A 1,153,433-nucleotide genomic window follows, 5' to 3' on the forward strand; every position below is an offset into this window, starting at 1 on the left:
GTCAAATTAAAGCCTTAAATAATCTCCCCCACGCTGAATACAAGTCCATCAGCGCTTACAAAGTGCATAAATTTCTCTAGAAAAAAATTCTTTTGGTAGTCCGCGCAACCACTCATGCACCGTGTGGCGTACCTCTTCGTCAGAACGGAACTTCTTTCCTCCCATTGCGTCTTTGAGTGGTCCAAACATATGGAAATCACTTGGGGCAAGGTCTGGTGAGTACGGTGGATGAGGAAAACACTCAGAATGCAGGTCTGCGATTGTTGCAACTGTTGTACGTGCAGTGTGGGGCCTTGCATTGTCATGTTGCAAAAGGACACCTGCTGACAGCAATCCACGTCGCTTTGATTTGATTGCAGGCCGCAGATGATTTTTTAGGAGATCTGTGTATGATGCACTGGTGACAGTGGTCTCTCTAGGCACGTAATGCTCCAAAATGACGCGTTTTTCATCCCAAAAGAGAGTCAGCATAACGTTCCCTGCTGATGGTTCTGTTCGAAACTTCTTTGGTTTTGGTGATGAGGAATGACGCCATTCGTTGTTCGCTCTCTTCTTTTCCACTTGGTGGAAGTGGACCCAGGTTTCGTCCCCAGTAACGATTCTTGCAAGGAAGCCATCACCTTCTCGTTCAAAGCGCCGAAGAAGTTCTTGACAAGCATCAACAAGTGTTCTCTCATTTCAGGAGTCAACTGCCGTGACATCCATCTTGCAGACACTTTGTGAAGCTGGAGCACATTATGCGCAATGTGGTGTGCTGACCCATGACTGATCTGTAAACATGCTGCAATGTCATTCAGTGTCACTCGACGGTTTTCCTTCACTACGGCTTCAACAGCTGCAATGTTCTGTGGAGTCACAACTCGTTGTGCCTGACCTGGACGAGGAGCATCTTCCACTGAAGTCACACCATTTGCGAACATGCTGCTGTGACAAATATTCATCACCGTACTGAAACTTCATTCATGTATGAATTTCAATAGGTTTCACCCCTTCACTACGTAAAAACCGAATAACAGAACGCTGTTCTTCCCTTGTGCAAGTCGCAAGTGGGGCGGCTGATACTGCGACGGTATGTGTGCATGTGCGCTACGCTGCCACCTACAGGCCATTCTGCACGCTGTTTGTAGTACGCTTACCAACTTACAGGATAACGGTGCGACATTTCGATTTGTTATTACAAATTTTCATTTGACTAACCCTCGTATATGTGAATTTAGACACATGTAAATAGGAGGCACAAAAAGTAGTTGTCCAGACACTTGCCATAAGGCAATGCTTCGAGAAGAATTTAAAAGTGTTTTATCAATAAATATGTCCGCCTCGATAGCTGAGTGGTCAGCGTGACCGAATGCGAAGGGGCCCGGGTTCGATTTCCAGCTGGGTCGTAGATCTCCTCCGCTCAGGTACTGGGTGTTGTGTTGTCTTCATCGTCATTTCACACTCACCGAAGTGGCTTCACCTAAAAAGACTTGCACAAGGCGACAGGTCTACCAGACGGGAGGCCCTAGCCACACGACATTTCATCTTCATCAATAAATACGTGCACAAATCTGTATATTTTTAGCAAACAGTGAAAAAAAAAGACAGTGAATACTTTTACTGAGCTTATCTGTTGCAGACAGGAAAAAAATACTTGAAACCGCCACAAAAAGGCACGCAACGAAGAACTAAAACAATTAAGCGATATCTCGCGCATTAAGTGCCAAACAATGAGCCTGTGGGCTCCAAACAATTGATACATTCGACGATAGATCGCAGCAACACGCGGATGTGGTGCTTTCGTATCCCTGTGAATTCAGGGAAATAAATTTATAGGTCGACATATGTATGTATCACTGGTCAGAAAGGGTTGATGTATTAACTGAACAGAATTGCCTATGCACTGAGCTGAAACGCTAACCGCCAGCAGCAATGGGCTGGTTTATCTTTCGTATTTACGGCTAGTGATCTTTGTTCAGAGAGGTTAGTGAGCGCAGGTGGAGAGCCGCGCCTTCGCTGTCAATGCGAAAGGTCATGCGGTTAGCTCTGCATTGGCTTGGCACGTGATAGGTTGCACGGTGTGTGCTTTTAGCGGGAAGTATTGTATTTTGTATGAGGAAGTAAACACTCCCGGCCTTTGCTGGAGTGGAACGAGTACGCCGTACGCCTCTGTGGAGATTTCAGTACGGGCTGTCGGCACGGTGCAACCTCCTAGTTGCAACGCGTACGGAATTACGGCCTCGGTGTTTGTGTGAGACGCACAGGCAGGATTCGTTAGAGGCTATCCATTCCGGTTTTGCTAGATCAGCATTGAAATGAGCAGCCTGCCACAACGGTGAACATAATTATTATTTGCTTCTGCAGGCTATTACCAAACTGTGTGCCACGTCCTCAAGATTTTTCCGCTATCGCCAGCCGTTCTAGTTGACCGTTTCGCAATTTGAATCGCCTGACTGTACTTACTGACCTGATCTCTGTCTCGGTTCAATCTGCCCCTCCCTATATTAAGATACTTTATGCTCTGTTTCTTTATCAGCTTCACGGAGAGAGTGTTTGCTGTGTACAATGTATCTGGCGTGTTGGTATCTCACGTCTGCGCCAACTTGTATTTCAGTAACAAAATGTTTACTTGCGATGCCAACTTACTAACGTGGGGCCAGCATAATTTAGTTTCGGTTCTCATTTCTGTTTTATTTTATTTGTAAGTACCGGCTGGTAACTGAATGTTTTAGTCTGTTGTAGACTCATGGACACTCCAACGATAATCTGGTGGTTTGCGAGCCGGCTGTAGTGTACCAGTCAGGTCATGTATGAGCGAAATGTGAAGCAGCCCGCGCTAATTTAGAGTTCAGAACCAAATCTTCAGTTATTTTCTTGCCGATTATAATTATCATCTGTGGAAATTTTAAAGTCTACCTGTTACTGTAGTTCAAAATGGTTCAAATGGCTCTGAGCACTATGGGACTTAACATCTATGGTCATCAGTCCCCTAGAACTTAGAACTACTTAAACCTAACTAACCTAAGGACAGCACACAACACCCAGCCATCACGAGGCAGAGAAAATCCCTGACCCCGCCGGGAATCGAACCCGGGAACCCGGGCGTGGGAAGCGAGAACGCTACCGCACGACCACGAGATGCGGGCTACTGTAGTTCATTTGTTAAATCTTTTCTTCTGTTTAGTCTTGTTAATTATTCTGTCAAATACCGTAATGACAAATAACGTGTGTTTAAGATAGCCCTTCAGGCTTGTTTCAGAATTAACTTTCCAAGTACTAGTTAATTATTGAATTTTTAATTGAATTTCCTTAATTAGCCCTTCAGGCGTCATTGGTTGTAGTGGCAATTTCTTTAAATCAGCCCTTCACGCGTTATCAGTTATTCTTTGCTGTTCCTTAAAATCAGCCCTTTTGGCTTTTTATTTTGGGAATTTGTTGTATTTCCGTCTTAGTTTTTTTTTTTTTATATTAGCACTTCAGGCTGCGTCTGAAAAATTTTATCTGGCTAGGTTGTTACCAGTGTTTTTAAAACAACTCATAAATTGTTAAAGATCGCTAGCTTGTACTGTCAAGGCAAACTTATTTTCAAATAAACTTTGTGTTACCTAACGATCAACTACGTGCAAATGAACAAAAACCGGCCCAGTCCTTCCCTTGGTTATTTGGTCGCGTGGCACCGGGTTGGATACCCGTCCGCGTCTATCATGCACCAACAAATACTGGTTAAATGGTAAGCCACTATAAATCACTGTAGCCGAGACCAGCTGAAAACTGGAAATGTCAAACATCGTAAGTGCTAAATCTCACATTTATCACTAGAATGAAAAAAATCCTATCTCTTTTTGTACGTACATTCCTATATCTATTCAAAAAATGAGAAGTGTCCTTACACCACAGAATTATACCGTTGACCAAAGCTTAAATTCGGCCGGAACGCGTCGGAACGGCGCTCCAGCACCTCTCAGAGATTTTTTTAACTTGCTGGAACAAGTCGGCACCGGAGATTTAAAACAGCACACGTGTATTAAATAGCAACGTAACGGTGTGTGTGTGTGTGTGTGTGTGTGTGTGTGTGTGTGTGTGTGTGTGTGTAGAATTAAGCTTCGTTCGGAAGTAGTGATCGGTACAAGTCGCCTTTTGTTCACGACTGCCAGCATCCTCAACGATCTAGTAGCATGGCGACGTCTCATGCTGTGTGTGTCACTGTAACATCGTGTTTTGTTTTTTCAGCTCTTCGGGCAGTCAGAATTGTACGTGACCCTGCTAGGCCAGGAACACCTCCATCGTTGTTCACCGCTAAATTCTTTGTTAATTAATACTGAACACACGTTGTCCTAGAGGCTACAATGTAACTCTGTGGACATTGCGGCTGGCAGCAGTTGAAAACATTACTTGGTACGCCATTCCTAGTAACAGCGCGGTATCCCGGAAGGGCAGCAGACGTCAGTAACTCTGTTTTACATCACTGCACAACGCTTAGGTGAGTCGTGGAGCGGTTGCAATGCATGAAAAGCCGTTTACCGTAAATGCAGGTTCCCGTTTCATAGGCACGCCTGGTTACTGGGAACCTCTGTATCTGACTGATGCAGTAGGATTGGAAACGTGTATCGCTATCCTTTCTAGGAACAATGATAAGCTGCGCACACGGCTTGTGAAATTGCTTTTTACCAGGTATCGATCGAATTTCAGTATTCGTCAGTACGTTTATTCTTTGAAGACTGTACATACAAAGCACAACGTGAGGAGGAACGGTTCGATAAACATAGCGCCTGGCAACAATACCCACAAAATTTTGGATGACGACTAGAATCGATCAAAATAAATAACAGAAAACCTTGGTTTGCCTACCTAAGGTAGTTCTGAGACTATGTATTCTCAGTAAGCTTTCAATATCGTTACAGAGCGGAAAAGGCCAAGCGCAGAACTGCAGTTTTATGGGGTCTTGGTGTTCGGTTCCTATCTCAACTAGCAACATAGGGTACAAAGCTTTTGGGTTAGCCCGAACCAGCAACCATTTGTGTAGGCATTCGAACGGGTGTCTTACTGTAGCTATATTACAGTATTTAAAGCAACCTTTGAACGACGAATCTGAGCTGGCGCCGAGGCAAATTGTGCAAATCGTTTAATTCCTTTTACAAAAGATTTTAATTGAGCCGAAATTAATGGTCAGAAAATGGCACCGTTTGTATGTGGGCTGCTCAAAGTTTACTAGCAAAAGCATTCAGCCCTAATTAACTCCGGACTGGAAGGAAGCTGATGGTTCAAAATTGGCCCACCGGTTTACCTGACATTGATCGAACATAAGTTTAAACCGTACGAAAAAAATCTTGCTTCGTTTGGATGTTACGTGCAGCAAACACATGTTTATGAGTGGTTTTTGAAACGCGCCACTTATTTGTTTTAAACTTGTCCGAATCGGTTCAAACTTCGCGCGAAGTTAAATACAAAAAGTTAAAACAATTTTTTATGTGATAAACTTTATCCGCTGTCGAGATGCGATGGTTTAAAATGTCCTGCTGTTTTGCGTAAGCTTTATGCGTTGCCACGATATAAGCAACATGCCCGGAAGACAATTAAAAAACCTCTACCGGATGAGTCGTCGCTTGAGTCAACAAAAACCTACGTTGGTTGTCAAGCTAAGGCGGTCTAATGTAAAAATTATGATGGCGAACAAGTTGGTAACCTGATTGAAAAATGCCGGTATCATAGCACAAAAACATGCGAATGTGTCCTGGGCAGAGTTAGGGACGGAAAAGAGGGAACTAGCTTTTCGCCTTATCTGGCAGCTTCAGAGACATATAAATCAAAACATATTCGCGTTATTTTACGACTTCATCCTACTTCCCCACTGCAGAGAAGTGGAAGGTCTTGGCACGCCTGCACCTTGCAATTTATAGGCTAAAGTCCCTGATCCTATCCTCAAAATCCAGAAGATTCGCCAGCCAGAATATACAATATGTATCATATGGAACTTTAACGACACGTTGTGTCATATTGCACGACATGGCGAATGCTGTGTTGTATGACATGTGGTATCATGTATGATGTTACTTTAGTTGACACGTTACGTTATATTTAATGACACAGGTAGTAATAGTGCCAAGAAAAAGCGAGGATATCTCAAGATGTTTTCTTTAAATATCTTTGAAGCTTCCAGAAGTCGACAAGATACGCTGAAGCGACAAAGAAACTGGTATTGGGATGTATATTCAAATACGGAGATACGTAAACAGGCAGAATACGGCGATGCGGTCGGCAGTGTGTATATAAAAAAAATGGCTCTTAGCACTATGCGACTTAACTGCTGAGGTCATCAGTCCCCTAGAACTTAGAACTAATTAAACCTAACTAACCTAAGGACATCACACACATCCATGCCCGAGGCAGGATTCGAACCTGCGACCGTAGCGGTCACGCGGTTCCAAACTGAAGCGCTAGAACCGCTTGGCCACACCGGCCGGCGTGTATATAAAACAGCGAGTGTCTGGCGCACTTGTTAGATCGTTTACTGCTGCTACGATGTCAGGTTATCAATACTTAAGTGAGTTTGAACAAGGTGCTATAGTCGGTGCACGAGTTATGGGATACAACATCTCCGAGGTGGCGATAAAGTGGGGATTTTCCCGTACGACCGTTTCACGAGTGTACCGTGAATATCAGGAGGAGGAGGAGGAGATTAGTGTTTAACGTCTCGTCGACAACGAGGCCATTAGAGACGGAGCGCAAGCTCGGGTGAGGGAAGAATGGGGAAGGAAATCGGCCGTGCCCTTTCAAAAGAACCATCCCAGCATGTGCCTGAAGCGATTTAGAGAAATCACGGAAAACCTAAATCAGGATGGCCGGAGACGGGATTGAACCGTCGTCCTCCCGAATGCGAGTCCAGTGTGGTAACCACTGCGCCACCTCGCTCGGTGAATATCAGGAATCTGGTAAAACATCAAATCTCCGACATCGCTGCGGCCGGAAAAAGATCCTGCAAGAACGGGACGAACGACGACTGAAGAGAATCGTTCAACGTGACAGAAGTGCAACCCTTCCGCAAATTGCTGCAGTTTTCAATGCTGAGCCAGCAGCAAGTGTCAGCGTGCGAACATTCAACGTAACATCATCGATAGGGGCTTTCGGAGCCGAAGGCCAACTCGTGTACCCTTGATGGCTGCACGACACAAAGCTTTATACCCGCATTGACCCGTCAACACCGACATTGGACTGTTGATGAGTGGAAACATGTTGCCTGGTCGGACGAGTCTCGTTTCAAATTGTATCGAGCGGATGGACGTGTACAGATAAGGAGACAACCTCATGAATCCATGGACCTTGCATGTCAGCAGGGGCCTGTTCAAACTGGTGGAGGTTGTGAAATGGTGTGGGGAGTGTGCAGTTGGAGTGATATGGGACCCCTGTTACGTCTAGATACGAGTCTGACAGGTGACACGTACGCAAGCATCCTGTCTGATCACCTGCATCCACTCTCGTCCATTGGGCATTCCGACGGACTTGGACAATTCCAGCAAGACAAAGCGACACCCCACGCGTCCAGAATTGCTACAGAGTGGCCCCATGAACACTAGTCTGGGTTTAAATACTTCTGCTTGCCGCCAAACTCCCTATACATGAACAGTATTGAGATATCTGCGAACCAAGCAGAACTAGCCTGGAAGAAGGGATGTTGCTGAGAAATGGCTTAGCCACAGCTTGGTGGATGTTTCCAGAATGAGATTTTCAAAAATGGTTCAAATGGCTCTGAGCACTATGGGACTTAACTGCTGTGGTCATAAGTCCCCTAGAACTTAGAACTACTTAAACCTAACTAACCTAAGGACATCACACACATCCATGCCCGAGGCAGGATTCGAACCTGCGACCGTAGCGGTCACGCGATTCCAGACTGTAGCGCCTAGAACCGCACGGCCACTCCGGCCGGCAATGAGATTTTCACTCGGCAACAGAGTGTGCACTGATATCTCAATCTGGAAACATCTACTGTTCCTCCCCCGGTGGCATATGCCGCGAACGCATCAAAATTGATGTCTTTTAAGAGAAATGCACATTTTTTTTTTTTTTTTTTTTTTTTTTTGCGCCAGTGTAAATCGTTATCAATTCTGGCAGTTCTCGTTCGAGTAGCTCCAACCATCTTCAACGGTTGTTACTGTGGAACAGAACATCACGTAAGAGCAGTCGGCTCTTCTACATGTCGTTAGAACAGGGGAATCACGTAGCTTACAGGAAACAACTAAAATAAGTTCAGAATAGTTGAGATGGCTATAACAACTATGGGACTTAACATCTGAGGCCATCAGTCTCTTAGAACTACTTAAGTCTAACTAACCTAAGGACATCACACACATCCATGCCCGAGGCAGGATTCGAACCTGCGACCGTAGCAGTCGCGCGGTTCCGGACTGAAGCGCCCGAGAAAATATGTGGTCATGATCTCTGACAGACAGAATGGCATGACGTACCCGTACTTGTCACCCAGCCCGCATCTCGTGGTCGTGCGGTAGCGTGCTCGCTTCCCACGCCCGGGTTCCCGGGTTCGATTCCCGGCGGGGTCAGGGATTTTGTCTGCCTCGTGATGGCTGGGTGTTGTGTGCTGTCCTTAGGTTAGTTAGGTTTAAGTAGTTCTAAGTTCTAGGGGACTGATGACCATAGATGTTAAGTCCCATAGTGCTCAGAGCCATTTGAACCATTTGAACTTGTCACCCAGCTGCGTTCGACTTGATGCCAGAGATGGCAACTGTGTGTTACACTTTACGTCCACAAATGACCCAATGACTTAATAATGGCCGGCCGAAGTGGCCGTGCGGTTAAAGGCGCTGCAGTCTGGAACCGCAAGACCGCTACGGTCGCAGGTTCGAATCCTGCCTCGGGCATGGATGTTTGTGATGTCCTTAGGTTAGTTAGGTTTAACTAGTTCTAAGTTCTAGGGGACTAATGACCTCAGCAGTTGAGTCCCATAGTGCTCAGAGCCATTTTTGAACTTAATAATGTAGTCTTTCTACTCGTACTGTACCGTACACACACTAAGAAAATTTTTATTACTTCCCATCCTTCCTAGCGTTACAATCTAATGTTCAACACTGTAGAGCGCTTGTAATACGGATGGTAAAACATTTGCCGAACAATTTTGACGCCATATAGGTTGCAGGTTACGAGCCCACTTCTTTAAAGTAACGGCACTAAGCAGAGATCCCGAATTGGCGCCGTCATTCGACAGCGTGCGGACGCGCCGGGGAACAGCAGGAACGAGTTGTTTGCCAGAGTCCGGGGAAGCGAGCGCTCATAAACGCGGAAACGCGATCGTAAAACGCCGACCAGTAAAGTGGTGGCACCACTGCGACGGCCGCTTTTATGAGCCGCCGCAGTTGGCACGCCTGCCAGTCGTAAAAGTGCGCCGCGGCGCGCGACAACGCGATACTGACGCCGCGATGCAATGTCGGCAACTTGCGCGGCAGAGAAATATACGCGATCGGACAGAAGGCGGAATTTTATTGGGAGTCCCGCGTAACGAATTTCCCGTCTGCGCGCGGCATTTCGTCTGCAGTTCCTGCCGCAATGTGCGTGTGACGTGACGAGTATTCTGTTAGCTGCTCGTATACCTGAGCATCCACTCAACTCTTTCACCCCAAATGTTCATCGACCATCTGAAGATATTGGCAAGGCAAGGTAAATGGAATATCATTGAATTTTGATAAGACTTCGAACTCATAATTTAGACTTCTCGTATCTACATTCAGGTAGCAAAAGTAATGGCCTAGCGATATGTACAGACCCAGATGGCAGTATTGTCGGATGTGCAAGGTATTAAAGGACAATGCGCTGGCGGGGCTGTCATTTGTAATCGGGTGATTCAGGTGGAAAGACTTCTGACCAATATTATGGTCGTACGACGGGGATTAACAGACTCTGAAAGCGGAATACTTCAAGACAGATGGCGATAGACACATCGGACATGCCTTTTTGGAAATCGTTGGGCAGTTCAATATTCCCAAATCCACAGCGTGTGCTGAGAATACCAAATTTCAGGCATTACTTCTCACCGCGGAAAACGCAGTGGCCGACGGCCTTCATTTACCGACCGAGACCAGCGGCGTTTGCGTAGATTGTCAGTGCTAACAGACAAGCAACACTGTGAGAAATAACCGGAGAAATCAATGTGAGGCGTGAGACCTCGTGGTGAAGGGAAGGCAGGATTCGGTTACGATTGTGGACGGGGCCGTAATCAGTTACTATTGGTTGCATTTTAGAGTTACACACATTTGTTTTTTAAAACAGTAATTCCAGACTCAACAATAAATAAAAAAAATACCACACGTTATTAATGAAGGAATGAACAACTGTGTAAGTAATAGAGTTTCCAGTGCGTTACTATGTATAAAATCACCACAAAATACAGGTACAAATAAAATTTAAAAAAAGGAAAGACAAGCCGCTGTGATCACGGCTGAAGGTCTTACGCGCCAAGAATGGCAATAAATTAAGAATGTTTAAGAAATCGCTGCAATTGACAACTTACAGGTATTGAAATGGGTTCAAATGGCTCTGAGCACTATGGGACTCAACTGCTGGGGTCATTAGTCCCCTAGAACTTAGAACTAGTTAAACCTAACTAACCTAAGGACATCACAAACATCCATGCCCGAGGCAGGATTCGAACCTGCGACCGTAGCGGTCTTGCGGTTCCAGACTGCAGCGCCTTTAACCGCACGGCCACTTCGGCCGGCGGGTATTGAAATATTAAAAGAATTAAGTGGCCATAAACACTACAGAAGCCATCAAACGCCAGGAATGCCAGTAAATAAGTTTTTAAGCCTTACTGCTAAAATACAAATACCAAATAGGATTTTGAAGCAAATGACCACAATCACGGTTGAAGGCCTTACACGCCAGGAACGGCAATAATATTTTAAAAAATTTGAAACCTGCTGTAAAGCAGCAAATACAATAGCAAAAGTTAATTTAAAAAAAAACAACAAACTGATCCAGACAGTGCTCCAGGAATCGAGCTCTGAGCGATGAGATAGGCAGCCAAGAGTTACATTCACTTCACAAGATGGTAACTCAGAGTAGTGGTAGTCTAAAGTATGACTAATGATAATGTTGCTGAAGCTACTTGACGTCCAATAAAACCAAATGCAAGAATGGAACAACACACCAAAGCCGGAACCGGCGGTCTGCACTACGTCCCCTGAATACTGTGCTTAGAGCGCGCGGAACGAGAAAGGAATCACTACCACCAGGCAGGATAAATACCGCTGGTTGAACTTAACAAACTGTAACAAGCTGAACGCAGTTAATAGTAATCAGAAGTCGAGGAATGCTAAGCAGATCCGCTTCCCCAAGAACTCCACTTGCTGCTCTTCGCCTCGGCGACACTACGAGCAGCAACACGATCACTGGAGAATCGCGAGATGTCATAATGGTGGAGGTTTCTCTAGTTGGGTTAAAATGCACTCATCTTAAGGGGAGCCGGAGGTGCCTATGTTGCCCATGTTAAAATCACTAAGTTTGAGGAACATTTATGAATAAACTACCAAATAGAAAAATTTGAATTTTTTTTACATTTACAGTGGTTTAGTATTGCAGTTATGACAGAGGGATTTTGGAGTATCTTTTCTAGTTTCCTTCCAATTATATTTTTTATTAATGACCCAACTTTTTTTACAAATAATTGCTTTATAATTAAACTAAAATGAAACTACTGAACATATTGCCAAATGGCTGTTACAATGTAAGTTTGACCACTAGGAGTGCTGTATAAAAATTTCATCTCTCTAGCTTGAGTGGATTTTGAGAAAATGTTCCTTATATTCGAAAAATTCTAATTTACGGGAAATGGCTATCAACGTTTCTCAATACATTCCTGCACTATAGGATGGATTATCAGGGTCTTCTTCTTCATCCTCCAAAAGCTTCCTCTTCTGTCTTCTTTTCTGGCCTGTTGTTCCATCATACTTCATATGCCTTTCTCTTCTTTCTGCTCCTCTTATCTTTTCTCTGTCAATATTTCTTAGTGCTCGTACAGTGTTCACCCCAGCTGTAAATCCTAATGCCTTCAGAACTTCACACTTCACACTGTTCCCTTGGTTGTAGGTTGCTGTTGCATCATAAATGCCAAAGTGCAGTGTTTTTATGCTTACAAACACCCTTTTAGGAATCACTTTCCAAATCAAATTGTTTACGCTCTCATTAGGGGTCTGCGTCTTTCCGTGTAGACATTTGTGTAACAATTCTGGCTGTGCTAAGTCATGAAAAATTGGTTTTATTGCATTTATCACAGCTGCTGGCTAACCATGTTTGTGATCATAGTCCTTTTTTGCATTATATTTGCACCAGGAATCTTTTGGGCACAGGCTGTGTTGAGGGTATTCATTGGAAGAGGCAGTATGAAGGAACAATGCCCACACTGCTTTTCACATGTCACTAACATTATTAGTATTTTGCCTTATAGCGTACCTATAGTATCTCTGTAGACGTTCAGTCACCTCATCAGTAAGCCTGCCTCTCCCTCCTATTGTCTTTCCATCACTGAGCTTACTTGAACCCAAAGTTTGTTTGAGCCTTCGAAGCCGTGCACCAATACGCTTTTGCACATGCCCAGTGCATTCCAACTTTTCAACTACAAATTCATTTCCATATGGTTTCAGTTCGTCTACAGTCTTGAAACCTTTGGAGTCACCATCCCCTAGGTAGTATTTGCTAGAAGATGTCACAGGGCTATGGCCGGCCATGTGTTGCTTAGCAGAAGAACGCACTGTTTCAGTAATTGTAGTATCGCAACTTGGTATTAGTGTTAATTTTCCTTTCCCTACGTTCTTCCTCCTCTTATATACACGGTTACTAAAACGTGGCATCGTAACCAGAACAACGCTTTACACAAGAAGTATAATACTACCAACAATAGGCGCAACACTGAACTAATTCGAAACGGTAAACAGCAAAGACACGATGTTCCGCGCTCTCAGCGCTTCATTTGTCACAGAAAACAATATAGCCAACCCTTGCACACTCGCTGTATGCGTAACATAAGGCGCTGAATACGTAACAGGCCGAGAAAATCCGAAGCAGTTCGCCAGGAAGTCACGAGAGGGTGTTAGATGCATTCAGCGGCCGCCCATTTCCTCGGCAGGCGTGGGGGAAAATGGTAATAACTCCACTTCTAGGGCGAGTAGAACAATAATTCAAAGTTTACATTAAAGAGGAATGTTCTAATTAATTTTCGGTAGCAAAAAAAATCGTAATTTTTTGGATTTGACCACCTCCGGGTCCCCTTAAAGCTTGCTCGATCTGGTTTACGACGACGTCGTGCACCCTCGCGACCACAGCCCTTCCATCCGGCAGTCCATGCGTGCTGCCAACGGTCCGGGCGTGTTGTGGCACAGCGCGGATCTGGCTCCTGAGTCCCGAACCGAACTGGCCCACTCACACGACCCGGAGAAACAACTACATCGCCCCAAAGATAGAAATACAGTTACTACATATCAATAACCGCCGTTACTGCCACTAGCGGACAGGCAACGCTTGCGAAACGAGTGGCGCCAGTCAAGACCAGGAGAAGATAAACAATCGCAACCGTGGCAACTAAACGATACGGTCTGGCCCCCAGCAGAGGGCGAAAACCTACAAACAGCAGCAATGCGAGCCGCAGCACGGCTCAAGACGTTCGACGAGCGTATGCTTTAGGACAGCGCGGCGAAATTTCGCATTAATGGGCTACAACAGCAGGTGACCGACGAAAGTGCCTTTGCTAACAGCACGACATCGCCTGCAGCGCCCTCTCCCGGGCTCGTGTCGATATCGCTCGGATCCTAGACGACTGGAAAACCGTGGTGCGGCGCGGGATTAGCCGAGCGGTCTTAGGCGCTGCAGTCATGAACTGTGAGGCTGGTCCCGGCGGAGGTTCGAGTCCTCCCTCGGGCATGGGTGTGTGTGATTGTCCTTAGGATAATTTAGGTTAAGCAGTGTGACAAGTGCGAGAATTATCGCACAATCAGCTTAACAGCTCATGCATCGAAGCTGCTTACAAGAATAATATACAGAAGAATGGAAAACAAAATTGAGAATGCGATAGGTGACGATCAGTTTGGCTTTAGGAAAAGTAAAGGGACGAGAGAGGCAATTCTGACGTTACGGCTAATAATGGAAGGAAGGCTAAAGAAAAATCAAGACACTTTCATAGGATTTGTCGACCTGGAAAAAGCGTTCGACAATATAAAATGGTGCAAGCCGTTGGAGATTCTGAAAAGAGTAGGGGTAAGCTATAGGGAGAGACGGGTCATATACAATATGTACAACAACCAGGAGGGAATAATAAGAGTGGACGATCAAGAACGAAGTGTTCGTATTAAGAAGAGTGTAAGACAAGGCTGTAGCCTTTCGCCCCTACTCTTCAATCTGTACATCGAGGAAGCAATGATGGAAATAAAAGAAAGGTTCAGGAGTGGAATTAAAATACGAGGTGAAAGGATATCAATGACACGATTCGCTGATGACATTGCTGTCCTGAGTGAAAGTGAAGAAGAATTAAATGATCTGCTGGACGGAATGAACAGTCTAATGAGTACACAGTATGGTTTGAGAGTAAATCGGAGAAAGACGAAGGTAATGAGAAGTAGTAGAAATGAGAACAGCGAGAAACTTAACATCAGGGTTGATGGTCACGAAGTCAATGAAGTTAAGGAATTCTGCTACCTAGGCAGTAAAATAACCAATGACAGACGGAGCAAGGAGGACATCAAAAGCAGACTCGCTATGGCAAAAAAGGCATTTCTGGCCAAGAGAAGTCTACTAATATCAAATATCGGCCTTAATTTGAGGAAGAAATTTCTGAGGATGTACGTCTGGAGTACAGCATTGTATGGTAGTGAAACATGTACTGTGGGAAAACCGGAACAGAAGAGAATCGAAGCATTTGAGATGTGGTGCTATAGACGAATGTTGAAAATTAGGTGGACTGATAAGGTAAGGAATGAGGAGGTTCTACACAGAATCGGAGAGGAAAGGAATATGTGGAAAACACTGATAAGGAGAAGGGACAGGATAATAGGACATCTGCTAAGACATGAGGGAATGACTTCCATGGTACTAGAGGGAGCTGTAGAGGGCAAAAACTGTAGAGGAAGACAGAGATTGGAATACGTCAAGCAAATAATTGAGGACGTAGGTTGCAAGTGCTACTCTGAGATGAAGACGTTAGCACAGGAAAGGAATTCGTGGCGGGCCGCATCAAACCAGTCAGTAGACTGATGACCAAAAAAAAGTGTGTAAGCTTAGGGACTGATGACCTCAGCAGTTATGTCCCATAAGATTAAAGAAATAAAAATAAAAAAAAATAAAAAAAGAGTGGTCTGGTCAGATGAGTCCCGATTTCAGTTGGTAGGATTCCAGTACTGATATTGACAACAGGAAAAAATCGTTGAGATTCTCGATTCACATAATGGATGAACTATACAAGTAAATAATTAAGTTTTTACGGAACCGTCAGTGGGCAAGTCGGGTTCGCACTTGGACTTTTTTTTTCCAAACGCTTGGTCATGTGCAGTTTCCACTGCTGTCACATTCTTTCTTGGTCAAGCCCAGCATATACGATAAAACTGGACGAAACAGGTGATGGCGCGTAGGCGCGGTCCCCTTGTCAGTAATCGAGGGGTGCCTGTGGGTGAAGCACAACACTCGAATTTCAGAGGACTGGCGATCCGATGTCCGACTTCCCATTCTTAACTGGAAGGACCGGGGGCTGTATTTTTAGTCGCTACCATAAATCACCTAATACGAATCCAAGAACTGTTCCTTTAAAACAGCGTTGCCGATTTTCTCACCCACCCTCATCCATTCTACTCCTGTCAGTGCAAATGGTTCAGGTGTTCCACATAGTCTCCCTCCGCTTGAGTACAACGAACAGAACTTTCATACAGCAGTGTGAAACTGTCAGAGTCCGTCTTTGGAATGTTATTCAACCCATACGTCACATTGGCCTTATGTCTGTTATGTCGTCAGAGCGTTGACCCATCATTAGAATTTCCGCACTCTCTCTTTTTGTGATATGTTTTTACTGATAACGTCAAGTTTTGTCACCCCTGACGAATGATTTTTTTTCTCCAGAAAACAATTGTCAGTGTTTTTCTTTTGAATCAATTCGCGGCAACGGACCACATGTCTGTTTTCCTTTCTTTTTTTTCGGGAATCATGGTGTGCAGGACAACGTTGGCACATACTTTTCTGTTCTTCAGAACATTGTAGAGAATGTCATGAACTGCTGATTGAACGGTGTTGCTGCATTGAGAACTATGACACAACTGACTGGTCAATGCACATCTGTTATGTACAGTTGTTAGTTCAAGGAGCCACCGTAATTACTGAGCTGACATCGCTTATGCGGCACGAATAAAATCAATTTGACGGACAGTGTTAGCTAGTGCTCCATCTCAGCTGATCCCACCGCTAGGGATAAGTTAACCTCTTGCCTTTCGTCCTTCAACATGACGAATCAGCTGGGTACAGGCGTTTAACATATAATGGTCAAGCAGCCATTCCACCTTCGGAGTTAACTGTTGAAGGCAGAACAACATGACACTAGGATGAAGAAATCACGAGAAAAATAAGAAGACTAAGGAGGTGGGAGGAGGAGGAGGTGGTGGTGGTGGTGAGGGAAGAGGAAGAAGAAGAGAACGAGAAAGGTAGAAAGGGCGAGAGAAGGACAGAGAAGTATGGTGAATAGGAGAAAGAGCATCAGTAAAAAAGAGAAAGATCAGAGAAAAATAGAATATGAACAGCAACGGGGAAACAACAAAAAGAGTCAATAAAGAGAAAAAATATGTGTAATGTAAAGGTGAAGGATTATAGACGGAAAAAACAGAGGAAGAGATGTTGAAAGAATGTAGGAACCAGTATATAAAGGTAAGAACTGTAATTGAAGAGGACGACGGTTCAATCCCGCGTCCGGCCATCCTGATGTAGGTTTTCCGTGATTTCCCTAAATCGCTTTAGGCAAATGCCGGGACGGTTCCTTAGAAAGGGCACGGCCGATTTCCTTCCCCATCCTTCCCTAATCCGAGCTTGTGCTCCGTCGCTAATGACCCCGTTGTCGACGGGACGTTAAACAGTAATCTCCTCCTCCTCCTGTAATTGAAGATTAGGAATGGGGAAAAGGAGAGAAAGAAAAGTAATAAGAAGCCGAAGAATAAAAAAAAGCATTAAAGGGAAGAACTATTACATGGACGGAAAAAGAGAAAACACAAAAATAACCACGGAGAAGACAGCAAAAAAGAAAAATCGAAGAGAATTGGAAACAGTAAAAAGTACAGTAAATTGAAGGGATGAAGGACGAAAAGTCGAAGATGGTGAGAAAGGAAATAGCAAGAATCAGGAAAAGCAAGCGATCATTTCATTAACTGGTAGCTAATATAGGTGTCAAGCTTTCCGTGTTTAGTACCACTTTGAATAAAATCATTTTAGGCCTCAGACCTAGTCATTTTGAAAGTAAATGGACTATTAAAATCGATATGTCGACCATCTTTGCAGGGAAACTCCTCACGGCGATTAAATTTCAGTTCAGTCCTCCTGAAGAGGACCGCTGCAAGGAATATCGAAACGTCGGTTTTAATGGCGGTTGTTAAAAGTTGGCGGACATGTTCCTGCCGATCTGTTAGTGGAAATTCAGTAATAGGAAATGATAAGCGAGGGGTTACGCTTTTGACTGAGCCCTTTCGAAGTCAAATATACGCAAAAACCAGTGCATTGTCCGTGCTGAGGTGCGAACACGGTCTCACTGGCTTCGCTCCCATTCCGAGGGGCAGGAATTTCTCCCATAACACACACACAACGACCGACACGACGTGTGTCGACGTAAAGTGGTAGTGCTACTGCCGCCCATTGGGGCCACAATCGTTTGGCCAGTCCATCAAATGTCGCCATTATCCATGGCGAACGTTTTGCGATCACAGGCAGCGAACGACACGTCCGAACAATGAGAAAATCGCCGAGGTCACCGGATTAATTTGCGGCATTAAATAACTCGGGGCGTAACCAGGAATTTCGCGCAAATTCCCAGCTTTAATCGAGTAGGCCCCGACGTAATGTTCCTAATGGCCGAGTCGCCATAAATCGCGCGCTTTGCTAATGATAGCTTCCGTCGCGTTTTATTTGTTTCGCGAGCCATTACTTTGCAGCTCAAAAACTCTTTAACGCTAATAAAATCCGGATTAAACGCCGGGATACTGCCTACGCTCCTTTGCTATATTATGGCAGCCGCGGACCAAATTAGCGATATATTACGAGAGTGGAAACTCGGCAGTAAGCCCTCATGATATAGAGATGATGCAAGCGAAACCATTTAGACGGACAGAGAAGGTACATTGGAACTCTACTTCACCGAGTGTAGGGACCTGCAGCCCCTCTTTAAATCTGCTGTTCTCTCACATTACAAGAGCTGTCAGCGTTGCTGTTGGTGTTGCTGCTGTGATGGTCGTTAAGTCCTAAGGATGGTTTGACGCAGCTCTCCGTACTACTATTTCTTCTGAAGGCAACTTCCTCTCTCCTGCACTTGAACTTGCTTCCTGTAGTCACACATTGGTCTGCCCCTACAATTTTTACCGCAAAAACTACTCTCCGTTACCAAACTGACGATTCCTTGATGGCTCAGGACGTGTTCCATCAATCTACCCCTTCTTTTTGCCCACTTGAGCCATACATTTCTTTTTCCATAATTCTATTGAGTCATTGTTCATTACTTACTCGATCTACCCATCTGATTCTTCAGCAGTTTTTTGTAGCACCACATTCGAAAGCTTCTGTTCCCTTCTTCTGCGAACTGCTTACTGCCCACGTTTAACTTCCGTAGAAGGCCACTTTCCAGACAATTACCTACAGAAAAATTTCCGAACACTTATTTTATCTTCTAAGTTAAGAAATTTCTCTTTTTCGGAAGTACATTTCTTGATATAGCCAGTCTGCATTTTATATCGTCTCTACTTCGGGCATCATTAGTTATTTTCCTACCGAATTAGCAACACTGACTTACTACCTTTCGTCTCCCCCTCTCTAGTCTAGTTGCCAAATCATCACGTGATTTAATTCGGATAAACCAAGTTATTCTTGTTTTGCTTTTCTTGCTGTTCGTCTTATAACATCTTATCAAGGCGCTAACCATTCCGTTCGACTACTGTTCTCAGTACTTTGGCGTCTCTGACGGGATTACCATGTCATCGATAGACCTCAAAGTTTTTATTTCTTTTCCGTGAACTATAATTCCTTTTCCCGTTTCTCCTTGTTTTGCTATACAGTTAGCTCAACGTGCAAACTGAATAACATTGAGGATAGTAATGAACCCTGTCTCAGTCCCTTCTCAATCACTCCTTCCCTTTCATGTCGTTCAACTCTTTCTTTACAACTGCCGTCTGCTTTCCATACAAGTTGTGAATAACCTTTTGCCCTCTGTTGTATGTATCCCTGCAACCATCAGAATTGCAACGACTGTATTCCCACCAACACTGTCAAAAGCTTCTACTAAATCTATAAATGCTACAAAACAAGATTTGTCAACTTAAATCTATTTTATAAGTCGCTATTGCCTCAAATGATCCTATATTTCCCCGGGACCCAAACTGATCTTACTCGATATCGGCTTTTGTCAGTCTTTCCATTTTTTCTGTAACAGCCGCGCGGGATTAGCAGAGCGGTCTGTGGAGCTGCAGTCATGGACTGTGCGGCTGGTCCCGGCGGAGGTTTGAGTCCTTCCTCGGGCATGGATGTGTGTTTGTCCCGTAAGATTTCACACTCATTTGAACATTTTTTCTGTAATACTTGTCGATATTTTACAACCGTGAATTATTAAACTGACGGTTTAGTAATAGTCACCCCTGTCAGTACCTGCCATTTTTAAAACAGTAATTACTACATTATTTTTGAAGCCTGAAGGTATTTCACCTGTTTGATTTACGACGGCGTGTTGGGAAGTAATGCCTCAAAAGTTTTTTATTCTCTTACCAATATCGTCTGAGGTATCGCACGCCATGCATATTACTCGGTTGACTTTCCCGCCCTACTTACCCAGCTCGTAATCCGATAGAGGGCTCTGAATTGTAGCGTGTAACATGGCATTGTGTAACGTAACTATGTCGGAGCGTGAGAAACAGCGTACTATAATCGAGATTCGAATTCGAAGATTTCGTCCACACACGAGTACCATCTCTGGCGTGACAATGCCAGAACACACACGAGCGCTGCGACATTTGCAACAATCCGACGCCTTGGGTTCATTGTGTGATTGGATTGAAGAGTTCCTAGATAACAGAACACAGCATGTCATTCTCAATGGAGAGAAGTCTTCCGAAGTAAGAGTGATTTCAGGTGTGCCGCAGGGGAGTGTCGTAGGACCGTTGCTATTCACAATATACATAAATGACCTTGTGGATGACATCGGAAGTTCACTGAGGCTTTTTGCGGATGATGCTGTGGTATATCGAGAGGTTGTAACAATGGAAAATTGTACTGAAATGCAGGAGGATCTGCGGCGAATTGACGCATGGTGCAGGGCAATGTAGACAAGTGTAATGTGCTGCAACACAAAGAAAGAAAGATTCTTTATCGTTTAGCTACAATATAGCAGGTCAGCAACTAGAAGCAGTTAATTCCATAAATTATCTGGAAGTACGCATTAAGAGTGATTTAAAATGGAATGATCATATAAAGTTGATCGTTGGTAAAGCAGATGCCAGACTGAGATTCATTGGAAGAATCCTAAGGAAATGCAATCCAGAAACAAAGGAAGTAGGTTACAGGACGCTTGTTCGCCCACTGCTTGAATACTGCTCAGCAGTGTGGGATCCGTACCAGATAGGGTTGATAGAAGAGATGGAGAAGATCCAACAGAGAGCAGCGCGCTTCGTTATAGGATCATTTAGTAATCGAGAAAGCGTTACGGAGATGATAGATAAACTCCAGTGAAAGACTCTGCAGGAGAGACGCTCAGTAGTTCGGTACGGGCTTTTGTTAAAGTTTCGAGAACATACCTTCACCGAAGAGTCAAGCAGTATATTGCTCCCTCCTACGTATATCCCGCGAAGAGACCATGAGGATAAAATCAGAGAGATTAGAACCCACACAGAGGCATACCGGCAATCCTTCCTTCCACGAACAAAACAAGACTGGAATAGAAGGGAGAACCGATAGAGGTACTCAAGGTACCCTCCGCCACACACCGTCAGGTGGCTTGCGGAGTATGGATGTAGATGTAGATGTAGATTGTCATCGATCCTGCTCCTCGCAGTGCCGTCATGGCGCTATCCGGTTCTGATCGGTTTCCGAAACGTAAAGAGCACATTCGAGGACTTCACTTTAACAGTGACAAAGCGGTGCAAGCAGAGGTGAGAGCGTGGCTTCGCTAATAAACCCTCAACTCTAAAAACAACAAACACTCAATATTCTACAGGGACGGTATCAGGAAACGTTCAAAATGGTTCAAATGGCTCTGAGCACTATGGGACTTATCACCTGAGGTCATCAGTCCCCTAGAACTTAGAACTACTTAAACCTAACTAACCTAATGACATCACACACATCCAAGCCCGGGGCAGGACTCGAACCTGCGACCGTAGCAGACTATTGCGCCTAGAACCGATCGGTCACAGCGGCCGGCTATCAGCAAAGGGAGAAATGTCTTCGTCGCCAGGGTGACTATGATGAGACATAAATATGTAAACATTAAGAATAAATATGTAGAATGCTAGTAAAGTTTATGTTATTTAAAAACCTTTAAGAATTTCACATGAAAAACTGGGAGGCGTTACCTTTTTGCACACCCTGAGTCTTGTATACTAAGTACAACACTTTTGCCGTAAGGATCTAAATGATTCAGAAAGAATGTCTACTCCAAGAGCCTTGTTCAGACTTATATCTTTCGAGGATCTGCTAAATTCTTGCAGCACCGTGTCTCCCATCACATTTTCACATTCGTCGTTGGAGGGCGTGGCTGCAGCGTATATGCAACGAAGCGTGACTCCGACGCGGGTATATAAGCACGGACATGTAGGCAAATGATTATTGTGGCATTTGTGTATTTCCAACGTACGTCCGGTACCTGACGAACGTGAACCAAATGCGTCCAAACAGAACCAATGTGCTGTTATTTTTTTTTGTTGGTTGTCGAAGGTCGAACAACGGTAGGCATCCTTCGCAGAACATGTATGGGGAAGCAAGTCTGTTGAAAAGCAAAATTGTGAAATGGTGCGCCAAACTGCGTTGCCGGTCGCTATTCGACACAAAACCGTGGTCCGGTCGATCTGGGAGACCATCCCCATCCGAGAGGGAGACACCCCAAGACATTACACGCTTTTTGTGCCTTAAAAAAAGCCTTGAAGCGTCGATTCTCTCCGCAAAACAACGCAAATGAGAGATGGAAAATAATCATCCTGAAGGAAGAGAATAGTACATAGCTTTAAAGCCATACTGTGTACTTTTAGTGTGAGAAGAATGGCGATGAGTTCTTGTGGTATTGCAACCTCTAACATATATTTACATCTAGAATTGTACTCTTTAAGCGACGATGCGGCATGTGGTGGAGGGTACACAGCTACACCAGGATCACCCACATCCCCCTCCCGTTTGCCTTCTTTTTTCATTCGTGGATGGCACACAGTTTTCAGCATTGTCTAATTCCTCTACTTTTCACCTCTTAGTCATTACGTCAGATCTGTTGGAGATAGAATTTCGTATAATACGTTTTTTTTTTTTTCGAACTTCCAGCCGCATCAAATGATTAAATATCCAAGAGCTTTAGAACAACTGAACAACACTTAACGAAGGCCGTGACGCACTTGTAGAACGCCCTTGGGTACCAATATGTAACGACTTGACTCAGCTCGAACCCCGAGGAAGTTTCATCAGCTAATGTCGCCGTGAGAGCGTGCATTGCTACAACTAGACTCCGAGACAAAGAAATAAGTGGAAGACCCAGAAGACATGGTCGAATGTCAAAACGTAACTTCCTACACCGTTGAAAAGTACGTAAATGATTCGAGTTACAAATCTCTGTGATAGCTAAGTCTAACTAAGCCATTGTCACGAATGATGATGATGATGAAATGAGGACAACACAAACACCCAGTTGCTGACTCAAGGTGGGTGACGTGGCTGTACGGTCTTGCACTGCCAAGCGAACAGTATGTCTGTCCTCTCGGACGCTAGTCACGTGGGACAGTTCGGATTCTGAGTGGCCTTGAGTGTCGATTCCATACTCACCGACAGTCATGGGATCCTGACCAAAGCAGTCAGCAACGTCGTGGAACGATAAACAGCCGTTTCTACAGGTGATAAACAAAGTAAGAGCGTACGAAATATCAGACCAGCTGTGTGGCTGGATTGAAGAGTTTTTAGCAAACAGAACACAACATGTTGTTATCAATGGAGAGACGTCTACAGACGTTAAAGTAACCTCTGGCGTGCCACAGGGGAGTGTTATGTGACCATTGCTTTTCACAATATATGTAAATGACCTAGTAGATAGTGTCGGAAGTTCCATGCGGCTTTTCGCGGATGATGCTATAGTATACAGAGAAGTTGCAGCATTAGAAAATTGTAGCGAAATGCAGGAAGATCTGCAGCGGATAGGCACTTGGTGCAGGGAGTGGCAACTGACCCTTAACATAGACAAATGTAATGTATTGCGAATACATAGAAAGAAGGATCCTTTATTGTATGATTATATGATAGCGGAACAAACACTGGTAGCAGTTACTTCTGTAAAATATCTGGGAGTATGCGTGCGGAACGATTTGAAGTGGAATGATCATATAAAATCAGTGGTTGGTAAGGCGGGTACCAGGTTGAGATTCATTGGGAGAGTCCTTAGAAAATTGAAACGTCCCCTTAGAACAATTTATACACGACTGTGCTTAAACTGACACACACTATTTTTTTAGCGCAACGCAATCTGACTTTCAAAAATCCCTACAAAAGAATGGCCCTGACTAACATTAATCTATACCTTTCACAAATCACTTACCTCACCAAAAATCTCCGTTACTCGAACTACTGCAATACAGCGAGCGCCACTACTGCCAGCTAAATAACAGATTCAAACTACGGAAGGCACTAACTACTAGTAGGCATAGTTAGCAAATGAAAGATTTTAATAGAGAACAAACATTGCATTTACCTTAATAGTCATAATATATATAGTAGTTCATAACATCCATTCTTACAAATATCAAAACTCCGCCATTTCTCTCCCCACATCCACCACTGCTGGCGGCTCACCTCCAACTGCGCAACGCTACGCGCTGTTCACATCCAGCTGCCCAACACTACAATGGCAGACAACAATGCAAACTAGCCACAGACTGCACACAGCACAGCCAGTGATTTTCATACAGAGCGCTACGTAACGTTGCCAATAAGAAAACATAAACAGCCTACTTACAAAATGTAGTCCATCAACAAAGGAGGTGGCTTACGAAACACTCGTTCGACCTATACTTGAGCATTGCTCATCAGTGTGGGATCCGTACCAGATCGGGTTGACGGAGGAGATAGAGAAGATCCAAAGAAGAGCGGCGCCTTTCGTCACAGGGTTATTTGGTAACCGTGATAGCGTTACGGAGATGTGTAGCAAACTCAAGTGGCAGACTCTGCAAGAGAGGCGCTCTGCATCGCGGTGTAGCTTGCTCGCCAGGTTTCGAGAGGGTGCGTTTCTGGATGAGGTATCGAATATATTGCTTCCCCCTACTTATACCTCCCGAGGAGATCACGAATGTAAAATTAGAGAGACTCGAGCGCGCACGGAGGCTTTCAGACAGTCGTTCTTCCCGCGAACCATACGCGACTGGAACAGAAAAGGGAGGTAATGACAGTGTCACGTAAAGTGCCCTCCGCCACACACCGTTGGGTGGCTTGCGGAGTATAAATGTAGATGTAGATGTCACGACGTATACCTCTTTTCGCATGAGGTATAAACGATTTTCTCATATACAACCGCCTTGTAATTGCGATTCGTGATTAAGAAATTCACTGAGTAACTTTTCCTTATATACAGAATGTAAATGGCGTTATTCGTTCGTAATTTGTGTTATTTCCATGAACTCATAAACATTTGCATATCCGAGCTCGTGATGCACATTATGCCAGTTTGAGATCTGTTGCATGCCACCCTCATGCAGTTGCAGTTTCACATGCTACAGTGTACTTGAAGTTCCGACTGACTGCAGTCGCCGTCGGCGTCGTATGTCTCCACCTCTTCACATGCACTGCATTGTTTTAGCTAAGCCGTCAGTCGCTGCACAAAACTTTGATCGGCCACACGTTTCCTGCATTTGCCAGTCCGTTTTCTAACGTCGTGCTTGCAACTCAGCAGTCACATACCCACTGAAATTAGGTTTATCAGATAACTATCAGAGCAAATGAAGTACGAGGTGCTTTCAAGTTCTAAGGCCTCCGATTTTTTTTCTAATTAACTACTCACCCGAAATCGATGAAACTGGCGTTACTTCTCGACGTAATCGCCCTGCAGACGTACACAATTTTCACAACGCTGACGCCATGATTCCATGGCAGCGGCGAAGGCTTCTTTAGGAGTCTGTTTTGACCACTGGAAAATCGCTGAGGCAATAGCAGCACGGCTGGTGAATGTGCGGCCACGGAGAGTGTCTTTCATTGTTGGAAAAAGCCAAAAGTCACTAGGAGCCAGCTCAGGTGAGTAGGGAGCATGAGGAACCACGGCGAAGTTGTTATCACGAAGAAACTGTTGCGTAACGTTAGCTCGATGTGCGGGTGCGTTGTCTTGGTGAAACAGCATACGTGCAGCCCTTCCCGGACGTTTTTGTTGCAGTGCATGAAGGAATTTGTTCTTCAAAACATTCTCGTAGAATGCACCTGTTACCGTAGTGCCCTTTGGAACGCAATGGGTAAGGATTACGCCCTCGCTGTCCCCGAACATGGACACCACCATTTTTTTCAGCACTGGCGGTTACCCGAAATTGTTTTGGTGGCGGTGAATCTCTCCACTTTCTCGATCATGTCGTCAGACCGGCTTGTGCGAGCCCGAGGTCGGTTTGTTGTCACACGATGTTCTGCCTTCATTGAACTGTCGCACCCACGAACGCACTTTCGACACATCCATAACTCCATCACCACATGTCTCCTTCAACTGTCGATGAATTTCAATTGGTTTCACACCACGCAAATTCAGAAAACGAATGATTGCACGCTGTTCAAGTAAGGAAAACGTCGCAATTTTAAGTATTTAAAACAGTTCTCGCCGCTGGCGGTAAAATTCCATCTGCCGTACGGTGCTGCCATCTCTGGGACGTATTGACAATGAACGCGGCCTCATATTAAAACAACGCGCATGTTTCTATCTCTTTCCAGTCCGGAGAAAAAAAATCGGAGGTCTTAGAACTTGAATGCACCTCGTATAATTCCTACCAGAATGGAAAACGCTCCAATCATAACACTAAAAGGCAATACGTTATGAGCAAATTTACTGATATAAAAGAAGGGAACTACACTGAAGAGGGAAAGCATCTGGTACATCTGCCTAATATCGTATAGCCCGGCACACCCCCAGCCCCAGGACGCAGAAGTGCAGCAACACGACGTGGCATTGACTCGACTAATGTCTGGAGAGAATGGACACCATGAATCCTGCAGAGCTGCCCATAAATCTGTAAGAGTACAAGGGGGTGGAGATCTCTTCTGGACAGCACGTTCCAAGGCATACCACATATCTCAATACTGTTCATGTATAGCGAGTTTGGCGGGCAGCAGAAGTATTTAAACCCAGACGAGTGTTCATGGAGATGAGGTACTGGCGGAACTGAAGCTGTGACGACGTGTCGTTAGTCCTGCTTGGGTAGCTCAGTTGGTAGAGCACTTGCCCGCGAAAGGCAAAAGTCCCGAGTTCGAGTCTCGGTCCGGCACACAGTTTTATTCTGCCAACAAGTTTGATAGTAGATGTACTGATAATGGTATCAACGCCGTCTGCCAACAGATAGCATAGTGACATAGCTACCAGGACGCCATCTGTGTTTACTCTTTAATAGCGAACGTACATACCCAGAAGGCACAGTGTGGTGCATACATACTGGCGCTTCCTGCAGCCAGATGAGTGAGTTTTGAAGGGGTCATGTCGTCCTGATTGGGGTGACTTGAACAGAAATAAGCGTAACTTCAGGTGTGCCCCAGGGCAGCGTAATAGGTCCGCTCCTTTTTACGATTTACATAAATGATCTGGTTCATGGTATTCACAGCGGCATTAGACTGTTTGCCGATGATGCTGTAGTCTACAGGAAAATAGTATCACACTAAAGTTGTGAACAAATCAATGAGGATTAGCAGAAAATAAATGCATGCTGTAATGACTGGCAGCTATCTCTCAATATTAGCAAGTGTAACCTACTGCATATAACAAGGCGAAAATCTCCATTAATGTACGAGTACAAAATAAATGCTTAGTGTTTGGAAGCGGTAACATTCGTCAAGTATCTGGGTGTGACTATTCGGAATGATCTCAAATGGAATGATCAGCATTACACAAGTAACAGGCAAGGCGAACTCTAGATTGCGGGTTATTGGTAGAATCCTGAAGCGGTGCAGTCCTTCAACAAAGGAAATTGCTTGCAATACGTTAGTTCGTCCAGTCTTACTGTTCGTCTGTATGGGACCCTTAACAGTTGGGTCTGATTCGAGAGATTGAGAAGGTCCAAAGAAGAGCGGCAAGATTCGTGACTGGTACATCTGGCCATCAAGAGACCGTTACAAATCTCATAGAATGTTTGTTTGAAGTGTGGGACACACTTGCAGATAGACGACGCGCTAAACGGAAGGGGCGGCTCACTAAATTCCGAAATCCGATCTTTGCTGAGGATGTAGAGCATAGATTATTACCACCAACTTTGAAATCGCGCAATGATCACCATTCAAAGATAAGGGAAGTTAGAGCTCGTACTGAGGCGCCATCCGCGAGTGGAACAGAGAGGGGGGGGGGGGGAGTATGACTTTGGCGCGAATTGTGCCCTCCGCCACACACCGCTTGGTGGCTTCTTTTTTTTTTTTTTTTTTTTTCTTCATCAGTCTACAGACTGGTTTGATGCGGCCCGCCACGAATTCCTTTCCTGTGCTAACCTCTTCCTCTCAGAGTAGCACTTGCAACCTACGTCCTCAATTATTTGCTTGACGTATTCCAATCTCTGTCTTCCTCTACAGTTTTTGCCCTCTACAGCTCCCTCTAGTACCATGGAAGTCATTCCCTCATGTCTTAGCAGATGTCCTATCATCCTGTCCCTTCTCCTTATCAGTGTTTTCCGCATATTCCGCATATTCCTTTCCTCTCCGATTCTGCGTAGAACCTCCTCATTCCTTACCTTATCAGTCCACCCAATTTTCAACATTCGTCTATAGCACCACATCGCAAATGCTTCGATTCTCATCAGTTCCGGTTTTCCCACGGTCCATGTTTCACTACCATACAATGCTGTACTCCAGACGTACACCCTCAGAAATTTCTTCCTCAAATTAAGGCCGGTATTTGATATTAGTAGACATCTCTTGGCCAGAAATGCCTTTTTTGCCATAGCGAGTCTGCTTTTGGTGTCCTCTTTGCTACGTCCGTCATTGGTTATTTTACTGCCTAGGTAGCAGAATCCCTTAAATTCATTGACTTCGTGACCATCAATCCCGATGTTAAGTTTCTCGCTGTTCTCATTTCTACTACTTCTCATTACCTTCGTCTTTCTCCGATTTACTCTCAAACCATGCTGTGTACTCATTAGACTGTTCATTCCGTTCAGCAGATCATTTAATTCTTCTTCACTTTCACTTGGTGGCTAGCGAAGTATATATGTAGATGTAGAACTGCCACACAGGTTGGACGTGCTGCGTCAGATTGTAACGCCGGAAATGCATATCCTCCTATTTCCATCTATTGTACTATAAATTTGTTTTCCTTATTTTTGTTACCTGAATATATGACATTTCTGTGTCTTAATATATTGTAATTGTTTTACTATTTGTATATATATATTTATGCATTTATGTCGATGTATAATTGGTTTGTTTCGTAAATATTATTTGTATTTTTCCGCTGGGTCTTGCCTAGGGAAAACTGCTATCGAAGGATTACATCGATAGGTCGTGTGAAGAATCAAAGTGTGTAGGATCTTTGGTAGTGTTAACTCTGCCGCGTGGAGCGCGGGCAGTGGGGGTCTGGCTGGAGTAGCGAGTGGAGCAGGTGTGTTGTGTGAAGCTCCCGCGAGTTGCCGCGCTTTCGGGGTTTGGCAGCATGCAATTGCGCTCGTCTAGCGACGATAGTTTCTGACATGGTGTCGCGGACGGGAAGCATTAGCTGGCGCACATCAAGAGCCCGTTTCGTCTGGTGACCGTGTCGAGAAGAAGGCGCGCCAACATCCAGCTTCTGCAACAGCGACGGCCGACAATGAGTGACTGTCGCCACCTCCTCGATCGACGGCTTCAAACCTTCAATCAGCCAACAAGGAAGACTGGAAGCACGTAAAGTTTTAGAACTGTAGGGCAGACCTCAGCTTTTCAAACTTTTAAAATTGTTGCATCACAAAATTACAGCTACTTAGCATGAACCTTTTTTGCTCATTGTCCCAATTGCATTACCAAGCAGGGTCCCTTCCTTTTCCGGAATGAACCCGAGTGTCGTTGAAATTCAAACGCCAGCATTAAAGTAATATTATAGCATTTCACTGCTTTAATCTCAAAGTTCAGTTAAAGTATTCATAGCTGGCTACAATATTTAGATTACACAAGCACAAATTAAAAGTGCGAGTTTTGTTACCGTATTTTAGATTACCTGTGACTGCAGCTCAGCTTGGTACGTACTAAATTGTTAATTGTTAGCCGGCCAGAGTGGCCGAGCGGTTAAAGACGTTACAGTCTGGAACCGCACGACCGCTACGGTCGCAGGTTCGAATCCTGCCTCGGGCATGGATGTGTGTGATGTCCTTAGGTTAGTTAGGTTTAAGTAGTTCTAAGTTCTAGGGGACTTATGACCACAGCAGTTGAGTCCCATAGTGCTCAGAGCCATTTGAACCATTTTAATTGTTCAGAATCATTTATTTCAAGTTCAAAGTTAAATCTCTTATTTCTAAATTGCGTAGATTCAAGTAGCTTTTGAAATGATTGTTGAGGTAGTTCAAGACTAACCGTATTTTACTGAATTTCGATGTGCTACAGAAAGAAAGCTCACTATTAATTTCAGTCACTAAATTAACTTTCGATTTTCCAGGTCTATTAATTCTTTTGCTAAATTAAGTCAGAGTGTAGCGAAATTTATTACTTCTGACATACTTTCAGTTTTCACACTACACGTGTCAACCTTCAGTTGCCACGCTTCTAGTGCTAATCATATGTGTAATAATCTCTCTTTTTCAGTTACTATAGTAATTGTCCTTAGGACTGGCGACCGTAATTTCCCCCAAATCTCAAATATCTGACTACCGCTAGTTGATTTTTAACGTAACGGCCGCACATTTACTTTCTTTATTAACTTTACCCCTATTACAAAATTAATTTCCACCAGTTTCATTAGCATTTTTCCTTTCATTTAGATGTAACCATTTCCTCCCTCTTTACCGACAAATTAATCTCGGTGACGATTGCTTTTCCCAAATTTCCATTAGGTACACGCGGTTTAATTTTTCACTGTCATTAAGGTCGATATAACGATGGTATCAGTGGTCACGTGAGCATTTCCGCACTTGTAGCCGAGGGTCTGGACGTCCAGACAACACAGACGCGCACCAGGATCGTCGTATTGTAAATGCAGCAGTGGGAGATCCTACAGCACAGCACAGGTAAGAGGGCTTGTGAGCTCAGACGTGTCAACACGGACTATTGCGAACCAGTTGTTAGCTGTGGGACTACTGGCACGCACACCTCTAGTCCGTCTTCCACTCACGTCACAGCATAGACGTACATGGCTCGACTGGTGTCGTCAGAGGGTCACTTGGAAGATGGAACGGCGCGATGTTGTCTTCAGCAATGAAATCAGATTCTACATGCACGCGGGCGACGGTCGTTTGCGCGTATGATGTAGGCCTGGTACGAACTGTCTCGTAGAGTGCATTCGTCGAAACACACTGGGCCCACCCCAGACTTCATGGTCTGGGATACGACTCACGTTTACCTTTGGTGTTTGTGGAGAGGAAGCTAACCAGCGCTCGGTAAGAGCAGACTGTTGTTACTCCCATTGTCCTGCTATCCTTGCAACACTAAGATGACGTGTTGTTACAACAGGATAATGTTTTCCTACACACTGCCCGTGAAACTCAACATTCTCTGCAAGACGTACAGCCAGGACTTGTCTCCAATCGAGCACGTGTAGGAAATGACGCAACGAGAAGTACTCGTGCGACTCGTCAATCGACATGTCTTACACAGTTACTTTAACAGGTCTAACATGCTTGGCGTAACTTTTCCAGTACAGTAAGAGTGAATATGCATAGAGACTGACCCGTGCGTGGCTCGTGTTCTCGCTATCAGGTATTTTACACCCTCTTTTTAACCTACTTCCACCTCACTACGTTAATTTAAATTACTGGTGTCACTGAGTTGCTGCTTTGCCTGACCATGAGCGGCGTTAGCAGCGTGTATAGATATATCCCCTCTCGTAGTATCTCTCCTCACCAGCTATTACTTCCCGGTGGTTGTCTGTCGTAAGCGAGTTCGGGCTGCCAGTCAGTTGGAACGCATCTGGAGCGCAGTCTGGACCTGCCGGTCGGGGAGTTGCAATGCGGCACTACTGCAGTCGGGTCGGAGCGGTGAGGTCTGCGTCGACGTGGCTCGCTCGACCATTTCCGCCACGCATCACTTGAGCCGGGCCACGGTCATGGTGGATCGTCGGTCGGTCGTCCTACGCGTTTTGGCTGGCCAATCGTTCATTAGTCGGCTATGTGTGTCTGTGCATCGACTCCTGATTTTTCTTCGTGCGTGCTTAGTTGCTGTTGGGTATTGTCCAGGTCTTTGGGCAAGTGTTTGTCAGGTTGTGTGCGTAGTTGGCGTTATTTCCACTGACGACTATTTTAGATGTTGTCGGTATTCTGACGGTAGTCGGTCGGTTGGTGCGGACCACGGAGGATATCTCCGTGCGGTGCAGTCGGCTGGGTCCACTGGCGGTCCCTGCGCATTGTCGGAGCGTGTGTGGAGCTGTCCGATCGCTACGAGCTTCGTGGTTCACCGACCCAGCACGTCAAAGTTGAGTAGCGGTTTCAACTACCCGAGCGACCTCCATTCATGTTGTCTGATTCGTTTCGGTGGTTCGCTGGTGGGGATGTTTTCCTGTGAGCAACACGGAGTGTTTGTATTCCTGAAATTTAGCCGCCGTGCGGTGGAATTAACTATATTGATTGACTACAATTCAGGTGCACCAGCGGAATTTTCTGCTTTGTGGCTGTTAGTGTTCCGGTTACCTGCCCCGGCCACTAACGTAATTTCAGGCAGTGTCCTTTCCTCACCTGTTGTCGCTGTCCACCACGGTGTGTAGTTTTGACATCTTAATACAAATAAATATTTTATTGTGGATAATTACGTCCGTAACATTTTGTGTTTGAGTTCTCATGTACCGATTGGTGGCAAGCAAGTCGTTTTGTCGGTCCGTCTGTGGCTGTCCCTTGGTTGGGTTACCGGCGGATCAAGTGTAGTTGGGCTCACTACCTGACTCACCTAAGTGAACGAGAGCAGACCGACCTCCCTGGAGGCTTCTGAGTGCCGTTTTTTTTATTGTCCTTCTCACCGGTGTTTAATTGTATGTTTATAATCTATCATAGTCAATGATTTAAAAATTTCTTGTTTTTACTGGTCCTTACGTATTTTTGAATTTTGGAAAATCAGTTGTGGGCCTTAAGCCGGTTAAAATCTTATTTTTGAAATTACCCTTTAAGCAAAAACATTGCGGCCTTCTTCCTTAAAAGATTATGGTAATATGTTTTAAAATTTTCAGATTTAATTGTGGCCCTCAGCCGCTTGTATTACACCTTGCATATGTTTGTTCTATCTACTTTTGCCTTGAGACTTTCAAACCTAGCTATGATACCAAGAATATTTTAATTATTTTATTTGCTGATTTAACTGCATTTTTATTTTGTTTATTTTTAAGATTTCTTGTGTGGAGGCCTTCAGTCGTGAAATAATTGCCTTTTTTAGTGCTAAAGGTTCGGCTATGTGCCGTTTTAGTTTAAAGGTGTTATAAAATTACAATAAATTACAATTTTGAGTGAAACTGACCGACACGTTATTTGGCCCTTTCCACAATCCTAATCACTTGTTCTGCCCTGCGGATTTGGCTGGCGTATCAGAGACCCTGCAGAGATCTATATCGTACCTGAATTTTTACGCGATTTTTATAGGAGACACAGATGTTAAAGCTATTTCTTACGGCCGTGAAGAGCAGTTCGCTATGGTGGCTGCCTACAGACACTTCGTGTCTCAACTTTAGACCCTAAACGTCAGGTACCAATCAACTTAAATGAGACTATAGTGTTGCCTCTGTACTCCAAACGCTTTTATAATGTGTGAATTGTTTTTATTGTCATACTGAAATCATATAATATGCAATAAAACCTCTTTGGTCGAAAAGATTGTCTCGTAGGCCATTTGCACGCCTCCATAAAGTAATAACAAAGGTATAGAGTCAGAGGGCCCGTCTAAACACACCACAGGCCCTATTCTGGCTCACCAATTGCCTAATGTTAAGCATATCCTCTCTCAATTGTTTTGTTGTTCTGGAAGCGATTTTCGATTTTTTTACTGTTTCTAAAAGACTAAATTTAGGATCGCGTGATTTGAATAGCGGGCCCACAGTTGTTACTAATTTTTTGAACTGATTTTCATTTTTTTTCGTAGTATTGTACGGCGTTAGATAATTTTCAAGCATCTAGATGCACCCTGTGATCACAAAGTAAGATGTTAGATGTAAGTAAAGATCATATATGTAATTAAGTACTTGAACATCTTCTCGATCTGAAATTGTACAATAATAGGAAACTTAAATGGAAATTAACGTCTGAAGGCATAATGGAGCCTTTCAAAAATTAGTAGGTTGTCATCAGACTTTTTTTTAGTGGCATGCCTTGGACGTTGTTCTATGCTCGACATATTGTGATTAAGTTCTATCATCTTCTGAAACAATTTCGATAAGTGTTTCATTTAAATAAAGCGTCCTGTCATTGTTGTGGTTACGTATTGGACACTAATTAGCATACTGGCTCAGAGAAGAATTTTCTTCAGCAAATTGTTGTTTTTACATTTTCTGTGTTCTTGCTGCTCATCTCTTAATCAGGAGAAGAGTGGCTTCGCACCCAAAAGACCGCTGATAGCGCCGCGGTCACATGTTAGACCCCGCTTCCTACCCCCAACCCCTGCCACCATGAATATTCAAATATTCACCAGCCAGACGCCCAAGTGCGCCGCTCGCAATGAGGTCAGTGCCTGCCGGGTAGGCATCCCTTCCTGCCGGCCGGTTGTGCGGGCTGCCTAACTGCAGGCGCAAATACTGGCGCTGCCGCAACAGCAGCGGCGCTGCGCTCCCAAGAACACGGCACAAATTAATTAAGCGAGCGGCTGCGGAGGGCTCGGTAACAAGGTTAACAGCCGGGCAAAAAAACACACGGCCAGAGCGCAGCAAACTGCTGCTGGAACACTGCAAACACACCGGGAAACACAGTGTGCTGATGGAGTTACGCGGAAACTGGCGACCGCTCTGCGTTCGTATCGTGGTTTAGCGCTCAACACCGGGCAGGCCGACAGATCAGCACGTGCTTGTTTATGAGCTACATGGTATAGGAACACGATCAATGTGTACTACGTTAGTACATTAATGTGAATAAACTGTAATATCAAGGATGCAATTGACTGAAAAGAAGTTACGGCATTAATAGGTACATTACAATACACAAATGATTACGCTTACTCAACTATATGGGAGAGTTTTTATAAAGCTGCTACCAGAGATCCTGGTGATAGTCACACTCGATCCGACGCAATTTCCACATCCACACAGAGCCGTGGTCAGGTGATGCAGCGCCCCTGGAAGAAGTGCCAAAGACCCTCCTCTCCTTTCATCAGGTTGTTTCTCTGTATCTCTCTCTCTTTCTCTTTTATGCGTGTCTAGCATTTTACGACTTGAATCGCGGAATGTCAGAAATCTGAGATGGAAGCTAGAAAACGTGAAAAGGGAAATGCAAAGTCGCCGTCTAGACATGACGGGTTTCAGTTAAGTGAAATGGATATAAGATAAGTATATGTAGTCAGACGATTGTAGGGTAACAGCAGCGGCAGCACAAAAGATAAACGGAGCAGGATTCGTCACGGATAGGAAAATAGGGCAGAGAATAGGCTTACTATGTAAAGTTCCTTCCTACGTATAGTTCAGTGATAGAATTATTCTCGTCAGATTCGAATACACACGATCCTAATGAGCAATAGTTCAGATATATGCGCCGACGTCACAGGCAGAAGGTGTTCAGATGAAAAGACACTGTGAGGATACTTTAACGGATTATTCGTTACACATCAAATGAATTCGCAATTGCGAATAAGAATTACCATCAGCTGTAGACTGGAATGACGACAGTGAAAATTTGTGCTGGAGTGGGACTCGACCCCGGATTTCCCGCTAATCGCGAGCGGTTGCCTTATCATTTGGCTATCCGTGCCAGACCCAAACTTCCAAACGTCGTCATCCATGCATCTAAGAGCTGTACTCGTACATTTACTATGTATTTCATGCCCGCCCGGCTAGCCGCGCGGTCTAACGCGCTGCTTCCCGAGCGGGAAGGTGTGCAGGTCCCCGGTACGAATCCGCCCGGCAGATTAGTGTCGAGGTCCTGTGTGCCGGTCAGCCTGTGAATGGTTTTTAGGCGGTTTTTCCATCTATATCGGCGAATGCGGACTGGTTCCCCTTTTTCCGCCTCAGTTACACTATGTTGGCGATTTCTGTGCAAACAGTAGTGTCTCCATGTGCGTGTGCACCGTAATTACTCTACCACACATTTGGGGTTGTCTGGTATGAGACGTTCCCGGAAGGACAGGGGGGGGGGGGGAATCCACTGGTGGCCGGTACTGCTCAGTAACCCTGGGTTCAATGTGGGGCGGCGGTGGGGTAAGTGAACGCCTGTAGCCTGTTGTAGGGTTGTGATCCACTGACGATTACGGTGGGGACGAAGCCTGTCCATCGTTGCTAGGTACCCAGTTCAATTCACACGCAATGTACTCCATTGCCGTCATTCCAGTCTACAGTTGATGTCCTTATTCGCAATTGCGAATTCATTTGATGAGTTTCGTAACGTCTGTGCTCGCCACAGCTATCGAAATACAGCTCGTGTACTGCACACTGGCCGCTCACAACGCAGTCCCCACCACTACCGTTGCCCCATCCAGTACCGCGCAGTCTGTGCAGCTACAAGTTACACTCCTGGAAATGGAAAAAAGAACACATTGACACCGGTGTGTCAGACCCACCATACTTGCTCCGGACACTGCGAGAGGGCTGTACAAGCAATGATCACACGCACGGCACAGCAGACACACCAGGAACCGCGGTGTTGGCCGTCGAATGGCGCTAGCTGCGCAGCATTTGTGCACCGCCGCCGTCAGTGTCAGCCAGTTTACCGTGGCATACGGAGCTCCATCGCAGTCTTTAACACTGGTAGCATGCCGCGACAGCGTGGACGTGAACCGTATGTGCAGTTGAAGGACTTTGAGCGAGGGCGTATAGTGGGCATGCGGGAGGCCGGGTGGACGTACCGCCGAATTGCTCAACACGTGGGGCGTTAGGTCTCCACAGTACATTGATGTTGTCGCCAGTGGTCGGCGGAAGGTGCGCGTACCCGTCGACCTGGGACCGGACCGCAGCGACGCACGGATGCACGCCAAGACCGTAGGATCCTACGCAGTGCCGTAGGGGACCGCACCGCCACTTCCCAGCAAATTAAGGACACTGTTGCTCCTGGGGTATCGGCGAGGACCATTCGCAACCGTCTCCATGAAGCTGGGCTACGGTCCCGCACACCGTTAGGCCGTCTTCCGCTCACGCCCCAACATCGTGCAGCCCGCCTCCAGTGGTGTCGCGACAGGCGTGAATGGAGGGACGAATGGAGACGTGTCGTCTTCAGCGATGAGAGTCGCTTCTGCCTTGGTGCCAATGATGGTCGTATGCGTGTTTGGCGCCGTGCAGGTGAGCGCCACAATCAGGACTGCATACGACCGAGGCACACAGGGCCAACACCCAGCATCATGGTGTGGGGAGCGATCTCCTACACTGGCCGTACACCACTGGTGATCGTCGAGGGGACACTGAATAGTGCACGGTACATCCAAACCGTCATCGAACCCATCGTTCTACCATTCCTAGACCGGCAAGGGAACTTGCTGTTCCAACAGGACAATGCATGTCCGCATGTATCCCGTGCCACCCAACGTGCTCTAGAAGGTGTAAGTCAAATACCCTGGCCAGCAAGATCTCCGGATCTGTCCCCCATTGAACATGTTTGGAACTGGATGAAGCGTCGTCTCACGCGGTCTGCACGTCCAGCATGAACGCTGGTCCAACTGAGGCACCAGGTGGAAATGGCATGGCAAGCCGTTCCACAGGACTACATCCAGCATCTCTACGATCGTCTCCATGGGAGAATAGCAGCCTGCATTGCTGCGAAAGGTGGATATACACTGTACTAGTGCCGACATTGTGCATGCTCTGTTGCCTGTGTCTATGTGCCTGTGGTTCTGTCAGTGTGATCATGTGATGTATCTGACCCCAGGAATGTGTCAATAAAGTTTCCCCTTCCTGGGACAATGAATTCACGGTGTTCTTATTTCAATTTCCAGGAGTGTATTTTGTGACCTCTGTGTTGTTGGTCACTTTTCTCTATATTTCATAACTTTCTTTCTCCCATCACAGCCGCTAGGCTAGAACTGGGCAAGGTGGCGCACACTGTCTCGCATTTGGGAGAATGACGGTCCAGTCCCCATTCGACCATCTCATTTATGGTAGATTTTCAGTGGTATCCGTAAATCGCTTGACGCAAATTCTGAGATGGTTCCTCTGAATGGGCACAGCCAGTTTCCTTCCTCATCCGTTCCTAATCTGTGCTTGTGCTTCGTCTCTAATGACCTCGTTGCTCTTTCTTCCTTTTTTTCAAGCATAGGCTTGGCTCGGCGGGAATGCATTTGGCCTGCTGAGTGGCGGTCTGTAACGCGAGCTCGCGGACGCTCCCTAATGACGTCTTGCGCGACGTTGAACCGTAATCTCGATTTAGAGAGGCATTTGGAGAAGAACACTGTACAGTTCAGTAATCAGCCGTGAGCCGTATGCAATGGTGCACGAAATGGGTCTATTGAAACGAAATCTGCTGCTGGAAGAAAATGTAGAGACGCGCAGAGAGCGTGATTGTGTATAAAGGAAGGCAGCGCGATGAGCAAATGAAGCGGACAGGGAGGGCTCTTAATCGGTGGACGGAAACTGGATGGACGGTGGCGGGGGGAGGGAGGGGATGAGGAACACACAATGGCGCCGCGACTGCTGCAAACACAGATTCGTGCCAGGGGCGCCAAAGTCTCGGTCCGGGTAGCGAACGCCGGGAATTAAAAGGGAGGAGTGAGGGTGCGGGAGAACACAGCGCTTAATCGGCTGGAAAGGAAACTTCCAGCGAGGGAGAGAAAGAGGACGGGTTTACCCCGAGAACTCCGATCGTCACGGCAGTGCGTATCCATCAGGGAGCAGGTTTGGTACCTGGCCCCAGTCTCCATTGCAACGGGACCACATAGAGCGGGGTTCGCAGTTCGACCCCCGCCTCTGTCATGCGTCGTCGCTGTGTACGTTGTGTCCGACTTCGTTCACAATAGTAAGGAGATGTGAATTACAGAGCGCTTGGCAACTGTCTTCAGAAAACTGTACAGGAACAGAATAATTAGCGAACAAGTTATCACTGTAAAGAGAAGATTTACTTCACTTGTATTTCTCCAACATAATAAGACTCATTAAAAATAATGCAGCAAGAAACAGAGTCCTGTTCTCGATGTCAACAAAGAAGTGGCTCCCTGAGCTGAAGCACAGAGACAGTTGTCAGTGTCGTGATTTTTTTTTCTTCATTGTTAATTGCACACCTGTTACAGGTAGGCCAGCAGCGGCATATTACGCCGCTCTTCGGCCACAGATAAAACTAATGATAGAAGAAGACAATCGCAGAACAGACAGGGTGGATATACAGACGTAGACATACAAAATTAAAACACACGGAGCCGTTGACGGGCGCAGAGTCCAAGATAAGAATGTCCAGACACGTGGACACGCACAGAGATGATACGAGGGCTGTTCAGAAAGTAAGCTCCGATTGATCGCGAAATGGAAACGACTATGATAATCCGATAAAGCTTTGCACAGATGTGTTGGGCAGTGTCTCTAGTATGACCCTAGATAGCATCACGTCACTCCTCTCATTTCTGAGCTCACAGTGATCGCGTAAAGTTGTCTAGAGAATAGTGTCTCCCGCCAAGTACGAGGACCTGGTGAGAAATTTCGCCTGAAGCTATACAGCCAACATTACATAACTGTCGTGCAGTTTCTTCTACAAGGCAATATTCTCAGCCGCATTCTGAAGGGGCAATGAAGATGCTCCTGCATCGTTTTCAATTGGAAATGTTTGACTACCCACAATACAGCCCGTAATTGACTCCCCCTGCGTTTCATTTCTGCTCACATGAACCGCTGGCTATGAATACAACATTTTGGCACAGAAAACGAGCTGTAGGCCAGCGTAGAGAATTGGCGGAAAGCACTGGCGGCTGTCTTTCATGATGAGGGTATTGGAAAGTTGGTACAACGCCACGACAAATGTCTTAGTCAGAACGGCAACTACGTAGAGAAGTAGCTGGATGGTGTAGCTAACTGTTAAAAATAAAACATTTCTAATTTTCACTGTGGTTCCCATTTCGCGATCAATCGGAGCTTACTTTCTGAACAGCCCTCGTAGATGGCACACGCGAACGTTGGAGCACAAACGAATAAACACTGGAACACTTGAGCACGAGCACGACGCCACACACAAACACTAGGCGATGATCTCCAGCGCGCAAATGTCCACTTAACGTGTGCGAGTCCGGAGACCTTCCAAGAGGGGAAGAAGGGGATGGGGGAGGGAGAGGGAGAGGGGAGAGCAAAGATGCCAAGGGCAGAGGAGATGGTAGGAGGAAAAGGTATGGGGGTAGGGGAAGCCCAGGGGAGGAGTGGGGAGAAAGGGAGGAGGGAGGGAAGAGGGAGAGAAGGAAGAGAGGGTGCCCAAAGGAACAAACACAGGAAGAGGGAGGGAGTATCAAAGTTGGTAGGAGGGGTAGATGGAGGGGAGGAGGGCATCATCAGGGAGGGGGAGCTGGCGGAAGCCACCTTGGGAGAGGGTAAGGAGAGTGGAGAGATGGAGAGCAGGTGGGATGTGGAAATACAGGCGCAGCAGCGGATGGGAGCGGGAGAGGATGGGAGAGACAAGCAGGTGAGGAGAATCGAGTTGAGGTGTATAGGATCCGTATCCGTTCGAGGAAAAGGAGGAGGTGGGGGAACGGAATAATGTCGTACAGGATCCGCGTGGTAGAGGGGAGACGGATGTGATAGGCGAGGCGAAGAGCATGGCGTTCTAGGATCTGAAGGGATTTGTAAAAGGTAGGGGGAGCGGAGATCCAGGCAGGGTGAGCGTAGCAGAGGATAGGGCGGATGAGGGATTTATAGGTGTGGAGGATGGTGGAGGGGTCCAGACCCCATGTACGGCCAGAAAGGGAATTCAGGAGACGGGAGCGTGCCTTGGCTTGGATTGTCCAGAGGTGGGGGATCCAGGAGAGGCGACGGTCGAGGGTGACGCCAAGGTACTTAAGGGTGGGGGTGAGTGCGATAGGACGACCATAGACAGTGACATAGAAATCGAGGAGGCGGAAGGAAGGGGTGGTTTTGCCTACTATGATCGCCTGGGTTTTGTAAGGATTCAGAGCTGTGACTGCCGGCCGCCGATTTATAACGTGGCGGCAGAGGGCGCCCGTATTCCGCAGCTAGTGGAGGCGTGGCGCAGCAGGTGCGCTACCATTGGGTCTACCAGATCCCAGGCGAACGCTGTCGGCGTCTGACTGAAACTTGCAATTCTCTTGTCAACCCTATGACACAGGCAGGGTGGTATTGATATGTGAGATCACAGTGTGTACTGTCTGCCCCTGGTAGCTGAGTGGTCAGCGCGACGGAATGTCAGGTTCGATTCCCGGCTGGGTCGGAGATTTTCTCCGCTCAGGCACTGGGTGTTGTGCTGTCCTAATCATCATCTTTTCATCCCCATCGATACGCAGAAGTGGCGTCAACTCGAAAGACTTGCACCAATCGCCTGATCTACCTAACGGGAAGCCCCAGCCACACGGCATTTCCATTACAGTATGTACTCTGCTCAAAATTACATCAGGACTGCCAGATCACCATGGGCACCACGACCACTGGTCTAGAGCAGTGGAGGTGATGACTTCAATCCCAGATAGGGGCAGTGATTTTTCCTGTATAAATTCAACCAACAGCCTGGTTAAGGGGATGCTCCACAGGCTTCACCACTATTTTTTTGATAGGCAGACTACGAAGGAAGACGCAGTTTGCTGGGATTTCAGCCCCGCCACCACAACGCTTCCATCTTACACTACACATAAGTTTCCGGCGGCTTGCTATCCTCAGTGGTCGGTCATTGCGCAATAAGATTTTGCGTGTTTTCATCTCTTACAGTTGTAGGTTTACAATTGTATCTGCTATTCTCTTGGTCGTTATGTGTGGTGCGATACTGAAAAATGTCACAACCAGATTCGTCAAACGGTATTTCACTGAAAAGTTCGATGTAGCTCTACAGGGTGATTTTTTTCCAGTATGTACAAACTCTAGAGATTTATCGATGAAAGGATACCGAACAAAAACGGTCTAGTGAACTTGTGTCCGGAAATGCATGGTTTCGATGCTAGAAACCATTTATTCAGTCATATTTCGTTACAGAGACTGCAGTCTAATACGCGCTGTACCATGCAACCACAGTTACAGTATGCATGGTTTCCTCCTGGACGGTGGTACTGTTCCTCGTACTTCAAGCCCTAGCACTCTATCCTGCCGTAGTAATTGATAGTTTTGTGCCCGATTCACTTCTCTTGCTGACTCACCTTGTAAAGCATGCGATACAACGTGGTACACAATGGTTCCGTATTCGAATCCAGATGTTGCCGACGGGTCGTTTACTTACGGAAAGGCAAATGGCAACGAGCGCCGGACAGCAAGGTTGTATCAGTAGACCTATCCCCGTCGACAACAACTACAGCATTCATTGTTTGCAACAGTATTTCGCCGTCTGCCTGAGAGAGGGTCATTTCGGGAAGCTGGAATTATGAAAAACGTACCCGAAATGTTCGCGCGCAAGACTTTTAGGAAAATGTGATTAACACTGTGGGAGGCGACGGCCGTGTCAATACCAGGCAGTTGGCCTTGTGGAACATTCTCAGTGACAACTGTTCCTATCCTTACCACTTACAGCGAGCGCAGAGATTACTAGCGACAGACTTTCCACATCTGAAGCAGTTTTGTCGCTGTTTTCTTCACCAGACAATCACGATTCCGGGATTTGTGTCAACTTTTGTGAGACCATCTTTACGCGGAATGGTATGTTCAACTTTCATAACAGTCGTTTGTGGTATAGTATGCAGAACCCCCATGGAATCGTGCCAGCGAACCATCAGCGTCGGTACAGCCGGAATGTGTTGGCCGGCATAACTGGCGACCGTATTTTGGCACCAGCCATTCTTCCACGTCGCCTAACAGGCCGAAACTATCGGCGTTTCTTGCGGTTGACTTTGCCTGCCCTGCTGGAAGAAGTGTCGGTGATGATTTGCAGGGTTATGTGGCTGCTACATGATGGTGCTCCAGCCCGCCTTTAACCTCTGGATGCATCTCAGTCGTGTCTTCCCTGGTTGATGGATCCAGTCGCATGGCCTGCTCGTTCACCGGATCTCAACCCCGTGTGATTTCTGGTTGTGAGGTCATCTCAAAAGCGTCGTGTATCCAGGACACATTCCAGGTGTGGACACACTGGAGCAGAGTATTCATCCTGCCTTTGACACTGTTCGAGTTCGGGTGCAGCCTGGCCGATGTGAACGTTTGAGACAGAACGTGCTACGGCGCATACACACATGGCTCGAGGCACTTGGAAATCAATTTTAACACGAACTGTAACCGTAGCAACGTGAGGCAATACTAACCTTACGACTTATCTTAGAAGAAAGATTAAGAAAAGGCAAACCTATGTTTCTAGCATTTGTAGACTTAGAGAAAGCGTTTGACAATGTTGACTGGAATACTCTCTTTCAAATTCTGAAGGTGGCAGGGGTAAAATACAGGGAGCGAAAGGCTATTTACAATTTGTACAGAAACCAGATAGCAGTTATAAGAGTCGAGGGGCATGAAAGGGAAGCAGTGGTTGGGAAAGGAGTGAGACAGGGTTGTAGCCTCTCCCCGATGTTATTCAATCTGTATATTGAGCAAGCAGTAAAGGAAACAAAAGAAAAATTCGGAGTAGGTATTAAAATTCATGGAGAAGAAGTAAAAACTCTGAGGTTCGCCGATGACATTGTAATTCTGTCAGAGACAGCAAAGGACTTGGAAGAGCAGTTGAATGGAATGGACAGTGTCTTGAAAGGAGGATATAAGATGAACATCAACAAAAGCAAAACGAGGATAATGGAATGTAGTCAAATTAAATCGGGTGATGCTGAGGGGATTAGATTAGGAAATGAGACACTTAAAGTAGTAAAGGAGTTTTGCTATTTAGGGAGTAAAATAACTGATGATGGTCGAAGTCGAGAGGATATAAAATGTAGACTGGCAATGGCAAGGAAATCGTTTCTGAAGAAGAGAAATTTGTTAACATCGAGTATAGATTTAAGTGTCAAGAAGTCGTTTCTGAAAGTATTTGTATGGAGTGTAGCCACGTATGGAAGTGAAACATGGACGATAAATAGTTTGGACAAAAAGAGAATAGAAGCTTTCGAAATGTGGTGCTACAGAAGAATGCTGAAGATAAGGTGGGTAGATCACGTAACTAATGAGGAGGTATTGAATAGGATTGGGGAGAAGAGAAGTTTGTGGCACAACTTGACTAGAAGAAGGGATCGGTTGGTAGGACATGTTTTGAGGCATCAAGGGATCACAAATTTAGCATTGGAGGGCAGCGTGGAGGGTAAAAATCGTAGAGGGAGACCGAGAGATCAATACACTAAGCAGATTCAGAAGGATGTAGGTTGCAGTAGGTACTGGGAGATGAAGAAGCTTGCACAGGATAGAGTAGCATGGAGAGCTGCATCAAACCAATCTCAGGACTGAAGACCACAATAACAACAACACTGTAACCGTGGCTGCATCGTACAGCGCGTATTAGACCACAGTCTCTGTAAAATGTATGATTGAATAAATGGTCTCTAGTGTTTCCATAGACGTAGATGTAGATTGTGTATTGCGTACAGCAGAGGAACAGTTCGGAAACGATGATGTATCAAGCATGACAATGAGTGTCCTCATAAAGCATCACCTGTGGGGCGACGGTAAGCAGACCACAATATTCCTCAAATGAAATCGCTTGCCTAGGGTCCTGACCTGAACTCAACAGAACACATTTGGGATGAGGGAGAACGTCGCCTTCGATCCAGACCTCAGCGTCCAATATCACCTTCTGAGGTTCCGGCTCTTTAACAAGAATGGGCCGCCATTCCTCCTGAAGCGTTCAGACACCCCACTGAAAGCGTCACCAGCAGGGATGTAGCCCTCATAAGGACGAACACTGGCGACACCCCATGCTGATGTCCGTTAGTAGTGTGCCATTTACACTTGATCAGAGAGTGCATCTCCATGAACCATCCTTGGTTACGACGATCAAAACTTTTTTTTCGCACTGACCACCCGCATTTTCATAGTTATAAACGAAACTAATGGTGAGTTCGACCCACGAATTTGAGAATCTCTTTTTCAAGCCCCAAACGTCCTTGTGACAGCATCGAAATCTGGTAAACAAACGTGTGACCTGGTCAAGAGACATTTGAAAGATGCTTTCTTCCTAGCAATGGAGAAAAACCTGGAGCAAACCATATTTCATCGTTTTGAGGCGAAACAAAGACAGCGGCAGATGTGCGATTGATTAACGCTTTGATGTATTCACGTACAACAATGACAGTGATATGTATCAGTGGATTACTCTTTCCGCAACTTTTTCTCTGGCTTCAGGAACGCCAAGACATCTCAGGAGCAAAAATGAGCGAAACGACTGGCGAAAAGTCTTATAACTCGCCTGTCGAAATCTGGAAAAATTGGAAATAACAATTTTCAACAGTTCATTCGAAATGGTTTCTTGACAAATGCAGAAATTAATCCATTGCTTTTGTTGGACTCTTGGACTGGATACAACGATACCTCCGTCTTTCCCGGAGGCCGACGAAAAAAAATTCGACTTTGGAAATATATTTAATTATATTGTCAGACAATACAATTTCCAATTGCGCTGTGTCATTTGAGGTTTATCAGGTGAAGAGAATTGCTAAATTTCAGTCATTTGTGGTTAACAATTTGTATTGGCTTTATTGTTAGATTTTTAGGACTATCATTGGGAAAGCACAGTATAGAGCATTGTATTTAAGTACAAGGAACTTGTTCATCTGGTGATCTCTAAGTACTCGACGGCACAGGCACATATGTAGGACATACACGGCTTTCGATGTTGTAAAAACTTTGTGAGAAAATTTTCAGGCCTAGAATAATTATGATGTCAATCTCCATCCGGCAAAAAATGCAGTCAAGCTGCAGTCAGCATCACATAACAGATTCTCTTCTCTAAGGCTTACCAATGTACTGGAATATGCCTGATACAAGTCAGGAAATTTAGAGAAACACCCACGACAATTTGGAATCCTGCTGAATTTTGTTTTATATTGGCTTCTCCGCCTTGTCTATTACGTGAAGGAATTTAGTTCACATATGTGCTTAATGTAAAAAAAAACCATTAAATTTTAAGAATTTCTTTACAAATGATCATTATTGTAATTATTTTATATCATAAGAATGACTTATTGTTTTTAATTAATAAAATACACGTATGTCAAACTAAAATAAAAAAAACAGAAAACCATGAATGTAAGACGGAAAATAAGAATTTAAAACATAAAACAACTATAATTAAAATAAATATTTTTCATAAATGGTCTTCCAGAAACCATCTTTATTACGCAGGGATGTGTGTAGCTCGAAAACTTCTCTCAAAAGTTTTCAATTTTCGAAATTATTACAAAAGTTGATTATACAGTTTTCAAGATCTTGAATTAAATATCAACTTTTGTATGAAAAACATTTTTTGCATATCATCGTTTCGAAGATATTCCCTCTAAATCTAAAATCCCAAATTTCCTTTCGGTATGTGTTTTACCCATTAAAAGTGAAATTGGGCACAAGCAAACAAACAAAAAATACATCTTCCCTATTTTCTCTCCTCTACACACCGCCAAGTTTCATCAAGATCGTCTATTTACACTTGGGGATGTTCCCTTTTACGCCGGCCGCTGTGGCCGAGCAGTTCTAGGCGCTTCAGTCCGGAACCGCGCTGTTGCTGCTACGGCCGCTGGTTCGAATCCTGCCTCGGGCATGGATGTGTGTGATGTCCTTAGGTTAGTTAGGTTTAAGTAGTTCTAAGTCTAGGAGACTTAGTGCCATTGTTCCCTTTTAACATATTTTACTGTGGGGCCCACAGGCTACAGAAATGTTAAGACCGAATCTCTTCGCTCGGTGCGGATTTCTGGCGGGAGCCGATGACGCTCGAAGTGCTTAGTTTGCACGTCGTGATTCTAATTCTCGCTCCGACATTGTGTTGGAACTTTATAAATGTAAACTTAGTGAATGATACAGCTAGCTGTCGAGAGAGTTGTCAATTAAATCTGAATCCTTTTTAAAAAAAAAAGAAAAATCAGTACATGAAAATTCGAGATTTGATGCGTTGGCCGAAGGGTAATCCCTACATCTCTTGTTATGATTGGCATCCAGATTATCGTACTACTAAAATGCCGCTAAAATGCCAGTAGGCACTGTACCATTGCTGCCTGCACCTCACCCCACTTCTTACGTCATGTCTCACATAATGTAGTATTTCTCAACTAAGAAGTGAAGCTTGCGATTGAATATTAAGGCTCTCAGAGCCAGAAATCAATAATTTCACACATTTCATTGTTTAGAGTCAACTGCCACATTTCGCACCAACCGGATGTCTTGTCTAAATCGTTTTGCAATTGGTTTTGATCTTCTGGCGACTTTGCGACACGGTAAACAAAAGCATCGTCTGTGAACAATCAGCCGGCCGGAGTGGCCTGGCCGAGCGGATAAAGGCGCTACAGTCTGGAACCGCGCGACCGCTACGGTCCCAGGTTCGAATCCTGCCTCGGGCATGGAGGTGTGTGATGTCCTTAGGTTAGTTAGGTTTAAGTAGTTCTAAGTTCTAGGGGGCTTATGACCACAGCAGTTGAGTCCCATAGTGCTCAGAGCCATTTGAACCATTTTTGTGAACAATCTTAAGAGGATTGCTCATATGTTCTACTAAATCGTTTATATAGATTAGGAACAGCTGATGGCCTAAAACACTTCCTTTAGGAACTCTAGATATCATTTCCATTTTAGATGACACTCATCTTGAAATACGTGGTGATTTAAAAAAACATTTACAAACTGACGTGGCATATCGGGCATACAACGATGATCAGTAATTACACAGGAAAAGGAGATCGCAAAGGCCATCCAGCGGTACTAAATGGCGTTGTAGTTAATTAGTCACTTGCTGCAAATGGACGCCAGGTTTTGTCCAGATGCATAGAGACACGCCTGACATCGACACTGCATCGACTGACGCACCCTCTCAAAGAAACCTGATATATCGCGAAGACATCGTACTGCCGCAACAATCCTGCCCACTAGGTCCTCTGGCGGTGTAACAGGTGTTTCATACACAAGGCTCTGCAGACACCCTCACAGGAAAAAATCGACTTGGGACAGATCGGTTGATCTTGGTGGCCATCGCGGCTTACATCGGCCGCGGAAGGTGGCCTGTGGATGTGCCCTCACTTGTCAGCTGAAATGTGTGGGAGCTCCGTCGTGCTGAAATACAATGCGGCGACGAACAGGCGTGGGAACATCATTCAGCATGTCAGGCAGAACCTGTCGCAGGAATAGGAGATACGTGCGACCATAAAATCGGTCTGGGAGAATGTACGGCCCAGTTAAACAGTTTCCGACGATGCAAGTCCACACCTTAAGGGTAAATTTGAGTTGTGACGCATGCGCACGTGTAACATGTGGGTTCACATACGCCCACGTATGCAGGTTGTAAACATTCGTCACATCCTCGAGTGAGAAGGCAGGCTCATTGGTGAACAGGACACTCACTTTGAAGCTTTGCTGTACAACAGATTCCTGCAGAAAGCGCCGCTCAAATCCCATGCGCTTGTTGTAGTCTTCCGGTTTAAGTGCATAGCCGCGTTGGATATGAACCGGATGCAATCATTCGTCGTGTACAAACCGGCAGGCGGAGGGTTAGAGGATATCAGTTCCGTGGGATACACGTCGTGTACTTGTTGACGGCGTACGCTGCGCCCTTTCGAGAACGCATCTTCCGCCGCAGCTGTCCGTGTTGTTCGTTGGCGACCAGCATCCGGCTTCCGCACATGGAACGAGGTTTCGCACAATCGGTGATAGAGGGTAGTGAATGATGTGTGGCATGCACCTTTCTGTCGGGAGCCGGCCGCAGTGGCCGAGCGGTTGTAGGCGCTTCAGTCCGGAACCTCGCGACTGCTACGGTCGCAGGTTCGAATCCTGCCTCGGGCATGGATGTGTGTGATGTCCTTAGGTTAGTTAGGTATAATTAGTTGTAAGTTCTAGGGGACTGATGGCCTCCGATGTTAAGTCCCATAGTGCTCAGAGCCATTTTTTTCTGTCGGGATATTTGGCATGATACAATCGCACGGCTTCGCGCACATTGCAGCTGGCTGCGCCATAAAACAAATGCATCCCAGCCATTTTGCGGCGCATGTAGCTGGTTTTCTCACTGACAACCCTTCCACGGAGTGAATGAGCCCCGAGGAGTGGCTGCGCGGTTTGAGGCGCCATGTCACGGATTGCGCGGCCCCTCCCGCGGAGTTTGGAGTCCTCCCTCCGCCGTGTGCGTGTGTGTGTGTGTGTGTGTGTGTGTGTGTGTGTGTGTGTGTGTGTGCGTGTGTTGTTCTTAGCATAAGTTAAAGTAGTATGTAGGTCTAGGGACCGATGACTTCATCAGTTTTGTCCCTTAAGAATTCACATACACACATACACGCACGCACACACACACACACACACACACACACACACACACGGCGTGGATGACGACGCTCTGCGTGCGCTGCGCCAGTGTTTGTACAGCAACACCCTCTAGTGGCGTTTACGTCCCGCCGTTCCTATGTGATCACTGATTGTTGGCGTATGCCCGTGTGTCGTGTCAGTTTGAAAACTTTTTTTAGCCTGTATATGTAGTTATTTTTCAAGTTGAATCCAGTCTTTATAGAGTAATAAAGAGGTTGACGTGATGGCTTTGAAATAAAGCGCTTCGCCAGTGTAACATGGAGGGAGATCCAAAAGGCAGGTTATGATCTGCCAACTTTTCCTCTGAATGACTCGCAACACCGTCAAAGGTATGAGCTCCCTTCCGTAGCGTTTGAAGCCACATACTTGGCTCGCAGGTGCGCTCTCTGTACTCCCCTACACACACACACACACACACACACACACACACACAGCCTTTAAGAGTAGAGGCGGGATGGCTCCCCTTGGCGCCGCCGCACGTGTAATTAGGTGGAAAGCCAGAGGGGTGCAGCATAGCCGCCAGAAGAGCACGGAGCGCCGGCTGGGGCGCGCCGGGGTGAGGGCGCAGTGAGCTGGGTCCGTCTCCCGCAAGCGCCTACGCCTCCGCGTCGCTGAATATTCATCGCCTCACGCACCTCGACGCCCAGCGCCTGCTGCGTATGCAACCCTTCCAGCGGGCCAGTTGGTATCAGCGGCCTAACGATTCAGGGGTACTGCAACTTCTTGCCACGCGGTACGTCACATCGCCTATTCGATCGAAATAATCGGGGACACGGAACGAGACTAGTGTTGTGCAACACCTGAATAACGCACAGAATCTGATCCCCATTTCTCCAGAGAGCACAGCAGTGGTGTCGACAAGTGACTTATCTAGTGCAACTATACTTTTGCCTGTGGTTAGCAGATTTATGCCAAAAAAAGCTATCGAGGCCAATTGAGTTGAAATGGTTCAAATGGCTCTGAGCACTATGGGAATTAATATCTGAGGTCATCAGTCCCCTCGAACTTAGAACTGCTTAAACCTAACTAACCTAAGGACATCACGCCCATCCATGCGCAAGGCAGGGTTCGAACCTGTGACAGTAGCGGTCGCGCGGTTACAGACTGAAACGCCTAGAACCACTCGTCCACTGCGGCCAGCTGACCAATTGGGAAATTTGTACAAGTTTACAGAGACAATCAGTGCTGGTTATTCCCACGCCAAACCTACACCTTCGCCGTTCTCTTACCCTAGCACCACATCATGAGCTCCTGCAAAAAACTACGTAACACATTTTTTTAATTATATACTAGGGCTATCCGGAAAGTAAGTTCCGGTTGGTCGCGAAATGCAAACCACTTTGAAAATCAGAAATATTTTATCTGTAACAGTTAACTACAGCTTCCAGCCACTGCTCTACATAATCACCACTCCGACTTAGACATTTCTCGTAGCGTTGTACCAACTTTCCATTATCTTCGTCACAGAAGGCAGCTGCCTATGATTCCCGCCAATTCTGTACGCTCATCTGTAGCTCGTTATCTGTGCGAAAATGTTGTCTTCATAGCCCGTAGTTAATGTGAGCAGAGATGAAACACAGAGGGAGCCAATTACGGGATGCAGTGCGGGTGATCACTTCCCATCAAAAACGATTCAGGAGCATTTTCATTGCCCCTGCAGATTGCGACCGAGAATTGTCACAAAGTAGGAACCGTATGACAGTTCTGTAATGTGGGCTGCATAACATCAGGCGAAATCTCTCACCAGGACCTCATACCTGGCGGGAGACACTATTTTCTACGTATCTTTATGTGCTCACCGTGCGCTCAGAACTGAAAAGAGCGAAGTGATGTAACCTACGGGCATACTAGAGACACTGTCGAACACGTATGTGCAAAGCTCTATTAGATTTTCACAGTGGTTTACATTTCTTGACCGATCGGAATTTACTTTCCGAATATCCCTCGTATTTCAAACTCAGGTGTCCGCCACCGTAGCTGAGAGATTACAGAGCGCCGGCTTGTTATGCGGGGGGGGGGGGGGGGGGGGCAGGGTTCGATTCCCGGGTGGGTTGGAGATTTTCTCCGCTCAGGGACTGGGTGTTCGTGTCGTCATCATCATCATCATCATTTCATCCTCATCGACGCGCAAGTAGCCGAAGTGGCCTCACCTCAAAAGACCTCAAAAGATTGGGTCTCCCCGCGTGGAGGCTTTCACGACACGGAATTTCATTTCATTTCAGCCTCAGATCACACACTTTAAGCAAGAAAAGGAGGATAGTAAAATACTAGGAAACCAATTACAAATAAAGTTAACTTTTATACATCACTATACACACTTGATTACATCACATAATAACTTTTGAACTGAACAGAGGCACTCGCAGTGTGAACGTATCTGTGCTGTCATCGTTGGAACTGAGGACTCGGTAACTTTTAATTCCTAATTATGTGATTAACAATATTCACAGTGTAAAACTGATTACGAAATATAGCTAGGTTTGAAGAGACTTTCGCCTACAATCGATTTTATGGTGTGAATATCCTAAAGCATATATTTACGACAGTATCAAGTTTTCAACCCCCTCTCTTCCTAAATAGGACTCCCCATACAAATCGCCATGTAAAGTTGTAACAGTATAAAAATTGCTCTGAGCACTATGGGACTTAACATCTATGGTCATCAGTCCCCTAGAACTTAGAACTACTGAAACCTAACTAACCTAAGGACAGCACACAACACCCAGCCATCACGAGGCAGAGAAAATTCCTGACCCCGCCGGGAATCGAACCCGGGAACCCGGGCGTGGGAAGCGAGAACGCTACCGCACGACCACGAGATGTAACAGTATAGATGTAAGCTTTCCTCGTGAAGGGTCTGCTACAGTCTATAAGAGGCAGTCAAATGAAAACGAGACAGATGGGGAAAAAAAGTGAACTGTTTATTGTTCCAAAAGTAATCGCCGTAATTATTAATACATTTATCTGACTGTGAGGCAAGACGGCCAGTGTCACTCAGAAAAAAACGTTTGTTGTTGTCTAGGCAGCATTATTGTACCCAAGGATGCACCTCCTCGTGCGAATCAAATCGACGACCACGAATGTTTTTCTTCAGGGCTCCAGTAATATGGAAATCGCACGGGGAGAGATCGCGACTGTATGGAGGATGTGTAACGGTTTCCAGCGGAACTTCTGCAGCTTAGTCGAAACAACCTTGACAACGTGTTGGCGTGCCTTATCCTGCGACAGAATGATGCCGTCCATCAACCTGCTACTCGTTAATTTTCTAGAACACGGCGCCACAACTGACGCACAAATGTACGTGGACACTTCGCAAAAACTGAAGCGCGCTCCAAGTCCAAACGCCCAGAACTGTTGACGGGCTACATCATTCTGTTGCGGGTTGCATGTTGCCAATGCTGTTACTCCTACGCTCCAGACCTTTCACTGGGAAAGCCTTACACACCCTTCATACATTCCTGATTCTCCTCATGCGATTTCCATATTTTTGGAGCCCTGAAGAAAGACGTTCGAGGCCGTCGATTTTTTTCGGATGAGGAGGTACACGCCTGGGTATAATCATGGTTCTGGCAAGCGCAAACATTTTTCCGCGAAGACATTGGTCGTATTGTCTCACAGTGGGATAAATGTATTGACAACTATGGAGATTATTCTTGAAATAATAGACAGTATTAATATAATAGACAGCAGTAACTAAGGTAAGTGATAGATTTTTTTTTCCATGTCTCTCGTTTTCATTTGACTGCCGCTACACCTACAACAAATAAAGCCTACGTTCGTCTGTGAAAATGAACTCGATAAGCAACCTGAGCTATCAGTAATCGGAATATAACATGCATTACACTGTGTGCGTGTTGTACGAGTGTCAGTTTCACTGTCATTTAAGACCTCAACAGATCGTTACATGAAAAACTGAAAATTAACCTGTGGATAAACTATCTGACTGCGCATTTGAATATAGAAAACTACAGGGACAAATGAACCTATAACAGCGAACGCCTAAACTCTCTAACTGCACATTTGAATAAGATTTTACAAGCTATACAGAATCTGGCTTGTGCAACGGAGTTTACTGAATCAGACTACATGACGTTGTGGTGTGTCAGTGTCTCTATTTTGGCCGTAAGTTTTGCAATCGTATCTATAGATGACTGTATTTTTTCCAAGTCGTTTACAGCAATTCGCAACAGCATGCAGCCGTAGGGGCTACAGCTTATTGTTACTAAGTATAAATTTAATGAAAAGGAGTTTGCTTGGGTCCTGTTAACTACTAAATAACTTGTAAGAAGAGATTTCATAAATTAAATTTAAAAACTTCAGAAATCACCATGACCAATAATAGTTTGACATTTATTAATAATGGCGAAATGCATGACAATGACCTTATAAGTAACAATAATGGCTGATTACCAGATTAACAAATTATTTCTATTTCAAAGTTTCATTAACATTTAAAAACCAAATTATTTCTATTTCAAAGTTTCATTAACATTTAAAAACCACAGCGTGTTTATGAATTAGATGTGGAGAAATTATTATTTAGAGGATAAGGAGGCTTCTTTAGCTGACAAGCAAAACAAGGGATTATTGCAAACTCGGACTAACAGTCACAAGCCTAACCCTGCAATTGCGCTTTATGCCGTGCTTGCCAATTTTACCTTGAATTCCAAGAGTAGTTAAGCCATCGAAATCTCTTCTAATCAGTATTATGTGAAGTATAGCCTTTCATGGAAGATTTGAATGGAACAGAACCTTTTTATATGTGATGCTACAGAAGAGTGCTAGAGATTATATGGTTAAATAGAGTAGTTAATACAATTATTAGCGAGAAAAAAGAATTACGGCAGACCTTGAGTAAAACTAGGGATCTGTAGATACGACACATTCTGAGGCTTCAAGCAGTGATCATTTTGCATTATGCACAAACGAAGAAACACAGGACAGAGTGGCGTGGAGAGCTACAACAACAACTTGTGGAATTTGTGGTGAAAGAGCAACGTGTAAAAACAGCAATAGATATGAAAATACGATGCAGAAATAATTAGGTGGAAAATTAACGTGCTGGACAAAAGGTTTGTGACCAACGTAATGAACTCAAAAATTAATAGGGACAATTAAGCGACCTCTGAATTAGGCGGATATGTTATGTGGTAACGAGGTACCCGCAAACCGCAAATGTCCCCCTTCTGCCCCTGGCAGCAACCGAAACAATATTCAAGCGGAATACGCGACAGGACATTTAAATCGGACGTAATTAAACGGAAATATTAGCAGGGCCAAAAGGGTAATGCAACGCAGCAAAATGCTGTATTTCGATGGGACGAAGGTAGAGGAGGAAGGAGTAGAGATGATGAATGCAGAAGAAGTAAGATAAATCATAACGGACTGTGGAGAAATTCTCATAAACGTTTCATACCTGTACATCCACTGCACAAAATACTCTATGGTGAATGATAAAGCACAGCTTCTGCAGTATTAATTGAACTCGATTTCGTTCCATATTGCGGAGGACCGGGAAGGAAAGTTAGCTTTACACAAGCAGCACAAATAGACTGCCTGCAGTGATATATTGAGGTGAAATTACAATGAAATGAATACCCCTAGTTGCATACAGGCGTTGACGTAAGTAAACAAATGGTTCAAATGGCTCTGAGCACTATGGGACTTAACATCTATGGTCATCAGTCCCCTAGAACTTAGAACTACTTAAACCTAACTAACCTAAGGACAGCACACAACACCCAACCATCACGAGGCAGAGAAAATCCCTGACCCCGCCGGGAATAGAACCCGGGAACCCGGGCGTGGGAAGCGAGAACGCTACCGCACGACCACGAGATGCGGGCCGTAAGTAAACAGGGACAGTTGAAAATGTGTGCCCCGGGTCCGCCTCTACCAATCCATTGGTCACCGAATCTGTTGTTGAGAAGCGTACGAACACTTCGACTGAAATGTGCAGGAGCTCCATCGTGCATGAACCACATGTTGTGTCGTACTTGTAAAGGCACATGTTCTAGCAGCACAGGTAGAGTATCCCGTATGAAATCATGACAACGTGCTCCATTGAGCGTAGGTGGAAGAACATGGGGCCCAATCAAGACATCACCAACAATGCCTGCCCAAACGTTCACAGAAAATCTGTGTTGATGACGTGATTGCACAATTGCGTGTGGATTCTCGTCAGCGCACACATGTTGATTGTGAAAATTTACAATTTGATCACGTTGGAATGAAGACTCATCCGTAAAGAGAATATTTGCACTGAAATGAGGATTGACACATTGTTGGATGAACCATTCGCAGAAGTGTACCCGTGGAGGCCAATCAGCTGCTGATAGTGCCTGCACACGCTGTACATGGTACGGAAACAACTGGTTCTCCCGTAGCACTCTCCATACAGTGACGTGGTCAACGTTACCTTGTACAGCAGCAACTTCTCTGACGCTAACATCAGGGTTATAGTCAACTGCACGAAGAATTGCCTCGTCCATTGCAGGTGTCCTCGTCGTTCTAGGTCTTCCCCAGTCGCGAGTCATAGGCTGGAATGTTCTGTGCTCCCTAAGACGCCGATCAATTGCTTCGAACGTCTTCCTGTCGAGACACCTCCGTTCTGGAAATCTGTCTCGATACAAACGTACCGAGCCACGGCTATTGTCCCGTGCTAATCCATACATCAAATGGGCATCTGCCAACTCCGCATTTGTAAACATTGCACTGACCGCAAAACCACGTTCGTGATGAACACTAACCTGTTGATGCTACGTAGTGTAGAGCAATGAGTCGCATGTCAACACAAGCACCGAAGTCAACATTACATTCCTTCAGTTGGGCCAACTGGCGGTAAATCGAGGAAGTACAGTACATACTGACGAAACTAAAATGAGCTCTAACATGGAAATTAAGCGTTTCCCGACACATGTCCACATAAGATCTTTTCTTTATTTGTGTGTGAGGAATGTTTCCTGAAAGTCTGGACGTACCTTTTTGTAACACCCATATATATATATATATATATACAGGGTATTACAAAAAGGTACGGCCAAACTTTCAGGAAACATTTCTCACACACAAAAAAAGAAAAGATGTTATGTGGACATGTGTCCGGAAACGCTTAATTTCCATGTTAGAGCTCATTTTAGTTTCGTCCACCTACGCTCAATGGAGCACGTTATCATGATTTTATACGGGATACTCTACCTGTGCTGCTAGAACATGTGCCTTTACAAGTATAACCAACATGTGGTTCATGCACGATGGAGCTCCTGCACATTTCAGTCGAAGTGTTCGTAAGCTTCTCAACAACAGATTCGGTGACCGATGGATTGGTAGAGGCGGACCAATTCCATGGCCTCCACGCTCTCCTGACCTCAACCCTCTTGACTTTCATTTATGGGGGCATTTGAAAGCTCTTGTCTACGCGACCCCGGTACCAAATGTAGAGACTCTTCGTGCTCGTATTGTGGACGGCTGTGATACAATACGCCATTCTCTAGGGCTGCATCAGCGCATCAGGGATTCCATGCGACGGAGGGTGGATGCATGTATACTCGCTAACGGAGGACATTTTGAACATTTCCTGTAACAAAGTGTTTGAAGTCACGCTGGTACGTTCTGTTGCTGTGTGTTTCCATTCCATGATTAATGTGATTTGAAGAGAAGTAATAAAATGAGCTCTAACATGGAAAGTAAGCGTTTCCGGACACATGTCCACATAATTTTTTTTCTTTCTTTGTGTGTGAGGAATGTTTCCTGAAAATTTGGCTGTACCTTTTTGTAACACCCTGTATATATATATATATATATATATATATATATATATATATATATATATATATATATGACAGTAGTATCGCGTACACAAGGCCAAGGTATAAAAGGGGAGTATATTTGTACTCTGCTGATTCATGTGAAAAGGTTCCGACGCGATTGTAGCCGCACGGCGGGAATTAACTGACTTTGAATGCGGAACAGGATTTGTAGCTAAACGGATGGGACATTCCATTTGGGAATCATTAGGGAATTTAACATTCCAAGAGTGTGCAGAGCATACCAGATTTCACGCATTAACTCTCTTCACTTAACTTCACTTAACGACCGCCAACAGCGGCGTTTGCGTAGAGTTGTCAGTGCTAACAGACAAGCAACACTGCGTGAAATAACCGCATAGATCAATGTGGGACGTACGAGTGGGGAAATGTGACGTTAATGGGCTATGCCAGCAGACGACCGATGCGAGTGCCTTCGCTAACACTACGACATCGCCTGCAGCGCCTCTGCTGGCCTCGTGCCCATATCGGTTGTACCCTGGACGACTGTGAAACCGTGGCTTGATCAGATGAGTCCCGATTTTCGTCAGTTGATGGTATGGTTCGAGCATGGCCCAGACGTCACGCAGCCGTGGTTCGAATTTGTCAACAAGGCTCTGTGCAAGATGTTGGTGAGTCTATAATGGTATGGGCTGTTTCTGCGTGGAACAGACTGGGTCTTCTGGTCCAGCTGAACGGATCATTGACTGGAAATGGTTATATTCGCCTACTTGGAGACAATTTGCTACCAGTCATGGACATCCTGTTCCCAAATGATGGATGACAATGCGCCATGAGACTGGGCCACAATTGTTTGCGATTGGTTTGAAGAACGTTGTGAACAGTTCGAGCGAACGATCTCGTCTGATATGAATCCCATCGAACATTTTTGGGACGTAATCGAGACGTCAGTTCGTGCGGGAAATCCTTCACTGACAAAATTTTGGCTGCTGTGGACAGATGTAGAGGGAGCATGGGTCAGTACTTCTGCAAGGGATTTCCAGCGGCTTTTTGAGGCCGTACCACGTCGAACTGCTGCTGTACTCCAGGCAAAAAGAGATCCGACTGATATTAGGCGGTGGCCCATGGCTTTTGTCAATTCATTGGATGTTTACGGAAAAGGTCACCCACCTACAAACAGAACACTGGTCACTATGGACCGGTGTAGGCGCTGCAGATGTGGTATCAAGCGTTCACGTGACCCTGCACCGGTGACGTAAGGCACGGCAGTGGAGCGGTGCGTATGTGCTGATCGATTGTACACTCCTGGAAATGGAAAAAAGAACACATTGACACCGGTGTGTCAGACCCACCATACTTGCTCCGGACACTGCGAGAGGGCTGTACAAGCAATGATCACACGCACGGCACAGCGGACACACCAGGAACCGCGGTGTTGGCCGTCGAATGGCGCTAACTGCGCAGCATTTGTGCACCGCCGCCGTCAGTGTCAGCCACTTTGCCGTGGCATACGGAGCTCCATCGCAGTCTTTAACACTGGTAGCATGCCGCGACAGCGTGGACGTGAACCGTATGTGCAGTTGACGGACTTTGAGCGAGGGCGTATAGTGGGCATGCGGGAGGCCGGGTGGACGTACCGCCGAATTGCTCAACACGTGGGGCGTGAGGTCTCCACAGTACATCGATGTTGTCGCCAGTGGTCGGCGGAAGGTGCACGTACCCGTCGACCTGGGACCGGACCGCAGCGACGCACGGATGCACGCCAAGACCGTAGGATCCTACGCAGTGCCGTAGGGGACCGCACCGCCACTTCCCAGCAAATTAGGGACACTGTTGCTCCTGGGGTATCGGCGAGGACCATTCGCAACCGTCTCCATGAAGCTGGGCTACGGTCCCGCACACCGTTAGGCCGTCTTCCGCTCACGCCCCAACATCGTGCAGCCCGCCTCCAGTGGTGTCGCGACAGGCGTGAATGGAGGGACGAATGGAGACGTGTCGTCTTCAGCGATGAGAGTCGCTTCTGCCTTGGTGCCAATGATGGTCGTATGCGTGTTTGGCGCCGTGCGGGTGAGCGCCAGAATCAGGACTGCATACGACCGAGGCACACAGGGCCAACACCCGGCATCATGGTGTGGGGAGCGATCTCCTACACTGGCCGTACACCACTGGTGATCGTCGAGGGGACACTGAATAGTGCACGGTACATCCAAACCGTCATCGAACCCATCGTTCTACCATTCCTAGACCGGCAAGGGAACTTGCTGTTCCAACAGGACAATGCACGTCCGCATGTATCCCGTGCCACCCAACGTGCTCTAGAAGGTGTAAGTCAACTATCCTGGCCAGCAAGATCTCCGGATCTGTCCCCCATTGAGCATGTTTGGGACTGGATGAAGCGTCGTCTCACGCGGTCTGCACGTCCTGCACGAACGCTGGTCCAACTGAGGCGCCAGGTGGAAATGGCATGGCAAGCCGTTCCACAGGACTACATCCAGCATCTCTACGATCGTCTCCATGGGAGAATAGCAGCCTGCATTGCTGCGAAAGGTGGATATACACTGTACTAGTGCCGACATTGTGCATGCTCTGTTGCCTGTGTCTATGTGCCTGTGGTTCTGTCAGTGTGATCATGTGATGTATCTGACCCCAGGAATGTGTCAATAAAGTTTCCCCTTCCTGGGACAATGAATTCACGGTGTTCTTATTTCAATTTCCAGGAGTGTATGAAATAGCGCAGAGTGAGGGACCGACGTGGACAGAATGTCGTAAGAAAATTCTAATCCACAGTGACCGTATGCAAGTGCACGCGTTTTGAGTGACTGTTTCGAACGCGAGAAGCTTGTTGTTAGCAATGAATGAAGTCCGTCTCAAATAGCTTCCAAGGTGGAGTTCCGAAGAAAACTATGTACCTTGGACACCTGTAGTCGGTTAACTCGCAGAGTACTATTGTTGACAGCTGCACAAAGTCTACACGTCATGAAAGTGGAACTGAACAGTATGTGGCTGGAGGCGTCAAGTGGGCGCCGGCGAGTCGCTAATTCGCTTTTGCACCGACGGCCGAATGAGGTGTGTGGAGGGCCTGTGGTAATTCTGCGATGTTTTTCGCACCACCAGTGGAGTAGCCGTCACGAAATTAGAAACCTCACGGTCATACCCGCTGCCTGCAGCTCACAGGCACTAAGCGCTGTCATCAGTCCGCCTCATAGCTTTCTCACCTACACCCGTTAACAGTGCAGTAGGTGAATGTTCCGTGGTGAGTTGACGTATGCTTGGAAGCGAGCGAAACGCAGCAGCAAGCGCCTAAGAGTAGAGCTACTGCAGTCGTGTGCGTAAAGCGCAAAAAGATGTGCGAAAACAATCTAAAACTGTCACATCAAATGTACCGAAGTTTTTTTCTGACCCGTCCAACAATGAAGAGGCTAGGAATAACATAAATTTTGCGAAAAGTGTATAAAATGAGAACCTCGGAGTATTTCCGAATCGACTAGAACCTTTGCGATATTTCCGAATCGACTGTATTCTGTATTAACAGTGCAGTAACATCGCAGTGTCTCTAGAAGTGAGCACCTGTTTCGATTCGCTAAGAAAGGTCTGTAAATTAAAACGAAAATATACAGAACTTGACGATTTTTACAAAGCGTTAGAGCGTAAAACTTTACTTCGATACTACGACAAAGGAGGGTATCCGACGGCTAGTTTGGGTTTTGATTCAGACAACGTAATGATGGACGAAAATTTTTGATGGAGCGCGAGGACTCTGCTGCAGCAAGAACAAAGGTTTGTGTAAAATAAAGTTATTGTGTGCTGAAAACAATAGTCTTGTAGTGTACTTCGATAAAACTTGGGTTCCACAAAACCATACGCAATAAATATATTTTGCTCCCTTCAACGGAAATAATGGCCTGAAAGTACCTACAGTTACTTTCGTATAACGTGTATCGGCGATTTGGATGATGGGTGCAGCGACGAAGGATCAGTAAGGGCTGCAAATAAAAAGTTCTTTCGATCAATTAAGGCGTTAAGGTCAGCCGTAGAACTAAAAGCCTAGCGGTCGTCTCTCGTAAATAAAATACATTCATAGGTGACACGATACAATAATGATGTCTCAGATATTACCAAATTTACTTTCGTAGTTTTCTTAACAACTATCTCACTGGAAGGTTCTATGAGGTCGCAAATTCGTATCGACGACATTTCTCTTTACACAAGCACAACAGTTTCACAGTTCTTACAGTATTTTATATCTTGCAATACTTTTATGTTTTTCCAATAAAATGTGTGGCACATACATCTATAAACATTTTTTCAGTCCAAATATGTCAGTGATTCTGTTTTTTCTTCAGGCTGAACTAAAATTTTATTTTTCTTCCAAATTTCTTGAAACAAGTTCTCATTAGTGCAACAGGAATTCCACTGTTACATGCATAAAAGAGAGTGGATAAGTGGAAACATTACATTGAAGGCCTATGTGAGGGGGAAGATTTGTCTGATGTAATAGAAGAAGAAACAAGAGTCAATTTAGAAGAGATGGGCGAACGATATTAGAATCAGATATTAAGAGAACTTTGGAAGACTTAAAATCAAGTAAGGCTGACGGGATAGATAACATGCCATCAGAATTTCGAAAATCACTGGGGGAGTGGCAAAAGACGTCTATTTACGTTGGTGTGGAGAATGTATGAGTCTGGTGACTTTCGGAAAAATATCATCCACACAATTCCGAAGACTGCAAGAGCTGACTAGTGCGAAAAATATCGCACAATCAACTTAACAGCTCATGCATCATAGTTACTGACAAGAATAACACACAGAAGAATGGGAAAGAAAATCGAGCATGTGGCATGTGACGGTCAGTTTGGGTTTAGAAACGGTAAAGATACCAGAGAGGCAATTCTGACGTTGCGGTTGATAATGGAAACAAGACTACAGAAAAATAAAGACACGTTCATAGGATTTGTCGACCTGGAGAAAGCTTTCGAAAATGTAAAATGGTGCAAGATTTTCGAAATTCCGAGAAAAATAGGGTTAAACTGAAGGTAGAGACAGGTAAAAGAGCTAAGAGGGAATAATAAGAGTGAACAACCAAGAACGAAATGCTCGGATTAAAAAGTTTGTAAGACAGGGATGTAATCTTTCGCCCCTGCTATTCAATCTGTATGTCGGAGAAGCAATGATGGAAATAAAAGAAAGGTTCAGGAATGGAATTAAAAGTCAAGGTGAAAGGATATCAGTGATAGGATTCGCTGGGGACATTGCTTTCCTGAGGGTCTCCTGAATGGCATGAACAGTTTGATGTGCACAGGATCTGGATTGAGAGTAAAGCGAAGGAAGACGAAAGTAACCAGAAGAGTATAAATGAGAACAGCGACAAACTTAACATCAGGACTGATGGTCACGAAGTAAATGAGGTTAAGGAATTCTACTACCTAGGCAGCAAAATAACCAATTACGGGCGGAGGAAGGAGGACATCAAAAGTAGACTAGGACTGGCTAAAAGGTCATACTTGGCCAAGAAAAGTCTACTAGTATGAAACATAAGCCTTCATTTGAGGAAGAAATTTCTAAGAATGAACGTCTGGACTACAGCATTGTATGAATGTGAAACATGGAGTGTGGGAACACCAGAACAGAAGAGAATCGAAGCATTTGAGATCTGGTGCTACAGACGAGTGTTGAAAATTAGGTGCATTGACAAGGTAAGGAATGAGGTGGTTCTGCGCAGAATCGGAGAGGAAAGGAACATGTGGAAAACACTGATAAGGCGAAGGGACAGGATGATGGGACATCTGTTAAGACATGAGGGAATGAGTCCCATGGTACTAGAGGGAGCTGTACAAGGCAAAAACAGTAAAGACAGAGATTGGAATACATTCGGCAAATAATTGACGTAGGTTGAAAGAGCTACTCGGAGATGAAGAGGTTGGCACGGAAGAGGAACTCGTGGCGGGCTGCATCAAAGCCCTCATAAGAGTGTTGACTTAAAAAAAAGTTCTCCTTTTTTTCGTAACACCCGGCAAGAATTTAATTTTTGAAACTTTTCCGTCAGATTCTAGACTAAAGATACATTGTGTAATATTTTTTCGGAATTTTTAGTGACATTTGAAATTATTACTGTCAATGGTGTAAGACGGTGAAATGACCTTAAGGTGCCTATTTTCGTGAGGGCCACTATCACACCGTAAACGTGAACCAAGACCCTATTCTAGTTGACAACGTGTTGCCCTTCCTTCTACATCTTCATTGCGAGTATGGTGTGGACATTCCAGTGTTCCAAGATGAAAACAGCCATGTACCCGGGTCTGCATGCTTACGTTCCTGCTACGACGAACTTTCGGGCTCCCTGTCTCATCTCTGCCGACCCCACTAAATCCCCTGATATTGATTTCATAGAAAATGTTTGGGGCTACTTGTAATAGCGGGTGAAACGTGGCATTAGACATTCCTGCAGTCTCGTAGCCGTATGGTATGAGGGGATTCGTCTGAATACACGAAGAAATTTGCGGACTCCCTTCTTCGCCGATTTGACGCCAATTTTGGTGTCAGAGACGGTGTTTACACGGAAACGTGTAGTTTCGTGGGGCGTGCTTAGTTTATCCCGTCCTTAAAACGGCTATGGGTGGTGTGCGGCTAGTGAGAGCGCTGGGGTGTTGGATCTCACAACCTCCCACTTAGGCACCAGCACGCCACAGCGTCTCTCAGCCGTGTAAAGCCGGCGTGTGACGTCCTGGCGACACTAAGTCCCCCGCCGTGGAGGCTTAAGGCGAGAGAGAGAGAGAGAGGGAGAGAGAGAGAGAGAGAGAGAGAGAGAGGGGGGGGGGAAGAACGAAATACCCGGGAACGTACCGACCTAACGACGGCGGGGAGTCCCCCGTGCTGTCACGTCACTGACTTGAGGGATTTCAGTACTAGCCCGGCAGAAGGCAGCTTGCTGGATGTAGCAAATTGTGCAGTCATATTAACTCTCTGAATAACCATGAAACGCCCTGCTAAACCCGCAGGACAGGACAGGTAGTTTAAATTGTGGAAAGGGGTCAAAATAAGTTCCTGTCAGTTACACTCGAACATACAACTTTATTTGTTTGATCAAACATTACAAGAGCCGAGAAAATTTTTTAAAAAAACACAGCATTAATTTTTCGAACTACCGGCTGAATGCGGTACAATCTCACACCGTAAGGGCAAGACCACTTTAATTTAAATTCGGCTGGAAGCCATCAACTTAACACTCAAACAAAAATCAGGAACTTAATAGGTAGAAGGCCTTATCTTAAATCAGTTCTTTAAGTTAGGCTGAAGGCCCAAACAATCTTACGCTTTAAGGGCAAAACAACCTTAATTTAAAAATCGGCTAGAAGCCATACAAATACAAACAAGAAGAACAAATAAGAAAAGGCGCTCAGAAGTTTTCGAGGGTCGGCCAATAATTCAAACATTAACGCTCGCTTAGATGAGACAGGTAGTCGGGCCAACCATTCTCGAACCGAAGACAACCAAACCAACAGACAGCCAACGGACCCACCGACAAGATAAGCTCCGCTTCACCCTACCAGCACGCAACACAGGGAGTTTAATCGAACAACGTAGAAGGTATTGGCGCCCACAGCCAATCATACTTCAGCTGCCAACTAAGCACCGTGCTGGACAGCGACAACACGATGAGGAAAAGACACTGCCCGAATTTACGTCAGCGGCCGGGGCTGGTAACCAGAACGTTAACGGCGACAAGACAGAAGATTCAAAGTAAGCAAGTACAGTTAAATTCCACCAGAGGGTGGCTAAAATTTGCCAACTTGAAAACGTTGTTGCTCGCGGGAATGTCCCAACAGCCGACAACGGAATACAAACGACACAATGTGGACAGTCGAGACGTGCTGGTAGATTCAGTCGAAACTCAACATTCGTGTGCACGATCGGTGAGCCACGGACCTCGTAGCAATGGGAACAGCCCCACACACTCCGACACCGCGTAGAGACCGCCAGCGGCCCCGGCCAAACTACCTCGCGCGGTGAATTCCTCGCTGCTCCACGCCAGCCGACCGATACCGCAGGCCCGGAAACGGTGAAAGGACCAATTAGACGATTAGACGACCAACCAACGGTCGTGCCGCTCCAACCTCCCTCCGTCGGACAGTTCGTGTGTGTCGCCAGCGGCCGGCGAGCACTGGCTGTCCACACCTCACCGGCGCTTAGCGCCCGACTTCACTGCTGCTGCGTCCCGACTGCACTGCTGGTCCGACACACGACGACCCGGAAATACTATCGGTCGCTCCAGAGAGGGTACGACAGTGCACTTATCGATACGCGCTGCTGCTGCCGCTCACGGGCAAGTAAGGCAGGAAGTTAGTGACGCCAGTTGTGGTGTGCGTACTGTGAGACCTTCGGTACACACACCATCAGATTATTTGACTTGTCGCTCTAATGAAGTAGGCGAGTGTCAGCAATAGGTCTCGTGGTGTTATCGTGGCGTGTTTATTTCCTTCCGTTAGGTCAGACGATATAAATGCCACTTGCACGCTTAAAGTAGCAGATTGACGGTGACCAACATTAAACAGAACTTAATTAATTTTCGTACACACATTTATTGAAATAATAAAAAGCATAGACATTACGTAACTTGATTCTGGATGCTGTTTACAATTGACAATCTGAAGTTCCTTTGGTCTTGGTACGTTAATATTATTCTCACATATCTCTGATACTTGACAAAGTGTCTATACATTTATCTTCATGGCTATGTACAGGAATATGGTAAACTTATTAGGCACAGACTGAAACTTGACTATAGACTGGTACAGACTAATGCAGACTGGTACAGACTGGTGCAGACAAATGCAGACTGACTGATCGGAGGTCTGTACACTCGTTTTAATACCTCGCGCGTTCATGTATCAGTGCGCGAGTGTGATCTGCGAGGAGAAAAGGTTCTACGTTAGCAGCAATCTCGTTGGCTGCGTTACATATTGATACGCGGATCGGCGGAAGTAGAATTTGGTCTGTCTCTAAGGCAGCGCCATCTCGACGGACGAGCACTGCGCCTGCACTGTTGTGCTTAGGGGGGCGCGCTCTAGTGGGAAAGTTGTGTACGCGCTGACTACGCGGAACTATGTGCACAACATCAGTAAATGGAATAATAAAACGAGGCGGCAGTACCGTAATAGAAGATGACAAACAATAAATGGGATAAACGCGAGCCGTGCACGGCTCAAACCACCTTTCGCAGCGCGGACCTCTGCAAGACGTGTAGGAAGAGGCTCAAAGAGTTCTGCTACACAGCGACACGAATGTGGAGCCACACTGATTTCAATGCTGTGGCCAGCTGAGGGTCCATGCGAACAGCGCGATCGACCTTGTCCCATAAATTCTCAATTGGGTTTTAATCCAGAGAGTTTTCTGGTCAAGGGAGTACGGTTAACTGGTCCTGGTACTTTTCGGACCCCGCACATGCACTGCGAGCTGTGACACTCTGCGTTGTCCTCCTGGTAGGTGTCACCCAGCCGAGGACATACACGCTGTATGTAGGGGCTGACATGGTCCCCAAGCATAGATGCGTACTTCTGTTGATCCTTCGTGCCTTCCAGATTGACGGGGTCATCCAAGGAATTTTTTTTTCTCAATTTTATGTAACATACATAACCCACTGTCTGACACTTTTGAGTGGGTGTATTAAGACTAACTAACTCTGCTATTAGTACTACAGAAGTGGTTTATTAATGCATGCACACTATCCATTTAATAAGCAACATTTTGCTATATGTGAATCATCGGCCTCTTAGCCTCTCTGGAATCCTCCCAGAGAGTTGCCCGTCTCTAGCCATGTGGAGTCAGGCCGCTAGAAGAAACCATTTATACCACTCTTTTATTCCCCCACCACCACCATACTGATCTAACTACAACTACTAGCTTCATTTTTTTTTTTTTTTTTTTTTTTTTTTGCCATCAGTCTACTGACTGGTTTGATGCGGCCCGCCGCGAATTCCTTTCCTGTGCTAACCTCTTCATCTCAGAGTAGCACTTGCAACCTACGTCCTCAGTTATTTCCTTGACGTATTCCAATCTCTGTCTTCCTCTACAGCTTTTCCCCTCTACAGCTCCCTCTAGTACCACGGAACTCATTCCCTCATGTCTTAGCAGATGTCCTATTATCCTGTCCCTTCTCCTTATCAGTGTTTTCCACATATTCCTTTCCTCTCCGATTCTGCGTAGAACCTCCTCATTCCTTACCTTATCAGTCCACCCAATTTTCAACATTCGTCTATAGCACCACATCTCAAATGCTTCGATTCTCTTCTGTTCCGGTTTTCCCACAGTCCATGTTTCACTACCATAAAATGCTGTACTCCAGACGTACATCCTCAGAAATTTCTTCCTCAAATTAAGGCCGGTATTTGATATTAGTAGACTTCTCTTGGCCAGAAATGCCTTTTTTGCCATAGCGAGTCTGCTTTTGATGTCCTCCTTGCTCCGTCCGTCATTGGTTATTTTACTGCCTAAGTAACAGAATTCCTTAACTTCATTGACTTCGTGACCATCAATCCTAATGTTAAGTTTCTCGCTGTTCTCATTTCTACTACTTCTCATTACCTTCGTCTTTCTCCGAGTTACTCTCAAACCATACTGTGTACTCATTAGACTGTTCATTCCGTTCAGCAGATCATTTAATTCTTCTTCACTTTCACTCAGGATAGCAATGTCATCAGCGAATCGTATCATTGATATCCTTTCGCCTTGTATTTTAATTCCACTCCTGAGCCTTTCTTTTATTTCCATCATTGCTTCCTCGATGTACAGATTGAAGAGTAGGGGCGAAAGGCTACAGCCTTGTCTTACACCCTTCTTAATATGAGCACTTCGTTCTTGATCGTCCACTCTTATTATTCCCTCTTGGTTGTTGTACATATTGTATATGACCCGTCTCTCCCTATAGCTTACCCCTACATTTTTCAGAATCTCGAACAGCTTGCACCATTTTATATTGTCGAACGCTTTTTCCAGGTCGACAAATCCTATGAAAGTGTCTTGATTTTTCTGTAGCCTTGCTTCCATAATTAGCCGTAACGTCAGAATTGCCTCTCTCGTCCCTTTACTTTTCCTAAAGCCAAACTGATCGTCACCTAGCGCATTCTCAATTTTCTTTTCCATTCTTCTGTATATTATTCTTGTAAGCAGCTTCGATGCATGAGCTGTTAAGCTGATTGTGCGATAATTCTCGCACTTGCCAGCTCTTGCCGTCTTCCGAATTGTGTGGATGATGCTTTTCCGAAAGTCAGATGGTATATCGCCAGACTCATATATTCTACACACCAACGTGAATAGTCGTTTTGTTGCCACTTCCCCCAATGATTTTAGAAATTCTGATGGAATGTTATCTATCCCTTCTGCCTTATTTGACCGTAAATCCTCCAAAGCTTTTTTAAAAATCCGATTCTAATACTGGATCCCCTATCTCTTATAAATCGACTCCTGTTTCTTCTTCTATCACATCAGACAAATCTTCACCCTCATAGAGGCTTTCAATGTATTCTTTCCACCTACCTGCTCCCTCCTCTGCATTTAACAGTGGAATTCCCGTTGCACTCTTAATGTTACCACCGTTGCTTTTAATGTCACCAGAGGTTGTTTTTGACTTTCCTCTATGCTGAGTCTGTCCTTCCGACAATCATATCTTTTTCGATGTCTTCACATTTTTCCTGCAGCCATTTCGTCTTAGCTTCCCTGCACTTCCTATTTATTTCATTCCTCAGCGACTTGTATTTCTGTATTCCTGATTTTCCCGCAACATGTTTGTACTTCCTCCTTTCATCAATCAACTGAAGTATTTCTTCTGTTACCCATGGTTTCTTTGCAGCTACCTTCTTTGTACCTATGTTTTCCTTCCCAACTTCTGTGATGGCCCTTTTTAGAGATGTCCATTCCTCTTCAACTGTACTGCCTACTGCGCTATTCCTTATTGCTGTATCTATAGCGTTAGAGAACTTCAAACGTATCTAGTCATTCCTTAGTACTGCCGTATCCCGCTTCTTTGCATATTGATTCTTCCTGACTAATGTCTTGAACTTCAGCCTACTCTTCATCACTACTATATTGTGATCTGAGTCTGCTCCTGGGTACGCTACTACAAGTCAAAGACTTAAACAAACGTAGTATTTACATATTTCCAATTGCGAATTAGATCTGAAGCGCTTGTACTCTCTCCCAAGGTAGGCTCGCTGGGCCTCCCTTGAGATTTTATTTACCAATTTTGCGAAATTGCTGAACAATTCGCCATTTGTCAATATTTCATCAACATTCCTCGTTTGCAAAAGCTGTCTCTCATCTGAGACAGCCTGTTCGTATATTGGCCTCTCAAACACTGTGTGTTCTGGCGATCCTTCGTGGGCACCACAGTCACACTCCGGTGTTGGCCTTTTCCCTATTTTATGCAGGTACGTGGGATAGGGACCGTGACCTGTAAGGAAGTGAACTAGGCCCTGTGAGGGCTTCATTATCTTGTTTTTTAGTCTTTCGCTTACTGTGGGTAGCCTCTACAGCCTGTACTGGACCCATCCCATTCGTCCTGCCAATGTCAAGCATTTTTTCTCGGATGGCTTAACGCTTACCAGAGGACTGCCCATTACATTTTGCACTATGTCGATGTTCTGTTTGCGCAGCCAGTAGAAGGCTGCGTGCTGCCTTATTATCAGCTCTAGTGGACAAAGACCCATGATTACCAACAGAGCATCTGTTGAATGCTCCAATGCATCTCAACAATACGTTCCTCTGTATTCGCCTGGATGCGTGCCCTACTATTGGTGCCAATGTACTGTTACGATAGATATTTATTGCTTTTGACGGCAAATGAAATCTTCTTTGTCCAATTGATATTGTCTTATCGAACAGAGCTAAGGACTTTGTCGTTCTTTGCTCAATATGCGGAATGAAACTCCAATTCTCATCTAGATATACCCCTAAGTAACGGGCATATCTCTGTCGCGACACTGCCTACCCATTAATTCTGGCTATTGGGTCTCTATTTAACCTGCCTTTTAAGAGCATATATAGCGATTTTTGTGGTGCAATAGACATTTTAGTGAGCGAAAGGCTATTTACAATTTGTACAGAAACCATATGGCAGTTATAAGAGTCGAGGGGCGTGAAAGGGAAGCAGTGGTTGGGAAGGGAGTGGTTCAGATGGTTCAAATGGCTCTGAGCACTATGGGACTTACCATCTGTGGTCATCAGTCCCCTAGAACTTAGAACTACCCAAACCTAACTAACCTAAGGACATCACACACATCCATGCCCGAGGCAGGATTCGAACCTGCGACCGTAGCAGTCCCGCGGCTCCGGACTGAGCGCCTAGAACCGCTAGACCACCGCGGCCGGCGAAGGGAGTGAGACAGGGTTGTAGCCTCTCCCCGATGTTATTCAATCTGTATATTGAGCAAGCAGTAAAGGAAACAAAAGAAAAATTTGGAGCAGGTATTAAAATTCATGGAGAAGAAGTAAAAACTTTGAGGTTCGCCGATGACATTGTAATTCTGTCAGAGACAGCAAAGGACTTGGAAGAGCAGTTGAACGGAATGGACAGTGTCTTGAAAGGAGGATATAAGATGAACATCAACAAAAACAAAACGAGGATAATGGAATGTAGTCGAATTAAGTCGGGTGATGCTGAGGGAATTAGATTAGGAAATGAGAAAGTAGTAAAGGAGTTTTGCTATTTGGGGAGAAAAATAACTGATGATGGTCGAAGTAGAGAGGATATAAAATGTAGACTGGCAATGGCAAGGAAAGCGTTTCTGAAGAAGAGAAATTTGTTAATATCGAGAATAGATTTAAGGGTCAGGAACTCGTTTCTGAAAGTATTTGTATGGAGTGTAGCCATGTATGGAAGTGAAACATGGACGATAACTAGTTTAGACAAGAAGAGAATAGAAGCTTTCGAAATGTGGTGCTACAGAAGAATGCTGAAGATTAGATGGGTAGATCACGTAACTAATGAGGAGGTATTGAACAGAATTGGGGAGAAGAGAAGTTTGTGGCACAACTTGACTAGAAGAAGGGATCGGTTGGTAGGACATGCCCTGAGGCATCAAGGGATCACAAATTTAGCATTGGAGGGCAGCGTGGAGGGTAAAAATCGTAGAGGGAGGCCAAGAGATGAATACACTAAGCAGATTCAGAAGGATGTAGGTTGCAGTAGGTACTGGGAGATGAAGGAGCTTGCACAGGATAGATTAGCATGGAGAGCTGCATCAAACATGTCTCAGGACTGAAGACCACAACAACAACAACGACAACATAGACATTTTAGTCTTCTCACACCAGTCTGTTAACAGACCAATAGCCTGTCGTGAACGATCTTCGATCACATTGCGAGTGTCACCTTCCACTAGAATTACGACATCATCCGCATAACAACGACACCCAGAACTGCAGTATCTCCCTGCAGGACGTTCAACAGTGATTCCATGTTGATATCCCACAAAATGGGACCACACACCGATCCCTGGGGGCAACCACGGGATACTCTTTTAGATACGTCGGCTCCAGGATCCGTTATTTTAGCAGGAATATACGAAAACATTCCCCAGACCATAACGCTACCTCCTTCTTGTTGGACGCTTCTGACAAGTGTTACAAAGTTGTACACGACAACTGCCGTCTGTCCGATAGAGCAAAAAACTTGAATCATCCCAAAAGGCCACCTGGCACCACTCAGTGAACGTCCATTCCCGGTATTGGCGTGCAAACTGCAGCTTTCGTCGCCAGCGAACAGCAGTCAGTACCGGTACATAAACGAGGCGCCCGCTCCGGAGGCCCATACGGAGCAATGGTCGCTGGACGGTCGTTAAGGACGGGCTGTTGGCAGCGGCCCCGGTTCATTTGGGCAGTCAGTTGCTCAACAGTTGCGCTCAAAGATCAATTCACGGCTGAGGGCCCAACTAACTTCTCCAGAATAAGTTTAAATGATTGCTTTTAAAACACCATGATTTAGAGTAAAGACTGAAGGCCTTACTTAAGTAAAATTACAATATCTTCTCTGCTAAGGCCGAAATAATATTTCAGATCAGCTAAGGAAATTTTTTAAAAGCCAATCATTCACAAATTCCGGCTAAAGGCAATGTTAAGGAAAATTCAAGTTAATTCTTTGGCCGAAAGCCCAATAAAAAAATTTTCTTTACATAATAAAAGAGAGGCTTTAAAGATAAGCTTTTACACAGTACAACAGAAAAATATCTTAAGAAAACTTGAAGTATCTTGTCGGCTGAAGGCTCAAACAATTACTCAAGAATAATTAAAGACAACCTTATGATAAACATTTACAGAACACGGCTGAAGGCCGTTTCAGGATTCCAGATTAATTAAAGAGAAAGCTTCGGACAAGGATTTACATACTGAGCCGGATCGCTGTTCGATCATCAGCGATCGGCTTGTTATCTTTGGCGCGCCCCGGGCATGAGCATCTTTGCGTTTTCGGCTGGGGCGCGCGCGACGGCGAGAGGCAGTCGGTTTGGGGCGGCCGGTGAGACTGGCGGAGTTGTGGCTCGGGCGTAAGCGCATGTGTGACGTCTGTTACGCTGGGGCCGTTTCCTAATCGTGAAACTCCTGCGGTGGTTACTGGTTGCCTGGAAGGCATTTCATATAAACTGTGCCAAGCCTCGCAGTGAGAGGTGAGTCCGGAGTTGGTGTTGACCTAGATGTTTGTACAAATTGAGGTGCCTGTGTGAAAAGCACGGCGTGGGCCTGTTGGTCGCTTCGTCCTTCTGGCAGCCACCGCAAGCGGATGTTCGGCCGGAAGGTCTACAGTCTGTGGTGAGCATAGTGTGAACAAGTTCTCGTAGGATGTGCTCCCAGCCTGACTCTTTGCCTGTGTTATTTGTGGGTGCCGACCCCTTGTCTGTTACTGCTTCCGGGTGTCCTGTAAGATTTCACAGCAAAACTGTGTTTTTGTGGCATTCTCTGTTTCTGGCCCAGCCTCCGTCTAGAAAGGGGAAAGATTTCTGCCTCAACTGAAAGGGGGGGGGGGGGTTCGATGGGACATCTTTTGGAATTCCTTAATGCTGTAATTTAAACATATAAAAAAATTGTTCTTTCAGTTTTTTTTTTTTTTTTTTTTTTTTTTTTTTTTTTTTTTTTTTTGGACACTGCAGTTCAAACAGGAGTGGCGTTATGTTAATGAGTATTTGTTATTCGTCAAATGAAGTGTATTTAATGTCTTCCAGTTTTCTGGGGCACGCAGCTGTGTTATTGAACTCATTTTGAAGTGTTCTGTCGGGTGAATGACTGCTCCCCATTTCAGTGTATTCTTTTGAGTAGTATTGTAGGGTTTTTTGGATATTTGTCAGTGGGGTGTATTGATTCAATTTTGTTTCTCTCTTTCTTTTGAATTACGGAATTAGTTTATCTGGTTATTGGCTTAAATCGCGCTTCACGAACTAAATGAGCTGATATTGAAATTGTTTCTTTATTCCTGTTTTAATGTCAGACAGATTCAAATGTAACTACATTTGTGTTATTTGAAATTTATGTTGGATTGATCTTAATGAATTATGTGCAGTCTAAGTAAGGGACCCAGCTCCTCATTAGTGCTTGACAGTGGCGTGTGGTTCGGGTTGTAAGCCCCGTGCTCGGTCCACATACTGAAGCCACAGATTCAGAAACAAACTCGGCTGAAGGCCTAAGTACAGAGCAACAAGAATTTTAAATGAAACACTGTTGAAAAACAGACAATATTAATAAACGGCTGTAGGCCTGGCACTCTACCTGCGAGAAAATAAAATGACAATCACAAACAACAAACAGTGGTGCTCAGGAGTGTTCCAAGGGTCGGCCTGGGGAGGAAACTCTAATCACAGTTTAGGTGAGACAGGCAGCCAAGCGTAACACTAAACAATCGGGTGGGAACACGGGCTAGGGACGGCTGAGGAACCAACCAACAGCTTAATCAGTTCCCTTCCACCCGACACACTCGCTGCTCTATTCCAACCGACCGACTGACTAATCCAACGCAGACAGTATTCATCTGCTCGTTAAAATCACAGAAGCTACACACAGTTCCACGTAAAGACTTTGAACAAGAACCCGAACAATCGTAAAAGCAATCACTGTGGAACAACGAGGACGAATCAATTCGGCACACAGAGTGTTTCCACAAGCGGTCAGCGACCAAATACACGTCGTCCTATGAGACGACCGATCGAAAGACCAACCCAGGTCGTTCCCACTGAAGTTACGCGTGTTGGCTGACTGCAGCTCCAACCTGACTCAACTCCATGTCCGTTTGGAATTCGGAGACACGGCGACACGGGCACACTGGCTCGGACACAACCACGCAGAGGTAACTCTTGCCCATTGGCCACATCTCTGCTCAAGGAAGGAACCGACCCACGTCCGGAAAGGTGAGCAACTGACGAGGCCCAGAGACGGTCAAAAAACCAAACAGACGTCGCCTGATGAAACGTCCAACCGAACGACCGACCAACGGTCGTCCCGCTCCAGTCTCCCTCCAGCGGCCGGCGAGCACTGGCTGTCCGCACCTCACTGGAGCTCCGTCTCCGACTTCACTGCTGCTGCGTCCCGAGTTGCACTTCCAACTGAACTCCAGACACACGACGACCCGGAAATACTATCGGTCGCTCCAGAGATGGTACGACAATGCACTTATCGATAAGCGCTGCTGATGCCACTCACGGGCAGGTAAGGCAGGAAATTAGTGACGGCACTAAATAGAAGAAGAAAAGGAGGCGGCAGTAGCGTAAGAGAAGATGGCAAACAACAAACGCCATGAGCACGAGCCGCGCACGGCCCACCCTCACCCTCCCGACACGCTTTCTTTGCCCTCCACTGCGAGTGCTGCCGTGTGTGGTGGGTATTGCAGGTTGTCCTCTAACATAAGCGCTTTCGCACTAACTAAATGAACCTGTAACGAAACGCGCTGCTCTTCTTTGCGTAATGTGACTGGACCTCGTAAAAGTGAGACTGCCTACGTGCTAATACAGGGTGAGTCACCTAACGTTACCGCTGGATATATTTCGTAAACCACATCAAATACTGACGAACCGATTCCACAGACAGAACGTGAGGAGAGGGGCTAGTGTAATTGTAATACAAACCACACAAAAAGTCACGGAAGTTTTCAACACAAACCTACGTTTTTTTAAATGGAACCACGTTACTTTTGTTAGCACATCTGAACATATAAACAAATACGTAATCAGTGCCGTTTGTTGCATTGTAAAATGTTAATTACATCCGGAGATATTGTAACCTAAAGTTGACGCTTGAAACCTCCGACGTTCAGTTGTCTGTTGTAATAAACACGGGCCACGGTCGTTTCATAGGACGTGGAGGACGCATAAATTGGCCAGCCCGTTCTCCTGATCTTACACCTCTGGACTTCTTTCTGTGGGGTACGTTAAAGGAGAATGTGTACCGTGATGTGCCTACAACCCCAGAGGATATGAAACAACGTATTGTGGCAGCCTGCGGCGACATTACACCAGATGTACTGCGGCGTGTACGACAATCATTACGCCAGAGATTGCAATTGTGTGCAGCAAATGATGGCCACCACATTGAACATCTATTGGCCTGACATGTCGGGACACACTCTATTCCACTCCGTAATTGAAAACGGAAACCACGTGTGTACGTGTACCTTACCCCTCATGGTAATGTACATGTGCGTCAGCGTCAGCGTCAGCGAAAAAGATCAATAAAAAGGTGTTAGCATGTGGACGTAATGTGCTGTTCCAGTCTCTTCTGTACCTAAGGTCCATCACCGTTCCCTTTGGATCCCTACTTAATTCGGTGCTCTCCGATACACACGATCGAACAGCGGAGGAGTGGTACTCAAGCGTCAACTTTAGGTTACCATATCTCCGGATGTAATTAACATTTTACAATGCAACAAACGGCACTGATTACGTATTTGTTTATATGTTCAGATGTGCTAACAAAACTAACGTGGTTCCATTTAAAAAAACGTAGGTTTGTGTTAAAAAACATACTTCCGTGCATTTTTTTATGGTTTGTATTAACCAATTACACTACCCCTCTCCTCACGTTCGGTCTGTGGAATCGGTTCGTCAGTATTTGATGTGGTTTACGGAATATATCCAGCGGTAATGTTAGGTGACTGACCCTGTATATCTACATACTCCGCGAGACGTCTTACGGTGTGTGTGTACCACTGTCACTTCCCTGTTCCCCTCGCGAATGCTACGCGAGAATCTTGGCAAGTTTCCGTGTGAGTTAGAGTCCCTCTGCCTTTATGCTCATGATCTTTTCACGACAGATAAGTAGGAGTAAGCGATGTAGGAACGCAAGGTCTATGGTAGAGAACGCCTCTCTTGCATTGTCCCCAAAGTGACGCTTTCGCGCTGAATCTGATGAATCTGTAACGAAACGCGCTGCTCTTCTTTACGTCTTCTCTCTTTGCTCTGTCGCTTCTGTCTGGTACGTATCCTGGACTCACGAGCAGTATTCATCTACATATCACATTTAAGTGCCTGGCAGAGGGTTCATCGAACCACCTTCACAATTCTCAATTATTCCAATCTCGTTTAGCGCGCGGAAAGAATGAACACCTATATCTTTCCGTATGAGCTCTGATTTTCCTTATTTTATCGTGGTGATCGTTTCTCCCTTTGTAGGTCAGTGTCAACAAAATATTTTCCTATTCGGAGAAAGTTGGTAATTGTAATTTCATGAGAAGATTCCGTCGCAACGTAAAACGCCTTTCTTTTAATTATGTCCAGCCCAAACCCTGTATCATTTCTGTGACACTCTCTTCCATATTTCGCGATAATACAAAAGTGCTGCCCTTCTTTGAAGTTTTTCGATGTACTCCGTCAGTCCTATCTGGTAAGGATGCCACACCGCGAAGCAGTATTCTAAAAGAGGACGGACAAACGTAGTGTAGGCAGTCTCCTTAGTAGATCTGTTACATTTTCTAAGTGTCCTGCAAAATAAAACGCAGTTTTCCCCACAACATTTTCCATGTGTTCCTTCCAATTTAAGTTGCTCGTAATTGTAATATCTAGGTATTTAGTTGAATTTACGGCTTTTAGATTAGACTGATTTATCGTGTAACCGAAGTTTAACGAATTCCTTTTAGCACTCATGTGCATGACCTCACACTTTTCATTATTTAAGGTCAACTGCCAATTTTCGCACCATTCAGATATCTTTTCTAAATCGTTTAGCAATTTGTTTAGATCTTCTGATGCCTTTATTAGTCGATAAGCGACAACGTCATCTGAAAACAACCTAAGACGGCTGCTCAGATTGTCTCCCAAATCGTTTATATAGATAAGGAACATCAAAGGGCCTTGGGGAAAGCCAGAAATCACTTCTGTTTTACTCGATGACTTTCCGTCAATTACTACGAACTGTGACCTCTCTGACAGGAAATCACAAATCCAGTCACATAATTGAGACGATATTCCATAAGAACGCAATATCACTACGAGCCGCCTGTGTGGTACAGTGTCAAAAGCCTTCCGGAAATCCAGAAATACGGACTCGATCTGAAATCCCTTGTCAATACCTCTCAACACTTCATGTGAATAAAGAGCGAAAGGCAAAGATCCCGAGTTCGAGTCTCGGTCCGGCACACAGTTTTAATCTGCCAGGAAGTTTCATATCAGCGCACACTCCGCTGCAGAGTGTCAAGTTTGGAAGGTAAGAGACGAGGTATTGGCAGTAGTAAAGCTGTGAGGACGGGGCGTGAGTCGTGCTTGGGTAGCTCAGTTGGTAGAGCACTTGCCCGCGAAAGGCAAAGGTCCCGACTTCGAGTCTCGGTCCGGCACACAGTTTTAATCCGCCAGGAAGTTTCATATAAGCGCACACTCCGCTGCAGAGTGAAAATTTCATTCTAAAGAACATACTAGCACTTGCAGTGGCTATTCATTAATTCAGTACACAGTTGCGGAGCACCAATGCTCTCCAAACAGTCTGACTGTCCGATAGATTGCAGAAGAATGTAATATTTCAGTTTGATCATGTGAGAAGAAAACGGTCTGAAATGGTGGCGAGACAATTCATGGCACTTGCATCACGATAACGCACCCGCACATTCATCCCTGTTGGTGCGTGACTGTTGGACAAAATAGGAAATCACTGTGCTGCTTCATCCTCCTTACTCTCCAGACCTGGGCCCTGCGGACTTTTTTTATTTCCAAAGTTGACAACCCCGTTGAAAGAGCGAAGATTTACAACGATAGACGACATAAAAGAATATTCGCAGTTGGCGCCTTGCGCGATTCAGCAAGAGGTGTAGCAAGACTTTTTCCGGAAGTGGAAACAGCGTTGGGAGCCTGTATCAATTGTAGAGGAGAGTATTTCGAAAGAGACCATTCACAATAAGTAAAAGGTAAGAGTAGAAAAATTTTATGGACAAAGTACCGGAATTTTTTGTGCAGACCTTGTATACTGTGATATGTTACGGTCCTAAAACGCTCCCATGCGGTACGCTCGAATTTACTTTTAAATCTGAAGATTTTTCTCCGTTAAGTACGCTTCAGTCGAGTCATACAGCTGGTCTGATATTCCGTAGTTTTGTTCATTATGCGGCAGCGCGGAACTCTATGGTACGCCTTCTGGAAGTCACGGAACACGGTACCAGCGTGGAACAAACCAATACAGCATTGTCTGCATAAGGATTAAGTTTAAAATTGGTAGTCATGTTGAGTCATCCGAGAGTAGTGATAAGCAATCTGCAAAGTCGGTGAAGCGACAGCGACTTCTTGAAGAAACGCTTTGCTGAGAGAAAATTAAAGCACGTCTAAGCCCAGGAAAAATTAAAACTGTGAGAACAAATGTGCTCTTAAAATACATGTTTAAGAGCTACACCCATTTATAACGAGTATGCATGCGTCACCACAGTGTGCTATGACGTGTGATGTAATGAATGCTTGGCACGAACGACGGAAAAATAGTATCATCAGCAATTAATTATTGTAATAATCTATGGGGGCCGTCATGGAAAATGCGAGTGCATACCGCAGAGGACATTCGTTCGGCTCCAGTACTTGGAACATTTGCTTCTAATTTCGCAGTACCGTCGTCACAGATTCTGAGTGCCGGATGGAACATTGCGCCATATCCTGGTTTGTCGCCATTTCGATGCACTTCACGTCATATCTGCAACAAAGAACAGAGGACGAAAATTTTGGGAGTTCGTAAAAGTTTTACGAAACTAACCCCTCTATATCGAATATTTTGAAAACTGTCATGTTTTTTAATGATAGCGGCTTTTCATGGACATCCTGTACTACACTGCATCATCAACACACTCGAAACCCCAAAACCGAACCCCCGCCCATCCCACCAAAAAAGTACACGAATGTATATTGTATTGTATTGTGTTACACCAGGGACCTAGAAACGATGGAGAGGCTTCGTCCCGCCGTAGCCCTCTGTGGCTCACAACCCCAAAACAGACCACAGCAGTCCACCCACCCCACCGACGCCCCACACCGAACCCAGGATTATTGTGCAGTTCGACCCTCTCATACCAGACAAGTGCAACCCCAAATGTTTGCGTGCTAAAGTAATTATGGTGTACACGTAACTGGAAGTGGTGTTTGCACAGCAATCGCCGACACAGTGTAGCTGAGGCTGAATAAGGGGGACCAGCCCGCATTCGCCAAATCAGATGGAAAACCGCCTTAAAAACCATCCACAGGCTGGCCGGCACACCGGACCTCGACACTAATCCACCGGGTGAATTCGTGCCAGGGACCGCCACGCCTTCCCACTCGGGAAACAATGCATTAACCGTGCAGCTAGACGGATGGGCCAATGTATATTACTATTAAAAACGTTACCATCTTCTATTAAATGGTATGTTATCAAATTAACTAAAATTGCTTGTAAATTCTAGAAGTTCATATTGGTCCCCACATCAGTCTAACAACACATGCAAAACAATATATTGTAAAATAACTTTAATTATTTCTTGCTAATCAGGTGTTACTCCCTCTAACACCCTCGCCACTGTGTAGAAGTTACAACCACTCCTTTTCCACTGTGTGTCTCGAGAGCAACTATTTCGTCTTATAAATGTAAACCAGACATTATGGAGCCGACGCTTGACATATCATGCCTGCATTAGGCGGTAACGCCACAGTGTCCCCCACACTGACTAGTGCTGGCTACTGAACGCTTTACCCCGCATTACCGCCCGACCATCGCGAGGTCGCCTTCCACGGCGAAATGCCGCCGCAGACTGGCCAGCCTGGCGTCCGTTTTCCCCACTAATCAAGAGGACTCCCCAGTGCATGAATATTCATCACCGCTGGCAGGCTGGCGACGGCGCCTGATAAGTGGACACGGCCGCCGGACTCCGGTGTCGGGCGGGTTGCAGCAGTCCAGGGGGCGGCGCCTGATAAGTGGACATACCGCCGGACTCTGGTGTCGTAAGGGTTGCGGCTGACCAGGGGCACCGCCTGTAACACTAAACGCGCCACGCCGCGACAAATTGCCGTCCGCAGAGCGCCGTCGTCCTTCATCACGGCGCAGCGTTGTAACACTCCCCCTGTCCCAGCCTCTGTCCGTGACCACCAGTAACGAGATCCGCCCTCTAAACCGGCGCGCTCGCTGCCTCTCTCTCCTGACCGTTTTATTTCTAGCTCCGGCGATATTGTACGTGGCAATGCACCTCAAACGTAGCGTTATTCTTACGGAAAGTGTACAGTACTTGCATGGCTCATCTAAGAGAAGAAAATAATGGTCAACAAAGATCTGCATATGAGTATAGAGTTTCAAGCCACACAGTAATTGGCAGAAGATAATTTCTGCCTGCAGCACCATGTTTGTTATTATCTGCACTGCACAACATAGTTTAAAGATCATTATGGATGGAATTCGCACATCCACTGAGTGGCGACAGGTGGCGTTTTCAGATGAATCACCTTTCATGCTCCATCAGACGGGTGGCTGTTGGCGTGTACACCGTGAAACATCTGAAAGCAAAAGCTTTATGGTGTGAGGAATATATTCGTCGTGTCCTCTGAGTGATTTCGTCATTATGGAAGGTACAATGGATCAACGCAAGTATGTGTCTGTGCTTGGAGATCATGTCCATCCCGTCACGCACTTGGTGTTTCCTTGCCATGATATATTCCAGCAGGACAATGCAACATCTCACAAAGCTCGCAGTGTACGTGCGTGGTTCGAAGAGCACCAGAATGAGTAACTGCACTCTTCTGGCCACCAAACTCCCCAGATTTTAAACCCGTTAAGAATCTCAATCCGGCTGTACAGGCTATGGCACGTGCCTTACCGCGAAAGCTAGTGCAGCTGGCCCCAGCACTGAAGACAGCGTGACTTCACATCCCTGTCGGTACCTTCGAGTTCCTCACTGATTCTCTTTCTGCACGTCTTGCAGCAGTCTGCTCTGCAAAAGCTTGCTCTGCAAAGGCATTTGACAGGTGGTCACATTTTTTACTGGACAGTGTGCATCTTTAATTGGCCTGTTTCTGTGATGTGGTTCAATGCTTGTGCAGCAGTTCGTCTCGATGGACGTCTATCTGGAAATGACCAACGACCTGGTGTAAAACAAACGTGATTCATCCAAACATGCAACTCGTTTTCGTTGACCACAGTCGAACCACGATGATCCTATTCCCACTGCATTCGCACCTGTCGATGCAAGCGAATGTGTCGAGGTCGTGTGCTGGAGTGCCCCATGTTCAACATTTGTGCTGGACGGTGTGCTCCGAAACACTTGTGCCTGTACCTACACTGTACTCCGTCGTCAGGTATGCCGTAGATCGCAGCCTATACTGCTTTACAGAGCGGAGAATCCTCCACTTTCTTTGATGAGGTATAGACGTCCAACACGTCTCCTATTGCCCTTTAAGAGCTTCCCATAGATGTTCGCAACTTTAGGAGATGGTTCAAATGGCTCTGAGCACTATGGGACTTAACATCTAAGGTCATCTGTCCCCTAAAACTTAGAACTACTTAAACCTAACTAACACACATCCACGCCCGAGGCAGGATTCGAACCTGCGACCGTAGCGGTCGCACGGTTCGAGACTGAAGCGCCTAGAACCGCTCGGCCACAGCGGCCGGCGCCATTTAAGAGATGCTCGTTCCCAGACGCCGAGCCATAACATTCTGCCCCTTGTCAGAGTTGCTTACGTCAGTGGATTTGCCCATTTGCGGGCCGCATGGGCGCTAAAATTATTCCCCAGATGTCTCTAACCAGTTCATACCCTTTCCTTAGTCAAAATGTTGTTGCTCATAAGTGTTTATTCTATTTCCTAGCGGTAATTTATCGTAGATCGCTTGAGCGACGAAAGGTTCCCGTTTTTAAGGAAGACCATAAGACAAAAATCAAATGGTTCAAATGGCCCCAAGCACTATGGGACTTAACATCTGATGTCATTAGTATCTACACTTAGAACTACGTAAACCTAACTAACCTAAGGACATCACACACATACATGCACGTGGCAGGATTCGAACCTGCGACCGTAGCAGCAGCACGGTTCCGGACTGAAACGCCTACAACCGCTCGGCCACAGCGGCCGTAAGACAGATGCACACAATCTTTGACGTCAGTCTTGAAGAATTATGGAACATGTTTTATGTTCAAGCATGATGACGTTCTTGGACAATGAACAGCTCCACTATAAAAATCAACATCGATTCCGTAAACAGAGCTCCTGCGAAACTCAGCTCGCTCTGAAACTTCCTGACAGATTAAAACTGTGTGCCGGACTGAGACTCGAACTCGGGACCTTTGCCTGTCGCGGGCAAGTGCTCTACCAACTGAGCTACACAAGCGCGACTCACGACCCGTCCTCACAGCTTCAATTCTGCCAGTACCTCGTCTCCTACCTTCCAAACTTCACAGAAGCTCTTCTGTCATTCAGCTCTCTCTGTTGAAGAGATCTACAGCGCGGTGGACAACGGCGGTCAGGTTGATGCCGTGTTCCTTGATTTCAGTAAGGCATTTGACACCGTCCCGCATTGCAGTTTAATGAAATAAAAAAGAGCTCACAGAGTATCGGAGCAGATCTGCGATTGGATTCAAGACTGTCTTGCAGATAGAACTCAACACATCCCTCTTAACGGAACTAAATCGACAGATGTAAAGATAATATCCGGAGTACCACAGGGAAGTGTGATAGAACCGTTGCTGTTCACAATATATATAAATGATCTAGTAGAAAGCGTCGGATGCTCTTAAAGGCCATTCTCAGGTGACGCAATTGACTACACCAAAGTAGAAACGCCAGAATATAGTAAGAATTTGCAGAACGACCTGCAGAGTATAGATGAATGGTGCAGACTCTAGCAGTTGACCTTGAACGTAAATAAATGTAACATATTGCGCATACACAGGAAAAGAAATCCACTGCTGTACAGCTACACTATTTGTGACAAACAGCTGGAGACAACGTCTGCCGTAAAATATCTAGGCCAAATTATCCAGAGCGACCTTAAGTGGAGTGACCATAGAAAAAAGATGGTGGGAAAACCAGACACCAGACTCAGATTCATCGGAAGAATCTTAAGGAAGTGTAACTCATCTACGAAAGTGCTTATAAGGCGCTTGTTCGCCCGATTCTTTAATATTGTTCATCTATCTGGGATCCCTATCTGGCACGACTGATAGAGGAGGTAGAGAAGATCCAACGAAGAGCGGCGCATTTCGTCACGGGACCGTTTAGTTGGCGAGAGAGCGTTACGCAGATGCTAAACAAACTCCACCTGCAGACGTTGGAAGAGAGACATTGTGCATCACGGAGAGATTTACTATTGAAATTTCGGGACAGCACTTTTCAGGAGGAGTCAGACAACATATCACTTCCCCCCACATACATCTCGCGTATTGACCACGAGGAGAAAATTCGGGAAATTAGAGCCAATACAGGGGCATACCGAGAATCATTCTTCCCACGCACTATTCGCGAGTGGGTGGTGGAGGGATCAGATTGTGGTACCGAAAGCATCCTCCGCCACACGCCATTAGGTGGCTTGCGGAGTATGATGTTGATATAGAACAATATCTGCCTAACAGCTACAGTTTTCATTTAAACTTTATTCGCTTAGTAGTTTTCTATAAAACACCTGAACGACTTCTTGCTACGTCCAAGGTATTTGGATATTAGTGCAGATATTTTTGCTGGTGACGAGGACTGTGTACTGAACAACATTAAAGCCGTATAATTTTGTATTCTCATTCTGGAACCGCGTGACCGCTACGGTCGCAGGTTCGAATCCTGCCACGGGCATGGATGTGTGTGATGTCCTTAGGTTAGTTAGGTTTAAGTAGTTCTAAGTTCTAGGGGACTGATGACCTTAGAAGTTAAGTCCCATAGTGCTCAGAGCCATTTGAACCATTTTTGTATTCTAATAATTAGAGCTATTAGCAGCAATATGTTTGTAAGTTGGTTAATACCTCCAAGTACATGTGGTATGAGCAAGCCATTTATGCTGGGCAGCAGGTCAGGTGTTAACGTGTGGCCACAAAGCGGGAAGTCTATACTGACAAACGCCGCCAACTTAGTGCTGCAGTTACAACAATACAGCAGAATCAGTGACGCGTTTGCAGGAAGACTGTTAGATGCAGAGAAAGAACAAGCAACACACCAAAGTGGGTACATATTCAGGTACCAATGACCGCAGTACCTTCTCTTATACCACTTAACACCTCGTGTAAGAGTCACCGTGGTCGCTGCTGAGCAGTGATGCATCTATAATGCATTATGTCATTAACAAAAATCGTTTGAGTTTTTGGCTGTGGATCTTACATGTAGTGTGAGATCTCTCTGGCACATTATGCGGCAGTAATAATAGAATAGAAATTTCTGAATCCTATCTGCACATAATGTTCAGAGAAAAATCGTTCCTGTTCGGTGCATATTCGTTCCCCTGCAAATAGAATTACACACTTGAGGACCCAACCCAGGCATCCACTGCGTGTAAATGCATCAAGACATACGATGGTTGCCCAGAAAGTAAGTTTATGTTGGCCGCAAAATGGAAACCACAGTGAAAATCAGTAATGTTTTATCGGCGACAGTTAGCTAGACTTTCCGACTATTTCCCTACATGAAATGTATTCGCATTTGCGAATGTGGACAACCATCAGCTGTATAATGGAATGACGAAAATGCAATTTCGTGCCAGACCGGGACCCGAAACCGGATTTCCCGCTTATCGGAGCGCTTGCCTTACCATTTGAATCCGGGTTCAAGTCCCAGTTAGGCACAAATTTTCACTGTCGTCATTCTATTACACAGCTGACTGTTACCCTTATTGGCGACTGAGAATACGTTTCCTGTATTTCATGACGGCTGTAGTCGCCGCAGTGCCTATTCTTTCGGGCATTCATGCATGTACGTTTGTCCGAAGGCACATTGCATCGTAATTCGGAGTAACACAAGCACTGCAGTATCACACTCCTCTACCAATTTTCCAATACCCTCGTTATAGGAGGCAGCCATCTGCGCTTTCTGCCATTTCTCTACGCTGGTCTGCAGCTCGTTGTCTGTGCCGAAATGCTGTCTTCATAGCCAGCCGTTCATGTCGTCACAGATGAAATTCAGAGGGAGCAAACTCCAGGCTGCGTGGTCTGTGATCAAACACTTCCCATCCAAAACGTTGCAGGAGTGGTCTTCATTGTCCTGAAGTGTGCGGCCGATAATTATCATGAAGAAGGAAATAGGACAGTTACTTTATGTGGGTGGCATGAAATCAAGCGAAGTCTCTCGGCAGGTATCCATACTTGGCGAGAGGCATTATTTTCTAGGCATCTTAACGTGCTTACTGTGTGCGTGGAACTGCAAACAGCAACGTAATGCGATCGACAGCGTACTAAAGACACTGCCCCACACATCTGTGCAAGGCTTCAACCGATTTTCACTGTGGTTTTAGTTTCGTGACTGATCGGAACTTTCTAGATCCACCTCGTATATTCTCTCAAGGCGTCTGTTCTGTCGACTACCAGCACATAGAATGTCTGTGTCCGTCTTCGTTATATACACTACTGGCCATTAAAATTGCTACACCATGAAGATGACGTACTACAGACGCGAAAATTCACCGACAGCACGAAGATGCTGTAATATGCAAATGATTAGCTTTTCAGAGCATTCACACAAGGTTGGCGCCGGTGGCGACACCTACAACGTGCTGACATGATAAAAGTTTCCAACCGATTTCTCATACACAAACAGCAGTTGACCGGCGTTGCCTGGTGAAACGTTGTTGTGATGCCTCGTGTAAGGAGGATAAATGCGTACCATCACGTTTCTGACTTTGATAAAGGTCGGATTGTAGCATATCGCGATTCCGGTTTATCGTATCGCGACATTGCTGCTCGCGTCGGTCGAGATCCAAGGACTGTTAGTAGGATATGGAATCGGTGGGTTCAGGAGCGTAATACGGAACGCCGTGCTGGATCCCAACGGCCTCGTATCACTAGCAGTCGAAATGACAAGCATCTTATCCGCATGGATGTAATGGATCGTGCAGCCACGTCTCTATCCCTGAGTCAACAGATGGGGACGTTTGCAAGACAACAACCACCTGCACGAACAGTTGGACGATGTTCGGAGCAGAATGGACTGTCAACTCGGTGGCCATGACTGCAGTTACGCTTGACGCTGCATTACAGACAGGAGCGCCTGCTATTGTGTACTCAACGACGAACCTGGGTGCGTGAATGGCAAAACGTCATTTCATCGGATGAATCTAGGTTCTGTTTACAGCATCATGATGGTCGCATCCGTGTTTGGCGACATCGCGGTGAACGCACAATGGAAGCGTGTATTCGTCATCGCCATACTGGCGTATCACCCGGCGTGATGGTATAGGGTGCCATTGGTTACACGTCTCGGTCACCTCTTGTTCGCATTGAAGGCACTTTGAACAGTGGGCGCTACATTTCAGATGTGTTACGACCCGTGGCTCTACCCTTCATTCGATCCCTGCGAAACCCTACATTTCAGCAGGATAATGCACGGCTGCATGTTGCAGGTCCTGTACAGGCCTTTCTGGATACAGAAAATGTTCGACTGCTGCTCTGGCCGGCACATTCTCCAGATCTCTCACCAACTGAAAACGTCTGGTCAATGGTGGCCGTGCAACTGGCTCGTCACAATACGCCAGTCACTACTCCTGATGAGCTGTGGTATCGTGTTGAAGCTGCATGGGCAGCTGTACCAGTACACGCCATCCAAGCTCCGTTTGACTCAATGCCCAGGCGTATCAAGGCCGTTATTACGGCCAGAGGTGGTTGTTCTGGCTACTGATTTCTCAGGATCTATGCACCCAAATTGCGTGAAAATGTAATCACATGTCAGTTCTAGTATAATATATTTGTCCAATTAATACCCGTTTATCATCTGCATTTCTTTTTGGTGTAGCAATTTTAATGTCCAGTAGTGTACATTGTGTACATTAAGTCCGGGAAAAATTTCCAATTGTTTACTGCACAAGAACCAAACATTGTACAGAATTCATACATATGTCATTTTGCAGGGAAACCCTGAAAGTTCTCTTTCATGTATACCGCCACAGCGTAGTTTGGTAATTTGCCGATAGTCAGCGCTAGTCGCAAACGTGGGGAGTTCAGGTGCGGAGCGAGCTTTCTGTGTGTTGGAGTAAAAACAAGTGTGTTACAGCTGTTCAACGGATGTTTAGAACCAAGTACTGTAAGAAACCACCAACAAGGAAGGCCATTTACCACTGGCACAACAAATTCGTTACGACGGGTTGCTTGTGCCCGGCAAAGAGAAGCAGACGTCCCAGTGCGATTGAGAGACATTCATAAGGAGTCAGTGCGTCGTGCATCTAGTGAACTCGAAATGGCTCCAGTGACAGTGTGGGAAGTCCTGTGACAGAAGCTGTCTATGAAAACATTCAAATTTGAGCTAGTACAGAAGCTCAATGACGACGACAAAGACAAGCGTTTTGAGTTTTGTTAGAAGTTGCAACAAGTGAATGAGGATGGGGATGACATTATTGATCGCTTAATTTTTCGCGACGAAGCCACTTTTCACACAATGCGAAAGTGAACAGGCATAATTGCCGAATCTGGGGTACAAAACATCCACACGAATGCATTGAATTTGAGCGTCATTCACCAAAGGTAAATATTTTTTGTGCCTTGTCACGTCTAAAACTCTACGGGCCATTCTTCCTCACCGAGAGCACTGTCACTGGATATTCCTACTTGGACATGTTGCAGCAATGGCTGATGCCTCAAATGCAATCGGACTCTCCGTTCATCTTTCAGCAGGATGGGCCTCCACCCCATTTTCATCGTGAAGTTCGTGGGTACCTGAACACGGAGCTGCCGCATCGATGGATCGGCCGTGCTACAGAAGGGGACAGTTGTTTCATGAAATGGCATCCACGATAACCAGATCTAAAAACTGGTTCAAATGGCTTTGAGCACTATGGGACTTAACACTATGGTCATCAGTCCCCTAGAACTTAGAAACCTAACTAACCTAAGAACATCACACAACACCCAGCCATCACGAGGCAGAGAAAATCCCTGACACCGCCGGGAATCGAACCCGGGAACCCGGGCGTGGGAAGCGAGAACGCTACCGCACGACCTCACTAGATCTAACCCCGTGTGACTTTTTTCTGTGGGGGGACATTAAAGATCTGGTATGTGTACCGCCTCTACCACGTGATGTAGCAGACCTCCAGGAGAGAATACGGGAAGCGACTGCTACAGTCGACGATGCCACGCTGGGATGGGTATGGCAAGAATTCAATTACCGTATTGACGTCTGCCGGGTCACTCATGGTTCACATATCGAATACCTGTAACAAAAAACAGAGTTTCTCTTCAAAATACGATATGTATGACATCTGTACAATGTGTAGTTCTTGTGCAATAAATAACTGAAAGCGTTCCCGGACTTTATGTACACCATGCACTTTTTGCAGCGAAACATGACGTTCGTAATGTACTCTATAGAACAGATAACCGAGTCTTCCCAACACTACAATCGAGAGACCGCTTGACCGTATATTCTCGGATGATATAAGTTGCTTTCCGATGAATGAATCCGTTTTAAACATAATTTGCTACTTAAAATTTTCGCATCCATCACGAAATGACACAAAAAATGTAGTTTTTTAAATCTCCTTGATACGTGACAGCAGTAACGCGCGCGCGCGCGCGTGTGTGTGTGTGTGTGTGTGTGTGTGTGTGTGTGTGCGTGTGTGCGTGCGAGCGTCTGTTTTTCTCTTGGCCAGATATTCAGTCTCAATTACGGACTCCTCGCAGGTAGCGGTTGCGCCTGTGAGGTAGGCAGCCCCTCGTTCGTTCTTGCTGGGCGGGCAGCCACAGCACCAGGCGCCTCCTCCTCGTGGCCGGGCCGTCATTAGTGACATGAATATTCACGTCCGCAGGCCAAGGCGGCCTCTGCACTGGGAACACAGGAAGGACTTTGGGTGCCGCTGGGGAAATCAGCACCGCGAGGGGCAGCGCAGCTTCCCTTCCCAAGTCCACCATACATTCACGGCGCTGCGCGGCACTGGACTGTCATTTAGTTTTCTTTCGACATGGGGAAGCTCCGTCCCTCTGCCCATGTCGATTCTCTCTCTCCCTCTCTCCCTCTCCCCCTCACAGTCACCCTTTTATCTCCTCAACCCTTCGCTCTGTACCTATTCAGCCTTTCATTTTACTGGCCTACACCCACTGAATGAAAAATCGCTTCTTAGAAAAACTTACCGGATACAGATATATTAGACGCTATCTTGGGGTACTCATACGTTGTGTGTCTAAAACATTCGGTGAATGCTATCAAACGACAAAAAAAAGATACAAACAAATGTTCTTTATTGCCGTTCAAAATAGTCGCCACCCCCTACAACACACTTTTGAGAACGTTCTTACAGCTTCTGGAAACTATCAGCAAAGGCCTCCTGTGGAATCTATGACACCATGACGTCGACTGCCGGATCGAACTGGTAGCACTAAGTCTCATCTCCCGTGACGATGGTGTTCAGAAGAAATGGATCCTGGCCATACGTGGAAATGAAATCACCGGAAGAGTCCATGCATTTTGTTTTCTGCTCGTGTGTGAGCTCGTGCGGCACAAATCAAGAGCATTTCTTCCGCTTACCCAAATCATCGCGGACGGTGGTGTGCACCGTGTCCTTGCTATTGCCCAATCAATCTGAGAGTCCGTCACCGATCTCATGCCAAAATTTGTCGCACTTTGTCGATCTTTTCTGCGGTTCTGCTTGTCAGTGGCTGACCTGAACGTGCCTCATCCTCAGTTGTTTCCTTCCCTTCACGGAAGCGTTTAAACCATTCGTATCCACATCCTCTGCTCACGGCTTCCCTCCCGTACACCTGCACCAAAATTCTGTGTGTCTCCGTTGCAGTCTCCCCAAATTTGTAGCAGAATTCGATGTTTACATGTTGCTCAATTGCGCTGTGACACTTCGTCTCACAATGACTACTTTCAACTGGTCGCAGTCTGTTTGCACAGCCAGTCACATGCAGTGATGCCGTGTATCGATTCTCCTCAAGTCTCTGAAGAGCCGGTGTAGCCGCGCGGTCTCAGGCGCCTTCTATAATCTATTTTTATTTTTTAGACACTATTGACTCTCATGGAGCTTTGTCCACTAGACATAAAAATCAGGGAACAGGCAGCCTGGTACTGGGTCAAAAGAGGGAAAATTAAAAAATAAAAACTGAATATATTCTGGGGGTGTGGGCAATCAGCAGAAGGGGGGAAGAACTGTGGCAAGAACTTTGGGATCTGCTGCCTAACAACAAGGAACGGCTCCAACTTTTTTTTTTTTTTTTTTCGTCAGTGTGCTGACTGGTTTGATGCGGCCCGCCACGAATTCCTTTCCTGTGCTAACCTCTTCATCTCAGAGTAGCACTTGAAACCTGCGTCCACAATTATTTGCTTGACGTATTCTAATCTCTGTCTTCCTCTACAGTTTTTGCCCTCTACAGCTCCCTATCTCTTCTAAATCGACTCCTGTTTCTTCTTCTATCACATCAGACAAATCTTCACCCTCATAGAGGCTTTCAATGTATTCTTTGCACCTATCTGCTCTCTCCTCTGCATTTAACAGTGGAATTCCCGTTGCACTCTTAATGTTACCACCGTTGCTTTTAATGTCACCAAAGGTTCTTTTGACTTTCCTGTATGCAGAGTCTGTCCTTCCGACAATCATATCTTTTTCGATGTCTTCACATTTTTCCTGCAGCCATTTCGTCTTAGCTTCGCTGAACTTCCTATTTATTTCATTCCTCAGCGACTTGTATTTCTGTATTCCTGATTTTCCCGCAACATGTTTGTACTTCCTCCTTTCATCAATCAACTGAAGTATTTCTTCTGTTACCCATGGTTGCTTCGCAGCTACCTTCTTTGTACCTGTGTTTTCCTTCCCAACTTCGGTGATGGCCCTTTTTAGAGATGTCATTTCCTCTTCAACTGTACTGCCTACTGCGCTATTCCTTATTGCTGTATCTATAGCTCCAACTTACACACTTCTAACCAAGTGAAGGATTGCTGCGCTTCCTTATGGCGCATGGACCGTACCTGGCATATCTTTGCCGGTTCGGGAAGAGAGCTACCCCCTCGTGTGTGACTGTGGTGCTGAAATACCACGTGATCTACGAGTGTCCCTTTTCGATGACATTGCCACGGAATTAAGACGTCAATTACCAAGCAGAGACACATATCACCTAATCAGAAATCCGCATCTACTTTCATTGACAGTCTTGCCAGCGGGGTATCAGCAAAAGTCTTGCAAGAATATCGTAGGGAGAGTCATTGATTCGTAGAACATGAATGGCATTCCCCGCACCCATCCCATTCCGCCAGGGCGTCGACTGGACGATCGCCGTGACGGTCGGAATCCGCCACGTCTTGGAACAGGAACAGGGGGAAGATGAGGAACAATCCCGCACTTGACTCATAGCACGCTAATGAAGACTAACAGTAGTTAGGTAATTTTAAGTAGAATGTAGTTTTTTGAACAACACTAATAGTACCCGCAGCGACTTTCAATTAAGGCCAGCCCTGTGCCAGGGGCTCGGTGGGCACGGCCAAAAAATAGTAGATTTATAGATCTACTGGTACGCTAGTAACGCTGCAGGAGTTAGTTTGCTAGGAAAGTAAGAATAGTAGTTCAGTAGACACTAACAGTTGCCCATAGCGTAACTTAAATCCTCATATCCTGTAGTAAGTAAGAAAGTAGGAAATTTGGAATAGTAATAAATAGTGCTAAGTAAACAACTGCAGTGTAGATATTTAAGACCCACCAATGCGTAAGGTGGTGGGTTATCATGTATCAATATATTTGTTGACTAAAGAATTTTTTTAAATCATTCACAAAACGACTATTTTTCAATGTTTTTTAATTTTCAGTCCTTTTTCAGAAAACATAGTCGTTTGACAACTCACTTGCTTTCCTAGCGTCTCCTGTTCACTAAATGCCCTATATTTATTACTTCATTCGTTGTTGTTGTTGTTGTAGTTGTTGTTGTTGTGGTCTTCAGTCCTGAGACTGGTTTGATGCAGCTCTCCATGCTACTCTATCCTGTGCAAGCTTCTTCATCTCCCAGTACTTACTGAAACCTACATCCTTCTGAATTTGCTTAGTGTATTCATTTCTTGGTCTCCCTCTACGATGTTTACTCTCCAATGCTAAATTTGTGATCCCCTGATGCCTCAGAACATGTCCAACCAACCGGTCCCTTCTTCTTGTCGAGTTGTACCACAAACTCATCTTCTCCCCAATTCTATTCAATATCTCTTCATTAGTTATGTGATCTATCCATCTAATCTTCAACATTCTTCTGTAGCACCACACTTCGAAAGCTTCTATTCTCTTCTTGTCCAAACTATTTATCGTCCATGTTTCACTTCCATTCATGGCTACACTCCATACAAATACTTTCAGAAACGACTTCCTGACACTTAAATCTATACTCGATGTTAACAAATTTCTCTTCTTCAGAAACTCTTTCCTTGCCATTGCCAGTCTACATTTTATATCCTCTCTACTTCGACCATCAGCAGTCATTTTGCTCCCCAAATAACAAAACTCCTTTACTACTTTCTCATTTCCTAATCTAATTCCCTCAGCATCACCCGACTTAATTCGACTACATTCCATTATCCTCGTTTTGCTGTTGTTGATGTTCATCTTATAACCTTCTTTCAAGACACTGTCCATTCCATTCAACTGCTCTTCCAAGTCCTTTTCTGTCTCTGACAGAATTACAATGCCATTGGCTAACCTCAAAGTTTTTATTTCTTCTCCATGGATTTTAATACCTACTCCGAATTTTTCTTTTGTTTCCTTTACTGCTTGCTCAATATACAGATTGAATAGCATCGGGGAGAGGCTACAACCCTGTCTCACTCCCTTCCCAACCACTGCTTCCCTTTCATGCCCCTCGACTCTTATAACTGCCATCTGCTTTCTGTACAAATTGTAAATAGCCTTTCGCTCCCTGTATTTTACCCCTGCCACCTTCAGAATTTGAAAGAGAGTGTTCCAGTCAACATTGTCAAAAGCTTTCTCTAAGTCTACAAATGCTAGAAACGTAGGTTTACCTTTCCTTAATCTTTCTTCTAAGACAAGTCGTAGGGTCAGTATTGCCTCACGTGTTCCAACACTTCTACGGAATCCAAACTGATCTTCCCCGAGGTTGGCTGCTGCCAGTATTTCCATTCGTCCGTAAAGAATTCATGTTAGTATTTTGCAGCTGTGACTTATTAAACTGATAGTTCGGTAATTTTCACATCTGTCAACACCTGCTTTCTTTGGGATTGGAATTATTATATTCTTCTTGAAGTCTGAGGGAATTTCGCCCGTCTCGGACATCTTAATCACCAGATGGTAGAGTTTTGTCCGGACTGGCTCTCCCAATAATGTCAGTATTTCTAATGGAATGTTGTCTACTCCCGTGGCCTTGTTTCGACGTAGGTCATTCAGTACTCTGTCAAACTCTTCACGCAGTATCATATCTCCCATTTCATCTTCATCTACATCCTCTTCCATTTCCTCAAGAACATTGCCCCTGTATAGACTCTCTACACTCCTGGAAATGGAAAAAAGAACACATTGACACCGGTGTGTCAGACCCACCATACTTGCTCCGGACACTGCGAGAGGGCTGTACAAGCAATGATCACACGCACGGCACAGCGGACACACCAGGAACCGCGGTGTTGGCCGTCGAATGGCGCTAGCTGCGCAGCATTTGTGCACCGCCGCCGTCAGTGTCAGCCAGTTTGCCGTGGCATACGGAGCTCCATCGCAGTCTTTAACACTGGTAGCATGCCGCGACAGCGTGGATGTGAACCGTATGTGCAGTTGACGGACTTTGAGCGAGGGCGTATAGTGGGCATGCGGGAGGCCGGGTGGACGTACCGCCGAATTGCTCAACACGTGGGGCGTGAGGTCTCCACAGTACATCGATGTTGTCGCCAGTGGTCGGCGGAAGGTGCACGTGCCCGTCGACCTGGGACCGCAGCGACGCACGGATGCACGCCAAGACCGTAGGACCCTACGCAGTGCCGTAGGGGACCGCACCGCCACTTCCCAGCAAATTAGGGACACTGTTGCTCCTGGGGTATCGGCGAGGACCATTCGCAACCGTCTCCATGAAGCTGGGCTACGGTCCCGCACACCGTTAGGCCGTCTTCCGCTCACGCCCCAACATCGTGCAGCCCGCCTCCAGTGGTGTCGCGACAGGCGTGAATGGAGGGACGAATGGAGACGTGTCGTCTTCAGCGATGAGAGTCGCTTCTGCCTTGGTGCCAATGATGGTCGTATGCGTGATTGGCGCCGTGCAGGTGAGCGCCACAATCAGGACTGCATACGACCGAGGCACACAGGGCCCACACCCGGCATCATGGTGTGGGGAGCGATCTCCTACACTGGCCGTACACCACTGGTGATCGTCGAGGGGACACTGAATAGTGCACGGTACATCCAAACCGTCATCGAACCCATCGTTCTACCATTCCTAGACCGGCAAGGGAACTTGCTGTTCCAACAGGACAATGCACGTCCGCATGTATCCCGTGCCACCCAACGTGCTCTAGAAGGTGTAAGTCAACTACCCTGGCCAGCAAGATCTCCGGATCTGTCCCCCATTGAGCATGTTTGGGACTGGATGAAGCGTCGTCTCACGCGGTCTGCACGTCCAGCACGAACGCTGGTCCAACTGAGGCGCCAGGTGGAAATGGCATGGCAAGCCGTTCCACAGGACTACATCCAGCATCTCTACGATCGTCTCCATGGGAGAATAGCAGCCTGCATTGCTGCGAAAGGTGGATATACACTGTACTAGTGCCGACATTGTGCATGCTCTGTTGCCTGTGTCTATGTGCCTGTGGTTCTGTCAGTGTGATCATGTGACGTATCTGACCCCAGGAATGTGTCAATAAAGTTTCCCCTTCCTGGGACAATGAATTCACGGTGTTCTTATTTCAATTTCCAGGAGTGTATATACTCCTCCCACCTTTCTGCTTTCCCTTCTTTGCTTAGAACTGGGTTTCCATCAAAGCTCTTGATATTCATGGAAGTGGTTCTCTTTTCTCCAAAGGTCTCTCTAATTTTCCTGGTAAGCCTCTACATCCTTACATTTGTCCTCTAGCCATCCCTGCTTAGCCATTTTGCACTTCCTGTAGATCTCATTTTTGAGATGCTTGTATTCCTTTTCGCCTGCTTCATGTACTGCATTTTTATATTTTCTCCTTTCATCAATTAAATTCAATATTTCTTCTGTTATCCAAGGATTTCTACTAGCCTTCATCTTTTTACCTACTTGATCCTCTGCTGCCTTCACTATGTCATTCCTCAAAGCTACCCATTCTTCTTCTACTGTATTTCTTTCCCCCATTCCTGTCAATTGTTTCCTTATGCTCTCCCTGAAACTTTGTACAACCTCTGGTTCTTTAAGTTTATCCAGGGCCCATCTCCTTAAATTCCCGCCTTTTTGCAGTTTCTTCAGTTTTAATCTACAGTTCATAACCAATAGATTGTGGTCAGAGTCCACATCTGCCCCTGGAAATGTCTTACAATTTAAAACCTGGTTTCTAAATCTCTCTCTTACCATTATATAATCTATCTGATATCTACTAGTATCTCCAGGATTCTTCCATGTATACAACCTTCTTTTATGATTCTTGAACCAAGTGTTAGCTATGATGAAGTTATGCTCTGTGCAAAATTCTACCAGACGGCTTCCTCTTTCATTTCTTAAACCCAATCCATATTCACCTACTATGTTTCCTTCTCTCCCTTTTCCTACTCTCGAATTCCAGTCACCCATGACTATTAAATTTTCGTCTCCCTTCACTACCTGAATAATTTATTTTATCTCTTCATACATTTCATCAATTTCTTCATCATATGCAGAGCTAGTTGGCATATAAACTTGTACTACTGTAGTAGGCGTGGGCTTCGTGTCTATCTTGGCCACAATAATGCGTTCACTATGCTGTTTGTAGTAGCTTACCCGCACTCCTATTGATTCGAAGGAATCCACTTTTACGGTTAAACATCACACTAGTGCAAGTCGTTGTGCACGGAAGAGCTAGGGCGTGAAGAGATGAAATTCTTGACACGTCATGTACATAACTAGCAGAAGATGCTTGTTAAATAATTCAATTTTCCTTCTTCAAGTCACTAATTACTTTTTTCTTAATTATCCTGATTACTTTCAAGAAAGTAAATCCTTTTTTTTCAAAACTATACCTCACACGGATCAATTTGATACCCAATTTTTCTATTTCAGACTTTGGCTATGAAAATTCGGGCAAGAAGCCATTGGTTTCGTTCTCCTCGGGGAATTGAAAACCTTTAACCAAATAATAGGCCTAGAACCAACTGCTGGGAGGGGCAGTGGTCAAGAAACATCTGCCGGTGCTTTGAGAACAGAAGTTGCCCATCCTACTTGACTCTAACCGTCGAAACGCTTTCGTTTCTGTAGCACAGCGCCTCCTCTGTGAAGAAGAAGTAGCGTTGGAATTTTCGCGTCAATTTTGCATCCATCTTGAGCAAATAAGTAAATCCTCTCAGAATGATGGTATCCAAATTTAGATTACACAATACCGTCTCGGTACGCAAGGAATTTGTGTGTTCTCTCTGAATTTAAATAAGGGGTAAAATTGCATATGTCTGGAGAAATTCGAAATAAAATTGACGGCAATGATGTATACCAGCTTTTAAATTCTAGAGTTCGCATCTCTCGAACGTACCCGTGCGCGTCCCGACGCGTAACCAAGCATCCTGGAGTTCCTGAGCTCACAGACTCATTAAATGGTTCAGTTCCTACAGCACTAGAATATGCAGACTCGGCTGAAACGTCGTAGTTGTTATGTTCACATAGGGATACGACAATATGAGCCGTGAACATACACGTTACCTATCTTCCTAGACTGAGGAGCCAAAGAAACTGGTACACCTGCCTAATATCGTGTAGGGCCCCCATGAGCAAAGTGCCGGACCTCGACGTGGCATGGACTCGACTAATGTACGAAGTAGTGCTGGAGGGAACTGACACCATGAATCCTGCCGGGCTGTCCGTAAATCCGTAAAAAAAATGGAAAAACGAAATTATGGTGGCAGCGGAAATTGAACCCGAGCCGTCAAATTGACAATTGCGCTTGAGCACTGAGTCACAGCAACTGTTGTTAAAGTACGAGGTGCATTCAAGTTCTAAGGCCTCCGATTTTTCTTCTCCAGACTGGAAAGAGATAGAAATATGCGCATTGTTTTAAAATGAGGCCGCATTCATTGTCAATACGTCACAGAGATGGCAGCACCGTACGGCAGATGGAATTTTACCGCCGATCTTCGGCGAGGATGTGGTGCATATATTATTACCATCAACGTTCAAATCGCGCAATGATCACCATTCAAAGATAAGGGTAATTAGAGATCGTACTGAGATGTTCAGACAGTCGTTTTTCCCTCGCGCGGTCCGTGAGTGGAACAGGGGGGGGGGGGGTATGACTTTGGCGTGAATTGTGCCCTCCGCGCCACACCGCTTGGTGGCTAGCGGAGTATATATATGTAGATGTAGATCTTATAAGAGTTGACAAAATCGCACGGACAATTTTACCACGGTACTACTTCAGATGAATTACGTTCCTTAGGGGATGTGGCGGTAGCGCGAGATGGAAACAGAATTCTCATATTTTAGCGTCATTTTCAAGGGGGCAACAGAGGGATGGGGAGGAGAAACGTTGGGTGTGAAACGTGTCCATATTTTTTGCAGTCCTAAACGAAACGGCCATGCTAGCACTTAATGAGCTTAAAAAAATTAAAAGAGACAGGGCACAGGAGGGGCCCTGAAGCAGTTCCAGACGGGGATGGCGGGAGGGGGGGGGGGGGGCGAATAGTCGTGTGGATGGCTGAGTGTGAGTCAAGTGAGCTGGGGGAATGACAGGTGTCCCAGCCCCAGCGTTTTAATTTTTCGTGGCGTGAGCCCCCCCCCCCCTCCCCGCCTACGTCACGGGGGGATGATAAAAGCTGGCGCCTTCCTCCTTCCTGCTTCCTTCCCTTCCCTTCCCTTCCCTTCCCTTCCCCTGTGCAGACAGCACAGCAGGGGAATCCCAGCAGGCAGTCGCCAGAGCCACCTGGGGCGGCGCTAGCGAACCGAGGCATCCTGTGGGAAGAGCACGGGATGGCGCAGTGCAGCCACGAGAGAGAGAGAGAGAGAGAGAGAGAGAGAGAGAGAGACCGACCGACCGACCGACCGACCGTCCCTGCAGTGAAACGCGACGTTGAGGGCATTGGCGTCGAAGCTCAACAACGTCATGAAGATAAGGTTGTGAATAGTGAATCGACAGAATCCCTCACTCTGTACCACACTTACACAAGAAACAAGGCATAACCGGTCACTAAATGACGGACTGCTATTAGGAAGTACACGTTATTCCTGGGTTCACTTCCTACATCACGGTCTGGCAAGAATCCATTTCGTGACATCCCTGCACATAGTGAAGTGTTAGTTTACAGATCTAGCCTAAGTTATAGTGAATGAGTAATTAAAAAATCATGATTCCTTCTCTAGATTGTCGCACAGATGACAAAATGGTAGATATCAGACGACAGAGGGATAGAGAAACAATTAAAATCGCTCAAAAGAGGAAAGGCCGCTGGATACCAGTTCGATTTTACACAGAGTACGCAAAGGAACTTGCCCCTCTTCTTGCAGCGGTGTACTGTAGGTCTCTAGAAGAGCGTAGCGTTCCAAAGGATTGGAAAAGGGCACAGGTCATCCCCGTTTTCAAGAAGGGACGTCGAACAGTGGTGCAGAACTATAGACCTATATCTCTAACGTCGATCAGTTGTAGAATTTTGGAACACGTATTATGTTCGAGTATAATAAGTTTTCTGGACACTAGAAATCTACTCTGTAGGAATCAGCATGGGTTTCGAAAAAGACTGTCGTGTGAAACCCAGCTCGTGCTATTCGTCCACGAGACTCAGAGAGCCATAGACACGGGTACACAGGTAGATGTCGTGTTTCTTGACTTCCGCAAGGCGTTCGATACAGTTCCCCACAGTCGTTTAATGAACAAAGTAAGAGCATATGGACTATCAGACCAATTGTGTGATTGGATTGAAGAGTTCCTAGATAACAGAACGCAGCATGTCATTCTCAATGGAGAGAAGTCTTTCGAAGTAAGAGTGATTTCAGGTGTGCCGCAGGGGAGTGTCGTAGGACCGTTGCTATTCACAATATACATAAATGACCTGGTGGATGACATCGGAAGTTCACTGAGGCTTTTTGCAGATGATGCTGTGGTGTATCGAGAGGTTGTAACAATGGAAAATTGTACTGAAATGCAGGAGGATCTGCAGCGAATTGACGCATGGTGCAGGGAATGACAATTGAATCTCAATGTAGACAAGTGTAATGTGCTGCGAATACATAGATAGTTCCCTTATCATTTAACTACAAAATAGCAGGTCAGCAACTGGAAGCAGTTAATTCCATAAATTATCTGGGAGTACGCATTAGGAGTGATTTAAAATGGAATGATCATATAAAGTTGATCGTCGGTAAAGCAGATGCCAGACTGAGATTCATTGGAAGAATCCTAAGAAATGCAATCCGAAAACAAAGGAAGTAGGTTACAGTACGCTTGTTCGCCCACTGCTTGAATACTGCTCAACAGTGTGGGATCCGTACCAGATAGGGTTGATAGAAGAGATAGAGAAGATCCAACGGAGAGCAGCGCGCTTCGTTACAGGATCATTTAGTAATCGCGAAAGCGTTACGGAGATGATAGATAAACTCCAGTGGAAGACTATGCAGGAGAGACGCTCAGTAGCTCGGTACGGGCTTTTGTTAAAGTTTCGAGAACATACCTTCACCAAAGAGTCAAGCACTACATTGCTCCCTCCTACGTATATCTCGCGAAGAGACCATGAGGATAAAATCAGAGAGATTAGAGCCCACACAGAAGTATACCGACAATCCTTCTTTCCACGAACAATACGAGACTGGAATAGAAGGGAGAACCGATAGAGGTACTCAGGGTACCCTCCGCCACACACCGTCAGGTGGCTTGCGGAGTATGGATGTAGATGTAGATGGTGAAATACTATCACATTCATGCTTTTTAACCTTTCTTTTTTTCAACAACGGGTGTTCTGAAATTTTGTCAATACCTCACAAATATTTGTTTATTCAATTATCGGTTTCAAACATTGTGATCATCTTCAGATTGATATAAAAAGTGAAAATATGCATATTCATAAAACAATAGTAACTCACCGCAGGCTGTCTGTTATTACTAGCAGTGTCATGATAAACATAGTCTGGAAGGTTAGCAAACACATCAGTATTCATGAATTTAACAGAGTAAACAAATAAAATCCAAAACCATCAATGGCATCGACATTAAACAGTCATGACCAATAATGCCAGGTCATCGTTGGCATAATGTGCTTGATCGGGTAATTGAATAAACAAATAATTGCGATCAGTAACTGCTGTGGTATACACAGAATTTCGTAACATTAGATCGGTATCACCTTCATGGTGATTATGTCACACCTAGTCGGCCTATGTCCTAAGTTTTCTAGATGAAATCTTTTGGCGACCTGACCTCATCGCCATCTTCAATGCCCTTGAGTTTTCAGTTTTTCTAGGGGAGAAAGAGTGGGCACTACAAAGGCCAAGTACAGATACAAACTCTGAGAGATATCTTGTCTACGACAGTATTCATTTTATCGATGGTGAATACAAGGTCGTGTTTGATAAACTCAGTCTTAAAATGTGCGCTCAGCCAATCACAACACCAAAAGCACCAGAATTTCTTCCCATTTTGGTATGTACTTCTCATGTAGCCAAGAGATCTAAAATAGATTTAAACAATTGCATGGTTTTACAGCAATACACACTGATGAAATTCCCCAAGGTTTCCAGCCACATCATGTAGTTTAAAATGCACTTCAACCGTTGTCACCCTTGACACTGGTCAAGGAGCACTTGGCCGAAAGCTCGTGGTTATTAAACCACTTGAAACGGCAGGAAGTGCAAGAGAATTTTATCACTAGAAAAGATTGCTTTCTTAGTACCGCCCAGGGGTACTTTCAGGTTCACACCTGTGGTCGTGAAGCTACCTCACTAATTCTTGGAAGAGAGAGTGGCTCCAAATGACCCAGAAATATGCCAGGTATTACCTTGTATTACTGAGACAGTCTCTGGCTTTGATCATCGCGGCAAGGTATGGTCAATTCTCGACCCATTGAGAACAGGACGTGCAAAATGTCCAGATTTACTTTTTCAGTGAGAAATTCTGTCGTCACCAGCATGCAGCTGCGTCATACTATGGTAGTGTCTAACATATAAGGGTGGCTTGGAGCTCTAGAGCGTACAGAGGGTGTTATGTCAAACTCCAAATGGTAACCCCAAACTCCGTCAAATATATAATAGTACTAGATGTCTGCTTATCTTGGTATTGATTAACTTGTACCAAACAGTTACTTGTAATGCTTAAAATGTATAGGACGTTTCAAAAAGGACTTCACAAAATGAGATTTTCACTCTGCAGCGGAGTGTGCGCTGATATGAAACTTCCTGGCAGATTAAAACTGTGTGCCCGACCGAGAGTCGAACTCGGGACCTTTGCCTTTCGCGGGCAAGTGCTCTACCAACTGAGCTACCGAAGCACGACTCACGCCCGCTACTCACAGCTTTACTTCTGCCAGCACCTCGTCTCCTACCTTCCACTTGCCCGCGAAAGGCAAAGGTCCCGAGTTCGAGTCTCGGTCGGGCACACAGTTTTAATCTGCCAGGAAGTTTCATATCAGCGCACACTCCGCTGCAGAGTGAAAATCTCATTCTGGAAACATCCCCCAGGCTGTGGCTAAGCCATGTCTCCGCAATATCCTTTCTTTCAGGAGTGCTAGTTCTGCAAGGTTCGCAGGAGAGCTTCTGTAAAGTTTGGAAGGTAGGAGACGAGGTACTGGCAGAAGCAAAGCTGTGAGTACCGGGCGTGAGTCGTGCTTCGGTAGCTCAGATGGTAGAGCACTTGCCCGCGAAAGGCAAAGGTCCCGAGTTCGAGTCTCGGTCGGGCACACAGTTTTAATCTGCCAGGAAGTTTTAACAGATTCGTGATATTGCAGTTCGGCGCTAGCGGCCGTGCGAAGCGGAGGTCTGATACTTCCGCCTGTGCGGCGTGTGCGAGTGTTTGTTTACTTGTGGACTTAGTCTGCGCGCGGGCTAGTAACAACGATCATGGCGAACAAGTACAGGAAAACTACATTACGATTCACTTTCTGCAAAGACTACGAACGACCAAAGGCTTTAGCAGTGGAACGATTCATTCGAGAGGACGTCAAGATACCGCCAAACGATATTGTCGGAATTCATCTGTCCATCGTTAGTCCCACGGTGTATGTTAAGATGGTAAATGACGCGGCTTGTGAGAGAATTCTACAGGCGACAATAGCAGGTCTCCGATTTTCCCATAGTGACGGGAATGTCGGCACGGTAACTGTAGAACATGCTGGTCTGGGTGTACGGACAATACGTGTTTTTGAGCTGCCTTTTGAGCTCCCGGCTGACGAAGTTATCGAGGCTTTTAAGCCATACGGCACGGTACATGGTCTCACAGCAGAACGCTGGACACAATTCGCCACGTACCCAGTTCTTAACGGAGTGCGACAGATCACTATTGATCTTCAGAAGCATGTACCGTCCTATCTGACAATTGGTGGTTGTCGGGCGGTGGTGATTTACGATGGTCAACCACGTACATGTTCTGGCTGTGGCCAGGAGGGACACCTCAGGTCGAACTGTATGCAACGGCGGATTACGCAACTGCCTTCAGATGTGCGGGAGCCGTCGCCGGCGATGACAGTACTTCCGATCACCTATTCCAAAGCCCTCACTGCGTCCGCTGATGACCGAAAAGACACAGCCCTGGTGGAAGATGGCACTCTCCGAAACCTTGTAGCATACGTCGGGATGAGAGAGGTTGCTGCTCCATCGAGCATACAATCTACGGCGACAACATCCGATGAGACCGAACTCCCACCAAGCACACCGATAGTACATGAAGCAGTTCCAGACACTACGGATGCTGTACCGTCTGGAACGCACTCTGTGACGACAACATCAGTTTCGACCGAACTCCCGCCAAGTACAACGATGGGACTCGGAACACTTCCTGTTTCTACGGATGCTTTTCTGTCGGGCAGCCGTGATTCCCTACAATCTGAGGACACGGAAGGAAGATCACGCAAACAACGTTCCCCGAAAAGGAGGAAACGGCGTCGTCGCACGACATCTCCTAGGGATGACTCCCCTTGCCCCGACGACGATGTGCCTGTGGACCAAGACGACACAACAGCCTCTACGAAACAGGATGAGGCAATGGAAACTGTTCGATCAGACCCGCAGCGGTCTGTCACATTGACGGTACCGGGACGTGGTGATGCTGAAGAGGAATCACAACCAATTGGCTCTCCCAAAGCAGATACTGTGGCAATGGACACGAATATATTACCGCCTGCAAATATGTGGTATGACGATATTGAGGAGGCGCCGGACGTCATACAGAGGCAGCCGGCACTCACGAAGACGGCCTAATAATTGCTGAAGGTGAAGGGAGAGGGGCGAGAGAACGTCTTATAACTCAGTCCCCAGCGCCGATGCAGGGAGATGGTGTTGCGCATCGGCAGAGTGGGATTCAACGCCATGCGAACCGTATTGCGACATTAAATATCAATGACGTGCGTTCACCGGCCAAAATACACCTACTGAAGGAAACGATTTGGGCATCTGATGTGGATATTGCTTTGCTGCAGGAAGTCCACATAGCTGCACTCCCATACATCGCATGCTACCAATCCTATTCGTCACATGGAGATCACAATGGGAGTGGGGTGGCAGTTTACGTGCGAGATGGCTTCCCAGTGGAAAACGTGTGTTACCTTCCCTCGGCTAGGGGAATGGCTTTCACGACGTTTGGGACACGCATCATCAATCTTTATGCACCGTCGGGAAACAATCGGCGGCGGGAAAGGGCGCGATTTTATGCAGAAGACATTGCCCCACTTTTCCATGGACGTTATGAATGTGTAATAATTGGTGGAGATTTCAACTGTGTTCTCAGCCCGAAAGACCAATGGCCGCAAGCAAACATCAGCCAAGAGCTGCGAATCATTGTCAACGACCTTGTACTTAGTGACACGTGGGAATTACGACATGGAGATGCACCGGGATACACCTATGTGACAAGTCATTCGGCGAGCAGGTTAGATCGCATTTATATCTCACGCGCTCATGCAAATGATGTCCAGGACGCGGAACGCTGGCCATTGGCATTTTCCGATCACATCTGTACGGTGCTTCTTCCCCATAGAGAGGTGTGGAACAGTAAGGCCCCGTGGAAATTAAACATTCAACATCTACATGATCCTGAATGCCGTCACCGTATCCTTGAGACATGGACGATGTGCGAGCGAAGGGTTGGAAGGTATGCGACGAAGCTTGATTGGTGGCTGACTTGTGCTAAAGCGGCGCTTCGCCGTACGTTCATCTCATATAGCAGGGAGATGGCAGAATGGCGCCGCCGTACGACCGACTTTTATTTTGCAGCGCTGCGCGACCTGGACGATGGTCCGCCGGGACAGGACGTCTGGATCGAACGCAAAAGGATAAAAGCTAAACTAGTGGCTTTAGCTCGGAAACATCTTCAGGTGAACCATGGTGCGCGCCAGATGTCACGATACGATAATGCACGAGATTCCTTCCATGCACCACGTCGTGAATGAACGAAAGCACCGACGACGCGTTTTGGTACGGGAATTAATTACCCGCGAAGACCGGAGAGTGACGCGTCAAGCGGACGTTGTCTCTGCATTCGTCGACCATTACCAACACATCTATCGGGAAGAAGCAGCCCCTGTCGATGACCTCGAACGTATAGCCACGTACGTCTCCCGTACACTGACGGTGGAAGCCGCGGGAACCTTACTGGAAGCCATTAGCTGTGAGGAAGTACGTGATGCGATCGCAAAGGGTGCGTTGAACCGGTCCCCAGGCGTTGGTCGACTTCCTGCTGAATTTTATCGTGAATTTCGCAACGAAATGGCACCGCGATGGACGGAAATGTACAACGAGATGTTAAATTCCGATGCGCCTATTCCACCGGCTTTTATGGAAGGCCTCTTGGTGCCAGTACATAAACCGAAGCCAGGAATTACGGTAACACATTATCGCCCCATCACCCTGCTTAATGCCGACTATAAGATCTTTGCACGGTTGCTAGCGTCCCGATGTCGTATGTTAATTCGTAGCGTTCTCTCTCCAGAACAGACGACACCGGGTGGATCGGTGAATGTGCAAACAGCCACTGGCGAATGCCGTGATGTGATAGCGCTGGCGGAGGAGTGCCGGCTTAAAGCGGCGATGGTGGCGGTTGATTTTGACAGTGCTTTTGATAAGGTGCGCCACAACTATCTGTACGCTGTACTGGCACAAATGGGATTTCCAGACCGTTTTACTGGTCTCATTAGAAGGATTTATGGGGGCGCACAATCCTTGGTACAGGTTAATGGGCGTATAGCAGGGCCCATTCAAATTCGACGATCCATTCGCCAGGGCTGCCCTCTTTCGATGCTGCTGTTCGCGATAGCGTTGGAACCATTAATTGGGAGGCTAACAAATTCTCTTTCTGGGATGGAACTGCGGGGCTACACCTTCAAATGTCGTGCCTATGCGGACGACCTCCTGCTGCTCGTTCGTTCTGAAGAAGAGGTGAAGACGGTCCTTGAACTGTTGTTGGACCACAGTGTGACGGCGGGTAGTGTAGTGAACATGAACAAATCGGCAGCAATGCCGGTTGGAAGGGGCCTTACGCCAGAAGAAATCAGTCCGTTTCCTTGTGTGCAACGATTCCGCTATCTCGGCATAGACTTTACCTCATCTGTAAAACATACTGCGGCAGTTAACTACCGACGTATTTTACAGACAACACGTACCATGGTCCGACAACATCTCCTACGGCGCCTCGATTCTTTGCAGCGAGTCGAATATCTGAACACTTATGTGGTTTCTCGTATGGTGCATATTTCGCAGATCCTGCCCCTACCACTCACGCTCGGACGTCGACTTCAATCAGCACTAGGCTATTTTGTGATGATTGGATCGCCCCTCAAAGTGCGATACACAACGCTCACGCTCCCTACGGACAAGGGGGGACTCGGACTTACGAATGTTCACTGCCGAGCGACGGCGCTCCTTCTAGCCACGATGTACAAGCAATGGCGTAGCGGGCGTGATTCCCTTACGTCCCGCCTCCTGGATCTCCTAGTTCCAGCGTCCCTCACACCTCCGGTAGCGGTGGGCAACATTACGCCACATTTTGCGCATGTATCAACATTTATCGTGGAACTTAGTTATGTCAGAGACGAGCTTCCGCGCACGAGACCACCATTCGCGAAGGATTTTTATGTTTGGCTGCAACGACGGATAAGTCGTAATGTCATTGAACTCAAACACCCCAAGTTGCATTGGCCGAAGATTTGGAGACATGTGCACCAAAAATTCCTTCCTACCTTCGTTCGGGCATTGTGGTTCTCTGTCACCTGTGGCAAGTTCAACACCAACGAACGACTCTATGCAATTGGACTAGTGGACACTCCACTATGCCCGAAATGTCGCCAAGTGGATGACGACCATCACCGCTTAACTTGTATCGCGGTGGAGGACGTATGGCTCCTAGGAAGACAGATGGTGGCTTGCTACCTCCGTGTGACCCCGCAACATATTACACCTGCTTCCTTCTTATATCCGGAGAGTGACTACTTTCCGGCGACTAAATCACACTCGATCATCTGGGTCAAAGGTTGGACGATCGCGTACCTCTATGGGGATGCTGCCAAGTCGCGACTCGACTTTTGGTATTTCTTGCAGCAAGCCCACAATGAGGTTCATAGATGGTCACACTATGGGAAAACCTTTGCCAGCTATCTTCACGCAGTCTTCCTCGACCCCCCACGCAGTTGGGATGTGCCGGGTGCAGTCGGTGTGCACATTTGACGCTTCTCTCATCGCTCCATATGTAATGCACATACTATACCATGAAATAATCTACATGTTCCTTTTAACAGAGTGATCTTTATGGAAAATAAATAAATAAATAAATAAAAACAACATCCCTGTATCCCTGTTCCTTTACATTTGTGGAAAAAAAGTGGCCGTGCGGTAAAAAAAAAAAAAAAAAATGTTGGTAGAGCACTTGCCCGCGAAAGGCAAAGGTCCCGAGTTCGAGTCTCGGTCGGGCACACAGTTTTAATCTGCCAGGAAGTTTCAGGACTTTACAACTTTAAAAATGCATATACATTTATTGAAAGAAGATATAGAGCTGGGTTTAGCATTATTTTGTAGGGCAACACATAAAGCTTTTTTTTACCTTAAACTAAAGATCTTTTATGTAGCTCCCGTCGGTTATCCCGCACATATGGCATCGGAAGTCAATTTCTTGCCAAACTCGGTGTAGCATTGCAGACGTTAACTTGCTCAGTGGTGGCGTAAATTCTTGCTCTTAGGTTCGGGTAGAGAAGCCAGCACAGGAGGTACAAACGCGATATCTTTGATGGATCTACATAAAAAACTCGAGTGATGTCAGATCTGGGCAACGTGAGGGCCCTGAAATTGGCGCATCACGGTCAAACCATTGACTAGGAAAGCAGTCACTGGGAACATCCTGGACATCAGCCAGGTAGTGGGGTGTTACACGATCTTGCATGAAGTAAATATTTCGTTCTTGGTCGTACTCATCAATCTGTGGTATTAAAAATACAGGTGGACTATCCTGTTGATGGTTCTCTCGCGGAAATAAAAAGGGTCCGTACTCTTTGGTCTTACTCAACGCACAAAAAACGTTCCGTTTAGGGCTGTCACGAACATGTTGCAATGTTTGATGTGGATTTACACTGCCGCAAATCCTACATTTGTGTATGTTAACATTGCCACTTAAGTGAAAGGTCGACTCGTCAGGAAAGATGATTTTGTGAAAGAAATGTTCATTCTCATGTAATCGATTTAACATGTCCGCACGGAAGTTCTTGTGAGCAATTTTATCAGTGTCTTTTATTGTTGTACAATTGTCAGTCTCTACAGTTTCAATTGTACGAGGTGCATTCATGTTCTAAGGCCTCCGATTTTTTTTCTAATTAACTACTCACCCGAAACCGATGAAACTGGCGCTACTTCTCGACGTAATCGCCCTGCAGACGTACACATTTTTCACAACGCTGACGCCATGATTCCATGGCAGCGGCGAAGGCTTCTTTAGGAGTCTGTTTTGACCACTGGAAAATCGCTGAGGCAATAGCAGCACGGCTGGTGAATGTGCGGCCACGGAGAGTGTTTTCATTGTTGGAAAAAGCCAAAAGTCACTAGGAGCCAGGTCAGGTGAGTAGGGAGCATGAGGAATCACTTCAAAGTTGTTATCACGAAGAAACTGTTGCGTAACGTTAGCTCGATGTGCGGGTGCGTTGTCTTGGTGAAACAGCACACGCGCAGCCCTTCCCGGACGTTTTTGTTGCAGTGCAGGAAGGAATTTGTTCTTCAAAACATTTTCGTAGGATGCACCTGTTACTGTAGTGCCCTTTCGAACGCAATGGGTAAGGATTACGCCCTCGCTGTCCCAGAACATGGACACCACCATTTTTTCAGCACTGGCAGTTACCCGAAATTTTTTTGGTGGCGGTGAATCTGTGTGCTTCCATTGAGCTGACTGGCGCTTTGTTTCTGGATTGAAAAATGGCATCCACGTCTCATCCATTGTCACAACCGACGAAAAGAAAGTCCCATTCATGCTGTCGTTGCGCGTCAACATTGCTTGGCAACATGCCACACGGGCAGCCACCTGGATGACACTTTTCGCATTTTCGGGTCGTCATGCAGGATTGTGTGCACAGAACCCACAAAAATGCCAACTCTTGAGGCGATCTGTTCAACAGTCATTCGCCGATCCCCCAAAACAATTCTCTCCACTTTCTCGATCGTGTCGTCAGACCGGCTTGTGCGAGCCCGAGTTTGTTTCGGTTTGTAGTCACACGATGTTCTGCCTTCATTAAACTGTCGCACCCACGAACGCACTTTCGACACATCCATAACTCCATCACCACATGTCTCCTTCAACTGTCAATGAATTTCAATTGGTTTCACACCACGCAAATTCAGAAAACGAATGATTGCACGCTGTTCAAGTAAGGAAAACGTCGCCATTTTATGTATTTAAAACAGTTCTCATTCTCGCCGCTGGCGGTAAAATTCCATCTGCTGTATGGTTCTGCCATCTCTGGGACGTATTGACAATGAACACGGCCTCATTTTAAAACAATGCGCATGTTTCTATCTCTTTCCAGCCCGGAGAAAAAAAATCGGAGGCCTTAGAACTTGAATGCGCCTCGTAAACGGTTTCTCAACACGCGCCAAACAGTCGTTGTGGGATTTGCAGTTCGCGCGATGCACGCCGTGGCGATTTCGTAGGACTGTTGACAAAATGGTGTCTCACTCGCTCAACGATATCGTCAGATGTGCTTGGGCAGCTTGACGGTTTCCCGTGTCTTGCCGATACGGCAAGAAAAAAAGGAATAAAAATTGGTTCAAATGGCTCTGAGCACTATGGGTTTTAACTGCTGTGGTCATCAGTCCCCTAGAACGTAGAACCACTTAAACCTAACTAACCTAAGGACAGCACAATCATCCATGCCCGAGGCAGGATTCGAACCTGCCACCATAGTGGTCACGTGGCTCCAGACTGTAGCGCCTAGAACTGCACGGCCACTCCGGCCGGCAAGGAATAAAAGCGAGATAGTGTTAACACTTTCATCCTTTTTTACCTCCTCTGCATTACTGCAGGTGACGTGTCACTGAGCACATTTGTACTGTGCATGCAGTACACGTGAGGTGCCTAGTTGTTTCCACTGCCCTGTGTGGAATATGTAAGTTCTTGTACACTTCACTAACCTGCTGTCTTCATGATGATGATGTCCCAAGCGCAGAAAACAGCACATAGGTCGTGGATTCTTTTTCTTGAGGCTGAAATTATCTTCGCAAGGAACTGCTGCTACGTATAAACTATAACTCATTTGGGATGCCACTCGGGTTTTTATTGATATAGACACGAGAAACTATTCTTGATCACAACGTATTGAACGTATCTTTCCACAGTCATTATATCTGGCTAAAATAACATGAAATACATTCTGCCACAGACAACATGTCTGTCTACTGGAACGGTCAGAACTGGAGAGCCGGACTGCCCGAGACACTTCGCGCGCCAAGCCAGCAAGGCGCGACCCGAACGCCACCGAAGTGCATCAGCAGTACTATCGTCAGTCTTTTGTTTTAGTAATACTTTGATTTTAATAATTTTGAAATGACTAGTTGATAGCTGGCTGTTGAGAGATGTTTATTTTAAAAAATGAAGTAATTTGTATGACAGGTTTAATTAATAATAGCAACTAAAGTTTAACGTTTTGGCGCCCTACCGCCGAACACAGCAGCGAATCACAGAGCAGCAATATTATGCAGGCGGTCTTTCTCATGCGAATGGTACCGAATCTAAAATCTGTCACCGGTACCTCATCCCACATTGCGTCATCTCTATGCTTCTTGCATCTCCACTGCCCTGAGAATAGCTTCCTGGAGCCTAATATGATGGCTGAATAAGCCAGAAACATTGCACCGAGCACCCTGTTGGTAGAAAAAACATTTACGCGACTCATAAATTGTAGGCCAACTAGTAGGATTTAGCGTATTTGGTAAGGAAATTACGCTGAACTGTTGTCGCCGACTTCGATTCTTCAAACCAGAACACACAGCTAGCACGCCCGGGTCCAGTGAAGGCAGCCATCTTGAACGCAACTGCCGCTAGCGCTCCTTACGGTGCGATTCGGCACTAGCGAACTACGCGAGAAAAGACTTGATGTATTTCCCTACAAGTTGACACTACGATCACCTCTGTAGGTATTATGAATTAATTTATATGAATTTTTAAAAGGAATTTACGAACACCCTGTACATGGCGCCACACACTACATAAAAACAAATAGGGACTGGAATTGACTTGTTCTGAAGGAGCAAGCTTTCTATAGCTATTCTCTCTCTCTCTCTCTCTCTCTCTCTCTCTCTCTCTCTCTGTCACCTATTGTCAGATTCCCGGTTCAGTGACCGTTTTTTCAACAGGAAGCTAACTCGAAAAAAATATGTCGACTGTGGCAGGAAAAGATACACATGAGGATCAGTTTTTCTTTCTCTCTGTCTCAGCTACAGGAAGCAATGTGTAACTCAAAAATGGCAATATTGAGCATGGTGCATTATTTTACTCCAGTGTCTGTATGATCCTTTATACCATTAAAAAATAAACATCTGCTTAAATTATAAAATATACGGGCCAGAACTCCAAAAAATGAGTTTCACATTATTAAGACAAATCAAATAACTTTCTATGTAAACTGAAGATGGAGAGGGGAGAAAGGAAGAGAAGGGAAGAGTTTACTGATGTCAGCTGCATCGGGACATTACGCGGAAATCAGCAGCGATGAGTGAAAATGTGAGCCAGACTAGAATTTGAACCCCAGACTGGAATTTGAACCCAGGATCTCCTGCTTACAAATAAGGTGCGTTAATCAGTGCGCTGCCCGGGACATGGTCCGCGCAGTTGAGTTAAACACTATCTCGCCCGACCCACACTCCCACCGAGCGCCTTCTATTCGCAGTCCCCTATCCATTTCCTCCGTGCTCTCCACTCTGAGATTCCCACGGGAGGTCAGACATACTTGTGCATCCACACTAAAGAAAGTGAGTCAATTGCCTACTAGGCGAGTTGGTTATATGAATGGAGCTTTAAATTTTTTCTTCTGGGGGAGATGGTATGGCTCATCCCGAGGACTGCTGTTATGTTTCCGGTTCGAATTGATGAGCCAATCCTTCATCGCCTGTCACGTTGCTCACCAAAAAAATTGTCATGACCAACCTCGTAACGCGCAAGCAATTCCGCACAGATGGTCGTTCGTAGCTCTTTATGGTCCTGTGTTAGGCGGCGAGGAAAATCCCGCCAGGGTAGCCGAGAGCACTAACGCGCTGCTTCCTGGACTCGGGTAGGCGCGCCGGCCCCGGGTCGAATCCGCCCGGCGGATGGATGTGGTTTTTAGGCGGTTTTCCACATCCCGCTAGGTGAATACGGGGCTGGTCCCCACGTTCCGCCTCAGTTATACAGCTCGCAGACATCTGAACACATTCACACTATTTCATGGATTACACTAGACACAGACAGTTGGGGGGTACGGGTTGGCGGCAGGAAGGGAATCCGGTCACCCCTTGCAGTTAACATGCCAAATCCGATTAACCATGGCCGACCCTGCGCAGCCCCGGGACAAGACGCAAGCGATAGATAGAATAGTTAGGCGGCGAGGAAAGGAGTGGGCACACGGCTTTGATTGCCCCAACTGGTAGAGGTGTCAGCACTACCAACAGAAACGTCCACTTGTGTAGGAAGGTGTTTGATTGTGATCCATTGATCACTTCAAATGAGATTGTCTGCACGTTCCAACATTGTAGGAGTCACAGCTGTGTGGTAGTTCGCACATGTTTTCGCGGCCTCGTTGCGAAGATAGCAGACGCCTCGCCCGACGAGTCGCCGTGCTTTTGTTAACGTCTTCGTAGACATTCTGCAAGCGCCTATGAATATCTCCGATGCTCTTGCTTTTCGCGAAAGGAAACTCAATGACAGCTCTCTGCTTGGAACGCATTACAGACGCCATTTTGAAGGCTACGTATAGCGCTGCCACCTATCGGTAATTCATAAAACCATGGCGGCTGTAGCGGGAATACTCCGCGATGTCCCACAACAAAGTCCGCATTTTTTCAACCGTAACTGGGCGAGGAAAAAAGGTGTTGCATTGCTTATTGAACGACCCTCGTATTTAGAACGTCAAATTTAATTAACTGTCTCGCTTACCAGACACGTCCATATACAAATTACTTCCTAAAAATGGCATGACGGGTTCATTATTTAACTGTGAAGTTAATTACGTGGTTGCGCTTCATATTATCGACTAAACTCAACATTCGTTGTGTCATTCGGAGGTAATACATTTTTTTCCGTTTCCCTAGGGCTATTACGATGATACATCTGCGTTGCTGCTTTTGCCATATTTCACTACTAGCGAGCCTGGCAGTGCTTCGCAATTGCTAAATACGTATGGAAATATGTTATACGTCCCAATCTGTGGTATGCGTAGGAACTGTGTGGGAACGCAAATTTCAGCTCTTGGTTGTGACTTCCATTTTATTCTACAGTGTTGTTTAAAAAGGTATATAGCCCTGTCCGACATTTTATTAGAGTATCGTGCAAATATATGAAATAAATCGGTCAAGAACTTTCAGAGATTTTTGGCAGCGTTCTCCCTTTATACAGGTATATTGATATACATACATCAAAAAAAGGTTTGCATCACCCCGGTTCCCAGAACTCCAGGAGATAGACGTTGACTATGAATATTGTATCATAAGTACAGTCCGTTTGACTATTCAGAGATGTCACTAAACCCGCCCAAAGATGTAAACAATCACACATGAGCAACGCCTATTAGATGGATGGGATCCTACAGCCGATCAGTTCCAATCATTCCACCAGGAAGGAAGTACACGGCTTTTGTTTCTGTAGTTCAACCATGCCTACACGGTCAATACCACGATTCGATCGCGTCCGCATTGTTACTTTGTGCCAGGAAGCGCTCTCAGAGTGAACCAATCCGAAGTTGTTCGGACATGGAGGATATACAGAGAGACAGGAACTGTCGATAACATGCCTCGCTCAGGCCGCCCGAGGGCTACTACTGCATTGGATGACCAGTACCCATGGATTGTGGCTCGGAGGAACCTGACAGTAACGCCACCATGTTGAATAATGCTGTTCGTGCAGCCACAGGACGTCGTGTTACGGCTCAAACAATGCGCAATAGGCTGCATGATGCGCAACTTCATCCCCGACGTCCATGGCGAGGCCCATCTTTGCAACCACGGCACCATGCAGCGCGGTACAGATGGGCCCAACAACATGCCGAATGGACCGCTCAGGATTGGCAACTCGTTCTCTTCACCGATGAGTGTCGCATATGCTTTCAACCAGACAATCGTCGGAGACGTGTTTGGAGGCAACCCGGGCAGGCTGAAAGCCTTACGCACACTGTCCAGCGAGTGCAGCAAGGTGGAGGTTCCCTGCTGGTTTGCGGTGGCGCTATATGGGGCCGACGTACGTCGCTGGTGGTCATGGAAGGCGCCGTAACGGCTGTACGATTTGTGCATGCCATCCTCCGACCGGTAGTGCAACCATATCGGCAGCGTCTTGGACGACAATTCGCGCCCCCATCTTGTGCATGACTTCCCTCAGGATAACGACATCGCTCGACTAGAGTGGCCAGCATCTTCTCTATCAAACATGTCTGGGATAGATTGAAAAGGGCTGTTTATAGACGACGTGATCCACCAACCACTCTGACAGATCTACGCCGAATCGCCGTTGAGGAGAGGGACAATCTGAACCAACAGTGCCTTGATGAACTTGTGGGTAGTATGCCACGACGAATACAGGCATGCAACAATACAAGGGGACGTGCTGCTGGGTATTAGTTGTACCGGTGTGTACAGCAATCTGGACCACCACCTCTGGTCTCGCTGTATGGTGGTACAACAAGAAATGTGTGGTTTTCATGAGCAGTGAAAAGGGGGTAAATGATGTCTATGTTGATCTGTATTCCAATTTTATGTACACGTTCCTGAACTCTCGGAACCGACGTAATGCAAACACTTTTTTTGATGTGCGTAGATTATAGGCTCAACAAGGAAAGTGGTGTTGTGTTAACCGTAGGGCTGAGCTTCTTCAGATTTTTTGATGACTTTTTCTTTTATGTTCAGATCGCTAAAATGTCAGTACACGTATTTATATTCACCTTAGCTATCTGTAACTACAAGGACATTAAAGTTTCTCTCGACAGAAAACCACTTGCAAAAACGTAATAAACACTAAATTTGAAACATAATTTTATAGATATGTAAGCTAATAATAAGTATCGTGCAATAATACTATTTTTCAAAATATTAGATGTTGTTATTGAACAGAATAGCAAAGAGATGAATAATCATTAAAATGAAGAGAGAGCGTGGAACACGCAAAGAAAAACAGGTTGTATAGAAATGCCTTGCTTCTTTTCCACAATATAAATTATGTATTTGTTATTTCACGTAAATGCTTTACATTAACACGACTTTTGTACGCACCTACGAGAAACATTTTCGTCTTCGAAGGGGATAAGAAAACTGCCGAAGCGCACAAGTGAAAAACTTGATACTCGCCGAAAACTAAAATACACGTTGTTATCGAATAGTAGTCTAGAAGAAATTGTTTGAAGGCTCGTTTTTTTAATTACCTCTGTGGCTAGGAGACGTTGAACACTAACCGTTCAACGACGTCGAGTATAATGACAAAGCCGGGCGCCCAAAGATATAGCGAAATCGTCCAACCGAAAGCGAACATAAACAGAATAAAAGTTGAGTGTTGCGCCGAGATCAAAGATTTCCCGAGATGACTTCATTTGCGGGCAAAAACCCTGCGGTATTCGCCGGCAAGAGGCAGGAGCCCCCCACCACGCGTTCCGCGACCGCCTTTACGCGTCTGTACCGTATTCTCCGTCACTTCTAACTTCATTTTGCGCTTTCTTTCCCGCCTTTGTCGACACGGGAGGAACTTAATACGCAAACAGCGGTTCATAATTTCGCAGCTCCTCGCCTTCCGCTGCCTGCTCCCTGAGGACTACTGTTTAATTATTCCGACTTAATTACAATCCAGACAGCCGACAGCAAAAACAGGCCGCGTACTGACTGCGCGCTCACTCCACTGGAGGTTTTGCTGAACCCGCTGCAGCCATCGAGTGCGCGCTGCTGCCGTCGTGAGCCCGCTCCGTTACGGAAGGCCGTAAGTTCACCGCGGAGTCATTACCGAAGCGCCTGGACGCGAGTGGCAGTAGAAAAGATTTGTGACGCATACAGCTAAGTTCTGCAGGTCTTCTTGTAGTGCTTGGCGGAGGACATTTTTAGAGATCAGAAACTGAGCGCCGGCCGCGGTGGACGAGTGGTTCTAGGCGCTTCACTCCGGAACCACGCGGCTGCTACGGTCGCAGGTTCGAATCTTGCCTCGGGCTTGGATGTGTGTGAGGTCCTTAGGTTAGTTAGGTTTAAGTAGTTCTTAATTCTAGGGGACTGATGACCTCAGATGTTAAGTCCCATAGTGCTCAGAGCCATTTGAACCATCTGTAGAAACTGAACGAGTACGAGTCGAATGTTGAGCGTTGCATACCTTACAAGGGAAACTGCCCATCGCATTTAGATGGCCCATTGGATAGCCCGCCAAACACTGAACACAGATCAAGCATGTAAACAGGGAGGTGTACTGAACTGTGAAAAAAAGAAGCAACATTGGAGCAGTAAAGGATACAAGCTCATAAAGTCTTAACGTAGAGCGCAAAGAGCTGGGCTACAAAAGGGTAAGATCCGTGTTCATATCTCCTTGTACCCCATACATTATTTTTCTTTTTTTAGACAAAGTTAAGAACATTTCCGTCCGGTCATTGACGTGTGTGGTCGCCGTATTCAAATTTTGTGTCTGTGTCCGTTTGCAACAGAGCGAGGTGTACGGAAGGGACCTCCAGATGTACGTACCTCCTATTTGTTCTACATACACTACTGGCCATTAAAATTGCTACACCAAGAAGAAATGCAGATGATAAACGGGTATTCATTGGACAAATATATTATACTAGAATTGACATGTGATTACATTTTCACGCAATTTGGATGGATAGATCATGAGAAATCAGTAACCAGAACAACCACCTCTGGCCGTAATAACGGCCTTGATACGCCTGGGCATTGAGTCAAACAGAGCTTGGATGCCGTGTACAGGTACAGCTGCGCAAGCAGCTTCAACACGATACCTCAGTTCATCAAGAGTAGTGACTGGCGTATTGTGACGAGCCAGCTGTTCGGCCATCATTGACCAGACGTTTTCAATTGGTGAGAGATCTGGAGAATGTGCTGGCCAGGGCAGCAGTCGAACATTTTATATATCCAGAAAGGCCCGTACAGGACCTGCAACATGCGGTCGTGCATTCTCCTACTGAAATGTAGGGTTTCGCAGGGATCGAATAAAGGGTAGAGCCACGGGTCGTAACACATCTAAAATGTAACATCTACTGTTCAAAGTGCCGTCAATACGAACAAGAGGTGATCGAGACGTGTAACCAACGGCACCCCATACCATCACGCCGGGTGATAGGCCAGTATGGCGATGACGAATACACGCTTTCATTGAGCGTTCACCGCGATGTCGCCAAACACGAATGCAACCATCATGATGCTGTAAACAGAACCTGGATTCATCCGAAAAAATGACGTTTTGCCATTCGTGAACTCAGGTTCGTCGTTTAGTACACCATCGCAGGCGCTCCTGTCTGTGATGCAGCGTCGAGGGTAACCGCAGCCACGGTCTCGCAGCTGATAGTCCATGCTGCTGCAAACGTCGTCGAACTGTTCGTGCAGATGGTTGTTGTCTTGCAAACGTCCCCATCTGTTGACTCAGGGATCGAGACGCGGCTGCACGATCCGTTACAGCCATGCGGATAAGATGCCTGTCATCTCGACTGCTAGTGATACGAGGTCGTTGGGATCCAGCCCGGCGTTCCGTATTACCCTCCTGAACCCATCGATTCCATATTCTGCCAACAGTCATTGGATCTCGACCAACGCGAGCAGCAATGTCGCGATACTACAAACCGCAATCGCGATAGGCTACAATCCGACCTTTATCAAAGTCGGAAACGTGATGGTACGCATTTCTCCTCCTTAGATGAGGCATCACCACAACGTTTCGCCGGCCGAAGTGGCCGAGCGGTTCTAGGCGCTTCAGTTTGGAACCGCGCGACCGCTACGGTCGCATGTTCGAATCCTGCCTCGGGCATGGATGTGTGTGTGTCGTCCTTAGGTTAGTTATGTTTAAGTAGTTGTAAGTTCTAGGCGACTGATGACCTCAGATGTTAAGTCCCATAGTGCTCAGAGCTATTTCAACCATCTTGAACCACCAACGTTTCACCAGCCAACGCCGGTCAACTGTTGTGTGTGTATGAGAAATCTGTTGGAAACCTTCCTCACATCAGCACTTTGTAGGTGTCACCACCGGCGACAACCTTGTGTGAATGCTCTAAGAAGCTAATCATTTGCATATCACAGCGTCTTCTTCCTGTCGGTTAAATTTCGCGTCTGTAGCACGTCATCTTCGTGGTGTAGCAATTTTAATGGCCAGTAGTGTAATTACCACGTGTTATGAGTCTTGCGTTCGGTTTAGTAAGTTTTGAGTCTTGAACTCCTTTGATGTGACATAGTTCACACCCGTTTATTTGTCGTTTTCGTTTCTGTGAGAGGTCTATGCGGCATCTCGCCTGCTCTCGCTATTCGTTATATTTACTTGCGACGGTAATACATTCTCACGAAAACACTCTCATTCTGCGGATGACGCTGTCGTTTATCTACTAATAAGGTCATGAGAATATCAAAGCAAACTGGAAAACGATTTAGAAAAGATATCTGAGTGGTGCGAAAAGTGGCAGTTGTCCCTAAATAACGAAAAGTGTGAGGTCATCCACATGAGTGCTAAAAGGAACTCGTTAAACTTCTACGTTTACATCTACATTTATACTCCGCAAGCCACCCAACGGTGTGTGGCGGAGGGCACTTTACGTGCCACTGTCATTACCTCCCTTTCCTGTTCCAGTTATCGGTTACACGATAAATCAGTCTAATCTAAAAGCCGTAAATTCAACTAAATACCTAGGTATTACAATTACGACCAACTTAAATTGGAAGGAACACATAGAGAATGTTGTGGGAAAGGCTAATTAAGGACTGTGTTTTATTTGCAGAACACTTAGAAAGTGTAACAGACGTACTAAGGAGACTGCCTACACTACGCTTGCCCGCTCTTTTATCCTTACCATATATGACTGATGGAATACATCGAAAAAGTTCAAGGCAGCACGTTTTGTATTATCGCGAAATATGGGAGAGAATGTGACAGAAATGATGCAGGATTTGGGCTGGACATCATCAAAAGCCTGCCGGGGTGGCCGAGCGGTTCTAGGCACCACAGTCTGGAACCGCGCGACCGCTACGGTCGCAGGTTCGAATCCTGCCTCGGGCATGGATGTGTGTGATGTCCTTAGGTTAGTTAGGTTTAACTAGTTCTAAGTTCTAGGGGACTAATGACCTCAGAAGCTAAGTCCCATAGTGCTCAGAGCCATTTGAACCATTTGAACCATCATTAAAAGAAAGGCGTTTTTTGATGCGACGGAATCTTCTCACGAAATTCCAATCACCAACTTTCTCCTCCGAATGCGAAAATATTTTGTTGACACCGACCTACATAGGGAGGTACGATCACCACGATAAAATAAGGGAAATCAGAGCTCGTACGGGAAGATGTAAGTGTTCATTATTTCCGCGCGCTATACGAGATTGGTATGATAGAGAATTGTGAAGGTGGTAGGATGAACCCTCTGCCAGGCACTTGAATATGATTTGCAGAGTATCCATGTGGATGTAGATAACCGGTGTACAGTATGCGATTTGATCATGGATGTCCTGCGTAGCAGCCCAGCAACATGACCATAGCACCACGACGACACGGTTCCTGTAATGCGCTTGATGTTACATATCTTGAGACTGAAAGGTTCACTCTTTCTGTTTTTCTCCTCTTTTTCACAGCTCAGTGCACCTCCTTCCTGTTTTCATTCTTGATCGGTGTTCAGTTTTGACGGGCTATCCACTGGCTCAACTTACCACAAAATCCGAGGCGGGTGCGATGGGGAGTTTCCCTTGCTATAAATCAAACCGCCGCTGTTCTGTCAGTGCTGTCCCGGCCTCCTTCCTTCCCGCTGCAGTTCCGGAGTGTGAGAGCGGTGGCATTATGCTCGCTTCCTGCTCGTCGACTTGTTCCGGGCACGAGTTTAAGGTTAGTCTACGGAAGTTGAGTGCACGATCTTGTTGTACTGCAAACTATCACTGGCCGGGCGAATGACGGATCCTCGGCACGAGGTGGCCTTCATGGAACCTGTGTTTTGTGAGACTGTGGAGGGTGTAAGACGAACATAAAATGACACAGTGTAAGCAATTTCAAGTGGGCTCCATTACAAGAAGGGTGCTATCTGGAAAAAGTACAATGCAATAGTCGACATTTCAGGCGGAAAGCATACAAAATTCCAATTCCAATGTAATCAGCAAAATGGTTGTATTCTAGTCCAGATCTCTTCCACCACCATGAGAAAACGAGTGTACTTCGAGAATCGAACACTGTGCACTGTTACTTCCCTGTGACCAAAAAGCGCTCCGTTTGTGTATTCTTTTGGCATGCCACCTTGCGTTTATGGACTAGTGTATCGTACATTTCTGTAACTTTCTCAAAGACTCCAGTAAATTAATTTTTATAATTAATCACCATTTGGAGAATGCGATTCAGCCTCATGTCTTGTTTTCTTCTACTAAAATAAAAATGTACAACAGTGGTCGCAGACAGTCTGAAAAGCTGGTTATATTGAGACACAGTTGTAAAAAAAATTGATACGTTGTGTTTTTCTAATTGTCATTGGTGTTAGCCCATCAGGGTGCTGCGCGTGCAAATTGAAGCGGCCCGCCAGATGCAATTAGTGTCAGTTTGTAAGGTGGCACAATAACTGAAGGTCAATTTCGCACCTTACATTAGAGTTCATACATCTTAATGGGAAGGTGAATATGACACCTAACTTCTTGTTTGTTGTTCTGGTCTTCAGTCCAGAGACTGGTTTGGTGCAGCTCTCCATGCTATCCTATCCTGTGCAAGCTTCTTCATCTCCCAGTACTTAATGCAACCTACATTCTTCTGAATCTGCTTAGTGTATTCACCTCTTGGTCTCCCTCTACGATTTTTACCCTCCACGCTGCCCTCCAATACTAAATTTGTGATCCCTTGATGCCTCAGAACATGTCCTACCAACCGGTCGCTTCTTCTAGTCAAGTTGTGCCACGAAATCCTCTTCTCCCCAATTCTATTCAATACCTCTTCATTAGTTATGTGATCTACCCCGCTAATCTTCAGCATTCTTCTGTAGCACCACATTTCGAAAGCTTCTATTCTCTTCTTGTCCAAACTATTTATCGTCCATGTTTCACTTTCATACATGGCTACACTCCGTACAAATACTTTCAGAAACAACTCCCTGACACTTACTCTCGATGTTAACAAATTTCTCTTCTTCAGAAACGCTTTCCTTGCCATTGCCAGTCTACATTTTATATCTTCTCTACTTCGACCATCATCATTTATTTTGCTCCCCAAATAGCAAAACTCCTTTACTACTTTAAGTGTCTCATTTCCTAATCTAGTTCCCTTAACATCACCTCACTTAATTCGACTACATTCCATTATCCTCGTTTTGCTTTTGTTGATGTTCATCTTATGACCTTCTTTCAAGACACTGTCCATTCCGTTCAACTGCTCTTCCAGGTCGTTTTCTGTCTCTGACAGAATTACAATGTCATCGGCGAACCTCAAAGTTTTTATTTCTTCTCCATGGATTTTAGTACCTACTCCGAACTTTTCTTTCGTTTCCTTTATTGCTTGCTCAATATACAGATTGAATAACATCGGGGATAGGCTACAACCCTGTGTCACTCCCTTCCCAACCATTGCTTTCCTTTCATGTCCCTCGACTCTTATAACTGCCATATGGTTTCTGTACAAATTGTAAATAGCCTTTCGCTCCCTGTATTTTGCCCCTGACACCTTCAGAACTTGAAAGAGAGTATTCCAATCAATATTGTCAAAAGGTTTCTCTAAGTCTACAAATGCTAGAGACGTAGGTTTGCCTTTCCTTAATCATTCTTCTAAGGTATGTCGTAAGGTCAGTATTGCCTCACGCGTTCCAATATTTGTCGGCTTCTACCAGTTTTTCCATTCGTCTGTAAAGGTGTTAGTATTTTGCAGCTGTGACTTATCAAACTGATAGTTCGGTAATTTCCACATCTGTCAACACCTGCTTTCTTTGGGATTGGAATTATTATATTCTTCTTGAAGTTTGAGAGTATTTCGCCTGTCTCGTACATCAACACCTAACTTACTTCAGTGGTAATGAGCAGATTTGCCTATAAGTATGTAATGTAAAAGGGATGACACTCGGTCGACGGTATTAAGACATGACTCCTATATAGTGCACGCCAATGAGCAGAAGGTGAAACAAGCAGTGAGAGGAAACGTTTTGTGTGGAAGCCAGCACAGGCAGAAGCAGAGGCCGCACCACGGGAGGCACAATGAAAAGCTCTTAAGGGGGCGCGTCCTGCAGCGAGAGTCAGTGTCCGGACAGATGACGCATACTGCAGGGCGAGTAACGGGCCATTAGAAGTAGGACAGAAAGAAGCTTTAGAAAACTGCGTTTCTGAATGTCAAAGGGATACAAACAAAACCAGTGATGCATTCGATCTGTGAACTGCAAGTGGTACACATGTCATAGACACATGTAACTTTTTAGGTGTCTGGAGCTGGTTCAAAACGTTCGATTGGGGGAAACGCATCGGGAAGGAGTAAAGTGCCAAGATTTCGACACAGTTCAATGGGAGGACCCTTGCGATTGGTAGAGAGAGTTTCCACAAAATAAGAGGAACACTCGTATTGGTAGAAAAAGGCCGTGACGTGGAGAACAAAAGAACACAGGTGGGAAGAGAGTTCAGCTACGAGAAAGACGAGAGCGAAATTTTCGGGGACCCTTCTCTGAACTGGCGTCAAGCGCAGAACGGAGCGCCTAACGCTCTGTACGACACAGAGGAGAAATCTGTGTGGACACTGCGTTCACAGCGGCTGACCTCCAGCTAGAAATTAGCTGTAGCATCGTTGAGCTCCAACTGTGGAGAAACGAATCGGCCAGTTAGTTAATTGTTCTTGCGAGAACTGAGAGGGCGTTATAACATGCACGCTGCTCCAGCCATACACGTGTATAACGCCATAGTGATGAGCTCATGTTTTCTCTCCATATTGGGAAATATAGAGAGAGTTTCTTCGGGAAAATTCAGCAAAAAGCTTATTTAGATTTTTTAGGAATTTCAGTGGGCGAGAGCAGCCGTGCAGACAACACCTCATCGCAGCTAAGGTAAATACTGCGTGCAAAGTTGTTAGTTCGGCAGCTTGCGTCCAAAGTTAAGTCGAGCGACCTTGGGTAATCTTTTGCTCGATTGTCATCCTAAAAATAGCACCGAACTTTGAACTGTAATCGAATGATTCATCGTAGTATTGGCCAACATCATAATGTAATCGTAAGAAAAAATTTGTAAAGAAACTTCTAGTTAAAATTTAATGTTGTGTTTAGTATTATTTAACTTTCTGAGAGTTACAATTTAATACTGTTATGTTTGGGATTAGTTCACTTTCACAGGCCAAGATGTTATTTTGACAACTGCCTTATCATTTTCACATTGTAAACTGTCTACAAGTTTGTATTTCCGTGACAAAACTGCAATATTAAACGATGTCATTACAGCTTGCACAGCTGTGTTCAGTCATAGAATAAGAAACCACCTAACCATAACCTTACAAGTTGCTCTCATACAGCAGATGATTGCGCACGAGACTACTCAGACTTTGACCGTCCCATGTCCAATTTTTGTAGCGCTCTCTTTCTCGGTTTTAGGAAACCAAACGGAGAACGCGTTTGGCGACACTATCTCTGACAGGCTGCTGGAATTTGCGCGCAACTGTCTGATTGGCTAACTCCAATGCTAAGTAACTCTGAAACGGTGCAACGTAAAGTATTTTTTTCTTAACTATTATTTCTCAACACAATATCCCCCTGCAACACCCTTACAAGCTTTCCAGACTGTTCCTCACTACCCTATATTTATGTCAACAATATTCACTACTAAGAAATCAGTCACTGTACTGATACATATTAAACCTCGATTACACTTGCAAACTCGTGTACAATTTCTCCTTTTAGAATGAGATGTTCACTCTGCAGCGGAGTGTGCGCTGATATGAAACTTCCTGGTAGATTAAAACTGTGTGCCGGACCGACATTCAAACTTGGGACCTTTGCCTTTCGCAGGCAAGTGCACTACCATCTGAGCTACCCAAGCACGACTCACGCCCCGTCCTCACAGCTTTACTTCTTGCAGTACCTTGTCTCCTACCTTCCAAACTTCATTCTGGAAACATCGCCCAGGCTGTGGCTAAGCCATGTCTCCGCAGTATCCTTTCTTTCAGGAGTGCTAGTTCTGCAAGGTTCGCAGGAGAGCTTCTGTAAAAAAATCGTTCAAATGGCTCTGAGCACTATGGGACTCAACATCTTACGTCATAAGTCCCCTAGAACTTAGAACTACTTAAACCTAACTAACCTAAGGACATCACACACACCCATGCCCGAGGCAGGATTCGAACCTGCGACCGTAGCAGTCCCGCGGTTCCGGACTGCAGCGCCAGAACCGCTAGACCACCGCGGCCGGCGCTTGTGTAAAGTTTGGAAGATAGGAGACGAGGTACTGGCAGAAGTAAAGCTGTGAGAACGGGGCGAGAGTCGTGCTTGGGTAACTCAAATGGTAGAGCACTTGCCTGCGAAAGGCAAAGGACCAGAGTTCGAGTCTCGGTCCGGCACACACTTTTAATCTACCAGGAAGCTTCATTTCTCCTTTTGTTCGCTGTTATAGTCCAGTTGTGCTCGACAACAGACTCAAGTGAGAAGTAAGAAGTTTTCAGTTAAATGGACAGCGGCGGAGACCCGCTAGCCGAATCTCAGAACGTACGGAGACAGCAAGTTCATAGGACCCGCTGGCGAGTTTAAAGCGAGCTTATGGAGATCATTCCAGATCTCTGTTTGATGTCGCTGTCACGCGACACTTCAGGGTCACAGTGAAAGTACGTAAAGCCCAATATGTTGATTTACGGAGTGGTGCTCAACTTAGAGATCATCCACGCCCTTACTAAAATAATTCGACATTAATTTGGGGAAAATTTTGCAGATTGCGTTTAAAAAGGTGAAAACAAGCTGGCCACACAAAAGACTAATCTCTACCTTGAAAGAGGACAGTGGTAACTTTGGAACACTTTGAGTGTTGTAGGAATGCTACGAGACGGTCATGTGATGCTCCACTGATGACGTAATTGACGTTTCGAAGTGGTGTGTAAGTGCCAGTCTGTTATACAGAATCAACGGAATAGTAGTGATACTCGTGAAATAATGGCAAGTAGGAGCTATCCCGTTGGGATGTACCGATGACAGTACTGAATATAGAGTTGGCAGATTTTTTGTCTCGAGGCTGGCTGTTGATCGTGTCTACAAGGCATGGTGTACCACTCACATCTGGTGCCACATACCGCCGAAAACCTACTAATGAGTTGCCGAATCCGTGCCACGCGGAATAGCGGCTGTATTGCGTCCCAAATGCCGAGCAATGAGCTGTTAGCCAAGTGCTTATGATGAAACTTCCTGGCAGATTAAGACTGTGTGCCGGACCGAGATTCGAACTTGGGACCTTTGCCTTTCGCGGGCACGTGCTCTACCATCTGAGCTACCCAAGAACGACTCACGCCCCGTCCTCACAGCTTTAATTCCGCCAGTATCTCGTCTCCTACCTTTCAAACTTCACAGAAACTCTCCTGTGAGACTTGCAGAACTAACACTCCTGGAAGAAAGGATATTGCGGAGACATGGCTTTGCCACAGCCTGGGTGATGTTTCCAGATTGAAATTTTCACTCTGCAGCGGAGTGTGCCCTGATATGAAACTTCCTGGCAGATTATAACTGTGTGCCGGACCGAGATTCGAACTCGGGACCTTTGCCTTTCGCGGGCAAGTGCTCTACCACTTGAGCTACCCAAACACGACTCACGCCCCGTCCTCACAGCTTTACTTCTGCCAGTACCTCGTCTCCTACCTTCCGAACTTCACAGAAGCTCTCCTGCGAACCTAGCAGAACTAGCACTCCTGAAAGAAAGGATATTGCGGAGATCTCAGCCACAGCCTGGGGAATGTTTCCAGAATGAGAGCCGGCCGGTGTGGCCGAGCGGTTCTAGGCGCTACAGTCTGAACCCGCGCGATCACTACGGTCGGAGGTTCGAATCCTGCCTCGGGCATGGATGTGTGTGATGTCCTTAGGTTAGTTAGGTTTAAGTAGTTCTAAGTTCTAGGGGACCGATGGCCTCAGAAGTTAAGTCCCATAGTGCTCAGAGCCATTTGAACCAGAATGAGATTTTCACTGTGCAGTGGAGTGTGCGCGAAAGGCGAAGGTCCCGAGTTCGAGTCTCGGTCAGGCACACAGTTTTAATCTGCCAGGAAGTTTCATACAAGCGCACACTCCGCTGCTGAGTGAAAATCTCATTTCCGCAGGTGCTTATAATGGTTTGGCTGGTCAGTGTACACTGTGTTATAATATCCATAGTCATTGTGTTTGTAGACAGAATAGTACATTTCTTAGACAAAAACGATCATACATGCGCAGTACTGAAGTTACTAACATTTCTTATCTATTTCTTTCAGGTAAGCCGCACTGCTTATTTGGATTTCGTGAACTTGGCTGTGAAACAAGAAACTTCGTCTGTAAGTACAAGTACGTTTGTAGCTAGTTCCTTTACTCTGTAGAACTTAACTATAAATATTTATTTTGAATAATAATGAAATAATACGGAATCACAAAAAGATAAAGTTAATGATAATTATTCTTAAATATAAATTGTTTCATTTCGATTGTTTGCAATAATAATTTGAAGTCTTACTGACTATTAATCGACGACGACTGTTTCAAAAATTTGAAAATGTTTTCAAATACCGCTACCAGTCGCAAAATTTGTTGTCAACAAAATTATTTATTTAGCAACGTGTTTCGATGTGATACCTCATCATCAGGCTAAATTGGCATTACAAAAACATTTAACATATGTTTATGCAGACGTTAAAGCTTCTTTATACGACGGCTATAATCATCCTGTGGTGAGGGAGAATGACAACCTAGTAAGAGGCGATGTCACTCTGCGTATTGGTCTTCTATTCGCACTGTTCTTGTGGCGTGGCGTGGCGGTCAAAACAAGACTTGTTTTGACTGCCATCTTGTATTCTGCACTGCTGATTTATGTTGTGTGACGTGCTTTAAGGACACCGTCGTGACGTCTGTGAACAGTGGTGAAGAAGTCCAAAAGAGCCATGGAAATAGCGATGCCTCAACAGACCGTACGGAAACTGGAGGGTGTCTAATCAGTTCATATCGGATCACAGGGCCAGTTGCCAAACTTCCAGATCAGACAACGCGCTAACTTACAGTTTAATTAGAGCTTGTATTGCGAATGTGAACACATGTTACATAGAGATAAGGGTGAATTTAATCACGTGGTGGGTTGCCATAGCTGTGGTACTTGTTCATAATTTTAACTGTATAAACTATTTAATACTCGAAAATAACAGCCTCAGGACATGGGGGTACACAAAGAAACATTGCAAGAGATCAGAATGGAAATATTTTCTATTACGAATGACTCTGCATTCACAATTTATATCTAATATATTATTGCGTCCAATCTGATTTCTTTAGACATTCCTTCCGAGTAATATGATCAGCTGTATTTATAATAAAAGTTACCACGTGAACGGCCAACTAACTTCAGCGTTCGCGACAGTAAGCAGGTTCAAATGGTGGGGCAAATGAAAGTGGCCCAGAAAATATACACTATTTGATCAAAAGTATCCGGAGACCCCCAAAAACATACGTTTTTCATATTAGGTGCATAGTGCTGCCACCTGCTGTCAGGTACTCCGTATCAGCGACCTCAGTAGTCATAGACATCATGAGAGAGCAGAATGGGGCGCTCCGCGAAACTCACGGTCGAACGTGGTCAAGTGATTGGGTGTCACTTGTGTCATACGTCTGTACTCGATATTTCCACACTGCTAAACATCCCTAGGTCCACTATTTCCGATGTGATAGTGAAGTGGAAACGTGAAGGGACACGTAAAGCACGAAAGCGTACAGGCCGACCTCGTCTGTTGACTGACAGACACCGCCGACAGTTGAAGAGGATCGTAATGTGTAATAGGCAGACATCTATACAGACCGTCACACAGGAATTCCAAAATGCATCGGGATCCACTGCAAGCACTACGACAGTTAGGCGGCAGGTGGAAAACCTGGGATGTCATGGTCGAGCAGCTGCTCATAAGCCACACATCACGTTGGTAAATCCCAAAAGACGCCTCGCTTCGTGTAACGAGCGCAAACATTGGGCCATTAAACAGTGGAAAAACGTTGTGTAGAGTGAGGAATCACGGTACGCAATGCGGCGACCCTACGGCAGGGTATGGGTATGGCGAATGCCCGGTGAGCGTCATCTGCAGCGTGTTTAGTGCCAACAGTAAAATTGAAGGCGGTGGTGTTACGGTGTGGTCGTGTTTTTCACGGAGAGGGCTTGCACCCCTCGTTGTTTTACGTAGCACTATCACATCACAGGCCTGCATTGATGTTTTATCTCCTTCTTGCTTCCCACTGTTGAAGAGCAATTAGGGGATGGCGACTGCATCTTTCAACACGATCGAGCACCTGTAGATAATGCACGGCCTGTGGTGGAGTGGTTACACGACAATAGCATCCCTGTAATTGACTGGCCTGCACAGAGTCCTGACTTGAATCGTATACAACAACTTTGGGCTTTTGGAACGTCGTGCCAGGCCTCGCCGATCTACATCGATACCTGTCCTCAGCGCAGCACTCCGTGAATAATGGTGCCATTCCCCAAGAAACCTTCCAGCACCTGACTGAATGTATGCCTGAGAGAGTGGAAGCTGTCATCAAGGCTAAGGGTGGGCCAACACCATACTGAATTCCAGCATTACCGATGGAGGGCGCCACGAACTTGTAAGTCATTTTCAGGCAGATGTCCGGATACTTTTGATCACATAGTGTAGCTCCAGGGTACAAATAAACACAGCAGAGGAAAGGCAAAACAGTACTAACCTGACTATAACAGATGTTGAAAGTGACCATCATTCATCTCTTGGCACTTTTGGGCCCTGCTCAGCTAGCTGCTGAAGGCGGGTCGAGACTGGACTACTGGAATTGCTGCAATATCATCCGAGACGTTCTGCAGCCGTTCTTGAAGACTGAGGGTCAGGGATCCTCACACAAAGTAATCGCACACTGACAGATCAGGTGACTTGGGTGGCCAGTTGGGTTCGCGACCAGACTGACCTCTGCTAACATCTTTGACAGGCGTGAAGGTTGTGTACATGTGCTCGAAGTTTCGTCCGGCTATATGGGGAGTTACTTCATCCTGTTGGAAGTAACTGTACGGCTTTTCCTCCTCCGTTAATGCTGCCACAAATTCACGTCCAGTCGTATCTGTTGTGCATAAACGTACATATACAATATAATAAAACGTAGATACCTAAATATAAGCGCGCAACGCAGATGAGAAGCGGCCTTCGGGAGACGAGGCTCGAGGTCACCTCCCGAGGCTAATCTCCCGCTTACGGCGCGGTTAAGTGGAGGAAGCAATTGTAGTAACAAATAACGCTGTCACACTTCACCCACAAATCACGTAGAGTTAACATCACAACATACATACATATAGTACCAGCTATAGTAGAACAGAATATACTAATTGAGGTAAGACAGGCTCGAAGTTTTTACCGAAGCCCTCCCGCTTGAAATAGCCTGTTTTGGTAGCTATATCTTTCCATTCGTGTATTTTTTTCTTAAGAATAACAATTTCTTCCCAATTGTATCTTGCTGTTCTTTTTTGTTTTTTACTTCTTAAATATAAAAAACAAGAAAACTATTAACATTTTGAAAACTGTCTGATTTGTAGTAGCAAACGAGCCACTATATTTGCCAAGGTGGTGGGTCACTCTTAATGTAAATAAATAAATAAATCGTTTCTGTTCGTCTGGACCACTTTTATTTTCCCCATCTTGCCTTCAACAGAACATATTTTCTAGATATATCAAACAAGTCTACGGACTGAAGATCACAGAAACGCCGGCCGCTGTGGCCGAGTGGTTCCAGGCGCTTCAGTTTGGAACCGCGCTGCAGCTATGGTCGCATATTCGAGTCCTGCCTCGGGCATGGATGTGTATGCTGTCCTTAGGTTAGTTCGGTTTAAGTAGTTCTAATTCTAGGAGACTAATGACCTCATGTGTTAAGACCCATAGTGCTTCGAGCCATTTGAACCATTTTTGAACCACAGAAACAATCGTTCCGTAGGACTACCTGTGTCATCTTCAGCTCCTCTTGAATTTTGGATTACATCTGATTAGAAGTATGTGGACAACTTTCAGTGGACATTAATATGGGATATGTCTAGCCTTCGCCTTTATGACGGCTTCAACTCGGCTCGAACCACTTTCAGTGAGGTATCTGAGAGTCTGTGGAGGGATGGCAGTCCTTTTTCCTCAAGAGCCGAAACCAGAGAAACTTGGCTCTGTGGTCTGGAGCGAAATCGACGTTCTAGCTCGTCAGGTGATCTGTTGGGTTCAGGTCGGAACGCCGGACGTGCGAGTCCATTTCACCAATGTTATTGAAAACAAACCGCTGCTTCGCAGATGGTGCATTCTCAATCTCATACGAACAATAATCATCTCCGAAATGCTACTCTATCGTACACTGTACACTATGCTCGAAAAGTGTGTTTTCAGCGTTTTCTTAAACGCAGTAGGTAGGCCACGCCCTGACCACGAGTAATGCCCCTCACCCTGACTGCACTTCCTCGGTACTTCATTGTTGGCACCATCCATGATGGCAGGTAAACGTCCTCCATGGATTTGCCAAACCCATACCCTTTCAATGGATTGGCATAGGGAAGGTAACAGGATGCAGAGTGATTCATCACTCAAAATCTGTTTCCATTCATCCACTGTCTCCCCTTTACACAAGTCTCTCTTAGCAGCGTATACAGGAAATAGTGGCTTATACGAGCTGCTTGACCGTTCTACGCCATTCTTTGTAACTCCCTGCACGCAGTCATTGTGCTGCCTGGACTGCTGGTAGGAGTCTGGAATTCATGAATGATTGCTTCCTCCAGTTCTGCTCCATTAAGTTTCGGGTGTGCAGCCGCAAGAATTCTCCTTCTTCTTCTAATATTTCGGCTGTATAACGTTCAGCCATCTTCAGAGTGAGCCGCAAGACTGCCGTCCCTTTATACTCGTGTACCGCACAACTGCGCATGCGGCCAAACTACAAAGGCATCATCAACAGTTTGGCCCCATGGTGAAGATAACTTGCAAGACTTCTTAAGACATCTGAACTCCCTCCACGATCAAATAAAGTTCACAAAGGAAATTGAAAAGGTGGGAAGTGTTCCATTCTTGGATGTTCTGGTTCGGCGCAGAGAGGATGGCACTTTGGGACATGAAGTGTATCGGAAGCCGACGCACACGGATTTGTATTTACGTGCAAATAGCTGCCACCATCCTCCCCAGACGATGAGTGTTCTCCGAACTTTGACCCACAGAGCGCATATTATTTCTGACGAAAGCAGTCTGCAAGATGAACTTTCCCACTTACAAAGAGTATCTGAAGACAATGGGTACTCCCAACAGCAGATACAGAGGGCACTGGAAATGAAACCGAAAGGGGCCACAAAGAAAGCAGAAGAAGACGAAGAAACTTTTAAATCGGTGGCCTTCCTGCCATATGTGGCTAGCCTCTCATCAAAAATAGGACGGATTCTCAGCAGACACAAAGTAAAAGTGATTTTTCGTCCTCCACCCAAGACAGCTGCACTCGTGGGCTCCGTCAAAGATGATTTGGTGCTCCGAAAATCTGGAGTTTACAAAATTCCATGTGAATCTAGCCTTTCTTACATTGGACAAACAACTCGTACTGTCCAAGAAAGGTGTACAGAACACCGGACGTACACACGACTTTTACAACCTAACAAGTCGGCAGTGGCAGAGCACTGTATTGGCACTGGTCGCAGTATGTTGTATGACAACGTCGAAATTTTGGCAACTACGTCATCTTTTTGTGACTCGATAGTGAAGGAGGCAATTGAGATTCGCCTGACGACGAATTTAATTAACAAAGATAGTGGTTTCAACCGTGGTAAATCATGGAATCCGGCACTTGGTGAAATGAACTCGCAAAGATGTCGTCACAGTGCAGCTCATAATGATGTATCGACATGCCTACACAGATCGACTGCGGAGTCATAGATGTAACTCGCGCATTGTGCACGTCTCTGCCGCCGAGCAACGTCTGTGGTGCATGTGCATCTGTGGCATAAAGGGACGAAGCGAGCACTGGAGCGACAGTCTTGCGGCTCACTCTGAAGATGGCTGAACGTTATACAGCCGAAATATTAGAAGAAGGAGGAGGAGAACTCTTGCGGCTGCACACCCGAAACTTTGCGCCGCCAAAACCTGAAGATCCTCCAATTCTGTCTGATTTTTTACACGTATCTTCATGCAGTGTGATGGTTGTCCCGTACGACTTCATACACAATGGTAAGGAGATGTCGGCAACTGTCATCGTAGGAAAACTCAACACGAACAGATATTATTAGCGAACAAGTTAACACAGTAAGCAGAAAATCTACTAAACTTGTAATTAACAATGCAGCCACAAATAATGTCCATGTTGTGAATTAGCAGGAGCCAATTCACGGAGTTCGGAGGAAGCCGAAATGCACGCTATAAGCTCACGCAGGATGGCGTGAGGTCTGGAACAGTTAAAGGAGTTGAGTCTACTAAATAAAGTACGTAGTTCTTGGAATACTTAACTTTAATCCATAATTGGAGAACATCGGTCTGACGGTACAGGCTTTAATATCTCAATATAAACTGGTAATGGCGCCTTGCTAGGTCGTAGCAATTGACGTAGCTGAAGGCTATGCTAACTATCGTCTCGGCAAATGAGAGCGCTATTTGTCAGCTCCATCTCTAGCAAAGTCGGCTGTACAACTGGGGCGAGTGCTAAGACGTCTCACTAGACCTGCCGTGTGGCGGCGCTCGGTCTGCAATTACTGACTGGCGACACGCGGGTCCGTCGTATACTAGCGGACCGCGGCCGATTTAAAGGCTACCACCTAGCAAGTGTGGTGTCTGGCGGTGACACCACAGTCCAGCTCTCAATGTCAACAAGGCTGAGGCTCTCTTAACTGAAGCACGAACGATGCTGTCGGAGCTACAATTAGGCGGCGTCTGTGTAGCTTCACGTAGCGAAGAATCTTCAAGTGCAGGTGGGCTGTCTAGCTGCTACCGGGCATCCTATATCGCGGCGGCAGAGAGCGCTCGTGGTATGGAGCCGAGGTGGTGTGGCACAGCGGGCGCACACCATTGGGTCCGCCAGACACCGTGAGCCCGCTGATGGCGACTGACGGAAACTTGCAGTTCCATTGCCAACATCGCGACACTCGTGGATACGTGATATCACAACACTTTCTGACCGCCAGTATGTGAGTTGTGTCTGGTCTCGGTGTAGGTGTGGCTGTTCCTCTGCGTTGCCACGTCACAGTATCATGAGTAGCTTTAGAAGTATCGAAATGTCCCTGATTAATATCCAGTAACTACGAGGGTGAGTCAAATGAAAACCTTAAATTTGTAATAACAACTCGAAATTTCACGCCGTTGTCCTGTAAGTTGGTAAGCGTGCTACAAACAGCGTGCAGAATGGCCTGTAGGTGGGAGCATACTGCAGATGCACACATACCGTCGCAGTATCAGTATAAAGATGGCCACCCCACTTGCGACTTGCACCAGGGAAGAACAGCGTTCTGTTATTCGGTTTTTGCGTAGTGAGGGTGTGAAACCAATTGAAATTCATCGACGAACGAAGGTTCAGTACGGTGATGCATGTTCGTCACAGCAGCAAGTCTACGAATGGAAGTTCGCAAATGGTGAGACTTCAGTGGAAGATGCTCCTCGTCCAGGTCAGGCACAACGAGTTGTGACTCCACAGCACATTGCAACAGTTGAAGCCATATCCATTATAATTATCCGGGCTGTTATGCCGTGGTCGGTTGATGACTTCTGTGTCAATTCCCAACGTTTCTTCTCCGTCTGTGCAGGACATCTTCAAGGGGGTCTGTAGCTCGATGGAAGGTCCAACACACCCACTGGCTCGCTACTGTCAGTAGCTGTTACTGCTTCACCGAGCGAGATGGCGCGGTGACACTGGACTGGCATTCGGGAGCACGACGGTTCAAACCCCTGTCCAGCCAACTACATTTAAGTTCTCCGTGAGTTCCCTAAATCGCTCGAGGCCAATCCTGGAACGGTTTCTCTTGAAGATGTCCTCCGCAGACGGAGACGAAACGTTGGGAATTCATCAACCGACCACGGCATAACAGCCCGGATAATTATAATGGACATGACATTTCCGGCCGTGAAAGTCTACATTTTAGTATCAGTTGAAGCCATAGCGAAGGAAAACCGCCGAGTGACACTGAATGTCACTGCAGCATGTTTACAGATTAGTCATGGGTCAGCACACCAGATTGTGCATGATGTGCTCCAGTTTCACAAAGTGTCTGCAAGATAGGTCCCACGGCAGCTGACTCCTGAACTGAGAGAACGACGTGTTGACGCTTGTGAAGAACTTCTTCGGTGCTTTGAACTAGAAGGTGATGGCTTCCTTGCAAGAATCGTTACTGGGGACGAAACCTGGGTTCACTTCCACCAACCGGAAACGAAGCGAACGAGCAAGGAATGGCGCCATTCCTCATCAGTAAAACCAAAGAAGTTTCGAACAGAACCATCAGCAGGGGAGGTTATGCTGACTCCCTTTTGGGAAAAAGGCGTCATTTTGGAGCATTACGTGCCTAGAGGGACCACTGTCACCAGTGCATCATACACAGATCTCCTAAAAATCATCTGCGGCTTGTAATCAAATCAAAGCGACGTGGATTGCTGTCAGCAGGTGTCCTTTTGCAACATGACAATGCAAGACCCCACACTACCCGTACAACAGTTGCAACAATCGCAGACCTGCATTCTGAGTGTTTTCCTCATCCACCATACTCACCAGACCTTGCCCCAAGTGATTTCCATATGTTTGGACCACTCAAAGACGCAATGGGAGGGAAGAAGTTCCGTTCTGATTAAGAGGTACGCCACGCGGTGCATGAGTGGTTGCGCGGACTACGAAAAGAATTTTTTTAAAGGAATTTAGGCACTTTGTAAGCACTGGAGGACTTGCATTGAGCGTGGTGGAGATTATGTTGAAGAGTGATACAACTCTGTACCACTTCTGCACAATAAATAATATATTTTTTAAAAATATTTAAGCTTTTCATTTGACTCACCCTCGTAGTACACAATCGAAATCACTGAGCCCGCCTGAGCTACCCATTCTGCGGTTTCTGCTTCGCCGAGCGAGATGGTGCGATGGTTACGACACTGGACTGGCATTCGGGGAGATGACGGTTCAAACCCCTGTCCAGCCAACCAGATTTAAGTTCTCCGTGAGTTCCCTAAATCACTCCAGGACAATGCTGGGACGGATTCTCTGAAAACAGCACGGCCGATTCCTTCTCCCGACCCTTTGTAATCCGAACTCGGGTTCTGTCTCTAATGACCGCGCCGTCGACGGGACGATTACCACTGTGTTCTGTGCTTTTTGCTACTGCTTCACTACTGACGACAAAACACTCACGACGTCATTTTCCGCTGGCTGGTTCGCCTCTTGTGGCATCCAGTGGTCAGTTCTGCATCACACAGCAGTGTTCGGACACATTTGGTCAGATAGTGTACAAGGGGCGTTTGAAAAGTGCGTGCAAAAATAAAAACTACTTACGTGTTTTGGGTAAACCTTTTTTTTATTTTTCAACATAGTCTCCTTTTAGACTTATACACTTCGTCCAACGCTGGTCTAATTTGTTGATCCCTTCCGAATAATAGGAATTGTCCAAGTCTGAAATAGCTATAAGTTGCTGCAATCACCTCCTCATTTGAATAAAATCTTTGTCCCGCACAGCCATTTCTTCAAATTGGGGAACAAATAGTAGTCCAAGGGAGCCAAGTTTGGAGAATGGGGGCAATGTGAAACGGGTTGGAATTCTACTTTCATTAATTTTGCGACTACAACTGCTGAGGTGTGTGCTGGTGTATTGTGATGGAAAAGGACTTTTTTGCGATCCACTCGCCGGCGTTTTTCGTGCAGGTCGGTTTTCAAACGGTCCAATCATGATGAGTAATATACACGTGTAATAGTTGTACTGTTTTTCAGATTATGAGGATTATCCCTTGCCGGCCAGTGTGGCCGAGCGGTTCTCTGCGTTTCAGTCTGGAACCGCGTGACCGCTACGGTCGCAGGTTCGAATCCTGCCTCGGGCATGGATGTGTGTGATGTCCTTAGGTTGGTTAGGTTTAAGTAGTTCTAAGTTCTAAGGGACTGATGACCTCGGATGTTAAGTCCCATAGTGCTCAGAGTCATTTGAACCATTTGATTATCCCTTGCGAATCCCAAAAGACAGTCGCCATAACCTTTCCCGCCGAAGGAATGGTCTTTGCCTTTTGTGGTGCAGATTCTCCCATTGTATAGACTGTTCTTTGGTCTCAAGAGTATGGTAATGTGTCCATGTTTCATCCACAGTGACGAAACGACGCTTAAAGTCTTGCGGATTCTTCCTAAACTGATGCAAACCATCCTTGAAACACTTCACACGATTCCGTTTTTGGTCAAGTGTTATCAATCGCGGAACCCATCTTGCGGGTAGCTTCCTCATGTCCAAATGTTTATGCAAAATATTATGTACCCGTTCATTCGAAATGCCCAGAGCACTAGCAATCTCACGCACCTTATCTATATAAATGATCTTTTGGATAGGGTGGATAGCAATGTGCGGCTGTTTGCTGATGATACTGTGGTGTACGGGAAGGCGTCGTCGTTGAGTGACTGTAGGAGGATACAAGATGACTTGAACAGGATGTGTGATTGGTGTAAAGAATGGCAGCTAACTCTAAATATAGATAAATGTAAATTAATGCAGATGAATAGGAAAAAGAATCCCGTAATGTTTGAATACTCCATTAGTAGTGTAGCGCTTGACACAGTCACGTCGATTAAATATTTGGGCGTAACACTGCAGAGTGATATGAAGTGGGACAAGCATGTAATGGCAGTTGTGGGGAAGGCGGATAGTCGTCTTCGGTTCATTGGTAGAATTTTGGGAAGATGTGGTTCATCTGTAAAGGAGACTGCTTATAAAACACTAATACGACCTATTCTTGAGTACTGCTCGAGCGTTTGGGATCCCTATCAGGTCGGATTGAGGGAGGACATAGAAGCAATTCAGAAGCGGGCTGCTAGATTTGTTACTGGTAGGTTTGATCATCACGCGAGTGTTACGGAAATGCTTCAGGAACTCGGGTGGGAGTCTCTGGAGGAAAGGAGGCGTTCTTTTCGTGAATCGCTACTGAGGAAATTTAGAGAACCGGCATTTGAGGCTGACTGCAGTACAGTGTTACTGCCGCCAACTTATATTTCGCGGAAAGACCACAAAGATAAGAGAGATTAGTGCTTGTACAGAGGCATATAGGCAGTCATTTTTCCCTCGTTCTGTTTGGGAGTGGAACAGGGAGAGAAGATGCTAGTTGTGGTACGAGGTACCCTCCGCCACGCACCGTTGGTGGATTGCGGAGTTTGTATGTAGATGTAGATATAGTCTTCTGTCATCCATCACCATATCATGGAATTTATCAATGATTTCTGGAGTCGTAACCTCCACAGGGCGTACAGAACGTTCAGCATCACTTGTGTCCATATGGACACTCCGAAAATTTTGAAATTATAAACTGGTCTAATCGAAGGTAATGTTTATCAAGCTTCTCTTTAGTCTCCTGAGGCGTTTTGCCTTTCATAAAGTAATGTTTAATCACCACACGAAATTCTTTTTCGTCGATTTTTTGACAGTCACTCGACTTCCTTGATTCACACGAATGCCAAACACAAAAAATAGACCAATATGGCTGAAACTTGGTGTGCGTTCTTTCCAAAGATGCTACCAACTAAACATGACCTTGATACGTGCAGGTGGTGCTGTAAGAATACGAGTCAAGATACACTCCTGGAAATTGAAATAAGAACATCGTGAATTCATTGTCCCAGGAAGGGGAAACTTTATTGACACATTCCTGGGGTCAGATACATCACATGATCACACTGACAGAACCACAGGCAACAGAGCATGCACAATGTCGGCACTAGTACAGTGTATATCCACCTTTCGCAGCAATTCAGGCTGCTATTCTCGCATGGAGACGATCGTAGAGATGCTGGATGTAGTCCTGTGGAACGGCTTGCCATGCCATTTCCACCTGGCGCCTCAGTTGGACCAGCGTTCGTGCTGGACGTGCAGACCCCGTGAGACGACGCTTCATCCAGTCCCAAACATGCTCAATGGGGGACAGATCCGGAGATCTTGCTGGCCAGGGTAGTTGACTTACACCTTCTAGAGCATATTGGGTGGCACGGGATACATGCGGACGTGCATTGTCCTGTTGGAACAGCAAGTTCCCTTGCCGGTCTAGGAATGGTAGAACGATGGGTTCGATGACGGTTTGGATGTACCGTGCACTATTCAGTGTCCCCTCGACGATCACCAGTGGTGTACGGCCAGTGTAGGAGATCGCTCCCCACACCATGATGCCGGGTGTTGGCCCTGTGTGCCTCGGTCGTATGCAGTCCTGATTGTGGCGCTCACCTGCACGGCGCCAAACACGCATACGACCATCATTGGCACCAAGGCAGAAGCGACTCTCATCGCTGAAGACGACACGTCTCCATTCGTCCCTCCAATCACGCGTGTCGCGACACCACTGGAGGCGGGCTGCACGATGTTGGGGCGTGAGCGGAAGACGGCCTAACGGTGTGCGGGACCGTAGCCCAGCTACATGGAGACGGTTGCGAATGGTCCTCGCCGATACCCCAGGAGCAACAGTGTCCCTAATTTTCTGGGAAGTGGCGGTGCGGTCCCCTACGGCACTGCGTAGGATCCTACGGTCTTGGCGTGCATCCGTGCGTCGCTGCGGTCCGGCCCCAGGTCGACGGGCACGTGCACCTTCCGCCGACCACTGGCGACAACATCGATGTACTGTGGAGACCTCACGCCCCACGTGTTGAGCAATTCGGCGGTACGTCCACCCGGCCTCCCGCATGCCCACTATACGCCCTCGCTCAAAGACCGTCAACTGCACATACGGTTCACGTCCACGCTGTCGCGGCATGCTACCAGTGTTAAAGACTGCGATGGAGCTCCGTATGCCACGGCAAACTGGCTGACACTGACGGCGGCGGTGCACAAATGCTGCGCAGCTAGCGCCATTCGACGGCCAACACCGCGGTTCCTGGTGTGTCCGCTGTGCCGTGCGTGTGATCATTGCTTGTACAGCCCTCTCGCAGTGTCCGGAGCAAGTATGGTGGGTCTGACACGCCGGTGTCAATGTGTTCTTTTTTCCATTTCCAGGAGTGTAGATGTAACGGAACTTGAATAGAGTAGTTGCCTGTATTGGTTACGGTAGAGAGATCGATCTTTCGGTCCTGTCTGTATATTTATATATAATATTGCATGAATAAAGGCTGGGCGAGTGTAAAGCTATCGTTAAAAACGCACACCGCCGGCCGGAGTGGCCTAGCGGTTCTAGGCGCTACAGTGTGGAACTGCGCGACCGCTACGGCGCAGGTTCGAATCCTGCCTCGGGCATGGATGTGTGTGATGTCCTTAGGTTAGTTAGGTTTAAGTAGTTCTGAGTTCTAGGGGACTGATGACCTCAGCAGTTAAGTCCTATAGCTAGTGCCATTTGAACCATTTTGAAACGCACGCCGCGCGATTTGTTACGACTTGGTCAGTCATGATAATAATAACATGCTTTTGAATACAATTAAAATAAAACGGCGATACCTGTTTAGTGTTATTGGAAATATATGTAGTAAAATGGTTCAAATGGCTCTGAGCACTATGGGACTTAACATCTGTGGTCATCAGTCCCCTAGAACTTAGAACTACTTAAACCTAACTAACCTAAGGACATCACACACACCCATGCCCGAGGCACGATTCCAGACTGAAGCGCCTAGAACCGCTCAGCCACACCGGCCGGCAAATATGTAGTAAATTAATGAGTAAGGTAGCCGATCCTATAAGAAGAGGTAAAATTGGGCATATTGAGGTGTTTTGCTTTATATCGACGAAGCCGATGATACGGCGTCATTTTTTTCGTTTACTCTTAGAAATAAACAAGTAAAGAAGTGCTAATTGTGCGTAGTGAAAAAATATAGGGGCGAGTTTTAAATAACTACGGTATACAATCAGAGTAACAAAAGGACATTTAGTTACACGAAATCGCGGATAGCAAAGTGTGGTCATGAAATTGAGTACACCTACAGGGCGGTCAATTCCGGGGTAAATCTGTACGCATCTCACGAGGGACGCGGTATTGAGACCGTACTTTTTTTTTAAATTACATCGCGGAGAGCGGGCTCCAGGTTATGAAAAGGAGAAAAACTGTATCATTATCATTGATTGTTGGTGTCGAGCAACCACAACTGTTCATCAAAGGGTTTTGATGGAACTTGGGAGTTCGGGTTCAGGCACTCGCATATACCCCACATCAGAATGTGAATGAGTAGTGAATGCGAAATAAAACTGTGAACAAAGTTACGTTAAATAAAACAGAAGAAACAAGACAGTTTGGTCGTATCTGTTATTATTCCATAAACTATAACATTTCTTATCGTTGTACGAAGCCTTTATAGACGATCATTATGACAATTTGCTTCGAAGGGATCTCGTTACGAATTAAGTTTTGGGGACCTGGTCAAGAGGGGGTAGTTCGTAGATCCTAACTACTGCAGCTATTCTGGAATCAGGTGCTACCGTGACCGTTGTGTGTTGTCAATAACTTGTTGTTGTTGTTGTTGTTGTTGTTGTTGTCTTCAGTCCTGAGTCTGGTTTGATGCAGCTCTCCATGCTACTCTATCCTGTGCAAGCTTCTTCATCTCCCAGTACTTACTGCAACCTACATCCTTCGGAATCTGCGTAGTGTGTTCATCTCTTGGTCTCCCTCTACGATTTTTACCCTCCACGCTGCCCTCCAATGCTAAATTTGTGATCCCTTGATGCCTCAGAACATGTCCTACCAATCGGTCCCTTCTTCTTGTCAAGTTGTGCCACAAATTTCTCTTCTCTCCAATTCTATTCAATACCTCCTCATTAGTAATGTGATCTACCCCGCTAATCTTCAGCATTCTTCTGTAGCACCACATTTCGAAAGCTTCTATTCTCTTCTTGTCCAAACTATTTATCGTCCATGTTTCACTTTCATACATGGCTACACTCCATACAAATACTTTCAGAAACGACTTCCTGACAAATCTATACTCGATGTTAACAAATTTCTCTTCTTCAGAAACGCTTTCCTTGCCATTGCCAGTCTACATTTTATATCTTCTCTACTTCGACCATCATCAGTTATTTTGCTCCCCAAATAGCAAAACTCCTTTACTACTTTAAGTATCTCATTTCCTAATCTAATTCCCTCAGCATCACCCGACTTAATTGGACTACATTCTATAATCATCTGTAAGTCGGCTGTTTATGTTTTCTTATTGGCAACGTTACGTAGCGCTCTATATGAAAATCACTGGCTGTGCTGTGTGCAGTCTGTGGCTAGTTTGCATTGTTGTCTGCCATTGTAGTGTTGGGCAGCGGCAGCTGGATGTGAACAGCGCGTAGCGTTGCGCAGTTGGAGGTGAGCCGCCAGCAGTGGTGGATGTGTGGAAGGAAATGGCGGAGTTTTGAAATTACATATATTATGACTTTTGATGATATTAAGGTAAATACATTGTTTGTTCTCTACTAAAATCTTTCATTTGCTAACTATGCCTATCAGTAGTTAGTGCCTTCCGTAGTTTGAATCTTTTATTTAGCTGGCAGTAGTGGCGCTCGCTGTATTGCAGTAGTTCGTGTAACGAAGATTTTTGGTGAGGTAAGTGATTTGTGAAAGGTATAGGTTAATGTTAGTCAGGGCCATTTTTGTAGGGATTTTTGGAAGTCAGATTGCGTTGCGCTAAAAATATTGTGTGTCAGTTTAAGCACAGTCGTGTATCGTTTTTCTAAGGGGACGTTTCACTTCTTTTTGCTTTTGTTGATGTTCATCTTATGTCCTTCTTTCAAGACACTGTCCATTCCGTTCAACTGCTCTTCCAAGTCCTTCGCTGTCTCTGACAGAATTACAATGTCATCGGCGAACCTCAAAGTTTTTATTTCTTCTCTGCTTGCTCAATATACAGATTGAATAACAGCGGGGACAGGCTACAACCCTGTCTCACTCCCTTCCCAACCGCTGCTTCCCTTTCATGCCCCTCGACTCTTATAACTGCCATCTGGTTTCTGTACAAATTGTAAATAGCATTTCCCTCCCTGTAATGACTTAAGGTTACCATATCTCGTGCTCTAAGATTGACGCGCCTTTCCACTTGGTATAACGGTGCCTCACGGCAACAACGACACCGACGACGAAGGAAGATACGGTAGAGTGCCATCTCTCGGACTTTGTACGGACTTTTCAAACGCCCCTCGTATGTTCGCAGATTTTCAGGTGGTGCGAAACTTGTTCTGAGCTGCGTAGTTTAGCTATTTCTCCTGGCCGCGTGCGTACGCGAATGAAATACGGTGTGGGCACAGAGTAAGGAGCGCGTGGCGCGTCTGGCTCCCCGAGCCGCACTTTTTGGTCGCGCGCGATACCGGAGACATCGCGTGGCGCGGCGTCCCTGAGGAGGGGGCGGCGGGGGCGTTAATGGAGGCCCGCCGCACACAGGGGCCGTCCTTGTGGCGCGGCGCCGCCTATCTGGCCACTTATCATAACACGGGCGGCCGCAGCTGGGCCGGCGTGTCTTCCCAGAGGATCGGCCAGCCACTCGCTCCTCTCTGGCGTCCGCCGGCCACAAGGAGCGGCCCTGTGTGACTCTGCGCTGTGTCCCAAAGTAGCCAGTAAACCCCGTGCCGTAGTGTAGACACGCACTCGTTACAAAGTATTCGTTACTCCTCATCCGAGCCAATGAAAGTCATTGCGGACAATCATTTTTTTCGCCTTCTTCTCTCCGTGGAGCAGGCTTACGTTCTGTTCCGTCCTCACGTAAGCCATCTGTTTCTTGGTCACCCTACACCTCTCTTTCTTCTTGGTTTATTATCCACCGCTTCTACGAGATGCATTCATGTTCTAAGGCCTCCGATTTTTTTTTCTCCGGGCTGGAAAGAGATAGAAACATGCGCATTGTTTTAAAATGAGGCCGCGTTCATTGTCAATACGTCCCAGAGATGGCAGCACCGTACGGCAGATGGAATTTTACCGCCAGCGGCGAGAATGAGAACTGTTTTAAACAATAATAATGGCGACGTTTTCCTTACTTGAAGAGCGTGCAATCATTCGTTTCCTGAATTTGCGTGGTGTGAAACCAATTGAAATTCATCGACAGTTGAAGGAGACATGTGGTGATGGAGTTATGGATGTGTCCAAAGTGCGTTTGTGGGTGCGACAGTTTAATGAAGGCAGAACCTCGGGCTCGCACAAGCCGGTCTGACGACATGATCGAGAAAGTGGAGAGAATTGTTTTGGGGGATCGCCGAATGACTGTTGAACAGATCGCCTTCAGAGTTGGCATTTCTGTGGGTTCTGTGCACACAATCCTGCATGGCGACCTGAAAATGCGGAAAGTGTCATACAGGTGGGTGCCACGAATGCTGACGGACGACCACATGGCTGCCCGTGTGGCATGTTGCCAAGCAATGTTGACGCGCAACGACAGCATGAATGGGACTTTCTTTTCGTCGGTTGTGACAATGGATGAGATTTGGATGCCATTTTTCAATCCAGAAACAAAGCGCCAGTCAGCTCAATGGAAGCACACAGATTCACCGCCACCAAAAAAATTTCGGGTAACCGCCAGTGCTGAAAAAATGATGGTGTCCATGTTCTGGGACAGCGAGGGCGTAATCCTTACCCATTGCGTTCCAAAGGGCACTACGGTAACAGGTGCATCCTACGAAAATGTTTTGAAGAACAAATTCCTTCCTGCACTGCAACAAAAACGTCCGGGAAGGGCTGCGCGTGTGCTGTTTCACCAAGACAACGCACCCGCACATCGAGCTAACGTTACGCAACAGTTTCTTCGTGATAACAACTTTGAAGTGATTCCTCATGCTCCCTACTCATCTGACCTGGCTCCTAGTGACTTTTGGCTTTTTCCAACAATGAAAGACACTCTCCGCGGCCGCACATTCACCAGCCGTGCTGCTATTGCCTCAGCGATTTTCCAGTGGTCAAAACAGACTCCTAAAGAAGCCTTCGCCGCTGCCATGGAATCATGTCGTCCGCGTTGTGAAAAATGTGTACGTCTGCAGGGCGATTACGTCGAGAAATAACGCCAGTTTAATCGGTTTCGGGTGAGTAGTTAATTAGAAAAAAAAATCGGAGGCCTTAGAACTTGAATGCACCTCGTATAAGCAATCTGCTTCACCGCATACTTTTTCCTCCTTTTCTTCTCTTACGTAAGACCCACTATGGCCTACGTTCATTTCAACTGTTTCTCATTTCTTTTCTTCTTCATTTCTCTTATCATATCGCGAATTTTCTTCCTTCTTCTGCCCAAATATCTCCAGTTACGGAAAGTTGAGAAAGAGAGAGAGAGATAGTCATATCTACGTGCGTATGATAAAACTCTTCTCTCAAAAATATTTCTCTCCTTCATACCTTCTCTGTGTTACCACAGATGATGTGCCACTGATCTCATTTGTACTGAGATTGCAGTGCAAGCAAGGTGCCTATTTGCTTCCACCGCCCTGAGTGTAATGGCATCCTTGTACACAGGGTGGTCCATTGATAGTGACCGGGTCAAATATCTCACGAAATAAGCATCAAACGAAAAAAACACAAAGAACGAAACTCGTCCAGCTTGAAGGGGGACACCTGATGGCGCTATGGTTGGCCCGCTAGATAGCGCTGAAATAGGTCAAGCGGATATCAACTGCGTTTCTTTAAATAGGAACTCCCCATTTCTATTACACTACTGGCCATTAAAATTGCTACACCAAGAAGAAATGCAGATGATAAACGGGTATTCATTGGACAAACATATTATACTAGAACTGACATGTGATTACATTTTCACGCAGTTTGGGTCCATAGATCCTGAGAAATCACTACCGAGACTGGGCATTGAGTCAAACAGAGCTTGGATGACGTGTACAGGTACAGCTGCCCATGCAGCTTCAACATGATACTACAGTTCATCAAGAGTAGTGACTGGCGTATTGTGACGAGCCAGTTGCTCGGCCACCATTGACCAGACGTTTTCAGTTGGTGGGAGATCTGGAGAATGTGCTGGCCAGGGCAGCTGTCGAACATTTTCTGTATCCAGAAAGGCCCGTACAGGACCTGCAACATGCGGTCGTGCATTATCCTGCTGAAATGTAGGTTTCGCAGGGATCGAATGAAGGGTAGAGCCACGGGTCATAACACATCTGAAACGACCACTGTTCAAAGCGCCGTCAATACGAACAAGAAGTGACCGAGACGTGTAATCAATGGCACTCCATACCATCACGCCGGGTGATACGCCAGTATGGCGATGACGAATACACGCTTCCAATGTGAGTTCACTGCGATGTCGGCAAACACGGATGCGACCATCACGATGCTGTAAACAGAACCTGGATTCATCCGAAAAATGACGTTTTTCCATTCGTGCACCCACATTCGTCGTTGAGTACAACGACGCAGGTCCTCGTGTCTGTGACGCAGCGTCAAGGGTAACCGCAGCCATGGTCACGAGCTGATAGTCCATGCTGCTGCAAACGTCGTCGAACTGTTCGTGCAGATGGTTGTTGTCTTGCAAACGTCCCCATCTGTTGACTCAGGGATCGAGACGTGGCTGCACGATCCGTTACAGCCATTGAGGTCATCAGTCCCCTTCACTTAGAACTACGTAAGCCTAACTACATCACACACATCCATGTCCGAGGCAGGATTCGAACCTGCGACCGTAGCGGTCGCGCGGTTCCAGACTGTAGCGCCTAGAACCGCTCAGCCACCCCAGCCGGCTGCAATTTTTAGTCACGGAATAATCGGTGCGATATTTCTTGATGGCACGGTGACTACAGAAAGGCATGTGAAGGCTTTGGAAGATGATTTCATCCCCGTTATCCAAGGAGACCCTGATCTCGACAAGATGTGGTTCATGCAAGACAGAGCTCGACCCCATCTTGAGGGAACATTCTGGGAACCGTTTCTGGCTCTGGGGTACCCAGAGGCCACTGGCATGGGCCTCGATCGGTTCCCATATTCTCCGGATCCGAACTCATGCGATTACTTTTTGTGGGGCTATATTAAAGACGAGGTGTACAGCAATAACTCCCAAAACCATTGCTGAGCTGAGAAAGCCATTCAGGAGGTAATCGACAGCATCGATGTTCCGACACTTCAGCGGGTCATGCAGAATTTCGCTATTCGTCTGCGCCACAACAATGATGGCAGGCATATCGAACATGTCATAACGTAAATGCGAATATCTGTAGTGACGTTTACATGTTGAATGAAATGTGTGCACGCCGTAGCATTTAACTAATGCATGTTATTTTCATATAGTTCAATAATTGTCACCTCGTGTGTGTTAGAGAACTTCAAATGCATTTCGTCATTCCTGAGTCAGATACCACTTCTGTGAACATCCCTTAAGCATCAGCCTATTCTTCATCGTTACTACATTGTGTTCCGCTCTATGTCTCTGCTCCTAGGTATGCCGTACGACCCAGTATCTGATTTCGGAACCTTTGCCTCGCCGAGATGTAATCGTGCAGGAATCTTCGCTTATCTCCCGGATTTTTCCATGTGCTAGTATCAAACATAGGTCCTATTTTGAGGAAGAAATTTCTGGGTATGTACGTTTCGAGCACAGCCTTGTATGGTAGTGAAACATGGACTGTGGGAAACCGGAACAGAAGATAATCGAAGCATTTGAGATGTGGAGCTACAGGCGAATGTTGAAAATTAGGTGGACCGATAAGGTAAGGAATGTGGAGGCCCTGCGCAGAATCGGAGAGGAAAGGAATATGTGAAAAACACGGACAAGGAGGAGGGACAGGATGATAAGATATCTGTTAAAGTATCAGGGAATGACTTGCATGGTACTAGAGGGAGCTGTAGAGGGCAAAAATTACAAAGGAAGACAGAGATTGGAATATAATGAAATTTTCAGTCTGCAGCCGAGTGTACGCTGGTTTTGAAACTTCCTGGCATATTAAAACTGTGTGCCGGACCGAACTCGAACTCGGGACCTTTGCCTTTCGCGGGCAAGTGCTCTACCAACCGAGCTACCCAAGCACGACTCACGGCCCGTCCTCCTGGTAGAGCACTTGCCCGCGAAAGGCAAAGGTCCCGAGTTCGAGTCTCGGTCCGGCACACAGTTTTATTCTGCCAGGAAGTTTCAGAGACTGGAATACATCCGGCAAATAATTTACGTAGGTTGCAAGCGCTACTCTGCTATGAAGAGGTTGGCACAGGAGAGAAATTCGTGGCGGACGGCATCAAACCAGTGAGAAGACTGAAGACCAAAAAAAAGTCCAGTTTGTCAGACAGAAATTATGGCAACCCTGGGTAGAGGGTCTTTACCTCGCGTGGTCGGCCAACGCAATAAAAAAAATAACAAGTCTGGCAGAGGCGTCGCGCACAGTGGTAAGTTAACAGGCCACGCGCTCCCCTTGCCTGATGCTCGGGCCGGCGTTTGTTTGTTTGCCGATACGCGACCAGCAGCTGCGGAAGTGGGGAAGACGGAGGCATTTCCATGAGCAGCGGCCGCAGCGACAGCGGGGGACGGGCAGGGCTAACTGGCGCGAGTCAAGAAGTGTCAACTGGAGCAGATTGGCGCTCATTGGCCTGCTCGGCCAGCAGCGGCCAAGCGCGCGCCTGCGGCCCAGACTTCTGGAAACAGGCAGCTGGGTTATTCACGGAGCTACGGCGCACGCCGCTTACAGCCGAGACGCATTAATAATTTTGGAGTGTGAGGTGGCTATAATTTCGCACCTTACAAGCACTCATCTACATACTTTGCCGTCATCTACAACTGTAACGATGTTGCTTTATTTTGTGGTGTAAGCGGTGCTGCTAGCCAATAAAAGCGGGTTAAAAGCTGTGAGCTGTCTGGGGAAGTTAACCTTGCATTACTGAGCAACTGTTTCACCAGGTATCCAGTCTAGCTTACCAAATTCCAAACCAGACTAACATTAATTATAATCTTTTAATAGTCATACGACTACCGGTGATATATATATATAAAAGATAATTTAAATAAAAAGAAATAAATCAAGTTATATTTGGAAATTTATTTTAACATTGATCATTGAAATTTCAGCATATTAAACTTGATTCCTAACTAAACTGGTGCCTTATTTAGGATTGTGAAAATATGAGATTGTAATCTTACGGAACACATCAAATATGGAGCCAAGATTGGGAGACTGCATACAACACTGCATTCATAAAACAACACACAAAGAACGTTGAAACATATGCAAGAGAAAATTAACCACTACCAACCGATTCAATTTTCACCCAAAGAAGTTACGTTCGTAGCACAATCCTGTCCGTCATGTAATTACCACACACTGGTATACTAAATTCATATTAACTCTTTGTGAAATCTTCGCGAAAAGAATAGCTGAGGGCTACTTTGATGATTACACCACATGCTTCACGTGGTCAACTTGGTTTACACAAAGAGTGTAACTCCACAATAATTTTGATAATTAAAATAAATTACATCGAAAAGCAATTTACAAAAGAAAAACCTCGAACTGGTTACTGTCGCCTTACTATTAACCTGATGGGTCAAACAATTGTATAAGCACGTGGTACTGGTTTCACAAAGTACACCCCACGTGGGTTGAACATAAAGAAAAGTTGCTATATTGAAAAATATTGTCAAGACGAGACGTTATAATCTCACGCACATTCGCATTTAAGATTGATGATCTTAGTTAGCGTTGCTGATCAACACGTGGTTCCACTTTACTCACAAAGTAGTGACAAAGCAACTACCGGAATATATTCTGAACTTCACACGAGAATTACACTGCGCTGCAATTTAAGATAACATTAGATATTTTAGATGGTTCAAATGGCTCTGAGCACTATGGGACTTAACATCTGTGGTCATCAGTCCCCTAGAACTTAGAACTACTTAAACCTAACTAACCTAAGGACATCGCACACATCCATGCCCGAGGCAGGATTCGAACCTGCGACCGTAGCAGCCGCGCGGTTCCGGACTGCGCGCCGAGAACCGCTAGACCACCGCGGCCGGCAGATATTTTAGAGCTAAACCTGAAATAAAGGTGATTAAATTTTCAGTTAGGCTGAACTTAAGAAATCCATTGTCCTACGGACTTAGCAGACACGCGCTTAGCCGGAGATCTTACCATTTCAGACGCTCGCCACGGACAGACTGACCTGGTCCCTTCCTGAGGGGTGGCTCACAAATACAAACGGAAGTGGCCAGAGAGGCAGCTTCCTATACCAACATGACAAAGGACAGGCAGGACCATACTAAGGATAGAAACCTCTTTGCTTTTAGAAAGCGTAGCTACCTGTTCCGACGTTGGTCCTACTGTTCTCTAGCAGACAGGCTTGTCTGCTACCCTGAGGCATGCAACTAGAAATACATTTGCTCATTCATCCTCTCACACAGAAGGGGGTTGACAGTGTCTTATCATATACAGTATATAAAAGAAAGCGGATGTAGGTTCCGTATGAGACTGTGTGACATGAATTACATATAAACTGTGTTTTAAAGTGTAGTAGTGTGACAGATCGTTCTTGTTTATGTGTAAAAGTAACACGTTCCACTGCTCAGTCTCCTCCCAGATAGTCAGAAACGCCACAGTAAATTCAGAAGAGGAATTTATGCCGTAAATGACAACAGATTTAAGCAATTAACATGAAAGGAATCCAACAGAGACCTTTCACAACCACAATCATGTATCATTTCATAGGTTGCACATCGTGTATATGAATATTTAAAGAGACTGACAGTGTCACGTACACCTTGTAAATAATTGTTGTCGCTTTTCCATGAAAGGTGACGGAGTGTCCTCCTCGTCAAAATGGCGTGATGAATGTTTGCCTATACTAGTAGAGGTCGGAACACGCCAGTCGAGATGAAACGGCAGGCGTAACTCAAGCCCTGGGTGGAAGGCCCGCACAGGTGTGTTGGTCCTGCTTTAAACACAGGAAGTAGCAAGACGGACATTGGGGCACCTAAGCACTGGAGCATAATAGAGTCTACGGTCGCAGGTTCGAATCCTGCCTCGGGCATGGGTGTGTGTGATGTCCTTAGGTTAGTTCGGTTTAAGTAGTTCTAAGTTCTAGGGGACTTATGACCTAAGATGTTGAGTCCCATAGTGCTCAGAGCCATTTGAACCATTTTGAACCATAATAGAGTCGCGGCCGGCCGAAAATTGTAGCCGTAGTGGAAGGATAACCTGGATGCAGCTGAGAGGAACGAGGAAGCGTCACCTCGGAAATCACGCAGGCTGTGTTATTTCCAAGGATTTTTACTCAGAAGTGTACCATTGTGCGAGTATAGGTATTCCCTCGCAAACTTTCCGCTCTGGACGACAAAGGACTAAAATATGGTTGGCCGGCGTTTGGAAGAATCTGTAGAGAGGGAAAATACTCCAGGGTTTCGAGAATATGATTCGCCTTCTGCAGTTACGAGGGAGGGGAGCTGAGCCTTGATGGGAAGCCAGTGGCGGAGAGGAAGGGTCTTCCGTTTTGAGCACCCGTGTCTGACAGTTGCTCAGCATCAGCTTTGTTGGTACAGACAGACTTGCTGTCTTTGCTCTCAGGGGAGTTTATAGTTAGAACAGTTAGGCACTGTACTGTTGCGAACCTATACAATTCTAGACTTCACCTCCGAGTTGGAAGTCGTCATTGAGTGTGCATCGTTCGGTGCCTTCTGCCTATACTGACGTTGAGAAGTCATCCTTGTGGTTGAGAGTTGGCGTCTCTCGTCTATAGAAGACAGAGAAGACAGTATTAGAGTATATTAGTCAGAGGACCACAAAATGACTGACATCATCTATGTACCAAACACTAGAAGACACTATTTTCAAAGATGATCTACGGTGGTGTTTGAAAGAGTTTTATTTTGTGGCTGGATTTCTTCCATCGTCGCAGACATGTACGAGAACCATCACTCCGATGAACCGGATGCAGTACATAGGTGATGTTGCTAATTGCTTAGGTTTATTAGGGCTATGAAGCTAAACAGCTGTGATCACTCTAGTTTATTCCCACTGAGGTTCCACACCACCGTAGATCATCTTTGAAAGTGGTGTCTTCTAGTGTTTGGTACGTGGATGATGTCAGTCATATCTCATTATTTATGTTAGATCGCATGGCCATAAAAAAGGGCAGAGTTGAGCAATTGATCAGAAATTTTAGTTAAGAAATATAGACATTTGTAATAAAGGGTTGTTTTTTATTCTACAATAAATGTATAATAAGAAACAACGTTTATCATTTAGGAGTATTAGTTGCCTTAATCATTCATTTAAGTTGAGGTTGTAATTTATATGTTAAAGAGTATTAAGAGATCCTGAGATCTGCTTCAGGGGTAGTCAGACAGGGCCAAATCATTTTAGCGTTCAATATCTTTCCGTTGCGCACATGCATTTTACACCCGCCTGGAGTAGCGTCATGGACGTGTTCTAGTCGTGTAAAGAACATACTGTGCCACGTTTGCTCTGTTGCATTATCTAAACCAGCATCCCCCCGGACCCACAGTTCTTTAAAGAATTCAACTCTAATACATAAGTAGAAACGACATATTGTAACACGTGAAGCTCCTGTATAATTTATTTTCAGTTGTACGACAGGTTTCTATCACAGACAATTCTCCAGTAGAAATTCTTGTTAATAGCAGGTGTTACCACACATATATGAGGTGAGCTGACGGAAGTCATGGGATAGCGATGTACAGATGGCGGTACCATCGTGCACACAAGGTATATAAAAGGGCAGTGCATTGGAGAAGCTGTTATTGTTATTCAGGTGATAATGGCCGCACGACGGGAATTAACAGGCTTGAAAAGCGGAATGGTAGTTACAGCTGTACTCATGGAACATTCAGTTCCGAAAATCGTTAGGGAATTCAATATTCCGAGATCCACAGTGCAAGAGTTACCGAGACTACCAAATTTCAGGCATTACCTCTCACCACGGACGATGCAATGGCCGGGCGGCTTTCACTTAACGACTGAGAGCAGCGGCGTTTGCATAAAGTCGTCAGTGGTAACAGACAAGCAATACTGCGTGAAATAAATGCAAAAATAGATGTGGGACGTACGACGAACGTAGCCATTAGGACAGTGCGGCAAAATTTGGCGTTAATGGGCAATGGCTGCAGACCACGGAAGCTAGTGCCTTTGCTAACAGCACGACATCGCCTGCAGTGCCTCTCCTGGGCTCTTGACTATATCGGTTGGGCGCAACACGACTGAAAAGTCACTGGCGTGGTCAGGTAAACCCCAATTTCAGATGGTAAGAGCTGATGGTAGGGTTAGAGTGTGGCGGAGATCCCACGAAGCTGTGGGCCGGGATTGTTAACAAAGCACTGTGCAAGCTGGTAGTGACCCCACAACGGCGTGGACCGTGTTTACATTGATTGGGCTGGGCTGAACCGATCATTAATTGTAAATGGTTGTGTTTGGGTACTTGGAGACCATTTGCAACAACCATCGATGGAATTTTTATGGATTCCAATGCCCATGTTACCGGGCCACGAGTGTTCCCCATTGGGTTGAGGACATTTTGTACAAATCGAGCGAACGTTTCTACCACCCACACAACCCGACATGAATCCCATAGAACACTCACGGAACGTAATCGAGAGCCAATTCGTGCACAAAAACCTGCACCGGGAACATTTTCACTGTTATACTCTACATAATGAAGAGCCAAAGAAACTGGTGCACCTGCCTAATATCGTGTAGGGCCCCAACGAGCACGCAGAAGTGCCACAACACGACGTGGCATGGACTCGGCTAATGTCTAGAGTAGTGCTGGAGGGAATTGACACCATGAATTCTGCAGGGCTGTCCATAAATCCGTAAGAGTACGAGTGGTGGAGGTCTCTTCTGAACACCACGTTGCAAGGCATCCCAGGTATGTTCAATAATGTTCATGTCTGCTGTTTGGTGGTCAGTGGAAGTGCTCAGAAGAGTGTTCCTGGAGCCACTCTCTAGCAATTCTGGATTTGAGGGGTGCAGGTGGTCAGACGGGATGCTTGCGTACGTGTCACCTGTCGGACTCGTATGTAGACATCAGGGATCCCATATCACTCCAACTGCACGCCCCCCACACCATTACAGACCCTCCACCAGCTTCAACAGTTCCCTGCTGACATGCAGGGCCCATGGATTCATGAGGTTGTTACCATACCCGTACAAGTCCATCCGCTCGAAACAATTTGAAACGAGACTCGTTCGACGAGGCAACATGATCAAGACTCCAATATCGGTGTTGATGGGCCCAGGCAAGGCGTAAATCTTCGTCAGTTATTCAAAATGACAGTCACAATCGCGTTATTTATTTTGCCGCCAACCGGTTTCAACCCGCGATGGGGTCATCTTCAGGGCAATTTACACCATGTGGTCCGCTCCAGGCAAATGCTGGGATGGTTCCTTTCAAAGGGCACGGCCGACTTCCTTCCCCGTCCTTCCCTAATCCGATGAGACCGATGACCTCGCTGTCTGGTCTCCTTCCCCGAACCAATCAACCAACCAACCATGTGGTCCCTCGCTGGAGTAGTCACCCTGCCTGTGCACAGTGCGACCAAATGGTGTAAATTGCCCTGAAGATGACCCCATCTCGGATGAAACCGGTTGGCGGCGAATTAAATAATGCGATTGTGACTGTCATTTTGAATAACTGATTATAAGTAAATCAATCGCTGTTATCTCCACACAGCTATGTTGTCTAAAAAAAGTAAATCTTCGTGTCGTGTTGTCATCAAGGGTACACGAGTGGACCCTTGCCTCCGGAAGCCCATATCGATGATGTTTCGTTGAATGGTTAGCACGCTGACGCTTGTTGATGGCGCATCATTGAAATCTGCAGCAATTTGCGGAAGAGTTGCTCTTCTGACACGGTGAACGATTCCCTTCAGTCGTCGTTGGTCCCGTTCCTGCAGGATCTTTTTCCGGACACAGCGCTGTCGCAGATTTAAGTTTTTTACCGGATTCCTGATATTCACGGTACACTCGTGAAATGGTCGTACGGGAAAATCCCCACTTCATCGCTACCTCGGAGATGCTGTGTCCCATCGCTCGTGCGCTGACTCTAACACCACATTCAAACTCACTTAAATCTTGATAACGTGTCATTGTAGCAACAGTAACTGATCTAACAACTGCCCCAGACATTTGTCTTACACAGGCTTTGCGGACCGCAGCGCCGTATTCTGCCTGTTTATATATCTCTGTACTTGTGTAAACATGCCTATATCAGTTTCTTTGACGCTTCCGTGTTACGCCACTATTCATTTTTCTCTTGTTTCCTTCTTGTTCTCTTCCAAAACATCTTCATTATTTGGCAGTCTTCCTGTTTCCGCTGTTCTGTATTTTCTGTATTTTACCTTTTTTCTTCCTTTCTTTTACTTCAAATTTCGTGTTCATAATTTTGTTTCTAAATTTGTCGGTGTCATTTCCGAACTGCTTATTTTAGGTCTTCTTGTATTTTTTTGAAGCCATTTGGTTCTTTTGATTGAAGTATTTACTACGTCTAAAATCCTCTTTGTTGTTCATTCTATGTATACTTCCATACAATGTTAGTCGGCATTTTCTGATCATGTCTATGACCCTATCTGTGCATTCGTATAATTCTCCGATTGGTCTCTTCATCAGTATACCATCTCTGTGTACCGCACCAAAAAATTTTCTGAGGATTTTAGTTTGTTTTTTCTGTCTTTATGATTCCTGATGCTCCGATAGTGGCCGTTTCTGATGAGTAGAGTGCTCTTTGTAGTACAGCTGTACTGTAGCACCTTTGTTTGGCCTGTCTTAAATATTTCTTTTATTGTAGTGTGTCCACGTCAGTTTCTATACTTTCTGAACTTTTCTGTTCTTTCTGTGTTGGATGCCTTGTTTGATCCTCCTATTTGTATACATTCCCCAAGATATTTGAATTTTTCCACTGTGTTAACCTTTCCGTATTTTGTGTAAATGCCTTGGTTGTTGTTGTTCTTTCTTTCCACATACTGCGGTTTCTCATATGATGACTGTGGATTTCTTTTTCTTCCTGTCTGTTGCTGAATGTTGCCAGATCATCTGCAAATGCTAGGCATTCTATGATTGTCTTGTTTGCGTACGCTCTTCCTAACTGAATTCCTGTTACTTTTTCTTCCCGTTGTATGATAATTTTGTCCAAGGCCATGTTGAATAAAAGCGGTGAGAAATCGTTTCCGTGTCTGACCCCTGTATGTATCTCGAAAGGACCTGAGATTCATAAATTTTATTTTTGGTGTGGTGTCTGTACGTGTATGTTGTATCAGTGCCCTAGTTTTTCTGTCTATTCCATACACTTTTAGTGTGTCAAAGAGTGTCTGCCTGTCTAGACCTTATTAAAGTCCACAAATATGAATACTCGTGTAGTTCGTCTTCTTGACCTTCAGGAGCGTTCCCGGGTTCCAAATCTGTTCAGGGCAGGACCTTCCTTTTTTGAAGCCTGCTTGGTATTCTCCAATCTTTGTATCAGATTGTGGTTCTAGTCTGTCCAATAATGCCTAGGAGAGAATTTTGTAAGTGACGGATAATAATGAGATACCTCTGTAGTTAACAGGATCAGTGTTGTGGTCCCTTTTGTGGAGCCGGTGAACCAAATTACCTTTCCATTCCTGTAATTTTCTCCGTATTCCATATTTCTACGAAAATATCATGGATTTTCTTTGTGGTGGTTTGGTCTTTGAGTGTTTCCATATCTCGGAGATATTCCATCTTGTCCTGGGACTCTGTTGTTTTTTAGTTGTTTTATAATCTCCTCTGCCTCTGTTATTGCAGCGGTTTTGAATCTGGGTTTGGTGCTGTTTTCGTGAAGTGTAATTTTTCCTTAGGCCTCTCGCAATTGAAGAATTTATAAAAATAGTATTTTTAGAATTTTGCAGTTTTCTTTAGTATTTGTTTCCACACGACCGTATGTTTATTCGTAGCAAATATGTGGAGCGTGATATATACGTATACTCATGTTCAGAAAAAACAAGACTTCTCGAACGACTAGAGATAGGACGTTCATTTTAACAGGATATGTACATTAGTATGTTCTGCAGAAACGATTAGCATTTGAACCATGTCGGTCCGCGGTTTCGAGATCAACATGGATATCGCGGCGCAGCACCACCTACCGGTAAAATGTGCCTGCGGCTCTCGTTGTCGCTGTAAACCAAAGGTAATGGATCAGCGTGACTTAAGCAGACGTGTAGGGTGCCTCGCAAACGTATGTGCGAACCGTGCCGTCAAATCAGTGAGTTTGAAAGAGGGCGCATTGTTGGCATGAGGGAATGTGATGCATCAATCCGGGAAGCTGCTGCTCGTGTGGGACCAAGTGTTTCGGCAGAGGATATTGTTTGAATTGTAAAAAGAAAAAAAAAAAGGCGAATACAACATTTTTACAGTGTACGAAATCTCCAAATTTGACGTTCTGATTTATTTATTTATTTATTTTTCGTCAGAGGTACCGGTGCATACTGTCGCAAACCAAGCACAATATAACACACGTCAGAATATAATATTTGTAAATAATTTTTTTTATGCAAAGGTAGCTGCATGAAGTGGCGATTACACAACTGCTTCCCATAGCTGCCAGTAACAGCAACATCAACTCCTCTTTCTCGTATTGCTGCTCCTCCTCTGTCACCATGACTGTAAACCATCACAACCACGACGACGACGACGACGACCACCACCACCACCATCACCACCTGCCTTAACATCACCTCCTCATCCTCCTCCTGTATCATTATCATGGCAACCATCATAGTCATCGCCATTGCCTCCTCCTCCTCCTCCTCCATCAGAGTAGATCACCAAGACCGCGAATACGAAATCTGTAACCATCAATCGTTCCCACCACTACCTCCTGCTACCCAGCCATCATCTATGTCACCAGCTTCTTCGTCGTTTTTCTGTCAAGTAAGTACTAATTCCCTGTGTACATATTTATTTTTTTTAATTTTTATTCGTTTTGTTTTGCTGTACCAAGGCTGTGAGTTAAAAATATTGGTACATTTCCTCTTCTAATCTCCCCGTATTATTGAGTAAACTTTACAAGGTACTTTTTAGCTGACATCCTTCAGTAATGTTACTTTCTATTTCCAGCAACTTGCAAATATTTCGTTTTAGGACGTATATTTGTAAGCCATATTTTTATTTCTCCCTCAGTTCTCAAAACACTCTGCGAAGAGAGGGTGTATATATAATTTGCGCTTATTTATATACCAATCTTTTCACTCTTCTTTTCTCCAATTCTTAAGCGCTTCTTGGACATACATATGAAACAAGCATAATGACAAAGAACACGTCTCAGTTAGAAATTTGTTGACTATTTTGAGGCTTTGCGGCTGATCTTGAGATAATCACTTAATTTTAAATTTTAACAATATTAGAGAAGGAAAGTTGGCACTCACCATATAGCAGCGAAGCTGAGTCGCAGATAGGCACCACAAAAAGACTCACACAATTATAGCTTTCGGCCATTAAGGCCTTTGTCAACAACAGACAGCAACTCGCACACACACACACACACACACACACACACACACATGCAACTCGCACACGCGAATGCAGTCTCAGGCAACTGAAACCACACTAAAAAGATACACACACACGCGCGCACGCACACACACATACACACACGCACATACACACAAACAAACAAAAACGCGACTTGCAGGCGTGTGTGCAAGTTGCGTTTGCGTGAGTGCGTGTGTGCATGTGTGTCTATAGTTGACCTTAATGGCCGAAAGCTACAACTGTGTGAATCTTTTTGTAGCGCCTATCTGCGACTCAGCATCTCCGCTATATGGTGAGTGCCAACTTTCCTTCTCTAATATTGTTAGATTACATCCTGGATTTTCCACAGTTTGATTTTAAATTTTCCTGTATAGATGTGTACCGCTGTGAGAGATACATCTAAAACCTATTTGGTGGTGAATTTTGTGTTGTGATGGAGGGAAGTGTGTTACGTATCTTCTTATTGATTTTAACGACGTGACTGACAGTTTTAACAGGAACATGAGACACTTTGCAGATGATGTGTTATACATAATGAAGTACTGTCTGAAAAAAGTTCCACAAATATTCAGGCAGATCTTGATAAGATGCTAAAAGGTTGAAAGATTGGTAATTGACTTGTAATCTTCAGAAACGTAAAACTATGCACTTCACAAAACGCTGGAACGCTCATACAAATGCCTAGGTGTAATAATTTGCTGGAAAATGAAATGGAAGGATGACATAGCTTCAGTAGTAGGTACGGCGGGTAGCTAAAGGGAAAATGGCTGGCTCTGAGCACTATGGGACTTAACATCTATGGTCATCAGTCCGCTAGAACTTAGAACTACTTAAACCTAACTAACCTAAGGACAGCACACAACACCCAGCCATCACGAGGCAGAGAAAATCCCTGACCCCGCCGGGAATCGAACCCGGGAACCCGGGCGTGGGAAGCGAGAACGCTACCGCACGACCACGAGATGCGGGCAAGGGAAAATGAAATCAGTGTACAAAGGAAACTGAATACAAGGCACTCGTGGGACCCATCCTAGAATGTTGCTCAAGTGTGAGGGACCCGTAATAGATTGGACTTACAGGCGATATTGGACGTGTATAGAGGTTAGCACAAATGGTTAGAGGTTTGACCTGTGGGAGAGTTTCACGAAGATTCTGAAGAAACTCAAATGGTGCACTCTGGAAGACGGCCGGAAACTATCCCGAGAAAGCCTACTTACAAAGTTTCAAGAACCGGCTCCAAATGATGAATCTGCGAATATACTACAACTCCCTACGTAGTACTTGCATAGCAATGGCGAGGGCAAGATTTTGGTACCATGTTAACTAGCATCTGTTATGGACTGCACAGTGGTTTGCAGAGTGTGGATTGCGAAGGAAAACCCTTGAAGCCATACCGACCACAATTCCCTGACGATGCTCCGCCTTCTTCTGCTTCACCGAACGCTAACTGAATAAAGGCGCGAATGGAAGAGCGCGGGCCTTAAAAAGCTGATAAACAAATGAAAATTTCTCAGAGGAGTTTATTTTCCTGCGCCCCTCTCAGCAGTCATTATAACGCTCTCGCGCCAGTCAGACATTTACGCGCTCCCATTGTCTGCTGCGGACCGTCCGCTTTAGTACCCCAGCCGAAGGGCTCGCATTATTTACACCCTTCGCCAGTTTATCACGCCGCTCACTGTCTCCCATCACGTATCAAAGGCAAGGGCACGGAAATAAACTCCTCGCGAAACCATAAAAGCAGCGAGTTCTGGGGGCACCTTCACTACCTGTCTGTCCGACGGCCATCAATCACGTAGAGTCTGGCGCCAGAGGAGCTCTGAGCTGGGGACAATGGATCGCTCTCCCGGCTCATTGCGGAGGGGCAGTCGTATCTTTACTGCGACGGCACTCCTAAATTTACTTGAAATACACTCCTGGAAATTGAAATAAGAACACCGTGAATTCATTGTCCCAGGAAGGGGAAACTTTATTGACACATTCCTGGTGTCAGATACATCACATGATCACACTGACAGAACCACAGGCACATAGACACAGGCAACAGAGCATGCACAATGTCGGCACTAGTACAGTGTATATCCACCTTTCGCAGCAATGCAGGCTGCTATTCTCCCATGGAGACGATCGTAGAGATGCTGGATGTAGTCCTGTGGAACGGCTTGCCATGCCATTTCCACCTGGCGCCTCAGTTGGACCAGCGTTCGTGCTGGACGTGCAGACCGCGTGAGACGACGCTTCATCCAGTCCCAAACATGCTCAATGGGGGACAGATCCGGAGATCTTGCTGGCCAGGGTAGTTGACTTACATCTTCTAGGCACGGGATACATGCGGACGTGCATTGTCCTGTTGGAACAGCAAGTTCCCTTGCCGGTCTAGGAATGGTAGAACGATGGGTTCGATGACGGTTTGGATGTACCGTGCACTATTCAGTGTCCCCTCGACGATCACCAGTGGTGTACGGCCAGTGTAGGAGATCGCTCCCCACACCATGATGCCGGGTGTTGGCCCTGTGTGCCTCGGTCGTATGCAGTCCTGATTGTGGCGCTCACCTGCACGGCGCCAAACACGCATACGACCATCATTGGCACCAAGGCAGAAGCGACTCTCATCGCTGAAGACGACACGTCTCCATTCGTCCCTCCATTCACGCCTGTCGCGACACCACTGGAGGCGGGCTGCACGATGTTGGGGCGTGAGCGGAAGACGGCCTAACGGTGTGCGGGACCGTAGCCCAGCTTCATGGAGACGGTTGCGAATGGTCCTCGCCGATACCCCAGGAGCAACAGTGTCCCTAATTTGCTGGGAAGTGGCGGTGCGGTCCCCTACGGCACTGCGTAGGATCCTACGGTCTTGGCGTGCATCCGTGCGTCGCTGCGGTCCGGTCCCAGGTCGACGGGCACGTGCACCTTCCGCCGACCACTGGCGACAACATCGACGTACTGTGGAGGCCTCACGCCCCACGTGTTGAGCAATTCGGCGGTACGTCCACCCGGCCTCCCGCTTGCCCACTATACGCCCTCGCTCAAAGTCCGTCAACTGCACATACGGTTCACGTCCACGCTGTCGCGGCATGCTACCAGTGTTAAAGACTGCGATGGAGGTCCGTATGCCACGGCAAACTGGCTGACACTGACGGCGGCGGTGCACAAATGCTGCGCAGCTAGCGCCATTCGACGGCCAACACCGCGGTTCCTGGTGTGTCCGCTGTGCCGTGCGTGTGATCATTGCTTGTACAGCCCTCTCGCAGTGTCCGGAGCAAGTATGGTGGGTCTGACACACCGGTGTCAATGTGTTCTTTTTTCCATTTCCAGGAGTGTAGTTGCTGGAACTGCGCTTTGAAGGGCAACGAGAGGTCAGGAGGTTACTGAAGTCAGTACTGTGGGTTTACTGATCTAGTCTGGCGATGACATGTCGAGGACTATCAAGAAAGCAGGCTCGTTTTCATTTATGGCGGGGGGGGGGGGGGCGGCGTACGGGAGGATTATTCGCAAAGTAACGCTACAAGGCATGTAGCTTTAGCACGGAATGTCCGTGGGGGAAGTTGGTACCACTGGCTTGTAGCGGGAAGCTAGCGGAAGGGACGAGCATTCCCAACGATCAGTAGCTCGTCAATTATTGTTGTGGTGACCACTAGAAATGAGCGTTCTCTTTCCGGTTCCTGCGAATGTGCGCGCTGTAATTCGCTAACTAAATGCTAAGGGCATGAACGCCGCTGCGATTCATCGCGAAATTGTTTCAGCTTATGGGGAGGACGTAATGTCAAGGCAGCGTGTGACGAAATGGGAAGGACGCAAATTCACGATGAAGACAGAAGCGGAAGACCGTCTGTTGTCACTGCTGATGCAGTGCACAAAACTGAAGAACACCTTCCCTCTGATCGTCGTTCGGCAATTGACGACCCGCATGTAGTTTGAGTTTGTCCAAAAATGGCGGTGAAAACTCTGCCCACGTTTGAAAATTCGTAGAAAGTGCGTTGTCAGACGACCATAACTCGCAGAAATGAGCGTGTTCACCTCGCCAAAACAGATGAGAAAACTCCGCAACATCAAAGCCATAACAAGCTGTAGATTGTGTAGCAGACTAGCTACCAACTTAAATACCCAATAGCTTCATGTAAGTAAGCACAAAAAGTGCTGAAACATGTCTGGGTAAAACGAAGCTGAAGAGATGTCTTGGAATTCCTCGTCATATTTTCAAGCAAGCACGGATACAAGAAAAACTGCAACCCCACAAAATGATTATTTGCCCAAACATTTCACGAACTCATGAAATCATAACTGATCTAATAAATTATCGCAAGTCGTGTGCGGGATGAGTTCCCAAGATGGTAACAGAGGCACAGAAAATGAAGTCAGTGCAGCTCGCGAAGCCCGCCTGTGCTGCCGAGCGGTTCCAGGCGCTTCAGTCCGGAACCGCGCCACCTCTACGGTCGCAGGTTCGAATCCTGCCTCGGACATGGATGTGTGTGATGTCCTTAGGTTAGTTCTAAGTCTAGGGGACTGATGACCTCAGACGTTAAGTCCTATAGTGCTCAGAGCCATTTGAACCAGCTCGCGAATTTCTTGGCCGTTTTGAGACAGGAGATAAAACTTGGGCTTGTCACCGTACTCCAGCGAGCCAACCACAATCAGTGCTGTGTCGGAATACTCATTAAAGTTGGCAGACCAAATACAAAACAAACGTGGGATGCTGATAGCAGGAGTCCGTCTCCTTCATGACAACGCGCGTCCGCACACCGCTCATGCAACGCAACAGTTCTTAACTTCGTTTGGTTGGGATGTTTTAAGCCACCCCTCTCACAGCCCATACCTCGCACCAAGAGGCTGTCATCTGTTCACTAAACTGAAGGAAGACCTTCGTGGATAACACTTTTCCGACGACGAGGAGGTGAAAATCGAAGTGAAGAACTGGCTGAAAAACGCGGAGGGGGACATCTGTGACACAGGAATCAAAAAGCTCGTCCCACGGATGACAAAATGTATTGAGGTAAATGGTATATTTGTGGGAAATTTAATGCGAAACCTGTGCTACAATGCATGTAAATTTTGTTAAATTCAATTTTTGTACTTCAAAACATTTGTGTAACCTTACTTCCCGGATTAGTCTCGTAGTATGTAGAGTGTGCATAAAATAACTTGGCATGTATCTGAGCATGAATGCTGTTCATAAATGGCAGCACAACAGGTCAAATCGCCAGACTGACGTACCGAAGTTGGAACAGCTGATTTATGACCAACTGTCCATCCTCCAACGCCAGGGCAAGCAAGTGCTTGGTTCCAGCGCATGTGGGCATACGGGGAAATGAACAAGCTGATCGAGATGCCAAGGACGCCTGCAGATTGCCGGAGGTGACACAATGTTCTATTCCTTTGCAAGGTGTCGTTTCTGTGCTGCGGTGGAATTCTATGCAATTGTGGGAGGAGGAATGGCTGGCGGTGAGGGAAAATAAGCTGCGGTTGGTGAAACCCACCATCCAGCCGTGGTGTTCCTCCTGCCGGTCACCTAGGCGGGACGAAGTGACCCTTACACGTCTTCGCATAGGGTACTGTCCTCTTACGCATGCCTTCTTACTACGGCGAGAGGAACCCCCGCTGTATGATGCCTGTGGCGTACGAATCACTATACGCCACATTTTAGTTGAGTGTGATTTATATCGTTCTGTCAGGGCGGAAGTTAATATTAGTGGGGATCTGCCCTCGATTTTAGCCGATGACGAGGCGAGTGTCAAGAAAGTTCTAAGGTACTGTGACGTTTCTGGGCTTCAGCCTAAAATTTTAGGTTGGAATTTTTAGTGTGTTGCCGAGTGGCTGACCACTCCTTTTTATTTTTGTAATAGGCCAGTTCCAAACATGTGCTATGTGTTTCATTTTAACCCCTTCCCCTACGTTCTCTTGCAAATGGCTCTGAGCACTATGCGACTTAACTTCTGAGGTCATCAGTCGCCTAGAACTTAGAACTAATTAAACCTAACTAACCTAAGGACATCACACACATCCATGCCCGAGGCAGGATTCGAACCTGCGACCGTAGCAGCGCCCGGTTCCAGACTGTAGCGCCTAGAACCGCACGGCCACTCCGGCCGGCCGTTCTCTTGCAGTTCTCCTCTTTATGTGCTGCTTTCCACTTTGTTACTGTTGACGTGTACACTGCCTATGTAGACTGTCACCTTTAATTTTAGTCTTAATTTTCCACTTGCTGCATTTTAGTGACACTCGTCCGTTATTGATTTCCGTTCGGGCGCTAAAGACTACATTGTTGAGCGCCCATAACACCATATCCAACCACACACAACCATCCATACTGACGTACCAATTTGCGGTTAGGGTGCGTGGTATAGCGATCGTACAGACATGTTAATATGACTGTTTGCAGACTCGCTAGCTGTGGGTTACAAGTTAGACGAGATATGTGTTTGCGTGTAGGCCTCAGATGTCAAACTGCTCCTCCCCTACTGCGTGGCTGGAATCTCCACCGTTGCCATTGCCCCCCCCCCCCCCCCGGAGGGATGTCGGAGATATGATCTTTTACCGGATTTCTGATATTCACACTCGTGATATGGAACTTCCTGGCAGATTAAAACTGTGTGCCCGACCGAGACTCGAACTCGGGACCTTTGCCTTTCGCGGGCAAGTGCTCTACCATCTGAGCTACCGAAGCACGACTCACGCCCGGTACTCACAGCTTTACTTCTGCCAGTACCTCGTCTCCTACCTTCCAAACTTTACAGAAGCTCTCCTGCGAACCTTGCAGAACTAAGTTCTGCAAGGTTCGCAGGAGAGCTTCTGTAAAGTTTGGAAGGTAGGAGACGAGGTACTGGCAGAAGTAAAGCTGTGAGTACCGGGCGTGAGTCGTGCTTCGGTAGCTCAGATGGTAGAGCACTTGCCCGCGAAAGGCAAAGGTCCCGAGTTCGAGTCTCGGTCGGGCACACAGTTTTAATCTGCCAGGAAGTTTCATATCAGCGCACACTCCGCTGCAGAGTGAAAATCTCATTCTGGACACTCGTGATATGATTGTACGGGAAAATCCCCACTTCATCACCACCTCGGAGACGCCGTGTCTCATCGCTCGTGCGCCGACTATAACACTACGTTGAAACTCACTTAAATATTGATAAGCTGCCATTGTAGCAGTAGTAACCGATCTAACAACTGCGCCAGACACTTCTTGTGTTTTATAGGCGTTGCCGACCGCAGCGCCGTATTCTGACTGTTTGCATATCTCTGTATTTGAATAATCTGTTTCTTGGGCGTTTCAGTGTAAAAACTTAACACTTCATTCATAGTATTAAGTAAAAATATCTGATGTATTTGTCTACATACATACCTTAATCTGCTTTCTGCACTTCAAAACGGACAAAATAACACGATAAATGGAGTTCCTCAACCTCAGTGTTCACCCTTTAGCACTATTCCTAATGTCCAAATAATGTTATGATCCCCGATAACATTATGATTTTTGAGCAGGGTTTCAAGAAATTACCATAAATAAGAGAATGTTGGTGATTTTCCGTAGTAGTCAATCACTTAGCACTTTTCAAAAATAGCAGCAAATGGTGGACGGAGTAAGTTTTTTTTTATTTGCCTATTTAATTTAATATTTTGATTCTATGTATTTTATAAGTGAGGGAGTGAACATTTTTCAATCTTTGTTCGATTTCTATGTTTATTATAGGAAACAGGAGGAAAAAAGTTAAAATGGTTCTGAGCACTATGGGACTTAACATCTGTGGTCATCAGTCCCCTAGAACTTAGAACTACTTAAACCTAACTAACCTAAGGACATCACACATATCCATGCCCGAGCAGGATTCGAACCTGCGACCGTAGCAGTCGCGCGGTTCCGGACTGAGCGCCTAGAACCGCTAGACCACCGCGGCCGGCAGGAAAAAAAGTCAAAATTGGTTCTTTCAGAAACCGGTTATTTTGAGCAGATTTAACCCTTCTGTTAAAATAGCGTTGAAAACACCAATTTAACCGAAAACCGGTCGTTTCAGCAAAAAACGTCATCCCTTGCCACCAGGCGATATTGAATCTCACCGTGAGCTGCAGTCAAAATATTTTAGGTGATCAGTGTATAATTGTTCGCAAACGATAATTTTACATATTAATTGGAAGAATAGAAGTAAAATAACAAAACAAATTAACTCACGTAGAATCTGCATTTTTAGGGCAACTATTCCTAACGAACAATGCGTGAGTCGCGGGCTTAGGCGTGTGTGTGTGTGTGTGTGTGTGTGTGTGTGTGTGTGAGCTCATTTATTGTGACGCTTTAGCCAAACATAACGAGATTTTGAAACGCTTATAACCGACATGCAGATGTGTACCAGTGGGATTTTTGTGGCGCGTCTTTACAAGATTTCCTCGTCAGTTACTTTGGTTTGCAAAACCCGTGCTGCTTGATCGCATGGGAAATAATGTATGCGAATATTCTCTTTCAGAGCTTTCCAGCGCACTGATATGCAAAGAAATACTCGTCCATTATTCACACAACAGATTCAATTCCGCCGCTTGATGGACGCAAAAGAGCGTGCATAATTTCGGCTGTGTTATAGCAACTTACTTTACACGGGAAATGCGACTTTAAACAAAATTTCCGGCGCCGCTGGTCCGGTTAATACTGTTCACCGCGGTTCCAGCCTAAAGTAATATTCTAATAGCTGCAGTTTCTGCTATAAATAATGCACGCTTGTTCCAGACTAATATACGGGGATAATAATAACGATTTTATAATGCAGAATTCACGAACACTGAAATATATTCTAGATAATGAATACCTGTTACGTAACAGTGGACAGTGATAGTTATAACGATTTTATGATATATTACGCACGAATATAGAAATACATTGCTGAATATCAGCGATTTTCCAATGTGCCAGTTCGCTCTTATTGGACGTGGCTAGTCACATCGCCAGAGAACCGAAGTACTTGCGACGAGAACACGGCAAGTGCCATGACCCGAGTTTCCAGGAATTTCGCTCAGTGGAACAGGAGTAGAAATAAGCGGGCACCTGTCTCGACTTATACGTCGACACTCGGCTGTTTCTGTACAAAAACGACAGTATTTTCGAGGCACTGTATGCGGTGCCTAGGAACCCTGCGTATTCGATTCGCTAGACAAACATTCAAACAAATCATGTTAATGAGTTTTATTACAAAGGAAAGATACAATACTTAACTTTGCAATTACACGGATGTGTCGCAATCAAAGGGCGACATATAAAATAATAAAGCTTCATCAGTATAAACAACTTCCAAGTGCGTGATACATAGAGAGTACAGGCGAAGTGACTAGAGTTGACGCCGCTATACGAGGTACATTCAAGTTCTAAGGCCTCCGATATTTTTTCTCCGAACTGGAAAGAGATAGAAACATGCGCATTGTTTTAAAATGAGGCCACGTTCATTGTCAATACGTCCCAGAGATGGGAGCACCGTACGGCAGATGGAATTTTACCGCCAGCGGCGAGAATGAGAACTGTTTTAAATACTTAGAATGGCGACGTTTTCCTTACTTGAACAGCGTGCAATCATTCGTTTTCTGAATTTGCGTGGTGTGAAACCAATTGAAATTCATCGACAGTTGAAGGAGACATGTGGTGATGCAGTTATGGATGTGTCGAAAGTGCGTTCGTGGGTGCGACAGTTTAATGAAGGCAGAACATCGTGTGACAACAAACTGAAACAACCTCGGGCTCGCACAAGTCGGTCTGACGACATGATCGAGAAAGTGGAGAGAATTGTTTTGGGGGATCGCCGAATGACTGTTGAACAGATCGCCTCCAGAGTTGGCATTTCTGTGGGTTCTGTGCACACAATCCTGCATGACGACCTGAAAACGCGAAAAGTGTCATCCAGGTGGGTGCCACGAATGCTGACGGACGACCACATGGCTGCCCGTGTGGCATGTTGCCGAGCAATGTTGACGCGCAACGACAGCACGAATGGGGACTTTCTTTTCGTCGGTTGTGACAATGGATGAGACGTGGATGCCATTTTTCAATCCAGAAACAAAGCGCCAGTCAGCTCAATGGAAGCACACAGATTCACCGCCACCAAAAAAATTTCGGGTAACCGCCAGTGCTGCAAAAATGATGGTGTCCATGTTCTGGGACAGCGAGGGCGTAATCCTTACCCATTGCGTTCCAAAGGGCACTACGGTAACAGGTGCATCCTACGAAACTATTTTGAAGAAATAATTCCTTCCTGCACTGCAGCAAAAACGTCCGGGAAGGGCTGCGTGTGTGCTGTTTCACCAAGACAACGCACCTGCACATCGAGCTAACGTTACGCAACAGTTTCTTCGTGATAACAACTTTGAAGTGATTCCTCATGCTCCCTACTCACCTGACCTGGCTCCTAGTGACTTTTGGCTTTTTCCAACAATGAAAGACACTCTCCGTGGCCGCACATTCACCAGCCGTGCTGCAAATTGCCTCAGCGATTTTCCAGTAGTCAAAACAGACTCCTAAAGAAGCCTTCGCCGCTGCCATGGAATCATGGCGTCAGCGTTGTGAAAAATGTGTACGTCTGCAGGGCGATTACGTCGAGAAGTAACGCCAGTTTCATCGATTTCGAGTGAGTAGTTAATTAGAAAAAAAATCGGAGGCCTTAGAACTTGAATGCACCTCGTAGAACTCGGCAGTCACCAATCGAGAGATGGGGCCCCTCCACGCCAGCACCAACGTGGTGACCAAACCAAAAGTTCTACTGTCACCTCCGTAAACATGTTCGTTATCTAGTAAGTGGATCACAGGATGCTGGGCTGTGATGTTATCCGTGCGCCTGGGTAAGACTGCGCATTAACACGGTCCATCAGATGATAGACAGTGGACGAAACGCGAGCGAGGGTAGCGATTTGAAGAGCAAAACTGCCATGGCTCGTGCCGTGGGAAAAAAAACCTCTGCGACAGTGGGATGGGTAGTATGAGCAGTAGTGGCTTACTAGCTGCGATAGTTCATGCAATGTTGGATTTGTTAGTATATGTATCATGCGTCATTACTGTGGCAAGCGATGGCGACGTATCCCAGTTGCTGCAGCCGCTACATTCCTGGAACAATCAAGATCGTTATACAGTAATGGTAGATCGGCTATAGATCATCTCACTGTGTGTGTGTGGTGGGGGGTGGGGGGGGGAGGGGGGGGGGAGCTTGTCTGTATGCAGTGTACGGTACGGCTTCCCTGCGTGGTGCCAGTTATTCGGCAGTGTATTCCAGCTGGATATCCAGTAATGGCGTCTGATTAACAGGAGCTCACCTGTACTGTTATGTTTGCGTATGCTTGGCCATAGATGTTAGGTCCTTACGGGCAGTCACCAGTCGGGAGCGGCGCTTATGTCCTCTCCACATAGGGACCGCAGCTGTCGCGTTGTCGTCCTGGAGGGAGGTCCCGTCAGCATGCGATTGGCTGATCTCTTCTCACAGCCTTCCCTTCTCTGTCGTTTCCGACTGCCGTGCCGGCACTTGAATTGACGCCGTAACATGTGGCGGTTACCGCTTTATGTCTTGAGACGAAATGGTGGCTTAGTGGCTGCCGGCACGGTAGCTCAGCGTGTTCGGTCAGAGGGCTTCGCGCTCTCTATAACAAAAAAACTGAGTCAAGGAATCAACGATCAACTTGAACGGATGTCTTGTGACGTCCGCCCAGACCAAACGCAACGAACTATATCGAACTAAATTGAAAAAAAAAGAAAAAAAGAGAAGGTTAGCTGCCCTCTGTGATTGAAAAACTGAGTTAATGAACCAACGACGAATTGTAACGGGTGTCTTGCGATGTCCGCCACGAGCAGTTGCAACGAACGAAAACAAACAAAATGAGATTCAAGGGAAAAAAATGGTTAGCGTCTATGCTCATTAATTTTGTGCTTCGCGTTCGAAACCCGGTTATTGTTTTTATTATTATTATTTTCATTTATCTACCCATGTCCATAGAAGATATCTACACGAACGTTTCTTATCAAATTAAGGGATACAAGGGTGTTATATTAACTGTAAAATATCAATTGGATTTCACAATAAGGCTGATATCTTAATTATATGAGGATAATCCCAAACGTAAGGTCTCCTATTTTTTTTTAAGTACAGAACTCTGTTTGTGTGGCAGTTGGTCACGCTGTTATGAAGAGTGTTTCACGCGCTGTGTGTAAACATGCGCACACCGCGCTGAAGCGCTCAGTCTTGGCTTGGCAGCCGTTGAGAATGGAGTTTACGTTGGATGTTACCGCCAAGTGCGAATTGCGCGCAGTTATTCGGTTTATGAACGCAAACGGTACTGCGCCGATTGAAATCCATCACCAGTTGACAGAAGTGTATGGCGAGTCATGCATTGATGTCAAAAATGTTCGTAAGTGGTGTAGAGAGTTTGCAGCTGGTCGGACCGAAATTCACAACGAAGAAAGGAGCGGGAGACCGTCAGTTTCTGAGGAGACAGTGTAGAAGGTTGAACAAAGAATGGGTGAAGATCGGCGGATCACCATGGATGATCTCTGCAAGTTGGTTCCTGAGGTTTCCCGAAGCACCGCTCACAGAATTTTAACGGAAGCATTGAACTACCGGAAGGTGTGCGCAACATGGGTGCCACGCATGCTGACTGAAGACCACATGCGGCACCGAGTTGTTGCTTCCCGCGCATTTCTTCACCGCCTTGCAGCCGAACAGCACAACTTTGTGGACACAGTTGTCACGGGTGACGAAACCTGGGCATACCACTTTACACCTGAGACCAAGCAACAATCACACCAGTGGCGGCATTCTTCTTCGCCAAAGCCGCGGGAATTCAAACAAACACAGTCTGCCGGTAAACTCATGACAACCGTTTTTTGGGATCGGAAAGGGGTATTGTTGGTCGACTTTATGCCCACTGGGACAACAATTAACGCTGACGGGTACTGTGAGACACTGAAAAAACTCAAACGGGCAATTCAGAACCGAAGATGAGGAATGTTGAGCAAGGGTGTACACATTCTCCATGACAACGCTCACCCACACATCGCTCGGCAAACCGTTGCTCTCCTGCAACAGTTTCAGTGGAACATAATCACCCACCCACCCTATAGTCATGACTTGGCGCCCAGTGACTATCACCTGTTCCCTAAGTTAAAAGAACATTTGGCTGGAAAGCGATTTAGCTCCGACGACGAGGTGAAAGAAGAGGTTCATAACTTTCTGAACAGCATGGCGGCGAGCTGGTATGACATGGGCATACAAAAACTGCCACAGCGTCTACAAAAATGCATCGACAGAAATTGGGATTATGTCGAAAAATAGCTAAATGTTAAAGCTGTAAACTTACGTAAACCATTGTAGAAATGAACAGGTCTATGTACTTACAAAAAAATAGGAGACCCTGCTTTTGGGATTACCCTCGTATATGTGTGCATGGTATGTTGAGAAGTAACAATCTTTTAAATTTTCATATTCTGATATTTCATTCTCAAACATCAGTTCTTATATTTTATTCGTATGTTTATTCTTCAGGAAGATTTGGTGCATTCCCTTCGATGGTACCGATCGTAGAAACATTCGAACCACAGATATTCCGAACACAATGCGCGAAGGCAGGTTGACAGGGACATTTCTTCGTATGTGTCTCACTTGGTAAAGGAAGGTAGTTAACACTGATGAAACCGAGCGAGGTGGCGCTGTGGTCAGCACACTGGACTCGCATTCGGGAGGACGACGGTTCAAACCCTTGTCCGGCCATCTTGATTTAGGTTTCCCTAAATCGATTAAGGCAAATGCCGGGATAGTTCCTTCGAAAGTGCACGCCCCATTTCCTTCCCCATTCTTCCCTAATCCGAGCTTGTGCTGCATCTCTAATGACCTCGTTGTAGAGGCAAACCATGCTTTCCGAAAACTAGCGCTTGCAATTGATTGTCAATCAAGATAGGCTACAGGAACTTCACAAAAAAAATTTTCAAATAATTTTCTCATTTTTTTTAAATTCATTGGTAGACGAATAAGGACATTGATATATCAGTATACACTGGAAAATAGTAGTGTAGTTTTTTTTCCTTTATTGTATTTCAATTCACCATCGGGGCGAGCTGCTCTTCAGCCGAAAGACATAGAGCAAACAACAGAAGGCATTTAAAAATAACAAAGGAGAAAACATGGTGAACATCGTGGAAGACAAGAGACAAAAAAGGGGGCGACTGTAAAATGGAGATAAAAACTGTAAAAAAGGAGCACACCCAAAAAACCACACACTGGGACAATTAAAAGAAACAAGGCGCAGTATGACCGGAGGATAAAAGTATCGATGGATGGCGTAGCACATAACAAACAGTGACAGTAACACTAACTACACGGCCAGCACACAATTAAAATCACACCTCTCGACGCACAGAAAAAACAGCACTGATGTGGCACGATGATCAAAACGGAGGATCTGCCAGGCGAAAGGAGATGATGGGCAGAAGGGAGGGAGGGGAAGAGAGGGGGGAGATGGGCGGGGGGCGCGCCGAAGAGGCCCAGTTAGGGAGGGATGTGGGAGGGAATTCGTGTAGTAATCTTCTACAAACATATATAAATGAAACACAAAAGTAAAAGTAATATCCGGTTTCGAACACGGGTTGCAAAATTAGTAAGCCAAGACGATAACCACTATGCCGCCGTTTCGTCCGAGAATATCATGCGTAAAAGGCACATAAGGTAATGGAAGATACCGCGAAAACTTTGACCGTCGTTTCTTCAGAAGCGGTCGAGTAACTCCGAGTAAGCCGAGACACGTACCGCATGTAGAAACCGCATGTGTGAAACCGGAATTTCCCTACAGATGGTGCTAGCAGTCAGTGTGAGACCGCGTCTGCAGCGCCATCTGCTTCCTGCAACGGCTGACGACGAATGTCAGCACACAGTAATTCAAGTTCCATACATCCGTATCTGATTCAAAGCCGTAAATATGTCGAGTTCTGTGCCTACGAAGTACGATTCGCGGACAGCATTGGCTTTCTGTTATCATTTGAAGAAAACGGCTGCAGAATCGCATCGAATGCTTGTCAAAGCTTTCGGCTAACATTATCTTGGGAAAATACAGTGTTTCGAGTGAATAAAAAAATTCAAAATTGGTGATTTCGACGTAAGGAACGACTAGCGTGGGAAACCAACGAAAAAGTTCGAAGACAACAAATTGCAGGCCTTATTGGATGAAGATGACACTCAGACTCAACAGGAACTTGCGAAAACAATTGAATGTGACGCAGAAAGCCGTTTCTCTTCGGTTGAAAGCTATGGGAAAGGTGCAGAAAATGGGAAAACGGGTTGTGCATGAACTGAATGAAAGACAGCAAGCAAATCAAAAGAGCACTTGTGAAATGCTGCTCGCCAGATACAAATGAAAGTCGTTTCTCCATCGAATAGTGACAGGTGATCAAAATTGCATATATTTTGAGAAACCTAAGCGTCGCAAATAATGAGTGAATGGAGGCAAGCCGTCGACATCCACTGCAACACCAAATCGCTTTGGAATGAAGACAATGTGTTTGGTGGGATCGGAAGGGTGTTATCTATTATGAGCTGCTAAAACGTGAAACCGTTAACACTGATAGATTTAAATCGAGCATTACCTGAAAAACGACCGGAATGTGGAAAAAGGCAACGCAAAGTCATATTGCTCCATGATAACGTTTCGTGACATTGTCCTGCTGGAATTGCCCAAGTCGGTCAGAATGCTCAGTGGACGTGATTCAGAGTCGTATCACTCCAATTGCACCCGCCCCACTCCGCACATAACATGCACCAGTTTGAACAGCCCCTGCTGACATGCAGGGTCCGTGGATTCATGAGAGAGTCTCCATACCCGTGCACGTCCATCCACTGGATACAATTTGAAACGAGACTCGTCCGACCAAGCAACATGTTTCCAGTAATCAACAGTCCAATGTCCGTGTTGATGGGCCCAGGCGAAGCGTAAAACTTTGTGTCGTGCAGTCATCAAGGGTACACGAGTGGGTCTCCAGCTCCGAAAGCCCATGCCGATCACGTTTCGTTGACTGGTTCGCAAGCTGACACTTTTTTATGGCCCAGCATTGAAATCTGCAGCAATTTGCGGAAGCGTTGATCTTCCGCCACGTTGAGCAATTCTTTTGAGTAGTCGTTGGTCCTGTTTTTGCAGCATCTTTTTTCGGCCACTGAGATGTCGGAGACTTGGTGATTTACCGGATTCTTGATATTCACGGTACACTCGTGAAATGGTCGTACGGGAAAATCGCCACTTCATCGCTAGCTCGGAGATACTGTACCCCACGTCGCGTGCGCCGACCATAACACCACATCCAGACTCACTTAAATCTTATTAAGCTGCTATTGTAGCAGCAGTAACCGATCTAACAACTTCGCGATTTTTTTCCTTTATTGTGATTTCATTCCCCTGCCCCATATGAGCAGGGGAGGGCTGTCAGCAGCACAATCCGCCACTCTTCAGCCGAGTGACACGACAGCTAAAACAAGAATAAAATAATACATACATAAGGAGATAAAAAAGGGGAACATAAAACAGAGTAAGGGGAGAAAATGGAGGTAAAAATACACTGACATGTAGACGTTCATTGGGGACAGTTAAAAAAGTCACCAGAAAGTTAAAAAACACAGCTGGCGATTCTTAAAACACAGAGAAGACACTGGATGCGCATGCACAGGTTAAAAGTTGGCCACAGTATTAAAAACACTCCGAAACAACACACTTAAAACCCACTTGGAGCACACACGACGAAGAATAAAACTACCAGGTGGGACCTGCCGAGGGAAAGGTCAGAGAGGATGGAAAAGGAGGGGAGAGCATGGGGCAGCTGGGGAAGCGGCGGGATGAAGAGAGGAGGGGCAACCGTGGGTTCACGAAGAGGCAGGAACTGCGCGAGACACTTGTTGTCTTATATAGGCGTTGCTGACCGCAGCGCCGTATTCTGCCTGTTTACATATCCCTGTATTTGAATATTTATGCTGTACCAGTTTCTTTGACACTTCAGTGTATCTGCTAATACACTACTAGCCATTAAAATTGCTACACCACGAAGATGACGTGAATTTTAAGCGACAGGAAGAAGATGCTGTGATATGCAAATGATTAGCCCTTCAGAGTATTCACACAAGGTTGTCATGGGTGGCGACACCTACAACGTGCTGACATGAGGAAAGTTTCCAACCCATTTCTCATACACAAGCAGCAGCTGACCGGCGTTGCCTGGTGAAACGTTGTTGTGATGCCTCGTGTAAGGAGGAGAAATGCGTACCATCACGTTTCCGACTTTGACAAAGGTCGGACTGTAGCCTATCGCGATTGCGGTTTATCGTATCGCGACATTGCTGCTCGCGTTGGTCGAGATCCAATGACTGTTAGCAGAATGTGGAATCGGTGGGTTCAGGAGGGTAATGCGGAACGCCGTGCTGGATCCCAACGGCCTCGTATCACTAGCAGTCGAGATGACAGGCATCTTATCCGCATGGCTGTAACGGATCGTGCAGCCACGTCTCGATCCCTGAGTCGACAGATGGGGACGTTTGCAAGATTGGTTGGTTGGTTGGTTTTGTGGAAGGAGACCAGACAGCGTGGTCATCGGTCTCATCGGATTAGGGAAGGATGGGGAAGGAAGTCGGCCGTGCCCTTTGAGAGGAACCATCCCGGCATTTGCCTGGAGTGATTTAGGGAAATCACGGAAAACCTAAATCAGGATGGCCGGACGCGGGATTGAACCGTCGTCCTTCCGAATGCGAGTCCAGTGTCTAACCACTGCGCCACCTCGCTCGGTCGTTTGCAAGACAACAACCATCTGCACGAACAGTTCGACGACGGTTGCAGCAGCATGGACTGTCAGCTCGGAGACCATGGCTGCGGTTACACTTGACGCTGCATCACAGACAGGAGCGCCTGCGATGGTGTACTCAATGACGAACCTGGGTGCACGAAGGACAGAACGTCATTTTTTCGGATGAATCTAGGTTCTGTTTACAGCATCATGATGGTCGCATCCGTGTTTGGCGACATCGCGATGAACGCACATTCGTGTATTCATCATCGCCATACTGGCATATCACCCGGCGTGATGGTATGGAGTGCCATTGGTTACACGTCTCGGTCACCTCTTGTTGGCACTGACGGCACTTTGAACAGTGGACGCTACATTTCAGATGTGTTACGACCCGTGGCTCTACCCTTCATTCGATCCCATCGAAATCCTACATTTCAGTAGGATAATGCACGACCGCATGTAGCAGGTCGTATACGGGCCTTTCTGGATACAGAAAATGTTCGACCGCTGCCCTGGCCGGCACATTGTCCAGATCTCTCACCAACTGAAAACGTCTGGTCAATGGTGTCCGAGCAACAGGCTCGTCACAATACGCCAGTCACTACTCTTGATGAACTGTGGTATTGGGTTGAAGCTGCATGGGCAGCTGTACCTGTACACGCCATCAAGACTCTGTTTGACTCAATGCCCAGACGTATTAAGGCCGTTATTACCGCCAGAGGTGGTTGTTCTGGGCACTGATTTCTCAGGATCTATGCACCCAAGTTGCGTGAAAATGTAATCACATGTCAGTTCTAGTATATTTGTCCAATGAATACCCGTTTATCATCTGCCTTTTTTTCTGCTGTAGCAATTTTAATGTCCAGTAGTGTACATGTCTCATTAGTGATGATCAGATAGTACAGATACAGTGCTGCCATTTAAGTTACTACAGCTTTCACACAGAGAGGACCTGCCACCGCGGCTTAGGGCGCAGTGAAGTGACCGCACGAGCGGTGTGGAGGGCGTGCTGCAGACGACGCGCTGTCCAGAGCGCGGCGTCCCCGCCGCCCGGTCGATTTCCCTGGGGGTGGGCACCCCTCTCCGGGGGGTGTTGCGCCCCCGTAAACACCGGAATTAATTAAAATACTGCCGCGCTCACAACTTCCTCACTCCGGCGCCAACTTCCCGCCGGCGCTCCCATCCAGGCCGCATGCAGCTTTAATGGCCGCCGGACAGGTGGAGACTCCCTCCCCGTACAGCCACAGTACTGCACTACACACCGTGATCCTCCTAGGGGGCCTTCTACGTGGCGGGCAGTTCCCTCTGCGTCTACATTCCTGCTCTGTACAGTAATTCGTACACTCTGCCGTGTGTAGAGATGGGCAAACTGAAACACGTAAATGTTTCGAAACAAATGAAATAGTACAATGTAATGTTTCGATACGATGTTTCGAAACAGTGAAATAGTTTGTTTTGTAATCTAATAAACCTACACAGTTTATCATCTTGAATATCTACTGTATAAGTATGTCCATATAAACACAAATGAGGTGCGAGAGCGTTAATCATATCGCAGAAAGTATGAAACTATCACTTAGGCGTCTTGGCAGTTTCGTATTTCCTGCAGCAAATGCGCTGCTTTTGTGTCATGTGACTTTCATACTTTACAATTGGCTGAGGAAAGCCTTAGCTGAAGACAGAAGAACCACCACGAACGGAACTGGAGGTGGGAGCAAACTGCAGAAACAACAGATATGCTACTGGGATTCCCACATTCCATTAGTATGGCTAATATACCCATCCTGCTAATTTCCATGCACACAAAGAGAATCATTGTGGTAATAGACACAGTGACTATAGACTCACAAATAACGCCAAATAATTCGAATAAATAACAAAATATAACAGAAAAAAATTGTGTTTCAAGGTGTTTCGAACCGTTACTATGAATTTACGATGCTTCCCGTTCACCATTACACTATCAGTGATATTTCAAACAGATTGCTTGCAATTATACCTACATCAAATTTATATACATGTCTAATAACTGTCACTCTACGCCTTTTTTTATTTAAAATGTTGTAGTCTTACTTGCGTTTCTTAATATGATGACTGTACATGAACAGAGAAGCGTATGTTATAAAAAAAGTGTAATTTAACTGAATGATTTTCACATATTTGTTATTTTGAATGCGAATAGTATGCGTTGTTTTATTGTTTGGTTAGTGTTTATAAAGCAGATGTTACGCCATTTCGGAATAGGACAGTCAGCTAGAAACGAAGCTTTATTTTCGGATATCTTGAGCTTCATGCTATTGCTTGTCAAAAGATTTCGACACTCTTGAAAGTGTTTCACGAAGTGGTATGTTGTGTTTCAGTACCTGTGCCGAGCCCGAATCTCGTCCGACACAGAGCGGAAATACAACATCACTGTTTCGATACAATTAGTCCGTTCCAGGCGCAGGTCGACTGAAACAGCCTTATTTTGAAACAACGATACAGTTTCTGTGTCTGGCTCGAGATCCGAGACAAGGGCGGAATGAAACACCACTGTTTCGAAACAGTGAACCATAGCCGTTCCGAAACACGGAAACAATTCCAGGTATCGATACACTGTATCGAAACATAGAAACAGTGGCCAAGTCTAGCCGTGTGTGGCGGAGGAACTGCCACCACACCACATTCATCTACATCTCCACCCGCCTGTACACCTTCAACTCTGCAGTTCACAATTGCCTGTTCACAATTGACTCTTTGTCGATGATCCTTAGTCTACAGGAAAGTACGAGGGTGAGTCAAATGAAAACCTTAAATTTTTTTTTTAAATATTATTTATTGTGCAGATGTGGTGCAAAGCTGTATCACTTTACAACGTAATCTTCCCCACGCTCAATGCAAGTCCTCCAGCGCTTACAAAGTGCATAAATTTCTTTAGAAAAAAATTCTTTTGGTACTCCGCGCAGTCACTCATGCACCGCATGGCGTACCTCTGCATCAGAACGGGACTTCTTTCCTCCCACTGCGTCTTTGTCTGATTCAAACATATGGAAATCACTTGGTGATGAGGAATGGCGCCATTCCTTGCTCGCTCTCTTCGTTTCCGGTTGTTGGAAGTGAACCCAGGTTTCGTCCCCAGTAACGATTCTTGCAAGAAAGCCATCACCTTCTCGTTCAAAGCGCCGAAGAAGTTCTTCACAAGCATCGACGCGTCGTTCTCTCATTTCAGGAGTCAGCTACCGTGGCACCCATCTTGCAGACACTTTGTGAAACTGGAGCACATCGTGCACAATGTGGTGTGCTGACCCATGACTAATCTGTAAACATGCTGCAATGTCATTCAGTGTGACTCGGCGGTTTTCCTTCATTATGGCTTCAACTACTGCAATGTTCTGTGGAGTCACAACTCATTGTGCCTGACCTGCACGAGGAGCATCTTCCACTTAAATCACACCATTTGCGAACTTCCTACTCCATTCGTACACTTGCTGCTGTAACAAACATGCATCACCGTACTGAACCTTCATTCGTTGATGAATTTCAATAGGTTTCACACCTTCACTACGCAAAAACCGAATAACAGAACGCTGTTCTTCCCTGGTGCAAGTCGCAAATGGGACGGCCATCTTTATACTGATACTGCGACGGTATGTGTTCATCTGCACTATGCTGCCACCTACAGGCCATTCTGCACGCTGTTTGTAACACGCTTACCAACTTACAGGATAACGGCGGGAAATTTCGATTTCTTATTAGAAATTTAAGGTTTTCATTGTACTCACCCTCGTAGTATTACACGAACAAATCAATGAGGATTTGCAGAAAATAAATGCGTGGTGCAATGACTGGCAGTTATCTCTCAATATTAGTAAGTGTAACCCACTGTGTATAACAAGGCGAAAATACCCATTAATGTATGAGTGCAAAATAAATACCCAGTCTTTGGAAGCGGTAACATCCTTCAAGTACCTGGGTGTGACTATTCGAAATGATCTCAAATGGAATGATCAGATTACACAAGTAATGGACAAGGCGAACTCTAGATTGCGGTTTATTGGTGGAATCCTGTAGCGATGCAGTCCTTCAACAAAGGAAATTACTTACAATACGTTAGTTTGTCCAGTCTTATTGTCCTCTGTATGGGACCCTTACCAGTTGGGTCTGATTCAATAGACTGAGAAGGTCCAAAGGAGAGCGGCAAGATTCGTGACTGGTACATTTAGCCTACGCGACAGCGCTACAAATCTCATAGAAAGTTTGAAGTGGGACACACTTGCAGGTAGACGACGCGCTAAACGGAAGGGGCTGCTCACTAAATTTTGAAATCCGATCTTCTCCGAGGATGTAGAGCATATACTATTACCACCAACTTTCAAATCCAGCAATGATCGCCATTCAAAGATAAGGGAAATTGGAGCTCGTACTGAGGCGTTCAGACAGTCGTTTTTCCCTCGCGCGATCCGCGAGTGGAACAGAGGGGTGAATATCACTTTGGCGCGAATTGTGCCCTCCGCCACACACCGCTTGGTGGCTAGCGGAGTAATGTTGATGCCTGGCAGAGCGTTCTTCGAACCACCTTCAAGCTGTTTCTCTACCGCTCCACTCCCGTACAGCGCGCGGGAAAAACGAACACTTAACTCTTTCCTAACAAGCCACGATTTCTCTTTTTATGATGATCATTGCTCCCTATATACACTCCTGGAAATTGAAATAAGAACACCGTGAATTCATTGTCCCAGGAAGGGGAAACTTTATTGACACATTCCTGGGGTCAGATACATCACATGATCACACTGACAGAACCACAGGCACATAGACACAGGCAACAGAGCATGCACAATGTCGGCACTAGTACAGTGTATATCCACCTTTCGCAGCAATGCAGGCTGCTATTCTCCCATGGAGACGATCGTAGAGATGCTGGATGTAGTCCTGTGGAACGGCTTGCCATGCCATTTCCACCTGGCGCCTCAGTTGGACCAGCGTTCGTGCTGGACGTGCAGACCGCGTGAGACGACGCTTCATCCAGTCCCAAACATGCTCAATGGGGGACAGATCCGGAGATCTTGCTGGCCAGGGTAGTTGACTTACACCGTCTAGAGCACGTTGGGTGGCACGGGATACATACGGACGTGCATTGTCCTGTTGGAACAGCAAGTTCCCTTGCCGATCTAGCAATGGTAGAACGATGGGTTCGATGACGGTTTGGATGTACCGTGTACTATTCAGTGTCCCCTCGACGATCACCAGTGGTGTACGGCCAGTGTAGGAGATCGCTCCCCACACCATGATGCCGGGTGTTGGCCCTGTGTGCCTCGGTCGTATGCAGTCCTGATTGTGGCGCTCACCTGCACGGCACCAAACACGCATACGACCATCATTGGCACCAAGGCAGAAGCGACTCTCATCGCTGAAGACGACACGTCTCCATTCGTCCCTCCATTCACGCCTGTCGCGACACCACTGGAGGCGGGCTGCACGATGTTGGGGCGTGAGTGGAAGACGGCCTAACGGTGTGCGGGACCGTAGCCCAGCTTCATGGAGACGGTTGCGAATGGTCCTCGCCGATACCCCAGGAGCAACAGTGTCCCTAATTTGCTGGGAAGTGGCGGTGCGGTCCCCTACGGCACTGCGTAGGATCCTACGGTCTTGGCGTGCATCCGTGAGTCGCTGCGGTCCGGTCCCAGGTCGACGGGCACGTGCACCTTCCGCCGACCACTGGCGACAACATCGATGTACTGTGGAGACCTCACGCCCCACGTGTTGAGCAATTCGGCGGTACGTCCACCCGGCCTCCCGCATGCCCACTATACGCCCTCGCTCAAAGTCCGTCAGCTGCACATACGGTTCACGTCCACGCTGTCGCGGCATGCTACCAGTGTTAAAGACTGCGATGGAGCTCCGTATGCCACGGCAAACTGGCTGACACTGACGGCGGCGGTGCACAAATGCTGCGCAGCTAGCGCCATTCAACGGCCAACACCGCGGTTCCTGGTGTGTCCGCTGTGCCGTGCGTGTGATCATTGCTTGTAAAGCCCTCTCGCAGTGTCCGGAGCAAGTATGGTGGGTCTGACACACCGGTATCAATGTGTTCTTTTTTCCATTTCCAGGAGTGTAATTGGGTACCAACAAAACATTTTCACACACTGAGGAGAAAGTTGGTCATTGAAATTTCATGAGATTATCCTGCCGCAACGAAAAACCCTTTTTTTGTGATTGCCACCCCAATCGGCTTTGAATATCCGAGGCACTCTCTCCCCTATTTCGCGATAGTACAAAACGAGCTACCCTTCTCCCATCTTTGAACTTTTACGATGTCGTCCGTCGATCCTATCTGATGCGAGCCCCACGACACACAGCAATACTCCAGAAGAAGACGTAGAAGGATAGTGTAGGCAGTGTCTTTATTAGACCAGTTGCATTTTCTCAGTGTTCTGCCAATAAATCGTAGTCTTTGCTTTGCTTTACTAACAACATGATCTATGTAATCGTTCCTATTTAAGCCATTCATAACGTTAATCCGTACGGATTTAGTTGAATTTACAGCCTTTAAATTTGTGTGATTTATCGTGTAATCATAATTCTGCGGATTCCTTTGGTATTTATGTGGATGTCTCAATACTTTTCATTATTTAGAGTCAATTGCCCCATTCTGAAACATACAAATATCTTGTCTAAATCGTTTTGCAACTTGTTTTGCTCATCTGATGACTTTATAAGGCGGTAAATGATAGTATCATCTGCAGAAGATCTAAGAGTGCTGACCATATTGTCTCCTAAACCTTTTGTATACGAGGATTGGAACTGTAATAGAGGTAACTATTTATTTACAGCTCGTACAAAATAGATACGTGTTTCAAAATTTTGCTTCAGCATTGTCATGCAAAATGCTGGTCAGGTCCTGCAGAAAGTGTCATCACTTCTGTCTCTATGCTGTTTACTTTAGGAACACAACCTAAGACCAGCTTAGAGACAGAAGTGATGACACTTTCTGCAGGACCTGACCATCATTTTGCAGGACAATGCTCAAGCACGTACAGTTACTGAATTGTTTCACTGATGGGGCTGCTAAGTGCTATACCACTCCCCTGACTTAAGCCTTCGTGAGTTCAACTGGATTTCTAAACTGAAGGAAACACTTCACGGCATTCGCTTCAGAACTGCTGCAAATTCGTCGGGCAATAGACCGCGCCGCTCGAACTGTCAACACAACTGGCACTGCTAAGAGTATCCTACGAGTTCCACATTGGTGGTAACAGGTTATACACAATGCTGGTGACTACTCTGAAAGTCGGTAAAACTTTGAAACACGTATCTATTTTGTACGAGCTGTAAATAAATAGTTCACCCTATTAAAGTTCCAACCCTCGTAGATTAGGAACAGCAGACGGGCTATAACACTTCTATGGGGAACGCCAGATAATACTTCCGTTTTACTCGATGACTTTTCGTCAGTTACTACGAACTGTGACCTCTCTGACAGGAAATCAAGAATCCAGTCGCACAACGGAAACGATACTTCATAGACACGCAATTTGGTTAGGAAACGCTTGTGAGGAACGGTGTCAAAAGTCTTCTGCAAATTTAGAAATATGGAATTAGTTTGACATTCCCTTTCGACAGTACTCATTAGTTGGTGAAAATAAGATGCTAATTGAGTTTCACAAGAGCGATATTTTCTGAATCCGTGTTGGTTGATTGTCAATAAATCGTTCCAAAACCGTACTGCAAATCGGCGTTAGTGATATTGGTCTGTAATTCAGCGGATTGTTTCTGTTTCCCTTGTTGGGCATTGGTGTGAGTACCGCAGCTTTCCAGCCTTTGGGTACGAATCTTTCGTCGAGTGAGTGGTTGTAATTTATTGCTAAGTATGGAGCTATTGTATCACATACTCTGAAAGGAACCTGAGTGGTATACAATCTAAACTGGAGGCCGTGCCTTTATTGATTGAACTTTCTTCTATACACCGATGATATCTACTTCTAAGTTACTCATGTTGGCAGTTGTTCTTCATTCGAATTCTGGAATATTTACTTAATCTTTGCTGAAAAATTTCGGGAAACTGTGTTTAATAACTCAGCTTTAGTGGCACAGTCATCCGTAGCATCACCATTGTTATCGAGCAGTGGTGCATTTGCCGACGCTGCAGCTTAACAGCTACTGCTGCTACACCTTCCACATTTCCCTAATTGTTTTGTCGTACTCATCACGGTGGCAGTAATAACACAGTAACGAGACGTATACGAGCACGAGACGCGGCGAGGGAAGTACTCTGTCTGATCAAAAGTATCTGGAGACCTGTTACTGGATACTTGTACGAGATGTGCCCACCCTTCACCTCTGTGACTTCTGCTGGGTACACTTTCCATGATCCCCCTGTGGGTCCGGGAGCTAGAATAGGCCCGAGGTATTCCTGCCAGTCGTAAGAGGCGACTAAAAGGAGTCTCACACTTCTCGGCCCTTTCAGTTCATGTACCATTGTATGGTCTGACCTGCCACTTTCAAAATTCTATAGAAGTGCGGGCCATATGGGGAAGGCCTGCATCTCGTGGTCGTGCGGTAGCGTTCTCGCTTCCCACGCCCGGGTTCCCGGGTTCGATTCCCGGCTATGTCAGGGATTTTCTCTGCCTCGTGATGGCTGGGTGTTGTGTGCTGTCCTTAGGTTAGTTAGGTTTAAGTAGTTCTAAGTTCTAGGGGACTGATGACCGTAGATGTTAAGTCCCATAGTGCTCAGAGCCATTTGAACCACATGGGGAAGGACACCTGAACCGAGAATTTACTTTCAAAATCCTTTCTTAAAGAATTTACTTTATTTACTAGCGATTCATCAAGAACATTAACACTAGGTGAACGTGGAAGTAGTTGCCACGAAGTAACTGATGGAAAATGAAATTACTTCTAACAAATGTGAATTTTATTTCTAAAAGCTTTTTCAATATCCGATTTAAAATTATAAGCAGAAAATCACCCTCGAAATGTCAAGTTACAATTTTATTTAGAGGCAGAAAGAACAATATTAACAGTAGGAGCCTTCAGGCTGAGAAGCTTGCCTGCCCCCTTTCAACACTGCTGTAGTCATCACCGCTCACAACAATCTCTGAAAGAGTACACTAATGCAAATCTGCAACACACCAGATTAATTGAAATTAAATTTTTTTTAACAATTCACACAAACACGTAAACTATGCACCCCGTAAGAGGGATGCAAATGGTACAACACTCAAATTATGTGCCACCGAAAGTGCAATTTTTTTTTAGGACTCTTACGGTGGAAGGGTGCCAACCTTATAACCTAAAGTGGCTATTTAAATAAAACCCATAAAATGCAGACTTACATAAAATGTACAACATGCTCTACATTACACATATACCACCTCGCAAGATGATAGGCAAGATAAAAACATATTTCAAGAATTCGGCCTTTAAGCGATAAATTCGTTAACACCGAATCCGACAAACATGACAGAGGCAGCTATTGACGTACGGCAGACCGATAGACAGACACTAACTGCCTAACAAATGCGGACGAGAGCGAGCGAGCTGGGGACGGGAGACTGACTAAGAAGACAAGTAGAATTTAACAAGTCTATGAACAGCATATCTCCAGTCACTTAACTTGTAATAAACGGCGATTTCTGGCGAAGACCTGGCGCAGCACCCCCAACGCTCTCCCGAACCGTCCGCTGCCAGCCGCTTTAACGGACGCAGGAAGGAGTCTCACGGCGTCGCAGCTCGCCCCGGCCAGACCGACGTGGATTGACTCCTGTTGCTCTCGTGTCGACCGCGAAGTCACTACCCCTCGCTATAGGGCGCAGCCACTGGACTCACGTGGCGACCTCACATACGCCGACACTCCAGGCGGACAAGTCATCTTGTGTCTCAGTGCGCGACCGACCAATCGATCGATCCAACCGCCAATGCCCATTGCCTGAGCAAACTCGAGCAGACTGGCGGCCTAACACATACTAGCACTCCGGACGGCCGACAGACACTAACCGCCTCACCACTGCGGACGAGAGACAGACCCAGACTAACTTGGCTGACCATCTGACCAGAGTCGCCCAGATTGGCGGACTCACTCGTGGTCCGTCTCCAACTGACAGACTGGCGAGTTCATAGCGCCCCTTAAATGCACGTGAACAGGCAACCTTTCCCCTTTCCCATCAGAGGGAGACACCAAAGCTGCGATTGCCACAGCGGCGCCACCGCCAGAAACGGAAGGCGACTACACTACGCGCTGCGGCGCGCTCTTCAAAACAACAAATTTTACCAAGGCTCAACACCTTACGTGGTGCACGAGTTATCCACAGTGCCCTTAGATTCTATCTCCTGAATCTATAGTCATGGCTTTGCATCTCCACCTGCGATTCAGCTATTTGGGCGAGGACACTTTCTGGGGTATGTCATCTTCTTCCGTTGTCGCCTGTCTTCCGCCCTCATGACAATATTGGATTTCTCTGCGCCCAATATCCAGCACGATAGCCAGTCCATTGTGGTGGGGCCATCATGTACCCATTTGGTGGTAGCCCCCTGACAACACAGGCATCACACTGCTGATGCCTGAGCTGTAAACTCCTCACGTATGCCAAAGGGCGATGCCTGTCTTCCTGGGGCATCAGGACTCCCAGCAACGGCCATCGTGCCAGGTGGTCTTTGGTGTGGCTGGGTGGCGCCCGTGGGAAGAGCCCCTGATCGGATTGGGTGGCATCATGGCGGATGACCCGCAATGAAGCGGACTGTCATATCTTCCTGGTGACCGTACGGCACCAGCAGTCTCTAAGAAGGGCAAGAGCGAATACAATGCCGACAGGTATGACCCTAAATCGTTTCCTTCCATCGCTACACTATGGGGACTCCTTTCTCCCTAAAAAGCCTCAGTTTTTCGTTGAACACCTTGAGGTTAAGTTTGGAGAAGTGGCAGCGCTGTCCAAGATGCGAAACGGCACAGTCTTGATTCAGACAGCATCTCCAACCCAGTCCCAAGCGTTAGTCGCCTGTGACAAGCTGGGTGATATTCCGGTTTCCGTCACTCCCCATAAAAGCCTCAACGAGGTCCAGGGGATCATTTCCCATCGTGACCTTCTCTTGCAGTTTGACGACGAGCTCCGCGCCAAGGCGGGGCGTTCATTTCATCCGGCGCGTTTACAGGGGACCCAATGACAACAGAGTTGGTACCGGTGCCTTCATCTTGACCTTTGAGGGTGATTCATTTCCTGAAGTCTAGGTGATGGTTTACCGCTGTGACGTTAAATTATATGTCCCTCCTCCTATGTGGTGCTTTAAGTGCTAGAAGTTCGGGCACATGTCTTCACACTGCACTTCCAGCGCCACAGTCGAGACTGCACACGTCCACTGCACCCTTACTCTCCGTTTTGTGTTGTCAGTCTCGCTTGTTTTATTCTCACCCTTGTGGCTTTCTTTATTCGGAACAAGGGACCAATGATCTAGCAGCCTGATCCCTTCCCCCCTCTTTTAAACCAACCAACCAACACTTTTCAGGAGATGTCTGAATGTCTGTGCAGGAATGCCAACCCATTCATCCTCCAGAACCGAAACCAGGGAAGGTAATGATTTTGGCAGCTCGGACCTGGAGTGAAGTCGGCGTTTTAACTCGCCACAAACATGTTCTATTGGGCTCGGATTGGGACTCAGGACATGCCAGTCCGTTTCAGGAATGTTATTGTCCTCGAATCATGGCCTCACAGTTACAACTGTTTGTCAGAGTCAGTTATCGTCTCTGAACTGTCCCTCTGTACTCACTGCTATAAAATGTATCCATACCGTTCCACACGTAGTGTTGACTAAGGGGCCATACTCCAAGAGCGAAAATACCTCCATACCATGACACCACCTCCTTCGTGCTGTTGGCAATGCACGTAATGGCAGGTAACGTTTTCCAGGTATTTGCCAAACCCCTACATCGGATTGTCACATGGTATCCGAAAATGTCGTTTCCAGTCATCCACTGACCAGTGCACCTGAAGCGTCCGCTAGCATTGCTACGGCAATGTGTGGCTTTTGACTAGCTACGCACACTTATCTGGAGAGCTGGTACCAGTTTGCAGCTCACGAGTGATACCAACTGGTCAGTTACACGGAAGTTCCGGATAGTGTTGATCAGATACTGTGTGTGAGTGGAACAGAGACATATGGGCAACCATCACGATACTACCGCAAGTTGGGACGCAGGGCAGATTGTTACGGTCCGACGAGTGGGACTGGACATCTGGCCGGCGTCTGGTGGGTCGTTTACATGCCTCCATCGTGAGAGTCTGTTGGAAGTGGTCGAAGGTCAGGGATACCACTCACAGGCAAGAAAGTGCTGGACGTCCTCGCCTCTCCACGGTACGCTGAGGCACGGAGACTTGCCGGTTCGATGTTGTACATCTGTAGACACCTGGACAACAGTTTATCTACTTTCTACACACACGTATAGTATTAATGAACTGTCCGAAACAGATTAGCGACAAAGTGTTTCAGACATCTGCATGGTGCGAAAAATTGTAGCTGACTATGAACAGTAAAAAGTCGGTGGTCCCCAGTGTGAGCGCTAAATACATTTCGTGAAATTTTGGTTGCACGATAGATCACACAAATGTAAATGCTGCGGATTCTACACTTCGGTGGGATACCGATATCCACATAGACAGATGACGGTACTGTAGGTACAAAAGGCAGCGCATTGGCGAAGCTGTCATCTGTACTCAAGTGAGTCATGTGGAAAGGTTTCCGACCAGATTATGGCCGCATGACTGGAATTAACAGACGTTGAACACGGAAGGGTGGTTGCAGCTGGACGCATGGAACTTTCAGTTTCTGAAATCGTTAGGGAATTGAATATTTCGATATTCACAGTGTCAAGATTGTGCCGGGCACACCAAGTTTCAGACGTTACCTCTCACCACGAACGACGCATTGGCCAACGACCTTCAGTTAATGACCGAGAGCAGCGGCGATTGCGTAGAGTTGTCAGAGCTAACAGACGAGCAGCGCTGCGTGAAAAAACCGGAAATCAATGTGGGACATACGACGTATGCATTCATTAGGACAGTGCAGCGAAATTTGTCTTCAATGGGCTGTGGCAGTAGGCGACCGACGCGACTGCCTTTGCCAAATCACAACATCCACTTCAGCGATCATTGCCTGGAGATGTTTACGCTCGGCTACTTGGAGACCATTGGCGGCCATTCATGGGCTTCATGTCCCCAGGATGGTATTTGTATGGGACACTGGTGCATGTCACTGGGCCACAATTGTATGACAATCATTCTGAACAGTTCGAGTAAATGAGTTTTACACCTAGATCCCCTGACATAAATCCCATCTAACATACACTACTGGCCATTAAAATTGCTACACCACGAAGATGACGTGCTACAGACGCGAAATTTAGCCGACAGGAAGAAGATGCTGTGATATGCAAATGATTATCTTTTCAGAGCATTCACACAAGGTTGGCGCCGGTGGCGACACCTACAACGTGCTGACGTGAGGAAAGTTTCCAACCAATTATTCATACACAAACAGCAGTTGACCGGCGTTCCCTGCTGAAACGTTGTTGTCATGCCTCGTGTAAGGAGGAGAAATGCGTACCATCACGTTTCTGACTTTGATAAAGGTCGGATTTTAGCCTATCGCGATTGCGGTTTATCGTATCGCGACATTGCTGCTCGCGTTGGTCGAGATTCAATGAATGTTAGCAGAATATGGAATCGGTGGGTTCAGGAGGGTAATACGGAACGGCGTGCTGCGTCCCAACGACCTCGTATCACTTGCAGTCGACATGACAGGTATCTAATCCGCATGGATGTAACGGATCGTGCAGCCACGTCTCGATCCCTGAGTCAACAGATGGGAACGTTCGCAAGACAACAACCATCTGCACGAACAGTTCGACGACGGTTGCAGCAGCATGGACCATCAGCTCGGAAACCGTGGCTGCGGTTACCCTTGACGCTGCATCACAGACAGGAGCGCCTGCGATGGTGTACTCAACGACGAACCTGGGTGCACAGTGGCAAAACGTCATTTTTTCGGATGAATCCAGGTTCTGTTTCAGCATCATGATGGTCGGATCCGTGTTTGGCGACATCGCGGTGAACGCACATTGGAAGCATATATCCGTCATCGCCATGCTGGCGTATCACCCGGCGAGATGGTATGGGGTGCCATTGGTTACACGTCTCGGTCACCTCTTGTTCGCATTGACGACGTTTTGAACAGTGGACGCTACATTTCAGATGTGTTACGACCCGTGGCTCTGCCCTTCATTCGATCCCTGCGGAACCCTACATTTCAGCAGGATAATGCACGACCGCATGTTGCAGGTCCTGTACGGGCCTTTCTGGATACAGAAAATGTTCGACTGCTGCCATGGCCAGCACATTCTCGAGATCTCTCACCAATTGAAAACGTCTGGCAAATAGTGGCCGAGCAACAGGCTCGTCACAATACGCCAGTCAGACTCTTGATGAATCGTGGCATCGTGTTGAAGCTGCATGGGCAGCTGTACCTGTACACGCCATCAAAACTCTGTTTGATAATGCCCAGGCGTATCAAGGCCGTTATTACGGCCAGAGGTGGTTGTTCTGGGTACTGATTTCTCATGATCTATGCGCCCAAATTGCGTGAAAATATAATCACATGTCAGTTCTAGTATAGTATATTTGTCCAATGAATACCCGTTTATGATCTGCATTTCGTCTTGGTGTAGCAATTTTAATGGCCAGTAGTGTATATCACGGCATTAGAGGGCGCTCCTAGCCGGAGCCGCTGAACGCATGGCACAGCGGGCGCGTATTATTCAATCCGCCGGATCGCCGCGCGACAGTTGTCGGCATCTGCTGAAACGTGCCTTTCCGTTGCCAGCTGTGACCGCTCGTGAGGGTGGTGTCGCTTATGATACCACACTTCAAGTGAGATCTCCCTACTAATGATGTGTATGTATATGTTATAAAGCAGGAAACAACTCCAATGGTACTAGAGAACAGCATACATAAATTTGCACGACAGCTATCACAGGACATTGAATGTAAGTGCAAGTCTTAAATGAAGAGGTTGCATTAGAGCAGGAAATCGTCGTACAATCATATGGCTGATGACACTCACCTCCTCCCCAAAAAAGCTGCAGTGCAATGCATATATGATCATGGTGTTGTTAGGTGACATCGATGGACATGATAAAGCAGGTAGTATGATATGCCGCTCCATGTGATCTCTAAGATACAAGTCTGAACATCGGTTAATCAGAACAAATTTCTACATCTGCTTACGTGAGTGAGCACTTTCATGAACAAAGTTTCTGGATACCTTTTCTGTAGACTATATTAGATATTTTTTGGTAAGAGGGATATAAAAATGAAGCACAGTAAGATGTAAATGTCGTGTGACTAGCCCCCCCCCCCCCCCCGTTGGGTAGACCGTTCGCCGGGTGCAACTCTTTCGATTTTACGCCACTTCGGCCACGGTGTATCCGAACACAACCGTAGACCTGGCGTACTGAGAAACGTGAGTCTTCAGACCAGGCGACACGCTTCCACTGATCTGCGGTCCAATCTTGATGATCCTGTACCTACTGCAGTCATGTTTGACGATGTTGTTGGTTCAACGTGGGGTCGTCACAGCAGAATCCCATATTCAACGGTCCAGAACATTCTTGGTTTCGCTAGCATTGTACTCTGCTTCCGAAATGGGATATTCCGAGGCGCTGGGCCATAAGTATCTGCCCTTTGTCAGTCTCTTACGACGAGGAATTTGCGGCCCATTTCGGTGCTTCTATCACTCCCTATTTGTCTCCGCTCCGCTTATATACTTCCCTGGCCGCATCACGTGTCCCCCCCCCCCCCCCCCCCCCCCCGCCAAGAGCATTCTGTCTCACGGTGAGCAGCGGTCATAATGTTACGACTCGTCAACATATGGCTGTTGTTTTTGTTGTTGTTGTTGTTCAGCGTTCTAAGTAACCAGAGTTGTGTCATCTGCATATAGTGCTGCTCGATAACGAAAGATTAAGGATTCTGATTACTAAAGTTCAGTGAAACCCTGAATTGTCTGCTGGCTTTCGTGACAATCCTCATTGATGATGTTCTGAGTTCTTAGGCTGTGTAATATACAGTGCCTCTCATAAGTTTTGGGACAAACACTGTGCACCGTATGTCTGGGTATGAAAGAATTTACGATGGTTAATACGGAAATAAAGATGTACTTCTGCCAGTTGTATATGTGAGTATGGGCAGTGAAAGGTGCAATGACGTGTGTTTGTTGTTTACAACTGAACAAAACCCATTTCTTACTGTGAGATATGAAACTCTGCACTTCGACAGTTTTGGGACAAATGTTGGCAACAGTGTCAGTGTGCATATCTCTGTTATTCGTTATTTCCTGGATCTCAGTCATTACCTCAGTTTTGTACACAGTGGTACGTAGAGGTAAAAACAGCACTTTTTAACAGAGGCAGTTGGTAGTATTGCACCACGAAAAGGGAAGAACATGCCAAGAAATAGCAATGAAAAAAGTACTGTAGGGAACGTCGATATAAATATGAAGACAGGATAGAAAATCTGCCACAGACAGGCCGTCCAAGGATATTTGTGAGGAGAGAAGAGAGGGCAATAGTACAAAAGGTCAAGAAAGATCCACGAATCACAGCTACACGAATTGCCATTGCGGCTGAGGGAGAGTTTGAGAAGAAGGCCAGTTCTACCACAATCAGACGAATACCGTACAGAGAAAATTAGCATGGGTGAACTGCAAGAAGGAAGCCTACATCAATCCTGCCAATAGGAAGAAGACACTGCTATTCGCAAGGTAACACATAAACAAGATCGTGGAGTGGTGGAATCAAATAATTTTTTCGCATGAATCAAAATTTAACACATCAATACCGGATGGACTAATAACGGTCTGGCGCCAGCCCAACAAAGAGCTGGAAGAAAAAAATATGCAAGCTACAGTGAAAAGTAGCGGGGGCCACGTTATGGTTTTGGGGTTGTATGTCGGCCCAGGGAGTGTGTGGACTGGTCTTCATTGACGAAACAATGGATAAAAATGTATACGTGCAGATTCTAAGGAACAATTTGAAGAAGAGCGCAGAAAATTTGGGGATTGGAGGCTGTTTCAAGTTTTATCAGGACAACGTACCGCCTATATTGTACGGCTGTGCCTCCTGTACAACTGTCCAAAAGTTGTCAGTCCCCTCCATGAAGTCCGGGCATAGAGAATGTATAGGATGCTTTAGAAAGAAGTATTCGAAAAGTCCCCATACACTCCAAACAAGACTTCACGAGACGACTGCAAGGAGAATGAAAAAATCTAAGTATTTCATACTTACAGGCTTGTACAAAGTATGACAAAAGCCCGCCCGGTTAGCCGTGTAGTCTAACGCACGGCTTTCCAGAGTGGGAAGGAGCGCCTGGTCCCCGGCACGAATCCGCCCGGCGGACTTGTGTCGAGGTCCAGTGAGCCGGCCAGTCTGTGGATGGTTTTTAGGCGGTTTTCCATCTGCCTCAGCGAATGCGGGCTGGTTCCCCTTATTCCGCCTCAGCTACACATGTCAGCGATTGCTGCGCAAACAAGTTCTCCACGTACGCGTACACCACCATTATTCCACCACGCACTCGTCTGGTGTGAGACGTTTCCTAGAAGGGGGGGGGGGGGTCCACCGGGGGCCGAACCGCACAATAATAACCCTGAAAGAGCGAAAGAGTAGTTCGGTGTGGGGCAGGGGAAGGGTGAAGTGGACTGCGGTAGTCGTCGTGGGGTTGCGGACCACTGCAGCTGCAGCGGGGACGGAGCCTCTCCGTCGTTTCTAGGTCCCCGCTTGACATACAATACAATACAATACGACAAAACGGCTGACACAAGTGTTACAACGTCGTGGTAGAAGTACGAAGTATTAATTCCTCATTATTTGCTAGTTTTTCATTTTTTTCTGCACTTTGTCCCAGAACTTTTCTGAAGGCAAATCTACGTTATTTCACATAATTATGGAATTATTTGTATTTTGTGAGTTATTAAATGAAGTAAAATGTTCAAGTTGATGCTATGTGAACTACATTCTGTCTGTTGGAATAACAAACATAATACGTTTAATCTGTTATTTCTCAAAGTAAATACAAAACTAGTCTGTTCGTCGCAGAACTTATGAAAGACACTGCAAAAAGAAAAAAAAAAGAACTCTCTGTCTTCAGGGCACGAGTGGCCTACCGGGACCATCCGACCGCCGTGTCATCCTCAGAGGAGGATGCGGATAGGAGGGGCGTGGGGTCAGCACACCGCTCTCCCGGTCGTTATGACGGTATTCTTGACCGAAGCCGCTACTATTCGGTGGAGTAGCTCCTCAATTGGCATCACGAGGGTGAGTGCACCACGAAATGAAAGGCACTGTAGCTGTTCTAAATGACAGAATGCTCGACGTTTCGACCCCTCTGCTGAAAACTTCTTCAGGATTGTTTTTGTGTAGTCGGGTGCTTCGACTCCAGGAGAGACCAGAACAATCCTGTTCTCAGTAGAGCGGTCGAAACTTCGAGCATTCTATCATTTAGAACATCTATAATACAGGGCCTAACATCTCGGAAGATATCGTGAGGAACGGAACTGTGGTATCTGGCCACAGTAAGAAACAGCTGGCGTCCGAGCGCCAGGCCGGAGATCGTTGGCGATTCTGCTGCCGCCGCTGGCTGACGCACACGCGGAGTTGGCTGGGGTGCCCAGGAAACGCGCGCAGTGCCTGGGAAGTGCTGGGCTGGTCTGCTCTGGTGACTCAGCCAGCCACTGGCGAGCAGCTGGGCGCTCTCTGCGGGCTTCCCACCCACCGCCCTACCTTTTAGCTAACACCGACCACACTGCCCGGGACCCTCACCTACTAGTACCGCTTCCTACGGTAGCGCGTGGTTGGTTCTACAAAAATTCACAGCGTAACCGATTATTTTTCAGTTCATAAAATTGTTAGTAGACCTTGAATTTATTCAATAATTAAAGAGACAACTTGGCCTGGGGAAAAAACTGTTGGTAGGGCAAGTTTGGTACTTTTATGGCTTTAAGTTGGCATTACGGGGATGAGCCCTGATCAGCTGCTCTATAAACATTGTTTTGTTTGTAACCTCAAAAATACATTTCAAGATGGGGAGTCCGCTTGAACAGTCCACATTAGTTGAACAACGTTCTGTTATTCGTTTTTTACTTGCTGAAGGCGAGAAACCAGTGAATACACTCCTGGAAATGGAAAAAAGAACACATTGACACCGGTGTGTCAGACCCACCATACTTGCTCCGGACACTGCGAGAGGGCTGTACAAGCAATGATCACACGCACGGCACAGCGGACACACCAGGAACCGCGGTGTTGGCCGTCGAATGGCGCTAGCTGCGCAGCATTTGTGCACCGCCGCCGTCAGTGTCAGCCAGTTTGCCGTGGCATACGGAGCTCCATCGCAGTCTTTAACACTGGTAGCATGCCGCGACAGCGTGGACGTGAACCGTATGTGCAGTTGACGGACTTTGAGCGAGGGCGTATAGTGGGCATGCGGGAGGCCGGGTGGACGTACCGCCGAATTGCTCAACACGTGGGGCGTGAGGTCTCCACAGTACATCGATGTTGTCGCCAGTGGTCGGCGGAAGGTGCACGTGCCCGTCGACCTGGGACCGGACCGCAGCGACGCACGGATGCACGCCAAGACCGTAGGATCCTACGCAGTGCCGTAGGGGACCGCACCACCACTTCCCAGCAAATTAGGGACACTGTTGCTCCTGGGGTATCGGCGAGGACCATTCGCAACCGTCTCCATGAAGCTGGGCTACGGTCCCGCACACCGTTAGGCCGTCTTCCGCTCACGCCCCAACATCGTGCAGCCCGCCTCCAGTGGTGTCGCGACAGGCGTGAATGGAGGGACGAATGGAGACGTGTCGTCTTCAGCGATGAGAGTCGCTTCTGCCTTGGTGCCAATGATGGTCGTATGCGTGTTTGGCGCCGTGCAGGTGAGCGCCACAATCAGGACTGCATACGACCGAGGCATACAGGGCCAACACCCGGCATCATGGTGTGGGGAGCGATCTCCTACACTGGCCGTACACCACTGGTGATCGTCGAGGGGACACTGAATAGTGCACGGTACATCCAAACCGTCATCGAACCCATCGTTCTACCATTCCTAGACCGGCAAGGGAACTTGCTGTTCCAACAGGACAATGCACGTCCGCATGTATCCCGTGCCACCCAACGTGCTCTAGAAGGTGTAAGTCAACTACCCTGGCCAGCAAGATCTCCGGATCTGTCCCCCATTGAGCATGTTTGGGACTGGATGAACCGTCGTCTCACGCGGTCTGCACGTCCAGCACGAACGCTGGTCCAACTGAGGCGCCAGGTGGAAATGGCATGGCAAGCCGTTCCACAGGACTACATCCAGCATCTCTACGATCGTCTCCATGGGAGAATAGCAGCCTGCATTGCTGCGAAAGGTGGATATACACTGTACTAGTGCCGACATTGTGCATGCTCTGTTGCCTGTGTCTATGTGCCTGTGGTTCTGTCAGTGTGATCATGTGATGTATCAGACCCCAGGAATGTGTCAATAAAGTTTCCCCTTCCTGGGACAATGAATTCACGGTGTTCTTATTTCAATTTCCAGGAGTGTATATACAGTAGACGGTCTAAACTTTGTGGTGCAGGTTGTATGAACCGTGCAAACTTATACAAGTGGGTAGAGCAGTTCAAAAATGGTCTCGACTCAGTTTCAGCTGCAGTTTCAACTCACTTGAAAGTCGAATTGATGACATTATTCGTGCCGACCGCCGTGTGACCGCGGAAATGATAGTTGATATGGTTCAAGTTAGTACTGGTACAGTTCATTACATTAATCTTCAACAAGCTGAAGTACCGCAATACATGTGCAAGATGGGCCCCAAAGGAGTTGAGAGTGTGCACAGAGCTAAAGCAACGCTATGAAAGAGAAGGTCAGCACTTCTTCAACAAAATTTTAACTTGTGATGAAACTTGGGTTCACTATTATGAACCAGAATCAAAAAGACAAAGCATGGAGTGGAAGCACATCAACTTACCTCTCAAGAAAAAATTCAAAACCCAAGCATCACCAGGAAAAGTCATGTTGACGGTGTTTTGGGTTGGTTAAGGTCCAGTTTTTTGTGATCACTTCGAAGAGCAGCGTACAGTGAACAGCCAATACTACTCGAATTTGCTTTTAAAGAAAGTGAAGCCAACCATGAGAGAGAGACGTTGTGGATCTCAGAGGAGATTCTTCGGCCGCGCGGGATTAGCCGAGCGGCCCAGGGCGCTGCAGTCATGGACTGTGCGGCTGGTCCCGGCGGAGGTTCGAGTCCTCCCTGGGGCGTGCGTGTGTGAGTTTGTTCTTAGGATAATTTAGGTTAAGTAGTGTGTAAGCTTGGGGACTGATGACCTTAGCAGTTAAGTCCCAGATTTCACACACATTTGAACATTTTTTTTGTGATTCTCCAGCAAGACAACGCACGTTCTCATATTGCTCAACTATCCCGTGAAACCATCGACAAAATGGGCTCATCCCCCTTACAGTCCTGATTTAGCACCTACTCATTTCCATTTGTTTGGTGCACTGAAGGAGGCATAACGTGGGGAGAGGTTCCAGGAAAATGAGGAAGTGAAAAAGTTTGTGGAAAATTGGTTCAAACATCAAGATAAAGAGTTGCTTGAGCCGGAATAAAAAAGCTTGTAGCCCGTTGGAACAAGTGAGTACATGTTCAAGAGGATTATGTTGAATAGTACATACACCAGAAAAGTTTTGCATCACCCCAGTTCCGAGAACTCCTGAAGATAGATGTTCACTGTGGATATTCTATGAAAGACACAGTCGCTTTGACTGTTTAGAGATGTCACCAAATCCGCCCAAAGGTGTAAACAACTATGCATGAACAGAGCCGTTAGACGGAGAGGGTCCGACAGCCGATCAGTTCCAGTCATTCCACCGGGAAGGAGGTACACGGCTCGTATTCTCTGTAGTTCAACCATGCCTACACGGTCAATACTGCGGTTCGATCAAGTCCGCATTGTTACGTTGTGCCAGGAAGGGCTCTCAACAAGGGAAGTGTCCAGGCGCCTCGGAGTGAACCAAAGCGATGATTTCGAAAATTATAACATCGCTCACTACGGGAATACAGGAGGAAGTAAAATCGATTATACTGATACGATGTACCCTCCGCTACGCAATGTGCTCTGTTTGTGGACATAATGGAGATGTAGATGAAAAATACAGTAGTAGGGGTACAAGTGCAGATGTTTCTATTGATGGCTGAGGACAATGTACTCAACAACATTAGGTCAATATTTACTTCATTTGTCCGCCCCGATAGCTGAGTGGACGCCGGCACGGTAGCTCAGCGTGTTCGGTCAGAGGACAGCGTGATCTCTGTAATAATACACTCCTGGAAATGGAAAAAAGAACACATTGACACCGGTGTGTCAGACCCACTTGCTCCGGACACTGCGAGAGGGCTGTACAAGCAATGATCACACGCACGGCACAGCGGACACACCAGGAACTGCGGTGTTGGCCGTCGAATGGCGGTAGCTGCGCAGCATTTGTGCACCGCCGCCGTCAGTGTCAGCCAGTTTGCCGTGGCATACGGAGCTCCATCGCAGTCTTTAACACTGGTAGCATGCCGCGACAGCGTGGACGTGAACCGTACGTGCAGTTGACTGACTTTGAGCGAGGGCGTATAGTGGGCATGCGGGAGGCCGGGTGGACGTACCGCCGAATTGCTCAACACGGTGGGCGTGAGGTCTCCACAGTACATCGATGTTGTCGCCAGTGGTCGGCGGAAGGTGCACGTGCCCGTCGACCTGGGACCGGACCGCAGCGACGCACGGATGCACGCCAAGACCGTAGGATCCTACGCAGTGCCGTAGGGGACCGCACCACCACTTCCCAGCAAATTAGGGACACTGTTGCTCCTGGGGTATCGGCGAGGACCATTCGCAACCGTCTCCATGAAGCTGGGCTACGGTCCCGCACACCGTTAGGCCGTCTTCCGCTCACGCCCCAACATCGTGCAGCCCGCCTCCAGTGGTGTCGCGACAGGCGTGAATGGAGGGACGAATGGAGACGTGTCGTCTTCAGCGATGAGAGTCGCTTCTGCCTTGGTGCCAATGATGGTCGTATGCGTGTTTGGCGCCGTGCAGGTGAGCGCCACAATCAGGACTGCATACGACCGAGGCACACAGGGCCAACACCCGGCATCATGGTGTGGGGAGAGATCTCCTACACTGGCCGTACACCACTGGTGATCGTCGAGGGGACACTGAATAGTGCACGGTACATCCAAACCGTCATCTAACCCATCGTTCTACCATTCCTAGACCGGCAAGGGAACTTGCTGTTCCAACAGGACAGTGCACGTCCGCATGTATCCCGTGCCACCCAACGTGCTCTAGAAGGTGTAAGTCAACTACCCTGGCCAGCAAGATCTCCGGATCTGTCCCCCATTGAGCATGTTTGGGACTGGATGAAGCGTCGTCTCACGCGGTCTGCACGTCCAGCACGAACGCTGGTCCAACTGAGGCGCCAGGTGGAAATGGCATGGCAAGCCGTTCCACAGGACTACATCCAGCATCTCTACGATCGTCTCCATGGGAGAATAGCAGCCTGCATTGCTGCGAAAGGTGGATATACACTGTACTAGTGCCGACATTGTGCATGCTCTGTTGCCTGTGTCTATGTGCCTGTGGTTCTGTCAGTGTGATCATGTGATGTATCTGACCCCAGGAATGTGTCAATAAAGTTTCCCCTTCCTGGGACAATGAATTCACGGTGTTCTTATTTCAATTTCCAGGAGTGTATATCGGGAAAAAAAGTGGTCAGTGCGGCGGTCTGTCACAGCAAGGGACTCGGGTTCGATTGCCGGCTGGGTCGGAGATTTTCTCCGCTCAGGCACTGGGTGTTGTGTTGTCCTCATTATCATTTCGTCATCATCAGTGGAAAGCAACGGGACACCATCACTGGAATCACTTCGCTAGACGCTCATGCGGTAAGCTCTCTGATGAGGCTTTCCCCATGACCAGACCTGCCGCAAAGCAGAACACAAAGTTTAAGTTACTTCATTTGCAGACTAAACGGCTAGAAAAGGAACTAATTCTATGTTTCATGCAGTGTGGAGCTTGATCGAAGGGTAGCAAGGTAACAGCGCCTTAAGCTAGTCTCCTGCAGTCAACGGAAGAGGTGCCACAAACACGTGACCCACTGCACCAAACAGCGTGAATCAGGTGTCAGTGTTGCAGGAGTTCAGTGCGAGCTGCGAGGGGCGGGCTGCAGCGAACCCTGGACGGGCGCCAACTGCGCGCCGCCCGACAGCTTGCACACTCACACACACACACACACACACACACACACACACACACACACACACACGCTGCATGTACACTCGCTTCCCGCCGTGACTCACCGCCCACGGTATGCACTGAGAGGAAGGCTGCAGCATCACAGACTACGTCCTTGTATCCCAGCTGGCGCTAACGCCAGTCCCGTTATTCCGTAGATACTTTCCCAGATAATCTTCTCGGGGTGTTAATCGTATGTTTCCAGTGTGCCCACGATGTTTCGGGAACAATACTGTATCTGCCCGCCACCACTCCGCAGCTCCACTCCTCCAAAAAAAAAGGAAAAAAAGTCCTTGCGGACACCCTGCGAATTGACGCGATTATGAATCCGCCAAGATTTTATAGGAACTCCTCGTAAAGTTTCACGTGCGTAACACCTACCCTGCACTCACGCAGACGAACAACTTACCTTCCGTTTTCAATTCAACCAATCTATTCACAAAAGAGAACATTACTAACGTTTTGATAATTACTGTTACTTTCACTACAGACTCTGCGTGAATAAGTGTAGCGTATGTGATACTGCCGCTAAACCCGCAGGCGAGATCAGCTGATTAGGATTGTGGAAAGGGCCAAATAAGGTGGTGGTCAGTTTCACTTCAAAATTGTAATTTAATAACACATTTAAACCAAAACGGCACATAGCCGAACCTTTACAACTACGAGTTTCAAAATCCAATACTTTCCAAGGCCTCCAAACACGAAATCTTAAAAATCAACAAGATACACTCCTGGAAATTGAAATAAGAACACCGTGAATTCATTGTCCCAGGAATGGGAAACTTTATTGACACATTCCTGGGGTCAGATACATCACATGATCACACTGACAGAACCACAGGCACATAGACACAGGCAACAGAGCATGCACAATGTCGGCACTAGTACAGTGTATATCCACCTTTCGCAGCAATGCAGGCTGCTATTCTCCCATGGAGACGATCGTAGAGATGCTGGATGTAGTCCTGTGGAACGGCTTGCCATGCCATTTCCACCTGGCGCCTCAGTTCGACCAGCGTTCGTGCTGGACGTGCAGACCGCGTGAGACGACGCTTCATCCAGTCCCAAACATGCTCAATGGGGGACAGATCCGGAGATCTTGCTGGCCAGGGTAGTTGACTTACACCTTCTAGAGCACGTTGGGTGGCACGGGATACATGCGGACGTGCATTGTCCTGTTGGAACAGCAAGTTCCCTTGCCGGTCTAGGAATGGTAAAACGACGGCTTCGATGACGGTTTGGTGTCCCCTCGACGATCACCAGTGGTGTACGGCCAGTGTAGGAGATCGCTCCCCACACCATGATGCCGGGTGTTGGCCCTGTGTGCCTCGGTCGTATGCAGTCCTGATTGTGGCGCTCACCTGCACGGCGCCAAACACGCATACGACCATCATTGGCACCAAGGCAGAAGCGACTCTCATCGCTGAAGACGACACGTCTCCATTCGTCCCTCCATTCACGCCTGTCGCGACACCACTGGAGGCGGGCTGCACGATGTTGGGGCGTGAGCGGAAGACGGCCTAACGGTGTGCGGGACCGTAGCCCAGCTTCATGGAGACGGTTGCGAATGGTCCTCGCCGATACCCCAGGAGCAACAGTGTCCCTAATTTGCTGGGAAGTGGCGGTGCGGTCCCCTACGGCACTGCGTAGGATCCTACGGTCTTGGCGTGCATCCGTGCGTCGCTGCGGTCCGGTCCCAGGTCGACGGGCACGTGCACCTTCCGCCGACCACTGGCGACAACATCGATGTACTGTGGAGACCTCACGCCCACGTGTTGAGCAATTCGGCGGTACGTCCACCCGGCCTCCCGCATGCCCACTATACGCCCTCGCTCAAAGTCCGTCAACTGCACATACGGTTCACGTCCACGCTGTCGCGGCATGCTACCAGTGTTAAAGACTGCGATGGAGCTCCGTATGCCACGGCAAACTGGCTGACACTGACGGCGGCGGTGCACAAATGCTGCGCAGCTAGCGCCATTCGACGGCCAACACCGCGGTTCCTGGTGTGTCCGCTGTGCCGTGCGTGTGATAATTGCTTGTACAGCCCTCTCGCAGTGTCCGGAGAAAGTATGGTGGGTCTGACACACCGGTGTCAATGTGTTCTTTTTTCCATTTCCAAGAGTGTACATTTTAAATGACTGAAGACACGCTGTTAAAATTGCAAATAAAATAATTGAAAATATATGTATATATTATAGTTAGGCTGAAAGCGTCGAGGCAAAAGTGGATACAACAAACATAAGGAGGAGGAGGAGATTAGTGTTTAACGTCCCGTCAACAACGAGGTCATTAGAGACGGAGCGCAAGCTCGGGTGAGGGAAGGATGGGGAAGGAAATCGGCCGTGCCCTTTCAAAGGATCCATCCCTGCATTTGCCTGAAGCGATTTAGGGAAATCACGGAAAACCTAAATCAGGATGGCCGGAGACGGGATTGAACCGTTGTCCTCCCGAATGCGAGTCCAGTGTGCTAACCACACAACAAACATAAACAAGGTGCAACACCAACGGATGAAGGCCACAATTAAATTTCAAAATTTTAAAATATATTACCATAATCTTTTAAGGCAGAAGGCTGCAATGTTTTCTCTTAAGGGGAAATAAGAATAAGGTTTTAAGCGGCTGAAGGCCCACAACTGATTTTCCAAAAATTCAAAATACCTTAAGCCTTTAAGTTTTAAGTGACTGACAGTGCACTAAATGAAAAGATAGCACAACAACAGTAACTTTCAGCAAAATATCCACTTGCAAGAATTCAAACTTACTTATACCGGCTTAAGGCTCTTGATTTACATAAAACACAACAAAAAATTTTTGCCTTTAGAGCATTGGCTATAACAGATTACCAACAGACCATTAAACACCCATGGAAAGGACAGTATAGACAACGGCACTCAGAAGCCTCCAGAGGGGGAGGTGGACTGCCCTCGAAACATTAACGTTCACTTAGGTGAGACAGGTGGTGGACCCAACCACACTTGATCCGTCGGTAACCCAAACAAGAGACAGTCACGGACCGACCGACCAAACGACTTGCTAGCCACCAATCGGTACATGAAAACTCAAAGACCAAACTGTTACGGACGTGATTATCCACAATGAAATATGTGTTAAGCTGTCAAAACCACACACCGTGTGCCTGAAATTACATTAGTGGCCAGGGCAGGTAACCGGAACACTAACGGCCACAAGGCAGAAAATACTGTTGGTACACTTGAATTTGAAATAACGTAATATGGCTAACTCCACCCAAAAACAACAGTGCCTGAATTTACGTCAGTCAAATAAGGCAGAAGGGATAGATAACATTACATCAGAATTTCTAAAATCATTGGGGGAAGTGGCAACAAAACGACTATTCACGTTGGTGTGTAGAATATATGAGTCTGGCGATATACCATCTGACTTTCGGAAAAGCATCATCCACACAATTCCGAAGACGGCAAGTGCGAGAATTATCGCACAATCAGCTTAACAGCTCGTGCATCGAAGCTGCTTACAAGTATAATATACAGAAGAATGGAAAAGAAAATTGAGAATGCGCTAGGTGACGATCAGTTTGGCTTTAGGAAAAGTAAAGGGACGAGAGAGGCAATTCTGACGTTACGGCTAATAATGGAAGAAAGGATAAAGAAAAATCAAGACACTTTCATAGGATTTGTCGACCTGGAAAAAGCGTTCGACGATATAAAATGGTGCAAGCTGTTCGAGATTCTGAAAAAAGTAGGGGTAAGCTATACGGAGAGACGGGTCATATACAATATGTACAACAACCAAGAGGGAATAATAAGAGTGGACAATCAAGAACGAAGTGCTCGTATTAAGAAGGGTGTAAGACAAGGCTGTAGCCTTTCGCCCCTACTCTTCAATCTGTACATCGAGGAAGCAATGATGGAAATAAAAGAAAGGTTCAGGAGTGGAATTAAAATACAAGGTGAAAGGATATCCATGATACGATTCGCTGATGACATTGCTATCCTGAGTGAAAGTGAAGAAGAATTAAATGATCTGCTGAACGGAATGAACAGTCTAATGAGTACACAGTATGGTTTGAGAGTAAATCGGAGAAAGACGAAAGTAATGAGAAGTAGTAGAAATGAGAACAGCGAGAAACTTAACATCAGGATTGATGGTCACGAAGTCAATGAAGTTAAGGAATTCTGCTACCTAGGCAGTAAAATAATCAATGACGGACGGAGCAAGGAGGACATCAAAAGCAGACTCGCTATGGCAAAAAAGGCATTTCTGGCCAAGAGAAGTCTACTAATATCAAATATCGGCCTTAATTTGAGGATGAAATTTCTGAGGATGTACGTCTGGAGTACAGCATTGTATGGTAGTGAAACATGGGCTGTGGGAAAACCGGAACAGAAGAGAATCGAAGCATTTGAGATGTGGTGCTATAGACGAATGTTGAAAGTTAGGTGGACTGATAAGGTAAGGAATGAGGAGGTTCTACGCAGAATCGGAGAGGAAAGGAATATGTGGAAAACATCAGGAGAAGGGACAGGATGATAGGACATCTGCTAAGACATGAGGGAACGACTTCCATGGTGCTAGAGGGAGCTGTAGAGGGCAAAAACTGTAGAGGAAGACAGAGATTGGAATACGTCAAGCAAATAATTGAGGACGTAGGTTGCAAGTACTACTCTGAGATGAAGAGGTTAGCACAGGAAAGGAATTCGTAGCGGGCCGCATCAAACCAGTCAGTAGACTGATGACCCAAAAAAAAAAAATCCCAATCGGTATCCAACGTCACGGTGTGCAGTGGTCATTATGTTTTGGCTTATCAGTGTATGTTCCAAAACGCCGGTCATAAAAATGGAATTTTCTAGAGCCCATACCTAGGGTTCTAGTGATGATTAAAAGGTGGGGACGAGTGTTTTGGATAGCCCTTAGGCTAGGGACCATTTGTATACTCAACAGAAGAATCATCTTAGTGTCACTGTCCTACAGTACAGAGTCAAACTATGAATATTACTCTATTCCTCCTGCTTAGGCAAATAGAGCAAATCTTTTGGTCCCCTTTGCATTTGATGTGGTCTGCGGTGGGCTTGATGGGACTTATGGAGACACCATTACTTCATGGGCGGTTCCTCGGAAAACGCCATAAAAAGTGTTTTCGTCTTTTTTACTATATTTTCGCCGTCATGGTACCGCCGTCGCCAAAACCCAGCCGAGGATTTCAAGACAATTACGTGCATCAGATGTCTCTAATTTGTACGATGTATTCCTAAAACCCCGATCTCGAACAGCTTTCAAAATTTTCGTGATATCTTTACCCGTTTTCGAGGTACAAAGCTATCCTACTTGCGCAGGTAAAATATGCACGTAAAATCCAGTGTAAAGCGAAAATGTAGTTCATTAAGTGACGTAGACATGTCACGTAAAGTGTCATCTGGGAAGAATACCATTTGTATTACTGAAACACATGCAAATTTTTTTCCACGTAAAATCCAGTCTGAGGTGTAAAATAAGTTTTCACTTATTTTCAGTCTCCCGCAAGTAAACTACCTAATATTTTGAAGAATCAGCCTTAGTTGCGCAAATTTTCTGGTCTTTATCATGTTTCGGCTAAATTAATCTAGCCTTCTTCAAGAAGCATAAAGTTACTATAACATGTCAGAGTAAGGCACAGTCAACAATAAAATTAAAACCTATATGTGCTGTGGGACCATGCCGAATTAAAACTACTTAACTGAAGTCCAGCCCCGCCATCTCTTTACCACGTGGTCGGTTGGCAGCGGCAACTACTCTGGCACTGAGAGTTCAGTGGTGAAAAGATGCCGGGGCTGGACTCCAACTTGTGACGGGAGCTATACGAACTAGTCCTGTGAACAGCCCACTAGTCTAGGCTGGAGTCCCTCCATTGCCTATCAGCGCCAACAACAGCTGCTGCATTACGCTATACACGTTCGTAGCGTCCCTGAACATCTCAGCTACCGTATGCTCTTCCCTGGAAGGGAGCTCCACCTCCACGTAACAGCGGCTTAAAATTGCTACACGCTGCCCATGTGTTAAAAAATGCAGATATTAGAGAATTAGCTACGTAAAATCGCGACCGTATTAGTATTGAACTTGGTGTCGAAATTTCAAAGCAATCGATCTAGAACTTATGGAGAGTAGCCATTTCGAATAAGCCAACGTTTACATATTTATAACGTTTCCTCCCTTATTAAATATGTATTAGACATACACGAGGGCCGGCCGGGGTGGCCGAGCGGTTCTAGGTGCTACAGTCTGGAACTGCGCGACCGCTACGGTCGCAGGTTCGAATCCTGCTCCGGGCATGGATGTATGTGATGTCTTTAGATCAGTTAGGTTTAATTAGTTCTAAGTTCTAGGGGACTGATGACCTCAGAAGTTAAGTCCCATAGTGCTCAGAGCCATTTCTTTTTTTCTTTTTTTTTAATGTGAGCGGTCGCGGAACACACCGGGCGGCGACCGTTCTGGTGCTGGCAAGGGAACCTCCCCATCGCACCCCCCCCCCCCCCTCAGATTTAGTTACAAGTTGGCAGAGTGGATAGGCCTTGAAAAACTGAACACAGATCAGTCGAGAAAACAGGAAGAAGTTGTGTGGAACTATGAAAAAAATAACCAAAATATGCAAACTGAGTAGTCCATGTGCAAGATATGCAACTTCAAGGGTAATACGCATGCAGGAGCGTTGTGGTCCTGTGGTTAGCGTGTATAGCTCTGGAACGATGGGTCTGTGGTTCAAGTCTTCCCTCGAGTGAAAATTTTAATTTTTTGTTTTGAGACAGTTATTATCTGTCCGTCCGATGCGATCACTTTTATGGGAGTGATAATCACATTCACAAGAAAACCTAAATCGGGCAAGGTAGAAGAATCTTTTTACCCATTCGCCAAGTGTACAAGTTAGGTGGGTCGACAACATATTACTGTCATGTGACGCACATGCCGTCACCAGTATCGTGTAGAAAATATCAGACGTGATTTCCTGTGGAGGAATCGGTTGACCTATGACCTTGCGATCAAATGTTTCGGTTCCCATTGGAGAGGCACGTCCTTTCGTCTACTAATCACACGCATTTGCGGTGCGGTCGTAAAACAGACACTAAACTTATTACAGTGAACAGAGACGTCAATGAACGAACGTACATATCATAACTTTGCGAAAATAAAGAAAGTAAATTTTTCACTCGAGGGAGGACTTGAACCAAGGACTCTCAATCCGCAGCTGCTCACGCTAACCACGGGACCACGAAGCATTTGAACTCCTGTTGTCCTTGTTGTTGTCTATGTTGCGCAAGGACTAATCAGTTTGTATATTTTGCTTATTTTTTTCTTAGTTCCACACAACTTCTTCCTGTTTTCTCGGTTGATCTGTGTTCCGTTTTTCAAGGCCTATCCACTGTTCCAACTTATAACTAAATCTGAGGGGGGTGCGAACGGGAGGTTCCCTTGTGAGAATGTCGTGCGGTGTGTTCGAAAACTGGACCGCGGCCGATTTTCACTTTCCCTACTATCGCTTCGATTGTGATTCGCCGGTATTCGAGCACCAGGGCTTGCACTTTCGCTACTGTAGTTCCCGGTTCATTACTGGGCAGTAGTCAGCTAGGAGTCCGTAAGTGGAATACGAAAAACGTTGTGTGTAAGTGGGTAATCACCCGCGCTTGCTAGACGCGGTAGCTTTCGCTGTCGCCGTGGATAGGAAGGGCGCTGCCCTCTTAGCTTGTGTGCAGGCCACTGCGTGAGACACGCATAGCCGCGCTGCGCCCACACGTGCTGTTCTGTCTGTCATGTCGGCCGGGCGCGGGCGCCGATACACACACGGACAGCGCCGGACGAAGAGCTCAAGTCAGGGACAGCAAAAAAAATCGTTTTTTTTAAATATGTAGCCAATTTCGATGATATTTTTGCCAGTATTGCTGCTACGTACGGCAGCACGAGTGGACTCAGGTTTGTTTCACTTACGTGAGGGCCTCACATGTTGTTATTGTGGTCTTCAGTCCTGAGACTAGTTTGATGCAGCTCTCCATGCTACTCTATCTTGTGCAAGCTTCTTCATCTCCCGGTACCTACTGCAACCTACATCCTTCTGAATCTGTTTAGTGTATTTATCTCATGGTCTCCCTCTACGATTTTTACCCTCCACGCTGCCCTCCAGTACTAAATTGGTGATCCCTCGATGCCTCAGAACATGTCCTACCAACCGATCCCTTCTTCTAGTCAAGTTGTGCCACAAACCTCTCTTCTCCCCAATACTGTTCAATACCTCCTCATTATTTATGCGATCAACCCATCTGATCTTCATCATTCTTCTGTCTAAACTATTTATCGTCCATGTTTCACTTCCATACATGGCTACAGCGTAGAGGCAGCGTAGAGGGTAAAAATCGTAGAGGGAGACCAAGAGATGAATACAATAAGCAGATTTAGAAGGATGTAGGTTGCAGTAGGTACTGGGAGATGAAGAAGCTTGCACAGGATAGAGTAGCATGGAGAGCTGCATCAAACCAGTCTCAGGACTGAAGACCACAACAACAACAACAACAACAACAACAACATGGCTACACTGCATACAAATACTTTCAGAAACGACTTCATGACACTTAAATCTATAATCGATGTTAACAAATTTCTCTTCTTCAGAAACGCTTTCCTTGCCATTGCCAGTCTACATTTTATATCCTCTCTACTTCGACCATCACCAGTTATTTTGCTCCCCAAATAGCAAAACTCCTTTACTACTTTGTCTCATTTCCTAATCTAATTCCCTCAGCATCACCCGACTTAATTCTACTACATTCCATTATCCACGTTTTGCTTTTGTTGATGTTCATCTTATATCCTCCTTTCAAGACACCGTCCATTCTGTTCAACTGCTCTTACAAGTCCTTTGCTCTCTCTGACAGAATTACAATGTCATCGGCGAACCTCAAAGTTTTTATTTCTTCTCCATGGATTTTAATACCTACTCCGAATTTTTCTTTTGTTTCTTTTACTGCTTGCTCAATATACAGATTGAATAACATCGGGGAGAGGCTACAACCCTGTCTCACTCCCTTCCCAACCACTGCTTCCCTTTCATGTCCCTCGACTCTTATAACTGTCATCTGGTTTCTGTACAAATTGTAAATAGCCTTTCGCTCCCTATATTTGACCCCTGCCACCTTCAGAATTTGAAAGAGAGTATTCCATTCAACATTGTCTAAAGCTTTCTCTAAGTCTACAAATGCTAGAAACGAAGATTCGCCTTTCCTTAATCTTTCTTCTAAGACAAGTCGTAGGGTCAGTGTTGCCTCACGTGTTCCAACATTTCTACGGAATCCAAACTGATCTTCCCCGAGGTCGGCTTCTACCAGTTTTTCCATTCGTCTGTAAAGAATTAGCGTTAGTATTTTGCGTCACATAGATTCTGAAAAACATGGAGTGGCAGACCCTTGAAAATAGAGGCAAACCGTCTCGCGAAACCCAATTTACACATTAGAGCTGTTGATAAAAAAAACCTTACATCGATATTCTTCAAAAAAATTCGATGTACTGCGACAACGTCTGTCTCACCGATATATCGATATATAAATGGAAATATCAAGTGCCGATAATTTTATATGTCTTTTGTAATTTTCGATAAATATTTGATGTCGTTCTTTCGAAACTGCAGTAGAACACAATTTTACTTTCACTGTGCCAAGGAGTCTTACTTCTTTTTGAACTTTCATCACGTCCAGTCTTTCTCTGTGTGGAACAAGTATAGGTGGTACACAGAAGTCCGATTGCAGTGGGAGGTGGCGGTGTGAATGGAGTAACAAGATTTCCGATGTGAAGAAATAGCACACTAGTTGCGTTAAGAAGACAATTTTTAACTCAATTAGTGTCCTATTGTTTCACGTAAGCATTCTTCAAAAACAATTGCTGAAAGTGATGAACAAAATTGTAAATTACAAGATTGGTCTTTGTGGTGCAACATTTAACTTCCCACGTAATTTTGACACTACAACTGACAGGTTGCTGGCATTTGCAGAAATGAAAAAACCACAGCATTTCAGATAAATCCGAAATATGACTCTAACCGAACGACGGCTCCACCTTACACCTGTTATTCTGCCACTTACATACACTTACCATTGTCAGCGAAGTGGTTATCGCCAGGCGTGAACGTACATCGGTTTCCTTTCAATTCATGCTCGAAGGGGGATAGGCAGGCTGGTAGCTTGTTGATACACAAACTTTTCTTTTTTTTTATTTTCCTCATCACTCTTCTCCTCTGATGCGACCCGCCACGAATTCCTCTCTCCTGTGCTAACCTCTTCATCTCAGAGTAGCACTTGCAACCTACGTCCTCAATTATTTGCTGGATGTATTCCAATCTCTATCTTCCTCTACAGTTTTTGCCCTCTACAGCTCCCTCTAGTACCATGGAAGTCATTCCCTGATGTCTTAACAGACGTCGTATCATCCTTTCCCTTCTACTTATCACAGTTTTCCGCATATTACTTTCCTCTCCGATTCTGCTTAGAACCTCCTCATTCCTTAGAACCTCCTCCTTTTGTTGCCACTTCCCCCAATGATTTTAGAAATTCTGATGGAATGTTATCTATCCCTTCTGCCTTAATTGACCGTAAGTCCTCCAAAGCTCTTTTAAATTCCGATTCTAATACTGGATCCCCTATCTCTTCTAAATCGACTCCTGTTTCTTCTTCTATCACATCAGACACATCTTCCCCCTCATAGAGGCTTTCAATGTATTCTTTCCACCTATCCGCTCTCTCCTCTGCATTTAACAATGGAATTCCTGTTGCACTCTGAATATTACTACCCTTGCTTTTAATATCACCGAAGTTTGCTTTGACTTTCCTGTATGCAGTGTCTGTCCTCCCGACAATCATTTATTTTTCTATGTCTTCACATTTTTCCTACAGCCACGCTGTGACCCGGAAGCTGCACATGTGCAAGAGCACCGCACGCGTGCAGAATTTCTGGCCGGCCCTGTATTAGACAATAGCAGTTAAATACATAACAAGTGATATAACCATATAAGAATCCGTATTTATGATGCTTACTCACAAGTGTTATACAGTGCCTAAGATGGCATACTCTCGTATTTAAAATACTCTATTAGACGCATTGTCTGAGGGTCAATATTTCTGGTAAAGCCTACTGATTTGTTTCATCACTGAGTATACCACCTTGACTGAGTGACAGTTGGCTAAGTGTCAAATTGTTTTGGTGAAAGAAATTCCTCTTACAAGCAGGTGACTTTTTCTTTTAATCTTTGGACTCAGTGTCCGGTAGGATAGGAAAGGTTAGGACACAGTGTCCGGTATGATAGGAATGGTTAGGAGCAATTTATTTTCTTCGGTAGTTGTTACATCTTTGCAGCGATATTCGCGAATATTGTCGAGAGGTTTGTTACTGTTTATGTTTATGAGCAGTCAACTTCATTGTATGCTAAGGTAAACAGGTACTGCAAAGTTGTAACAACTACCAAAGAAAATAAATTGCTCCCAACCTATCCTAGAGTATTTTAAATACGAGAGTATGCCATATTAGGCACTGTATAACACTTGTGAGTAAGCACCATAAATGTGGATTCTTATATGGTTATATCACTTGTAATGTATTTCACTGTTACTGCCTAATATGCTTTCAGAAAACACTTGATAATGGCACTTTGAAGCCAAAACCATCATCGTGTATATGTTAATGTAACACTGAAAATAAACAATATTCTAATGGCGGTACTGACTTTAAAGGCCACTGCATTGTTCGTGGGGAGAGGTAATGCCCGAAATGTTGTATTCTCGGCACACTCTTGGCACAGTAGATGCCAGAATATTGAATTCCCTAACGATTTTCGGAGTGGAATGTTTCATGCGTCTTGCTCCAGCTACCAGCCCGTGTTCAAAGTCTGTTAATTCCCGTCGTGCGGCCGTACTTCATTGTATGCTAAGGCAAACAGGTACTGCAAAGATGTAACAACTACCAAAGAAAATAAATTGCTCCTAACCTATCCTACCGGACACTGAGTCCAAAGATTAAAAGAAAAAGTCACCTGCTTGTAACAGGAATTTCTTTGGCCAAGACAATTCCCCATTTCCCCATGACTCACCTGAGTACAAATGATATCTACGCCAATTCAAATGGCTCTGAGCACTAAGGGGCTTAACTTTCGACGTCATCAGCCCCCTAGAACTACTTAAACCTAACTAAGCTAAAGACATCACACGCACCCATGCCTGAGGCAGGATTTGAACCTCCGACCGTAGCGGTAGCGCGGTTCCCAACTGTAGCGCCTAGAACCTCCCGGCCACCCCGGCCGGCTCTCCGCCAATTCACTGCCCTTGTGTACGCGATACTATCTTCAAGTGTACCGGGTGATCAAAAATTCAATATAAATTTGAAAACTTAATAAACCACGGAATAATGTAGATAGGGAGGTAAAAATTGACACACATGCTTGGAATGACATGGTGTTTTATTAGAACAAAAAAAAAAAAAAACAAAGTTGACAAAATGTCCGACAGATGGCGCTGGACATCCAAACGTCAGTGACTGCGCATGACAATCGTGTATAAAAGGAGCTGTAATGAGAGAGAGAGAATCAATGCGCCAGCAGTCGCAGCATGTTGACGTTACCTGAAAAGGCGCTTTTAGTGTAGCTGTATTATCAGAATGGGGAATGTGCTAGTTCAGCGTTACGATCCTATCGCCATAGGAAGGGGATTCGAACGGGTAAAGGTCCGTTGACAAATGCAGTTGTGGCGAGGATGATTTCGAAGTTCGAAGCCACGGGTTGTTCAGACGATAGACCCCGTAGTGGCCGATCGAGCACAAGGCGTAATGCTGCTGAGACAGTTCAGGAAGAAATGGGGAGTGTGGCGGGTTCTTCTATGCACGGGGAAGTCAGCGCTCGTGCAATCGCAAGTCGCACCGGCATTCCATACACTACTGTTTGGTTGGCACTTAGGCGTACCCTCCGATGCTACCTGTATAAAATCCATCGGCATCATGAACTGTTACCTGGCGATTTAATGAAGCGGAGGGCATTTGCGGTGTGGGCGTTTCAAAAGATGGCGGAAGATGACGATTGATTGAGTAGCGTGTTGTGGACCGACTAAGCTCATTTCACGCTCCGAGGGTCTGTCAACGCCCACAACTGCAGAATTTCGGCTACCGAAAACCCTAGAACTGTCGTGGAAACTCCATTGCACGACGAGAAAGTCACGGTATGGGTTGGATGTACCGCATCTACCGTTATCGGGCCTTTTTCCTTCAAGGAAATGCGTGATTCTGGTTTTGTAACTGCTACCGTGACGGGTGAGAGGTACGTCGATATGTTACAGAATCGCATCATCCCCAGCCTGGCTGATAAACACCTGCTGGAATGTACGATGTTTATGCAGGATGGTGCTCCACCCCATTTTGCTAGACGCGTGAAAGATCTCTTACGCGCGTCGTTTGGTGATGATCGTGTGCTCAGCCGCCACTTTCGTCATGCTTGGCCTCCCAGGTCCCCAGACCTCAGTCCGTGCGATTATTGGCTTTGGGGTTACCTGAAGTCGCAAGTGTATCGTGATCGACCGACATCTCTAGGGATGCTGAAAGACAACATCCGACGCCAATGTCTCACCATAACTCCGGACATGCTTTACAGTGCTGTTCACAACATTATTCCTCGTCTACGGCTATTGTTGAGGAATGACGGTGGACATATTGAGCATTTCCTGTAAAGAACATCATCTTTGCTTTGTCTTACTTTGTTATGCTAATTATTGCTATTCTGATCAGATGAAGCGCCATCTGTCGGACATTTTTTGAACTTTTGTATTATTTTGGTTCTAATAAAACCCCGTGTCATTCCAAGCATGTGTATCAATTTGTACCTCTCTATCTACATTATTCCGTGATTTATTCAGTTTTCAAATTTATGCTGACTTTTTGATCACCCGGTATAGGTGCATACTGCTACGCCGTGACTTTTGTCAACTCATTGTTCGGCAATATTGGGATCTGTCAACACCTGCCGTTTGTAGATTTGGAATTATGAGGCCTGAGGATATTTCACCTGTCTCATATGCCTTCGCGCTGTGACGCTAAAGACACCAGGTGTTGTGTTATTTCCGGCGTCGTCGTTTAGGTGAGGCTTTCCAGTACAGGCTGAGGCGTCGGCCGCTCTTCTGCTCGCGTCTGCGGCTGGCTGCACCGGCGAGGCGTGGGCGCGTCGTTTTTCGCAGATCGGCCGCTCTGCGCCGCCATATTGGGAGCGGGCGTCGGCGGCGACACGTGGGCGGCCCACGTGGGGGGACGGGTGCGGGTATACAGGTACAAGTATATAGGGGCAGGTGGCGGGGCGGCGTCGCCCACGGCGAGCTGCCAGCCATACAAACAAAGCTTCCTCACCCCAGACCAGCGCCGCGGCGGTGTGCCGGCATAACACGGGACCCAAGTGCCGGCCACCTGTCAACAACAAAACCCGTAGAGCTCAGTAATATACACTCTGATCAGCTGAACATTCTGAACACCGACCTGCTATCGATGTAGGCGTCACCTGTCGAGGAACGACTGCTAGCCGCACAACCACGGTGCATGTACGAGGGTAGTTCAATAAGTAATGCAACACATTTTTTTTCTGAAACAGGGGTTGTTTTATTCAGCACTGAAATACACCAGGTTATTCCCCAATCTTTTAGCTACACAACACTATTTTTCAACGTAATCTCCATTCAATGCTACGCTCTTACGCCACCTTGAAATGAGGGCCTGTATGCCTGCACGGTACCATTCCACTGGTCGATGTCGGAGCCAACGTCGTACTGCATCAATAACTTCTTCATCATCCGCGTAGTGCCTCCCACGGATTGCGTCCTTCATCGGGCCAAGCGTATGGAAATCCGACGGTGCGAGATCGGGGCTGTAGGGTGCATGAGGAAGAACAGTCCACTGAAGTTTTGTGAGCTCCTCTCGGGTGCGAAGACTTGTGTGAGGCCTTGCGTTGTCATGAAGAAGGAGAAGTTCGTTCTGATTTTTGTGCCTACGAACACGCTGAAGTCGTTTCTTCAATTTCTGAAGAGTAACACAATACACTTCAGAGTTGATCGTTTGACCATGGGGAAGGACATCGAACAGAATAACCCCTTCAGCGTCCCAGAACCGTGACTTTACCGGCTGAGGGTATGGCTTTAAACTTTTTCTTGGTAGGGGAGTGGGTGTGGCGCCACTCCATTGATTGCCGTTTTGTTTCAGGTTCGAAGTGATGAACCCATGTTTCATCGCCCGTAACAATCTTTGACAAGAAATTGTCACCCTCAGCCACATGACGAGCAAGCAATTCTGCACAGATGGTTCTCCTTTGCTCTTTATGGTGTTCGGTTAGACAACGAGGGACCCAGCGGGAACAAACCTTTGAATATCCCAACTGGTGAACAATTGTGACAGCACTACCAACAGAGATGTCAAGTTGAGCACTGAGTTGTTTGATGGTGATCCGTCGATCATCTCGAACGAGTGTGTTCGCACGCTCCGCCATTGCAGGAGTCACAGCTGTGCACGGCCGGCCCGCACGCGGGGGATCAGACAGTCTTGCTTGACCTTGCGGCGATGATGACACACGCTTTGCCCAACGACTCACCGTGCTCTTGTCCACTGCCAGATCACCGTAGACATTCTGCAAGCGCCTATGAATATCTGAGATGCCCTGGTTTTCCGCCAAAAGAAACTCGATCACTGCCCGTTGTTTGCAACGCACATCCGTTACAGACGCCATTTTAACAGCTCCGTACAGCGCTGCCACCTGTCGGAAGTCAATGAAACTATACGAGACGAAGCGGGAATGTTTGAAAATATTCCACAAGAAATTTCCGGTTTTTTCAACCAAAATTGGCCGAGAAAAAAAATGTGTTGCATTACTTATTGAACTGCCCTCGTAATATCAGTGAGCGTGCTGTCCGTGTGTAGAATGGGGAAGGCGCGCCATCTGTCTGAGTTTGACAGAGAGCAGATTGTGATGGCCCCTGAAGCTCGGCACGAGCATTTCGGAAACCGCACGCCTTCTCGGGTGTGTCGAGGAGTGCTGTGGTGAATGTGTTCAACACGTGGCGAAACCAAAGTGAAACCACGTGCAGACGTCTTGGGGTTGGACGACCAGCCCTCATTACAGATGTCGGACGTAGTAGGCTGGGCAGACTGATAAACAAGACAGGTAGCAAACTGTGGCGCAGCTAACGTCAGATTTAAATGAAGTTAAAATCTTCTGGGTTATTAGGCCGCGCCGGCCGGAGTGGCCGAACTGTTCTAGGCGCTACAGTCTGGAACCGCGTGACCTCTACGGTCGCAGGTTCGAATCCTGCAACGGGCATGGATGTGTGTGATGTCCTTAGCTTAGTTGGGTTTAAGTAGTTCTAAGTTCTAGGCGACTGATGACCTCAGAAGTTAAGTCCCATAGTGCTCAGAGCCATTTGAACCATTTATTAGGCCGCCTGATGTTTCTTCTAAAATGACTGAAGTTCCGACCCCGCTGCTGGGATCTTCCTCAGGATGTTCTGGTGTCCACTATGCTAGAACACTGTCAGAGACGAGTGTCACGTCCTCTTATAAAGGGGAGTTTTCAGGCGTTCGTGCTGGAGAAGTTGTAGCAAAATCGGATAAGGGGAATGCTGCTGTCGTTTTGGACGCTGTGGATTATCAGAGGAAGATGGAACAACTACTAGCTGATCCCGTGTGTCGCAAGTTAAAAAGTGATCCGATGAACAGAATCGTTCGGAAAGTGAAAAACCTATCAGACTCCAGACTGGACAGCTCTATTACAAAGGATCTACCACCTCGAATATCTTTCTCACCCAGAATATATGGACTGCCGAAAATACATAAAGAATCGTTTCCTTTGAGGCCTATTGTCAGTGGGATTAATTATTTTTTAGCACGTCATTTATCTGGCAAACTGAGGCAGTTACTCGGTAAAACAAATACTTTAATAAAAGATGCGAAACATTTTTTAGAAATTATAGGCACACTGAAGATACCTGCAGGTGACATTCTTGTTAGCTTCGATGTGACATCGTTATTTACCGTCGTCCCAGTATCAGATACAATGGAGATCATAAGGGAGAATGTTGCTCCAGAGGTTTGTGACTTAATTGAATTATGTCTTCGTTCGAGCTGTTTTAAATACGATGGTGAATTCTATGAACAGGCTGACGGCCTTGCTATGGGCTCACCCATTTCGCCAGTTGCAGCTGACGTTTTTATGGAACATTTTGAGCAACAGGCGTTAAGTAGTGCTCCTTTGAAGCCTTCTTGTTGGCTCTGCTATGTGGACGATACATTTGTTATATAGCCACACGCCGAAGAAGAACTCCCTGCGTTCCACAACTTCTTAAATGAAATTCACCCCAAAATCAAATTTACTTTGAAGTTTGAGAGTAAGGTCGGTCTCCTGTTGCTAGATGTGTTGGTATACAGAAGATCTGATAACACTCTAGGTCCCAGAGTGTAAAGAAAGCCGATCAACACAAACAGGTATTTAGACGCCAGCCCAGAGGCAAGCAGTACTCCAAACTTTGTCTTCACGTGCCTTCCGTATCAGTGATGGTGACAACTTGGAACCAGAGTTGAATTTTGTAAAGAGGACAATGAAGGCAATTGGGTATGCTAGTTATTCAATCGACAGGGCTTTTAGGCGGAATATTTATAACGCTAATAAGAATGACGAGGAACCGCCTTCCCACTCCGTTAGGTTACCGTTCGTTTCTGGGGTCACTGACCGCATAAGTAGAATTTTCAAGAAAAATGGTATTCGAATATCTTTCTTTAGTCAAAACAAAGTAAAAGACTTTTTCCGACGGACAACGGATGTACCCGATTACCCCCACAATGCAGGCGTCTATCAACTGCCGTGTAGCTGCGGCAAAGTGTATATAGGCGAAACGGGAAGAATTGTTAAAGAACGCATTAAGGAACACGAACGGCACATGCGGCTAAAACAAAGTGCAATATCGGCAGTAGCGTAACATCACGAGAACTGTGGCTCTGACATCGATTTTAATAACGTAAGTGTATTGGCTAAAGAAACAAACATTTATAGAAGAAAGATCCGAGAAGCTGTTGAAATTTCTAAGAACGCATCTAATTTCAATAGAGAGGATGGCTATAGGCTTCCGGCATCGTGGCTCCACGCCATCAAGGAAGTAAATACGCGGCCGCGGCGTGTGAGCGGCATAAACAACGCACTGCAAGTCACCTCGGCGGATAATAATATTTTGGATAAACATTCCCCCTCCGTTGCTCTGTCCGTTTAGAATCTAGCCACTGATGACCAACCAATAGCGGTAGCATAAATTTCAACCAATAATCCTATCTCCAGCGTACGTGTGGAATAGTGCCTTTCTGTCCAGTGACGATGAGTGGCCAATGGTATTCACTGGAGATTAGCTAACAACGCCACTTTTTCTGCGTCAGAGCGGGAATATTAGCCTATGACGATAGCCCGCAAATGGTAGCCATATGAATTTTAATCAATACCATCACTTCTCCAGTAGGAACGCCTGCAAACGCCCCCTTCATAAGAGGACGCGACACTCGTCTCTGACAGTGTTCTAGCGGTAGTGGACACCAGAAGATTCTGAGGAAGATCCCAGCAGGAGGGGTCGAAACGTCGAACATTTTAGAAGAAACATGACGCGGCCTAATAAAGCAGAAGATTTTAACTTCTTTGGTGGTGGTGGTGGTTGTTGGGATGTTTAAGGGGGACTAAAAGCTAAGGTCATCAGTCCCCCATTCCAAAAACAAGCGAGACAAAGTCGCAGAGCAGATAAAACCCCAAGGGGAAGGAGACTGCCCCCCACCCCCCAGGTGCTAAAGAACACAAATTAGGCAACGAACACTACAGAAAAGAAGAGTACAGACGAACACCAGAAGAAAGAAATAGAAGAAAAGAAGATGGCCGGAGACTGGTTGACTGACCACGACAACAAAAAAGGGAAAGAGTCAACCATCCGATGAGACACCAAAACAGCAACAAATATGGAGAGACGCGAGGACAAAAGACACTGGCAACGGCCACGATAGTCTGCAGACTTACATCTGACTTGAATGTTTGGCGTAGTACAAGTGTGTCTGAACACAGAGTGCGCCGAACACTCCTAACGAAGGGGCTCCGCGGCCGACAACCTACGCACGTGCCGATGTTAACGCCACGACATCAGCAACTACAACTGGAATCTTCACAATACCATAAGCACTGGACATTGGCGCCGTGGCAGAGCATTGTGTGGCCTGATGAATCCCGATACCTTCTTCATCACGCCGATGTGAGGGCGCAAACCCGCCATCTCCTAGGGGAGCAGCTCCTTGACACATGCACTCGGATGATGAGACAGGCTAGCGGCGGTTCCACTACGCTCTGGGGAACGTTCACGTCGGCATCCGTGAGTCCAGTGGAGGCCGTCCACGGCACCGTGACAGGCAAGCAGTATCGTTCCCAGTTTTCAGACCACGTACACCCCTTCCTGACGACCATGTTTCCCGACGGCAGTGACATTTTTCAGCAAGATAATGCGCAATGTCACAAGGCCAAGAGTGTGGTGGAGTGCTTCGAGGAATGCGGTGGCGAGTTCCGGTTGATGTGCTGGCGCCCCAACTTGCCAGATCTGAAAACGATCGAACACATCTGGGATGTGGCTGGAAATTGTGTCAGGGCACATCGCCCTCCTCCACGGAATTTACGGGAATTAGGCGGCTTGCGTGTGCAGATGTGGTACCAACTCCCTCCAGTGACCTATGAAGGCCTCACTGCTTCAATGCCACGAGGCGTAGCCGCTGTTATCCGTGCTAAAGTTGGATACACCGGCCATTTGTTAGCTGAACGTAATGTTCTGGATGATTAGTGCATGAAAGATTTGAGAACAAGGAAATCACTTGTGTAAGACTTAAGTAAAGCCTTTGACTGTGTCACACATGATGTAATGATAAAGAAACTAGAACATATGGTGTTCTAGATAAGACGTTAAAAATATTTCAGCCATATTTAAGCAACAGACTAGAATTAGTGCGCTACAGTCTGGAACCGCGCGACCGCTACGGTCGCAGGTTCGAATCCTGCCTCGGGCATGCGTGTGTGTGATGTCCTTAGGCTAGTTTGGTTTAAGTAGTTCTAAGGGACTGATGACCTCAGCAGTTAAGTCCCATAGTGCTCAGAACCGTTTGAACCAACAATTAGTGCAGGCAAACAACCAAAAATCAACACTCATCAAAATAAAGAGGGGAATCCCACACGGCTCAGTGCTTTGGCCTTTCCTGTTAATTGTGTATATCAATGACGTCCCAAATTACACGCCATGTGAAAATGTACTCTATGCTGATGATATGACACTAATTACAGATGGAGAAAATCTGCATGGTGTCTTTGAATACAACAAAGTAGCAATTGTAATGAACAGTGACTGGTGCAGCGCCGATCTTTCAACTATAAATATAATCAAAACTGACGAAGATAATAAAAGCGTCAAATTACTGGGATTGCATTTAGTCAAAAACTCACGTTAGATAAGCATACAAACTATCTATGAGGCAAACTAGCTCGTACTGTCTTCCTACTGCACAAACTGAGACACATTGGTAGTAAAAACTTATTACACTACCGGCCATTAAAATTGTTACACCAAAAAGAAATGCAGATGACAACTAGAACTCACATGTGATTACATTTTCACGCAATTTGGCTGCATAGATCCTGAGCAATCAGTACCCAGAACAACCACCTCTGGCAGTAATAATGGCCTTGATACGCCTGGGCATTGAGTCAAACAGAGCTTGGATGGCGTGTACAGGTACAGCTGCCCATGCAGCTTCAACACGACACCACAGTTCATCAAGAGTAGTGACTGGCGTACTGTGACGAGCCAGTTGCTCGGCCACAATTGACCAGATGTTTTCAGTTGGTGAGAGATCTGGAGAATGTGCTGGCCAGGGCAGCAGTCAAACATTTTCTGTATCGAGAAAGGCCCGTACAGGACGTGCAACATGCGGTCGTCCATTAGGGTTTCCCAGGGATCGAATGAAGGGTAGAGCCACGGGTCGTAACACATCTGAAATGTAACGTCCACTGTTCGAAGTGCCGTCAATGCGAATAAAAGGTGACCGAGACGTGTAGCCAATGGCACCCCATACCATCACGCTTTGTGAAACGCCAGCATGGCGATGACGAATACACGCTTCCAATGTGTGTCCACCGCGATGTCGCGAAACACGGATGCGACCATCATGATGCTGTAAACAGAGCCTGGATTCATCCGAAAAAATGACGTTTTGCCATTCGTGCACCCAGGCTCGTCGTTGAGTACACCATCGCAGGCGCTCCTGCCTGTGATGCAGCGTCAAGGGTAACCGCAACGGTGGTCTCCGAGCTGATAGTCCATGCTGCTGCAAACATCGTCGAACTGTTCGTGCAGATGGTTGTTGTGTTGCAAACGTCCCCATCTGTTGACTCAGGGATCGAGACGTGGCTGCACGATCCGTTACAGTCATGCGGATAATATGCCTGTCATTTCGACTGCTAGTGATACGAAGCCGTTGGGTTCCAGCACGGCGTTCCGTATTACCCTCCTGAACCCACCGATACCATATTCTGCTAACAGTCATTGGATCTCGACCAACGGGAGCAGCAACGTCGCGATACGACAAACCGCAATTGCAGTAGGCTACAATCCGACCTTTATCAAAGTCGGAAACGTGATGGTACGCATTCCTCCTCCTTACACGAGGCATCACAACATCGTTTCACCAGGCAACGCCGGTCAAGTGCTGCTTGTGTATGAGAAATCGGCTGGAAACTTTCCTCATGTCAGCACATTGTAGGTGTCGCCACCAGCGCCAAACTTGTGTGAATGCTCTGAAAAGCTAATAATTTGCATATGACAGCATCTTCTTCCTGTCGGTTAAATTTCGCGTCAGTATCCCGCCATCTTCGTGGTGTAGCAATTTTAATGGCCAGTAGTGTAATTACTGAATTTTTGCGTTTGCAATAATATGGAGTACCACTTTGTGGCAGAAGAAGGCAGTTAGGTGGATATTAGGTGTAGCACTAAGGCAACATTGGAAAGGTCGCGGAGGCCCTGCAACATGGCATGGCTAGATCACCGTAATTAAAACGCCCTGGATTTTTGCCTCTGGGGGAATCCGAAAGGCTCTGAGTATGCTGAACCAGTCCATGATGTGTAAACCGTTAAACGGCGCGCTCGTGACGCCTGAGACGCTGTTCGGAGACTGGAGCAATCCATGATGCGACGTGTAAACGCGTGCATTGCATCTCATGGAGGTCTCTTGTTGTGACGTGGATGCGATGCAGCTCTGTACAGTGTGTTTAAAACCGGACTTAACAACTGTGAAAATTCATGTAAATTAATTCATAGTACCTACAAATGTGATTGTAAGTTCAGTTTGTAGGGAAATATATCAAGTTTCGTCTGGAGCTTTTCGCTAGTGCCGAATCGCACCGTAAAGAGCGCTAGCGGCAGTTGCGTTAAAGATGGCTGCCTTCACTGGACCCGAGCGCGTTTTTTTGTTTGAAGAATCGAAGTCGGCGACAACCCGTTCTGCGTAATTTCCGTACCAAGTACGCTAAAGATCCTCCTAGTTTGCCTGTTCGTGATAGCCCTAAACTGAACGTTTTTGCGGATTGAGCAAGAACAAAATGTACGGCTCCTATTTTCCTTGACAGTAGCGTTAACGGGATAGTGTACCTGGATATATTACAACAGTTTTTGATACCACAGAACGAAATGTTTACTTCATGCTAGATGGTGTATCGCCCCATTACCTGACTGACGTCCGGGATTTTCTCAATGACCGCTTTCCAGCCCTAAACTGAACGTTTTTGCGGATTGAGCAAGAACAAAATGTACGGCTCCTATTTTCCTTGACAGTAGCGTCAACGGGATAGTGTACCTGGATATATTACAACAGTTTTTGATACCACAGAACGAAATGTTTACTTCATGCTAGATGGTGTATCACCCCATTACCTGACTGACGTCCGGGATTTTCTCAATGACCGCTTTCCAGGTCAATGGACTGGCCGTGACGCACCAGTTGCATGGCCCCCTTGTTCCCCAGACTTGACACCACTCGTTTTTTTTTTATGGGGATCCATCAAGGATATCGTGTGTGTAGCTACTGTGCCGGCTTTTCTGCCTGAACTCAGAGCAAGAATTCACGTCGCCACTGAGCAAGTTACACCTGCAGTGCAACAGCGAGTTTGGGAAGAAATTTGACTTCTGATGCGACGTGTGCTGGATAACCAACGTAAGCCACATACGACATCTTTGGTTTAAGGTAAAAAAAAAGTGATGTATTTTTCTTCAAAGTAACACTAAACTCAGCGCTGTATCTTCTTTCAAGTTTTGAAGTTGTAAACTCCTATCTGAAACACCCTGCACTGTGTTCCAGGAAGCTTTGTTGTCAATGTGAGCCGGCCGAAGTGGCCGCGCGGTTAAAGGCGCTGCAGTCTGGAACCGCAAGACCGCTACGGTCGCAGGTTCGAATCCTGCCTCGGGCATGGATGTTTGTGATGTCCTTAGGTTAGTTAGGTTTAACTAGTTCTACGTTCTAGGGGACTAATGACCTCAGCAGTTGAGTCCTATAGTGCTCAGAGCCATTTGAACCATTTTGTTGTCGATGTGACAACACAAGTTCACAGGATCTTTTTTCCTCTATTTCCAGTCAGAAATCTGCCCATGCAGTTTGTCGGCTTTGTTAAGGTTCACCCTGCATACAGGGTAAACGGTATAAGCTGCCAAAATTATACAAGTGGTACATCTCGCTGTGCTTTACAAAGAGGTCTAATGAAATATCGTTGTAGCATGTTCTTTATTTTTGTATTTCTAAAAGACAGATATTTGTACGTTTAATAGTACGCACATTTCGGTTTACATTGTCAACTGACGACACATGACCTTGCTTGTGTGTTGCCGACAGTGACGCGGCGTTCATACAAAGGTAACGGACGGACCAGAGCTATGTAAACATTGGACTTGTATAAGGGCGCGGCGCGCTGCTAGCTACTACCGAAACACGCAGTGTAAGCAGTCTCTGGGTTGTCAAGAACCTACAATTCGTTTTGCGTAAACAATGAATTATGTACAAACAGACGTGTTCTCTTTTACAACATTACCATTACGAAGGTCGTGGTAGTAAGGAAAAGCTGACTTCAAATAAAATGTGTATTCCTTAGTACGAAATCAACCAATCACAACGTAACTTGTGCGTTAATTACAGTCAACTGATTCCTCTATTTACAACAATACCATAACGCAAATTAAATTCAACTTAGTTTTGTTTTCTACAACAGTACCGTGACGAAAATGAAACCACATTAGTTTGTTTCCTACTACACCAATACTACGATAAGCGTTCAAAATGCCCGCCATTCGAATCGATACGTGGTTAATTACGGCGAAACCAGTTTTGCAGCACCCTTCTGCACACACGCACATATGTCTTTATAGTATTGGCAGCATCTAAAATCCTCTGCGTAAGTTCGTACTAGGTACTACCGAAACACGCAGTGTAAACAGTCTCTGGGTTGTCAAGAACGTACAATTCGTTTTACGTAAACAATGAATTATGTACAAACAGACGTGTTCTCTTTTACAACATTACCATTACGAAGGTCGTGGTAGTAAGGAAAAGCTGACTTCAAATAAAATGTGTTTTCCTTAGTACGAAATCAACCAATCACAACGTAACTTGTTGTGCGTTAATTACAGTCAACTGATTCCTCTATTTACGACAATACCATAACGCAAATTAAATTCAACTTATTTTTGTTTTCTACAACAGTACCGTGACGAAAATGAAACCACATTAGTTTGTTTCCTATTACACTACTACGATAAGCGTTCAAAATGCCCGCCATTCGCATCGATACGTGCTTAATTACGGCGAAACGAGTTTTGCAGCACCCTTCTGCACACACGCACATTTGTCTTTATAGTATTGGCAGCATCTAAAATCCTCTGCGTAAGTTCGTCCACATCATTTGTTTATTTAAGTTCCTTATTACGGCCCCAAAAGTAAAAATCCAGTGGATTTAAATCAGGACTGCGTGCTGACCTGCGACGTGGACGAAAATGCCCTATCCAACGTCCTTGAAATCGTGTACTCAAAAATCTTCGTACTCTATGACTAATGTGGGGTTGAGCACCGTCGTGGAGAAGCCACTTGTTATGACGTACGGTCAACGGAATATTTTCTAGCAAAGTTGGTAGCAACGTTTTCTCTAGAAAATTCTGGTAGTTATTAAGTCAATCGTGCAGGTAAAATGTAGGCCCAGTACTGCAATCATCAATTATAGCCGCCCAGAGATTTACGGAAAGCGGCACCGAAAACTTGTCGCTACTGCTTGGCGCGGATTTCTACATACATCTACATGGATACTCGGCAAATTACATTTAAGTGCCTGGCAGAGGGCTCATCAAAACACCTTCACAATTCCCTGTTATTCCAATCTCGTATAGCGCGCGGAAAGAATGAACACTTACATCTTTCCGTACGATCTCTGATTTCCCTTATTTTATCGTAGTGATCGTTCCTCCCTATGTAGCTCGGTGTCAACAAAATATTTTCGCATTCGGAGGAGAAAGTTGGTGATTAGAATTTCGTGAGAAGATTCCGTCGCAACGAAAAACGCCTTTCTCTTAATGATGTCCAGACCAAATCCTTTATCATTTCTGTGACACTCTCTCCCATATTTCGCGATACTTCAAAACGTGCTGCCCTTCTTCTAACTTTTTCGATGTACTCCGTCAGTCCTATCTGGTAAGGATCCCACACCGCCAGCAGTATTCTAAAACAGGACGGACAAGCGTAGTGTAGAGGCAGTCTCCTTAGTAGGTCTTTACATTTTCTAAGTGTCCTGCCAATAAAACGCAGTCTTTGGCTAGCCTTCCCCACAACATTTTCTATGTGTTCCTTCCAATTTAAGTTGTTCGTAATTGTAATACCTAGGTATTTAGTTGAATTTACGGCTTTTAGATTAGACTGATTTATCGTGTAACCCAAATTTAACGAGTTTCTTTTAGCACTCATGTGAATGACCTCACACTTTTCGTTATTTAGGGTCAGCTGCCATTTTTCGCACCATTCAGCTATCATTTATAAATCGTTTTGCAGTTTGTTTTGATCTTCTGATGACTTTATTGGTCGATAAACGACAGCGTGATGTGCAAACAACCGAAGACGGCTGCTCAGATTGTCGCCAAAATCGTTTATATAGATAAGGAACAGCAAAGGGCCTATAACACTATCTTGGTGAACGCCAGAATTCACTTCTGTTTTACCCGATGACTTTACGTCAATTACTACGAACTGTGACCTCTCTGACAGGTAATCACAAATCCAGTCACATAACTGAGACGATGTTCTATAAGCACGCAATTTCACTGCAAGCTGCTTGTGTGGTACCGTCTCAAAAGCCTTCCGGAAATCCAGAAATACGGAATCTACCTGAAATCCCTTGTCAATAGCACTCAACACTTCGTGTGAATAAAGAGCTAGTTGTGTTTCACAGGAACGATGTTTTCTAAATCCATGTTGACTGTGTGTCAATAAACCGTTTTCTTCCTGTGCACGTTATGTAAATTGGTTATTCCGTCGCGAGTGAAACACGCTTCATCTATGACGATTATTTTGTTTACAGAATCATGTTGCGCACTTTGTAATGAAAGCCACTCTGAGAATTCTCGTCGCGGAGAGAAATCTTGCTCTTCCAACGCTTGCGCGCGTTGAATGTGGTAAGGCTGCATACTCTGCTCTTTCAGAGAGCGATGAACGACAGTGTGTGATACACCCACTTGGCGGGCGATGGTTCTAGTACTCTGCGTAGCATCTTCGTGGATGCGGTCCAGAATTTGTTCCCCAGCTTGCAATGTACGCTCATCACGTCCCGGGCATCTGCCTTCCGCTCGGGGCAGTAAAGAGGCAGAATCTCTCAATATGTGCAAATTAAATACGTACTCGTAACCTGTATTCTGTCGTGATTTAGTTAATAATAAAACGAAAGGGTATCAGAACAGATAGAACGTTTCGCATACAGAATTGAAGATAACTACTAAACTTTGTTGCGTATGAGTCTCAAAACAATCGAGTAAAAGTAGAGAATTATGATGATACAAGCCTTTGGTGAACAGAAACAAATGCCGATCGTGCAGGAAGTCTTTGTTGTGGGAAGCATTCTCGTTAAATTCGTACAGCTGCTCTCGCAACACCTTTTGCCTCGACATAAATTAAATGAATAATATAAATAAATAAATAATTTTTATTTTATTTAAAAAATCTCTCTCTCCCTCTCTAATACACACACACACACACACACACACACACACACACACACACACACACACACATATTCACAAAGCAGTTGAATGCAGAAAACTGAGAATGTTGGTAACACTTAGAAAAACAAATGAAACTCTGTATTAAAACGATGGCAGTTACAGGGATGTGTAACGTAAACAGTGAACTGAAAGTGAACTGTGAGATGTCCACCTGGTTGCCAGATGAGAAGAAGCAGTTTGCTCACGTGCAATGAATTACAAGTTACCTGTAAGTACCTTTCGATTTGATAAAAAAAAGTTAAGGAACTGTTTTTAAATCTATAACCTAGATGTGAAACCATAACGTATGTGTAAAAATGGACAAATAATGTAATATTTCGGGACACTCACTGAAGATACCTTGTAAAAAAGGCGAAACGCTTCTGGGTGCATAAATAAAAATAAAAATTTCGATGTGCAACATGCGAAAAAGGCATTTTCTCTGAAACAACTGCAACTTATGTCACTAGACGTTTTAAATCAGTTACTTGTGTTCTACTAACAGGATTATTATTTGTTCTTCTTCTTCGCGGATGGATCACTTAGGACCACGCGTAATCAACATTTGTTGGCCTTCCTTTTCGCCCAGTATTCCTTCATAAACAACGAATGGGCTAGCTTTCGTTGCGTAGACCATGTATGTCGGTTAGTTTTTCTCTCTTCTTCCTCAAAACCCCGTGTGTTTGTGATTTTTCTGATGTCATTTCTATCATGTAGATTTGGAGACCCTAATTCTCTCAGGTCTTTTTCCGTCTGTTTGTACCAGTTCGGTCTTGTAGTTTTGTTCTTTAAAAATATATGGATTTTGTGCATTAACCTGTTTGAGTCCATTCTTTCTAAGTGCCCCATGAATTGGATTCTTCTCATGCGCATCGTGTCTGTTATTTTGGAGATATTTTTATATATTTCTGCATTGGGTTTTGGATAATGTACCCCATCTTTAGTTCTTGGTCCTAGGATTTTCCTCATTATCTTACGTTCTTTCACTTCTAATTCCTCTTTTAGTGTCCTGTGTTGAAGGTTTAGTGTCTCAGATGCGTAGAGAGCTTCGGGTCTAATTACTGTTGTGTAGTGTCGTATTTTGCAGTTCCACGAGAGACTCTTTTTGTTGTAAATGTTTTTTGTTAACTGAAACGCCGTCTCCATTTTCTGGACTCTTGATCTGACAGATTTCTTTTCATTACAATTTTCTGCAATCCATTCACCTAAATATTTAAATTCTTTTACTCGAGAGATGTGGTTATTACCAATTTTGAGATCAGAAGGTGCATCTTTGACGTCAGTCATAAATTTTGTTTTTTCAAATAAAATTTTTAATCCTATTTTAGCTGCCTGTTTTTTTTTCTTTTTTTTTTTTTTTTTTTTTTTGCAACTTGTACCATTTACACCCTGCATACACTTGATGCTATGTTTGTGATGTGCGCGACTTTTCGATGACCCTGTACTGAAGTATCGTTCCTTTCGGTATGTCCCGTTTCACGTGGCGCCTCACGTTTTAGCATATGAGTCACCCCTCCCTCCCTAATGTGACCGACACTTCCCGTGGGCCGCAGCAGAGCGTGACGGCCCGTCCATCCCGTCAGCGGCCTGTAGTGACGTTGTTGGGGACTGGGGAGTCAGGGAGTGAAGTGCCACCGGCCAGGTTTCTGGGACGCCGGAAGCGCCCCGGGCCGCCTAGCTGAGTCGCCGCTTCCGTGTAGCGGTTTCGCCGTGACTGTCACTCCCTCTCTGTTTCCTTCGCCAGCCCCTGTCCCCTGGTGTGCCCAAGCGGGACGAACCAGGCCGAAGCACCGGTTGACACGCTGGCTTACGTTTACACTACCCGAACGTAGGAGAGGAAGTCGTACAGTTTTAATTATCATCTCGCAAAAAAGAAAAAAAAAGAAGCTGCGAGTATCAGACTTGTGACATGTCAGTGGACGCCCCAGGATAGGGAAACAACTGAACAGGTGTGGGAAAGATGCTCGCCATTTATCACGAGTCATTTGCTGCTTCACAAGAGTCCAGCAATCTCCTATTGCACAGATACCACAACACTAATAAAATACGAATGATTCAGGGTGTGCCGGCCGGTGTGGCCGTGCGGTTCTAAGCGCGTCAGTTTGGAACCGCGTGACCGCTACGGTCGCAGGTTCGAATCCTGCCTCGGGCATGGATGTGTGTGATGTCCTTAGGTTAGTTAGGATGAAGTAGTTCTAAGTTCTAGGGGACTGATGACCTCAGTAGTTAAGTCCCATAGTGCTCAGAGCCATTTGAACCATTTTTTTGATTCAGGGTGTTACTCCAAAATTTCTTCAGTTAAACCAAAAGAAAGCAATTGTTGACAGGTGCGAAAATTTCCGAAGTCACAGCTGCGAAATACTAACACGAATTCTTTACAGACGAATGGAGAAACTGGTAGAAGCGGCCCTTGGGGATGATCAGTTTGGATTCCGTAGAAATGTTGGAACACGTGAGGCAATACTGACCTACGGCTTATCTTAGAAGATAGATTAAGGAAAGGCAAACCTACGTTTCTAACATTTGTACACATAGAAAAAGTTTTTGACAAAGTTGAGTGCAATACCGTCTTTCAAATTCTGAAGGCGGCAAGGAGTAAAATACAGGGGGCGAAAGGCTATTTACAATTTGTACAGAAACCAGACGGCAGTTATTAAGAGCCGAGGGGCATGAAAGGGAAGCAGTGGTTGGGAAGGGAGTGAGACAGGATTGTAGCCTATCCCCGATGTTATTCAATCTGTATATTGAGCAAGCAGTAAAGGAAACGAGCCGGCTGCTGTGGCCGAGCGGTTCTAGGCGCTTCAGTCTGGAACCGCGCGACCGCTAAGGTCGCAGGTTCGAATCCTGCCTCGGGCAGTCAAGTGTGTGATGTCCTTAGGTTAGTTAGGTTTAAGTATTTTTAAGTTCTAGGGGACTGATGGCCTTAGATGTTAAGTCCTCTAGCGCTCAGAGCTATTTGAACCATTTGAAAGGAAATGAAAGAAAAATTTGGAGTAGGGATTAAAGTTCATGGAGAAGAAATAAAAACTTTGAGGTTTGCCGATGATTGTAAATCTGGCAGAGACAGCAGAGGACCTGGAAGATTACTTGAACGGAATGGATAGTGTCTCGAAAGGAGGATATAACATGAACGTCAATAAAAGCAAAATGAGGATACTGGAAAGTAGTCGAATTAAATCTGGTGATGCTGAGGGAATTAGATTAAGAAATGAGGCACTTAAGGTTGTAAAGGAGTTTTGCTATTTGGGGAGCAAAAAAACTGATGATGGTCGAAGCAGAGAGGATATAAAGATATAGACTGGCAATGGTAAGGAAAGCGTTTCTTAAGAAGAGAAGTTTGTTTAACATCGAATTTAGATTTAAGTGCTAGGAAGTCTTTTCTGGAAGTATTTGTATGGAATGTAGGCATGTATGGAAGAGAAATATGAACGATAAATAGTTCAGACGAGAGGAGAATAGAAGCTTTCGAAATGTGGTGCTAAATCATCCATTGGTTGGCTATACCATCAATCCCACAAAACTTAAATTTATCTAGGAGTGTAGTGTGATTCACATAATAAAATGTCTTGGATAGGTCACAGAAAGTACCTACCGGTGCTATTTTGTTATTTACTGCTTGTAATATCTGGTGTGTGAACATGTAAATGGCATTCTCAGTAGAGCAACCCTTGTGAAACCCAAACTGTGATTTGCCGAGGATATTATTGTTGCTAAGGTGAGATACTATTCCAGAATACTATTCTAGGACGCGCATCTAATAGGTAAAAACACTTCTTTGAAACGTATGTGTCGGAAACACAAAAAAAGAAGCTGCAACACTCTTTTTAACAGGGAACAAAGAAATGGTGGTATACAGTCGACACCCACTTCAGGGCGGTTGGTGAGCCCTCAGAAGTGTTAGGCGACATTCTCACGAGGCAGCAAAGCCTAGCAGCAGAATCGCCTTTATGCCACATTTCCCGACGCTGATATTGCGCATTATCAGACAGTACCTGAATCTCCTCTACGTGGCACGAATGCTGATTGCGGAAGCTCAGAACCGGCTGCCAAACCCCCAATTCCAGATTCGATACGGGGGTGTTTAGACGATCGACGAGAACTAATATTGGGAAATCGGTTTATGGAAAGCTAGATTCGAGACAATAAACAAACGGAGAGCAGGGCAGGGTAGCTTAGGAGAGTGCGAGACTGTCAACGGGAACATTGTCGTTTGGTCGGGCTAGGAACAGCGACTGCAGTCTGTGATGTAAACACGAGAGCTGAAAACTGCAGAATAGGCTATTTTCCTATGTTAGAAACATGGCCGTCCGCTGTGGCAGAGCGGTTCTAGGCGCTTCAGTCCGGAACCGCGCTGCTGCTATGGTCGCAGGTTCGAATCCTGCCTCGGGCATGGATATGTGTGATGTTCTTAGGTTAGTTAGGTTTAAGGGGACTGATGACCTCAGATGTTAAGTGCCATAGTGCTTAGAGGCATTTGAACCATTTTGAAACATGATTCGGATTGTTCTTATTGTGATCAGTTATAACATCTGAATAGCATTTACGGTAATATTCCCAAGAAAAGTTATTTTTATGTAATTAAAACTTAAAAATTGTTAAATATCAAGATCTGGCCAAGTGATCGAAAACGCTCTGTTATTGGCTGAAGTTGTTGTGGCGCAGAGATTAAAAGTAAGACGAGACTATACGTGTGTCATAAGTGTTAGGCGAAGTTGCGAGGTTTTTACGTACTTTTTCTGCAAACAGTTTACCTATTTGGTGAAGAAAAACGCAATTACAGCTTTTAAGTAGTAGTAGAATGAGGTTTTGTGAACGCTGATAGTGGCATCCTTGCGAAAGCTGATACGTTTATGCTCGACCCATGTAGAGCGGCGATAAGTCGAACGATGGACATTCTTGTCGCTGCTCCCTGCGACATCATTAAACTCGCTCAAAACTGAGTATTGTAGAACTTTTGCAAATGGGTCATTATATTATACTAGATTGTCAACTATCAGTCATGAGCTACGACCCAAAACAGAATAAAATTGTTCTTGACAAACCTTAGTGCTGATCTCCTCTCTAGAACACTCTCAGCAGATATCTTCCTCGCACCAGGTGCTTTCTGCCGCAACGGACAGCGTATCTGAGTACGGATAGAAAGGTCACACGTTCGAGTACTGGTAAGTTTTTATATTTTTTAAAGTTTTACACGAAATACGAAAGCAGCGTTAGCAAGAGCTGATTTAAGTAGTTGTTTCGATTGTGGGATGTCTTATACAGGGTGTCCCAGCTATCTTGTCCACCCAAAATATCTCTGGAACAATAACAGCTATTGGAAAACGACTTTGACCGGTATCAATGTAGGGCTGGGGCCCATGAATGTACATATTTGGAAACATTCTGAAACGAAAGCATGTGTGTTTATTAACACAAACTTATGTTTTTTTTAAATGGACCTCCTATATTTTTTCTTCGGCAATCCATAGCATGACAAAGCACATACACAATGGCGTTGATTGCATCGCAATATTCCCATTACATCCCGTGATATTAAGACGCGAAGTTGACGCTTGAAACACCCGACATGCGCTGCTAGCGCACGTCCTGAGGCTCAGGCGTGAACCCCATGGTGCCCGTAATCGCGATGTGATTGACATGCGTAATCACACTTCCATACTTATCAAGAGGTCCGAAACGAATAATATGGTCTGCTGCCATCCTGCATTAACGTCGTACATTCCAGCAGGTATTTATCCCATAGTCTCGGGGTGATGCGGTTCTGTAACATACCTGTGTACCGCAACATTAGTCACAAAGTTAACTTCGCTTATCGTTAATCCGTTACTTTGTGACTAACGTTGCCGTACACAGATATGTTACAGAACCGCATCACCCCTAGCCTATGGGATAAATACCTGCTGGAATGTACGACTTTAATGCAGGATGGCAGCAGTGTATGTGCTTTGTCATGCTATGGATTGCTGCAGAAAAAATATAGGAGGTCCATTTAAAAAAACATAAGTTTGTGTTAAAAAACACATATGCTTTCGTTTCAGAATGTTTCCAAATATGTACATTCATGGGCCCCAGCCCTACATTGATACCGGTCAAAGTCGTTTTCCAATAGCTGTTATTGTTCCAGAGATATTTTGGGTGGACAAGATAGCTGGGACACCCTGTATATAGTTCCGTATTAATCTGAGAAATAGACGACAGAGGATAACTGCATTTACTTTGCGAGCAACCAATTCACTTTCTCTGGAAAGCATTGCTAGTACCATATAAGGAGCCCGCCCGGTTAGCCGTGCGGTCTAACGCCCGGCTTTCCGGATTGTGAAGGAGCGCCTGGCCCCCGGCACGAATCCGCCGGGCGGACTTGTGTCGAGGTCCGGTAAGCCGGCCTGTCTGTGGATTTTTAGGCGGTTTTCTATCTGCCTCGGCGAATGCGGGCTGGTTCCCCTTATTCCGCCTCAGCTGCACTATGTCGGCGTTTGCTGCGGAAAGAAGTTCTCCACGTACGCGTACACCACCATTACTCTACCACGCAAACATAGGAGTTACACTCGTCTGGTGTGAGACATTCCCTGGAAGGGGGAGGAGGGGGGGTCCACCGGGGCCCGAACCGCACAATAACACTGAAAGAGTGGTTCAGTGTGGGGCGGCGGTGGGGTGAAGTGGACTGCGGTAGTCGTCGTGAGGTTGTGGACCACTGCGGCTGCGGCGGGGACGGAGCCTCTCCGTCGTTTCTAGGCCCCCGGTTAACATACAATAGCAATACACTAGAATATAACAAGATGTAGGACGAAGAGGTTTTCTGTATGAAGAGGTATCAGGCGTTTACAACACGCAGTTAACACAAACGTGACGGCTGTGGTATTCGTGAGCGTAAACTAAGTCAGTGTCTGAAACAGACTTACTTCATCTATGTGTAAGATGATGAAACTTCTTAAGCTTAGACAACAAGGATCCTTAGTTGGATAGTCCAAGATAAATAATATTGTAATAAAATAAATCTATGCTTTATAGATCTAGAAAAGGCATATGACCGGGTCCCTAGGAGGAAGTTATTGTCTGTTCTACAAGATTATGGAATAGGAGGCAAACTTTTGCAAGCAATTAAAGGTCTTTACATGGATAGTCAGGCAGCAGTTAGAGTTGACAGTAAATTGAGTTCATGGTTCAGAGTAGTTTCAGGGGTAAGACAAGGCTGCAACCTGTCTCCACTGTTGTTCATATTATTTATGGATCATATGTTGAAAACAATAGACTGGCTGGGTGAGATGAAGACATGTGAACACAAAATAAGCAGTCTTGCATATGCGGATGACTTAGTTGTGATGGCAGATTCGATTGAAAGTTTGCAAAGTAATATTTCAGAGCTAGATCAGAAATGTAAGGACTATGGTATGAAGATTAGCATCTCCAAAACGAAAGTAATGTCAGTGGGAAAGAAATATAAACAGATTGAGTGCCAAATAGGAGGAACAAAGTTAGAACAGGTGGACGGTTTCAAGTACTTAGGATGCATATTCTCACAGGATGGCAACATAGTGAAAGAACTGGAAGCGAGGTGTAGCAAAGCTAATGCAGTGAGCGCTCAGCTACGATCTACTCTCTTCTGCAAGAAGGAAGTCAGTACCAAGACTAAGTTATCTGTGCACCGTTCAATCTTTCGACCAACTTTGTTGTATGGGAGCGAAAGCTGGGTGGATTCAGGTTACCTTATCAACGAGGTTGAGGTTACGGATATGAAAGTAGGTAGGATGATTGCAGGTACTAGTAGATGGGAACAATGGCAGGAGGGTGTCCACAATGAGGAAATCAAAGAAAAACTGGGAATGCACTCTATAGATGTAGCAGTCAGGGCGAACAGGCTTAGATGGTGGGGTCATGTTACACGCATGGGAGAAGCAAGGTTACCCAAGAGACTCATGGATTCAGCAGTAGAGGGTAGGAGGAGTCGGGGCAGACCGAGGAGAAGGTACCTGGATTCGGTTAAGAACGATTTTGAAGTAATAGGTTTAACATCAGAGGAGGCACCAATGTTAGCACTGAATAGGGGATCATGGAGGAACTGTATAAGGGGGGCTATGCTGTAATGTTGTAACTTTAATTTGGTATGCTGATGTGTAATGTTGCTACTTTAATTTGGTATGCAGAAATCGGAGCTAATAGACAATGAAAGTGGGGTTAAAAGCCGTGATCTGTCCGGGGACGTTAACCGTGGATTACTGGGCAACTGTTTTATCAGATATTTAGCAGACTAACATTAATGATAATCTTTTAATAGTCATACAAAACCGGTAAAATATATATATATAAAGGAGAATTTAAATAAAAAGAAAGAAATCAGTTTATACTTGGAAATTTATTTTAAGATTGTTCATTGAAATTTCAGCATATTATACGTGAGTTATAACTGAGCTGGTGCCTTATTTACGATTGAAAAGAATGTGAGATTGTAATCTTACGGAACACATAAAATATGGAGCCAAGATTGGGAGACTGTATACAACACTGCATTCATAAAATCACACACGAAGAACATTGAAACATAAGCAAGAAGAAATTAACCACAACCAACAGATTCAGTTTTTACCCAAAGAAATTACGTTCATACCACAATCCTGTCCGTCATGTAATTACCACACACTGGTATACTAAATTCATATTAACTCTTTGTGAAGTCTTCGCTAAAAGAATAGCTGAGGGCTACTTTGATGATTACACCACATGCTCCACGTGGTCAACTTGGTTTACACAAAGCGTACAACTCCACAATAATTTTGATAATTAAAATACATTAGATCGAAAAGCAATTGACAAAAGAAAAACCTTGAACTGGTTACTAACGTCTTACTATTAACCTGATGGGTCAAACAGTTATATAAGCACGTGGTAGTGGTCTCGCAAAGTACACCCCACGTGGGTTGAACATAAAGAAAAGCATAAAGAAAAGTTGCTATATTAAAAAAATATTCTCAAGACGAGACGTTATAATCTCACGCACATTCGGATTTAAGATTGATGAACTTAGTTAGAGTTACTGATCAACACGTGGTTCCACTTTACTCACAAAGTAGTAACAAAGCAACTACCGAAAAATAATCTGAATTTAACACGAGAATTATACTCCGCTGCACTTTAAGATAGCATTAGATATTTTAGAGCTAAACCTGAAATCAAGGTGATTAAATTTTCAGTTAGGCTGAACTTACGAAATCCATTGTCCTACGGACTTAACAGACACGCGCTTAGCCGGAGATCTTACCACTTCAGACGCTCGCCACGGCCACCCTGCAACTGCCTACTTCCGAGCGTGCTTCCTGAGGGGTGGCTCACAAAGACCAACGGAAGTGGCCAGAGGGGCAGCTTCCTATACCAACATGACAACGGACGGACAGGACCATACTAAGAATAGAAACCTCTTTGCTTTTAGGAAGCGTAGCTACCTGTTCCGACGTTGGTCCTACTGTTCTCTAGCAGACAGCCTTGTCTGCTACCCTCAAGCATGCAACTAGAAATACATATGTTCATTCATCCTCTCACACAAAAGGAAGGGGGATGACAGTATCTTATCATATACAGTATATAAAAGAAAGCGGATGTAGGTTCCGTATGAGACTGTGTGACATGAATTACATATAAGAATTACATATAAACTGTGCTTTAAAGTGTAGTAGTGTGACATATCGTTCTTGTTTATGTGTAAAAGTAACACGTTCCACTGCTCAGTCTCCTCCCAGATAGTCAGAAACGCCACAGTACATTTAGAAGAGGAATTTATTCCATAAATGGCAACAGATTTAAGAAATTAAACATGAAAGGAATCCAACAGAGACCTTTCAATGCTCCAGACTGAACGCTGAAAGGCATAATCAGTCTTAAATGATGATGATGATGATGATGATGATGATGATGATGATGATGAATAAAAAGTGTGTGGTTAAATGAACTAGAAAATATCTTTTTGAACGTGACGCGTGTGAACAACGGTTGAAAATATCAGGGCATGTAGGCAGCAAGGAAAAAATAATTGTCAGTTTCTGATCGGTAAGGTGAAGTTTTATAGTTGTGAATGAGTTTTCATATGAGAGGAGTGTCAAGGGGTTTTACAAGCAGATTGAAATATTCTTTCGGGTTGCATTCGAACCAGCGATCTGTGGACATCATCTTGTTAAATTCGACGCTGTACAGTTCCAACAAGTGAGCTACCGAATAATTTAAGTGAAAGTGGGTAAAATGGCAGTTTTCACGAAGAGTTTAATATCGTCGAATGACGCTGTCCTTCTTTGTAATAATGGAAAAATATATCTCGGAGGTAAATTAATGTCAACACATTTTAATTAAGTTTGTGAACTTGTGCGTCGACTTGGTGACAATCTGCCGGTACAGTGAAACCACAATTTACACATCTTATCATTGTCTGGAAGGCTCAGTAACAATTTTTCAGGAGTTTTCATAGATGTATTTGTACAGTATGGTACTCCACACCATTTGTAACCCATTTTCGGAAACATAAATTCCAAAACAAGACGTCACTGTGAATTATCATTATGATGGTAGGGGCAGCGAGCTAGCCAATGACGTCTCAGGCATCACATGACTCGAATGGAGCGTTTTGACGGGCTTTCAGATTACCTGAATTTTATTTCCGTTTTTATAAAAGAATACTGGGGCAACGGCCTTGCCGCAGTGGATACACCGGTTCCCGTGAGATCACTGAATTTAAGCTCTGTCGGGCGTGGCCAGCACTTGGATGGGTGACCATCCAGGCCGCCATGCGCTGTTGCCATTTTTCGGGGTGCACTCAGCCTCGTGATGCCAATTGAGGAGCTACTCGACCGAATAGTAGCGGCTTCGGTCAAGAACACCATCATAACGACAAGGTGAGCGGTGTGCTGAACCCACGCCCCTCCTATCCGCATCTACATCTACATACATACTCCGCAATCCACCATACGGTGCGTGGCGGAGGGTACCTCGTACCACAACTACTCCCACTCCCAAACAGAACGAGGGAAAAATGACTGCCGATATGCCTCTGTGCGAGCCCTAATCTCTCTTATCCTTGTGGTCTTTCCGCGAAATGTAAGTTCGCGGCGGTAAAATTGTACTGCAGTCAGCCTCAAATGCTGGTTCTCTAAATTTCCTCAGTAGCGATTCACGAAAAGAACGCCTCCTTTCCTCCAGAGACTCCCACCCGAGTTCCTGAAGCATTTCCGTAACACTCGCGTGATGATCAAACCTACTAGTGACAAATCTAGCAGCCCGCCTCTGAATTGCTTCTATGTCCTCCCTCAATCCGACCTGATAGGGATCCCAAACGCTCGAGCAGTACTCAAGAATAGGTCGCATTAGTGTTTTGTAAGCGGTCTCCTTTACAGATGAACGACATGTTCCCAAAATTCTACCGATGAACCGAAGACGACTATCCGCCTTCCCCACAACTGCCATTACATGCTTGTCCCACTTCATATCGCTCTGCAGATATTTAATCGACGTGACTGTGTCAAGCGCTACACTACTAATGGAGTATTCAAACATTACAGGATTCTTTTTCCTATTCATCTGCATTAATTTACATTTATCTGTATTTAGAGTTAGCTGCCATTCTTTAAACCAATCAGAAATCCTGTCCAAGTCATCTTGTATCCTCCTACAGTCACTCAACGACGACACTTTCCCGTACACCACAGCATCATCAGCAAACAGCCACACATTGCTATCCACCCTATCCAAAAGATCATTTATGTAGATAGAAAACAACAGCGGACCTACCACACTTCCCTGGGGCACTCCAGATTATACCCTCCCCTCCGATGAACACTCACCATCGAGGACACGGCGGTCGGATGGTCCCGGTAGGCCACTCGTGGCCTGAAGACGGAGTGAATGAATGAATGAATGAATGAAATTTTATTGTCGTTTAGCTATTACAGCAATTGACAAAGTCAAGTTACATTAAACATCTTCATACCCACCACTTCGTAGCTGTTCAATGACTTGGAATATCTGTAGTAAGGTATGTCAAGATTGCTACTATTCCTGGTTCCATGAAAGTGTACATCTCTTCTACGCTAGTATTCTGATAAGTTGCTCTTTATATGCAGTAGGGCAGTGTAAATATACATGTTTATCACAGTTAATATTTTTAAGTTGATAAACAGTGGTTTGCAGTGGGCCAGTTTATCACTGTTTGTGATAATTCGAATTACTTTCTTCTGAAGTACCAAAATGTCCTGAAGGTGTGAGCTATTGCCCCATATTAAAAGCCCATAAGATATAATACTTTGAAAAAAAGCAAAGTAGGCTGATCTTACATAGGCCGCAGGTACATGGTTTATTAAATTCTTTAACAAATACACCACTCTAGACAGCCTTGCACTAATATGTGGCTCCCAAGTCAGTTTAGTACCTATAACAATACCTACAAACATTGTTCTTGAAGTCTTCTGCTGGCGGATCTCTCAAACTAAATACAATCTTTTGAGTTTTACTCTCATTAAGCAGGAACCCATTAGCTCGGAACCAGACGGATTCCTGTGATATTGTGTCGTTTGCCACACTTTGGAGCATATCAATGTCTGAGCTGATATTGAAAAAAGTGGTATCATCTGCATAGAGAATGGAGTGAATATTTGTGTAGGATGGTAGATCGTTTGTCATTAGGATAAAAAGCAGATGTCCTAATACTGAGCCTTGTGGCACACCGCACTTAACTGCAGCTAGCTGTGATCTCTGTTTACCAATACAAACAATTTGTCTACGGTTGCTGAGGAAAGATTCAAAAATGTTGTCAACTTCACTGTTTGTGATTCTGTAATAAACTAGTTTGTTGAGGGGTGAAATATGCTCCACAGAATCGAAGGCTTTGCTAAGATCACAAAAGATAGCCTGAGCAAAATTTTTTCTTTCATAAGCATTAAGCACTTTTCTAATCAGGGAGTCAATTGTATGGACTGTGGATTTGCCCTTCCTAAAGCCAAATTGTACCGCAGTAATAATGTTATTACATGTCAGATAATCACACAACTAGGAGTTGTTGATGGATTCCAAAACTTTAGATAAAATAGGTGTCAGGGATATTGGGCGATAGCTAGATGGGCAATTTTTGTCTCCTTTCTTGTAAATGGGGACTACCCTGGATAATTTTAATACTTCTGGGAATACTCCTTCAATTAGACATCTATTTATACATTTAGTAAGAGGATATACTATGTAGCCAATTATCTTTTTTAACATATTACAAGAAATACCATATATATCTTCACTATCAGAGGGTCTAAAGTTATCTACAAGAGTTAAAACATTTGGTGTGACCTCTGTTAAAAGGAATTTATTGTTCAGGGTGTAGTCTACATTATGGTATTTAATGAGATCAGCAACAGTCTCTTGTGGCCTCACAATGCTTTCCCTAATTTGGTTAACAGATTTTATCCAGTAGTTATTAAATTCGTCTGCTGAAATTACTACCTCAACTTTCTGCTTGTTTTGGCCATTGAATTTATTATATTCCATACTTTTCTGCATTTATTTTTTAATGACTCAATGCTGACTAGGTTATGTTGTTTTTTGGCCTCATTTAAAGCATACTTATATTCCTTTTGTGCTCTTGAGTACCTTTGTTTAGCCATATCAGTTTTCTGAAGTCTGTAAGAATCTCTATACAACAACAACCTTCTTTTCATATTGGCTAGTTGAGCGGTGTACCATGGACTCTTATCCCTATGTCTATTACTTTTAGGGTTAACTTTACATTTGTATTGAGGGCAGTTGGTCTCGAATATATTTAAGAAATAATGAAAAAATCTATCAAATAATGTATTGGCAGAGCCCTGAGCATTATTGTTAAACAGATGTGACCAGTCATAATTACTGAGTGAGACCATGAAATTAGACAATTTTTCTTGCGTTATTGGTCTTGTGACGACTATTTTAGGCTCTTTAAATGTTTTTTTACATAAAAGAATAATGAAATCCAAGAGGAAAAAAAATATTTTAGGAGTATAAAATGACATAATTATTAGTTTAAGACAATTTCCAGAAAGCAGTCAAATACCCTATTCGATTCTCGCCGTACGCAAGTTGTGTGGCGTGCGTGAGAACGCTGGTGAGTGTGTCACCCCGGAAGCCCAGCAAGTGCTGCAGTTGCCGCCAGACAGCAGAGCCCGGAGAGGTGTGGAGTGGACAGCTGAGCTGGTCGCGTGCTGCGCCCGCCGCCTCCAGCTGCAGCCAGTGAGTGTGTGGGACCCCCACAAGGGGGGAGGGTCTTCCTTCCGGCCAGCTGCCGTGGCCGCGGCCACTTCAACACCTCCAGCGGACCACACCTCTCCCCTACACCGACTGGACCACCTAAGGACAGACGCAGGGCAAAATGCATTCTTGTAAAAAGTGTACAACTTTGCTTTCGCCGTTTTTTCCCCAAAATTTGAGGCTTTAATGAAACAAACTGGTTACACATGTATCATTCAAACTATTTTCCATCGCTGGCCACTACTTTTTCTCATCTTTCGGCAGTGTACGAATCCCGCGTCGAAAAAATTGTTCATCTTTTGAAGCGATCCACGAGGCAATCCAGTTTATGACTTCTTCATGAAAAAAAATGTGTGTGAAATCTTATGGGACTTGATTGCTAAGGTCATCAGTCCCTAAGCTTACACACTACTTAACCTAAAGTATCCTAAGGACAAACACACCCATGCCCGAGGAAGGACTCGAACCTCCGCCGGGACCCAGCCGCACAGTTAACCTTTGTTGTAGCGCTTAAGGCCCTATAAATCTATCGCTAAGTACGCCTGCCCGTACGTTGATTGAGAATCGGTGTTGATTCTCCTTTCCTGAATTGCTTGGGGACCTACATCAGCCCATGCATGCTGGTTATGGAAATTAACAACACCATTTCCTGTGAGCCCCGCCTCATTGGTAAATAAAATCTTGGCTGTGGACCTGCGGCACACTGCAACAGCCATTGACAGAATTGCTGTCTGCCAAGATGATCCTGTAGACTTGGGTCCTGAACGCGGTGTACATGGTATTGTAACTAACCTGTTTCTACGGGTTATTACGTTAAGAGTGGGAATGGAAATGCTTATTGATTGTGAAATTAACGTGAGAAGATTAGGGTCGCCACCGACTCTAACCATACAACTAATCAAATGTTTGGCCGAGTCGGAAAATAAATTAATTTGATCACAGACCAAAAACTCATAAAAATACGTACGTCGTGATATCGCTCATACGGGATGCGATGTAATTAATAGTATTTTCCGTTCACTATTCACGAGGATCAACCATTTAAAATAAAATAGCACAGGCATGAACACTGTGCAGAAGATCAGCTCCCAGCAACACACCTGAAAATAAGACTTAATCTAAAGCATTTGTTTTAAAATAAGAGGGGAAACTAATCACTGGTCCTGTGCGTAAGGAAACGCGTTGGATGTGCTAACAGGAAAGCTACGAGGTGAGTGGCTTAGGTGCAAAAACGTAACCTCGTAGTGCAAGAGAAAAATGTGTATAAAATGATTTATTACTAAGATATGGATGTGAGGCATGTACACAATTCCTGATAACATTAATCCTAAAACATTAAAGAAAAGCATCGATACATTCACCGTTATAATCTACAACTAAAATCATTGGTGTGAATCATTCATACAACTGTTGTTGCCTGATAACTGATCGCAATAACACGTGAAACGGTACACGTTTCGCAGTACACCCGCGTGCCCACGTGGTTTGTGGAGACGCAATTTCTAGGTATCGTGGCCAAGTTGCAACAATATCACATCACACAGTCATGAACAGTTGACATTCTTTAAAACAAACATGAGACCGGACAGTTAGCGATGACGGTATCCCAACAAACTCTAATGTTAACCACGTGGTCGGCTCCCCAAGGACGAAAGATACATAAAGCAAGGAAAATTCACAAGAAGGCAAAGCTATTAATATTTAGAAAAATGAAAGCTTATACAGACATTCATACAGAAGCGGGTGCTCACTTCTTATCGACACCTTTGTGTGGCGCTCTTCGGGTGGATCCAAGTCTTGCTATAGAAATTTACTAAAAGAAAAGTTTTGCGTTCCTTACTGCGACAAGGCAAAGCAATCTTTCAGAGTTGAAAAGCGAGAGCAAAGGCTAACCGCTCTCCCCTCGCCCAGTAACAACGCGCCAAACGGTCAGTCTAAATCACCCTTCTTCGACTGGAGCACAGCTGTGGACGCTTCCCGTACCGGCTGCAGACTGCCTCCCTTTTTCTTCTCCATCCTCTTCCACGCTCCGCGTGGCCCGGAAAACCCAAAGATGCCATTTCCGCCACCAACATAACGCAGGTGGATTTCTCACCAGTAGTGCAAACCTCTTTGCCTACTTGACCTCTACGAGAGTTGCCTATTCTGTACAATTGCTGCTGAATCTGTATCACTATCGCAGACTTCCTGCAGCAGACTACGCCACCGTCTAGCAGCGTGACACACAACCACATTCATTCAATCACACCACTATGAGAGTTATGAGAAAAGATAAACAAGGAAAAGAAAGAGAAATGCTAGTGAAAATGGGCTACCGTAGTAATGAAAGGTGGCTACATGACCCTTTCAATATGGGTACAGCAATTGTTAATGAAGTATCCCCCAGACAAGAGAGTGAGACACGGCTTCTGCTGCTGCTAATTGTCGCACTCTGGTCCCACGTGTTTCTTCTACCGAAAGTAGCACACGCTTCTCCATATGCGTGCGGATTGTACGGTGCCTTCCACTGCCAGTCTTCGATGTGCAAGGGTACCTCTGTCCCTCAGTCTGCGGAACAGCTTACCAGACGGCACTCTGCGTAGAGGGTAAGGGCTCGCAAACGACTGTGCTAAAATTCGAAACCAACCGTCGCGCAGCCCTTTCTATAAACACGTGTTTATCTCGGGAAGTATGGGTTTCCGGACTCATGTTTATTGGACTTACGTTTTTCGTCTCGATGAGTACTACGACCTCTCAAAGTATTCCACACTTTTTTTTAAACACCCTGTATGCAGGGGCCCCCCTTAAATGTTTCAGCGCAAATATCTCTGGTACAACAGCAGATATTGAAAAACTATTTTCACTGTTACGAATGTAAGGCAGGGGTTCACGAAAATAAATACTATGAGACATTCTAAAACGTAAGCAAATATTAGTTTCAACACAAACTTATGATTTTTTTGTAATGGACACCCCATATTACCAGGTATGTCCACAAAGTAAGTTCCGTTTGGTTATTTAAAACAAACTTCTACAGATACAGAAAAATTATTTATTGTACAAAAATCTATAACTGTTAAACTACTTTCCTACATAGCTTCCGAAATTTTGTAGGTACTTGTCATAGCGTGGCACAAGATTTTGTATGCCTTCTTCATAGAAGGTCGGGCATGGATGTGTGTCATGTCCTTAGGTTAGTTAGGTTTAAGTAGTTCTAAGTTCTAGGGGACTGATGACCTTAGAAGTTGAGTCCCATAGTGCTCAAAGCCATTTGAACCATTTTTTTTTAAATCACTGTCCCAACTTTTCTGCGTTCCATAGAATGTTAATCTTTCCGTGTTCAAAATAATGGGTATTGCACACTCGTTAAGGGTTGGAGTGATGTGCACGATTTCTTGGCCCACAAAGATTCCCGCAGGCATAATTAACTACCTCTTTGCTATCTGTCGCCACAATACATGAAGCATACCGTCCTTACTTCGCACAAAGCAAAGCTCTCAATGCGCTCGCCATTTTCCACGCACTTGTGCGATCCGCCGTGAGACGAGAGCTCAATTTTAGGTCTCAAAATGCGTTTATATAATGGGGATCACTCCAACGTGTCGTGTCTACGTCGGCCAGTATGGCTTTAGCCAATCACCATCTCGCTAGAGATGAATTTTATTTTTCTTGCTGGGTCGCAGCCTAGCCCTGTCAATGATGTGCAGCTACTTACCCTCGGTCCCAGCCATATTTACGTTAGAAGGAATAATGTATTGTTCCGGCCTTATCCCTTTCTGTGCTGAAGCTCGCCGTGGTTTTCCATTGCCATTAACCACCTGCTCGGTTCGTCTCCAAAATACGTTGCAGAAGTTTGCCGCCTGTGTTTTCAACCATGTGGTAACATGTTCTTTCAGCTCGTCATCATCGTTGAAGTGTTGACCACCAAGGACAGATTTTAGGTGTAAGAAGAGATGGAAATCGATAGGACTTGTTGTGCTTAACCTTCTCTTCAATTGTGTGAGCCAGTTCATCAGTAACCAAAGAGGGGCGTGCACTTCGTTCTTCATCGTGCACTTGATCTCCATTGAATAGCCTGACTCATATTCTAACCATTGAATCACTCATAGGATTTTGTCCGTAAACCTCGCAGATCTGCCGATGATCTTCCTTTGGTTTAATTTTCTTTGCATTTAGAAAACGAATCACAGATCTGATTTCACACGCGGTGGCATTTTCTATTACGGCTGACATTATAAATGGATCTTGAGCTTGTTTTATTCTTATTTATTTTTTACCACGTTCTGTGGGACGATCTGGGTTAAAGCTGCTAAGTAATTGGAAGAGTCACTATATACATAGTCGACAAAAGACGGGTACGAAACTCGTGAGAGGAAAATTAAGAGATACCCGATCTGGTGCCGATACAGTAAAGTGAGTGACAGGCGGCTGACGGAAGTGGGTCAGACTGTGAATAGCCCACGGTAGCAGCTGCTGCAGCAGCAGCTCGTCATTTATTGTATCAGACTGGGAACAACCATCCGAACAAGAAATGAGTCCTATTGTTGTATATAATTATCTACAGTAATACAGCATATATCAGTGAAGGTCTGACATAATGAGGTATCTCGAACGGAATGACCGGCACCTTGCTACGTAGGTGGTACACCTAATAGTGTAAGGATCAACATAATGAGCGCTTCCATGCCAGCCAGCTCGGTTTCCGAAAACGCCTATAGTGAAACCCACTACAGGGATTCAATATTTCTAGATGGAAAATCATTACTCGGTACCAAAGCTTATCAAGGAAATGAAGGTCAGGCCTGCCTGTGGCTGCACTGAGAATTTGTTGGTAGGAAGGTCGCAGCATGTCATCTTGCGTGGAAAGTCAATTACTGAACTAGCGACCGTAACTGTTAATGTTTTATCTTAATGATCAGGCCGAGAACATTAACAACACCCTCGGACTTTTCGCTGATGATGCAGTTGTCTACAATGGAGTATTATCTTAAGAAAGATTCCCAGACACGTATTCCGATCGTGCTGAGATTTGAAAGTCACGCAAAGATTCCAAAGTTGTTTTAAATGTTCAAAAATCTAAAACTGTGCACTTCATAAAACGCAGAAACTTGAGGTGTGTTTATAAATCATTCTTCTGCTACCTGTCACGATTTTCTTTCTTTACTTTTCACACGACGCATTTCGGGAAATGATTCCCATTTGCCAGTACGTTTTTTTTTTGTGTGTGTGTATTATGCCATTTCTATGAGATGTCGATGTGTGGGAGTCCGCTTCATTTCATTGACTTTACTGTAATATATAAAAAACACGCGATTATTAGTTGGTTATCGATCCTTTTGTGTAGTGGCGAAATTTAGAAGAGCTTGTTCTTATAGTTTTCTTATGGTCCATTTGTGCAGAGTCTCACACACACTAAACATCACACACAACTTGCTGTACACTTTAAACATAGCAAATGTCGTACATAAACAAAAGAGTTACAAAGATGTTCCTACAAATAGTCAACAGAAATAAATTACAGGTCTTCCCATAGAGTAAATATCTCTGGAGTGAGCATTGCGTTCTGCGCATGTTGTCAACTTTAAACCAGGATTGTCACGTGATTTCGGGACTTCGTTGTGCGTGTGTGCTTTCCGCAGAGTTTGAAGTTTATAATATCAAGAGTTTTTGTTTTTGTTTTCACCGTTTTTTGATAGTGTAATAGCGATGGTGAATTACTGTTGTTGCTACGGATACAAAGAAAAATATGTGAAAGGAGCGATAGTAACTTTTCATGGGTACTATGTTTAAAAATTTCGAGACGCATTATTATTAAGGCTTGATTCTGTAGACCTATTTTTCTACGATTTTATGACTATATAATAGATATTACGGCTCGTACAAAAGCTTACAAACAGTCGCTTCCTCTCGTAAATTTTCTAGTGGAACAGGAAAGGGAATGGTTAGTTGTTTCAGCAAATACTATCCTCCATGCATTTATCAGTGACTTGTCGATTATGTACATAGATTTGACAGACGGGAGACAGATAAATTCAATAGAGTGGGAGTCTGTAACTGTCTTCGTATAATATGTGTCTCCAAACCTTTTTGTTTACTATAAAGTTACAATAGGAGACCATGTTAAGTGTGTCTAGGACACGGAGAAAGATTATGTGTGATTTATATTTTAGTTTCCGAAAGGATGAACAACGAGTAAAGATGTGGCTCCAGAAAATAGGAGGAGTAATTTTGTCCCCAGAAAATACTCCGAAGTATGTTCAAAACACTTTGAAGAGAAATGTTTAAACAGAGAAAAATTTGGACGTGTGTGGCTGAAAGTAGATGCTATACCAACTATTTTTAATTTTCCACAGCGCCTGCTACCAATTTCTACATTCACCTTAAATACATTTTCTGCACAAATCAAATAAAAAACACAATAGTGTAGCTAATCAAAGTACACATTCGTCTTCTTTGGTGTATTTTGCCTTCAATTTTATTTTCTTCACAATTTGATTAAGAAGCGCAAAATATTAGTAAACATGTCCCTAAACTCTTTCATTTGCGTCACTTTCCACTTCCCTTAATGATGTTATTCCATTGACTGTTACATGACCAACTGTATTTGCTTTACAGTACATTTATTCTCCGATCGCCTTTTTCCCCCCTTCTTACTCAGTCTACTATTTATTTAATAAACTGGGAGCAAGTACGTAAAATGCGCTAAATAAACACTTCAAAGTGTCACCAGTAAGAAAAATTGTGCTTTGGGTCGCAAAAACGAGAAAATAAATACGCAGAAATAACAGAAGAAAGGACGAATTAGCAGGGATATAATCGCTAATGTGTGGCAAATTCGGTGTTTTTCGGACACTTGCAAAAGTACTAGCGTACTGTCAAGTTGTTTAGCAAGACTATCACTGCAAAAATGTACGTCAGGCTCTGTAATACTATAAAGTGCCGTATCATACCGAAAACTACCGAAAATCGAGTGCATCTGAACTGTGACACCTATCGCAAAGAAGCAGAATGCAATATCACTTGCCCTTAAAAGTTACGTAGCTGGTTTATTCCCGGCATCAAATGGATACTGTTAAAATGTCTGCGAAACATATATAAATAATCCACGACACGTACTAAAAGAATCCGTCTGTACTAGGGATGTAGTGACATTCGAAATATACAGGGCGCTATACGGACAAACACGCGACGTCCCGAGAACACGTGACCAGGCCGGCAATGTAAGTTGACAACACAAAATCTGTTCTGCGCATGTGAATGCTCACTCCAGAGATATTTACTTTATGGGTCTTCCACACAGTATGTGATCTCTGTTGACTACAGAAATAAATTATATGTCTTCCACACACAGTATGTGATCTCTTTTGACTACAGGGATAAATTACATGTCTTCCACACACAGTATGTGATCTCTTTTGGCTACAGAGATAAATTATAGGTCTTCCACACACAGTATGTGATCTCTGTTGGCTACTTGTAGGAACATCTTTGTAACTGTTTTGTTTATGTACGATATTTTCGATGTTTAAAGTGAACAGCAAGTTGTGTGTGATGTGAGACACTGCACAAATGGACCATAAGGAAACTGCAAGTACAAATTCTTCTAAATTCGCCACTAACTTCACAAAAGGATCGATAACCAACTAAAAATCGCGTGTTTCTTATATATTGCAGTAAAGTCAACGAAATGAAGCAAACTCACACAGAGACATCATCACATAGAAATGGCATAATACACACAAAATAACGCATTTGAAAATGGGAATCATTTTCCGAAACGCGTCGTGTGAAAAGTAAATAAAGAAAAACGTGACTGGTATCAGAAGAATTATTTAGAAACAAACCTATTGTTTTCACAGTCGCAGGCTTTCAGAACTATTTATAATGGATCAAACGCGGAAAAAAATGGTTCAAATGGCTCTGAGCACTATGGGACTCAACTGCTGTGGTCATAAGTCCCCTAGAACTTAGAACTACTTAAACCTAACTAACCTAAGGACAGCACACAACACCCAGCCATCACGAGGCAGAGAAAATCCCTGACCCCGCCGGGAATCGAACCCGGGAACCCGGGCGTGGGAAGCGAGAACGCTACCGCACGACCACGAGATGCGGGCCAAACGCGGAAACTTGGTAACTAATGACTACAGTATCAATGAATCTCAGTTGGAATCTGTTTACTCGTACAAATACCTGTTGTACAGATATGGAATGGAATGATGACATAGCGCAGTTGTATGTAAACAGGTTGCACAGTTAGGATCACTGGCAAGATTCTGGGAAAATGCAATTACACTGCGAAGGAGACACCTTACAAACACTTGTGCGACCTATGTTAGAACACTGCTCAGTTGTGTGCGATATATATATTGAATGTATACAAACAAGAGCAACACGAATGGTCACAGGTTTGTTTGACTCACGGCATAGTATTACTTAAATGCTCAAACATATGCATCGGATTCGCTTCGGGATACCCACCAATTACCCCACGTGTTTACTTGGGAGAAAATGTGAGCAAGGAGAGGAAATTAAGCAATGGTCTACCACAAGGCTCCGTATTAGCACCTCTATTATTCAACCTATATATCGCCGATCTCCCCAATACCAGATCAACAAAATTTTGATACGCAGACGATATCGCTTTGCTTTTAGAACCAAGGATCTTGGACGAGGGAGACATTTCCACAGAAGATTTAGCTGTTATGAATGCCTGTTTTAGAAAGTGGCGACTTAACCCAGTAAAAGTAAAACTGAAGTATGTACATTCCATCTGACAAAAAAAAACAAGCTAACGCGGAGTTCTGAGTGAATCTTACCAGAAACACTTTGCCATAACAAGTACCCTAATTACCTTGGTGTCACCCTTGATGGCACCCTTTCATATAGAAAACGTCTTGAAAATACAGAAAACGTCTTGAAAATACAAACAACGTCTTGAAAATACTGCTGCAAAGATAAAAACTCGTAACAAAATTATTTAAAAATTGTGTGGAATGACATGGGGAGCTTCAGAAGATACCTTGGGCACACCATCCATTGCGTTGGTCATCTCAGCAGCCAAGTACTGTGCGCTAGTGTGACTAACCACGCCAACTTAATCGAAGTCCGGTTGAACCACACTATGCTGTTAATAACTGGGACTATCCGACCAACACCTATTTATTGGCTTCCTCTGCTGAGCAACATCTATCCCAAGCTATAGAGGAACCTGGTTTTGCCCACACCTGAAGACATACCAAGTTTACGACGAAATAGATTCCGTGCAAGGAACCCACCATTACGACAAACAGAACAGCTAGATGCCAGTAATACCGGGGTGAGAGACCTGTGGGATCAGGGCTGTCAACTTATTGAAAATCCTGAAGAGTGAGTGGTTCCCGAGGTATAGCTGTGATTCTGGTGGCACAGAACTCGACAGCAAACTGTGGGTCAAATTGAACAGAGCTCGTACTAGGCATGGCCGATGGGTATGCAGACTTTCTTTACAAATGGGGTGCTACGGAGTCTCTGGTTTGCGACTGTGGGGCTCCGAAGCAGACAAAGAACATCAGAGATGAATGCCCCCTGCGTTCCTACCAGGGGAGTTCGAGCGACCTCATGAAGCCTGATGATACGGCTCTTATATGGATTGGGAACATAGACATTGACATTTAGTTAGTTTTATATGTAGTTTTGTATTTTCACATTCCTGTTGTATATAGTATTACTAATTTCATGTTCCTGTAATTTTAAGAAGCAGGTGAGACATACGAATAAATACCCCACGTCAGCATAATGATGACGATTTATCAGCCTAAATTAGATGAGGGATCCAAGAATATACTACAGCCAGCTACGAATCGTTCCCATAGGGATCCAAAGACCAAGATGAGACTAACTACAGCCCACACAGTCACATTTAAGCAGTAATCCTATCCGCATTCCATAAGCGAATGCAACGGCAAGAAATTCTAGTAAGTGGTACATTGTGAAGTACCCGCCGCCATGCACATCACAGGTTTTGCTGAGGGTTGGACAAAAATAAGGAAACACTGCAAGAAATCCATGCTTGATCATAACTGCAAATGCTAGACGAGGCTTGAGGTTACGCCATTGCGTTTGTTCACAGACGGCACCTCTGCAGCGTCCTCGATACCTTTCAAGTGCCTGTCACGGTCCGAACGGCGAGCTGTGTAGTTGTGGGTGTACTATGTCGCAGGAAAGTGACTGCGAACGTCATAAAATCATTGCTGTTTGTATGGTGTTGCCCTCCGTAACCATGGTAGTGGATGTTGGTTGGTTGGTTTGGGGGAGGGGACCAAACAGCGAGGTCATCGGTCCCATAGGATTAGTGAAGGATGGGGAAGGAAGTCGGCTGTGTCCTTTCAACACAACCATCCCGGCATTTGCCTGAAGAGATGCAGGGAAATCACGGAAAACCTAAATCAGGATGGCCGGACGCGGGTTTGAACCGTCCAGTGTGCTCCACCTTCCTCGGTGGTAGCGGAAGTGTTTTACACTACTGGCCATTAAAATCGCTACACCAAGAAGATGACGTGCTACAGACGCGACATTTAACAGACAGGAAGAAGATGCTGTGATATGCAAATGATTAGCGTTTCAGAGCATTTACACAAGGTTGGCGCCGGTGGCGACACCTGCAACCTGCTGACATGAGGAAAGTTTCCAACCGATTTCTCATACACAAACAGCATTTGACCGGCGTTCCCTGGTGAAACGTTGTTGTGCTGCCTCGTGTAAGGAGGAGAAATGCGTACCATCACGTTTCCGACTTTGATAAAGGTCGGATTGTAGCACATTGGAAGCGTGTATTCGTCATCGCCATACTGGAGTATCACCCGGCGTGATGATATGGGGTGCCATTGGTTACACGTCTCGGTCACCTCTTGCTCGCATTGACGACACTTTGAACATTGGACGTTACATTTCAGATGTGTAACGACCCGTGGCTCTACCCTTCATTCGATCCCTGCGAACCCCTACATTACAGCAGGATAATGCACGACCGCATGATCCAGGTCCTGTACGAGCCTTTCTGGATACAGAAAATGTTCGACTGCTGCGCTGGCCAGCAGAGAGAGGCAGAGAGACTGTGATATATATGTGCGTATGATAAACCCTTTCCCTTGAAAATTTCTCTCCTTCATACCTCATCTGTGTTACCACAGATGACGTGTCACCGATCTCATTTGTACCGAGACTGCAGTACACGTGAGGTGCCTATTTGCTTCCACTGCCTTTAGTGGAACCTTTAGGTTGTAATTAATGTTCACCAACCTCTAGTCTTCTATAGTTGTTGTCCCTTGCGCAGCCGGCCGGTGTGGCCGTGCGGTTCTAGGCGCTTCAGTCTGGAACCGCGTGACCGCTACGGTCGCAGGTTCGAATCCTGCCTCGGGCATGGACGTGTGTGATGTCCTTAGATTAGTTAGGTTTAAGTAGTTCTAAGTTCTAGGGGACTGATGACCACAGATGTTAAGTCCCATAGTGTTCAGAGCCATTTTGTACCCTGCGCAGAAAACAGCACGTAAGTCGTGAATCCTTTATCTTGAGGCAGTAATAAACTCTAAGGGTGGAACTGATGTTGAATAAATAATTACATCTTCAATTAACCCGCCAGGTTAGCCGAAAGCTAATGCACTGCTTCCTGGACTCGGGTAGGTGCGCCGGCCCCGGATCGAATCCGCCCAGCGGATTGACGACGAAGGCTGGGGTGCCGGCCAGCCTGGATGTGGTTTTTAGGGGGTTTTCCACATCCCGCTAGGAGAATATTGGGCTGGTCCCCATGTCCCACCGCAGTTGCACGACTCGCAGATATTTGAAAACGTTCGCACTATTTCATGGCTTACACTGGACACAGACGGCTGGGGTGTACTAATTCCATCCTGGGGGGTATGGGGTGGTGACAGGAAAGGCATCTGGCCACCCTCTGCCACTAACATTGCCAACTCGATGCTAACATGGCCGACCCCGCATTGAAGTGGGACAAAGGCGCAAGGCAAATTATGATGATGATGATGATGAATGATATCTGCAAGTAGTTCGTTTATACGGGATGCCACTCGCTTTTTATTAACAGAATACGAGCAACTGCACAGTTATATACCACTTTATGAATCACAAGTAATTTCCTTCCTTCTCACTTTTATAGAAAATAAACAAAACAATGAACTGCGTATTTGCGTAATTACTATCAAATTTTTCTCAGGTACATGTCCAAATAACCATAGATTGCTGAATAAGTTCTTAACTGAACCGGCCACGGCAGAGAACACGTCGTCCTCCGAGACTGCCGAACCAGCTCTGATCGTACAGCCGAACCACTTCCCCCGCCATCCAAGTTAGGCGCGATCCGAATCTCTGCGAAGCGCTTCATCTGCCTTTTCGTTCAGCAATTATTATTCTGCTGGTAAAAAACACTTTTGAAGTAATGGAGTGATAGCCTGCTATTGAGAGATAGTTTTACATGAAATGCAAGTAAAGACATTTTTTAGTTTTTCAGACAATAATAACAGAAGATTATAATTTTAGCTAGCAACTTCCGAATGCAGCAGCTAGAAGGACCACAATTTCGGCGGTCTTTCTCAGGGTATCTGTACCCAAGAAACCATCTGTGACCGTTACTTCACATTGAAAGGTCTCTGTTGGATTCCTTTCATGTGTAATTTCTTAAATCTGTTGACATTTATGGAATAAATTCCTCTTCTAAATGTACTGTGGCGTTTCTGACTATCTGGGAGGAGACTGAGCAGTGGAACGTGTTACTTTTACACATAAACAAGAACGATCTGTCACACTACTACACTTTAAAGCACAGTTTATATGTAATTCGTATATGTAATTCATGTCACACAGTCTCATACGGAACCTACATCCGCTTTCTTTTATATACTGTATATGATAAGATACTGTCATCCCCCTTCCCTTTTGTGTGAGAGGATGAATGAGCATATGTATTTCTAGTTGCATGCTTGAGGGTAGCAGACAAGGCTGTCTGCTAGAGAACAGTAGGACCAACGTCGGAACAGGTAGCTACGCTTCCTAAAAGCAAAGAGGTTTCTATCCTTAGTATGGTCCTGTCCGTCCGTTGTCATGTTGGTATAGGAAGCTGCCCCTCTGGCCACTTCCGTTGGTCTTTGTGAGCCACCCTCAGGAAGCACGCTCGGCAGTAGGGCAGTTGCAGTGTGGCCGTGGCGAGCGTCTGAAGTGGTAAGATCTCCGGCTAAGCACGTGTCTGTTAAGTCCGTAGGACAATGGATTTCTTAAGTTCAGCCTAACTGAAAATTTAATCATCTTTATTTCGGGTTTAGGTCTAAAATATCCGATGTTATCTTAAATTGCAGCGCAGTGTAATTATCGTGTGAAGTTCAGATTATTTTCCGGTAGTTGCTTTGTTACTACTTTGTGAGTAAAGTGGAACCACGTGTTGATCAGTAACTCAACTAAGTTCATCAATCTTAAATCCGAATGTGCGTGAGATTATAACGTCTCGTCTTGAGAATATTTTTTTAATATAGCAACTTTTCTTTATGCTTTTCTTTATGTTCAACCAACGTGGGGTGTACTTTGCGAGACCAGTATCACGTGCTTATATAACTGTTTGACCCATCAGGTTAATAGTAAGACGTTAGTAACCAGTTCAAGGTTTTTCTTTTGTCAAGTGCTTTTCGATCTAATTTATTTTAATTATCAAAATTATTGTGGAGTTGTACGCTTTGTGTAAACCAAGTTGACCACGTGAAGCATGTGGTGTAATCATCAAAGTAGCCCTCAGCTATTCTTTTTGCGAAGATTTCACAAAGAGTTAATATGAATTTAGTATACCAGTGTGTGGTAATTACATGACGGACAGGATTGTGGTATGAACGTAATTTCTTCGGGTAAAAACTGAATCAGTTGGTTGTGGTTAATTTCTTCTTGTTTATGTTTCAATGTTCTTCGTGTGTTATTTTATGAATGCAGTGTTGTGTGCAGTCTCCCAATCTTGGCTCCATATTTTATGTGTTCCGTAAGATTACAATCTCACATTTTTTTAATCGTAAATAAGGCACCAGCTCAGTTATAACTCACGTATAATACGCTGAAATTTCAATGAACAATCTTAAAATAAATTTCCAAATATAAACTGATTTCTTTCTTTTTATTTAAATTATCCTTTATATATATATATTACCGGTTTTGTATGACTATTAAAAGATTATCATTAATGTTAGTCTGCTTGGTAAACCTAGACTAAATATCTGATGAAACAGTTGCCCAGTAATCCACGGTTAATCTCCCCAGACAGCTCACAGTTTTAACCCACTTTCATTGACAATTAGCACCGATTTCAGCATACCAAAATTAAAGTTGCAACATTACAACATCACGTTACGTCATCTTGCCAGTGCTGCCTTCTCAGCTAAAGAGCTTTTTGTTGCTGAGTGTGATGGCTGTAAAGCCAGAAATATTACAGAAGAATGGTGAAGTGGGGGTGGTGGTGGTTAGTGTTTAACGTCTTGTCGACAACGTGGTCATTAGAGGCGGAGTGCAAGCTCGGGTTAGGGAAGGATTGGTAAGGAAATCGGCCCTGCCCTTTCAAAGGAATCATCCCGGCATTTGCCTGAAACGATTTAGGGAAATAACGGAAAACCTAAATCAGGATGGCCGGGGACGGGATTGAACCGTCGTCCTCCGGAATGCGAGTCCAGTGTGCTAACCGCTGCGCCACTTCGCTGGGTAAGAATGGTGTAAGTGTTGTGTACATAGTTCCGCATAGTCAGCGCGTACACAACTTTCCCACTAGAGCGCGCCCCGCTAAGCACAACAGCGCAGGCACAGCGCTCGTCCGTCTCCGCACTACGAGATGGCGCTGCCTTAGAGACGGACCAAATTCTGCTTCCGCCGATCCGCGTATTAATATGTAATGCAGCCAATGAGACTGCTGCTAACGTAGAACCTTTTCTCCTCGCGGATCACACTCGCGCAGTTATACCTGAACCCGCGAGGTATTATAAAGAGTGTACAGACCTCCGATTAGTCAGTCTGCATTTGTCTGCACCAGTCTGTACCAGTCTGCATTAGTCTGTACCAGTCTATAGTCAAGTTTCAGTCTGCGCCTAATAAGATTATCCTATTCCTGTACATAGCCATGAAGAGAAATGTATAGACACTTTGTCAAGTATCAGATATATGTGAGAATAAGATTAACGTAGCAAGGAACTTCACATGTGCTATTGTAAATAGCATCCAGAACCAATTTAAGTAATTTTTATGCTTGTTATTATTTTAATAAATGTGTGTGAAAATTAATCAAGTTCTGTTTAAAGTTGTTGACCGTCAATCTGCTACTCTAAGCGTGCAAGTGTCATTTCTATCGTCTGACCTAACGGCAGAAGATAAACACGCCACGATAAGACTACGAGACATATTGCTGACACTCGCCTACTTCGCTAGAGCGCCAAGCCAAATAATCTGATGGTGTGTGTACCGAAGGTCTTACAGTACGCACACCACAGTAAGTTTACTTTGAAAGCACACAGGACCTATATTTATTCATTCCGAGGCGACTGGAAGCTGCTTTAAATGCCGACGGTTTTCCTACACCGCATTCGGCGCGGTAAGGTGTTGTGTTGTTTTGTTTCCGTATTTTTGTCGACCCCTGTAGATGTCGTTGTAGTGCGCTATAGTCAACTAGCGCCGAACTAGATAACACTGCGCTCGTGTCGAGACAGCTATGCGAGAGCGTGGCCGCGGAGTTCTGGGAAGAGCGAGTGTTTTTGCGGGGCCGTTAAGTGGGTGTGTTAGCGGGCGTAATCGGCCCTGCAGCAGCGGCGGTGACGCGTTAATGAATGGCTTTGGCACGCAGGATGCGTGGCGTTAACTCGGCCGCTGCGCAGAATAAGCGGCCGGTTTAGCGGCGCCCGTGTCTGATGCCCGTGAGAGCGGCCGCTCTGTACGGCGAGTAGCGAGGGCTTGCATGCCAGGTGGAGCTGTAAGTGACACATCGTAACACAGCTTTTGTACAAACATGCTGGAGAAAAAACATAGTCATTTCCAGAAGGGACCACGCTAATATCGTGCAGCAGCACATGATGGTCTTAATAAGACAGGGAAGGCCAGCCGCAGTTGACGAGCGATTCTAGGCGCTTCAGTTCGGAACCGCGCTGTTGCTACGGTCGCAGGTTCGAATCCTGCCTCGAGCATGGATGTGTGTAATGTCCTTAGGTTAGTTAGGTTTAGGTAGTTCTGTCTAGCGCATTCATGACCTCAGATCTACATCTACATCTACATTTAGCCGGCCGGGGTGGCCGAGCGGTTCTAGGCGCTACGGTGTGGAACAGCGCGACCGCTACGGTCGCAGGTTCGAATGCTGCCTCGAGCATGGATGTGTGTGATGTCATTAGGTTAGTTAGGTTTAAGTAGTTCTAAGTACTAGGGGAAGGAGTAGAAGAAAAGGTTACAGGAGAATATGGGCTTGGGACAAGGAATGAAAGAGGAGAAAGACTAATTGAGTTCTGTAACAAGTTTCAGCTAGTAATAGCGAATACCCTGTTCAACAATCACAAGAGGAGGAGGTATATTTGGAAAAGGCCGGGGGATACCGGATGATTTCAATTAGATTACATCATGGTCAGACAGAGATTCCGAAATCAGATACTGGATTGTAAGGCGTACCCAGGAACAGATACAGACTCAGATCACAATATAGTAGTGATAGTACGCTGAAGTTCAAGACATTAGTCAGGAAGAATCAATACGCAAAGAAGTGGGATACGGAAGTACTAAGCAATGACGAGATACGTTTGAAGTTCTCTAACGCTATAGATACAGCAATAAGGAATAGCGCAGTAGGCAGTACAGTTGAAGAGGAATGGACATCTCTAAAAAGGGCCATCACCGAAGCTGGGAAGGAAAACATAGGTACGAAGAAGGTAGCTGCGAAGAAACCATGGGTAACAGAAGAAATACTTCAGTTGATTGATGAAAGGAGGAAGTACAAACATGTTCCGGGAAAATCAGGAATACAGAAATACAAGTCGCTGAGAAATGAAATAAATAGGAAGTGCAGGGAAGCTAAGACGAAATGGCTGCAGGAAAAATGTGAAGACATCGAAACAAATATGATTGTCGGAAGGACAGACTCAGCATACAGGAAAGTCAAAACAGCCTTTGGTCACATTAAAAGCAACGGTGGTAACATTAAGAGTGCAACGGGAATTCCACTGTTAACTGCAGAGGAGAGAGCAGATAGGTGGAAAGAATACATTGAAAGCCTCTATGAGGGTGAAGATTTGTCTGATGTGATAGAAGAAGAAACAGGAGTCGATTTAGAAGAGATAGGGGATCCAGTATTAGAATCGGAATTTAAAAGAGCTTTGGAGGACTTAGGTCAAATAAGGCAGAAGGGATAGATAACATTCCATCAGAATTTCTAAAACCATTGGGGGAAGTGGCAACAAAACGACTATTCACGTTGGTGTGTAGAATATATGAGTCTGGCGATATACCATCTGACTTTCGGAAAAGCATCATCCACACAATTCCGAAGACGGCAAGAGCTGACAAGTGCGAGAATTATCGCACAATCAGCTTAACAGCTCATGCATCAAAGCTGCTTACAAGAATAATATAGAGAAGAATGCAAAAGAAAATTGAGAATGCGCTAGGTGACGATCAGTTTGGCTTTAGGAAAAGTAAAGGGACGAGAGAGGCAATTCTGACGTTACGGCTAATAATGGAAGCAAGACACTTTCATAGGATTTGTCGACCTGGAAAAAGCGTTCGACACTATAAAATGGTGCAAGCTGTTCGAGATTCTGAAAAAAGTAGAGGTAAGCTATAGGGAGAGACGGGTCATATACAATATGTACAACAACCAAGAGGGAATAATAAGAGTGGACGATCAAGAACGATCAAGAACGAAGTGCTCGTATTAAGAAGGGTGTAAGACAAGGCCCCTACTCTTCAATCTATACATCGAGGAAGCAATGATGGAAATAAAAGAAAGGTTCAGGAGTGGAATCAAAATACAAGGTGAAAGGATATCAATGATACGATTCGCTGATGACATTGCTATGCTGAGTGAAAGTGAAGAAGAATTAAATGATCTGCTGAACGGAATGAACAGTCTAATGAGTACTCAGCATTGTATGGTAGTGAAACATGGACTGTGGGGAAACCGGAACAGAAGACAATCGAAACATTTGAGATGTGGTGCTATAGACGAATGTTGAAAATTAGGTGGACTGATAAGGTAAGGAATGAGGAGGTTCTACGCAGAATCGGAGAGGAAAGGAATATGTGGAAAACACTGATAAGGAGAAGGGACAGGATGATAGAACATCTGCTAAGACATGAGGGAATGACTTCCATGGTACTAGAGGGAGCTGTAGAGGGCAAAAACTGTAGAGGAAGACAGAGGTTGGAATACGTCAAGCAAATAATTGAGGACGTAGGTTGCAAGTGCTACTCTGAGATGAAGAGGTTAGCACAGGAAAGGAATTCGTGGCGGGCCGCATCAAACCAGTCAGTAGACTGATGACAAAAAAAAAAAAAAAAAAAAAAAAATAGTTCTACGGGACTGATGACCTCAGAAGTTAAGTCCCTTAGTGCTCAGAGCCTTTTGAACCATTTTTGAACATCTACGTTTATACTCCGCGAGCCACCCAACGGAGTTTGGCGGAGGGCACTTTCCTGTTCCAGTCGCGTATGGTTCGCGGGAAGAACTAATGCCGGAAAGCCTCCGCGCGCGCTCGAATCTCTCTAATTTTACCTCCTCGGGAGGTATAAGTAGGGGGAAGCGATATATTCGATACCTCATCCAGAAACGCACCCTTTCGAAACCTGGACAGCAAGCTATACCGCAATGCAGAGCGCCTCTCTTGCAGAGTCTGCCACTTGAGTTTGCTAAACATCTCCGTAACGCTATCACGCTTACTAAATAACCCTGTGACGAAACGCGCCGCTCTTCTTAGGATCTTCTCTGTATCTCCTCTGTCAACCCAACCTGGTACGGATCCCACACTGGTGAGCAATACTCAAGTATAGGTCGAACGAGTGTTTTGTAAGCCACCTCCTTTGTTGATGGACTACATTTTCTAAGAATTCTCCAAATGAATCTCAACCTGGCACCCGCCTTACCAACAATTAATTTTATAAGATCATTCCAATTCAAATAGTTCTGTACGAATACTCCCAGATATTCTACAGTAGTAACTGCTACCAGTGTTTGTTCCGCTATCATATAATCATACAATAAAGGATCCTTCTTTCTATGCATTGGCAATACATTACATTTGTCTATGTTAATGGTCAGTTGCCACTCCCTGCACCAAGTGCATGTCCGCTCCAGATCTTCCTGCATTTCGCTGCAATTTTCTAATGCTACAACTTCTCTGTATACTACAGCATCATCCGCGAAATGCCCCATGGAACTTCCGACACTATCTACTAGGTCATTCTTATATATTGTGAATGATGTTAAGTCCCATAGCGCTTAGAACCATTTGAACCATTTAGACAGGGAATAGTGTCGACAATTTACAGGTGGCGGAGAAACGGAAACTTCAGCTATTGGCAAGTCTATTCTTGAAAACCAAAAGGCATCAATACACATACTACATGACGAGGAAAATAAAAGTGATATGGAAACTACTTCATGCACCTTAAGACAGGCAACCCAACTTGCACCTTCGCGTCAAAATATTGGACGACGTAAGTTGGGCTCCCTATCTAAAGGTGCATTAAGCAGTGTCCATGATACGTTTACATTCCTCACACTGTAGAATCTAGAACTTCAAAGAGTTCAGTATCACGTTTTTCCTCTGTTTGGTAATCCACTTGCGTACTTACCTCAGTCCCATTATGCAGTTGAAATATCTCCCACATGACAATTAGTCAGTGTAGCGCTGAAAACACGGGAGAAGTCTCACTGGCTTAGAAACGAGTGTTCAGCTGTGTAATAGTCGACGAGGAGACCTCAAAAACTGTGGATTTGGCAGTAACGTCAGTCGTTTATGACACACGCATCCGTGTTCTTACTGTCACTTCCACCGGGCTAGGTGGTTAGCACAATGGACTCGCATTCGGGAGGACGACGGTTCAAACCCACGGCCAGCCATCCTGATTTAGATTTTTCGTGATTTCCCTACAGGCAAATTCCGGGAATCCCTTTGAAAGGTCGCGGCCGATTTTCTTCCCCATCCTTCCCTTATCCTAAATAAGCTGGAAGCAGTCTTGATTGCATAACTTTTTTTAAATTGGTGATTAGTTTCGACCTTTTTATAAGATCATCTTCAGACCATGAATGGAGTACACCACCACCACAAGCAAGAGGGTTGCCATGCGCCACCGCCTCCGGCACAAATTCATAGTCTGAAGATGATCTTATAAAAAGGTCGAAACCGGTCACCACATTAAGAAAAGTTATGCGATCAAGACTGCTTCCAGTTTATTTATAATAATTACAGATCACTGTTTCCCTATAATAGAACTATGTTCTTTAAAATGCTCCCCTTATCCGATTGGACTGATGACCTCTCTGTTTGGTCCCCTCCTCCAAATTAACCAAGCAGCTAACAAATGTCACTTCGAACCAGGGGAGTCACAGCCTTTTTGTCCATATAGCGAGTACTACGAATAACAAGTTTGACTGATATTCTTCCGGACATACAACAATATACAAGGTTTCATTCATCTCAACCTTCATGGCACTATGAAAATTGAGAACTATATCCAGAAGTCAGAAGCAAGAATCAGACACCGAAGCGAGAGAACCGAAGTCTGACAACCGAGTCGGTTTTCTTTGGAGTCGAGAAGTTGACAGTTTTCCGTTCTCGGATTTTGTCTCCTTTAATTAAAGAGAGACTCTGCTTCAGAGTGTATACATTATTTTTGGCACCCTGTATGTACGAGGGTGATTCAAACGAAAACCTTAAATATTTTTTAAATATTATTTATTGTGCAGATGTGGTACAAAGCTGTATCACTTTTCAACATATGAAATAAAATGATCTTATCTTATGGCATTGTTGGCCGGGAGACCCCATGCGGGGAAACTCGGCCGCCGTATTGCAAGTCCTTTTGAGTTGACGCCACTTCGGCGACTTGCAACTCAATTATGATGAAATTACGTTGAAGAACACACAACACCCAGTCATCACGAGGCAGAGAAAATCCCTGACCCCGCCGGGAATCGAACCTGGGGACCCGTGCGCGGAAAGCGAGAACGCTACCGCAAGACCACGAGTTGCGGACACTTTTAAACAACTTCTTTCCTCCCATTGCGTCTCTGAGTGGTCCAAACATATGGAAATCACTTGGGGCAAGGTCTGATGGATGAGGAAGACACTGAGAATGCAGGCCTGTGATTGTTGCAACTGTTGTACAGGCAGTGTGGGGCCTTGCATTGTCATGTTGCAAAAGGACACCTGCTGACAGCAATCCATGTCGCTTTGACTTGATTGCAGGGCTCGGATGATTTTTAGGAGATCTGTGTATGATGCACTGGTGACAGTGGTCCCTCTAGGCATGTAATGCTCCAAAATGACGCCTTATTCGTCCCAAAAGAGAGTCAGCATAATCTTCCCTGCTGATGGTTCTGTTTGAAACTTCTTTGGTTTTGGTGATGAGGAATGGCGCCATTCCTTCCTCGCTCTCTTCGTTTCCGGTTGGTGGAAGTGTACCCAGGTTTCGTCCCCAGTAACGATTCTTGCAAGGAATCCATCACCTTCTCGTTCAAAGCACCGAAGAAGTTCTTCAGAAGCATCAACACGTCGTTCTTTCATTTCAGGAGTCAGCTGCCGTGGCACCCATCTTGCAAACACTTTGTGAAACGGAGCACATCATGCACAGTGTGGTGTGCTGACCCATGTCTAATCTGTAAACATGCTGCAGTGTCATTCAGTGTCACTCGGCGGTTTTCCTTCACTATGGCTTCAACTGCTGCAATGTTCTGTGGAGTCACAACTCGTTGTGCCTGACCTGGACGAGGAGCATCTTCCACTGAAGTCACACCATTTGCGAACCTCCTACTCCATTCGTAGACTTGCTGCTGTGACAAACATGCATCACCGTATTCAATCTTCATTCGTCGATGAATTTCAATAGGTTTCACACCTTCACTACACAAAAACCGAATAACAGAACGCCGTTCTTCCTTGGTGCAAGTCGCAAGTGGGGCGACAATCTTTATACTGGTACTGCGACGGTATGTGTGCATCTGGACTATGCTACCACCTACAGGCCATTCTGCACGCTGTTTGTAACACGCTTACCAACTTACAGGATAACGGCGCAAAATTTCGGTTTGTTATTATGAAAGGTATGTGCTGAGATTCGATCAGGATAGAGCCAGTGAAAAATGTCGATAGTTCCCAACCGCAAGGTTGGACGAGTAGTACATCTTCGAGTAGTAAGATCTTTGACAGCTAACAGAGCTAGGTGCACGCGGTAAAAGTTTGGGTAGTGGTGAGGAGATGCGCAGAGTTAGCAGACGTGGTTCGAGTCGGAGCTAGATGCCTGAGGGAGGCAGCCGGGTTGTGACAGCATCAAAGTAAGAATTGGCGCTACGCACATAATAAGCTATATGTTGAGCGAAACTCGGCACATACCTAGGGAAACTAGAAAGAATAATTAATAAAATAGGTTTTATTTAGTTAAATAATGTCTAAAAGCTAGACAGAAATCCCATTGTTGATGCAATAAGCGTTTTGTGAAACTTTCTCGTAAATCCATGCTGTAGAAGTTTTTTTAGTTTTTCACATGTGCCTTAAAAGTTTGAACAATAAGTATTTTTTAGATAAAATTAGAGTTTCATCTCACACCTTATGTCGTTCTCCGCATCCTGTGCTTGCATTGACCCAAAAGGTACATTAAAGTAAAGTTCCCATGAGTAAAGCTAATAATTTCATTTATCAGAGTAAAATAATCTATATGCCACTGCACAGTTGGCAAATTATTCAGATCAGGATAGAATTTTTATTAAGTAACAAACAGGGCCAAAATGAGTAAAGTTATCTAGAATGACAATTTTATGCCATTGCACTACAGCTGAGTTGAATATATGTTTTATTATCGGCTAAACGGGAAGGAGTGCACGAACTAAGTCCACAGACGCAGTCAGATGCAGGTTGGTGACTTTTATTTATTTTTACCACTAAACTTTCATGCAGTCATATGTGTATTTTGAGTATTAATTTTCCAACAATATTTTCATGCAGTCAGATAAAGTTCAGTTCAGTTAAATACGCAGTCAGATGCAAGTTTTATTAAAGACTAAAGCAGTCACATTCAGTTCAGTCTAGTTTAAATAGAGAATTTTATTAACAACACTTTCAATTACAAATTTAATGTTTTCATTTGACTCACCCTCGTATATAGAATACAATAGTATTGGTTTATGATTAGAATACTACTACAGAATCTGCATTTGCAATTATAATAAACAAGGTGCAAGGGCAGAGAGACGGGGGAAGAGGAGATGGACAGAGTGGTGGGAGAGAAAGGAGGAGATGGACAGGGAGGGGGAGGGGGCATTGGAGCGGTAAGAGATGGAGAGAGGGAGGGAGAGAGGAGGAGGCAGACAGAGAAAAGGGGAGGTGTTGATAGATAGAGAGAGGGCGAGATAAAGAGGAGAGGAGGAGGAGATGGGAGGAGATGAACAGGGAAAGCGGGAAGGGGCAGCAGGCGCACAAAGAAAGGCGGAAGGGGAGATGGACAGAGACAGGACAGAGAACGGGATTAGGACGTATATCCAGTTCCCATACACATCAGAAACGTGGGCTTTCTCATTTCCTTCTTTTCCACTAAAGCAGGCGGAGCCACAGCAAAACGTGGTCCGATACAGCTTTTCAGTAATAACAGTGCTAGATGTGACGGCGTCCGTGGCCTGCTGCTCCAGCAGCAGAGAGTGTAGACGTCGACGCATGGCCGCCCGACTAACGCGACGTTACGTTCCCCTCGCCCTCGCGTCTGATTGATCGCCGGCGCTGACAGCGTATGTAAATATTGTCGATCGTCCCGTCGTTCACATGTCGCGCTTGTGTGTCAGGGACGTCTCGCGCCACAAAAAACACTGTCGGCGTCTCGCAGAAGACTATTCTGAACCAAATGAAGAATCTGTTTTGATTGCTTTGTGTTGGGTAACAGCTTAATCTCGTGTTTATTTTGGGCTGTGAATCTACATCTGACCCCAGTTCTTTTTGTATCGCGCGTAGCTTTGTTACAATGCGACCCTTGATAATCCTTTGGCAGCAAAGGTGAGCAACTTTCATCCTCCGGTATCTTGTGCTTTACTGTCCAGCCGCATGTGCGCTCCCGCTTTTCACATGGTGTAAATTACAACGAAGCACTGTATGTTCATGCGTTCCTATATCATCCCAGTTTTAGAAAGCTGTTGTCCGTCTCCATATTCTGTCTGAGTGCTCTGGGTAAGGAGAGTTTCCAGTTAGTTAGCTCATCTATGCGGCTCGTGGTGTGTCTTTAGCACTTGGAAGAAGGGGCTTAGCGGCGCTCAATGCCGAGGTTACCGGCACTGTAGCACTCGGGAAAAACTTATAACACGCGCCTACTGGTAGTCCTATCGTTCCGGTCGCGCCGCCATTCACTTGATCGCCAGGCCCCAGATTAGAATTCTGTTCTGATACTATATTTACCTCTGAAATCACTTCCACTCGATCCAGCTCGTCTCGACATGACATGACATGACATAACATATCGGACCTGAATGTCGGTGTGGCCAATGTTACCAAAAATGGTTCAAGTGGCTCTGAGCACTATGAGACTTAACATATGTGGTCATCAGTCCCCTAGAACTACTTAAACCTAACTAACCTAAGGACATCACACACATCCATGCCCGAGCCAGGATTCGTTCGAACCTTCGACCGTAGCGGTCCCGCGGTTCCAGACTGTAGCGCCTAGAACCGCACCGGCCGGCCCCAATGTTACCGATATACACTGTGTGATCAAAAGTATCCGGACACCTGACTGAAAAAGACTTAAGAGTTCGAGGCGCCCTCCATCGGTAATGCTGGAATTCATTATTGTGTTAGCCCACGCTTAGCCTTGATGACAGCTTCCACTCTCGCAGGCAATCAAGTGCTGGAAGGTTTCTTGGGAATGACAACCCATTCTTCACGGAGTGCTGCACTGAGGAGAGGTATCGATGGCGGTCGGTGAGGCCTGGCACGAAGTCGGCATTCCAAAACATCCCAAAGGTGTTCTGTAGGATTCAGGTCAGGACTCTGTGCAGGCCAGTCCATTACACGGATCTTATTGCCGTGTAACCACTCCGCCACAGGTTGTGCATTATGAACAGGTCCTCGATCGTGTTGAAAGATGCAATCGCTATCCCCGAATTGCTCTTCAACAGTGGGAAGCATGAAGGTGCTTAAAACATCAATGTAGGCCAGTGCTGTGATGCTACCACGCAAAGCAAGAATGGGTGCAAGGCCCCTCCATGAAAAACACGACCGCACCATAACACCATGGCCTCCGAATTTTACTGTTGGCACTATACACGCTGGCAGATGACGTTCACCGGGCATTCGCCACACCCACACCCTGCCATCGGATCAACACATTGTGTATCGTGATTCGTGACTCTACACAACGTTTTACCACTCTTCAATCGTCCAATGTTTACGCTCCTTACGCGAAGCGAGGCGTCGTTTGGCATTTACCAGCGTGATGTGCGACTCATGAGCAGCCGCTCGACAATGAAATCCAAGTTTTCTCACCTCCCGCCTAACTGTCAGTACTTGCAGTGGATCCTGATGCAGTTTGGAATTCCCGAGTGATGGTCTGGATAGATATCTCCCTATTACATATTACGACCCTCTTCAACTGTCGGCGGTTTCTGTCAGCCAACATACGAGGTAGGCCTGTACGTTTTTGTGCTGTACGTGTCCCTTCACGTTTGCACCTCACTATCGGAAACAGTGTACCTAGGGATGTTTAGGAGTGTGCAAATCTCGCGTACAGGCGTATGACACAAGTGACATCCAATCACCTGACCACGTTCGAAGTCCGTGGGGGAAGACTGCACAGTAGTTCCTTCTCTAGGTTGTCGCACAGATGACAGAATGGTGACCCTTTTTTTTTTTTTTTGTTCATCAGTCTACTGACTGGTTTCATGCGGCCCGCCACGAATTCCTTTCCTGTGCTAACCTCTTCATCTCAGAGTAGTACTTGCAACCTACGCCCTCAATTATTTACTTGACGTATTCCAATCTCTGTCTTCCTCTACAGTTTTTGCCCTCTACAGCTCCCTCTAGTACCATGGAAAGTAATTCCCTCATGTCTTAGCAGATGTTCTATCATCCTGTCCCTTCTCCTTATCAGTGTTTTCCACATATTCATTTCCTCTCCGATTCTGCGTACAACCTCCTCATTCCTTACCTTATCAGTCCACCTAATTTTCAATATTCGTCTATAGCACCACATCTCAAATGCTTCGATTCTCTTCTGTTCCGGTTTTCCCACAGTCCATGTTTCACTACCATACAATGCTGTACTCCGGACGTACATCCTCAGAAATTTCTTCCTCAAATTAAGGCCGGTATTTGATATTAGTAGACTTCTCTTGGCCAGAAATGCCTTTTTTGCCATAGCGAGTCTGCTTTTGATCTCCTCCTTGCTCCGTCCGTCATTGGTTATTTTACTGCCTAAGTAGCAGAATTCCTTAACTTCATTGACTTCGTGACCATCAATCCTGATGTTAAGTTTCTCACTGTTCTCATTTCTACTACTTCTCATTACCTTCGTCTTTCTCCGATTTACTCTCAAACCATACTGTGTACTCATTAAACTGTTCATTCCGTTCAGCAGCTCATTTAATTCTTCTTCACTTTCACTCAGGATAGCAATGCCATCAGCGAACCGTATCATTGATATCCTTTCACCTTGTATTTTAATTCCACTCCTGAACCTTTCTTTTATTTCCATCATTGCTTCCTCGATGTACAGATTGAAGAGTAGGGGCGAAAGGCTACAGCCTTGTCTTACACCCTTCTTAATACGAGCACTTCGTTCTTGATCGTCCACTCTTATTATTCCCTCTTGGTTGTTGTACATGTTGTACATGACCCGTCTCTCCCTATAGCTTACCCCTACTTTTTTTCAGAATCTCGAACAGCTTGCACCATTTTATATTGTCGAACGCTTTTTCCAGGTCGACAAATGCTGTGAAAGTGTCTTGATTTTTCTTTAGCCTTGCTTCCATTATTAGGCGTAACGTCAGAATTGCCTCTCTCGTCCCTTTACTTTTCCTAAAGACAAACTGATCGTCACCTAGCGCATTCTCAAATTTCTTTTCCATTCTTCTGTATATTATTCTTGTAAGCAGCTTCGATGCATGAGCTGTTAAGCTGATTGTGCGATAATTCAGCTCTTGCCGTCTTCGGAATTGTGTGGATGATGCTTTTCCGAAAGTCAGATGGTATATCGCCAGACTCATATATTCTACACACCAACGTGAATAGTCGTTTTGTTGTCAACAATACGATCCGGCGGCAAACCCGATAAGCGTATTTGCAACAGATCCGTCGGGAAAGCATGAAAAGTCACACAAAGGAAGTAGGTTACAGTACGCTTGTTCGCCCACTGCTTGAATACTGCTCAGCAGTGTGGGAGCCGTACCAGATAGGGTTGATAGAAGAGATAGAGAAGATCCAACGGAGAGCAGCGCGCTTCGTTACAGGATCATTTAGTAATCGGGAAAGCGTTACGGAGATGATAGATAAACTCCAGTGGAAGACTCTGCAAGAGAGACGCTCAGTAGCTCGGTACGGGCTTTTGTTGAAGTTTCGAGAACATACCTTCACCGAGGAGTCAAGCAGTATATTGCTCCCTCCTACGTATATCCCGCGAAGAGACCATGAGGATAAAATCAGTGAGATTAGAGCCCACATAGAGGCATACCGATAATCCTTCTTTCCACGAACAATACGAGACTGGAATAGAAGGGAGAACCGATAGAGGTACTCAAGGTACCCTCCGCCACACACCGTCAGGTGGCTTGCGGAGTATGGATGTAGATGTAGATACAAAGAAATGGCGAAGAAAAACAAATATGATTGGAGAAAATTGCCGAAGCATTCAGAAGGGAGGTGATCAAGACGATAGCTTCATTAGATAATGGGAGTGAATAAGCACGAGCTTCATTATCCTTTTTATTAAAAAGGAAAAGCAAGATAAATTTTCTCTAAAGTAAACATGTACAGTAATATAATGTAATACGTATCTATTATGCTGATTAGAAATACACAGAAGATCAGATCATTGTTGTTTCTTACGTTCTTGCTGTCTGTAATTACACGGCTCGTGTATCACTGATACATTCAGGGCTGGCTCGAAAACCCTTTTCGACACGAGGCACCTCACTCTTTCCTCCCTCTCTTATACAGGGTGTTTCGGTATGAGCGTGCAAAACTTTAACAGGACATAGAGGATACCACACTGAACAATTTGAGGTAGGGAACCTGGGGTCAGAGAAGCCAGCTTAAGGAGGTAGCAGGAATAAAATCACATTATTGCGTACTTTTTTGTGTACGTTAGTTAGAGTTAACTGCAATTACAATCACTGACCCAATAAACGTAGCATCTGTAGTGTCTTTTACAAAATGTGCTGAAACTGACGCCCATCAATCTCAATGTAAACATGACATCGGCGAATAAGATTCTGACGCACCGTGACAGATATCCCTGCTGTGTTTCGAATCGCATCACAGGCAGCTACAATTCTGGCAACTGATTCCATATCCGTACCCAGTGGGGTCTGATACACAAGTGACTTTAGATATCCCCGTAGGAAATAATCAAGGAGATTAACGTCAGGCCCGCATCTCGTGGTCGTGCGGTAGCGTTCTCGCTTCCCACGCCCGGGTTCCCGGGTTCGATTCCCGGCGGGGTCAGGGATTTTCTCTGCCTCGTGATGGCTGGGTGTTGTGTGCTGTCCTTAGGTTAGTTAGGTTTAAGTAGTTTTAAGTTCTAGGGGACTTATGACCACAGCAGTTGAGTCCCATAGTGCTCAGAGCCATTTGAACCATTAACGTCAGGTGACCTCGAAAAAATGGTTCAAATGGCTCTGAGCACTATGGGACTCAACATCTTAGGTCATAAGTCCCCTAGAACTTAGAACTACTTAAACCTAACTAACCTAAGGACATCACACGCCGGCCGCGGTGGTCTAGCGGTTCTGGCGCTGCAGTCCGGAACTGCGGGACTGCTACGGTCGCAGGTTCGAATCCTGCCTCGGGCATGGGTGTGTGTGATGTCCTTAGGTTAGTTAGGTTTAAGTAGTTCTAAGTTCTAGGGGACTTATGACCTAAGATGTTGAGTCCCATAGTGCTCAGAGCCATTTGAACCATTTGACATCACACACACCCATGCCCGAGGCAGGATTCGAACCTGCGACCGTAGCAGTCCCGCGGTTCCGGACTGCAGCGCCAGAACCGCTAGACCACCGCGGCCGGCTAGGTGACCTGGCAGGCCATGGAATAGGACCTCTCCCTCCAATAGAATAGGACCTCTCCCTGCAATACAGCGACCAGTAAATACAGCACTGAGATGGTTGTAGAAATCCACACCGAAGTGAGGCGGTGCACCGTCATGTTGTATCCACATCCTGTCACGAACAGCCAAAGGTACGTTCTCCAACAACTCAGGTAGAACTGCTTGCACGAACATCAAATACAGGTGGTCATTCAGAAGGCCAGGTAGAAGATATGGCCCTATGAGATTGTCGCCTAGAATGCTGGCCCACATATTCGCAGCAAAACGTACCTGACGGTGTGATTCGTCTACAGCATGAGGGTTTTCCTCATCCCACACATGGTTATTCTTGCTGTTCGAAATACCATCACGATCAACTGAGGCCTCGTCAGTAAACTGCACGATTTGGAGGAAATCTGGTCGATCAGTCCATTGTTGGAGCAATCGCTGACACAATGCGACCCTTGGTGCAAAGTCAGTCCGTCACAAGCATAGCATGGACTCGCTGTTCGTGTACTCGCCACACGCTAGTGTGTGCAGCGCCCATTTCACGTGCAATACGAGTACTTGTAGTGGCGTCCGCTGCAATACGTTCCAGCACTTCCTCTTCAACATCGGGTGTGCGAGTGGTCCTCCTGTTGCCACGTCCCTCTTTTCTTCTTTCCAATGATCCAGTCTCCCGCATTCGTCGGTCGAGAGAAATAAACACTCGTCGTGACGGATGGTGTCAGGAAATCGTTCTCTGTACAGCCTTCCATCAGCGAGAGCGTTGCAACGTACTTTCGCGTACACAACGTGCTTGTCAATGAGTTCAGTGAAACTGTTTCAGTTTCCACCGTACTGTACTGTACATCTCTGAATAGCACCGAGTAATGAATGGGTCTGTCATTTATTCGTAGCGGGTTCTCTCATGTAAATACAACAGAGCTACCTTGTGGACAAGTAAAGTAAACAAAACCTCCGTCATTACTTCCTAGTAATCAGGCTCGTCGTCCTACTTTTCCTTGCAGGAAATAAAGAATGTACATGTAAATAAACATTTCTGTACGAGTAAAGTTATACGCATGTTAGTTGTAAATAAGCTGCAAGGCAGTAATCTAGACAAGGCTGTAGACACATTTACTTCCATATCTGCTTAAGCTGGCTTCTCCGACTCCACGTTCACTACTTCAAATTGTTCAGTGGATGTTTCTGTATGAGCAACGTCTTTACACCTGCTACGTCTAAGTTCTTTGACCATAGCCCACATGTTTGTATGTAAACACAGTGTATTTCACGAGTGCACATCGTAATAGTGAAATATACAGCTAAACTTGATAAAAATGAAATATGGAAAATGGTAGTAAGTGTGCAACTAAGTGGAAAAACTGTCACCACAGCGTAATTATAATAATGATGCTTCATATTTACGACAATGGTGCCTTGCCACTTACAATTGTCCCACTTGTATCTGCTTATTCACCAACAAATAATGTTTTTTTTATTTATACTGTGATCTCCAGCAATATAATAAAGATGTACAGGAATGTATAAATACTTGAGGATGGACGCAAGCCCGAAACCGGTCGTGTGACAAATAAATAACCTTTTATTGTGACTGGCAGCGGAAATTTTTCTACACTCTACATCAGGCGTATTTGGTCACCGAGACATCAACGTGAGTTTACTATAATGCTCCTCAAACCATTGTAGCACGCTTGTAGCTCAGGGACATGGACAGTTGTACTGGTAACTGAAAGATGATATCGACGTCAGGGAGGCATCAGACATGAGGGAATGAAAGACGTTCTTAGCTGTTAGCATGTCTTCGACTAGTACCGCAGGTCCCATGCAAGAGAAGGAGAATGTTTCCCTTAGCATAATAGAGCTCCCACCAGCCTGCGTCCATGGCGCGATGTATGTTTCGAGACACCGTTCACCGTGATGACAGCGTTTGTGGAGACTGCCATCGAACTACTGTCGCAAAAACGTGATTCACCCGGAGAGCCGACACATTTCCGCTGATCGACTGTCGAATCCTAATAGTCCCGTGCACCCAGCAATCGCAATTGATGATATAGTTGGGTCAACATGTTAACACGAAGGGGCGGTGTCCTGCGGAACTCCATGTTCAACAATGTACGAGGTACATTCAAGTTCTAAGGCCTCCGAGTTTTTTTCTAATTAACTACTCACCCGAAATCGATGAAACTGGCGTTACTTCTCGACGTAATCGCCCTGCAGACATACACATTTTTCACAACGCTGACGCCATGATTCCATGGCAGCAGCGAAGGCTTCTTTAGGAGTCTGTTTTGACCACTGGAAAATAGCTGAGGCAATAGCAGCACGGCTGATGAATGTGCGGCCACGGAGAGTGTCTTTCATTGTTGGAAAAAGCCAAAAGTCACTAGGAACCAGGTCACGTGAGTAGGGAGCGTGAGGAATCACTTCAAAGTTGTTATCACGAAGAAACTGTTGCGTAACATTAGCTCGATGTGCGGGTGCATTGTCTTGGTGAAACGGTACACGCGCAGCCCTTCCCGGACGTTTTGGTTGCAGTGCAGGAAGGAATTTGTTCTTCAAAACATTTTCGTAGGATGCACCTGTTACCGTAGTGCCGTTTGGAACGCAATGGGTAAGGATTACGCCCTCGCTGTCCCAGAACATGGACACCATTATTTTTTCAGCACTGGTGGTTACCCGAAATTTTTTTGGTGACGGTGAATCTGTGTGCTTCCATTGAGCTGACTGGCGCTTGGTTTCTGGATTGAGAAATGGCATCCATGTCTCATCCATTGTCACAACTGACGAAAAGAAAGTCCCATTCATGCTGTCGTAGCGCGTCAACATTGCTCGGCAGCATGCCACACGGGCAGCCATGTGGTCGTCCGTCAGCATTCGTGGCACCCACCTGGATGACACTTTTCGCATTTTCAGGTCGTCATGCAGGATTGTGTGCACAGAACTCACAGAAAATCCAACTCTGGAGACGATCTGTTCAACAGTCATTCGGCGATCCCCCAAAACAATTCTCTCCACTTTCTCGATCATGTCGTCAGACCAACTTGTGCGAGCCCGAGGTTGTTTCGGTTCGTTGTCACACGATGTTCTGCCTTCATTCAACTGTCGCACCCATGAACGCACTATCGACCCATCCGTAACTCCATCAGCACATGTCTCCTTTAACTGTTGATGAATTTCAATTGGTTTCACACCACGCAAAATCAGAAAACGAATTATTGCATGCTGTTCAAGTAAGGAAAACGTCGCCATTTTAAGTATTTAAAACAGTTCTCATTCTCGCCGCTGGCGGTAAAATTCCATCTGCCGTATGGTGCTGCCATCTCTGGGACGTATTGACAATGAACGCGGCCTCATTTTAAAACAATGCGCATTTTTCTATCTCTTCCCAGTCCGGAGAAAAAAAATCGGAGGCCTTAGAACTTGAATGCACCTCGTTCGAGTACGATGCGCTCTGAAACACGTGTGTGTGCACACCAGCATTGTGCTCTTTCGGCAGAGATGCCACAGATCACCATCTATCCTACATTACAGACCAGACAAGCCTCCGAACCCCACATTCTGTTAAGAGTCGTGGACGTCCAACTATTTAGCGGCTGGTGGTAGTTTCACTGTCCTTTTACCTCTTCCCGTAGACTCTTACGACAGTAGCACGTGAACACTCGACCAGCTTCGCCGTTCCCGAGATACTCGTTAACAGGCTCTGGGTAATAATAATCTGCCCCTTGTCAAAGTCGGACATCCCAATGGATTTCCCTATTTGTAGCCCGTATGTTTGCTAGGGTGATCGCTCATAGTGTCTGCTCCGCTTACATATTTTTGTTACGTCGTCACGCGCCCGCGAAGCCACCACACGACATCAGACGTCTCGGTGGACAGTGTGTTGTGGGTTGGCAGGAGAGGCAACACCGGGTACTAGAGGAAGCCGAAAGGCACGCGTTTTAGCTCACGCAGGCTGGCGTGAGGTCTGGAACAGGACAAGGAATTTAGACTTTAGAAAAACGGACGTAGCTGGTGGAATACTTAACTGTAATCCATAAATGATGAGCGCCGCTCTTGTCTGTACATGATTCAGTATCAATAGTAACTGATAATGGCGCCTTGCTAGGTCGTAGCAAATGACGTAGCTGAAGGCTATGTTAAACTATCGTCTCGGCAAATGAGAGCGTATTTTGTCAGTGAACCACCGCTAGCAAAGTCGGTTGTACTACTCGGGGCGAGTGCTAGGAAGTCTCTCTAGACCTGGCGTGTGGCGGCGCTCGGTCTGCAATCACTGATAGTGGTGACACGCGAGTCCGACGTATACTAACGGACCGCGGCCGATTCAAAGGCTACCACCTAGCAAGTGTGGTGTCTGGCGGTGACACCACACAGTGGTCATAAGCTTTTGGCCTATCAGTGTCTATTACTGATGACTAACGTCTCTCTCATGTGTATCTGTTGTGTTTATTAAACTTTTGCGAAAAAGCTACGAACTTACGCACAAGCCTAGTAGTATACCGTGTGTACAAATACTGCGCTTAAGGCGCTCCTCTCAGCTTGGCAGCATAAGAGACCGCTTGCGTCGCTTAGGCCTACTTCCTCAATTATTTGCTGGATCAATTTCAATGCCTAGTACCATGGGACTCACTAATAGATGTCCTAACATCCTGTCCCTTCTCCTTATCAGTGTTTTCCACATATTCCTTTCCTCTCCGATTCTGGGGAGAACCTCCTCATTCCCTACCTTATCAGTCCACCTAATTTTGAATATTCGCCTGTAGCGCCACATCTCAAATCCTTCGATTCTCTTCTGTTGCGGTTTTCCCACCGTCCATGTTTCACTACCATACGATGCTGTGCTCGAGACATACATACTCAGAAATTTCTTCCTCAAATTGAGGCCTATATTTGATACTAGTAGACTTCTCTTGGCCAGGAATGCCCTTTTTGCCATTGCTAGTCTGCTTCTGATGTGCCCCTTGCTCCGTCCGTCATTGTTCATCATGCAACCTGGTTAGTAGAATTCCTTAATTTCATCTACTTCGTGACCATCTACCCTGATGTTAAGTTTCTCGCTGTTCTTATTCTACTACTTGTCATTATTTTCGTCTTTCTTCGATTTGCTCTCAATCCATACTGTAGTCATTCTTCGCTAACTCAGGATAGCAATGTCATCAGCGAATCGTATGAGTGATATCCACTCCTGAACTTTCCTTTCATTTCCATCATTGCTTCTTCGATGTGCAGATTGAATAGTAGGGGCGAAAGACAACACCCATGTACACTCCTGGAAATGGAAAAAAGAACACATTGACACCGGTGTGTCAGACCCACCATACTTGCTCCGGACACTGCGAGAGGGCTGTACAAGCAATGATCACATGCACGGCACAGCGGACACACCAGGAACCGCGGTGTTGGCCGTCGAATGGCGCTAGCTGCGCAGCATTTGTGCACCGCCGCCGTCAGTGTCAGCCAGTTTGCCGTGGCATACGGAGCTCCATCGCAGTCTTTAACACTGGTAGCATGCCGCGACAGCGTGGACGTGAACCGTATGTGCAGTTGACGGACTTTGAGCGAGGGCGTATAGTGGGCATGCGGGAGGTCGGGTGGACGTACCGCCGAATTGCTCAACACGTGGGGCGTGAGGTCTCCACAGTACATCGATGTTGTCGCCAGTGGTCGGCGGAAGTTGCACGTGCCCGTCGACCTGGGACCGGACCGCAGCGACGCACGGATGCACGCCAAGACCGTAGGATCCTACGCAGTGCCGTAGGGGACCGCACCGCCACTTCCCAGCAAAGTAGGGACACTGTTGCTCCTGAGGTATCGGCGAGGAACATTCGCAACCGTCTCCATGAAGCTGGGCTACGGTCCCGCACACCGTTAGGCCGTCTTCCGCTCACGCCCCAACATCGTGCAGCCCGCCTCCAGTGGTGTCGCGACAGGCGTGAATGGAGGGACGAATGGAGATGTGTCGTCTTCAGCGATGAGAGTCGCTTCTGCCTTGGTGCCAATGATGGTCGTATGCGTGTTTGGCGCCGTGCAGGTGAGCGCCACAATCAGGACTGCATACGACCGAGGCACACAGGGCCAACACCCGGCATCATGGTGTGGGGAGCGATCTCCTACACTGGCCGTACACCACTGGTAATCGTCGAGGGGACACTGAATAGTGCACGGTACATCCAAACCGTCATCGAACCCATCGTTCTACCATTACTAGACCGGCAAGGGAACTTGCTGTTCCAACAGGACAATGCACGTCCGCATGTATCCCGTGCCACCCAACGTGCTCTAGAAGGTGTAAGTCAACTACCCTGGCCAGCAAGATCTCCGGATCTGACCCCCATTGAGCATGTTTGGGACTGGATGAAGTGTCGTCTCACGCGGTCTGCACGTCCAGTACGAACGCTGGTCCAACTGAGGCGCCAGGTGGAAATGGCATGTCAAGCCGTTCCACAGGACTACATCCAGCATCTCTACGATCGTCTCCATGGGAGAATAGCAGCCTGCATTGCTGCGAAAGGTGGATATACACTGTACTAGTGCCGACATTGTGCATGCTCTGTTGGCTGTGTCTATGTGCCTGTGGTTCTGTCAGTGTGATCATGTGATGTATCTGACCCCAGGAATGTGTCAATAAAGTTTCCCCTTCCTGGGACAATGAATTCACGGTGTCCTTATTTCAATTTCCAGGAGTGTATTACCATTATCTTTTAAGGCAGAAGGCCGCAATGTTTTCGTTTAAGGGGGAACTCTGAGAAAGCTTCAAGCGGCTGAAGGCCCACAGTTGATATTCCAAAAATTCAAAAATACCTTAACCTTTAAAATTTCAATGGGCTAACGCGCACTGAATGAAAAAGAAACGCGACAATAACTAAATTTAAGAATAAGGTTTTAAGCGGCTGAAGGCCCACAATTGATTTACATAAATTGATTTACAGAAAACACAATAATTTTTTTTTCTTTTTATACGTTGGTCATAATAGATTACCAACAGATCATTAAACACCCATGAAAAGCACACTACAGACAACGGCACTAAGACGCCTCCAAGGGGGAGGGGGATGGGGGTGCGCCTGCCCTCTAAACGTTAATGTTCACTTACGTGAGACAGGTATTGGGCCCAAGTATACTCGATTCGTCGGTAACCCAACCAAGAGACAGTCACAGACCGACCGGCCAAACGACTTGCTCGCCACCAATCGGTACATGAAAACTCAAAGACCAAACTCTTACGGACGTAATTATCCACAATAATATATGTGTTAAGCTGTCAAAACTACACGCCGTGTTGGACAGCGACGACAGGTGAGGAAAGGACGCTGCCTGAGATTACGTTAGTGGCCAGGGCAGGTAACCGGAACACTAACGGCCATAAGGCAGAAAATTCCGAGTCTCGTTTCATATTGTATCGAGCTGATGACGTGTACGGGTATGGGGACAACCTCATGAATCAATAGAGTCTGCATGTCAGTAGGAGACTGTTTGATGGAGGCTCTGTGATGGTGTGGGGCGTGTGCAGTTGGAGGGATATGGGACCCCTGATACGTGTAGATACAACTCTGACAGGTGACACCTGCATCTATTCATGTCCACTGTGCATTCCGACGGTCTTGGTCAATTCCAGCAGGACAATGCGCACTGTACACGTCCATAGCTCCAGAGTCGCTCGAGGAGCACCCTTCTGAACCATTTCCGCTGGCCACCAAACGCCCCAAACATGAACATTATTGAGCATATCGGGATGCCTTGCAATGTACTGTTCAGAAATATTCAGCGCCGGCCGCTGTGGCCGAGCGGTTGTAGGCGCTTCAGTCCGGAACCCCGCGCCCGCTACGGTCGCAGGTTCGAATCCTGCCTCGGGCATGGACGTGTGTGGTGTCCTTAGGTCAGTTAGGTTCAAATAGTTCTAAGTCTAGTGGACTGATGACCTCAGATGTTAAGTCCCACAGTACTCTTACGGATTTATTGGCAGCCCTGCAGGATTCATGGTGTCAGTTCCTCCAACACTACTTCCGACATTAATCGAGTCGTGTTGTGGCATTTCTGCCTGCTCGCGGGGGCCTCCACGATATTGAACCGGTGTATCCGCTTCTTTGGATCTTCAGTGTATATTACCCTATAGCTTACCCCTATTTTTCTCAGAATTCGGAATAGCTAGCACCATTTGGCATTGCCGAACGCTTTTTTCCACATCGACAAATCCTTCTTCTTCTTCTTGCGTTACGGCCTCTGTAGGAGCACGGGTAGCCCCTTCGTGGACCGCATTTTCCTCTTCTTCTCCCAGAACCTCTTCATTCTTTCTCTTCTCCTCTCCCGCTCTTCTTCCGAGACCTCGTTTCCGTTTCTCCTGGCGGCTCCACTGGCGACATTCTAATCTTTTCCTGTATTCTTATCTGTCATTGATCTCCGGCATATTTGCCGGTGTATATTTTTTCCTCCAATTTTCCTTTCCTTCGACCTTGATCCCCAATTCCAAGCAGTCCTTCCAAAGCTCAACAATCCACTTGGTTCCTGTCTTTCCCCTTGTCCTCCCTGTTGTTTCCCACACTCTCTTCGTCATTATGTCTATACTCATCCTAACTACGTGCCCAGCAAACCTTGCCCTTTTGAGTCTGATTTCCCCGGATATTGTTCTCATGTTCCGGGATCCACCACTGCAGCCGGACGCGCCATTCATTTCCGCTGACCCTCACTACTGACAAATCCTAAGAACGTGTCTCGATTTTTCTTTCGCCTTGCGTCCATTAGCAGCCGCATAGTCAGAATTGCCTCCCTGGTGCGTTTACCTTTGCTAAAGCCAAAGTGGTCGTCAGAGTACGTGTATTTCGCAAAAGACGTCGGAGCGGTGAGGCACGTGAGCGCGAGTCGCGGTCCGGCGCGTGGGCAGACCGACCCCTGGCCAGCAGCTGACGGCTGGCGGCTTCCCCGGCGCCCACGTGCGCGCCTGCCGCCGTGTCGCGCGCTGTTGCCGCCTGCAGGGCCTGCGTTGCCGGTTGCCTCCCCGCCGCGGACTCCTGCGCCCCGCCCCTCCGCGTCAGACGGAGCAGCCGACAGCCAACGGGCACCAGTTGGCCCGCAGCCGCTTCAGCGCGGAGGCCAGGCTGAAGCCGCGCCAGCTCGCGAACTCGAGGGCTTCTCCTCTCTGCCCGCCGCGTCGCCCACTGGCCGCTACCTCGCTGACGCCTGCCTCGCATCGCAGACCCACCGTCCGAGGGCTCTGCCTTCGGGATCCAGCGCTCCAGCTGGACGCGCCATTCGTATCCGCTGACCCTCGCTAGTGAAGTGGCGCCGAAGCCAGTGTGATCTGCACGACCGGCCCGTGTCGACCATCGACTTCAGCCTGTTGGCCTACTCACACTCAGCTAGCACTGTTTGCCGTCATATTTGCGTGACTGCAAAGCAATAAATACGACTGGAAGTGTGCGCAAGAGCTGTCAGCTGTCGAACGCACCAGCCTACTGTTGCAGCCTCTGCTTGCGACTACTGCAACTCAAGACTCCGCATACTCCACTGCCAGCCAACAGCAGCTAGTACAGCTGGCCAGTACCAATACTTTATTCGTCGAGCTTTCCTCTCCACCACAGCATCGGCTGTCGACCACTACAACTGAAAACAATAAGAACAACCGCAAGTGTCACTCAGTGTGGACATTTCGACAATCGATATTCTACTTCCTGCTGCTCGACCATCGACTTCAGCCTGTTGGTCTACTCACACTCAGCTCGCACTGTTTGCACTCACAACTGCGTGATTGTAAAGCACTAAATACGACAGGAAGTGTGTGCAAGGTCCGTCAGTTGTCGAACGCACCAGCCTGCTGTTGCAGACTCTGATTTCGACTACTACAGCTCAAGACTCTGCATGCACCACTGCTAGCCAACTACAGCTAGTACAACGGCCAGTGCCAATACTTTATTCGTCGAGCCTTCCTCTCCACCACAGTATCGGCTGAAAACAACACGACAACCACAAGTGTCGCTCAGTGTGGACATTTCGACAATCGATCTTCTTCCTGCTGGTGCGACGTCGATAGTCGACGATAACATCTCGACGAACACGTTTAAAATAGCAGTATTTACAACGGTATCATCGAGATATGCCCAACTTCAACCATCGCCTACCACTGTCAATTCGTCGACGCAATCAAGAATACCGTTCTGTATCTGTGGATTATACCACGGTATTGTAGCATCGACTGTGGACCACTAAACCTCGAAACACTAAGAACAACGCAGGAGCCTAATCCAGTGTCACCACTATGACCATTTTTCCATCTCGACACTGTAGCATCGACAGTCGACAAATGCAGCTCTAATTTGTGAAATCCTCGTTATTCCATTTATAGCTCATTCTTTAAAAAGAGTCCAGATTCAGACATCGTATATTGCCCCAGTACATGTGACCATGCAAGTCAAGATTTCCCCATCCTTCCGACTTCGGCGCAAGACGGTGACGAGTGATTCCTAAAGTTGTGAGACAAGTCGTGCACAAATCTGCTGCTCTGTACTTTATGTAAAATTTCTTCGGTGTAATACAGCCTAAAATTTCGATTTTGTGACGTATGAAAGTGGGTGACGACAGTCATTACTATACAGTGAAAGACATTCATCATAGAAAAGAGCTCATCTTTGCGACGGATTCTCCACAGCCCCACTAGCGCCTCAGCGACCAATTTTCCACGATTCCGCTGCAGGACATTCTGACTCTATTAGCGGAAGACCTCATGCTTGTACTTGTAGTCCCAAGATAAGAAACCGTGTGGCGTGTTCAGACACTATCTCGACAGCCTGTGCAAGTGCCTCAACATCGGAAATTTGCTACCTGGATGGAATGGAACCTGTTTCACTGACAATTGAGTTGTTTACTATCATCGTGCAGTTGCTCTGTGTACTGTTCAGGTTACATTGTGCACGTATGTGACCTGGTGGCTGCTTCTATTCCGTTGACAGTGTGTTTACGTTAGGTTTATAACCTGCAACAAAAGAAATATTTACGTTTTAGGTACTGTTTGACTGAAGTTTTACGCTATTTATCCCGGCGTCTTGCTAAGCCGTTAACGCCGTTTCTTCTGCGTTTACTGTGCTGACCCTTGGTGTGTTTCTACGAGGAGAACGGACGCTACAGTAAGACGATCCAGGCACGAGATGTTGGGAAGTGAAATCACCATCTAAACATAAGGCACTGTTTTGAACACAGCCCCGCTATCGCGTTGACAGCATCTCCGCCGGCTTATCTCGCGCTTGCCCGTGACCTTGAACCCGTTCCGTCGTCGCAGCCGGATCGCCGATAGCCCGATTTCCCTCTCGGCGAGCTCAGATAACGGACCCGCGTCGCGCGCTGCGCCGAGGTTGTGTTTGCGCCGCGGGGGCGTCGGTTACTTCGCAGCTGCGTGGGAGGCAGAAAAACGGCCGCTTGAGTGGCGTGTGACGCACTGCTAATAACACGACCCGTCCTAACGACGCGACAGCAGCCAGTTATTTCCAGCGTCGCGTCTTCTGGAATCTTCAGAGCATTTATGAACGTCAGCTGGTGCCGACTTCATCCCGAGCTAACGAGGATACATTTCTCGAGAACTTATTTACCTCTCGTGTGGTTCGGTCGTTGAAAGAAGACGACAGCTGTCGCAGCTTGTGTAAGCACCAAGTGGGCCAGTAATCGGCGAAATAGTGACCGGGGCTGGCGATTGAGCAGTGATTCACTGGACGCCGACGTGCCGAGCAGTGAAATGTTATCTGCAGTGAAGAAGTGCCTTCCTGGTGCTGGCTGACGAATTCCGACGAGCGACGTGCAACGTGCAACATCGGCGATGCTGATAACGCAGTACACAGCGCTGTTGCTTCAGTCTTCGCGAAGACTAGCCGGCGACGCCGAATCAGGGTAAGCAAATACGAGAGACGTTCAATACGTAACGGCCCACATTTTTTTTTCCCAGAACATATTTATTATTAAGAGTCAGAATTTGGTGACAATATACTACAACATGTCTTGTCCATGTCCTATTTTTCTATGGCCGTAAGCCAACGTTGTGGAAGAGCATGTATTCCCTGCTGATAAAAGCTCTCGTCCTGTAGGCGTAGCGATGTTTTCACTGCAAGACTGATACTCTCGTCATCTTCAAAGTCTGTTCCCCGTAGCGAATTTTTAAGCGGCCCAAAGAGATGGAACTCCGAGGGTGCCAGGTCTGGACTGTAGAGTGGATGAGGCAATGATGTCCAACCCAATTTGGCGATGTGTTCCCCGGTTCTCAGTAATCGTGTTGGAGCAAGATTTCTGCTGGATCCTTGTCCGATCGAACACGTCGGAAGCGGTTTTTGAGTCTTCACGTATGTCTAAATTGATGGTTGGCCCTCTTGGCATCACATCCACGAGAATGACGCCATCACAATCCCAGAAGACTGTCACCGTGAGTTTTCCAGCAGAGGGAGTACTCTAGAATTTCTTCTTTTGTGGTGAATGGAAAACCATTCTGGAGTGTAATTAGCAGTCTTCGAAAGGGAGGTAAGAAGGAAATGACAAGTATTTTGGACAGGTCAGGAAAACTGCCGGTGAATCCTGTGGATGCCTTGGGCAGATGGAGGGAATATTTTGAAGAGTTGCTCAATGTAGGTGAAAATGCGATCAGTAATGTTTCAGATTTCGAGGTTGAATGGGATAGGAATGATGATGGAAATAGGATCACATTTGAGGAAGTGGAAAAAATGGTCAATAGATTGCAGTGCAATAAAGCGGCTGGGGTGGATGAAATTAAGTCGGAACTCATCAAATACAGTGGAATGTCAGGTCTTAAATGGCTACACAGGATAATTCAAATGGCCTGGGAGTCGGGACAGGTTCCATCAGACTGGACAAAAGAAGTAATCACGGAAATAAAATGTAAAAGTACTTAATAATTTTTTTCATAATGCGGGGCCGCAGTCATAATATATTTCTTTAAAGTCAGTACCGCCATTAGACTGTTGTTTATTTACAGTGTTACATTTACACTTACACAATCATGCTTTCGGCTTCAAAGTGTCATTATCAAGTGTTTTAAGTGTTATAAATTGCATGGGATGGCATACTGTCGTATTAAAATACACATTGTCTAATAGTGTATTTTAATACGACACTATGCCATCCCAGGAAATTTATGACAAAACACTTGATAACAGCACTTTGAAGCTGAAATCATGATTGTGTTAGCAACTCTGTAAATAAACAACAGTCTAATCGCGGTAATGACTTTAAAGTAAAAGTACTTACTTTACTGTTTCGTGTCTGGAAACCAATGACAGTGTTTCAGAGCAGTTTTGGGCCACATCCAGGGCTTCTTTCTTTCCCAGCCACCGAGCGAGGTGGCGCAGTGGTTAGCACACTGGACTCGCATTCGGGAGGACGACGGTTCAATCCCGTCTCCGGCCATCCTGATTTAGGTTTTCCGTGATTTCCCTAAATCGCTTCAGGCAAATGCCAGGATGGTTCCTTTGAAAGGGCACGGCCGATTTCCTTCCCCATCCTTCCCTCACCCGAGCTTGCGCTCCGTCTCTAATGACCTCGTTGTCGACGGGACGTTAAACACTAATATCCTCCTCCTCCCTCTCTTTCCCAGCCACAAATCGTCAAGGTTGCATCTGTAGGAATTGTTTTGACAGACCAGGACTTGTTCCAGGTCCTACAAAGAACGACAATCGCACTTGTCATTCCCATGGCCCCACCTGATCATGTTTGGTTTCAGCCCGGTCACCCCTTTTGTTATAGGGTTCACGGTCCTCAATGTTTTCCAGTTTGTTTTGAAGCCACTCCCCCCTCCCCCCTCCCCCTCCCCCTCCCACAAGAGGTGACGACCTACTCAAAAGGTCTACCGCCATTTCTGCATAAGGGTTAGTTTTCACTTAAGTGAGGTATCGCAGGAGGTGGGTACTGCGATGTTTGCGTCCGTCTGGTTAAGGTTTACCATTAATACGCGCTCATCTGGATATAGATTGGGTCGAAAGTCGAACGAAGGGTAGCGTTTTGAAGGGCATAGGAAAAAAAGTGCCGAGGCAAGAACCAAGGGAAAAAAGAACTCTCCGATAGTTAGGTCTGGTAGTAAGAGCAGTAGCGGACGTCTTGCTGCCTGCGACTGGTCATGCAAGGGTAGGCTTTGTCAGTAGTGGGTATCATGCATGTCGATAACTCTGATGTTCAGCGGTGCTGTTACTCGGCGGCTGATGCTGGGTGCCGGTGTTGATCTCTCGGTCAGCGTTAGCAAACCTGTAACAGTTAGGTTCATCATCGTTTTGTGTCCGATAGGTGATAGAGAGTTGGGTTGTTTGGGGGAAGAGACCAAACTGCGAGGTCATTGGGAAGGAGGGAGAAGGAAGTCGGCCGTGCCCTTTCAAAGGAATCATCCCGACATTTGCCTGGACCGATTTAGGGAGATCACGTAAAACCTAAATCAGGATGGCTGGACGCGGGATTGAACTGTCGTCCTCCAGAATGCGAGTCCAGTCACGGAGATGCGAGTCCAGTGTCCAATGCGCCACGTCGCTCGGTCATATGTCAGATGCGTAGTGTAGGGTGATGTTGGCGATTTGTTTGTGCATCAGTGGGCGAGCTCGTCGGTTTCCCTCCTGTAACCTGTTGGTCGGCTTTAATAGCAGCTGGTATATCCAGTCAACGTTGCTGACACGCAGGGGCTTGCCGACGTTTGTCGCTTTTTGGTGTATGTTTGCTTACCATAGGTGGTTACGCCCTAGCTCCTGAATAGTCGTGTAGCGTGTTTCTTGAATACTTCCTTGAGCCACCAGGCACTACCTGTGCCGGTGTATAGTCAGGTGGTGCTTCTTCAGTGGCTGTGTTTCAGAACCTTTTACGGGATCTCAGTCGTCCAATCTCACACTCAGTGCTAATGAGAGGATGTCGCTCATTGGTGAGCTGTCTGAGCCTCACTGTTAACTCAAGAGATGTTCTTTGGGAGCTTGGACTCACAAGACCAGCTGCTCTGTATAGCCTTTGTAGGGGCATGGGTTTCATACAACCTGTTCTTATTCTCCATGTTTTATTAAGGCTTATATCGACTTTCCTCGTATGGGTCGATCTGGTCCATAATGGGCAGGCGTATTCATCTTTAGAGAAGCATATCGCTTGTGTGGTGGTTCTCAGGATAGAGTGTTTTGCTCCCATTTGCTCCAAAATATTATTTCTGACGGATTTTTTCGCAGCGGTGTCCAACGTCACACCCAGATTGGTTGGTTTATCTGTGTGTTCCAGTGTGGTATTATTCCAGGAAACACCGACCCTTCGCTTTGCTTGCCAAGATCGAAGGAAAGCGTTTACTTGACTCTTAGTATTCTTTTGATAGTATTCTGACAAGATTCTGAGTGCTTTCTCCAGCTTCTGCTCTACCTCCTGGAAAGTCCTCACATGAGTTGTGATTGCCAGGCCGTCTGCATAAATGAAATAATCAGTATGATTAGGTACTGGCTCGTTATTAATGTGCAGGTTGAAAAGAGAAGTGGCCATAATGCTTCCCTGGGACAGTCCATTCCATTGGTTTCTCCATCGACTCTTCTTTCCAACGAGAACGACGTAAAATGTTCTTTTCGGTAAGAGAGACTCAGTGATCTAGACAAAATGGTAATGTCTCAGTTCGGTATATTATTTCCGGAAGAGCAACCTGTGATTGACTGTACTGTATGCAGAACTGAGATCGATCAGTGCTAGCCCTATAATCTTTTTATATTCGTACCGTTCTTCTTGACTGGTACATGATTTGCCAGGTGAAAGTAAAACAAATAAAAACACGACCAGTGATCAAGCCTTCTGTGGCGTTACCTCACGTTAACCATCACTCTTTGTAAACACTGAGGCAAAGAAGTTGGCGTCTGCGATGTAATATGTGCAAAGAGCATGTAGGAAAAGAACAGTACTTCGGAGCAAGTTGCAAAGCACTGTCGATATCTTTCGTTGTGTAGATGAATAGATCTCCAGTGATCAGAGACGGTTTTCTGCAAAGTTTACATAACTCCATTCTTTGTACACACTTAAGTAATCACGATTTCATGTTGGAAACATTAAGTGCAATAGTTCTGTTGCCAACGGAGGCAAAATAGGTATATAAACAACAATGTACTAATGATTCCTATCTTACACAGGTGGAAAGAGCGCGCGCGTGCTCTTGTGTGTGTGTGTGTGTGTGTGTGTGTGTGTGTGTGTGTGTGTGTGTGTACACGCGTTTGTGTGTCAGTGTGAGTGAGGTTGGGAATCAGAGGGCAAAGTTCTTGCTTATCCCAAGCAGTGGGTTGTTAAGATTCGTCTGTTGTATGCTGTATGAAATTAAAAATTGAACTAAGGTATTGGGTATGATTGCAGATATAGTCTCAATAAACGAAAATATTAGCATTCACAGTTTGGTTGTAAAGTTTTCAACTTGTGTTAGGGATTTCTTGTACAAGCTGTCTACATGTACACCCATACTGCGCAAACCAGTGTGAAGTGCATGGCAGAAGGAACTTCGCATTGTACAATAAACACACATCAAAAAACGTTTTGCATCACCCCGGTTCCCAGAACTCCTGAAGACAGACGTTGGCTATGGATATTGTATCATAAACACAGTCCCTTTGACTGTTCAGAGATGTCACTAAACCCGCCCAAAGATGTAAAGAACCATGCATGAGCAGCGCCTATTAGACGCAGGGGGTCCGATAGTCGATCAGTTCCAGTCATTCCACCCAGGAACGAGGTACACGGCTCGTGTAGTCTGTAGGTCAACCATGCCTAGACGGTCAGTACCGCGGTTCGATCGTGACCGCATTGTTACTTTGTGCCAGGAAGGGCTCTCAACAAGGGAAGTGTCCAGGCCTCTCGGAGTGAACCAAAGCGATGGACATGGAGATGATGCAGAGAGACAGGAACTGTCGATGACATGCCTCGCTCACGCCGCTCAAGGGCTACTACTGCAGTGGATGACCGCCACCTACAGATTATGGCTCGGAGGAACCCTGACAGCGACTCCACCATGTTGAATAATGCTCTTCGTGCAGCCACAGGATGTCGTGTTACTACCCAAACTGTGCGCAATAGGCTGCATGATGCGCGACTTCACTCCCGACGTCCATGGCGAGGTCCGTCTTTGCAACCACGACAACATGCCAAATGGACCGCATCACGTTCTCTTCACCGATGAGTGTTGCATATGCCTCCAACCAGACAATCGTTGGAGACATGTTTGGAGGCAACCCAGTCAGGCTGAACGCCATAGACACACTCTCCAGCGAGTGGAGCAAGGTAGAGGTTCCCTGCTGTTTTGGGGCGGCATTATGGGGATGAGTGATGATGATGAAGATGACACAACAACACCTAGTCATCTCGAGGCAGGTGAAACTGCCTGACCCCGCCGGGAATCGAACCAGGGACCCCGTGCTCGGGAAGCGAGAACGCTACCGCGAGACCACGAGCTGCGGACTTCATCTCCACAGTAACTACTAAAACGCGTATCCATTTGAACCTACTTACTGTGTGATCCACCGATCTCCTACCGTTTTTGCCCCCCCCCCCCCCTCACCTTCCACAGACTTCGCTCGATTTTGAAAGTGACTATCCCTTCATGCGTTAGGTTGTGTTCCATCAACCTGTCCCTTGTTATAATCAAGATGCGTCAAATGTTTCCTTTTTTCCCAGTCCGCTTCAGTGTCTCCTCATTAGTTAACAATGAACCCAGGGCTGTTCTTTAGCACCACATTTCAAAATCTTGGCTTCTCGTGTTATCGCTACTCTGCTTTTTATATCCTCCCTACTTCGGACATCGTTATTTTACTGCCCAAATAGCAAAACTCACCTATTACTTTTACTGTCTCATTTGTAACCCTTTAATTCCTTCAGCATAGTCTTTTAATTCGACTACATTCCATTGCCCTTGTTTGTTTTGTTACTGTTCATGTTACTATCTCTTTTCGAGACACTGTCCATTCGATTAAAGAGTTCTCTCTCTCCCTCTGACAGAACTGCATTATCATCGGCAAATCTTAAAGCTTTTATTTCTTTTCCCTGGAACATTCAACAACATCAGGAATAAGCTACGACCACGGCTCTCACTCTTTTGAACTGCTGTTTCCTTTTCATGCTCTCTTCTTCTTTTATATCGGCAGTCTGATTTATGTAAAAGTTATAGATAACTTTTCACTCCCTGTATTTTATCCCTGCTGCCTTCAGAATTTCAAACAAAGCATTCCAGTGAACAGTGTAAAAAGTTTTCCCTAAATCAACAAGTGCTACAAACGCAGGTTTGCCTTTCCGTAGGGTTAGTATTGCCTCGCGTGATCCTACATTGCCGGCCTATGTGGCCGAGCGGTTCTAGGCGCTACAGTCCGGAACCGCGCTGCTGTTACGGTCGCAGGTTCGAATCCTGCCTCGGGCATGGCTGTGTGTGATGTCCTTAGGTTAGTTAGGTTTAAGTAGTTCTAAGTCTAGGGGAGTGATGACCTCAGATGTTAAGTCCCATAGTGTTCAGAGTCATTTGAACTATTTGATTCTACATTTCTCCTGAACCCAAAATGACCTTCCCCGAGGTCGGCTTTTGCCAGTTATTCCATTTTTCTGTGAATAGTTGGTGCCAATATTTTGCAAGCATCACTTATTAAACTGATAGTTCTGCAATATTCACATATGTCAGCCCCTGCTTTGTTTGGAATTGAAATTATTACATTCTTCCTGGAGTCTGAGGGTATTTCTCGTGCCTCATATACGTTGCAGACCAGGTGTAACGTTGTTGTCATGGCTGACTCAACAAAAGTTTCCAGTAGCTTTGAGGGAATGTCATCTTCTGCACTGGCCTTGTTTCGTGTTAGGCCTTTCAGTTCACTGCGAAATTCTTCACGTAGTATAAAATCTCTACTCATTCTTGATTTACTTTCATCTACCTTCTATAATATTACTTTCAAAGTGGTAGTGTAGTGTACAAACTTAGTTAGGGCTGCATATTACAATACCAAAATCCGCTTACACCGAGAGTATTTCACTCTGGTAATCCATCAAGGAAAGTGGGACATAAGCCGGGCGTCAAGTACGTGAACAAAACCAACAGCTGTATTGGCTGGCGTACATTCTTGCTAACTGTTCCCATCTGAAGTGTTCGTTGGTCTTTGTCATTGCGGTAGTGAATGGCAGGTTACGCTTGGGGCCTGAAGATGACACCATTTTGTGTCGAAACTAGCAGTATGTGTTAAAAAGATTGAACTACGATTCCAATGCAGGTGTTGGTTTTTCGAGGATAGTACGGGGTGTTCAAAAAGTCTTTCCACAGTGCATGCGATTGTAAGCCGCGCGTGCCGTAATGCCGCGGTGAATATACCGAAATGAAACTCAGTGAAATACAAGTTATTAATTTATTATATATTCATTTTTACTTACAAATTTTCACATTAAATGTTGAAAGTGTCCCTCCTGTTGTTGAATACATAATTGAATTCGTCTAATCATGTTTCCAAACACAATCCGTAACATTTCTTCTGTAACAGAAGCAGTGAAAGTGTATATTGCAGTTTTCAATTTATCGATGGATTTTGCTCGGTTTTTATAGACAGTTGCTTTCGCTGCGCACCAGAAGAAAAAGTCGGGTGATGTTAGGTCAGGCGATCGTGGAGGCCAAAGCCTCTCTGAAATTATGCGATCACCAAAAACATCAGCAAACAGTGACATTGAAACGCTAGCTGTATGCGCGGTTGCACCATCTTGTTGAAAATAACCGTTCAGTATTTCACTTAAGTTCTCCTATGAATGGGTACAGAATATCACTGCAGTATCGTGCGTTTCTTGTTTCGTTGAAAAATACGGGACCCACAATCCAACGTCTAGAAATTGCAATCCAAACTCTATTTTCACAGAATGAAGTGGTTCCTCATGAATACACAATGGGTTTGCAGTACTCCGCATACGAGAATTTTGCGAGTTCTTCTACCCGGATAAATGAAACCACACCTCATCAGTTAAAAACGGTTCATTAAGAATATCCCTTCCATTTTGTTGAACGAAATTTTTGAACCATTGACAATAATGCAGTCTTTTGCCATGATCAGTATTTTTCAGTTCTTGCACGACTGTCACTTTGTACGGGAAAAATATTTTTTTCCTTAAAGCTGTGTGGGCCGTTCCGCCACTACCATCGGTTTCTTAGGCGAGTTTTCTTACTGACTTGTTCGGGCTCATGGACATTTTATCGGAAATATCGAGTAGTTTATCATCATACACTCCTGGAAATGGAAAAAAGAACACATTGACACCGGTGTGTCAGACCCACCATACTTGCTCCGGACACTGCGAGAGGGCTGTACAAGCAATGATCACACGCACGGCACAGCGGACACACCAGGAACCGCGGTGTTGGCCGTCGAATGGCGCTAGCTGCGCAGCATTTGTGCACCGCCGCCGTCAGTGTCAGCCAGTTTGCCGTGGCATACGGAGCTCCATCGCAGTCTTTAACACTGGTAGCATGCCGCGACAGCGTGGACGTGAACCGTATGTGCAGTTGACGGACTTTGAGCGAGGGCGTATAGTGGGCATGCGGGAGGCCGGGTGGACGTACCGCCGAATTGCTCAACACGTGGGGCGTGAGGTCTCCACAGTACATCGATGTTGTCGCCAGTGGTCGGCGGAAGGTACACGTGCCCGTCGACCTGGGACCGGACCGCAGCGACGCACGGAAGCACGCCAAGACCGTAGGATCCTACGCAGTGCCGTAGGGGACCGCACCGCCACTTCCCAGCAAATTAGGGACACTGTTGCTCCTGGGGTATCGGCGAGGACCATTCGCAACCGTCTCCATGAAGCTGGGCTACGGTCCCGCACACCGTTAGGCCGTCTTCCGCTCACGTCCCAACATCGTGCAGCCCGCCTCCAGTGGTGTCGTGACAGGCGTGAATGGAGGGACGAATGGAGACGTGTCGTCTTCAGCGATGAGAGTCGCTTCTGCCTTGGTGCCAATGATGGTCGTATGCGTGTTTGGCGCCGTGCAGGTGAGCGCCACAATCAGGACTGCATACGACCGAGGCACACAGGGCCAACACCCGGCATCATGGTGTGGGGAGCGATCTCCTACACTGGCCGTACACCACTGGTGATCGTCGAGGGGACACTGAATAGTGCACGGTACATCCAAACCGTCATCGAACCCATCGTTCTACCATTCCTAGACCGGCAAGGGAACTTGCTGTTCCAACAGGACAATGCACGTCCGCATGTATCCCGTGCCACCCAACGTGCTCTAGAAGGTGTAAGTCAACTACCCTGGCCAGCAAGATCTCCGGATCTGTCCCCCATTGAGCATGTTTGGGACTGGATGAAGCGTCGTCTCACGCGGTCTGCACGTCCAGCACGAACGCTGGTCCAACTGAGGCGCCAGGTGGAAATGGCATGGCAAGCCGTTCCACAGGACTACATCCAGCATCTCTACGATCGTCTCCATGGGAGAATAGCAGCCTGCATTGCTGCGAAAGGTGGATATACACTGTACTAGTGCCGACATTGTGCATGCTCTGTTGCCTGTGTCTATGTGCCTGTGGTTCTGTCAGTGTGATCATGTGATGTATCTGACCCCAGGAATGTGTCAATAAAGTTTCCCCTTCCTGGGACAATGAATTCACGGTGTTCTTATTTCAATTTCCAGGAGTATAGATAACGCTAGGACCACTACTTCTCGGTGAATCTGTCACTGAACCCGTACTCCGAAATTTATTAATCAAATCTCGCACAGTATCGCGATGTGGGATTGTTGTCTCCGGGAAAACTGAATTAAATGTTTGACGAACTGAAACTGTATTTACCGCCGGCTTTGAAAACTTGTTCGACTAAAAACACACTTTCTTAAATGGTTAGCATTTTAACAGTGACAAAAACGAAACAAAGGAACTAAAGTGAAACGTTCACGTCAGCACGTAACGACACACACCAACGATACTACTGCCGCTGGCTGAGATAAACGAAACAGTGGAATGTTGGGAGAGTCCACTTGAAGGGAAGTAACCCAGGCAGGCCAACAATCATACTGCACACGCGGCTAACGATCATACGGCACTGCGGAGAGACTTTTGAACACCCCGTATTTCACTCCTATATCCGTGCAGCCTTGTACAGGAGCAGCTCTCCGGCTGGCACTTGACATTTCCAGTGGCTTGCGTCCATGCTGAGCGGCCGGAAACACTTGCTTCTGACCGCCAGACCGTGGAGGACTCTCGCTACATGCTGCTGCCTGCTGCTTACTTATACGGGCCTTCTCGTGACTCAGCCGGCGCGGCGTTAAGGCGCTGCAGTCTCCCCACCCACCGCTGACCGCTCTCTCTCTCTCTCTCTCTCTGCGCACTCCTTTTCCCTATATCCCCACCCCCTCCATCTCCTGAAGGCTTCGTAACGTCACGCAGCCAACAGCGCAACATTCCAGCGTACCAAAACGCATACAAGTTACAATATGATTAGTAGAGAACATGTGCGCCTCACATCCTGTACGTACACTATCTGGTCAGAAGTATCTCGACACCTCTGTCTAAATCGGGATTGACCACCGCATGCTATGCGAGGCAGACCTTCCAGTATAAAAGGATGAAAATATTGATGATGATGATGATGATGATGGTGGTGGTGGTGGTGGTGGTGGTGGTGGTGATGGTTTGTGGGGCGCTCAGCATCGAGCTCATCAGCGTCCGGATTTTCGGACGTTACATGAGCTTGATCCATAATGGCAGTATGATACAGTATGAGACACTCAGAAAACAATAATTACATTGTATCAACAAAAGGCAATTGCAGTTAATCTCATGTATCGAGAACTAACAAAACAGTATCTACCAATATATGGACAGGGGCATGAATAAACAAGTTAAAGTGAAACGCATTTTGGAGACGAACAGAGCAGTTGGTTAATGGCATCGGAAAACTCCATTTAACCAGAGAACGGCGAGCTTCAGCACAGAAAGGGATAAGGCCGGAACAATACATTATGCCTTTTAACCTGAATACGGCCGGGACCAGGGTAAGTGGCTGCTCGGCATTGAGAGGGCTAGGCTGCGACCCAGCAAGATAAATAAAATTCACCTCTAGCGAGACGGTGATTGGCTAATGCCATACTGGGCGACGCAGACGCGACACTGTGAGGAGATCCCCATTATAAAACCATTTTGACACCTAAAATTGAGATCTCTCTCTCTCGTCTCACGGCGGACCGCACAAGTGTGTGGAAAATAGCGAGAGCGTTGAGAGCTTTGCTTTCTGCGAAGTAAAGACGGTATGCTTCACGTATTGTGGTGACAGATAGCAAAGAGGCAGTTAATTATGTCTGCGGGAATCTTTGTCGGCCAAGAAATTGTGCACATCACTCCAACCCTCAGCGAGTGTGCAATAGCCATTGTTTCGAACAGGGAAAGATTAACGTTCTATGGAACGCAGGAAAGTTGGGACTGAGTGATTTCAGTCAAGGCCAGACTAGGGAATTAGCGTTTCAAGTCCAGCACGGAGACGACACCGTTGCAGATGCCACTTGGTAAAGTACCATTGTGCATTAGACCACAGTAAATGTTGAGTCTAGAATTGCTCACTCCAACTTGCGTACACTTTGACCATTGAATATCAAAAGCTACCCTTACAATGAGTACATTGGTTCATAAAATGGTTCAAATGGCTCTAAGCACTCTGGGACTTAACATCTGAGGTCATCAGTCCCCTAGAACTAAGAACTAGTTAAACCTAACTAACCTGAGGATATCAGACACATCCATGCCCAAGACAGGATTCGAACCTGCGACTGTAGCAGTCCCGCGGTTCCAGACTGAAGCGCCTGGAACCGCTCGGCCACTCCGCTCGACTTCATTGGTTCAAACAAATTTATTCTCCACGAACTCAGTGCATTGACCACCTATGACAACATAGATGTAAATGAGCTGATGAAGATTTTTAATCATTCTTTCGTGTGATAAAAAAAATTTATGGGTAGAGTTTATGATTTTAAAATCGTCAATTCAATATGTCCAAGAGTTAAATATTTTGTTATTGAGTGTCAAAAGTAATTGAACATGGTTATTGTGTATCACTTGAACCCTGAAATCACAGTTGATAAATTATATGTAGAATAAAAAAGGGAATAGCTGTTTTGTCTTTCTAGAATAGACCCCAAACTTTCACCTTTATTAATTCATACACTCTAGTTACGTGACAGCAGCATTGCTAATGATTTTTGCTATGATCCACACCTGATATTAGCTCCCTTACAGGGCCAAGTTCATATTTACTTAGAATGTTTGTTTAACATCCTGGGCTTTAGAAGACAGTTCAGATGTTTTGGTCATTTGGGCGCTAAGTGGTAAGCTAAGTTTGCACACATTGGTACACTCACTGTGCAGATACGAAGGTCGGATGATGACAATAGAAAGAAACAGCGCATGTCAATGGATAGAGGAAGTTTCAGACTCTTATATTCACGCAGACATTACACAACATAGTCATCAAGAGCATCATCCATTGCTCGAGAAACATCGAAATGATAGTCTATTTCATTCTACATAGGAATCAATAGATCCGTCTTAATTGAATCGACAGCTTCAACAATTCGATTTCTCTGCTCTTGAATAGCAGCTGCCATAGGTCTGACAAAGATTGTGTTTTACGTACACCCACAGAAAGAAATCGCGGGGTGTGAGGTCTGATGACCTGGGGGGCCAAAAGCAGTGAACAATATCGTGGCGTTCACCTCTTCCAATCCAGCGTTGGTGGATGGTGTAATTAATGCCGCACCTAAATGTGAAAGTGAGGCGGGGCGTGTTCATGCACAAAAATGAAATCATTGATATCTTCGTAAAGTTGAGAAAAGATGTCCAGGTATGGCTTTTCTGTTACAGTTTCCTCCGCAAAAGATAGGTCCATAAACTTTGTGAACAGAACCGGTGAAACACATTCAGTTTCAGTGAGTCTTTTCAATGTTCGACGACAACGCCAGGCTTCTCTGACCCACAAATTATCAAAATATGGCTGTTTAATGTACTCGATAGATGAAACGGCGATTCGTCCGAAAAGTTGAGTCGTTCGGAAATAGCATCCTCTGGCATATCCTGGAGAATTAAAATGCAAACTTCGCACCTTGTGTTATGGCGGCCGCGGCGCAACTGCTGCAGTAACTGTAGCTTGTAAGGCTTCATATGCAGGCGTCATTTCAGAACACGGCACACCGTTTTTGGAGGAAGCCGAAGTTGCTGGCCTGTCCGTCTTGTGGACTTCCGAGGCCTCCGTGTGAACGCATTTCGGATACACTCGACATTGTCATGAGACTTGCGTGGCCGACCAATTATCTTTCCTTTGGATACGCAACCAACTTCCAAGAATTTTTGTATGCCACTCATAAATCTGCTTGTGCAGAGGCGGCTGAGACGCACTGCTAAACCTGGAGGACAGGACAAGTAGCAGGAATTGTGGAAGGGGTCCAGAATGAGCAGCCGTCACTTACACTCCAAACATAACACTTTATTTAGTTGTCCAAACAATACAGGGTAACTTCTAAGCTTGACTATCGACAAAAAACGTCTAAGTTTTAAAACGGCTGAAGGTGCATGGATTAAATACAACTGCTATGAATATTTTTTTTTAGACTAAAAGCTCTAGGCTTCACCTTCAATAGTATTTAACGCGATGCTTTTGAAAACAATCCAATAAATTTTCAACATGCAGAAGGCTCAAGCTTTAAAGACTTACTTTTAAAACGGCTGAAGGCCTTCGTTTTTAAAAACACAATTACAAGCATACAAATTCCAATCCTCGGCTATGAGCCGTTAAAAATACACAGTTAAACGCTAATAAGTATAGGCAACGGCGCTCAGAAGTTTCCAGGGGGCTGGGCTGCTTAGGTGAGACAAGAAGTCGGCCCAACTATACTCTATCCGCCGGCAACACAACCAAGAAAAAAAAAATAAAAAAAATAGGTTCAAATGGCTCTGAGCACTATGGGACTTAACATCTGAGGTCATCAGTCACCTAGAATTTAGAACTATTTAAACCTAACTAACATAAGGACATTACACACATCCATGCCCGAGGCAGGATTTGAATCTGCGACCGTAGCGGTCGCGCGGTTCCAGACTGAAGCGCCTAGAACCGCTCGGCCACAGCGGCCGGCCAACCAAGAGACAGTCAGGGACCCACCGACAAGACGACTTGCTAACCACCGACCAGTATACGAGAATTCCAAAGCCAAAACGTTACAGCCGTAGCCGCCCACAAGCAAAAATACAGTAAGCTGTCAAAAACTAAACACCATGTTGGACAGCGACAACAGGTGATCAAAGGACACTGCTTGAATTTACGTCAGCGATCAGGGCAAGTAACCGGAGCACTAACGGCCACAAGGCAGAAAATTCCGCTGGTGCACTTGAATTTCAAACCGACAAATATAGTTAATTCTACCATACAGCGGCTAAATCTTCACCAACTCCAACATTCGCTGGAATACTGCCAACAGCGAACCACCAACCAAGGGGACAACGTGGACAGACGTTGCTTCGGTAATTAAACAAAAATCTACTTTCATGTCCTGGGTCGGTGAGCCACGAACCTCGTAGCACTCGGAACAGCCCCCACACGCTCCGACACTGCATAGAGACCGCCAGCGCGGAGACTTGCTTGGTGATCCGCTCCAACCGACCGACCGACTGCCAGTACGCCGACAACATTTAAAAGAAGTTGTCAGTGGAAATGACGCCAACTAGACACACAGTTCGACAAACACTTGCGCGAAGGAAGCCCTTAGCAGTGGCTGTGCAATCACGAAGACAAATCGGGAATCGATACTCGCACACAGCCAACCCATAAGCGATCGGCGAGCCAATTCACGTCGTCCAGTAGGACGACCGACCGACGATCCACGAAGATCGTCCCCGGCTCAAGTCATGTGTGGGGGCAACGGTCGGGCGAGCCATAACATCCAGGCCTCACCACTGCTCCAACCCGACTGAACTGTCGCCTGATAAACAAAGTAAGAGCCTACGGAATATCAGACCAGCTGTGTGGCTGGATTGAAGAGATTTTAGCAAACAGAACACAGCACGTGCTTCTTAATGGAGAGACGTCTACAGACGTTAAAGTAACCTCTGGCGTGCCACAGGGGAGTGTTATGGGACCATTGCTTTTCACAATATATATAAATGACCTAGTAGATGGTGCCGGAAGTTCCATGCGGATTTTCGTGGATGATGCTGTAGTATACAGATAAGTTGCAGAATTAGAAAATTGCAGCGAAATGCAGGAAGATCTGCAGCGGATAGCCAGTTGGTGCAGGGATCGGCAACTGACCCTTAACATAGACAAATGTAATGTATTGTGAATGCATAGAAAGAAAGATCCTTTATTGTATGATTATATGATAGCGGAACAAACACTGGTAGCAGTTACTTCTGTAAAATATCTGGGAGTATGCGTACGGAACGATTTGAAGTGGAATGATCATATAAAATTAATTGTTGGTAAGGCGGGTGCCAGGTTGAGATACATTGGGAGAGTCCTTAGAAAATGTAGTCAATCAAAAAAGGTGGTGGCTTACAAAACACTCGTTCGACAAATACTTGAGTATTGCACATCAGCATGGGATCCGTACCAGGTCGGGTTGACAGAGGAGATTGAGAAGATCCAAAGAAGAGCGGCACGTTTCGTCACAGGGTTATTTGGTAAGCGGTATAGCGTTACGGAGATGTTTAGCAAACTCAAGTGGCAGACTCTGCAAGAAAAGCGCTCTGCATCGCGGTGTAGCTTGCTGTCCAGGTTTCGAGAGGGTGCGTTTCTGGATGAGGTATCGAATATATTGCTTCCACCTACTTAAACACTATTGGTCATTAAAATTGCTACACCACGAAGGTGACTTGCTACAGACGCGAAATTTAACCGACAGGAAGAAGATGCTGTGATATGCAAATGATTAGCTTTTCAGAGCTTTCACACAAGGTTGGCGGCGGTTGTGACACCCACAACGTGCTGACATGAGGAAAGTTTCCAACCGATTTCTCATACACAAACAGCAGTTGACCGGCGTTGCCGGGTGAAACGTTGTTGTGATGCCTCGTGTAAGGAGGAGAAATGCGTACCATCACGTTTCCGACTTTGATAAAGGTCGCATTGTAGCCTATCGCGATTGCGGTTTATCGTATCGCGACATTGGTGCTCGCGTTGGTCGAGATCCAATAACTGTTAGCAGAATACGGAATCTGTGGGTTCAGGAGGGTAATACGGAACGCCGTGCTGGATCCCAACAGCCTCGTATCACTAGCAGTCGAGATGACAGGCATCTTATCCGCATGGCTGTATCGGATGGTGCAGCCACGTCTCGATCCCTGAGTCAACAAATAGGGACGTTGGGACGTTTGCAAGACAACAACCATCTGCACGAACAGTTCGACGACGTTTGCAGTGGCATGGACTATCAGCTGGGAGACCATGGCTGCGGTTACCTTTTGACGCTGCATCACAGACAGGAACGCCTGCGATGGTGTACTGAACGACGAACCTGGGTGCACGAATGGCAAAACGTCTTTTTTCGGATGAACCCAGGTTCTGTTTACAGCATCACGATGGTCGCATCCGTGTTTGGAGACATCGCGGTGAACGCACATTGGAAGCGCGTATTCGTCATCGCCATACTGGCGTATCACCCGGCGTGATGGTATGGGTGCCATTGGTTACACGTCTCGGTCACCTCTTGTTCGCACTGACGACACTTTGAACAGTGGACATTACATTTCAGATGTGTTACGACCCGTGGCTGTGCCCTTCATTCGGTCCCTGCAAAACCCTACATTTTAGCAGGATAATGCAAGACCGCATGTTGCAGGTCCTGTACGGGCCTTTCTGGATACCGCAAATGTTCGACTGCTGCCCTGGCCTGCACATTCTCCAGATCTCTCATAAAATGAAAACGTATGGTCAATGGTGGCCGAGAAACTGGCTCGTCACAATACGCCAGTCACTACTCTCGATGAACTGTGGTATCGTGTTGAAGCTGCATGGGCAGCTGTACCTGTACACGCCATCCAAGCTGTGTTTGACTCAATGCGCAGGCGTATCAAGGCCGTTATGACGGCCAGAGGTGGTTGTTCTTGGTACTGATTTCTCAGGATCGATGCACCCAAATTGTGTGAAAATGTAATCACATGTCAGTTCTAGTATAATACATTTGTCCAATGAATACCCGTTTATCATCTGCATTTCTTCTTGGTGTATCAATTTTAATGGCCAGTAGTGTACCTCCCGAGGAGATCATGAATGTAATATTAGAGAGATTCGAGCGCGCACGGAGGCTTTCCGGCAGTCGTTCTTCGCGCGAACCATACGCGACTGGAACAGGAAAGGGAGGTAATGACAGTGGCACGTAAAGTGCCCTCCGCCACACACCGTTGGGTGTCTTGCGGAGTATAAACGTAGATGTAGATGTAGATGTAGATGTAGATGAACTAGTGCCGCGTTCCAACTCCACGAGTGGCAGGTCCGAACTGCCCTCCTGGCACGTTCCAACTGTCTCCACGACAACCGGGAAGTAATAGCAGTGCAGCAAAGATAACACGTTCGGGCTATATCGACAGGTGCCGCTGGTGCATCTGACGGGCGGACAAAGCAGCAACTCAGTAACAACAGAAAATGAAACTAACATAACGAGGTGGCAACACGAAAAAACCAGGATGTAAAATAAGAGATGGCACGAGCGCGAGCCACGCGTGGCTCGGCGGCTTCTCGCTGAATCGACGGGGGAATGCACGTTTCACATGCACTTCCCGCAAATTTCAACGCACAGGATTATTTCTCTTACGGTGGAGACGCCATATTGCCACAAACCACAAACAACGCAGCTGTGTCGAAACTCCGAAACTTCCTCTATCCAGTGACATGTGCACGCAGTGTCTGTCTATCTTTTAGAGTTCGCCTGCAATAAACAACTCAAAATCTGTTCTTTCTTTCTGAATCACCCAGTACAGTCCAGTGAAACTGTCAGAAAAAAAGTCTGTACCTTGCAAAAGGTGGGGTAGAAGATTTTATTTTTTTAACTCGTGCATATTGTTGGAAAGGTTAGAAAACGAAGTTTTGCCAACAAAATTTCTCTTTGGAAAACTTTCTGCAGTCAAAAAACTTCGAAAATTTCGGACTCTTTTCAGTTTCTTCAAAATATCTCAGTTTCATTTGCTCCTATCGCTTTGACGTCTATTTTCTTTTTCAAAGAGCACAAAATTCTCTGCAAATTTGATTCTTACCATTTTTTTCTACTCCCAGTATCTAAAGGCGATACAGCACGTAAAAAAATACTTTTTTTTTTCAAATTTCGAGCAAAGTGGCAAATTACCTAATTTTTGAACACTGTCATTTCAGTTTCTATTTGTGTAGTATAAACATATTACTCATCATGTTATTCATTGGAATTTACCAACTCACTCTGCTGCAGGGCCAGGACAAACAGCATCATATTCAGTAACTACGAACACATTCACGTCGGATTGCGTGAAGTTTATTTGTGTTACAATATGTAATACGATTGCATGCATTGGGGTCAACTGTGAAAACGTGCCAAAATTTTTATATGAAGACAGTGAAGAAGATGTCATGGAGGATGCTGAAGAAACCGCTGACGAAATCAACGAACTTGCTGAGGCTGACTCGCTGTTTAAAGAAGAGGTCAATCTGGGATCAACTTTAGGTACAGACCCTGAATCCGTAACTCAAGGTATTTCTGGTGACACTGAGGAACCTGGCCCATTAAACCGTTGGAAGTGATGCTCATATCTGTCTCAAGTGCGCTAAAGTGCGATATTACAAATATTGCACACCCAGAACTGTCTAACATTTTTTAGTAACTGACAAAGCATTTTAATTGTAATAAAGCTACTTATTTTTAATGTCAACTGCGTGGCTTTTATACATAAGAGTAATTACCTACCTAATTAGGTTGCCTATTGCAGCTAATAATAGTTCAGTTTCATAACCTACCTAATTAGGTTGCCTATTGCAGCTAATAATAGTTCAGTTTCCTAGGACAAATTATTTTGTGTGTGTGTGTGTGTGTGTGTGTGTGTGTGTGTTTCTCTTAATGATGTATTTTTATATTTATAGTTTTACAAATACCAGGGCAGAGGTGCCCCATAGTGAACTTGAGGTAGTGACGTCTTAATCGCAATAGTTGGGTGCCCAGCAATCCTCATGTTGCATACAGAGAAATTGAATACCTGAAAGTGAGGTAGTAAAATCCGACATATAACATGATGTATAATGCATTTATACTACACAAACAGAAACTGAAATAACAGTGTTCAAAAATTAGGTAATTTGCCACTATGCTCAAAATTTGAAACATTGGTATTTCTTTTTAGGCGCTGTATCGCCTTTAGGTACTGGAAGTAGAAAAAAATGACAAGCATCAAATTTGTAGAGAATTTTGTGCTCTTTATAAAAGAAAATAGACGTTAAAGCGATAGGTGCAAATGAAACTGAGATATTTTGAAGAAACTGAGAAAAGGCCGAAATTTTGCAAGTTTTTTGACTACAGAAAGTTTTCCCAAGCGAAATTTTGTTGGCAAAACTCGGGCTTCTAATCTTTCCAACCATATGAACGAGTTGAAAAAATAAACTCTTCTATCCGACCTTTTGCAAGGTATATCTGCAATTTGACTAGACTAGTAGTTTGTATCGGTTTTTGGCACGCCGCGTAAGGTTCATGGCTGATGGCGGGACGCGTGAGGCGTGCCGCGGCCATTACGCAAATCCGCCGGCGCCGGCCGCGTGTAACTCCAGGCGGCAGACGGAGCTGGAGTCGGCGGTACTGAATACGTGGCCCCCATCCCCGCCGCCCAGCCGGGCATCCATATGCAGCAGCAGCAGCAGCAGCAGCCGCGGTGTGACGCACACCGCCCTCCCTGCGGCGGGCATTCCGCTCCGCGCACTTCAGCCCTGCCCACACGCTGACTCACGCCTGTGTCGAATCTCTCTCTGCCCGGGGAAAATGTGGCCCGCCTCACACCTTACTGGCCTAGCGCCCGCCGCTACTCTCTCGTAGCTGTACGACCCGCAGAGATTTTTTTGCTTTCATTTAACCGTATTTTTATGATGTTCACAAATTGCGACATCTTCTTAACTTCTGATGCTAATTAGGCCCTATAAGCAAGGTGTTTTCCGGATGTGCTTTGACCAAAAAGTAGCGCGAGTCCAACGTTTTTGTTAATAATGCCTTCCGCGTTTTTGTGGAGATATTTCCATAACAACTTTCATTCCCTAACAAATAGTTCTTTATTTAGTTTTAAATTTTTTTAATCTACCGAAATAGTCTATTAAAATCCCCTATTGTACCCCAATAGGGGTTGAATTTCCAAAAACACTGAAACACGTGTATTTTTATTTCTAACCGAGAACATAACACCAGTTTTCATAGATATAGCATTAAAAATCCTTTAGTAGCTCTTTAGCAATTATTTATTTTCAAAAAAGCTTTCACCCACTATTTTACCCCCTTGATGGTTGAATTTCCAAAAATGCTGTAACTCGTATTTTTTTTATTTATTACATATTTGGCAGCTTAAAACGTGACTGTATTCAAAATATTGGAGGTATGAATTAAACAACGCCTTCAGTCACAATTTTTTCGTGTTTTATTAACTACACCATGTAGTTTATTAACTACACCATGTAGTTAATAAAACACGAAAAAGTTGTGACTGAAGGCGTTGTTTAATTCATACCTCCAACTTATTTTTTTATTTTCTGAGAAGCTAAATACTAATTATGCTAGTTATAGCTTCAAAATTCCCTTTATAGAGCCTTTCCCGAGCGAGGCGGCGCAGTGGTTAGCACACTGGACTCGAATTCGGGAGGACGACGCTTCAAACCTCCCCCGCCCATCCTGATTTAAGTCTTCCGTGATTTCCCTAAATCTCTTCAAATGCCGGGATGGTTCCTTTCAAAAGGGCACGGTTGACTTCCTTCCCATTCCTTCCCTAATCCGATGGGCCGGTGACCTCGCTGTTTGGTCCCCTCCTGCCTCAAATCAATCAATCAACCAACCAACCAATCAACCAAAAACCCTTGATCCCGTGTTTCACCTCCTTAGCACTTCGGACAATTCCTTCTTAAACGATGCCTACAGTATAGGATCCAGAGCCTCTCCAAACTCCTTAGCGGTCTGGACTGGGCGATGACGTGTCAGTGAATCAGTCTGAATCTATTTCACCACCTTAGAGGTTGAATTTCGAAAAATGCTGAAACACGTATTTTTTTAGAATGACATTTTCACTCTGCAGCGGAGTGTGCGCTGATATGAAACTTCCTGGCAGATTATAACTGTGTGCCGGACCGAGACTCGAACTCGAGACCTTTGCCTTTCGCTGGCAAGTGCTCTACCAAATGAGCTACCCAAGCACGACTCACGTCCCGTCCTCACAGCTTTAACTCCGCCAGTACCTCGTCTCCTACCTTCCATACTTCACAGAAGATCTGCCGCATACCTCGCAGGTCCGACACACAGTTTTAATCTGCCAGGAAGTTTAATATCAGCGCACACTCCGCTGCAGAGTGAAAATCTCATTCTGGAAACATCCCCCAGGCTGTGGCTAAGCCATGTCTCCGCAACATCCTTTCTTCCAGAAGTGCTAGCTCTGCAAGGTATGCAGGAGAGCTTTTGTGAAGTTTGGAAGGTAGGAGACGAGGTACTGGCGGAGTCGAAGCTGTGAGAACGGGTCGTGCGTCGTGCTTGGGTAGCTCATTTGGTAGAGCACTTACCCGCGAAAGGCAAAGGCCTCGAGTTCGAGTCTCAATCCGGCACACAGTTTTAATCTGCCAGGAAGTTTCGCGTATTTTTTTATTTTCTGACTGGTGGAACCAAATATCGGTGTTCGTTGGTTTAGCTTTAAAATTGCCTTAATAGCGACGTTTTCAAAAAAAAAAAAATCCGCTTCATCCCCTGTTTCACCCCCTGACCGTTGGAAATTTGAAAACCCCTCTTAAACGACGCCTACAGTATAATATCCACACCTTCTCCAAATTTCAATTTTCTGTCCTTAGCGGTTCTGGCTGGGCTTTGATGACTGAGTCAGTCAGGACATTGGCTTTTGTACAAAAGACACGGCTCGACTTTCACGTCTCGGGGCCGCCGCTTCACCTGGAGTCGGCACTCAGCGGGAACGAACCGCATTCCGCCGGCGGCACCAAAGTTGACGCCACCGCTGCCTCGCCGATCAAGTCGGATCCAATCCACTCAGGAACACCACTGAGTCACTGAGTAGAAATTCCGGTTGGACATCGCTCACTTTATTTTACACTCGCAGCACGCACAGCAAGGTTGTTAACAGGTCGATATTGACCAGCGGAGGACCAACAGGCGTACACCTCATCAGGGTGCCTGTGACACTTGCAGTGAACCAGAGACGCTCTGTAGCGCAGGATTCTGTCTCGAACGGTCGCAGACGTTTCGAAAACTAGTAAACTAAAACTCGTAATGAGACCACCCTGCAATCGTATTTTTGTATTTTTTTTTTTTCATTTATGGTGCGTGGAATTCAGAAGTATCAGTACCCCAAAGCAGTTCCATTCAACTTTCAAAAGTTCTCGAGAAGATTCTCACAAATGCTAAGGCGAGTTTCACGAAGAGCCACGCGGCTCAATCGGTAGCACTGAAAAATGGGAAATAGGTAATCAGTGGATCGCTGGTTCTAATCTCGCTTTAGTCCTGGTTCAGTCCTTATAATTGTCCGCCCCGATAGCTGAGTGCTACCGGCACGGTAGCTCAGCGTGTTCGGTCAGAGGGTTACGTACCCTCTGTAATAAAAAAACTGAGTTCATCGATCAACAACGAACTTTAACGGATGTCTTACGACGTCCGCCCCGAGCAGATGCAACGAACAGAATGAGATTTAAAAAAAAAAGTGGTCAGCCTGACGGACTGCCGTTCTATGGGCCCGGGTTCGATTCCCGACTGGATCGGAGATTTTCTCCGCTCAGGGACTGGGTGTTGTGTTGTCTTCATCATCCCCATCGGGCGCGCAGGTCGCCCAATGTGGCGTCGACTGTAGTAAGACCTGCACCAAGGCAGGCCGGACCTGCCCCGCAAGGGGCCTCCCGGCCAATGACACCAAACGCTCATTTCCATTTTCAGTTCTTATAATTACATCATTTAAATAAAAAATTTATCAAATATATGCTAATTAACACTCATTATCTTTTATTTATGAAGAATGCCCGTCTTCTTCTTGCAAACTACATATCGTACAATAAATTTTAGTTTTCGTTGGAAATACAAATTCTAAATTGTCGATATTTTATGAAAGATTGTTTAATTAAAAAAAAAAATACAGCAACCACTTTATGTCATACCCCCCTGCAAGAGGTCTCTCGTCCAGAGAGCGAACTCCATCTTCACCGGCGACATACCGGTAAATTATAATTTCTAAATTATCTGTGGGACCAGCATGAAAAGACAAGGAAAATATCAATATATGAAGAAAATTTCGTGGAACTTTTTTATCACTGTATTAGACGCAGCCTTTAAGAAAAGTGGCCAGGTGTGAGTAGTACTCCTGCTCCGAGGGTTCCATACAAACTTAACTACGTATATAGAGACAGTTCGGCCATTCCGGGAATCGAGAAACTATACGATTTCTACGTGCTGTCGTCACTGATACTGGAAAGATATGCGCCCCAGGAACTCCAAGATTTTAGTGTTTTCAGTTTCAGCAATATAAACGTTGTATCGTACCTACAACTAATATGTAACGTATATGCAACTAACATGCCTATGTTCGTCTGAGAAAATGGACTCGATAAGCAACCTGAGCTGTCAGTACATGGAATCTGACATGCATAATACTGTGTGTGTCTGTTGTATGAGTGTCAGTTTCACTGTCATTTAAGCCCTCGACAGATCGTTACATGAAAAGCTTAGAACTAACATTTGAATAAGCTATCTGGCTGCGTCTTTGAATATGAAAAACTACAGGAACAAATGAACCTGTGACAATGAATACCTAAGCTATCTGACTGAATAAGAATTTACAAGCGATATAGAATCTGGTTTCTGCAACGCAATTTGCTGGATTAGAGTACATGGCATGTTGCGGTGTGCCAGTGTTTCACTTTTGGCCCTAAGTCTTGCACTCATCTCTTTAGATGACTGGCTTTTTCCAAGTGGTTTACAGCAATTCGCAGCAACATGCAGCAGCAGCTGCTAAAGCGTATTGTTACTAAGAATGACTTGAATAAAAACGGCTTTGCTTGGGTCCTGTTAACTACTAAATAACTTCTGAGAAGAGATTTCATTAATTAAGTCTATTTAAGCTTCAGAAAAGAATAAAAGACAATAACAATAATCATGATGTGGTGTCACCGCCGGACACCACACTTGCTAGGTGGTAGTCTTTAAATCGGCCGCGGTCCGTTAGTATACGTAGGACCCGCGTGTCGCCACTATCAGTGATTGCAGACCGAGCGCCGCCACACGGCAGGTCTAGAGAGACTTCCTAGCACTCGCCCCAGTAGTACAGCTGACTTTGCTAGCGATGGTTCACTGACAAAATACGCTCTCATTTGCCGAGACGATAGTTAGCATAGCCTTCAGCTACGTCATTTGCAACGACCAAGCAAGGCGCCATTACCAGTTACTATTGATGCTGTAAAACATGTACCGTCAAGAGCGACGTTCACCATTTATGGATTGAAGTTAAGTATTCCACCAGCTACGTCAGTTTTTTCTTTGTCCTGTTCCAGACCTCACGCCAGCCTGCGTGAGCTAAAACGCGTACCTTTCGGCTTCCTCTAGTAGTACCGGGTTGGCTCTCTTGCCAACCCACAGCACATGACATAGTTATCAATAATAGCTGAGTGCCAGATTATTTCAATTTCAAAGTTGCGTTAACGTTTAATAACCACAACATATTTATTAATTAGATGTGGAGAGCAGTTACTATTATTTGCAGGATAAGGAGGCTTCTTTAACTGACAAGCAAAACATGGGACTATTACAGACTCGGACTAACAACCACGAGACTAATCCTGCAATTGAGCTTTATGCTATGCTTGCCAATTTTACCTTGAATTCCATCTTCAAGCGTAGCAAAGCCATCTAAATCTCTCCTGGCTATATAAATAAAATCAGGCCGTGAGTGTGGTAAGATCTGCCATCACCGACGTGAGAGCAGCGTGACACGTCTTCTGCCTCCGAGCTCACGACCATCACTATTACTGTACTTCCACTCTCGCAGACAGACCTCGTCTCACAACAATGCTTCCGTGTTTCACCCTCAGATTGTTTCTATAGATATCTGAGTGCTTACACAATGCAAAGAATAGCATTGACTATATTGTTTTCAATGTAATGGAGAGTTCTGACACACTCCTTGTGTGAGTTTCACTGTAATTTAAGCCCTCGACAGATCGTTACATGCCGGCCGTTGTAGCCGAGCGGTTCTAGGCGCTTCAGTCTGGAACCGCGCGACCGCTACGGTCGCAGGTTCGAATCCTGCCTCGGGCATGGATGTGTGTGCTGTCCTTAGGTTAGTTAGGTTGAAGTAGTTCTAAGTTCTAGGGGACTGATGACCTCAGATGTTAGGTCCCATAGTGCTCAGAGCCATTTCAACCATTTTTGATCGTTACATGAAAAACTTAGAACTAACATTTGAATAAGCTATCTGGCTGCGTCTTTGAATATGAAAAACTACAGGAACAAATGAACCTATAATAATAAATACCTAAGCTATCTGCCTACGTTTTTTAATAAGAATTTACAAGTGATACAGAATCTGGTTTGTGCAACGGAATTTGCTGGATTAGAGTACATGGTATGTTGTGGTGGTCAGTGTCTCTGTTTTGACCCTAACCTTCTTGCACTCTATAGATGCCTGCCTTTTTCAATGTGGTTTACAGCAATTTGCAGCAGCAGGGGCTAAAGCTTTTTGTTACTAAGAATGAATTTAATAAACAGACCTCGTCTCACAACAATGCTTAGAATCGCGCTCCCATGTTTCGCCCTCATATTGTTGCTGTAGATATCTGAGTGCTCACACAATGCAAAGAATTGCGGTACGTTGACTATATTGTTTTCAATGTTCAAAATGGTTCAAATGGCTCTGAGCACTATGGGACTTAACTTCTCAGGTCATCAGTCTCCTAGAACTTAGAACTACTTAAACTTAAATAACCGTAGAACATCACACACATCCATGCCCGAGGCAGGATTCGAACCTGTGACCGTAGCGGTCGCGCGGTTCCAGACTGTAGCGCCTAGAACCGCTCGGCCACCACGGCCGGCTGCGTTTTCAATGTAATGGAGAGTTCTGACACACTCCTCACAACGTGACAAGATCGTACAGGAGACCGGCGACCTATAATGAGTAGTTGTGTATTCAGACTGACTGGGTCGCAATGGTAGAAGTCAAATATTAGGCAAGGAATGATGTTATTGCTCATATGACGTGTTCGGAATTTACCCATCATTAGGTATCCAGGAGCGATTACTGCATCTCGATATGGCGTTTCAAGTTATAGATCAAATAAACAACAGAGTAGTCTGCGAATATTTCTTTCACATATAACTTGGAACTCCGTATCTATCTGCAGTAATCGCTCTTAGATACCTGATGATGGATAAATTCCGAACATGTCATATGAGCAATGAAGTCATTCCTTGTCTGTTGTTTGACTGTTACCATTGTGACCCAATCTGTCTTAACCAAGAACTACTGATTGTTTTAATTTCAAGTTTTACAGCGATAAAGCAAATGACAAAAGAAATAATTTTTTCGTGCAATATAATTACAAGTTAAAAATGTTAGAAATTTTTCCTTCAGTTTTACTGTAAAACATTGCTTCTTGCCAATTTTAATAATTCTAGGTCAACGGGAAGTACCCTATGATGAGTGAGTTTGCGAATGTTAAAATATGTGATCTAAACGGCCGTATCTTTTGGTTGCACTGATTGAGAAGCTTCAAATTTTTACGCCGCCTAGGGCCTATAGACCTCTGTATGTGACATAAATGTCAACCTCATACGTCTAACCTTCCCTGAGAAAGAGGAGTCTTAACGGACGGACGGACAGATAGTCACATAACAAATTTTAAAAACTTCTTTTCGTTTGATACAATTACAAATTTTCGGTTTTCTGTTTTTTTTCTCCTGGTTGTGTTGTGAAATCGTGGTTTCAACCCAAATTTGATGATTCTAGTCCAACAGGAAGAACCCCATAGAATACGACTAGTGAGTTTGCGAGTATTAAAATATGTGAAGTAAATGGCAGTATCTTTTGAGTATATTGGCTTAGAAGCTTCCATGTCTTACACCACTGAGGGGCCACAGACCTTAGTATGTGACATAAATTTCAACAGTCGGGTGATCACGTAGTGAAATTTTCGGAAACTGAAGTTTTATGTACTATGACGAACTATTATCCATGGCTATATAGAGAAGCCATCGAAATATATAAACATGGGGATAATTTTAACAGAAAATAAGAAGCTACGAAACTCAGCGATGTATGGACAATGCTTCGACCATAGATACTAGTAGACTGGCCTTGCTGTGCAGAAGCTATAGGGCTGGTGTGGTTCCAACATAAACCACGTGACTGTTGGCAAAACTTGGCGGGATTTCAAATCAGCGGTCTGTATGTATCGTATTTTACCCACATTTAACAATTGACTGCCAAACGCCTCCAACAAAAATTACTTTTGTATTTGCGAAAAATTATGTCAGAACTACATTTGACCTGGATGTGTTCACAGTACGATTTATAAAATCTAACAAATAAATCGAACGCCCCTCTGGTGGGCAGCGGGACGAAATTACTATAAACTATCAATTAAAGTAAAATGTCGTTAAAATTCTTTTAAACAGTAAGAGTGGGCTCGTGTCAAAACTTTAAATATTGGATTCCCCGCGTTTTGAGCTCTAGTCACTTATAAAAGAAAATGAGTTATGGGAATTATGTCAACTATAGGTGCCAAAATTGTCGACTTTAGGAGCAGGTCCATTTTAGAGTATCAATTTTAGGTGCACTTCAAAAGTTCAGTTCCTACTATTTTTACAAAAGTTTAAACTATCAGTTTAAAAAAATGATATTATAGATGAAAGGTGAGACTTTGAAGTTTCAGAAAATAATTTTGGAGCCTGCATTTATTTAATAGTATTAGAAGGTAGAAAAAAATTCTCTTCATGTGTCGACTATAGGTGCTCTTACCTTATTATAATCTCACTTGTATATACAAAAAGGCGCGTATGTGCAGATGGCTTAAAGTTTTTCCGTTTCAGGGCCTGTATCCAAAGCTGCCTTAGATTTTCATCCTTAGGGAACCTATGAGTAGGAACGAGAAACAGTTATACTTAACTTCTGTAACCGAATTATCACAGATACTTTCCAAAATGTAATATGACTCTGACTTTACAGGCATCACTTTCAACATTTTAATTTACGTGATACTTTATTTCAAGTGTAAAAAACATATAAAAGTCACTTCAGCAGATTTCAATAAACGCATCTGCACTATCATAGAAATACTTACACGTGAAATGTAATGCCATTTTCCCCGACAAAACGCTGAGTACAGCCATAAGCGCAACACGAAACAACCATGTTTTGCCAACATTCACGTGACTTTAGCCCAGAGATGTTGGAGCCACGAAAATGACGTCAGGGCCAGTCTATTATATTTATGGTCGAAGGGACAATGGCACTACAGAATCGATGAGAAATTTTTTTATATTTGACGTACTATGGTCGATAGTTACATTTTATCCTTGACAAGGTTTATATCTGCTATCACGTGACATCCAGACCACGCCACTTTGCGCGGTATTTGGGCCGTTCTTCGATGTCCGACTCGTCAGTCGGCAAGACTCAGCACAGCCAGGAGCACCTCCGAAGATGTCCAACGTAGCTTTGGATGAACCCTAGGGACAGAAGAGTTCCATGGACCACGGCCACACAACCGGGAAAAAATCTCGGCAGCTGAAACATCCGGAAGTGAAAGCCTTCATTGTATGATTCAGCTTGATACTTCTACCCGTTCCTGAGAAAAATGGCTTGTAATAGTCGGACAGACAGACAGACAGACAGACAGACACAAACGGACAAGAAAGTTATCCTGTAAGAGTTCCGTTTGTACCGAATGAGATTTGCAACGGGGAAAACTGTAATGAATATCGACAACCAGGGCGGTCAACAAACTGTAGCACGCCCTCCGCCAGACCCAAATTCCCACCTTATCCACACCACCGATGTATTGCCCCATGCCTATTATCGTCGTTTCTCGCTGCATTTCGCCGATTCCCGTAGGAGTTCGCGCCTGACCGCGTCATTGTACGTCCTCACCTTAACTGTAGGTGTGTTGCCTGTTCTTTCGGACATGCCCGCTACTTCCCAGCAAGTAGGACACACAATCTCGGTCCAGCACAGTTTTCAACTTTTTAAATCAACGGCCACTGGCAGGTAACGTATTTAAATCCTTTGTGTGTTGGACTCAGGCAGAACAATTCATTAAAACCAATACAAATATTTTAAAATTTTGAACAAAACGAAGTAACTGACTATATTGCAATATTTACAAAAGGTGGGCATAAGGTACCTCCCCCACTCCCCAGCCACCTTGGTATTGCGAGGGATAACAGATGAACTGTACCCCAAATTCGGCAGTTCCGTCTATTCACTGCACCGTGTAGTGTAAAATGTGCTTCGTCACTCCACAGAACATTGTCCGGCCACATGTCACCAACTTCGATCATTGCCAGAAACCGAAGAGTTACAGGATCAGAATGGTTTCAGTTGCTTAGGATATGTCCGAAAGAATAGACAGCACATATAACGAAGGAATTGCGTTCGAATGGTAGACCAGCTCGCTATTAACCAGCCGCTCATAATGTTTTAGCGTATCAGTACACGTTTGTTAAAATCTTCCTTGTCATTACGTATGTATTACAGGCTGTGATATTTGTTAAATAGTAAATAATGGAAATCCGCAATAATGAAGTTACTAACTTTTCTTATCTATTTGTTTCAGGTAAGCCACGATGCTTGTTTGGATTTCGTTGTGAAACAAAACCTTTATCTGTAAGTACAAGCCTGTTTGTTAACTACTTCTTTTGCTGTGTAGAATTTAACTGCCAACTTCCATTATAGTGTCATAACATCACCTGTGGAATCACATATAAACGTAAAACTGATAATTATTCTGCAATTGTTAGTTGTTTTACTTTAATTGTAACGAACCCGCCCTCTAGCACACGTACGGGTTTGCATTTTTAAGGCACTACTCCACTTCCGAGACACAGCCCTTACTTCAGCGGCGCTTTTAACGCTTTCGTTTTGAGGACTGTGTACAAATTTCAGTTGACGTGATCAGTAACTAAGAAGACCTAGCACGTGTCGTCAGATGCTTCAGATTTATTCCATACAGCGATAAGAGTATTTTAAAATGATACGAGACAGGATTTTGTTTTTGCATCATCAGTCTTGTGACTGATTCGGGCCGGCGTCGGCGACCGAGCGGTTCTAGGCGCTTCAGTCCGGAACCGCGCGACTGCTACGGTCGTAGGTTCGAATCCTGCCTCGGGCATGGATGTGTGTGATGTCCTTAGGTTAGTTAGGTTTCAGTAGTTCTAAGTTCCAGGGGACTCATGACCTCCGATGTTAAGTCCCATAGAGCTCTCAGAGCCATTTGAGCCATGTTCTACAGGGGCAGTTGAATTCAGTGAAACTACTAATTGTTGTTGTTTATGGGTACCCTAACTCTGACTTTTCTGCTGAAGTTGGTGAGGGGTCTTGGTTCACTTTATAGGAAGTACCAAAAATATGGTGACTCAGTATTAGTTTTGTATGTAATTGTGCAAGAAAAAGTATGTTTGAAGATCTCGTAAATTCATATGGTCTAATGCAGACTGTATTTTTTCCAATCAGGGTGCAGGGGAACAGTAGCACAACCTTTGACGATATTTTTATTCATTCTTCATTACTAGATAGGCATTCTGTTAGTAGAAGGGTGAATGGCCTTTCAGACCATGATGCACAAATTTTAACACTAAAAGGTTTTTGTACTCAAACAGATGTCATAAATGATTACAAACTATGTAGAAAAGCAAATTCAACGGCAGTAGAGTGTTTTTTAAACCCCTTTGAGGAACAAGAGTGGCAGAATCTTTATAGTGCCGATAACGTAGATGACAAATATAATGCTTTGCCTAACAAGTTTCTCATGCTCTTTGAGAGTTGCTTTCCAATAGAATGTTCTAAACAGGGTACTAGCAGTAAAAGGCAGCCTGGGTGGCTGACTAGTGGGTTAAGGATATGCGTAGAACAAAGTGAGAATCATATTAAAATGTTCGACTAGTTCGGGGCGGCCTGCTACGAGTTCCCTCCCCGTGTCAACCACTCCACTGGAGAGTCGCACTTACACTCAACATCTCGATTATTATTCTGTATATTCCTATCTCCTTCTTCCTTCATACTTCGCACAGTCTACGGCTTCCTCTAGACTCGCGTATACTTTATTCCCTTAGATCTAGATATGTTGGAAGGCTTCTGGATCTGTAAACAAAATCGAATGCAATATGCTGGTTCGAGTGATTCCAGAGTTTTGTTATATCACAGGAAGCTATGTCTGGTAGGCACGACATGAGACACAGTGAATTCAGTGACGCGCTGCTGGGTTCATAACACATATAACCACAACCCCATCCACGAGCTGATCTCCTGCTCTTGTATTCGCCTCTTGTATATGGGTGGTACGGGCGTTGCAGTGGTTCAAATGGCTCTGACAAGGGAACCTGCCCATCGCACCCCCCCCCCCCCCCCTCAGATTGAGTTATAAGTTGGCACAGTGGATAGGCCTTGAAAAACTGAACACAAATCAATCGAGAAAACAGGAAGAAGTTGTATGGAACTATGAAAAAATAAGCAAAATATACAAACTGAATTGTCTATGTACAAGATATGCAACATCTAGGAGAATCTGAGTTTAAGAGCGCCGTGGTCCCGTGGTTAGCGTGAGCAGCTACGGAACGACAGGTCAACGGTTCAAGTCCGCCCTCGAGTTTAAATTTCAATTTCTTATTTTCGCAAAGTTATGATCTGTCCGTTCGTTCATTGACGTCTCTGTTCAGTGTAATAAGTTTAGTGTCTGTATTTTGCGACCGCACCGCAAAACCGTGCGATTAGTAGACGAAAGGACGTGCCTCTCCAATGGGAACCGAAAACATTACCGAGCGGGGTGGCGCAGTGGTTAGACACTGGACTCGCATTCGGGAGGACGACGGTTCAATCCCGCGTCCGGCCATCCTGATTTAGGTTTTCCGTGATTTCCCTAAATCACTCCAGGCAAATGCCGGGATGGTTCCTCTGACAGGGCACGGCCGACTTCCTTCCCAATCCTTCCCTAATCCGATGAGACCGATGACCACGCTGTCTGGTCTCCTTCCCCAAAACCAACCAACCAACCAACCAACCGAAAACATTTGATCGCAAGGTCATAGGTCAACCGATTCCTCCACAGGAAAACACGTCTGATATATTCTATACGACACTGGTGACGGCATGTGCGTCACATGACAGGAATATGTTGTCGGCCCACCTAACTTGTACACTTGGCAAATGGGTAAAAAGATTCTTCTACCTTGCCCGATTTAGGTTTTCTTGTGGATGTGATAATCACTCCCAAAAAACATAAGAGTGTGTCACATAAACTGAAAATAAAAAATTAAACTTTTCACTGGAGGCAGGACTTGAACCAAGGACCTCTCGTTCCGCAGCTGCTCACGCTAACCACGGGACCACTTCGCTCCTGAGATCGCGCCCTCCTTGATGATGCCGATCTTGCGCATGGACTACTCAAACTGTATATTTTACTTATTTTTTCATAGTTCCACACAACTTCTTCCTGTTTTCTCGATTGATCTGTATTCAGTTTTTCAAGGCCTATCCACTGTGCCAACTTATAACTGAATCTGAGGGAGGGTGCGATGGAGAGGTTCCCTTGTGAGCGCTATGGGATTTAACTGCTGAGGTCATCAGTCCCCTAGAACTTAGAACTACTTAAACCTAACTAACCTGGGGCACCACATACATCCATGCCCGAAGCAGGATTCGAACCTGCGGCCGTAGCGGTCGCGCGGTTCCAGACTGTAGCGCCTAGAACCGCTCGGCCACCCCGGCCAGCCGGGCGCTGCAGGCGTTACAAAATCCTACTTGAGAGCTGTAACCGGCTCTCAGGAAATGGGTTGCGAATAAAGCGCTCTAACGTGAGTAAAGATAAGGTCGATAAAGAAGCGTGTTTATGAGGCAAGAAGCACACTGTTGCACCACCAAGGCGGGAAATGTTGTCGTCGACGTCGTGCAGCGAGGAGTTGAGGCGGTAGCAGCGAGCACACTGGGCTGACACAGCAGAGAGAGTGCTGGCCCGGCTCATCAGGCGGGCTGTAACGGTTCGGCAGGTTTCCGCCGGCGCCGGATCTGCGCGCCGCTGCCTGAACGTCCCGCCTCAAACCCACCTCTCTGTCTGTGCCAGCGCCACGACACAAAATTACCTGCCTTCTTGTCGGTGCACACGTCTCCGATACTGTATCTCCTGCTACGTCATGGGAAAAATTCGTGCGTGTATGTGTGTGTGTGTGTGTGTGTGTGTGTGTGTGTACGCGCGCGCGTGTTGTCGTGACGGGTTGTCACGAATGTATTGGGTTCTAAACAGGTGATAAACGACATAATTATTGCACACGTAAAAGGTACACTATGTGATCAAAAGTATCCAAACACTTGGCTGAAAATGACTTACAAGTTCGTGGCGCCCCCCATCGGTAATGCTGCAATTCAGTATGGTGTTGGCCCACCCTTAACCTTGATGACAGCTTCCACTCTCGCAGGCATACGTTCAATCAGGTGCTGGAAGATTTTTTGGGGAATGACAGCCCATTCTTCACGGAGTGCTGCACTGAGGAGAGGTATCGACGTCGGTCGGTGAGGCTTGGCACGAAGCCGGCGTTCCAAAACATCCCAGAGGTGTTCTGTAGAATTCAGCTAAGGACTCTGTGCAGGGCAGTCCATTACACGGATGTTATTGCCGTGTAACCACTCTACCACAGGACATGCTTTATGAACAGGTTCTCGATCCTGTTGAGTCAATTGCCATCCTCGAATTGATCTTCAACAGTGGGAAGCAAGAAGGTGCTTAAAACAACAATCTAGTCTGTGCATTCGCCATACCCACACCCTGCCATCGGATCGCCACGTTGTGTACCGTGATTCGTCACTCCACACATCGTTTTTCCACTGTTCAATCGTCCAATGTTTACACTGCTTACACCAAGCGAGGCTTTGTTTTGTATTTACTGGCTGATGTCTGGCTTATGAGCAGCCGGTCGACAATGAAATCCAAGTTTTCTCACCTCCCGTCTAACTGTCGTAGTACTTGCAGTGGATCTTGATGTAGTTTGGAATTTCTGTGTGATGGTCTGGATAGATGTATCCCTATTCCACATTACGACCCTCTTCAACTACGGCGGTCTCTGTCAGTCAACAGACGATTTCGGTCTGTATGCTTTTGTGCTGTACGTGTCCCTTCACGTCTCCACTTCACTATCACTTCGGAAACAGTGGACCTAGTGATGTTCAGGAGTGTGGAAATCTCGCGTACAGGCGTATGACACAAGTGACACCCTATTACCTCTCACGTTCGACGTCCGTGAGTTCCGCGGATCGGCCCATTCTGCTCTCTCACGATGTCTAACGACTACTGAGGTCGCTTATATGGAGTACCTGACACTAGGTGGCAGCACAATCCACCTAATAAGAAAAACGTATGTTTTTTGGGTTGTTTGCATACTTTTGATCACATAGTGTAAGAAGTGAAATATAGCTACAGCCAAAATGAACACTTGCCTCTTGTTGTACCATTTCTTTGCTGTGACTATGGGTCGGAGCATAGGTATATTTACACTGAGGTGACAAAAGTCATGAGATAGCAATACGCACATATACAGATGGCGGTGGTATCGCGCTTTTTTTTCTGACTTGTTTGGTGCAGCCGTGAATTCCTCTCCTGTGCCAACCCCTTCATCTCAGAATTGCACTTGCAACCTACGGCCTCACTTATTTGCTGGATGTCTTCCTCTTTCTTCCACTGCAGTTTTTACTTTGTACAGGTCCTTCTAGTGTCATGGAAGTTATTCCCTGATGTATTAACAGATGTTCTACCATCCTGTCCCTTTTTCTTCTCACCATTTCCTATATACACTACTGGCCATTAAAATTGCTACACCAGGAAGAAATGCAGATGATAAACGGGTATTCATTGGACAAATATATTGCACTAGAACTGAAATGTGATTACATTTTCACGTAATTTGGGTGCATAGATCCTGAGAAATCAGCACCCTCTGGCCGTAATAAAGACCTTGATACGCCTGGACATTGAGTCAAACAGAGCTTGGATGGCGTGTACTGGTACAGCTGCTATGCAGCTTCAACACGATACCACAGTTCAGCAAGAGTAGTGACTGGCGTATTGTGACGAGCCAGTTGCTCGGCCACCATTTACCAGACGTTTTCATTTAGTGAGAGGAGATCTGGAGAATGTTCAAATGGTTGGAATGGCTCTGAGCACTATGGGACTTAACATCTGTGGTCATCAGTCCCCTAGAACTTAGAACTACTTAAACCTAACTAACCTAAGGACACCATGCACATCCATGCCCGAGACAGGATTCGAACCTGCGACCGTAGCAGTCACGCGGTTCCCGACTGAGCGCCCAGCTGGAGAATGTCCCGGCAGGGCAGCAGTCGAACATTTTATGTATCTAGAAAGGCCCCTGCAGGACCTGCAGTATGCGGTCGTGCATTGTCCTTCCGAAATGTAGGGTTTCGCAGGGATCGAATGAAGGATAGAGCCACGGGTCGTAACACATCTGAAATGTAACGTCCACTGTTCAAAGTGCCGTCAATGCGAACAAGAGGTGACAGAGACTTGTAACCAATGGCACCCCATACCATCACGCCGGGTGAGACGCTAGTATGGCGATGACGAATACACGCTCCCAATGTGCGTTCACCGCCATGTTGCCAACACGGATGCGACCGTCATGATGCTGTAAACAGAACCTGGATTCATCCGAAAAAATGACGTTTTGCCATTCGTGCACACAGGTTCGTCGTTGAGTACACCATCGCAGGCGCTCCTGCCTGTGATGCAGCGTCAATGGTACCGGCAGCCACGGTCTCCGAGCTGATAGTCCATGCTGCTGCAAACGTCGTCGAACTGTTCGTGCAAATGGTTGTTGTCTTGTAAACGTCCCCATCTGTTGACTCAGGAATCGAGACGTGGCTGCACGATCCGTTACAGCCATGCGGGTAAGATGCCTGTCATCTCGACTGCTAGTGATACGATGCCGTTGGGATCCAGCACGGCGTTCCGTATTACCCTCCTGAACGCACCGATTCCATATTCTGCTAACAGTCATTGGATCTCGAACAACGCGAGCAGCAATGTCGCGATACGATAAACCGCAATCGCGATAGGCTACAATCTGACCTTTATCAAAGTCGGAAACGTGATGGTACGCATTTCTCCTCCTTAGACGAGACATCACAACAACGTTTCACCAGGCAACGCCGGTCAATTGGTGTTTGTGTAAGAGAAGTCGGTTGGAAACTTTCCTCCTGTCAGCACGTTGTAGGTGTCGCCACCGGCGCCAACCTTGTGTGAATTATCTGAAAAGCTAATCATTTGCATATCACAGCATCTTCTTCCTGTCGGTTAAATTTCACGTCTGTGGCATGTCATCTTCGCGGTGTAGCGATTTTAAGGGCCAGTAGTGTATTCCTTGCTTCGCCGATGCTGCGCAGAAACTGCTGATTCCTCACCTTGTCAGTCCAGCTAGTTTTCAACATTCGTTTGCAGTACCACATCTCACATTCTTCGAGTCTTTCCCCTAGACCATATTTCACAGCCGTACTATGGTGTGCTCCAGAATAGCATTCTTAGAAATTTCTTCCTCAAATTAAGCCTAATGTTTGATACTAGTAGACTTCTCTTGGTCAGGAATGCCCTTTCTGCCAGAGCTAGTCTTCTTTTGATGTCCTCCTTGCTCCCTCGGTCATTGGTTATTTTGCTGCGTAGGTAGCAGAATTCCTTATTCTGCTTAATGATCATGAATCCTGATGTTAAGTTTCGTGCTGTTCTCATTTCTACTGCTTCTCATTACTTTCGTCTTTCTTCGATTTACTTTCATTCCATATTCAGTACTCATTAAACTGTTCATTCCATTTAGCAGATCGTGAAGTTCTTCTTCTCTTTCACTCAGGCTGCAATTTCATCAACGAATCGTATCATTGATATTCTTTCTCATTGAATTTTAATTCCAACCCTGAAGCTTTCACGTGCACAAGGTATAAAAGGGCAGTGACTTGGCAGAACTGTCATTTGTTCTCAGATGATTCACGTGCAAAGCCTTCCGCACCATGGGAAGTAAGAGAGCTCGGAAGCGGAATGGTAGTTGGAGCTAGACGTATGGGGCATCCCGTTTCTGAAATCGTAATGAAATTCAATAGTCTGAGATCCACAGTGTCAACAGTGTGCCGAGAATACCAAATTTCGGGAATTACATCTTGCCTCGGACATCACAGTGGCCGACAGCCTTCACTTAACGACCGAGAGCAGCGACGTTTGCGTAGAGTTGTCTGTGCTAACAGACAAGCAACACTGCGCGAAGCAACCGCACAAATCAATGTAGGACGTACGGCGAGTTTATCCGTTACGACAGTGTAACGAAATTTGGAGTTAATGGGCTATGGCAGCAGACGACCAATGCCTTTGCTAGCAGCACGACATCGGCTGCAGCGCCTCTCCTGCGGTCATGACCATAACGGTGGCTGCCTTGGGTGTCTCGATATGAGTTAGTAAGGACTGGCTTACGGAGAATTCGAGTGTAGCACAGAGACCACGAAGCCATGGGGCCAGGTTGTCGACAAGGCACTGTCCAAGCTGGTGCTGACTCCGTAATGGTGTGGGGTGTGTTTATATAGAATGGAGTCCGTCACCTGGTCCAACTGGACCGATCATTGACTGGAAACGCTAATGTTCGGCTACCTGGAGACCATTTGCAGCCTTTCATAGACTACATGTTGCCATGACAATGCGCCATGTTACCAGGCCAGAGTCGTTCGCTACTGGTTTGAAGAACATTCTGGACAATTTAAGTGAATTGTTTGTCCACCCAGATAGCCCGATGTGAATCCCTTCGAACACTCGTGGGTCAGTGCGTGCACAAAATCCTGCACTGGCAACCGTTTCGCAATTATGGACGGCTCTAGTCAACATGGCTCAATATTTCTGCAGCAGACTTTGTGACGTATAAAAATTTTCGGTGCCTGCAGTGTCACGTCTTTCAGTGTTACACAAATTTTTGTTTTTAAAGGGGATCACTTAAGACTGTTTCCATGGGTTCGCCCCTCAAATTCCTGCCTCATATCACAAAATTTTGCCGTCTGATGTGGTACAAACTGAAAAAATAAATTCCTTTTAAAGCACAGTTTCGTATGTAATTTATATTCAAAACCTTACACCTGTGTCACAGAACAAATTCTACATCGAGAATACTTTACACAAGTTTAAGGGAAGAAATGCTTCCGATAATTATTACAGTATTTAAAGAACATCAAAATATGAACAGGCTGAAATGAACAAACAATACATGAGACTTTGTTAATCTTTTTAACTGTAAAAAGCTAAGGAGCATATTATTAACAAAATGAGAAATATGGAAAAGTGAAATGCCAAAATGAGCACTTCTCAATTGGGAGTAAATCAAAACAATCAGAATCGCTGAAAGAGAGCACAAGAACATGAGCCATAAACGAATAAAAGCTAAGCAACTAAGCAAATAAGAGAACAGGCAAGAATGTCAACAAAATGAGAGCTGGCCGAACTCCGTCGGCACTTATACTGTATATGGTTGCGCTCGTGGCCCGTACGCAACACGGGCGACTGCGACCGCAATGCACTGTTAGCGCTCGCTGCGGCGTCTAGCGGCCCGTACGCAAGCTGTGCGATTGCTGTCGCAGGTCGACCCTTAATCTACACTCCTGGAAATGGAAAAAAGAACACATTGACACCGGTGTGTCAGACCCACCATACTTGCTCCGGACACTGCGAGAGGGCTGTACAAGCAATGATCACACGCACGGCACAGCGGACACACTAGGAACCGCGGTGTTGGCCGTCGAATGGCGCTAGCTGCGCAGCATTTGTGCACCGCCGCCGTCAGTGTCAGCCAGTTTGCCGTGGCATACGGAGCTCCATCGCAGTATTTAACACTGGTAGCATGCCGCGACAGCGTGGACGTGAACCGTATGTGCAGTTGACGGACTTTGAGCGAGGGCGTATAGTGGGCATGCGGGAGGCCGGGTGGACGTACCGCCGAATTGCTCAACACGTGGGGCGTGAGGTCTCCACAGTACATCAATGTTGTCGCCAGTGGTCGGCGGAAGGTGCACGTGCCCGTCGACCTGGGACCGGACCGCAGCGACGCACGGATGCGCGCCAAGACCGTAGGATCCTACGCAGTGCCGTAGGGGACCGCACCGCCACTTCCCAGCAAATTAGGGACACTGTTGCTCCTGGGGTATCGGCGAGGACCATTCGCAACCGTCTCCACTGAAGATGCTTCACAAATAAAAGAAGCGAAATGCTTATGGGAATAAACAGACTGCCTTCAATTGGTTGCATAGTCCACCCCCGGTAGCTGAATACTGGCGGCACCACGGTAACTCAGCGTGTTCGGTCAGATGGTTAGCTGAACCTCTGTAATAAAAAAAAAAAAAACTGGGTTAATGGATCAACGACGAACTGAAACGGGTGTCTTGCGACGTCTGCCCCGAGCACATGCAACGAACAAAATGAGATTTAAAAAAAAAATGGTGATCGTGACGGATTGTCAATCCTCTGGGCCCGGGTTCGATTCCCGGTTGGATCGGGGAATTTTCTCCGCCCAGGGACTGGGTGTTGTGCTGTCGCCATCATCATCATCTTATCATCCTCATCGACTGCAGGTCGCCGAAGTGGCGTCGAATTGAAAGACCGGCACCCGGCGAACGGTCTGCCCGATGGGGGGCCCTAGCCATACGATTAAATTAAATAAATTAGTTGCATAGACCGAACATACCTCCACGAATTTTTATGTATACTTTAGTTACAACTAAAACTGTAAATATCACAGCAGACAACAAATAGTTGCGTGAATTTTATCCATAGTGGATGCTGAAATATGGACGCGAAAATGACAATAAGTGTGTAACTAAGTGGCAAAACTATCACCACAGCATAACTGTAATAATGGTGCTTCATCTTTATGTAAGTACATATATATTTTCGTCAAATGCTGCCTTACCACTTACAATTGTCCAACTTGTATCTGTATAGTCACCAGCAAATAATTTTCTTGTATTTATACAGTGATCTCCAAAAGTACAAACATGTACATGAATGTATAAACACCTGAAGATGGGCGCAAGCCCGAAACCGGTCGTGTGAAAATAAATAACCTTTTATTGTGACTGGTAGCGGATATTTTTCTACACCCCAAATAATTACGTACCGAGTTCACAGGTCACGGAAATATTTTCGTCGGGTGAGATCACTTTCCTTAAAGCATTGACCTTTTTCGTCACTTAATCGCCAAATGGACAGAATGACATTCTCAGAATACTGTAAAATTTAGCACTGTAATTTCTTAAATCATTATAATGCGTGCCAATTAACCCGTTAACGTCACGATCAGCAACAAAATGATGTGCCAGAACTACTTTTTCCTGCATTTACTTTTTATTTCGAACTTTGACACCATGCTTGTAGCTCTTCTACTGAGCGTAGAGTGACGGCGTTCCTCTAGTCGTGTGAAGTTAGCACCCCTTTTTCGAGAAATGTACATTTTTTTCACAGTTCTTGTTAGATGTGCCATAGTTCTAGAGTTCTTTGCACAAAATATCAATAGTTCTGCAAGATGTAACGAAGAAAACAACAATATTCGAAAAAATTTTCGTATCGAAAACATTCTTTGGCAATTTCCGCAAAATGTAAATAAGTGCAAGAGTTCTGAGCACAGTTCTGAACAGAGCTCCAAGAGTTCTTTGGAAAATCCTAGTAACATTTTTTTCTGCAGCTAATAGTTTACGAGATAATTGCAATTTAAGGAGAAAATCTTTTCACTTACTGTGAAGTTGGCACCCTTTTTTTCAGAAATGTATACTTTTTTCAGAGTTCTTGATAGATATGCCATAGTTCTAGAGTTCTTTGGACAAAATTTTAATAGTTCTGCACAATTTGGCGAGGAAAACAACAATACTCGAAAAAATTTTCGTATCGAAAATATTCTTCGTCAATTTTCGCAAATTGTAAATAAGTACAACAGTTCCGAGCACAGTTCTGAACAGAACTCCAAGAGTTCTATCGAAAACCCAAGTAACCTTTTTTTTGTGCAGCTAATAGCTTACGAGATAATTGCAATTTAAGGAGAAAATCTTTTCACATGCTGTGAAGTTGGCACCCTTTTTTTCAGAAATGTATACTTTTTTCAGAGTTCTTGATAGATATGCCATAGTTCTAGCCGATTCAGGAACCCTTTCCTTCTGATACAATTCTTACTGTTGCCACAATAAATCACTTGTGCATAGATTCCAACTGTACTGATCATTACAAAAATATAACCATTGACCAGCGGCGGACATTTCTTGCAGCGTTGTACAAAGCATTCGGCTTATCCGCTGTGAAAATACCACACTTAACGCCATTGTAAAATGTACGGTGGATGGCTTCCGTTTAGCATATATCGAATTATCTTCATGCAAACGTGATGCCTGGATCACTCACTTCCCCTTTTTAGGTACGGAGGAAACTAGAGTTCAGTCTTGTGGAAGCCAAAAAAGGAAATGTGGGCAGCCCTTCTTTTACTGATAGCATACTCTAGAGAAATCTCCACGCTTGTTTTCCTTCATCATGCCAACAAAAGAAAAATTCTCCCTTCTTAGCTCTATTATCATTCCAGTACTAGTAAACCAGTTGTCCGCTTTCGCATTTCGACCTGACTGATATATAGGTTTACACAGTCACAGAACAACATCAAAATGTTTATTGCTCAGTTGGTAAATCCTTCTGGTTGCAACACAGCGTACATTTCCAAATTGTACAGGTAAAATACTTAAGAATCCACACTTAAGAATCCATACTCGTTTGTTTTGATTGATACATATTGGCGAAAACTGTACCTTCCACAGAATCCTTCCTGCTTCTTGTCTACTGTAACATTTTCTCCAAGGGTGTAAGATTTGTGGTAGTTGCGTACAAACACAGTAAATATTTCCCGAATAGCTGTTAGCTTGTCTAATTGTCTCCTTCCATCACGAATTGCGCGACTATAAAATCTAAGGCTCTCCAGCATAAATTTGAAACGTTTTATGTTCATTTGCGAGGTGTAATTTTTCAATGCCATCACCATCAGTTCCACACAGATCTTCCAGGCTTTATCTGTTACTTTTGATAACAACAATTAAAAACAAGAGACTGATGAAGGCTTTCAATTCAATATCATCTATTGATTTTACCCCTCTCTCACGCTGAAATGAGGCTTTGATGCTCTCAAAATTCTGATTGGAATACAAAACTACAATAGACAAATATCGTTATCTATGAGGTAATTACAGCATCACAAATGCTGCTTTGGCTGCACCTATTGGTACAGGTAAATTTCGAATAATATTATGCTCTTCGAACAATATGCTTTGGATTTCTTCAACATTATCTAGTACTTCCCACTTAAAATGAGAAAATTCCTATAAAATAACGCAACCAGGCGCAGTGTATTAATCTGATATTTGACGTCCAGACAGCGGACACTGACGATTAAACAGTTCAAAGAGAATTTAAGTGCAGTTTACATTCTGGATTAGCTTTGTACTACTTACTACGTTGATAAACAAATAAATTAATCGCTGAAATGAAATAAGAAAGGGCACAGTGGACAAAAACGAGCAATCGGCTCATATCTCATCAAGAGAGCATTAGCGTCGATACTGAATCATACACCAATGAAAGGCATACATGAAGTGTATATTTTTAGAATCAGGAAGAACCAGATGAATTTTATTACGTAAAACAGTAATTGTTTTGAGCTCTCATGACATCCAGGACCCACTAACAGCTAAAAATATGCCCAGGACCCTCATGGATGAAAGTTATGTGGCAACATCACCAGACGCTAGGATACATAAAAACATGTGCTGTGTGTAACGAATAAATTTGAAATTGCTGTCGTTAATATTGTTGCAAACATTTGTTCTAGTTAGAAAGGAAGTGTGGAAGTTTGATGAGTTACACTACAGCGAGAGTTAAAAGTCTTTACAATGTATAGAAATGTAAGTATATTTACTGAATATATTGTACAAACGAACTAAGTAGTATGTTTAAATCCTAATTCAATACATGACTGATAGTTATTATGTTGAGGGGATACAGTATTAAAGTTAATAAGAAGTTCGAAATTTGTAAATAAGAACCTCGTTTATTTGGTCCTCAGTAATCCGGATTTCCGGTTTATCCGGATTCATATTTTGTGTCCCTTGGTATTTTTCTCTTTTTTTCTAATAACACGAAGATGTGTAGTCGGTGAGGTACATAGGCTGGTTATCACTAGGCCGGTAATTTAGTCTAGTACTGAGTGATAAGGAACTCGGAGTGTGTGAATGACATTGTTTCTCAAGTATTGTACATTAATATAACGGTGTATTGATGCCCATCAAGTAAGTTGCATAGTAACCACGCCAACAGCACTCCACCATAGGTCATTGTACCTCTGGTGCGATTCTCGACAGGTATGACACCATCTGGTTAGTGGCGCGTGTGAATGTATCTGCTCTCTCACCCATCTGTTTGTTTTGCACTAACGAGCCTTCTCTCCTTGAATCATCTAAGCGTGCACATCCCACGCATCCACCTACAGTTACTACGGTCAGTCTTAAGAAGGTGTACTGGCATTTGTATAGTGCTGAACATTTAGACTTTCTGTAATTAGTAGAATATACATCCGGGTTTTCGATTTTCGCTTTCCCAAAATAAAAGTGAGAATTTACGAACGTCCTCATAGCTGTACTTCCAGCAGTACTTCATCTCCTGCGTTCCCAATTTCGTAGAAGATGTCCTACGAAAATTGCAGAAGAAGCACTCCTGGACGAAAGGATATTGTGACGATATTCCTTCGTCATAGCCTGGGGTTAGAGACCCGGTCCGGCACACAGTTTTTATCTGCCAGTAAGTTTCACATCGGCGCACACCCACTGCAGAGTGAACACACAATCTATTTCATAATCTACTGGCACCATAAAAATGTTATGAGGGTTTTTAAAAGAACTCTTTCGGTGCTACCCAGAACTGTCAGCAAAAGGGTTGTGCCAATTTATTATAATGTAGACCAAGTGGGTCTCTCGAAAATACTAATATCTCATTAACTGTTATCCCCACAAAAAATATTACAGTTGTCGGTAGAACTCTTAGGGTCGTATTAAGAAATGCCATCAGACCTTTTGTACGAATTTATTACTTTTACATGACAAAAGTGAGTCCCACATTAATTATCTCATATGTCATCGTCACAAATAATGTTATTATAGTTTTTGGTAGAACTCTGTGGGTGATATTCAGAACTGTCATCAGAACTATTCTACGAATTTTGCTATAGTAGAGAAAGTGAGTATCAGATTAAAACAATTATTGTATAAATTATTATCGCCACAAAAATGTTCTTATCATTTTCAATGTAACTCTTCCGGTGCTATCCAGAATTGCCAACAGAACTGTTATACAAATTTATTTTTTCCAAACTGACAAATAATTTTTTACCATACCAAAATTTTGCCGAGTTATTGTTTTCTTCCAGAAATTCTGCAGAACTATTCGTGTTTTGAGCAGGGAAATCTAGAACTATTGCATATATATCAAGAACTATGAAAAAATGTATATTTATCGTAAAAGGTGTTCAAACTTAACGGGAAATGTTCATAAGCATTCCTTAATAAAGGCAGTTACTACGTAAACAATTACCTGCACAGAATATGTTACTAGTATTTTCGATAGAACTCTTACAATGCTATCCATCAGAACATACGAACAGACATAATTTTTTTTTGAGTAAGTGTGCCCCACAATTAATCAATTACCATACAAACTATTATAACCACAAAAAATTTTATTATGATTATCGATAGAAGTCTTGAGGTGTTAACCAGAACTGTTCATCAAAACTGTTGAACGAATTTACTTTTTCTGTAGAGAAAGTGGATCTAACAACAAAGCAGTTACCGTATAAACTATCATCGCCACAAAAAAGATATTATTAGGATTTTCGATAGAGCTCTTGGTGTTCTGTTCAGAACTGTTGTACGAATTTACTTTTTGCGAAAATTGACAAAGAATGTATTCGATACGACAATTTTTCGAGTATTATTGTTTTTTTTCGCTAAATTCTGCAGGGCTATTCAAATTTTGTACAAATAACTCTAGAACTGTGACATTTCTATCAAGAACTCTGACAAAATATATATTTCTGAAGAAAAGGATTCCAACTTCACAGTAAGTGAAGAGGTTCCCTCCTTAAATTGCAATTATCTCGTAACGTGTTAGCTGCACAAAAAATTGTAATTAGGATATCCGATAGAACTATTGGGGTTCTGTTCAGAACAGCCCTCAGAACTGTTGTCCGAATTTACTTTTTGCGAAAATTGCGAATGTTTGCTATGCGAAATTTTTTTTGAGTATTGTTGTCTTCTTCGTTAAATTCTGCAGAACTATTCAAATTTTGTACAAAGAACTCTAGAACTATGCTATATCTATCAAGAACTCTGAAAAAATATATATTTCTGAAAAAAAGGGTGCCAGCTTCACAGTAGGAGCTCTTACGGAATTCTTAATTAAGTTGCAATTACCTCTTAAACTATCACCTGCACAAAAAAGTTCTACTACGACTTTCGATAGAACTCTTCACGTGGTGTCCAGAACTGTCATAAGAACTGTTGTACGAATATATTTATTTTTTCCGTAGACAAAGTGTGTCCCACATTAAATCAATTTATCTCATGAACTATTGTGAACATAGAAAAATGTTGTTGGGATTTTCGATAGAGCTGTTTGGGTTCTGTTCAGAACTGTCCTCAGAACTGTTGTACAAGTTTAATTTTTGCGAAAATTGACAAAAAATGTTTTCGATACGAAAATTTTTTCGAATATTGTTTTCTTCGCTAAATTCTGCAGAACTATTGAAATTTTGTACAAAGAACTCTAGAACTATGCCATATCTATCAAGAACTCTGAAAAATATATATTTCTGAAAAAAAGGGTGCCAACTTCACAGTAAGTGAAAAGATTTCCTCATTAAAATGCAATTATCTTGTAAACTATTAGCTGCACAAAAAAATGTTACTTGGAAATTCGAAAGAACTCTTGGAGCTCTGTTCAGAACTGTGCTCAGAACTCTTGTACTTACTTACATTTTGCGGAAATTGGCAAAGAATGTTTTCGATACGAAAATTTTTTCTAGTATTGTTGTTTTCTTCGCTAAATTCTGCAGAACTATTGAAATTTTGTACAAAGAACTCTAGAACTATGCTACATCTATCAAGAACTGTGAAAAAAATGTACATTTCTTGAAAAAGGGGTGCTAACTTCACACGACTCATTCCTCTGGCCTCTCGTGGTGCCGGCAGACCTGGCTGGCGTCCCAGTGCGGTACCTGCTGTTAGCCGCTGTCTGGTTCTCTAGCGGGGGCGGTGCTCGCCTTTGGGAGCGCGCGTGACGGCAGCCCCCGCCTGTTGGTGTACTGTGCGCGTGTGCGAGCCGGCCGGCGCCTGTCATTTCCAGCGGGCTGTGACGTCACCGGCGAGGAATGCGCGCCTGCTGTGGCTCCCCAGTCCCCTGGGCCGACCGAGAGCGCAGCGCCACGGCCCAGCTTAACAGTCTCCTTTTTGTTAACCCCAGCGTCCCAAGCGGCCAGCAAGCAACACTAACGAATACGACCTCGAATGAGTGCGAATATTGATCTGTAACATAGTGTTTCCAATAGGAACTGTGTGTACAGCATAAAAATCGACAATAACTAAAAAATTACACCACACCTGTGGTTTTAGGTTACTTCATTTAAAAACTACCGTTGCTGGTTTAGAGTTTTTCACAATTCACCTTCTGAAGGGTTTTTTTTTTTTTTTTTTTTTTTTTTTTGTTTTTTTTTTGTTCTAAGTTCTAGGGGACTGATGACCATAGCTGCTAAGTTCCAAAGTGCTCAGAGCCATTTGAACCATTTGCATCGAAATTAAAATGTCGGAAAATCTAATAAGTAGGGACGGATATTTCAGTTTACGTGGAGGTCAGGTATTCAGTTTATTAAGATCTCGCCGGCCATGGCATACTTTCCAGAGCTAGAAAACCCTAACAGAATGTGCGTTTCACGGAATATCAGCGTTGGCTCTGAAATACGGACGAGCATCAAAGATCGCAGTGGGCGTCGGGAGTCGAACTCAGTTTATAAACACAGGGAAGAGACCGACAACAGCTCGCAGTGTGATTCGTGTCCAGCCAGCGAGTGTATACACTGGTGATACAGAACATTACGACCACTGCCCACCACGAGTTGGATGCCGCCCCGTGGAGTTGCGGGCAAGTGGCGCGGTAGCGAAAGTAGAATGTAAGCGGAGTAGACACGGACGGGCGATCACCCTAGCGAAGATATGGTCTGCAAGCGGGGAAATTCACTGAGATAAGCGACTCTGACAAAGGACAAAAAAATGGTTCAAATGGCTCTGAGCACTATGGGACTTAACATCTGAAGTCATCAGTCCCCTTGAACTTAGAATTACTTGAATTTAACTAACCTAAGGACATCACACACATCCATGCCCGAGGCAGGACTCGAACCTGCGACCGTAGCAGTCTCGCGGTTCCAGACTGAAGCGCCTAGAACCGCACGGCCACCGCGGCCGGCCTGACAAAGCACAGATCACTGTTACGCAGAGCTTGTGAACGAATATCTACGAGGGTAATCCCAAAAGTAAGGTCTCCTATTTTTTTTTATAAGTACAGATCTCTGTTTGTGTGGCAGTTGGTCACACTGTTATGAAGAGTGCTTCGCGCGCTGTGTAAACATGCGCACGCCGCGCTGAGGCATTCAGTCTTGGTTTGGCAGCCGTTGAGAACGGAGCTCCTGTTCGATGTTACCACCAAGTGCGAATTGTGCGCAGCTTTTCGGTTTTTGAACGGAAAGGACACTGCGCCCATTGTAGTCCATCGCCAATTGACGGAAGAGTATGGTGAGTCGTGCATGGATGTCAAAAATGTTCGTAAGTGGTGTAGAGAGTTTGCAGCTGCTCGGACCGAAATTCAAGACGAACAAAGGAGCGGGAGGCCGTCAATTTCTGAGTAGACAGTTCAGGGTTGAGCAAAGCATGCGTGAAGATCGGCGGACCACCATGGATGATCTCTGCACGTTGGTTCCTGAGGTTTCCCGAAGCACCGCTCACAGAATTTTAACGGAAACATTGAACTACTGGAAAGTGTGCGCAAAATGGGTGCCACACATGCCAACTGAGGACCACATGCGGCGAGTTGATGCTTCCCGCACATTTCTTCACCGCCTTGCAGCCGAACAGGAAAACTTTGTGGACTCAGTTGTCACAGGTGACGAAACCTGGGCATACCACTTTACACCTGAGACCAAGCAACAATCACGCCAGTGGCGGCATCCTTCTTCGCCAAAGCCGCGGAATTTCAAACAAACACAGTTTGCCGGGAAAGTCATGAAAATCGTTTTTTGGGATCGGAAAGGGGTATTGCTGGTCGACTTTGTGCCCACTGGAACCACAATTAACGCTGACAGTCACTGTGAGACTCTCAAACAACTAAAACGGGCAAAATGGAGAAGAGGAATGTTGAGCAAGGGTGTACACATTCTCCCTGACAACGCTCGCCCACACATCTCTCGCCGCCGGCCGGAGTGGCCGAGCGGTTCTAGGCGCTACAGTCTGGAACCGCGCGACCGCTACGGTCGCAGGTCCGAACCCTGCCTCGGGCATGGATGTGTGTGATGTCCTTAGGTTAGTTAGGTTTAAGTAGTTCTAAGTTCTAGGGGACTGATGACCTCAGAAGTTAAGTCTCATAGTGCTCAGAGCCATTTGAACCATTTGAACACATCTCTCGACAAACCGTTGTTCTCCTGCAACAGTTTCAGTGGAACATAATCACCCACCCACCCTATAGTCCCGACTTGCCGCCCAGTGACTATCACCTGTTACCTAGGTTAAAAGTACATTTGGCCGGAAAGCGATTCAGATCCGACGACGACGTGAAAGAAGAGGCCCATAACTTTCTGAACAGCATGGCGGCGAGCTGGTATGCCATGGGATTAACAAAAACTGCCACAGCGTCTACAAAAATGTATCGACAGAAATGGTGAGTATGTCGAAAAATAGCTAAATGTTCAAGCTGTAAACTGATGTAAACCATTGTAGAAATAAACAGGTATATGTACTTATAGAAAAATAGGAGACCTTACTTTTGGGATTACCCTCGTAGAAAACGGCGAAGCTGATCGAATGTTCACGTGCTACTGTCGTGAACATCTACGGGAACAGGTAGAATGGCAGTGAAACTACCACTAGGAGCTAAATGGTTGGACGTCCACGACTCTTCACGGAATGTGGGCTTCGGAAGCTTGTCTGCTCTGTGAAGTAGGATAGATGGCGATCTGTGGCATCTCTGCCGAAAGAGCACAATGCTGGTGCTCGCACAAGTGTTTCGGAGCACAGCGTTAATCGTACATTGTTGAACATGCAGCTCTGCTGCAGACCATCCACACGTGTTCACATGTTGATCCAGCGACACCGTCAGTTACGATTGCAGTGTGCACGGGACCATCGGGATTCGACTGTCGGTCAATGGAAACGTGTCGGCTCTTCGGGTGAATCACATTTTAGGTACACTAGGTCGATGGTCGTCTCCACAAATACCGTCACCGAGGTGAACGGCGGCTCGAGACGTGCAGTGCATCGCGGACGCAAGCTGGTGGCACGAGTTTTATGCTATGGGTGACGTTGTCCTGTGCTCGAATGGGACCTTTGGTAGTAATCGAAGACACGATGACAGCTGCGAACCACCTGCATCCCTTCTTGCTTCCTTTGGTAGTAATCGAAGACACGATGACAGCTGCGAACCACCTGCATCCCTTCTTGCTTCCTTTGGTAGTAATCGAAGACACGATGACAGCTGCGAACCACCTGCATCCCTTCTTGCTTCCTTTGGTAGTAATCGAAGACACGATGACAGCTGCGAACCACCTGCATCCCTTCTTGCTTCCTTTGGTAGTAATCGAAGACACGATGACAGCTGCGAACCACCTGCATCCCTTCTTGCTTCCTTTGGTAGTAATCGAAGACACGATGACAGCTGCGAACCACCTGCATCCCTTCTTGCTTCCTTTGGTAGTAATCGAAGACACGATGACAGCTGCGAACCACCTGCATCCCTTCTTGCTTCCTTTGGTAGTAATCGAAGACACGATGACAGCTGCGAACCACCTGCATCCCTTCTTGCTTCCTTTGGTAGTAATCGAAGACACGATGACAGCTGCGAACCACCTGCATCCCTTCTTGCTTCCTTTGGTAGTAATCGAAGACACGATGACAGCTGCGAACCACCTGCATCCCTTCTTGCTTCCTTTGGTAGTAATCGAAGACACGATGACAGCTGCGAACCACCTGCATCCCTTCTTGCTTCCTTTGGTAGTAATCGAAGACACGATGACAGCTGCGAACCACCTGCATCCCTTCTTGCTTCCTTTGGTAGTAATCGAAGACACGATAACAGCTGCACCTACCAACAAACTGTCGGATTCCTGATACGCAGAATCAATTATGTATTTCGCTCCAAAGGTGGACAAACAAGATTAATCACGTGGTCATCATGTTTCAGCTCATCAGTGTACGAGGGGCGTTAGAAAAATCCGTGCAAAAAAAACGTGTTTTGGGAAAACCTTTTTTATTTTCCGACATAGTCACCTTCTAGAGACTTCGTCCAACGCTGGTCTAATTTGTTGATCCCTTCCGAATAATAGGAATTGTCCAACTCTGTGAAACAGCTATTACTTGCTGCAATCACCTCCTCATTTGAATAAAATCTTTGTGCTACCAGCCATTTCTTTGAGTTGGGCAACAAATAGTTATCTGAGGGAGCCAAGTCTGGCGAATAGGGGGGGGAGGGGGGGTGAAACGAGTTGGATTCCTATTTCCATTAATTTTGCGATCACAACTGCTGAGATGTGTGCTGGTGCATTGTTGTGATGGAAAAGGACTTCTTTGCTGTCCAATCGCCGGCGTTTAGCCGGCCGGAGTGGTCGTGCGGTTCTAGGCGCTGAGTCTGGAGCCGAGCGACTGCTACGGTCGCAGAATCGAATCCTGCCTCGGGCATGGATATGTGTGATGTCCTTAGGTTAGTTATGTTTAATTAGTTCTAAGTTCTAGGCGACTGATGACCTCAGAAGTTAAGTCGCATAGTGCTCAGATCCATTTGAGCCATTTTTGAGCCAGCGTTTTTCCTGCAACTCGGTTTTCAAACGGTCCAATAACGATAAATAATACTCACCTGTAATAGTTTTATTCTCTTCCAGATAGTCTATGGGGATTATCCCTTGCAAATCCCGAAAGACAGCCGCCATACCCTTTCCGGCCTCAGGAATGGTCTTCGCCTTTTTTGGTGCAGATTCTCCCTTGGTAACCCATTGTTTAGATTGTTGTTTGGTCTCAGGAGTATGGTAATGTATCCATGTTTCATTCGCAGTGACGAAACGACGCTTAAAGTCCTGCGTATTCTTCCTGAAACAGCTGCAAACCATCCTTGCAACACTTCACACGATTCCGTTTTTGGTCAAGCGTCAGCAATCGCGGAACCCATCTTGCGGATAGCTTTCTCATGTCCAAATGTTTATGCAAAATATTATGCACCCGTTCATTCGAGATGCCCACAGCGCTAGCAATCTAAGGCACCTTAACTCTTCTGTCATCCATCACCATATCATGGATTTTATCAATGATTTCTGGAATCGTAACCTCCACAGGGCGTCCAGAACGTTCAGCATCACTTGTGCCCATATGGCCACTTCGAAAATTTTGAAAGCACTTATAAACTGTTCTAATCGAAGGTGCACAGTCACCGTAATGTTTATCAAGCTTCTCTTTAGTCTCCCGAGGCGTTTGGATTTCACAAAATAATTCTTGATCGTCCATTTTTTGACAATGACTCGACTTCCTTGATTCACACGAATGCCAAACACAATGAAGTAGACCAATATGGGTGCAACTTGGTGTGCGTTCTTTCCAAAGATGCTACTAACTACACGTGACCTCGATACGCGCCATCTCTCGGACCTTGCACGGACTTTTCAAACGCCCCTCGTATAATAGAGCTACTTGCATCATCCGAACACGAAGGCTGGCTCGGTCCTCGAAATATTGCCTTCAGAATGTGACAATAACTCGGCAGAACATCCGGAAACCATCCACTGAAGATGGACTTCGTTCCCTACCCTCGCGCAATCCGAGATTACGCTCAGTCCCTGACCTCGCCGGTGAAAAACTGTTCTTCTCCCAAGCATAGAGCGAGATAGTGTGCTGCGATGTGGATTTGGAGTAGCGAAACGTTGGTGGCTGAAGTCTGCGATAGCTGGAGATGAAGCAGCAGCCTCTACGCGCGGAGCCACTGGTGGTGGCTGCGACGCGAAAGCCTCCAGCGAGTCAGGGGAAGCGGCCGGCGAACAGGTTGTTCCCGTGAGTCAGCGCTTCCTTTTCCGCCAGCTATGGGCGCCGAGCAGCTGCGAGTCCGAGAAGCGCCCGCCAGCCTTCCCTCTTAGCATTGCAGATCGGCCCGAGACGCTCTGCTGAATCAGGCGGCTGGCAGCTTGGGGGGCAGGCAGCGAGGATCGTTCAGAACACACAGCAGCCGGATTTTTCCTTATTAAATGCAAAGTGCGCTCCGTGAAGTGTTTTTTGTCCTGCTGCATCTACGAGGTGTATTCAAGTTCTAAGGCCTCCGATTTTTTTTTCTCCGGACTGGAAAGAGATAGAAACATGCGCATTGTTTTAAAATGAGGCCGCGTTCATTGTCAATACGTCCCAGAGACGGCAGAACCATACAGCAGATGGAATTTTACCGCCAGCGGCGAGAACGAGAACTGTTTTAAATACTTAAAATGGCGACGTTTTCCTTACTTGAACAGCGTGCAATCATTCGTTTTCTGAATTTGCGTGGTGTGAAACCAATTGAAATTCATCGACAGTTGAAGGAGACATGTGGTGATGGAGTTATGGATGTGTCGAAAGTGCGTTCGTGGGTGCGACAGTTTAATGAAGGCAGAACATCATGTGACAACAAACCGAAACAACCTCGGGCTCGACCTGAAAATGCGAAAAGTGTCATCCAGGTGGGTGCCACGAATGCTGACGGACGACCACAGGGCTGCCCGTGTGGCATGTTGCCGAGCAATGTTGACGCGCAACGACAGCATCAATGGGACTTTCTTTTCGTCGGTTGTGACAATGGATGAGACGTGGATGCCATTTTTCAATCCAGTCAGCTCAATGGAAGCACACAGATTCACCGCCACCAAAAAAATTTCGGGTAACCTCCAGTGCTGAAAAAATAATGCTGTCCATGTTCTGGGACACTACGGACATCCTTACCCATTGCGTTCCAAAGGGCACTACGGTAACAGGTGCATCCTACGAAAATGTTTTGAAGAACAAATTCCTTCCTGCACTGCAACAAAAACGTCCGGGAAGGGCTGCGCGTGTGCTGTTTCACCAAGACAACGCACCCGCACATCGAGCTAACGTTACGCAACAGTTTGTTCGTGATAACAACTTTGAAGTGATTCCTCATGCTCCCTACTCACCTGACCTGGCTCCTAGTGACTTTTGGCTTTTTCCAACAATGAAAGACACTCTCCGTGGCCGCACATTCACCAGCCGTGCTGCTATTGCCTCAGCGATTTTCCAGTGGTCAAAACAGACTCCTAAAGAAGCTTTCGCCGCTGCCATGGAATCATGGCGTCAGCGTTGTGAAAAATGTGTACGTCTGCAGGGCGATTACGTCGAGAAGTAACGCCAGTTTCATCGATTTCGGGTGAGTAGTTAATTAGAAAAAAATCGGAGGCCTTAGAACTCGAATGCACCTCGTACATCTATACTCTGCAAACCACTGTGAGGTGCATGGCAGAGGGTACGTTCCATTGTACCAGTTATCAGTGTTTTTTCCCGTTCCACGCACCTAGGGAGCGCGGGTAGAATGATTGTTTGAATGCCTCTGCACGTGCAGTAAATATTCCAACCTTGTCCTCTCGATTCCTATGTGAGTGATACGTAGGGGCTTGTAGTATCATTTAAAGTCGGTTCCTGAAATTTTGTTAATAGACTTTCTCGGGATAGTTTACGTCTGTCTTCAAGAGCCTTCCAGTTCAGTTCCTTCAGTATATCAATGACACTCACCCACGATTTAAACAAACCTGTGACCATTGGTGCTGCGCTTCTCTGTATACGTTCAGTATCCCTGATATACCTGGTACGGGTTCCACACACTTCAGCAATATTCTAGAACCGGTGGCACGAATGATTTACAAGCAATGTCCTTTGCACACTGTTCGCACTTCCCCAGTATTCTACCAATAGACCGAAGTCTACCACCTGCTTTACCCTCGGCTGAACCTTTATGGCCAGCCGGGTTGGCCGAGCGTTTCTAGGCGCTTCAGTCTGGAACCGCGCGACCGCTACGGTCGCAGGTTCGAATCCTGCCTCGGCCATGGATGTGTGTGATGTCCTTAGGTTAGTTAGCTTTAATTAGTTCTAAGTTCTAGGGGACTGATGACCTCAGATATTACGTCCCAAAGTGCTCAGAGCCATTTGAAGCATTTTTGAACCTTTATGATAACTCGATTTCCTATCCCTACTAAGTGATACACAGGTATTTGTAGAGTTGTCCGATTTCAACAGTGACTCATTCACGCTATAGTCATAGGATACTGTGTTTTTTCGTTCTGTTAAGTGCAAAATTGTATATTTCTGAACATTTACAGCAAGTTGCCTATGTCTGCACCACGTTGAAATCTTATCAAGATCTGACTGAATATTTATGCAGCTTTTCTCAGATAGCACTTCATTATAGATAACCGCATCATCTGCAAAAATCCTGATTTTACTAATAATATTCTAAACAAAGGACGAAAACAGAAAGGTGGAGGGAGTATATAGAGGGTCTATACAAGGGCGATGTACTTGAGGATAATATTATGGACCTGAAAGAGGACGTAAATGAAGATGAAATGGGAGATATGATACTGTGTGAATTTGACAGGGCACTGAAAGACCTAAGCCGAAACAAGGCCCCGGGAGTAGACAACATTCCATTAGAACTACTGATACCCTTGAGAGAGTCAGACCTGACAGAACTCTACCATCTGGTGAGCAAGACGTATGAGACAGGCGAAATACCCTCAGACTTCAAGAAGAATATAATAATTACAATCCCAAATAAAGCAGATGTTGACAGATGTGAAAATTACCGAACTATCAGTTTAATAATTCACAGCTGCAAAATACTAACACGAATTCTTTACAGACGAATGGAAAAACTGGTAGAAGCCGACCTCGAGGAAGATCAGTGTGCATTCCGCAGAAATGTTGGAACATGTGAGGCAATACTGACCCCACGACTTATCTTAGAAGAAAGATTAAGGAAAGGCAAACCTACATTTCTAGCATTTGTAGACTTAGAGAAAGCTTTTGACAATGTTGAGCGGAATACTCTCTTTCAAATTCTGAAGGTGGGAGGGGTAAAATACAGGGAGCGAAAGGCTATTTACAATTTGGCAGTTATAAGAGTCGAGGGGCATGAAAGGGAAGCAGTGGTTGGGAAGGGAGTGAGACAGGAGTGTAGCTTATCCCCAATGTTATTTAATCTGAATATTGAGCAAGCAGTAAAGGAAACAAAAGAAAAATTCGGAATAGGAATTAAAATCCATGGAGAAGAAATAAAAACTTTGAGGTTCCCCGATGACATTGTAATTCTGTCAGAGAGAGCAAAGGACCTGGAAGAGCAGTTGGACGTAATGGACAGTGTCTCGAAAGGAGGAAATAAGATGAACATCAACAAAGGCAAAACGTGGATAATGGAATGAAATCGCGTGATGCCGAGGGAATTAGATTAGGAAATGAGACACTTAAAGTAGTAGGTAAGTTTTGCTATTTGGGGAGCAAAATAATTGATGATGGTCGAAGTAGAGAGGATATAAAATGTAGACTGGCAATGACAAGAAAAGCGTTTCTAAAGAAGAGAAATTTGTTAACATCGAGTATAGATTTAAGTGTCAGGAAGTCTTTTCTGAAAGTATTTGTATGGAATGTAGCCATATATGGAAGTGAAACATGGACGATAAATAGTTTAGACAAGAAGAGAACACGAGCCTTCGAAATGTGGTGCTACAGAAGTATGCCGAAGATTAGATGGGTAGATCATGTAGGTAATGAGGAAGTACTGGATAGAATTGGGGAGAAGAGAAATTTGTGACACAACTTGACTTGGATCACACCCGAAGGTACTTCTCCAGCTTACGATGACTCTCCATCCAAAATCACTTACCCTGTCCTCCCTACCAAAAAGTCCTCAATCTAGTCACAAATTTCACTTGATACCCCATCCGATCGTACTTTGGACAATAAACATAAGCGCGGCACTGAGTCAAATGCTTTTCGAAAATCAGGATCTGGTTATCTTGATCCAAAGCATGTGTATGTCATGTGAGAAAAGTACGAGTTGGGTTTCACATGTTCGATGTTTTCGAAGTCCATGCTGGTTGGCATTGAGCAGGTCGTTCTGTTCATTACCCTACTCCGCGTAAGCAGAACACAGTTCATGCTCACTCGCTCTGGCCATGACACAGATACTGGAGGAACACCCTGTAGTCGATGACGGCCGAGTTCACATAGTGAACGGCTAGTCAGAAGCAGTTGAACGAGGGCGGAGAAGTCGTTTAAGTGGTGGTAACTGGTAAAGTTGTTACCATGCAACTAAAATTAATTCGCAAGCAACTAATTGAACATTTTATCCCTCGGACAGGCAATGCTGATTTCTTTCGCTACTTGCAGGAGAGGTTCGCCTCCTAAAATAATACTGCTAGTGACAGTCGTATCTTGCAGGGCATGAGGTAATTCCTGCCTTACACCCCCCCCCCCCCCTTGCCGAACATAATACAGGGTGCACATAAAGTCCGATAACACTTTCAATTATTTATTGCACCAGAACCAAACATTATACAGATATTATACGTATGTCATTTTGAATAGAAACCCTTAAAGTTTTTTTTCTTGTATAGCGCCACAGCGTACTTTGGCAATTTGCCGATAGTCAGCGCTAGTCGCAAATATGGCGAGTTCAGGTGCGGAGAGAGCTTTCTGTATGTTGGAATTCGACAAAAACAAGTGTGTTACAGCTGTTCAACGGATATTTAGAACCAAGTACGGTAAGAAGCCACCAACAAGGAAGGCCAGAATGAGATTTTTACTCTGCAGCGGAGTGTGCGCTGATATGAAACTTCCTGACAGATTAAAACTGTGTGCCGGACCGAGACGCGAACTCGGGACCTTTGCCTTTCGCGGGCAAGTGCTCTAGCATCTGAACTACCCGACTCACACCCCGTCCTCATAGCTTTACTTCTGCCAGTACCTCGTCTCCTACCGTCCAAACTTCACAGAGGCTCTTCTGCGAACCTGCAGAACTAGCACTCTTGGAAGAAAGGATGTTGCTGAGAGATGGCTCAGCGACAGCCTGGGGGATGTTTCCAGAAAGAGATTTTCACTCTGCAGTGGAGTATGCGTCGATATGAAACTTCGTGACAGATTAAAACTGTGTGCCGGACCGAGATTCGAACTCGGGACCTTTGCCTTTCGCGGGCAAGTGCTCTATCATCTGAGCTACCCACGCACGACTCACGACCCGTCCTGACAGCTTCAGTTCTGCCAATACCGCGTCTCCTACCTTGCCCGCGAAAGACAAAGGTCCCGAGTTCGAATCTCGGTCCGGCACACAGTTTTAATCTGCCAGGAAGTTTCAAGGAAGGCCATTTACCACTGCCACAACAAATTCGTTACGACGGGTTGCTTGTGCCTGCAAAGAGAAGCGGACGTCCCAGTGTGAGTGAAGTGAATGTGCAGCGCGTATGCTGGGACGGGTATGGCAAGAATTCGAGTACCGTATTGACGTCTGCCGGGTCACTCGTGGTTCGCATATCGAATGTTTGTAAAAAAACTTTCAGAGTCTCCCTTCAGAATGTAATACGTATGACATTTGTACAATGTTTAGATCTTGCGCAATAAATGAAAGTGTTCCCCGACTTTGTGTGCACCCTGTACTAAGAGTTAGAGTGTTCTCTAAGTAAACTTGGTAAGTTTCTCTGTTGAGCTTGGATGGAAGAAGATGAGGCCCTAACAGTCACCATCATTCCTGGCCCAAGCGTTGACAGGAGATGTTTGTAAGGATTCTCGACAGCCCAAATGCGCTGATTGTGAAATGTTACAATCTGATCACGTTGATACGAAGCTTCATCAGTGAACAACACATTTACACTGATATGGAGATGCTACCTGTTCTTTCGGACATGTCCGAAAGAACAGATACCATTTTCATATAGTTAAGACTAACCGGCCATTGACCATCTTCTGTGCGGATGCACACCCATTGCCCGAACTCTTACGGGACTCGGTAAGATTGCCAGCCGCGAGTAATTAGTGTAATGGGAAGGGTCACTACGAATGTAGTGTGTGGACATTGAGTTGGGAATGTGGATCTCACGCGGACCGTGCAAGGGGTAAATCCCTGCAATCGCACTATCCTCTGTGCCCTCGGTGGCTCAGATGGGTTCCGCATGACTTGACGGAAATGCAGAAATGGATGCATTCGACAGGCAGTAGACCGCTCCATTCGCACCATCAACAGAACAGGCTCTGCTAACGATATACTACACCTTCCACATCGCTGGAAACGGGTTCTACACAACGCTAGTGACTATTTTGATGGACAGTAACAGGTGCAAACATGTAACTCTTTTGTATCGGTGCTCAGACGCACTTGGAGCGCTATGAGCGCGAAGGAGAGGCTTTCTTGCGCCGTATCGTAACACTGGAGGAGACATCGTACGAGTCAAAACTGGAACGCCAGTCCAACGAATGGCGTCATTATGGGTCGCCGCGAAATTCGAAAGTGCGTCAGAGCCCAAAGTCGAAAGTGCGTCAGAGCCCCAGTATGGTGAAAGTTATGGAGATTCTCGTGTACGACTGTGATGGTGTTACCCTAACGCATTACGTTCCTCCACGGCACACCGCCAATGCACAGTATTACTGTTCGTTTTTGAAGCATCACCTGCGACAAGCTTTGCAAAAGAAGCGGCGACACTTTCTCCGCAGCACAGCCGTCATTTTGCACGACAATGCGCGGGCGCATACAGCCCAAGCTGTGGCTGCTCTGTTCGGCCGATGGGACTGGGAAGTACTGTACCATCCACCATACTCCCCGGGCTTAAGTCCTTGTGACTTTGATTTGATTCCGAAGATGAAGGAACCACTTCGTGGCATTCGCTTCGGAACTGTTCCAGAGATTCGACAGGCAGTAGACCGCTCCATTCGCACCATCAAAAGAACAGGCTCTGCTAACGGTATACTACGCCTTCCACATCGCTGGCAACGGGTTCTACACAACGCTGTTGACTACTTTGATGGGCAGTAACAGGTGCAAACATGTAACTCTTTTGTATCGGTTGTGCATAAATAGTTGCCACTCGTTCCAATCCTCGTTCGTACAGCAAATGGGCGTCTGCCAAGTGTCGTCTGAGTACACTCTTTCGCACTGTACGCCAAACCAAGCCCCTGATGAACACTAAAACCTGATGGTACGTGCTTCATGCTAGCAGACCAATGAACGAAGTCGCGTCTCAACAAAAGCAGTGAAGGGAGTCGCATGTAGACATTAACTTCTTTCCATTGTAAAAACAAACACTGGCGTTGAACCTAACAATTACAACTTATTGGTACATTTTAATCAAACATAACCAGTTGGGTATTTTGAACATTTCATGTAAGAAAACGTTTTATATACTAATGGTACACTCTATTCCTGTAAGCCTCTCTTGATTAGTGTGATTATGAAGAGAAGTAGCAAATGAGCTCTAGCATGGAAATAAAGCGTTTCCGAACCCATTTGAATATAACACGTTTTATTCACCGATGTGTATTTCGCGTTACCTTTTTGTTATACCCTGTAATTGCACCGACAGCAATCGCAGTACACACACTTCAGACTCCAACACCATGCCATTACGCGCTGTGGAAGAAAACACTTTCCGATCAGACGTGCGAACCAATGCTTCGGGGTCTCCCAACCAGCAATAGTATATTGAATTGATGGGATAGCGATATGAGCAAACACCTTTGCGGTCTGTAATGTCATTACCGCCATTAGACTGTTGTTTATTTACCGTGTTACATTTACACATACAAAATCATGATTTCGCCTTCAAAGTGCCATTATCAAGGGTTTTAAGTGTTATAAATTGCCTAAGATGGCATACTGTCGTATTAAAATACACTATTAGACACATTGCGTAAGAGTCGATATTTCAGTCAAGATGGTGTACTCAGTAATGAAACAAAGCAGTAGGCTATGCCAGAAATATCGACTCTTGGGCAATAGTGTATTTTAATACGACAGTATGCTATTTTAGGCAATTTATAACACTTAAAACACTTGATAATGGCACTTTGAAGCCGAAATCATGATTTTGTATGTGTAAATGTAACACTGTAAATAAACAAGTCTAATGGCGGTACTGACTTTAAAGAAATATATTATGACTGTGGCCCCGCATTATGAAAATATTATTATCTATTGCGGTGCCGGCCGGAGTGGCCGAGCGGTTCTAGGCGCTTCAGTCTGGAACCGCGCGAACGCTACGGTCGCAGGTTCGAATCCTGCCTCGGGCATGGATGTGTGTGATGTCCTTAGGTTAGTTAGGTTGAAGTAGTTCTAAGTTCTAGAGGACTGATGACCTCAGATGTTAAGTCCCATAGCGTTTAGAGCCATTTGAACCATTTGAACCTATTGCTGTAGTATCGCGTACACAAGCTATAAAAATGCGGTGCATTCGTAGAGCTGCCATTTGTACTAAAGTGATTCGCGTGAAAAGATTTCCGACGTGATTATGGTCGCACGACGGGAAGCAACACATTTTGAACGCGGAATGGTAGTTGGAGTTAGACGTATAGGACATCAAATTTCGGAAATCGTTAAGAAATTAAATATTCAGAAATCCACAGTGTCAAGAGTGTGCCGAGAATATCAGACTTCAGGCATTACCTGTCACCACAGACAACGCAGAGGCCGACGGCCTTCACTTAACAACCAAGAGCAGAGACATTTGCGTAGAGTTGTCAGTGCTAACAGACAAGCAACACTGCGCGAAATAACCGCAGAAATCTGTGTGGGAAGTATCCATCAGGACAGTCAGGTGAAGTTTGGTATCAACGAACTATGACAGCAGTCGACCGACGTTAGTGTGTCTGCCAACAACACGACATCGCCTGCAGCGCCTCTCCGGGGCTCGTGACCGTATTGGTTATACCCTTTTTTTTTGTGTCATCAGTCTACTGACTGGTTTGATGCAGCCCGCCACCAATTCCTTTCCTGTGCTAACCTCTTCATCTCAGAGTAGCACTTGCAACCTACGTCCTCAATTATTTGCTTGACGTATTCCAATCTCTGTCTTCCTCTACAGTTTTTGCCCTCTACAGCTCCCTCTAGTACCATGCAAGTCATTCCCTCATGTCTTAGCAGATGTCCTATCATCCTGTCCCTTCTCCTTATCAGTGTTTTCCACATATTCCTCTCCTCTCCGATACTGCGTAGAACCTCCTCATTCCTTACCTTATCAGTCCACCTAATTTTCAACATTCGTGTATAGCACCACACCTCAAATGCTTCGATTCTCTTCTGTTCCGGTTTTCCCACAGTCCATGTTTCACTACCATACAATGCTGTACTCTAGACGTACATCCTCAGAAATTTCTTCCTCAAATTAAGGCCGGTATTTGATATTAGTAGACTTCTCTTGGCCAGAAATGCCTTTTTTGCCATAGCGAGTCTGCTTTTCATGTCCTCCTTGCTCCGTCCGTCATTGGCTATTTTACTGCCTGGGTAGCAGAATTCCTTAACTTCATTGACTTCGTGACCATCACTCCTGATGTTAAGTTTCTCGCTGTTCTCATTTCTACTACTTCTCATTACCTTCGTCTTTCTCCGATTTACTCTCAAACCATACTGTGTACTCATTAGACTGTTCATTCCGTTCAGCAGATCATTTAATTCTTCTTCACTTTCACTCAGGATAGCAATGTCATCAGCGAATCGTATCATTGATATCCTTTCACCTTGTATTTTAATTCCACTCCTGAACCTTTCTTTTATTTCCATCATTGCTTCCTCGATGTACAGATTGAAGAGCAGGGGCGAAAGGCTACAGCCTTGTCTTACACCCTTCTTAATACGAGCACTTCGTTCTTGATCGTCCACTCTTATTATTCCCTCTTGGTTGTTGTACATATTGTATATGACCCGTCTCTCCCTATAGCTTACCCCTACTTTTTTCATTTTTTCAGAATCTCGAACAGCTTGCACCATTTTATATTGTCGAACGCTTTTTCCAGGTCGACAAATCCTACGAAAGTGTCTTGATTTTTCTTTAGCCTTGCTTCCATTATTAGCCGTAACGTCAGAATTGCCTTTCTCGTCCCTTTACTTTTCCTAAAGCCAAACTGATCGTCACCTAGCGCATTCTCAATTTTCTTTTCCATTCTTCTGTATATTATTCTTGTAAGCAGCTTCGATGCATGAGCTGTTAAGCTGATTGTGCGATAATTCTCGCACTTGTCAGCTCTTGCCGTCTTCGGAATTGTGCGGATGGGTTATACCCTAGATGACTACAAAACCGTCGCGTGGTCAGATGAAAAAATGGTCAGATGAGTCTCGATTTGAGTTGCTAAGAACTGATGGTAGGGTTCGAGTGTGGAGCCGACCCCACGAAGCCGTGGACCCAAGTTCTCAACAAGGCACTGTACAAGCTGGTGGTGGCTCCATAGTGGAGTGGACTGTGTGACATGGAATGGACTGCGTCCTCTGGTCCAACTGAACAGATCATTGGCTGGAAATGCTTACGTTCGGCTACTTGGACATCATTTGGAGCCGTTTATGACACAGTGTTTCCAAACAACGACGCTGAAATTTTTATGGATGACGATGCGCCATTGGTCCACCATTGTTCGGGATTATTTTGGGGAACATTCTGGACAATATGAGCGAACGATTTGGCCACCCAGATGGCATGAATCCCAGCGAACACTTATGGGACATAATCGAGAGGTTATTTCGTGCAGAAAATTATGCACCGGAAACATTTTCGCAGTTGTGGACGGTATAGAGACACCGTGGCCAGTTGACTTCCAGCAACTTGTTGAGTCCAAGTCCGGGCAAAAGGAGGTCCGTCACGATATTAGAAAATGTCCCATAACTTTTGTCACCTCAGTGTATGCGACCCTGTCTTTCTTCCTAGCCACATGCACATAGATATCACTTTTGGCGAAGTCTGCCAGAGGCGAGTGGCTACACACGTGCTGTTGCAGACGAGGAGGAACGCGGGACGGCTACACTGCGGCACTGAGAACAGAACCAGGTCTCCCAGGTCTGTCCCGTGCTGTCCTGTCGTGGGAGAGTTCCCACCCAGCCGGCTGATGCGCCCTGCTCACCGCTTCCGTGTGCTCCGCTGCGCAATTACGACTGCTCTCGCTTGCAACAGAGCCAGACCAGGAAGCGTGCAACACAAGTATCGTTGCTACTCATAAATTAACCTCTGACTGACCACTAACAAAAGAGAAAAAAATAGAAGTTTTTGAACAGTCCCTACTTACATGTAGACATTTTATCTGTACATAGTCGCCACTTACATTCATACATGTGTCATACAGTGGTACCATGTACTTCATTTTGAGTTCCAGTACAGCACTCGTGGCTGCCGCATCGCGGTCGCGAAGTGGGGCCGAGGCATTGCCAGATACGTCGCTATGGGACTTAACTTCTGAGGACATCAGTACCTTAGAACTTAGAACTACTTAAACCTAACTAACCTAAGGGCATCACACACATCCATGCCCGAGGCAGGATTCGAACCTGCGACCGTAGCGGTCGCGCGGTTCCAGACTGTACCGCCTAGAACTGCTCGGCCACCCTGGCCGGCTAAGTTTTACAGTTTGACGATAATCTATGGATTTGTAGTTTTAGCTTGACGATGTCCACTATGGACAAACGGTAGATACTGTTATTCTGAAGAACGTTGGGTTATCCCGACTGAAATCTAGGTAGAATCTAGGTAAACGATGCAACTGAGAATGTTCATTATTAAAATTAAAATTAACTTTATTTTATTCTTTGCTGGCAGTGTTTCTTCCATGACTACACTACTTTCATAAAAGAACTACCGCTTTCAGTCAAAATCGTGATTTTATTCCAGTGCATGATGCAAAATGGTTCAAATGGCTCTGAGCACTATGGGACTTAACATCTGAGGTCATCAGTCTCCTAGAACTTAGAACTACTTAAACCTAACCAACCTAAGGGCATCACACACATCCATGCCCGAGACAGAATTCGAACCTGCGGCCGTAGTGGTCGCGCGGTTCCAGACCGTAGCGCCTAGAACCGCTCGGCCACCCTGGCCGGCTTGACTTGTGTCACCTCAGCTATATGTACATAAACATAGACCTGAAGGAGAGTTGCCACAGCTTGAAATCCACCGTGTACTGAAATAAAATCACGATTTCGACTCAAGGGGGTTCTTCTTTATTTTACATATTCTTTATTCCTTAATCGAAGAATTGGACCACCTGGTCCTTCAGCCACTTGTTGACACCACACTGGAATTCGTCAATCGTGAACTGTTGAGTAGCCAGCGAGACCTACATCTTGGGGAAGAGATGAAATTCGCCTTGGTTCCAAGTCAGGATTGTAGGGAGAATGCTGATAAATCTCGCAGTCAAAAAAGTTAGTTTTGGATTGACTTTCGGAGTCTCGTAAGTCTCGCAGTAAACCTTTCATGAAATCTTGGGTGACAACAGTGATGAAGGCAGTGATCGAAAGCTTGGGATTTTATCCGAATTTGAAGTGGTAAATTCAAGGCATCAGTCGCGAATGTCTTTGTAACTATCTCGTAAAATCAAGTGGCTCTGAGCACTATGGGACTTAACATCTGAGGTCATCAGTCCCCTAGAACTTAGAACTACTTAAACCTAACTAACCTAAGGACATCACACACATCCATGCCCAAGGCAGGATTCGAACCTGCGACCGTAGCGGTCGAGCGGTTCCAGACTGTAGCCCCTAGAACCGCTAGGCCACCCCGGCCGGCATCTCGTAAAATCTGCTGTCAACATTCGTTTACTATCGCAAAAAGAAATTATAATCAACATTTTGGGTTTCACAGCAGCTGCTTGAATTTTTTTGGTTACTGACAGAATGCATCCACTGCTTGAACTGTTGCTTAATTTCAGAATTCACGTACTGCACCCATGTCATGTCCCCAGTTAGAATTACCTTAATAAATTCCTCCCCTTCTTCATGGCTACGCTGGAGGAACATCAAGCCAGCACCCATTCTTTTAGTTTTGTGAACTTCGATTAGGTATTTGGACATCCATTGTGAAGAAAAGTAGTGCTAACTTAACTTCTGTGTGACAATCTGACCCTCGCCCCACCACCCAAACTATGGATACGCGCCTTGGTTCTGGAAGGGCTACTTATTGTCTTCGTGGAACCCAACATGAGTATGATGTCCAGTTGGTAACCACAACATGTAAACCGCACACAACCGCAACAGGAACAAGTTGTTCAGTGGGCGGTATGAAACGACGACAGGATTGGAGGAATATTATGGAGGGAGTGTGCCGTTGTACGGTGTCTTTCCCTGCTTGGCGTGCCCTCTTTTCCCTTCTGTTCTTTTGTGGAGCTGGTCCCGGGAGCAGCACGCATTCGCGGTTGGCTCTTGACCTCGCGTGGCCGTCAGCTGGCGTGCAGATGGTCTGCACTGCGGTGGAGGGGCCGGGCAGCGGCCGACACGCACGCTCTGCTCAGACACGGAGGACCAGCGAAACGGGAGAAAGTAAATCGCCTCGTAGCCGCGGGGTTAAAAAACATCCTGAAAGTACTGGATTTCACGGGGCATTACGCATCTAGTCTAGAAGTCCACCTCAAATGATCATATTAATAAAAAGTAGAAAGCTGACGATTCGATACATCACATACTACTTTAATATACATTATGCATAATAACACAGGCCAAGGAAATTTTAAAAAAAAACTTTTTTTTACTATGATAGCTGATCCGTATAGATTTTTATGAGCTGAATCCAAATCCAGCCTTAGTTGCTTTGTAGCACCTGTAGTTTTCGAGCAATATCCTCTTTATTATATAGTATAAAAATCCTATGCAATACGGTTGTTGTAGTCTTCACTCCTGAGACTGGTTTGATGCAGCTCTCCATGCTACTCTATCCTGTGCAAGCTTCTTCATCTCCCAGTACCTACTGCAGCCTACATCCTTCTGAATCTGCTTAGTGTTTTCATCTCTTGGTATCCCTCTACGATTTTTACCCTCCACGCTGCCCTCCAATACTAAATTGGTCATCCCTTGATAGCTTAGAACATGTCCTACCAACCGATCCCTTCTTCAAGTTGTGCCACAAACTCCTCTTCTCTCCAATTCTATTCAATACCTCCTCATTAGTTATGTGATCTACCCATCTAATCTTCAGCATTCTTCTGTAGCACCACATTTCAAAAGCTTCTATTCTCTTCTTGTCTTAATTATTTATGGTCCGCGTTTCACTTCCATACATGGCTACACTTCATACAAATACTTTCAGAAACGACTTCCTAACACTTAAATCTATACTCGATGTTAACAAATTTCTCTTCTTCAGAAACGCTTCCTTGCCATTGCCAGTCTACATCTTATATCTTCTCTACTTCGACCATCATCAGTTATTTTGCTCCCCAAATAGCAAAACTCCTTTACTACTTTAAGTGTCTCATTTCCTAACCTAATTCCCTCAGCATCACCCGATTTAATTCGACTACATTCCATTATCCTCGTTTTGATGTTCATCTTATTTCTTCCTTTTTAAGACACTGTCCATTCCACTCAACTGCTCTTCCAAGTCCTTTGCTGTCTCTGACAGAATTACAATGTCATCAGCGAACCTCAGAGTTTTTATTTCTTCCCCATGGATTTTAATACCTACTCCAAATTTTTCTTTTGTTTCCTTTACTGCTTGCTCAATATACAGATTGAATAACATCGGGAAGAGGCAACAACCATGTCTCACTCCCTTCCCAACCACTGCTTCCCTTTCATGTTCCTCGACTCTTATAACTGCCATCTGGTTTCTGTACAAATTGTAAATAGCCTTTCGCTCCCTGTATTGTACCCCTGCCACCTTCAGAATTTGAAAGAGAGTATTCCAGTCAGCATTGCCAAAAGGATTCTCTAAGTCTACAAATGCTAGAACGTAGGTATGCCTTTCCTTAATCTTTCTTCTAAAATAAGTCGTAGGGTCAGCATTGCCTCACGTGTTCCCATATTTCTACGGAACCCAAACTGATCTTCCGAGAGGGCGGCTTCTGCCAGTTTTTCCATTCGTCTGTAAAGAATTCACGTTAGTATTTTGCATCTGTGCCTTATTAAACTGATAGTTCGGTAATTTTCACATCTGTCAACACGTGCTTTCTTTGGGATTGAAATTATTATATTCTTCTTGAAGTCCGAGAGTATTTCGCCTGTCTCATACATCTTGCTCACCAAATGGTAGAGTTTTGTCAGGTATACGGTAAACGGGGAAATTAATTAAACTCTTTGTTAAAACATAAGCGTGGTTTGGATATACAGTAAGCTACTTAAAACAATGATATATGTATTTAATAGAGGTTTCACTTGTCATCTGGAATTGGTTTGTATTTTCTTCCTCTTTTTTTCATTGAAGCTTCTTGTGTAGCTTTTTCAACGATGTGTTGCTTGCTGAAATTCTCAGTGAAGTGACCAACAGTAGTACCTCATAATGTTGGTGTTCCAGCGGCCTTGGTAGCGTTTTTCCATCACCAGTTTTGAATGAATCAATAAACAGCCTCCAGTCTTCCTTTTTGTATTCAAAACCAAACTCATTCATCAGACCAGGAATGTCAGAGCAGTACACTAAAGCATCTCCTTGTTGAAAAAAACTTGGAAAATTGCTGCTCTCTCTTTCTATACACGTATATGCTGCCAATAAGTTCTTTTCATTTGATCTAGACCCAAGCAATTTAGCTTCTTCTTTCGCTATGGCCAGATCTCTAACCAGATCCTTAAGCTCGATCTGAGTAAACTATTTAGACTTTCTGTATTACAGTGGAATTCATGATCATCTGGTTCATGTAAATCGGATTATACATCACAAAATACTTCTGTTGGAATAGAATGTAAATCATCTAGTGGTTCAGGAACCGGCAAATCTACACCATGCCTTACTGGTCGGATGGTGGACGAAAGGCTAGGATAGGTTATTACCTTCTTGTTTTTCAAATTATGACCAGTAATATCAGCACTGTAAAAGTAGGAATCATCAGAATGATTTCTTGGCTCCCTGCATATCATAGGAACAGCAAATGTAAAGGCTTTTTTTCTCCTTTTTGGACAATTTTCTCAGATCTTCAACACACACTTAATATACTTTATGGGGCGCTCAAGACTTTTCTTGCTGAACAAGTTTAGATCCAAGGTGTGATAGATAAACTTCTTCACAAGTTTGTAATGTTTCTTTGGCGTTTTTTAATCACAAATTTACCACAAATATAACAAAAACTGTCAGCAGAGTTTTTATAACCACGATTATACATTATACTGAGCACATGCACAGGAAACGGGAAAGTGAGGTTAGGTTGACAGTAAACAAAACACCATCTGTTAACACAAAAATAGAATCGACCTTTTTTTGCCAGCAAATGTTTTTGAGCTGTGCTACCAACGTCATCTACATTCACTATACCTCCTTTTTAAATTATTTTAACTATATAAAAGCTGAAACTGTTATGTGTGTCGACAGAAGTGCCGACACAGTGTTATTATGAAGGGGCCGAATAGGGCACGCGTCAACTCACGCCGTCCTGCGTTAAGTCTGAAACAGGATACTTATTGAATGGTAGCAAGAAAAGTACGTAGTTGCTTTATACTTAACTTTTATTCTCTGATGAATACAGCGTTCTTCTTGAGACATTTATACTATAACTCTCAAAGTAGGTAAGGCTAATGGCGCCTTGCTAGGTCGTAGTCATGTGCTTAGCTGAAGGCTATTCTAACTGTCTCTCGGCAAATGAGAGGAAGGCTTCGTACGTCTAGTCGCTAGCAATGTCGTCCGTACAACTGGGGCGAGTGCTAGTCCGTCTTTCTAGACCTGCCATGTGGTGGCGCTAGGTCTGCAAGTGCTGACAGTGGCGACACGCGGGTCCGACACGTACTAATGGACCGCGGCCGATTTAAGCTACCACCTAGCAAGTGTGGTGTCTGGCGGTGACACCACATTCCTCCCCCGCAAATCGGCGAACGGTCGTGTTATAAGGCTTCCGCCCGCCGTGGGGAGGGCCCCATGTTGACGTATGCGATGAGGTGGGGAGCCTAACAACAGGCGAGGCTGTGCCACTCGCACCCGGCCATTCGGTCCGAGGGGAGCTAGGAAACGCCTGGAAACCTACTCCAGGGTGCACGTCAACATGCGGCGTATGCGCCCGTAATGAGACAGGGTCGACCTCCATTGCGTCGGGGTATCCGACACGCGATGACGCCATGTGGTCCGGAGCGGGCAAGAGGTCCAGGGCGGACGACAGCTGGTCACGGGAAGCGATCGGCGGCGCGTGACCCAGGGAGGCGGTTGGCGGCTGCAGCGAAGCGTCCTCTGCGGGCTGCGCCGGCGGCGGCTGCTGCGGCGGCGCGACGCCATGGGGCAGAATGGAAGGCATCGTCGGTAACACCTGGGGATGAGGCGAGCCAGTAGATGGGTCCCCAGGGCGCTGACCGGACGGCTCCGTCGCTGAAAGCAGACGGGGAGCGGCAGAACCCAGGCGACGACAGAGGCGCAGCTGATTGAGATGCCGACGCACCTCACCAGAGGCCCCCAAAACCAGATACATCGCGCAGCCGAGGCAGCAAAGAATGCGCCCTGCGAGCCAACGCCGTGAACCGCGATAGTTGCGATATAATACAGCGTCGCCAGGAGCAAAAGCAGGAGTCTGCCGCTTCACAGGAACCTGATGCGGCGGATGCAGCAAAGACATCAAGGTTCGATGAGGACGACCGTGAAGCAACTCAGCCGGCGAGCGACCATCGCGGGGCTGAGAGCGATACGAAGACAAAAAGAGCAACAACGCGTCCTCCCGAGAATGCGACTCTTTCAACTTCAACATCTGTGACTTGAAAGTCCGGACCAAACGTTCAGCGGCACCGTTTGACTGAGGCGAAAACGGCGCGGATGTCAGATGTTGAATACCATTGGCCTTGCAGAATGACTGAAATTCTGCGGACATGAATTGTGGACCATTGTCAGAAACAATAGTCTGCGGAAGACCTTCAATGCAAAAGATAGCAGACAACGCTTGGATGGTGGCAGAGGACGTCGTGGAAGACATCCGGACAACAAAAGGAAAATTACTGAAGGAATCGACAACAACCAACCATCGAGCATCCCATCCTCGTCGCCAATGTTATGTGTGTCGACAGAAGTGCCGACACAGTGTTATTATGAAGGGGCCGAATAGGGCACGCGTCAACTCACGCCGTCCTGCGTTAAGTCTGAAACAGGATACTTATTGAATGGTAGCAAGAAAAGTACGTAGTTGCTTTATACTTAACTTTTATTCTCTGATGAATACAGCGTTCTTCTTGAGACATTTATACTATAACTCTCAAAGTAGGTAAGGCTAATGGCGCCTTGCTAGGTCGTAGTCATGTGCTTAGCTGAAGGCTATTCTAACTGTCTCTCGGCAAATGAGAGGAAGGCTTCGTACGTCTAGTCGCTAGCAATGTCGTCCGTACAACTGGGGCGAGTGCTAGTCCGTCTTTCTAGACCTGCCATGTGGTGGCGCTAGGTCTGCAAGTGCTGACAGTGGCGACACGCGGGTCCGACACGTACTAATGGACCGCGGCCGATTTAAGCTACCACCTAGCAAGTGTGGTGTCTGGCGGTGACACCACAGAAACTTCCTGGCAGATTAAAACTGTGTGCCCGACCGAGACGCGAACTCGGGACCTTTGCCTTTCGCGGGCAAGTGCTCTACCATCTTTTTTTTTTTTTTTTGCATTTTTTTCGTTATTGATCGTTGTGTTTGGTCGTTGCGGACGTCGCAAGACATCCTGTTCAAGTTCGGCGGTTGATCCTTCCACTCAGTTTTTTATTACAGAGGCCAACCGGGTCTCTGACCGAACACGCTGAGCTACCGCGCCGGCGGCCATCTGAGCTGCCGAAGCAGGACTCACGCCCGGTACTCACAGCTTTACTTCTGCCAGTATCTCGTCTCCTACCTTCCAAACTTTACAGAGGCTCTCCTGCAAAACTTGCAGAACTAGCACTCCTGAAAGAAAGGATATTGCGGAGACATGGCTTAGCCACAGCCTGGGGGATGTTTCCAGAATGAGATTTTCACTCTGCAGCGGAGTGTGCGCTGAGCTTCTGTAGAGTTTGGAAGGTAGGAGACGAGATACTGGCAGAAATAAAGCTGTGAGGACCGGGCGTGAGTCCTGCTTCGGTAGCTCAGATGGTAGAGCACTCATTCTGGTAGAGCACTTGCCCGCTAAAGGCAAGGTCCCGAGTTCGAGTCGCGGTCGGGCACACAGTTTTAATCTGCCAGGAAGTTTCACATCAGCGCACACTCCGCTGCAGAGTGAAAATCTAATTCTATATAAAAGCTGTTAAATTCTTTAAAAATTGTAAAATGTGAAAAAAATGGAGGGTGATACGATTTTTTATTTGGATTTCCCATCCTGAAAAACGTAAGAATAAGGTATTTTTAGCAAAAAAGTTTTTCCATTGTTGGCCTGTGCTGAAGAAATTTTCGTAATCTGAATTTGCAAGTAAAATCTTTCACATGGGAATCGGTTGTGACAGTGAATTTTCTCTATTCGTCTATGATGAGTCAGTTGTCTATGAAGTGTCATAATTGTTATATTTTCAGAACAACCAGTATCATGTAACGTTGCAAGTGGTGGTAGTCTGCCTACAGCTAGATCTACGTCTAGAAGACTTACGGTGTGTCACGGAGGGTCTCATTCCCCGTTTCCTGGTCCATTCGCGAATCGTGCGCGAAAAAAATGATTGTCTGTAAATCTCCAAATCAACTCTTAATTTACCTAGTTTTCTTCTTGTCATCACTTCGCGAGACGTACTTGGGAGGAAGTAGCACGCTGCCTGAGCCTTATTGGAACGGAAGCTCTCGGAATTCTGTGTGATCCAAAATGCCTCCCGCGTAGCGTCTGCTACTGCAGTCCGTAGAGCATTTCCGCAACTGTCACGCGCCGGCGTCGTGGGGTTTCCTACGAGCAGTGGCGCACTAAACCGGTCAGAGGGCCCTGGCTGGCAAAACAAATTGAGGCTCCCCTGGCTGCCCCCTCCCATCCTCCTCACCACACAATAGCTCCTCTTCTCGCCTTATACCGCTGAGTCTTGGAGCTGTCATAATTCGGAATATATACCACGAATTCTAATCCTTTCTCTTTCAAATCTTGAAATTCCTGCTTAAAAATTTAGGCTACAGGCACTGTCTTTTCTTCACGAACTCTTTTACTGCTATTATGTAATGGCTGCAGGAAAAATGTGAAGACATCGAAAAAGATATGATTGTCGGAAGGACAGCATACAGGAGAGTCAAAACAACCTTTGGTGACATTAAAAGCAACGGTGGTAACATTAAGAGTGCAACGGGAATTCCACTGTTAAATGCAGAGGAGAGAGCAGATAGGTGGAAAGAATACATTGAAAGCCTCTATGAGGGTGAAGATTTGTCTGATGTGACAGAAGAAGAAACAAGAGTCGATTTAGAAGAGATAGGGGATCCAGTATTAGAATCGGAATTTAAAAGAGCTTTGGAGAACTTACGGTCAAATAAGGCAGAAGGGATAGATAACATTCCATCATAATTTCTAAAATCATTGGGGGAAGTGGCAACAAAACGACTATTCACGTTGGTGTGTAGAATATATGAGTCTGGCGATATACCATCTGACTTTCGGAAAAGCATCATCCACACAATTCCGAAGACGGCAAGAGCTGACAAGTGCGAGAATTATCGCACAATCAGCTTAACAGCTCATGCATCGAAACTGCTTACAAGAATAATATACAGAAGAATGGAAAAGAAAATTGAGAATGCGCTAGGTGACGATCAGTTTGGCTTTAGGAAAAGTAAAGGGACGAGAGAGGCAATTCTGACGTTACGGCTAATAATGGAAGCAAGGCTAAAGAAAAATCAAGACACTTTCATAGGATTTGTCGACCTGGAAAAAGCGTTCGACAATATAAAATGGTGCAAGCTGTTCGAGATTCTGAAAAAAGTAGGGGTAAGCTATAGGGAGAGACGGGTCATATACAATATGTACCACAACCAAGATGGAATAAAAAGAGTGGACGATCAAGAACGAAGTGCTCGTATTAAGAAGGGTGTAAGACAAGGCTGTAGCCTTTCGCCCCTACTCTTCAATCTGTACATCGAGGAAGCAATGATGGAAATAAAAGAAAGGTTCAGGAGTGGAATTAAAATACAAGGTGAAAGGATATCAGTGATACGATTCGCTGATGACATTGTTATGCCGAGTGAAAGCGAAGAAGAATTAAATGATCTGCTGAACGGAATGAACAGTCTAATGAGTACACAGTATGGTTTGAGAGTAAATCGGAGAAAGACGAAGGTAATGAGAAGTAGTAGAAATGAGAACAGCGAAAAACTTAACATCAGGATTGATGGTCACGAAGTCAGTGAAGTTAAGGAATTCTGCTACCTAGGCAGTAAAATAACCAATGACGGACGGAGCAAGGAGGACATCAAAAGCAGACTCGCTATGGCAAAAAAGGCATTTCTGACCAAGAGAAGTCTACTAATATCAAATACCGGCCTTAATTTGATGAAGAAATTTCTGAGGATGTACGTCTGGAGTACAGCATTGTATGGTAGTGAAACATGGACTGTGGGAAAACCGGAACATTAGAGAATCGAAGCATTTGAGATGTGGTGCTATAGACGAATGTTGAAAATTAGGTGGACTGATAAGGTAAGGAATGAGGAGGTTCTACGCAGAATCGGAGAGGAAAGGAATATGTGGAAAACACTGATAAGGAGAAGGGACAGGATGATAGGACATCTGCTAAGACATGAGGGAATGACTTCCATGGTACTAGAGGGAGCTGTAGAGGGCAAAAACTGTAGAGGAAGATAGAGATTGGAATACGTCAAGCAAATAATTGAGGGCGTAGGTTGCAAGTGCTACTCTGAGATGAAGAGGTTAGCACAGGAAAGGAATTGGTGGCGGGCCGCATCAAACCAGTCAGTAGACTGATGACCAAAAAAAAAAGTAGTCTTTCTTTATCTCCACATCTGTTTCGTCAGGTGGACAAGAATGTTGCTGTTGAGCAAAGATTTCACCATTTGCAATTTTTAAACTACCTTTGCACCTACTCCGTTCATAATTGACGCACATCCAGTTCGTATATTCTTCATTTTTCCTATAAATACGGTAGCGATGACCATCCGTGATAAGACACGGCTTCCCTTTCGTTGTTATCACTTCCATTGTGTACACTGCATAGAACAGAAGTCGTATAAGAAAACGTACGGAACGAAAGCTATCGACGACGACACTGTCTTATAAATTGTGACAACACCTGCACTGAGGGTGAGCGACTGCGGTAGACAAGCAGTGGGGGAGGCTCGATTCGCAAACATCTCGTTAGGGAACCGGTTGCTCGGGACGGCTTCGCTACCTGCTGCACCCTTGTAGGAAAATGGTTGGTTCAAATGGCTCTGAGTACTGTGCGACTTAACTTCTGAGGTCATCAGTCGCCTAGAACTTAGAACTAATTAAACCTAACTAACCTAAGGACATCACACACGTCCATGCCCGAGGCAGGATTCGAACCTGCGACCGTAGCGGTCACGCGGTTCCAGACTGAAGCGCCTTTAACCGCACGGCCACACCGGCCGGCCCTTGTAGGAAATCCCACGGTAGGAAACCCCGCGTAGCCCACGCGCCGTGTAAACGATCCTGTGCAGAAACGCGTCTTTAACTCTTATGCTAATCTTACTATTACTCCTTTTCTGTGCGTTAATATACTTTCGCCATACACCTTTATTAGACGAGAAGTAGGCTACATGGAGGAGCCAAGACGGTACACAGGATTTGAGCAGGGGGGGAGGGGGGGGGGGATGACAACTCGTATCAGTTTCTCGACGACCGGGCAAATAATTTTGAAATTTCACCAGAAATGGCTGTGAGGACATTAGCTGCTAGTCAGTATCCATTACGTGTGCCAACTTTCTCCAAACTGACACTGAACTGGTACGCCTCTATCTGTATTAAAAGCGGCAGTGTCCGTTAACTGCTGGCAATTTATTGTTTTGTACGAATGCATGCTTTCGCGGCGACTCTGTTAATAAAACATTCTCGGGTTTCAAGCCGCGTCAAGTGGTTTACTGTCCACGAGCTTTCGGCAGAGGTCTCCTTTGCCACTGTCAAGTGGATTACTGTCGTCTGGTTGTCATTGCTGTGCTTACATAGCCACGCCGTCGCTCGTGACGTCACTGGTGGTCGGTCCCGCATCATATCAACACCGACTCAAAGGAAGGCCTCGGCGCTTGTTCGCGACGTCACGTCAGCTAGGCACGGCGAACGCCAGGTCCGTTGCAGGCATACTCGTAATAGTGGTGTCTCCCTCCCTGACACAGGAAAATGTGAAACTTGGCGGTAGTTGACCAACACACATTGTTCTGAGAGATTTCTAGAATCAATTAATTGTGCAATTCATTACACTTCTTAACGCCGGCCAGGTTGGCCGAGCTGTTCTAGGGGCTACAGTCTGGAACCGCGCGTCTGCTACGGTCGCAGGTTCGAATCCTGCCTCGGGCATGGATGTGTGTGATGTCCTTAGGTTAGTTAGGTTTAAGCAGTTCTAAATTCTAGGGGACTGATGACCTCAGACGTTAAGTCCCATAGTGATCAGAGCCATTTCTTAACAAATAGTGTACTCCTGAATTTAAATTTCCACCTGTTTTAAGGATTGACATACAAAAACAATGGTCCAGCAGCAACAGAATTCGTGCTTTTTTACCTTCTTTGTAAATCTGAGGAAGTTACGTTTGTACTGGGTTGCTTTTACGAGAAACTGTGAACATATTGGTGCTCTTCTTTAGGTATCTTGGTTGACTATGGGGTGAGGAGCACCGAATGTTAATGAAATATCTTGCGATTGTACACGTTAGGGGAGGGGGTGGGGGACAGAAGAAGAGGCAAAAGAGACATACTTGTTTTATCAAATAAAATTTTTTTTAACTTATAAAGTTTCTCCGTTCAGAGGGGAATATTTATCTTTTCTAATGTGCATATGTAAAAAGGTTTTAGCTCAGCAGTATTTTCGATGTATGAAACTATTTTGTATCCTGTTTAGAATTTCTTTCGTTGAAAACGACTGTAATCTAATGACTGGCAACAGTTGGACATTTACACATGTAAATTAGTTCACATTTCCAGTGACGATGACAAATGAAAATAAATAAATGAATAAATAAATAAATAAAAGAAACGAGTTCATTCTAAGGGTATTGGGGTAAGTTTCGATAAAAAAATGGATCAAGTAAATATAGTTACTTGAATGTAAAATATCCGAAGCTTGCAATGGGGCAAAGCGTCTTCTCATATTGATCTACGTTTGTTTCGACAGGATTCAGTAACACAGAACTACGATCTTCATTTGTAGCTTTACGACAGTAAGAAAATCTTTCATCTAAATAAAACTGCAGAATCCAAAACAATACCAAACAGTTTGTCCAAAAATAAGAGTTTTATAGTGATAAGCACGCCCAGGCGTTTCTGCCTGCAACATGCCTGGCGTTCGCCGTGCCTAGCTGACGTGACGTCACCAACAAGCGCCGAGGCCTTCCTTTGAGTTGCTGTTGACCATATATGGTAATGTTTTGGCCGCGCAACCGCCGGGCCCGCTTCAGCTCCCTCAACACCGCATCCTACGCTGTACTCAGCTGCAATCCACCGTCTGTATTGAAGGTGTCGTCAGAAATTCTAATCTCTATGGCCTCGTTTATCACGCTATCCCAGAAGCCATTAGTCCGTTTAATAATAGACGTCTCATCGAATGCAATTCGGTGTCCGTTTTCCAGAGCATGTTCTGCTACAGCTGACTTTTCGGGATAGCGCAGACGGTAACACCTTTCATGTTCTACGCGGCACTGTTCAATAGTGCGAACAGTCTGGCCGACATAGAACTACCCACATCCGCACGGTATCTTGTAAATTACTGGCGTTCTGAGGCTACATCGTCTTTCACAGATTTCATTAGTTGCCGGATCTTTGCCGGAGGCCTGAAGATTGTGTCTATTTTATGCCTCTTCAGGAGTCGACTAACATTCCCTGTTGTCGAACCACAAAACGGTAAGAAAGCAACCTGCTTGGTGTGTATTTCAGAGGTCTTCTTCCTTTGAGACTTGGATGACACTGCTTGTGAGATCTGTTTGTTGTTGTAACCGTTTTCCTTAAAAACTTTGCGTAAGTGGCTCAATTCCCTCGGCAAGTTTTCAGCGTCCGAGACGGTTTCAACTCGATGTGCTAAGGTCCTCAGAACTGTTTCAGTGCTGGATGATGGAAGCTGGTGGCGTGCAGATACCGATCCGTGTGTGTGGGCTTGCGGTAAACGCTATGACCTAGAGACCCAGTGGCTTTACGCCGGACAAACATGCCTAAGAACGGCAGGGAATCCTCCTCTATTTCCATTGTGAAGTTGATGTGGTCATGGAAGCTGTTGAAGTGCTCCAGGAACTCTTCTAACTTTTCTTGTCCATGTGGACAAATGACGAAAGTATCGTCGGTGTAGCGATAAAAACAACTCGACTTTGCAGGAGCCGTGTCTCTAGGAATGAACGACATGTCACTTCCCTCCGTCCTGCTGGAAGTACCTTTTATCGTGGTTAACATGTGCGTCTTGTGATTTCCGGCCAAACAATGTTTTGCGGTTTTCTCGTCGGTACTTCCGTATGGTTTATATACGGAGAGGTAGCAACGCTGGAGAATTGTAGCGAAATGCAGGAAAGCTTGCAAAGGACTGACACTCGCTGCAGGGAGGTGATCGTGATCGTAAATAAATGTAACGTACTGAGGATAAATAGATGGACACAGCCACTTAAACACCTCAGAGTATGCGCACGAAGCGACTTAAAGTGGAACGATCACAATCGTAGGGAGGAAGATACCAGGCAGTTTTATTGCAAGAATCCTAAGGAAGAGTAGAAGTACGTAGCTAACAAAGCCGCCGTCGAACGAAACATAGGACTGACCAAAGTGACAAATGCTCCTAACAAAGCACAACAGGCGTCTACCCCCAACCAGTTGTCTGGGACCAGACACCTGGTTTTCGGTTCTCACCTGAGAAGACTATGCGTGTCAATTTTAATCGTGCTCGTCGGAGTTTTAACCAACCAGAGTTTACAATGGGGGACCGTATTTTACACGTTCAAGACACTGTGCTCTTTCTGGGTTTATTATTTGATTCTAAATTAACATGGCTCCCACACCTGAAAGACCTACGAACAAAGGGCTTCCGGTTGTTGAACATTTTGAAATGCCTTGGCCGAAAAACATGGGGAGCTGACAGGTCCCGGCTCCTGCAGTTTTATAGGGCATTTGTTCGATCGCGCCTAGACCATGGCAGCGTGGTCTGCGGATCGGCCCGTCCTTCCTACCTCCGGATGTTAGATGCTGTCCACCATCACGGCATTCGGATATCGACTGGAGCCTTTCCGACCAGCCCAGTTCAGAGTCTATGTGATCTCTCAAAGGCTTTTGATTGTGTAAATCATGAAATTCTGCTAGACAAGCTCAAATATTGTGGCATGAGTGGGACAGTGCACAAATGGTTTAATTCGTACCTAACTGGAAGAGTGCAGAAAGTTGAAATAAGTAGTTCTCATAATATGCAAAGATCAGCACATTCCTCAAACTGGGGAACTATCAAGAATGGGGTTCCACAAGGGTCAGTCTTGGGTCCTTTGTTGTTCTTAATATATATTAATGACTTGCCATTCTATATTCATGAAGAAGCAAAGTTAGTTCTCTTTGCTGATGATACAAGTATAGTAATCACACCTGACAAACAAGAATTAACTGATGAAATTGTCAATACTGTCTTTCAGAAAATTACTAAGTGGTTCCTTGTAAACGGACTCTCACTGAATTTTGATAAGACACAGTACATACAGTTCTGTACAGTGAAAGGTATGACGCCATTAATAAATATAGACCTTAATCAGAAGGATATAGCTGAGGTAGAATATTCCAAATTTTTAGGTGTGTCCATTGATGAGAGATTAAATTGGAAGAAACACACTGATGATCTGCTGAAACGTTTGAGTTCAGCTACTTATGCAATAAGGATCATTGCAAATTTTGGTGATAAACATCTTAGTAAATTAGCTTACTACGCCTATTTTCACTCGTTGCTTTCATATGGCATCATATTTTGGGGTAATTCATCACTGAGGAATAAAGTATTTATTGCACAAAAGCGTGTAATCAGAATAATAGCTGGAGTCCACCCAAGATCATCCTGCAGACATTTATTTAAGGATCTAGGGATATTCACAGTAGCTTCTCAGTATATATACTCTCTTATGAAATTTGTTATTAACAACCAAACCCAATTCAAAAGTAATAGCAGTGTGCATAACTACAATACTAGGAGAAAGGATGATCTTCACTATTCAAGATTAAATCTAACTTTGGCACAGAAAGGGGTGAATTATACTGGCACTAAAGTCTTTGGTCACTTATCAAATAGTATCAAAAGTCTGACAGATAACCAACAAGTATTTAAGAAGAAATTAAAAGAATTTCTGAATGACAACTCCTTCTACTCCATAGAGGAATTTTTAGATATAAACTTTAAAGAAATATATTTAAAAAAATAAAAAACACAAAAAAATGAAAAAGTTGTTATATTAACTTCAGTATGTTGTTAAATTTACTTAATTATGTCATGTATTGGAAAATTTGACTCGTTCCACATCATTACGAAATATCGTATTCATGATCCATGGAACTAGTATTAATCTAATCTAATCTAGGCTGGTGAGCCACCACTCCGGATTCAGCGACGTATTCTTTTGGCTCGACAGTCGCTGAAAATCTCAGCGTCACCTTGCAGTGATCTAACCCACCTTCGAACGACTGTTCAGGAATCGCCCCAAATGAACCCAGCCATCTGGTATACGTCCTACGTCCTGTCTCAATGAACTGTATCTCTCGGGCATGAAAATACACACCTAGAGATGGAACGCACTGCCGCCTTGGTGTCTTCAGAGACCCAAAGTGATTTTATGCTGGACATTCTACGTGGTGTCTGCCTACCACTTTCGCGCAACGACGCTCTGAGCGTGGTTTTTAGAGAATTGACTAGTTTGAACCTGGGACCTGTTGCTGGTAAGGAGACGCCAGACCACACATGACATGTAGAGTTCAGAAGAGTTCACTGAGACTAGCGATGATATAACCAAATACTTAATGATTTCAGCGTCAGCTCCACTGCACTCCCTGTAAAAGAATCTTAATACTACTAAATTTACTGGAAGGGGTTCAAGGCTTTCCTATTTTTAGTTGGCTGGTAAAATAACGTCGAAAAAGCAGTTAAGTTTACCATTGGAATTTTTATTCTACTCACAAAACATTTAATACAGGATGATAAAAACCAACTGCGTTCAACAAAAATGTGAACGAATATTCCCTGAATGGGTTTCCAAGTTCTATAATGGATCGAAGGATGACCTATGCCATATCACATCTATAATCTAGGTTTAAGTTAAGTTTCATAAAAGAGAAAACTATCAAAATGGTCTACAGCGACCCTCAATTACCCGTAATTACTTATTTAACTTGTCGTAAATTACAGTGGCTGATGTGGCTTTTCAATAATTATATAACAGAAAAATCATCGCGTTTCAGATTTTAACTTCTAGTAGCAAATGTGAATACCACGAAGTTTAATTGAAGATGGACACTAGTATTACGCAAAAAGGGGACGAGACTTCTGCAGTTCTGAGTGAAGCCTTATGCGCTCTTATGCGGCATCGCGTGCGTTCATTACCTTGTCGGTGGTTAGTCAGCGTCAGGGGGCGGCAGGCGGCGCACCTCCACACTCCTCGCCGTCTCGGAAGCAACTCTCACGTATTTCTCTTTACTACAATTTACCGAAGTTGGTTTAAGAAAAAGGTATCTGGCTGTGTTTTCAACTGACCAATCAGGGTCTCAATGTTAACCTTAAGCTCCGGCTGCAAAAATTCTGTCTATCCAATGAGAAACGTTATGCTTTTCGTGGTGGGGAAATGTTTTTAATGTTTGCTACGTAACAGAGACGCGTATAGTCTCACGCTAAAACTTGCAGCTCGTGTGGCCCTTTTAGTGTTATCTAAGATCTGTACTGTTCTTCTGGAGGGCTCTATCTTTTAATATGGGCTGGGGAGGGGGGGAGGGTCTTGGCGGTCATCTCTCGGCTTCTGTTCTCGTTTCTCCCCTCGGAACTGCGTCTGTTTCACGATGGGAAGGTATGACATGCATTTAGGCGTTCTTGTGTTAGTCTGTGGTATTCCATTTGCTCACTCGTTGATCGTATTACTTTGGTTAATTTAATGACAGGATTTATTCGGAGCTATGTGACATACTGCCGGATTTGCTATCATGTCAGGGTTTTCATGGAAGGTGTTGGATTTGCCTGACACCTTACAACAGTACACGAAAAGTTGTACCCCAAATCTAGTTTTTACAACTCTGTTTTCGTCTATTGTAAGTATGTGCCACAGTTTTATCGTTATTTATACAGACGGATCCCAACAGGAGAATACTCTCGGTTGTTTTGTGGTTTCTAAAGTACGTCTTCCAGAACAAGTTACAAATTATGATGCGGAGTTTTATGCCATTATGATGGCACTGGAAGGGTTCACAGACATCACCACCGTACGAGTTTTCTTGTCTGTTCCGACTCTCTTAGTGCGCTGCAAGCACTTCACCAAATGAATCCGATAGACTCGCTGATTCAGCTCCATAACTCCTTACAGCAGCTCCAACGCCATGGCAAGGAGGTGATGTTTTACTGGGTGCCTGGCCACATTGGGATACAGGGTAACGACAAGGCTGACAAAGCTGCCAAGGAAGCATGTCGGGATGGTGCTGTCCATCAGTGTCCCATCCCGCTGCACGACATTATCTCATTTTCTGACAGATGCATCATCAGTGGGTGACTGAATGGTTGCAGGTGTCAGACAACAAACTGCGGTCGCTCCAACCGGCCACAAAGGCTTGGCGGTCTTCGTCTCAGCCTCGCCGCTGGAAGGAGGTTTTGCTTACCAGACTGCGCATCGGGCATAGCCCTTTCACACATGGCTTTCTCCATTCTGTGACGTTTGTGGCGCGCTGCTTTCAGCATATTATGGCTGCGTGTGTCCTGTATACTGATATTAGGGCAGCCCTCGGTCGCGCTGGAGGTCTGCCCACCGTCCTCGCAGATACCAATACCAGTGTTACCAGAGTGGTGAAATTTTGTGAACTGTCAGGCCTCATCCCTAAACTGGTGGGGAAGGGCGGCAGACTTCTACACAGAGTACGCGAAAGAACTTGCCCCCCTTCTAACAGCCGTGTATCGCAAGTCTCTAGAGGAACGGAAGGTTACAAATGATTGGAAAAGAGCACAGGTAGTCCCAGTTTTCAAGAAGGGTCTTCGAGCAGATGCGCAAAACTATATCTCTGACATCGATCTGTTGCAGAATTTTGGAGCATGTTTTTTGCTCGTGTATCATGTCATTTCTGGAAACCCAGAATCTACTCTGTAGGAATCAACATGGATTCCGGAAACAGCGATCGTGTGAGACCCAACTCGCTTTATTTTTTCATGAGGCCCAGAAAATAGTAGATACAGGCTCCCAGGTAGATGCCATTTTCCTTGACTTCCGGAAGGCGTTTGATACAGTTCCGCACTCTCGCCTGATAAACAAAGTAAGAGCCTACGGAATATCAGACCACCTGTGTGGCTGGATTGAAGAGTTTTTAGCAAACAGAACACAGGACGTTGTCCTCAATGAAGAGACGCCTACAGACTTTAAGTAACCTCTGGCGTACCACAGGGGAGTGTTATGGGACCATTGCTTTTCACAGTATATATAAATGACCTAGTAGATAGTGCCGGAAGTTCCATGCGGCTTTTCGCGGATGATGCTGTAGTATAAAGAGAAGTTGCAGCATTAGAAAATTGCAGCGAAATGTAGGAAGACCTGCAGCGGATAGGCACTTGGTGCAGGGAGTGGCAACTGACCCTTAACATAGACAAATGTAATGTATTGCGAATATATTGAAAGAAGGATCCTTTACTGTATAATTATATGATAGCGGAACGAACACTGGTAGCAGTTACTTCTGTAAAATATCTGGGAGTATGCGTACGGAACGATTTGAAGTGGAATGATCATATAAAATTAATTGTTGGTAAGGCGGGTGCCAGGTTGATATTCATTGGGAGAGTCCTTAGAAAATGTAGTCCATCAACGAAGGAGCTGGCTTAGAAAACACTCGTTCGGCCTATACTTGAGTATTGCTCATCAGTGTGGGATACGTACCAGATCGGGTTGACGGGGGAGATAAAGAAGATCCAAAGAAGAGTGGCGCGTTTCGTCACAGGGTTATTTGGTAAGCTTGATTGCATTACGGAGATGTTTAGCAAAGTCAAGTGGCAGATTCTTCAAGAGAGGCGCTCTGCATTGCGGTGTAGCTTGCTGTCCAGGTTTCGAGAGGGTGCGTTTCTGGATGAGGTATCGAATATATTGCTTCCCCCTACTTATACCTCCCGAGGAGATCACGAATGTAAAATTAGAGAGATTCGAGCGCGCTCGGAGGCTTTCCGGCAGTCGTTCTTCCCGCGAGCCATACGCGAGTGGAACAGGAAAGGGAGGCAATGACAGTGGCACGTAAAGTTCCTTCCGCCACACACCGTTGGGTGGCTTGCGGAGTATAAATGTCGATGTAGATGTAGATGTTACAAACTGCTCCGCATGTGGGGACAGCCTTCGTCCCCACCCATGAGGTTTCATGTTGACTTTTCGTCAGGGCACTGATGACCATGATTTCGAGCACCCCCTCAACCCAAATCATCATCATCATCCATCCCACAAACTGGCTTCTGGCACCTGTATAACACACGATTGCATGCTTGCATTCAGTATTCTGGCGGTCGCAACGGTAATTAATGTACCAGCACTTTTACTTTTGCAGGGGTTAATCTCGCACTTTAATTAACCTATGGCCTTGCATTGTTAATCACTCAAATATTTTACCTAGACAAATGTATTCGCGAAATTTCATTACTCTGCATTAATTATTTGTTGGCGTTGAAATTTTTTTTTTGTCAGTGTATGACCGGTACTACGATATACTTTTGTAAATAGATTCTGTGGTATACCAGTATGTTGATACCGTCTGCAACAGATGTTGCGGACAGAGGTAATAGCCAAGAAGTAATAAATTAAAACTTTATACCTGGTGCTGAGGTTTTACTCCACGAGCAGTGATAAACTTTTTTTCGTTTCCTTATTTTGTGCTGGGTATCAGCGTGTAAATGTTTCGAAAGCATTTGAAGTTGTGGGTTAAAGTATGTTGGGAGTCGCTAAGCGTTCTCATTCTGAAACACTGGCCCAGTACAGTGTGGACACTTTGCACTCCGTTTTAAGGAAATACTATTTTTTTCACGCATCTCAGTATATTTCCTGAACGATGTGTCGTACAGTGATATAATGTAGTGGTGTAATTAGATACTGTTTGCAAAATTCGTTCCCAATAGAGGTAGTAGGAAAAATATAATAAATTATAATTTCATGCCTTACGCTGAAGTTTTACTGCATGAAGAGTGAAAATGTAGTATGCGAAGTCATTTTTCCTGTCGTCATTTTGTACGGAGTGTCACGAGAAAAAATTTCGTCAAGTTTTGAAATTATGTGTGAAGTTTGTTGGAAGTCGCTAACTGCTCTGAGCTTCAAATACTAAATGAATAAAGCCGGGGTAACTTCCGCGCCGTAAGTTGCCCTTCTTCGTGACAGACGCACAGATTGTAACTGCAATGCTTGTTTTATTGTGTGAAAGCATTAACATATGGTTATACCTCTGAATGACTAGTTTACGGCAATATTTCAAATTTTTTAAGTCCGTCAAAAATTATACGAAATACTGAAAACTAAATGAATGTATCCCTGGAAGCAGTTTGAAACGTAATCTGCTACTGAATCCGGGTGTATTTAGCTGTTTAATAAATATACTCAGTGTTTCCGTAAGGGCGTGCAAAAATTTAACAGCACATAGAGGATGCTACACCGAAGAATTCGAGGTAGGCAAGCCGGGGTCGAGAAGCCATCTTAAAAAGAAATGGAAGTAAACTTGCCTACCGCTTTGCCTAGCATTACTGTTTCCTAGCTTATATACCACTAACAAGTTTCACGTACTGTGCTGTTTATTTACATGTGCATTCTTTTTTTCGTGCAAGTAAACGAGGAAGACGAACCTGAGTACTAGGAAGTCATGATGCAGGTTTTGTTTACTTTACTTGTCCATAAGATGGCTCTGTTGTATCGTATTTACGTTGTCCCGTGACAGAACGTGCTAAGAACCAACGACAGACGCATTGATTACTCAGTGTTATTCACAGACATACAACACAATACGATGGAGCAGTACGGGTACAGTTTCGCAGAATTCAGTGACATTTACCTTGTGTATGGGGAAGTACGTTGCAGTGTTCTTGCTTCTGAAAGGCTGTACAGGGAACGATTTCCGAACAGGCAGAATCCTTCACTAAGGGTGTTTATCCCTCTAGGTCGACGAATGCGAGAGACTGGTTCATTGAAAAGAAGAAACGAGAGACTTGACAACACGAGGACCACTCGCACATCCGATTCGGAAGAGGAGATGCTGGAACGTGTTGCAGCGGACCCCACTACAAGTACTCCTCGAATTTCACGTGAAATGGGCGCTGCACACACTAGCGTGTGGCGAGTTCTCCACGAACAACAATCACACCCATATCACCCACAACGAGTCCATGTGATGCCTGTGACTTGACTTTGCACGAAGGCTCGCATTGTGTCAACCCTCGCACTTGATGCAGCTGATTATGACTTTTAAATCAACTCCCAACCGCCACTGTTATCTTAAGTTCGGAAACACATTACAACGTAACTAATCAATACATTAAATTAAGTATTACCACTATCAAGACAACACGTTTTTAACAGACGTAACCATACACGCAGAAGATACAAAGGGAAGAACTATCACATCATAGCTATGTCAAATTTCCATGTCTTGTTTCTTCCATTAAATACGATAAAAGTTTAAACAAAATTGCTTATCAGTTTACCTTCCATTCAGAAGGCTGTTGCACGCAGCGACTGTTGTATTGACTTGTAAGTAATAGATTTCAGCTATCAGTCGCCCTTTTCAAATTTTATTGCTGATCTAGATTTCAGCTAGAAACTAGCCATTCTCAATGCACTATCATTTTTGATAAATGCCTGTAATGCCTGTTGGTCGGGCTTCATCCACAGTTCATTGAATACTAATGTGCGTTTGTACTTTTTTCTTTTTGTAAAATTTCCAACAACAAAATAGATTTACTAGCAATAAAACTGAATGTTTGTGACAGAACACGTAAAATCTCACAATGTACCACCTGACAGGCAGCAGGTCTTTACTTAAGAAACAAATAAATAAAATAAAAATAAATGAATTGTGTCATTGGTGAGTCCAGCAGAACTGATCGACCAGTTTTCTTCCAAATTGTGCTGTATACTGATGAGGCCTCATCGTGATGATATTTCGAACAGCAGGAATTGCCATGTGTGAGATAAGGAAAACCCTCACGCTGTAGTAGAGTCACACCAACAAGTGCGTTTTGCTGTGAATACGTGGGCCGCCATTGTAGGTGACAATCTCACTGGGCCGTATCTTCTATCTGGCCGTCTGAATGGCCACCTCTACTTGAGATTCGTGCAAAGAGTTCTACCTGAGTTATTGGAGAACGTACCCTTGGCTGTTCGTGAGAGGGTCCGATACAACATGACGGCGCACTTCTACATCTACATTTATACTCCGCAAGCCACCCAACGGTGTGTGGCGGAGGGCACTTTACGTGCCACTGTCATTACCTCCCTTTCCAGTTCCAGTCGCGTATGGTTCGCGGGAAGAACGACTACCGGAAAGCCTCCGTGCGCGCTAGAATCTCTCTAATTTTACATTCTTGATCTCCTCGGGAGGTATACGTAGGGGGGAAGCAATATATTCGATACCTCATCCAGAAACGCACCCTCTCGAAACCTGGACAGCAAGCTACACCGCGATGCAGAGCGCCTGTCTTGCAGAGTCTGCCACTTGAGTTTGCTAAACATCTCCGTAACGCTATCGAGCTTACCAAATAACCCTGTGACGAAACGCGCCCCTCTTCTTTGGATCTTCTCTGTGGATGTCCGCAACCATCTCATTGCTGTATTTCCTAGTCCCTGGGTTGTAAGTGGAGGTCCTACTCCATGGCCTGCGAAGTCATCTGACCTGAATCCCCCTGATTATTTCCTATGGGGATATCAAAGTCACTTGTGTACGAGATCGCAGTGGATACGGAGATGGAACTGGATCCCACAACTGTAGCTGCCTGTGATGTGATTCGGAATACATCAGCGATATTTGTCAGGGTGCGTCAAAATCCTGTTCCCTGATGTCATGCTTCCATTGAGGTTGATGGCCGTCAGTTTCAGCACATGTTGTAAGAGACAGTACAAATGGTACGTTCATTGTGTCAGTGATAGTATTTGCAGTTAACTGAACTAATGTAGTGTCGTGTGACTAGGGCCTCCCGTCGGGTAGACCGTTCGCCGGGTGCAAGTCTTTCTATTTGTCGCCACTTCGGAGGAGACTTGCGCGTCGATGGGGATGAAATGATGATGATTAGGACAACACAACACCCAGTCCCTTAGCTGAAAAAAATCTCCGACCTAGCCGGGAATCGAACCCGGTCCCTTAGGATTGACATTCTGTTGCGCTGACCACTATATATATATATATATATATATATATATATATATATATGTATGTATGTATGTATGTATATACGAACCTATCAGCAATCCAATTTTATTTTTTTAAATTTTTATTTATTTTTTAAAGCCCCTTAGGAAAATGGAACTAAAAAAGAAACTAAGTGCCACCACCACTTTTTATCCTATAACAAAAAAATCTGGTCCAGTTCAGGCGTTGGCTCCTGACTAAACTTACCCCAGAGAGCTGCCTATATACCAGGGGAAATATGGGAATGCAAGGTTAGGGCTATCTTTTCAAACAAAACAAAATCTTCCGTTTTCTGAATTTTATTTTTTTTGTATTTTTTCTTCTTTTTGTTGTGTAATTGATCAGAGGCCTTCTGCGCCCCGCTGGTAATATGTTGAGTCACGCCTTCTCGAAATTGATGTGTTCCGTGCAATTGTTCAGAAATGTTCATTGGTTCAAACAGGAAACCTTCTCTCTTGGCTTAACACATTCCAGCTGCGAAGCGGGTCGTGGAAAGCACTCCCAAGGAAGTTCGAGAAAAACTTGTCTGTTATTTTGGGTGACGGACAACGACCTAATGACGGTCATTGAGGTATGTCCAAAAATCGAGTACAGAGTCTACAGTTTGTCCAAATAGGTAGTGAATGGCATGTCCGCGAATCCAATTCACAGCATTGGTCTTTGTCCGAGGAAAATAGTCACGTTCCGGAAATAACAATGAAAGGGGAGTAATCCGATCCGGAATGTCCCGCGTTAGAAAAGCCACAATACGACGAATGAATTGCCAAACCTCCGCCGCCGGTCCGAAAACAAACCGATGTTCGTCATTGTCTAGCACTCCACACGTGGAATATAGAGGTGATCGGGCGAGTTGGATACGATGAAGGCGAGATTGGTTGATTTGCTTACCATTGGCAGTTAGGTACCAGACAGATTGAACATTCGTGTCAAGGTAACAGGCGAACACCGCGCGCCATACATGACGCCAGTCAACCTGGGGGAACTTTTGTTCAATCGAGTTAGGTGGACGACCTAATTGGAGGAATTGTATACTGCCTTGTCTTGAGTAAAAGCTGTCTTAGTAAGGTGAGGCGTAGATAACTGAGTTCAAGAAAGAAGTATCTTATGTAATGGAACTGGTCCGGAACATCCGAGATCATCACTGGGGCTGACAGTGTATGCCGATAGGAGGAGACCAGTGAGGCTCGTTGGGCAACGTGTCCATACGGTCATCTGGGAGCTGACAAATAGGGCGCGAGCTCTACCCGGCACGTGAAACAGACCTATCCCTCCACTCAGCTACCGGGGGCGGACACTAATGTAAATAAAGAAGTGCTTTTATTCCTATAATCTCCTTAAGCTGGCTTCTCCGAGCCCAGGTTCCCCACCTCAAATTGTGGAGTGGAGCATTCTCTATGTCCTGCAATATTTTTGCACGCTCTTACGGTACGTTGCCTCGAAACATTTACAGTGCTGTTTTAGTACGAGGAGATAATTCGTGTTTTGAGTGGTTGGGGGTACCACAGCCGAGCCGTGGAGCGCACTGCGGTCGACTTCTGGAAACCCTCTCTGCTGCCGGAGCAGACAGCGCGGATTTATAAGCGCGGCGAGTTGGCCGGCGTGGCGGGGAATTGGGAAGGCGCCGTCGCATACAGATGGCCCACAACGGCCCCAAACCCACCAGTCTGTGGCGGAGCGGCCGCGCCGTTTGAATCCAGGCCGCAGTTACTCTCAGCTGTAATAAAAGTCAGCGCTGGCTATCGGCAATTTCGGGAAGCTGCTCGTGGCTGCAGCCAACCAACACTCTGAGTGCAGACCATTGCTTACCGCACGGAACAAAACAAGAGTCCACTCAAACTAACGAGGCGGCTACCTCTGCACACATCTACAGCTACATACACTACTGGCCATTAAAATTGCTGCACCAAGAAGAAATGCAGATGATAAACGTGTATTCATTGGACAAATATATTATACTAGAACTGACATGTGATTACATTTCCACGCAATTTGGGTGCATAGTTGAGAAATCAGTACCCAGAACAACTACCTCTGGACGTAATAACGGCCTTGATACGCCTGGGCATTGAGTCAATCAGAGGTTCCATGGCGTGTACAGGTACAGTTGCCCATGCAGCTTCAACACGATACCACAGTTCATCTAGAGTAGTGACTGACGTATTGTGACGAGCCAGTTGCTCGGCCACCATTGACCAGACGTTTCCAGTTGGTGAGAGATCAGGAGAATGTGCTGGCCAGGGCAGCAGTCGAACATTTTCTGTATCCAGAAAGGCCCGTACAGGACCTGCAACATGCGGTCATGCATTATCCTGCTGCAATGTAGGGTTTCGCAGGGATCGAATGAAGGGTACAGCCACGGGTCGTAACACATATGAAATGTTACGTCCACTGTTCAAAGTGCCGTCAGTGCGAACAAGAGGTGACCGAGACGTGTAACCAATGGCACCCCATACCATCACACCGGGAGATACGCCAGTATGGCGATGACGAATACACGCTTCCAATGTGCGTTCACCGCGATGTCGCCAAACACAGATGCGACCATCGCGATTCTGTAAACAGAACCGGGATTCATCCGAAAAAATGACGTTTTGACATTCGTGCACCCATGTTCGTCGTTGAATACACCATCGCAGGCGCTCCTGTCTGTGATGCAGCGTCAAGGGTAACCGCAGCCATGGTCTCCGAGCTGATAGTCCATGCTACTGCAAACGTCGGCGAACTGTTCGTGCAGATGGTTGTTGTCTTGCAAACGTCCCCATCAGGTGACTCAGGGATCGAGACGTGGCTGCACGATCCGTTACAGCAATGCGGATAAGATGCCTGTCATCTCGACTGCTAGTGATACGAGGCCGTTGGGATCCAGCACGGCGTTCCGTATAATCCTCCTGAACCCACCGATTCCATGTTCTGCTAACAGTCATTGGATCTCGACCAACGCGGGCAGCAATGTCGCGATACGATAAACCGCAATCGCGATAGGCTACAACCCGACGTTTATCAAAGTCGGAAACGTGATGGTACGCATTTCTCCTCCTTACACGAGGCATCACAACAACGTTTCACCAGGCAACGCCGGTCAACTGCTGTTTGTGTATGAGAAATCGGTTGGAAACTGTCCTCATGTCGCCGGCCGCGGTGGCCGAGCGGTTCGAGGCGCTTCAGTCCGGAACCGTGCTGCTGCTACGGTCGCAGGTTGCAATCCTGCCTCGGGGATGGATGTGTGCGATCTCCTTAGGTTAGTTAGGTTTAAGTAGTTCTAAGTTCTAGGAGACTGATGACCTCAGAGCCATTTGAACCATTTTTTTTGTCCTCATGTCAGCACGTTGTAGGTGTCGCCACCGGCGCCAATCTTGTGTGAATACTCTGAAAAGCTAATCATTTGCATATCACAGCATCTTCTTCCTGTCGGTTAAATTTCGCGTCTGTAGCACGTCATCTTCATGGTGTAGCAATTTTAATCGCCAGTAGTGTACCTTGTGTACCCGATACTACTGCCATCTGTATATGTACATATTCCTATCTAATGACCTACGTCTCCTCAGTGCACAAACCTTCGGACGATCCGAAATTTCCTCATCTTACCTTCGTGGTCTTTACGAGAAATGTACGTTGGCGGTAGCAGAATCGTTCTGCAGTCACCAGAAATTTGTCAATTGTGTTACGCGAAAACGGTTTACATTGTTGTTCACGAACCTTGTCCGTAATACTCAGGTGTTGCTCGAACCTACTGGAAACTCTGAACTGCTTCGATGTCTTCCTTTAATACACTCGAATCACACTTGCCTAAAATTCCGCAGTTAAACCGAAGTCGACCATTCCCCTTCCCTACTATCGACCTAACGTTCTCCTTCGACTTCGTATCGTTTCGCAACGTTACGCCCAAACGTTTAACCGATGTGACTGTATAGCACATTACTAATGTTCTGTTCTAACATTATAAGATTGCTTTTGTTCTTCAGCTGCGTAAAATTACATATTTCAACATTTAGAGCAAGCTGCCTCTCATTACACCAAGTAGAGTGGAAGTAATCATGTATGCTCCTACAGTCACATAACGTCGCCATCTTTCCGACCACCGCAGCGTCATCAGCAAACAGCCGCAAATTGCTTCTCACCCCACCCGTCGCCGGCTTGTGTGGCCGAGCGGTTCTAGGCGCTTCAATCTGGAACCGCGAGACCGCTACGGTCGCAGGTTGGAATCCTGCCTCGGGCATGGATGTGTGTGATGTCCCTAGGTTAGTTAGGTTTAGGTAGTTCTAGGGAACTGATGACCTCAGAGTCCCATAGTGCTCAGAGCCATTTGAACCATTTTTGAACCCACCCGTCTCATCGTTAATACACTCCTGGAAATTGAAATAAGAACACCGTGAATTCATTGTCCCAGGAAGGGGAAACTTTATTGACACATTCCTGGGGTCAGATACATCACATGATCACACTGACAGAACCACAGGCACATAGACACAGGCAACAGAGCATGCACAATGTCGGCACTAGTACAGTGTATATCCACCTTTCGCAGCAATGCAGGCTGCTATTCTCCCATGGAGACGATCGTAGAGATGCTGGATGTAGTCCTGTGGAACGGCTTGCCATGCCATTTCCACCTGGCGCCTCAGTTGGACCAGCGTTCGTGCTGGACGTGCAGACCGCGTGAGACGACGCTTCATCCAGTCCCAAACATGCTCAATGGGGGACAGATCCGGAGATCTTGCTGGCCAGGGTAGTTGACTTACACCTTCTAGAGCACGTTGGGTGGCACGGGATACATGCGGACGTGCATTGTCCTGTTGGAACAGCAAGTTCCCTTGCCGGTCTAGGAATGGTAGAACGATGGGTTCGATGACGGTTTGGATGTACCGTGCACTATTCAGTGTCCCCTCGACGATCACCAGTGGTGTACGGCCAGTGTAGGAGATCGCTCCCCACACCATGATGCCGGGTGTTGGCCCTGTGTGCCTCGGTCGTATGCAGTCCTGATTGTGGCGCTCACCTGCACGGCGCCAAACACGCATACGACCATCATTGGCACCAAGGCAGAAGCGACTCTCATCGCTGAAGACGACACGTCTCCATTCGTCCCTCCATTCACGCCTGTCGCGACACCACTGGAGGCGGGCTGCACGATGTTGGGGCGTGAGCGGAAGACGGCCTAACGGTGTGCGGGACCGTAGCCCAGCTTCATGGAGACGGTTGCGAATGGTCCTCGTCGATACCCCAGGAGCAACAGTGTCCCTAATTTGCTGGGAAGTGGCGGTGCGGTCCCCTACGGCACTGCGTAGGATCCTACGGTCTTGGCGTGCATCCGTGCGTCGCTGCGATCCGGTCCCAGGTCGACGGGCACGTGCACCTTCCGCCGACCACTGGCGACAACATCGATGTACTGTGGAGACCTCACGCCCCACGTGTTGAGCAATTCGGCGGTACGTCCACCCGGCCTCCCGCATGCCCACTATACGCCCTCGCTCAAAGTCCGTCAACTGCACATACGGTTCACGTCCACGCTGTCGCGGCATGCTACCAGTGTTAAAGACTGCGATGGAGCTCCGTATGCCACGGCAAACTGGCTGACACTGACGGCGGCGGTGCACATATGCTGCGCAGCTAGCGCCATTCGACAGCCAACACCGCGGTTCCTGGTGTGTCCGCTGTGCCGTGCGTGTGATCATTGCTTGTACAGCCCTCTCGCAGTGTCTGGAGCAAGTATGGTGGGTCTGACACACCGGTGTCAATGTGTTCTTTTTTCCATTTCCAGGAGTGTATGTACAGAGAGCAACAGCCGTCCTATCACACTTTCCTGGGGAACTCCTGACGATACCCATGCCTCTGATGGACATTCACCGTCGAGGACAACATATTGGTTTCTGTTACCTAAGGTTCCGTTACCCTCTCTCAGCCCATAAAATAAGCTTAATAAGTCCGTTTTAGGCTATGATGTGATGTTTATGTAACTGAGCGATTAGCTAATTCGACTAAGCGCCATTGTCTAGCACATTTATAACATCTGTATTTCATGTCATTTTCAAATCACTCTTAATTACAAGAAAAAAGTAGCCGTAGGCCTATTCCGTTATTTTACGACAGGATCCACACTGCAGTGACATCTGACAGGGACACTGCAGTTACCATGTTGTTGTACATAGAGCAAAGTTCAGAATACGATCTTAAAAGATGTCAGTGTAGTGTGCAGCCTTTCGTAAAATGATGGAATGTGGCTACTTTTTTTTCTTGTAATTCAGATTGATTTGAAAAGGACATGAAATACAGATGTTATAAATGTGCTTGGCAATGACAGTCGCAATTAGATAATCGCACGATTAAATAAACATCGCATTACAGCCAGCTGTCGACCATGTTTATGTTTATACAGCATTTGGAGGCTGTCGATCCCTACAAATAAAAACTTTTATAAAATAAGGGATAATTAAACTTTTGTCGAAAAACTATTGAAACAATCAACGTAAATTTATTTGCACATTATTTGTTGATTCTTGACAAACATTTTCTGATTTTTAAAGGAATTCAGTCATTATTAATCCCCTCATCCGAGGAGTTGAAGTTGCTCTGTTCAAAATGTGATGAGTCCTCCACTCTGCTGCAATTAGAAGACAAACAGTTTTATTAATCTGTAACGTACTGGATAGTTGACTGAAATTTGAAAAATAATAAAATGGCTGATATTCGAAACAAAGATGTAGTTTTGTTGAGTGTTTTTAGTCACGATTTCTCTAATGACTAATGAATAAATTAAAATAAAACCGATTAGTCTATTACTCCTTGCAGACATGCCCGAGGTGTAGTTCCGCCAAATTACAGAAAGATATCTTTGTTAGTGCGCTCGCTATCCATTCCGTCAGCATGAGATACAGTGGGTAAACGTGATGGAGTGGTAATAATGACGCCATGGTTCACGTTTCCGCGTTCATTGCACGCCCGCCGGAAAGACATGAATGCTACCGATAATCTCTTCCGTACATGTCGGTGATTATACACCGTATCGGATTCAGGCATAACCAACGTCCCCAAACGAACACTTTTTGATCGCCACCTTACAGTTCATCATAAAGAAGTGCATCATCTGAAAAAAAAGTCTGATGTTACTAGTCAGATCATTTTTAAGAGAGCAACTAAACCTAAGTAGTCATAATTTCTTCTTCTTCCTTCTTTCTTCCCAAAATCTCTTCATAATCTCGCTGTGCTCTCTCGTACGTTCTTCCGACCATTTACGCTCAAGAACGAAAGAAACTGGTACACCTGCCTAATATCGTGTTGGGCAGCCGCCACCACGCAAAAGTACCGCGACAAGACGTGCCGTGGACCCGACTGAAGTAGTGCTGGAGGGAACTGACACCATGAATCCTGCAGGGCGTGAGTACGAGGGGATGGAGATCTCTTCTGGACAGCACGCTGGAAGGCACCCCAGATATGCTCAATAATGTTTGTGTGTGGGGGAGTTTGGTGGCCAGCGGAAGTGATTAAACCCAGAAAAGTGTGCCTGGAGCCACTCTGTAGCAATTCTGGACGTTTGGCGTGTCGCATCGTCCTGCTGGGATTTGACAAGTCCGTCCACAATGGAGCTGAATGGATGCAGGTGATCAGAGAGGATGGTCACGTACAAGTCACTTGTCAGAGTCATATCTAGACGCATTACGGGTCCCGTATCAATTCAACTGCACACGCCCCACACCATTACAGAGCCTCCGCCAGCTTGAACAGTCCCCTGCTGACATGCAGGGCCCACGGATTCATGAGGTTGTCTCCATACCCGTACACGTCCATCCGCTCGATGCAATTTCAAACGAGACTCGTCCGACCAGGCAACATTTTTCCAGTCATCAACAGTCCAATGTCAGTGTTGACATGCGCAGGTGAGGTGTAAAGCTTTACGTCGTGCAATCATCAAGGGTACACGAGTGGGCCTTCCGCTCCGAAAGCCCATATCGACGATGTTTCGTTGAATGGTTCGCACGCTCAGGCTTTTTGATGGCCCAGCATTGAAATCTGCAGCATTTTGCCGAAGGGCTGCACTTCTGTCACGTTGAACGAATCCCTTCAGTCGTCGTTGGTCCCATTCTTCCAGGATCTTTATCCGGCCGCTGCAATGTCGGAGAGTTGATGTTTTACCGGATTCCTAACATTCACAGTACACTCGTGAAATGGTCGTAAGGCAGAATCCCCTCCTCCGAGATGCTGTCTCCCACCGCTCATGCGCCAACTATAACATCACTTAAATCTTGATAACCTGCCATTCTAGCAGTAGTTACCGATTAAACAATTGCGCCAGACAATTGTTGTCTTCTATAGACGTTGCGACCACAGCGCCGTATTCTGCCTGTTTACACATCTCTCTAGTTGAATACGCATGCGTATAGTTTTTTCTTTGGCGCTTCACTGTATATCCTTTTCTTTTCTCTGGTTGTTTTTGTTTAAGTGTATGTTTCTTAATGATGTTCCTGAACTCTTCCCGATTGTTTGTGTTGTCTTGTGTGATTCCCAGTTCCTTAAGTGTATGTTTCTTTATGATGTTCCTGAACTGTTCCCGATTGTTTGTGTTGTCTTGTGTCATTCCCAGTTCCTTAATGTCTTCTGCCTCAGTGATCCACTTTGTCTAGATCTTTCTAGTGTTTGCTACTTCCAAGATATGCCTTGTGAGCCACTTGTTGTTCATCCTGCTGCATAAAATTTCATCCTTCTCTTTCTAAAGGTGTCTGTTGTCGCTTGAATCTCTTTGTACACGCCTCATGTTGGCCTCTTTATCCGCATTCCTTGACGAAACACTGTTTCATATAAAACTTCCTGGCAGATTAAAACTGTGTGCCCGACCGAGACTCGAACTCGGGACCTTTGCCTTTCGCGGGCAAGTGCTCTACCACTTTTTTTTTTTTTTTTTACCGAGACTCGAACTCGGGACCTTTGCCTTTCGCGGGCAAATGCTCTACCAACTTTTTTTTATTATTTTTTTATTTTTTTTATTTTTTTATTTTTTTTATAGTTGCCTTTCGCGGGCAACTGCTCTACCACCTTTTTTTAAACTTTTTTTGTTGCAGTTTTTTTTCTTTTTGTATTGTTTTAATTTTTTTTAAGTGCTCTACTAATTATTTTTTTTTTAGAAAACAAATAAAAACCTCTTGGGTATGAAAATAAAAGACGACGTTCTTCATAAAATAACACAATATTCTTTGAAAACGTAAAACATAAAAGGTAGCTATATTTCCGCAACGGCCTTCTTTTGTATTTTTTATGTTTTTTGTTAACATAAATGAGTATACAGTCTCACCATCAGCAGCATTTTTTTTTTTTTTTTTTTGGGGAGCACAAGAGAAAGAAAACAAATAGGCTGCAGATAGAGAGCTATGTGTGAAAAGGATAAACATGTGTAAGGAGAAAAAAAAACTTAGAAGAGGAGGAGAAAAGAGAAGTGAAATAAAATAGGAATACTTTCCGCGCCATGCTCCACTTTGGCGCGCCATTAGAACAAAATGCATTCTATCATTGACCATTGAAGGGGAACGTGGGATCGTCCAGTCTTGGCTGGCACGGTTCGTTCAGATTCCAGCTTTGAGGCGGGTTGGTGAAAATGCTCTGTAAATAGTTCGCGAAAGTGGCCCGATAGTGTCGATGCCGGCGAAGGGTGTGGTGATGTACGTGGAGGCGTGTCCAAAAGTCCGCCGGATCGACAATGTCGTCCCGGAAGAGGTAGTTGACAGCCATGCCACTGATCCATGTGATGGCGTGCCACTTAGCCGATGGAAAGTAGGTCGTGTCGGGATATATCATCATTGTGGGAGAAACGTGATGTGGTGGTACTCGGAGGTAGACCACTGAGCTACCGAAGCACGACTCACGCCCGGTCTCACAGCTTTACTTCTGCCAGTATCTCGTCTCCTACCTTCCAAACTTTACAGTTTCATATATTTCCCTCATAATTTTTCTTTCTTGGTTTTCAGACTCTCTGTTTTTAGTATGACCAAGGATCACTGTAGTTTCTGCAGCGCAGAGAGCGTCTGGTAGAATCACTGCGTTGTAAAGCCTTAGTTTTGCATTGACAAAAATAGATTTTTCATTTTAGTGAGTCCAAGTGAACTCATAAGTTTTCTGTAATTTGGTGATTATTTCTTGATTGACTATGGAGTTCAGTCCCGATGGTTCGATTACCTCTCCTAGATACAACATGAACAGCAAGGATACGAATATCCGTCGCTGGGGAAAACCTGCAAGTTATTTTAAATCTGTCGATGACGCTCCATCGCAGGTAACACGGTGTGTCCTCCCTACCAAGAAATCAACGCTAATAAGCGTAGACGTGGCACAGAGTCAAATGCTTCTTGGAAGTCAAGAAATACTGCATCTAAGGATTACTCTGAGCCATCGATTTGAGGATGTCACATAACAAAAATGCAACGTGTGTTTCCCATGACAGACGTTATCGGAATCAGTGCTGGTTGGTCATTCTATTCGTGGTACAGTATGAACATGTCATACAAAGAGGGGCAGCGCCAACTGTCACAGGTTTGCTGGCCCACTGCAGTGTGTAACGAGTATGCTGAGGAACATGTGCTGACAGGTTCATGATAAAACAAGCAACAGACATGCATTCAAATTTTAGAAAGATATCTTTATTAGTTCAAAATGGTTCAAATGGCTCTGAGCACTATGCGACTTAACTTCTGTGGTCATCAGTCGCCTAGAACTTAGAACTAATTAAACCTAACTAACCTAAGGACATCACACACATCCACGCCCGAGGCAGGACTCGAACCCGCGACCGTAGCGGTCACGCGGTTCCAGACTGAAGCCCCTTTAACCGCACGGCCACACCGGCCGGCTGTCTTTATTAGTGCCATGATTTACAGCCGAGGTCTTCTTAATGTTCATTTCTGCCAAGCTAACGATTCCCCATGAATTTACGTCAGTGGATACCACGATCAACAACCCCTATGGTTATAATTACCTTAGTTCGCGTCTTTTTTTTTTTGTCTAAATGTGCTGAATCACGCCTTGTCTTCGCGTCAGTTTTTTCGCTAAATCTGTTAATGACATAGTAATTTCCTGTACATGGAGGAACTTTTGGAATGTTTTATTACAAGTACTGTTTCAGTAGGGAGCCGTTAGCTTTCATATGTATAGCTGTTTCTAGCATACAAATGGTGTGTGCTGGTAAATCTGAATGTACATTCCTACACGATCACGGTATTTAAGTCGCAGCGTTACGCAGCTGCTATACGTTTAAATGAAACCTAACAGAGGCGCAAGGGGCACCAGAGAACTGTGTGCCCTTTAATGCCCTTTAAACCACAAAACCTACTGCCCGTTGATAACAGCGGAACTCCTGGAAAATAGCCCCCCTCAAGCGTTTTTATTTTTTTCATTCTGAACCGCACGAATGGAGCTTTTGTTGGAGGGAGCTGCGTGTTATTCTATATTCCGCAAAAAATCAGCCTCTCTCGTTTTCCAACAACACACAAAGACGCGGCGTACAGAACATTGTTAAACAGAGAATCCACTGACAATAGTCTGCAGTCCAAACACAATTAAAGAAATATCATTTGCTTATGATTATGCACAGAATAAAAACCACACACACGAACAGGAGCTCGAGCACGCACGCACAAGACGGCGGTGGAGTGGGTGGACCGCTGTGGCCTGTTGTGGGGTTGTGAACCACTGAGGACTAAGGCGTCGTTTCTAGGTCCCCGATTCAATACACAATACACACACCATTTAAAAGACTGACTCGTGTAATATGTAACAGCCCTTTTATTCCGTCAGCGGGTCAAGATGTCGGTACCAAGGTTTCGGCAAATGGCAGTAGGCAGAGGGCTCGTAAATTTGTTGCATTGTTAATACGCTCAACAGAGATCCGGAAGGTAGAATAATGTGTTTTACGGAAAGATGCACCACACTTAATTTAAAGGCATTCTGAAGCTATTAAAAAGCTGAGCCAGTGAAATAACGCTCGTTAACCCTTGCGTTGAAACTCTTCCCAAAAGTATCCCAGAGTTTGGTGTATATGTTGAAACATTATGCGGCTCAGAACGGCGACTGTGGTGCAGACACGGCTGTATCCGTGCTCGTGCCATGTTCTCTTTTCATATGCAGCAAGAAAGTGGGCCTACGGGAAACTCTCCATCGCATCCCCTTCAGATTTAGTGGTAAGGTTAACCTGTGGATAGCCCGCCAAAAACTGAACAAAGATCCAGCATGAAAACAGTAAGAAGCTGTACTGAACTGTGAAAAATGAAGCGAAAGAGAAACAGTGAACTGTCCGAGCTCAAGATGTGCAACATTGAGCGAACTCGATGAACCATGGCGTCGTGGTTGTGTGGACACGCTGCGAGACTGTACAGGGTAGAGGTCTGTGCGTAAATCTCCCTTGTGCCAAACTTTTTTTATCCCTCCACAGAATTATGAACTCTCCGTCTGGCCATCGACGTGTCAGTTCTTCTTCTGTTGTCTTGGCAGTTGTCATATTATACAATGGTTATGGTTATGAGTCATGTGGTAAGAATATATTACCGTCGCAATGCAGTGTGCGATTTGTGCTTTTACCAGTGGGGGGGATGTCCTAGGGGGTTAGTATAATTATATATGTTACTAGCTTGGACCGTGGCGTTATCCATGGTTAAACAGTTATTTATAAATAGATGTTAATGCCGAAACTCACTATTCACGCGTATACACTATCAGAAAATCCATCCCTTGTTATATCTTTAAAAGTACATTATAGGTAAAGCTTATTTACAAAATCATCTACATACAGGTATACGAGGGGAATTCAAAAAGTAAAGGTACGTTTGTGAAAAGCTGTACTTATTCTGATGATAGAAAACTGAAACATGCGTTATTTTTCTACGTAACATCCCTCGACTTCAATGCAGTTTTCCCGACGTTTTACGAGATTTTTTTTTTTTTATTTAATCAGAAAATACGTTTATCGGTTGCATCTGTAACCAATTTTGCACCGCAGCAATGACGTCTTCATCACTTTCAAATCTTCTCCCTGTAGTGCTTCCGTTAAGGGTCCAAACATGTAAAAATCACTTGGAGCCAGGTCTGGACTGTATGGTGGATGTTCCAGCACCTCGAATCTCAACTCCTTTATTGCGTCGGCTGTCCGTTTGGCAGAATGTGGGCGAGCGTTATCTTGCTGCAGGATGACACCTCTTTACAGTTTTCCACGACGTTTGGATCTGATTGCAGGTTTTAGTTTCGTACGCAACACATCACATCCACCATACAATACAGACCTAGCTCTAAAGCCTCGTTTACGCTTGGGCGACGTCTTGCAACATTGTGGCATGCTACGGAAATGTGGCGTGCGTCGTCTTCTCATTTAGTTCTAAATATTTTGAAATGCTTACCTACTACATAACACTTCTTCAAAATTAATAACCAAACATATTACTAGTAAGACTGTATTAAAATCTTTCAGTGTTCGGCTCCGCAAATTTAAATTATATGTAAAGTTTTACTCAAGTGCGTGGGAAATAAACATCCCATGTTGGGATGCATAAACTAAAACCAGAGGAGGGGATGGTCTGATGCAGAGGGGGAAATCCCCCCCCATCCCCCCCTGCAAATCGCACACTGTCGCAATGTGATAAAAAGTGATAGCAGGCGAGACGCCAGATAGACGCCTCAAAACACCCCGCAGGTGTTCTATAGGATTCAGGTCAGGACTCTGTGCAGGCGAGTCCATTGCTCTCCGTCTTCAGCCCACAAGTGGCCCATCGGGACCATCCGACCGCCGTATCATCCTCAGCTGAGGGTGGGGATAGGAGGGGCGTCAGTACACTGCTCTCCCGGTCGTTATGACGGTTTTCTTTGACCGGAGCCGCTACTATTCGGCCGAGTAGCTCCTCAATTGGCATCACGAGGCTGAATGCACCCCGAAAAATGGCAACAGCGCATGGCGGCCCGGATGGTAACCCATCCAAATGCCGGCCACGCGCGAAGGCGCTTAACTTCGGTGATCTGACGGGAACCGGTGTATCCACTGCGGCAAGGCCGTTGCCAGGGGAGTCCATTACAGGGATGTTATTGTCGTGTAACCACTCCGCCACAGGGCCGTGCATTATGAACAGGTGCTCGATCGTGCTGAAAGGTGCAATCGCCATCCCCGAGTTGCTCTTCAACAGCGGAATGTAATAAGGTGTTTAAAACATCAATGTAGGCCTGTGCTGTGATAGCGTCACGCAAAACAACGAATGGTGCAAGCCTCCTCCATGAAAAACACGACCACACCATAACACCACCGCCTCCGAATTTTACTGTTGCTACTACACACGCTGGCAGAAGACGTTCACCGGGCATTCGCCATACCCACACCCAGCCATCGGATCTTGTAACACCTCCGATTTATTATCCCGATCTAATCTGATCGAATAGCAGCCCAATATTTATTATTAACATGACAGTGAACCTAATGGGGCTGGTAATCGGAATTGACTGCTACGGAAGTTTCCAGTTCGTCCTGTTCAATACTGTAATACTGAATGTCTGCTAATAAGGAACACCAACACAGTTTTACTAATTACGAACTTATATTCTTCTCAAAACACAAAAAGGAGACAGCCACTGCCTTCGTCATACATATCTAATTACGGCTAATCTCAGCACAGGCTTTCTTCATTTTCCATTATCGTCACACGCTAATCCATCACTGCATCCAACACTGCAATCCAAGGTTAGGCCGGCGCGGTAGACGCGAAACCAAATATCGGCACTAGTAACGTCACTGATCACTTTCGTAATGATACTTCTTCACTTTCCCGGTATTAATCTATTACATAGGGGTCTAACCACGGCGATGGCGACACCCTTCACCGTTAAAGACCCTGTATTTCAACAATGGCCTTCACACACACACTACACCCGCCAACCACACCTGGCGCAACTCCGCACTCGATCTCGCAACACGTCGCAATCGATTGTTCGCCCTATCGACCTGTGCCGAGTGCAAAGTGATAGTAAGGGCCTACGGACCCCTTACAATCTCCATACTGTGCACCGTGATTCGTCACTCCACACATCCTTTTTCCACTCTTCAGTCGTCCAATGTTTACGCTGCTTGCACCAGGCGAGGCGTCGTTTGGCATTTATGGGCGTGATGTGTGGCTTATGAGCAGCCGCTAGACCATGAAATCCAAGATTTCTCACCTCCCGCCTAACTGTCACAGTACTTGCAGTGGATCCTGACGCAGTTTGGATTTCCTGTGTGATGATCTGGATAGACGTCTGTCTTTTACACATTACAACCCTCTTCAACTGTCGGCGGTCTCTGTCAGTCTACAGACGAGGTCGGCCTGTACGCTTTTGTGCTGTACGTGTCCCTTCTCGTTTCCACTTCACTCTCACATCGGCAACAGTGGACCTACGGATGTTTTGGTTGTGTGGAAATCGCGCGTAGAGACATATGACACAAGTGATACCCAATCACCTGCCACGTTCGATGTCCGTGAGTTCCGCAGAGCGCCCCATTCTGATCTCTCTCGGTGTCTAATGACTACTGAGGTCGCTGATATGGAGTACCTGGCCGTAGGTGGCAGCACAATGCACGTAATATGAAAAACGTATGTTTTGGGGGTTGTGCGGATACTTTTGATCACTTAGTGTACGTCCTTCCTTACAACTCGCTGTTGGAAACTGACGTTAAACCACAACAAGACACAAATTTGAACACAGCGAACAGAAATGTGAATGACTGGACGGACAGTTCATACATAACTTTGTAGAAAAAAAAATACGGGGCCTAAGGGAGACTTGAACACGGATCCCCCTCCCCTTTTCGCAGTGCAACAGAGTGACCACATAACTACGTTGAGGTGACTGTTCTAGTACTCCCGATGTTGCACATCTTGAGCTGTGGGCCTTCAGTGTTACTTTTTTGCTTCTTTTCTCACAGCGTAGTACACATTTTTCGTGTTTTCTTGCTTGATCTAAGTTCAGTTTATGACGGGCTATCCACTGGCACTTCTAGGCGCTACAGTCTGGAACTGCGCGACCGCTACGGTCGCAGGTTCGAATCCTGCCTCGGGCATGACTGTGTGTGATGTCCCTAGGTTAGTTAGGTTTAAGTAGTTCTAAGTTCTAGGGGACTGATGACCTCAGAAGTTAAGTCCCATAGTGCTCAGAGCCATTTGAACCACTGGTCCTTCTTACCACGAAACATGGAGGGGGGGGGGGGGGGAGGGTTTGCGACGATGAGTTTCCCTTGCAAGATAAGAACGTAAAAGGCCTTGTCTGTGCTACCAAGTGGTTATCCCGGAGCACGGAACCCGGGTTTAGTTGCGGGTTGCCTACCTAACTGCTTCCACGGCATCAAAAATTTGATTTTCAATATTTTATATAAATAAAGGCGGAATTCAAAAATTCATAATGCTGCCGTAATCTGATCTTTAAAGAGGTACAGTCTACGTTATAGGTTTGATACAATGAATCAAATATTAATGTTACAAACTCTGTAAATGTCTCAATGTAGTATATAGCTCGTGGCGCGCAAATTCCCCCTGACAATATTACTTAGCGACTTCCAAAAAACTTGACACATAATTTCAAACTTTTTCGAAGCTTTTTCTTACTGACCTTCCCCCCGCCCTCCTAAAAAAGTAAGGAAAGGAAAACAATTTTATCGGCCATTACATTTTCGCTGTTCAACTTCCGTAGCAGGCCTGACGGTTAAATTTATTACTTCTTTACTGCTAACTCTTTTCGCAACACATTTGCAAACGGTATCCATGTGTACCACTGAAGATACCCACACAAATTTATCTCTATACACATGTAAAGGGGTTATCACTTTTGTGTTGTACCAATTTTAGTCCTGGTTTTTTGATTTATCTGTGGGTGAATAATCCGAAAATTACAAAACAAACAGTTTTAGGTTTTGCGTCTGTAACCACAAAGGTTTCACAGGCTTAATGCCAAATATTTAACACTTTAACTCATTTATAATCAGACGTCTGGAGCCGTTTTATACTCTGATCCCCATTCTTCAAAGAGTCGGGAGCGTGGGCTGGGGAGGACGGATGTTAATGGAACAGCAAAATTACGTGACCATCTCTGTAACATAAGTTGCTGAAAACCTGTTCTAATATCTTGAACAGTTTACGAAATGAAACGTGCGTTACATCTTACCTGACTCACCATGTACAATATACAGGGTGTCCCACTGAAACCTCACTGATTTGAAAGACCCAGGAAAAAAAAACACAGTAGATACGACACTGAAAAATGCACCACATTGTAGAGCATCTCAAAGTATTTATTTATCATCAATACACCTCTACATGTGAACCATTTGTAGGCCGAAGAATATCTCGTTTCGTGCCAAGTACTTTGTAACATTTCCTCTGTTATTGTTGCAATCGCATTAATTATACGATGTCGCAACGTAGGAATATCGTCCACTTCGGTCGCATACACGCGGTCCTTAACGGATTCCCACATGAAGAAATCAAGCGGCGTAATGTCGGGTGAACGTGGTGGCCAGGCAATGGGTCCTCCGCGTCCGATCCAACGACTGTAAAATTTCCTATCCAGGGACTTGCGAACAGCCGTTGACCAATGCGGCAGAGCTCCATCTTGTTTTGAAAAATTTTGTTGGGTTGCAAGTCCTTGTATCTGACGGTACACAGACTGCTCCAACATGTCCAGATACACTGAACCATTCACTGTTTGTTCCGCAAAGAAGAACGGTCCAACAATCCTATCGTGCATTAGCCCGCAACAGACGTTTAGTTCAGGGTTATCACGAACATGTTCAATGACAAAGCGCGGATTTTGCGAACCCTAAATCCGAACATTATGCCTATTAACTCTTCCTGATAGATGAAAGGTTGCTTCATCTGAGAATAAACGTCTTTCCACGAAGCTGGCATCCATATCAATATGCTGCAGCATTTCTGTAGCAAATTGTTGTCGGCGTTGTTTGTCGTTCGGCGTCAGATGTTGCAGAATTTGCACTTTGTAAACACACATACGAAGACGCTGGTGAACTATAAGATGCAATGTTGACCGAGGTAGATCAAGTTGCCAAGATGCTTGACGAATTGACTTACGTCGGCTTCAGGTAAACGTTTGTCTGATGTCCTCCGCTGTCTCTTCTGAAACTCCGTAACGTGCACCACTAGAATGTTTCAGAACACTTCAGTTGCCACAAACTTCCTGTATCATTCCCTAATTGTTTTCACATCAAGTGTATCACATTCATACACATGACGATAATTTCTTTGGGCAGTAACCGGCGATTTTGTTTCTGCAAACCACCCTACTGCTTGCGTGCGATGCTGTAGAATCCCCATTTTCACTTCAAGCGACCGTGTTGCACTCTGGCGACGATACTTGGCACTTCTGACGCGGGGATTTATATTCTTTGAGATGCTCTAGAATGTGTTGCATTTTTCATTGTCGTATCTACTGTGGTTTTTCTCTCCTGGGTCCTTGAAATCAGGAAGGTTTGAGTGGGACATGGTGAGTCACGTAATTGCTGCAACGAGCTGAGCGCTTTTGTTTCTGTTTGTTGCATACTGAATCGTGGGAGGTTCTCGAGGAAACTACAACCATATTCCGGCGATACGGCATCAGCACAGCATTCTCAGCACCAAGCGCTGCAGAACGCAAGGTCGGACGTACAGTAAACGCAAACACAGATAAGTACGTACTCTGCAGTATACAAGAGTGTCCATAATATTTGCGAAAGCCGAAGAGAAACTTTTCCACGATCTATACACGCAGCTTATTAAAGCCTGCCGCCTAAACAACCATTACGAATCAACGCTGGCGGCAAACATCAAAGAAATCCTTTCAGTAGCATGGAACGTGATGTAATGGCAATACACGAGACTAAAGGAAACATTATTTTGGACGGAACTAGGAACCCGAGAGTCTCATAAACGTAAAAACTACAGTAATGTGTTAAAATTTTTTAGATTATTTTGAGATAAGAGTACAACATTTGAAAACAGAGAAAATTTCTTGTGAGGAAAATATGTTGCATTTATGTGCGCAGCTGTCATAATTTCAAATGGTTCAAATGGCTCTAAGCACTATGAGACTTAACATCTGAGGTCTTCATTCCCCTAGACATAGAACTACTTAAACCTAACTAACCTAAGGACATCACACACATCCATGTCCGAGACAGGATTCGAACCTGCGACCGTAACGGTCGCGCGGTTCCAGACTGAAGCGCCTAGAACCGCTCGGCCACAACGGCCCGCCGTCATAATTTCCGAGACATTACAGTTTACACATTTGCATAAGAATTCAAACAAAAAAACTCAATGCCGACAAGTTCCAGAGATGACTCAGAGAAAACGGGTATGACTGAATTACTGACGTTTAATAGCTATCCATACATTTGCTGCTAATCAAATATTTAAAACGTTAACACGTTTATTTGAGGACCAGTTTGGCTCTAGGGTAGGTAAATGTACCACATAGGCAGTTCTGACGCTATGGACGCAAGACTTAAGAACGATCAGGAAACTTTTTAAGGATTTGTCGACGTAGGAAAAGTATTCGACAATGTGGAATGGTATAATATCTTCCAAAATTCTTTAAAAAAATGATGTAAACTTGAGGGAAAGACAGCTGTTATACAATGTGTACAGGGTGGGGCAAATAAAATTGGCCCGGAGAACAGAATTCCAGGGCACAAAAAAAAAACACACCAGAAGAAAGGAAATACAGTACTAAACTGACTATAGTTTTTTGCTCGAGTATCATGTCGTTTCTGGAAACCCAGAATCTACTATGTAGGAATCAACATGGATTCCGGAAACAGCGATCGTGTGAGACTCAACTCGCTTTATTTGTTCATGAGACCCAGAAAATATTAGATACAGGCTCCCAGGTAGATGCTATTTTTCTTGACTTCCGGAAGGCGTTCGATACAGTTCCGCACTGTCGCCTGATAAACAAAGTAAGAGCCTACGGAATATCAGAGCAGCTGTGTGGCTGGATTGAAGAGTTTTTAGCAAACAGAACACAGCATGTTGTTCTCAATGGAGAGACGTCTACAGACGTTGAAGTAACCTCTGGCGTGCAACAGGGGAGTGTTATGGGACCATTGCTTTTCACAATATATATAAATGACCTAGTAGATAGTGTGGGAAGTTCCATGCGGCTTTTCGTGGATGATGCTGTAGTACACAGAGAAGTTGCAGCATTAGAAAATTGTAGCGAAATGCAGGAAGATCTGCAGCGGATAGCCAGTTGGTGCAGGGAGTGGCAACTGACCCTTAACATAGACAAATGTAATGTATTGCGAATCCATAGAAAGAAGGATTCTTTATTGTATGATTATATGATAGCGGAACAAACACTGGTAGCAGTTACTTCTGTAAAATATCTGGGAGTATGCGTGCGGAACGATTTGAAGTGGAATGATCATATAAAATTAATTGTTGGTAAGGCGGGTACCAGGTTGAGATTCATTGGGAGAGTCCTTAGAAAATGTAGTCCATCAACAAAGGAGGTGGCTTACAAAACACTCGTTCGACCTATACTTGAGTATTGCTCATCAGTGCGGGATCCGTACCAGATCGGGTTGACGGAGGAGATAGAGAAAATCCAAAGAAGAGCGGCGCGTTTCGTCACAGGGTTATTTGGTAACCGTGATAGCGTTACGGAGATGTTTAACAAACTCAAGTGGCAGACTCTGCAAGAGAGGCGCTCTGCATCGCGGTGTAGCTTGCTCGCCAGGTTTCGTGAGGGTGCGTTTCTGGATGAGGTATCGAATATATTGCTTCCCTCTACGTATACCTCCCGAGGGGATCACGAATGTAAAATTAGAGAGATTAGAGCGCGCACGGAGGCTTTCAGACAGTCGTTCTTCCCGCGAACCATACGCTACTGGAACAGGAAAGGGACGTAATGACAGTGGCACGTAAAGTGCCCTCCGCCACACGCCGTTGGGTGGCTTGCGGAGTATAAATGTAGATGTCGATGTAGATGTAGATGTAATAGATGTTGAAATTGAGCACCAATCATCTCTCGGCACTTTCGGGCCCTGGTCAGCACGTTTCTGAAGGGAGATCGCAGTTGAACTGCTCGAATTGCTGCAGTATCATCCGAAATGTCCTGCTGCGGTTCTTGAAGACTATGAGGGTTGTTGCGATACACAGACTTGAGGGCTGCCCCCACACAGAATACTGTGACACTGACAGATCAGGGGACCTGGGTGACCAGCTTGGACCGCGACCAGGGAGACCTCTGGTAACAACTGTGTTAGGCGTGAGGATTGTGCAAATGTGCTCCATGGTTCGTCCGGCTGAATAGGTAGTTGCACCATCTTGTTGGAAGTAACTGTAGGTCTTTTCCACCTCCGTTGATGCTGTCACAAATGGTTTCAAAATGTTGGCGAAGTCAGCGTCTGATGGAAACCAAACTCGAACCTTCTGACCATGCAATGGTGTTTCGTGAAAGTTATCCAGATTCACCACTGCCCAGATCCCGTAATTTTGTGAGCAGACATAACCACTCAGGTGAAACCAGGCTTCATCAAACATAAAGAACACATCCGTAGCCGGCCGTTGTGGCCGAGCGGTTCTAGGCGCATCAGTCCTACGCATCAGTGCTACGCTCGCAGGTTCGAATCCTGCCTCGGGCATGGATGTGTGCGATGTCTTTAGGTTAGGTTTACGTAGTTCTAAGTCTAGGGGACTGATGACCTCAGATGTTAAGTCCCATAGTGCTCAGAGCCATTTGAACCATTTTGAATATGAACAGATCCGTGTCCAAGCCGTTCATTGTTATCTCAGTGAACAAAACTGGAGACACTGAGGAGCATCCGCTGGTTTTAATGCATGAACAACAGACACTCAGTAGCGAGTTTTTGTTTATTTATAGACGCAATCACATTCCGCAATCACATTCTTATGGCACAGTCATAACCGGTTTCGGCCATACAATGACCATCTTCAGATTCTAAAACAGTACAAAAGAAAATTTATATTAAAACCTTTTTTTTAGGTTTTACTATAAATTTTCTTCTGTGTTGTTTTAGAATCTGAAGATGGTCGTTGTACCTATTTTTAGGTTTTAATATAAATTTTCTTTTGTGTTGTTTTAGAATCTGGTCATTGTATGGCCGAAACCGGTTATGACTGTGTCATAAGGATGTGATTGCGTCAGTACATAAACAAAAAAAATTTACAAAATAATCAATCACTCACTCCATGGACAAAATGTCGTTTTTTCCTAAAACTCAGTAGCGATGAATGTGCAGGTCCAGGTGGAGCATTCGTCCTCATGATCGACGTGATATGCCGGTATCTTGCAACAGGCGTGTTGATTTGGTAGGACTTTGAAGCATTTTCTGGTGAACTGCAGTACATTTTCTGATGTGCGGACACGTTTCGCAATGTTTTTTGGTTTGTTTCAAAACAGATCCTGTCTGACGCTATTTTCGGAGTAAGCGTTACATGGCACTTTTATACTATTAAACTTCTCACAAGGGAACCTCCCCATCGCACCCCCCTCAGATTTAGTTATAAGTTGGCACAGTGGATAGGCCTTGAAAAACTGAACACAGTTCAATCGAGAAAGCAGGAAGAAGTTGTGTGGAACTATCAAAAAAATAAGCAAAATGTACAAACTGAGTAGTGCATGCGCAAGATAAGCAACATTAAGGACACTGTGAGCTCAGGAGCGCCGTGGTCCCGCAGTTAGCGTGAGCAGCTGCGGAACGAGAGGTCCTTGGTTCAATTCTTCCATCGAATGAAATGTTAAATTTATTTTATTTTATTTATGATAATCACATCCACAAGAAAACCAAAATCGGGCAAGGTAGAAGAATCTTTTTACCCATTCGCCAAGTGTACAAGTTAGGTGGGTCGGCAACATATTCCTGTCATGTGACGCACATGCCGTCACCAGTGTCGTATATAATATATCAGACGTGTTTTCCTGTGGAGGAATCGGTTGACCTATGACCTTGCGATCAAATGTTTTCGGTTCCCATTGGAGAGGCACGTCCTTTCATCTACTCATCGCACGGTTTTACGGTGCGGTCGCAAAACACAGACAATGAACGAACGAACAGATCATAACTTTGCGAAAATAAAATTTTCACCCAAGGGAAGGCTTGAACCAAGGACCTCTCGTTCGGCAGCTGCTTACGCTAACCACGGGACCACGGTGCACCTGAACTCTCACTATCCTTGATGTTGTCTATCTGTGCGCATGGACTACTCAGTTTGTGTATTTTGTTTATTTTTTTTCGTAGTTCCACACAACTTCTTCCTGTTTTCTCGATTGATCTGTGTTCAGATTTTCAAGGCCTATCCGCTGTGCTAACTTATAACTAAATCTGAGGGGGATGCGATGGGGAGGTTCCCTTGTCAGTAGACAACTGACCATACTGTTTCCACGACTTTGTTGTCACGTAACTTCCCACAAAGAACACCCGCTGCTAAACTGATAGTACCATCGTCCTCTTTGCACAGCTCCACTCACACACTGACACAGCCCGCACTACGCCTTGAACCGGTGTGAATCACGTGGCAGCGTCCACGTGGTGGGCTCGTCACTGGTTGCAGTCTTATGACTACGTTCACGTCCAATCGTACCCATCCGTCCGGGCCACTTTTATTTGCCCCACTCTGTTCAAGAACCAAGAGGGAACATTAACAAGGAGCTCGCATTACAGGGGCTATAAGACGCGGTTGCTGTCTTTCCGCACTGTTGTTGAAAATTTACATGCAAAAAGCTGTGAGGACGGACTGTGGTTGAGTAGCCCAATCGCTCTATAAAAAATGGAAAAGTAGAAGAAAGAAAATTGTCGATAGAGCACTTGCCGGCGAAAGGCAGACGTCCCAGGTTCGAGACCAGGTCCGGTACACATTTGGTTAATCTAACAGGAAATTTCGAACCAGCGCTCATTTCGGTACGGGGTGAAAATTCATTCTGGAAGTCCTGAGACACAACTACATCCGTTACAAGAGTAAGCTGTGCAATATAGCAGCAAAATTTTACATTTTACGTCACAGGATACCCTTTTACTCTTGTAACCGATACAGCCAGACCCGAACATACATGTATTCACAGATGCGAGTATCGATTGCCATCAGCTGTATACTGAAACGACGGCAGAAACAGTTTGTGCCAGAGCGGGACTCCAAACTGGATTTCCCACTTAGCCGGCCGGTGTGGCCGAGCGGTTCTAGGCGCTACAGTCTGGAACCGCGCGACCGCTACGGTCGCAGGTTCGAATCCTGCCTCGGGCATGGATGTGTGTGATGTCCTTAGGTTAGTTCGGTTTAAGTAGTTCTAAGTTCTAAGGGACTGATGACCTCAGATGTTAAGTCCCATAGTGCTCAGAGCCATTTGAACCATTTTGAACCATTTCCCACTTATCGCGAGCGGTCGACTTACCTTGAGGTTATCCGAGCACAAATCAAGACCAGACCCGACCTTCCATGTTGTTGTTTGTTGTGGTCTTCAGTCCTGAGACTGGTTTGATGCAGCTCTCCATGCTACTCTGTCCTGTGCAAGCTTCTTCATCTCCCAGTACTTACTGCAACCTACATCCTTCTGAATCTGCGTAGTGTATTCATCTCTTGGTCTCCCTCTACAATTTTTACCCTCCACGCTGCCCTCCAATACTAAATTTGTGATCCCTTGATGCCTCAGAACATGTCCTACCAACCGATCCCTTCTTCTGGTCAAGTTGTGCCACAAACTCCTCCCCAATTCTATTCAATACCTCCTCATTAGTTATGTGATCTACCCATCTAATCTTCAGCATTCTTCTGTAGCACCACATTTCGAAAGCTTCTATTCTCTTCTTGTCCAAACTATTTACCGTCCATGTTTCACTTCCATACATGGCTACACTCCATATACTTTCAGAAACGACTTCCTGACACTTAAATCTATACTCGATGTTAACAAATTCCTCTTCTTCAGAGACGCTTTCCTTGCCATTGCCAGTCTGCATTCTTTATCTTCTCTGCTTCGACCGTCATCAGTTATGTTGCTCCCCAAATAGCAAAACTCCTTTACTACTTTTATGTATCTGCTAGTAAACCTTTCGGGATGTGAGGTCGTGCTCCAAGAAACTCATCTGTTCCTGACGTTTCGTCCAAGACTGCGCTAGACACCCTCAGTTCTCTTCTGTTCCTAACGTTTCGTCCAGGACTGTGCTGGACATCCGCAGAAGCGATCCTCCACTGAGTCTTGCCGTTGGCGGAGGAGCGCTTCTGAGGATGCCCAGCACAGTCCTGGACGAAACGTTAGGAACAGAAGAGAACTGAGGATGTCCAGCGCAGTCCTGGACGAAACGTCAGGAACAGAAGAGTTTCTTGGACCACAACCTCACATCTCGAAAAGTTTATCAGCAGCTATTTCATCCGGTCGTGAAAGCCTTCCTTCCGTATATCGTCAACCATATGTCTACAGCCTGTACTCGTACATCCATTTATTCCCGTACAGGGGAGACATTTTAATGGGAAGTGGCTTGCCCGGCGTTGGCGGATAAACATGATATTGCAATGCCTGTTTTATTCTGGTTCAAAATGGTTCAAATGGCTCTGAGCACTATGGGACTTAACAGCTGTGGTCATCAGTCCCCTAGAACTTAGAACTACTTAAGCCTAACTAACCTAAGGACATCACACACATCCATGCCCGAGGCAGGATTCGAACATGCGACCGTAGCATGTTTTATTCTGAATTACGATGAAAGTAATTCGGAATAATACAGGCACTGTAATGTCGGATGGTTCAGGTGAGCGGAAATTGGTCTTTTAAAAGAAATTAAAGCGATCTATACGAACAACAGAATTTGTTTAAAAAATGAAACAGATTGGGAAGGTGATGTGACAGGAACGAGGAACGTAGAGGGCAGGGAATGGTGCGGTGGCGCCGCTGTGAGACGGTCTGTGGAGGCAGAACTCCAACTGGCTGTCTGCTGGGCGGCTCCTCGGCTCCTCCAAGGCCCGGCCACTCAGCCGCCAATTGGATTCATTCGTGTGGAGGCAGTAAATCGAACGGCAAGCAACGCACTGAATGAGCGCAATTGTCGGGCTGCCGCCGCCAGTAAACACGCACCAATTAGTGGCCAGCGCCCATGCGGGTCTGGCTGTACTGCTGCTGCAGCGGCGGTCAACCTTTCTGTGGCGAAGACGTGGCGGGACTAAAGCGGCAGCATTTCTGAAGTGAGTAATAAACTCGCAACAACTGCGCCACCCAGTAGTGGCTGGACTGAGTACGGCTTAATAATAGACAGTGATCACAAAATTGTTAAGGCTTTCGTGGCCACTTGTTGACAAACTGCCTATTGGCTTCTGTCTCGGGTTCTTCGGCCGACGTTCATATAATGATTTTTCTGACGTTTCGCCAGCACGAGTGGCTGGCATTGTCAAAGCTTCACCCTCCATTGCCGGTGGTGGACTGGAGCCGAGCTCCAGTCGGGTACGGCCTTTCTGCCATACATTCCCAGAGTGACGGACAGAATCGGCCGTATATTGCGCAAACATGGCGTAAAGACGATTTTCAAACCGACAAGGAAGATCGAATAGTGTCTTAGATCGGCGAAGGAGAAAATAGACCCACTTGCAATGTCGGGAATATACCGTATACCATGCACATGCGGAAAAGTTTATGTCGGAATGACTGGACGATCCATCAGCACCAGGATCAAGCATAAGCGACATTGCAGGTTGGGGCAGGTGGAGAAATCGGCCGTGGCAGAGCACGCACTGCATGAGACCGACCACGTAATAAAATTCGCCGACACGGAAGTTCTAGCTGTAGAGAAGCACTATCACACGCGCTTGTTCAGAGAAGCTGTAGAAATACAAAAACACGCGAACAGTTTGAACAAGAAAGAGGAAAGCCTTAAGGTAAACGGATCCTGGCTTCCCGTACTGCAGCGAACGACCGTCGCAGGTAGCAAGAGGAGAACCGCACCGGAAATGACCGCAGAGAAGCCCTCGGACGTTGGCGCGCCAGGTACATATAGTCTGCGGCCGCGAGCTCGGCTCCAGTTCACCACCGGCAATGGAGGGTGAAGCTTTAACAATGCCAGCCACTCGTGCTGGCGAAACGTCAGAAAAATCATTATATGAACGTCGGCCGAAGAACCCGAGACAGAAGCCAATAGGCAGTTTGTAGACAGTGATCAGCCAGAACATTATGACAGTCAACCTACCATCGATATAAAGCCGTCCAGGTGATAGTAGCTTCACCTGGCGAGGAATAACTGCTAGTCAGACACAAGCACATGCGTGTAATATCAGCGAGAATGGGGAAGACACACGATCTATATCTACATCATACTCCGCAAGAAACCGAATGGTGTGTGGTGAAGGGTACTTTCGGTACCGCTATCTGATCCCACCAATCCTATTCCACTCGCGAATAGTGCGTAGGAAAAATGATTGTCGGTAAGCCTCTGTATTGGCTCTAATTTCTCGAATTTTCTCCTCGTCATCAATACGCGAGATGTATGTGGGGGGAAGTAATATTGGCTTCACCCGTGACGAAACGCACCGCTCTTGTTGGATCTTTTCTCTATCTGTCGTACCTCACAGGGATCCCAGATAGCTTAACAATACTCAAGAACCGGGCGAACAAGCGCCTTACAAGCCACTTCTTTCGTGGACGAGTTAAATTTCCTTAAGATTCTTCCGATGAATTTGAGTCTTGTGTCTGCTTTTCCCACTATCTGTTTTGTGTGGTCATTCCATTTAAGGTCGCCCTGGATAGTTACGCCTAGATATTTTACGGGAGACACTGTCTTCAGCTGTTTGTCATCAGTAGTCCGGCTGTACAGTAGTGGATTTCTTTTCCTATGTATGTGCAATATGCTACATTTATTTACGTCGAGGTTCAACTGCCATAGCCTGCGCCAATCATCAATTCTCTGCACGTCGCTCTGCAAATTCTTACTGTCTTCTGGCGTTGCTACTTTGGTATAGACACCATTTGCGAATAGGCTTAGAGAGCATCCGAGCTTTCTACTATATCGTTTATTATATTGTGAACAGCAACGGTCCTCCCACACTTCCCTGTGGTACTCCGGATATTACCTTTAAATCTGTCGCTTTTATTCCGTTAAGAGCGACATGTTTTCTATCTTCTAGAAAGTCTTGAATCCAATCGCAAGTCTGCTCCGATACTCCGTAAGCTCGTATTTTTTTCATTAAACGGCAATGCGGGACGGTGTCAAATGCCTTCCTGAAGTCAAGGAACACGGCATCAACCTGAGCACCGTTGTCCACTGCGCTGTGGATCTCATGGAGGAACAGAGCGAGCTGAGTTTCGCAGGATCTCTGTTTGCGGAAACCATGTTGATTTTTATAGAGGAGGTGTTAATTTTCTAAAAACGTCATAATTCTTGAACACAAAACATGTTCCATAATTCTACAACAGATTGCTGATGATAAAAGTGGGAAATATACGTAACAGTTGCGAAATGTCTCAAGAAAATGCCTTCTCCAGGTTCTACATAGACCCTACAGTAGTCCAGAAATTGCTTCGTTACTCGTTTTGGAGCCCGCAGCTCGTGGTCGTGCGGTAGCGTTCTCGCTTCACACGCCCGGGTTCCCGGGTTCGATTCCCGGCGGGGTCAGGGATTTTCTCTGCCTCGTGATGGCTGGGTGTTGTGTGATGTCCTTAGGTTAGTTAGGTTTAAGTAGTTCTAAGTTCTAGGGGACTGATGACCTGAGATGTTAAGTCCCATAGTGCTCAGAGCCATTTTTTTTACTCGTTTTGGAACAGTTGAATGAATTAATTGACAGCACAACACAGCAGTTACTACATAACGGCTCCTATATTGCTGTACAGAGTACTATTATTATTATTAGAATGGTCAGACGCCAAGCATTAACGGCCTGAAGTCATCCAACTTCTGCCAGTTCAGGAGCAAGGAGTTCAGCAATCAAGTGTGATTTACATACAATAAGTATAGTGCACACGTCTGAACTTGTTTGATTTTAAATGAGGTTGCAGTCGACAGGCCAAGCAAGTGCCACAATGGAGAGGAGTAACGCAGGGGAAGCGTGTTTTGTAGCAAGTGTCTGCCCTCACTGCGGGTAATTAGCTGTCTTATCTGAGAAGGAGTTGTGCGTAGCACTTTCGATGCGCCACGAACTGCTTCGTCATTCATTCTAACAAACACACACACACACACACACACACACACACACACAAACACACACAGGCGCGCGCGCGCACCCGCCATTAATGTTTCATCATTTAAAAAATAAAAGTGTTCAAAGATAAGTCTTTCATTCTACAGTTTAGCTAGGCGCTAAATTCGGTGATAGTGGAGGGGACGGGGCAGAAACGGCAGAAGATGGGGGGGGGGGGGGGGGAATGGGTTCTAGATAATGTCTGTTTGCACTCGGGGGTAATGGTCTAAGAAAGGTTGGGAACCACTGTTGTAGAGTAATTCCGATGACTGCAGCTTGCTCCTTCGAGACACGCCCATCTAGTGCTTTTGCAAATTTGCAAACTTACACACTACTTAATCTAAAACTAACTTATGCTAAGGACAACGGACACAGCCACACCTGAGGGAGGACTCGAACCTCCGACGGTGGGAGCCGCACTAACCGTGACAAGGTGCCTAAGACCGCTCGGCTACCCCGCGCGGCTAGTAATTTTGCACTGCGGAAGGTGGTGGTGTACGCATTGCCTTTAACAACCACGACTTCGTATCCATCGCGGATAAAATCAAACATCCTAATATAATTTGCAAGTTCTGAACGGTAGAGAATGTCGTAATTTAGAATGTCGTAATTTAGTGCGCACACCAAAGAATGTCGTAATTTAGTGCGCACACCGTTCTATTCAGGTGGGTTTCCTTCCATGTATTTGTTGTGGGGCATCACTTCGCGTATGGCAGGTGTAGTGTAGGGAGAGCGGACTGCTGCACAGGTATGGAGCAGCAGCTGGCGCTCAAGGTCGCTTCCAGCGATCTGCTGGCCTCGCACGTTCTGGAATCTGCACTTCGACCTCCACACTCCGTGCTTTCCTTATCCGCACACACCAGGCACTGAACCGATATCTACAGGTACGTCTGTACTCTGCAGTCCACATTACAGTGTGTGGCGGAGGGTGCTTCTCGTACGGGTATTTGATCCCGCCTTCCCTGTTCCATTCGCGAGTGCCTCGTGGGAAGACTGATTATCGGTAGACCTCCATATTAGCTTTAATTTCTGTCATTTTCTCGTCGTGTCATTTCGTGAGACATATGTAGGAGGGCATGATACGTTGTTTGACTCTTCCCGCAACGTACTCTTTCGGAGTTTCGACAATAAATCTTTCCGAGCTTTTTGAGCATCTCCGTAACGCTCTCGCCGCGAGTAAATGATCATGTGACGAAACGCGCCGCTCTTCGTTGAATCCCAGAGTGGTGATGAATACTCAAAATCTGTCGGATGTTGTGTGGGCACTGAGCTTCCAAATGTACAAGTGTTAAGGGCAGGTTTACTATCATTGGCCCGAAAAAAGCATCTTCAAAAATGGTTCAAATGGCTCTGAGCACTATGCGACTTAACTGCTGAGGTCATCAGTCGCCTAGAACTTAGAACTAATTAAACCTAACTAACCTAAGGACATCACACACATCCATGCCCGAGGCAGGATTCGAACCTGCGACCGTAGCGGTCGCTCGGCTCCAGACTGTAGCGCCCAGAACCGCACGGCCACTCCGGCCGGCCAAAAAAAGCACCTTCTTTGAGAATTTTTTTTCTAAGGATGTGTCAAAATGTTTATTGATATTTTCTATGCAAACTGGAATTTTTTCGACCGGAAATGTCGAAGAACAAAGGCGGAAGTGCCATCGGAAAGAAACAAAATTTCGATGTAGACCTCCACGCGCGGTATGTCACAGGTGAGCCGGCTCGTCTGAAATCAAAATTGAGTTGACGTTAGCAAAGTGTATAAGATTCTTTAGGAGTTGTACTTCGCTTAAGTTATTTGGACCATAGGAAACAAACTGGCGGACATTTGAAAAAAAACTGGTTTTTCATCGAATTTTCGACTTCGTCGGCCAAGTTAAAATATTAATAGTTTATGGATCGGAATAAAAGTGGTACAACTCCTAGACAATTTACTTAGCTTCGTCGGAAACAAAGAATCATGCCAATTGGTTCAGTAGATTTGAAGTTACCATACCGCGCGATAAAGCAAACGTCAATTCGAGAAAAATCTGTTTCAAGTTTTGACTACATATAAGTGCAATATTATGCAACGTACGTTGAATCATCTATTCCGGGACCATAAACTAGTCCTTCTTCTTCCTCATAGAGGACGTTCTGCTCGATCTGGGCCATCCTACGCTGCTCCAGAGCCACTCGTACGGCCGGTGACAGGCGGTTTTCGGCCGCTTGACTCCGGTGGTCGTCCAAATACTTTCGCGAACTGCGTCGAATAGAGTCCCAGGGTGACGTCCATCGTTGTCATGGTCTTCAGAATTGCTGAATACCCTTCGTTGAAGCTGCTCACTGCCAGGAAAGTCGCAGTCTCCGCAGTCGCCGCAGTCTTCGCACCAGAATGCAAATGCTTGGGGGCTAACTTGTAAACACACGCGTGCAAACTTTCATTTGAATTTTGTGTGTCTTTCTCCCAAGCACCGGTACAATAACTCGGCCTCCGAAAGAAAAAAAAAAAAATTGGTGCGTGAAAAAGGCCGATTTCAGGAAGGTGCAATTTTTTGTTCAACCGCGAACAACATTTCCGTTCGTATTCGGAAAAATCGTTTCAGGGGTGGATTCTAAACACTATTATGGATCCAAAAATGCAGTTTAAAAAATTCGATTTATTGAACCTAAGGATACACTACTGGCCATTAAAATTGCTACACCAAGAAGAAATGCAGACGATAAACCGGTATTCATTGGACAAATATATTATACTAGAACTGACATGTGATTACATTTTCACGCAATTTGGGTGCATAGATCCTCAGAAATCAGTACCCAGAACAACCACCTCTGGCCGTAATAACGACCTTGATACGCCTGGGAATTGAATCAAACAGAGCTTGGATGGCGTGTACAGGTACAGCTGACCATGCAGCTTCAACACAATACCACAGTTCATCAAGAGTAGTGACTGGCGTATTGTGACGAGCCAGTTGCTCGGCCACCATTGACCAGACGTTTTCAATTGGTGAGAGATCTGGGGAATGTGCTGGCCAGGGCAGCAGTCGAAAATTTTCTGTTTCCAGAAATGCCCGTGCAGGACCTACAACATGCGGTCGTGCATTATCCTGCCGAAATGTAGGGTTTCGCAAGGATCGAATGAAGGGTAGAGCAACGGGTCGTCACAAATCTGAAATGTAACGTCCACTGTTCAAAGTGGGGTCAGGGATTTTCTCTGCCTCGTGATGACTGGGTGTTGTGTGATGTCCTTAGGTTAGTTAGGTTTAAGTAGTTCTAAGTTCTAGGCGACTGATGACCATAGATGTTAAGTCCCATAGTGCTCAGAGCCATTTTTGTTCAAAGTGCGCGTCAATACGTAGATGAGGTGACCGAGACGTGTAACCAACGGCATCCCATACCATCACGCTGGCTGATACGCCAGTATGGCGATGACGAATACACGCTTCCAATGTGCGTTGACCGCGATGTCGCCAAACACGGATGCGACGATGATGATGCTGTAAGCAGAACCTCGATTCATCCGAAAAAATGACGTTTTGCCATTCGTGCACCCACGTTCGTCGTCGGGTACACCATCGCAGGCGCTCCTGTCTGTGATGCAGCGTCAAAGATAACCGCAGCCACGGCCTCCGAGCTGCTGCAAACGTCGTCGAACTGCTCGTGCAGATAGTTGTTGTCTTGCAGACGTCGCCGTCTGTTGACTGAGGGATCGAGACGTGGCTGCACGATCCGTTACAGCCATTTGGATAAGGTGCCTGTCATCTCGACTGCTAGTGATACGAGGCCGTTGGGTTCCAGCATGGCGTCCCTGAACCCACCGATTCCATATTCTGCTAACAGTAATTGAATCTCGACCAACGCCAGCAGCAATATCGCGATACGATAAACCGCAATCGCGATAGGCTACAATCCGACCGGAAACGTAATGGTAAGCATTTCTCCTCCTTACACGAGGCGTCACAACGTTTCACCAGGCAACGCCGGTCAATTGCTGTTTGTGTGTGAGAAATCGATTGGAAACTTTCCTCATGTCAGCACGTTGTAGCTGTCGGCACCGGCGCTAACCCCGTGTTAATGCTCTGAAAGGCTAATCATTTGCATATCTCAGCATCTTCTTCCTGTCGGTTACTTTTCGTGTCTGTAGCACGTCACCGTGGTGTAGGAATTTTAATGGCCAGTAGTGGAGTAAACCTTCCCTTAAGGAAACAGCAGTGGGCGACACCGTATTGTCCCCATTTGTTCCGTGTGAGATGCGGGCTATCAGAAGAGGAAATAAATATCAAGCGCCAAGCTCTGTTTGAAAATTGTGTTTGGATGTTTTGAAAAGGAACTCAAAAGTGATAAAATATGAGAGGGCAAACGGGTGGGGGTAGACGTCATTATTCATTCCACAAGGTGGCTTGCCTCGGCTGCACTCGGAGGCGACGTTTGCAAGAATTACCGCCGTCGCCACCAGAAAGCCACGCCGGCGCCGTTATAAATTAAGAGTCATAAGGCGCGCCCCGCGGGAAGAATGCAATTAATCGCTGCCGGAGAGGGACGGCAGGAGGACAAGACGCGACGACACGAGGACGAGGACGCGGCGAAGGCTCGCGGTGAATGCGAGCGCAGCCGCGCAGGCAGAGGCAGGAATAGCAGTGCGGGCACACCAACCCCGGCCTCGGCCGTGAATATTTCGTCCGCGGGCGCTCTTCCCAGGGGACACGGCAGGGGCTGCTCGTATTGCTTTTAATACCCTCCGCCTGTCGCCCCAGGATTTAGGGGCGGGCTGCGAGGGCGCCCCAGCCGCGGCGTCTCGCAGCGCACCCCGGGCTGCTCCAGTCTGCAGCGCCTCGCGACCGCCAGACGCCGCCTAAGCCGTCGGCACGCGGACCGTGTTGTCGAACGTTAACGTTGAGCATGCCAAGTTCAACGTGCTGCTGAACGCTCAGGAACGATGCGTCTCGTGCATACGGTACGTGGGCCCCAACGTGGTATACGCGATCGCAACGCACTCCTGCGGCAGTTGAGGGATGTTTCTAGTTCGTAAATCACAGTGTTTTACTCAACGGGCCAGCGTAAAATCCCCACGTTAGTTCTATTAAAACGCACATTTCCTCCATCGTCCACGAAAAGGAAAGTATTATGTCCAATCAGTAAGGACACAGGCTTATAAAACTTCCATTACAAACAGTGCGGTACAAATTTGGAATACTTCTCCGCATAAGAAGAACAAATAATGTTTATTATTTCATCATTCCCACATTTTAGTAAAACCCCGAGGTCAGTCTTACTTGATCACTGTTCCTACCCAGTAGCAGAATCTTTGCAACATGTGAATTACGAAGCGTAAAAGAAAAAGGAGCAAAATATCGTTATACAAGTAGCGCAACCTGTGTAGTAGATTAAGCCAATCGAACAGTCACCCCTCAAAAAAAGGTGAACTTATATTTACATAACATCAAATATTGTAGTGTATAATTATATTAAACTAATAGTAAAGTATCAGAACCTAATAAAAACGCGAATGTTGGGGGGAAAAAAATCTGGTAGTGTATAGACGCGAACCACCGCCCCCACAGTCATTTCATTACATGTTGGTGATTCTACTTTTTTTTTTATTAGTCATAACATTCCACAGTAGTACATAATTTTCAACTGACATTTAAAAGTAATAAATCAAATTAAAATTAATTACAGGTTCCTTGGCATTTTAGAAAAAAAAACCAAGTCTAAACCAGATAGTGATGTTCGTCACTTGATCGTATTTGTTTTTCAAAGATCAAATTGTCTCTCGTTTCTTCATGTTCTGAATCGTATCATCGAAAATGGAGTTCACATGACTGTTCTTCTGAGGAAGTTGGCGTAAGTATCATAATAATTCTTCATGCGTAGTAGCTTGTGATGCTGGTCGGAAACGTACGTCCAAAAATCTCCTTCGCTCCTTTCTTTACTGGACAGCAGGTAAAATACCACGTGTCCCTTCAACCAGTTGACGGCATTTTTCTTCCAGGTGGGGTACAGCTCTTCTTCCGGGTATAAAAGGCGCGCTGGCGTTATCAAATACGGCGGTTTTCTCTGCATAGTTGCTAATTTTTTTCTGATTGACAACCATATATTATTCGCATTTCCACAGACAAATTGATGTTCATCTGTATCAATCAGGTTGTAAGTGGTACACAAAGGGGAATCAGCCAGGTAAATGGAATGTAGTCTGGAGTTCGTTGGAAATTTCCTATTCACAAAGTAGTACCACAATGACCGCACTTTTGTTGGTAAATACGGGTGGTGTATGTTCCTCCATATATCATGCCAAGAGTGACCGACGTATTTTTGTTCTATGATGTTCTTGGTCTGAAAGTTCATTAAGTTTTGGTATATTTTCTTGACTTTGATGACATCTTTCTCGGGTGTTCCCAGTCCAATGTAGCTATATTCTACGAAGAAATGTTTTAGGTGGTAAACCAACAACAATCCCTTGGTACTAATGATAGTATCTTACTAACCTCAATCGTAGATAATTACTAATTGAAATTTAATTATAACAAATTGTACCAAGAACAATGCGTTTTGGGTGCATCTTCAGTGTGCCGCTGCCTTCAAATAGCCTACTATCATAATACGCAAGTTACAATAATTCTTTTGCCATGAATATGATGTTTCTCATTATTTTATTGGAACGGATCACACAGTTAACAACTGGTTTTCCAGTGATTCTCAATTTGCTGGTGCTCAGAAACGGCATATATACATATAGGCTTGAAATGAATGCCAATATGGCGCCTCACAACTCTGTACTGAAGAGAGACGGCGTGCGTGTGACGTAGGTGACGTTGTGCCATCTCATTGGTCAAAGCTCAGACGCACGCTCAGAATATCTGACATGCCAGATATTCCTCTGCACGTTCGCAGAGACTCCTGAAAGTGCTGCTCCACGCTATGACGTCAGAAACTCGGCACGCTCAACGCTCAACGTTCGGATGCACGGTCCGTGTGCCGATGCCTCTAGACACCGCACCCCACCTCAGGCCTGCCGGCAGTAACTGTTCAAAATATTCTGCTACAACAACAGACGGGCTCTACGAAAGGCAGGTCGCGCACAGACAATACTTTCGCTATTACACAAATCATTGAGAAACATAGAGAGGTCAGTAGAGACACACATCTGCTATTCGCGAATGAGATTTTCACTCTGCAGTGGAGTGTGCGCTGATATGAAACTATCTGGCAGATTAAAACTGTGTGCCGGACGAGATTCGAACTGGGGACCTTTGCCTTTCGCGGGCAAGTGCTCTACCGACTGAGCTACCCAAGCACGACACACGCCCCGTCCTCACAGCTGTACTCCTGCCAGTACCTCGTCTCCTACCTTCCAAACTTCACAGAAGCTCTCCTGCGAACCTTGCAGGACTAGTAGTCCTGGAAGAAAGGAAATTCTAGGAGTGCTAATTCTGCAATGTTCGAGGGGGGCTTCTGTGCAGTTTGGAAGGTAGGAGACGAGGTACTGGCAGGAGTAAAGCTGCGAGGACGGGGGTAGCTCAGATGGTAGAGCACTTGCCCTCAAAAGGCAAAGGTCCCGAGTTCGAGTCTCGGTTCGGCACGAAGTTTCATCTGCTATTCACATTGTTGTTGTGGTGGTCCTCAGTTCAAAGACTGCTTTGATACAGATCTCCAGCTACTCCATCGTATGCAAGTCTCATCATGTCCGTATAACTACTGCAGCCTACGTCCTTCTGAACCTGTTTACTGTATTCATCTATCGGTCTCCCTCTATGATTTTTACCCTCTCCCGCCCCCCAAACTTCCGTCTGATACTAAGTTGGTGATCCCTTGATGTTTGAAAGTTTTACAATGTGTAGATACACCCTTTAGGGACACTATTTTCATATATCCACATAATTTCCATCCCTCTCAACTGCCTTACGCCATCTTGGAACCAGCGCCTGTATACCCGCACGGTAAAAATACTGGACCAATCTGTTGAAGCCACTGTTTAGCAGCGTGCACAACGGAATCATCATCTTCAAACCTTGTTCCACGAACAGAGTCTTTCAGTTTCCCAAAGAGATGACAGTCACATGGAGCCAGGTCAGGAGTGTAAGGCGGGTGTTTCAGTGTTGTCCATCCGAGTTTTGTGATCGCTTCCACGGTTTTTGACTGACATGTGGCCGTGCCTTATCGTGCAACAGCAAAACATCCTGCATTTGCCGATGTGGTCGAACACGACCCAGTCGTGCTTGAAGTTTCTTGTGTCGTCACATATGCATAAGAATTTATGGTGGTTCCACTTGACATGATGCACACAAGCAAGTCCTTCGGAATCGAAAAACACCGTGGCCATAACTTTTACAGCAGAATGTGTGGTTCTGAATTTTCTCGGGTGAATTTGCGTGTGCCACTCCATTGATTGTCTCTTCGTCTCTGGTGAAAAATGATGGAGCCATGTTTCATCACCTGTCACAATTCTTCCAAGGAATTCATCTCCACCATTTTCGTACCGCTCCAAAAGTTCGCTGCATACTGTTTCTCTTGTTTCTCTGTGAGCCACTGTTAACATCCTGGGAACCCACCTGGGACAAACCTTTTTCAACGCCAACATTTTCAGTATTCTGCAGACACTTCCTTCCCCTATCCCAAAGTAGCGTGACGATTCGTTCACTGTGATACGTCTGTCAGCAGTCACCAATTCGTCAACTCTCTGCACATTGTCTGGAGTGTGTGCAGTACGAGGCCTGCCGCTGCGAGGACAATCCTCAATATTGCCGTGCCCGCTTTCATCACGTAACCTGCTGCCCACCGACTAACTGTATTGCGATCGACAGCAGCATCTCCATACACCTTTTTCAACCTCTTGTGGATGTTTCGCACTGTCTCGTTTTCACAGCACAGGAATTCTATGACAGCACGTTGCTTCTGACGAACGTCAAGTGTAGCAGCGATCTTGAAGACATGCTGTGACGGCGCCACTCACGGGAACAGGTTGAACTATGTTTGAACTTAAGCGGGAAGGATGTATCTACACACTGTAAAACTTTCTCACATGCAGAATGAAAACTGTATTTTTACAAAAATAGGAGTGACCCTCGTACATTTAATACGAGGCATCACAAGACCTACCATGCACGAAACGCAAATTGATAGCGGCCCTTATTTTTCACTGCAAACTTTAAGAATCTCTTGCTGTAGTTTAACGAATATCGAAATACCACAATAACTGCGAGTATTAAGGAAATGCTACGCAGTTCATCACGAAGCTGACGAATTAACCTATAAGAAATGCGAGAATCAGATGTTTTTAGCTGGTAGTTTCTTTACAGTCGTTTGAGAAAGATTGCACATCGGCCAGCTTACGCGGCTTGCTGTTCATGCACTCACGTGCTGACGCGTCCAGCTAACGCTGGCGACTGCGCTTCCCTCCACTCGTTTCGCACTGAACTGTCAAAATTCGCAACTAAACGTACTGTAGGTGATCTTGTCATTCTGGAAGGTACATCCTTTCGGGACCATTTCGACCCCTACATGCAGTGTGGTCTTCTGTGCCACGATGGCATCTACCAGCAGGAAAATGCAGACAGCTCGCAGTGTGCTTGTGTGCCGGCCGCGGTGGTCTAGCGGTTCTGGCGCTGCAGACCGGAGCCGCGGGACTGCTACGGTCGCAGGTTCGAATCCTGCCTCGGGCATGGGTGTGTGTGATGTCCTTAGGTTAGTTAGGTTTAAGTAGTTCTAAGTTCTAGGGGACTTATGACCTAAGATGTTGAGTCCCATAGTGCTCAGAGCCATTTAGTGTGCTTGTGTGGTTCGAAGAGGACCAGGATGCGTTTACCGTACTCCCCTATCCGTCAAACTCTACTGCTTTGAACGTAATAGAGAACCTGTGGGGCCGGCCGCTGTCGCAGAGCGAACTGCGCTGCTGCAACGGTCGCAGGTTCGAACCCTCCCTCTGCCATGGATGTGTGTGATGTTCTTAGTTAGGTTTAAGTAGTTGTAAGTCTAGGGGACTGACGACCTCAAATGCTAAGTCCCATAGTGCTCAGAGCCATTTGAACCGTTTTTGAGAACCTGTGGGACCACATAGATCCGTCTTCCTCGCCATGGATCCTCAACTGAGGAACCTAGCTCACGTAAGTCTGCAGGCTTTCATGGCCATTGTCACTAAAAATCTTCTGAGTTGTTAGGCCCCGTCATATTTCTTTGTAAAGCAATCTACGTTTCGACCCCTCTGCTGCTGGAACACCGAAACATCCTGAAGAAGATACCAGCAGAGGGATCGAAATGTCGATTATTTTAGAAGGTAATATAATGCGGCCTAACGACCCAGAGGGTTTTAACTTTATAAACCAAGCTCAGCTGGCCACATCACTGGTGTTGTCGTGGCTCAACATCCCTGTCGCTGATGGTGATATTGTTGGTTTATGGGGCTCTCAGAATCGTGATCATCAGCGCCCGGCCCCTGTCAGTACCGTCCAGAACGTTATTGACCCTCTTCCTGCACGTCTTGCAGCAGTCCTCACTGCAAAAGATGGTCAAGTTAACGTGACTGGATAGTTTATGTACAGCAAATATTTATAGAATCTGTTCAAGCTTCGCTGTTCTCCGTAGTTGCGGCAGGTGATTACTGTTTTTTCCCACTACCACCTTCTCTACACTTGATCAATTTGTAGATCCTGTGGTGTCACCGCCAGACGGCACACTTGCTAGGTGGTAGCCTTTAAATCGGCCGCGGTCCGCTAGTATGCGTCGGACCCTCGTGTCGCCACTGTCAGTGATTGCAGACCGAGCGCCGCCACACGGCAGGTCTAGAGAGACTTCCTAGCCTCGCCCCAGTTGTACAGCCAACTTTGCTAGAGATGGTTCACTGACAAATTACGCTCTCATTTGCCGAGACGATAGTTAGCATAGCCTTCAGCTACGTCATTTGCTACGACCTAGCAAGGCGCCATTATCATTTGCTATTTATCTTGTGATGCATGTACCGTCAGACCGATGTTCACCAATTATGAATTAAAGTTAAGTATGCCATCAGCTACGTACTTTATTTGCTACTATAAATTCCCTTAATGTTCCAGACCTCACGCCAGCCTGCGTGAGCTTATCGCGTGCCTTTCGGCTACCAATCATAGTGGCTTGGCTGTCTTGCCAAGTCACAACAGATCCCATCATTGCCACATATCAATCCAACACTCCAAATGCGAATTATACGAGGTGCGACAATATTGAGACTGATTTTCTTCGCAATATGATTTTCTTCGCAATATGTGGCAACCTTGCAGGCTTGTGTAGGCACAATATCTTTGACCTTGGTCTGTAAGTTGCTTCTAGTCCTAGCGGCACATCGATGCAACTGCTCAGTCGTAAGTTGTGCTGTAATAAGTTAATATGTGTTTGTGTCTCTCGTCACGGAAATGGAACCGCATAATATTGCGCAACGGTATGCGATTTCTTTTTGCGCTAAATTGGGTGAAAACGCGACGACAACTTACGGTAATCTTCAGAAGGCTTTTGGAGAGGAGGTTATGTCAAGAGCTCAAGTTTTTCGTTGGCATAAAACGTTTAGTGAAGGCAGAACGAATGTTGAAGATGAAGACCGCAGTGGACGACCATCAACCTCACGGACGGATGTCAACTTGGCCAGGGTGCGTCAACTCGTACGATCTGATCGAAGATCCGTGAAAATGATTGCAGAATAACTAAACATCAATCGAGAAACGGTTCGTCTAATAATAACTGAAGATCTTGATATGGTCTCCAAAAATCTCACACCACAACAGCGACAAACACGGAAAAATGTGGCAGCCGATCTGTTAGAGCAAACGGAAATCAATCCAGAATTGTTAAGCCGTGTTATCACTGGTGATGAAAGTTGGTTTTTTCAGTACGATACAGAGACAAAACGCCAAAGTTCGCAACGGTGCTCAAAGGCATCACCCAGACCAAAAAAAGCTCGCATGTCAAAGTCAAAAGTGAAAAGCATGCTTGTGTGCTTCTTTGATTCCAAGAGAATTGTTGATAAAGAGTGGGTGCCTCCTGGACAAACAGTGAACCAATATTACTACAAAGAAATTTTAGAAAGACTTCGTAAAAGAGTTCTTCGTGTCCGTGCCAACATTGCTGATGATTGGATTCTACATCACGATAATGCGCCATCCCATACTGCTCTGTCAGTACAGCAATTTTTAACCTCAAAACAAATTTCAGTACTACCACCTTATTCACCACATATCGCTCTGTGCGACTTTTTTCTGTTACCAAGAGTCAAAACGGCGGTCAAGGTACAGCATTTTCAATCATCACAAGATGTCCAAAAAGCTGTGACGAGGGTGTTGAGGGATATTACAGAAGATGAAGTCCAGAAATGTTACCATCAATGGCAGAAGCGCTGGAAAAAGTGTGTGCAATCAGAAGAGAACTACTTTTAAGGAAACAACTTGACTAAAACTGTAAGCAACATTTTTTTCACATCAGTCTCATTACTTTATTGTCGCACCTCGTATATGGAACAGGTAACAGTACATTTATTACACAGTCATCATTACTTATTGATGATGATGATGTTTGGTTTGTGGGGCGCTCAACAGCGCGGTTATCAGCGCCCGTACAATTTCCCAACCTTTGCTCAGTCCAATTTCGCCACTTTCCTGGATGATGATGAAATGATGAGGACAACACAAACACCCAGTCATCTCGAGGCAGGTGAAAATCCCTGACCCCGCCGGGAATCGAACCCGGGACCCCGTGCTCGGGAAGCGAGAACGCTACCGATCATTACTTATTGTTATAAATTGTACTCGTATACCAAAACTTATCTTGAATGGGGCTGTCTATTAATGAAGAGCGTATCAAAGTCTCTTCAGTAGTTCCTGACGTTAGCCTTTACACATATACAGAAAAAACGCGGTGAGGGAATTTTAATTCATAAAATGTGTAGATGTGCAACCTGTAAAAATTACGCCGCCATCTTCAGTTGTACAACTTCTGTGAAGGGCACGTGAGTTTGTTGGTGAATGTTGCTGGGATAAATGAACAGACTATCATGTACATCAACACACACACACACACACACACACACACACACACACACAAAGAGAGAGAGAGGGAGGGGGGGTTACACATAATCTGGTTGATTTGCTACTCACAGCTTTCAGTCTCATTGTACTATTTTGTGTGTTTTCTCGGACAGACGCGGCACTGTGTTGTGCAATTTATTACGACAGACGTTAACAAGCGACGGGTTTTACTGTATGCGGATAATTCTCGTTCACTCGTGTTTGGTAAAACCTACGTATTTGCCTACGGCTATAAATTAACTCGTCCTATTCCGCATGGAGCAACACTTGCAATCCGATTAATTGGCAGTCACGTCATAACGAAAATTATGCAGTTTAATTTGTATTTAATGTTTGACGGGGTTCGGTGAAAACGGGCGAAACACATCGCTAGCCGCATTTGCGTCTACATGATTAACCGCTTGTTTCCCGAACAGATAATCGGGGCCTTTTTAGAAGATTTATTTTTCTCTCTCCGATTTCGTGCTAGCTGTCCAATAAAATACTTGAGCTCCCGTCTTCTGGACTACAACTTCATTGTCTGACATCAGATGACTAGAAATAAATTTGTTCTCAAAATTATTTTTACGCTGATTTGAAAACTGTTGCCGGCCGGAGTGGCCGTGCGGTTCTAGGCGCTACAGTCTGGAGCCGAGCGACCACTACGGTGGCAGATTCGAATCCTGCCTCGGGCATGGATGTGTGTGATGTTCTTAGGTTAGTTAGGTTTAAGTAGTTCTGAGTTCTAGGCGACTTATGACCTCAGAAGTCGCATAGTGCTCAGAGCCATTTGAACCACTTTTTTTTCTTTTTTTTTTAACTGTTGTCAGTTTTCTTCTTCATTTTCTATATACCTGCTAAGTTTCTACGTATAAACTGATCTCGAATCTCAATGCTGCAAACGTCTGACGCGTCTCATTCCGCGTTTCAGCCTTTAGAGCACACAGCGTCGTTGTGACGTCACAAACATCGACTGGCTCGGCGACTACGCTGGCTGCCACGGCTAAAGCCGTCCTCACACGGGGCGCGTTTTTCATCGCGAAGCACACTAAGACATCGTGCCCGCTCTGAAACGACCTTTTACATCTCACGGAACGTGCTCCTCACCGTGATGGGCGATCACTGCGCTTTTCATCAGTAGTTGTCGGCTGCATCTAGGTGCGAATCGTACATTTGTTTACGAAAATTAACACCCTTGAAGTAGCTAACACTGTTAATGACGATCGGACAAACAAAAAGTACGACAACACACTTCGTCAAAAATTGTATTTCAAAAGACCCTATTAATTTTAAAATACGTATATTACCCGGGCCGGGTCCACTTCTCTTGTTCTGTGTTATTTTTCTAATGTCCAAGTTTTAAATGTTCTGCATATTTAAAAGTTTTGTTTGGGATTCCTTTGAAGTCAGTACTTTCGGCCTGACGCATTCCGCTTTGTCAGACACGTCGGATAGTGCCTCGGCTCCACAACGTCGTAATTCTCTCTTAACGTGATGTAAGCGCCACTCCTCCTTGATTGAGTCTATTAAGTCCCACATTTATTCCCATCACCACATGCTAGCTCGCTTTGTAGTATACAATGAGGTAGTTAAAGTTATGGGATTCCTCCTAATATCGCGTCAAACCTTTTGTCTGGCGTAGTATAGCAAATCGACGTGACATGGTCCCGACAACTCACTGTCAAGTCCTCTGTACAAATAATGACCCATGCTGCCTCTATAGCGACCTATAATTACGTACAGGGTGTTTCAAAAAGACCGGTATATTTGAAACGGCAATAAAAACTAAACGAGCAGCGATAGAAATACACCGTTTGTTGCAATATGCTTGGGACAACAGTACATTTTCAGGCGGACAAACTTTCGAAATTACAGTAGTTACAATTTTAAACAACAGATGGCGCTGCAAGTGATGTGAAAGATATAGAAGACAACGCAGTCTGTGGGTGCGCCATTCTGTACGTCGTCTTTCTGCTGTAAGCGTGTGCTGTTCACAACGTGCAAGTGTGCTGTAGACAACATGGTTTATTCCTTAGAACAGAGGATTTTTCTGGTGTTGGAATTCCACCGCCTAGAACACAGTGTTGTTGCAACAAGACGAAGTTTCCAACGGAGGTTTAATGTAACCAAAGGACCGAAAAGCGATACAATAAAGGATCTGTTTGAAAAATTTCAACGGACTGGGAACGTGACGGATGAACGTGCTGGAAAGGTAGGGCGACCGCGTACGGCAACCACAGAGGGCAACGCGCAGCTAGTGCAGCAGGTGATCCAACAGCGGCCTCGGGTTTCCGTTCGCCGTGTTGCAGCTGCGGTCCAAATGACGCCAACGTCCACGTATCGTCTCAGGCGCCAGAGTTTACACCTCTATCCATACAAAATTCAAACGCGGCAACCCCTCAGCGCCGCTACCATTGCTGCACGAGAGACATTCGCTAACGATATAGTGCACAGGATTGATGACGGCGATATGCATGTGGGCAGCATTTGGTTTACTGACGAAGCTTATTTTTACCTGGACGGCTTCGTCAATAAACAGAACTGGCGCGTATGGGGAACCGAAAAGCCCCATGTTGCAGTCCCATCGTCCCTGCATCCTCAAAAAGTACTGGTCTGGGCCGCCATTTCTTCCAAAGGAATCATTGGCCCATTTTTCAGATCCGAAACGATTACTGCATCACGCTATCTGGACATTCTTCGTGAATTTATGGCGGTACAAACTGCCTTAGACGACACTGCGAACACCTCGTGGTTTATGCAAGATGGTGCCCGGCCACATCGCACGGCCGACGTCTTTAATTTCCTGAATGAATATTTCGATGATCGTGTGATTGCTTTGGGCTATCCGAAACATACAGGAGGCGGCGTGGATTGGCCTCCCTATTCGCCAGACATGAACCCCTGTGACTTCTTTCTGTGGGGACACTTGAAAGAGCAGGTGTACCGCCAGAATCCAGAAACAATTTAACAGCTGAAGCAGTACATCTCATCTGCATGTGAAGCCATTCCGCCAGACACGTTGTCAAAGGTTTCGGGTAATTTCATTCAGAGACTACGCCATATTATTGCTACGCATGGTGGATATGTGGAAAATATCGTACTATAGAGTTTCACAGACCGCAGCGCCATCTGTTGTTGAAAATTGTAACTACTGTAATTTCGAAAGTTTGTCTGCCTGAAAATGTACTGTTGTCCCAAGCATATTGCAACAAACGGTGTATTTCTATCGCTGCTCGTTTAGTTTTTATTGCCGTTTCAAATATACCGGTCATTTCTGAAACACCCTGTAATTGTTGCCAGTGCAGGATTTTGTTCACGAACCGACCTCTCGATTATGTCCCATAAATACTCGATGGGATTCATGTCGGGTGATCTGCATAGCCAAATCATTCGCTCGAACTGTCCAGAATGTTCTTCAAACCAGTCGTGAACAATTTTGGCCCAGTGGCATTACGCATTCTCATCCATAAGAATTCCATCGTCGTTTAAGAACATGAAGTTAATGAGTGGCTACAAATTTGTAGCCGAAAAACCATCTCCAGTCAACGATCCATGTAAACACAGCCCACACCATTATGGAGCCACCACTACCTTGCACAGTGCCTGTTGTGTACATAGTTCCGCGTAGTCAGCGTGTACACAACTTTCCCACTAGAGCGCGCCCTCCTAAGCGCAACAGCGCAGGCACAGCGCTCGTCCGTCTCCGCACTACGAGATGGCGCTGCCATAGGGACGGACCAAATTCTGCTTCTGCCGATCCGCGTATTAATATGTAACACAGCCAATGAGATTGCTGCTAACATAGAACCTTTTCTCTTCACGGATCACACTTGCGCAGTGATACATGAACGCGTGATGTATTATAACGAGTGTAGAGACCTCCAATTAGTCAGTCTGCATTTGTCTGCACCAGTCTGTACCAGTCTGCATTAGTCTGTACCAGTCTATAGTCAATTTTGAGTCTGCGCCTAATAAGATTACCATATTCCTGTACATAGCCATGAAGATAAATTTATACACACTTTGTCAAGTATCAGAGATATATGTGAGAATAAGATTAACGTACCAATACCAAAGGAACTTGTCAATTGTAAATAGCATCCAGAACCAAGTTAAGTAATTTTTATGCTTGTTATTATTTTAATAAATGTGTGTGAAAATTAATCAAGTTCTGTTTAAAGTTGGTCACCGTCAATCTGCTACTCTAAGCGTGCAAATGGAATTTCTATTGTCTGACCTAACGGCAGAAGATAAACACGCCACGATAAGACCACGAGACATATTGCTGACACTCGCCTACTTCGTTAGAGCGACAGGTCAAATAATCTGATGGTGTGTGTACTGAAGGTCTTACAGTACAGTCACCAAGGTGCCTTGTTGACAACTTGGATCTACGGCTAAGTGCCGTCTGCGCCGCACTTTAATCCTACCATCAGCTCTTGCGGACTGAAAACGGCTCGTCTGAGCAGGGCACGGTTTTCCAGTGGTTTAGGGTCGAACCGATATGGTCACGACCCCACGAGAGAGGCTACACCTGATTTAGTGCTGTTGGCAAATACACTCGCGTCGGTCGTCCGCTGCCATAGCGCCAAATTTCGCCGCACTGTCCTGACGGATACGTTCGTCGTACGTCGCTCAATGATTTCTTTGTTTTTTTCACGCACTGTTGCTTGTCTGTTAGCACTGACAACTCTACGCAAACGCCGCTGCTCTCGGTCGTTAAGTGAGGACCGTCGGCCGTTGGATTATCTATGGTGACAGATAATGCCTGAAATTTGATATTCTCGGTATACTCTTGATACTGTCGATCCCGGAATATTGAATTCCCTAACGATCTTCGAAATGGAATGTCCCATGCGTCTACCTCCATCATTTCACGTTCAGTGTCTGTTAATTCCCGTCGTGCGACCATAATCATGTCGTACAACATTTCACATGAATCATCTGAGCAAAAATGACAGCTCCGACAGGGTATTGCCCTTTTATACCTTGTATACGCGATACTGCCGCCATCTGTATACATGCATGAGACTGTCCAGTGACTTGTGTGACCACAGTGTAAACTGCATTGGCCAGTGAGGGTATAACCCAGTGGTGGATAAAGAGTTGTTTTATTTAGTAAATAACATCGCTGTGTCCGGATCGCAGCGTCGCTGCGGCCGGAAAAAGATTCTGCACGAACGGGAACAACGGCGACTGAAGAGAATCGTTCAACGTGATAGAAGTGCAACCCTTCCGCAAATTGCTTGCCATCAGCAAGTGTCAGGGTGTGAACCGTTCAACGAAACATCATCTATATGGGCTTTCGGAGCCGAAGGCCCACTCGTGTACCCTTGCTGACTGCACGACACAAAGCTTTACGCCTCTCCTGGGCCCGTCAACACCGACATTGGACTGTTGATGGCTGGAAACGTGTTGCCTGGTCGGACGAGTCTCGTTTCAAATTTTATCTTGGGGATGGACGTGTACGAGTATGGAGAGAGCCTCATGAATCCATGGACTCTGTATGTCAGCAGGGGACTGTTCAAGCTGATGGAGGATCTGTAATGTGAGAGGTGAGCAATTGGAGTGACATGGGATCCTTGATACGTCTAGATAGAACTTTGACAGGTGAGAATAAATTGTAAGCTGCAATATTTTGTGGCTTACTTATTCTAGGATTGAAGACAACTGTGTAAGTTGAAATGACATGTTTAATGTCGCAATATTAGCACAAAATACACGATTTTACACAGTTTCCAATGTCACAACAAAAAAACAGTTGTCAGGGTGAAACATCTCGTCAGCATGAAAAAGTGAAATAATTCTAAACACAACAATATTAAATATTACCTCTCAGAAGGTTAAATTATCCTAAAGACGACAATATTAAAGTTTAACTAGTTCTTTACAAAACTGTTCCTACACTTACGTTATGATGTTGGTCAGTACTACGAAAATCGTCCAATTCCCGTTAAAAGTTCGGTAGTATTTTTAGGATGAGAATGAAGTCTATGTGGGATGGTTAGTTATGTAACAAAGTGAGCAAAAGATTACCCAAGGTCGCATGAGTTGTCCGCCGCTCGTGGTCTCGCGGTAGCGTTCTCGCTTCCCGATCAGGGGGTCCCGGGTTCGATTCCCGGCTGGGTCAGGGATTTTCACCTGCCTCGAGATGACTGGGTGTTTGTGTTGTCCTCATCATTTCATCATCATCCAGGAAAGTGGCGAAATTGGACTGAGCAAAGGTTGGGAAATTGTACGGGCGCTGATAACCACGCTGTTGAGCGCCCCACAAACCAAACATCATCGTCATCAAGGTCGCAAGAGTTTACAGTGGACGCAAGCTGGTGAACCAACAAGTTTACGCCTCTGTATGCGGTATTTACCTTAAGCTGCGATGAGCTGTCGTCTGCTACGCCGCTCTCTTCCACTGAAATTCCTATATAACTAACTATGAGAGGTGGCATGAGCCCCCTCTCATATTTCTATCTTACGATTCTCCTCTATAATTGCATGCGGTGGAAAGTTGCTATTCCTTCACGCGCGGACTTCCCACGCAGCGTCTCTCGTCACCCGGGTGGTCCGGTGACAGGCGGGCTCTGCTGATCTGGAAAGCTTTAAGCCGACGGGTGTGAGGAAGTCGAGTGAATGCTTTGCAGACACCGACATTGTCAAGAGGCACGCCCGCAGAGCTTGAAGTAGTGGCTGGGCTAGAGGTTCCGTTACTTCGCAGAAACTTAGCGAAAACACTTTCTGGCGGGCTACCAGCGAGGCGTGGGAATGACTTGTGTACCCAGGCAGCTGTGGCGGGAAAATTCCCGCACTTTCTGCAAAATAGTAACTGTGATTGGCTTGCTCAGGGCATAGCTCCGTGACGTAACAAGATCGGCGCAGAAATTGGCGCCAAGAATCTCCATTGGTGGAATGGTAGCGTTCCGGCAATGGAGTGGAATTTCCGCCGGTTTTCGAGTTGCTGATTGGAACGTTTAACCACGGCCACTGTCGTGGGGGCGGGAATGTTCTGTGTTCGGTTTTGGTACGGGTGCTCTTGTGGGTAGTCGTCTCTCGCCTTTCGGTCGAGGACGTCGAAGCAACCAGCCAACGGCTCCGGTACGGCAGATCGTGTTCTGGGAGTCAAGAAGTCGGTTTGGTAATGTATGTCCGCAGCACCGGCAGATAGGGATTTTCCTAGGTGACAATCAGAGCTCAGCAGAGTGCGCCTGTTCGTCTTTTTTTTTTCCTAACTTTGTTCTGTCTTGGGTAGCAGCAATTAATGGAGGGTTGGCTATGTGTTTTCTCTAAGAATTGAGTTGCTAGGAATTGGCTGCACATACCACTTCGTCATAATCCTCACAATCTAGTTTAGGGACAACTTCAATTTCACAGCGTTTGTTTAAGTATCCAATTAGAGCCAATTTGATATATTGTTAATGTTTCATGTGTTGTTGTTTATTATTTTGTGTTTAGTCTTAATAAATCATATTGTTATTTTGGACAGAACTTTCATTCTGTTAATAGATAGAGCAACCCCATCATTCCTCACTATGTTAATGAAACCTTCGTTTAATTAACTTATTTAACAAATTAAATTATTGCAGGTGCCAAACTCTCTTCTACTCCACTGGCAGGGTTGATTAGAGTCAGTTCGCGTATTTTTTTTATCCTTGTGCAACAGGAAAAGTTGGAGTTAGAAAAGGGGGGGCTTAGAGCATCATGTACATATGTAAATTCTCTAAGAATTGAGTGTTAAAAACACTGCTAGCCCCGGCACCTCGCATAATATGGCGACCCTTGGCCTCGGATCTTCCCTGTGAATCTCTGATAAGCAAACAGGATTCTTAGTAGGAACATTCAATTTTTTTTCTCTCTTTTTTTTATTGATTAATACCCAAGTTTTTTTTTCCGGTAGTTCCGCGTTTAGTTTTTAAGTAGCGGCGCATGATTACAGTTTTTGTTTTCAGTGTATATATTTTTTTTTGTTTTGTTTTTTTTGTTCATTGTTTTTTTGTGTTTCGTTGGTGTGGTGTCCGTACCACATCGCACTTTGTCGGATTTGTGTGCGGTTTCTGTACCACTTCAAATTGTGCTTGTAATTACAGCGTTGGAACAGCGTTGTTGAAATTTTGTGTCTATGTGTAAAAATATATGGAGTAGATTAATTTTATTGTGCATTTTAGATAAATTTGTTTTTCATGAATGATAACGAGAAGTAAGGCACGACTATTATCGAGCGAAGCTAAAACAAAAGAGGATAGCATAATGGATAAGGGGCAGTTTAACGGAAATAGGTTCGGAGATGAGATGGGCACATTTTTAGCAGGACAGGACGCCAGGGTCTTTGATGAGGAAGGTGATTTGGACGCGATCTCAGAGCAGCGTTGCGGCCGTGATTGTGATAGTGAAGTAGAGGATGAAACAGAGACAGTCACACAGGTCGAGACGGTAGCAGAAGTTTATAATCAAACGAACGAGAGCAGACAGGGGCCAGCTCGGCCACGTCAGAGCTCTAGCGCCCAGGTGTCCAGAGTTACATCACCCATGGGTGACGAGGATCAAAATGATGACATTAACCCAATACTGAGCTTCCTACGATCAATGAAAGAAGAAGCTGACGAACAACGTAAGAGGGAGAAGGAAGAAGAGGAGAAACAACGTAAGAAGGAGAAGGAAGAAGAGGAGAAACAACGTAAGAAGGAGAAGGAAGAAGCTGACGAACAGCGTAAGAAGGACACTGAGGCAATAATTTCGCATATAGGGGAAATTCGTGGGGAATTACTAACAATAAAGAAAGAATGTGGAGAGGTAAAACAAATGTCAATGGCTGCACAAAAAGTAGCAGGCCTGGCTAAAACGGCAGCAATAGGGGCAATGAAAGTCGCGGAAGCAACTTCTAAACTCGCAGGGCGCTTGCGACGTACAACACAATCCCACTCAAAATCCCTAGCGTTCTTAAAAATTCAGGGTAATATCGCGGTTGCGAACAACACGAAACGAATGGAAGAAGTAGAGAGTCGGATAGCAAAACTAGAGCAAAACGGGCACACGAGCACTGCGCGTTCGGATACCAATGATGGAGTACACAGAATTGTGTCTCCGAGGAAAAGCCCGCCGTGCTCTAGCCCAATGACCGAGTGCGGAACTAACAATGCACACGCAGAAACAGCGAGTAATAGCTCCAATAATTGTAGCCCACTTGTGAATTCTGAGTGCCACTTCCACTGTGATACAGAGGTAGCACATCACAGTTATCACCAAGATAGAACAGGACACTCAGCAGACGTGCAAGTATCGGAAACGAGTGACAACACCAGTGCGAGGATCAGACAGGATTTTGATCAGAATCATTTCCTGTCAATACTAAAATTCCAGAAGTTCAAAGAAAATGGAGGGTCGATGCATCCGAAGAGCTGGGTGATGCAGTTTACAAATTCATTACCGGCATCATGGCCAACCCAGGCAAAATTAGAATTCATGTGTGGACACATCGAAGGCCAAGCCGCGGAAAAGATGCGGGGTGTAGCAGTGACGTGTCGGACTTATCAGGAATTTGTTGGTGCATTCCTGCGGACCTACTGGTCAAAGGAAACGCAGGACAGGATTAAAGATGAAATAATATTTTGTCCTGAACTGGAAGTGTCCGGGTATAGGAGCGCAACCAAATTTCTTGATGAGTTACTCAAGAAGAATCAATTTTTAGATAGTCCATATAGCAACGGAGAAATCATTAAATTTTGCTTTTCCAAATTGCCAGTTAGGTACCAACAGACACTTGTCGGCAAGTGTGGATCTGACATAGAAGCATTCAAGAGTCTATTGCGCGAACTCGAAGTAGTCTTTGATAAACAAGACGCAAAGGACAGGAAGAAGGGGCAAAGTAACAAATACCACGGGCCAGGAAGGGAAGACGACAACAGATCGCATAATCGCACTGGTCAGTTAGGAAACCAGGGTTACGGAAGTCAAGGTTACGCTATTCAAGGTTATGGAAACCAAAGACACGGAAACCAGAACGTCAGGGAGCAGGGTCAATCTAGACAAGGAATCTGGGATAGGAGGAATAACGAACGGCAAAGCGACCGTAATTGGAGAGAGCGAAACCAAGGACAACAGTGGAACCAGGAGATTGAAACTAGACCCGCAAATCCTAATGCACGTCAGAGGAGGGGGAGCTTAACAAGGGATTGACGCCAGACTAGTGCGAACACAGGCCGCCGGAATTTCGCACGTAATCTCGGACCTGGCCAACTACGGATGATACATTACGAAGATTTATCAAAAATCCTGCTCGAGGAACATAAAGCAACTCCTCGACAAGATCGGCAGCCTCTTATCACAGTAGCAATAGCTGAAAAGAGTATGAATGCGATAATAGATAGTGGAAGCTACATAACAGCAATATCAGAGGCAGCATACAAGATGTGCTCTCAGGAGATGGACTGGCCTGTCCTATCGGTTAAGAAAACCAAAATAAAAGGGGCATTAGCGGGAAAATGTACGGAGGTCACCCAACAAACAAGACTGGAATTCTCCTGCCAAGGACACAAAATAGAGTCTAACTTCTGGATTGTGCCAAATCTGGCGATCGACATGATAATAGGAACGGACTTCCTAAATGAACATGAAGCGATAGTTGATCTAGGACGAGGTGAAGTGGTTTTGAGGAAAGGGAATCCCGTCCACATTAAATTCGACGATCAGCTGATCCCAGCTCAACTACCGTCTAACTGTGTACGGATAAACTATGCGTGTCTGAAAGACAGAAAGGAAGAACAGGTCGACGTTGCGGGTAGGGGAGCGGACACAGATGAGAATGAAGTCAGAATAATGGGGGAAATAAAGGAGAAAATAGGAGAAAAAGTGGAAGCAATAAAGAATATAAGGTGCGACCACCGCAAAGAACTTCATAAATTACTAGTAGAACATGCGGAGGTCTTCATTCCCAAGACAGGATCAATAAAGAACTTCCAATATGAATTTCGTGTACGTCCGCACAATCAGTTTCGTGTGCCACCCTATCCAATCCCCTTGGCATATCGACAGAAAGTAGCAGCCGAAATTACGCGAATGTTGAGTGAAGGAATAATAGAACCTACGGCTTCAGCCTATAATAACCCGTTAAGAGTAGTCGAGAAGGCAGATGGTAGTATTCGTTTAGTCTTGGACTCGCGACAAATTAATACCATAATAGAACCCGAAACAGACAGACCGGAACGATTAGAGGAACTCTTACAAAACTTCCATGGAATATCAATCTTCTCATCAGTTGATCTAAAATCGAGTTTCTGGCAGATCGAGCTCCATCCAAATTGCAGACAGTACACAGCCTTTTTAGCATTTGGAAGATGTTACCGGTTTCGTCGTCTACCATTTGGTTTGAACGTTTCATCTGCCGCATTCATTCGGGGGCTGGACGGCATACTAAGCGATAATTTGAAACGTCATGTCACCAGCTATGTGGACGATTTGCTGATCGCGGAGAAATCTTGGGGAGAGCACAATGCGGTCCTCGGTGAACTCCTTGCGACATTCAAGGAATACGGAGTGACTATCAATATCGAAAAATCGAATTTTGGGACGTCCTCTGTCAAATTTCTGGGACATATCATCACGGGTGAGGGCATTGCGCCAAATCCCGAAAAGATCGAAGCGATTGAAAAGTTTCCCATTCCTACGACAAAGAAGCAGTTAAGGGGGTTCTTGGGGATCATAAATTTTTACAACCGCTTTATACATGTCAAAACTCAGAGCAGTCCTAGGTTGCATCAACTTACAGGAAAGAAGATTCCTTGGGAATGGGATGAGGCGGCCGAATCCGAATGGAAAGCATTAAAATTCGCATTATTACAAGCACCCATCCTATCACACCCTAACTTAGCAGAAGAGCTTTGCATAGTAACGGACAGTTCATACTCAGGTCTGGGTGTCATGGTGTTCCAAGACTATGTACATGAAGGAAACAGGGTGTGGAAGACAATTGCGTTTGGTAGCAGAGTACTAGCCAAGAGTGAGAGGAATTACTCAGTAACCGAGTTAGAGGCGCTGGCTATTGTATGGGCGTTTGAAAAATTCAGATACCTTCTGTTTGGTCGCAAGACGAGGGTCTACACAGACCACAAGGCACTCGAGTTCTTGATGACTGCAAAGCTTAATCACAGGCGGCTCATTAGGTGGGCATCATATCTGCAGCAGTACAACTTTTCGATAGAATATATCCCCGGCAGTCAGAACATTATTGCAGACGCCTTATCACGGTCACCGATCGGATTTGAGCACAACATGGAAGAAGATCTGGAGGAAAATCACTACTGCCTTTTCTATATGCAGAAAGTAGCCTTTGAAAATTTTATTACCTGTAGTATGCATGACATCAAGAAGGAGCAAGACAAGGACCCTGCCCTAGTGTTATTGAAACAGAAATGGATAGACAGAAGACACGCCACCATCAGGCAGTTCTACCGCTTGCGGAAAGGCATAATTTTCCACCGAAATTATGCCAATGACACTGAATGGGGGGTATGCATCCCTGAACACCTAATAAACAAGGTTATATGGCATACTCACCTCAGCTATGGACACTTCGGACCACGCAAGTGCAATCTCAAGCTAAGGACCATGTGTTACTTTCGAAACATGGAGCGTCGAATTCGGAGGGTACTGTCGGTGTGTAAAGACTGCCAAAAGGCTAAGGACACCACTGTGAGCATGCAGGCACCATTATACCCAATCGTACCGACCAAATTAAGACAATTAGCAGCAACAGATTTGATGGGACCTTTGCCAAGAACAAGAAGAGGATATACTTACGTATTAGTGTTTGTTGAACTAACGTCCAAATACGTTACCTTTACGCCACTGAAGAGGGCGACAGGACGAACTGTATCTCGAGCCCTAATCCGGGATTTCCTACAACAGGTTGGTCATGTGAGTAAAATTATTTCTGATAACGGGCCACAGTTTAAGTCAAAAACTTGGAAGGAGACGTTGCGTCGATGTAAAATTGATCCCATTTTTATATCTTCGCACCATCCGAGCTCGAATGCTGCAGAACGGGTTATTAAAGAACTCGGAAACTTGTGCCGGTTGTACTGTAACAAACAGCACACGACATGGGACGTTTTCCTTAAAGACTTCCAGGAGGTGATCAATGAGGCACCCCATGGGATAACAAAATTGGCACCCATTACAGTACTGAAAAACCGGATTCCTAAGGACTTGATAACCGATGTCGTAAACTTCCCACCAAGTGCGCGAACGCAGCACCAAGCCATAGTGGATTTGGCTCTCAAGAGGATACGTGCTGCAGCAGAGGTCAGGAAGAGACGTGCCGACAGGGGAGCTCGTCTACGACACTTCCACATTGGACAAAAGGTGCTCGTTAAGTCTTTCCGACTTTCGAACAAACAAAAAATGAAATGCCAAAAATTCTATTCTATTTACAACGGCCCGTACCGTATAAGGAGAGCAGCTCACCACAATGCTTATGAATTAGAGACGCTGAAAGGAAAGAAGTCCATAGGACTCCACCACATCTCTCACATAAAGGAGTTCGTGGAATAGAGTAGTGTAAGTGGTGTACGTAGTAGAATGGGCAAATACGTGAACCTTGCTATAGTAGTAGTGTAAGTGGTGTACAGAGTAGAATAGGCAAAGATATGAACCTTTCTTCGGGGAACAATAATCGTTGCATTAATAGATTAAGATTGTTAAAGTATTAACACGCTGCGTTTTCTCGCATAAGAATTTACTGCTGCTAATTTTTTTTCTGTTTATGTTCGCAAGCTCCACTGTCAATGCGATAAGAGGCACTACCTTTCCATGAGCAATGTTTTTGTCCTTTCCAATCTGGTGTCCATGTTAAGGGATAGTGATGAGTGACGAGATGTCGCACAAACGGGCGCATACAAGAACGTGCTCTTAGAAGCGTTCTGAGAAGTCGTGATACGCTCCATAGCGGCCACAGCCAGTTCGTGAGACGTTCATACCAATGCTTGCAGGCACGCGTCAGTGCACTGCAAGATTGTGGTATATTGCGAGATTTCGAGGATGAATATTGGCAGTATAGTTTTTGCAGAGCTGCGCCAGCATCGTTGTCTTGCAAGTCGGGGTGAACCTGTGAGCGTTTGACTCCAAAGGTGCCCTAGGGCCTAGACGGTAGAAATGCGGGCATAAAGCCTACCATGCCAATGTGCTAGTTGGGGATTTAGCATGCTGCTTGCGACTGTCACAGATGAATAACCAGTGACTCATACTAGGATATTCGTGACATACTGTGTAGCTGGCGTGTGATGGGCGACTGAATCCTCAACAGGAACCAGACTTGGCTGGGTCAAATTACATTGCCTCTGGAAAGGTGCGCTTTCATTGCTAAGACTGCATCACATACAAAATTAAGTTCAACTATAAATTTATTGTCTTGTATAGCCATGGCTAACCCAGTCTCTGGAGTTTCAGTGAGGCGTAGTGAGAACTCGGAGGCCGTGTCGTACGGCGCGCACATCACTGTCGTCAATAGCGGCGAGCAGCGAGATATCTCAGCGTAACAGGAATTATGTAAGAGTAGTGTATAAGGTAAACAAAAAAAAATAAATAAAATAAATAAATAAATAAATAAATAAATAAAAGGGAAAGTAAGTTATACTAGGATAAGTTAAACTGTAGGATTTAACAATAACTAGATTAATATTGTGGGGGTTTTCTACCACAAGTGTGGCGCGCGCCTGTTGGGATGCTATTTTTCAGGTCATCAAATCACAGACCCGAGATGGAGGGACGACCGGCGAGCGAAAGTAGTATAGTTGCATGTTCTTTATAGCACAGTAAAACTTAGACCTGAATAACAACATAATTTAATTAAAAGACATAGAATGTAGATCGTTGGCAAATGGTAGTTAATTCTTGAGCATGTCTACTGTCGATCTATATAATTAATAGTAATATTAGTGTGGGCCCGCACATTTAGTTGTTCATCCATTACATAGCATCAGTTATCACACACCATGTACAATACTGAGATCGGTCTCTACACAAATATCAAGATAAATTATTTCCATTTTTTGTTATGATAGCTACAGATAAATAACTATAAAATTAAAATTACAGTGTCTGAAATGACAGACCATCAATGTATCGGTATGTAAATTTATTATAACATAGAAGGTCATGGGGAAAAGTTAGGCATATGATTTTTGTAAGAATTGTGCAGAGGACTGGGATAGTGGCAACGCAGAGGCCAGCCGGAGGTCATCGGCTACCTGCAGGAGGAGAGCGTCGATGCGCTACCTGACGTGAGGGGCGCGAGGGCGTCCGGTCCTACAAGCTGACAGTCACCGGGCCGTGTACCTGAGGGATTAGGGAGGATCCTCGCCGGGCCACAAGCGAAAGTGAGGCTGGCCCTTGGCACTGACACGCGACCCACACGAGGCAGCCGTTTGGAGGGATTCCCTGCGGCAGACCACGCAGTCGTGAGTACACGAAGAAGATCACATATGGTGTCATAACTGGCGTCTCATGTGCCTCAGGACAGAAAGGGACGCTATATACTCACCTGTTTGGGTTTTTACAACTCACTAGCATTGGCCGATCTGCTTACACAAAGCAGTATCGTGCCACACTAACAAATGTATGGTCTCATTTCTAACTTCTCCTCTCTATTAGAGAGCAGTTTTTAGCAATCGTCGCTCCTAGTTCGATCCTGTATGGATGACCTCACACACTTGTGGAGTCACTCCACGTGCCATCATCCCTCGTCGAACTGCAATATTGGGAAACGTAAAGTACTGCCCAGCGAGAGAAGAGACCTAGACTAGTGATGTATCCCAACAAGTAGACATCAGAGACAATTAATCGACGTGAGGAGGGCCTATCACTGTGTCTTCCTACCGTACTGCCGTGATCATATGCGTGGGTCTGACTACAATCTCAACAGCGTACTGCAGACGCTCCAGCACTCCCTATTGCTGTTGCAACAACGTAGCAACAACACCCGACGTTTAGCCCTATGTGATGTCAGTACTGTGGCCCCATCCCAAAAGCCGCCCTCCAATGCTCAAGACATGGAACCACGTGCATCAATGCATGTGACTCAACATACCAACCCCCTCAGAGAAACTAATGAATTTGTGAAGTGCTTCGAACATTTCTAACAATGTGATTTAGTGCCACATTCTCAGCACGGTCGTGAACAGTGTGCAATGTGCACGCACAACTTAATGTCCCATGAACCTTGTTTTTTTAATTTCTTTCTCTAGTGTTGTTTTTGTAATGTATGTGATACCTTGTATGTGTTTGTTTTACACTGTAATTCTCATTACAAATTACTGTATTGTTCTCCACACCATTTTTTTTATCTTGTATTTATTGTTGAGTGTATGGAAACAGTGTGCCTGAAGTCCCCATAAACTGAAGCAGATACCACCTCTGTCATTGTGAATGGACCATCAGTTCAGGGAACATTTTGTAAAGGTTATTCTTGCTGCAGGGAGACAGAATGAATCGGAGGTCGTAATTAGATTCTGAAAGCTCACAAAGAGATTGTTAACTTAAATAGTATCATGTGTGAGTGAGTTCAGGTTAGTTTAATGATTAAAATTGTTGTAACATCTTGGGCATTTAATTGCGGAGCACTCCAACTCTGATTGTAAAGAATAAATTGCTCCATATTTGGCTCACATGCCCGGGCCATATTTAGAGAGTGAATGTCTGTGTGAATCGGTGTTTGGAAGGGGCTCCCTGGGTATGGATGTGTGATGTGAGTGTTAGTGTTCCATATTAAGAAGGTGAAGTTGGCTACATCATAAATAATCCTCCCTCTATGAGCTGCATTTTTCAGTTGCAGTTATTTTCTTTATAGAGTGCGGCATGTGCAGCCAGTTTGCGAGATTGTTCTTGGGCGATTGACTCACTACCTTGCTCCTAAGTGAGCCAACCGCTCACCAATTACAATCTAAAATGGCGTAGGGGCTATGAGAGGTGGCATGAGCCCCCTCTCATATTTCTATCTTACGATTCTCCTCTATATTTGCATGCGGTGGAAAGTTGCTATTCCTTCACGCGCGGACTTCCCACGCAGCGTCTCTCGTCACCCGGGTGGTCCGGTGACAGGCGGGCTCTGCTGATCTGGAAAGCTTTAAGCCGACGGGTGTGAGGAAGTCGAGTGAATGCTTTGCAGACACCGACATTGTCACGAGGCACGCCCGCAGAGCTTGAAGTAGTGGCTGGGCTAGAGGTTCCGTTACTTCGCAGAAACTTAGCGAAAACACTTTCTGGCGGGCTACCAGCGAGGCGTGGGAATGACTTGTGTACCCAGGCAGCTGTGGCGGGAAAATTCCCGCACTTTCTGCAAAATAGTAACTGTGATTGGCTTGCTCAGGGCATAGCTCCGTGACGTAACAAGATCGGCGCAGAAATTGGCGCCAAGAATCTCCATTGGTGGAATGGTAGCGTTCCGGCAATGGAGTGGAATTTCCGCCGGTTTTCGAGTTGCTGATTGGAACGTTTAACCACGGCCACTGTCGTGGGGGCGGGAATGTTCTGTGTTCGGTTTTGGTACGGGTGCTCTTGTGGGTAGTCGTCTCTCGCCTTTCGGTCGAGGACGTCGAAGCAACCAGCCAACGGCTTCGGTACGGCAGATCGTGTTCTGGGAGTCAAGAAGTCGGTTTGGTAATGTATGTCCGCAGCACCGGCAGATAGGGATTTTCCTAGGTGACAATCAGAGCTCAGCAGAGTGCGCCTGTTCGTCTTTTTTTTTTCCTAACTTTGTTCTGTCTTGGGTAGCAGCAATTAATGGAGGGTTGGCTATGTGTTTTCTCTAAGAATTGAGTTGCTAGGAATTGGCTGCACATACCACTTCGTCATAATCCTCACAATCTAGTTTAGGGACAACTTCAATTTCACAGCGTTTGTTTAAGTATCCAATTAGAGCCAATTTGATATATTGTTAATGTTTCATGTGTTGTTGTTTATTATTTTGTGTTTAGTCTTAATAAATCATATTGTTATTTTGGACAGAACTTTCATTCTGTTAATAGATAGAGCAACCCCATCATTCCTCACTATGTTAATGAAACCTTCGTTTAATTAACTTATTTAACAAATTAAATTATTGCAGGTGCCAAACTCTCTTCTACTCCACTGGCAGGGTTGATTAGAGTCAGTTCGCGTATTTTTTTTATCCTTGTGCAACAGGAAAAGTTGGAGTTAGAAAAGGGGGGGCTTAGAGCATCATGTACATATGTAAATTCTCTAAGAATTGAGTGTTAAAAACACTGCTAGCCCCGGCACCTCGCATCTACACCTTTGCTGAATTCTCCAGCAGAAACTTTCTCTATGTTTCTCGTTATGCGAGAGAACAGGTACTCATCTGCAGTCTAATGATGCTCTCTCAGTTCTCGCAAGAACAATTAACTAATCGGCTGGTTCGTTTGTCCACAGTTGAAGCTAAACTATGCTACAGCTAATTTCTAGCTGGATATCAGTCGCTGTGAACGCAATGTTCAAACAAATTTCTCCTCTGCATTGTACAGAGCATTACGCGCTCCATTCTGCACTTGACACCAGTTCAGAGACGAGTCCCCAAAAATATCTGTCTTGTCTCACTCATAGCCGATCTGTCTGCCCACCTGGGTTCTTTCATTCTTCACATCACTGCTTTTTTCGTCCTTATTTTGTGGAAGCTCTCTCCAGCAATCGCAATCCCCCCCTGCGGGTCCGGGGATTAGAATAGGCCCGAGGTATTCCTGCCTGTCGTAAGAGGCGACTAAAAGGAGTCCATCCCCCTCACGGGGGTAGTTAGCGCCTGCGTCCGGAGACGGACGATCTTCACGACCTATAATCGTGGTCTTTTTGGTTTTAAACTTCTCGTTTCTTCCTTCCTTTTGTTGGTCCCTTTCTTTGCTCTTCTCCACTTCACTGTCTTCCTTACTCTTTCACTTGACTTCTCCTTGCCTTCTCATTGCCTTTTTCTCCTTGCCTTCTCATTGCCTTTTTCTCCTTGCCTTCTCATTGCCTTTTTCTCCTTGCCTTCTCATTGCCTTTTTCTCCTTGCCTTCTCATTGCCTTTTTCTCCTTGCCTTCTCATTGCCTTCTTCTCATTGCCTTCTTCTCATTGCCTTCTTCTCCTTGCCTTCTCTGGTCTCCGCCTCGGCGTTTGAGACAGTCTGTCCTCTTTCTCCCTCTCTCTCTTCTTTTTCCTCTTCTTCCTTCCTCCCTGTGCGTGTCTGAAGGCCGACCCACGCGTTCGCACGCGTAGCCGGTGACGGGGTAACGCGTAAGTCCCCGCCCTGGGTAGACATGTAAGGCACGCGCGTACCCCCTGGTAAAGGCCAGGCCCGGGGAGGGGTGATTGCCTGAGCTGATACCTTCTGACCATGCCGATTGGTCCCTCCGTCTGTTTCTCGGGAGGTGTGACCTGAGGTGTAAACATTCACCTAAGGCGGGAGTGCCCTCTGAGAGGGTCCCCACAAGGAAGGAGCGCGCCATCGGAGACGCTGGCAATCATGGGGGATTCCTCCGCAATGGATTCTACTCCATCGCTTTCGACTTCGACCCAAAAACGGAAACGTGACCAGCCAACAGTGACAAAAGTACTACCGCCTGCCCCACAGTTCCTCGTAGTTTCTCGCACTGAGGACGGAAAGGATTTTTCCTCTGTCAACCCTTTTGTTATTCAGAAGGGCGTTGATGCCATAGCCGGATCTGTCAAATCTTGTACCAGGTTGCGTAACGGCACCTTATTACTAGAAACTGAGAATGCCTTTCAGGCACAAAAACTGCTTCGGGCCACCCTCCTGTACACGTTCCCTGTCCGGGTGGAGGCCCACCGAACTTTGAATTCGTCTCGTGGTGTAGTGTATACTAGCTCCCTCGACGGATTGACTGACGAGGAGCTTCAATCTTTCCTCGCTGAGCAGGGCGTGACGGCTGTCCATCGGGTCATGAAAAAGGTCAACAACGACCTTGTACCGACCCGGACACTCTTCTTGACCTTCGATAGTGTTAAGCTGCCATCGCGCATCAAGGCGGGCTACGAGGTTATTTCTGTTCGCCCCTATGTCCCGACACCTACGCGCTGCTACCAGTGTCAGCGTTTCAATCACACTCGACAGTCTTGTTCCAATGCGGCTAAATGTGTCACTTGTGGCAGGGATGCCCATGAGGGTGACTGTCCACCTCCGTCTCCTCATTGTGTGAACTGTCAGGGTGACCATGCCGCATCCTCCCGCGACTGTCCTGTCTATAAGGACGAACGTTGCATCCAAGAAATTCGTGTCAAAGAGAAAGTGTCAACCTCGGCTGCTCGCAAGCTATTGGCTAGTAGGAAGCCCACGCTGCTCCCAGCGGGGAAATATAGTACTGTCCTCGCCTCTCCTCGGACTACCCGGGAGGTCGCAACCCAGACATGCGATCTGACCTTCAGCACCACGGTCGTCCGTTCGGCCAGTGCTAAGATCGCGCGGTCGACGTCTCCTCTTCCTCCCATCACACCACAGACACCAGCCACTTCCTCAGCTTCTGCTAAGTCGAAGACACCGAAGTCAGATGCACGGTCCTTCAAGAAGGAACCATCCCGTGCAGACTTCCTCCGTCCCTCGACCTCCCAGCCTTCGACCGATACTTCCACCAAACGTCCTTCCAAAAAGGCGCATAGGAAGCACAGTTCTCCTTCCCCGCCACGGCGCATCTCTTCTCCTGCGCCACCCAGCGGTTGCCGCCCCAGGCCGTCATCCGTTTCGCCTGGCCGCACCGCCGGTAGCCGTATATCTGGCCGTTCACCGGCGGAGGAAGCTCCCCCTCCCGGCCATCCTCCCGAGATGGCCGATGACCCTATAGACCACATGGACGATGACTGTCCGCCTACTGATAGCGGCGGCAGTGCTCGCTCGAAGCCAGGCCCTAAGCGGCCTTCGAGGTGACCCCTTCTCTCATCTTCCTTTTCTTACGATGGCACTTATTCACTGGAATATTCGCAGCATTCGCTCCAACCGAGAGGACTTGAAGTTGCTGCTCCGCTTGCATCGTCCGCTCGTCGTAGCCCTCCAGGAAACGAAGCTACGCCCATGCGATCACATTGCCTTGGCACACTACACCTCTGTGCGTTTTGACCTACCCCCTATGGTAGGTATCCCAGCTCATGGAGGTTATGTTGCTGGTCCGGGATGATATTTACTACGATCCCATCACGTTGCACACCGGCCTGCAGGCAGTTGCCATCCGCATTACTCTCCCCACTTTTACGTTTTCCTTTTGTACCGTTTACACTCCATCGTCATCTGCCGTTACCAGGGCAGACATGATGCAACTTATTGCTCCGCTACCTGCACCGTTTTTGTTAACTGGAGACTTCAATGCCCACCATCCCCTTTGGGGTTCTCCAGCCTCCTGCCCGAGGGGCTCCTTGTTAGCAGACCTTTTCAACCAGCTCAATCTTGTCTGCCTTAATACTGGCGCCCCTACTTTTCTTTCGGACACATCTCATACCTATTCCCATTTAGACCTCTCTATATGTACTCCCCAACTTGCACGCCGGTTTGAGTGGTATGCACTTGCTGATACATATTCGAGCGACCACTTCCCGTGTGTTATCCATCTCCTGCAGCATACTCCCTCTCCGTGCTCCTCTAGTTGGACCATCTCCAAGGCAGACTGGGGGCTCTTTTCTTCCAGGGCGACCTTTCAGGATCAAACCTTCACAAGCTGCGATCGTCAGGTCGCACACCTCACGGAAGTCATTCTCGCTGCTGCTGAATATTCCATCCCTCACCCTACTTCTTCTCCACGTCGCGTACCGGTCCCCTGGTGGACCGCAGCATGTAGAGACGCTTTACGTGCTCGTCGACGTGCTTTACGCACCTTTAAACGCCACCCTACAGTGGCGAATTGTATTAATTATAAACGATTACGTGCTCAGTGTCGTCGTATTATTAACGAAAGCAAGAAAGCCAGCTGGGCTGCTTTCACAAGCACCTTCAACAGTTTTACTCCTTCTTCTGTTGTCTGGGGTAGCCTGCGCCGGCTATCTGGCACTAAGGTCCACTCCCCAGTTTCTGGCTTGAAGGTCGCGAATGAAGTCCTTGTGGCCCCTGAGGCTGTCTCCAATGCCTGCGGCCGCTTTTTCGCAGAGGTTTCGAGCTCCGCTCATTACCACCCTGCCTTCCTCCCCCGCAAACAGGCAGAGGAGGCTAGGCCACCTGACTTTTGCTCTTCGAATTGTGAAAGTTATAATGCCCCATTCACCATGCGGGAACTCGAAACCGCACTTGGCCGATCACGGTCCTCCGCTCCAGGGCCTGATTCTATTCATATTCAGATGCTGAAGAACCTTTCTCCTGCGGGTAAAGGTTTTCTTCTTCGTACATACAATCGCATCTGGATTGAGGGACATGTTCCCGCATGCTGGCGCGAGTCTATTGTTGTCCCGATTCCTAAGCCGGGGAAGGACAAGCACTTGCCTTCCAGTTATCGACCTATCTCACTTACCAGCTGTGTCTGTAAAGTGATGGAGCGAATGGTTAACTCTCGATTGGTTTGGCTGCTCGAGTCTCGACGCCTACTTACAAATGTACAATGTGGATTTCGTAGGCGCCGCTCTGCTGTTGACCATCTGGTTACCTTGTCGACCTTCATTATGAATAACTTCTTGCGGAAGCGCCCGACCGCGGCTGTGTTCTTTGATTTGGAGAAGGCTTACGACACCTGTTGGAGGGCGGGCATTCTCCGCACCATGCATACATGGGGCCTTCGCGGTCGCCTCCCTCTTTTTATTCGTTCCTTTTTAATGGATCGACAGTTCAGGGTACGTGTGGGTTCTGTCCTGTCCGACACCTTTCGCCAGGAGAATGGGGTGCCACAGGGCTCAGTTTTGAGCGTCGCTCTGTTCGCCATCGCGATCAATCCAATAATGGATTGCCTCCCAGCTGATGTATCAGGCTCCCTTTTTGTGGACGATTTTACCATCTATTGCAGCGCACAGCGTACACGTGTCCTGGAGCGCTGTCTTCAGCGTTCTCTTGACCGTCTTTACTCCTGGAGTGTCGCCAATGGCTTCCGTTTTTCTGCCGAGAAGACGGTCTGTATTAACTTCTGGCGCTACAAAGAGTTTCTCCCACCGTCCTTACGACTTGGTCCCGTTGCTCTCCCAATCGTGGAGACAACCAAATTTTTAGGCCTTACCTTTGACAGGAAACTTAGCTGGTCTCCACATGTGTCATATTTGGCCGCCCGTTGTACCCGTTCTTTAAATGTCCTCCGTGTTCTCAGTGGTATGTCGTGGGGAGCGGATCGAACCGTCCTACTTCGTCTATATCGGTCGATCGTCCGCTCCAAGCTGGATTATGGGAGCTTTGTATACTCCTCTGCACGGCCATCCATCTTACGCCGCCTCAACTCCATACAACATCGGGGTTTACGACTTGCGATCGGAGCATTTTATACCAGTCCCGTAGAGAGTCTTCATGCTGACGCTGGCGAATTGCCGCTCACTTACCGGCGCGATATACTGCTTTGTCGGTATGCCTGTCGGCTACTGTCAATGCCCGACCATCCGTCTTATCGTTCCTTTTTTGACGACTCTCTCGACCGTCAATACGGGTTGTATGTCTCTGCCCTGCTACCCCCTGGAGTTCGCTTTCGTCGCCTCCTTCAACACCTTCATTTTTCACTCCCTGCAACCTTTCGAGTGGGCGAGAGCCACACGCCACCTTGGCTCCAGGCTCTGGTCCGCGTTCACCTTGACCTCAGCTCGCTCCCAAAAGAGGTCACCCCCAGTTCGGTCTACCACTCCCGTTTTTTGGAACTTCGTTCGAAGTTCATCACCATGACTTTCATTTATACAGATGGCTCTAAGACCAATGACGGGGTTGGGTGTTCCTTTATAGTTGGGGCACAAAGTTTCCAATACCGGCTCCATGACCATTGTTCGGTCTTCACAGCTGAGCTCTTTGCCCTCTACCAGGCTGTTCTTTACATCTGCCGCCACCGACTTTCTGCTTATGTCATCTGCTCAGATTCCCTGAGCGCCATCCAGAGCCTCAGTGATTCGTACCCGGTTCACCCTTTCGTACACCGGATCCAACGCTCTCTTCAGCGGCTGGTGGACGTCGGTCCGCCGGTTAGCTTTATGTGGGTTCCTGGCCATGTCGGTATCCCTGGGAACGAAGCTGCAGATGCCGCGGCCAAGGCTGCGGTCCTCCAGCCTCGGACAGCTTCTTGTTGTGTCCCTTCGTCCGATCTTAGCAGGGTCATTTGTCGGCGCGTTGTGTCGCTGTGGCATGCCGATTGGGCTGCACTTACCGACAACAAGCTTCGGGCCTTAAAACCTCTTCCCGTGGCTTGGACGTCCTCCTCACGCCCTTCTCGGCGGGAGGAGGTCGTTTTAGCAAGGTTAAGGATTGGACACTGCCGGTTCAGCCATCGCCATCTGCTGACGGCTGCGCCGGCGCCGTTCTGCCCATGTGGGCACTTGCTGACGGTTAGACACATTTTAATGTCCTGTCCCGATCTTAACCAACTGCGCCTCGATCTTAACCTGCCTATTACTTTCGATGCCGTTTTAGCGGATGACCCACGAGCAGCTGCTCGTGTTCTTTGTTTTATCAATTTGACACACCTTGCTAAGGACATTTGACGAAGTTTTTTAATCCTATGCCTGTCAGTCTGTCTTTTATTGTGTTTTTCCTTTTAGTTGTTGTTGTCAACTTGTGGCTCGCGGTGCATTTTTAGAGTAGTCAGGGCGCTAATGACCATTGAAGTTGTGCGCCCTAAAACCACAAAAAAAAAAAAAAAAAAAAAAGCAATCGCAAGGTCCCTACCATTAAATTGCGTCGAAACTTTGGCTGTTTTTTCCTTCCTAGCGCGTTTTCGCCAATCGTAAGTTTTGTGCCCGTTACAGACGCCTAAATGAGTACATTGACTCTCTCACGTGTGTACAACTCGCTGGACATGTGATCGAAAATGCGTCACTGGTCTGTTTCGTATCCATTTTGAGTTCTGAAACGATGTTTTCTAAAAGCCTTCTTTCCTGTCCTCCCTCGCTCTCCCCATCTGAGTCACCTGGTCAGTCGTTGACCTTCCGCCTGGGACACCCCTTTAAGTGGTTTCCGTGGTACCCTCTGTAGTGCGGCCTTGCCTTTGCATCGTCCGTCTGAAGTCCAAACTAAAACGCCTCTCGCTGCTTGTTTCACCTTCCGCTCAAACATGCATTATAGGAACGGTGTGTTAATTACCGTTGATTGAGTGTCATCCCTTTTTGCATTACATACTGCTAGGCAAATTTGCTCATTACCGCCGAATTAAGTTAGGTGTCATATTCACCTTTCCGTTGCGATGTATAAAGCTCTCATGTAAGGTGCGAATCTGTCCTTCATTTATTCTGCCTCCTTACAAGGTCTCCACCCCCTCGTACTGTTACGGATTTATTGGCAGCTCTGCAGCCTTTATGGTGTCAATTCCCTCCTGCATTACTTCAGACGTTAGTCGAATCCATGCCACGCCGTATTGCAGCAGTTCTGCATGCTCGCCCTACAAGATATTACCCAGTGTACCAGTTTCTTTGGCTCTTCAGTGTAAATTTTACTGCTGGTAGCAATATAATGTAAACCCAGAACAACAGTTATCAAACTTAACATAATGATCTGCCAAAAGGTACCGAAACTATTTTTAGCCCGCATCTCGTGGTCGTGCGGTAGCGTTCTCGCTTCCCACGCCCGGGTTCCCGGGTTCGATTCCCGGCGGGGTCAGGGATTTTCTCTGCCTCGTGATGGCTGGGTGTTGTGTGCTGTGCTTAGGTTAGTTAGGTTTAAGTAGTTCTAAGTTCTAGGGGACTTATGACCACAGCAGTTGAGTCCCATAGTGCTCAGAGCCATCTATTTTTATTCATACAAAAACTATTAAACAAATAAACATTTAACAGAGATACTTGGTGTAATGTGTTTCAACATGTCTCTATATAACAACAAAGCTACAAAACGTTTTGTGATGCTGCTGTGGTTGTAAAACGTTTTTTGTTTCTGCCGTTAAATTAGAAGTTAGGGATGTTTACTATGAAAAACAGTCTTGATCACAATTTATTTATTACAGTGACCAGTTTCGACCACTACTGTGATCATCTTCAGACCTACAAGTCGTATATAAAGCTTTAATTAGAGGGCTACATACATTAAAGAAAATACATAGTTATAAAGCTATAAAACGCTGAATTACCAATGAGTAAGAACCTCCTTCTGCTGGAGAATCACTACTGGAGTAAACCAGTGCACGTCTTACTATATATAGTGGAGGCTCCGCCCACTTCTGACGGAATGATGTCATTACTAACCAATGGGTTATGGGTCGAATAACAATGTAAAATTTCTTAGTTAAAAGCACATTGTCAAAAAAGAAAATAAACACACACTAACCTTAGCTTATTTAACAGCTATTTTGAATTAAGAAGCGTTAAAAATATTTAAACATGTAGGATAAATGAACGTTTTGACAGAACATGGGTTGCCCTTTCAAGGCCTGTTAGTGAACCATTTGGAACCACTGGTTGCCATGATGAGGTTAGACGCCGTTCCAAAGATGTGGCAGCAGGCTTCTTTCCACTGAACTTGTTGTAAAGTCGATAGGCAAACTCGTGGTTGCCATGGTGAGGATAAACGCCAGTGCGAAGATGTGGCAGCAGGCTTATTTCTAACGAATCTGTTGCGAAAGTGGAATGGCAAAGACTGTCACGTCAGACGATGTACTATTGAGCAGCAACATGTCTTTATTGAAACGTTTTTCAATGAGTAGGCTGCAATAATCTTTCGCTGACATTTATAGTACATGCTGCGCAGATACGATTTACTGGTGTAATGAGAGACTTTCATTTACATAGATTACATAATAATTCTTACAGATCAGTACTAAAAAAAAAAAAAAAAATCGCGAGGGCACAGTAGTTGTGCATATTTATGAAATTTGTCTATGAAGTTCATAAGTATATTCCATCGTTTTATAGCATTATAACTTTATGTATTTTCTTTAATGTATGTAGCCCTCTAATTAAAGCTTTGTATACGACTTGTAGGTCTGAAGATGACCACAGTAGTGGTCGAAACCGGTCACCGTAATAAATAAATTGTGATCAAGACTGTTTTTGAGAGTAGATATAAAAACACAATGATCACTGTTCACTCACATAATGTATTCAAAAGTAATAGAAGTTAGGGATTTGGTACCTTTTGGAAATGAACTTCTCATATGGCACCTGCCAAGTCAAGCTTGTGCCATAGAACGCTATCTTCCGCCTGACTGCCCGCGTTCCTGTCCATTAGAAATACCTGACTTGTCCACTACAGTCGTGAGTTGCGCGCTGCGGCGCCACAGTACCGCTCTAGCCGCTCGTCCACCCACGCTCCCGCGTCCCTCACGCAGGCGGCTTCGCCCCCGCTGCCTGCTCTGGTGCAGGGTTTCCGGCCGAGCAGAGCCGCCGCGTCCCTGCAGCGGCAGCACACGGCCTTGCAGTGGCCAGTATTTTTAACGCGGGCCAGGCAGTCCCTCCCCTCTTCCGCCACGCTGCCACCGTAACGAACCACCCGCTGTCCCGTCCCGGTGCCCCAGGTCAGTCCACGCGCCGTCACACGCGGCACGCGCTATTTTTTACCTCTTTTTGAGCACGCGCCAGTCTTTCGACAGCTGTGGGGTTCCTGTCTTTTCCTGTCTGGCACTAACCTTTCCATCTCTGCATACACAGGGTGTTACAAAAAGGTGCGGCCAAACTTTCAGGAAACATTCCTCACGTACAAAGAAAGAAAATATGTTATGTGGGCATGTGTCCGGAAACGCTTACTTTCCATGTTAGAGCTCATTTTATTACTTCTCTTCAAATCACTTTAATCATGGAATGGAAACACACAGCAACAGAACGTACCAGCGTGACTTCAAACGCTTTGTTACAGGAAATGTCGCCGGCCTGTGTGGCCGAGCGGTTCTAGGCGCTACAGTCTGGAACCGCGCGACCGCTACGGTCGCAGGTTCGAATCCTGCCTCGGGCATGGATGTGTGTGACGTCCTTAGGTTAGTTAGGTTTAAGTAGTTCTAAGTTCTAGAGGACTGATGACCTCAGAAGTTAAGTCCCATAGTGCTCAGAGCCATTTGAACCATTTGTTACAGGAAATGTTCAAAATGTCCTCCGTTAGCGAGGATACATGTATCCACCCTGCGTCGCATGGAATCCCTCATGCGCTGATGCCCTGGAGAATCACAGCCGTCCACAATACGGGCACGAAGAGTCTTTACATTTGGTACCGGGGTCGCGTAGACTAGAGCTTTCAAATGCCCCCATAAATGAAAGTCAAGAGGGTTGAGGTCAGGAGAGCGTGGAGGCCATGGAATTGGTCCGCCTCAACCAATCCATCGGTCACCGAATCTGTTGTTGAGAAGCGTACGAACACTTCGACTGAAATGTGCAGGAGCTTCATCGTGCATGAACCACATGTTGTGTCGTACTTGTAAAGGCACATGTTCTAGCAACACAGGTAGAGTATCCCGTATGAAATCGTGATAACGTGCGCCATTGAGCGTAGGTGGATGAACATGGGGCCCAATCAAGACATCACCAACAATGCCTGCCCAAACGTTCACAGAAAATCTGTGTTGATGACGTGATTGCACAATTGCGTGCGGATTCTCGTCAGCCCACACATGTTGATTGTGAAAATTTACAATTTGATCACGTTGGAATGAAGCCTCATCCCTAAAGAGAACATTTGCACTGAAATGAGGATTGACACATTGTTGGATGAACCATTCGCAGAAGTGTGCCCGTGGAGGCCAGTCAGTTGCTGATAGTGCCTGCACACGCTGTACATGGTACGGAAACAACTGGTTCTCCCGTAGCACTCTCCATACTGTGACGTGGTCAACGTCAACTTGTACAGCAGCAACTTCTCTGATGCTGACATTAGGGTTATCGTCAACTGCACGAAGAATTGCCTCGTCCATTGCAGGTGTCCTCGTCATTCTAGGTCTTCCCCAGTCGTGAGTCATAGGCTGGAATGTTCCGTGCTCCCTAAGATGCCGATCAATTACTTCGAACGTCTTCCTGTCGGGACACCTTCGTTCTGGAAATCTGTCTCGATACAAACGTACCGCGCCACGGCTATTGCCCCGTGCTAATCCATTCATCAAATGGGCATCTGCCAACTCCGCATTTGTAAACATTGCACTGACTGCATAACCACGTTCGTGCTGAACACTAACCTGTTGATGCTACGTACTGATGTGCTTGATGCTAGTACTGTAGAGCAATGAGTCGCATGTCAACACAAGCACCGAAGTCAACATTACCTTCCTTCAATTGGGCCAACTGGCGGTGAATCGAGGAAGTACAGTACATACTGACGAAACTAAAATGAGCTCTAACATGGAAATTAAGCATTTCCGGACACATGTCCACATAACATCTTTTCTTTATTTGTGTGTGAGGAATGTTTCCTGAAAGTTTGTCCGTTTCTTTTTGTAAGACCCTATATATATATATATATATATATATATATATATATATATATATATATGGTGAAAAGTATTTAAACCGACAAACTCTGAGAGGTTGTAGGGGACATCAAAACCAATATTTTTCCCTAATGTCATTTATTTAAACCGGTAGAGGAAGATTTCTCTGGCGACAAATTAATTAAACCAACAAAAAAGTCCAGAGAGGACATATCTGGGGATCGAGCAGGCCATGGTACAGGACCACCTCTGCCAATCCACGTTTCTGGGAACCGTCGGTCCAGGAATCGACGCACACGACGACTGAAATGTGCCGGCGCCCCGTCATGTTGGAACCACATGCGTTGTCTTGTAGGGAGCGGGACGTCTTCCAGCAATTCTGGCAATGCTCTGGCGAGAAAATTGTAATAGTGCCAGCCATTTAATGGTCTAGGTAGCAGATACGGCTCAAGTAAACAGTCCCCAACAACACCGACCCACACATTAACGAAGAACTGCACTTGATGAGCGCTAGTAACTGTGGAAACTCCAAACATGCGAATTGTGCATGTTGAAGACTCCATCACGCCCGAACGTTGCTTCATCGGTAAACAACACAGACGATGGAAGTGTAGGATGCATTTGACAGTGTCAGAGGTACCACTGCGAAAACTGTGCTATGGGTGGATAATCAACTGGTTCCAGGTTTTGGACACGCTGTAAGTGAAATGGACGTAACAACTGCTCTCGAAGGACTGTTCTTACATTCGTCTGATTCGTCCCCATGTTACGTGCAATTGCACGAGTGCTGATTGAAGGGTCCCGCTCCACGTGCTGCAAGACAGCTTCCTCAAATTGCAACGTTCTTACCGTGCGACGGCGTCCCTGTTCAGGTAATCTGCTAAATGACCCGGGCCCACGCAGACGTTGGTACACAGAGGCAAAGGTCGTATGATGCGGGATACGGCGATTAGGATATTGTTGTTGATAAACCCGCTGTGCAGCTCGTCCGTTGTGATGCGCTACGTAGTATGCACCATCCATATCGGTGTACTCACTCCAGGTGTATCGCTCCATTAGTAAACAGAGACAGTGCACTACTACACTAGTGGACAGCAGTTGCCTACAACTGAAGAGCGTAATACGGCCTCCACCGGTTTAAATATTCCTCATAGGAAAAAATGACTTTAGGGAAAAATATTTGTTTTGATGACCCCTACAACCTTCCAGAGTTTGTCGGTTTAAATACTTTTCACCCTTTATATATGAAGATTGAAAGGTCTCTGTTGGATTCCTTTCATGTTAATTTCTTAAATCGGTTGTCATTTACAACATAAGTCCTCTTCGAAAGTTACTGTGGCGTTTCTATTTGGGAGGAGACTGAGCAGTGGAATGTGTTACTTTTACACATAAACAAGAACGATCTGTCACACTACTACACTTTAAAATACAGTTTGTGAACATAAAGAAAAGTTGCTATATTGGAAAATATTGTCAAGACGAGACGTTATAATCTCACACACATTCGCATTTCAGATAGATGATCTTAGTTAGAGTTACAGATCCTCAACACGTGGTTCCACTTTACTCACGAAGTAGTAACAAAGCAACTACTGGAAGATATTTTGAACTTTACACTCGAATTACACTGAGTTGCAATTTAAGATAACATAAGATATTTTAGATCTAAACCTGAAATAAAGGTGATTAAAAATTTTCAGTTAGGTTGAACTTAAGAAATCCATTGTCCTACGGACTTCGCAGAGACGCACTTAGCCGGAGATCTTACCACTTCAGACGCTCGCCGCGGACCGACTGCCTGGGCCCCTACCGAGCATGCTTAACAGATACAAACGGAAGTGACCAGAGAGGCAGCTTCCTATAACAACATGACAAGGGACAGACAGGACCACACTAAGGATAGAAACCTCTCTGCTTTTAGAAAGCGTAGCTACCTGTTCCGACGTTGGTCCTACTGTTCTCTAGCAGACAGGCCGTCTGCTACCATCAAGCATGCAACTAGAAATACATTTGCTCATTCATCCTCTCACACAGAAGGGATGGGGGGGGGGGGGGTCACAATATCTTATCATATACAGTATATAAAAGAAAGCGGATGTAGGTTCCGTATGAGACTGTGTGACATTAAATACATATAAACTCTGGTTTAAAATGTAGTAGTGTGACAGATCGTTCTTGTTTATGTGTAAAAGTAACACGTTCCACTGCCCAGTCTCCTCCCAAATAGTCAAAAACACCACAGTAAATTTCGAAGATAAATTTATGCCGTAAATGACAACATATTTAAGAAATTAACATGAAAGGAATCCAACAGAAACCTTTCAAGATGGTATCTGTTCTTTCGGACGAGTCCGAAAGCACAGGTACCATCTTCACATATAGGATACTCTTTGGCCCTCCGTCCCGCATTTCATGTTTTCTCGTGCGATATGAGATTAGAGAAGTTGGGTAGGCCTGGCTCACCGCTGTGGCGTCCTTCCTGAGCGGTTCGACCGTGGCGCGGGACCTGCTGCGCGGGCACGTGTCGCCTTCCTGGCCCGGGGCGTCGTTTCCTTCCGTCGGAAGTCCGCTGTTTGCCGACGGCAGGTCTCCGGCCGAGTTCCATTTCCTCGATTAATTTCCAGATCGCGGCCACAAGCTTCGGCAGTGGAACACGGCCGCAAACCTCACCGAGCACAAATCACAGCTCCTGCCTTTCTCATAAAGGAATTTTTTGGTTGTTGTCTGCGTAGAAAGACACCGTCCGTCTGAAAAGTTCCGAACGTGGTTTCATTCGTAGCGTAATAAGAGACGTCAGCCCAGTAATTGCTATGGCAACTTGAACAAACAACTGTGAGCACCAAGAGAGCATCCGACAATTCACTTCTGAGCAGTCTTTGTTATCCAGCGACCGTGCGACCGTAGTGTGTCAGTTACGCCAAGAAAAAGGAATAAAAGTGAGATAGTATTAATACTTTCATCCTTCTTTACCTCCTCTGCATTACTGCAGATGACATGTCACTGAGCACATTTGTACTGTGCATGCAGTACATGTGAGATGCCTAGTTGCTTCCACTGCCCTGTGTGGAATACGTAAGTTCTTGTAAACTTCACTAACCTGCTGTCTTCATGATGATGATGTCCCCAGCGCAGAAAACAGCACGCAGGTCGTGGATTCTTTTTCTTGAGGCTGAAATTAACTTCGCAAGGAACTGCTGCTACGAATAAACTATAACTCATTTGGGATGCCACTCGCGTTTTTATTGATATAGACACGAGAAACTATTCTCGATCACAACGTATTGAACGTATCTTTCCACAGTCATTACATCTGGCTAAAATAACATGAAATACATCCTGCCACAGACATCATGTCTATCTACTGGTACCGTCAGAACTGGATAATAAAATTACATGAATCAAATACTACTATTACAGACAACATGTCTGTACCTAGCGACGGTCGGAACTGTAGTAAATAAAATTGCATGAAACAAATACTGCTATAACAGACAACATGTCTGTCTACTGGTACGGTCAGAACTGGAGAGCCGGACTGCCCGAGACACTTCGCGCGCCAAGCCAGCAAGGCGCGACCCGAACGCCACCGAAGTGCATCGCCAGTAATAACGTCAGTCTTTTGTTTTAGTAATACTTCGATTTTAATAATTTTTAAATGACCGATTGATAGCTGGCTGTTGAGAGATGTTTATTTAAAAAAATGAAGTAATTTGGATGACAGGTTTAATTAGTAATAGCAACTAAAGTTTAACGTTTTGGCGCCCTACCGCCGAACACAGCAGCCAATCACAGAGCAGCAGCATCATGCAGGCGGTCTTTCTCACGGGAATGGTACCGAATCTAGCATCTGTGACGGGTACCTCATCCCACATTGCGTCATCTCTATGCTTCTTGCATCTCCACTGCCCTGGGAATAGCTTCCTGGAGCCTAATATGATGGCTGAATAACCCAGAAATATTACAGTGTCGTGTCACAAAGTGCGGTGGGGCAACAAATTTAGCATTTCTAAATCAAACGTTCAAGGCAATCTCCAGAAAAGCGTGCACAGAACTTTCTTTTAGAACTGAGTTTTATGATTTTCACGTACACTGAAGCGCCAAAGAAGCTGGTATAGTCATGCGTATTCAAATACAGGGATATGTAAACATGCAGAATACGGCGTTGCAGTCGGCAACGCCAATATAAGACTACAAGTGTATGGCGAAGTTGTTAGATCAGTTACTGTTGCTACAATGGCAGGTTATCAAGATTTTAGTGAGTCTGAATGTGGTGTTATAGTCGGCGCACGAGCGGTGGCACACAGAATCTCCGTGGTAGCGATGAAGTGGGGATTTTCCGTACGATCATTTCACGAGTGTACTGTGAATATCAGAAATCTGGTAAAACATCAAATCTGCGACATCGCTGCGGCCGGAAAAATATAGTGCAAAAAAGGGACCAACGACGACTGAAGAGAATCGTCCAACCTGGCACAAGTACAATCCTTCCACAAATTGCCGTAGATTCCAATGCTGGGCCATCAACGAGTGCGAACCATTGAACGAAACATCATCGACATGGGCTTTCGGAGCCGAAAACCTAGTTGCATACCCTTGATGACTGCACGACACAAAGCTTTACGCCTCACCTTGGTCCGTCAACACCGACATTGGACTGTTGGTGACTGGAAACATGTTGCCTGGTTGCACGAGTCTCGTTTCCAATTGTATCGAAGTGATGCACTTGTGACCCTGCATGTCAGAAGGGCACTGTTCGAGCTGGTGGGGGCTCTGTAATGGTGCGGGGCGTGTGCAGTTGGAGTGATACCTCTACATACGACTTTGACATGTGACATGTGCGTAAGCATCCTGTATGATCACCTACGCCCATTCATGTCCATTATGAATTCCGATGGGCAATTCCAGCAGGGCAATGCGACACCCCGCACCTACAAAATTGCTACAGATTTGCTACAGGAACACACTTCTGAGTTTAAGCAATTCCGCTGTCCACAAAACTCCCCAGACATAAACATTATTGAGCATATCTGGGATGCCTTGCAACGTGCTGTTCAGAAGAGATCTCCACTCCCTCGTACTCTACGGATTTATGGACAGCCCTGCAGAATTCAAGGTGTCATTTCTCTCCAGCACTACTTCAGACGTTAGTTCAGTCCATGCCACGTCGTGTTGCGGCACTTCTGCGTGCTCGCGGGGGCCCTACACGATATTAGGCAGGTGTGTTAGTTTTTTTTTTTTTTTTTTTTTTTTTTTTTTTTTTTTTTTTTTTTTTTTTTTTTTTTTGCTCTTCAGTGCATAGATTTATTAGTGACCATAGACAACAGCTGTAACAGTAATTTGTAGTTTTGAGTTCGAAAAAGAGATTCCTTCCAGTGAGCACACATAAGATCGTAACACTACTGCGAATCAACAATAATGAAAATAAAATATATTTTACGTTAATCGGCCTTCATTATTACAAGTTACGAACTGCAGAGTAAATTATTAGGTAGGTAAGGAACATAATACATAATGAAGCTTTCTGGCAGATTAAAACTGTATGCCGGACCGAGACTCGAACTAGGGACCTTTGCCTTTCGCGGGCAAGTGCTCTACCATCTGAGCTACCCAAGCACGACTCACGAGCCGTCCTCACAGCTTCAATTCTGCGAGCACCTCGTCTCATACTTGCCAAACTTCCCGAGTTCGAGTCTCGGTCCGGTACACAGTTTTAATCTGCCAGAAAGTTTCGTATCAGCGCACACTCCGCTCCAGAGTGAAAAACTCATTCTGGATAAAGCATTTGTCATGCAAATTTACGTAACATTTGCGGTTCATTTCGACAGTTCTATTTTTACGTAGCGCACACCTTTTCCTGACCTGACCAGAGACAATAATATGATGACAGCGTTCGGTCGAAACAGGGTCGTTATCGGCCCTATGGACGTGTATGGCTTATCCCGCACATTTTGGCGTTTCATGAGGCTTTCGACAGGGGTTGCCCGGTGCAGTTTGCTCCATCCCTCGCTTGCTCATTACCCAGTGATCGGCAAGTTGAGGTGGCTACAAAATCAACAACAAAATCAGTTTGCCTTCTCCGTTTTAACAACAGATGCAATCCAGTCACAAATGTGTAGCGTGCTTTTCATCTAGAGTACGGCCCTGCAGCTCCTACAGGTATCATTGATTTATGTTGGTAGGTTTACGTTCAAATGGTTCAAATGGCTCTGAGAACTATGAGACTTAACATCTAAGTTCTAGGGGACTGATGACTTCCGAACTACTTAAACCTAACTAAGAACATCACACACATCCATGCCCGAGGCAGAATTCGACCCTGCGACCGTAGCGGTCGCGCGGTTCCAGACTGTAGCGCCTAGAACCGCTCGGCCACTCCGGCCGGCTTTGAACCGTCGTCGTCCCGAATGCGAGTCCAGTATGCTAACCATTGCGCCACATCGTTCGGTTTTAACGATGGAAAGTACTGTCCGCCTTGCAATTCAGAATAACGTTTCAGATAAAACGGAAACAAAAAACTCCACCTTGTTCTGGATTCAGCTAAAACTGCTGAAATCGAATGCTGGGTGCTCGGCATGTTTATTCGCCTCTGTTCCGATGTTTCAGTCATATTACTTCATAAAAAGAAATCCTTAGAACAGTTTACCTCGAAGCAAGAAAAAGGACTCTCGTTCCTTGTAGCTGAAGTATAAATACTATGAATACTACGTGGTCCGCGGTACTTTGATGGTGTTTAGTTCATAAATTCATATTGTGAACATGTACGCGTTCGCAGAAGAATTCGAGAGAGAAGAGAAAAATCGTTATTCTGTGTCCATCGGAATCCCTTTAAGATTTCTGCGGCGCTCAATTCCTAACTAACTGTAAGATAAGAGTGGAGTGTAATGTCTGTACATATTTGACTACGAAGCTCTCTGTTTCGCAACAGAAGCAACAATCGGCACAGAAACTCCAACTGTGCCGTATGTTGTGCAGTGACTTCCTGTCTGAACGGTTGTATGTGAGTGGAAATATCTAGTGAAACGTCCGCTATCGTTGTAAGTGCCTTGCCCTCATTGATCTTTCTCTTCAGTTAATATCGATAAGCATTTTTTTGATAGAGTAAGTTGTGTGCGTGTGTCATCAGCGAATATAACATCTTGTACCACAGTTATCTTCAAAAACCAGTTATATTTTTTCACTGACTTCACAACTTCCCACAACATTTGCAACATTCACTTGTGCGTGTGTGTGTGTGTGTGTGTGTGTGTGTGTGTGTGTGTGTGTGTGTGTGTAACAAAAATTAACTTCATGTGAGTTCTGATTTACGTGAGAATAAAAGGAAGGGAAATATTTCCATATGGACCTCTCTACCATGTATACTATCCAACGATTTCTAGAATTTTACAGTGTTTGTCAAATATGTAACCATGTATGGTGCTCTTTGACGTGTATGTCAAACATAAGCGCGTTTGACAGGAATTTAAATTTGACGGAAGATTTGACAACATGCTGGACGCTCTTCATATTAATGTTTCTCAGCAATATTTAGTGCAAAATAGTTTTATAACAATTTATCTCACAGTATTGTGAGTTTTTATAACAATGGAAACGATGACGAAGTATAAAAACAAAATAGCAGGGGCTACTGTAATAATGGTAGATATGTATCTTTCCCAGATGTATGTTACGCAATATTGTGCGCACAAAGTACAAGCGAGAGTACAATAAAATAAAAAATAAAAAAATTTACGTTATCCGGTTCTTCCACGGACGATGTAGGCTACATGTTTCGACGTTGTCGTATTTTAATGAACTTACATTAGGCGACCAGGTAGAAGAGAATAAATTTTCGCACATGTATGTCTTCTTTTTCAATGCGAGGGTGAAACAACCCTAAACAAGTTATACATTTCACTGTCCATTCGCAGAAAGTTGGTTTAATCATCAGGTTCACATTGCCTTTAACAGGTTTTCGTGAGTGTATTTCTCTCTAATTTTAAAGAATTCCATTGACCAACCCCCAGTTTTCTTCTGCTGCTGCTGCTTCTTCTTCGTTAACCACAGTGCCAGTGTTAGAAATGGTTTATCTGCATTTGTAGTCATTCCCACGAGTGTCAAAATATGGCGCCTTTTCAAATGTGAGGTTACACTGATAAACTTTGCTGATACGTGAACGGGCTTGTTTGACAAATACGTCGCTATAGATAAGAGCGAATTTCACAAATAAGACAGATCGTTTAGAGGCTCTTAAAAGAATTATAGACTTGTGTGTACCAGTGGAAAAAATATTCAACTGACGGCTTGCCGCTGCAGCTGAAAAATAAGGCGGATGTAGAATCCTTTGTAATACTGGGTAGTTCTAATTACTTGTTTTTAGTAGTATATTTTGTAGTAAGGGCCGTTTCTAGTTATGCTTAACTTTCGATTTTTCACTTCCACTGAAGCGTGCTGACTTATTTGTATCGCTCGTTACCAGTATTCGATACTACCAAGGTTATACTACAAATATTACTAAGAATCGATACTTTTGTTTCGATACGTATGCTGTTGCTGTCGATACCATGTGGTCGATAACTGCATAGTTCCGTAACTCACGAGCGTCTGATCAAGCGATGTAGCTGCTATCAGCCGTTCGCGTCAACCCTCCCTCCCCCGGACACGAGCGATTTGCCAAGCAATTTCAACCAGTATTACGAACGCCAGTGTCTAAAAAATCGGCTGTGGGAAATGGTCTGCTATGTTTAACAGCGGTCGCAGTTGATCCCCACGAATACTTGCAAAAAATAGATGTACAAAAACTGGAGTTTTAATTTATTCATTGCGTTCTGAAACGCTTTTCTGGGAAACTGTAGATTACTTTACAGAATATATTGCATTTTTCCCCGGGGTTTTTCAGTGGGTTGTGTAAGTTGTGGTGTATCAAGACAGCCACGCCACTCGGAAGTAGCCGAAATGCACGCGTTACACACGCCGGCTGGCGTGAGGTCTGAAACAGGATACGTAATGAATGCTATAAAGAAAACTTTAATCCATCATTTGTATACAGCATTCTTGATGACACAAGTGAGACACTCTCCAGAAATGGTTAATGGCGCCTTGCTAGGTCGTAGCCATGGACTTAGCCGAAGGCTATTCTAACTGTCTCTCGGCAAATGAGAGAAAGGCTTCGTCAGTGTAGTCGCTAGCAAAGTCGTCGTACAACTGGGTCGAGTGCTCGTACGTCTCTCTAGACCTGCCGTGTGGTGGCGCTCGGTCTGCGATTACTGACAGTGGCGACACGCGGATCCGACATGTACTAATGGACCGCGGCCGATTTAAAGCTACCACCTAGGAAGTGTGGTGTCTGGCGGTGACACCACAGTGTACGTATGCTAATACAATTAGTTTTTCATTTATTACTCCTCAATTCCTCTTTTTCATAGTTTAACTGCACTTGCGAACAGTAGTCATGTGGTCATTAGTAACACTGCTGCTTAGCAGAGCCTGTTCTGTTGATGGTGCGAATGGAGCGGTCTACTGCCTGTCGAATCTCTGGAACAGTTCCGAAGCGAATGCCACGAAGTGGTTCCTTCATCTTTGGAATCAAATCAAAGTCACAAGGACTTAAGCCCGGGGAGTATGGTGGATGGTACAGTACTTCCCGGTCCCATCGGCCGAACGGAGCAGCCACAGCTTGCGCTATATGCGCCCGCGCATTGTCGTGCAAGATGATAGGTGAGTTGCGCAGAAAGTGTCGCCGCTTCTTTCGCAAAGCTGGTCGTAGGTGATGCTCCAAAAACGAACAGTAATACTGTGCATTGACGGTCTGCCGTGGAGGAACGTAATCCGTTAGGATAACACCATCACAGTCGTACACGAGAATCACCGTAACTTTCAACATACTGGGGCTCTGACGCACTTCCGACTTTCGCGGCGATCCATAAAGACGCCATTCGTTGGATTGGAGTTTCAGTTTAGGCTCGTACGATGTGGCCCATGTCACATCCAGTGTTACGATACGGCGTAAGAAAGCCTCTTTCTCGCGCTCATAGCGCTCCAAGTGAGCCTGAGCAACGTCGTAAAGCACCCATTTCTGCATTTCCGTCAAGTCACGCGGAACCCATCGTGATGCAATTTTTCGCATGCCCAGACGTTGCTTCAGGATGCGAAGCACAGTCGTATGCGCTAATCCGGTTTCGTGGACGAGCTCACGAATCGGATCGTCTCGGTCACTGTCCACTAACGCGATAACAGCATGCACTTCTTGAGAGACACTAGTACGACCTGCCCGATGCGTGTCTGCCACAGTTTTCCGACCTTTGTTGAAGGTTGCCATTGTTCTGTACGGCAATGCCGATTCCCCGCACGCCTCTTGAAGACCTTGATGACACTGTCGCGCTGTATGACCTCTGGTACACTCAATCTTCATCCATATCCGTTTTTCTTGTTCCTAAAACAAAGTGACACCGTTATGTTAGACCGCTCGCTCACAAGTGACTGTGTTTCCCTCGGTTGCGCGCACGCCGGAGACGTGGGACGGGCGAGTCCATTTGCTCGGAGGTAAGGGGGGTATGTCAACAACGTGTGCTATCAGCGACAATAGTAGATTCAAAAATGGCTCTGAGCACTATGGGACTTAACATCTATGGTCATCAGTCCCCTAGAACTTAGAACTACTTAAACCTAACCAACCTAAGGACAGCACACAACACCCAGCCATCACGAGGCAGAGAAAATCCCTGACCCCGCCGGGAATCGAACCCGGGAACCCGGCCGTGGGAAGCGAGAACGCTACCGCACGACCACGAGATGCGGGCGATAGTAGATTCCATTGCATAGTGTCTCCACAGCAGTGTTGCCACTATTTAAGTTCCAATCTACGTACTTAAATTGAAAAAAAATACCTTTTTTTAATATTATGTTTGTACCCATTCATAATCTATAGGAGTAAAAATTTATTTAATTTCTATTTGATATTTCGAAAATTTAGTACGAAATTTTCATTGAATTTGTACACTAGCATTTCCTGATGATTGCTAAGTAAAAATATATTAGTATTATTTTCTAATCTAATTCCCTCAGCATCACCCGACTTAATTCGACTACATTCCATTATCCTCGTTTTGCTTTTGTTGATGTTCATATTATGTCCTCTTTTCAAGACACTGTCCATTCCGTTCAACTGCTCTTCCAGGTCCTTCGCTGTCTCTGACAGAATTACAATGTCATCGGCGAACCTCAAAGTTTTTATTTCTTCTCCATTGATTTTAATACCTACTCCAAATTTTTCTTTTGTGGCCTTCACTGCTTGCTCAATATACAGATTGAATAACATCGAGGAGAGGCTACAACCCTGTCTCACTCCTTTCCCAACCACTGCTTTCCTTTCGTGACCCTCGACTCTTATAACTGCCATCCGGTTTCTGTACAAATTGTAAATAGCCTTTCGCTCCCTGTATTTTACCCCTGCCACCTTTAGAATTTGAAAGAGTATTCCAGTCAACGTTGTCAAAAGCTTTCTCTAAGTCTACAAGTGCTAGAAACGTAGGTTTGCCGTTCCTTAATCAAGCATCTAAGCTAAGTCGTAGGGTCAGTATTGCCTCACGTGTTCCAATATTTCTACGGAATCCAAACTGATGTTCCCCGAGGTTGGTTCCTACTACTTTTTCCATTCGTCTGTAAAGAATTCGCGTTAGTATTTTGCAGCTGTGACTTATTAAACTGAGTTCGGTAATTTTCGCATCTGTCAACGCCTGCTTTCTTTGGGATTGGAATTATTATATTCTTCTTGAAGTCTAAGGGTATTTCGCCTATATCATATATCTTGCTCACCAGATGTACGATGCGGCATTCATTTCACTAATCTGAGTGTTTATTACGTCATATATCTTGAGCTATGTGTCGTACAGTGATATATTTGTGTAGGTACTTTCAGCGGCATATCTAGCTGCTATCTGCAAAATTTGTTGCGAATTGAGTTAGTAGCGAAGAAGTATTAAACTTAAACGTGATGCTTTAGTTTCTCATGCATCTCATTGTCTGTGACGTCATATCTCTTGGACTACGATTTTTGGTAGTGGAACGTTATTTTCTTAACAGCTGTTTTGTTTAACGTTTAAATCTAAAGGGGGTGGAAGAGCTGACCCAATAAAGTGAACATTTCAATTCGAGTGGGTTTATTAATTAACCAGAACAATCTCACTTAAAATTTGACAAGCGCCACTCGGTCAAGATTATTTAAGAGACATTCATTACATAAATCAGGAGCAAGTTAACAAATAACTCACCAAACAACTCTGGTTAAGACATTATTTAAGACTCTTTCCATTAACATTACATGTAGCCCATCGTTTTCCACCAAAATTGACAGAAGCCACTGAGGCTGAATATAACCATAACTTAAGCAAACAATTCTAGTTCAGACACATTATTTATGGCCCTTTTAATTAAAACCTTACATTACATATAAAATAATATTTGACACACGGCCTCAACACCAATACTTAAAACATATTTAGAGCTTGGTCAATCTTACAGAGCGACCCCGAAATTATTCAGACGCCCATTTGCATGTAAGATGGACTTTTCGGGCATAGAAAGTTACAACTTGCAAGGAAACCTCCCCATCGCATCCCCCTCAGATTTAGTTATAAGTTGGCACAGTGGATAGGCCTTGAAAAACTAAACACAGATCAATCGAGAAAACAGGAAGAAGTTGTGTGGAACTATGAAAAAAATTAGTAAAATATGCTAACTGAGTAGTCCATGCGAAGATAGGCAACATCAAGGACAACGGGAGTCAAGGAGCGCCGTGGTCCCGTGGTTAGCGAGAGCAGTTACGGAACGGGAGGTCCTTGGTTCAAGTCTTCCCTCGAGTGCAAAAATTAACTTTTTATTTTCAGTTTATGTGACAAACTCTTATGTTTTCATCACTTTTTTGGGAGTGATTATCACATCCACAAGAAAACCTAAATCTGGCAAGGTAGAAGAATCATTTTACCCATTCGCCAAGTGTACAAGTTAGGTGGGTCGACAACATATTCCTGTAATGTGACGCACATGCCGTCAGCAGTGTCGTATAGAATATATCAGATGTGTTTTCCTGTGGAGAAATCGGTTGACCTATGACCTTGCGATCAATTTTTTTCGGTTCCCATTGGAGAGGCACGTCTTGTCGTCTACTAATCGCACGGTTTTGCGGTGCGCTCGCAAAACACAGACACTAAACTTATTACAGTGAACAGAGAAGTCAATGAACGAATGGACAGATCATAACTTTGTGAAAATAAAGAAAGTAAAATTTTCAGTCGAGAGAAGACTTGAACTAAGGACTTCTCGTTCCGTCGCTACTCACGCTAACCACGGGACCACGGCGCTCCTGAGCTCAGATTAACCTTGGTGTTGCCTATCTTGCGCATGGACTACTCAGTTTGTATATTTTACTAATTTTTTTCATAGTTCCACACAACTTCTTCCTGTTTTCTCGATTGATCTGTGTTCAGTTTTTCAAGGCCTATCCACTGTGCCAACTTATAACTAAATCTGAGGTGAGTGCGATGGGGAGGTTCCCTTGTTAGTACAATGATAAATGTGCAACAGCAGAAGCAAGGTCCGAGCTTGTAAGGCCGAAGTTTAACCACGAACGGTGGAATCGACTAATGGGAGTAATACTTAACTTCGAACCAAGACGCGGCTCCGTCTGCAACCCCACGTCGAGTAGGCCACCAAAATGTGAACCCAGCAAACGCTACTGAAGAGGAACACACGAGCTCAGGCGAAGTCCACCGCCCGTAAGCCAAACTTGTAATCTAAAGGGAAGCTCTGCGCTTCGGTTGCCCGCTGCCTCAGCAAACTGGAACACAGACCACACCCGACAACAGAAGACCAAAAAAAAACTTTTCTTAACCTTAACATTTAAGATTGAACAATAAATGAATATAAAATCAAGGTTAAACAGCCGACCAGGTGTGGCCGAGTGGTTCTAGGCGCTGCAGTCTGGAACCGCGCGACCGCTGCCTCGGGTATGGATGTGTGTGATGTCCTTAGGTTAGTTAGGTTTAAGTAGCTCTGAGTTCTGGGGGACCGATGACCTCAGAAGTTAAGTCTCATAGTACTCAGACCCATTTGAACCTTTTTTTTTTTTCAAGGCTAAACAATGACTAGGAATTGCTTCCTTTAACTGAAACAGTACCTGATAAACAAACGCTAAGAGTGCGAAATGAACAGGCTCACCAGAACCGGCACTCACTAGAACTTAATGACACACATCTGCAAATATATCAGTATTATGCGGAAGCAGAGCACACGCTTAGTAAGAGGCCTCAAACGAAATCAAACATATCATCACGCGCCTTGCAACGTCTTACGGTACCAAGAGCGATCGCAATCACAGTTAACTAAGCGCTCTTAGTAATTACAGTACTTAACTGGGTGTCTTGATGCTGGGGCGAATTGCGGTGTCTGGCCATCACTTCGCAAGACCATAACAGCGTGTCCCTGCAAGGAAGCAGACACTTCAGCTCACGAGGTTGCCGGAGAATGCACACCGCCTCCAGTATAACCACGTGACAACCGCCGCCTGGCCTCAGGCACGCCGCTCTCGCTTCTGCCCGCCAGCCAATCGCCGACTCGCGCGCCGCCGCCTTCCGTTCGCAAAGCGTTGTTCCCCTTAACTCGCTTTTTTTTTCTTTATTGTTATCTAACACCTTACATAAGGTGGGCTGGCAGCAGCACAGTACGCTGCTCTTCAGCCACAAGTTTTACAAAAGAAAAACAATGGAGACACAGAATATAAAGAACAAAGTGGGGGGCAAAAAACAGCGAAGACAACTAAAGAAATTGTTGGCACTGCACACGGACACTGATGACGGAGACGACACGTGAACGATGGAGCGTGGGCGGCGAAAAACACTGAGGCACTAACACGACGGCACACACACAAAAACGATCTACATCTACATTCATACTCCGCAAGCCACCTGACGGTGTGTGGCGGAGGGTACCTTCAGTACCTCCATCGGTTCTCCCTTCTATTCCAGTCTCGTATTGTTCGTGAAAGAAGGATTGTCGGTATGCCTCTGTGTGGGCTCTAATCTCTCTGATTTTATCCTCATGGTCTCTTCGCGAGATATACGTAGGAGGGAGCAATATACTGCTTGACTCTTCGGTGAAGGTATGTTCTCGAAACTTTGACAAAAGCCCGTACCGAGCTACTGAGCGCCTCTCCTGCAGAGTCTTCCACTGGAGTTTATCTATCATCTCCGTAACGCTTTCGCGATTACTAAATGATCCTGTAACGAAGCGCGCTGCTCTCTGTTGGATCTTCTCTATGTCTTGTATCAACCCTATCTGGTACGGATCCCACACTGCTGAGCAGTATTCAAGCAGTGGGCGAACAAGCGTACTGTAACCTACTTCCTTTGTTTTCGGATTGCATTTCCTTAGGATTCTTCCAATGAATCTCAGTCTGGCATCTGCTTTACCGACAATCAACATTATATGATCATTCTATTTTAAATCACTCCTAATGCGTACTCCCAGATAATTTATGATATTAACTGCTTCCAGTTGCTGACCTGCTATTTTGTAGCTAAATGATAAAGGATCTATCTTTCTGTGTATTCGCAGCACATTACACTTGTCTACATTGAGATTCAGTTGCCATTCCCTGCACCATGCGTCAATTCGCTGCAGATCCTCCTGCATTTCAGTACAATTTTCCATTGTTATAGCCTCTCGATACACCACAGCATCATCTGCAAAAAGCCTCAGTCAACTTCCGATGTCATCCACCAGGTCATTTATGTATATTGTGAATAGCAACGGTCCTATGACACTCCCCTGCGGCACACCTGAAATCACTCTTACTTCGGAAGACTTCTCTCCATTGAGAATAACATGCTGCGCCCTGTTATCTAGGAACTCCTCAATCCAATCACACAATTGGTCTGATAGTCCATATGCTCTTACTTTGTTCATTAAACGACTGTGGCGATGATCTCCGGCGCGCGAATGTCCACTTAACGTGTGCGAGTCTGGGGACCTGCCAAGAGGGGAAGAAGGTGGTGGGGGAGGGAGAGGGGAGAGCAGAGATGCCAATGGGAGGGGAGATGGGGGGAGGAAGGAAGGTATGGGGGGTAGGGGAAGCCCAGGGTAGGTGGGGGGAGGAAGGGAGGAGGGAGGGAAAGGAGAGAGGTGCCCCGACGAAAAAACACAGGAAGGGGGAGGGGAGGATCAAAGTTGGTGGAAGGGGTAGATGGAGGGGAGGAGGGCATCATCAGGGAGGGGGAGCTGGCGGAAGCCACCTTGGTATGGAGAGTGGAGAGATGGAGAGCAGGTGGGACGTGGAAATAGACAAGTGGGTAAGGAGGATCGAGTTTCCGGGAGGTGTAAAGGATCCGTATCCGTTCGAGGAAAAGGAGGAGGTGGGGGAACGATATAAGGTCGTACAGGATCTGCGTGGGAGAAGGGAGACGGATGCGATAAGCGAGGCGAAGAGCATCGCGTTCGAGGATCTGAAGGGATTTGTAAAAGGTAGGAGGAACGGAGATCCAGGCAGGGCGGACGTAGCAGAGGATAGGGCGGATGAGGGATTTATAGGTGTGGAGGATGGTGGAGGGGTCCAGACCCCATGTACGGCCAGAAAGGAGCTTGAGGAGACGGAGTCGGGAGCGTGGCTTGGCTTGAATTGTCCGGAGATGGGGGGTCCAGCAGAGGCGACGGTCAAGGGTGACGCCAAGGTACTTAAGGGTGGGGGTGATGGCGATAGGATGGCCATAGATGGTGACATAGAAGTCGAGGAGGCGGAAGGAAGGGGTGGCATTGCCTACGAGGATCGCTTGGGTTTTGGAAGGCCTCAACTCATGGTCCACACTCGCATATATATAGAGCGGGCCCAAGTCCAAAGACAAACCCCTGCACTAGGAAACCGATCGTATTCATGTCAGAGATACTATTGGCGCCAGTCCCGCCACGACTCCGGTAGTTATTACTCCCACAGCGATTGTTGCCTGACAGTAAGGGATATGCGCACCAAGTTTGGGTGAAAGCGATCCAGTGTTTTAGGAGATGATATTGAACAGCCAGACAGACACACATACATCCATATTTGTAGTATGCACAGATTTCTGATTTCGTGCGATTAGTAGTCTACTTAAAAATAAAAGATGTTTTTTATTAGAAATGTATGATTCGTTCTTAATTATCATATCTATTGAATAATAAATATAGAATTCGATGAAATGTAAAAGAAAGTTGTGTCTATCGAGAATAGAATGAGCAACCTCGCGATTACAGAACTAGTACACTGGACAGGCAGCTACGGACGGCTCTGTCAATATCCACGGAATTTTTCATACGGTACCTAACTGCGCTCGGAAAACGTTTAAGTTGATATTTTTGTAGAATGCACCGTACTGCTTCATGAAATGGATGTTCGAGCACTGACTATCAAATGGTGTTAAGTATGAAAGAAATCAAAAAGAGCCTGTCCGTAATTCTCTTTTGTTAAACGATTCACGAACTGTTTTAATTAACAACTCTGGAGGTTAACCTTCACGATTCACGCACTCTTTCGTCCGCAGCCCGTGGTCTCGCGGTCGCGTTCTCGCTTCCGGAGCACAGGGTCCTGGGTTCGATTCCCCGCGAGGCTAGGGATTTTCACCTGCCTCGAGATGACTGGGTGTTTGTGTTGTCCTCATCATTTCATGATCATCATGAAAGTAGCGAGATTGCGCTGAGCAAATGTTCGGAATTTGTACGGGCACTGATAAGCGCGCAGTTGAGCGCTCCACAAACCAAACATCATCATCGTCATCATCACGAACTGTTTTAATTACAGCTCTACGTTCGCGGCTGCTTTCGCGTGTTGGCTCACCTGAGCGCCACACGAGACTCGCAAGAGCGGTTGTAAACAGCGCGCTTTGTGCAGCCCTGGCGCTGCGTGGGGACGCGTCTCGCTCGGCGGCCTCTCCCTCCCACTCCCCCCCCCCCCCCCCCCACCCAAACCTCCTACGCTAGACGCCCACGCGCCAGGAGTGCTCGGCAATTTCGCGCACTCGCGGCGCCGCATTAAAAATACCCGCCTTCCCAGGGGACTTACCTACACTGCAACAGCGTCTTATGCGGACGCCTCTGCCGTAACCGGCTAATGTCTCTTTCTACAGAATGAGCCGTGGGGGCGTGCTGACGCTGCACTGCGTCGAATAGAGGCACGTCGTAACAGCAATCAGCACACAGCTGCTGCGTATGGAGGACAAGTATTTCACTAAACACAGCCACCAACACTAGGTTCCAGTTGCGTGTTGCCTATCCAACGCCTTCCAGAAGCAACATTAATTTGATTATATATGAAGGTGGTATCTGTTCTTTCGGACATGTTCGAAAGAACAGATACCATAGGTGACCTTGCAGCCCATTGTTCTAGAATGAAACTACAATTAAATCACTACGCTTAGCTGCATACGGGCGTTGATATACGTCAACGGGGACAGGTGAAAATGTGTGCCCCGACGGGCACTCGAAACCGGGATCTCCTGCTTACATAGCTGCAAGGTCACCGATTGTATATACACTCCTGGAAATGGAAAAAAGAACACATTGACACCGGTGTGTCAGACCCACCATACTTGCTCCGGACACTGCGAGAGGGCTGTACAAGCAATGATCACACGCACGGCACAGCGGACACACCAGGAACCGCGGTGTTGGCCGTCGAATGGCGCTAGCTGCGCAGCATTTGTGCACCGCCACCGTCAGTGTCAGCCAGTTTGCCGTGGCATACGGAGCTCCATCGCAGTCTTTAACACTGGTAGCATGCCGCGACAGCGTGGACGTGAACCGTATGTGCAGTTGACGGACTTTGAGCGAGGGCGTATAGTGGGCATGCGGGAGGCCGGGTGGACGTACCGCCGAATTGCTCAACACGTGGGGCGTGAGGTCTCCACAGTACATCGATGTTGTCGCCAGTGGTCGGCGGAAGGTGCACGTGCCCGTCGACCTGGGACCCGACCGCAGCGACGCACGGATGCACGCCAAGACCGTAGGATCCTACGCAGTGCCGTAGGGGACCGCACCGCCACTTCCCAGCAAATTAGGGACACTGTTGCTCCTGGGGTATCGGCGAGGACCATTCGCAACCGTCTCCATGAAGCTGGGCTACGGTCCCGCACACCGTTAGGCCGTCTTCCGCTCACGCCCCAACATCGTGCAGCCCGCCTCCAGTGGTGTCGCGACAGGCGTGAATGGAGGGACGAATGGAGACGTGTCGTCTTCAGCGATGAGAGTCGCTTCTGCCTTGGTGCCAATGATGGTCGTATGCGTGTGTGGCGCCGTGCAGGTGAGCGCCACAATCAGGACTGCATACGACCGAGGCACACAGGGCCAACACCCGGTTTCATGGTGTGGGGAGCGATCTCCTACACTGGCCGTACACCACTGGTGATCGTCGAGGGGACACTGGGACACTGAATAGTGCACGGTACATCCAAACCGTCATCGCACCCATCGTTCTACCATTCCTAGACCGGCAAGGGAACTTGCTGTTCCAACAGGACAATGCACGTCCCCATGTATCCCGTGCCACCCAACGTGCTCTAGAAGGTGTAAGTCAACTACCCTGGTCAGCAAGATCTCCGGATCTGTCCCCCATTGAGCATGTTTGGGACTGGATGAAGCGTCGTCTCACGCGGTCTGCACGTCCAGCACGAACGCTGGTCCAACTGAGGCGCCAGGTGGAAATGACATGGCAAGCCGTTCCACAGGACTACATCCAGCATCTCTACGATCGTCTCCATGGGAGAATAGCAGCCTGCATTGCTGCGAAAGGTGGATATACACTGTACTAGTGCCGACATTGTGCATGCTCTGTTGCCTGTGTCTATGTGCCTGTGGTTCTGTCAGTGTGATCATGTGATGCATCTGACCCCAGGAATGTGTCAATAAAGTTTCCCCTTCCTGGGACAATGAATTCACGGTGTTCTTATTTCAATTTCCAGGAGTATATATATATATATATATATATATATATATATATATATATATATATATATATATATATATATATATATATCGATCGGTTGTTACAAAAAGGTACGGCCAAACTTTCAGGAAACATTCCTCACACACAAAGAAAGAAAATATGTTATGTGGACATGTGTCCGGAAACGCTTACCTTCCATGTTAGAGCTCATTTTATTACTTCTCTTCAAATCACATTAATCATGGAATGGAAACACACAGCAACAGAACGTACCAGCGTGACTTCAAACATTTTGTTACAGGAAAAGTTCAAAATGTCCTCCGTTAGCGATGATACATTCATCCACCCTCCGTCACATGGAATCCCTGATGCGCTGATGCAGACATGGAGAATGGCGTATTGTATCACAGCCGTCCACAATACGCGCACGAAGAGTCTCTACATTTGGTACCGGGGTTGGGTAGACAAGAGCTTTCAAATGCCCCCATAAATGAAAGTCAAGAGGGTTGAGGTCAGGAGAGCGTGGAGGCCAGGGAATTGGTCCGCCTCTACCAATCCATCGGTCACCGAATCTGTTGTTGAGAAGCGTACGAACACTTCGACTGAAATGTGCAGGAGCTCCATCGTGCATGAACCACATGTTGTGTCGTACTTGTAAAGGCACATGTTCTAGCAGTACAGGTAGAGTATCCCGTATGAAATCACGATAACGTGCGCCATTGAGCGTAGGTGGAAGACCATGGGGCACAATCAAGACATCACCAAGAATGCCTGCCCAAACGTTCACAGAAAATCTGTGTTGATGATGTGATTGCACAATTGCGTGCGGGTTCTTGTCAGCCCACACATGTTGATTGTGAAAATTTACAATTTGATCACGTTGGAATGAAGCCTCATCCGTAAAGAGAACATTTGCTCTGAAATGAGGATTGACACATTGTTGGATGAACCATTCGCAGAAGTGTACCTGTGGAGGCCAATTAGCTGCTGATAGTGCCTGCATACGCTGTACATGGTACGGAGACAACTGGCTCTCCCGGAGCACTCTCCATACAGTGACGTGGTCAACGTTACCTTGTACAGCAGCAGCTTCTCTGACGCTGACATTAGGGTTATTGTCAACTCCACGAAGAATTGCCTCGTCCATTGCAGGTGTCCTCGTCGTTCTAGGTCTTCCCCAGTCGCGAGTCATAGGCTGGAATGTTCCGTGTTCCCTAAGACGCCGATCAATTGCTTCGAACGTCTTCCTGTCGGGACACCTGGAAATCTGTCTCGATACAAACGTACCGTGCCACGGCTATTGCCCCGTGCTAATCCATTCATCGAATGGGCATCTGCCAACTCCGCATTTGTAAAAATTGCACTGACTGGAAAACCACGTTCGTAATGAACACTAACCTGTTGATGCTACGTACTGTGTGCTTGATGCTACTAGTACTGTAGAACAATGAGTCGCATGTCAAAACAAGCACCGAAGTCAACATTACCTTCCTTCAATTGGGCCAACTGTCGGTGAATCGAGGAAGTACAGTACATACTGACGAAACTAAAATGAGCTCTAGCATGGAAATTAAGCGTTTCCGGACACATGTCCACACAACATCTTTTCTTTATTTGTGTGTGAGGAATGTTTTCTGAAAGTTTGGCCGTACCTTTTTGTGACACCCTATATATATATGGCTCACCGGCCATTTGGCCATCTTCTTCTGTGTGGATGCACAAACAATGCCCGAACTCTTGCGGGAATCGGCAAAAAGCCGCGAGTAATGAGTATAATGGGCAGGGGCACTATGAATATAGTGCGGGACAATAAGTTGAGAATGTAGATCTCACGGGAGGCGTGCCTGAGATAAGTCCCTGTAGTCGTGCTATCCTCTGTGTCCTCGGTGGCCCAGATGGATGCCGGCACGGTGGCTCAGCGTGTTCGGTCAGAGGGTTAGGCACTCACTCTAATAAAAAAAAAAAGTCAGTGAACGGATCAACGAAGAACCTGAGCGGATGTCATCGGACGTCCGCCCCGAAAAAATACGACGAAAAATATAGAACAGAATGAGATTAACAACAACAAAAAAATGGATAGAGCGTCTGCCATGCAAGCAGGAGATCCCAGGTTCGAGTCCCGGTCGGGGCACACATTTTCACCTGTCCCTGTTGACGTATATCAACGCCTGTATGCAGCTAAGCGTAGTGATTTAATTGTAATTTCAATAATTTGACTATCAATATTTTTCGTATAATTATTTACCGAATTTGAAAATTTATACTTATTAAAGTACGCTAAAAGTTTGTCAGTAGATTTCAAGTATCCCAGTTAGAAACTATGTATATGCCGTGTGGCAGCGTAGGTCACGGCAGCAAATTGCCCAGACTATTTTGATCCAGAATTTGAGAGTGAGAGCACCTACATCTACATCTACATCTACATCCATACTCCGCAAGCCACCTGACGGTGTGTGGCGGAGGGTACCTTCAGTACCTCTATCGGTTCTCCCTTCTATTCCAGTCTCGTATTGTTCGTGGAAAGAAGGATTGTCGGTATGCCTCTGTGTGGGCTCTAATCTCTCTGATTTTATCCTCATGGTCTCTTCGCGAGATATACGTAGGAGGGAGCAATATACTGCTTGACTCTTCGGTGAAGGTATGTTCTCGAAACTTTGACAAAAGCCCGTACCGAGCTACTGAGCGTCTCTCCTGCAGAGTCTTCCACTGGAGTTTATCTATCATCTCCGTAACGCTTTCGCGATTACTAAATGATCCTGTAACGAAGCGCGCTGCTCTCTGTTGGATCTTCTCTATGTCTTGTATCAACCCTATCTGGTACGGATCCCACACTGCTGAGCAGTATTCAAGCAATGGGCGAACAAGCGTACTGTAACCTACTTCCTTTGTTTTCGGATTGCATTTCCTTAGGATTCTTCCAATGAATCTCAGTCTGGCATCTGCTTTACCGACAATCAACATTATATGATCATTCCATTTTAAATCACTCCTAATGCGTACTCCCAGATAATTTATGGTATTAACTGCTTCCAGTTGCTGACCTGCTATTTTGTAGCTAAATGATAAAGGATCTATCTTTCTGTGTATTCGCAGCACATTACACTTGTCTACATTGAGATTCAGTTGCCATTCCCTGCACCATGCGTCAATTCGCTGCAGATCCTCCTGCATTTCAGTACAATTTTCCATTGTTACAACCTCTCGATACACCACAGCATCATCTGCAAAAAGCCTCAGTGAACTTCCGATGTCATCCACCAGGTCATTTATGTATATTGTGAATAGCAACGGTCCTATGACACTCCCCTGCGGCACACCTGAAATTACTCTTACTTCGGAAGACTTCTCTCCATTGAGAATAACATGCTGCGTCCTGTTATCTAGGAACTCCTCAATCCAATCACACAATTGGTCTGATAGTCCATATGCTCTTACTTTGTTCAATAAACGACTGTGGGGAACTGTATCGAACGCCTTGCGGAAGTCAAGAAACACGGCATCTACATGTGAACCCGTGTCTATGGCCCTCTGAGTCTCGTGGACGAATAGCGCGAGCTGGGTTTCACATGACCGTCTTTTTCGAAACCCATGCTGATTCCTACAGAGTAGATTTCTAGTCTCCGGAAAAGTCATTATACTCGAACACAATACGTGTTCCAAAATTCTACAACTGATCGACGTTAGAGATATAGGTCTATAGTTCTGCACATCTGTTCGACGTCCCTTCTTGAAAACGGGGATGACCTGTGCCCTTTTCCAATCCTTTGGAACGCTACGCTCTTCTAGAGACCTACGGTACACCGTTGCAAGAAGGGGGGCAAGTTCCTTCGCGTACTCTGTGTAAAATTGAACTGGTATCCCATCAGGTCCAGAGGCCTTTCCTCTTTTGAGCGATTTTAATTGTTTCTCTATCCCTCTGTCGTCTATTTCGATATCTACCATTATGTCATCTGTGCGACAATCTAGAGAAGGAACTACAGTGCAATCTTCCTCTGTGAAACAACTAGCGACTCCCAACAAACTTTACAAGTAATTTCAGATCTTTTCGAAATTTCTTCTCGTTAACTCCCCTCACACTGTAATTAGACGAAAAAATTGTGACCGCACTCAGTGGCCGCGAGGTTAGAGGCGCCATGTCACGGATTGCGTAGCCCCTCCCGTCGGAAGTTCGACTCCTCCCTCGGACATGGGTGTGTGTGTTGTTCTTAGCATAAGTTATTTTAAGTAGTGTGTAAGTCTAGGGACCGCTGACCTCAGCAGTTTGGTCCCTTAGGAACTCACACACATTTGAACACACACATTTTGAAAAAATTGTGGATGTAAACAGACGATATTGGTGTATAATTCACAATATTTATTATTTATTTTACAAATCTTTTCCGCTGTTACGCCTTCATCAGGTAAAAAGTTAAATGTGAGTGACTGTGAAATTTTTGTAGTCTCAAATATTTTAAACGAGTGCATCTACGAAGCATCTCAGTTTGTATCCATCGATGACAGTTGTTAATATTTGATTTAGGACTAAAACAAGACGAAGCGATGTAAAATTATTGAACTTAGGTAAAATATATGACGCATTGCATAAGGAACTATATAACAGATTACAACAATTGCGTTTTGAGAAGATTAAACTGAACAGTAAACATTGGTGATATAATGCAAGAGAGTGGCTCAACAAAACAAACCTGTCTTTAACACGTCCAATATTACAGACAGGGAAAACATACAAATGCGATCAAGCAGGTAAGTGAAGCAGTTGTGATTATACAAAGTGTACCGGTTTGTAAAATAAATAAATAAAATACTATATAATATTACACCAGCGTCGTGTTTGTTTTTATTCGTAATGTATAAAATATTCCAGCAAGGACCAACGGTAAAGTCAGTCAGTGACAGGAAAGAAGTATATACCTTACTACATTTTTTGCTGTTGATATAGTAGAATTTAAAAAAATTGGCATGACTCTTTTATTACTTATTTACTGCTAACTCTATTCGCAACACATTTAGCAAATTATGTGCATTGTGCTGCCACCTGCTGCCAGGTACTTCGTATCAGCGACCTCAGTAGTCATTAGACATCGTAAGAGAGCAGAATGGGGCGCCCCGCGGAACTCACGGACTTCGAACGTGGTCAGGTGATTGGGTGTCACTTGTGTCATACGTCTGTACGCGACATTTAGACACTCCTAAACATCCCTAGGTCCACTGTTTCCGATGTGACAGTGAAGTGGAAACGTGAAGGGGCACATACAGCAAAAAAGCGTACAGGCCGATCTCGACCGTTGATTTACAGTGACTGCCGACAGTTGAAGAGGTACTTTATGGCTTGGCTCTGAGCACTATGAGACTTAACTTCTGAGGTAATCAGTCCCCTAGAACTGAGAACTACTTAAACCTAACTAACCTAAGGACATCACACACATCCATGCCCGAGGCACGATTCGAACCTGCGACGTAGCGGTCGCGCGGCTCCAGACTGTAGCGCCTAGAACCGCTCGGCCACACCGGCCGGCGGTACGTAATGTGTAGGCAGATATCTATCCAGACCATCGCACAAGAATTCCAAACTGCATCAGGATCCACTGCAAGTACTATGGCAGTTAGGCGTGAGCTGGAAAAATAAGGATTTCATGCTCGAGCGGCTGCTAATAAGCCACAAATCACGCCGGTAAATGCCAAACGACGGTTCGCTTGGTTTAAGGAGCGTAAACATTGGACGACTGAACAGTGGAAAAACGCTGTGTGGACTGACGAATCACGGTACACACTGTGGCGATCCGATGGCAAGCTGTGTGTATGGCGAATGCCCGGTAAACGTCATCTGCCAGCGTGTGTAGTGCCAACACTAAAATTCGGAGGCGGTGGGGTTACGGTGGGGTCCTATTTTTCATGGAGGGGGCTTGCAGCCCTTCTTGTTTTGCGTGGCACTATTACAGTACAGGCCTACATTGATGTTTTAAGTACCTTCTTGATTCCCACTGTTAGGTGGGAGGCGGGAGGTGGAAAAATAAGGATTTCATGGTCGAGCGGCTGCTAATAAGCCACAAATCACTGTTGAGCAATTCGGGGATGCTGATTGCATCTTTGAACACGATCGAGCACATGTTCATAATGCACGGCCTGTGGCGGGGTGGTTACACGACAATAACATCCCTGTAATGGACTGGCCTGCACATAGTCCTGACCTGAATCCTACAGAACACTTCTGGGATGTTTTGGAACGCCGAATTTCAGGCCTCAAATGGTTCAAATGGCTCTGAGCACTATGGGACTTAACATCTGCAGTCATCATTCCCGTATAACGTAGAACTACTTAAGCCTAACTAACCTAAGGACATCACACACATCCATGCCCGAGGCAAGATTCGAAACTGTAGCAGTCGAGCTTCCGGACAGAAGCGCCTAGAACCGCTTGGTCGTAGCGGGCGGCTACGTGCCAGGCCTCACCGACCGACATCGATACGTCTCCTCAGTGCAGCACTTCGTGAAGAATAGGCTGCCATTCCTCAAGAAAGCTTCCAGCACCTAATTGAATGTATGCCTGCGAGAGTGGAAGCTGTCATCAGGGCTAATGGGGGGGCCAATACCATATTGAATTCCAACATTACCGACGGAGGGCGCCACGAACTTGTAATTTTCAGCCAGGTGTTCGGATACTTTTGATCACATAGTGATTAAATGCCAGACTAGACGGGGTGCAACGTCGTACTGATAAGTGTGTTCTCTGTAAATCTCTGTAATTTTGTAATGAGTGCAATATCATATACGCTCTCAAGCCGCGAAGTTTCATTTCGCTGCCTCCTCCCCATGTGGCCCACTCTCTTTGTTTGTCAGGCAGTGTATGTAAATCACGTCCGATGTGTGCCTGCAGCCATCACACAATGTGTCGTCGAGCGGACGGCGCGTGGTGCCGGACGCAAGGTGCGTGGGCCGGCTTACGCAGCAGAGCTTTAATTGCCGTCTTTGTCGGCGACTTCGCGCCGCGCAAAGCAAGCGCCGATTGTACGGCCGGTCGGCCATTGTATGCAAATGCGATGGGGATATTCACCTCGGCGCCCAGCACGTGGAACCGCGCCGCTCAAATCGCTCTCTTTCTTCTGTTGCAGGTAAGCCACGTTTGAGCTGCAGGCCTACTTCACATGACCAGTCCGTGCTGCGCGGCACGGGTCCTACGTGCAGCCAACTGGTAAGTGACGTTCGCTGTACGTGGAAGTGCTAGCAGCTGCCTTGGTCAGCACATACGTACGTTTCCAGAACGCCGCACGGAGCATCGACGCCACACAAAATATCGCGATTTTGACAAATCTGCTGTTCCCGAACGCAGCCTTACAAATATACGGCGGCGCAGAAGCCGTGCAAGTGTTTCAATAGTCTACAATTTTTTTGAAACTTCCTGGCAGATTAAAACTGTGTGCCGGACCGAGACTCGAACTCGGGACCGTTGCCTTTCTCGGGCAAGTGCTCTACGAACTGAGCTACCCAAGCACGACTCACGCCCCGTCCTCACAGCTTTACTTCTGCCAGTACCTCGCCTCCTACCTTCCAAACTTTACAGAAGTTCTCCTGCGAACCTTGCGGAACTAGCACTCTTGAAAGAAAGGATATTGCGGAGACATTGCTTAGCCACAGCCTGGGGGAAGTTTCCAGAATGAGATTTTCACTCTGCAGCGGAGTGTGCGCTGATATGAAACTTCCTGGCAGATTAAAACAGTTTTAGCAGTCGTTGACTCACCTCGGAAACAGGAGTGTGGACGTAACGTGGGAACGCCCAACAGCTGAACCCGAACGTTTTGTTTGGGAAAGTTATTCGGAATATAATTTTCGAAGGAGGATAACATCCTCTCATAAAAAAAAACCTGCCTTGACGGTAACTCAGCGAGTTCGGTCAGAGGGTTAGCTGCCCTCTGTAATAAAAAAAAAAACTGAGTTAATGGATCAGCAACGAACTGAAACGGGTGTCTTGCGACGTCCGCCCAGAGCAGATACAACGAACGAAAACGAACAAAATAAGAATTAAAAAAAAAAAAGTTGGTAGAGCACTCTGCCCGCGAATGGCGAAGGTTCCGAGTTCGAGTCTCGGTCCGGCACACAATTTTAATCTGCCAGGAAGTTTCATATCAGCGTACACTCCGCTCCAGAGAGAAAATCTCATTCTACAATTTTTTTGTTTGGAAATGAATATAGTTGTTCCTGTCTACGATATGCGGTACGTGGTTGAGAAATGTGGAAAACACAATGCGTGAAAAATTGTGACTTTCAAATTACCATCATTTTTCAACCTGACTTATACGCCCTGCTTAACTGGCAGGACAGGACAGGTAGTTTAAATTGTGGAAAGGGGCCAAAGTAAGGGGCTGTTAGTTACGCTCGAACATACAACTTTGTTATTTAATCAGAAATTACAAGAGCCCCCCCCCAAAAAAAATTTTTTAACACATAGCTTTAATCCTTGGGACTTAATTACCGGCTGAAAGCCACTTTAATTTAAAAACGGCTGAAGACCAATAACTCAAAACGCAAGCATAATCAGAAATTTAAAAGGCAAGCCTTATCTTACAACAGTTCTTTATTTAGGCTGAAGGCCCAAAGAATGTGAGATTTTCAGAGCAAACAATTTGAATTCAATATCGGCTGAAAGCCCAACACTTAAGGCTAAACAACACTAAATTTTTTAAAAAAAAGCAAGGCCTGACGTAAAACAGTTCTTAATTAGGCAAAACTCAACCAAAACAGAAATTTAAAAGGCAAAGCCTTATCTTGTAAAACAGTTCTTTAGTCAGGCTGAAGGCGCAAAGAATCAGAGACTTCAAGAACAAGTTGTTCAAATCGGCTGAAGACCTAACACTTAAAACTCCACAACATTAGTTTTTTTTAAATACCAAAGACCTTACGTGAAACAGTTCCTTAATTTAGGCTGAAGGCCTTAAGGGCAAAACAAACTCAAAATCGGCTGAAGCCCCAACACTTAAAATTCAACAACATTAAAACGTTTAAAATGTCAAACAGTTCTTTAAATTAGGCTGAAGGCCTAAAGAATCTTACGCCTTAAGGGCAAAACAACCTTAATTTAAATTTTTAAAAAAATCGGCTAGAAGCGTTACAAGAAGCAGTAAAAATAAGGCAGTATACCCAAGGGCGCTGAGATGTTCGAGGGTCGGCCCGGAATTCAAACGCTCACGCTGGCTTAGGTGACACAGGCAGTCGGGCTAACCATTCACGATCTGACGACAACCCAACCGAGAGACAGTCAACGGACCAAGCGACAGGATAACTAATTTAAAAGACACAATGTGACCAGTTGGGGCTGCCTGGTAGATTAAGTAAAGACTCAACCTTCGTGTCCGGGATCGGCGAGCCACGGACCTCTTAGCAATGGGAACAGCCCCTCACACTCCGACGGCGCGTGGACGCCGTCAGACCCCGGCCAGACACTCGCCACGGAGACATCCTCGCTGCTCCACGCCAACCGGCCAGCTGCCCATGCCCGGAAACAGTGAAAGTACCAAATATACGTCGGCCGATGAGACGACCAACCGAACGGCCAACCAGCGGTCTTCCCGCTCCAATCTCCCTCCGTCGGACAGTTCGTGTGTGTCGCCAGCGGTCGGCGAGCACTGGCTGTCGGCGCCTCACCGGCGCTCCGTCCCCGACTTCACTGCTGCTGCGCCCCGACTGCAGTGCTGGTCCGTCTCCAACTGACTTCCAGACACACGACGACTCGGAAATACTACCGGTCGCTCCAGAGATGGTACGACAGTGCACTTATCGATACGCGCTGCTGCTGCCGCTCACGGGCAAGTAAGGCAGGAAGTTAGTGACGCCAGTAAATGGAATAAGAAAACTAGGCGGGAGTACCGTAATAGAAGATGACAAACAATAGAAGGGATAAACGCGAGCCGTGCACGGCTTACTGACAAAGAGCGTTGTTCATAACTTTGCGAAGTACTACTGGCTGTAATTCGTGAAACTCGTCTCGTATACTGTTTTTGAGCTGCTGCATGGTTGCTGGTTTGTTGACGTACACACACCCTTTGAAATGTCCCAAAAAGGAAAAAAATTATTTCCGAAGCATTTAGGTTTGTAAACTGTCCACGTGCCGCCTTGAGTTAAAGTACACTGTGCACGGCAAAGTGGCTGTTTCCAAAACCGGTGCCGAAGCAACTGCGGTGCACTGCGGGTCATTGATGACGTGTGAACGACGGCTGCGGAGATGTGTACGGGCAACTATTGAGCAGTTGACCGCTCAGATCAACCAAGAGCCTACCAACAGTGTCCGCAGCTCGTGCTCTAGTGGCTAGCGTTGCTGCCTCTGGATCACGAGATCCCGGGTTCGATTCTCTGCCAGGTCGCAAAATGGTTCTGAGCACTATGGACTTAACTTCTTAGGTCATCAGTCCCCTAGAACTTAGAACTACTTAAACCTAACTAACCTAAGCACATCATACACATCCATGCCCGAGGCAGAATTCGAACCTGCGACCGTAGCGGTCGCGCGGCTCCAGACTGTAGCGCCTAGAACCGCTCGGCCACTCCAGCCGGCGGCCAGGTTGCAGATTTTCTCTGCCCGAGGACTGGGTGTTTGTGTTATCGTCATCATTTCATCATCATCTTTATTATCATCCTCATTCGTAACAGTGGATAGATTGGACTGTGCAAACATTGGACTATGTAAGGACTATGTAAAAATTGGGGCTTTGTACGGGCGCTGATGACCGCGCAGTTGAGCGCCCCACAAACCAAGCATCATCATCAACGACCATTCAGCGAACGTTGCTGCGTATGGGTCTCCGCAACAGGCGCCTGGTTTACGCATCCATACTGACTTCTGTTCATCGGCGACGAAGGCTGGGCTTTGCACGCCAATATCCCAAATATTTGTCCAGCGAGTGGCAACAGGTGGCCTCTTCAGACGAATCACTTTTTATGGTCTGATACGTATTACAAACCGGACACAATAGGAAGGACCAGGCCCCTTTGCTTTTTTCTTTTATCACTCCTTTATTACATCAGAGAAATACACATTTTAAGACCAAATTTAACTACATGAAATATTGCTCCCTGCAAAGGTTAACATAAGCAGTGACAAAACTTCGTTCTCGTAAAAGTTTCTGCTGGCAACAAATTTTAAGGAGGCGACGTAAGGTTTATATCAATTCAGCTCAAACACGTAGCTAGTGACTGAATCACGACACAGATACTTTAACAATTTCGGCAACAAATAAATAGTGTGAATTTGTACTCACAGTAATCAACTAATCAACAGCCTTGCCATTGAATAAGTAGTAGGCCATTTGGAACGACTTAGCAACACCCAGCAACTAGGGGAGTTAATACCAACAGTCTTTAAATGTCTTCCTCCCCATTAAATAAACAAACTTACAGTAATTAAATGAATAACAAATCAAACATACTGCGCTCCACTCAAACTCTTCAGTGGAAGCCAAGCCAAAATGACGATCCCATTAACTGACTAGCACTCAAGTCACACTAAAGCTCATCTCTGTGTTCCCAGACCCACATGGGGCAATCATATACAAGATTTTGAAGGGAGCACATCAGTAAAACCGGTAGTGGAGCTAACTCGTGCTGCTGAAAATTAAGGTACTAGACCGGGGCACAAGGTGGTAGACAATGAGGTTCCCTTAGTGCTATACTGCGCTCCAAAATATTAATTCAAATGGCCAATTCAAAATTAAGTACACATAAACCAGCTTTAAATAACGATGAGTGACACCAGGTCGCTCGAAGGAACGACAACACTTAATTGAAAAGACGAATGCTGCAGGCGGCACTAACATGAAACACCTTCTTCGAATTTTAACCGGGAGTCACTTCCCGTGATACAAGTAACAATTTAACCACGCACAAGGAAGGAACCCTAAAGAGGAAATTCAAATCAAACCCCCAAAAGATTATAAAGGACAGGGAACCCTAATTATTTAAATTTAAAAGAATTAGCTCTCCCCAAAGGCAGTGTAAACGCTAAGGCCACACTTAAGAGGCCACCAAAATTGGTTACAAAAAGTCTTATACATTTGCTCTTTTCTTTAAAAGAAACACAAGGCTGCTTAACTTCTGCTGGACGTCCGGTAGGGCTCGTGTAGGGTACACCAAGCAGCAACCCAAGGTAGGCGGTCGCAAGGCACGGCGAGCAAAATCAGGAGAGCAGAAAGCAGGCAGCCAACACATATCCTGAACCGGCAGACCGCGTACAAGCAACTCCAAATATACGTGGTTGCTTCCCACCTCGTACCTCGCGGCGTCTCAGCAGGTCGCCCGAGCAAACGTCAACTGCCACTCGCCCCGCGAATGCGGAAAGCAACAAGGCAAGCAAAGATAAGAGACATCGAAGGATCGGTAATTGACATCCAAGAGACTGGTGCGCCAGTAACGAGCGCCACGGCTCATGGTCCGTCGGACAGATGGCCATTGGCGTGTGCGGGGTGAAACGTCTGAAAGAAAAGCGTGCAGGCTGGCGGAGGAAGCATTACGGTCTGGGGAATGTTTTCGTGGCATTCCCTGGTTAATCTCGAAATCATGGAAGGCACAGTGGATGAACACAAGTATGCATCTATTCCTTCGGACGATGTCCACTCATACATGCATTTTGTTTTTCCGCAGCACGATGGCATCTACCACCAGGAGAATACAACATGTCACACAGATGTCGTGGTTCGAAGAGCATCAGGCCTGACGGTGTGGCCGGGCGGTTCTCTGCGCTACAGTCTGGAACCGCGCGACCGCTACGGTCGCAGGTTCGAATCCTGCCTCGGGCATGGATGTGTGTGATGTCCTTAGGTTAGTTAGGTTTAAATAGTTCTAAGTTCTAGGGGACTGATGACCTCAGATGTTAAGTCCTATAGTGCTCAGAGTCATTTGAACCATTTGAAGAGCATCAGGATGAGTTAACGGTATTGTATTGAATGGAACCGGGGACCTAGAAACGACGGAGAGATTTCGTCCCCGTCGCAGCACTCAGTGGTTCAGAACCCCACAACAGGCTACAGCAGTCCACTCACCCCACCGCCACCCCCCACCGAAAGCACGGTTATTGTGCGGTTCGGCCCCCAGTGGACACCCTGTGACTATGAACGTTCTATTTCTAGTCGTTCAAGGTATTCTGTTTTTTCTGGACACGAGTCTAGATAAATTAGATGTCGTGGCATACATTTGTTCTGGTGCCCCGAACGTAAAATGCTGACTAGACGTAGGAATTTATTTCTGAGCTGACGAAAACAAATAAGCAGGTGGAGGAGACCCGTGACGCAGAGCAGCCTCGTTTAACAGCAGGAAATGCCTTCGCGTGACTGGAGCGCCCGCTACGGAGAAGTCGCCCGCTCGGCCGAGTTGAGTTTCCTTGTACGGCCGTAACCTTGAGGTGGCGCGCTGCCGCCTGAAAGGTCCACTCGCACTTGACGGCACGGAACGGAGCGTTAAGACATTCCACAGAGCGTTTCAAGTGGAGGCGTTCACTCATCCCGTCCCCAGAACGTTCACGTCAGCGTTTCTCGGGAAGAAACTTGTGATGTCGGCCGGGAGACGGAGGCGACGTTTGCTAGCATCGGACGTTAACCTATTTTCGTTGCCCTCACTTCTATTGTACTGAAGGAAAAAAATCATTTCCGAAGCGTTTAGGTCTTTAAACTGTCCACTTGCCACCGTCAGGTAAAGGATCTGACTGTCATCTAATTTTTCTGTTTGTCTGGTATTGTATGTTAACCGGGTGCCTAGAAACGACGGAGAGGCTCCATCCCCGCCACAGCCGCAGTGGTCCACAACCCCACGACGATTACTGCAGTCCACTTCACCCCTCCGCGGGAACGTCTCACACCAGACGAGTGTAACCTCTATGTTTGCGTGGTAGAATAATGGTGGTGTACGCGTACGTGGAGAACTTGTTTGCGTAGCAATCACCGACATGATGTAACTGAGGCAGAATAAGGGGAACCAGCCCGCATTCGCCGAGGCAGATGGAAAACCGCCTAAAAACCATCGACAGACTGGCCGGTTCACCGGACCTCGACACAAATCCGCCGGGCGGATTCGTGCCGGGGACCAGGCGCTCCTTCCCGCCCGGAAAGCCGTGCGTTAGACCGCACGGCCAACCAATTTTTTTGTTTACTTGCAGGAACATTTCTGCATTCCTGGTACACATTTAAATCCTGCTGGGCAGAGTATCACACCACGTCGCTAGAAAAGGCAGAACAAAATTGCGCAGCCGACTCGTAGAGCGTATTATCATGCGGTAAACGGGTTCTAGCACTAGCTGAAATAATGGTTCAAATGGCTCTGAGCATTATCGGACTTAACTTCTGAGGTCATCAGTCCCCTAGAACTTAGAACTACTTAAACCTAACTAACCTAAGGACATTACACACGCCCATGCCCGAGGCAGGGGTAAAATACAGGGAGCGAAAGGCTATTTACAATTTGTACAGAAACCAGATGGCAGTTATAAGAGTCGAGGGACATGAAAGGGAAGCAGCGGTGGGGAAGGGAGTAAGACAGGGTTGTAGCCTCTCCCCGATGTTATTCAATCTGTATATTGAGCAAGCAGTAAAGGAAACAAAAGAAAAATTCGGAGTAGGTATTAAAATCCATGGAGAAGAAATAAAAACTTTGAGATTCGCCGACGACATTGTAATTCTGTCAGAGACAGCAAAGGACTTGGAAGAGCAGTTGAATGGAATGGATAGTGTCTTGAAAGGAAGATATAAGATGAACATCAACAAAAGCAAAACGAGGATGATGGAATGTAGTCGAATGAAGTCGGGTGATGCTAAGGGAATTAGATTAGGAAATGAGACACTTAAAGTAGTAAAGGAGTTTTGCTATTTGGGGAGCAAAATAACTGATAATGGTCGAAGTAGAGAGGATATAAAATGTAGACTGGCAATGGCAAGGAAAGCGTTTCTGAAGAAGAGTAATTTGTTAACATAAAGTATAGATTTAAGTGTCAGGAAGTCATTTCTGAAAGTATTTGTATGGAGTGTAGCCATGTATGGAAGTGAAACATGGACGATAACTAGTTTGGACAAGAAGAGAATAGAAGCTTTCGAAATGTGGTGCTACAGAAGAATGCTGAAGATTAGATGGGTAGATCACATAACTAATGAGGAAGTATTGAATAGGATTGGGGAGAAGAGAAGTTTGTGGCACAACTTGACCAGAAGAAGGGATCGGCTGGTTGGACATGTTCTGAGGCATCAAGGGATCACCAATTTAGTATTGGAGGGCAGCGTGGAGGGTAAAAATCGTAGGGGGAGACCAAGAGATGAATACACTAAGCAGATTCAGAAGGATGTATGTTGCAGTAGGTACTGGGAGATGAAGAAGCTTGCACAGGATAGAGTAGCATGGAGAGCTGCATCAAACCAGTCTCAGGACTGAGGACCACAACAACAACAACATGCCCGAGGCAGGATTCGAACCTGCGACCGTAGCGGTCGCGCGGTTCCACACTGTGGTGCCTAGAACCGCTCGGCCACCCCGGCTGTCTAGCTGAAATATTGCACCTATTTCGGGCCATTCCCGATCACTTATTTTTCCCTGCGTATTGGTGTAGCTTTCCGTACGCTGGCTCAGCTGATCAGGGGTGTGCGCCATTTCATTTTGGCTCCCATAGCGGCGTGCTGGGGTACTGTGGCGCAGGGAGTTCGTTGTGTCTTCTCAGTGTTGTTGTACTGTTTGGTTTGTTTTCATGACACGTTGCAAGTGTTCCGTGCCGGGAGTGTTTGAATTCCATTAGTGTTCTTCCACAGAAGAGGCCAAATATCCAAAAATGATTTACGCTGTTTTGTCTAAAACTGACATTTTGAGACCTTGACTGTGTACTAAACACAAATTGATTCTCACAATGAAGAAAGGAGCGAGCGGCCTCTTTTAGTAATGCTATTTATTTACACAAATATCGTTGTTCTATTGACTGTTTGTGTTCACGAAAAGCAAAAAAATGTACAAAATTTTTTTTATAAATGAACATGCAGATAGAGTGGAGCACTACATACAAGGGATTTTCGCCAGGAGGAGGGAAAACATCCGATAATGTAAACAACAACGGATGTTTTCAAAAATGGCTCTAAGCAGTATGGGACTTAACATCTGAGGTCATCAGTCCCCTAGACTTAGACCAACATAAATCTAACCAAACTAAGGACGTGAAACACATCCATGCCCGAGGCAGGATTCGAACCTGCGACCGTAGCAGCAGCGCGGTTCCGGACCTAAGCGCCTAGAACCGCTCGCTACAGAGGCCGGCAACAGATGTTTTCTGAACGTGCATTGCCGTCTGGAGATAAACATGATTGTGTAAATAAACAGTGTTGCTAACTGTGGTTGGTTGCTATTTTCTTCTTTGCAAAAAAATGGTTCAAATGGCTCTGAGCACTATGCGACTTAACTTCTGAGGTCATCAGTCGCCTAGAACTTAGAACTAATTAAATCTAACTAACCTAAGGACATCACACACACCCATGCCCGAGGCAGGATTCGAACTTGCGACCGGAGCGGTCGCTCGGCTCCAGACTGTAGCGCCTAGAACCGCACGGCCACTCCGTCAGCTCTTCTTTGCAAGAACCAGCTTGATGAATGATTTAAGATTTACGAGAAGTGGACAAAAAAAACCTACGCTGTGTGTAAATAAGAGCATAGACTGACGTTCCTAGCTGCCCTGTATTTAGCTTCATTACAAATACAATAATAACAAAGTCAGTGTCCTGATTCGACAGCTATAAACGTTGGACATTGCTGGCGTTCCTCAGAAAATCCGCAACATTATCTGCTGTCGCCTAGCAACAACCGCTCGTCGATGTACGATAGTCATTCCAAAATAAATGCATAATGTTTTTCTCAAGCATCCAATTCATTTGCCATACCTTTGATATTTTTACAGTACGTCGATACTGTGTTGAGAGCAAAATATCATTTCCCCAGATAACCTCCGTTCCTTTCAACTGCTTCACAGCCGGCCACTCTAGCTGAGCGGTTCTAGGCGCTTCAGTCTGGAACCGAGCGACTGCTACGGTTGCAGGTTCCAATCCTGCCTCGGGCATGGATGCCTGTGATGTCGTTAGGTTAGTTAGGTTTAAGCAGTTCTACGTTCTAGGGGACTGATGACCTCTGATGTTAAGTCCAATAGTGTTCAGAGCCATTTGAACCATTTTTTGAAGTGCCTCACGCTACCGTGTAACTGAGACCTGTCTACCGACACGGCAGAAATGAGAACCAGCACGTTTGAGCTGTTGTTTAGAAGCCTTCAGAAGGGAGCTATCACTTCAAAACTCGGCCCGTTAAGCGCTTTCTTCAGTCCTTCGAAAGGTAGTAAAAACACGGTACCACAGCAGGTATGTAGTGTGGGCTTTTTCTAGCCAAGCTCTGTCATGTCGGTGGTGTTTTTCTCACCGACATGTGGCCTGGCGCTATCATACAACAGCGAAACATCGTGGCTTTGCCGATATTGTCGAAAGTGACACGTTCGAGCATCAAGTTTCTTAATGGCTCCCACACAGTCGTCAGAACTGATAGTGTTTCCTTGTGGCATGATATCCACAAGCAACAGTCATTCTGAATCGAAAAACAAGAATACCCATGACTTTTCCTGCTGAAGACTCAGTTTTAAATTTCTTCTTCTTCTTCGGCGAATTTGCATAGTGCCAGTCCATCGATTGCCTTTTCGTCTCTGGTTTAAAGACGCGCAACCATGTTGCATCTCACATCATTGTTCTTGCAAGGAAATCATCTCCAGAATTCTCATACTACTCTAAAAGTTCGCTGCTTACTGTCTTCGGCGTTTCAACTATCTCGATAATCGCCTGTTCCCACGGACAGTTCGTTCACTGTTGTGAGTTTGTCAAAGTGAGATCGTGAATACGGCGCACACGGTCACCCGCTGCGAGGGAGGCTCCGAGTATCGACGTGCCCACTTCCACATCACAACACTTCCACAACTGCTCATTGCTGCAGATGAACGTAAAGTGCTGAACCCAAGTTGACAGGGTGCTACGACAGCGCGGCTTGCGGGAACAGGTTGAAGTAAATTTGAATACAAGTGGGGAGAGTGTTTCTATGACCTCCGTGAATATCAAACACCTACATCTACATGACTTCTCTGCATTCACACTCAAGTGCATGGCAGACGGTTCGTCGAACCACCAGATTGATTGTTCACCGTTTCGCTCTGGAACACCGTGCGAGAAAAACGAACACTTAAATCTTACTGTGCAACCTCCAGTTTCTATTATTTTATTACGATCACCATTTTCCAGTATTTAGGTTGGCGTCAAGAAAATATTTTCGCATTGGCAGAAGGCAGTTACTGACTGAAATACAGGTGAAAAATCTGGACGTAACGAATAACACTTCAGTTTTAAGGATTATCTACCCAACTTGTGTATCGTATTCGTCACACTCCCTCGCCTATTTTGTGATAATACAAAACGAGCAGCCCTGATTTGAACGTTCGTCAATCCTATCTAGTAGAGATCCCATACCTTGTAACAATATTCTGCAAGAGGACCGACAAATGTACGATTTTTATTTATTTATTCGTATGGCTAGGGCCCCTCGTCGGGCAGGCCGTTCGTCGGGTGCCGGTCTTTCAATTTGACGCCACTTCGGCGACCTGCAGTCCATGAGGGCGATATGATTATGATAGCACAACACCCAGTCCCTGGGCGGAGAAAATTCCCCGACCCAGCCGGGAATCGAACCTGGGCCCAGAGGATTGACTATCCGTCGCGCTGATCATTCAGCTATCGGCGCCGGAAAACGTACGATAGGCACTAGGCAGTCTCTTTACATACTCTTTGGTTCGCCTTCCCGACAATATTTCCTATTGATGGTTCAACTTACGTTGTTCGTTACTGTAATCCCTAGGTATGTAGTTGAATTGAGAGCCTTTAAATTTGTGGAATTTATCACGTAACCAAAAATTAACTGACTTTTTTTAGTACTCGTGTGAATGCAGCGTTATGTAGAGTCAACTGCCGCTTTTCGCATCGTACAGATATCTTGTGTAAATAATTTTTGCGATTCAAAGATGGAGAACAAAAGTTTGATTGTTTTAAGAAATGTGGAGCACTTCTTTTGGACTGACACTCACTGGTTCTGGATACATTTGGGGCGACACGAAGGTTAAGTAAAGTACCTTCAACGTTTCGCGGCCGGTGCCAGCAACTGTATAAATATTAATTTTAATTATCAACAGCCTCAGTTGCACCGTTTACCTAGAATTTACCTAAATTTCCACCGGGATAACCCAACCTTCTTCAGAATAACAGTAACTACCGTTTGTCCATAGTGGACATCTTCAAGCTGAAACTACAAATCCATAAATTATCGTCAGACTATAAAACTTAGCCGAAACTGCCTCGTCCCCACTTCGCAACCGCGATGCGGCAGCCACGAGTGCTGAACTGACAGTCTGACGATAATTTATCGAATGAAATGTTCACTCTACGCTTAATCTGCCAGTAAGTTTGATAATTTATGGATCTGTAGTTTTTACTTGACGATGTCCACTATAGAGAAACGGTAGTTACCGTTATTCTGAAGAAGGTTGGGTTATCCCGATTGAAAACTAGGGCCGGCCGTTGTGGCCGAGCGGTTCTAGGCGCTTCAGTCTGGAACCAGGCGACCGCTACGGTCGCAGGTTGGAATCCCGCCTCGGGCATGGATGTGTGTGATGTCCTTAGGTTAGTTAGGTTTAAGTTGTTACGTAGTTCTAAGTTCTAAGGGGCTGGTGACCTCAGATGTTAAGTCCCATAGTGTTCAGAGCCAGTTTTTTTTTTTTTTTTTAACCTAGTTAAATTCTAGGTAAACAGTGCAACTGAGGCTGTTGATTATTAAAATTAAAATTAAGTGAAGATTAAGTAAAGTACTGCGCCACTGGCTGGGATACCACGAAGGACAGCAGATTCAGCTGCCTGAACTACGAGGGTCAGTCAAAAAGTAATGCCTCCTATTTTTTTTCTACGTTTAATTGTCAGGAAATTTAAATGCAATTACATAGGTTGAAAACCACAACATTGAGGATCATTTTGTCATTTTTCAATGTAATCTCCGCCCATCTCTACAGTTTTGGTCCATCTTTGAACAAGGGCATGTATCCCAGCACGGTAAAAATCACAGCTCTGCTTCCTAAGGCATTGACGCACGGATGTTTTGACGGCCTCCTCATCTTCAAAATGAATCCCACGATGAGCTTCTTTTAGTGGCCCGAACAGATGGAAGTCTGATGGTGCCAGGTCAGGGCTGTATGGGGGATGAGGCAAAACTTCCCATCCAATTTTGACAATCTCGTCAGAGGTGTGACGACTGGTGTGTGGTCTTGCATTGTCATGCAAAAGAAGAACATCTGCCATTGATTTTGTTGGGCGAACTCGCTGAAGACGTGCTTTAAGTTTGTTGAGGGTTGTGACGTATTAAACAGAATTTATTGTGCATCCCTGCTCCAAAAAATCAACCAGAATCACACCCTCTGTATCCCAGAAAACTGTTGCCATAACTTTCCCTGCCGATCGCACAGTTTTGAATTTTTTCTTCCTCGGCGTGCTTGTGTGACGCCACTCCATTGACTGCCTCTTTGATTCGGGTTCAAAAAAATGCACCCATGTTTCGTCCCCGGTCACAATTTTTTTCAGAAACTCATCTCCCTCCAAACGGAAGCGCTGCAAGTGTTGGGAGGCTATTGTTTTCCTTGCCTCTTTATTCTGATCGGTTAACATTCTTGGAACCCACCGTGCACAAACTTTTGAGTACCCCAATTGTTTAATAATCGTGATCACACTGCCTTTACTAAGAGAAATAATGCGACACACTTCATCTGCAGTCACCCGACGGTCACCACGAATGATGTCATCAACTTGCTGAATGTTGTGTGGAGTCACTGCACTCACCGGCCTGCCGCTCCGCTTTTCGTCAGTCAACGGTGTTTGCCCTTCAGCTTCCTTACAACGACGAACCCATCGTCTAACAGTGCTGACATCCACTGTCACAACACCATACACCTTCTTCAGTCTTTCATGAATGCGTATGGGCGTTTCACCTTCTGCATTCAAGAATTCAATCACACAACGCTGTCTCAAACGAACATCGATGTCGGCCATCTTACAAACTTCTGCTGTGCTGCCACCTGTTGACACAGAAAGTTACTACTGCAGTGGATTGCAGAAGAAGGTTTGAGGAATGGCGCCAAATTCAAATTTTTCACTTAACTTAATTTCTTTAAGTAGAAAAAAAATGGGAGGCATTACTTTTTGACCGACCCTCGTAGATAGGTGCTTTCTATCCTTTGCTCCCTAGCCCCTATTCCTTCGCGTCCGCCGCTCGTGGTCTCGCGGTAGCGTTCTCGCTTCCCGAGCACGGGGTCCCGGGTTCGATTCCCGGCGGGGTCAGGGATTTTCACCTGCCTCGAGATGACTGGGTGTTTGTGTTGTCCTCATCATTTCATCATCATCCCGGAAAGTGGCGAAATTGGACTGAGCAAAGATTGGGTAATTGTACGGGCGCTGATAACCACGCAGTTGAGCGCCCCACAAACCAACCATCGTCATCATCATCATCCCTATTCCTTCGCGAAGTGTGGGCGTTGTGCGTGTTTCAAGAATCACTGTTAACAGTACGTGTCTGTAATGGACGTGTGTGTAGTGCGGCATCATGTATTTGATGATGATGATGATGATGATGGAAGGGAGCGGGTGAAACACGGTGCCGTCACACGGCCTACTCCTCTCAAATAACGACAAGGGGGATGCCGGTCTTAAAACGTCACCAACCGACAGTTTTTTTCCCCCGCCGGGCATGCCGTTCACCCGGTGCCGGTATTTCAATTTGACGCCACTTCGACAACCTGTAGTCGATGAGGATGATAGGATGATGATGACGACTGCACAACACTGAGTCCCTGGGCGGAGAAAATTCCCTGACCCAGCCGGGAATCGAACCCAGGCCCAGAGGATTGACAATCTGTCACGCTGACTATTCAGCTACCGCATGATGATGATGACGATGATGATCATGATGATCATGATGATGATGATGATGAGGGCCGAATGGAGAGGGTGAAACCCGGTGCTGTGACACAGCCTCCTCCTACCGAATGGTGAACTTAAAACATCCCCATCCGATGGACGAATCATAATGATGATGATGATGATGCGGAGGAGGAGGAAGGGAGGGGGGCCGTCATCCGACAGATGAATCTTCGTCAACAATGTGACGTATCCTCACTTCACGAGACACTACGGAGGGGTTTGAAATTTAATTCAGGACTTTGTGGTGCAAAGACAGCTGATCCGGGACTTAAAGGTCACCACCCCTGCAGCCACCTCCGCCATAAACAGCACACGGCGTACCCAGACACCCATCCAGACACTGGCCGCGTCCGACTGTGCTCAACTTCAGTGGCCTTACCGAAAGCGGTGTATCCTCAGTAGCACGGCCGTTGACTGACAAGGTAGAGAGTTATTAGAGCTCCCACGAGGCCTTAGGAACAGTTTTTGTCCCCGCGCAGCATTCGCGACTGGTACAGGGAAGGCGGGAAGTGGCGGTGGTACCGTCCATCACACACCTTCAGGTGCTTTGCAGAGTATAGACGTAGTTGTAGATGTATGTAAGTCCGCAGGCTTTCGTGGCCGTTGTCACTGAAGTTAAAATCTTCTGGGTTATTAGGCCGCGTCACGTTTCTTCTAAAATGTTCGACGTTTCGACCCATCTGCTGGGATCTTCCTCAGGATCTTTTGGTGTCTAGCAGTAATGGACACCAAAAGATCCTGAGGAAGATCCCAGCAGAGAGGTCGAAACGTCGAACATTTTAGAAGAAACATGACGCGGCCTAATAACCCAGAAGATTTTAGCTTCAGTAGTTGTAGATGTTTACTTGGGCGGGAGAGTACAGTGTTTTCGTTAAGGGCGTGTGAAGGCGGTCTGTCTAGTTTCTCGGCCCGGCCGGCAGCAAACCCACGCGGCACTAGTGGGGCCTCGCGCAGCAGGAAGGCGGTAAACAGCCGCTCGTGGCGAGCGTTAACCTCGGCGTGGCAGGTGGAAGAGCCGCAGAGGCCGGCGTGACGTCACCGCCGCTGGCCCGCCTCCAGCGAGCAAACGTTTTACCTCTCCGGACACGGAGCAGGGAGGCGGCAGCCGTCCGGCGGGATTCCCATTCGCTCCCGTGCGGAGTACATCATCCCCATCTTACTTTCAGGGATTAGGCTACTGCCTGTTCCGAACTCGCAAACCAATCATCCCAATCATTTCTGAGGTCTTCCAATCTCTCTTTTTCCATTCGGCTTGCAGTTCAGGATCCTGTAGGCAGCTCTGTGACTTCACATTCTCATGAGATGTTGCCTCCAATCTTCATGACGTTTTTTTAATTTTTTTTTCATTCGTCTTGAAAATATTTATTTCTGTTCTAATATCTTCATTTCTAATCATTCCTCTTCTTGTACAGCTTTTCGTCTTCCTCTCGCTCTTTCAATTTTCTTTTCTTTTTTTTTTTTTTTGTTTGTGTTGTGTACATAGTTCCGCGTAGTCAGCGCGTACACAACTTTCCCACTAGAGCGCGCCCCGCTAAGCACAACAGCGCAGGCGCAGCGCTCGTCCGTCTCCGCACTACGAGATGGCACTGTCTTAGAGACGGACCAAATTCTGCTTCCGCCGATCCGCGTATTAATATGTAACGCAGCCAATGAGATTGCTGCTAACGTAGAACCTTTTCTCCTCGCGGATCACACTCCCGCACTGATACCTGAACGCGCGAGGTATTATAATGAGTGTACAGACCTCCGACTAGTCAGTCTCCATTAGTCTGCATTTGTCTGCACCTGTCTGTACCCGTCAACATTAGTCTGTACCAGTCTATAGTCAAGTTTCAGTCTGCGCCTAATAAGATTACCATATTCCTGTACATAGCCATGAAGATAAATTTATACACACTTTGTCAAGTATCAGAGATATGTGAGAATAAGATTAACGTTCCAAGACCAAAGGAACTTCAGATTGTCAATTGTAAATAGCATGCAGAACCAAGTTAAGTAATTTTTATGCTTGTTATTATTTTAATAAATGTGTGTGAAAATTAATCAAGTTCTGTTTAAAGTTGGTCACCGTCAATCTGCTACTCTAAGCGTGCAAGTGGCATTTCTATCGTCTGACCTAACAGCAGAAGATAAACACGCCACGATAAGACCACGAGACATACCGCTGACACTCGCCTACTTCGTTAGAGCGGCAAGTCAAATAATCTGATGGTGTGTGTGTACCGAAGATGTTACAGTACGCACACCACAGTTTGTTTTTTGTCATGTGTGTGTGTGTGTGTGTGTGTGTGTGTGTGTGTGTGTGTTAACCCAGCGTTCGATTCTTTAGGATAACACACGAGCCGCTATCACTTTATAGAATTTCGAGGTTGTTTCTTTTTGTGCTTCATGGTCCAGTGTCACGCTAATGGGACCACAGAAAACTTCTTGGCAATTATTTTCGAATAATTATTTTCAGTATCGGAGTCAAACTCAAAACTTACACCACAGCCTATGTAACAGATTCGACAGGTTTGTTCTAAAACTGAATTATGTAAAACAATTTTTGATTTCACTATGTATGGAACTACAGAAAGCTTCTTGGCAATTATTTTCGAATAATTATGTTCAATATCGGAGTTAAACTCAAAACTTACATCACAGCCTATGTAGCAGATTCGACAGGTTTGTTCTAAAACCGAATTATCTAAAACAATTTTTGATTTCACTATGTATTTTCCTTGGAGTCCCATTGTTTTCGTTTTATTACTAGGAACTGTTCGCCCCGGCAGCTGAGCAGTCAGCGCGTCATAATGTCAATCCTAAGGGCCCGGGTTCGATTCCCGGGTGGGTCGGAGTTTTCTCCGCTCAGAAACCTTGGTTAAAAGGTATGAGGCGCATCCAGACATCAAGTTCCACCGCTTTAAAAAAAAAAAGAAAACTAAGTCAACATAGTTACACGAAAAACCTCATTGGCAACAGATATAGCTATTTTTCGACAAAGTCATCAAAAGAATTGAGACAATTGAGTCTACCGCCAGGTTCTTCGGCACCCATCTGGCACACAATTTCTTGAACAGCAGATGCTTAGTAACTACACTCCTGGAAATGGAAAAAAGAACACATTGACACCGGTGTGTCAGACCCACCATACTTGCTCCGGACACTGCGAGAGGGCTGTACAAGCAATGATCACACGCACGGCACAGCGGACACACCAGGAACCGCGGTGTTGGCCGTCGTATGGCGCTAGCTGCGCAGCATTTGTGCACCGCCGCCGTCAGTGTCAGCCAGTTTGCCGTGGCATACGGAGCTCCATCGCAGTCTTTAACACTGGTAGCATGCCGCGACAGCGTGGACGTGAACCGTATGTGCAGTTGACGGACTTTGAGCGAGGGCGTGTAGTGGGCATGCGGGAGGCCGGGTGGACGTACCGCCGAATTGCTCAACACGTGGGGCGTGAGGTCTCCACAGTACATCGATGTTGTCGCCAGTGGTCGGCGGAAGGTGCACGTGCCCGTCGACCTGGGACCGGACCGCAGCGACGCACGGATGCACGCCAAGACCGTAGGATCCTACGCAGTGCCGTAGGGGACCGCACCGCCACTTCCCAGCAAATTAGGGACACTGTTGCTCCTGGGGTATCGGCGAGGACCATTCGCAACCGTCTCCATGAAGCTGGGCTACGGTCCCGCACACCGTTAGGCCGTCTTCCGCTCACGCCCCAACATCGTGCAGCCCGCCTCCAGTGGTGTCGCGACAGGCGTGAATGGAGGGACGAATGGAGACGTGTCGTCTTCAGCGATGAGAGTCTCTTCTGCCTTGGTGCCAATGATGGTCGTATGCGTGTTTGGCGCCGTGCAGGTGAGCGCCACAATCAGGACTGCATACGACCGAGGCACACAGGGCCAACACCTGGCATCATGGTGTGGGGAGCGATCTCCTACACTGGCCGTACACCACTGGTGATCGTCGAGGGGACACTGAATAGTGCACGGTACATCCAAACCGTCATCGAACCCATCGTTCTACCATTCCTAGACCGGCAAGGGAACTTGCTGTTCCAACAGGACAATGCACGTCCGCATGTATCCCGTGCCACCCAACGTGCTCTAGAAGGTGTAAGTCAACTACCCTGGCCAGCAAGATCTCCGGATCTGTCCCCCATTGAGCATGTTTGGGACTGGATGAAGCGTCATCTCACGCGGTCTGCACGTCCAGCACGAACGCTGGTCCAACTGAGGCGCCAGGTGGAAATGGCATGGCAAGCCGTTCCACAGGACTACATCCAGCATCTCTACGATCGTCTCCATGGGAGAATAGCAGCCTGCATTGCTGCGAAAGGTGGATATACACTGTACTAGTGCCGACATTGTGCATGCTCTGTTGCCTGTGTCTATGTGCCAGTGGTTCTGTCAGTGTGATCATGTGATGTATCTGACCCCAGGAATGTGTCAATAAAGTTTCCCCTTCCTGGGACAATGAATTCACGGTGTTCTTATTTCAATTTCCAGGAGTGTATTTCATGCAAGCATCCCGATATCTGCGGAAAATGGCTGCTGAGCTCCGTAATCGTGAAGCGACGGTTCTCCAGGATGCGCTGCCGCACCAGCTCAACCAGGTATCATTGATGGGGGACGGTCGCCCACTGCGCTCTCCATCGTGGACTCTTTGACGACCTTCGGATAAAAGCCTACACCAGCGACGCACCATCTGTGTTTTGCCTGTAGACCTGACAGAGCTGACGATGAGTTTCGATGGGCGCTATGGTTTGTGAATCAAGGAACCTTGTCACTGACCGAACCTCGTGGTGGGACAACGAATAAGAGACGCCATTTCGGGGCACAGCTGCCGCGGTATTGGTGGTACGAGGCAGGACCAGTCTGGCCGGCATTTGTCACGTCATAGATCTGTTGCGTATGCGCAATTTTCCCTGCGAAATACGTGAACTTCAAAGGAAACAACATCGGAAAACTGTCTGTCTGGATGCGCCTCACATTTCTTCTACAAGGTGTACAACTTTGATTCCGCAGTTTGCCGATAGGTGGCGACAACGGCAAGTATCGGTCGAAAGAAGCAGATCGCAGTCGTCAGGCAGTTAGCTTGGACCTCGGTCAACATAATCTCATTCAAACGTTGGTCTATTAGTGTGTCCATCATAAAGTTCTTCTTGGTTGAAAATGTCAGTTTACGAGCCTGATTCTCGTCATTTGCGGGAGGATTTACTGTTTTGTTTCAGTCTGAAGAAAAACAGCGGCTGAGTCCCATCGAATGTACGTATGGAAAGGACGTTATTAGTGAAAGAACGTGTCGTGAGTGGTTTCAACGCTTCAAGAACGGTGATTTTAACGTCGTAGACCGGCATATTGGTGGAAGAGGGAATGTTTTCGAAGATGCAGAATTGGAGACATTGCTGAGAGAAGATTCGCGTCAAACTCAAGAATAATTGGCACGATTAGTGGGAGTGACACAGCAAGCCATTTCAAAACGTCTCAAGGCTATGGGCATGATTCAGAAAGAAGGAATTTGGGTCCCGTGTGAGCTGAAACCAAGAGACGTTCAATGGCGTTTGCGTGTTTGTGAACAGTTGCTTCAGAGGCAAAAACGGAAGGGATTTCTGCATCGCATTGTGACCGGGGACGAAAAAGAGTTCATCACAATAACCTTAAACGCAAAAAATTATGAGGATATCCCGGCCATACTTCCACGTCGACGGCCAAACCGAATATTCACGGCTCCAAGATCGTGCTCTGCATTTGGTGGGACCCGCTCGGCGTCGTGTACAATTAAATGTTAAAACCAAGTGAAACAATCACAGGTGCTCGTTATCGAACGCAATTAATGCATTTGAGCAGACAATTAAAAGACAAACAGCCGCAATACAGCGAGAGGCTCGATAGAGTGATTTTGCAGTACGACAACGCACGACCCCACGTTGCAAAACAGGTCAAAACGTACTAGGAAACGTTAAAATGGGAAGCCCTACCCCACCTGCCGTATTCTCCAGACATTGCGCCCTCTGACTATCACCTGTTTACATCAATGGCGCATGGCCTGGCTGATCAACACTTACGATCTCATGAAGAAGTCGGAAATTGCATCGATTCGTGTATCGCTTCAAAAGATGAACAATTTTTTCGACGTAGGATTCGTACACTGCCCGAAAGATGGGAGAAAGTAGAGGCCAGCGATGGAAAATACTTTGAATGATACAAGTGTAACAAATCTGTTTCATTAAAGCCTCAAATGTTGGTGGAAAAACGGCGTAAGCAAAGTAATTAATTCCTATCTGTGTTTATTACAGTCCTTATATTTTTTATAAACACTTTTCACTACCTCTATTCGGTGATAAGGATATGGCGAATACACTGCCACGAAATTAAAAGTGAGCACCTTGAAGCAACGGCCTCACACGACTGAACGTCCATTCAGTGTTAAACTGTGAGCTGTACAGGATGGTAACCACAAGTTGGTGCACTTATGAATAGACGGTTTTCAGCGAGAATTCCATGTCTTAATATAACCCGCGCTAACTGCAGCACGGTCGTATATGCAGAAGATCATAGAGTTGTCGGACGTATGCTGGTAATTAAAATACCAACTCCAGGAAGAAAAGAAAATAACGAAATTACACATATTGTGTACACTGAGTTAAATCAGGTGAAGGTGAAGGAATTAGACCAGGAAATTATTAAAAGTACGAAGGGACTTCGAAAAGTAAGGTAAATATGTTGTTCCAAGCTAAGACCATTGCGCAGCAGGAGTGGCTTGTTGTCATAACAGGGTACATGTTCTGGATTTGCTGCTGACAAACTTCTGCTATGCTACTAATAGCAGGTCAATCACAACATGGGAATGAGTCCGCAGCAATTGGAAACGTACTCCATAGTCGAAGTACACTGGTCAGTACTATTCTTGTGTACAAAGTCTAAATTGCTATACCCCAAGAGTAGCAGGGCAAGCTTAGTTCTGACACATTTTGTTAGTGCGGGTTGCCTACAACAGGGGCAGGTATGCACTTAGGGGCAAACCTATTGTTCTCCTTTGATTGACAGGTACTTAACCTATTGTTCTCCTTTGATTGACAGGTACTTAACCTACTGTTCTGCTAAAAGGATCCTTTTAGCAAAACAATAGGTTAAGTGCCAGTCAATCAAAAGGAAGGATTCTTTTAGCAGAACAATAGGTTAAAGACCTGCCAATCAAAGGAGAACAATAGGTAAAGTACCTGAGTGCATACCTGCCCCTGATGTAGGCAACCCGCACTAACAAAATGTGCCACAACGAAGTTTGCCCTCCTACTCACAAGGTCCGACATGTGGGTGATGCTGATCGGGAAGCAATGCTGTCGACACCAACCACAGATAACACTATCCAGGCAGTCGCAGAAGTGTATATGCAAAGTGGCATGACTCCGATGGGGGTATGCACTGAGGTGACAAAAGCCATGGGATAGCGATATGCACTTGTACAGATGGCAGTAATATCGCGTGAACAAGATATGAAAGAGTGGAGTATTGGCGGAGCTGTCATTTGTACTCAGGTGATTCATGTGAAAAGGTTTCCGATGTGATTATGAATGCATGATTGGAATTAAAAGATTTTGAGTGCAGAATGGTAGTTGCAGCTACACACATGGGACATTCTATTTCGGAAATCGTTAGGGAATCCAATATCCCGAGATTCGCAGAGTCAAGAGTGGCCCAAGAATACCGAATACGAGGTATTACCTCACACCACTGACAACGCAGTGACTGTTGTTTTCACTTAACGACCTAGAGCAACGGCGTTTGTGTACAGTGCTCATGGCTAACAGACAAGCAACACTGCATGAAATAACCACAGAAATCAATGTGGTAAGCACGACCAAAGTATCTGTTAGGACTATGCAGCGTAATCTGGCGTAATGGGGTATGGTTGCAGACGACCGACGCGAGTGCCTTTGCTGACAGCACGACTTCGCCTGCGGTGCCTCTCCAGGACTAGTGACCATATCGGTTGGACCCTAGATGACTGGAAAACCGTGACCAGATGAGTCCCGATTTCAGAGAGCTGACGGTAGGGTTCGAGTGTGGCCCAGACCCCACGAATTCATGGACCCAAGCTGTCAATGAGGCACTGTGTAAGCTTGTGTTGGCTCCATGGAGGTGTGAGGTGTGTTCACATAGTATGGTCTGTGTGTTTGGTCCAACTGAACCGGTAATCGATTGGAAATAGTTAAGTTTCGTTACATGGAGACCATTTGCACCCATTTGTGGACTTCATGTTCCCAAACAACGATGGCATTTTTATGGATGACTCTGCGGCATGTCACCTGGCCGCAATTGTTTGCGATTGGTTTGAAAAACATCGTGGACAGTTTGAGCGAATGATTTGGCCAGCCACATCGCCCGACATGAATCCCATCGAACATTTGTGGGATATAATCGAGAGGTGAGTGTTACTTAGGAAGTGGGGATGAGGGGTACACTTAGGATGGAAGGTCAAGGCCTCTGTAATGCTACTCTTCAAACAACAACTGCAAAATACATTGCCGGCCGGAATAGCCAAGAGGTTCTAGGCGCTACAGTCTGGAACCGCGCGAACACTACGGTCGCAGGTTCGAATCCTGCCTAGGGCATGGATGTGTGTGATGTCCTTAGGTTAGTTAGGTTTAATTAGTTCTAAGTTCTAGGCCTTGGGAGAGCCAGTCCTGACAAAACTCTACCATCTGGTGAGCAAGATGTATGAAAAAGGCGAAATACCCTCAGACTTCAAGAAGAATATAATAATTCCAATCCCAAAGAAAGCAGGTGTTGACAGATGTGAAAATTACCGAACAGTCAGTTTAATAAGCCACAGCTGCAAAATACTAACACGAATTCTTTACAGACGAATGGAAAAACTAGTAGAAGCTGACCTCGGGGATGATCAGTTTGGATTCCGTAGAAATGTTGGAACACGTGGGGCAATACTGACCTTACGACTTATCTTAGAAGAAAGATTAAGGAAAGGCAAACCTACGTTTCTAGCATTTGTAGACTTAGAGAAAGCTTTTGACAATGTTGACTGGAATACTCTCTTTCAAATTCTAAAGGTGGCAGGGGTAAAATACAGGGAGCGAAAGGCTATTTACAATTTGTACAGAAACCAGATGGCAGTTATAAGAGTCGAGGGACATGAAAGGGAAGCAGTGGTTGGGAAGGGAGTAAGACAGGGTTGTAGCCTATCCCCGATGTTATTCAATCTGTATATTGAGCAAGCAGTAAAGGAAGCAAAAGAAAAATTCGGAGTAGGTATTAAAATCCATGGAGAAGAAATAAAAACTTTGAGGTTCGCCGATGACATTGTAATTCTATCAGAGACAGCAAAGGACTTGGAAGAGCAGTTGAACGGAATGGATGGTGTCTTGAAGGGATATAAGATGAACATCAACAAAAGCAAAACGAGGATCATGGAATGTAGTCGAATTAAGTCGGGTGATGTTGAGGGTATTAGATTAGGAAATGAGACACTTAAAGTAGTAAAGGAGTTTTGCTATTTGGGGAGTAAAATAACTGATGATGGTCGAAGTAGAGAGGATATAAAATGTAGACTGGCAATGGCAAGGAAAGCGCTTCTCAAGAAGAGAAATTTGCTAACATCGAGTATAGATTTAAGTGTCAGGAATTCGTTTCTGAAAGTATTTGTATGGAGTGTAGCCATGAATGGAAGTGAAACATGGACGGTAAATAGTTTGGACAAGAAGAGAATACAAGCTTTCGAAATGTGGTGCTACAGAAGAATGCTGAAGATTAGATGGGTAGACCACATAACTAATGAGGAAGTATTGAATAGGATTGGGGAGAAGAGAAGTCTGTGGCACAACTTGACTAGAAGAAGGGATCGGTTGGTAGGACATGTTCTGAGGCATCAAGGGATCACAAATTTAGTATTGGAGGGCAGCGTGGAGGGTAAAAATCGTTGGGGGAGACCAAGAGATGAATACACTAAGCAGATTCAGAAGGATGTAGGTTGCAGTAGGTACTGGGAGATGAAGAATCTTGCACAGGATAGAATAGCATGGAGAGCTGTATCAAACCAGTCTCAGGACTGAAGACCACAACAACAACAACAAGTTCTAGGCGACTGATGACCTCAGAAGTTAAGTCGCATAGTGCTCAGAGCCAGCCAGCCAGCCTTTGTTACTTTAATTTAGTGGCGTAGGCGATCCACGTATGTGTCGTCTCAGAGCAATAACGTGCAGCACCTCGAATGCTTGCACAGTTCACCCGAGCCCTCCCAGGGTCACGCAGTGCTTCAGCGGCAGCTCGCTGCCTTGGCTTGTAATTAAGGACCATCTGTCTCCCGGATACAATCTGCGCCGCCGCAGAAGCTCCCTACTGTGCCATCTCTCTCCCCGCCATCGCTTCATCTGCCTGTACATCCTCCCCTTCTGATCTTTATGTATCGCTTCTGATCAGAGCCAACCGCTTTGATAATTCTGCCCTGCCGGTAGAAATATAGTGACAGAGAAACAACTCAATTCACCTGGCGTGCAGTAGCGGCGTAATAGGAACTTCATCACAACACACCTGCCTGCATTTTCCCCAGAAGACAGCCCTCCCCACCCCCTGACACCGCTCCCCCTTTCTCTCTCTCTCTCTCTCTCTCTCTCTCTCTCTCTCTCTCTCTCTCTCACTAGGACTCCACAGGTGTTATACCGCGCACGTTTTCTGTAGGAAACGGACGACAAGGAAAGGGAATTTGACAACACTGTACTCACAAGTCCGACGAGTATCTTCATTCGCTGTTGCACAGCTGTTCTGATGAGTCAGTGCAGAGAGCATAGTTTCCCATTACAATACTCCTTTTCGACAATTTGATTCTGTATTTACATGTAAGAATTTTTTTTAATTTTGATCTGCCCGGTGTTTTGTAGTGTACAATGTTTCTCGATAGTATCTTAAACTGTAATATTTTAACGGTGAACATAACGATTATTGGTCAGCTTATCAGAGATATTAATGAAAAATAATAATCAGTTGAAAATAAATTACCCATCATGGGCAGAAATAACTACAAAACTTACGTTAAGTGTTGATGTCAAATGTTAAAGACGCATTCAAAAAGTAACAAACCAGAGACTGTAAATTTAAAACCACTACAGGCGTCGCAATGCCATTGCCAACAGTGTAATGTCTGGCCTCTATAAGAGGGCTGAGGCTCCAAACTCCCCTCTGTTCCTTATGCTTTGATAGGCCACGTTGTTTATGTTAAAGGTTAATAAATTTTGAAAAAAATAGCAAATTGGTTTTATTCAGTGATTATTTCGATTTTTTTAAAAACTAATAACACAGAAATCATAATAAAATGAAATCAAAAAATAGTATCATCAGAATATTAGTCCGCCCCGGGTAGCTGTGTGGTCAGCGCGACGGCATGTCAACCTAACGGCCCGGCTTCGATTCCCGGCTGGGTCGGAGATTTTCTCCCCTCAGGGACTGGGTGTTGTGTTGTCCTTATCATCGTCATTTCATCCCCATCGACACGCAAGTCGCCGAAGTGGCGTCAACTCGAAAGACTTGAACCAGGCGAACGGTCTGCCCGACGGGAGGTCCTAGCCACACGGCATTTCCAGTTCCATCAGAATATCGAAAGAAAAGAAACGCGATGTCATTAACAATCTTTCGCAGAGTACTGATTCACACCAGTGTTCCGCGAAACACAGTTTGGGAAACGCTGCTCTAGAGGGACACAGGCGCACACCTATGTCACGACAGAGTGAACAAGGTCCACCATCCACTGCACTCAGCCCTGCTGAAAACAGGCTTAAGAATTAGAGCAAAGCTGTGGAGGTCGCTTCTTAACAGCGCAAGGACTACTGGGAACGGAAATTCATCACAGAAAGGCACACTTGTGCGGAGGGCACTCCATGTCCATTGCAACAGTCAAGGCGTGGCAGTTCAAAGAAGGACTTTATCGTTGACCGATGATGCACGGTCTGGAGCACCGCACAGCATGGCCGATATCATTGCCCAACGAGGTTTGATGCCCTCATTAGTCAAGACCAGCGAGTTACGGCGACAGCCATTGCCCAAGAGATCGGACTGAGCGTCGGAATGGCAGCAGTCGTGCAATGATCAAAATGGACAAAACATGCATACATGCTGCATTTGCGTGGAAATTCGGGCTCTATCCATGACAGTATGGGGCAGATGGCTTCGTGAGCGCCACAGTCAACGTCATGCAGCATTTCAGCGGCCCCACTCGACTAGCACCTGAGGGGACAGAACATTGTTCGACTGTGGAGGATCGTGCAGCCATGTTACGTACCGTGTGTCAGGAAATGAGCTTGTTCGCAGCAAGATGAGTATCAACTCGGACAGGCGGTGACTTCCGGAGCGCCACATGCTGTCAGCTCGGCGACCATTGCTGTGACTGCTCTGACGGGGCAGCAGAGGGACATAGCAGCGCTGGACATAGCAGTGCCAACACTTCACCCTTTTAGACCAGTCTCAGTTCTGCGTACAGCATCATAATGGACTTGTCTGAGTGTGAAGGCTCCGAGTTAAACGAACGTTTCGAGATCGCATTCGTCATCGTCATACCAGGCCAGCACATGGCCTGAAGGTATGGAATGCCACCAGGAACACATCATCACCTCCGGCTCACATAGCCGCTAAATTAGACCGCAGGTTTTATATTTCTGACGTTTTACAGCAGGTTACAGTGGCCTACCCTAAAGGTCTCCGTGACATTTATCTTTCAGCAAGATAACACAACACCGCAAATTACCCTTGATGTCTGATCAACCTCGATATAGAGGGCGTTAGAGTTTGTCCTGGCCAGCACGTTCGGCAGATCTCTCGCCCACTGGAATAAACATCTGGTGACGGGTTGTCGAGATTCTGGTACGCCACCAGTCACCACAGTTCTGACAGACAGTTGAAGCAGCATGGAATGATGTACCCGTATCTCTCACCCTAGCTCAGTCCGACTCGACGCTTAGCGGGGCTAGAGCTGTTGTTACTGCCAGACGTGGCAACAGCTTTGTGCACTGAAGAATTTAACGTCCTGTATACCCACAAATGACTTAACAAATTTAAACATATACTCTTCCTATTATATTGCGTAAACACTCTAGGAATAATCCGAATGGGACTGAAGTCGGTAGATGTGATGCACACATACAGACAAACAAATGATGTGTCTCCAGACGTTTTCGCTGGTCACATGCACTGGTCGTTGGGGCTCAGCTGGAAGATAATCACTGAAGATAATTTTATTCCAGTCAATGAGATTTCAGGCCGAAGATATGTCTGGACACGCCTCGGATAGGAGTGGGATATCAACCTTAGTGTCACCCAGCAACCAGGAATTACCAACTGGCGTGCCATTTCATTACGTAGCAGGACCCCTCTGGTTGTCATCCGCCGCACCCTTACAGAACAGCGGAACGTCTTTCACGGCAAGCCATCATGGGCTTACATTTCATCAAGACTATGCCCGCTCGCAATCGGCAAGAGTTTCTACTGCTTGTCTTTGTGCTTGCAAAACCCTTCCTTGGCCGCATCTCTCCACAACAGAGAAAGTTTGCAATATTATGGGCATGGCCCTCCAACGAGCTTGGAATATTGTCGATGTAATACGCCAGCTGGACAGAATTCGGCACCATATCCGTCAGGAGGAAATCCAACAGCGCTTATCAATCAACGCCACGCCGAATACTTGCTAGTATAAGGGCCAGAGGTGGACCAATACGTTATTGAAGTACTCGATTTGTGAAGCTCTTTCTCTTGAAAAAATCGTCCAATTTTCCTGACATCGTGATAATTTATCTGTACGTACACCGTACGTAAAATTTCGCAATTTCCTGTCCTTCCTTGTGTTGCAGTTTTGGTGGCTTGCACAGTAATTGCGAAATGAACAATTATTTTTCATGGTACCGTATTAACAGGCTAGTTTGTCGTGTTTTTGAATCATAATTCCCAACTTTTTTTTTGACGTATGTTGGAAAGAAATACACATACACAATATATGTAGACAAATGTGGACAATGACAAGCTCGTTCAGTCTTACGGTTCCAGATCTAGTTGCGTGATGCATTCGGTCACTTCTTCAGATCTGTGGTTCCTACACTGGAAGTGGCGGTATGGCGTATTGACTGTAAGGAAGCATCTTAGCCACAAAATGGTTCAAATGGCTCTAAGCACTGTGGGACTTAACATCTGAGGTCATCAGTCCCCTAGACCTAGAACTACTTAAACCTAACTAACCTAAAGACAGCACACACGTCCATGCCGGAGGCAGTACTCGAACCGGCGACCGTAGCAGCAGCACGGTTCCGGACTGAAGTGCGTAGAACCGCTCGGCCACAGCGGTCGGCTCGCAGCGACATGTTTTCAGAACCAGCCCATTCCCTGTTGTGCATTTGGTGACCACACCTATCTCGTCCGGTTAGAGTATGGTTAAAGATACTCCATTGACGTCTGGGGTAGAGATGGGCAAAACTGTTCTTTTCAGAGATTGGATCAGAACTGTTCACTCCCTGAAATGAATTAGCTCTTTTTCATGACTCACCACTCATTTACAATAGAAAATAAATGGAAGGCACATTGCCCTTTAAACTTGGTTTATTCCAATACTATACCTGTATTTTGATCTTATTTGATCCTATTTTGAAGTAGCACAGATAATGATTAAGAATTTTGTATTGTTTATTGAAATTTCCACGATATGACAAAGTTTTTGATTATTGATTTATTTTGCACTATCGTGGTTTTTTGGGTGATCGGAAAATGTTGTAACTTGAGATTTACATTAACAATATATTTGGCTATAATGTATTAAAATTTCATTAACCTCATACAAATACATCGCAAGCCATATATTTTTAAAGTGAACGTTTCCTTCCGAAGACGCCTAAAATCGCAAAATCCGTACCAGAATAAGAAAAAAAATATAAATTTGACTGTAAAACGAAAGTGCTGCATATAGCCTTACGCAGAATAAAACAAGGAAAATATTGGTGTATCACATTTTGCGATACGTTTATCGGTTCGCTCGTAATTAAAGCGTAAATTCGAGTGTCCATAATAAAAATCCTATAGTAAGAGGAGTCATCAGGAACCTAATCTAATCAGTTTAAACAAATAAAAATAAAATAAAAACAATTGATGTATACATAACATAATAATGTAATATACATAGCGACATTACTACGAAGAACAATATCCAGTGGGGACGAACTCCGATGCAGAGGCGCTGAGTCGAGCAGGTCGAGCCGCGAGCTGTATTACTGCGTGAGCTGAGACCGCAGAGACACCTGAGTCGCTTTGCTCGACGCTCTGGCTAGAGTCGAGACGGTGGGGCGAGCGTTGAGCGGGCGAGTTCCGAGGGTGGGGGTAGCGGTGAACTCACCTGCTCCGAGACAAATCGTTCGTTCCCTTGCGAGCAGGTTTTTGCAAGTAGTTCCTATGTTATCCGCTAGGTGGCTCTCTGTCCTGTTGCTCGCATCAACTGCCCAGAGGGCAGGACGTGCGACTGAAACGATCGCCGACAGAGAGCGATGCGAAGTTACGCTTCGCCAGACACTGCAGGCGGCAGACGACGCACAGAGACGGCACGGCATATGTGAAACACAAAATCCAATGGGGGCACTGCACAATGCAGGCAGCCAAGGTAGAAGCAGGGCAGAGGCCGGCGCTGGCTCTGTTGTGTTGTGTGGCGTGCACTGTGCTCTGACCAGTAGAGGCGCTGCTGATATGCTCCGTCTCTCTCTCTCTCTCTCTCTCTCTCTCTCTCTCTCTGCCGTGGGAAACGTTGGAGCTACCGTTCTTTTTTTCTGAATCACTGATTGTTCACTCCTTTGAAAGATTGAACTCTATGAATTAGTTCAAGAGCGGATCCCCCATCTCTAGTCTGGGGAGATGGAATCCTTGCATCCACATGGAAGAGTCCTCAACTAGGTGTTTGTTGAGCGCAGATGAATGCCTCCACTGGATTTTGAGTGAAAGAGGATCCTACGAGGCTGTTCGCTGTGCACCGTGACGGTTTCCTCGATTTCAAGCGTAGGCGTTATGCTTTTACAATACCTCGATGAACGGGTAGCTGAGGATTGCTCAGAATGTTGTTGTGTATCTTCTGGAGACTTTCTGCTCTTCTTAGAGCTGGAGGTGGGATAGTGCTGATAAGGAAGCCATAGGGTGTTCGTGCTCCGAATACATACTGTAATTATTCGCATTGCCTGATAGTTGTACGTCTGTTTTCCTGGTGCGAGAATTGTTGGTCCAGGTCAAACGGCCTCTCCATGAGGTACCAGCAAGCTTTTTAAGAATGCTGTTTCTCCTTTTTGACATTAGCAGCTCAATTTGAGAGATGCAGCTTACGAGTTAGTGTTTTATTAAGTGTTATTCCTAGCTATTTTGATGCATTACAGTATCCCAAGACTTGGCTTCGATTATACGTTGTACTGTATTGTATGTTAACCGGAGAGCTAGAAACGTCGAAGAGGCTCCGTCCCCGCCGCAGCCGCAGTGGTCCACAACCCCACGACGAATACCGCAGTCCACTTCACCCCTCCGCCTCCCCACACCGAACCCACGGTTACTGTGCGGTTCGGCCACCGGTGGATCCCCCAGGGACCCCCCCAGGGAACGTCTGGCACCAGACGAGTGTAATCCCTATGTTTGCGTGGTAGAGTAATGGTGGTGTACGCGTACGTGGAGAACTTGTTTGCGCAGCAATCACCGACAACTACATCTATATCTACATCTACATCCATACTCCGCAAGCCACCTGACGGTGTGTGGCGGAGGGTACCTTCAGTACCTCTATCGGTTCTCCCTTCTATTCCTGTCTCGTATTGTTCGTGGAAAGAAGGATTGTCGGTATGCCTCTGTGTGGGCTCTAATCTCTCTGATTTTATCCTCAGGTCTCTTCGCGAGTTATACGTAGGAGGGAGCAATATACTGCTTGACTCTTCGGTGAAGGTATGTTCTCGAAATTTTGACAAAAGCCCGTACCGAGCTACTGAGCGTCTCTCCTGCAGAGTCTTCCACTGGAGTTTATCTATCATCTCCGTAACGCTTTCGCGATACATAGTGTAACTGAGGCGGAATAAGGGGAACCAGCCCGCATTCGCCGATGCAAATGGAAAACCGCCTAAAAACCATCCACAGACTGGCCGGTTCACCGGACCTCGATACAAATCCGCCGGGCGGATTCGTGCCGGGCACCAGGCGCTCCTTCCCGCCCGGAAAGCCGTGCGTTAGACCGCACGGCCAAGGGGGCGGGCTGAGTATACGTTACTTCACTTCCGTAAGTATAACCTTTAGCTACACGTGAGCCCCGCGTGGTGCTAAGAATCCAACAGTAATGACACTAAACAGGCTGAAAAGATCTCTCGACCAAAGGACATACAAGAAGTTGGAAGATTTTTTTCACCACAAGTTAGCAGAGTTGGATCACCCTTGCGCATAATTCAGAAAAATCGTGTCGCCCTCCAGAGAGATTTGATAAGCGATTTTCTGGGTGAAACGGAACGCTTATCGGATCACTTCGTTGTCCTATCTGTCTGTCTGTCTGTCCAACTGTTAAAAACACTCTTACTCAGGATCGAGTATACGTATCAAGTTGATGTCACGTACTAAAGGTCTTTAGCCCCTTGGTAGTGTAAAAAGTGTAAGCTTCTAAGTCTTTGCTGTCGAAGGATATGACCATTCTTGTCACATACTTTGATACTCGCAAACCCACTCACCATAACCTGTAGAGTACATCCTGTTGACCTAGAGTCACAAAATTTGGCAGGAACTAAGGATTAACATAGCAAGTAAAGGAAAAAAACCAGAATGCTGCTAATTTGTAATTACAACACACGAAAAACATTTCTGTCGTGGTTTATTTTCCGACTTCAGACTTAAAATTAAAACGTTCTCGAAGGTCTTGGAATTTCCAGGACCGATGTCTTGTGAGTGTCCTACTCGAACCTGGCCATTTTTCCAGTCTCTGATAAGCGGTTGACGTTATCTATGGAACTTAACTTCTGAGGTCATCAGTCCCCTAGAACTTAGAACTACTTAAACCTAACTAACCTACGGACATCACACACATCCATGCCCGAGGCAGGATGCGAACCTGCGGCCGTAGTGGTCGCGCGGTTCCAGACTGAAGCGCCTAGAACCGCTCGGCCACTCCGGCCGTCTATTTTGTGACACCCCGACTTACTGCAGACGAATGGTCTAATGCGCTGCTGCATTTTTGTCGTAAGTAAGAGACGCGATGCCAGCGGGGATTTAGTCGGAGAGCCTGCGACGGCCTCAATGGCGCCACTGTTCTCCTGGCATTAAGTCAACGTCGCAGAGGATACGGTACGCAGCCGCACCGAACCGAGATTTCCTTGCGGCTTTGCGCGGGTTGCGGCGTTGGTAGCCCTGGCGCAATAACGGCAGCCAACCCGCGGCGTCTGGATTTATTAGTTTCATAGGGGCGCACGCCGCGCCGCCAAGATTGGACCCGTAAATTCGGCGCGTGTTGCCACCGGAGCAGCCGACCCCTACGCCTCTCGGAGGTTGGCTACCCTGCACAACCTCGCGGCGTCGCTGGTTGTCTTTACGGAGCGGATAAGGCGGTATCGGAAATTACGTCTTAACGAGATGCTCAGGCGCCTCTCTCGCGGATTTAAATTTGCATCGCACCACAAAAAAGAAACAGAATACTGAAAAATACAAGTTTTAATTTCGCAGTATTTCCATTAGCTAATTTAGGTTTTACTTTCGGGATCCGACCGAAGCGATATGTAGACCCCATGGAAAAAACGGGGCAAGTCCATTTAATTAAAAAATGAGTTTATGGAAAATTCTGATGGCCAGCCATTGGTACCACAAGGCAATTTATTGGTGAAAACACCGAGATACAAAGTACATTAAGTATGTGGTAACACGATCGTGCAAGTTAAGAGTATGCTGTATGACCTGAGCCTTACGCTGTATGACGTTAGCCTTTAATGGATACGGTTCCACGCTTGCGCTGTCAATGCTTTTTGTACATTTTTAAATTCGATAGAGTGGATGCACATTAAGTTTGTTATATGCAGGAGTAACAGGAGGTCAGTGTCGTTCTCTGTTACAGGATTTTGATTTGAGTGTCAGTTATTGTACTTTTGAGATCTTTCACATGTCAACTGATCGTTTCTCCCTACGTAGGTCGGCGTCAACAAAATATTTTCGCATTCGTGATTGAAAAATCGTCTTGCCATTTGTTTTAATTTTACGATGACTTTACTAGCCGATAAACGACAGCACCCTCTGCAAATAACCTAAGACGGTTGCTCAGATTGTCTCGTAAATCGTACATACATGAGGAACGACAGAGGGCCCATAGCACTTCTGTTGAACTCGATGACTTTCCATCAATTACTACGAACTGTGACCTCTCTGACAGGAAGTCATGAATGTCGTCACATAACTGAGACGATATTCCATAAGCACACAATTTCACTACAAGCCGCTTCTTTGGTACAGTGTCAGAAGTCTTTCTTCTTTTGCTTGTGCCCTTGTCAGGCATCTACACAGGGTCGGCATGGTTGCTATTGGATTTGGTAAGGTTAATTTAAGGGGTTGTAGCCACCCTATACCAAGCGGGACGGAAGTAGTGTACCCCAGCTGTCTGTGTCTAGTGTAAGCCATGAAACAGTGCGACGTTTTTCAAGTGTCTGCGAGTCGTGTAATTGAGGTGGGACATGGGGCCAGCCCGGTATTCACCTAGCGGGATGTGGAAAACCGCCTAGAAACCACAGCCAGGCTGGCCGGCACACCGACCCGCGTCGTTAATCCGCCGGGCGGGTTCGTTCCGGGGCCGGCGCGCCTACCTGATTCCAAGAAGCAGCGCATCAGCGCTCTCGGCTAACCTGGCAGGCGGTACAGTGTCAGAAGTACGGAATCAATTTGAAATCAATAGCTTCGTATGGCGTGTAGAGAGGTAGTTGTGTTTCACAAGAACAATGTTTTCTAAATTCGTGTTGACTGTGTGTCAATAGACCGTTGTCTTCGAACTAATTCATAATGTTCGAGCACAATATACGAGGGTCACTCCAAAAGAAATGCACACTATTTTTTTTTAAAAAATCCATCTTTTATTTCACATGTTTGAAAGTTTTACAGTGTGTAGATACATCCTTTAGGAACAATATTTTCATTTCTTCACAATTTGGAACCAGCGCCTGTATACCCGCACGGTAAAATTCTGGACCAACCAGTTGGAGCCACTGTTTGGCAGCGTGCACAAGGGAGTCATCATCTTCAAACCTTGTGCCACGATGAGTCTTTCAGTTTCCCAAAGAGATGATAATCACATGGAGCCAGGTCAGGACTGTAAGGCGGGTGTTTCAGTGTTGCCCATCCGAATTTTGTGATCGCTTCCACGGTTTTTGGACTGACATGTGGCCGTGCATTGTCGTGCAACAGCAAAACATCCTGTTTTTGCCGATGTGGTCGAACACGACTCAGTCGAGCTTGAAGTTTCTTCAGTGTCGTCACATATGCATCAGAATTTATGGTAGATACACTTGGCATGATGTCCACAAGCAAGAGTCCTTCGGAATCGAAAAACATCTTAGCCATAACTTTTCCAGCAGAAGGTGTGGTTTTGAATTTTTTTTTCTTGGGTGAATTTGCATGAAGCCACTCCATTGATTGCGTCTTCATCTCTGGTGAAAAATGATGGAGCCATGCTTCATCACCTGTTACAATTCTTCCAAGAAATTTAACTCCACCATTCTCGTACTGTTCCAAAAATTCGCTGCATACCGTTTTTCTTGTTTCTTTGTGAGGCACTGTCAACATCCTGGGAACCCACCTGGCACAAACCTTTTTTAACGCCACCACTTTCAGTATTCTGCAAACACTTTCTTCCCATAACCCAACATAGCGTGACAATTCGTTCACTGTGATGCATTTGTCAGTAGTCACCAATTCGTCAACTCTCTGCACATTGTCTGGAGTGTGTGCAGTACGAGGCCTGCCGATGCGAGGACAATCCTCGATGTTGCCGTGCCCGCTTTCATCACGTAACCTGCTTGCCCACCGACTAACTGTACTGCGATCGACAGCAGCATCTCCATACACCTTTTCCAACCTCTTGTGGATGTTTTCCCACGGTCTTGTATTCACAGCACAGGAATTCTAGCACAGCACGTTGCTTCTGACGAATGTCAAGTGTAGCAGCCATCGTGAAAACATGCTGTGACGGCGCCACTCACGGTGACAGGTTAAACAAAGTTTGAAAACAAGCGGGAAGGATGTATCTACACACTGTAAAACTTTCACACATGCAGAATGAAAACTGTATTTTTACAAAAATAGTGTACATTTCTTTTCGAGTGACCCTCGTCTGTTCCAGAATCCTGCTGCATGTTTTTGTTGTTGTTGTTGTTGTTGTTGTTGTTGTTGTTGTTGTCTTCAGTCCTGAGACTGGTTTGATGCAGCTCTCCATGCTACTCTAACCTGTGCAAGCTTCTTCATCTCCCAGTACCTACTGCAACCTACATCCTTCTGTATCTGTTTAGTGTATTCGTCTCTTGGTCTCCCTCTACGATTTTTACCCTCCACGCTGCTCTCCAATACTAAATTGGTGATCCCTTGATGCCTCAGAACATGTCCTACGAACCGATCCCTTCTTCTAGTCAAGTTGTGTCACAAACTTCTCCCCAATCCTATTCAATACCTCCTGTTTAGTTATATGATCTATCTATCTAGTCTTCAGCATTCTTCTATAGCACCACATTTCCAAAGCTTGTATTCTCTTCTTGTCCAAACTAGTTATCGTCCATGTTTCACTTCCATACATGGCTATACTCCATACAAATACTTTCAGAAATGACTTCCTAACTCTTAAATCTATACTCGATGTTAACAAATTTCTCTTCTTCAGAAACGCTTTCCTTGCCATTGCCAGTCTACATTTTATATCCTCTCTACTTCGACCATCATCAGTTATTTTGCTCCCCAAATATCAAAACTCATTTACTACTTTAAGCATCTCATTTCCTAATCTAATTCCCTCAGCATCACCCGACTTAATTCGACTACATTCCATTATCCTCGTTTTGCTTCTGTTGATGTTCATCTTATATCCTCCTTTCAAGACACTGTCCATTCCGTTCAACTGCTCTTCCAAGTCCTTTGCTGTCTCTGACAGAATTACAATGTCATCGGCGAACCTCAAGGTTTTTATTTCTTCTCCATGGATTTTAATACCTACTCCGAATTTTTCTTTTGTTTCCTTCACTGATTGCTCAATATACAGATTGAATAACATCGGGGAGAGGCTACAACCCTGTCTCACTCCCTTCCCAACCACTGCTTCCCTTTCATGTTCCTCGACTCTTATAACTGCCATCTGGTTTCTGTACAAATTGTAAATAGCCTTTCGCTCCCTGTATTTTACCCCTGCCACCTTTAGAATTGGAAAGAGAGTATTCCAGTCAACATTGTCAAAAGCTTTCTCTAAGTCTACAAATGCTAGAAACGTTGGTTTGCCTTTCCTTAATCTTTCTTCTAAGATAAGTCGTAAGGTCAGTATTGCCTCACGTGTTCCAATATTTCTACGGAATCCAAACTGATCTTCCCCGAGGTCGGCTTCTACCAGTTTTTCCATTCGTCTGTAAAGAATTCGCGTTAGTATTTTGCATTAAACTGACAGTTCGGTAATTTTCACATATGTCAGCGCCTGCTTTCTTTGGGATTGGAATTATTATATTCTTCTTGAAGTCTGAGGGTATTTCGCCTGTCTCATACATCTTGCATACGGACGCTAATTATATGAGCCTGTGGATTACTCCTACTACCCAATTCAGAGAAATAAATTCACCATGTTCTTGAGAGAAGTGTTGAGGATGGAGAGGGCTGTGCCGGCCACAGAGTCCATGTCAATACCGCCTTCTGGCGGGGACGCCAAATAGTGAGCCGCGTTCTGAGAATCCAGAGAAAACTGGTGCCGGGTAGCTGCGCCAGCGCCCTGCTCGCGGTTGTCGAAGTGGTCGCCTTCCCCCCGTGGCGCGCTGCCTTGCGGCGGGGCTTCCCCTCGCCTCTTATAACGAGCACGTGACCTCGGCCGTGCCCTGTCCCGTCACGCCTGCCCGCCGCAGGACGTGCTGCCGTCACCGCGACCGGGACACGTGGACGCGTCTCGCAGCCGGCCCGGCCTCCGTCTTCACGGTGGGGGTCGGTCGCTGCCTGTCTGCGGCCGCTGGCACCGGAAAACCGCGGCGCCTCCGCTGCCAGAGGTTTTCCAGGCACGCCCGAGGTGCTGGAGAAATTCGTCGGACAAGAGGAACGAGTGGTTGCGTACAGTCTGCCATCACCAGCGTCACTAGCTCTTTACTCGCAAGAAGTTTTCTTTTTTTTTTTTTGTTATGGTTCTAACTAACGCGAATTCTTTACAGACGAATAGAAGAATAGTAGAAGCCGACCTCGGGGAAGATCAGTTTGGATTCCGTAGAAATATTGGAACACGTGAGGCAATACTGACCCTACGACTTATCTTAGAAGCTAGATTAAGGAAAGGCATACCTACGTTTCTACCATTTGTAGACTTAGCGAAAGCGTTTGACAATGTTGAGTGGAATACTCTCTTTCAATTTCTGAAGGTGGCAGGGGTAAAATACAGGGACCATAGGTTGTTTGCAATTTGTACAGAAACCAGATGGCAGTTATGAGTCGAGGGACATGAAAGGGAAGCAGGGGTTGGGTAGGGAAACAAATGAAAAATTTGGAGTAGGTATTAAAATCCATGGAGAAGAAATAAAAACTTTGAGGTTCGCCGATGACATTGTAATTCTGTCAGAGACAGCAAAGGTCTTGGAAGAGCAGTTGAACGGAATGGACAGTGTCTTGAAGGACAGATATAAGATGAACATCAACAAAAGCAAAATTAGGATAATGGAATGTAGCAGAATTAATACGGGTGATGCTGCCGGAATTAGATTAGGAAATGAGTCACTTAAAGTAGTAAAGGAGTTTTGCTATTTGGGGAGCAAAATAACTGATGTTGGTCGAGGTGGAGAGGATACAAAATGTAGACTGGCAATGGCAAGGAAAGCGTTTCTGAAGAAGAGAAATTTGCTAACATCGATTTAAGCGTCAGGGTTTCTGAAAGTATTTGTATGGAGTGCAGCCATGTATGGAAGTGAAACATGGATGATAAATAGTTTGGACAGGAAGAGAATAGAAGCTTTCGAATTGTGGTGCTACAGAAGAATGCTGAATATTAGATGGGTAGATCACATAACTAATGACGAGGTATTGAATAGGATTTGGGAGAAGAGGAGTTTGTGACACAACTTGACTAGAAGAAGGGATCGGTTGGTAGGACATGTTCTGAGGCATAAAGGGATCACCAATTCAGTATTGGAGGGCAGCATGGAGGGTAAAAATCGTAGAGGGAGACCAAGAGATGAAGGCAGATTCAGAAGGATGTAGGCTGCAGTAGGTACTGGGAGATGAAGGTTGCACAGGATAGAGTAGCATGGAGAGCTGCATCAAACCAGTCTCAGGACTGAAGACCACAACAACAACAACGTATTTTGTATATCTTTGTAAATATGTCGTTGGCTGAGGGGTACGGGGACTTGTCGGACGCAGTATACAGTCGGGGCGTGCATGTTAAGCGAAGACAGTTCGTGTGTTACCGGAACGACTCCGCACCCGAGCACATCTGGCACGCTACTGGTCGTCGACGCCGGCAAACAGCGCATGCGTAGGAATGCAGCGATCCTAGCGGCGGATGCTGCAGTTCGCAGACGACAACCAACAAGACGCGCAGCACGGGTCAGTCGTGCGTGGGTAGTGTCGTGGTGCGGTTGACGTCAGCGTTAAGCCGTCACAGTTGCAGCCAGCTGCGTGTGTCGCTGATCATACGCGCGGCTGCAAGTGTTTCACTTTTGCGAGCAGCCCGTCACTTGCTACAATTTGCAGCGGAGTCTTTTAAAGGCACCCTTCGCACGCTCTTTACAAAGTAAACCCAAGGCGTTCACCCGTGCAATTAACGACAAGATACGGTCGTTTTCTACAAACAGCATCTGACGCTAAAGAAAGTGCGAGACAGGCGTTTGAAACGTCTTCTTCAATGCCTGTTCCTCTACTCTATTGGTAAATATTAGCATTTGTTTATCTTCCTCCTCATTATCCTCTTGTACTCCACAATTATTTAGAATCCATCCCTCTCGTTTCATTTTCATAAACAATTTCGCACTTCTGTAAATCCCCTTCACCATTCTTTTGTAGATCATGCTCTGTTAAGGGTTTTATAATTCCATAACATTATAAAGATTATTCAGTTGTAGGTTTCGTCCCTTTCGATATCGCAAGAAAATCTAAACTGCCCATGCACATTTTTATAGAAATGTCGTGCAGTTGTGGATTGTTTGTGATAAAACTAGGCACCCAACTGGAGCCGAATATGTGATGATCAAAAAACACGGGAAGTAATAATATGCATCTGCTGATTAGAGCACTTTCAGTAAACGCTGAGTGCAGCAACTTTTTCTTCTGTCATTTGCTCTCATGAAAAAGCTGGAATTACAGCTTTTTCTTCGACACCTAACGCTATGTCGATGATACTGTCGTTAGCGGGAGCTGTAGGTAGTTCTTGACGAAATAATTAAAGGGAATGGACGACAATATTTTTAGAGGAAATAGCCCAGATGTCATTGCAGGTGTTGTTGGAAAACACTGAACATCCAATCAGGATATTGTATGAAAGTCGTTTTTGTATGTGTATTCTCAGCTGCCTTTTTTTCTTATTTTATTCGACACTTGTTTCGAGTATGGTTCATTTTCAAGCTATCATAAACGTATCTGCAATCTCATGTATATAAACAAAATAGTACGTGCCAAGAAAGTTTATTTGTGCGCAGTACTAAAACGTAGCAGTATTAAAAAACCGCTAGGGTGAAATCCCGATTGAACTATTCGGATTTAATATTTCTTGTATATGATACAATAAGTTGCATGAAATTCATTTTTTAAAATACGTCTTCCACCAGTGCTGGAATTTATTCCTTTGTTGTGTTATGTTTTTCCACAGGTTTTGAGTGTGCTTCATTTTCACCCTGCATAAAATGAAACTATTCCTAAACAGAGTAGATAGCAACTCTGCTCAAATAGACGTATAAACTTGCATTACATACAATTTGTTGTAGCTGCGAGACAGCATATACAAAAGATATTAAATCAGGATAGTTCAGCTGGGATCTGAACCTAGCATTTTTTTAATATTCTACCTTTTAGTACTGTGCAGAGTCCTAGTAATTAATACTTTTTGACATGTACGACCTGCTGCAGGTGACAGCTCGGATCAGCGAGAGATGTGGCACGGAGCGTTACAGCACTTTGAGTAGACCGGTTCGGAACCTCGTTTCGGCACCGTGATTTAAATTTTTCCATGGTTCCGCTGAATCACTCGACGTTAATGCTGGAATGTTTGCTGAAACAGGGGACTGGCCGGTTTGCTTTCCTACCCTGCTCCAGTTCTAGCTTCTTGTCCGCCCCCTACTGAACGCGTCGTCGACGGAGTGTTAAAACCTCATTTTGCTTCCCCTTTTTCCGAGAGTGACGTGATGAACAATCAGCTTTCACAGTCTTGTGACGAAATAATATTTATGTTCTCTTTGTGAAACATGCGATGAAGAGAGAAATGAAACACCTGTAACGTGAGCAAGTCAAGAGATCCCTGCGCCTAGACCCGACTCCCCTGTGCTTCTACTGTCATAGAACAAGATGGCCTAGTGGTTAAAAGATATTAAAGATATTTAAAATGTCTCTGTGCAAATACAAAAAAAGTATTTTTATCATCATACGCGATTTTATTACATAAAACATCAGATTCTGAAGCCATTTTGACTATTTTTCGTCCGTGACTGTCTCAAGAAATATGTAAAGGTTTCTTTTTAAATTACCGCTACCAGTCACAAACTTTGTCAACTGTTGTATTACTTATTTATTTAGCGACATGTTTCGAGGGTTAAAACGTCATCTTCAGGCTAAATGGTATTACAAAACAACTTTACAATAAGGTCATACTGATGTTACGTAGTCTTTTCGTAAATGCTGTGGTCATCTTTGTTCTTCTGGCGTGGCAGTCTCGCTGTGATGTGTTGCGGTGTATCCATTTCCGTGGCTCTCTTGGTCACTGTTCACAAATTGTCATTAATACAGCAGTGACTTGGAAACACAATCACAAACAGTTCTGTAGTGCATAGCATTTACGAAAAGACTATGTAATATCGGTATGACCTTATTATAAAGTTGTTTTTGTAATGCCATTTAGCCTGAAGATGAGGTTTAACCCTCAAAACACGTCGCTAAATAAATAAGTAATAGTTGACAAAGTTTGTGACTGGTAGCAGTAATTTAAAACAACCTTTACATCATCAGATTCCTTTAATGAAACATTTACAATATAGTTTGATTTCCAGATCTAAAAATGGCTCTGAGCACTATGGGACTTAACATCTGAGGTCATCAGTCCCCTAGACTTAGAACTACTTAAACCTAACTAACCGAAGGACATCACACACATCCATGCCCGAGGCAGGATTCGAACCTGCGACCGTAGCGGTCGCGCGGTTCCAGACTGAAGCGCCTAGAACCGTTCGGCCACACTGGCCGGCTGTTTCCAGATCTAAAACAGTTGGTTGCAGAAGGTGGTGTGTGATTTGACTTACTGTAGCAATCATATGAAATCAGCGGAAAGAATCACTAGTGGGTTTCAAAATGCTACCAGTTGCCCTGGTAGCACAGCGACTGCATGGAATTAAAAAAACGGGGTACGATGGTCTAGCAGCTTCTGATAAGCCACAAATTTCTGTAGGCAAACCTAAGCGACGCCACTGGAAACGAGTGATTTGGAGAGCTGAGTCACGCTATACGACATTGTTTAGATGCTACAAAATGAAAATAGTGCCTGTTAAAACATTAAACTTGTGCTGAACAGACATTGAAACGATTCGAACCCATAAATAATATCGTCTCGTGAGAACTGAGAAACTTAGGCCCTGAGACATATTTATAATTTGTCAGACATTAACAGCAAGGGACAGTTTCATGGGAAAGCATATCTTTGGTGATAGGTACACGAAGGAATGTAGTAACGACTGACTGTTATCATACCGAAGCAATACACACTAGGATCAGTTCGGCTTTAATTGATCCGCCGGTGCCATTTCTCATTAAGAAGTTATCTGTGTCAATAAAACAGAAATATACGAGACATTCCCAGTGTTTACTAAATTCCATAATCAACTAGTACATAGGCAATAATATCTGTGAACATTCAAGGGTTATTGAAGGAAGCTGATACATCTTTTTACAAACAGATTTAATAGGATTCAACGAATGCATACAGACTGCTAAAGTAACTAAATCAAATTACGCAGGGAAACAAATAAGTAAAAATGGACTGGAACTCAATTGCTATCTTACTTCAGAGTAATAAAAAAGAACAAAAATGTCTTTGGATCCGTCGTGGTTGAAAGTGTATGAAATATCTCTGGAAAAACGCGATCAATTTTCAAGTGCTAGTTCACACGACTAGATGGACAACGTGATGTTTTATGCCCGATCCACACGGTAGGGAAAGGTTCTCAACTAGCCGGGACAATATATACACAAACGTTTGAGGTCAACTCCGCTGCCGGGGGTGGGGGGGGGTGCGGCGAAGCGATATCCGATACATCTAATTGCAGTCTGCTAATATGGTTCAAATGGCTCTGAGCACTATGCGACTTAACTTCTGAGGTCATCAGTCGCCTAGAGCTTTGAACCTAACTAACCTAAGGACATCACACACATCCATGCCCGAGGCAGGGTTCGAACCTGCGACCGTAGCGGTCACGCGGTTCCAGGCTGAAGCACCTAGAACCGCACGGCCACTCCGGCCGGCAGTCTACAAATAAAAAATAAAATCATTTAATCTAGATATTGTTTTACGACACCTTCTGTGACGAGCATTTTGTTTCTATCTCTCATGACATTTCTGTAAAACTTTTTGTTTTACTACATGAAGCTTCTTTAGTATGTTCTAAGCATTCGATTATGTGACTGAAGATGCGCCGTAGTATGGCGCCGTATATTTAATCTAGGAATTTTTTATGACTTTTGGTGTTGTATTATATGTGTTATTAGTCGGCCGCAATTTGATGTAGGTTTTATGAATTTAATTAATTATTTGATTATCGCTAGTTAGTGATAACGTTGGCAGACCGTGTCTTAGAACGCGGACAGGTTCTCTTGCTACTACGGTACTTGCGGCCTCTAGCGTATTTACTTTTAAGCTGTTTTTATCCTGGTGCTGTTTGGCAAGAAGCGCTGTGGATGAGCTCGTAGACCTTACTCATGAATGCCGATTGTGGCTGTTTGCAAATGTACCGGTTATATTACGTGTCGATACGTACCGTGAAGGCAAGTAACTGTTTCTGTATAAAAGCGAGAAATGTGAAATTGTTTGAACAAGTGTTGTGATTTGTTTACAGGCGATGGTTTGATAATGTACGTCGTGTCCGAAACTAGTCACCGCAAATAAAGGATTTTTTCGTCGTCGGGAAGTTAAACACTAATCCCATCCTCATCGTTACTGATGAAGCATGCTTTCGAATACGAACATAAGGATAAGGAAGAGAGGGAAACCCTAAGGGAAGAGAGAAAACGGAAACAGATCCTTCTAGATCAGACAAAAAATTACGCTCTGCAAACAGGAAATTGTTCTTTGTTCGCCAGAAAACTGATTCCACAAAAGCCGCGATGTGAACCCTAGAGTCTCTAGCCATGTCTAAGCTCTCATTACGCGAAATCTACGTCGGCAACAGTAGAGTCGTACTGCTAAAAGCCTGTTGTCTAAATTTTCTCATTAGTGTTTCTAGACAGGAGAAGGAAAGCAAAAGAAGAAATATTCGCGAAAAGAATGTCACTTTCCCTCCAAGGATTCCCATTAGAGTTCACGAAGCATCTCCATAATAACCGCGTTTGATCGGACCTACCGGTAACAGATCTAGCAGTTCGTCTCTGATGAATTTCTTCGACGTCTTCCGACATATTAGGGCCCCAAACACACGACAGTACTCAAGAATGGGTTTCACTTCGTGTTTTGTTTGCTGTCTGCTTTATAGATGAGCTAGGCTTTCCTAGCATTCTCTCAGTAAACAAAAGTTGACCATTCAACTTCCCTTCGTGTATCCATTCCATAGACCTCTCACCTTATAGCGATATCCCTTGATATGTAATCGGAGTATAAATAGTTAATTACAATAAAAAATTAGTTAGATATCCGCATATTTTTCCTTAACTGTTTACTCTTACCTGAAAATCCCTTAGGTATTTTTAGCAACTTACCATCCGACGTATGGTTCAAATGGCTCTGAAAAGGGAACCTCCCCATCGCACCCCCCTCAGATTTAGTTATAATTTGGCACAGTGGAAAGGCCTTGAAAAACTGGACACAGATGAATCAAGAAAACAGGAAGAAGTTCTGTGGAACTATGAAAAAAATAAGCAAATTATACAAACTGAGTAGCCCATAAGCAAGATAGGCAACATCAAGGATAATGTGAGCTCAGGAGCGCCGTGATCCCGTGGTTAGCGTGAGCAGCTGCGGAACGAGAGGTCCTTGTTTCCAGTCTTCCCTCGAGTGAAAGGTTTACTTTCTTTATTTTCCCAAGGTTATGATCTGTCCGTTCTTTCATTGACGTCTCTGTTCACCGTAATAAGTTTGTGTTTTGCGACCGCACCGCAAAACCGTGTGATTAGTAGACAAAAGGACGTGCCTCTCCAATGGCAACCGAAAACATTTGGTCGCAAGGTCATAGGTCAACCGATTCCTCCACAGGAAAACACGTCTGATATATTCTATACGACACTGGTGACGGCATGTGCGTCACATGACAGGAATATGTTGTCGACCCACCTAACTTGTACACTTGGCGAATGGGTAAAAAGATTCTTCTACCTTGCCCGATTTAGGTTTTCTTGTGGATGTGATAATCACTTCCAAAAAAGTGATGAAAATATAAGAGTTTGTCACATAAACTGCAACAAATGAATGCCCTGTGCTCTGTCAAAACATATGTTTTTAACTTTACAAATTTTTCCGTGTGTAGACCGTCAAATCCTGTATATGTCCAAGCAAATCTGAACATGTCCTGGAATTTTGGAGAGCGAAGTTGATTATGTGTGAGTGCCTGAACTATGATAATTGTCTGAAAATAAAAAATTAAACTTTTCACTCGAGAGAAGACTTGAACCAAGGACCTCTCAATCCGCAGCTGCTCACGCTTACCGCGGGATCACGGTGCGCCTGAGCTCACATTATCCTTGATGTTGCCTATCTTGCGCATGTACTACTTAGTTGTACATTTTGCTCATTTTTTTCATAGTTCCACACAACTTCTTCCTGTTTTCTCGATTGATCTGTGTTCAGTTTTTCAAGGCCTATCCTCTGTGCGAACTTATAACTAAATCTGAGTGGGGGGGGGGGGGGGGGGGGGTGCGATGGGGAGGTTCCCTTGTCAGCACTATGGGACTTAACATCGGAGGTCATCAGTCCCCTGGAACTTAGAATAACTTAAACCTAACTAACCTAAGGACATCACACACATCCATGCCCGAGGCAGGATTCGAACCTGCGACCGTAGCAGTCGCGCGGTTCCGGACTGGAGCGCCTAGAACCGCTCGGGCGCCACGGCCGGCATCCGACGTATCCTGTTCAACGTAGCGAGTAGCATTTCCTATGATGTCCAGTATATAGATTGCGCATACAACTGGAAATACGAACTCGTTTGTTTAAGCGTAGTTTTGGCAGTGACTGCTATTATGCGCGCATCCTCGTGTGTGTGTGTGTGTGTGTGTGTGTGTGTGTGTGTGTGAGAGAGAGAGAGAGAGAGAGAGAGAGAGAGCATTAGTGCGTATATCGGGGACACTGTTTATTTATTTGTTCTATTGAATTTTATGTTGTGGTCGAAGGGATACGTATTTGCTTGCTCCATTTGTACCAGTGCGTGCCTGAGTCTCGTTCGATTGTGTCACCGATCGTCGGTGGCCGCACCTCCTGTATTTGCGAGACCTGATTTAATTGGTCGCTGTTCGGTGTCCGCTGGCGCGTTGTCCAATCAGTGCGTCGGGTTTGCAGGACGCCCGTAACTGGTGCGTGTAGTTCATGTTCGTAACTACTCCAACACTGGTTTTCACATATTTATTTCGTTACAGTATTAGTCTCTGCCTGGTGAGTTTTATCTACAGCGCTGCTATCAGCACGTAACTGGTACCTGAATATGTTAGTGGCAATAGAGATCATCGCTGAACACGTACTAGCGTGCAAAATGCTATTCATTGCTGCCAAGCTGTGTATAACGTGTTTCTCTCCTCGTGAATGGTGGTTGGTGATAAGTATGTGTGTGGATAATTAGGATAGATGGAACTATTATTTGTATTTCTGTCGAGATTGTGGTGAAAAAATCACTTATTTGCGGTGACTAATTTCGAACACGACGTCCATTATCATTCCATCGCCTATAAACAAATTACAACACTTGCTAAAACTTTATTTGGAGAAAACAAGTTCACATTTCTCGCTTTTATACAGAAACATTTACACGCCTTCATCGTACGTATTGACACGAAATATAACCGCTACATTGGCAAATAGCCACAATTGTCAATCATGAGTAACATGTGCAAGCTCATCCACAGTGTGTTATCAGTGCTTCTCGGCAAACAGTAACAGGACAGCTGATACGCGGCATTACGACGGCTTAAAAGTAAATACGCAAGAGGCCGCAAGTACCGTAGCAGCATGAGAACCTATGTGCGCTCGAAGGCACTATCTGCCAAATACCTTATAATGATATTACTACCTAGCGTTAACCAAATAATAAACTACGTTCATACAAGCTACATCTAATTAACAGTCCCCTAATAAAACGTAAAATCATTTAATCTAGGTATTGTTTTATGACACTCTGTGTGGAGAGCATTTTATTTCCATTTCTCACGATATTTTTGTAAAATATTTTGTTTTACTACATGACGCTTCTTTAGTATGTTCTAAGCATTCAATTATGTGATTAAAGACACGCCGTAGTATCGCGCTGTATATTTAAGCTAGGTATTGTTTTATGACTTTTGTTTTATGAGTATTTTATGTGTTATTAGCCGGCCGTCATTTGAGGTAGGTTTTATGAATTTGATTTTTTATTTTCTTAACGCTAGTTCGTTATAGCATTTTACGACAGCTGGCAGATCGTGCTTTAGAATGCGGATTGGTTCTTCTGCTAGTACGGTACTTACGGCCTCCTCCATCAGAACAAGCTGAAGTGAGCAACCGCTTCCAGCCATCCTGACACAGGAGCTGTAACAGTTTTGTGACGTCACTTTCTTCTATTTCACGTTAAGGAGGAAACGCAAAACAGGCTCTGCGATATTTCTGCAACGTGCTTCGAGAATTTGAACAAATAAGAGGCAATAACTTGAAGATCTCGTATTATACACTCCTGGAAATGGAAAAAAGAACACATTGACACCGGTGTGTCAGACCCACCATACTTGCTCCGGACACTGCGAGAGGGCTGTACAAGCAATGATCACACGCACGGCACAGCGGACACACCAGGAACCGCGGTGTTGGCCGTCGAATGGCGCTAGCTGCGAAGCATTTGTGCACCGCCGCCGTCAGTGTCAGCCAGTTTGCCGTGGCATACGGAGCTCCATCGCAGTCTTTAACACTGGTAGCATGCCGCGACAGCGTGGACGTGAACCGTATGTGCAGTTTAACGGACTTTGAGCGAGGGCGTATAGTGGGCATGCGGGAGGCCGGGTGGACGTACCGCCGAATTGCTCAACACGTGGGGCGTGAGGTCTCCACAGTACATCGATGTTGTCGCCAGTGGTCGGCGGAAGGTGCACGTGCCCGTCGACCTGGGACCGGACCGCAGCGACGCACGGATGCACGCCAAGACCGTAGGATCCTACGCAGTGCCGTAGGGGACCGCACCGCCACTTCCCAGCAAATTAGGGACACTGTTGCTCCTGGGATATCGGCGAGGACCATTCGCAACCGTCTCCATGAAGCTGGGCTACGGTCCCGCACACCGTTAGGCCGTCTTCCGCTCACGCCCCAACATCGTGCAGCCCGCCTCCAGTGGTGTCGCGACAGGCGTGAATGGAGGGACGAATGGAGACGTGTCGTCTTCAGCGATGAGAGTCGCTTCTGCCTTGGTGCCAATGATGGTCGTATGCGTGTTTGGCGCCGTGCAGGTAAGCGCCACAATCAGGACTGCATACGACCGAGGCACACAGGGCCAACACCCGGCATCATGGTGTGGGGAGCGATCTCCTACACTGGCCGTACACCACTGGTGATCGTCGAGGGGACACTGAATAGTGCACGGTACATCCAAACCGTCATCGAACCCATCGTTCTACCATTCCTAGACCGGCAAGGGAACTTGCTGTTCCAACAGGACAATGCACGTCCGCATGTATCCCGTGCCACCCAACGTGCTCTAGAAGGTGTAAGTCAACTACCCTGGCCAGCAAGATCTCCGGATCTGTCCCCCATTGAGCATGTTTGGGACTGGATGAAGCGTCGTCTCACGCGGTCTGCACGTCCAGCACGAACGCTGGTCCAACTGAGGCGCCAGGTGGAAATGGCATGGCAAGCCGTTCCACAGGACTACATCCAGCATCTCTACGATCGTCTCCATGGGAGAATAGCAGCCTGCATTGCTGCGAAAGGTGGATATACACTGTACTAGTGCCGACATTGTGCATGCTCTGTTGCCTGTGTCTATGTGCCTGTGGTTCTGTCAGTGTGATCATGTGATGTATCTGACCCCAGGAATGTGTCAATAAAGTTTCCCCTTCCTGGGACAATGAATTCACGGTGTTCTTATTTCAATTTCCAGGAGTGTATTTCGTCGTTTTCACTTGAAGCCCATATTTGATGCATTTTGTGTTATAGCTTATGTCTACAGAATATATGCTATTTCAGAGCACCAGAACACTGAGGAGTCTCTCTCGAAAACGCATCGTTAGTGGTATTCACTGCAATAAAATGACGGGGAACTTCATATTGGCGGTTAAAGAATTTTCGTATTTGCCTATTTGCGTGTTACGAAAAGTATACTGTTTTACGGCAACAGCACAGTGCGAATTCATCAAAAAAACGTAGTTCTTGGTAGGATTTGTTATAACTAAATGTCATTTAGTAACATATCGGCGATTAAAGCCTTGAGAACATCGTAAGCTAAAATAAAATTTCGCCTCTTACGCAAGTTTAGTGTAGCGTAGAGGGCAGAGACGTCCAGTGAAATTAATATGTAGCTCGCAAGGGGTTTGCGTCTTGCTTCTTTCATTTGTCTCCGCTATTTTTAAAAGGTTCTAAAACTTTATTAATAGTATAATACAAATATTTTCTGTAATATTCGATGTTATGTAAATGTAAGTCTGCTCGTTCTCAGGAATGCGTTTCTACGACTTCGTCAACTTTTATAAGCTGATATCCTTACTGACAGGACATGGATCTTATCTTTCTGTCTCATGACATGTTTATTGAAATTTTTCTTTATGTATAGTACAGGTACAACAGCTTGACAAGTATATGGAAAGAGGAGCAATTACGTCTTTTAATTGAGTTAACTACGGTTCGGTAGTTTTCGTACCCTATAAAAATGTCGTAGTTAATGGTAGCATTACCGGAAGTTTTGGTAGCACTGGTAGGGAAAAAAAAAGTGAATGTGTAAGAGAGAAACTGGGAGCCGCTAGTTTCTCTTTGGTTTTTGTAGTTCGATTGATTGTTTTTTACGTAATTAGAACAGCACGTCCTTCGTCGTTAGTCCATTGTGTATTTTATGTTTTTACAAATATAAATTGCATTCTGTAAGCAATAAAAATTACTGGACTGCTGAACTTCTGCGCTTCTATGTATCCAAAGCAGTTACTTTTGATGCAAGTACAGTTTGCATCCACAAACATAAATAATATATAAATTATTGTTGCTATTTTGTATTCAGTAGCCAGTCGGAGTGGCCGTGCGGCTCTAGGCGCTACAGTCTGGAGCCGAGCGACCGCTCCCGTCGCAGGTTCGAATCCTGCCTCGGGCATGGATGTGTGTGATGTCCTTAGGTTAGTTAGGTTTAATTAGTTCTAAGTTCTAGGCGACTAATGACCTCAGAAGTTAAGTCGCATAGTTCTCAGAGCCATTTGAACCATTTTTTGTATTAAGTAGAACGTTCGTCATGACAGAAGGCAAGAGTTTCCTGTTATCACAGATAAATGGGAAAGTTGTTCATGATCAACAAAAACATGTGCTATGGAAGTTCGACGAAGTATTGAATCGGTATTTGATATATTTTTCTTTTGCGTATTTCATTTTACCCTTTTGTTGAGGAAATGGCGTTTTGTAGCTCTATATGATAAATCTGTTTTGTTTGTTTATTTTTGCTACAGTATTCCTTTTTTCACGTCAATCAACAATTTTCGAATAAAACCTGAATGAAACATTGACAGGTTCAGTATTGCTGTAAATACTATTTATTTTTAATTAACAGACAGGAGGATAAGTATGTTGTTGTTGTTGTCTTCAGTCCTGAGACTGGTTTGATGCAGCTCTCCATGCTACTCTATCCTGTGCAAGCTTCTTCATCTCCCAGTACCTACTGCAACCTACATCCTTCTGAATCTGCTTAGTGTATTCATCTCTTGGTCTCCACCTACGATTTTTACCCTCCACGCTGCCCTCCAATACTAAATTGGTGATCCCTTGATGCCTCAGAACATTTCCTACCAACCGGTCCCTTCTTCTTGTCAAGTTGTGCCACAAACTCCTCTTCTCCCCAATTCTATTCAGTACCTCCTCATTAGTTATGTGATCTACCCATCTAATCTTCAGCATTCTTCTGTAGCACCACATTTCGAAAGCTTCTATTCTCTTCTTGTCCAAACTATTTACCGTCCATGTTTCACTTCCATAAGTATGTATAACAAAAAAGTTACACACAAAAAATGTTACACCACCCTTTACATATGTTCACTTAGTTTCTACACGGATTACCGCTTCGTGTTTTTAGGGGAATCTAGTAAGACACTGATCGCATACGTAAAGAAAGCGATCGTTGTGAGGTAATGCCGTTTAGGTATGCAACCCACCCCACTACAGGTAACGCGGCTACGACCTGAACTGACCAAAGCTACTAGGAAAACTGCCGAAGTCTGCGCTTGCTCATGAGAGTTCGGGACAGCCTACGGCAGTTTCACAGCTGTAAACGGTGCGGTTTGCGAGCGACATACAGCTGGCATCTGCCGCCAGAGAGCGCTGCAGTAGTAAATCGCATCAACCAGCACGTTCCGTGTGATGAAGGCACCGTGTCTCGCGAGGCTGGATTTCCCGCCCGCGCCCACGGTCACGACCGTGTCAGCTGTGAGGACGGCTTCAGTGTTTTGCGGTACGTGACGTGCTGGCGGCTAACTGCGCTCCCGCCACCCTGACGGCCCACGCCCGTGCCGGCTTATCGCTAAACGGTACACTGGAAACACCGGAAACTTCGCAGATAACCTCGACCGCAGCTCTCCCTGGTGAAAGCCACGTCGCGCGACACTGTCCTTTCGCATCTACCGTTAGCTTCCTCCAACGTGTATATTCCGTGTGTCTTGCCAACTCAATTGCCGAAATAGTGGCTTCAGCAGTGTCAAAGATTGTGATAGATGCTGAAAAGCCGGCCGGTGTGGCCGTTCGGTTCTAGGCGCTTCAGTCTGGAACCGCGCGACCGCTACGATCGCAGGTTCGAATCCTGCCTCGGGCATGGATGTGTGTGATGTCCTTAGGTTAGTTAGGTTTAAGTAGTTCTAAGTTCTAGGGGACTGATGACCACATTTACATCTACATCTACATGATTACTCTGCAATTCACATTTAAGTGCTTGGCAGAGGGTTCATCGAACCACAATCATACTATCTCCCTACCATTCCACTCCCGAACAGCGCGCGGGAAAAACGAACACCTAAACCTTTCTGTTCGAGCTCTGATTTCTCTTATTTTATTTTGATGATCATTCCTACCTATGTAGGTTGGGCTCAAGAAAATATTTTCGCATTCGGAAGAGAAAGTTGGTGACTGAAATTTCGTAAATAGATCTCGTCGCGACGAAAAACGTCTTTGCTTTAATGACTTCCATCCCAACTCGCGTATCATATCTGCCACATTCTCTCCCCTATAACGTGATAATACAAAACGAGCTGCCCTTTTTTTGCACCCTTTCGATGTCCTCCGTCAATTCCACCTGGTAAGGATCCCACACCGCGCAGCAATATTCTAACAGAGGACGAACGAGTGTAGTGTAAGCTGTCTCTTTAGTAGACTTGTTGCATCTTCTAAGTGTCCTGCCAATGAAACGCAACCTGTGGTTCGCCTTACCCACAATATTGTCTGTGTGGTCTTTCCAACTGAAGTTGTTCGTAATTTTAACACCCAGGTACTTAGTTGAATTGACAGCCTTGAGAACTGTACTATTTATCGAGTAATCGAATTCCAACGGATTTCTTTTGGAACTCATGTGGATCACCTCACACTTTCGTTATTTAGCTTCAACTGCCACACCATACAGCAGTCTTTTTTAAATCGCTTTGCAACTGATACTGGTCTTCGGATGACCTTACTAGACGGTAAATTACAGCATCATCTGCGAACAACCTAAGAGAACTGCTCAGATTGTCACCCAGGTCATTTATATAGATCAGGAACGGCAGAGGTCCCAGGACGCTTCCCTGGGGAACACCTGATATCACTTCAGTTTTAATCGATGATTTGCCGTCTATTACTACGAACTGCAACCTTCCTGACAGGAAATCACGAAACAGTCGCACAACTGAGACGATAGCCCATAGTCCCGCAGCTTGATTAGAAGTCGCTTGTGAGGAACGGTGTCAAAAGCTTTCCGGAAATCTAGAAATACGGAATCAACTTGGGATCCCCTGTCGATAGCGGCCATTACTTCGTGCGAATAAAGAGCTAGCTGCGTTGCACAAGAACGATGTTTTCTGAAACCATGCTGATTACGTATCAATAGATCGTTCCCTTCGAGGTGATTCATAATGTTTGAATACAGTATATGTTCCAAAACCCTGCTGCAAACCGACGTCAATGATATAGGTCTGTAGTTCGATGGATTACTCCTACTACCCTCCCTAAACCACAGATGTTAAGTCCCATAGTGCTCAGAGCCATTTGAACCATTTGATGCTGAAAACAAATGTGACTTAAGGATGTCTTTTGATGGAGACTGGATGTCCGCATAAATATACGAGTACATTCGAGCATCTATCGGTGGTTTTCATGATGCCATTCTTTATATGCACTGAATCTGTGCTCACACTGCCTGACGAAACATCTCAAGCGCCAGAAGACATGGTCGGGTGTCAATAAATTCCTTCACCTACACATCATGGGGAGGAGGAGGGGGGAGGGGGAGGCATGCACCCAGCTGATTAGAGGTGCAATTCTCAACGGCCAGCAGAGTGCATTACTGTTATTTGTCTTCAGTATTGTTACCAAACCTGGTAGGTTATATAAAGGATATAAATAGTGCCAAATGTTGAGTGACGACTAAGAACACACAGATGCTGCTTACTCGTGTGTTATCTCTCATTACCTTCTATGTCCTCCTTACGGCGAGGAAGAAGAAATGGTTCAAATGGCTCTAAGCACTATGGGACTTAACATCTGAGGTCATCAGTCCCCTAGAACTTAGAACTACTTAAACCTAACTAACCTAAGGACATCACACACAGAAACGCGTGCACAGAGAGAGAGAGAGAGAGAGAGAGAGAGAGAGAGAGAGAGAGAGAGAGAGAGAGAGAGAGAGAGGGAGAGGCGCTGTCCCTTTCTTCATTTTAAAAAAGTGTACGTAGCGAGGCAGATGATCGATGTCGCATTTCCTGTCTTTCGTCTTATTACTCTCGGGCGAGGAGGACGTGGGAGGTGAAGGCGCTGTTTGGAATAAATCGGAAAAATCCTACTCATGTACTTACGGTGCGTCGTATGGCGTGACCCGTAATACAAACCAGATATGTAGTAGCGTTTGTCATTGCTGGTGTAGAGAGCTTTTGTCCATTTGATAAATTGCCTTTTTTGTTCTTATTCCATTATATTGACTGAGGGACACATAAGTATACTACGAACCTGTCGAAATCATTTAAAGGGACTAAAATGGGGAAATCAATGTAGTCTTACGATATTGCAGGGCCCGTGCCATTCCGGATTATGATAAATAAAAATGTGTGACTAAGGCCTCCCGTCGGGTAGACCGTTCGCCGGATGCAAGTCTTTCGGTTTGACGCCACTTCGACGACTTCCGCCTCGATGTGTATGAAACGATGATGATTAGGACAACACAACACCCAGTCCCTGAGCGGAGAAAATCTCCGACCCAGCCGGGGATCGAACCCGGACCCTTAGGATTGACATTCTGTCGCACTGACCACTCAGCTACCGTGGGGGCGGACTCCGAATTACGATGCAATGTTCGTTTGGACACAGCGGCGATTACAGCCGTTATGAAATACATGAAACGTATTCGCAGTTGCGAATATGGACAACCATCAGCCGTATAATGGATTGACGACAATGAAAATTTGTGCCGAACCGGGCTTATCGCAAGCGGTCGCCTTACCATTTGGCTGTGATTGGCGACGGGATAGAAGTCTGGGTCTGGCCGTGAGTGGTGCTCGCATAGCCAAAATGTGAAGGAGACCGTTCGCGATATGCGGGAGATCTGGGTTCGAGTCCGGTTCGGCACAAATTTTCGTTGTCGTCATTCTATTATACGGCTGATGGTTCTCCATATATTCTCAACTGCAAATACATTTCGTGCGTGCACGAATGTAGGCTTGTTTTCGTAACAGGCAAAAATGGGCGACATTGGACATATAATTGTTCTTTAATTGCTGTCAGCCTGTGCGGTGTCTGCACGATATTCGAAACGTATTGCGCGGTGACAAAAAATGTTTGTTGTGTTCAATCTTCACTGATTTTTCTGATAGGGAGATAAACAGTTCTGAAAATCTTTCATTTCATTTCTGAACCTCTGGTCACACGACTGGTATCTTCACCGGTTTCTACTTATTACCTAGTTGTCTTTTTGAAAAGAAACAAAAGTGGGTGTAGGAGACAATTAGGGAACTGAATTTGAAGTCAGATTGCCTTGTGTACTCAATCAGAGTAACTTGAATACTCTACATAGGAACTTCACAACTGAAGAGACTAGGACAGGAGTTCCATTTAGTGTGTAGAAACAGTACCACTGCTCCAAAACGATACACAAGTTGTATAAAAAGTAATTTTTGAGGATTTATAAATTATAGTGTGCAGCAATCAGTCGTCCTATTTAGATTTTATTATGCAAATCCAGATTTCTGCTAGTAGGCTCTGAGCATTATGGGACTTAACATCTCAGGTCATCAGTCCCCTAGAACGTAGAATTACTTGAACCTAAGGACATCACACACATCCATGCCCGAGGCAGGATTCGAACCTGCGACCGAAGCGATCGCGCGGTTTCGGACTGAAGCGCTTAGAACCGCTCGTCGGCTAGTAGCTAGCCATTCTCAATGCTCTATTTTTTTATTCTCAATGCATGTGACAACTATTGAGTATTCTCGTATACGTTGACGGCACAGTGAGTTTGTTTCGCCATCTTCTCCTTTCCAAGAATGTCTGAAGTAACTAATTGAGTATTCTTACACACCAAAGACATTATTTTGAAATATTACTGTACACATCAGTAATTGGTTCAAATGGCTCTGAGCACTATGGGACGTAACATCTATGGTCATCAGTCCCCTAGAACTTAGAACTACTTAAACCTAACTAACCTAAAGACAGCACACAACACCCAGCCATCACAAGGCAGAGAAAATCCCTGACCCCGCCGGGAATCGAACCCGGGAACCCGGGCGTGGGAAGCGAGAACGCTACCGCACGACCACGAGATGCGGGCACATCAGTAATTATGCTGCTTTGTACATAATTTGTATATAGTGGGACTATATCCTCCAAAATGCAGCGAACATAGATGTGTGGTCAAAGCCATGTTACGTCTTTCATTGTCATGAGAATAAATGTGTTCTGGTATTGATTTGTTATACTTCTCTCTACAATTGCCATCCTGACAAAATCATTCTAAAATTAAAAAAAAAATCACTCTGAAAATCCTGGGTTCACATGAAACCATGGACGTAGTTAGGTTCGTTTGGCACATGTATCCCACTCCACCGAATTTCAAAATCGGTCAGCGTTGGTAGTGAAAATGTGTTATTTATCTCAAAGGAAGACAATTTTTGACCTTTTCAGATAGGAGCAAACTAAATTTTAATCATGAAAGTGTTAAACATTGATGTTTGTCATTTTTTTATTCATTTCGTTTATGAAACATTGTGTTCACATTGTGTTACTGTACAGGTGTTTCATTTAAGTACAGGGTAGGCAAAATAAAAGCACACCAGAAAATATTTAATGCGCTTTATGATAGACGACCCAACTTATCACCCACCCTGGGTGGAGATAATGTAAGCTATACGATATACGGGATGTTAGGGGTATAAATTCAGATATTTTTATTGGTGACTGAAGACATCGTACTGAGCAACATGACATCAGTATTTACTTCATGTGCAGACTAATAATTATAGTTGTTACCAGTATATTTTTAGGTTGATTAGTATCTCCACGTATGTGTGGCGAGAGCAAGCCATTAATGCTTCTTTTCCCCTGGGCAGCAGGTCAGTTACTGGTTTGCAGACGCGTGGACGCAAAGCGGATTGTCTATACCGACAGGCGTAGTTCTCTTAGTGGCGCGTTTACGGCCGCGCAGATAACACCCAGTAGTAAATTATGTGGCATGTTGTGCGGGAATATTGTTAGACGCAGAGAAAAATCGACTAAGACGCTGAAATGGGTACACATTGAGGTGCCAGTGATCACCTATACGGATAACACCCTGTATTTTCCATGCCAGTATATGGTACTTTAATCTTCATTTTTCGTAGTCCTTTACTTTAAAATGTTAACTTAGTATCAACATGGTTTTATTGTATCCAGGTAGTGAGGTATTTTGCCAGCTTGTTGACAATATATGCGTAACTTCCTTTACAGTTCAGTTTCCATAATGTCAGTAGTTTTAACTGAATCCTTGCCAATTGGCGATCTGCACTTCACGATAATTCGGCGTGATTTTTTTAATTTCTGTTCCGCATATGGCACTGTAAGTAACAGACATGTTGCCCATAAAGTGCTACTATAATTTGAAAAAATAAGTTGCAGACTATTACATCTACATCTACATGATTACCCTGCTATTCACAATAAAGTGCCTGGCAGAGGGTTCAATGAACAACCTTCAAGCTGTCTCTCTACCATTCCACTTTCGAACGGCACGCGGGAAAAACGAGCACTTAAATTTTTCTGTGCGAACCCTGATTTCTCTTGTTTTATCGTGATGATCATTTCTCCCTATGTAGGTGGGTGCCAACAGAATGTTTTCGCAATCTGAGGAGAAAACTGGTGACTGAAATTTCATGAGAAGATCCAGTCGCAACGAAAAACGCCTTTGTTTTAGTGATTGCAACTCCAGTTCATGTATCATGTCTGTGACACTATCTCCCCTATTTCGCCATAATACAAAACGAGCTGCCATTGTTTGCACTTCTTCGACGTCATCCGTCAGTCCCACCTGATGCTGATCCCACACCGCACAGCAATACTCCAGAATAGGGCGGACAAGCGTGGTGTAAGCAGTCTCTTTAGTAGACCTGTTGCACCTTCAAAGTGTTTTACCAATGAATCGCAGTCTTTGGTTTGCTCTGCCCACAATATTATGTATGTAATCGTTCCAATTTAGGTTATTTGTAATTGTAATCCCTAAGTATTTAGTTGAATTTACAGCCATCGGATTTGTGTGACTTATCGCGTAATCGAAATTTAACTGATTTCTTTTAGTACTCATGTTAATAACTTCACACTTTTCCTTATTCAGGGTCAAAAATGGTTCAAATGGCCCTGAGCACTATGGGACTTAACTTCTGAGGTCATCAGTCCCCTAAAATTTGGATCTACTTAAACCTAACTAAGGACATCACACATATCCATTCCCGACGCAGGATTCGAACCTGCGACCGTAGCGGCCGCGCGTTTCCACACTGTAGCAGCTAGAACCGCTCGGCCACTTCGGCCGGCTATTCAGGGTCAATTGCCACTTTTCGCACCATACAGATATCTTATCTAAATCATTTTGCAAGTCGGTTTGATCATCTGATGACTTTACAATACGGTAATTGACAGCATCATCTGCAAACAATCTAAGACGGCTAATCGGATTGTCTCCTATGTCGTTAATATAGATCAGGAACAATAGAGTGTAACACTTGTTGTGTCTAGACAAGACAGCCTAGACACAATGCGAGGAAGCCGAAAGGCACGCGCTTAAAATCACGCAGGCTGGCGTGAGGTCTGAAACAGGATACCTAATGAATGCTATAAAGAAAAGTACGTAGCTTCTGGAATACTTAACTTTAATCCACATTTGTAGAACATCGCTCTTGATGATACATTAATAGAATCTCAATATCAATTGAATACGGCTCCTTGCTAGGTCGTAGCAAATGTAGCTGAAGGCTATGCTAACTATCGTCTCGGCAAATGAGAGCGTAATTCTCAGTGAGCCATGGCTAGCAACGTCGGCTGTACAACTGGGGCGAGTGCTAGTACGTCTCACTAGACCTGCCGTGTGGCGGCGTTCGGTCTGCCATCACTGACAGTGGCGACACGCGGGTCCGTCGTATACTAGCGGACCGCGGCCGATTTAAAAGCTACCACCTAGCAAGTGTGGTGTCTGGCGGTGACACCACAACACTTCCTTGGGGAACGCCGGATATTACTTCTGTTTTACTCTGACTTTCCGTCAATTACTACGAACTGTGACCTTTCTGACAGGAAACCACGAATCCAGTCGCACAACTGAGGCGATATTCCGTAGGCACACACTTTGGTTAGAAGAGGCTTGTGAGGACCGGTGTCGAAAGCCTTCTGGAAATCTAAAAATATGGAATCAATTTGATATCCCCTGTCGATAGCACTTATTACTTCATGAACATAAAGAGCTTGTTGTGTTTCACAAGAACGATATTTTCTGAACCCGTGCTATGTGTCAATAAATCGTTTTTTTTTCGAGGTACTTCATAATGTTCGAATACAATATATGTTCCAAAAACCTACTGCAAATCGACGTAAGTGATATAGGCCTGTAATTCAGCGGATTACTCCTACTTCCCTTTTTGGGTATTGGTGTGACGTGAGCAATTTTCCAGTTTTTTAGGTCCGGATCTTTCTGTAAGCGAGTGGTTTTATATAATTGTTAAATATGGTGCTATTTTATCAGCATACTCTGAGAGGAACCTGACTGGTATATAATCTGGACCGGTGGCCTTGCCTTTATTAAGTGATTTGAGCTGCTTCGTTAAAAGAGGGAATCTTGGTTTGTTGTAAAAAAATTTGCAGATCTAATAGATTTTGTCCTGTTAAGACTCAATTTCGGTGTGTGCCCTACCCGCTGTTTGTAGAACATGAAGAGGATACTACAGTTCTTCCCATGTACGGGTAAGAGTTTTCGGTGCACCTTACACCCTTGACAACACGTGCTTTAGAAGTTCGACTAAGTCTTTGGCAGCTCCTTTCTCTTTAAAGTCTTTTTTCCGTACTACTCCACCGCCCCTCTTATGGCGTCGATAATTCATGATTTTTTTAAAATAGTAGCGGGACATTATGGACACCCTGTGTTTTTATGTCACATTACGATTTTGTTTCTCTCGTCCTCCGCTTCTTTCCCCTGTAATAATCTACTGGCCATTAAAATTGCTACACCACGAAGATGACGTGCTACAGACGCGAAATTTAACCGACAGGAAGAAGATGCTGTGATATGCTTTTCAGAGCATTCACACAAGGTTGGCGCCAGAGGCGACACCTACAACGTGCTGGCTGACATGAGGAAAGTTTCCAACAGATTTCTCATACACAAACAGCAGTTGACCGGCGTTGCCTGGTGAAACGTTATTGTGATGCCTCGTGTAAGGAGGAGAAATGCGTACCATCACGTTTCCGACTTTGATAAAGGTCGGATTGTAGCCTATCGCGATTGCGGTTTATCGTATCGCGACATTGCTGCTCGCGTTGGTCGACATCCAATGACTGTTAGCAGAATATGGAATCGGTGGGTTCAGGAGGGTAATACGGAACGCCGTGCTGGATCCCAACGGCCTCGTATCAGAGATGACAGGCATATTATCCGCATGGCTGTAACGGATCGTGCAGCCACGTCTCGATCCCTGAGTCGACAGATGCGGACGTTTGCAAGACAACAACCATCTGCACGAACAGTTCGACGACGTTTGCAGCAGCATGGACTATCAGCTCGGAGACCATGGCTGCGGCTACCCTTGACACTGCATCACAGACAGGAGCGTCTGCGATGGTGTACTCAACGACGAACCTGGGTGCACGAATGGCAGAACGTAATTTTTTCGGATGAATCCAGGTTCTGTTTACAGCATCATGATGGTCGCATCCGCGTTTGTCGACATCGCGGTGAACGCACATTGGAAGCGTGTATTCGTCATCGCCATACTGGCGTATCACCCGGAGTGATGGTATGGGGTGCCATTGGATACACGCACCGGTTACCACTTGTTCGCATTGACGGCACTTTGAACAGTGGACGTTACATTTCAGATGTGTTACGACCCGTGGCTCTACCCTTCATTCGATCCTTGCGAAACCCTACATTTCAGCAGGATAATGCACGACCGCATGTCGCAGGTCCTGTACAGGCCTTTCTGGATACAGAAAATGTTCGACTGCTGCCATGGCCAGCACATTCTCGAGATCTCTGACCAATTGAAAACGTCTGGTAAATAGTGGCCGAGCAACAGGTTCGTCACAATACGCCAGTCAGACTCTTGATGAATTGTGGCATCGTGTTGAAGCTGCATGGGCAGCTGTACCTGTACACGCCATCCAAGCTCTGCCCAGGCGTATCAGGGCCGTTATTACGGCCAGAGGTGGTTGCTCTAGGTATTGATTTCTCAGGATCTATGCACCCAATTTGCTTGAAAATGTAATCACATGTCAGTTCTAGTAAAATATATTTGTCCAATAAATACCCGTTTATCATCTGCATTTCTTCTTGGTGTAGCAATTTTAATGGCCAGAAGTGTAAGTAATAGACGCGAGGTATACGCATGAAGGACTGAAACCGCTTACCTAATAAAATTTTAAGAAAAGTGTCTTGGAGGTTGTTTGTCTTTACGTACGCTGGAAGCCTTCGCCGTGCCCTGTGCGCATTATATCTTCAATTCTGTTACACTGCCTGTCCGCAAGTCCGCCAGTTCATTCTGTAACGAGTTGCGGCGTTCCGCTTTCGCTCCGCCCGCCCACCAGCGGTCACAGCCGTGATTGGCTGTCACGGCCAGATGACCGCACGACCCGTGGCCCCTCGGTCGGTTTCCGGTTCGTCACACACGCCCCCTCTCCCTCCCGTTCTGCTTGCCGAATCAGTTTGGTTTGCCAAGTCCGCCACAGAGGTAGGCAGCCCGCGTAGCCGCTCAGTCCGTTGTGTTGCATACCAGAGTAGGCTGCGATTTCCTAAAGCCGGTGCTGCAACCAGTCTCTGCAACACACAAAAACACGTGTCGTATGGACTAAATGTCAGAAGAAAACCTCACCGACTGACCGGCCTGTATTACATGCATGCTTATATGAATGTCACTGCCTGGACATCAATGTTATAAAAGCAGAACGACGTACTTTCCATTAACTTTGTAACTCACTTTCTTCAGTTTCTTGGCCGTAGACTAACTGATCAAACATTTCTATCTAAAACTGAAAAAAACTAAACTCCTCCCGAACAGGCCATGAAGGCCCAACGGAGCCGACCGGCCGCCGTGTCATCCTCAGCCCACAGGCGTCACTGGATGCGGATGTGGAGGGGCGTGTGGTCAGCACACCGCTCTCCCGGCAGTATGTCAGTTTAAGAGACCGAAGCCGCTACTTCTCAATCAAGTAGCTCCTCAGGTTGCCTCACTTCGCTTGCCTACAGCGCTCGGAAGACCGAATGGTCACCCATCCAAGTGCTAGCCCAGCCCGAGAGCGCTTAACTTCGGTGATCTGAAGGGAACCGGTATTACCACTGCGGCAAGGCCGTTAGCGAAACATTTGTATCACGGAAGAGTATTTCCACAAACATTGCCAAGCAACAGCGACCGACAGTGTTAGCAAACATGTAGCTTCAACTCTCGTAGCCGACAAAGTTTGCGTGCTGTATTGTTAGCAGTATGCACTATCTGATCAAAAATCTCCGGACACTCCTATGTAATGGGAAATTGACGCTAGGTATCACAAAAGTACATTGAAGAGCCGAAGAAATTGGTACAACTGCCTAATATCGTTTAGTGTCCCCGGGAGCACGCAGAAGTGCCGCAACACGACGTGGTATGCTCTCGACTAATGTTGTTGTGTTGGCAGAAGAGCCAACACCGTGTTACTAGAGGAGGCCGAAATGCACGCATTTTAGCTCACGCAGGCTGGCGTGAGGAGGGAAGCACTATACTGACGTGAGGTCTGGATCATGACAAGGAATGAGAATTCAGAAAGCGGACGTAATTAGTTTGATACTGAACTTTAGTCCATTAATGATGAACGTCGCTCTTGACGGTACATGATTCACAATATTGTCTGTTCAGAATTCATTCTAATTACTGAATATGGCGCCTTGCTAGGTCGTAGCAAATGACGTAGCTGAAGGCTATGCTAAACTGTCGTCTCTGCAAATGAGAGCGTATGTAGGCAGTGAACCATCGCTAGCAAAGTCGGCTGTACAACTGGGGCGAGTGCTAGGGAGTCTCTCTAGACTAGACCTGTCGTGTGGCGGCGCTCGGTCTGTAATCACTGATAGTGGCGACACGCGGGTCCGACGTATAGTAACGGACCGCGGCCGATTTAAAAGCTACCACCTAGCAAGTGTGGTGTCTGGCGGTGACACCACAAATGTCTCAAGTAGTGCTGGAGAAAACTGACACAATGAATGCTGCAGGGCTGTCCATAAATCCGTAAGAGTACGAGGGGTGGAGATCTCTGCTGAACAGCATGTTGCAGGGCATCCCAGATATGCTCAGTAATGTTCACGTCTGGGAAGTTTTGGTGGCCAGTAGAAGTGTTCAAACTCAGAAGAGTGTTCCAGGAGCCAATCTTTAGCGATTCTGGAAGTGTGGGGTGACGCATTGTCCTGCAGGAATAGGTCAAGTCCGTCGGAATGCACAACGGTCATGAATGGATGCAGATTATCATACAGGATGCTTACGTACGTGTCACCTGTCAAAGAGTTGTATCTAGACGTATCAGCAGTTCCATATCCCTCCAACTGCGCTGCCCCACACCATTACAGAGCCTCCACCAGATTGAACAGTTCCGTGTTGACATGCATGGTCCACGGATTCATGAGATTGTCCCCATACCCGTACACATCCATCCGCTCGATACGATTTAAATCGAGACTCGTCCGACCAGGCAATGTGTTTCCAGTCATCAACAATCCGGTGTCGGTGATGACGGACCCAGGCGAGGCGTTCTACTCCGGAAGCCCATATCGATGTTTCGTTCAACGGTTCGCACGCTGACACTTGTTGATAGCCCAGTACTGATTTCTGCAACAGTTTGCGGAAGAGTTGCACTTCTGCCACGTTGAACGATTTTATTCAGCCGTCGTTGGTCCCGTTCTTGCAGGATCTTTACCGGCCGCAGCAATGTCGGAAATTTGATGTTTTATAGGATTCGTGATATTCACGTACACTCGTTAAATTGTCGTATGGGAAAGTCCCCAGCTCATCGCTACCTCGGAGATGCTGTGATCCATCGCTCTCGTGCACCGACTACAGCATCGTGTTCAAACTCACTTAAATCTTGATAACCTGCCACTGTAGCAGCAGAAACCGATCTAACAAATGCGCCAGACACTCGTCGTCTTATATAGCCGTTGCCGACCGCAGCGCCATAGTCCGCCTCTTTACATATCTCTGTATTTGAATACGCATGCCTATACCAGTTTATTTGGCGCTTCAGTATATACACTCCTGGAAATTGAAATAAGAACACCGTGAATTCATTGTCCCAGGAAGGGGAAACTTTATTGACACATTCCTGGGGTCAGATACATCACATGATCACACTGACAGAACCACAGGCACATAGACACAGGCAACAGAGCATGCACAATGTCGGCACTAGTACAGTGTATATCCACCTTTCGCAGCAATGCAGGCTGCTATTCTCCCATGGAGACGATCGTAGAGATGCTGGATGTAGTCCTGTGGAACGGCTTGCCATGCCATTTCCACCTGGCGCCTCAGTTGGACCAGCGTTCGTGCTGGACGTGCAGACCGCGTGAGACGACGCTTCATCCAGTCCCAAACATGCTCAATGGGGGACAGATCCGGAGATCTTGCTGGCCAGGGCAGTTGACTTACACCTTCTAGAGCACGTTGGGTGGCACGGGATACACGCGGACGTGCATTGTCCTGTTGGAACAGCAAGTTCCCTTGCCGGTCTAGGAATGGTAGAACGATGGGTTCGATGACGGTTTGGATGTACCGTGCACTATTCAGTGTCCCCTCGACGATCACCAGTGGTGTACGGCCAGTGTAGGAGATCGCTCCCCACACCATGATGCCGGGTGTTGGCCCTGTGTGCTTCGATCGTATGCAGTCCTGATTGTGGCGCTCACCTGCACGGCGCCAAACACGCATACGACCATCATTGGCACCAAGGCAGAAGCGACTCTCATCGCTGAAGACGACACGTCTCCATTCGTCCCTCCATTCACGCCTGTCGCGACACCACTGGAGGCGGGCTGCACGATGTTGGGGCGTGAGCGGAAGACGGCCTAACGGTGTGCGGGACCGTAGCCCAGCTTCATGGAGACGGTTGCGAATGGTCCTCGCCGATACCCCAGGAGCAACAGTGTCCCTAATTTGCTGGGAAGTGGTGGTGCGGTCCCCTACGGCACTACGTAGGATCCTACGGTCTTGGCGTGCATCCGTGCGTCGCTGCGGTTCGGTCCCAGGTCGACGGGCACGTGCACCTTCCGCCGACCACTGGTGACAACATCGATGTACTGTGGAGACCTCACGCCCCACGTGTTGAGCAATTCGGCGGTACGTTCACCCGGCCTCCCGCATGCCCACTATACGCCCTCGCTCAAAGTCCGTCAACTGCACATACGGTTCACGTCCACGCTGTCGCGGCATGCTACCAGTGTTAAAGACTGCGATGGAGCTCAGGTATGCCACGGCAAACTGGCTGACACTGACAGCGGCGGTGCACAAATGCTGCGCAGCTAGCGCCATTCCACGGCCAACACCGCGGTTCCTGGTGTGTCCGCTGTGCCGTGCGTGTGATCATTGCTTGTACAGCCCTCTCGCAGTGTCCAGAGCAAGTATGGTGGGTCTGACACACCGGTGTCAATGTGTTCTTTTTTCCATTTCCAGGAGTGTATAAACATCGCCTTCTCCGGTTTCGGCTCTTGAGGAAGAATGGGCCGCCATTCCTGCACAAACTTTTAGACATCCCACCGGAACTAGAGTATCTGCAGCAGAGTTGAAGCCGTCATAAGGGCAAAGGGACACACCCTATAAGGAATAGATGTCGGTATAGTTTTGGTCAGATAGTGTAAATTGTGTATGGCCCATGTAAACGCCCGTTACGGGCCACTTCCAACGTTAACCACGGAGACATTTCCATCCATGCCTGCTCCCGTGTTTTGCTTCATCTGTGATGTGCTCCACATGGACTGCACGTTGATCTCTAACCTTCCTGCGAATGGGTACGATGTCATTTAAGCGCGCCCTGTTATCAGAATGATTACCACCTCGTCCGTTCCTACTTGGAAAGCAGCAGCCAGCTCGAGTTTACGAGAGTCCCTGATACAAAATTTACTGCGCCCCCTATCGGCTATACCAGATATCTCGGTTCACACTTTCCATTATGATTTTTATGGCTGCTGGTACGATAAGGTGTGTGAAACTGTAATAAACTAGGGGGGGGGGGAGATGTTTGTTGAAGTGGAGGCGAGATTCTTATGGTGTCTCTGTACATGGAGAGGATTGCGGGGCAGAGATAAGAAGATGGAAAGGCATGGGGGAGAAACCGGTGGAGGTTGTGGTGAGTTTTACTTTTGTTGACCTTGGGCAGCACCTGTCATCCGTCATTTATTTTACAGTGGTTTTCTTTCGTAATACACCGCATGGCCGTGTCACAGGTTTGTCGAATTTAGACGTCCCATGGTTCTACCAACGTACCGAATTCATGGGTGTAGCACCGAATATGTCTCCATTAGTTTGAATTTCTCCCCTTGTTTTCAGTGCCTCATTTTTCTCGTGGTAATGATACCACCCTTTCAGTTTTCCTAGTCTCTCCTAATCTTTACACATCTACATGACTGCCACACACAAAGTCGTTCATAATACAGGCTGGAGAAATACAACCTGACGGTGAATTAAGAGCAGGCAGTTAGTTAGGTGTTCCACAGATCATTTGAATGATCCTTCTATGGAACTGATCTGGAACCATTCATTTACAGGATATTTATACAAGATAATATTAATGAACACACAATTTTCCTAATCCGACTCATGCAAGCACACTAAAAAATAACTTTTTTCTTTTCCTTTTTGTGGCTACCAGTTTTTAAGTAGAAATTTGTTACTGGAATAGGAGGAATTGACCAGGAGAAATGATTCTAATTTAGAATGAAAACTTATTTCGCTACCAGTCAGACATTTTATATAACTGGGCAACTGATCAAAAATTTCTGTTGCATTTTGAACTCCTTTCTAAGCCACTGACAGCTTTAATAATGGGTAATAGAGGTCACGTTCCCTTTAGTTTTGTAGGTAAGGGCTTCATTGTTCTTTTCAAATTGTGATTGATTATTTATGACGAATTTCATTAGCGAATTTCATATATATATATATATATATATATATATATATATATATATATATATATATATAAAGTGATGAGCTACCACAGGAAATTATTCCAAGAGACATTATTGTGTGGAAATATGCGAAGTATGTCAGAAGGTTAATTCGCTATATATACGAAGAGCAAAAGTAGCTGAACTTAATTGTTTTGAGAAGCTCATTAATATGCATCTTCAAGTTTTCATCAATATGCACACCCAAAAATTTAGAGCATTCTACCCTATTACTGACTGCTGCTCATGTGCTACATCAGTTGTTGGTATGACTTTATTTATTGTACAGAAATGAACATAGTGTGTTTTGTCAAAATTTAGCCAGAGTCCATTTTCTGATAACCACTTTATAATCCTTTGTAAAAAACATCATTCACAATTTCTTCTGCTGCTTTTCTCTAAGGGAGTTTATTATAACCTTAGTATAGTCTGCCAATTCTTCTCGTTAAATGTTAAGCGGAAGGTCATTCACCTATTTTAGGAATAGGAGTGGACCCAAAGTTGAACCCTGTGGGACTCGCTTTGTGATACTCTTGCAACATTGTTTAAATTACTCAGCGCAACCTTTTGCAATCTACTTGTTAAGTATGATTCAGACCAGCTTGTGCGTAAAGCCATCAGCTCCGTAAAATTATTTTTCTAAGAGAGTAACACGATCTACATAGTGAGACGCGTTGGAAAGATCACAAAAAAGTGCCATTTGCCGACATATATATATATATATATATATATATATATATATATATATATATATATATATATATATATATATAAGACTTGTACTATTTGATGAATGAATGTATAAATAGCATTCTGAGTCGAGCAACCCGTCTGGAATACAAACTGTAATATGCCAAGTAAACTGTTTCGATGTGTGTGTGTGTGAGGCTACCCTTGCGTGTATTACATTTTCGAATATTCTGGAAGAAGATGTCGTTAAGGAAATTTGACGAAAATTATTTAAGTCTGTCTTGTTCTCCGTTTTGATGATGAGGTTTGACAATTGGATATTTTAAACTGTGAAAAAATTTCGAATCCTGCGTCGGGCATGGATGTGTGTGGTGTCCTTAGGTCGGTTAGGTTTAAGTAGTTCTAAGTTCTAGGGGACTGATGACCTCAGATGTTAAGTCCCATAGTGCTCAGAGCCATTTGAACCATTTTTGAAAAATATTCCTGTGCCAGTGATGCATTGCATATATCACTAAGGACACTGCTTATCAAGTCGGAACAACTTTTCAGAACTCTATTTTAAATTTCGTCAACACCAAATGGAGAAGATTTTTCCAGACAACCAGCGACGTACGCCCGGAATTGTGCGCGTTTAAACTAATGTGGCACACACATCCCTGAAGATGATGTGCAGCAGTCTTCCACCGTGTGGTGATGAACAGCCGATTGCGCCCGAGTTTTCAAAACATGTGACGTCCCGCGTCTGCCTGGGAGCACGCAGAAACGGAATTTTAGTTTAGTTCAGTTGCGGACCTTGAAATAACCACAACCCCTCTTGAAGATGTTCTCTGCATCTCAAAACGAAACGTTGAGTTTCAGCAAGAAATTCAGCCGACCACGGCGTAATAACACGTAATGAGTGCTCCATTTCCGAACGACAAAGTTTACATTCTCAATATTACACTAACTTCTCTTTCTTTTTGAGTCAACAGGTTTGGTTTGACGAAGCCAACTGCAAATTCCTCTCCTGTCGCCAACGCATTCGTCTGATAGTAGCACTTCACACTACGTCTTCGATTATTTGTTGACTGTCTTCCCATTGTCCTCCCCTACAGTTTTTATCCTCTGTGTCGCTATCGTGCAGGTGTAGTCATAACACACATTTGCTTTTCCTTACCGCTTCTGCGGAGAACCTCTTCATTCTTTATCAGTCCACGTAATTTTCAACATTTTTCTGTAGCACATCCCAAATCCTTGGAGTCTCCTCTGTTCCCGTTTTCCCACTGTCCACGATTCACAATGTTGTATTCCAAACGAACGTTCCCGCAAATTCCTTCCTAAAATTAAGGCCTATGTTCGGTACTATAATCCGTTCATCATAAGAATAAACCTGATGTAAACAAACACAAACGCGATGGTTTGTCAGAAGTTGTAGCACACGTACACTGCTGTTCTTACGCTCTTGGAAGTAGGTCCAAGTTATGTATTAGATATCTTATTACTAAGTTAAGAAACTTTAAGATATTCAAATGTATTAACAGCCATCAACGTTTTTGTTAATCACGCTTTAGCTACGTAGTTTTTATTTCAAAAATCGTGTACAATCACAGCCTCTGCAGCGTTGTGCTCTTATTGTCGCGCTGTTAATGCGCAGTATGAAAATGGCTTTCAGTTCCGTAGTGAGACATCCGCGCGTGGAACACGTTTAAAAAGTGCCGAGAAGTAGGCTGTTCTTAATGTTTATCATAAATTTACGGATAAAATCGGCTCTGAAGTTTTCCCAGAGTTGTATATAATGCAGTTGGTAAACTGTTGTCATTGATCCTATAGCGCTGTCGGTAGCGTATTGGCATAATGACCAATTGAAGATGTTTGTGCGTTGGTTCAACTCTCACCGCTGTTTTTTTTTCTCGTTCAACTTGAGATAACTACATCTCGTAATTATAAAACTCATCATTTTTTGTGAATAATGCACGTCTTCTTGTTTCTAATTACATATTGGATGCGAAATTCCTGTTTACAAAAAAAAATGGTTCAAATGGCTCTGAGCACTATGGGACTGAACATCTTAGGTCATAAGTCCCCTAGAACTTAGAACTACTTAAACCTAACTAACCTAAGGACATCACACACACCCATGCCGGAGGCAGGATTCGAACCTGCGACCGTAGCAGTCCTGCGGTTCCGGACTGCAGCGCCAGAACCGCACGGCCACCGCGGCCGGCTCCTGTTTCCATTTCATATACAAATTCTTAACTATCGACGTTTTATGAAAGACTGTTAATAAAAGTTGCTTAAATTATGAAAACATAACAATTTAATTTTTAAGGTGAAAATGAAAAACTAAATCCTCTTTGTTTGGACTGTGTACATCGTTTTATACTACAGAGGTAGATAAGTATCATAGAAACATGAAAAACAATCATTTTCACAGCATCGAGCACATCATACAAATGCTGCATTTTTACATTTGCTTCTGCACCATTACAACATGAACCCAACAGAACTGATCTGGAGCCAAACTGTGGGGTCTGGCCCGAGAAGTAACAGGACTGTTAAGCTGCCAGACTTACTGGAACTAACGCACGCAGCTTTTCTACACGTCACTGCCGAACGCTGGCGGGATGTAGAACGGCTCGTCACAAAAGAAGAAGAGAAAATTCTGCGCCTGGTTGGCTTCGTAGATTCTGTTGTTGATAGTCTCGTGTTATCAAAGTAGCAGGTGACACTTCCAGAACTGAAATGTATTTCTCGGATTCGGATAAGGAAGGAGCTAAGAGATTACCAGACGACTGACTGTAAGTAATATCTTCAGTGGCTTCAGCATTTAACTATACTGTAAAATCCTTCAATAGTCTCTTACGTTACATCCAGCTTATGCAGGAAAATTACCCTGTAGTTGAGTCAGGAATTTTCATCATTCTTGTTTTAAATTACAATAGTACGTTGGCTAAAAACTATAACGTGTTGCGGTTTTCGTCTAGTCGTCTAAGGAGCGCATTGTGGGTGATTTGCAGTGTATTATTTCATTCTGCTTATAAATTAAATGACATTCGACGCTGCATTGCTCCTCTGCTCGTCTCTTTTTACGTGTGAACTGCAGCTGGCCACGTCACTGCAGGCTAGCTGTACCAGCTGACCGGCCAGTGCTGTCCAAGCTAAATGAGCCGGTAAAGTTCTTGTCCTGTATTGTCGCTCAGTCGATGTGCGCGTACCCCTATTGTCGTATTAGACAGTACTCGAGACAGCTTGCTGCAGTCCCACGCGAAACGGAAATGCAAAATGGTTCAAATGGCTCTGAGCACTATGGGACTTAACTTATGAGGTCATCAGTCCCGTAGAACGTAGAACTACTTAAACCTAACTAACCTAAGGACATCACCGAGGCAGGAATCGAACCTGCGACCGTAGCGGTCACGCGGTTCCAGACTGTAGCGCCTAGAACCGCTCGCCCACCCAGGCCGACCCCATCGCGTTGGTAGTACAGAAGCGAATGATCGAATTCGTTTTAATGAGAGAATTTTGGGAAAGCATACGGCGTATAGAACTCTACGAGGTGCATTCAAGTTCTAAGGCCTCCGATTATTTTTCTAATTAACCACTCACCCGAAATCGATGAAACTGGCGTTACTTCTCGACGTAATAGCCCTGCAGGCTACACATTTTTCACAACGCTGACGCCATGATTCCATGGCAGCGGCGATGGCTTCTTTAGGAGTCTGTTTTGACCACTGGAAAATCGCTGAGGCAATAGCAGCACGGCTGGTGAATGTGCGGCCACGGAGAGTGTCTTTCATTGTTGGAAAAAGCCAAAAGTCACTAGGAGCCAGGTCAGGTGAGTAGGGAGCATGAGGAATCACTTCAAAGTTATCATGAAGAAACTGTTGCATAACGTTAGCTCGATGTGCGGGTGCGTTGTCTTGGTGAAACAGCACACGCGCAGCCCTTTCCGGACGTTTTTGTTGCAGTGCAGGAAGGAATTTGTTCTTCAAAACATTTTCGTAGGATGCACCTGTTACTGTAGTGCCCTTTGGAACTCAATGGGTAAGGATTACGCTCTCGCTGTCCCAGAACATGGACACCATCATTTTTTCAGCACTGGCGGTTACCCGAAATTTTTTTGGTGGCGGTGAATCTGTGTGCTTCCACTGAGCTGACTGGCGCTTAGTTTCTGGATTGAAAAATGGCATCCACGTCTCATCCATTATCACAACCGACGAAAAGAAATTCCCATTCGTGCTGTCGTTGCGCGTCAACATTGCTTGGCAACATGCCACACGGGCAGCCGTGTGGTCTTCCGTCAGCATACGTGGCACCCACCTGGATGACACTTTTCGCATTTTCGGGTCGTCATGCAGGATTGTGTGCACAGAACCCACAGAAATGCCAACTCTGGAGGCGATCTGTTCAACAGTCATTCGGCGATCCCCCAAAACAATTCTCTCCACTGTCTCGATCATGTCGTCAGACCGGCTTGTGCGAGCCGAGTTTGTTTCAGTTTGTTGACACACGATGTTCTGTCTTCATTAAACTGTCGCACCCACGAACGCACTTTCGACACATCCATAACTCCATCACCACATGTCTCCTTCAACTGCCGACGAATTTCAGTTGGTTTCACACCACACAAATTCAGAAAACGAATGATTGCACGCTGTTCAAGTAAAGAAAACGTCGCCATTTTAAGTATTTAAAACAGTTCTCATTCTCGCCGCTGGCGGTAAAATTCCATCTGCCATACGGTGCTGCCATCTCTGGGACGTATTGACAATGAACGCGGCCTCATTTTAAAACAATGCGCATGTTTCTATCTCTTTCCAGTCCAGAGAAAAAAAATCGGAGGCCTTAGAACTTGAATGCACCTCGTAGTACGACCCATTCTTGAATATTGCTCGAGTGTTTGGGATCCCCACCAGGTCGGATTAAAGAAAGACATCAAAGCAATTCAGAGGCAGGTTGTTACCGGTAGGTTAGATGAACACGCAAGTATTACGAAGATCCTTCAGGAAATCAAATGGGAATCTCTGGAGGGAAGGCGACATTCTTTTCGAGGAACGCTATTGAGAAGATTTAGAGTGCCGAAATTTGATGCTGACTCGAGAACTATTCTATTGCCACAAACATACATTTCGCTTAAGGACCAAGAAGAAAAGGTGAGAGAAATTACGGCTTATATGGGGGCATATAAAAGACTCGTTTTTCTCTCGCGCTATTTGCGAGTGGAACGAGAGGGGAAATTACTGATACCTGATACTTCCCGCCATGCATCTTACGGTGGCTTGCAGAGTGTGTGTGTGTGTGTGTGTGTGTGTGTGTGTGTGTGTAGATGTAGATTAATAATGAAATCTGAAGACCACACGTTTCTAATATTTATTATGTGATCAAAAGTATCGGAACATCCGTATTGAATACGGAATTTACCAACAGATGTCACGAGAGGTCTACCCTCTAGAGATGATGATGATGATGATGATGATGATGATGATGATGATGATGATGATTGGTTTGTGAGGCGCTGAACTGCGCGGTCATCAGCGCCCGTACAAAGTTCCAGTTTTTACACTGTCCAATTTTTTTTACACATTCCAATGTAGCCACTGTCACGAATGATGATGATAATGAAATTATGAGGACGACACAAACATGTAGTCCCCGGTCAGAAATTCCCCCACGCGCTAGAGAGACGCAATAAGAGCAGAATGGATCGGTCAAGAGACTTCTCATTGGATGTCGCCTGAGTAAGAAATTTCCACCACGGACATTCCAATACTTCTAAAGCTGCCCACGTCGACTGTGAAGTGGAAACGCGAAGAAACAACTATAGCTGAACCGAGACCAGGCGGACGAAGGTAAGTCGAACATCGGGGAGGGTAGTTGTAATAAAAAAAAATCGCACGAAATCGGCGGAAGGGAATAACTCGTGAGTCCCGTAGTGCTGCCAGCAGCCCACGTACTATGGCGAGAATTGGAAACAGTGAGGTACAGATGGTCGAGTTCTTCCTCATAAGCCAAATATTACAGTCAGTGCTAAACGATGATCTGGAGAAATGATGCACGCTATGGAAATGGTGATCTGAAGTGCACGCAGTACCCTGTGGCAATGCGATGGAAGGGTTTTGATTTGGCGAGTGCCGGCAGAACGTTACCTGCCGTCATGGGTAGTGTCAGCATTGGTATACGGAAGGGTTGTTACAGTATGGGATTGTTTTCCTGGTTAGAGACGACTTAGGTCTTAGGCTGTGATCCCCTTGTTGTTAGGAACAGGAAAATTTCACGAAAACAAAACAGCTAAAAATATCGCTGTACTGACGGTTTTTTGCGAGCTAACGCGAAGTCGCCGATTTTAACGAAATATCTCGAAATTTGCCTTTTTCTTGTATAAAAAAATGTATAAATCAGAAGACAACAGTTTATCAGTATCCGTAACTGATAGTTATTGAATGTTGAAATTGCGCTCTTCCTTCTTTTTTCCCCCTAGGGTGAATAATCTAAAAATGACATTTCATGTCCCGTGATGCCATCTGGCGTCAAAAATACCACCGAAATTGGCGAAAGAATAAAAGCGAATCTGGAAAAAGTGTCACTGAATCTAGCAAAAATTGGCACTGAAACTGGCAAAAAATAATGCGGAATTTGGCAAAAAATGATACCGAGTGTGGCAAAAAATGATACCGAATGTGGCAAAAAAAGAACATCCGAATACGGCAAGAAATAACACGTGAATGCGTCAAAAAATAACACCCGAATATGGCAAAAAATAGCAATGAAACAAGAAAAATAACAGGGAAAGGCAAAAATTTGCAACGAAATTGGTAAAAAATATTTTCGAATTTGGCAAAGAAATACCGAACATGGCAAAAATAGCTGCGAAATTGCTAAAAAACACCGGAGATGACAAAAAAACTAAATTTGGCAAAAAGTATCACCGAATGCCTTCAGTAAAAAATAACACCGATTTTACCCATAAAATAAAAAGATTTTTGCCTGTCTCTGCTTATTCCGCTTAAAGAAACGCAAAATGCAGAAGGATGTGAACACATTGTGTAGCATTGTGTATTGCGTACACAAAGTTTCAAGAACCAACTTTAAGCAAGAAACTTGGAGATTTTCTTCAGCCCCAACGTATAGCTCCCGTAGTGATCACGAAGACGAAGATGATCGTACCGGTAATTACACCCCACGTATGGGCGTTTGAGCAGTCATTCTTCCCAGGGTGCTAATAGCTGCTGCAATGAGAAGCAACCTCCGCCATGCACTTCACAGTGGTTTGCAGGTTATAGAATGATTTAGTTTTAAATGTCCACGTACATCTGTAAGAAGTTGCGGAGTGTTTGTTTTTCTTCGCTTGTTTGTATCGTTTCGGGACGAGTTTTCTTTCACAAGTGTCCAGCAGGTAGCAGTAGTGAGCTGCGGTGGCAGCGCCGCAGTCGGCAAGCGCGGAAACTACGTGCTCCCGAACATCGTTTTGAGGTTATTGTCGCGTGGATCGCCGAGTGGTGAAGATGTGCTCGCGCGTGTTTAGTGTCGAGTGTTCGGTGCCACTGCTTGCCCATGTCTACAGCTGGGCCACCGCCCGTCTGGCGACGCTGCCGCGTTGAGGCAGTCTACATCAGTGTTACTCGTGTGCTCCTCCTACATAGTTACTTTTCCGGGCGCCACGGACGCCAGCGAACAGCAGTGTGTGCTAGTGCCAACGGAACCGCCTCGCGCTTGACACGTTTACAAATACGGTCGCACGGGAATAAGAGTCCGTTGTGCAAGTTTCCAGTTGTTACGTTCAGTCTCTGTACAGGAACTACGTGTCCTCTCAACGAATCCGCGTAGTGAAGTGTGTTAGGACTGTGTGATTGGCTCACTGCGTGGGATCTGCCATTTTTTGTTTGTAAGCCCCCGCACATACCTGTTGTTGACTTTTCGCCTGACAACAGACCGTCTTGGCGCTGCTGCTATTTGGGAAAGCTCGCAGTATTCAAATGCCTCATGAAAAATAAGCTGCTTTGGTATGTTGTTTTTTATGTTTATTATGTACAATGGCAATGTTATTAATTTGACTAGTGACCATCCATAGGGAACTAGACGGCGCATAATTGATATCACAGTACTGTGAGAGTTTAAAGACACAATTATGCCCTATCCAGTTTGAGAGAGAATTTTGTCGAATTATCTCGTGGCTATTTTCATCCACGGGTGAAATGTCAAGAACTTCCATAAAGACGCTGTCCTAGGACTTAGTTGCGTAATACTTGCTCACAGAAATTTATTTCACATTGAAAAAATGAGAAATGTTTTTTTCTGTTTATCGAGAAATGGAATATTTTTATTAATATATATATTTTTTTAAGCCAGCAGTAAGAATGCTGATAAATCCATATTTCTTTCATTTAATCACATAAAAAACTCAAATTTCGAGAGCCAACAATGGGCGCAAGTTCCTAGTTCGTTTGCGTACTGAACGAAGGCATTCATATACTGGTAGCTGACTATAATTTATCAATCGTTTGCGGCAGAGTTTGAAACATTTGCCCTATATTTTCACAGTTAAATTGAGCAAACCTAACGTGTTACACGTGATTGCAATACATACGACTCTTATTACTTGCAGTACCAATTAACGTTTGGCTTTGTTTTAACTGCTTACTGGTTAGGAGTGAATACTTTTCTGTGATATTGTGGAGCGTTATGATCATTCTGCCATAATATGTTATAGAAACTACTTTGGAAAGGGTATATCCGGGAGGGAATGGTTGTGCTTAGGACACTGGACCCGTATCCGGGTGGGACAGGATTCGAATCTTTGTCTGGCCTCTTCTATTTTGTAGTGGTTTTCGTACGTCACTCCAGGTGAATGCTGGGATTTTTTCTTTCCAGTTACTGTTAATTCCTTTCCTGTCGTCTTCCTGTGCAGGCTTACGCACGATATGGACGAAACTTTATTTAAATCTGACTTCCCCATACCGTTCTCCCTCATCCCCGTGAAGCGGCCTCCTCTTCTCCCTTGCTGTCGACTTAAACTGTGTGGCCTTCTTAAGTGTTTTCATATTCGCTTTCTTTAATGGTATTCGTCTTTCGCGGTCTACGTATCAACTGTTACGCCTTGTTGTCCGGTGTTATCTTGAACTCCTTTTGTCCACACTATTTGCGTCTGCCTGAATGGAAGAGTTCGGGAATTTTTGTTGCAGTTTTATTCTTCTTTTCCTGCGTGTCATTTATTGGTCCAAAACTTTCCTATCGATTTTTGTTTTTAGTATGTGTTCTGTTTCCGAAAATAGTGCCATAATTTTGCGTTGATGAATAGGGATCTTTCGTTCCAGTGATTCCTCGTGAGCATATAATTACGTGTCATGCAGTTTTCTGGTTCTTTCTGGCTTGGAATTTAAGTAAAACCATGACTGAGTAGTCAGTATTATCAATTGCAGTGATCGAAGAGATAGAGAAGGGGGCGTTTTGGATATTTGGAGAAATGGACCAGCTAAGTAAAAACATTATATTAGGTTGGTGCATACGTCCGTACAAGTCTGCCAACGCTGCGATGAAGTCGATTCCGCGACTGTAGAAATCGCGTGGTTTTGAGGCGAAGAATTCGTCGAGCCACGTTCGGAGCACATTTTCATCCAGAAAGGAAGTTACTTGAGGATTGTTCGATGTTGTTGTTGTGGGCTTCAGTCCAGAGACCGGTTTGATGCAGCTCTCCATGCTACTCTATCCTGTGCAAGCCTCGTCATTTCAAGAGTAACTACTGGAACTCACATCCATCTGAACCTGCCACAGAGAGCGTGAAAGGTGAAAATCTGACGGCGCAAGACCGTGTGAAGTAAGGTGGGAGCGCATTGACTTCCCAACCCAACTTCTGTGTAGTCTTTTCTGTCAGTCAGCAGTGATTGTCAACCTCGGGGAAGCAGTTCGTAGTACACCACGCCATCGCTATTCCACTAAATGCACAACATTATCCGTCGTGGATACGCGCACGTATTTGTGCGGGAAGCTGCTGCAGTGTTTGGGCTCAACCATTACTTTCTCTTCGGTATGTTAGCGTAAAGACACCATTTCTCGTCACCAGTAATTATACAGGATAGGAATGGTCGGTGCTGCTCACGAGCCAATTGATGATGAGAAAGCAGAGACGCACATATTGCTCTTCCCACCCCGATTTTTGTGATTTTGGCTTAGAGCGTGCGTTATCCATACACCCGATTTTTTAACCTTCTCCGTTGCATGAAAATGTCCAACGATGATGGAATGATCAGTTCCTCACATTTGCCATTTCTCGAGTAAAATGACGTGAATTAATGCGTTTAAACCATCTTCATCAAACCCCGGAAGGTCGTCCTCAATGTGGAGAGTCACTAATGGCAAAACGATTCTCCTTAAGACGAGAAATCCCATTTTGTTGCCGCGCTCTGTCCAAAAGCATTATCCCGACACGGCACAAATGTTCCTGGTTGTCTCTGCGGATGTCACCCCTCTATTAAACTCGGACAGAAGAATATGTCTGGAATGTTCAGATTTCTCCTTTTGGCACTCCATTTTCCAGCGCCCAGTCACTATCTTCAAATGACAATATGTAAACTCAAATAGGAACTGTGGGCTACGAATAAAAAATGACAATCGATAAACAAACCTATGGCAACTGGAATACTAACATGCAATGCAAAAATGCTACGAACTTGTGCACCAAACTACTTCCAGGGCGGGTGTAGCGTGCCTGTCTGAACTGCCATCCTAGTCAACATTAGCATCACTGACTTTTTAGCAACATTCGTATCTTCAGGACTGTATTGAACATTACGATACTGCAGTTTTCCTTTGGCCAGTGACATCACTTTACTATTGAAATTATGGTACCTGACTGATATGTAGCGTAGTCAGAGGACTAGATACTAGTTTGTTCGCGGTTTGTTAAAACCGTCAGATTCAAAAAATAAATTATTTCTTTAAGTGAAGACTGTGACAAAAAGCTGATCTATAGCGCAGCCCGAGGACAAGGCAAGATTAGCTCATAGCTTGGTTGGGAGTTGGCGAAGCCAACGTAAGATGTCCCGGCATCGGACGCTTCGCATTCCGTCGCTATATTTACGACAACGCTGAAAACCCCTATTTTTGAATTGTGGTCAAATTATTTTTCAGATTATTACTGTTTTTGAACCAGCTAATAACACCCCAGCTCAAGATATTCCATATTCCATCAGGAATCACGATGCTGTATCAAATTAAGCGTGCTTTTATTATGTCAGTCGCCATACTAATTGCAAGCGTCAGTGTCAAAGCTGGCGGATTGTACTGTAATCTTCAATACTTTTCAGTTATAGGTATTTCTCTTTTGAAGTATATGGTAAATATTGTGAGTTTGGAAGAAGCTTGTTGTTGTTACAGTGCTCACTGTAAGTAGTGTTCTGTTAGTATGAGAATAGGGCATAAGATCTTAGTGATCTCTCTCTCCCTCCCTCTCTCCTTGTTTTCAATATTATGCCCGTAAATTAAAAAAAAAATTTTTGAAAATTTTATTGTGTCTCCTTGACGACTCTGCAATTCACAATTAATTGCTTAGCTGATGGTTCAGACTACTCTACCGTTCCTATCTCGAACAACGCGTGGGCAGAAACGAACGTTTAAGTCATTCCGCACGCTCTTTTTGTTTTAGTACAGTGACCCTGTATTCAGACATAATTGTTGTAAAGGAATGTGGCTATGATATAAGTTAAATGTTTATTTGAGACTACAGTAGTGAAGCCATAGCCACAATACATAACATTTTTCTTTAAAAAAGGAGTTACATTATTGGTTTCAACGAACTACGTCGTCACTTCCAAATTGTAAAACATCAGTTGGAGAATATATTATATATTTTCATACTGACGTTTTACATTTGAGAATGAGGACGTAGTTCGTTGAAACCGCTGATGTAACCCCTTTTTATGTGCTGTGACTGTTGCTTCACAATTGTAGTGTCAAATAAACTTTTAATACAGTGATAATTTCTCCCTACGTAGGTGGGCGCCAACTAAATATTTTCGTATTCGGAGGAGAAAGTTGGTGATAGAAATTTCGTGAGAAGATCCTGCCGCAACGAAAAACGCCTGTTTTAGTGATTGCCGCCCAATTGGCGTATTACATCGGTGGTTCTCTTTCTCTTGCTCTGCGATAGTACAGAACAAGCTGCCCTTCTTTGATATTTTTCGATGTCCTATCTGTTAAGTCACACTGAGTAGCTAAACTGTAGAAGAGGACGGGCGAGTCTCTTTAGTGGGCGTGTTGCTTCTTCTAAGTGTTCTACCAATAAAACGCAGTCTTCATTCGCCTTACTCGTAACATATTTGTGATTGTTGCATTTCCAGTTACTGTGCTAAATAAAATGGCTTATGCCATGTTTGAGACTCGTAGGAATAACCTGTAGGAGCTGTAATTAGTCTGCGAAATTACATGCTTACAGAACACTAGTTCAACCGATTTTTGTGTACTGCTCGCAGTGTGGGAGCGTCACCTGGCTGGATTGATACAGGGGACAAATAAAAGCCAACGAATATCGGCATATGTCGTCACGGGTTCATATAATACGCGCGAAAGCGTTACGTAGATGCTCAACAAACCCCTGTGGCAGACGCTACAGAAGAGGCGTTGCGGATCTCTGAGAGGTATATCTTTGCAATTGCAAGAGCGTCTATTTCTAGAAGTCGGGCAACATATTACTTCCACATGTGTCTCGGGAAGTGACCACAACCTGGAAACCGCAGAAATCGGAGCTCATTGGAGGTTCACAGACACTTGTTCTTCCCACACACCAATCGCGAATGGAACAGTAGTGGTGGAGGGGGGGGGGGGGATAGTGGTACAAGAAGTACACTCGTCCACATACCGTCAGGTGGCTTCCGTGGTTTAGATGTAGAATAAAGAATGTGCGTGCGTGTGATTTTCTGAGGGGGGGGGGGGACAACATTTGGACATGCTCTTCTTTTCAGTGTAATAGACGACCAGGGGTGGCTCGCGCCGTATCATTAGTGACGTGTACCGGATGTATACCGCTGGAGAAAATTGTTCTGTCTGAAGTGGACTACCCAGGAAAAAATAAACTGGTTTCCGGCCACGCGGGCAATCAGGGGCTCTTAAAGCATTCACTTTACGAGCCAGCAGCCATATCCAGAGGGACTTTTTGGACTACGATCTCTATTATCACTGACGTGACCTCTCTCTGCCGCATTAATGATTCAAACCAACATGTCAGTCACATGACTGAAGAATTAAAAGTTCTGTCATTACGCGCTATGCAGAATGGAACTGACATTTACAGTTTTCCACGTTTATAGCTAAAATCAAGCAACGATTATAACAGTTGAACTGCTTGTTGTATTAGTGTTGCACATGAGGGATTACAGTTAACGTAATTACTCCGAAATTTCCAGTATTAAGGCAATGCTTTTTTTTTACATTTGGTCAGATGAAAGGCTGACAAACAGTTTTAAATACTGTATTAACAGTTTTTGTTGCTATATATATTTTTTACTCCGAAAACGACAACGAATTCATCAATATGTAAGTTAGGTAAGTTATAGCGTTATACCACTTAGCAAACGTACTTTGTATGTCTTCATTTTCGTCACGATCTATCAAATTTTTCAGTGTGTGTAGGGTACAAGAGCGGCTCAGCTCAATAGGCTATGACGATGTGTAATGCCTGGTGGCTAACACATTGAATTAAGTAATAATATTTACTGCCGTATATCATAGAATGGAAGCTAAAATGTATGATATTGTTCTTCACCTCTTTTATGCAATTTTCTGTATGTTAGATCTGAAGATTGCTCGTCACTGAGCTGAAACTAGCAATCAATAAAGGAATTGTAGCGATATTGAGCAGCAATTTTACCCACACTTTTTAACATAACAGATCGCTTGTCATCAGATTTGACTGTGTCAAAAAACAATGCTCATTTCATTCAACACATCAGGTAATTCTTCACGGTCACTGAGGACAGCAGTGCCATCAGCAAATCTTGTCACTGATACCATGTCACCGCGTTTTTTGATCCCACTTTTGAACCTTTCTTTCATTTCCGTAATTGCTTCTTCGATGTGTAGATTAACAGTAGAGACGAAAGGCTGCGTGCCTGTCTTACCGATTTTAATCCGAGCACATCGCTCTTGCTTCACAGTCTGCGACATGGTCGCGAATAAAACAGTGATTCGAATATATAATAAATTTCCTTTCCTTTAGTCTATATTCACAAACTTTTTGTCATCAGATTACCGGTTTCAGTCTATAATGATCATGTTCAGATCTACAGCAAAACATGGGAAGACATAAATACGCTAGCAGATTGTCTACAGCTTAAAACAATAAAACGGATCATAATGAAAAGTACAACTGACATACATATACATTTGTGCGGTGTAAGTATGAAGAGGCATACCTGTTTTATAAAAACAGCATATGCTGTTATTTATATATATTTGACGATGCTGGTGCTGATTTTGTGTTTAATATTTGACCATGCCACTAGGGCTGCAGTACATTAGGACATGTTTTTATAAAACAGGTATGCCTCTTCATACTTAAACCGCACAAATGTATATGTATGTCAGTAGTACTTTTCATTATGATCTGTTTTATTGTTTTAAGCTGTAGACAATCTGCTAGCGTATTTATGTCTTCCCATATTTTGCTGTAGACCTGTTGATGGACATCATAGACCGAAGCCGGTGGTCTGTGACAATAGCCGTAAAGTAAAAGAAATTTACATCCCTCTTGGTCTTCCATTCAAATGGCTCTGAGCACTATGCGACTTAACTTCTGAGATCATCAGTCCCCTAGAACTTAGAACTACTTAAAAGTAACTAACCTAAGGACATCACACACATCCATGCCCGAGGCAGGATTCGAACCTGCGACCGTAGCAGTCACGCTGTTCCGTACTGAAGTGCCTAGAACCGCACGGCCACCGCGGCCGGCTGGTCTTCCATTCTTGGTTCCTGTACATACTGCGTGTTTACCGCCTCTCTCTATAGCTTACCCTACTTTTCTCAATATCTAGCACGATTTTACTTTGGCGAATTTTTTTCTGCGTCTACAAATCTTGCGAACTGGTCTAGATTCCATTATCAAGCATAATTTCCGAAATGCCTCTCTGGTGCCTTTGTTAAGCCAAAATTATCGCGTTCCAGCAGATCCTCAGTTACCATTATTCTTGTCAGAAACTAGGAGAAATCAACCGTTTAGCTGAGTTTGCGACAATTCCCGCACATAGCCTCCATTATCCTCTGTGCGCGCTCTACTAATTATTCCAGTCATGTCTTCGCCATCCCTGTAGAAGTGCTACATAGGGGATTGCGGTATATTCCTATTTTCCTCAATTAGAGCCGTTTCTTGAAACTGCCTTAGACTTTCCCGTGATATTTTGCGTCTATCTTCGCGTGCAGTTGTTTCGGTATCTTCCTGATGTTCTATAACGTATCAAACGGACTTGAGATCATTTCTGCTGCTCTTCTCCGTATTTGTTCAGTAACTCCTGTTAGCTCTATTGGGCACGGGTCCCACGCAATTGAACCATATTCTAGGATGGGTCGCAGGAGTGTTTTTGTAAGCAACCTGCTATGTAGACATATTACTTACGTATCCCAGCAGTGAAGCAGACTCTGCCACATGCTTTATCTTAGATTGAGACTATACACTTCCATTACATATTTTCCATTGTATTACATCCAGGCATTAGTCACAGTTCGCCGATTTCACTCGTGACTCATTGATATTCTAGTCATAGAATAGTACTTTTCTGTATTTTGCGAAATGCACAGTTTTACATTTCCGAACATTTAAAACAAGTTGCTGATCATGCACCACTTTGAAATCTTACCTTGATGCGGCTGAATATTTGTGCAGCTTTTCTCACACATTACTTCATTATATAAAACTGCGTCTGTCAAAACTCTGACAAGCTATTAATATTGTCTGTAAGGTCATTAATATACAGCAAGGGCCCGAACACGTAGTTGGGCACACCCAGATCTACTCTTAAATCTGTCACTGACTGTCCACCCGAAAGAACATATTGCGTCTTACCTGCCAAGAAATCCTGAATCCAGTCGCAAATTTCGCTTGATACCCTATACGATGTATAATGGAATGTAGTCGAATTAAGTCGGATGATGCTGAAGGAATTAGATTAGGAAATGAGACACCTAAAGTAGTAAAGGAGTTTTGCTATTTGGGGAGCAAAATAACCGATGATGGTCGAAGTAGAGAGGTTATAAAATATAGACTGGCAATGGCAAGGAAAGCGTTTCTGAAGGAAGAGTAATTTGTTAACAACGAGTATAGATTTAAGTGTCAGGAAGTCGTTTCTGAAACTATTTGTGTGGAGTGTAGCCATGTATGGAAGTGAAACATGGACGACAAATAGTTTAGACAAGAAGAGAATAGAAACTTTCGAAATGTGGTGCTACAGAAGAATGCTGAAGATTAGATGGGTAGATCATACAACTAATGAGGAGGTATTGAATAGAATTGGGGAGAAGAGGAGTTTGTGGCACAACTTGACTAGAAAAAGGAATCGGTTGGTAGGACATGTTATGAGGCATCGAGGGATCACCAATTTAGTACTGGAGGGCAGCGTGGAGGGTAAAAATCGTAGAGGGAGAACAAGAGATGAATACACTAAGCAGATTCAGAAGGATGTAGGCTGCAGTAGGTACTGGGAGATGAAGAAGCTTTCACAGGATAGAGTAGCATGGAGAGCTGCATCAGACTAGTCTCAGGACTGAAGACAACAACAACAACAACAACAACAACCCTAAACGTTCGTAATTCTGATAGTGTGTGTGCAGTATGGAGTCAAACGTATTTCGGGAATTAAGAAACACTGTATCAGCCTGACTGGCTTGATCCACGGTTTTCTGGATGTGTTGTGAGAAAAGATCGAGTTGCATTTCTCGTGACGGATGTTTCAGAGTCCACGCTGGTTGGCGTGGAAAAGGTCTTCTGCTCCAGATACCTCATTACGTTTGAGCTGAGAATATGCTCCAAGGTCCTACGCGTGGAACCCCTAGGCGTCTTACATCCGAATTGTCGTCAGACGGTCGGTAGATGCGCTACTCCTTCGGTTAGCAGAAGGCCACAGATTGTCATAAAAGGTAGCGAAAATAACGGGGCGAATGCGTTGTTGTGTGTTTGAAACAGAAAATAAGTGGCCAAGTGCGGTTAGGACTCGAACAGTGAGAGTTCCGTACAAACATAATTATGTATATACATAGTTCATCCATCCCGGTAATCGAGATTTTCGACGAGTTTTGGCTGATACCGATATCGATACCTTCAAGAAAATCGGTGCCGGGAATTCCAAAAACCGTTTCGAAATCTGTACGCTAGTCCCTGAGACTAACCCGGACATACAAAACGAAGCAAGCAGGAAACTTCCGTTTATATCTGTACAGAGAGGAGATTGATAAAATATTTTTATTTAATGTGTGCTTGCAATAATATTGTTCTATTACTCTTTTATGCAGTTTTCTTCGTGGCGCGTTTAACAAGGACTGAGGGATGAAGTATTGCACTTGTAAATAAATCTGAAATCGCAGTTGTGGAAGTAATAGTCAAATGCCGAAAACATTCTCATTTAGATCGGATGTAGTTTAATGAGTACAGATACGCATATTGTTGTTGTCGTCGTCGTTAGTCCGAATACTTGCTTCATGCAGCTCTCTGTGCTACTCTGTCATGTGCATAGCGACTGAAACCTACGTCCTTCTGAATCTGCTTCTTGTACTGATCTCTTGGTTTCTCTCTGAGTTTTACCTCCCTCCCCCCCCCCCCCCCACACACACACCTTCCTCCAATAACTAAACTGCTGATCCTGTGATGTCTCAATGTGTAATGTCAACCAATCCCTTCTATTACTCAGGTTATGCCATAATTTTTTTCTCCCCAATCCCATTCAGTAGCTCCTCATAGGTTACTTGATCTACCACATAACTTTCAGCATTCTTCTGTAGCACCACATTTCAAAAGCTTCATTTCTCTTCTTGTCTGACCTGTATATCATCCACGTATCACTTCCATACTTGGCTACACTCCATAACAGTACTTCAATCTATATTCGACGTTAGCAGATTTCTCTTCTTCAGGAACGCTTTTCTTGCCAGGGCCGATCTACATGTTATATCCTCTCTACTTCGGCCATCCTCAGTTATTTTGCTGCTCAAATTGCAAAACTCATCTGATACTTTACGTGTCTCATTTCCTAATCTAATTCCCTCAGCGTCACCTGATTTAATTCGACTACATTCCGTCATCCTTGTTTTGCTTTTGTGTACATTCATCTTATATCCTCCCTGAAACTTCCTGGCAGATTAAAACTGTGTGCCGGGCCGAGACTCGAACTCGGGACCTTTGCCTTTCGCTGGCACAGTGCTCTACCAACTGAGCTACCCAAGCACGACTCATGCCCCGTCCTCACAGCTTTACTTCTGCCAGTATCTCGTCTCCTACCTTCCAAGTTCCGAGTTCGAGTCTCGGTCCGGCACACAGTTTTAATCTGCCAGGAAGTTTCATATCAGCGCACACTCCGCTGCAGAGTGAAAATCTCATTCTGGAAACATCCCCCAGGCTGTGGCTAAGCCATTTCTCCGCAATATCCTTTCTTTCAGGAGTGCTAGTTCTGCAGGGTTTGCAGCTTCTGTAAAGTTTGGAAGGTAGGAGGCGATATACTGGCAGAAGTAAAGCTGTGAGGACGGGGCGTGAGTCGTGCTTGGGTAGCTCAGGTGGTAGAGCACTTGCCCGCGAAAGGCAAAGGTCCCGAGTTCGAGTCTCGGTCCGGCACACAGTTTTAATCTGCCAGGAAGTTTCATATCAGCGCACACTCCGCTGCAGAGTGAAAATCCCATTCTGGTTATATCCTCCTTTAAAGACATTGTCCATTCCCTTCATCTGCTACTCCAAGTCCTTTGGTCTGTCTGACAGAATTATAGTGTCATCGTTAAATATCAAGGCTTTTATATCTTATCACTAATCTTTCAGCCCCATTCCAAACATTTCTTTTGGTTTACCTTACTGCTTGCCCAGCGTACAGATTGAGTAACATCGGCGATTTTCCATATGGAATAGATTTAGGTAGCTAGCGAGATTTAAGTAGCTGTGACGTTTTTATAGTCCTGACAACGTGGCGACGCGTTGACAGGTTTCTGAATACATCTTAGGGAAGTAGACATCCGACAAAGGATACGCGAGCCCCTCCGTCACGCCAGTAAAGTAGCTCCGGTCGGCCGTATCTGCTTTACTAAGGACAGAGATCGATCGCTGTTCTCCCTTCCCTCGGCGGCGCCGGGCTCATGAGGATGCCAGAAGAAGGGAGTGCAGGAGAAAGTTCCGCACCCCCAGGGATTGGCCAGACTGCGATGAGAAATATTTGCCGAGAGTCCCGCGCCGTAGTGGCGTAGTCGGGCCGCGCCACGGACGGATACTTTCTGCGGGGAAGGCAACAGCCCAGAAAAAAAAGTTCCGCCCAGCCAGTGTTCCAACAGCGGGAGGAAACGCGAGCAGACCGAGTTGTTTCACACTGACGCGTCGCGTTTATTCTGATAATGGCAACGACAGTTATTGTCAGAATAATTATTACAAAGTTGTTCCGGACCGGTTGTTCGTCACTTTTAAACACATCTTCATGTACACAGCATTTGAGGACGCAAATAACATTCGCATGGTGTGTCAGTGCGAAATAACATAGCTCAATGAAACTTGAACTAGAGATGGGAAGAACTTATACAGTATAGGACAAAAGGTAATTGAAAGAAATGCGCAGTGTCACAAATAGAAATGACACTTTTATTGAAAGATAATAAGAGAATGAGACCCCAATGTCATTCAATCTGTATATTGAGCAAGCAGTAAAGGAAACAAAAGAAAAATTCGGAGTAGGTATTAAAATCCATGGAGAAGAAATAAAAACTTTGAGGTTCGCCGATGACATTGTAATTATGTCAGAGACAGCAAAGGACCTGAAAGAGCAGTTGAACGGAATGGACAGTGTCTTGAAAGGAGGATATAAGATGAACATCAACAAAAGCAAAACGAGGATAATGGAATGTAGTCGAATTAAGTCGGGTGATGCTGAGGATTTAGATTAGGAAATGAGACACGTAAAGTAGTAAAGGAGTTTTGCTATTTGGGGAACAAAATAACTGATGATGGTCGAAGTAGAGAAGATATAAAATGTAGACTGGCGGTGGCAAGGAAAGCGTTTTTGAAGAAGAGAAATTTGTTAACATCGAGTATAGATTTGTCAGGAAGTCGTTTCTGAAAGTATTTGTATGGAGTGTAGCCATGTATGGAAGTGAAACTTGGACGATAAATAGTTTGGTCAAGAAGAGAATAGAAGCTATCGAAATGTGGTACTACAGAAGAATGCTGAAGATTAGATGGGTAGATCACATAACTAATGAGGAGGTATTGAATAGAATTGGGGAGAAGAGCAGTTTGTGGCACAACTTGACAAGAAGAAGGGACCGGTTGGTAGGACGTGGTCGGAGGCATCAAAGGATCACAAATTTAGCCTTGGAAGGCAGCGTGGAGGGTAAAAATCGTAGAGAGAGCTGAATACACTAAGCAGATTCAGAAGGATGTAGGATGCAGTAAGTACTGGGAGATGATGAAGCTTGCATGGAGCATGGAGAGCGGCATCAAACCAGTCTCAGGACTGAAGACCACAACAACAACAAAAATTACAATGGCGTCACCATTATTTACGATTTCCCTGGCCGTCACAAAAGGCGAGGCATGGTTCTTAATGGTGTGTGTGATCACCACACAAAGGTGGTAAGGAGTTTTTGTGTTGGGGCGTTCCATCTACATAGATACTCCGGAGGGTACACTGCACCACTAATAGTCATTTCCTTTCCAGATCCACTCGCAAATCGAGGGAAAAACGATTGTCTACAGGGTGAAAAGTATTTAAACAGACAAACTCTGGGAGGTTGTAGGCGACATCAAAATAAATATTTTTCCCTAATGTCATTTTTTCGTATGAGGATTATTTAAACCGGTGGACGCCGTATTATGCTCGTCAGTTTTTAGAGGCCATATTACGATCTTCAGTTGTTAGAGGGCGTATTACGCTCTTCAGTTGTAGGCAACTGCTGTCCACCAGCGTAGTAGTGCATTGTCTCTGTTTACTAATGGAACGATGCACCTGGAGCGAGTACACTGATATGGTTGGTGCGTACTGCGTAGCGCACCACAACGGACGAGCTGCACAGCGGGTTTATCAACAACAGTATCCTAATCGCCGTATCCCGCATCATACGACCTTTGCTGCTGTGTACTAACGTCTATGTGAGACCGGGTCATTTAGCAAATTACCTGGACAGGGACGCCGTCGCACGGTAAGAACGCTGCAATTTGAGGAAGCTGTCTTGCAGCATGTGGAGCGGGATCCTTCAATCAGTGCGGTTCTTCGTTAATGTGTGGGTCGGTATTGTTGGGGACTGTTTAATTGGGCCGTATCTGCTACCTAGGCCATTAAATGGTAGGCGCTATTACAATTTTCTCGCCAGAACTTTGCCAGAATTGCTGGAAGACGTCCCCGCTCCCTACAAGACAGCGCATGTGGTTCCAACATGACGGGGCGCCGGCACATTTCGGTCCTCGTATGCGTCGATTCCTGGACTGACGGTTCCCAGAAACGTGGATTGGCAGAGGTGGTCCTGTACCATGGCCTGCTCAATCCCCAGATATGTCCCATCTGGACTTTTTTGTGTGGGGCTAGATGCGCAACCCTGTTTACACAACTCCTGTTGCATCAGAAGAGGATCTGGTTGCCCGGATAGTAGCAGCAGCAGCGGGAACAAGTGAAGATACTCCTGGGGTTTTTGCCCGTGCCAGACGGTGTAACCTTTGTTTACGTGTCAATGGAGACAGTTTTGAAATTATACTGTAATTGAAATTGGGTTGTGTTAATGTGTTGTGTCTTGGTCATAAAAAAATGGAAAACTGTGTGTTGGTTTAATTAATTTGGCGCCACAGAAATCTTCCTCTCCCGGTTTAAATACTCGTCGTAGGTACAGATGACATTAGGGAAAAATATTTGTTTTGATGTCCCCTGCAACCTCACAGAGTTTGTCGGTTTTCGCCCAGTATATGCCTCCGAATGAGCCTTAATTTCTCGTATCTTCGTGCTCCGTATGTGCAATGTATATTGGCGGCAGTAGAATCGATCGCCACTCAACTTCAAATGCCGGTTCTCCAAATTTCTCAACAATGTTCCTCGTAAAGAACTTCAGCATTCCTCCAGGGTTTCCCATTTGAGTTCCCCAAGCGTCTCCGTAACACGTGTTGTTCGAACCTACCGGTAACAAATCTAGCAGCCCTCCTCTGAACTGCCATGATGTCCTTCCTCAATCCGACCTGATACGGATTCCTAACAGTCGAGCAGTACTCCAGAACAGGTGACACCAGCGTCCTACAAGCTTTCTCCTGCCTATGGGAAGCAATTTCCCTAAAATTCGACCAGTAAACCGATGTTGACCATTGCCGGTTCTCACGCCTTCGTTCCATTTCATGTCGCGTTGCAACGTCACGCCCAGATATATAAGCGTCTTGACTGTGTCAAGCAGGGCACTAGTAATACTGTATACGAACATTACGGGTTTGACCTTTCTACTCATTAGCATTAACTTACAGTTTTCCACATTTCAGACCATCTGCCATTTATCACACTAACTGGAAATTTTGTCTAAGTTGTCTAATATCTCCCTATAGTCAGTCAACTTCGACAGCTTACCGTAGACCAAGGACATCTTCGAAACAACAGATACCATATCCATATCAGTACACAGTTCTGGCAATACCGGCCATTACCTCCTTCTGTGCGGATGCACACATATACCCCGAACTCTTACTTCCACGAGTAATGAGTGTGTTGGGTAGGGACACTACGAATGTAGTGTGTGGACATATAAGGTGAGAATGAGGGTCGTGCGCGAGATAGTCCCTGCAGTCGCACTATCCACTGTGCCCTCGGTGGCTCAGATGGATAGAGCGTCTACCATGTAAGCAGGAGAGCCAGGGTTCTAGTCCCGGTCGGGGCACACATTTTCACATGTCCCCGTTGATATATATCAACGCCCGTCAGCAGCGGAAGGTATTAATATATAATTCTAATTCCGTTCTAGAGAGCGGCAGGTCATCATATCAGTATATCAAACTTCTAGTTATAAAAGCCTAGATCTTACTTCACCTCATGATGCCGTTGGTTTGTCGAACGGCTTCATTTAGCGGTAAAATAGGGCACAGGTTGATTTTCGTTCCATAACGAGAGCCCACAGTACTCTTGATGTTATGTGAGCTACTCCTGCTGCATTTGTACTGTTCTCAATAAATGCCATACACATAGCTTGCCCATATTAAACATCCGCCAAAACAACCATTTCAGTTTTCACTGCTTCGCATTTCGGAAACAGACTTTTTATTTCCACACCGGCGAATACGCACAACCAACGACACTAACCGTCTCCTCGCGAATCTTTTCTTGCACGCTCGACACGCCCAGCGATAATGCATTTACAATTTATTACACTCTTTGACACTAGGCCAGCGTGTCTACTTACAAGATGTTAACATTCCATGCGCATTCTCTTTCTTAAATACCAAATAGCATTTGCAATTTGACAACATACTTGCAAGAATAATATTCAGCACAACTAATGAAACAAACTTCGTAAAACACATAGAAAATGTATGATCATCCACAGAGTTGTGGTCTTATAATACAGGTGACCTTTCGCTCCATGTATTTTATCTCCGCTATCTTCAGAAGTTCAATTTTCGCCAGGCTTTTGACAATCTATCCTTCTCGAAATATTCTAATGCTATAATTGTGGGTTGTGTTACGTACGTCACGTTCTCCAGCCACAGTTTAATAAATTCCCATCATTCTTTCGTTTCCCCCCGCTGCAGTCGTGGACTGTGCGGCTGATCCCGGCGGAGGTTCGAGTCCTCCCTCGGGCATGGGTGTGTGTGTTTGTCCTTAGGATGATTTAGGTTAAGTAGTGGGTCAGCTTGGGGACTGATGACCTTAGCAGTTAAGTGCCATAAGATTTCGTTTCCCCCCTGTAGCTGGATCTGGCGATTTTATCTTTTTAATAGCAACGTGTTTGTATGTGACAGGGCTCCTTTTCTTTGTCTTATCGTGATAGGCTATTCGTTTAACTCTCGCGTAACTTGACTGTGTAACTGGACTGTTGTCTGTATACTCGAATAAGCTTATTCGGGACCTCGTTTTGGCCAAATGTCTTAATCGAACGAAAACAAGATTCCCTGTAAACTGCAGAATGGATGTTTGCCTGAATTTTCACAGGCAAACGAAGAATGAGAAATGGACAAATGGGGTACTAAATTGACTAACCTGACGTTAAAAATATTAATTGCTTGTAAGTAATCGTGGTAATTAAGAAAAATATAATTAGTGATTTGAGGGAAAATTGAATTAAAAAGAAGGCTATACATGTCTAAATTAAGTCTCAAAAAGTTTCTCTCTTATAAGCCTAGTCATAACGCTCACAAAAAGTTAAATTGGTGCAGTATTCAATTCTCAGAAGGCTTCCTTAGATTCAAGTAGTAAATTTATGGCAGTTACAGAACAGAACAGGCTAGGAAGCTAATTGAGCTGTCAAAAAGTTCATCTCGCCACGGTGTAGTTGCACTGGTCAGGTATTTGATTTTTTAAATGGCTTCTTTCGATTCAAGTATTAAAATTCGTGACATTTCGAGAACAAAAGACGCTATAAAATAAATAGTGTGTCAAAGAGGTCACGCTTTCTGAACAAAACATGAAAATAAAAAACTGAAAAAAAGTTTGTCAAATGTTTTTTGAACTGATTCGTCGTAAGAAATAGATTAGAGAAACATTTGATGCACCTTTGAATGATCGTAAACGAGGTGTGTTAAATGTTTCTCTACTGTGTTCTGGTTCTTACTTTTAGACAGATCAGTTTACAAAATATTTAAACACTTTTGACGTTGCACGAGCCATTGTGTGAATTTCGAGAGAGATCTGTACTGGCCTGAAATTTGCCAAACATAGCTGGCACAGCAGCTGAGAGAGGTCCCATAGGACAGGACCCCCAACCTCAGCCGTGACCCTGCCTTTACATACAGGGCGATTTGGCAGCACCTACCTATGGATTTTGTGCAAACCGCAACACATTCAAACACCACGCTCGGTAATTACGTATTCTCTCGCTCGCTACAAGCAAACAATTAGTCCTACAGGAAAAATGAACTAGACTTTTTTTGCGGAAAATTTAATGTCGTTCGATTTTGTTCTGGGGTAAGTTTTCGCTGTGCCATAATTTTCGAATTAGTCGAGAAAAACGTGTATGAAGGTCATTTTCATACATTTTTCTCGCGTAATTCGAAAACTACGGTCTCTATCGAAATCATATCGCCCTACAAGATCGAACTAATCACGAACAGGTCCTGTTCAGTTGTTTTCTGTAGGGCTAATAGTTCGCGCATAGCGAGCGAGAGAGTAGGAAAATCTTGCGCGTGTATTTGAGGGCGTTGCGGGCTGCATAAAACCGATAGATAGGGGCACCATGACCATCCGAGCTGGCGGCCGTACGAGTTGAGCTGGTGCAGCAACAGACGTGTAGGCTGCGCGGCCCGTCTTTCATTGCCCGTTCCCAATTACTGGCCGCGAGCTGGCGCCGGACGTTGTAGTTTCCGCTCTGGTAACACTCCAGAGCCGGTCAAAATAATACCGGGATGAAGCTGTCCCAGTTACAAGCCCATGTAGAGCGTGCAACTCACACTCCGGTCACGTACTCGTCGCTCTTCACTTCTGCGGCGGTGCTGCTGTTTATGCTGAACGATTGGATTTAATTGCGATAATCTCAACCACCAGTTCCCGAGCGCTACAGTCCACTAATAATATCAGTTCTGCTAATTTGGCTGGGGTGAAGTGACCGCAGTAGAGGCCTAACGTGAATATCCCGACTGTTGTGATTTAGCCAGTACAACAGACATAATGGGGCCGCAAAATACGCGATCTGATAGAGATTTTGGTTAAAATTCGTACTATGAGTTCCGCAGCCTCGGACATGAAACAGTTCCAAGTAATCCGTATTATTTCAAAGATGAAGTTCTCACGATCTGTATCAAGCATTAAATAAGAACTTCACTAAAATGTAGACTTTCACGGCCGGAAATGTCATGTTCATTATAGTTATCCGGGCTGTTATGCCGTGCTCGGTTGATGAATTCTGTCAATTCCCAACGTTTCGTCTCCGTCTGCGGAGGACAACTTCGAGGGGGTCTGTAGCTCGATGGAAGGTCCAGCACACCCACTGGCTCGCTACAGACCCCCTTGAAGATGTCCTCCGCAGACGGGGACGAAACGTTGGGAATTGACACAGAATTCATCAATCGACCACGGCATAACAGCCCGGATAATTATAACAGACAAAAACTGTACTGCACTGCACAACACTGTAATGGAGAATAATGCTACCGAAAGTCTAGGCGCGCAGTCCGGAACCGCGGGACTGCTACGGTCGCAGGTTCGAATCCTGCCTCGGTCATGGATGTGTGTGATGTCCTTAGGTTAGTTAGGTTTAAGTAGTTCTAAGTTCTAGGGGACTGATGACCACAGAAGTTAAGTCCCATAGTGCTCAGAGCCATTTGAACCATTTTTGCTACCGAAAGCTTCGGAAAGTATTCTGATTGCTATAATAAGAACCTCATGAAGGAATAGTCCAACACCTAATAACAATTGACCCCCTTAGACTTTAAAGAGTGGAATTTACATGTATAAAACTGCTACAGACGTCTGATGATTTGACTCTTGAGTTAAGGCGTTAAATCTCTGACGTTAAGCACGTAAGCGAGAAAAAAGTTTAGGCAATACTTGAAATGATGTGTAAACCTTTGTTGCAAGTCACTGAGTGCTCTGATTATCAAACACTACAACTGTATATTCTGGGAAATTTGCGCCGCGTTTTAAGAAAAACTAGTTTTTCACGTATCCCATTGTTTGACGTCATATCTGCTGAACCGTGTGTCCTACCGTGATATAATTGTGCAGGTGCATCCAGTGATATACGTAGACACTGTGTGCGTAATGTGTGGCGAACAGAGTTAGTAGTGAAATTAAAACGTCATACCTGATGCTGAAGTTCTACCGAATGAACGGCGAAAACGTAGTAGGCGATTAAGGTTTTTCCTCTCAGTATTTTGCCCTCTCTCATTATGTGGCAGCAAGGCCTCTCCATGAAAATCACGACCACACGACAACAGCACCGCCTCCTAATTTTACTGTTGGCACTACACACGCTGGCAGATGACGTTCACTCGGCATTCGCCATACACACCCCCTGTCATCGGGTCGCCACATTGTGTACCGCGATTCGTCACTCCAGACAACGCTTTTCCATTGTTCAATCACCGAGCGAGGTGGCGCAGTGGTTAGCACACGACTCGCATTCGGGAGGACGACGGTTCAATCCCGTCTCCGGCCATCCTGATTTAGGTTTTCCGTGATTCCCCTAAATCGTTTCAGGCAAATGCCGGGATGGTTCCTTTGAAAGGGCACAACCGATTTCCTTCCCAATCCTTCCCTAACCCGAACTTGCTCTCCGTCTCTAATGACCTCGTTGTCGACGGGACGTTAAACACTAACCACCACCACCACCATTGTTCAATCGTCCACTGTTTACACTCTTTACACGAAGCGAGATCTCGTTTGGCATTTACAGGCGTGATGTGTGGCTTATGAGCAGCCAGCCGCTTGACCATGAAATCAAAGTTTTCTCATCTCCCGCGAAACTGTTATAGTACTTGCAGTGAATCCTGATGCAGTGTGGAATTCCTGTGTGATGGTCTGGATAAATGTGTGCCTATTGCACATTACGACTCTCTTCAAATGTTGGCTGTCTCTGTCAGTCAACAGACGAAGTCGGTCTGTACGCTTTTGTGCTGTACGTGTCCCTTCACGTTTCCCGTTCACTATCACACCGGAAACAGTGTACCTAGGGATGTTTAGGAATGTGGAAATCTCGCGTACAGACGTATGACACAAGTGACACCCAATCACCTGACCACGGTCTAAATCCGTGAGTTCCACGGAGCGGCCCATTCAGCTTTCACGGTGTCTAATGAGCACTGAGTTCGCTGATATGGAGTACCTGGCATTAGTTGGGGCACAGTGCACCTAATATGAAAAACGTATGTTCTTGGGGGTGTACGGAGAGTGTACAAAGGTAAGTATGTGGTGCAGGGAAATTTTGTTGAATGAGTATTTTTGTTCCCAGCGTTATGTTTATGACTGCTGCTATCGTGTTTACACTGCGGCTGACAGTGACATTCGCGAACGGAGGTGGGTGAACAGTGCCTCTTACACAGCGAGAGGCAGAGGGAAGCCTGCGACACGTTCAGTTGTCTGTGTCCTGCTGCTAGCTGCATGTCACACGCTTCAGCTGCTCTCGCCCGAGGCTTGGCAACGTTGGGGAGTTCCTCTCGTAACGAGTCAGCTGCTACTGCTTCCGACGATTCTTTTCAGAAATGCACGGTGCTGCCTGTCTGCTCACCAGACACTTGCTCGTGTGACACTCAGTGTCTCTGAGTTAGTCGCGAATAACGACCATTACGCTATCAAGTGACGCAACAAAAGGCGACAATAGACACCAAAATTTCGTGGCACACTCGACAGCCCACTGAACACCAGAACACGTTGGGGAGGGGAGGGGGGTTAAGGGACGCTTACTGTTGTCTTGTGCGGCACACGGAAAACAAAACTCTTAATTTTTTTGAAGGACATCATCTTCACGCCAGTGACTATTGCACTATTGAAATTTCGGCCTTAGGCCATTATCAAGTGCTGATATTACGGCTTTAAGCCATGTCAACGTAATGTAAGTTGACACATGTGTATGTCGTTGTCAATACTGTTAAATACACTGGTGACGGTGTTACACTGTGCAAACACACGTATTCAAACATCGTAAAAACAACATAATCCGTAAGTTATATTGTTTTACGATGTTTGAATACGTGTGCTCGCACTGTGTAACAAAGTCACGAGTGTATTGAACAGTACTGACAGTGACATACAAATGTGTCAGCTTACATTACGTTGACATGGCCGTAATATCAGCACTTGATAACGGCCTAAGCCCGAAATTGCAATAGTGTCAAAAAAACTTATAACAGTCACTGACGTAAAGATGATGATGATGATGTTGTAAAAATTTTTATGGCTGTGAATCCCAGCTACAAGAAGTTTAAAATTCTTAATGCTGTGCTGCTTCTCATTACGAATTTTTATGTTCTGAAAAAAGCTTTAAAATATTTTCTTTGTATGAAAATATAAAAAATATGCATAAAATGCAAAAACTTTTGTCACCGATAACCGACTGTATCACGTTCCCAAGTCTTACTACACTGGGAGCAGAAAAAACTGGTAGTGAGACCAGAGCAGGGTAGGGTACATCGAACCGGGTGAAATGTTTTCCAAGTAAATACAGGTCTGAAATGCACCGATGTGCAGCTACGGCCGTAAAACTACAACCAATCAGTGACGAGCTACGGAATTCTGTTCGGTGAGAGAACTTGTTTGGGTGTGTCGAGCAGTGCGACCTTGTCCGACTAAGCTGCTGCTGTGTGTGTTGCGCTTCGTCATACTTGTGAGATTTGTAGCTATATCGCCGGCAGGAAACTTCAATCGTTTGTCTACATCTACATACACTACTGTCCATTAAAATTGCTATACTAAGAAGAATTGCAGATGATAAACGGGTATTCATTGGACAAATATATTGTACTAGAGGAGCGCCTGCGATGGTGTACTCAACGACGAACCTGGGTGCACGAATGGCAAAACGTCATTTTTTCGGATGAATCCAGGTTCTGTTTACAGCATCATAATGGCGGCATCCGTGTTTGTCGACATCGCGGTGAACGCACATTGGAAGCGTGTATTCGTCATCACCATACTGGCGTATCACCCAGCGTGATGGTATGGGGTGCCATTGGTTACACGTCTCGGTCACCTCTTGTTCGCATTGACGGCACTTTGAACAGTGACCGTTACATTTCAGATGTGTTACGACCTGTGGCTCTACCCTTCATTCGATCCCTGCGAAACCCTACATTTCAGCAGGATAATGCACGACCGCATGTTGCAGGACCTGTACGGGCCTCTCTGGATACAGAAAATGTTCGACTGCTGCCCTGGCCAGCACATTCTCCAGATCTCTCGCCAACAGAAAACGTCTGGCCAATGGTGGCCGAGCAACTGGCTCGTCACAATACGCCAGTCACTACTCTCGATGAACTGTGGTATCGTGTTGAAGCTGCATGGACAGCTGTACCTGTGCACGCCATCCAAGCTCTGTTTGACTCAATGTCCAGGCGTATCAAGGCCGTTTTACGTCCAGAGGTGGTTGTTCAGGACCTATGCATCCAAATTGCGTGAAAATGTAATCACATGTCAGTTCTAGTATAATATATTTATCCAATGAATACCCGTTTATCATCTGCATTTCTTCTTGGTGCAGCAATTTTAATGGTCATTAGTGTATATCAAGACCCTACGATGTCAAGAGGCGTTGATATACACGAACGGGGCAGTTGAAAATGTGTGCCCCGACCGGGACTCGAACCCGGGATCTCCTGCTTGGATGGCAGACGCTCTGTCCATCCTTTATTACATTTTTTTCGCTTTAGTTCGTTGCATCTGATCGGGGTGGATGTCGTAAGTCACTCTTTTAAGTTCGTTGTTGATCTATTAACTCAGTTTTTTTTTTTTTATTACAGAGGGCAGATAGCCCTCTGACCGAACACGCTGAGCTACCGTGCCGGCTATCCATCTGAGCCACCGAGGGTACAGAGGATAGTGAGACTGCAGGGATTTATCCCTTGCACGCTCCCCGTGAGATCCACATTCCCAATTTAGTGTCCTCAGACTACATTCGCGCTGCCCCTGCCCACTACACTCATTACTCGCGGCCCCGTCGGGGCACACATTTTCATTTCCCCGTTGATGTATACCAAGGCCTGTCGACAGCGTAGGGCCTTGATTTAATTATGTTACCACATGGTTAAATAGGCAGGCGGCAATCTTCTATGAAGAAGGCATACAAAAACTTGTCACGCTGTGACAAGTGCCTACAAAATATCGGAAGCTATGTGAAAAGTAGTTTAACAGTTGTAGATTTTTGTACAATAAATATTTTTTCTGTATCTGTACACGTTTGTTTTATATAACCAAACGGAACTTTGTTGACATACCTCGTACATCTTTTATTAATTTACACTAATACACCCGATTATGAGCCAGGTTTAAACTTCCGAAACGTGCAATGGATGGGCTTAGTTGGGGCAGTCTCGTTCGTGTGATTCGAAACTGGAGACGTCTAGCATTGCTAGACAGGCTCCCTGCCGGTCGGGACTCGACGTTATCGCTCGTGAAGCGCGTGGTCGTGAGCGGTGCAGGTCGTTGCGCCGACGGACAACCTGCGGGCCAACGTCTGCCTGCCGGCGCAGGTATTTTCGGAGCCGGCGCGCAGACGCGAGGGAATATTTCAACCCGGAAGGTCCCGCTCACCACTTTCAGAGGACGTCTCTCGCCCTGACGTGCTTCCGAACGCCCCCTTTCCATCTATCAACGTACGTGCTCCGTTTCTAGCTACACACAGTGCCTGTAGTCCGATTAAAATTACTTGACACTTACACGACTTGTAGCTGGTTTCCTTCAACCACTGCGCTCAACCTCAGCCAAACTGTTACAACAGTTAGTTCACTTCCAGTTCCTTGTTCAGCATTTTTTCTTGATGTGTTTGGATCCCGAATCATGGGTCCGACACTTTCATTTCGTACTTCATCACACATAACCACACCCAACCAACACGCTGATACAACGATACTAGTGAAATACGTGTTTCACACACTGCAGTAGGCAAACACTGCTCGACACTTCCGCACAAGGTGCGACTCGGCGTCACGATCTAATCATTCTTACATTAGATAAGCTTCGCTGGGCATTTCATGAAGCCGAAATTTTGAAGGCTAAAATCCATCTTTGCGACTGGGTCACCATATTCATAAATACAACCAATTAACCCAGTTTCATGGCATAACGCTTTGGTTAGCGTATACAAATTACAGCTTTAACGTGTAGAAGTTTGTAAGTTCGAATCTCGTCGACTGTAGTGCTATACTTATTACTCATAAATTATTATTTTTATTCAATTAATTGTTTTAAATGTAACTTTTTTATTTCTAATTTTTGCCGCGTTATTTTCATCATCGTACTTTTGGTCTTATATTTATATATTTTTTTGCTCTTGTTTTTCTTTCTACGACTCTCTTCTCGTTTGGAATCTGCCTGTGTCGCCTATAATCTGCAACCAAGTGCCGACGAGGATTGGTCCGCTCGTGTAGCCATAGTGAGGGTAGTTCTAGGTAAGTAATGATAGTGAGACACTATAGTTTGCTTTTACCGCAGAAACTTAATTTTTTTCTCTTTTCGGTGTGCTCCGTAGAGGTTAGCTTTAGTCGCCGTGAACAAAGCGATCGTGATTTTTATTTTACCGCAGATTGTTGACCTACCGTTTTCTCGGACACACTGCACATCACGAGGTAATGTTTAGCTTGGGACATGGGTTATTTAGCGCTACGAAACTCGTCGTCAGCCGCAGTTCGGTCATCGGCCACGTCAATAAAATCAGCTGTCGACAAAGCATCTCGCACTTCCATCACACCTCGCGACGGCCCCTTCCAGCATTGCTCCCCGCTCCACATTAACAGCGTTTGCGAAGTGACCCGTCCTGTTTGTGTGTGCCTCCTATACCCGAACGGTAGCCGGCAGCTGATGTGGCAACACTGTAGCGCAAGTGACATGCGTCAACTTCAAGTATTTTAAACGGGCTATACAATTACTTCCTGAGTGTCTCGTGTATCCTTTTCAAATCCCTGTTCTATTCAGTTTCTTCCTTAAAAATAGACTCAATTACAGGAAAAAATGGTTCAAAGTATCTCGAATCGTGTTAAGCGAAGCTTTCGATACCGCCTGTTCCCATTCACCAACATTGTCATTTAAGTAGTGGGTATAAACGACTCTTCGATACCAGATGTGCGTAACGTAGACTCATATACGATCTGAAGATGTAGAGAAAGCCTTTGGAACGTTGACTGTAATAAAATGATAATTAAATCAAGACCCTACGCTGTTGACAGGCGTTGATATACATCAACGGGGACTGTTGAAAACGTGTACCCCGACCAGGACTCGAACCTGCTTACGTTGCAGACGCTCTATCCATCTGAGTCACGGAGGGCACAGAGGATAGTGAGACTGCAGGGAGTTATCCCGTGCACCTCCCCGTGAGACCCACATTCCCAACTTAATGTCCACACACTACATTCGTAGTGCCCCTGCCCATTACACTCGTTACTCCGGCAGACTATGTTACCGAGTCACGTAAGAGTTCGGGCAATACATTTGCATCAGCACAGAAGGAGGAGGTCAATGGCTGGTTAGCGTTAACTATATGAAGGTCTTTCGGACATGTCCGAAAGAACAGGTACCACCTTCATATTGATTGGAATACTCTCTTGTAAGTTCTGAAGGTAGCAGGAATAAAATAATGGGAGCGAAGTTATTTACAACTTGTTCAAAAACCATGGCAATTCTAAAAATAGAAGGGCATGAAACGGAAGAAGTGGTTGAGAAGGAAGCGTGATAGCGTTGTAGCCTATAGTATGTTATTCAACCTGTACCTTGACGAACCAGTAAAAGAAACTAAAGAACATTTTGGAAAAGGGAATTGGAGTTCAGAAGGGAACAATAAAAATTCTGAGATTTGCCGATGACACTGTAGTGGCCAGAAATAGCAAAGGACTTGGAGTTCAACGGATAGGAACACCGAAGGAGGTGCCGCAGTGGTTAGCGCACGGAACTCGCATTCGACAGGACGACGGTTCAAACCCGCGTGCGGCCATCCTGATTTAGGTTTTCTGTGATTTCCCCAAGTCGCTTCTGGCAAATGTCGGGATGGTTCCTTTGAAAGGGCACGGCCGATTTCCTTCCCCATCCTGCCCTAATGCGAGCTTGCGCTCAGTCTCTAATGACCTCCTTGTCGACGGGATGTTAAGCACTAATCTGTTCTTCCTCCTCCGTGGAATGGAGGGTGTCTCGAAAGGAGGACATAAGATGAACAGCAGCAGAAGTAGAACATGAGTAAGTCGAATTAAATCCGGTGATGCTGAGGGAATTAGATCAGGAAACAAGGCACTTAAAGTAGTAGATGCGTTTTGCTATTTGCGCACTAAAATAACCTATGATGGTTGAAGTGGAAAGAATATAAACTGCACGCTTGGATTAAAAGCGACATTTAACATCTAATATAAATTTAAGTGTAAGGAAGTCTTTTTTGAGTGTAGCCTTGTACAGAAGTGAAACATGGACGATAATGAGTTGAGACAAGAAGAGAAAAGAAGTTTGTAATGTGGTGCTACAGAAGAATGCCGTAGATGGCCGTCCTAGTAGCGATGAGAAACACCGAATGGTTAAAAAAAAGATACCGGTTCTAGGCGCTTCAGTCTGAAACCGCCGACCGCTACGGTCGCAGGTTCGAATCCTGCCTCGGGCATGGATGTGTGTGATGTCCTTAGGTTAGTCAGCTTTAAGTAGTTCTAAACGCGAATTCTTTACAAACGAATGGAAAAACTGGTAGAAGCCGCCCTCGGAAAAGATCAGTTTGAATTCCGTAGAAATATTGGAACACCTGAGGCAATACTGACCCTACGACTTATCTTAGAAGCTAGATTAAGAAAAGGCAAACCTACGTTTATAGCATTTGTAGACTTAGAGAAAGCTTTTGGCAATGTTGACTGGAATACTCTCAAATTCTGAAGGTGGCAGGGGTAAAATACAGGGAGCGAAAGGCTATTTACAATTTGTACAGAAACCAGATGGCAGTTGTAAGAGTCGAGGGGTATGAAAGGGAAGCAGTGGTTGGGAAGGGAGTGAGACAGGGTTGTAGCCTCTCCCCGATGCTATTCAATCTGTATACTGAGTAAGCAGTTACGGAAACAAAAGAAAAATTCGGAGTAGGTATTAAAATCCATGGAGAAGAAATAAAAACTTTGAGGTTCGCCGATGACATTGTAATTCTGTCAGAGACAGCAAAGCACCTGAAATAGCAGTTGAACGGAATGGACAGTGTCTTGAAAGGAAGGTATAAGATGAACATCAACACAAGCAAAACGAGGATAATGGAATGTAGTCGAATTAAGTCGGGTAATGCTGAGGGTATTAGGAAACGAGACACTTAAAGTAGTAAAGTAGTTTTGCTATTTGGGGAGCAAAACAACTGATGATGGGCGAAGTAGAGAGGATATAAAATGTAGAGTGACAGTGGCAAGGAAAGCGTTTCTGAAGAAGAGATATTTGTTAACATGGAGTATAGATTTAAGTGTCAGGAAGTCTTTTCTGAAAGTATTTGCATGGAGTGTAGCCATGTATGGAAGTGAAACATGGACGATAAATAGTCTAGACAAGAAGAGAACAGAAGCATTCGAAATGTGGTGCTACAGAAGAATGCTGAAGATTAGATGGGTAGATCACATAACTAATGAAGAGGTATTGAATAGAATTGGAGAGGAGTTTGTGGCACAACGTGACTAGAAGAAGGGATCGGTTGGTAGGACACGTTCTGAGGCATAAAGGGATCACCAATTTAGTATTGGAGGGCAGCATGGAGGGTAAAAATCGTAGAGGGAGACCGAGAGATGAATACACTAAGCAGATTCAGAAGGATGTAGGCTGCAGTAGGTACCGGGAGATGAAGCAGCTTGCACAGGATAGAGCAGCATGGAGAGCTGCATCAAACCAGTGTCAGGACTGAAGACCACAACAACAGCAACAACAACAACGTCTGGGGACTGATGGCCACAGATGTTAAGTACCATAATGCTCAGAGCTATTTTTGATATTTTAATTCTGAATAACCGGTATTTTTCGGTGTTTGTTTCGTCTCGGTTATAACAGGTATTTTCTTATTATTCATCTACATCTACATGACTACTCTGCTATTCACATTTAAGTGCTTGGCAGAGGGTTCATCGAACCACAGTCATACTATCTCTCTACCATTCCACTCCCGAACAGCGCGCGGGAAAAACGAACACCTAATAACCGAGTAAAAAACCAAAATATCAATTAGCCATAGTAGATGTGCTAAAGTATTTCACCCGCCAGGGTAGCGGAGAACGCTAATGCGCTGCTTCCTGGACTCGGGTAGGCGCGCCGGCCCCGGATAGAATCCGCCCGGCGGATTAACGAAGAGGGCCGGTATGCCGGCCAGCCTGGATGTGGTTTTTAGGCCGTTTTCCACATCCCGCTTGGTGAATACCAGGCTGGTCCCCACGTACCGCCTCAGCTACACGACTCAGACATCTGAAAAATGTCCGCACTAAGTCATGACTTACGCTAGACGCAGACAGCAGGGGTACACTACTTACATCCTGGGAGGCTCGGGGTGGTGGCAGGAAGGGCATGCAGTCACCCTCTGCAACAAACACAGCCAAATCCGTAATAACACGGTCGACGCCGCGTTGAAGTGGGAGAAAGGCGCAAAGAAAGAAAGAAAGAAAGAGTGCTAAAATATTTCATTTTGAAATAAACCTTTTTTTAAAAAAAGGAGTATTTTTATTTGTAATATTTGCATTGCCTTGTGATAATGGGAAAAGTGATCAGTGCAATTTTATTAACAGCGCCAACAGAAACAAGCAATTAGCACGTGGCGTATAATTGGTACAGTGTTGCTAAGACAACAGTGTCGTGGCTGTGTTTGCCTCCCCCACCCCTCCACTCCCCACCGGTCTATACGGTAGTTTCCCGCTATCGTCGCCGGAAGTCTCTAGAGCGGCACCAACTCCAGTCTGGAAATACTTTTATGAAGTGGCATAGAAGTGAAATGAAATGGTATGCTTCATTTGTTTCAAAAGATTGAAGATTTGTCTTGTCGTTTCCGTGTAATAATAAAATAGGAAGGAAATTATGGTAACAGTAATAAATTAAAATCTCAACAATAATTCATTCATAGTATAACATAAAATATAAAATTGTTGATATGCTGCCTGTGTGTACATAATATGCCTTTATCTGCTTGTAGCCTTTGAAAACGGACAAATTAACAGGAAAACAGTCCTTCAGCCTTAGTTTTCTCCCTTAGCACTAACTATTAGTAATGCCCAATGAGTGGTGTTTCAAAAAATTAGAATACTGTCGTATTTCTGTAGTATTCAATCACTTACCACTTTTCGAAAAAAGCAGCGAACGGTGGATGGACTAAATTTTATTTGCCCATTTAATTTAATATTTCGATTCTATGTATCTCGAACGTGATAGTCAAAATTCTTCAGTCTTCGTTAGATTTCTACTTCCATTACAGGAAATAATGAGAATAAAAAACCGTAATGGGTTATTTCGAAAACCGATCATTTTGAGCGGTTAAACCAGCGTACAAAGAAACCGATACAATCGAAAATTAGTTGGTTCAGCGTTAGTCGACATCCGTACCACCAGACGGTATTGAATCTCAGTGCGAGCAGTAGGCATAACGTTTTAGGTCACCAGTGCATAATTTTCCGCAAACGGTAACTTTAGATGTTTATGGGAAGAAAAGACTGAAGCTGATGTAGAGTGCAATAGTTACGCAGATATGAAGGCGGAAGCTATTCCCGACAAAACCTACTAACTCACTGCGATTAAGATATGAAAACAGACCTATAATTTAAAGAAGTTTCATTTCCTAGGCGAAAATGGCTGTTGTGTTAAATCAGAACCAGTTTTTAATACGTGAAGATTTAGATTATAGCGGACAAAGACTCTACCGTCCCAAGGCGTTGGTTACATGTAGTTAGAGTGCTTGCAATGGTTCGTTGGTTTACAAAAAGTGTATATGTCGTGAGACGCTGCCTTATGCGAAGGGGGAAAAAAGCGGGAGAGATGTCGGCGGTTTTGCCGGGACGCCGGAAATTGCATCAACGTGCGATGACGGGCTGGCGCGTGCTGCGCCTCGCAACACACCGCTGATAACCCAAACGCTCACCTCCCAAAGCCGACGCTACGGTTCGAGCCCGCACAACGGAAAACACTCGTGGCGCTTTGAAGCGCTGCAGACGGTGTGGGAGGAGGTGATCTGTACGCGCCGATCTGCTGTTTGGACTCAGTGCTGCAACAAGGGCCGGCGTGGCAGAACGGCAGGAAGGGACTGTTGTGTTTGGACGTGACTCTGAGCACACTGTAAAAGAAGTTGCTCGATCGTTGGCGTGGCAGCGCAAAGTGTCTACAAGAGATGCTGTTTCAGTAAGCAAGGCAACACCCTTTTTTCCTCAGCCAATTTCGGTTGGAAAAATGCGGAATTTGCTGTGGGACATTGTGGAATATGCTCGCTTCAGCCCGTATAGTTTCATGAGGTTCCGACGGGTGGTGGCACCATGCGTAGCCTTCAAAATTGTGTCTGGAAGGGAGGTGCGTTCCAAGTAGAGCTGTCGTTGAGTCTATTTCGGCGGGAAAACGGAGCCTCAGAGAAGGCGCTTGCAGAGTGCTTACGGAGGCCTGGCAGTGAACAAAAGCACGTGGAGTCGTAGGGCGAGGCGTCTATCATCATCGCAAAAAGATCACGCAAACGTGTCCGATATCCCACGTGCAGGCACCCCGCTCACGGCTGTGGCTCTTGTAGTTTTGGAACGTGCGGACACTCTCATTCGAGGTGATCGACGGATCACAAACAAACACGTCGCTGCTCAACTGGACGTCTCTGTGGGTAGTGCTGACACACTCGTCCTATTCTGTAGGAATCAACATGGATTCCGGAAACAGCGATCGTGTGAGACCCAACTCGCTTTATTTGTTCATGAGACCCAGAAAATATTAGATACAGGCTCCCATGTAGATGCCATTTTCCTTGATTTCCGGAAGGCGTTCGATACAGTTCCGCACTGTCGCCCGATAAACAAAGTAAGAGCCTACGGAATATCAGACCAGCTGTGTGGCTGGATTGAAGAGCTTTTAGCAAACAGAACACAGCATGTTGTTGTCAATGGAGAGACGTCTACAGACGTTAAAGTAACCTCTGGCGTGCCACAGGGGAGTGTTATGGGACCATTGCTTTTCACAATATATATAAATGACCTAGTAGATAGTGTCGGAAGTTCCATGAGGCTTTTCGCGGATGATGCTGTAGTATACAGAGAAGTTGCAGCATTAGAAAATTATAGCGAAATGCAGGAAGATCTGCAGCGGATAGGCACTTGGTGCAGGGAGTGGCAACTGACCCTTGACATAATACCTAGAAAGAAGGATCCATTATTGTATGATTATATGATAGCGGAACAAACACTGGTAGCAGTTACTTCTGTAAAATCTCTGGGAGTATGCGTGCGGAACGATTTGAAGTGGAATGATCATATAGAATTAATTGTTGGTAAAGCGGGTACCAGGTTGAGATTCATTGGGAGAGTCCTTAGAAAATGTAGTCCATCAACAAAGGAGGTGGCTTACAAAACACTCGTTCGACCTATACCTGAGTATTGCTCATCAGTGTGGGATCTGTACCAGGTCGGGTTGACGGAGGAGATAGAGATGATCCAAAGAAGAGCGGCGCGTTTCGTCAAAGGGTTATTTGGTAAGCGTGATAGCGTTACGGTGATGTTTAGCAAACTCAAGTGGCAGACTCTGCAAGACACGCGCTCTGCGGTGCAGCTTGCTGTCCAGGTTTGGAGATGTTGCGTTTCTGGATGAGGTATCGAATATATTGCTTCCCCCTACTTATATCTCCCGAGGAGATCACGAATGTAAAATTAGAGAGATTCGAGCGCGCGCGGAGGCTTTCAGACAGTCGTTCTTCCCGCGAACCATACGCGCGCGACTGGAATAGGAAAGGGAGGTAATGACAGTGGCATGTAAAGTGCCCTCCGCCACAGACCGTTGGGTGGCTTGCGGACTATAAATGCAGATGTAGTTGGGGTACTCAAAGGTGTATGAGCAATAAAGAACAATGAAGGACCACCTGTGCGGAATTGCTTGCACGTTACGAGGCTGATGGTGACAATTTTTTTTGCTGAGCATCGTCACAGGTGATGAAATATGGGTTCATCATTTTCGAACTGGAAACGAAACGGCAATCCATCGAGTGGCGCCAGACCATCTCTCCTCCGAGGAAAAAGTTCAAAGCCGCACGCGCAGCCAATAAATTCATGGCGACTCTTTTACGGGACTCTGAAGGGGTTATTCTGCTTGATCATCTCCCTCATGGTAGAATGATCAACTGGGTGTATTGTGCTACTCAGGAAATTTAGGAAACGGCTTCAGCATGTTCGTCGTCACAAAAATTCAAATGAACTTCTCCTTCTCCATGACGGCGCAGGGCCTCATACAAGTATTCGCACCCGAAAACAGCTTCGAAAACGTCTTCCTCAACCACTCTACAGCCCGGGTCTTGAACCTTCCGACTTAACATCTGTTTGGCCCAATGAAGGATTCCTTCTGCGGGAAGCCGTACGATGATGATGGGGAGGTTATTCATGCAGCAAGACGTTGGCTTCGACATTAATCAGTGGTACCATGCGGACATACGGGCCCTCCATGTAATGCGGCGTAATGCCGTCGCGTTGTACGGAGATTGTTGAAAAAGGGAGGTTTTATGGGCAGAAGAGGGGGAATAATATGGTGTATTGGATTGCCGAAGAATACCAAACTGCTCTCAAAAAAAAGTGTTGCATTACGTGTGGAATGCTCCTTGTAATATCAAATGACGGACTTTAGGAGATAACAAACCAGCGCCCAATCCGTGAACAAATAAAGGAAAGGAAATGCAGGTGGATTTGTTATGCAGTATGCAAACAAGGACGTATTGAAAAGGCAGTAGTTGAATGCAGCCCACAAGCGACACCTAGACGTGGCCACCCGCAAAAGATTGGTGGAAGAAGCTCCTTAAGATGGTGGCAATACAGGAAGTGAAGTGAAATATTCGGCTCCCAACAGAAGCAGATGGAAGGTCTTCGCTGCTCCTCTATGGTCCAACAGGAAATAAGTCATTCGGAATCCTGTAATACTGCGAAACACGTTAACTGACGGTGGCCGCATGCTTTTTTCGTGCTTCATCAGTGACAGTCGGTGGTTTCTAACCGATAGGAACTGCTGGTGTCAGTGAATAAGAGGTCCATATCAACCAGCGAACGAATATTTCCGCTGGAACTCGGTGCAGTGGGCGGTAGGACTAGGGTACCCTGCAAAAGACCATTGCCCGCCGCGCCACATATGGCTGTATATCCGCAATCGGCCAAACAACACAGTAACTGATGAGTCGCATAGGCTCACCATTTCGCCTCATTTGAAATGCTGCGAGGTGTCGAGTGCAGCCTCGGCCAAGTGAGGCGATCGAGCCGAAGTGTGTGGAGGTTACAGTTCACGCCAGAGGTGCTTGTCTCGAGGGCGTTTTTCACACCATACCTGGGCCTTGTCTGCCGTGAACATGAAGCACAACGTTCTCGGTAAGCGAGTGTACCCCTTTCTTCTTATACCGAGCGAGGTGGCGCAGTGGTTAGACACTGGACTCGCATTCGGAAGGACGACGGTTCAATCCCGCGTCCGGCCATCCTGATTTAGGTTTTCAGTGATTTCCCTAAATTACTCCAGGCAAATGCCGGGATGGTTCCTCCGAAAGGGCACGGCCGACTTCCTTCCCCATCCTTCCCTAATCCGATGAGACCGATGACCATGCTCTCTGGTCTCCTTCCCCAAACCAACCAACCAACCAACCAACCAACCAACCAACTCTTTCTTCTTCGAGGGGAGTTCGAGAAGTAAAGCAACACATTTTTTTCTGAAAGCAATTCGGCTTTATTCACGATTCGAATACACCAGATTATTCCCCACCCTTTTACCTACAAAACTGTTCTCCAACAGTGTCTTCGCTCAAAGTCGGATCAAAGATCTTGCTGCATCAATAACATCCCGTCATCCAGGTACTGCTTCCAGCGGTGTGCACTCTTCACTGGCCCAGATGTAAGTCGGAGGGTGCGAGACCCGTGCTGTACGGTGGCTGAGGAACAGTCAATTCAAATTTTGTAAGCTCTTCTCGGGTGCGCAGACTTGTTTGGCGCCTTGCTTTGTCGGTGCAGAAGTAGTAGTTCGTTCGAATTTTTGTGGTGACGAACATGCTGAAATTATAGCTGTGTGCGGCCAGCCGGCGCACAGGAGATTGGAGAGGTTCGCCCAACGACTCGCCGTGCTTTTGTTCTCTGCCAGGTCTCCGTAGACGGTCTGCGATTCCCTGGTATTCCAGCAAAAGGAACTCCAATGACAGCTCTCTGGTTCGAAAGCACCGACGCCATTTTGAAACATACGTATAGCGCCGCCACGTACTGGAACTCCATGAAACTGTAGAGGCTGAAGCGGGAACATTTCATTATAACCCGTAACAAATTCTGCATTTTTCCAACCGTAATGGGCCGAGAAGAAACAGTGTTGCGTTACCCCTCGTGCATCTTCATGATTATTTTGTGTACGCCTGCACTGGCCGGAGTGGCCGGGCGGTTCTAGGCGCTACAGTCTGGAACCGCGCGACTGCAACGGTCGCAGGTTCGAATCCTGCCTCGGGCATTGATGTTTGTGATGTCCTTAGGTTAGTTAGGTTTAAGTAGTTCTAAGTCTAGGGGGCTGATGACCTCAGAAGTTAAGTCCCATTGTGCTCAGAGCCATTTGAAACATTTTTGTACGTCTCCGTTTTCCAAGACGAGAACATTCGCTTTCACGGGGATGCACGCATACGTTTCTAGTTTTGGCGAACATTCAGGCACTCCACTGGCCCTCTAAATCAATCGATCATATTCCCATAGACAATGATTGCGATTTTGTGGAAGAACGAGTGGAATATAACTGCCCACATCACTGCAGTTCGGTATATCTATGGGATCTGATCAGCAGTGTCTGCAGCCGGACATCGTATAGCCAAAGAAACTGGAGCTCTCTGTCTTCGTCGCCGAATCGAGTACGCGGTTAGAGGCCGTATGACACTGTATGTTAGTGAGGACTTCTGGGGTAACATGCGTAGTCATGGATTACCCGGCTCTCTCGTGTGTGTGTGTGTGTGTGTGTGTGTGTGTGTGTTCCGGTTTCCAGGCAGCGTGGCTCCTGGCTGGACCGCGTAGTAATTAGCGAGGAGAAAGTGAGTGACGTGGCGTGGCAGTCTTGTCGTGTGCAGCAGTTGCGTAATTGGGGGGGCGGGGGGGGGGGGGGGTGGCCGGAACTGCCCCACACGCCTGTACTCCTGAGGTGGACGTTTCTGCACTGCCCACAGCGTCTGTACAACCAGCACCCCTCTATAGGGGGTGCTGGCACAACGCCGATAGTATACGTGTCAAACAACTGCTTACAGGCGTCTGCAACGAATGTGCGGAATACCTTATTGTAAAAGCTTTTTTCTCCCTTTTTCTATATTTTTTTAGCGGTAAAGAGATGTCGCTATCAGCTACGATGCTTTTCATTACTGAAAACTGATGCCCTTCAATCCTGCATTTATAATCTTTGTGCCCAGACTTACGTGCTTATTGGTTTCCAGTAACTACAATACACGTCGAAGCCACTTGGCGTAATGGTCATCACTTCTGTCTCTATATGCTGTTCATTTTTGGAACACAACCTATGACCAGCTTAGAGACAGAAGTGATGACACTTTCTGCAGCACCTTACCACCATTTTGCAGGACAATGGTCGAGCACGTACAGTGCAAGCTGTTACTGATTTATCAAAATATCCACGGGTGTACTGCCGGTCTGCAGTGTCCAACGGGCACACCCTTAGGTCATGGGGTGTATCGGAAGACAACGTACACTTATCTGTATTTGCACGCAGACAGCTGCCACCACCCTTCACAGAGGAACGGGGTACTTAAAACTCTAGTACATAGGGCGCGCACTATCTCTGACGTAGAGTCTACCCCAGGAATTGGAACATCTGAGAACTGTATTTCGAAAAAATGGGTACTCAGAGTGGCAGATTCAACGTGCTCTCCGCCCAACCACTACAGCACAACCTGTGGAGATGGATGAAATCACGAGGGAGGAGGTAGGCACTACGTTTATTCCATATACAGGCGCACTCTCGGGGAAAATCGCCCGCATTTTGAAGAAACACCGGGTCGGAACTGTGTTTTGTCCTCCGAATAAAACTCGTGCACTGGTGGGGAGCGCCAAAGATGACCTCGGTTTGAGGAAGGCCGGCGTGTACCAGATTCCGCGTCAATGTGGCAAGTCGTATATTGGTCAGACGATGCGTACCGTCGAGGATCGATGCCGTGAACACCAGAGGCACACTCGACTGATGTATCCGCGCAAGTCGGCGGTCGCTGAACATTGTTTGTCGGAAAATCACGCTATGGAGTATGAACGCAGGAGGATTCTGGTACAGACGTCGAGATACTGGGACAGCGTTGTTAGAGAGGCCATCGAAATTCGCACCAATGACGACCTCATAAACCGTGACTGTGGCTATAATCTCAGCAAGGCTTGGGAACCAGAGATTGGGTTAATCAAGAGTAAATCGAGCAAACGTGTAGTTGTGACGACCACGGCGGACAGAGCCATCACACCGACGTCATCTCAGAAGCCGTCGCAATCTGTTCCACCACGCGACCGTGGCGCGGGGCGCGGATGGCCGAAGGAGCGCGCCGCGGGCGGAGGGTATTTAAATCGGCCGTCGCCGCGACCGAACCCAGTTCCTTCTGAGCAGCCATAGCGTACGGATCTCCGTGCCGGCACGTTCACAGGAGCTCAGTCCGTCAGTTCACCTGATGATGGCGACATGTATGATCGCCGAAATATTGTGCCCGTTGGACACTGTAGACCGGCAGTACACCTGTGGATATTTTGATTATCAAATACGCCGGGAGAAACTCAAGAATCACATGTTACTGATTTGTTTTACTGATCGGGCTGCTAAGTGCTATACCACTTACTCCACTCCCCTGACGTAAGCCCTCGTAAGTTCAACTCGATTTCTAAACTGAAGGGAACACTTCACGGCACTCGCTTCAAAACTGCTACAAATTCGTCGGGCAATAGACCGCGACGCTCGAACTGTCTATAACAACTGGCATTGCTAAGAGTATCCTACGACTTCCAAATCGCTGGCAACGGGTTATACACAATGCTGGTGAATACTTTGAAGGACAGTAAAACTTTGAAACACATATCTATTTTATACGAGCTGTAAATAAATAGTTGCCATTATTATAGTTGCAACACTCGTATATAAAGCGTGTCGGATGATGCGGGAAACAGTGCAGTCGATGTCGTAATGAAAATGTTGCGGGGAAGGCAGACCAAAGACTACGTTTTATTGGCAGAACACTTAAAAAGTGTAATAGAGCTGCTCAAGAGACTGTCTGTTTTGGAGTACTGTTGCACGGTGTGGGGTCTTTACCGGATAGGATTAATGGAGTACATCGAGAAAGTTCAAGGAAGAGCGGCGCGTTTTGCATTATCGCGAAATAAGGGAGAGAGTGTCACTGAAATGATACAGGATTTGGGGCGGACATCATTAAAACAAAAGCGTTTTTCGTTGCGACGGAATCTTCTCACGAAATTTCAGTCAGCAAGTTTCTCCTCCGATGGCGAAAATATTTTGATGACACCTACCTACGTGGGGAGAAACGATCATCATCATAATAAAATAAGGAAAATCAGAGCTGGCACGTAATGATATAGTTGTTCGTTTTTCCCGCGCGCTGTCAGTGATTGGAATAATAGAGAATTATTGTGTAATTGGTTCGATGAACTCTCTGCCAGGCACTTAAGTATTATTTGCAGTTAGAGAGAGGGAGAGGGAGGGAATTATATACCTTGATATTTGATGTATTGCGTGCCTCGTTGTCTATTTCCAATGCGCCGTTATAGGACATGACGTGTTTTTCTCGCTGAGCCGGAACATTCGCCATGATGTTGTCGCCCCCAGGCATGAGTTTTTATCAGCTGCCGCTGCCTTTACCAGGCCTTTTCCGTCTGCTAAGCGCGGTGAGAGGAGAAACTCGCTGCCGCCTACTCAGTCAGCCTCCGGCATCGGCGACATTCATCCGCTGAGACTACTCAAATCACTCAACTTTTGTGATGAACGCTCGCTATTTTCATCATCAATAAAAGGAGAAGGATGCCATAGTGTGTGTGTCTCTCGGTTCTTGAAATGGGGGATCACGTATCGCAGTCGGGTCACCAGTAATGGATAGCTTTTCGCCATCCCCTCGGCCGCTGTACCGTTTAAAGTGAGACGTGTTTGTAATTGAAAAGGCAGGCATAATCACGCCTCCAGTACGAGATGCCTGTTCAGGCGCTTGCTGGAGTCTCTGTTGTCGGTTTTGTCGTCTTTCCCGCTGTTCTCTCTCGTACCTCCCAGTGTTTGCGCAACAGGTGCTTTCGGATGGAATACGTAGCTGTGAGGAAGGAAGGAAGCCGTGCCTCACTTCTGCGTTTCCGACAATCGCGCGCCACGAGATACTCTTATAGTGAAGTGAGAGACACGCTGAGGGAGGGTGCGCCGACTTGTCAGGCATTGCGGAAATCCGCGTCGCTTTCCTTGGCGAGAGTTTACCGTGGCCGCCTGCCAGGGTTTTTTTCCAACCTGCTAAACACGACTCACCGCGGGTTTGGCTGACCTCTTTTTTTCTCACACAGTTCCTGGCCTACATTCCCACAAGTCTACAGATCTTCAAAGCAACTAGGAAATGTTTGCACCGTGACGCATTTTGGTTCTGAAATTTCCGTCTCTTTTTCGGTAATATATACAGGGTAGTCCATTGATCGTGAGCGGGCCCAATATCGAACGAAACAAGCGTCAAACGAAAAAACTACAATGAACGAAACCTGTCTAGCTTGAAGGGGGAAACCAGTTGGCGCTATGGTTGGCCCGCTAGATGGCGTTGCCATAGGTCAAACGGATATCAACTGCGTTTTTTTTTTAAATAGGACCCCCATTTTTTATTACATATTCGTGTAGTACGTAAAGAAATACGAATGTTTTAGTTGGACCACTTTTTCCGCCTTGTGATAGATGGCGCTGTAATAGTCACAAACATATGGTTGGTAACAGGTAGGTTTTTTAAATTAAAATCCAGAACGTAGGTACGTTTGAACATTATTCCAATGTGATACATGTACCTTTGTGAACTTTTTATTTCTGAGAACGCACGCTGTTACAGCGTGATTACCTGTAAATACCACATTAATGCAATAAATCTTCAAAATAATTTCCAACAACCTCAATGCATTTGGCAATACGTGTAACGACATTCCTCTCAACAGCGAGTAGTTCGCCTTCCGTAATGTTCGCACATGCATTTACAATGCGCTGACGCATGTTGTCAGGCGTTGACGGTGGATCACGATAGCAAAAATCCTTCAACTTTCCCCACAGAAAGAAATCTGGGGACGTCAGATCCGGTGAACGTGCAGGCCACGGTAAGGTGCTTCGACGACCAATCCACCTGTCATGAAATATGCTATTCAATACCGCTTCAACCGCACGCGAGCTATCTGCCGGACATCCACCATGTTGAAGTATATCGCCATTATGTCATGCAGTGAAACATCTTGTAGTAACATCGGTAGAACATTACGTAGAAAATAAGCATACATTGCACCATTTAGATTGCCATCGATGAAATGGGGGCAATTATCCTTCCTCCCATAATGCCGCACCATACATTAACCCGCCAAGGTCGCTGATGTTCCACTTGTCGCAGCCATCGTGGATATTCCGTTGCCCAATAGTGCATATTATGCTAGTTACATTACCACTGTTGGTGAATGACACTTCGTCGCTAAATAGATCACGTACAAAAAATCTGTCATCGTCCCGTAATTTCTCTTGTGCCCAGTGGCAGAACTGTACACGACGTTCAAAGTCGTCGCCAAGCAATTCCTTGTGCATAAAAATATGGTACGGGTGCAATCGATGTTGATGTAGCATTCTGAACACCGACGTTTTTGAGATTCCCGATTCTCGCGCAATTTGTCTGCTACTGATGTGCGGATTAGCCGCGACAGCAGCTAAAACACCGAATTGGGCATCATCATTTATTGCAGGTCGTGGTTGACGTTTCACATGTGGCTGAACACTTCCTGTGTCCTTAAATATCGCAACTATTCGGCGAACGGTATGGACACTTGGATGATGTCGTCCAGGATACCGAGCAGCATACATAGCACACGCCTGTTGGGCATTTTGATCACAACAGCCGTACATCAACACGATATCGACCTTTTCCGTAATTGGTAAACGGTCCATTTTAACACGGGTAATGTATCACGAAGCAAATACCGTCCGCACTGGCGAAATGTTACGTGACACCACGTACTTATACGTTTGTGACTATTACAGCGCCATCTATCACAAAGCGAAAAAAGTGGTCCAACTAAAACATTCATATTTCTTTATGTACTACACGAATATGTAATAAGAAATGGGGGTTCCTATTTAAAAAAATAAAAAACGCAGTTGATATCCGTTTAACCTATGGCAGAGCCATCTAGCGGGCCAACCATAGTGCCATCTGGTTTCCCCCTTCAGGGTAGACGAGTTTCGTTCTTTGTAGTTTTTTCGTTTGACGCTTATTCCGTGAGATATTTGACCCGGTCACTATCAGTGGACCACCCTATATATATATATATATATATATATATATATATATATATATATATATATATATATATGTGTGTGTGTGTGTGTGTGTAATAGTGTACGATGTAGAGGTAGCCGCCTCATAACAAGCCACTACACAAAAATGGTTAATGTCCACATGTTATGGCCACGTGCGGCGGTATGCCTGGTGAAAACTTCCAGCGTAGGGAGACTACTCACAGAGGCGAAGAACTCACGTGGTGCGTGCTATTTGCCATAAAATATTCAGGCTGCACGGCAAGACCGCTCACAATGGCCGAGAGACCATATGGTGCGTACTGCCACCATAAAACATTCCGGCTTTAGGCAAGACCATTCACAATGCCCAAGACACCCTGTGCTGCGTGTTCTCTACCAAGAAGGCCTCATCCTGTCACATTTCGTCTGATAACGGTATATCATTATTTTTTTGTTAAATAGACGTTGATGGGGGTGTTAAGCACAATGCTTCACGAAACACTGACGTACCTATGGTTAGCCTTCAGGGCCATTTTACACTAGAGCTTTTTTTTTAATTACTATTGATAGAGCTTGTCTGTTTTGAAGAATGATCGTAATTCAGTGTCGCGAGCACGAGTCCAGTTTCTTAATCACTAGAGTGTCTGGCACAATGTTCTCTTGCAGTGTACCATTTAAGATTAATAATTGCACAATATCGTCTTGTCTTTTGCACTTAGCGTGTTGCACCTGAGTGATAGACCGCCCGGTGCTCTACTGTGTAGGCTGTTGACACAGCAGTAACCCAGCAATCCCCAATGTGATAAACAAACTGTGCCACAACACAACAAAATATCCATACGCCTATGGCTGAAAAGCGATTGGGTTACCCTGCAATGGCTATCAGGTCTGCTTTAAGGTCCCGGTACAAGATGCAACAATTCTTCAAATTTTACTTTGTTTGCGAAATATTTGACCGCGTAGACAACTGTTCCACGTGTTTGTCAAATATGGTGCGTGTATCATGTGTTGACCAGGAATAAGACAAATTTGGCAAGATCGCGGATGTTGATTGTGCTGATGTTTCGCTGCATATGTTCAGTGACAAATAACTCTTAATGCAATTTATCTCACTGTATCGTGAGTGTCCACAGCTGTGGCAATTGCGATCAAGGATGAAAACAAAATAGCACCACCAATTACTAATGTTGTAGCAGTATCCAATTGTTCCCAGCCATATATTACGCAGGAAGAGGTCGGGAAGAAAATCAGTATTGTACGCATATCATATAAGCGAAAGTGCAATAAAATAAAATAACGACGTTCTCCGGTTGTTCCACGGAAAATATGGGCTGTGTATTCCCACATTGTGGTTTTTTACTGAGCTGTCATTAGAGAACCAAGCAGAGGAGGATAAGTAAGTTTTCGCATACTTATGTGGTCTTAAAAAAGGCTCTAAGAAGTATGGGACTTTAACATCTGAGATCATCAGTTCCCTAGACTTAGAACTACTTAAACCTAACTAACCTCTCACACATCCGTGCCCGAGGCAGGATTCGAACCAGCGACCGTAGCAGCAGCGCGGTTCCGGACTGAAGCGCCTAGAACCGCTCGGCCACAGCGGCCGACCGGTCTTTTACAGTATGATGGCGAAGTAACTAGTTAGATAAGGGCGAATTTGACTTCACGACGTTCTGAAAAAGTTATTAAAAATTTCGCTGTACCTTTGCAGAAAATTGATGTATTTATCAGGGTTTGAGTGTACCAATTCCTTTAAGTGATTTTCATGTGTGTAATTCTCTCTCAATTTAAACATTTTCCTGGACCAGCATCTTCTTTTCTTCTTCTCCAAACAGAGCACTGGAGTCAATGTTGCAACCATTCCTACTGCAGTCAGAATATAGCACACAAGAAAAGCGCCTACTTCAAAAGTAAGGTTAGACAGACTTTTCGGTAAGCGCACATTCTCGTTTGACACAACCGTGGTTAGGTAAGAGCGAATTTGACTTCACGGCGTTCTTCACAAAATATTAAGTTTCATGTCGATTCGAAGGAAGTTGATGAATTTTAGTGTCCTGACAGTAAGATTTACTTTAGCAGGTTTTCCTGGGTAAATCTCTCATTTTAAGCCATTCCCAGGACCAGCGCCTTCTTCTTCTCCTTCTTCTTCTTCTATGCCAGAACAGCTTTGTCTGCATTTGTGACCACTCTCACTACTGTCAAAATACCAACATGTACAGCGCCTGCTTCAAAGTGTGGTTAAACTGACAAATCCGCAGCTAGATAAGGGCGAATTTGACAAGCCGGTTTACTCGTTCACGGGAACCTTTAGGGACGTGGCACGGTAAAAATAAAAAAAATAAAGTCTGGTTGGAGCACAAGCAACGAATACACTTTACAACACGGCTCGTAACTCCTAAAGAATATAGCTTGGTTGGTCGTGGTTACGTTATGCACGTTTTAAGAGTACCTACTGTTTCGTCTCTCCCCGTCCGCAGCTGGTGGTCTCGCGGTCGTGTTCTCGCCTCCCGAGCACGGGGTCCCGGGTTCGATTTCCGGCGTGGTCAGGGATTTTCGGCTGCCTCGAGATGACTGGGTCTTTGTGTTGTTCTCATCGTTTCATCATCATTCATGAAAGTGGCGAGATTGGGCCGAGAAAAGGTTGGGAATTTGTACGGGCGTTTATACCCGCGTAGTTGAGCGCCCCACAAACCAATCATCATCATCTCTTCCTCTGCCCCCTCACCCTGGAGCTTCCTGAAGTTGCTGTTGTAGTAAGTTGGCATTTGATTTTAGGAACATTAGTATGCTGATGACGCTCGTGGGAGGAAGAGTCTAGAAGGAATTGTCCTCATCGTTTCATCATCATTCATGAAAGTGGCGAGGTTGGACAGCAAAGGTTGGGAATTTGTACGGGCGTTTATACCCGCGCAGTTGAGCGCCCCCAACCAATCATCATCATCATCATCCATCATCATCATCCATCATCATCATCATCATCATCATCATCATCATCATCTCCTCCCCTGCTCTTCTTCCTCTGTCCCCTCACCCTGTAGCTTCCTGAACTTACTGTTGTAGTAAGTTGGCATTTGATTTTAGGAACATTAGTATGCTGATGACGCTCGTGGGAGGAAGAGGCTAGAAGGAATGTCCGTTGGCCGGCTTAGGGATTCCACTGAGCGTGGCGTCGTCTCTCGGTGAATCGTGTACGTTAGTGCGCGTGCGCGGCCGCCATGCTGCCTCCGTTAGTGGAGCTGGACAATGACGCGAACTGCGACGAGAGCAACAACAACAATAACAACAACAACCACAACCACGCGGGCAGCGACGACGCGGACGTCGCCGCCGTGAAAGCGCGCGCCCGCCCGGCCAGCGGGAACAACAACGACTGCTCGTGGTGGTGGTACGCCGAGCCGGGACACAGGTGAGTGTGGCCCGTGCGGTAGAAGTGCAGTAGCAGGCATGTCCGCTGGCGCCCACTCCACAGCCTCAGCCGGCGACACGGGCCAACACCGACTCAGAGGAAGGCCTCCGCGCTTGTGGGTGACGTCACGCCAGCTAGGCACGGCGAACGCCAGGTCTGACAAACGTAGATCGATATGAGAAGACGCTTTGCCCCATTGCAAGCTTCGGAAATTTTACATTCAAGTAACTATATTTACTCGATCCATTTTGTTATCGAAACTTACCCCAACCCCCTTACACTGAACTCGTTTCTTTTATTTATTTATTTTCGTTTGACATCGTCACTGGAAATGTGAACTAATTTACATGTGTAAATGTCCAACTGTTGCCAGTCATTAGATTACAGTCGTTTTCAACGAAAGGAATTCTAAACAGGAAACAAAATAGCTTCATACATCGAAAATACTGCTGAGCTTAAACTTTTTTAAACGCCCACATTAGAAAAGATAAATATTCCCCTCTTGTAACTGAAAGGAGAAACTTTATAAGATAAAAAATTTTATTTGATAAAACAAGTATCTCTCTTTTGCCTCTTCTTCTGTCCCCCACCCCCTCCCCCAACGTGTACAATCGCAAGATATTACATTAATATTCAGTGGTCCTCACCCCCATAGTCAACCAAGATACCTAAAGAAGAGCACCAATATGTTCAGTTTCTTGTAAAAGCAACCCAGTACAAACGTAACTTCCTCAGATTTACAAATAAGGTAAAGAAGCACGAACTCTGTTGCTGCTGGACCATGAAGTTTTTTTTTGTATGTCAGTCCTTAAAACAAGTTGAAATTTATGTTCAGGAGTACACTATTTGTTAAGAAGTGTAATGAACTGCACAATTAATTGATTGCAGAAATCTCTCAGAACAGTGTGTGTTGGTCAACTACCGCCAATGGTTTCACATTTTGCTGTGTTAGAGAGGGAGACACCACCATTATGAGTGTGCCTGAACAGCTGCCTAGCTGACGTGACATCACGAACAAGCGCCGAGGCCTTCCTTTGCGTCGGTGTTACACGGGCCCACCCAGTTAAGACTCTGTGGGACGGAAGTTATTTACCGCTAGGACTTGGCTACCTACCCACTACGCATGCGCACTTGCCATATTCCTCTTAAGTGCTCCTCGGTTCATTCACAGAGGACTCCCGTAGCGCCAACGTAGTAGTTTCATCCGCGCACTCTCGGTCCAACTTCGCAGGGGCGTTTGCGTCGCTGAGCTGCGCAGTACGCTGGGTTCCCTGCTACGCCGTGGCTATTACGCGAGCTTTAATTCTTATTGTAGTTGCTTCGTCTTGAATGACCTTAAGGGGGTAGGATGTCAAACGGGCCGACTTGGAGCAGGAGAGGCACCACAGGACATTTTAATTTCCACTGTCTATACTTTTACAAGTAAATTCATAAATCTTTCTTTGTCAGCATGACCAGGAAGGATTCAGGATTCACACTCATAGCAGAGGAAGCTCAAAAACATAACAAAATAATTTTTTTTTAAATGTGAAATTTCATCATTCACTTACTATTAACTGCATTTGTTGCTATAGGTACACTTTTCTTCATAAGTTAGAGAGACTGTTCGACGAATTTTGCACAGGATACTAATCATACTTACAGGTGTCTGAAACTGTAGAATCTATTTAATTTATGAAACAATGAATGAGCTGTTACGTTTTAAACTTTTATGTTTAGAAAAAAAATCAAATTTTGTAGTTAATTATATCAATTTTTACCACAGTTTCTAATAGATTTGGATAACTCTAGAGTTTCATACACCTGTAAGTATGGTTTGTATGCTGTGCAAAATTCATCAAAGAGTCTCTCTTACTTGTGAAGAAAAATGTACCTATAGCATCAAATGGAGCCAACAGTAAGTGAAAAAATGATGAAATTTCATATCTAAAAAAAATTTATTTTGTTATGTTTTTGCACTTCCACTGCTATGAGTGTGAATCCTGAATCCTTCCTGGTCAGGCTGACAAAGTTTTATGAATTTATTTGTAAAAGTATAGACAGTAGAAAATAAAATGTCCTGTGGTGCCTCTCCTGCTCTAACTCGGCCCGTTTGACGTCCTACCCCCCTTAAAAGATTAAAGGAAGAAGGAATAAAAACATTGTGTTAGCAGAGGTTGCGTGGTGGACGCGGCGCTCGGGGACCACAGCACAGCTACACTTGAGGATGGGCTTATAACAGTCCCAAACCGGTCGTGTGAAAATAAATTAACAATTGAAGCGGTATTTTCTACCTCTGCTATAATGCTCAGTTGCGGATGTTGTGCCTACAGAATTGTTTGTAACTTTGTGTTAGTTTTGTAAATAAAATCCGCCTCTTTCTCGTTTCAGGCGCGTTTTGCTTTTTACTGTAAGCAGGGGTGGCCAAATATTTACCTCGCCTGGGCCACACTGGAAGAAGACGAGTATTTTTAGGCCTCACATAACGTACTTAGTTTAGACTTAACTAACACTAATGACAGTAAATATGGAGCAAAAGAAACTGAGCGAATAGTGTCGTTTCTGATTGAAAAAATTCAGTTTATCAGAACTTTACATAAACGGAATTTTATGGAATTTTTTATCGATCCTGTGACACATGCTCGCTTCTTGAGCCGCATTGATACTTGCTTTGGGCCGAATACGGCCCGCGGACCGCGGTTTGGGCACCCCTGCTTTAAGACACCTTCAATCAAATCTAGAACGGTACAGTTTCGTTTTGTTGTGCGATATCTGTAGAATATAAAACAGTTCACTTCTTTTTTTAAGTAAATTAGTTACAAACTACGGCGTGCACACACTTTATTCAACATGTAAACATCACTACAGATACTCGGATGTAGGTTATGACATGTTCGATAAGCCTGCCATCATCGGCGATGATGCGGCGCAGCGCGGGATTAGCCGAGCGGTCTGGGCGCTGCGGTCATGGACTGTGCGGCTGGTCCCGGCAGAGGTTCGAGTCATCCCTCGGGCATGGGTGTGTGTGTTTGTCCTTAGGATAATTTAGGTTAAGTAGCGTGTCAGCTTAGGGACTGATGACCTTAGCAGTTAAGTCCCATAAGATTTCACACGCACTTGAACTTTTTTTTAATGCGGCGCAGACGAATAGCGAAATCCTGCATGACTCGCTGAAGTGTCGGGACATTGATGGCTGCTTTCAGCTCACCAAGGTTTAGTGGTTGTTGCTGTACATCTTGTCTTTAATGTAGCCCCACAAAAAGTAGTCGCTCGTGTTCAGATCCGGTGAATATGGCGGCCAATTTAGGCCTATGGCAGTGGCCTCTGGGTACCCCAGAGACAGTATGCGGTCCCGAAAGTGCTCCTCCAGGACATCAAACATTCTACTGCTCCGATGAGGTCGAGCTGCTTCTTGCATGAACCACATCTTGTCGAATAATGGATAATGGAGATGAAATCGTCTTCCGAAGCCTTCACGTACAGTCCGGTAGTCACCGTGTCCTCGAGGAATATCGCACTGATTATTCCGTGACTAATATACTGAAGTTTGGCTTATGCATAAAGTTATGTGCTATTGTTGTTTATACCTGAATTAACTTTCCCTTTACCGTGGCCACATCTATACTTATTCGAAGTGTTCCCACACTACATCCCACGTGGTCACCCGTTGAGGATGAAGACACTCCTAGATCCTGAAAGGCGGATTCTCAGTCTCCCAAATGCTCCAATTTTGCTTATTGACGAACCAATCTAAGTGAAAAGACAGAGGGGTCCAAAAAATGTATCCACTGTTTAAAAGTCCATAACTGGCAAACTAATTGACGGAGTTGTCTCATCTTTGGTAGTGTAATAGTTTGTAGTTCCGGCAATCGCCACACAAGCGTTGTATTGCGTTGTTTTCTTTTGTCAGATGACAGTCGCCAGATAGTCAGTGTTTTGTTCTTAGTTGCACCTAGTTACTCGAGTAAACATGGCTGGCGCAAGGCTTACATTCGATGAAACGAAGTCAGTTTTGAAGTGGTATTTTAAGTACGAAAACATTAATGAGGTTCAACGGCAATGGCGAAATGAGTATCAAACAGAGCCACCGACACGTTTAACCATTCGTCGCATTCGAAACAGATTTGTTACAACAATTCACTCGCTCACCACAGGTCTGTGAGACAGTGTGCCCGTGAAACTGGAGTGAGTCGCTCAAGTGTAGGCGAATTTTGAAGACAGCAAAGTGGAAGTGCTACATCCCACTATTGCTACACGTAATGAACCAGGACGACCCACATCGTAGAAAGGAGTACTGCGAGTGGTTTATTAACATGGTGCTCAACGATGAAGAGTTCGCAGAGATGATTATGTGGTGTGAGGAGGCACAGTTCAAACTCAATGGTACAGTAAATCGCCACAATTACATCTACTGGGCCGCCGAAAATCCGAACGCACATGTAGACAGACAAAGCCGTGAATTTGCCAGGAGTAAATGTGTGGTGTGGGTTGTCTTATCGGGGCTCCATCGGGCCATTCTTCTTTGACGGTACAGTTACCGGTGAAGTGTACCTTCAGAAGCTACAGACATCTATTTTACCTGCCATCCGAGACTTGTATGGAGACTGAAGAGTTTACTTTCAACAAGATGGTGCCCCACCTCACTACCAAAATCGTGTTAGGGCGTATTACGAAAATCTACCAGGAAGATGGATAGGCCGTAGAGGTGCTGTGGAGCATCCACCACGTTCCCCAGACCTAACTCCTCTGGACTTTTACCAGTGGGGAACACTAAAGGACGTCGCTTATCGACAAAAGCCACGCACATTGGATGAACTTCGAGAATCCATCGTACATTCGTGTGCAAATATCCAACTGAACACGTTGCAGTCAGTAGTTCGTACTGCAGTTAGGCGGGATCGTTTGTATGTGGATGTTAATGGTGGCCATTTCGAACACCTACAGTGATATCTTTAAGTTGGACTTTAAGCTACACTTCTACCAAAAATGAGACAACTCCGTCAATTAGTTTGCAAGTTATGGACTTTTAAACAGTGGATACATTTTTTTTGGACCCCTTGCGGCGGCGCATTACTTTCTGTCCCTTTACGACGAACCTACACCTACCTGTGAACATTGTCTCAGCATTTCATCAGTAGGGAAGCCGAGCGAAACCTACTGTACTTCGACGTTAACCAGGCTGCAATTAAAGTCACTAATCTACGTTTCGGGAGAAAGTTTTCACAAGAAATGAAAGGTTGGAAATTTTGTCCTCAGTTTATATAATCTGAAACTTAGGTGAACAAGTATCACTGCCAAGCCCGTGCTAGTCTTAACACAGTCACTCACAATCACTTTCACTCACGTTAGGAAGTTTGTGGTGTTGCATTTCCCGAAAACGTAATAGCTACAAAAATACTGATTGTTTTTGATTGATAATGCTCGCCAAATATTAAGTCTGTCGGTACCAAATGCAGTCAGTTTTTAGCCACCGACGTACGGAATATGTGCCTTTTCTCGTCACAAAATTCACTTAAAAATTCCGAAATTTCTACACACACATCGGAATAATTATGCCGTCACTTTCCAACACATTTGATGTATGAAATACTGCTAGATCCGGCAACCTATCATTTCCATCGGAACTACTACTACACACGTCCGATCTGTTTCATGGCTAGGCTTCGACTCTCCTATAGAATACTCTAAGTCTTCTCTACCAGCAGAGAAAGGCGCGCGGAGAATATTGCTTTACCATTGGTCAGGTTACTCAACAGCCAATGGCAAAACAACATTCTCCCGCGTCAATCCGCGCTTTTTATCAATAACCAATCGCAAAATAGTAAATTTAACGACTGCACTTTTTACCGACGTAATTATCTAATATGCTGAAGTTTGGCTTATGCATAAAGTTATTTACTATTGTTGTTTATACCTGAATTAACTTTCCCTTTACCGTGGCCACATCTATACTTATTCGAAGTGTTCCCACACTACATCCTACTGCATAACTCGTTAAACAATTATCTTCATATTAACCGTAAACCACACTCACGCATCATTCATACTGCTAAAACACATATATAACATTTTACCTACACAAAAAGACATAACACTTTATGAAAATAGTAGAAGAGTTACGAAAAACATTCTATTACTTTAGTGCACTCTAGTGGGCACAATCGAAACTAAAATCACAGTCCCCCTATCCAATATTGTCCTCTATCGGCTGATACATTAACTACATGAGCGTCCAGTCTCGCGTCACCATCTGTCACTCTCCACCTCTTGAGACACATCTCCCACTTAACCGCCTCCAAGGCAGGATCGTCATACGGCGCTACGCCTCGCCCTCTATAGGCTTCGTCGCTAAACCAAATAATGGTCAACTGCGCAGTTTGAACGTCGTAAGGCAAACCGTTCAGAAGTTACGAAGATTTTATTTTGTGATGTGTGTACTGTAAGACCTTCAGTACACACACCATCAGATTATTTGACTTGTCGCTCTAAAGAAGTAGGCGAGTGTCATCAATATGTCTCGTTGTCTTATCGTGGCGTGTTTATCTTCTGCCGTTAGGTCAGACGATAGAAATGCCACTTGCACGCTTAGAGTAGCAGATTGACAGTGACCAACTTTAAACAGAACTTGATTAATTTTCACATTTATTAAAATAATAACAAGCATAAAAATTACTTAACTTGGTTCTGGATGCTATTTACAATTTACAATCTTAAGTTCCTTTGGTCTTGGTACATTCATCTTATTCTCACATATCTCTGATACTTGACAAAAGTGTCTATCCATTTATCTTCATGGCTATTTAAGGAATGTGGTAATCTTATTGGGCGCAGACTGAAACTTGACTACAGACTGGTACAGACAAATGCAGACTGACTAATCGGAGGTCTGTACACTTGTTATAGTACCTCGCGCGTTCATGTATCACTGCGCGAGTGTGATCCGCGAGGAGAAAAGGTTCTACGTTAGCAGCAATCTCATTGGCTGCGTTACAGATTAGTACGCGGAGCGGCGGAAGCAGAATTAGATCCGTCTCTAAGGCAGCGCCATCTCGTAGTGCGGAGACGGACGAGCGCTGCGCCTGCGCTGTTGTGCTTAACGGGGCGCGCTCTAGTGGGAAAGTTGTGTACGCGCTGACTACACGGAACTATGTACACAACATATTTCATGTATTGTAGTTCAGTAATTGTCACCCTGTATCTTCTGCATGATATGGCTTTCCGCTTTGATGCCTTTATCGAGTTGAAAGGTTAGAGTGCTTAGGACGCGTCGTATCTGGTAAAGACAGTCCAAAGCAGGTAAATAAGACTGGCGCATACCTTTTAAGATATAACTGTTAAGTGACGTCAGTGACGTAGTAGGACGACATGGAACGCAGTGAGGTAGGAGGGAAAGTCAGTGAGGCAGGAAGAACTTGAGGGACTGGCTGGGTACTGCACGGCGCCGACGCGCGGAGTGTGCGGCTTGAATCGCAGCGCTCCAAGGCCACACAGCAGCAGCTAGGCTGCTTGGCTGCTAGGCAGCTCGGCTCGTAATTAGAGGCGGGACGCGTAGCGGAATGCGCCGGCCGACGGAGTTACTGCGGGCTGCTGGCAGCGGTCCAGTGCGGCGACGCTAGCTTCGTCTCCGCCTCCGCCACGGCCGCTCGCTTCCTCTATTTTTACTCTTTCTCCAGTTCTCCCCCGTGCGAGGCGATCAAGGTCAGGCGCTGGCGCGCGGACACGCGGATGTTGTTCGCGGAAAAGCGAGACCATGTCCGCCGCCCGCTGCTCCCGCAGCCACACACTAGCACCGAATAGGCCGAACCACCGAGGCGGCCAGATTCTGCCAAGTTTCCACGAGGAAAATTGAAAATAGAACCCAGTACGTTGTCCTCGATGGTGAGTGTTCATCGGAGGTGAGGGTATCATCTGGACTGCCCCGGGGAAGTGTGTTAGGTCTGCTGTTGTTAGCCGGCCCGGGTGGCCGAGCGGTTCTAGGCGCTACAGTCTGGAATCGCGCGACCGCTACGGTCGCAGGTTCGAATCCTGCCTCGGGCATGGATGTGTGTGATGTCACAACATGTTGTTGCTGTCTTCAGTGCTGAGACTGGTTTGATGCAGCTCTCCATGCTACTCTATCCTGTGCAAGCTTCTTCATCTCCCAGTACTTACTGCAACCTACATCCTTCTGAATCTGCTTAGTGTATTCATCGCTTGGTCTCCATGATTTTTATCCTCCACGCTGCCGTCCAATGCTAAATTTGTGATCCCTTGATGCCTCGGAACATGTCCTACCAACCGGTCCCTTCTTCTTGTCAAGTTGTGCCACAAACTCCTTCCCAATTCTGTTCAATACCTCCTCATTAGTTATGTGATCTATCCATCTAATCTTCAGCATTCTTCTGTAGCACCACATTTCGAAAGCTTCTATTCTCTTCTTGTCCAAACTATTTATCGTCCACGTTTCATTTCCATACATACCTACATTCCATACAAATACTTCCAGAAAAGATTTCCTGAAACTTAAATCTATACTCGATGTTAACAAATTTCTCTTCTTCAGAAACGCCTTCCTTACCATTCCAAGTCTACACTTTATATCGTCTCTACTTCGACCATCATCAGTTATTTTGCTCCCCAAATAGCAAAACTCCTTTACTACTTTAAGTGTCTCATTTCCTAATCTAATTCCCTCAGCATCACCCGACTTAATTCGACTACATTCCATTACCCTCGTTTTGCTTTTGTTGATGTTCATCTTATATCCTCTTTTCAAGACACTATCCATTCCGTTCAACTGCTCTTCCAAGTCCTTTGCTGTCTCTGACAGAATTACAATGTCATCGGCGAACCTCAAAGTTTTTATTTCTTCTCCATGGATTTTAATACCTACTTAGAATTTTTCTTTTGTTTCCTTCACTGCTTGCTCAATATACAGATTGAATAACATCGGGGATAGGCTACAACCCTGTCTCACTCCCTTCCCAACCACTGCTTCCCTTTCATGCCCGCCGACTCTTATAACTGCCATCTGGTTTCTGTACAAATTGTAAATAGCCTCTCGCTCCCTGTATTTCACCCCTGCCACCTTCAGAATTTGAAAGAGAGTATTCCAGTCAACATTGTCAAAAGCTTTCTCTAAGTCTACAAATGCTAGAAACGTAGGTTTGTCTTTCCTTAATCTATTTTCTAAGATAAGTCGTAGGGTCAGCATTGCCTCACGTATCCCAACATTTCTGCGGAATCCAAACTGATCTTCCCCGAGGTCTGCTACCAGTTTTTTCCAGTCGTCTTAGTATTTTGCAGCTGTGAGTTATTAAACTGATACTTCGGTAATTTTCACATCTGTCAACACCTGCATTCTTTGCGATTGGAATTATTATATTCTTCTTGAAGTCTGAGGGTATTTCGCCTGTCTCCTACATCTTGCTCACCAGATAATAGAGTTTTGTCGGGACTGGCTCTCCCAAGGCCGTCAGTAGTTCCAATGGAATGTTGTCTACTCCCAGGGCCTTGTTGCGACTCAGGTCTTTCAGTGCTCTGTCAAACTCTTCAAGCAGTATCATCTTCATCATCATCATCTACCTTCTCTTCCTTTTCCGTAATATTGTCGTCAAATACATCGCCCTTGTGTAGACCCTCTATATACTCCTTCCAACTTTCTGCTTTCCCTTCTTTACTTAGAACTGGGTTTCCATCTGAGCTCTTGATATTCATACAACTGGCTCTCTTTTTTCCAAAGGTCTCTTTAATTTTCCTGTAGGTAGTATCTATCTTAGCCCTAGTGAGATAAGCCTTTACATCCTTACATTTGTCCTCTAGCCATCCATGTTAGCCATTTTGCACTTCCTGTCGGTCTCATTTTTGAGACGTTTGTATTCCTTTTTGCCTGATTCATTTAAGTCATTTTTATATTTTCTCCTTTCATCAGTTAAATTCAGTATATCTTCTGTTACCCAAGGATTTCTACTAGCCCTCGTCTTTTTACCTACTTGATCCTCTGCTGCCTTCACTATTTCATTCCTCAAAGCTACCCATTCTTCTTCTACTGTATTTGTTTCCCCCATTCCTGTCAGTTGTTCCTTAATGCTCTCCCTGAAGCTGTGTACAACCTCTGGTTCTTTCAGTTTATCCAGGCCCCATCTTCTCAGATTGCCAGCTTTTTGTAGTTTCTTCAGTTTTAATCTACAGTTGATAACCAATAGATTGTGGTCAGAGTCCACATCTGCCCCTGGAAATATCTTACAATTTAAATCCTGCTTCCTAAATCTCTGTCTTACCATTATATAATCTATCTGATACCATCCAGTATCTCTAGGATTCTTCCATGTATACAACCCACCCTACATACATATAACAACACATTATAATTATATCGTTATTGAAAGATGTATCCACTCTACATACATCTTAAAACAACGAAATATCGGATTTCCTGATATTTTTAAAAATAGCAACAGCCCTAATGCAGACAGGCGCTGTTTTTATGTGTATTCTAGCACATGTCCGAACCGCCCATGTCGCCCGGCAGTGTGGCCGGTTCCTGGTGAGAGCAGGGACATTTCTGCAGGCTGGCCGCCACATAATTTTCGACCGCGTGGCTAAATCAGACGCTGGCCTGTCCTGGCTCGGCGCCCAGCGTCTCCTCGCCAACCGGTCCTCCAGCGCCTTTAGCGCTCCTCCTGCTGCCGCCCATCAGGAGGAACCGCCAGTCCAGACAGTCGCTGTACGTATTTCACGTTCGACGCTTTTATCCTCTGCAGCATGGGCGGAGCGCGCGGCTACCAAGTTACGGGGACCCGTGGGCGTGTCACGAACCTGCCACCGCTCGTAAAACGAATTTTTGTGTTATCGTGTCAACGGGCTTTTAAACAATTTCACGCAAAAAAAATTCCATGTTGTATTAAGTACGGTTATGTTTCGGTTATTAGGATTTCTCTTTATGCAAAACACATTTCTTTCCCTTTTTCCCTTTTTTTTTTATTCTTTACTGAAACATATTGCGACGCCTACACTATGTAATCCGAAGTATCGGGACACGTATTACTGGACGTTAATAAGCGGTGTGTCCACTTTCCGCCTTTGTGACGCCTTAAAATCTCCTGGCGACACTTTCAGGCATTTTGCACTTTCAGGCATTTTGCACTTTCAGGCATTTTGCCCTTTCAGGCATTTTGCCCTTTCAGGCATTTTGCCCTTTCAGGCATTTTGCCCTTTCAGGCATTTTGCCCTTTCAGGCATTTTGCCCTTTCAGGCATTTTGCCCTTTCAGGCATTTTGCCCTTTCAGGCATTTTGCCCTTTCAGGCATTTTGCACTTTCAGGCATTTTGCACTTTCAGGCATTTTGCACTTTCAGGCATTTTGCACTTTCAGGCATTTTGCACTTTCAGGCATTTTGCACTTTCAGGCATTTTGCACTTTCAGGCATTTTGCACTTTCAGGCATTTGGAATTTTTGAGATGTTTGTATTCCTTTTCACCTTTTATTTCAGTTTTATTTTTTCTCCTTCAAATTCAGTCTCTCTTCTGATACCCGTGGATTTCTACTAGCCCTCAAATTTTTACCTGCTTGATTCTCTGCTGCCTTACTATTTCATCTCTCAGAGCTACTCATTCTTCGTCTACAGTATTTCTTTCCCATGGTCTTGTCAAGCTTTCCCTAATGCTCTCTCTGAAACCCTCTACAACCTCTGGTTCTTTCTGTTTATCCACATCCCATCTCCTTAAATTGCTACCTTTTTGCAGTTTCTTCAGTTTTAATCTACAGTTGATAACCAATAAATTGTGGTCAGAGTCCACATTTGCCGCAGGAAATGTCTCACAATTTAAAACCTGGAACCTAAATCTGTTTTACTATTATATAATCTATCTGGAACATTCCAGCGACTCCAGGCCTCTGCCACGTATACGACCTTCTTTGGAACTTTTTGCTAACAACGTCAAACGACGACATGCCTTTATTTATAAAGTAGTGTAGATTTTGGTAATTCGTCTTTCACAGAAATTCGTTTCTTGCTATTGCCTGTCCACCTTTTAAATACATTTTACTTCGGCCGTCATCAGTTACGAAGGTCACTCCAAAAGAAATGCCCACTATTTTTGTAAAAATACAGTTTTCATTCAGCGTGTGTGTAAGTTTCAGTGTGTAGATACATCCTTCCCGCTTCTTTTCAAACTTAGTTCAACCTTCCCGTGAGTGGTGCCGTCACAGCATGTCTTCAAGGTGGCTGATACACTTGACGTTCGTCAGAAGCATCGTGCTGTCATAGAATTCCTGTGGTGTGAAAACGAGACAGTGGGAAACATCCACAAGAAGTTGAAAAAGGTGTATGGAGATGCTGCTGTCGATCGCAGTACAGTTAGTCGGTGCGCAAGCAGGTTACGCGATGAAAGCGGGCACGGCAATATTGAGGATTGTCCTCGCAGCGGCAGGCCTCGCACTGCACACACACACACTCCAGACAATGTGCAGAGAGTTGACGAATTGGTGACTGCTGACAGACGCATCACAGTGAACGAATTGTCACGCTTCGTTGGGATAGGTGGATGGAAGTGTTTGCAGAATACTGAAAGTGTTGCTTGTGGACATCTTGCCAAGTGGAACCACCATAAATTGTGATGCATATGTGACGACACTGAAGAAACTTCAAGCTCGACTGAGTCGTGCTCGACCACACCGGCAAAAGCAGGATGTTTTGCTGCTGCACGACAATGCACGGCCACATTGCAGTCAACAAATTATGGAAGCGATCACAAGACTCGGATGGACAACACTGAAACACCCGCCTTACAGTCCTGACCTGGCTCCATGTGAGTATCATCTCTTTGGAAAACTGAAAGACTCTCTTCGTGGAACTTGGTTTGAAGATGATGACTCCCTTGTGTACGCTGCCAAACAGTGGCTCCAACAGGTTGGTCCAGAATTTTATCGTGCGGGTATACAGGCGCTGGTTCCAAGATGACGTAAGGCAGTTGAGAGGAATGGAAATCATGTGGAGAAATGAAAATATTGTTCCTAAAGGATGTATCTATACACTGTAAAACTTCAAACATACAGAATAAAAGATGGATTAAAAAAAATAGTGTGCATTTCTTTTGGAGTGACCCTCGTACTTTAATGTAGGAACAGCAAAACTCATCTTCTACATTTAGTGTCCCGTTGCGTAATCTAAAACTTTCTATCGGCTCGCCTGATTTATTTCGGACTGCATTCCAATATCTTTGTTTTACTTTTGCTTCGGGAGTGCAACAACAGCAGATTAAAATTTCTTCAGCTTCTGGGATCAGGACAGCACTGGCGTCAGCTTAAATGCCAGCATACCTCGTCTGAATACGGTAGCAGTATCCGCGGTAATTGCACGGGACCTGTTGGCTGGCGTGTTGGCGAGTGTAGGAATGTGAAAGCTGCTCATTGCTGAGGTTATACAGGAAAACAGCGGACTCGGTGCCTACCGTAAACATTATCGCCCCCAGCCTTCAGCAGGTGCCTTAGTGGACGTTAAAAGCGCAGCCGTGCCGCCCGCTTTACGAGCAGCAGCCATCTTGTAGAGGAAGCGATAAACGAAACGCTACCTCAGTTGCAACTCTCCTCTACCACACTTTCGTTGACTGCCAATACTCTCTCTCTCTCTCTCTCTCTCTCTCTCTCTCTCTCTCTCTCTCTCTCTCTCCCCAGCATACTACTGCACACTTACCTTTAATTCTCCAGCATGAGTTTGCATTTTCTCTCGCACCTTCTCCTTGTACGTTTGCTGGCTACTTGTTCCTGTTCTTATCTCTGTTGGCAGTCATGTTTAGGTTCATGGAAGGCCAATGACGAACAGACAAGGACATAATAAGAACAGCACCAGGCTATTTGACAGAATCACTCTTGTTCTCTATAAAAGCCAGGTGTCCTTCCTAAGAGCGGTCAGGCGAATTTTATGCGGTGTTTCGGCAGATATTTTCAGTTTAGTTTCTGCAGTGTGTAGCTGGGGTTTCCCAGACAAATGTTGCCCATCAGGTCTTGTTTGAGACGCCTCGTGTCGGCGGAAAGCGTCGGTTTGTTTCTCGTTATAAACAAAATAATTTTTAAAAGCAGAGTTTTACATTTGCTTTGTTTCAGGGCGCAAAAGCATCTAGGGTCGTACGCGCCCATGTCAGAATCAAGAACAAGAAGAGGAGGAAAAAGGGGCTGAAAGCGACTACAATTTAAGCCTAGTCGACGGAAGGAAAGACAGCTTAAAACAGGGACTTGGAGAGAGGTCCATAAAATACGCCATAGACACAACGGAGGCCCTGAGCTAAAGATTAAATGTTTTTCGCCATATTGCTACGGCGGATAAAAAGTCTAACGCTCTCCACAACCCGAGCGTCGTTCACTAAAACGGCCGATAACTCAAGACGGCACATAAATGAGAACGTAAGTGGCTATAAAAAGGGCGTTCCGTCGGAAAATGGCGAACCTTCAAAGGTTGAGAACAGTGAGCACAAAGTGGTGGGTAATCACCATATAACAAGTCTAAAGAGACGGTCCCCAGTACAGAACCTAGCACGCTTGAGAACATTCAGCTGACGAGTTTCAGTGGGGACACGCGTATAAACCTTCTGACGTATGAAGCGAGTAGCTGTCACCACCTTTGTGTCGAGGTCGTAATGACACCCTCAGCATTCGTCCATGGTGATCAGGCGCCTTAGGAAGAAATCTTGATTGGGCTGACACGCTGCCAACATTTTCGCTGCTGCTTCGCTTCGGCGAGTTTCTTGAATGGGTGTCAGCAGTCACCGAACCCAGCGAGTTTTTCTAGCGTTCAGAAAGTCGTGCATCCAGTTGTGAACTGGTCCATCACTGATTTTCCCTTTCTCCACTGTCGCCTCCATTGTTATACTTCTGTCTTTGAGCAGCTGGGCCTGCACTTTCCCCACGATTCGCGGTTCTTCGCACAGAAGTGGTCTGACACTCGGGTTCTCCGTCATTCAAACTGGTCTGAACACGATGGAAGCGACCGCTGTGTCACACGATGGTGCAAGCTTGCCGTACATTCCAACGGGGTGAGCGTGGATTCTTCTTTCGAGCGTGGATTCTTTCTGCTTTATTCCTCCCCTACATTCCTGCAAATCACAGCACGATGGACCGACTCTCATCCGTGGGCTCTGCGATTTCGTTTTACCTGCTGTAGCGGGGTTTTGCAGTCCGTGGCACGGGGAATTCACTGTGTAGCGGGACTGCAGGCACGTAGCTGCAGACAAGCAAGCAAAATTAATTTTATAATTTCATTTTTTTCGAGGAGATAATTAAAAATTTATGACTGCCTCTCCAGTACGGTGTAGTAAAAAATATTGCGCATACACTGGACGAGTTGTTGGAGGAGTCGAAACGAAACAACTTTCGAACAGGAAATTATGATCTTGAGCGATTGAAAGCTTAGGAATGTCACGAACAACAAGGACAATCTATGCACATGTAGCGTTAGTCGAGCGGGGATAATGTACTGTTTGTGTGTGCGTACAAATTAACGTACCAGTTAACATGCATCGTCAGATGTGGATGAAAGTAGACGGAGCACCTGTAGACTTTTCTGTGCAACTATATGTCGTACTCAGTGTCACATACCAGTATCCCAGGGTCCAGCTGCGTGACCACTTCCTTTTTCTCAACCCCCCCCCTCCTTCTCCCTCCTGTTGTATATGTGGGGGGGGGGGGAGGGAGCAAGGGGAGCGGATATCAAAACTCTCGACTGCATGACACCAGTAACCGATGGAAAAAAATTTCACGCCAGTGACTGACAACTTTCATGTGATGCTGCTGTACTTGGTAGAGCCCGCCAGAATTTTCTGTGTAGATTTTATGCCTATATTAAATACGGCGGTCGCCATTCTGTGCCCCTTCTACCCTGAAGCGCCAAAGAAACTGGGATAGGCATGCCTATTCAAATACAGACATACACTCCTGGGAATGGAAAAAAGAACACATTGACACCGGTGTGTCAGACCCACCATACTTGCTCCGGACACTGCGAGAGGGCTGTACAAGCAATGATCACACGCACGGCACAGCGGACACACCAGGAACCGCGGTGTTGGCCGTCGAATGGCGCTAGCTGCGCAGCATTTGTGCACCGCCGCCGTCAGTGTCAGCCAGTTTGCCGTGGCATACGGAGCTCCATCGCAGTCTTTAACACTGGTAGCATGCCGCGACAGCGTGGACGTGAACCGTGTGTGCAGTTGACGGACTTTGAGCGAGGGCGTATAGTGGGCATGCGGGAGGCCGGGTGGACGTACCGCCGAATTGCTCAACACGTGGGGCGTGAGGTCTCCACAGTACATCGATGTTGTCGCCAGTGGTCGGCGGAAGGTGCACGTGCCCGTCGACCTGGGACCGGACCGCAGCGACGCACGGATGCACGCCAAGACCGTAGGATCCTACGCAGTGCCGTAGGGGACCGCACCGCCACTTCCCAGCAAATTAGGGACACTGTTGCTCCTGGGGTATCGGCGAGGACCATTCGCAACCGTCTCCATGAAGCTGGGCTACGGTCCCGCACACCTTTAGGCCGTCTTCCGCTCACACCCCAACATCGTGCAGCCCGCCTCCAGTGGTGTCGCGACAGGCGTGAATGGAGGGACGAATGGAGACGTGTCGTCTTCAGCGATGAGAGTCGCTTCTGCCTTGGTGCCAATGATGGTCGTATGCGTGTTTGGCGCCGTGCAGGTGAGCGCCACAATCAGGACTGCATACGACCGAGGCACACAGGGCCAACACCCGGCATCATGGTGTGGGGAGCGATCTCCTACACTGGCTGTACACCACTGGTGATCGTCGAGGGGACACTGAATAGTGCACGGTACATCCAAACCGTCATCGAACCCATCGTTCTACCATTCCTAGACCGGCAAGGGAACTTGCTGTTCCAACAGGACAATGCACGTCCGCATGTATCCCGTGCCACCCAACGTGCTCTAGAAGGTGTAAGTCAACTACCCTGGCCAGCAAGATCTCCGGATCTGTCCCCCATTGAGCATGTTTGGGACTGGATGAAGCGTCGTCTCACGCGGTCTGCACGTCCAGCACGAACGCTGGTCCAACTGAGGCGCCAGGTGGAAATGGCATGGCAAGCCGTTCCACAGAACTACATCCAGCATCTCTACGATCGTCTCCATGGGAGAATAGCAGCCTGCATTGCTGCGAAAGGTGGATATACACTGTACTAGTGCCGACATTGTGCATGCTCTGTTGCCTGTGTCTATGTGCCTGTGGTTCTGTCAGTGTGATCATGTGATGTATCTGACCCCAGGAATGTGTCAATAAAGTTTCCCCTTCCTGGGACAATGAATTCACGGTGTTCTTATTTCAATTTCCAGGAGTGTATGTAAACAGGCAGAATACGGCGCTGCCGTCGACAACACCTATATAAGACAACAAGCGTCTGGCGCAGTTGTTAGATCGGTTACTGCTGATACAATGGTAGGTTATCAAGATTTGAGTGAGTTTGACCGTGGTGTTATAGTCGGCGCACGAGCGATGGGACACAGCATCTCCGAGGCAGCGATGAAGTGGAGACCATGTCACGAATGTACCGTGAATTTCAGGAATCCGGTAAAACATCAAATCTCCGACATCGTTGCGGCCGTAAAAAGATCCTGCAACAACGGGACCAACGACGACTGAAGAGAATCGTTCAGCGTGACAGAAGTGCAACCCTTCCGCAACTTGCTGCAGATTTCAATGTTGGGCCAGCAAGAAGTGTCAGCGAAACATCATCGATATGGGCTTTCAGAGGCGAGTGCCCACTTGTGTACCCTTGACGACTGCACGACATGAAGCTTTATGCCTCGAATGGTTCAAATGGCTCTGAGCACTATGGGAGGTCATCAATCCCCTAGAACTTAGAACTACGTAAATCTAACTAACCTAGGGACATCAAACACATCCATGCCCGAGGCAGGATTCGAACCTGCGACCGTAGCAGTCGCGCGGTTCCAGACTGAAGCGCCTAGAACCGCTCGGCCACAGCGGCCGGCTTTATGCTTCGCTTGGGCTCGTCAACATTGGAGTGTTGATGACAGGAAACATGTTGCCTGGTCGACGAGTCTCGTTTCAAATTGTATCCATCGGATGGAAATGTACGGGTATGGAAACAGCCTCATGAATCCATGGACCCTGCATGTCACCAGGTGCCTGTTCAAGCTGGTGGAGACTGTGTAGACCCTGATACGTCTATATACGACTCTGACAGGTGACACGTACGTAAACATCCTGTCTGATAACCTGCGTCTATTCATGTCCATTGTACATTCCGACAGGCAATTCCAGTAGTACAACGCGACACCTCACACGTCCCGAATTGCTACAGAGTGGCTCCAGGAACGCTTTTCGGAGTTTAAACACTTCCGCTGGGCACCAAACTCCACAGATATGAACATTGTTGAGCGTATCTGGGATGCCTTGCAACGTGCTGTACAGAAGAGATGCCCACCCCACTCGTACGCATTTCTGGACAGCTCTGCAGGATTCATGGTGTCAGTTCCCTCCAGCACTTCATGAGACATTATTCGAGTCCATGCCAGGTTGCCGGCCGATGTGGCCGAGCGGTTCTAGGCGCTACAGTTTGCAACCGCGCGACCGCTACGGTCGTAGGTTCGAATCCTGCCTCGGGCATGGATGTGTGTGATGTCCTTAGGTTAGTTAGGTTTACGTAGTTCTAAATTCTAGGGGACTGATGACCTCAGATGTCAAGTCGCATAGTGCTCAGAGCCATTTGAACCATGTCAGGTCTTGTTTCAGCACTTTTGCATGTTCGCGGGGCCCCCTTCACGATATTATGCAGGTGTACCAGTTTCTGTGGCTGTTCAGTGTATAATGGAGAACATTGTTGAGTAAACAGTATATTATCTTTGCTACGACGCGTGTACATTGACTGTCCTTGTCCTGACTGTCCGAAGCTTTCACTGGCTCACGGTTACTTCGAAGACAATACATTGCTATGCCGAAGTGGTATTTCGACCCTTTTATCGGTTACTTCAATTTGTGCGCGATGTTTTGAAATACCCTTTGTATCGGAATCGTTGGAAAGTAGGGCAAACAACCAGTGCAGGGCTCTCGAAAACGGAGTTGACGAGATGTTCCAGCTGTGAAGAATGGGTGAGCCGGTTCGAGAGGGAGAACACAGATGGAGCTAGCAAGACGTGAGAAGCGCGACGTGACCGGGACAATGTGCGGAAGCCGACACCGCCGACCTACAATACGAGGCTGGACCGCAGCTCGCCGGCGTGTCTCCAGCGGCCGGCAGGCGGACAGCTACGCTCCTCGGGGATTGCCTTACATAGGCGCACAGCCGGCGCGCTAACACTTGAGTTTCGCGCTGCCTCTCTCCACCCGCAGGAAGCCCGGAGTTGCGCTTCAGAGCATTCACATTTCTTGGGTCCATCTCGCAACCTCTTTCCAAGACGCTCACCTGCTCTGCAGAGTCATTTTTCACTTCTGACAGAACTACAGTGTCATTGGCAAATTTTCGGTTTTTTATTTTTGAAGCCTCTTGCGAGATTAAAATTATGTGCCAGACCAGCAATCGAACCTGGTGCCATTGCATTTTCCGTGCTCTACCGACAGAGCAAGACTGACGACCTGTCCTTACAGCTTTAATTCCGCTAGCTCCTTATCTCCTCCCTCCCATGAGCTTTAATTACCTTTCTAACTTTCTCCTTTGTTTCCTTCACTACTCGCACAATATACAGATTCAGAAACATCGAGAATAGGCTGCAATCATATCTCACTCCCTTCTCAGCTACTGCTTCCCTTTCATGTCCTCTGACTTCTGTACTTTATTCTGGTTTCTGTGCTCAAGTTTAAGCCAACTTTTCGCTCCCTGCATTGTAACCTTACCACTTTTAGAATAATTATATTCCCGTCAACGTTGATAAAAGTTTTAATGGACAGTCGAAGTAGTCCGAAAAAAAAAATGGTTCAAATGGCTCTGAGCACTATGGGACTCAACATCTTAGGTCATAAGTCCCCTAGAACTTAGAACTACTTAAACCTAACTAACCTAAGGACATCACACACACCCATGCCCGAGGCAGGATTCGAACCTGCGACCGTAGCAGTCCCGCGGTTCCGGACTGCAGCGCCAGAACCGCTAGACCACCGCGGCCGGCGAAGTAGTCCCATATTCACGGAATCAGCGAAGCGGAGAAGGTGCTCTCCTACCAGTTGAAATCTGGATTCGCAGGATGGAGCAGATCAGGTTATGGTTGTGGAGGGGGCCGTAGTCAGTTACTGTCATTTGCACAAAACACACAAACCTTTAGTTTCCTAAGAGCCACTTAATTATGCATTGCTTTAAAAGGATCAAAATAAAACAATATAGCTGAAGGTCTAGTTAAAAAAACTTGAGATACCTCCTGGGCTGAAGGCCCAAAACCACACCAAAAACAAGAACGGCTGAAGGCCTGAACACAAGTTATAAAACAATTGCTTTAAAGCATACATGCAGCTGAAGGCCACACTAAAAAAAATATTTTACTTAAATACTCGGCTGAAGGCCACACTCAAGACACCTGACAAATCAGGGCTTAAGGCCTGGATAACAAGAATTTCAAATAGAACAAAAATTCTAATTTTAGTTTTTAAACAAGTCAATCTTCAAATTTTAATTTAAGTCGTCTGAAGGCCTCATTTTAAAATTAAAACAAAGTAAATTAATCTGTTACGAAAATGCTGCTACTCTTGTCGCGAAAGTCACTGTTCATGCTCTTCTAGGCGTCAGATAAATCGCTTTGTTTCCGCATTATGATGACGACTGCACTGTTTTCCGTGTCCCATCGACACGCTTTATACACTGAACAGCCAAAGAAACTGCTGCACCTGCCTAATAGCATGTAGGGCACCCGTTTGAACGCAGAAGTGTCTTGGATGTTGATGTGGAACATAGGCTCTCATTCACATTAATGTGAGTGGATCGCGCGCGCATGCGTGTGTGCGTGCGTGCGTGCGTGTGCGTAATGCCGGTTTAATTGTTATTTTTTTAAAAAAGTTATACACATTTTACACCAAATCCTGCAAAGTAATTTCTTAGCAGAGAATCGGGCAGTGTTGTCATTGTACGATCTGTGTAGAGGGGAAGAGGGAGGATGTCGGTTCTCTTGAAATAGGGTCTCTTATTTTGTTATGGGTACAGGAACGTTTGTGGGTATAATCCGTGATGGCATGACAATATTTTTTGTAAGTTCACAAACTGCTCACTTTCATATTCAACAGAGGCACTGGTAACCTTACTTTTGATGGCGAAAAACCACCCATCATCATTATCATGCCAAAAGTCAACATTAGATGCTCCACCATTCTTGCACTCCGATTTGCGCGCTCTGAACTATTCCAGGTTGAGTTTTTTTTCCCAACGCATTTCTCTCACACAGGCGAAACTGGTGTGTGTGTTGTGCGTATTACACCGTGATTTTAAGTACAATCAGTAGTTGTCGTCGTCATAGGTATACTTGAATTTGCAGTAGGCTAGTGAACGCATCCGTATATTTGGCGCATGTGACGCCTCGTATTGGCGGCGGGAAGGGCTCAGCACAGCAAGGAAGGAGTCGGGTTATTTTCTTTCTGGCGACCATGAGGGCAACGTGTCCGTATAATTTTGTCTGCAGTGCGATGTAATAAATGTCTCCAGTTTGAATGGAACTTTACATAATCCATCACGAACGATATTCAACAGTTTGTAAAAGTATTTATCACTTTTTATTTTTAATCTGTGTCAGAACGCCATAGCTCGTCTTTCGCAGTTGAACACGTCGGCACTTCACTGTGAGCAGGTGAAGTTGTAGTGCGCCGACCAAGGCCAGCAGCATTCATTACCTCTCAGAAATGGGCTCCGGGAGTTCCTAGTAAAACCGCACACGCTATCCGTTGCCCCTGTTAGCCTGAGAGGAGAAGCAAATAAAAGGGGGCCGACATTCTAGTCAGCGTATTGTGTTTGCGGCAGAATTTTCTTCGAAAGTTAGTCGCTTTCTTCGTTCCGAAAAAAAAAAAAGATCAGAGAGCTGGCGATCAGGTGTCAGTCGCTTCCAGATCGAGGCAAGCCGGTGTGCTTCCCGCGGGCTTGCGCGCTGAAATATTGCAAAAAAAATGGCTCTGAGCACTACGGGACTTAACTTCTTTGGTCATTAGTCCCCTAGAACTTAGAACTACTTAAACCTAACTAACCTAAGGACATCACACACATCCATGCCCGAGGCAGGATTCGAACCTATGACCGTAGCGCCCGCGCGGTTCCAGACTGTAGCACCTAGAACCGCTCGGCCACCGATGCCGGCTGAAATAGTTCAGTAAACTGCCCAAGGGGATTACGGAATTCGCTAAAACGAAGTTACTTGAAAAGCGAATGAAAAGGAATTTATTAAACAATGAACACTGCAGTGAAAGACTGCTTAGATTAGGCGGAGTAGAGGTTTGAAGGAGGAGAGGAAAAAAAGAAGAAACGATAAGTGTGAATAGAACTCGCGCATCGAGGGATGCACAGAAATCTACACTACTGACCATTAAAATTGCTACACCAAGAAGAAATGGAGATGATAAACGGGTATTCATTGGACAAATATATTATACTAGAACTGACATGTGATTACATTTTCACGCAATTTAGTTGCATAGATCCTGAGAAATCAGTACCCAGAACAACCACCTCTGGACGTAATAACGGCCTCGATACGCCTGGGCATTGAGTCAAACAGAGCTTGGATGGCGTGGACACGTACAGCTGCCCATGCAGCTTCAACACGATACCACAGTACATCAAGAGTAGTGACTGGCGCATTGTGACGAGCCAGTTGCTCGGCCACCATTGACCAGACGTATTCAGTTGGTGAGAGATCTGGAGAATGTGCTGGCCAGGGCAGCAGTCGAACATTTTCTGTATCCAGAAAGGCCCGTACAGCATTTGCAACATGCGGTCGTGCATTATCCTGCTGAAATGTGGGGTTTCGCAGGGATCGAATGAAGAGTAGAGCCACGGGTCGTAACACATCTAAAATGTAACGTCCACTGTTCAAAGTGCAGTCATGCGAACAAGCGGTGACCGAGACGTGTAACCAATGGCACCCCATACCATCACGCCGGGTGATACGCCAGTATGGCGATGACGAATACACGCTTCCAATGTGCGTTCACCGCGATATCGCCAAACACGGATGCGACCATCATGATGCTGTAAACAGAACCTGGATTCATCCGTAAAAATGACGTTTTGCCATTCGTGCACCCAGGTTCGTCGGCGAGTACACCATCGCAGGCGCTCCTGTATGTGATGCAGCGTCGAGGGTAACCGCAGCCACGGTCTCCTAGCTGATAGTCCATGCTGCTGCAACCGACGTCGAACTGTTCGTGCAGATGGTTGTTGTCTTTGAACCGTCCCCATTTGTTTACTCAGGGCTCGAGACGTGGCTGCACGATCCGTTACAGCCGTGCGGATAAGATGCCTGTCATCTCGACTGCTACTGATACGAGGCCGTTGGGATCCAGCACGGCGTTCCGTATTACCCTCCTGAACCCACCGTTTCGATATACTGCTAACAGTCATCGGATCTAGAGCAGCAATGTCGCGATACGATATACCGCAATCGCGATAGGCTACAATCCGACCTATATCAAAGCCGGAAACGTGATGGTCCGCATTTCTCCTCCTTACACGAGGGATCACAACAACGTTTCACCAGGCAACGCCGGTGAACTGCTGTTTGTGTATGAGAAATCGGTTGGAAACTTTCCTCATGTCAGCACGTTGTAGGTGTCGCCACCGGCGCCAACCTTGTGTGAATGCTCTGAAAAGCTAACCATTTGCAAATCACAGCATCTTCTTCCTGTCGGTTAAATTTTGCGTCTGTAGCACGTCATCTTCGTGGTGTAGAAATTTTAATGGCCAGTAGTGTAAGTTTAGAAGAGCTAATATGGGAATTTTACGCCAGTTCATTCTGTAAACAGTGTGATACACGATCAGATACAGCCGACAACTGCCGCTGTAGCGTGTTGCTATCGCGCATACCACGATGGGGCCCACGTTACCGTACGCACAAGTCGCATCGCTTCTGAGCGTTCAGCAGCACGTGGAACTCGGCACGCTGGGAGCGATGACGTTCTACAGCACGGTCGACGTCGTTGGTTCGGACTTGGGTGGACGTCGCGGATGAGACTTTAAGTGCGGCATCAGCCACCAAGGAGCAGCGCGGCCAGCTGTCTGGGTCGCTGTCCCGCCCCGTGCCGAGCGGCGCGCGTCGCTCGCTTGCCTGCTGCGCCTATCGCAGACACACGTGCCGTATCTGCCCCCGCACGTCCTGCCGCAGCCGCCCAAAACAGGACAGCTCTCGGCTCAGATTGCCCCTCACACTTGCAGCCACGTACGTTGCTGCACAGATAGCAGCCGTCGCACTGTCCTTACCTTTTTGATGCTGCTGCTGCTTAAAAGGGAACCTCCCCACCGCACCCCCCTCAGATTTAATTATAAGTTGGCACAGTGGATAGGACTTGAAAAACTGAACACAGATCAATCGAGAAAACAGGAAGAAGTTGTGTGGAACTATGAAAAAAATAAGCAAAATATACAAATTGAGTAGTCCATGCGCAAGATATGCAACATCAAGGTTAGTATGACCGCAGGAGCGCCGTGGTCCCGTGGTTAGCGTGAGCAGCTGCGGAACGAGAGGTCCTTGGTTCAAATCTTGCCTCGAATGAAAAGTTTTACGTTCTTTGTTTTCGCAAAGTTATGATCTGTCCGTTCGTCCATTGACGTCTCTGTTCACTGTAATAAGTTTAGTGTCTGTGTTTTGCGACCGCACCTCAAAACCGTGCGATTAGTACACGAAAGGACGTGCCTCTCCAATGAGAACGAAAACATTTGATCGCAAGGTCATAGGTCAACCGATTCCTCCACAGGAAAACACGTCTGATGTATTCTATACGACACTGGTGACGGCATGTGCGTCACATGACAGAAATATGTTGTAAGTAATAAAGTGACATTGAACATAAAGAAAACCAATGCCACGAATTTCAGTTTGAAGAGGCAAAATGACAATGTTATATTAAATGTAGATGGCGCCTCTATAGACTCTGTAACAAATGCTAAACTTCTAGGAATGAATACTGATTCTCGGTTGGTGTGAACACACAAAGCCACACTACTGGCCATTAAAATTTCTACACCTCTAGGATGACGAGCTAAAGACACGAAATTTAACCGACAGGAAGAAGATGCTGTGATATGCAAATGATTAGCTTTTCAGAGCATTCACACAAGGTTGGCGCCGGTGGCGATACCTACAACATGCTCACATGAGGAAAGTTTCCAACCGATTTCTCATACACAAACAGCAGTTGACCGCCGTTGCCTGCTGAAACGTTGTTGTGATGCCTCGTGTAAGGAGGATAAATGCGCGCCATCACGTTTCCGACTTTGATAAAGGTCGGATTGTAGCCTATCGCGATTTCGCTTTATCGTATCGCGACATTGCTGCTAACGTTGGTCGTAATCCAATGATATACGGAATCGGTGGGTTCAGGAGGGTAATACGGAACGCCGTGCTGGATCCCAATGGCGTCGTATCACTAGCAGTCGAGATAACAGGCATCTTGTCCGCACGGCTGTAACGGATCGTGCAGCCACGTCTCGAGCCCTGAGTCAACAGATGGACACGTTTCCAAGACAACAACCATCTGAACGAACAGTTCGACGACGTTTGCAGCAGCATGGACTCTCAGCTAGGAGACCGTGGCTGCGGTTAACCTTGACGCTGCATCACAGACAGGAGCGCCTGCGATGGTGTACTCGACGACGAACATGGGTGCACCAATGGCAAAACGTCATTTTTTCGCATGAATCCAGGTTCTGTTTACAGTGTCATGACGGTCGCATCCGTGTTTGGCGACATCGCGGTGAACGCACATTGGAAGCGTGTGTTCGTCATCACCATACTGGCGTATCACCTGGCGTGATGGTATGGGGTGCCATTGGTTACACGTCTCGGTCACCTCTTGTTAGCATTGACGGCACTTTGAACAGTGGACGTTACGTTTCAGATGTGTTACGACCCGTTTCTCTACCCTTCATCCGAATGTCTGCGAAACCCTACATTTCAGCAGGATAATGCACGACCGCATGTTGCAGGTCCTGTAGGGACCTTTCTGGGTACAGAAAATGTTCGACTGCTGCCCTGGCCAGCACATTCTCCAGATCTCTCTCCAATTGAAAACGTCTGGTCAATGGTGGCCGAGCAACTGGCTCGTCACAATTCGCCAGTCACTACTCTTGATGAACTACGGTATCGTGTTGAAGCTGCATGGGCAGCTGCACGTGTACACGCCATCCAAGCTCTGTTTGACTCAATGCCCAGGCGTATCGTGGCCGTTATTACGGCCAGAGGTGGTTGTTCTGGGTACTGATTTCTCAGGATCTATGCACCCAAATTGCGTGAAAATGTAATCACATGTCAGTTCTGGTATATTTGTCCAATGAATACCCGTTTATCATCTCCATTTCTTCTTGGTGTAGCAATTTTAATGGCCAGTAATGTACTTGCAGACTAAATGTCATCTGCATGTTATGCCCTTAGAATCCTATCATCAGTGTGTAACATGCAGTGTCTTTTAGTTACACATTATTCATATGTTCACTCAAATCTTAGCTATGGAATTCTTTTTTGGGGAACAAATGCACTAAATATGAACACAGTTCTCAAACTCCAGAAAAGAACCATAAGAATAATAACCAAAAATACTAGTCGAGCTGATTGTAAAGATCTGTTTAGAACACTGGGGATTTTAACTGCTCCATATGAATACATTTACCAGTCAGTTGTACACATCAAAAATAACAGTGGTAATTACTGCACAAACAGTTATGTCCATGAGCATGGAACAAGAGCTAGACTTAACTTACATTTGCCAAGGAAAAATAAACATAAAACTCAAAAGAGCATTTTCTACCAAGAAATAAAACTGTACAATAAATTACCAAAAGAGAATAAAGAAATTGCCAAAATACACTTATTTAAAAAGGCAGCTAAAAAGTACCTGTTGTGCAATACATTTTATACGTTGATGAATTACTTACGTAAGACAGAGTAGGGGTTTGATAAAAAAGTTATACAAATAAATAACAATAATAATAGTGATTACAAAATATCCAACATTCCATATAGCACAGTCACTCTATAGTTTTTTTTTCTTTCTAGAAATACTTACCCCCAAGCTATGCATAACACAATGGTAACACCTCTTCCTTTTTCTGAGCTCACTCATGGAGGGATGCTGACTCAGTTTTTCAGGATAGCAGATGGGAAGTTGCGGTACAGAAAATGGCCCGGAGAGAGAGAGAGAGAGAGAGAGAGAGAGAGAGAGAGAGAGAGAGAGAGTGTGTGTGTGTGTGTGTGTGTGTGTGTGTGTGTGTCTGACAATGAGATATGAGTGAACAATGTGGCATTACCTTATTTAATAAGTTATTTGTAAAAAAAAAAAAGTATTGTGTAGCAGGAGTAAATCTAATGATTGTCTCTAACTAGAAGTCTGTAAGCATATGTGTGTACGAATTAGCTTATTTTAAATTGATCTAAATTTGTAAGTACTTTGACATGTCCCATATCCATGTAAAAAGAGATGTGCAGATGAATAAATCTACTACTACTACTAAGACATTTTAATTTCCAGTCCGCAATTTCACAAATAAATTCTTAAAACTTTGAGAACATGGCCAGGAAGGATTCAGGATTCACACTCATAACAGTGGAAGTTCAAGAACACAACAAAATAATTTTTTGTGAAATTTTACTTATTTTTAGCTACATTTTTCTTCATAAGTAAGAGAGATTCTTCGATGAATTTTGCACAACATACAAACCATACTTACAGGTGTATGAAACTCTAGAATTTTCCAAATCTATTAAAAACTGTGGTAAATATTGATATAATTAACTATAAAATTTGAGTTTTTTTCTAAACATGAAGTTTAAACTGTAACAGCTCATTCACTTTATCATAAGTTAAATTCTAGAGTTTCATACACCTGTAAGTATGGTTTGTATTCTGTGCAAAATTCATCGAAGAATCTCTCACTTATGGAGAAAAGTGTACCACAGCAACAAATGCAGCCAATAGTAACTGAAAAATGATGAAATTTCACAAGTAAAAAAAAAATTGTCATGTTCTTGATCTTCCAGTACTTTGAGTGTGAATCCTGAATCCTTCCTGGTAATTCTGACAAAGTTTTATGTATTTATTTGTAAAAGTATAGACAGTGGAAATTAAAATGTCCTATGGAGCCCTCCTGCTCCAAGTCGGCCCGTTTGACTTCCTTTCCCCCTTAATACTGGTTTTAGCGCAGGTCTCCGCGCTATTCTATAGTGTGCAAGCCCCTCCATCTCCGAAAAAATATTGCAGTCTTCACAGGTTTGAACGTGCTTACGGTATTCATCTCTTAGGTTCTAGGCGCTACAGTCTGGAACCGCTCGACCGCATGTTCGAATCCTGCCTAGGGCATGGATGTGTGTGGTGTCCTTAGGTTAGTTAGGTTTGAGCAGTTCTATGTCTAGGGGGACTGATGACCTTAGATGTTAAGTCCCATAGTGCTTAGAGGCATTTGAACCATTTTTCTCCCGTACACTACAGAGTCAACAGTAAACAGTAAGAGATAGTCTATGTATGCAGAGAACAAGAGCAGTCCTTTCACACTTGCCTGAGGGGTCTTCACAATATCCTTGTCTCCGATGATAGGATTCGCAGGTCACAGAATGTCTTGAAGGGAGAGTCATCGACGAGGATAGAAGTAACTTTCGGTGTGCCCCAGAGCAGTGTATTGGGATCCCTACTGTTCTTGTTAAAAGACCTAGGTAATAAATGCTAACAGTCAGAAGTTTCTGCTTGTCGTCTGGCGCTTTAGCCGGTTGCACTAAGCTATTCCCCTCCTTCCTCCCCAAAAAGTAAAGAGAAAGAGAGTGAGAAGGTGGGGGAGGGGGCAGTATTTTGTAGGTGCAAAAATGTACGAGGTGTTCAAAAAGTCTCTCCGCAGTGCCGTATGATTGTTAGCCGCGCGTGCCGTATGCCGCAGTGAATATACCGAAATGAAACTCAGTGAAATACAAGTTATTAATTTATTGAATATTCATTTTTACTTACAAATTTTCACATGAAATGTTGAATGTTTCCCCCCTGTTGTCGAATACGCAATTCAATTCGACTAATCATGTTTCCAAACACAAGCAGTGGAAGTGGATATTGCAGTGTTCCATTCATCGATGGATTTTGTACCGTTTTTATAGCCAGTTGCTTTCGCTGCACACCAGAAGAAAAGTTCTGGTGGTGTTAGGTCAGGCGATCGTGGAGGCCAAGTCCCTGTGAAATTATGTGATCACCAAAAACATTAGCAAGCAGTGACATTGAAACGCGAGATGTATCCGCGGTTGCACCATCTTGTTGAAAATAACCGTTCAGTATTTCACTTAACACAAGTTCTCCTATGAATGGTTACAGAATATCACTGCAGTATCGTTGTGCGTTTATTGTTTCGTTGAAAAATATGGGTCCCACAATCCTACGTTTAGAAATTGCATCATTTTCACAGAATGAAGTGGTTCCTCATGAATACACAATGGATTTGCAGTACTCCACATTCGAGAATTTTTCGACTTCCTGTACCCGGATAAATGAAACCACGCCTCATCAGTGAAAAACGCTTCATTAAGAATATCCCTTCCATTCTGCTGAACGAAATTTTTGAACCATTGACAATAATGCAGCCTCTTGCCATGATCAGTATTTTTCAGTTCTTGCACGACTGTCACTTTGTATGGGAAAAGTTCTAATTTTTTCCTTACAGCTGTGTGGGCCGTTCCGACACTGACATCGATTTCCTGGGCGAGTTTTCTTACTGACTTGTTCGGATTCTTGGACACTTTATCGGAAATATCGAGTAGTTTATCCTCAGACAAAACGCTAGGACGACCACTTCTCGGTGCATCTGTCACTGAACCCGTACTTCGAAATTTGTTAATCAAATCTCGCACAGTATCGTGATGTGGAAGTATTGTCTCCGCGAAAACTGAATTAAAATGACGAACTGAAACTGTGTTTTTACCGCCAGCTTTGAACACTTGTTCGACTAAAAACACACGTTCTTCAATGGTTAGCATTGTAACAGTGACAAACACGAAGCAAACGAACAAAGCAACTAAACTTAAACGTTCATATCAACACGTAACGACACACACCTACGACACTACTAACGCTGGCTGAGATAAACGAAACAGTGGAATGTTGGGAGAGTCCACTTGAAGGGAAGTAGCCCAAGCAGGCGAACAGTCATACGGCACTGCTGAGAGAGTTTTTGAACATCCCGTACTACAATCATGCGAAAGATGAGGCAAGTCGGTGAGCCATTCGATGTATGCATCTCTCATGTCACACTATCTTCCTTTTTTATCCATTACAAGTGGTTAGTGGAAGACTGTAGCTCTAAAAAAAATGGGTTTCAGTTATCAGTGACGATTTTCATTTTTTTTATTTGTTGTTGTTGTAAGACATTTTTTTTCAGAAATTATTCCAATTTTCAAGTACGCCTTTTCGTGTATTTCGGTATTTATCAACAATAACAAAAAAACTCGCAGTCGGCCATAATATACGGAGAAACGCACTTGAAAATGGGAACCATTTCCGGAAACACGTCAGAAATGTTCAAATGTGTGTAAATTCCTAAGGGACCAATCAGCTTAGGTCATCGGTCCCTAGATTTACACACTACTTAAACTAACTTAACAACACACTCACGCACACACACACACACACACACACACACACACACACACACACAGACACACACACACGCCCGATGGAGGACTCGAACCTCCGGCAGGAAGGGCCGCGCAGTCCGTGACATGAAGCCTCAAACCGCGCGACCAGTCCGCGCGGCGTAAACACGGCGAGCAAGCAATAAATGAAAGAAAATTTCGAGTGTCAGCAGCAGACGTTACTTTTGTAAACAAACCCGTTTCCGCTTTCGTAACCGGAGAAACCCCAATCAGAGGAATCCCCACTCTCGCCATTGACACCTGCTGCTCGCGGCGGAGCGCCACAGCAGCAGACTGGGCTGTGATGGCTGTCGGGGGGAACCGCTGCTGCCAAACGGCGGGTCTGTGAGCGGCCAGGAGCCAGCCAGCCAGCCAGCCAGCCGTTGGTCGGCCTCCAGCTCTGCCGCAGTGAGTCACCGCCACTGTTTCTCTCGCCGCTGCGCCAACTGCCCACTCTCTCGCTTCCTGCTCCGCCTCACTCCTCTGTTCGTGGTAAGCGTCGGTTCGTATCTGTGACGGTGTAGGTCATTACGCAGCTCGACTTGCTTATTATTTGTTACGGATATGGCTTCTCTATCGTTACTAAACGGACGCCGGTTGAGGAGGCATCGGAAGACGGTGAGAGGGCCGACGTATCAGGTCGGTGATACATCTACATCGCGTGCTTGTTAAGGGAGGTCGCAACTGCAGGATAATTCTAGCAAACTCCACGCTTTAAGTCGGCATACACAAATCATCTTATTATTAATTCTGAATGAGTTTTTCAGCTCCCTCCTCCTCCTCCTCCTCCTCCTCCTCCTCCTCCACTCGTGCTCGTGCTCTAGTGGCTAGCGTTGCTGCCTCTGGATCACAGGGTCCCGGGTTCGATTCCCGGCCGGGGGATTTTCTCTGCCCGGTGACTGGGTGTTGTGTGTTGTCTTCATTGTTTCATCATCATCATTCGTGACAGTGCCTAGATTGGACTGTGGAAACAATTGGACTGTGGAAACAATTGGACTGTGGAAACAATTGGACTGTGGAAACAATTGGACTGTGGAAACAATTGGACTGTGGAAACAATTGGACTGTGGAAACAATTGGACTGTGGAAGCAATTGGACTGTGGAAGCAATTGGACTGTGGAAGCAATTGGACTGTGGAAGCAATTGGACTGTGGAAGCAATTGGACTGTGGAAGCAATTGGACTGTGGAAGCAATTGGACTGTGGAAGCAATTGGACTGTGGAAACAATTGGACTTTGTACAGACGCTCATGACTGCGCAGTTGAGCGCCCCTCAAACCAATCATCATCATCATCATAACCTATTACCCCAAATAGTTAAATGGCTACCCGGCCAGAGTGGCCGAGCGGTTCTAGGCGCTACAGCCCGGAACCGCGCTGCTGATACGGTCGCAGGTTCGAATCTTGTCTCGGGCATGAATGTGTGTGATGTCCTTAGGTTAGTTAGGTTTAAGTGGTTGTAAGTCTAGGGGACTCATGACCTCAGATGTTAAGACCCATAGTGCTTAGAGCCGTATATATAAGGCTGAAATAGAATTGCGTTGTTGGTAGATGGATTATAGGACCTTATCTTGAAAGACCATTCGAAAGTTTCGAAGCGTTTGTACTTTCATCAACAAATTACTGGTCAACAGTGCGTACGTCCAAACATTTAAATAGATGACCGTCACCTTACGAATTTACTACATAGTGCGTTCGAGAAGTCTATCACTATGTCTCCATGTCCTCCTTGACGTCTTGCGGAGCATCTCAGGAGTTAAGCTGCGAAACGCTTCCTCAACAGATGTGCGAAATTCTTCAGCAGTCTCGACCGGACGTTGAGGTGCAAGGGACTTGATTACTCACAGCGATGAGTTTCCTAGCCTGGTGAGGTCTGGACTTGGTGGTGGCGATTTCTCCAAACCATTCACCGTGCAAGTCACGCACATGAATAGCAAACTATGCTGAACCTCCGTCTAGCTGTAACCACACATTATCAACGATTCTCTCGTCTTGGAGCTGACGTATTAACCACGTTTCCAACTTGTCTAAATGAGAATTTCGCTACTCTTACAAAATATATATTGTCCAGGCAGCTATTATTAGGACATCCTAGCCCATATCATGACACGGTGCAGATTCCTTTGCAAGTCTTGCACAAAGTGGGGAATTTATTTCCGCAACTGTACAAAGTCAAGAGGGTTATGGGAACTCGTGGGACAGTATGTAAGAGGGTGAGACAAATGAAAACCTTAAATTTGTAATAACAAATCGAAATTTCGCGCCATTATCCTGTAAGTTGGTAAGCGTGTTACAGCGTACAGAATGGCCTGTAGATGGCGGCATAGTGCAGATGCACACATACCGTCGCAGTATCAGTATAAAGATGGCCGCCCCACTTGCGACTTGCACCAGGGAGGAACAGCGTTCTGTTATTCGGTTTTTTCGTAGTGAAGGTGTGAAACCTATTGAAATTCATCGACGAACGAAGGTTCAGTACGGTGATGCATGTTCGCAAATGGTGTGACTTCAGTGGAAGATGCTCCTCGTCCAGGTCAGGCACAACGAGTTGTGACTCCACAGAACATTGCAGCAGTTGAAGCCATAGTGAAGGAAAACTGCTGAGTGACACTGAATGACATTGCAGCATGTTTACAGATTAGTCATGGGTCAGCACACCACATTGTGCATGATGTGCTCCCGTTTCACAAAGTGTCCGCAAGATGCGTGCCACGGCAGCTGACTCCTGATAAGAGAGAACGACGTGTCGATGCTTGTGAAGAACTTCGTCGGCGCTTTGAACGAGAAGGTGATGGCTTCCTTGCAAGAATCGTTACTGGGACGAAAACTGGGTTCACTTCCACCAACCGGAAACGAAGAGAGCGAGCAAGGAATGGCGCCATTCCTCATCACCAAAACCAAAAAAGTTTCGAACAGAACCATCAGCAGGGAAGGTTATGCTGACTCTTTTGGGACGAAAAAGGCGTCATTTTGGAGCATTACATGCCTAGAGAGACCACTGTCACAAGTGCATCGTACACAGATCTCCTAAAAAATCATCAGTGGCCTGCAATCAAATCAAAGCGACGTGGATTGCTGTCAGCAGGTGTCCTTTTGCAACATGACAATGCAAGGCCCCACACTGCCCGTACAACAGTTGCAACAATCACAGACCTGCATTTTGAGTGTCTTCCTCATCCACCGTACTCACCAGACCTTGTCCCAAGTGATTTCCATATGTTTGGGCCACTCAAAGACGCAATGGGAGGAAGGAAGGTACGCCACGCAGTGCATGAGTGGTTTCAAAATAACTTTTTTCTAACGGAATTTATGCACTTTGTAATCGTTGGAGGACTTGCATTTAGCGTGGGGGAGATTATGTTGAAAAGTGATACAGCTTTGTACCATTTCTGCACAATAAATAATATTTAAAAAATATTTACGGTTTTCATTTCCCTCACAGTCGTAGATATGAGGGACAGGGGACTAGACTACTACCTGAATGGGAACGGCTGTCGCCGTAGTGACTGTTCACCTTCGCGGAAGACGGGAGTGCTAAGCGCCCGGGAGAGGGGGGGAGCCACCTAGAGCGGCTGAATGGGACGTAGGGACACGGAGCGGGCCCGTAATGAGATAATCTTGGCCATAATTCGCCGCACAATGGCATCGCCGCAATTGAGGCGACCCCCCTGGCCTGCAGTCTGCATTATTGAAATGGCCGCTCATCCCGCCGGCTCGGCCAGGCGTTAGGCTCCTGATGCGACGGCGCAGTGCAGGCCCCGGTATATACAGCACAGTGTAGCCGTGCTGTGTAACTGCTTACTTCTATGGCCGGTATTACACTATCAAATTTCTTTGTCCAATATCTTTGTCAAAGATATTTGATGGTGTAATAGGGAACTTTGTCAAATGTCGTCCAATATTTGATCAAATCTAGGGCCTCGCTGTAGATTTGATCAAAGAAGTCGCTTGTCTTCTGTTCACTGCAATGTGACATGTTACCACATGGAGCGCTAGCATCGCTGCAGCATTGTCGTCTGTAGTGTTTTTATAAACTTTGCCGGTAAATAAAATTGGTGTTTGCTGACAACTACAAAATTAAAAGAGATGTTAGAAGCTGATGAGGCGCTTTGCAACGTGAGGCACGCTGAATACAAAAATAGATTAAGAACATTGGAGACCTGACCTGACCTGACCTGACCTGACCTTACCTTACCTTACCTTACCTTACCTTACCTTACCTAACCCAACCCTCTCCTGTAGCAAGGAATCGGAGCGTTAAAGTGAGCCTGTCTTCTGCAGATGTAGCAGTTCTTAAGTGAATATTGTGCTTTGTGATATGAGTATACACTTTATTGAGCACATACAGATATGTATGCTCATCCATTCTTAAGTAATAGATGTACGACTTGACGTCCTCCACTATAAGCTCACGTAACCAGTTTTGTTGAATGCTTTTATCGTGTCGTCTTATAACCCACGGCTTCACCCAGGTAAGTTTCCTTTTTTTTTCCCTCGCTTCTCCTCCGCATGTGCACACAGTGCAATTGTGGTACATGCAACTGCTGCGGTTAATAACAAGTTGTTGTTGTCAGCCATCTTGAACTTTGACGAAAAATATGATGACAGTGTAATACCCTTTCTAGCGCTACGTCAAAGATCTTTGTCAAACAAATTTGGCGGGATATTTGATCACATATTTGATCAAATCTTTGTCAGAGAAATTTGATAGTGTAATACCGGCCTATTCCATACTTGGTCCATGCGTTGTCCCGGCGCGGGTTCTCTAAGAATCTTTGTTCCACTGCCTTTTGAAATAGGCTACTTGTTGTACACTGAAGAGCCAAATAAACTGGTACACGTGGGTAATATCGTGTAGGGCCCCCGGAAGCACGCAGAAGTGCCGCAGTACGACGTGGTATGGACACGACTAACGTCTGAAATAGTGCTGGAGGGAACTGACACCATGAATACTGCAGGGCTGTCCATAAGTCCCGAAGAGTATGAGGGGTAGAGTTCCCTTCTGAACAGCACGGTGCAAGGTATCCCAGATGTGCTCAATAATGTCCATGTCAGGGGAGTTGGATGGCTGGGGAAGTGTTGAAACTCAGAAGAGTGCTCCTGGAGCCACTCTGTAGCGATTCTGGACGTGTGCCGTGTCGCATTGTTCTGCTGGAATTGCCAAAGTCCGTCGGAATGCACAATGGACATAAATGGATGCAGGTGATCAGATAGGATGCTTAGGTACGTGTCACCTGTCGTATGTAGACGTATCAGGGGTCCAATATCACTCTAACTGCACACGCCCCACACCATTACAGAGCCTCTACCAGAATGAACAATCCCCTGACGTCCAGGGTCCATGGATTCACGAGGTTGTCTCCATACCCGTACACGTCCATCCTCTCGATACAATTTGAAACGATACTCGTCCGACGAGGCGACATGTTTCCAATCATCAACAGTCCAGTGTCGGTGTTGACGCGTCCAGGCGCGGCGTAAATCTTTGTGTCGTGCCGTCATCAAGGGTACTCGAGTGGGCCTACGGCTCCGAAAGCCCATATCGATGATGTTTCGGTGAATGATTCGCACGCTGACGCTTGTTCTGGCCCAGCATTGAAATCTGCAGAAATTTGCAGAAGGGTTGCACTTCAGTCACGTTGAACGATTGTCTTCACTCGTCGTTGGTCCCGATCTTGCAGGCTCTTTTTCTGGCCGCAGCGATGTCGGAGATTTGATGTGTTACCTGATATTCACGGTACACTCGTGAATGGTCGTATGGGAAAATCCCCACTTGTAACCTCCCAACAGATAAATTCCGAAACCTACCAATAGTAAAAATATGTATAGCAATCACATTCAGCGTAACCTCGCAATAAAAATGTGACTCATATATAACCTTTCAATAATTGACTGACTGTGAATCTAAACCGGTAAATTTGGATGTCAGCAGTGCTGCGTCATGGCCCTGAAAGATCATACTGAATAAACTGAAAAGTCGCCGGATAACGCGTATATACCTGCTCCTATAAGAAATTTTTCTGGCACAGCCCAGTGCAATGCTGACGATAGATTTGTCATGTATAAAAAGAAACAACTGATTTTTCATTACAAGAATCGGGATGACCATGAATTGGAGAAATTAGTAAATTCTTAAAATTAAGATGAATGATTGTCAAAAGTTAATTTTTATAAGAAAGATTATAAAGAGATTTTTTAATAACATTTACATGGGACTTGATATAACAATAGTACATATGCGCGAGGCTGCTTTTACCTTATACTACATCGCTCAGGAAGCGCCATCGCTCCCACGACCGGCCCAGCCAACTCGATACACCAGACTGCTAGCTTCTTCTTACTCCTACTGCCACACAGTTCCTACTGCAGCCAACACTGCTCTTTGGTCTGAGATTCTCTTATAGCTTACATATCGCAGGCAGCGCTTGAGCAATCCGTCGAAATTACATTGGCTCGAGTGCGCTATCAATAAATTCCTTAGTCATGGACCTCTTACACGCTTCATCCCTATCTCGGATATGATGTGTCCCATCGCTCTTGCGCCGAGTGTAACACCACGTTCAAACTCACTTAAATGTTGATAACCTGCCATTGTAGAAGCAGTAACTCATCTAACTACTGCGCAAAATACTTGTTGTCTGACGCGTTCTCGATCGCAGCGCCGTATTCTGCCTATTTACGTGTCTGTGTGTTTGAATACTCATGCCCATATCAGTTTCTGTGGCGCTTCGGCGTAGTATACAACGGTGTTGTGTAACTGGAAATTTTGTGTAACTCAACATGTTTCGCATATCCATATCCGATGTCTTGGAGGTGTTTTGTAGGAGCAGATGCAGAAAAAGCAGATTGGAGTCTTATAAACTGTACCCTTTCGCCGTTTTTCTCAGTTTAATCCAATATAGAGGGTGAGAAAAAAGGACTTTATTAATTTGGAATAATACAGAAGATTATTGAGAAGTTACAGATTCGGTCGATGTGTTGTTTTGTAGCAACAAACCAAGAGTTTTATTCACCTAGTGAATTAGTACCCCATTCTGCCACCAGGAACGCGAGCGTAGTGCACAGTTAAAATGCTACTTTCACTGGTACGATGCCCGCTCGCTTGTGTGATTTGGCTTCATGAAACAATCTCTGCAACATCTGGTCGGCGGAAAGGCCGTGTTTGTTTTCCTCCCCAACCAGTCAATGTAGCCGACCTGAAAAATCGACTCCAGGTACAAGTTACGCTCGATTTGCTGCAACGAGTGTGGGAAAAATTGATTACTGCTGAGAAGTTTGCCACATCACAAATGGTAGTTACATCGAACCAAAATGGCTTGAAACTTGAAGTTTTGAGGTTATTTGCTACAAAATGACACATCCACCGATTCTGTAAGTAATTGAGATAAATATCTGCGACGCACACGCAGAAAAAGTTTCGAAAATAAATTCTCTGCAATTTAAACATATAACCCAATAGGCGGTGAGGTGCAACCTGCTACAATTTACGAGCAGGTCTTCTAAATTGTACCACTGGTACTATAAATTGTTCCACTGAAGATTTCCTCGACTATAGGAAGAAGTACAGAAATTTACTGAGCATGGGCTAGATTTCTTTTAATTTTTTAGAAATTAGCAAATTTATAGCCTTAATACGAGTTCATGACGTAAAAGTCCCTTTGAGATTGGTTTCACGTCAATCACGCCGTGTTCGGGACCAAATCCAAACACGACAGCTCCATCATGCCATTCTGTTATGTTTTTTTACGTTGAGCCTTGTTACTAGTTGGTTGTATACGAGCAACTCTCTCTCTCTCTCTCTCTCTCTCTCTCTCTCTCTCTCTTTCACTGGCAAGACTTGGCGTCAGCGCTGGAGGACCACCCACCACACGACCATCTGGTACCACCTGTCAGCGGGATTCGACGCATGTCTTGCAAGCTATCGCCCAGCGCTTTAACCCACGAAAAGCGGTGTACTGCTGTGATAGGAGCGAAATTGATACGGCACGCTTTACCCGAGTATGAAATAAGCGGTGAACTTGGCGGGAGGGAATAGCGAATTCAAACTTTGTAACTGATCCGAAGTACGTGTAAACCAAGCTCTGCACCCTCGGGCAGGACACAATTAATTGCTACAGTGTAATAATTAGGTGTCGGCGCCTAATCCGGCGCGTGTGCCCGCGAGATAATGGCGGCCGTGAATGAGCGATGGCCGCCGCGCAGACAACGGCCGCCATTTTGCTGACGCAGCGGCGCGCTCGCCGCGGCGCCATTGTTGCGATGTCTCTGCCGTTGCTCGGGGCTTCCCCGGTGACAGGTGGGGCCGCCATTCAGCCGGGATTAGCGCGTTATTAGCCCCGCAGATAATAATGCCCCGCGCCCCACTGCGGGCCGTTCTCTCGCACCGACGCCTCTGCGCCCGAATGCGGATGTCTCCGGAACAGTTCTGACGTACAATTTCACTGACTACAATTGACGCATTGACACTGGGTAGGTTGTAACTGTCAGAATGAAAACTTCTCGGGCGAACGAAAGAAACAATGAATTTATTTTCGCCGACACTACAGAATCTGCTTGGAATGGGAGGCACATATTCATTCTTAGTGTTCCGCATGACATTTGAAAAATTTTGCATGTTTTTTGCCTATGAAATCTCATTTTCTACGTATAAAGCATATGAAGTCACACCTTATCCAAAACGAAAATTGCTGTTATTTATATTTTATGCACAGATTTTGTAGTAAAATGTGTGGTACTTCTTATCAAGGAAGTTCAAATTAGATAATAAACTTTGCTTGCATCTGGGCTTATGGTCGTCTTTCAGGGCGTTGCAAGCACTACATACTAGTGACTAACGTGAATCACTGTGCATCACTGTGCATCCTCCACATTTCAGTGTCATTCAATGACTGTCTTGTTTTTATGGCAGGAAAATTACTTCTTGGCAGTCTAATCCAGCTGATGGAGCTGATCTTTAAAGGAGTTGTGTTCAGAAACTTGTCACAATCTGCAGAAAATTCAAACAAGGCCTCATCCTTCGTCATTATTGTATTACTAGGTCTTACCCGCTGCTTCGCTCGCATATCAGTAGTGTTATGGCGAGTGATGGTAAGTTATTTTAAGAGGCCTGGTTGTATACTGGTGTAGAGACGTGTGTATAAAAAATGCATGCTGTATAAAAAATTCTTGCTGTGTCGCATGTAGTCAAACAGTGAATGTATTTCTATTATTTTGCTGTACGTCTAATCTGGAAGCATGTGTTGTATTTTACTAATTATGTTTAAAAAAGCTTCGATTCCTTCCATTCGTGCAGAAGTAAAGTTTTTAGGGTTTTCTGTGGCTCGCCTAGAGCTTGAGCGTGAGATTTTTGCCATCAGAACAAGATGTACCAACCGTTTCTCCCTTCCATTTAAATGCATTATGGTGCGGCCGGCATGTGTGGCCGAGCGGTTCTAGGCGCTTCAGTGTGGAACCGCGCGACCGCTACGGTTGCAGGTTCGAATCCTGTCTCGGTCATGGATGTGTGTGATGTCCGTAGGTTAGTTAGGTTTAAGTAGTTCTACGTTCTAGGGGGCTGATGACCTCCGATGTTGAGTCCCATAGTGCTCAGAGCCATTTGAACCATTATGCTGCCTACATTTTTATTTATCCCCGAATGATGACTACTTTATGATTAACATAGTCAGTTAATACATCGTAATCAAATGCAGCCTCACAAAAAGCCTCCCACGTTCGACGTGTAAAGTTACGACCCACTGTATGTCGTACAGCCTTATATGACGACGTCGTTGTGAGTGAAGGACGTCATCTTTGCGCCAGTGACTGTTATAAGTTTTTATTACACTATTGCAATTTCGGCCTTAGGCCATTATCAAGTGCTGATAATGGCCTAAGGACGAAATTGCAATAGTGTAATAAAAACTTATAACAGTCACTGGAGTAAAGCTGATGTCCTTCAAAAAAAAATTTTATGACTGTGAATCCCAGCTAAAACAAATCGTTGTGAGTCTTCCAGCGTCTCGGAAGCTGTAAGAGACGCCTGACGCTCAGCGTCTAAAATGCGACGGGCCTGTGTCACTGTTCTGATGACTCTGTAGCTCTCAAGGCCGCGCTGAAGTTGTGCACCCAAGTTCCGGCGGACATGAGACTGCTCTGATTTTTGTTGGATTCCTGTAAACTTTCGCAGCCTGAGCTCACTTAGAACTATACGCTGAAACCGAATAACGTTTGCGAGGTTTATAGCACACAGGTTAAATATGATTCTCGGGTTTACCGTCCGATTTTATTGTATCTCCACCAAAACTCTCCAGCTATGCCAGGTAGTCCAGAAACTCATCACAAACAACACGCACAGAAACACTGGATTTGCCCTGTGACGGAATATTCTGAAGACAGAAAGAGTAGCCGATCATCGCGCCGGCGCTGTCTGCATGTCATTCCTGCGTACCATACTTAAAAATGTTAACAATAATCAAATAGATAACCGCTTTCTAAAGCAGCATATGGCCTTCCCCAGCGTTCGAGCCATCTCCATACCAAATACGGTCGGAATCGGTTAACGCTACAGTAGTGAAAACGAACAGGGTGAAGTACTGTCGAAATTAATAATACTGGTATTAGTACGGACGTATTGATTACTCACGTTCAGAACTGAGTAAGCATTACATTGATTACGTTGAATCGTGTTACGTAGGAAATATCAACCAATAAAAGAATTTTCAGAAATATGATAAAGTTCAAAACTCGAAGAGTAAATAGCTTCCTGTAAGACTAAGAATTTTCCTTGTTGTTGGTGTTTTTGTGGTCTTCAGTTCAGAGACTGGTTTGATGCAGCTCTCCATGCTAACCTATCCTGTGCAAGCTTCTTCATCTCCCAGTACCTACTGCAACCTACATCCTTCTGAATCCGTTTACTGTGTTCATCTCTTGGTCTCCCTCTATTATTTTAACCTCCACGCTGCCCTCCAGTACTAAACTGTTGATCCCTTGATGCCTCAGAATATGTCCTACCAAGCGATCCCTTCTCCTAGTCAAGTTGTGCCACAAATTTCTCTTCTACCCATCTAATCTTCAGCATTCTTCTGTAGCACCATATTTCGAAAGCTTCTATTCTCTTCTTGTGGAAACTATTTATCGTCCATGTTTCACTTCCATACATGGCTACACTCCATACGGATACTTTCAAAAACAACTTCCTGACACTTAAATCAATACTCGATGTTAACAAATTTCTCTTCTTCAGAAACGCTTTCCTTGCCATTGCCAGTCTACATTTTATAACTTCTCTACTTCGATCATCATCAGTTATTTTGCTCCCCAAATATCAAAACTCATCTACTACTTTAAGCGTCACTGGACTCGCATTCGGGAGGACGACGGTTCAATCCCGTCTCCAGCCATCCTGATTTAGGTTTTCCGTGATTTCCCTAAATCGTTTCAGGCAAATGCGGGGATGGATCCTTTGAAAGGGCACGGCCGATTTCCTTCCCCATCCTTCCCTAACCCGAGCTTGCGCTCCGTCTCTAATGACCTCGTTGTCGACGGGACGTAAAAAAAAAACCCTAAACCTACTACTATAAGCGTCTCATTTCCTAATCTGATTCCCTCTGCATCACCCTATTTAATTTGACTACATTCCACTATCCTCGTTTTGCTTTTGTTGATATTCATTTTATATCCTCGTTCGAAGACACTGTCCATTCCGTTCAGCTGCTCTTTCGCGTCCTTTCCTGTCTCTGACAGAATTACAATGCCATCGGCGAACCTCAAAGTTTTTATTTCTTCTCCATGGATTTTAATTCCTACTCCGAATTTTTCTTTTGTTTCCTTTACTGCTTGCTTTTCCTTAATTTGATTAATATTCTTCAGTCCTTAAATATTTTGTACTACACACATCTTAAAGTGGCCTGTGTTCTTCCTCAGCGTTCAAGCTACGCCCCTACGAAATTTTATCCCAATCGGTCCAGCGGTTTAGTATGAAAGCGTAACAGACAGAGAGACTTTCGCATTTATAATATTACTATTAATTAGGCCTTACCTTACACCTTCCTCACTTCGACTCGTTTCTGCTACATCTCTTTTTTTTTCCTTTCCTGAATGATGCCGAACTCCCTATCACAACGCATCTAGAAATGTCTTGAAACTACAGATTTCATTTCAACGTCCATTTAAGAGGGTGATTTTAAAAGTTCTCGGAATCAACACAAGAGGTCAGCGCTAGCGCAACGAGTTGTTCACTCGATATTCATTGGACTGTTGCCTTTCGCGTGTCACGTCAGTGCTCTTGGAAGAGAGCTGTGCCGCTGACGTGGCTCTGTAGTCGTTCCCGCGTTGTGATTTGCGACGATGGAAAAAATCGAGATTCGAGCAGTGATTAAGTACCTCGTAAAGAAAGGTATGAGAGCAAAGGACATTCATGCCGATTTCCACAATACACTGGGGGACTCTGCTCCTTCATATTAGACTGTTGCCAAGCGGACAAATGATTTTAAATTTCGTCGGGAGAGCTTACATGATGATCCGCGCAGTGGTCGCCCAAAATGTGTCACTACTCCAAAAATCATTGCAAAAGTGCACAAAATGATCATGCAGGATCGCCGATTGAAAGTGCCTGAAATTGCTCACGCTTGCGAGGTGTTATCTGAAATGGTATATCACATTTTAACTGAAGAATTGGAAATGAAAAAATTATCTGCAAGATGGATACCGCGACTCTTGACACTGGATCAAAAACGAATGAGAATGGACATATCGGAACAGTGTTTGGCCCATTTTGGGAGAAAGGAACAAGATTTTCTGGGTCGGTTTGTGACCACAGATGAAACTTGGGTGCACTACTATACCCCAGAGACAAAACAAGAGTCAAAACAGTGGAAACGTGCTGATTTTCCGCCACCAAATAAAGCAATGACAGTTCCTTCGGCGGGAAAGGTCATGGCATCGGTGTTCTGGGATGCGAAGTGGATTCTGTTAGTAGATTATCTCCCCACTGGGCAAACAATTACTGGAGAGTACTGTGCTAACCTCCTGGACAAATTGCGACAAAAGATATGCGAAAAAAAGCCAGAGTTAGCAAGGAAGTTAGTCATCTTCCATGAAGACAATGTGCGCTCACACACGTGCCGTCGCCATGGCAAAATTAGACGAACTAAGGTATGAAATGAAACTTCCTGGCAGATTAAAACTGTGTGCCGGACCTAGACTCGAACTCTGGACCTTTGCCTTTCGCTGGCAAGTGCTCTACCAGACAAAGGCAAAGGTCCCGAGTTCGAGTCTCGGTCCGGCACATAGTTTAAACTTCCAGGAAGTTTCATATCAGCGCACACTCCGCTGCAGAGTGAAAATCTCATTCTAAGATATGAAATGTTGCACACCCGCCTTCTTCCCCGGCCGTTGTGGCCGAGCGGTTGTAGGCGCTTCAGTCCGGAACCGCGCAGCTGCTACGGTCACAGTTTCGAATCCTGCCTCGGGCGTGGATATGTGTGATGTCCTTAGGTTAGTAAGGTATAAGTAGTTCTGAGTCTAGGGGGACTGATGACCTCAGATGTTAAGTCCCATAGTGCTTAGAGCCGTTTTGAACCGCCTTATTCACCTGATGTTGCTGCGTCAGACGTCCATCTCTTCCCAAAACTGAAAATTTTTCTTGGTGGAGGCAGATTTACTTCAAACGAAGAATTGATAACTGGGGTTGACAACTATTTTGCAGGCCTCGAGGAAACTCATTTTCGAGATGGGATCAAGGCACATCGTTGGGCCAAGTGCATTAATCTACAAGGTGACTATATTGAAAATGAAAAAATGGTTCAGTGATGAAAGTACTTCTTTTCTGTTCCGTGACGAAAGTACTTCTTTTCTATTCCATTTTAAAACCACCCTCGTGGAATAATGCAACTCATCTGTACTACAATAAAGACTAGTTCGAGGGAAGTTCAGTAAGTAATGGAACACATTTTCACGACCTATTTCTGTTGAATGCAGAATTTGTTGCGAGACGTTGTGGTATAATGGTTCAAATGGGTCTGAGCACTATGGGACTTAACATCTGAGGTCATCAGTCCCCTAGATTTATAAATACTTAAACCTGACTAATCTAAGGACATCACACACATGCATGCCCGAGGCAGGATTCGAACCTGCGACCGTAGCGGTCGCGCGGTTCCAGGCTGAAGCGGCCGGCCATCGTGGTATATTCCCCGCTTGAGCGCCTATAGTTTCATGAAGTTGAGATAGCTGGCGGCGCCATACGTAGCCTTGAGAATGGCGCCCGTAACGGAGGTGCGTCCCAAGCAGAGAGCTTTTTGCGGAAAACCATAGCATCGCAAATATTCATAAGCACTTGCAGAATGTCTGCGGAGACCTGCCAGCGAGCAAAAGCACAGTGAATCGTTGGGTGAGGTGTGTGTCATCATCACAGCAAGGTGGCGCATAGATGTCCGATCTCCCACGTGCCATCCCGCCGCACACAGCAGTCACTCCTGCAGTGCTGGAACGTGCGGACACTCTCAACTGAGGTGGTCGACGGATCAGGAACACTTCCCTGCACAACTGGACGTCTGAGACACGGCAGATTATGCAATTGTTTATCGTCAGTATAAGTGTAGACAGATGTGGGCGGTTGGATGAGAAGTACTGTACGAGAGTCCTGGACTGAGCACATGACGCAAGACCTGGCGGCGGATTGGAAGGGCCGGGTGGCAAGGTGAAGGCCGGCAGTGCCTGGCTGGGCCCCTGGAGCCGCGCCAGGGCCTTGGAGCGTAGCAGCCACTCACAGGCGGCTCCGTCTGCCAACAGCGCTCCGACTGCAGTGCAGTGAAGCTACTGTACCTCTGGGTGGCGCAACTGTCTAGGTGTCTCGGGTACCGTACAGAGGTGTGCGGACATTTGCCACGATTTTACCTGCTCCGAAGGGTTGGGTCCCTTGTCTCCCCTTCCTCCTCATCGCTTACTGAGCCTTTCCGCTAGTTTACCTAACATAGAACCAGAATCTCTGGATTTTCCGCCACATTTCTAGAGAGAGTTTCGTTTGGAAACTATTAAATGCATCTCGCATTGAAATCCGCAACAAATTTCGAGCCTCAGTAAAAGCGTTGCCAATCTCGAAGATTTTGCGTTCGTCTAAATTATACTTGCCTTTTTCGGTGCTCCCGCAGCAGCTTTCTGTTTTGTGTACCATGGGGGATCAGTTCCGTCTCTTATTAATTTATTTGGTATGAATCTCTCGAGTGCTGTTGATACTATTTCTTTGAACTTAAGCCACATATGGTCTTCACTTACTTAGTTTGGAAGGATTGGAGACTGTCTCTTAGAAAGACGTCAATCGAATTTTTAGTTGCTTTAATAAATAAATATATTTCGCGTTTAGTTTTGTTCAAATTCTTTGTTACGGAATTGAGCCTCGCTACGACTGTGTGTTCACTAATCCCTGTATCCGTCGTGATGCTCAGGATTATTTGTAGCTAAGAGGTCAAGTGTGTTTTCGTAACCATTTACAATTTGAATGGTCTCGTGAACTAATTGTTCAAAATAATTTTTAAAAAAGCATTTAGAACAATTACGGAAGTTGTTTTCTATCTACAATAGGGTCTGAAAATGTATTTTTGTCAACATACGGAAGGTAGATTGAAGTCAGTGCCAAATATAATTGTATGAGTAGGCCACCCATTTGTGATGAAACTCAAGTTTTCTTTGAACTGTTGAGCAACTGTTTCATCTGAGACCGGGGGTCGGTAAAAGGAGTCCGTTATTAATTTATTCCGGTTGTCGAATGTAACCTGCCCATACTAAGTCACAGGAACTATTTGCTTCAATGTCGCTTGTTAGCTGTAACACACATTACATTATTTTTCCTTAAGTTGTGCTTTTTTTCTGTTGTAGTGCAGATCATTACAATTACGGCTTTTCCCTCCAAAACCTAGGACTCTTTCTCTGTGACTCTGTAAATACCAGAGCTAAACAATGTAGAACAACAACGTACGTTACAAGCATAGCATTCCGTAATCCTTCATTTCCTTATTTCTTACATTTTAAAATTGTAAGTCGACTTTAGATGACATGACAATCATAGATGTTCTTATCTCTATTTAGTGAACGTATTTTCAGTCATGTTCTGAACATTGTCACGCTACACTTTATTAACTAATGTTTCGCCGCAAGGGATATCGGATTTTAGAGAGTAAATTAATATGGAGTATGTCGTTCTTCTTTTCAAAAATTCACATACACATTTCTTCTTTCCTTGTTGTGTTTTGGGCATGCAGTTGTAGTTATTAAAGTAGGCACAAATGCCGTGATCAAAAATAAATGATTAGGGTACATTTGCGTTCTCTTTACATCGTTCCTTTCTTCTTGCTTCCATGCTGTTTCTGTCTCAATCAGTAAGCGTTAAAGGAAGCTACCGTACAGACAGAGGGATCTATGTTTATACTTGTCAGAACTAATTACATACTGACATAATCATCGGTATTGCTTTCGTTTCCCAAAAGTTATAAATATTTCCATTTCCGAAAAGAAGCTCTGTATTTGGCCAAGATGCCGAAGGAGGTCTCTTACGTACTGGTTGTATCGAGCAAGATGTGGAGACGGTGGTTTGAAAGCGGACAGAAGTAGTACGAGGATGGGCGTCTCTTACCTGAGGGATCGCTACCTGACGAAGGGGCAAGTGTGGCAAATGTCCGGCATTCCGTACAGATCCCCAACAACTGAACCCGCCATTATTCGCGCCCCACTTGGATTGAGGAAATATACCTGGGCGATGCGCGCTCATCGCTTTGGGAAGTCGCGTGCGGCGTCTCCTTGAACACTGCTGCTACTTTCTCACAACATCCTGGTACGGCGTACGGGGGACGTGGGGCATTGGCCAGGAAGCAGTGGTGGGGTTAACACCTGCAGGGAACTTATCTATATCTACGTACGACAGTGGTTTGATAAGTCTGGTAAAAAAAAAAAATTGTTTCGTAAACAACTTACCTTACTTCTCGGCATAGTCTCCTTTGAGGGATATGCATGTGTTTCAGCGATCCTCTATCATTTTAATACCATCGGAAAAATAGGTTTGTCTAACTCTGCAACTATCACTTCCTCATTCGAAGAAAATTTCTTCGCAGCAGGGCAAAGATACAAATTAAGCAGCAGGAAGAAGTCACTTGTGGCTAACAAGGGGAGGCCGCGACGTTTGGAACGCGGATTTACTGCAAACTTCGTACACTCGTAATACTCTACGAGGACAACAAAATGTGTAAGCAGTAGCGCGTACTTCTCAAGCGTCATTGAGAAAATCGCCGGCCAAAGTGGCCGTGCGGTTAAAGGCGCTGCAGTCTGGAACCGCAAGACCGCTACGGTCGCAGGTTCGAATCCTGCCTCGGGCATGGATGTTTGTGATGTCCTTAGGTTAGTTAGGTTTAACTAGTTCTAAGTTCTAGGGGACTAATGACCTCAGCAGTTGAGTCCCATAGTGCTCAGAGCCATTGAGAAAATCGCAAGATAATTTTGGTCGTCAAATATATACCTGTGCATGGCCATTTTTACAGTGAAGCGGCGGCAGCCGAGTGGTCGGCGTTGAACCCCAGTAATCGCTGGATCGAATCCCGTTCGTCAGTTTTTTTTATTTTCAACAGTCATTTTCTTTACTATTTTTATTACAATTGACATAATGGGAAAAATACGTGTAATCGGACGAACTTTTATTAAATTTACAATGTTATTTGGCAGTCTACAAATTTTTATTATCACAGATAATATAATTGTACTGGTAGATAGGCGAGCTTGGCTGTGGAAGTGGAAGGGTAGCCCACAACATAGACGACAGTATTCACAATTACAAGCACCCGAGCTTTAATGATCTTCCAGCAATAAAGGCTCTTAACAAATCTCAATTGAGCGAGGACGTAAACTTGGTTACAAACATATGTTAACCTTCAACCAGTGAATAACCCCAATAAAGAATTCTCATTGAAATAAAACATAGATAGGAAAATGCCTTACCAAAATGCTTTGTGTAAAATCATGAAAAGCTCAGTTACAACTTTTCTCACAAACTACTTAGGAATTTACAGCAAATAAACAAGTTTGATCTGTTTAACCAGAAGGTAACTGCCAAGTCCAAGCGACCGAAGCCACTCAGAGCGGACGACCGACCCAACGCTGGTCATCAACCGACATCGTCACGGCCCAGTGGCCACCGTGCTAAAACAGACTAGCGTTTCGGTAAGCGACCGACAGCAACACGGGAGTAACAGTGACTGGAAGTCGGCGTACGCCTTACGAAACACGGCACACCCTGAAGCGGGAGCAGGCCCAGCTGACTAGGGGCCGTACAACCGCGAGCAAACATATCTCACGCCGCCCGCACTAACGCGGGAAATGATAGCGAGCGACAAGACGCCACGCGCAAAGCAGCAACCGTGTCTACTCCTCGACCACAGGATGTGCACTGTCTCCTTGTCTATGGTAATACAATTTAAAGCACACAAGAAACGATTTAATAATGGCATTAGTTCAACGCAAGATCAGTTAACAGTTAGGTCCAGTAAATACAGGGCTATTACAAATGATTGAAGCGATTTCATAAATTCACTGTAGCTCCATTCATTGACATATGGTCACGACACACTACAGATACGTAGAAAAACTCATAAAGTTTTGTTCGGCTGAAGCCGCACTTCAGGTTTCTACCGTCAGAGTGCTCGTGAGCGCAGTGAGACAAAATGGCGACAGGGGGCGAGAAAGCGTATGTCGTGCTTGAAATGCACTCACATCAGTCAGTCATAACAGTGCAACGACACTTCAGGACAAAGTTCAACAAAGATCCACCAACTGCTAACTCCATTCGGCGATGGTATGCGCAGTTTAAAGCCCCTCTGTAAGGGGAAATCAGCGGGTCGGCCTGCAGTGAGCGAAGAAACGGTTGAACGCGTGCGGGCAAGTTTCACGCGTAGCCCGCGGAAAATTGGCTCATGCCACAATTGGAGACCGACAGCGCCGACTTCATCTTTCAACAGGATGGTGCTCCACCGCACTTCCATCATGATGTTCGGCATTTCTTAAACAGGAGATTGGAAAACCGATGGATGGTCGTGGTGGAGATCATGATCAGCAATTCATGTCATGGCCTCCACGCTCTCCCGACTTAACCCCATGCGATTTCTTTCTGTGGGGTTATGTGAAAGATTCAGTGTTTAAACCTCCTCTACCAAGAAACGTGCCAGAACTGCGAGCTCGCATCAACGATGCTTTCGAACTCATTGATGGGGACATGCTGCGCCGAGTGTGGGAGGAACTTGATTATCGGCTTGATGTCTGCCGAATCACTAAAGGGGCACGTATCGAACATTTGTGAATGCCTAAAAAAACTTTTTGAGTTTTTGTATGTGTGTGCAAAGCGTTTTGAAAATATCTCAAATAATAAAGTTATGGTAGAGCTGTGAAATCGTTTCAATCATTTGTAATAACCCTGTATTTACCCACGGATTTACCTTCAAACCAACTTCCGGACCACAGGCGGAAATTAGTAAACTCGGCATAAGTTTTCACCAAACCGATAAACAAGAAATCAAATTAAACAGTAGCCAAAATACAGTCACGATACGCAAGCCCTTCAAGACCTTGCTATCTTGCTCAGTTATCATTAACGGCGAAACATACACAAATGAATGACAAGATATTCACCATTGAAAGCAAAAAAAAAAAAAAAAAAAACACCACAAATGTTAAATTAATTAATTTGCAGACGAGCCAGTCACTGAAAGCTCAGTTTCACAAGTTTAGGGCTAACGTCACTCGGCAGCAATACATTGTGTGCGTGATAACTAGGTTGCCCAAATAGGACTCCAAAACCCAAAACAGGTCACACGTTACATGTCATTCTCGGATACTAGGCACAACCGGGCTAAGACAATCGTGACGAAAAAAAAATCTCTGAAATTATAGCTGCCTGCAGCAAAACAAATGAGTCAGGCTGCACGAACGTAAAGCACAAGCCACTGTTCCAGCCGGAGCGTAACCTTTTCAATGCGCGTACGGACAGAACAACACACGTGGGCATAAAGGGAGCAGCAGATGCGTACCGAGCAAACTACACTGCGCCAAAATACGACCCACGTCACGTCCGCAAACCAGAGCACTGCTCCCGGAGCTGGTGTCTGCTCGCTGGACTGCCTCACCTCTCTGTCCCCCGGAAAGCGATGCTGACTGCCGCCTTGCTCAACGCTCCCTTCTCGGCCGTGCACAACAACTCTTCTCTACTCGCACTCACTCCCTCGTTAGGACCCGCTACGACAGGAGGCGCTCGAGATCGCACAGTGCCAACCTCAACCAGAGGAGTCATCGATAGCGTCTTGCGCCCGAGAGCCGCGCCACGGCTCAATAATATTCATAACTATCAACTAATCAACTAGTAGTCCGCAGCTCGTGGTCTCGCGGTAGCGTTCTAGCTTCCCGAGCACGGGGTCCCGGGTTCGATTCCCGGCGGGGTCAGGGATTTTCACCTGCCTCGAGATGACTGGGTGTTGTGTTGTCTTCATCATCATCATTCATCCCCATTACGGTCGGAGGAAGGCAATGGCAAACCACCTCCACTAGGACCTTGCCTAGTAGGGCGGTGCGGGTCTCCCGCATTGTTCCCCTACGCTCTGTCAAGGAGTATGGGACTTCATCATCATCATCATCATCATCATCAACTAGTAAACGACCAAACGCATCAAGTGATACTGAAAATGTATGCTTGTCCGTGTGTTCAAAATTGTTCGTATTTAATCGAAAGAGAACGAGAAATTGCTTCTCGTGAAGACGCTATTATAATACACTCGATACTACATGATCAATTATCAGCGCCGATATTTAAGGAAATGCTGCATTATGCATGTTTTGCTTCCAAATTATCGGCTGAAAGAGAGGTTTCTGAAAATGTTAACGAGGTTTGTTTTTCCACGGAAAACCTCAAAAGACCTTCCGTATGCGGAAACATAGCATTTATTCAATGCAGATGGTGCCGTTTAGCTTTATGTTTTCCATTTTTTTCCCTAAAAATACCATCCTGCAACTTGTAATGTCTAAAGCGACGATTAATTGTGCATCTTTCGAAAGTCGTCTGCGCCGGTCAAAACTTGCAGGTAACATCGTTTCGGGCTCCTTCCAGGTATAGGGGACTTCTCAAATAACGGACAAGCATAATTTTCCGCGTTCCAAACGTCGTGGCCTCCCATTGTATGGTGAATATGGTGGATAAGGAACCAATTCAAAACCCAATTCATGCACTGTCGCCAGTGTTATCGCTGATGTGAGGGATGGTACATTATTCTCGTGAAAGAGCACTTTGAGGGCCAACCTTTGTCTTCTTTCAGCCAACGCAAGTTTCAGACGATCCACCAGTGAAGCATAGTAGGATCCACTTATAATTCTACCTTTTTCCAATTAATCTGTGGAGGGTATTCCAGGGGAATAAAAAAAAAAAGTAGTTGCCCTCACCTTAGTAGCTGACAAAATGGTTTTGGTCGTCGGTGCGCTTTCACCAGCCTTTGTCCATTGTTCTGCCTTTTTGACTCTGGTTTGTAATGATGGATCCATGTTTCATCAGCAGTCAGAAATCGGCGCAAAAAGCCGTGTGGATTGCGACTAAGTATCGCCCAAGCACCAGTATCCAGGATATGAAAGACCAGGTCAACAGTTGTGCGCCGGTTTGCGTCAGGAGAGCATACGACAGCCTTATGACACCCACCCATACCGAATCAGTGTGTGCGTCCAGGTCAGAATGTAGATGCAGGATCATATTGACAAGTTGGCTCACACTGGAAAGTTCGTTGTACATTTTACTCGATTTTGTAATCACTGACGTAACACCACGTACGTTATCAACGAGTGAAGTTCATTTCGTTTGCTGCTCTTCTTGTGGAAGCAATACCATTTTTGTGAGGCAGTGCTTTTCGTTGCCTGTACCTCCAAATGCCCTTTGACCCAGAGAAGTTGCGCAGTTCTGTATTGTTCGATATCCTGAATGATTGCTTCATGTACATGGAAGAGCTAATAGTTTTCGATTTGCAGGATTGATGTTTTCCGAGGGAGCTCCGTGGATTTGTCGTTATCAGAACATCGTTTTGAAGTATGTTAGCGGCAAGAAACAATGCCTTCTCTGCGCTATAGCAATGAAGATACTACCGAAGACAGTGCTGAGAAAGCAGAGTTACTAAACACAGCCTTCCGAAATGCCTTCACAAAAGAAGACGAAGTAAATATTCCAGAATTCGAATTGAGAACAGACGTAGAAGTAAATAACCCCGTATAGTGAAGCAACTTAAATCGCTTAATAAAAGCAAGTCTTCTGGTCCAGACTGTATACCAATTAGGTTCCTTTTTCATCCCAGTGCAATATGTTTTTTCCAGTAACTGAACGTAATGTAAGAGAGACAAGAATTCTCTTATTTATAAAACGGCGATAAAAATTTGCTGAACGAAAGAAACTTAGGATTTGGCGTTCTCTGGTAGAAGAGGGGATTGCCCTAATTTTTCAAACTCTGATTTTTCTAAGTTGACAGTGACAGCCGTATCTAGAAAATTAGCTCCATACTTCTTAAGAATCATATGCAGCCGTTCGCTCGACAAAAGATCCGCACCCAAAGACTGGAAATTTGCACAGGTCATACCAATATTCAAGAAAGGTAGTAGAAGTCATCCACCAAACTACAGACCCATATCGTTAACGTCGATATGCAGCAGGAATTTGGAACATATATTGTGTTCAAACATTATGAATTACCTCGCAGAAAACTGTCTATTGGCACATAGTCAACATGGGTTTAGAAAACATCGTTCTTGTGGAACACAACTAGCTCTTTATTCGCATGAAGTGTTGAGTGCTATTGACAAGGGGTTTCATATCGATTCCGTATTTATGGATTTCCGGGAGGCTTTTGACACTATCATACAAGCGACTTGTAGTGAAATTGCTTGCTTATGGAATATCGTCTCAGTTATCACAGTTCGTAGTAATTGACGGAAAGTCATCGAGTAAAACAGAAGTGATTTCTGGCGTTCCCCAAGGTAGTGTTATAGGCCCTTTGCTGTTCCTTATCTATATAAACGATTTGGGAGACAATCTGAGCGGCCGTCTTCGGTTGTTTGCAGATGACGCTGTTATTTATCGACTAATGAAGTCATCAGAAGATAAAAAATTTGCAACACGAATTAGAAAAGATATCTGAATGGCGCGAAAATTGGCAGTTGGCCCTAAATAACGAAAAGTATGAGGTCATCCACGTGAGTGCTAAAAAGGAATTCGTTAAACTTCGGTTACACGATAAATCAGTCTAATCTAAAAGCCGTAAATTCAACTAAGTACCTAGGTGTTACAATTACGAACAACTTAAATTGGAAGGAACACGTAGAAAATGTTGTGGGGAAGGCTAATTAACGACCGTGTTTTATTGGCAGGACTCTTAGAAAATGTAACAGACCTACTAAGGAGACTGCTTACACTACGCTTGTCCGTCCTCTTTTATAATGCTGCTGCGCGGTGTGGAATCCTTACCAGAGATGACTGACAGAGTACATCGAAAAAGTTCAAAGAAGGGCATCAACTTTTGTATTATGTAAGTCTGCAGGCTTTCGTGGCCGTTGTCACTGAAGTTAAAATCTTCTGGGTTATTAGGCCGCGTCATGTTTCTTCTAAAATGTTCGACGTTTCGACCCCTCTGCTGTGATCTTCCTCAGGATCTTTTGGTGTCCACTACTGCTAGAACACTGTCAGAGACGAGTGTCGCGTCCACTTATAAAGGGGGAATTTTCTGGCGTTCGTGCTGGAGAAGTGATAGTATTGAATAAAATTCATTTGGCTACCATTGGTGGGCCATAGTCATAGCAGGCATTTCAACCAATAACCCTTCTCCAGCATAAGTGTGGAATAGTGCCTTTCTATCCAATGACGATGACCGCCAATGGTATCCACAGGAGATGAGCTACCAACGCCCCTTCTTCCGTGTTAGCCCATGACTATGGCCCACCAATGGTAGCCATATGAATTTTAACCAATACTATTACTTCTCCAGCACGAACGCCAGAAAATTCCCCCTTTATAAGTGGACGCGACACTCGTCTCTGACAGTGTTCTAGCAGTAGTGGATCCTGAGGAAGATCCCAGCAGAGGGGTCGAAACGTCGAACATTTTAGAAGAAACATGACGCGACCTAATAACCCAGAAGATTTTAACTACACGTTTTGTATTATCACGAAATATGGGGGGAAAGTGTCACAGAAATGATACAGGATTTGGGCTGGACATCATTAACAGAAAGGCGTTTTTCGTTGCGATGGCATCATCTCACAAAATTTAAATCACCAACTTTCTCCTCTGAATGCGGAAACATTTTGTCGACACCGACCTACATAGGGAGGAACGGTCACCACGATAAAATAAGGGAAATCAGAGCTCTTACGGAAAGATATAGGTTTTTGTTCTTTCCGCGCGCTTGCGAGATGGAATAATAGAGAATTGTGAAGGTGGTTCGATGAACCTCTGCCTAGCACTTAAATGTGATTTGTAGAGTATCCATGTACATGTAGATGTAGATCGTTAGTGTTATGCAGTGCGTATCTGAGAACTCTTCTTGTTGCTGGAACCTAAGCCGTTGCGAGGGGAAGCTTATGTACAATGCTGCAGTTTTCACAGAAGAATGGAAGTGCGCAAATATTGCCCCTTCAATGGATTTGGGGGCGTCGTACCTGCGTAACAACATTTCCGTCTTTGGTTGGCCTCTCTCTCTCTCTCTCTCTCTCTCTCTCTCTCTGTCTCTGTCTATGGGACGTTGAACTTAAACGATGACGGTTGGAAGAAATTGGGTTGTTATTCTCGTCGCGCAGTGTTGGCCCCCGTTTCTCGGAAGTGGAGAACAAAGTTAATGACTCTTATATGGCAGCAGCGGGTTCGAGCGAGCCTTTTGCGCCGCTGTTGGAGAGCGCCATAAATCACGCGGCCAGATAAGGCCACGACTCCCAGTCGGCGGCGTCAAAGCGAGCTGCCGCTAGCGTTGCTCCTGGCACAGTTGGGGGTCCGTCCTAAAGATAAGCTCGGTTTCCGCCCCGTCTGTCTCTGCACCACCACCACCACCAGAAGCTAAAAGATAAGCGTAGCTTCTGTGTCGCCTACATTCCCCAAATATTCTCTCCCATGTGCTAGTTCTTCCATTCTAGGACTACCAGCGGCTGGCTGCACTTGCTCCCGTAATACCGCTGGTTAATCACGTCTAAATCTGCACGGATCAGCCAGAACATCATGACCAGCTAAGTGCCGGTATGTTCACCTTTGGCACGGATAACAACGGCGACGCGTCGTGTCATTGAAGCAATGAGGCCTTGATAGGTCGCTCGACGGAGTTGGCACCACATCTGAACACACGAGTCAGTTGCCGTAAATTCCAGGTCAGAGAGCGACGAGCTCTGGTGCCAACTTCAATCACATCCCAGATGTGTTGGATTCAGATATGTCGAGTTCGGGAGCCAACACGTCAACTGGAACTCGCCACTGTATTCTTCGAACCACTCCAATCACACTCGTGGCCTTGTGAGAAGGCACTCTATCTTGTTGGAAAGTGCCACTGCCGTCGGTAAACAAGATCCTCATGTGGGGGGTGGATGTGATCTGCAACCAGTCTACTATACTCCTTGGCCGCCATGGTGTCCTGCACGACCTCCACTGGAGCTATGAATGCCCATCTCAATGTTCCCAGAGCCGCTGCCAACTTGTCTCCATCCTGCGGTACAGATGTCAAGGAGCTGTTCCTCTACAAGACGACGGATTCACGCCGTCTTACCGATCGGAATTCATCAGACCGTGTAACGATCTGCCACAGCACTAACTTCCAGTGCCGATGGTCACGCGCCTACTTCAGTCGTAATTACAGATGTCGTGGTGTTAACATTGGCACATGCACGGGTCGTCGGCTGCGGAGGTCCATCGTTAGGGGTGTTCCATGCATTGTGTATTCAGACACACTTGTTGGTATTCTGCCCAGCATTAAAGTCTGTTAGTTCCGCCACGGCGGCCGATGTAGCCGAGCGGTTCTAGGCGCTTCAGTCCGGAACCGCGCTGCTGCTACGGTCGCAGGTTCGAATCCTGCCTCGGACATGGATGTGTGTGATGTCCATAGGTTAATTAGGTTTAAGTAGTTCTAAGTCTAGGTGACTGATGACGTTAGAACCCATATTGCTCAGAGCCATTTGAACCTCAATGGCAAGTGCCATAGTGCTGAGAGTCATTTGAACCATTTCGAAGTTCCGCCACAGTTCGCCCCCCCTGTCCTGTTTTACCAGTCTGCCCTGTCTACCACGTCCAACATCCCTAATGAGGGGTGACTGCCCAACTCCACAACTCTGGCCATGGCTTCTGTTAAATCCAGCACAGAGTGAGAGAGAGAGACTGGACTTGATGAAATTCAAAAACTAGTATGACTCCTTCACACAGTGAAAGTAAAATTATGTTCTACTACAATTTCTGCTACCTAGGCAGTAAAATAACCAATGACGGACGGAGCAAGGAGGAGATCAAAAGCAGAGTCGCTATGGCAAAAAAGGCATTTCTGGCCAAGAGAAGTCTACTAATATCAAATACCGGCCTTAATTTGAGGAAGAAATTTCTGAGGATGTACGTCTGGAGTACAGCATTGGATGGTAGTGAAACATGGACTGTGGGAAAACCGGAACAGAAGAGAATCGAAGCATTTGAGATGTGGTGCTATAGACGAATGTTGAAAGTTAGGTGGACTGATAAGGTAAGGAATGAGCAGGTTCTACGCAGAATCGGAGAGGAAAGGAATATGTGGAAAACACTGATAATGAGAAAGGACAGGATGATAGGACATCTGCTAAGACATGAGGGAATGACTTCCATGGTACTAAAGGGAGCTGTAGAGGGCAAAAACTGTAGAGGAAGACAGAGATTGGAATACGTAAAGCAAATAATTGAGGACGTAGGTTGCAAGTGCTACTCTGAGATGAAGATGTTAGCACAGGAAAGGAATTCGTGGCGGGCCGCATCAAACCAGTCAGTAGCCTGATGACCAAAAAAAAAAAACTACAATTTCTAAAGAACAGTTTCAAATATTTACCGAAAATTGCGAATAAATATAAAATAAAAATAGCGGCACTTGTTATTGTCGTTTCGATATCGATATATCCGGAATGAATACGTCGCCTGTATATACAACTCGGAAAAAAATATCGATAATTTAACAACAGCCCTACTAAAAACCGCAGGACTGGTGGAACTGTACAAATGCCACACATTCCACACCAAAATAAATGTCTTAACGGGTGTAGTGATTACTTTTGGATGGAACCATTCATTATTCCAGTTTTGACGGGTGTTTGTCATTTGACATTTATTATTGTTATTGATCGCATTTGGTTCGAACAGTTGTTGTTTTCAGTACTGAGACTGGTTAGGTGCAGCTCTCCATGCTACTCTATCCTGTGCAAGCTTCTTCATCTCCCAGTACCTACTGCAGCCTACATCCTTCTGAATCTGCTTAGTGTTTTCATCTCTCGGTCTCCCTCTACGATTTTTACCCTCCACGCTGCCCTCCAATACTAAATTTGTGATCCCTTGATGCCTCAGAACATGTCCTACCAACCGATCCCTTCTTCTAGTCACGTTGTGCCACAAACTCCTCCCCAATTCTATTCAATACCTCCTCATTAGTTATGTGATCTACCCATCTAATCTTCAGCATCCTTCTGTAGCACCATATTTCGAAGGCCTCTATTCTCTTTTTGGTCAAACTATTTATCGTCCACGTTTCACTTCCATACATGGCTACACTCCATGCAAATACTTTCAGAAACGACTTCCTGACACTTAAAATCTATACTCGATGTTAACGAATATCTCTTCTTCAGAAACGCTTTCCTTGCCATTGTCAGTCTACATTTTATATCCTCTCTACTTCGCCCATCATCAGTTATTTTGCTCCACAAATAGCAAAACTCCTAATCTAATCACCTCAGCGTCACCCGACTTAATTCGACTACATTGCATTATCCTCGTTTTGCTTTTGTTGATGTTCATCTTATACCCTCCTTTCAAAACACTGTCCATTCCGTTGAACTGCTCTTCCAAGTCCTTTGCTGTCTCTGACAGAATTACTATGTCATCGGCAAACCTCAAAGTTTTTACTTCTTCTCCATGGATTTTAATACCTACTCCGAATTTTGTTTCCGTAACTGCTTGCTCAGAATACAGATTGAATAGCATCGGGGAGAGGCTACAACCCTGTCTCACTCCCTTCCCAACCACTGCTTCCCTTTCATGCCCCTCGACTTTTGTAACTGCCATCTGGTTTCTGTACAAATTGTAAATAGCCTTTCTCTTCCTGTATTTTACCCCTGCCACCTTCAGAATTTGAAAGAGAGTATTCCAGTCAACATTGTCAAAAGCTTTCTCTACGTCTACAAATGCTAGAAATGTAGGTTTGCCTTTCCTTAATCTATTTTCTAAGATAAGTCGTAAGGTCAGTATTGCCTCACGTGTTCCAACATTTCTACGGAATCCAAACTGATCTTCCCTAAGGTTGGCTTCTATCAGTTTTTCCATTCGTCTGTAAAGAATTCGCGTTAGTATTTTTCAGCTGTGACTGATAGTTCGGTAATTTTCACATCTGTCAACACCTGCTTTCTTTGGGATTGGAATTAGTATATTCTTCTGGCAGTCTGAGGGAATTTCGCCTGTCTCATACATCTTGCTGCCCAGATGGTAGAGCTTTGTCAGGACTGGCTCTCCCAAGGCTGGAATGTTGTCTACTCCCGGGGCCTTGTTTCGAGTCAGGGCTTTCAGTGCTCTGTCAAACTCTTCACGCAGTTTCGTATCTCCCATTTCATCTTCGTCTATGGTTGGTACGGCGCCAGTTTGCGCCACCCGCTGTGCTTCTGAGCTGTGGCTGGCGGCTGACGAGGGCGCCGCGCCGGCCACTCCGCTGCCCACGCACTTCCGCCTTCACTCACGGCCGGCTCCTGCCTGCCTGCCTGACTAGTGACTACGTACACGAGTCCAGTCTCCGGACTCTGCGAATTCTGCGCCGCGTCAGCAGCGGCCCACAGTCCTCACCGAACTGCACTGCACTGAGACCAGGCTTACTCACCCGTCAGCCGCCGCCAGTGCGTCACATTACTCAGAACCACAAGCCTCGCCTTACACTACTACCACCGTCAAACACTCTTTACTCTCGCCTACATTTTTAGCCCCGATTCTGGACCTGGTCAGGATGCTGATTAATAACATTCCACTGGACTGACCACACCGTAGCCTGTTTCTCACAGATCTGGTTTCAAGAAAGGCGGCGTCTTAGACAGACTCAACAGTATTATGCAGGGTGTTACAAAAAGGTACGGCCAAACTTTCAGGAAACATTCCTCACACACAAAGAAAGAAAATATGTTATGTGGACATGTGTCCGGAAACGCTTACTTTCCAGGTTAGAGCTCATTTTATTACTTCAAATCCCATTAATCATGGAATGGAAACACACAGCAACAGAACGTACCAGCGTGACTTCAAACACTTTGTTACAGAAAAAGTTCAAAATGTCATCCGTTAGCGAGGATACATGCATCCACCCTCCGTCGCATGGAATCCCTGATGCGCTGATGCAGACCTGGAGAATGGCATTTTGTATCATAGCCGTCCACAATACGAGCACGAAGAGTCTCTACATTTGGTACCGGGGTTCCGTAGACAAGAGCTTTCAAATACCCCTATAAATGAAAGTCGAGAGGGTTGAGGTCAGGAGAGCGTGGAGGTCAGGGAATTGGTCCGCCTCTACCAATCCATCGGTCACCGAATCTGTTGTTGAGAAGCGTACGAACACTTCGACTGAAATGTGCAGGAGCTCCATCGTGCATGAACCACATGTTGTGTCGTACTTGTAAAGGCACACGTTCTAGCAGCACAGGTAGAGTATCCAGTATGAAATAATGATAACGTGCTCCATTGAGCGTAGGTGGAAGAACATGGGGCCCAATGAAGACATCACCAACAATGCCTGCCTAAACGTTCACAGAAAATCTGTGTTGAAGACGTGATTGCACAATTGCGTGCGGATTCTCGTCAGCCCACACATGTTGATTGTGAAAATTTACAATTTGATCACGTTGGAATGAAGCCTCATCCGTAAAGAGAACATTTGCACTGAAATGAGGATTGACACATTGTTGGATGATCCATTCGCAGAAGTGTGCCCGTGGAGGCCAGTCAGCTGCTGATAGTGCCTGCACACGCTGTACATGGTACGGGAACAACTGGTTCACCCGTAGCACTCTCCATACAGTGACGTGGTCAACGTTACCTTGTACAGCAGCAACTTCTCTGACGCTGACATTAGGGTTATCGTCAACTGCACGAAGAATTGCCTCGTCCATTGCAGGTGTCCTCGTCGTTCTAGGTCTTCCCCAGTCGCGAGTCATTGGCTGGAATGTTCCGTGCTCCCTAAGACGCCTATCAATTGCTTCGAACGTCTTCCTGTCGCGACACCTCCGTTCTGGAAATGTGTATCAATACAAACGTACCGCGCCACGGCTATTGCCCCGTGCTAATCCATACATCAAATGGGCATCTGCCAACTCCGCATTTGTAAACATTGCACTGACTGCAAAACCACGTTCGTGATGAACACTAACCTGTTGATGCTACGTACTGATGTGCTTGATGCTAGTACTGTAGAGCAATGAGTCGCATGTCAACACAAGCACCGAAGTCAACATTACCTTCCTTCAATTGGGCCAACTGTCGGTGAATCGAGGAAGTACAGTACATACTGACGAAACTAAAATGAGCTCTAACATGGAAATTAAGCGTTTCCGGACACATGTCCACATAACATCTTTTCTTTATTTGTGTGTGAGGAATTTTTCGTGAAAGTTTGGCTGTACCTTTTTGTAACACCCTGTATTAGAACAAATAAGCCCTCGGTCACAAATATTAACCCAAAATTGACCAGCTTTCGACTCTAGTATGAGCGTCGTGTTCAGAATTAGACTAACTGTTCTAAAACATATTAAGTATATAATACATTAATAAAATTAAAGTTTGTACTAATGCAGTACTTACACGTCACATATTAAAAAAAGATCTAAGCCGGAAAGGCGACGTCATGAATAGTTGTAAGTAAGATGGCGAGCCACTAAGGGCTGTTCGTACTTTAGTGAACAAGGGTTGCAACAAGACTGAGGTGCCCACGTTAGAAAGTGTGGGCAAGTAAACATGGTGTTGCTACGAGCGCCATCTAGTAGTCGCAGAAAGAACTAGGCTACTGTACATTCAAAATTAGACACATGAAATTGTGATGCAGCTGATTCATACATAACGTAAGCACTAATAATAATAGGATGAAGTTACATATTTATCTGCTTTAAACAGAGATACATTTTGTAACGTAAAAAAACGTTAGTTATGACATACAAGACAACAGCAAAGATGTAACAGGAAAACAACATTTCGGTAAATTGCATGAGGAAATCTGAATCAAAGATCAAGCAATGGCTTTATACAGTCCATAAAGTTTTTATTTCGCAGCTGCAGCTGTTCGTTGAGAATGAGGCCATCATGACGAGAGAGATGTTTTATAATCTCCAGTTCCTCTAAAACATCTAACCTACGCCCCTTCTTTCCGATATGCAGAATATTGTTATCGCCTATGGCTTTAGGCACGTGTCCAGTAATTGAGAGATGATCGGCAAAGGATGAATTTAGGGGACTGGTGTCGGTCTTTCTCAAAAGATGTTCTTTATATCTGATGGTAAAATTACGTCCAGTTTGCCCTATATAATAGGAGGAGCAGGTATCGCAGATGATCTTATAAACGCCAGAACTTTCTGTAGGGGAGCGAATGGATTTCAAATTATGAATGAAGTTTCTCTTTAGATTATTATTAGTAGAGAAGGCAACATTGCAGTTGTTGCGAAGCATGCGCTGAATCTGATAGGAAATGGGTCCTATGAAAGGAATAGAAAAACTTGCAGTTTTCTTTTTTCTTTTTTAAAGATATGTGACTTGTAAGTACTGCATCTTTTTCCAGTCAGTACACACTTTAATTTTATTAGCCCTAATGTATATATATGTATATATATATATATATACTTAATATGTTTTAGAACAGTTAGTCTAATTCTGAAGACGACGCTCATAGTAGCGTCGAAACCTGGTCAATTTTGGGTTAATATTTGTGACCCAGGGCTTATTTGTTCTAATATAATTCTGGCACGGTCACTGAACCTTAGCAGCTATGTTCAAAGTTTTAAGACTCAGCAATATTACAGTTCTCGTCGTTCCTTACTTAGTTGCTTCAAAATTCACGGAGGTACAGGGTGGCGCACGAAATGTGTTACCATTTTGTTTTTGGATATAAACTTCGTCAATACAAAACTTCCTGGCAGATTAAAACTGTGTGCCGGACCGAGATTCGAACTCGGGACCTTTGCCTTTCACTGTTTTAATCTGCCAGGAAGTTTCACATCAGCGCACACTCCGCTGCAGAGTGAAAATCTCATTCGTCAATACAATCTGAAAGGAACATATACTACAATGAAGAGCCGTCCATGGATATTTGTTCTAACTCAGCACATGCTCAATATGTCCACCATTTCGTTTCCTAATTTCCTTCAAACGAACACTGAAGTCAGTGATTACCCTACGGCACACGTCTTTCGTAATTTCACTGCAAGCTTGAAGAATAAGTCTTCTGAGCTCCATTAAATCACGTGGACGTTTCGGGAAAATTTTTTCCTTTAGGTACCCCCCAAAGAAAAAGTCACATGGATAGAGGTCTGGACTATTCTGGGGCCAATTTTGTCCGTCATTGAAGCGACCTGGAAACCTGAGTGAAATGATCCGCATGTCGAAATGCTTGTGTAAAAACTCCAACACAGTGTTTGCAGTATGTGGCCTTGCTCCATCTTGCATGAACCACTGCGTGTTGAAGGGCAAGGCAGTAGCAAGAAGCTGTGGAATGAAGCTATTGCGAAGCATGCTCAAATAACGCTCGCTGTTCACAGTTTCTTCAAAGAAAAAGGGTCTAATAAGTCCGTGGCTTGAAATTGCTGCCCACGCTGTAATCCTCGGAGCATAATGTTGTCGTTCATGAAGCACTTGTAGGTTTTCCACTGAAAACGTACATTTTTTTGTTAACCACACGGTCTAAATGAAAATGCACCTCGTCTGAAAACCAAACGTTATTGAGAGTTTCTTTCCTATCTTCCGCCCACTGAGCAAACAGTAGTCTCTGCTGCTTGTGTTCTTCAGTGAGCTTCTGTGCACAGGTCATCTTGTATGGTTACATATGGAGGTCACTTTTAAGAACGTCACGTCCAAACTTTTCGCTGTTGACAAGCTGCCGCTTATGGTCTGTTCACTTCCACTATTTGGCTACTGCAGTGTAAGGAGCATGCATATTTCGTAGAAGTCATGTGCGTGTGTGTGTGTGTGTGCGTGTGTGTGTGTGTGTGTGTGTGTGTGTGTGTGTGTGTGTCCATGAAATCCGAAGAAAAATGTTCAAATGTATGTAAAGTCTTCCTTTGGTCGTCCTCCCTCCTCATTCATTTCAACAGGAAACTTCCCTTGTTGTGAAGGCGATGGAGAAACTGCACCCTTCTTCAATGATCCTGACTTCAGCCACCGATCCATGTTAGAAGTAATAAACTGGTGCCGGCCGGAGTGGCCGTGCGGTTCTAGGCGCTACAGTCTGGAACCGCGCGACCGCTACGGTCGCAGGTTCGAATCCTGCCTCGGGCATGGATGTGAGTGATGTCCTTAGGTTAGTTAGGTTTAGGTAGTTCTAAGTTCTAGGGGACTGATGACCACAGCAGTTGAGTCCCATAGTGCTCAGAGCCATTTGAACCATTTTAATAAACTGGTCAAAAATCGACTTATGAAATAGGTAGTGCACTGACAAAGCAAGTTTAACATTTAATGATGCCGGGGGCCGCATACGTGCCAGCGAGCGCTGTGATTGGTCGACAAAGCTCGCTCCGCGCATGCGTAAAAGGTTTCAGCGCATCTAGCGCCGTGAACCGGCGCACAAACGACCCCCTTATTGTTGCTAACAGTCGATCAGAGAAGCCGCATTCTCCGACACTAAACTGTGTATACGCTCTCACTTAGGAACCGCAAAGGCTGCTTGGGGATAGTAAAAGTGCACATGTTTTTTACACGAAAAAAATAGTGATCAATTTGATTTTCACATTTTTATTCAATAATTTTACTCATTATTTTACACGATTTGGTGAAAGGTGGCCGCGGACCCCCTAGAAAGAGGAACACAGGTTGGAAAGCCCTGCCTTAAACAAAATAGGAAGACGTGCAGTACTGCCTTAGGCCGGTATTACACTATCAAATTTCTTTGTCCAATATCTTTGTCAAAGATATTTGATAGTGTAATAGGGACTTTGTCAAATGTCGTCCAATATTTGATCAAATCTAGGGCCTCGCTGTATATTTGATCAAAGAAACCGCTTGTCTTCTGTTCACTGTAATTTGACATGTAACCATATGCTGCAGCGTTCTGTCGTCTGTAGTGTTTTTATAACCATTGCCGGTAAATACAATTGGTGTGTGCCGACAACTACAAAATTAATAAAGATGTCTGAAGCTGATGAGGCGCTTTACAACGTGAGACACCCTGTATACAAAAATAGATTAAGAAGATTGGAGACCTGACCAGAACTGACCTGACCTAACCTAACCTAACCTAACATAACCCTCTCCTGTAGCAAGGAATCGGAGTGTTACAGCGTGCCTGTCTTCTGAAGATGTAGCAGTTCTTAAGTGAATATTGTGCTTTGTGATATGAGGATACACTTCATTGAGCACATACAGAAATGTATGCTCATCCATTCTTAAGTAATTGATGTACGACTTGACGTCTTCCACTGTAAGCTCACGTAACAAGTTTTGTTGAATGCTTTTATCGTGTCGTCGTAAAACCCACGGCTTCACCCAGATTAGATTAGTTTTTCGTTCCATAGATCCGTGCTGAGGAGCTCTTCGTGGATTTGGAACATGTCGATTTTTCTTAATCTGAAATAACAATACTAATAGTATGTATAAATACAATACACCATTTGTTTCTATTAAAAATTTCGCCAATGGGGTAGAAGGAGTTGTCTAGTAGTAAGTTTTTCAGGCTCCTTTTAAACTGATATTTATTTCTAACTAAATTGTTTATGTTTCCTGGCAAATTATTGAAGATGAGTGTTCCTGAGTAGTGGACCCCTTTTTGAACTATAGTAAGTGCTTTTAAGTCCTTGTGCAGATCATGTTTGAACTGAGTTGTTTGTTGGAAAGAGAGATAATTATTTACGACAAATTTCATTAAGAAGTAAATATACTGAGAGGCAGTAGTTAGTATATCCAGTTCTTTGAAGAGGTTTCTGTAGGACGTCCGTGAATTTACTCCACAAATAATACGTATTACACGCTTTTGGACTCTGAAAACTTTTGTTTGACTTCAAGATTTACCCCAAAATAATATGACATTATGGAATGAAAGTACGCGAAGTATGCAAGCTTTTTCATTTTTATGTTGCCTATGTCTGCTAACACTCGAATTGCAAATACAGATTTGTTAAGGCCTTTCTGCAGTTCTGTGGTGTACTCCTCCCAACTGAATTTATTATCAAGTTGTAATCCCAGGACTTTAAGACTGTCAACCTCGTATGTATGGTTCCATTTTTCCCCCACTTCTTTTCCGCATGTGCACACAATGCAATTGGGGTACGTACAACTGCTGCGGTTAATAACAAGTTGTTGTCAGCCATCTTGAACTTTGACGAAAAATTTGATGACAGTGTAATACCCCTTCTAGCGCTACGTCAAAGATCTTTGTCAAATATATTGGACGGAATATTGGATCACATCTTTGATCAAATCTTTGACAAAGAAATTTGATAGTGTAATACCGGCCTTACGGAGAGCAACGAGTCTGTACGACGTTCAGGGGTGGGGCAGGCATTTTGGCTCCATTAGGGCGCTAGCCTGTGGGGCTGTTGACGTCTGGGGCACGGCCCACGGTCCTTGCCGCGGTTAGCTAACTGCGGCGGCGGCGGCGCTCTTGTAAGGCCCGCTAAACGGCGCGCCGTCCCGTTTTCACTCGTGCGGCGTTGCGTAACTGGCGTGAGTCAAGCGGCTACTGTTGACACATGCTCGCCGATTCTCGCGGCCGGCTTAACTGGTGCGACCGCTAAGCGCGCCGCGGCGCTCGTTAACGCAGCCATTCCAGCCGCCTACACTTCCTCCTCCTCCTCCAACACCTGCCCGTCACGCTTGGGCAGTTCGCATTGGACGAGAAGCAGCACCGCCTTCCTGCAGCTGCGGCGACGCCACTCTTAACGGAGAGAAATCTCCCGCCGTTAACGTGTCTTTGGGCTTGCGCCAGGGGCTACTTACACCACCATTAGTGGTCAGTCGTTTTTGTGACCATCTAGGGAATGGTTCATTTTTAACTAAAACAGATGAAACATTACTACTACTACGTGATCAGGCGCAGTGGACCGCACGCATCTACAAGTTTCCTCCACTGTATTCTGTCCATTGCTGCTATCCGCCATTCGTCCACATCTATTGACACTTGGTTTAAATCTTCATGGAGTCCATCCCTCCAAAGGTTCTTGGGTCTACCTGGCGGTCTCTTTCCTGTAGGTGTGAAATCCAGGAGCTTCCGAGGCCATCTGTGATCCTCCATCCGGGCCACATGGCCGGCCCACTGCATTCGTTTGGCTTTGACAGTTCCTGCTACGTTGGGCGGCTGGTATAGTTCCTCAAGCTCTTGGTTGTATCTGATCCTCCATCCGCCTGTATCTGCATCCAGAACCAGACCGAAGATCTTCCAAAGCACTTTTCTCTCAAAAACAAGGAGCTTATGGAAGTCCTGTTCCCGGATACTTCATGTCTCACAGCCATATAGAACAACAGGCTGGATCAGGGTTTTGTACAGTCGAATCTTAAACTGTCTGGAGAGAGATTTGGACAGAAGCAGTTTGCTAGGCTGTGGTAAGATCGGTTTCCTGCTTGTATTCTGGCATTGATCTCTGCTTCACATGACGAGTTCTCAGTGAAAAGTGCCCCTAGGTATTTGAATTCTTGCACTCTCTTGTAGGGCTGTTCCCCAACCTGCAGTTCTGTTTATCACATGATTGAATAAAAAGATTTACTTAGCTTGAGACAGTTCGTTGCCACAGGAGAGTGTAGAAGTTTTACAACTGTCATTGAATATGAAAGAATTACTTGGTGTATGCAATCATAAACTGTTTCCTTGAAGTACAATGTTCGACATTAACCCCACTACACATTCCACTGAGACATCGACTAAAACTGTCCTACTACATGATGTTTACTGCTTCAGTTGAAGTCACGGACTGTGCGAATTCTGGCATGCACAACAGTGTATTGACCTCAGTGCGAGGGTGTAGCAGAGCCGGAAGGGGAGGTGTGTCTTCTGAAGAACCTCCCAAATGTTGCGGACTGCAGGGGGCCCTCACTAATATCTGTGGTATCGATTCGCGTAGCTAACTTTGGTGTGGCAGCGATAGAGTCCGCGCAGAATAACGTGGTCGGTAGAGGCGCGGTCGGCAGGACATGCGTGGGGAGAGCGGTAGTGGTGGGGGTTACGGGCAGGCGCTGTAGGGAATTGCCGAGCGCTGTAGCGAATTGCCATTCTAACCTGTATATTTTTGTGAAAGTATCGATATTTCATGCTGTAGTACGACGGTGCCCGGAAAGTGATGCACAGCATTTTATTCTCAGCCCAAAAAAATGCTACTAATGCGAAACGTTACCTACGTACTATTTGAAGTCTCCTGAGTGAGAGCGCCAGGTTTCCGTCACTTCCGACAGTTTCAAAATGGCGTCTGTGGGTGATGTGCGTTACGAGCAACGTGCCGTCATTCAATTTCTCACTGCAGAAAAAGAAACTGTGCGGAAATATTCACAAACGTTTGTCTATGGAACATCTGCTGTCTACAGAAGTAGAGTTAGTCGCTGGGTACGGAGGGTGAGGTCTTCAGAAGCCGGTTCGGCAGAGCTCCACGATTTGACCATCCACGGCTGTCACACGTGACGTGTTGGAGCGAGCTGATGTCATTCGCCGAGAGGCCATTAAAGGTTGCCACTCGTGGAGGGCATTTTGAGGACGGTGAGGTGGTGAGCCATACAGCGAAGCACTGGCTTCGCCACCCCGACAAGGCTCGTCACCGACAGGGCCTACACGCCCGGCCTTCTTTCGCGCTGGAAGGCCATAGAACGGGATGGAGATTACGTGAAGAACACCACACGTGATAAAACACCATTGTTTCGTATGTGAAATTCTCATTATATTCATTAAGGGGGGTAGGACGTCAAACGGGCTGACTTGGAGAAGGAGAGGCACCACAGGACATTTTAATTTCCACTGTCTATACTTTTACAAGTAAATTCATAAAACTTTGCCAGCATGACCAGGAATGATTCAGGATTCACACTCGTAGCAGCGGAAGTTCAAAAACATAACAAAATATTTTTTTACATGTGAAATTTCATCATTTTTCACTTACTATTGGCTGCATTTGTTGCTATAGGTACACTTTTCTTCATTAGTAAGAGACTTTCCGCTGAATTTTTCACAGCATACAAACAATACTTAGAGGTGTCTGAAACTCTAGAATATATTTAATTTATGAAGAAATGAATGAACTGTTACGTTTTAAACTTTATGTTTAGAAAAAAAATCTAATTTAGTTAATTATCTAAATTTTTACCACAGTTTTTATTAGATTTGGAAAATTCTAGAGTTTCATACACCTGTATGGTTTGTATGCTGTGCAAAATTCATCAAAGAATCTCTCTTACCTGTGAAGAAAAATGTACCTATAGCAACAAATGCAACCAACAGTAAGTGACAAAATGATGAAATTTCATATCTAAAAAAAAATTATTTTGTTACGTTTTTGTACTTCCACTGCTATGAGTGTGAATCCTGAATCTTTCCTGGTCATGCTGACAAAGTTTTATGAATTTATTTGTAAAAGTATAGACAGTAGAAAATAAAACGTCCTGTGGTGCCTCTCCTGCTCCAAGTCGGCCCGTTTGACATCCTACCCCCATTAAAGAACTGTTGAAAAAAATGCGGTGCATTACTTCCTGGGCAACTCTCGTAAAAGTAAACTACTTTTCTGCGCTTTGTGAAGTGCACAGTATTACAATTCTCAACGTTTCTAAAGAAGGTTGCGAATCTTTCCATCACTTTGAAATCCTTCTGAGATCTGCCTGCATATCTGCGCAGTTTTTCTTCGGAGAGTACATCGTTATAGACAACTGTATCGCCTAAAAACAGTCTTGAGGTTACTGTTAATAAGCCAGTGTGGTTAAGGACGTGACAAATTATTGTCAGTTACGTCTGGCGTGTGTGGTGCGTCAGAAAAGACGAGACCTCGTGGTGATTCATGCAGGGAGAGTAGGTCCATAGACCGCTGGACGCTGGCGGTGCTTTCCCGTCGGCTGTGACGAAATCTCGTTTCCAGGTCTGTGTGTGCGAGGGAAACAGCGGCGCCCCAACTACAAGAGGCGGGAGAGCGGGAAAGCAACGGCGTGGCGTCTCGAAACTGGGGCAATCTGTCCAGGGGAGCCGAGCGTGACGGAAAGTCAAGAGCACGGAGCGAGCCCGGGGAGCAGACGGAACGTGCGCGCCCCGAATAGCACACGGCAGGTCGAGTTACACAGGGTACGGGTATCTGTGCATGTCGCCAGGGTACATTGACTCCAAAAGTCGTGTGACTATGGTGTGGTTTAAGGCTACAAGCAAACATTTTCTCGTGTTTACTTTTCACGCCTTGCTCGTAAGCTGCGTGTTCTTGTTCAATCAAAATGCAGTAATTTCTTTTCAACACTCAAATGTAATTTAAGTACAACGTTATTTTAACTACAACGTTCTTTTAAACTACGCATGAAAAGAGCGAGTAGTCAACACCTATGCTGTTGTTCCGTTTTTCATGCCGCAACCAATGTCATAACATACGCTACAGAGAAAGACGCTCCGTGCCAGACGATAATATTGTTGTCTGTCGGGAAGTAAGGACTCGGTGGAGAGAACATGAACTGTCGAAGGTGACATCTATGAGTGAATGAAAACACCTAAACAGTAACGGTCAGAGTTTTTTTTTAACGAGCGGCAGCGATGTAATGACAAAATAAATAATCATCCTTTGTTTATTAATACGTAACAATATACACACATGAAAGAAAGTTTTGCATCACCTCGGTTCCGAGAGTTCCGGAACCTGTACAGAAAATTGGAGTAGAAATCAACATAAATATCATTTCCGCCCTTTTTATTATTCATGAAAACCAAACATCGCATGTTGTACCACCATACAGCGAGACATTCAGAGGTGGTGGTCCAAATTGCTGTACACACCGGCATCCCTAATATCCGGTAGCACGCCCTCTTGTACTGACGCATGCCTTTATTCGTCATGGCATACTATCCAAAAGTTCATCAAGGCGCTCTTGGTCCAGATTGTCCCACTCCTCAACGGCGATTTGGTGTACATCCCTCAGAGTGGTTGGTGGGTCACGTCGTCCATAAACAGCCCTTTTCAATCTACCGAAGCATGTACGATAGGGTTCGTGTCTGGAGATCATATTGGTGACTCTAGCCGACCGATGTCGTTCTCCTGAAGGAAGTCATTCACAAGATGTACACGATGGGGGCCCGAATTGCGTCCATGAAGACGAATGCCTCGCCAATATGCTGCCGATATGGTTGCACTAGCGGAGGAGGGCATTCGCGTATCGTACAGGCGTTACGGCGCCTTCCATGACTACCAGCGGCCTACGTCGGCCCCACGTAATACCACCCCAAAACAGTAGGGAACCTCCACCTTGCTGCACTCGCTGGACAGTGTGTCTAAGGCGTTCAGCCTGACCGGGTTTCCTCCAAACATGTTTCCGGCGATTGTCTGGTTGAAGGCATATTCGACACTCATCGGTGAAGAGAACGTCATCCTAATCCTGAGCGGTCCATTCGGCATGTTGTTGCGCCCATCTGTACCGCACTGCACGGTGTCGTGGTTGCAAAGATGGACTTCGCCGTGGACATCGGGAGTGAAGTTGCATATCATGCAGCCTATTGCGCACAGTTTGAGTCGTAACACGACGTCCTGTGGCTGCACGAAAAGCATTATTCAACACGGTGGCGTTGCTGTCAGGGTTCCTCCGAGGCATAATCCGTAGGTATCAGTCATCCACTGCATTAGTAGCCCTCGGGCGGCCTGGGCGAGGCATGTCATCGACAGTTCCTGTCTATCTCAATGTCCTTACAACGTCGTGCATTATCCTTCTGAAATGTAGGGTTTTGCAGGGACCGAATGAAGGGTAGAGCCACGAGTCGTAACACATCTGAAATGTAACGTCCACTGTTCAAAGTGCCGTCAATGCGAACAAGAGGTGACCGAGACGTGTAACCAATGGCACCCCATACCATCACGCTGGGTGATACGCCAGTATGGCGATGACGAATACACGCTTCGAATGTGCGTTCACCGCCATGTCGCCAAACACGGATGCGACCGTCATGATGCTGTAAACAGAACCTGGATTCATCCGAAAAAATGTCGTTTTGCCGTTCGTGCACCCAGGTTCGTCGTTGAGTACACCATCGCAGGCGCTCCTGTCTGTGATGCAGCTTCAAGGGTAACCGCAGCCACGGTCTCCGAGCTGCTAGTCCATGCTGCTGCAAACGTCGTCGAACTGTTCGTGCAGATGGTTGTTGCCTTGCAAACGTCCCTATCTGTTGACTCTCATGGATCGAGAAGTGGCTGCACGATCCGTTACAGCCATGCGGATAAGATGCCTGTCTTCTCGAATGCTAGTGATACGAGGCCGTTGGGATCCAGCACGGCCTTCCGTATTACCCTCCTGAACCCACCGATTCCATACTCTGCTAACAGTCATTGGATCTCGACCAACGCGAGCAGCAATGTCGCGATACGATAAACTGAAATCGCGATAGGCTACAATCCGACATTTATCAAAGTCGGAAACGTGATGGTACGCATTTCTCCTCCTTACACGAGGCATCACAACAACGTTTCACGAGACAACGCCGGACAACTGCTGTTTGTGTATGAGAAATCGGTTGGAAACTTTCCTCATGACAGCACGTTGTAGGTGTCGCCACCGGCGCCAACCTTGCGTGAATACTCTGAAAAGCTAATTATTTCCCATATCACAGCATATTCTTCCTGTCGGTTAAATTTCGCGTCTGTAGCACGTCATCTTCGTGGTGTAGCAATTTTAATGGCCTGTAGTGTAAATGGGGTATCCAACCTGAAACCCAAGTGCTATTGAAGAACGGGGAAAGCCTCGTCAGTTGTGTTCCTGTGTAACGAACAATTTAAAGTATACTGGGGCGGCAATGAGAGTTTGGGTGGAGGAGAAAGGCCTGCCAGGGTAATCCGTGTGTTTGTGTGAACCACTGTGCCAAGGTGGCTTTGTGGCTAACGCACATGCCTAGGAAGCAGGAGACCTGTGTTAGATTCCCGGCCCTGGTATAAATTTCCACTCGCCGCTTCAAGCTGTATATATGAAAACATAAAAGACCAGTAAAGTCTCTCAAACGGTTCCATTTCAACTGAATGTTCATCCCATTTTCGGTTTTAAATCGAAAATAGTTAACCAAGCTGCGACATCGTCGCGAAAAAACAGAGACCCGTATATGTAATAAGTTTCCTTTAATTTACGTCTATGGTCACAAACTTTTTGTTAAAAGATCACCGGTTTCGGTCTTTAATGACCATCGTCAGATCTGTTTCACGAAAACAAAGTAAATTAGGACTTTTATGAAACAGATCTGATGATGGTCATCGAAACCGGTAATCTGTTAACAAAAAGTTTGTGACCAGAGATGTAAATTAAAGGAAACTCAGAAAATAGTTAACCTATAGTGTCTAATGTCAGTATGTGCATGCATAATGCCCGTAGTCCCGATGTTGCAATGATTAGGCAAACATGGATTTGAAGATCGAGAATTATTATTATATTATTTTATTTTATTTTATTTTTTCGCTTGCCATCATTGAAAAAGATATTAACCAGCAGGCTACAAACATGAACTAGTCCATAAACGCAGAGATAGGTATATATTTTACAGAGAATTTCATAACAGGAAAAACATCCAGTATGTGGCGTGGATTTATTTTCAGACATAGACTGGCAATTACGTTAAGATTTAGGGCCACTGGACGAACATTCCTGTCGTTGAACTTTGCAAAAATAACTGCAGCAATTATATTGTGTGTAATAAATAACGTGGACTTTGAGATAATACTTCTATCAAATGAATAAGAAAGACCCAAAATCATTTTAAAACGAAAAGGTGAAAAAAAAATTGGAAGCAGGTGGACGCAAACGTGCTACCTTCCTCTCCACAGTTCAGAGCTCACGATGATATCAACCACGCTACAACTTCGATACAGCAACTTGGTCTCCGTGTGTGACGTAACACTGTCTAAAGCCTGAATCTAGAAATACTATTATTCGATAAATAGTACATAAATTGTAATAGAAAGAGGCTTTTGATAGATCATCATTGTGCCATAACACTGAAACTGTATACTTTCGTATTCATGTCGCGTGTTCTATCAGAGAGAAAACCCACCAAATATGCTGTTCAACGCCATACAATATCGCGGCTCCTATGTTCTTTCGCCACGTTCATTTACACGTCGAAAAAATCTGTCGCCAGATACTTCACGTCACGCTCCCCAGTGTAGGGACGTGGAGCTCCTGCTGTGACATCATCAGCTTGTTATCGGCGTGCGTTTTCGCATCCCATGAAAGGACAGCGTGAGGCAGGAGCCAGACTTCGGTTCATTGCTGTGATACTGGAAAAACGCAATCGGTCTATGAAGGAGATTGCTTACTAAACATTAGAACAACTTGTTACGGCGTTAAGTCGAGCACCGGCACGCCAGTCGGCAACGAGAGCGTGGATAGGGCTGTGACAAGACGTCAGCCAATCGCACGCTGGCCGACCCCTCTCCAGGACGACAACGCGACAGCAGCGGCCTCGATGCGAAGAGGACATAAGCACTGCGCCCGACTGGCCGCGCTCCTTGATCCGCCCCATCCTCTGTTATGCCAGCGTAGCTTGGATTTCCGCCCCTCCCCGGTTCTATAAAGCCCTCCAAATCCTCGAACGCCATGCGCTCCGCCTCGCTTCCGCGTCCGCCTTCCGTCCCCCACGCGCATCATCTACAACCTCATCCCCTTCCCCCACATTCTCGTTCTCCTTTTCCTTAAACACATCCGCACACTATACAGGGTGATTCAAAAAGAATACCACAACTTTAAAAATGTGTATTTAATTAAAGAAACATAATATAACCTTCTGTTGTACATCATTACAAAGAGTATTTAAAAAGGTTTTTTTTCACTCAAAAACAAGTTCAGAGATGTTCAATATGGCCCCCTCCAGACACTCGAGCAATATCAACCCGATACTCCAACTTGTTCCACACTCTCTGTAGCATATCAGGGGTAACAGTTTGGATAGCTGCTGTTATTTCTCGTTTCAAATCATCAATGGTGGCTGGGAGAGGTGGCCGAAACACCATATCCTTACTCTGTTTTATGTTCCCCTATTTTTATCTGCCTATGTATGTATCATTTTATTCTTGTTTTAGTTGGCGTGTCACTCTGCTGAAGAGCGGCGGATTGTGCCGCTGACAGCCCTCCCCTGCCCATATGGGCTACGGGAATGAAATCACAATAAAGAAAAAAAACTAGCTGCGCCACAGTTCTACAGAAACTTCTCCACTAGCGACCAAAACAGAAGAGTCAACTGCATTACTTCACTTGTTTTCGGAATTCTATACAGTGAAGAGATTTCTTATTTGCATGCCCCCCCCCCCTTTGCTTGAGACACTTATGTGATAATGTCAAAGCTAAGTATTGTCATTAATAAGATATGCCTGAGAAAGCAGGTTATCTGGACACCCCATATTCGACGACTAGGCAGGATTCAGCACTCAAAAATATTAAACTTCCTGGTAGATTAAAACTGTGTGCCAGACCGAGACTCGAACTCGGGACCTTTGCCTTTTGCGGGCAAGTGCTTAGCTACCCAAGCACGACTCACGACCCGTTGTCACAGCTTCAATTCTGCCAGTACCTCGTCTCCTACCTTCCAAACTTTACAGTTTTAATATGCCATGAAGTTTCATATCAGCGCACACTCCGCTGCAGAGTGAAAATCTCATTCTGGGGACTCAAGAATATTGCTCAGGTGTATGGGGCACTTATCAGGTAGGATTGGCTGGGGATGTTGAAGGTATACAAAGAAGAGCAGCACAAGCTGTCACAGATTTGTTTGACTCGCTTGAGAGCGTCACAGAGATGCTGAAAAAACCCGAACGACCAGACACTTTGAAATAAGTAGCAGATGCCGGAAAACAGATGCCAATTACGAAAGCCTGTTTATAAAGTTTCAAGAACAGCTTTATGTGAGGAATCGAGAAATACTCTACGGGCTTGTCACGTTAATCGTATTTTGACCGAGCGCGAGCAGAAATTGCGCAGCTCTGGTACGGCCCCGGTGAGTGAGTGGCGGAGACGTTGAGTGAGTGGCGGAGAAAGGTGTATCGGGTGCGGCTAGGCGGCGGGTTCCCAGCAGTCTCGGTGGACAGCGCGCACTCCCACGCAACCCGACCCCCGACAAGCCGTAACTAATACCCCAGACCAGCGCCGCTGACACTGCGACCTTCCCACAGGCGGAGTCGACGCAGGTTCTGCCGGCCGCATCTCTGCGAATGACGTACGTACAGCCTTCCAGCGACACCTGTGCCCTGTGCCGCGTTATTTGACAATAACATAGTCTCTTCTCGCCTGTTCTTCTCGGTAAAGATGTCCAACATGATAAGAAAACCCACCTGGAATGGCTTAGGGATATCGTAATGTAAGCTCATCGCACGACATATTAAGTCATACCCTTAAAAGAGCGCCGGCCGGTGTGGCCGAGCGGTTCTAGGCGCTACAGTCTGGAATCGCGCGACCGCTACGGTCGCAGGTTCGAATCCTGCCTCGGGCATGGATGTGTGTGATGTCCTTAGGTTAGTTAGGTTTAAGTAGTTCTAAGTTCTAGGGGACTGATGACTTCAGAAGTTAAGTCCCATAGTGCTCAGAGCCATTTGAACCTTAAAAAAGCGCTGTTGTCGCTTCGAAGCACTGTGTATGTCGTTGTACTGCTATCAGACATTCACATCAACCTTCGCCGCTAACGTAAGGCACGGCAGTGAAGTGGTAGGTACGTGCCAATCGCTCGTAAAGGTCGACCAAATGGTTATTTCGGAGTATCAGTTATCGCGGTTACGTTGTTTTTAATACTAGTTACTTTAAACAGTTATTGCCAAGACGGGTGTACAGTTTTAGAATTTTGAGTGTCAGGCTAATGCTGGACATGGACTCCCCGCCCCCCCCCCCCCCCCCTCCAAACGATATTTGGGGTCGCACTCTTTCTACTGTTTCTTTAAGAATTTCTATTTATTTTTGTGGTGTTTGAATGTCCTCACATAGAATTACCAGGTCGTCTGCAAAAGCCGCGCTTGGTAACCACGTGGTCTTAGGCGCCTTGCCACGGTTCGCGTGGCTCCCATGTGTGTGTTGTACTTAGCGTAATTTTAAGTTGGATTAAGTAATGTGTAAGTCTAGGCACCGATGACCTCAGCAGTTTGATACCGTAGGAACTTACCACAAATATCCAAAATTTTCGTCTGCAAAAGCTAAGCCGCCTGTCCTAGTACTGGTTCTTCCCAATTTCATTGTTCAATAACTTTTATAATATTTGAAACTTGATCCGTATTGTGTTGCTCATCTAATCCCACAATATGCCGACGAACTCCCAACTATCCGTATTTGAGTCTGAAATTTCATAAAAATATAAAAAGAGATACTCCTTCCTGTTTCGTAGAAACTCCTCAACCAATCACAAAGCCGGTCTGATATTGCGTACGCTCCGTTTTATGTGCCGGACCGAGACTCGAACTCGGGACCTTTTCCTTTCGCGGGCAAGTGCTAGCTCAGTTGGTAGGGCACTTGCCCGCGAAAGGAAAAGGTCCCGAGTTCGAGTCTCGGTCCGGCACACAGTTTTAATCGGCCAGGAAGTTTCATATCAGCCGTGTAGAGTGAAACTTTCAGTCTAGAAACACGACATCAACCTGGGTGCCGGAATCTAACGCCTGCGTGATTGTCTAGACAATACAGCACAATTATGCTGTATTAACTATACTGCTCAATTATGCTGTATTGATCGACGCCTGTAGATACCACTTTGCGCGTTGTCCGCTGAGGAACTATTGGCGCGGTAAGTGACTCACATAATTATACGGACACTCAGTAATACCTAGCCTTTGCGACACACTGACCCTACGGTTCAAAGAAAATAGTGTACATACAAATTAGTTGTTGATATTCCTGTTCGACAGAGTCAACACCACGGTAAAGTGATTACGTATAAGAAACAGGAGAGAAGCAGTGACCCTGGGGCCTCCGGACACCATTAACGTGCGCGAAAAAGTTATTCGGACACACTCGGTTGTCCTGTAAGGGTCATGTGTCGAGGAACCACGGAGAGAGTTAACGTAAAACATTCAGTGAGGTGATTGGCGACTCCATGGAGTTCTGTGTGCACAACGACCATATATATGTTAAATTAAAAAGGTCGGCGTTGGCCGTAATATTGATGTTTTATTGATAGCAGAATCGATTTTCGATCACGTAGTGATCATCGTCAGTGCTGTGGTGTACAAATTAAACTCAGATACTGGTATCACGTTACCAATAACCAAAACTGAGAAGCGATCACAGTAACTCAGTTACGTTGAGTTATTGTAATTGCTTCTCAGTTTTGGTTGTTGACAACTTGATACCAGTGTCTGAGTTTAATTTGTACACCACAGCACTGAAGATAATCACTATGTGGTCGAAAATCGATTCTGCTATCAATAAAACATCAATATTACGGTCAACGCTGACCTTCCTTTTAATAAAGCGAGGTGGTGTGGAGCTGAAGGAAGACACAGCACATTCAAACAGCGGCTAATTTTTCACCATGTGCTAAAGGCAAAAATTGTGGTAAAATTGCCGAAATGTTACAAATGAAGAAAAGTGCAGTTTCCGATATACTCAGACGATTCCGGGAGGAAGATGGGATTGACAATCTACCGCATACGGAACGTCCAAAAACGATTGCTGCGTGACAAGAACGTTATATCGTCAGAAAAAACGACAAAGGACCCCGAGGTAAGTCCTCCAAAACTCACTACTGAGATTTTCAAAGACGTCTGAAAGGAAGTGCACCCCGAAAAAAAATTCGGAGGGTGCTCAGAAATTGGAAATTTGCGGTAAGGTCGTACGGGACTAAACTGCTGAGGTCATCGGTCCCTAAGCTTGCACACTACATAACCTAACTTAATCTAAGGACAACACACACGCCCATGCCCGAGGGAGGACTCGAACCTCCGACGGTGGGAGCCCCGCGGACCGTGACAAGACGTCCCAGCCCCGGGTGCTGAGAAGAGGTAACTTTCTCGGGCGTATTGCGAGACGCAAATCCTTTAAGATAAATAAAAAAAGATAATGTTGTTTTCCAAAGAGTATCTTGGGGACGACAACATGTGATCGAATGATGTTATGTTTACTGACGAGAGTAAATTTAAGGTATTTCAGTCTCGTGGGAGAATAACTGTTTGGCGGCGACCTAATGCTGAGTTTCAAGAGAAAAATTTCAAAGCAACTGTGATGTATGGAGGTCGATATATAATGGTGTGTGGGTGCATGTCGGCGAATGGAGTTGGTGAATCGGTTTTTATTGAGTGTAAAATGGATCACTTCCAGTACCTCAGAAAACTTGTGGACAATTTGCAAAAGAGAATTGGTGACATGGGGATTGGGGAACATTTTAAGTTTTTTTTTTTCAAGGTAATGTCCCGAATTATGCGGCTGGAATGTGAGCATGTGGTTATTTTTTAACTGTCGAAAGGTGCTTCATCCGTCCCATCAGTCACCAGACGGCAAAGTGATTGAGAATCTTTCGCGCAAACTTTATGAAGAAATAAGGACAACACCAATGACGTCAGGAAAACAACTGAAACACAGACTGCAAGAAGGGTGGCAGAAAATATCTCCCGAGTGCACTCGGAAATTAGCAGAGAGCATTCCAAGTCGTCTCAGAGAAGTAATTAAGATGAAAGTAATATCTACCAGATACTGAACTTTTATACCATAATTAGAAAGAAAGAAGTCCAAATAATTTTGTGCAATGTTGGTTTTGTTTTTGATTGCGTTTGTTAATTCTTATGTCTGTATTTGCAGTGACCTAATTTTCCCTCTTTCTTGACATACAATATGTGAAATGGTACCAAATCGTGGTAAAATTAAAGTGTAAACCTCTGGATGTCCAAAGAATAGGGGTACGAGGCACATTTTGTTTTTACATTCCTTACAGGAACTTGTATTTACTTCATACCATTGCTTTATTTTTACTGAAATTACGACATCTACATGAATAGTCTGCAGATCACACTTGAGTGCCTGGCAGAGCGTTCATCGGACCACCTTCGGCCGGCAAGGGTGGCCGAGCGGTTCTAGGTGCTACAGTCTGGAACCACGCGACCGCTACGGTCGCAGGTTCGAATATTGCCTCGGGCATGGATGTGTGTGATGTTCTTGGGTTAGTTAGGTTTAAGTACTTCTAGGGGACTGATGACCATAGAAGTTAAGTCCCATAGTGCTCAGAGCCATTTTTTGAACCACCTTCATAATAATTATCTGTTATTACGAACAGCGCGTCTACAAACGACAGCGTCATCTGCAAACAACTTAAGAGGGATGCTCCCAAATCGTTTGTATAGATAAGGAACAGCAAAGGGCCTATAACACCACTTTGGGGAACGCCTGAAATCACTTCTGTTTTACTCGATGACTTTCCATCAACTTCTACTAACTGTGACCTCTCTGACAAGGAATCATTAATCCAGTTACATAACTCAGACGATATTCAATAACCACGCAATTTCACTACAAACCGCTTGTGTGGTACAGTGTCAAAAGCCTTCCGAAAATCCAGAAACATGAAATCAGTTTGAAATCCCTTATCGATACCACTCAACACTTCGTGCGAGTGAAGAGCTAGTTGTGTTTCACAAGAACAATGTGTTCTAAATATGTTACTGTGTGTCAATAGTTCATCCTCTCCGATTTAACTCATAACGTTCGAACAAAATATATGTTCCAAAATTCTGCTGCATTCGACGTTTATGAAATGTGCCTGTAATTTAATGGATTACTCCTACTACCTTTCTCGAATATTGGAGTGACCTGCTCCACTTTCCAGTCTTTGGGTACATATATTTCGTTGTGCGAGCGGTTGTATGTAATTTTCAAGTATGGAGCTATTGCATCAGCATACTCTGAAAGGAACCTAATTGGTGTACAGCCTGAGCAAGACTTGCTTTTATTAACTGATTCACGTTGCTTCACTACTCCGGGGATGTTGTTGTTGTTGTTGTTGTTGTTGTTGTGGCCTTCAGTCCTGAGACCAGTTTGATGCAGCTCTCCATGCTGCTCTATCCTGTGCAAGCTTCTTCATCTCCCAGTACTTACTGCAACCTACATCCTTCTGAATCTGCTTAGTGTATTCATCTCTTGGTCTCCCTCTACGATTTTTACCCTCCGCGCTGCACTCCAGTACTAAATTTGTGATTCCTTGATGCCTCAGAAAATGTCCTACCAACCGGTCCCTTCTTCTTGTCAAGTTGTGCCACAAACTCCTCCCCAATTCTGTTCAATACCTCCTCATTAGTTATATGATCTACCCATCTAATCTTCAGCATTCTTCTGTAGCACCACATTTCGAAAGCTTCTATTCTCTTCTTGTCCAACCTATTTATCGTCCATGTTTCACTTCCATACATGGCTACACTCCATACAAATACTTTCAGAAACGACTTCCTGACACTTAAATCTATACTCGATGTTAACAAATTTCTCTTCTTCAGAAACGCTTTCCTTGCCATTGCCAGTCTACACTTTATATCCTCTCTACTTCGACCATCATCAGTTATTTTGCTCCCCAAATAGCAAAACTCCATTACTACTTTAAGTGTCTCTAATTCCCTCAGCATCACCTGACTTAATTCGACTACATTCCATTACCCTCGTTTTGCTTTTGTTGATGTTCATCTTATATCCTCCCTTCAAGACACTGTCCATTAAGTTCAACTGCTCTTCCAAGTCCTTTGCTGTCTCTGACCGAACTAGAATGTCATCAGCGAACCTCAAAGTTTTTATTTCTTCTCCATGGATTTTAATACCTACTCCGAATTTTTCTTTTGTTTCCTTTACTGCTTGCTCAATATACAGATTGAATAACATCGGGGAGAGGCTACAACCCTGTCTCACTCCCTTCCCAACCACTGCTTCCCTTTCATGTCCCTCGCCTCTTATAACTGCCATCTGGTTTCCTTACAAATTGTAAATAGCCTTTCGCTCACTGTATTTTACCCCTGCCACCTTCAGAATTTGAAAGAGAGTCAACATTGTCAAAAGCTTTCTCTAAGTCTACAAATGCTGGAAACGTAGGTTTGCCTTTCCTTGATCTTTCTTCTAAGATAAGTCGTAGGGTCAGTATTGCCTCACGTGTTCCAACATTTCTGCGGAATCCAAACTGATCTTCCCCGAGGTCAGCTTCTACCAGTTTTTCCATTCGTCTGTAAAGAATTTGCGTTAGTATTTCGCAGCTGTGACTTATTAAACTGATAGTTCGGTAATTCTCACATCTGTCAAACCTGCTTTCTTTGGGATTGGAATTATTACATTCTTCTTGAAGTCTGAGGGTATTTCGCCTGTCTCATACATCTTGCTCACCAGATGGTAGAGTTTTGTCAGGACCGGCTCTCCCAAGGCCTTTATCTACTACTAATAATAAGTGAAATATAATACACCATGTCTGTCCGAATAACTATGTGGGTCAGTTTGTATAAACAACTGTGACCGGTCTTGCTCAGTGCGCTGCCCCTCTGGACAAGCGTACCGTACCGTAGCGTACCGCACCCAGTGAAACACAAACAGCGCGGCGGCCAGCCTTAACGAGGCCGCAGCGGCACTAATTGTGGTGTTTACCACGACACGGCGCGGAGCGGAGCGGAGTTGTGGCCGCCGTTCGTTAGCTGCCTTCACTGTAGCAGTGGGACACGGAAGCGTAGACGAATGGGAAGAGGTGTGTTTGTCGTGGGCGCGGAGGCCCACCTGCCGTGGACCAGGACATCCCGAACTGAATGGCCAGCTGTGTACGTAAAACTTTCCCACTGCAGCGTCGATTCACGTCGAGCGCACGTGATCCGTCGCAGTTCAACTTTTTGCGTCTTTCGAAGGACTGATTCTGCAGCTTCCCACCAGAGCAGCAAAACGCGAACTAATGTGCGCAGGTGATATTCAGAGACAGTGTGTTCTTTCTGAAACCTGTTTGGTAGGTACTCACAAGGGAACCTCCCCATCGCACCCCCCTCAGATTTAGTTAGAAGTTGGCACAGTGGATAGGCCTGGAAAAACTGAACATAGATGAATCTAGAAAACAGGAAGAAGTTGTGTGGAACTAAAAAAAATAAGCAAAATATACAAACTGAGTAGTCCATGGGTGAGATAGGCAACATCAAGGAGAGTGTGAGCTCAGGAGCTCCGTGGTCCCGTGGTTAGCTTGAGCAGCTGCGGAACGAGAGGTCCTTGGTTTATAACACTCCTACAGGGTGTTTCAAAAATGACCGGTATATTTGAAACGGCAATAAAAACTAAACGAGCAGCGATAGAAATACACCGTTTGTTGCAATATGCTTGGGACAACAGTACATTTTCAGGCAGACAAACTTTCGAAATTACAGTAGTTACAATTTTCAACAACAGATGGCTCTACGGTCTGGGAAACTCTACAGTACGACATTTTCCACATATCCACCATGCGTAGCAATAATATGGCGTAGTCTCTGAATGAAATTACCCGAAACCTTTGACAACGTGTCTGGCGGAATGGCTTCACATGCAGATGAGATGTACTGCTTCAGCTGCTCAATTGTTTCTGGATTCTGGCGGTACACCTGGTCTTTCAAGTGTCCCCACAGAAAGAAGTCACAGGGGTTCATGTCTGGCGAATCGGGAGGCCAATCCACGCCGCCTCCTGTATGTTTCGGATAGTCCAAAGCAATCACACGATCATCGAAATATTCATTCAGGAAATTAAAGACGTCGGCCGTGCGATGTGGCCGGGCACCATCTTGCAAAAACCACGAGGTGTTCGCAGTGTCGTCTAAGGCAGTTTGTACCGCCACAAATTCACGAAGAATGTCCAGATAGCGTGATGCAGTAATCGTTTCGGATCTGAAAAATGGGCCAATGATTCCTTTGGAAGAAATGGCGGCCCAGGATGCAGGGACGATGGGACTGCAACATGGGGCTTTTCGGTTCCCCACATGCGCCAGTTCTGTTTATTGACGAATCCATCCAGGTAAAAATAAGCTTCGTCAGTAAACCAAATGCTGCCCACATGCATATCGCCGTCATCAATCCTGTGCACTATATCGTTAGCGAATGTCTCTCGTGCAGCAACGGTAGCGGCGCTGAGGGGTTACCGCGTTTGAATTTTGTACGGATAGAGGTGTAAACTCTGGCGCACGAGACGATACGTGGACGTTGGCGTCATTTGGACCGCAGCTGCAACACGGCGAACGGAAACCCGAGGCCGCTGTCGGATCACCTGCTGCACTAGCTGCGCGTTCCCTTTGTGGTTGCCGTACGCGGTCGCCCTACCTTTCCAGCACGTTCATCCGTCACGTTCCCAGTCCGTTGAAATTTTTCAAGCAGATCCTTTATTGTATCGCTTTTTGGTCCTTTGGTTACATTAAACCTCCGTTGAAAACTTCGTCTTGTTGCAACAACACTGTGTTCTAGGCGGTGGAATTCCAACACCAGAAAAATCCTCTGTTCTAAGGAATAAACCACGTTGTCTACAGCACACTTGCACGTTGTGAACAGCACACGCTTACAGCAGAAAGACGACGTACAGAATGGCGCACCCACAGACTGCGTTGTCTTTTATATCTTTCACATCACTTGCAGCGCCATCTGTTGTTGAAAATTGTAACTACTGTAATTTCGAAAGTTTGTCCGCCTGAAAATGTACTGTTGTCCCAAGCATATTGCAACAAACGGTGTATTTCTATCGCTGCTCGTTTAGTTTTTATTGCCGTTTCAAATGTACCGGTCATTTTTGAAACACCCTGTATCTGCTACTGCTGTACCATAACCTCAAAACTGGAGGCAATTTGCAAAACAGAATTACTTTGTTGGAGTAATAATGGTATAAAGCAACAGAGCAGTGTTACCCCCTGAGAGGAATTTTGTTAAGTTGACCGTGTTGTACCTAACGGAAGTGGCTTATCGGAAATGAAAGTCAGAATTACGTAAATATTTGAACAGTACGAACAAAATTTTGCCTATCTGCACTGTTTAACAGATAAAGAAAACGGTCGCCAGCCTAACTAGGCAAGAGAATGATTAACATTCTCGTTTAAGAAAGTAGGTATAAGTAACTATATTGGATAAACACAACCTATACTATGTCACACGCGAGTGCAGTGAAATCTGACACATACATATATTTACGGTAAGATTGAAACCAACAGTTAGAGCAGCACAAACTATTTCCAAAATTATAACAGATACGCCTTAGATAAGTTCGTACCGACTAAGGTCCAAAGCGAGGGGAAAGATCCACCGTGGTATAACAATCATGTACGAAAGGTACTACGGAAACAAAGAAAGCTTCATCATAGGTTTAAGAGTAGTCGAATCATAGCTGATAAGGAAAAGCTGAACGAAGCGAAAAAGAGCGTAAAGAGAGCAATGAGAGAAGCATTCAACGAATTCGAACATAAAACATTGGCAAACAATCTAAACAAGAACCCTAAAAAGTTTTGGTCATATGTAAAATCGGTAAGCGGATCTAAATCCCCTATTCAGTCACTCGTTGACCACGATGGCACCGAAACAGAGGACGACCGAAGAAAGGCAGAAATACTGAATTCAGTGTTCCGAAACTGTTTCACTGCGGAAAATCGTAACACGGTCCCTGACTTCAGCCGTCGCACGGCCGCCAAAATGGAAAATATTGAAATAAACGATATCGGAATTGAAAAACAACTGCTATCACTTAGTAGCGGAAAAGCATCCGGACCAGACGAGATACCCTTAAGATTCTACAGTGATTATGCTAAAGAACTTGCCCCCTTTCTATCAGCAATTTATCGTAGATCGCTGGAAGAACGTAAAGTACCTAGCGACTGGAAGAAAGCGCAGGTCGTTCCCATTTTCAAGAAGGGTCATAAATCAGATGCGAATAATTATAGGCCTATTTCGCTTACGTCAATCTGTTGTAGAGTAATGGAACATGTTTTGTGTTCTCGTATTATGACGTTCTTAGATAATACAAATCTCCTTCATCATAACCAACATGGATTCCGCAAACAGAGATCATGTGAAACTCAGCTCGCCCTATTTGCCCAAGAAATTCACAGTGCCGTAGACACTGGCGAGCAGATTGATGCCGTATTCCTGGACTTCAGGAAGGCATTTGATACGGTTCCGCACTTACGTTTAGTGAAAAAAAATACGAGCTTACGGAATATCGGACCAGGTTTGTGATTGGATTCAGGATTTCCTAGAAGAAAGAACACAACATGTCATTCTTAACGGTTCAAAATCTGCAGATGTAGAGGTAATTTCGGGAGTACCGCGAGAAAGCGTGATAGGACCTTTATTGTTTACAATATACATAAATGACTTAGTTGACAACATCGGTAGCTCCGTGAGGCTATTTGCAGATGACACGGTTGTCTACAAGAAAGTAGCAACATCAGAAGACTCGTACGTACTCCAGGAAGACCTGCAGAGGATTAATGCATGGTGCGACAGCTGGCAGCTTTCCCTAAACGTAGATAAATGTAATATAATGCGCATACATAGGGGCAGAAATCCATTCCAGTACGATTATGCCATAGGTGGTAAATCATTGGAAGCGGTAACGACCGTAAAATACTTAGGAGTTACTATCCGGAGCGATCTGAAGTGGAATGATCACATAAAACAAATAGTGGGAAAAGCAGGCGCCAGGTTGAGATTCATAGGAAGAATTCTAAGAAAATGTGACTCATCGACGAAAGAAGTAGCTTACAAAACGCTTGTTCGTCCGATTCTTGAGTATTGCTCATCAGTATGGGACCCTTACCAGGTTGGATTAATAGAAGAGATAGACATGATCCAGCGAAAAGCAGCGCGATTCGTCATGGGGACATTTAGTCGGCGCGAGAGCGTTACGGAGATGATGAACAAGCTCCAGTGGCGGACACTTCAAGAAAGGCGTTACGCAATACGGAGAGGTTTATTATCGAAATTACGAGAGAGCACATTCCGGGAAGAGATGGGCAACATATTACTACCGCCCACATATATCTCGCGTAATGATCACAACGAAAAGATCCGAGAAATTAGAGCAAATACGGAGACTTACAAGCAGTCGTTCTTCCCACGCACAATTCGTGAATGGAACAGGGAAGGGGGGATCAGATAGTGGTACAATAAGTACCCTCCGCCACACACCGTAAGGTGGCTCGCGGAGTATAGATGTAGTAGATGTAGTAGATGTAGATACCGAAACACACTATTACTTTCAGGGCTTACACAAAGTGAATGGTCTTTATAACATTACTATTAATATGCACTTCTAATACACAAGAGAGAGAAACTCTTAGCAAACATGAGTATATAACGTTTCACAACTGCAGCTTTCTACTTTTACTACAGTGAGACACAAAATTAACATATATGTAAGATACTGACTCACCTTCTGCGATTTACAACAGGCAGTAATGTGATCATTTACTAAGCAAAACTTTATAAGCCTCAGTCTTAAGAACTTTTAATTTGAAGTTGGCAACAACACATTAATAAGCAGTTTTACTAGGAAAATTACTTTCAGCAAGCATCATTGGCTTTAACTCACTCTTTTGCCACATTAACTTTAACTTTCTCTTTACTATGTTCAAGAGGCATTAATTAGCAAAGAAACACTACTTTTTAATGTTCTTTCAGTAGGGACACTCGGTAATCACTTTAGTTCAAACGGAGAGGAACCTGAGAGGTGTAATGATAAGGAAAAAATAAAGATAGGTACATAAATTCAGATATAAATTACCTTATATTTGAGCACACTAACACATCCATTAAGCTGATCCTTCACTGTACATCATTGTAGTATTCCGATACAGTGATTGCGCAATGTGGTGGCAACTGCATGTTGGTAGGTGGAATTGCAGGTAAAATAGCTAGACTCTGTCGTTTCTTGGTGGCGATGATAAATACAAATTCCCGAATAGTTCCAGCTATTTATCCATCCATCCGAGGCATTGGAAAGTAGCAGAAAAAGCCTCCCTCGGAACCAGCTCAATATGCATCTTTTACATGGCAGTGCACAGTTTGGTGTCTTGTCCCCGACTATCAGTTCCACCTTTTCTACATAGGCCAACCACAATTTGCGCGCGCTACACAGTTCCGTTCCCGAGGGGAACCACTACACCTTTTACATACAAACTAACTAAGAACCCTAAGTGAGGATCAGCAGTTAACGAACAGCAGCCAAATACATTAATTAAAACAGAACATTTGCACATATTGACATTTCTACCAAAAATTATTCACACAAAATTACAATCATATACAGTAAGTTTTGTTCCCTCCAAATGGGACAAAGCATTTAAACGACAGATATACTACATTGCATAGAACCAAACCATGACATCAAAGTTTGTACAAAGAAAGGAGTATACAATTCTGTGTTATCTATTGAATCAAACACATTTACAGAAGCTCAGTGATGTAACATTAAATGAAACAAAAACAAAATAAATCCGTACAGCATAAGAGCTATGGTGTTACAGGTTCAAGTCTTCCCTCGAGTGTAAAGTTTAATTTTTTATTTTCAGACAATTATCAAAGTTCAGGCACTCACACACAATCAACTTCGCTCTCCAAAATTCCAGGACATGTTCAGATTTGCTTGGACATATGCAGGATTTGACGGTCTACACACGGGAAAATTTGAAAACGTTAAAAATATGTTTTGACAGAGCACAGGGAAAACTGTGCGACTGTGAAACTGTTGCATTCATTTGTTGCAGTTTATGTGACAAACTCTTATGTTTTCATCACTTTTTTGGGAGTGATTATCACATCCACAAGAAAACTTAAATCGGGCAAGGTAGAAGAAGCTTTTTACCCATTCGCCAGGTGTACAAGTTAGGTGGGTCGACAACATATTCTTGTCATGTGACGCACATGCCGTCACCAGTGTCGTATAGAACACATCAGACGCGTTTTCCTGTGGAGGAATCTGTTGACCTATGACCTTGCGATCTCCTATTGGAGAGGCACGTCCTTTCGTCTACTAATCGCACGGTTTTGTGGTGCGGCCGCAAAACACAGACACTAAACTTATTACAGTGAACAGAGACGTCAATGGACGAACGGATAGATCATAACTTTGCGAAATTAAAGAAAGTAAACTTCTCACTCGAGGGAAGACTTGCACCAAGGACCTCTCGTTCCGCAGCTGCTCACGCTAACCACGGGACCACGGCGCTGCTTGATGTTGCCTATCTTGCGCATGGACTACTCAGTTTGTATATTTTGCTCATTTTTTCCATAGTTCCACACAACTTCTTCCTGTTTTCTCGACTGATCTGTGTTCAGTTTTTCAAGGCCTGTCCAAGTGCCAAGTTATAACTAAATCTGAGAGGGGTGCGATTGGGAGGTTCCCTTGTCAGAGAACGCACAGGATAAGGTTACGACTGTGGATGGGGCCATAAACAGTTACTGTTGAGTTGCACAGTCAAACACACAACTTTATTTTACTATGAACGACTTATTTACAATTTGCTTTAAAAGATCACAATTACACAATACGGCTGATGGCTAGTTAAAGAAAACTTGAGATGCTTTCTGGACTGAAGGCCTGGCTTAGAAATTAAAAATAGAAGGTAAAATTTAAAAAAAAACATGCAATTGAAAACAATTTGCAGCTGAAGGCCTACACTACACGTCTGAAGGACAACTATAATTAAAACACATTAACAAACAATTTTTTTCTAACCAAGAAATTCATTTTTAAACTAACAACTGAACAGCCAAGAGCTTAAGTAATGGAATATTAACTTATTGCACAACCGAAGGCCACAAACAAATTTGAGACAACGGCTGAAGGCCTGAACACCAAGTCAGACAAGTAATTTAAAATAAATCCCTTCCTTCATATAAAAAATTCTCCTTGAAAGAATACACAGGGCTCGAAGGCCTTATTGAAAGGGGTTCACGTAAATCCTCGTCTGAAGGCCACACATCACAGATCGAACAACTAACGGCTTAGGGCCTGGATTACAAACAATTTCAGATAGAACAAATTTTAAGGAAAAATATTTTTTAAAAAAATGAAATCACTCTTCAAAATTTTAATTTAACACGGCTAAAGGCCTTTATGTAAAACTTAAAAAAGAACTTAAATACACGGCCGAAGGCCTCGCACAATACTTCAAACTAAAATGAAAAATCACAACGTAAAACAAAATTGAAGTAAATAAAAATCTGAAATCATGTCTAATGTCGTGCTAGAAGAATTTAGAAGTCAAAATAATAATTTTTTTTTTCTAATGCAACATAAAATTTGGACTGGAAAGGGTTAAATAACGTGCTCGTGTGAATCAGGAAACTACTAATGCCGTGTCCGAACATTAAGGGTTTGTTTTTCCTACTCCCACCACTAACTTACATTTCTGTACCTTTAGAGCTAGCTGCCATTCAACATGTTGATGTAGTCTTCATTCCAGACACTGGTTTGATGCAGCTCTCCATGCTACTCTATCCCGTGCAAGCTTCTTCATCCCCCAGTACCTACTGCACCCTACATCCTTCTGAATCTGCTTAGTGTATTCATCTCTTGGTCTCCCTCTACGATATTTACCCTCCACGCTGCCCGCCAATACGAAATTGGTGGTCCCTTGATGCCTCAGAACATGTCCTACCAACCGACCCCTTCTTATAGTCAAGTTGTGCCACAAATTTCACTTCTCCCCAATTCTATTCAATACCTCCTCATTAATTATGTGATCTACCCATCTAATCGTCAGTATTCTTCTGTACCATTGAACATAGAAACTAGAATTTTTGCCTAAGTCGTCGTTCTACGGTCACGCATCTTTGCCACCTTATCGTACATCACAGCATCAGCAGCAAACAACTGCAGATTGCTGTCCATCCTGTCCACCAAGTCATTTATGTATATAGAAAATAACAGCGGTCCCCTCACACTTCCCTGGGACACTCCTGGTGACACCCTGGTCTCTGATGAACTCATGCCATCGAGGACAGCATACTGGGTTCTACGAGGTGCATTCAACTTCTAAGGTCTCCGATTTTTTTTCTAATTAACTACTCACCCGAAATCGATGAAACTGGCGTTACTTCTCGACGTAATCGCCCTGCAGACGTACACATTTTTCACAACGCTGACGCCATGATTCCATGGCAGCGGCGAAGGCTTCTTTAGACCACTGGAAAATCGCTGAGGCAATAGCAGCACGGCTGGTGAATGTGCGGCCACGGAGAGTGTCTTTCATTGTTGGAAAAAGCCAAAAGTCACTAGGAGCCAGGTCAGGTGAGTAGGGAGCACGAGGAATCACTTCAAAGTTGTTATCACGAAGAAACTGTTGCGTAACGTTAGCTCGATGTGCGGGTGCGTTGTCTTGGTGAAACAGCACACGCGCAGCCCTTTCCGGACGTTTTTGTTGCAGTGCAGGAAGGAATTTGTTCTTCAAAACATTTTCGTAGGATGCACCTGTTACCGTAGTGCCCTTTTGAACGCAATGGGTAAGGATTACGCCCTCGCTGTCGCAGAACATGGACACCATTTTTTCAGCACTGGCGGTTACCCGAAATTTTTTTGGTGGCGGTGAATCTGTGTGCTTCCATTGAGCTGACTGGCGCTTTGTTTCTGGATTGAAAAATGGCATCCACGTCTCATACATTGTTACAACCGACGAAAAGAAAGTCCCATTGATGCTGTCGTTGAGCGTCAACATTGCTTGGCAACATGCCACACGGGCAGCCGTGTGGTCGTCCGTCAGCATTCGTGGCACCCACCTGGATGACACTTTTCGCATTTTCAGGTCGTCATGCAGGATTGTGTGCACAGAACCCACAGAAATGCCAACTCTGGAGGCGACCTGTTCAACAGTCATTCGGCGATCCCCCAAAACAATTCTCTCCACTTTCTCGATCATGTCGTCAGACCGGCTTGTGCGAGCCCGAGGTTGTTTCGGTTTGTTGTCACACGATGTTCTGCCTTCATTAAACTGTCGCACCCACGAACGCACTTTCGACACATCCATAACTCCATCACCACATGTCTCCTTCAACTGCCGTACGGTGTTGCCATCTATGGGACGTATTGACAATGAACGCGGCCTCATTTTAAAACAATGCGCATGTTTCTATCTCTTTCCAGTCCGCAGAAAAAAAATCGGAGGCCTTAAAACTTGAATGCACCTCGTATTACTTAAGAAGTCTTAGAGTCACTTTCGTATCTGGGAACCTATTCCGTATGCTCATGCTTTCGTTAACAGTCTGCGGTGGGGTCCCGTGTCAAATGCATTTCGGAAATCTAGAAATAGCGACTTCGGCGTCACTTTGCATATGTTACTTAATCATCGCCACCATCTTCTATACCGACCACATCTCCGTCTAAAAAACTCTGTGAAGTGACTGGTGCAGGATACTACGCATTACACCACTCATTTGGACTTTTTTCGGTTCCATTTAGGTATGCAGCGCGGGAAAAATGTTTAAATATCTGTGCGCGCTGTAATTAATCTTATCTTGTCCTCACGATGCCCATGGGAGCAATATGTGGTGTGTTGTAGTATACTGGTAGACTCGTCGTTTAAAGCTAGTTCTTGAAACTTTGTAAGTTGGCTCTCTCGGGATAGTATGAAAAATGAAATGAGCGTATGGCATCGTTGGCCGGAGGCCCCATTCGGGGAAGTTCGGCCGCCAAGTAACCTCTTTCTTTCGAGTGTCTGCCAGTTCAGCTCCAACATCTCTGCGACGCTCGACCGAGGGTCAAACAAACCTGTGAGCATTCGTGCTGCCCTTTCTGTATCCGTTCAATATCCCTTTTAGTCCTATTTGGTACGAGTCCCACACACTAGAGCAATGTTCTAGGATGAGTTCTACATGATACGTAAACAATCTGCCGGCCGCGGTGGTCTCGCGGCTCTAGGCGCGCAGTCCGGAACCGCGCGACTGCTACGGTCGCAGGTTCGAATCCTGCCTCGGGCATGGATGTGTGTGATGTCGTTAGGTTAGTTAGGTTTAAGTAGTTCTAAGTTCTAGGGGACTGATGACCACAGCTGTTAAGTCCCATAGTGCTCAGAGCCATTTGAACCATTTTTTGTAAACAATCTACTTTACAGATTGATTTCTTTTCCTTTCTATTCTATTAATAAACCGAAGCTTTTCCCACGATTGAGTCTATGTGATCGTTCCATTTCATGACTCTACAGAATGTTACACTTTTGTATGTGTATGACTCCCTGATGCCATAGGATACTATACTCCATTCACCGAAACGAGAGACGTACTGTAAACACGGCAAGGCGCGTGACCACAGCGCTGCCGTCGAGGGGTGTACAAGGCAGGGGCGTCAGAAATTAAAAAATGAAAGTCGTGTTTTTTATAATTTGGCACCTGAACATGATAAAGTGATCCGACAACTACCTTCCGACACCTTTATTTACATTACATTAAAATTTATTGTCACTCAAAAAGAGAAATATTTAAGCTTTCAGGAAAAGTTGTTTGTTCGCGTTACTCTATATTTATCACGCCTTATCTCCTAAACAGTGTGTCGCACAGCAAAATAATTTTATAATTGCCTTCAGTGCAATATGTTGATGACGTTTGCAAATTTTCTGCCCAATAGAGTCAGTAATAGTGAAGCAATGAATTAAAATCTCACGTATGATATAGAACTTTTACCAAATCATCATCCGAAATATAGTAAACGACAAACTTTTGCCCTTTAAATTCTTTTGTTGGGGTGTAAGCGAGAAAAGTTTCAGAAAGGTATGAATTTAATTTTGTAGTTTGTTCGAATGTGATGGGTGCAACCGTTTGTCCTTTATGAATGATGCATTGTGCGGTTCTCAGGCGCGGCGCTCAGTCGGTGTGGCCGCCTCAGTTGCATGTGTGAGCTCGTTAGTGGGTGTTGTACAGCAGGTATTTCAGGATATCTTAAGTTCATCTGTAAAGACGCATGAAAGACTAGTTGTTGATTATTAGATTAAGTATATGTGTTTGTAGTCACGCTGAGCATTCGCTGTTTATGTGCGCATCCAACAGCATCACATGGTTTCTTATTTTATATATTCACCTATTTCATTTGCATCACATACGGCTGTCCTTATTATGTCATCCACGGATTCAGCGAGCGAGGTCGACGTGTCAGTTTTGAGTCCACCAAAGAAGCTAGCAAAAAAGAAATCATTAAGTTCTTCTGAGAAGCACATGGTGCTTAATGTGTATAAAACGGAACTTTTACATCCAGAGCAGTCGATGAGTGATATTGTTTCGAAAACAGCTGCAGCTACAGGTGTTGGACGTTCTTCAGTGTATCGTGTGACAAGTGAGTACAAGGCCACACACTCTTTGAAGTCTACCAAGAAAGGAAAATTACGACAAACTTTCTGAAAATGTTGATGACTTCGATAGAAATGCGATACGAAGGAAAGTACACGATTTTTTCTTTTCGTAACGAATTGCCATCAATTGACAAAGTGGTTACAGTCGTGAACGAAGATGCAGATCTGGACAATTTTCGGAGAACTACATTTTATAAGTTATTGAGAGAAATGAATTTCATATATGTCCGGCGTGCGCGCGATAGCATGCTAATAGATAGGGATGACATCTTTTTATGGAGGCGGCGTTATCTTCGAACTATTAAACGATTGAGAGATGAAGGCAGACCCATTTACTATTTGGACGAGACGTGGGTGAACGCAGGACATACCCGAAGTTACGTCTGGGTAGATGACACTATAAATTCCTCAAAACGAGCGTTTCTGTCCGGGTTATCCACCGGAAGCAAGGGCCCATCAGGTAAAGGGAAACGTCTGATTATCGCACACATTGGCAGCAAAGCAGGGTTCGTTGAAGGATATTTGTGGACTTTCGAATCCAAGAAAAGTGGAGATTATCATGAGGAGATGTGCGCCGAAACCTTCGATAAGTGGTTTCAATATGTTCTTCCTCGGCTTCAGGAAAATGCAGTTATTGTTCTTGATAACGCGCCGTACCATTATCGGAGAAACGAAAAAGTTCCCAATGCGAATTCCAATAAGCACGAAATGTCAGAGTGGCTAAAATCTAAAAACATCCATTTCGAAGACGCTATGTTGAAGAAAGAACTTTTATAGTTAAAAATCACAGAACAGCGCACAACGAATACGCAATAGATGAAATGGCGAATAATGCAAGGAAAACAGTTCTCATAATTCCTCCGTACCACTGTGAATTAAACACCATCGAGTTAGTGTGGGCCTGAATCAAAGGCTATGTTGCAGCGAAAAGGAAAACATACAAAATGCCGGAAGTTAAAGTACTGCTAGAAGAAGCAGTAAGAACAGTGACTGCAGAGGATTGGAACAAGTGCGTCCTCCATGTCGTAGAAAAAGTGGAAACTCAAATGTGGAAATTAGACTGCATTATAGAGGAGAGAGAGGAGCGGTTTGTTATAAATCTCAATGAAAGCAGTTCAAGTTCGACAGAGTGAACATTGTTTCGTCCTTTCTCATTATTATTACTGGTATTGTTATTAAAATTAACAATTAATTGCGTTTTAATGGAGCGTTTTGTTAGCAACCTGAATGAAAATAAATCTGCTTCGACAGAATGAACTCAGTTTAACATTATTGTTAAATTTATTTCGTACATTGTTGCCCAGGTTTCAACCGGTCCGCTGTGACAGCTCGGCAGCCAGCCGAAAGCTGCCAGCTGCAAAGCGTGCGCCAAGGATTTTCCACACCCCTATGTATCACGTGAACACCGAATGCTTTCTCTGGAAACGAGCGTAGTCGCTCACGTGACACTGTTTATGTTTCGTCCCAGCTCTCGGTGAATAGACTTGTAGGTATCTTGTTTTTGAAATATATAAGTTTACATTTCTGGACATTAAAAGCATTTTGGCAATCTTTGCACCATTTTGAAATCATGTCATGATCTCAAAATATGGTTCAAATGGCTCTGAGCACTATGGGACTCAACACCTGAGGTCATCAGTCCCCTAGAACTTAGAACTAAGTAGTTCTACTACTAACCTAAGGACATCACACACATCCATGCCCGAGGCAGGATTCGAACCTGCGACCGTAGCAGTCGCGGGGTTCCGGACTGAAGCGCCTAGAACTGCACGGCCACCGCGGCCGGCTCATGTCAAGATCTGTCTGAATGTTTATGCGGCTTCTTATCAGACAGTACTTCGTATATATAAATATATGTATATATAACTGCATAATCTACGAGAAGTCTGAGGTTACTATTAATATTGCGTGCAAAGTCATTAATATACATCAACAACAAAGGACCCAATAAACTTCTGTGGGGCAAACTGGAAGTTACTTAGACGTCTGTAGCTGACTCTCCATCCAAGATAATTTGCTTTGTCGTCTCTACCAAAAAGTCCAGTTGTGTCTAAAGCCTGGTTAATACCGGAGCGAACGAGCTTGGTTAAAATTAGATATACGAAATACGCTCCTGGAAATTGAAATAAGAACACCGTGAATTCATTGTCCCAGGAAGGGGAAACTTTATTGACACATTCCTGGGGTCAGATACATCACATGATCACACTGACAGAACCACAGGCACATAGACACAGGCAACAGAGCATGCACAATGTCGGCACTAGTACAGTGTATATCCACCTTTCGCAGCAATGCAGGCTGCTATTCTCCCATGGAGACGATCGTAGAGATGCTGGATATAGTCCTGTGGAACGGCTTGCCATGCCATTTCCACCTGGCGCCTCAGTTGGACCAGCGTTCGTGCTGGACGTGCAGACCGCGTGAGCCGACGCTTCATCCAGTCCCAAACATGCTCAATGGGGGACAGATCCGGAGATCTTGCTGGCCAGGGTAGTTGACTTACACCTTCTAGAGCACGTTGGGTGGCACGGGATACATGCGGACGTGCATTGTCCTGTTGGAACAGCAAGTTCCCTTGCCGGTCTAGGAATGGTAGAACGATGGGCTCGATGACGGTTTGGATGTACCGTGCACTATTCAGTGTCCCCTCGACGATCACCAGTGGTGTACGGCCAGTGTAGGAGATCGCTCCCCACACCATGATGCCGGGTGTTGGCCCTGTGTGCCTCGGTCGTATGCAGTCCTGATTGTGGCGCTCACCTGCACGGCGCCAAACGCGCATACGACCATCATTGGCACCAAGGCAGAAGCGACTCTCATCGCTGAAGACGACACGCCTCCATTCGTCCCTCCATTCACGCCTGTCGCGACACCACTGGAGGCGGGCTGCACGATGTTGGGGCGTGAGCGGAAGACGGCCTAACGGTGTGCGGGACCGTAGCCCACCTTCATGGAGACGGTTGCGAATGGTCCTCGCCGATACCCCAGGAGCAACAGTGTCCCTAATTTGCTGGGAAGTGGCGGTGCGGTCCCCTACGGCACTGCGTAGGATCCTACGGTCTTGGCGTGTATTCGTGCGTCGCTGCGGTCCTGTCCCAGGTCGACGGGCTCGTGCACCTTCCGCCGACCACTGGCGACAACATCGATGTACTGTGGAGACCTCACGCCCCACGTGTTGAGCAATTCGGCGGTACGTCCACCCGGCCTCCCGCATGCCCACTATACGCCCTCGCTCAAAGTCCGTCAACTGCACATACGGTTCACGTCCACGCTGTCGCGGCATGCTACCAGTGTTAAAGACTGCGATGGAGTTCCGTATGCCACGGCAAACTGGCTGACACTGACGGCGGCAGTGCACAAATGCTGCGCAGCTAGCGCCATTCGACGGCCAACACCGCGGTTCCTGGTGTGTCCGCTGTGCCGTGCGTGTGATCATTGCTTGTACAGCCCTCTCGCAGTGTCCGGAGCAAGTATGGTGGGTCTGACACACCGGTGTCAATGTGTTCTTTTTTCCATTTCCAGGAGTGTACTTGATAACTCTCGTTGCTTAAGTTCATGGCAGTTGTAATTATACAGGGGGTCCCGAAAAGAATGACCCGATTTTAAATAGAATTATTTATTAGGAAGAAGGGCTTAACACCAAAAAATTGCAAACTAAATTATTCAGAAAAGACAGAAGTTTATAAAAATCCATCTTAAATAAATGTTCAATATTGCACGGACGACATCTAGCCGATAGCCGAATTCATCCCAAACTGAGCGTAAGGTGTCTTCTGTCACTGAAGCTACGGCAGCTGATATTCTGGTTTTTAGTTCATCAACGGTTCGTCCCGGCGGAGGTTCGTGTCCTCCCTCGTGTGTGTGTGTGTGTGTGTGTGTGTGTGTGTGTGTGTGTGTGTGTGTGCGTGCGTGCGTCTGTGTGTGTGTGTCCTTAGGATAATTTAGGGTAAGTAGTGTGTAAGCTTAGGGACTGATGACCTTAGCAGTTAAGTCCCATAAGATTTCACACACATTTGAACATTTTTTTGTAGTTCATCAATGTCACGAGGTAAGGGAGGAACGTAGACATATTGTTTAACATATTCCCACAGGAAGAAATGACATGGTGTTAGGTCATGGGACCTAGGAGGCCAAGAGTGTAAAGCCTGGTCTCGCAGTCCTGTTCGCCCTATCCAAAGTTGAGGCACGTTGACATTGAGGATGCGCTGGTAGCGACATCTAGCGAATTTTTTTTCTGAAACTCTAGATCATGCCGATCACATCTAGCGCTTTTTCAGTTACCTAGCGACATTTGTCTCAATGTTATTACAAGTTAAAATCGCTTCATTCCTGTATTTCCTGAACACCATTGACACCGCAAAAAAGAAGAATGGCAGGTCCATTACGTTGTGTGGTATAGGCTTGAAGCGGTAACAAAGGAATAAAACAAAGTACTTGTTGATACTGCGGAATGAGTAAACACGTGCTTCTGTGTCAGAACAAGTTGGCCCGGTTAATTCGATCGCCGCTGCAGCCGACCCGGATTGCGAATTTTGGAGCTGGAAATTGAAGTGCTAAGCACGCCCCAGCGGATAACGAATGTGGTTCGTAATAATAATAACGGTGCGATGCGATCGCTTGTTTCTTTTAACAGGGAACCAGTAGCGTGCGGCCGTTTGATGGCAGGCTGGCGTGTAACCGTGCCGCTACAACGTGCCTTATCGGCGCCTTTGCCGTTTAAATACCGACGTACACGTGCTGTTACACTCGACGGAGCAACGACCTGGACGACTCCACCCCGTTCAGTTATCCCTAGTCACTGCTTCCAGCGTTAACCGCTTTTACCCCACCACTATTACTTAAAAGCCTCCAACGTCAAGAAGGAAGTGAGACATTGTGTGAAATGCGCCATAAATTATAAGTAGGACACGAGGTACAAATTATTGTAACAAAATAGTGACAATGCAATTTTGTCACATGATGATATGGTTGGAGACCGTGGCTGTTATTTGAAGACAAATGCTGATGGTGATGGGACGGCAACCAGCCACAAATTTATTTTCAATGCCTCTCTTCAAAAGCTACCGTTACTGGTTTCGAATCATTACGATTCATCTTCAGAGCTTTCATTAGAACATGTGGTGCGTTTTTTAACGGATTAATTGTCCTAAAATATAAATAATACATAATTATAAGCACGCCACACAGACGGTTGCGTTACAGTTTGGATATGACTAACGTAATGTCGGTTTGGAGTGTTTGTTTTCATAGTTTTCGTCCAACAGACGTGAATACATTCCCACTGCAATAGTGACAACGCTTTGACCATTTTATACGTTTCTAGGGAGCGCATCCACAGTACTTGGAGAACGGGCTCGAACATTTAAGAACGGCCTTCATAAGAAATGGCTACTCTGACAAGCAGTTAAATAGGGCAGTACACCATAAAATTTCTGGAGATATTAATGAAAAAGAAAGAACTAAAGCGAAAATTTACCTTCCATTTGTAAAAACTATAACAGATCGCATCAGCGAAGTACTCGAAGAAGAAGGTATTGATACAATGTTTTAACCACCAAGAAAAGTGCGCGAATATTTCTACACTGCAAAGAAGCTACGTCCACCACGTGCCGTAGCTGGAGTATATTATATACTTGCGGCCAAGTGCAAATCATCATCATCATCATCATCATCCAATTCAATCATTAAATGACGTGACCTCTTCGAGTCGCGGATTCAGGTAGGCTTTCAGCAGTCCTTTCCAAGTGGAACGGTCTTGGGCAGTTCTCTACCAGGTGCTACCAGCGATCTTCTTGATATCTTTGTCCCATTTGTCCGCTGGTCTTCCTCTCGGCCTCTGATGCTCTCTCGGACTCCACTCTAATAGTAGCTTCGACCATCTGCTGCCTTTTCTTCTTGCGGCTTGACCAGCCCACTTTTTAAAAAAAATTAGTTCTTATATGCACTTCTCTTAGAGAACAAGGCAAGCTTAGAGAAGTGCACATAAGAAATAAAAAAAAAACTGCATCAAGGATCACAAGAGCATTTGTCGCCTAGGCAGCAGTAGCAGATCATGAATTGTCTCTCTTTCCAAGCATTCATCCCGACATGCGGGGTTCTGCTGGTTAATCGGCACACCGTAACCCCCCCCCCCCCCCCCCGCAGGGAGGAATTAGTGTACCCCAACTGTCTGCTTCTAGTGTAATCCATGTAATAGTGCGAATGTGGTCAGATATCTGCGAGCCGTGTAACTGAGGCGGAACATAGGGAACAGCCCGGTATTCACCTAGTGGGATGTGGAAAACCGCCTAAAAACCACATCCAGGTTGGCAGGCGCACCGGCCTTCGTCGTTAATCCGCTGGGCGGATTCGATCCGGGGCTGTCGCGCCTGCCCGAGTGCAGGAAGCAGCGCGTTAGCGCTCGCGACTACCCCGGCGGGTCAGTAGCTGATCATGCACTAGAGCTGGCAAACCACCAAATTCCTTTCTCTGACACTGTGGTTTTAGCAATATTTAATAATTGCCAGACTAGGATTACACAGAGCCCGTAGAAATTCAGTAGCACCATAGCATTTTCAACAGAAAATATTGAAATTAGACAAGTTGTGGGCCCTTGTGCTAAATCAAACAGCACCAACCATTGATCTCTTCACGCTCCACAGCATACGTCGGCGCGTCTTCGCCACCTTAGTCAGCAGTCTGATGACGTCATGATCGCCACTGCGTGGATACATATACACTGAGGTGGCGAAAGCCGTGGGGACATTTTAGTTTTGATGGTGCAGGATTTTGTGCACGAACTCGAAGTCTCGATTAGGTCCCACATATGAAGGGCTTATTTCAATAGTGGTAAAAGTCCATTACCTCCACTTTTTTGCCTATAATGCTTCTGAAATTAATGATCCAAACAAACAGAAAGAAAGGTTCTTCTCTAGCAAGAAGCCATATGCTTGAATATTTGTGGTGTCTTAACTGCATATTTTTCAGCGCTCATTTAACTTTAGGACTCAGTATCTCAAAATAAACAAAAATGTACTTGTACCACTATTGAAATAAGCCCTTCATATGGACCATGGGATTCATGTCGAGTGATCTTAATGTTCAGATCATTCGCTCGAATTATCCAGAATGTTCTTCAAACCAATTGCGAGCAATTCTGCCTAGGTGACACACCGCACTGTCGTTGAGACCTGGTTGGTAGGTACTCAGAGAGCGCACAGGATACGGTTGTGGATGGGGCCGTAAACAGTTACTCTGAGTTGCACAATCAAACACGCAACTTTATTTTTCTAAGATGCAAGAAATGCTTTAACCATGGCGGCACGCGAACGATGTATAAACTCAGCCGTTTCGCAAATTATTCTACTCTTGGCCTGAATTCCAATAAACATGGAATTTTTTGACATCAGATAAATCGTTCCGTTTTCCCGTTACTACGACAGCGACTGCAGTGTCCCGCCCGCGCTCCACCCCCCCCCCCCCCCTCCCCCGTCCTCTGTCCACCCTGCCACTCTTTATAATCCCTCCACTGCTAGTGCTGCCACCTACCGTCTGTGAACGATTATTGGACGTCGAAGTCGAAATCCGGCAGTGATCACATTAATGTGAGTGGATCTTGTACGGGGTGTTCAAAAAGTCTCTCCGCGGTGCCGTATGATTGTTAGCCGCGCGTGCCGTATGCCGCAGTGAATACACCGAAATGGAACTCAGTGAAATACAAGGTATTAATTTACTAAATATTAATTTTTACTTACAAATTTTCACATTAAATGTTGAAAGTGTCCCCACTGTTGTTGAATACACAATTCAATTCGTCTAATCATGTTTCCACAGACAAGTTGTAACACTTCTTCTGTAACAGAAGCAGTAAAAGTGGATATTGCAGTTTTCAATTTATCGATGAATTTTGGACGGTTTTTATAGACAGTTGCTTTCACTGCACCCCAGAAGAAAAAGTCAGGTGGTGTTAGGTCAGGCGATCGTGCAGGCCGAAGCCCCTGTGAAATTATGCGATCACCAAAAACATCAGCAAGCAGTGACATTGAAACGCGAGCTGTATGCGCGGTTGCACCATCCTGTTGAAAATAAACGTTCAGTATTTCACTTAACACAAGTTCTCCAATGAATGGGTAACGAGAATTTTGCGAGTTCATGTACCCGCATAAATGAAACATTTAATTCAGTTTTCCTGCAGACAACACTTCCACCTCATCAGTGAAAAAGGTTTCATTAAGAATATCTCTTCCATTTTGTTGAACGAAATTTTTGAACCATTGACAATAATACAGTCTCTTGCCATGATCAGTATTTTTTAGTTCTTGCACGACTGTCACTTTGTATGGGGAAAATTTCTAATTTTTTACTTAGAGCTGTGTTGGCCGTTGCGACACTAACATCGATTTCCTGGGCGAGTTTTCTTACTGACTTGTTCGGACTCGCGGACATTTTATCGGAGTAGGTTATCCTCAGACAAAACGCTAGGACGACCACTTCTCGGTGCATCTGTCACTGAACACGTACTTCGAAATTTGTTAAATCTCGCACAGTGTCGCGATGTGGGAGTGTTGTCTCCGGGAAAACTGAATTAAATTTTTGACGAACTGAAACTGTGTATTTACCATCAGCTTTGAACACTTGTTCGACTAAAAACACACGTTCTTCAATTGTTAGCATTTAAACAGTGACAGAAACGAAACAAAGGAACTAACAAGGTTCACGTCAATACGTAACGACACACACCAACGATACTACTGACGCTGGCTGAGAAACGAAACAGTGGAATGTTGTGAGAGTCCACTTGAAGGGAAGTGACACAGGCAGGCGAACAATCATACGGCACTGCGGAGTGACTTTTTGAACACCCCGTACTTCGCGACACGAAACGCACAGCCATTTCAAAAGTGACATTAAATTTCACAAACTTGGTTCGTTCTTGTTTGATAACCCTGCGGATATGAGAGAGAGAATTTGACAAACAGGTTTGATCGTGCGGAACGGGGCTACAGTGGAGAGGAGGCTGGGCGGAGGCGCGCGCTGCTTAGACCCGCAGACAGCTGTGAGTGGGACGCTTCCGGCGGCCGAGTAACGGGAACTCCACAGAAGCAGGCACCCGGCACAGCCCACAACACACTCTGCATACGCGGCCAAGGCGCCGCCGCCGCCGCCGCCTCAGCGGGCTTTCGCAACTATTCTTTTTACTCCAACTCCGGCCTTATCTGACGGCGCCTTCCGCTGCCGCGATGCAACGCGCAGCAAGGCCGCAGCCGGCACCCACCGACACGTACGTGTCTGATAAGCCTGCTGCCGTGCTGCCACCTAGCAGCAGCTCTGGAAAACACCGCCTGCGCAAACTCTGCGGATGCTTACAGGAACACGCGTTGATAAGAACCTGTAGGTATAATGAGGGGAGATGGCGCCACAGACATAACACTGTAAGTTGCTTTGCAGCCGGCGTCGCCATATTAGTGGCCTCTAAACATTAGCACACTACTGTTAACATGTGCTACTTGTTTGTTTTAAATGGTAAACATTACAGTACTTTCGTGAATGACTGTATCAGGAAGGCATATCCACGTGTTCAAGTGGCTCTGAGCACTATTGGACTTAACATCTGAGGTCATCAGTCCCCTAGAACTCAGAACTACTTAAACCTAACTAACCTAAGGACATGACACACATCCATTCCCGAGGCAGGATTCGAACCTGCGACCGTAGCTGTCGCGCGGTTCCAGACTGAAGCGCATAGAACCGCTCGGCCGGCTTTCCAGGTGTTTTTCTGGTCTTAAAGGTGTGTTTTGCCTCGTTGATGCCACTTTTTCATTCTTACTCTTTCCGAATAACACAGAAGCGAAGTATGTTACGGAAAAGGCTGCCTTCGCAATTCAACAATTTCCTCAATGCGAAATGACGAAACTAATTTGGGAGGACGACGGTTCAAACCCGCGTCGGGCCATTCTGATTGAGGTTTACCGTGATGTCCCTAAATCACTTCAGGCAAATGCCGGGATGGTTCCTTTGAAAGGGCACGGCCAACATCCTTCCCCAGTCTTGCCTAATACGATGTTTCCGATGGATCGCTGTTTGGTCTCTTCCCCAAATCAACTAACCAACGAAACTGATATTCCGTCTATGTCCTCCTCCCGAAAATTCTGAGAACATAGTTTTCTACATCTGGACGGTTTGCAATATTTCCTTTTCTCAGCGTTGAAGTAGAGCGCTCTTAGAGTTCTATTGATACGAAATCTAAAGTCAAATTACAGTAATAAAACTTCAGTAAAATTAACCAGCGCAACTGAAATTAGTATATATAAAAGAAAATATCGCTTGAACGAGCCCACTGACTAACGGAATGTGATTCCTTTACGTTTTAGACTAAATCTAAACGATTAGTACACCTGTAAATGATGCGCTCTCGCATTTTTCATCAAAACACTTCCAACAGAAGCTTCAGTTAGGAGCTACTAACATGGCGAACGTCGGCTTCAAGTCTGTGACGTCATGACAGATCTTATTATTATACCTGCATGGATAAGATGTTTAGGCTATATGCTCTGTGTTGTTGTTGTTGTTTTCAGTCTGAAGAGTGATTTGATGCAGCCTTCGACGCTGCTGTTATCATAAGCAAGCCACACCATCTCCGAATAACTACTGCAGCCTACACCAATTTGAACCCGCTTACTCTTTTCGTACATTCGTACCCTCCTCCATTCCACCACCACCCTCTCCCGCATTATCAAATTCATGATTCCTTGATCCCTTGGGATGTATTCTGTTCGTTCTTTTAATTGTAACATCAATTTCTTTTTCTCCAATTCGATTCAGTACCTCGATCTACCTATCTAACCTTCAGCATTCTGCTGTATCACCACGTTTCCAAAGCTTCTCTCTTCTTCTTATATGAACTGCCTGCCGCCCACGTTTCCTTACCGTACAGTCTACACCCAAGATGAATGCGCTACTTATATTACGAGTAGGTGTTATAAAATCTTGTTTTTCCCAGCTGTTTTTCTCTTGCTGTAGCCAGCCTATATTTTATATACTCTCTACTTCGGCCACCTTCTGCCCAAATAGCAGAACTCATCTATTGTATTGTATGTTAATCGGGGACCTAGAAATGACGGAGAGGCTACGTCCTCGCCGCAGCCGCAGTGGTCCACAACCTCACGACGACTACCGCAGTCCACTTCGCCCCACGGCCGCCCTACACCGAACCCATGGTTATTGTGCGGTTCGGCCCCCGGTGGACCTCCCAGGGAACGTCTCACACCAGACGAGTGTAACCCCTATGTTTGCGTGGTGGAGTGATGGTGGTGTGCGCGTACGTGGAGAACTTGTTTGCGCAGCAATCGCCGACGGAATAAGGGGAACCAGCCCGCATTCGCCGAGGCAATTGGAAAACCGCCTAAAAACCATCCACAGACTAGCCGGTTCACCGGACCTCGACACAAATCCGCCGGGCGGATTCGTGCCGGGGACCAGGCGCTCCTTCCCGCCCGTTGTCGTGCGTTAGACCGCACGGCCAACCGGGCGGGCTACTAACTCATCTTTTAGTGTCTCATAGCCTAATCTAATTTCTTCTGCATCGCCTGATTTAATTCGGCTGCATTCCATAATCCTTGTTCTCTTCTGTCTTTTCAAGACACTGTCTATTACAAAGAAATATGGTAGTGTAATAGCGGCCTAACGGTCGCTCAGTTATCACCGCGCGGCGTGCATTCTGCTCCCATTTCAATATTGCGCCCCGCGGTCGTCTTCCTGGCCGGAAGTCGATTGTTTCATGCATAAATCACTTCCGGGAAACTACTGATGTGTATAACACGCGTGCCGAGGTTTCCGTACAGCCTTAATTATGTGTACAGACAGTTCATAAATTCTGGGAATCTAGAATCTCGACGATTTTTGCCTGTTGTCGACGTTAACGCTCGCAAGATATTGGTGCCGTGGAGACCAAGACTCCCGAGAATGTTTTAATTCCAAGTTTGAAGTCGAACAACGAATGACAAAAGATATATTTTGTTGGTGTGATGTAATTAGAAATTTACTACCTTGTGGCTTTTATCCTTTACTTGAACAGTGAAACCTTGCTTCTTGCTCAGCTTCATGATTGTAGTCCAACGGGAAGCACACTATAAATTTCGATGAGTGCTTTTGCGAGTATCAAAACGTGTGACATAAATGGCCGTATCTTTCAATAGCCATGAACTTAGAAGCTTCAATTTTTAGCACCGCCAAGGGACCGTACACCTTACTATTGACCAAATGTTCAACTTGATACGTGTACCCGTTCCTGGGAAAAAGCGTTTTTAAGAATCCGTCGGACGAACAGACAAACAGGCGGACGGACAAAAAGGTGATTCTTTATGGGTTCCGTTTTTGCCGATTGAGGTATGGAAGACAAAGGAAAAAAAGCTTGGGCTTCTACGAACAGCTAGGCCAGCCCCAAAACATTGACATTGTAAGGCTTTCTGTTCTGCGATCTCATCAGCATTCTGTCCGAAACATGCTTCTGCTGTTGGGTTGTCTGCTTGTTTTGTGAGAAGAATCCTTCATGAAGAACGAAAATGTCGTGCGTACAAAGTGCCTGTGGGGCAGTCATTTAATTCACACGATTTCGTTGCTCGAGGAAATCCACGTGAGGCGCTTCTTGGCATGCTTTAGGACTCACTCGTTTCTTCAGTAATGAGGCTCACTTCCACCTTTCGGTATCTGTAAATAAGCACAACAAGCGCTTCTGGAGAGCTGATACTCGTAGTCAACTTCATCAGCGCCCCCCACATTTACAACGTGTAACTGTTTGGTGTGCACTATCGCAAGTTGGAATAAGTAGTCCGTGTTTTGTTGAAGGAAACGAACGGGTAATTTCGGTGACTTCTGATATGTCGACACGATTCAGGGTTTTTTCGTGCCATCATTCAACCAGACAGATGTGCGAGATGTATCCCGTGTTTGTCAGTGACTGGTTAGCGGCAACATTTCGCAGGACTACTCAGTTCCATAAAGGAGCGTTCTACACTTGCCAGCCCGGTCGCTACATGCGACTATTTCTTATGAGGCTCCCTAAAATCATTTCTGTACGACGATCGCCCTAGAACTCTGCTTCACCTGAAGAACAACAGTCGTCACGCAGTCAACTTCATACCCGTCGATATGCTGGAAAGAGCCGAACGATACTTCAGAGTCCGATTAACGCAGTGTATTGATAATAATGGACGCACTGTGCGAGGCATTATCTTCAAATCTGTATTAAGATTTAAACGTTGCATTTGATGCTATTCAAACAATTAAATATAAATCTACATTATTTATTGAAAAAATTGAATTCTTATGTAAAAGGGTTGCTCTGCCCCGCCCTGTACATACATAATAATGAAATTTTTGTCCTTTGCTATGCTTCGTGTTGCTGGAGTTTGAATGATGTGCGCTGTACTTTCGACACACAGTCTCAGAACTATGCTCGTGTAAAGATGTTTTTGTGTAGAGACTGGGCCCGCATCTCGTGGTCGTGCGGTAGCGTTCTCGCTTCCCACGCCCGGGTTCCCGGGTTCGATTCCCGGCGGGGTCAGGGATTTTCTCTGCCTCGTGATGGCTGGGTGTTGTGTGCTGTCCTTAGGTTAGTTAGGTTTAAGTAGTTCTAAGTTCTAGGGGACTGATGACCATAGATGTTGAGTCCCATAGTGCTCAGAGCCATTTTGTAGAGACTGGTGTGTGACGGAGAGCCGGCCGACTGAGAGTGTTGTTGTTGTGTGTTGGCAGGGCCGGCGACGCAGCGAGCAATGGCCTGCTGGAGGAGTACCTGCCCGAGCGGCCGTCCAGGGCGGCGGCTCCAGGCGTGGGTCAGCTCCAGCTCCAGCAGGCTGCGCAGGGGGCGGCGCCGCCCACGCAGCTGGGGGCGGCGGGGGGCGGCAGGGGCGGCGACGGACACGCCGCCACCAGCAGCGCCGGTTCTCTCGACAGGGTGAGTCCCACACCAGAATGGATTTGCTCTGCAGCGGAGTGTGCGCTGTTTTCCAACTTCCTAGCAGATTAAAACTGTATGCCCCACTGGGTTCGAATCTAGGACGTTTGTCTTTCGTGGTCCTCAGCCGACTATGCTGTTACAGCTTTACTTCCGTCTGTACCCCATCTCTTACCTCCCAGCCACGTGGTCTAGGGCGCCCTGTCACGGTTCGCGCGGCTCCCTCCCTCCGTCGGAGGTTCGAGTCCTCCCTGGTGTGTGTGTGTGTGTGTGTGTGTGTGTGTGTGTGTGTGTGTGTGTGTTTTGTCCTTAGCGTAAGTTAGTTTAACTTAGGTTAAGTAGTGTGTAAGACTAGGGATCGATGACCTCAGCAGTTTGGTCCCATAGGAACATAATCACAAATTTCCAAATTTTTCTTACCTCCCTAACTTCACAGAAGTTCTCCTGCATACCTTGCAGGACTATTACTCTTGATCCTAGATTCAAGTTACGGTCCGACACACGATTATAATCTTTCAGGAAGTTTCAGGCCATCTGATATATTTTTTCTTCCATATTTTGTCACCAATCTTGTGGCTGGTCCGCTGTGGCCCAGCACGACTTTGACTCCTGTGTCAACCTTTTCACGTCAGAGTACCTCTTGCACCCTGGGTCGTCCTCATCTAGCTCTAGTATCATGCAAATGATTCTCTGATGTCTTAACACATGTGCTATCGTCCTGTCCCTTGTCAATGTTCACCACCCACGTATTTCCCTCCACGCCCCGATTCTGCGGAGGACTCAGGCAACGATCCAGTAGGCGGGGGGCTGGCTGTCATGCTTGTCATGACCCCCTGAATGATGTAAAAACACATTCCCATTATATTAACGTATTATATACTTGTTTTTTCTTCTCAGACGGGCCAACCATGTAACAGGTAGCAGTTTCAGTCCCTTATTCGTTATTTTCTTTTCTTCCAGTATACTTTTCGTCTGTTCGCTATGCTATGTTTTTCCTTCCTGTCTTCTGACCATTTCAGATCAGATTTTCTCACACTCCTACCGTGTAGTCCTTCCATATTCAGTACTTTTTCTCTAAACACTTCTTTCAGTTGTTTCTTCATCTTTTATGTTATCTTTTTCTAAATCTGTTTTTTCCTTCGTGATCCGTCTTGTATCTGACATTTTGTTCCACAAATATTCAGGGATCTTTTTGGTCAATATCCTGTCTTGCAGTTGATACAGTTTATTCGATACAAATGCCCAAAAATACTAGTGTTCTTTTTCTCATTAATTCTAATTTGTTTTCTGTGTTCGATCAATTTCATCATTACTTCGTAATTTTCAACCTTCCATAGTTTTTCCGGAGTCTAATGTTTTCCCAGTGATTCTCCTTTCTACTATTTACAAATTATGTAACTTATACTTTAATGCTAGTCATTCGCTTGCATATAAACATGCTCGACTCACTATTATATTGCAGAACCTTATTTTTGCAGATTAGACATGGGTTTTTTACTGTTAAAGTCGTTAGTTATAACCAAGCTCTTCCCGTTTTATGAATAATTTCTTCTTCAGCAGCTTTACGCAGACCAATTTTTTTGGATTATCTCCCGAAGATATTAAAGTTTTTAACCTTCTCTATCTAACCATTATCTGTGTTCAGAGATTTCGGCGCCATTTTAATTCTTGTTAAAAAAAAATTTTCTGTAGAAATTCTTAAGCCACTCTGACTGACTATTTCTTCGAAATGTTAAACATGTGTGAATTCCTAAGGGACCATACTGCTGCGGTCATCGGTCCCTAGACTTTACACACTACTTAAAGTAACTTATGCTAAAAACATCACATACACCCATGCCCGAGGGAGGACTCGAACCTCCGGCGGGTTTCTTCTAAAGTTTTATACACTTCTGTTATTATTATTATTATTATTATTATTATTATTGCTCGAGGCATGTGTTTCACGTTAAACGTGTATTTGAGGATAAGTTGTATTTGGGGAGTGGTGGGGCGAGAGAAGAGACGGTAGAAGACGGTGACCCACAAAACCAGACTATGGCTCCATGCGTAGGAGGATCAACTGACTACTTGTTAGCCCACTTAATTTGTAAGATCCTCCTATAGCACCACATTTCAAATCCTTCGATTCTCTTATTTTTCGCATTTCTCAGCAGTCATTGATTTACTTCCGTACAGTGCCGAGCACCAAACGTACAATCCTACCGTGTCGTTTATTGGGCAGCTCTCAATCATAGTCTCAAAACTGAAACTGAGGACGATAGGAACAGACAGCAGTATTGTCTTACTCCTTTCCTTAAGTCAGTCCAATTGATACTTCGCCCCCCCCCCCCTCTCTCTCTCTCTCTCTCTCTCTCTCTCTCTCTCTCTCTCTCTCTCTCTCTCTCTGCATTTGCAGTCTACCCTCGTTTCGCTCATTATAGTAGTAATCTTATGCCAAATCACGATCGACTGCCTGTTAGTTGACCTAAATATTTGAGTGCACTTACTCTTGTCAAATTGTTTACTACTAATTAATGCCATGACTATATCTTTCTCTGTGCAATTTACTTACGGATATATATTCATCCATATCTTTCAGTGTTTACGATTGTGTGTACCGTGTATTTTCCTAATTTAACCATTTTACTTGGAAATCCTGGTCAGTGCTGTGGCACGGTTGCTCTGATGTGCACGGAGATCTAGCGCCATATTCAAAGCTTTTCTAAGTAATCTGTTTCATTGCATGCAATGAATCGACGGTGGCTCTACCTCTTCAAAATCCGCATTGGTATCCTTTATTGTTGGTGGTTGCTATTGACTGTTATAGTGAAAGTTTTCTAGACCAGCGTAATACCCCTGTATTATAGTTTTATCTCATTTGTTGTGTAGTGATTGTCAATGCCTCTAAAGTGCGAAAGAAAATAAATAATTTGTTTTTAAGTAATAAATGTAAACTGGAAGAAAAGTTTATCAAATCAAATGAAAACAGGGAAATTTATCGTGCAATCAAGCAGATTCTCAAAAGATACCACTCGAAGCCAGTTGGATGTAAAGATTAGCGCTTGTTGATTATGAAAGAAGAGAAACAGATAAACGATGGACAAAACATTTGTAGTAGTTACTGAGTCAAGAAGAAAGGGGGAGGGGAACAGCTGTGCGCAGAAGATAGAGAAAAGGGGGAACGAAAACATACGGGACTCAGAAATACGAAAAGAACTAGCAAAAGAAGAAATAGACGGCTTAAAAGAAACAAAGCACTGGGCGAGATGAAATAACAGATGAATTCCTAAAACACTCGGGTACTAATTTTTTGTTTTCACTCTTCTCCATCTCCAAATTGACGACTCCGTGATGCCTCTGGGATGTCCTGTCGGTGGATCTCCTGTTGTGGTCTAATTGTGATAAAAAAATTCTCCCCAATTCGTCTCAGTGCCGCTTTATTAATATTATTAATTAGACATCTCGTCAACACCGTAAGCTGTATGCAAATATTTAACAGCCGTATCAGTTTCAGAGTACAGAGCCCATCGTCAGTGATACATATTACGTACATCTATCAAATGCTGTGCGTGTCAATTATAAATTCTCTGTGATGTCAAAATCGATGGTAATCACGCAGTACAGAGGTCGGTGTGCGTACATGTTATTGCATTGTCTGTAGCGCCACATTGCTAATTTTTTTTTTCTCTCGTCGTCTGAACTGTTTATAGTCCATGTTTTACTTTAACACAAGACTGCACTCAAACAAATAGCTACAGAAAAGATTTCTGAATACTTAAATTTCCATTCGGTGTTAACAAACTATTTTTCTCGAAAACGGTGCGTCCAGTTTTCTTCCGCTAAAAAATGCGTTTTAGCCAAACTAAGAAAATGTAAATATAATTGTGAACACTAGCTTTCTGTAAGCTGCTGGAAAAATAAAGCAAAGAACTCCAGAGTTTCACACGGAAACTGGGGAAAATATACTAACGAGGAAAAGAGCTCTCAAAACTGAACATTTGTTCTTTAAATCGTTTTTTTATATTTTAGTCTCTTCCTGGAGCTGATTATTTGAATGACGCTTACTGGAAAAATTAAAGTTCGTAGAATAATGGTACAGTGTAGGAGAAAACGTTTTCTTACACTTTTAACTTCGAATAAGCTTGAATAAATTAGTAAAAAATGACAGTTTTCAGTCTCAGTTCAAAATTCTTTCCATCATGATGTAAGAACATTAGTGCCAGCCTTTGTATCTTTGCATCTGCGAACGACATGCGTGCTTGGAGAATTCTGTTGTCACCAGTAACTGTCCCACCTCAGATTCTTTAAAGAATCTACCTGCCGTGCGCAGAACTGGTTGCATATGATCTGCAATTTGCGTTCCAACTTAAGAAAAACTAGTTTTTCAGTGTCTTGGTGTTTATGACCATCTCTTGAATTACGTGTCGTACAGTTTTTCGCAGGTGCATTGAGTGGTATATGTGGCTACTGTCTGCAAAATGTGTTGCGAATAGAGCTAGTTTAAAGAGATAATAAATTAAAACATGGTGCCTAATGCTGGAATTTTGTTCCGTGAAAAGCGAAAAATAATTTTTTTTCCTTTAATGATTTTATGGGAGGTACAGCGAGAAAAAAATTCGGGAACGTTTAAAGTATGGTGGAAGACGGTAAGTGCTGTGTTTCTCAAATACTCTGTTGTTATAACCTGGTTAATTGGCACGCCTAATTTAATAGCCGCGCGGAGTGGCCGCGCTGTTAGACGCGCCATGTAACGGATTGCGCGGCCCCTCGCGCTGGAGGTTCGAGTCCTCTCTCTGGCATGGGTGTTGTTCTTAGCATAAGGTAGTTTAAGTAGTGTGTAAGTCGAGGGACCAATGACCTCAGCAGTTTGGTCCCTTAGGAATTCACACATATTTGAATTTTTTTTAAATTTTGATATTTCAGTTAAACCTGTAACGCAGGATTATACACCTTAATGAATAGGTTAACATTTTGAATTTTTAAATTCGGGCAATAATTATATGAAGAACTAAAAAAAAAAAATGTTGCCCTAAAGGCCGTTAGGTAGGCAACATGCAACTGGGACTATGCACCGTCTTACCTGTTTCGTAATACAGATATGATATCGCGTGTTTGATGTGTACAAGAATGACATAATCTTCTGCAGTACAACCTGGTGACTTTGTTGGCCAAGAAACGAGCCCTCCTCTACCAAACCATCGACCAGGTGCGTCAAGCTACCAAGAAAAAATATGCTGGGCACCCACTTCCCTGCAATCAATTTAACGTTTGTGCCACTAGAGAGACATGTTTTAGCATCTCCGGCTGTGCGTCTCAGAGTAATTGAGAGTACCGCTCACCATTCAATTGTTCATAAAATAAAGACCTGATAATTTTGTCGTGGATGAGTGCAAACCAGTTGTGTACGCTCCAGACATGCAGGTTATTTTGTTGGTGTTATACGTAGGTTCTTTCTTCTGATCAATAGTGACAATATGGATATTTTTCTCGATAATAGATTTGAACGTGGCTTCGGCACTTCATAGTACGAGGTGCATTCAAGTTCTAAGGCCTCCGAATTTTTTTTCTAATTAACTACTCACCCGAAATCGATGAAACTGGCGTTACTTCTCGACGTAATAGCCCTGCAGACGTACACATTTTTCACAACGCTGACGCCATGGCAGCGGCGAAGGCTTCTTTAGGAGTCTGTTTTGACCACTGGAAAATCGCTGAGGCAATAGCAGCGCGGCTGGTGAATCTGCGGCCACAGAGAGTGTCTTTCATTGTTGGAAAAAGCCAAAAGTCACTAGGAGCCAGGTCAGGTGAGTAGGGAGCATGAGGAATCACTTCAAAGTTGTTATCACGAAGAAACTGTTGCATAACGTTAGCTCGATGTGCGGGTGCGTTGTCTTGGTGAAACAGCACACGCGCAGCCCTTTCCGGACGTTTTTGTTGCAGTGCAGGAAGGAATTTGTTCTTCAAAACATTTTCGTAGGATGCACCTGTTACTGTAGTGCCCTTTGGAACGCAATGGGTAAGGATTACGCCCTCGCTGTCCCAGAACATGGACACCATCATTTTTTCAGCACTGGCGGTTACCCGAAATTTGTTTGGTGGCGGTGAATCTGTGTGCTTCCATTGAGCTGACTGGCGCTTTGTTTCTGGATTGAAAAATGGCGTCCACGTCTCATCCATTGTCACAACTGACGAAAAGAAAGTCCCATTCATGCTGTCGTTGCGCGTCAACATTGCTCGGCAACATGCCACACGGGCAGCCATGTGGTCGTCCGTCAGCATTCGTGGCACCCACCTGGATGACACTTTTCGAATTTTCAGGTCATCATGCAGGATTGTGTGCACAGAACCCACAGAAATGCCAACACTGGAGGCGATCTGTTCAACAGTCATTCGGCGATCCCCCAAAACAATTATCTCCACTTTCTCGATCGTGTCGTCAGACCGGTTTGTGCGAGCTCGAGGTTGTTTCGGTTTGTTGTCACACGATGTTCTGCCTTCATTAAACTGTCGCACCCATGAACGCACTTTCGACACATCCATAACTCCATCACCACACGTCTCCTTCAACTGTCGATGGATTTCAATTGGTTTCACACCACGCAAATTCAGAAAACGAATGATTGCACACTGTTCAAGTAAGGAAAACGTCGTCATTTTAAGTATTTAAAACAGTTCTCATTCTCGCCGCTGGCGGTAAAATTCCATCTGCCGTACGGTGCTGCCATCTCTGGGACGTATTGACAATGAACGCGGCCTCATTTTAAAACAATGTGCATGTTTCTATCTCTTTCCAGTCCGGAGAAAAAAAAATCGGAGGCCTTAGAACTTGAATGCACCTCGTATGACAGGTGTGATGTTCAAATCTTGGTTCAGAAACCAGGTCAAAAGGCGATTCTTGTGTGGAATTTCTTCGCTTAATGTGAATATCTCAAGCGCTTCACACCGCGTCGTTAGTCAGGGGTAATACTGACCAGAGAAGTGCGTGACCTCGAATAGCGAGAATGGCACAAAGAGGTGCATCTAGTACAAACCGCTGACTCCTGAAACAGTGGTATGGGCCACTCGTATGCAAAACTGTGTGTCTTACCTTCGAAGGAATTTGAACGATCATCTATTCGATGTCATAGATACATTGATAACACTGAGAAACAAACCGTCGATATAGTAGGACCGAAAACATTTCGTTGTCGAGATTTATGGCATTATTGCTGTCTGCTTAAAATAATTAGGCTGCCCGAACAACAAACTTTTTCTACTGATCTGATAGTGCAGCACAGCTTTTCAGTCGTCAAAGTGCGGCTGTGGGATTTCTGTGGAGTGGTCAAAGTGAAGTGGAACGCAGCAATATGCACATCTGACTAAAGCCAGTTTATCACATTCAGCATGTTCTGGAATCTTAACAGCCACATATCTTCGATTGAAAATGTAATTAGTGTTGCCTTTGATACAGGACTGCTCGAATGCAGAAGTGATGCTGAATGAGAAAAATTATGTGCCTACGTGCCTTTACTGTAATTTTTAAATCTGATGGCGGCTGCAAAGCCGAAACCGGTTGTCAATATTAATGAAATAGTTCATTACCAAAGCTAGTCGGAGGTTGTGCTCCAAAAATGAACAGCATAGAGACAGAAGTGGTAACACTTTCTGCAGGACCTGACCATCAGTTTGCAGGACAGTGCTCAAGCACGTACAGCGCAAGCTGTTACTCATTTGTTTGACTGATTAGGCTGCTAAGTGCTATACCACATACTGCACTCCCCTGACTTAAGCCCTCGTGACTTCAACTCGATTTCTAAACTGAAGGAAACACTTCACGGCATTCGCTTCAGAACTGCTACAAATTCGTCGGGCAATAGACCGCGCCGCTCGAACTGTCAACACAACTGGCACTGCTAAGAGTATCCTAAGACTCCCACATCGCTGGCAACGGGTTATACACAATGCTGGTGACTACTTTGAAGGTCAGTTAAACTTTGAAACGCGTATCTATTTTACAATGTAGGCTTTCACGGCCGGTGTTGTCTTCAGTTAAAACTTCCAGGCTGAGAGGCCGTGGTCGATGTATAAAATTTCCACCTGACGTTTCGTCTCCATCTGCGGTAGACAGAAATCTTCTGAGGTCGTCCGGCTACTGCCCCGGACGACCTCAGAAGATGTCTACCGCAGATGGAGACGAAACGTTAGGTGAAAATTTTATACATCGACCACAGCCTCTCAGCCCGGAAGTTTTAACTGAAGACGTATCTATTTTGTACGAGCTGTAAATAAATAGTTGCCACTATTAAAGTTCCAACCCTCGTATAGTAGAAAGTATGGATGATAAGAAGAAGAAAATAGTGGCAGTCGCTGGCGGCTTTTACGATATGTACTCATATGTTTCTCGACTGCCCTTACAGCCAACAAGCTTCGGGCCTTGAAACCTCTTCCCGTGGCTTGGACGTCCTCCTCACGCCCTTCTCGGCGGGAGGAGGTAGTTTTGGCCCGGTTAAGAATTGGACACTGCCGGTTCAGCCATCGCCATCTGCTGACGGCTGCGCCGACGCCGTTCTGCCCATGTGGGCAATTGCTGACGGTCCGCCACATTTTAATGTCGTGTCCGGATTTTAACGCATTGCGTCTCGACCTAAACCTGCCATGTACTTTAGATGCCGTTTTAGCGGATGACCCACGAGCAACTGCTCGTGTTCTTCGTTTTATCAATTTGACAAACCTCACTAAGGACATTTGATGATGCCGTTTTTAATCCTATGCCTGTCAGTCTGTCTTTTATCGTGTTTTCCCTTTTAGTTGTTGTTTTAAACTTGTGCCTCGCGGTGCATTCTTAACGTCGTCAGGGCGCTAATGACCATTGAAGTTGTGCGCCCTAAAACCACAAAAAAAAAAAAAAAATGTTTCTCGAAAGAAAAATCACGCAATACCTGTAAAATGAAATGACTGTGTGGCATGGATGGCCATGAGGCCCCATCCAGGGAAGATCGGCCACCGGGTTGAATTTCTTCGTTCAGGTGATGCCGTATTGACCTGCTTGTGTGTCAGTGACCATGAAATGGTGATACAGCCGGGAATTGAACCCGGGCCCGCTGGGTGGTAGGCAGACACATTACTTCTCAGCTAAGCATGCGGACACACAATACCACTAAAATAATAGGCGCAACACAGTGAGTAATAACAATAACGAAAATACTAGAACCAATGTTTTATTGGCAGTCACCTGTAATACTGTCTTGCCGGCTTCTGTGGCCGAGCGGTGCTAGGCGCTTCAGTCTGGAACCACGCGGCTACTACGGTCGCAGGTTCGAATCCTGCCTCGGGAATGGATGTGTGTGATGTCCTTAGGTTAGTTAGGTGTAAGTAGTTCTAAGTCTAGGGGACTCATGACCTCAGTTGTTAAGTCCCATAGTGCTTAGAGCCATTTTATAGTACTGTCTTACACAACTCTTCCCCGCCTTCTACACTGTCAAGAGGCCAACTTTTCTCTGAGGTTTTTTCTGAAATCAGTGAAGGTGTTTTAAATCTGTCTTGCGACTCCATGGAAATGCATATTTTTGTTACCAAATGTGTTTTCTTTTATTGAAGTAAAATAACGTCAGTGGTCTTAATGAAACACATATACCATTTGGCTTGCTTTTTCCATCTGAATACAGTTCATTACAAAAAATGTTCTACATCTACTTCTACATTTATACTCCGCAAGCCACCCAACGGTGTGTGGCGGAGGGCACTTTACGTGCCACTGTCATTATCCCTCTTTCCGGCTCCAGTCGCGTATGGTTCGCGGGAAGAACGACTGTCTGAAAGCCACCGTGTGCGCTCTAATCTCTCTAATTTTACATTCGTGATCTCCTCGGGAGGTATAAGTAGGGGGAAGCAATATATTCGATACCTCATCCAGAAACGCACCCTCTCGAAACCTGGCGAGCAAGCTACAACGCGATGCAGAGCGCCTCTCTTGCAGAGTCTGCCACTTGAGTTTGCTAAATATCTCCGTAACGTTATCACGGTTACCAAATAACCCTGTGACGAAATGCGCCGCTCTTCCTTAGATCTTTTCTATCTACTCTGTCAACCCGACCTGGTACGGATCCCACAATGATGAGCAATACTCAGGTATAGGTCGAAGGAGTGTTTTGTACGCCACCTCCTTTGTTGATGGACTAAATTTTCTAAGGACTCTCCCAATGAATCTCAACCTGGTACCCGCCTTACCAACAATTGATTTTATATGATCATTCCACTTCAAGTCGTTCCGCATGCATACTCCCAGATATTTTACAGAAGTAACTGCTACCAGTGTTTGTTGCGCTATCGTATAATCATACAATAAAGGATCCTTCTTTCTATGTATTCGCAATACATTACATTTGTCTATGTTAAGGGTCAGTTGCCACTCCGTGCACCAAGTGCCTATCCGCTGCAGATCTTCCTGCATTTCGCTACAATTTTCTAATGCTGCAACTTCTCAGTATACCACAGCATCATCCGCGAAAAGCCGCATGGAACTTCCGACACTATCTACTAGGCCATTTATATATATTGTGCTTAAGATTTTTGCTCACACGTTTAGAAATGCAGAAGTCCCGACATTTTTTTGTCAACTCATGTCTTTACTCACCCCTGAGATCACAAAATTTGTCAGGGAGAAAATGCTAAAACTTGTCTGGAAATCAGGGAAATATCAGGGAATTTCACTTGGGCAACCCTGCATCGGATCGTCTGCTCCATTCCCCATCCTACATCATTCGCATCGTGCTCGTAAGTCATATGCGCTCGGAGTGTGGTACATTTGTATAACACGGCTTTTCTCAAGCTGTGCCTTGTTTAGCCGTTTGATCGGCGTATTCGTTGCCACGAATGCCGCTGTGACCTCTGATCCAGATTAATGCTGCTACTTTTCGCTATCTTTGTAGCGTACTGACGTGCTGCATAATTTCATAAACGAGTGGGTAGTTGGTGAAATCTTCTCGGGCTTCCATCCGGGTAGCTGCGTCGAAAATCCACGACGTTTCGACGCTTCTACCCGAATGGAAGCCCGAGAAGATTTTATCAGCTGTGTCGTTGTGAAAAACGATTTTTGCAAGTTCATAACTACTGCTCGGGAATCGGTTAAGATAATAATTTAGCCCTCTATGCAGTTTCCTGCGTACTCGAGTGCTTCTAGAATGGCTACTAGCTCTGTCGTCATAATAGACATGCCTCAAGTAATCTACAAGCCTTTGTTGTCCGGTTTAGGAATGTATATATAGTGTCATTTACCTATTTGGCAGTGTCTGCATATAGTATTTTGGTACCCGCCACCACGTGGTCTGAAGGGTAGTCGTCGTATACTCTATTAGCAAGAAGCCTTTTGGGGGTGACTACTTTTTAGCTGCGTGTGTCAGTAAAGTGGAAAATGACGGGCTGTCGAGGAATTTGCGACACGAGACGTCAGCATGGTGTTTCTCGACAGCAAATACACTACTGGCCATTAAAATTGCTACACCAAGAAGAAATGCAGATGATAAACGTGTATTCATTGGACAAATATATTATACTAGAACTGACAGGTGATTGCATTTTCACGCAATTTGGGTGCATAGATCCTGAGAAATCAGTACCCAGAACAACCACCTCTGGCCGTAATAACGGTCTTGATAAACCTGGGCATTGAGTCAAATAGAGCTTGGATGGCGAGTACAGGTACAGCTGCCCATGCAGCTTCAACACGATACCACAGTTCATCAAGAGTGGTGACTGGCGTATTGTGACGAGCCAGTTGCTCGGCCACCATTGACCAGATGTTTTCAAGTGGTGAGAGATCTGGAGAATGTGCTGGCCAGGGCAGCAGTCGCCATTTTCTGTATCCAGAAAGGTCCGTACAGGACCTGCAGCATGCGGTCGTGCATTATCTTGCTGAAATGTAGGGTTTTGCAGGGATCGAATGAAGTTTAGAGCCACGGGTCGTAACACATCTGAAATGAAATGTAACGTCCACTGTTCAAAGTGCCGTCAATGCGAACAAGAGGTGACCGAGACGTGTAACCAATGGCACCCATACCATCACGCCGTGTGATACGCCAGAATGGCAATGACGAATAAACGCTTCCAATGTGCGTTCACCGCGATTTCGCCAGACACGGATGTGACCATCACGATGCTGTAAACAGAACCTGGATTCATCCGAAAAAATGACGTTTTGCCATTCGTGCACCCAGGTTCGTCGTCGAGTACACCATCGCAGGCTCTCCTGTCTGTGATGCAGCGTCAAGGGTAACCGCAGCCATGGTCTCCGAGCTGATAGTCGATGCTGCTGCAAACGTCGTCTAACTGTTCGTGCAGATGGTTGTTGTCTTGCAAACGTCCCCATCTGTTGACTCAGGGATCGAGACGTGGCTGCACGATCCGTTACAGCCGTGCGGATAAGATGCCTGTCATCTCGACTAGTAATGATACGAGGCCGTTGGGATCCAGCACAGCGTTCGGTATTACCCTCCTGGACCCAGCGATTCCATATTCTGCTAACAGTCATTGGATCTCCACCAACACGAGCAGCAATGTCGCGATACGATAAACTGGAATCGCGACAGGCTACAATCCGACCTTTATCAATGTCGTAAACGTGATGGTACGCATTTCTCTTCCTTACACGAGTCATGACAATAACGTTTCACCAGGCAACGCCGGTGAACTGCTGTTTGTTTGATAAATCGGTTGGAAACTTTCCTCATGTCAGCACGTTGAGGGTGTCACCACCGGCACCAATCTTGTGTGAATGCTCTGACAAGCTAATCATTTGCATATCACAGCATCTTCTTCCTGTCGGTTAAATTTCGCGTCTGTAGCGCGTCATCATCGTGGTGTAGCAATTTTAATGGCCAGTAGTGTATTTTAGACCGTGGCTTTTCCAACAGCCAAAAGAAGGCACAACAGCGGGGGAGGATCTGGTCGGAAACGCCACATTCCACAACTGGTACTAACACCGGCACCACCAAAGGGTCAGAAACTCCACGTAGCCAATATCCACACTACGATGATTACCTGGAACAAATTGCAGCGCACGAACTGTTACGTAGTAATGGCCTTAAAACGCAGAGTCTATCGGTTGTTATTGACGGGAAGCATTTACATGTTTTGATTTATTTGTGCATTGTTAGTGTACATAATTTCCTGTTGAGCCAACATTTGTGTAGCAACCCGAACAGTTATTACGATCGGCCGCGCCAGGCTATTCGTGCAGCGAGTCCCTTTGAAAAAGCTGATTGGTGCGTTAGCCTTTTGTAATTACGCGAGCAGCAAATTATGCCGTCAGTAATTTATAATGCGACGTTAATTTAACGGGGCCGCTGTTCACAGACGAATGACGTCGCTTGTGTATCGCAGTGGGGGGAAAAAGCACCTCGGGACGAGGCTACTGTGTGTTCCGTTGTTCTGTAATAATGAAACATGGCGAAATAATAAAAGCATGGAAACTGAAGACTTTTTCTGACACTTCTCCAAACATAAAAAGCCTCCTGGGAGGTAAACTGCTATGTCTGCAAAAAACTCGGGTGGAAGTATAGAATTCGAACCGCAGTAAAAGTGAGCTCGTCTTCAGGCAAGGTTTTCATTCAAATAAGCAAAATATAGGTAAATTTTGGATTTTTTTTCCGACAATGAAAAGAATGCAAAGAATCTGTTTGGGGATTTTGGTTTATCATAATTTGAACTTTATTTTAGAGTGTCGATAATAAAGACAAAATGGCCCGTAATTATAGTTTGATCAAGGGCCTGCGAGTTTGAAATACGCAGATTGCGTGCAGTTAGCCCCCCAGGAGGTATCTGAAAAAATGGATAACATCTAACCGATACTACATTATATTTATGAGATCTTATACCTAACCACAATGAAAAAACCTTTAATTTAACGATATGGGGCTAACTCGAACTTTGGGTTCGATTTTTGGATGTTTGTTACACTCTTTATGGCTTCACAAAAAAATTTCATATTAACAAATTTCGTACATTATAGGCATAAGCTCCCAAGAAAAGTGTTTACTTTTTCTGGGTCAAGGGTAGAAATTAATACGTTGAACGGTTTTTATTTTATGCTGCACGCAGTTCTGAAAAATTGCTCCTCGAGAAAAACCTGTATAGTTTAGGTAAAGCTATTATATGTATTCTTAATTAAATTTGCATGGAAACATGTTGTTATATATTTTTGACATGCTGAACACAAATCAGAAAATAGATTTGCAAGATTCATAATGGCTAATCCAATATGACGGACCAAAAAATATGTTTTCATCAATTTTGATCAAACTTTGACGGGTCGTGAGTCGTGCTTGTGTAGCTCAGTCGGTAGAGCACTTGCCCGCCAAAGGCAAAGGTCCCGACTTTGAGTCCCGGTCCGGCACACAGTTTTAATGTGCCAGGGAGTTTCAACATAATTATCCTTAATAAATGTGCGAGGTGAGTTCTTGAGCACTTTCACACATAATTGGATTTTCTATGGAAAATTCGAAGTACTCGACGGAACATGTATTCGAGCAGATAATCCACGAAATGTTTGGTGCACAGCAGTAAAATTAACTATCGTACTTGTCACACGTATTTAGTTAGGATCCTGGCTAATCACACCCTCGGAAAAAAGCATCAAAAAATATTGACGACAGTATTATATGTGAAAGCTTAGCTTTTCTTGTAGCCCTACTGTAAGTATATCAATCTAAACCTTTAACTTTTGGTATTAGTGTGTGTTCGCGCTACTTAACAATGATGCTGCTATTGGCTGACTACATCACGAGTCCTATACTCTTAATATCTGCTGTCATTGACTGACGAGATCACGTGACATGGGCTATGATCGGCCGACAAAAGCGCATCGCGTAACGCAATCTCGATCTCGGCAGCCATTGTGTTGTACTTGATGGAATTCGTATGTATGCTTTCGTAATGCAGTGACGCTTCGTAATGCAGACCGCTTTGTTTTTGCTCAGTTTCATTTCCTAAAGCGCCGGGAAGCTCTATGCCGGTGTATAAAACCTTTACCATTTAAAGGATTGAAGGTGGAAAGTATATTGTCACTTCACACGAAAAAAATGTGTGTGCATCAGGGATACAGTGTATTTTCACCCAGGTAAAAGTGTATTTTTAACCGAGAAATCCGGGAGTTTTTTCTTGTCCGCGTGTACACACAGTTATGTATGAGGCGGAACTACACTCCTGGAAATTGAAATAAGAACACCGTGAATTCATTGTCCCAGGAAGGGGAAACTTTATTGACACATTCCTGGGGTCAGATACATCACATGATCACACTGACAGAACCACAGGCACATAGACAAAGGCAACAGAGCATGCACAATGTCGGCACTAGTACAGTGTATATCCACCTTTCGCAGCAATGCAGGCTGCTATTCTCCCATGGAGACGATCGTAGAGATGCTGGATGTAGTCCTGTGGAACGGCTTGCCATGCCATTTCCACCTGGCGCCTCAGTTGGGCCAGCGTTCGTGCTGGACGTGCAGACCGCGTGAGACGACGCTTCATGCAGTCCCAAACATGCTCAATGGGGGACAGATCCGGAGATCTTGCTGGCCAGGGTAGTTGACTTACACCTTCTACAGCACGTTGGGTGGCACGGGATACATGCGGACGTGCATTGTCCTGTTGGAACAGCACATTCCCTTGCCGGTCTAGGAATGGTAGAACGATGGGTTCGATGACGGTTTGGATGTACCGTGCACTATTCAGTGTCCCCTCGACGATCACCAGTGGTGTATGGCCAGTGTAGGAGATCGCTCCCCACACCATGATGCCGGGTGTTGGCCCTGTGTGCCTCGGTCGTATGCAGTCCTGATTGTGGCGCTCACCTGCACGGCGCCAAACACGCATACGACCATCATTGGCACCAAGGCAGAAGCGACTCTCATCGCTGAAGACGACACGTCTCCATTCGTCCCTCCATTCACGCCTGTCGCGACACCACTGGAGGCGGGCTGCACGATGTTGGGGCGTGAGCGGAAGACGGCCTAACGGTGTGCGGGACCGTAGCCCAGCTTCATGGAGACGGTTGCGAATGGTCCTCGCCGATACCCCAGGAGTAACAGTGTTCCTAATTTGCTGGGAAGTGGCGGTGCGGTCCCCTACGGCACTGCGTAGGATCCTACGGTCTTGGCGTGCATCCGTGCGTCGCTGCGGTCCGGTCCCAGGTCGACGGGCACGTGCACCTTCCGCCGACCACTGGCGACAACATCGATGTACTGTGGAGACCTCACGCCCCACGTGTTGAGCAATTCGGCGGTACGTCCACCCGGCCTCCCGCATGCCCACTATACGCCCTCGCTCAAAGTCCGTCAACTGCACATACGGTTCACGTCCACGCTGTCGCGGCAAGCTACCAGTGTTAAAGACTGCGAGCTCCGTATGCCACGGCAAACTGGCTGACACTGACGGCGGCGGTGCACAAATGCTGCGCAGCTAGCGCCATTCGACGGCCAACACCGCGGTTCCTGGTGTGTCCGCTGTGCCGTGCGTGTGATCATTGCTTGTACAGCCCTCTCGCAGTGTCCGGAGCAAGTATGGTGGGTCTGACACACCGGTGTCAATGTGTTCTTTTTTCCATTTCCAGGAGTGTATGTGCCTCATGGAAAAAGGGTGACCCGGCCGAGTCACGCAATTTCACTCTTAGCCTGATCGCAAGTGGTGGCCATTAATTGCACGCGTTGATCACGTAGGCTGACGTGTGGATCAGTGAACTATACTTGACTGGAGGTATCTGGAACGTCTTAGGTGATTAGAAAGTTAGTAGACAGGAATACAATTAAATACTTAGCTTCAATTCAGCATCAGCGGTGAACGTCGAGCTTGACTTCGTACAATAATACAGGGCTATTACAAATGATTGAAGCGATTTCATAAATTCACTGTAGCTCCATTCATTGACATATGGTCACGACACACTACAGATACGTAGAAAAACTCATAAAATTTTGTTCGGCTGAAGCCGCACTTCAGGTTTCTGCTGTCAGAGCGCTCGAGAGCGCAGTGAGACAAAATGGCGACAGGAGCCGAGAAAGGGTATGTCGTGCTTGAAATGCACTCACATCAGTCAGTCATAACAGTGCAACGACACTTCAGGACGAAGTTCAACAAAGATCCACCAACTGCTAACTCCATTCGGCGATGGGATGCGCAATTTAAAGCTTCTGAATGCCTCTGTAAGGGGAAATCAACGGGTCGGCCTGCAGTGAGCGAAGAAACGGTTGAACGCGTGCGGGCAAGTTTCACGCGTAGCCCGCGGAAAATTGGCTCGTGCCTGAACTGGAGACCGACAGCGCCGACTTCAACAGGATGGTGCTCCACCGCACTTCCATCATGATGTTCGGCATTTCTTAAACAGGAGATTGGAAAACCGATGGATCGGTCGTGGTGGAGATCATGATCAGCAATTCATGTCGTGGCCTCCACGCTCTCCCGACTTAACCGCATGCGATTTCTTTCTGTGGGGTTATGTGAAAGATTCGGTGTTTAAACCTCCTCTACCAAGAAACGTGCCAGAACTGCGAGCTCGCATCAACGATGCTTTGGAACTCATTGTTGGGGCCATGCTGCGCCGAGTGGGGGAGGAACTTGATTATCGGCTTGATGTCTGCCGAATCACTAAAGGGGCACATATCGAACATTTGTGAATGCCTAAAAAAACTTTTTGAGTTTTTGTATGTGTGTGCAAAGCATTGTGAAAATATCTCAAATAATAAAGTTATTGCAGAGCTGTGAAATCGCTTCAATCATTTGTAATAACCCTGTATTTACAAGTGCAGTTATAGACTGAACTGCGAATACTTCTTTGGAATTCTGATTGCTTCACACATATAGATCAATTGTCAATGCATAAACTGTATGTGGCGCCTGGCTAGGTCGTAGCTACTGACTTAGCTGAAGACTATGCTAACTAGCGTCTCTATAAATGAGATCTCTGAAGCTGTAACATTCCTGTTAAAGCCGGCTGGAGAACTGGGCAGTGCGCCAGTTTGTCTCGTAAGGCCAGCCGAGTGGGGCGCTCGGTCTGCTAGCGTTGACGGTGGCGATTCGCGGGTCCGATGTGCACTGACGGACCGCGGCCGATTTGAAGCCTACAACCTAGCCAGTGTGGTGCCTTGCGGTGACACCACACACACTGTCAATGGAAAGGAGCCCTTGATGACAAAGGGCAACAGAGAAATCAGCTGAATCATCCACCATCTGACGAAATCAGCATCGCTAACAGTGTTCTTCAGTCACGGATATCGACGTAATCTCTGGTAGCATATGGAAATTCCGTGACTCTGTGACGTCTCAGTGAGTAACGTCCTACCCAAATATCTCTCGACAATGACATCACGGAGGAGGAAGTCGTCGGCAGCTCGAGACTGAGAAGTCTGACACATTAAGAATGTCGCCGTGAGTAAGTGCGTTCTCATATCGCACTGTACTCTACTTTGTCACTGGGCTGCGCTATTATTCCTTTTTTTTTTTTTTTTGTTTTTTTTTTTTTTTTTTTTTTTTTTTTTTGTACCGGCGTGCTACAGTAAGAGGAATGAAGGAAGATTGGGTTTGACATCCCATCGACATCGAGGTCATTAGAGACGGAGCACAAGCTCGGATTGTGTCAAGGATGGAGAAAGAAATCGGCCATGCCTTCTCAAAGGAACCACCCCGGCATTTGCCAGGAGCGATTTAGTGAAATCACGGAAAACCTAAATCTGAATGGCCCGACGAGGGTTTGAACCGCGGAACCGCGTTACAGAGGCAAGTGGATTTCATTGTCTTCCTGGAAACTAAGAGAAATTAAGTACGTAATTTTATTTTTTCGGACGTGATAATAACGTTGATTGCCCGAATGGAAAAAATCAAATGGCTCTGAGCACTATGGGACTTAACATCTGAGGTCATCAGTCCCCTAGAACGTAGAACTACTTAAACCTAACTAACCTAAGGACATCACACACATCCACGCCCGAGGCAGGATTCGAACCTGCGACCCTAGCGGTCGCGCAGTTCCAGACTGAAGCGCCTAGAACCGCTCGGCCACTCGAAAGGAGAAAATTGTACTGGAGGTGGGCGAAGACTGCTACGTTTAACTCTGAAGTTAGGCATTTGGGATGACTCTAGTCCGCCATCTATTAAAATGTCTTGAATAACGAAAATCATTTTGTAATGAAAATTTCACATGATGTTAATTACAGGTTATCCGAGGGGCGTTTGAAAAGTCCGTGCAAAAATAAAAACTATGTACGTGTTTGGGGTAAACTTTTTTATTATTCGACATAGTCTCCTTTTAGACTTACACACTTCGTCCAACGCTGTTCTAATTTGTTGATCCCTTCCGAATAATACCAATTGTCCAAGTCTGCAAAACAGCTATTAGTTGCTGCAATCACCACCTCGTTTGAATAAAATCTTTTTTCCCGCCAGCCATTTCTTCAAATTGGGGAACAGATAGTAGTCCGAGGGGGCCAAGTCTGGAGAACAGGGGGGATGTGAAACGAGTCGGAATCCTACTTCCAATAATTTTGCTACCACAACTGCTGAGGTGTGTGCTGCTGCATTGTCGTGATGGAAAAAGACTATTTTGCGGTCCAATCGCCGGCGTTTCTCTTGCGGCTCGGTTTTCAAACGGTCCAATAACAATAAATAATATGCACCTGTAATAGTTTTACCCTTTTCCAGATAGTCGATGAGGATTATCCCTTGCGAATCCCAAAAGACAGTCGCCATAATCATTCCGGCCGAAGGAATGGTCTTTGCCTTTTCTGGTGCAGATTCTCCCATGGTAACCCATTGTTTTGATTGTTGTTTGGTTTCAGGAGTATAGTAATGTATCCATGTTTCACCCGCAGTGACGAAACGACGCTTGAAGTCCTGCAGGTTCTTCCTGAACAGCTGCAAACCATCCTTGCAACACTTCACACGATTCCGTTTTTGGTCAAGCATGAGCAATCGCGGAACCCATCTCGCGGATAGCTTTCTCATGTCCAAATGTTTATGCAAAATATTATGTACCCGTTCATTCGAGATGCCCACAACACTAGCAATCTCACGCACCTTAACTCTTCTGTCATCCATCACCATATCATGGATTTTATCAATGATTTCTGGAATCGTAACCTCCACAGGGCGTCCAGAACGTTCAGCATCACTTGTGCCCATATGGCCACTCCGAAAATTTTGAAACCACTTATCAACTGTTCTAATGGAAGGTGCAGAGGCACTGTAATGTTTATCAAACTTCTCTTTAGTCTCCTGAGGCGTTTTGCCTTTCATAAAGTAATGTTTACATAGCCAAACACTAGAGTTGTGGCGATTCGTGAATGAGTCGTTCATTTGAACGACTCTAAATAAAGAATCGTAAGAATCGAATCGTGATACGGACGAATCGTCGTTCAAAAGAATCGTAAGAACGATTGCGTGTTTCCGAATCGTGACGATTCCAAGTTCCAACGGTGAGCGGTTCATCGATTCTTAGTACACACTACGCTATGCTTCGAAGGCAACTTCCGAATCATGCCGACTCGTGCTGAATGATAACGACCGCTAGATGGCAGTCAAGTGGAGGATGCAAGTGAACAAAGGAAGCAATTTTGCACCACCTTTCGCACAAATCGACTCCTCTTCTCTGGCATACTGAAATAAAACAATAGATGCAATCAAATCAAACGTGACCTTTCGTCAATTAAGGTATTACACGTATAAATCGAGAATCACGCTTGTAACGTCATATGCATGTTTACTCATAAATAAACTGTTTGACACAGTTCGATTCTAACCCCATTGACGATTTCAGACATGTCCTGCCGTCTGTGAGTAAGATGTAGAACTTTTTGCATTCCGTAAGAATCGTGCCATCGCAGACTAGAATGAATCGTGAAAGAATCGTGAACGAATCGTAGGAATCGATTCGCAATGTAAGATTGAATCGTAGGAATCGAATCGGGAAAAAGAATCGTGTTCCCCAACTCTACCAAACACAATGAAATAGACCAATATGGCTGCAACTTTGTGTGCGTTCTTTCCAAAGATGCTAGTAACTAAACATGACTTCGATCACGGCCGCCTAATACAGGCGGCCGTGCTTCGATACGCACCGGTGGTGCCATCTCTCGGACTTTGCACGGACTTTTCAAACGCCCCTCGTACATGGCGTTCTACTAAATGTTTTGAACTTTTTTCAGGAGGACTAGACTGATTCCAAGCATATTGCACAGAAGTCTTTGAAAAGTTCTCCACACAGCCATCTCTTACACTTCAAACACCACTCCCTTAATATGTCACTTCGTCTTCCACTGGCGAGACAACTTCGTCACGAGCGTAATAGCTTCTCAAGATCGGCCGTTCTCTCTTCCTCGACATCAAGTAACAGTCGCCCCCTCCTTTATTTCAACTAAAACTGAGTGAAATAATCATTTCCCAGACGTTCTCCAAAAATCTCCTTTGCGACAATTTAGGTGAACTGGTATTGAATTTCAGAAGGCAAAAATTTATTAATTACATATATATTCAGAAGATTAAAAAATATCAGAACCGTCCATCTTCTAATGGTAGTATCAAGATAATTTTGAAGCAACTAATACACCAGATCTACTCAAGTTTCTATACGACTGTAAAATGTGATAATTCCATGTTTTCGCTCATGACCATTACCTTCGTCATCTTGATAGATGTCGATAAAATGAGTACAATAGTTTCTGGAAACAAACACGGAGGATACACTGTCTGTGCTAAAGTACCCGCACATCCGTATGCAATGCGGAATTCACAACCAAACGTCACAAGAGGCAGACCCACGAGTGTAAAAGGAGGCGGGGAGTATCGTGTTGGCAGTAGAGAAGCAGTGACGGCAGAAAGAGTCATTCGGGAGAGCTTAGTCACTTCGAACGTGGACCAGTAACTGGGTGTCGCCTGAGTAACAAGTCCACAAGGGACATTTCAATTCTTTGAAAGCCGACCAAGTCGACCGCCTGTTATGTGATTGTCAAGTGGAAATGCAAGGAACAACCAGAGCTTAAGACCAGGCTTTTTTTGTTATTACGTGCAGTCCCCTTCTTGCGATCAAGAAAACACCAAATGTGGAATTATTTGAACGCATTTTAATGGATTGTGTTCCGCTTACCGTAGAGGAACAGTTCAGCGACTATTTCAGCATAACAATGCACCGTGTCGTAAAGCAGCATCTGTGACGTAATGATATGTGGCCAATAACATTAGAACTACTGATGGCCTTGGGAGAGCCAGCCCTGACAAAACTCTAGCATCTGGTGAGCAAGATGTATGAGACAGGCGAAATACCCTTAGACTTCAAGAAGAATATAATAATTCCAATCTCAAAGAAAGCAGGTGTTGACAGATGTGAGAATTACCGAACTATCAGTTTAATAAGTGACAGCTGCAAAATACTAACGCGAATTCTTTACAGACGAATGGAAAAACTGGTAGAAGCCGACCTCGGGAAAGATCAGTGTGGATTCCGTAGAAATATTGGAACACGTGAGGCAATACTGGCCCTACGACTTATCTTGGAAGCTAGATTAAGAAAAGGCAAACCTACGTTTCTAGCATTTGTAGACTCAGAGAAAGCTTTTGACAATGTTGACTGGAATACTCTCTTTCAAATTATAAAGTTGGCAGGGATGAAATACAGGGAGCGAAAGGCTATTCACAATTTGTACAGAAAGCAGATGGCAGTTATAAGAGTCGAGGGATATGAAAGGGAAGCAGTGGTTGGGAAGGGAGTGAGACAGGGTTGTAGCCTCTACCCGATGTTATTCAATCTGTATATTGAGCAAACAGTAAAGGAAACAAAAGAAAAATTCAGAATAGGAATTAAAATCCATGGAGAAGAAATAAAAACTTTGAGGTTTGCCGACGACATTGTAATTCTGTCAGAGACAACAAAGGACTTGGAAGAGCAGTTGAATGGAATGGACAGTGTTTTGAAAGGAGGATATAAGATGAACATCAACAAAAGCAAAACGAGGATAATGGAATGTAGTCGAATTAAATTGGGTGATGCTGAGGGAATTAGATTAGGGAATGAGGCGCTTAAAATAGTAAATGAGTTTTGCTATTTGGGGAACAAAATAGGTGATGATAGTCGAAGTAGAGAGGATATCAAATGTAGACTGGCAATGGCAAGGAACGCGTTTCTGAAGAAGAGATATTTGTTAACATCGAATATAGATTTTAAGTGTCAGGAAGTCTTTTCTGAAAGTATTTGTATGGAGTGTAGCCATGTATGGAAGTGAAACGTGGACGATAAATAGTTTAGACAAAAAGAGAAGAGAAGCTTTCGAAACGTGGTGCAACAGAAGGATGCTGAAGGTTAGATGGGTAGATCCCATAACTAATGAGGAGGTATTGAATAGAATTGGGGAGAAGAGAAATTTGTGGCATAACTTGACTAGAAGAAGGGATCGGTTTGAAGGACATATTTTGAGAGATCAAGGAATCACCAATCTAGCATTGGAGGGCAGCACAGAGGGTAGAAATCGTAGAGGGAGATCAAGAGATGAATACACTAAGTAGATTCAGAAGGCTGTAGGTTGCAGTAGGTACTGGGAGATGAAGAAGCTTGCACAGGATAGAGTAGCATGGAGAGCTGCATCAAACCAGTCTCTGGACTGAAGACCACAGCAACAACAACAACAACAACAACAACATTCGTGAAATGGACTGGCCTGCCCAAAGTACCGATCTGAACCGAATAGAAAACCATTAGGGTAAGTTAAAATTTCGACTTCGTTACAGACTCCAGGCTGCAACATCACTACCTTGCCCGGTTTCGGCTGCTGAGGCAGAATGGGTTGCCATTCCTCCACAGAGATTCGGACACCTCATTGAAAGTGTCCCCAGTAGAATTCAAGCCCGTCGTAAAAGTGAGGTGGTGACACACACTATATAAACGTCCCCTGATAGGTGCCTGCATACTTTTGATCAGATAGTGTACTTGTCTATGTTCTTATTTGGGAGCATTTCTTTTGCAATCTCTCTTCGTCTTCCTCGTTTCCGTCGTCCCGACGTACGTGAGTTTCTTTTCTTCCAACAGCGTCTGAGTCAGCTCGACACTGTTACAGAGTTATCACCTGTTAGATTCCCATTTGTTCCACGAATAGGTTCCACTAACCTCAACACAAAATTTCTTTGAGACTGTTGGCCGACGTATTGTTCCAAATTTTTTGTATAGCCAGTTTTAGCATCAACAAGAGCAAAAATTTGTAATCCATATTTTGTATGTTTACTGTGTATGTACTGCCTAAAATAGCAATTTCCCCTGAACGGCAAAGTTGCTCGTCGATTTTTTTATATACTTACAGAGAGAAGATCACTAAACTTACTAACCATAAATTCAAATACTACTTTGATTGGAACTAGTTTTATTTTCCAGCTGATGAGAATTACGCGCATATACATCATCAGAACTCAAATTTCGGTACAGAAAACGGAATCCCTTCTCACTTAACAGTAAAAAAACCACACTGCAATCCATTGCCCTCAGAGTTATCCACAACTGCATACAGTTTTTTCTCTGACAAGGCTTCGTACCAATGATAGAGGGAAATCGCAAAAGTAAGGTCTCGTATTTTTTTATAAGTACATAGACCTGTTTATTTCTACAATGATTTACATCAGTTTACAGCTTGAACATTTAGCTATTTTTCGACATAATCACCATTTCTGTCGATGCACTTTTGTAGACGCTGTGGCAGTTTTTGTATGCCCATGTCATACCAGCTCGCCGCCATGCTGTTCAGAAAGTTATGAACCTCTTCTTTCACCTCATCGTCGGAGACGAATCGCTGATAGGTACTGTGAGACACTCAAAAAACTCGAACATGCAATTCAGAACGGGAGAAGAGGAATGTTGAGCAAGGGCGTACACATTCTCCATGACAACGCTCGCCCACACATCGCTCGGAAAACCGTTGCTCTTCTGCAACAGTTTCAGTGGAACATAATCACCCACCCACCTACCCACCCTATAGTCCTAATTTCGCAACCCCACCCACCCACCCTATAGTCCTAATTTCGCAACCAGTGACTATAACCTGTTCCATAGGTTAAAAGAACATTTGGCCACAAAGCGATTCAGCCCCGACGACGAAGTGAAAGAAGAGGTTCATAACTTTCTGAACAGCATGGCGGCGAGCTGGTACGACATGGACATACAAAAACTACCACAGCGTCTACAAAAATGCATCGACAGAAATGGTGATTATGTCGAAAAATATCTAAATGTTCAAGCTGTAAACTGATGTAAACTATTGTAGAAATAAACAGGTCTATGTACTTATAAAAAATAGTAGACTTACTTTTGGGATTACCCTCGTATTAACGATTTCAATGAAAGATCTTATCTCTGTACTATCTATTAACCTTGAATCTCTATCTATGGTAAATCTTGAACGAACGTTTTCAATGTATAAGTTAGTACAGCAAACAATAATTTGCAAATTCTCGTTCTTAAGATAAAAATTCAGTGTTAACCATTGAAGTCTACCCTATCCTGCCTTCGCTTCCAGGGAGATAATGACGTTACTTGCTTGAGTATGCACGTTGTTTCGGGGAACATGTGTGTGCTGTCGTGTTTCACGGTTCTTTCAGCTGAATTGAATGCCTTTTTATCACTCAGTTCAGACGAATTGGATCTGTTTTCCTCGTCACTGGCCTGTTGTATCGATTGAGTGTTGTGGTCACTTGCAGTCACGTGATGCATGTCGTGATCACTTTCATCAGTTTTACTTGTGACGTATATAGCGCACGGTTGGCAACTGTCACGCAAATACGCTACTGGTAGGGTAAGTGATTTCTTACGAACTGTGGACGGAAAACAGAAACGTGCTGTTGCCACCACACCGAACACCAACAATAAACTTTTAATTACTCAAAGGCGCGACTCCGAAAATTGGCGCACAGTTTTGCAAACGAACTATTAATGTCACGGGAGGATACCTGCCAACTACACGCTTAATCTAGGGTTAAATGGAATTAACGCAGGTGTTGATAATTCATACTTGTTGTTCTACTCCATAACTTCGTTGAGGAATTGATGCATCAGAGCCTGTCACGGTGTAGAGTCGTACAACAATGTGTTGCCCTCGTTTGTTGCGAGTATAAAGTGTCTTCAAGAAGAACGAATTTGTCGATGAACAAAAAGTTTGATGCAGTGCATGTGACGGATATAGGATATCTGTTGGAAAACACCGCATTCTCGTTGTGTCCCATCCATCGTATTCTACGGACCTAGCCCCAGGAGACTTTTCCCTGTTTCCCAAACTGAAATACACGTTGAAAGGACGTCGTTTCCAAACCATAGAAGAGATACAGGACAATGCGACGAGAAACCTGAACGCCATCCCGCAAAATGTGTTCTGGGAGGCGTTCCAAAACTGGAGGAAACGATGGGAACGGTGTATTGCCAGTAGAGGGGACTATTTTGAAGGGGGCAGTGCTTAAAATGTTGTACGGTAAGCAATAAAGCTGATACAGTAGAAGTTCGGTTTCTTTTTTAACATACCTCGTAACTTTGTACACATACAAACCTTCGGTCGCTATGTAGATGATTGGAGTTGCGGTTCTCTGTGTCAGGTAGAATTTCCAGCAGAGCGCATCAGTGCTGTTAGCGTTTAGAGTGGTTACCAGGCCGGGTAGGGTATAAAAGGGGGCGTGGACAACGTAGGCTTTTGAATGATCGCCGTGAAATAAAATGTGCGTAAGGCATTTTGCGCTGCGAGTCCCCTTCTGGGGAATTCGTCTGCCAGGCGGAAGTCTTTTGTATTTGACGCCATGCCGGGGACTTGCGCGTCGATTATAACGAAATGACGATGAGGACAACACATGTACACAGTCCCGAGCGGACCCACCTAACACCGACTCAAAGGAAGGCCTTGGCGCTTGTTCGTGACGTCACGTCAGCTAGGCACGGCGAACGCCAGGTCTGTTGCAGGCATACTCATAATGGTGGTGTCTCCCTCCCTGACACAGGAAAATGTGAAACTATTGGCGGTAGTTGACCAACACACATTGTTCTGAGAGATTTCTGCAATCGATTAATTGTGCAGTTAATTACACTTCTTAACAAATAGTGTACTACTGAACTTAAATTTCCGCCTGTTTTAAGGATTGACATACAAAAACAACTTAATGGTCCAGCAGCAACAGAATTCGTGCTTCTTTACCTTATTCGTAAATCTGAGGAAGTTACGTTTGTACTGGGTTGCTTTTAGAAGAAACTGTGAACATATTGGTGCTCTTCTTTAGGTATCTTGGTTGACTATGGGGTGAGGAGCACCGAATGTTAATGAAATATCTTGCGATTGTACACGTTGGGGGAGGGGGTGGGGGACAGAAGAGGAGGTAAAAGAGAGATACTTGTTTTATCAAATAAAATTTTTTATGTTATAAAGTTTCTCCTTTGAGTTGCAAGAGGGGAATATTTATCTTTTCTAATGTGCATGTTTAAAAAAGTTTAAGCTGAGCAGTATTTTCGATGTATGAAGCTATTTTGTTTCCTGTTTAGAATTCCTTTCGTTGAAAACGACTGTAATCTAATGACTGGCAACAGTTGGACACTTACACATGTAAATTAGTTCACATTTCCAGTGACGATGTCAAACGAATATAAATAAATAAATAAAAGAAACGAGTTCATTGTAAGGGGGTTGGGGTAAGTTTCGATAACAAAATGGATCGAGTAAGTATAGTTTCTTGAATGTAAAATTTCCGAAGCTTGCAATGGGGCAAAGCGTCTTCTCATATCGATCTACGTTTGTTTCGACAGGATTCAGTAATACAGAACTACGATCTTCATTTGTAGCTTTACGATAGTAAGAAAATCTTTGATCTAAATAAAACTGCAGAATCCAAAACAATACCAAACAGTTTGTCCAAAAATAAGAGATTTATAGTGATAAGCACGCCCAGCCCAGGCGTTTCTGCCTGCAACAGACCTGGCGTTCGCCGTGCCTAGCTGACGTGACGTCACCAACAAGCGCCGAGGCCTTCCTTTGAGTCGGTGTTGACGCACCCCAGCCACGAGTCCAACCCCGTACGCGGAGATGCCGCGTAGTGTTATCCGGCGTTATCAGCGCCTGACAGAGTAGGTAAGGGACCTCGTTGTGTGTGTGTGTGGGGGGGGGGGGTCTATTTCGCCAGCTGATTAGAGCAATATCCAGATTTTTGTGGCATTCGGATGTGACAGTGGCCTCGTGTCGGAATGCGGGGAACGTGACGGCAAGGATACTCGTCGTCAAAGTTTCGATCGGCCACGCCTGAGTATCGCTATGTTGTGCACTGAGCGCAACTGCGCCTGCCATCCGAAAACAAGTAATGGGCCGTCTCCAACATTCTGTCACCCTAGACCTTTGCTTGGAGACTAGCAGAAGCTGGACAAGGGAATTACCACTGATACCAGCGCAACACAAACGTCTGCGTTTGGAGTGCTGCCGTGATTGGGAAGCTTTCACTGGGGCAATGCTATGTGTGCAGCAATGACTCGTGCTTCTGCATTGCCCTGTATGATCATCGTCAGCGACACAGGGAGAGGTCCCGTTTTCCAATGTTTTTGAGCGGCAGAGCGGTGTTACTTTGGGTGTCAGGTTATGGGGATGCATCGGTTATGACTTCGTCACAACTGGTTGTGGTTGAGGGAGGTCTTGATATCACAGCGGTATGTGAAGGACATCCTGCATCCTCATGTGTTACCTTTCATGTGACAGCGTCATGGTGCTATTTTTCAACAAGACATGGCACACGTATCTAGGGTTGATTGGTTGCTTGCTTGATTCGAGGTTGGGGAGCACAAACAAACAGTGACATCATCAGTTCCACGATCTAAGGTAACAATTGATGGGAGGAACAACACAAATAGCACAATACAGCCGATGGGAGAGGAAAATGGGCAAAGAGACAAAAGGAACGTCGGAGCGGCTGGAAGGTTAAAGAATAGGAGGGACGGGAGGGGAAGGGACAGCATGGGGCGCCTAAAGGCGTTATGTACGGTGGGGTGCAAGCATCGCAGCCAACCCATCCCGAGTCCCACACCATACCATACCATACCTTACCATCATTGTGACACAATGGGGAGAACACAAGGGGAAGACGACAAAGGAAAGGGGAAACAAAACGGAACAAAAGACGAGACAAATCGTAAGGGAAGCAGTGGAAAACAATTGCCAACACTAACCTAGGGGCTCCCGTGTCAAAAGGAAATTCATATACATAAGTCTGGGAGAGAAAACTACTTTTGTGAAGAAAAGAGGATGGATATAACGATGTGAGTGTGCCGTGGCGGCGGTATTCCCGATCGATTCTCGATCGTTGGGCCTCCGAGTGGTGTTTCTTTCTCCGTTGCGGGGCGCCTCCCGGCGGCGGGTGGCGCCGTCTCTGCCCAGTGGCGTGGTGTGTGCGCGGACAGTCAAGTTTGGGCGCGAGCGGCGCAGGCATTGCCTTTTGCGTCGGACGCTTGGTCCCTCCCCGCTGTCGGTGGCTGGAGTCGTCGCCTGACTACCAGCTTTCCTGCCCTGTCTGACTGCGCCTTGCTGAGGTCTGGGTGACGATACTCGTGCCGGATCATCTTTCTCGCAGCGATTTCCCTGGACCGCGCCTTGCCAGCAGCTTGTGGCTGTGCTGCTCCCTGATACAGTTAACTGGGGAGTATCTTTCCGTCCTCGGAAGTTTGGTGCTGTTTGTATGTTTCAGCGTGCTATGGCCGGATGAAGAAGATTATCTTCGTTGTTATCATTGTGTCTGAATCGTGGCCAAACCCCAGTGTTCGTGTTTCTCGGCATTCTGTGGGGTGATGTACCCTACGTAGTATGTTTTTCTTGGCGTTTTATTGTGCCGTTGCAGAACTTTGTTTAACCTTTTCCCTCCTTACTCTTCTGCACAGTGTCTTTGGATCCTGTGGCCTGTAATTTCGCTTGTGCCAAGTTCCGGGGTTTTGGGGGATAATTGATTAAATTATGTTTGAGAATTTATGGGATTCTGTGTGTTTGTCTGGGGTTTTTGCTGGCCTGTGCCCGTACGATTTTCCGTTTCCTCGCCCGGGCGTCGTACGTAAAGTTTAAGGTGAGTGAAATTTGGTAGTTCTCGTCCAGTGATTCGGTGGGCCCCGTGACGATTTTTTTTCCACCCTGCCTGTCCTATCTCCCTGGCTTAAGGTTGGCTCCTCTGTGCCCGTCGGCGAGTGTGTATGTGGGCGACGGTGATCGGTTCCTGACTTGTTTACCGTTTCTTGCTGACATCTCTGCATAGACTGCCGAGTCTGTAATTTGGTCTATGCCATGTTATAGTTGCTTAAAGTTGGTTGGCATATCCCACTTGGTAATGACATTTGCGCACCTATGAGATTGAATAATGTTTTTAACTATTGTAAGCTGGCGGTTGTCGCCGTGTGTGTTAAATTTTAACTTGTATTTGAGTTTTGGCGTAATTGTATTTTGTTAACTGAGTTAATTTTATCTTGCCTACTGCTGCGATGTCAGAAATGTTAAAATCTAGCCTTGGGCTCCTTGTGAATTTTTATGTTGATAACTGATGCAGCATTTTAGTGCATTGATTAATCTTTTACGTTTTGGAGAAATTTTATCTTGGCAAGTCCTTGGGGTTAAATTGTGGAACTTGTCTATGATCTATGGAAATGTTGGGGTGGAATGCACTTCCTCGTTAGGCCTATCACTTAGTGTTTTACTAAAGGCATTAAGGGATATTTGTAGAAAGTTTTTTTAAAATAAATAAAATCTTATCATACATTTAATCTTATCTTTGAAGCCGTATTTGTGGAGAGTTGTTATTTAAATTGCATTGTCTACTGTTCACTCCAATAAATCCACCCTGTTAAAGAAAAAAAAATTGGTGCTCAGTGAGGATCGTCTGCTAATACCAGAGACGAAAAAAGTGGGAGGGCGTATTTAGTGTGAAGGGCCAAAAGGTGGGGTCAGCCTATATGTGAACTGTTTGATTGGTGCTGAGGTATTCCAGTGACCAGCAAGGAGCCTTACATCTGTCCCCGACAAAACACGTGAGGGTCCAGCTCGCACGTCAGCTCTGTCCCAGTATTCAGGACATCCAGGACACTACGGCTTTCTCACACCCTTCTCAGTTGAATCGGTGCACACATCCAGGCTAGACAGCATGCAATGTCATACTGATAAGTTGCTCACATTGCCAAGTTGTTTGTAAGTTTCACTCGATTTTGTAATTACTGAGCTAACGTCACATACCCTCTCAACAGAAGGCAGTTATAAGAGTCGAAAGACATGACAGGGAAGCAGTGGTTTGGGAAGGGAGTGCGACAGGGGTGTAGCCTATCCCCGATGTTATTCGATCTGTATATTGGGCAAGCAGTAAAGGAAACAAAAGAAAAATTGGAGTAGGAATTAAAATCCGTGGAGAAGAATTAAAAACTTTGATGTTTGCTGATGACAATGAAATTGTAATTCTATCAGAGACGCAAAGGACATGGAAGAGCAGTTGAACGGAATGGACAGTGTCTTGAAAGGAGGATGTAAGATGAACAGCAACAAAAGCAAAACGAGGATAATGGAATGTAGACGAATTAAATCGGGTGATGCTGAGGGAATTAGGTTAGGAAATGAGACACTTAAAATAGTAGAGTTTTGCTATTAGGGGACCAAAATAACTGATTATGGTTGAAGTAGAGAGGAAATAAAATGTAGAGTGGCAATGGTAAGGAAAGCGTTTCTGAAGAAGAGAAATTTGTTAACATTGAGTATGGATTTAAGTGTCAGGAAGTTTAGATGGGTAGATTACGTGACTAATGAGGAGGTACTGAACAGAATTGGGGAGAAGAGGAATTTGAGGCACAACGAGACTAGAAGAAGGGATCGGTTGGTAGGACATGTATGAGGCACTTTAGTATTGGGGGGCAGCGTGGAGGGTAGAAGTCGTAGAGAGAGACCAAGAGAGGAATGCGCTAAGCAGATTTCGAAGGATGTAGGTTGCAGTATTGTATTGTGTATTTAAACTGGGAACCTATTAACGACGAAAAGGCTTCGTCCCGCCATATCCCTCAGTGGTTCACAACCCCACCCCACCGCCGACCCACACCGAACCCTGGGTTATTGTGCGGTTCGGCACCCAGTGGACTCCCCCTCACCCTCCCCCCTCCCCGGGAACGCCTCATACCAGACGAGTATAACCCCAAATGTTTGCGTGTGTGTGTGACATCTTATGCGACTTAACTGCTAAGGTCATCACTCCCTAAGCTTGCACTCTACTTAACCTAAATTCTTAGGACACACACACACACACACACACACACACACACACACACACACACACACACCCATGCCCGAGGGAGGACTCGAACCTCCGCCGGGACCAGCCGCACACTCCATGACTGCAGCGCCCTAGACCGCTCTGCTAATCCCGCGCGGCCAAATTTTTCCGCGGTATAGTAATTATGGTGTACGCGCATGTGGAGACAGTGTTTGCACAGCAATCGCCAACATAAGGTAACTGAGGCGGAATGAGGGGAACCAGCCCGCATTCGCCGAGGCAGATGGAAAACCGCCTTAAAAACCATCCACAGGCTGGTCGGCACACCGGACCTCGACACTAATCCGCCGGGCGGATTCGTTCCGGGGACCGGCACGCCTTCCCTCTCGGGAAGCAGCGCGTCAGACCGCGCGGCTAGCCGGACGGGCTGGTTGCAGTAGGTACTGTGAGATGAAGAAGCTTGCACAGGATACAGTAGCATGGAGAGCTGCATCAAACTAGTCTCTGGACTGAAGACCACAACAACAACCCTGTCAATCTGTGAAGTATTATGTAGTTTTCTCGTCTCATTCTGAGTGCGTAACATTTTTTGTCGGGCAGTGTAAATATGCGTGCTTGTGGCATAAACCACACCGTTCCAGATTTTTTTCCGAAATTCGATAATCCAGATGGCCTACAGTCCCAGTTAAACGGTATAAACGAGCTTCCACTGTACTGCAAAAATTGCGCCTTCCTCCAAACTGTCAACTTTCCCTTGTGACAGCGAGGAAGGGCCGCAATCTGCAAGTGTACGCCCGGGGAACAGGAAACGGCGAGTGCAGCTCGTACGTTGCCAAACAAAAGCTGGAGCTGCCGTGGGCATCGTCGCCATTGTGTGCGCCGCTGTGATGAGAAAGCCCCGTCATAATCTGGCCGCCATTGTTCGCCGCGCAGTCATTTGTCACGGCTGCACAGCGTCTCCTTCTCTGGGCGCACTCCGACGCTTTTTTGTTCCGGCCGTGAAAAGGCGGAAGCAATCGCACTAACAGCGACACTGATGCTGACAGTGCCGAAGAGCCCCAGCGGACTGTAGATCACAAGGCAGCCAGCGTACCGCAGCCCGAGCGGGCTGCGGCGTTTTGCCCACATCTGCAGTTGGCCTCAGTCTCATTCCACTGGACAAAAGGCAAAACCAGTGGCGAAAAATAATGTTCGCCTGTCATGGTGTCTTCCACACTGAAGTGACAAAAGTCATGGGATAGCGATATGCACATTGAACCGTAAATTTACTTTAAAAATAAATTTTTTTTTTTGAAGTATTACTTTATTTACTGGCGATTCATCAAGAACATTGACACATTTAATCACACTAGGTGAGCGTGGAAGTAGTTGCCAGGAAGTAACTGATGGAAAATTACCTTTAACAAATGTCAGTTCATTCGAGCTTTTTCAAAACAGACTTAAAATTATTAACAGAAAAGCACACTCGAAATACCAAGTCACAATTTAACAAATGTGAATTTTATTCCTAAAAGCCTTTTCAAAAACAGATTTAAAATTACAATCAGAAAGCACCCTCTAAATTTCAAGTTACAATTATTCAGAGGCAGGATAACTTTTTTTTTTTACACTAGAAGACTTCGGGCTGAGAAGCTTCCGCCCCATTTCAACACGGCCGTAGTCACGACCGCTCACAACGACCTCTGAAAAACCACACTGGTGCAAATCTGCAACACATCATATTACTTTAAACTAAAAATTTTAACAACTCACACAAACACATTAACTATGCACCCCGTAAGAGGGATGGAAATAGTACAACACTCAACTAAGAAAATATTTGCCACCGAAAGTGCAATTTGTTTTTAAAAGGACTCTTACGGTGGAAGGGTGGCAACTTTATAAAGATAACTATTTAAATAAAACCCAGAAAATGCAGACTTACATAAAATGTACAACATGCTCTACATTACACTTATACCACCTCGCAAGATGATAGGCAAGATAAAAACATATTTCAAGAATTCGGCCGTCACTTCAAGCAATAAAATCGTTAACACACCGAATGCGCAAACATGACAGAGGTAGCTATTAACGTACGGCAGACAGACAGACACTAACTGCCTAACAAATGAGGACGGGAGACGGACGAGCAAGCTGGGGACGAGAGACTGACCAAAAAAACAAGTAGAATTTAACAAGTAAATGAAAACATATCTCCAGTCACTTCTAAGAAATTGCGATTTCTGGCGAAGACATGGCGCAGCACCCCCAGAACGCTCTCCCGAACCGTCCGCTTCCAGCCGCTTCAACGGACGCAGGAAGGCGCGCCGATCTCCCGTCTCACGGCGTCGCAGCTCGCCCCGGCCAGACCGATGTCGTGGGTTGACTCCTGTTGCTCTCGTGTCGGCCGCTAACCCACTACGCCCCGCTATACGGCGCAGCCACTGGACTCACGTGGGGACCTCACATGCGCCGACGCTCCAGGCGGACAAGTCATCTTGTGTCCCAGTGCGCGACCGACCAACCGATCGATCCAACCGCCAGTGCCCGTTTCTTGAGCAAACTCGAGCAGACTGGCGGCCTAATACATACTAGCACTCCGGACGACAGACAGACACTAACCGCCTCACCAATGCGGACGAGTGACAGATCCAGACTAACTTGGCTGACCAACTGACTAGACGCCCAGACTGACAGACTGCCCTGCCTGACCAACTGCCTCCGACTCACTGAGGAGCTCATAGCGCCGCTTAAATGCACAACAAAACCGCAAATTTTACTACGGCTCACACATATACAGATGGCGGTAGTATCGCTTACACGAGGTATAAAAGGGAAGTGCATTGGCGGAACTGTCATTTTTACTCTGTGATTCCTGACACGATTATAGCCACACAACACGAATTATCGGACTTCGAACGTGGAATGGTATGTGTAGCATGGGATATGCCATTTCGGAAATTGTTTGGGAATTCACTACTTCGAGATCCACAGCGTCAGTAGTGTGCCTTGGATACCAAATTTCAGGCTTTACCTCTCACCACGGACAACGCAATGGCCGACGGCCTTCACTTAACGACCTCTAGCAGCGTCGTTTGCGTAGAGCTGTCAATGCTAGCAGAACAGCAACACTGCTTGAAATAATCGCATAAATCAATTTGGGACGTACTTCGAACACATGCGTTTGGGCAATGCGGCGAAATTTGGCGTTAACGGGCTATGGCAGTAGATGACCGACAGGAGTGCCTTTGCTGACAGCACGGCATAGCCTGCAGCGCCTCTGCTGTGCTGGTTGGACCCTAGACGACTGGAGAACCAGGACCTGATCAGATGATTCCCGATTTGCGCCGGTAAGAGCTGATGTTAGGGTTAGAGTGTGGCTCTGACCCCTACGAAGCCGTGGACCCAAATTGTCAACAAGACACTGTGCAATCTGCTGGTGGCTCCATAATAGTGTAGGCTGTGTTTACATGGAATGGGCGAGGTCCTTTGGTCTAAATGAGCCGATCATTGGCTAATGTTCCCAAACAATGATGAAATCTATTAGGATGACAATGCGGCATGTCTGCGGGCCAGAGTTATTCGCGATTGGTTTGAAGAACATGTTTGGGCCACCCAGATCGCGCGACAGGACCCATCAAACATTTTTTAGACATAATTGAGAGTTCAGTTCGCGTACAAAATCGCACCGGCAACACTCTCGAAAGTATTCGCGGCTACAGAGGCAGAATGGCGCAGTATTTCAGCAGGTTACTTGGAACGATCTGTTGAGTCCATGCCATGTCGAGTTGCTGCACCAGGCCGGGCATGTGGAGGTCCGCCACGATAATAGGTATTCCATGAATTATGTCAGATACAGGTCCGTGAACTGTTGCGCAAGAAAAATTGGTGATACATGGCGCCATCTAGCGTATACTGAGGAAGTTTACTGCGAAAAAGTGTATACTAAACACCCAATTGAGAGGCAGCATAAAACTATGAATGTTTATGTGTATGAGTGGTCAAAATAACCACGGCGGTCGACGTATACCAGGTTTACGGCAGTGTGCGTCCCTTCGCGGTGCGCAGCGGTGTGTGTATGTATGTATGTGTATGTGTATGTGTGTGTGTGTGTGTGTGTGTGTGTGTGTGTGTGTGTGTGTGTGTGTGTAGCAACAAACCACTATTTCCCTGTCCTGAGTCTAATTCAGGATATAATCATACAAACTGTCAACAGATGTCCGTGCTGAAGTTAAAATCTTCTGGGTTATTAGGCCGCGTCATGTTTCTTTTAAAATGTTCGACGTTTCGTCCCCTCTGCTGGGATCTTCCTCAGGATCTTTTGGTGTCCACTACTGCTAGAACACGGTCAGAGACGAGTGTCGCGCCCACTTATAAAGGGGGAGTTTTCTGGCGGTGCTGGAGAAGTGATAGTATTGGTTAAAATTCATATGCCTACCATTGGTGGGCTATAGTCATAGGCTAATATTCCCGCTCTCATACAGAAGGGGCGTTGGTAGTTCATCTCCTGTGGATACCATTGGCGGTCCATCGTCATTGGACAGAAGGGCACTATTCCACACTTATGCTGGAGAAGGGTTATTGGTTGAAATGCCTGCTACCGCTACTGATTGATCGTCATCAGCGGCTAGATTCGATACGGACAGAGCAAGAGAGGGGGAATGTTTATCCAAAATATTTGGTTCAAATGGCTCTGAGCACTATGGGACTTAACTACTGTGCTCATCAGTCCCCTAGAACTTAGAACTACTTAAACCTAACTAACCTAAGGACATCACACACATCCATGCCCGAGGCAGGATTCGAACCTGCGACCGTAGCAGTCGCGCGGTTCCGGACTGCGCGCCTAGAACCGCTAGACCACCACGGCCGGCTATCCAAAATATTATTGTCCGCCGAGGTGACTTGCAGCGCGTTGTTTATGCCGCTCACATACCGCTGCCGAGTATTTACTTCCTCGATGGCGGGGAGCCAAGATGCCGGAAGCCTATACCCATCCTCTCTATTGAAATTAGATCCATTCTTAGAAATTTCAACAGCTTCTTGGACCTTTCTTCTATAAATGTTTGTTTCTTTAGCCAGTACACTTACGTTATTAAAATCGATGTCAGAGCCACAGTTCTCGTGATGTTACGCTACTGCCGATTTTGCATTTTGTTTTAGCCGCATGTGCCGTTCGTGTTCCTTAATGCGTTCTTTAACAATTCTTCCCGTTTCGCCTATATACACTTTGCCGCAGCCACATGTCACTTGATAGACGCCTGCATTGTGGAGGCAATCAGGCGCATCCGTTTTCCGTCGGAAAAAGTCTTTTATTTTGTTTTCACTAAAGAAAGATGTCTGAATACGATTTTTCTTTAAAATTCTGCTTACGCGGTCAGTGACCCCAGAAACGAACGGTAACCTAACGGCGTGAGGAGGCGGTTCCTCGTCATTCTTATTAGCGGTATAAATTTCCGCTTAAAAGCCCTGTCGATTGAATAACTAGCATACACAATTTCCTTCAATGTCCTCTTTACAAAAGTCAACTCTGATTCCAAGTTGTTGTCATCACTGATACGGAAGGCACGTGAAGGCAAAGTTTGGAGTGGTGCGAAGTGGCATCTAAATACCTGTTTGTGTAAGTCGGTACGCTCGTGTCCTGCACGGAAGATAGCATTGTGGCCAACGGACAACCATTCCAACGATGACGTAAGGGCACCTACCAAACGGGATAGAGTTTGTAGGATAGTTCCTCATCCACAATTCTTGTGTACACAGTCACAGACGTTGCAGTATGGCACAGAGGGGCACTCTGCGATGGAAAGCCATGGCAAGAATGAGAGCAGGACAGACGCAAACTGATAGGGCCCGATGGCTGAATGTGAGTCGTTCTGTTGTTTTTCGGATGTGGCGACAGTTTATACAGATCGAAACTGTATCCGGAAGACCAGGGCGGTGCCGACCACGTGTGACATCAGAAAGACAGACTCGTTATTTGGCAGCAGGGGCACAACGGTACCGCCTTAGTACCGCGCGGCAACTGGCATATGACCTCGCAGCGTCCACTGAACGTGTTGGAGAGAGGCAAACGGAGTGCTGAAGCCTTTGGCAGAGTGGCCTTTATTGTCGGAGACTTGCTGTGTGAATACCTCTGACGCGTCTTCACAGAAAGGAACGTCTAGAGTGGAGCTGTCATGCCACCTAAACGGTCGGACAGTGGGCCAATGTTCTTTTCATAAATGACTCCAGATTTGGTCTGTACAGTGATTCGCGACGGATTCGCATCTGGAGGGAACGTGGAACACGATTTCGGGACGCAACCATTGTGCAAAGAGACAGATATCGAGAATGATCCCTAATGGTGTGGGCAGGGGTTATGTTGACCACTCGAACTCCTCTTCACGAAACTGTACCGCCGAATCGGCAATGTTTAACTGCTGTCAGGTGTCATGACATCTTGGGATCTCATATGTAGCTGTTGTGGTTTGCGCCCAGACTTCGTGGTACTGTACGATAATGTTCGACTTCGTACAGCACGCATGTTTCCCTTTTTTTTAAAAACGGAACATATTGCACGCATGGCGTGGCCTACTCGCTCTTTAGATTTGAATCTCATAGAGCTCGTCTGGGATGCACTAGGGACACGCATCACGTCAGCATCCACCAACCATTCTGCAAGACTTGCGAGCAGGAAGAACGAGCGCTTTTGCCTCAGTATGAGACTGATGACATCATTCACAGCATGCCCTGTCGTTTGTCATGCAAGTACTGCTGCCGGAGGTGGTCACGCCCCGTACTGAGCATATTAACCTGTTGTCAGAATGTGTGTGCAAATCCCTTAAGTTGGAAAAACGAAGAACATTTTTTTTTCTACCGTTATCATCAGGGTTGCCTCAAGTTTCTCCAAGTGAAATTCCCTGATATATCTCTGATTTCCCGACAAGTTTTAGGATTTCTCCCTGACAAATTTTGAGATCTCGACGGTAAGTTAAGACGTAAGTTGACAAGCTGTCCTTGGAGCTACGGTACAAGAAATAATAGTGCAAACGAGAAAATATAAGAAAAAAGCATGCAAGCAGAAGGCGTTTTCTGATGTGAGTAAAAAATCTTAAGTACTAACATAAACATCTTTCTTAATGAACTACACTCCTGGAAATGGAAAAAGAACACATTGACACCGGTGTGTCAGACCCACCATACTTGCTCCGGACACTGCGAGAGGGCTGTACAAGCAATGATCACACGCACGGCACAGCGGACACACCAGGAACCGCGGTGTTGGCCGTCGAATGGCGCTAGCTGCGCAGCATTTGTGCACCGCCGCCGTCAGTGTCAGCCAGTTTGCCGTGGCATACGGAGCTCCATCGCAGTCTTTAACACTGGTAGCATGCCGCGACAGCGTGGACGTGAACCGTATGTGCAGTTGACGGACTTTGAGCGAGGGCGTATAGTGGGCATGCGGGAGGCCGGGTGGACGTACCGCCGAATTGCTCAACACGTGGGGCAGTGCCGTAGGGGAAAATTAGGGACACTGTTGCTCCTGGGGTATCGGCGAGGACCATTCGCAACCGTCTCCATGAAGCTGGGCTACGGTCCCGCACACCGTTAGGACGTCTTCCGCTCACGCCCCAACATCGTGCAGCCCGCCTCCAGTGGTGTCGCGACAGGCGTGAATGGAGGGACGAATGGAGACGTGTCGTCTTCAGCGATGAGAGTCGCTTCTGCCTTGGTGCCAATGATGGTCGTATGCGTGTTTGGCGCCGTGCAGGTGAGCGCCACAATCAGGACTGCATACGACCGAGGCACACAGGGCCAACACCCGGCATCATGGTGTGGGGAGCGATCTCCTACACTGGCCGTACACCACTGGTGATCGTCGAGGGGACACTGAATAGTGCACGGTACATCCAAACCGTCATCGAACCCATCGTTCTACCATTCCTAGACCGGCAAGGGAACTTGCTGTTCCAACAGGACAATGTATCCCGTGCCACCCAACGTGCTCTAGAAGGTGTAAGTCAACTACCCTGGCCAGCAAGATCTCCGGATCTGTCCCCCATTGAGCATGTTTGGGACTGGATGAAGCGTCGTCTCACGCGGTCTGCACGTCCAGCACGAACGCTGGTCCAACTGAGGCGCCAGGTGGAAATGGCATGGCAAGCCGTTCCACAGGACTACATCCAGCATCTCTACGATCGTCTCCATGGGAGAATAGCAGCCTGCATTGCTGCGAAAGGTGGATATACACTGTACTAGTGCCGACATTGTGCATGCTCTGTTGCCTGTGTCTATGTGCCTGTGGTTCTGTCAGTGTGATCATGTGATGTATCTGACCCCAGGAATGTGTCAATAAAGTTTCCCCTTCCTGGGACAACGAATTCACGGTGTTCTTATTTCAATTTCCAGCAGTGTATATAAGTACATAGTGTACAAACCGCCAGCAACTGCCACAATTTTCTTCTTCTTATCGTCCATACTTCCTAACAAATAATCTACTTTTGAAGCGCCACGATGTAGTAGAACAAATATTATGTCTATAAGACGCCATACTGCACGACTTACTTGCGGTCAGACAGTAGCAATTCCTGAAATTCATCACCGATGGCCTGCCGAAATCCGCTGCATTACACCACACGCAAACAGACCCGACGTGCGGGCAGATCTGTTAGACTAGACCCGACTTGCAGGGCCTGTACTTTAGTGGAAACCGAATGGCTTCAGATCGGCAGGCCCGATCCATTACAGGTAGCTGCAGAAACGGCCGGCGGTTTTGGCACGTCCCGGAAATCCAATCGTGTAGCCAGCTGTTCACGAGCCACAGACAGCAAGGCGATGAAATGAGACCGCGGTGATCAATCCATGCGACAGATAACTTGTTTAAATACTTTGAGAACCAATAATGAGGATAGGTAGCAACTCATCGTAAGGATGATTTCTGAGCAACAGACAGGCACATAGAAAAGACACTCAACTAAATTTTCGATCATAATCTTTGTCAGAAAACAAGAGCATACGCACATTCACACAGCTACTCAGACGCCGGCCGGAGTGGCTGAGCGGTTCTAGGCGCTACAATCTGGAACCGCGCGATCGCTACGGTCGCAGGTTCGAATCCTGCCTCGGGCATGGATGTGTGTGATGTCCTTAGGTTAGTCATGTTTAAGTAGTTCCAAGTTCTAGGGGACTGACGGCCTCAGATGTTAAGTCCCATAGTGCTCAGAGCCATTTGAACCATTTGAAGTTACTCAGACACAACTCGCGCATACATGACCGCCATCTCAGGCCGTTGCGACAACAGTCTCTGAGAATCAGATCGAAACAAACCACCCCTCGCGCCTTCCAGTCTCTCGTCGGCAGCTTCTAGGCTAGTGGCAAGAAGTGGTGGCAGCAGTGACTGCAAGCTCAGAGGAGTGGTAGGGAGTGGAGAAGGAGTAAGAATGAGCGAGTAGGGAAGCGGCGCACGTACTCAGCTGCGCACAGCCAACGACGATGCACGACACCACAGCACACAAACCAATTCATGTACTGAGACAAAAACGATATATATGAAGATGTTATCTGGATATGGATGAACATCAACAAAAGCAAAACGAGGATAATGGAATGTAGTCGAATTAAGTCAGGTGATGCTGAGGGAATTAGATTAGGAAATGAGACACTTAAAGTAGTAAAGGAGTTTTGCTATTTGGGGAGCAAAATAACTGATGATGGTCGAAGTAGAGAGAATATAAAATGTAGACTGGCAATGGCAAGGAAAGCGTATCTGAAGAAGAAAAATTTGTTAACATCGAGTATAGATTTACGTGTCAGGAAGTCGTTTCTGAAAGTATTTGTATGGAGTGTAGCCATGTATGGAAGTGAAACATGAACGATAAATAGTTTGGACAAGAAGAGAATAGAAGCTATCGGAATGTGGTGCTACAGAAGAATGCTGAAGATTAGATGGGTGGATCACATAACTAATGAGGAGATATTCAATAGAATTGGGGAGAAATGGACTTTGTGGCGCAACTTGACAAGAAGAAGGCACCGGTTGGTAGGACATGTTCTGAGCCATAAAGGGATCACAAATGTAGCGTTGGAGGGCAGCGTGGAAGGTAAAAATAGTAGAGGGAGACCAAGAGATGAAAACACTAAGCAGATTCAGAAGGATGTAGGTTGCAGTAAGTACTGGGAGATGAAGCAGCTTGCACAGGATAGAGTAGCATGGAGAGCTGCATCAAACCAGTCTCAGGACTGAAGACAACAACAACAACAACAACATCTGTTCTGTCGGACATATACCATCGGTGACCATGCAGCTCTAGTAGAATGAAATGATGATTAAATCAAGACTCTAAGCTTTCGACAGGCGTTGATATACATCTTCATATATAGTTAAAGCTAACCGCCCATTGACCTTCTTCTGTGCTACATGCAGACGCATTGCCCGAACACTTACAGGACTCGGTAAGATTGTGTGCCGAGAGTAATGAGTGTAATGGGCAGGGGCACAACGAATGTAGTGTGTGGACATTTAAGTTGGGAATGTTGGTCTCACGGGGAGCGTGCAAGGGATAACTCCCTGCAGTCGCAGTATCCCCTGCCCTCGGTGGCTCAGATGGTTGCCGACACGGTAGCTCTGCGTGTTCGGTCAGAGAGCTGGTTGTCCTCTGTAATATAAAAAAAAGCAAAAAAAAAAAAACTGTCTGGATCAACAAACGAACTTTAATGGATGTCGTGTGACGTCCGCAACGACCAAACCCAACGATCAACAACGAACAAAATTGCAAAAAAAAGAAAATAAAATAAAAATGCCGGCACGGTAGCTGAGCGTGTTCGGTCAGACAGCTGCGTGCTCTCTGTAATAATAATAATAATAATAATAATAATAATAATAATAATAATAATAAAAACTGAGTCAAGGAATCAACGACCAATGGATGTCTTGTGACGTCCGAGCAGACCAAACGCAAAGAACTAAAAAATAAATAAATAAAAAAAATGGATAGAGTGTCTGCCATGTAAGCAGGAGATCCCGGGTTGAAGTCCCGGTCGGGGCACACATTTTCAACTGTCCCCGTCGATGTATATCAACACTTGTCGACACCTTAGGGTCTTGGTTTAAGTATCATCTCAAAAACGAGATATTTCCAGTGTTTCTTTTTTTTCCCAAACTTCCCAGATGTGTTTGAAATTCCCTGGTACTCCGCGATTTCCAGACACTCTGGCAATCCTGGCTATGCATGTTGCAGATGTTTACGTTCTGTATTCTTTGTATTGTTCCTACTTTACTATCACCTGATTGTACTGTGGCAGAGTAAACGCAGCCGTGCAAAAATGTGTCTCTTTAAATTGCAGGAGTCGGCGTCGGGCTCGTCGTGCGAGGGCTCCGTGTCGCACGAGCTGGACGAGACGGACGAGTGCGACGGCGAGGCGGACGAGGAGGCGGCGGCGTGCGACATCGGGCTGGTGGAGCGCCTCATCCGCACGCACCCCGTCTGGTTCCTGCCCGGCATCCAGCGCGCCGGCGCCTTCCACCTGCTGCAGGGCAAGGAGGAGGGGGTCCGTGCTGCTCACCTGTTCCATTTCATTTGATTTATGGCTCATTTACAGACCTGTTGCCGTACATTTTATAACTGCTAGTTCATGTAGATTACAAACCGTATTACAATTATTGTTTTCAGCAATTACAATGGAAGTAATAATAAATTAAAAATACGTTAGAAAGTGGAAGAAAAAACACAAAAATATTCTGATTTTAAGACGATATGATGACAGATAATAGGAAAGATTTGGATAGGAATATATATTGGAGGAAGGTAATGTTGACTTCGGTGCTTGTGTTGACATGCGACTCATTGCTCTACTGTACTAGCATCAAGCACATCAGTACGTAGCATCAACAGGTTAGTGTTCATCACGAACGTGGTTTTGCAGTCAGTGCAATGTTTACAAATGCGGAGTTGGCAGATGCCCATTTGATGTATGGATTAGCACGGGGCAATAGCCATGGCGCGGTACGTTTGTATCGAGACACATTTCCAGAACGGAGGTGTCCCGACAGGAAGACGTTCGAAGCAATTGATCGGCGTCTTAGGGAGCACGGAACATTCCAGGCTATGACTCGCGACTGGGGAAGACCTAGAACGACGAGGACACCTGCAATGGACGCGTCAGTTCTTCGTGCAGTTGACGATAACCCTAATGTCAGCGTCAGAGAAGTTGCTCCTGTACAAGGTAACGTTAACCACGTCACTGTATGGAGAGTGCTACGGGAGAACCAGTTGTTTCCGTACCATGCACAGCGTGTGCAGGCACTATCAGCAGCTGATTGGCCTCCACGGGTACACTTCTGCGAATGGTTCATCCAAAAATGTGTCCATCCTCATTTCAGTGCAAATGTTCTCTTTACGGATGAGGCTTCATTCCAACGTGATCAAATCGTAAGTTTTCACAATCAACATGTGTGGGCTAGCGAGAATCCGCACGCAATTGTGCAATCACGTCATCAACACAGATTTTCTGTGAACGGTTGGGCAGGCATTGTTGGTGATGTCTTCATTTTGCCCCATGTTCTTCCACTCAATGGAGCACGTTATCATGATTTCATACGGGATACTCTACCTGTGCTGCTAGAACAAGTGCCTTTACAAGTACGACACAACATGTGGTTCATGCACGATGAAGCTCCTGCACATTTGAGTCGAAGTGTTCGTACGCTTCTCAACAACAGATTCGGTGACCGATGGATTGGTAGAGGCGGACCAATTCCGTGGCCTCCACGCTCTCCTGACCTCAACCCTCTTGACTTTCATTTATGGGGGCATTTGAAAGCTCTTGTCTACGTAACCCCGGTACCAAATGTAGAGACTCTTCGTGCTCGTATTGTGGACGGCTGTGATACAATACGCCATTCTCCAGGTCTGGATCAGCGCATCAGGGATTCCTTGCGACGGAGGATGGATGCATGTATCCTCGCTAACGGAGGACATTTTGAACATCCTGTAACAAAGTGTTTGAAGTCACGCTGGTACGTTCTGTTGCTGTGTGTTTCCATTCCATGATCAATGTGATTTGAAGAGAAGTAATAAGATGAGCTCTAACATGGAAAGTAAGCATTTCTGGACACATGTCCACATAACATATTTTCTTTCTTTGTGTGTGAGGAATGTTTCCTGAAAGTTTGGCCGTTTATTTCCCGTTCTACAATGTTAAATTTCTGGAAGTGGAAAGCTTAAAGTCCAATTGGAAAAATAAATGTACTTTGCAAATATGATTAATGTTCAAACTGGTGGCCTTCAGCATCAATACATTTCTGAGTACGAGTCCCACTGATTCCGTACATCGTACCAAAGTGTCCAATGAGATTTCTGCGCACACCGCCTGAATCTCATTCCAAAGTGTATCCAGGCTACGTGGTTTACGTTTGTACACCTCATCTTTTACTGTGCCCCATAAGAAGAAATCCAGTGGTGTGAGGTCTGGAGAGCGTGCAGGAAACTAGATTGGTCCCCTGCGTCCTATTCACTGACCTGGCACATTGTGATCCAAGTATGCTCGTACGTCCCTATGATAGTGCGGCGGGGCGCCATGTTGTTGGAAATAAAACTCATCGTTGCCTTATAATACACGAATGGCAGGGTATATGGAGTCAGCAAGCATTGTTAGGTACGTTTCTCCAGTAACAGTACCTTCAAAGCGGAAAGGTCCAATGAGTCCCATTGCAGACACACCACACATTTACACCAGGCGAATTCACAGCCTTTTCAACTGTAACGTGAGGATTATCTTCAGCTCAGTACACACAATTGTGCCTATTCACAGTTCCATTGAGTTTGAATTGGGCTTTATCCGACCAAATTATGCTACCCATAAATCCCGGTTCACGTCTCACCCTCTGCTGAACCCATTCACAAAATTCTGACCTTCGATCTGGATCGTCGTCACTTAGCTGTTACACCAGCCGTGGAATGTACACACGAAACTTGCCTTTCTTCAGAATGCGTAGCACACTACTAGCACTTACATTACTCCACGTGCCGCTTGCCTTGAAGATGGTTGAGGCAAGCGCTGAAACAATTCCAAGACCGCAGTTGTGGAATAGTAGCTGTACTAGGTCGCCCTGATCGACCTTTATGCACATCACACACTGTTCCATGAATTTCGAATTTGTCTCGTAGACGTGTGATTGTTTACCTTGAAGGTGGTTCTGTACCACACTCACTTCTCCACTGTCTTCGAACCGCAGCTACATTCTCAAACTTCCAGTACCACTTAATTATCTGCTTCCGCGGCCAGAGTGGCCGAGCGGTTCTAGGCACTACAGTCTGTAACCGCGCGACCGCTACGGTCGCAGGTTCGAATCCTGCCTCGGGCGTGGATGTGTGTGATGTCCTTAGGTTAGTTAGTTCTAAGTTCTAGGGGACTGATGACCTCAGATGTTAAGTCCCATAGTGCTCAGAGCCATTTTTGAACCAAACTAGTGACCGCCTAGCTTTCGACGCATGAGCGGAGCATTACGCGTCCCGTTTGACTCTGCTCATCTCTTGTTCCCGGTTTGGAGCTTATGAAAATACGATTTATTCTTAAGATTTCGTTCACGTAATATGTTCAGTTCAATAGCGAGAAAGTTTGCCGTATGTCGAAAATTCGGTACTCTCGTCGGGAAACGCGTTTTCCCAAACTCCCATGTATTGTCGTAAATAAAGCTAAAATGAAAAGATAGCGTAGCCTATCCAGAACGTACTCGTGCCAGTTTCATGTTTCTACACTGAATAATTTGCGAGTCAAACGAAATGTAAGATGACGCGTGTGGGACGTTGCTGCACTGCCCCGCGCCAGCATGTGCTGCTGCCTCGGGTCATTTTGAATAGAGTGTAAGTAGGGTCTTGCTGTCATGGGAACCTAAGATTGTGAGAGTTAAATATTTGTTTGCAGAGTGATTTTGTCAGTATTGTAAATGATTATGGTGTCGCTATAACATGACGGTAGCAAAATATTTGAATCGTGTGAGTGGTTTTTAGTTTGCTGTTGCTTCAGATAGTATATTTGTAATTGCACAAACTGACATTAAAGCGGCATCAGTCCGTCAGTGTGCGTTCTATAGGATTCTGAAATACAATTTTATTTAGCAGCATCAAACAATGACTTATGGCCTTTTAAAAGTAAAGAGGCATCAGCAGTGACTCAGTGCCCTTTGAAAATAAGGCTCACATAGCAGCTCTGACGATGCTGGATATAATGTAATACTTTCTACTCGCACCTCTAGACAGCATTACCAGTGGTGTTGAGAAGAAAACAAAATGCTACAAATTGCTTTGATTGTTGTACATTGTTGTCCACGCACCTAAACATGCATTGCACTATTGGCTGGCAGTAGTGTGTACCGATTATTTGCAATGCAAAGTGTTGTGTTGGCAGAAGAGCCAACACCGTGTTACTAGCGGAGGCCGAAATGCACGCGTTTTAGCTCACGCAGGCTGGCGTGAGGAGGGAAGGACTATACTGACGTGAGGTCTGGAACATTACAAAGAATTAGAATTCAGAAAGCGGACGTAATTAGTTTGATACTTAACTTTAATCCATTAATGATGAACGTCGCTCTTGACGGTACATAATTCACAATATTATCTGTTCAGAATACATTCATAGTAACTGAATATGGCGCCTTGCTAGGTCGTAGCAAATGACGTAGCTGAAGGCTATGCTAAACTATCGTCTCGGCAAATGAGATCGTATGCAGACAGTGAACCATCGCTAGCAAAGTCGGCTGTACAACTGGGGCGAGTGCTAGGAAGTGTCTCTAGACCTGCCGTGTGGCGGCGCTCGGTCTGCAATCACTGATAGCGGCGACACGCGGGTCCGACGTATACTAACGGACCGCGGCCGATTTAAAGGCCACCACCTAGCAGGTGTGGTGTCTGGCGGTGACACCACACAAAGAATGCTTCCAAGAGTATACCACAAGAATACACCGAACTTCGTCTGTTCTCTGGCAACTGCTCAATTCAGGGTAAGAATTACTTACACTCTCACAGCCAATAGATTTCCCTTGTGCTCAACCAATCCTGGGAAATTGAACATTAATTTCTAGTGAGAGGACACAGTTCCTTACGCTGTGGTAGGGAATTCGGCGTTAGAAAAAGGCAACTATCTATGAAGAAATTTTGAAGAGGTCTGTAACGAACGACAGCCAAGACGACGAGTCATTGGACTGTGAGATACTGATTATTCTTGTAGAATGATGTATTACTATATTCAAACAGAATTGTACGGGTCATACTGTTTGCAATCGAGATAGTGTTGATGTGAATAAAAAGGAGTGTGCGTTTTGAGTATCTTTTACGTTTTTCTTTTCTTAAAGTATCAGTTTCCAGTTTTTAATGATTAATTACATAACTAAAATATAACATTAGAAATTCAGTCTCTTGTCTGACGTCATCTGCATCATGTAACATAAAAATACCAATACAGATCGCCATATAAAATTATTATGCAAATTAAACAGTTTCGTTTGTTTCCCACAAATGTGCCTCAGTTGATTCAATCCACTTTAAAAATATACGATTCATTTATTCTCGTGCAAACGAAAGACTTGAAATGTTACATCCAAATTTTCTATACAGAATTTTAAAATGGCTTTGATGCACCCGTATCACACATCTATGACGTATGCTGAAATGTATACGTCAGTCTAACTACAAATGGTCTACAAACCAGCAGCTTTACTGACGTGAGTAATGTAGTTATGTTTCAAAGCAATGTCTGTAAATAGTGAAACACTATTACTAGTAACCTTTCTGGAACGATGATGATGCCGATTTGATTTGATTTTCGCAAAACAGGTGCACAGTTATTTCGTTTAATTCGCAAATTATTCAGTGCAGAAACATGAAACTGACACAAGTGCGTTCTGAATAGACTGCGCTGTCTTTCTATTTTAGTTTTATTTACGGCAAAAAATTATAAAGCTAATACAGGGTTATTACAAATGATTGAAGCGATTACACAGCTCTACAATAACTTTATTATTTAAGATATTTTCACAATGCTTTGCACACACATACAAAAACTCAAAAAGTTTTTTTAGGCATTCACAAATTTTCGATATGTGCCCCTTTAGTGATTCGGCAGACATCAAGCCGATAATCAAGTTCCACCCACACTCGGCGCAGCATGTCCCCATCAATGAGTTCGAAAGCATCGTTGATGCGAGCTCGCAGTTCTGGCACGATTCTTGGTAGAGGAGGTTTAAACACTGAATCTTTCACATAACCCCACGGAAAGAAATCGCATGGGGTTAAGTCGGGAGAACGTGGAGGCCATGACATGAATTGTTGATCATGATCTCCACCACGACCGATCCATCGGTTTTCCAATCTCCTTTTTAAGAAATGCTTCTGCTTTAGCCTTTTCCGTAAGATTTTCCAAACCGCCAGCAGTGGTACGTTTAGCTCCCTGCTTGCTTTATTCGTCGATTTCCGCGGGCTACGCGTGAAACTTGCCCGCACGCGTTCAACCGTTTCTTCGCTCACTGCAGGCCGACCCGATGATTTCCCCTTACAGAGGCACCCAGAAGCTTTAAACTGCGCATACCATCGCCGAATGGAGTTAGCAGTTGTTGGATCTTTGTTGAACTTCGTCCTGAAGTGACGTTGCACTGTTATGACTGACTGATGTGAGTGTATTTCAAGCACGACATACGCTTTCTCGGCTCCTGTCGCCATTTTGTCTCACTGCGCTCTCGAGCGCTCTGGCGGCAGAAACCTGAAGTGCGGCTTCAGCCGAACAAAACTTTGAGTTTTTCTACGTATCTGTAGTGTGTCGTGACCATATGTCAATGAATTGAGCTACAGTGAATTTATGAAATCGCTTCAATCATTTGTAATAGCCCTGTATATGGAAAAATGCATTTCCCGACGACGTACCGAATTTCCGACATACGGTAAACTTTTCCGCTACTGAACCGAACTAATCATATTATGTGAACGAAATCTTAAGTATAATCTAGGTCTTCGTAAGCTCGAAACCGGGAACTCGGTCACAAATCAAATAACAGGAGTAAGCAGAGTGCAATGGGACGCTTAATGCTCCGATCATGCATCAAAAGTCAACAGTTTGATTTCATTACAAGAAACTTTTCGCTGCGATTATAATTATTCTGTTATGTTTTCTGATCGTACTTCGTGCTTACGTCTGTCATGACAAAAAATGTTTTGCCTTTAATTTGGGTCCACCTCTGTAATTAATAAGCGGCTAATCCGGGGCACAATCCCACTTGCAGGCTGCCTGGCTTCCGGGGGCAACAAAAATGTGTTTTTCAATATCTCGTACAGCTATTGACCGAATTTAAAAAGTTAAAATGCGGTCATAATTTACTCATTAAGAGTTATATTCTTATGCCAAAGGTATTGCAGTTAGGAATTCTGTTTAAGTCTTAAGAGAGCATAACTCTCGGCATGGAAATTACTGCCTTCATTCAGACAGTATGTAAACACTTTTCCTCCAGCTTGACCGTTCAGTCTTCTACAAGGACATTTCACTCTGGCCCTCACTTCTCATCACGGATACTCCGCAAATCACACTCTAGTACCTGGCAGAGGATTCATCGAACCACCTTCACAATAATTCCAATCTCGCACAGCCCGCGGAAACGGCAAACACTATCTTTCTGTTCGAGCTCTGATTTCCCTGATTTTATTATTATGATCGTTTCTCCCCATGTAGATCGGAGTCAACAGAAAACTTTCGCATTCGGAGTAGATAGATGGTGATTGAAACTTCGTGAGAAAATTCCGCCGCAACGAAAAACGCCTTTGTTTTAATGATGTCCACCCCATATCCTGTATCATGTCAGTGATACGAGGGTCACTCCAAAAGAAATGCACACTGTTTTATAAAAATACAGTTTTCACTCTGCATGTGTGAAAGTTTTAGTGTGTAGATACATCTTTCCCGCTTGTTTTCAAATTTATTTCAACCTGTTCCCATGATTGTTGCCGTCACAGCATGTCTTCAAGATGGCTGCTACACTTGACGTTCGTCAGAAGCAACGTGCTGTCATAGAATCCCTGTGCTGTGAAAACGAGACATTGGGAAACATCCAAAAGAGGTTGAAAAAGGTGTATGGAGATGCTGCTGTCGATCGCAGTACAGTTAGTCGGTGGGCAAGCAGGTTACATGATGTAAGCGGGCACGGCATTATTGAGGATTGTCCTCGCAGCGGCAGGCCTCGTACTGCACACACTCCAGACAATGTGCAGAGAGTTAACGAACTGGTGACTGCTGACAGACGCATCACAGTGAACGAATTGTCACGCTACGTTGGGATAGGGGAAGGAAGTGTTTGCAGAATACTTAAAGTGTTGAAAATGGAAATGAAGTCACATGCTTCTTTACAGAGCGTAGGGGAACGATGCGGGAGACCCGCACCGCCTTACTAGGCAAGGTCCTAATGGAGGTGGTTTGCCGTTGCCTTCCTCCGACCGTAATGGGGATGAATGATGATGATGAAGACGCCACAACAACACCCCGTCATCTCGAGGCAGGAAAAATCCCTCACCCCGCCGGGAATCGAACCCGGGACCCCGTGCTCGGGAAGCGAGAACGCTACCGCGAGACCACGAGGGCGGACCTTAAAGTGTTTGCGTTAAAAAAGATTTGTGCCAGTTGGGTTCCCAGGAAGTTGACAGTGGCTCACAAAGAAACAAGAAAAACTGTATGCAGCAAACTTTTGGAACAGTACGAGAATAGTGGAGATGAATTTCTTGGAAGAATTGTGGCAGGTGATGAAACATGGCTCCATCATTTTTCACCAGAGACGAAGAGGCAATCAATGGAGTGGCATCATGCAAATCCACCCAAGAAAAAAAAAATCGAAATCACACCTTCTGCTGGAAAAGTTATGGCTACGGTGTTTTTCGATTCCGAAGGACTCTTGCTTGTGGACATCGTGTCAAGTGGAACCACCATAAATTCTGACGCATATGTGGCGACACTGAAGAAACTTCAAGCTCGACTGAGTCGTGTTCGACACACATCGGCAAAAGCAGGATGTTTTGCTGCTGCACGACAATGCATGGCCACATGTCAGTCAAAAAACCATGGAAGCGATCACAAAACTCGGATGGACAACACTGAAACACCCGCCTTACAGTCCTGACCTGCCTCCATGTGACTATCATCTCTTTGGGAAACTGAAAGACACTCTACGTGGAACAAGGTTTGAATATGATGACTCCCTTGCGCACGCTGCCAAACAGTGGCTCCAACTTGTTGGTCCAGAATTTTACCGTGCGGGTATACAGGCGCTGGTTCCAAGATGGCGTGAGGCAGTTGAGAGGGATGGAAATTATGTGGAAAACTGGATATATTGTTACTAAAGGATGTATCTACACACTGTAAAACTTTCAAACATGTAGAATAAAATATTGATTTAAAAAAAACAGTGTGCCTTTCTTTTGGAGTGACCCTCGTACAAAACGCGCTGCTCTTCCTTGAACTTTCTCGATGCAATCCGTTAATCCTGTCTGGTGAGATCCGAGACCGCGGAGCACTACTCCACATGAGGGTGGACAAGCGTTGTGTAGGCAGTCTCTTAAGTAGATCTGTTGTATTTTCTAAGTGGTCTGGCAATAAAAAGCAGTCTTTGGTTTGCCTTCCCCACAACATTTTCTGTGTGTTCTTTCCAATTTAAATTGTTCGTAATTGTAATTCTTAGGTATTTAGTTCATTTTACGGCCTTTAGATTTGACCGATTTATCGGGTAATCCAAGTTCAACGGATTCCTTTTAGCACTAATGTAGGAGACCTCACACTTTTCATTATTTAGGGTCAATTCTCAATTTTCGCACCATACAGATATCTTTTCAAAATCTTTTTGCAATTTCTTCTGATCTTCTTGCGACTTTACTAGATGATAAACGACAGCAACCAACCTAAGACGGCTATTCAGATTGTCTCCCAAATCATTTACGTGGATAAGGAACAGCAGAGGGCCTATAACACTACCTTGGGGAACGCCGGAAATCACTTATGTTTTACTCGAAGACTTTCCGTCAATTACTACGATCTGTGACCTCTCTGACAGGAAATCACGAATGCAGTCACATAGTGGGACGACATTCCATAAGCCCGCAATTTCACCACGGGCTGCTTGTGTGGTACAGTGTCAAAAGCATTCCGGAAATCTAGAAATGCGGAATCAATTTTAAATCCCTTATCAATAGCACTCAATACTTACTGTGTGTAAAGAGAGGGTTTTTCAAAAAGGCGATGTTTAACGTCTAAATATTCCACAACGCATTTCAAATTTTTCGATTGAATATTTATCCACAAGAGAGGACAGATATCTGAAAGTGAAATATTATTTAGGTTTTACAATAGCAGAACTGACGCCTAAGCTGCATAGAAATAAGAACACAGGTCACTCAACCAATTTTCATTAAACAAAATATTAAGTGAAAAATGAGCTCTAATGAAGGAGAAAAAATAGGTTGTTTATAAGGTATTAATTACTTAAAAACACAGTCGTAAACAGGCCATGTTTACTTCTTTATAAATACTGCTTGGTGTGTAAGTATATATTTTCGATAGCAAAAAGAAAGTCGATGTTTTGAAACGTTCCGCTTCGCAGCACTTCACAACACATAATTGATCAAGAACGTGCGTTACGAAGTTTGCCTTGGCCATTAATAAACTTAATCGTTATTAGTTCCTCAATTCCGATATCATACTCTGACTTTTTGTGTAATGGATTGTAACTCATAATAAACTCACTTTCACCTTTCGGTCTGCGCTAAGTGAATTGACGTGAAAGCCAGTGTGAATTAGCCTTTTATGTATTCCTCCCACTCCAAGGTCCGTAATATTTTGCTCCAAGTTCTGGAAGCTTGTCGCTAGGTGACAGTACCAGACGGAAGAAAAAGTGCAAGTTGTTAGATCACGTAATATTTTTGTCAGATTTGAGATTTAAACCGGGGGAGACCAACCCGCGGGCCGCATGCAGCCCAAAGCTAGTATCAGCGCGGCCCAAGAAGTGAACATGTGTCACAAGATCGGTAAAAAATAAAAATAAACTGTAAAATTCCGATTACGTACAGTTATGATAAATAGAGTACTTTCAAACGAAACTCCCGCTACACGATGATATTGTCTCGTCGGTCCATTCATTTAAACTAAGAGGTCGGTCGGTCACCCCTGATTTAGTACAGATCGATGGTATTTATGGCCGGTATCAAATTTCTTTGACAAAGATCTTTGGCTTGGCGCTTAAAAGGTGTACTACAGACTGTGGTATTACTCTATCGTCATATTTTTTCGTCAAATTTCAAGATGGCGAACAACATCTTGCTATGCGCTGCAGTTGCTAGTGTTACAATTACATAGTGTGTGTGTTTCTAAGAAAAGCGGTGAAAAAAAGGAAACATACTTGGATGAAGCCATAGGTATGACGTCGAGATAATAAAAAGATTCAACGAAATTTGTTACGAGAGCGCAAGTGGAGGACGTAAAGTCTTATACATAAATTACTTACGATTGGATGAGAGTGTATTTCAATATTTGCTTAGTAAAGTGGCTCTCATATTACAAACCAGAATACTCTGTTGAGAACTGCTATATTTGCAGAAGACAGACGAACTGTGATTTCTTGATACAGGCGTGAGCTACTCTACTTTACAACGCAGCACTCGAATATCACATTGCACATTAATCAAAATAATTCCGGAAACGTGTGCAGCGATTTATAAAACACTGCAGAGAGAATGTGTGAAGGTAAATAAATGCTTCGTATAGTATGTGGGTAATAAGAACTATTTTTATTTTTGAATAATTTAATTAATCCAATAACTACAAAATTAATAAGAAGTACGAAAACAGATGAAGCGCGTTTTACCGTCTGACAAAAGTAGAGTGGAAAGCTGAGAAAGAATTTTTTGTTTTCGAGTGTGACCACATTGTCTGTTCCGGCTTGCTGAAAGGCTGCCCGGATGTTTCCAGATGTAGAAGTGGTTGGTTGTAGCGGTGGTTGTGGACAAGAAGTCACCTGCAGCATATTCCCCCTGCCCATCAACACAATTAATAGCATGCGAAGTGCCCCTTGCTCAGCGCCACCCTAGTCGAAGCAAGTTTATTCAAAACAGAGTCAAAGAAACACACCAACTTTGAAACCATATTTACCAACTCACTACAGAGACGTCAAATAGCTGTAGCGACGCCAGCGCTCGAAGCGGTTACATTTCACATTGAGGTGAACGGAAGGCGAACGGCTTTTATGATCAAATCTATGGCGAGGCCCAAGAATTGAACACAATTTGGCGACAGGCGAGAGTTGACAAAGTTCCCTATTACACCATCAAATTTGTTTGACATAAAAATTGGATATATCACCTTTGACAAAGAAATATGATAGTGTAATACCGGCCTAAAGAGACTACTTTCAATTTGAAACTCCCGCCACACGATGATATTCTCTCGTCGATCCAGTCCTTCCTTTTTTGTTCTCCGCTGTTATTGCTAGTGCTAAGTATGTTAAGTGAGACCCAAAAATACAAATCCTCTTCTAATGTCATTCGGGAGGACGACGGTTCAATCCCGCGTCCGGCCATCCTGATTTAGGTTTTCCGTGATTTCCCTAAATCGTTCCAGACAAATGCTGGGATGGTTCCTTTGAAAGGGCACGGCCGCCTCCCTTCCCCATCCTTCCCTAATCCGATGAGACCGATGACCTCGCTGTTTGGTCTCTTCCCCCAAACAACCAAACCAATCTTCTAATGTGGCCCATGTAAGGCCGGTATTACACTATCAAATTTCTTTGTCAAAAATCTTTGATGGTGTAATAGGGAACTTTGTCAAATGTCGTCCAATATTTGATCAAATCTAGGGCCTCGCTGTAGATTTGATCAAAGAAGTCGCTTGTCTTCTGTCCACTGCAATGTGACATGTTACCACATGGAGCGCTATCATCGCTGCAGCGTTCTGTCGTCTGTTGTGTTTTTATAAACATTGCCGGTAAATACAATTAGTGTGTACCGACAACTACAAAATTAATAGAGATGTATGAAGCTGATGAGGCACTTTACAGCGTGAGGCACCATGAATACAAAAATAGATGAAGAAGATTGGAAGCCCGCATCTCGTGGTCGCGCGGTAGCGTTCTCGCTTCCCACGCCCGGGTTCCCGGGTTCGATTCCCGGCGGAGTCAGGGATTTTCTCTGCCTCGTGATGGCTGGGTGTTGTGTGCTGCCCTTAGGTTAGTTAGGTTTAAGTAGTTCTAAGTTCTAGGGGACTTATGACCACAGCAGTTGAGTCCCATAGTGCTCAGAGCCATTTGAACCATTTTTTTTGAAGATTGGAGACCTGACCTAACCTAACCTAATCTATCCTAACCTAACCTAACCCTCTCCTGTAGCAAGGAATCGGACTGTTACAGTGAGCCTGTCTTCTGTAGATATAACAGTTCTTAAGTGAATATTGTGTTTTGTGATATGAGGATACACGTCACTGAGCACATACAGAAATGTGTTGTTTGGTTTGTGGGGCGCTCAACAGCGGGGTTATCAGCGCCCGTACAATTACCCAATCTTTGCTCAGTCCAATTGCGCCACTTTCCTGGATGATGATGAAATGATGAGGACAACACAAACACCCAGTCATCTCGAGGCAGGTGAAAATCCCTGACCCCGCCGGGAATCGAACCCGGGACCCCGTGCTCGGGAAGCGAGAACGCTACCGCGAGACCACGAGCGGCGGACGCATACAGAAATGTATGGTCATCCATTCTTAAGTAATTGATATACGACTTTACGCCCTCCACTATAAGCTCATGTAACAAGTTTTTATTGAACGCTTTTATCGTGTCGTCGTAAAACCCACGGCTTCACCCAGGTATGTTTCCATTTTTCCCCCGCTTCTCTTCCGCATATGCACACAGTGCAATTGTGGTACATGCAACTGCTGCGGTTAATAACAAGTTGTTGTCAGCCATCTTGAACTTTGACGGAAAGATGATGACAGTGTAATACCCCTTCTAGCGCTACGTCAAAGATGTTTGTCAAATATATTTGACGGAATATTTGATCACAATTTGATAGTGTAATACCGGCCTAAGCTAAAAGGCCGTTCACCTCTGACTTAGACAGTACAGATCGATTATTCGGCCGCCAAACAGCTTGTGCCTGCTCTCTGCCTGCAGAACTTCGTGGTGCGGCAGTCGAGCCAGCCTGACACGATGGCGATCTCCGTGCGGCTGCCGGCGGGCAAGGGTCCTTACATCGAGCACTACCTGGTGCAGGCGCACGGCGGCCGGCTCGGGCTCGAGAGCTCCGACAACCGCTTCGATAACATCCCGTCGCTCGTGGCACACTACTCACAGTGCTGGTAAGTGCAAACTCTGCTTGTCCAGAGTGTCCCCTTGTGATATCTAGGCACAAGTTTAACAACAGTGGACGGCAAATTAGTTTGCCGTAGCACTTTGTTTTGCAAGGTCATCTCATTGTTGTGTAAACACGAACATTTCACAATGCTGTAACGAGTTCCGACCAGCTAGTGGTCGTGTCAGTAACACCGATCGGACAACATTAGGTACAGGTGGCGGACAAAGTCGGGGTCTGTTCATTCGTGTCTATCCACAGTGCTTCACCATTCCGGTATATTTTCATGACTTCCTGTTGTTCGGTACACTTCTTGGAACCAGGCTTTATGAGAATTTGAATTTTTCAAACACTGCAGAACACCTTCAAAACTAAACACAGCAAAATTTGCAGTTCATTTTTATTGTATGTATTACTAAAATAACACACAGTTACCTATCTGCTCACTCACAGATTATCGTCAGGGAGATAGTATTTCAGATTCGCAACGTAACTGTATGCAAAAACACATTTCAGTTATGACAAATTGTGTTCGCAACCAGACTTGAGTTTATTACTCATCATTCCAGCCATCATTCCACCCCATGATTCCATCAATGGAGAAATTTTCCAAATTTTTATTTTAAAAATCAAGAAGAAAGTAATTATCTTATGTATTCTTCTGGGGTCCTGAATCAAATTTTAATTGCTTTCAGCCTGCATGCATTTCATGCAAATCCTCATACAATTCTCCAAACAAATCGGAACACCACACTGTTGACACGGATATCTTCTTTTCCACTTCAAACAAGGACTGCAAAAGGCTGATGTTTACCGTTATTCAAAACATTATTTCTGTATTTGAGTCCCATATCTCCAAAAGAACACGTTTTCTCCGAGACGTATCGGAATCTGTTGCAGTCCAGGCAGCTGCAAGGCAATGTTGAGTTGCCTTATTCTTACGTTAGTTAGCGCCTTCTATTTAGTCCATCGAAATCAAACGGAGCGAGCACATCCTGATTTAGGTTATCCGTGATTTCCTTAAATCACTTCAGGCAAATGCCGGGATGATTCCTTTGAAAGGGCACGGCCGATTTCCTTCCCAATCACTCGCTATCAACCAACCATCGAAATCATCATCTTGTTTGTACCAAAGAGGTACGCTTCTCCATTGTCATTACCTGTCGCGTCTTCATCACTTTCAGTTTCCTGCTCCGAATTGGTATCGTGATCACTAAGTCATTATCACTGTCATCAAAGCTGTCATCTGAGAATTCACTGAGGCAGTCTCAACAGCCACGTCCGTCTCGCATAGAAAACATTGCATAGAATGGCTAGCTTTTCTTACCACGGAGAAACGGTAACGTTCAACGAAACCAGGACTTGCAAACACTATGGTACATATTGTTGGATGTAAGGTCCGCCAGTTATGCGAAACCTCGCTTTTTTCCAAATTCCCAAACATGTTTCAGCACCACTGTGCCATCATCAGTGTGTTTCAGTTTATTTAATCCGTAATGTGAACATTTTTACTAAATGAGTACAAAATTGTGTGGATATTTAGTTCAAACAACAATTCGTTTCTTTTTGTTAATACCTTTAGACTGGGTATGCATGATCTTTCAGGACCACTTGTGCATTATTTATTACAGGTAACTTGTCATCTGCAGCCGAGCGATGTTGATGAGAAATTTTGTTAGGAGTTAACCTATCATTTTATGCTCTAAACGTAATTTAGCTTGTCGTGATATTTCGCGCCTATATTGGTTTTTACAAAAGTTTTCGTTTGGCGAGCCCTTTCATTCTCAGCACCATGTTGAGATGTGAAGTACACGCAAATATAACACGTATTTTCAGAAATAACGTCGTAAAAGCACATTGAACTTCACCAAAACAGTGTAATTGTGGTTGTGTGCCCCAGCCCAGTCCGTGTTCATTTGTTTACCAGTGAGTTCGGCTCCAAATTTCCATTACATCACTCTGTTGCTGCGTACAAGTGTTATCACGCAAACAAAAATGAGCACTAGGTGCATTAAAGAGCGCAGTTGCATCAGATCCCTGCCAACAATGTATGTAATTATTAATTATCTCGTAGGTAACTGCTTCATTGTGGGGTTGCGCTGCTAGCTCGGAATCTGGGTCATTTTTTTGCCCTGATCGTAAATTTTTTCCTCACCTAGCTCGCTTTATTATTTTATATTTTTTATATTTCTACTGCTCATTTTGACCGGTAGCGTATCACTATCATAGCTGAATCAATAATGAAAGAATGGGTACGGGCTCGCTATTAAAAAACAACAATGGAATGGCGCAAGACAATGTTATTTATGATTGGCCCACTATACACATGTGACGCCCGCTGGAGGGTTAACAATATATTTCTTAAATAGATACTAATGGTTCAGAGACGAAAATCTCTTTTTAGCACTCTCCTTAAAAACCTATTTTTTTCATTTACTGAGTCATTTGAGTTTATGTAACCTTAATATCTTGAACAATATGTACTTAAGTTATTAATAAAAGGAAACTTCAGTACGGTTAAAAAATACTGCAGATATTTGAAATAGTTAACATAAAAAGTCCCCGAGAAAAATTATTCACCACTTCTTTTGGAATCTTCTTCATACTTTGAACGTACTACAGCCTTCTTTCTCAGTTTGCCGCTGTTGTATCTCTCAGAATTTTGTTACTCTTTTCTGCATTTGACGACTATCACATCTACCTTTGCTTGCCTGAGCTTCCTTTGTGCCGAAGTTCTGCTTGATTTTCTGTTGGGTATAATACTTCCCTCTTTGTTGAGACCATTGTTTCTATGGATGCGCAAAAATTTGATTCTAGGTGTATGATATAACCACAAAACTGTTATTTATCGCCCGCATCTCGTGGTCGTGCGGTAGCATTCTCGCTTCCCACGCCCGGGTTCCCGGGTTCGATTCCCGGCGGGGTCAGGGATTTTCTCTGCCTCGTGATGGCTGGGTGTTGTGTGCTGTCCTTAGGTTAGTTAGGTTTAAGTAGTTCTAAGTTCTAGGGGACTTATGACCACAGCAGTTGAGTCCCATAGTGCTCAGAGCCATTTTTTGTTATTTATCGAGTAAGACATTTGTTGTGCTTAGTCACATCTACTATTCGGCGGGGGGGACGACGACGACTCCATGACCACCTTAATTATTCTTACATTTTTGGATTAAGTATAACTTAAAAATTTGAAGTAATTTTAGAATCTGGTAGAAAATCTGTTAAAGACACTTTTATTCAAAATTTTTGTTTAAAAAAGCATACAACTGCACCACAGTAGTTACAGAAGGTGGAGATAAAGTACCTATGGCTAGTGTACACACACCACCATGTCGAGTGCCTGTGAGCCACTCCCCTTCATCCTATCTCTCCTCCCTCTTGAAAATTGGTCACAGTGTTGTGAAACGCTCATGCGATTGTATTGTAAAAATATATGGAAAACTAAAGATCTTTAGCAACCAGTCACTTAATCTCTGTGGAAAGAATGCACTTTTTTCCCATTATGTGGGCATCAGTGATTATCTTTGTTGTAATAATTTCATCAAATACTTGGTGTGTGTTGAAAATTATGACAGGTAGCCCCTCAGTGTCGGTCACAGCTATTCTGCTTTGGTAACAAAGGACCAGGGAAAACTAGATCCCAGCAATGGCAGGGAGTATTCTGCTGGTGGAACGGTAGGGAGCAAGTTAATGTCAAATATGAAAAGAGGGAAGAGATGTCTAAGACTGAGTAAAATAAGGTAGGTAAATTATTCAAGGTGCACTATTGATATATAATAAGCCACGGCTGCAAAATACTAACAAGAATTCTTTACAGGCGAATGGAAAAACTGGTAGAAGCTGACCTCAGGGAAGATCAGATTAGATTCCGTAGAAATATTGGAACACGTGAGGAAATACTGACCCCACGACTTATCTTAGAAAATAGATTAAGGAAAGACAAACCTATGTTGCTAGCATTTGTAAAATTAGAGAAAGCTTTTGACAATGTTGACTGGAATGCTCTTTTTCAAATTCTGAGGGTGGCAGGGGTAAAATACAGGGAGCAAAAGGCTATTTACAATTTGTACAGAAACCAGATGGCAGTTATAAGAGTTGAGGGGCATGAAAGGGAAGCAGTGGTTGGGAAGGGAGTGAGATAGGATTGTAGCCTATCCCCGATGTTGTTCAATCTGTATATTGAGCAAGCAGTAAAGGAAACAAAAGGAAAATTCGATGTAGGAATAGAAATCCATGGAGAAGAAATAATAACTTTGAGGTTCGCCGATGACATTGTAATTCTTTCAGAGACAGCAAAGGACCTGGAAGAGCAGTTGAACGGAATGGGCAGTGTTTTGAAGGGAGGATATAAGATGAACATCAGCAAAAGCAAAAGGAGGATAATGGAATGTAGTCGAATTAAATTGGGTGATGCTGCCGGAATTAGATTAGGAAATGAGACACTTAAAATAGTAAAGGAGCAAAATAACTTATGATGGTCGAAGTAGAGAGGATATAAAATGTAGACTGGCAATGGCAAGGAAAGCGTTTCTGAAGAAGAGAAATTTGTTAACATAGAGTGTAGATTTAATTGTCAGGAAGTGGTTTCTGAAAGTATTTGCATGGAGTGTAGCCATGTATGGAAGTGAAATGTGGACGATAGATAGTTTGGCCAAAAAGAGAATAGAAGCTTTCGAAATGTGGTGCTACAGAAGAATGCTGAAGATTAGATGGGTAGATCACATAACTAATGATGAGGTATTGAACAGAATTGGGGAGAAGAGGAGTTTGTGGCACAACCTGACTGGGAGAAGGGATTGCTTGGTAGGACATGTTCTGAGGCATCAAGGGATCACAAATTTAGTACTGGAGGGCAGCGAGGAGGGTAAAAATCGTAGAGGGAGACCAAGAGATGAATACACTAAACAGATTCAGAAGGATGTAGGTTGCAGTAGGTACTGGGAGATGAAGAAGCTTGCACAGGATAGAGTAGCGTGGAGAGCTGCATCAAACCAGTCTCTAGATTGAAGACCACAATGATAACATAGATATATAAAAGAAGGGGACTTGGAAGAAATAGAATGGAAATAAAAGTAAGGCATTGAGAAATGCTAATTATTATCTTCTTTGAGTATGGAGATTTACTGATAATCAAGAACAGAACAAGATTTAATTTCACTGGAAAATAATTTGTGATTTCTTGTTGAATTTAGAGAACTTCTGTTGCAGACTAATGATTCATAGAAGTTATGTGGTTCAATACTTCAGTTTACATTTGAATGAGCAAGTGGCCAGTGGAACTGAAGTGTGTGAAAACATCTCTCAAATGGTATCAAGAATGGATGGGCCGCAGTGATGAGGTTTTGGAAGTGGATGGGCAGTATTCGTTTTGAGCCACAAAAGACTTTTAATTTTTTGATGTTTTCTTGTGTTGTAACCAGTTCACTGTTCCTTTTGATATGTATTGTGTATCACCTTTCTGCACTATATACCTTAAAGATACATGATGAGGAACCTTGTGAATATTTTTTCCAGTGCATTTTCGGCCTCTTGTCCGACAATTTATCAGTTTATCAAAGCTTCTTGAGCTTATTTTTCTCTGGGAGGTGGTCCATTTAATATTTTTTGAGTCAGTTTCACTGCCTGCTTTGAATTAATTTATTTCTCATCTACCGTATTGTGCATCCGTTTGTGTTTCAGTGACGAGCTCCCTGTGCAGCTGACATTACCTCGCGCTCTGAGGGAGGCACGGAACAGGCAGCAGCTTTCTTCCCTGGCATTGCTTGGGCAGGGTGAGTATGTCCGTGACCAATGTTGTCTGCAGTGTTGCTATCAGAATTATCCTCAACTTTTGTCAAACACAGTTTGACACTATGCTCCCAGTCTGAAGCAGTAAGTCTTACAACCACATCTAACTGTGAAGACATACTTGCTATACAAGGTCAGCAATGTGATATGCATTATTTTTTACCCTCAGTCCATTCTTGTCTAATTTGTGTAGATTGTTCCTGTTTGAGAAGTTTGTAGCCCTCAATACACAATTAATTAATTAATACATTTTGGTAACATTTAATGAAAACTTTGTTACAATTTCCTTGTTTGTGTGTGTGTGTGTGCGTGTGTGTGTGTGTGATAACATAACAATGAGGGGAGGGGGAGAAAAAATAAAGAAGTAAACCCATCAGGAATTGTGATGGACCTAAAAATGAACTGCTCCCTTCTTCACATAACTTCTCTTTTAAAGTTATACCTTCTAGTGTAAAAACTGTTTGCTGCATCCATTAGTTGAACTATTCAGCACAGTTTTATACTTTAAGTTTACCAAAGGTTATGTAAACAATAAAACATTCTATTTGCCTGAATGTAAGCTGAATTTTTTCTCCCGAAATCAGCAATGGAAAATTAGTGGGCAACTTACGTGTGCAGCACCACAAACACTGCTATATTTTAATATCTTACAAACTTTGACTATAGTGTTCATTTATTAATTACAAATAGAATCAACACTTTCATTGAAGTTTGGAAATTAATTGTTGTATATGATGTAACAGTGTAACTGTCTTACATTGTTGACATTTCATGTAGGTAGTGACTATTATCATGTTAAAGATTCTACTCATTTACACGAAAGGACAAGTGTACTTTTCTCAAACTGAAGAGTTAGATTTGGTTCACACCATTCAATGTCAACACTGGTAGTAGGGCGACAGGGGATTAACTGGCTTTGTAACTCTAAATTTCCAGCTCACAGCTATTTGTTATGTGGGCAGTATATGTAGTTAAGAAGCTTTTAAAAGACATGGATCAAGGAAAGCTGCAATTATGCAAAAGTCTCACTGTATTGTGCACAACTTTTGTAAGTGGGTAACATAATACAGATTTTTCTCCACTATATTCCTCTTTCCTCCCTCCACCCCCCCACCCCCCCTCAAAAGTAATGGTGTGGCTCATATTCGGATGTGGCTTATATTCAGGCCAATACAGTTACCCTAAGTTGTGTGAAATGTACTTTCAGGTGTATGCTGAGAATCGTACTATGTTTTTTGGTCGGACATTTCAGAGTTCTGGCGGTACCCGATGGCAAACCCCCGCCCTCCCGAAGTTTCCCTGCACCAGCAGCAGCATCCTCAGCAGCAACATCCTCAGCAGCAGCAACAACAACAGACGGTGGTCGGCACACTGGAGAGCGTGCAGAGGATGCAGACCAACACCGTCGTCAGCGTCGGCACTGGCACGGCCGACCAGACGTCGCCGAGCAGCGCGAGTGCCAGCTCCCTCAGCAGCTTCGGGAGCGGTACGTGTGTTCCTGTGCTTCTGTGGCTTTCTGAAGCTTTGCAGTGGCCATCTGTACTCTAAGCTCAAAGTTTATGTCAGTAATACCAGTCGGAAACGTTCGTAGGAAGTTGTGGGGGGTGGGTGAACAACTGATTATATATGAAGTTTTCTTTTCAATCCCAGGAGGAACAAAGATATACTTAACTGTAGAAAAATAGTTTTGATCTGCTTTTTGTAAAAGACATTGTTAATGTTGTAAGTGATTATGAAAATTGTTATAATAATGATAATAATTGACATTGGTAATGTTTTCAAGATTACAAAATATGTTTGACAATTGTTCAGTATTATGATACTTTTTCCAGTCAGGTCTTTAATACATATTTCCAGTGCTTTTCTCCTAAAAAAAAGTTTGAGGGTACTCCGACATTGGATATAATGCAGCGAAAATTAGTTATAACTGAAGCATGGGATACCACCTGTCTGCTTTTAGCCATGACGTCATCAACATGTCGAACTACAAAAAAAATGGTATCTGACTCTTCAGTTGACTTAGCTCAAATGAAGCAAGCGATACCGAGAAAGACCCTAACATACAAGAGAATGTGGTATCGAACACTTCAGTTTGTCACTTTAAATGAAGCACAGTTTGTTAGTTTTCTGCTCATCTCTCACCTCCAACTTAACTTACAAGTTGCAACGAAAGACAGGACACACTGTAAAACTTTGCACAACCGACAAGAATGGAACAGCAAGCACAAACGAATAAAGAACAAAAAAACAAAAATGGCAATGAATCGCGAAGGATCATGGTAGCGGGACCGTAGAGGCATCTATCTGTAGCTTCAGTTTGTCACTTTAAATGAAGCACAGTTTGTTAGTTTTCTGCTCATCTCGCACCTCCAACTTAACTTACAAGTTGCAACGAAAGACAGGACACACTGTAAAACTTTGCACAACCGACAAGAATGGAACAGCAAGCACAAACGAATAAAGAACAAAAAAACAAAAATGGCAATGAATCGCGAAGGATCATGGTAGCTGGACCGTAGAGGCATCTATCTGTAGCTCGGCGTTTGAGTGTACGCGTATCCGTTTAGCACTACTGTCGCCCACTATTAGCGGGCGAGGGCACTACACACTTGCCGAAATGGCTGCCAGCGATTCAGATGTTGAGAATGGTTGCCGCAGCTTCGAAATGCTTGACACTGTCAATGACATCGCTTTTCCCACCAAAAACTGCACTGGTATCGTTCGTATTGCAATTACCGACACGAAAAAATGAAATAAAAAATTTATGTCCGTGAAATAAATCTTTGGCAATCTTCCAAGTTCTCAACATCGTAAAAAAGTTACTTTGTCGACGAAAAAGTTTAAGGGTACGCATCCCCCAGTGTCCCCCAGAAAAACAACACTCCATATTTCTACATAAACAAGTTGTATATACACCTGTGTGGATGGAAATGAAAGTAAAAAGTACTGTTTTCAAAATGTTATTGGTTCGGGTGGCAACTATATTATTTATAATGTATCATAGGCCGATACCAAAAAATAAAAAGTATTCCACTGACTAGTTCTGTTATAATGTGAATTACAAATATATGATAGTGAGTTAGACAATATTTAATAAGAGACATGTAATCACACTCAGGGAGCCGGCAGAACAGCAGCTGCGGAGGCACGCCGACATCGGACGTCCTGGGACCCTGTGAGTCGAGGCCCGTCGTGCTTGAGTTGGCACCGCTGTCGCCCTCCCCCTCCAGTGTGGGTGACGGCCAGTCACACCACACTCTCTCCACCTTCAAGGGGGCATCGGTGTCCACTGACAGTGGTGCGTACCAGTACTCCGGCAGCAACACGCAGCTAACTTTATGCCTCCAGGCAGTTTGTGTGTGTCAGAAGTGGTGAAAAAGTATCATTCTGATACGAGTGCTTTATCACCATGTAATATCTAGTAGCCAGTGTGACGTAAGATTCCGTTGTTTTGACAACATAGGGATCAGTGTTTTTGTTGATAGTACAATAGAAACCTTATGTCACTGCTTTCTGCACATGCGTGTATTGGGCTGGTGTGTAAGTTTGTAGCATTTTTCTGTAAGTTTGATAAACACAACAGATAATTTAGTCATCAATAATATATTCACCTTCACTATTTACAACAGTCTACCAAAACTGAAGTAACTTTTAGATTTGAAACTGTAGAAATCACATGGTTTTAAGGCGAAGAACTCATCGAGCTGCGTTTGGAGCACATCTTCGTCTGGAAAGGAAATTACTTGAAGGTTGATTGATAGAGAGCAGAAAAGGTGACAGTCTGAGGGTAGAAGATGAGGTGATAAGGTGAGTGCAGAGTGACTTCCAGAACCAACTCCTCTCTAGTGTTTTTTGTCAGTCTAGCAGAATGTGGGTGGGCGTTATCGTGGAGTAGCACAACTTCATGCAGTCTTCCTGGTCATTATTCGTGGACTGCATCTGCAAGACATCTCAGTTGTTGACATTAAATGTCATAAGTGTTGGTTGCACCTCAGGGAAGCAATTCATAGTACACCACACATTTGCCATTCCACCAGATGCATAACATAATCTTTTGTGGATGCATGCAGGTTTTGGTTCGTGGGGGTTGCTGCTTTGTTTGGGCCCAGTGATTCCTTTCTTTTCATTATGTTATCGTAAAGACACCATTTTTAATCATCAGTTAAGATACAAGATAGGAATGGTCATTGTTGGTCACAACAATTGATGGTGGGTAAGCAGAGGTGCACGTACGGCCACCTGCTGATTTCTATGATTTTGGCTTAGAGATTTGGTTACCAGTACACCCGATTCTTGACCCTTCCCCATTGTATGCAAATGTCGCATGGTGGTGGCATGATCACAGTTCATTATGTTTGCCAGCTCTCAAGTTCACAGACATGAAGCATTGTGGATTAATGTATTTAAATGATTTTCATGAGACCCTGAAAGTCTCGGAGAGTGTGAAGCGTCACTAATGTCAAAAGGATCCTTCTTAAAATGAGAGAACCATTTTCTTCCCGTGCTGTGACCATTGGCATTATCCTCATACACAGCACAAATGTTTCTGGCCGCTTCTGCTGCTGTCGCCTCTCCATTGAACTCAAACAGAAGAATATGTCAGAAATGTTCAGATTTCTACACTCAACACCCCATTTTCTAGCATCCTCATCTCTCTCTCTCTCTCTCTCTCTCTCTCTCTCTCTCTCCAAATGATAATGGCAGTATATAAACTCAAATAGCAACAGTGAACTACAAATAAAAAATGACAATTGATAAATAAACCCATAGCAACCGGAATACCAACATGCAAAACAAAAATGCTATGAACTTAGGCTCCAGCCTAGTATACAGTCTGATAATGACCACTAGCTGGTCAAAATTGGTAACTGCATTTTTAAATGTGTTTGTGTGTGTTGTCACAAAAAATAAGACAAGTTTTTAAAGCTGAGTGGAACTGTTAGAATGTGTGGTGATATTTTTAGCAAACAAAAGTTGAAATAGCAGGATGTTTTAATCAGCAGTAATGGTATCTTACCAATTACATATAAGTGAGATTTCTGAGAGGCCTATAATGTTTAATAACTTTCACAGGTGTAAATTAGCATTCATTGATTCATTCATTCATTGTGTTCTGTAGATTCTTTCAAGAAGGGGAGCCACCAGGAATGTGGAAAAAGTCAAATTATACATTAACAAGAGACAAAGAATTCATAGAAACTTATTCTGTATCCAGTCTTATCAATAAATTATCACATCTACTCTCAATGCTATATACATACATGCTGTCTAAGCTTAAGTGAGTAAGTTAGTAAGAGAACTGCAACTTTAAAAAAATCTGTCTTCTCAGATATACAAGAGAGCTGCTATTCACCTGCTATTAGTAACTTAATGTGTACTTCATTACACAGTGTCTTTTTTTCTGAGGGAAATACATGTCTTTTTTTCCCCAAGGAAATACAAATATACAAATTTAAATGCTATGTCCTATTACAGTACATTACTTCTTGTCATGTAGCTTTACAATAAGCATTGCTACTTGCTACAGAACTATTTCATTCCCTGTTTATAGGTATCCAGATAATTTAAACGAGTGGTTAATAAAGTATATTTTTAATTTTTTTATGAACTGGTAGGAATTCCCAATTTCCTGCTTTGTGTAGGATGGGAGCTTATGGAAAATATGTACTGAGTACTTAACTCCGTTCTGAACATTACACATGGAGGAAAGAACTACAGTTTTAATTTTTTGTCTTTGAGTATGGAGAATGTGCTAGGGCACTGGGCTCACCATCCCAACCCTCTTAGTGCTGCCATGATTAAAGGCTGTACTTATAGTTGGACTAATAGCCCAGTCACAAGCTCGTGCCACAGATTTTACTTTGTTGTGGCTGTGCATATCACAGTTCAGCTAAAACTGATTTTTATTATCTGCAACAAAAACCATAAAGAATAAATGTGTTTGAAATTGAATGCGACAATTCAGATATCTTTAAATTTACTTTTGATGCACTGCCCTAAAAAGCAGGGAGTGAAAATGTACAAAATAAGCAGGTCAGTACAGTGAGAGATGCTTCCAAGAATGTTAGACATTAGACTGACCATCTTGATTACTTTTTTAAATGGGGATATCGAAAAAACTCCATTGAATAATAAAATAAATGTAAAGAATAAGAAACAGTTTATTAATGTTTGAGGTGCTTCCAGTATAAATTATTATCCAGCTGTACTCCAAGGAATTTTACGGTATGGTTTTCGCTGAGTGTGTGACCAATAATGTTTACATCAGGTGGAAACAGATTAATCGTACTCTCTGGGACCAGAAAGAGTTGCCGACACGGTCTTCTTTTTATCGTGTACGTTACAGGTTCCCTGTTCTTATTTGATTGCAGGCAGCCCCACGAGTACTAGCCCTCCAGTAGCCACAGCCCCGCCGCCCCGAACAACCAGGCCTACCCCACCAAACACCCTGAATCTCGTCTGTGCTGCAGCTCCAGGTCAGTTTTAGACAGCTTTTTTTTAATGGCGCTTACCTGACATCACCCGTCATGATATTCTATATATTTAGCAATGATTCTCATCTCATAATTATATAAAAGATATTTATAATTATGAAACCACTATGCCAAGCATTTAAAAAATAAATGTTTACATCCTTACTTGCAGTGTCATACAGTGTTGAAATGTACAGGATGTCCATAATTAAAGTTCCAGTTTCGAAACACTGTAGAAAGAGAACCACAGCTTAGAATGACGTCAGATTTGTATGTTCAAATTTCAGCCTATTACTCATGCAGGGGGAAATGACATGGAACAAAAATTAATGAAAATTCTTGCAATAGAGGACACTGCAAGTGTTTTAAAATATGCCGTCCACCATTTTCTGCTACAAGTTAAAATCTGTTTCACAACAGATCGGAATGCCTCGGGAGTCACGTTCAGAATGCATTGCGCAACGTGTGCCATAAATTCAGCACGGAATGCAACTTTTGGATAACCCCACAGCCAGAAGTCTCACAGATCAGATCAGGCGATCTGGACTGCCAGACTGTAGGAAAATGATGGCTGATAATTGTAGCATTTCTGTAATGCCTGTGCAGCAGCTGCTTCACTGACTGTGCAGTGTGTAGAGGAGAGAACGCCATCTTACAAAAAATGATCCTGCGCACACATCCACACAGATGAAGCATCAGAATGACGTCGGTGCACTAAAGACACTTGTAGCGCTTACCAGTGATGATGTTGATAACAGGATCCACAGGCCTCATTGGCTCGAAAAAACGTGGCTGTATGATAAACACTGGAGTCAACCTATGCCACACAGTGACCTCTGCAGAGTCAAGTGGTACTGGTTGATGTATGTGCAGATTGTCCATTGCTCATATTCTGCAGTTTTGCGTATTGACATGTCCTCGGAGAGGAAAATGGTCGTCATCTGTCCGCAGAATGTTCCATGCCCATTCATTGACCTGTTCCCTGCAGGCAAAAAATTCCAGCCACCGGTTCAGTCACTGTTCTCGTAAAAGACCTTTATCAGCAGTGCGTGATCTTTCATGGAGACAGTCATATTGCGTGTCTTGGATGCAAATTGAGGAACAGCCATGGGCAAGGTATCTGTTGGTGTGAATAGTCTGACAGATACTGCACCATCTATTGGTCAGACTTTTGTTAAATGCTGTTTTGTTCCGTGACGTTTCCCCCATCAACGATAGGAAATTTGATGACATTTGAAGCAGTGGCTCCAATTCTACAGAATTTTGAAACTGGAACTTCAATTATGGAAGCTGTGTAAATGACAGAAACAAAATTTCTGTACCTTCCATTTTACTCCTTAAATTAATATTTTGACTACTAGAAGAGACAATCCAAAAGTGACATATGGTGAAAGTAAAGAAATTAACTGAAATTCAAATGTTAGACAGTATGTGCATTTTAACAAAGATAATCAAAATTTGTAAAAAGAAATGTACTGCAGAAGTTGCAGGTCTGTTATTCTATATTTAGTTATGTAAGCAAGTGTATTAGGTGTAAATATAATGCAAATATACAAAATTGTACAATGACAGTGCCCTTACGTAATGATGCATTGTGTATAACCTTGTGGTGTGTGTCCACTGCAGTGGCTAACTGTTAATGGCTGCTTCTTTGGTGGATTCACTCGATCCTGAGACTTCAGGTGTATGCAGAGCCGAGTACAAGTATGGAATGCCCACTGCAGTGGACTTCCTACATTTGCAGCATCAGGACTGATTGAAGACAACAAAGAAGTGACCATTGACAAGTGTCCTCTGCATTGGACATGGCGCGTAACAGGATAAATTAATTACATCTGACTACTGAGGAATAAATACATACCAGTTTCTAATTTAGAATGTTATTAAAAAAAGAAATGAGTGGAAAGATATGTTGACTCGGGTAAGCTAAGTTGCCTAGTACCAGTCCAGGAGAAAGATTGTACATACATAGAACCATCAAATTTAATTCTTAAATTCTGTGACTGTGTATGCTTTCAAAATTTCAGTTTCTCCCATTCATCACAGTTGCAATCACTCTCTCCTCCCCTGTGCCTGTAGCACGTGCCCTTATTCTGGGGTCTAGGTGCTTATCCTCCATTTGATTTCTTACACTATGATACATTTAGTAGTGTTGACTATTCACTTTAGACAATATTCAAAACAACAAAGGAATTGCCTCTACTAACATTTGAGACATATTTTGATCTTGTCTTATTGTCTCAATTGTCATTCACATTGTTTGGTATATTCTAGTTAGGGTAATAATGAATCAAATGAATTATTAGCCTGTGGTTTCTTGCAACTACATGTGGTGAGAGCATAATTCTGTATGGTAACGTACCTGTAGATATAAACTTCTTTAAACTAGTCATCACATATTTAATGTTGGCAAATAAGATTTTGACAAGTTACCTCTCAGCCTCCATTTACTCACCAGAAGCTAGAGATGTTGCAAGATGATGATGGTGATGACTTGGTGCAATGTAAATGTGGACTGTACAAATTTTATTGCTGAATAACTGTTATGGCCAGCCTTAAATCACTCTGTAACTTACGGTGCTTGGGGTTCAATCAAAATGAATGTTTTCAGGAATATAAGGTTTGTGCTACTGTCAGTAGTTCTATTAATTCTTTAATTCTGTTACTTATATACTGGTCCTTGTAATTTTCATTGACAATTTCAATGTGTAGTAGAGAAGAGTGGTGGAATGTGAGGACAAACTTATTCCAAAGTGCTTCAGTGATCTCAAATTATAAACAAGATGTCACCGTATGTCTTAGCAGGTTTTATATTAGTGAAGAAATAAGGTCATGACTTATTTGAGGAGGAATTTTGGGAAAAAGAAAGTCAGGTTATTACACAAGTGACAGAAGCTGAATTATTTTTAGTGATTTTGGCTGCGTATATCCAGTGTGTCCTTCCAGGTAAACTCGTACATTGGCAGATGAAATATTGTTGTCATGCTCCACAAACTCTTATCCTTTGAAACATCCAGGTGCAAAAAAGTAACAGGACAAATCATACACATCATCGTTTCCAAATTGTTACAATCTTTGAAGCTGCTAACTAAGTAGTTTCAAGGTGTAGATAAGCTTATAAATAGGAGGTAAACCTAGTATTTACATTTTCTCATGATAGAAAGTAAATTATTGCTGTACGTAATTCGATTTTGATTTTTGATTTTAAGAAAAGGATAGCACCTGCATTTGCAGCATATCTTGCTAAGAAACAGGGAAACCACCTGTTAACTGTCCAACTGGTAATGCTATTGCCATCTGATTATTTCATTTCACTCTGGTGGATACACAACTGCAGTTTCAGCTTTGTAGCCTTTTCAAGTGCCACAATACGTCTTGATGGACACTTGTACAGTGGCACTCAACCTCCTGGTAAGCCAGTTTGAATCCTGGCAGTTGTAAAAATTTTTGCTGCCAGGTACTTGGCTGACCGGGGGCGGTGGGTGATGGCGTACAGTTCCTGATCACCAGGCATTGCACTAGTATCTTGGTTTGAATACCAAACAAGCTCGGTGGCCCCACTTGATGCTATTGGCTGGGAGTAGGCTGTGTGACAGCTCTGGGTTTTGAGTTTCACTATCTCTCTCTTCCCTCACTCTCCCCCCCCCCCCCCTCCCCTTTTACACACACACACACACACACACAGTATTACAGATATTGTAATGGAGCATGTTATTACTGAATAAACAAAAAAATTGAGAGAACATGAGAGACTGTCTTCTTAATGCAGCTTGATAGTATATTAGAGTATCAAGTGAAAGTATAAATTAGGTTATCAGCAGTTTTACAGATAAATATACAGTGTAGCTTAATTTCGAAAAGACAATAATGAATCACTTGAAAATGGCCACAAAGTCAAAATTACAAGAGTTTATTCAGAAGAAAATAAAATGGCAGTCAAGCATTATAATTCAGACAGTTCTATATGACTGATGGTAAGAAAACCGCTTGTTTTTATTTTTTCACAATAGAGACTGCACATTCAACCAAATTTTTACTTTGAGATCCAGTCTACTAGATTAATTATGAATAGAAGAAATATCTGGGCTCTGATGCACACGATAAAAATGTTCTAGTATTTTAAAAGGAGACTGTACTATTGATTCACATGCATAAAATAAAAGCTAACCTAGGTTTTGGAACTTTATTTCTTGGGGAGCAAAGGAGGGTAGGTTGGGAAAGGTTAAAAAGTAAGAGCAGGTCACACATATGTTCCAATTAACTCTGAGAGTGTTATAGTTATGACAGTAGAGTGGAATAATTTGCTGTTTGTTGCACTTTCAGCTGCACCTATTGGCCCTCCTGCTGTGATTAGCCCAGGCACAGCCACAACGGGAGGCAAGACCCCACCTCCACCGCCTCCTCGATGGGCCAAACCGTCGGTCTCGGTTACCAACAACTTCACCGTAACGACAACCGTCACATTTAGCGTGAACCAGAACTCGACGACACCCCCGGCGCACGTCGAAGTGTCCTGTGTGCAGGTGAGCAGTTAGTTCTGTAGGTAGCAGCCAAGGCTGCGGAAGTAGTGTTTCAAAAATCCAATTGTTCTTTACAGTGATTTTAACCTGCAAGATGTCTTTCGAGAAAACTCAGAGCATTTGTAACTGGTGGAAAATTTCTGTGTACAGTACAGGCTTATTGATAAGTACCTATGGGGTTCCAGAAAATGATTGTGTACCTACAACACATACAGGAAATACGCTGAGATGACAAATGTTGTGGAATAGCCATGTGCTTATATACAGATGGTAGTAGTGTCACATACACGAGGTATGAAATGGCAGTGAATTGACGAAGCCGCCATTTGTACTCTGGTGATTCGTGTGAAAAGATGTCTGATGTGATTATAGCTGCACGACTGACATTAATAGACTTTGAACATGGAATGGTAGTTAGACATGTGGGCCATTCTATTTCTGAGGTTGTTAGGGAATACAATATTCCGTGATGTACAGTGTCAAGAGTGTGCCGAGAAACCAAATTTCTGGCATTATCTTACACAATTGCCAACAGCCTTCACTTAATAACTGAGAACAGTGGCGTTTCTGCAGAGTTGTCAGTGCTAGCAGACAAGGTACACTGCATGAAATAATCATAGAAATCAATGTGAGATGTATGTCGAATGTATTCACTAGGACAGTGCGGCAAAACTGAACATTAATGCGCTATGGCAGCAGACAACCAATGTGAGTGTCTTTGCTAACAGCATGACATTGCCTGCAGTGCCTGTCCTGGTCTCGTGACCGTATCGGTTGGACCCTAGATGACTGGAAAACCATGCCCTGGTCATTTGGTAAGGAGCTGATGGTAGGGTTCAAGTGTGGTGCAGGCTGTACAAAGCCACTGGCCAAGGCACTGTGCAAGCTGGTGGTGGCTCCATAATTGTATGGGCTATGTTTTCATGGAATGGACTGGGGCCTCTGGTCCAACTGCACTGACCATTGGCTACTTGGAGACCATTTGCAGCCATTCATGGCCTTCATGTTCCCAAATGAAGTTTTTAAGGATGACAATGCGCCTTGTCAGTGGACCACAATTTTGTGTGATTATTTTGAAGAACATTCTGGACAGTTCGAACAAAATTCATGATACATAGTTGAGGGGTCAGTTTGTGCACAAAATTCTGCACCAGCAACACTGTCATAGTTATGGACAGCTATGCAGTCAACATGGCTCAGTATTTCTGCAGGGAATTTCTGACAACTCTTTGAGTCCATGCCACATCAAATTGCTGGACTGAACTGGGCAAAATGAGGTCTGACACAATACTAGAATGTATTCCATGACTTTCGTCACTTCAGCGTAAACATTTATCAGTGGATAGATCGTATCCAAGATTTTAATTTGCCAGTACGTGTGTGCAGTTGATCGAAGTCACTGATACGAATTGCCCGGGAAGGCACAGCAGCAGCCTGCTTTGGAGATGTGTTTATTGGGTTGCCTATCTGCCTGTGTGAACTAATTCGCTGTGACTGTATGGAGTGGATGATTTGTCTACATGTTCACACACACTTGCATGCTCAGTACTACTATGCCACAGCATATATTACAAATTGAAACTTTGAGACATGCCTTATCCACGTGGCATTTTTCTTTGTGTCTCGTAGTTCTCACACTTTTGTCTTCTGAAATCCAAGGGTATGTATAACAGAGTATATATGCCCCGGGAAATCTGAAATCAGGGGGAAATGTGCAATTTTTTCTTCTAGCGAAAAACCTGGGAGTTTTTTAGAATTCCAGGAATTTTTCATTGTTCTCATTTTCAGTGAAATTTTTGTAATTTTAACTGTTAAGAATTGATACTCTGGCAAAGAATTTTTTTCAGCCTGCAACTCCAGAATAATATTGCAGCAATGAAATGTAAACAAGAGAATAACACCAAAATAAATCTTCATATTGTGGGGAAAATGTTGTGAATGATAGTTTGAGAAGCATTACTTTAAAATTAAATTTCCTTTTACCCAAATGTATTAAGTTACATATGAGTGCGTACAGTGGATTTCGTAAATCATGAAGTGTTTTACTCTCATTCAAAACTTAAAACACTTTGAAGACCAGGATATCTGGGAATTTTCTTTTTTCTTCTCCTCCCTCACACTCTGTACAAATAACCCTGTATATCTACGACATTTGACTCATTGATCTTATGTCACCATCTTACGTACGGCTATGCTGGCTAGAGATTTCCATACTCTTTGTCTCCTTTGCCATCTTGTCAGTGCATACTGCACCTCATATTTTAGTGCTCCTGTCTGAACAGCACAGCAGAAACACCAATTCCCATCAGAGCAAAAATCCTCCATGTCCCACTCCATCACTCAACTGCTTTCTCAAAGTCTATTCAGTTACAGGAATCCAACTCTGGAATGGTATCACTCACTGTTACACAGAACTGAATAATGTCCCCAGCTTCAAAAGACAGCAAATGGCATATCTGCTAAGTAACAGTAATTTACTTTGTTGTTTTGTAGTTTACAGAAACTTGTACATTGATAAATACATTCTGAATCTACTACTTTCACCAGTTATTGTCGTTGTTGTTGTTGTTGTTGTTGTTGTTATTGTTTTCTGTAGTAGTAATATAGTAACACTATTAGTTTTTAGTCAGTTCAGCGACTCATTGCCATAAGACACATTCAAACGTTGTTTCAAATTATTACTATTTATCATCTTGAAATGCTCACTTTTTTAAATAACTTTGATGAAAAAAGTACTGTTTTTGTAAAACTCTGGTCTGATGTAAGGGAGACATGGGCCTGAAGTTACAGATCTCACCAGGTTAAGTAAATTAATTAATAAATTAATAATTAAAAATAAAATAAAATAAATAAATACAGTAACTACTAAAGTTATACACAAACCAAAGATGCAAAAAAGATACTTGTCATTTGATGTCTAATTTCTTGGACATCCATCTTAAAACTTCGGTTGTCTGGCTGAAATCAGTTTGCATTTTGCCTGTTCACACAACAGGCCAATGATAAAAGTTCCTCTTTTGATATTGACATAACAATTTGTCAGCCTTCAAGTGCATTGACAGAACAGAATGCTATTTTGTCAATAGTTAATGTGTTATGTTATTTATAACTGCCCCATAGATATGTATATTTGAAGTTTTTTTCTGGTGTTACAAGAAGTGTGAAATTGGAATCTATAGGCTGCAAAGAGCTACATGCAAAGTACTTCACTTCCTCAAATTTGTGCTGTACTTGGAACAGTTCCTTTGCTCTGTGTGAATGTGTGTTAATTAGTGTTTGAGAACGTTAGTGGTATTTTAAATACATAACCTGTTATTGCAACTAATCATCATGAGGCATCGTTGCCTGTTCCAGTCAATCTGCTTACCTCCTCGGTTACTCCATGCTACTTTGCTCTGATCAACACTGTCCTCGAAACATATTATATTTTGATACATTCATTTTCATTAGTCTTCAATATTATCATTCATACCTAAGTTTTGTTTTGTGGAATCGGGCCATTTATGACACGATCTAGTCTCCCATATACCTTAACTTCCGTTGCAGTTTTTTCCAGTCATTTGGTTTTTACCTTTGTGCAAGTATTTTCTTATCCAAGTTTCTGTGCCACGCAAAAATGTTGGTGTGGTGGTGTGTAGTATTCATCAGAACCACCTTCTCCACCAGTACCACTGGATATGGCAGTAGTTAAAAAATATTTTTTCAAGTTCTCCTCGTGATGGAATATTGCATCATCTTCTGGGTGCGATCCAGGATGTGATACTACTTCTTCCTGTTATTTCAGGTGGTAACTTTAAAGCCATCTTCAATGCATCAGAGATAAGGTTGTCAGTAACAAGAGTGTAAGTCGTAGACAAAACTATGCGTCTAAGAGTAAAACACAGCAAACACAGAGTGAGCAAATCCGGAGGAATTATTGTTATGAGTCATTCCTTTACGTACCATACATGCATTTCTAAAGGCTAATGCCTTGTCGATGCAACCACTCTCTTCTGTCATGGGCTGTTCATTTCAGTTCCGTCTAATTGTCACACTCTGTCCTCTTCCTTTCTTACCCACCATTTTCCCTATAAAAAAGAAAAGAAAGTGACCGAGCAAGGTGGCGCAGTTGTTAGCACGCTGGATTCGCATTTGAGAGGATGACTGTTCAAACCCACATCCGAGCATCCTGATTTAGGTTTTCCATGATTTCCCAAAATTGCTTCAGGTAAATGCTGGGTTGGTTCCTTTGAAAGGGCACTGCCGATTTCCTTCCCAAGTAAAATCTTGTGCTCTTTCTCTAATGACGTAGTTGTCGACAGGATGTTAAACACTAAACTCCTCCTCAAGAATAATGATTAAAGTGTTGTGTTTGATGTCATGCCCTATAAATCTTATTTTTCTCTTCTTCATTTCCTTTAATAATCTTCTCTCTTTGTTAACTTACCTTAAGACTTCAAGACTGGTTTTTCTTTCTGTCCAGCTCATTTGTCATTTTCTGTTATATCCAATTTTAATAACAAACCACATAATTTGTAAATGCTGAGGATGTGCTGACTTTGCGCTTGCTGTGTTTACTCTTAGATGCTTAGTTTTATCTATGACTGTCACTCTTATTGCCAGATGGGTTGTCTCCGACACATGCACATTTAATCCACATTATTTTTTTGATTGGTTTAAATCCTGTCAGTGACTCATCTTGAAGATGGCTGTGAGGTTATCAGCCAAAATAACCAGAAGAAAATATAGTTCCAGCCCAGATGCACGTGCAAAAGGTGATGGAACAAAAATAGTTTAGAAAGTTGTGACCTTACACTGATGTTGTGGTTGCCACTAACTGTAGAAGACGGTGTCACATAAATTACTGAATCCCACTGAGATTCTTACACTGTATGCTGCTTTGTCTCAGTGTGAACTTTGAAAGTGGTAGCTGTTGCCCCAGAGTTATTCAGATTGCTCTTTTCATCCCTGTGAATTGATGAATTTGTTGTGACCAAGGAAGATTTGTCCCAGGCATAGATAGTTTCTTTTTAACTACTGGTCATATGAAAATAAATTTAAGTTTGATACATAAATGAGAAATGCATATAATTTTAAATGAATACTGTTCAGTTTCCAGAAATAAAAAAATTAATTTATTTTCTATTTGATGTTTTTCATTTTTGTACCAAAAGTTAATTTACTATGAAAACTTGCCTTTTCACATGAATAGCAGTTTAAAAAAATATTATTTCTACTAACAGTATTGTGATCATTACTTGTTAAGTAACTTCTCCATTTGTTATTAAAGGTGGAATTTAACTAAAAGAAAAAAGTGCTAATAGCAGAATTTGAAATAGCAACTTTACTTATATAATCCCTGTTGCAATACACATTCACCTACCATTGAATATGTTAACATGCAAAAAATATTTTGTACTTGCAGGTGCTCAGAAATTTTCGAATTTTGCTTTGTGCTGCATTAGCAAATTGATAGCCAGACAGTGATTTTCAAATGCTGTAAGTTTGTAGAAATTTGGAGAGGATCGGTCTCTAAGGTCTCCTTGTAAGAAAAAAAACAATTGTATCACTGTGGCAATGACCGATGTGTGGGATTTAGTGCAAGGCTTTCGAGTTACTGCTGTATTTTGATACCAGCATCGGGTGCTCTGTTTAGGTGACACCGAAGAGACCTCTGTCGGACAGCCAGAGTCCCCCGCCGGGACCGGTGTCTTCCCCGCTGTCCCCAGTGAACTCCCCGACGTCGACGACCCCACTGATGGAGCAGCAACAGAAGGGAACGAGGGCCGGCACAAAGAAAGGAGGCACCAGGTCCCACCACTCCCGACAGCTGTCCCTGAAGGAGTCCCACCACTACCAGGTCAGCGCATACCACAGGCCGAGGACTGCGATCTGTTCCTCACTGTAACAAACCGTTGTGCCCTTTGTCAACATTACCATTCCTCATTTCACCCATTTTGGCACATTTTAGTTTCATTCACACTTCTTTACTGTTCCCATTAATTTCCCATCTTCCAATTTGTAGTTATTTACACCTCAGAATTTTTCATGTGAAAACTCTTAAATCTTTTTAAATAAAACGAATAGAGGACGATCGATGATAGTGAACCCGAGGCGTCAGATTGTAGTGGACGTCATAGCACTTGTGTATGGTTTGACATTGTTGGAGGGAGTGCTCCATGTGTGGACGAACTCTTCAAATTTGAAACTTGATTACAGCATGCTGTTTCTCACGCACCGATGTAGTTGCATTATACATTGATATGTTACATCCTACAATTCTGAGCTGTCTAGCAACAGAGGGTTGCAATTTGTGTCAACGAACTGAGAGGGTTGACAGGGTAAGATCAATGACATGTAATGCCTCAAGCAATATTGAGAACCGAATAAATACTGAAACTTCCTGGCAGGTTAAAACTGTGTGCCGGACCGAGACTCGAACTCAGGACCTTTGCCTTTCGTGGGCAAGTGCTCTACCATCTGAGCTACCCAAGCACGACTAACGCCCCGTCCTCACAGCTTTACTTCCGCCAGTACCTCGTCTCCTACCTTCCAAACTTTACAGAAGCTCTCCTGCGAACAATGGAGGACTAGCACTCCTGAAAGAAAGGATATTGCGGAGACATGGCTTAGCCACACAGTTTTAATCTGCCAGTAAGTTTCATATCAGCACACACTCCGCTGCAGAGTGAAAATCTCATTCTAGAATAAAAACTTCTGAAGCGTAGTAGTAGCAGCAGCAGCAGCAGCAGCAGCAGCGACAAGAATGGGACAGGTAGTCATCCGTGGCCTTGAGAGTCCTGGCGTTTGCATGAAGCAGTTAGGGAAACCTTGGAAAACCTAAATAAGGATGACTGGATGGAGACGGGGTTCTCCGCCCTTATGAATAAAAGGCCTGTCTGTTCAAAACAGCACTACCTCATTGCTGTTTATCCTTAGTGTACAATTCGGTGAAGTTATTTAAAAATGTAAAAAGCTTAATATACTTTTCATTCATTCATTCCTCAATATCAGTCGCTGCACACTGATTATTTCATAATGTAACACAATATAAACTATCAGCTATTATCGATACCATACATTTAGCCTTCTCGATGCTTCTTCCTTTCCACAAGTCATCCAGTTCCTCCAAACTGCCGATGCAACCTGTGGATAATGTTGACATTTGGAGGTGCTTGGTTGCGTCACAGATGAAATATTCTCTGCAATATCAAAGCAGAATGTCTCTGCACAGGATCCACAATTTTCATGTATTACATTTCAGTTTTCACTTACACAGAGCTACACGTGCACAGGTTTGTGGTTCTCTGTGCTTGCAGTGGCATTAAAATTTTTAACTTTCTCTTACATCCACTGTAACTCTGTTGTTCTCCATTAAATAGTTAGCGGCGTTTCTAATCGTCATATTCATTTGGAATTGGCCTGTACTGTGAATGTGTGCGTGTGCATGTACGTGTACACGATAAGCATGGCAACTGTCAATATTGTATCTCGTTTTTCAGGAATCGGACATTCTGGAGTCGCCAACTGTGTACTACCGCAGTTCCGTAGCGGACAAAGCGAGTGACTACGAGGACATCTGGGGCCCCGGCTCGAGCTCGGGGCAAGGAGAGGGCGTGCTGTCCACGTTCCGGCCGGCAGGCCCTGCGTCGTCGCCCTTCTCTTCCCCGGAGGGTGGCCCCCCTCCGGACCTGCTGGAGCGGCTCGCACCCCTGACCTCGCCCGTGGGTCTGGCACCTTCGCTGTCCAAGTCTCGGCTGCCCCCACTCGTCACCAACACCGGTGCGGCCCAGCCGCAAGTGCCATCTCCGGCGCAATCACCTTCGACTCCGGCAGATGACAATCCTCCTCCACCGAAGCAGGTATAATCGAGTCTGGGGGTTTTTAGTGACAACTGTCTAGTCGGGTTTGATCAGTAGTTTCACTCTCGAAGGGATTACATATGTATGATCGTGCTAACTACTGAAGGACAACATTACTTGTAAATCAAATGAATAATCGAGCAACAGTGTATCTCAAGTTAGTGTATCTCAAATGTCTTTGTGGAGTAGAGTGGCAGAAAAATATTTTTTTGCTTGCTAATGTATAAAATATGTTGCTTCAGCCACTGTAAATTGCATTAGTAAATGCAAGTTGTATCTGGAACTGAACTGGAAACACAGAACAGTCACTGTACTGACCCATCCAGTAAATCATTGTATTTATAAAGATGAAATAGTGAGAAAGCTACATTGCTTCTTTTTCACCCACAGCCACTGTTCAGAATAGTAGCTCTATTGGGAAGTACTACTAAATGGTAATTTAGTTTTTGATACTGTTTTTGGTGGCAGAAAATTACATTCATAATTACAGAAAGCACTGGTGCAAAATGAATGGTTAACAATGTGTTGTTTAAAGCTTTCCTGGTGGACTAGTTGTTGAGATTTCATAGCAATATCCCAAAATTTCATCCCAGAATCATTTCTACAATGCTTAAGGAACTTGTATAACTTGCCTTCCAGGAAAGTTGTTCAAAAATTCATGCTTGGACTGAAAGTTGCTATGCTGTAACACCCTTCATTATTCAGGGGTATTGCAGTAATACTATTCTTTGAATATGTCTTTTTGTTCTCCTTAACAATATCTACTACTACAGGCATTTTTCGCCAGCCGTGTGGCCAAGCGGTTCTAGGTGCGTCAGTCTGGAACCGCGCGACGCTACGGTTGCAGGTTCGAATCCTGCCTCGGGCATGGATGTGTGTGATGTCCTTAGGTTAGTTAGGTTTAAGTAGTTCTAAGTTCTAGGGGACTGGTGACCTCAGATGTTAAGTCCCATAGTGCTCAGAGCCATTTGAACCATTTGAACAGGCATTTTTCCTCATTGAAAAGTAAATGATTCGATCTACGTGTCTTCTGCAGTCCCATTGACTGTCCCATGTACAGTGAGATTAATGTGATTGGGGGTCAGGAGGAAAATATTCACATCTTTACAGACTCTCTCTTTTTGACAACCCGGTGGTATCTTGAATCTTCATGGAACATTATGGGTGGTTATATTAGACAAATTGTACTCTTGGGAAATAAGGGAGCAGAGTTGTTACTCTGGAAATTCAGGACTTCTTAGGCAAGTGAATGTACTGGAAAAATTATGGATATCTTATAAAATTCTGAGAGATCCCAGGGGGAGTTAGTGTTCATTGATAGAAAGAAATGTTCTCAGTCATTTTGTTGCAAACCTCTGTCAAATTATGCTTCTGAAATAATGTATTTTGGAGCTAAGTAAGAGAAGTTTTAAAATGGACATCGATAGTTGTAATATTTGTTGGTCAATCTCAGTAAACTTCAGCATGGAATCTTCGTAATTGTCAGTGGGTTCTCAGGACCCGAGTCTGTTTTCAATTGCACGATTGCGAGTGTGACATAGTGCAGCATTCGCGTTAGAATTTCTCACGTAGATTGAAGTGTTTGAGGTTGGCTTGGGCTGTGTGGTGGTTTGTTATACTTCACCTCAGCAACAAACACTTAAATAAGTTGCCTCCTGAACACCCTTTTATGTAAATGAATGTTGCTTACTGACTATTTGGTTGCCGTTAAATATTATTAATCAGGGTCCAGCTAGTCTGTGCCCTGAATCTGTATCCCTTCTTCCTCCAACTTGGCTCTGACTTCGCCTCCTTACAGGCTGCAGATAAAGCTGCTAAAAATTAACTTCTTGTTCTCATTCACTCCACCACATAAGTAAGAAGTAAGATTCAATTTGCCTTCTTATATTATCTTGAAAATTACGATCAGTATAAGATAAATGAGGACAGCTGCCAACTCGTATACCGCCTTTCTGTACTACGTACATAACAGATGTGATATTCAAATTGACAATTAACAATTGCAATTCATTTATTTTCTTTGACATTTTGCATTCTTAGATTTCATGGAGGTGTTTCTTTCACACCGCCCACACCATAGAACTCCAGTCTCCAACTCAGCAGGTAGGGTTATCTAACTGCTGCCCACTTCTGTGCAGCTACTGGAGCGTTAGGTCTGGTATCATCACCTACAATTTAGAACACCTCCCAACAGTGGGGAGCTAAACACTTATCGGGTACTCTGTCATGGATATCTTTTGTGACATATGTACTTAAGGACGTGATACCTCTCATTCAAGGAGTGGGATGTATCACTACAAGCTGTGTATTTGTCACTCACATAAAAGCAAAAGTGGGTTTTTAATTTTACAAAAATTATAAATATGGATCCACATTTGTACGTGCATGTTTTGTAGATTGGCAATGATTATTCAGGCTTCTATTCTGCAATGGTGAAATGTTAAACAGTTGTAATGGAATACGTTAAAGAGTGAAGTTGGGAAGGAAGCAAAGAGAGCGAGGAAACCGTGGATCACCAATGAAATGCTGGAAAAGATGGAGGAAAGGAGGAAGTGTAAAAATGTTAATGAAAAAGAATATAGAAGACTTAACAACGCACTCAGAAGAGAAACGGGCAAAGCAAAAGAAAAGCATATAGAAGGAATGTGTGACAAAATAGAGGACTTACAAAGAAGAGGAAGGCATGACCTTATGTAGCAGAAAACAAAGGAGCTGGGAGGTATATAAAACAAAGGAGTGAGGACTTTCGGGATAGAAGACTTTAGAGGATAAATGGTTACTGAACAAACGGAGGTGCTGAAAGTATGGAAATTATATATTAAGGAACTCTACAATCAGGAACATTGCCCACAATGCATTGAAATAGAGACAGAGGAAGAGATTGACAAAGACGAAAAAGGACCTACCATACTGACAACTGAAGTAGAGGTCATGAAGAGGAGAAGAGCCTCAGGAGATGACGTACTGGTGGATTTTCTGAAAGAAATCTGAAAACAGGGTTTGAAGGCATTGATGCATCTCATAAACAAAATTTACAAAAGTGTGGAATGGTCAGGGCTTTTTGGATGTCACAATGGTTGCACTTGAGAAGAAACAGCAAGCCAAGAAATGTAGTGATTTCAGAACAATCAGCTTAATCTCACACATAGCGAAGATTATTGCAAGAATACTCAACAGACAGCTGGAACTCAAAATTGTAGTAGTAGTAGGAGAGGACCAGTGTGGGTTTTGGAAGGGAAAAGAAACCAGAGACGCCATCGGCATTGTGTGGATATTGCCGGAGAAAGATTTGGCTGTTAACGAAGAGTGCATGTTTGCTATATAGATTGGCAGAAGGCCTTTGGCAGAGTCAAATGGATAAAATGGATGAACATCCTTAAGGAGATAGGAGTAAACGTGTACCTGTGACAAAGAGTAAAGGTATGGCTGAACTACAGAGAAACAAGCAGTGTGGAAATAGGAAGAAGTGTCAGGCAAAGCTGTTGTCTATCGCCGGGTCTCTTCAACCTGTATGGGGAATGGCTGGCGAGATCAGCTTTGAGAGGATGAGGAAACTTGAGGATAGGAAGACGCCTCATCAATACCATCAAGTATGCAGATGACTTGGTAGTGCTTGCTGAAAATCAAAGACAACTGCAACACATGGTGAACTAGTTGGTCGAAACTGGAAGGAAATACAGCACAGCAATCGACATCGAAAAATCAAAACTGATGCAGATATAAAAAAGTGAGAAACCTTTTAGGATAACCATAGAAAATCGAGGACTGGAGGATGTGAGACAGTTCAAGTACTTGGGAAATTTGGTGACAAAGGATTCCCAGTGCACCAGTGACATTTGAGCAAGAATTGCTATGGCCAAAACTGCATTCAGTAAAAAAGGGAATCTGCTGACCCGCAAGTTAAGCTTGGAATTAAAGAAGAAACTGCTGAAGTGCTACATCTGGATCATTGCACTGTATGGAACGGAGATGTGGACCATGAGAAAAAAGGAAGAAAAATACCTTGAAAGTTTTGAAATGTGGTGCTGGAGGAGAATGGAGATCAATTGGACCGATCGGGTGACGAATAACATGCACTGAGAACAGTAGGAGAGAAAAGACACATTCTGAATACAATTCTTCAGAGGAAGGCTAACTGGATCGGACACTTACTTAGACATGGAGGGCTCATACACTAAGTCATTAAAGGAACGGTAGGATGAAGAAAAGGAAGAATTCAACTTTTGGATGATGTGAAAGGTGGAAAGAGATACAGCAGACTTAAGGAAGAAGCTGAAGACAGGGAACATTGGCATCAGAAATTCTCTGTACGAAGACACAGACCTGCCACTAGGCTAAAACTAAACATAGGTCACTACACTACGCATACATTGATTACCAAAAAGCTTTTGATAGTGTACCCCACTCATGGTTACTACAAATATTGGAAATATACAAAGTAGATCCTAAATTGATACAGTTCCTAAACATATTAATGAAAAACTGGAAAACCACACTTAATATCCAAACAAATTCAAATATCATCACATCACAGCCAATACAGATTAAACGTGGAATATACCAAGGAGACTCATTAAGTCCTTTCTGGTTCTGCCTTGCTCTGAACCCACTATCCAACATGCTAAATAATACAAAATATGGATACAATATTACTGGAACATACCAACACAAAATCACACATTTGCTATACATGGATGATCTAAAACAACTGGCAGCAAGAAATCAACAACTCAACCAATTACTAAAGATAACAGAAGTATTCAGCAATGATATAAATATGGCTTTCGGAACAGACAAATGTAAGAAAAATAGCATAGTCAAGGGAAAACACACTAAACAAGAAGATTACATATTGGATAACCACAGAGACTGCATAGAAGCGATGGAAAAAACAGATGCCTATAAATATCTAGGATACAGACAAATAATAGGAATAGATAATACAAATATTAAAGAAGAACTAAAAAAATATAGACAAAGACTAACAAAAATACTGAAAACAGAATTGACAGCAAGCAACAAGACAAAAGCTATAAATACTTATGCTATACCAATATTGACCTACTCATTTGGAATAGTGAAATGGAGTAACACAGACCTAGAAGCACTCAATACACTTACACGTTCACAATGCCACAAATATAGAATACATCACATAAATTCAGCAACAGAAAGATTCACATTAAGCAGAAAGGAAGGAGGAAGGGGATTTATCGACATAAAAAAACTTACATTATGGACAGGTAGACAATTTAAGAAAATTCTTTTTAGAACGAGCAGAAACTAGCAAAATACACAAAGCAATCACGCATATAAATACATCGGCTACACCACTGCAATTTCATAACCACTTCTACAACCCTCTAGATCACATAACATCAACAGATACGAAGAAAGTAAATTGGAAAAAGAAAACACTACATGGCAAGCACCCATATCATCTAACACAGCCACACATCGATCAAGACACATCCAACACATGGCTAAGAAAAGGCAATATATACAGTGAGACGGAAGGATTCATGATTGCAATACAGGATCAAACAATAAACACCAGATATTACAGCAAGCATATTATTAAAGATCCCAATACCACAACAGATAAATGCAGACTTCGCAAACAACAAATAGAAACAGTAGATCACATCACAAACAGATGTACGATACTAGCAAATACAGAATACCACAGAAGACACGACAATGTAGCAAAAATAATACATCAACAACTTGCCATACAACATAAACTAATAAAACAACACGTTCCCACATACAAGTACAAAATGTACTGGAGAGTGATGTATACAAATTATACTGGAACAGAACCATTATAACAGATAAAACAACACCACATAACAAACCTGACATCATACTCACCAATAAAAAGAAGAAATTAACACAACTAATTGAAATATCCATACCCAATACAACAAATATACAGAAGAAAACAGGAGAAAAAATTGAAAAATACATCCAAGTGGCTGAGGAAGCCAAGGACATGTGGCATCAGGATAAAGTTGACATTGTACCAATTATACTATCAACTACAGGAGTCATACCACACAATATCCACCAGTACATCAACGCAATACAGCTACATCCAAACATATATATATATACAACTACAGAAATCTGTAATTATTGATACATGTTCAATTACCTGAAAGTTCCTAAATGCAATGTAACATATACTGCACAGTTAAAAGGAAGTCACGCTTGATCAAGGTCCGTGTCACTTTCCATTTTTAACCAGACATAACGTCTGAGAAAGGAAAGAAATAATAATAATAATTATTATTATTCTTTGACTAATTTTGATGCAAACTTCGCATCTTTCAAGTTAACAGTGATTGTTGTGTGAAGAACATCCTGCTTGAAATATGATGTGTCATAACTATCAAAGTTTGTTGATATTATATTCCCATGACAAATCTTTGAAGTGTTCATTCACTGCACAGTGAGAATGGCATGGTGTGGAATGGTGATGGATGGTGGTGATGAAGGAATTTCCAAGGGGGAAAGAGCTTATAATGTGCAGAATAATTGATAAAACTGTAAAACCTAACGTAACTTGGAATAATCACTAATAAATCAACTGACAATTAAAACAGACATTTGTTGCTATGAAAACCAGTAAAGTATAATTTTCTTTCACATACAACAAGAATTGGTGCAGGAAAACTTGGAGTTTCCATGTGGAAGTCTAAGAGAAATCTTCCAATACAAAAAAGTTCTCACAGTGTACAGACAACTTGAGACACTCTTTATGAGGAAGTGATAATGTATCGAGAACTTGAATTAATTCTTGCTGTTGGCGAAGAGAGGGCAGTAGTTGCACTAGTGCAGCATGGTGGACAGCAACACAAGACCTATTTAGCACTAGAAACATTAGGCTTGCAGATCTGTGTGTGACTTTAGAGTGGAATGAAAGGAACATAATCTATTTAGTGCTTGTAACATGTTGGGTTTTGTACCTACGGAATGGCATCTATGAGAAGTGTAACTTTTCTGCTTTCATGTCAAGAAATCTGCTGCGGAAAGCCATTGTTTGTTAATGGAAGTGTATGAGGAAAGTACTCTGTTGGAGACTTTGTTGAGAGATTGGTTTTAACGATTCTGAGATGACGATTTACAGGTGCATGACAAAATGCATCCTGATCAGTGTGGTGTACCACGAGTTGATGCAATTTGGTAAAGCAGTGAGTTCTGTACGCTATAAAGCATATTTTCTCAACTTGAATTGTGCACTTAAAGACAAATGTCTGCAATATCCTCAGACATATGATAAAGTCATTGTGCTTCATGACATATCCAAAGCACATGTTGCAAACCGAGTGAAGGAAACCTCTAAGGTACTTTGATGGGGCACATTACACCCCCCCCCCCCCCCCCTGCCCCCTTCCCAACTTCCCACCATATTCATAAGATATTGCCTGTTTTGAGCCCCGTGTCATTCCTTTTGAACAACATTTCACATCTTTTAACACACTTTAAAAGTGATCCCATGAGTTGATCTCCACAAAATAACCTGAACTTTCTTTCTCGCAGAATTCATATGCTACCCAAAAAGTGGGAAAAGGTTGTAGCTGCCAAAGGACACTACTTTCAGTAAAATATCTTACACCACTGTATTAAAATAAGCATATGTTTTCTGTCCAATTAGAAATAATTCAGTTATCAAATACTTATACATATTTGTTTCTCGTTTCTTAGGGGAGCCCTTTCTATGCGGAGCCGGCTGACGCAGTGAAGTCATCACCCCTGGCAGCATTCGGGCTGCAGCGGCGTGTCCCTCAACGCCACGGGCCGGTTCCTGCCACCCACCGACACTCCGACCCCGCACCACTGGTGTCCGCCGCGGCGACGAGGGGTGCCGGCTCTGCAGCCCCTCGGCAGCTGCAGAGGATCGACTCCAGCGAGGAGCTGGCACTGTCTGCGGACGACGTGCGTCGGCCCTGGGCACGTCGTCGGCAGGGGCCAGTTGCGGGGGTGGAGAGAGGTGGTCGGGGACGGAGGGCGGCCAAGAGGACGGTTGCACCTGCTTCAGCCTGGGCACTCGACTCCTCCTGGGAGTTCATAGGTACGCTGACCACTACCACTTTGAAATGTTGCGAAAAATAATTTTTTCGTGTTACCTATTCCACTCCTAAAACATTTACCTTGAATATATGAAATCTCCAAATTCTTAATTAGACTACTCTTGAAAATGGTATAAATACTTTATTTTGGAATAATTTGTATAAAGAAAATTCTAAATTTACAACAGTAAAGGAAAAATACATTAAATAAGGGAAATGCAACTGCTCACCTATAGTGGACTGATGTGTGGCACACAGAAACATACAACCAAAAATGGTATCCACACTAGCTTTTGAGCTCTTGCTATTTTTCTAGTATGTACATGCATTTACACACACACACACACACACACACACACACACACACACACACACACAAAGTAGTCCATTTGGGTGTCTGTGAGGTTGTTTTTGCATGAATGTGTGTACTTTTACTAGAAAAAGTGCAAGAGCTCGAAAGCTGGTGTGAAAACCATTTTTGATTACGTGTTTCTGTCTGTCACTCATCTGTCTGCTGTAGACAAGTGGTTGCTTTTCCCTTATTTAACGTATTCTGAATTTAAGATTCACTAAAATGGCATGCTCTTCAAAATTTGACCTAACTAATAATTATTTGTTTTTGGATTGACATACATTATTGAAAACCCTAATCGTCCACTTCCAAATGGGCATCTTACTTTTTCGGAAAAGCATACATTTAAAAAGTGATACTTATTTAAAATTAATGTATTCAAGAATGTTTGAATCTTAAAATGTAATCCCTTGGAGAAACAAGTGTTACAATTTTGTAGCCATATTTCCACTGATTCCAAAACCGTATAACTTTTCTTGGAATGATGTTATCCTGTGATGTAATCGAATAGATAAAAAATCTACTCACCAAGCGATGGCAGAACACATACATAAAAGAAGTTTATAATTAGGCCTAATTACAACCTTCTTTTATGTATGTGCTCTGCCGCCGCTTGGTGAGTAGATCTTTTTATCTATCCAATTACATTATATGAATATAATAGAGGGAAATATTCCACGTGGGAAAAATATATCTAAAAACAAATATGATGAGAGATAGTCTCATCATCTCAATTACATTATATTATCAACAATGGATTGTTTTCATTGTTATGTTACCCTGTGGGGTATTCCAATGAAAAATCCTTCAAAAGTTTCTTGCTGAGTTTTGGAAATCCCAGTGTACATTAAAACTTCCACTTCATAAAACAGTAGCTTTCATTTTGCCATTTTTGGTTTACACAGTTTTGGTTAAACAGCTTTACTTCACTGCCTAATATGCTTCCTATTTTTATGTGAGAATATTGAAAATGTGATAGCTTCATATTTTGTAATTTCTATGCCCCCTGTACAGTTAGGTGTTGTGCAATTAGCCACAGTCAGTTGTAGTTGAGCAGTCAAAACATATATAATTGCTGTGTTAGTCTATGTTCAGTTTTCATGGTGTTAAGTTCTACAACACTCAGTTAGAGGGGGACAAGCATTTGAGCAGTGCGAACCCTGTCGAAGTTGTCATTGTGTAATCTTCTGTGTCAAAATATCCGTACAGCCAATTCACCACTATGTTTAGTTACCAGAATAACAATTATTACAATAAAAATACATTATTCAACCACTTGTCTGTGAATGAATAGTCACTTGTTAATTTTTGGTTGGCTACTTAGAACTTATGCGAGCTGCTGCCCTGTGTGGAAATAACTAAGTTACCAGCTGATGTTTGTAAACATTAAATTTAAAAGGAATAGAAATTAATATTAACAGTGTTGTGTTGAATATTTATTAACTGTTCGAATCTCCTAGTAATCATCAAAAGAAATTTAGCCAAGATAAAATCTTGCATATGAGGCACTAAACAGCTTGCAACTTCTGAGCCAAATATATTGACTCTTTGTGCACGCAAAGGGAACTGTTTTGATGAGAGTAACTGTGCTATGAAATAGAAGAGGTTGCAAAAATCAGTCTCATAAATTTTCTAACACTCTTTGTATATATGTGAGTTCAAACTTTGATGATACTCGTACCCACATAGAATGCTATGTACAGCAAGGAGATAATTTCTTATGCTGTATCATTAAGGCACAGATAACATCCCAGCAGAAATACTGAAGGAAATTGGAGAATCAACAGAAGGGTACTTATATAAACTTATTAAAGAGTACTATGAAGATGGAAAAGAACCACCTACAGATTTGCTTAACAGCACAACAGTTATAATCCCAAAAACAAAAAGGCAATGCTCTGGACTGTGAGAACTATAGAACTATCTCCTTACTACCCCACACTTCCAAAATAATGTTAAACATAATAAAAAGTAGAATAAAAAAGAAAATTGAGGCAAACCTAGGAGAAGACCAATTTGGCTTCAGATACGGAAAAGGAACTAGAGGCAATACGAGCTCTGAGGACGGCATTAGAAAGACGAATTGGAGTTAATAGGAAAACATACTTGACCTTTATAGATTTACAAAAAGCATTTGACATGGTAGATTGGAAATTGTTATTCTGAACAATGAAGGAAATAAATCTTGATTGGAGGGACAGAAGATTAATCTGGAACCTGTATAAAAGGCAGGAAGCAGAGACAGAAGTGAATGGTGTGAAGAAGAAAGCAAAAATAAGGTGGGGAGTAAGGCAAGGATGCCCATTATCACCATATTTGTTCAACTTATTTATTGAAAAAAAAAACATTGAAAAATTGAAAAGAATAACCAAAGGAATTAAAATTAATGGGGAACGAGTACACCGTATCCATTTTGCAGATGATATATTAGTACTTGCTGACTCAGTAAAGGAAATGGAGTTTATGTTGCTAAAATTTGCCAAAATCCTAAGAGAATTTAATCTAAAAATAAATAAGAAGAAAACAAAAACTATGGTAGTAGGGAAGACAAAAGAAAATGGTAAAGTTAATATTAAACTAGATGATGATGTTCTAGAGCAGGTCGAGAACTTCTGTTATTTGGGGAGCACAATCACTGACGACAATAAATGAATGAATGTATCACAGATATAAAGAGAAGAATAGCCTTGGCAAAGCAAGTTTTCCAAAATAAAAGGAATTTACTATCTTACAAGCCTAGAATGTAGAAAGATGTTTGCCAAAACTTTTGTCTGGAATGGCTTAACATATGGATGTGAAGCATGGACTCTGGGAAAGGCAGAGAAAAAGAGACTGGAAGCAATGGAAATGTGGATATGGAGAAGAATGACGAAAACAAGCTGGGTAGATAGAAACTGTAATGAACAGGTCTTAAGAGAAGTTAATGAGAACAGAACGCTGCTAAATTATATAGGAAGAAGAAAATAAAAAATGATAGGGCACATAACGAGAGACGACCAGTTCCTAAAGAACGTATTTGAAGGAAAAGTTTTAGGAAAAAAACCAAGAGGCAGGCCAAGAGCAACGTATTTTAATAACATCAAAGAAGATATGGGGATAAAATCATATGAAGAATTGAAGAGGATGACAATGGAAGAGGGACGTGGCTAAATTGACAAGGCATAGCCTTTAGTTTATGATGATAATGATGATGTATTATTACACGAAGGAGGCTTAGGTCAAATCATAAGAGCCACACACAAGAAATACCCATCAGAAGAAATAGCCTCATTATGGGTCTCCACGAAAACAGAAAATTTGTCAGAACCTGATCAGTGTTAAAGTTATAATGATTCTTCTGTATGGCTGTGTTGATGTTATCCTAATGCATACTGTTCCCCAACAGCAGGCCTCCTGTGTGCTGTATTGGTGTTCATTTTAGGAACACAGCCTGTGATCAGATTTCAGAAAGAAGCAGCGACACTTTCTGTGGAACCCACTGATCATTTTGCAGGGTAATGTTCAGGTGCACAATTGCAAGTTGTGACTGATTTGTTTGACTGATGGACCTGGTAAGTGCTGTATCATTCACCACACTCCCTGTACATAACCCTTTGTGACTTTGACTTGATTTCTGTGCTGGAGGAAGCACTTTATGGCACATGCCTCAAAACTTCTAAAGAGATTCGTCGGGCAATAGATGCTCCATCTGAACTGTCAACAAAGCTGGCACTTCTAAAGGTATCGTGCAGCTTCCGCACACTAGTGATGGGGTATATACAATGCTGATGCCTACTTTGTAAGACAGTAAAACTTTGAAATATGCATCTGTTTTGTATCAGCTGTAAGTAAATAGTTATCATTATTCAAGTTATAACCCTCATATATGAAAATTAAGTGACGTACTGTGATAGGCAGGCAGTAAACGGCAATGTGATGGTAATACTTGATACAACACAAATATGCTCAGGAGTAGCAAACCTTGTTAAATTTGTGAGATGTAGTGCAAAGTAATTTAGTTTTTCACTTATGTGTATAACATTTTACCACATTCAAAGCAAATATATTTTAATTTCTTCAGAGCTCTTACCAATGTATTCATCAGTTTTCCTGATGTTGATTCTCTTTCAAATATTCCTGAATGAACTTGAGTCATAAATAAAGCAGACTAACAGCTCAGCTATTGGAGTCAATACTAGATATGAGAATAACATTCATAGGGATGTAAAGTCATTTACTTTAATCCAGAAAGGTGTCCATTATTCAGGAAACACAGTTTCAGTAACTTGCTAGCACCCATAAAAAGTTTTTGAGGAGCCTAATGGAGTAATTGGTGGCCAACTCCTTCCACTTGAGTATTTGTCAGTAGAACTGATTCAGGTGTGCATATTATTAATATTGTCAGATAATGTGTCAGGTAAAATCTGAATTCTGCGCACCTGGAGTTCAGTAATGTAATCAGTGTAAATAAGTACCATAAACTTATTTTCTGTTTAACAGTGTGTGATTACAATATCCTAAGAATAATTGTATGCACCTTTCATTATTGTACATATATGTGGTTTTGTAACAAGTTTGTTACTAACTCTTAAATGAAAATATGTTTTTAAGATTTTTTTTTGACTTATTCCACATACATGAAAACCATTTCACTTGAGGTCTGTGGAAGGGACACTAGCATTTTTCTGTCTCCCCCCTCCGTTCTTTAATTTTATTATCTTTTTATACTTGTTCTACATCCTTTATTACCTCCTCAGTATGGATCTGTGAAGAAAAACTATATCTGATCTAATCCCATCTAAAAAGCAAGTGTTATTTCATTATTTAAAGAAAGTAATTAGCAAAGAGGGGAAAGTATGACATGTATCACTAACATATTAGACTTTGGTGATTTGTATACTGAATGATGGCAGTAGACAATCTCTCTTACTGTTCAGAATGTTGCCCCTGCATTGCAGTGAACGATGACGATGGAGAGGAAGGTCTGTCTGGGGGTGAGAGCGAAGCCGACGACGAGGAGTGTACGGAAGAGCCGTCGATTACCGGAGACGATCGCGAGAGGAGGTTTCCGTCGCTGGAGCAGCAGGAGAACACTCTGGAGGAGGACAGTTCGGTGACACCGTGCACCGTCCACGACCTCATCATCCAGAGGTGAGTTGGCACTCCTAATATGATGCACTCTGTATTTGTGTTGGGTTATACTTCCTAAATATGCAATATCTGATGTTTTCTCTATGTGATTGATTAACAATTTGGTTTGTAGTGTTCACTAGGCTTGTGGGTGGTTTCCATTTTTGTTCGTGATATTACAGTGACCAATGCAATTGTCGCCTTCTCGTGGTGTGAGCTGTGTCATTACTTGTACTCACTGCCTGGACTCAGACCTCACTGTGAGTATTCGCGGTGCCATTCCACTATTTTCAGCTGATTTTGACACCCGGCATCCACTATGCCCTTAGGTGGTCATTTCTTTTTCAGAGTCTTCACTGTTATTCCATAAAACGCACATTCTTTCAGTTTGCCAGATCTGGTGTATGAGATAGCCGGCTATATCTTGATAAACTGAATGCTGGATGCAAGCCTTGTTTAAACAGAAACCACCCTTCACAAAAAAACTTCACACTTAAGACTCTGGTCCGTAGAGCTCGAATGCTGCCAGATGAGGAGAGCCTCAAAGTATCGGAACAGGTTTTAGGGATTTGAAATGGACTGATAATGTACCATCAGATGTAGGTATGACAAGTGGCAAACGTATCTTCAGTGGCAGGATCTGGGAAAATGCAGTCATTCTACAAAGGTGACTGCTTACAAAATGCTTGTGCATTGGGGGATAATACGAGGGTTGCCCAGAAAGTCATGCTCTATATATTTTTTTTTTTCACCAACAGTTCTTTATTGAATGTAATGAGAATTACACAGATGAAAGAATTTTTCCATGTTATCTCCATCCTGTTCTCTGGCCTTCCTCCAGCACCATGTCCTGTCGGTATGCCCTGTCAGTACCAATCTTAGTCCCGATGGTGGAACCAGTGCTTCACTGTGTGAATCATCTCCTTATCTTCCACAAAAGTCTTCCACGAATGCGTCTGTCCTCGCAAATGACAACATCAGCTCGCTGCAACATGTCAGGTGTGACAGCCATGGATGGCCTCCCCAACCACTGCAAATCGTGGAGCTCCATCGAACTGTCCTCTGATGACCTCACCCTCTGTGCCCACCTACTAACTGTACTTTTGTCAACAGCGGGGGCACAAGCATTTGTAAATATTCCCCACTGTTTCTTTCTCTGCAGTGAGGAATTCGATGAAGGCACATTGCTTGTAATGTACACCACCCTCAGACACCATTTTCAAACTGTTCTGTAGCTATGCTATCTGTCAGTAGTGACGGAAACTTGGTGCACTCTCTCAGGAGACTTTAAATAATACATATGTAACATTTCACATTCATAGCATTGTTTTCGGCTGAGAGAGGGGGGGGGGAAAAAAAAGTGGTGCATAACTTTCTGGGCAACCCTTGTGTAAAGAAGGGTGACACAAATGATCACATGTTTGTTTGACTTGGAGCAGAGTGTCACAGAAATTTTGAAAAACCTATACTGGCTGACTCTTGGAGATACACACAAATCATCCTGCAAAGCTTGCTTACAAAATTTCAAGAGCCTTTATTAAGTAAAGAATCTAGAGGTAATATGCACCCCTCTACATATTGCTTCTGTAAGGAGTATGTAGATAAGATTAGACTAACTACAGCACGCAAACAGCCACATAAGCATATTTCCCACACTCCATATGCGATTAGAATGGGAAGTAACCCAATGTGAGATATTTTACCAAGTACACTCTGCCATGCACTTCACAGTGGTTTGCAGAGGATTATGTAGATGTAGAATTGCAACTCATACGAATAGTGCTCCCACTGATCTGTACTCAGATTGGAAAAACTGAGCTGGTATTGCAGTAAAAATAGACAGTGCCTGAGGAAAGGGTTGAAACTGAGGAAGAAAGAAAATCCCAAGAATTGTTATCTGCCTGTAGCTGGCCCAATCTCTGGCGGTATCCACAGACTCCTTTGGAAATGTGCTGTCCAGGTATGTATGTCGCTACTGTCAGCAAAGCTTAAACATTTTCTGTTGTTTTAGTCCTCCAGAAATCAGCTTTGTGTACCATGTTCCATCAGTGACAAAAATTAAATATGCAGAAAAGACATCAGAAAACATACTAAACTGGTACAGTGACTTCAATTTAAATAAGATTTTGAGTCAGGCACTCAATTTATTAAGATCTTACTGGCCATCTTGTCCCAAGAGCTGAAAAGTGCTGAGAGAATGTGGCTTTCATGGAACAACAGTGCAGATTTGGAAAATGGAAAAAGTATCAAGAGCATAAATGAAGACAAAACCCTAACAGTACATTAGTGTAGTTGGAGTCCAGTCAGCGAGTACGCATATCACCACAGCTCTCTTCACTTGAAGAAGGCGACTGGTTTGGTTGTTGAAATATCGTGCAGAAGAATGGAACTGAGAGCTCGGCTGTACACCCTAAAGCACACAATTTTGTAGTCATGTTAATTGTTCCTAATGATAAATGATTTCTTGACTGCTTTATACCTGCACGAGTAGAATCCCTAGGACAAAATTATATTTATGTTTGTCACTCTGAAAGCTATTATTGTTTTTAATTCTCGAGATAGTCTTTTTACAGATAAATTTCCTGTTACTGCAACTATCAAATGTAATTGTAGATAATTTTAATCTGTATCGAATAAGTTACAAATGTCTGCTAACCTAGGCTGAGTTCAGAAACTTCTCGTTATTGAAATGACGTGATAAAAAAAGCATAAAACATCCAAATTTATGTTACAGTGCTGTGTTAAAAGGACAGTTCAAAGTAGTTGTGAAGTTAAATATGAATAAGGTGCATCTAAAATGAAAGGTCATGGACTTTTTTTGGAGGTGATTGTGCCATGAATGAAAATTGAAGATGACAGGAACAGTATGTAACTGTAAAAGCGTGAATCATTACGTTCTGTCAGAGCACATCCTTCTTGTAGAAAAGATGTGGAAGCTGACCTGGTATAAGTGATTGCAAAATGTATGTGAGAAAATGAAAACTGAAAGTATTGATTTTTGAGTGGGAAAAGAAATCTGAACTGTCATAAAAAAGGAGACTGAAGTCTTTAGAAAGAAGCAATGAAGTTAGGAATCAAACATATCATTCTTCAAGTATTTGTTTCTTTCTTTTGTATCCGTCAGAGGAAAGTTGTGAAAATATAGTGTGTGGATAGTAAACCCAGGGTCGAATGTGAGAACTTAAATTTGTCCATTTAATGTTTTAATATTAGCCAATTGTTGTTCTGTTGTATTTGCCATCCAAAACCAGTGATTTCCTGTGCCACCTGCCAAAAGATTCTCTCGAAGATGAGATGTTGCATATCTTATAAGTTGATGAAGAACACTGATTTGTAAACTTAGTGTCCAAAAATCTCTGCACATTACTGAATACATTGTGTGTGTCATATCTGGATATGTGCCTGATGGTAGCTAAATGCAAGAACAACATGAATACGTAACCAATGTCTTGGCCACCTTACGAATCAATGAATAAAATTGACAAGTTTTGAACAGGGCCCACGAATTTTCATATTCAGGCAGAGGTTTATGGGTAGTTATGTATGCCCAGGTCCACTGTTAGTGATGTTAAGATGTGAAGACTGTAGTGGTGCTCATTAAAAAAATTATGTTTACCACATGTGGCAGTAGTCAGACTAGTTTGGTAACTAACTTCTGTTACAGCTCTCCTACGGATGTCAGTGACTAAACTATTCTTTGAAAGGTTATAGTATTTTAGTTTCTCAGTTGTGTTGTTGGCCATAAGTCACCGATTGCTAGAGTGAATGTCTGACTCGGCTGGGTGCTGCAGAGAGTACTATCATTAGTCCGCCTAGCAGTGCAAGACGGTTTTATGAAATGAGTTATGTGATATTCCATTGCACTCGTGGGGAGGGGGGGTTGTACACATACTTCTTGTTGATGTGAGATACTGTGTTCCCTCTGTGTGTTGTGGCTGAAGGGAAAGTCATTTGAGTTTTATTTTTAATGTAGGTGCCTCATGTAGATATTTTAGACATCATCTCGCATTGTACCAACTGGTTTGGAGTCCCCTTTTCTTTATGATAGTTCAGAGAATATGTAAGTAAATAAGCTACATGTATCGTACCATACTAAAACCATTGTGCAACAAGACGAGAGTTTTGTCAGAAGAGAGTACGTATCCTGCAGAGACAGCTCTGCTGCTCTACAGATAACACATGCATCACATTGTGTGAGTGAAATTGCATAACTGGAAGCATATTCCAGAGTTAAACATACATATTGTTGTAACGGCGACCGGAACAGTCACGGGGTTGTAGTAACGGAAACGCGGTGGGACCTGCGGAGCGGCCCACGAACAACAACACAACGGGAGAGGACGGACACGACCAACGAAGGACCTTACTGTCGTGGCATGCACAGACACGCAAATACAACGGGCGGCTACCACTGCAGAATACGCCGCACCTGCAACGTAGTTCCAGCGTGTTCCGCCAGCCGGCACTAGAGGCGTTTCCCGGCAAACATGAAAGCAGCCGCAGAATACGCATGCGTGTGACCCCTTTTTCCAATGCGGATGGTAATACGATGACATCACCATCCACTAATTGGGTATCGCCAACAGTCGCCAATTCTCACGACAGAATCGGCAGAGGAAGACTAGAGCTGCGGGGTTAAATAGCCGGCAGGAAAGGAAACAGACATCTTTCGACCCGCCGTGGACCGCGACCAGGAGGAAACATCGTCGCAGCCGGATCGACCAGGTGCCCATCTTCAATACGCCAGTCTTCGACCCGGAAGCAGCACTCGTCCAACTCTTCGGCGTCTGTGGGAGAGCATTGAGAGAGCACTACCAAGGAACGTAAAATCAGTTCAGTTATAAAAGTCAATTTTATTAAGGTTGTATATTCGTGTTTCGATACTAAATTTTTGGGCAGGAGAAAAGCCTTTTTATTTTCCTAAGAAGATTAACTGTTGTAAAATTAAGTGGTGTCCTGGCTACACCTAATAAAGCAAATTTTATTATCACGTGGGTGTTGATCAGTGTATATGACACTTACGACACAGCAAGAATGGACAACAGAGTCACGAAAACCAAACAAGACAACCACGTCCACTCGTAAAGAAAACACAAAAGTCAATACGCTGTCAAATGCGAGGTGATATGTCCTGAGACGTACGCAAGGCTAGACTGGTAGGCTGAGCGACAGGCAGGCGCTTAAGTACTCGATTGCGGACGCTGCTACTGGCTGCTGCAAGCACATGTTCCACTGTGGCGCCCTCACTCTAAATGCGGGCCAGGAGGCGCGCGCCTCCACAGATTACGGCACGATGGTACAGAGACCTCTATGGGTCTTCGACGTCCATGACATCTGGCGGGGATTCAAATTCCGTGGCGCGCGGTACCAGACATAGAACAGTATGATTCTTGGGGGCAAAACATATGAATGGCGCACATATTCACTGTGAAATTCTGGCAGTATATGGACCAAATGCAATGTTGTGTCCAGCCTCAGTGAAATGATGCCAATAACTTGTCAGAGGTTGAACAGATATGTGGGATGCCTACAGGGAAGGAAGGCCGTTGACGTATATTACAGACAACAGCGTCCAGGCAATCAAGAAACTGATTTGCAGGAATTCATGAGTGACTGTTGGAGACATTGCTCAGTAGGTGCATCCCTCAATAGGCACAATAGGCAGTGCTATTCTATCACTCGAGACCAACGGCAGTATCGGAAATTGTGCTCATGCCGGGTTCCGTGATCACTGTCACCTGTACGCAAAGGCTATGAAGAATGAGAGGTGTGGAAAACTAAGCGAGGCCGTTGTTCTCTTGTACAACAGTACAACACCCCACATGGCATGGACAACATGAGCTTTCAATGTTTTTAATGGGAGTGTCATAGAGTCCAGATCTTGTACTGTGCGATTTCCAATGTTTTGGCAAGCTTTAAGAACAGTTGGGGAAACAGATTTTCTGATGACGAAGATGTTGATGATCAGACAGTAGTTCTCAAATGGCATCATCACCGAGGAGTGGATTTTTATTGTTGAGGAATTAAATGATTGTTAGAACATTCCAACTGTTATTTACAGAGACTTGATGACTGTGGTGAAAAGTATATAAAGTGTCTGTGTCACTTTGAAGTGTTGTGCAGCATTCAATAAAAGTTACTTGACTTGCCATAATAAAGTGTAACTTACTTTTTGAAGTCCACTCTTATAACACTTTGTCCGCAAAGTGAGGATCGTGCATTGTGGTTCGATATAAGTGAGGTAAATTTGCTGGTTTGGACTTCTCAGACTCGTATATAAACCTCTGTGTCTATTGAGGACTCTTCACAGTGCTTCATTAGAAATGGAACCAAATTATTCCTTGAGTGCCTGAGAAGTTACTGAAAAGCCTTCTGTGAAGATTAAGCACTCTGATAGGTGTGTGTGTGTGTGTGTGTGTGTGTGTGTGTGTGTGTGTGTGTGTCACTAGAGTTAAGTGCAACAGGTGGGGTCTCGACACTTGGGCACACAATGTGTATCATCTGTGCAGTTTCCTTAAACGAGGGATACATTTTGCTGCTTGATGAAAATAAAATCTGGAGTGATAAAAACTTACACAAGTTAAAAAAATAAAAGAAGTAGGAGAAGGGGGAGGGATGGTGAGATGCCACAAGTCCCAGAGCATATGGATCAAAGGCCCAAAATCTGTGTAACAGTAAATAAATGAGTTGATGTGAGATTATTATGAAGATGAGAAATCTGTTGGGTATACTCACGCAGGAGTAGTACGTAGTAGTCATTATTACCAGTCCTATTTAGAAGAAATGGAACTGTTTTCACAGAATGATTTGCTGCTGTTCTGACGTAGAAGGATATTTCATTACACTCTTGATCTGTTAAGAATGTACGCCATTGTTGGACTTGGATAAAGATTCTGTCATTGTGTGGACAGTACTTCTCCTTTTGAGCTGTCTAACAGTGCTTTGCAAACCAACAAGGCTGTAGCACGTTAGTACCTGTCTCTTTCTCATGTCCAAGTCCATAGCAGGGAGATGATTTTAATCATTCGGGTGGAGTCAGCTCAAGTTATGGAGTGTTTAAGTTTTAAGCTATTTCATCCTTGTAAGTGAATAGTTATGAAGAGAACGCACATAATGTGAATCTCCCATTTTTTATTTGGATTGTTTGTATGTAAGTGAAAAACTGGGCACATTCTTCAGTCAGAGGAAAGTAGGAATCATGAAAGAGGTAGCCTAGAGCACAGTCTCTATATGTCAAGTTTCTCTCTCGCAGTGTGGAGTCATTAGGGGAAGGGGGAGAATGGTTCTTAGAGATGCTGAAGTGCCTTGTTGTCAAAGACTTACTTTTTATTCTTACATACACTATGAAGCTTTTCATGGCCATTGCTTATTTCCCCAGTGATGACTGTAGGTTTTGAACATAATTTTCTGCCTGAAGTTTTGTCTCCTTCCATGTGATCTGTCATCATCAAGTATTTAGATTCGTCAATTTGTTGTTTTGAAAAATGAATTAAGGGCAATTCAGTACAAATATAACAATTACAAATGGCTGTAACTATTAAATGCATAATCAATAAAAATGAAGGAGAATGTAAAAGAAAGTTCAAAAGTTTGACCAGCACAATTTTAAGTTGACATCTTCAGAACTGTCAGATTGTAACTGGGTGTGATGATACTGTGTTCTGCTCTTGGCCACCTGACTTTCCGTACCTAACTCCTGTGGGTTTCCTTTTACAAGATTATGTCGAAGACCTCGATTATGGGCCCCCTTCATCAAAACCAATTCTGGAATTCAAAATTTGCATCACTACTGGCTTTGTGTCAGTGACTGCACATACTTCATAATTTATGGCCTAGATTAGATTATCACTTACATGTTGTCTGTATGACCAACAGGATTCACAGAACTCTTGTTAAAGATGTAAAGAAAGTGAACTTTCTTTTACATTCTCTGTAATTCCTATCGGTGTATCACTATGCTGTGAAAAGTTACAGCCATTTGGAATCACGATACTAATTTTGAATTGCCCTGTACTCTAAAGTGAGGACAGCTGCATTTAGAGTAGTAAACATCAGAGGATTCAAACAAATACCTCTGTAGCATCTTAAAGATATCTTATGCTATAGGAGACAAAATGTTGTATGATAGTTTTTAGTACAGATTTCTACATAATTACCAAAACCAGAAGGCTTCAAGGAGTTATCACTGTAAGGACATTCTGAATCGTGTTTTGAGTTGTGTGAAGATGAGAAATAGAAGTAAGAGAAGCGCCCAGAACGAGCGCTCGGAGTGAGAGACGGCCGTTGGGTTGGACGCAGGTTCCCCAGCCTGCGGCTGTCCCCGGACCCGCTGTCAACTCCCGGAGGCTCCGCACCCCCCTCGGGTTCCCCACCTCCTGCCGGTGGCCCTCGAGGGGGCACCCTCGCGGACGGAACCTGCTCCAGGGTCTCGTCGTATGACAATGTCGAGAACGGCCACCGCTCACACACCCCCGACAGGGAAATGTGAGTTACGTACTTGAGCTTCTAATCGACACCGGTGCCTGACCGTTGACACATTTGTAATGTCTTTCTTGTAGATGCACTTGTCTGGCATTGGTATTAAATACTAAGAGCACGCTGTATTTAATTTCAGTAGAGGTGTATGTCACTGTCTTCTGGTGAAGTTGGGCACCACTGTAAGACAAATCACTAACTTTTTTTTTTAATGATAATGGTATGCATGCAGCATTATATTGTAGTTTAAGAACCTGTAACATTTCCTCACAGTGAGAATCATAAATTACACCAAGACTGAGAAATGATACACTCTGAAATAACACTTGAGTAGACACTGGGAAGATATGGTTTGTTGTTATGCTCTTTAGTCTGAAGACTGGTTGGACATAGCTTTCCATCCTAGACTGTCCATTCTAGCCTCTTCATCTCTATATAACTACTGCGACCTACATCCATTTGAATTCGCTTACTGTAGTCGAGCCAAGGTCTCCCTCTACAGTTTTACCTGCTCCCCTGTATTCAGATTTATGATTCCCCCAGATCACTCACAATATGTCATGTCAACTGGTCCTTTTTTTTAGTCAAGTTGTGCAATAAATTTATTTTATTCGTGATTCAATCAGGGTCTCAATAATTATCTCATCTACCCATATAATTTTCAGCATTTTCCTGTAGCATCACATTTCAAAAGCTTCTATTCCCTTCTTGTCTAAGCTGCTTATTGTCCACGTTTCACTAAGGAATGATATATCACTACGATGTAGTCAAGATTTTCAAAACTAGACATTCCTTCCTTTGGAGGGTTAGAGATGTGGCAAAAATGAACATAATTTCTTCTAACTAGGTACTGGACTCGTGCTCCTTGTTACCACATTTTATGCCAGTTTCAGCATAACATTAGGTCTTTGATGTTCCTTACCCATGTTAGACAGTTTCTGTTACTTTTCTGTCTTCAGCAATGTTTTGTAAGTGTTTGTATAGCAAGAAGTATCTTTTTCTTAATATAATGTAACAGCTAAAGGGACACACAATATTTGATTCATTTTGGACAGTTTTGCACATCAGATGTGAGCATCCTAAAATATTCATGACAATATATTATATGTTTACAGCACCACTCTGTAGCATCAGCAACATGAATTGGTGGAATTGGGTCTGAAACACACCACTTCATGTTGGCAATTGCACTGAACAGTGCTTAAAACTTGTAGCATGTTGCCACCAGGGTAATAAATGTCTAAGGATGCTAACATTTATGAGCAAAACTGGTCCTAATAAATCAAACAATATGTGGCCCTGTGGCTATTTACCTGTATATTAATTACAATGCTTTCTGTGTTCACGACAGGTGACACTTATGTTTGCTAGGTATCTTATTCTTCTTTATCAGGTGAGACACACTTTTGCCTGCCTCTGTCTCTGTTTTCTGATGCATCCTGGGCTAGTTGTTTGTCATTCGCTTACATACTTTTCTTCTGTTTTAATTCATACATATCTGGCCAACATCCTTGTTGTTGTGGTCTTCAGTCCTGAGACTGGTTTGATGCCGCTCTCTATGCTACTCTATCCTGTGCAAGTTTCTTCATCTCCCAGTACTTACTGCAACCTACATGCTTCTGAATCTGCTTAATGTATACGTCTCTTGGTCTCCCTCTATGATTTTTACCCTCCACGCTGCCCTCCAATGCTAAATTTGTGATCCCTTGATGCCTCAGAACATGTCCTACCAAGCAGTAATTTCTTCTTGTCAAGTTGTGCCACAAACTCCTCTTCTCCCCAGTTCTATTCAATACCTCCTCATTAGTTATGTGATCTACCCATCTAATCTTCAGCATTCTTCTGTAGCACCACATTTCGAAAGCTTCTATTCTCTTCTTGTCCAAACTGTTTGTCGTCCATGTTTCACTTCCATACATGGCTACACTCCATACAAATACTTTAAGAAATGACTTCCTGACACTTAAATCTATAGTCGATGTTAACAAATTTCTCTTCTTCAGAAACGCTTTCCTTGCCATTGCCAGTCTACATTTTATATCCTCTCTACTTCGACCATCATCAGTTATTTTGCTCCCCAAATAGCAAAACTCCTTTACTACTTTAAGTGTCTCCTTTCCTAATCTAATTCCCTCAGCATCACCTGACTTAATTCGACTACATTCCATTATCCTCGTTTTGCTTTTGTTGATGTTCATCCAACATCCTTAAAATATTTATTTCTCTTCCAGATGTGTCGTATTAAGGCCCGTCCATATAGCTTTTGTCTTGATATACATCCTCATAGTCCTTTAAGGCTTTCATCTTCTTTTGCCTTTTCAGAATTTCACAGGTTTGAAATTCCTTTATACATTTTTTTTTTTTTTTAATTTTAGTTCTGTGTCCATCTTACTTTGCCTCTTCCAGGAGATTAATTCACTGAGTAACGACATCTCTAAGCCGCTTGCAATCAAATTCTTCGCTCCCACTAATGCTTTAATCTCAAAGTGGTGCTCACTGTTTTGGCAGGAATGGATGATGTGTAGAGGGAGTCAAGTCCACTGTGCTATAAGAGACACATATGATGGAAAAATAAATCAGTCAGGATGGTGTAACATTCAAAACGCATGATCCATCTACACTTTGAAGGTCAGTTGTCATCTTAACTTACAAGGGAAGTGAAACAAAACCTGCAGATAGAGTCCGAATCGACCCACTAATGTAATATTCAATTCCATAAAATTCTTTTGAGAGTGTGATTATGTCATGATCAAGGTTGCCTGTAACTCTATCCTAGATGTCAGGTTTTATTTTAAACTGTGAGACAGTCCCACACTGAGAAGAATATTATTGATAAAACACCTGCTGCAAAAACTATGCTGCACAGCCACAAAGTATAGCATTGATCTTAACCCTAGTAATACCAACACATTTTCAATAACAAATAGCACCTACAGGAGGATTTTCAACAACATGTATTACCAACAAGAGGGTACTTTATGAAAAACAAGTAGTTGTTAAGTTTTATTACCAATATATTTTTTAAGATATACTGACATTCAAGTAAGACCCAAAACCTGAAAATATCTTTAAACACTGTCTTCTGCAGTATCGCCACATTTTTCACAACGTAACTACTAAAAGGGGGTGGGCTGTTATTTATCTTTATGACCACCATACATTAAAAAAAAAAAAAAGTTTTTGTAGACTGTTGTTGACTTTTGTTAGCGACATACTTTTTAAAGAGATACTGATGTGTGAGAAGGGACCAGAACCTAAAAATATCTTTTAGTGCTGTTATTTAGTGAATGAGACGTTCCTTGCGAAAAGTTACATCTATTCTGAACGGATGAGACCCTATGACGATGCCAACTACACTAAAATTTTTGAATTATGTGTAACTGAAAGAACTTAAAGTAATTATAGAATGCGGTAGAAGAGTTCATTAAAAATAATAAACATTTTCCCCCAAAATTTCAAAACACAAAGTAGACTACTAGATCATAGTATTTACGAAAGGTGGGCATAAAGTAGCCCTCTCCCCCATTGACATTGCTAGTGTTTATGTACAGTAACACACAGAAGGCTGCTCCTTGGATTACCTTTTAATCTATGCCCCCTATCCTCACAGACTGTCTAAGCCCTCTGTAATATTAAAAAAGGTTGTTAGTGGTGATGGTGTATTTCTGCTGGTTCAAATGCCACTGGACACTGCTGATAGAATTGTTGATATGTGTAGGTGCATTGCTAGTAAAACTCTTTCAGAAAATTTTATCACTGCATGTTTTTTACAGTATTTCCATGTGTAAACAACAAAAAAATATTAGAACGACAGAAGCAAGAGTGCAGCATGATACGTGTCAATTAGCATATGAAGTTTAAAATAAACTTTTCTGTTAAAATATTGTGTATTTTTCCTAGTGTGTACTTTGGCAGACGAGTAAAATATTACCATATGATATTCAGAAAACCATTTGTAGTAAGTGTGTAGCTTTTACTTCTGAAATTTCAATTGCCACTGTTTACATTCACAAATGTCACTATCCTATCAGTGGAATTCCTTCCTTATAAATACCATTACCATATCAGAGTGTATTTGTATGACAGCAAGACACACTGCCAAAAGGCAGACCCAAGCCAGAGGAGATTATCTCCAAGTTTTAAACTCAATGTATAGTGTTCATTGTTGCTGCTCTTGTTATGAGACAAACATGAGTATGACATTCTAACTGTTGGCCTATGTGGCTCCACATGTCACAGCTGTTATCTGTGGACGTATTTGTAATCCGTTTCGTACCGTGTGTCATTTAAGTCACAAAGACAAAATGATATTTTATGTAACACAGAGATTACTGAGAAGAGCAGAGTTGTCATGGGAAGCAGGCCCAACCAACTGTTGTGGATGTGACTTTGTAGTTTTATGCAGTGACATGCTTCAGTCAATGCTCTGTGGATTTTATCTGTGTGAGATTTGTATGTAAACTCAAACTTTCATGACTTCATCTCTCATCAGGAGTTATCTGTAAGCCAGTTGGTATTTTAATTAATTGGCCACTTGGAGACATTTCAAAGACATGGAACTTCCATATGCTACCAGAGCTTGTGTCAGTGTCTACGATGGAGTAACATTTAACAATGCTGATTCTGTTACGTGCTGGATAACTCGGCCTGTTTTTCTATAGCCTTTCAGCATCATGCACCCATTTGCATGCACCACTAAAAGTATAGCTATAGTCCGTGAGACGAGTGATTGGTACTGACAGTTCCGGCGGGCAGACGGCGCTGTTGCCGAACGTGGCTCACAGCACGCGGCGCCCTGTCTGCTACACGCATTCTCTAGCAGCAGAAATAAAAGCGAGACAAAATACAAGTCGTATTGGTACGCGTGAATTTATTTGAAGTTGATGCTTGAAATATATTAACTTGAAAACTGATAAGAGCTATTTAGTACAAGTAGCTAAGATGCTGAAACATAATAAAGTTAACAAACTGCCTATTGGCTTCTGTCTCGGGTTCTTCGGCCGACGTTCATCTAAGGATTTTTCTAACGTTTCGCCAACACGAGTGGCTGGCATTGTCAAAGCTTCACCCTCCAATGCCAGCCACTCGTGCTGGCGAAACGTCGGAAAAATCCTTAGATGAACGTCGGCCGAAGAACCCGAGACAGAAGCCAATAGGCAGTTTGTCAACAAGTGGCCACGAAAGCCTTAACAATTTTGTATAATAAAGTTATTTGTTAAACTTCACAACTGAAATGAAAACTATTTTTGCAAGTTGTTGAACATTAGCAGTTTTGGTTTCCATTGTTAAGTATTAGCATTATTAATTTGTTCTACTACAAGCTACAGAATAATTGGTCAGTGTATTAAGAGTTATAATCTGAAGAAAGTACTCACAATATGATGATCTGGTTGTAGATCGATAGCAAACTCCCTCCTTACATTCCTGAATACGTTGTAGTTACTGTAATGGAAAAACACCACTCACATCACTATCAGTATCTGATTTGACATTGTCTTCCTCAGCACTACTCGAACTATCACTGCTCTCTCCCAGATATATAATTAAATTTTCGATGCATTCTTCCACAACCCCCTTCGGTTTTGGCCACCTCTCTGATGGCACTTGCAGTGCTGTTTACAATTTTAGCCCACGTCTCGCTTGTCACTTTATTGATAGCTGCTGGAAGGAGAATTTACACTTCAGAGATCATGAATTTTTTATTGTTTGCAGCAATGTAATTTTTTATCTGCGCCCACACTCCTTCAATTGCATTGAAGTGACAGTGGTATGGAGGAAGCCGAACGATTTCATGCCCGTGCCTTTTAGCAATCTCGTCAATTACATATGTTGGAAATTGGGGTTTCTTTTGTGCCACAATTTTGAGCAGTTCCGCCTTCCTTAAATCTTCTCTGAAATCTACTTTTCGCCATTTCAACCATTGAATGATATCGTCTTTTTTTGTTGCCAAGGTTGGTACCTTATCGTGAACAACGGAATGATAAGGCGCATTGTCCATAACAATCACTGATGGACTTGTCAGATTCGTCATAAGCGATGTCTCGAACCGTTCTTGAAATACTACACTGTTCATTTCTTCATGGTAATCTCCCATCTTTTCTGACCGAAACATTTTCAAGCAGTTTGGCACAAAACCTTTTGATGTTCGTGCATGTAACACAATAATACGCCCTCCTTTGCCAACAGGCACTGCCATTGTCCCCTCGGGCGTTCCATCATTCCAGCCTCTACATAAAGAATGGCTGGCATTGACCCAAGTTTCATCTAACCACACTATACTTTCGAATTCCACACCCATGATCCTGCGCAGAAATCTGCACTGCTATGCAACTACATCTGTCCTTTCCATTAATATTTTGCGTCCGTTAAACAGTGAATAGCTGAAGCCTATGTCTTTCAACACTGTACGCAATGAAAATTTGCTCCCTTTAAAAAGATCGTCTTTCTGAAGCGACACCAGTAATTTAGATAGAGTGGGATGTTCCCTTAACTTATAATAGCTGTATATATGACGACGAATAGCGTCTTTCTGAAAATCGTCCAAAGCTGTCACCTGCTTATTTCTCGGTCGCTTCTTTCCTGGTGTGTGCAGCTTTCTTGTGCCACTCTCGTCACAATCTATACTATACTGTTCTTTCCCTATCTTTACAACAGTGTTCTTACTTATTTTCAATGCTGCTGCAGTTGTCTTCACAACCTGAACAACAGGAATTAAGGGCCCACCTTTGTCCTTTTCTTTCTCAAAGTAATCCCTCACAGAGCACACGAATTCACGGGCCTGGGTGTGTAGCACACTTTTCTTCCTCCGTTTCACTTCTTGTGTTGGGCTGGTACTACCTGCCGCACTAGACATTGTTTACAACGAAACATAAACAAAGAAACACTAAAAACAACAAAAACAAAATAAACTGCGAATTCAACTTCAGACAAACGACGAACGACCGCACCGCCTGCACGCGAGACACTGGTAAGTTTCATAAGCGCGCACGACCGGGTTTCAGAGCGGCAACGTGGCCCTTGCTACCCGCTCAAAGTCAGGCCGTCATTGGCTGCCTGCCTGCGGTCGCTAGGCAATGGAAAGACGCTACCGAGCTGTCAATACCAAAGACTCGTCTCCCAGACTATAGTTTCCTGATTAAAATTGGTATTACACATTTTGATCTGTATAGTTTCTTTGATGATGGTAACTCAGTAAATAGATGTGGGGGATAAGATTTTCTAATGAGGTACTTAATCTTAGGAAAATGACAGTGCTACTCACCATAAAGATGACTCATTGAGATTAGTTGCAGACAGGTACACCAAAAAGACTGTTAAGCTTTATAGCTTTCAGCCAAAGCCTTCTTCAGTAAAAAAAAAAAAATGCACACACATTCACATGAGCAAGCACATATCATACGCATGACTGCTATCGCCAGCAGCTATGACGAGAATTCCGGATTCCGGTCAGAGCTCCCGGTGACAGCTGTCATGTGTATGGAATGTGCTTGCTTGTGTGTGTGTGTGTGTGTGTGTGTGTGTGTGTGTGTGTGTTTGTATTTGCTTTTGCTTTTGCTGAAGAAGGCTTGGGCCGAAAGCTGTAACGTGTAACAAATCTTTTCAGTATGCCTGTCTGCAACTCAGTGGGTCATCTTTATGGTGAATAGCAATCTGTGCTTTTCTTAGTATTGGTGATATTCCAGCCTGCATGTCCAGTGTTTGAAGTACTTAATGTGATAGCTATGGAGAAAAAATATCTAGCAGTCTTTTTCAGGATACTTGTCTGACACTTGACGGCTCCTCTACTGATCACTAGCATTCTATCCTTTTCGTATTACATTTGATGAAACAGACATGATTATGCTTGATGAAACAAAAATCTCATCCCATGCATCTGCCTACTAGGATTCTGTTGTCAAAGAAGCTGTCATGATCAAAATGTGCATAATTTTAAGCGGGACGGCGACTATACGCTTAGTGGTGCATAGGATTGGGCATTCGATGCCAAAAGGCTACAGAGAAATAAACTGTGTTGTTATCCATTACTTAATGGACTCGGATCACTACTAATGTTCTGCTATCATATGTGTCAATATAATTTCAGGTAGCATAAGAAAGTTCCCTCACCTTGTAATGTCTCCATGACATAATTTCATCAACTAAGTGAAGCATCACATGGCCTGCAGATGATTGCTATCAATAACAGTGAACCTGAAAGTCATTGGAAGTTTAAGTTTACATGCAAAATTGACACGAAAAGAAATACTTGATGCATTTGTTCAAGTATTGTATAAGGAAAAAATTACTCACCAAACAGCTGCCAGTGTTTGTTTATTTGCCAACAATTTCTGAGTGTTATACTCAGTCTTCAATGCTGCAATTCATCTCATTAATGTACAATTCTAATGATGCCATGTCAAATTACATGCTCCCTTGAAACTGACACATGTTAATCAGAGCACATCCAGGATGACAGTAAGAGTGTAAAGTACTGATGACCAGTTTTTTTTTTTTTTTTTTAATTGAGTATGTGAGTGCAACAGGTGAAGTGCAAGTAATTGCAAAGGCAAGTGTATTTTAGTAATTGCTCTGTTGGAAAAAAGAAAGAAATAAAAAAATCCTTTTCCTTATGCTGATGGTTAGTTGAATACATGCACTTCATGTCTCATAGACATGTATTCAATGTTATAAAAGAGAGAATGGAATTGGCCATCAGTATTTCATGTACTTATTGTCATTCTTGTATGTGCTTGGATTAACATGTCCCAGTTTTCAAGGGTGCTTGTAATCTTTTTCATTGCCGACAGTAATTGCTCTAATGTGACATTATTAGAAGCCTAAATGAATGAGACAAAGTGCTTCATTGTAGCTGTAGTGGCTATCTATGGCAGAACTGAAATGACAGCAAAACCTGAAACGTTAGTAATAAACTGGTTTGAGTTGTTTGGGGAAGGAGACCAGACAGCGAGGTCATCAGTCTCATCGAATTAGGGAAGGATGGGGAAGGAAGTCGGCCGTGCCCTTTAAGAGAAACCATCCCGGCATTTGCCTGGAGTGATTTAGGGAAATCACGGAAAACCTAATTCAGCAAAGCAAAATGTTGATGGCAGAAAGGACACAATGGTGTGTGGAATGAGATAAAAAGATTTATGTCAGTGGAGAAGAAGCAAATTTGAGTTCATACGAGGTGTGGTTAGAAAGTTTTAAGAATGGAGTTGTAATTGTACAATGGTGGTACTTACATGCTACTGTGATGCTTCCCCTTCAAAATAGTTCCCTTCTGACTGAACACACTGACTCCAACAGTGTTCCCACTTTCGGAAAGATTCCTAGAAATTTTTTTCCTGATGTGTATTAAGGACGCTCTCCGTAACACACTTCAGGAAAACTTTGTAATATTCCTGGTTAATTGCCTGTCTTCCAGGTGTAAATTCATGATGCACAATACTGGTAGAATCGAAAAAAATCACCAGCATTGTCTTCACCTTTGACCGACTTTGCCATGCTTTTTTCGGTCTTCCACTACGGAGACTGCACTTTGGTTTCAGGATCATATCCATATACCCACAATTCGTCACCCGTAATTACCCTATTTAACAAATTTGGGTCACTTTTAGTCCCATTAATCAGTTCTTTGCACACTTCAAGTCGCTACTGTCTCTGGTCACTTGACAACACTTTGGGAATGAATTTTGCGGACACTCGACTCCTGTTCAGATCTTCAGTTAAAATTGACTGAACTGCATAGAAACTTAAATTAAGTTCATCAGCCATCTCCTAATTGTAAGTCTACAATCAGAGTGCACTAAGTCACGAACTTGCACAACATTTTCATTTGTTTTTGAGGTGGAAGGAGAGCCGGACCCTGGTTCATATTCAAATGATTTGCTGCCATTTTTAAATCTGTTGAACCAGACAAAAACATTTACTGGCTCAAACAATTATCTCCAAAAGCTGCTTTTAATAGTTCGTAAGCCTCAGAAGCTGATTTCCCAGCTTTGAAACAAAATTTCACACAAACTCGTTGCTTCCTTTTTAATCCATTTTCACGCATACAGAATCCGGCAACAAGCCGTAACAGACCCGCACTCAACCAGCCGCCACAATGAACTGAATAAAGGAAATGCAGTTTCCTGTCAGAGGGCATTCAAGGACGGGGCAGTGACTCACTCCCCACCCTCTGTGTACCTGCCCACCAAACCAGTAAGCAGCAGCGGATCCATTCTTGAAACCTTCCAATCACACCTCATACGTATCCCATTGATGATAATGGATAACTGCATTATTAGACAGAAATTGCTGTGCCGAGATGAACTGTGTGAGTAATAGCCACTGCCAGTTTTGTGCGAAAATTCAAAGTTTTGTTGCACAGAACTGGACTTTTGAGGCTACTAGATTAAAAATTTTTGTGCTGTGGCATTTCATTTTAGGAGGTGTCGGTGTAAAGGAGTCGTCGTGTGTGAACAAGATGACACAGTTTCAGAAAAAGCCTACTAGTTCAGAGTTTTACTAATAAAAATGAAGCACCAGAATTAACATGGCCTGTGGTTTTTTGAGACAAAATATGGATTTTTATACATTACACTGTCAATAAATGACATCACCATTGTACTGTGTGAGTAGTAGTGTCAAACATAAGTGTTGCTCAATGTTGTATAGCTGTGCTATGCGTAAAAATTGTGGGTCTCCAAATGTCAAAATAAACCAGTGAATACACATTGACAAAACATGCTGCAATACCAGTGCTACAAAATATTAAAAGGGCAGAAGGTGTATTTTCTTGTAAGCTCAATTACAACTGTATTGCCATCTACTATACTTGAGAATCACACGTGCAGCCTCGTTATAAAGGATATCAAACGGATGCCGATAGTGCCTCCCTTTCCTGTTTCTCAGCTGCAAACACTATGGTGCTGTCCACCCCTGCCGGGTCTTCGGTTCGCTTTGCCAGGTGTTCCGGCCAAATGTCTTCGTCTCACTACAAATGACAAATCAAACTTCTGATTTTATTCTATTTCAATTGTTTACAAATTGGCTGTTGCATGCTTTTACATAATAAAGGATGCTTATATCTGCCCGATCACTCTGAGTGAGCGACTGCCACTATGTGTTTGGATCTGAGTACCTCTCGGTTTTGCATCTAGTGAGCGCAGCAGATCATCGCACCAGCAAGATGAGGATACACTGACGGAATTCTCCGAGCCGTGGGACAGCTCTCGCTGGGAAAGTCTACTGGGTCCGACGGTGGCGACAGGTCAGGGGAATGGCAACAGCAACAGCAACAGCAATGGAATGAACGTGCACACCTCAGACCGCAAAGAAAACGGGGGAAGCATTGCGCCGACGCCTCAGGACGTCACCAGTGTTACACCACCTCAGCCGGTCCTGGGAACGGAGCCCCTACTCTGTAAGTCTTAGCTGTAGTTCAGAATAAACTAAACATTTGTCACATATTAGTCGCTGAGGACACATCGATATCTATTAATGCAGTTTTTAATTTTTCAATAGTAATATGAAAGACAGGACAGGTAGAGAATGTATGCACATATTAGGCAGTAAAGTTATTTCGACAAACAGTAGGTTACATGTTCTAAAATAGTATATGTAGCAGGTTCTACTGTTATGAGCGGAATTTTGAGCGTGCACTTTTACTCCTTGGATTTAGCAGAGCCAAACAAGAGTTTAAGAACCCAGATTTTCTACTCATAATATTTCAATAACTTGCATGTTACTGAAATAAAATTAACTTACTTGGAACATCAAAATCCATATGACACTGGATTCAATAGTTTTGAATAGGTAAAATTTTGTAATTTTACAGTTTTCCGAAAAAGCAAGAAATAATGGTGGCCTCAAATAAGGCATGTCAACTGTAAAACAAACAATTATAGTCCGATCCACGAACAATGACAGTTTGCGCATCTCGAGACATGGAAGGGGGTTGCACTGTTGACAATTTCGAGCGACAGTTGCGGTATGTGCGTGCATGCACTTTTCGCTTGAAGAAAGCGTATATCCTGCAAATTATGTCTTTCGCTTACTTACGCATAATTTATCAATTGCTACCACAACAACTCGCAACAAGTGAAATTGAAATTCATTAAGCGACTCACTACAAACACGTTTAATGCTCACAGTAGCTACAGCAGAAAGCTTAGAGTATATTCGACGCTTGTTGGCTGTCGGAGCATACGTGGCATCATTCGTGACACCAACTACATCTACATCTACATCTATACTCCGCGAGCCACCTTACGGTGTGTGGCGGAGGGTACTTATTGTACCACTATCTGATCCCCCCCTTCCCTGTTCCATTCACGAATTGTGCGTGGGAAGAACGACTGCTTGTAAGTCTCCGTATTTGCTCTAATTTCTCGGATCTTTTCGTTGTGATCATTACGCGAGATATATGTGGGCGGTAGTAATATGTTGCCCATCTCTTCCCGGAATGTGCTCTCTCGTAATTTCGATAATAAACCTCTCCGTATTGCGTAACGCCTTTCTTGAAGTGTCCGCCACTGGAGCTTGTTCAGCATCTCCGTAACGCTCTCGCGCTGACTAAATGTCCCCATGACGAATCGCGCTGCTTTTCGCTGGATCATGTCTATCTCTTCTATCAATCCAACCTGGTAAGGGTCCCACACTGATGAGCAATACTCAAGAATCGGACGAACAAGCGTTTTGTAAGCTACTTCTTTCGTCGATGAGTCACATTTTCTTAGAATTCTTCCTATGAATCTCAACCTGGCGCCTGCTTTTCCCACTATTTGTTTTATGTGATCATTCCACTTCAGATCGCTCCGGATAGTAACTCCTAAGTATTTTACAGTCGTTACCGCTTCCAATGATTTACCACCTATGGCATAATCGTACTGGAATGGATTTCTGCCCCTATGTATGCGCATTATATTACATTTATCTACGTTTAGGGAAAGCTGCCAGCTGTCGCACCATGCATTAATCCTCTGCAGGTCTTCCTGGAGTACGTACGAGTCTTCTGATGTTGCTACTTTCTTGTAGACAACCGTGTCATCTGCAAATAGCCTCACGGAGCTACCGATGTTGTCAACTAAGTCATTTATGTATATTGTAAACAATAAGGGTCCTATCACGCTTCCTTGCTACTGCAGTGCGGTCAAATTTTCAAGTGCGTGTGGTTTCAGTAGTTGCAAATTCTGAATATTTCATTAATTAAAGTATTTCAGCATGAACTGTTTAAACTGACAATGTCATCAGTTTGTAAATTATACACTAAATGATGAAGTTTTGAAATTGTAGCTTAAAGAGGGCTTTGGAGATTTCATTTATGCATTTTTGTACATCTTGGATAATAAAAAGAGAACAAAAATTAAAAACTGATATTTGTGTCAGTGGTACAGAATGAAAAGAAGAATAAACTGCTGCAGAGTCAGTAGATTATATTGAAATGAAATTTGATGCATGGTATATAATTTAAATGTTGCACATATCAACATCATTGTTACAAAAGATGTTGAGGATGGTCATCCTGGACAATAGTGCAGTGGTGAGAGTTGCCTGATGCAAAATGTTGTTGTTCCCCAATTGCATTGATTTCTTGTTTAATGTTCCACATTCAGTTCATCAGTATTGTGGAGACTAAATGCGTAAACTCTCATCAAGTAGCCCCAAAGAAAAAGTAACAGACAGAAGTAACTGGGGAACATGGAGACCACAGAACACCGCCGACAACTCATTCATTTGTGAAAGCTGCATTAACGTGATTCAGTGAAGCGTTTGCTGTCTGAAACATTGCTCTGACTTGTTAGAAGAAGCTGTATTCGTTTTCATTGTCAGTTAATTATGCACAGAATTCTTCAAAAGTGATGAGCTTAACTTGTGTATTGATAATGAAGTAAAAAGAAATTGTCCTACTATACAGTTAATGCAGTTTTCTCATCACGAAGTAGATGCTCGAAAATTTGGTAAGGATTTATTGCCATCCAATACTTGTTGTTTTGTGAGTTAACATGGCCAAATAGATGAAACCGTGCCTTGTCTGATGTGAAATGTGACATCAGGTCTATCTGCCCACCAAAACTGTTTTCGTGAAGCCAGTTGCAGGAATCAATTCATTCCAGTTTGCCTGTCTCCTTCAATTGTTGCACTGTTGAAAAGTTGTATAGTTTCAATTTTAATTTTTTAATGAAAATATGTATATTGAATACGTGATCATTGAGATAACTTGCTTACTGATTTTTTGGACTCTCTGTAGTACCCGTTTCAATATCAGTGATGGCCATCGGGTTCCTAAGAGAAATTTTACTTCAAAACAGCACCTGTTGTATTCCTTTTTCAACTAAATTGTGTATGCTACTCTCTTCTGGAATACTGATGTTCAGAAGTTTTTCCTCGAACACTTGACGTGTTTCTTCAAATGAGAGATAGAGCAGATACAGGTCTCAACTATAGCTCTCTTCTCCTGGTTTGAGTAAAGCATTTTACGCGAGCCTAACTGTACTCACAGTACTGCATTTGAATGAAATGTATGCTGCATTGACACACAACAACTTGAGAAATGACAATTACAATTAGCAGTAACTTATTGATCCACTAGTAGTACGAGTTGTGAGAGAGTCTTTCATAAACGGAGTCAGGTAGCGGATTCATCGTGAATTCATTATTGTATTCCAGACTCTGTAGTGCAAGCTCAGCTCTCCCACCTGGCTACTTTTCGATTTGCTGTTATGTCAGTGTCAGTGGTGTCTGCTTCCCACGTTCCAGCACCCCCGCGGCTGCACACGCTGCGCAGTGCACGTGCTCTCTCCGAGGGGGGCTGCGGCAGCGGTGGGGGGGCAGCGATTCGGGCCTACGCCCTGCACCTCGCCGCCGACCGCTCCACCACATTTGCCCAGAACGTCGACAACTTCATCGCTTGCACACGCGAGTCTCGCGAGACCAGTCCGCAGGTCGTGATGCGCAACATGCGGCAGTTCATGTCCGGCATGAAGAACTACCTGGTGAAGCACGGGGAGCGGGAATTTGAGAAGGAAGTCGAGAAAGAGAGGGTCAAGGTGAGTGATTTAGCACTGTACTGCTCCTTGTTGTTCTGACTCGTTAGCTTGTCTGCATTGAAGACTCTCGGAAAACTCTGTCCTTTTTCGTACCAGTGGTTTAAAATAATTGCGTGAGATTGCAGTGGATGATGCTGAGAGCTTGAAACGATAGTCCACCTGACAACAAGGCAGCCGTCTCAGGTGAGTTTCACACTGGAGAATGGTGATGCACATTGCTACATTTATATCAAAAATATGTGTGGTGATGCATGTGCATAGGTTATTGCTGCATGACCTTCCTGTGTTTGTAAACTACAGTGGTCACACCACAGACCCACAGCTCGTGAAAGGTGTGTGGAGTATGTTACCACATTCGTGCCTTGGGTGGCCCGATAAATAACCCGTAGCTGAGCTGTAGGTCAAGGGGGACATCCTGTAGATTATTCTGCCACAAAAATCTCAGTCATGAAGGGGTCTGTCTGGGACTCAGTTTCAACCGTGTAAGGCGTGGGACTGGTGATTTCTTTACTATATTTTATGCCTAAAGCCACACCTAGCAACAATTAATTTTATTATTTTGACCCCTGACCCCTGAATTTTTAGTCTGCGAGCCTGCAATTTCACAGAGGGTGTTCACTCTTTATCGCCCTTACAAGTGCACTTTTTTGCATCGGCTGGAGTGATATTTAACAGTGGACACTAAATTCAACAGAGGGCAATTCTCCAATTGCTACTGGCCAATTTTTGATGTAAATGTAGCAATATGTACAAGTAATCTTCCATGTGAAACTGAAATGGCTGAATGGTTGCTAGCTAAAATATTGTGGCAAGATGTTGACATTATGTGGCTGTAGTCCTGAAATGTTAGGGAACACTCGGTACACTGGGAAACCTCCAAGAATCGTAATGATGTAAAATACTGCTAATGTGGTTACAATATTGGACGTAAAATAGTGCTACTGTGGTTACGCTAGTGGGTGCTTCGTATTGATACTGCTACCAATTGCTTTACAGTGATTTTCAAAGATGTCATTATTCTTCCATTAGCTAGCTTTTGAGTCACAAGGCTTTTCTTGAGACAGTTGGTATTTACAGGCACTTAAGGTTTTATACTAGTTGCAGCTATTCACAGGGATTATGACACTGGTGGAAAAGGAATCGACTTGTTGCTGGAATGAAGGGAGACAGTAAAAATTTGTAGAGGGAGACCAAGGCCTGACTACAGTAATTGGGTTCAAAGGGTTGTAGGTTGCAGTAGTTATGCAGAGATGAGGTGGTTTGCACAGAATAGAGTAGATTGGAGATATGCATCAAACCAGTGTTTGATCTGCAGAAATCATCATCTTACAACATTTACATCTGAACTAAATTTGCGTGTCCCTCTTTTCATACTGAATAGTACCAGTCCGAGTGTTCAATAAACTACACATACTTCCGTCAAAGAATCAAAAAGACATTTTTTGTTTGTCGTCTGACTGACCTGCGAATTTTTTCCTCCAGCTCCGTGCTAACGAGTTCCTGAACCTGGACGCCATCCTGGAGGGCGTGATGCAGAGGCTAGTGGTACGGCCACTGCGCGACCACGTCTACCGGCTGTTCGTCGACGACTACGGACGGCGCGGGGAGGTCCGGAGGCTGGCGTCGGCCATAATGTCTGCGCGCTCGTGTTCCCTGCGTGAGCTGGGAGTTCGTGCCGGGGTGCGACCGCCCACAGCTGCGGGTCTGGCCACCGTGACTGCCCACCTCTCCCGCCTGCAGTCGAGGGACCTGCCTCTCGACAAGCTGGCGGCACTGCTGGATGCTGTTGCTTCCATATTTACCTCGGTAAACTGTTCGTTTCTAGTTGTCTTTACTTCTCAGTATACTGTATGAAAAGGAAAATTCACTTAAGAAAACTATAAAATTGTGTGTACTCATCATCATAAAGTGAAATATGAGTACTGATAAAGGGTGGAGGGGAGTCACTGTCTGAGTTCTTGGAATTAAAATTTTTCTTTGGAAAAGAATGAGGGATAAGCCACGGTTGCAAAATACTGACACAAATTATTTGCAGAAAAATGGAAAAATTGTTAAAAGTCTGGCATACAGAAAAATGTAGGATCACGTGAGAAAGTACTGCCCTACAACTTCTCTTCGAAGATGGGTTAAGTAATGCAAGCCTACATTTATAGAATATGTAGATTTAGAGAAAGCTTCTCGCACTATTGAATGGAATACACTCCTTGCAACTCTGAAGGTAGAAGGGATAAAAATAGGCAGTGAAAGGTCCTAAACAAAACTGACAGGAATTACAGGAATTGAATGATACAAAAGGGAAGTAGTAATTGCGAAGGGGGTGAGGCAGGATTGTAGCTTATCCCCGATGTTATTCAGTCTCTACATTGAGTGAGCAGTAAAGGAAACCAAGGAGAAATTTGGAGCAAGAACCAAAGTTTCAAGAGAAATATAAGGGGAAGTAAAATGAAAACTGAACAGCTACCGTAACAGCAAATCAGAATTGTTTCATTCAAAAGTAATCCACATATGCGTTAAGAGACATATATCCCACAGGGAGATGAGGTGATCAATTCCTATTTTATAGAACACAGTTGGCAGCTGACGGATCCACAACCACACCTACTCGTGCACTTCTTCTTCCACTGGAAACTGTGTTCGTGCACATCTTTCTTCAGGTTGCCAGAGATGTGAAAATCTCATGGTGAAAGATGTGGGCTGTACGGAGGATTTTGCACTGTTTCCCGACCGAGTTGCCGAAGCGTAGCCTTCATCTGATAGGCACCGTGGGGGCAGCCCAGATATACAATATTTCTAAGCAGGGGCAAAAATGTGATACCGGCACCCGCCGCCACCCCCCCCCCCCTCCTCTACCCCCCCTCCCCTCCCCTCCCCTCCCTCTGGTAGTCTGAATCTACAGATTTCACTAATAATTATAACAGTGCTGATCATTTGCACACCCAGTTGACCACATAAACAAACAGCGATTGGCATTCACGTGTTCGGGTTTATTCGTCTCAGCTTGTATAGCTCTGCCCCCTTTTGTCTCCAGAAAAGTTATTTATTTTTGATGCCCTGGTAGAGACATCACATACACTAGGCACGCATTCAAAAATCAGCTTACGATTCGTTCAGAAATGAACTTAAGATGTGTTAAAGAACCGACGGGAATGCATTTCAGAATCACGTGAATAATCGGTAGACTAACGTGCCCGGATGCTAGGCGCTTTGTGAAATGAGACTTTTTCTCCTCAAGAATACGAATTTGGCACCCCCTAAAACTGCCGCCTGGTGCTTATACCCCAGTTTGCCACCCCCACTCCCTCCTACCCTATATCCGAGCACAGTTGGGGATGGGTGTTGTTATGCAACAGGACGCTTCCTCTGCTTCTCGAGTTCCTCGAGCCGGAATTAAAATCAGTGCACAGTGCTATGAATACAGTTTACTGAAATGGTGATGCACCCTAAAGTCAAAATGCTCAGGAATGCTATCAGACAGAATCATCATGTGGCACGGTAATGCCTGCCCCCACATTTCCAATCAGTTGAAGGCTACGCTTCAGCAATTTGGTTGAAAAACACTGCAACATTGGATCTTTCACCATGTGGTTTTCACATCTTCAGCATTGTGAAGAAAGACGTGCATAGACATTGGTCTCAGTCAGGTAAAGAACAGCAAGAGTGGGTGCGGTTAAGGATCCGTCGGTGGCCGGCCACGTTTTACGAAACAGTAATTGATCATCTTGTCTCCCATCAGGATAAATGTCTTTAATGGGTTTGGTGCTTACTTTTGAATGGAAACATTCTGTGGTCTTGTTGTGGTGAGTGTTCAGTTTTCATTTGACTGCCCTTCATATTAAAAACTTAAGATTTGTTGATGACATTGTAATTCTTTTAAAGCCATCAAAAGACTTGGAAGAGCATGACCCTCATCTCCAACATGTCGGTCCAGAATGACAGTGTTTCTCAGGAGTGTAGCCTGGTACGGAAGAGAAAAGTGGAAAGTAAATAGTTCAGACCAGAAGAGAACAGATTTTTTTAAAAGTTGGTGCTACAGAAGAATGCTGTGGATTAAATGGGTAGATCAATTAAGTAATGAGGAGGTGCTGAATGGAATTTGGTAAAAAAAAAATTAAACATGTGGAACAACGGGACTAAAAGAACAGATTATTTGATAGGACAGATCCTGTGACATGAAAAGAATTGTCAATTTGATAATGGAGGAAAGTGTGGGGGATAAAAATTGTAGGGGGAGGCCGAGGGATAAAAACAGCAAGCAGGTTGTAATGGACGTAGGTTGCAGTAGTTACTCGGAGGCAACAACAACAACAATAATAATAATAACAGGAACAGTAAGATTGGTCCAGTCATCTAGATGCCAGCTTTGTTTCTCATTCTTTCTCAACACTAATGACCCAGTCATTAGACTTCTGTAGTTAAGAATGCATCCAATTGTGCTAGAAATAAGGTTGTGCTACCGTTGGTTTGTCTATAGTTTTCGTTCAGAACGAGGACTGCAGTTAAATATACTGCCACAAGCATAGTTCATGAGATAATTCAATTTTTGCTGACAAAAAAACTCACAATAACCATCGTTCATTGCAAACTTTGTGCTCTCTATAGACAAAATGTAATGTATGGAAGTGTCTAGCATCAGATGGTTTATAATATGATACAGAAAAGGAAAACATTTGTGAGAATGGACCAGGTATCTGACAGTCTGTAGTCAGTGATAACTTCGGAGACATTAAAACTGTGACGGACTGCGATTTGAATCTGGACCCTCAGGCTTTGTGGACAACGTGTGAGCTGCTTTTGCACGAGTCACTGCTTGACGGAAACTGTTAATCAGACCAGACCCCTCCTTCCCTATTTATATAATATGACAGAGTTCCTCCACATTCTTTGTTTGACTTTGACCCCTGGAGAAAAGACGTGGCGAAAGGTTTAATACAGTCTATTTGTAGTTTTCTGATCTGGATAGCTCCGTCTGTAGAAATTCTGCCCATAAATGGCAGAGGTCAGAGTTTGAGTCCCAATCCTTTTGAACCCGCCAGCACGTTTTAAAAATGTAACAGATCCACAGTATAGTTACATTGCTCAGATCATAATAGAATGGCTGAGCTTATTAACAAGATTTCATGTATTCTTTTCTTACTTTGCAGGTGAAAGCAGCAAATGCTGGTCGTTCAGTTATGCTCACTGCAGACGATTTCCTGCCGCTGCTCGTCTGGGTCCTGGTGCAGGCGGGAATGGTGAGCTGCATTATTATGATAAAAATTCTGTTACTTAGTTGCACTGGCACACCGCTTCTGCGAGGGCTTCGCTAACATTAAACTCGAGTTTTCCTATGTCTGTTTCTACTTTTACACTAAGTGCCGCATCAGTTCTATCTGTAGCGTCGTCAAGGACGGGTGGCAGGGCCATGAATGGCCACGAAAGGTCAAAATTAATAGTCTTCAGATTTTTTAATCTTCAAAGACAAATAATGTCCACTTTGTTTTGGCGACACATTCACTTAACTGGTGGGAAAATGCTGCTGCTTTTCAACAGAACAATCATTTTTGAAAGCTTAAATACTGCCAAATGAAGAAAACAAAGGCCATTTTGGAGAAAAAAGTTGTTGGAAGTTTTTACAGAAGCAAACATTCCAGTCAAAAACCTCCCAGTGAGAACTTTTTTAACAGTGAGTTTCAAAGAATTAATCATTTGTTTGTCTTCACTCATGTAATGTGACAACCTTTTAAATTTGTGCATCTAATCATTTACAAACAAATAAAATATATGTGAATTTTGACAAAAATAGATGCAGATTTTGCAAAAAAATTAATGTGAATTTTGGCAAAAATTGATGCTACATTATCCGGTCCCTAGCTATAAGTAACGTGCTTGCTTCTGAAGCTGTGGCAGATGTAACGTATGGTCTTTCAGCTGTAGTCAGTGCACAGTTTGCATTTCCCCTGTGCTACAAAATGACTTCTAACTGCCCTATTTACTGTTAGTGCCAACTTCTAATACGGCTTGTGAGTACTCGTTCTCGCCGAGCCGCTTCTTGAATAGGCATGGTCCAGAGAGCCACACATACACATAACATAAATATTTCAGCCACGCAAATGTTTATACACAAAGACAGGAATTTGCAAAGACATAATGGTGCCAAAGAAAGTGTCTGTCACAGAAGTTACAATATGTACACAGATGTTACAATTTTTTGGGTATAAATGTTAAAGTCAACAGAATATAAATTGAATGAGCATTATTTGTAAGAAATGTATACAAGGAAAGAAAATCAATTAGCCATTTAAAAAAAAAATGTAAATAGGTGTTCCATTAAATTCTGCACAAGGGAAAGATGAAATAATTTTGAGAGACCTGTATACACAAATATTATGGCAGCAGATAATATGACAGCCTGTTCTCAATTTGCATTATGATAAATACTGTGTGTTGTGTAATAGACAAGTGAAGAGATACAATTTTATGTGCATAGATCAACTCCCATGTTGGGCCACTGTTTCTGCTTCTGAGTTTCTCTAGGTAAATTTTTGTGCTCATAAAACTACTGCTGTCACTTGTTAATGTTATACTTGTCACATTTGTCGTGTGCTGCTTGCAATGACCAGTATAGTATCAAAGTAGCTTCACGGTATCTAAACTAACACTATAATCAATGCTAAATGTTCTGTTTGGTCACCGAAGTGCACACTACAGACAGACACCGCAGAAATGATGTTGTTGGCTGAAGCACGACATAGTACACTGATGCTTGCTACTGTGTATCACATCACCACCACCTTCTTCTTCTGTGCATGCCACTATAGTAGTCGTGGTGGTGGTGGTGGTGGTGGTGGTGGTGGTGGTAGTAGTTGCAGTAGTGGTAGTAACAACATTAAGGTGGGATTCCAAGTCAGAATCAGTAAGAAAACAGGTAGGAAGAAACAAAAAAGAGATACGGTGAATGAAAAATTGCCACATTGTGGCAGTTCTCATATTTAATGGTCCAGAAAGGTTGGGTTTTACTAATAACTGTCCCAACCTCCTTTTCCTGAGTGCGAAACGTTCAATGATGATATAGTTCTTACAGTTCTGGCTTTGGTGAATTGTCCATCAGAAAGGGGACTAACATAACAATCCCCAGTTATGTGCAAGGATAATTATGTTAAGTCTTACTGAGGTTGTAAATTTAGCATCTGAATGCTTACGCACTTGTAATTCGTAAAGTAGCAAAAGTTCTATCATTCCAGGCAAATAACAATTTCAGATTAAGCAGCACAATCAAAGAATAATTATCTCTCCCTGCAACAAAATTTAACTGTAATGCAATAAATTCAAAACTAAATCACCATCAAGTCACTCATATACTCTCCTTGTGTAAAGGAAATGTGTATTGCTAAAGAAATAATATCTTGATTGTATTCTGAAACCACAAATTGCAATCACTGTGCATCATGCAGAAAAACTGCCTAACCTTCATGTAAATCTAACAGTGTTAAGTTCCGTATCGATATTATTTAATATCACCTAGCATAAAAGAATACGAGCCGAGACGTGACGCGTTACAGTGTAATTTGTGTTTTCGTTATTCTCGTCAACTGTTTCTGCAAGTTTGGTGCCATCTGAGTCACTGTCTTGTTGCTATCCGTCACTGGTCAACTTTCTCCGACCGTGTGCTGCATCCGATGCCGGGTTCAACTATTGCGTGGCAGGCCATTACTAGACATCAAATAAGTTTCTAAAACAAGTAATACCATGAATATCCTCCACTTGCCCACACTAATTCTATCACTCGGCAAATACTTTTATGGAATTTACTGAGCATTATTACTTTAAATGGGAAATAAAAAAGCACGTGTATGGCTGATATACTTAGGCCATTATAGCATGGTATAATGTTTCCTTGTTTTCATTTTCCTAATGGGGATTTAGAAATACTCTGTCAAAACAGTCCAGCTGTCGGTGCGTAATTTCCTTATCTTATTAGGTTTCTTGCTTCTCTTTTTCGCATGCTCTCTGTAAAGTACCCCATGTCACAGGGGTCCTACCAATGCTGCGTGGGACCTGCTATCGAGTACTCTCGAACTGTGACACACCTACTTCCCTGTGGTCTTAGATTGGTTGTGGCGAAGATGCCAAAAGAGAGTTCTCGTGTTCCAATAGGATAACACACTCGGAGAAGTTCGTCTCGATGTATTTCTTATAATGTACAACTCTTAACTTCTTTTTACGAATCAACTACACGTGCATTACATTCCAGCTGTCTCAGAGAAGACTTAGAACAATAGCACAGTAAAAACAGAACACCAATGCTGCGAACGTTTCTGTGGTGTCACGGAGGTCACATCTGCTCCGTGCCGTTCCCTTGCAGTCTGACAGAGCAAACGACCCCACTGACCACTCCGTGGCCCTCATTGCCGATAGCATGGGATCGGTACAATTCCAACCTGCACAACACCCCCCCCCTCCTCCCCCTCCCTGTGTTTGTCTGTTTCTTCCCACTTTCACTACACCTTTTTCTGAGAACAGACCTCACAACACCAGTGGTAACGTTGTGCCCTTGCCGCCGGTGTCACCAGGTGGCGGCTGAGATCGAAGCGGACCTGATGTGGGGCCTGCTGCAGCCGTCGCTGCTGTCCGGGGAAGCGGGCTACTACCTGACGGCGCTCAGCTCGGCTGTTCACGTGCTCAAGAGCTTCCGCCGCTCCCCACCATCTGCTGCCGGTTGCCCTCAGGTAAACCTTCAGATACCTGCATGTGACGTACAAAATGACTGACATCTGACGATTACCTTTAGGAACTGAAATGTGACGATTACCTTTAGGAACTGAAATGTGACGATTACCTTTAGGAACTGAAATGTGACAATTACCTTTAGGAACTGAAATGTGACGATTACCTTTAGGAACTGAAATGCGTAGTACTGCAGAGACCAAAACACTAAAGACCTTTTTCCAAAACTATTTGCCAAAGGAAAATCATACTGCAGTTGCTCCTGTAAATTTTCACACGAACATAAAAATTAATGATATAAAAGTAAGTGATCGTGGGATAGAAAAGTGACCGAAATCATTTGATGGAAGAAAGGCCACTGGATCTAATGGGATATTAGTACATTTATAATTAGAATGTGCAAAAGAACTTTATCCTCTTCTGGCAGTCGTGTACTGTAGGTCACTGACTCCTAATAATTGTTCAGCTCATTCCCACATTCCAGAAGGGTCATTCAACATATGAACAAAACCTTTGGCCTATATCTGTGAAATCAATCCATTGGAGAATTTACGAACCTGTTTTACGCTCTCATCTTACGACATTTCTCGGAGACTGAAAATCTCCGCTGTAGGAATCGACATGGATTCTGAAAACGACGATTCTGTTGAAACCCTGCTCGCACTGTTCGTCCACGAAGTCCAGAAAGCAGTTAATACTGGCACCCGGGTCGATGCTCTGTTCCTTGACTTCCGGAAGTCATTCGATACGGTTCTGCAGTGCCGTCAAATGTAGAGAATAAGAGCACACAGAATTTTGTACTAGCTATCCGATTGGATTGTCAGTTGACCCTTAATATAAACAAATGTAACAAAGTGCACAAAGACCCATTAGTATGCTTTCGTGATTGCAAAGCAACCGCTGGAAGCAGTCACACCCTTACAGTTTCTAGGAGTTTGTGTACAGTGTGATTTAAATTGCATAAAACTAACTGCAGGTAGGGCAGATGCTAGACTGTGAGTCATTGGGAGAATACTCGGAAAGTTTAGTGCATCAACACTGGAGGTAGTTTACAAAACACTCATTCAGCTTGAATGTTGATCATCAATCTTGTATCTGAACCAGTTAGGATTGAGAGAGGAAATAGATGAGGTCCAAAGAAGAGCAGCACAGTTCTCAGGGGTTCATTCAGCAAGTACAAAACTTGAGTAGCAGACATTGCAAGAGAGCCGTTGTGCATCATGATGCGGTTTACTGTTAAACATCCACTTGTGTGCTTTCTTATAATAGTCAAGCAATATTTTGCTTCCTCTTTACATGTCAATAAAAGACCACGAACACAAAATTAGAGAGCAATTTGGATTCACACAGAGGCTTACCAACAATCATTCTTCTCGCAAACCGTTTACAACTCTTAACACGAAAGGGAGGAGGGGTTACACTGGTACAAAGCACACACCGTAAGGTGGCTGTGGAGTATATTCATAGATGTAGGTGTTGACTCATATAAAACTGCACTCACTATCGAAGTTTTTGGAACTCTTTATTTCCTTCCTCTGGGAGGTGAGAAGGTTATGGATGGTTAAAAAGAGGTGGCATTTCAATCAGACCCCAGCATGAAATGGAGCAGCTTGCAGTGAGGATGAGCGTAGGCAGAGAGATTTGTCACTCTCATTGGCGGTCTGAGCAACCCATCCTTCCTTTCCCTGCCTAGCCTTCTTTCCCACTCTCAAGTCCTTCTTTCTCACTCTTAAGTGTTTTACTTTGTTAAACATCTTATTCTGTAGATATGTTTTATTACCTATTTTTATTTTTTGGTTGTGTCCCTCTGGAAAGTCTGTGACAGACTGCTTTATAATTGCTGTAAAAAAAAACAAAAAAAAAAAAAAAAAAAAAAAAAAAAAAAAAAAAAAAAAAAAAAAAAAACTTGGTACTACTTCTCTAGATGTTGTTGAATAATATAGAAAGATCTTTCATTTCTGCTGCACAACCCATAAACATATACTTCATTAGCTTCACAACATCAGTGTCCAACTTCTTGTTGCATAGAACAAATGAATGTGAATGTAACATTCATTTGTCTGATTCAATATCACAACTGCTGTCAAAATTATATATTCTCGGGGAAGGGGTGGGAGAACAGAGAACTTTGCTCGCAGTTCGGCAGTGTGTTCGTCAATCCTGAAGATGTCGGTCTGTTGTGCCGATGAAATATTGTCAGAATTTCATGACAACATCCAATATCTCGCCCTTGAATCATTTGTGTAGAACACATAGTACTGTTAAAATGTACATGGCGTCCTTCCTTATTGGAGTTGGCACGAATGTTTGACAATTCAAAGACAGTTCACAAATAGATGAGAATTATGTAGAACAGCTTTGTGTTACAATACATGCTACCATTTACAGAGCGGCATAGCTCCAGAGGTGGAACTGCAGTCAGTGCTGAAGGTGGTGGTTCCTGACGAAGTGCACGGATCCATAATCACCAAGACACTACCCGTGCGACCCCACATGACGACCAGGGAAGTCTGCAAGATCATCGCACACAAAGTGCGCATCACAAATCCGCAGGATTATGGCCTCTTCAAGTTAGTGGATGGTGAAGGTAAGTGTAGTCTGAAAACAAAAATTCTGTTTTTTCTCCCAAATATTTCAGAAACTCGTAAATTAATTTTCAAATTTGGTAAAACTGAGTTGAATTTTTGTTTAATAGTCACTACTTTTGTGTTTGCAAGTGGTACAATAGGAGTGATACATGTGGTGTGGTACATTTATCTTACTAAAACACAATGAACTGCCTTGACTTGTGGATGAAGCATGCAGAGCACCAAGTTGTGTTGTTTACCAAGAAATTATAATTATGTCCCACAGTTGAAACAGTTATTTTCTCATCAGTTCACTTTAAAGTTAATTGAAGGAAGGGTAGGAATCAGGGAGAACACAGATAAATTGGCAGTAACTGTAACTGAACAGTTTCACTATAGTAAAAATATGCACAAGTTCTGTAATGGAAAGACAACAAGAATTCAATAAGTTCTGTGAGCAATTGGAGAAGAAATTAAATATTTTTCAAAAGTGTTGAGTGTAGATACTTCACTCTACTAATTATTTTACTCGTATCTTAAGTTTTGATTATTTCTTTCACTCCAAAAATATTGGAATAAACTGCTTGTACCTGAATGGTTGCTGTCCAAGTCATTTTTTTCATTAGTTATGATGCCAATGTTAAACTATTGTACATAACAGATTATTTGTAATTTGAAGTTGTGCTACTGTAAAAGAGGATTATAGCTTGTTCATGTAAACTGAATGTACATATTAATATTTTATCCACGATAATAATGGTGAAGCTTTACAGGCAAGGATTATATTACATGAAGAAATACAGCAACCGGACAGTTCTCATATAGACATATGCCAAGACATCTTTCGTGTTTTTGCCCATCTTCAACTGGTTTAACACATTTATATATTCGTCAGTATAACATTTTCTGGCAACTGCATTTTGAATGCTGCATCTGAGCTATGCAAAATAGCAATTCATTTGCTACCAGGTTTCCTGAGTTGTACATTTATGTTTAATTTACAGTTAGGAACACTTACTGTTATTTTGGAACTTGACAGCATCTTTCCCTGCCTTTATATGTGTGCCCCCCCCCCCCCCCCCCCACACACACACACACACACACACACACACACACACACTTTTTAGCTTTGCTCGTGCAGCACAGCATTCAGTTTGTGACCCACTTGTGCATTTGGTTATATTGGAAATCATACTGAAAGCTACAGGTTTCTTATACATTCAGAAACTACTCCTGAAGTCAGTTGTTTATGTAGACCTAATATCACCAACTTTTGAATTTGTTACACGCACCTGTATGACTAAGGAATTGTTCTGTCTACTGTAATGAGTTGCAGACCCGTGGATGCTTTTCGAATGAAAAATTCTTAGCAAATACAATCTTGCTCTATATGTTGTTCAAGATGGGACAGATATAGTGTGTAATCTATAAATACTGCTCCTGACCAACAAAGGCAAGAGAATGAACATATGCCAAGAAATAGAAATTTATTCCCTAAGTATGCACCCCCAAATGACATACCAAATGATCAAACGGAATGATCCAACGAAATGTTTGTAAGAAATTTCTGAAAAATTACTCAAACAATTCACACATCAACAACACTCTAGGAAAAACATAATTTCTGTTCCTGTTTCCTATGTAAGAATTTAGTAACTTGTATAATGTAAGTCATCTACAAGTTTTTATTCCTTCTATACTTTTAGTTGCATATGTATGTAAAATATGTGATATTACTTTTTATATGTAGAATCTGCCATACTCATTTCTGTTAATGCTGGCCGCTCATGGCCGAGCGGTCCTAGGCGCTTCAGTCCGGAACCGCGCGACCGCTACGGTCGCAGGTTCGAATCCTGCCTCGGGCATGGATGTGTGTGATGTCCTTAGGTTAGTTAGGTTTAAGTAGTTCTAAGTTCTAGGGGACTGATGACCTCAGATGTTAAGTCCCATAGTGCTCAGAGCCATTTGAACCATTTCTGTTAATGCTAGCTGGCCACTAATCCAGTAGTTAGACAATCATTCATGTTAATTCGTAATATAGTCATTTTGCATCATTAATAAAGAAGGAAAAACTGCCTCTAATGTAACCTACCATGATTTGTTACAGTTCACACATTATGTATTAAGCCAACACAGCTGACTTCAGAAATAGACAGAGGTGTAAGCCAACCAGATGGCAAATGCAGTGAAACTGGAAGTGGATTTGCTATGCATAGAAATGAAAAAAAGGAGACACAAGTTACAGAATAAAAGTAGATCCACCTAACTATTAATTAAACTTAAATATACAACTCAGGAAACAAGACCGCTAAACAAATTGTTATTTTGCTCGGGGAAGCTGCATCATACAAAATGCAGTCGACAAAACCATTGGGTTGATGAAGGTGTAAATGAAGTCAAGTGAAAGTTCAAAACATGTCTTGTTGTAAATAAAGCAGTCAAAAAGTGTCTAGTCGCTGTATTTCTTCAAACAGTTGAATGTACGTACGTGTATTCATAAGTTCCCCTTGTTTTGTGCTTGTCTAATTAAAAATGTGTTTTTCATTGCAGAGACATTGCTGGCAGACAGTGAATGCCCTCAGGATGTGCGTGGCAACGTCACTAGTGCCGGGAAGCACTGTATGTTTGCGTACAAACGAATAGACGCCAAGATTGCGTGGCCTCGAACATCGTGACAGGTGTCACAGACCCCGTATAGTGTGAAAGACTGAAGGCGAGGTGTAACTGTCTGTATTTATTTAAGCACTGCCTGTCAGTCCCTGAACATAGCATAATTAAGTTAGCTGCAGATTGAAGGACTTGAGACACTTGCTGCTGGCCACGCGTGTATGTTGTTGGAAATATTTGTGTGACAAAATGTTTACTTACGAAGTACCTACGTGTCACTGCAAGTGGTAGTGTGGAGAGTTTCAAACAGAAAACGCAGATAATTGTGATTTTTTTCTGTTGGGTACCCTGTCAGAAATCTGCTGTGTGACGAGTTGGGGTTTGGTGGTCTTAAATTTTGAGGTAATGCTCTTATTGTTTCATGCATTACAAAGAAAAGTCTGAAGAAGCACTACATCAAGCAGCACAAGGCATGTGACTAACTCATGTTTTCACATGTCTGGACTCTGAAGCTGTCAGTGATTTATAATTTACAGCAAACTTCGTAGTTTTTGAAAAGCTGGAATTTTGCTAATTTCTCCAATTTCAAGTCTCGAAGTTAGTGTATTAACTGTGATATTTATTTACTTTAGAGGGAGAATATATTGTGGTAGTTTCTCTTGGCACTGAATTAAAGTTGCTACTTAAGGCATGAGCTATTTTTGCTTTGTATATGCAGTCTTTATTTCATCGGATTTTCTTATTTTCTTCTCAGTTGAAAATGTTTGTTGTTATATTGTATGCCTTCTATTAATTATTCAGGTGATGAAAGTTACTAAGAAAAGTAGGAGGGAGGAAAGAAGAGTGTTTGGCGGACATAAAAATCGGTATTTACTGTAGTCGAATCCTTTTTGAGTTTTCCTTGTCACAAAATGTTGGTAATTTCCAAATTGGTGAGATTTTCTGGTGCTTAGCTACTGATATTACGCAAACTCATTGTGCAATGCATGGCTTGCATCACAGAGGTGAAATGAATGTCAAATACCTATCAACTGAAAATGAAAATGTCTGCTTTAACAATGGCATACAGAATTAACGAAATAATGTTGCATGGCATCATACTGAATCAACTAGCTTCTTCCAACTATTTGGACAGAATCAATCAAAACAAGGCTGACAGGTTTTTCTGTAATTATTCCAGTTTCAATTGTTGATAAATAACTGCCCATTCGGTATAAAGTAGTGTAATGATGCATATTCATAAATCATATGCAGAAATGTCTTACACTGAATATTTCAGTACCTGATGATAATTTTGTAATGTGATCTGATAGCATATATTATATTTGTTGAAGAAGCTGTAATTACTCCAACATATATGTGCCCTGAACTTCCCCTCTGTTAACTGTTCAGCATGAGCACAATATTTATGTTTGTTTTCGTTTGCTGATTAGTTAGATACAGCCATGCTTTTACTTCAGATGTCGGCGATTGGGATTGTTACTCAACTACATTCTAATTATGTGAATTGATGACAATGTGCTCTGTCGCATATTGTGCGACCCGTGTTCAGTATTAACAAAAGAACTTAAATGATTTTTATTGACACTGCATCATATGACCTGTATATAGCTCATGTAAGATGTGTAATTTGAGACTGTGATTGAAATTTTCCTCTTGCCTTGTATGTACTAGACATCTTTTATAAAGTTTTATTTTTGAAAACTTCGTTAAAAGATGTATTTTCTAGTATGTGGGTCACAAATTATCAGCACCCTTATTTTCTATTATCACATCTCCTCCCATTCTAAGCGCTTCATTAGTCAGTCAGTTCTGTTATACTTTGCAGCATATAAGTAGAATAGTCTTCTGATCATCATCTTACATTGGATGATGATAATAGATAAGGCAACAACCAAATTCAGATAATAAAACTGAACAAATATGTACTCACTTTATGTCTCTGTAACACTATTACTTCTGTGCTGTGGACTCATGGGACTCTTAAAGACACTTGTAATTAATCTTGCCAAGTCTCATATACGTATTTATACACTTATTGTACTACCGTCAAAAATAAAACAAAAACAATATTGTTCACCATTCGTGTAGTGCTAACAGTCTCCCTGATGTAATTGGGGTGCAGTTGAACCAGTAAGCAATAGATCAGTAATATCAACATCTCAAAAGAAGGAAAAGAAAAACTGTGTCATCTCTACTTAAAAGATATAAACAATAACTTGTGTATCACATTGGCAGTTGTTCAGAATTCAAGCAGGGAGCATAGTAATGTCTCCAAAAATATTGTGCTGAAATTGTTGATGCCAAGCATTCACAAAGACACTTTATAATAGCCTGCAGTCTCTTGGAGGCAGTTGCAACATGACACTCAGAATGGTGAATAAATTCTGTCTTATATTGTTGTTAAGATTGCATTGTACTGTTTGTCTTTATTTTTTTACTAATATACTAGTCATTATAAAAGAGATACAAAGAAAACATTCAATAACATATTAAAAAATGTTTTTTGTATCCACAATGTGTAAGAAACTTGTATATTTTCTCTTCCAAGATGTACATTTTCTCAACATCTCTTTCGTACATAACCATGTGAAAATGTAGCTTTGTCCTTAGGGTTACATATATATATTACTTTTAATACATGCTTACTTCTCTTTTGTACTGTGAATATGTCTTTCATTCACCTTATTCCTGCAGTATAATCTGCAATCTAACAAAATGTCGTATACCCACTGTTTTATCTGCATCAGACAGTGTCCTCAAAAGTAACTGTCATCTCTACGAGATGCTGATCATCCGAGTACTGCCTGATGAAGATGACTTGGTGTGAATCATGCAAAAGTTCTTTTTTATTGTATAAGATATGTACATTTCAAAAAGGCATGTAAATGTGTCTGTAAAGCTTAAATATTGAAAATCTTAAGAAATTTCGAACGCCATCCAAAATTAATCAGATCAGTAGAACTTGTGTTAACCAACATAATATTGAAAATCAAGTTCAGAGGAGAGTTTTTAAGAGCCATTCGCCATAAATACAGGATCAGGATTGGGGGGGGGACTCCCTCCTCTACTACTGTTTAAGTGAGCATTGGAATGTACAACATGTTTCACAATTCATAGGGGTTGTAGAGGGGGCTTAGAAGATAAAGTCTTAAATAAATAAGTTTGAAAATCTAGTCACTTTCAAATCTCCCACTTCATGGCATGTGCACAAACTGGGAGGAAGATGCTGTGGTCAGTCCCTGTTGTAATTATGAATTTTTCTCCGACTAGAACAACAGCTGAGAGAAACTGTTACGTTCACGACGATAGGTACTCCACAGATACGCCACACTCTTGGTATTGATGGTAATTGACACACAGTCCATGCTATGGCCTCCAGTAGAGCACACAGGTCTGGGCTCATTATCTCTGCTGTGTGTGTACCATGAAGCAGGATAATTGACAATGATATAATCTTCAAACTCATTTTGCATTGACACACAACATTTCCAGACACGATTTTTTTTTTAAATCAAAACTTTATCTACTAAGACCCCTTTACAATTCATAGAAACCTGTAATAAGAATTGTGAAACATCTCTTATAATGAGATAGTGGTACTAGGTTAACCCAAAGAACATCAAAATTGGAAGATCGAAACACAATATAAATTTAAGCTTTCTAACATTTGCAGATGACATTCCTATTCTCTCCAACAACATTCAGCAAAATCTAATTTAAATCACTATGGAAAATAGCACAGAAAATCAGCCTCAGAATATTTTCTGAAAAACCAGAAATAAAATTAACTGACCCACTGCTCACAAACAAAATCACAATATGACAACAAAAAACCAACAACATAGAGATATTTAACTCTGTCCTTCCCTAATCCGATGAGACCGATGACCTCACTGTGTGGCCTCTTCCTCCAAACAACCCAACCCAAAAAAGATTCCAAAAACTAAATCAGGTAACTCAGCATATAGAAGAGATGTTGAGTTGAGGCAGGCACAACTAAAGGACTGCTATACATTCAAGTTTCAGCCAGAAGTTTTTCTGAAATAGAGAGCACACACACAAAAGGACAATTCACACATGCGACCAATGTCAACAATTGTGTCTTGTGGTATAGTCTGCAATCCAACCACAGCGGCTGGAGAAATTGGTCGCGCGCGCGCTCGTGTGTGTGTGTGTGTGTGTGTGTGTGTGTGTGTGTGTGTGTGTGTGTGTGTGGAGTAGCAATGTATTCTTTTTATAATACTGTTGTTATTCCATCCTGTACTCTCCATTGCTTGAATCAGGAAATTGGAAGACACACACACAAACCAGATGAGGGATCAAGATCAGTAAACAATGGGAAGGATGATTTGATACTGTGGAATAAACCTGAGGTCTGAAACTGACCGGAGTGATCCAATTAAAAAGTGTAAATAAATAAGATTTATTTTTATGTACTTAGTTTTCATGTTTTCTTCTTTAGGCCTTGGTATTCGATTTTAAGTTTCTTGATAAAATTACTGCGTAAAAACATGACATTGCTTTTTGAAGAATGGATAATATCGTCATTCTGACAGGACATCTGCCCCAGTGCTGTACATGTGTAACTTGTTAATCACCAGTAACTCCCTTCAGCCCCATTTCATTGAAGCTATGATTTTCAACCTTTTTGAGTTCAGGGCTCCCCTAACTGACTATATTGTTTTCTTAGCTCCCCCCTAACTGACTATATTGTTTTCTTAGCTCCCCTGTAGGATTCCTTGTAAGAACAGAAATAATTACTAGAAAAATTTTTGAATAAAATACTACCCACCTAGGTGTGACACTCGAGCTTGCTTCTTATTACACACTTTGTCAAATTGTGGTACCAAGTGGGATACGGCTACTCTCATTTCCTTCTTCGCACAAAGTCTTGATCTGTATTTGGTTTTAATAACAGCCACTTCCGAAAACCCACTCTCGCAAAGATAGGAAGTTGCAAAAGGAATTAATTCCTTCCGTACTTTCTTGCTCGAGCTTGGAAAGTCTTCTTACTGAATACCAAAATGTTGGTGAAGTCATTGATGAAAACTTCAGTTTTAGTGAAGAATTTGATGACAGTTCTGTCAACTCTTCCTCTCCTGCAGTATTGAACTCAGGAGGAGGAAAGTATTTTTCAAAATGAACATGAATTTCAGATAAATGTCCTTTTATTATATAAAAAATATCTGCAGTAAGGCCATCTCATTTTCATTTATAAAATGCTGCAAACATGGAAAGTAGTTTATTTCTGCCTCCTCATTCATTTTTCTCTTTCAAAGCAGCAGCTTTATTTTTTAAACCATAAACTTTGTCAGTATGGTGAGTGAAATGAGTTTCACTTCCTTGCAGAGACTTGTTCAGTGAATTTAACTTATCAAATATTACACACAAGTATGCAACCTATAATAGACAGTCAGTGTCTAGAAAGCACTTAGCATTGATATTATTTTCTTCTTCCAGGTAAGAATGGACTTCTCACTTAAGTACAAAAATTCGCTCTAATATATTTCCCCTCAAAAGCTAACGAGTGTTACCTTTCTGAGGACAAGTTTTAATAAAGTTCACCACATGACAGTCTTTAGTACTTGTTTCAGATAAACACTTTTGAAACGAGTGCTTCACTATGGATAATGCAGTGGATCCACAGAGCAACAGGAGTTTTGCTGCTGATAAATGTAGACCACTGAATGCCCCAACATGGATAGTGCCCCAATAGTGCATATACTCATCTTCCATCATTTCATTACTATTTTCATCAACAGATCACACATATAAAGTTAAATGAGTATCTCTATTGGTATCGATGGCCTCGTCGAGCTGCAGTCCAAAATCCCCCTCCTAATTTTTTCTGCAATCCCGTAAATCCTGAATCCGATGACTAATTGTAGTGTCACACAAAGGAATGGGCAAAAGCTGTTTTACCATGGACTCTGCAAGTCTAGTGGACAGTATTTCAATATCGCATAGTAGAATTACTGACTTATGTAATAGGCCTGCTTACATTTTGCTACTCTGTAAGCTAATTGTGAGATATTAGGAGAGCTTTATTCAAGATTTTCACCTGCTTGGTAAACAATGATTTCTGTTCATTCATTTGACTCAGTTTCCTAGAAAATGTGTCCTCGGTTTGATCGTGTCATTCTTATGTACACATTCTAAATGACATTTTAATCTTATGGTTATAATAGAAGGAAACATTCCACGAAGGAAAAAAATACCTAAAAACAAAGATGATGTGACTTACCAAATGAAAGTGCTGGCAGGTCGACAGACACACAAACGAACACAAACATACACACAAAATTCAAGCTTTCGCAACAAACTGTTGCCTCATCAGGAAAGAGGGAAGGAGAGGGAAAGACGAAAGGATGTGAGTTTTAAGGGAGAGGGTAAGGAGTCATTCCAGTCCCGGGGACTCCTTACCCTCTCCCTTAAAACCCACATCCTTTCGTCTTTCCCTCTCCTTCCCTCTTTCCTGATGAGGCAACAGTTTGTTGCGAAAGCTTGAATTTTGTGTGTATGTTTGTGTTCGTTTGTGTGTCTGTCGACCTGCCAGCACTTTCATTTGATAAGTCACATCATCTTTGTTTTTAGGTATATTTTTGACATTTTAATCTGTTAGGCAGCATACTTTCAACACAAAACGCACTGTGTATGCTCTTCATTGTTTGCATCAGTACACACGAAACCAAATCCAAGCAACTATCGTCATATTTTGTGTACTCGAGTTTCTTACCTTCATTACTTCTTTCCTTCTTGTCCTTGGCAAATTCTCACTTTTTACTTCCACTTGACAATTTTAAAAACTCTTCGATGCTACTAAGTGTGACATGCAATAGTTCAGCTTCAAGGTTTTGTCTGCTTAAATGAGCTGGGCACCGTCTGAATGGATTTCTGTCGAAGCCACATAGGTCGATACCATAAACTGAAATTTCCCACAACTGTCTTTCGCAACCAAACACGAGACAAATCCACGATGCCCCAGATGGTCGTTTGTGTCACACTAGAACTCTGTGGCCCACAGATTGAATACAACTGTGTTAAAGAATTGAACCCCCACATGTAGATCAGTTGCAAACTTCTGGTTACTTTACAAATGAGAAAATGTGCTGAATTTTTGATGTAAAAGTTTATAAAAGGTCTGGAATTGTGTAAAGTTCACTGCAAGTCACCAAGCACTCTCATTCTCAAATACTGGATGAATATAATTTAGGTATTTACTTGGGGTGCCTCGAGACATATACACAGTTTCTGATTGTAATACTTGTCTCACTGTTTTAAACCTTAAACATAAGATTACACCTCTTAATAAGTAGATTATGACAGCATTTAAAATTCAGCCAGTAGTCGTGCTGGTTTGCAAAATTTAGGGACAAAATAACTTTTGTATGATGTGTCGCTGCCAAGTAACATAGTGCGCTGAAACTTGGGATCATATGTAGAAAGAATGGCTACAGTTCAGTATAGTGCAGAAGGTAACTGAAAGAATTACACAATGAGACAAACGGCAATGACACTTTTATTTGAAGACAATAATTACATGAGGTAACCACAATTTTTGGTTACAAAATGTTCTTAGTTGGGTGTGTGATCACCACAGACAGCAACACATGCCCCACAACATGCTCCCGTGCTAGCCACATGAAGGTAAAGTAGTTTTTGTGGTAGGGCATTCCATTCCTCTACCAGTATGGGCATGGGCATGCCACTCCATTTGCCAAATACCTTCCATCCCGAGAGCTCCTGCACCCGTGCTTTACTATTCAGTCACACCTTGTTATCCATAAAATTTACTCAGTTGCAAGCGACAGATGAAAATATATCAACTCTAGAAACTGTTCCAGATTCCGCAGATGTACCAGGTCCAGCAGAGCCAGGTATTATGCAGATGTTAAGAATAATAACAACACAGATAGGGAATGTAACAGCTCAAATGAATGCACGGGCTGAAAATGTCACAACGCAGATAGAAAATGTCACAGCACAGATAGGGAATGTAACAGCCCAAATAAATATACGGACAGAAAATGTCACAGCACAGATAGGGAATGTAACAGACCAAATTAACAAGCTGGACAGTGCAACTGACACAACTAAAAAGAGAGGTAGCGGATCAGGTAATAGAAATGGTGCCTGAAGATCTAAACTGTATGAATTGGGATACTGTTAATTTGAAAACCACAGTTATGGCTCTGAGCACTATTGGACTTCACATCTGAGGTCATCAGTCCCCCATAAAAATTAAGTCTGGGTCAAATGCACCCACGAAAAGACAAACACGAGAAAGGAGTACAGTGTTACAGTAACTTTGACTGGTAAGTGTTCAACTTTATGCCTCCACACACTGTAACACCTGAATCCACAAAAATATCACGCTTGACAATGTTCTCGAGTGCAGTATATATATATCCCCATCCCTCGACATATGACTGTACGTCCAGAATCACTAGTCAGAGGTATGCTCCTGACACCGACAGAAACGGTGCCATCGGTGTACGGTTGTCAACAGGATACGGAGTACCGGCTGTCAGGTGAGGAGACCACTCGGGTGCAGTCACTGTGCCAGTGTGGAGTGTGACATTGTGTGCCTTTTAAGTCCTGTTAAAATGTGGTTGCAATTGCACTCACTGTTTGACACGGATTCCTTCATGCCCATTTCACTATACAGGGTGAAAAGTATTTAAACCGATAAACGCTGGGAGGTTGTACGGCACATCTAACCAAATAATTTTCCCTAATGTCATTTTTTTCTATGAGGAGTATTTCTCATTTCTGTGGCGGCAAATTAATTAAACCAACAAACACTTTTCCATTTTCTTATGACCAGGAGACTGCACATTAACACAACCCAATTTCAATTACAGTAGATTTTCAAAAATGCCTCCATTGACATGTAAACAAAGGTTACACTGTTGGATCATGTTCTGTATGACACGGGCAAAACTCCAGGAGTATCCTGAATTGTTCCTGCTGCTGCTACTATCTGGGCAACCAGATCCTCTTCTGATGCAACAGGGGTTGCGTAAATAAGGTTGTGCATCTCTCCCCACACAAAAAAGTCCAGAGGGGACATATCTTGGGACCACCTCTGCCAATTGCAGTGTTTCTGGGAACCGTCGGTTCAGGAATCGACGCACACGATGACTGAAATGTGCCGGCACCCCGTCGTGTTGGAACAACATGCGTTGTCTTGTAGGGAGCGGGACGTCTTCCAGCAACAGGTTCTAGGTTGTGGAGGCGCTGTAAGTGCAATGGACGTAACAATTGCTCTCCAAGGAGTGTTCTTACATTCATCTTATCCGTCACCATGATACGTGCCATTGCACGAATGCTGACTGAAGGATCCCGTTCCACACGCTGCATCACAGATTCCTCAAATTGCAGCATTCTTACCGTGCGATGGCGTCCTTGTCCAGGTAATCTGCTAAATGACCCAGTCTCACGCAGACGTTGGTACACAGTAAGAAAGGTACTATGATGCAGGATACGGCGATTAGGATATTGTTGTTGATAAACCCACTGTGCAGCTCGTCCGTGTACTCACTCCAGGTGTATCGCTCCATTAGTAAACAGAAACAATGCACTACTGCACTGGTGGACAGCAGTTGCCTACAACTGAAGAGCGTAATACGCCCTCTAACAACTGGAGATCATAATACACCCTCTAACAACTGAAGAGCGTAATACGGCCTCCACCGGTTTAAATAATCCTCATAGGGAAAAATGTTTGTTTTGATGTCCCCTAAAACCTCCCAGAGTTTGTCGATTTAAATACTTTTCACCCTGTATAGTATAGTGGTCATCTACTGCTGCAATTGACCTCTGCTGCTGCAATTGACCGTGGTCGACTACCATCTCTCCTGCAGTGCCTGTGGTTTGGAACACTCCCCCTGCACACCGAGCGAGGTGGCGCAGTGGTTAGACACTGGACTCGCATTCGGGAGGACGACGGTTCAATCCCGCGTCCGGCCATCCTGATTTAGGTTTTCCGTGATTTCCCTAAATCGCTCCAGGAAAATGCCGGGATGGTTCCTTTCAAAAGGGCACGGCCGACTTCCTTCCCTAATCCAATGAGACCGATGACCTCGCTGTCTGGTCTCCTTCCCCAAACCAACCAACCAACTCCCCCTGCATGTGAAACAATACTGTGAGCAAAAGCAAACTACTGGCTATGCTTGTCACACTTTGTACTCACTCCTTCCCCGTGTGAAGTTGTGCAAATGTTGTCTGCAGGCCGTGTCGTAATGAAGAACACCACCACAGTAAACCGTAACTGCTTGCCAATAGACAACCACTGTCTCTTTCCCGTTCCTTCAAGTGCATCGTGTTGTAGGGCCAGACCTAGTTTGCACTACAGTCATGCTGCCCTCCCACTATATGACATATGACCCCTCGTGCACTTACATTCATTTCCACCAAGTAGTTAATATTTTATGTTACTTTACTCGAATTTACTCGAATCTAAGCCACACTTATGTAAATATTTTAGACATCATCATGCATTGTACCAACTGGTTTGGAGTCCCCTTTTCTTTATGAGAGGTAAGAGAATATGTAAGAAAGTAAGCTACATGTATCGTACCATACTAAAACCATTGTGCAACAAGATGAGAGTTTTGTCAAAAGGGAGTACATATCCTGCAGAGACAGTTCTGCTGCTCTACACATAACACATGCAGTGTGTGAGTGAAATTGCGTAACTGGAAGCATATTCCAGAGTTAAACACACATACAACAGTATGATTCTTGGGGGCAAACATATGAACTGCGCACATATTCATTGTGAAATTCTGGCAGTATACTGTATTTACTCAAATCTAAGCTGCACTTTTTTTCTAGCTTTTGTAATCCAAAAAACTGCCTGCGGCTTATAATTGAGTGCAAAGTAAGCGGAAGTTCTGAAAAATGTTGGTAGGTGCCGCCACAACTTCTGCCGTCGAATATATGTAGCACTACACAGACATGCTTTGCAGGCACAAACGTAAATACTGGTGGCAAAACATCTGTGTCAGTAAATAAATTAAAAAAAAAAGCTGGAAAACAAGCTTTTTTCTCTGCCCCAAGTTTTGACCACTGCATTTTCATACATTATCCAACGATGAATAATACGCTTGTTTGCTCACTGCTTGAATACTGCTCAGCAGTGTGGGATCCGTACCAGATAGGGTTGATAGAAGAGAGAGAGAAGATTCAACGGAGAGCAGTGTGCTTCGTTACAGGATCATTTAGTAATCGCGAAAGCGTTACGGAGATGATAGATAAACTCCAGTGGAAGACTCTGCAGGAGAGACGCTCAGTAGCTCGGTACGGACTTTTGTTGAAGTTTCGAGAACATACCTTCACCGAGGAGTCAAGCAGTATATTGCTTCCTCCTACGTATATCTCGCAAAGAGACCATGAGGATAAAATTAGAAAGATTAGAGCCCACACAGAGGCATACCGACAATCCTTTCCACGAACAATACGAGACTGGAAGAGAAGGGAGAACCGATAGAGGTACTCAAGGTACCCTCCGCCACACACCATCAGGTGGCTTGCGGAGTATGGATGTAGATGTAGATGTAGATACAAATTCCGTATTGTTCATCTTCGAATGTAGCAGCATTTCAATGTACTATGAAAATCCGACTGGCAAGACTGTTTGGGATGTTGTCAATGTGGCCAATTCTACGTTCTGAATTTTTTCCTACTTGTGAGAAGAGATGGTTGCTAATAGGAACTTTTATGAATTGTGAACCGCATGCAGTATTCTCTTCACCATAAGAATAATACGAATATAAACATTTTGCCACGTATTCTTTCATGTTTGCTGCTATCTCATTTAAATCCTGTCTGCCTAATAAACTACGAAACTAGAGTGAGACAACAGCAAATGCGGAAGAATATACATATCGTGTCATGTTTATGTTCGTATTATTCTTATGCCTAGTAGTGATACAGTCGGAAATGAAGCACGGCAATTGACTAGATTTTTAAATCTAAGATGACTCTAATTTCTGTGCAGAATGTAATGAATGTAATGGACTAAAGAGGCGTCTGCAAAGATTTTCAAACGGAGAAAAATTTTCGCTAAACTCTCTTTCAGAACATCTTCTATCATACACAGTCTATTATTTGGTTCTTGTTGATCATTATCAAAGAAAGCAGCAGTGCAAGTAACAACAAATAGCAGTCTCTTGCCATTGTTTTGCTGATGAGACGATAGTAACGTAAACACCTATAACAAAGAGAACGACACTTATCAGATCCAAGAAAAATAAGTAATCAATTCAAACCAGACGAAGCACGTGAAAAAGGAAGGGAACCCATATAAATACAGACAGAGCACCTGACGCATAGCAATGGCTACCTGGTAAAGCTTAACTGCTAAGCTTACGGCTCCAACCAAACGACTGTAACTGTATCGTCATTCATTCGACCTAAATTGTGTCTCGTATTGCAATGAACCAACTTTGTTTTGATTTGGAGGTGTGGCCTAAAACTTTTCCCTCCCCTCGAATATCGAGTCTCAAATTTCAGGTGCGGCTTAGATTCGGGAAATTTTTTTTTTCCTTGATTTAGAGTCTCATTTTTCAGGTGCAGCTTAGATTTGAGTGCGGCTTAGATTCGAGTAAATACGGTAGCTTGTCCTCAAGTTTGGCAGTAGAGTTTGTACAAAATACTGAAAACAAAATTTTTGTTCCTCACGGAAGGCATTAGATGTGCAATATGGAACTAGGACCGGATACTGTGAACCAGTTTAGCCGTTCGGTAATATAGACGACAGCATAGAAGAGTATAATAATCCCCACCTCCACCAATGTACCTCTTCCTTTCCAGCACGCCTCCCCCTGCACATAAGGGGCATGGGAGAGGGCAAAGCCACCGTCCTTAGCTGTCAGCATAGCCGACATTTTTATGACACTGTGAGTAAAAACAGTTAGAAAACTGCTGCGGAAGCAAAGGGAACTTCACAGCAAACATAAACATAGCCAAAGCCTTGCAGACAAACAAAAGTTACGCGAAGCGAAATGTAGTGTGAGGAGGGCTATGCAAGAGGCATTCAATGAATTCGAAAGTAAAGTTCTATGTACTGACTTGGCAGAAAATCCTAAGAAATTTTGGTCTTATGTCAAAGCGGTAGGTGGATCAAAACAAAATGTCCAGACACTCTGCGACCAAAATGGTACTGAAACAGAGGATGACAGACTAAAGGCCGAAATACTAAATGTCTTTTTCCAAAGTTGTTTCACAGAGGAAGACTGTACTGTAGTTCCTATTCTAGATTGTCCCACAGATGACAAAATGGTAGATATCGAAATAGACGACAGAGGGATAGAGAAACAATTAAAATCGCTCAAAAGAGGAAAGGCCTCTGGACCTGATGGGATACCAGTTCGATTTTACACAGAGTATGCGAAGGAACTTGCCCCCCTTCTTGCAGCGGTGTACCGTAGGTCTCTAGAAGAGCGTAGCGTTCCAAAGGATTGGAAAAAAGCACAGGTCATCCCCGTTTTCAAGAAGGGACGTCGAACAGATGTGCAGAACTATAGACCTATATCTCGAACGTCGATCAGTTGTAGAATTTTGGAACACGTATTGTGTTCGAGTATAATGACTTTTCTGGAGACTAGAAATCTACTCTATAGGAATCAGCATGGGTTTCGAAAAAGACAGTCATGTGAAACCCAGCTCGCGCTATTCGTCCACGAGACTCAGAGAGCCATAGACACAGGTTCACAGGTAGATGCCGTGTTTCCTGACTTCCGCAAGGCTTGGTTGGTTGTTTTGGGGAAGGAGACCAGACAGCGTGGTCATCGGTCTCATCGAATTAGGGAAGGATGGGGAAGGAAGTCGGCCATGCCCTTTCAGAGGAACCATCCCGGCATTTGCCTGGAGTGATTTAGGGAAATCATGGAAAACCTAAATCAGGATGGCCGGACGCGGGATTGAACCGTCCTCCTCCCGAATGCGAGTCCAGTGTCTAACCACTGCGCCACCTCGCTCGGTTTCTGCAAGGCGTTCAATACAGTTCCCCACAGTCGTTTAATGAACAAAGTAAGAGCATATGGACTATCAGACCATTTGTGTGATTGGATTGAAGAGTTCCTAGATAACAGAACGCAGCATGTCATTCTCAATGGAGAGAAGTCTTCCGAAGTAAGAGTGATTTCAGGTGTGCCGCAGGGGAGTGTCATAGGACCGTTGCTATTCACAATATACATAAATGACCTGGTGGATGACATCGGAAGTTCACTGAGACTTTTTGCAGATGATGCTGTGGTGTATCGAGAGGTTGTAACAATGGAAAATTGTACTGAAATGCAAGAGGATCTGCAGCGAATTGACGCATGGTGCAGGGAATGGCAATTGAATCTCAATGTAGACAAGTGTAATGTGCTGCGAATACAGAGAAAGATAGATCCTTTATCATTTAGCTACAAAATAGCAGGTCAGCAACTGGAAGCAGTTAATACCATAAATTATCTGGGAGTATGCATTATGAGTGATTTAAAATGGAATGATCATATAATGTTGATCGTCGGTAAAGAAGATGCCAGAATGAGATTCATTGGAAGAATCCTAAGGAAATGCAATCCGAAAACAAAGGAAGTAGGTTACAGTACGCTTGTTCGCCCACTGCTTGAATACTGCTCAGCAGTGTGGGATCCGTACCAGATAGGGTTGATAGAAGATATAGAGAAGATCCAACAGAGAGCAGCATGGTTCGTTACAGGATCATTTAGTAATCGTGAAAGCGTTACGGAGATGATAGATAAACTCCAGTGGAAGACTCTGCAGGAGAGATGCTCAGTAGCTTGGTACGGGCTTTTGTCAAAGTTTCGAGAACATACCTTCACCGAAGAGTCAAGCAGTATATTGCTCCCTCCTACGTATATCTCGCGAAGAGATCATGAGGATAAAATCAGAGAGATTGGAGTCCACACAGAGGTATACCGACTATCCTTCTTTCCACGAACAATACGAGACTGGAATAGAAGGGAGAACCGATAGAGATACTCAAGGTACCCTCCGCCACACACCGTCAGGTGGCTTGTGGAGTATGGATGTAGATGTAGATGTAGACATTGATACCACTGTACACCACTCAAAGCCAATTAAGTGCAACATTCAAAATGATCAAACAGCAATTTTGGTGAAGCATTCCACCACAGAGAGAGGCATGAACTTCCAGTTGGTAATGAGTCATCCAGCACGATGGAAAACGAGAAAATTTGATTAAAAATGCATTTCTACAACATAATTTGTTATCAGAGCTTGGTTTGATTACATCATTCTTATGAATAAATTCTAAATGACATTTTAATTTGCTAGGCAGTATCCTTCATACACAAAAGGCACACTGTGGATGCTCTTCATTGTTCATTGTCCCATTGAGACCGAAATTTCAGCCTCTGTATTAACATCATTATTTATAATACATTTGATTGTTCACAAAACTAATTTTATCAGGTCCAATGAATTTGGATGATTACCAATTGATAAGTGTGCTAAAAATAAGTGAAATCTTGTATGCTGGTGTAATTATTACTTCCGATACAATGTTCTCCAGAACTTGATTATATGTTTAATTTATTAGTTAAGTTAGTAGCTTCCACATCAAAGAAATTTGCAGAACATTTTAATTCCAAATTTATATAGTATCTAAATTTATAAATTACAGTGTTAGTTTTTACTATCAGATATAGGCTTTGCTCTTTTCTGTGTTTCATGAGAATGAGTGTGTCAAATACAACAGAAATTTTTCTTTATGATACAATGTGCACATTATAAAAGTGCAACTATTTATTCTCTCTCTCTCTCTCTCATATGGGAATTTTAGCATACTGTACTTTACAGACTTGCATAGCCATGGTTGTGAAAAACCAGTTAAGAGGTGACACATGCTGATGTGCCCAAAAGTTTCATTTTTCGATTTGGTCTCCATTTGGTAATAAAATTTACTTACAATTATTTCCCAAAGTTTCATTTTTAATATTGTTTGGGAAGCGATAAGAAAAAAAAAATAGATGTTGTTCAATGTTTTCTGGTCACACTCCTTTTCACTATGTTTACTCTGAATAACAATTTAACACAACATGGAATGCATTCCTGAATGTGCAGTGAATGCTATCAGGCCACAATTAGGTTCCTGACAAATGGTGTCCTACCAAGGAAGTGTGTTCATGGCAAAACCCAAAATCCAAATGAGTCTCTGAAAGCCATTGCCCGAAGACAACACTTTGATCATCTACAGTTGCAAAGCTTGCAACATATGATGCTGTAATTGTTTTCAATCATGGGAACAGAGAAAGAGTTAAAGTGTTGCAGTATTTGGGCTTCAGGGGTGGTGCATTAACTTTAAATTCTTTAGAAAATTAACCATTGTCATGTGTCTAGAACTGAACTGTTTATTCAGGACCTAGCGAAGGAAATAAAATAAAAGGAAAGAAGTCAGGTCTCAAGGACAAGAAAGATTCTAAGTACTGTTCTGGGGCATTCTGAGCAGGTCTAAATGAAGAAAATATCAGTTTACCTTTTAAACTGATTTTCTCGGGAACTACGTTTCCTGACACTTGTGTACCTTTCCTGCAGGACATCTGTGATGTAATGCCTTGATATTTGGCCCACATGTTTCTCATAGTGCAGCAAACATACACATAAAGCTATAAATATTTTGTTTAAGATGAGATACATAGGTAAAAGTGCTGAAATCTCTATACCAATTCCTACAAAAAAGATTTAAAACACCACACAATGTTTTAATCACAATATTAAAAATTGCTTATGTATAATTGTTACTATGGATGAAGACATCACACAGTTCAACTATGGCAGTGATTGGTGTAACAGGTTATGTGGGAAAAATATAATATTAAAATAGATAATTTTTTAGTGATTTCTAAGTTTGAAGAAAAGTTTTGAAAACTGAATTTCAAGTTCCATTACACTATTGCTAACCACCACATGAAATTTTACTTGTTCATCTTTAATATTTTTGATGCATTGTTAGATAACATAAGAGTATACATTTCATGCATGTTCCTCCTTAAGGGTAATAAAACCAATTTGCCATCATAAATGGTGAAGATGCAAAGCAAACAGCATAGACTTGTTTATTCACAACTACTGCTGAATAATTTACTTTATTTCAAATATGGAAGTTTAGACCAGCTAATGGTGGTATAAGACTTCTTTTTCTTTCTTTTTGCCATAATGTCTGAGTCTTATCTCTTACCTTATTTCCACAAACACATTACTGGTAAACACCATAGGCCAAAAGATGCGCTACAGTGATTTGGCAACAGGCCAGCTAAGCAAGTACACCAGAAGATCCTGAAAACAATGCTAGCAAAGAATTCAAAATGTCGACTGTGAAGAAATTTGAATAGGAACATGAACATTTTACCTTAAGTGACAACAATGGTCATGAAAGTCTGCTGAGTATAATGACTTTTCTGGAGACTAGAAATCTACTCTGTAGGAACCAGCATGGGTTTCGAAAAAGACGATTGTGTGAAACCCAGCTCGCGCTATTCGTCCACGAGACTCAGAGGTCAATAGAAATGCGTTCCCAGGTAGATGCCGTGTTTCTTGACTTCCGCTAGGTGTTCGATACAGTTCTCCACAGTCGTTTAATGAACAAAGTAAGAGCATATGGACTATCAGACCAATTGTGTGATTGGATTGAAGAGTTCCTAGATAACAGAACGCAGCATGTCATTCTCAATGGAGAGAAGTCTTCCGAAGTAAGAGTGATTTCAGGTGTGCTGCAGGGGAGTGTTGTAGGACTGTTGCTATTCACAATATACATAAATGACCTTATGGATAACATCGGAAGTTCACTGAGGCTTTTTGCGGATGATGCTGTGATATATCGAGAGGTTGTAACAATGGAGAATTGTACTGAAATGCAGGAGGATCTGCAACGAATTGATGCATTGTGCAGGGAATGGCAATTGAATCTCAATTTAGACAAGTGTAATGTGCTGCGAATACATAGAAAGATAGATCCTTTACCATTTAGCTACAATATAGCAGGTCAGCAACTGGAAGCAGTTAATTCCATAAATTATCTGGGAGTAGGCATTAGGAGTGATTTAAAATGGAATGATCATATACAGTTGATTGTCGGAAAGCAGATGCTGGACTGAGGTGCATTGGAAGAATCCTAAGGAACTACAATCTGAAAACAAAGGAAGTAGAATAAAGTACACTTGTTCACCCACTGCTTGAATATTGCTCACCAGTGTGGGATCGGTACCAGATAGGGTTGATAGAAGAGAGAGAGAAGATCCAACGGAGAGCAGCGCGCTTCGTTACAGGATCATTTAGTAATCGCGAAAGCGTTACGGAGATGATAGATAAACTCCAGTGGAAGACTTTGCAGGAGAGATGCTCAGTAGCTTAGTACGGGCTTTTGTTGAAGTTTTGAGAACATACCTTCACCAAGGAGTCAAGCAGTATATTGCTCCCTCCTATGTATATCTTGCAAAGAGACCATGAGGATAAAATCAGAGAGATTAGAGCCCACACAGAGGTATACCGACAGTCTTTCTTTCCATGAACAATACGAGACTGGAATAGAAGGGGGAACCGTCAGGTGGCTTGCGGAGTATGGATAAGGATGTAGACTTACACTTAACATAAACAGTGATGTGTTGCTGCAGTTCCTTTTACTGATGGCATTTGACTGTTAAAAACACTACAGCAAAGCAAACAGCATAGACTTGTTTATTCACGATTACTGCTGAATAATTTATTTCTGGTGGTATAAGACTTCTTTTTCTTTCTTTTTTGCCATAATGTCCGAGTCTCACCTCTTACATTGTTTTCACAAACACTTTACTGGCACGCACCATAGGCCAAAAGATGAGCTATAGTGATTTGGCAACAGGCCTACATCTGATTTACCAGTTGGAAACATGTAGAGGCACTATTACATGGGGTGTCCGGGTTAAACGTGTAATAATATAAAAATAACAACTTGAGAAGAATTGAGATATTTACTAATGGAATGCTTCTACAAGTATGGTAACTCAAAATGTTGTTTCACACAGCTAATACACCTCCCACTTCCCTCCAAGTATTTTGCAGCACCGTATTTTTTTTTTATTTTTTTTTTATTTTTTATTTTTATTTTTCTTTTTTTTTTGACAGCTGCATGTATGTGATGGCACAGATTGGATAGATCATCAACTGCTGTCTGCACAGTTCATGTGTGATAAACCCCAAAAGAAAAATCCAGTGATCTGGTAGCTAGTGGTCCCAGAAATCCCTCACAATGTTCGCTAAATGGCACAGGGCACGATCTTGTTGAAAGTTCGTAAGAAAGTTGTGACACAGCATACAACTCCAACACATCTATGTTCATCATTCCATTAACTGTATGCTCTAAGAGAAGAAATGGGTCTATAACCCTGTCCTTCAACAATCTGCACCACACATTCACTTTCGGAGAGAGTAGAGTTCAGTACCCAATATGCGTGTTTATCATGCTGGAAATGTGGAATGATGTAGCATCAACCGAGAAACAGACAAAACTGAGGAATGTCTCGTTTCATCCATTTTTGCCAGAATAGTCTCCACAAATGAGTTCTTTCTCGACCTATTCTCAGACTTCATTTTGTGGTGAAGCTGCAGTTTCTATGTCCAGAGGCACAACCTTTATGGACAACATCATGTACTGTCAAATGAGGTACTTAACTGCGTTCTTGCTTGTCGGATTAACTTACGAGGTCTCTGCAGGAAGGACATATGGATTAATTAAACAGCAGCATCCTCTGGAAATGTGTGCTTGGCATGGTGGCCTGACATAAAAAGCAAATTCCCAGTTTCCCAAAGCTGCTTATCCCATTTCTCAATTTTTATGTAAGTGGGCACATCATTAGTCAGTTCCAGTCCATACTGATGCCAAAAACAACATTGTGCCAGTGTCACAGATTTTAGCTCTCTTGAGGAAGCACAAAGAACACCTTTCGCTTTAGAGTCCAAATGGCTACTGACACACTTTTATGTGAACAAAGCAGTTGTGTGCATGCACGAACAGTATTAGTTGCCGCAACAAGCAAACACAGAAAACATTTTACATACTTGCAGAGAAGCAAACTGCCATTAAATATCTCAATTATGTCTCAAGCTACTGTATTTTATATAAGCTTATGTTTAACCCAGACAAACTGTATGTGTAAGTGGAAATGTGTTTTACTGATTTGACTGCTTTACTGATGAAGGCCAAACGCTATATGTTAGTGTCTTCTACTTGTGCCTGTCTGCAACTTTGACATGTCTTCCTTACTGTAAGTAGTGATCTATCTTTCCCTACATTGTTGGTTATTTTTATGGTGTATGTATCTCAGGTGATTCTCCTCCATGGACGCTACGAGTCTCAAAAATGTTGTTGAAATATAAATTTCATTAAGTTCGAGTTTAAATTTTCTGTAAAAGCTTGCAGAAATCCTTTGTTAAATTCACTCCTCTATTATAATAATTAAAACTGCAACAGTGATCCATAGGACGGATCACATTTAAGATGAAGTATCGAGCAATCCTCACTGCATCCAGCTCTCGTTTTTCTTTGTAACAATGAAATTAAACATATGCCAAGTGTCCCTTTAAAAGTCATCAGCCACATTTTCTCTGGTGATTGAGCAATTATTTGCAATTTTGTTTCTGTAGTGTGTAACTGAAGTCATCCCACACAATACTGCTCCTCACATCTTTCCTATGACACTCAGTTTTGATGGAAAGAATTGGTTTTGTTTCCATTTATAAACAAAATTATTTTTAAAGTGGAATTTTAAATGCCTCTTCTATAGAGTGTCTCAAATTAGTCTAACATACTATTTGCTTTATTGATATGTATTAATAAGGACAGTAAAATGTGAAGAATAACCAGTAATCCAGCAACACGAGCACCATCCTTGCACATGCTGACTGATGCGGCTGTGCAGCAGCTCTGCTGGTGTACTGGTTATTCTTTTATTTTATTGTTAAACAATGATAAAACACACATCACGCTAGACTAATTTAGGACCACAAACACACACACAGAATTCCACTTTAAAAATAATTTTGTTTGTAGCAGGAAAGAAACTAACACTTTTTGTCAACACTGGACATCCCACAATGAGCTGTATTTTTTTGGGTTAACTCAAGCTACACATTACAAAAACGAAACTGCAAACATCTGTTGAAACACCAGAGGAAATGCACCTGGGAGGGCATCCTGTATGCATGAGAAGTTGGGGAGATTCTGAAATTTGTCATTTTCATTAGGTTGTATTTCGCCTTAATTACTTTTCTCTTCTGATTAACACCTTCTGTTTTGTTTTACCTATTTGCAAAAGCCATTTCCTTCCAAAGACCATACATTAAAAGTTATAAAACCTACAGGCTCAACTTCTTGATTTTCATCATCAGTTTATCAACAATATATAATAATAATTTAAAATCAGTTAATGTAATTAGGAAATTTCATTATCCTTGTAGAGTGTTCTTGGCAGAGATAGTGTGCTGCCTCATCTAACACAAAAGCTGTATCTTTTGGAAAGCCAGAGACAATAACCCCATCCTATTCCAAAGGTTAATCTTGGTCGAGGAAACCATTATTTGATCCCCGGCTCAATTTTTCATGTTTTGGTACGTCTTGTATTTCAGTGCCCTCTATGTATCTTCAAAATTTATTTCCTAGTGTTATCTGTGCCCATTTCACCCCTTATTTTTCCTCAAGAATGTTCATTATCCATTTTGTTATGCCTCAATGTATGGTTTACGAATTTATGTTTCTCTTGTTTGGTTTCTTTGAGAAATTGCTTTACTTCATCTATTTCTTTAATGATCTTCCAATTTGCTTTCCTCTAGTTCCATCTCAGATAAGTCGTAGGGTCTGTGTTAGCTCACATGTTCCAATATTTCTACGGAATCCAAACTGATCTTCCCTGAGGTCGGCTTCGACCAGTTTTTCCATTCGTCTGTAAAGAATTTGTGTTAGTATTTTGCAGCTGTGACTTATTAAACTGATAGTTCGGTAATTTTCACATCTGACAACACCTGCTTTCTTTGGGATTGGAATTATTATATTCTTCTTGAAGTCATAGGGTATTTCACCTGTCTCATACATCTTGGTCACCAGATAGTAGAGATTTGTCAGGGATGGCTCTCCCAAGGCTGTCAGGAATTCTAATGGAATGTTGTCTACTCCTCGGGCCTTATTTCGACTTAGGTCTTTCATTGCTCTGTCAAACTCTTCATGCAGTATTATATCTCCCATTTAATCTTCATCTACATCCTCTTCCATTTCCATAATATTGTACTCAAGTACATCGACCCTTCGTATACTCCTTCCACCTTTCTGCTTTCCCTTCTTTGCTTAGAACTGGGTTTCCATCTGAGCTCTTGATATTCATACAAGTGGTTCTCTTTTCTCCAAAGGTCTCTGTAATTTTCCTGTAGGCAGTATCTATCTTTCCCCATTTTCTTAGTATTTAGCATTAATTTATATTTCTATCTGCAGCTATACCCTGAAAACCACTGTGAAGTGTATGGCATAGGCTATGTCCCACTGTACCAGTTATTATGGCTTTTTTCTGTCCCATCCATGTGGGGAGCATGGGAAGAATGAATGTTTGCATGCCTTTATTTGTGCTGTAGTCAACCTAATCTTGTCCTCAACATCCCAACTAGAGTGATTAGTAGGGGGTTTTAGTACACTCCTAGAGTCATTATTTAAAGACGGTTCTTGAAATTTTGTGAGTAGGCTTTCTCAAAATAGTTTACATCTATCATCAAGAGTCTGCCAGGCCACTTGTTTCAGCATCTCTGTGACACTCTCCAAAGGATCAAACAAAACTGTGACCAACTGTGGTGCTCTTTTCTGTATGCATTCAGTGTCCTATTTGGCACATGTCCCACATACATGAGCTTTATTCCGGAAGCAATTTGTAAACACTCTCCTTCATAGACTGACTGCAATTCCCTAATATTTTCCCAATAAACTGAAGCCTGCCACTGGCTTTACTTATGGCTGAGCCTATGTGATTATTCTATTTCATATCTCTTCAGAGTGATCTACCCAGGTTGCTAGCATTTTCCAGTAATATGTTCATAGGCTTTCCTCAATATGTAACTAAAAAAATATTATTGGCAAATAATAAGCTATGATTAAAAAGGAAAAGCACAAAATATTCCATCAAATAGTTAATATCAAAGAAATCCAGGAAGATAAAACCACAATCAGAAAAGGTACATTGCTTCTGACCACATAGAGGACGTACTGTGTCACACAGAGTCCTGACAGAAAAGAATGCTAGATACACTCCTGGAAATGGAAAAAAGAACACATTGACACCAGTGTGTCAGACCCACCATACTTGCTCCGGACACTGCGAGAGGGCTGTACAAGCAATGATCACACGCACGGCACAGCGGACACACCAGGAACCGTGGTGTTGGCCGTCGAATGGCGCTAGCTGCGCAGCATTTGTGCACCGCCGCCGTCAGTGTCAGCCAGTTTGCCGTGGCATACGGAGCTCCATCGCAGTCTTTAACACTGGTAGCATGCCGCGACAGCGTGGACGTGAACCGTATGTGCAGTTGACGGATTTTGAGCGAGGGCGTATAGTGGGCATGCGGGAGGCTGGGTGGACGTACCGCCAAATTGCTCAACACGTGGGGCGTGAGGTCTCCACAGTACATCGATGTTGTCGCCAGTGGTCGGCGGAAGGTGCACGTGCCCTCGACCTGGGACCGGACCGCAGCGACGCACGGATACACGCCAAGACCGTAGGATCCTACGCAGTGCCGTAGGGGACCGCACCGCCACTTCCCAGCAAATTAGGGACACTGTTGCTCCTGGGGTATCGGCGAGGACCATTCGCAACCGTCTCCATGAAGCTGGGCTATGGTCCCGCACACCGTTAGGCCGTCTTCCGCTCACGCCCCAACATCGTGCAGCCCGCCTCCAGTGGTGTCGCGACAGGCGTGAATGGAGGGACGAATGGAGACGTGTCGTCTTCAGCGATGAGAGTCGCTTCTGCCTTGGTGCCAATGATGGTCGTATGCGTGTTTGGCGCCGTGCAGGTGAGCGCCACAATCAGGACTGCATACGACCGAGGCACACAGGGCCAACACCCAGCATCATGGTGTGGGGAGCGATCTCCTACACTGGCCGTACACCACTGGTGATCGTCGAGGGGACACTGAATAGTGCACGGTACATCCAAACCGTCATCGAACCCATCGTTCTACCATTCCTAGACCGGCAAGGGAACTTGCTGTTTCAACAGGACAATGTACGTCCGCATGTATCCCGTGCCACCCAACGTGCTCTAGAAGGTGTAAGTCAACTACCCTGGCCAGCAAGATCTCCGGATCTGTCCCCCATTGAGCATGTTTGGGACTGGATGAAGCGTCGTCTCACGCGGTCTGCACGTCCAGCACGAACGCTGGTCCAACTGAGGCGCCAGGTGGAAATGGCATGGCAAGCCGTTCCACAGGACTACATCCAGCATCTCTACGATCGTCTCCATGGGAGAATAGCAGCCTGCATTGCTGCGAAAGGTGGATATACACTGTACTAGTGCCGACATTGCGCATGCTCTGTTGCCTGTGTCTATGTGCCTGTGGTTCTGTCAGTGTGATCATGTGATGTATCTGACCCCAGGAATGTGTCAATAAAGTTTCCCCTTCCCGGGACAATGAATTCACAGTGTTCTTATTTCAATTTCCAGGAGTGTATATTCAGCTATCAACTAAGTTCTTCATCAAATGTAGAAAACTAACTCTCTCTCTCTCTCTCTCTCTCACACACACACACACACACACACACACACACATGGCCACCACATCTCTCTCTTTAGTGCTAGGAGACCATCTAACAAGAAGGATCATAAATTACTATGTATTCATAATAGTTTCATTGTCCAGATTTTAAGACTTAGGTATCCAGTAATAATAAAATGTTGCTCCTTATTAAAACACATTTCAGATATGTTTTGTTTCACGGTTGATCTACAATTCCAACATTTCTATGCAATTATCGTCTTTGAGCAATCCTCCTTTTACATCTGACATCAAAATTAAATACTTGCATTGAATTAATTTGCAGTCTTTTTATTTCTTATTTTAATAACAGAATTTATACAGTAGTAAATATTGTTGAATTTCCCTCAGCAGGTGCATGATAAAAATCTGTATAGAGGAACAATAGGACTTTTCAATAACTAAAATGAAAATTGCTTTAAAAGTGATAGACTATCCAAACATTTCTTACATACCACTGAGAGAAAGCATGAGATTGGTTAAGAAATTAAATGTGATTCAGACTTCAGATCAAAATTTAATAACATATAAACAACACACATCAACTCAATTCACATATCAATTCATTACATCATGAAAGATAAACATACTAACATTTATATTAAGTTCTAATTCTGCAGATAACTGTATAGGCTCTGTACTTTTCCTTTGCACCTGTGCACACACATGTATGCTTGCATGCATGCATGCATTGTCTCTCTCTCTCACACACACACATACACACACACACACACACACACACACACACACACATCTCTCTCTCCCTCTCTCTCTCTCTCTCTCTCTGCGCCTCCAAAATGTGCTACACATTAACATATAATTACCACTGAAACTTGTTCAAAATCATCTGGAGTTTACATTCGTGTGATGTACAACTCCAACTTTACATTCTAAATTCAGTCACCTTTCCAGCATTGGACACTAAAAAATACTGCTCAACAGTGAAAAATTATAATTCTCAGCAATAATCATTCTTACAGAGATAAGTTCAGAACTGACCAGAATTTGAGTACAGGATGGGCAGTGGATAGCACTCTTATAGAAAAAACACTTTACGGAACAGATGAGAAAACTGTGCTAAAGCTTGTAGGCATTTTCTTAAATCAGATGGCAGTACACTTGTTCTGCACACACAACAAAAAAGAAAGTGACATTGGCTACAGTGTAGATCTCACGGAAAGATACAAAGACCTGGTCATACAGATGGATGCCGTGGCACACTACATTCGGGTAAACTAGTGCCTCTAGGAGATACGACACTGTCCTCTGCCTATCAGCAGGCTCGCAGAGGTGCTGCCAGCAAGAGGGCTGGCCCCGAGGATGGCTGTCCCGGGTGGGGAATCTTGACGAGCGACGGGGAGCGGGCGCGTCCCGCATGGCCTTTCTCCTGGCACATCTCGCACAGGAAACTTGTTATGCGGCTCGCTTCACGGGGCACTACATTACAGCACTCTGTGAACAGAAACATTGGGACCTGTTAGCTGTTGCGAGGAATACACATTGTCTTTGGAACTGGACATTTTAGTTTTGTTTGGTTTTCATTCCGTACGCTATGCTATAACACCATAGAACATTAGATGAATATTAATGAACACACCAAATCACAGCAAGTAATAGTAATACACTAGACCCCTGCTAATTGGGCCATTCCCTCCACAGCTGGGTGCCAGATTAGCAGAACTGCCAGATTATTGAGTGTGTCTGAAAATTAGTTTAAATGCATAGGACCTATACTTTATTAAACCCAAAGATACATTTATTTTCATAGAAACAGAATCCTTCAGCACGTCCTGAACTTTTCCTTGTCGCATTGATGAAACTCGATGGCAGCATACTTTATCATGTGACCACTTTACGAGCACTACATTGCCCCCCCCCCCCCCCCCCCCCCCCATGAACCATAGACCTTGCCCTTGGTGGGGAGGCTTGCGTGCCTCAGCGATACAGATAGCCGTACCGTAGGTGCAACCACAACGGAGGGGTATCTGTTGAGAGGCCAGACAAACGTGTGGTTCCTGAAGAGGGGCAGCAGCCTTTTCAGTAGTTGCAAGGGCAACAGTCTGGATGATTGACTGATCTGGCCTTGTAACAATAACCAAAACGGCCTCGCTGTGCTGGTACTGCGAACAGCTGAAAGAAAGGGGAAACTACGGCCGTAATTTTTCCCGAGGGCATGCAGCTTTACTGTATGATTAAATGATGATGGCGTCCTCTTGGGTAAAATATTCCGGAGGTAAAATAGTCCCCCATTCGGATCTCCGGGCGGGGACTACTCAAGAGGATGTCATTATCAGGAGAAAGAAAACTGGCGTTCTACGGATCGGAGCGTGGAATGTCAGATCCCTTAATCGGGCAGGTAGGTTAGAAAATTTGAAAAGGGAAATGGATAGGTTAAAGTTAGATATAGTGGGAATTAGTGAAGTTCGGTGGCAGGAGGAACAAGACTTCTGGTCAGGTGACTACAGGGTTATAAACACAAAGTCAAATAGGGGTAATGCAGGAGTAGGTTTAATAATGAATAAGAAAATAGGAACGCGGGTAAGCTACTACAAACAGCATAGTGAACGCATTATTGTGGCCAAGATAGATACGAAGCCCACACCTACTACAATAGTACAAGTTTATATGCCAACTAGCTCTGCAGATGACGAAGAAATTGAAGAAATGTATGATGAAATAAAAGAAATTATTCAGATAGTGAAGGGAGACGAAAATTTGATAGTCATGGGTGATTGGAATTTGAGTGTAGGAAAAGGGAGAGAAGGAAACGTAGTAGGTGAATATGGATTGGGACTAAGAAATGAAAGAGGAAGCCGCCTGGTAGAATTTTGCACAGAGCACAACTTAATCATAGCTAACACTTGGTTTAAGAATCATGATAGAAGGTTGTATACTTGGAAGAACCCTGGAGATACTAAAAGGTATCAGATAGATTATATAATGGTAAGACAGAGATTTAGGAACCAGGTTTTAAATTGTAAGACATTTCCAGGGGCAGATGTGGACTCTGACCACAATCTATTGGTTATGACCTGTAGATTAAAACTGAAGAAACTGCAAAAAGGTGAGAATTTAAGGAGATGGGACCTGGATAAACTGAAAGAACCAGAGGTTGTACAGAGTTTCAGGGAGAGCATAAGGGAACAATTGACAGGAATGGGGGAAAGAAATACAGTAGAAGAAGAGTGGGTAGCTTTGAGGGATGAAGTAGTGAAGGCAGCAGAGGATCAAGTAGGTAAAAAGACGAGGGCTAGTAGAAATCCTTGGGTAACAGAAGAAATATTGAATTTAATTGATGAAAGAAAAAAAATATAAAAATGCAGTAAATGAAGCAGGCAAAAAGGAATACAAACGTCTCACAAATGAGATCAACAGGAAGTGCAAAATGGCTAAGCAGGGATGGCTAGAGGACAAATGTAAAGATGTAGAGGCTTATCTCACTAGGGGTAAGATAGATACTGCCTACAGGAAAATTAAAGAGACCTTTGGAGATAAGAGAACGACTTGTATGAACATCAAGAGCTCAGATGGAAACCCAGTTCTAAGCAAAGAAGGGAAAGCAGAAAGGTGGAAGGAGTATATAGAGGGTCTATACAAGGGCAATGTACTTGAGGACAATATTATGGAAATGGAAGAGGATGTAGAGGAAGATGAAATGGGAGATAAGATACTGCGTGAAGAGTTTGACAGAGCACTGAAAGACCTGAGACGAAACAAGGCCCCCGGAGTAGACAACATTCCATTGGAACTACTGACGGCCTTGGGAGAGCCAGTCCTGACAAAACTCTACCATCTGGTGAGCAAGATGTATGAAACAGGTGAAATACCCTCAGACTTCAAGAAGAATATAATAATTCCAATCCCAAAGAAAGCAGGTGTTGAAAGATGTGAGAATTACCAAACAATCAGCTTAATAAGCCACAGCTGCAAAATACTAACACGAATTCTTTACAGACGAATGGAAAAACTAGTAGAAGCCGACCTCGGGGAAGATCAGTTTGGATTCCGTAGAAATACTGGAACACGTGAGGCAATACTGACCTTACCACTTATCTTAGAAGAAAGATTAAGGAAAGGCAAACCTACGTTTCTAGCATTTGTAGACTTAGAGAAAGCTTTTGACAATGTTGACTGGAATACTCTCTTTCAAATTCTAAAGGTGGCAGGGGTAAAATACAGGGAGCGAAAGGCTATTTACAATTTGTACAGAAACCAGATGGCAGTTATAAGAGTCGAGGGACATGAAAGGGAAGCAGTGGTTGGGAAGGGAGTAAGACAGGGTTGTAGCCTCTCCCCGATGTTATTCAATCTGTATATTGAGCAAGCAGTAAGGGAAACAAAAGAAAACTTCGGTGTAGGTATTAAAATCCATGGAGAAGAAGTAAAAACTTCGAGGTTCGCCGATGACATTGTAATTCTGTCAGAGACAGCAAAGGACTTGGAAGAGCAGTTGAACGGAATGGATGATGTCTTGAAGGGAGGATATAAGATGAACATCAACAAAAGCAAAACGAGGATAATGGAATGCAGTCGAATTAAGTCGGGTGATGTTGAGGGTATTAGATTAGGAAATGAGACACTTAAAGTAGTAAAGGAGTTTTGCTATTTGGGGAGCAAAATAACTGATGATGGTCGAAGTAGAGAGGATATCAAATGTAGACTGTCAATGGCAAGGAAAGCGTTTCTGAAGAAGAGAAATTTGTTAACATCGAGTATAGATTTAAGTGTCAGGGAGTCATTTCTGAAAGTATTTGTATGGAGTGTAGCCATGTATGGAAGTGAAACATGGACGATAAATAGTTTGGACAAGAAGAGAATAGAAGCTTTCGAAATGTGGTGCTACAGAAGAATGCTGAAGATTAGATGGGTAGATCACATAACTAATGAGGAGGTACTGAATAGGATTGGGGAGAAGAGGAGTTTGTGGCACAACTTGACCAGAAGAAGGGATCATTTGGTAGGACATGTTCTGAGGCATCAAGGGATCACCAATTTAGTATTGGAGGGCAGCGTGGAGGGTAAAAATTGTAGGGGGAGACCAAGAGATGAATACACTAAGCAGATTCAGAAGGATGTAGGTTGCAGTAGGTACTGGGAGATGAAGAAGCTTGCACAGGATAGAGTAGCATGGAGAGCTGCATCAAACCAGTCTCAGGACTGAAGACCAAAACAACAACAACATTGGTACTGTGTGCATGTCGTTGTTGCATAATGTACTCCAGGAAGATTCTGCAGCTTCAGCATCAGCAGCACAAGAACGTCATTATTTTCCAGCACACTATTCATTATTATTTCTTTGTCTCTTAATCTTTGCCTCATTCAGCCACTTAGCATCATCTTCCTCACTAGTGTCTCCTTCTCCTGGGAGCTTGGAGCAAATGTCAATGTACAAAGTGTCAGCACCTGATGCTCTGAATTTACTGGCTCATAGCTGTTACTCAGTACCATACGCGCAAACTGAGTTGACACTCAGTGCGGTGGCTGATAGGGGCGACCTTAGATGCATTTCCCATTTACAGTCGCTCCCATCAGCTACAGCGCAGAGTGTCAACTTTGTTTGCTCGTATAATACTGACTTCTACTCTGTGTCAGTGGATGGTCACATCTGCACATCGGCCAAGATGGCACCGATAAGAAAGTGTAGTAACGCTTGGCTCTCATCAAAAAAGCAAAAAACAAACAATTTTTTGTGTAGAGAATGTGAAAAGCAAGTAATGAAGGGTACTTTGTGTGTCAAGTGCAATTACTGGTGCGCAAAAGTGAACCTAAAATTCATCACTGGTGATATTCGATGGGCATGCTACGTTTGTTTACGAGTTGAAACAGTCAATGGGAAAATAGGCCTGTGCATGTGAAACGGAAATAAAAGAAGATACAAAAAACGAAATTATAAAGCAGCTACACAAGGACATTGAAGCATTGAAAACTGAATTACTGACTACAACGAAAGAAAATGATAGATTAACTAAAGAAAAATATTTCTGTTTGTGTTATATCCGTCAAAAAGAAATAAGCGAAATGGAATCCACGGTTTCTGAAAAACACCAGCCAAGTACCAAAACCTTCAAAATACACATGATGTGCGAAATGTGATAAAAAGAATGTAGAAAACCCACCCACCGGACTATCTCTAAACAAATATAAATGGGAAACAGTGAGCTACAAAAAAGACAAACGTGGAATGCCTCAGCAAAACCGATTGAAAAAAGGGACTTCCTTGTTGTTGGCAACTCCATAATGTAGAATGTTACAGCTCAAGGCTGTGAAATCGATGTTTGTCCCGGAAACCAATCACATCAGATCAGTAGATGCTTTCAAAATATTCTAAATTCAAAATGAAGTGAAACTGAAATTGGAAAAGAAAAAAAGGACAAATACAAAGGTGTTTTCATTCATGTTGGCATAAATTCCATCTGGAACAGCAATAAGGAAGAAATAGTCAATGAAACACGGAATTTGATCTGCTCAGCAAAATGTGTGTTTGCAAATTCAAAAACTGTCGTTAGTGCAATTTTACACAGAAGATCAGTAAGTGATACATATATAAATAAGATAAACAGTGGAATCATGGAACAGTGCGACAAGCTGGGTGCAATTTTTGTAGACTCAAATAAATTTGTAAATGTTAAGTGTCTGGGAAAGGATGGGCTACACTTGAATAGGTTAGGTTCAATGGCTTTCAGCAAAATGATCGTAGACATCCGCAGAATCATTAAAAGCAAGGGGAACTGAAAACTTCCGAAAGGGGTGAGAAAACAAAAGTGGTGATCCAAAATGGGAACTGTAAATATAATGAAACAAGTGAGGCTCTTCAAAGTATAAACAAATTGAAAAATTCTATCTTGATGCCTCTAAATATAAACGGTTTAGCAGAAAAACCTCAAAATCTAGGTTACCCTAAAATTGATGAACTGCAAGTTATACTTTCTGAATTGGCAAACATGAAGGTAGTCTGCTTAAATGAACACTGGCTCACAGAAGAATGCATAGGCGTTCTAAATAAAATTAGCAATTTCAAATTTGCCAGCAGCTTCTGTAGAAAAAAACAAATCTCATGGGGGCTCCTGTATCTTACTGCACGCCTCCTTAAACTTTAAAGTGAAAGAATATTTTAGTTATCTAAATGAAGAATGTATTTTTGAAAGCTGTTATGTAGAGCTGTGTGATTTAAATACTGTGATAATATTAATTTACAGAATTCCTGAGAGTTCTGCTACTAAATTGTTCTTAGAAAAATTTCAACATTTCTTAGATAAACTTAAAAAGAGAAGTAAGAAAAAGATTGTGATTGAAGGAGACTTCAACTTAAATACATTATATCAGTTTGATGATACAAAGAAGTTTTGCCTAGATCTAGAGATATCTGACCACTCAGCTTTGTTTATACAGCTCCACAAAACAGAGAAACTAAAATCTGAATCTTATATAAGAAGGAATTTTAGCAAAGAAAATTTAGAGTTTTTTGTGATGAGTTAAGTGTTATAAGCTGGCCTTTAGACCACTGTGATTCAAGCAACAAAATGTTGATAAATTTCTAAATTGTTTTTTGGGTGTATTCAGTTAAACATTTCCCCCAAAATCTTATCAAATGAGAGCCAGGAACAAATGAAATTGGATTACACCAGGCATAAAAATTTCACATGCCAGAAAAAGACAGCTGTACAATGAGCTCAAAGTAGGCTAAATAGAGACCCTAATTTTGTAACTTATGTTAAGGGCTATAAGACTATATTAAAAAAAGTGATACAGGCAGCAAAAAAACTGGCATATAGTGCATTCATAAACAAAGAAATAAAACAAAGGCAGTCTGGTCTGTTGTGGAATCAGAGTTGGGAGTCAATGTTAAAAGTGAAGAAACTTCTCAAATTATGTTTCTGGGTGACATAATTGTAAATCATGTTCAAATGTCAATATAGCAAAATTTGACGTAGACATGACACCCCATCAGGACAATATGATTTTCAGGTATAGAGATGATATACAAAAGATTTCTTTTAAAAAACTCAGAAAAATCACTCAGAAAGATGTGAAAGACACAATATTATCATTAAAAAACAAAAATTCAGCTGGATAGGATGGAATATGTTCCATGGTAATCAAGGCTGTACACCACATTATTTCATACCCTATGACTATTATTGTAAACCAGTCCTTTGAACATGGGTCTTTCCCAGATGTCCTAAAATATGCAGAGATTAAGCCATTATTTAAAAAGGGATCACCTATCTCTCACCTTCCTATTTTTTCTAAAATATTTGAAAAAATTGTGGCGAAACAACTAGAAAATTTCCGTAGAGTAAATGACATTATTTGTACAAATCAGTTTCTTTTTCAAAGAGGAAAAAGCACCATAAATGCCATCAGAGAATTTACAGAATAAATAAGCACATCACAAGACCAGGGTACAAAAGTCTCAGGAATATTCTGTGGAATGTAGTCGAATTAAGTCGGGTGGTGCTGAGTGAATTAGATTAGGAAATGAGACACTTAAGGTATTAAATGAGTTTTGCTATTTGGGGAGCAAAATAACTGATGATGGACGAAGTAGAGAGGATATAAAATGTAGACTGGCAATGGCAAGGAAAGCGTTTCTGAAGAAGAGAAATTTGTTAACATCGAGTATAGATTTAAGTGTCAGGAAGTCTTTTTTCAAAGTATTTGTAGGAGTGTAGCCATGTATGGAAGTGAAACATGGACAATAAATAGTTTGGACAAGAAGAGAATAGAAGCTTTCCAAATGTGGTGCTACAGAAGAATGCTGAGATTAGATGGGTAGATTACATAACTAATGAGGAGGTACTGAATAGAACTGGGGAGAAGAGAAATTTGTGGCACAACTTGACTAGAAGAAGGGATCGGTTGGTAGGAGATGTTCTGAGGCGTTAAGGGATCACAAATTTAGAGTTGGAGGGCAGCGTGGAGGGTAAAAATCGTAGAGGGAGACCGAGAGATGAATACACTAAGCAGATTCAGAAGGATGTAGGTTGCAGTAGGTACTGGGAGATGAAGAAGCTTGCACAGGATAGAGTAGCACGGAGAGCTGCATCAAACCAGTCTCTGGACTGAAGACCACAACAACAACAACGGTACTCATCACAAGGAAAACTTCAAATTTCCTTCACATCACTTAATGCTTCATGCTCAGACACCGCTGTACATGGGGCTAAAAATATATAACAAATTAAAAGGAAGAAACATATTAACAATGGACCTTGGTTTGCTGAAAAGTTTATCCCAAAATATTTTAATAGAGAAATGTTACTGCACCACTGATGAACTCATGGAGGACAGTCTGACACTTAGAACAATAAAAATCTATAGCTAATATTGCAGTGTTGTCTGTGTACAACAAAGGAAATTGGTAAAGTGTTAATTTATAGTAAATATTGTAGTGTTATATTTATTGGCATTATTTTTAAAATAGTGTAAAAAGAATTTCTGTAAATCATTATACATTATATTTTTGCTAAACTTGACGTGTCTTCTGTACAACGGATCATATGGTGTGTACAATGTATGTAATGAGACTAATAAATCACATTTCCACATTTACATCCTCAGCTCTTCATTATGGTAGCATTCTCCACTTATTCTGTGCTTCTGCTGTTGGGAAAACGTCAAGAAAGGTGAATGCTTTCCACATCTTCAATGTAATCTCAACAGAATCTTTTTGAGGGTAGTTCAGCTAACAGACAAGAAATACATGTCAATAGTGACATTGGATGGAAGAAACAATGCTTGTAATATATACCATTGGATTTTAGAGTCACATCAGATGGACCACTGGGAGCACTGTCAATTACGAGGACAGCTTTCAGAGAAAGCTTGTTTTGCCTCTGCTCTTTTCTTATGGATGGTACAAATGCTTCGTGGAACCAGCAAGAGACTATTTCTCTGTCCATCCATGCTTTCTCCTGAGCACAGTGTCCCACTGTTAATGTATTTCTGTCATTGTGTTGAAAACAATGTGGATGTTGATATTTTGCAGTCAGCACGAGTGGTAATTTATGACTCTCATTTGCATTACAACACGCCATTAACATCACACAGTGTTTCTATTGTTTGTACCCTCAAACTTCCTTCTCATTCTTGGCAGGTAATGTTTTCAAAGGAAGCATCTAGTAAAAGAGGCCAGTTTCATCAGTACTGAACAAAGCATCAGCAGCTAAATGTGCTTTGTTAATTACCTTCTGTGTCTTCACTACAAACTCTTCAACATCTTTCTTGTCACCTATGCTATGTATCCTGGTGACTGTCAGCTGCTGCGCGCCATGTCATTTTTTCCAGTCTGGTAGCCTATCTTCGTTTGCTGCAAACAAGTTGCTGCTGCCCAGTGGCTAATACATATGGGGGGCACGTGGCCCCTCCTCCCTTGTGCAGCCACCCGCCCCGCCCCCGCCAGTAGCCCCCGTGCTATTTGTTAGTTTCTTTCATCAGTCGACTCGATTGAATCGAGTTATTGAGAAGTTGTACATTCCTATGTACCAAATGTGTCCACATCATCGTATTTTATATGTCTCTCTCTGGCACATAGGGATCGACTTAATGGCTTAACTCAACTGAACACTCACCCTGACATTGATTGTCCTATTGACGATGTAATTAACCAATTTGTCAGGAAGAATAGGTGCATAGAATTCATCATTTAAGGAAGAAAACCAGAATTGTAACTTTTTTATATCATAAGATGGCATTGTCTTGCATATGTGTATAATCAGTTTACATAAAACTTTCTTAAACTTTGTGTGTGACTTGATTATTTTTTATTATGGTAAAAGTAAAGGCAGCTCAAGATATCTTTAGTGCCACCTCTTTGAGGTTTTTCTGTATCTGTCACTGCTGCTGCCTGGTTATTTTTTAAAATGCAACACTTTTTCCTCTATTACCCTGCCACTGAATTGTTATACGATCCATCTATAAACAGATGCAACCACTTCTTCATTTCACAATTCCACATAACCTCCCGTTTTCCCAACTCACTCCGCATTTGGGTCTGTTTCTTTTTGATGTCATAATCAGTGCTCATCCAACATTGTACTCAACAGCAATGACTTCCTGTGAAAATCTTCAGTAAAACTTATCAAAAATTTCAAGCTTCTGCTTGAGGTTAGCAAGAAGAGACTGAACTTTAAAGAAAGCCACGATTTCATATGCTTAGAGCATTGTTTAACATCATAATTTACAATATTATTGAGCATGGTAATTCAACATCATTTATGCTTGGGCGACTAGATGCTAGATGTAGTCTGGATTACTGAGGGCTGCATAAGTGAGAGTTTAGTGTAGTGATAGTAAAAGTAATATTCTACATGGATGATGTTAAACTATATGCCTCAGCTGAAATACAGATGACTCACCTCCTAAAAGCAGTAGAAATGTTTTCCAGAAAGAAGCACGTTGTTTGGCCTGGACTAGTGCACATAAGGAAGGGCAAGATTCAAGATACTCGGTTTGAGGTGAGTGATGGGAACATAATCATGCCTATGAATCAGTTTGACACTCACAAGTACTTGGGACTCCTTCAAGAGAGATGACTGTTACAAAAAACAGTAAAACAAAACATGCCACAGCTACATAAATCAGCAGAATTTCTTCAATATCCTAGATGGAAAAAACACCTTCAGTGCCATTAATACCTAAGTAGTTCCTGTGCCTCATTAACTGAACAAGAACAGATCTGAAAGAAACAAAGAGGTAGAAACAGTGAATTTGCATGAAGTATGGCATCCATCTTCCTGTATCAGCTGTCGAAGGGCCATCCCACATGAAAAATGAGCCCTGTGTACAGAAAGCTACTCTGGAATGTGAATCATTGTTTTTACAAGAGCAATTCACCAATCTATAAAGCCGGTGTAGCAACAAACAGCAAAAAATGCTCTTCTGGGTTAGTACTTTCATCTGCTGAGCCCTTCAATTCACACAAAAATAATAGGTTGACTAAACGAACTGTGCAAGATACATGCAAATGATCTCAGCCAGGATAATGTCAATTTGCGAGTACAGAACAATTGACTGATGCACGCCCATTTGCATATAGGAACCGAGGGCTTTCTTGAAGCACATAATATCTCAATGTAAAACTGTGGCACCCGTTGAATATTTTGTAAAGATTTGATGAGGTGACCAAAATAATTCTCCACAAGTTGGGGCAGCACTATCAATTTTTGAAAGATTTTCCTCCAGTCTAAAGATACTTGTTGTAAAAAACACAAATGTCAACATTTAGGGAACTGCAGCATAACTGGTGAAACAACCCATTGTAACAGACCTGACATAACAATGATCAATAAAGCTGAAGAAGTCACTTTCCTTGTAGACATCACTAAATCCGACACCTGTAATATGCAAACCTCCTGCATTGAGAAGACAGTCAAACACAAGGGCCTGGCAGATGAAGTAAAAGCCATGTGGAAACAGAAGTCAGTACACATCCACATCTACATCTACACTGTACAAACCACTGTGAAAAGCATGACAGAGGCTACATTCCACTGTACCAATTATTAGGGTTTTCTCCTATTGCATTCACATACTGAACACGGGAAGAATGCTTGTTTAAATGACTCCATTCGTGCTGTAATTAATCTAAACATGTCCTCATGATCCCTCCTAGTGAGAAACAATCCCTTTGTTTTTAATATTTTTCAGAACTTGCAAATGGCCCATTGTGTTATATACATATCTAACGGCAGCAAGTTCGTTTCCCCAAATTACCACATTCTCCTTGTGATAATATCATGCAGCATAGCCATCTCAAAATGAGATCTAAAACTGCATCCTTGGTCTGTTGGCAACGACAGAAGGCAGCTGTACTGAACATGTGCAGAATTGTTCATTGGGTTCTTGGAGAAAATAAGCTCATCCGACAAAAAATTTGTCAACCCCGGTGCGTATGCACAGACGAATTGTTAAACCTTGACAGATGGCACTGCAACTGAGTCGCATGCTTAATTGCAAGCACACTGTCTCTACGTGAGCACCAGGCAGTAGTGATCAGTGAGGCATTTGTGTTTCAAGTGGACACTGTACATAAACACAAGTAAATGTAAGGATGTGACAAAGGGACAACTGTGTTTCGCTGTGCCCGTTGCCATAGAGCAAGTGAAGTTGCTGGATTTGTTGATGTTTTGTAGCAAACTGCTCAATTTTTCTACACATGTGGCCATGAAACATGATATCAAAATTGTGGTAGGAAAAAGATCCTGACAGAAGGATCAGAGATGTGTTTCAAGGTTTGTGAACCAAAATTACTTCCAAACCTGAGAGGAATTGCTGTAGGCAACAGTAGATGGTCAATCTCAACCTGTCAGTGAGAGATCATTGTGAAAGCTACTGCACACAATGAACATTTGAAGATAGTCACCTCGCAAGTGGTCGTTGTTCACATTAGGCACATTAAGACGACAACAGCAAAGTTTGTCAGGCTGGAAGAATATGTGACTGGTTTTGCTGAACACTCCTTAACCCTATTACATCTCAGTTGAGCTGCAAAATCAACTGACTTGAACACCATAGAAAATCAGTGGCATGTTGGACCAGTGGGTACAATGTCAACATAACTATACCCGCAATGACTTTCCCAGTAGTGTTACTCATGGTGAAAAAATCCTCTTCGCTGATGACAGCAACATTATAGTCACTGAGAAAACAAGAGAACTACTTGCCAAGAAAGCAAATGAAACTCTCAGGGAAGTTTACGATTGGTCAATAAGTAATAAAGTGATATTGAACATAAAGAAATATAATGCCATGAATTTCAGTTTGAAGAGTAAAAATGACAATGTTAAATTAAATGTAGATGGCACCTCTATAGACTGTGTAACAAATGCAAAATTTCTAGGAATGAATATTGATTCTCAGTTGAAGTGGTGTGAACACACAAAGGTACTTGCAAAGAGGATGTCATCAGCATGTTATGCCCTTAGAATCCTATCATCTGTGTGTAACATGCAGTGTCTTTTAGTTACATATTATTCATATGTACACTCAATTCTTAGTAATAGAATTCTTTTTTTGGGAACAAATGCACAAAATATGAACGCAATTTTCAAACTCCAGAAAAGAGCCATAAGAATAATAATAAAAAAGACTAGTCGAGCTCATTGTAAAGATCTGTTCAGAACACTGGGGATTTTAACTACTCCATGTGAATACATTTACCAGTTAGTTGTACACATCAAAAATAACATTGGTAATTACTGCACAAACAGCTCTGTCCATGATCATGCAACAAGAGACAGACTCAACTTACATTTACCAAGAAAAAATAAACATCAAACTCAAAACAGCATTTTCTACCAAGGAATAAAACTGTACAATAAATTACCAAAAGAGATTAAAGAAATTGCCAAAATACACTTATTTAAAAAGGCAGCTAAAAAGTACCTGTTGTGCAATATGTTTTATACATTGAAGGATTACTTAGATAAAACAGAGCAGGAGTTTGATAAAAAATGTTATACAAATAAATAATAATAATAATGATTATAATATATCCAACGTTCCAAATAAAACCTTCACTTTATGTTTTTTACCGTCTTTTTTTCCTTTGTAGAAATACTTACTCCCAAGCTATGCATAGCACAATACTAACACCTCTTCCTCTTTCTGAACTCAACATCACACTCATTATGGAAGAATGCTGACTCAGTTTTTCAGATTAGCAAATGGGAAGTTGCAGTACAAAAAAAATGGCGCAGAGATCCCCAGTGTGTGTGTGTGTGTGTGTGTGTGTGTGTGTGTGTGTGTGTGTGTGTGTGTGCAGTGAGTGAAGTGTTATGAAACAATGTGTGTATAGTGTGTGAAGTGACTGATAGCGAGATATGAGTGAACAATGTGGCATTACATTATTTAATAAGTTATTTGTAAAAAAAAGTATTGTATACCAGGAGTAAATCTAATGATTGTCTCTAACTAGGTCTGTAAATATATGTGTATATGAATTAGCTTATTTTAAATTGATCTAAATTTATAAATACTTTGACATGTCCTATATCCTTGTAAAAAGAGATCTACAGATGAATAAAGCTACTACTACAGTTTGGTGTAACTGCGCAATCAAATCCTCAGTAGCTGGCTTCACCTGGCTGCTATACACCTGTAATAGCTTGTGGACTCACTTCCTAAGCAGATGCAGGTGGTTGTCAAGTTCAGGGGCAGAATTATATGGTTCTAAATAATGCTTCTAATGACTGTATCAGATAACAGTACCTGTCGATAACATCAGCACTGAGTGCCCATAAGTACATGGCACCAGTCTCCTACATAAGAACTTAGGAACATAATACATACGTATTTTCTGTGTTTGTATAATATGTGCAGTGATAAAAATAATCTGCAATTAAAATTTTTTTTACAAAATTTTAAAACAATTTCAAAAGAGTTTATTATAATGAGATATGATGTGGCAGTGGCAGTCAGCTGCAACAGACACAATGTTTACAAGCAGACAGTCTAATCGCTCAAAACATGTCAAAATATAATAAAAACATTTCACAAGACTCTACAATTAAAACCAAAAAATGAAGTGGACTAAACAGGTGACAGCAAGAAGCATGTTGGAAGACGGTTCATTTCGTTCTTGACACAACACTGTTTTACATTTATGCAAACATTTTCAGTGTTCGTAGCTATATTAACAGTATAACAGTAAATTACAGACAGAGTTCATGCTTATTGATAGGTATGATCCTCACATAATTTCGATCCACACCCAATAGCTGCAGATTTATACAGAATACGTCTATACCATTTAACATAGGCAGTGACAGCTATATACATAATTGAAACTGACCTTTTCGCAAAGTATATAGACACTTATTGTGAATAAACCATACATTACCATCGACTAACAAACAATTTTCATGCTGATGGTAACAGTATGTCTCTGACTGTGTTGAACAGCGTAGATGTATTCTGTGTAAACCTGTAGCTCTTTGTGCGCAGGTGGCAGTTATGTTCTGTATAGAGCATACCCATCACAAAGTGTGAACTCTGTCTGTAATTTACTGTTATGCTATTAATGTAGGTACAAACACTGTAAATATTTGCATAAATGTAAAACAGTGTTCTGTCGAGAAGAGAAATGAACCATCTCCCAAAAAGCCCCTTGTTGTCACCTGTTTAGTCCACTTCATTTCTTGGTTTTAATCATGGAACCTTGTGAAATTTTTTATGATATTCTGACAAATTTTGAGTGATCAGACTGTCTGCTTGTAAATGTTTCATCTGTTGCAGCTGATTGGCACTGCCACATTGTATTTCATAGTAATAAACTGTATTGAACTAATTTTAAAATTTTGTATAACAAATTGAGGATTATTGTTATCATTGTATGTATTGTACAAACACAGAAAACAGGTACATATTATGTTTCTAAGTTATCATGTAGGAGACTGCTGCTCTCTGGTGGTGTTCCATAATATGATACGGTCCGTTTGGCTATTGCTTGGTAGTGTGCCATCAGCTGTCAACACAGACAGACCAAGTAATGCCTTATGTACCAAATGTATTTTATCAGCAACCTTTATGAGTATTTATCACAGTTATGTATTAATTACTTATCGTATGATTCTACAGTGGTGTGTCTGTTCCAGCGAGGTATGTGCATCTCTGATATGGTTTATTATAATTTTAAAGTTGGATTTTCCATAACTGCTTTTGCCTACATTTCGGTTGAGCTCCTATATGTTCATGAGTAGATGGTAGTGCATTATACAGAGTGGCACAATATTTGGGGTAGGCAGTTGTTACTGCAATCCAGGCAAATAAAACTCCTCTGTCAAGAAGATCATATTTTTCATAACAAGAGGTCACTCTCCTAGTGACAGTGTCAGGTAACTCTAATAAATATTCCACAGACACATTAAGGCCTATACTTCAAAAATGCTTTGACATGGTCTTTCATAACTATTACATTATCCTATTGGGTTAAAGTCATGTGTGGCTGCTGGTTATCTGGTATTCACAGTCTGCCAAGTTCCAAGCATTTCTTACATTTTTCTCTTGAGACTAGTATCCAGAAACTGGCCTTGTTAGCCTTGTTAATGCACTGATTTCCGATCTAGTTCTACGCTTTCTCACTTACCTCAATGGATAATATGACTTCAGTTCCAGAGCAACAATGCTACAAGAGATATTAAAAATTGTGGCATCCCGTAAGATTTTTTCCTGATCTCAAAGATTTTTTCCTGATCTCACAAATCATTATCACAGTTTTCTGTAATCTCGGTAATACAAAGTTTTAGGGGGAACATTTTATTTTATTTTATTTCTTTTTCTTCACTAAAATCTTATTGTATTTACACTACTGGAGCAAAAGATGATACATTGAACCATGAATTTAATTGGAATGGAAGCTTTCATGGAAACTGCAAAATTCAGTACAATTGTTCAAATGTTGGAAGCAGAATCAGCTTTCAAAACCAAGCACCAAGTATTTTAGAAGGAGAGAAATTACTGGGAGGAAATAGATAAGGAGGATGTAAATTGATTGCTGGTCTCCTTAGTTTTTAATTAGATGAAATACAAAAAAATTGAGTGATTAATGAAAAACTGTATTCAGTAGTAGGAATATCATCAGTTGCAAGTGACTGGCATAGTAGAAAAGGTGACAGTGTGCGACATTCCAATATGTAGCAAGTCAACTACCGTGGTGAGACAAAACAATGTGAATACTTTAGTATGAAAACAGCATTTCCAGAGCTTCAAGTCGTACGTGCCTGGCAACACTCTTCAGGCTAATCGGTCCTGACTGACTGCCGTGTCACCTTCAGCCGAAGGTGTCATCGGACGCAGTATGCAGGGGCAGGTGGTTAGCACACTGCCTCCTGGCAGTTGTCAGGTTTCTTGACCTCATCATCAGTACTGCTAAGTCAAAGTAGCTTCTCAGTTGGCCTCAGTAGGGTGGGTGCTCCTTGTTCCAGTATTCCCACCCAGAAAAAAATCTCTGGCAGTGCCAGAAATCGAACCTGGGTCTCCCGTACAGTTGTCAGCCTCGCTGACCACTTGACTACAGGGGCGAACTGTCTAGCAAATGTACAAACATTTAAATTTTATCCTTGTACTAGCTGCGTCTGGTTACACATTGCTGTGGCTCAGTTGGGTTAAATGGAAAAGAAAGAAAAGAGAAAGCACACGTTTCTAATATGTATGGGAAATGCATACACATCCTAATGTTCTCCTCCACCTCTCCTTGTCCATCTCCTCTTCCTTTCCCCTCTCTCTGTCCAACACCTCCTCCCTCCCTTTCTCTGTCCACCTTCTCCCCCCCCCCCCCCCCCCTTCAGGCCACCCACCTCTGTCCATCTCCTCCTGCTCCTTCACTCTGTCCATCTCCTCTTTCCCACTCTGTACATCCTTTCCCTCCCATCCCCCTCCTCTTCCTCCTCCTCCTCCTCCTCCTCCCTCTCCTTCTCTCTGACCTTGAGCCTTGTTTACTGTTACTGCAAATTCAGATTCTATAATAGTATCCCAATCATTAGCTAATAAGCCAGACGTCCAGTCTTCCTTGTTTTCTGTGAAAATATTTAAAAATGCTTAAAATATGTAACAGTGGAAACTCCAGGGTTAGATACCAACATTACGCAGCATTTTAGATTGGTACGACTACCGACCAGCTATCGACTAGGGCGAACGGCCACCATCACACTGTGGTCGATTACCCAGTGCCACAACATGGAGCTAAACATAACCTTCTTGATTTCAATGGCTCCATCACACCCTGGCCATATGGATCCTTTCCTCTGCCACCAGCTTAACTGAACAGAGAGGAGTTATCCTTACAACAAGTTCTCCACTCCCAGCATAATCCCAGCCTCAACCTGCCATAACCTACTGCCTCACATCCTTCACCCAGCAGTTACCACCCCCTGTGTGATCCTATTCTTGTCCCCTCACCCTTACTATCTGCCAGCCCCTGCCAGCACATCCACTTTTCTTCTGCCATCCCTGCTCCACTCCTCCTCCCTCCTCACCTACCTACTTCTCGATGCTGCACCTGGTGGCAGTCTTGCCATGCATCATCCATCTAGTCCCTGCATGCTCCACCAGACAGCACTCTTCTCTCCCTCGCACTCATACCCTGCTACCCCTTCCCCATCTTCTTCATATTGCTGAGTCCATTCTAAGTGGCAGGTTCATTCTGACTGTGTGTTTGTTTGTGTGAATGTATGTGTGTGTTTCCTTGTTTTACGAAGGCTTTGGCTAAAAGCTAAATGTAACTGTCTTTTTGTTGTGCCTGTCTGCAACTCAATGTGTCATCTTTATGGGGAGTAGCATTCTATCTTTTCCTTATATTATTAAAAATAAAATATAATGAGAAAGAATATATGGGAGAAACAATTTGTCTAATGCAGTTAAAACAGCCTCCGACAAAGGAAACAAAACCATATTACAGCAGAGCATTTTCAATTTTGCAATCAGTTCTAACATAAACCCTATACACTCTCATTTAAAAAAATATAGTCTATGTCTGTTTGAATGTTTAATAGAGCCACAATGACCAGCAAACATTTTTCTGGAGATGCTCTGGACAACAGTGGGATACCAACCCCACTGTCACCCACCATACCATCCAAGAAGCAGGAGTGATGGTCTGGGATGCCATTTGTTTCCTCAGCAGGCCCAATTTTGTTGCACTTCATGGCCAGCCATCCTGGGCTTACATTTCAGCAAGGTAACACCCACCCTCACATGGCGATATTTTCTACTGCTAGTCTTCGTGCTTGTCAAACTCTACCTTGTTTGGCAAAGTTGCTGGATCTCTCCCCAGTTGAGACATTACGAACATTATGATCAGGGCTCTTCAAAAAACTTGAGAGTTTGACAGCCTAACATGGCAACTGGACAGAATGTGGTATGATATCCCTCGGGATATGCAACAACTCTGTCAATCAATGCCAACCTGAATAGCTGCATGAAATAAGGAGCAATGTTGTACAAATGCATTACTGATGTGCTCAATTTGTGAGGCTCTTTTTCTTGAATAAATCATCCATTTTGGATAGTTGTGGCACCAATCCTGTGGATGTGTTGACAAAAGGCATATGTAAAGACTCTGAACAAACTCATAAACTGATTCTCATGTGTTTGGTCCTACAAAAATTCAAAAGAAATCTTTCTTCAACACACAATGTACACCCACACACAAATGTCAGAACCTGGGAACATACAACCATATAGGTTTGGACAATACTGGACATCCACACTGTAGCCCAGACCTGCTGTCCTCGAACTTTGACGTGTTTGATCTAATTACGGATTCTCTTCATAGGACACACTTTGAAGAAGATGAGAGGTAATTTGTGCAGTTAAAACATGGCTACATTCACAGGATAAGAGCTTTTGCCAATTAATACATCCTCTTGCACAGTGCTGGCATAAGTCCATGGTGGAGACTGTTGTTGTTGTGGTCTTCAGTCCTGAGACTGGTTTGATGTAGCTCTCCATGCTACTCTATCCTGTGCAAGCTTCTTCATCTCCCAGTACCTACTGCAACCTACATCCTTCTGAATCTCTTTAGTGTATTCATCTCTTGGTCTCCCTCTACGATTTTTACCCTCCACACTGTCCTCCAATACTAAATTGGTGATCCCTCGATGCCTCAGAACATGTCCTACCAACTGATCGCGTCTTCTAGTCAAGTTGTGCCACAAACTTCTCTTCTCCCCAATCCTATTCAATACCTCCTCATTAGTTATATGATCTACCCATCTAATCTTCAGCATTCTTCTGTAGCACCACATTTGGAAAGCTTCTATTCTCTTCTTGTCCAAACTAGTTATTGTCCATGTTTCACTTCCATTCATGGCTACGCTCCATACAAATACTTTCAGAAACGACTTCCTGACACTTAAATCTATACTCAATGTTAACAAATTTCTCTTCTTCAGAAACGCTCTCCTTGCCATTGCCAGTCTACATTTTATACCCTCTCTACTTCGACCATCATCAGTTATTTTGCTCCCCAAATAGCAAAACTCCTTTACTACTTTAAGTGTCTCATTTCCTAATCTAATTCCCTCAGCATCACCCGACTTAATTCGACTACATTCCATCATCCTCGTTTTGCTTTTGTTAATGTTCATCTTATACCCTCCTTTCATGACACTGTCCATGCCGTTCAACTGCTCTTCCAAGTCCTTTGCTGTCTCTGACAGTGTCATCGGCGAACCTCAAAGTTTTTATTTCTTCTCCATGGTATAAAAATACCTACTCTGAATTTTTCTTTTGTTTCCTTCACTGCTTGCTCAATATACAGACTGAATAACATCAGGGAGGGGCCACAACCCTGTCTCACTCCCTTCCCAACCACTGCTTCCCTTTCATGCCCCTAGACTCTTATAACTGCCATCTGGTTTCTGTACAAATTGTAAATAGCCTTTCGCTCCCTGTATTGTACCCCTGCCACCTTCAGAATTTGAAAGTGAGTATTCCAGTCAACATTGTCAAAAGCTTTCTCTAAGTCTACAAATGCTAGAAAGAGACTATGTAGAAAAACAGTATGTGTGAGAGAAATGTTGACCTCTAACTCTTAAGAATAAATGTGTTCTGAGAAAAAAATGTGGGGTTTTATTTATTGAATGGTTTTCATAAAACAAATAGTATAGCAGCTCTGAGTACAAATTAATAATTAGCTTTGTGATGGACTGTGCACACAGGCTTCAGCTGTTGCCCAGGTGTCGTGCACCCCACGGTAGAGCCGCATCTGCATTTATAGAAAGGCAACGCACAGAAGAAGGAGCAGAGACGTACCAGCGTGCATCCACTTCTGGCAGACGGAGCAGCAGATGAGCCCCGGCTCTTCCTCCGGGCGGTTGTTGAAGCACCGGCAGCACAGCTGGCAGTAACGCCCCTTGTGCCACAGCCTGAGGAAAAACAGCAAAACAACACATTGTAAGCTTCTGTTCATTTTTTTTTTTCAACACACCCTATCCAGAGACCACTACAGTCCTACAAGTCCATAACAGAAATTTTAACAGATATTAAAACTGCAATAGCAAAATTAAGTTACTCAAAATCAGAAGACATTTATTGTCTCTCCAATTTTGTAATAATAAAAAAAATAGCAGATGTCATAGCACATCCACTCTGTTCTCTTATGAACCGGATGTTTGTTAGTGACTGTTCCCCTTCATCCTTAAAAATTGCAGTCATTACTCCACTGCACAAGAAAGTTGACAAGTCTTGCCCTAATAATTACCGTCCAATCTCCCTTGTACCCATCATATCAAAAGTAGTGGAATATTGCATACAGCTCCAAATCAGTCAACATCTGTCTGTGAATAATATTCTTAGTGACTCTCGGTATGGCTTCAGGCCCGGCCTGTCAATGGCAAAAGCAGTTGAAGATGTTGTTTCATATATATTGTCATCATTCGAATCAGGATTATCAGTTAATGCCACTCTTGTGGACCTCAGCAAGGCATTTGACTCTGTCAGTCACAGGATATTACTAGAAAAACTGCACTGCTATGGTATTAGAGGCTCAGAACTATCTCTGATCAGATACTATCTGAGTGACAGAAAACAAATTGTGCATTTTAACAATATGAGCTCAAATGTCTTGGATATCATGCAGGGTGTACCACAAGGCTCTGTGTTTGGACCTTTACTTTCTATAATATATGTAAATGACTTGCCCAGCACCATGTTATGTAAATCCACACTCTATGCAGATGATACAACTTTTGTTACAGCAGGGAAAGATTTAGGAAAATTAAACAAGGAAAGTGAGGCTCACCTCAGAGCAGCCATCAAGTGGTTCCAACTCAATGACTTGCATATAAATCATGATAAAACTGTAAATATTCTCTTTAGCTTGTGTGTTAAGAGTGATAAGATTGATTGTGTCTCAGTTAAACTACTTGGGATCCATCTTGACTCAAAATTAATGTGGAAGAGTCATATCGATTATATTTGTACTAAGTTAGCACGTGTGACATATTTGTTAGGTAAACTAAGGTCATGTGTTAGTGGTAAGTTATTACTCAATGCATACTATGCCTTTTTCCACACCCATTTAACATATGCCACTTTTTTGTGGGGAAACTCGCCCGGAGCAAAACAAGTTTTCATTTGGCAAAAGAAGGCAGTCAGATGCATCCATGGAGTCAGAAATAACGAGTCTTGTAGACCATATTTCAAAAATCTAAAAATACTAACAGTTGCAGCCCTCTTTATACTAAGTTGTCTGACACACACAAAAGAAAACCAACACAGTCACAAATTACGACAATCTATCCATTACCATGACACACTTACAAAACAGCAAACTGACATCCCAGTTGTTAGACTAAAGAAAACTCAAGATAGTTACAGGTACATGGGAGTAAAACTATTTAACATGTTGCCAATAGAGGAACATAATGTGTCACTGAATGTGTTTAAAAGTGTCACAAAGAAATGGCTTAGAGAAAAAGCTTTTTATACAATAGAAGAGTTTATAATGTGCACTAAAGATGATCTTAAGTACTGGTACTAATATAGTTTTACTTAGATTAGTTTCACTTAGATTAAACTTATACATGTCAATATAATGCAAATACCTTGTGCAGCATCAAGGACAAATTTTTGTATCTTATTAGACAATAATGATCTACAATATATTACACCATTTCTGTTTGTTATGTAAACTGTATATGTACACAAATGACAACATCAATTGCATTTTTAATGCCTAAAGATGGATAATAAAATAAATAAATAAATAAAAAATAAACAATCCTATTCTTATCCTTGCCCCCTACTCCCACATTCCTGCTATCATATTACAACTTGTTCACATTTATTTACCTTGTAATTCCACCGGACGTATTGACAAATTGATTGATGTAATTATTTGTACTTCCAATGAGGTCGCTCAGTGCAGTGAGGAGTGATACATCCACTGGTGCCACCAGGTCACTCGGTTAAACCACAATGGCAGATATAAGGATTGTCACAGACCATCCCAGTCTCCCTTGTCTCAGCTTGCCAATGTGGATTTATTTGGTTTCTACTATTCCTGGTCATCAATGTTTGGCTCACACATGGTCCTGTCTATTTTCATAATGCGATGCACTGCAGTCTCCATATTCTGTTCCACTGCAAGTGAGCTACCATGAGTGCACTGAGAGATAGCGTACTTTCCAGTCTGATTAAGTTACAGTATTCTCCAGGACTAATGTCTGACTTATTCAACAAATCTCCAGGGTACTTTTATCACCAAGAGGTATCCATCTCTAGAAGTTTTTGTTTCTGTTTGCTTCCAGCACAATCAGGATGTATTTTTTTCTGTGATCTCTTAATATGAGGGTTGAATGAAAAGTAATGCCTCGACCTTCATTAATTTGGTTTGGATGACAATATTTTAACAAATCCAATGCAGAAATAATCCTTAGAATGTGATCTTTAATTATCAATATTCACTTTTCCACCAGCCGATTGTATACATTTCTGCCAATAATGAACAAGTTTTCTGAAGCTGTCACAGAAGAAGTTGACACTGTTTCCACAGCCACAGCCTCACAGTTCTCTCAACATCTTCATCAGAAGCATAATGATGTCACCGCAGATCATCTGTCATTATCAGGAACAGATAGAAGTCAGACAGTGTTAAATCTGAACTGTATGGAGGATGCCGTGTGGTGGTGAGATTCGGTCTCTGAAGCAATAATGTGACCTACACGTTCTTGTGAGATGCCTATTGTGCTTGCAGTTTCTCTCTGAGTGATACGACAATCATCCTGAATCAATCTGTCAACATTTTGCTTGTGAAACTCAGTGGTTGCTGTCACAGGATGTCCAACTCTTTGTTTACCATGCAGGTCAGATGTCCCGGCCTCAATATCTTTAAACTTACTCGCCCAATGATGCACAGTGCTCACATCAACACAGTCACCATAAACTGCTTTCATTCTTTGATGAATCTCATTTGGGGTGACACCTCCTGCTGTCAAGAATTCAATAGGGTCCATACTTTACACTGTAACAACACAACCATTGAATGATAAGGCTTCCCACCAACTGGAGCTGTAGAGAAGAGGCTACAGAAAAAGCCAGTACCTGCCACATACCAATGTTGCCAACTGTTGAAGAGTTATGAAGGTGGAGGCATACTTTTAAGTCAACCCTCGTACTTAGTTGGTGTTCAATAAAACACATGTTCTTGAAGGAGCAGATGCACAAAATTTATTTTCCTTTCTTTAAGTCTTTATTTTATTGCTCTTTCTTCTTCATCATTTGTGTTTTATTTTAATTTTCTCCTATGCTGAACCAATTTGGTTTTAGCTATGCCTCTGGTTTCATTTGTACTTCCCTGCTTTAACTCAAAAATTGTCCTATCTGCTGTTCCTAGCTTGTAGGGGTTTCCAAACATTGACTGTTGTTATCATTTCACTGTTAACTGCTATCTTACCTTATTCTAATGACTCTATTCCTTCAATCATTTCCTTCATTTTGGAGGGAAAAGCAAATTCTGGTTCTGAAAGTTGTAAACCTTACTCTTCCTTTTGGTAACAATTGAAAGAAGTGGAAAATTTTAAGATCTGAAGCTTTTCCTAAAAAAAATGAGGTTCTTGACATAGTACAGTATGACAAACAATGAGACAGGACTACATAAATCAATGTCTCACAGATGAAAACAAATCCTGCATGGGTAAGCCATAAATTCTGAAAGGCACATGAATGCCCACCTCCAAGTGAAAATTTTCATGGTTCATATGCAGATGGCTGTCATGGAAACTCTGACTCCTCTTTACATACTATGATCAAATTGTTGCCTTGTGAACAGATAACTAAACTGAATTTTTAAATTTTTGCAATCTTCTTTCTTTCTTGAAAATTTGAAGTTCTCTGCTATGTCTCCTGCTGTTTCCTTACACTTTAGATAACTCAATAAACAGTAATTTATGCATTTTAGCAGACTTCCCCCTTGTTTTTAATTAAACACAACATTTATCATAACAAAATTTTCAGCTGACAGTATCAGCTCTAATGATAACTCTTATTAAAAACACACTCTCAGATGTTTTCATATTAAAACAGGGACCATTGCACACAACATCTGACTAGCTACCCAGGCATTCATAGACCTGACTGTAGTGGGATCTAATAAATATAGCTATTCATTACTACAGAAGGATCTTTTGAATGAGAAAGGGACAGAGAGAGACAGCTCTTTTCCCTTCAATGACAAAATAATTTTGCTGTTCCTTAGCTTATGGTTTAAAATCATGAACAGTCAGTAAGCAGGAAGAGAACCTAGACAGAGATAGGAACCTCTAAAAAGTTGGAAAGAAGACCAGGTCAGCTGGGACCCTTAACATCTAGATATGGAGAACTGCAGTGCAGTTCGAAGTGGACTGACAAAGAAGTACAGCTAAAAATGTCTGCTCATGCAGAACTGTTCTGTATGGCAACCTGCTAAATATTTATGAAGGAGATGAAGGTAGAATGAATAAGACAATTAAGACAAGCAGAGAATGGAGGCTGCACTAACAGTGGCACTACAAAAAGTAGGGATTTGGTTTGATTTTTATATATTAACATTTTATTTTCATTCGACACAACCTCAAAACATCTCAAAATGTTAACTGGTATCATCCTACCCTGACCATAGTAAAACCAAAAGAGAAAGAATGAAAGAAAAAGTAACCTACAATATTTCTGTCAATCCTATGTATAGAAGAATACATAAATAATAAGTTTTTTATACCTGTACAATAAAAGCAGTAAATGGTAATCACAAAGTCATGTAATACATTGTCATAATGGATAGAACAAATGGTGAAATATAATGTATTTTTTCTTTCTTTCTTTCTCTTCTTCTCTTTCAGTTATGATAGCCAGCATAGACAACATCAATAAACATTTAGAAGCTTTTTGGGATTGTGTCAAATGAAAATAATGTGTTAACAATTTAATCAATCACATTCTCTGACAGCAAAATGTCATTCTTTCATAAAAAATTCAGCTGTTCCAGAAATAGCTATAATAGCAATACCTGACAGCAAATTTTATATTAGAATAAGAAAGCTTCACAGTCAGCATTGTACAGAAAGTCCAGCAAATCTTGCCCATTTTACCTATCTGGAGAAAGAACAATAAAAGCTGTGTAATTTCCCAATAAGCAAACTAATTTGATATTATCTGATTTCTAAAAGAACTTAAAAATATTAACCTACATTTCCCAATAAGCAAAATAATTTGATATTATCTTATTTCTAAAAGAACTTAAAATATTAACATACTTCAATTGAGAAACTAAAAAATTTCAAGCAACCAATTATTTTACCATCTTATTTTTATAGAAAAGGAAATAATTTCTCAGTCTACTTCATTGGTAATGAAAGCTTTTAAAGAGTATGTTAAATACGGGAACAGTTCAGCAGTACACTGATTAATTAATTGCTATTGCAATGCATAATTTTGAGTACATAAATTATTGCTTATCTAACAGTACTGATATACATGAAGACTAGTTCCTTAGCAGCCGTTGGAATAAACTTGTACTTACTTGGAGCATGGGACACAAAGTGTCTGGGCATAGACTCTAGTGCCTTTCTCTCCTTTCTTGTACTGAAAGAAAGAAAACTAACTTCAACAAACACATGAAAATATTAAGTTTAAGCATGAAATGGCAAGTTAAAGAGTTGTCTTAAATAACAATAGGAGACTCATTATGTGTCAGCAGGGGTGCAGCACATGCAAAGAACAATGAGTCCAAATAAATGCGATGTACTAAATAATATACACTTATCTGTCACTTACATCAAGCTGGCTGTATTCATTGTAGTTTCAAGCAATGAGTTTGCCCAAGGCTCAGTATCTGAAGTTTAACTGTAGTGTCATGTCTAATGGTTATGTTATAGTGCAACCTTTAATTTGGTACACTGGTCAGCCAGTGTGTGGTTTTCAGGTGGTTTTCCATTCATGTAGGCAATTTCTGGTCTGATCCCCAATCTGTGCCTCAGTTAATTTAATACACAAACAGTTAAAATATAAGACATGAAACAAACTGTAGACAGTTCACAGACAGATGGTCCACACAATTTCCCTCTCTTAGGTTAACTGACGACTGTGGGGACATGTAGGGTATTAACCTACAAAGTTACCTTTTCAGGGGCAGTGAGAAGTATACTTACCATCAACTGTATTTATTTGCTGCATTCGCAGAAATCCACCTTACCATCTCTGTACACTTCAGTCACTGTAGTTTCTGCTTGTGAAATAAAGCTTTTAATTGTTGTGAACTCTCTCTTGTGCCTTTTAGTGAGCATGAGAAATTTACATGTACCAAATAACGTTGTTTTAAAGGCCAGTGGGAAGTATGCATACTACCAAAGTAATTCTTCAAATTGGGAACACTTATCCACATAAGCAACTTATCATTTGGTGTTCCTCAAGCACCCCTTTCCCCTTCTTCCAGCGGAAACTAGCAGCGTCAATTTTCACTACTAATTGTGATATGCACTATATAAACATCTTGCACTTGGGTGCCACCCTCAGCTTGGTGCCACAAGTGGCCCCTACTAATTTTGACATGTCTTATGTAGAAATCTTAATGTTGTTGCTGCTCTGGTGCCCCTTTCAGCATGCCACCCCAGTTGGCAGCTTGTCTTGCTTGGGCCTTAAAACGGCCCTGAGTATACTTTTAAAAAAAAAAATTTCTGTTTGTGGAGTGTGGGAAGTGTATTTACCACCAACATAATTGTTTTACTACACTCATTGGAACAGGTCTTATCACCTCTAGATATGTCTGGCATCTTGTGGGAATATGCTGTATTAGTTGTACAAAAACTGGTACAACAATCAGTTTCAATTTGCTCTGAGATCACAACTGCTGTCGTTTGTGAAGTTGGAACACTTTGCTTCATTTCTGCTTATGGAGATAATAGTACGAACAAACACAAATACTGAATTTTCAAATCTGGGGCATGGCAAGTGGGCTTCAACAGATATTTAGTGTCATCAAGGGACTTTTGAAGACTGTGTAATGGCAATGTACAACAGCTCATAAAATGGTATTGGGAAGCTTATTTACCACCACAGTTTTTTGGTAAAAATCAGAAAAATTAAATTATCAAAAATTAAAAATAGTCACAATTCTAGTACAATAAAAATAGCTTCCTTGAATCATTGCAAAAAATATGCTCACTTGCCCCATGCATGTCCAAAGGAACACTGCATTGTAATTCAGAATAACAAAGACACCGCAATATTACATTTATTCACCGATACCGGGCAAGTGACTTTCAAATAAAATGTCTCCCCTGTGGGGGAATATTCATAACAGATGTACGAGTACAGGTTGTAGACACATGGTTGATGACATCCGGAAGTATGGCTCTGGGCAGAGCCAAACTTCATGCTTGGGTAGCCAAATGGGAAGGTGACAGCTTGCAGTAAGTGGGAAATCCAGATTCAAGTCCCAGTCCTGCACATATTTTCAATGTCATCATTCCATCAGACAGCTGACGGTAGCCCATATTCACAACTACAAATACATTTCATGTACAGGTGTACTACTACACACCCAAAACCAAGCAAGTCTCTATGAAATGGAAACATGCTGATCCCCCAGTATGAAAAAACTTCAGAGTGATTGAATCTGCCTGAAAGTGCTTGTGACAGTGCTCTCGGATATGCATGCTGTGTTATTGTTGGATTTTACTGAACACAAGACCGCTGTGAAAGCTGCTATGTACATTTAAACTTTGGGTAAGTTGTGTCATGCCCTTCATGACAAATGCCACAACATTAATGATGATGGTGTCAAATTTCTTCGCGGCAATGCTCGCCCCCCCAAGCTGCTATTCTTGTTCATGAGAAAAACGTTAAATTTGGGTGGGAGGTGTTCCAGCATCCACCCTAGAGTCTTGACATTGCATCGTTGGACGTATGTCTGTTTGGTCCCATGAAGAAATTCCTGTCTGGCCAACACTTTGCAACAGATGCATAAGTGAAATCATATCTGCAGATGGCTAAACTCCAACCAAATGGACTCCTACGAACAGAGCATATTGAAACTGTTACCACAATGGGAGAAATGTGTTGAGAATGTTGGTGACTATGTAGAACAATACATAAAAGATGTAAGTTCATTTGTGTCTTTTTCGTAATAAAATTATCTTCCCTTGTACTACTGCTCTCTAGTTTTCTTCCTATCATAAAGAAGTACAACTCTAAATCATGTATGTACTTGCCAATGGTGTGTACATCTACAAACTTACTATCCAATCACGTCTTCTCGGTGCTTCACCTTTCTTGTCAAGCAGGGTACATTATGAACAACAAGGATCCCAAAACTGGTCACTGGGGCATACCAATTTTTACCATAGGTGGACCAGAGACGTACTTCTTAATAAGCTAGCCTCTTTGTGTTCAATTTGTGCTTGTAAGCATGATTGTAAGAGATTCCTCTAATACCATAAGTTTTCAGTTAGCTAAATGGCAGCTCATGAGAAATTGTAAATGTGTATGATATAACTAGGGGTAAATGTGTCACCCTTTCTTTGTCATTCAATTTCAACAGTAATGTGTGGGTGAGTTGTCATAAGGCACATAATGGTGACTGGCCTTTCTCTGAAACCATGCTGTGTTTCTAGTAACCTTTCTTTTACTTCACAACACTTTTTTAATCTCATTGCAACACTTTTTACTAGCATTTTAATTAAGATCGGAGTTAAAATGATTGGTCAGTAGTTTTCAATGTTGTCACTACTGCCCATGTTGTGAAATGGATTACTAAATCATCATAATTAAGCAGAACTAGAACTATGACAAATTGTTATGACAATCTGAACTGATACGCAGGTACCAGACAGTAGCAGTCCACTGGTTCTGCCATGCAACCTTGCCATGTTTTATGGGTACCTTATTGAGTATGGTGGCTGTTGCCTCCTCTGACCCATGCCTACCTGTATTAACAAAGACTGCATCTTTACCTTTATGTTTCTGCCATATCAAGACATGGCATTGTTATGGTCAACTTCTTTTAGTTTGCATTATAACTCACGTTCATCTAGCTTAGGATCTGATTAAGTGTGACATTTCACCAACCCAATTCCTTGCATGATGTTCAACTTTTAAGATATACCATAAAGAGAGAACCAACCACAACAGAACCATTCCACATGGGATGAACATGAAGTACATGGAATATCCTCAGACTCCAAGAAGAACATAACAATACCAGTTCCAAAAAATGCAGGTTCTGGTATGTGTGGATACTACTAAACCACCAGTTTAACAGGCCATGGTGGTAAAAAAACTAATACATATTACTTACACAAGAATGGTAGAATACGAGGAAACTGACCTTGCGCAAGATTAATTTGGAATCTGAAAGGCAATACTAGTCTACGACTAATCTTAGAAGATAGGTTGAAAAAAGGCAAATCTATATGTACTACTTGTATATTTCAAGAAAGCTTTTGGCCATCTAAACTAGAATACACTTTTTAAAATTCTGAAGATAGCAAGGATAAAATGCAAGGAACAAAACATTATCTACAACTGTTACAGAAACTAGATCATAAAGGCTGGAGGGCATGGAAAGGAAGTATGGGTTTAGAAGGGAGCGATACAGCATTGTAGCCTAATCCCCATGTCAATCAATTTGTGCAATGAGCAAGAGAGAAACTTAATGTGAAATCTGGCAAGGGAATGAAAATTTAGAAAGAAGAAATAAAAAACACCGTGGTTTACCAGTAGGATTGTAATTCTGTCAGCGATGGCAAAGGACTTGGAATATGAGTTGAAAGTAATAGATAGTGTCTTCAAATGAGGTTATAAGATGAATATCAACAAAAGTGAAATAAGGCTAATGGAGTGTAGTCGTATTAAGTCAGGCGATGCTGAGGAAATTAGATTAGGAAATCACACACTGAAAGTAGTAGATGGATTTTTTTCTGTTTCGGTACCAAAATACGAGGTGCATTCAAGTTCTAAGGCCTCCGATTTTTTTTCTCCGGACCAGAAAGAGATAGAAACATGCGCATTGTTTTAAAATGAGGCCGCGTTCATTGTCAATACGTCCCAGAGATGGCAGCACCGTACGGCAGATGGAATTTTACTGCCAGCGGCAAGAATGAGAACTGTTTTAAATACTTAAAATGGCGACGGTTTCCTTACTTGAACAGTGTGCAATCATTCATTTTCTGAATTTGCGTGGTGTGAAACCAATTGAAATTCAAATGGTTCAAATGGCTCTGAGCACTATGCGACTTAACTTCTGAGGTCATCAGTCGCCTAGAACTTAGAACTAATTAAAACTAACTAACCTAAGGACATCACACACATCCATGCCCGAGGCAGGATTCGAACCTGCGACCGTAGCAGTCCCGCGGTTCCGGACTGAGCGCCTAGAACCGCGAGACCACCGCGGCTGGCCCAATTGAAATTCATCGACAGTTGAAGGAGACATGTGGTGATGGAGTTATGGATGTGTTGAAAGTGCGTTTGTGGGTGAGACAGTTTAATGAAGGCAGAACATCGTGTAACAACAAACCGAAACAACCTCGGGCTCGCACAAGCTGGTCTGACGACATGATCGAGAAAGTGGAGAGAATTGTTTTGGGGGATCGTCGAATGACTGTTGAACATATTGCCTCCAGAGTGGGCATTTCTGTGGGTTCTGTGCACACAATCCTGCATGACGATCTGAAAATGCTAAAAGTGTCATCCAGGTGGGTGCCACGAATGCTGACAGACGACCACATGGCTGCCCGTGTGGCATGTTGCCAAGCAATGTTGACGCGCAACGACAGCATGAATGGGACTTTCTTTTTGTCGGTTGTGACAATGGATGAGATGTGGATGCCATTTTTCAATCCACAAACAAAGCGCCAGTCAGCTCAATGGAAGCACACAGGTTCACCGCCACCAAAAAAATTACGGGTAACTGCCAGTGCTGAAAAAATGATGGTGTCCATGTTCTGGGACAGCGAGGGCATAATCCTTACCCATTCCGTTCCAAAGGGCACTACGGTAACAGGTGCATCCTACGAAAATGTTTTGAAGAACAAATTCCTTCCTGCACTGCAACAAAAATGTCCAGGAAGGGCTGCGTGTGTGCTGTTTCACCAAGACAACACACCCGCACATCGAGCTAATGTTACACAACAGTTTCTTCGTGAAAACAACTTTGAAGTGATTCCTCATGCTCCCTACTCACCTGACCTGGCTCCTAGTGACTTTTGGCTTTTTCCAACAATGAAAGACACTCTCCATGGCCGCACATTCACCAGCCATGCTGCTATTGCCTCAGCGATTTTCCAGTGGTCAAAACAGACTCCTAAAGAAGCCTTCGCCGCTGCCATGGAACCATGGCATCAGCGTTGTGAAAAATGTGTACGTCTGCAGGGCGATTACGTCGAGAAGTAATGCCAGTTTCATTGATTTCGGGTGAGTAGTTAATTAGAAAAAAAATCGGAGGCCTTAGAACTTGAATGCACCTCGTAATGGAAAATATCAGAAGTAGAAAGGATAAAAAATGAGGACTGGTGATAGCAAGTGCAGTTTTCAAAAAAAGAAATATTTTAACACTTAATATAAATTAAGCATTAGGAAATACGAGGGCGGTTCAGAAAGTAACCTCCGATCGGTCACAGTGCGGGTTGTGGGGAGAGTAGCGACGCCATCTGTGCGTTCACGCACTCAACAGGTCAGTTGGCATCAAGCCGTGGTTGAGTGAACGTCGTACCTGCGCTAGTTTAGTTTTTGTGGCAGTTTGAAATGTGTGCTGCAATAGAAAACCCCGCCAAATGTGAAGTGCGTGCTGTCATAAGGTTTTTTACAGCCAAAGGATATTCTGCAGCAGATATTCATCATGAGCTTTGTGCCGTGTACGGACCGAGAGTTATGAGTGAAGGAGTTGTCCATGAATGGGTACATTTATTTAAAAGTGGATGAGAAAACGTTCATGATGAAGAGAGGAGTGGTAGACCATCATTGGTGACTGACGAACTCGTTCAGACAGTTGATGCAAAAGTTCGTGAAAATCGACGTTTCTCAATGTCGGAGTTGTCTACTGGTTTTCCACAGATTTCTAAGACTCTCTTGTACGAGATAGTGACAGCAAGATTGGGTTACCGTAAGTTCTGTGCACGATGGGTGCCCAAAATTCTTACCGACCACCACAAAACTCAAAGAATGGCCTCTGCATTAGACTTTCTGTCACGTTATGAGGACTAAGGAGAACAATTGTTAAACAGAATGGTGACCGGTGACAAAACCTGGATTAAGTACGTGAACCCTGAGACAAAAGAACAATCAAAGATGTGGGCACATTCAAATTCGCCTACCAAACCAAGAAAAGCCTCGCAAGATTTTTCTGCCAGAAAACTGATGGCAACGGTGTTTTGGGATGCCAAAGGGGTTTTGTTGGTTGAATTCATGGAATGTGGTATGACCATTAATCAAGATGTGTACTGTGAAACAATAAAAAAGTTACGACGGGCTATACAGAACAAACGCCGTGGTATGCTGACTTCCGGTATCGCTTTTTTGCACGATAACGCCCATCCTCACTCTGCTCGCAGAACAACGGCCCTTCTTGAGTCCTTCAAGTGGGACGTTATCAACCATCCACCTTACAGCCCAGACCTGGCGCCAAGTGATTATCACCTCTTCATGCATTTGAAGAAATGGCTCGGGTCACAGCGGTTTGATGACGACGAAGAGCTCAAAGATGCGGTCACAGGCTGGCTCCAGGCACAAGCGGGTGATTTTTATGCAGAAGGAATTTCAAAGCTTGTGAAGAGATACAATAAGTGCCTCAATCGCTATGGAGACTATGTAGAAAAATAGAGCAAAGATGTAGTTGTAAGATGTATATATTAAAATATTTTTATTTAACTTGGTGTATTTTTTTAAATCAACCGGAGGTTACTTTCTGAACAGCCCTCGTATTTAGTAAAAATGTTTGATGTTTCTGAAAAAGAGAACTATTTTAACACCTAATATAAATATGAATATAAGTTAAATTGAACAATGGAAACTCCACGTAGGAATACCAACAACATAGGAAAAGATGGATTGCTATTTACCATAAAGAAGACTCCAGCCCAAGATACTTGAGTTGGTGGCCATGTGTGCGTAAGGTGTGCTTGCTTTGTGTGTGTGTGTGTGTGTGTGTGTGTGTGTGTGTGTGTGTGTGTGTGTGTGTGTGTGTTTACTGATGAAGGCTTTGGATGAAGGTTACATGTGAATGTCTTCATGTGAATATCTTTAAATGTGCCTGCAACTGGACATGTCTTCTTTACAGTAAGTAGGAATCTATCTTTTCCTACAATATAAGTTAAATAATTGTCTGATGTAGCCTTGTGCGGAAGTGAAACACAGGAAATGAACAATTCAGACAAGAAATCAACAGAAGCTTTTGAAGTGTGGTGCTACAGAAGAATGCTAAAAATACAATGGGAAGATTGTTTAATTAATGAAGAGATACTGAACCACACAGAGAGTGTTCCAGGAACACTCAGTTTGATAAGTGAGGGAATCGTGCGGGTAAGAATTATAAAGAGACCACTAGGTTCAACTACAGTATCCAGGTTTTAGTGGACGTAGGTTGCAACATCTATCAGAGGTGGAGATGCTGCAGAGGATGAACTAATGTGGGAGGCTGTATCAAACCAATATCTGGCCTGAAGCACACAACAGCAACAATTCACCATGTATTATGTCACTATCACTGTGGGTAACTCTCTCCAGCTGACAAGCTTATGAATATTATGGAAGTTACAATGGCCACTGTTTTAGAGAATAAAGAAATTTTAGCAGCTGCATATGTTTTTTCTCTGGTTGTCATTTAGACTCCTCACATTAAATGGGGGGTATATAATAAACAGGAAACATCACCATAATGTTTTTGCAAAATTACACTGCCAGATAAAAATGCAGCTCCCACAAGGATGAGGTCATTTTATTAACAAGTGATGTGATCAATATTCCATCATTGTAGAAGTATATGGTAACAAATTCAGACCAAATGAAACACACGTGTCACAGTAAAAGGTGCCCAAACAGGCACATCAACACACAGTTATAACCCTCCGGTGGCAACACAGGTGTGTGTTCTCACATGCAAACGATCGTAAAGCTGCTGAATGGCATCCTGTGATAGACTGTCCCCAGAATCTTGTGCCTGAGAAAGATTGCCGCTAGCACCTTATGCCTTTTGTTGCAATTCAGCAATGGTTCTTGCAGGCCCTGGAGAATGAATAAGTTCCCACTTCATCATGACCCATACATGTTCAACTGGTGAGAGATCTGGTGATCTTGCTATCCGGGACAACTGTTGTACACCACGAAGAGCACATTGCATCAATGCAGCCATACATGGAAGTGCACTGTCCTGCTGAAAAATCACGTCACCTTCCTGTCAAAGAAAAGGTAGTAGCAATGGTTACTTTACCCTGTAGAAATGTCAGGTGGGACCATGTGACCACGAGTTGTAACTGATGCTCCCCCTCGCCCCCTAGTGAAGCCTGGGTTGGGACCTGTGTATTATGGGTGAATGCACTCTGGAATAGGCAGCTCACCAGGTCTAAGCATATATGTGTACACCTTACACTTGCATACGGACAGCACCCTCTCTCATCAATGAAGACAATAGTGCCATTCCACTATCCAGTTAACTCCTTTGTGACACCAGAGTAGCCATGCTTGGTGGTTTCCTAGTGTCTGTGGTAGCCTGGCCAGAGACACATGTGATTTTAATACTGCTGGAAGCCAGACAGTTCCCAATGGTCCCCGATGACACAGCTGTTGCATTGTGTGCTCAGATTTCATCCCTGGATGATGTTCAATAGGCCACTGCTGCTTACGCAATGTGTCAGTCTCCATGCGCATTGTACAATGTGGACATCCAGAACCTGGTCGGCAGGCCACTGTTAAAAGCAGCAACACACCACCAATAGACAGTGCCTGACATGTGCAGCAGTACTTTCCTATGTCCCTCCAGCTTCCTGCACATCCACAATGCAACCCTGTTTAAATGGCTGAAGCGGTTCACCAGGAGTATGTATTTGCCACTGGAGCACAGTTGTACCCTAGAATGAATTTTGCAGACATTCACCTCTAAACTCAGCACAGTTACTGAGTGCAGAGTCAAAACAGAGGGTGCACAGACAGGCCTCGTCAGTGCCATCCGATCACCAATGATCGTGAGAAACTTATCACTAACACTACAACCTCTCAGCATGCACATACTGACGCTGGTGCCACTGAACGCAGTTCTCGAAGGTGTTGCATTATTTTTCCTGCACACAAACCAGCTTTTGGCTTCTTAAATCACTGTCCCTGACAACAATGGCCTAAGAAGCTGAAACCTGGTTCGTGACCAAGTATAATGTTTTAGAACATGTGCAAGTGTTTCCTATTTATTATTGTTGTCATGTTCTGCCAAGCAGTTAGTGAGTGAGTGAGTGAGTGAGTGAGTGAGTGATTGAGTGAGTGAGTGGGAGGGAGGGAGTGAGGTAGTCATGTACTTAACTGACCCTTCCTTGCTCTCCTTCACCATTTCTCACACATTGACTTAGCTTAGTATTCTTTACATCCGACTTACCTCGTGCTGCCACTGTGGATTCACTATTACAGAAGCACTGGAGCCGTTGTTTGTGGTAGTCGGGTCGACATTGCCAGCAGGAGTCAGTGCTCCACAAGAGCCACAGATGGAGCACTCCTTGCAATGCCAGCGTCCACTCGGCACACGCCGTAGCCCCACACAGTAAATGTGATACCTGCAGTCACCATAATATCTTAATGTGGCAAACACTATAAAGGGCATTCTGAAACTATCCACTAAAATTATTACAGGTGGTAGAGAACATCAAAACAAACATATTTTGATAAGAAGTATATGGTCTCCATAATCTAAGTGTAATGTTAGAGAACATTTTGTTAGTGGTGCTGACGTAAGCTGTTGTGCCAGTGTCATTGACTGGGAATGTGTACTGATATTCAAAACTATTCTGTGTAGGGATCAAAACTATTCTGTGTAGGGACGGATATACCTGAGAATGTCAGACAAAGGATGCACTGGCAGCATGATGGGGTGCCAGCCCATTTGAGATTTACTGTGTTGAATAATTTGAGAGTCACCTGCAGGAATCGATGGATCGGCTGGAATGGTTCTGTGACCTGGCCACCCAGGTCTGTGACTTCACCTGTCTGTATTTCTTCCTTGTTGTCATACGAAGCAGCTGGCATACGAAACTGTTGTGATTATGGAATAAGACTCGGAACTAAATTCGTGTCACTGCTGGTACAATTGTGAACACACACTGAGCATGTACTGCGTGCATACAGGTCAGTGGTCGTGCCTTTGAGCAGTTCCTGTGAATGCCACTGCTGAAATTAGCATGCTAAGCTACGTTCTCTGAAACTTGTCCCTAGCATCAGCAATTGCCATCAGGGGAGATATACACACAACAAAAAAAGTTTTGTATCACCCCAGTTCCCAGACTTTGACTGTGGATATTGTATCACAGACACAGTCCATTTGACTGTTCAGAGATGTCACTAAATCTGCCCAATGATGTAAACAACCATGCACAAGCAGTGCCTATTAAATGGAGGGGGTCTGACAGCCGATCAATTACAGTCACCCCACCAGGAAGGAGGTACAGGGCTCATGTTGTTTGTAGTTCAACAATGCCTAGACAGTCAATATCATGGTTCAATCGCATCTGCATTGTTACCTTGTGCCAGGAAGGGCTCTCAACAGGGAAAGTGTCCAAGTGTCTCAGAATGAACCAAAGCAATGTTGTTTGGACATGGAGGAGATACAGAGAGACACGAACTGTCCACAACATGCCTCGCTCAGGCCACCTGAGGGCTACTACTGCAGTGGGTGACCGCTACCTATGGATTATGGCTTGGAGGAACCCTGACAGCAATGCCAACATGTTGAATAATGCTTTTCGTGCAACCACAGGACGTCGTCTTATGACTCATACTGTGCGCAATAGGCTGCATGATACGCAACTTCACTTCCAACATCCGTGGCAAGGTCCATCTTTGCAACCATGACACCATGCAGGGTGGTACAGATGGGCCCAACAAGATGCCGAATGGATCTCTCAGGATTGGCATCATGTTCTCTTCACCAGTGAGTGTCACATATGCCTTCAACCAGACAATCGTCGGAGATGTGTTTGGAGGCAACCCAGTCAGGCTGAATGCCTTAGACACACTGTCCAGCAAGCGCAGCAAGGTGGATGTTCCCTGATGTTTTTGGGTGGCATTATGGTGGGCCAAAGTACGCCGCTGGTGGTCACGGAAGGTGCCGTAAAGGCTGTACGATATGTGAATGCCATACTCTGACCAACAGGGCAAGCATATTGGCAGCATATTGGCGAGGCACTCATCTTCATGGATGACAATTTGCGCCCCCATCATGCACATCTTGTGAATGACTTCCTTCAGGATAACGACATTGCTCGACTAGAGTGGCCAGGATGTTCTCCAGACATGAACCCTAATGAACATGCCTGGGATAGATTGAAGATGACATGACCCACCAACCATGCAGAGGGGTCTATGCCGAATCGCCATTGAGGAGTGGGACAGTTTGAACCACGACGAATACAGGCATGCATCAATGCAAGAGGACCTGCTACTGGGTATTAGAGGTACTGGTGTGTACAGCAATCTGGACAACCACCTCTGAAGGTCTTGCTGTATGGTGGTACAACATGCAAAGTGTGGTTTTCACAAGCAATAAAAAGGGCGGAAATGATGCTTATGTTGATCTTTATTCCAATTTTCTGTACAGGTTCCAGACCTTTCAGAACTGAGGTGATGCAAAACTTTTTTTGATGTGTGTATATTTGTTTTCATGTTTTCTACTTCCTGTATTAATTTGAACAAACAGTTTCAGAACACCATGTATATCTACATCTCGGTGTTCTACTAGGTGAAACTGGTGAAACTATTATTTCATGAAGTACAAATTTCAAATTTATTCAGATATTATGTGAATGTGTGGTGTCTGTTCTTCCAGATGTGCAAGGGGGGGGAGGGACCACAGAATCCGCAGCTGTGATACATTTTATGTAAATTGTAGGTGGCGGGGGGAGAAAGAAAAGGTATGAGAAGCAAGAGTTGATGTCAGCTGCATCGGGACTTTATGTGGAATCGGTGGTGCCTCGATGGGCAATGAATCCGCCGCCTTTAGTGCAGACACACAATTACGTTCGACTTCCTACTGGAATCTCAAAGGAGCTAACATGGAGAACATGGAAGGGGTACTGTAAACAGGTGGTGGTAGGTGGGAGTGTGGGTCAGCCGGAGTGTGTGCCGAGACAGTCCAAGCAACTGCAATAAACACTGTTTCTGGATGGTGCAGTGGTTAACACAACTGCCCAGTAAGCAGGAGATCCCACGTTCAAATCCACGTCTGGCACACATTTTCACTCATCGCTACTGATTCTGCATAAAGTCCTGATGCAGCTGACATCAGTAGTTCCTTCCCCTTCCTTTCCTTTCTGCCCTCTCCACCTTCAATTTACACAAAAATTATTCAGATATGTTGCAAGGAGAGAAATACAAAGGTAGTTTATATATTTCATCACCCAACTCATTTTGAATGTGCACAGGAAAGCAAGGACCGGCACCTGAAATGTAGGTGTTCATTAGTAATGTGAGCTGGGTTAGTTTCTTGCCTGTTCCATATCTTGTACTTGTAACATCTTGTCATGATGTGAAATGTGTCTGTAGATTTGCAAATATGATACATTTTCTCTGTGAAAACATGGCTACATGCTGGTCATTTACAAATCTGGATTTTTTAAATCTTAATCTGCAACAAAATTTGACAAGTGCAAACCAACCACTTGCACATTACCTACTCAGAAATTCATCTACGCAATAGAAGGGTGAGTCAAGTTTCAATTTGTTTTTAAAACTTCTGTTATCTGCCAGCACGTTTAATCTGCAGGATAGGTTATCAAATGTTTTTATGACTGATTGCTTTGCTCCTTTCTGTGGGAGAGTTAGGTTAAGTTTTAGATAGTGGAGGCTGTTTCTGTTTGTGGTCTTCATAAATTCTACTATTACTTTCCAAATTGTGCCTAATTCTTTACAAATAGAGTAAATATACTTTGAGGCTGTCATTAGCGTGCCCTATTCTGTTAAACAGTTGCCTATGTAAAGTTCATAGATGAACACCACATTTCTATGCAATGAATATTTTGTGTCTATCTGTGGAATTATATCATAAAATTATTCCATGTGACATCAAAGAATGGAAGTGTGTAAAGTAGGTAAAAATAAGTCTCACTTCATCATAAACCTATGAATGAGTATCAGTTGTTATAGGGTTTGCACATCATAAGGGAACCATCAGCCGGCCGGGGTGGCCGAGCGGTTCTAGGCGCTACAGTCTGGAACCACGCAACTGCTACGGTCGCAGGTTCGAATCCTGCCTCGGCATGGATGTGTGTGATGTCCTTAGGTTAGCTAGGTTTAACTAGTTCTAAGTTCTAGGGGACTGATGACCTCAGAAGTTAAGTCCCATAATGCTCAGAGCCATTTTTTTTGGAACCATCAGCAGTATTCTTTAATCAAGGAAGACAATCAGTTGGTGATGATTTCAGCAGCACGGAGACAGCCAAGAAAGTCATGAAGGAAACTCTGAAATGTACTGTGAGCACAATTTATCTACATCTGAAGGAAAAAATGGTTGCAACATTCCACTAAACAAAAATGAAGGTTCTGTATATGCTACATGAGCATCAATTAATGCATAATAGGTGTCCAAAAACAATCTCCAATTCTGCCATTCAGAAGCAATTGCAGACTAGTGCAAGCAACGAACTTTAAGTGAGAGAGAGAGGAAGAAAAAGGCAGGAGCAGAAGCCAGAGGCCGAGTCAGAAGCAGAGGCAGGCAGAGAGAGTGAGTGAGTGAGTGAGTGAGAGATAGAGAGAGAGAGAGAGAGAGAGAGAGAGAGAGAGAGAGAGAGAGAGAGAGAGTCTGTAGTACAGTAATGATAGCTACACTGAGGAGACAGAAGTCTTGCAATGCACATATACCGATGGCATTAGTATCACCTACAACAAGGTATAAAAGTGAAGTGCATTGGCGGAGTTGTCATTTGTGCTCAGATGACTCATGTGAAAGGTGTTCAATGAGATTATGGCCAAGCAGCAGGAATTAAAAGACTTTGAACATGGAATTCAATATTCCGAGATCCACTGTGTCAAAAGTGTGCCGAGAATATTAAATTTCAGGCTTTACTTCTCAACACGGATAAAGCAGTGGCCAACAGCCTTCACTTAACAATTAAGAATAGTGGGACCTTCGATGAGTTCCCAGAGCTATCAGACAAGCAACACTGTGTGAAATAATGACAGAAATGAATGTTAGATATATGATGACTCCATTAAGACAGTGCAGTGAAATTTGGCATAGAGCTATGGCAGCAGACAACCAATGCGAATGCCTTTGGTAACAGCACATCATTGCCTGCAGCACCTCTCCTTGGCTTGTGACCATATTGGTTGGACCCTAGACAATTGGAAAACTGTGACCTGGTGACAGCAGATGGTAGGGTTAGAGTGTGACACAGACACCATGAAGCCACGGACCCAAGTTGTCAAGAATGCACTCTGCAAACTGGTGGTGGCTCCCTAATGGTGTGAGCTCTATTTACACGGAATGGAATGGATCCTCTGGTCCAACAGAACCGATCGTTGACTGGAAATGGTTATGTTTGGCTAACTGGAGACCATTTGCAGCCATTTGTGGACTTCCATGTTCCCAAATCATGGAGTTTTTATGGATGACAATGCACCATGTCACCAGGCCACAATTGTCTGTGATTGGTTTGAAGAACATTCAGGACACTTCAAGTGAATGATCTGGCCACCCAGATTACCTGACACAAATCCCTTCAAACATTTATGGGACATAACTGAAAGGTCGGTTTGTGCTCAAAATCTTGCACTGGCAACACTTTTGCAATTACGGATTGCTATTTCTGCAGGGGACTTCCAGTGACTCGCTGAGTTTGTGCCACACTGAGTTGCTACACTATACGTGGCACAAGGAGGTCTGACACAGTATCAGGAAATATCCCATGACTTCTCTCACTTCAGTGTATGAGGCATGTTTTTTAAGTGTTGTGTACATAGTTCCGCATAGTCAGCACGTACACAACTTTCCCACTGGAGTGCGCCCCACTAAGCACAACAGCGCAGACGCAGCACTCGTCCGTGTCCGCACTACGAAATGGCACTGCCATAGAGATGGACCAAATTCTGCTTCCGCTGATCCACGTACTAATAGGTAATGCAGCCAATGAGATTGCTGCTTACGTAGAACATTTTCTCCTCGTGGATCACATTCGCGCAGTGATACATGAACGCGCGAGGTATTATAACGAGTGTACAGACCTCCAATTAGTCAGTCTGCATTTGTCTGCACCAGTCTGTACCAGTCTGCATTAGTCTGTGCCAGTCTGTACGAGTTCTACATTTGTCTGTACCAGTCTATAGTCAAGTTTCAGTCTGTGCCTAATAAGATTACCATATTCCAGTACATAGCCATGAAGATAAATGTATAGACACTTTTGTCAAGTGTCAGAGATACATGTGAGAATAAGATTAACATACCAATACCAAAGGAACTTCAGATTGTCAATTGTAAATAGCATCCAGAACCAAGTTAAGTAATTTTTATGCTTGTTATTATTTTAATAAATGTGTGTGAAAATTAATCAAGTTCTGTTTAAAGTTGGTCACTGTCAATCGTCTACTCTAAGCGTGCATGTGGCATTTCTATCATCTGACATAACGGCAGAAGATAAACACGCCATGATAAGACCACGAGACATATTGCTGACACTCGCCTACTTCGTTAGAGCGGCAAGTCAAATAATCTGATGGTGTGTGTACTGAAGGTCTTACAGTACACACACCACATTAAGTAAGGTCTGTTTTGTTGCAGACATTAGTAGTTCACGTGCATACTGCAACGAGTGTGTGTGTCATGTACCGGCATGCCTCAGGAACAACTGTGCTCAATTTCAGCTCTGTAGCTAACCTGTACGGTTCTGTTCTGTGCATTCAGAATGTTTAAGACTATCAACTCGCCTGCTGTGTGTGAGGTTCGCTCAGTGATACGGTTTTTGTCAGCGAGGAACCTGTCTGATGCAGAAATTCATCAACAGATTTGGGAAGTGAACATTGATACTGTTATGAGTGAAAGCAAAGTGCGTAAGTGGGTACGAGAATTCAAAGATGGCCATGACAATATCCATGATGAGGACTACTCCGGTCGCCCTTCTTTGATTACAGACAATTTGGTGGCTTTAGTTGAAGTGAGGATTTGTGAGAACAGGCACTTCACAATAACAGATTTCTCAAATGAATTTCCTGACATGTTGAGATCAGTGCTTTACAACACTGTTTCTAAACACCTAAAGCTTAGGAAACTGTGCTCCTGCTGGGTCCCAAAACTACTAACAGAGGACCACAAAAACCAAAGATTTGAGTGTGTGATGAAGTTATTGACTCATTATCACAAAGAGGGTGACGACTTCTTGAGTCAGATCATAAGTGGAGATGAAACATGGGTTTCGCATATCATGCCTGAATCGAACCAACAGAGCACAGAATGGAGACACACACACTCGCCTGTAAAGGTGAAGGCCAATCAGACTCTGTCCCGGCGTAAAATCATGGCGATGGTGTTTTGGGATAGGCATAGTGTTTTGTTGGTCAACTTAATGCAATGAGGAACCACTATCAATGAAGAAGCACACTGCCAAACCCTGAGAAATATATGCAGAGCGATTCAAAACAAAAGACATGGCATGCTGACGAAGGGAATTGTCCTTCTCCATGACAATGCAAGACCTCACATTGCAGTTCAGACCCGCAATTTATTGGACAGTTTTGGCTGGGAAGTTTTAGACCACCCACCCTACAGTGCTGATTTTGCATCGAGTGATTAACATCTGTTCCTCCACCTCAAACAACACTTCAGTGGCAACCGTTACAATGATGATGATGATGTAAAAATGGCAGTGAACTCTTGGCTATTGGAGCAGGCAGCAAGTTTTTATGAAGAGGGCATTTTAAAATTGGTTGAGAGGTATGATACGTTTTCAAAAAACTTGGCAACTATGTCGAAAAATAGAGTGAAGTATATACATTCTGAAAATAAATTTGCTTTTTTGAAATAACCTTTCATTGTGTACTTATGTTCAAATGGACCTTACTTAAAAAACACGCCTTGTATAATTTTAAAATGGCAAAAACTTTTTTATTCACATCACCAAAACAGTCTCAGATACAAAAATCCATCTTCAATTGGCAGTTGTAGACTTACTTTGTTGAGGCCTTTTAGTATGGAGATACCAAGGTATCGTAGCATATATTGTTGAGAAATGCGAAATATAGAGACTATGTAGTGGTTTATGTTCCTGGGTGACAAAATATACTGGGTGACAAAATATGTGACAACTGCAGCAGAAACATACACCACAGTGCTGCAACAATAGGCACTCATAAAATGAGCCAACAAAATTTTTTTTGTCTGAAACTGGTTATAATGACTTCTGAATGAAAGTTTTAACATTACTTGTGAGTCATTGTTGTTTTTAAGTTATAATCTTTGTAAAAGAGAGGAACCAGATACATAAGTATGTATTCAACAATTTGTTAGAACACATAAATGTCTTGCTGGCCATACAATGGAGTTTTAGAAACAGTTAAGGAGCTCCTTCCATAGTGCTGAACAGTGTCTCCACAGGGGTTCTTATCTCCTCCTTCTTCTTCATTCCATCTGAAAACCACATTCATTCAGAATAGCTTCATTTCTTCTGGTCTTTATCCTTATACAATATTCTTTCATTCTCATACTTCACAACTTTCTTCACTCTTCTGTCCTTGATGTTTTTGTTCTGGTTCTATTTCTGTCCTGGAAACCTACAACAGCTTGAATTATTTATTTGAATGTAATCCTGTATTAAATACCTGTTTCCTGTATTACCTCTTTGGTCAGTGTACTGTGGTTCTCTTGAAGAACTGACGTCTCAATCTCCTCTGATCCATTTCAAGGATATGTCTGAAGAACACGGTTCTACTTCTCCCGATGGTGTCTGGGATATTCTGTTCCTGGGTATACAGTTCTTGGTGCACTTGTCTTCTATACTGACCATCTTGTGTTCTTTGAGATCCTACTCTCCTGCTGGGAATCCTTCTTTCCATACGTTTTAGCCTCCTAAGTTATAACATATTTCGAAGGTTTACATTTTGTGCTCTGTATAATGTGCTTTGGATGGATCACTGTCTAGTAATGACTTGATTTTGCATTGATCAAAAGATTTTTGTTGTAAATATTTATAGTGAGTTCATATGCTAAAGTCATTTTGTTTATTCATGTTCCAATAGCTTCTTTTCTGTGAGGCCAGTTTCTACCCATTATCATATGTATTTAAATCTCTCTAACTTCTGAATGTGCCCTCTTTTTAATGTCATCCTTCTAGTAGCTATCTTGGTATTTGACATACATGGGTTATCTTCTCAACAGAGATCTTTAAACCAAACCTGCTTTAGCCTCTTGTCACTAAGGGCTCTTATATTATTGTCAAAAGCATCACTTTTGATTTATATTGCCAGTATAATATTACAATATTTTAACTTTAAGAGATTCCATTTGTATTGTGCTTAAATAGAAGATGCATATTTACCTTCCACATACTGGATACTGCTATTCAAGCAGCCTACTGAATACAGTTTATATAATGAACTCTGTAATGGGACCTATAGAACATGATTTATATAATGTAATGGAGATCTGTGATTGGACCTAAGGAATAATTACATGCAACACAATTGATGTTTCAAGCTACACTGAAAAGCCAAAGAAAGTGGTACACCTGCCTAATATCATGTAGGGACCTTGTGAGCATGCAGAAGTGCCACAGCGTGATGTGGCATGGACTCAACTAATGCCTGAATTAGTGCTGGAGGGAACTGACACCATGAATCCTGCAGGGCATTCCATAAATCTGTAAGAGTACGAGGGGTGGAGATCTCTTCTGAACAACGCATTGCAGGATATCCCAGATATGCTCAATAATGTTCATGTCTGGGGAGTTTGGTGGCCAGCAGAAGTGTTTAAATGTAGAAAAGTGTTCCTAGAGCCACTCAGTAGCAATTATGGATGTGTGGGGTGTTACATTGGCCTGCTGGATTTGTCTAAGTCTGTCGGGATGCACAAAGGACATGAATGGATGCAGATGATCAGACAGGATGCTTATGTACGTGTCACCTGTCAGAGTCCTATCCAGACATGTCAGTGGTCCTATATCATTCCAACTGCACACACTCTGCATCATTACAGAGCCCCCCCCCCCCCCCCCCCCCAAAACTTGAACAGTCCCCTGCTGACATCCAGGGTCTATGGAATTCATGATGTTGCCTCCATACCTGTACATGTCCATCCACTCAATAAAATTGATATTTTACTGAATTTCTGATATTCACAGTACACTCGGGAAATGGTCGTACGGGAAAATTCCCACTTCATCACTACCTCAGAGGTGCTGCATCCAATCGCTCGTGGGCCGACTATAAGACCACATTCACACTCAATTAAATCTTGATAACCTGCCATTGTAGCAGCAGTAACTGATCTAACAACTGCGCCAGACACTTGTCGTCTTGCATAGGCATAGCCAATCACAGCATTGTATTCTGCCTGTTTGCATATCTCGTATTTGAATACACATGTCTATACCAGTTGCTTTGGCACTTCAGTGTATGATCCTCAGTCAAAAAGATAATTGATGTAATGGAAGCATATAGGACAGGATGTCCCATCATGCCTGCAACTGCCCACTAAGCAAGTGCACACAGTAGGCAACAGATAGCGACATTACACGGCTTTTGTACCTTGTTCCAGAATGCGCACAAAGATTTTCTCACTGGTATAACAAATCATTTAAATGAGTTAAACACTTCAAGAGAATGATCTTCTGACTACTGACATTTGTAAATTCTATTTAAATGTCTTTCATTGTGACATATACCTCCAGAAATGTGTTTCATCATTTATTGACAAAAAATTGTTCACTTTCATCAGAGTTTTCATAGAAAGATTCAGAACATGCATAACCCAGAAAATGAACTGACATTATTTGGCACTCTGCTTTCTTTCAGTGGCACCACATACTGCACCTTTGGAAATGCACTTACGAGGAGCCCCTTGAGTGTGAGGTCCCAAGTTCAATCTTTAGTAAGGTTCATTTGAAAGTGTTGTGTAAACACTTATGACAGGAAAAATGTCAGCTGCTAATGACCCAACGTGTGCAACAGGAGGGCAACAGAAAATGAGTGTCTAGGAGATGCAGAGATCAACATTCTATGGGATGTACATTTTACATTTCACAAAATGGACATCGTCAAGATTTGAGAAATGTTCAAAACAAACCATGAACACCTAATGAAAAATGGTGCACCACTGTGATCACAAAGATTCACACCATCAAGATCAAAGGTGAATTCCTTGAGAGTTACAGACCATGCAGGACATTCAATTAGGTATCCCCTCTTCATGAACGCATATGGAATCATATTGGTGTAACGAAACGGTGTGAATTAATGGAATGTGATGGCATGCAACCAAATGCAATTCAGTCTGTCATGGAGTTTATCATGAAACTGGTTATCATTTAAGGTGTAGCTGCAGATAGTTCAATAATATGTCTCACAGGCACAGAAAAAACAAACATCCAGAGGCTGAATTTGTTCAGTGGTTCCAGGTGGTTTGAATTGCAGTGTCACACACTTTTCAAGATGTATGGTTTGCCCAAAAGGAGTATGATTTTTATACGCATACCAGAAATCAAGTAAGGCAGGTTATTACATCCAACTATTGGCCAAAAGCAGTTATCATACCATAGTAGTAGTTCTCTTATGCCCATTTTCCCACTCTTGCTTCTTGTGACATAAATATTCCCTACTGTCCTTGCAAGATCATACACTCGAAAAAGAATCATATGGGCAGAGCACCTCCAACAATACAATAAATAACTTTCCAGATAATTTACTATCCAGATTAACAGTCAGCATAAATGCATATCAACACATTAAGGCATTGATGTTAGGTGATCTTGATACAACTCTCCTTGTACCTCTAGTTTCCAAGGTTCCTTTCATATGCATTTCCTCTCCAAATCCTGACTGGTCTGAGTTGAAAATAAATTCCTTACTGAATGATGGGACAAGTTTGTATATCTCCTCCATAAATTCTTGGATCAATCCTGCAGCTGTGCATCGCTAAGTTGATGCTTTGTTTGAAATTTCATTACCTTATGTCTTCCAATTCTGTAGCACTGTTTGAAATTACACAACAATCCACTGTTCCCTTGAAATCATTGTAGTCTATGTTGTGTGCAATTTGATGGGCATAATGTAGTAGGTCACTATCATGCACATTCTGTAAATTGTATTGAGCATTCTTGAAATGCACAAACACCAGTTTTTGTGCCCTTTTTATTTATTTATTTTGCATTACTCAGTCATACTGCTGCAGACTTATTTCAAATCTGTTCACAACTGATTTTTTACTATGCTGTGGATGATCTTCCACATATATAATTACGTTTAGTATCAGACATTTGGGCAACTATTGTTCTTCACTATGTTTCACTGGAGATGGGATCTGTGGCTCCCAGTCTGATAAGGATGGTGAACTACATGGCTTGACAACAGTTTCAATATCACTTACACTTCTTAAGAATATATTGTCATCAATATAAGCCCCATGTACATTGTCCGCACAGTTGAGGTTATACAACACCATACATTCCATTGGCTTATCTTGCAGAAACACTAGTATTTCACCTTCCACTTTACTCTCACTCTGGAAATTTCTTGGGTTCCTTTCTGATGAAATGTGAACTTTGGCAACTGTTGTTGTAGATATAATGCAATGTTTGCTTCATTTATCATTGCTATTGCTTTGCTTTGTAACAACACCCCTAGCACTGTAGCAAAGTTGTGTTACTCGTCGACACAGCGTTTCAACTGCACTCCGTAGCCTCATGCTGTGCCCATTATTGGATACTTCCAGTCCCACTCCCTGTTGCCATTAGCACACAACATTGTAGTTGTATGGTAGACAATATGTGGAAAGCTGAATGCCATAAACATCATTGGCCTTTTGCAACCTCGAATTCAAGGGATTCCTTATTAGAAGTGATTGATTTAGAAAATTATATTCTATTCAAGTAATGGTATTACAGTAGCACAAATTTATTATGATTCTATAAATTGATCTCAGTGAACACTAAGATGAAAATCTACAACACAGTGATATGCCCAGCAGTAATGTATGGTTCAGAAACATGGAGCATGACTAATCGAGAAATGGAAAAACTATTAATATTTGAAAGAAGAGTATGAGGAGGATGTGGGGACCAGTTTTAGATAATGGAGAATGGAAGAGGAGGAAAAATGAGGAAAGATACCTTCTGATGTGACAACCAACTATCCTACAGAAGACAAAGAGCAAAAGAATAAAATGGGTGGGCCATGTAGCCCACATGCCAGGTGGGTGGCAGGCGAAGATGGCACTAGTGGAGAAACCAAACACCAGACGCCCCACTGGACGACCAAGGTAGCGTTGGATGGTCAACCTGGCGAAGGACTTAGCAGCCCTCGGAATTGAAGACACCTGGAGGAACCGGGCACAAAACAGGAAGGATTGGAGGCAGTTTGTGGAAGCAGCGCGTAGTCTGCAGGGCCTGTGATTGCTGAATATCTACATATCTATCTCTATAATGACACACATGTACAAGAGTTTCTCTGAGAACACAGAAATACGACTGATATGCGCTCTGTGGATCAATATTTTGTTGTTAGCAGCTGTTTTCTTTGATGATTTTTGTTTTATGGGAATTAGGCCATAGTCTGAGGCACATGTAAGTGCCTAATATGTTGTATTCTAACTCTGGAGACATTATCGGAGGCTATAAAAACTCAAACAGCAGTTTCAGGCTTAAAAAAAGACTCAGTGAGATATCTTGGGTCCTAACTTCATGAGCCAACACTGATGGGCATCCTGTGTCTCACAGCAACAGAGGGATTGACAGAAAATATTTCATCAGTTGTGAATAAAAAGAAATGTCATGTTCCACATGTACTAAAATGTTGATATTCTTTGTCAGTGTGAATTTTTCTATGATACATCTTCTGTTACACATGTATTTGCTAAGCTATAATCAGCTCAGTAGTTGGTATCATAGTGTACTACAGTTATTGTCAACAAAAAGCCAGAGAAAAAAGGAACACCTGCAGAACACGTTCACTCAGTCTCTCTTCTTAGTTGTGGTTACAAACTCTTGCAAAGAAGGATCTTACAACAAACATCTGTCCAACTCATCTTCATTGAAAGGTGGCTCTCTACAAGCCTTACCAACAAGTGTCCAAAAAATACGAACTTTTCACAAAGCTTTATTCTTGCTGACTAGGAAATGAGCCAAATCCACAACACTAGCATATGGAGAAGAAATTCAAATGTTCTGCACTGGGTTCAACCAGGATGCTGAATGGAAACTTGGGTATCAAGCTATGAAAACGTAGAACCACAAACTTATTGACAACCCAAGTGTTAAAGTTCCAGGTTTTCATCATCCTAGGGAGATGTCAGTACAGTTTATGTGCAAATACAACATTCACAAGCAGGGGTTTTGCACTGACGGTACATGTGACTATGGTGATATTCAGATACTTCCCTGGTGGTACCAAGAGTGCACATGAAGCATCCAAAGATGAGCTCCACTGAATCAAGTTTTCTGACATTTGTGTGTAATCTAAGGTGTTGAATGTTTATATGGTGTCAATAGTTGTAAATGTCTACTTCTTGATTAAATATGTATAACAATTTTGTTGTTGTAATTGATGCAAATGATAATAATAAACTGCCTGTGTGAGAGCCATATGTCAACTGCAACCTTTAGTATAGCTTTGAAATACCAGGAAGCAGTAAAAAAAATGATAAATTTCCAAAAATTGTGTGGGTTCAGCACAAGAAGACATAGGTTCACACAGTGTCACACTACTTCAGTCATATTACAAGGATTCTGAAGAATAGATGTAGTGACAAGTATTACTCCAGGCAAGTGAGGCATATCCTTATGTCTTGTTACCAACAAATGATACAAAGAACATAAATACCTACTTGGACTTGGCGTAAGTGTTCTGTGTAATACCATCCTGCCCTAGAGATGTACAGACTTGCCATAAATTCTATTCAATGACGCTGAAATGTTTGAGAATGAGGCTGGTCTTGTTGTTTGAGATATTAACATAACATACGAGTATGAGTTGCTGGTCCATATGAAGGTCTTAACAACCGGTGTATAAAGTTCATCCCCGCAATATGATGCAAAAGAAAGAGTAGTCTTTGAACCTGAAGTAGCAATCACAGCTTTGGTAATGGAGTCCAGGAGACCAATGTGGGAAGGACATGGTCAAATTACTGTTACACTTATTTAACAGCAACCCCACATTTGAAGGAACTGCTAAACCGCACAGTTCTGTGTGATGTGAAAATAAGTCAGAGATCTAGAGTTTTATGTGCAATATAATGAAATGACTCCATGCAAGTCCTGTTTAATGCAATAGAAACAGTTGTGCAACAGAAAGTTCTTTAATTCAATCATAAACTCCATCAAGTGACTCACAAAACATTCAACATGCTCTTTCAGGTTGCTAAATGTATGTGTATCCATATATCTAGCTCCCTTCTGTCCTACTTTTGACCATTTTAAGTCTTTTTAAATATTGTTTCTGTCTTAGTATTGCTTAATTTTGCACTATTTTTTGAGAAAAGAAGAAATATTGGTACAACACAGGACATTAATGAATAAATAAAATGTGAAGTAATTGTCAAAATACCAATGTTTCTGTGGAGGTCTCTGTGACATGTTCTAGAATGAACAGAGGTATAGTTCTTATAATAGGATTCTGTGTTCTATCAATCCTAGCACTTTAAGTTCACATAACATTTAAATATCTTAAATATTATGATTAATACTTATGAAAAATGACTTTATTTGCACAAATGAAAATGCTAGACAGCCATGTAGAGGTATTACCAGGCTGCAATTCAGCACCCCAAGTTCCTTCCTCTCCAATAACAAAGAAATGTTGGAGAACATTTTGCAGGCAAAGACAGAAAATACTTTTCTAAAAACACAAATTTGTTAACTTCACACCACATAAAATATGTTTTTTCTTCTAAAAGGAAAATTAATGTATGTTTCCTATTTTATCCAATCTTCTTTCTTATCTTGGCTGAAATCTTTTGGGTTTTCTTATGTGTAATCAGAATGAATTGGCAACCTATGAAGGACAAAATAATTAACATTGAAACCATATTTTGGTAAGAAAATCTTGTTACACACTGAAGATTAGACAGAGGTGGAGAGAGGTGGATGCGAAGACCTAGGGAAGAATTGTACCGGAACATGAGAACAATATCCGGGGAAATCAGACTCAAAAGGGCAAGGTTTGCTGGGCATGTAGTTAGGATGAGTGTGGACAGAATGACAAAGAGAGTGTGGGAACAACAGGGAGGACAAGGGGAAAGACAGGAACCAAGTGGGTTGTTGAACTTCAGAAGGACTGGTTGGAATTGGGGATCAAGGTCAAAGGAAAGGAAAATTGGAGGAACAAATATACACCAACAAATATGCCAAAGATCAATGACAGAGAAGAATACAGGAAAAGATTAGAATGTCACCAGTGGAGCTGCCAGGAGAAACAGAAACTGAAGATCTTGGAAGAAGAGCGGGAGAGAAGAAGAGAAAGAATAAAGAGGTTCTGGGAGAAGAAGAGGAAAATTCAGTCCACAAAGGGGCTACCCGTGGTCCTACAGAGGCCATAACGCAAGAAGAAGAAGAAGAAGAAGAAGAAGAAGAAGAAGATTAGAAAAGCAGCTTGATGGACAGATGACCATCTGAGAATAGCAAATCACATATTTGTTGTGCAATAGAAACATTAATGTTGTAAGCACAAGAAGTACACAGGGGCTCATATTTTCACAATTAAAATAATAAACTTATAAAGTGATAAAGTTGATTAAAGAGATTATACACTCCTGGAAATGAAAAAAAGAACACATTGACACCAGTGTGTCAGACCCACCATACTTGCTCCGGACACTGCGAGAGGGCTGTACAAGCAATGATCACACGCACGGCACAGCGGACACACCAGGAACCGCGGTGTTGGCCGTCGAATGGCGCTAGCTGCGCAGCATTTGTGCACCGCCGCCGTCAGTGTCAGCCAGTTTGCCGTGGCATACGGAGCTCCATCGCAGTCTTTAACACTGGTAGCATGCCGCGACAGCGTGGACGTGAACCGTATGTGCAGTTGACGGACTTTGAGCGAGGGCGTATAGTGAGCATGCGGGAGGCCGGGTGGACGTACCGCCGAATTGCTCAACACGTGGGGCGTGAGGTCTCCACAGTACATCGATGTTGTCGCCAGTGGTCGGCGGAAGGTGCATGTGCCCGTCGACCTGGGACCGGACCGCAGCGACGCACGGATGCACGCCAAGACCGTAGGATCCTACGCAGTGCCGTAGGGGACCGCACCGCTACTTCCCAGCAAATTAGGGACACTGTTGCTCCTGGGGTATCGGCGAGGACCATTCGCAACCGTCTCCATAAAGCTGGGCTACGGTCCTGCACACCGTTAAGCCGTCTTCCGCTCACGCCCCAACATCGTGCAGCCCGCTTCCAGTGGTGTCGCGACAGGCGTGAATGGAGGGACGAATGGAGACGTGTCGTCTTCAGCGATGAGAATCGCTTCTGCCTTGGTGCCAATGATGGTCGTATGCGTGTTTGGCGCCGTGCAGGTGAGCGCCACAATCAGGACTGCATACGACCGAGGCACACAGGGCCAACACCCGGCATCATGGTGTGGGGAGCGATCTCCTACACTGGCCGTACACCACTGGTGATTGTCGAGGGGACACTGAATAGTGCACGGTACATCCAAACCGTCATCGAACCCATCGTTCTACCATTCCTAGACCGGCAAGGGAACTTGCTGTTCCAACAGGACAATGCACGTCCGCATGTATCCCGTGCCACCCAACGTGCTCTAGAAGGTGTAAGTCAACTACCCTGGCCAGCAAGATCTCCGGATCTGTCCCCCATTGAGCATGTTTGGGACTGGATGAAGCGTCGTCTCACGCGGTCTGCACGTCCAGCACGAACGCTGGTCCAACTGAGGCGCCAGGTGGAAATGGCATGGCAAGCCGTTCCACAGGACTACATCCAGCATCTCTACGATCGTCTCCATGGGAGAATAGCAGCCTGCATTGCTGCGAAAGGTGGATATACACTGTACTAGTGCCGACATTGCGCATGCTCTGTTGCCTGTGTCTATGTGCCTGTGGTTCTGTCAGTGTGATCATATGATGTATCTGACCCCAGGAATGTGTCAATAAAGTTTCCCCTTCCTGGGACAATGAATTCATGGTGTTCTTATTTCAATTTCCAGGAGTGTATTTAATCACTCAAACTGAATATTTGGAAAGTTACAATATGATCAGTGATAATGCACAATAAAATCAGAAGTTCACTATTTCAGATTCGCACACAGTCAAAGAGGCAAAAAATCTTTCACTTATGACAACATTGACATTTTTCTTATCTTTTTCTTTTTCCCCTCACTTTTCTCCAATGGTCAGAGATGAAAGTACTGGTCCAGAAAGCTTAATATTCTTACTTGCTTATCCAGTGGTCAACAGCCCATAATTATGCATTCTTTCTATTGCTGTTCCTCCCAATTGACTACACTCATAGCTTTCACATCCTTAATTATGTCACCTTCCCACTGTTTCTTGGTCTGCCCAGGGATATTCTGTTGTAATTTGGGCAATGAAAACTTGCTTAGGAAGTCAAGTCTCTGGCATACAGATTATGTGACCTGCTCAGTGGAACTCTCTCTCTTCTGGTACTGTGAAACAGTGGGCTAGTTCATAATCTGACAAATTTCACTATTCTTTCTTACATTGCAAATATCTCTGCCATCAAAGGGGTCCAAAATTCTTCTCATCATATGTTACAAGTTTTTGCATCTCCTTTTTAGTTAGTGTACAGCCTTCCGAACTGTGGAGGACAATGGGGCATATAACGGCATTGTATGCCTCCATTTTTGCAAAATGTGATACTGCTTTACAAATGAATGTATTTTTCAGAGCACCTAGACATCTGGAGCCAGCAGAAATCCTTTCATTTACATCAATGGGTACTTCAGAAAAACAACTGTACCAATTTCCCAGGTACTTGAACTGACTGACAGATTTGAATCTGTCAATGTAAAGACCTCTTGTGCATATTTAGTTCTGCTTACTTGCATATATTCTGCAGCTTAATAATGAGCAAATAAAGCAACTGCCAATGAGAATTTGGGTTCTGCAAACTGTGTCCAGTTGACATTAAAAAAATTCATTCAACATCTCCTGTTCAGAATGATTCCCCACATTTTACCGCAAGAACTGATGACAATAAAAGCACTAAGAGACATAAAAAGATGCAGAATTTTGGCATTGTGACTAATTTTTAAGTACCCAGAAATAAAATACAAAGTAAAAATGGGAGGCAGCTGAAGTAGAACTTCTTCTATTTCACACACTTTAGGTATGTTTATGATTCAGTTTGCCTATCTCTTGACATCTTTCACACTAATCTGAGTGCACAAAATTTGTAATATGGAAAAGTTGCTACAGTTACTACCAGGGAACCAGTTTCAATCTCTACAAGTCAGTCTCACTTCGGCACAAAAGTGTTCACTGCACACAAGAAGACAATTAGAATGACAATTGCAGTTCACACACATAAATCTTGCAGGCATGTGTTGAAACAATTGGGAATATTAACCACAACTGCACAGTAAATTTATCTACTCGTGAACTTTGTTGTCAGTAATCCATTTTGTTAACTGTGTTAAATTTAATGAAAACACCTACCTCAGCTGTGACTTAACACCTACCTCAGCTGTGACTTAACACAATTCATTTAGTTTCATGGTTGTAATGTAGTGTTTGCTAATACCTTCAGGACACAGGAAAGGGAACTGTTAATGAAATATACTTTTTGTTCTGTTTACAAGTACCTGAAGGCAAACTCGCACTGGCTATATGACCTCATCCATAAATCTTAAGAAAACTAAGTTCTAAATACATGGTTCAGACACATTAATGTGACCACCATCTGTGACCATTTTCAGTGTGCAGTAATCACCAATGAAGAGCAAGGGGCAGCACTAGCAGTGGAGGGTATATAAGGCAGGTCAGGGGGATGTGGAAAACAGTGCATTTGTTGTCGTAATGCACAAACGGAGCGATTTATGTGACGTCCAAAATGACATGATCATTGGCTTTTGGGCCAAGGGTGTAAGCGTTACCAAAACAGCTAATTTTGTAAAATGTTTGCATGCCGCTGTGGTTAAAGTAGTGGCAAAATGGCGCTATACAAAACTGGCACCAGGCAAATGTGCTGCACCACAGGTCGTAGATAATAGTGGTCAACGACAGATACGGATATGGAAAAGGTGAACAGATGTGCAACTGTTGAGCAACTGACCGCTCAGATGAACCATGTGGCTACCAATAGTGTCTCCTCAATAACCGTTCAGAGAACGTTGTTGTGTACGGGCCTCATCGGCAAGCGCCTAGCTCATGCGTTCATGCTGACTGGTGTTGTTCAGCAATGAAGGCTGGAATTTGTCCACACAATACCACAATTGGAAGTCAACTGAGTGGTGACAGGTGGCATTTTCAAATTAGTAAAGTTTTTTGCTCCATCAGACAGATGGCAAACATCCTGCAGCAGTCGTTGGAAGGATCCAGGCTGGGGAATGTTTTCATGGTTTTCCCTGGATGATATCATCAATCTGGAAGGTACAATGGAAAATTGGGCTGTTTGCACCATGGTGTCTCAAACTTAGCATAGCTGGTCTCAACACTGGAGTTGGCACAGCTCCATATTGCTGTCGGTCCCTTCCAGAACATCACGGACTCTCTTCCTGCATGTTTTGCAGAGTCAATGCTCCAAAAGGTGGTTATTCAGGCTTCCGACAGTTGGTCACATTAATGTGACTGGAAGTGTATATTGTGTACACAGTGGTCAATAGTGCTACTGCTATTTATTTATTTTTTATTTTATTTACAGTATTCTAGTTGCCCGATATCCTGTACAGCTGTTTAACTATACATCTATTAATGTATTAGTATCATTATTTATATTTTTGTGTATATATTTTTGTGTATACAGCCACTGTGTCTTTTGTATTTTCTACGAGTGTTGGAACTTAAATAGTGGCAACTATTTATTCACAACTGATATGAAAGAGTTACACATTTGTACCTGTTACTGTCCTACAAAGCAGTCACCAGCATTGTGTAGAACCCATTGCCAGTGATGTGGAAGGCACAGTATACTGTTAGCAGAGCCTGTTCTGTTGATGGTGTGAATGGAGCGGTCTACTGCCTATTGAATCTCTGGAACAGTTCTGAAGCGAATGCCGCAGAGTGGTTCCTTCATCTTCAGAATCAAATCAAAGTCACAAGGATTTTAAGTCCGGGGAGTATGGTGGATGGTACAGTACTTCCCAGTCCCATCGACCGAACAGAGCAGCCACAGCTTGCGCTATATGCACCCGTGCATTGTCGTGCAAAATGATGGGTGGGTTGCGCAGAAAGTGTCGCCACTTCTTTCGCAAAACTGGTTGCAGGTGGTGCTCCAAAAATGAACAGTAATATGATTTAAGTCCTTGTGACTTTGATTTGATTCCAAAGATGAAGGAATCACTTCGCAGCATTCCCATCAGAACTGTTCCAGAGATATGACAGGCAGCACACCACTCCATTCGCCCCATCAACAGAACAGGCTCTGTTAATGGTATACTACACCTTCCACATCACTGGCAATGGGTTCTACACAACCTTGGTGACTACTTTGAAGGACAGTAACAGGTGTGCAAACATGTAATTCTTTTGTATTGGTTGTGAATAAACAATTGCCACTATTTAATTTCCAACCCTCGTATATCCTGTAGTCACTACTGTTTTTGGCAGAACAAGTGTGCACAGTTTTGATGTTTATTTTCATTTATTTGCTGCTTAAAACAGATGGTACTACATTGTAGTAAATACTATATGTTTTTTGTGCAAATGCTTATCTGTTTGAAAAACATTTTTACTGCATACTTAACATGTTGTTGTCTGCCCTATATATTTGTGGAAACACAATACAAGATGTCTGGGCTTCAATAAATTAATACATCTCAATTGCCAACTCATTTTCATTTGTCACCAATGGAAGGAGGAGAATAAAAAAGGTTACTAAGGCTTCTCATTCCTGTAGTGGTCATAGAGATTGGATCTAAACAAAACTGTGCTTGCATTTTATATCTGATTGTACTCAGTATATTGTGGACATGGTAAAAAAAAATGGTACAGCCTGCATTGTTTCAAGAGCACATGTTATTAATCCCAATATATGTTTCAGATCATCCAGAAAGCAGAAATAAAATAGGGAGAGCAGATGTCAAAACTGAAAAGATTGGAGATTTGAAAGGAATGAGGGGAGATTGATTTCAGTTACATACCCACGGTCGCACATGTCACAGAAGAGCATCTTATCCTCATCGGCAGGGTCCTTGCACTGGATGCATATCTTGCAGTCAGTGCACTGCCAGTCGTAGCGACGAATGTGAGGCACCATGTCCACGGTGAGGTTGAGGCAGGTCGTGTGACCTGCACATTTCAAGTTAGTCCTCCTCTCTCATCTGTCTATACAGTTACATTGATGGAAAAACATTATAGAATACACAGTCAAGATCTAAACCCTCAACCAAACGATGTTTGTGTAATTATTGCTGGAGCTAACGATGTTTATAAAAATGAGTCGATAAATGCAATCACAGCATTGCAAAATGCACTGGAAAGAATCTCGCCAAGAAAAACAATCATCGTTAGCATCCCACACAGACATGACCCAATAAACAGTTCATGTGTAAATAATGAAATCAAATTCACAAACAGAATGTTTCAAAAGGTATGCAAAGCATTCGAGGACGTGAAGTTTTTGGACAGTAATTCCGAAGAGAGAAACCAGTTTACTCGACATGGAATGCACAGGAACTGGCTAGGAGCAGTCGGGCAGCCGACCCGAGCTGAACGCTGCTCTCTGCACCTGGCATAGCTGCCCGTTTGATAGCTCCTCAGAGTGGTCTCAAATAAGCTACAACTGGCGTAGCTGCCGGTGACGCTCTTCTGAGTGCCACGAACCAGCACAAGCCACTTAACACTTCCAGGTGCTAAGCTCTGGCTCAACTTCCCGCAACTCTGGTTGCAAATCTCCCCAGCGGGACTCTCCCATTCTTTGGTAGGGTAATCTCAGCATCAAGGGCCCGTTCACATCGGATAACCCTGCGCACTGTAGGCTGCTCTTTTCTATCTGCACTCTCTTGCGCTGCACATTGCACATCGTGCAGATAGGTCGTAGGGACTCCCCTCTTCTGTAGGGACACAATACACTGGACTTTTGCTGAAAAAAAGCAATAATTGTCGTTTTGTAAAAAGAGCAAAATTGTTGTACATCCTTCCCTATCTGAATAAAATTCTTCCAAGCAGCAAAGATGTCTGATTTTTTCTGTGCTTCCCCACCATTAACCCGCAGAAAGCTGCAGCTCAAGAGGCAGGAATGCCAGCTACTCCCGCCAGCATTTCCATCCCACTGCCCATCTTCCAAGAGGCAGTCGCCTTGAAGGACAAGCAGATTGCAGATCAGCAAGAGCTGATCACACTGCTGATGGGCAGTGAACACTCACAAACAGCAACACTCACACCCCACACACAAGCACCTGCTGAAAACTCGAAAGATATGCCCCCTCTTTCACCTCCGGTGGCCCAGGCACCGAAGGAATTCGAGCCAGAGCCGACGGAGGACACAACTAACACAGATGACGGACCATGGCAGCAGGTCGGTCCACGATGCAAACAGCTGCCAAACACACAAACAAGTGAGCCCACAAACTCGTGACGCAACCACTGAGTGCTGTTGCCAACTCCAACTACAACACAAATTAACAACAATGGCAACACAGGGACCAACACGAACAACCCTGCGACTGCAGCACTCACAAACTCACAATCAGCTACGTAGAACTCAAACAAATCCGCGACTGGCTTCCCACCAGTCATCATATACAACTATGGAGACCTTAGTCTCCTAAACAAAGAATTTAGTAAGAAACACAACCTCACAACATACTACTCAAAACTCACCAGGGAACAAGCCACACTGTACGTGGCAAACAAGACAGACTACTCGAATCTGCTAGAATTTCTTAAAGAAAGGAAGGTAGAGCATTTCACGTACAGAACAGTCGTTGAAAAGACACACCAGTACATGATAAAGGGGATAGATTCACAAACCCCAATCGAAACAGTACACAAAGAACTCACCGCTCTCGGATGGGAGTGCATTCGGGTAAATCGAATGACAGTGTTCGGCACAGCAAGACCATCGCACAACTACATGGCGGAATTGGCAGACACAGCCAAGTCCCGAGACCTGTTGAAGTTAAAATTGTGTAGAGATGTACAATACACCGCGCACCCCCCAGCAGTGCCACAACTGCCAGTGCTTTGCGCACACGGGTATCCGATGCGGTTTTGCTCCCCGCTGTCGCATTTGCACTGGCAGTCACATGACCCAACAGTGCAAACTCCCCAACACAGAACCTTACAAGTGCGTCAACTGTGGTGCTGCCCATCTGGCAAACTACAGGGGGTTTGTTGCAAACAAAGCAGCTCTGGGTTGCAAAATAGCTAAATACGCCAAATCTACCACCAACACAGTTCCAAAACCACCCCCACACCCAGTAATAGGTGAAATATCCTCCGCTGGAGTCGTTGCTGGCAGCTCCAGCAGTGCGGGATGGTCAGAGGAGCCCCAGAGCTCAGGACATGCACATCAAACACCCCAGCAACAGACACACAACAGACACACTCAACACCTAACACCACACCAGCATTGGGTACACCACACGACACCAGTAACAACACCACCCTACCCACTGAGATCGCAGACTGCAGCCCACCACAGGCTACAGAAGATGCACCAATACAGGGATGACCAAGCATCAGAGGAGGAGAAGGAGATACAATCGAAATGGGAGGAACACGACCACACCACATCAAGTACACAGGCAACAGGACACCAACTCGACAACCCACACAACACACCCTCTCACCACATTGAATACACAGGCGCCCACAACCATCACATGAACAGCTGACACACAAGCCAGCCCTCACCAGACGCCAACACAGGCACTAGCAGCCGCTAACACAACCAACAACAACAGGACGACACACCCAACCTTACATCAACATTCTGGAGAACAATGGAGACATTATTCCCCAGACTCATGACCACCGAAGTAGTTGCGAAGATTATGGGGTGTGTCTCACAACTCTTCACGCAGTTCGTGTCGAACACACTCAACTGGGCTAGCTTCCTTGCCACTGTCACGCCACTTTTTACACTACTACATGGATAATACGCCACACCAGCCCTGAAACACAGTCGCTAACACAAACTCACAGATCCTGTTTTGGAATGCCAATGAGACCGCAAACAAAAAAGCCGAAATGGCCGCGTTCATGGAGCGAAAGCGTATCCGAATCGCTCTCGTGAATGAAGCACTGCTTACGCCTCGCAAACAGCTAAACATCCCAGGGTATTGCGTTTATCATACTAACTGAGCAGATGGCAGGAGGGGAGGCAGCACAGCAATCATCATACACAGACATAGAACACAGGAACATCAAGCTCCCTGCGCTTGAAAGACTAGAGGCCACAGCCGTCAGGGTCAAGTTCAACAGAGCCAACACTGCACTGGTATCGATGTACAATCCTCCTAAAAACATAGTAATGCGATATATCAGCACAGTACTCAACGTAGCACCGCGGGTAATCGCCCTGGAGGCCAAACACGAAACACCCCGATTGGAACTCATGAATACTAACCTCCAACGGCAAGAAACTATACGAACACACACTAGGCCGAAACTGCATTATACTTGGGCCAAACTTACCCAAGTTCGTGCCTACACAGCCCCGACACAGGCCAGACGTGTTGGACATAGCCCTCATAAGGGGCATCACATGCACACTCAACCTTACGGTTGAAAACGATCTGGACTCAGACCACATGCCTGTAATACTTCACACAGAAGAAACACTGCAGGACATGGAACCACGCAGGATACTGAACTACAAGTGTGCAAATTGGACACTGTTCAAGGAAATGCTTGATAGTCGTATTCCTGACACCCACGAAATTAACAACACGCAGCAAATCGATGAGGCTGTGGAGGCTCTCACAACTGCCATCCAAGATGCAATGACTGACGCCATTCCATATACAACATCAAGACAACACTCGACGGCCATACCCCAGGAGATCCTGGGCCTTATCTCAATGAGGAACTGCCTCAGGAGATACTGGCAGCGTACCAGGCACCCGTTCTATAAACTGCACGTCAACAGACTCCAGGGCATAATATGGGATAAAATACAAACATTCAAAAACGAACAATGGGGACAGAAAGAAACTCGCTGGCCTAGATACCATACGTCCTGGCATGTGGAAGCTAGCCAGATATTTCACCAGGGAGAAACATTACATTCCCATGCTATAGGGACCAGACGGCCAAGCCTACTCTGTGATGGAGAAGGCAGAGCTTATGGCCACAACACTTGTAGCATCTTTCATGCCGAATCTGGCTCCCTCAGACCCAGTATTCACACTTGAAATGGACCAGGAGGTTACATGACTTGTAGCCCAGCCCTCGCGCAACGAAATTAGACGCACTAGCACAAATGAAATCACATGGGCTATCAAGCACACCAACGCTAGGAAAGCCCCTCCTCCAGGAGTTCACGGATGAAGCCGTAGAATACCTTACACACTTAACGAATGCCATCCTAAAACACCAACACTTCCCTGAGTTTTGGAAGGCGGCCAAGGTCCTGATCTTCAGGTAGCCAGGGAAAGACCACTCCCTCCCACAAAATTACCGACCCATCAGTCTGCTGTATTCGCTCAGCAAGATTGTTGAGAAGGTAATATTAAAACGTATCACTAGGCACTGCATCGCCACATGACACCCTAAGACCGTCTAGTACCTGCCGCCGCGGAACTCGAACACGTGCCGGAACAAATGGACGTGGTCAGCCCATAGAGGGTTCCGCCTCCACGGCAGCTATTCCACGCAGCGGCTCTCGCGCAGCAAGGGCGCCACCGCTACACCACGTGCAGACAGCGGCCAATAGCCACTCCCTCAGGTTTCGTATATAGGGACCCACTCTGCCCTAGTCCAGTCAGTCTGGTACTCACTCTGGATTTCGTTTCTGTCTCGGCAGTACTGCGTTCTGGTTGTTGCTCGTTGTTGACATTTGCCTGGCTCTGGTTCTGAGTGGATTTACTGTTGGTGTTTGGTGTTGTGGTTTCCACAAGCCTCCATTGTATATCTATTCCTTGTTGTGTCAGTCATAGTCGGTCGTGGTCGGTTGTTGTCAGTTGTCGTTGGTCTGTCGTCCGACTCATCCTGTGTTTACCCGGTGGTGCGTGCTCCACTGCCGGCGGCTCCGATCCACAGCCCAAGGCGTTCCTGCAGCTGGTTTTGGTTACTACAGACCGGAGCAATTCGGTTTTAGGAATCACCACTCGACAACACAACTCCTCCGCATAGTCGAACATATAACACACGGCTACAACATGAACAAAGCCAAAGTGGCTGTGTTCCTGGACATCAAAAAGGTTTTTGACTATCTCTGGCACAATGGCCTCATATGCAAACTAACAGAAGTAGGTTTCCCGGATGGACTCGTACATCTCATATACTCATATCTCACGAACAGGTGTTTCAACACTAATGTGCAGAATAAACAATCAACACAACATGGTATCCAAGCTGGAGTACCCCAAGGACGTATCCTAGGGCCGATCTGGTTCAACCTGTACAGTAACAACTTCCCAGCGACACAAAACACGACGTTAGCCATCTATGCAGATGACACCACCATCCTTGTGCAAGATTGGAAACCGTCGAACATTACTTCACGAATACAGACAGCACTCAGAACAGCTGAGCCTTGGTTAGAGCGATGCCATGTTTAAGTAAATTTCGACAAGTGCGAAGCAGTTCTGTTTACATGCAGACCGAAACTACTGCGCAAACATCAACACAGTAGACCAATAACACTACATACATGCCCAATACATTTCTGAGAGAAAGTCAGATATCTAGGTGTCTGGCTGGACCGGAAACTTACATGGGGGGAGTACATCAAGTACGTTGCCAACAGAGCTCACGCGAGGCTCAAACAGCTCTACCCAATGCTCAACAGGGAAAGTACACTGAACAGGAGGGTGTCGAGGTCCATATACATGACACTGATTAGACCTCTGACGTACGCAGCTCCTGTCTGAGGATATGCAGCTCCTACACGACTGCACCGCCTGCAGATCATACCGACACCCAGTGGCAGCCTCAGAGCAACACCACCACACAACGTCAAAGGTATCGACATGCATGATACCCACTACTAACAAAGCCTACCATTGCATGATCTATCGCAGGCAGCAAGACATCCGCTACTGCTCTTACCACCCGACCTAACTATTGCAGAGGTTTTTTTCCCTTGGCTCTTGCCTTGGCACTTTTTTTCCTCTGCCCTTAAAACTGCTGCCCTTCGTTCGACTTCAACCCAACCTATCTCCAGATGGTTGCGTATTAATGATTAACCTTAACCAGACATATGCAAACATCGCACTACCTGCGACACCTCACTTTAGTGAAAACTAACCTTTATGCAGAGATGGCAGTAGACCTTTCAAGTTGGCCATTATGCCAATTTATTTTTTTTTCTTTTTCTTTTTTTTTTGGCTAGGTAAACGTGTATTCGCTAAAGCACTATTAGGAGAAACATTCAAACTATTTGAAAACACCACTCCTCCAATCACACCAAAAATACCTGTGCCCATTAAAACTGTACCACTGGAAGAAATACAGACAGTGTCATCAAAAATACTCTTTCAAAACTAATGGAACAACTGAAGGGAAGACTTCATATGCAGCAGCACCTATATGTGAATCAACACAAACAGGTCTTTTATACAAAAGCAAGACAGCACCAGCAGTTACAAATCAAGTGGGAAAAGTCAGTCCACTACCAACTTGTGAAGCAGCAGCAGCATTTAAGGAGGAAGAACGGTCATCAATAGCAGAAACAGCAACACCAACACCCACAGGATCAAGTGTACAAGCTGACAGTGTAGAAACCTCACCAACAGGAGATCCATCCTCTATGGCAAATACGAGCACAGTAGTGACTGCAGCTGCTCCACATAGGATGTGCCTGAGATCAAGAAAACCTCAGCTGCAAATGGGGATTTTTTATGGTACTGGGGCAGAAGAGGGAAGGTTCCAATCAGAATGTAAGTAATGCAGTTAATAACAACAAATGTGGGCATTAACAACACAACAGCTCCCCCTTCCCTGCAGAAAACTGTTCCTGTAATACTGGTATGTCAAAAGAAATAAAACTCAGCCCCAACAGTGGGAGCACCACAACCAATCATGTAATTAAAAATAAGCTCAAAATTTTTCACCAAAATATTCAAAGCCTGCTCTGTAAGTTAGACCAATTTATTGTAAATATTGATGAACCAACAGGTGCAAACTGTGCTCATATTCTCTGTCTGACAGAACACCATGTCACTTTTGGCATCGAAATGCTCAATATTCCAAACTATGTATTAGCTACCTCATTTTGTAGAAAGCATATGTGCAAAGGTGGGGCAGCTATTTATGTGAAAAACAGCCTGTCCTTTAATACAATAGATGTAGAGAAAGATTGTGTAGAGAAAGACTTTGAGGCATGTGCCACAGAAATAGTAGAAGCTAACAAGAAACTGGTAATTGTAGCAGTATACAGGGCTCCACCTGGTAATTTTAAAGTATTCATGAAACAATTAGATTCTGTGCTATTGTATCTCACAAGGAAAAATAGGAACATTATAGTGACTGGAGATTTTAATATAGATTTCCTAGAAAGCTCATCTTCTAAGATAGAGTTTGCAAATTTAATGCATACCTACAATCTTGTCTCCACCGTTAGTTTTCCACAAGAACCACTGCCACCTCCAGCACTCTAATAGACAATATCTTTGTAGATATGAGTAGAACTCATCACATCAAAGTTAAAAAAGTCATAAATGATCATGATGGGCAAGTACTCACAATTGACAACTTTAATACAAATCAGAGCAAAGCTGGTGCACAGTGGAAAACCATTAGAAACATGAATGAGGAAAATATCCAAAACTTCACATTATGCATTCAGGAGACTGACTGGAGGTATGTTTATCTTGCAAATGATGTTAATACAAAATATAATTTATTTACTGATGAATTATCAGGTATATTTGAAAGTGTCTTTCCAAAAAAGGTCTGCAGACTACAGAACACACAATCAAGCAAAAAACCATGGCTCACCAAGGACATAAAAATATCATGCCAGAGAAAAAGAGAACTGTATATAATATCCAGATAATCCAATAATCCCATCCAGATGAACTATTATAGGACATACTGTAAAATTTTAACTAAAGTCATTAACAAAATCTAAAAGTATGTGCATACGATCTGAAATTAATTGTTCTGATAATAAAATCAGAATGATTTGGAATGTAATAAAGAGGGAAACAGGTACTGCACCATCTGACAATGTAAAAACTGCTGTCCTAAAAATTAATGATTTGGAAATAACTGATAGTAGACAGATAGCAGACACATTTAACAACCACTTTCTAACTCACTTCTCAAATAGGTTGCAGTGGGGACCTAAGGGAAGCTGCAGATATTCTGAAACTTAACCTCCCACAATGTTTCAATGATATAAATGTAACACCCATAAATGTTAATGAAATAAAAAAATAATTCACTCATTGAAAAATAAAGGATCTTCAGGTATAGATAACATCTCTAGTAAACTGTTGAAAGCCTGGAGTAATGATGTAAGTGTATAACTTGCTCACATTTGCAACACATCACTTTATGAGGGAATTGTTCTAGAGAGAATGAAATTGCCAATGTGAGACCCCTTTTCAAGTCTGGCGATGCTACAAATGTCAAAAATTATCATCCTGTCTCTCTCTTAACAACATTTTCAAAGGTTCTTGAAAAGGCAGTGTATAACAGGATTGTGGCACATCTTGATAAACTTCATATTATTAACCACAGACAGTTTGGTTTTCAAAAAGGGGTACCCACAGAGCGTGCCATATATTCACTCACAAATGATGTCTTGGAGTCTATTAATAGTATGAAGTCACCAGTTGGTGTCTTCTGTGATCTTTCGAAGGCCTTTGATTGTGTAAACCACAAGATACTCTTGGAGAAGGCCTATCATTACGGAATCAAAGGGCCTATAGGTAAATGGCTAAAATCATATCTTGAAGACAGGAAACAAAAGGTGGTTCTAAATGGCTGCAACAAAGGATCTTCTAATCTAGAGGATGGGGCAAAATTCAGCACAGAGTTCCCCAGGAATCTGTCCTCGGACCCTTGCTGTTTTTAATATATATGTTAATGATTTACCCCTGTTCATTAGTAAAAATTGTGAATTCACAATGTTTGCTGATGATACAAGCATTGTAGTAGATGGTAAGTCTACTGCTCATTTGGGGACTGATGTTAATTATATACCCAGAAGAGTTACAGCTTGGTTTTCAATTAATTCTCTTTCAGTTAATATTAAAAAACCACTTTTATACAGTTCCACACAAAAAATAAAACTCTAGAAAATATAGTAATTGCTCATGACAACCAGGAACTAGAACAGGTGCATACCACTAAATTCCTGGGGGTTCACATTGACAGTAGGCTCAACTGGGAACAGCACGTGTCCCTTACTCTAAAAAGGCTTTCATCAGCAACTTTTGCTCTAAGAATCATTACTCATTTTGGGGACATCAACATTTTAAAATCAGCTTACTTTGGATACTTTCACTTATTAATGAGTTATGGAATAATCTTCTGGGGTAATTCACCAGCCTCAAAAAAATCTTAACTGCTCAGAAGAGGGCAGTCAGAATCATGTGTGGGGTTCCTCCACGAACCTCATGTAGAAAACTTTTCACACAGTTAGATATACTGACCACAGCATGTCAGTACATATACTCTCTGATGAATGTAGTTAATAAGGACTATGCTCAGTATGAAACAAATTGTTCATACCATAACTACAATACTAGAGGTAAAGATGATCTACATGTCGAACTAAAAAATTTATCACTTGTACAGAAGGGAGTAAAGTATGCTGATATAAAGACTTTTAATGCATTGCCTAATTATATTAAATGTACAAGAGAAAATGAAACGCTGTTCAAAGGTACGTTAAAAAAATACCTGCTTGACCATCCACTGTACTCCTTAGATGAATACTTTTCCAGAAGTAATGCACTCCCTTAATAAATTCGTGCTGGTTGGCATTGCAGAGGTCATTCTGTTCAAGATACCTCATTATGTTTGAGCTCAGAAAATGTTATAAGATTCTGCAACAAATCGATGTCAAGGATATTGGATGGTAGTGTTTTGGATCACTTCGACTACCCTTCTTGTAGATGGGTGTGATCTGTCTACATCTGAGCCTGCTTACTGTAGTCAAGGTTTTTTAACCCCATCCCCTCCAACCACTACAAAAATGATGATTCCTTCATACCTCAGAATGTGCACTACCAACTGCACATTCTTTTAGTCAAGATTTGACATACATTTCTTTTTCCCAATTGAGTTCAGTACCTCCTCATTAGTTTTTTGATCTACCTATCTAGTCTTCAATTTTCTTCTGTAGTACAATATTTCAACAGTTTCTAATCTCTTCCCGTCTGAACTGTCTGCTGGCCAGGTTCCACTTCTGTACTAGGTTACATTCCATAAAAATGTCTGCAGAGAAGACTTCCAGATACTTAAATTTATATTCAATGACAACAAATTTCTCTTTTTCAAAAAATACTTTCATCAGTATATGCAGTCTGCATTTTATATCCTCCTTCCTTCTGCCAATATCAGTTATCTTTCTGTCCAAATCACAAGACTCATATACTATTTTTACTTTATCATTTCCTACTCCAATCCCTTCAGCACTGTCTTACTTAATTTCACTAAATTTTACTTTTCTGGATGTTCATTTTATAATTTCTTTTGAAGGCACTATCTTTTCCATTCAACTGCTCTTCCAAATCCTTCACCATCTCTGACAGAATTACAATGTCATCAGCAAACCTTAACATTTTTATAGTACCTGGGGAAAACAGTGAAGTGCCCAGAAGACTTGGTCTGATGTGAATTTTGCTTCATACAAGTATACACCATGTAAATGATTAGAGCTGCAGATTTCTGTGGGAGGTGGAAAGGTCACAAGAGTGCATTAGTGTTGCTCGTATTCAGTGTAGTTACCGTGCTGAGTAGGATATAATAGGACCATGAACAGTGTCAGATGTAGAGTGATCACAGTGAAGAGAATGTGTACGTACATGAGACAGGCTTATCAGTACCTGACAGAGTATGAAACGCCAACACTGTGAGTGTCCATTTGGCCAGCTGATCAGATTGTGCAATATTGCGATTTGCGGGGCATTCAGATGTGATGGTGGCCCGATAGAAATGTGAGAGTAGGCAGGCTCATCGTAAGGTTTCGGTCAATCACATCTTGCTACCAAAAGTGAGGACTGCAATCTAGAGAATCGAGTGCACTGTAACCCCTTCATGTCAGTTCCCACCAACCAAGAACAAGCAATGAACCCCCTGAAACATTCTGCGCCATCTTGAGCAGCCGAACTAGGGAATTACCATCCCATGTATAGGCTACCATTGGCAGCAGAACACAAATCTACGTCTACATCTACACAGTTACTATGCAAGACACCATACGGTGTGTGGTGGAGGGTACCCTGTACCACTACTTGTAATTTCCTTTCCCATTCCACTTGCAAACAGAGTGAGGGAAAAATGACTGTCTATATGCCTCCATACGAGCTCTAATTTCTCGTATCTTATCTTTGAGGTCTTTATGCGCAATGTATGTTGGCGGCAGTAGAATTGTTCGGTAGCAGGTTTGAATGCTGGTTCTCTAAATTTTCTCAATAGTCTTTCTTGAAAAGAACATTGCCTTCCCTCCAGGGATTCCCATTTGAGTTCCCAAAGCATCTCCATAACACTTACATGTTTTTGAAACCTACTGCTAACAAATCTAGCAGCTGGCCTCTGAATTGCTTTGATGTCTTACTTCAATCTGACCTGGTACAGATCCCAAACACTCGAGCAGTACTCGAGAATAGTTTGCACCAGTGTCCTGTATGCAGTCTCCTTTACAGATGAACCAGTTTTTCCTAAAATTCTCACAATAAACTGAAGTCAACCATTTGGCCTCCCTACCATAGTCCTCACATGCTCGTTCCACCTCGTATTGCATTGCACTGTTATGCCCAGATATCTACAAACAAAGATGATGAGACCAAACAAAAGTGCTGGCAGGTCATCTTGTATCTTCCTACAGTCACTCAACTTTGACACTTGATTTTAATTGATTTGATTTTAACGGGAGAGCTAAAAGAGCTTAGGTCTAACCTGCCACTGCCCGCTCCAAAACTAGATTTATTGTGCGGTATCGCTCCCTGTATATCTAGTAAAGCCAACCAGTGCCCTTGAATAGTGCAAGGAGTCCCTCTACCAGTTTTTTGTTAGACACAATTTCTTCAGGTCTAGTTGTCCTGAAGATTCTGTATCTTTTACTCTCCAATGCCATGCATTCAAAGATTAGGTGTGATGCAGTTTCTTCACCCTCATCACAGATCCTGCATTTAGGGTCCTCTTCCATTATACCCATTGTGTGTAGGTGTTTTTTGAAGTTCCCATGGCCGGTCATCAGTCCAGTCATGAGTTTGATCTCTTTCCTGTTCAATCCCAGGATTACAGAGCTTCTTTTAAAACATGGCTTGGGCATCATTACCTTACCATGTTTTTGTTTATGATGGACCTTGGTCCAATATCCTATGTGCTGTTTCCTAAGCCAGTTCTGTAGTTCTGATTTGATCACAGCCTTGGTGATTGTCAAGATAGTTTCCGGTCCAATAAATGGAGTTGTTGCCCCCATCCTAGCCAATCTATCAGCTTGTTCATTGCCACAGATCCCTGAGTGGCCAGGGGCCCACACTAGGTACATCCTATTGCTTCCCCCTAGCTCCACCGGAGCCCTGTGGCAATCTGCAACAATCTTAGGTCTTGTTGCAGGAGCTACCAATGATTTCAGGGCTGCCTGGCTGTCTGAATAGATGTAGATGCTACGATCATTGTAGCACCTACTCATATTCTCCTCCACACATGCCCTGATTGCAGTAATTTCAGCTTGGAATACAGAGACCAGTTTCCCTAGGGAGATGCTGCTCTCCAGTCTTGGCTGAACCCCGTACAACTTTGCCCCAATGCCTTGATCTGTTTTCGACCCATCGGTCAACCAAACGATGTCCCCCATACGGTGTCGAACTGTTTTCTCCCACTGCTCCCTACTTCAAATTATTATGTTGTAAGGCTTGTCAAAGCAGTTAGGAGTTATTATATAGTCATCAGGCATTTCCCCAGCCATACCTATATTTACCTCACTCAATATGTTTGTGTGTGATTCTGGATATCCAAATGAGACCCAGTTTTGGTCAGTTTTAAGTCTGCATGCCCCAGCTGCTGCCTCCATCTTAACCCAAAGGTGAAGTGGAGGCATGTCCAGCATGGCTTCCATTCCAGCAGTTGGTGTGCTGCTAATTCCGCCCGTTATGGCTAAGCAGGCCAATCTCTGCACCTTAGCAAGCTCTTTAGCAGCAACCCGCTGTTCTACCTTCTTCCACCACACTACGGCCCCATAGGAAATCCTAGGTCTAACCACTGTGGTGTATATCCAGTGCATACCCCTGGGGCTTAGGACCCAGTTTTTGCCACTTCGACACTTACCATACACAATGGCATTGTCAGCAAACAACTGCAGATTGCTGCCCATCCTGTCTGCCAAATCATTTGTGTACGAAGAGAACAACAGCAGTCCTGTCACACTTCTCTGGGGCACTCCTGATGATATCCTTGTCTCTGACAAACACTTGCCATCGAGGACAACATACTGGGTTCTATTATTTCAGAAGTCTTTCAGCCACTCACATATCTGTGAACTTATTCCGTATGCTCGTACCTTCATTAACAGCCTGCAATGGGGTACTGTGTCAAATGCTTTCAATTTAGAAAAATGGAATCTGCCTGTTGTCCTTCACCCACAGTTCTCAGTATATCATGTGAGAAAAGGGCAAGCTGCAATTCACATGAGCAAATGGCTGTATTTGGAATGGTGCCTTGTCTCACGTATTACCTCTCATGTGACAATATGGGTGATATATATACTAAGATGGTACTTGTTCTTTCAGACATTCTTCTGTGCGCATGCACAAACAGTGCCCGAACTCTTACGGGAATCGGCAACACGCCACGAGTAAGTGTGCAGGACCCATACCAGTCAGGAGTAACAGGGGATATTGAACGTATACAGCGAATGGCGACATGAATGGTCACACGTTTGTTTAATCCATGGGAGAGTGTCACAGAGATACTGAAGGAACTGAACTGGCAGACTCTTGAAGACAGATGTAAACCATCCCAAGAAAGTCTATTAACAAAGTTACAAGAACTGACTTTAAATGATTACTCTACGAACGCCCTATGTATTGTTCGCATAGTGGTCATGAGGGTAAGATGAGAATAATTACTGCACACACAGAGGCATTCAGACAATCATTCTTCTTGCACTCCGTATGTGAATGGAACAGGAAGAAACCCTAGTAACTGGTACCACGTGTCATACCCTCTGCCATGCACCTCGTGGTGGTTTGCAGAGTATAGATGTAGATGTATATCTTCTTCCTGAAATTTAATTCTTCTTCCAGATTTCACTTTGGTTTTCTTGACACCTTGCTGACTGTACAGACTAAATACTCACAAAACCTCAGTTAAGTGGCTGACATGGCAACATGCAAAGGAATCCCTCAGTTATGAGTTATCTGATTACACAAAGAAAGCAGAAAGGTGCCAGCTTCCTTTTTGCATGGAGCACAGATAGTGTGTTTCTGCAACTTTTCCTTTCAGATTTGGCAAATTTCATAATTTTTAAAGTGGATGTAATAAAACTAGAGGATTACTGAAAAAAATTACTTAAATTAACTGTATTGATCAAAAGTACAGTGCACAAAACATTAAATTTATCATTGTAGTAAATAAATTACAAATTGAAGCGTGCGCACGAATAACGCTGTATGGCACATTTTGACATTTCGTAGAATCGCATGGAATAATGCTGTGTATGGCAGTCTGCATCGCCTGCTGTTATAATTGACATGTTCACTGTCCGAGGGCAGCACTAAACAGTGATGAGAAGCGCACAGTTTTCGCACCTCTGCGCGAACAATGCTGTATGTTACAAGAATGGCAGAGTGCAGCAAGGTGACGCTTACCACAAGTGGTTTGAAACATGCAAATAATGCACGGAAAAGAAAAATTAACATTGGTAGTTGGCAGGATATTAAGAGGAAAAGGCTTCGTGATGCTGGAATGGAACATAAATCATGAAAAGGAAAGGTAGTTCCTGTGAAACAGCCTCCAACACAGGTGAGTGGAATAATGCTGTATGGGTTTTGTAAAAAGGTGTATGTCTTTAGAGAAGCATATGTGTCCTGTAAAGTGGCGACGTGTTCTGTAGAGTACATGGCTCTAATGACATGTTATGTGTATCTTCTGAAAACATTACAGTAAAAGTATGTAACGTGAATGAAATTAACTACAGTTCTGTAGTTATCATTGGCGAAAAATAGAATACTCAGTCTGAGTAATGCTATATTATTAAAAGAGAATGTGAAATTTGATAATCTAGTTGAACATTTGGCAGTAATAGTGACTGTTTTCGTGATTCAGGATTGTGTATGCAATGCAGAAGTGTGCTCAAAAGAAGGATGCAAGGACATAAACCTGGAAATGAAGTTAAAGCTGTACGAAGAATATCATGCCTTAACATATGATGACCAGTCCATACACTTAATAAAATCCATGGAAATAGGTGTGGCAGCCAGGCGCAAGAGAGGTAAGACAGACGGTACTTCACGGAAACAAGCTACTTTCAAATACAAAGTTTACTCAAAAGAAGTGTGTCAAGAAACATTGCTTGACATATTCTCCATCACCCAGCAATGAATGCAGACTCTGCAACATAAAGTAAAAGGTGGAATAACCACTCCTAAAGACGGTAGAGGAAAACATTGCAATAGGCAACGTGCCATATCAAATGACGACAGGGCTCTTATTCGGCAACACATATCGAGTTTCCCAAAGCAAATGAGCCATTTCAGCAGGAATAAATCCTCAAAAGAATGTCTGGACCCCGATCTCAACCTCTGTAGAATGTATCGGTTGTTTACCGAAAAGTTTCCTGATAAGTCAATAAGCAGGTCATACTATCAAAGTGTGTTTCAAACGGATTTTAATCTGCGTTTCGGAACACCTAGATCAGATACTTGCAGACTGTGCGGTTTGTTGTTTAACAAATTGATTGCAGCTTCAGATGAAATAGAACTGCACAAGATCGAAATTGAGAGTCAGTTGCATCATTCAAGGGCAGACCAAGCATACAAAGCCCTAAAAAACGATACGGAAATGGCTAAGAGAAATAACAATATACATGTTATATGTGTTGACCTACAATAGGTTTTACTTTGTCCTACATTGACTCATTCCACGGTATTCTACCAGAGACAGCTGTCGTCGTATAATTTCACAATTCCTGACGTTGGTACTGGAAACATCACTGTAAATTTGTGGGATGAATCCACCACAAGGAGAGGTTCAGCCGAAATAGTTTCCTGTCTGCTTAAATTTGTGACACACAATTATGATACGCTTGAAGAAGGTATGGAGCGAAAACTGATTGTTTGGTCTGTCCGCTGTGTCGGGCAGAACAATAACTGGAGAGTTTTAGCACTTTATTTCTATCTGATCAGCTGCAAGTACTTTACAGAAATACACAGAAGTTTTTATGTTCGGGTCATAGTTTCCTACCTTGTGACATGGATTTTGCAGTTATCGAGAAAAGAAAGAAAGTGTCAAAAGTTATCGTTCCTTCAGAATGGAAGCACATCATTGCTGAGGCCTTTGTCGATCCTTCAAAACTGACTTTTCACGAGATGATGATGATGGAAGATTTCAAGGACATAGGATCCATCGAGTTGCTTTTGAAGAGGCTGGCTGCTTTGAAAATTACCGATGTACTTTGGTTGAAGCTGTGTAGTGACGATCCTCGAGGTTTAAGTGTGCGCCGTACCCACAATGTGCTTCGCCCATGGGAAAGACACTGTATTGTAAAGCATGGTTGTGAACATCAAGTAAAAAATTGTCCATTGCCTTCTGAATTCCGGTTGATCTATAACGGGACACTGAAAGTTCATAAGGAGAAGAAAAGGGATCTATTGGACATGATGAAATATATGGAACCAAAATACAGGCAGTTTTATGAAAACCTGCAGTGTGACAACTGACTATAATGTACTAGATTTGAGCCTAAACTTGATAAACTAATGTTGTATTTTTTTTAAGATCAAGCAATTCAGTTTACAATAAATATTATTTAGTATCTTGTTTTAAATCTCTTACTTACTAATTTTGGATTCTAGACCCCTTATAATTACAGCAGAGCACTGGCTGATCCAGAATAACGCTGTATATCCATTGCCATACAGTGTTACTCCATTTTAAAACTTGCTTATCTTTGAAAAATCTGTGCTTAGTGCAATTTTAAAAACCAGAAATTAGTATTTTCCACAGTCTGTATGCACAAACAATACATTACTGCTATTACATTATTATATCGTATTAATTTTCTGGAACTTACAGTTTTTGTCAATTTCCCAACAACAGCAAAATGTGCCATACAGCATTATTCATGCGCACGCTTCAATTCTGTAACTTCTCCAATAGATAGTGGCTGCCACACTGCACAATGATTTTAGTGTTGCTCTATCTGCTATTCAGAAATTATTAATAGTGTATAAGTCATTAACTAGAAATAAAAGAAAAGGATCTGCATTAGTAGTTTAGAAACTTCTTTTTTACGTTTTTTTACACGAGGACTCAACTTAGGTGAACAGTGTCTACAGGCACGATGACTAACAATTCCTGTAATATTGTTAATTAGCCACAGAAAGCTTATCCTTGATTTTTTTTATTTGCAAAGCAGATCATAGCTACCAAAACCTGGGTAAAAAAAGAAGTGATAAATGATTAAAGGGGCAAGTAAACTACACATCTCCAACGCATTTTTGTTTGCTTCCCCCACTGTAGCATCAAACTCCAGCCCTCAGCCAACAAAAATCAGAAGCCTTCTGTCTGACAGCACATTTTCTTCAGCAACCCCCACTAGCTTTTGAGATCCTAAAAAAACTGGGTAAAGGAGCAACTAGAGCTCTACTGTTGAACATGAGCCAGCTGCAGATGCGTAGACCACATGCACTGTTACCACATACACCACATTAGCGACATTTTTTGCTACTGCTCACTTCTTTACGTTGCTATATGGATGAGAAGATGCTAGAGACACAACAGTGTGTCTTTTCCAATCATGTGTGAAGGAAAGGCTGAAAAAAGGAATACAAGGGATAGGAGAACTAACATACTTCTCCCAATTAATTCTCAACCCATCTTTCTTTCTTGTTTCTTTGGTCATTTTTTGCATTCTCTTTGTGTCTGTGCTGTTAGCTATGGGTTGTCTCACCATGCCCTCAGTATGGCCCTGGGCAGGTAACACAGTTGTTCAAAATCTGTGAAATGACAACACTTTCCCTTTTCAACAGCAATTTTTGTTTACTTTTCATCACTGGCTGATTTTGGCTATTTGTGATTTTTTCAAGTGTTAGTTCATGTGAATGACTACAAGTTACCAATCTGACCAGACTATACTAACTGTACACATAACTTCTTGTAAGTTTTACATTTGGCACCACATGATAGTGGCTAGACAGTTCCATGGCCTGTCCTCATTCAAACTAGTTATTCACTGTTAAGTGTTTTCGGGTGCTAAATGCCAAGGTTATCATTGCCCTTGTATGAAAATACAGAGATGAAGGTGTTTTAAAAAAAGTAGATGACATATTTTAAAACAAGCTGTATCAACAAACAAGAGTTTAAAATACAACACTGACATCGGGAGAGTCATAGAAAATCATCCAAAAATGTAGAGAAAACACGGAAGAATAACTGTACATGAAATCGAGTATAAAATACCAGCACAGAGACATTTGAAAGAGAGCAGGCTGGGTGACTACTTGGAAATGATGGGTGACCAAAGCACTCTGCGACACACCAAAATCTCAAATCCGGTATTTGGGCAGGAGTCCTTAGAACACACAAAATCTTAAAACATGAACCACACTCATCTAATTGGCATTTAAAATACAGGGCAGGTCCTTTGGGAGAACCAGGTTTGTGCTCAGGTTGTCATATGAAACACACTCAATTAAAACATGCCGTATCTCAGCCGAGTCAACTGCTGCCTGAAAATGGCAAACAGAACAAGAAATAAATAAGTAATAATGGGGTTGCAGGAGATTTACATCTACATCTACATCTACATACATACTCTGCAAACCACTGTGACATGCATGACATAAGCATCTGTACATTTGTCACCTTCATAGGTTTATTCAAATCAGTAATAATATTTGATATTTAACAAACAGAAATGTATTAAAAGTAGTGTTTCCTGCTGTAACATTCAGTTAATATATAACATTTGATGAAGAAGCTATATCTCTTATTTTGTGGATTCAAGAGATAGTTCGGACATACATTTTTAGCCCCAAGATTTCAGTCTACAGAGATGAAGATGATGACAAGAATAAGTCTGGTACATAAGCACAGAAAATCGAAAAGAGGTCCTCAGGTATTGTATTATGGTTCCTAAACCTTTTCAGTTATAACTTTTAATCTAGCTACAAATTAGCTATGGCAGAATACAGATAACACTTGACCATGCCCTCTGCAGTCATAAATAATGATGTCAACACAGGTACACAATCAAAGTGTCCGCTGAGGAGCCCCACTTTCAAACATGTGCACTGAACTATGTGCTCTGAAACACCTGTGCCTGCACTGGCATCAGATCTGCCACACATTGCTGCCCACCACACTTTACAGAGCTGGCATGCCTCCAACATCCACATTCCGTGATGAGCACTGTGCGTCCAACATCTTGTCTCCCTGTGGTTTCACCAACCTTCAACCACTTTTTATAGATGCTCTTGACAGCAGCATGTGAACTGCTGACTGGCTTCACTATTTCCAACTAGCTCATTTCCAGGCATCAGAATATGCCAATCTGCCTTCTCTCAAAGTTACTTATGTCGTAGGGTTTCCCCATTTGTGGCCCATGTCATTGCTAAAATTACTCCTCCTTAGTCTCTGCTCCATTTGTATACTTTCCTTACAACCAAGTGAGGTGGTGCAATGGGTTAGCACACTGGGCTTGCATTCGGCAGGACTACGGCTCAAACCTGTGTTCAGCCACCCAGATTTAGGTTTGTTGTGATTTCCCTAAATCGCTCCAGGCAAACACCAGGATGGTTCCTTTGAAAGGAAATGGCCAATTTCCTTCTCCACCCTTGACACAATCCAAACTTGTAGTCCATCTCTGATGACCTTGATGTTAATGGAACGTTAAATCAAATCTTCCTTCCTTCTTATACTTCCCTTATCATGACATGTTCCTGTAATGAGACAAGGCAGCATTCAATCTCACCATTGGCAGTGGTCCTAATGTTATGGCACATCACTGCACATGAGAACACATTTGAGGAGATGAAATAATGACTTCCTGCAGCACTTGAAAACTTCCATTAGCACTACAAAAAAAGAAAACCACACAATCAGGTCCTGAAGACCATGTGATAGTTAACTCATCGCTATGTCACCTTCATTCAACCATTATCGGATGCAGTCTGCATGGCCACAGGGTCACCACACCGCACTCCCAGCTGTTGTCGATGTTTCGACCTTGAAGCTACTACTCCTCAATCGGGTAGCTCCTCAACTGGCATTGCAAGGCTGAGTGTAACCCAGTCCAGTCACCCCATTAAGGAAAAATCCCTGGCAGTACCAGGAATCAAGCCTGAGTTATCAGCATGAGGGTCTGTTTCATTGACCACTTGGCTATGGAGACAGACCCAATAGTGCTACACAAAAGGTAAAGTTAAGCCAAACACTACAAAATAAAGTTTTCTGCTTACCTTATTCACAACAGCTGAAGGAAGGTTATAGAAAGACATGGTTCTTAAGCAAGATACTAATCCCAAATACTTTGAAGTTATTTTCAACACCAAGTCAATGGCCAATGGCAAAGACAGTGTACAATGGAAGATATGTGTCACAATTTCTGGAGCTAAGCTGTCAGTTGTGAAGATGACAGTTTTAGTAATGTGTTTCTCCATTTGGCAGCTATCTAGCTTAGTGTGGTATCCGTCAGAATACTGCACACTCAGTTTCAATCATTTAGTCATTCACTCATTCGTCGCGTTCCATCATAGATGCTACCAAGAAGGAGAACCTTCAGCAATATGGAATTAGTCATGGGATACATTAACAAAGTACAAGAATAATGTACAAACTTTACCTATACACTGCAGTAACAAAACACAATCACCATACAGATTAATACCATTTGTGATTACTGCAGCTAAATGTAGCCAACTAAATTAGAGAGAGGGACACTATTTCGAAAAGTTATTTGACCTTGTTCTATTTTCATGAACAAATATAGACTGTATTTTTTCTGCTATAGATAGTTTCCACTATTTATATCACAGTTATTTCTAAATTAATAATATAGGAACTGAATTTCCTGTATGAATCTATGATCATTTTGAATATTTTGTGAAATAACCATCTAGATCGCTTATTAAAATTTCTTTGTCTATCATCACATTTTGGCTACCACCGTCATCAGATATCTACAATTAAGACAAAAGGAACATAAAGAGACATAGGTATTTGTTATACAACAATAAGCTAGCAAAAGGTAATAAAGTAAAACATCTTTTTAAAGATACACTGACCAAAAAGTTTAGAACTATTAAAAGAAGATTGTGTATCAGTATAATCTACACCTAATCAGGACAGCTTGATTTAAATATTTTTTAAAAGTTCTCTATCTATTATGATGTTTTGGCTATTATTTGCCTGTTGTGTACTTACAAAAAGAGAGATTGAAACAAAAACATTCAAAGCTGAATTATAAAACCACGATTTAAATGAGTATAGTTCCATACTTGTCAAATTACCTATTCAGACGGAGCCAATTAGCCTCTGGATCTGTACGGTGGGGTATGGTGTAGGTAACATACAGTGTGATATGATAGGGAATAAGATTACTTTATTGATCAAATATTACACATCAGCAAAGTGCATCTGCATGGTTCAGGGCCATAGAGCAACACCAAAGACAATCTGCTGTGGAGCAAGATTGAGTGTCAGTGGGGCTACACAATGTGGTGTCCCCCACACACAGTGCCACCCCCTCCCCCCCACAGACACACACACACAGTGCAAAACATTGGGGAAAGGTGATTGCTGTGGGTCAATTATGATGTGATAAGAGGCACCCATATGACTGTCCATTGTGGGCGATGTCTTGGGGGTTTCAAATGGATTGGTGTCCAAGCCAGACGTGTTGGGTGTGTTGTGGTCTGGCTCTTGTTTCATCAAGGTGGTAATCTTGGAGGCATATCCAACCTGCAGCCAGTGGGCTGTATGCAGCCCAAAGCAAGTATCAGAACAGCTCAGGAAGTGAAAATCTAGCACACAATCAGTAAACAAAAAAACTCCATAAAATTCAATTTGTTTAAGGTTATGATCAATTGAACATTTTCAATTTGAAACGCATGCCATGTGATGCTCTTTTCTCATTAGTCTATCCTTTTTTTTTTTTTTTTTTTTTTTTTTTTTTTTTTTTTTTTTTTTTTTTTTTTTTTTTTTTTTTTTTGTTTACTTATCTTCTTCCAATGTGGCCCAAGTAAAAGGCAGGCCACCCTCGGCTTCACAATGGCTGCATTGTTGATGCGTAGTATCTGGTTCAGTGTCTATTTGCCATAATTGACAATAAACGTGGGTCACCAATGTGGATCCATACAGTGAGGTATGGTGCAGATGTACAACATGATACCATATGGAATACTATTACTTTACTGCTCAAATGGTACATAATAGCAAAGCATATCTCCATGATTTGAGACCAAGATGAGTACTAACTAAACACAGTCAACATCGAAGGTAGTTCATTGTGGTGCAAGATTGATTGTCAGTGGGATTATATGATGTGGTGTCACTGTGAACCCACAGAAGATATAAGTATGCCTTCTTCAGGTTTATGATACACATAATCTTGAAATTACATTTGGATGAGAACAAAGTTGAGAAAAAGTTTCAAGTAATTATGCAAAGAGGTCAAGCAAACACATAGCTTCATCAAATTACATGAAAATTAACTACAGGAAAAGTACTCTACCAAGGAGGCATCAGAATAATAAAAGGTATGCAACATTAACATTTAGTGGTTCGCATTCAGAAAGCATTGCTCACAACTTCGAGAAAGCTAATGTCACTATAGACTTTCAAACTAGAGGGAGCCTGGGAAATACATTAGGCCACAAAGTTGGGAATAGGTGTGACACGTACAGTGAGTCAGGAGTGCACAAAATAAGCTGCAGTGATTGGGATACATTTCATATAGGACCATTTGGAAGGAAATTCATGACAAGCTTTAGAAAAGACTCCTCAAATGAGGATAGTAGTGCACTGACAATGCACTTAACAACTCAGAAGTGCAAGTTAGGTAAGATAAGTGATAGCATGGAATTATTGCACAGAGCTCAAAAGGAACACGGCTTAAACATGTTCGACAACATAGATCAACATAGATATTTCCAGAAAAAAAAAAAAAAAAAAAACAGAGAGAGAGAGAGTTGCATATACAATTTTGAACTATTCCACCCCTTACTGGTTGTTCGACATTTTTCAAGAATGGTATGCTCTCCTGTGAAGGGGTGGGCCACAACCCATATCACATCTGCTAGGCTGGCAGAGCTTCCACTGATGTGCACCAAACAATCTACCTTGAGGGGGGGGGGGGGGGGGCGACAAGTTGCTGCTGCCTCCACAAGATGGAGCTGCATTCCAAAATATTTTAATATAATAATAAGTTGTTTTATTCTTTATGATATTTTATATAAGTTTACAGGTTTAAATGTACTATTTGACTGTGCTTCAGTTCACATGGCACAGTTTTATATCATATGTGCTTAACTGTAACAGCAAGTACTACTTTTATAACAGCAACATCAAGCTTATGTAACAAATTTAAATAATACCAAAGTTCATGCTGCTGTTATATAGATGTTACTGTGTAGCAGATTTAATGAGCACTTGTTAGTTTGGAGAACTTCACATGGACTAACTGGCACCATCTGAATAGCAAATTTTGACAAATAAGGAATTACACTGCTTTAAGTCTTGGTTTTATGATCTGACTTTGAATATTTATGTCTTCAAGACAATCCATCTTTTTATAATTATGTAAAAATAATATTTGAAGGAAACATTCCCAACACTAGTGCCACCTGTAAAGTAAAACTTACATCTTTTTAAAAAACTTGAAACTAAACTTCAGTTGATGCCTTCATTATGATACTTTTAACACTGGCACAGAACCTTCTTTTATACGTTCTGAGTTTTGTGGTTAGCATACTGTTAAACATTTACTATTCAGATGTATGCTTTTTTACTGTAATACCCATTCTATAAGATAACAGAGCTATTTGTTGACAGTGGATGTTAAGGATACTGATAAAGAAATGAAATCAAATTGCAAGAATTTTTCTGTAAGAGTACCCTTGGTATGAACAGCATGTTTATTGATTCAACCTATTGTGCTGTAGACAGTAAAGTGTAAACAAAGAATTGAATTTAATGCAAGTGTACACATATTTTACAGAGTTCTGACAAAAACTGTCCTGACACACATACATGATAACTAGTTCTTCACATGATGAAACTGAGATTGTAACCTACACATATAAATATCTGCTACTACGTGATCTGTCTGTACTAATATAACTTTGTTGTAAAGATCATGGATGCCACCAATATAATATTGTGTAGGCTACACAGTATGTAGACAAAATCCCAATAAAATTAAATAAAAAAGAGGGAATACTGCAATTTGTTTTACCAAATGCAATGTTGTTAGCAAGCATATGAGAATCTGCAGTGGTTAAATTCAATGCTTTGGCAAAAATTAGGGTATTGTACTCTATGACGTTAAAGGCAGCTTAAAAAACTGAGAAACTAATTGCCAGAATTATTTAATCATTTTATTGCTCCTCTTGTCTTGAATGACACAAATTATGTGAGTGTAAAATAATAATATACAAATACTAGTTGCTTAAAAAGATGCAATGATTATTTCAAAATGACCACTTTCCTACACTTGGTAAACAGACCAGGAAAAATTGCCTCACCTACTACTTTTTCAATGAAGTAAGAGTGTCATTTCAAAAGAGAGCATTCATTTCATAGATGCATGGAAGCAGCCAAAATAAATTATGATATGTGTAACGATTTAGCATGCTCATAACACTACAAAAAGTAAATCAATCTGGTGCGGACTATCCAGCTAAAAGGGAGAGCATAGAGAAATGCCTGGAGATAAAAGTATTTAAAATAACAATAAAAATATTATTTCCACGAAAGACATAATCTGTTACAATATTTTATTCACATAAAGTGAGATAATGCTCCTGTTAACTGTTGTTTGAGAGGAGCCATAAAATTTTAATAATCACCTTGAAAAAATAAAGTTATGTAGCTAGTTTTTACTTTGTCTGCAGGCCAGGAACACATTGAAATCCTTGCACCACAGTATCAAAGCGTACCAGTAAAGGAGCCAAAATAAACAGGCACAGCTCTTTGATAAAGTGCAGCATTGTGTGATAATTTATTTTCTGCATTTGAGGGGACACAATCCCTGCAACAGTCCATTATGAAGTGGTGCAAGTGTACAGCAACAGTCCACCATCATATGGCACAGTGGTTAGATGGTGCTCAGGTAAGTCTGAAGGATGAAGAAAAAAGTGGCAGACCATCTTCCTGTAATGAACTGGGGATGTGAACTGATATTTATACAGGTGACCAGCACACCCTGATTCGCAAGTGCACAACAAGATATGGTAAGTGATGCTAATAATTTATAGAATGAGATACCTTATGTCATAAAATAGTGTGTGGTTTGTTTGTATTTGTTTCTCAGTTGTGAAGAAGCACACATGAGGGCAAGATAGTTCCTGATGCAGGTGCTGTAAGCTAAGAATCTGAACATCATTATCACTCGACTGACAGCCACATACTGGGAGAAGCAGCTGTTGTCACTATGGCCACATCTTGTGCCTCTTGTTAAAATATGAATTTCCATTGTTTTTATTGAAATGAAAAATGTTCTGTTTGTAAAATGAAGTCACACTGTGTTGATATTCAGACACAAACACACTTCATAAATGTGAATGTTTGATGTAAGTGGTCATCTGCAACAGTGTACAACCTTTTGAACTAAAACATCGAGACAGACTTGTTGGAAATGTATATACCCAAATTGTGAATTTTATTTCCAAAGTATTTATTTTGAAGGAAGTTTTAACCTACTCAACTGAAACAAGAGGATTTAATCTGAATGACTGATATTTTGCCTACAGGAAATTACCACAATGTGGTTACATGTCGTCTTTGTAAACTGGGTATATTGAGACTGAAAGTTATAGTGAAAGATTATGTCATATTAGCCTAAAATATTATCTGAGTCGAGAAAGAATGGTTTAGAAATGATCTGACATTAGATAAAAGTAGAAACCCTACTGTGATAGTTGCACTCTTCACCACAGAAATGAAAGAAATGTTAAATCTAGGTTACAATAATTTCACAAGATTCAACTTAAATATCGCTTGCTAGTAATATTAGAAGAGTTTGTGCCACTGATCTGTAGACGTTAGGATTTGCAACATTAAAAATTTCTCCAGAGAGATCATGCATATTGCATGCAGAAGTACAAAGTATAAATAATATACAAAAAGTTAACATATTACTATTACATCTTGAAGATGTAACTGATGCTGAACAGTTGCGACAGGTTACTTGAGCTGATGAGGATACAAATATTCTCAAACAATTTGATCAGTGTAATTGCATCTGGTCGTTAAAAGTTATCTTACGAATCTGAGTGTGGACGCTTGTTGTACGCTGTGCGACTGAGACACAGTCTGCAATACCACCACAATTGCAAGATGAATAGAAGCTTTGGTGTTAGAAGACTGACATATCACAGTCAAGACAATAGTGGAAATGGCAAAAATCAATGAGGGATCACTTTTCAACATCTTGCACACAAACCCCTCCTCACTCCCGGGTTCCACAAGCACTCACACCCATTTCAAAAAGCCCACTGTACCCATATAGCAATAGAAATTTTGTAGCTATTTCAGGCCTGTCCAATCCAGATAATTTTTTTAGCTGCCTAATCACCGCAGACGAGTACTGTGTATGTCACTATTACTCCAAGACAAAGGAGCAAAGCAAGCAGTGGAAGTGTGTGGACTCATCACCACCAGAATTGAGAAAGACCCAGCCATCACTGAGTTGGTAGTCGATGGTTGAAGACACAACATCATTGTTATGGTCTATGGAAACCTGTTCACAGATGTTGGCCAGTGATGAATTTGTGTATGTGACTGGAGTTAACCCTCTCAGCATCAGTTAACACCTGGAGATGGTGTACTGAGTTACTGAAACCGGTAGCCATATACCAAATAACATCAAAAGGACAGCTGTAGGTGTCCTATTTTATTGCATCATTGGGTGAGGTGATGCTCTGCACTTTTTGGGACTTCCACAGGGTGAAGCTAACAGTTTGTGCTCTTCAGGGACAAACCATAACAGGTGCATACTACTGAAATCTTCTGAGGTTATGGGAGGCGTCATGGGAAGCCATCTGAGGGAGCGTTTTAGCTCCATGACAAAGTCCCAGCTCATTCTGCATGAGGCACAGTCACAAAAGCTGCTTCATTGGGCTGTCAGATTTTGCCATATCTCCATATTCTCCTGACAGGGCACCCAGTAACTTCTTCCTCTTTCCTTGGATGAGGAAACCTTTGCACGGTAGCCATTTCAACAACGATGAAGAGGTTATTTTCGAGGTGAAATGTTTCCTGAAGAGCCAAACTGCAGACTTTTACAACTGAGATTCCAGTGAATCATTCACCATTAGGAAAAATATTCACATTGAAAGGTGAATACCAACTTTCATGTTCGTAATGAGATTTTTTGGAAGATATAATACAAACTTTATGAGGGCATCTCATACTATAAAATGATAAATACAAAGGCATTGGACAAAAATATGGAAGCACTATGAGAAACACGTGCTTGAACATACAACAATGTGACAAAAGTCACAGGATACCTCCTAATATCGTGTTGGGCCTCCTTTTGCCCAGCACAGTGCACACTCAATGTGACATGGACTCAACAAGTTGTTGGAAGTCTCTAGCAGAAATACTGAGCAATGTTGTCTCTACAGCCATCCATAATAGTTAAATTGTTGCCAGCGCAGAATTTTTTTGCACAAATTGACCTCTCTTTTATGTCACACAAACGCTCAACAGGATTCGTGTCGGGCAACCTGGGTAGACAAATCTTTCGCTCAAACAGTCCAGAATGTTTTTCAAAAGAACAATGAACCATTATGGCCCACTGACATGGCGCATCATTGTTTGGGAATGTGAAGTCCACGAATGGCTGCAAATGATCTCTGAGTAGCTGAACCTGACCCCTTCAACAATCAATTCAGTTGGACCAGAGGACCCAGTCGATTCTACATGAACACAGCCCACTCCGTTATGGAGCTACCACCAGCTTGCACAGTGCCTTGTTGACAACTCGAATCCGCAATTCCTCAGAGTCTGCGCCATGTTCAAACCCTACCGTCAGCTCTTACCAACTGAAATTGGGACTTATCTGACTGGGCCACAGTTTTCGAGTCATCTAATGTCCACCAAATACGGTCACGAGTCCAGGAGAGGTGCTGCAGGAGATGTCAATCTGTTAGCAAAGGCGGTCACGTCAGCCTTCTGCTGCCGTAGCACATTAATGCCAAACTTCACCACACTGTCCTAATGGATACATTCGTTGTATGTCCCACAGTCATTTCTGCAGTTATTTAACACATTGTTGCTCGTCTGTTAGCGCTGACTACAATATGCAAATGCCACTGCTCTCCATCATTAAGTGAAGGCCGTCAGATACTTTGTTGTCCACTGTGAGAGGTAATGTCTGTAATTTGGTGTCCTCAGCACAGTCTCGACACTGTAGATCACAAAATATCGAATTCGTTAACGATTTCTGAAACGGAATGTCCCATGTGTCTAGCTCCAAGTACTAGTCCATTTTCAGAGTCTGCCAACTCCTGTTGTGCGGCCATAAACGTGTCAGAAATCTTTTCAGATGAGTACCACTGACAGCTCCTCCAATGCACTGTCCTTTTATACCTCGTGTATGCGATACTACCGCTGACTGTGTAAGTGTGTATTGCTATCAAGTGACTTTTGTCCTATAAGTGTAAATGCATATGATAGCCAAGCTGGCAGGTGACTCTGTCATATTTGATCACGAATGGCACCTGTTCAGAGTCCTAAACATGTTGCAAGTGTCTGTCATGCTCAGAACATATTCTGTACCACTGTAAGTGCATTAAGTCAAAGCTAAGCGAATTCGAATCAAGACAAATTGTCAGTTCTTCTATGCTGGGTGTTTCCGAAATTGAGGTAGCCAATATTTGGTGCTTTAAGAGGGGAGAAGAATGGGTAGCTTTGAGGGATGAAGTAGTGAAGGCAACAGAGTATCAAATAGGTAAAAAGACCAGGGCTAGCAGAAATCCTTGGGTAACAGAAGAAATACTGAATTTAATTGATGAAAGGAGAAGATATAAAAATGCAGTAAATGAAGCAGGCAAAAAGGAATACAAACGTCTCAAAAATGAGATCGACAGGAAGTGCAAAGTGGCTAAGCAGGGATGGCTAGAGGACAAATTTAAGGACGTAGAGGCTTATCTCATTAGGGGTAAGTTACATGCTGCCTACATGAAAATTAAAATGACCTTTGGAGAAAAGAGAACCACTTGTATGAATATCAAGAGCTCAGATGGAAACCCAGTTCTAAGCAAAGAAGGGAAAGCAGAAAGGTGGAAGGAGTATATAGCGGGTCTACACAAGGGCGATGTGCTTGAGGACAATATTATGGAAATGGAAGAGGATGCAGATGAAGATGAAATGGGAGATATGATACTGCAAGAAGAGTTTGACAAAGCACTGAAGGACTTAAGTCGAAACAAGGCCCCAGGATTAGACAACATTCCATTAGAGCTACTGACAGCCTTGAGAGAGCCAGCCCTGACAAAACTCTACCATCTGAGCATGATGTATGAGACAGGTGAAATACCCTCAGACTTCAAGGAGAATATAATAATTCCAATCCCAAAGAAAGCAGGTGTTGACAGATGTGAAAATTACCAAACTAACAGTCACGGCTGCAAAATATGACTGCGAATTCCTTACACACGAATGGAAAAACTGGTAGAAGCCAATCTCGTGAAAGATCTGTTTGGATTCCATAGAAATATTGGAACACGTGAGGCAATACTGACCCAACGACTGATCTTAGAAGCTAGATTAAGGAAAGACAAACCTACGTTCCTAGCATTTGTAGACTTAGAGAAAGCTTTTGACAATGTTGACTGGAATACTCTCTTTCAAATTCTGAAGGTGGCAGGGGTAAAATACAGGGAGCGAAAGGCATTTACAATTTGTACAGAAACCAGATTGCAGTTATAAGAGTCGAGGGGCATGGAAGGGAAGCAGTTTGTTGGGAAGGGAGTGAGATAGTATTGTAGCCTATCCCCGATGTTACTCAATCTGTATATTGAGCAAGCAGTAAAGGATACAAAAGAAAAATTCGGAAGGTATTAAAATCCATGGAGAAGAAAGAAAGACTTTGAGGTGCACCGATGACATTGTAATACTGTCAGAGACAGCAAAGGACTTGGAAGAGCAGTTGAATGGAATGGACAGTGTCTTAAAAGGAGGATATGAGATGAACATCAACAAAAGCAAAACAAGGATAATGGAATGTAGTCGAATTAAGTCGGGCCATGCTGAGGAAATTAGATTACGAAATGAGACACTTAAAAGTAGTAAAGGAGTTTTGCTATTTGGGGAGCAAAATAACTGATGATGGTCGAAGTAGGGAGGATATAAAATGTAGACTGGCAATGGCAAGGAAAGCGTTTCTGAAGAAGAGAAATTTGTTAACATCGAGTATAGATTTAAGTGTCAGGAAGTCATTTCTGAAAGTATTTGTATGGAGTGTAGCCATGTATGGAAGTGAAACATGGACGATAAATAGTTTGGACAAGAAGAGAATACAAACTTTTGAAATGTGGTGCTACAGAAGAATGCTGAAGATTAGATGGGTAGATCACATAACTAATGAGGTGGTATTGAATAGGATTGGGGAGAAGAGAAATTTGTGGCACAACTTGACTAGAAGGAGGGATTGGTTGGTAGGACATGTTTTGAAGCTTCAAGGGATCACCAATTTAGTATTGGAGGGCAGCGTGGAGGGTAAAAATCGTAGAGGGAGACCGAGAGACGAATACACTAAGGAGATTCAGAAGGATGTAGGTTGCAGTAGGTACTGGGAGATGAAGAAGCTTGCACAGGATAGAGTAGCACGGAGAGCTGCATCAAACCAGTCTCAGGACTGAAGACCACGACAACAACATGAGGTACCGTATCGAAGATTTATACCACATACACAGAAAGCCAAAAAACATTGTCTGCTAAGTCACGGCACGAACGAAAGTGTGTGTCAAGTGAGTGTGACAGACAACCACTGAGGAGGATTGTGACTAAAAATAAGAGGAGAATGGCTTATAAACTCCATCAGCATCGAAACAACAGGAAGGGAGCTCTATGTCTGCGCAAATGTCACGCAAGTGTCTGTAACAGGAAAACATGGTGCCAAAGCCACGAAACCTGGACTACGGAGCAATGGAATAATGTTACTTGGTCAGGCGAGTCTCATTTCATACTGTTTCCAACTTTTCTGTGAGTTTCTGTAAGAGTGAAACACGGTGGTGGTTTGGTGACGATTTGGGTAGTCATATATTACGGTATTCCACATGCCTAATGTTTACTCTTCGAGGTCACATTACTTGTCCTGTCAAGGATTATGTGACCATTTTGGCCGATCAGGTCCATCGCACTGTATAATGTTTGTTCCCCAACGATGCTGACGTGTCCAGAGGCGACAGGGGCTGTGTTCACGCAGCTTGCATCATCCGGGACTGGTTTTGTGAACAGGAGGATGAACTGTCACATCTGCCCAGGCCACCACAATCAGACCTCAGCGTTACTGAGCCTTCGGGGTCTACTTTGAAAATAAGGGTGTGTGATCACTACCTTCCATAGCATTGTTACCCAAATTTGGAATTATTTTGCAAGGCAATAAAGACTCCCTTGAAAACCATACAGGAACTGTATTTATCCATTTTCAGATGACTGGAAGCACTTTTGAATGCCAAAAGTTTCCTACACCATATTAGGCATGACAATGTGTTGTGACTTTTGTCCACCTTCTGCACATTAATTCAGAGCTGTGCAGTAACTTACCACTGACACACACACACACACTACAGCCAGTCTCAAAACTGTCAGTCATACAAGAAAAGTGACTCAACCTGTGACATATGTCATTTTAGTATTTGTTTCCTTTTCTGAATGTTACATTCGTGCATGGGATGCTTGCGGACGTCTGTTGCTTACCGTCATTTCTAAAGCACAAATATCATCATTTTTGTCACCGTCACTCACTCCGTCCTTTCCTCTGTTTTAGTCTTTTTTCTTTTTCATATATCTTATTTTTTTGTATCTTAAACGTGATTATTATTATCACAGCCTTCTTAACTGTTACAAGTGCTAGACACAATACAGGAGAACATTCAAAGGCATTAACTCCGAGTGACACAAATTAATGAAATCGTCTAGCATCCGGCCACATCAAATGGTTAAATTCTCACATGCTTTCAGCTGATTACTCCTCAGGCACAGTCACACGGTAACTGGCTGCCACACAGTTGAGAGGTTCGTCTGCACGTATCCACACTAGCAGCTGTAATATCCGGCACTCAGTGAATCAGTATACAGAGCAATGTCGGAAGTGTTCACCGTGCCTGCCTTGACTTCACAATGATTAATGTTCAAACTGTGCTAGGCTACAAGGCACAGTCTGTTAAGTGTGTTTCCAAATATTATGATGTAAGGGCTTCTTTTATTATGCAGGGTGACCTATGAGAAAATTGATAATTTTAGACTGACTAGTACACTGCTGTCGCTCACTTCAATTCTATTATTTCAAAAACAGTGGAACCGGGCATGAGTCCCACGTCCGTACCACGTACTTTTGTCCTAAATGCTCACACTGATGTTGGAAAGTGGCAGATACTTCACTGCATTTTAATTGCACAGCTCTGAATCGTAATATGATCCAATGATGGGATACAGTTTCCAGAACGACAGGAAACATTCTTAAGAAGTGCCAACTTGTAATGAGAAAGTGAGAACACCTGAAAACATGCCACTATGAGGAAAAGAGCTGTCTGGCATATGAGATGATCTGCATGTCAACGTGCACAATGTCTATGGATGAGGCGAAAGTCTATGAGAAAAATGTTTGGTTTGGGTTTAAAATTCCATCCGTATGAAATGCTGGTTGTTCAGCAGACCACAGACTGGGATTCCAACAATGAGAAGATTTTGCTGTGTGTGTGCATGCGATCTTTGAAGATGACTCAAATGCAATAGTGTTTAGAAAATGAGTAAGCACATTTTTATTTAAATGGACCAGCTTGAAAAGAGAACTATAAAGTTTGGTCCCCTGAACAGCCTTGTGTAGTTTATGAAAAATGTCTTCACACTACACGTGACCATTTGGTGTGCCGTATAGGCTGATGGTGCAACTGGCGCTTATTTTCTTGAGGAGGACAACAAAGGAGTGAATGTTACGTCACATTCTGAACATGTTATTTTTGTCAGAATTGCAGAGACAGATAGACATAAGGAGAGTTCATTTTCAACAGGGAGGAGAACATCAGCGCACTGCACATGCATCTGTGGCCATTGCAAGAAACAAATTTCTTGGACACTTCATTTCTCATTTTAGTGAACTGCTGTGGCCACAGAGATCGCCACACTTGTCCACCTGTGACTTTTTCTTGTGGGATTAATTGAAAGGGCATGTTTATGTTAACAAACCTCATAGTTTAATGCTAATTGACAGCTGCCATTACGGAAGAAGTGGGTCTGATTACCCAATGCCTGATGGCTCAAGTTTCAACAAACTTCTACCAGAGTGTTGAAAATTGTATATCTCAAAAACTATTCATTCATGTGATGACAGAGATATTGGCACAGAATTGCATTCAGTATTTTCTTAAAGAGTGATCCACTACAACTGATATCTTGCAGAAGTGTAAGCACAAACAATTCTCATGTTCTATTCAACTGGTTTATAGTGCAAAGTGACTCTGAAGTTGGAACTTCCAGACTCACATGACATTTTGTAAGAACAAAGCAGTCTTTTAAGTTCTCCCTTCTCCTTCACACTCCTCATGAGTCGACAGAATTTTGCTGCAGAACAAAAGTTGATTTGTTGCTGGATCTCCTCAGCAGCTGGCTGAGTTTCTTACCCTGTAGTTTGAAGGTGTTTGGCCTGTAGGTTCTTCCAGAAATAGTTTGTAGTATGCGTCAGTGGTTGAAACCAGCTTTGCAGAAAACTTTTCACGTTCTACTCAATTTATTGAGACAGGTTTTTAGTGTCTCGGATAGTTTTTGCTGAATGCATTTCTGACAAGAGAATGTAATAACAGGTCTGTAAAGGTGAGTTTCCAGAAATACCTGTAGCTGTCACTGAGTGGGAACTGTATCCAAAAACACCTCTGTCATCATATAGACAAACATTCAAATCTATATCTTCTTCTTCTTCTTGCATTACGGCCTCTGTAGGACTACGGATAGCCCCTTTGTGGACTGCATTTTCCTCTTCTTCTCCCAGAACCTCTTCATTCTTTCTCTTCTCCTCTCCTGCTCTTCTTCCGAGATCTTCAGTTTCTGTTTCTCCTGGCAGCTCCACTGGTGACGTTCTAATCTTTTCCTGTATTCTTCTCTGTCATTGATCTCCGGCATATTTGTCGGTGTATATTTGTTCTTCCAATTTTCCTTTCCTTTGACCTTGATCCTCAATTCCAACCAGTCATTCCGAAGTTCAACAATCCACTTGGTTCCTGTCTTTCCCCTTGTCCTCCCTGTTGTTTCCCACACTCTCTTCGTCATTCTGTCCATGCTCATCCTAACTACATGCCCAGCAAACCTTGCCCTTTTGAGTCTGATTTCCCCAGATATTGTTCTCATGTTCCGGTACAATTCTTCCCTAGGTCTTCGCATCCACCTCTTTTGGGGCCTAGTATTTTTCTCTCTTCTTTCTCTAGTTGTTCTGCCCCATTTCTTCCTAGTATCATCATCTCAGCAGCATATAATACTGCATTCCTCACTGTTGCCTTGTAGTGGCTTATCTTTGCCTCTGTGGATATATTCTTTTTATTGTACATCTCTCTCGTCATGCAGAAGGATGACATCATCTTCTTTATCCTCTCTGTTATTCCCTCCTTGCTCCTGTTAATTCCTGTTATAAATTCTCCCAGGTATTTAAATTTGTCCACTATTAGCACAGTGCCTTCTGGTGTTTCCCAGTTTGCAGTAGTGTTTAATGTCTTTGTCTTGTTATAGGTGATCCTCAGTCCCACCTTTCTGGCTACCTTACTTAAGTTGTCAAGTTGTGTCTTTGCATCTTCTTCCATCTCACTTACTATTGCTATGTCATCTGCAAAGGCTAGGCAGTCCACTTGAGCCCTGTTGTCCTTTTTGTCCCCCACATGGGTCTTTGGTATTCCCATTTCCTCGTTTATTGCTCTCCACTGCCTGATCACTTTGTCCAGTGCTATATTGAACAACAATGGTGACAATCCATCTCCCTGTTTAACACCAGTCTTAATCTCAAATTCTCCTGACAGTGCTCCTCTGAAGCTCACCCTTGCTTTTGTGTCTGTCAGAATTTCTTTTATGAGTTCTTGTGTAGTTCCATCAAGTCCTTTGTTCTTCAGGATCCTAACAAGAGTCTGTCTGTTGATGGAGTCATATGCCTTTGTGAAGTCCATGAAGGTTATTCAAATCTATATAGATACACTGCAAACCTCTAAGAAGGGCATGGCACAGCGTACTTGGCACAATAGCACATTTAAGGGTTTCTACCTGTTCCAGTTGTGTATGGAGTGAAGGAAAAATGAGAGCTTCAGTGCCTCTGTGCATGCTTTAATTAGACTAATTGTTGTTGTTAGTCTTCTTGGTCACTATAGGAGCTATATGTAGGAGACTGAAGAAAATCTCTAGATTCTTCACATAATACCGGTTCTCAAAAGTTTGTAAGCAGGCTTTTGCAGGATAATTTGTGATTTTCTAAACATTTTCATGACACAGGGAAAATGTATTTGCAGTTGCAAATATGAACCACCTTCAACTGTATATTGGAATGACAACAGTGGACCATTTTGCTGAACCAGGGCTCAAACCCAGATTTCCCACTTTACACAAACTCTTGCCTTAACTGCTTTCACTACCTGTGCACGAATCACAGCCAGACCCCAACTTTCAAATGTTTTCCCACTAACACATCCAAGAACCAGCTACAATGGAATACCCCTTTCATCACCCATACCACTTCAGATTGGAACAACTGAACCACATCCTTTGTCAGAGCTTTGATTATCTATCATCATGGATTGGTATGAGTAACATCCTATCCAAGATCTCTCTCACCACTCCAAAAGTAATGTTCCATTGCCCACCCTAGTCCATCCCCATGCAACTCCCAATCCCAACCCCTTGACACAAGGATCTTTCACTTGTGGAAGATTTGTTGCAAGACCTGCCCAATCCACTCCCTCAGCACTCCCCAATCCAGCCCTGTCACAGGTCTATCTTACCCTGTCAAAGGCCAGGCCACCTGTGAAAGCACATGTGTCCTATACCAGCTCTGCTAGTGCTACAAACCAGCTGTGCGCCAGGATGAAAGGCCACCGCCAAACTGTCACCACGAGCAAAGTACGCCTCCCTATGGCACAAACATGCAGCTGCATATGATCAGGGTTGTCACAAGTTTGCCTGAGTGAAATTCCCTGATTTCCAGACAATTTTTAGCATTTTTTCCTGACACATTTTGATACCTCAAGGGTGAGTTAAGACGTAAGTTAACAGTCTGTCTTTGCAGCTACAGTACACAAAACAATAGTGCAAATGAAGAAATATCTAACAAAAACTTGCAAACACATGACATTTCCTGATATGAACAAAAATATTATGTACTAGCATCAACATCTTTTCTAATGAACTGTTTTTAGATGGAGAATGCAAACCAAATAGTATATGTTTTTCATTTAGACCACTGATGATATTTTATTTCAATAAAACAAAACACATTTGGTGACAAAAATATGGATTTCCCTGGGGTCGCAAGACAGATTTAAAATACCTTTACTGATTTCAGAAATAACCTCAAAAAAAAAAAAGTAGGCCTCTTGAAAGAAGTGTATAAGGTGGGGAAGAATTGTGTAAACCAACATTGTAGGTGACTGCAATAAAATGTTTGTTCTACTATGTTCATTATTGTCGGGTACTATCCACTGCGTTGCATATATTATTTTACAGGTATTCTGTGATTTTTCTTTTGAGAAATCTATGAGTACATAGCGTACAAACTGTTAGTGACTGGCACAATTTTCTTCTTCTTAACGTCCATACTTTCCAACATATAAACTACTTTTGAAGTGCCAAAATATACTAGAACAAATAAAATTTCTATAAAGTGCCACACTGTACAATGTACTTGCAATGAGACAGTCAGAATTTCTGAAATCCATCACCCATGGTCTCTGGCATGCTGATAAGCACCACAGTCCTGAGTCTGTGGATAAACCATGAAAATCTGCCGTTTTACACCACACACAAACAGACCCAGCCTGCAGGGAGACCAGTGAGACTAGATCCAACAGGCAGGGTCTGCACATTAGTGGGAACCGAATGGCTTCAGATTAGCAAGCATGATCCATTACAGATATTGGCAGAAATGGCCTGTGGTTGAAATCCACTTGTGTGGTCAGCTATTCATTACCCATAGACAACATGTGGATGAAATGAGACCATGGTAATCAATCCACACAACAGATAATTTGTTCAAGTACTCTGAGAATCAATAATCATGAGGATAGGTGGCAACCCACCATCAAGATGATTGCTGAGGAACAGACAGGCATGTAGAAAAGGCACTTATGCTCCCACAACTAAATTTTCAGCCATAGTTTTGTTCAGAAAACAAGAGCACATGCACATTCATACAATCACTCACACACAACTCATGCACCCATACTGCCGTCTTTGAGAATCAGATCCAAACAAACCACTTCTCGTGTGTCCCTGCCTCTTTTTGGCAGCTGCTAGGCTAGTGGCAAGGAATGGTGGCAGCATTGACGGCAAGCTGAGGGGAGTGGTAGGAAGGAAAGCAGCAGTGTAATGAGGGAGTAGGGAAATGGCACACGTACTCTGCTGCACCTAGCCAATGATGATGCACGACTCCTCAGTAAATGAAGCCTTTCATCTACTGAGATAAAAAACAAGATTTTTCCAGAGTTTTTGTCAAATTTCCCTGATATGTTTGAAATTCCCTGATTTTCAGAAACTGTACTAGATTTCAGTAGCTCCTTCACAACCTGGGCCATCTGGATCCTCCACTCCATCTCCAACTTCTCTCACCTGCACACATGGGAGTTATCCTCACAATAAACTCTCTGTTCCCAAAATCATCCTGGCATCAGCCTATGATAACCTGTTGCCCCCACACCCTTCATCCATCTGTTTCTGCCTCCTCTGTCCTGTCACCTCCTCTCGCCTCCATTGTTCCCTCCTCTCTGCCAGTGTATCCACTGGTCGTTTCATCTTCTCTGCTCTCCTTCTTTCCGCTATCCTTTGTTTTCCCTTTCTCTCCCTCCCCTCAGCCTCCCAATTTTGTGCCTGGTACCATTGTCCTGATGCCATCTAGTCCCAGTACACAATGCCAGATGACACTCTCCTCTCCCCTCACTGATACTCTGCTATCCCTTCCTTGTACTTGTCTGCAACTCAACTTGTCATTCTTATGGTGCATAGCAATCTAGCCTTTCCATAATTTTGTTGGTATTATTGATACTGAAATGAAAAACATGGACAATTCTTCAGTGTGGATGCACAAATATGTGTGAATTGCTTTGGGAATCTCAGAAGAGCGAATACGGAGGAAATGGACAGGGGCTGAGGACAGGTGGCACTCGATGGGAGTGTGGAGAGCTGAGATAGTCCGTGCAGTTGTGATAGCACTGTGTCTCAGATGGCACAGTGGTTACCGCACCTGCCTAGTAAGCAGGAGACCACAGGTTCGAATCCCGGTCCGGTACACATTTTCATTTGTTGCCGTCAATTCTGCGTAATGTCCAAATGCAGCTGGCAGCAGTGATCCCTCCCTTTCCTTTCCTTTCTTCCCCTCTCCACCTTGAATAACACCTGTGGATTCTGTATGGTGTGTATTCTTTCGGATGTGTACATTCATATAATGTAATTTTTATTTATGTAGTGTTGTGTATTTGATTACACTTTAGAAGAAATTTAGGTGAACATCATCATTAGTGGTGGGAAACTTCACTTACCTTAAAAAAAAAGTAGTTAAAGTTTGCTGTGCAATGCTTGAGCACAGTACATTTTCCTGTGACAATTTTATTCAAGATCATAATTTTTACTTTATCGTGTAAAAACGAAGTGCAAAGAATACAGAGAGAGAGAGTGTTAACAACTCACTCCTTTTGAAAGCCGTGAAATGATGGCAGTACTGATAACACACATGTAAGTGTAATTCAGAAATGTTTTATATATAAACCTTACACTCGGGTGATCAGACCAGTACATTTCCGACAAGGTTTTAAGTGCAAATGTTCTACACCATATCCACTGAATGACAGCTATGTTTAAATGTAAAGAAAGCACGACAATGTCATCAAGAAAGTGGAAGCAGCTGGTAGCACTGTAGTACAAGATTAGTTTCCATCATCTAGAGCCTGTCATAGGAAGAAAAAACTTGGTGTAATATTATTGACAATATTAAACGGGAAGAATGTGTGAAATCAGCAGTAAAAGGAAAGTGAGATTAGGGTTTAATCTCTCATTGACAGTGAGGTCTTTAGACACGGACCATGTACTCAAATTGGAAAAGGAAATCAGCTGTGTACTTTTCAGAAGAACCATCCCGCCACTGGCCTTAAACAGTTTAGAGAAACCACAGAATACCTAAATCTGGACAACCGGATGGAGATTCAAACTGTCATCCTTGCAAATGCAAGACCCTGTCTAATAAACAAACTGACTTATTGGTCAGTCAGAAGTAGGGAAAGCAAATGGAATACACAACTTTTAAGGAAAATGGTGGGCATATGTAGTCAGCAGTAAAGAAAACTGCATGGAAAACTCCAGAGTGACCAGTACTGAGGATTTAGACTGATAATACCACTAGTGGAGGAAGATTTCACTTTCCTTAAAAAATAATACGTAAGGTTTGCTACACAGTGGTTTGCTGTATCGAGACAGATTTGTTGTGATAATTTTATTTCAGATGTATATTTATTTTTATTTCACTGTGTAACAATAAACTGAAAACAAACAAATGTATTGTCTTAAGGCTCTGCACTTTTGTGCCTACTGCGAAATTTTAGCAACAATAATGGCATTATGTACACTACCTGCTCAAAAGTAACTGGACATCCATTAGTGGACATTTATACGGGTTGTCCCCCTCCTTCGCCTTCATGACGGCTCGAATTTGACCAGGAACACTTTCAATCGGGCGTCTGAATGTCTGTGGAGGGATGGCAGTCTGTTCGACTTCAAAAGCCTAAACCAGAGAAGGTAATGAAGTTGGACATTGGATTCAGGTGTGAAAGAGACATTCTAACTAATCACAAAGGTGTTCTATTTGAATCAGGTTGGGACTTTATGCAGGCCAGTTCATTTCAGGAATTTTACTGTCCACAAACCACTGCCTCACAGATGACGTTTTATGACAGGGAGCATTGTCATAACAATACAATCGATAGTAGTCTCCAAACTGTTCCTCTGCTGTATGGACACACAATGCTATAAAACATATTCATATCCTACCACATTTAGCATTTTATTAAGCATGATAAGGGGACCATATCCTAACCACAAAAAGGCAACCCCGTACTGTAATTCGTATCCTCCGTACTTCACTGTTGGCACTATACACAACGGCAGGTAACATTATCCACACATTTGCTAAACACAAAACTTTCCATAGCGTTACCACAGCATGGTTTGTCGTTTCCACTCATCCACTTGCTCTTTACACCAGCTCAAGCTTCACCTAGCACTGAGTACAGAAATGCGAGGCTTTTGAGGAGCTGCTCCACTGTTGTAGCCCCATTCTTTTTGGCTTCCTACATACACTACTGGCCATTAAAATTGCTACACCAAGAAGAAATGCAGATGATAAATGGGTATTCATTGGACAAATATATTATACTAGAATTGACACGTGACTACATTTTCACGCAATTTGGGGCCATAGCTCCTGAGAAATCAGTACCAAGAACAACCACCTCTGGCCGTAATAACGGCCTTGATACGCTTGGGCATTGAGTAAAACAGAGCTTGGATGGCGTGTACAGGTACAGCTGCCCATGCAGCTTCAACACGATACCACAGTTCATCAAGAGTAGTGACTGGTGTATTGTGACGAGCCAGTTGCTCGGCCACCATTGACCAGACATTTTCAGTTGGTGAGAGATCTGGAGAATCTGCCTGCCAAGGCAGCAGTCGAACATTTTCTGTATCCAGAAAGGCCCGTACAGGACCTGCAACATGCAGTCATGCATTATCCTGCTGAAATGTAGGGTTTCGCAGGGATCGAATGAAGGGTAGAGCCACGGGTCGTAACACATCTGAAATGTAACGTCCACTGTTCAAAGTGCTGTCAATGCGAACAAGAGGTGACTGAGACGTGTAAGCAATGGTACCCCATACCATCATGCTGGGTGATACACCAGTATGGCGATGACGAATACACGCTTCCAATGTGCGTTTACCACGATGTCGCCAAACACGGATGCAACCATCATGATGCTGTAAACAGAACCTGGATTCATCTGAAAAAATGACGTTTTGCCATTCGTGCACCCAGGTTCATCACTGAGTACACCATCGCAGACGCTCCTGTCTGTGATGCAGCAACGAGGGTAACCGCAGCCATGGTCTCCGAGCTGATAGTCCGTGCTGCTGCAAACGTCGTCGAACTGTTCGTGCAGATGGTTGTTGTCTTGCAAACGTCCCCATCTGTCGACTCAGGGATCGAGACGTGGCTGCACGATCCGTTACAGCCATGCAGATAAGATGCCTCTCATCTCGACTGCTAGTGATACGAGGCCATTGGGATTCAGCACAGCGTTCTGTATTACCTTCCTGAATCCACCGATTCCATATTCTGCTAACAGTCATTGGCTCTCGACCAACGTGAGCAGCAATGTCACGATACAATTAACAGCAATCGCGGTAGGCTACAGTCCGACCTTTATCAAAGTCGGAAATGTGATGGTACGCATTTCTCCTCCTTACATGAGGCATCACAATAACGTTTCACCAGGCAACACCGGTCAACTGCTGTTTGTGTATGAGAAATTGGTTAGAAACTTTCCTCATGTCAGCACATTGTAGGTGTCACCACCGGTGCCAACCTTGTGTGAATGCTCTGAAAAGCTAATCATTTGCATATCACAGCATCTTCTTCCTGTGGGTTAAATTTCGCATCTGTAGCATGTTATCTTCGTGGTGTAGCAATTTTAATGGCCAGTAGTGTACATTCACTGTGCTAACAGGCTGCTGGTATCACTCTGAGGCTCACAAGTGGTTCCTTCTGCTGACTACGTGCTATTTTTTTTGACCACTCTCTGCAGTGCTCGACGGTTCCTGTCTGTCAGTACTTGAGGTCTGTGTGGTTTTGGTTTAGCTGTGTGTTTTCATTTCACAATAACATCATCAATAGTCGACTTAGGCAACATTGCACAGGTTGAAATATCCGTGACGCATTTGTTATTCAGGTGCCATCCGACGACTAGACTGTGTTAGAAGTCACTGAGCTCTCCTGCCAGACCCATTCTGCTGCTGCTGACAACACAATAGTCACCATCTCCTTTTATACTGGCCGGTGTGCTTCTTGTGACATCTAGTGGTCAATTTTGCATTACATGAGGGGAGAGAGAGGGGGGGGGGGGGGGTTCTGGACACTTTTGATCAAATATTGTGAATGTGATTTAATTTGGGATTGTTTTATACTAAGATCTCCCCATGAACCATGGACCTCGCCGTTGGTGGGGAGGCTTGCGTGCCTCAGCGATACAGATAGCCGTTCCGTAGGTACAACCACAACGGAGGGGTATCTGTTGAGAGGCCAGACAAACGTGTGGTTCCTGAAGAGGGGCAGCAGCCTTTTCAGTAGTTGCAAGGGCAACAGTCTGGATGATTGACTGATCTGGCCTTGTAACAATAACCAAAACGGCCTTGCTGTGCTGGTACTGCGAACGGCTAAAAGCAAGGGGAAACTACGGCCGTAATTTTTCCCGAGGGCGTGCAGCTTTACTGTATGATTAAATGATGATGGCGTCCTCTTGGGTAAAATATTCCGGAGGTAAAATAGTCCCCCATTCGGATCTCCGGGCGGGCACTACTCAAGAGGACGTCGTTATCAGGAGAAAGAAAACTGGCGTTCTACGGATCGGAGCGTGGAATGTCAGATCAATTAATCGGGCAGGCAGGTTAGAAAATTTAAAAAGGGAAATGGATAGGTTAAAGTTAGACATAGTGGGAATTAGTGAAGTTCGGTGGCAGGAGGAACAAGACTTCTGGTCAGGTGACTACAGGGTTATAAACACAAAGTCAAATAGGGGTAATGCAGGAGTAGGTTTAATAATGAATAGGAAAATAGGAATGCGGGTAAGCTACTACAAACAGCATAGTGAACGCATAGTTGTGGCCAAGATAGATACGCAGCCCACACCTACTACAGTAGTACAAGTTTATATGCCAACTAGCTCTGCAGATGACGAAGAAATTGAAGAAATGTATGATGAAATAAAAGGAATTATTCAGATAGTGAAGGGAGACGAAAATTTAATAGTCATGGGTGACTGGAATTCGAGTGTAGGAAAAGGGAGAGAAGGAAACGTAGTAGGTGAATATGGATTGGGGCTAAGAAATGAAAGAGGAACCCGCCTGGTAGAATTTTGCACAGAGCACAACTTAATCATAGCTAACACTTGGTTTAAGAATCACGATAGAAGGTTGTATACATGGAAGAACCCTGGAGATACTAAAAGGTATCAGATAGATTATATAATGGTAAGACAGAGATTTAGGAACCAGGTTTTAAATTGTAAGACATTTCCAGGGGCAGATGTGGACTCTGACCACAATCTATTGGTTATGACCTGTAGATTAAAACTGAAGAAACTGCAAAAAGGTGGGAATTTAAGGAGATGGAACCTGGATAAACTGAAAGAACCAGAGGTTGTACAGAGTTTCAGGGAGAGCATAAGGGAACAATTGACAGGCATGGGGGAAAGAAATACAGTAGAAGAAGAATGGGTAGCTTTGAGGGATGAAGTAGTGAAGGCAGCAGAGGATCAAGTAGGTAAAAAGACGAGGGCTAGTAGAAATCCTTGGGTAACAGAAGAAATATTGAACTTAATTGATGAAAGGAGAAAATATAAAAATGCAGTAAATGAAGCAGGTAAAAAGGAATACAAACGTCTCAAAAATGAGATCGACAGGAAGTGCAAAATGGCTAAGCAGGGATGGCTAGAGGACAAATGCAAGGATGTAGAGGCTTATCTCAATAGGGGTAAGATAGATACTGCCTACAGGAAAATTAAAGAGACCATTGGAGATAAGAGAACCACTTGTATGAACATCAAGAGCTCAGATGGAAACCCAGTTCTAAGCAAAGAAGGGAAGGCAGAAAGGTGGAAGGAGTATATAGAGGGTCTATACAAGGGCGATGTACTTGAGGACAATATTATGGAAATGGAAGAGGATGTAGATGAAGACGAAATGGGAGATACGATACTGCGTGAAGAGTTTGACAGAGCACTGAAAGACCTGAGTCGAAACAAGGCCCCTGGAGTAGACAACATTCCATTGGTACTACTGACGGCCTTGGGAGAGCCAGTCCTGACGAAACTCTACCATCTGGTGAGCAAGATGTATGAAACAGGCGAAATACCCTCAGACTTCAAGAAGAATATAATAATTCCAATACCAAAGAAAGCAGGTGTTGACAGATGTGAAAATTACAGAACAATCAGTTTAATAAGCCACAGTTGCAAAATACTAACACGAATTCTTTACAGACGAATGGAAAAACTAGTAGAAGCCGACCTCGGGGAAGATCAGTTTGGATTCCGTAGAAATACTGGAACACGTGAGGCAATACTGACCTTACGACTTATCTTAGAAGAAAGATTAAGGAAAGGCAAACCTATGTTTCTAGCATTTGTAGACTTAGAGAAAGCTTTTGACAATGTTGACTGGAATACTCTCTTTCAAATTCTAAAGGTGGCAGGGGTAAAATACAGGGAGCGAAAGGTTATTTACAACTTGTACAGAAACCAGATGGCAGTTATAAGAGTCGAGGGACATGAAAGGGAAGCAGCGGTTGGGAAGGGAGTAAGACAGGGTTGTAGCCTCTCCCCGATGTTATTCAATCTGTATATTGAGCAAGCAGTAAAGGAAACAAAAGAAAAATTCGGAGTAGGTATTAAAATCCATGGAGAAGAAATAAAATCTTTGAGGTTCGCCGATGACATTGTAATTCTGTCAGAGACAGCAAAGGACTTGGAAGAGCAGTTGAACGGAATGGACAGTGTCTTGAAAGGAGGATATAAGATGAACATCAACAAAAGCAAAACGAGGATAATGGAATGTAGTCGAATTAAGTCGGGTGATGTTGAGGGTATTAGATTAGGAAATGAGACACTTAAAGTAGTAAAGGAGTTTTGCTATTTGGGGAGCAAAATAACTGATGATGGTCGAAGTAGAGAGGATATAAAATGTAGACTGGCAATGGCAAGGAAAGCGTTTCTGAAGAAGAGAAATTTGTTAACATCGAGTATAGATTTAAGTGTCAGGAAGTCATTTCTGAAAGTATTTGTATGGAGTGTAGCCATGTATGGAAGCGAAACATGGACGATAAATAGTTTGGACAAGAAGAGAATAGAAGCTTTCGAAATGTGGTGCTACAGAAGAATGCTGAAGATTAGATGGGTAGATCACGTAACTAATGAGGAAGTATTGAATAGGATTGGGGAGAAGAGAAGTTTGTGGCACAACTTGACCAGAAGAAGGGATCGGTTGGTAGGACATGTTCTGAGGCATCAAGGGATCACCAATTTAGTATTGGAGGGTAGCGTGGAGGGTAAAAATCGTAGGGGGAGACCAAGAGATGAATACACTAAGCAGATTCAGAAGGATGTAGGATGCAGTAGGTACTGGGAGATGAAGAAGCTTGCACAGGATAGAGTAGCATGGAGAGCTGCATCAAACCAGTCTCAGGACTGAAGACCACAACAACAACAACATACTAAGATACGAGAGGCTTTTGGAAATTCCATGTAAAGTCCGAGAGATGGCACCATTGGCACGTATTGAGGTCATGTGTAATTAGTAGTACCTTTGGAAAGAAAGCACAGCAAGTTTCAGCCATACTGGTCTATTTCTTTGTGCTTGGCATTCGTGTGAATCAAGGAAGTCGAGTGATTGTAAAAAAATGGACAAATAAGAATTTCGTGTGGTGATTAAACATTACTTTATGAAAGGCAAAACGCCTCAGGACACAAAAGAGAAGCTTGATAAACATTATGGTGACTCTGCACCTTCAATTAGAACAGATCATGAGTGGTTTCAAAATTTTCAGAGTGGCCATATGGGCACAAGTGATGCTGAACATTCTGGACGCCCTGTGGATGTTACGACTCCAGAAATCATTGATAAAATCCATGATATGGTGACGGATGACAGAAGAGTTACGGTGCGTGAGATTGCTAGTGCTCTGGGCATCTCGAATGAACAGGCACATAATATTTTGCATAAACATTTGGACATGAGAAAGCTATCAGCACGATTGGTTCCGTGATTGTTCACTCTTGACCAAAAATGGAATCGTGTGAAGAGTTGCAAGGATGGTTTGCAGCTGTTCAGGAAGAATCCACAGGACTTTACGCATCGTTTCATCACTGTGGATGAAACACGGATACATTACTATATTCCTGAGACCAAACAACAATCTAAACAATGGGTTACCAAGGGAGGATCAACACCAAAAAAAGCGAAGGTCTGTCCTTCGGCCGGAAAGTTTATGGCGACCGTCTTTTGGGATTCACGAGGGATAATCCTCATCGACTATCTGGAATAGGGTAAAACTATTACAGGTGCATATTATTCATTGTTATTGGACCGTTTGAAAACCGAGCTGCAAGATAAACGCCGGTGACTGGACCGCAAAAATGTCCTTTTCCATCATGTCAATGCACCAGCACCCACCTCAGCAGTTGTGGTCACAAAATTAATGGAAACAGGATTGCAACTCGTTTCAAATCCCCTATATTCTCCAGATTTGGCTCCCTCAGACTGCTATTTGTTCCCCACTTTGAAGAAATGGGTGGTGGACCAAAGATTTTATTCAAATGAGGAAATGATTGCAGCAACTAATAGTTATTTTGCAGACTTGGACAAATCCTATTATTCAGAAGGGATCAACAAATTAAAACAGCGTTGGATGAAGCATATAAGTCTAAAAGGAGACTATGTCAAAAAATAAAAAAGGTTTACCCCAAACACGTAAGTAGTTTTTATTTTTGCACGGACTTTTCAAACACCCCTCGTAATCAGACTATGTTGTTTCTGATGAAGTTCTGGAACAAAAATGTTTCCTATGTTACTGACGATATTTGTTTTATGCGCATTAGCCCTCTGTGCAAGGCAAATTCTCTGCCTAACATTTCAGTCTTCCAGTGCTGGAGACATCACCAGAATTTGGCTTGCTGAGCTTGTAAGCAGTTTCTGAGTCATTGAAGCTCTGATGATGTCTCCAGAACTGGATGAAGAAATGTTAGGCAGAGAATTATGCCTCAGACCGTGGCATAACAGCCATAAAACAAATATCACCAATAATGCAAATACTGGCCGTTACCCCATCTACTTAATGTACAGAATGACAATCCATTCTACATGTCGACAGATGCAGGAACAGGAATCAGGCAGGACCAAAATATAATGCTGTTCTTTACAATTGCAACACCAGGAGTGATAGCAAATTTCAAAATTTTGCTTATCGTATGAATACAGTATAATGGGACAAAAACACGATTAAATTTCTAGGTGATTAGATGTGTATAGGAGACAAAATTTAATTCATAGAACTGTCACTTCTGGCAATAACAATGGCTCTAACCTGGCTGGCCATTGAGTCAAATTGAAGTCAGATGACAGATAAGGGTAGGTACCGATTCCACACCAGAAGTCTGCCGACTGGGGGCATGCCAGTATCTCACCAGCTAATCAAGAAATGTTTCCAATGAGTGAGAGAGCTGGAGAATTTGCTGGCAGTCAAACACCAACGGGTCAGGGCAGCTCGGGCAACATTCAAACTCGCATTATCTTGTTGAAAGATAATGTCACGGATGACAAGGTGTAGCCACTGGCCTTAACATGTCAGAAATGTAATGTCTGCTGTCTGAATTATCATCTATGGGAACCAGTGGTGATTGAGTTGTGTACCCACCATCATGGCAGCTGCTGGGATTGCATGGCAATAGCAATCTGGCAGTGTCTGTTCTCCCCACATAGATATATCCACTGTGGTGCTGTGCCCAGCAGCCCCACTCTGTATCATCTGTACCAATCAGTTCTGTAGGTTAGCCTCATAGTGACATGATTTCCAGTTCGGTAGCCAAAGTGGATATTCTGTACATTCCCGAGGCCTGTTAACAACCGGTCCACCTGCTGACTGTTCATCTACTTACCGAGAGATGGTGGGGTGGCAGTTGAATTGTTTGTTCAGTTCAGTGTGCTTCGACTGTGGAGATATTTTGTTATTTTAGAAGTATTGAGTGATTTTTAGTTTTGGATTTAGTGATTAAATTTTACTGAAGATTCACTGGGATGCACCCAAGTGGAAAGTGAGTTTACAAATGTTGTTATTCAGCCACAAATTATGGAAATGGACAAAGTGCACATGGTACTATTAAGAAGAAAACAATGTGATGAAGGCGGCTTGAGGAAATACAGTGCCATGCAATTTGGCAATATAATCTGCGTGACAAGACGAACCCATCTGAAATGCCCGAGAGCAAATTTTTGTCGAGGTACAGATTGAGCTGGGAGGTGACCAGTAATTTGCTTGAGGAACTGCAGCTGTACATAGGAGTCGCATCACAGAGTTACAGCCATCCCATTGCACCTGACAGAACATTTGTTTCGCATGTCCTGAACTGACTAAATCAGTTGAACATTTCAGCTGCCACGAGTCACTCGAGCATCTCGAGGTGCATTGACGAAGCTGCGGAGATTCTCAGTTGTGGCCAAATGGCTACAATTTTTAACACAAGCTGTTAGTCTCAGGAAAGCCAAACGTACTGGTCAAAACAAGTCAATAAGGAAGTGTCTTTCTGCATCCTGGTTGCTACTCTTGTTTCAAATATAGCACACACAAACAACAGATGCACAGTGGCAATACGCAAAGCCACTTCAGTGTCCCTGAGGTGTGAACGTCCTAACCTTCTCATTTTCTTCTGAGATTTCCACTCCATTAATATAATATTTTATTCACTGTAAATACACTTTTCGGAAACAATAATGGGAATAGTGTGTCCAGAAGTTGTGTCAGCTGGCCACTTCAAGTGTGTGGCCCTGTGCATGCTGCCGTGTGCCTTGCCAGGTGTGCAGTCATTGGGTGAACATGCCCGCCACTGTGGTCACTTATTACTCACTGGCTGGCATGGGGAGAGACAGCAACACAGCAAAAGGTCCAACTCAGTACTGTACCGACTCACTACGAAATAGTTTACGGCATTACACGGAGGCTAGGTTGCAGTAGCTCTACCGCTCGGTGCACTAACATACTGAACCAATCCGCAGAGTGACCAAACGATACAGAATAGGGCTATAGGCCGACAATCATCTGAAAAAGCAATGTGGTTCTGCTCGTGTGTCCAGTGATGTCATTGAACGCACCACTGTCGGGGCACATCCCTGCTACCACATCAGGGAAGCCACAACGATGGTTGGCACGCTGACAATTCATGTTGCTCCAGATGTCATACTGACAGTGTAAACAATTTTCTCGCTACAAACGGGCCTACTTCCTGCCTTGAGGTATATAATGTGGCTGTAGGATCCTGCGCAACTGAGTGAATATGTCTGTCCTCTTGGGCACTACTCCTGTACGGCCGTCATGATCCTGCTTTAATATGGCCCTCCTGAACCGGTCAATTCCATATTTGCTCTAAAATGAGCATCGCGATTGATAAACCAGTCTCATCAGTCATATGGCGGTAGGCTTTCCTACTTCTTACGCAAGACGTAATGTGATCTTCTCACAGAAAACCAATATTAAAATGCAATTTTTGAATGAGAAAGGTACTGCACAATCTTTCCTTCCACCTACAGAATGTAGGCACTGTACAGCCTACCTAATTTGTGCAGGTCCACTGGAATGCTACTGGCACTGTACAGCCTACCTAATTTGTGCAGGTCCACTGGAATGCTACTCATCTGCATATATGAGTGCAGTACGCTTATTGCAAATTTGACATTTGTTACATACCATATTCATATGGTTGCAGTGCTAATGGCTAGCCCTATACTTTTGTATAAACAGTAAAGCCCTGGTCTTTCAAACAATTGAACTCCCATGTATAAAATAGTTTCAAACTTCTGATTGCTCAACAAATGTATATAGTCTGGTTAATTTGCAGTCCCATCGCCAGCAAAAGCTATTTTTCATGCATGTCAATGTTTACGACATTACACATCCTTAACTATGTGTTGTACAATGATACAATGGCAAATCCAGGATGGAGTAACAACAGTATAATGAAAAGGATTGATTGCTAATTACCATATAGTGGAGACACTGAGTCCGACCACAGTAGCCAGAGATAGTGTTTTGTGTGTGTGTGTTTTTCTAATTCTGAGGAAGGCCTTTTGGCCAAAAGCGTAAATGTACAACTGCCTTTTCGAGGTGGCTGTCTGCATCTTGATGTCTCCTTTACAGGGTGAACAGCAATCTATCCTTGTCATAATACTGTTGCTGTACAACGGTATACTTTTTCAGGCATTTTCAGTGGTGTATGTGGACTGTGTTGCAAATATAGCAGCAAAGATGTAATACTTTAAAATATAATGTCTGATGCGGCAGTTTAGTGCTCCAACAATGAAAATGTAAGGATGGTTTGGTATGAAACAAAAAAACTCACCTTACTTCTCGATATAGTCTCCTTTGAGAGATATAAACATGGTCCAGTGATCCTCCAGCTTTTTCATCCCAACAGAAAAATAGGTTCTGTTAGACTCTGCAAAATACACCTTGACTGCAACTATCACTTTCTCAGTTCATGAAAATTTCTTCTCAGCAAACCAAAGTTTCGATTTAGGGAACAGGAAGAAGTAGCTTGGGGCTAAATCTGATGAACAGGGCAGACGAGGAATCAATTCAAAGCCTAATTCATGCACTTTAGCCATTGTTATTGCTGATGCGTGGGATGGTGCATTATCTTGGTGAAAGTGCACTTTTTTGCCTGTCGACCTGGGCCTCTTTTCAGTTAACACAAGTTTCAAACCATCCAACAATGAAGCATAATAAGGTCCAGTTATGGTTACACCTTTTTACAAATACTCTATGAGGTTTATTTCTTGGGACTCTAAAGAAACAATGGCCATCACTACGTCAGCTGAGAAAACGGTTTTTGTCTTCTTCGGAGCACTTTTATCAGCCTTTGTCCATTGTTTTGACTCTGATGTTTTATCAACAGTCACAAAGCAAAAAGTCTTGCAGATTGCAATTAAACATTGCCAGATGTTCCAGTGAAATGCTGTCGATTGCGCTTTTGGTCACCTCTGAGCAATTGCAGCATACTTCACTGACAGTTTATTCATAGCCAATTCTCCGAGCAGGAGATTATGCACTTGCTCAGTGGAATGTCTAGGTCTCAGCAATCTCATGAATTTTTATTCAGCGGTCTTGCATTACCATGTCATGGTTTCCTTTCTGGTGACCTAATTTGGATGGCCTGAGCATACTTTGTCTGTGGCGCTTGTCCAACCACGTTTAAAAATCATTAAGCCAAAAGCAAATGGTCTTTAATGATGGTGCAGGGTCCACAATTCTGTTTTTATTTGTGCAGCAGTATAATCCTTCAAATGAAAATGTTTAACAACAGCATGAAATTCCATTTTCTCCATTTTTAATCACAGTCGTCTCACTGACCAATTCAGACAGCTGTCAGTAATGAACTGTATGCTATACATTGTTGAAATTCTTTATAAGGCTCAACAAAAATGTTCCATTCTTCTACGGAAATTTACCAGACTTATCAAACCACCCCCATAATAAGTGATGAACTTTTCCATCTTTCACCATTTTGTGGTTTTTGTGTGTGTGTGTGTGTGTGTGTGTGTGTGTGTGTGGTGGGGGGGTTGGGGGGAGTGTGTCTACAAGAAAAGGTTTGAAATTGTGTGTAAAGTTTGTTGCAAGTGCCCTCACTATCAAATAATGGGTGAACATAACTTGGAATTCTTGTCTCACTGTGTTAAACCTTCAACATTAGATTTTTGCGTAGATTTTGACAGCATTTTACCTTCAGACAATAATTATGCAATTATTAAAAATCAGATTACTGTTGCCCCTGCAAGCTGTTTTATAGAGACAGGCAACTGGGAATGTGCCTATGCACCATGTTAGCTCTTCAATAATACAGATGTTACGAAACAATATAAAATGGGAGAAATACATAAAATCAATAGCAGGGAAGATGAACGGAAGACTTGTTTTGTAGAAGGGGTTCTGGGAAAGTGTAGTGAATTTGTAAAGGAACCTGCAAAAAAGATACCTGTGTGGCCTGTCCTGTAGTGCTGCTATAGTGCCATGAATATTTACAGAGTATGTTTGATTTATAGAGTATTGAATGTTTCCAGTGCAAGTAACATGGCCAATTTCTTCAATAAGCATTACCTTTCAGGTATATGTTTATAAAATTTTATTTCTATTTGTACGAGGTGCATTCAAGTTCTAAGGCCTCCGATTTTTTTTCTCCAGACTGGAAAGAGACAGAAACATGCGCATTGTTTTAAAATGAGGCCGCGTTCATTGTCAATACGTCCCAGAGATAACAGCACCGTATGGCAGATGGAATTTTACCGCCAGCGGCAAGAATGAGAACTGTTTTAAATACTTAAAATGGCGACGTTTTCCTTACTTGAACAGCGTGCAATCATTCGTTTTCTGAATTTGCGTGGTGTGGAACCAACTGAAATTCATCGACAGTTGAAGGAGACATGTGGTGATGGAGTTATGGATGTGTCGAAAGTGCGTTCGTGGGTGCGACAGTTTAATGAAGGCAGAACATCGTGTGAAAACAAACCGAAACAACCTCGGGCTCGCACAAGCCGGTCTGACAACATGATCGAGAAAGTGGAGAGAATTGTTTTGGGGGATCGCCGAATGACTGTTGAACATATTGCCTCCAGAGTTGGCATTTCTGTGGGTTCTGTGCACACAATCCTGCATGATGACCTGAAAATGCGAAAAGTGTCATCCAGGTGGGTGCCACGAATGCTGACGGATGGCCACATGGCTGCCCGTGTGGCATGTTGCCGAGCAATGTTGACGCGCAACGACAGCATGAATGGGACTTTCTTTTCGTCGGTTGTGACAATGGGTGAGACGTGGATGCCATTTTTCAATCCAGAAACAAAGCGCCAATCAGCGCAATGGAAGCACACAGATTCACCGCCACCAAAAAAATTTTGGGTAACCGCCAGTGCTGAAAAAATGGTGGTGTCCATGTTCTGGGACAGCGAGGGCGTAATCCTTACCCATTGCGTTCCAAAGGGCAATACGGTAACAGGTGCATCCTACGAAAATGTTTTGAAGAACAAATTCCTTCCTGCACTGCAACAAAAACGTCTGGGAAGGGCTGCGCGTGTGCTGTTTCACCAAGACAACGCACCCGTACATCGAGCTAACGTTATGCAACAGTTTCTTCGTGGTAACAACTTTGAAGTGATTCCTCATGCTCCCTACTCACCTGACCTGGCTCCTAGTGACTTTTGGCTTTTTCCAACAATGAAAGATACTCTCCGTGGCCGCACATTCACCAGCCGTGCTGCTATTGCCTCAGTGATTTTCCAGTGGTCAAAACCGACTCCTAAAGAAGCCTTCGCCGCTGCCATGGAATTATGGCGTCAGCGTTGTGAAAAATGTGTACGTCTGCAGGGCGATTACGTCGAGAAGTAATGCCAGTTTCATCGATTTCGGGTGAGTAGTTAATTAGAAAAAAAATCTGAAGCCTTAGAACTTGAATGCACCTCGTATGGGGCACTTTTATTTTAAACATCCTGAATATTTAGAAATATTGACCAACACCTCAAGCCAATTGCCTGTAATCTAGCCTCTCATGCCAAAGACACAAACCTCTTCCTTCACCAGCTTTCTACCATTCCCAGCTCTTTACCTCCTAGTTCCCCAGTGGTCACTGTTAATGCCACTTCCCTGGACATGAACATCCCTCATATCCATGGTCTTGTCAAAATTGAAAACAACTTTTTACAATGTTCTTCAGACTCTAAACGCACTACCTCATTCATCATTCACCTAACCAACTTTATCCTAACAGACAACTATTTCTCCTTTGAAGATGAGGTACGCAAATGAAACCACAGCACAAGCCATGGGCACTGGCATGGCACCCTCCTGTGCCTGTCTGCAACTCAATGTGTCTTCTTTATCGTAAGTAGCAATCTATCTTTCCCTACATTGTTGTTTATGGGCCTTCTGGAGCAAAGCTTCCTAGCCTCCTAAAATCCCAAAACCCTGTTCTGGTACAGGCTTATTGACCATATCTTCATCATCTGGACTCAGGACCAAGAAAGCTTATCCTCATACCTTCACAACCTCAACATCGTCTCTCCTATCTGCTTCACCTGGTCATCCTCAATCCAGCACGCCATCTTCTTAGACGCTGACCTCCTCCTCCTCTCTAATGGCTCCATCCACCCGTATGTCCAAATTAAACCCACCAACAGCACCTACATTTGGACAGCTGCCACCCCTTCCACATCAAAATATCCCTGTCATATAGCATTGACAGTGACAAGAACTCCCTTGCCCAGTATGCTGGATCTCACCAAGGCGTTCACAGACAGTCACCACTCCCCGGACCTGGTCTGCAAACAGATTTCCTGTTCCATTCCCTCCCACCCACGATCCTTCCACCACCCACAAGAGCCAGCTACAAAAGAGTGCCCCCTTCATCACCTAATACCACCCAGGACTGCAACAGCTGAACCACATCCTGCGTCAGGACTTTGATTATCTGACATCCTACCCAGGATCCCCCCCCCCTCCTAAAGTGGTGTTATGTACTCGCCCAACCTCCACATCTTATCCATCCCTATGCCTCTCCCAAGCCCAGCCACAGGAATCATATACCTGTAGAAGCCCCATACCAAGACCTGTGGAATCCACCCACTCAGCACTTCCTCTGCAGGACTATCACAGGTGTATTCTACCCCATCAGAGGCCGGACCACCTGTGACAGCAGCCATGTCGTATACCAGCTCAGCAGTGACCACCGCACAGAGCTTTACATTGGTACGACTACCAACTAGTTGTCCATCAGGGTGAATGGCCACTGCCAAACTGTGGCCAGGAGCAAAGTAGGCCACCCTGTGATACAATATGCAGCTGAACACAACATGTTTAATTTCCTCCACCACCAGCATTTCTGAAATGTGCAATGTCTGTTATCTTCACAGCACATCCTCTGATCTTGAAATAATCCTGGCCTCTACCTACGGTAACATACTGCTCCCACATCCTCCACTCAGTAGTTTCCACCCCCTCGTTCTATCACCACCTTCCTTTTCACATTCCCTAACCCTCTCTGTAGCCACCCTCTGCCAATGCACCTGCCTGTCCTCCTCTCTTCCCTGCTCCTCTCCTTTTCTGCTCCGTGTTTTTTCCCCCGCACCCTACCTCCCGACATTGCACCTAGCGGTCTCTAGGCCCTGCGTGCCCCACAAGATACTGCTCTTCTCTCCTCCCACCCGACTCTGCTATTCTTCACCCTTCCTCACCCCATTTCAAATTGCTATTCACGTGACAGCCGTCTTCTGGTCTGAGATGTCTGTGGTAACGGCCACATGTGCATGACTTGCACTTATTTCTCAGTGCATTTTATTTGCTGAAGAAGGCTTTGGCTGAAAACTATTATATATTATAGTCTTTTCGTTGTGTCCGTCTCCAACTCAATGGGCCATCTTTATGGTTAGTAGGCCTGAGATGCAGGAGTTGGCAGTCATGTGCTTGTGAGGTGTGATGAAGGCTGTGGCCGAAAGCTTATGTCTTAATTGCATCTGTCTGCAACTTGACATGTCTTCTTTACGATAAGTTGCAATCTGTCTTTTTCTACATTGTTGATATTCCTACCAGAAGTTTCCATTGTTTGATCTTATCCTAATGAACAGGGTGGGTTTTTCCTCTGTGTTCAAACTCTACGGATTGATTGATGAGAGGATACGGAACAAAAAAGGTCCAATGAACTTCTGTCCGGAAATGCACGATTTCCATGCTAGAGACCATTTATTAAATCATAGTCTGGTATAGAGACTGCAGTCTAATACATGCTGTACCACACAGCCACAGTTACAGTATTCATGATTTCCTCGTAGAGGGTGGCACTGTTCTTCATACGTCAAGCCCTAGTGCCCTCTCCTGCCACAGTAATTGGTAATGTGGTGTCCGATACACTTCTCTTTCTGACTTGCTTTGTAGTGGATGTGATACAGCATTTTACACACCGTATTTGAGAAAGGCAAATGGCAACAGGTGGCAGGCAGCAAGGTTGTATCAGGAGACCTATCCCCACTGACAACAGCCACAGAATTCAGTGTTTCGCCATTTGTCTGAGACAAGCGTCGTTTTGGGAAGCAGGAAATCATGAAGGACTTACCTGAAATGTTCGGACACCAAACTTGGAGGAACATGTGATTAACGCTGTGGAAGGCAACTGCTGTGTAAGTACTAGACAGATGGCCTGCGTGGAACATTCTCCATGACAATTATTACTACCCTTATCACTTAAAGTGTGTGCAGGGCTTACTAGCAACAGACTTTCCACATCGCGAGCAGTTTTGTCACTGGTTTCTTCACCAGGCAACCACAATTCTGGTATTTGTGTAACCTATCTTATTCACAGATGAGGCCACTTTTACACAGAGTGGTATCTTCAACTTTCATAACTGTCAACTGTCGGATAGTATGCAGAACCCCCATGGCAGCGAGTCCTCTGCATCAGTGCATTATGGTACCAGTCTTCCTCCCACGTCACCTAACAGGCGGAACTGTCGGCATTTCTTGTGCATGGCTTTGCCTCCCCAGCTGTAAGAAGTGCCATTGGTGATTCGAAGGGTTATGTGGCTGCTAAATGACAGCGCTCCAGCCCACTTTGCCATTAACGTCTGGACGCACCTCAATCGTGTCTTCCCTAGTCGATAGATCAGACGAGGGTGTCCAGTTGTTTGTCCTGCTCATCACCAGATCTCAAATCGTGTGATGTATGTTTACGGGGCCATCTCAAAAAGTATCATGTATGCAGAGATCATTCCAGATGTGAAGACAATGGAGCAGTGTATGCCGCCTTTGACACTGCTCGGATGCAGCCTGGCTGATGTGAACATTTGAGATGGAGCATGCTGCAGTGCATACATGCAAGTGCTGAGGTACATGGAAAGCGTTTTCAACACATTCTGTAACTGTGGCTGCATGGTTTAGTATGTATTAGACCACAGACTCTGTAACAATGTATGATTGAATAAATGGTCTCTAGTATGGAAACCATGCATTTCCAGACATAAGTTCATTAGACCTTATTTGTTCTGTGTGTTCTCATCTATCAAATCCCTCGAGTTTGTACGTGGTGGAAAAAATCACCCTGTATGTATACAATTCATGCAGTTACTGATATCTCTGAACAGCAAGAAACTTACAGCAAATGTCCTGCTGCTGCTGGAGATGGAACACACAAAGATGTGACCACTTCAAACTGATTTAAGATACCTCAGAATAATAATCTGCATGACTGGATAGTGGCAACAATCCGGCTCCACCTGACAGCATGCTAACAACATTAAGACCTCGCTCAGTACGTGGGTATTTGTAGGTGAAATTTCATGATCATATTCTAGAGAAACAATTGCTGTATAACAGAGTGCTAAATGTGTTTTAAAATATGTATAATACTATTTCACCAAAGAAAAAATAAAGTAGGGTGATAATGATGATGGTTACAAACATGAAATGGTTCACTGGCGACCAATAAGCAATTGAAGAGTGGAAATGAAACCAGTTTCTTTCAAAACACATTCTCAGTGTTACTGTCCTCTTGATGCTCTGCTGCACGTCCCTAGACTCGTTCCAAATGTCAAATGGTGAAGAAAATGTTCCACACATTAATAACTAGATGATGCGTGGTCTTTTGCCAAGCACTACTTATTTTTAAAGCTGCTGCTGAAAAGCTGCAGTTAATTTGGCATGTATGATCTCCAAATGCAGTATGATCACACACCCTTGTACTCACTTATCTCAAAAAGTTCTCAAAAAGAGGATAGGCCATGGACGATGTATGCGATGCCACACTTCATCTGAAAGATCAGCCACATTCATAAGTTGCAAAACTAAAAGGCTTCGATGATGTTGTCATTTCTTCCTCAATAGCGTACACTAAACTTCGGAATATCTAATTCCGAGAATGGAGTTATGTATGAAACAAAAGTCAATATTGAAAAAAAATATTTTGCAAAATTAATTTTGTTATTCTCATGCTAAAAAAATGTCAAAGAAATGCAATTTTTTTGTCGATTAGAGTACTACTAGTTAATGTGTACGTTTGGAGCTTACAGGCACTCAATGGGAAGGTTGTGTGTCCTTACGCATATTAAATGAAGTAAATGTGGATAAAATTACGAAAATTATCACACGGTGAGGAGGTGAACTCACTCCCACCTCACTTGCATTCATTCACATAACCAATCTCACACCCCTTAAAACAATTGAGAAAGGGTGAAAGGTGCTATACCTGGGATTAAAATGGAAGTAAAACCACAGGAGAGCTAAAAGAAAGACACTGGGAAATGCCTGGCTGACCACAACAAAAACTTGGGTGATCCATTCACCCTTTTAACAAGTTAAAAACATCTCTGTAAAATTTTTGAAAACAAGTTGGGCAAATCACAAAACCTTAAAAGTCTCACCATATTCTTTTGAGTGTTACTTAAAATGGAAGGTAGATCTATTGGCAAATCTGCAGCTCCCTGGCCTGAAAATAAAAGACTGTCTAATGAAATAAGTTGAACAGTGATCTGTACGCCACAAGCAACACACACTGGAGGGTCATCTCGTCAGAGCAAGAAGCCAACGTAACTTAGGGCTGTGGCCTATGCGAATATGCGTAAGGAGGATCTCGTCCCGTCAACATCGCTGAAAGGAGATACGCCGCGGCCGCATTGTCGCCTTTAATAAATGCTGCTTATTATCTCTCACTTCCAGCTGCCGATCCTCCCATTGACGCAAGACCGTGTATTTCAACAGTGAGGCAATAGCATGCATGGGGATGGCATACTCAACTAACAGAGCATTGCTACATACCTCCTTGGCTGCTACACCTGACCCTTCATTTCCTACAATAGCCATGTCTCCTATTACTACTAGTTAAAATACTCTGCTTTTTTGCAGTGATAAGGTGAATCCGTGGAATCAGAACACATTCCTTTTTTTCCCCCCCTCCAGATGAGTTATTTACAGAAAGAGATAAAAATGTGTCACTTGACACTTAGAGGTTTTAAATTGGATCGTGTGTGTGTGTGTGTGTGTGTGTGTGTGTGTGAGAGAGAGAGCGAGAGAGAGAGAGAGAGAGAGAGAGAGAGAGAGAGGAGAATGGAAGAGATGTTTTAACCACCAACTCCCATTGCTTGAAACAAAATGTGGACAACACTAGACACTGTTGCACAGCTCCCCATGTAACACATGTACTGGGGCCTAATCAGTGACATAATCCTATGCATCAGTCCATTAGCATGGCTCAACTACTCAGTGGTAAAGATCGGACTATGGATATAAAGGTCCAGGTTTCATCTCTGGTTAATCCTAGGATTTTTATCTGTAACATATCACTTCTTTCACCATCACTAAAAAATTTTAATGTGATAAATGCACAGTTGCGCTATGGCTCAGAGTCACATTGAACTATATGTACCCCTGTAACTGGTACAAGCAAGCTTCTCCTCAGGTGATGCATAAGGGCATCTGAACTATAAATTGATTCTTTCTCAGTGCATCACACAAGTTTCAGCATTCTACATTCGTAAGCTCAAAGGATGCTACTGCTCAACTTAAATTATTATGGATGGATAAAAGTGGTCCATTGCTACAATTATTTTTTGCAGTCTGTCACTCTACAAATCATTTCTTTATATATCTTTAGTGAGCTGAACCATTGCAGCAGACTATTTCACACTGACAAAAAGCTTAATTCACTCGATTTAGTAATTAATTAATATTGTTGATGAATGAAATAAAAAATCTCCCAATAAAAACAGAGGTACAAAAAACTGTATGCAATTACTACCTGAATTAACGCACCGTGTGACTGAGTCATTAACTTACAGCTGGAATACCAGTATTGAAACTATTACCTTTCAGAACGTTTTACGTCCTGGCTTCACTTGTGGAAAATAAATTTTGATGATATATGTGGATATAAAAAAAAAAAGCAGTGTCTGAAAATGGAGGTGATTCTTTTTATTATTCTGCAATCATGAACTACACAGAGCTGTCTGCAAATTTTAATTTTCTGATGAACATAAGCTAGAGAAAGTTTTTCAGAACCATATATAGGAGGGAAATTTTAAAGCAATACAACTAAACACGAGATAGAAGCTCTGTGAGGGATAAAACATAATAATGACTGTCAATGGCCACTTCAGGAAAGTATATATATTTACACCAAAAATATTTACAAACAAATGAATGAAAATAAAATAACATAAATAATAAAGAATATGTAATTTTTTTCACAAACATCCACTGATGAAGAGGACAGAGAACTGCACAAGCCCAAAATAAAAGTCTGTTAAAGTAAATTAAATTAACATCAAAATAATATGGCTTATGATGAAAAAGATTCATAGTTGCTGTCTCTAATTGAACAACACAGAAATAACTAAAAAAACTCAATCCGGAGTAATGTCAATTGATTGAAAATACATCAAGTCAACTTTAAGTACGACATAAAACACACAGCACAATATAGAAATAAAAAGAGCCATGAAATGAAAAGGAAAAAAATCTCTGTGATCTGGAGTAATTTTTAAGAGAATTCACAGGACTAAAAAGCTTGCACGCTGTAACAATTATTGTTGTTCTCACAAAAAAAAAGACTGCTTCAAAAATGATTAAAAACTTGCACTGACATACTGCTTACAAATTCCATGTCAACAAAGTACTCGCAGCAATTACAAGAAGCTATGGCCATACTAGCAAAACCAATCTCTAAAATGCACATACTTTATCAGATTCCACAGCTAAATACAAAATGCTTCTAACAAAGTAAAGCCATTAAGATGTTATTTAACAAGAAGCATCATTAATGATACTTAAGCAGTTCCAACTACTAATGAACAGCACCATGATGATAACATAAATAGAAATTAGTATTTAAGCATTAAGTCATGTGCAAAAGTGAACAGTGCAATGTGCTTTAATTCTTTGTAATCTACTATCAGCACAATCAGTTCAATTCACAGTCTGCATGTCAATTAAATTGAGGCATGCAAAGCATATGATGTACAAAATGTACTATATGGCATTGTATACCCATTAATAAAGTTTTCATATAATGTAGAAAGTGTCACTGGTTATTAAAGGACACGATGTAAAAACTGGTGTAATTCCATGTTTGTATCTGGTACTTTGCTAAGCCTATGACACATTTACAATTGAAGTTATACAATTATCTTTGTTTACCTAGCATGCATCCTCAATGAAACAAATGCACTCTACTTCATAAAATGATAACAATTTTTGGAAATATAACATTATTTACGATTTTGACAGTACCTAAAACAAATTATTTCTGTTACAAAGAGAGACCATGTCATAGGTGTAACATTTAAAAGTTCACTAAATGCACGTATCACATCTCATTCAATGTACTACTTTAGAAAAGTATCGTATTCAGTAAAATTGCACCACTGTAGTTAAGTCTGCGAACCTCATTCAAAAGATGCCAAGGCAAGAAAGCAAATGATCATTTGAACCTTCACAAGCAAAAAGTTGCACATCCTAGTTCCTTCCATAATGTAATTCAAAAACAATATAAATTAGAGCAAACCAAACAATGCCTTCTATAAAGAAATTGTAATAAACAAAACAAAGCATTATTCCTGGTTGTACCAAAATGTCAGTTATGAATAAATAAATTGGAGATATTAGTCAAAAGACAAATGCAAATATGTAAGGGAAAAGAAACCATCTATCAGCTTGCAAAGATCACTGGTAAAGTACGAGATGGGAAGAAGATTGTGGAATGGCGTAAGAGTGAGCTCCAATACAGTCTTTCCTGAACAGCTCTACAAAAATTAGCCCTTTAATACACAATGACACCACTTTCACCAGATACCAATCTATTTTTCCTTTCCCCCCGTCAATTATAATGTATACTACTGAATGTGTGTCTAATTTTAGATAAACTAAATCATAAACGCATGAAAATAAAACAACATACAAAAAAATAAAGCAAATTCCTCACATTTCTAGCGGCATCACCATTGCATGTAAGACTGTCTACACATTATCTTCAGTCTTATAGTGTTCTTACAGGCAACGGCAGCCACTGTTCAAATGAATAGGACACCGCTGTGTCATTTGGTAGTGAATACTGGATAGTTTTTTTTCACGTATTACACATATACTTGTATATTGAAAATCTTTTTCTTTCATCCCTAAATGGAGAGATTCGCTGTCTGGAATTCTGCTGTCCATTTCAATGAAACTCGCTAGCAAGGCTAATATCGGGAGGGTGTGGTGACCTAAGAAATAAGTAGTGTAAAATGAATGAAGAAGCAGTCATCTGCAATGTCCTGCCTTCTGCAAATGCCAAACTAGCCTCCAGTCTGCCCATCTACGATGTCTGCTGTGTACCCCCGGTGGCAACGGGGCCCACCCGGGAGTCGAGTGACTGTCACCTGGTGAGACGCACGACAAGCGACCTACCGCTCTGTGTGCAGCTCGCACAGTGGACCAGAGGCTCCGGCCGGCCCGTCTTGATATTGCGGTTGCGGTCGCCGCCACACACTTTGCACCGGGCAGTCGCGTCCCTCAGCTCTGCCGCATCTTCGACCTTGATGACGGTCCCGTTGACTGTAGGCGTGCCGCCGCCGGCATTATCGTCCGACACTGCAGGTTTCTTATCGTCCGTCCGGTCTACCACATCACCGGCTTCAGATCCACTGTCGTCCGAATCCTGGCTCCCGTCACTCGAAGAGCTGCTACTAAAGGAAAACAAATTTGTGAGAGGGCCCATGTAACACAGTGAATCAAGAATAAATGAAAATTCTATTACACGCTTTTACACAGTTCCTACGCTAAACGGAACAGTAAGAGAATTCACTATCATTAGTTTTGACCAAAATTTCTGAAAGTTTCTTACCAATCAATTATCAGTAAGAGAAAAGAATTTCATTCTATTGCCATAGTTGCTGTTTACAAGGTATATATATATATGTGACTTACCAAATGAAAGTGCTGGCAGGTCGATAGACACACAAACGAACACAAACATACACACAAAATTCAAGCTTTCGCAACAAACTGTTGCCTCATCAGGAAAGAGGGAAGGATATGTGTGTGTGTGCGCGAGTGTATACCCATCCTTTTTTCCCCCTAAAGTAAGTCTTTCCGCTCCCGGGACTGGAATGACTCCTTACCCTCTCCCTTAAAACCCACATCCTTTCGTCTTTCCCTCTCCTTCCCTCTTTCCTGATGAGGCAACAGTTTGTTGCTAAAGCTTGAATTTTGTGTGTATGTTTGTGTTCGTTTGTGTGTCTATCGACCTGCCAGCACTTTCATTTGGTAAGTCACATCATCTTGGTTTTTAGGTATATTTTTCCTTCGTGGAATGTTTCCTTCTATTATAACCATATATATATATATATATATATATATATATATATATATATATATATATATATATATATATATATATATATATATATATATATATATTTTAAAAAGAAAGATGATGAGACCCACCAAACAAAAGTGCTGGCAGGTCGACAGACACACAAACAAACACAAACACACACACAAAATTCCAGCCCTCGCAACCAACGGTCGCCCCGCCAGGAAAGAGGGAAGGAGAGGGAAAGACAAAAGGATTTGGGCTTTAAGGGAGAGGGTAAGGAGTCACTCCAATCCCGGGAGCGGAAAGTCCCACCCTAGGGGGAAAAAAGGACAGGTATACACTCGCGCGCGCGCGCACACACACACACACACACACATCCATCCGCACATACACAGACACAAGCAGTCCCTCCGCTCCCGGGAGCGGAGGGACTTGGCTTTGAGGGGGGGGGGGTTATACACTCGCGCGTGTCCATCCGCACGTATACAGACACAGGCAGACATCCTTTCGTCTTTCCCTCTCCTTCCCTCTTTCCTGATGAGGCAACAGTTTGTTGCGAAAGCTTGAATTTTGTGTGTATGTTTGTGTGTCTATCGACCTGCCAGCGCTTTTGTTTGGTAAGTCTCATCATCTTTGTTTATATATATATATATCTGTAAAATATCTACGAGTATCTATCTGGAATGACCGTAAATGGAATGACCACATAAAGCAAATAGCAGGAAAAGCAGATGCTAGACTGAGTTTCACAGGAAGAATCTCAAGGAAATGTAATTCATTCACTAAAGAGGCGGCTTACAAGGAGACTTGTTTAATCTGTTCTCGAGTAGTGTTCATCTATCTGCAACCATTACCAGGGAGGACTGACAAAAGAGAGGGAGAAGATCCAACAAAGAATGGCACATTTCATCACAGGATCATTTAGTCAACGCAAGAGCATTATGGAGATTCTCAACAAACTTTAGTTGCAGATGCTCCAATGCTCCAAGGGAAGCACTGTGCATTACAGAGAGATCAACTATTGAAATTTTGAGAGAGCACTTTCTGGGAAGGGTAAAACAACATGTTACTTCATTCCACATACAGCTCGCAAAAAATGACCATGACAAAGAAATCTGAGAAATTAGAGCTAATACAGATCTTTACCAACTGTCATTCTTCTCGTGCGCAATTTGTGAATGGAACAGGAAGGGGTGAGGGAAGAGGGTGGAGGGCTAGTGATATCAGAAATACCTCCACCACGTGCCATCAGACAACGTGCAGTGGGCTGAGGTAGAAATGTATTTTCTTGACATTTATAACAACATACCTGCATTGAAATGGTACACAACAACCAACTGATCCTATTTAATAACCTAAGTCTTTAATACACAAAATAACTTGGCTGGCCTAATGAGAAAGTACAGTGCTCTATTACAAAGGTGTCCAACTGGTTTCAAACAAAATGTGTGTTCTGTCAAGTGTACATGCATAAATATGCGGGGAGAGAGAGAGAGAGAGAGAGAGAGAGAGAGAGAGAGAGAGAGAGAGAGAGAGAGAGAGAGAGGGGCATAACAAATAGTGGCACAATTCGTCATGAGACTCAGTGCAAAAGCATTACATACATATTCAGCGAATTCCAAAGACAAGCACTAAAAGACAAGTGTCATCCATCACAGACAGGGTTATTGTTAGAATACTGCAAGCATACAGCCCAAGAATAGACAAGAAACATACAACATACATCTCACAAAATGACCATGGCAAGAAAAATAAGAGCTCAAATGGTGTTTAGCAACAGACATTTTTCCCATACGCCATTCTAAACTAGAGCAGAGGAAGGGTTTCATATAGTGGTATCAGACACAACCACTGCCAACATCATAAGGTGGCTTGCAGAATATATATGTATATTTGCATGCAACATTTCTACTTTTGTTTAATCTAGTGTAACATGGGATCATTAGGCATGCCGATAAACAGTGCACAATCACACAGACATCACAAGCAGATGATACAGTGACAAGCAAAGTTAAAATACAAACTAAAAAGCAAGGCACATGCTGCAAAAGCACACCTGCAGATCTACAAAGATAAGATCGAATACATGTAATGTCAAGAATGAAGCATGGCAAAATCTGACCAACTGCACGCTAAGATTCACATATCTGGACAAATTCACACACACAATGCATTGGGCTCAATTTAAAGGAGAAAACACAAGCAAGAGAGAGACTTTTTTTCAGTTTGTTAAAAGGCCAAGATATAAAGCACTGTTATCTAGAACACAGATTATGGTCTACAACACATTTGTATAATTATCTATATCTTGAATACACTACTGGCCATTAAAATTGCTACACCAAGAAGAAATGCAGATGATAAACGGATATTCACTGGACAAATATATTATACTAGAACTGACATGTGATTACATTTTCACACAATTTGGGTGCATAGATCCTGAGAAATCAGTACCCAGAACAACCACCTCTGGCCGTAATAACGGCCTTGATATGCCTGGGCATTGAGTCAAACAGAGCTTGGATGGCGTGTACAGATACAGCTGCCCATGCAGCTTCAACATGATACCACAGTTCATCAAGAGCAGTGACTGGCATATTGTGACGAGCCAGTTGCTTGGCCACCATTGACCAGACGTTTTCAATTGGTGAGAGATATGGAGAATGTGGTGGCCAGGACAGCAGTCTAACATTTTCTGTATCCAGAAAGGCTCGTACAGGACCTGCAACATGCGGTCGTGCATTATCCTGCTGAAATGTAGGGTTTCGCACGGATCGAATGAAGGGTAGAGCCACGGGTCATAACACATCAGAAATGTAACGTCCACTGTTCAAAGTGCCGTCAATGCGAACAAGATGTGACCAAGACGTGTAACCAGTGGCACCCCATACCATCACGCCGGTTGATATGCCAGTATGGCGATGACGAATACACGCTTCCAATGAGCGTTCACTGCGATGTCGCCAAACTCGGATTTGACCATCATGATGCTGTACCCAGAACCCAGATTCATCCGAAAAAATGATGTTTTGCCATTCGTGCACCCAGGTTCGTCGTTGAGTACACCATCGCAGGCGCTCCTGTCTGTGATGCAGCATCAAGCGAAAAGCGAAAAGTGTAATAATTATATATTTACCGCATTTAAATTTTTGGCACAGTGTACTGGTAATTCTGTAATAAAATAGCACTTAGCAATGAATGAAAAAGTGGGCTGAGCGCAAGAAGCAAGTAGTCCAATCTTCAAAGAGAAAGTGAACATGGAATGACTGAAGTTATTATTATTATTATTATTATTATTATTATTATTATTAACAATAAACCCCGTGGAGGCCCAGGAAAAGAATAGGCCTCCGGTACGTTCTGCCAGTCGTAAAAGGTGACAAAAAGAACAAACCACTAATAGGGCTAACACCCCTTTTAGTGTGATTAGTTGGTTCAGGACACAACTAATGAAGCCTCGGACAAGCGCTGTCATGGTCGGGGACGACGTTTGAACCCTATGCCCGTCCACAATGGTAACGACACTGCTAGCCACACGGAAAATGATTTAAATCCAAATAGAGGTGTTTTGCAGGACATGCTTCCTGCAACCATACCCTAGAAGGAAAACAAAGACAGAGGATGAGATTGTCAGATGAAGTTAACCGACACCTCATGTTCTGTTATTACCAAGCAACAAACTTATGAACCAACACAACTGGATACAGATCACAAGTATACACAACATTTATTACCAGATACCCAGAATTAAAATTTTTAACAGAACGACTAGCTGATCAGATCCGTGTAATAATAAAAAATAACAGGATACCCCAGTCAGAATTAGAAAACATCAAACAACAAGTACAACAAATACTGGAACAAAATAATGTACAGTCAGAAGAAGAAGAAAATACAGTAATGGACTCAAACATCCCAGAGCAAACAAACAAAGTACAACACTCATCAATTAAACAATCAGAGGAAAATGAAATCTTAAGACAGTCACCAGAACAAGCACAAATAGAACACTAAGTGACACACATGTTAGATATAGAAGAAAAATTTCAGCTGACATATATAGAATACAAAGACACAAATACAGACATTAGACCATTCTTGCATAGACCACCAAATAACCCACAAGTCGAAACAACAATAACAACTATCAACACAATCATACACAACAAAATAAATGAAAACACAACTATGGAAGAGTTACAACTACTGGTTTATATAGGAGCACTCACTACACTAAATATACACACTAGGCAGAGATCAGAACTAACCAACACACAGAAGAAACCCACAAAACCAGCATGGCAACACAGGCTACAGATCAGAATAGAAAAATTGAGAAAAGACATCGGACAGCTAACACAATTTATAAGAAATGACATGTCAGAAAAAAACGAAAAAGGTTAGGTAAAATCTCACAACAAGAAGCGATAGAGCAATTAGATGAAAAGAAACAAAAATTACAAGCTTTGGCCAAACGACTTAGAAGATACAAAAAAAAGTGAAAATAGAAGGAAACAAAACCAAACATTCAACACAAACCAAAAGAGATTTTACCAGACAATAGATAACACACACATAAAAATAGACAATCCACCAAACATAACAGACATGTAACACTTCTGGAGCAACATATGGTCAAACCCGGTACAACATAACAGACATGCACGGTGGATACAAGCAGAAACAGACACATACAAAATGATACCACAAATGCCTGAAGTGGTAATTTTGCAACATGAAGTCACCCGAGCAATTAATTCTACGCACAATTGGAAAGCCCCTGGAAAGGATAAAATAGCAAATTTCTGGCTAAAGAAGTTCACCTCAACACATTCACATCTAACTAAATTATTTAACAGTTACATTGCAGACCCATACACATTCCCTGATACACTTACACATGGAATAACTTATCTGAAACCTAAAGATCAAGCAGACACAGCAAACCCAGCTAAATATCGCCCCATAACATACCTACCAACAATATACAAAATATTAACTTGAGTCATTACACATAAATTAATGACACATACAACACAGAACAAAATTATAAATGAAGAACAAAAAGGCTGTTGCAAAGGAGCACGAGGATGTAAAGAGCAACTGATAATAGATGCAGAAGTGACATATCAAGCTAAAACTAAACAATGGTCACTACACTACGCATACATTGATTACCAAAAAGATTTTGATAGTGTACCCCATTCATGGTTACTACAAATATTGGAAATATACAAATTAGATCCTAAATTGATACAGTTCCTAAACAAAGTAATGAAAAATTGGAAAACCACACTTAATATCCAAACAAATTCAAATATCATCACATCACAGCCAACACAGATTAAGCGTGGAATATACCAAGGAGACTCATTAAGTCCTTTCTGGTTTTGCCTTGCTCTGAACCCACTATCCAACATGCTAAACAATACAAATTATGGATACAATATTACTGGAACATACCAACACAAAATCACACATTTGCTATACATGGATGATCTAAAACTACTGGCAGCAACAAATCAACAACTCAACCAAATACTAAAGATAACAGAAGTATTCAGCAATGATATAAATATGGCTTTTGGAACAGACAAATGTAAGAAAAATAGCATAGTCAAGGGAAAACACACTAAGCAGGAATATTACATATTGGATAAACACAGCGACTGCATAGAAGCGATGGAAAAAAAGCAGATGCCTATAAATATCTAGGATACAGACAAAAAATAGGAATAGATAATACAAATATTAAAGAAGAACTAAAAGAAAAATATAGACAAAGACTAACAAAAATACTGAAAACAGAATTGACAGCAAGCAACAAGACAAAAGCTATAAATACTTATGCTATACCAATACTGACCTACTCATAGAATAGTGAAATGGAGTAACACAGACCTAGAAGCACTCAATACACTTACACGTTCACAATGCCACAAATATAGAATACATCACATACATTCAGCAACAGAAAGATTCACATTAAGCAGAAAGGAAGGAGGAAGGGGATTTATTGACATAAAAAACCTACATTATGGACAGGTAGACAATTTAAGAAAATTCTTTCTAGAACGAGCAGAAACTAGCAAAATACACAAAGCAATCACTCATATAAATACATCGGCTACACCACTGCAATTTCATAACCACTTCTACAACCCTTTAGATCACATAACATCAACAGATACGAAGAAAGTAAATTGGAAAAAGAAAACACTACATGGCAAGCACCCGCATCATCTAACACAGCCACACATCGATCAAGACGCATCCAACACATGGCTAACAAAAGGCAATACATACAGTGAGACGGAAGGATTCATGATTGCAATACAGGATCAAACAATAAACACCAGATATTGCAGCAAGCATATTATTAAAAATCCAAATACAACAACAGATAAATGCAGACTTTGCAAACAACAAATAGAAACAGTAGATCACATAACAAGCGGATGTACAATACTAGCAAATACAGAATACCCCAGAAGACATGACAATGTAGCAAAAATAATACACTCCTGGAAATTGAAATAAGAACACCGTGAATTCATTGTCCCAGGAAGGGGAAACTTTATTGACACATTCCTGGGGTCAGATACATCACATGATCACACTGACAGAACCACAGGCACAGAGACACAGGCAACAGAGCATGCACAATGTCGGCACTAGTACAGTGTATATCCACCTTTCGCAGCAATGCAGGCTGCTATTCTCCAATGGAGATGATCGTAGAGATGCTGGATGTAGTCCTGTGGAACGGCTTGCCATGCCATTTCCACCTGGCGCCTCAGTTGGACCAGCGTTCGTGCTGGACGTGCAGACCGCGTGAGACGACGCTTCATCCAGTCCCAAACATCCTAAATGGGGGACAGATCCGGAGATCTTGCTGGCCAGGGTAGTTGACTTACACCTTCTAGAGCACGTTGGGTGGCACGGGATACATGCGGACGTGCATTGTCCTGTTGGAACAGCAAGTTCCCTTGCCGGTCTAGGAATGGTAGAACGATGGGTTTGATGACGGTTTGGATGTACCGTGCACTATTCAGTGTCCCCTCAACGATCACCAGTGGTGTACGGCCAGTGTAGGAGATCGCTCCCCACACCATGATGCCGGGTGTTGGCCCTGTGTGCCTCGGTCGTATGCAGTCCTGATTGTGGCGCTCACCTGCACGGCGCCAAACACGCATATGACCATCATTGGCACCAAGGCAGAAGCGACTCTCATCGCTGAAGACAACACGTCTCCATTCGTCCCTCCATTCACGCCTGTCGCGACACCACTGGAGGCGGGCTGCACGATGTTGGGGCGTGAGCGGAAGACGGCCTAACGGTGTGCGGGACCGTAGCCCAGCTTCATGGAGACGGTTGAGAATGGTCCTCGCCGATACCCCAGGAGCAACAGTGTCCCTAATTTGCTGGGAAATGGCGGTGAGGTCCCCTACGGCACTGCGTAGGATCCTATGGTCTTGGCGTGCATCCGTGCGTCGCTGCGGTCCGGTCCCAGGTCGACAGGCACGTGCACCTTCCGCCGACCACTGGCGACAACATCGATGTACTGTGGAGACCTCACGCCCCACGTGTTGAGCAATTCGGCGGTACGTCCACCCGGCCTCCTGCATGCCCACTATACGCCCTCGCTCAAAGTCCGTCAACTGCACATACGGTTCACGTCCACACTGTCGCGGCATGCTACCAGTGTCAAAGACTGCGATGGAGCTCCGTATGCCACGGCAAACTGGCTGACACTGACGGCGGCGGTGCACAAATGCTGTGCAGCTAGCGCCATTTGACGGCCAACACCGCGGTTCCTGGTGTGTCCGCTGTGCCGTGCGTGTGATCATTGCTTGTACAGCCCTCTCGCAGTGTCCGGAGCAAGTATGGTGGGTCTGACACACCGGTGTCAATGTGTTCTTTTTTCCATTTCCAGGAGTGTACATCAACAACTTGCCATACAACATAAACTAATAAAACAACGTGTTCCCACATACAAGTATGCACCACAAAATGTACTGGAGAATGATGAATACAAATTATACTGGAACAGAACCATTATAACAGATAAAACAACACCACATAACAAACCTGACATCATACTCACCAATAAAAAGAAGAAATCAACCCAACTAATCGAAATATCCATACCCAATACAACAAATATACAGAAGAAAACAGGAGAAAAAAATTGAAAAATACATCCAACTGGCTGAGGAAGCCAAGGACATGTGGCATCAGGATAAAGTTGACATTATACCAATTATACTATCAACTACACGAGTCATACCACACAATATCCACCAGCACATCAACGCAATACAGCTACATCCAAACTTATATATACAACTACAGAAATCTGTAATTATTGATACATGTTCAATTACCTGAAAGTTCCTAAATGCAATGTAACATATACTGTACAGTTAAAAGGAAGTCACGCTTGATCAAGATCCGCGTCACTTTCCATTTTTAACCAGACCTAAGGTCTGAGTAAGGAAAGAAGATAATAAGAACAATAATAATAAAATAGCGTTTATATCACTGGGTAAACCTTACCATGTTCTCAGGCAAAGTTCCCATTTAAGGAAAGAATAGTTGGGTCTTTAGTGCTTTGTTAAAAAAAAGTGTTTTGCTATAAAAGCTATAAATCACTGCTCCTTAAAATAATCAATACTTAAAATGTTTACAATAGCAGCAAAAATAATCAACACATTTCCAACAGCATTTACATACGGCTGAAGATGTAATTAGATATGGATCACGAAAATAATAATTTATGATGTGGTTCATAGGTGTAGTTCAGCAGGTTCAAATATTTCAACAAAGATAAGACGTCAGCTGTCAGCTGCACAAGAAAACCTTTATTTGGTTTCATTTGTTTAAGCTGTCATCTTCAGAAATGAAATAGGCCTAAATCATTGGCAAGCCAACATAAAAAGGGCCTTTCTTTTTACAATGGCTTATCAATGATTTGGGCCTATTTCATTTGTGAAGATGGCAGTTTAATCTGTCGAAATCGATAAAGTGAACTAAGTAAAGGTTTTCCTGTGCAGCAGACAACAGACTTTTTATGTTTGTTGAAAATAATACTACAGGTAGATATCTAAAACTAACAGTGAATAAGTCAAGGTTTATCAGGATATACTCAACTCCACAATATTCAAAACTGCAACAGCTCCAGAACTGTGAATGACACACATTTCAATAAATTATGAGAATTGCTGGCCAGACTTTTGTCACTCCTCCCGTACTGGGGTCTAAATGGTATGTCGTTTCTATTTAACTCTTCCAAATCTACTCTTCTCTCCTTGCTGAAGAAAGAACTAATACTTCAAAAGCTGAGAAGTGTCTCCTTTTACTTTTCTGGGTCTGCCAGCACTAGGACACATTTCACTGCCTGAAGCAATTCTGTCTCATAATTTACTAATTTTCTCAATTGAAAATTACCGAACTATCAGTTTACTAAGTTACGGTTGCAAAATACTGACACGAATTCTTTACAGGTGAATCGAAAATCTGGTAGAACCGACCTCAGGAAAGATCGATTTGGATTTTGTAGAAATGTAGGAACACACGAGGCGATACTGACCTTACAACTTATCTTAGAAGCTAGGTTAAGGAAAGGCAAACCTGTATTTCTAGCATTCGTAGACTTATAGTAAGCTTTTGACAACGTTAACTAGAATACTCTCTTTCAAATTCTGAAGGTGGCAGGGGCAAAATACAGAGAATGAAAAGCTATTTATAATTCACACAGAAACTAGAAGGCAGTTATAACAGTCGAGGGGCAAGAAAGGGAAGCAATGGTTGAGAAGGGAATGAGACAGGGTTGTAACCTATCCCCGGTGTTATTCATCCTGTATATTGAACAAGCAGTACAGGAAACCAAAGAAAAATCTGGTGTACGAATTAAAATCCAAGGAGAAGAAATAAAAACCTTGAGGTTCATCAGTGACATTGAAATTCTGTCAGAGACAGCAAGGGCCTTGGAAGAACAGTTGAATAGAATGGACAATCTCTCGAAAGGAGGCCACAAGATGTTCAACAAAAGCAAAATGAGGATAATGGAATGTAGTCAAATTAACTCAGGCTATGCTGAGGGAATTAGATTAGGAAATGAGGGGCTTAAAGTAGTTGATGAGTTTTGCTATTTGGGCAGCAAAAGAACCAAGAATGGTCAAAGTCGAGAGGATATAAAATGTAGACTGGCAATGGCAAGGTAAGCGTTTCTGAAGAAGAGAGATTTATTAACATCGAGTATAGATTTAAGTGTCAGGAAGTCTTTTCTGAAAGTATTTGTATGGAGTGTAGCCCTGAATGGATTTTAACATGGACAACAAACATTTTAGAGAAGAAGAGAATAGAAGCTTTTGAAATCTAGTGGTACAGAAGAGTGCTGAAGATTAGATGGGTAGATGACATAACTAATGAGGAGGTACTGAATAGAACTGGGGAGAAGAGGAATTTGTGGCACAAGCAGACTAGAAGAAGGGATCGGTTGGTAGGAAACATTCGAGACATCAAGGGATCATCAAATTAGTATTGGAGGGCAGCGTGGAGGGTAAAAATTGTAGAGGGAGACCAAGAGATGAATACACTAAGCAGATTCAGAAGAATGTAGGTTGCAGAAGTTACTCGGTAACGAAGAGGCTTGCACAGGATAGAGTAGCATAGAGAGCTGCATCATACCAGTCTTAGGACTGAAGACAACAACAACTTAACTGAATTTTGAGTGGAGACAGATTTTAACAACAAATTTTCTATTTCATGAAATATATTTTTCTTTTTGGAATTTGACACTTCTACCTAATGCACATGTGATTTACAGTGAAGCAACAAGGCATATATGAATAAATTAAAATTGTTTTTGAAGACTATTTTTGTCTAATGTTATGAATACCAGTTTACATTGCAATTAATCGTGGGCTGACATATACATAAATCGTATTGTGTTTTGCTACTGAAATATTTTTATGTAAAATGTTACACCAGCAGAAGAGGAAAGGCAAGAAACAGGGAAGAGAGGTTAAGCAGTACATACGACAAAGAGAAGTTAAAGAAACTACAGAAACACATTCTGCTTGTCAGGTATCCTAAACGCCAGGATTTGGAGCGCCTTTTCCTTGTCTTCAACACTGGAACTTCTTTTCTCTTTTCCCTGTTTCACTCAAGCTTAAACTACTTCACAAAGATCTCATGTCTAGTCATGTTGTTACTGTTTCAATCCCTGGTAAGAAGATTTTGCATTTCAAATTGAATAGTGATGATGATTACAATAATACAAATAATAACCATAATAACAGTTCTGAAAAGATGACTTGAAGCAGGTTTGCATGTAATATTCAAGGCAGAAGCAATTCAATAACACTACTACTGTGGTGGCGACTTTTGTTAATCTAAACGGTTTCCCTATATTTCCAGATTTTTACTGGTTGAAATTTTAAGTTTCCATGGATTTACCACTGTTGTATTTGATGGCAAGGTTCATGTGCTGGTTTTCACAGGTGCACACATAATTTAGTAGTGATTATTCCAAGTTCAGCTAGGATTTTCAATCAATGATTTTGTTAAGATGTAAACTACTGCTGTGCCTGGAAATTCCTTCGATGCTCTCTTCTGTCACCATTCTGTGCCGTGCTATGCCATTCACTGTGCAATAACTTTACGTATATGAGAAATCCTTGTAGAAACATGCTTCAAACTGTTGTCAACAACATTGGGAAAAGAATAGATCACCGTAAAGATGAACCTTTGAGCTGCAGACTGGCACAACCAAAAGACTACCATGGTAGTACGCGCGCGCGCCTCTGTGTGTGTGTGTGTGTGTGTGTGTGTGTGTGTGTGTGTGTGTGTGTGTGTGTTTACCTGTGCGAATATGTGTGTGTTGTTTGCCAAAGAAGGATTTGGCTGAAAGCTGTAAGTGTAATGGTTTTTTTGTTTTGTTTGTCTGCACTCAATGGGTCATCTTTAGGGTGAGTAGCAATCTATCCTTTTCCTAATAGTGTTGATATTCCAACCTGTAGTTTCCATTGTTTTATTTTTGTAAAACTGATAGAGAGAGAGAGAGAGAGAGAGAGAGAGAGAGAGAGAGAGAGAGAGAGAGAGAGAGTTGTTTAACAAAATGGTTCAGGGCGTTTCTCTCAATCAACGAACATTTCAACTCCCCCTAGAACCTCTCAGAATTGTCAAGATTTCCTTGATTAAATTTGCGAGAGAATTCCTCATTTTCCATGCTGTAAAGACAAGTCATCAACCTGATTAACGAAGCAGAGTCAACCTGGAATATTTTCTGACTGATGTATAAAGCATGCAGGAATGGGTACAACACCACCATGGACTACTAACCGAGAACAGAGCAGCATTCACTGACAACCCACCAGACATTGAAATCAGTAATAATATTACACTGACAGCCTCGAAGAAAGTCCAAAATGAAATTAATGCCATGAAAAATAGGAAGTCACCAGGTCCAGGATTAATTTATATAGAACTGGTTAAAACAGCACCGTCAAAACTCTTGAGGTACTGGCAGTGATTTTTGACAAAAGCCTTCGTGGTGACGAAGCCGCAAAGGAGTGGAAAAAGGCAACAATTACATCAATATTTAAGAAAGGCAACAGGAGAAATTGTGCAAACTATAGTGGTATTAGTGTGATGCCATTCATGGTGAGAGTCTATGGCAGTATCCTACAAAAGAGGATAGAAGAAGAAGAAATTACTGAATCTGAAGACCAAAATGGATTCAGATCTGGTCACTCCTGTACTGATGGGAGTATTTACCCTCAAAAACCTAGTGGAGAAAAGGACAATTCTTTTTTTTGTGTGTGTGTGGTTTTAGGGTGCACAACTACAATGGTCATTAGCGCCCAGAGTAAATTAGGAATGCACCGCGAGGCACAAGGTTAAAACAGCAACGAAAAGGGACAATACTATAAAAGACAGACAGGCATAATTAAAAAAAAAAAGAAGGCATAATCAAACGTCCTTAGACAGATTTGTCAAGTTGATAAAATGAAGAATGCGAACAGCTGTTCCGGGGTCATCCACTAAAATGGCATCCAGAGTACATGGCAGGCCAAGATCAACACGCAGTTTAGTAAAAGTCGGACAGGACGTTAAAATGTGGCGTGCCATCAGCAATTGCCCACATGAGCAGAACGATGGCTGAACCGGCAGTGTCCAATTCGTAACCGGGTGAAAACGACCTCCTCCCGCCGAGAAGGGCGTGAAGAGGTCGTCCAAGCCGCGGGAAGAGGTTTCAAGGCCCAAAGCTTGTTGTCCGTAAGTGCAGCCCAATCGGCATGCCACAGCAATAAAATGCGCTGACAAATGACCCTGCTACAATCTGATGAAGGGACACAACAAGAAGCTGTCCGAGGCTGGAGGACCGTATCCTTGGCTGCGGCATCCGCAGCTTCGTTCACAGGGATACCGACATGGCCAGGAACCCACATAAAGGTAACCGGAGAACCGTCGTCCACCAGCTGCTGAAGAGAGCATTGGATCCGGTGCACGAAAGGGTGAACCGGATACGGATCACTGAGGCTCTGGATGGTGCCCAGGGAATCGGAGCAGATGACATAAGCAGAATGTCAGTGGTGGTAGATGTAAAGAACAGCCTGGTAGAGGGCAAAGAGCTCAGCTGTGAAGACCGAACAATGGCCATGGAGCCGGTATTTGAAACTGTGTGCCCTGACAATAAAAGAACACCCGACACCGTCATTGGTCTTAGAGCCATCTGTATAAATGAAGGTCATTATAATGAACTTCAAACGAAGTTCGACAAAACGGGAGTGGTAGACCGAACCGGGGGTAACCTCCTTTGGGAGCAAGCCGAGGTCAAGGTGAATGCGAACCTGAGCCTGGAGCCAAGGTGGCGTTTGGCTATCGCCCACTCGAAAGGTTGCAGGGAGTGAAAAATCAAGGTGCTGAAGGAGGCGACGACAAAAGCAGACTCCAGGGGGTAGCATGGCAGAGACATACAACCCGTATTGACGGTCAAGAGAGTCGTCACAAAAGGAACGATAAGACAGGTGGTCGGGCATTGACAACAGCTGACAGGCATACCGACAAAGCAGTGTATCGCGCCGGTAGGTTAGTGGCAATTCACCGGCTTCGGCATGAAGACTCTCGACGGGACTAGTATAAAACGCTCCAATCGCAAGACGTAAACCCCAATGTTGAATGGAGTTGAGGCGGCGTAAGATGGACAGCCGTGCAGAGGAGTATACGAAGCTCCCATAATCCAGCTTGGAGCGGACGATCGATCGATATAGGCGAAGTAGGACGGTTCGATCCGCTCCCCACGACATACCGCTGAGAACACGGAGGACACAGAGAGAACGGGTACAATGGGCAGCCAAATATGACACATGTGGAGACCAGCTAAGTTTCCTGTCAAATGTAAGACCTAAAAATTTTGTTGTCTCCACGAATGGGAGAGCAACGGGACCGAGTCGTAAAGACGGTGGGAGAAACTCTTTGTAGCACCAGAAGTTAATACAGACTGTCTTCTCGACAGAAAAACAGAAGCCACTGGCGACACTCCAGAAGTAAAGACGGTCAAGACAACGCTGAAGACAGCGCTCCAGGAAACATGTACGCTGCGCGCTGCAATAGATGGTAAAATCATCTACGAAAAGGGAGCCTGATACATCAGCTGGGAGGCAATCCATTATTGGATTGATCGCTATGATGAAGAGAGCGACACTCAAAACTGAGCCCTATGGCACCCCATTCTCCTGGCGAAAGGCGTCTGACAGGACAGAACCCACATGTACCCTGAACTGTCGATCCATTACAAAGGCACGAATAAAAAGACGGAAGTGACCACGAAAGCCCCATGTATGCATGGTGCAGAGAATGCCCGCCCTCCAACAGGTGTCGTAAGCCTTCTCCAAGACAAAGAACACAGCCGCGGTCGGGCGCTTCCGCAAGAAGTTATTCATAATGAAGGTCGACAAGGTAACCAGATGGTCAACAGCAGAGCGGCGCCTACAAAATCCACATTGTACATTGGTAAGTAGGCATCGAGATTCGAGCAGCCGAAGCAAACGAGAGTTAACCATTCGCTCCATCACCTTACAGACACAGCTGGTAAGCGAGATGGGTCGATAACTGGAAGGCAAGTGCTTGTCCTTCCCCGGCTTAGGAATCGGGACAACAATAGACTCGCACCAGCATGTGGGAACATGACCCTCAATCCAGATGCGATTATAAGTACGAAGAAGAAAACCTTTACCCGCAGGAGAAAAGTTCTTCAGCATCTGAATATGAATAGAACCAGGGCCTGGAGCAGTAGAGCGTGACTGGGCAAGTGCATTTTCGAGTTCCCGCATGGTGAATGGGGAATTATAACTTTCACGATTTGAGGAGCGGAAGTTAGTAGGTGGTCTAGCCTCCTCTGCCTGTTTTCGGGGGAGGAAGGCAGGGTGGTAATGAGCGGAGCTCGAAACCTCTGCGAAAAAGCAGCCGAAGGCATTGGAGACATCCTCAGGGGCCACAAGGATGTCATTCGCAACCTGCAAGCCAGAAACTGGTGAGTGGACCTTATTGCCTGATAGCCGGCGCAGGCTACCCCAGACAACAGAAGAAGGAGTAAAACTGTTGAAGGTGCTTGTGAAAGCAGCCCAGCTGGCTTTTTTGCTTTCTTTAATAACACGACGACACTGCGCACATAATCGTTTATAATTGATACAATTCGCCACCGTACGGTGGCATTTAAAGGTGCGTAAAGCACGTCGACGAGCACGTAAAGCGTCTCTACATGCTGCGATCCACCAGAGGACCGGTACACGACATGGAGAAGAAGAAGTGTGAGGGATGGAACATTCAACAGCAGTGAGAATGACTTCTGTGAGGTGTGCGACCTGACTATCGCAGCTTGCGAAGGTTTGATCCTGAAAGGTCACCCTGCAAGAGAAGGCCCAGTCTGCTTTGGAGACGTTCCAACTAGTTGAGCACGGAGAGGGGGTATGATGCAGGAGATGGATAACACACGGGAAGTGGTCGCTCGAATACATATCAGATAGTGCATACCACTCAAACCAGCGTGCAAGTTGGGTAGTACATATAGAGAGGTCTAAATGGGAATAGGTGTGAGATGTGTCCAAAAGAAAAGTAGGGGCGCCAGTATTGAGGCAGACAAGATTGAGTTGGTTGAAAAGGTCTGCTAACAGGGAGCCCCTCGGGCAGGATGCTGGAGAGCCCCAAAGGGGATGGTGGGCATTGAAGTCTCCAGTTAACAAAAATGGTGCAGGTAGCTGAGCAATAATTTGCATCATGTCTGCCCTGGTAACGGCAGATGACGATGGAGTGTAAACGGTACAAAAGGAAAATGTAAAAGTGGGGAGAGTAATTTGGACGGCAACTGCCTGCAGGCCGGTGTGCAATGTGATGGGATCGTAGTAAATATCATCCCGGACCAGCAACATAACCCCTCCATGAGCCGGAATACCTGCCACAGGGGGTACGTCAAAACGCACATAGTGTGCCAAGTCAATTTGATCGCATGGGCATAGTTTCGTTTCCTGGAGGGCTACGATGAGCGGACAGTGCAAGCGTAGCACCAACTTTAAGTCCTCTCGGTTGGAGTGAATGCCGCGAATATTCCAATGAAGAAGTGCCATCGTGAGAAGAAAAAGAAAAAGGAGAAGCAAGAAGGGGTCACCTCGAAGGCCACTGAGGGCCTGGCTTCGAGCGAGCACTGCCGCCGCTATCAATAGGTGGAGATTCATCGTCCATTGGTTCAATAGGTTCATTGGCCATCTTGTTAAGATGGCCGGGAGGGGGAGCGTTCTCTGCCGATGAACGGCCAGATGTTCGGCTACCAGCGGTGCGGCCAGGTGAAACGGATGACGGCCTGGGGCGGCAACTGCTGGGTGGCACAGGAGAAGAAACGCGCCGTGGCAGAGAAGGAGGAGAACTTTGCTTCCTATGAGCCGTCTTGGAAGGTCGTTTAGTGGAAGTACTGGTCGATGGCTGGGAGTTCGAAGTACGTAGCGAGGTACGTAGGAAGTCTGCACGGGACGGTTCCTTCTTGAAGGCCCATGCATCTGACTTCTGGGTCTTCGTCTTGGCAGAAGCTGATGAAGGTGCTTGTGTCGTAGGGGTGGTGGGAGGAAGAGGAGACGTTGACCAGGCGATCTTAGCACTGGCCGAACAGACGACTGTAGTGCTGAAGGTCAGATTGCATGTCTGCGTCACCACGTCCCTGGTAGTGCGAGGAGAGGCGAGGACAGTACTGTATTTCCCCGCTGGGAGCATCATGGGCTTCCTACTAGCAAATAGCTTGCGAGCAGCCGAGGTGGACACTTTCTCGTTGACCCGAATTTCCTGTATACAGCGTTCTTCCTTGTAGATGGGACAATCGCGGGAGGATGCTGCATGGTCACCCTCACAGTTCACACAACGAGGAGACGGAGGGGGACAGTCACCCTCATGGGCATCCCTGCCACAAGTGACACACTTAGCCGCATTAGAACAAGACTGGCGAGTGTGATTAAAACGCTGACACTGGTAGCAGCGCGTAGTTCTTGGGACATAGAGATGAACAGAAATAACCTCGTAGCCCGCTTTGATGCGCGACGGCAGCTGAACACTATCAAAGGTCAAGAAAAGTGTCCGGGTCAGTACAAGGTCATTGTTGACCTTTTTCATGACCCTATGGACAGCTGTCACACCCTGCTCAGCGAGGAAAGACTGAATCTGCTCGTCAGTCAATCCGTCGAGTATTCTAGTATATACCACAACACGCGACGAATTCAAAGTGCGGTGAGCCTCCACCCGGACAGGGAACGTGTACAGGAGTGTGGCCCGAAGCAGTTTTTGTGCCTGAAAGGTGCTCTCAGTTTCTAGTAACAAGGTACCGTTACGCATCCTGGTACAAGACTTGACAGATCCGGCTATGGCATCTACGCCCTTCTGGATAACGAAAAGGTTGACAGATGAAAAATCCTTTCCGTCCTCAGATAGAAAAACTACGAGGAACTTTGGGGCAGACAGTAGTACTTTTGTCACTGGTGGCTGGTCAAGTTTCCGTTTTTGGGCAGAAGTCGAGAGAGAAGAAGAAGAAGAAGAAGAAGAAGAAGAAGAAGAAGAGAAATCCATTGCGGAGGAATCCCACGATTGCCAGCGTCTCCGATGGCGCGCTCCTTCCTTGTGGGGACTCTCTCAGAGGGCACCTCCCGCCTTAGGTGAATGTTTACACCTCAGGTCACACCTCCTGAGAAACGGACGGAGGGACCAATCGGCATGGTTGGAAGGTGTCAGCTCAGGCAATCACCCCTCCCCGGGCCTGGCCTTTACCAGGGGGTACATGCGTGCCTTACTTGTCTACCCAGGGCGGGGAATTACGCGTTACCCCGTCACCGGCTACGCGTGCGAACGCATGGGTCGGCCTTCAGGCACACACAGGGAGGAAAGAAGAAGAGGAAAAAAGAAGGGAGATAGGGAGAGAAAGGACAGACTGTCTCAAATGCCGAGGCGGAGACCAGAGGGGGACAAGAAGGCAAGGAGAAGAAGGCAAGGGAAAAAGTAAGGAAGACAGTGAGAGGGGGAAGGACAAAGAAAGGAACCAAACAAAGGAAGGAAGAAACAAGAATAAGTGAAAAACCAAAATGACCACAAATAGAAGTCGTGGAACCGTCCGTCTCCGGACGCAGGTGCAAACTACCCCCTTAAGGGGGACGGACTCCTTTTAGTCGCCTCTTACGACAGGCAGGAATACCTCGGGCCTATTCTAACCCCCGGACCCGCAGGGTGGGTGGGTGGGTGGAAGGGGAGAAGAACAGCAAGAGGCCTTACGACCCACACTGTCTTTGTAGGTCTCCAGAAACCTTACGACACAGTTCCACAGAACAAGCTATGAACAAGTCTGATTGATAATGGCGTGTCACTGAGTTATGTGAAAGCCGTCAGACTCCTCTACCAAGGTTGTACGGCAATGGTAAAAGCGAGAAATCAACTGCCTCAAGACTTTTAGGTGACAAAGGGAGTACGCCAGGAATGCGCACTCGCCCCTACACTCTTTAAGATTTATCTAGAGGTGGCACTAAAATCATGGAAAAGGAAATGAGGAGGAATGGGTATCCCCATAGACGATGAGATCTTGTTCACCTTATTTTTTGCTGACGACTAATTGCTAGTAGCTGGAGATGAGAAAGATGCAAATTACATGCTCTGCAAATTAAAAGAAGATATGAAAAATGGGGTCTTGTCATAAACGTATCTAAAACACAATATCTGAATGTGGGAGAAAATGCTGTTAATGGCTTACAACTCGGTGCTGATACTATTAAAGGGTGTCATAATTTTTAGTACCTCGGAGTGACAGTGTCATCAAATGGTAGAAGTATGGATGATATAAACAATAAAATTGGCCAGGGCAAGTGAGCCATAGAACAACTAAATGGTATTCTCTGGAGCAAAAACATAATGCGCAGAACAAAACATACAATTATTGAAATCATCACAACATGTGGTGCAGAGTTGTCGGAACTAACTCAGAGGCAGAAAGATCGCCTGCTGCCTGTCGAGATGGATTTCTGAGGACGGAGTTGTGGATATTCCAGGCATGATCATATTAGAAATGATAGGGTCAGGGAGGTTATGAGTGTCAAAAGCACAATCCTGGACTACATAGAAAGGAAGCGCCTACTCTAGTATGGTCACTTACAGCATATGCCAGACACAAGACAGCCAAAACATACATGGCATGGATTCCACATGAAAGAAGAAAGAGCGGTAGACCTGCGAGACGCTGGAAAGACGACGTCAATGAAGCAATGGCGGCGAGAGGTCTTAATGGAGGAGAATGAAATAACTGAACAATGGAGACTGGGATGCCACAGGCAGCGGCAGCTGTAGAAACCTCACTTGCAATATGAAGTCACTGCCTGTACTGACCTTGAATCTGAAGAGGAGCTGGAATCGTCGGAGTCGGACTGGCTCCCATCTGAGCCGCCACCGCCAGAGCCTGGCAGAGGCTCCTGGTGTCGTTCGTTGGGCTTCAGTGGACCGTACAGCACCGTGTTGAGAGGGAAGTAGCGGAGCTCCGCAGGTGTATAGCTGCAAATTAAAAAATGAGCATTCACAATTAAATACTGTCAACCTGCATTTGCAGTTAAACTTTTTTCAATGCAAGCAACACATACAGTGTACCAGTCACATTGCGGCATCTATATTATGACTATCCCAGAAAGCAATACCAGTTTCCAGAATGAGATTTTCACTCTGCACCAGTTGCTGGCTTCCAGAGGCAACAAAAATTTGATGTTCAACGTTTCTCGTAATCACTGACCAAATTTAAAATTTTGTTATAACCTACTCATTAAGGGGCATAATGCTGAAAGTTTTACACAGTAAGATAAGTATTACAGTTACAAACTGGGTGTTTGTCCCAAGGCAGTGTGACTGACATCAAACGAATACCTGGACTTTATTCGTACGAGATTTCAGAATGTGAGCACTTAGTTACTTCCAATTAACTTTACACGTAATTTCAAACCTCCATAAAACTTTTTCTCGCCGACATCCCCTACAATGTGACTAAAGAGAGAAAAGTTCATGCAATAAAACTCCAGAATCACACGTGATGTCTTAATTTATTACTCCTTTACTATCAACTCTATTCGTAGCACAGCTCGCACACAGTATCCAGAAATACCACTGAATGAACCTGAAAAATTGTATCATTGAACAACACACAGTTCAGGAGATATGTCATCGTAGACATCTAGATGCATGAAAAACTTGTTGTTGTTGTTGTCTTCATTCCTGAGACTGGTTTGATGCAGCTCTCCATGCTACCCTAACCTGTGCAAACTTCTTCATCTCCCAGTACTTACTGCAACCTACATCCTTCTGAATCTGCTTATTTCAAATGGTTCAAATGGCTCTGAGCACTTTGGGACTTTACTGCTGAGGTCATCAGTCCCCTAGAACTTAGAACTACTTAAACCTAACTAACCTAAGGACATCACACACATCCTTGCCCGAGGGAGGATTCAAACCTGCGACGAATCTGCTTAGTGTATTCATCTCTTGGTCTCTCTCTACGATTTTTACCCTCCACGCTGCCCTCCAATGTTAAATTTGTGATCCCCTGATGCCTCAGAACATGTCCTGCCAACCGATCCCTTCTTCTTGTCAAGTTGGGCCACAAACTCCTCTTCTCCCCAATTTTATTCAATATCTCCTCATTAGTTATGTGATCTACCCATCTAATCTTCAGCATTCTTCTGTAGCACCACGTTTCAAAAGCTTCTATTCTCTTCTTGTCCAAACTATTTATCGTCCATGTTTCACTTCCATACAAATACTATCAGAAACGACTTCCTGACACTTAAATCTATACTCGATGTTAACAAATTTCTATTCTTCAGAAGCGCTTTGCTTGCCATTGCCAGTCTACATTTTACATCTTCTCTACTTCGACCATCATCAGTTATTTTGCTCCCCAAATAGCAAAACTTCTTTACTACTTTTAAGTGTCTCATTTTCTAATCTAATTCCCTCAGTATCACCCGACTTAATTCAACTACATTCCATTATCCTCATTTTGCTTTTGTTGATGTTCATCTTATATCCTCCCTTCAAGACACCATCCATTCCGTTCAACTGCTCTTCCAAGTCATTTGCTGTCTCTGACAGAATTACAATGTCATCGGCGAACCTCAAAGTTTTTATTTCTTCTCCATGGATTTTAATACCTACTCCGAATTTTTCTTTTGTTTCCTTTACTGCTTGCTCAATATACGGATTGAATAACATCGGGGAGAGGCTACAACCCTGTCTCACTCCCTTCCCAACCACTGCTTCCCTTTCATGCCCCTCGACTATTATAACTGCCATCTGGTTTCTGTACAAATTGTAAATAGCCTTTCACTCCCTGTATTTTACCCCTTCCACCTTCAGAATTTGAAAGAGAGTATTCCAGTCAACATTGTCAAAAGCTTTCTCTAAGTCTACAAATGCTAGAAACGTAGGTTTGCCTTTCCTTAATATTTTTCTAAGATAAGTTGTAAGGTCAGTATTGCCTCACGTATTCCAACATTTCTACGGAATCCAAACTGATCTTCCCCGAAGTCGGCTTCTACTAGTTTTTCCATTCGTCTGTAAAGAATTCGCGTTACTATTTTGCTGCTGTGACTTATTAAACTGATAGTTCAGTAATTTTCACATCTTTCAACAGCTGCTTTCTTTGGGATCGGAATTATTATATTCTTCTTGAAGTCTGAGGGTATTTCGCCTGTCTCATACATCTTACTCACCAGATGGTAGAGTTTTATCAGGACTGGCTCTCCCAAGGCCGTCAGTAGTTCTAATGGAATGTTGTCTACTCCCTGGGCCTTGTTTCGACTCAGGTCTTCCAGTGCTCTGTCAAACTCTTCACACAGTATCGTATCTCCCATTTCATCTTCATCTACATCCTCTTCCATTTCCATAATATTGTCCTCAAGTACATTGCCCTTGTATAGACCCTAGCTTAAATGGTGCATAGTTAAACTCCAACATCTGGCATGACATTTTAATTTGTTACTTCTTTACTACTAAATTCAATTGAAACACACTTAGTAGACAGTATCTACATATATCACAGAATACACATGCAAAATTGTATCATTGTACAACCCCTAGTTCAGGAGATATGGTGCCATAAATATTGAGATGTGTGAAAAACTAATTTATGCTTGAAACAGAGCGCAATTAACGCAGACTATATACATGTAGTGGTTGATAATGAGACCACTTAGCGACTCCCCACAAACTTTAAGCATAATTTTAAACCTTTCCTCACTTGTATTCTTAATGTCAAATATTTAATACGTTACCTTATTTTTAAAGTAATCCGACTTTTGAAGCTGTTTTAAACATGACAGTTTGGTTTCTTAAAGAATCAGGCGCTTACTGGTAAAAAAAGAAATTGAGATCCTGTGTATGGCAGTGTCCTCCACATGGCCCACTGTTGCGTTCTGTGAGTTTCCTAACATCTGTAACATCCTAGTCAAGCTGTAGGGTATTTCCAGACCATTAGCTCAACCCCAATGTTCCTGCAATTATATCAGCCATAAAAACATGCCTTGGGCACCCACCTGACTACTCTAGCCCCACCACTGATAAATCCTACAAATTGAAGGAGAGTAATGTGCAAAAGCACATACATTATCAACTAACTTGTGTCCACAACACAGCATTTTTATATACGTACGACTGCCAATAAAGTGGATGAGCACATAAAGGACATAGAAGAACAGTCCCCCTTTGAGACGCTCAGCTCCCAGTTTCTGAACATGCTCTACAGCGTTGACTCGTGGGATCTGAGTGCCCGTTATAGGTGATAGTAATCCTCCCACCTCATACTAGGTTCTCTGAACTCTGGAGAAGGGAACTTACCCTCCACCAGATTCCCTACTCTCATTTCTCATACTAAATCTGTCTTCTCAACTTTATTTGCTGCTTTTACCTTTTCATCTCTGTTTGCCCTGGAACCTGATCCCCATTTTCCTTTCCCTGTTATTTTCTGCATCTCCTTTTTGTCCTATTTCTTAAACAGTAAACTGCTGAGTCTTTGAAGACTTGAACACCCACATTAAAAAGTTTCGAGTGTTTCATTACTTCAGAAATGAGTAAATGTGTAAACAACTGATGTGAAGGACATAAATTTGAAAAAGCTTAGAAAAGGTTTGAAATTATGTTTATCAATTGTTGGAAGTCACTAAATCCTTTTATTATGAAACACAGGTGAATATAGTCTCAGTAATTTACACTGCATTTTAGGCAAAAGGCAGTTTTTACGCATCTTGATGGTTATGGTGTCATCTCTCCTGAACTATGTGTCGTACACGATACAATTTTGCACGTCGATTCAGTGGTACATGTAGATACTGTCCGCAAAATGTGTTATGAATAGAGATAGTACAAAAGAAGTAATAAATTAAAATGCATTTACTGATGCTAAAGTTTTAATAGATGTACAGCGAAAATGTAGTAGCCAATAAACTTTTTCCATTCATCAATTTATGGAGGAAGTCAGCGAGATAAAGTTCTGTAAAGGTTTGTCAGGAGTTGCTAAGTGCTCTCAGTCTCAAATGCTGTTGAATATAGCCTGAGTATTTGCATGCCATTCAGTTACACTGCCTCTAGACACAGACAGTTTCAAACTGTAAAACTTGTCTCTCTGTGTTAAACTTTTAACATAAAATGACACCTCTCAACAAGCAGATTATGACAGAATTTTAAATTTTTAAATTCAGTCAATAATTATGCAAAATACTGAAAATAAAATTTTTTTGTTAGCCCTGGAAGCCATTAGATAGGCTACCTGAAACTGGAACTGAGTTAATTGCCTAGTAATATAGATCAAACCCAACACCAAACAAGTTTAAAGCTGATTCAGCTTGCTATAAACAGTTCCCATCAAGGAGTTGTGTTCAAAATTGTTCTCCCCCATAAGAATACATATTAGTTACTTCTCCTTTGAGTGAAAGATGCACAGACAAATCTGCAGCACCGCCATGGGCACCCTCATGGCACTCTTGTATGCCAATCTGTCTATGAACCATCTAGAGGAAACTTTACTTGACACCTTAACCTCTAAACCCTTGCCTGGTTCAGGTTCACTGATAATAACTTCATGGTTTGGACCCGGGGCCAAGACACCAAATACTCACTGCTCCATAGCAGAAACACCTTCTCTCCCATTGGCTTCGCCTTGTCCTCCTCAGACATTTCTGAATGTTGACTTTCACCTCTCTGATGGTTTCATCCACAACAATCCCACTAACCATCAACAGAACCTGTATTTTGCCGGCTGACATCCCTTTCAGGCCAAAAAAATCACTACCTTATAGTTTGGCCCCTGGGGGACAGTGCATCTGCAGTGACGAGAATTCTGCTCGAGGTCTCACTAATGTCTTCACGGACCCAGACCTGCCAGATTTTCTGCACCATATCATCTTATACCCTTTGTCTTCTTATCATCCTCAAGAACAGCTTGGAAGGCGTACCATCCCCCCAAAAAATCTACACAATATCCTGTTCCATCCTTATGCCACACTCATGCAGGAGGTTGTAGTATATTTATGGAATCATCATTTAAAGATGGTTCTTGAAACCAAAGTCTACTACCGGCTTTACACACAACTGAGACTCGTATGAACATTTAATTTCATAAAGTGTTACACCCATGTATTTGTATGAGTTAGCCGATTCCAACTGTGACTCACTGATATCATTGTCATAGGATACTACATTTCTGTTTTGTTTTGCGAAGTGCAAATTTTACATTTCTGAACATTTAAAACAAGTTGCCAATCTTTGCACCACTTTGAAATCTTATCAAGATTTGTCTGAATATTTATATAGCTTCTTTCAGATAGTATTTCATTATTGATAACTCCAGTCTATACTGAAAATAAAATTTTTTGTTAGCCCTGGAAGCCATTAGATAGGCTACCTGAAACTGGAACTCCCATCACAGGCTTATTCTATCCCATCAGTGGCAGGACCACAGGTAATATCAGTTGTGGCATAAACTACCTCTGAACATAACTACACAGTGCTACTCAAACATTAATTATCAATTTAAAAACAGAAATCAAACACATTGGGTTATGTCCCTTGTAGCACTGACATTGCGCTATTGAATTATAGATTCCAGACATATTAAAGAAGTATTAAGAGGGTTAATATTTCAAAAGAAAGACAGTTAACATCTTCTATACACTCAATGCTCTAGGGATTACACCAATTCCAGGAACTTGATGATGACTAAAATTTTGACAGTGCCTCCTGAGCATTTATTTAAAATTTATCAAGCCAGATTACTACTGGGCCTCATATCCACCATCACCAGCACAACAGATTCATGTTTCACAATCTTCATCTATTAGACAACAAGGTCCATTGTAAACTTAAACTGTTGCACCACTGAAGGCAGGAAGGCTACTAATATTGCTTCGGTATAATAATTCTTTATTAATCCAATAAAGCTGGCATAGAGATTTTAGTCACTAAGAAAAGCCTGAAAAAAAGAGTTCGTTTTTTGCAACCAACATAATTATTTGTCCTCTATAGGAATAAAGCAGCCCACGGAGCAATGACTTCGCATTAAAATGATGGTATCCATTCGTGTTTAAGTCTCCTTATAACTGTATGGCTTTAATTGACAATTCCCTGATTATGGGAATTGTCAGGATATTAATGATTCAAGCATGTTTCTGAAAGGAAAGGAGTACAATGGGGAAACTGTACACAGACAGACCTCTTATAATAATCAGTATACTGTCCAGGAATGAGCGCGACTGGGTAATATCCAATTTTGGGAACATCCTTCGGAACCATTTTCACTGCACGATTATGCGGGTAGTGGATGGTGAACGTCTGCAGATCAAAGCAGCAACGGCGCTGGTCGCGGCGACCGCGATTGAATGTGGCATTCCATTCGGCTGCAGACTGGACAGCTTTCTCCTTGGTGTCCTGTTGCCGATTCCCGGTACCTACAAGAGAGGACATTGCTGCAACAGAAGACACACATTCATAAAAAATGTTCTACTATTTTCACATATTTAACAGACGACCTTTGGAAACACATTAAAGGAACTCGGGCTAAGATGTTCAGACAGCCGAAAAAAGAAGAGGCAGATTTTTGAAGTCAGTCAGTATCAGTGTTATTAAGGACAGAGCAACACCTTCACTGGACAAGGAAACTTGGCCACTGTCTTGTTCAAGGTATCATCTTGGGAACTGGATCAAATGGTTCAGGGAAACCACAGAAGATTTAACTCAAGATTGCTCTCAGTTCCTCCTACCTTGATGCACAATTCTGAACTTTTCTTACTTTAACAACAATATACACAGAATATAGTTAAGTTTCTTCCTGCGACATTTCCTATTGGAGTCTCTTGATCACTTTCTTGGCATTGATTGACGAACATGCAAGCATTCAAAAATTTTTTATTAGGTTACTTTAATCAGTGGAAAACAAATACATTTTTCCGAAATTTATAATTTTTTCATCATCTGTATCAAGACTGTAGTAAGCACTAGCCACATAGGTGCTTAAAATGTGTTTAATAAAAGGCTGCTTCTTCAGGAGTTTTAGAATGAAGAGGTCATGTACACTATGTGATCAAAAGTATCCGGACACCTGGCTCAAAATGATTCATGGCGCCCTCCACTGGTAATGCTGGAATTCAATATGGTGCTGGCCCACTCTTAGCCTTTGTGACAGCTTCCACTTTTGGAGGGATACATTCAATCAGCTGCTGGAAGGCTCCTTGGGGAATGGCAGCACATTCTTCGCAGATTCAGGTCAGGACTCTGTGCAGGCCAGTCCTTTACAGGGATTTTACTGTCACGCAACCACTCCGCCACAGGCCGTGCATTATGAACAGGTGCTCGACCATGTTGAAAGATGTAATCGCCATCCCCAAAATGCTCTTCAACAGTGGAAAGCAAGAAGGAGCTTAAAACATTAATGTAGGCCTGTGCTGTGATAGTGCCATGCAAAACTACAAGCAAGCGACCTCCATGAAAGACACAACCACACCATAACACCACTGCCTCTGAATTTTACTGTTGGCACTACTCACGCTGCCAGATGACGTTCACCGGCATTCGCCATACCCACACCCTGCCATCAGATCGCCACAATGTGTACTATGATTCGTCACTCCACACATTTTTCCATTGTTCAGTCGTTCAATGTTTAAGCTTCTTACATCAAGCAAGGCATCGTTTAGCATTTACTGGTGTGATTTGTGGCTTATGAGCAGGCGCTCGACCATGAAATCCACGTTTTCTCACCTCCCGCCTAACTGTCATAGTACTTGCAGTGGATCCAGATGCAGTTTGGAATTACTGTGTGATGGTCTGGATAGATGTCTGCCTATTACACATTACGACCCTCTTCAACTGTCGGTGATCTCTGTCAGTCCACAAACGAGGTCTGCCTGTACGCTTTTATGCTGTATGTGTCCCTTCACATTTCCACTCTACTATCACATCGGAAACAGTGGACCTAGGGATGTTTCGGAGTGTGGAAATCTAGTGTACAGACGTATGACACAAGTGACACTCAACCACCTGACCACATTCAAAGTCCGGGAGTTCCACAGAGTGCCCAGTTCTGCTCTCTCACAATGTCTAATGACTACCGAGGTCGTTGATTTGGAGTACCTGGCAGTAGGTGGCATCACAATGCACCTAATATGAAAAACGTATGTTTTGGGGGTGTTCTGATACTTTTGATCACATAGTGTAACAAATACCGAAAATATACAAACATGTGATGCTGTCAACAATGTTGTGTATAAACGGAGATGGCCAGCTACCTATGAAAGTGAAAATATAAAGTCGTCACTACCCATGAAAGCGCTGACCATAAATGTACTATTGATGCATTACACAAAATAAATATAACTAATGGTTTTCAAAATAGGTAATAGCATTTCTTTGTTACTGCAGGAACATTTGCATGTGTCTTCTCACATTTCATTCCACCTCAAATGCCATCTCAATGTAAATTTATCATACAAGGAAGTAATCCATTCCTTCACTGCATTCTTCTTGTTCTCATGTCTTTATCCCACATCGATGCAGGTTTGGCATAGTTATGAACATATTTACCACGGTCAATTTAATGGGTGGCCTGTCACCACCCCATTACACCCCCCCCCCCCCTTTCCCCAGGAAAGAGTGTGTGCGTGAATTGTGTAACTGAGGCAGGACTTGGGTACCAGTCTGCTATTCACCTAGTGGGATGTGCAAAACTGCCTGAAAAAGACATCTACATTGGCTGGCACACTTACCCTCATCATTAATCAACTGGACGGATTTGATTTGGGGCCAGCGCACTGCCCCGTCCCAGAAGCAGAACATTAACACGCACAGTTATCGGGACATATATATTCCTTCCTTGAACTCATTGCAGCAGTAATATAAAGCATATTCGGAACAAAAGTGAGGAAAGGTTGTAGAAAACATAGAAATAGCATGGCCAAAAGAGACATACTCAATTCGAAGGATAAGATCAGACTACAAATAATAAAATCTAACACTGAAATTCACCTTCCAGGTTGGACCTGTTTTATCTTATGGTCTACATAAGCTTTAACAAACTAACGGTAACTGATAGAAATAGCATGGCCAGAAGAGACATACTCAATTTGAAGGATAAGATCAAAGTACAAATAATAAAATCTAACATTGAAATTCAACTTCCAGGTTGGATCTGCTTTATCTTATAGTCTATATAAGCTTTAACAAACTAACAGATGAGGGTTTCATCTAAATTCTAAATTTATATCTAGATCTACTGCTCATGAAAAGCACGTCAGTGCATGGCTGAGGGAACTTCTCACTTAACACTTATCAGGAATTCTTCCCATTCCGTTTGGATATGAGGTGCACGAAGAATTATAGCTTACATGCCTCTCTGAAGGTTGTAATTAGTTTGGACTAGTCTCTGGAAACCCTACAGAGGTGGTATATAGAGGTTGTAGTATATTACTATAGTCTTCATTTAACACTGATTTTTGAAGTTTTGTAAGTAGGCTTTCATGGGATAGTTTGCGTCTATCTTAAGTGCCTGTGAATTCAGTATTTTCAGCATCTCCCATGGTTCAAACAAACCTGTGAAAATTATTGTGTTGTTCTTTGTATACATTGAATATTCCACTTTGGTAATTTTGGTATCAGTTCTTTGCCAATCGAGCAATATTATAGGACAGGTCACACAAGTGTTTTGTAAGAAAATTCCTTTGTAAACTGGTTGAACATAGAACTACATATTAAATATAAGAAGTCACCATTACAATACACAGAAAAGTCCGCTTACCTTTCTGCCTAGAGCTAAGTTCCTTTGCCTGGCGATCGCGGAGATATCGGCGATACTCTTCGTACTTGTCCTGGAAATCTGTGTACATGATATCCAACACTTCTGACGAGAGTACTGCTGTTAGACCTGTGGGAAGACGAAGAAAGCAAATTTCACAATCTGAAATATTACAAAACCCAAATGCAAACCATCCATTATAGGCATTTGGCAACTGTCTTGGAAATAAAACTTAGTGTAACCCTAGTGTATACACATTCATTGTGTTACATAGACCTCAGCATGGGAGAACTTTCAGAGATGTGGAATGTGTCACAGTATACATCAACACAACACAAGCAAAACATAGGAAATTAATCTCTATAGTATATTAACAATAATTGATCACTATATTGCTTAAGATTATACATGTTTATGCTGGCTAAATGTAATCAAGCGAATTAGAAATATAGGAGCTACTCTGAAAAAGCTACTGTCTGTCCGCATGAGAGAAGCTGGGGAGAAACTCAGTGGAAAGGAAGAGGAGGAGGACGAGGAGGAAGAGGAGGGTACTTGTCGCCGTCGTCGTCATCATCATCTCATTTCTACATTAATTTATCAAGTAACTAAATCTTCAACTAGACGTTTCCACCCACAGCTATCTTTTTTGCTCTTCTTAATATAATGACCCGTAATCTTCTTCACTTAACCCGACCACATGCTTGCTGCCTTTCCTCGTGGTCTTTTGCCTACAATTCTGCATGCAAGATGGTCTTTTCTAAAGTATCCACCCCTTTTTCCAAAATGTGTCAAAGGAACTGGAAGTAGCTTTGGCACAAGAGGATAAACTACTTTTCATGCTAAGTTCTTCTATAATAGAAGCATTGGTTGTTCTCTCTGCCAATGACATGTGTATCTTCCTCCAACACTACATCTTGGAGACATCAGTCTGGATCTTGTCACTAGTTTTCATCGTCCACATCTTTGTTAACACCTAACATAAATTCTAATATTAGGCACAGTCTGTTCTGAATGCCCTTGTCTGGAGTGTAATCTCGTATGGAAGTGAAGTGTGGACAATAACAGCACAGACTAGAGAACACAAGTTTTTGAAATGTGGTGCTGCAGGAGAATTTTAAAGATTAGACGGGAAGAGCAGAAAACTAACGAGGTGATACAAAATGAAATTGGGTAAAAAAGAAATATATTGCACTATAGTAAAAGAAGAGATCAGTCGGTAAGACACATGCTGAGGTATGAAAGACTCATCAATTTGGGAATGGAGGTAAAGGGGGGTTGGTAGAAGTTTTAGAGGTAGACCAGGCAATGACTCCAGTAAGCACGTTCAAATGGATATAAGTTGCAATAGTTATGAAGAGGCTCGCACAGGATAGAGCAGCACGGAGAGCTGCATCAAAGCGACCTTTTGATTGAAGACAATAACACTGCAGACACCCTTGCTGAATGCTGTCAAACATACCTCAGTATTTCCATGTCTATGTGGTACGCTGATTAACATTTCATCCTTACACAAGCTTATTTTTAGTATTTCCAGTAAAGAAAAAAAGTCATTCCAACAGATGAATAATGGTGCCAGTACATGATGCTATTGAATATCTCTAAACTTAATGGAATGTCTCAGATGAAAATCAGAACACAGAATGCCCAGAGACGTGCATAATGCGTCTTATTGGCATCTGTCAGACTTTGAGAAAACTCAAATCACTGGGACGGGGGACACATTAACAAAAGATCGTAAAGATAGCTGTCTGCAGTGCAATTACTGCAGAAAACTGCTGATGAGACAAACATAGGACAATAGTGTGGCACATACAACTGCACCACGAAAGAGTCATAGGATTGTCTGGCTGTTTTTGACAAGTACATATATCAAAGAAGCTGAAATCAGGGCAGAGGCTACAGGCAGAGTGTCACCGTGAAATGTCGGGATCAGATTATGGGAAGCTGGGTCAAGATATCGAGTTGCCATGCACCGAGTACTGCTGGCACTGTTCCACAGACCAAAAAGACTAGCACACAGTAGAGTAAGAGTCAAATGTGATACTGAGTGGCAGTAGTAGTGCTCGGTAATGAGTCTCGCTTCCGTTTACAGTGTTCAGATTGACACCAATACACTCGTAAAAATTCCAGCGAAAGGTCACAGGAAGCAGCAATTCTCGAGACCTGTAACCTCTCCAAACAATCCGCAAGCCACCATACAGTACATGGCAGAGAGCACATTGTACCACCACTGGTCATTCTCTTCCATGCTCTACTCTCAAATGGAGTGACATAAAAATGACTGTCTGTACGCCACTGAAAGAGCTCTGATTTTTCTTATCTTGTCTTTGCAGTCCTTACACGAAATTTACTTTCTCAAAAGTGTTTCACAAAAAGAACATCTTCCCACTGAGGCTTCACGTTGGAGTTCACAGAGCATCACAACGTGCAGAGCTGTAGTATTTGATGACAGGACTGATTTGGTAGTTGTTGGAGGATGGAGGGAGGGAGGGAGGCTGAATGCTCACCATTTGGGAAGACTGGCAAAACTATTGCCATACCCTTCATGACCAGAGCACCAACGACATACTTGTGTAGGATACAGGAAGACTCCACACTGCAGTTAACACCACAAACAGCTAGGGGAATGTAGTGGTCTGCCTGGGCACCTGATTTTTCTCCTAGAGAGCAGCAGCAAGCATTTTTGTGAACTGACACATCAAGTGTTCCATACATGACGAGAAACTCCTCAATATGACATTTAGAAACAGTTTTCTTGCATCTCACAATGATTGCAAGAGTGTATTCATGGTTACTGGATAATATTTCATACTGACAACGATGTTGGATATCATTCCTGAACAGAATGGAAGTTTACTCACTGAATAACCAATACGTGATGATCATCTCCACAAAGTTTGAATACTGGATAGATGTTTCGTGGTGTGATACTTTCCATTTCTAGCAGTGTACATTACTAAGGTGAGCAGTGATTCAAAAGTGACTAATAACAACACCACAGACAGCCTCTACTACATATTACTAATTACTAACACTACATCCTTCCGACCCGAATGTAAGTTCCAAAACATCTCATGGAAAGGGGAATGGTTCAAATGGCTCTAATCACTTTGGGACTTAACATCTGAGGTCATCAGTCCCCTAGACTTAGAACTACGTAAACCTAACTAACCTAAGGATATCACACACATTCGTGCCTGAGGCAGGATTCGAACCTGCGACTGTAGCAGCCGCGTGGTTCCGGACTGAAGCGCCTAGAACCACTCGGCCACAGCGTCCAACGGAAAGGGGAATGTAAAGTTTAACACAATTCCTGTGTACTATAACTTCACCCTTCCTGCAAGGAACATTCCCTTAAAAAAGCAGGGATGAAGGCATCCTTCAATACCCTGATGTAATTCGAACCTCTCAGAATGGAACGGATGAAATGAACGCCTCATTGTTTCACAACAGCTCGTGATCAATCATCAGTCTGAAGTGTCAGGTGTTGAGATATGATATATTGAGCCATAAAAGGACTTTTATGGGGAGTGAGGGTGACTAATATTTCTTCCAGTTGAGCACAATTTTAAGGTTCCTGTGTTTGGTTAGCATTTACATCCGTATGACCTGTTGAGTTCTAGACAGACACAACAAAAAGACCATTACACGACAGTAGCAGCCGCGTGGTTCCGAACTGAAGCGCCTAGAACCACTCGGCCACAGCCGCCGACGGAAAGGGGAATGTAAAGTTTAACACAATTCCTGTGTACTATAACTTCATCCTTAGTGCAAGGTACATTCCCTTAAAAAAGCAGGGCCAAGGCCTTCTTCAGCAAAGAAGACACACACACACACACACACACACACACACACACACACACACACACACACAAGCAAGCACACATGACTGCTACTGCCAGCAGCTCCAACCTGAATTGGGCACAACTGCCTGTGGGAGTGGTCACAAGTATGAGGTATGCTTTCTTGTGAGAATGAATGTGTGTTTTCTTCACTGAAAAAGGCTTTGACAAAAAGCTATAATGTCTTTATACTGGGTCATTTTTACAGAGAGCAGCAATCTATCCTTTTCATAATACTGTGGGTATTCCAACCTGGAGTTTCCATGTTCGAATCTTCATCCATATGCCATTTACAGTGTGTAATAGAAGGTACTTTGTGTACCACTGGCACTTACCCCTTTTTTTCAGCACAAATGGTATGCAGCAACGACAGTTGTTGATAAGCTTCCCTATGAGCTCAAATCTCTCTAATTTTGCATTCCTGATCTTTTCTCAAGGTATACATACGACGAAGCAATATATCGGCTGACTCTCCTAGAAATAAACACATCAAAAAAGGTTCTGCATCTCCCTGATTCGCAGAACTCCTGACGACAGACGTTGACTGTGGATACTGTATCACAGACACAGTCCCACTGACTGTCCAGAGATGTCACTAGAACAACCCAAAGATGTAAACAACAATGCATGAGCAACGTCTGTTGGACGGAGTGGGTCCGACAGCCAATCACTTCCAGTCACTCCACCAGGAAGGAGGTACACGGCTCATGTTGTCTGTACTTCAACCATGCCTAAACAGTCAATACCGCGGTTCGATCGCATCCTTATTGTTACTTTGTGCCAGGAACGGCTCTCAACAAGGGAAGTGTCCAGGCGTCTTAGTGTGAACCAAAGCAATGTTGTTCGCACATGGAGGAGTTACAGAGAAAGACAGGAACTGTCGATGACATGCCTCGCTCTGGCCACCCAAGGGCTACTACTGCAGTGAATGACCGCTACCTACGGATTATGGCTCGGAGGAATCCTGACAGCAATGCCACCATGTTGATTAATGCTTTTTGTGCAACCATGGGAAGTCATGTTATGACTCAAACTGTGTGATGCACAACTTCACTTCCGACGTCCATGGTGAGGTCAATCTTTCCAACCACGATACTGTGCAGCGCAGTACAGATGGGCCCAACGACATGCCAAATGGACCACTCAGGACCGATCTCACGTTCTCTTCACCGATGAGTGTCGCATATGCCTTCGACCAGACGATCGGCGGAGACATGTTAGGAGGCAACCCAGTCAGGCTGAATGCCAGACATGCTGTCCAGTGAGTGCAGCAAGGTGGAGGTTCCCTGCTGTTTTGGGGTGGCATTATGCGGGGCCGATGTACACCGCTGGTGGTCATGGAAGGTGCCGTAGCAGCTGTATGATACGTGAGAGCCATCCTCCGAGCGATAGTGCAACCATATCAGCAGCACACTGGCGAGGCATTCGTCTTCGTGGGCGACAATTTGTCTCCCCATCGTGCACATCTTGTGAATGATTTCCTTCAGGATAACGACATCACTCGACTAGAGTGCCCAGCATGTTCTCCAGACACAAACCCTATCGAACATGCCTTGGACAGATTGAAAAGGGCTGTTTATGGATGACGTGCCTCACCAACCACTCTGAGGGATCTACGCCGAATCGTCGTTGGGGAGTGGGACAATCTGGACCAACAGTGCCTTGATGAACTTGTGGATAGTATGCCACAATGAATACAGGCATGTATGAATGCAAGAGGACATGCTACTGGGTATTAGAGATACTGGTGTGTACAGCAATCTGGACAACCACCTCTGAAGGTCTCCCTGTGTGGTGGTACAACATGCAATGTGTGGTTTTCATGAGCAATAAAAAGGGTGGAAATGATGTTTATGTTGATCTCTGTTCCAATTTTCTGTACAGGTTCAGGAACTCTATGAAGCGAGGCGATGAAAAACTTTTTTTTGACGTGTGTATATTTCAACAGTAAACCACACCTTTACGTAGAATGCTTCTCTTTTAGCATCAGACACTGGAGTTAACTGTGCAACTCCAAGATGCTTTCAAGTTTCTTACTAAAAGAACGTGCTACAAACCATGTTATCTTTTTTGGATAGTCCGTGTTTCCTCTGTCAGTTCAATGGGGTAGGAATTCCAGACTGACAAGCAATATTAGAGTATTGGTTAAAGGAGCTACCTCCTTTTTAGGTGGATATTTCCCGAAGATTCTTCCGCTGAATCTCAATCTGGCATCTCCCTTACCTATGATTATGTTTATTTGGCCGTCCCACTCTAAATTGCACTATACACATAACCTAAATCACACTATATGTATATTCCTAGATGTTTTATGGACGTGTCTGCTACTGGCAAACGTTTGGCAATAATGTAATAATACAATAGTGGGTCTTTCTGCCTACTTATGTGTAATCCACTGTATTTCTTTATGTTGAGGATAAACTGCCAATCCCTGCATCGAGTATCGATCCTCTGCACGTCAGACTTCACTACAATTTTCTAACATTGCGACTTCTCTGTACAAAACAGCATCATCCGTGAAAAGCTTCTTAGAGCTTCCAATGTTATCCATTAAGTCATTTATAATTATTCTGAAACGTTACGATCCTACGACATTCCCTCCAGATAAGATCAAAGTGACCTATACACCCAAAGATTTCTCTCCGTTGAGAATGACATGTTTGCTGCAAACTCTTTAATCCAACAATACAGTTGCTCTGCTATTCCGTATGTGCTTATTTTGTTCAGCTGATGTTTTGATCATCAGAGATGCATTCTCATCTTTTCTAATCTGATTGTTTCCAAACTTCCCCTCAAAATCCAGAATGAATTTTTATATCTGCAGCAGAATGGACAAAACTTTCTGGTAGATTAGAACTGCCTTGATCAACCAGGAAGTTTCAAACCAGTGCACAATCTGTTGCAGACAGAAAATTCAGTCTGGAAACTATCCTCTAGGCTATAGCTCGGCTATTTCTCTGCAATACGCTTTCTTCCAGGACTACTAGTCCCATAAGGTATGCAGGAAAACTTCTGTGATGTTTGGAAGTTAGAAGATGAGGGACTGGCAGAAATAAAGCTGCGAGGACAGACTGTGAGTTGTGAATGGATAGATCAGCCAATACAACATACGCCTGAAAAAGGCAACAGTCCAGGATTCTAATCCCAGTCCAGCAGACAGCTTTAACCTCACAGGAAGCTGCCCTCATATGTTTCAAAAGAATAATAGTTTTGTTACTATAAAGGGATCTCCAACAGTTCTACAACATGCCAGATCCATAATAAATAGTTTTAGTTATATTTCTATCTGTCTGTGTCTCAGTCCAAGGTGGGACCAGAGATGGGGAGGAGTCATAATTCCATCCCCCCTACCCCCATTTAAGCTGCTAAAATCTACCTTCTGCAACTGAAGAATCACTATGGCCATTTCTTTGGGTAAGATTGATCTGTTTTGTCTGCAGATCATCAGTTCTGACTCCACTAACCTCAGTCAGTCACTCCACACCCAATAAACAAGGCATTATCTTGCACACGTGTGCATGTGGGGAAAAAGAAAGGACACACACACACACACACACACACACACACACACACACACACACACACCTGCGTGCATGCGCATGCACTGTGGGAATGGGGTGAAGTTTTACTGTAAAGCACACCAAAAGATAATTATGAACTAAACTGAAGTTTATTTTGGGTGAGAACTGAAGCAGCATAGGGTTCTAATTGCCACCAAGTTTATTTTGGTGAGAATTGAAGCAGCATAGGGTTCTAATTGCCACCAAGTTGTCAACATGTAGTATTTCCTGTGACAGGATTTCGTTTACTCATCTCGTATGAAAAGTATGAGTTATTGTGGGGTTATTCTGACCCCAGGCCCACAAGGAATATGCCTGGTGTTATCACTCACCAAAGAATTTTGAGCCCCATAGCAGGTAAACAATAAAGACAATTAAATGTAAATGAAACAATAACTTCTGTTACATGTACAGTTTCAGTACAGTATTATACATTTGCTATTTCACTGCGTTAACAACTGTACCTGAACATAAAAAATTTATAGTCAAAATATCCACGGGTGTGCTGCCGGTCTATAGTGTCCAACGGGCACAATATTTCGGCGATCATACATGTCGCCATCATCAGGTGAACTGACGGACTGAGCTCCTGTGAACGTGCCGGCACGGAGATCCGTACGCTATGGCTGCTCAGAGGGAACTGGGTTCGGTCGCGGCAGCGGCCGATTTAAATACCCTCCGCCCGCGGCGCGCTCCCTCCGCCGTCCGCGCCCCGCGCCACGGTCGCGCGGTGGAACTGATTGCGACGGCGTCTGAGATGACGTCGGTGTGATGGCTCTGTCCGCCGTGGTGGTCACAACTATACGTTTGCTCGATTTACTCTTAATTAACCCAATCGCTGGTTCCCAAGCCTTGCTAAGATTATAGCCACAGTCACGGTTTATGAGGTCGTCATTGGTGCGAATTTCGATGGCCTCTCTAACCGTGACTGTGGCTATAATCTTAGCAAGGCTTGGGAACCAGCGATTGGGTTAATCAAGAGTAAATCGAGCAAACGTATAGTTTATTCATTATCTTGCCAACTGCTCGTCTCTGCTCATCTGTCCGCACTCTCTTGGGTCGAGGTTTTGGCTCATCTTCTTCATAGTTTGCGTTTTCTATGAGTAACCTGAAGTGATTACTGTCACGTATTATTTCTCCTGCAACACCTATTATGTTGGCATCTTTCTTTACTGCTTCTATCCATCCAACAGTTTTTGTCAGCTTACTAACGTAATTAAAAATTTTCTTTGTAATCTGTGTTTCTTCCATTGTGTTTAAATGTCCATACAATTTTAGCCGCCTCTTCCTCATTGTATCTGTGATCTTTTCTGTATTTTTGTATAAGTCTTCATTTACCCTCTTAATCCACCTGTTTTCCTTGTTTTTCTCAGGACCTAGAATTTTTCTTAGTATTTTTCTCTCTCTTTTTTCTAGTTATCTTAATTTGCCTTTCTTATTCAATGTTAGACACTCTGATCCATACGTTGCTTGTGTCTTAATAACTGAATTATAATGTTTAATCTTCGCTTGTATTGATATTTATTTCTTATTGTAGTAGTTTTGTGTTAATTTATATGCAAATTCTAATTTTTTTATTCTTTCTTTATTTTTTGTGTTATCCAGTCCATTGGCTTGGATCCACTCCCCCAGGTATTTGAATCTATCAACCCTTTCTAATTTTTCCATACTTTGTTTTCATAAACTTTTCTGTATTATGTTTGTGTTCTATATACTCGGTTTTTTCATAGGATATTTTTAGCCCAGTCTTTTCAGCAATCTCGTGTAACAGATCAAGCATAACTGTTGCACCTGTTCGGTTTTCAGTTATCAATGCCATATCGTCCGCAAAGGCTAAACATTTCAGTTCAAATTTGTTCTTTCCTTGGCCCATGCTTGTACCCTTTGTGCCTCTAATTTTTAATGTGCTTTCCCATGTTTTCACTATTTTATCTAAGTTAAAGAGAATTGGGGACAGTCCATCTCCTTGTTGAACTCCTGTTTTGATTTTGAATGGTTCAGAAATTTCACCTTGAAATTGTATTTATAAGAATATATAATAGCAAATACCTAGGCTTGTTAAAAAAATGTAGATAATGAAAATAGAACAGGAATCTGAGAAAGTTCTTTATGTGAGGACAAGTGTTGACAATATTAAACAAGGAGGTTTGTGTTTATTCTAGGAAACGAATAAAATGTACGATTCCCTCAATGTGGCAGTGACTAATTTACTGAAACAAAATATTTTACCAACAATGGAAAATCTATGATGCAATAATGTCTGGCCTCAGCAGCCAGAGACAGTGGTCACGCACGTGTGTGAGAGTTACGCGATTGTGTGGTTGTATGCTGTCTAATTCTGAAGAAGGCCTTTTGGCCGAATGCTTAGTTGTTTAGCAGTCTTTTCGTCTGTCTACAACTCGACAGCTTCATTATATGGTGAGTAGCAATCTGTCCTCCTCATAACATTATTCCAATAAATATTTGGGGTGATGTGTTAGCAGCCAAACATAGCTCGTTTTAAAGTTGAACTACTGACAAGTTTTTATCTATTGAGCTACTTCACAAAAATTTATATAAAAACAAGATGTCAAATGATTCCTTCTCCATTAATAGATAAACATATCCACTTACCCATGTCACACATGTTTTCGGAGACAAGCCCTTTGTCACGAAGGTAGGTCTTCTCTTCGGCATCTATGGGACGTCGCTGAAGGTCAGGATATTTTCGCTTGAATGACTTTATACCGAGGTACTCTGAGATTTGCTCTTGAATCATCAAGTGATCGCCAGACTTTTCTGGCCACTGGTACTCTGCTATCTGATCCACTGTGAACACCTTGCTGCAAAGATAGATGGTGGAACATGTAACAGATTGCTCGCAGTATTTTCACACACATGTAATTGTGGAGGGAGACACAGGCTTGTCTAAACTAAGCTGTGTCAAGTGGATGCAGGCTGCAGTAGTCATGCAGAGATGAAGAGGGTTGCACAGGACAGTCTAGTATGGAGAGCTACATCAAAACCTTTCTTCCTACTGCAGACCACAACAAAATGTTTTTATTGTGTCGAGTTAGTTCCGTCCTTACAATTACAACTTTTGTATTAGTGGCATACACTGAGGTGACAAAAGTCACGGGATAGCCATATACACATATACAGAAGGTCGTATTATCCAGGGTGTATACGCGGACAAGGAAAATAAATTCCCGGATTTTTTACGGATTTCCCGGTTAAAAATACACTTTCTCCCAGGTGAAAGAAAACTTTTTCTGTGTTAAGTGACAGTATATTTTCCCTCGGAACTGCAAAACTCATCAATCCTTTAAATGGTTATGGTTTTATACACGGACGCAGAATTTTTTGGCACTGTAGAAAACGAAACTCAGGGAGAAAGATATGTTTTGCAAATGTCTTTGATGTGCATCAACATGTACATTGCGTATTTTCGTATTACGAAAGTATACATTGGAATTCCATCAAACGCCATATGCTACTTTCCGAATCATTGAAATTGAGATTGCGATGCACTTTTATAAACCTGTCATAGTCATAGTGATTTCGCCAGCCGATGACACCGGATATTCAGAGCATAGGACACGTGACATAGTCAGCCAACAGCAACATCACTGTTAAGTAGCATGAACAGGGAAAGACAAAAGATTAAATTAATATACATAGTACTGCTACAAGAAAAGCACAGCTTTCACAGATAATATTGGTCTCTCAGGTTAATAAGCTGCAAGAGAAGCTAAGCTATCGCATACAATGTTGATCTTTTTTGCGAGTGTTGCACTTTAAGACATATCACACAAATATACCAGTAAAATTTTTAATAATGACGTACATGTCTGCTCTTCAGAGTTCGAAATTCGTCTAAATGGCTCGTCATCAAAGAGTTGATTTTTAAATGACGCTCAAACGCTCTGTATAGTTGACTGTATAGTGAAAGGTTACCCGGCCACTGACCTCCTTCTGTGCGAATGCGCGCACTTTTGCTCAAACTCTTATGGGAATCGTCACCTTAGTTGGCGCGAGTAATGAGTGAATGGGCAAATATCCTTTAGGAACATTACAAATGTAGGTTATGGACAGTTGGGAATGTGGGTCTCACGGGAAGCGTACAAGGAATATGTCCCTGCAGTCGCGCTATCCTCTGTGCCCTCGGTGGCTCAGATGGATAGAGTATCTGTCATGTAAACAGGAGATCATGGGTTAGAGTCCTGGTCGGGGCACACAGTTTCAGCTGTCCCCATTGAGGTATATCAACAACACCTGTTGGCAGCTGAGGGTTTCGATTAATTATCATTTCTTTCTAGAGAAGCTGCATGGTCATCATTGGTATTTGTTCTTTCGGAACAGTTACTATCTGCATACTTTTCAGTGTGGTTTTCGGGATGTAAATTTTCTTGGAGATCAGTACTGTATTATATCATGTTTGGTTCTTTATTATGGCATAATGCCATACGTGCCCTTGAAATGCAGCGAACAGTTGAAACTAGCTAGTACTGTGGAATTACACATTTCGTTTCAAATACATTGACTGCCTCTGAGGTTTAATAAAAGTCAAATTTCTTTATCAAACAGACAGAAATAACTAAATTGTTCTGCAAGGCGATTAACGCTAGACTGCCTGAAAGGTGAAAATAAAATAAAACCTGAAACTAAAAACATATGTTAGCCTTCCGTAATTATGTGAACGTATTTTAATTCACTTGATAGCTCCCAGCCACAGATATCTGTTTTGTTTTCATTTGATGTGAGAGTGAACGAAGGGTAAACAGCAAAATCACTAAATGTAAACACGGGTCACGTGGAGACTACCCACTATAACTCAGACTGCTCTGCGCATCAGCCCCGAATCTACGATATTTGCTGAGCGGGTCAATACTAAAAAAATCGAATTTTCAAAAATATGTTCATCTTGCAGCGCATATCTTTCTGAAAAGGCTGAAACCTAAAACATGTGTTCGAGGAAATGTAAGACATGTTATTTGTTCTTAAGTGTGTCAAAGTGCAGTGCCAAGCCTCTTCAGACAGCATTCTTCTATTGCACATCACTGTATTTCGCTCTGTGGAATTAAAACATGTATATTTTGTAAAAGATGCCATCAAACTATATTCAGGACAGTGGAAATTGTAATGTCCTGTGGTGCCTCTACAGCTCCCAGTCGGCCGGTTTAATAGCAGATGGGATTATTTGTAATCGGGAGAACAAGAACGCTTCAGAAAATTTGCACTCTTTATTGCCTATTAGCTAATACCTTGCTGTTTTGTGCGTCATAAAATTAAATATAGGATACATAAAACCAATAAAGACAAGAGACAAGCAAGAAAGTACACATTTCTTCAATCCTTACCCCCAGCATTTTTTTCTCTAATCTTGCTACAGCTTTACATGGTGTGCTTTCCTTTTTGAGAAAGAGTCTATTACCTCAAAGTTCTTCAAACGTTTTCCTACATGAAAAATCAAAATTTCATTATATAATACTGAAAAATCTGTTAATACAAATAATACCCAAGACTGGTGTGGTTTCTGTATCTGATTACGTCTATTTTACACTGTGTGCTGAATTAAACGAAATAGGACTTTCTAATATTGCAGCAATTTTGTAACACAAGCCAAATAAACGAAGGTGTTTTGGCACAAATGGTCATTTTTATAACACGACAGAATATAATTCACAAAGTACCAATATCAAATGCCTATTAGGCCTACTATAAGCAAAAAGCTTTATGTTAGAAAACAGTTTCACATTTCATTCATACACACCAGTTTCTCAAGCATGAGATCGAAGAGCAGTACTACAACATTTTTTTATAAAATTGGAATAGTCTTATTACTCCATAATCTGTGTGACGTCGCCGTTTCTTCTCCTTCCTCGTTCGAACAAACAATCTTGTCATCACCAATTCTGTAGCTATTCCTGTCATTGTCAAAATTTGTTCGCCAATTAACTTCACCAACCCTGTCAGAATCACAGGTTTAGTTTTCTCTCAATTATTCTCCGGTTAGGCGTTACATGTTCGTACAACACGTTTTCTGTGTTGCTTCCAGAATAGAACTAAAGTGGCTGCTAGCCGGGGACTGTACAACTTGTCCTGTGGTGATCTGGCCAAACATTTTCTGTCAAAGTTTCATTTTCTGTCAAAGTTTCATTTTCTTGGATACACCGAGAAGATAATACGTAATCTTTTTCACCTGTTATTCCTGTTAGTCGTTTATTTCCACTCTGGTAGTCTGAATCTATGGATTTCGCTAGTAATTGTAACAACGCTCATCATTCGCAAACCCAATCAACCACATAATTAGACAGTGATTGGCATCCATCCGTTCGGCTTTACTCCGCTCAGCTCGTATAGCCCCGTCCCCTTTTGTCTGCGGAAAGTTTATTTGTAGATGCGACGAAGATTCTCCTGACAGACACATCACATACACTATGCACGCATTCAAAAATAAACTTATGATTCATTCAGAAATCAACTTAAGATGTGTTCAAGAATGTTCAAAAACCAACAGGGATGTGTTTTAAAATCATATGAATAATTGATAGACCAATGTGCACTGGATGCTAGGCGCTTTGTGAAACAAGTTTTTTTCCCACAAGAATATGAATTTGGCGCCCCATTTTCCTGGTAGCATCTAGCTGCTTGCTGCGACAGCTTTCACAGATTCCTGTAGCCAGAAGCGGGAGAATCTACTACTCAAACGTGACTCAACTGTGCATGTGCATGAGCCCGCTCGTAACTGCTAAAACGAATCTAATGTAAACCGTCGTGACTTCATGCTCATCGGAGGCAATTTGTTGTTATGAAACATTGCATAGTCTTTCTAAAGCCTTTGACACATTTTGCTGTTGGCAGACATTTGCATGAGCACTGTGTGCCATTTTTGTATATGGCGCATTTCCTTTGCAATTTAAGTTATTTTGTTGTTTTTCTCTCTTTTATGTTTTATTGTTGAAGTATTATTCTGCAGAATAGGATACAGTAATATCCTTTGTTAGAGTATCAGTTCTTACCAGTCAAAAATACAAAAATTTAGCAGAAAACTAAAACAATGAAAAATTCCCGGAATTCTAAGAAATTCCCAGGTTTTTCCCGGTTTTCTTCTGGATGAAAAAATTCCCGGCTTTTTCCCGGATCTCCCGGTTGTCCCAGGTCGTATACACCCTGTCATTGCGCACACAAGGTATAAAAGGACAGTGCATCCGTATTCAGGTGATTCATGCGGAAAGGTTTCTGGTGTGATTATGACTGCACCGTGGGAATTAACAGACTGGCTGTGGAATGGTAATTGGAGCTAGATGCAAAGAACATTTCCTTTTGAAAATCGTTAGGGAACTCAATATTGCGTGATCCGCAGTGTCGAGAATGTGCCACGAATACCACATTTCAGGCATTACCTCTCACCGTGGACAACACAGTGACTGATGGCCTTTACATAACAACCGAGAGCAGCAGTGTTTGTGCAGAGCTGGCAGTGCTAACAGACAAGCAACACCGCACGAAATAACAACAGAAATCAATGTGGGGCATACAACGAATGATATGTTAGGACAGTGTAGCAAAATCTGGAGTTAATGGGCTATGGCAGCAGATGACTGACACAAGTGCTTTTGCTAACACCATATCACCTGTGGCACCTCTCCTGGGCTTGTAACTGTATCAGTTGGAGAACCGTCGCCTGGTCAAATGAGTCCCGATTTCAGTTGGTACGAGGTGATTGTAGGGTTTGAGTGTGTTGCAGACCCTGGTTGTCAGCAACGCACTGTGCAAGCTGGTGGTGGCTCCGTAATGGTGTAGATTGTGTTTACATGAATCATTGACTGGAAATTACTACGTTCAGCTACTTGGAGACCATTTGCAGCCACTCACGGACTTCATGCTCTCAAACAATGACAGAATTTTCACGGATGACAATGCACCTTCCACCTTGGCACAAATGTTCGCAAATGGTTTGAAAAACATTCTGCACAATTTGAACAAATGATTTGGCCACACAGTTCAGCCAACATGGGATATAATCAAGAGGTCAGTTCATGCACAAAATTCTGCATCGGAAATACTTTCGCAGCTATGGACGGCTTTAGGGACAGCATGGCTCAATATTTCTGCAGAAGAATTCCAATGGCTTTTCGATTCCATGCCACACAGATTTGTTCAACTACACTGGAGAAAAGGGGATCCGGCACGATATAAGGAGGTATCCCATGACTTCTGTCACCCCAGTGCATTTTTAATACAATGATGTAGTACATTGCGCTTTACAATCACACAATTTTGAAACGTGTTGTATGACCAATTTTGATTCTGGATCTTGTTCATTAACAGTACTGGAAAAGAAGGGCATTTTTGTTGCCTGGTACATTTAACAGACAGAAAAAGACAAGAAATAAAGTGAAAGAGAGAGAAGACAGGGAGGGGGGGGGGGGGGGGGGGGGGGGGGAGCTGTAATCTTGATTACCATTTGGTCATATTTGAGAAATTTGAATAGTCTAAATGGAACCAATCTGTTGGTATATTACAGAAAATTGTTGAAGTTTGGCCTGTTACTGTAAATGTCAAAAACCAACCCAGCCTATCAACTACACCTAGGTGCTTGGTAAATTTTGTTTCAAATGAGATGGCAATCAGAGATGAAGATTTGTTGTCTAGGCTTTTAGTAGTACACGCTGTCACACTGGACACTGTATACATGTTACGGAAGAGACGGATACATCATCGCCTGTGTGTTCCCCATTGGAATATGGGATATTTCGTTGGGTGAAATGATGTCCGACAGTTCGCAGACTGATATGATGGACACATCACAGGCATTACAACATCCATTTGTTAGGGAAAATTTGTCGATGAAAAATACAGTTTGTCGAAACATTTAATGTCGAGTTCAGCTACAGCGGTAAAACCGAGAAGCTACCAGGCCAATTCGATTCATACGCTGTGAAACTTCCTGCATTTAGGCATTACAATGTTAAGGATGAACTAAAATTTTTAAAAATAAGTACCAGAATGTAACTGTTAATAAAGTCCAGACGTATGTGTAAAGTTCTAATTTTAAGATGGACAGAATAACAAATGACGGTCAGACATGGAAGAAATTTTTTGAAGAATCCGGTTCTATGGAAAAAGTAAGATTGTGGGTCAGCAATAAATTGGGACAATTTAGTTGTCAAGGATTTGACGCTTCTGGGGTGACTTGGCACAGACTGGTAAAAACGCATACGAGATTGTTATGTATAGTAAACCTACCAAGTCAGTGTCAGTAGACGATGTAACAGACTGGAGAAATATAGACAGTAAATGTGAGGCATAAAATACTGTATTTCAGAGTAATCCCTTTTATGTTGGTATATTGGTTAGTGGTTCGGAGCCTAAGGCTGATGATAATATTCAAGTTGAAGTTCAATATTTTCCAAGTATGGTAAAAAATGTAATACATCAAACATTTCGTAAATGGAAGAGTAACATAACATTCTGAATAAAATTTTGTCTGCATAAGCATTTTTTTTTTTTATTATTCAAAGTGGCACCACATCAGATACTATCCAGATTCTTGCATCCCTCATATCCAATTCAGACCAAAGGATTGAACATCTTGCCTTGAGTTTCTACGGTAACAGGATAAATGGACCAGCTGCAATTATAGTACTTGAAGAACTGTAGTATTATAAGCCGAAATGAGAAGAATTGATTCACAGGTTTAGGGAAGCATATCGAGTGTGTGTGTTTATGCCTAATGGTATTAGGTGTGCACACACACATTATGATTTGAGACAGAGGATGTGTAAGAAGCTGTGGTACCAATACTAGAACCTCAATAAAATAAGAACCTCAAAAGACACACAGCCTCATGCTTAAGAAGGCATCCAGTATTATAGGGTATAACGTATAGGCTGCAAGCAGTTGCAAAAGAGCAAGGAATTAAGTGTGTGTAAGTTCCAGTTCCAGTGTAAGTTCCAGTTCCAGTGTACCCAATTTTAAGTCTCTTAATAAACACTACAAATGCCTGTGCACGTATATACGAAGAGAACTGTGAACACACATATTACTTACATTTCTGCGTCACACACCTCCATACGATTCTTCTTTTTCACACTTTCAGTTGTCGCTGTGCTGATCACACTGCCCTGAGATTCTTCACCAACTCCTTCCGCACCTGTTGGGAGAGAAATTGTGCATGTCAGTGTTTGCTAGGTTTATTTTTTAGTCTGCTCATTCTCACAGCCAATTATTTGTCTAGCTAGAGCAAACAAAAAATCTAGTTTCAAAACACAGTCCATACATGCCACATACCAAGTTAAAATTAAAATTTTGATTTGGTAAGAGGCACATGTGTATTGTGGCATTCATTCTGCAAGCATTATGAAGCATGTGTTGTCACTTTGATGTTTAGTATCAAGACTAGGTACTGTCAGTGCAGCCGCACCAGGCCAGGCTTGAAAATCAACCTGTAAAGTTCGAAACTAGTCACTTAATATAAATACTGTAACTGTTGACAGAATCAAAGTAAACATTTTAAGGAATTTAAAAAAGTTTCCGATTCCCTGTCAACAAAATGGTGAAACTGAAGTAATGGTTGCATTTTTTTTGTACGTATGTACTGCTGGCTCCACACATTGAGAGAGAAAGAGAATGTGGATGTGCGTTTCTCTGCCCACAAACATAGCTCTCAAAACTGTTTCAACTGTCAAAGGAAACTTTCGTTTTCTCTGCGGGAGCTGTAGTGACATCAGAAGCCTTAAAATTTGTCGGCTCCCTTCAGGTTTCCATAGTCCTCGTTTTACCTGACTCTATGTCAGTTTTACAATCTCTAAGACACCTTGGTAATCATTTGGCAATGTGTCCACTGTGAAATCCAAGTGGAGACGATAGAATTTCTGTGGTTTAAATCTTGCTGCAGCATAATTCATAACAAAGAAGTTGATACCTTTGTTAAAGAAGCCAGAAAATCCACAACTTCCACAATGACCTCAAACTTTGCCTTCTGAATTGTACTGCGTGGCCACACAGAATGCCTTGCATTAATTTAAGCTCTGAACAGTTGTGTTTCTAATGCTCCTATTCTTTTGTTTTATCTGTTAAATTGTGCTGCTGCGGAAAATTGAAACACAGCATGTTTCAACACCTTTGTTAGATGTATATGTGTATTTTTATTTATATTTGTGCCAGCACCACAATGTTAATCGTTAATGCTGTTCTGCACCTACATCCACATCTACATCTATACTCTGCAAACAACCATGTGGTACATGGCAAAGGGTACATACAACTGTACCAGTTATCAGGGTTTCTTCCCATTTCATTCACATACAGAGCATAGGAAGAATAATTGTTTGAATGCCCCTGTGCTACATGCTGAAGACAGAGTACCATGGCCTGGGTTGCAGGATGGTCATTTACTAATATACATGGCTCACTGGCAATTCAATACGTCAAAAAATGAGCATACTCAAAGCAAGGAACATCAGGAACATTAAAGACTTCAAAGAGGAAAGAAAAAGCATAGCACTCATAATACATATCCCACTGATACGGATATATATGTGTTTTTTGGGAGGCAACAATTTCTGCTATGTTGGGAAGAATACAAACAAATACAGACTTGGTAAAAACTTGAAAGCTTTTGTCACAGAGAACTGGACTTCAATACTAGAATGGCGAAAAAATTGTTCTGTGCATAAGATTTGGTTTTAACCCATTACTGGACATTGTCCCTTTTTTTTGGTACGTGTGTATTTTACTTATTTCTACGTAAGCAATGGAGCTTTTAGCCTTTATTTTTGCACCTGCAGGTTCAACTAACTGCTATAATGCCTGTAAATGTAAAATAAATAACTTTTTTCTAAGTACTTCATGTCAGGAAAATTATACACTTGCCGATTTTTTGTTCTCGTACTTGGCAACACTGTATGTCTGCTGGTAGTTCCTGGACGACAATGAGCTGTGATTTAGTTGTCTGGGTGTGTTTGTTATGAACAGATGGATGTCCGTGTAAGACTCGAAAAGAATGGCAAAAGAAAAGGAACGAGGATTCTATCACTACATGTTTGACAAAGAGAACGAACTTCTGGTTGTGAAATGGAGTGGCAACAAACTAGTATGTGTAGCAACAAATTACAGCACTATTACTCCTCTGAGTTCTACAAAAAGATACTCACGGGCAAAGAAAATGGAAATATCTGTTACAATGCCACATCTCATTGAAGAATATAATTCCCATACGGGTGGCGTAGATCTGCTGGACAAGCAGATATCACTTTATAGGACGAGGATAAGGTCAAAGAAATGGTGGTGGCCGTTATTCACACAGATGATAGATATCTGTGTAGTAAACACATGGCGTGCACACCAAATTGCTAACTCTAATGAGGAGCTCTCACTTTTGGATGTCCGACGGAGAATAGTGATGTTTTACCTATCAAAGAAAACAGAATCAGTAGCAGAACACAGAGGATCACAAGGAAGCAAATTGATGGGAGGACAGGTGAGCACAGATGTACAACTAGATCCAGGAAATCATTTCATTGTGCCAAGTATAACGCAGAAGAGATGTGCTTACTGCAAGAAAAAGACAACAAAAATTTGTGATAGGTGCAATGTTGGTGTACACGACAAGTGTTTTGCTTCATTTCATACTGAATAGACATTCAATAATATTAAAACATTCTTTACTTTATTGTCTGTGTTGTTTCTTACTATATTATGCATGGAGAATAAGGTTGTGGATTTGGATAGCGCATTTGGCCAATGTCCCAAAAATGGGACGGTCTGTAGTTTTTGTTCTAATAAATTGAAAATTTTCAAAACAACTTTTTATTCAATTCATCACTCAATTTAACATATTTATGTATAAAAGTTTGCAAAAAATGATCCGATAGAGTTTTGGCCAGTAATGGGTTAAAAGGTAGGTAAGGTGTGTGCATGTGAGACAACACAGTCTTGAAAAACATATGCAAAATTATATTTTTACAAAACAATGAAATATCAGAATAAAAGCTGCCAGTGGTTTCTTCAGATGAAACACGGATTTCGACATATACAGGAACAAATGCTATCACACAGATAATGTACAAGGAATATTCTCAAACAAAAGTGTGGGTCGCCTGTGCTACACAGGGCATTGACGTATAGACATGTAGCATGTTGCTGCATTCCACTTGCAAGAACACCAGAGTGCACACTCCCCTTCTCTTCCATCTCTGTTTTTTGGGTGTAAACGTGACAGTGAGGCTAATGTGGTCAGGTCTACAATTTGCTTTGCCAGGTAATACAGCACCTATGTTTACTCAATAACTAACTAGATCACACAATTATATGAATGGGAGGAAGCGGCCCTATATAAACAACGTGTGTTCAGGTTCTCAGACAGTGGCATACGGCTAGAGACAGAGAAGTTCCACTTACCTGGTGTCTTGGCCACAGGGATCTTGTCAGGAATCTGCACCGGAGACTGAGCCCGACTGCCTTCTGCACTCTCAGGCTCTGCCATTCTCCCAACCACTGCACCCTCGGCACTCATGCGCGTCTCTTCTTCGAACACCTGCACTGTACTTGGAGCAGGGCACGGTGATGGAGGCTCACTTGCCATCGGTGGAGCCTGTAAACCAAGTCTAGCTAAAAACATTTTTACAGTTATATTATCTATTCCTGACACACTGTTATTTGGAACAGTGGTCAACACAATTGGTAAAAAAAATTTAATTTACAGTTGCACTTTTGTCAAATAAGTACTGGTTTCGATCACCGGGCAATCCCCTTGAACACCACTGTCACACCCGATTACCTGAGCTGATGCATCACTATAAAGATAAAATAATAATGCTCCTACTCGGTTAAGCAGATTCGTCGACTGTGAGTATGTGGATGGCCTGATTATAAAAATCAATAGTCGTTTAATAAAGTAAAATCCCAACTGCAGCCTAAAGCAAATAATAGTTTTTCATTCTTTGAGTCATGAGTCGAGTAAAAGCGATACTCCGTGAAAGGTATTTGAGACTCTGGCTTTAATTTATAGAAAAACTATGAATATTAAATGACTACAATTTTAAATAGGAAACATTTCCTAATATTTTTCAAAATGTTACTAGAAAAATATTTACATAATCACAAATTTTGTCTTATTATACATAGAAAATTCTTGTAATGAATATCATTGATATTGCAGGCACTTCCAATGGTTATGTTTAATATATTAATAGAATATGTTTGAAACTAGAACAGAAAATCATTTACAATAAGATAATGAACAACAGGCCTCATTAAAATATGGAAAAAATTAACAGTTTCTTTAAACAAAATTTTCCTAACAAAATATTACATGCTACAAATAATTTTTTCCTTGGAACACAGAACACAATCATTCACCATATCCCCCTTTAGCACGAATTAGCAGCCTTTTATCTAAGTCTACAGTACACTCATGGCGTAATGTATCACAATTCATGCCTGTGACGCTGTTCCTCAAAGCTAACACACTGGGATGCCGAGATTTGTCAGAGACGCTTTCAACTATAATCAATATGTTGCAATATAGTGTTTTAAACTGGGGCTGTGGAAGAGCAAAGTTCTTTAGACCAAAAGCTTTTGTCACGGAGAATTGGACTTCAATACTAGAATGGCGAAAAAATTGTTCTGTGCATAAGACTTGCGAGTTCTCTTTTATATTAAGAAACATTTTTGCAGGACAATTCTTAGCACATCCCCTGGGTTGAGTGAAAGTCAGAGGTCATTTCCCCCATCTATTTTTGGATACACAATGAAAATGTCATCAGCAAAGAACTTCATTCGACTTGAGATATCTGTATTTACAACCAATATTTTAACTTTTAATTTGAAAAGGGCACAAGTCTTCTATTATTGCAACAGCTATTTCTGTTCCAGTGCTTATCGGAATACACAAAGATACACCGACGTGACGACTGTCATGGGATACCTACTAATATCGTGTTAGACCACCTTTTGCCCAACATACTGCAGCAACTCAATGTGGAATGAACTCATCAAGTCAGAAGTCCTCTGCAGAAATACTGAGCCGGCTGCCTCTGCAGATATCCATAATTGCGAAAGTGTTTCCGGTGCAGGATTTTGTGCACAAACTGACCTCTCTATTATGTCCCATAAATGTCTGATGGGATTCACATCACTTACTGGGTGGCCAAATCATTTGCTCAAACTGACCAACACGTTCCTCAAACTGATCAGGAACAATTTATGCCCAGTGACATGGTGCATTGACATCCATAAAAATTCTATCATTGTTTGGGAACACGATGACTATGAATGGTTGCAAATGACCTCCAATTAGCCGAACATAACCATTTCCAGTCAACGATGTGTTCCAGCGTAACGACAAGTGCTGACACGACAATCAAGAATGGAATAGCAGAGAGGGGGCTCTGAGACGACGACAGCCAATAGTACAATGGCAAACCCCTATCTAGGATGACACTAAGATAGGCGTGGCCTCTACAATATAAGTGCTGATGCCAGAGTGGAAGATGAGCCATCATACAAACATTACAGCAGGACTTATGAACTGTATATACCGAAGAACAGTGGTTTTTGCATGTTGCCATTTGATTGCGACACACCTTTGTGAATATGCAAAGTTAAGTATTGTTAATTTAACTTACTATAATAAACTCCTGGCTATCGCGACTCGGCATCTCCGCTATATGGCGAGCAGCAACTTTCCTTCTCTAATATTGTAATAAACTCCATTAATTTGATCTGCTTGAATCGTTGTCTAGTGATCCGAGAAAACAGCTTCCTAGGTACCCTATATTAGACAAGTGGGCAGAACACAATAATTGATGACGAGGATTAAAAAATTCCCTACACCTCGTGGCCACGGAATTTTCTTTTGTGTACTGCTGGTGCCTTAATTCTCTTTTGTCTTTTCTTTGCAAGGGTGTTTACTTGCTTTAACGGTCTCTTACCACGTTTTTGCTAATGAGTCTTTTCAGGTGGGTGTTGCAGAAATTTTCTTTGCTTTTGTATTTATTTTTCTTGCTTGCCTTGTCTATTTCTTGCATTTGTCTCTTGCAACATGCCCATCCCACCTATCCTACCCCCTGCTCATGCACCACAGCTGCAATGTGATGCAGCTAATGCAGATGTTTCAGTTTCAGAGCCAGCAAATATTCTCGCTGCCACACATGGTACGGCAGTTTCTGGCTAACCAAACTACTAATGCAGCACAAGCAACACACACGGCAGTGCCAAGTGCTATACTGCCTTTTCACCAGTCTCATGAACAAGAATAGGAATGGCTCGAGTGGCTGCAACAGCTTGAAGCCCACATAATTGCTCACAACATACCTGGTACTGTGGAACTCCCCTATTTAATGCCCACAGTAAGAAATGCAGTGTTCAGATTCACTCAGAAGTTGTTTCCTCACACCACTCCAGGGGAACTTTCTTATGATCAGGTTGTAGATTCGCTAACAAACTATTGAGACCAACAAGCAAATATGGTAGCAGCTAGGTATCAATTCTTTAATTGTAAAACGTGGTCAGAACAAAATTAACGCAAGTGGGTAACAGATTTGCTGGGTACGATGAGGAAATGCAAATTCAAATGTGCTTGTGGTGCTTTATATTCAGAAGTTACGTTGTGTGATGTGATCCTGTGCAATGTAACTGATGTCAAACTAGGAGAACAGATTTTGAATCAGTCCAATCCATCATTTCTGCAAGTAGTGCAAACACTAGATCAGTACGATTCACATACCCTCTCAGACGATAAATTTGAGCAGCAAGCAATTTGTCAGGATGAGTCCCTTGTTTGTGACTGGCCCATTCGGCAGCAGCAGCAGCTTGCGCTTGCCACAGCGCATAAACAACTCTCCACACTGCATAAGCAGCTCGGTAAACATGCGGCTCCACAAGTGAACAGAATTAAGTCATGCCTCGTGTTATTCACAGCACAAACACCAAGACTGCACCTCCCAATAAGAACAGTGTTATGCTTGTGGCACGAAACGACATGTACAATCCATATGTTTGCAACGGAACAAACATAAGAATTTTGCACACACACAAAAATATAGTCGCAAGGCCCATGACATTAATGACATATATTCAGAGCCTGCAACAGGCATTAGCAAAACTAGCAAGTGAGCAGTTTCTTCAGTGCTATGCCAGTCCAACAAACTTTTTGTTCATTTGCATCTTAGTGGAAAACGTGTGAATTTTCAGTTGGACACAGGCACCTCTGTTACATAGCTGAATCGTCACACATATGAAATGTTAGGCTCCCCACACACGTCTATAAAACTAGCACAACCTGACAGCTTATAATGGACGAGACAATCCCGTTTTTGGAAAATGTACTTTGCCTGCCATGTATCGCTTGCAAATGCGAACAGTGACTTTTATGGTGCTACAATCATGTGATTGTGAGAATATATATGGTCTTGATTCATTTGATTTGTTTGGTTTTAACATTCAGGACGATGTGTTGTCAGTGTTTGCACTGCCTGCAAAAAGATTCCCGGAATCATTTTCTGTTCCAGTATAATGACAAGTGCCAGCACAACGATCAAGAACGGAAGAGCAGAGAGGGCTGTGAGACAACGTCAGCCAATAGTACACTGACGAACCCCTATCTAGGACGATACCAAGATAGGAGCGGCCTCTAAACAAAGAGAATATTAGCGCCGCACCACCTAGCTGAGGCCGGAGTGTAAGATGAGCCATCATACAAATGCTACAGCAATGATTTATGAGCTGTACTGTTTTGCTTGCAAAGAAATTGTATATCCCGAAGGACATTGATTATCTGCATGTTGCCATTTGCTTGCGACACACCTTTGTCAATACGCAAAGTTAAGTATTGTTAATTTAACTTACTGTAATAAACTCCATTAATACGATTTGCTTGAATTGTTGTCTAACGATCCTAGGCAGCCTGTATTAGACGAGTGGGCAGAACATAATACGGTCAGTTCAAGTGAAGCGGAGGACCCAGTCTACTTCGTGTAAACACAGCACACACCACTATGGAGCCAGCAGCAGTTTGCGAATCACCTTGTTGACAACTTCAGTCCATGGATTCGTGTGGTCTGCACCACCCTACTGAAATCTAGACTCATCTGAACAAGCTACTGTTTTGCAGTCTAGGGTCCAACCAATAAGGTCACAAGCCTAGGAGAGATGCTGCTGGCAATGTCAAGCTGTTAACAACAGTAAGTCAATCGCCTGCTGCCATAGCTCACCAACACCAAATTTCGCCGCACTGCCCTAACACATACATTTGATTTCTGCAGTTATTGCACACAGTGTTGCTTGTCTGTTAGCATTGCCAACTCTACACAAATGCTGCTGCTCTCTGTCATTAAGTGAAGGCTGTCGGAGACTGGGTTACCCGTAATGAGAGGTTATGCCTGAAATTTGGTATTTGGGGCATTCTCTTGACGCAGTGGTTCTTGGAATATGGCATTCCCAAAATGGAATGTACCAAATGTCTAGCACCAACTACCACTCCACATTCAAACTCTGTTAAATCCTACTGTGAGGCCAACATCATGTTGGAAGCCTTTTCATATGAATCAGTTAACAGCTCCGATAATGCGCTGCACTTTTATACCTTGTGTATGCAATACTACTGCCATCTGTATATGTGCATATTGCTATCCCATGACGTTTGTCATGTCAGTGTAAGTTGATGAGAGGATGAGAGAGAGAGAGAGAGAGAGAGAGAGAGAGAGAGAGATCACCTGTATCAGTGATGGTGGTCCTAATTTTGAGATAGAGATAGAGAGAGAGAGAGAGAGAGAGAGAGAGAGAGAGAGAGATCACCTGCATCGGTGATGGTGGTCCTGATGGTACAAGAGATACACTCTGTGCAGTTGCCGTAGGTTCGCCAGTAGGCTCAGGGGTGCGAGGTTCGACGATCACATCCGAGGTTGCCGCAGTCGGCTCTCCGTCCGCAGGCTGCATTTCCCTCGTCTCTGTTGACCTTCTTCGAGTCGTTTCGGTAACTGCTTCAGAATCTGCTGGTAGTGCCTCCTTTTCTGCAGCCACCAGTGACGCTCGTCTAGCAGTGGCGGCAGACTTCTTTCCTGGCCCTGCCTTCTGGTGCTTCGATGGGAGTGACTTGGGTTCGGGGGACTTCACCCTCGGAGGAGACAGCAGGCCAGGAGGCGACCTGAGTAGCGCAGGAGGTGACTTCTCGCCCAATGCGAAGCTCTTCTTCCCCAGCTCTGGTAACGCTTCATGTGCAATAGCACTGGATCTGGGTAGTGTGGGAGGAGACTTCTCGCCTAATGCAAAGCTCTTCTTCACCGGCTCCGGCAACGTTTCTTGTGGAATAGCACCTGACCTGGATAGCCCGGAAGGAGACTTGTCACCCAACGTGAAGCTCTTCTTCGCCGGCTGTGGTAACATTTCGTGTGGAATAGCACCGGAGATGCTGGTTGGAGAGAGAGACCCAGAGAAGCTGCGTGCAAACTCAGACAGGCCACCTGGACGATGATCTGTAAGTGTGTCACCTCTGCGTCTGCGACCGCCTGCAAAGCAAAGACCTATTAACACTTTTCCTTTCTCAATTCTGTGTATCAGTTTGTACAGATATTAAATCGACAATCCAATAGGTGGTACAGCTTTACAAGGGGCCGCTCGATCTATAACGACAAAGAATATGTTGATAATGTCAGCTGCGAGCTGTAATGAATCTTGCCTCTTGACAACTTTTGTATTTCAATTGAAATGTTCAATTCTATATAAATTTTGGTTCAACTTGGGTTAAGTTATTACTTAAATTATATATTCAAGGATATGATAAGTGAGCTGGAACACCAAACGTTAAAATAAAAGCATTTTCATTGGGGGTGAGAACTTTTCATGAAGTAAATCACCAAATTTCTCCCCCGACTGTATGAAGTGACCACTGTATCTACATCTACATGACTACTCCGCAATTCAAAATTAAGTGCCTGGCAAAGGGTTCTTCGAATCAATTTTAGACTATTGTTCTCCTGTTCCACACTAACAGCACATGGTAAAAATGAACACATATATCTTTCCATACAAGCCCCAATTTCTCTTATCATATTACAATGATCATTTCTCCCTGTTTAGGCCAGTGACAATAAAATATTTTCACACTCTGAGGAGAAAGTTGGGGACTGAAATTTAATGAAAAAATCTTGCAATGAAAAATGCCTTTGTTTTAATGACTGCCATCCTCAACTCACCTATATGTAACACTTTCTCCCTGAAACGTGATAATACATAACGAGCTGCCCTGCTTAGGACTTCTTTGATGTCCTCCATCTGGTAAGGATCCCATATCACACAGTAATACTCTAGCAGAGGGTGGGAAAGCATGGTGTAGGCAGTCTCTCTAAGTAGACATGTTGCATCTTCTAAGTATTCTGCCAATAAAACACAGTCTTTGGTTTGCCTTTCCCACAACATTAGCCATGTGATTGTTAGTATTTGAGTTGTTTGTAATTGTAATTCCTAGTAATTTAGGTAAATTGACAGCCTTTAAATTTGTGTGATTTATTGTATGATCAAAATTTAATGGATTTCTTTTTGTACATATATGGATAACCTAATACTTTTATTTATTCAGAGGCAATTGCGACTTTTTGCAGCGTACAGATATCATGTCTAAGTCATTTTGCAATTGGTCTTGATCTTATGATGAAGCTACTAGACTGTAAATGACAGTATCATCTGCAAACAATATAAGAGGGCTGCTCAGGAACAGTAGAGCTATTAACACTTCCTTCGGAACACCAGATGTCACTTCTGTTTTACTCGATTTTCCGTAAATTATTACATACTGTGATCTTTCTAACAGGAAATCGTGAATCCAGTCCTATAACTGAAGTGATACTTCACAGACACACAATTCGATTAGATGTCTGTTGTGAGGAATGGTGTCAAAGCTTTCTGGAAATTGAGAAATATGCAATCAATCTGAGACCCCTTTTGATAGCACTCATTACTTTTTATGAATGAAGAGCTAGCTGAGTTTCACAAGAACAATATTTTCTGAATTCATGATATAATGTCTGAACAAAGTGTATGTTCCAAATCGATGTCAGTGACATGAATCTGTAATTCATTGGACTATTCCTATTTCTTTTCCTGAGTATTGGTGTGACCAGCGTTTTGGTACTGATATCTCATTAAGTGAGTTGTATGTGATTGCGAAGTCTGGAGCCACTGTCCCAGTGTAATCTGAAAGGAACTTAATTGGTATATTGCCTGGAAAGGATTATTTGCCTTTATTAAGTGATTTAAGCTGCTTCGCTACACCGAAGATATCTATATGTAAGAGATAATAAGAGAAATCAGAGCTTGCACAGAAAGAGTGTGTGTGTGTGTGTGTGTGTGTGTGTGTGTGTGTGTGTGTGTGTGTGTGTGTGTGTGTGTAATCTTATGGGACTTAACTGCTAAGGTCATCAGTCCCTAAGCTTACGCACTACTTACCGTATTTACTCGAATCTAAGCCGCACTCGAATCTAAGTCGCACCTGAAATATGAGACTCGAAATAAGGGGAAAAAAAATTCCCAAATCTAAGCCGCACCTGAAATTTGGGAGTCGAAATTCAAGGGGAGAGAGAAGTTTTAGGCCGCACCTCCAAATCTAAACAAGTTGGTCCATTGTAATATGAGACACAATTTAGGTCGAATGAATGACGATACAGCTACAGTAGTTTGGTTCGAGTCTAAAGCGTGGCAGTTAAGCTTTACCAGGTAGCCATTGCTATGCGTCAGGTGCTCCGTCCGTATTTATACGGATACCCTTCCTTTTTCACGTGCTTCGTCTGGTTTGAATCGATTGCTTATTTTGCTTTGATCTGATAAGTGCCGTTTTCAATGTTATAGGTGTTTACGTCAGTCACTCTAAGCTGAAAATGCATTACTATACTGTGTCATGAATTGTTTGTCGCATTCTGATAGTGCGTGTTTACGGCCTGTCACTGCTCGCGGCATGGCTTGCTTTTGTGCGCGCTACCGCCGCCTACAATTAAAAAAAGAGAGGAATCGTCACATTAGCGAAACAATGGCAAGAGACTGCTATTTGTTGTTACTTACACTGCTGCTTTCTTTGATAATGATCAACAAGAACCAAATAATAGACTGCGTATGACATAACATGTACTGAACGAGAGTTTGGCGAAAATTTTTCTCCGTTTGAAAATCTTTGCGGCCGCTTCTTTAGTACATCAAATTCTGCACAGAATAATACGAATATAAACATGCCACGATACGTATATTCTTCCGCGTTTGCTGTTGTCTCACTCTAGTTTCGTAGTTTATTTGGCAGACAGGATTTCAATGAGATAGAAGCAAACACGAAAGAATACATGGCAAAATGTTTATATTCGTATTATTCTTGTGGTGAAGAGAATGCTGCGTGTGATTCACATTTCATCAGGTTCCTATTAGCAACCATCTCTTCTCACAGGTAGGAAAAAATTCAGAACGTAGAGTTGGCCATATTGACAAAAATCCCAGTATTACCAGTCGGATTTTCGTAGTACATTGAAATTCGAAGATGAACAATACGGAATTTGTATTTACTTCGTTGGATAATGTATGAAAATGCAGTGGTCGAAACTCGGGCGGAGAAAAATGCTCGTCTTTCAATTTTTTTTTTTTTAATTTTATTTACTGACGCAGAGGTTTTGGCGCCAGTATTTATCTTTGTGCCTACAAAGGATGCCTGTGTAGCGCTACATATATTCGACGGCAGAAGTTAGTTGTGGCGGCACCTATCAACATTTTTCAGAACTTCCGCTTGCTTTGCACTCGATTCTAAGCCGCAGGCGGTTTTTTGGATTACAAAAACCGGAAAAAAAGTGCGGCTTAGATTCGAGTAAATACGGTAACCCAAATTATCCTAAGGACAAACACACACACCCATGCCCGAGGGAGGACTCGAATCTCCGCCGGGACCAGCCGCACAGTCCATGACTGCAGCGCCTTAGACCGCTCGACTAATCCCGCACGGTGCACAGAAAGCTTAGGAGTTTATTTTTACTATGTGCTATTCAAGAGTAAAAAAGTTGAGTAAAAGTCTGAAAGTGGTTCTAAGAGTCCTTTGCCAAATACTTCACAGGGAGTTGCAGAGTAATCACGTACATGTAGGCAGTCCACATCTCCCTCATCCACAACAACATCTTTCATTCAATCAGTATCACTATCCTCAAACTTACGAGATAACTTGTGACTAATATCTTCATCAGTCCAACACCTTGCAACATTGATGCAACTGAGAATGTGTAGGCTGAAATGTGGCACCATAAAGAGTAATAGAAAAAAAAGTATACATTTCCCCAGCACGTCCGCTCACCTAGTGGATGATACTTTAGCTACAGTCCTACTGAGGAATCCAGTCATATGAGGAACACACAAACACACACAGGAACAAGGAGAAAAATTGAGAAACTGTACATCGAAAATTATGGGATCTAGATGCTCAGGCAGGTCAGTCTCACCCATATTTTTAATAATGTGTTGGCTTCAATGAGTCAAAGTTGCAGGAATGGAAGAAAATGTTACAGCAAAAGTGGATTGCGAATACACAGCAAAATGGTCACCTTTCAACAGCACATAGCCCTCAGGCTGCACTACAGACCGGCATATCATAACATCTAGGATATTGTAATCGCATTCATTGGCTTTGCTGACTCACAGCCATATTGCTAGCTTTCCACCTAAACTATAACTACACAACATATCATATATATAATAGAGGGAAATATTCCACTTGGGAAAAATATATCTAAAAACAAAGACTCTGTAACTTACCAAACGAAAGCGTTGGTACGTCGATAGAAACAATAACAAACACACACACACACACACACACACACACACACACACACACACACACACAAATTTCAAGCTTTCGCAACCCACGGTTGCTTCATCAGGAAAGAGGGAAGGAGAAGGAAAGACAAAAGGATATGGGTTTTAAGGGAGAGGGTAAGGAGTCATTCCAATCCCGGGAGTGGAAAGACTTACCTTGGGGGGAAAAAGGGACAGGTATACACAACCGCGCGCGCACAGGCATTCGCGCCCCCACACACACGCACACACACACACACACACACACACACACACACACACATATCCATTCACACATAACAGACACAAGCAGACATATGTAAAGGCAAATAGTTTGGGTAGAGATGTCAGTCGAGGCGGAAGTACAGAGGCAAAGATGTTATTGAATGACAGGTGAGGGATGAGCAGCGGCAACTTGAAATTAGCGGAGGTTGAGGCCTGGTGGGTAACGGGAAAAGAGGATATACTGAAGGGCAAGTTCCCATCTCCGGAGTTCTGATAGGTTGGTGTCAGTGGGAAGTATCCAGATAATCCGGACAGTGTAACACTGTGCCAAAATGTGCTGGCCGTGCACCAAGGCATGTTTAGCCACAGGGTGATCCTCATTACCAACAAACACTGTCTGCATGTGTCCGTTCATGCGAATGGACAGTTTGTTGCTGGTCATTCCCACATAGAAAGCTTCACAGTGTAGGCAGGTAAGTTGGTAAATCACGTGGGTGCCTTCAATATATCCTCTCTTCCCGTTACCCGCCAGGCCTCAACCTCCGCTAATTTCAAGTTGCGCCGCTCATCCCTCACCAGTCATTCAATAACATCTTTGCCTCTGTACTACCGCCTCGAGTGACATCTCTGCCCAACCTCTTTGCATTTACATATGTCTGCCTGTGTCTGTATATGTGTGTGTGTGCGCGCGCGCGGGTGTATACCTGCCCTTTTTTCCCCCCTAAGGTAAGTCGTTCCGCTCCCGGGATTGGAATGACTCCTTACCCTCTCCCTTAAAACCCACATCCTTTCGTCTCTCCCTCTCCTTCCCTCTTTCCTGATGAAGCAACCGTGGGTTACGAAAGCTTGAAATTTGTGTGTGTGTTTGTTATTGTTTCTATCAACGTACTAACGCTTTTGTTTCGTAAGTTACAGAATCTTTGTTATATATATATATATATATATATATATATATATATATATATATATATATATATATATATATATATATATATATATATATAATAGAAGGAATTTTGTGTGTATGTTTGTGTGTCTGTCGACCTGCCAGCACTTTCATTTGGTAAGTCACATCATCTTTGTTTTTATATATATATATATATATATATATATATATATATATATATATATATATAAAAAGAAAGATGATGAGACTTACCCAACAAAAGCGCTGGCAGGTCGATAGACACACAAATAAACACAAACATACACACAAAACTCTAGCTTTCGCAACCAACGGTTGCCTCGTCAGGAAAGAGGGAAGGAGAAGGAAATACAAAAGGATTGGGTTTTAAGGGAGAGGGTAAGGAGTCATTCCAATCCCGGGAGCGGAAAGACTTACCTTAGGGGGAAAAAAGGACAGGTTTACACTCGCACACACACACATATCCATCCACACATACACAGACACAAGCAGACTGCTTGTGTCTGTGTATGTGTGGATGGATATGTGTGTGTGTGCGAGTGTAAACCTGTCCTTTTTTCCCCCTAAGGTAAGTCTTTCCGCTCCCGGGATTGGAATGACTCCTTACCCTCTCCCTTAAAACCCAATCCTTTTGTATTTCCTTCTCCTTCCCTCTTTCCTGACGAGGCAACCGTTGGTTGCGAAAGCTAGAGTTTTGTGTGTATGTTTGTGTTTATTTGTGTGTCTATCGACCTGCCAGCGCTTTTGTTGGGTAAGTCTCATCATCTTTCTTTTTAAATATATTTTTCCCACGTGGAATGTTTCCCTCTATTATATATATATATATATAAAAAACAAAGATGATGTGACTTACCAAATGAAAGTGCTGGCAGGTCGACAGACACACAAACAAACACAAACATACACACAAAATCCAAGCTTTCGCAACCAACGGTTGCCTCGTCAGGAAAGAGGGAAGGAGAAGGAAAGACAAAAGGATATGGGTGGATTTTGTGTGTATGTTTGTGTTTGTTTGTGTGTCTGTCGACCTGCCAGCACTTTCATTTGGTAAGTCACATCATCTTTGTTTTTAAATATATTTTTCCTTCGTGGAATGTTTCCTTCTATTATAACCATATCATTAATTTGAACCCAACAATTACGTTTGTTATTGTCGCCTTTGCATTTCGAAATCTTTCCTGTCGTCTTATTTCTCTTTTTTCTCTTTATTTTCTCTTTCTGTCCTTGAAACCCATATCCTTTTGTCTTTCCTTCTCCTTCCCTCTTTCCTGACGAGGCAACCGTTGGTTGCGAAAGCTTGGATTTTGTGTGTATGTTTGTGTTTGTTTGTGTGTCTGTCGACCTGCCAGCACTTTCATTTGGTAAGTCACATCATCTTTGTTTTTAAATATATTTTTCCTTCGTGGAATGTTTCCTTCTATTATAACCATATATATATATATATATATATATATATATTTAAAAAGAAAGATGATGAGACTTACCAAACAAAAGCGCTGGCAGGTCGGTAGACACACAGACAAACACAAACATACACACAAAATCTAGCTTTCGCAACCAATGGTTGCCTCGTCAGGAAAGAGGGAAGGAGAGGGAAAGACACAAGGATTTGGGTTTTAAGGGAGAGGGTAAGGAGTCATTCCAATCCCGGGAGCGGAAAGACTTACCTTAGGGGGAAAAAAGGAGGGAAAAAAGGACAGGTATACACTCGCACACACACACATATCCATCCTCATATACACTGTGTATATGAGGATGGATATGTGTGTGTGTGCGAGTGTATACCTGTCCTTTTTTCCCTCCTTTTTTCCCCCTAAGGTAAGTCTTTCCGCTCCCGGGATTGGAATGACTCCTTACCCTCTCCCTTAAAACCCAAATCCTTGTGTCTTTCCCTCTCCTTCCCTCTTTCCTGACGAGGCAACCATTGGTTGCGAAAGCTAGATTTTGTGTGTATGTTTGTGTTTGTCTGTGTGTCTACCGACCTGCCAGCGCTTTTGTTTGGTAAGTCTCATCATCTTTCTTTTTAAATATATTTTTCCCACGTGGAACGTTTCCCTCTATTATATATATATATATATATATATATATATATATATATATATATATATATATATATATATATTTTAGGGTTATTACAAATGATTGAAGCGATTTCACAGCTCTACAATAACTTTATTATTTGAGATATTTTCACAATGCTTTGCACACACATACAAAAACTCAAAGCTAGAGTTTTGTGTGTATGTTTGTATTTGTTTGTGTGTCTATCGACCTGCCAGCGCTTTTGTTGGGTAAGTCTCATCATCTTTCTTTTTAAATATATGAGACTTACCAAACAAAAGCGCTGGCAGGTTGATAGACACACAAACAAACACAAACATACACACAAAATCTAGCTTTCGCAACCAACGGTTGCCTCGTCAGGAAAGAGGGAAGGAGAAGGAAAGACAAAAGGATATGGGTTTTAAGGGAGAGGGTAAGGAGTCATTCCAATCCCGGGAGCGGAAAGACTTACCTTAGGGGGAAAAAAGGACAGGTATACACTCGCACACACACACATATCCATCCACACATACACAGACACAAGCAGACATTATATATATATATATATATATATATATATATTTAAAAAGAAAGATGATGAGACTTACCAAACAAAAGCGCTGGCAGGTCGATAGACACACAGACAAACACAAACATACACACAAAATCTAGCTTTCGCAACCAATGGTTGCCTCGTCAGGAAAGAGGGAAGGAGAGGGAAAGACAAAAGGATTTGGGTTTTAAGGGAGAGGGTAAGGAGTCATTCCAATCCCGGGAGCGGAAAGACTTACCTTAGGGGGAAAAAAGGAGGGAAAAAAGGACAGGTATACACTCGCACACACACACCTATCCATCCTCATATACACAGACACAAGCAGTTGTAAAGGCAAAGAGTTTGGGCAGAGATGTCAGTCGGGGCGGATGTACAAAGGCAAAGATGATGTTGAAAGACAGGTGAGGTACGAGCGGCGGCAAATTGAAATTAGAAATTAGCGGAGATTGAGGCCTGGCGGATAGCGAGAAGAGAGGATATGCTGAAGGGCAAGTTCCCATCTCCGGAGTTCTGACAGGTTGGTGTTAGTGGGAAGTATCCAGATAACCCGGACGGTGTAACACTGTGCCAAGATGTGCTGGCCGTGCACCAAGGCATGTTTAGCCACAGGGTGATCCTCATTACCAACAAACACTGTCTGCCTGTGTCCATTCATGCGAATGGACAGTTTGTTGCTGGTCATTCCCACATAGAACGCTTCACAGTGTAGGCAGGTCAGTTGGTAAATCACGTGGGTGCTTTCACATGTGGCTCTGCCTTTGATCGTGTACACCTTCCGGGTTACAGGACTGGAGTAGGTGGTGGTGGGAGGGTGCATGGGACAGGTTTTACACCGGGGGCGGTTACAGGGGTAGGAGCCAGAGGGTAGGGAAGATGGTCTGGGGATTTCATAGGGATGAACTAAAAGGTTGCGAAGGTTAGGTGGACGGCGGAAAGACACTCTTGTAAAACCTGTCCCATGCACCCTCCCACCACCACCTACTCCAGTCCTGTAACCCGGAAGGTGTACACGATCAAAGGCAGAGCCACATGTGAAAGCACCCACGTGATTTACCAACTGACCTGCCTACACTGTGAAGCGTTCTATGTGGGAATGACCAGCAACAAACTGTCCATTCGCATGAATGGACACAGGCAGACAGTGTTTGTTGGTAATGAGGATCACCCTGTGGCTAAACATGCCTTGGTGCACGGCCAGCACATCTTGGCACAGTGTTACACCGTCCGGGTTATCTGGATACTTCCCACTAACACCAACCTGTCAGAACTCCGGAGATGGGAACTTGCCCTTCAGCATATCCTCTCTTCTCGCTATCCGCCAGGCCTCAATCTCCGCTAATTTCTAATTTCAATTTGCCGCCGCTCGTACCTCACCTGTCTTTCAACATCATCTTTGCCTTTGTACATCCGCCCCGACTGACATCTCTGCCCAAACTCTTTGCCTTTACAAATGTCTGCTTGTGTCTGTGTATATGAGGATGGATAGGTGTGTGTGTGCGAGTGTATACCTGTCCTTTTTTCCCTCCTTTTTTCCCCCTAAGGTAAGTCTTTCCGCTCCCGGGATTGGAATGACTCCTTACCCTCTCCCTTAAAACCCAAATCCTTTTGTCTTTCCCTCTCCTTCCCTCTTTCCTGACGAGGCAACCATTGGTTGCGAAAGCTAGATTTTGTGTGTATGTTTGTGTTTGTCTGTGTGTCTATCGACCTGCCAGCGCTTTTGTTTGGTAAGTCTCATCATCTTTCTTTTTAAATATATTTTTCCCACGTGGAACGTTTCCCTCTATTATATATATATATATATATATACCTAAAAACAAAGATGATGTGACTTACCAAATGAAAGTGCTGGCAGGTCGACAGACACACAAACGAACACAAACATGTGTGTGTATGTTTGTGTTCGTTTGTGTGTCTGTCGACCTGCCAGCACTTTCATTTGGTAAGTCACATCATCTTTGTTTTTAGGTATATTTTTCCTTCATGGAATGTTTCCTTCTATTATAACTATATATATATATATATATATATAGAAGGAAACATTCCACGTAGGAAAAATATACCTAAAAAACAAAGATGATGAAATATGTCTGCTTGTGTCTGTATATGTGTGGATGGATATGTGTGTGTGCGCGCGAATGTATACCCGTCCTTTTTTCCCCCTAAGGTAAGTCTTTCTGCTCCCGGGACTGGAATGACTCCTTACCCTCTCCCTTAAAACTCACATCCTTTCGTCCTTCCCTCTTTCCTGATGAGGCAACAGTTTGTTGCGAAAGCTTGAATTTTGTGTGTATGTTTGTGTTCGTTTGAGTGTCTGTCGACCTGCCAGCACCTTCATTTGGTAAGTCACATCATCTTTGTGTGTGTGTGTGTGTGTGTGTGTGTATATATATATATATATATATATATATATATTTATTTTCTGTCCTCTTCCCATTTGTAAAAGTATGACATCACACAGAACAGCAGCAATGTGCATCAGCACAAAGCTGACATCCGGTATCAGTAGTCTCAGTTGATCCACAAAAACTACGTACTGATACTTACCACCTCTAGCACGAGTCTTCTTCTTTTCGACAAAAGGAAGTTCACGGCCACGGCACGACCTTTTTGGCCTTCCGGATGCCGTCAAGCCGGGATCTGCGACTTGCTGGGCAGGTGGCGGCACCGCCTCCTCGTGGTGGCGCGAGACGGGGCTCGTGGGCTGCACACTCATTCGCCGAGGTCGGCCTCTCATTCTCTTACCACCACGTGTCGGCATTTCTGGCATACGAGCTGGTGGCATTGGTGTGCCCACCTCTTCGACAATGATCACATCCTACAACAAAATGCTTGTAATATTAGTGCTGGTACTCACATAAGCTCTGTTATATTTCACTTACAGTGAAAATTTTTCTGTGCAAATCAGGATATCTCAATTATTAATCACACTATATTAAGGTTATGTTTATATGAGGTAAAAGGTGCACGATTATATGATTGTATATTCTACAAAGCAAATTTACAGTCACAGAGGCTCTCATACATCGTGCCGTAATTGGCAGAAGAAATCTTTTTGTTCCTCTCTGGATAACCCTCTTTCTGCATCCTACCAACTTAAGGTTGAAGTAGTCTAATTAGATCTACCTCTGAACTTTACATTTATTTTGAGAGCACTGAACATCAGATAGATGGTAGTAAAGATAAAATTGTTCAAGTGACTGCCTCAGCAACAATGAAGGGTACTGACAAGAAAAATTAAAATGAAAACACTGCATAAAATCATGAAATTAAATGAACTAAAAGAAAAAAGAAAAATGAAAATATATGAAAAGAGCTATGTCAGAGCTGGAGGAGGTGTGTTATATTTATAAGGCTCAAGGGAGAATGTCTATTTCCTACCACGGCGTAGTTTGGTAATTTGCCAATAGTCCGCGCTAGTCGCAAAAATGGCGAGTTCAGGTGCGGAGTGAGCTCTCTGTGTCTTGCATTTTGACAAAAACAAGTGTGCTACAGCTTTTCAACGGACATTTAGAACCAAGTACGGTAAGAAGCCAGCAACAAGGAAGACCATTTACCACTGGCACAACAAATTCGTTACAACAAGTTGTGTGTGTCCAGCAAAGAGAAGTGGACATCCCAGTGTGAGTGACGTGAATGTGGAGCGCGTACGAGAGACATTCATAAAGAGTCCAAAGAAGTTGATGCATCGTGCATCCCATGAACTCGAAATGGCTCCAACAACAGTGTAGAACGTCCTGCAACAGAAGTTGTCTATGAAACCATTAAAATTGGAGCTAGTGCAGAAGCTCAATGACGACGACAAAGACAAGCGTTTTGAGCTTTGTTCGCAGTTACAACAATTGAATGAAGATGGGGATGGCATTGTTGATCGCTTAATTTTTAGTGATGAAGCCACTTTTCACACTAATGGGAAAGTGAACCTGGGGTACAAAGCACCCACACGAATGCACTGAATTTGACTGTGATTCCTACACGTAAATGTTTCTCATGCCTTGTCATGTCGAAAACTGTTCGGGCCATTCTTCTTCGTCGAGAGCACTGTCATTGGATGTTCCTACTTGGATATGTTGCAGCAATGGCTGATGCCTCACATGCAATCGGACACTCTGCTCCATCTTTCAGCAGGATAGGGCTCCACCCCCATTTTAATCATGAAGTTCGTGGGTAGCTGAACATGGAACTGCTACATCGATGGATTGGCTGTGGTACAGAAGGGGATAGCTGTTTCACGAGTAGCCTCCCCGATCACCAAATCTCATTCTGTGTGACTTTTTTCTGTGAGGACACATTAAAGATCTGCTGTATGTACCGCCAGTACCACGTGATATAGCAGAGATCCAGGAGAGAATACGGGAAGCGTCTGCCACAGTCGATGATGCCATGCTGGGACAGGTATGGCAAGAATTTGATTACCATATTGATGTCTGCTGGGTCACTCATGGTTTGTATATTGAAAGTTTGTAAAAAAAAAAACTTTCAGTCTCTCTCTTCAAAATGCAATGTGTATGACATCTGTACAAAATTCTTGTGCAATGAATAATTCAAAGTGTTCCCAGACTTTATGTACACCCTGTGAATTACACGAATTCTGGAATGATGCAGGCAAAAATTTAAAAGTGATAGAAGTTGGTAATTTGTTCCTATGAAAAACTAGTGCAAGCAGTAGTCGCAAATTTCATAATGGGGCTAAAAGAGAGACAGTGAAGGGTTAAACAGTATTAAGTGCCTCCTCCTCATCACTTAAGCAAGTAGTTCACTCTGGTATAGAATCTGCATTATCGTTTAGAAATTATGACCTAGTGGCACGGTTTATATATACAAGGCCTGTTCAAAAAATTACAGAACATTCGTAATTTCATGTCAACGATGTGTTGGAGTGAAATGCGGTTGGCATCCTTGCGCATGCTTGTGTTTAATGTGTAACTGCTGGAAGTTTCATTGCGGTATGCCTGTTAGTTATTGTTCAGTGCTGTACTGAGTAGAACATTGTATTGCACAGTTCGCGAATTTTGAGATGGCAGAGTTAGAGGAGCAATGTATCTGAATTAAATTTTGCATTAAACTCAAGAAAACCTTTACAGGAACACACCAAATGATTCAGGAAGCCTACTCGGTGTCACAAATGGTTCACGTGGTTTAAAAATGACCAGATGGAAGTTAAAGGTGACACTCATTCAAGATGCCCTTCAATATCTACCAACAACACCCGTGTCATGAATGTTAACAAAATTGTGTGAGCCAGTTGAAGACTGACAGTCCGAGCAGTTGCAAAAGAATGAACATTTCAGATGGATCATGTCATGAAATGCTGACACAGCATCTTGGAATACATCACGTTGTCGCCAAGTTCGACTCACGACTCTCGAGTAAAGACCAAAAAGACCCTTGCTTCGCAATCTGCAAAGAACTTTTGGATCACACAAATGAAAACGAGATGTTCCTTACGAGAATCGTAACTGGTGATGAGATGTGGGTCTACAGTAATGACGTTGAGACCGAGTTTCAATCTTCACAATGGATTGGGACAGGTTCTCCAAAACTGAATAAAAGCTTGTCAGGTCAGGTCAAATGTCAAAGCCACACTGAGAGTTTTCTTTCACTTTGAAGGATTAGTCCATCAAGAATTTGTGCCACAAGGGCAAACTGTTAATCGATGGTACTACTGGGACATGTTGCGACTCCTGTGAGAAAATTTGAGAAGGAAACGGCCTGAAATATGGCGAGACAATTCATGGCTCTTGCATCACAATAACACACCTACACGTTCATCCTTCTTGGTGCATGACTATTGCATAAAAAACCAAATCACTGTGTAGCCTTATCCGCCGTACTATCCAGAACCGGCCCATGTCGATTTTTTTTTTATTTCCAAAGTTAAGAACCCTGTTGAAAGAACAAAGATTAGCAACGATAGACGATATAAAAGAAAATTCGCAGGCGGCACTTTGCGCAAACCAGCAAGAGGCATACCAAGACTACTTCTGGAAGTGGAAATGGCGTTGGGAGTGGGGTTTCAATTGTGGATGAGAGTATTTCGAAAGAGACCATGCACAATAAGTAAAAGGTAAGAGTAGAAAAAAATTGTGGACAAAGTTCCTGAATTTTTTGAACAGATCTCGTAGATTAAACAATTCAGGTACATATTAACAAGCAGGACTGATGTGAACTCTGGTTTTGATGAATGCAGCATTTGTACGTATTGTTTTTGTTTCAAAAAAGCTGTAACATGTTAAAAAATAAAATGAACTGGTACAAATACTACAGGCATGTTGCACAGAGAATGAGCTCAACTGACATTGAGCCAAGTGTAACCTAGCTCAGTTAAGCTGTGTTTCATAATAAGGAATTTGTATGGTAGGCTTCCAATTTCCATAAAAACAAAGGCGCAGTAAGGTAGGGATTCATTCTGGAATGTAGGGATTAATATATAGGCATCTTACCTTTCTGCAGGAATGATTACTTATTTATGTATTTTATTATTGTACAATGGAAAAGCCAGGATGGAATATTGGCAATATCATGAAACGGATAGTTACAACTCACCTTATAGCTGAGATTCTGAGCCGCAGATAGGCACAACAAAAAGACTGTCAAATAAAGCCTTCAGCTTCAAAGGCTTCACAAAAGACTGTCAAATAAAGCCTTCAGCTTCAAAGGCTTCACAGGTAACTCTGCCTTTGATGGGACACGTGGTGATTGTGACCAGACTGGAGTAGGTGGTGGTGGTGGGAGGATGTATGAGCCATGATGCAAGGGGTTGGGAGCAGAGATTGTGTAGGGATGGACAAGGATACTGTGGGAGGGATCCGAAGGATAGGGGATAGGATACACATCCTCCCAGCACTACCTACTCCAGTTCGGTCACACGCATAATCTATCCCATCAAAGGCAAGGTTACCTTTGAAATTAGTCATGTGATCTACAAGCTAAGCTGCAAACACTATGCTGCATCCTACGTGGGCATGACAACCAACAAGCTGTCTGTCCGCATGAATGGTCACCGACAAACTGTGGCCAACAGTTGGACCACTCAATTGCTGAGCACGATGTCCAACACTATGTTCTTCATTTCAATGACTGCGTCACAACCTGTACCATCTGGATCCTTCTCACCAACATCAGCTTTTCTGAACTGCACAGGTGGGAACTCTCCCTACAATATATCCTACGTGCCCATAACCCTCCTGGCCTCAACCTTCATTAATCATTGTCCTTTACACATTTATCCCCTTCCTTGTTCCCATTCCAGCACTACACAGCCCTCTATTCCACCAACACACTCATTGTCTTTTTACTTCTATCCTCTTCTGCTGCTTCCCCTGCCTCCCCCCCCCCCCTCTCCATCTAACCTCCCGGCTGCACCTAGTTGCCCTACCCTCTCCCCACCTCATTCCTGTATGCTCCCACAAGCAGCTCTTTAGCATCCCCCCCCCCCCCCCATCCCACTAGACGCCCCCCCCCCCCCCCCCCCTCCCCAACACTTGGCTTACTTCTCCCATCATGTTCTGCTGCTTGCAGTCTGGCCTGGATGTGCGAGTTGCATTTGTGTGTGTGTGTGTGTGTGTGTGTGTGTGTTTGTTCTGATGAAGGTCTGTTTAGACGATAGCTTTGCCTTCCAAACCGCACTGCACGCTCTATTTACGAGCCACATTCTATTAACCATCTCTGCTGTAAACAACAGCGTCTCATATCCCACATTACTCCTGTCAATATCATTAATCCTAGAACTTCAAATTGAGCACTCTAACTGTGTACTCTCGCATATACCTTCCTGTGCCACATGAACTTGTATATCACCCTCACCCCCTTTCCACCTCTTCTCCTCTCTATTCCAGTTCACACATAATAACATCACTTAATCTATTCACATCTGCCATCCCTCTTCTTCGCACGTACCCACCCATGGACCAGTAACCCCCATTACAATAGTTTTTTCTTTGATTTTCTAGTGTTTTCACATCAATTTCAGTTGGTTTTTGTCTTTCACAATCGCCTACTCCCTCAGATTTCCCCATACTTCATCCATTTCATCCTTTTCTTGATTTTTCCCATTTGTTTTGGTGTATTTGTGCGAAATTTTACCGACATATTTCCATGTTATTTCAGTATTTTTACGCATTTTTATCCACCACCATGAATCCTTGCTTCTTCCATCTGCAACAAGATAAAAGTTTCCTTTTTCCCAGCCAGAACTCAGTCCTACATACTGTTCCTGCATTGTTGTTTGACTCATGGAACCCCAAAATGGCCTTACCAATCTAATTACCCATCTCTAGCTGCAAGACCTTTCCTGGATCCCATAATAGATATTGAAACTCTTGCCATCCAGGAACTAGAGCAGCATGCAAAACGCCACCTAAACAAACTCTCCACCCTATTCACTTCTTACTCTCACCTTTGACTAGCACCTCTACAACAACCTCCAAACCTCCCCCACATTTCCTCAAAGCTGACAAACCCTGCCTTGCAGACCTACTACATTTATCCCACCCCCAAAAACTCACTCCCACCGACATACTGAATCCAGAACCTAACCAGACCAAAACACAGTCATGAACCTTTTCTCCAAAGGCCTCACCTTTTGCCCCACTTCCAAATTCCGTCATCGTTCTATTCCCAGCCCCTACAGTGGAAACACTTTTTTGGCACCAGCCCTACCAATCAGACTCATCCAAAGACCAATGCTAAACTCTGCCTAACTCAGTTCACTCCTCCATTCAAACGTGATCCACCCCCACTGCCCCCAGATCATTCACCATTAACATTCCAGAATTTCTTAACCTGTGTCACCTTGCATCATCATCATCATCATCATCCCCCAAATCCCTCACCATGCAAGCTAACATTACATCCACAGACAGAATTGCAATACACCACATAAAAACTGACCCCGACCTTATAATTCTACCTCCTGACAAAGGCTCCACCAATGCTGTTTTGAACCATAAGGATTAACTTGCAGAAAGACTCCACCAGCTGTCAATTCATCCACCTACAAACCCTGTCACAATGACTTCATCCCAGAACTTCTCTCCAGAGTCCATCTCTCTCTTCACCCCTCCCACTCCCCATGCTTCCACCTTCTACATGCTTCCTAAAGTTCACAAGCCCAACCACCCAGGACATCCGGGCAGTTACTGCACCTCCACTGAGAAAATCTCTGCTTTTGTAGACCAACACCTTCAGCCTCTTACCAGCAACATATCCTCCTGTATAAAAGATACCAACCATTTCCTCCACTGACTCTCGACAGCTCGCTTTCCTTTACCACATGGTGCCCTGCTCGTCACCACTGATGCCATCTCCCTTTACACTAACATCCCTATAACTACTTTGAAGGCAGCACCTACAAACAAATCCAGGGTAAGATATGGGCACCCACATGGCACCATCCTGTGCCAACCTATTCACGGGCCATACAGAGGCATCCTTTCAGACCACCTGAAATTCCAAACCCCTCACCTTGTTCAGATTCACTGACGACATCTTCATGATATACAACAAGGGTGAGGACACCTTATCCACATTCCTCCAGAACCTCAACACCTTCTCCACTACTCACTTCACCTGCTCCTCATCATCCAAACAAGCCACTTTTCTCAATGTTGACCTGCACTTCAAGAGTGCTACATCAAACCTACTAACCTCCAGCAATACCTCCACTTTGACCCTTTCCATATCAAGAAGTCCCTTCCATACAGCCTACCAACCCGTGCCCTTCGCATCTGTAGGGATGAGCAGTCGACACATACCTAATCTCTCACGGAGGTCTTCACAGACTATAATTACCCTCCAAATCTTGTACAAAAACAGATCTCCCGTGCCTTATCTCTCCGGTCACCCATCACTTGTTAAAGTCTAACTGTCCGGCCATGGAGCAGCATTCCCTTGTAACTCAGTACCACCCAGCACTGGAGCAACTGAATTGCGTTTTCCGCCAGGGTTTCGACTACTTCTCGCTGTGCCCCAAAATGAGTACTGTTCTACCCACTATATCTCCCATCCATTCCACAGTGGTATTCCACCATCCACTGAACCTACGCACGCCTTCATTTGAAGGCAATGTTACCTTCTGTTCCATTTATGTTGAGTGCGAATTAGCGCAAGGCCAATGCAACCAATACACATTCAGCTTACCAGACAAACAAACAAATTACAACTGAAGCACTGTGTTTTTCCCCAATTTGTTTAATATATTTCTTCTTTCCACATACAGACCATATAACTTTCACATATCTAGATAGTTCATGTACCTGTGAGCTATTGTCATCAAAGGCATCAACTGGGGGCGGTTGGGGTGGTTTGGGCGGCTGCCTTTCCACCACCTCTATTATCTGTACATCCTCAGACGAAGCACCAGACGACTCGTCGTGCGTGGGTGTCCTATGGCCTGCCAGACTGATGGACATGTCAGGACCCAGTACAGCGCGGAGGCGTTCCACACCTGCAGCAGGAGGGACCACTTCCAGGGGCTCATCTGGAGTGTCGCCAGAAGGTCCGGAGGATCCCCGCTGCCTCTTCACAGGCACATGTGCCGCTGCCGGCGACAGGGACTGTCGTTTGTGGGGAGCTGAGCTGGCGGGAGGCGGTGAGCCTGCTTCTGTTTCCACGCGCAACTGTCAAAAGAATACACCAAAATTTCAAACTGGCATCTTTAACAACATAGTGTAATAAAAAGTTATAAATGTAAGCATGTAACTGGTTTACAAATTGTGCCAACTGGATGAACAAGCAACCAAATCTTAACAGGTAAATGATATGACAGATCCATGGAAGAAAATACTGACGATGTGAGCAAACTCTGTGCCCCAAAAATCTTAGTTTGCAAGCATACCTTGCATACCATGAACAAAAACTCAACAGCTGAAAATGAGTTTTGTAATGGTTTGAATGTGACATGCAGGTGTAACAAAAAGGTAGGATTGAACTTTCAGGAAACATTCCTCAGACGTGCAGGAGGAAACATTTTACATTAACATGGGTCTGGAAACATTTTATTTCTGTATCAAGCTCATTTTCTACTTCTCTTCATGAACACATTTGTCATAGGAAACACACAAACATAATGCACTACATTACATGAAATGTGTTCTTGCATGAAATATTCAAAATACACTCTGTGTTATGTTTGGTTAGAATTTACAGTAAGGTGTAATTCTTAAGGTGTGTTTACACCTGTGTACCTTGTGGCTAGTCGCTATTCGACTGTGCTTATCCCACACGTAAGTAGAGACAAGTGGGTGTAGGTGCATGCCTCTCCCTCAACATGTGCATGAAATTGATTCCATTCACACCTGTGTTCACACTGGCACCTCTACTTCTATGTGAGGCAAACTACAGCCGCACAGCGACTAGCTGCAAGGCGCACTGATGTAAAAGCAACTTCACGTTCACTGTTCGCATTTGCTGTTCAAGTGGAATGAAGGTGATTGTGATGTATAACTCACTTCACTGCTTGTGTAGACATAAGGCTAGCATCATTGTTCTACTACCATGAAGAACGTAGCATCCAGCTGTTTAGTCGATGGTGGGTTGGTGAATGTATCTTTGCAATCAAGAGGCATTTTGAACATTTCATTTAGGAAAGTGTTTCATACTGTGCTGATACATCCTTTTCCTATGTGTCCTTCACAATTTATGTGATTATGCAGAGAACTAGAAAATGAGCTCTAACATGCAAGAAGAATTTAACAGAGCACAAAAAGACGTATGTCATCCATCTAACTTTTTTAAAGTGGAAGTCCATACTTTTTAATACCATTTTCAGTGATGTGGTCCCCCCTGAGAAAAATTCACATTCTTTTAATGGAATTAGCATCTTCACTATTGTCGAGTATTCCTTCCTACTATAATATCCGAAATGTGCCAATGAATAGCGTTGGTTTGGAATGAATCATGATCGGTAACTGATGCTGCTGCTTTTTTTTTCTTTCCACGAGTACTTAAAAACACAATGCTTTCTCCACCGGAGCTTTGCCCCACACTGTTTATTTCGGTATCTTGAAAGTCTTGAAGTAGCATCCCTTTTCTTGAAACAGTTCTTTGACCAAGTCCTAGAGTCTTTGAGCTACGGTCTAACATTTTATCAGCAGGAACCGAAGCATACCAATGAACAGAAACAAATGCTATTTCTTGCTCATAAAACGCATGCTTCCTTCATAGCAATTCCAAAGCCTGACTATTTGATGGCATTCCACAGTGCAATGGACTGTCACTTGGTGAATAAAGTTGTTTTGATGACATTCTTTAATAAACAGAAACTCCAGTCAAGGCAGTAACACAGCACAACGCAGAAGCAGGCAGTTGCACACTAACATACAACAATGTTGTATCATTGATGCTGGAACCAGCATTTATTGCTGTTCTGTAACTGCTTCAGAAGATGCAGTGCGTCATGTTCCTCACTTGTTTGTCAATCATACCGCCAACTTTACAGCACTTGTGATGTGAACTTGAAGTGATATGTTTCAGCGGCCCAATTATAGTCAAAGATTACTGACTGCGTGCGCGCGTGTGCGTGTGTGTAGCTTATGGGTGCTCAATTCCCAGGTTATCAGTGCCCTTATGCATATTAAAAGAAACAGTTGTGGATAAATACACAATGACAAGGAAACCTATAAAATGACTCTCATTCACTCACCCCCACCTCAAGTTGATCCACACAATCATTCTGGCGAAGGGTGAACGGTGCTAGACATGGGATTAAAACAGAAATAAAACCACAGAAGAGCTAAAAGAACGGCACAGGGAAATGTGACTAGCTGACCACTTAGAAAAATCAAGGCTGAGCCTATCATCCTGTCAGTAATTTAGAACATCTCTCTAAAATTTTTGGAAACAAGCTGAACAAGTCACAAAACGTTTAAAGTCTCATCACATTCATTTGAATGTCACTTAAAATAAAGGCACAGCTGCCACTTCTCTCTGGTCCGAAAATAAAACACACTTATCTGCATGCCAAAAGCACCACACATTGGAGGGTCGTCACATCAAAGCAAGAAGCCACACACCAGAGGACTGCGGCCTATGCAAAGAGAAGTAAGGAGGACCTGATCCCATCTTCGTGGCTGAAAGGAAGTACGCCACAGCTGCATGGTAGGCTTTACTAGGTGCAGCTTATTATCAGTCACTTCCAGCCACGTGTTTTCCCATCGACGCCCGACTCTGTTCCACAACAGCGAGCATGCAGGTGGAGAGCACACTGAAATAACTGAGGATTACAACATGTCTCATTGGATGCTATGTCTGCTCTATTGTAGCCCACAATACTCCTGTGCCACAGTACTTAGAAGAAAGACACCTACTTCCCCAGCCATTGTAGTTATTAGAAGAGGGTGTCCTGCATATTCTGAACTACTTTACCTGCTGCATCCAGGTGTTGTAAAGAGCGAAAGGCACTCAAAGAATCAGAGCAGACAAGGAATTTAGTATTTGAAGCAATAAGAGAATCTGAACAGACAAGGAATTTACTACCTGAAGCACATCTCATCTGCTCCAGTGCCCACAAGTTCCCAAATAATTCTATGAATGCACAGTGTCTGTTCTTTCAGACATGTCCGAGAGGTATGCCAAGATAGTCCACACATTTGCGATAACACTGTGTCCCAGATGGTACAGTGGTTAACGCACCTGTTTAGTAAGCAGGAGATCCTGCTTTCAAATCCCGGTCCGCTACACATTTTCACTTGTCGCCACTGATTCTGCACATTTTCCCTATGCAGCTGACATCAGTAAACTCTTCCCTTCCCTTTCCTTTCTTTTCTTTTCTCCCCCATCCACCATCACTTTTCACATATAGCATATAATTCTGTGTCAAGACAGTTAAGTCTCAAGGCAGTTGGACCTTGGGGACATGCTAAGGAAAAACAACAGAGCATCCAATAGAGCCCCCATTTTGACCCATCCGTAAAGACAGCTGTAGAGTTGTCGTGCTCAGTTAAAATGTCACAAAATAATGTATTAAAACATATGCTGGAGTGCAATCTCTCCTGCACTGCACCAAGTTCCTGGGCAGGAGAAACGTAGAAACCTGTGGGGGCAGCACTGATCCTAGGATTTATCTTAAAAGATAGGTTGAAGAAATGTAAACTTACATTTATCCCATTTGTAAATTTAAATAAGGCTTTTGACATTGCTGACTGGACTACAATCTCTGACATTTGGAAGTAGTGGGGATAAAATACAGGCAGCGAAAGCTTATTTACAATCTGTACAGGAACTGCACTGCAGCTACTAGTCAAAAGGCACGATTGGGAAGCAGTAGCTGAAAAGGGACCGAGACAAGGTTGTAGCCTTTACTGGATATTATTCACTCTGTACCTTGAGCAAGCAGAAACAAAAGCAAGTAGAAATTTTGAAAGATAATTAAAGTTTAAAGAGGTTATAAGATATGAACATCAATTATGTTAAAACACATGTAACGGAATTTGGTCAGTTAACACTGAGGAGATTAGAATAACAAATGAGACATTTAAAGTAGTAGAAGTGACTTGCTGTCTGCGAGTCAAAACAGAAACTGAAAAGGCTTGAGAAGATATAAACTTCAGGCTTACAATAGCAATAAAGACTGTTGAAAAAGAGAAATTCGTTAACATCTAATACATAGAAGTAATGTCTGAATTTAATGTTATAACTGAGTTAAACATGGTATTCAACACTACACAGAAGAAGGAAACAGAAGATTCTGAAAATGGATAAAGTTGAAAATGTGAACTTTGAATTGCAGCTACTTAAAAGAAATGAAACAGGGTCAAAAACATCACAGGTGATTCAATATTGCTGTATATACTATCTACAGTATCACGATTGACAATTTAGAAGTGTGAAGTTGTGAGTGTGTGAAGTCTGCTCCACATTTGCTGACATCTGAGCAGAAGAGTAGCACATACACGCATCCCAGAACTTTGGTAAGGCAGCTGATATGGACGTGGATTGTTTGTCGGACTTCATCGTGGAGGACAAAACGTGCTCATATGAGCCCATCGGTCGACAAAGAGGAAAGTGGCTGTCACGTGAAGACGGTTGCTTAACCGTGTGAAAATCGCATTTGTCACATTTTTTGGTTCTTTAAGTATTCGCCGGTCCTGGCCAGTGACACGAAAATTCTATGTGGATGTGATGAGATGCATTCTTGTAAGAATTTTTCATGTCCAACTGTTGCATAGTGATATGCACTGACAATTGCAAAGCTGTAACATAAATTTTAATGGCCAGATGCCCAACAGAATGCATTCTGAAGAGCTGTCATCTGTCAGCTCTGCTGGTCTTTGCAGATTGTTTAAATCACACACCAACCTGTAAATTAATACAGTCTGTTCTCATATACTAACAGTTACTAAATTTTGTATGATCTTCTAGAATGACAATAGTTAATTGCTGTATGAGTTTCAGGGCTATAACTTAAAAAAGTTAAGAAATATTCAAAATTACCTACAATCTAAATTTTATAACTTCCCGTAAAAAGCAATTTCCCAACAGATCAAAATCACTGAACAACAAACCAACACATCAAAATCACTGAAAGACAAACTAAACTCTTCATTGCTAAATAGTACATTAATATGTTTTTTGTTCGTAATAGTCTAAGTTACATAAATTTTTCAGTTTGAAACAGGAATTTTTATTTTCTGTCAGTACCTTGTTAGAGTGAGTAAAGGGATGAATGTGGCTTGTATGTGATGTATGAATCTTGGAATTTGTTACACTGTGGAAATACGATTTGCAGACAAACTGCACAATCGACATGAGGGATTCCAGCTGAAAAATTAATCTGTGCTACCAGAGGAATTATTTTTCTAATTTTTATCTGCCTGACATTCCAGTATAAGACATCCAATTTAATACATAACCACACAATTCATAAGTACTGTGGATGTGTTAACTCAGCACTTGCTACATTATATTCTTAAGATGCATAAAGTTTTACCTATGACTGACACTCTTGTTGCTGACAGCATTATGTCTGATGTTTGTGTGCACTTACTCCATAGTATTGGGTGAAGAGGTTTTAATTCAACCAGTTCTTGCCTATATAATTTAGGCATTAAGATAGTATGTAAAAACAAGCCATTTCATAAGCAAGGGTAGGAACATAGCAATCAGTTGCAATCCCATTGTTTTTAATTATTATTATTATTATTATTATTCTCGTATGTCCAGATTTCTGCTGTAAGTAACTATCTTCAGGGCATCTGAGTAAGTTACAATTCAACAAACTCGCAGCAGTACATGTCACCATACACCTTTACTGGTGTATAGTCAGTTTCCTTCTACCTGTACACCAGTAAAGTACTCCTGTGGGTTTGTTGGATTATAACTCACTCTAATGCATTCATGATGGTTATTTACAGATGAAATCTGGATGTGCAAATCTAATAAAAAACCAAAGGGATCGCGACTGATCGCTGTGTTCCTCTCCTCCTTACAATAGTCTATGCTTGCTGTGCACAACAGTTACTTATGGTACCAATATTAGTTAAGCCAGTTCATATTTTGTATTCTTACTTACTCATGTCATGAACACACATTTTCTCATCTATCAAAAACAGACTGAAAACTACACATCACTTTTCTGTAAACAACAACAACATGAAACTGCCAGCGCAATTGTAAATTCGCCAGATGCCTGTAGTGCACATTCCACCAGCCCCAAACCACTGCCATTTGGGACTTCAGTGGTTGGATGGTAGGGTGAAGGTTTGTTGCGTTCCCTGAGGAAAGCTGGTTCTCCCTTAGTTCCAGTGACGACCTTCTGTTGGTTGGCACGAGTTGAGTTGAGGGCCTGCAACCAATCCGCGTACTGGACCTACACCTGAAGTTATGGTTTGGGGTGCAATTTCTTATAACGTGAGGAGCACTCTCGTTGTTATTCCACACACCATGACTGCTAATTTGTACACCAGTCTGGTGGTTCAATCTGTTGTGCTGCCATTCAAGAACAGCATTCCAGAGGGGTTTTCCAACAGGATAACACTCAACCACATACCACAGTCTTAACCCAACATGCTGTACAGAGTGTAAACATACAGCCTTTGCCTGCTAAATCACAAGATCTGTCTCCAATCAAGCACATACGGGACATCATCGGACGACAATGCCATTTTCATCCACAAACAGCGTTAACCTTACCTGTATTGACCAAGTGCAACAGGCATGGAACTCCGGCCCACAAACTGACATCCGGCACCCATACAACACAATGCATGCATGTTTGCATGCTTGCGTTCAACTTTCTAGCAGTTACATTAGTTATTAATGTACCAGCATTTCACATTTCAAATGCCTTATCTTGCCCTTACATTAATCTGTGATCTTGCAATGTTCATCACTTAAATATGTTACCTACACAAATGTATTCCCGAAATTTCATCAGTCTACATTAATTATTTTTTGGTGTTACAATTTTTTCTGTCATGGTACTTAGACAATATAAATGGTATGAAGTAACAACAGGCACCACTCTGGATTACTTACCTTCTTACTAGGAGAGGTGTCTTCAACAGATTCGACAGAGGACCTAGACGAGCGCGAGAGCTTCCTGGCTATAGGAGTGGTTGTGCGTATGGTTTCTATACTCTCCACATCAGACTCTCTCTTTTTCCTGGTCGATGGTGACTCACCGTCATTGATATCACCCAGTTCTATCACTTTCACAGTAGATTGCTGATTTTGGTTTGCTGGCGGTGGTGATGATAACAAAGAACCGGTGAGTCTCTTCTGTCTTCCCTGAAACAGTTCAGCTGTGTAGAGCCCAACACACAAAGGTCTTTTGCATCTGTCATAAATGCAGAGGATGGTCGCATAGAAAAAAAGATTTGTGTCTGTTTCCTTTGAGCTACTCTCCCTTCCAAAACTTATCACAAAGGAATTAAGTCTTCAATTTCTTTCAAATGTTGCAATCAAAATCCTACTAATTTAGACAATTATATACATTTTTTATCTTACTGAAATACTGATACTATCGAAAACCAAACAATTAAAATCTGTCACAGACCTTACATATACATGAATTGGCAAAACACTGAAGTCTTGCTTTTGCAACAACAACATACTGCAATTAACATTGATTCAAGAAGAGTGACCCACAACGGCTACTTTGAATCTGCTGTAACATATGGATCTTCTGGAGGAATCCACATAATATAAAAAGAATATTAGCATTACAAAAATAATTATTATAAACCTGTATAATGCAAACCATAGGGATTTATGTTGGCCATTATTTAAAGTTACAAAGTTTTTTTAACTATTATCAGTCTAACAAACCGCATATTTTTTAAATTCGAGCATCATACAACAATCCAATTTTAATATGTTTACAAGACGACAAATAAAGAGAACTTTGACATTTCTATTTCACAAATTAAAATTTTATTCCCAAACTAAAAAGTTTACAGACAAGAAACCCCGCAACAAAGTAAACTGGTTAAACTCCCATAATAGCATCTTCAAGTGATCACAGCATTATCTTTGGAGAACAGTGCCAGCATGAACTGCATACACAAGGACTACATGGCGCAGAATCACACTAAACTGGGTCATCACGAGGCATTCTGCAGTATTCAGCAATGAGTCTAACTTCTGTTTGTCGTAATAGATGAGCTAGTGAAAGGATACAGCAACACGACTGATTCGGTAATTGTTGAAGTCAAGCTGACTGTTCGCCAATGTGTGGCAACAATGGTAAAGTTTTTTTTTTTTCTTTTTTTATAAAAGACATCATATTTACGCCAGTGACTGTAACACTCTTTAATTCATGATTGAAATTTCAGCCTTAGGCCATTATCAAGTGAAGCTAAAAAAATACAGAATGTTTTTAAATTATTTAACAAAACCGTTGTGTATCTTGATATTCGGCTGATTACACAAAATGAAAAATGCAATTATGTAATAATTACATGTTATGGCTATTAGGCCATGTTAACCTAAAACGAGCTGACACATTTACACATCTTTGTCATTACTATTAAATACATTGGTGACGCTGTTACATAGTGTGAGCATCCGTATGTCATAAAACAACAGTCTGTAGACACTCATGTTTGTTAGCCCATCACTAGTCACATATGCACTAAACTGCAGTGACACATTACTGTTTACAGGCTACTGGTAGCCGTTTTGGCGTGTGAATGGATTACAGATATTGTTTTGCTCTGTGTGGAGCACCACTGCCATCCAGTGACTGTACTAGGAAGCTTAGTGTGTGCCCTCATTGTGCCACTATATCATCTTAGGTAACCCATTTTTAATACATCATACATAAAACACATGGAGATTGATCACCGTTTTACTTACATAAAGAAATACATAGTTATTCATCATTTTACATACATAAAGGATATACACTGTTATATACAGGGTGGTCTATTGATCGTGACTGGGCCAAATATCTCACGAAATAAGCATCAAATGAAAAAACTACAAAGAACTAAACTTATCTAGCTTGAAGGGTGAAACCAGATGGCGCTATGGTTGGCCCATTACATGGCGCTGCCGTAGGTCAAACGGAATCAACTGTGGTTTTTTTTTTTTAAATAGGAACCCCCATTTTTCATTACATATTCGTGTAGTGTGTAAAGAAATATGAATTTTTTAGCTGGACCACTTTTTTCGCTTTGTGATACGTGGTGCTGTAATAGTCACAAACATATGGCTCACAATTTTAGACGTACAGTTGGTAACAGGTAGGTTTTTAAATTAAAATACAGAACGTAGGTACATTTGAACATTTTATTTCGGTTGTTCCAATGTGACTCATGTACCTTTGTGAACTTATCATTTCTGAGAACGCATGCTGTTACAGCGTGATTACCCGTAAATACCACATTAATGCAATAAATGCTCAAAATGATGTCCGTCAACCTCAATGCATTTGGCAATATGCGTAACAACATTCCTCTCAACAGCGAGTAGTTCGCCTTCCGTAATTTTTGCACATGCATTAACAATGTGCTGATGCATGTTGTCAGGCGTTGTCGGTGGATCGCAATAGCAAACACCCTTCAAATTTCCCCACAGAAAGAAATCTGGGGACATCAGATCTGGTGAATGTGCAGGCCATGATAAGGTGCTTCGACGACCAATCCACCTGTAATGAAATATGCTATTCAACACCGCTTCAACCGCACGCGAGCTATGTGCCAGACATCCATCATGTTGGAAGTACATCGCCAGTCTGTCATGCAGTGAAACATGTTGTAGTAACATCGGTAGAACATTATGTACGAAATCAGCACACAATGCACTATTTAGATTGCCATCGATAAAATGGGGGCCAATTATCCTTCCTCCCATAATGCCACCAAGGTCGCTGATGTTCCACTTGTCGCAGCCATCGTGGGTTTTCTGTTGCCCAATAGTGCATATTATGCCGGTTTACATTACCACTGTTGGTGAATGACGCTTCATCGCTAAATAGAATGCATGCAAAAAATCTGTAATTGTCCCTTAATTTCTCTTGTGCCCAGTGGCAGAACTGTACACGACGTTCAAAGTCATTGCCATGCAATTCCTGGTGCATAGAAATATGGTACGGGTGCAATCGATGTTGATGTAGCATTCTCAACACCGACGTTTTTGCGATTCCCGATTCTCGCACAATTTGTCTGCTACAGATGTGCGGATTAGCTGTGACAGCAGCTAAAACACCTACTTGGGCATCAGCATTTGTTGCAGGTCGTGGCTGATGTTTCATATGTGGCTGAACACTTCCTGTTTCCTTAAATAATGTAACTATCCAGCAAATGGTCCGGACACTTGGATGATGTCCAGGATACCGAGCAGCATACATAGCACATGCCCGTTGGGCACTGTGATCAGAATAGCCATACATCAACACGATATCGACCTTTTCCGCAGTTGGTAAACGGTCCATTTTAACACGGGTAATGTATCACAAAGCAAATATCGTCCGCACTGGCGGAATGTTACGTGACACCACGTACTTATGCGTTCATGACTATTACAGCGCCATCTATCACAAAGCTAAAAAAGTGGTCCAACTAAAACATTCATATTTCTTTACATACTACATGAATATGTAATAAAAATTGGGGGTTCCTATTTTAAAAAAACGCAGTTGATATCCGTTGGACCTATGGCAGTGCCATCTATCGGGCCAACCATAGCACCATCTGGTTTCCCCCTTCAAGTTAGACAAGTTTCGTTCTTTGTAGTTTTTTCGTTTGGTGCTTATTTCGTGAGATATTTGGCCCGGTCACTATCAACAGACCACCTGTATACTTGTAGGTATATAACATGTAAGTAACATGCTTATGCAATTGCATTTTTCATTCTGCGTAATCGGCTGAATATCAAAATACACAATGATTTTGTTGAATAATTTAAAAAAAAATATCTGTATTTTTCAGCTTCACCTGATAAGGGCCTAAGGCCAAAACTGCAATTGTGAAATAAAGAAATTGTTACAGTCACTGGCGTAAATATGATGTCTTTTACAAAGTTCTACACGACTGTGAATCCCAGGTATAAAAAGTTAATGGTAAAGTTTGTTGGACCATTCACATTCAGGACACTAAATGACATAATCCGGGAGGATAATGTGCCATCCCACACTGCAGTTCACACCTGAAATGCCTCGAATAAAGTACAGAGTTCTGATTTGCCTGCCTACTGCCCCTATTTGTCACCCACAGAACATATCTGGAAAGTTATGGTACGACAATACTTTCATACCAGCTTTCTAAAAAATGGCTCTGAGCACTATGGGACTTAACATCTGAGGTCACCAGTTCCCTAGAACTTAAAACTACTTAAACCTAACTAACCTAAGGACATCACACAAATCCATGCCCGAGGCAGGATTCGAACCTGCGACCGTAGCGGTCGTGCTGTTCCAGACTGAAGTGCCTAGAACCACTCGGCCACACTGGCCAGCCCAGCTTTCTATCGGCAATCTTGATGAACTGACACAGAATGAGTTTCAGGCATGATAAGAAACTCCTCAACATGACAAACTGTTTATTTTCCATGGCACAACGAATACAAAACTTACTCATGCCCCTGGGGGTTAAATGTCACAATAATAATGAGGATGAGGAGTGAGCATCTGAAGCAAAAAGTCTAGTAAACAAAGACTCTAAAATGCATACCTTTAGGGCTATGAGCACTACTACATCTTCAATACCGTGAAATAAATCTCTTCTACTACAAGCTCTTTGCTTTACATTTTTTAAGAAGTGGCAGTATAAACCAACACAAGAAGAAAAAACATGCAGTAAACCTGAGACCCAAAGTGCATATGTGATGAGCTATGAGCACTTTTTCATAATGTCACTATTCAAATGTCTGTGTGCAAGTCCAAAAATAGCTTTCTGATGTAAGTAGATTTAAAACTGTGAAGCAACATACAGGTGGACATCTCAATACGTTGAAAACTGAGGTTGTTCTGACTGGTCCTTTCTACGTAACACACACTGAAAACTACCTGCAACCAGTATCTCGACTCAATCCATTATGTGGCAGTATCTCGATTCAATCCCCTATGTAGCCCTCATCATGCTCCAGATATTTGTATGTATCAAGTCAGAGAGAGAGAGAGAGAGAGAGAGAGAGAGAGAGAGAGAGAGAGAGAGAGAGAGAGAGTGTGTGTGTGTGTGTGTGTGTGTGTGTGTGTGTGTGTGTGTGTGTGTGTGTACGCGCGCGCGCGCGTGCGTGCGTGTGCGCGTGCGCAACTACAAACCAAATTTACACTTATAGTCTACAATTCATATATCCAATTAATATACTCACTGGTATCTTCAGCAACTTGGGTATATCTGCCGTTGGCAGTCTCGGTGCCATTTTCTCAAGATTGCTGGAGTGTTCAGCTCTCGAGGATGTGGAGTCACCGAGTTCCATCGCTGAAGCACTCTTCTGCTGCTTTGGAGACAGAAGAGCTTTTTGCTTCGGGTTAAGCTTTTGCACTCTCACTTCCCGCTCTAGTATCTGCTCACCCGAGCTCGCCCGTTTCTGTCTGGCAGCTACCCTATCTCGATTATGGAGCGCTCCACTCTTAACTTCGAAAATTTCCAGTTTAGAATGTGTGCCATCACCACTCTTTATCTCACAGCTAGCTGCACTGCTGACATGCATCGATTTACTGACTTCTACTGCCATCTTTGTCCCTTTAGCTGGAACCTGTTCCTTTGCCACTTTTCTTTCTGGGGCAGAAGTACTTACTCTTTCACTCTTCACAAGGGTAGCTTTAGATCGTTCAGAATGAGCTACCGATGTAACAGGTTGTTCTCTTGCAAGTGCTTCTTTGAGGATAGACTGCAGAGGTGACACACTTCTCTTGCGGGCTGACGATTCGTGTACACGGCTGTCGCCCATTCCGGCTCTGGAGCCCTGACGCTCTTTTGTTTCTGAAACTTCTGTTCCCTTCTGTTTGTTTGTGCCTCGTACGATTTCTTCAGATTCTATGACATCAAAATCTTGTGAATCTGAAAGTCTTCCAATACTTTGCACGTCATCGATAGATGACAGTGATCCCGTTTCCTGTTCACTTCTGACATCTATTATGACCGGTAACTGTGACATTAGGGTATGTTCAGATTCTTGTTTAGAAATCAGTGTCAAAAGATCTTCTGGCTCCCTCGTGTCCTCTAGATTTCCTCCTTCAATTTCCTCGAATGATGGGAGCTCGTGCTTTCCACTTTCTTCAACTGGTGCTTCCAAATTTGTAGGCAGCTTTTCTGAAGTTTCTTCATGTTCTTCACATTCTTTGGAAGATGAAGTTGCCACAGAAATTTCTGTAACTGACTCCTCTATTTTTACAGCAGCTGACAGCAGCTTCGTCCCTTTGTCGTCTCCAGTAGTTTCAGCTTCTGTACTTAATTTTGTATGTTTGTCCTTCACCTTATGTGGCGATGCCGGATGAGCAGTGACATTTTCCTTCTTGGGAGAGTCCTTTTGCACCAGTGGCTGTTTGCCTTTGGCAGTACTTGCCCCAGAGGCTCCTCTGCCTTTTAATGGTAAATTCTCAACATGCATTTCTTCTTGTCTTTCAGAGTCTTTAACCAGTGTAGCTTCACTGCGCGTCTGTAATTTTGGACGCTTATTCCTATCAGAACTTCCGTGCTGCACGTCAGTCTCGTGCCGCTTCTGAGCACTAGAAGTCGCACTTGTCTCTGATGCTCTTGTCACTTTTGGTGAGAGTTTCTCAATTTTTCCTCCATCTTCCTTTGGAACAGGAGAGGAAACTCTAAAGCTGCTCTTGCTTTCCAAGTCTTTAGAGAACTTCAGAGTCAATTTCTCCATTTTCCTTCCTTCTTCCATTTCTGCTGCAGGAGATGCAGAGGTTTCTCTCAGTTTCAACATTTTTTGCGAGGGTTTTTCTATTGCAATTTCGTCTTTTGTCTCTGTTGCCAAAACTGTGGGACATGCTTGTGCCGCTTTTCTTGTTTTCGATGAGGGTTTGTCTACTTGGGGTTCTTCAGTTTCTGCTGTTGCTTCAATTGCTATGCTATCAGCTGACTTCAAGGGTTTTGTAATTACTTTTTCTGTTTTAACTATTTCTTTTGCAGTAGCATCAGTATTGGTAGCTTCCAACATTTTTGCCTCAGTCGTTACTTTCGGTGTTAACTTTTCCACCTTCGGTTCTCCCTCAACTGATGCTTCTGGAAGATTACTACTCGTCTGCTTCACATCTGCTACTTTCGCAATTTGTAGCAGCAGTCCGCCATCATTAGTTCCCACTTCCTTACTCTCTTCCTCTGCAAATGATACATTGGCCCCATCACTTTTTGGCACCTTTTTGTGAATTTTTTCAGTTTTAGATTCTCCTTGCAGACTATCATCTTTTGTAACAGGTGAAAAGTGACCTTTCACCTTTTTCAATGTCAATTTTTCCACCCTCCCTTCCTCTCTTGATCTGGGTGAGTCAATATACGGTTCAGAATGTTTTCCTTCTCCTTGCTTAGGTATCTTAATGGTTAGTTTCTCTAATTTTGGTGACTGCCTGCATTCTTCAGATGGTTTTTCTGCTGGTATACTTATCTTTAACGCTACTTTCCCTCTCTTACTTTCTTCAGCAGATAGCTCACTATGAACAGTTTCCAGATCCACCTGTTTTTGATGTTTCGGACTGCTCCTTTCACTCTTCTCCATTTTCAGACTTGCCACAGTATCGTCGGCTTTCGGTATTTTTATTGTCAGCTTCGGAACTGTAGGTTCTTCAGCACTTTTGTTCCCTGTACTTGCTGCAGATTTTGGAGAATATGTGGCTGTGTCCACGGGTGATTTTCTGCTGTCTCCGTCAGAAGAGAGACTTTGCGTTCTCACTCTCAAGATTATTTTCTCTTGTGATGCTGAACTGTCTGTCTTCAACAGTTTTGCACTTGGCTTCTCATCATCACCTATACTATCCTTGTCTATTGGTTCACTGTGAGATCTATCTCTTCTACGTTTTAGAGATGATTTTGTCGGTGAAGAGCTCCGCCCAGTTTCAGATTTTTCAAGTGCCTGGACTTCTGGAGCACTGACCTTTGAAACAGAAATGGAGATATTGCCATCAGAATCCACAGCAGCAACCTGTTTGTCTGCCTCAATAATAAGCTTCTTTGCCTGCTCTTGGATTTCCACATCTTTTGCGGGAATTGTTTTCACGGACTTACTTTTCGCATCGTGAGCTTCAGTTCTGCTGAGAGAAATCGCAGGTGTCCCCCCTTCCTGTGAACTATCCAAAGATACATCAATATCTCCAGTGGATTTTTTAATTTTGACAGATTGAGCTGGTTCAAGTTCTCGAGCAATTTCTTCCTTGTCAAGAGGTTTTTTCCCTGACTTGCCCTCCCCTTCTTTTTGACTACTCAGAGATGCATGACTGTCTGCAGTAGCTTTTTTATTTTCAGCAGCCTTATTTAATACAAAGTCTCGGGCATTTTCCTTCTTGTCAATTGGTTTCTTTCCTGACATATCTTCTTCCTGTTTGTTTTCAGTAGCCTGATCCCGTCTGAGTTTTTGACCAACTTTCTGTTTGTCAACTGATTTCTTTATTAATTTGTCCTCCTCTTCCTTTTTATTCTCATTGCTCTCATCTGGTATTAGTTCTTGGTCATTATTTTTCTTGTCAACTCGTTTCTTTCCTGACTTACCCTCTTCCAGTATCTTTTCAGTAGCCTGATCTTGTTCTAGTTCTTGACTAACTTCCTTATTGTCAACCAGTTTCTTTCCTGATTCGTCAGCCTCTTCCTGTACGTGTTCAGTGGTCTGATCTGGTCTGAGTTTACGGTCACCTCTTTTCCCTTCAAGTGGTTTCTTTGGTGACTTGTTCTCCTCCTGTTCATTTTCAGTAGCCTGATCTCGTCTTAATTGACTAATTTCCTTCTTGTCAACTGCTTTCTTTTTCATTTTCTCTTCCTCCTCTTGTTTATTTTCAGTAGCTTGATGTGGTCCAAGTTCTTGGTCACCTTTTTTCCTGTCAAGTGGTTTCTTTACTGACTTTGCTTCTTCCTGTTTATTTTCAGTAGCCTGATATTGTCTGAATTCTTGACTACCTTCCTTCTTTTCAACTGGTTTCTTTCCCGATTTGTCCTCCTCTTCTCGCTTCTTTTCTGTGGTCTGATCTGGTCCAAGCTCCTGTTCACCTTTTTTCCTGCCAAGCTGTTTCTTTACTTTTTTATTCTCTTCCTGTCTATTTTCAATAGCATCACTTTGTCTGAGCTCTTGACTAAATTCTGCCTTGTGAACTGGCCTCTTTCTCAATTTTTCCTGCTCGTCCTGTTTCTTTTCGGTGGTCTGACCTGGTCTGAGTTCTCGGTCACCTTTTTTCTTGTCTACTGGTTTTTTTATTGACTTTTCCTCTTGCGGTTTATTCACAGCAGCCTGATCAGGTTTGGCTTCTTGACTATCTTCCTCCTTGTCGACTGATTTCTTTCTCAATTTCTCCTCTTCCTCCTGTTTACTTTCAGTAACCTGATCTGGTCTGAGTGCTTCACTACCTTCTTCCTCGTCAAGGGGTCTCTTTATCGACTTGGCCGCCTCTTCCCATTTATTTTCACTGATCTGATCTGGTCTGAGTTTCTGGTCACTTTTTTCCTTGTCAACTGGTTTCTTTACCAACTTATCCTCTAGCTGTTTATTTTCATTTGTCTGATTTTGTCCGAGTTCTTGACTAATTTCCTTCTTGTCAACTGTTTTCTTTCCCAATGTGTCCTCCTCTTCCTGTTTACTTTCAGTGGTGTGATCAACTTCGAGTTCTTGGTCACATTTTTTCTTATCAACTGGTTTCTTCACTGACTCACCCACTTGCTGCTTATTTTCAGTTGCCTGATCTTGTTCAAGTTCATGACTAACTTCCTCCTTGTCAAATGGTTTCTTTATAGATTTGTCCTCCTCTTCCTGTTTATTTTCAGTGATCTGATCTGGCCTGAGATCTTGTTCACCTTTTTTCTTGTCAACTGGTTTCTTTACTGATGTATTCTCTTTTTGTTCACTTTCAGTAGTGTGATTTTCTCCGAGTTCTTGAATGACTTCCTCCTTGTCAATTGGTTTCTTTGTAGATTTGTCCTTCCCTTCATGTTTATTTTCAGGGATATGATCTGCCACGAGTTCTTGGTTGCCTTTCTTGTTGTCAGCTGGTTTCTTTCCTGACTTACCCTCTAGCCTTTCTGTTCCAGTAGCCTGATCTTCTCCGAGTTCTTGACTAAATTCTCTCTTTTCAACCGGTTTCTTTTCCAATTTGTCCTCCTCTTCCTGTTTATTTTCAGTGGCTTGACCAGGTCTGATCTCTTGGTCGCCTTTTTTCTTGTCAACTGGTTTCTTTACTGACCTGTCACCTTGCTGTTTATCTTTAGTAGCCTGAACTGGTCTTTGACTAACTTCCTCTTTGCCGACTAGTTCCTTTATCGATTTGCCCCCCTCTTCCTGTTTGTCATCACTGATCTGATCTGGTCCGACTTCTTTGTCACCTTTCTTCTTGTCAGCTGGTTTCTTTGCTGGCTTATCGTCTTCCTGTTTATTTTCAATAGCCTGATCTTTGAGTTCTTGATTAATTTCCTTCTTGTCAACTAGTTTCTTTCCCAATTTGTCCTTCTCTTCCTGTTTATTTTCAGTGGTGCGATCTGGCCTGAGTTCTTGGTCACATTTTTTCTTGTCAACTGGTTTCTTTTCTGGCTTATCCTCTTCCTGTTTATTTTCAGTGGGTTGTTCCGGTCCGAGTTCCTGAGAATATCCCTTCTGGTCCACCAATACCTTTGCTAATTTATCCTCTTTCTGTTTATTTTCAGAAATATGATGAGGTACAAGTTGTTGAGCACCTTCCTTCTCATCAGCTGGTTTCTTCCCCAATTTATCGTCTCCCTGTTTCCTACTCACAGGCTCATTAGTTTGTACAAAGCCTTTTTTATTTTTGGCCAACTGTGCTCGATCAAGTGATTCTTCTCGAGTAATTTCCTTCTCACTGACTGACTTCTTCCCAGACTTATCTGCTTTGCTTCCACTGTGTTCAAGTGATGAATCAGACTTTGTTACTGCTGTGTCTACTTGCTTACCAGTGCTCTCTGTATCTTTCAAAACTGAAGTATCTGTCAATTTCTCTTCACCCGCCAACTTGGAATCCTTTACGTATGAATCTGCTTTCTTTTCTTGACCTTCATCTGGTGGCAAAGCCTCCTCTAAGCTTACAACCTTTTTTAGGGTTTTTTCAGAGTGCTTCAGTTTTTCTTCAGTATCAACTTTTGGCACATTGTCCAACAGAAAACGCTTACCCTCAGCTTTCTCAACTACAACAGAAGCTTCAGGTGAAGGTTTTAACATTTCTATAGCCTTTTCATCACCTGTGGTGACTTCCTCATGTTTGTCAACAACTTTCAAGCCATCACTTGTTTCATGAGAATCAGTATCTTCTTTTTCATCACTTTTTTCAGTCACAACACTTTCCTGTAGAAACTTTTTCCCTGCAAATACCTTCAACACACTAGGTTTACCTTTCACTACATCTGCTTTTTCATTCTTTGTCATGGCTATCGTCTCAGTCTCATTTGTGGTCTGCTTCTTATCTTTAGTAACACAGACGTCTGTATTTACCGTAAGTGAGCCAGATGCTGAATGTTTAACCTCAGCATGTCTTAACTTAAAATCTACTTTGTCATCATACTTTGTTTCAGCAGATTTCTCATCAGACTTTGAGACATTGTCATCTTCCTTTGTTTTCAACACTGTCTCTTCTATTTTACTTCTTTCATCTTTCTTTTCCTCTAATTTAGTTTCAACTTTAACTTTCTCTGGAGCATCCTTCAATCTCTCTTTATTCAAAGACTCCTTTGAAGACAACACGGCCGTTAAGTCCTCTGACATCTTCACCGATTTCTCTTGACCACCACAAACGTCTTCAGTTTTGGTCTTCTTTCTGTCCTCAACAGCTGCCGTGTTTGTCGCTTGAGCATATTCTGTTTCTTTGGAAGTGTGTGGCTTTCCCTTGAGAGCTGCAAGATTTGTTGCAGGCTTTGTTGCTTCACCCCTCACCCTATCTGGAACTAACTTGTCTTCCTCTAACTTGGGCAGAAGCTTCTCCACTCTTTCTGTCTCAGTTAACTCATGAAGATCAGAAACCCCTTTTGAAGCAACTGGTTTCCAGCTTGACACTGAAGACCCTGTTATTTGCCGTTCTTTCATAGTAGCACCTAGCTCTGTTTCAATTTTCTTAGCAGACACCTCCGGCACGACTTTATGTGAAACGTCCTCTGAACAGACAACAGGAGTTTCTGATGTACTTATTTCTGAACTACCCCCTTCCTTAACCGAAGGCATCCCCTTATTATCTATTTTGCTTGTAGAGATAACATTCAGAATTGCCAGAGAAGAAATTAACTCTGGATCTTTTGAGCCTACAGTTACACTCAAAGAATCTTCTTTAATGGGAGCTGGCATTTGACTCTCGGTCTTGTCTTCTTTCTCTCTTTGCTCCTTTGAGCCATTCTTCTGTTTAATTATTTCTTTTTCACTAGTTTGTGGTTTTCTCTGTTCTGATGGTGACAAAACGGGTGGTCTTACTGTTAGAGAAATATTATCAAGCTTCTCAGAAACTTCTGTGGTTTGTGTAACTGAGTTGTTTTCAACTCTGTCTACAGAATCTGTGCTGAGATCTTTCATCAATGACATATTTGCTTTCTCCTCAACAGTATCAGACTTAGTTTCAGTTTTCTTTTTGGAGGAAGATTCCACCTCTTCTTTTTTGTGCAGTGCAGCAGATTTTAATTCAGAACTGGGCACTGATGCTTTAACCTGTTTTGGAACAGATGTCTGTTTTTCTTTGGCCATTTTAGTATCAGAACTTTCAGATGAAATTTTCTCCATTTTGCTTGCATGTGATATTGTTATAGGAGTTTCCTTTACTGATCCAGACTTAAGAACACCTGGTTTTGATGACTGAGGCATCTGAATCTTTTCATGATGTCCTTTTGGTTTCAATTCAAGTTTAGGTACAGTTGATTTTACCTCTGTGCAAATTGGTTTTTGCTTCCCTTCAATTACTTTAGTGCCAGAGATTTTTGGCAATTTTTTTTCTGTTGCATCTATCGCTGGTAAGGTGCTAACATTTTCTTTGGCAACGAAATGACTAATTTCACTTTTCCGTGCCACCATTGCCCTCTTTTGCTCCACAGGCACAGCATCAGTTTTTAATTCAGACCCAAATATTTTTTCTTTTGTTGCTTTCTGAATTGCTTCCATTCTCACATCCATACTCTTTTGTGGAATTTTTTCTATAGTTTGGGCTGGTAACACACTCAATTTTTCCATGGTAATAGCAGACCTAATTTCAACTTTGGTTGGGGATGCTGGCCACTTCTCTTCTTGTGATTGTTCAGCTGATTTTAATTCAGCTTCAGGAGCAAGTGATTCAGTTTTTGGTGGCAATGGTTTTATATTAGCTTTAGCTTCTCTATCAGCAGGCCCTGGTGGAATTCTCTCCACTTTACCTGTTGGAGACAGAGTACTCAGTTTTTCTTTGGCATCTGCAGAATGACTTGCTGTTTCGTCCAGTGGAAGAGTCAGCTTTCTACCTGTAGGATGAGCACAATGTTTCATTTCAGCTTTGATAACAGTGTCCTTTGCTTCTGCTGCTTGCAATGGCTCTCTAGTTTCTTCTTTCATTTGCACATTCTCTGTTTCTGGAGGACTTTTCTGTGATTCATCAGCTTGCACTAGTGTGCTCAGCATTTCCTTCCTGGCACTGGAATGAATTTCAGTTTCCTCCTTTACAGACTGAACACTGAGCCTCATTTCAGGTCGTTTTACTGTGTCTTTTGTTTCCACAACAGCAGCTTTCTGCAGCTTCTCAACAACTGTTTGCTTTCTTTTCAAAGGCTCAGTTTTCTGTTCCATTATCTGAGGGATACATTGTTCTGCATGTATCGTGCTAGCCTTTGGTTCAGTGTGCCTTGGAGGTGCCTTTGGTCCATCTGTGGAACGTTTACGTTCAGGTACTGATGCTGAAGTTTCACATTTTTGTCTGACAGATGTCACCACTGAAGTACTTTTACTGCGGTCTGTTTCCTCAAATGATTCTCGAGTTGGTTCTGGAACAATCTCCTTAGGTTGACCCGCTCCTGCACTCACTGTTTCAGCTTCACTTGCTTTTGTATCACGTTTACTAGATCGCTCCGAAGTCTTTGATTTAACATCTGCCTCAGAAGGTGAAGTTCCTGTTTCATTGTCATTCTGTGGCATTGGAGTTTTCTCCTTGTTTTCTTTCAGACCCTTTTCTGATTTCTCCTTTGATGTCACCTTTACTGTCTCTGGCACTTTTCTACTATCAGAAGGAGCATCAGCACCCTCAGTATTCTTTTCTTTTACTACAGTGTGCTCTCTCTTATCTCCAAGAGTTTCTGAGATAATTTTTAAATTTGATTCAGGATCGTTCTTTTCAGCTACAGCCTTTTTAACCATCTCTTCAACTAATGGAGATATGTCTTCAAGCACCGCCACACTTGACTTCGTTTTGTCTTCCTGTCCCTTGCTGTCAATCAAATCTGGTTGCATTTTATCAGCTGATATAGAAATGTCTGTCTTTGAGGGTTCTGTCAACATAATGTCTGTATTATCCATTGCAGAGGGTTGTATATTTTGTGATTTTTTTGACACAGCTTCATCAGTTTCTTTTGCACCTGCCACTGAAAGATTTGTTTTTTTAGGTTCCTTACTTTCAACTATTGGAGAAGAGACATTTGCCTGCTTATTAAATGCTGACATTTTCTGCAAAACATCTGATTCACTCTCAATTACAGTTGATGGTGGTTTCCTTTTACCAATAGTTGGTGATGCTTCCAATGAACTTGTGGACGGGCGATCAATATCTACAGTGACCTCACTGGTCTCCACTTTATCCTGCTGTGATGTTTTATCCTTCTCTTTACTGATGCTTGAAGCTGGGAGTACAGAATTAATTGTGCCCGATTTATTTACTGCAACTTTTTCAGGAAGCTGACTTTTTGCCTTCGGCACGCCATCGGTTTTTTGTTTCTGTTCCGAAGGCAGTAATGCTTCGGAGACAACTGGTGCTCCTTGTATGCCCCTACCTTCCGGTAAATCAATGGAGGACTTAGGTCCAGGACTGGTCGAGAGGTTTTCGCCCTCTTCTGTTCCTTTACTCCCTTGTACACTCTGAATTTTTTGAGATGAAGTTGCATCTACTTTGACAGATTTCTCAACCAACTTGTATGCAAAGTCTTGAGAAATTTTGTCAGAGACCTTTTCTTCAATTGATTGACGATAAGAGCTTGATTTCTCTGAATATATTTCAGAAAGCTCTTCAGAATCCTGTGACTCCTCATCACCGTAAGCATCCATCAACTGTTTCAGAGCTCTAGGTGCAACGATAGAGGGCTTTTGTTTATTTAAAAATGATCCTGTATTTGCAGCTGATGTACTTTGAGGCCTTTCTGCATCAGCTGTCGGCAGCTTTGTAACAGATGGCTCTACAATTTGTGCTTTGAACGGCGATTTCTTAATTACCGAGTGGTGCTCTGTTCTACTTATTTCAGCAGTAACAATTTTCTTTTCCTTGGACAAGCTTTCAAGAAGTTTCTCTCCTTTTACAGTCACTTGTGGTTTTACTATGGTAGCGGCTTTTCTGTCTGTAACATTTTGTGATATGTCCAGACACACAGGGTCCACATCAGCTGGTTTTGTATCAGTGACTGTTGAAAGAAGAAACTGTTCCCCTGTAGCTATTTCCTCCAGTGCATCTTTTTCTTTAAAAAACTTGCTGACTCCTGCTTCCACACCACTCTTAAGCTCCTTGGTAGGTGATGTTACTAGAGTTTCTGGTTTTTGGGTGAGACTGGCTGTTTCAGTAGCTTCCTCACTAGATACCTGTTGAGTATCACATTTTTCTGAGGAATCTTTCAAGTCTTCCTTCAAGAACTTACTCTGCGACTCTTTTTCGACACCTAACACTGAAGGGGTTTCCAAACTTTTCTGCTTCATTCCAAACATCTGCACCTTCACAGTACCTTGTGCTTTGGGCACAGTTGAGACCACTTTTGCTACTTTTGCACTATCACTGCCTTTAACACTGACCCCATCTCCCGCACTCTTCCGCTTCTCAGCAGTTTTAATACAGCTCGGCTGCGAGAGTGAGGGTGCAGCCTTAGATGGCAACGCCTGTTTCTCCTTAAATGAGAATTTCACATCTGACTGCTTGGCAGCTGTTGTGTCACTGTGTAAACTACGGATTGATGGCTTCTTAGCACCACCAACTACTTCTGCAAATCTCTGCACATCTGGCTTTTCTTCTCGTGCTGCACTGGCCGAGAAATCAGTCATGGATACAGACTTTTTTAATGGCGAATAACTTTCTGGCACAATTTCTTTCATTTCTGGAACTGAAGGGCTTTTACGGACCAATACACATGACGGCGTACTTTTTTTCGGTACATATGTGCCAATTTTTTTGTCTACAGATGGCTGACGTTCGCCGCTCACTTCCGTCCTCTCTTCTGTGGGTTCTTTCTTTCCGAAATTTATTTTCTGGCTCTTGTCGCTGCCCCCAACAGGTTTAGTGCCAAGCCCCTTCAGTGCTGAGGAGGCTCCTGCGCTAGTGTTTCCAACAGACTGGAAAGGAAGATTTGTTAACTTTTTCTTTTCTGCCAAAGAAGGTGGAGTACCAAAACTTATTTTCTTCACCACTGGCGTTTGACGAGTTTTATCCACTGCTGACTTAAGACCTTGCGGTTGCACAGGTGGTGATCTACTTGGAGCCGGACTCAATGATAACTGGCCACTCGGTGGTACCGAACCCTCAGGTGGAGGCACTTTTGAGGAGGTCTGAACCTGTGATGTTTTAGAGGATGAACCACTAAGAGGTAACTTCAAAACACCACTAGATGACGGTTTTACATGTTGCTCGGTTTGTGTTTTTCTGCTCTGTTCTCGAAATGGAGGAACCTTGACAGCCATCATCCCTACTTGTGACGACTGCGAAGCTCCTGTCGATGACCTCGAAATCTCTTTCTTCACAGTTACAGACGAGCTGCTGTGACTCTCTGTTGCTCGTTTGGGTACAGAAGGGCTAGAAGGGGTTTTCACCACTTCAGGCCTACCTACCACTTTCAATTTTGGAGTCATCTGTGCTGTAGTGGGTTCAGCTTTACCTTGCACTTCCAACTTTGTAGTCGTTTGTGAAGTTGTGGGCATTCCAATAGTTGCTTTTGAAGATGAGGCATCAGATGGAGTCCTCTGAATACCAATTTTCTGGATCTTTGTTTTCGCATCTGCACTCAGTATGGCAGAAGGTGAAGACCCACGGATGTGAACTGATTTTAGCTTTCTTTCTGAAGTTGGCATGTCCATTTTCTGACCTCTTCCCTTGCCTAAATCTGTTATAGAGACCAAATTCTTCTCTGCCGCAACGGCTGCCGAGTTATTTTCCGGCATTTTCTTCGGGACGCCAAGTCTCTTCACGTCTACATTTGCAGGTTTTCGCATCTGTGGTGAAGACGTCAGTGGAGCAGGCATCTCAACTTTTGTCTCCTTCACAGCAGGGCCGGAATTGTCCCTAATAGGCTGCATGCGTTGAAGTGTCTTCTCTGCCACAGACGGTTCCACCGTAGCTTTTTTCAACACTTCTTGACTGGCTGCTGAGACTGCACCCTTGCCGACTGCTTCATGAAATGAGCTTTGTGCGGATGTTTCCTTCTGGCTTTCCAAATTCTCCTGCTGTGGGGCAGACTTCACCTCAGCTTGACTTTGTAATTCAGTTTCAGAATTAGTGTCATTTTCAGCAGACGTGACAGCTAATGAATCTTCACTTTGTTTCTGCTTATCCTCTTGCACTTTTATACTCTTCCCTGAGGTACAATCCTTCGGGCTCTTTTCCAGACGGGAGTCCTGCCTCACGGCCATTTCGACAGGCGCGACCTCCTTCATACTCTCCTCCAGCTTTTCTGGCATCATCTGCACTTCCACAGTGTTACCTTTTGAGTCATCTTTAACAGTGTTGTCTAGTCCCTCTGTTTGCTCATCTTTTAGGTCTGAAAACCTCTCTCTTTCACTTCCTTCAGAAGATGGGGCCATAGAAGAATCGAACTGCTTCTCAGCTTGAGGCTCCTCTGATGCAGGCTTGCTTTTCTGCACTGCAGTTTCCTCTAAAGGAGGATGAGATACAACTTGACTGGTTGGAGCTCCAATGGGCAACTCACTTCTTGGTGTAACCTCTCTGTTCACTATGTCACCTGAATTGGCTAATTTTGATTCTGAGGAAACAGCTGATTTTGGCACACTACTGGCATGGGCAGGTGCCAATGGGGAAGTCTGGCAGTCATTTTTCCTAGTCTTGAGTACTCTAGGCGTAGGATCTGAAATAGGTTGCTCTAAATTGACATCGGCCTTTACAAATGGCACCTTTCTCTTCTCGGAGTCCTCGGCAAGGTTCTGATCTGCAGGGAGGCGTTCACCAACAGATGAATTTTCTAATCGTTCTGTGGAACAGAGAGAAGTACTCGCTTTGGTGGTGCTTTGAAGGAGAGTTACTTCTTTAGCCTCAGTATCAATTTGGACCCCGGCACTATCCTCCACCGATTTCTCTCCCTCAGAAGGGATATTGTTCTTCTTTTCCTCTATGGGAGAGCTAGTGTTTTCTGTTTGACATAAACTGACATACTCGTCAGCTTCAGGTGGTGGTGAGGCAGTTTCACGAGTTGCTATTTGTGGAGAGTCTCTGCTTTCACTGTCAATTCCGATGCCCGGTTCTTCGACTGCTGGAGGGTTGGATGAAACAGGTCTCAGCTTAGCAACTGGCTTCGCTTCTGGTAAAACAGATTTTAATGATTTCAGTTCCGACGAGGTTTTTTGCAAGTCATCTTGTGAGGGCTCAACACTAGGAACAGTTTCTGTCAATGGAGCAGAGGGCTGCGAGACCTCGGTGCTGAGATTTGGATTCTGTTTGCCATCTCCATCAATTACACTGGCGGTTGTATCCGATTTTGAAGCTGCGCTGCTTGTATCACTAGGTGTGTGTCTACTATCCACCTTAGTTTTTGGAACTGCAGCTGAAGATTTATCTACAGTTTGCAACTTAGTTGCACTTGGTGATTTCACCTCAGTTTCTGCAGACTGCGAAATGCTCCTTTTTACCTGGTTCGATGAAGGACTGGGCTCATCTGATTCTGCAACACTTTCCAATTTCTCATCTGATGACTGTTTATATTCTGGTGTTGTAGACGGTTTTGCTGGACTCTGGAGTTCAGCCCCAGCTTCCCCCAACTGTGGCTTAGCCAGAGAGGAGGAAAGAGAAGAGTGTTTTTCTGCTGGTGGCAACGGAATGTCATATGGAGCCAAGTCAAAGGGACTAGATGGTACCTTCCCTTCTGTTTGAGAAGATGAGTTTTCTGCCTGTGAGGTTCTACCTGTTGGCGATCTCTCTCCCTGTTTTACAGTTGCTGAACTTGGCTCTGTACCCTTCCCAGTTTCTCCTGGTATGGGAATCTCTTCTACAGACACGTCCAGCGACGGGGCAACATCCAGTGACAGTGAAACATCTTTCTTTCCAGAAACCGGCTTTTCTGGTGGAAGAGGAACGCTTGCAACATCAGTGACATTAGGAAAAGTAGATTCTGAAGCAGGTGGTGAAGCAGCTTGTACCTTAAGTTCACGAGGTGCTGGAATGCCAGCAGGCAAAGGAATATCAGATACTTCAATTGTTTCCACAACATTTTCCAATTTTTTCTCTGGGGTTTGCTCACTACTTCCAGAAACTCCAGTCCTATGGGTCTCATTCTCATCAGTCTGTTCTATTTCCCTTTTATTCTGCTCTGAGGTATCTCTGTCAGAAGCTCCAGGCTTCAATGTCTCAGGCTCTTCTGGTTGATCTGCAGCCTTTTTCTTATGGAAAGTGGATGCTCTCTCAGGTAATCTTGCTGCAGATTGTGCAGAGCTGCCACTTTCACCTGTCGGGTGTTCCACTGTTTTCTTCAGACCAGTTTTTGACAAGGTGAACGAAATCGGTTTATGCGAAGCGGGTAGTTCTGGCCCCTTCACAGAAAATCTCGGTGCCGGTGAAGGCATCCTACTACTGTGTGCAGACACTGGTGGCTGAATGGTTGAAATCTGAGGTCGTGGTGAGGGCACTGGAGGCCTAGCTCTATCTGTAGGTACAACCGCCACTTTTGCTGCCGACTGCACATTTTGTGAAGTTTTCGATAAAGTTCCCTGCTCAGGAGGCAGCGGTATCGATAGCAAGGGCACTGTAGGCCCGGCAGCAGTTTCACTGGACAGGCGCCGCTTCACTTCTGACGGTCCACTAGAATCTTCCACAGTCAGAGGCCTCTTAGAAGGCAGCTTTAGTACGCCTGTAGCTTGCGGATTTAATGTGGCTCGTTCTGAAGGAGATTCTGTCCTCTGAATATGAGGTTGTGACCTAGCGAGTGAGCTACTGCTCTGGGAAGCTCCCTGTGCCACCTGTGGCTTCCCTGCAGCATTTCCTCGATTCTCTCCATCTATTCCGCCACTCCCTTTGTGCCTCACATTACCTGAAACTCCAGGAACTTTGATGTCGCTTCTCGAACTTCCAACAGGTGAAGACAACTTTGCATTCGCTTCCGAAGTTTCTCGTACGCCAGAAGGTCCAGCACCATGGTGCCTCGTGCCGCCCTCTGTAGACGAAGGGCCAGCTCTGGTGCCAGACGGTAGTTTGTGTGCCGAAGAGCTGCTAGATATCCCGGCCCCACCCTGACCTCTTCCAGATGATGTAGTAGACGTACTAGAGACCCCAGACCTCGGTGTAGACGGTACATCTCCACTTCTGCCTTTACTTCCTGTAAACTGTCTGTTGCCACTCGAAGACACATTGTCTCTCTTAACTACTGATGACGAGCTCTGTGAAATACGACTATCTGGGCTGGATTCTCCAGTACGTGGCCTCTTTCCTGTAGAGCACTCGACTTGGCTGTAATCTTGAACTGATTCTACAAAATCTCTCCTCCGACCCGAACTGCTGGGCTGCTCCTGAAGTGCACTGCAGATCGCACTATCTTGCCGGTTACTGGGCCTCGTTCTTAACAATTCAGTCTCACTGCTCGGTTCGGCCATCCTCCGCACGATCTCTCCTCCTTCGCTCGATTCTGCCGCCGCACTCTGCACCACCTCATCCCGGCCGACTCCACTGGGTTCTGCTACAGTATTCGATACATCTGGCACCTCTGGCATCCTGACACTGCTTACAGAAGGCTCGCTCGGCTCAGCGGCAATCCGTACTACGTGTTCGCTACTCTCTGTGACCGCTTCGTGGGATTCCCTTCCACCATAGTGCTCCGATGAGCCGTCGGAATCGTGTCTGCTCCTCGATTCTGTGGCGGACACCTCAGACTGAGTGCATTCGTCTCCCTGAGTGTCTCCAGCTCTGCCGGTGTCACTACTCTCTTCTCGAACCAATTCGGGGACCCTCATCATTCCTCTCGGTATTCCAGACTGCGTACATTCTTCTGTCTGCGGAACTTCGGCATTCGTGTTTACTGCCGCATCTGCGTCCATCGCTCTCGACTGTGTACACTCGTCCGCCTGGGCCGATTCGGAGATTCTCACAGAAGGTGTGCTAACAGCATTCAGGCTGTCAGCGGAACTGCTTCCTGGCGCACCCTGTGCAATACCGGACTGGCTGCATTCACCAGTTTCAATCTGCCGCGCACCAAGTTCGTTGTCTCGTGTCCCTGACTGGGTGCACTGACCATCTCGAGTCTCAGACGTTGGCAACTGCTGCACAACATTCTCATCTCTCGTGCCTGAGACAGAGTTATCAGACTGTCCTGGCAAAACTGATATGTACACTTCTTGGCTCTGTCTAAGCGGTCGCTGGACAATTCCTAAAAAGAAAAAAGAAGAGAATCACTACAATTACAATATGTAACTTTATAGGAGTGTTTTTAATGCTGGCACTGCACTTAAAGCAATTTGTTCGCTAAACAGAAACTTGTTATCAACAGACTGGAAAGAAGACTTAAGAGTACAACTGGGCAAAGTGAAGTGTGAAAAAGTAACACAAATATACTTGGCTTTAAGATTTAGGTTATAAACATCAACAGATTGGTTCTTCTACAGAAAGTGCCACATCCTGCATTGAAAAGAAAGTTAATTTACTTGAAGCCTCAATAACTCTTGTTGGTTTCTGGTTTTAGTTTTAAGAACTGATCTAATGACAGGTACAAGTGAGAAAGTAGTGGTGCAGAGGTAATGAAATTACTCGTCAATAAATGATTTAGGCTATTTTTTATGCATTCTAATAGTTTCATAAAGACGCATAAAAACACAGCAGTGTGAAATATTATAAGCAAGAAAGATCACAAAGAAAAGCTGGAATCCCCAGATTACCGCAGCATGCCACCAGCGGATGCAAAACAAAATTCCACAGCCCACTGAGGCAGTTTAGTATCGTGTGTTATTTAATTTTCGGCAGAAGTGGAACTGTTGCCACTGTGTCAGGCCATTTAAAATGACTTTTTTTAGTTCACAAACTCTATAGACACAACTTCTTATCTGTGAAAAATGCACTGCCAACAATTTGGAGACTTCAGAAAGGAAGGAGGAAAAGGAAACGAAAATTCACGGATTTGGAAATGACATGTGATATTACTGTTGTGGAGGTTTAGCCATGGGTAAAGCAAGTGGTAGACTTTGGTTTATTGGAAGAATACTAGGGAAGTGCAGTCAGTCTACAAAAGTGCTTACAAATCACTCGTGTGACCAGTTCTAGAATATTGCCTGTGTATGAGACCCTACCAGGTAAGACTAACAGGGGATATTGAACGTAAAAAGAGAAGGGCACTGCAAAATGTCACAGGTTTGTTTAATATACAGGAGAATGTCACAGGGATACCAAACGAACTGAACTGACAGACTCTTGAAGACTGACGTTAGCTATAAACAAAGTTTCAAGAAGTGGCTTTAAATGATTATGCTAGGTATATACTACAACCCTCTATGTATTGCTCACACAGGGATTGTGAGAGTAACATTAGAATAATTACTGCAGGCACAGAGGCATTCAAACAATCATTCTTTCTGCACTCCATACATGAATGGAACAGGAAGAAATCCTAATAAATGGTACAGTGGTATGTGCCCTTTCCTATGCACCTCACAGTGGTTTGCAGAGTAAAGATGAAGATATAGTTGTGATTACAAATTCAACTCATGTTTACAAAGAATGTGACAGTATGAACTCACTTATCAGTATCGTACTTGCCAACTTTTGAAAAGGACAATCAGTCAAACCCACACACGACAAAAAATCTAATGATTTTTGACATATCCCAGCCTGACAAAAATAATAATACTTCTGTGCTGCAAAATACAATAGTTCATGCTTTAAATAGTATACATCAAATAAATCACATCTAATGACATCATAGGCCAATGATTTGTAGGTGAAAATAGGGATCAAGAAGAAATCCATGTTAAACAGGAGCAGCCTTGGTGAATACTGGTTTGGAGCGTACATAACAGGACTTCCTTGATAAATTAAGCAGGCATGCAATAACTGAAAAAGGCTTTACACAATAAAACTTGTTTAATGTAACACAGGCAAGAAATAATATAATCCACACCGCAAATCACATGCCAGTTCACCTTTAAAATAATAGCTAGCTGCAAAAAGTCTTGAGAAAATGTTTTTCATAACAGGGACCAGAATTTCTGGTTTTCAAAATAGAAATACACTCCAGTGATTCAATGGACATGGATGATCTGAACTCTCTTCTATTTTTTCTTCACAATGCTGAAAACATGTTGACATTCTGCTATGGGGTATGATGAGAATAGATAACATTACCCTAGAAATTCAGTTAAATTTAATAAGTCCATCAGCTCCACAAGTTCTTAATATTTGTGGCCAACTGGAATCATTTGCAGCCAAAGTGTCATCCACTTGAAGTGCTGTGAACGTCTTCTGAACCTCATTAACTACATCATCTGTAGTTTCATTCTCTTCCTTGCATAACATGACGCGAAACTTTTCTGGAAGGAAGGGGGGCAGGGGGGGGGGGGGGGGGGGGGGACTCATCATTGCTTCTTTGATTTTGAATCAAGCAGTACTCAACTTCAAGCAATGACGAGCTTTCGACAATTTTGGGCTTAAAAAACTTGGTGAACAACTGCTTTAGTAAATGCATTAGAGGTTCTAATAAAAAGTAAATTTGGGGGGGCAAAGACTGACGGGCAGCATTCAATTTGTCAAGTACAAGAATAGTCATGTGAAGGGAAGTGCAAAAGGCACTGTTCAAGTTAGATGACAGGAGCATAAACAATTTTTCCTCGCATGCTGTAGCAGAAGTCTTACTTTTTAGTACAGGTTTGTTACATTTAGAAGAATATGCTACTCTTTTAGGAGGATGTGTAGAATCAGAATCAAGAATTCTCTTCTTCTGACACTTTTTGGATCCACTTAGTCCAACGCTAGGTATTCTGAAAGATGTCAAGCTTGTGGAAATGTTTTGGGTACATAATATTGTAGTGATTTGAGAATTTCTGTGTAAACTATAGAACCACTCAGCCTTCCACCATCTCGAACACACAATATTATGGATATGAGTGTAGGATGGTATAATCCTACCTACTGTGCATCACGTTTGTGTGTGCATGTTTAAAATCAGTTGTGGGAAGAAAGTAGACGTGGCGGACGAACGGCACCAACAATTACCTGTTGGGCAATCCATAGATGTTTTAGTGAGTGTGTAAGGGAGAACCGTGGAGTTTATATGTAGCTCTGTGCTTATTGGGTTGTTGACTATTGTTATTAAAACAAAGACAGTTGGAAAAGAGCTCGTAAAAACTTTTGACATAACCTTGCTATAGGCAAGACTTATTTTCTGATTTACATTAAAAAGTTGGCTTTGATACCATAACTTTTCTTAACTGTAATTTAATTTGTTTCAGACGTTCGACTGTACGAGGGACTTACAAGAAGTTATATATTTATGTTGAAAGTGAGAGTTTTGTTGTGTATGGCAGTCAAATACATCGTTAACTGACGAAAACCAAAGTTCGTATATCTACTTATTTCATAAGTAGAAAGAGTCTAAAAATTCCTGTACCAAGCGTAATTCGACAGAGAAAAAGTCATGATGGTTTCCAGCAGCTGGCTATCCAGTAAAGTGACTGCAAATTCCAAGTAAGTCACCTCGTAAAGAAGCGGAAGGTGGTTTGGGAGGATAAACCGAAATAACCCAGATTCACACCCACACTTTAAGTCAGAAACGTAAGAATGTGGCGACTTGTGGGAAAGGACTGAGAACACAGGAATTTTAAGTGAAGAACGAGAAAAGAAGCTGTTACATGTTGCCATAGAAGACTAGGGAATTACTCTGAGAAATTAGAATAAGTTCAACTATCCAACAGAGCAAAATTTAAATGGAAAAATGGTGAAGAAATGAAAAATTCACAATGATAAAAACAGCAAAGATGATTTCGACGTATTTGTCTAAGAATACGCATAGAACACTTCAACCAGGAAGATCCAGTGTGGGCAGTATACAGCTCTCACACAGACCGCAGTGACACAGAAACCAACAAACATCCGACGCCGCCGGCACAAGATGGTGTTCGCCAGTGCTGACCTGCCTCCACATCCACTTACCTACACAATGTGAATTCTACGCCGGGTGAGCACGAAACAAAACTTGATTACTTTAGTAAGACGTTGAGGAAGATACTGTTGAAAGCAAGAGTTTTATTGTGTATGAAAGTAAAATACATCATGTTGTGTACATAGTTCCGCGTAGTCAGCGCATACACAACTTTCCCACTAGAGCACGCCCCGCTAAGCACAACAGCGCAGGCGCAGCCCTTGTCTGTCTCCGCACTACGAGATGGCGCTGCCTTAGAGACGGACCAAATTCTGCTTCTGCCGATCCGCGTATTAATATGTAATGCAGCCAATGAGATTGCTGCTAATGTAGAACCTTTTCTCCTCGCGGATCCCACTCACACAGTGATACCTGAACGCGCAAGGTATTATACCGAGTGTACAGATCTCCGATTAGTCAGTCTGCATTTGTCTGCATTAGTCTGTACCAGTCTACATTTGTCTGTACCAGTCTATAGTCAAGTTTCAGTCTGCGCCTAATAAGATTACCATATTCCTGTACATAGCCATGAAGATAAATGTATAAACACTTTGTCAAGTATCAGAGATATGTGAGAATAAGATTAACGGAACCAAAGGAACTTCAGATTGTCAATTGTAAACAGCATCCAGAATCAAGTTACGTAATGTCTATGCTTTTTATTATTTTAATAAATGTGTGTGAAAATTAATCAAGTTCTGTTTAAAGTTGGTCACCGTCAATCTGTTACTCTAAGCGTGCTAGTGGCTTTTTTATCGTCTGACCTAACGGCAGAAGATAAACACGCCACAATAAGACCACGAGACATATTGCTGACACTCGCCTACTTTGTTACAGCGACAAGGCAAATAATCTGATGGTGTGTGTACCGAAGGTCTTACAGTAGGCACACCACACATCATTAATTGACGAAAAACCAAAGTTTGTATGTCTACTTATGAAATAAGTAGAAAGAGTCTAAAAATTCCTGTACCTAGCGTTATTCGATGGAGAAGAAGTCTAGAGTGTTTCCAGCAGCCGGCTATCCAGTAAAGAACAGTGGCTTCAAATTCCAAGTAAGTCACCTCGTAAAGAAGTGGAAGTGGTTTGGAGGAATAAACCGAAATAACCCAGATTCACACTCACACTAAGTCGGAAACGTTAGAATATTATTTCCTTCTTGAAGAAAGAACGAAGCGCATCCCACTGATCCAGTTGTCTATAAAACATCTGCCTAAAGATAACCACCTGGTACCTAACCTAACCTAACCTAACCACCTGGTACATACATGCTTCAGAATTTTCTTTGCTTCTTTACTGCACAAGTTCTGAAATTTCTAAAAGCATTATTTTCTTTTGACACTCTGCTTTAAGAAATAAAATATACCAAGGATCTCATCCACTGTAATGGTAATCTTCCAGCTCCTTTTCAACTGCAAGATTAATCAGATGGCAAAAGCAACCTATGATGGCAATACCTGGTTTAAATTACTTTGGATGTGCTGAAACACCATTTTTGTGTCCTATCATATATAGTTGGCCGTCCATTACTTTCCTGAGGGGCCGGTGCAGACGTGAAGGGGTTACGATGTGCTCCCACACAATATGACGATCCTCCCTCGTGCCGGATCCTCGACATCGAGTATGCCTGCCCTCACATTCTGGTGCAGAACATCTGACCACTGTTGCACAAGAATGCCCCACAAATCTGGATACTGCACGATTAGACCAACCGTCGAAATTGACGCTAACAGTGAGGTCCCTTTCACACGAGTATGCGGCACATCCGTGTCCTTCACAGTGACCACTCGACACCTTTCTCTGTTCGCAGTCCTTGCGTGCCCTACAGGCCTGGCAACAACCCTAAATACAAAAAACACTAATGCACTCTGTTGGCTGTTCTACATGTCACAGAGAATTTTAACTCTACTCATTTACATATTGTCGATGACGTGTACGTGTGCAAAGTTATGCTCACATCAGACTGTGTCTGCTGAGTGTCTCACATTTTTTGTCAGGCAGTGTACTATTAAGGGTGAGTAAACTGTAGAGATAAGGGGGGCAGAAGATTACATATCAGAAGCGGTCTTTGGCAAAGCTACGCAGATTCATAGCAATTCTAGTGATGAAGTCCCAAGTTTATTCAAACAAAATTTAACTGAAAATTGCTTAGAAATGAACAGCACACTCGCAATGTCTTCCCACAATTAACGATTCCGCACATCGTCACAGAATGTACAAAAAGTGCTTAAAATCATTCTCGTGAACCTCTATGTTCTGTGGAATCCTTATATTATACACAAGGAATTTCACTTGAGAAAACTGTAAAATTGTTAGACAGAATTGCTGCTCAGTACTACTTTTTACTTTCAGCACACAAAAATTTCAGTACTGCCACAGGCGCACACAACTGCAGTGTCCTAACTTTCAAAACTACTACTTCCTTTTGCAGGGGAGGTGTTTAGGGTAGGTTGGAAAGGTGAAAAATGAAATACTTAATCAAAAAAAGATTTACTTCATTCTCAGCAGTAACTATACTCCGATTTAAATTACTTTGTCATCAATGTGTCTAGGAATCGAGTGGCAGAGATCAGATACCAACCGACTTGTCATTTCTCGGGCACCACATACTCACTGTGTCGCCAGTTTTGTAAGCACGGGCAAATCCCTCGTGAAGCACGACTGGGCACACAATGGCAACAGTGCCCCCTGCTACTGCCGTCTGTCATTCACAAAGTTAGATGAATCTGAGTATAACACAGTGCAAACCGTAGAAACTCATTTAGAACTAGTCTGCTGTAACTGATACGATTTTATATATAATCGTGACAAAAGTATTAAAATACAGTAAAACCACATTTTTACAGTCATGCATTCTACACTTTCTCCCTTTTTATATTCATTTTCCTGTCCCAACAGCAGTCCTATGCTCTCAATACAATGCTTTCCCATTATTATTAATGATTCCCTATTACAACATTTCCCACAGTTTCCTTTGATGCTATAGTGATCTTTAACACTGGTTTTCATACAGATACCTCCAAACAGTGCTTTGTATTCCTTTTCAAAGTCAGCCTCGAAACAAAGCAGAAAATGCAGACTATGTGCAAAGTTATTGATCGTGTAACATAACATTAGCGTGGCAAGCGTGATTTTCACTGTCGGTGTGTTGGGTCACTGCAGCCTGTATTATAGGTTGGCAGTGCTTGAAACGGTGGTAAAGCATGATGAGTCACTGCCTTAATGATAATCACAATCTCACAATAGCGACTCTAGTAGAAATCTTCCTTCTGCTCATTGTGTTGTATTACAAAAGCTTTAATTTAATTTCACAGTTATTTATTCAAACCACTTTTGAAGACAGCCATCTCTACCCCTTTGTGGAAAAAGAAATATTGAAAGCTTCATGTTGCATGTAGCGAACACTGGGAAGACATGGGTTAACTGAAACTGAGAGTCACATATGCACAGTATTTTTTACAATAGCAACAAATAAATGTTTTCGAAGTAGGTATAAGGTCCAAAATGGCATTCCAGTAAGTGTGTAAAGGACACTCTCACAAAAATACGTTTCACTTTTTTTACTTCTGAGCAGTTATGTAGAGTATCCTGTTAACATTTTTGTAAAAACAACTTCCTTTCAGAAGCAAATGAGTACTGATAACAGCACAAACATAATTACCCGAGTTTGCAGATTGGTCACACAGCAATGCTGAAACCCGTGATGATGCAGCTGCTGAAGGACGCAAGGTGGTGGTGGAAACGCCTCCTGAAATTGGTAGCTGGTGGCTTGTCGACACCAGGGGGGACACAGAGCCAGATGCAGAGCCTTCGTCACTCCCATTGCCAGTTGTCGAGACCACTTCTTCGGTAGCAAATATCTCCAACAGTGAACGTTCGATCCTGTTAACATAAGATCAGCAGAAGCCCTTTTTAAAAATCAACAGATGTTTGCATAAATAATTATTTTCACAGATTAATGCACGAAAACAAATTTTTGAGGATCATCATAACAATCTTTGATCATTTATCTAGTGACTTAAAAAGACAGGGGAAAGGTAAATCAGCAAGTTCCCAAATATCCAGTTGTGGGTTATTAAATTTGCGGATTACTTGTGCATAGGTCAGAGAAAATAATAAAAATCTCTGCCTGAAGTTTACTCTCATAATTAAATCAAATATTTTCATTATAATACACCCTAATGCGTATGACTCTCACTTTACCACCAAAAAGTGTATATGACACTGTTCCATTGCTGGTCATTCCTAAAATATTTTTCCATTTTTCTCATTTTGTCTTCAGGTAAATGTGGAGATTCTACCCTATAACTTTGCCTAGTTAGTAAAAGATGATAATTTTCAACCTGTTGTTTCTGACAAGTTATGTGTAAGTTATGTGGCAAACTTGCAAATCTGACATGACGCTTGTATTGCAAATCCATTAAATAAATGAGAGTTTGTTGTGCGTAAACTCATTGTTCAAAATTCCTGGATGTGCATATTGATCGGAAATCACACATCACAGATCTTCTCAGGCACCTGAGTCCAGAAATATTGGTTCTACATGCAATTGCTGAGCCTGGCGATGAAATTATTAGAAAATTAGCTTACTCTGCAAATTTCCATTCACTGGTCCCATGGATTAATTTTGTGGGGGCAATTTCAAGCACAGACACAAATTATTATTCCAGAATGAGATTTTCACTCTGTAGCGGAGTGTGCACTGATATGAAACTTACTGGCAGATTGAAATTGTGTGCCAGAATGAGAACTCAGGACCTTTGCCTTCCACGGGCAAGTGCTCTACCAACTGAGTTACCCAAGCACGACTCACGCCCCATCCTCACTGCTTTACTTCTGCCAGTATCTCGTCTCCTACCTTCCAAACTTCACAGAAGCTCTCCTGCGAACCTTGCAGAACTAGCACTCCTGGAAGAAAGGATACTGCGGAGACATGCCCTAGCCACAGCCTGGGGGATGTTTCCAGAATGAGAATTTCACTCTGCAGCGGAGGTTCGCAGGAGAGCTTCTGTGAAGTTTGAAAGGTAGGAGACGAGATACTGGCAGAAGTAAAGCTGTGAGGACGGGGCGTGAGTCGTGCTTGAGTAGCTCAATTGGTAGAGCACTTGCCCGCGAAAGGCAAAGGTCCCAAGTTCAAGTCTCGGTACCAGCACACAGTTTTAATCTTCCAGAAAGTTTCACGAAGTATTATTGCATAGAAAAATGCTGCACACTTCACGCAGGCAACTGTTTAAAAATTAAGGCATACAAACAGTGTCACAACAGATCTGTTCTGTTATGAAGTTTGTTTTGAAGACTTAGACACAATTTTAAAATAATAGTAGCATTTGTGAACTGAGCACTATAGTCCACTTAAAATTATTTGATGGGTGACATTTCACATGTTGGAGGTATCTTCCTTCGATTAGAGCACTCAACATCACACCCAAACTGTTTGCCATTGACAAACCGCCACAACAAATGGTCAGTTCAATCCCGTTCCTTGTCTGGCTTTTTTTTTCTTGTTGTGTTTGGATCCCAAATCCTGGGTCCAGCTCTTATTTCACATTTTATTACATGTGATAAACACACGCAAAACAACAAACACAAAACAATGGTTACAAAATAACACAAATTTCATACACACCACTTGCCAAAGACTACTGGATCCTTTTGCACCAGATGCAATTCCATTTCACATATTCGATAATTGTCATCACAGAGATCGGCTTATAGTAGGTAAACTTCATATGGCATGAAACCGAAGGCAGCAAATAATTGTTGCAACTGGTTCTATAGACATAACACTATAAACTGAGGGTCTTAAATAGTGTAGTGGTAAAGATACAGTCTGAGAGACAGAAGGTCATGGGTTTAAATCTCTTCGGATGATATCTTTTTTATTTTAAAATCTTTATCAACATTATTATTATTATTATTTTCAGTTAATTGGTTTCAGGGTAATTTCTTTTATTTTTAGTCTTTTGTCACAGCATTTTCATAATTGTAGTGACTTTATTTGCTTTGGTTTTTCTCTCTATCATTCTTTTTTCATGTAGAGTGTGCTGGTGTCACCTGTAACTTGTAAATGACTTCCAACCAGGACCACTTATCGGTTGGTACCATGTCAGCTTCCACACCAAAAGTGAGATGTTACAATTCGCTTTTAGCACTGAAGCTGAATTTTTTTTTCTGTCTCGAGTTTGCTCATGCAGATCAGCTTTAGTCACCGTGAGCAAAGCAAGCGCAATTAGTAGTTCTGCCGCAGACTGACCTTCGTTTTCTTGGATATGTTGCACATCAAGAGGTTGTGGTTAGGTTACAACACAAGTGTAAATTCAGAGTTACAAAACGCGTTGATTGGCTCAGTTCAGTCACTGGTCATTTAAAATCAGCTACGGACAGAGCATCTCACATTCCTGTCATACCTGATGGCAGCAGCTTCCAACAGTGCTCCGCATTACAAGAACAGCATTTTAGTACTTGTGAAGTAACCTGGTTTTGTGTGTAGCCTTTAACCGAGTGGTAGCTGATGTGGCAACATTGTAGTGCCAAGTGACAGATGTCAATCATCAAGCAATTTTAATTTGATTACAGTAACAAAAATAGTCACTATAAACAACTGAACTGTACTATTGCAAAGAAATAAGCAACATATGTGGTCATAAAAAGGTGTGATAGCACCCTTGTGAATTAAAACTGCTGGCCAATAACGAGAAATTTTAAAAACAAATTGAAATCGTCCCTGTGAATGTATTGACTTTCCCTAAGAATTAATTCATTGCATTCTTGTCGGGTCGGCAGCCAGGCTGTTCTGTTATCTTGACTTGATTTTTCTATGGACCATCTTCAGGTGAGAATGTTGTCTGCTAAATCTCACCATAACTGATTGCTGGCACAAACAACAGAGTTTTATACAACGTGGAAAACCAACAGTGCCTGTGAGAGAAATTATTGTCGTTGCCCCATAACAGTAAGTGAAGGCACAGCAATCCAGGGATGAAAGCTGGCTGAAACGATGAATCGCTATGGAGTATGTGCCTCCTTGTCTGAGTTAAGGACCGTTGTTTTTTAATTTAAGATAAAACAGGATTCCTTATAGGAAGCTCTCGTCTCTATTTATAATTTTATATGCCAGTCTAATTTCAATCAACTTCTTTAAGACACAGTCCCAATGCAGCTTATGCTATCTTGTATACAGAAACTTTAAGCTTGTGTTCATGCACAATGACTATACTGACAAACTGGCTACACTGACCTTTGCCAAAACCAGCAGAAGACGTATATAGCTCAGTTGCTCTCCTACCATATGATGGTAGCATACCTTCAAGGATACGAAGGATTTTACAAAGACATAATATTAAAGTGTATTTCAGGACTACGAGAGAGCGGCATTTACAGAATCCCTTGCCATTGTGCTACACACAATTACTACAACCTGAGGAATCTGTGGTGGAGGAGCACTACATAACTTGTGGACACAGAATAATGTACATTGAGACACAAGTAGTTGGTGCAGTGTCTCACTATTGGGACCCTACCTTATAGGAATCGACTGAAATTAGAGTGGTAGATAATATTTACAAATAGAGATGAGAGTTATTCTTTAAGTAAAATGTGGAATCATGTTCTATTTCAAATTAAACAAGTCTTCCGCTAGGCTGGCAGAGGCATATACACTGTAGTGATTCACAGTTTCTCACAGCTTTCATCACAGATGCGCTGTATGTTCACTTTGCATCGCAAGGCAGCAGCAAGAATTTATCTAGAAGGCACGTTAGTTCTCCATGATGAATAAAAGTGCAACTGTTCATGGCAGGAATCAGTTCTGGCAAGGTTTAGTGAATAGCGATCTCACCTGAAGATGGTGACCAGATGGAGCATTGAAAATTCATGTGAAAACGACTGTATGACCAGGCTGGAGACCTGACAAAAATATAATGAAATTATCCCTGGTTGGTATTTCTAATCCACAAATGAATATCTGAGAACGAAGTATGTATATGGTTAGAGCACTTTTTTTTAGATTAACAAAAATCATATATTCCAGCCTACATTTTCTATTTTTCTGTAGAACAAGATAATTTTCTAAAAATGCAAGTCTGTAAAAAGCCATCATTTAGCCATGTTTTCACAGAGAAAATGTCTCTTGTATGTAAATCTACAGACATGGTCTACATCGTGGTGAGCTGTCATGAGTATGGCCCATTGAACATGTAAAAGACTAAACAAACTGACAAATAACAATACTTTTATAAACTAGACAAAATTTTACTTTCTTGACAACATCTGTCTCATAGACTAATCTATTATTATATGATTCTATACACAAAGTCATGGGTGACTGGAATTCGAGAGTAGGAAAAGGGAGAGAAGGAAACATAGTACGTGAATATGGATTGGTGGTAAGAAACAAAAGAGGAAGCCACCTGGTTGAATTTTGCACAGAGCATAACTTAATCATAGCTAACACTTGGTTCAAGAATCATAAAAGAAGGTTGTATACATGGAAGAATCCTGGAGATACTGGAAGGTCAGATCGATTATATAATGGTAAGATAGAGATTTAGGAACCAGGTTTTAAATTTTAAGACATTTCCAGGGGCAGATGTGCACTCTGACAACAATCTATTGGTTATGAACTGTAGATTAAAACTGAAGAAACTGCAAAAATGTGGGAATTTAAGGAGATGGGACGAATAATCTGACTAAACCAGAGGTTGTACAAAGTTACAGGGAGAGCATAAGGGAACAATTGACAGGAACGGGGAAAGAAATACAGTAGAAGAAGAATGGGTAGCTCAGAGGCATGAAGTAGTGAAGGTAGCAGAGGATCAAGTAGGTAAAAAGACGAGGGCTAGTAGAAATCCTTGGGTAACAGAAGAAATATTGAATTTAACTGATGAAAGGAGACAATATAAAAACGCAGTAAATAAAGGAGGCAAAAAGGAATGCAAACGTCTCAAAAATGAGATCGACAGGGAGTGCAAAATGGCTAAGCAGGGATGGCTAGAGGACAAATGTAAGGATGTAGAGGCTTATCTCACTAGGGGTAAGATAGATACTGCCTACAGGAAAATTAAAGAGACCTTTGGAGAAAAGAGAGCCACTTGTATGAATATCAAGAGCTCAGGTGGAAACCCAGATCTATGCAAAGAAGGGAAAGCAGAAAGGTGGACAGAGTATATAGAGGGTCTGTACAAGGGCAATGTAATTGAGGATAATATATGAGAGACATGATACTGCGTGAAGAGTTTGACAGAGCAATGAAAGACCTGAATCAAAACAAAGCCCCAGGAGTAGACAACATTGCATTAGAACTACGGATGGCCTTGGGAGAGCCAGTCCTGACAAAACTCTACCATCTGGTGAGCAAGATGTATGAGACAGGGGAAAAACCCTCAGACTTCAAGAAGAATATAATAGTTCCAATCCCAACTAAATCAGGTGTTGACAGATGTGAAAATTACCGAACTATCAGTTTGATAAGTCACAGCTGCAAAATACTAACGCGAATTCTTTACAGACGAATGGAAAAACTGGTAGAAGCCGACCTCGGGGAAGATCAGTTTGGATTCCGTAGAAATGTTGAAACACGTGAGGCAACACTGACCCTACGACTTATCTTAAAAGAAAGATTAAGGAAAGGTAAACCTACATTTCTAGCATTTGTAGACTTAGAGAAAGCTTTTGACAATGTTGACTGGAATACTCTCTTTCTAATTCTAAAGGTGGCAGGGGTAGAATAGAGGGAACGAAAGGCTATTTACAATTTGTACAGAAACCAGAATGAGATTTTCACTCTGCAGCGGAGTGTGCGCTGATATGAAACTTCCTGGCAGATTAAAACTGTGTGCCCGACCGAGACTCGAACTCAGGATCTTTGCCTTTCGCGGGCAAGTGCTCTACCATCTGAGCTACCGAAACATGACTCACGCCCGGTCCTCACAGCTCTACTTCTGCCAGTATCTCGTCTCCTACCTTCCAAACTTTACAGAAGCTCTCCTGCGAACCTTGCAGAACTAGGCAAAGGTCCCGAGTTCGAGTCTCGGTCAGGCACACAGTTTTAACCTGCCAGGAAGTTTTTGTACAGAAACCAGATGGCAGTTATAAGAGTCGAGGGGCATGAAAGGGAGTCGAGGGGCATGAAAGGGAAGCAGTGGTAGGGAAGGGAGTGGGACAGGGTTGTAGCCTCTCCTTGATGTTATTCAATCTGTATATTGAGCAAGCAGTAAAGGAAACAAAAGAAAAATTTGGAGTAAGTATTAAAATCCATGGAGAAGAAATAAAAACTTTGAGGTTTGCCGATGACATTGTACTTCTGTCAGAGACAGCAAAGGACTTGGAAGAGCAGTTGAACAGAACGGACAGCGTCTTGAAAGGACGATATAAGATGAACATCAACAAAAGCAAAACGAGGATAATGGAATGTAGTCGAATTAAATCAGGTGATGCTGAGGGAATTAGATTAGGAAATGAGACACTTAAAGTAGTAAAGGAGTTTTGCTATTTGGGGAGCAAAATAACTGATGATGGTCGAAGTAGAGAGGATGTAAAATGTAGACTGGCAATGGCAAGGAAAGCGTTTCTGAAGAAGAGAAATTTGTTAACATCGAGTATAGATTTTAGTATCAGGAAGTCGTTTCTGAAAGTATTTGTATGGAGTGTAGCCATGTATAGAAGTGAAACATGGACGATAAATAGTTTGGAGAAGAAGAGAATAGAAGCTTTCGAAATGTGGTGCTACAGAAGACTGCTGCAGATTAGATGGGTAGATCACATAACTAATGAGGAGGTACTGAATAGAATTGGGGAGAAGAGGAGTTTGTGGCACAACTTGACAAGAAGAAGGGACCGGTTGGTAGGAAATGTTCTGAGGCATCAAGGGATCACCAATTTAGCAGTGGAGGGTAAAAATCATAGAGGGAGACCAAGAGATGACTCCACTGAGCAGATTCAGAAGGATGTAGGTTGCAGTAGGTACTGGGAGATGAAGAAGCTTGCACAGGATAGAGTAGCATGGAGAGCTGCATCAAACCAGTCTAAAGATTGAAGACCACAACAACAACAACAACAACACACAAATATATAGACTCAGGAGCAATTGCAATTGGGAAGAGGGGAGATGGGGATGGGCAGGGGGAGGGGAAGTGGGGGTATAGTTTGGCATGTCTTGTGACATTTGAGTGCTGGAAAAACAAGAAATGCAACATAATTGCATTTGATCAGAGCTTCACTTTGAGTGTGCTGAATGCTCAGGATACTCCACGTACCTCCAACGTTGTGCATGCACTGGGTGTTCGACACGCCACTGTTTAGTGTATAAGGAATGAGCACCCTTTATATTTTTATAAAATGAAAGTGAGAATTACTTCTTTTTATATAATTGCTCCATTGCCATCAAAATATTCATCTACAAGATTAATACACTTTTTGTGAAGGTTTGTTTGGAAGAAGTGAAACTTCTTGCAGTTAGACCCCAGTGTCTGTCAGATGAAAACCTTGAAAAGCCACAAAAAAAATTTCTTAAGGTGGTTTCCAAGCTACTAATAGAAAGCCCATGTATTCTTTAATGGCTTTGTGTACTACCCATGCATTAACTAATAAAAAAATCAAAACATTCATTTGACAACTTGAATATATTTTTCAGGCGGAATCAGTATCAAAATCTGACTGACTAAACGTTTTACATCAAATCCCAAATATCTACTTGAACTGTTGAGAAGTACATGGCATAGAACTTCTCCAGAAGGGACTTCATGGTGTGGTGTACAGCACTGCAGTCTCCCAGGAGATATTGCAGGTGATGTAAGCACATCGATAGGAGACCCCGCTCCACCACACGATGCCCCAGAAGTACAGAAGGCATATTTCGACTGACTGACAAAAGAAGGATGTACAATACAAAAATGTACAGAAAAAAAACAGGAATACAGCAGTATTATTTGCTTAGGAATGAAATAAATAGGGAGTGCAGGGAAGTCAAGGTGAAATGACTGCAATAATAATGGGAAGAAAACGGAAAAGGAAATATTGTCAGAAGAACAGATACAGCATACAAAAAAGTCTACATCATATTCTGTGACAAAGTCAAAGGTAAGAATGCTATGAGAGTGACACAGGAATTCCACTGTTAAAAGTCAAGGTGAGGACAAACATGTGGAAACAGTATCCTAAAGGCCTCTACGAGGGGGAGGAACTGGCATAACATGATAGAAGAAGAATTAAGACGTCGACATCGAAGACACAGGGGATTCACTATTAGAGTTTATCAGGGAGTTAGAATACTTGTGATCAAAATATGGTGGAAGGTATTGATACCACTCCTTTGGAATTTAAAAAATCGTTGGAGGAAAAGATAACCAAATGACTATTCAAGTTGGCCTAGAGTCTGAGAGACTGGAGATACACTATTAGACTTTCAGAAAAATATCATCCACAATGCTCACAAAGAGCAAGAGCAGATAAGTGTGTGAACTATTGCACAAGCAGCTTATGTGGCCATGCATCATATTACTAAGTGTGTGGGACAGGATTAACAGGGGATACTGAACATATACGGAGAAGGGCAGCACGGGCACTCACAGGTATGCCTGACCCATGGGAGAATGCTACATTGATGTTGAAGAAACTGAACTGGAGCACTCTTTAAGATAAACATATACTAACCTGAGAAAATTTACCAACGAAGTTTCACGAAGCAGCATTAAATGACGACTCTAGGAACATACTATAGTTCCCTACGTGTCACTCACATAGTGATTGTGAGGTCAAGATTAGAATAATTACAGTATGCACAGGCATATCATTCTTCCTGTGTGCCATATGTGAATGGAATGGAAAGAAACCCTAATAACTTGTACAATGAGACGTACCCTCTGCCATGCATTTCACGATGCAGAGTATGGATGTACATGTAGATACTGGCACTAATATTATACAGAAACGCCAAAAGGAAAACTGAGTAGCAGATAGGCACAACAAAAAGACTTTCGCAATTTTAGCTTTTGGTTGTTAAGGCCTTCGTTACACACACACACACACACACACACACACACACACACACACACACACACACACACACACACACACAGAGAGAGAGAGAGAGAGAGAGAGAGAGAGAGAGAGAGAGAAATTGCAGTCTCGGGCAACTGAAACCACACTGTGTGTGTGTGTGTGTGTGTGTGTGTGTGTGTGTGTGTGTGTGTATTGCTGACGAAGGCCTTAATGACCAAAAGCTATATAGTTGTGCCTATCTGCGACTCACCATCTCCACTATATGGTGAGTATGAACTTTCCTTCTCATAATACTGTTGCATTTCATCCTGGATTTTCCACTGTTTGAAAAGGAAAGGTGAGTGTGGCAAAAATATTATACACAAAGACTAAAAGGAAAACCCAGTGTCTTTCAGATCATTATCAGTTTGGCTTTAGGAAAAGTAACGCACCAGAAATATTAGTAATATACTATGTTTACTAAACACAAGGAGGGAACATAAATAGAAGACCGAGAAAAAGTACTTAGACGAAAATAAGTATGCAACAGGATGAAGTCTTCTGCTCCTACTTTTCAATTTATATATCAAATAAGCAATGAGAGAGGAAAAAGAAAGGTTTACAAGTGAGATTGCAATTCAGGCTGAAGGGATACCAGTAAGATTCACTCATGACATTTCTACTTTCAGTGAATGTGAGGAAAAATTGTAGGATTTAGTGAAAGAAATGAACACTTTACAGAAAATGGATTGAGAGTAGACCAAAGAAAGTAACAAGGTATAGCAGAAAAAAATTAGTGAGAAACTTAACATCAAAATTGGGGACCATGAGGCTTATGAAGTGAAGGTATTCTGCTACCACGGAAGCAAAATAAAACATGACTAACAAAGCAAGGAAGATATACAAGTAAACTAACAGAGGCAAAGCAGGCATTCCTGACTTAACGAAGGCTGCTAGTATCATTTGAGGTCAGAATTTCTGAAATGAACGTCTGGACCACAGGATTGTATGCAGGTGATTCACAGCCTGTGGTGAAACTGCAAAAGAAGGAAATCAAAGTGTACAGGATGTGGTGTTATAGAATGGTGAAGAAAGTTAGGTGGGCTGGTAAGATAAGGAATAAGGAGCTTGTTTGCCAAATATGTGAAAAATATTAATAGGAAGATGGAATAGGATGATAGGGTGCGTGTTAAGACATCAAGCAACAACATTCCTGGATCCTTTAGGAGATAAAAAGTGTAGGGGACATAGATAGGAATACATCCAACTGATAACTGAAAACATTGGATGGATTAGATGAAGAGGTTGACACAGGAGAGGGAAGTATGGTGGGCTGCATTAAACCAGTCAGAAGTCTTATGGGGATGCGTAAACAAATGAGTACAAGCTAATGAAACAAATATTTCTGTATCTCTGGAAACAGTCAATGATAGCACAGATTACTGATACAAGAAAAGAATAGAAAGAAATAAAAACATAAAAAATGCTAATAACAATAAGAAATATTTAAGGATAAAATATTAAATTTATAAGGCTTTCAAGGAAAGAAAAATATGAAATCAGGAACAACAGAGACAGAAACGGACAATATGGAGAGAAGATGAAGGAGTATTGTAAAAATAGAAACAACAAAAAAAGAAGATGAATTCAAGTTGTTACACAATCCTTGTTGGTCAATACAATGATTTAAAAAATCTTACACCCAGTATTTGAGCAAACTGGCTACTCACGTGTTGTTGTTGGCTTCTGGGGCAGTAGTGCTGTCTGGTGGAAGGCCGGACATATGCCGGATGCCGGCAGCAACTACCGCCGGATCACCATCCTCGTCTCCCCGCCCGAGCAGCTGGCTCGATAGTGACTGCTGCGAGTCATCGGAGAGGAGTGCATCTGAGCCAATGGTAGGAATGGCACCGGCTGTGGCCACCACCTCCTCGCAGGCCTGGTCATCGCCCTCGCCCCATTGCAGTATTGCCAGCTCTGCCTCCCCCACAGTGGTGCTGATGAGGACACTCTCATCATCCAGAGCGCCGTCACCCACCAGCACGGGGTCGATGTTGCAGCCGTCCTCCGACAGTAGCTCCTCCACGGTCGCTACTTCCACTGAAGGGCCCTCCACCTGTCATAAATAAGTGACAGGGGATGCTCACACACAACACGTACTCAAAACAACGAGTAGTCAAATGTAAAAGATGTTATTACAAAATGCGTTCAGAACAGGAGAGTGGCATTTACTTACAACTAAATTATTGCTTGACAAAAAGTTGTTTTGAACACTTTACTGAGAACTGTCCGTGGTACGCCCTTTGCTGCTTCTAAATAGAAAACTATCACACCCAGTCAGTTACAACAGATCCTAAGGTTTAGCTCAGAGTGTGAATGGTGGGCCACTTTTTTTTAACATATACTAAGCTTTATGCCAAAAGAAATAGCCAACACTTACAGATCAAGCCCCAGACAATGGGCTTAGTTGTCTAACACAAGCACAGCCACTAGTTCACCAGTTGCCAATTCAAGGATGATTAAATGTACGATTTAATACACGACACAGCTTTTACAGCCACATAGAAGGGCACATCAGATGAACTTCCTGACAAATCATTTTTATTTTTTCAGTACTAAACAGCTTTGTTCACTGAAGGCATGTTTAGCTGTTGCAATATTTTCCACGCCGCATCAGTTGTCTTTTGTAACTAAGATGCATAAATAACTAAATTTATCAAATTTTTAATTTTATTTATTTATTTTTTTCAATCTATATGTCATATTTCCTCAATTTTTATTTTCTTACTATCAAAGTTTTGTTTTTTGCCTTTTAAGTTAAACTTTTTTTTTCAAAACTGCTAAACATATGTTATGCACATTTTTAACTATTGGTTATTTTAAACCAATGGCTGTGAAATCTGGACACTGTTAAAAATGGACAGAAAGCACTTAGAAGTGAGGTAAATGTAGCTTTGGAGAAGGTTCATGTGAACCAGCTGGACAGAAGAAAACAGCAATATAAAAATACAAAAAGGACTAACACCACCTCAGGTGTCAGCGTTCAGCACAGAAATGTGAGGCTTACGAGAAGCTGCTCGACCACTGTACCCCATTCTTTGTAACTGCCTCAAGAATTCTTTGTGTGATTTCTTACAAAAGTTTGCAATGACTGACAGTTCCTGTCTATCCTTACACGAGGTCTGCTTGGTCTCTGGTTAGCTGCAATTGTTCCTTCGCATTTTGACTTCGTAACCACATCACCAACAGTCGACTCTGGCAGCTTTAGCAGGCCTGAAATGTCCCTGGCAGATTTATTATCGGGGGACATCCAATCACTGGCCCACATTCAAAGTCACCGGGCTCTCCTGACTGACACACACTGCACTGTTACTGACAACACTACTCCCCGCCTCATTTAAACTGCCAGGTCCGGCTCTAGTGACATTTCTGCCTTACATAGGAGAGCCCGGATATTTTGATGAGACAGTTTGTGAGCATACTGGTAGTATTCCACAAATCACCCCCTGAAGGTAAATCGTTGATAGCAATTCTGCCTGAAATTAACCAGTTTTCTTAATTAAATTTTCCTTTGATACAATTAACTGGCTTCCTTATGCTTTGTGTGTTTTCCTGCTTAGGATCTGAAATGAGAAGCAACACATCTAACCTGTTTTTTTACCTACCATATTTGCTTTTTTCCTCTTCCTTTTATTATTATAATAGGTATCTTGGTTGGTCCACCATAACTCCTGACAGCTTTTTGCTTCTTGTCTCTCTCCCCATATCCAAGACTTAAATTGGCTTTTACTTCTCTTCACTTTTTTAACATCTTATACTTTGTTTTTCTTGATCCATTTCTAATGAAAAATTAAATGACTTCTTCCAAATGGACTTTTGTAACCTCACAATATGACAAATTGATCAACATAAATACACCTAAGTTCGCCGCATCTGCTATGTATAGCACGGAAGGATACGCCTGCCAGAGTCAGGTCGTGTGGCAAAACACTTAAGGCAGATTTAGGGGCCGCCGTTGACAGGCACTGCCTCACTTGTTGCAACCAGGTGGTATTTACAGCTAGCTCTCCCTCATATCTATTGATGACAACCCCATCTTATGAGGTTTTCTTCCGGATTGTGATATGAACTTTGCTGTTAGCTACTGTCAGGGTTTGGCTATCCCACAGAATTGTGTGTCTGCCTAAGGTGGTACTGTTTTCACACACCACTCCATCGGCCATTGTGCTTTCAGTGAATGAACTGTAAGTAAACAGATACACAGAGTGTGGTTTGTATTCACGTGCTTCCTAATCAAATCTACAAACAGTGTTCTATGCTACTGTGCAAGTCATCCAATAAACTTTGAAGAACACTGTATCGTGCAAGAGATATGCATCTCCATAAGTTTGTGTGTGTGTGTGTGTGTGTGTGTGTGTGTGTTTCCAAGGGAACTATTACTTCCTGTGATTCGCTGTACATAATCAGTGTATAAAAAATTGTCTTCTTGAAGAAGCAGACTAACAGTAAGCATCACATCATTTCCACTAGACTATTAGTTTAAATGAGTCTTTTATTAAGCAGTATTAGCAAGCTTCGAGTGTGCGCTCATTCTCAGATACATTAATGGATGTGGACACTTCACCCTCTAAAGAATTTACCAATGTCACATGCAGCATGACTACAGAATAAATATTCACCAAACGCACATACATAACATTCTTTTTCATATCTGTTTCAGACTCAGTCTATTTCTGTACACATATGGAAAGGTATAATACCTCACACTTACCTGACATTCGGGTTGCAGGTGCACAATGAAGTCCAAGCACGAATCCTGGCAAAGCAGTGGGGGAAATTGCGAGAACGATAAATGACCAAGTAAGAGGTATTCAACCAATCACGTTACAAAAATGAGCATGCCAAGAAATAGTATTTGTAAATGTATGAATACAACATGTTTCAAGAGCATTTCACATGGCATCAAACTGTCACAATGAAAGTACAGGCAATACCATGCTGGCGGACACCACCGACACTTCATTAATAATACTAAAAAGGAAACACTTCGGAAGTTGATCACGAAACAGCTTTCAGCTTCTTTGGCCATCACCAACTGATGACCTAATGTCACAACCACAGCTACACAACATGCGACTTACACAGATATTACTCATACCATTACAGTAAATGACAAGATACACAATGGTTACACAGGAGAGAATTACTTTTTTACTTTACACAGAAATCATTATATTTAACAAAATATGAAAAATAAATTCGAATTTACTGTTGTAATGTAACATTTGCATACCTAATACTTAATGTAACAGAAAGAAAACAGAAAGTAGTGTTTGGTCATTTAACTGTAAGCCAGCATTCTGTGTCATATGATTATCTACATCAGCTACTTTGGGTAATGACATCTTTCTGCTTTACAAAAGATCTTCTAACACAAAACCACGGGTACAACACAGATCCACATGTTGTACATGCTGTTATGAAAAGCGGGAAGACAACACCATTCGAAGCACTCCAAATCGATAAATGTGTCACAGAAAGGCAACATAGATTTAAACCAGTAAACCCCGCTTCTTTACAGAATTGAACTCCTGTATAGAAAACAGCTTGAAAAAAGGTGATTTACTTTAGAAATGAGTTAATGTGTTGAATATCTGCCTTTAAGTGTGCAAGCAAGAACAAGTTCAGGAACAGTTTGACATTATGCTTTAAGTTTGTTAGAAGTCGCTAAGTGCCGTCATTATGAAACACTGGATGGGATATAAAATCAGTAATTTGTGCTCTGTTTTAACCAAAAGCCAGTTTTTCACATGTCTCGGTGTTTAAGATGTCATATCTCCAGAGATATGTGCCACACAATGATAGAACTCTGCAGGTACATTCAGTGGTATACACAGATACTGTCTGCAAACTCAAAATATCATGCCTGATGCTTTAAGTCCGACAGTATGAACAGCAAAACTATAGTAAGTGATACCTAGTTTTCCTTTCATAATTTTGTGTGGGGTGTTAACAAGAAAAAGTTTCGTAAAGGTTTGAAATTATGAGTAAATTTGTTGGAAGTCACTAAGCGCTCTCATTCTCAAATACTGTGTTGATACACTCTTTATTAATAGATTATGAAAGCATTTTAAATTTGGTTTATAATTACGTGAAATACTGAAAATTGAATTTTTGTTGCCCTTATGCTGCAACTGGTACCAGGTTAGCATTTTAGTAATAAAGACTACATTTTGATAATTTTTAAGGATGAAATTCTTCAGCTTTTTCTTTTTGGTGTCCTATTTTTTTTATTCCTTGTATAGTATAGATTCCTACTGTGACTAATTTTGAAATAAGCACAACAGTTTGGAAATCTAAAAAATCTCTTAAACTGTCATATTCATGTCTTATCTGCAGATGAACATTCCTTAAAATGGACATACATTCAAAGGATTGGTTGGTGGCATACTCCCACTATACCGAAATTATCTAGCACTTGTCTCATAAATAAAGGGCTGTACAGCCTCATAAATTTGCTGTATGATTTTACTCCTTCATTACACGTGTCTCAATATTAATCGATACATACAGCGCCTCTTACTAGTACCATAACTACAATTAGACCTTTGAGAGAAGCAACTTTTTTCCTTCGATAAATTCGAATTTGTATCTGTAGTAGCAACAATTTGGTACCATTATTTTGTGTGTGTGTGTGTGTGTGTGTGTGTGCGTGCGCGCGCGTGTGTGTGTGTGTGTGTGTGTGTGTGTGTGTGTGTGTGTGTGAGAGAGAGAGAGAGAGAGAGAGAGAGAGAGAGAGAGAGAGAGAGAGAGAGAGGGAGGGGGGAGGGGGGGGGTCGTCTTAGCACAAAATGTAAACAAAAGCACTGCACCCATGTTCCATGACTTTTCGGTCTGATGTTGGTGAGAAGAGCAGTACACTACGCTTAGTCCACTCTACCCAATTCACGTAATTCACGCCTAAGAAGCTAAAATTCCGTTTAAAGAGCAAACAATATAGAAAATTCAGTTAACGTTACTTCCTCAATAATGTGTGAAAAAGTGAATTACTAGTCATTCATTCAAAGAAACCTCTCAACGTAGTGTCTCACTGGAGTAGCAGTTCCAACAGAAGTCAAATAGCCTCAGTTTGTAATGACTTTGCCAACTTTTAACTAGCAGATGACACTGCATTCTTCAATAACACTACTTAATAGAAGATGAAATTATATCACTCCTGGGCAGTGGATTTCCTCTGCATGTAATCATAGAACATGAAAACATTTACACAAGACCCATATGGACACCAAACTGTCCGAGTACTGAAAGTTAATATTGGCGGAGACCTGAAACAAGTGAATACCCATTATCTTAAAAAGTTTTCTGTCGAAATAGATACTCGGATCACCCACCCTCCTGCGAGTAGTCTCGGAAATACTGAGTAATACATCATATATCGTATTATGTGACATTCAATTGCAATACATGTATGTTTATGAAAATGACTTACCGTAAGATCACCTAAACCACTCTGGCCGGGCTCAAATGGCTGGCACAACAACTCGAGAGCAGATTCAGATGTGTCTGGTGACAGCGACGGCACGCCGCTTACAACGTCACCCATCACCGAGCCATCCAGCACTTCCTCTTCCACCTCCTGCTCCTCCAAGCCCTGCTGGGGAAATACTCCGGCTTCGGACACCACCATCTGTTCGCCAGCCTCCGGAGGTGGCACCAGGGGGTTGGGTCCCGCCGCCCCTCTCTCGTCGCTCGTCGAGGACGAGACCTCCCCCTCCAAGACTGGGAGGGCATCTTGGCCCTCCCCAGTCACCAGATCCATCTCTTCACCTCCCCCACCCTCCTGCTGAAACTGACTCCGCAGGTTCCCCAGCTGGAACTGTGCTTTTCTACTGTCGATCTGAAACTGTGAAATTGAAATTAAATGTAGTGCTAGCTAGAAAAGATTATGGGTCTGTATAGCAATTTAGGGAAACCTTTTGACAGTGATTACTGCTACACTCTCTTTGGAATTTGCTACAGTCTGATTAAAATCACTTGATAGTTGACATATGTCACTTTCAACTACAGAGCTGCCAAATCAGCTGCCAGCTACCGCTCTGTTACGGATGAACCACCAACACAGCATGCCACTTTGCAAATGCTATTAACGTGGAACATGGAACAATGTTGGAAGCAGCTGCCACAAGGTATGACACAAATGCGAGATACTCCGTCAATGGGATGTGATTTGTAGTCCTGAATTTAAACTGATGTCCTAAGCTGAACCACAATCTTGCAATGTGCAATGTATCCAAGAAAATGGCAGTTAGCAATCAATGGCAGAACTAAAATCATGACTGCTTTGTTCACAGTCACTAAAGTTAACCTCTACAGGCAAACTCGAGACAGAAAAATTTCAGTTTGAGCACTAAAAAAAAAAAAAAAAAAAAAAAAAAAAAAAAAAAAAAAAAAAAAAAAAAAAAAAAAAAATACCAAATTGTAATTTCTCACTGTCTTTTAGTGGTTGGCTGAGACTATCCTCATATGAGTTACACATAACGCTGCTTTACCAACTGACAAGCAGTCCTTGTTAGAACTTTACTGTACATTATAGAGGAAGCTGGCATATTTCAAATGAAAAAAAAAGCATGGTAGGAAGAAAAAATAAGTGCAAAGTGATAATGAAAATGACACACAAAGTATTATAAATTTTTTAAAAAAATATGTTTAACTCAATTAATTGAATAAAAATAAAATGTAAGTATTTTGATTGGATTTAGAAATTAAAAAAACTGCTGTATTTCACAAACTTCAAACTTATGACCTTCTGCACAACAGATTAATGTGCTAACCATTGCACTACGACGTTACTATGCATACAACTGTTCATTTATGATACTTACATTCCCATGGCAATGATGATTTATGGTCTTTAAAAATTTAGCTTTACATCTACATCTATACTCTGCAAACCACTGTAAGGTACATGACAGAGGGTATGTCCCACTGTACCAGTTATTAAAGTTTCTTCCTATTGCATTCATGTATGGAATGAGGGAAGAATGATTGATTGAATGCCTCTGTGAACGCAATAATTATTCTAATCCCTATGTCAGCAATACATAGGGGGCTGTAGTATATTTCTAGAGCCAACATTAAGCCGGTTCTTGATACTTTGATAATGAACTTTCTTAGGATATGTGACACTGAACTGCATCAAGTGTTTGGAAGGATCCAGTAGTATTTTGTTAGTGTTGTGTATGAAATGTGTGTGTATCATTGGAATCGTGTGTGTGTGTGTGTGTGTGTGTGTGTGTGTGTGTTGTGGCTACCATGTGTAATGAAATACGAAACTATAGGGTCAAACCCATGAGTCAGGATCTGAACATAACAAGAAAGAAATCCAGACAACATGAACTGACCAATTGTTGCATGTGGCAGTTTGGCAATGGCGAACAGTTCGGGCATGACTGAGTGCTCTGATAGGAGGAAACCAGCACTGGGCCAGGAAGTGTCAACTATTAAGTAATTTTAATCTAAATGTAGATAGCAGTTTGTCAAGAGACAGCAAAAGACTTGGAAGATCAGTTGAACACAATGGATAGTGTCTTGAAAAGATAATGTAGGATGAGCACCAACAAAGAAAAAACAAGAATAATGGAGGGCAGTCAAATTAAATCAGGTAATGGTGAGGGACTTAGATTAGGAAATAAAACACAAAAAGGAGATAATGGGCTTTGTTATTTGGGTTACAAAATATCTGTTGATGGCCAAAATAGAGAGAATATAAAGTGCAGACTTGATAACCAACCAGAAAAGTGTTTCTTAACATTGAAATTTTACAAATGACCTATTTGTCTTTATCGGATACTGAAGATAGTAATTTTTTTCCACTTTTCCATGTACCACAGTTCAACTGACAGCGCCAAAAATGTCTTTCAGTGTACACTAGTTTTACGGATTTTGGTGCAAGCGTTCCAATTTCAACTCTGGTCACAGCGATTTTAACACGATGCTGTCTGGAAGAACTATGTTGGTGTCATGCGAACATCTATCGAGCAGATGCTGCTGGCACAATGTTTGTGTCACACAAATACCACTGGCACCAGATTTGTGTCGTGCACAGAAAAAGCTGGCAAGCACTGGTGACACAACTGTAGTGCCATGATCAACACTATCAAACAAATACCAATACTCCATGTGTTCTGCGTCATGGGACAATAAGGTACAGACATTTCAGCACACTGTTTTTATAAAAACTCATGCTCTTTGATAAGGGCAAATGAAGGAGAAGACACAGTTATACATGATGAATGCACTGATACGTTGTTTGATATTCCAGTTGAATTTGGGGTTTGCAAAGAAGAAGAAGACATTACATCACCAGAAAAATAGAGTGAAGCAGAATCTTCTAATGACTCTGAAATATGTACACGGAGAATTCAACAAACACTATCACGGCCAAGTGATACGGAAGAATCAAACGAAGATCACAATGTGAGTGATCAGATGTTGATTTATCGAGGACCAATAATGAAACTGAAGGATTTCTGGGTCTTAACATATTTCCCAGCAATATACAGAAGATTGAGGATGTCACTAAATTATTTTTAGGGAGGAAGCCAAATAACAAAAGTGTCAAGTTTGTAGATGTGAAGACAGCCAAACTTAGAAAATGTTTTGGGTATGCTATTCTGATGGGAATAAAAAAAAAAAAAACCAAAGGTGGACAATTATTGGTAAACAAATCTGTTATTGGAAACCACCACTATTTTGCAAAATGATGTCTCATAACAGATTTCAATGAATATTAGCATTTTTCAGATACCAATAATAAACAGGACAACACCGACTGACTCTCCAAGGTGCAAACTACAACTGATTATTTCTCTAAGTTTAAAAAATTTTTAATCTTGGTCAAAATATTTTTATCAATGAAGGAATGATATCGTGACATCAAGAACTACATTTCAAAATTTATAGCCCATAAGGTATACTCTTCCAGATGCTTTGCAGTTTAATAATGGGATGTATTTCCTCTTTCAAAATATACTCTATAATATTATGAGAAGGAAAGTTGACACTCACCATATGGTAGAGACGCTGAGTCACAGACAGGCACAACAAAAAGACTCTCACAATTATAGCACAATTCTCAAACACAGTATGGTTTCAGTTGCATTAAACTGCAGTCTTGTGTGCGAGTTGCGTTTACATGAGAGAGTGTGTGTGTGTGTGTGTGTGTGTGTTGTTGACGAAGGCCTTAATGGCCGAAAGTTATAATTGTGAGAGTCTTTTTGTTGTGCCTATCTGCGAGTCAGCATCTCCGCTATATGGCGAGTGGCTACTTTCCTTGTCATAATATTGTTACATTCCATCCTGGATTTTCTATAGTTTGAAAATATACTCTACCATATAACAGCCTTTAAAGGAGACAGTGATGGAACTAATGACACATGTTTGTGGAAAATGGCTCCATCTATACATGGATAGTTGCTGCAACAGTGTAGAACTCGTAGAAAACTTGCTTACAAAGAAAATTCGGGTGTATGGAATGATGTGACTAAACGGCGGATTTCCAACAAAGTTAAAGAATGCAAAATTAAATATATTTGGAACTAAATATCAAAAAATTGTGTAGTACTGGCACAATTATAGAGAGCATTGAAGACAAAAATGATATGAATAATTTCTACCATATATAATGCCAATTTTGTAGACACACAAAAAATATACAGAAAAGCCAATCGCATGAGTCAAAACCCTGAAGCTGTACTGGATTATAACAAATACGTGATGGGAGCAGATTGCGCAGACCGATTCCTTAGTTACTACCCTAAATAGAGGAAAACTATAAAACTGTAGAAAAAAAGCGGTGTTATACATGTTTAAATGTGCTTTATATAACAAGTTCACACTATATCAACATGAAAATGCAATATAATTGGATTTGACAGTACATCCTCAAAACTTTGGGAAAATAGAGAGACAGGATTGAGATCTAATGTGAACGTTTCACTTTAATATGTAAAAATTTGAAGTATATCGGTGGAGTACTTTTTGAGATTTTTGGTAACTATGTTTAACCCTTTGTATATTTCATATGTATTAAAAATATATAGGCTACGTCTGTCTGAATATTCCTTAGGGCACTGTGTAAAAATCTGAAGTAGATTCAGCCAATATATTTTCAGGGCAGCTAAAGCTGCACCAGCCAACACAAATCTCCAAAACCAACAAAGATGAATGACGAAGGCACCATATATGTTACAAAAACAAAAAAAAATTAGGACAACAAATTTGACACATAAGCCTCATGGAATCACGTTACACGTCAGAAATTGTTTTGCTTCCTATCATGTAAAAAAAAATGCTAAGTATTCAAGAAAATATCAATAAATAAACAAACATAAAATAAATCTTGCTCCATACAGTCAAACCTGTTTTTTTGTGGTAGATTGAAATAGCACAAAACAACAATGGATTAAAAGAACATTATTCAAAAATGTATAGTTATGACAAATAATTATTTACAACATAGTAAAGAAATTTGTTATGCAGGGGAGAGAGACCACAAAAAAGGATGCCTAATAAAATAAATAGTACAAAGATAATCACATAGAAAAGGACCGCTCATATAAATGGGTTTGACAGTACATCCTCAAAACTTCAAGAAAATAGAGAGACAGGACTGAGATCTCACGCGAACTGATGATGAGATTAGTTAAACTTGAGCATGTAGACTCTCCCGAGGACCTCGACAGACCACCAGTGACATGCAATATGTTCGGAATCAGTCCTACCGGTGCCAAACAAAAGAATACCAATTAGAAGTGTGGACATCATAGCAGTAGTAAACTGAGTATCAGATACCAAACCTGGGTTAGACCATAACGCTCAAGTTCTCTCAGCACAGTTGATTAACAGTGAGGTTACGTATGTTCAGGCTAGTTGTTTCCATTTAATGTACAAAATTTCAATGGCTGACATTCACGAGCTGTCGGTGTGCTATTATGTGTACTCACCATGTGGACTCCAATCAGACTGTGAAATGGAAACATCAACTTGGTTAAACATTTGTAAGCATATCATTAAGCTTTGGCTAGATAGCTTCTGTAGCTTTTTATTGTTTACCAGCTGTTTCCACACTCAAATTGCTGTAGCTCTGCCTCATTAAGTGAAAAAGAAAGAAAAGAGAAAACACACATTTCTAACATGTATGGGGATTGGATATGTATCCTAATCTCCCCCCCCCCCCCCCCCCCACCCCATCTGCCCATCTCCTCCTTCCCACTTTCTGTCAGTTTCCTACCACCTCTCCATCCATCTCCTCTTCACCACTCTGAGCCATTGTTATAGTTACTGCAAATTCTGAATCTGTAGTATTCCTATCATGTGCTGATAAGCCATAAATATATCTTCCTGTTTGCCAACAATGTTTCACTGTAATATGTAAAAATTTGAAGTAAATCGGTGGAGTACTTTTTGAGATATTTGGTAACTACGTTTAGCTGTTTATATATTTCATATGTTTTAAAAACATATAGGCTATGTCTGTCTGAATGTTCCTTAGGGTACTGTATAAAAATCTGAAGTAGATAGGTCAAAAACTTTTAGATGTTTGGTAATAACATTCCTCCTTTATGTATTACACATTTTTTTTAAAAAAAAGTACAAAAACACACATATTTGAAGGCAATGTTGTGTCAAAATTTCAGAGCAATTTGTGAAGAACTTTTGGAGATTTAATATTATGAACAAACAAATATTTACAATTTTTTATAGATTTCCCCTACAATTCTTACATATATATTTGTACATTATGTAGCACTCCAGCAGGTATATAAAAACACATGCACATTTGAATGCAGCAGTGACTCAAAGTTTCAAGGTAATTTGAAGAACTTTTGGAGATGAGATACACAATGTTGAACAAATGAACACTTACATTTTTATTTATAATATAAAAGATACGAGGGCTATTCAGAAAGTACGGAACGTTTTGGCATTAAAAAAAAAAAAGTACAAGAAATACTTTTTATTATATACATTATATACATATTACATACATTATAGAGCGATTGACATACTACCTATCTACACAGTCACCAAACACATTGAGGCACTTATCATAGTGATGGACAAGCTTTGAAAGACCTTCAGCATAAATTCTGCCACCTGAGACTTCAGCCAGTGAGTCACGCCCGTCTGGAGTTCCACGTCGTCATCAAAGCACTGCAGTGCAAGCCAGTTCTTCACCTTCGGAAACAAGTGGAAGTTGCTTGGTGCAAGATCAGGGCTGCAGGGCGGATGAGGAAAAATTTTGCATTTGATTGAATCAAGGAGTTCTTTAGTGCAGTCTGCCATGTGAGGTTGGGCAAAAACAAAATTTTGGACGTCAGCTTTCCTCGGCATTTGTTTTGAACTGCTCTTCTAAGGCTGTGCAAAGTGACAGTACCGGGCTGAATTTATGGTTGCTCCACGTTCGAGAACATCCATAAGAAGCACACCTGGCGTATCCCAAAACACTGTCGCCATCAACTTCCTTGCTGACGAGGTTTGCAAACATTTTCTTGGTTTTTGGGAGACCTTGTGTGCCCCATTCCATGGACTGTAATTTTGTCTTGCAGTTGACATTTTTCACCCAAGTCTCGTCACCAGTTACGATTCGATCCAGTAACGAATCACCAAGTTTGTGGTAGGCCTCCAGAAATGTCAATGTTGCCCCCATTTGCTGGTCTTTATGGTGCTCTGTAAGCATTTTGGGCACCCATCGCGCACAAAATTTGTAGTAGCCTTTCTTTTGAGTAAAAATTTCAAACAACAAAGACTGCGAGACTTGTGGAAAAGAAAGCAAATGCACTTTTATTGTGAAGCAACAGTTTTCACAAATTGTTTCACCAACTTTAGCGACAAGATTGTCAGTCACAATACTTGGGCATCAACTCTTCTCTTCATCATGAACGCTGGTTCGGCAATTTTTTAAACCAAATGGACCGTTTCGAGATGGAACATTCACTCACTACGTTGTTTCCGTACACCTCGCACAGTCCACGATAAATTTCTATAGCATTTGCAAAAACAGACATAATGTCTTATGGGATAACAGCAATCAGTGATTTTATAATGTTACTTAAAATCCGTCTTGATTGCAAATTTTTTTTATTCATATGACCGGTTTCGGTTCATTCAGAACCATCTTCAGATCTGTAACTGAAATATCAGATCTGAAGATGGTTCTGAATGAACCGAAACCGATCATATGAATAAAAAAAAAAAAAATTGCAATCAAGACGGATTTTAAGTAACATTATAAATTTCTATAGGTTTTAGGTTTTTTGCCAACAAAAACCATATTACAAAATGCTCCTCACAACTGGCGGGATTTCTGATTGCAGCACACATTTCAAATTCGAATATAAAAAAAACCAAACATGCAGAGACATTCCCGCTGTCACGGATGGTTGCTGACTGAGCTGCCGAGCACGCACATAAAAAAATTCATGCGATCGGCAAACGCTTAGCAGCGTAAGACGGAAACATTCCCTACTTTTTGAATAGCCCTTGTAGATTAGATTTCACAAAATTCTTATGGAGACAGCTTGGTGACAGCTACCTTAACAACAGTGACGAAGAAATCTGGAGCTTATACCGCAATACACATCTTCTCATCTTGCTTCACAATGATGCTACAGAGCTTTGTAACAGCTAATTTGTTTGGCTGTTGCAGCCATGGATGTGACTGGTGCATATTTTACCGTTCCTCAACTGTTCTAATAGTCTGCCATACAAAATACATGCCGTACTAGCAACAAAAGCAGCATACATTAAGTTTTTGGAGCTATAGGTCTTCTTTAACACTTCCACCTACAATGATGGAGCAAAACATTATGACCTCTCACATAAGAGCATGTCGCTCCACGTCGAATGGAATAAAGCAGAGTGTCAACAGGCCCTGGGAACAAATTTGGCACCAGATGGCTATGCCTTGGTCACACAATTCTTGTAAATTATGGGCCAATTGATTGGGGGTGTGGAGCTGGAGTCAATAGTGTCTCAGATGTGTTCCCACTAGTTCTGATCTGGTGAGATTGGTAGCCACAAAATGAATGAGAGTTCATTATCATGCCCTCATATCTTTGTAGAACAATCCTGTTCTTGTTATACAGACATTTGTTCCTGTGGAAGATGCTATCACCATGGATAGAAGAACCAAAGATGAGGGAAGCATGTGGTCCACAATAATGTTCCCCTAGTCCACAGCTATGATGGTACTACTGATTACTGCCACAGGTCATACGGAAATCTAGGTGAATAGCCCTCACAGTAATCGTTTCCTTTGCCAGCACCCGTGGCACAGTGTACATTTTGAGCCTACACTTGCCTGAATGACAGTGAATCTGGACACGACTGTCGATGTGATGTAACGTGCTTCATCTGACCAGGTGACACATTTCCCTCTATCCACAGTCCAACCTTGATGATCCCGTGCCACTGCAATCATAACTGAAAACATTGCCGTGTCAACATGGGAACGTGTAGAGGTCATCTGATTTGGAACCTGCACCAGCAACATACTCTGCCATCAGATATGCCACATATTATTGCCTATTCTGCTTTACAGAGTGGACAAGCTGCCCCCCTACCTGAACATTCTGCTATGAAGTGCTTGCCACCTACTTGTGGCTGCACTGTCCTTCACCAGTTTGCATAGAAGCAGGTGAACAATCGTCCAGATTTGTCAATTCCCAGATGCTCATTCCCAGGCTTCTGGCCATAGCAATCTGCTTACATCAAAGACAAATTAGGTATGAGAAAGGTTTGAGCAAAGATGGTTCCAAATGTGGTGCACAATGAAAAGAAGGAAATACGTATGTGAAGTGTCGTTAGTTGTTGGAAATGCTGGAAAAGTGACCTAATTTTTTGGCCATAGTAGTAACAGGCAACAAGACTTGAATTTTTGGGTACATCCTTAAATCACAGACTGATGGAGCGGAGGATTTTTGTCACACTGCCTTAAGCAGGTTCCCGACAAGACCTTCCAGGAAGCCGGACTGCTTGGCGAAGATGCATGGGTGCAGAAGATATCGGCATTGAAGATTATTACGTTTTTGTACGTTAAAAAGCAATAAACCTCTATAAAAATATTTTTCAAACTTTTGGGTAGATCCAGTAAAACTATTTGGTGACGACACTTCAGTGTACGAGAAAGTGTCGTCATTGAAAGGCAGCAGGGTGATTCAGGATGACTTTGCAGAGAAATTCCATTTACTGCGATGAATGGCAGCATTTTTTAAATGTATAATAATCGAAGTTTAATGCCAATGAGTAGGAGAAACCTCTATTAATGTTAAAGTACATTACTAGCAGTATGATGCTCGTCTGCTCCCATCATTAAATATGGCTTTCTCCATCTGCAGCTTGTACTGTTGCTGCAATAATTCCTCATTCATCTCAGTTTCACTTATATACTCTTCTTACAGCTTCACTTTCCTGTAACAACATCAGGCAACGCACAGTCTCATAATGGGCACTGATCATAATTTTTTGACTCATCTCTGAATATACGTGTACGGAGATACATTGTACAGTTGCTACCTATTCCCTTTCCTGTTCCACTCATAAATGGAGCATGGGAAAATGGTAGCTTGTATGGCATTGTACAAAGCTTATCTCCCTTACGAAAGCTGAACATAGAAGGCACCAGAACCTTTCTGCTGCCTGTTGCAAATGGTGGTTCTCTAACCTTCCTCCATAGCATGTCACAAATGATTGTCTCCTTTCCTCCAAGTAGTTCCATCTAATCTCTTAAGAGCACTTCCATTAACACTAGCACACTGACTGAATTTTTAATGAGCTCCTCGTCCGGGCCATGAAGGTCCAAGGGATGTCTACTGGCTGGCGTGTCAACTTCTGCTTTGCAGTATCATGTGGATGCGGTACGGAGGGGCACGTATTCGCCACCCCACTCTCCTGGCCATTTTGCAGACTATTCGGATCATGGAGTTGCTACAATTCGGTAAAGTAGCTCCTCGATTGGCATCATGAGGCTGAGAACAACCCGTACCAATGGTTCCACCAAGAAAGTGTACTGGGAATCGAACCCAGGTCCTCCACATAGCAGGCATCTACTACATCTGTTGATATTTTTAAAAAATCAGGAATCCAATATATCAATATTTAAAAAAAATATTGTTATCAGCCCTCGATATCTCAGAAAAATAGTACTGATACACCAACGAAAAAAATATCGACATTCCAGCCTATAAAAATGTCAACAAGCTAGCAGCCTGCTTATTTCCCTTAGAGCAAGAATTGAAAGGAAAATGATACATGTTCATATTTGGCGATATCCTCTTTGAAACTTCCTGGCAGATTAAAACTGTGTGCCCGACCGAGACTCGAACTCGGGACCTTTGCCTTTCGCGGGCAAGTGCTCTACCAACTGAGCTACCGAAGCACGACTCACGCCCGGTGCTCACAGCTTTACTTCTGCCAGTATCTCGTCTCCTACCTTCCAAACTGGCAGAAGTAAAGCTGTGAGTACCGGGCGTGAGTCGTGCTTCGGTAGCTCAGTTGGTAGAGCACTTGCCCGCGAAAGGCAAAGGTCCCGAGTTCGAGTCTCGGTCGGGCACACAGTTTTAATCTGCCAGGAAGTTTCATATCAGCGCACACTCCGCTGCAGAGTGAAAATCTCATTCTGGAGATATCCTCTTTGCTAAAAATGGTACCCACATGTAAGTGGCATAATAAAATTGCTTTTTAATGCAACTGGTATGCTATTTCTCCACATCGGGAACCTTGTTATTCCATTCACATCACCACCCACTACTGCAATCTGACTACTACTGTGTGCCATCTATAATTGGTTCACACAGTCAAAGAGTAAGACTGGGCATGATGGGAGCTCAAAAAGTTCTACTATAATTTCATATAGGCCTATTTACTGAAAACTGCGGAAAAATATAAAATAAAAATATCAGCACTCAATATTGCCATTTTGATATCGATATATTGATGAAAAAAATATTGCCAACATATATCTATATTTTTTGGAAAAATATTGGTATATCAATATATTATCAACAGTGCTACAGTCTATGCTGACCACTCAGCTGTGTAAGTGAACTTACTGACTTGAACTTCCCTACAAGAAATCCAGCAGCACACCTCTAAATTGTTTCAATGACTTCCTTTAATACTACTGGGTGGAGATGCCAAACATTCGAGCAGACCTTAAGACTGTGTCCATCTATCATTCTATATGCAGTCTCCTTTACAGGTGCATAAAGTTTACTCCCAACTTCTCAATAAACTGTAGTCTGTCACTCATTTTTCCAACAACTAACAAGCAATTGTTCCATTTCATGTCATTTTGCAAAGTTTTATTTATTGGAAATGCAGTCATGTCGTGCAAAGGTTTACATTCACATTACTCGTCTCTGCTATAAGCTACGATGGATTTCTGTCTATTCCTGCATTTGATAATATGGTATCAGTCACAAAATTCCAAGGACACACACACACACACACACACACACACACACACACACACACACACACACACACACACACTCTTGTCATTTTGTTTGTGAAATGATTTGTTACAACACACCTTGTGGTGAAAATCGTGTGTTGCCAGTCTCATCGCCATGTGTCAAATTTCATGGTTAGTTTCCATCCAGGTCCTGTCTTGCATAGCAGACATTGCATACAAGTCCTCTGGCATGTTGTTTTTCTTTTCCTGGAGATCTTGTAGAAGCTGTTTGAAATTGGCGCTGGCTGGGAGTATGAGCTCGCATCATAGATCCTCTGTGAGAAAGTCTCCCTGGTAAGCTCGTACACTAGCCTCGATCTCGAGTTCTGTGAGACTCCTAAAATTTTTTTCACGTACGTAGCCTTTACTCGCTCCAATTCTTCCAGCTGTTTGTATGTGAGGTATTCTCCCACTGATTCTAGGCCATATGGCAGTATCTTTAGCCTAAACAGGTTCATAGTTGTGGTGATCGATAGTTGGGTGATGTTTCTGACTTCATTCATAGCTCTAGTGGCCGCCACTGCTCTAAATCTTACACATAGTCTGAAACTTTTTCCTTTTGTTTGGATTGTGATGCCTAGATATTTGAAATTGTTAACCCTCTCGAGTGGTTTTCCATTGCACTTGATGGTCTCTGCTTCAGTGAGTCTTCCTCCTTTCCTGAACACTATCAACTCTGTCTTCTCTTACTGTGTTTAGCTCTACTTGCAGTTTGTCTATATCTGTCGCTGCGATGGCCGTGTCATCGTCGTATGTGTACGTGCTTGTTCCTGCCATTCCTTTCATGACACCGTGCGTGAGGGCATTAAACAGCCTAGGAGGACGCCATTCGTCTGAGGCAGCCAGTCGGATATGCCTTTCCATCACCTATCTGTATATGGTTTTCTGCCAGTATATTTGATATCAGGGTAATTGTACTCATTCTTCTAATTAGTTCCTCCACCTCGTCTATTAAAATTTTCTGTTTACCAGGTCGATGGCTTTTGAGTAGTCAACAAAAACCACAGTTTTCCTTCAGGTCTTCCTATCGCTGTTTAATTTGTTCCATCAGGTTTTCTATTGCCACGGTCGTTAACCATCCCTTCCTAAAACCGAACTTGTTCTCCGGTAGAAGGGGTTCGAACTGCTCTGCCAGTCTTTTGGCGAGGATTCCTGCTAGGAGTTCCAGTGGCATAGATTCCAATGCTGTTCGTCTGTAAGCATTTGGGTTCCCTGTGTCTCCTTTTCCCTTATATAATAGTTTGATTTGTACTTTCTCCATTCGCCCAGTATGCTTCTAGTTGCAAAGTTAAGCCTAGATATTTAATGGATACGAGTGAGTTAATTTCTCATAATCAGTGGCAGTAAACTCTGAGTTTTACTAACAAGCTGTCATTCATCGCAATGAACACGATTTCTGATCAAGTCATCCTGAATCCCTCTTCTGTCTTTCAATGAGAGACTTTTCCACATGCTAAAGTGTCAATACCAAACAGTTTTACTGGGTCTGTTCCAAAAATTATTCTTTAAGGAAATTTATTGCTTTTTAAAATACAAACCCTTAAAAGTCTTCAAAGCTCATTTCTTCTGCACCTATGTATCGCTGCCACTGCTTCATCCACAAGTCCACACAGGCTTCCTAGACAGTGCCATTGGCAATATCCTTAGGGCAGCGTGACAAAAATTCCCACCCCCCACCCGAGATTCAGGATCATACCTGAAAAGCAATGTCTTGTCACCTGTCACTACTCTGGAGGAGGAGGAGGAAGAAGAAGAAGAAGAAGACAGGGTCACTTTCCCAGTATTTCAACAACTAACGATACTGCAGCTACATGGCAGGTAACTGTGTTAAGTGCAGACAACAATGTTATCAAAAGCATAGACTATTACTCACAGCAAAGATGACATGCTGAGTTGAAGATAGGTATCATGAAGTGACTGCCTTTTCATCATGCACGTCTGCAACTCATCGTGTCATCTTTATGATGAGTAGCAATCTATCCTTTTCATACTGTTGTTGATAAACTTTCCACTGTTTCAGTGTTCAGTTTAAGTCAGCTCAAAAAATAACAGAGTTCTGAAAGTAGGATTCAGTATTTACAGGTGCAGATCAGTATTTTCTTCTCAAAACACCAGAGTAATTAAGCTACCAATATAACATAAACAGCAGTCATTTAACACCATTTGGACAGCAACTTTTTTTTCAAAGCAGCAGGTTTATCTCTAATTTACTGGCTTACATTTATCTGGAATAGTCACAAATGGTATTAAGCCGTATGGCGGTTTGTTGTAAATGCAACATAAAGTTCAAGTTTCTATGAATTTCTTGTCTTCTGATAACCCATACCTTAGCATTTGTTCTGTCTTACTGAGCGCTCTCCCTGGTTGTGACTGGATCGTTGGATCACAAAGAATGTATAAAAACATATCTGAGAAACCATTCCTTACATTTGGACCTATGTCAATTGTCTACACTGTGTACGCTTTCCAGAAATCTAGGCATATAGACCTGCCTGTCTGCCTTTGTACATAGTACAACGTACATACTGTATGAAAAGAACAAGCTCTCTCATACCAACAATTCCTTCAAAAGATATGCTGATTTATGGACAGAAGCTTTTCCCTTTAGGAAAATCATTGCATTCGAGCTTCAAGATGATAAGAGTGAAATGCAATGGACACTGTAAAAAATTGCCAACTGAATTTCCAGGAGATTGAGCTGCCATAACATATATAAGTGACTGTTTCTTTTTATTTCTCCGTCTCAACTGTCCTACAAACGTTGTCAATTTTGGCTGCAAGGTTCAGCCTTTGTGTAGTGCAGAAAAGAATGAGGTATTCAACTGTAAAAATATGCAAGGTACGCAAAGAGTTTAATTTTGTGTGCGTGTGTGTGTGTACGTCACAATCATTATGAGGGGATGCTGACTCCATTTTTTCAATCATTACGAAGGGATGCTAACTCAATATTCCAGGTAAGCAAATGGCAAATTGTGGAACTAAAAATGGAAGGCATATATTGTCATCAGGGTCCTAATGTTAGCTGTCAGTGTGAATGGTGGTGTTTCTTACACACTGAAACCGTCATTGGCTCACAATATCAGAGCTTTTACCTACTACACCTTATTTTACAGTTTTAATTTGCGAGTATATTTCATCAGTAAGATGACCTAAGGAAACATGCCACTCATCTGGCATACTATGCATCAGTATGCTTCAGTGATGGAGCATAGCTGGAAGTTCCCTGGGACAAGAATTGTGACACATAAAACTCCAAATTCAAAAGATCAGTTTGTAATAAGAAAGAAAAGCGACTGAATCAGTATATGAGTAATTGTTTGAGAAAGAAACCAATATTTTCCACTGAACCTAGCTGAGGAGTAATTTATGTTGAGTTGATGTAGTCATTGAAAAGAACAACCAATTCAAATCATCAATGCTTATGTTCTACTTTCTGAATAATTTTGGATGAAACTGTTGTTGTTTAAAAGAAGTACTGTGAGCAAATGATACTAACAAATATTGAGTTGCTGCACTAATCTCACACTGACACAGTTTAATGGAACAGATGTGTCACAGAGCTCTATCAGCACGAGGGGGGGGGGGGGGGAGGGGGGTTAAGACATAGTTGTGCCACGTAAGTCACTATCAGTCAATGGAACACAGGTACTCTTTGTTATCAATAAAACAGGGTATTCTTTGTTATCAATAAAACAGAACATTCTGATGTTATTCAGACACCTAACAGGAGTGCAGGCAAGAGGTGGTGGTAGTGAACACAAGGCACTAACACTGATGCAAAAGTGTCAAGTCACTGTGCAAACTATGTTTGAAAACCTCTATGTAACTGCATGGCATATCTGCAAAAGCATTATTCTGATGCAAGATAATAGCCAGTAGCATTTCACAGCCATTCATAACTAGAACTGGAGAGTGGGAATGGAAAAGGTTGTAAGAGCCACTTTTTAAAAAAAAATGTTTTTTTCAAAACTGTTTTGTTCTCAGTACACTGTTGCACGTCCTTAGACTTTATCCAGAAGCCAAACCATGGAGAAAGTCATTTGAACATTCATTAGTAGATAGTACATGATCTTTGTGCCAAGTTGTGCTTCCTCTGGAGTTCCAAAATTTAGAAGACACGAGAAGTGGTTTTTGTTGGCTACAGTTTGATTCGTTAAAAACCTAATGCTATATTTCAACACAAATAAAATGCTGTTTTGTCAAAAACTGACATTTTTGAGACTGTTGCTGTGTATGAAATAGAAGTTGATTGTTGTAAATAAGAAAATAGCATGTAACCACTGTTAATAATGATAATTATTTAAGCAAAAAAGCACCATTACCAGTTTTTTCAAATGTCTGTTCACGTTTATATTACATCTGTTGTTGTTTACATTAGTTGTTGCATAAAAAAGCTAACAACGAATGCAAACAATAACAAATGTGAACAGCTGTTTGAAGATTAACATTTCAACCCGAAAACTGTAATGGCGCTATTTTTGGAAAAAAAAGGCATTAATAACAGTGGCTGGCTGCTGCTTCCTTCCCTGCAAGAATCAACTTGTATCAGCCTTCTTTAAAACCAGTCAATTTCCTGGCATGGCACTTAACACATTCTTAATGAAGTATTAAATTTACTAATTTGTCTCACTATTTTTTGCAGTGATGCAGTGAGCGCCATAATTATGCAGTATCTGATTATCTTCTTAATTTTTGGATACAAATCACTTACATACAAATAGATATACATTGTTTTTTCATTCTCCTGATAAATATCAGATTTTTTACACGAAACAGTTTCGTAACACTTTATACAGGATTAATGTTGGTGCCAGTGATATTCACCTTATTGTGACCATATTCAATTTCTCTCCAAACAGTGCATCCTTGCGGATGATGAAAGAAGAATTACCAGATGGACAGCATAACAGACTGTACAGTAAATTCCAAAAGCATGGGCACAAAAAATGTGGTTTGATGCTCTAACACACATCTCCACGATTGATGCAATTATGTAAAACTGTCCAAAATGAAACTCTCTTCCTCCCCCCCCCAAAAAAAACCTCCCCCCAGGCAACATATTCTTCCTCCCCCCCCCCAAAAAAAACCCTCCCCGCATGCACCATATTATTTCTCCCATCCAGGTAAGTACGAACACCCTCTGTGGAAGAAAGGGAAATTAAAGTTAAGTATCACTCCGACATAAAGGCCATTAGAGATATAAGACTAACTCAGCGGTTAAGGTATAAGAATACTGGGGAAGAAGCTATACTTAATGAAAGTTTGAAACCATAAATCAGGCCATGAAGTGTGTCTAGCTAGATCAGTCAACAAGAACATTACTCATGGAAAGCAAGGGTGTAAATGTGATTAAGTCTAATTTCTTTTTAACCTGTCTGGAAAGTTAATGTAGGAAAGCATAACAGGTGGACATATGAGGACGAACCTCATACTGCGAAAACTCTCCCTCCCCTCCCTTTCTTCCCACGGAGAGAAGCTGTAGGCAATGTAAGTCGTGAAAGTTCGTTCCAAATAATGACATGAAGTGTTCTATTAATGCGGATCTTGGAAAAAAGTGTCCTACAGCAAATGTAAAAGATTTTAAACGTGTGATGGACATAGTCCACACCTCATAATTGTATAATGCGTAAGGAAATTGTGAGTCAGTAAACAACTGCATCATCTGCACCAAATTTCAAATGTATTGCAATAACAACGTCACAAATGGCAAATATGGACTAGCATTCATAGTGTACAGCAGTTCCTGTTGCCAATGAACAATTATGGCCGATTTGTGCTTCCTGTGGACCACAAATATTCTCTAAAGACCAGATGCCAGATCATTTTTCATGTTGTTGTTGTTGTTGTTGTTGTGATCTTCAGTCCTGAGACTGGTTTGATGCAGCTCTCCATGCTACTCTATCCTGTGCAAGCTTCTTCATCTCCCAGTACCTACTGCAACCTACATCCTTCTGAAGCTGCTTAGTGTATTCATCTCTTGGTCTCCCTCTACGATTTTTACCCTCCACACTGCCCTCCAATACTAAATTGGTGATCCCTTGATGCCTCACAACATGTCCTACCAACCGATCACTTCTTCTGGTCAATTTGTGCCACAAACTTCTCTTCTCCCCAATCCTATTCAATACTTCCTCATTAGTTATGTGATCTACCCATCTAATCTTCAGCATTCTTCTGTAGCTCCACATTTCGAAAGCTTCTATTCTCTTCTTGTCCAAACTATTTACCGTCCATGTTTCACTTCCATACATGGCTACACTCCATACAAATACTTTCAGAAACAACTTCCTGACACTTAAATCTATACTCGATGTTAACAAAGTTCTCTTCTTCAGAAACGCTTTCCTTGCCATTGCCAGTCTACATTTTATATCCTCTCTACTTCGACCATCCCTTTACTACTTTAAGTGTCTCATTTCCTAATCTAATTCCCTCAGCATCACCCGACTTAATTCGACTACATTCCATTATCCTCGTTTTGCTTTTGTTGATGTTTATATTATATCCTTTCAAGACACTGTCCATTCCATTCAACTGCTCTTCCAAGTCCTTTGCTGTCTCTGACAGAATTACAATGTCATCGGCGAACCTCAAAGTTTTTATTTCTTCTCCATGGATTTTAATACCTACACCGAATTTTTCTTTTGTTTCCTTCACTACTTGCTCAATATACAGATTGAATAACATCAAGGAGAGGCTACAACCCTGTCCCACTCCCTTCCCTACCACTGCTTCCCTTTCATGCCCCTCGACTCCCTTTCATGCCCCTCGACTCTTATAACTGCCATCTGGTTTCTGTACAAAAACTTCCTGGCAGGTTAAAACTGTGTGCCTGACCGAGACTTGAACTCGGGACCTTTGCCTAGTTCTGCAAGGTTCGCAGGAGAGCTTCTGTAAAGTTTGGAAGGTAGGAGACGAGATACTGGCAGAAGTAGAGCTGTGAGGACCGGGCGTGAGTCATGTTTCGGTAGCTCAGATGGTAGAGCACTTGCCCGCGAAAGGCAAAGGTCCTGAGTTCGAGTCTCGGTCGGGCACACAGTTTTAATCTGCCAGGAAGTTTCATATCAGCGCACACTCCGCTGCAGAGTGAAAATCTCATTCTGGTTTCTGTACAAATTGTAAATAGCCTTTCGCTCCCTGTATTTTACCCCTGCCACCTTCATTTTTCATGGTGGAAATAAATCCTTAACAATTCAAAAATAAAGAGCTTTATACATGAGTCAGTCCCCTTCCATCTCCCGTGAATCATATTAGCCACATCTCGCTCTGATATGGAACATTTCACTAGGGTCACAATTTTCTTTGTGAAAACATGGATACATGCAAGTCATTTACTTAACTGGATTTGGTTTTGTTTTAATCTTAATTTAAAGTTAAATTTGCTAAATGTTAATACAACCATATCACATTGTCAATTCAGACATCAATCTGTGAATTGCAAGGAGATGTTAAGAAAAATTTTGTTGTCATTGTTGAAACTTACTTTATCTGCCAGCAATTTCAATTCAGAACGGAAGTGATCAAATACTTTTCTGACAGCTAACTTTACATTTCTGTGCAACAGTAAGGTTAAGCTGTGGCTAGTAGATGTTAGTTTTGTTCGTAGTGTTATATTCACGAATGCCTCTATTATTACCAAATAGTGTCTGATTCTTCACAACAATCATTTTAAACAGTTGCAAACATGAACTTTGAGAATCGACACCAGATTTTATCCCTTCAAAACGTTTCTGTGTAACGAATGTTTTGTACCTGTGTGTGCAACTCCTTCACAAAATTATTCTGTACATGTACAAAGCAAGGAAGGAAGCCAAGTTTCTGATGCTGTATTCACCAAATCAGCTATTACACATAAAGCAAATGTTCCTGAGGTCAAGCATTCAAGAAGGTCTATAGTACGGGAATGAATCAAATATAAATGAGACCTTTTTTTAATATTTTTATTTGGCAATAAAAGTACACACACAGATAATTTTTCTAAATATACACAAATTTTTTCCACTGAATAGGTGACCGATATCCTGCCTCGTAGAATGAAGTCGATTCTGTATGCAGCCAACAGTGCATACAGGCTTCAATCCATCATGATGAACCTTTGGACCACCCAAGGAAGCTATGACAGATCACAGGCACAAAAGTTGCCGGCAAATTGGTCTGGGATGAAGGGATAGTGTTCAAGTTTTTCCCATACAAGTTGCTCCATTTTTGTTTTATTAGGGCTGCTTTGTGGGGCCACGTGTAGTCTGGCAGAAGAATCACTTCTCTCATTGATAAGTTTATTCTTGGAGATATGCCTCTCTAACATCACTCAAACAATCACAGTAATATGCAGCATTTATTGTCAGATGCCTGTGCAAAATAGCAAAATGTGACAGCATGCCACTGGGAGGGCGGGGGGGGGGGGGGGGGGGGGGGGCGGCGGGGGGGGGGGGGAGGGTGTAAGAGGGCATTTGCCCTGACCTTGCCGGCTGACAGCTATGACTTCACTTTCAACAATCCATGCTACCCCTCCTTTCTTCATTCTCTGCTTGCTTATTTTGATTCAAGGTGATGTAATGATGGACCCATGCTCCATCACAGGCGATAATGTGAGTCAGAAATGAGTCTCCCACCTCCTGAAATGTAGCCAACAGTTGTTCCAACACCTGCAAATTGTTCAATTTCTAATGAGTTGCCAAAAGGTGAGGAACCCATCCAAAACCCATTTTCCTGAGGCCTAGCTCATCTATGGCTGCCTTAAATTATTCCAACCTTATCTGCAATCTCAGCAACCATCAAAATACCTCTCACCCTCAAGAAGCTGCTGAAACATGGTGAATGTTGCTGCTTTTGGTACTGCTGGTGGAGGAGTGTATGAATGCAGCCCTCATTCTAAATGGGCTTGTGAACCTCCACGAACTGCTCAGGCCAAGCAAATACTGAACATCCTCAAACTCTGTCTTCCTGGTTGTTCAATCTCCTGAGGATTTCGCCTGCTTTTACACTTTCCAGAGCAAAAAACTTGACAATAATGTGTTTCACAAACAGAGACCGGTACTTCTTGCCCAAACATAGTTATAATGAGTAATGACTTAAGCAAGTGGCCCTGCTCGACTACTTCCCCCACTCTTCACGTCCCTCATTCAACACAGAGTAGTGGGAACTCTCACATTTCAAAACTGCACATGCTGCATTAACAATCTCTTTTACATTCGATTTACTCTCGTATTTTATTTCCAATTCAAGTTATAATAAACATGAATGCCCAGGAATTTTAAACAATCAGTTTCAGGTATTTCCTTTCCCTCGTGCAGGATTGTTATTAACTACATCTTCCACTGTGCAGAATTGAATATGATGTGGTTTTCCTAGATTAAGTGACAGGCTATTTACCGAGAAGCAATCAGCGATGATTCTGAATACTTCATTTGTTGCTGATTCTGTGATTGTAGGTTTTGTTTGGCTTCTTTATGATGAATGTCACGATTTAGTGTTATAGGTTGCTATGTGAAACAAAGCAAGACTGGAGAGACTCAAATGTTAAAACTACCAAATTTACCCAGGATAGAGGTTCAAGCTGGTACATTCACCATAATATACACAAATCACTTGGTAGACAACCTAGGTATACACGTCCAAAATTGTTACCAGATCACAGTGCTCTGTACAGAAGGACTGTTATCATTGGCATACTGTTATTAAATGCAGATATATCTGCAAATGGTCAGTACCTGGTGCCGTCTATCAATGGAACTATAAGTTATCTGCGTTAAGAAGTTAAATAACTCGGTACTGTCTGATTACACCATAAGGGATAAATTGATCAAACCAGTCACATAAATGAAACATTTATAAGTATTCATCTGCAGGTAATTATGGCACAGCTGACACATAGGTTATTGAAGCTTCTGAAAAAGACTGTCAGATGTATTGCAAATCTGCTCCCAAGACAAATGCGCAGAAATAAATTCAGTGAACTTATCATCATGACTTAACCACGCACGACATATTTCTGCAGCAAATTAACAATTGAAAAAATGCACTGTTCAGTTATATAGACACATGCAATACAAGAAACAAAGATGATTATTATCCATGTAATAAATGCCTTGAATTAGCTGAAAAGGATCCCTCAGTTGTTGAGAACATTTCAAACAATGAACTAGCACACAGGATAAAATGCACAGAAAAGACATTCACATTCAAAAATAAATTTATGATGTTACTTAATGTCACCTTCTTTCTATAGCTTAAAAGAATACCTCACAGAAGCTGGAAAGTAGAGACTATCTTCTTCAAACAAGAAATTCTTAAGATGTTTGTCTATACATGAACCAGGAACCATATACACTAAATTTACGTTCTTCTCCTTTATACCAGAATGGTCCTGTTGCCGCTTGCTCTGTTTTGTGTGTCCCAGGTAACTTGGACACACAGGACTCTATAGAAGTGAAACTTTTTAATCAAAATGGATAATTCAATTAAGAAAACTAACAATTATGAGACAAGAGTTGCTACCCAGTATTTAGCTTTCAGAATTGAAACACGGTTTACTGCCAACAGATACACATCAAAATAAAAGATCCTATTGTTCTCTCCTACCTCAGGAAGATCGATGCACTAAGCCTACAATAACTTACCTTAATGAAGGACTTTGCTGAGAACCTAAGAAAATTCTGGTCCTACATAAAATCACTAAGCAGATCGAAGGCTTCAATCCAGTCACTCATTGACCAGTCTGCTGTGGCTATAGAACACAGTAAAACAAAAGCCAAAGTCAAACTGCATGTCTGAAAAATCATTCAAAGGAGGACTGAACAGACATGCTATCATCTGACCATCAGACAGACTCCTGTAAGGACGACATAGAAACAGGCATCCTTGGTGTCAAGAAGCAACAGAAAGAGTTGAACATAAATAAGACCAATTTGTTTTCACAGACAGTTGTCTATGGCATTGGTCCCTTACTTAGCTAGCATTTATCACAAATCTGTAGCCCAGTGTAACGTCCAAGAGACTGCAAAAAAGCACAGGTGACTCCTGCATATAAGAAAGGTAAACGAATGGACCTGCAAAATTACAAACCAATAACCTTAACCTAGTATGCTGCAGAATTCTTGAACACTTTCTACGTTCGAATATATTAAATTTCTGGAAATACGGAAGTGTCCGATCCCGCCTGTCTGCTTTGACCCATGACATCACAAATATGGCGGAAATGACCATAAACCATGATTCCAATACGAGGCATATAAAGTCAGTACGTACACATTATGAGGACAAAAATACATCGAAAAACACACACACTTTCCACAAAAAGTCTAATGACACTAACGGGACAAACATGGGAAATGGGATGTTTTTGGGTGGGGGAAAACTAAATATAAACAAATTTAGACACCCACCCCCATACAAAACCACACAAAATGACGAAAAAAACCGACATAACAAAACTCCCCAAATACCACTAAACACAATATCATCTGGAATCGGACACTTCCCTTGACCTATGTAGCTCAACAGCAGCTCTCGATCCCATAAATTAGGATCAAACACTTCCCTTGGCCTATATAGCTCAAAAACATCTCCCGATACCAATATCAACATACACAGCCACACATTGGGATCAAACACTTCCCTTGACCTGCGCACTGTTAATTTTATCCGTCATATCCATTCCTGAACAAAAACAACAACCAATTAATCTTACTAAAATTACCACACGATGTACAGTGAACAACACTAAATTAACCTTCACACAAAATCGTTAACTCACTGAAACGAATTCCACTACAAACACAGCCGACACTCGAACAATTCTGGATAATGAGCAAAAGCAAACTGAGCCCATTACACCACACAAACGAAAACCCTAAACATACCACCAGAGAGCACAACAAACCACAACACGACGACATCTACAAACACACCACACTCACAAACCAAACTCCGCGCCGTCATGACGTCACGCTCGACAACAACCTTACGTGGGATCGGACGCTTCTGTCGACCCAAATTTCCTTGTGACTGAAAAACTATTGTCTGCATATCAGCACGGATTTACAAAGCATTGCGTGCATGAAAATCAGTTTGCTCTTTTCTCACACAATATCCTGCAAACTACGGATGAAGGGCAACGGGCAGATTCCTTATACCTAGATTTCCAGAAAGTGTTTGACACAGTGCCCCAGTACAGACTGTTAGCAAAGGTCCAAGTGTATGGACCCCAGACATGTGAGTGGATCAAAGACTTTTTAAGTAACAGAACTCAGTATGTTGCCGGTTACCAGAGACAATGGTGTAGTCAGGAGTGTCCCAGGGAAGTGCTCCTGTTCTCTATAAATATAAATGATCTCATGGATAGAATGAGCACAATCTGCAATTGTTTACTGATGACTCTGTAGTATAAGGGAAATTACTGTCATTTAGTGACTGTAGAAGAGTACAGGATAACTTAGACAAAATTTGCATTACGGGTGATGAACTGCAGTTTGCTCCCAATATACAAAAATGTAAGTTAATGCAGATGAATAGGAAAAACAATCCTGCAATGTTCAAATACAGTATTAGAAGTGCACTGACTGATGTTTGTTAAATATACAGGTGTAGTGCTGCAATCAATATGAAATGGAACAAGCAGGTAAGGGTGGTAGTAGGGAAGGCGAATGGTTGACTTAGGTTTATTCGGAGAGCTATACTTCAGAGCAATTCAAAAGCATGCATCTGGAATTGTTACCTGTACATTCGATCATCACATGAGTGTTGCGGAAATGCTTTGTGAACTCACATGGGAAGCCCTGGAGGGAATACAATTGTTTTCGTTTTGTTTCGTTTTAGGGAGCAAAAACAACTAGGGTCCTATGCGCCCATTTCAGAACCATAGAACATGAAGACAAAAATGGAATTAAAAACGACTACACATTAAGCCCAATTGATGGAAGGAAGGACAGCTAAAAACAGATAGCTGGAGACAGGTTCATAAAATACGGCATACAGAAACGGAGGTCCTGAACTAAAAATTAAATGTCCTATGTTATGATGGATAAAAAGTAAAATGCGGTCAACAGCCTGTGTGTCATTCGCCAAAACAGCTGATAACTCAGACGGCAAACATAAATGAGAACGTAAGTGGTTAAAAAAGGGCATTCCATAAGGAAATGACGAACCGTCAAAGGTTGAGTGCAATGAGCACAAAGTGGTGGGGGAGCACCACTTAACAAATGGTGATGGCTAAAAGACAATGCCCAATATGCAACCTAGCTAAAATGATCTCCTCATGGCGAGAGAGCCGAGAGGAGGTAGTCCAAGTTGGTAGGAGAGGCGAAGAGGCTTAACAACACGAAGCTTGTTCCCACAAAGGGAGGACCAGTGGTGATGCCCAAGTGACACCATTCTGGCAAATGAAGGCCAAGATGAACACGGACCACCACATGAAGCAAAGGTGGTGAAGGGTTCACACCCACCGGGAAACTGGCAGATAGCATGAAGTTAAGCTACCGGAGGAAGAACCGAGAGCGAACTTCAGGAGGTAACATACTGACAATCAAAGGAGTCATTGACGAAGGAAGCATAGGATGGGTAGCCATGCATGATGGACAAATGGCATGTGTACCTGCTCAGGAGGAAATCGCAGTGGTATAACTGCAGTAGTTCAGCAGTCTCTGCAAAGAGACTCTCAACCGGGTAAAGTGGTTTACAAGTATTTTACCATACATCCCAGCAGCATGACGTATTCTTTTGATGTTTTCAAGTCTTCTTGAAATTCTTCCAGCATTTCAAGAATCAAAGTGCTGGTTGCAAGTTGCCAAAACCAACGAACGTGATTCCGAAATAAAGGTTGTCGTAACGGAGCGACATGTAGCGTCGCCTAATGCCCACGTTCACATCATATTTAACGCACTTTTCATTAAAAAAAAATCCACCCATCACAGTAAATTCAGAAAACGGGTATCAGATAATGGGGACGTGTCCCACGAGTATTTTGATGCATACCATGCACACACAATCGCATACAAATCACGAAAATTCAAGTAGTCCACCACGCAACTTATGCCAACAACAGACAATATTTTCTTCACAATAAAAGACAAAATCTCCAAACAAATAAGGTGTTCTAAAGTCAGCTGTATTCTAAACTTCACCAGGAATTACTGCATTCCGAAAATGTTTTCAGAATCATTCATAAACAACAGTTCGTAATGAATAACTGATGAAATAAATAGTAATAAAAATGAATAACAGTTTTAATACTTCAATAAAGTCAAACCGAGACAAAGAAAGCCGACGGTCTGCTAAAGTATGGAGCGAATTATATGTAACACTGAACAAAGTAAACACAACGAATTTCAACACTGCACATAACATGTTACAATATCAACAAAATTGGGACAAACATGGGGGAGTTAATGACAGCAGGAAACTAAAATGGTGAAAAACAATTTTAACACAGGATACATAAATACACATCAATATATGTAACCCACCATTCTCATTCAGTCGTACACAAATATTCTTACCTGTCAGTTTTTAAACTGCGGCGGTTACATATTTCCTTGCACCACCCCTGCTACGCTGTTACACTAAAGCACTATTTATCTAAGAGAAACCGCACTCTTTAAGCAGTAAACAATTCAAATATGAAGAGCTCACTTCATATAAATATACAACAGACATATAATCCAAAAACAGGCAGCGGCATTTTGGATCACTTTAATCAAAGATCTTCTGACAACCAGTACGCAAGTTTAGCGTGCACACAGATAATGATTTTCACTTCCGCATGCATATTGTATGTTCAAAGTGTAGGGTTATCGCAAGTAGTATCAATACAACAATCAATTTTTAGCCAAATAAATATTCCATATTACATTTAACTGTAAAACACAGAGCAGGATTAGGTCAGGTGGTTACAATGGTGTCGTGTATAGAAGTTGCAGTCAATCGCCACCGTAAGTCAAGATTATTTAGTATCAGTAAAGTGCATATTGTGCAATAAAATCGCGTCAAGAGCCGTCCGTATACGCTTAGTTATATATAAATCATATCATTCGCATTGCTTCGTTAAAACAAATCGTCAAAATATATCGTGTGCTTGTGGGACGAGGTGCAACGGTTGTTTTACCGTGACTGAAAGGTGCAATTGTTAAAAACCATTCAGAAGCGAAGATCGTATAAAATATATTTCTTATTCAAGGCATCCGGTTTCAATAGTCTTAGATGTCATCTTCAGGTCTTAGACTTTTTTTGTAAAAAATATATTCGTTGTACGCTGAGCCTCATTCACAAGATGTCAAGTGGATAAAACTCTGACATTTAACATGAGGCTCAGCGTAAAATGGACATGTTTTACCACAAAAAAGTTTAAGACCTGAAAACGACAGCTAAGACTGTTGAAACCTATTGTCTTGAATAGAAAAAATATTTTTTGTGCCATATAGGCTTTTGAATGGTTTTAACAAAACAGATCGCTCTTCAATACTCCCAGAATGAGGAAATTCAGACGAAACGCTCAATACCACCCATGGACTTAAAGTAGTGGAAGAATTTTAAGAAGACTTGAAAACATCAAAAGAACACGTCATGCTGCTGGGACGTATGGTAAAATACTTGTAAACCACTTCACCGAGATCGAACATCTAAACCTGCTTCAGAAGCACTCGAGGTTTCTTCATATAATATAGCCCGAAATTTAGTTTTAGTCGACGAATCTAAAGCTATTGAGACTTAAAAATCAAATAACATACACCAATCTGGATAGCTAACAACAAAACGCTCAAAGCCCAAGCTAGGTCACAGTTAGTAGAACTCTACTGTCGAAAAGAAAGATGTGCAACAGTTTAACAACGACACAGAAATGACAAAAATAAACTTGGAGCTGGATTGCAGAAATTCTCGAAACGACTGTAAAAAAAAATCGTGAGTTAAAAATCAATGTCTCATGATTCTCAGCAGTGCAAATGATGTGTACAAAACGGAACTCAAAATTGTCACCACAGCTGTGAGAGATAGATTATGTAAAATAGATGGTCAAAAGGCGATTGTGATAGGTATACCACACAGGCATGACCTTATGGAATCTTCTGTTGTAAACAAAGAGATCCAAAAGGCCAACATGACTTAAAGACGTTTCTGCCAGTCCATTCAAAATGCTTCTTTCGTCAGCATAGATGCACTGGAAAGAAAACACTTTCTGGCACAGGGCATTATCTGAATAAAAGGGACAAATCATTACTCAGTCATAGAATTACCGTGATTCTGGGAAGTGTCCATCATAGAAATGAGAACTGTGACATTGTTGCACTGTCATCAGAATAAAAGGCATGAAATAGCATGCACAACTAAGGCCATCATAGGCCTGCAAACTTCTTCTTTACCAGCTGATCCAGCAGACGAGGATACTGTCACTGGATTCCCATCTGCACTCAAAGCAACAACAAAGGCAGTAGAATACACTGAAACACCACCAATAGGAGGAGAGAATACAACTGTAAGTCTGTTTGCACTCAGAGCAACATGAACAACAACAACAGCATTAGAAGATGTAGAAAAACCACATAAAGAAGAAGAGGGACCAACTGCAAATGAAATGTGTAGTGTAACTAGCACCACAATAAGAAGAACTAAATGTTTAACAGTATTTCATCAAAATATACAATCCATAAAGAATAAAGTTCAGCAACTAGAATTAGAACTGCAAACACTAGATACTACCATTGTATGTATTGCTGAACATTGGTGTTAGGAAAATGAAATTCTTTGTTTTGCATTCACATCATATGACCTGGGCTGTTCCTGTAGGAGAATTTCCATGGAATGTGGGGATTCATGCATTAAAGGGGAAAAAGGTATTACATTTAAAATCAGAAAAAACTTACAGCATTAAGTGAAGACAAATATTTTCAATTATCAGCGGTTGAAATAACAGAAAACAACAGGTCGAAAAAATTAATTGTATTTTGTTTGTGTAGGACACTTAGCGGTAATCTGGACATTTCTTTCCTTAAAACTCAATCAGATCTTGGACAAAGTACCTAGTCCAAAAATGAACACTGTCATATGTGGGGATTTAAATACCGACACAATGAAATCAGATGAAGTTAGTAATACATACTATAATATTATCTGTAGCAATGGCATGGTGTCACTCATAGACTGTCCAACTAGAGTGGGCTAACAATCTTCCTCAATAATAGCTAATGTGACAACAGACATGGAAATAAAGCACTGCAAGTTACTTGTTCAAAGTCTAGGCCTATCAGATCAACTCTGTCAGATATTAAAAGCAAGGATTTATGTAGAAAAGTCTGTTATATTGAACACATACAAAAAGGTCTTCACAAAAGCAAACGTATGTCAGTTCTCATTCCAGCTAAGACATGAAGAACATGCAGAATCAAATGCAAACAAAATGTTTAATAGGTTTGTGAGAATATTTACACTAAAATTTGAGGAAGCATTTCCAAAAACATTGCATTTCATTGCAGCTAAAAAAATGGTATACAACTGATCAGAATATCAAAAAATCCTCTGAAACTCTAAGGTCTATCACATTCATCAAAAATTGCCAGACTGATCCAGTTTTTTCAGAATGTTGCAAAACTTGCAGGAGAACTTATAGAAAGGTATTGCTAGCTGCAATGAAATAAAATAAAAAAATAAGCTTTCAAACAGTAAAACATTACTGAATGCAGATAACAAAGGCAATGCAATCTACAACATAATCAAATAGGAGACAGCAAATGTTGGACAAAAACATCTGGAAACTGATATTAACAACAAAGGTACTCAACTCAAAGGCACTAAAAAATTTCATGACTGTATACATCAGTGGCATTGCTAAGAAACTGCAAGAAAAATTTCCAGAAACCTACATTCAATACCGCCAGAACCAGCATTCAATGGTGCTCTTTCCAACAATAGAGAAAGAGATGGCAGAGGTTATACATCAGTTAATCAATTAAAAAACCACAGGGTTATAAGGTATTCTAGTCAGCATCCTTAAGAAATGTATAAACAACATAAAAACCTCATTAACAATAACGATTAATGAACCTTTCCTGAATATCCGAAATACCAATACTAAAAAATGGTGATGCAGAAAATGTATAAGACCAGAGACCAATTTCTTTGTTATCTAAATCTACATAGATACTCTGCAAGCCAATGTACGGTGAATGATGGAGTGTAGACTGTCAGTTGAAATCAACAGAACACGAAAACTAAGGCAAAGAAGATATCCTCAGTGTTTTATGACTTGCGAATCCTTTCATGCCTCAAAGTAGCTTTCAATCTGCACTTATGGAATAATGTTTTGGGGAACATACAGATATTTTCAAGCCATAGAAAAGAGGTGTCTAAATAGCAACAAATAGTAGTGACATGGCACACTGTAAAGAATTATTGAAAAGGCTAGAAATTCTGATAGTTCCTTGTGACTACGTCTATCACAACCTAATCTACATATATAAGAAAAAAATCCTCATATGTACCTCATAAACATCACAATATATAACCATGGAACCACTATCTTGCGATTCCAAAACATTCTCATGAAAAATAGAGTAATGTAGTATCTAAATAAATACGACCTTGCCCGATACGAGCAATTCTGCTTCAGGCCCACAAGAAGGACTCGGTCAGCCATAGAACAGTTTCCTCAAGTTGTACTCGCAGCCCTAGACAAGGGCGAGAATGCAACAGGCATTTTTTTGGATCTATCACAGGCATTCGACACTGTTGACCACAGAATTTTACTATGCAGACTAGAAAATTAGGAATAAGAGGTATGGCACAGAATTAGTTTAAGTCAACATGGAAAACCAGATTCAAATTGCTGAAAGCTCCCATATTTCTAAAATACTAGTAGTAAAACACGTATCAGATCCGAAACATATAATATAGGCGTCCCCCAGGAAAGTATATCGAGCCTAGTCCTCTTCTTTATATATATAAATGATTTCCCACATAGTGCCAGGTGTGGAGAAAAAATACTGTATGCTGATGACAGCACCATAGATAACAGATAAAAATTCAACTGTGTTAGCAGGAAAATCCAATGAAGCTCTCAGAGGCATCCACAACTGGTCATTAAAGAATAGAGTAACTTAAAATGTGAAAAAGATGAACTGTATAAACTTCTGACTAAATAAAAAAAAATCAAGGATAGTTTACTGGTAGCAAACAATGATGTACTAGATTGATACCAAATTCTTGGGGATCATTGCAGACCATCAATTGAAATCGACAGATCATGTGAGAATGTTGACAAAGAAGCTATCCTCACTCTGTTATGCAGCAGTATGCAGCACTTCATGCCTCAAAGTAGCCTGATTTCCATGTATGCATCCAATCCTCAGTTATGGGATAATGTTTTGGGGAATAAATGCTGGGATCATACAGACTAGATTCAAGCTACAGGATATAGCTGTACAAATAGTAGTAACAGGACACACTGTAAAGAATTATTCGAAATCTAGAAATTCTGATAGCTCCTTGTGACTACATACATCACAACATAAAGTATATAAGCATAAAATATTAATCTGTACATCATAAACAGAGTAATACATAACCATGGAACCGAATCCAGAATATGTTTACCCCGAAACAGAAGAAACAAGTCAAAAACTCAAAATAGTGTATTATACTATGGAATAAATTTGTAAAGTAGGCTGCTACAGGAAATAAAAGATGCAAATGATGCTAACACCTTGAGCCAAAGGCTAAATTTTAAGATTACCATAGACTCTAGCTTAATGTTCATGAACATTGTACTATGTAACAATTTATGATGGTTAGAAAAGCAGAACATAGTATAGGACGTATAACTACTGTAAAAGTAATTTTTTATTTTAATAAGAAATATTGTATTATCAGTTTTCGATTTCCATTCAATGAATATTGTTCTATGGATGAATAAATATATCGCTCAATCTGTCACAAAATAAAAAATTATCATAGACTGGATCAACTTCTTTAAACACAGTGAATGGTCCCAAAAATAAAAATTGTTATTACTACAAGTGTGTTACATGTCTTGAGTTTGGAATCAGACAAAAAGTCACAGCATTTCTTTCATGTTGGAATCATTTATTGGGATGCAGATATTGTAATTTTACTCACAAAATGAGTGCAGCTACATACACTCAATTTACCAAGGATTGATGACGTCATTCCACATAAATGAAGTTCACATGTGTTGTACAATAACATATTATTACTATGAACCAGTTAGGAATACAGATTAATATGAAACCCAATGAAGATTTTGCAAAATTTGTCTTTCAATTAGCTCTAAAACGCTGGAATCCACGTTAATTAACAAAATTTCTAGATTTTATGCCCCATTTTACTTTCATGATGAGTGACATATTCCTTAGTTTGAAGAAAAAACTTCTGAGAACATACATTTGGAATATGATACCGAACTATGGACGTGATGCTATAGAAATATATTGATAATTAGGTGGACTGTTAGGATAAGGAGGTTCTCTGCAGACTCAGCAAGGAAAGTAACACATGGAAAACATGGCAAGAAGATGAGACAGGATGACAGTACATGTGTTTAGACAGCAGGGAATCATTTTCATGGTATTAGAGGGAGCTGTTGAGTGTAATAATGAAGGGGAGGACAGAGACTGGAACTGAGAATGTAGGCTGCAGTGCTAATCTGAGATGAGAAGTCTGACAGAGGAGAGGAATTCGTGGCTCATTGCATCGAACCAGTTAGAAGACTAAAAAAAAGTCACAGGAATCACATCTTCAACAAACTGATGATTTAGGAGAGGAAGAAGATGAATGGAACATGAAAGTTACATAGATATTAAGCATAGTCCCTAAGGAAGACGACAATGACTGTAAATGAAATTATTCTTTTGTATTTTTCCAGTTTTGGCGCACGCAGGCGCACTTACAGTCATTTCCAAAATCTTAGAAAGTCATTATCGGATGATTTCAATATTCAGTTTATTTATTTCAGATCCTGCGTATTTTGTTAACGTGTGATTCACTTGGATACATAGAGCGTCCCTCATAACAGATGTTAGCTGAATTTTCTCTGGTGTTTCAACATATATTTGCAATTTAGTTTTTGCAATATTCAGCTGGAGTCAACTCAAACAAATGTTGTTCATTATAACTTCCTGTGGCGCCTAATGACCACAGAAACGAACAAAATTATTTTTAAAGCGCAATATTCGATATCGTGGTCACAAATTAGACTAGTGCGATATTTATTTTATCGTTATGCATTTACAGGTACAGTAAGAGACAAAGAATAGCAAGTTCTCCAGTAGCGAGTGAACATCGCTGCTATATATTGGTAGCAGTCACTAAGGTTCAGGGCACACCGGTCGATAGTGGAGTACTTGTTATTCATTGTATTTTAGCGCACCTGTTAACACAAATTGAAAAACATATATCAACCAGACTAATTTGACATCTCTCTGTCGAATGGACATGTAAAATTCTTCTTTGAAAGTAATTTTGTTTGTAAGGGGGACAAACTGACAATTTTCGTCGGTACTGGGAATCGCATAAAAATGCAATGAGCAGTATATGTCTGAATTGTCTCAAGCTATGCACTGTTAAAAAGAAATTCTAAATAATTGCCGCAAACAAAGAGAAAATGCGCCTGACGACTCTAACACACCCGAGAGAACAAGTCGAAAAATGTATTTTCCAAAGATTGCTTCAAACGTTGTTATAATGTTCATAGAATATAAAAAATTTAAAATAATGAGATGTTCTGTCAACAACAGCTCAGTACAGAGGATAATTAACGCTTTGAGCATAACATTGTGAATGCAGCATGACCTAATAAGACAATTAAAAGATGGTTAAAGGAAAATAGAGAAAATAAAGGGCAAGCAGTGAGATTAAAAACTGAACTGATAGCTAATAACAGTAGACAATGTTATTCTAAATAGCTGTGTAGGTCGCTGTCAAAGTGGTTGACATCATGCTGTTCCCCCTTAAATTTCCACATCAGGAAACAAAGTTCATGAGCATTTTGTTACTGTAGGTTCGACTAGATTAGAGATAAATTATTTCTGTTGGTTTAGGTATTCATCTAAAATATGTACAGGCTTTTCTGTAAGGAACTGGTTAAAAAACGGTTTAAATTTTGACAGTTTAATGACCACAGATTTAATTTGAAGAGACAGAGCACTGAACACTTTATTAAACTTCATTCTGCACTATTGTAAGGTTCTTTATTTTGAAATGTGGGCCTATCTTTGTTCTGGTAGTGTGACTGTAAATTAAATGTTTGATTTGAACAGAGTTCTTGCAAATAAAGCACATCTGCCATGCACATGACACTAATTATTCCCTTTTGAATGGTGAAAATTTTGGCCACCAGAGGGTGGTTCATGCTGCAATTGTTTGATCACATAGAAATGAATGAACTGTGTTTTTCCACATTTACAAAGAGCCCTTTTTAATCAAACATCTTTAGAACTTCATCAGCTTCGGTATTTTCAGTTGCCTCTGGGTTATTGTTGACTACTTTTCTTACTACTATGGTTGTGCCATCAGCAGAAAGTGGAAAAATAGTCTCAAAACTAGTACATAGTGGCACATCGTTAGTGTAAATAAGGAACAAAACGGGACCAAGAACAGATTGCTGTAGGACTCCACAGCTTAAATGAAAGCGATGTTTCGTTTGTAATATTCAACAAAACCTTCAGCTTTCAGTCATTCAGATATGATTTAGTCCACATCCTTCATGGCCCACTTAACTCGTTAATCTCCTCCTTTCATTAAAGATAAAAAAAGGAAAATATAGTAAAAAAATAGTTTAAACTGAATGAAGACATATGCTATTGAAGGAAGAACATGAAACACATTTTTGTAATATAGTTTATCTTCTGAAAAGTGAAAGTACATCTCTATGTTGTTGAAATTATATTATATACATAATTATGTACTTCTTTCCTACTCCCAGCAGATTTTAGGAAAAGCAACCTTTATCAATGAGGAATATATTTTACAAAAAGCGTTCTTGTGTGGTTGCAATTTACATTACTAGACTGTCAGAGGAATATTTCAAGTCCTTGTAGTAAAAGACATTAATATCACAGAGAACATAAATATTTATACTTTACATAATGTAGCTTTCATAATTTTGTGAGCTCAGATAAAGTCATATTTTCACAAGTATAACGTACAGTATTAACGGGTATTTTGTTCTGTATTTATACATTCCATATAGTTAAATATTTACAGACTTATTTTATGATTTGTATTTTTTAAAATGTAATTTGAATTCCATACTTTGTAAGCATATATCTAGATTTCCACAACAGTGAGAACAATAAATTTCCATACAGCTGCACTTCATTTCCATTTTATTTAAAAACTTTTACCACAACGTTCTATATAACTTAAGTACTGACCATGTCCTTGGAGTCTTTCAAGGTTGCAGATTTGAATAAAATCTAACTGTAGTGTACAAGAATAGACTTTCATTAGTTGGTCCAGGTTGCTATACTGTTTGTAAACAAATATGAGTACAAAGTATATGAACTGTCATAGGAAATTTAGTTCTGAAACCTATTTCAACTGTTATGATAGATGACTTCATTTTGGAGGGGGAGGGGGGATGTAAAGACATACAAAATTGAATAAGCGAGACTCTTAAATTGTATTATAGTGTCTGTGCACGAAACATAATGAGAACTGGACAGGAGGGAAAAATAAGGGCCTTTAAAGTGAAGCTAGAGAGTATTAGAAAGGAACTAGAAAGGTTCACTTGGGAGCAGGGTAAATAGATGTCAGAAGTGACAGCAGGATAATTTTGTCATTAGCTGTCTATACCCTGCTACCTCACTCAGGAAGTGTTTCCAGTAGATGTACATGCACCCAACAGGCTTCACTAGGAAGCCAACGGTTTTAAGAAAATAAAAAAGAAGAGGAAATTCCTGCTGCTTGGTAGTAGACATTGAAGGTTAGTGGGTCAGTTGTTGTAGTTGAAAAAAAAATGGGACCCTCAGCTGTTAAAGATATCTTCAGCAATAAACCACAGGAATTTTGAGATTGTTCATGTTCTTAGGTGTTATGTTTGTCTATTGTTGAATAGCTATGTGAACTGAGTCAACACTTCATCACATATTAGGCGAATAGAATTAATGAACTTCTGATTTGTATAGGTGAACTGCAGTCAACAAATCTCCAGCAGAGCTGATTGGAACTTCCATATGTGGTCTCCTTTGTAGATGAAACACGTTTAGGCCGGCCATGGTGGCTGAGCGGTTATAGTCGCTTCAGTCCGCAACCGCGCGACTGCTACGGTCGCAGGTTCGAATCCTGCCTCGGTCATGGATGTGTGTGATGTCCTTAGGTTAGTTAGGTTTAAGTAGTTCTAAGTTCTAGGGGACTGATGACCTCAGATGTTAAGTCCCATAGTGCTCAGAGCCATTTGAAACACACTTTCCTAGTATTCTCCCAATAAATCTTTCCTATCATAATCCTCACATGCTTGTCCATTTCAAATTGCTTTGCAACACTACGCCCATATATTTAAATGACATAACTGTGTCAAACAAGAAACGACTAATGCTGTAATCGTATATTATGGATTTGTTTTTTCCTACTCACCCGCATTAACTTACATTTTTCTACATTTAGCGCTAGCTGCAATTCATCAAACAAACTAGAACTTTTCTCTAAGCCATCTTGCATCCTCCTACAGTCACTCAACTTCGACACCTTACTGCACACTACAGCATTATCAGCAAACAACTGCGTATTGCTGCCCACCCTCTGTGCCAAATCATTTATGTATACAGAGCATAATAATGGCCCTATCACTTCCCTAGTCTCTGATGAACAACTGCCGCCGAGGACCAAATACTGGGTCACTGGGTCCTATAACTTAAGAAGACTTCAAGCCACTCACATATCTGGGAACCTATTCCATATGCTCGTATCTTCTTTAACCGTCTGCAATGGAGCACTGTGTCAGATGCTTTCTGGTAATCTAGAAATATGGAATCTGCCTGTTGCCCTCCTCCAGAGTTCGTAGTACATTATGTGAGAAAACGAGACGCTGAGTTTCGCATGAGCAATGCTTTCTAAAACCATGCTGTTTCACAGACATCAGCTTCTTGGTCTCAAGAAAATTTAATATATTTGAACTGAGAATATGTTCAACAATTGCATAGCAAACCAATGATAGGAATATTGGTCTGTAATTTTGTGCGTGTGTTCTTCTGCCCTTCTTATACACAGGGATCATCTGCGCTTTTTTACAGCCGCTTGGTATTTTGAGTTGGGCGTGAGATTCGCGACAAATGGAAGCTAAGTAAGAGATCAGTACCATAGAGTTCGAAAAACCGAATTCATATTCCATCTGGACCTGATGTCATTTGGTTTCAACTCCTATGCTTGTTATCATGTCATCCATAGGGGAGTCTGTTCGGTCGTATTCTACAACCTCTCTATATTCTTAAACATTCAAAGAGAATTTATGGAATAATCATAAGAGAAATTTGTATAATCTACAAAATATACACTATGTTTCAATATGACTTAAAATCTTTAATCTTTAAACTTTAATTTCTAACTTAATTTATTTTTAATATACTTTATTTTATATAATATTTCTGTACCTATTTTATATTTTTGTATACTATATGCTGTAAATATGACCAAATGCACTTCTGCAAAAAATATTTAAATAATAAATAAATGAATGTACCTGTACAGTAAAAGGCTGAAAAGGGCAATGCAAGCCCTCAAGCAGCCCGCCCACCCCCCTCAGGGTTGAGAATCAAATGGAAAAAAAAGATGGTCAAACGACCATATGTTTGTACGATTCTCCTGCATGAAGATTTCTTGAACGTGAAATTTAAAATATCGGCTTTTGTTTTGTTATCTTCAACTGCCACACCAGACTAGCGAACACGTGGCTGGATGGAAGCCTTATCTCTGGTTCTCTGCCAGACCTTTTCCTAAGGTATGAAGGTTGTAGTAAGTGTATGTTTTGCGCATAGATCTTTTTACAGTCGCATGGATCTCTATTAACCTTTGCTTGCCGTCATTTCCGCGTTCTCTTTTGAACCGAGTGTGCAATAGGCTCTGCTCCCTCAGTAGTTTTCGAATCACGTTATTTATTGGGAAAATTCTAGGAAAAAGTGGTACGTCTCTAAAAGAAACCGCATATAGAACGATAGTGCGACCTATTCTTGCCCACTGTTCGGGTATTTGGGATCCGTACCAAGTCGGATTAATGGAAGACACCGAAGCAACTTAGAGGTGGGGTGCTATGTTTGTTACTGACAGGTTCATACCATACACAAGTGCTTCAGGAATTCTAGTGGGAATCCCTGGAGGGAAGGCAACATTCTTTTGGAGAAAAACTATTCAGAAAATTTAGAGAACCGGCATTTGAAGCTGACTGCAAAATGATTCCGTTGCCTCCAACGCACATTGCGTGTACAGACCACGAAGATAAGGTATGATAAATCAGTTCTCATTTGGAGGCATACAAATAATCGTTTCTGCCTCGTTTTGTACGCGAGTGAGACAAGAAAGGAATGACTATTAGTGGTATGGGGTAGCTTCCGCCACATGCCATAAGGTTTACTCACACCCCTGCGACCTGGGCTTTTCCATTCCATTATCAGTCACGTAGCCACACTACCCTAACTATAAAAAACCAGTCGTTCCTGGTTCTTAACGTCTCTGCTGATGTCAAGTTACACTTCCAGACACACACACACACACACACACACACACATACTGTGCAATGTTACAACCGTTAATACCTCACAGAACTCATTCACGACAGCTGGACCACTGATTTAGAAATATTGAATATGGGTGGATGTAACTTAGCATCCAGTAACTGCAGATCAAGTATGAGCAAAGATTTTTCCACTTACGTTTAGAAGGGATAATATTGAGTTGTCCAATGAACAACTTATTGTGTTCTACTCTACACTACCATGGATACTTTAGAATTCACTGCTTTATGCATATAGAAGAGCAGTTCGTGCCAATGCTGCAGAATTTCTGGTCTAGTCTATTTGAGCATTGAGCAAGGGAGAATGATTGGCTATGTGCCTTTGTACACATCTTTATCTTATTATTTTACTCCCATGATTTTTAACACAGGATGTATAACGAAGGTGGCATAATGGTCCCATACCCTTCTTCAGATACATGTTCTCTAAATACACCCAACAGGTTTTGGGAGAACTACTTTATCTTTCTTCCAAGGATTCCTATTTAAATTCTATGAACATTTCTGTTATTTTTTATATAGTGTCTGCACTAGCAGCACATGTCTTAATATTTCGATTTCTGTTGTGACTTGGCAAGACAGCCAAGCCACTATGACTGGTAGCCGAAAGCCACGCGTTAAGCTCATGCAGGCTGGCGTGAGGTCTGGAACATTTAAGGAAGTTAGACTTCAGCAAAAAAAAGGTCGTAGCTGTTGGAATACTTAACTTTAATCCATAATTGGTGAACATCGGTCTGACGGTACATGCATCACAAGATAAGTAGCAAATGATAATGGCGCCTTGCCAGGTCGTAGCAAATGACGTAGCTGAAGGCTATGCTAACTATCGTCTCGGCAAATGAGAGCGTAATTTGTCAGTGAACCATCGCTAGCAAAGTCGGCTGTACAAATGGGGCGAGTGCTAGGAAGTCTCTCTAGACCTACTGTATGGCGGCGCTCGGTCTGCAATCACTGATAGTGGCGACACGCGGGTCCGACGTATACTAGTGGACCATGGCCGATTTAAAGGCTACCACCTAGCAAGTGTGGTGTCTGGCGATGACACCACAATTTCTACTGCCATTGCTACCTGATGTCGACAACTAACACTGGAACATCACTACAGAATTGATCACACAACTCACTCGTACACAACTGAGCAGCACTATGTCTGTTTTTTGATTTTTCTAAGGCTGATACTTCATCATCCCACTTCATATTGTTTCTTAGTATTATGCTTAAATACTTTAACCATGCAGTGTGTTCGAGATATTCACTGCTAATCTTGTGTTGTAACTATCAGAGTCTCTCCCTACGGTAACATTTACATGTTACCAGTTATCTGTGATTTGCCTGGAGGTAGGTCTCTGATCTTAGAACATGGAATTTCGGAGTGCCTGCAGATTCTTGTAATAGTCTTGCATAGTCCGCCATATTGTAATAAGGCAAAAAGTTTCCATCCAGTCTCTAAGAGAGAAAGAATTCTTTACTTATTTATGGCTTTCACTTTTTTATAGTCTTGCATAGTCCGCCATATTGTAATAAGGCAAAAAGTGTCCATCCAGTCACTAAGAGATAAAGAATTCTTTACTTATTTATGGCTTTCACTTTTTTATCAATATGCGATGTAGTAGGTTGAGGTGTGTACAGAACTGAAAAGTATTTCTGTTATCCATTCTCATGATATTTCGTCGCAGCCATCTTTTAGTTAGGCAAAACTTCCAGAAAAGACTTTGTGAGACTTAGATCAACACTCTTCTTCAGAAACGCTTTCTCACCATTACCAGTCTACATATTATATATCCTCCCTACTTCAATCATTGTCAGTTATATTGCTGCCCAAATTTTCTAATCTAATCTAATCTGATTTGATATGTCTACATTCCCGTACCCTTGTTTTGCTTGTGTTGGCATTCATTTTATATCCTCCTTTCAAAATACTGTCCATTTCATTCAACTGCTCTTGTAAGTGTGTTGCCGTCTCTGACAAAATTGCAATGTCACTGACAAACCTCAAAGTTTTTATTTCTTCTCCATGGGCTTTAATTCCATTCCTAATTTTTGCTGTGTTTCCTTTGCTGCTTGATCAATAATATCAGGGATAGGCTACAACTCTGTCTCACTTCTTTTTCAACTAATGCTTCCCATTCAGCTCCTAGGCTCTTATAACTGCCATCTGGTTTCTGTACAAATTGCAACTAGCCCTTTGCTCCCTGTATTTTACCGCTGCCACGTTTAGAATATCAAACGAGTATTTCAGTCAACTGAGTCAAAAGTTTTCTCTAAGTCTACAAATGTTATAAATGTAGGTTTGCGTGTCCTTAATCTATCCTCTATGAAAATTCGTTGGCTCAGTATTGGCTTTCACGTTCCTACATTTCCCTGGAATCCAAACTCATCTTCCCTGAGGTCAGTTTCTACCAGTTTTTCCATCATTCCATTCATGTTAGTATTTACAAGTGTGATTTATTAAACTGAATGTTCGATAATTTTCACACATGTCAGCACCTGCTTTCTTTGAAACTGAAATTGTTAAATTCTTCTTGAAGTCTGTGGGTATTTCGCCTATCTGGTACATCTTGCTCACTAAAAGGAAGTGTTCTGTCTTGGCTGGCTCTCCCAAAGCTAGCAGTAATTCTAACTAAATTTGGTATACTCCTGCATCCTTGTTTCAGCTTCGATCTTTCAGTACTCCATCAAATTCTTCACGCAGTATCATACCTTCCATCTCACCTTCATCACTGTCCTCTTCCATTTCCATAATATTGTTGTCAAGTACATTTCCATTGTAGAGGCCCTCTATACACTCTTTCCACTTTTCTACTTTCCCTTCTTTGCATAGGACTGGTTTTCTATCAGAGCTCTTGATGTACATACAGGTCTCTTTCATTTTCCTGTAGGCAGTACCTGTCTTTCCCCCAACTGAAATCTGCTTCTAAATCCTTATCTTTGTTCTCTGGTCCATCCCTGCTTAGTTATTTTGCACTTTCTGCCAATCTCATTTTTTAAACAGTTCTGTTCCCTTTCATCTGCTTCATTTACTGCATTTTTATATCTTCTCCTTTCTTCAACTAATATCTCTTGTGCCACCAAAGGATTTCTACTACCCCTCGTCTTTTTAACTACTTGATCCTTTGCTGTCTTTACTATTTCATCTCTCAAAGCTACCTGTTCTTCTTTTACTGTATTCCTTTCCCCTGTTCTTATCAGTCATTCCCTAATGGTCCCTCTGAAACTTTATACAACCTCTGATTCTTTAAATCTATTCAGGCTCTATCTCCTTAAATTCCCACCTTTTGCAGTTTCTCCAGCTTTAACGTACAGTTCATAACCTATAAATTGTGGTCGGAGTCCACATCTGCCCCTGGAAATGTCTTACAATTTAAAATCTGTTTGATTTCTGTCTTACCATTATATAATCAACCCTAAACCTTCTGGTGTCTCCAGGTCGCTTCCATGTACACAACCTTCTTTCACAATTCTTAAATCAAGTGTTAGTCGTGATTAAATTGTGCTCTGTGCGAATTCCAATGGACGGTTTCCTCTTTCATTCCTTGCTCCAGCTCATACGCATTTCCTTCTCTTCGTTTTTCTACTATATAATTCCACTCCCCCATAACGATTACATTGTCGTCTTCCTTAACTATTGAATGGTTTCATTAATGCCATACAATTCTTTAATCCTGTCATCATCTACAGAGTTTGTTAGCAGATAAATTTCTACTACTGCGGTGGGTGTGGGCTCTGTGTCTATATTGGCTACAATAATGCATTCACTATGCTGTTCATAGGAGCTTATCTTGTTCCTGTCTTTCTATTCATTACTGAGTGTACTGTTGCATTGCTCCTATTTGATTTTGTATTTATAACCCTGTATTCACGTGATCAAAAGTCCTGTTCCTCTTGCCACCGAACTTCACTAATTCCCACTATATCTAACTTTAACCTATCCATCTCGCTTTTTAAATTTTCATACCTACCTGCTCGGTTAAGGGATCTGACAGTCCATACTCTGATGTGGGGGACTATTTTACCTCCGGAATATTTCACCCAGGGAAACGTCATCATCATTTAATCTGCAATGTATCCTTCTGCTATCAGTGGTATAGTTAATGTTCGACCTCGCAGGAAGACTACCCTCACTTGTCATGTCCTACACTCCTACAAGCTACTCTCTGTAGTAATGGTTTAACAGATTCGTGTGGTCCAGCGAGTGACTACTGGGGTATTAATAATTTATAGCAGGTGGGTTTAACCAACCGATAAAAATCTGAACGCAATGGATAACGCAATATTTTTAGAACCACTACAGAAGGCACCTATGAAGGCTTAACAGGCAGCATTGAGCTTTTATTTACTTTCATGACCCAGCATTCGACTGTGGTAGTGACTTTCACCTATTCTTTATGATGAAGGGAGGAAATAGTCAGTTGAGGGTATAG

General features: G+C 43.7%; 4 protein-coding genes and 1 pseudogene across 8 annotated transcripts; 1 reads left to right on the forward strand and 4 right to left on the reverse strand.

Moving 5' to 3' along the window:
- The first annotated feature begins 280,898 nt into the window (after positions 1-280,898).
- On the forward strand, positions 280,899-835,960 carry LOC126106489 (protein sprint). 5 transcript variants are annotated; one of them, XM_049912791.1, is made up of 22 exons: positions 510,694-510,848; positions 591,241-591,565; positions 699,883-700,084; positions 743,600-743,803; positions 757,434-757,618; positions 763,285-763,376; positions 764,645-764,878; positions 766,511-766,690; positions 769,764-769,868; positions 774,189-774,388; positions 780,021-780,224; positions 781,867-782,226; positions 789,937-790,303; positions 795,591-795,783; positions 804,061-804,246; positions 815,361-815,623; positions 818,959-819,248; positions 820,731-821,054; positions 824,390-824,479; positions 827,798-827,953; positions 830,340-830,538; positions 833,069-835,960. In XM_049912791.1, exons 2-22 carry the CDS (start codon positions 591,375-591,377, stop codon positions 833,191-833,193), a joined length of 4,350 nt encoding a protein of 1,449 aa, XP_049768748.1. In that variant the 5' UTR covers positions 510,694-510,848; positions 591,241-591,374; the 3' UTR covers positions 833,194-835,960. The 5 variants fall into 5 exon arrangements, with proteins under 5 accessions (XP_049768749.1, XP_049768748.1, XP_049768747.1 ...); XM_049912790.1 differs by lacking the exon at positions 510,694-510,848 and adding an exon at positions 546,975-547,488; XM_049912792.1 differs by lacking the exons at positions 510,694-510,848; positions 591,241-591,565 and adding an exon at positions 280,899-283,520 and having other exon boundaries at positions 833,069-835,959.
- Positions 533,879-533,996, reverse strand: LOC126107103 (5S ribosomal RNA; annotated as a pseudogene).
- Positions 835,961-858,920: 22,960 nt separating the features above from the next.
- Positions 858,921-1,077,326, reverse strand: LOC126106180 (titin). Its single transcript, XM_049912417.1, has 17 exons — positions 1,069,494-1,077,326; positions 1,064,217-1,064,468; positions 1,056,998-1,057,360; positions 1,049,289-1,049,559; positions 1,037,986-1,038,695; positions 1,032,589-1,032,781; positions 1,029,238-1,029,340; positions 1,021,816-1,022,024; positions 1,011,804-1,011,929; positions 1,008,228-1,008,480; positions 1,001,870-1,002,031; positions 981,049-981,326; positions 917,558-917,705; positions 895,479-895,653; positions 885,426-885,487; positions 879,683-879,795; positions 858,921-859,381 (listed from the first exon to the last, which is right to left on the reverse strand). The coding sequence occupies exons 1-17, from the start codon at positions 1,077,324-1,077,326 to the stop codon at positions 859,203-859,205; spliced, it is 11,430 nt and encodes a 3,809-aa protein (XP_049768374.1). The 3' UTR covers positions 858,921-859,202.
- A 40-nt stretch (positions 1,077,327-1,077,366) lies between these two features.
- On the reverse strand, positions 1,077,367-1,104,645 carry LOC126106181 (microtubule-associated protein futsch-like). Its single transcript, XM_049912418.1, has 4 exons — positions 1,104,502-1,104,645; positions 1,093,458-1,093,678; positions 1,077,470-1,086,040; positions 1,077,367-1,077,428 (listed from the first exon to the last, which is right to left on the reverse strand). The coding sequence occupies exons 1-4, from the start codon at positions 1,104,552-1,104,554 to the stop codon at positions 1,077,367-1,077,369; spliced, it is 8,907 nt and encodes a 2,968-aa protein (XP_049768375.1). The 5' UTR covers positions 1,104,555-1,104,645.
- A 69-nt stretch (positions 1,104,646-1,104,714) lies between these two features.
- LOC126106182 (uncharacterized) lies at positions 1,104,715-1,136,949 on the reverse strand. The gene is made up of 5 exons (XM_049912419.1): positions 1,136,783-1,136,949; positions 1,110,261-1,110,674; positions 1,107,543-1,107,587; positions 1,104,810-1,104,887; positions 1,104,715-1,104,768 (listed from the first exon to the last, which is right to left on the reverse strand). The coding sequence occupies exons 2-5, from the start codon at positions 1,110,588-1,110,590 to the stop codon at positions 1,104,715-1,104,717; spliced, it is 507 nt and encodes a 168-aa protein (XP_049768376.1). The 5' UTR covers positions 1,110,591-1,110,674; positions 1,136,783-1,136,949.
- Positions 1,136,950-1,153,433: the final 16,484 nt, after the last annotated feature.

The sequence above is a fragment of the Schistocerca cancellata genome, chromosome 10 (genome assembly GCF_023864275.1).
Source record: "Schistocerca cancellata isolate TAMUIC-IGC-003103 chromosome 10, iqSchCanc2.1, whole genome shotgun sequence".
NCBI lineage: Eukaryota > Metazoa > Arthropoda > Insecta > Orthoptera > Acrididae > Schistocerca > Schistocerca cancellata.

Excerpts from the sequence above, each read along its gene's own strand:
- LOC126106489 (XM_049912791.1), top strand. The coding sequence starts at position 591,375 with ATGCTGCCTCCGTTAGTGGAGCTGGACAATGACGCGAACTGCGACGAG. Across the intron at positions 743,804-757,433 it reads TGCAGGGCAAGGAGGAGGGG|AACTTCGTGGTGCGGCAGTC; the intron begins GTCCGTGCTGCT and ends CTCTGCCTGCAG. Across the intron at positions 774,389-780,020 it reads TCGAAGTGTCCTGTGTGCAG|GTGACACCGAAGAGACCTCT; the intron begins GTGAGCAGTTAG and ends TGCTCTGTTTAG.
- LOC126106180 (XM_049912417.1), bottom strand. The coding sequence starts at position 1,077,326 with ATGGTGGCACGGAAAAGTGAAATTAGTCATTTCGTTGCCAAAGAAAAT. Across the intron at positions 1,029,341-1,032,588 it reads CCCTGTGGCCAAGACACCAG|GTGCGGAAGGAGTTGGTGAA; the intron begins GTAAGTGGAACT and ends CTCTCCCAACAG. Across the intron at positions 879,796-885,425 it reads CTTTGTGTCCCATGCTCCAA|GCTGTGGCACAAGGGGCGTT; the intron begins GTAAGTACAAGT and ends GTTTTTCCTCAG.
- LOC126106181 (XM_049912418.1), bottom strand. The coding sequence starts at position 1,104,554 with ATGTCCGGCCTTCCACCAGACAGCACTACTGCCCCAGAAGCCAACAAC. Across the intron at positions 1,093,679-1,104,501 it reads CCAGAAGCCAACAACAACAC|GATCGAACGTTCACTGTTGG; the intron begins GTGAGTAGCCAG and ends TTATGTTAACAG. Across the intron at positions 1,077,429-1,077,469 it reads TATTACCATGGAAAAATTGA|AGTATGGATGTGAGAATGGA; the intron begins GTGTGTTACCAG and ends ATTCCACAAAAG.
- LOC126106182 (XM_049912419.1), bottom strand. The coding sequence starts at position 1,110,590 with ATGGATCTGGTGACTGGGGAGGGCCAAGATGCCCTCCCAGTCTTGGAG. Across the intron at positions 1,104,888-1,107,542 it reads ACCTGCAACCCGAATGTCAG|GTGGAGGGCCCTTCAGTGGA; the intron begins GTAAGTGTGAGG and ends TATTTATGACAG. Across the intron at positions 1,104,769-1,104,809 it reads GCAACATCGACCCCGTGCTG|CACCACTGTGGGGGAGGCAG; the intron begins GTGGGTGACGGC and ends TGTCCTCATCAG.